General features: G+C 42.6%; 3 protein-coding genes, 5 long non-coding RNA genes and 1 pseudogene across 31 annotated transcripts; 3 read left to right on the top strand and 6 right to left on the bottom strand.

Moving 5' to 3' along the window:
- Nucleotides 1-17,555: 17,555 nt before the first annotated feature.
- Nucleotides 17,556-730,282, top strand: LOC309635585. Its single transcript, XR_014248898.1, has 2 exons — nt 17,556-23,841; nt 729,890-730,282. It is a non-coding gene; the product is annotated as an uncharacterized lncRNA (long non-coding RNA).
- On the bottom strand, nt 71,696-136,458 carry WDR11 (WD repeat domain 11). Of its 7 annotated transcripts, none has more exons than XM_082406926.1 (29): nt 136,125-136,449; nt 135,026-135,137; nt 128,810-128,963; nt 127,676-127,849; nt 125,288-125,474; nt 122,660-122,825; nt 122,118-122,232; nt 121,060-121,255; nt 120,615-120,715; nt 117,056-117,232; nt 114,430-114,514; nt 108,557-108,663; nt 106,135-106,210; nt 101,551-101,659; nt 99,428-99,552; nt 98,583-98,730; nt 94,491-94,597; nt 93,948-94,062; nt 93,396-93,567; nt 90,929-91,037; nt 89,941-90,003; nt 88,746-88,811; nt 87,457-87,634; nt 86,735-86,830; nt 86,036-86,201; nt 85,422-85,519; nt 84,833-84,978; nt 83,983-84,062; nt 81,817-82,787 (listed from the first exon to the last, which is right to left on the bottom strand). In XM_082406926.1, the coding sequence occupies exons 1-29, from the start codon at nt 136,208-136,210 to the stop codon at nt 82,630-82,632; spliced, it is 3,672 nt and encodes a 1,223-aa protein (XP_082263052.1). In that variant the 5' UTR covers nt 136,211-136,449; the 3' UTR covers nt 81,817-82,629. The 7 variants fall into 7 exon arrangements, 5 of the variants coding, with proteins under 5 accessions (XP_082263054.1, XP_082263052.1, XP_082263051.1 ...); XM_082406925.1 differs by having other exon boundaries at nt 120,615-120,718; nt 136,125-136,444; XR_014248883.1 differs by lacking the exon at nt 81,817-82,787 and having other exon boundaries at nt 85,422-85,577; nt 120,615-120,718; nt 136,125-136,452.
- LOC309635576 lies at nt 135,144-142,559 on the top strand. Its single transcript, XR_014248889.1, has 3 exons — nt 135,144-135,723; nt 138,057-138,196; nt 140,064-142,559. It is a non-coding gene; the product is annotated as an uncharacterized lncRNA (long non-coding RNA).
- On the bottom strand, nt 142,702-175,621 carry LOC309635580. Its single transcript, XR_014248893.1, has 4 exons — nt 170,846-175,621; nt 160,728-160,807; nt 158,165-158,219; nt 142,702-154,506 (listed from the first exon to the last, which is right to left on the bottom strand). It is a non-coding gene; the product is annotated as an uncharacterized lncRNA (long non-coding RNA).
- LOC309635573 (small ribosomal subunit protein eS17 pseudogene) lies at nt 193,093-196,784 on the bottom strand (annotated as a pseudogene). The gene has a single exon. The product of its transcript is annotated as a small ribosomal subunit protein eS17 pseudogene (transcript).
- PLPP4 (phospholipid phosphatase 4) lies at nt 196,837-764,077 on the bottom strand. 13 transcript variants are annotated; one of them, XM_082407045.1, is made up of 11 exons: nt 761,421-764,077; nt 633,209-633,366; nt 628,244-628,478; nt 605,636-605,724; nt 486,499-486,557; nt 373,292-373,400; nt 364,368-364,458; nt 359,524-359,587; nt 357,085-357,209; nt 311,350-311,520; nt 296,904-299,157 (listed from the first exon to the last, which is right to left on the bottom strand). In XM_082407045.1, exons 6-11 carry the CDS (start codon nt 373,295-373,297, stop codon nt 298,958-298,960), a joined length of 657 nt encoding a protein of 218 aa, XP_082263171.1. In that variant the 5' UTR covers nt 373,298-373,400; nt 486,499-486,557; nt 605,636-605,724; nt 628,244-628,478; nt 633,209-633,366; nt 761,421-764,077; the 3' UTR covers nt 296,904-298,957. The 13 variants fall into 13 exon arrangements, with proteins under 13 accessions (XP_082263168.1, XP_082263167.1, XP_082263174.1 ...); XM_082407044.1 differs by lacking the exon at nt 761,421-764,077 and adding an exon at nt 720,839-722,211; XM_082407046.1 differs by lacking the exons at nt 633,209-633,366; nt 761,421-764,077 and adding an exon at nt 720,839-722,211.
- Nucleotides 764,078-767,139: 3,062 nt separating this feature from the next.
- On the bottom strand, nt 767,140-774,486 carry LOC309604785. Its single transcript, XR_014231048.1, has 2 exons — nt 773,157-774,486; nt 767,140-772,846 (listed from the first exon to the last, which is right to left on the bottom strand). It is a non-coding gene; the product is annotated as an uncharacterized lncRNA (long non-coding RNA).
- A 32,706-nt stretch (nt 774,487-807,192) lies between these two features.
- On the top strand, nt 807,193-812,222 carry LOC309635581. Its single transcript, XR_014248894.1, has 2 exons — nt 807,193-808,741; nt 809,052-812,222. It is a non-coding gene; the product is annotated as an uncharacterized lncRNA (long non-coding RNA).
- SEC23IP (SEC23 interacting protein) lies at nt 811,056-855,553 on the bottom strand. Of its 5 annotated transcripts, none has more exons than XM_082406947.1 (19): nt 855,300-855,552; nt 849,642-850,174; nt 847,005-847,227; nt 846,001-846,194; nt 842,499-842,588; nt 838,728-838,848; nt 837,646-837,735; nt 836,642-836,783; nt 835,205-835,413; nt 834,385-834,503; nt 833,839-833,991; nt 832,497-832,592; nt 827,923-828,114; nt 824,466-824,621; nt 823,650-823,752; nt 822,300-822,485; nt 821,454-821,616; nt 820,509-820,610; nt 811,056-812,596 (listed from the first exon to the last, which is right to left on the bottom strand). In XM_082406947.1, the coding sequence occupies exons 1-18, from the start codon at nt 855,460-855,462 to the stop codon at nt 820,529-820,531; spliced, it is 3,015 nt and encodes a 1,004-aa protein (XP_082263073.1). In that variant the 5' UTR covers nt 855,463-855,552; the 3' UTR covers nt 811,056-812,596; nt 820,509-820,528. The 5 variants fall into 5 exon arrangements, with proteins under 5 accessions (XP_082263073.1, XP_082263072.1, XP_082263074.1 ...); XM_082406946.1 differs by having other exon boundaries at nt 811,056-812,578; XM_082406948.1 differs by having other exon boundaries at nt 811,056-812,077.
- Between the last annotated feature and the right edge of the window lie 8,005 nt (nt 855,554-863,558).

Genomic DNA, 863,558 nt, shown 5'->3' with positions numbered 1-863,558 from the left:
CCTGAGAAGCAGGTGTATCTGCTTAATATCCAACCTGTTTTTATTGCCAATCCCAATGACACAAGTGAGTTCAACTGGCCATGATTTTAGAAGAGTCAGAGTTTGTCATTGTTCCAAGAATACAGTTTCACAACAGCCATAAAATGAGGGCTCTGTTTAGCCCAAGAATATTGAATTGGGGTGAGGAGCTCCAGCTGCAAAGCTAAGAATGATAAACGTTTCAGCAAATTGGCAAGAGTATTGTTATACCAGTCTTTTGTCTTCTTGGGGAGGTCATAAAATACATCCAAGACGCTGTGTTTGTGTTACGATGAAATGAAGATCCTCCATCCCTTTTCCCTGTCGCAGGGGTGCCTGCTTGGACAGTTTAGAAAGGGCGTTTAATAAAATCCTTTTCATGTGAAAGGCCGGAAGCACAAACCGAAGGTTATTATCAGTAAGTCTGTGGTCTAGAATTCTGAGAACCAGTTGTTCACTGCCAGGCTCAGTCTTGGGTCAGGACGAACCAATACAGCCATCTCTACTGTTGGCATAAAAATAAAGACCTGCTAAACTATAATCTAAGAAGGAGAAGGATAGGCCGAACACAGCTAGCAGACAAAGAGCATCTTTTGTTTATTGCCACCCAGTATTTCCCATCAGAGAATCACCCCTTCACTTGCTATCAGTCCTTATGTTTCTGGGAAAGCGGACTCCTTCCCTGATTCAGGAGGCTGAGTGATCCAGGTTTAAGCCAATCAGCGCGTTGTATTTTCCCTGGCCACTCTGATTGGTTGAGAGATGGCCGTCTGACTCAAACACAATCAAGGAGATGAGTGAGACTTTCAAGGGGAATTCTGGGGAACTGTCACTGGCTCTGAAGTGAGAGAGATGTGAGAACCTTGTAAGCTGTGGGGTTATAGCAGGAGGAAGCCCATGGCCCAGGAAGAGCCAAGTGGTGAGCTGAGAGACAAAGGAAATGGGGTCGAGGGTCATCATCTGAGCCCTGCTTTAAGCCTGCCTTCCTTTTCCATTTTGTCAGTCACCAACTTTCCTGTTCTGCTTCAGCCACTTTGGGTAGGAAATTTGCCATTTACACCCCTTTATTGCCCCCATTGTCTCTACCTTTGTTTCTCCATCACTTCCCCTTTTTTTACTTTTTTTCCCATTTTAAAAGGAATGCATACTTATTTTAGAAAGTTTCATACACACACAACAAAAGAAGATGAAGTAACTTTCCCAAGACCACACAACTCTCAGGTGGCGGAGCCATGATGCTGTCCCAGCCAGGCTAATGCCAGAGACTGCGTTCTCAATCCTACAATTTACTTTTAACCCCTCATAGATCTTCTCGGCATTTTAATGTAGATTCTTCAGTCTCTTCCTTCCTTTGAAGTATTTTTTTCTCATGAGCATATATACTTATGGTTTTGCAAAGTTGGGATGATATTACAAATACAGTTTGTGTGTATTTTTTTTTTATGTAGTAATATATCATGGACATTTCCCCAAGTCATTAACTATTTTATAAGAACATCATTTTTAATAACTGTATAATATTTCATTTGAACTGAATACATCATAATTTATTTAAACATTCTCATATTATTGGAACTTTAGATGCTCTATATTCTTTTCTATTTAAAAAAGCCAATAGGGTATAGCTGATTTGCTTTGCTGTACCACAGAAACTAACAAAACAATTGGAAATCAACTATACTCCAATAAAAATTTTGAAATTAATTAATTCATTCATTAAAAAATAAAAATAAAAAAGCAAATAGGTAGAGCAAGATTTTTAGGGCATACAGTATCTGTATCTGTATGGTGGGTCCATGGCATAGATTTGTCAAAACCCATAGAATGTACCACACAAAGAGTGAACCCTAATGTAAACTATGGACTTTAGTTGAAAATAATGTTTTAATATCACATCATCAATTGCAACAAATATACAACACTAATGTAAAATGTTAATAGGGGAAACTGGGAACACTCTGTACTTTCTGCTCAATTTTTCTGTAAACCTAAGACTTCTACCAAAAATATTCTATTCATTAAAAACAAATACTTAATTAACAGTATAAATGAACAAGCAAGCAAAAGGCAATGTAAATATAAATTTTCGCCAGTTCTGATTAGAGTTGACCCTTGAACAACATGGACTTGAACGGTGTGGGTCCACTTAGATGTGAAGTTTTTTCAATAAATATATCAATAGTACTACACATCTGTGACTGGTTGAATACAGAATGGTGGATACAGAGAAAGTGTGGATAAGGAGGGCCGACTGTAAAGTTATACAACGATTTTCGACTGCGGGGAGTGTCGGCACCACAACCCCTGCCTTATTCAAGGATCAACTGTATTTTATTACAATAGATTCCTAGGGGTGGAATTACCAAAACAAATGTTAAGATATTTTAGACATATTGCCATGGTTTCTTTGCAGGAAAAAAAAATGTACCATTTTATAGACTCCCATCAATGTATGAGAGAGTCTAGCTCATTAGGTTCTTGTCACACTGAAAGCTGAGTTTTTAAATCTTTGTAAATTTACTAAGAAAACGTAATGCCTAATTCTAACTTGCCTGTCTTTGATTATTAACTGTACAAACCAAAACTGTATGATACAGATGAATGGTACAGAACAAACTTTAGAAACAGAATTAATTTATCGAAAAAGGTAGCCTCACAAATCAGAGGAAAAACAGAAAAATTCTTCAGGACAAAGTGAGACAAAGTGCGATCCACACCTCATACCTCCTTCAGTGGTCCTCAAACATGAATGTACATCCAAGTCCCCTGGAGGGCTTCTTAAAACACAGACTTGGGGCCAACCCCCATCTCTGATTCAGTAGGTCTAGGGTAGGGCTCGAGATTTTGCACTTCTCCCAGTGTCTCAAGTAATGCTGTTGCCAAGGTCTCCAGGGACCACACTTTGAGAATCATTTCTTTGTATAATAAACTCCAGATCAATGAGAGGGGTGGGTGAAAAAAAAAAATCAAATTCTACATCTCTCTCACTTCTTGACAGATCAAGAATATAAAATTTACAGATATATGTGAGCTCGATAGTATAATTAATAATATATGTATATATTAAATTAAGTCTAAAATATATGTTAATGTGATATGTGCATATCATATATCTCATATTATTATATAGAGAATGCATAAAGGCAACCTCAACATATTTTTAATGGTAGGAAGGTGATAGATGACATTTTTCTGACAAAAATGCAATAAAGCTAGAAATAAGTAGAAACAAAAAGCATTAACTTCCCAACCACTTGGGAAATATGCTGCTCTCTCTCAATACTTATTTGCTAAAGCAACAATAATGAGACTGCTGCTCCCTTAAATGCACGAATTGAAGCTAAATTTGGGGAAATTTTTGTAGCTGTAAATTCTCTCATTACTAACAAAAGAGTGAAATCAAACAAATTAATCGCAAAACTCAAAAATTTAGGAAAAGAATATCAAACCTAAAGCAGAAGGAAAAAACATAAAAAGCATGAAACTGAATTTAAACTAGAAAACCTAAAAACAGTAAAACTGATTAATTCAAGAGATATTAAAAAAACTTAAAAAGAGAAGTCATAATCTACCTTAATCAAAGAAGAAAAAAAGTTGGAAAATGCAAATATCCAAAATTAGACAAAAGGAAGGGCAGATACAGATACAGGGGAAGTTTTTTAAAGTATTAAAGAATACTTTGTAAAACTGTAGAAGTAAATTTAAAAACTTGGATGACATGGACACTTATCCTAGAAATAATAGATTTCTTATATCAAGAAGAGATAGGAAACTTAAAATAAGCTGCTAGACAATTATGAAGGAGAGTCTCCTGAAAGGGGCCAGGCTCATACAGCCTACATGGTTCAAACCATAAAAGAATAGACATCATTGAAATTATTTAAATTGTTCCATAACTCAGAGAAGGAGTGCTTTTCAATGCTTTTATTGCTTTTATAAAGCCAGCAAAACACTGTACTAAAACCTATTAAAGGCATACCCAAAAGGAAACTATGGACCTCATTTCACTTATAAATTCTAAACAAAATATTAGCAAGTAGAATCAATACCAGTGGGTCATTATCATCACGGATACATACCATCTGTCCAAGCCAGCAAAATAAACCAAAACAAAGGGTATAAGTATTGGAAAGAAGCGAGCAAAATTGTCATTATTCGAGGATAAAATGATTTTATACCAAAGAAAACTCAAGAGAATAAACTGAGAAAACTATTAGAAACAGTGGTAATATGACTCTGGTTCCAAAACAAATGCTCAAAAAAGTAATAATTTTCACACTAACAATAGTCACTTAGAAAACATGATGAATAAAAAATTCTATTCATAATAGCAATTTATATATAACTAATAAGACATATGCTCTATAGAGAAAGCAACAAAACCCTATTGATAATAAAGGAGCTTTGGTAAAGCGGAGAGATGTACATTTTAGATACGCTATCTTAACTTCTTGAAGAAGGGAAAAAATAATTATTAGTTTTGGAGCTGTAAGACGAATATAAATTCCTCTTGGAGAGAAAACTGAGTTTTTTTGCTTGTTTGTTTTTATTTGTTTTGTTTTGTTTTTTTAGCCAAGCACCTGGGTGGGATGGGTTTATTTTGGAAAGATAAGTCTTATCCTTGTTGTCATGACTAGAATTAAGATAGTGAAATTGGGCTGGAGGTGAGTAAACCAGGAGAAAGAAGGGAAGAGATCAAAGTAAAGGAGCTTAAGGAGAGAGTGAGGACCTTCTTCCTGTAAGAGGACACGTAGATGAACGTTTAATAGTAAACACTTCTAGTATTTAAAGTCATTCGTTGTGATCCATTATAATGCAGCCCATTTGTACATCCTTCAAACCTTTGATGATGATGATGGTGGTGGTGCTGATGGTGACGATGATAAGAGCTCATATTTATTGAGTACCTACTTTCTGGGCAATGCACTAAGCGCTGTAAATGTGTATATCATTTAATTGTCACAAAAATCCTGTTTCCCATTACAGATGAGGAATTCAGGCAGAGAGAGAAGTTAAGTAACTTGACCAAGTACACAGCTTGGAAGTGGAGTCTAGCGGTTGACCCAGACATTCTGACTCCAAGGCTCAGACTGTAACTCTACCCTGAAGTCACCTATCTAGTGCTCATGGCCTAGAGTTAATGCCAGCGTAAAGATCGGACCATCTCCAGTGGGGTGCTGTGGACTGGAGAAAGGACAGATGTGTGAGGGTCAGAGCCAGAGCAGAGATCAAGAATTCTGTGGAAGCAGGAAAATGGAACTGGCTCCAGGAAAAATAAACACCAACCCCCTCCACTGCCATGAAACCCCAGAGAGACTGAAAAGCACGTTGGGATTCTATCAGGTGTGAGATGGGGTGTTGAGACAATTTTATTACATCTTAAAGTAAACAATTACTTCAGCTGGCTGGATAACATAGATTCATGGAAGAGGCTGAAATGTAGCTTACAATTATTAAAAAGCCAATGCTCCCTGAATCTATTAAAATAAATCCAAGCACTTCCAAATTCTAATGGGATTTTTCAACTTGCCCAAATTATTTAAAATGCACTTGATAGAATAAACTTATACATATCACCAAGAAAGAGCTAACAAAGAATTACCAAGGAAAACTTGACTCATGAGATTATAAAACACACTTTGAAAACACATGAATTAACAGAGTATATATTTCAAATCAGAAAAGCAGTCAATAACTAACATTTGAACAAAGAGCTAAACATTTTTAAGAAATCTGGATTATTCTCTACATCCAACACCAAATAAAATTTCCAATGAAGCAAAGATTTAAATATAAAAAATTAACACAAAAGTACTAGAAGAAAATATAGGTGAATAATCTTGGTGTGGCAAAGACCATTCAAGTTTGACAAACCTCTGGCTCACTCCCTAACCACAAAAAAGGGAAAGGAGGATGGTCTATTTAAACTTCTGGATTGGATCAGATGTCTAATTGAGCACTTGCAACTACCCCCAGTTCCACACCAAATCTCATGAAATGTAGAAAAATGTATACTTTAATAATAAAATCATAGCTGATTTGAATAATAAGAAAAAGTGCTGTCCGCATATAAGAAATTTTGAAAAACTCCTTTAAAAATCCAAATAGATCAGATCAACAAAGAGAGGGAAAAAAAAAAAAAAAAACCTGCAGGAGACCCATCCCTCAGACATTTGTAAAAAAAAAACTTCCGTGGATGAGGGAGAGGTTGGAGGATGCTGGGAGTCCAGAAGGAATGGCCGTGAAAAGGTGAGCCTGGAGCTGCTGCATGTGTGTGGTTAACTGAGGACCTGCTTTCAAGTGCTGACATCCAGACAAAAGCAGTGAGTAGACACAGGGTCCAGAGAACAGAGCAGCCTCCACGTAGCTACTGACCCCAAATAGCAGAGGGAGCAGCATGTCAGGAAATAAAGAGGGTGGATCAAACACCAGCGTTTTCTTATTCTCCCTCCCAAAACAACTGTAAAGAGATTTTTTTTTTTTTTTCTTAACAGATAAACCCACGAGGTCAAACAGACTGGGAAAAAGAACAACTAACAAAATTTTAGATGCTGGAACACAGATGGACCAGTGGTGACTGGTTCCTCCAGGGAACGAGGGAAGCCAGAAAGCAACCTGATTTATGGGACAAAACTCCCCAAAGGCACGGATCTCGGCAGCGTCAGGTACCTCTGGAGTAGGTAGTGATGGTGATTGTGAGAATTACACAGGTGGTGATTGTGAGAATTACACAGTGTTTACCCTCAGCCCAGAGTCTGGCCTGTAAAAGCACGATCATTGTTTTCTTAAAATGATCAAAATCTTAAGGCATGCAATTAGACCAAAGCCTCCGTTCAAATGCCAGGAGCGAAGAATATACAAGTTGGACCATCTACTTAATCAGAACACATGCTCCGTCCTAGCTGGTCCTTACTGTTGTTTTGATTTTTTTCCATTAGACATTTTAGAGCTTCATAAGAATAGAAGCATTTTTTTGTTTTTTGAAGAGCAGTTTTTTTTTTTTAATTTTGAGGAAATTGAATTATCAATTTTTTGTTTTATGGTTTATGGTTTTGGTGTCCTACCTAAGAAATCTTTGCCTACCTCAAGGTCACAAAGATTTTCTTCTATGATTTTAAAAGTTTATAGTTTTAGCTTTTATGTTTACATTTATGATTCATCTAATGTTAATTTTTGTATATGAGATCAAATGAGGGCGAGGTCAGCGCCATTTGTTGAAAAGACTATCCTCTCCCTTTGAATTACCTTGGCTCATGTGTCAGCAGATAACTGACCATGTATGTGTGAGCTGATTTCTGGACTCTCTGTTCTGTTCCATGGGTCTATACATTGAATACTATACCATCTTGATTACTGTGGCTTTATAGGAAGTTTTGAAATCAGGCAGTGTAGTTCTTCAGGTTGCAGCTCTTTTTCAAAATTATTTTGTCCAAATCATCTTTTTAATGTCCCACTTTAATTTTGAGAGGAAAATCAAATTTTACCAGGCATATGAAAAAACCTGTAACACGAAAATTAAAAATCAAAATAAAGAAAACACAAGAGCAAGTTAAAGGAAATAGAGACACTGCATGCAAGTAGGGGGAAACTTCAAAAGAAGTATCATTAATATCCTCAGATATAAGAGAAGATAGTGAATCTATGAACAAAATAAAAGTGAAATTGAAAGGAATATTAAGAAAATGAAAGTGGGAGCAAGCCCTTCAAACGACATTCTTTGTCAAGTATGTAGGGAACCACTTCACACTCATCCACTCTAGATATTTATTAAGCACCTACTGTATGTCAAGCACAACATGGGTCAAATGAGATGGATAAGACTATAGGATAATTGAGCAGGAAGACCTCAGAGATCACCTTTATCAATTTCCAGAAGGAGAAATAAAAACTCATTGATGTTAAAAGCCTTGCCCAAGATCACACACCAGTTGGTGGCAAAGCCAAAACCAAAATCCAGGGCTCTTAACATGCCCATTGGTGTTTTTGTTTGTTTGTTTGTTTTCATTTTTTTTATTGGAGTATAATTGCTTTACAATGTTGGGTTAGTTTCTGCTGTACAGCAAGGTGAATCAGCTATACGCATACATATATCCCCTCCCCCTTAGACCTCCCTCCCATCCCCCCCATCCCACCCATCTAGGTCATCACAGAGCACCGAGCTGAGCTCCCTGTGCTATACCGCAAAGTCCCACTAGCTATCTATTTTACACATGGTAGTGAACATACCCATTGTTGTATGTGGTTTATTTCATCGCACTGATTGTAATCTTCTCTTTTAAAAGCACAGTGGAATAAAAGGTAATCTGATGTTAAAAAGAAAACAATTCAGTTAGTAAAAAGGTAGGGGGCATTTTGTTAACAAGTCATGCTTTGTATGACCTCAGTTCCTTATAAAATGTCTTGTGGAGATTATTGCACTGCTGCTGAAAAGGATACTCTGTCTACCTAGTGACTTGAGTATTTATTTTCTCAAATCTTAACTCTTTTTAAGGATAGGTGAAACTTTACAAACTTCAAGGAACTCATTATCAGAGAGGAACTTGAACGGTTTATGGCCCCTCTCATCACTTGGAAATGGAATCCTCCTTATGATCTGAGGATGCCTTGCTCGGAGGCGCTGTTACGTGGAATCCTGTGGAGAATTCCTGGTCATTACCTTCCTGTATTTTCATGTTGACTATCGGTGGGGGGCTGGGAGGTGGGAGGTTGAGGGTAGCCCATTATTCACAGATGAAAGCCATTCTGCTCTGAATTGCTGATGCTCCCTCCTCCTAGTCTGAATCGAATCCAGCACCACCTTGGAAAGATCTAGAGAAGAAAGCCTTTGTTATGATAGACATACTTTTGTTTTTAACTGCACGATAGAAAAGAAACACAAGAGACTCTTGAGTCAGATTCTAAGAGATGAGTAGATGGGACAAATTTCATAGGTTGATCAATTCATCTATCTGTCTATGCATCCATGTATCTATCTACTTAAAGAGGCTGGATTTCTTGTGGGCTTCTCTCCATAATCATTCCTCTTGCTGTGGTCTGAGCTGCACGTGTACTTTTATGCCACTTGCATCCAGTCATGCAGTTATGGCAGTTCCACACTCTCTTCTCCTAAGCTTCTCACTCTTTAATTAGGAGGTATTGGTTCTGGTTTCCTAGAAACCTAGGGCGTCTGCTAAGGGTCAAGTCCTTGATATCTGAGCTCTCTCATAAATGACAGAGGAGGGAGGGATTTGTGGAGGTGGAAGCCCTTCTACAGATCTAGGGGGTAAAGATTTGTGTTGCCCTGGTTGAGCCCAATCTACCACGTGGGTGTCTGTTACACAGGATAAACTGTTAATGTTCATTTTCCTTGTTCGCTTAACTTTAACCTTTTCTTCCAGCCAGATCACTCTGCTCCTGTCCTCCAGAGACACCTGGTAAATCCTCACTTCCACCCATAGGCTTGTTTCCCTGCTTTTCATATTCCAGCCTCACTGGGGTACTCGGTTTCCTGACCCCACCACGCACACTCATGCCTTAGAGCCTTGCGCCTGCTGTTCCCTCAATCTGGAGCACCCTTCACGGTCCTCTTTGCTTGGTGTGGCGTTCCCTGACCTTCATTACCCACAGGGAGACTTGGTGCCCTGCTTTGTGCTTTCGCAAACGCAAGCTTCTAAACTAGGAACCTTCCAGACTACTTATAACACTGCATCTGGTCAGCATCTTCCTATGTTGAAGCCATGAACCCCTCCAGAGTGGGAGTTTCTTGGAGCCAGGGACAATTTCATCCATTCTTTTGGATCTCCAGTGCTGCCACATATAAAGTCTCATTTTAAAGTAAATAAGAGCATGATTGTCAAGAAATAACAGTGTGGTCTAGGAGCTGTTCATAGGGGCTTCCTCTTCAGTTGAGTTATTTTCTGAAAACTTTTCTGATTTTTACAGATCTGTCTTTAAGTAAGTCTGTTCTAGTAAGTATGGACTTCTTACTATGTGGATCGAATTCTGGAGATATTTCTTACTCCAATCATTGTCGATTTCCCACAATTTCACTAATTTCTCATCATCAGAACAAAGGTAGGGACTTCTAATTTTATTATCAAGCATCTTCCTTTCATTGAATTTTCAGAGTAATAGATTCCCCTACTTTATTTAACCATAATTACAATAGATGAACCATGTACATAGAAGTATACGTGGAGTCTTTCATTTATCCTGTGAGAAAGAATGGTCATAATAATTCTGTTATTTTTACAGGGGTCAGATTTTCTTTGCCTTATGGGATACTAGAAACTTGTAAAATAACAGAAATAAATATTTTTCCAGTGAGCCAGTTGGCTCAGGTGCCATAGTGCTTCACGTGGAATAATCTATTTGTACCATACCCAAAATCAGGCAATAACACGGATATAATTTAGAACACAACAAACCTCAAATCCCAAGTTATTAAGATGAAGAGGGAGTATGCAGATTTTCCCTCCCCCTCTCCTCTGCTCACCCAAGATAATCCTGTCATTGCCATCCCACTGCAGGGCTGGTGTGGAGAAAGGCTTGGGAGACCAGTGGAGAGAGAGGTGCTCCAGAAACCTGGTAGGATGGATGAGGGGACGGGATGGGGAGGCTGGTGAGAAACATGCCACTAGAAGAAATTGTTGTTAACTCTAAATTTGGATCCCCTTCACAGTTTTGAAAAGCCCAGGTAAGGTATGGAATTCCTTTTCAATTACTTTTTTGGCCGCAAGACGATGGTTCTTTGAATGCAGTGCTGGCCACGTGGGTCCCGGGATTTAGCAGGGTTACAGAAACAAGGCTGCTCCCAGCTGGGTAGGTTTGCAGTGTTTATCTGCCTAAACATGCCTACTGTATGCTGTGTAGACATTTTCTTAAAGGAAGATAATTACTATGAGAAAGAAAAGGAAAGTAGGAAATGACACGTAATCTATAAAATAGTTTCAGAGAAGAAATATATTCCTGCTTGGCACACACACACAAAAAAGGATCTTTTTGTTGCCAGAAGAAAGTCAAGGCTAGTTTTCAGGGCTGTGAAAACTTCAAAGTTTTGCCTGAAGGGATTTCCTCCTACAAGAGAATTTTGAAAACCTTGACTTTCATCTACCTTATTTGATCCATGGAAAGCAATATTGACAATATCTCAGGGTTCAGCGGAATACCCGTTAACCCGCCATCACCGTGAAGTGATTACTTCTGCTTAAACAGAGGCAAATTTAAAATAAGACAGAAGCCTTCGACCAAAGGCATCTCACGTGTCCTAAACATTCCCATGTGGAGGACACAAAACCATTCTCAGTAAACCCAATAATCCAGCTGGTCTTTAGAAGTCCATACTAACAATATGGATTTATGGGGGTTTGTACTGTGTTTGGCAGACCTGGTATGGGGGGCAGGCTCTAGGCCTCCTCCATCCCCTAGATCTCAACTGTACTTGTTGATTGTAAAATCTGTTTTATATCGCGGGCCAGCATGTAAGATGTTATTTGAACAAAGATTGCTATAGCTAAAAAAAAAAGTGTTTGAAAAGCATGAGTAGCCCACCCATAGCTACAAATGGGCTCTGTTTTCAAACAGTGTATAAAGTCAGTTACTTGGAATTCAGAGCACATATCCCCTCCCCTTGAAATAATAGTGAAGTTGGTAGGCAGGATCCTAAACTGGTCCATAGATGCCAGGATATTGTGGAATTGCCACTGCAACTGGATATTCTAGAAGCAGGAGGCTTACTGAAACTCTAATAAAGGATGGGAAGTGTTAGTCATGATAAGTAATATTATTTATTGAACATACTGTATATGTCAGGCTCTCTTCTGGTTGGTTTACATGTGTCATCTCGTGTGTTATTAGAGCTGACCCTCCTGCCCTCTGTGTGCCAGGCACCTTTCACAGATTTCTCACGTAGTCTTCTTAATAACCTATTTTATAGACAGAAAAGCAAAGTCAGAGAAGTTGATTTATTTGCTTTCATTTGCTTGTGTTTCAATCATGTTTTCCAATATCGGGCAGAGTGATTCTTTTCAAGCAGTCTGCGCGTCAGGCCCCAAACCTACAGATGTGTATTTTGGGTCACACTGGGAGGGGTGACAGGCCAGGCCAGAGGGTGTGGCCAGCTGGGCAGCAAGTCAGCGGGCCTGGGAGAGCCAGCAGGTTTGTCTGCTGAGTTCCCACTTACCAGCTGCAGGAACCCAGCCAGTGGTGTTACCTCTCTGAGCCCCATCGTCCCCATCTGTTTACAGAGGATAATAGTGGGATCCACCGAATTGGGAGATTAGGATTGACATATACACACTATTATGTATAAAATAGATAACTAATGAGAACCTACTGTATAGCAAGGGAACTCTACTCAATGCTCTGTGTAGAGTTTTCCTTCCCCTAAATGGGAAGGAAATCCAAAAAAAGAGGGGATGTATGTTTACGTATAACTGATTCACTTTGCTGTACAGCAGAAACTAACACAACATTGTAAGGCAACTATTCTCCAATAAAAATTAATTTAAAAAATAGCATCAAAAAAACTTTAAAAATAGTAGGATCCACCACATGGGGTTTTGGTGAAGATTGAGTGGGGAGGCATTAAATGTCTTAGCTGGGTACCGGGTGCTTCGTAGCTATTATAACTCAGAGTCCCCTGCTTCCCTGAGTCACTGAATTCAGAGCTAAAAGCCTCACCTCAGCCACTATGGACTCCTGACCCACATAAGAATTAGGGCACTCCTGGCGATTTCTATAGAGACCTAGTTATAGAATCTAACATCACAATGGGAAAAGCCTGTGACGAATGCCCGCCTCCGACTTTCTTGATAAAAAATCTGTAACAAGATGGCAAGTGTGGAGGCCCAGGCCCGGGGTCAGGGTACCAGTCCCAGAACTCCAGATTTCCGGTCAGTATCTCTCCGGGTCAGCGTGAAGGGATCCCATCACTGACTGCTGGCTCGCTCCTTCTCACCTCTGAGATCCCAGCTTAAAGGCAAGTCTTGGGGGCTGGGGAGAGGGCTTGCTGTGAACGCCCGGCTTCATGCTTCTCCCTTTCCATAGACTCATCCCGTTTGCAATGACCTCTTTAGCCTCGAGATTCCCAGTAGATTACAAGCCATACGAGGGCAGGAACTGTCTGGTTTCCTGCTCCATCCTCAGGACCCAGCACAGAGATTAGCACTTGGGAGGTGCTCAGTAGATACTTGAGACATGAAATTAAATGGCTAATTCCAGGCATTGCCTTGCTCTGCCTTATCTCAGCCCCCGCTTCCTGTTTGGATTCGGGTTGCAAATAAAAGGTGCAGGTGAGTAGCACGGCCTTATCAACTGGGCAAATTTAGCCGGGTCACCTTTCAGATTAAAGAAATTATGGCAGAGGAAGTTTGGGCATGAGGTCATAGAGGGAACCTCTTGGGCTTGTTTCCATAATCCTGAAGCCGTTTTTTTCCTCTCATTTACGCATTCATTCATTCTTTGCTCATTTATTAGGTGTGCTTTGAACACTGACTTGGGGCCTGGCCCGGGATAAAGGTATTTGGTAGCAGCTTAGTCGTTGGCACAGCAATATTTGTAAAGATGTCTTTAAGAATCAACCAGACATGGCTTCAAATTCTGGGTCTTTACTGAAAGCCTGTGAACCCTGGGGTATGTTTCTTAGCCTCTCAGAGCCTCAGTTTCCCACCTTTGTGAAAAACACTAATCAGCTTTGTGTTGCAGGGCTGTGGTTGAATCCAAAGGTGATGAAATAGCTAAAACGACCTGTGGGAGCTCCATGCGGGTTAGTTCCAGGAACACCCTGCTCCCGGGCTCTAAGTAGTTTGTTCCACCCCCTTTTTCAAAGGATCTTCTCTTCTCCAGCGTTAAGCCATTTGGAAAGTTTGCGTCGGTGTCATTCAGAGCGTCTCGATGTGAGTGCGAGGACCACCAGCCTCAGTAACCCGGGGAGCCCCTTAGGATGCAAATTCCTGGGCTCTGAGGTAGTCTGATAGGATCAGAACCTCTGGTGGCCCAGCAGACACTTTCCTGAGGCGGGAACACCTGCACTTGGTACACCCCGCCTCTGAGGGGCCCCAAGGCAGCCAGATTGGTGCCAAAGATCTGGATTCTGCTCACAGAGAAACCAGACTGGAAAGAGGGTCCAGAAACACCTGTGTGTTTAGCAAGGGGCCTGGAGGGGAGGGAGCAGGAGATGAAATACGTTGGCAGGAATAAGTGGGGGGGCAGTGGGGGGGAGACAGGGATGACGGAGTTACCTACAGGATAGAGGTGTCCAGGCGAGGCAGAAGCAAGGGGACCACACCTGAGCCTGAGGGCGGAAATCCTTCCCACGCCAGGGGTGGCAGAACGCTCCAGGTACCACCTCTGCCAGGAGTTACCTGGGAGGGTCAGGACCTGACCAAGCCCTGCAGAGGGCATCCTGACAAGGACCTTCTCCAGATCAGTCCTGGTTATAAAGATTTTGTCCCCTTATTAGATTATGTACCCTGATGACATTAACAGCTGCTACCATTGATGAGAACTTCCTGTGAGGCAGCTCAAACACAGAGAAGGGGGCCAAGGTCAAATTCACATTCAGATCCTGGCTCTGGCCAGGCTAAGAAGGGTGGCGTCAGGAAAGCCGAGTGCCTCTGTTTGCTCATCTGTAAATGGGGGTAACAGAGCGCACCCCTCAGGACAGTGGTGAGGAAACAGTGGAATAGACCACATACTCAAAGCCCACCGTGAAGACAGACCCAGGGGGTAGGTGCCCAAGGAACGTTCCAGAACAGAGCCCGGGCAGCAGCCTGCCCCTCACCTAGCATAGCCCACGGCTCTGGCAGCCACACAGCCCTGAAGCCACCACAGAGATGGTTTTCTGTCGGCCTGCACTAAACACAAAGGTTTGCGTTTTCGGTGGGAGGGGAGGGAGAGACGGGCGGGGGTGAGGCATTAGGAGGCCAACGATCTAGAGCTGGCGGGCACAGGCAGGCCCCGGAGGTTCAAGCAGAGGTGGACCTGCCAGTGGCCCATGAAGGACAAGGGGGACTTGGTTAAGACCCAGCTCCTTGGCGTTTTTCTTGGAACGAGCCGAGGTTTTAGCCATTTCAAGCTACAAAAATGGCTGTGACACACCGAAGGTGAGACGAGCCAGGTAGGCTGAGCAGCGGTATGTGATTCCACAGGGTTCCAGGCTCAGAGGAGGGGTGCTGCCCACAGTGGGGGGGGCACAGCCTGAGTGGAGTCAGCGCCCCCGGCTGGCCCGGGTCTCCATCCTCACTCCCGCTTCTGCTCTTTCCCGGGACCCTCATCACTCGGGACCTCGGGGAGCAGGGCCGAGGCCACTTTACATCAACAGCGGGAGGGGGGGGAAGGGGGGGCAGTGCTCCTCCGCCCCGACAGGCTTTCTTGGAGGTGCTGGCGGTTCACTTAAAAGGAACAGCTTTCAGCTTTTGGTGCATCTTGCAGGGACTTGCTGTGGCAGCTTCACGGTAGCAGGGAGGTGTGTACTCTGCTGGCAGCAAACGCAAAACCACTGAGGGGAAATTCACTGCCCCCCCCCGCACCCCGCCCCCAAAGGCAAGGCAATGTTTGGCGATTATCCCTCTCCTCTCACCCTTCTGCTTTGGGATTTCAGAAGGGCCTGGGAGAAGCCCATGAATCTGGAAGCAAGTCGCAATGCCAGAGCCTCAGGGTGAAGATCTGCGTCTCTGGTTCTTCTTAGAATTTCTCATCCTGATGGCTGTCCTCTGTGTGTCCATCTACCCAGCCTCCCCCACCCTCCTGTGTGATGGGTGAAGACACCACTCCACCAACCAATGGGAACCAGCAGCTGCCTCCCCATCAACTGACCCCTCTCCCTCACCACTCACACACACACACACACACAACACATGCTTCCACGTTGAAACCTGTGATCTAGAAGAGTCTCCAGTGCTGTCTCACTGATTGGCCATGCCCTAGTTCAGAGGGGCACCTTACCTAAGAGCGTGTCTCCCCTGCTCTGCTTCCAGGTTCAGCTTCACAGAACATGACTCAGTCCCCGCATCCCCTCTGCCCAGAAATTTTTGCCTCCTGGTCTCCCCAGTGTCCAATTTGTTGCATGTCACAGACCTGGACTTTTCTTTGAAGCGCCCTCTAGTGGTTCATCCAGGGATCCAGCCAAGAATAAGCCCACCTGGCCCTGCCTTCAGGGAGCTTCTGCTCTAGAGAACAAATGACTAAATAAATGTGTAATTACCAGTGGTGATCTGCATCTTGGAAGAAGCAGACAGCACTCAGTGACAGAGAAGACTGGGCCATCAGCAAGGCTTTCCTGAGGAGGTGGCATTTACAGCGGTGACCCAAAGCTTGAGAAGGCAGACGCTGTCTTATCCTTGACGCTCCCCAGCTTCCCGAACCCATGCCTCCTCTGTCACCGTGACGCTTTATCCCACTCAGAAGTGTGTCCGGTGGAAGCAAATTGGCAGAGCTCAGATGTGAGACCCCGGAGCCTGGCCAGCTCGCTCCCCACAATCCAGGGTCCCCAGGGGCTTGTGTAGGCGCCCCCCTGCCCACCCCAGGAGTTTAGCCTCACACCCTGCAAGGCCCCGAAGACTGAGACTTCCCTTCGTCTCCCTCACACGGAGGCTACCCGTGCTCTTCCCTGGCCTTTGGGTCAAGTCTAGATGGCAGGGTCCCTCTGCAGAAATCCCAGCAGAGAGGAAAAGAGCACCCCGTGTAGGGGACGCCAGGGAGGGAGGGTGCCGCATGGGGGTAAGCGGATCCGTCCACACCTGTGTCTACACCACCTGACTCCCAGCAAGACAGCCCATGGCGCCCCGCACCCCCTCAGACTTGCTTCCTGGGCTGGGGTTAGGAGCTCGCCCACCCCCTGGAACCCAGAGGGTGTGGCCAGCACTGTCCTCGGGCTCCCGTATTGTCCTGCGTTACAGCACTTGTGCCCCGTCTCCCTGCCTGGATGACAAACACAGGGCCTCCTACCTTTGCCCCATCTCCCCGGTGGCAACACCAAAGGCAGGAGCACAAGCTCACAGCACTTCCGACAGGAATCTGGCTCTGGCCAGTGGTTCCTTCCCTTCCCGTGGACCAGCTTTGCCCCCGACCTTGTCATTCAGGTAAGAAGATGTCTTCTGGCCTCCCCACCACCCCTCTGCTCTGCACTGTTGCTGGGCTGAGCGTCAGGGATCCCCCACACCCGAGGCAGACCCCCCAGCCCGACCCTTTCTCCAGCTGAGTGCGCTCCGAGGTGCATGCCGGCCCTTTCCCTCCTGGACCCTTGGGGGCCTGCACCCCACATTTGCACTCCTCCTTCCTCCCACGGCCCAACTCACATCTCCTCTGTTCTATTTCTCCCACCTTCCCAAGTCCCCAAACCAAGCGGTAAGGACAGCCACGTGTCCTGATTCAGGAGATGGCCCGTCTTGAACGCTCTTTGCTCCTGGCACTTGAGTGGTGGCTTTGGTCTAATCTCGTGGCCTTTTTTAAGGAAATATTTACTGTTATGACATAGGCTAGACACTGGGCTGAGGGCAAACACCACACAGCTCTCACAATCACCAGCCTTGAGGGGTAAGCACCATGTGTTCCCAGTTTTACAGATGGGAAACAGAGGCTCTGAGAGGCTGACTTGCCCAAGGGCCCACGACTTGGAAGCGCATTGCTGGGATGTGGACCCAGGCCTGCCTGATTCCAAGAGAGTGTGTCTAACCACCGCACCACACCGCCTCCCTGGGTACCACCTGCTGCAGCCTCTCCTGGAGGACTCGGCAGCTCCTCAGCTGGGCGGGATTTATGAAGATGCTCAGTGGCAAAGTGGGAGGCAGCGGAGGGCTTCCCGCAGAGCAGCTCCGGCCTCAGCGTGGCCAGGCTCATCCCCCACCTTGGAGGGGAGAGGCCAAGACGGGAAACAGCGTTCAAATCCTGCAGCTGCCACCGACACACTGGAGCCGGGCGCCTGGAGGAGGGAGGGAGGCTCCTGGCCAGGGAAGAAATGGCTTCAGGGCCCACAGGCCAGCCTCACTGGGCCCGGTGTCCGTGACTCCAAAGCAGGTCGCTGATGGGGGATTTGGGAGCTGTGCTGGCCCCGGGGGGAAGAGGGCAGCTATGACACAGACACAGCGAGCTGTCACAGAAGCCCTGTGTCCTCCTGGGAACCAGCCTGAGGTGGCATAGCTAAGGCAGGACACCCCCCCAGGACCCTGCCCTCACATGGGAGCTTCTCTCACTGTGTCCTGGGGCCTCCTGAAAGCCAGCCAGCGCCTTGTCAACGGTGACGCTAGGCACTCCAGAATGCCACCAAGAATAATCACAGTCGCCCCAAGATCCCTGAAGGCAGATGCCGTCATTATCTGCACTTACCCTTGAAGAAGCACAGTTGGGCAGGCGCAGAGCCTTACGGAACCCAGGCCCAAGACAAAGTGCAAGGCTTTGCTGGCTGTGCTGCGAACACGCCATTTATATTTGCTCAACGAGTTTTAATGGAGAGGGGTGACACAGAGGGTAGAAGGGGACTAGATATCTCTTTCAGACAGACACACACACACACACACACACAGTCTGGATGAACACAATACTACAGAGAGCAGTGGATAGTAAGAAAGATTTGAGGGGGCTGGGGGTAAGAAGATTCGGGAAAGAATGGCCTCTTCGAAGTGGAGGAGACCATCCGCTCCATCCATTCCCTTAGCCTGCAGTATCCTCGACTCCCTCTGCTTGGCCAACCTCCCATTCTGCTCAGAACTCTCCTCCTTCAGGAAGCCTCCCTCGATTGCCTCCCCCTCCTGGCGGGGCTGGGCATGGCTCTCCCACAGTGACTGTGCCCCCCCACATCTTGGCTCTTAGTGCCTTGGGCTGTATAAGGCCCTGCATCCTCCCCTGGGTTGTGCCATCCAGGAATGCTGTCACCACATCTTACTCCTCTGGGTCCCCTTTGCCCAGCCTGAGTCAAGAAGGCCACAAGTGTTTGGAGGAGGTTTGTTGAGCTGCATGGAGGGGAAGGGGTGAGCAGAGCCAGGGAGGAGAGGGAAAGCCAGGCTTGTGGGTGGTGGCAGTGCCTGGTTTGCTTGGGGCTGAGGGTCCCTACAGGAGCCCGGTGGCGGGTGGCCATGGACAGGTGGCTTGTCCCAACCCTGGTCCTCACAGCCATGAATGCTGTGGTTGCAGGAATTTGGGGGAAAGTGCCATGGCTTCTCCCACATTCATCCAAATAAAATCTGGGCCCAAATGCCCCAGGCAGCTCTTCTCTGCAGAATCACCATGCGTGTGTGTTTATTTTGCTCCCTCAGGCTGAGCTGACTGCAAGGGCATGGGGTGCTGGAGTGAGCGAGGTAAGGGGGCGCTGTGTACAGTTGGGGGACAAATACAGTCCAATAGAGTGATGAGGGCTGAGCTGTTGGCTTTAATTCCACATTTCTCGCTCCTGAGCCTTTGAGAAATAAAACATGCTCGGATCTGGATTTCTCAGACAGAAGCTCCAGGCGTCTTAGTTCTCCAGCGTGAGAATTCTGGGGCTGATGCCGAGTCCTCCAAGCCTGGGAGGCGGCAGCAACCATGTGGGGATGGAGCGGGGGCCTCCTTTCCACAGTGGCAGGAACCTGAGCGCCAGACTGCTGACCCCACCCTGCAAAGGAGAGGAGACGTGGCCCGGAAGTGCTCTCCCCTCCCCAGCTGGGGAGAAGGGAGATGGTTCCCCCATAGTTGTCCCCAGAGCTCCATGAGGAAAGTCCACACTACATTCCAGGCATCTGAAGGCTAATCACTGAGGGAGGGGGGTTGTAGCCAGCTGCCAATCTGGGGCGCAGGAAATGTGGGCAAAGACAGAGAGGTCTGGAAGAGAGCAGGAGGCCAGGAGAGGGAACTGAGGGGACATCAAGTTACTTACAAGGAGGAGGAGCTAGAGAGACGGGTGCAGACAGTTCAGAAAATTTGGAGTCAGACACTTGGGGAGGACAAAGGGCCCAGCAGGGAGGCATCAGCCACAGGGGGAGAGGAGGGGAGAGGAGTTCCTGCCTGGATTCAGAGTCCTGTGGCTCCATCAGTGTGGCAGGCAGAATAACGGCCCCCACAGATGGGGGGCCATCCTAATCCCTGAAATTTACAGAGCAAAAAGGGCTTTGCAGTTGTGATTAAATTAGGGACTCGCGATGGGGAAATTAGCCTAGATTGTCTGGGTGGGCCCAGTCTAATCACATGAGTCCTTGAGCTAGATGACAGAAGGGTCAGAGAGATGCTGGCTTTGAGGATGGAGGAAGGCGCCATGGGCCAGGGAATGTGGGTGACGTCTAGAAGCTGGAAAAAACAAGGAAGTGGATTTTTCCCTAGAGCAGAACTGTGACACCTTGATTTTAGCCCAGGAAGACTATGTTGGACTTCTAACCTATAGAACTATAAGATAATAAGTTTGTGCTGTTTTAAACCACCATATTCGTAGTCATTAGCAACAACAGCAATAGAAAGCTAATATCATAACAAAGGAATTCCCTAAACTCCACCCTCTTCTCTCCACTCCCGCTCCTACCCGGCCAACCTGCCCCACCTCCCGCCTCCCCAAGTCTCTGTGCTTCTGTCCTGCTCCATCCCCACCGCCCCACCAGACCACCTCCTCCTTTCCCCTACTTGGATCCTTTGGCATCAGCTCCACCTGGGCCACCTGCCTAAAGCTGTCTCCCTTTCAGTCCATCCTCTTAGATGTTGGAGTTATCATCCAAAAACACAGCTTAGGTAAGGAAAATTCCCATTTAAAAACTGTTTTGGGCTCCTGCTGCCTAAGGAAGTCTGTCCAGATGCCTTCACCTGGCACCCAAGGCCACCAACAGCTTCCCCTTTGGCCTTCCTCTCTAGCATTTCCCTTCTTGCCACTTGCCAGCCACAGACTCCCTGTCTGTGCCCCACCCTCCCCATCTCTGCCACTTTGCCTGTGTTGCCTCCATCACCTTGAATACTCTCTCCAGTCTAGAGATGCTCAAGTAGACCCTCTTCTTTCAAGTCCTCCCTGCTTGGGAATAAGACCTAAAATCATTCTCCTCTAAGATTGCTCATCACCTAACCTGGCTTTTTCAGGGGTGAGAAGACCCTGTTCTATCTTGTCGTTTGCTTATTGTCTGTCCGTCTTGTCTCCACTGGTCCATGTTAACTCCTGCAGGGCGAGGATGGGTCTTACTCATCTTTACTGAACGTACACATATTTCCTTGAGAAATGCAGGTGAAGAGGGAGTGCTTGGGTAGCCCATGGAGAAAGGCAGGGAGGTGGAGGCATCTGAGACCTTTGGCAAATAATCCCCATGGCTAACTTTCTCCAGCACTTGATAGTTTTCTAATCATGTACAACTCTACAAGCACATTCAAGTCTCCAGTAGAATATTTTACCAAGAATCTTTAAATCCAGCTGCTGACATTTACTAAGCACTTGGACCTTAACACAAACCCCAGGAGGTAGAGAAAATGCCAAAAGTTTCCCTACCACTCAGCTAAAGAGAAGCAAAAATGAATGAGAAAAAAGTAATAAAGGAAGTTGTAGTTCTCACATGTCTCAGCTCGTGGGACCGCTACACATGAATTATCCTCGCATCTCCTCACCACCAGGCTGTGAGACGATCACAATTTCCCTTCTGTTAGAGATGATGAAAGTGTGGCTTAGACAGGAGGTGACCCACTCAAGGTCATGTGGCCAGGAAACAGCAGAGCTGGGACTGGAGCTGGGGGCTGATTCTACAGCCTGTGCTTTTCCCACACGTCCAAAAGAAGGATGTGCCCAATATTTTGTCCCAATGTAATCGATCCCACCCTGAGCCATATGGACTTAAGGGGTTTTCTCTGCCTGCCCCACATAAAGTCCACTTGTGCCCCCATTCTGGGTGCCTGGGCTGAGATCTATCTAGACCACCTGTAATGGGTTGAATTGTGCCCCCCTCAAATTCATATGTTGAAGCCTTAACACCCAGTACTTCAGAATGTAACCATATTTTGAGATAAGGTCTTAAAAGAGGTGATTACACTAAAATGAGGTATTGAAGGTGGGCCCTAATCCAATGACTGAGGTCCTTATAAGAAGAGGAGATTAGGATACATGGGGAGACACCAGAAATGTGCACAGACAGAGGGGCTCTCGTGTGAAGACATAAGGAGAAGGCAGTCGTCTAAGCCAAGGAGAGAGGCCTCAGAAGAAACCAAACCTCTTGATTTCAGACTTCCAGCCTCCAGGCCCATGAGAAAATAAATCTCTGTTGTCTAAGGCCACTCACTCTGTTGTATTTTGTTATGGCAGCCCTAGGAAACTAACACACCACCTGAATAGTAAACTACAAGGCCATGCACACCTATTAGAATGACTCAGAAGAAAAAAGAAAGAAAAGCAGACAATTCCAAGTGTTGGTAAGGATGCAGGGCAACTGGAATTCTCATGCATTGCTGGGGGGGAAGCACAATGGTGCAGCCACGTCGCAAAATAATTTGGCACTTTCTTATAAAGTTAAATATACCCACGTGACCCATCTATTCTACTCCTAGGTGTTTACCCAAGTTAAGTAAAACTTACATCCACATAAAACCCTGAACATAAATGTTTATGGCAGTGATTCACCATCACCTCAAACTGGAAAGAACCCCAATGTCTTCTGCCTGGTGAAAATGATGTACCAAACTCTGGTACATCCATATTATAGAAGGCTACTCAACAATAAAAAGGAGGGGGTGACTGATACACAACATCTTGGATGGATCTCGAATACACAGCGCTAAGTGAGAGGAGCCAGACTCAAGAGGCTACGTATACTATGTGATCCCATTCACATAACATCCGTTTATATAACATAAAATCATACTATATGATTCCATTTATGTAACATTGAGGAAAAGGCAAAATTATAGGAATAGGACGGATCAGTAGTTGCCAAAAGTTGGGAATGGGGAGAGGGGCTGGTTACAAAGGAGAAACACGAGGAAATATTTTGGGGCGGTGCACCCGTTCTGTGTCTTGATTTTCGTGGTGACTACATGACTACACCAAATGTCCACCAAAAAGAGTGCATTTAACTATATGTAAAAATTTTTAAGTGAATGAAAATAAGGCCACAGTTAAAAAAACAAACCAACGTGCAAGGCCAGTTGAGCTACTAGAATGTAAGGTTGATACCAGCCCCCTTCCTCTGTCTGGTGCTTGACAGTGTGCCAAGGCCTTTCCTTTGCATTCTCTGGCTGGGTGCAGAACTGCACGGTGGTGGTTCACTTGGGCCTGCGTGGACTTGGGCAGAAAACCAGCATGTAGCCCCCGTGGAGGGCTTGGTTTGGCACGGAGGGGTACGTCCCAGCAGTCTCCAGCCTCAGCCCAGCCTGGGTCAGCCCAACAGTGTTACAGAGGGAGCTGCTCGGCTGCCGTGGCCACAGAGCAGGGTCTCTCTAGAACCGGCCTCACACTCTCTCCTTGGATTTCATTAACTGGGATCAACACAACTAGAGCTGCCCTCTGTCCCTCAGACACAAATGTTCTAAGATGTAGGTTTCATTATTATTCAGGTATGGTGAGGCCAACAGATCAGGAGACAACTACATTAAAAAGAGAGTTTTTGGGCTTCCCTGGTGGCGCAGTGGTTGAGAATCTGCCTGCCAATGCAGGGGACACGGGTTCGAGCCCTGGTCTGGGAAGATCCCACATGCCGCGGAGCGACTAGGCCCGTGAGCCACAACTACTGAGCCTGCGCGTCTGGAGCCTGTGCTCCGCAACAAAAGAGGCTGCGATAGTGAGAGGCCCGCGCACCGCGATGAAGAGTGGCCCCCACTTGCCGCAACTGGAGAAAGCCCTCACACAGAAACGAAGACCCAACACAGCCAAAAATAAAAATAATAAATAAATAATAAATAAAAAAAATTAAAAAAAAAAAAAAAGTTTTTTATATTCACAGATCCCAAGAGAAGGGGACAGGTCACACCATGCAGGGCCACATGGTGAAGCACCAGAGTCAGAAAGGAGGCGGAAGGAGTGGGGGGCAGAGGCGGGAACGAGGACAAGAGCCTTAATTGTGGTTTCCATGGGAAAAAAACAGGCAAGGCAGGATAAGCAGTTGAGAATTTTTTAGTTAGAATAATTTCAATAGGCTCTGGGGTGTAGGGCCCTCCTGGTTGTCTGGTACCTGGCCCTGGGTGATCAGGGCAGGAGAATTGGCCTGGGGTGTCAAATCTGATAAAGGAGGTGGTTGAGAGTATGGGCTTTGGGTTGGTTTGCTTATGAAACGCACATTCACAGACCAGTTGTTTGCTTGCTTTAGGAACTGTCCAGCCCTGGGAAGGCAGTCCCTCCAGGGTCAGCAAGGCATGCCAATAGGTCAAAGCATCCAAAACACAGAATAAAAAGACATCGTTAATAACAACAAGCCCACACATGCCCCAACAGGTGCTAGTACTCTCTCAGCCTCTCTTAGCTGACACCTCCCAGACCAGCTTTCCCGCTGCCCTACCTCACACATGGGCTGGCCGCACAGGACCTCAAGGACACCCCACCAGCATTTTCTCTGAGAATCTGGTGAGTGTAGGTAAGGTGTAAGGTGGTCCCATCCTTGATGGGTTTTTGCTGTGAGAGAGAAACCTCATCAAAATGTCCCTCACGTTGAAAGCGCTTGCACGCTATCCTTTGGCAGAATCTCACAATTGATTTGTAAGGTGATGTTATTATCCCCATATTACAGGTGAGGAAACAGAGGCTCAGTGAGATAAAGGGACTGACCAAGGCTCACAGAGCCACCCTTGGGTGTGCTGGGGGTGAGGGCGAGGCAAAGGAGTCCCAAACAAGCGGCCTCAGAAGCTCACAGCCTTCTTTGGAAGATCAGTCATGAGTACATGAAAAGGTAAAGAAGATGGTAAATGCAGAGCAAAGAAGGAATGGAGTGGAAGATGGAAAATGGGGAGGCTCCGATCGCTGAAGGGGTCAGGTGGGCTGCAGTCAGGTGAACTGAGACAGGTTGCTGGGTGCTGCAGGTGAGAGGAGGCTGGGACCCAGGAGAAGGGCTAGGACACGGCCTGGTGCAAGCAGACAGAAGGATGAAGGTAAAGGGGGCGGGAGGGAGATACTGTCACAAAGAGGACAGCCGAAGCAGGCTTTGGACACCCGACAAAGAATGAGAGCTATAATCTGGGCTATTAGGGAGCCACTGGGGATATCTGAACAGACTTTCAAGTCGACTGGACTGAAATTTTACCCCCCTGCTCTATCACTTACGAGCTGTTTTACCTTCAGCAAGTTGCTCAGCCTCTCTGGTCCTCAGTAGCCTCATTTACAAAGTAAGGATTAACACCTGGAATTAATATGCCCAGAATTATTGTCCAAATCAAATGAAACAACTGTGTAAGGTGTCCAGCATCATATCTAGCACGTAGTAGGTCCTCAAAATACTAGTAAGTGCTCATTGCTCATCAGAAAAGAGACAGTGTCTCTGAGCTTCAGGTGCCTCACCTCTAAAATTGGGGAAATAACACCAGCTGTCAGCTTCTCAAAATGAACATCAGGCAAGTTTATTAGACTTACTGCAATAAGGGAGGATACCAATATGATAACCTTAGTAGTGTCTTGGATGGGGAAGTCGGGGGAGGATAATGATGGGAAGTCCTGAGCTGGTTGATTTTAAGGCAGCTCTGGAAAGACTGGTCTGGACGGTGCAGAATTTATGACAGAACACTTTTTGGTTCGTAAGCAGTGAAACAGGGGTCTTGAAGAGAGAATCAATGAGCAAGCGTTTACCCTGGATAAGAAAATAGGTCTGCAGCCTACCGCCAGCAGCATGTATTTCCTAGAACCAGGAGCTACATTATTTTGCATAGTCACAGTTTTCTTTTAGCGTGCTTTGTCTCCATATTGTTTAGCACAGGAACAATAAAGTAGCAATACTTACCTCATAGGCTTGTCCGGGAAATTATGTAGAAAATGTGCTTAGCACAGTGTCTGCTCAACAAACCATTGTTAATTTAGGTGAGGTGGGAAATAACCAGAGCAGCAGACGACAACGCAAGTTTAATAAGGTGAGCAATTGTTCCCGTTTGCCAAAGATTGAGGGAGTTTCCAGGATGTGGAACTTTCAGTTTTAATACCCAGACAACTTCCTCTCCCACCCTCCCCCCAGCCCCTGGCAATCACCATTCTACGTTCTGTTTCTATGAATTTCACTATTCGTGGTTCGTCATGTAAGTGGAATTACATAGTTTTTTGTTTTGGAGACTTAGCATAATGTCCTCAAGCTTCATCCACATGCCATCTGCATGTGTCAGAACTTCATTCCTTTTTAAGGTTGAGTAATATTACATTGTATGGATGTACCACATGTTGTTTATCCCTTCATTCCTTGATGAACACTTGCGTGGCTCCACCTCTTGGCTGTTATGATTAATGCTGCCGTCAACATGCATGAACAGGGGCGTCCTCTTTTTTTAAGCATCTGAAGTGTTGAGCAATGTTTACAAGTTGCAGAGCAGAACGGGGGGCCCTTAGTGAGGAGGGAGTAGGGCTTCCAGAGTGGCAAAGGCACTATCCTTCAGTGCGCCTTTGCTAGCATCCTGCTTTGCAGCCTCTGCTGAGGATGCTGAGATAGCCCTTTAGAAGCAGCCCGGCTCCTCTCGGAGACCCCCATGCTGGGAAGAAAGAAGCCCGCGGAGGATCACGCTGCCCGGGAACCTGAGATCCTACACCAACCAGAGGTACCCTGGGTGTGACAGGCAAAGCTCCACCTCTTGCTCTCATTTCTCTCTTTTGTTCAAAGAAAAAAACTGAACCTGAATGGAGATATGCTCAGAATTGGGGTTAAAAACCAAGCAACTGGATTCAAAGTTAGGACTCCCCCCTTCCCCCCCCTCCACCAACCACACCACTTAATGAGCTTTGATGCTAAATGCTCCGCTGGCGCCTCCCATGCTTTCCCACCACTGCCCTTAGAGCGGTGTATTACCACCTCCACATTGCAGACCCGGAAATTAAGGTTGAGAGGGGTTAAGGGAGGTCGTGCAGCTAGGAAGGGACAGGGTAGCTGGGATTCCAGCTTGGGTTTGTCAGGAGAGCCCAGAGGCCTTTCTTCTCAGCCTCCTAAGGGTGAGCCAGTCAACTGCTGGATGATCAGATCTCCAAGATTAATGAGTCAACAGGCTCTCAAAGCACTATCTGAAGGTAAACAAGTCAGTATCACCTCCCACTTAGGGTTTGTGAATGACTTTTCCCCTCTGGGGAGACAAAGGTGGAAATCTACACCTAATGGAGCCCAGGGCAGGGGCTCAGGTTTCTCCCTGGCAGCCTTTGCTGCCAGCCCCCTGGAGATCCTGGCCTGGTGCTGTTTCCAGGAAGGTTTCCCCCTCAGCAGAGAAACTAGAGCAGGATACACAGAAACTCCAGATGGAGAGCCCTGGGGGGCGCTTGGCTTAAGCCAGATCTGAACTGTTTGCCTCAATGCTGCTCCCCAGGCATGAGGCCCCCTGCAAGGCCCTAACAACACTGATCTTATCTCCTCCTGGGGAATTTTCCCACAGGGAGGTGGGAAAGGTCAGCAGTGTGTCCTGGGAGCCTTTGGGGCAGGCTCAGTCCCTTCTGCTGTAGAGGGGGCTATGTCAGAGGTCCCAGAGCCTACACACATGTGCTCCATGGGTCCCAGTGTCCTTCTAAGACACAGTAGGGGGCTTTGAGTGGGGGATGCCACCATGGTGCCTGGCCTGCAAGACAGTGGAGAGTCAAGTGCATTGGCAGGTTATAATAAGTTCCCAAGTGACGAGGTTTAAAACGGGCCCAATCTGGGCATGGGTACAGAGTCAGAAACTCCATCATCCTAAATTAGTAAGTCTGAAATGCCACATCTTTATGATTCATGCACCATTTTCACTATTTTTGCCACATCTGTGTTTCACCAGTGCTGTTATTCAATTTTTAAATTAAGTCTCTTCTTTTATTATTCTTTAATAATTCTCGAAAGTACCAGTGGAGAGGTAATGGAAAACCAGGATCCATGGATTATAGATAGAGAGTCACCATAAAAAGAAATACAATGAATACTCTTCAGCAATGAGAATGGACAATCTACAGTGACACACAGTCATGCAGACGAATCTTACAAAGAGAAGGCTGAGCAAAAGAAGGTGGGCCCCGGGGGATTCCATTCATTTGAGGGATGTGAAAAATGGGCAAATCTAACCCCTGCAGAGACTTCCCTGGCGGCCCAGTGGTTAAGACTCTGTGCTTCCACTGCAGGGGGCACGGTTTCCATGCCTGGTCGGGATCCTGCATGCCATGTGGTGCAGGAAAAAAAAACAACTAACCCATGTGGTCAGGAGTAAGGAGACTGGCCACTCCTTGGGGAGGGGGGTAGTGATGGAAAGGGATGGGAAGAGGGGGCTTCTGGGAGCCCAGGAAATTCTGTTTTCTGAATTCAGAATCATCAGATTCTGGTTTTTGATCTGACTGCTGGTTTCACAGACGGTTCAGTTTGATGTAATTCACCCAGTTTAACATCCAGCTTAACACCTCTTGTGGTACTAAACTTCAATATAAAAAAAAAATGTTAAAATAAGTAGAAACACCATGAACACAAGACAATGTTTATTACATTCTGGGGAGAAGCCAGGGTCTGCTAAGGGCTCCTGCTCCCATAGTTAAGAGTGTGACGTGCGCTCAAGAGGGGTCGAAGGCCTGCTCTTCCTCATCGCAAGGTTTGGGGGAGAATTGGAAAGGAAATGACTTTCTCATTGTGTGATTTCAAGGTTCTGTCCAAGCACTTGGGAAAACACTGAAGGAGGCGGCTTAGTCCCAGCTCCAGGTAAATGATTAAAATGAGATAAGCGTGGAGAGCTGGGGGGGATGGTGTGTGCAGTGGGCAGCAGGTGGCAAAGTATTCTTTGCACAATACTTTATTTTTTGCAATTTTTAGTAAAAATTTCCAAAGTGAACAAAAAGATACTGTATAAAACACAGTGGACATTAAACTGACAGTAGTATTAGATCTCATTTGTCTTGATCCTTTTGTTTTACCACATCTTGATTTGCAGTAGAAAGAGTTTATGTGGCTGGATGGGAGGATGGGGATGCGGGACCAGCGGAGGTCAGAGCTGAAGGCCTCAGGGCTGGGGATGAACTGGGTCGGGGCTGGGAAGAGCCTGGGGATGCCCAAGCCCCAACCACTGGCCCAACGAGGAGTCACGTGGAGGGCCCTGGACTCGCAGGGCCCTCGCTGGCCCGTGTGTGGCTCTGGGCTATTTACCCAACCCAGATCTCGAGTCTAGGCTAGAATGTAAGCTAATGCCTTTACCTTCCCAGGGCAAGACGAGCCGGTGGAAAAGATTCAGTTCCTTAGGTCAGGACCACCTAGGCGTCCCCGCTTCCTCCCTAGATTCTCAGGGTGACCTTGGAACGGACAGGGCGCATCTGCCCACCCTTGAGCAGAAAGCCCGGTCTGCAAGGATGAGCCCAGGACCCCAACCCCACCCATGGGAGCCCAAACACAGTCCGACCCCAGGAGGGCCCCCCAACCCCCAAAGGCTGAGCCAGAGCTTTCCGGGGGCCTTCCGCCCCCACCTGGGCGGGCCTCCTCGGGCTGCTTTAGTATTAAGCGTTAATGATTAAATCCCGGGTTCTCCATTAACCCCGCCGCCGGCCTTTGTCTCCGGGCCGCCCAGGAGCCTCCTCCTTTGAAATGCCACATAAAAATGAAAAATGCCCTTTTCCTCCCTCCGGGATCGACGGGTCCTGTTTCCCTTTAAAGTCTGCGTCGGCCGCACGGGGTGCGCCCTGCGCCAACGCGGGAGCGCGAGGCCGGCCTGGGCTGCGCAGCAGCGGGCGGGGCGCCGGCGAGACAAGCGCTCTAATGCGGGGCGCGGGGCGCGGGGCGCGGGGCAGCCACCGCCACCCGCCCGCCGGCGCCGCGCCCCGAAGGTGGGGGAGGGTTCGGAGACCCGCTAGGACCTCTTTGGCGACGATCACGTGGATGGCGATAACAGCATCAACCGCAAGAAGAATGCTTCGACCTGTCCACAGGGCAAAGCTTGGGAATGAGACGAACGGGAAAGGATGAGGGCCCGGTTCGTAAATTCCGAATTCTGCCGCCTACACTTCTCAGAGGGGGAAGAAGCATCCGGCTCACCTGGGAGCTTGTTAGAAGTGCGGCATTCCCGGCGCATCGGGTCAGAAGCTGCACTTTAATTAGATTCCTGGGTGACTCATGTCCCCATTACAGTTTGAGAAGTCTGGTCTACGTAACCAGTGGCTCTGGTAATAATAGTAACAATCCTGGCTACGCTGTATTGAGTGCTTCTCATGAGCCAGCATTGTTTTAAGCACCTGATGTGATTGTCTTGTTTAACTCTTACAACGTGCCAGATGCACCATTTTGCAGATGAAAAGGTTGAGGTCCAGGGAGATATGGTGCCTTGCCAGAGGTCAAAAGTGTAGGGATTAGAAACCCAGGCTGGATCAGCCTCACATACAAAGCACCCACACGGGAGCCCCTCCAGGTTAGCTTTTGTGCTTGTGCCGCAGCAGGCTGGGGACTGTCCTTTGGAATAACCAGGGGCCAGCTGCTGGTGTCTGGATGTGCAGCCAGCTGAGATGCCTAAGTAGCAAGCACGCTTGACAGGCTCCTCTTGTCGCCCACCTCCACCTGCTGGAGATAACGTGACGCATCTCGCCTCCACCCTCCAGCTTTTAGGAAGAAATACCAGAGCTGGATGCAAGCAACCCCTACTGCACACATATCCCCAGGTCCTCTGTGGCACCATGAAAGGGTTAAGTTAGGGCTCAGCCACTACATAAATCTGTGTTTATCTGCTGCAAAGTAAGCTATTTAGGTTTCTGATTTACAATCCTCGGTTTTCATAAAAGTCAGTCATTCCCAGTAAAAGAATGTGGGTTAGATTTATAGGATCTGCGTTAGTCTTTAAAGCCCAAAGGGTCTATGACTCACCCTCCGTAATGTTTTTGCTCTAGTCCGGAGATATTCATGTGCAAAGAGAAAGATTCAGATCTCTGCCCTGAAAAATAAGACTTTTGGGGGGAACTAATTATAATGGCGTCAATTGTACTATGCTTGTAAACTTGCATCAGCGGGCCCCCCTAGAGCCTGTTTTCCAGGGGTTTTATTCCGCAATAAAATGTGCTCTGGTTTGCAGCTTGGCATATAAGACCTCCACTGGTATGAGCGAATGTTTTTTCCTACCAGGTTATTAGAAATAAACAGCCCACCAGTGGGAAGGCAGAAAAAATTATAAGCAACAAAAATAAATCTTGGAATGTTTGCATTTGGTGACTTTAATAAAATCGGTCACTTAGCCTAGCAGCCCAACTGGCTAAATGGAGCCAGCCTGGTATTTTTATTTTAATTTGAGTTTGTGTTCTGCCAGTGTGAAATGGGGTCAAGGCAAGACACCATGGAAAAAGCCTTTGATGTCTCCTTGAAAAATATTTTGCACTGTGACATGGTATTTTGTGTCCTTCTCCCCCTCCCGACACCCAGCCCCCAGCTTGACGAGCTGCATGTCTAACCCATGACCATCACACGTAATAAAATATAGCCATCATCAACAATCCTTCTTCCAACTCTCTCCCCTCCCCCAATGAAGTCAGAATTCAAGGCAGAATGTCTTAACAATGCAAAATAAAAGTGCTGATCAAGATAACCGAATATGATTAAAGGGGATGGAGGAAACCAGCCTTTTAAACTTTCTCCAAAGCAAAGCCAAGGTGAGGGGCCCAGGTTCAAGAGAAGGGGAGGGAAGGAAGGTCGTATGGATTGGGCTGGCGGCCAGTTCAAATAGAACTGGGTTAAGACAGGAAGGTTTGCCAGCCAGTTGAGAAGCAGAGAAGGATGGATTGAAAAGGATGGCAGGGATCAATGAGCCCAGAACGAAAGCAAGTTCTCCTTCACCAAATGTATGAGAGAAAAAGATGATGTGGTTATGCTTGCAAGAACTTTAATTCAGTCTTAACACGGGCTGAGACTGTGCACGGGAAAGCAAAAGAGTCAGAAGTATGTGCTCTCGGTCAGAGTCAGGAAAGGTTTACCGGGGACCTAGAAGGTGCAAGCTGAGGCCCCAGGGACACACAGATAAATGTGATTTGCCCTTGACTTTTTCCCAGACTAGTACTTGGGCAGATGAGTTAACAGAGGGTTTCAGTACAAGGAAGCAGTGCACACAGAACAGTCCAAATCTACTATGTGTGGCCCGTTCGTGTTTCAGTGTAGCTGGGACAAAATATCCTCTTGGACATCTTCCTTAATTCATCATCACCCTCACCTCAGTGCAGGGCATTATGGTAAGAAGGTCCTCTAGGGCTTTCAAAAATGAACAAAATGTGGTCCCTGCCCCTGGAGTGCAAGGGCACAAAGTAGAAGTATACAGACCACTGCAATGTACCACATACAAAGAGACAAGGGCAGTAAAGAAACCAAGGAAGGCTTCCGGGAGGGGGTGGTGTTTCTATGGCTCTTGGAGACTCAGTAGTAATTTGACATATAGAGGTAAGGAGCAAGGATAATCAAGGGACAAAGAAGAATGAAAAAAATGTTTAGCAGTAGGAGGGTGTTGGTCTGTTTGGAAAGAGGCAGGGTCCTTTTGTGGGTGCTTCATGGAACATGTGAGGAGGCTAGAGGGCAGGAGAGGGAATCTGGGCCAGGTATGAACAACCTTGAACCCTTACTAAGGAATCTAGATCGATCCTTCAAGTACTGGAGGCATTTCCTGACCCATCAAGTCTGAGGTCTGTGTCCTTCTTTGTGGCCTCAAGGCACACTCACCTCCCTCCCTATTACAGCACTTTTCACCCTTGTATTTCAACTTCATGTTTGTCTCCTCCGTTGGATCATGAGCCCTGAGGATCTTGTTCACTGTTACAATCCCAGCCCCTAACACAATGCCCAACACGTAATAAATATTCAGGAAATATTGGATGCAGAATGAATGAGATGGAGTTTTCACAATAATAAATTGGAGGCTTGTAACAGAGACGGATAGCTTGGAGGCAGGCTTCAGAGAATTTGGATTTGGGGTCTAGGGTAGACTGGAGCCCAGAGAACCAATAAGCAGGGATCCGTGGGCATTGACAGGCAGCTGGGGGTTGCAGTGGTGGGAAATGGAAGGGATGGGGAAGCCAGGAAGCTGAGAAGTTTAGAGATGATCATGATGAGAGAAGCACAGCGAAGGAATGAATCAATGCATCAATGAATGAATCAATGAATGAGTTCAGTTAGAGATATACTGCGTTTGAAGTGTGCTATGACTCCAGATAGAGGCTTTGCAGCCTTCAGGTAGAAATTTAGCACAGAAACATCTGCACAGCGAGTTCCAAAAGAGACAACGCAGAGAGAAAGCCAAGATCACAGCCCGGGAGGTTGCCTATTTTTAGGAGCTGGAACATCAGACACTAAATCTGAAATTCCTTTTTCTACGATCTCCATCTTCTCTACCTATTTTAGTTGAAATCACTTTAGACTCACAGTGAGTCTGCCAATTTTCTCCCTGACCTTGTTTTGATCTTAAAGCCTCATAACTGCAGGCCTCCCTAGGCATGTACCCCACTCCAGCACCTTGGGAAATAGCCCGGCTGGCAGCAACCTTGAACTTTGTGTCATATTGTGATGAACGGTCCTGGACAATGGACAGCCCTCCCCTCCCCAGGCTTCTCGCCTTGGCTCTTCTGCCATCGGTGGACACAAATTATCTGCTGGGAGAGCGTCTAAAAGCAGGTGTTTTCAGCTCATACATTGGAGCTGGTTGGGGGGATCACTAGGTAATGGAAGAAGGAGTTGGCCTCATAGCCAAGGAGCAAGGAAACAGAAATGTAACTGACCAAGGTCAGAAAGGACAGTGAGGGAGGAGAATGGGGGCCGTGATGGAGTGACGGGCAGGAGGTGAACATTATAAACAGGGAGAGATTGGCCTAAACTTGAGCATTCGTGAAAGGAGAGAGTATTTCTGGAGATTCCTAGTGTGAGGATCAGGAAGGAGGGGTGACCCAGGGGGCAGTGCCTGGGGAACCATGTCAGGCTGCAGCCAGGACCTCCACCTGGACAACCAGCCAGGAAGGGCCTGGTGTCTTTGGCGTGTAGAGAGAGAGTGAGGGGAGCTGGCTTGGCTCAGGGGTCCCACATGACTTGGAAGATAATACAGAGGTTGCCCTTAAGCTGGACTCTGGGCTAGTGGATGCCTCCTAACCTCTGCCCAGGCCACATCTCCAGCGAAACAGTTGTTCCTCTGGGCAGACTGTCTGGGGTAAGAGAACAGACTGTCCTCAGCTCCCCAGTGGAGCTGTCAGAAGTGCCTGGGGTGGCCTCAGGTATGTCTCCAATATTGCTCAAGAAGTTTCTGGAATCTGTGCCTCAAACTACCTGCTCTGGTCTCCATGCCATGCTCTGGTTAGCAGAAGCTGCTGAGATGAACTGACCCTCCTCTGCAGAGAATTTATTTGCATTTCCAGAAGCAGACATACTTTTACAGGAAGGATCCTTCCACAAGTAAACAGCAGTTGCTCCCACAATGTGTAGGATCAGCTGAGATTTAGGTTCCCATCATGGAAGTGATGACATCTTGGTGGAATTGCCAGAGTCTGGGGGTTTAGTCCTGGCAGGAGTCATATGGCACATTTAAAGTAATTTAAAAAGGAATTTTTTTTTAAATTTTATTTATTTATTTATTATTTTTGGCTGTGTTGGGTCTTCGTTTCTGTGCGAGGGCTTTCTCTAGTTGTGGCAAGCGGGGGCCACTCTTCATCACGGTGCGCGGGCCTCTCACCATCGCGGCCTCTCTTGTTGCGGAGCACAGGCTCCAGACGCACAGGCTCAGTAGTTGTGGCTCACGGGCCTAGTAGCTCCGCGGCATGTGGGATCTTCCCAGACCAGGGCTCGAACCCGTGTCCCCTGCATTAGCAGGCAGATTCTCTACCACTGCGCCACCAGGGAAGCCCCTAAAAAGGAATTTTTGTACACATAATATAAAACTTACCATTTAAATCAGTTTGAAGTGTACGATTCACTGGCATTTAGTGCATCCACAGAGCTGTGCAACCATCACCACTATCTAATTCTAGAATATTTTCATCACCTCAAAAGGAAATGCTGTAGCTATTAAGCAGTCACTCCTCGTTCTCACCTCCCCCGAGCCCCTGCCAACCGCTAATCTGCTTTCTGTCTCTGTGGATTTACCTATTCTGGATATTTTATATAAGTCAAATCTTACAATATATGGCCATTTCTGTCCGACTTCTTTCACTTAGTATAATTTTTCAAGGTTCATCCATGTTGTAGCACGTATCAGGCCTTCATTCCTTTTTATTGCCAAATAATATCCACTGTATGCTTGTATCACATTTTGTTTATCCATTTGTCTATTGATGTACATTTGAGTTCTTTCCACCTTTTGGCTATTGTGAATGATGCTACTTACGAACATTCACATACGAGTTTTTATTTGTACACCTGTTTTCTTTTTGGTCTATACCTGGGGGTAGAATTGCTAGACTGTATGGTAATTTTATGTTTAACGTACTGAGGAACCGCCAAACTGTTTTACACAATGGCTACACCATTTTACATTCCCACCAGCAGTGTATGAGGGTGCCACTTTCTCTACATCCTCACCAATACTTGTTATTTCCTTTCTTTTTTTTTTTTTTTTTTTGATTATTGCCATCCTAGTGTGTCTCATTGTGTTTTGATATTCATCTCCCTATTGACTAAGGAGGTTGAGCACCTTTTCATGTGCTTGTTGGTCATTTGTGTATCTTCTTTGGAGAAATTCAAAGTCCTTCACTCATTTATTAATTATTTATTAATTGGGGTGTTTGCCTTTACTATTGAGTTAAGCATTCTTTATATATTAGACTCTTAGCAGCTATATTATTTGCAAACATGTTCTCCCACGCTGTAGGTTGTCTTTTCACCTTCTTGCTAGTGTCCTTTGATGGACAAAAGTGTTTAATTTTGATGAAATCCAATTTACCTATCTTTTCTTTTGTTGATTGTGCTTTTTTTGTCTTTCTGAGAATCCACTGGTAAATCCAAGGTCATGAAGACTTACCCTTATGTTATGTCCTAAGAGTTTTATAATTTTAACAGTTATATTTATGCCAGACCAGGAACTTTTTCAAGAGGTATATGCAGAGTTACAAGGAAAACAAGGAATGGAGCAAGACCTTGGGGCAGACGGGCAGGCAAGGGTGATGTTACCATCCCGAAACCTTTGGTAGAAGGATACGTCCTCCACATCCCCCAGGGGAGGGAACCAGGGACTCTACTCTGTTTTCTGATCTTTGTAGGTGCTTCCCATTGGTTGCATCCTATCAGAAGCAAGAGGGCAAGGGAGCCAGGAGGTGCAGTTCCTACTTGGGTCAGACTCTGGGGGCACCAAGCAGCCTGGAGGAGGTGAAGGGAGTGGATTTGGAGGTGTGGTTGGCAGAATGATAGCCCCCAAAGATAAGCAAGTCCTGGTCCTCAGAACCTGTGACTATGTTACCTTATGTGGCAAAAGGGACTTTGCAGATGTGGTTAAGGATCTTAGGTTGGGGAGATTATCCTGGGTTATCTGTGATGGCATAGTATATTAATAATTACAAGAGTTCTCATAAGAGGATCGTTTTGTGTGTGTGTGTCTGAGAGAGAGAGAGAAAGAGAGAGAGATTCGAAGAGGCTACTGCCTTGAAGATGGAGGAAGAGACCATGAGCCAAAGAATGAAGGAAACCTCTAGAAGCTGGAAAAGGCAAGGAAACAGACTGTCCCCTAGAGCCTCTGGAAGGAACCCAGCCCAGAGGACTCCATAATTTTAACCCAATGAGACACACTTTGGACTTAAGACCTCAAGAACTGTAAGGTAATAAACCTGATTTTTAGAAAATTTTGATTTTTCAAATTGTTGATTTAAGCCACAAAGTTTGTAGTAATTTATTACAGCACTACTAGAAAATTAACACAGGAGCAACAGGTGGAAGGTCCCTCTACCTCTGCATGGGGAGCCCTGGGGTTACTGGTCTGAGAAGAACCGCATATGATTTCTCCGGGAAGACCACATTTCAGAAATCCCGGTCCATGGTTTCTCTAGAGGGGGAGGCATCATGATTGCCCTCGGTGATTGTACTGCCCAGGATTAACTCAGAGGAGTAGAATCACTCTGAGAGCCAGAGAATCGGGGATGTATTATAAGAACTGGGTGTTAACGCAATACTGGAAGCTGGTGGAAAATTCTCTGCAAGGCTGTTGCCTCGGGTGTTGAGTCTGAAGTTGATTAGGTCAGCAGAGCAGCAGTGAGGAAAGAAGGCCGATGTGAAGCAGAGGAGAGCAAGGATCAGCTGGGATCCGCTGGGGAACTGGAAGCCAAACCTGTCTCCCATGCAACCTGGGCGACGTGGGCGACCCGCAGAGAAACCGTGCCCTGTGCCACAGAAGTCACAGGCACCCGGCAAAGTGAGCCGGCGGAGCGGCGGCCACAGACATGAGCTGCCGCAGTGCCTTATACCGACCTTCAGAGCCTGAAATGGCTACTGCACCACTTGCGCTTTCCAAATTCCCCAGAGATGTCTCTGTGCTCAGTCTAAAGCAATCTCAACCCAGAACTGTACAGGAAGGGGAATTCTGGGAGTCATGGTTCCAGCCTAGCTAGGCTACTGTGTTTCCTATCAATGGTGTGGAAGGGTAAACCTTTGCTGAGGGCTTACTATTTATCAGGGACTCCAGCTTCATTACCTCATTTACTCATCTTCTGATTACCTCCATTTTACAAGCAAGGAAACCAAAGCTAAGGATTGCTTACCTTCCCAAATCATGCAACTACTCCAAAGAAGACACACTAATGGCCAGTAAGGGCATGAGGAGATGCTCAACATCATTACCCATTACAGAAATGCAAATCAAACCCACAATTAGAGGCCTCTTCACAACACTAGGATGGTTATAATAATAATTTTTTAAAAAAGATGGACAAAACAAGTGTTGGCATGGATGGGGAGAAATTGCAACCTACATACACTACAGGTGGGAATGTAAAATGGTGCTGCCATTTTGGAAAACAATCTGGCAGTTTCTCAAAATGGTATGCATGGAGTTATCATATTACCTCACAATTCCACTCCCGGTTATATATCCAAGAGAAATGTAAGCATGCATCCATGCAAAAGCTTATATGCAAATGTTCTTAGCAGCCTTATTCATAGTAACCCCCCAAATGGACACAACGCAAATGCCCACCAACAGATGAATGAATAAATAAAATGGTATATCCACACAATGGAATATTACTCAGCCATAAGAAGAATGGAGTACTGACATACTACAACATGGATGAACCTTGAAAACATTCTAAATGAAAGAACCCAGACACAAACAGCCCCCTGTTGTATGATTCCATTGATATGAAATTCTGTAATAGAATAAGCAAGTCCATAGAGACAGAAAGCAGATTAGAGATTGCTTAGGGCTGAAGGGTTAAGAATAAAGGGAGAGTGACTGCTGATAGATACAGGGTTTCTCTTTCGATGTACTAACAATGTTCTAAAATTGATTGTAGTGATGAATACGCAACTCTGTGAATGTACTAGAAACCACTGAATTGTAGGTACAAATTATATGGGCGAATTGCATGATATGTAATATTTCAATAGAGCTGTTAAAAAATCATGCCACTAGTAAAGAGCAAAGCACAGAATCCAGCTAGTGTTTTCCTGACTCCAAAGCCATCTCCCTCCTTAGTATTAGCGGATTCCCAACTTCACTAGGTGGAAGGATCACTTAATGAGCTTGTTAAACATACAGATTCCCTGGTCCCCTTCCCAGAGTCCCACTCAGTAAAGGCAGTCAGGTTGGGGGAATCTTTGTGCTTAACAAGATCCAGGTGAGTCGAGAGCAGGTGGTCTGAGAAACCAAGGTCCCCTGCTCAACAGTGGGACTTTGGCATCTCAGAGCCAAACATGGCTCCCATTGGTCAATAAGATTAGAGAAAGGGGAGGTTTCAGAGGCCAATTTTTCTAGAGGGTGGTTTTTTTTTCCAGGGGCTGGGTAGAGGGAAAGGAAGGAAGGAGAAAGACAGGGAAATAGAAGCTCACAGACCAGGAGAGGTATTGTAAGGAGACACTGAGCGGAGAACTCTCCGGGGGGGGGGGGGGTGCACCAGAGAAGAAAGGAATGTCAAAAGTGTGTGGAAATTACTCCAAAGAGGAGAGAGCGAGAGAGCAAATACTCACACACTAGCCGAGTTGACCGCCTGCCTAGGGCTTTCGAGATACTTGCTTCATGTTCAAGTGTAATCCTTGAGAGAAAGAGAATTTCAGTGAACTTCAGGTAATGTCAGCTCTCTGGGGCTTCTTTTTGAAGAACTATTCTGAACAAGTTTGGAAAGCATCCAGCGGTGGGGGTTAATTTCAAACTTTTTGTGCTCTTATGTCTTTGTTCCCTTTACCTCCTCCTTGAAGTGGAAATGATTGATGCCTAAGTAACGTTGGCTATTGAGTAATGTTTATTCAGACTGCAGGGGAGCAAGATAGGGCTTAAAAATGAGGTGAACATGTTTCCTTTGAATGGCACACGTTGAGCCTTTGAAAGTCAAGTGTATTCCCAATTGTGCAGTAGAATAAAGAGAGAGGGGCCAGCAGGTGAAAGGTCTCCTGCAGACGATCAATGTACAGTAGTTAAGTGGAACTCAAATAGTCTCAGGAAGCCACCTGAGCTGATGCCCCGGGTGATAAATATTGACTCGTCTGTGGGATATCTTAGGTCTTGTGGTGAGCCCTTTCGACCCAGGAACTAGAGGGCTTGGTAAATAAGCTTCTAAAGCTCTGAGGAAAGAGACAATTCATGTTCCCATATTCCAAACTCTCTCTAGATAACGCCAGCACCCCCTCAGATGTAAGGGAGACTGGCAAGGAAAGGGGAACCTCACCCTCCGCACCCGTGATGGGGTGATTGCCCCTGGAGACCCCACTCTCTTCCATGTGTGCGCTGCTTCCTGTCAATCGGTTCCAGGTGGCCTGTAGAAGTGGCCAGCGGGGCTCAGACAGATCTAAAACACACCCAGAGATCAGGCTTGGCACACTATGATTTGATCTGACAATCTGAAAATACACAAACAAAAGCAGGGAAGAGTAATTGTTTATTTGTCTTCATTTTGCTAGGATGCTCTAACAATTGACTTGGTCGTCTTTGAACCTGTGGATTGAAGATGGGGTGAGGGACCTGCATTGTCCTGGGAAGAAAAGAAAAGTTATAATTTTCTGGGTTCTGGGTGATAAGTCCAGCGTAAGTGTTTGTGGGGCAGGGTTAGGAAACAGTCCTCTCCTTCTGGGGGGGGAGTGGTGTTGGAGGGAGAGCTGGGGGTCTCTATGCATGCTCTGTCCCACCCACCCATGACTTGGTCCCTGGATTTGGAGGGGAAGAAGTTGGCAATCTATACTGAGAGAACCAACAACCTAATTGCCAAATTCCCATCACACTGTGACCAGCCGGTGTTCAGGCCCAACATAAAAGGGAAGGAGGGATGGAGGAAACTGTCCAGAGCTTCTAAAGGAGACTTAGGGGACTTCCCTGGTGGCGCAGTGGTTAAGAATCCACCTGGCAATGCAGGGGACACAGGTTCGAGCCCTGGTCCGGGAAGATCCCACATGTCACAGAGCAACTAAACCCGTGCACCACAACTACTGAGCCTGAGCTCTAGAGCCCATGAGCCACAACTACTGAGCCCGCAAACCACAACTACTGAGCCCACACGCCACAACTACTGAAGGCTGCACACCTAGAGCCCGTGCTCCGCAACAAGAGATGCCACCACAATGAGAAGCCCGTGTGCTGCAATGAAGACCCAACACAGCCAAAAATAAAAAATAAAAGGTATTTTAAAAAAATAAATAAAGGGGACTTCAGGATTGGTTTTTTTAGAAGGGGCTGAGTGGGTGGGAAAGACTCAAGATCCATGAGTTGGCTTGTACTTGTGGTTATAATACAGCAAGGAATCTCTACTCCAGAACACTTCCACCTTTTAACTCCTTCATACTTTAAGTATTTACATTTTTTTAAGCTTTTATTTTATTTATTTTTTTAATAAATGTATTTATTTGTTTATTTATTTTTGGCTGCATTGGGTCTTCGTTGCTGCGCGTGGGCTTTTTCTAGTTGCGGCGAGCGGGGACTACCCTTCATTGCAGTGTGCAGGCTTCTCATTGTGGTGGCTTCTCTTGTTGCAGGCTCTAGGCTTGCGGGCTTCAGTAGTTGTGGCACGCGGGCTCAGAAGTTGTGGCTCGCGGGCTGAAGAGTGCAGGCTCAGTAGTTGTGGCACACGGGCTTAGTTGCTCCGTGGCATGTGGGATCTTCCCGGACCAGGGCTCGAACCCGTGTCCCCTGCATTGGCAGGTGGATTCTTAACCACTGCGCCACCAGGGAAGTCTTTTACATTTTTATTCCCCACTCTGCTCCTTTTAAAATTTTTAATAAAGTAATCTTTGAAAAATCTCAATCATTTCCTTTGAGCTAAGCAACAAGAGAATTTTCCCCTTGCTTGGGCACATGACATCAGCAGAAAAGAAGAGAGATAATAGGAGACCAAAGCACTGTAACACTGAGAGGGCTGAGAAGAAGGATGGATGTGGCAATGCCCTTCAACCTGAGCCATCAACCACTGGCTACTCATCCCTCTTCATCCCTCTGGGGGTTCTTCTTTAAAAAAATATGAAGATGTAATTCACGCTATATAACTTTTTAAGTATACAATTCAATGTTCTTTAGTATATATACAAAGTTGTACAACCATCACCTCTATCTAACTTCAAAACATTTTCACACACCCCCTAAAAACCCAACACAGTAGCTATTACCACCCCCTCCTCCCCACGTAACCCCTCCACCCTCTCCAGCCTCCAGATTAGATAACTTCTAATCTACTTTCGGTCTCTTTGGACTTGCCTATTAAGGGCATTTAATATAAATAGAAGCATACAATATGTGGCCATTTGTGACATTCTTCTTTCATTTAGCATAATGTTTTCAAAGTTCATCCATGTTGTAACATCAACCAGTATTTCATTGTATGGACATGCCACATTTTGTTTATCTATTCATCACTTGATGGATACTTGGATGTTTCCACCTTGGGACTGTTATGAATAATGCTGCTATGAACATGAACATCAGAATACAGCTTTGTGGGTTTTTATCCGGGGATTTTGTTACCCCCCCTCCTATGGAAGCACCAAGGTTCAGGGCATATGAGCTGCAAAGAAGTGAACCTCAAAGAGATCAATTTGATCAAGAAAAATAAGACAAAGAGTAGGATACTTACATTTATTGACTCTACATTATGAGCTAGATGACCTACCCCAATGCTGTGTGATACATTTTCCTTTTATAGATAAGAAGACCTACAAGTAAAAGAGAGATAAAACAATTTGCCCAAGAACACATAACTACTGGACTCAAAATCTGGAGTGACCTCTCTGGTACCATACTAAAATGTGCAAAGACAATTTACAAAGGACAGAGGTCAAGTGTCAAATGATAGGCTAATTCTTTAAAATTGCTGATTGTAAAGTTGGGAAGAAGCTTTATATGTTGGTGTAGAAATTTAAGGCCAAAAGATGTTATGTGACTTTCTCAAGATCACGCAACTTGTAGGTGGCAGAACCGTGGTCTCCATTTGGGAGAAAGGAAAGCTGGATGTGTCCTGGGACTTCCAATAAAGACGTCTATGGTTGTCAGAGTTTGTTAAGTTATGCTGCAGTAACAAAGATCCCCAAATCTTACAGAAACGAGAGCTTCAATCTCGCTCATGTTGAGAGCTGCATGGTGGCCACTCTGGTTCTTCTCCATGTGCCTTCTCATTCTGGGACATGTCCTGAGAGGGAGCAGCCCATAGTTGGGATATTGTGTTCTCTTGGCAAAGGGAAAAGAACAAGAGGCAGAGCCAAGCCATGTAACTGCCCTTAAAGCTGCTCAGACATGGCTTCTATCATATCCATTCATATTCTATTGGCCAAAGCAAGTCACATAGCCAAGCCTGGAAGCCGGGCAGGGAAGTATCCCCTGTGGTCACATGTCAATGAATGGGGATGTTTGGCTCTCCTGCAGGGAAGGCAGTAGATGGGAACATTAATATCATCAACCATCGCTTTCAAAAGGCAAAGAAGTGGTTCTGTAAGCCTTAGACTGCTGGCAAATATTCCTTCATTTAACAGATTTTTATTAAACATCCCGTAAATGCCATGGTGAGCAAAAGCCAGTATGTTTTCTGTCCTCATGGAGCTTATAGTTGAGAGAGAAAGACCAAGATTAATTATAGAAGTACATAAATGATGGTGGAATTCTGACAAATGTCATAGAGGAGAGGCATGTGCTATCATGTGTGTGTATACAGACCTGGTCAGGGGGATCCAAGAACCCAGAGCCATGTGCACCAATTCAGAGAGAGATCCCGACTTCCTGGGCCCTATTGTGATACACGCTGACCCAGTTGTAGCAATGGATTTCCCTGTGACACCGTTTTGTATCAGTTGCTGGGTACCCGTGCAGCTGACACAGGGTGTGAGAATAACCAACGCCACAGGAGGACAGGCGGGACCTTGGACTTTATGGAAAGAAGAAGGAAGCCCATGGCTGGAGGATTGAGATGGGTGATTATCCTAAGAGGCAGGTGCCAGATGCAGTGGTGACCAGGCAGGGAGTTACAAGAATGTAGTTTCACATTTACAATCTAGGAGCTGCCTGTCTCTGTGTGGGTGTCAGTTTTCTTGTCTATGGGTATAATAATGCACTTCTGATTCACGTGGCTGCTGTCAGGTGTGGGAGATGGAATAATGGCCCTCCGAAGATATTCACATCCTAATCCCCAGAACCCAGGAACATGACCTTACATGGCAAGAGAGACTTTGCAGATATGATTAAGTTAAGGATCTTCAGATGGGAAGATTCTCCTGGAGGGCCCAGCGTAATCACAAGGGTTCTTAGATGAGGGAGACAGGAGAGAAAGAGTCAGAGAAGGAGATGTGACACGAGCAGAGATCAGAGTGATTTGAGGAACAGAACATGAGCCAAGAAATGTGGGAGCCTCTAGAAGCGGGAAAAAGGAAGGAATGGATTTCCCCACAGGGCCTCCAGAAGGAGCACAGCCCTGTGACACCTTGGTTTTAGCCCAGTGAGCCTGTACTGGACGTCTGACCTCCAGAACTGTAAGGTCAGAGGTCTGGGTTGTTTCAGGCACATTTACTACATTTGTGCCGATTTGTTAAAATACACCATCAATAGAAAACTAGTAACAGGTTAAAATAAGATCATGGATGTTCAAGTTCTTTGAAAAGTCACATGGAAACCAGAAGTGTCCTTGTTGCCCAGAGGCAAGGAGGGGTGGGGATGGCCGCTGGATTGACCACATCCCTGCAGGTGAATTTGTCAGCCTTACCTTCCCTATCGATTTTGGACCCTCTCTAGGGGAATAAAACTCCCAAAGAGCTGAAAGCTAACATCATCCTTCCCGTACCCACCGAGGCATGTACTACTGACCCCGAGCAGAAACTAGGAGCCCCCCTTTCCTTTCTACCAGTTTTGGAATCTTTGGTGGTTCTCAACCGTGGTGTCACATTAAAACCAGCTGGAGAGATTTTAAAATATTCCTGTGAGTGGTCCCCACCTTCAGAGAATCAGATGGGCTCGTTGTACAGTGTGGCCCAGGCCTCAGCATTTTTTAAACACTCCTGCAGGAGCATTCGGTGTGCAGCCGGAGCTGGGAACGGCTGGCCAAGAGGGGCCACCATGCTGGTCTACGGGAGAGTCGTCCCCCCTCACTGACAAGGATGCTGGTGTCCAATTTCTCCCAGCCCCTGCAGCCTGGCTGGCGTCAGCTTTGCCCACTAAGCCAGCTCCTCCCAGACAGGCAGGCTCAACCATAAATTTTAATTCAAAACTTTTCCTTTTTATTATTTTCAAATGCTCAAGGCCCTAAAGGAGATGAGAAATTTTTCTCACGCTGGGACCTGCAGAAAAGCAGAGAGCTCTTCTGGAAGTTCTCCTTCGACAAGGTGCGGAGTCTTTCAGCAGCCCCACGCCCCTGTATATACACGCACACACTCTCACACGTTAAACTGGTTATTCTTTGCATCTGTGGATACTGTTCTATCCAAGTGCGAGGCCGGTGCCTTCGCTCTGCTAAACCCTTTGTGTGGCGGCTCCTTCTCTGGGGCCAGATGGAAAGAAAATCCAGATAATCGCGGGTAATGTAAGTGCTGACAGGTCCAGGCGCATGGCCCTACCTGTACAGCCTGCCTACTCACTGAAACACATGCAACGTGCCCGAGCGTGAGTTCCTGGGGCTCCACGTTGGCATGAGCTCACCTGCATCCCCGGGTTGTTTTGTTTCTTGACAGTGCTCCTGACGCCATGTGCCTGGGAGCGACTGAGCCCCTTCTGGCTGGCCTCCTGCCTGGATTATTGAAAACCTGAAAACCTGAAGCTGAAGGCTCGCTTAGTACCCGGAGGGAAATCCTGGTCCTGCTCCTGCCCTGGCCTCCATGGCCTGAGCCTGGGAGTGGAAGTGTCCATCCTCGAGGTCACGTGGCCCCAGGCAGCGGCCACTCTTGGTCTAGGAACTCTTGGGAAGTCACATTGTTCTGGCGAGCTGGAGAAATCAGATCCAGTGGGTCTGGGGCAGGGCCTGAGGTTCTGCATTCCTCACAAGCTCCCAGGGAAGGCCAATGATGCTGGTACCTGGACCACACATAGAGCAGAAAGGCCTGGGGGGTTCTGATGCGCTCTGAATCTAGGTCCAAACCCAGCTGGAGCTTTAAAGGAAACATCACTTGTTAATAGGCAGAAAAGCTCCAAAGGGAGCCACGGGGGACAGTGGAAGGACAGCACAGCACTGTGACCCATTTATGGCTATGGGCTGACAAGCAGCAATGTTGCTAAAAAGCAGCCAGAGGAAGAGGCCTCCCTTTCCTCCCCCCTTGCAGCCTGTACCTCCCAGCAGGGAGACCAAAACAATGTTCCCTTGCTGGATGCCTTCTGTAGCTCCCTAGACTAGGCGATACCCTTCTGATTGCTGGGGCAGCGTGTGGGGTCCTTCCCTTGGGTCTCAACCCACCTCTCCAGCCTGAGTCCCCTGCCCCACATCCCTGTCCCTGACCCCTGACCCCCACCCGCTCTCAGGCCAGGACCCAGGGACACCCCATCACGGTCAGAGGCAGAACCCAGTAGTCGCCTCTCGTGTGTGGTCTCCCCACCTTCAGCTAGAATGATCCCCGCGTTCCCCAGGCCTTGCAACACCTTGTTCATTCCCCTGCTCTGGAACTTTCTCAGTTGTGCTATAATTGTCTCCCCTGCAGGCCTCTGAGCACCTTAAAAATAGCACCTGCCAGGCCTGTGGTCGGCAGGCAGTCAATGGCTGTTTAAAATACAAACAGGCTCTAACTCCATCCACCTCATTACAAATACCTCCATTTCATTTCTTTTTATGGCTGAGTAATATTCCATTGTATATATGAGTTAGGAGTTAGAGTCTGTCATACAGAGTGAAGTAAGTCAGAAAGAGAAAAACAAATACAGTATGCTAACACATATATACGGAATCTAAGGGGGAAAAAAAAAAAAAAAGGCCATGAAGAACCTAGTGGCAAGACGGGAACAAAGACACAGACCTACTAGAGAATGGACTTGAGGATATGGGGAGGGGGTGGGGTGAGATGTGACAGGGTGAGAGAGTGGCATGGACATATATACACTACCAAATGTAAAATAGATAGCTAGTGGGAAGCAGCCGCATAGCACAGGGAGATCAGCTCGGTGCTTTGTGACCACCTAGAGGGGTGGGATGGGGAGGGTGGGAGGGAGGGAGATGCAAGAGGGTGGGGATATGGGAACATATTGTATATGTATAACTGATTCACTTTGTTATAAAGCAGAAGCTAACACACCATTGTAAGGCAATTATACTTCAATAAAGATGTTTAAAAAATAAAATAAAATAAAATACAAACAGGGCGAGCCGGCTTCCCCCGTGCACAGAAGCAATCTTTCCCTAACAATATAACAAAAATGCAGCCTGGTTCAGAGCCCAAGGAGGCACAAAGGGCATTCTCAGGGCGGTGGTGCAGGGGTGCAGAGGATGACTGCTCTGAGATAAGAGGAGAGAGGTGGAAAGTTATCTCTTGCTCACTCTGACAGCCCCCCTTAATCTTCTTTCCTAAATAAAAAGCCCCAGGTCTGCAGCAGGCCTCCTCGGAACCAGCAGGTGTATGGAAACCTCACAGTGGGAACGCTGAGGATCCCTTTGACAAAGAAGTTCATCCCCAGAGGCGACGGCCAGGCTCTGGTCCAGGGCATCCCGCCAAGGCCAAGGGGCTGTGGTCTTTGAGGCCTCAGCCTTTTTGTGATGAGATAGGCTCACGGTTTTTCCATCTCTTGCTTCTTTCGGGGTTGGAGTAGGTCTTTGTTAAGAGCTTTGCAGGCTCCCAGGGAACTCGCTTTTGAGGAAGCTATTCCTTATTATATCAAACAGAATAAAATACATCCCTGGCTAATATTCGAACACATTTTTATATGAGTATTGTATTAAAGCAGAGTGGTGGTTGACTTTTAGATGTAATGTTATGTCTTGTAGACATTAAATTCAACACGTATTCATTTTGGGTTTGTTTTTTCACTCCTTCTCTTTGAGGGAGGGGATGTGGCTTAAATTCTTCTGTAGAGTCTGGGTCTTGGCAAGTCCAGTGCCTCTAGGGCCCTTGCAGACCCACCTGGCTGGGGAGTGCGGGTGTTGGGGGGTGGTCAGAGGCAGGCATCACTTTTCTCTTCTCCCATTATCTTCTTGGACAAGCATCAGTGCCCCGCTAACAGCTTCTCTTTTCTGCCTCCAAGCAGGAGTCTTCCTCCAGGTTCCCTCCTTTGTAGGAGCGAGGGGAGTGAGCTCCCTGTAGGGTAGAGTAATTTACCTCGAGCTAGGAAGTCAGTGACAGTCCAACCCTTAGGCCACCAGAAAGCCTCCAGGACCAAGAAATCAGCTTACGGGTTTGTGTTCTTCTTTGAGAGGGGCCACCCAGGTGTGATTGTAGAGTTGCTTCTTTTTGATGTTGCACAGCCCAGAGCCATTTCTAGGGGCCCTGACTCCTGCTGATGAAGCACCTCTGCTGCCCAGGGGCCATTGCAGCTCTTATCTCCGGCCACCCCTTCCCTCCCCGCCCCTTTATGTAAGTGTGAGTCCCTTTAACCCCAGGTGTCTTCATTGCCCTCCCCTCCAGACGCCCCCGGAAACACACCTGCAGCCCGAAGCCTCCTGACCTGGGCTGGGCCAGGCAGGTGCGCACTCCACATTCCTTGGTGCGCCTCACCTCCGGGCTGGCTCAGACAAGCACCCCTCCCCAGCTCGGGATGCACAAACAGAGGCCTTTCCCTCTCCCCGGCTGGGCCTAATTGCAGTGAAGCCTGGATGTGAGTGTCAGGCAGGACCGAGGAGAGCAGGTGAACATGCCAGGACGCTCCCGCTCTGAATTCTTCTTCACCAGTCAGGATTCCTGCCCCAAGCGTGAGGCCCAGAAACAGAGACAGTGCAGGCACAGGAGCTAATTAAGCTGTAAGCCATCCCCAGAGCCCCAGTTCATTTGTAATTATGCTGTCTGATCTCAGAAGCACCCCCAGTGCTCTGGGAGAGCAAGGAGGAAAAGGGGGAACAGATGATTGAGAAGTTGATCAGGCCTTTTAGAATGGATTTTCATGAAACTGACATTTACACCATTCTTAGAGAACCCAGCTCCCTGAAAAGAACCATAAACCGTGCCTAATTCTGCCATGTGATCTGAGGAGCTCCAATCGGCCGGCCCCAGGAGGTGCTGACTTGTTTCATGTAGGTCAGGGGACCCCTGTGTGGTGTAATTTTGGAAGCCCCCCCCCCTTGCTCCTGCCCACAGAAATACCCCAGCTAAGCTCATTGATGCTGGCAAGCAAGCTGTGCTTTCATTCTACTGCTTTGGCATCGCAGAAATCCAAAGGCCCTGTTTGCTTTCACAGACGCCACACCTCAGTGGGCAGGAGGCGGATCCAGTCTCTACGATGACGTGACCTAACTGCTGTATCCTCCAACCTGTATCTTTTTTTAAACCGTCAGCAAATCAAGACATGACCTAATTTTTAGACCTAATTTTTCAAATGGGTAAACTGAGGACCAGAAAGTGTTAGTGACTTAATTCAGTGTTATTCAGGCAGCATGTGGCAGAGCGGGACTTACATCCAAGTCCTCTGGCCTCCAATCCAGAAGACTCTGCAGTTCATAAGAAGTAGAGTATAAAGAAAAAGCTAGAAAGCTAAGGATTGGTCAAGCAACACTATGGAGGCTGGTACTGGGTAGGGAAGGGTGCCTGCAGAAAGGGTCGCAGCCTGAACTTGGTCCCTGTTATCATCTTTGGTCATTTTTGATTTGTTAACTGTTAGAAAAATCCAGGTTGAGAATACAGCCATGCTCCAAAGGATAAGTTGCCGGCAGAAGCTCTCAGGCCGATGCGCTTGCATCTGTTAACCTCATCCTGTGTAGTAATGGGCCCTGTTGACAACTGACTCAGGTCTGGGCCCCAAGCACAGGCTCTCCCAGACCTTGCTGCTACCTAGACAGCCCCACAGAACCAAAAGGCAGCCGCTCATCTTTACGCGCCTTTGAAGAAAACCAAGTAATACCGGGCTCAACCTAGCTTAGGCAGTGGCTATTTCTTTTAAAAACAAAGAAGGAGACAGACAAAATTCCTGCCTGAATCTGTTTGCCCTGTCCCTGTGGCCAAGCCCCAGGAATTCTGTCCTGGCTGGGAAGACTCAGGCCTCAGCACTTTTCTGAGCAGTGGGGACTTGGGCCAGAGACTCTGATTTTAGTTCCCAGAGTAGCAGCAAAGGCGTGTCAGAGGGAGCCGGCCTTCCAGAGCCTTCCAAATCTGTGGAATGAAGCTAAGGGATCTTGAGACTTTCTCTATTTTTATTACAAATTATAAAATGTAAACAACTCTTGTTTCATAGAATTTTAATAAAGAGTCAAGAGTTAAGGAACTTAGCCCATTGCCGGGCAGAGGGTAAGCACCCCCAAAATGATCATTATAGAAATAATACATTTCTAGTGATAAAGGTAGCTGTCTCATTGTAAACAAATTTGGAAAACACTGAGAAGTACAAGGAACAAAATTAAATTCATCTACAGTCCAAACTCTCAGACGTGGGACCTTATATATAAGGTCCTTATATATATCCTTCCAGAGTTTTTTCTAACCATAAACTCAATATATCTATATAATAAACTGTATATGTCTATATCACACATCATAAATGGAATATATTTATTCACACAGAATTTTCATTTGTACATGGTTATACGTATTGTTTGACTACATTTTCACTTGACAGCATTTCATGAACTTCTTTTCATATTAACAAATATTCATCTAATTCATTATTTTCATGACCACATAGTATTCCCTTATATTATAAACAACTCTTCAGTGAACATCCTTGCACATAAAGATTCATCACTTGCCTGATGATTTTCTCTGGATAATTCTCAGAAGTCGAACTCTCAGAGTTAAAGCTTTTAGAAACACATGGCCCAGCTCCCCTCCAGAATGAGTGGACCAGTTTTATCCTGAGATCTTTTCAGGTACTAACAATACATTGACATGAGTCTATCCTCCTTATTCATGGATTCCCTGTTTGCAAATTCACAATAAACATTCCCCAAAGTGTTCCAGAAATCTCTATGGAAAAATAGGATTCAAATTTTGGATCTTTTAACTCTTACTGTCCCTGGTTCATAGTAAGCACTCATTAAATACAGTGTGTGTTGAATGAGTGGGGAAAAAAGACAGAGGTGGTTATACAATTTGGACCCCAGTTCAGCATAATGAACTTTTCTGCTTCCTCTTTCTTTAACCTGTATGTTGCCCCACCCCCACTTTTGGTTGGCTCTTTTTTTTTTATTTTTTATTTTTGATTTATTTATTTTATTTATTTATTTTTGGCTGTGCTGGGTCTTCGTTTCTTTGCAAGGGCTTTCTCCAGTTGCGGTGAGCGGGGGCCACTCTTCATCGCGGTGCGCGGGCCTCTCACTGTCGCGGCCTCTCCCGTTGCAGAGCACAGGCTCCAGACGCACAGGCTCAGTAGTTGTGGCGCACGGGCCTAGTTGCTCTGCGGCATGTGGGATCTTCCCAGACCAGGGCTCGAACCCGTGTCCCCTGCATTGGCAGGCGGATTCCTAACCACTGCGCCACCAGGGAAGCCCCTGGCTGGCTCTTTACAGGAGTTTATCTGAGGCACAAGCACCCAGCTTACACATACCCTCTCAGAAGCAGGTCACACCCTTGACCCTTCATCACACACTGAATTTGAAGGCCATCGATGGCGCTGAGCGCAGTGGAGATGCTGCCCACATCATCCCATTTCCCGAATGAAAGAGTCAGAAACAAGGATGTAATCTGATTTATAAGTCTATTTACGGGGAAGAAGAAAAATATTTGCAGAAGAATAATATTTTATACAGAGCTCAAATTTCAGTGTCCATAAATAATGTCACTGGAACATAGCCACTCCCATTCGTTCCTGACCATTGTTGGCTGATTTTGTGACCCTGCGGCCGAGTGGAGTAGTTGCTACCGAGACTGTACAGCCCACAAAGCCTAAAATATTTACTCTCTCTGATGCTTTACAGAAAAGTTTGCCAACTTCTGACCTGGAGGTAGGAAAGGATATTTAGTCACAACGGACATTTTTTTTTTCTTAATTTCATGGTTGTTTTATTTATTTATTTATTTATTTTAAGTTTGTTTGTTTTTTTGTTTTTTTTTTTATATTGGAGAGTAATGGACACAATAGACTTTTAAGTGCACATGTGTGTGTACGCACACGCTAGGAGTGTGAACGTCCTACTGTTGAAAGCTATGATTCTCAAACTCCTTGGCCTCGGAACCCTCTTTTACCTTGAAAATCACTGAAGACCCCAAAGAGCTTTTGTTGACTTTGAGTTGTATCTATTGACATGTGCCATATTTGAAATTAAAACTATGAAACATTTTAAATATTTATTTATTAATTCATTTAAAATAATGTAATAATCCCACTACGTAGTCACACATAACACATTTTTAGGAAAATGATATTTTCCAAAACAAAAATTTCAGCCTAGAAGAGTGGCATTGTTTTACAGTTTTGCAAATCTCTTTAAGAGCTGGGTTAACAGAAGACAGGTAGATTCTCACCATTGCTTCTGTATTCACTCCAGTGCAACATTACACATCATACAACCTCTGGAAAACTCCACTATATACCTATGAGGGAACAAGGGCGAAAAACACAAATAACATCTTAGAATTATTATGAAAGTAGTTTTAACCTAGTGGATCTTCTGAAGGTTTCTTGGGGCACCCCAGGGGTCCCGGGGCCACACTTTGAGAACTGCAAGTTTAGAACACAAGGGACACACATATGGCAACCTTTGCAGGGTGAAGCCTCTATGAGAAGCTGACTGAGCTGCAGCAAAGAGCCCCTCTATTGCCTCCCCTTCCAGCAAGGTAACCAGAGTGTCAGAGATGGAAAAGGTTAAGACAACACTGGCCACCCCCTCACTTGTCATGCAAACCTGGGGTGGGGGAGGGGCAGCTGCTCACTTGCAACCATGGCAACCAAAGCCTTGAGAGTAGCTGGAGCAGCTCAGGAGTAGCAGTTCCTCCTCCCCTGGGTCCCAGGCTTTCGACCAGCCTTGTCTGTCTGCTTTCCTATTTCTTCTCCTTCCCTCCGCCCTCACCCATAAGCTGGGGGAAAAGAAACCAGGTGACATGCCTCCCTGTGCCCAGTATGTCATAGGGAAGGACCAGAGAATTCTCATTTTCATTTCACGTGGGTATGACTATCCCAAACCCTCCCTTTCCCTGGTGGAGCCATTTCCCCTGAAGGCTCCCCCGGCCACCTTGCTGCACCAATGCTTTTGGTATCATTTGGGTACAGCTATTTTCTCTCCCAGGGAACATAAGATTCAGTCTATTCCCACACCTGCTTTTGCTCTTTTTATTTTGAAATTGTTGTTGCTAATCTGTAGAAACAGAAGGACAGTCTGTATACCGAACACAACCTGAGAACAAAAGGAAACTATTCTGAGCATGAAGGTGAGGTCTTTGATGTGCTTGAAGCATGAGTAGCTCCATCCCGAACGGCAGACTTCTGATAAGAATATTACTCTACTTTTATTGTCTGCTCACTAAGTACCGGGCACTTTTGCAAGTACTTGAGACACAGACTGCAAATTGTATACCCTGATATCTGCTGTTCCCCTTTTCTTGAATTCATGGTTTTAAGCTAGGCACATGGCTTCGCAGTATAGAGAAAATGTCTTCAGTGAGGGTCTCATGGTTGGAACCCCAGTAACCATGGGCTAGAACTAGTCACATGGAACCACCTACCTGCAAGGGGACTGGGAAACATGGCAGGGCACGTGATATGTGGTGAGAAGAAATGTCTCTGCCATCGCATGTAAGCACCCACATGTCTACAATCAGGTCCTACTGAAAAATATTCTGAGTCCTTTCCTTAGTCTTTGGTGGGGATGCATGGGAAATTCTAAGCTCCTATTAATGGAAAGCACAGATGCATAAGGACTTTCATGGGTATCCTGTCCTGGTGACAGAACAGGTGAGGACCTTAATAAGTATTTGATGGCTAAGGAGCAATTAGTCAAGAGGGGTCTGAGAACTAAAAGAGGAAACTTAGTGGCCTGAGGAGAAATAAGCCACTGTCCCAGCTGAGTCTGCCTTCCAGGCATGAAGACACCTGGACCAGTACCTGGGGCGCCATCTACTCCTCCAGCCCCTCTGATCACCCCCGACAAGGATGAGAGGAAATAGATACACAGATTTGTGGACTTTCTAAAGAGATAACTCAAGAGTATATATCTAGAGAAATGTACATTTTTATTTATACCCAAGTCCTCCAGTCTAAACACATTAGATTTTATTTAAGAGGTTTTGAAGAGAAAGAGTCAGCTTCTCTTTTTTACAGTTGGCCAATTATAACTAGCACCTAAGGACCCTGTGGAACCAGGGGCTGGCTTGTTTTTGCTCTGGAACATAAATCGATCACCCAGGTATTTACTTTGTCCCTATCATGTGCCTGGTGCAATGTTAAATACTTTGATGAAAAGAAAAGTACAGTGTGCTATACAGCAACGAGACAGGTTTTGTAGTAAAAAATGTCACTTGTTGTAATATTTAGCCTGGAAGAATTTGCCCTTCAAAGTAGTCCCTTTAGAAGGTTGTATACTAATTTCTGAGATGGAGATGAGAAGGGCTGTGGCATCCTCTTTTGCAAATGTCTTCAGGCCCCAGGTAAGGACTCATATGAAAGCTGAGTCCATTTCTACTGTGACTTCTCCTTTTCTGTTATTATTATTATCCAGCAGAGTTGTCTGCCTTGTTTACTAGAGTTGGCTTTCAATACCTTTTGTGTATCCTCAGAAATTAAATATACACTCAACAGAGGAAGAATAGCAATGCCCAGTGAATATCTAGAAAAAGGCTCTGTAGCCTCTGAAGGCAAACCCCAACGTGTATTTTAAAACGTTATGACAGATTATATTTTCCAAAAACAATATTTCTAATGATATTTCTCATTCTATATGCTTTTTGAGAAACTTAACACCCACCCACCAAGAGGTAGAGTCTAATTCCCCTCCCCTTGAAACTAGGTGAGCTTCTGACTCACTAGTAAGCGATAGAATGCACAGAAGTGATGCTGTCTGATTTCAGGGTGAGGTCATAAAAGGCAGTGAGTTGAAGTCTCCCCGGAACCCTGACCCACCATGTAAGCATTCTGATGGCTCTGAAGCTTCCATGCTGTGAGGAAGCCCAAACCCCCGACACGGAGAAAGCACATGCCCGTGAGCAGCAGGAGATTGCCAGCCAGCCCCCAGCTGTTCTCTGTGCACGAGAGACCCAAAACCATCCAATCAAGCCCTTCCTCATTTCCTGTCACACACAAACTGTGAGAGATAATAAAATCATTGTTGAATTAAGCACAGCCAGTGGTAATTCTGGGCTCTCCAGAAAAAAGAAAAAAATCCTAATTTGTACTGTCTGTCTATTTCCATGGTATAATTACTCCTACAATGACCAACCTTAAGCTACCAATGTGGTGACTACTGAGTTGGGAAGAGATGCAACAAGGGGCTCAGCCAGCGGCACAAGCTGGCTCCAGCCAGCCCCTATCCAGTGCTAGAGCAGACCCTAAAAGAAGACAGCTCTGCAGCCCCAACTGGAGCTGCTGGGTGTGTTTTAAATTTCCTTCCCCAGTTTATGTGATGGAGCCCAGAGCCAGATGGTATTGGGATTTGTGGAGCTTATCTGTGCCGGCCTTTGGCCAAGATAGAGAATAAAGCCCTTTTGGCTTCATGGTAGACAGAGAACTGAAACCTCTAACCAATCCTAAAGGACCCCTAATTTGACAGTATCTTCCCCTTCTAAGGGATAGATATGCCGATGGAGGTGGACAAGTGAGGCCATGGCTCTTTGGGGTTCTGAGGACTCTTCTTCCCCAACTAGGCTGGGAAAGCCTGTCCTGAGGGATTTGCCAAGTGCAGAAGAAACTTATATACAAGAAGCTTTGGGAATGCTGGGTCTGCTTTGTGAGAGATGGCCACACTTGCAGGGATGGAATGTGCCTCCACCCCCTCCATCACACTGCCCCCAACCCTGGCCACCACCACTTGGGAAAAACATCCATCTCCGCCCATCCGAGTCTGCATGAGGGGTTCAGACAAAGAAGGTTATGCTATTTTCAACAACTTGTTTTCTATCATAAATTAATATATTTTACTGTGGGGAAAGAAACCACACAGATAAAAGGAGAAAATAAACCACACCCGATCCCTACTATCCCATTTGAAAACTTTAGGTTTTTGTTTTCAGTCTTTTAAAATATACAGTATGTACAGGTTTTACATCCAAAGTTGTTGCCTTAGCGTTACATCATGGGCATTTCCCTAAAAAAGTAATGATAAGAATGGTTACATAATACTCCATCATTTGGATGCTAACAGCTGTAACAGATGTAGAGCCCATCGCCCAAAACTTTTGAGCTACTCCAAAAATGGAAAACCTTGTGAGTAAATCTTTGTGTTCTTATCTGACGGTAGAGCATTAATAGAAGTAGGAAAACATAATGAAACGATATGGCCATTTTTAAGACTCTTGATTAATATTATTGTCTTTTTTTTTTTTTAAAAACAGTGAAATAGAGAGAAAGTCTTTATTTATTTATTTATTTATTTATTTATGGCTGTGTTGGGTCTTCGTTTCTGTGCGAGGGCTTTCTCTAGTTGTGGCAAGTGGGGGCCATCTCTTCATCGCGGTGCGCGGGCTTCTCACTATCACGGCCTCTCTTGTTGCGGAGCACAGGCTCCAGACGCGCAGGCTCAGTAATTGTGGCTCACGGGCCCAGTTGCTCCGTGGTATGTGGGATCTTCCCAGACCAGGGCTCGAACCCGTGTCCCCTGCATTGGCAGGCAGATTCTCAACCACTGCGCCACCAGGGAAGCCCAATATTATTGTTTTAAGAAAGTTTCCATCAGTGTGAACTCTGACCAGAAATGTGAAAGAGTGTCTGTCCTACAGCAAATTAATGGGCAAAATGGATTTTCATTATTGGTTTGATTTACATTTTTGATTAATGTATATGAGTATTTTACATGTTTGTTGAACATTTGTATTTCTGTTCTTTACTCGTGTTCTTGGTCCATTTTAATATGGTTATGTTAGCACTTTTCTCATTGTTTTGCAATAGCCTTTCACATAAAAACAAGATTCTTTGTGATACTTATCACAAACACCTTTCCAGTGTTACTGATGCCTAGAAGTTTTAATGTTTCTGTGGTCAAACCCAATAATCTTTTACTTTTTAACCTATGTCTAAGCTTTTATAGCTATAAAATTCCTCTCTCAAGATCTGAAATTTCCCCCTGTCTTCTATTTTTATGTTATTTTTGCATATAACTGTTAAGTGCATGTGGAATTTATTTTGGTATATGGGGAGAGCTAGGGATTATCTTTAATATTTTCCACATGGTTGGGTCCTAACATCCTTTATTGACTAATCTCCCTTTCCTCACGGATCTTTACCACGTACTAATTTTTTATCTCTATTAGGGTCTGTGTTTGAGGCATTCTAGTTATACCCATCCATATGTTGATGGTTTGATTTGGCTATCGAAGTTTTATAATATCTTTGTTTTTCTTCTTTTCCCTCAACGGTGTAATACTTTCAATGTATTTCTTTCTCAAAATATCCTGGGCTGGATCAAGCTACCAAAATTTCCTGAGAAGGAGCATTCCTGGCTACTGCAGGCCTCGTCTGAATATGACTCCTATTGACCTGAGTAGCCACCGTTGTCTTAACGATAATAGTCAGCTTTATAACTTTCACCCAGGAACCTACTCTTTTGATTTTTTCCTGCTCATCTAGACCTTTTGCTGTAGAATGGAAAAGCAAACAACGGCAGAACGAAGACAGAGCTTGGGCCTTGCTGGGCCACCTTGATAGGAAACTAATATGTGTAGTCACCTTTTTCCTATTAAGAGCCTACTGTATAGCACATGGAACTCTTCTCAATATTATGTAACAACCTAAATGGGAAAAGAACTTGAAAAAGAATAGATACATGTATATGTATAACTGAGTCCCTTTGCTGTACACTTGAAACTAACACAACATTGTTAACCAACTAGATACTCCAATATAAAATAAAAAGTTGTTGTTTTTTTTTAAGAGTGTCATTTGCCTATTGTTGCTAGAAAGCAACAACTTGGATTTAGCCATGTCTTCAATGAACCTTAGCAGAGAGACACCCACAAAGGAAACCAGTAGCTCCTCATTAAAGAACACTGGCAAGGGGGAAGGGCTCTACTTGTAACTTTATCACTAAATTCTTTTGGGTGTGCTGCAGTCTCTCGGGAATTCTGCCGCACCATCTGTAAAATGAGGCTTCCAGACTGGACACCTTCCCAGCTCTAACGCAGCACCACTGGTTCTAGACAGCCCCATCCAAATCTTGCAATGAAATCCTCCAACTGTCTTTATTTTCCTGAAACCAGCATTTGTCAGAACTTTTCAATAGCTCTAAATTCAGACATCTTCCTGTTTTTCCTGAGCCTTCTTGCTTTGTGAACGGTCCTTTCAAGATCCCAGGAATAAAAGCATGCCCAAAGTGTGAAGCAGATAAAAAGCAACAGCAGTACAAGAGAAGAAAAAAGATGTGGGTTTTCCCCCCTTCCTCTTATTAGTTTAATTTCTGACCGATTTAAACATTTGTTACATTTTTCCTGGAAACTTCAAAGTTTAATTTGGAATCCAGTCACAGAGAGAAAATTCTGCTGAGGATATAATGCAAAAATATGGTTGCTAATGAGTGGCACTGATTTAACAGGAAATAAGGAAGAAAAATACAAATTTTGGAAGAAAATAAGCAATTTCACAATGTTTCCATTTGCTCCATATCCAACTTCATTGCTTCAAGGGGTAGCTTGGAAATTTTTCTCCTGAAAGCACAGTAAATATTCCTGTAGACTGTCTATTTTCTGGCCTGGAAGAGGTGGGTAGAGATGACAAATTTCCTAGAGCCACTTCTGGGAAATTTGTGTTGATGGCACCTCTGATTTTAAACTCTTCATTCTTTCCTCCAGCAAAAACACACCAAATCGTGCAACAATGCAGGACAGAGCAAATTCCTGCGTCTTTAATTAAAAAAAAAAAATCTTTTAAGTCTTTGTTGTTGCTTTGTTTGTATGCGAATGTGTCTGGGTGGGGGGTGGAGTTTGGGGGCGGTGTTTTAGATGCCTTTAGAGATAGTTCAGGGAGATATCACAAAATGATCACCTTCCTCCCCATTAGAAATTCTGATTTTACACCATTAATTGGCATTTTCAAAACAACCAGCGCCCAATTTGAAGTCTACAAATAAAATACAAGCCCAGATGCTGCATTCACACTTGCATGCATTTAACACTTCATAAGCAGTTCATTAAACTGATAACACTTTAAACAGAAACACTGCCTCTTTCAGACTCCCTCAGCCTGCAATTGTCCAGAGGCAACGAATGAACCCTTCCTAGGCTGCCAACCACAGGAATTTACATTCTTGACGTGCGTCTCTTAATTATGGATACCCTGGTCCCTGGCTGAGTCAGAGAGGGCCAGGCCCGGGCCTGCATGCCCCAGTTACTGGGCACACAGGGACAGGTCCGAGGGGTTGTCGCCAGGACGCGGCACAGGGACAGATTCCGGACAGCGGCAGGAACAAGGCTGTCTCACAGCTTTCCAGAAACACCTTGCTGGGTTTCAGCTGAGCCCCTTGGCTCTCCTAAACACCCTCCTTCTGACCAGAAGCTGGTTTTCCAAGAGTGAATCTTCCTGATTAAAAAGGATTTGGATCTATATGTGTAATCTAGAAAAATGGTACAGATGAACCTATTTGCAAAGCAGAAACAGAGACACAGATGTAGAGAACAAACGTATGGACACCAAGGGGGGCAAGAGCGGGTGGGATGAATTAGGAGATTGGGACTGACATATATACACTGCTATGTATAAAATAGATAACTAATGAGAACCTACTGTATAGCACGGGGAACTCTACTCAATGCTCTGTGGTGACCTAAATGGGAAGGAAATCCAAAAAAGAGGGGATATGTGTATGCATATAGCTGATTCACTTTGCTGTACAGCAGAAACTAACACAACGTTGTAAAGCAACTATACTCCAAAGAAATTTTTTAAAAAAAGGATTTGGGAAGAACGTTCATCACCTTCTTCCTGAGAGTCCTAACCCCTACCGCCCAAGTTCTCTCGAGATCACGGGAGACCCTGGCACAGTGAGGCCCCAGCTTCCCGGCACACTCCTCTAGGACCTGGGGGTGACCATAATTAGAGAGGCAGCAGGATGTCTTGGTCAGCATCCCCGCACACAGTACACTCTCCAGAACAATGGAAAGATTAACAGTCTTTGGCTATTCGGGGTGTGCCAGGCGAGGTGTGAGCTCTGCACGCCTTTCATTCAAATAAACAACAAGCTAGAGAGGACACTGGACCTCTTCTGCGGATGACGACCCGAGACTCGCCTGGCCTGAGTTAAAGGATGACGAGGATCAGTCGACTTCCCCGTGTGCTTGAGCGCAGGGCGCTGCTCTGAGTAAGCCTTTTCCAGCATCCTCTCCTTCAATCCTACTAACTGGTCGGGTCTATTATTATCACCATATTGCAAAAGAGAAAAGGGAGGCAGAAAGGCAGGGATGGTATTTGGAACTCAAGTCCATTGGGCTCTCATAACAGGGCAATTGACCTATACGCTCTGGTCCCTCTGTGGACACAGGGTGTATACAGCGAATTAGAGGCTCTCAAAGCCTGGTTCCTGGGGTTTCACCCCGAGGGCAGCGAGAACCCTGCCCCTCTGGCCCCTCTGGCCCCTCTTGCCCTGCCCGGCCCCAGGCGCCCTGAGTTCCCACGCCTCCCGCCTTGGGGATGATTTCCAGCCCCATGGAACTGATGGGTAACTGATGGGCAACTGATGCGTAACTGATTAACCTTTGCGGGGCTGCTGCGACGCCGGAGGCGACCCGCGAGCGCCCTTCCCAGGGTTGGAGCCCCGCGGTCGCTCGGAGCTGGGAACCGAATCCTGATTTCCCATCGGGGGGTCCGGCGTGAGCGCGCGCGGGGGCTGGATGAGCGGAGGCTCCGCGGCCGGGCCCACAGCGCCATCGTGTGGCCAGAGTGGGCAGCGCGGCTGGGGCCGTCGGCTCCCACCTTCTCCAGGACCAGAGTGAGTTGGGCGATCACGGTGGTTGGGGAAGGACGGCCACACCCTTTGGGGACATCCCCTGGGCTCCAGCTCTGGGCGCGGGCGGCCTGTGTGGCTGCAGCAGCAAAGGGAATGGCCCGATGGGGTCCTACTTGGCGAGGACTCTTTGGTCCGCCCTGAAATAGTGTGGGGAGCAAGGCACCCAGCCTGTCCTGGTGGAGCCGCAGGTTTGTCACAGAGAAGAGCGCCGGTGATAAAGGCTCCCGGAACCCTTCTGCTCCTTCGGGGATGCATGGGTCCCTGAACCCGGGCAAGGTTACATTAAGCCTCCTGCTAGTATTCATTCGTTTTATGGTTCATTCAGTAAGTCAGTTCTCAAAAATGTAATGAACACCTGCTATTGCCAGGACCTGAGGTGGCTCCGGATGATACAGAAAAGAATAAAAGTGAAGGCTTAGAGCATGCTAGGTGCCTTTGCCAGTCAGATGAAGCCCCTGGGCTCCTTTTAATTGTGAAATAGTCATGTTCTTTGTTAATACATGATGTAACAAGAGCTACAGACCAGTATGTTAACTACCATTTTTTCAAAATAATGATGAGCACAAATGATATCAAGAAAATGGTATTGGGCTTCCCTGGTGGCACAGTGGTTGAGAATCCGCCTGCCAATGCAGGGGACACGGGTTCAAGCCCTGATCTGGGAGGATCCCACATGCCGCGGAGCGACTGGGCCCGTGAGCCACAACTACTGAGCCTGCACGTCTGGAGCCTGTGCTTCACAAGAGAGGCCGCGACAGTGAGAGGCCCACGCACCGCGATGAAGAGATGGCCCCCACTTGCCACAACTAGAGAAAGCCCTCGCACAGAAACGAAGACCCAACACAGCCATAAATAAATAAATAAATTAATTAATTAAAAAACAAAACAAAACCAAAAAAACGGTATCAATTGCAATATGAAAATAGCTGTGATCTCTGTTGGTGACAAAGTCACAGCCACTGCTAAAACACTGTGACATGTTGCCTATATTCATAATTGAAAAAAATGTTACATTTCACTTCGAGGTTAGTGAGACTAATGATGTAAATGCTTCCCTAGGCAAGTTCAGGGACCTCCTGGATTTTATGCACAGAACCCTTGGTTAGGAAGCCTGGTAGGTGAGTAGACAATAAATAAGTAAACAGGGTGAGTACAGACGGTGCTGAATGCTTTGAAGGAAATCAACAGGGTGATTCTGACAATATAATGAGAAGAGAGGGCCTGAATCAGGTGGGGCTGTCAGGGAAGGCCTGGAAGATGTGAAATTTGGTGTTACCAAGTCTTATACAGAGGTAGGAAATGGCCACCAGGGGGCCCAATTTAGCCTAAAACCTGCACAGTCTGAAAAAATCTGACTCTCCTGTGCAGGACCAGTTTTTACCCTCTGACCACCATGCTCCCCCAGTTTCTAAAGCCCTGACTCATTTACATCCTGTCTAGACCCTAAAGGCATTTGATTGTGCACCTTTGCTGCTTGGGGGCAACCCAGCCAAACAGGAGCGATCTGCCCAGCAGAACAAAACCCCTCAAAGTTTAATCTAAAGAAAAAGCTCAGGATCTCTGAGTCCTATTTGGGAACCAGCATCCTTAAGGCTTGGAGAACCCCCGAAGCTTCCAGGTCTCTACCATGTTTCATTCTAGCTGTGATGCCCCGGGGTCCCTCCTAAGCGAGTGGGTGTGGGGCACCTCTGTTCTCATCCGTGGATTCCCAGTCCAGCAGCAGCACAGGGCAGCATTTTGGAAGGTGGTTGGTGACTTAGGGCAGGGTCAGAGGTGGCCTTTGCGGTCGGGTATGAACCAGTGTGGCAAGCTTGCGGGGTGATGTCAGGGCTGGCACCGGTGAAGAACAACTTTGTTGACAAGAAGATAATTAGACAAATGTAGTGCCCATCAGTTACTGCCACCCCTCCTTGGGGTCAGCTCTAGTCAAGCCTTTTGCTAGAGACTTTTTTGTTCATCTTTTTGAAAGAAAGCCTAATTTCCTAACAAGGCAGCCAGAAAACAATTCATGGCGTGCCAGTGAGCAAGTACCTACAGGCAGGTTCTGAAGGAAGGGTTCCTGCAAACCGCCAGGCCTCAGGCTGGCCCCTCCTGGGAGCGACCGGCCTCTTCCTTCTACCTGTACAGACCCGGCCCCAGGAAGCATGTTGAGCCCTGAATCCTTCTTCACGAGGGAGGACGCCCCGTTCGTGAGCTCTATTGATCTTGCTTCCCCTCTGCCTTTCATGGGAGAGCGTCCCTAGAGAGGGGCTGGCAGCCAGCCATGCCGGGTCCTCAGAGCTTGGGGCCTTCCGCCACCTACACCTTCCCTCCTTTCAAATGCCCTCTTTCTCCTATAGGCTCCTGCCCCATTGTCCCATTATTGGAAGAGACAATGAATCAGTAAGTCGTCGTGGCCTCATTCATCATTTGATAACTATTCATTGAGCCTCGTATGCCAGCAATACTGGGGATACAGGGGTGATCTTGATACATCAGGCCCTTGCCTTTTGAGGGCGGGAGCAGAGGCTTATATTCTAGAAGGAGAGACACAACAGTGAGTAAAATAAATGCACAAACGTGTCTGTGGTAAAGGTCCAGAAGGAGCTAAGTGAGGGGATGTGGTGGAGAGGGCCTGGAGGTGGCAGCCATTTTGGAAAGGGCACCCCAAGGAGGTGAAATTGCAGTTGAGGCTTGAGGAGGGAGGGAAAATGGGAGGGAGAGCTGGCTTTCTCTCGGCCACAGGGGACAGGAGTCCGATGGTGCCAAGGGAAGGGACTCTCTGTAAATATCCATTGACTGAATGAATAAAAAATTTTCTAAGTTGTGTTTTTCACACTTTAATGTGAATTAGAATCTTCTGGGGGAATTGTAGCCCTGTCTCCAAGCAGCCTGTTCAGTCCTGTCAGGTCTCCCTGAGGTCCTGGAAAGCCCTCGCGGTCAGGCAGTGGGCACCCAAAGCCCGTGTAGCTCAGCAGGCCAGTCCCCCCGTAGCTTGTCATAGCCCAGGCCAGCCTGGGGGGAGGCCTGGGTCCCATGCGTGGCGTGGTGGAGGCACCTGAGCGCACAGAGACTCCTAGGCCCAGACGTCTCCTTGGCAGTGGTGGGTGGAGCTGGCCTTCTCTTTCCGGGGCCTCTGAAAGCCTCCTAGGGCTGCGCAGGGGTGGTGGCACTCAATGGCTTTGTCAACCTCCTAGACTCCCTAGAGCCCCACGGGTCCCCAGTAGCCTCCTGGACCCCGCATCTATTTCCTCTACTCCCGCCTGCAGGAATCAGCTGAAGGTCCACATTCTACTTTGGTGGCTGATGGGAGCCCAGGGTCTGATGGGCGCCTCCACCGAGCGGGGTTCTGGGAGCCCGGCCCTTTGAGGAGCGAAGCACCGTGGTCAGTGCAGAGCCCTGGGCCTTCCAGCGCAGGAGCAACAGGCTTTGCTGCCCTGAGGCTGTCCTGTCTGAGACCCAGGCAGGAACGGGGACCTGCTCTGCCCTTGGGGCCATGCCCTGTTTGTGGGCGGCATTCTCCGGGCCCAGGCGGTACTTCCCTGGGTCCTGCCCTTGCAGAGGTCATCTTGAGTCTGCAGAGCCCTGAACCGGCTCCGGGTCTGTGTGGTGCCGGCCTCTCCGCCTCCGTCCCTTTCCCTTTGGGCGACAGCGTGGCTGGATGAGCCCGGTGGAGGAGGGGTCATGGACAGCACTTGGACACGTGGGGCTGGTGGGAACACACACATGTGCAGCAAGGCCCCTCGTGGCCCCGGAGAGAGCTGGGGGTGGACCTCCAGGGCGGGTCCCAGCCTGGCTCCCTGTGCCGCCGCGTGCTGACGGGCCACTCCTGCAACTCTTAAGTTCAAACTTCACCTTCCAGATGACGAGAAGATGTCTATCAAGGTAGAAAAATAACACATTTTCTCTAACAGCTTATTATCTTGATTAATGATAGTACTCAACACATGCTATGGGGCTTCCACTTTTGCTCTTGTCCTGGCCTCCAAAACGTCAGGGAACTAGGAGACACTTGGAGGAATTTACCAGAACGTAGGAAGCGTCCTCGTGGGGGTGGGTGAGTCTGTGCCCCCTTTCTTGCATCCTCCCTGACTGAACCTCAACTCCGTGATCCTCCAAGTATGGATGGAGAAGACCAGCCTGGGTAACGTGAGATCCTAGGGCCGCCCCCAGACCTGATGATTGGGGTCCCGGGTGAAGGTCTCGGGAAGCTGTGTCTTTTGCCCTCGCCCGCCCCCAATCAGGTGACTCAAACGCACTCAGAAGTGTGAGCCCTTCGTGGCACAAGATCCATGCGTGGAAAAGGGGACGGGAGTTCTCTGTTTAAAGCCTGGTTGAAGAGGTGCAGACTAGGAATTATCTGCTGTCTCTGAAGAGATGTTTGGGGGCCCTGGGGTCAAATCTTTGTAGGGAACTCCCTTTTCCAGCTGCACATGGAGGGTTCTCCAAACTCATGGGGCCCAACTCAGAAACTACCCGTGTCCATCGCATACCCCGTCCGGAGGCCCCCAGCACCCCACCTGGCCTGATTCTCTTCCAGGAGGGAATGTAAAAGTTAGAACAGGATGGAGTGAAAGGCCTGTGCATTATCCTGACCTGCCACCAACATGTGACCATGGACCCCCTGGCGCAGGGTGGGCTTCAGCACTGCACCCCCAGTCTTATTGGCACTTAAATGACTGACTTTCTGATTTGTTCTGGAGCCTGTGGATCCCAATCATTCGTAAAAGAAAAAGTTTGGATCCATCTGAACCTAATCTACTAAAATCAAGCAACACAAATCCAGTTGCTTACAGCTCTTTGTGCAACACCAGAAATATGGGTACATTTCATTCTGTCCCAGGAACCAGCCAAACAATACTAACCAACTAGTCAAAAATACGGCAACACTGTATGTTTTCATTTTTAAAATGTCATAACCACAAACACATCTAGAGAAAAAAAAGCTGTTGACCTCGACATTGCTGGTCATTTCCAAGTTCCCTGGTGTACGTGTGTTTGTTCCTTTGCTCGCTAGTGCAAGGTAAGCGATATCCAAAGCAATGGAAGATTTGACAGTGACTTGCTTTCTCTGGCTGACCTGGTGGGAGAGTGCCTTTTCTTCCCTCTCCAGTCCTCAGTTTCCCAGAGCTGTAAAGGTGATTCAGAAAAAAACTTCTGTGCAAGGCATTAGTTCACCTCTCCCAGTCACAAAAGAGAAAGCAAATGGATTAGGAAGTTTGTTGTTCCTTTGGCTAGTGGTTTTTGGAGCACTCCGTCGCCAGACTGCTGTTGAAACGGAAGACAATTCAGTCCCGTCCACATGGTGTTCAGTGGGGTGATCGAGCTCCCAATTCTGCTCCGTTTCCTGATCTCTGCTGCCCTCTGCTGCCCAACATGGGCTGGGACAGGCCAATGCAACCCGCAGGTGTGGCAGCCCAGAACCACTTTGTTTTTACTGGCAGGGGACCTGAGGCTCAGAATGGGCAGCAATCTCTTCTAGGCCACACAGCAGGGCTGCTGCCGCCCCGTCAACCAGGCAGAGGGTCCTCTGACCCACGGACCCTCCTGGTGCCTGGAACAGCCTCTAGAAAGGCAGCTTCCCGGGCCTCACCCCAGACCTTCTGACTCAGAAATGGTGGATGGGGATCAGCGCTCAGCATTTTAATAAACCCTCCAGGTGATTCTCATGCACACTCTAGGTGAGAACCTTTGCTATCTCTTTGGACATAGAAGTCTGGAGGAGGAATAGACCTTTTTTAAAAAAAAAAAATCATATTGTGCATCTTTAAAATTAAAATAAGACATGGAAATGAAGAAGTTCAACTACTTGGTTTTTATTTCATATTTGGGAAGTTTGGTGCTGAGAGAATGTTGGATTCCCACAGCACACAGGTGGGCTCCGTTCGAGCTTTTGCAGAGAACAAGACTCCTCGGGGACAGATAGAAAGTCTCCTCTGATCTGGGTGACACGTGTGCCACTCCAGTGAGCGACAGAGAGCTTCCGCTGTTGAGCAGGAGCTCTGCATTTTGGTGACACCCATCTGATGATCGGCAGCATCGGGCTTTGGCTTTTCTGAGACAGTCCTGATTCGAATTCATTCATCCATACTTTCACGCATTCACTTATTTAGCAACTGTTTCTCGAGCACCAACTATGTATTCTACAGACTGTGCTGGCTGTTTGGCCTTTGGTCCCTACCCACCCTTATTGATACAGTCCAGTGGGAAAGACAGATAGGAGAACACAAATTGCACAGAGAATGAATTTGCTGAAATTAATTAGTCACAATGATAATACGCTCTATGAAGAGGACATTCTGGGTGCTCTGATAGGCAGGAGGTCACAGCCCAGGGAAAGAGAGGATTATAAAACAGTGTGAAGACACGTCTTATGAAGGAGGTGGTCCCGAGTGCTATGGGAGAGGGAAGGATGCCTCAAAACAAACCTTCCCAGGTCGGGTACAAGGGAAACCCAGAGAAAAGACATCACAGAGGTTGAGGATTGGTGGGCTGATTCTTTTTACCATTAGAATTTAAACATGACTTTTATTATGGGACGATTTTTTATTTTTAAACATTTTTTAAATATAGATAATACAGTGAACATCTTAAACCACCGACAATCCCATCATGTAGATGTAACCACTGACAAGAGTTTGCTCTAGAGCCTTCTGAATATTTTTATGTCAATCTATGTGATATATATATTATACTATACTATACTATACTAGCCACCATACTATATTGTTTGGTGATTTGCTTTTTAAATGAACCATTTACCGGGGCATTCTTTCTTCCTGCCCGCTGTTTGTGTGTGAATACCACTCTGCTAGTACTTGGCTGTTTCAGGTGCATCCAATGCTTCTTTCATTCTGATACCCATCAGGTTGTCTCCCCGCCCCCAAGTGTACCCCGAACACGTCAAACCACTGGGAGGGATTTTCTTAGTAAAGATACGGTAACTTTAAGAAAACAGTGGCAGTGTTGTAGGGCTTACTGTGGGAAAATCATTACACAGTTACAGAGATAAGGATCCCCCAAGGGCAGGGAAGCACAAAATATGGATCTGGGAGCTCCAGGCAAGAGGGGGGAGAATAGTGTGGGCTCTGCACGGGCAGAGACTGGGAGGGTAGGGGCAGGGAGACAGCAGTGTGTGGGGAACCGCACTGGGAAAGGCAGAGCCTGATTGGAAGGGGAGCAGAGAGCTGGGGGCTGAAGCGCTCACTGCCCATTCACCTCTCTGGACACTTGAGGGGTCAACGTCAGTAACAAGGACCAAAGTCTTCTTCCCACAGTCTGCCAATCAGCAGCAGAGCCATGTGTCCACTCTGTGCCCTAGACCAGACATGGCCCTGGGACTCAGCCTCTGAGGGTGACAGAGCCTTCCACCGAGGTTCTGGTGACAGCAAGGCAGGGGCGAGGGAGGAAAATAGCTCCCAGTGCGAGGGTCTGCTTGAAGCAGCATGGGGGTATCCGCTGGGGGTGCAGAGGGCAGGTGAAGTACTAGGACACAAAGAGACGTCTGGGGACAGGAGAAAGCTCAGAAAAGCAACATATGCATGTGCACTGCACTTCACAACCTATTAGCTGCTCGCAGAATTTTGCATCAGTATCAGCATGATGACTGTGTTAAGAGTAGGGAAATTCAGATCACATAGCAAAGCGCTCCAGCAAGTGACAGAGGAAAGACCCACCCTGGGGCTTTCCCCTGTCTCTGAAGGGTCCAGAGAGTGGGCCAAGATGTCTGTGAAGAGGTGGACGCACCCCTATGCTGAGAAGACGGTTCCTTCTAAGCCGTCGGGGTCTTTGATGAAAGGAGTAGCCATCGAGGGCACATCAGCTCTTAGTTGCCATCACTCTGATAAGAGAATAGCAGAGGGATAAGCAAGTAAACTCAGTCCTGACTGCACATTAAAATCACTCGGGGCGCTATGCAAACCTCGATGCTCACACCTCAACTCTTGAGACTCCAACTGAACAAGGCTGTGTGGTTATATGAATTTATTTAAAAAGTTCACACACACTAATCAGGTGACCTGGAGTGAGGCAGAACTGTCTGGGACTCTACTCTCAGAGCCCAAGGGCATCCAGGAGGGGCCCTCGGTAGTTCAGGGAGACCATGGTGCGCCAAAGAGTTGGATATCTTTTAGCTTTCTTTGCCTATTAACATAGTGGAGCTAATAAATGAAGTGTGATGCTGATGCTTTCTTATTTTTATGACCATGGAAGTCACAAACTATTGGCACAAGAGCTGATTTTGGCCCAGAGATATATTTTCTTTGGCATGAACTGGCTTTTTTAAAATTTGAGCCAACATTTAAACATCTGGATATTTCATGTAGTTATTTCGACTTGCAGCTCCTTTTGAAAGATCAAAAGATCTGACACTTGGTGCCCCAATGGCACTGTTTCTGTGCCAACAGGCAGCTGGTGCTGAGTAGTGGCTACTGCTTTCTTTCCTGAGCCTGTAGCCATGGGACCCCCTTGCGCAGGGTGGGCTTCAGCACTGCACCCCAACAGTCTTACTGGCACTTATGACTGACTTTCTGATTTGTTCTGGAGCCTGTGGGTCCCAGTCATCTGTAAAAGAAAAAGTTCTGGTCCACCTAACCTAATCTGTACTAAAATCAAGCAAAACAAATCGAGTTGCTCACAGCCCTTTGTGCAACACCAGAAATATGGGTACATTTCATTCTGTCCCAGGAACCAGCCAAACAATACTAACCAACTAGTCAAAAATACAGCAACACTGTGTTTTCATTTTTAAAATATCATAACCACAAACACATCTAGAGAAAAAAAGCTGTTGACCTGGACGTTATGGGTCATTTCCAAGTTCCCTGTTGTACACTGTGTTTGTTCCTTTGCTCACTGGTGCAAGGCAAGCGTTATCAAAAGCAATGGAAGATTTGACAGTGACTTGCTTTCTCTGGCTGAACTGGGGGGAGAGTGCCTTCTGTGGCATTTACAGTGCACACTGCAGCCCTTAGACCATGCAGGTGAGAAACCAGGGCTGCTGAGTCTTACCTTTTTCTTCAAGAAGTGGCCAAAATGTTTTTTCCTGGGTGTATACATGGTGACAGAGAGGCTGAGAACCAAAGTGAAGCTTTCAGTAGACAGGAAGGATTGAGGGACCCTGAAAGGCTTGGTATACTCTAAAAAGAAGAGTAAAAAAAAAAAAAAAAAAAAAGAAGAGTAAACCAGAGATAGACCAGCTCTCACAAGGGTCAAAACCCAGTTTGAATCATGTCACTTCCCAGCTGGATTAAGGTAACCTGAGGTTGCTAGTGCACCGAGCTTAGCTGCCTGCAAAACCTAACTAAGTCCTCTCTCGAGGAAGCAGCCCCAACCAGAGCTTCAATTTCCATCTAAATTTTTTAATATAGAATATCTGACAATCAAAAGTATCAGGCATATTCAAAGGTGTGTCAATAAGTCTGAAAACTGGCTTCTCCATGGAAATAGCAGAGGCTGGGAGACAATGGAATATCTTCAAAGTGCTTAAATAATTGCCAACCTAGACTATCCACTGAAAATAACCTTAAAACATGGAGATCAAAGATGACTGTTTAAGCTGGTAATGGGTACATAGGGGTTAATTACATTATTTTCTCTACTTTTATATGTTTAAAATTTCATAAAAGAAATGAAAACAAAATAGAGTTAAGAGGGCTTCCCTGGTGGCGCAGTGGTTGAGAATCTGCCTGCCAATGCAGGGGACATGGGTTCGAGCCCTGGTCTGGGAAAATCCCACATGCCGCGGAGCAACTAGGCCCGTGAGCCACAACTACTGAGCCTGCGCGTCTGGAGCCTGTGCTCCGCAACAAGAGAGGCCGCGATAGTGGGAAGCCCGCGCACCGCGATGAAGAGTGGCCCCCGCTTGCCGCAACTAGAGAAAGCCCTCGCACAGAAACGAAGACCCAACACAGCCATAAATAAATAAATAAATAAAGGAGTTCCTAAAAAAAAAAAAAAAAAAAACCAACTATATGGTACTTAGGAGGGATAGCCTTTCTATATAAAGACACAGAAGGCTAAACATAACACAATACAAGCACAAGGGAAAAGAAGAACAATGCAGTTGTGCTAATATCAAACACTAGACAGTGAGACAAGAAGCAAAGAGCACACGAACCAGTGGTATGTGGACCTGATGGCGTTGTCATTGCAGTAACCTCAGCTTCTAGTAAAGACATGGCCTGTGAAGGTCCTGGCCCCTGATTCACCATGAAGACGCAGGTTCATGGAAACTTGGAGGTGCCTGGCACTGTAGAAAAGCCAGAGATGCTGGCGGGGTAGGGCTGGGGTGGGGTGGGAGGGAGGCTGGTCCTGCTTTCCCAGGGCCAGCCCAGCGTGGGAGACTGGCCAATGAAGGGTACTTTACTATGTAGAGTGATAGGATGTGTGGGCCTCAGAGATGGGGCCCCTGCTCTGGGTTGTGAGGGAATGGGAGGCCTCAGATGGGAGAGAATGCTCAGCCTTGAGGACGTGTAGATGCTCTCCAGGCAGATGAGACAGGAAAGGCGTCCCGGACAGCAAGGGCAAAGCTGTAACGATGTTGTGTGATCAGAAACCACAAGCGTTTCGGGTTGATTGCATCGTGGGGTGCAAAGAGCAGATGCTGAGCGAGAAGGGGGGCCTGGGCCTGGGTGATAGAGGGCCTTCACGCCATTTGAAAGTGAACTTGAGCCTAGGGGGATCAGTGACAGTTACACTGATTTATGGGGAAAACTGGAGGGGCAAAGTGGTTTTTTAAAACCACTTTCTCTTTTTGAAAGAGAAAGCTCCAGTAGCAGAGAAGGAAGGGAGGGACATCTTCATTGTTGTAGCTCAACAAACCACAATCAGCTGTAAGCAAGCAGAATACAGGGAGAACCTGTGATCAAACAGGTTTGGGAACCTTGAATACCATGTCCTTTGCTTGGAGGGACACAACTTGTATCTGACATATTAAAAGCCCTGAGAAGGTCTGCAGTACAGAAATTTGTTTAACTATATTTATTTTGGCAGTTCGCAAACTTATTTGACTATGATGTTTAAAAAATATTTACTAATATTTTGCAGGACATTACAGTTCTGAGGAACACATATTGAGATAAACTGACTAAAGGTATTCTTGGTTCCAGAAGCCTGGAAAGTTAAAACCACAGAGAATCCCCGACTCTGGAATCTTCCCCAAGCCAGAATCATGGGTCTGGATGGCTTTGACTACCAAGTGGGACTTCCCTGGGCTGTGGGTTCTGGAAATGCTGTTGTCCATGGTTCTGCCTGATCAGCAGAGGGCAGTGGAAAGAAATGCCAGCAGAGCATCAGGAGCGCTGCTGAAAAGAGGCAGTCAGGAACAGAAAGCAGGGAGCCTGGTTATGTCAGTCTGGTTGACAATGAAATTTCTAGGTCCAGAAGTGCAACTGAAAACCGTTCCTTTCTTTCTGGAAAAGTGGGTTCTTCCCTGACAAAGCAGATTCAGTAAAACAAATGCAGGCTGAAGGCCTCCTCCAGCCCAGCCAGAAAAGAATGGGGGAATGGAGTCAGAATTCTTACGGTTCTGGGTGAAGAAGGGGGACGTCAGCCCTACAACTTGAAGCCCCTGAGGAATTCCGTGTCCTCCTTTTTGCTCAGTGCAGGTGTCTTAGTTTGCCAGGACTGTCGTAACAAATGACCACAAACTTGGTGGCTTGAAACAACAGAAATTTGTTCTCTTGAGGTTCTGGAAGCCAGATGTCTGAAATCAGTGTTGGTAAGGCCATGCTTTTTCTTCAGGTTCCAGGGAAGAATCCTCCCTTCTGCTTCCCAGCTTCTGTGCTTCCAGAGAGCCTCAGCGTCCATGGTTGGCAGCTACGTCACTCCGATCCCCTGTCTTCACGTGGCCCTCTTCCCTCTGTGTGTCCTCTCCTCTTCCTAGAAAGACACCGTCATTGTTTGATGATTTCATCTCAAGGTCTTGACTAATTATATCTGCAAAGACCCTATTTTCAAATAAGGTCACATTCGGAGGTTCCAGGTGGACATGAATTTCGGGGGGACAACATTCAAGCCCCTACAGGGAGGCCAGCAATTCCCAGCAGCCTCCAGCAGGTGTTCCAGCGCCCTCACCCTTGGCAGAGGCTGACGTGTGTGTCCGTGGGGCTCTTTCTGGGCGGATTTGGGTTTGATCATGGCCTGAAGGTCTGGGAGCTCAGAGGCTGGGCTGCAGCCCTGAAACTCACCAGGCATCACTGTTACTCTGTGAAAAGCCAGAGCCCCTCACCCCTCAGAAAGCAATCCCATGCATATTCCTAGCCCAGCAGGGTGAGGCATGAATGGCTGGAATCTTGGGGGAATCTAGTTTGGCCCAAAAACTTGAGTGGGCAGGGTCCAGTAGCAATGGAACTTGAATGTTTTCCTTTGTCTTTTTGCTCTTTTAATCTGCCGCTGTGTCCTTGACGTTGTGAGCTGGTTCTGTTTCTATAAGTGGTTGGAGACTCCATAATTCACCTTGGGGATGGACTCTCTTTGTTGCTGGACAAAGTGGGTCCAGGGGTCCTGGAGAGCATTGCAAGGATACTGTTCCTTCACCAGGCCCTGAGGATTGGAAGCAGATAAGGGGAGAGGGTCCCCACCATTGGCAGCTACAAATTTACACAGGGTCCCCGGAGAGGAGAAGGCAATGCAATCACAACCCTCTCACTGGGGTTCAGAGCTAGAAGAGCCTAAATGTGGGCAGGAAATGAGAACAGGGCGCCTGAGAGGCCATGAATCAGAAGGGGGTTGTTTGGATTGGGGACCTGGGCTTTGGGCATAAGAACTGACTGTGGGCAGGGCAGCATCCGTTGTCCAGCTCTTTCCTGGCCTGGTGCTCCTGGTGCCCTGGCTACGCCTTGGGGAGGTGGCCGCCTGGGTGTGAGTCTGAGTCAGGAGTCCAGGTGCCTGGTGCCCAGGCTGGATTCACAGACCTGTACGTGCTGGACAGAGAATCCCAGGAAGAGACAGGGCAGGTAGGTGCCCCAAGTCATCACAATTCAGAAAAAAATCACGTCAGAGATTCATCCCAGGTGCCAAACCGTGTTGTATGAGCTTTACATCACTTATTTTATCCCCTCAACAACCCTGAGTCGTTAAGTATAATGTGTGATCCCCATTTGGCAGGTGACTAAACTGAGGCTGAGAGAGGTATAGCTTGATGCCTGTTGCATACAGCTTGTGAGCGATGGAGCTGGGATTCTGACCAGGCGGTTTGGTTCAGGGTCCAGGTTCTCGCCCACTACACTGCACTGCTGCGGCCATGTGAGGGGCCTCTGGAGTCATCTTGCCGTCACCTAAAGCCCATTCTGGTGGTGGGACCTACGAGAAATACAGGGGACAGCCTGGAAAGCAGTGAGTGCCCTGTCACGGGAGGTGTGCAAGCAGAGGCAGGATGCGACTTGGAAGGGACTGTGGCAAGGCTGGCTTCCCACCCTGGGGACCTGAGAAACGAAACGGAAAGAAAGCTGTGGCGGCATGAATTATTCAGAAACTCGAAAGGGCTAAGAAATTGCATTAAAGGTGTTGTGTTCTTGGGGTCATTTTTCTTCGGTTTGTTTTTTGGTTTAAGTGTTTTTTTTTTCCTCCCCATGAAACTTCTAGACCTGGAGGAAATTGTTTGATGATCTAAATCCCAGCTTCACGTATATAAAAGAGTTAGTTTCTCTCTGGGAAAAGACGTTAAATCCTTTTGCTTCAACTGAGGTCAGATCAGAGCAGAGCAGATCTGTTCAGGGAGAGCCCTGAGGCTTGTTCTGGGAAGGAGTCATCTCCGTGGGTCAGGGGCTAGCTTACTGCAAGGCTCAGACCCCTGGGTCACCCATGGTCCCTTGGCGCCGAGTGTCCCAGAAATCCTGTTGGGAGTGTGGAGTCATTGCTTTGTCCTCTTGGAGTGACATCCTATACCCAGCAGGTCCCTGGGCATGTCAGGTGACTGCTGCCTCTAGCCCTCCATGGGATGCTCAGAGACAGCAGGGGGATAAGGGAGGGAGGGAGGGGAGAGGGAGAGCAAAGAGGGAAGGCGGGTGCTCCTCTTCAAGCATGTTTAGCTATTGCTGGTTGAAACAGTTAAACAGGATTCTTCATTACAGGACTTTTCAGAGCCTTTAAAGTTTCAATGTGCATTGTGAATCTCCACAAGGTGACTTTAGAATGTCTTGTTTTCCCAAATTATTTGATCCCCCACCCTTTTTAATAGACTTTTTTTTGGAGCTCCCCACCTCAGCTGCTTTTTTTCCTGAGGAATAACCCGTGGGACTAGCAAGCTTCCTTGGCATTTTCTTTTGGAAGAAATAACCTTAAACCATCATCTCTGTATTAGAACCTTATCTTTCCACAAATATTTATGGAGTCCTTACGGTAAGGACACCAGGTAGAGGCTCTGGGGAGATCTCAGCAAAGGACTCATCTCTCCCTCGGTTTACCGAGTTCAGTTCAGAAACCAGAGCCAGGCTTTTCATGGGTCTTTGCTCAAGGATGGGGCACAGCACCCCTTCCCTTCTTCCCCAGGGGCCAATTGTGCAGCTCCGGGCCAGACCCAGCGAAGGAGGGGCCTTTGAAGTCCCCCTCCCTCCTCCCTCGCCTGCTTCTCGGACTCCAAGGCCGCTCCAACACGTCCTGGTAGGAAGCTGTTGCAGGGGTCAGGGCTGAAGGGCGCTGCAAGCCTGACCGAGTGATGAGACATCTCTCTGGCTGTGGACGTGGCCCAGCAGTAACTGCCCCAGTGAAGCGGGGGAGGGGCTACAGGGCTGCGGGGAGGCGAGAAGGCGCTGAGGGCGGAACCGGATCTGAAGGCTGGGACCGTGGCTCTCATCACCGACAAGTGCGTGTTATGGGGGAACCCTTACTCCCTGCCCCCCAGCTTCCTCCACCCCCTCCAGTAGAGAGTGGATACTGGCTTTTCCGGACAGGTTGCCTCTTAGTATCTACAGATTTCAGAAAAGAAAAAACAATGAACATCATTTTCCTCTCTCAAAAGTGCTTCTTTCTGTATTCATCAACTACAGCAGAGGATGTTGTTAGACTGACACTCCAGTTAGTAAGTTTTCAGAGAATTGCATTTAAATAAGACATCATGTGCATTTGCTAAAGGAAATGAGATATGATGAGAAAAAGATGCGTGAGGAGGCTTGTCCTGCCACACGTGCCAGGGAAAAATGGAAACTTGTGGAATGTGATTACCCAACACTTGTCGGTAACCCTTCTAGAACACTGGAGAATGTAGGGGCTGCCCGAGGGCGCAGTCAGGTGGGAAGGCCTAAGGCGCAGGCCTGGTACCAGGCTGCCAGAGCCCTCCAGAGGCCCTGCCTGTACGAGTGGATCAGGGTGGCCCTTCCGACGGTGAGGTGACATTTGAGCAGAGGTCTCAGGGAGGGAAGAGCGAGGCCCGTGAACAGCAGGGGAAGAGAGCTCCGGGCAAAGGGCACGGCAAGTGCAAAGGTGCTGAAGCGGACGGATTGGCATGTTCAAGGTCAGAGACGTGGACAGAGGCAAGTGGGCAGGGCTAGATCATGCAGGGCCTTCCTTATAGACAGGCGTGGTAAAAGGCTGGCTTCTACTCCAAGTGCGATGGGAGCCGCTGGAGAGAGGTGGCCAGGGCAGCATGTGATGAGAATCTTGTATCTAAAGCATCACTCTGGCTGCTCTGTGAATGGACAGCAGGACTAACAGTTGGAAGTGGGGGTACGGCTAAGCTGCTCTTCCCACCTCCAGGCCTGGACCTCCCTTTCAGGGGCAGTGGGCTGGGCCCACCACGGTGGTCCGACAGACCTGCAGCCTCACTGCCCAGCAGGTCAGAAGCTCCTGCCTCTTCCTTCTCACCCACCGTCAGCGATGCGGCTCTGGGAACGCAGCTCCCCCGCTACCTGGAGCCGCTGATGGGAGCCGCTGGCCGGTTCTCTGGTGAGCAGAGAGCACAGGACCGGGCCCCACGGGGGCCTCCATGGGCGCCCGAGCAGCTGGTCCACACGCTCCTGCCACCCAGCCCCAGGGGACGTATCCAACATTGCTGAAAAATGGAACCATTTGCTGGTGTTGGTTCTAGGTCTGTTTTCACAGCCACACCTTTCTTTGCGCTTTTCATCTGCCTGGACCGGCTGGGCTCATTCCTGCCCATCCTTCAGGGCCACGCTGACACCGCCTCCCCAGGAGGCCCCAGGGAGTCGCCTGCTCCCTGGCCTTTCTGAACCCCACGGCACCTGCTGTGCGCCTTTCCTGGTCTGTCTTCCACTGTTCGCCGTGTGTCCTTTCACGGCCACTCCCGGGAGATTCTGTTCAGTCCTTCCCCTGTCGGGGGTGAACGTTCCCTCGTGCCCAGGGCTGCTCTTCACTTCTCTACTCCATCCCAGCCTCACCCAGTTGTAGGGAAGTGCCTCCCACCGAAGGTGGTGGCTCAGTCCATGCTCGGAGCTTGGTGGTTCCCACGGGTAAGGACAGGGCAGGGGGTGGGGAGGCAGCAGAGGGCTGGGGTGGGGGAAGGTGTGTGAGTCTCAGGCAGGGGGAGACTTGCTGCGTATGGGGGAGACGGTCAGGGAGGAACTGCTGGAAGTGGACGGAGCAGGTGTCTGGAGATGCCTCATGGAGAGAAGGTGGTCCACCCTGGCACCAGATCAAGTTCTTTCTACTCAGAACAAGTTTTCCACGATGCCAGAGTGGGCGACGGACGTTAGAGATGCCGAGAGTCACTTTCTGTCTTCCTTTTCTCTCCCTTCCTCCCGGCCTTGTTCTAATCCCAGCTCCTGCTGGTCTGTGTCTCACAAGCAAGACTCCCCGTCGTCAACGAAAGCTGACAATCTCACCCATCTTCCCATGAGCAGCGACGCAGACAGAACACACACGTTCCTGAATAACTTCTAAGGACTTGGGCATCCTCTAGACTGATGAGCCCTCCCATCTGTCATCTATCATCTTTCTCTCAACCACCCTGGGAGGCAGGCAATATTATCCCCCTCTTACAAAGGAGGCTCAGGTGACAGCTTGCCCAAGGTCAGGCAGCTAGATGGCAGGGACATGCCATCCCGAGGCCACGCTTTCCTCTTTGTTCCACACCTTGGGCACTGGTGTTCAGAACCACTGCTGAGCAGGTTTGCAAAAGCAAAAAGCAAAACCCAAGGCTTGGCTGACAGTTACCCTGCTAGCCAGTGTGGCTCCCGCAGACCCTCTGCAACGTGCAGTGGCATTGCCAAGAGCACAAACTTACATCAGATTCTTAAGACCCCTTGAATTAACTAATGCTAGACTCTTGCTAGAACACTATTCTCTAGGACAGCTTTCCAGCTGCTTCACGGGACACGGTCTAGTCTTCTTGTCCTACTCTTGACAGATATTAGCAACTTCAGACATGCAAGGGCCTATCGTTCAATTATATTCCCGATGTGCACTCGAGACCACTGGGAAGTGAACTTAATCCACAGAACTAAATTTTGTTGTTGGACAGATGGTTCTTAAGAAAACAATACGAATCATTTCCCCCCAAATCAGCCTTTAAGAAATCTCGTTTCTCAGGCCTTCCTCCTTCCCTCCCACAATGTATCTGTGCCAACTTACGGTTTGCCAGTTTCCTCCTCAGTTGAGCTTTTCCATTTGATTATGCTGCAGGCTTATCCATCCTCCCCTTTTGATAACCGTTCCACTTCCTGGCTCATCCATATGGGATTACACGAAGCCCGAGTCATCAGTTGCTGAGACTTCCCCCACCCAGGGTTTCTGTCCAGAAACATCTGTACCCTGTGAACTCACGTCAGCAACAGTTAACACCTACCACGGGCTTAGGGTGTAACGATTTTTCATCTTCCACCCTGCCTGAAGCATGAAAGCTCTAGACGGTAGAATGTCAAAATATTGGAATAAAATGAGGTCTTATTATAGCAGAACACGTTAGGAGGTGTCTGGAGTAAGACTGAGATTTGCTTAAAATTGCTGATAATGAAACAGCTCTTAGATATAAATTTTCTATCATCTGCTGATGTCATCTATCATCGACTGATGACGTATATATACCATCTATTTATCTCAGAACTGTCAGAAATAAGACTAAGGTCAGCCCGGGTGATACATGTTGTACGTAGTTTCCTAGACCCACTGCCATGGGAATTGGGGCCCATAAAGGAGCCGGATGCGATAACACTTATAACAACATCTTTCTAAAAAGAGGTAAGTTCTAGTGTACCTAGTCAGAGAAGGATCACTGATCTGTACCCAGAAAGACAACTGGACGTCTGAAATTTCATCTCAAGTTGGCATTATGGACCTAGAGTAGGAGTGGGTAAACTTTTTCCTGTAAAGGGCCAGACAGTAACTATTTTAGGTTTTTTAGGACATAGAGTATCTGTTGCAAATACTCAAATCTGTTGAATGCTACGGACACTGAACAGATGGTCACGGTTGTTCCAGTAAAACTTTGTTTACAAAGCAGGCAGGTCTGCAGGCCGCACTCTGCAGCCCTTCGTCTCGAGGAAGTCACGGAACGGGGGCCCCTTCCCGTGCAGCCTACCCGCCCACCCCCACCCCCCGCCAGCCGCACTGCTGCCCCACACCAGCCCCCCCGACTTCAGTTTCAAGAAGACAGTCAACGCGAGAGAAAACTGACCCAAGCAACGTTTTTAAGGCAGTGACTGAGGAATATCTTTTTATCTGATCTTAAAGTCTTAACTAATTTGTTCAATCTTTCTGAAGCAGTACATCACAGGGTTTTTAACAGCTTTCTTGCCTAACTGCACTTGGCTTTGCTAAAAATAAATATGGAAGATGGAAAAGCTAGATATCAACCCAAATCACCTACGGAACCCTAGAATGTCTTTCCTTCTCTTGTACTTAGGACAGTTACTTTCACCTTGACTAAGTCATATTTCTCAATGTCACTGAAAAAAATAAGGAGGGTCGGTGGTGTTTAGTTGGCCTTTTTAGGTTTGAGAGCCAAATGCTGAGGCAAAATGCCTGCAGGGACTCATCTGAGAGCCGCAGTCACTGAAAATCTGAGTGGGAGAGAAGTGGGGCCTTCATGGCATTATTCTGCGTGGGTCTGGCATGGCTGATGGAGCAAACACATGCAAGGAGCCTTTAAGGACAAGAAAGGCAAGCGGGGCAATCTGCCCATCTGAGTGCCCTTTGGGTCTGCCCAGCTAATTGGATTCCAGCAGTTCTCAGGAGAACTGCATTCCTAAAGCCCAGCTCCTTCACTTTTCTTCTTTTAAAACACCAGCACCTTCAAGTATAACCAATTAAAAATCCCTTTACATTTTAATTGAGAGACTTCTTTCATTCACAAGTTGCTTTGAGTCAGTCAAATCAATTACAAGATGGGAGCAGAAGCTTTTGTTCTTCTAAAATAGATCCCAAAGAAATAGAGCCCTACTGGCTCAGAGAATATTCTAACTTGTCTGTCATTTCTGCCTTGCAGAATTCTTTTATTCTAGCATGACTACAAGTTTGTACCTGAACACTTTACTTCAATCATGAAGTGCTGCCAAGGAGAATGAAATACTGTGGGTGATCCCGAGCTGAGGATTCACTGAAACCTAATACTGTCTTCATGTAAGATGAAATCTCCAGGCAATAAATAGTCGAGAGAGGACCTGTTTTCATATCGAGGTGAGGTCTATTCTGTAGAGAATTTCTGATTAGTTGCATCTGGGAGGGACATGAAGCTTGTACTGATGCTGCTCTGATATCTATTTTAGAAGAACAAAAGGTTCTGCTCCCACCTTCAAAGCGATGGAAATTACTAAAGCACGAGTGCGGGCAGGCCGAGAGCATGCCACCACCCGCAGAACAATTAGTAACCGAACAGGAAAAAGGTAACAGTGAGCGACAGGAAATGGCTCTGCGAGAGCAGCCAGAGGAGTGGTCTCACACGGGGCTTCCCTTGCGCAGAAGCCCCTGCCCACCAGACCAGGTTTCTCCCCTCCACCCAGGCTTCCTTCATTGCCAAGGGAAGGGCCAAGGGCCTGACAAGCACACCTGTGGGGATTTGCACAGGGAGACACCTGCTGACCTGAAGTCACGGTCACTCTCCTTCCCAATTCCCAATTCCCGCTGCTTGTGTCACCCTAGGAAGCCTCCTTTGCTAATGCATTGATAACACAATGTGCTTAAAGACCTTCTGTGAAAAGGCAAGCTGAGGTTCAGAAAGACTGACTGTGAATGTGATTCACCTACCCTTAATTCGAATGCTCACCAGAGGGGCGTGGAGCACAGTTTCAGCTTTGAGCCCACAAGGACACGGGAGAAGGGAAGTCCGGGTTCTGTTCAGAACGGGACTTTGAGTTGTATCTTGACACAGACTGGCTGCCATCCTGACCAGCCGGTCTGTGACATGTTCCAGGCTCTCGGGCCTCTCTGCTCAGCGGCTGCTGCTGAGCTGCGCCTGGTCCTCTCCTCCATTCCCACAATCAGGCAACAGCTCACTGCCTATTTGCCGGCCTCCAATCCAAAGTACATTTAATTTTCAAGATGCCCTATGCTGGAATTTCTTCTTTTTTCTCTCTGCTTACTAAGGCCAGCATTCTTTTCTCCTTTAGCTAGTTGATGGTTGAATTAATAAAGTCTATCCTGACAATCATTTAACTAATAAACAATATGAAGAGAGCTGGGTTTGCCCATGGCCTTCAAAAATTCTATGTAACCTACCTAGGCAAAGAAAGGGCAAGAAGGTTAGCCAATCACAGGACCAATGAATGGGTCCTGGGTTTCTTCTAGGACATTTAGCCAAAACACTGGCCTGGGAACAAGCATTCCCGGGACAGGCTCTTCCTCTCCATGGATCTCAGTTCCTTGTCTGATGGGGCAGACTGGTTGATATCTAAGGGTAGAGACTACGATTTTATCTAAAAACACCTCCTGGTGGGTGTTACGATACGTGCCACCGTGGACTTCCAGGAGAAGACAGGAAGGCCACTTCCTCACCTGTGAGAGCCACAAGCCAAGCCCTGCCCACCCAGGAACTCAGAGGCAGCTCTATGTTGCGGGCCCGAGTTCCCGCAGCCCAGGTTCTCTGGATTCAGCAAAGCGGCTTGGATGCTGGAGGGCCGGCAGCTCAACCGACTCCTGAGGCGCCAGCCCAGCACCCAGACTGGTGCACAGCAGCTCAGAGAACACAAAGGCCTGGCTGGGATGAAGTCCCTTTTTATTTATCATTTCTGTAAATTATACACATTTAAATTTTTAGCAATAATTTACGACAGTCACATCTCATATAGTTCAGTCACTGGAAGAAAACAAAGACTATTAAAGAACAGCGCCTTCAGAGGGAGGGGTACTGTAACGCATCCCAGGAGTTAAAATCCAAATACACAAGACTCCACACACTGGACAAAATATAAAGCGGACAATTTCTCTATGCGCCTATGAACCTGCAATTACAAAACTTAGCAACTGCCTAAATCAGGAAATCAACAGTTCTGTTTTCAAGGTAAGAAAACCAGGAATAAAAAAAAAAAAAAAAAACAAACAGGAATGCTATGGTAAGTCACCTTTACTGTTTAAATGTTTCTGCTCTGTTTGTACCTGGAATGACTGTATATAAACACAGGCAAAGCACAGATTTCAGAACAGGTCTCACAAACTCCTTTTACTATAGATTTAAATCTAGTCAATGAGAAAAGCAATTCAGTTGCTTGGATCTTAACTTTAAAAAAAATTAAAAGTGTTTCCAGGGACTCTTAAAACTGTCTCCAAAGTATAAAATGTTATACTTTCAAAATCTGAAGCGCTCCCACCTTCCTCTGAGAGAAACACAGGTCCTAGAACCCGCTCCTGACAGTGTGAATGTTCACACGCTGCTGTGCACAGGTAGTGAAACGGCCCACGAGGACCCCGGCAGGGACGGCGTCCGCATGAGCCTGGGCTGTGGCCGTCCACAGCCAGACCAAGGCCCCGGCCGACTGCTCGCGAGGCCGGGTGCCCCGGTACATGCTGACCTGTCACTCTTCAGTCACTTCTTGCTTGGGGAACTCCAGCTCATTCAATAAATCTTTGCCAGCTGCTCCAGCTTTTGAAGCAAAAAAAAACGCTCCCTGTTTAAAACCGAGGTTCTTCAAACTTCGGGCATAATCCGCATATATAGCAGAGATGAGTTTCTGTAAACCACAGTTAAGGAAAAGAAGGGCAAAAAGGGCTCCACCAGCTTCCCACAGGCCAGAAACAATGACCAGCTCTGCCGGAGTGTCCACGGGAGGGCAACACGGGAGAAGCACAGGTACCTCTTCCCTGGGGGAGGGCAACTCCCGGCGGGGGAGGCGATGTTTCAATGTGTAATGTCCCTGCACTTGCACCAGCTGAGCCCAGAGCTTGTCCTTCTACAAGACCCAACTAACATCCTCCCGGATTCTCCAAGGTCTAAATGCACTTAACGACTGGAGAAAGAAGGATGACAGAAGTGAAACTCACATGCATACCCTCATGCCGTCTGAAAGTCGGAGAGGCTGTGGTTTAAGGGGCAGATGAGCTTCACTGAGCGGTTCTATTTACAAAGCCTGCCCCAAGGTAAGAGCTCCAGATAGCTGGGTGTTGGGATTTTAGACAGCCCTGTTCCACTGTGTTCTGATATCCAAAATGGCTCCTTCAAACTAGAGCCAACTTCCTCAGTGCCTAGATATATGACACTGAGTTGTTTAATTTTCTATAAAAAATATACAGAAGATCAAAACCATGACATGTAGAAATGAGGCCACAATGTAACAATTCAAGAAAAAGTGCCATGATATAACAACAAGGCCTCTGCAAACACAAGGACCTGAGAGTTGGATTCTCAAGCTCATTCTTTCCAAAGAAACACATGTGACTCAAGTGACGTGTAGAAGAACTGAAATGCTCCTGGTCATACGTGGACCACAGTGACCTGCCTGCATGACACGTCTCTCTGAAGTGCTGCTGTGTCTTGTTCCATGTTAGACTGTCCCTGTGGATAACAGCAAGTCTTTCTTTTTATTCTATCCCAGTATGCATTTATTCCAGTAGCAGCCTCCTATACCTTTCCTAAACTAGTCTTCGTCTATCTTCTTTTTAAGTTCAAACAAAACATTACAAAATTCGGGCTCCCTCCCCTTTACAGCCCTTCCTGACGCTCCGTCTATCTCACAGCTGATGCCGGTGGTGCAACAACCTTCTTTCTGATTCTGTCTCTCTCGTTTCTCCCTCTTTCCTGGCTCTGGAAGGTCAGAATACAGATCTTTCTCGATAGACTAGTTCTTCCCCGGCAGCACAACTGAGAAAGATTCTAAAACCTGCTCACAGCATCCGCTCCTCCTCAGCACACACGTCCCGGCAAAGGATATCTGTGTCCTCGCTGACTTCAATCGCTCCGTACTTGAGACAAGCTTCCACAAACAAGGCCGCTCTGTCAAAGTACCTCATGCTGCTCAACAGAACACGAGTTAGGTGCTATAATTTACGGTATCTGAGAGGAGAACCATCCCAGGGCGTGTTTCTATGTAAAGACTTATACACACTCTCCCCGGAAGCCCGAGTACTGCGTAAGTCGCACCAGCACCATTCTCAGCCCCGGCTTAGAGGAAAGGAAGGGAGAATTCTCACGCCCCAACCCCCCGCTCTTTTTTATTAATACTTAAAAAACATTTGTGAAATCACTGAATTCCACAGAAATCTACAGAGATAGGACAAGGATCCACGTACCCATTGCCCAGATTTAACAAGTAAGCTTTTGCAGTATCTGCCTCAACCTACCTCCCTTAGTTTTTAAATAAATAAAATGTCCTATAACAAGTGATGAGTATTAATTACCCTTCAAGGTTCTCAGAGGGGACACCTCCAACTCGCCACCCTTTCTTCACCCTTCCTACTGCCTTCTAGCCTTCATCTCAGTTGTTCTACTCAAAGATGAATTGTCCCCAATTCTCTGAAGACTTTTTTAATATTCTTTTTAAACAGGTACCTGTTAGGTGTGACTAGCATTATTGGTAGGAAAATAACACAGTTCCTAGACCAAATGAATTAATAAACATAGACTGTTCCATCCCTTTAGGTTTCTTTTTTAAATAAACCTAAAATGTATGCTTCTCCCTTCACTCCCGACACCGAGGACTACCATCGACCCGGCAGAGCCTCACGACAGCGTAAGGTGGTTAATCCCGGGTGGTCCTGACCAGCCGTGGACACTGGGTGTACCTGTGAAGCGTCTCAGCCACGCTGGAAAAGCAGCCCAGGGAGAGGAGGACCAGGAGGGCCTTTGACTTCTGGTTCACTTGAGGAGAGCAAAGGTGGTCAACCCACCGCTTTAAAACATCAGCGCACTCTTCTGAATTTAAACGGACCTGGGAGAGACGCCCACGTTAAAAACAAAGACATCCTGCACTATAGAAGGAAAAAAGAATTTAATCGAAATGGGATCTGTACCTATGAAACAAAGCTCGGCTCTGCTTTATTACACACCCCCTGATGCTGCAGCATCATGACCAGCAGTGACGGGGACCCACACCTTCGTAACCGACAGGCCTGGCAACACCTCTGGGCTGTAGTCTGGGCTCACACCCCAGTAGGGAGAGGAGGCAGCTGCTTTCACTTAATTGCTACAAATGCAACCTCCAATTTGCAATAAGAAATGTAATTTATACTCAAAGAATAAGAGGATGAAAGTTGCAAGAAAATATTCGCAAAGCCGCTTTGCAGCCACAAAAATGCTTCTAAATCTTGAGTCAAACGTTCAAGACTGAACTTTCTATCCCAAATGTTCAAGGCACCTACTAGAATCACCTACTTTGGCAAGCCACGCTGCCCGGCTCCACTCGCCATAGGTCTGCAGGTAGCGGCAGGCATCTGCAGCTTTGTCTATCAGGCAGAGCAACTGAACACCCTCTGGAAGACAAAATAGCAGCTCCGCAAGTGACACTGGAGCTGTCTCTCTGACGAGTCACTAAAGGGTAAAATCACCATTTGACTTCATCTGCTCTTGGACATTTTATACCTACCTATTGGAGACATTACTGACTTAAATTTTAAAATAAAATATTAAAATAGGGCTTTACAATGTTACCACTCAAATGACCAGGGTTGGAAGTACAAACACAGTCCAGAAAACAAACAAGTAAAGCCTACCTCACTCACTGGTTTTCAGCATTTAGGGTGCCCAGGTTTATCCAATTTATGCCTATTGTCTTGGCAATTATTAATAGTGCCCCATTTACTATTTAAAAAGCACTCTGGTCTAGATGATTAAATTATATGGTCATCTTATAAACTGCTAGCAATCATCTTTCTACTTTTCTCCAGTGTATATAAAAAAGAAAGAAATATCCCTAATAACCAATTACTTTCCAGGAGTGGGTCTGATTTTCCAGAGTATTGACGAATATACCCAAAAACATGACTTACCTGCCAATTTCCCATTGGCAATCATATTAGTTGCCACGAGCTTAATGGTGCTCTGGGAGGGGCCTGACGAGGTGACAGTTGTGACCAAGCAGGCTTTCAGTGAATCACAGTAATAATGCTGGTTATCTGCGCTTGTTTCCAATAGCAACTGCACAGCTCTGTCTGTCTAATAAGAGAAACAGTTCTTCTAATTACGAGGCCATTTTCCTCCAATATAACCTTTTAAAATTCATAATTTGGAACACTGAAGTTTTCAGCTTAAAGAGGACTTTTCTCAAAAATGTTCGTGAACACTTTGTTTACGTATATACAAGTTGAACAAAAGTACAACACTGCTTCTTTAGGACAAATGTAAAACCACATTCTGGTTTATACAGGTGCTTATGTAAGCTTTGCGCCAGTCAATTCAAAGACACAAAAGCAAAACAAAACAAAACTAGTTAGGCCTCATGTGACATTATGGAAGCCAAAATTACAAGCTGGTTAACCATATACCTTTGCCTTCTCAGAATGTTTGTTGGTCTTATTTTGAAAGAAAGCATAAATTTATACTTATACTTTTATACTTTTAGGGAAACACTATAGTGTGTGTGTGTGTGTGTGTGTGTGTGTGTGTGTGTGTGGTATAAGTAATGCTGTAAATTACTAATCAACTAGGAACTCCCTGAAACATGAAAAGAGTTATAAAAATTGACATACTTGACCCAAGAGAAGTAGCTGGTCTGTACATTTCCTGGTATGATCATAAGTTGACCGTTTCACCTCCTGGAGATTAACCCTTTCCAGCTGAAATTTCTAGAAATTTCAGAAATTTTCAAAAAAAAAAAAGAGAGAAAACTGAGGCTGGATTTTAAAACTTTTGAATTATTTAAATTATACTTAAAGTCATTCTAGTAAACATTACTTTGACTTCTGAGGTTATTAATCAGCTTCATAGAAATCTAACAATTTAATAAGAATCTAAGAAGAAAAAATGTTGAAATGTATTATAATCTGTATGCAAGTTTGCCTGCTTACAGAAACTTGCACTTCAGTAGAGCTGGAAGAAAAATCCCTACGTGTAATTTAGTACTCTACTGGAGGTTAAAAAAATTATTAAACTACCTTTATATATATAGAACAGCAAATTCAAACCAAGTAAATTAATTATTTGTTATTTATAGAAAATTAAAATGAACCAAGTTAAAAATTTTAAGACCAAAAAAAATTAGAAGACTGTTAATAATAAAATTTTAATGTCTATTAAAAAACTCTGTAAGCATTTATGAGCTTTTCAAGTACTGAGTCAATCCTTTTTTATGTGAATGTGCCAAGGGACTCATTTCTATTACGTGGACCTTCACTTAGTGCGAAAGTTTCCCAAGGTTAAGATACTTACAAAGACAGAGCTTTAAAGGTTTTTAACATATGAAACCTAATACCTGAAAATAGGCATTTTCACAGAGCACATCGTAACATATATCTAGTGGGTTGTTCACTTTGTCCCGAGGAGCAGTTTCTTTAGCAGCTGGGGTGCTTGCTGCCTTTTCCTGGGACAAGCTGTGCAGGTAGTGGGCAGCGACAGTCCAGAAGTGCAGCTCCGATTCATCGCCGTAAAGCCTGGCAAGGGTGAAACCAAAGTTTCCAGTGAACTCACACAGCAGAGCGGGGCCTGGATGGGGGCTTCCCACAGTAGCTTCAAGTGCTGGGAGCATGGTGCTGGCACGTGAAAGACCACGTGCCGGGCTGGGTGGAAGAGGTGAAGCTGCAAGTCCTCCAGCCCTGTTACTGGGTCTCGAACAGCACAGGGCCCTGACTGCATGAGGCCCCTTCAGACCCAAATCCCCCCTTGTTCTGTGTTCAGAGGAACACCATGGTTCTGAAGCCTGGGCCATTATTTACCTGGTTTTCCATTAGCATACCTTTCAATCTGGACCAACTAAGGAAGAAGTTCCTCTGGAATAACTGACTAGATAAGGTGTGGAAATAATATGCTATTTATTCTCTGGGGAGTGGAGGGAAATGTCTTTTTTTATAAGGGACAACTCTACTGTACAGTAAGAATGTATAGGTTATTACTTCTCAATATAACTTATTGGTGTATTTAATACCAATATTGGCATACCAATATATATAGGTATATTTATGCACTTTGTAGCTGATATTTTAAAAAGCTGTCTGTAGGAGGGAGTCTTTTCAATACAGAAGGCCTAGATCTCATGTTTAAAATGTGGGGTTTTGGGCTTCCCTGGTGGCGCAGTGGTTGAGAATCTGCCTGCCAATGCAGGGGACATGGGTTCGAGCCCTGGTCTGGGAAGATCCCACATGCCGCGGAGCAACTAGGCCCGTGAGCCACAATTACTGAGCCTGCGCGTCTGGAGCCTGTGCTCCACAACAAGAGAGGCCATGATAGTGAGAGAGGCCAGCGCACCGCGATGAAGAGTGGCCCCCACTTGCCGCAACAAGAGAAAGCCCTCGCACAGAAACGAAGACCCAATGCAGCCATAAATAAATAAATTAATTAATTAATTAATTTTTTTAAAAATGTGGGTTTTTTTTTTTCCTATTTGTAGTACTACTTTCAAAATTAATTGTAAGCCAACTATAAAGGATGAACTGATATATTTTCTAAAATCCAAAAGAGTTTGGTCTTAACTAACAACCTTAATAAAAGAAATGAGTTAACCTGAAATTCCCTGTGTCTTACACAAAACACTTCAAACAGGGTTACCTTGAAACAAGCAGGCATCTCTGCAAGAGAGTAAATTCCGGATCGAGCAAGAGTTTCTTTATGTCACTGCAGACAGGAATCCAGACAAAGGCAAGACAACATTTTTGAATCCAACAATAAAGGAGATAAATCAGTATACTCTTAAAATGAAAAATCCTACCCAAAGGGTATGTTTAGAACTTCCAAAAGAAGTCACTTTGCTGTGACCCGGAAATTGCAAAAGCTTACAGGGCTTAGAGTGTATCTAGGTTTGGAGAAGCAGTACCCATCAACCACCACAGCTTAAGGCTCTAATTGTGATTTACCTTCTTGCTTCTTGAAGCAGTTCAACTCATGTTTTTAAAAATATGAACAGCTGTCTAACTATAGGAACAAGAATGTCATTGTTGATAAAATGATTTTGCTGATAATCATCAGGAACAGTATATACTTTAGAGACGATGCATTCAGAATTTATTCTTGAACGTATTCAAAAATTAAAATATTTAAGGAAGAAAGGCTAGTGCTTTTATAAATTGCTATTTCTAAAATAGCCAAATATAGAATATTTATAAATCAGGAAGAAGAGAAGATAGTCTTTAAATCTATTCTTTTCCATTTAAACATAAAGGCTAACCTTGGAAGAGAGAAAACAATAAAGTAATTATTTCGAATTTGACATCAATAAAATATTCTATTATCGTTAATTTATTAAATATTAAAATACATGTGGCAGAGTCTAGATTGCAAAAACATGCTATGTTTTACCAAGAACTCCTTGTGGACCCATATTTTTCTACTTCCTTTCCAATATTATTCCCAGTACATATTTTTAAATGCTCTTGGCTCTAGGGAGCATATTAATTTCTTAGCCAGAATAGTGCACACACAGCTCCTGACACAGAGAGCTCATTTTAGGAGAGGGAAACGGACACACAAGAATCACCCTGTGTACACCCTCTAACACGAGGCTTCGCAGGGGACTTGTGCTGGAGGCAGGCTGAGCTACAAGACATCCACCGCACAGCAATCTGATCCTTACTTCCACAAGACAAAGATTCTAAAGGGAAACACACCTCTGTGAACAGAATGGTCTCTCCGTGGGCCACTAAATATTTTCTAAAACAAAGCTTATTTTAATTTTAAAAAGCCTAAATCATTATGTTTTTCTTTTTCATATTCTTATCTTCTAATAAAACATAGTTGGAGTGCTTACTTAGACAATGAGTTCAACTGCTCTTGAAGGAGATTCTTTATTTCTTCATTTTCTGGATAATCACTGTACCAAGAAAAGATTTTAAATGAGTTCATTTTCTCTTCACTTACAACAATTTATTTCTTCACAAGAAAAAAAGTTGTATTAATATAGAAATAACTTCTTTGTAGTCCTTGGTTAAAAACCTGGTTGTAGACCAAAATAGCAACAGTCTACTCAGGAACTACTCAATCATCTTTAATGTCTGCTTTTATGTTATTTAGTCAAAACCAAGAAATGAGTACAGAAAGTCTCCTTGGCTTTCAAGAAACCAGAAAATTTATCAGTGAGCTCTAAAAACTATCAGATTTAGGTTCATGTTAATAAGGAACTTAGCAATGACTAAAGGAATCTGCTTGTTCTGCTCTGCAAAATGAGCATTCTTTTCTTTAAGTAGATACTTCTTGGAGAAAAGACACCTCATCATATTATTATCTTTTTAATTCCCCTAACCCATGCCTATCTGTGCATTCCACATGGCATAAGTCCTGTAACACCTGTGGTAGGTTAACTAACAACCACTAATAATGTGAATATTTTTTTGCAATGAGGCAGACTATAAAACATAAAATACCTCTGAAGTAGGCCCCTTCATGCTGCTTCTAAAAAGAATTAATCTTGTCCCCAGATTCCTCTTGGCCTCAACCGGCCCTCTTCACACTCAGTATGCCATGCCCCATGTTCAGACAGTAGGACTACCACAGAGCCACCTGAGAGCAGCATGTGTACTCACAGCTGTCCACAGGCTCACGCTTCCCCAAAGTCCCCAGAGGGGTGAAGACAAGAGGCAGATCAGTGATTCTTTTATTGTGTCTGCCATTACTGCCTCAGCTCGGTTTTAAGGTTCCAATCCCTATAAGCCCTGGAGACAGGCCACTGCTGATTTTCATGGGTGTCCTTCAATCTTAAATCAATTAGGAAAGGAAAACAAAAATGCAAAAAAACTTACACATGAGAAATGTCTAAAGAATACCGTCCATTCCAAGGCTGATGTAATAAGAAAGCTTTCAAGGCGAGGGCGGCCCTTGGAACAAGGAGATATGGGCACCACACAGGTTCTAGACAAAAAAAGTTTTTGCTTTTAATAAGTAAAATTTTATACTACTATAAAGCTTCAGCTATAGACAGTTTACAGAGAAGTCAGCAGAGAACGGTGTGTAAGTCTGGTGGCAACTCAGAGAGTATATTCAATGTAATCACCACTTACGACACAGGGGCTAAGAGCTGGGGAGAAAGTGAGATTGAAGAGTCTCTGACACCATAGTGACACTATTTAAAGTGCTTGGAAACAGCATCATACTAAATGTTATTAAAGTCTCATACTCTTGAATTCCTTTTAGATGCTGCTAAAAAGGATATTAAGATTGTTTTATGCCATTTTATGCCCCTGATAACTGGCAGTGGGCAAGAAGGATTCTCCAACTCAAAAACAGGGATTCCAATTTTCTACATTTGTCTGACCTCCCCCTTTATGGGGGGCGAGGGGAGGTATCAGACAAATGTAAATAAAGGCCAGGTGGAAGAAGAAGACTACCTAAGCTATTCTAAGAAAACATATTTGAATCAAAATATTATGATATTTCTACTTGTCATCAAGGAGAATTGAAAAAAATATATTAAATATTACATCACTGCCTATGACCTCAAATGATTTTATTTTTATCCGACATCAGTAAGTCCAAAATACATTTCTAATTCCTCAGAATAGGAATGTATTATATCAAACAGATTGATATTTTTCCAAGCTCAAATCAGCACATATCTGGCAGCAAACACAGACATCTTTTTCCTAACTCCATATTTACACTCTCACCAGTTTTTATTCTTTAACATTTATTGAGTGTTGTTCTGAGTTTAAAGTTCAATATGTGGAAATATGCACAATTTCATTGACCTTTCCCCATTATTATTTAAAAATTTTTCCCTTTCTGGCTGAGGTCACACCAATAGAGATTGGATAGGAATAATTTTTTTTTTTTTTTTTTTTTAGTATTAGGAAAACTTTAAAAGAAAAATGTAATCTAAAATCTGGCTGCAGGTCAGCTGTTCGGGTATGGTATTAAACATGTGCTTATGATGGGCTCTAATTCTGTAGTCAGTTTAATTTAAAAATAAGTACCTGGCTATGGACATTTTTAGATACAAATTTTAAGTTAAAGGTTAAAGAAAAGCTTCTCAAACATTTAGATTATATTTGCACACTTCTTTGCCTAGAATTAGTAACTAAATTAAAAGAAAAATCATCCTTGAAATTCCCTCCATTTCCTTAATAACTTTATGTTTAAAATATTATCTAAAAAAAAAAAAATATTATCTATGCTTGTCCTTCCCTAGGAGGAAGTCCTGTTACTTCTGCAGAGCTGGCAAGTATCTCAAGGACAGATATGGGAATGCAATGCTCAATTTCTGCCTCAGCAGATGGCAGACACGGTTACAGAATAAGAAGTGGTGGTTCCCAAATACAGTGGCAGGGTGGGGCAGTGACAAAAACAAAAGCACACCTAACATAAGGTACCCCAGCCAACATAAACAACAACTTGGTAGTGCCTCAAGCACAAACATAACATGAAGGGGCAGGTTTTCAAAACACTACTGCCTCTGAATGTGCCAAAGATTGACTCTACAAAGGTATAGACAATTCCCAGAGCTGACAGTTTCTAAGATGAAACTCAGTAAATGACTAAACAATTCTCTAATGAAATTTTTTACAGATCAGATAGCTTAGAGTGTACACCAAATATATGCTTGGAGAAAACTTAATGAAGGAAGTCTGATTTTCTAGTAGATTGATGGGTGCATTCACAAATTTCTCATCCTTTTTTTACAGTCACAGTTATTTTTGCTAAAATATTTTTCATTCTGGAAAAAAAAATCTCAAAGCATAAACCATACAAAACCATACAAAAAAGGGTAAGGTAGTGCAATCATCTAATTTTGTTTTGACTGGCCCTTTAACAAGTCGTAAGATGGGCATCAAAATTCATGATACTCAGCACACTTTCCAAAGTGATTTCTCCATGATGCATGGTTGAGAAAGATATAAGGCTCACTATTAAAAAGCCAGCAGCACCTTATCACTAGATTTATGTCCTCTGATGAGTTCTCCTAAAGTCTGCGGAAGCCATTTTTATAAATGTAAACATCTTTGATCTTTTGACAGAGCACTCAGAAAAGGGTCAAGGAAGGGGCGCTTGGTAAACCAGAGTCGGGGAATGATTGACGTCTGCAGTTACAAAGAGTCTAGCATCTCAGCAATAAAAACCCTCAAGCTTTAAGTTAATATATAATATTTTCTTAAACTCAGATTCCTAGAAAGCAAGACTGAGATGAAACAGAAGCACCTCTCTCCCCCGAAGAGAGCAGCTGGTACAAAATAAAGACAGGTTTCCAAGCATCCTTTCCCTAGAACTCCATACCGGTTAACTCCTGTTCATCCATCCTAAAACATGTGGACTTCATGGACATCTCCAGGACCCTGATACACCCATCATCTGAAGCCAGGATCACTTTATCTGATGTACACCAGTCCACGTCCAGTATCCGAAAGGTTACATTTCTTCCACTTCTTAAACTGCTCACCATCTGAACCTTCAAGAGTGAATCTGATTGTCACTTTCACAAAGAAAAGGAAGATGTTTATCATTCCGGATTAGACAGTCAAGGAAAGACAGCGCCTGTGGCAAAGGTCCAGTTTACGTTCAAAACTGAACAGTCTTTGGCAGTCTACCTTCCACATGCAGACTGCATTTTAAAGGTCCCAAAGATAGTGATAACATTAAAAATCTGTTGGGCTATCATCTTTAAAACAGAAATACTGTGAAAGAAAAATTTTAAAGGAAGAAAACTTTTAATCAGCTTGACAAACCCATTACATAGTTTTCATTTCTAAATCAGAAGGAAGAAAAAAATACATAGTTCCTGTGGCCAGCAGCTTCATTTGCAGTGTACCCACGTGGAGCTGGGCCTACCTCTTTAGTATCCCATACTTCAGCTCCATCATTGTACATTGCTATTAATTTTTGGTTTCCTTTACCAGGGGCAAAACGAATCTTCCTCACCCAACTTCGGTGTGTAGGTATTCCTCTGAGGACAAACAAACAAAAACCAAAACACCAATATGAAGTAGAGTAATATCTCATCATCAAGAGATATGTCCAATGTCTCTTTCTATTTCTGTTTTTGACAAGGTCTAGTGACGTGACAGGAGAATCTCTGCTTTCTGGGACAGGGGCCACGTATAACAGAAAGTGTCTGCTCTTTAACAATGGCTGGAATAGTGTCCCAGGACTTATGCATGAGCCACCTGCAGATAAGGGTCTTCTATGAATGTTCCAGAGTTTGGCTCAAGGCCCTTCCTCCCAAGTTCAGTGACAAGAGACCCAAGGGTCCAAGCTCCACATGACCATATTTGGTGACCCTGCTTATTACCAAGTCACAAGCCTCCAATGGAACCATACCAAGAGATTTTTTTTTTTAAACCAAATAACACGATTGCATTTTTTGATTCATACCTGGATACTCTGCCTTTCAAATCCCAAAAATTTAAATTTCCATCCATATCTCCAAGAACTAATGTATCACCTTTCCAAGCGATGCAGGTAATACTACCCATACTTCCCTAGAAAACAACAGCAACAAATACACATCAATTTCACCATTTATAAGCAGTCATAACAGAGAAATATTTTTATTTAATAACTGTGATAAAATAATAGATATTTTAATAAAACCTAATTATAAATGGTTTTGCTTTAGTAAGAACGTCATCAAACACTAACAGAGTTCAGACACTACAAGAGCTACCTAGCATTTCGATTTCAACTAAGAAGAAACAGGAGATTTCAATTCGATAGACACTGTTATCTGAACTAGATTTATAGAAAAGGGATGTCTTTTCAGGAAGAACTACTTCAGAGAAAAGAAAATTAAAAGAAGAAAAAAAGAGAAGGAAAGGACACCCTTTCAAGAGAGCTCTTGTCTCCAAGTTATCCCTCACTGCAAAAGGATAAATAAATCTATTCTGGGGGAAACTTAAAGCTGTTTCACAGCTAATTGTTCAGCAATTTTTCTATTGAAAGAGAGGATCCATCACTATGTAGTACACCTGAAACTAACATAATATTGTATGCCAACTATATTTCAATTAAAAAAAAAGAAAGAAAAAGGGGATCCAGAGCTTCACTGATACCTTCTGGAATAAGGAAGGTGAAGAGATACTGTGTATTAAAGCCATCTGCACAATTTGAATTCACAGAAGGCTCTGCAGAGAAGTTACATAGGGAAACACAAATAAAAGAATGAAACACTACTGTAATAAATCAAAGTGGGGAGAAAGGAGCTTCAAGATCTAACACATGCACAGAGGTAATGTGATGGAGAGCCGAGGAGCCTGGGCTCTGGGGTCAGCTGCCTGGGCTTGAATCCAAGCTTTATCATGTAATTTGCTGTGTGATCTGGGGCATGTTTACTTAATCTTTCTGTGTCTAGAATTTATCATCAATAAAGTAAGGTAAGCACACAGAACTTGAGGAGTTCCTATTAGTGTTAATAAATTTCTACAGGTAAAGATTTTATGACAATGCCTGCCACAGAGTAAACAGTCAATACATGTTAGCTATTAAATAATATTATTGCTCAATTACTTTTCTACTTATTCTCTACTTATATTAAAAGAAATCTTGTTTCTTAATTTATAGAACAATATAAAAATTCACGTGTTTAGTTCTCATGGCATCGATAGTAAGTAGGAAAGTTCCAAGGGTTTGCCAAATTGGCTATTAATAGACTTGCACACACACCAAATACTGCATAAATCATAGTGTTAGTCAAGAAGCGAAAGAAAAAATTGGATTAAAAGCGAGTATTTTAATGAATTCAATTAATAAAAAACTTAGAAAGCTATGTTAAACAGAATTCTGTATAGTATAAAGATCTTATTTCTATTCTCCTGACCATATTAACAGAATGTTTAAGAATTTGCCTTTAAATTTACTTTTTCAGTCTTAAATTTTTTTTTACATTTTATAATCTTATTTTCTAACTTCTAAAAATTAGAATATTAAAGTTTAAATTTGCCCAGAAATCAGTGTTACCACCTTAGAATTACAAGTGATGTATTAATACAACTGCACAATTAAACAACCCAGACCTTTCTACCTAAGAGCTTGTTGATGGGATATAAGCCATATGGAAAGTCTAAGGTGCTTTCAGAGGATGTGGCACAAACTCGCTTTGTGGCTCCAAATAATCCCAAGAGAACCAGTGTAAGATTTAAAACTCTATGATAGAGTATTATTAGTTGACATTGATATGTTGCCTACATGTAAACGATGATGTTCAGAAGATGAGAAGTAAGGCTGGCAGCAAAGCAAAGATGTTCATTCTCTCCTGCTGTTCTGATTTTCTGAATAAAGGCAGTCAGTCAACTATAAACTCTCCATGAGAACATAATTTAAAATATGTCAAGCTTTCTTCTTCTTTTCCATTTTTTTTTTTCCTTTTTTTTCCCCCCCATTTTTATATACTGTATAGTTCTGGGGCCAAAACTCAGGGGAAGTTTCAACTCAAAACAAATGTTTAATACTTTACATTTGGGAGGAGGGTAAGATAAATATTGGATTAAAATAAACAAACAAAACCTCTGCCTAAATTCTACATATTAGTCATTGAAAAATATTTTGATTACTGCAAATAAAAATAATGAACCAAAACCAATTTCTCATGTTTTATATACTAGATGCTTAATTCTCTTTCCCTAAAAATAATCTGCTCTAAAATATGCACTAATTTCACTAATAAGGCTGGTCATTCCTTGAGGAAGCTGCTTCTAGCTGCGGAATAAAATAATCTGGCAGGCAGAATAGAGACTTGCTATATCCTGACTTCAGATCTCCATAAAACAGTGTAGAATCTTAAAAGCTGTGTGGTGCAATAATCCTGAAAGAAGCAGTTACAAAAAGGAAAATTCATGTGTCTAATGTTCAAAAATTTTTAACTTTTTTTTAGGGTGGGGGGAACTAGAATCTCAAAAATTATTGGATTATTTCTATTCTAATCTCAAATGCGACGTGATTAGAAAACAGAGAGACTGAGCTATTTGCAAGTGCCACTATCGGAGTTCAGATGGGTCCTTCTCTGGAGTCTAGAGGAGGAGCTCTGAATATTACTAAGAAAGCAAACTGATTTTCCAGAGGACAGCTCATTACACTGCAACTCTTATGTCCACACCCTTTAACTGTAGCTTTTCTTGCTACACACTTAAAGTTACTGCTCCTACTTATAACTACCAAATATCAATTTTTCACATTTGCATTATTTTCACACTAGTGAAAACTTTTGGCAATATTAGAGAGTTTCAAATAGACATTACTAAGTCTCAGATATGACTTGTTCTATATAACAGTAAAAATGTAATTAGTTTGAAAAGCACTTTCACATGCTAGTTTCAATTTTTATTAATGAAGGTTTTTTGGATGCCCTCAATTCTTCTAAAGTTGTTAATAAGGAAGATGTGGTAGCCAGCCCCTAAGAGGCCCACCCCCCTACCTGATTCTGCCTTTGGTATTCACGTCCTTTGGTAGTCACCTCCCACAATGAACAGTGACCCAACAGCATACTGTGAAAATGTGACTTCTGAAAACGAGGTCCTAAAAGACACTGCAGCTTTCTTTTGCTCTCTCTTTGATCACTCGCTCTGGAGGAAGCTAGCTGCCATGTCTGAGGACACTCAGGCAGCCCTATGGAGAGGTTCATGTAAGGAAGAACCAAGGCCTCTCATCACGGCCAGCATTAATAGCCATGTGAGTGAGCCATGTGGGAAGGGGATCCCCTGCCCCAGCCAACATCCTCACTGCAACCTCATGAGACTCTGAACCATCTGTAAAATATGGGGGCTGGCATTCGACTACAACATTCCATTTTTAGATGGCAATTTTAAATAAATATATATATATTTTAAAAACCATCTCATCCTCCACTTAACGGTTATAGTATTATACGTTAACAAAAACATTTTCTTCATCCATCCATTAAAAACAACCTGTGAGATACACGTTGACACAAATTATTAACTACAAAACCTTGGTTAGAGAACTCCACAAGCCCACAGGAGGATATATATGTTAGTAAATATTAATGAATATTTTTATACCTACAACCTGATTACTATTACCCAAAAATAATACTAGATTTTAGTCAAATCCTTCAGGGTAATGCTTGAAATGGAAAGAAGAGAAACTAGAGTCAGACAGACAGACCTGGGTTTAAGATGCTGCTCTGCCATGTCACTAGGCTGGGCAACCTGGGGAAAGTTACTCACTCTCCCTCAGTCTTGTCATAGATAAAATGTAAATAATTCCTCATGGATTATTATAGTGATAAAAATGAGTAGCACATGGTTAAGCACTTAATCGAAACAGTTATAACGCTATTCTCTAGCAGTATGGAACAAGTTTAATCAGTCATAATAGCTTCTTAGTAAAGTTTAGTTACATTACACTTTTCTGAGACAGTTTTCAAACTCAACTATAGCTTCACTGGATATAGAACCAATAAGGACTTTGATAAGAAATCTTAATGAAGATTTAATCACAGGTTGGACTCACGTCTGGTGGAATCCGAGCACTATCTTTCACTGAGTTTCCTTCAACAGTGAGATGATAAACTTGGCCATCACTATCGGTAAACACAAAATGCTCCCGGGCAGAGATGTTCTGACTGAGTTCAGATTTACTCTCAGCCTCCTGCAACAAGCTTTGGGATAGAGGAAAATAAGATAAAGATATTTCTTTTCCCTAGAGTGACATAATTAATTAACTCGCCCCAAATACAGATGCATTAACAGGAGGTCAAAACCATTTTTAAAAAAAGAAAGGCTGAAACTAATCTTTGCCTAGCAATAATAGGAAAACACAAATTACTCCTAACGCCACGAGTGAACGTTTACCTTGCACAGAAAAATGTGGTGATCTAGACCTCACACAAGAAAAAAAGCCTTTTTGCTGTTTCTGCTGCAGAACAGAGGCCTTACCTCGACTCATCATTCTCTCTGAAGTTTTTTGTTTGTAAATTTAGTGGGGATGGGGACGGGGTGGTACATAAGTTAGAACTCCTAATACCTTTCCTTTGGTGAACATAAATGACAATATGATCCATCTGGATATTCATGCTACATTCATTTGAATTTCAGAAGCTGAAGTTTATGGAGCAGAAGGGCACTGAGAATGATCATATTCACTAACGGGTGCTGATGTGTAGATGTTACTGCACAGGTTACTGCTGCAAACTGCACCAAGCAGTGCAATACTAAAACTAACTCTATAGTAATATGAGCATGTACTGAAACACCAACGTATGTTCAAAAGCAGACTAGCGGTGCCTTGGGATGACACTTGTCAATTTCCCAACCATGACTTGGCTATTACAAACGACAGGGGCGGAAACAGGGTACCTGATCACAGATGACTCAACAACACTCAGCTCTGTATCTGAGACCACGGTCTGGCGGGCCATGGCCTCTCGGGTAGCCAGCTGTTTCTTTCTTAGACTCTTCAAGTTGTGAGAAGGTGACCACTCCTGTGGAGCAAAGATAGACATGCCCACAAGTGATCAGTTTCTCTGTCAAAGAACCCTTCCAGAAGAGCTGGGCATACCCGCCATTGCCCAGCGTCACTTACTATTACTACACATGAATTCACAATCTGTTCTTAGGTTTTACTTTTTTTAGAAAGGTTGAATGAATGCATCTTCATTACAGCTTATGGTAAAAGATTTTAAAGATCTACCTCTATTTCCTTCTACCTCTAATCTTCAATTACAGCTTAAGGGAAAAGAGCTTAATGGCCAACTCCAACAGGTTTTAAACTTTTGATGCTTTCATTTTTTACAGAATGAAAATAATACGTTTAATTATGGTATCTCCCACTCCTTACCTCCCCACCTCCCCCTTAGGTACACAAGGTGAGATGATCACACTCCTCCAATCATGGCCCATTATCATCTGTAGGTCCACCCCAAACCTCTCCTTTTATTTATTTATTCCTGATTATTCTAATGCATTTAATCTAATATCCTCTCATATGTATAAATTCTTAACATGCAGTTATTTTACATGCACATATTTGTGATCTGCATTAACAGTAGTGTGTTATATATCTCATCCTGTTTCTAACTCTTTTTACTCAGTGCAATGTATTCAAGTCCCACCTCTGTTGTTTCTGCATGTTATATAACACTCCATAGGTACATCTGCTAATTTTTAGCCTAGTTTTTAGTTTAGTTTCCCAGCAAAAGACACCCAGATTGTCTCTATACTCTCCTCACGGCAAATTACACTGCAGTCAATATCCTCACAGAAGTTCCTGTATGACCAGAAGCTGATCAGCTGGGACACAGGGGATGTCTGTGTTTGCCTAAGTGCTGCCAGTTTGCTCTGCAGAATGGCTTCACTGGTCTACATACCTATCAGCAGTGCCAAGGAATTCCTACAGCCCATATTACACCCACATGGGATGCTACCTGGCTTTCCAATTTTTGTTAGTCTAAAAGGTATATCATGGTTATTTTACTTTGCACATCTCAAAACCGATGAGTTTGAACATTTCTTCACATGCTTGTTGGCCTTTTAGGTTTCTCTGCCATTCATTAACTGCTCACATGCTTGTTCATCCCTCCACTGGGGCTCCTGTAGCTTCATTGCAGGAGTTCCCACAATACTAATCCCTTAGAGGGATTAGTTAGCCCTTTGTCCATCTTAGACTCTGGAAAATTTCTTTTTTCAATTTGTCTTCTATATTTAACCTTGACAATGGTCTGATTCATTGAATAGAAAGCACCAATCTTGATATAATCAAATTCATTCAATTTTTTTGCCTTTTGGTTTGAGCTTCGGATATCCTCTTTTGCCCCCAGAAGAGAAAAATACTCTTCTGTACTTGTATTAATTTTATAGCTTTACTTTTTTTTACATTTAGGTCATTAATCCTGTGGAGCCCACCTCTGAATATGGTATTATGCAGAGATCCAGTATTTTTCTCCATAAAGTGAGACAGTTTCCCCAATACTGTCTACTAAACAGTCTGTCCCTCCTCTTGGGTTTGTGAGCTACTTTACTGTACAATCAGTTCGCAAACATTCATGGGTCTGTTAATGAGCTCTTTATTATACTGATCCATTTCTGTTTCTTGGGCCAATATGACACTGCTTTTATGTCTACGGTTTAATAATATGTACTGTATGGGGTAGGATGGGTCCAACCCCTACCCATACTGCCTACATTACTCCTCTTTTTTCAAGGTTGACTATGACCTTTATTTTTCCATAAATATTTTAGAATATGTTTATCATGTTCCTCAAAATATCTAAATTAAATTTTAATTGGAATTTAATATAATATTAGCTTAACCCATCCAAGAAAATAAGAGTTACCTCCATTTGTTTAGATCATCTTCTCTGAATACACATTTTTGACAAGAAAATACACAGGAGTAATGATTTCAATTCAAGCTAAAGAAAAATATTCACCACATATATACATATCTAAATAAAATGTTTACTTCTTAAATTGTAACTTACCAAAGCAGTTATTGCAGGGAAGTTTTTGGACATTTCTCTAAGAATGGTACAGGTCCTAACATCCCATAACTCCAGGGGTTTATCTTTGAATACAACTGCCAAATACTGCCTAAAATAAACAAAATTACTAAATAAACCTCTTTTTGCAAAATTTTCACAAGCAGTGCAAATAAAAAGTTCAGTAAATCAGAAAGCTCAGATGACACATTCTAAACAAAGAGAATTTAAACTAACCTTTAGCCCTCATGATTAATATAGTCCTAAGAAGGTAAAGCTCTAAAATGACCTGTGAGAGCCACATAGCCATAATTAGGCAAGGAGCCCAGCTCAGAGTGATGAGAAAAGGCATGAGTTCACATCCTGGTGCCACATCTTACAATAACCCTCCTGCGGCTCAATTTTCTCATCAACACAGGAAAATACCACTACTTACATCAATGGATTGATTGGTATGCAGGTTACGTAAAAATTAAATGAAAAAGTAAGTAAAGTTTCTATCATGCTGACAGTGAGGAAATGTGACAGAGTAGGAAGATCCCTGTAGCTCAGTGTTATCAAAGGACTCCCACTTGATAATTATGTGACCTTTTGAGTTTTATTCTGCTTATCTTTAAAATGGCAACACCTGTCTTACATACCTCACTAAATACTGTAAGGATAAAAAAAAAAAAAAAAGGACCAGCACACATGAAAGAATTTTATAAACCGTGATGGATTATACAAATGCAATATGTTACATTTTTTTATTACATCTAATATAAAAACAAGTAAAGGCATGTATGTAAATAACTAATACAAAAGAGAATCTGGTAAATGCTATAAAGATTCACTATGAAAGTTGAGATTAATTTTGACAATAGGAAAATGGCATTCTAGGCAGAGTTACAAGTGTGATAAATGGCAAAAGACAGGAAAGGACACAGGGTGTTCGGGGGAACACGCTGTTTGAAATGCAGAGTATGTGACAGCAATCATCATGAGAAAGAAGGCTAAAATGTGAATTTTGGATTCACATTATAAAATCCCTAAGACACCCTAAAATGCAGTGCTAGCATGTGTAGAGATTCATCCTGCAGAGAATAGCAGATCACTGAGTTCTGAAGCAGTGGTGATAATGTGATCAGTTGTTTAAGATGTACTAATTTAGTAAGCTTGTGTAGAGTCAAGACTGACTGGAAATAGAAGAGACTGGAGTCCAAACAGTTTGAGCAATTCTCAAACTTCTTAGTCCCAGGACTCCCTTACATTTAAAAAAATTATTGAGGCTCTCCTCCAAAGAACTTTTGTTCTTATGTGGGTTATACTAACTGATATTTTGCATATGAGGAATTAAACCTAATATAATTATAAACTATATTAATTCATTCAAAATGAAAAAAAGAGAAAATAACTACCAAGATGGTAGATGAAAACATATGCCATATTGATAATTACATTAAATATGAATAATTTAAACAATGCAATTAGAAGCAAAGATTATCAGATCAAACAGTAAAACAAGTCCCTATTATATGCTCTGTATAAGAAATCAACTTTAAAGACAGAGATAAGTTACAAATAGGAGGAAGGAAAAAGATATGCCATACAAACACTAATCAAAAGAAAGCTAGAGTGGCTATACTAATCAGACAAATCAGACAAACTTCTGAACAAAGAATATTACCAAAGACAAACAGGATTATTTCACAATGATAAAGAAGTGAATGAATCAAAAGGATATGATAAGCATGGCAGTCAATGAAACAGAAAACAGAAAACCAGGGAGAAAAATCAAAGAAACCATAGAAGTTTATTTGAAAAAATTAATAAAATTGACATAATTTACTGATTATCAGAAATGAAAGAGACATTACTCAGATCACACAGCCAGTAAAAGAATAAGGGAATTATTATGAACAAGCTTATATCAATAAATTCAACAACTTCAATGAAATGAATGGACAGATTACTTGAAAGACACCAATTACCAAAGCGTACTGAAAGAAATATATATATAACCTGAATAGCTTGGCATCTATGAAAGAAGATGAATTTATATTTTAAAACTTCACTGCAAAAAAAATTCTAGACCCAGATGGGTTCCTCAGTGAATTCGCCCTATTTAAGGAAGAAATAATATCAATTCTACACAAACTTGCCTAGAAAAAAGAAGAGGAGGAAATATTTCACAACGCATTTTACAAGGTCATTACCCTGATTCCAAAACCAGTCAAGGATATTACACAAAAACTAGACCAATATCCTTCATGAACTCAGATGCAAAAATCCCTAATAAAATATCAGTAAATCAAACCCAACAATATATCAAAATATTAGCAAATCAAATCCACTAATACATCATGACCAAGTGGAGTTTATCCCAGGAATGTCAAGTTTAACATCTGAGAAATCAAGCAATATAATTCACCATATTAAGCCAACTTAAAGAACAAAACAAAAACACACCAAATGATGATGTCCATAAATGCAAAAAAAGCATATGACAAAATTCAACACCTACTCAATGATACAAAGTTTCAGCAAACTAGGAACAAAAAATTTCCTCAACCTGATAAAGGGTATCTAGATATATCTACAGCAATATCTTTCTAGATATGTCTCCTCAGGCAAGGGAAACAAAAGCAAAAATAAACAAATGGGATTACATCAAAATAAAAAGCTTCTGCACAGCAAAGGAAACAATAAATAAAACAAAAAAGACAACTTACCGAATGGGAGAAGATATTTGCAAATGATATATCTAATAAGGGGTTAATATCCAAAATATATAAAGAACTCATACAACTCCACAACAAAAAGACAAACAACCTGATTAAAAACTGGCCAGAGGAGGTGAATAGACTTTTTTCCAAAGACACACAGATGGCACGTGAAAAGATGTTCAACATCACTAATTACTTGGAAATGCAAATCAAAACCATAATGAGATATCACTTCACACCTGTCAGAATGGCTATTATCAAAAAGATAAGAAATAAGTATTGGTGAGGACATGGAGAAAAGGGAACCCTCAGTTGGTGGAAATGTAAATTGGTGTAGCCACTATGGACGACAGTATGAAGATTCCTAAAAAAATTAAGAATAGAACTACCATATGATCCACTTATCCCACTTCTGGGTATTTATCCAAAGAATAAAAAAAAAAAAATCCGAAAAGATACCTGCATCTCCCATGTTCATCGTCACATTAATTACAATAGCCAAGATACAGAATCAACTTAAGTGCCCATCAACAGAGGAATGGATAAAGAAGATGTGGTGTATATATATATATACATACATACACACAATGGAATATTATTCAGCCATAAAAAGAATATCCTGCCATTTGCAACAATGTGAATGGACCATAAGGGTATTATGCTAAGTGAAATAAGTCAGAGGAAGACAAATACCGTGTGATTTTACTCATATGTGGAATATAAAAAACATAAACAAATTAAAAAAACAAACAAACCAAACCAAATTAAAATAAACATGTAGATACAGAGAACAGAGTAGTGGTTACCAGAGGGAAAGAGGTAGGAAAGAGGGCAAAATGGGTAAAGGAGATCAAACGTGTGGTGACAGATGGAAAATAAATTTTTGGTGGTGAGCACGCTGTAGGGTACACAGAAGTATCAATACAGTGCTGTCCACATGAAACTTACATAATATTATAAATAAATATTACCTCAGTAAAAAATTAACTATTTCAGTATATAAATAATAATTGAAAATTGAAATAAAAAAAGAAAAAACACCATTTATAATAGCATCAAAGAAAAAGCAAAAAATAATTCACAAATGATGCGTAAGACCTATATGCTGGAAACTACACAAGATTATTGAAAGAAATTAAAGAAGAACTAAATAAGTGGAGAGATACACCACGTTCATGAATCACAAAACTCGGTAGACGTCAATTCTTCCCCATGTTGATCCACGGATGCAATGCAATGAAAATCAAAATCCTAGGAAGCTTTTATGGTAAAACTGGTAAGTTGAGTCTAAAATTTATATGGAAATGCAAAGATCCTCGAAAAGCTAAAGCAATTTTAAAAACAATTTCAGAGTGCTTACTCCTTCTTTCTTTGTTCTTTTGATTAGTTTTCATTCAGTCTCTGTTGTCAATAATCCTGCTTTACATTTATTTTCCCTTGGAACAAAAAACTCAGAAACTTACTGGAATTAGATCTAAATTACAAATAAGGAAAATGAATTCTTTTACTCAGTAAACCCAAACTGAGGTGGAAGTTGAAATAAGAATTTCACCAGACAACAAATAACATTTCTTAGTGAGTGACAGGCATTTATATCAACATAGCTATAGTGGAACACAATGGGGTTACTGGTTTTACCAATCTAATGAAATGTTAAGGTTCAGATAAGTTACCCTGTCTTTTTAGAAGTGGAGAATTAAAAGCAATAGCAACTTAATTTTGCGATTAAAATATTTTCTTTGATATGGCTGCACATCACAGTTTGCTGTCACTAAGAAATTCTAAACGCATGCACGCATACTCTCCCTTTCTTAAAGATAAAAAAATCCCTGAGATTACCTTGTGACAAGACCAGAGAATTTTTTTTTAGGATGACACTTACTTCAAATGAGATACTTTAATCATTTCGATGGGCGATTCATCATTACCTCGTTCACCACGAAAAGCAATGCTCCTACCTTTAATTGCAAATATTAAAGAAAAGGTAAAAAAGCACATAAAACATGTAAGAAACTAAAAGCTGTACCAGTGTAATTTGATCAGTGCTACCGTCTATTCCTGTTCACTCTTCCATTTGCTTCTAAGCTGTTTCTAATAATCTAAATTCAAAAGTATTCTCAAGTACTCAAAAGTATTACAAGTTAAAGACCAACAGTATATTACTTACATTCAAATATCTACTTTATAAAAATATATTTTCATTTTTTTATAGAATTTCTTGAAGTCCTTCTGTGGTTTCTTTCAAATAATTTAATCTTAGAAATTTAGAAATACCAATTTCTAAAGTTTTAATGCATCTATGGTAAAGCAACTACTTACTGTAAAAACTACTGGTACATTCAAAGTAATATAAATATTTTCATGTTTACAAATACTAACTAGTGGAGAAAACACTCTTTGAACAGGTATTTAAGATTTCTTGTCCCATGTGCAAAATACTCAACTACAATATTTTGACATGTTCCTATCAAAAGGTCTCTATAAACTGAAACTGGGGAATATTAAGAATTAGTTAATAGCCAAAGAAGCTAAATGGTTTTCTATAACTTAAAAAATGCAAGTTCTACTTTATGTTTGAACAAATATACATTTTTTTTGGCTGCGTTGGGTCTTCGTTGCTGCGCGTGGACCTTCTCTAGTTGTAACGAGCAGGGTCTATTCTTCATTGTGGTGTGTGGGCTCTCATCGCGGTGGCTTCTCTTGTTGCAGAGCATGGGCTCTAGGCGCACAGGCTCAGTAGCTGTGGCACACAGGCCCTAGAGCATGCAGGCTTCAGTAGTTGCGGCGCGTGGTTTCAGTAGTTGTGGCGCACAGGCTCAGTAGTTGTGGCTCAAGGGCTTGTGAGATCTTCCCGGACCAGGGATCGAACCCATTTCCCCTGCGTTAGCAGGTGGATTCTTAACCACTGTGCCACCAGGGAAGTCCCTGAACAAATATATTTTAATATCTTTTCCTAGATTTCTATTACATTAAACAAAAGAGAGAACATACTCAATTCAAAGACAAATGGATGCCTATATGTCTCCCTGCTCTTCAATGCCATCAAACAGAATCTCACTATTATTATTCGCCAAACACCCTATATCCTTTCCTCGCTCTGCTAGTCGGCTGCCCTCCTTAGAAGACAAGGCTGTAAAAGTCTATAATCAATGAATTTAAATGTCCCACCTAAAAAGTCAGTAACTATTACTCAGAAATTTGTTCCTCAAAAATAAATCTGTGAAAGACAGATTTTAAATTATCTAACAGTCCTAGACCTGAGCTGATTGGAAAAAATGAACAGGCATTTTTTTAGTGAATGATACTACAGAACAGCATTTCTTCCCTGGGCCACCATGTAACTACAGTGACCAGTGCCAGTTTATTGGCAAATCAGGAATGTAGGGATAGGGGTCACCGGGCAGGTCATTTCCAATTAGACTAGAGCAACACTGGACTAAAGTGGGGCTAATTCTTTGAGGTTTAGTAACATACTCTGATAAGTAAGAACAACTATAAATTAGAAATATATATTGAGAATACAAGGAAGCAACCATGTATATGATTTATTATACACACATGTAACTTATTGGTTAAAACTATCTACATACATTCATATTGCTAAGCCATTTAAAAAAAAACTCCCCACAATTTTGTAAAAAAAAAAACTATTTGAAATCATTCCATGTGCTATATATAAAATAATATAAAACCTTCACCTTACTCTATTTTCAAGTTCTTATTTTGAAACTCACTGGGCTGTAGGTTTTTAACAATCGTGAACAAGTTACTTTAACTGGAATATTTCCTATTGTAAAGTCTTTAAACTCCGAAATTAAGTTTTCCTATTTAGCCAGCCAGAGATTATCAAAAGTTTTAAATTTAAGCATTTAAAAAGAATCCTTATTTATAAGATTTTTAAGGGTTTCCTGCAAAGGCCAAAATTTTTAAAAGAGAATCTAATAAAGTGTAACTACAAAGATTTATTTTAAAACTGTACTTCTGGTTATCTACAACAATGTACTTGAAAGTACAACTGATACCATATTTATGAATTTGTCCATTCAGGCTAATGGTACTCCATTTACCATGCACTTGTGTTAACACAATTTGCATACAAACAATGATGAGTCTTTTCCAAGGCAATTATTATAGAACAACCAAAAGATGAATACATAAACATAGAATATATAAAAATGAATATATAAATGAGAAAAAACTCCAAGGTGAAAGAAAGTACTTTGGAACATGTTTTATAAATAGCAACATCTTTGATCAATATGATGGTACCATTTTAAATATCTTAATAGTCTAAATACACAAACCTGTTGGAAGATCAACCAGCTGAAGTTCGTTTCTCACTAATCCCATGTTGTTTGGTGTTGAGGTAGAAAAAGAAAGAAAACCAGTTAAACTCGTCCATTCAATACCCCTATAATGAGAAATTAAACAAAGATTAATCTAATATTCTTTTTTTGTTTGAAAAATTTATTTGAAAATTAAGTTTTTTCTATGACCTAAATTTTATTATACAAGTTAATTAAGGAATTATATTAATTTGAGACTACATTTATTTGAGACTATATTATCATACATTTCCAACATATATAAAATTATTTCTAATTAAAACTTTATCTCCAAATCCAATAAAAAGACAGGTTAGTTATCAGAATTCATAGCACTAAAATAGCTATTAAAATCTGGCAAAGGAAGAGAGTCACATCACAGTATTTGCCAAGAATTCCACTGTTTAAAAACAAGTGGTACAGAAATATTCTGAGCAGACTGCTTAATGTTGAGTACACGTAGGAACTTTATCAAATTTTATCAAAATTCCTAGTTGGTCAGGAAGCAGAAATTCCTGAAGCAAACAATACAAACTGAGCTACTAGATTTGGAAGTGGCTGAACGTTCCAAACAGTATGTCAATTAGAGAAAAGCATAAAAGAAAAATCAGACACGTATGACAAGACAGTAACCTATCAACCTAATGTCCTGGGAGTCCCCTTTATTTGGGACTGATAGTAGGTGAGTCCATGTTTTTTTCCCACTAACATAACTGGCTTCATCATCAATGGAAAATGGGGGGACCCAGGACAAGTGAATTCATCAGAGTCACAAAAAGAAGTGAGAAACACTACTATTACCCTGCATTGCTTACAAGGTAGCTGGCTGGGAGGCAAGTCTAAACCTCTGTTCTATACGCAATTGCTCATTCAGCATTTACAGGACAACCATTTTTAACAATGACATAATGTCTATGGCTGCTTTCACAATACAATGGCAGGGCTGAGTAATTGTGACAGAAATTTTATGGCCTACAAAGCTTAAAATATTTGCCATCTGTCCTTTACGGAAAATGTTTGCTGACCTCTGATCTAGTTTTTCCACTTCTACTCCAATTTTAATGCTATTGCTAAATTTAGCATTAATACTGCTCTGAACATGTCTCTCACCTGCCCAAGAAAAGGTATCAATACAATGGCTCCTGCGTCAAATCCAAACTCTTCTCTGTGACTTTCAAAGCCATTCGGCATCAAACTTACCTCTCAATCATCTGAACCTTGTGTTAAAAAGGTTCAGATGTTAAAAAACCTTGCTATTTTAACGAGAGTAGCTTTTCCTCACTGACCCCTGTGTACCCACCTACTTGTCTTTTCTCAGAGGAGCAAAGATAATCCCAAGAGAACTGAAAATAATATTTGCAACAGCAGGGAATTACTGTAGTTATCAATTTATAACTCTTCAAATGTAAAGTTGTGTTGAAACACTCAGATTAGGCTGCTAAAAACAGAGAACTCTTGAGACTTTCCATGCCTGGAATGACCCCTCTCCTTCCCTCTTCAAATACTATCTAGTATCAAGTCCTGGCTCCAGCACTTACCAGCTCTGTGTTCCTCTACCTCTCAGTTTCCTCATCTGCTGTGCAGGAGTAATAACACTGAGTGCATAAAGAAGGCCTGGCACAGAGTAAGCGTTGTATGTATTCATAATCACCATCAATGATTACTCTTATTTCAAGATCTAACTCAAGCCCTATTTTCTTCATTAGGCCTCCTCATTTACTATACTCAAACTGCACCTATAGCGACTACTATATAAGTTGGTTAATTATTCACTGGAAAAGTCCCTTTGTCTTGTTTCTCTTTCTTTCCCCTAACACATAGTACTCATTAATTTTTCTACTGAGAGTGAACAAAAGGAGACAAGAATCATTTTGAACTTCTGTTCTCTAAATAAGTCTGGTAGCTTCAATCAGATCTGTTTACCCACAGAAACCTTAAGATATACTTTCCAAGTCTTGCTGCTGGCAATCTGAACTACTTATACTCCAGTATAGTAATGCCACTACCTCTGGACAGTAAAAATTTCAGTCCTCCCACTTCTCATTTATTATTTTTAAAAATACATCTGTTAGGTACCCCATATATGCCGGTGCCTGTGCTATTAAGTACCCAGTACATGCCAGCGACTTTGCTAGGCTAGGGAATACAGATGTGAATGAGATGGAGGTAACTGTTGTCCTTCAGGAGCCTACAATCTAGCAGAAAAGAGACGTTATACAAGTGCATCCGGTATTATCTATCTCAAAAGAGAACAGTGCTGAGTTCAACAGGAGCTTGTAAGAGTCACATGGAATCTGGTCTCAGGGGCCAGGCTGGGCTTCCTGGGGAAACATTAAAGCTGAGGCTCAAAGGGCAAATAGGGTTTTGCCTGGAAGCCTCAATTGCTTTCAGTGGAAACAACAGTGTGACTGATGGAGAAGCACTGCAGTAGACTGTACTCTCTTAGAAGGGAGGTACCATGCCCTGTCTCTCTAAGCACATGACAGGCACTCAGCAAATTCTGTTAGATTAAAAGAACGATGTCCCAAAAAAGCCTACCATGCCTCCTTATGTTTCTAAGTGCCGTACATATTCAGAGAAGTGCTTTCCCCACTGTTTACAGGATGTCCCAGTGTTCAGGATATAACAGAACATGGGTGGCTGCTTATTTATAATCGAGCACCACGAGTGTGTTGCCTTTGAGCAGATTCCAGCAGCAGCCTGTATATCTGACTGCTACTGATCAACTAAAGAAAATAAAAATCACGTTGGACTTCAAAGTGTATTAGATAAGGAGGGGATTATTTCTCAAAAGAAAAGAATGAAAACTCTTGTCAAACACAGCTGAGCACAACACTGCTCCCAGGGTTAGAAAACCACTGTCTAGGTTTAACCACACACTGAGCTCTACAAAAACTCTTAAGAACAGCAGCTCATTTTCTGACTCAGTCTAAGTTTGTTTTGTAGCATTCCTTACTACTGAACAATTGTAACCTTAGAATCTACCCACAGGTATTCAGTGTTCTGACTCCTACAGATTCCCAAGTTGGGCCTGTTCACCTGCACTGGGGATGCTACGTTAGCTACTTCTCAACACTGGGTGGCTGGCGGGGGCAAACACTTTCTGAAAGGTCTTGAAGTTCTACCATTATATGAAACTAACTTCTGCAAATTTACAGACAGACAAAATAGAGATCATTTTACTTTCCACAAATCACTCAATGTACTCAAAGCAATACTGAGTCAATCAGTGTTTTGATACCCATATAAACTGCTGTTTTAACAGTTTTTGACACTGAAAGTAGTATTGGGCTATATTATTGTAATTTTAGCCTATTGGACAAAGACACCAACTAATAATATAAGAACTCTAATAATCTAAGAAAACCTATATGTACCACTCTACATTATTTACTTCTAGGTATCTTCCACTGGATTATAAGCCTCCCAGGTTTTGTCTGTTTACAGGCATACAGAAGAGGATCAATATATACTTCATATTTGTAAAGCATAACTGGTTAAAACATCATAGCTTTCAAAAAACGCACAGATGCAACTATCTGTAGTTAGGCAGTACCAGGCCATATGTATGCTAAAGACTGAAGTACTTAAGATGAAGTGGTTTTTAAAAACACTTTTAGTACTAAGTAGAAAAACAACTTTCTAAAGTTGGCCTTTAATTTGCATATGAGTATCTAGAACGTATTGGGTTTACTGCTAATAAGTTCAGCAATTTTTATAACACATCTGTGAAATTTTCATAATGGCTTTTAATTGTAATACTATAATTGCATTAATTGAAACACAAAGACAGCAGTATTTTAGCATCCTCTTGGGCACCATCTCTGGATGTAAAATGTGAATTATCTTCAAAATGGCAATTAAGAGGGAAAATTTATATTTAAAAAAATGGAGCATATTTGCGTGATTGTTCACAACACTAGCCTGACTGAGTAGCGTACCCCTTAGAGTTATCTGGTACCCCAGGTAACACATTACAAATAATTTTGGTGTCAATAACAAATATTATCATAACATGTGTAAGTCACGTACTTAGTGACATCTACGACCTGAACAATCCAGGAAAACAATCTTACTTACAGTAAATAGCTCACTGATTAACTAGCTATTGTGTCTTTATTAAAGATTACGTACTGTGGTGATCATTTCACAATATATACAAGTATTGAATTACTACATTGTACATCTGAAACTAATATGTTATATCTCAACTGTACCTCAATATAAATAAATGAACAAACAAATAAATAAATAAATAAGATTTCAGTGTTCCGAAAAAAATGACAATGTGCTTGATTTTCCAGAAGCATGTACCAAATTCCTGGCATTAATCCTGGTTTAGTCAACATTTTTATCTTATTGCCAAAATGTTTCCAACTAATCTATGTGAATTTTTTAGCTGGAGATTTAGCACATGTATCCTAAGAGCTCAGTTCTAAAGCCTGAAACGCCTGGACTGAATTCCATGTACCTTTTCATGACTCCACAATACTCAGTTTCTTCTTCTGTAAATTGGGAATAATAATAGTGCCTACTGCATAGAGTTGTAGTGAGGATTCAATGAAACAATGCCTGTAAAGTATCAACACTTAACATAATCCTTAGAACAAATACTGATTAAATGGTGAGTTTTGATTGATTGGTGTTTGGCATAAAAGGGAACACTGCACACAAAAGCCAGGGGTTAAAGGAAATGTCAAGAGAAGAAACGCAAACAGGAAAGAAAGGGAGAGAGAAGGTATCAGTGGCAGCAGGGACTACTGGAAGGAGAGAGAAAAGATGAACAACAGCCTGGAAGGATCCAAGCAGAGACCTGTGTCTCTGCACCCCAAAAGCCTAACACTTTTGAAGACATTACTCCTCCATGTAGATGTATTTAGGGAGATACTGTAGGGGCATAGCATAAGGTGGCGATAAACAGTCACTCAGGCTGTACCAAAAAATCATGCACTTCAAAGAATAAGGCAACATAAACGCTTCAGACACTTCCATCATAATCAGAAGTTGAGATACTTCAAGGGTTGACCCTTCCCCATTTAGAAAATGCATTTATTCCGAATAATGTGCACACTAAGGGTTCACTAAGAATTTTAACGCACACATGAGAACTATAACTATAATACAACGTACAGGAGTGAGAAATGGCCTTTCAGATACATCTGTTCCAACATCATCAAAAAATACTGGAAGATTAATAAATTTATATTATATATGTGTAACTTTACAATCCGTCATTGCCAGGGCAAAGAAAGGAATATAGTCATGTGATCAGCAAGGTAATGCTATGGAGCAGGTATGTATGTACTTTACTTATTTTTAAAAAATGTTTATTGGAATGGCATGTATGTACTTTAAAACAGAAAGCAAGAGTCATCCTTCTGTCCTGTTAGCCTTCCCTCAGATACCTCTGCATACAGAGAACTCATAAAACAGATCACATCTCAAAATGAAAGAATAAATGAGATTAATTAACAATTAAAATGCCCTTATTCAAATTTTTCATGAGCAGTCCTACTGAGGGATCTTTACAGAAAAGGGAAACAAACTATATAAACCGGAACAAGGGAAAAGAGTGATATCCAGTGAGAAAACAGCCTAGACCTTAGGAGAGATAAATAAGATGCAGAAATAAAGTGAGAAAAAAATTCTCCACGGCATAATGTTCTCTACAAAGTAAACAATTAGTACTCATCCTTGATGAACATAGCCATTAGTTGGACATGAATATGCATTATTCAAAGTTTTCAGCCAAATAATCACCACTGCAGAGTATTCAGTGTAGAAAAGTCCACAAGAACTTTTTTCTGGTATTACATATGTTTATGATCTCAATATCCCAATGACAGACTCACTTGACTTCACACGAGTGGATGCTTAACTCCTTGTGCAGCAGCCCACTGGTGAGATGGTACACCAGGACAGAACCGTTACTTGTACCTATTAAAATGACATAATAGAGGAGAATTAATCTAGTGGAAGTTCCAAATCTAACAAAAGTCTTTTCTCAAGATTTCAATTATTTTACAATATCTATATTTTATAAAAGGAACCCAAGCTAGGTGTGAAGAAAGAGTAAATTTCTGTGTCTTCCTTCTCATCAAAAATGGGCTAAATCTCATGTGCTCTGTAATCCTACCTAAATCCAGGGACAGATTTTCAAAGACTTCACAACCTAATTCAATGCACACAAAATCTGAAGATGCACCTTCTTAAGCTTTTTGAATGTTTATTATAACTGATCCTCAAAAAGGCAACCTAGCAGAACTAATTAACCAGATTTTTCTAGTTTTCTTTACAAAGATTTTGGTTTTGTTCTGTCTTTAACATTAAATACATCATAAAGTAAAGCAAAGTACAGTGGCTCCCTGTGGATTTTACAGTTAAAGAAGCCTGAGTTTAAGCCCTGGCTCTGCCCTATACTCTTGCAAATTACTTGCCCACACTAAATTTGTGTTAGTATCCCTTTAACATGGGAATAATGGAAAATCTATTTGTTGGAGATTAAATGAGAAACATACGTAAAACACTTAGTATAACACTCGGCACAAAGTAAGTACATGATTATTACTATTTCTGTTATCACTGTAATTATGATTTGTAGTTATTATTATTCCTAAAGCTTTTCGTGGTCTCAGGTAATACGTCTAAATTTTAATTAGAAGGGACATGGCCACTTGAGAAAGTAATACTTTCTTGAGAAAGTAATGTTTCAGCCCTCAACATGTTTTTATAAGTCAAGCAATAAAAGTGAACAATGTAAGCGGTTGCACAATCACTTTCTCACTGCACATGACTTAAAAGAATTAATGGATTCATACAAAGCAATAGAATGTAGAAATAATAATAATATAATAATAATAAATGTAAAAATGCTAGGCAATTTCCAATTTTAGCTAACTTGCTGAATTAAAGCTTCAGAAATTTCTTGCAAAACTATTCTAGAGAAATACAGTATTACACTTGGTTACATTTATCACCTATTCTACAGTATCTTCTAGTACTGAGAAAATATCTAAAGAATTACCAAAACTTTTCAATTATCAGATGTTCATAATAATCATATGATTTCTACAGTCTGCACATTTTGGTGATGTTGAAACTATGATTTAATATTTAAGGGGCCCAAGAAGAAGAAGTAATTCTGGTTGAACTCTGCTTCTCTTTCCTAATGACTCTGCAAGACTTTAGGCACTTATATTTTTTGCTTTTACTTTGTTATTATACTAAATTCAATAAATGACTTGCTATTCACTATATACCAGCACAATACAGCTTATTCTACAATGGAAATCTCAGAGCCTGACTCAGCTCTTGTTATCTAGCTATCCCAAGAAGTAATTTTCTCCAAGAAATTAATAAAATCCTAATTGAAAAAGAAGGTATACTGACATTGTACAGAGAAGTACACACTATGTACACTGACAAATCCCAACTGAAACCTCAATGAGAAGTTTAATATGAATCAATAGTTTCTAAAACAAAAATTAAACATCTATCTGCATTTATATAAATCTGGACACCTGTAAACACAGACCACTGAACCTTAAAATTCAAATCACTTTCAAAAGATAATAATGGAAAAAATGGGAAAATAAGAGTAGTGCCAAACAGTAATACTCAAACGAGCCATTAGGGCTCACAACTCAGCCATTAAGTTGAGACACACTGGCCATAAGGTCAGGTTTTCATTTTAGGAAAAAAAAGAATCACAAATCACATGTTTACAGAGCTTCTGGGAAAAAGCCAGAAGTCAAACCAACAGCATCTTAAGAAAAATGTTGACAATTTCAAACAAATATATTATTGTTCAAAATTTTAGAGAAATGAATTTTAACCTTATATACTAGTAGCAAATAGAAATTTGGTCCTCTCCGTAAAAGAAATCAGGTTAATCCCATTACCATGAAATTACTGTGACAGCAAGTTGAAACCTAGACCAATTTTTTTTATCTACAACATAAAAATATGCAATTTCAACCCAAAAGGCAAATCTTTAGTTTATAAAGACAATAGCCACTTTAAACACAATAAAACCAGGTTTAACATACAATTCTTAGCACATGAAGAACCTTGCTATTATTAAACTATTAAGTGTGACCATATTATTAGTTAACAAAAACTCACATCAAAATGACATGCACAGGAAGAGTTTGAGATGGTCCAAGAAAAGACAAGTACTCTGGTTTCAGCATTACACAGGGACTTTCCTCCTGACATTTTAGAGATGTACCCATGGTGTCAGGGTCTCTGTCATCTGGTGTCAGGTGAATGAGTTATCATTGTGATTAAAAAAGATTAATAGAACAGAAAAAAAAAAGTATTTCAAGATGAGTATTTATACAATTTCATTTAGCCTCTTCCTCCTCTTAAAGCATTTTAAAGGAGAATAAAGGATTTTCTAGTAACCAGGAAACTTAAATATCTTAAAAATGTAAAATAGACATTAAGAATTAAAAAAAGAACAGGTCCAATACTCACCAACAGCAAGCAATGGCTGATACATCTTGATATTTTTTGTGGTCAATGGTGGGCACATACGGATAGCAAACTGTGGTGAGGGCAGTCCTGAAAGCAGACCTGTTAGCAGGAATTTGAGTTGCACTTCCTGCAGAATGGAGCCTTTGGGATGTTCTTCCCCAGCAATTGCACTTTGCCCTGATTTGTAATAAAAAATACAAATATGTTATTTATAACATACGCTGTTCTTAAAAATCTAAAGGAACTTTACAGTGGAAGTATACTCTTCAGGTCTAGAAGGTGTAATGTAGCACTCTAGTGCCTGTAGCTATACAATGAGTCTTACTTGGCTATGGGACTTAAACTGCATCATCTAATATCTCAAAGGATAGATTACTCCAGAGTATTGCTATCCAGAATTCAGGGACCTTTGTCTCCTAAGAAACACCATTTTAGCCAAAGTTCCTGGTATTAGGGCGCCCAAGGCAAATGAAGAGGACTAGGGTTAGAGAACAGTTTCTGTAGCATGAGATATTACATTCCTGTCTTACTGCCTTTCCAAAGGGTTACTTTTCAATCTGATGCTCTTTAAAGTGCACATAAAATTGGTAATCACAAATAGCAGGTTCAAAGAACTCATTTAGATTTCTAATAAGAAATCTTAATGTGTCAATGTAATTACAACATTTAAGCTTTATAATTACATATTTTTATATAAATAAGTAAAATAAAATTTAAATACATACTTATAATTACTAATATATAATATATAAACCATCACTAGTGACAGTTAAGTCTTAAATGGCATTATTTTTAGATACAGTGTTCGTACTTAAGTTATCAAATTTCAAACTAAAAAGATGATTCAAATAAAAACCATTCACAAAATGTGAATACAAAGTGTGCAACAAAATCAAAACCATTCACTAATAAGGGTATAAAAATTTTCTTCCTTTAAAGCACTACTGAATACTGGGATAAAGTTGTCAAAAGTACGTATCAGGAATATGTGTGAGTATATATATATATGTATGTACACACACACACACACACACACACACACATTGTGAAAGGGAAGAATGAAATAATTACTAGGAGTGGGTGACGGGATTCTAACTAAACCTTTTAAAGCTGTAAAGTTGTTTTAGTAATAATGTTATTGTAAAATCGGTAAATTGAATCCAAGTAAATGATCCCTTAGGATAAGCCATACAATTGGTATCAATCTTTAGTAACAAAGATGGGGTCTAAAGGAATGGCAAGTTCAACAGGTAGGTACCATGTTTACCAACTCTTGGCAGCTCGGAGTTCACTTCAGGAAACTGCCATATTTCTCTTCAAGCATCTTCCATGTGAGGTGATTCACAAAGTAGGGCAGATTAGGCCTTACTAAGCAGCAGCCTTTACCCAATGAATATAAATCAGGCCTCTGTCTTTAACTGAATTGCTTTCAATTACCACTAAGTACACAGTGAATTTCAAATTAAAAGTTTTAATTAAAATGTTTTCAAGTAACAAAGATTTATTTAATACTTTTAAATCAACAACACTGTCAAGAACTGCTATACAATCTGTATCATTTTGTCTCCTAAAAAATGTAATTTATATAACTGCTATACAATCTGTATCATTTTGTCTCCTAAAAAATGTAATTTATATATCACTTAGATAACTAAACAGCATAAAATTTCAAACTCCTACAGGCTTTGTATTACTGATTAGTTCTGTGCATGTGTGTTTATAATTCTTTTCACTTTAATATTTTATATTAAGTGCAGACAAGGTCAATTAACTTGGAAAATTGTGTAACTAATAAAATAAATTTTGCAAAACAATTATGTGTCTAAACTTCCTCGTATGGATTTATGTCTAGAAGGTGAAAAGAATTTTAAGTATAAAAGTTAGTGTCACTGAGCGCAAGGATTCCACAGCTGGCAGGAACTGTGAGAATCCCAGGGTCTGGAGAGGTCAGGTCTTGCTTAGATTACGGTGAAGCAGCCGGGACTAGATGCCGGGCCGAGGAGCAGACTCCAGACTGGGATGACTAGGTTTACACTCCCACTTATTGGCCGTGTTGTCTGGGGCAAGTTTTTTAATACCCCTGGGTCTCAGTTCCCACATACATAAAATGGAGATAATAATAATAATAATAGTACCTACTTTGTAGGGTTGTTGAGCTAATACTTAAGAGAATTTGGCACAGTATTTAACATAGTATTAAGCACTCAATAAATGTCATCTCTGATTAAGAAGATTAATAAGTTAATGCTCTTTCTAGTATATCATGGATCTTTACAGCATTTCAACAAAAGAACCTAGTAAATAATATCCATTTTCAATTACACTGTGGGAGAACAAATAATGATAAAGAAAGCCCTTTATAAACCACTAGCCACAATTTTAAAAGAATTAGACGTCAGCACTGCTTGGCATATTTACAATTTCTAGTTGTATATATTTGAAACCACCAATCCTCATTCTTCCTTGAATATATAGTGGTCCTATAATAATTAAATAACTTTGAAGTAATATATTATCTGCAAATAAAGATTTGTTGAAAGTAAGAATTCCCAATGTGAAAATAAGAAAATTTAAGTCAAAAAGTTAAGACGATTTTTTCTAATACTGCTCAGTTACTTTATTCCTTCAATAAATATTTATCACACATCTAGAATGTGCAAGGCCCTGGGCTGAGCGCTGGGGATGCAAAGCTGAATCAAGCACTGTCCCACCCTTGTGGAGCTTATAATTTACTGTAGGGAAACAGACAAGTAAAATCACAACTACAATCAGCTGATGACTATTAGCGACCACATACATCAGGCTTGGGAGATTAAAGAAAGCAACACCTGAGCTGAATTTTGAATAAGGAGTAGCAGAAAGGGAGAGAGAGAGAGGAAGAGTGTCTTCAATTCTGAGCTGAGGGAGCAGCGAGCATGGAGGAGGGGGTATGGTATTGCCCAGCAAGGGCTACACATGCAGCCTCCAGATACCTCATGCCGTCTCCTTCATTTAGATCAGAGCCCCTCACGAATGGACATTTTCATTTAGATCAGAGCCCCTCACGAATGGACGTTTTCATTTAGATCAGAGCCCCTCACGAATGGACGTTTTCATTTAGATCAGAGCCCCTCACGAATGGACGTTTTCATTTAGATCAGAGCCCCTCACGAATGGACGTTTTCATTTAGATCAGAGCCCCTCACGAATGGACGTTTTCATTTAGATCAGAGCCCCTCACGAATGGACGTTTTCATTTAGATCAGAGCCCCTCACGAATGGACGTTTTCATTTAGATCAGAGCCCCTCACGAATGGACGTTTTCATTTAGATCAGAGCCCCTCACGAATGGACATTTTCTAATTCCAGCACTACAATAACAGTCTATACTACTTCAGGTACTGTTATGCTTAAATATTTTATACCCCTCTGATTTATTTAGGAAAGAATTAAGTCTACATTTTAGTTTCCTGAAGTATTAACTTTGACTTTATAATAACTGCAACCACTGACTATTAATTTTGCCCTTCAAAAAGTATACCTAACATGAAAGTGAGAGAAAAACAAAAAAGCAGTTTACCAATCATGTTATCTAAGGAGAGGTCTGGGAGTTTATTCTGTAGCACTCCTACAGGAATTCCACAGAAAGACACGGGTGAATATAAAGGTGACACGCCAGAACTACTGCAAAGACATAATAATTAGATGGTTCTTACATATTTAAAACATATTTAAAACCTGGTTCTTACATATTTAAAACCTGCATCACATGTTAGTAACTCAAAATACTAATTTTAGATCATAGTATCCTATCAATTTTTACAGTATTCATTAATCTAACCCATAGGTGAAATATCTCTAGCAGGTTTACATAATCCCCTAATAATCTGAAGTCTTAATTATCAATTTAAAAATATTTTTTTCAGAAAAAAGGTCCTGCTATTTTTATATGATAAAATAAATGGTAATCTAAAGAAAGCAGGAAACAAAGCAAAACAAAAAAGAGATCCTATTGGTTCATTTACCTGTTCCGTGAATTTCGATTACAAACGGCAGACTTCAGTTCCCATATCATAACCCTGCCATCACTCACTATGAGGGCAGCTGCGTTCTCATTGACAGGACAACACACCATACTGAAGGGACGGACAGTTTTTGTCACCCTGATTGCATCACACTGGCTTCGTAAATCATAGGTAAGCTCCTGGACAGGATCTGGATCTTAACAGAGTATAGTTTTCTTTTAAATATTAGAGAGCAACCATATCAATGTCACTGCTACTTGTTTTAATTTAAATAATACCTCAACCAAAAAGGATATCATCCCTTCACTAATGCAAAGTTTGTCAAAAATGGCTTCCCTGTTTACAATTACTAATTTCTTCAGGATATAAAGATAATTTACTTAATGACTATCTACACCAAGTTTAATTTCCAAAATAATTATTATCAAAATAGTCTATTTAATATTTTTAAAATAAAGAAAATTCTTTGAAAAAGGATCAACAGTAATGTATGATTAAATAATGAACAGTGCACTTGTAGCCCAACATAGTTTACTGTGGTCTACAATAAGCCTGAAAATAATTATACTTTATAAAAGATGTGAAAGTCACTTTCACCTTTACATAGTACATCATTCCATAAAAACATTAGTTTTGTTCTCCAGGATAAGACTGATACTGACAACTGAATGCCCTGGAGACTTATTAACCAGTTAACTTTACCATGGAAATCCTAAAGCAGAGAAGTCAAAGGGGTGTAATAATAAAGGTATATACAAGGTTGGACTTGTGCTAAAGAAATAATCACAAAAGATAACATCCACTTAGCTCATGGATATAATCAAGAAGGGATTACAAAATATTACTATCTTTGCAGCATACAAGAGGTGCACTGTTACAACACTCAGAGATTATCTTGGGCTTGGGCTTTTTTACGCCTCATGTTATAACCATATACTACTTTCTTAAGGCAAGAATTATTATTAACTCCATGCTTTGGTAAGTATTTGCCACATGAAGCTTTATAAAATAATTCTGAAGAAAAATATAATTAACATTATTGTGAGATATAAACTCACCTGGTTCCTCACTTGAAGTGGTGAAAATACTATTGTAAGATCTTCGAACACGTAAGGTTATACAACCATTTTCATGTAGGCAAAATAAACCATCACGTTGAAAGCAGGGTATTACCTTTAAATAGATGATGTATTTGTTTTTTAAAACAATAGATTTTAAAAGTATATACAGTGAGATTCATAAACTCATATTTAGAGAATATGGGTGAAAAAAACCCCAAAACACAAAAATACACATATAATCCCCTAGTTTTAAAACTAAATGAACATTTTAAAAAAATCCATCAATAATCCTAAAAAATCTGTCTTTATCCATGTAACTTAAATAGTTCAGTACATATCTCCAGATCAGTCAGAAGAATTTCTAGAGTTAAATCAAACCAATCTAAAGTGCAGAAAAATAAGGAATGTAAAATAACATTGTTAACATTTAAATAAATAGAAAAAGAGAAAGTGAGACTAAGGACTTTTGCAAGATTATGGTTTTTCTCTACATAATTCACAATCAACTTTTGGTAATATAATTTATAAGCTGTAGATACCTGCAGAAATGGAACTCCTGTTCGTTCTATTGCAATCACACCCACTGTCTGATTCACCTCAAGGTCAAGGATTAAAATCTCTCGAGGATAGAGTAGCAACATGTGATTCCTTTTGGAAGGCAGGTATGCCAACTGAAGACAATCATTCAGAGTTATGAATTCAGCACTGAAAAAAGTAAACATTTACTTCAGGCACCAAGAAATGAGTCAGACACACAAATGAACTTACTCATGAAACAGAAACAGACTCAGAGAAGCAGAAAACAAATTTATGGTTACCAAAGGGGGAAGGAGGTAGAGGAGGGATAAATTAAGTGTTTGGGATCAGCAGACACAAACTACTATATATAAAACAGATAAACAACAAGGTCCTACTGTGTAGCACAGGGAACTAGATTCAATATCCTGTAATAAACTATAATGGAAAAGAATCTGAAAAAGAACACGTAATATAATACGTATAACTGAACCACTTTGCTGTACACCAGAAACTAACATAGCATTGTAAATTAACCATAATTCAATAAAAAAAAAAGAGTCAGACTTTATTTGTATCAGAAAAAGCTAAAAAAGGATTGAATTTTGTACTTTCCACACAATAACTGTCAATGAGAATGTACAACTGTTTCCTGAAATGACCAACATGGGCTAGCATCTAAAAATTAGATCTCTCCTTTGTGCCAAAATGCAAATTACGACAATGATACTGCATAGGTCAGATAGAGACATGTTTCTGAATATTTGAAAATGTAAAGTAGTCTAAGTCTGTGGTATGAGGCGGTCAGTGACAATACGATATGGCATTCACAAGACAGTAGTTTTATTTTGATTTTGTAATTAGAAGTACTAGACAGACTGCTGAAATGAAGCCTCAGGACTAAAACATAAAGCACGTAGGGCAGTTAGGGCTAGGCAATTGGATCAGGAGTCACTGCACTATCTGACGGCTTGGGCAAGGCCTTCATTCACTTTTCAGCTGTCTTAAAGCTTTCTTGAAACAAAGCTTGGTACTTTATTCACTTACCACAGCATTTTCTTCCGTGTAAATAAAAGAGATGAAATGATATGAGGATTATAGACTGTTAAAGAGTCTCAAAACTCATTTTAGTAAGTTGTGATTGTGGTATGTATTTAATCACAACTTTATTTTATAATAAATTTATATTTAATATATTTCAGTAGGAATGGGCATACAACTATGTACCTTTTTTCTTACATAACAATTTTATTAAAAGGTTTTGAAACTTAAAATAAAGTTAGATTAGAGAACTAGAGACAGGGATGTGGATTGCATTAAAGCCCTGGCTCTGCATTTCCTAGCTGGGTGAGCTTAAGTAACATATTTAAAACAATGTGAGACTCAGCTTCCTCATTTATAATGTGGGCACAGTACTACTGCCCAGGATTGTAGCAAGATTATATGTAATAATGTATGTGAAAGCACCCAGAGTAGTTCTATTTGAAGGGATAAATAATGCATTTCCCCAGTACTCAAGATGAACATATGATTCACATGACAGAAAATATAACGTATATAAATCATAACTTATAAAACTATGCAGGCAAAAAATAATTATTTATGATACAGAATCAATGCAAAGTAAATAAAAAGTTCTCAAGATATTTAAGGAGCAATCTTAAATTATTTCAGCACAGGGTGGGGGATAAATTAGTGAATTTAATCAGCCTATGGTTTACTATATAAAAATGATATTTACATATAAATTCAGAATGTAATTGTAGAGCAATTTGTATTTTACATTTTTTAGGTAATTACCCACAAAGTCTAGATAGAATAATCTTAGCATATTAAAAATAAAAGCTTTTAAAAAATAAATGCCAAAAAAACTACCAAAGCAATAAAAATATAAGAACTACCATAGCACTAGGAAAAAGACAGAAATCTATTTTTAATGCATAAAATTAGTTCTTTAAAATAAAATTGTATTCAGTTGAAATTTCTGAAATAAACAATAATAGCTAGCCTTTACCAAAAGAATGCTTATTGAGTATCAGACACTATGTTCAGTACTTAAGCTATTTTGCACCTATTAATCCTTACAACCCTAAGAAATCCTTTAAAACACTATTTTAGAGATTGGGAGAGTGAAATTTGAGCAAGATTAAATTATATTTTGAGTCACAGAGCTACAGCTTCCCTTAGAATCTTGGCCCTTAAACAGTATGGGAAACATCTTCATATGCATGAGAAAAACACCTATATTTTATTGGCTAATGAGATGACACAGCATTTAAGTCAGGAAAATGTATTTAAAATGAAAATCCAGCTTTTGTCCCCCAATTTTTAATGTGTTCAGTAGCCATAATCTTAGAATCTTTATCTCTTATTTTCAGAAGTCAAAACTTTTCATGTGTAAAAATCAGGGGGGGTTGTTTACCACATTACTGGAAACAAAGGAACCATGTTAATGCTAAATCTCTTCTTAGGGGAAGAAACAAAAAACATTTTTCCTCTTATAAATTCAAAATTACAAACAAGAAAGGGTAACATGAAGAAAATTAATCTTAGTACATCTCCAAAAATGATGTTTTCATGAATAGATAATATCTAGATAAATGTTGAATAAATAAATGAATGTCGCTGTTAGTTTTACACTTGTAACCTACCTAGGTTTCTCTTGAGTGATTAAGATTTTCACTTTATTAAGAGCCTTCTTGGCCCCTGTGGCTGCAGCCAGCTTGCTGTGAGCTGGGCTGGAGTGTGGGCTGGATATGTACACTTTCTTCCCAGGGCCTGAGGGTGGCTTGGATGGAGAGAAGTCTGAGATGAATACAATGCCCTCACTGGTGAGTACTGTATTGAGAGAAGCAAAACTCTGATTAAAGTTTAATCAAGTTTAGCATAGAGTTTTATTCCAATACAATTTTGAGAGCAAAGTAATGATAATTTTAATAATATAGAACTGGCAGTGTTATGCAGTCATAACATAACGGGAATGTTCTCCAAGTTACAGTGAAACTGGTGGTCCATTACAATTCATCAGAGGCCTCCAAGCTCAGCATTCCAAATTAATGTTTTATATTAAAAAGACACCAGAAGGTTACTGGCAGAAAGAACAAATGTTTGTTCTTCCAAATATATTCAGTGCATGGACTTTCATTAAAAACCTTTCCTCATTATATCTCATAACTTCAAAATCCAAAGACTTTCAGAATATAAAATTCACAGAAGAAAAAAAAAATCCCATATGGCTCTGCGTACCACACTTGGTAAGTTCAAATATTTGACTTGATGATACTAATTTTTCATCATTATCATGAGCTACTCAGTCTAAATATATTTCCTTTTTCTTCTTGCGTATCAAATTGAACCTCGGGATGTGTAAAGAGTGTTCTTTTTCTCTTTACATCTAGAGTAAAAGTGAAGTGCCAACAGCGGTTTACTAAGTGTACAGGAAACAGAAATATTCAAGGAGGCAGCACCACATTTAACAATACAAATTATACCTTTTTATGACTGAAAAAATAATCCCCCTCAAAACAGGCTGGCTAATACTAATACATATCTGATTATAAAAGTCTTATCTATCCTGGCAATCAGCAAGGCTGCTTTAAACACAGGGAACAAAGCAGCATTCAAGAATCATGACAACCCCAGCACATTCAATGAGCAAATTAAAGATGTTAGGTCAACTGATGCTTTGAAATATATAGTGCTCTCATCAACCAAATTACAGAGATGCAGTAAATTAGCCTGAAGCCTCTCTCCTTTCAGATTACAGAAGTCACCCTTCAAGGTCCCAGTCATTCCCCTTCTTTTGCGATGCCCTCACTCCCTGACTCTGCCAGCTAGGCCAGCCCTCCTCTGTGCTCCCACAGCACTGCATTTCACAGCAAACTAGTGAGTGAATGAGTGAGTGAGTGTACACATACGTTCATATACACACATTTATATATACGAAGCCTAAACACATTGTACTGCAATTATTTATACAGCTGTGTTTCCCATTTTAATTTCTACTTGTCTGTCCTACTCTCCCTGCATCAACTCACACATACACACACCCCTCAATAAATGTTGGTGGATACATGTTAGAATTTTGAGTCATTCAAATCCAGGGAAAACATTCTTTACCATAGTTAATCCCCTTACCTCTTTCCAGTCGTTGATCAAATATCAAAATGAAGCCTACTTTGACCACTTTATCTAATACAACAACTTGCCCACTCCCATTCCCCCATTCTCTTTACCTTGTTTTACTTTTTTATACCACTTATAACCTCTTAATATATTGTAATTTATTAATTCATTATGTTCATCGTTTACAATCTGACTCTCCCTCACTAGAATGCAAACTTTATGAAGGAAGGAATTCTTGCCTTGGTTCACTGATATACTCCAGGTTCCCAGAACACTCCTGGCATATAACAATAGCTCAAGAAATATCTGTTGGATAACTGAATAAAAAATATTTTCTACATAATTTAGTCACAAAAATATCTGTCTAGAATCTAATTTTTAGATCAGTAGCTCAGTAAAATATCAAAAGCGCATTGGGAAAAACAGCCTCCACAAGAAAAAAATCCCTTGGGCTTGGTCTGTTCCTGACATGCATCTGTTTATGGCACTCAAAATACACGGCATGAATTAAAACAATTTTTTAAAAAGGAAGAAATGAATTTGGCCACAGACTAAATGAAACCCTTGACTCAGGTTCTTTCGATGTTCCTAGAAAAAAATTTAATTAAGTCTGAATTAGAGTAACACAGCAACTCTCTCTTTCTCTGACTAATCTAATTCTGTTCACAAATTCCACACAGTGAAGGTCTAGCTTGCTGATTTAAATTTCTAACCATCAGAATACTTGCAAATGCTATGGGTTATGATTTAGTATCTGTAATAGGAGCTGAAAATATATGAACTAAATGTGTTTCTCATTTTAACATTATAAATGTATGAAGGGTGTGTGTGTGTGTGTGTATCTTATGTACATAGCATTAACCATATATGTTACAAACACCTCAACTCATTTTCCACAAGAAACTAGTACTCACAAGTTAAATGTGAGGGATCAAAAGGATCAAAAGAAAAAGAAAGAATGTTATCTGCATAGCTCTTCTTCCAGAGTTTGGTGCCAGTATCTGCATTCCAGAGCACGATATAATTTGGCGGATGGATAGCAAGCAATAAATCTCGGGAAGCATCTTGACTCCATAACCACTGAACATCTGCAAAGACCAGAAGAATAAAGGCAAGATTCAGAAATCACCCACCGCAAATTATTTGTCTAATGTGTCCTTGATATCTAGTTGTGTGTGTGTGTGTGTTTACATAATCCTTAAAATCTTAACTACACCCCCCTCAATGTTGCATATATGTGTCAGGACTGATAGGAAAAACTAATTTTATATAAAAATGAGCTGTCTGGACATTAGAATCTAGAGGTCAAAATTTCCAAGTAATCTGAAATATTACTTCAAAGAAAATACAAAGCAATTTACACTATTCATTATTTAAAACTTTATGTCAAAGACTGTCCTAGCCATGATCAATGTCAGACTCTCCTAATGTTTTTGTGGAATTACTTAATGGGACTTTATAGAATTTCATGTTTTTTCATAACAATAAAGAGGATAAGGATCTAGTTCAGTAGTACAGTAAGTACCTGACAAGTATTTTTTAAATAGTCATTTAAAAGATTCACTCAGTCAAGAGAGCCACTCAGTCAAAGCCTGAAGAGCCCAGGAATACTGTATTGATTATAGGTCAGTAACATAAGCAAGCTAACAAATGATCTATATGAAAATGAGAAAAAAAATTTATCTCTATTAAGAGAAAGTAAGCACTGAGGGCTAATTCAAAAGAGCAGTTTGGGCAAGCTTACTTATATTATAGCTTACATTTACAAGACTGTTCACAGCAGCTTCATTTTTCTCATCATCATGCTCAACTGAGGGCAAGATTGAAATTAATGCATTTTACCAAAGCACAAATCAACTGAGATTTGAGGAAATAAGCCCAGAAGCGTATTGATAAGGAAAAGAAAGCTAGATTCGGATCAGCAGAACAGGCTAAACACAATCAAGAGTTAACTGAGAAGTGACGAAATTAAACGAATGGGAAAAACCAACCACTCTAAGAGTAAGTGTATTAATACAGACGCTTGGCGGAGTACAGACTTTCCTCACCCTGAATAGGCTTGGCATGCTCCTGGATCTCACACTGAGCTACTCCTGCTGCTACATCCCAAACGATGATCTTTCCATTGACATCAGCAGAAGCTAAGCGCAAGGAATATGGCGAGCCAATGTTATGGTGATAATTTTCCCTGGCCCATTTAACCTAGTATCAAGAAGAAATCAAATCAAGTAAATACTTGCACTGGATGAAACTACACATAATTTTCATAAAACACCAACTGGAACCCAAACTACATTCTACACTTATATTATAAAAATAGGGAACTAGGGAACCCTACTACACTGTTGGTGGGAATGTAAATTGGTACAGCCACTATGGAGAACAGTATGGAGGTTCCTTAAAAAACTAAAAATAGAACTACCATATGACCCAGCAATCCCACTCCTGGGCATATACCCGGAGAAAACCATAATTCAAAAAGATACATGCACCCCAATGTTCACTGCAGCACTATTTACAATAGGCAGGACATGGAAGCAAACTAAATGTCCCTCAGTGGAGGAATGGATAAAAATGTGGTACATACATACAATGGAATATTACTCATCCATAAAAAAGAATAAAATAATGCCATTTATAGCAACATGAATGGACCCAGACATTGTCATACTGAGTGAAGTAAGTCACGTACAGAAAGACAAATATCATATGATATTGCTTATATGTGGAATCTAAAAAAAAGGGTACAAATGAACTTATTTACAAAACAGAAGTAGAGTCACGAATATAGTAAACAAACTTATGATTACCAAGGGATAAGGGCAGGGGGAGGGATAAATTGGGAGATTGGGATTGACATTTACACACTACTATATATAAAATAGATAACTAATAAGAACCTGCTGTATAGCACAGAGAACTCTACTTAATACTCTGTAATGGGCTACATGGGAAAAGAATCTAAAAAAAAAAAAGTGGGTATGTGTGTATGTATAACTGATTCACTTTGCTGTACAGCAGAAACTAACACAACATTGTAAATCAACTATACTCCAATAAAAATTTTTAAAAAAAGAAACTAGCTTCCATCTTGAAAGTCAGACATTTTTATTATTATGATATTTTTTAAAAGTTGCAATTAAAATATTTTTGAAAACATCACCATGTTCCTGCCTTTAAAATATGAAAAATGATGCACAGCCTTAATAATCTGGGGAATTCAGGTAAAAAAAACTCCAGAATATCATATCTTAAAATGGTATGATCATTGGTATATCGTTTGATCATAGTAATAACCATAAAATCTAATTCTGAAATAACATGTAAAATCCTAAATTGCTAAGCAGAATCTTTTTCTGCATTCTATTCTTCTAATTAAAAGGAGACAACTTACAGCTACAAAAACCTTGCAAAGGAAAAAAACAAAAGCAAACAAAAACTCTGGCTATCCCTCTCATAAAATTGGAAAATAACGTTAACAGTTTTTTCTCTAAAAAACAAATTTGTGCATCATAGTTTTAGTAATATCATTAAGAATAGTTTTTTTAAAAAATAAAAAACACAAGAATCCTGGCACAAAATCAAGGAATTAACTGAGCATCGAATAATGGCAAAGTAAGGAATAAAACACAGAATCCTTACTCTGAGCCAAGGCCTTCCCTGGACACAACCTCCCCTCCCCTCTAGCTCAGCATCCTACTTGCTTACTTCAGAACATTTCCCCCACAACACTTTGTAATTACTCTGTTTACTTTCTTTTGACCTATCACCAACCCTATCACCAATCCCGCTCCATAGGGCAGGATCACCAAGGCCTCGCTCACATTTCTGTCCCCCCCCCATAACACAGTGCTTGCAGCTGACGTTCGAGTATGTGTTCAGTAAACGAACTTAACACCACAGATGCTTCAAATATATACCCATGTAGACATATGTACACAGACACACATATGTGTGTATTTATAAGTAAGCACTCATAGAAAATGCTAGGTTAGGGAAGCATGCTAACCAATTCCAACAGCCTTCATGAAAAAGATGGAAACAAAAAGTTTTCTGAACTCCAGTGTTAATAAGCCTTAGGTTTCTACTCCAACACATCTTTTCCTCAGGCAAGAATTTTTTTAATAAAATGTGTGCGTAGGCATATATATATATGCATATATGTTTGAATGTATATAAACGTATATTCACATGTGTGAATGTATGTATACTCTCCCTCCTCATTATTTGCAGATTCTGTATTTGTGAATTTGCCTACTCGCTAAAATGTATTTGTGATTTTATTTGCGAAATCAGTATTTGCAGTGCTTTTGCAGTCATTCATGGACATGTGCAGGGTAGTGAAAAATCTGAGTCACTCAACATACAACTGCATCCCAGCTGTGGCTGAATGAGGCACTCTTGCTCCAGTTCTCATAATGTAAACAAATGTCTTTTCTGAGGTCTATTAAGTACCATGTTTTTTGCATTTTTGTGCTTCTTGTTGATGATTTCACTGTTTAAAATGGTCCTCAAGCGCAGCGTTGAAGTGCTGTCTAGTGCTCCTAAGCACAAGAAGTTGTGACGTGCCTTACAGAAAAAAAACACGTGAAATAACCTTTGTCCAGGCATGAATTATAGTGCTGTCGGTCATGAGCTCACTGATAATAAATCAACAATATATAATAAATGTCTTTTAACAGAAACACATATAAGACAAGGTTATGTATCAATCAGTTGATGAAAATATTGTGACTAAAGGCTCACTCGGAACCACACCGTGTATTTCCCCGAGGAGCCATCAATGTTTCAGTATATGCTAACTCAGCATTTGCAACAATTTTACAGAATAAAACTACCACGGATAAGAATTATTGTTTTTTTTTTTTTTGTGTGTGTGTGTGTGTGTGTGTGTAGTACTTGACTTCCATCTTTGTAAATGTCAAGCAGTGTACATATTAAAAAAAAAAAATCAGACCTACTAGAGAATGGACTTGAGGACACGGGGAGGGGGAAGGGTAAGCTGGGACAAAGTGAGAGAGTGGCATGGACATACATACATCACCAAACATAAAACAGATAGCTAGTGGGAAGCAGTCGCATAGTACAGGGAGATCAGCTCGGTGCTTTGTGACCACCTACAGGGGTGGGATAGGGAGGGTGGGAGGGAGGGAGAGGCAAGAGGGAAGAGATATGGGGATATATGTATATGTATAACTGATTCACTTTGTTATAAAGCAGAAACTAACACACCATTGTAAAGCAATTACACTACAATAAAAATGTTAAAAAAAAAATCACCTAAACACAGCATAATCAAACTGCTGAAAATCAAGATAAGGAGATGAGATGAGAAAAGATACAATGCATACACAGAAACAAAGACAAAAATTTCTCATTAAAAATTACCCAAGCTGGGAGTGGTATCTTTAAAGCACTACAAGAAAAAAAGAAAAAGAAAAACAAAAAACAAAAAAACTGGTGAAATAGTTTCTCAGCCAAACAAAAGCTGAGAGGATCAACCAGCTGAGAGGATCAGATACCTCAAGGACTTAAAGGAAATTCTTCAGGCAAAAGGAACATGACGCCAAACTGAAACACAGATCTAAACTAAGAAATGAAAACTCCAGAAATGCCAAAAAGATAGAAATGGGGGGGAGAGAGAGAATATGTTTTTTTCTCAAAATAAAAAAAAACAAAAAAACAAAAAAACCCCCTATACCTAACATCAGAATTGATGGTGAAGGACTGAATGCTTTCCTCCTAGGCTCAGGAATAAGACAAGAGTATCCTCCCTCCACTTCTATTCATTGTAGTAGAGGTCCTAGTCAACACAATAGGACAAAGGAAAAGAAATAAAAGACACCAGATTATCAGTGAAAAACCCAAACTTGTCGTTATCTGCAGATAACATGATTGTCTATGTTAAAAAAAAAAAAAATCACCCAAATTACTAGATCTAACAAGTTTAGCAAGATCACAAGATACATGTTAATATTAAAAAAAAAAAAAATCACCTGTATTCTTCTCTACTTCACATTACATACAAAAATTAACTCAAAATGGATCTGAAATTTAAATATAAGAGCTAAAACCATACATTCTTAGATGAAAACAAAGGTGTAAATCTTCTTGACATTGGGAAGAGCAATGGTTCTTGGATACAGCAACAAAAGAAAAAAAATTATACCTACATCAAAATTTAAAACTTTTGTGCTTCATAGGGCACTATCAAAAAAGTGAAAGATAACTCACAGAATGAGGGAAAATATTTGCCAACCATATATCTGATAAGGGACTTGTATCTAGAATACATAAAGAACTCTTACAACTCCAAAATTTTTAAAAATACAATTTTAAAATGGGCAAAGGAATGAACAGACACTTCTCAAAGAAGATCTACAAATGGCCAAAAACACATGAAAAGATGCTAAACATCATTAGCCATCAGAGAAATGCAAACCAAAACCACAATGAGAACCACTTCATATCTGCTAGGATGGCTATAATCAAAAGGACATGTAATAACAAGTGTTGTTCAGGATGAGGAGAAATTGGAGCCTTCATACGCTGCTATAGGAATGTAAAATAGTGCAGCCTCTTTGGAAAATGGTCTGGCAGTTCCTCAAAAAGTTAAACATAGAGTTACCACGAGTCAGCAATTCTAATCCTAGGCATATATCCAAGAGAAATGAAAACATAGGTTCACACAAACAGACTGTTTACAAATGTTCACAGCAGTATTATTCATAATACCTAAAAAGTGGGAAATACCCAAATGTCCATCAATAAATAAATATTGTATTTCATACAATGGAATATTATTCAGCAATAAAAAGGAACAGAGTTATTGACATATGCTACGGCATGGATGAACCTTGAAACATTATGCTAGGTGAACGAAGCCAGGCACATATCGTATCGTCTCATTTATTTGAAATGCCTAGAACAGACAAATCTACAGGACAGAAAGTAGATTAGTGGCTGCCTAGGGATGAAGGGGACGGGGAAAAGGCATGGGTGGCAACTGCTAATGGGTACAGGGTTTCTTTGGGGTTATGAAACTGACTGTGGTGACAGCTACACAGCTCTGTGGATATACTGAAAGCCAGGGAATTGTATGCTTTAAACGGGTGAATTTAAATGGTATGAATATCTCAGTAAAGCTGTTAACAACGAAAAAGACCCCCAATCTCTATCTCCAATTGTAACATGTCTCCTAAAATTTCAGATCAGTGTAATTCAATTGCGCCAGGTGTCTCAGACTTTGCACGTTAAACACTTAAACTCACCGACTTCTCACACACTCACCTCATCAAAGCAACACTGCCATTCAACTACTCAACAGAATCCTTGGAGTCATTCTATTCTGACTCTCCCTTAAGACTGTTTACTATAAAGGCTATCAAGTTTACCTCTTAGCTCCTAAATGTAACTCCTTCACGTCTCCGCTTTATTTTAGGCCCTAAGAATTTCCTGCCCAAATTACTGCAATTCTCCTAAATGATCCCACTGCCTTGTCTTGCCTTTTTCCAACAGATCCTCCACTGATTCCAGAATGAGTTTTTCTAAAATGCAAATACGATCATATCAATCTCCTACTTAAAAATCCAGATTCCTTCATAATCTTACAAACCTTTCGGGGCAGGTGAATTTCTCCAGCTGCCTTCTTTCATCACTCCTACATGTGTATCCCATCTTTTAGCCATCCTCACACATATTACTTCCCTTTGTGTATATTCTCCCTTTTTCCTGCAGTGCACCTCTCCCAATTTTCACTTGGCCAACTACTGTTTACCAGTTCCTAAAATGAAAAGACTTCTGAGACCCTCCTCTGATCCCTAAAACGAGGTGACCTGTAGCTCCTTTGTCTTTCCACAGCATATTAGGCAGGTCTCACCTACCACACTGTATTTGTGTGTTTTCTTTTCATTCTTCCTCACTAAACAATGAATTGCTTGAGGGCTTTCATCTCTATATCCTTAGCACATGTTAGGTGCTCAAAATTAATGAGTGAATGAGTGGTCCAGTACATGGTAGAATTAGTGTTTTCCACCAGCTTTGAAATGACCTAAGAACTAGCATTTTAGCTCATCCTAGCTCATCTGAGCCATACTAGCTCATCCTGATGTGACATTATATATGGAAATACTAGGCTACCCCAAATAGATTATCATACTTAAAACCTATTCAACATGTGTACATATGACTTACTGAGATTCTAGCGATATTTAAAACTTTAGAATAGACAATATGTTATAGGGTCAAAGTAGGATCTGACTTACCTTGACAACATCAGCTTTATGTTTTTCTAAAACTTGAAGCGTTTGAGCAGTATTGGAATCAATCACTACCACCAGCGAATGACATCCATAAGCAATTAAACCTTGCCAGCCCCTAACAAAAAGTGTTAAAATTTAAGTAAAAAGCAAAGCAAAGCAACTTCTCTCTTGCCAAGAGGCAGCCTAAATAAGTGAGAAATCTAACATGCACCACCATTAATAAAATTATTTAAGCCCAAAGGCTAGTATTTTACATTATACCATTTAAATAAAATGTCTAGATTAGCTTTAAAAAAGCTTGTTTAGTTTTTCTTTCAGATAAAAAAAGGTTCTGAGAGATATGCACGTAGAGCCGTGAAGACGTATAAAGCAACTCCCGCCGTCTTTTTGCCTTTGAGGGCGTATACCTCGTCTTATTCAACTTTGAATACTGAGCATCCACAAAGTGCGTGGGACCACACTCCCCGGTATCTGTGATTAGCCCCGGTCCTTTCCACCAGATAAAAAGACAAACAGTGAACAGGAGGTTTCGGTACTCTTGCCAACATTCCCAGTAGCCACAGCGACCGCAGTTTGCTTTATATCTGTCTAGTTGTTAATTTGCAGTGTCATTTTACAGTAAACCGATAAAGGTGAAATGAAGTGCCGGCGAGAGCACAGGTGCCTGGCACAGGGTCCGGCACACTGTTCAACGAATAAAGGTAAGAAACAGGGATGAAAGAGAAAGAAGACAGAATGGGGACGAGAACGTGGTCGGGGAATTGACATTGGGGAGAGAAGGCTGTAGACTGGAGAGAGGTTAAGAGACGGGACTGGGAGGGTGAGGAAGGTGTGGGGAAAAGAGCAAAGAGAAACAGAGATGCGAGAACGAGGGCAAATATATCCACACCGGGAAAGTTCCCACATGGGGCATTTACAGCTTTTACAACAACAAAAATCCAGCATTTAAATGAAAATCTCCAAGTGTGAAGGCGGCACCCAGTCTTTGCGAGGCCAAACTAAGCGGGGGGGGTGGGGGGGGGGGGTGAAACCTCTTGTTTTGTCCCCTTCCCCTCACAAACTCCTGGCCGAGCCCGGCGGCCTCGGAGCCCCGCGCCCTCACCAGTCCACCGCCGCCTTGTTGTGGGCACTGAGGGCCCCGGTGAGGGTGCGCGCCGACACCTTAAAATTCACCGTGTAGGGCAACATCGCTGCGGCTAAGCCCGGCCCTCGACGCCGACCCGCAACCAGGAAGCGTCGACCACTGCGCTTCCGCTCCAAACAGAGTCCGGGTGGCTCCGTGGGCGCCGCAGTTTGGTTCCGCCGAATCCGAGGTTCCACCGCCCCCAGATACGGCTTCCTTCAGGTTCCGCCACGCCTATGTTCCGGCTGCTTCAGGATGCCGCCGCTGTAGCGGTTCCGCAGCTCTGCGTAGGAGCCGGTGGTTCCTGGAAGAAAGAGGTGCTGACTCTGGTTACGTCCGGTTTGTTCAGACTGGGACTGCGTAGACCTATGTGCCCTGCTGGAAATGGTGAAAAGCAGGAGCTAAACGCCCCAATTAGCCTTTCTGCCTTGGATTAGTTCACTTAGGGCAACTACCAATGACAGGCACTGTTGTAGGCATCGAAGATGTGGTGATGAAAAAGACACAAAGTCTCCGCCCTCATGGAGTTTATAGAATAAATGCATGTGTGAAGTTAATTGGATGAATGGAGAGAGTGAATGAGAAGAATGGCCGGAACATAAAAAATTTGCAAATATGGAGAATACTCCATATCTGGCCTTGGAAATACTTTAAAAACAACAACCACAAAATAGCGTTTCTCCTGAGGCCAAGTGCCCTTTGCCTGTTTGTCTGTTTGTTGGGGTAGCTTTCGTTTGGCAGTTTCTCCTCTGCTGCTCTCCTTCAAGTCAGACTCAGTGCCTCCCTCCTCTGTACTCCACACTTTTTTTATCCTTTAACACTCGACACAATGATTTCTTTACAGTTTTTGCAGTCTTCTGTCTCTCCCCCAATACATTGCTAGTTCCTTGATCAACAAAAGGAACAAAAGTAATGGTAATTTTGTCATCATGGGTCGTTGTGTCCACCTTATCACTTATAAAACAGCTTTCTCAAAGATTACCGACAACGTCCTCTTAGTTGTGAAAGTTAGTGAATACATTTTGGCTCTTAGTTGTTCTCTGGCAATTGTTGCTGCTTCCCTTCCCTTCCCTTCCCTTGCTGTCCTGCCTTCCCTGCCCCACATCCCTCCCTACTGATGATACTTTGGGACTAGCAGAGATACCCATAACCACATATCTAAATATACCACTCCCTTATTAAAAATCATTGGTGCCTCCTGTGACAGAGATTGCTAATTGGCTCCCAGAATTTATTCACCCCTTCTTTCTTAGGAACGTAACCACAATTTGTTTCCAGGCACATTATCACTCCATTAAATTAATACATACCCCAGCTTCCCTTACAACTAGATCAAGTAATAAGGCTAAATTCTGGCCAGTGAGATGTAAATGGAAGTGTGTAGTAACCTCTGAGAAACCACTCTTCTGTGCTGTTCTTCTGTGCTATTTCAATATTTATACCCTACATTATTGTTATCTGCAGATATGTTTGTCTAGCAAGGGAGACTAATACATTCTTAGGCAACTGTGTTATAGCAGAATAAATACACTCTAGTAGACTTAGAACTCCTCTCAGAAAAGAACCAAATCTCAATATTCCTTTCTTCCCAATGCCCAACACTCTTCCTGGTCCTCAATAAATGACTGATGGTGCAAGAGTTTTAAATGGCCTTAAGCATAAGGTCAACCAGGCATGAGGTGACAGTAAGGAGTCAGTGCAGAAGCTCACAAGTGGAGAAGGGGAGCAGGGAACCCTTTTATAGGAAGAGGAATTAATTAGTTTGAATCTGTAAGCTACCTTGAGGACATGAATGTTGAATATTCAGGGCAAGGATGGATGAACAGCTGGGGTTGGGACAGTAATATGTCTCCCATGGTATGAGAGTGTGAATTAAGTATGTTAATGGGTTATTTATGACTTTCTCTGAAGCGTCTGTCTTGGCCAGTGTGGAAGACAGAATAAACACATTGGACAATTGCTCTTTCCATGGGAAAGAACCTAAGCTCCTCTTCTATGCCTGAAAAACTACCATTTCACTGCACGTCCAATGACGTCAACTCCAAAGCCAGGTAAAGTGGGCTCAGAGCATCCTTCCACTGCTGTCTCATTTGCTTCCCTAAACTAGGACAACTTTTTTTCCTCTTTTAAAGTTGGTGGAGATAAGAATATAATGGTGATATTTCTTATTACTACTCTGCTTGGGTGGGACAAAGCAGAGGAAAGGGATGAAGACAAAAATAATATATTACTGAATAAATCACCTTGTGAGTGAAATTTCCAAGGTCACATCAGAGAGCGCTGGTAAATTGGTTTGACCATGGATGGAGATGTTGAGGATGAAGGTGATGAAGTCAGTTGCTCACTATGGAGCACTCATAAAATGCCAGGTACTATGATAAGCCCTTCACCTGCATCATCCCACTGAGTCTACTCAAAGTCATAAGGCTGTATTATAACAAGTATCCTATGGATGACAAAATTAAGGCGCACAGAGTTGCCTGAAGTTATACAGTCAATAAAAGGCAGAGCCAGTGTTGGAACCCAGGTGAATCTGATTCCAGAACTGATACTTTTAACTACTGACAACACCACATTGCCCTCCATGGTACAATCCACACCACAGTCCAGTTGCAATGAATGCCAGCTGCCTGGGAAGCATAGGGTTTTTTAAAAATCATACTTTTATTGAGATATAATTCATATAATTCACCTACTTAATCACACAATTTGGTTGGTTTTAGTATATTCACAGAGCTTTGCAACCATCACCACAATCAATTTTAGACTATTTCGTCACTTCGAAAAGAAATCCTATACCCATTAACAGTCAGTCATCATTTCCCCCTGACCTCATGACCCCCTCCTCATCCCTAGGCAACCACTAATCTACTATCTCCATAGATTTGCCTATTCTGGACATTTCACAGAAATGGAATCATACAACATTTGGCTCTTTGTACCTGTCTTCTTCCCTTAGTGTAATGTTTTCAAATTTTTCCATTTTGCAGTATATAGCAGTACTTTATTATTTTTATTTCTGAATAATATTTCATTGTATGGATATAGCACCTTTTATTTATCCATTCATCTGTTAATGCACATTTGTGTTGTTTTTACCTTCCAGCTATTACAAATAATGCTACTGTGAACATTCCTGTGCAGGTTTTTACGTGAACATATGTTTTCATTTCTCTTGGGTATATACCTAGGGCTGGAACTGCCGGCTCATACGGTAATTCTAATGTTTAACTTTTTAAGGAACTACAAGATTGTTTTCCAAAGAGGCTGCTGCACCGTTTTGCAGTCCCATCAGCAGTGTATGGGGCTGGCACTTTCTCCACATTCTCCCCAACACTTTTTATTCTCTGTCTTTTTGTAGCCATCCTAGTGAGTGTGAAGTGGTTCTCATTGTGGTTTTGGTTTGCATTTCTCTAATGGCTAACGATGTTGAGCATCTTTCCATGTGTTTATTGGCCATTTATATATCTTCTTTGGATAAATGTTATTCAGATTTTTGGCTCATTTTTCAATTGGGTTATTTGCCTGTTCACTACTGAGTTATAAAAATTCCTTACATACTTTAGACACAAATCCCTTATCAGATTTACCAAAAAATTCTCCCATTCTATAGGTAGCAACATGAATGTGGAGCCGCTTGGCTGAGCACATATACCCAATAAGGTCAAGGACTGAAGTCATGGTCTTATTTCCAAAACTAAGAAATATAGCGGTGGCCTGGTTGTGGCCTGATTGTGGAAAGGGACAGGAACATAATTCTGATGCTGAAACATGGTATGTAAGGACAGGTCACATGCCTAGGAATAATGAAATTAGTCAAAGAGAAAATTTAGGAATTAAAAATTTGTCTTTTTGTTTTATTTGCATATTTTACTATTTCCATAGCTTTTAATTGTGTTTTTGTTTTCTCTCACTTAGGATGGCACGTAATGAGCAACTTCAGTCACACTGTTGGTAGTCCTGCTCGGTTCCTGGCCTTCACACTTGTCCAAATGTCTTCTCACACCAAGTGCTTCTATGTGCACAAGTCCATGGAATCCACGCACTGTATGTGATCCTTTAAAGGTTCTTTTAATTCACTTCTATTACTGATACCAGGTATCATTTGCTGGGAAATAACCATGTGTCAGGCAGTGAGCTAAGGACTTTCCATGTGAGCTAAGCCTTTTCTTTGATCCTTATACTGGATTTCCTTCTTCTGGTCCTAGGGAGTCATGGATGGTTAGTATCAGTAATAGAAGGGCATTTATTGTGACTTTGGGCAAATTACTTGAGTTGATTAAGCCTCCTTTTCTTCTATTTTTTAGAGGGGGTTGGTAATGATCCTTGGATGATTAAAAGCATTACATTAGATAATACATTAAAAGAGCCTAACACAGCACTTGGGTTTCTAAGTACCTTGTAATTTACTGACAGAGCTGGGATAAAAATCTAGGCCTTTTTTTTTTTTTTTTTTTTGATAGCACTGGCCCCTCTAAGCTTTATCACCTTGAATTTGAAGAAAGATCTTCCCTCTCTAAGATGCATCCTGCAAAAAGAAGAAGTAATGAGGATTTGGGTAAAAGTGGAGTTGAATTTGCTGCGTCAGTCACCAGGATACCAAAACCACAGTGACCAGCTTTAAGACCAGGGTTTTAAGGGAACACATCAGACAGGGTTTGGGGAATCGAAGTTCTGGATGGACCATGATGACCTTGGCCTGAAGGGGCTAACTCAGCTCTTTCTAAAAGACCAGGCTGTCCTCACACATAGCCAAAGACACAGGCTGTTTGAGCTGCCGAGCAAGCCCCAACCAGTGCTCTGCTGACCGCCCTGCAATCACATCGTGCTTACAGTGCTGTTTGAAGCTCAGGGCCGGTGGCCTCGGGGATTAGCTTTTAAAGGAGAGGGGCTGCAGCTTGTGTATCTTTCGGGATGACAACGCCTCATTCTCTTCCAGGCTTGGGTCCCCTGAGCCTCCCTTCTCAGGCTGTGTCTTTACTGAGACCCTTCTCTTGACCCTTGGTCACCCAGCCTCCCGCTAACTCTAGCACCACTTTGTGCCAAGACATTTACTGCATCTGTTAGAGTATTTTCCTTATAACATTGGTATTTTAAATTGGTCAATCCTGTCTTATTTAAATGAAAGCATTTGAATTCCAAACCAACCTTGTTTCGTCAGTGGTAGCTATCGCCAACCCCATGTTCTAGATAAAGAAACTCAACCTCAGAAAGGGGAAGGGACTTACCCAAGATCACATTTCTGGCCAGTGACAGAGGCGAACCTCTACCTGGTTAGGACTCAGTCCAGGATACAGAGCTGCTTTCATGTGAGGTTTAGGAGTGGTTGTGACATTGTCAAAGGGGATGAAATGGGGACCAGGAGTGCACACTTTGTGCAGGCAGTACATTTTAAAGGAAAGGCACCCAGTAACGTGGGAGGCACAGTCGGCAGCTGAGCGGGGGATTGGCTGAAGGGGAGGGGTACTAGACTGACAGCCTAGACTTGGCATCTGCCTATCTTTCCTTGAGTTTTTCTTTAAACACCTTCCGCCCACTCCTTACTTCCTCATGGATAATCATCAGTCTGATTTATTATCTGGTTACTCTCGTTATTGATCTCTTTTTATGTCTCTACATATTATGGATAATTATTACAGTATAATGGATCAGTCACCGCACCTTATGACATGGTAATTGAGGTTTATTACACTAAAGGATGTTTCTGAGAAAAGCAGTCATGATGAAATGGATTTCTCCCGAGGAAGCTGTGTGAGGGATGTGTTTCTCTTTCATCCTGCACACAAGGAGAGGCAGTTAGGAGTTGCTGGAGACAGCGAGGGCTTTGCGGTTAGACAGACAGCCAGCCAGACAGACAGGAGTCCTGCTCTGGTCCCGCCACCTCCTAGCTCTGTGACTTTGGACAAATTTAGGGGTTAAAAATATTGCGTGTAAGATTCTCCAGTGTGATAGTTGTCCTGGGTATTAAGGATGAGAAGCCAGGTCAGCACCCATTCTCACCCTTTCCCTCTTTCCAGGGAGGGTCCACATAATGAACCTGCCAGCAAATCTCATTCCTGGGGCCACTTAGTTTCTGTCAGTGTGTGTTTATCCAGTTATTGGCTGTTTTTAAGGGAAGAATAAACTAGAGGACTTCCTTATTTGGTTTATTCATCAGAATTTTATTAGCCCAAATAAACAATGTCTTAATATTGTGCTCATGGAATAGCATTTCATAAATTAGATTAAGCCCACGAGGTTGTAGGTGGTAGGCAATCATGATTTCTTGGGAAGAAATGATTCTATTGATTTTCACATTCTTAACGAGCTTGGAACTTGGTGGAAATAGATTGTGAGACACTCTAACAGGCTTTCACAACATTGTCTGGTCTTTCACAAAATCCTCCGATTGTTGCAATTAAAAACAAATGCCAACTTGCCACTGATACGTCGAATCTCTAAGTGTCATACTTGTATTTCTACTCAGAGTAGACGACTGACTTGTAATTCAAACTCTGCCCTGTAATAAGCCTTGAGTGTGGACAGACTAAATCAAGAGGCCTAGAAGCCAGCATAAGACAAAGCAGGGCACTCGTAGCCCCCTGACATATACTGAAAGTGTTTATCTAAGAGCATCTAGTTTTACTCCTTTGAAATATAAAGAACAATATCACAATTTTTTTAAAAGAGAAAAATGTATCCACAATCTTTAGTTGCTAATGTAATTTTTTATATTCACCTGTTTTTCTCCCAATCCTGTCCAAATGAAGACATATTTTACACAATTTCATAATACACATACATTTTATTAATCTTTTTCTTTTATTTTTTTTTAAATTTATTTATTTATTTATTTATTTTTGGCTGCGTTGGGTCCTCGTTGCTGCGAGTTGCGGCGAGTAGGGGCTACTCTTCGTTGTGGTGCATGGCTTCTCATTGTGGTGGCTTCTCTTGGTTGCGGAGCACGGGCCCTAGGTGCGTGGGATTCAGTAGTTGTGGCACGTGGGCTCAATGGTTATGACACGCAGGCTCTAGAGTGCAGGCTCAGTAGTTGTGGCGCACGGGCTTAGTTGCTCTGCGGCATGTGGGATCTTCCTGGACCAGGGCTCAAACCCGTGTCCCCCTGCATTGGTAGGCAGACTCCTAACCACTGCGCCACCAGGGAAGCCCTTAATCTTTTTCTTTGAAACTTCTATCATAATTGTAATACTTATATAGTCATCATAATTATTATTTGAATGATTTCACAATATTTCACAGAATATATATACAATAACTTATTTAGCTGTTCCACTATTGCCTGATATTTAAGTTATTTCCATTTTTAATAACAAAGATAAAGCTACAGTAAATATCTTCATGCTTATAGTTGGTTTGAATTTTATGTTATTTCCCTAAAATAATTCACAGGAGTGAGTATAACTGTCTCTTTTTTACTATTAATTTTTTCTAAATTACAAAATAAATAAGTACTTATTGTAGAAAATATGGAAGCTTCAGAAGAGCATAAATACAAAAAATATATGATCCCTGGTAATATTGGCTTCTTTTAAGTGACTAAATATTTCTTCCTTTAAAAAGTGCATGTATGTTTTATTTTTTATAAAACTGAGGTCATACTATAAGAACTATTTTTACTCTCCTCTTCTCCACTCAATAATCAGATGTAATCATTTGCAAATATTTCCCTAATGTAATCTGCCCTTTATTTTGTGAACTTTTTGGAAATACAGAAATTTAACATTTTCTAATGGAATAAAATGCACTGCCCATCGTATGCCCTTTTCATACAATGAAAGCATGTCTTTCATTGCTTGACTGCCAGATTACCATTTGACAACACGATGTTCTGTATTTGTCATAACACACCTGACTCTAGGCCTGATGTCAGAAGCCAAAGAAAAGGAGCCCTGTCTGAAGTCCCCAGGTGATTCCAAATCTGGAGCTGAGCCAGGTGCCAGGACTGGGAGGTGTCATCCCTCCTTCCTGCTTATCCTGCTCCTCTCACTGGCCTGATGTTGTTCCCAAAGGGACATTGGGTACAGCAGGAACTGTCTCCCAGAATCTGTACTCACTGTCTACATGACCCCTGTGGGGAGCCTGGGATTCCCAGTCTCACCTTGCCTTTCCTGGTCCTTTGTGTGTCATTGAGCTCAACACCTGGGAGGCTGGTCCAGACCCACTCGTCTGCCTCAAGACAGACCTAGTAGGTGGTCGCCAAACAAGTCGATTACTGAGAATTCAGCTCCTACCTCTGAAGGATGCTGTTTTGAGGGTGAAGTTATGCCTAGGGGTTTCCAGCCAAATTCATTAGGAAAGTCATATCTGACTTTGCTATGTGCCAAGTCTCTCACATCTGTCTCATTTGCATGAAGGCTTTCAATAGAAATTAGACAAGGAAAAGTCATTAATCTTCCTTGCGGCAGAATGTAGTGGTTGTAAAAGTTAATTCTCTGTAGGATACAGGCTTAAATTTCACTTAATATATTTTAAAGGGAAAACCACTAGGATCCTTGCATAATTATATAAAGGGGCATTTTATAAATCCTGATGAACTGAATAACAGTGCTACTTATTGAGAAGCAGTACACTAAAAGAAAATTTGTATTTCTGATTATGTATATGTGCATAATTACAAATACGAATACTATATATACACACACACACACACATATATGAGAAATGTTTTCTTTCCTACCGTAACTTGCCATCTGGTAAAGCGGCAGTGATATTAAAATGCTCTCCTTCTGAGTCTTGCCTTTCCTAGCTGAGTGCTCTCTGGGGGCTCAGGAGGTAGAGGATGTGAGTTACTGCTGAGGCCGGAACAGAAAGAGCCAATAGAGCAGCCATTATCGAAGACATTTATGGTGTCTATGGTTGAGGAATCCATTGGCTCTCTGCTTTATTCAGCCCATAAGAACAGTCTTTACATGGTAATATATTCACGTCAGGGCTATATTGGTATTGCAGGCTTTGCATTAGAGCTAATTAATCTACAGCAGGAGGTAGGAGGTTCCTTAATATGAACTTTAGTGATTCAAGGAAGTGATAATAACACATCAATTTTTAAATTGTGGCGAAATTGTCCATCCCTGAACAGTAGCTATTTCTAAAGTGGAGTGTGCCAAGTGCAGTAAAAATTTCCTTTATTCTCTGAAAACTGCACAGCGGTTCCCAATAGCCCTCGGGATCAAATCTATCCTCCTGGAAAACCATGTTCTTCCCTGACTACTGCCCTACCCCTCCTGCTGCTGCTCACCCATCCTCATTCCACGTCACACATGTTCACGGAGCGCCTGTTAGAGCTAGCGCTGCAGGCCCAGCTGAAGTCCATCTGTCCATCCTCGATTGCTGGGGACACAGCGGTGAAACAGGCAGACCCCAAGGCAGGCTTTGGGGACCTCACCATCACCTGGGGTAATGCCTCTTTTCTCCTGCTTCTGAGCCTTTGTTTATGCCAATTCCTCTTCATGAAATAACCTTTGTCTTTCTTTGATTGTTTCTTCCTCCTCTTTTAAAACTCAGATCTGGTGTCCTCTTCTCTGCCAGGTCTTTCTAGAATCTCCAGATTCAAGGCTAAATATCATTGCTTTTATGCCAAAATAGCTTTTCTTTAAAAAAATAAGTTTCCTGTATTCTTCTGATTACATAAGTAGCATATGTTCATGAATGAAATATTGCTAAACTAAAGAAATGATCACTGAAATATTGGTAAATACAAAAATGTACAAAAGAGGGGACTTCCCTGGCAGTCCACTGGTTAAGACTCCACGCTTCCAATGCAGGGGGTGCACATTCGCTCCCTGGTCAGGGAACTAAGATCCCACAAGCCATGCAGTGCGGCCAAAAATAAATACATAAATAAAATAAGGCAAAATAAAAGAAACTACAAGAAATGAGATTTTTTTAAAATGTACAAAAGAGAAAAAGTCAGTATTAATCCCCTCTGAAGATAACCATGACATTTATATATTTTAAAAGGTATCTTTTAATATGCCTGTTCCCTTCTCTAGGCCTCTTGGGGACATATATTCATGTCTCAGTCATCCTGTGCCTTCCTCTACCTAGTTCTATGCCTGTCACAGAGTAGACCTTCAATACATATTTGTTGAACTCAACCAGATTAATTCACTTAAATGCTTTTATTGATACAAAAAAAATGACCAAATTAAGCATTTTATTTAGGGTGTTAGAAAAGAGACATAAATTCCTCCTGCCAAATAGAGGTATAGAATGAAGGCAAAAGAGAAATAGAGTAGTAAAAGAGAGTGGGATTAATAAATCAAAGCAGTCTTCTTTTGAAAACAAGAACAATAAATGGATAGCCCTCTTTCAATCCTTAAAAAAAAAAAGCAAGAAAAAAACCCAGAAATAATATTAGAACCATGAAGGAGTTATAGGAATGGAAACATTAGAAAATTTTTTATAGTATCATACTTGATTTTTCTGAAAAATAGAAACTGATACCACAATCTGCTCTACACTTTGCTGTAAGCAGGATTAAGGTGGAGTGATTGAGAATGTGGGTTTTGGAGCCAAGTAGACCTATGTTTGATGTTCTGCTCGACCACTAATTATGTGGCCTTGAGGAAATCACATCATCTTTTCGAACCTGAATTTATTAAGCTGTTATGGTGAGAAAAATACCTACTAACAGTGTTGTCATAGGGATTGGATGTTTTTCTGACAGTGCTTGGCACATAATGACCCTTGAGAAAGTGAAAATAGCCCTTCTGGTCATCAGATAGTCATGTTTTTAACAGAACATAAACACTGTTTCCAACGCAACAGGGACAAGGCCACGCAAACGATGCTTCTATATGAGGCCGAACCTCGGCAGCCGAAATGACTAAGGATCCCTTCCAGGGGATGGCTGCTTTCTCATCAGTGCTGTGCCCCCTACCTTCATTCCTCCTGCCTCCAGAACAAAGCTCGCTGACATACTGGATGGGTGAACTGACCCGGCTTCTTGGCAACATCCAATACAGAACTAGCCTCTGCTTCCTTGCGCTCTCTTCAGAACCATCCAGCACAAGCCCAAATCCTGTAAGAAGCCCCCGTGTAACTCGCTCCTATTGCGATGCCGCATGGTTCAAGGCTCAGAGATCTGCATTTTGAAGCAGGTCACTCCCCCACCTCGATTCTTTTGCACACTGGAGTGTGAGCAGCATTGCTCTGGTCAGTATATTGTGCTGGGATGTTGCCAATGCCTTTGTCCAGTTGGGACTTTGCCGTCCCACACCAGGGGTCCACAAGGCAAACCCAGCAAGAGCTCTCAGGACACTATGAGCAATTTGCCCATCCTGCCTCTCCTGATGAGAGTTCCTACTGCTTATTGTGGAGTGAAGGATGTTATCTTGGTCAGTTTGCATTGCTATGCCAAAAATATCATAAATCGGGTGGCTTAAACAGCAAACATTTATTTCTCACAGTTCTGAGGCTGGAAAGTACAAGATCAAGGTACTGATAGATCCAGTGTTTGGTGACGTCTGCTTTCTGGCTTGTAGAACAGCCACCTTCTCACCATATGCTCACAAAGATGAGAGCAAAGGGAGAGACTGCAAACTCTCCTGTGTCTCTTCTTTTAAGGACACTAATCCCATTCATGAGGGCGCCACCCTTATGACCTAATTACTTCCCAAAGGCCCCAACAGATTGGGAATTAGGATTCCCACATATGAATTTTGAGTGGACACAAACATTCCATCCATAACAAATATAGAGGTGGGAGTTTAAGAATTAAACTAAAAAGAGTATTTGTGTTGACAGTGCAACCTGGAAAGGAAAGTGAGCTGTACAAACTTTTAGCTAGTTAACATTGGCTAAATACCATTAGCTAAACTTTTAGCTAGTTAACATTGGCTAAATATCATGTATTTCCCTTGTGTCTTATCTAATAGAACTCAGACTTGATTCAGCTATGTACCCCTTCCCAAATAATCCATAAACCTCAGGAGAAGCTGACTTCACTACCCTTGGCTCTAGGCTTGGGCCTGATTGGTTCAAGTGAGTTCCCTTCTTCTTTATTCGTTCAGGAATTCGAGGGGTTTATTCAGGAATTGGCATGAAATATTCTGGCTAATGAAATATGAGAAGTGTTTTGTTGGAAATTTCTGTGAACCTTCTTCCTTGCTCCTCTGAAAGGCTTTCAGAAACGATTCTCCCTTTCTCCTGTTGGATATGAACAAGGGAGAATGTAGTCCTGGTTGCTGCTAAAGCCACCCTATGACCAGGAGGAAAACCGGATTTAGGATGCCGTTGACTCTGGACATCAGAGCAGAGTCATGCAAAGAGCCTGGGTCTCAATTACATCATGAGCCTGATATCAACTACCCCAAAGCCCACCCTATCTTTGGACTTCCTCTTATGTAAGTGGATGTTCAGTTTAATCCAGTTTGAGTTGGTTTTCTGTTACTGCAGCCTAAGCTACCCAGATTGACATCTTTTGACACGGGAAATAATACACACTCCAAAAGTTAAATCATAGCATGAAACATTGGTGCCAGCAGTGTCTGAAGACATTCTTTGATAAGAACCAATGAGCAGTCCACACTCCCCATCAGGGATGTCATTAAATGCAGAAGGTACACACTGCCTCCTGTCAGGAAGCATCAGGCTCCCATGAAGGCAATTCCTGCTCCTGTAGCATTTGACTTTGGCAGACCCTGTTCTGACCAGCATTTCAGCCACTCAGCTATAGTCTGGATGCTTAGCCTTGAGTTGTGCCATTGATTTTCTTAAGACCTTATTCAAATCTCGATTTCTCCACTGCTATCCTAACAGGGCAAGGAGGGCAGCTGTCACTTACCTTGAGAAGCACTTTCATTTATATTCATGATTAATTTGTGGGGAGTCAGCTGAGAGGCAGCAATAGAAAAGCTGTTGCCTGGGAAACAAGATTCTTCCTGGAACATTTTGAAAAATGTTGGGTCTTTGATGCTTCACAAAACACTCCATCTAAGAACTGAACCACCAACGTAACCCTGCCCAACTGTTCTAGAATGCAGAACTCCAGAGCCTGAGGTCATGGTTGACTTTTTTACTCTGCCTGAGTGTGTCCAAACTGCTAGAGAAACACTTTGTATTTCCTACTCAGAAAGTTAAATCTACTCTGTAATAAACTCCACACTTATAGGCATAACTGAAGATAACAAATTCTGAGGGACTCCAGACTGTTCTGTCTTCTACCTGCTGGGCTGGTGGTAGCATGTTCTTCTTTATCAGACCCTCATGGAAAAGATATCTTTTGGGCCTGGAGACGGAGGATTGTACACCCCTGAGGAACTCCCAGTTTTCCCTTGAAGTAATAGCATGTTGCAACAGAAGCTGAATTTCAAGGGTAGCATGCTAGCAGGTTTAATAAAATATTAAAAGCCATGCCATCCCACCAAGGTGTACAAGTGTTCCACTTTCTCCACACCCTTGCCAACATTTACTTTTTTTTTTTTTTAATAGCCATCCTAATAGGTGTGAGATGATATCTCATTGTGGTTTCGATTTGCACTTCCCTGATGATGATTATAGTGATCTTGAGCATCTTTTCATATACTTGGCCATTTGTATGTCTTCTTTGGAGAAATATCTATTCAGGTCTTTTGTCCATTTTAAAAAAGAGTTATTAGGGCTTTTTTTCCTTGAGTTATAGGAGTTCCTTATATATTTTAGAAATTAAGCCCTTATTTGGTTTGCAACTATTTTATCCCATTCCATAGGTGGCCTTTTCCACTCTATTGATTGTTTCCTTTGCTGTGTAGAATCTTTTTAGTTTGATGTAGTCTCACTTTATTTTTGCTTTTTTTAATCTGTGTTTTTGGTGTTATATCCAAGAAATCATTGTCCAGATCCGTTTCAAGGAGTTTTCCCCTATGTTTTCTTCTAGGAGTTTTACAATTTTGGGTCTTATGTTTAACTCTTTAATTCATTTTGAATTCCATTTTATGTATGGCGTAAGATAAGGGCTCAATTTCATTCTTTTGCAAAGAGATATCCAGTTTTCCCAATATCATTTATTGAAGAGACTATCCTTTCTCCCTTGTGTATTCTTGGCACCCCTGTCAAATATCAGTTGACCGTATATTTTTGGACTTATTTCTGGCCTCTCTATTCTGTTCCCCTGGTATATATGTCTGTCTTTACGTCAGTACTATACTGTTTTGATTACTAGCTTTGTAATACATTTTGAAATAAGGAAGTGTGATGCCTCCAGCTTTGTTTTTCTTTTTCCAGATTAATTGGACTATTCAGGGTCCTTTGTGATTCCATATGAATTTTAGAAATTTTTTTTGTTTCTGTAAAAAGCACCATCGGGATTTTGATAGGATTTGCATTGTATCTGTAGATCACTTTGGCTAGTATGGACATTCAAACAATATGAGTTCTTCCAATCCATGAATACAGATGTCTTTCCATTTGTTTGTGTCTTCTTTAATTTCTTTCAGCAATGTTTTGTCATTTGTGGTGTACATGTCTTTCACTTCCTTAGTTAAATTTATTCCTGAATATTTTATTCTTTTGGTGCTATTGTAAATTGGATTGTTTTCCTAATTTTCTTTTCAGATAGTTTGTTGTTAGTGTATAAAAACACAACTGATTTTTGTATGTTGATTTTGTATCCTGCAACTTTACTGAATTCACAGAAGGACAAATACTGCATCATTCCACTTATATGAGGTATCTAAAAATAGTCAAATTCATAGCATCAAAGAATGAAATAGTGATTGCCAGGGACCAGGAGTTGGGAAAACTGTAGAGTTGTCAATCATTGGGCATAAAGTTTCAGTTATGAAAGATGAAAGAGTTCTAGAGATCTGTTGTACAAACATGTACCTGTAGTTAATAACACTATTGTATACTTAGACATTTGTTAAGAGTTAGATATTATGTTAAATGTCCTCACCATAATAAAATAAAATGTAAAAAGACCCCACACAAACAAACAACCAACCATGACATCCCAAATAAACATGAGGAACATTTGCATCAAATAAAAATGGTGCTCCAAGTCAGGAATTTTGGTTGCAAGGGACAGAAATCCAACTCAAACTAGCTTTGGCAAAAAGAGAATAATTTGGCTCGTGGAAACTAAGGAAGGAAACATCTAAACTGCAGGAAGGAGAGGGGTGCAGCAGGCATCTGGAGGAATTAAAATTAGAAAGTCAAATACTGACTAGAGTCTGGACCCTCTCTACACCTTTGCTCTCTGCTTCTCTCTCTCTGTGTTGGCTCTTTTCTCTCTCATTGCAGCCTGTTTTCCACCAAACTGCTGGCAACGTGGCTGTCAGCAGCTTTGAGCTAGATTCCACTGCTTCCCGTAGCTCTTTCCCAATTCCGGAACAACTCATGGAGATGAATTTTGATTCACCTGTTCAGGCTGGGTGCCTGGAAGAACCCCCTCTGGCCAGAGGAAGCCAGGCTCTGTAATAACGTAAAGGACCCCCATATAGTTGTGTGCATGGCGGAGATGCTTCTGGAAAAAAAAGAGGTTCTTGCAAGCAGTCCCTGAGAGGTTCACTCTGCAGAGCCTCAGCTATATGGGAGAATCAAGGCAGCAAACGACAGGGCTGGGAGTCACTATGGGGACCAACTGGTCCAGGTAACTAGGAATCAGACTGACCAGGGGGCTCAATCAAAGGTCACACAGAAAATTTGAGGTCAGAAAAACTGAGTGTCATTCTCTTGAAAAGAATTGTACTTCTCAGCTTCTTATAAACTCACAACAAACAGGAATGTGTAGCCTATGATAGTTTGTTATTGCTTTTTAAAGAGGAATTGAGAATCCCTTCCTTCCTCTATGTTAGAAAAGAGGAAAGGGGTGGGGGACAACACTCACGGGGCAGACGCTGTGCTCAGTGTTTCACGTTCCTCATTTCATTTAATCCTCACAGCACATCCCGAGTAAGCATACGGATTTTACAGATGAGAAAACTGAGGCTCAGTGTAACAAGATAACTTGCCTAAGTTCTCCCAGTAAATAAGGGTTGGAGCTTGCTGGCAGGCAGCTGGTTAAAGACCCTCTCCATGGACCCACCCTGTGTAGGAGGGGTGGGGATGTCGGCAGCTGGCTGAGAATCTGCTCAGCCCTGATATGGTGAAAATATACTTCTTTCTGCCACCCTTGTGAAGTATTCTTAATGAATCTCTGGGGGATATTTACAGATTAGGAATTACTTGCCCCCTATCCTCCCTGGCCCACTAGGTAATACAGCGGGTCTAGACGCAGGATAAATACTTGTGCTTCCCCCTTTGTTGCCCAGGTAGCTGGAAGCCACCTTCAGCCCCAGCCCCCAGAATCTGCCTGAGAGGGCTCTAACCAAGCCCCCCATGTTGCCTGGGCCTTGAGGTCAGCAGCACCTGTATAAATCCTTGTTTGGAAAATTGTCATATACTGTATTTTCTCTCTAAAATGAGTAGGACTAATTTTTGATTTTCAGATATTTGACTTTCAACCATAAGCACATCATAATGAAAGCAGTGGATTTTCCAGGCTGGACCTTATTGCAGTACCTTCCAAATTACATTAAAATATTTATTTGTACCCTGAGTAGTCCACAGGGCTGCTAATTCCTTTCATAATGTCATGGTGTGCCAAGGCTAACAAAGCTAATGAAATAATCATCCATTGCCCCCCTCTCTCAAAGCAGTCATTTCTTATCACATCTCAGAAACTATTCACACAAAATCATTTGAAGTAGTTTTGGGGACTGTATTATAAAGATGGATTTCTGCTATGAGAGTGAAATTCAATTTAAATATTTTCAGCTGGTTTTCCAGGTATAAGAAGGCTTTCCCAGGGTTTAATGGAGCCATTTGTCTCTAGAAATAAGCACTAATGCAGTGTGACACGTATAGACCCAGAGTCCTGCCATTTTTCTCTGGCTTGAGGAGCCAGTGGGGGAAAGAAAGGCTCTGGTAGCAATGAAAATCACAAAAGGCTGCTTTTCTCTTGGAGATACGGTGAATCTCCAAGGAACTGCAAGAATAGTCAGACTATGCATTCTCATTGTCAAGGCACGCAGATTCCTGATCTAGAACATTCCCTTCGGTGTGGTTCTGGATTCTCGTTGTAGGAACCCTTTAAAACCAAGAATGCCTGGAATTTAGACTTAGGAGAAAGGCTGGCCAGGATTATCGCACCATCCTAGTAATCTTACAGCAATTACCGGGGCTGTTATGATTACTTCAGTCTTACGTACAAATTGGCAAACTGCTTTCTAGTCATTTTATACCAAAAATCAAGAGCTGACGGACTGTTGCTAAAGAGCACTCAAAAATTGCTGACAGCTAAAGAAAGAGCCACTCTGGTGAGGAAGTAAATAACTGGAGCTCATTATAGAAATTTACGAACAGATGATATTACAGATAGAAATAATGTTAGTTAACACTGCACTGTGCTTGCTGTGTTCTATCTAAGTGGTATATATCATTTAACTCATGTAATCCTTATCACTACCTGGGGAGGCAGGTACTACTATTATTCTCGTTTTACAGGTGGGGAAACTAAGGCATAGAGACTAATTCAAGGTCACCCAGCTACTTACTCCATCTCCGTTGTTTTTGCCTAGTTAATCTCCATTCCTGCTTTTGGTAACAACACTCCATTTACCCTTTGGGAGCCACCCACCCATCCCCCACTCTCACTGCCTGTGGTTTGCTTGAGGTTGTCAACTCCCTCTGTCCCATCCCCAACCCACCCCCAGCGACTGAGATGGGTGGGTATGTGACTCAGGCTTAAGCCAATCAGCAAATTCCACCTCCACGATGTCTGACTCAGGGACAAGGCAATGGGCACAATCAAGCTGAAAACAACAATTTCTGCAATGTTAAGAGAACTCCTCTCTGGGCTCCACTCAGAGACGGGAGGATGTAAGCCTAGAGCTGCAGGAGCCCCTGAGTGGAGACAGCGGTCAGTCTGAGAGCGGAGCCACCCAAAGCAGAGCAGAGCTGCAGATGGAAAGAGACGGGGCCTGAGGATATTGTGGAGGCCATACATCCAGCTGTTCCCAAAGTCTGCACTGGACTTGCCCCACTTTTACTTTTTTTTTTTTAATTCAGCTGTTTTCCTTTTTCTTTTCTTTTCTTTTCTTTCCTTTAATATTTGCAAGATTGTGCAACCATCACTACTATCTAACTCCAGAAAGTTTCATCAATCCCAAAAGAAACTCATTAGCAGTCACTCCCCATCCCCCGCTCCTAGTAGCCATTTGCAACCACAAACCAGTGCTCCAGTCCCCACAGGTTTCGGGTAGAAGCATTGCTCACTCAGGCTTCAGGTCTTCCTCTCCCTGACTCCCATCCCTGCCCTGGGAGAGCGTTGGCCCTCATGAGGATTGTTGAGGACATACACTGAGGATAATTCACATCAGGGGTGCCTTCTCTGTTGTATCTAAACATACATAAACAAATTAGGAATTAGAGAATCAACTGTGAAAGTGACAGTAGGAGGTGTAAGGTGATGGGGTGGTTGTAGCACGTGACTCTGATGGTGGGTAGGAACCTGCCGCCCCTTGCGTTCTGGATAAGATTGTCATTGAAACCCCAGATTCAAAGCCTTTCCCACCATTACTGCAGATCACTGCTGGAGCAGGGTCCCCAGGCTGCCTCCCTGGTGCTGCTTTAGGTTGTGCTGCTGACTCTGCATCACTTGTGTCAATTTGGAACTTGGCTCCTGTTTGATTTCTTTTTCACTTAAACTCCACTTGCACAAAATTTACTTTATGACAAGTTGAGGGGGAGATCAGGAAGGTGATTTTGGAGCCCCACAAATCCCAAATTAACATCCAGCCTTCAAGCTAAACATTGAGGTCTTCCTAAGACCTATTGAACACTTAGCTGTGAGGCAGGGACACATTACAACTTTAGTGGGCCTAAAGAATTTTTGCCTTCATGGGCCACTTCTTTCATCTATCTATCTATCTAATTTATTTATATATTATATATTTATATATATATAAAATCATATTTATGACTGTGTTGGTATAAGAAAAATGTAATTTTAGCTGGATTGTATTTTTTTTTAATTCTGATTTTAAGAGAAATTAAAACTTGCTCATAGGTCCTTAAAAGTTCCGTGCGCCGTGGACACCAGCCTACCATTCCTATTGGCTAAGTTGGCCCTGCCGTTAAGATAATACATTCTCCGTCCTGCTTTATATCGGAGTGAGGTGGGATTTTCGGTCGGTGGAGAGAGAGTCTTCTGCCTCTGAGGTCTCCCTCACAGAGTGGCCTTCTGGGTGCTCAGGCTGAGGCCGTGGTGAATCTCACTCTGCGCCCCCTTTTCTCTTTGCTCCCTTGCACTCACCGGGGAGAGGACGAGGAAGCTCAGCCCAGGCACCTTGGGTTCCCCAGCAAATTCCTCACCGAGGGTGTTAAAGGACCAAGGACCAAGGGGTGAGGGAAGGGGCGGAAGGGGACCCATGAGCTATTGGGCCACGGCGGGCACTGTGCCAGCATTGCTTCGTTTCATATCCATGAACATCTGAGAGGCGGTCAGACAACAAGTACGCGTAAGGCCTTTACTATGTCCAGGTGCCATGCCGAACATTCTAATGAGCTTATTTAATATTCACAGTCACCTGAGAAGTAGGTATTATTCGTCTTTATTTTACAGGTGAAGATGTCGATGTTCAGAGAGGGTTAAGTAAAGATTTATGAGCACAGCCAGGGATAGAGGCAAAGTGCAGGATTGGTCATTACTATAAGCTGAGCTTCAGGGACTATCCTAGGACCACAAATGACTCATGCCCTCTTGGCATAGCACAGTCTGGCGTAGACTTTGACACAAAAGGACTGTCACCTGAAGCATGGGCCACTGTGTGTGACAAAGGGTTGACAGTTTAGTCCTGGGCTCAGGGGCTCGGTGACTACCTCCTCAGTTGGGGCTTAGGTTAGGTTTTGGGAGAGGTGGGGTTGTGCCATAGAGACCAGGCGATATTGAGACTCATACACCATGGGTCTCAAGAATCCTTTAGTACAATAAACACGTACCCACTTGTTTACCAAATCAGACACCTGGGAAGCAGGTTTCCAGCAGAACGATATGACAGGTCCAATTATTTAATGTATAATTATTTTTCTTTTAAAGGGCCTGTTCCTAAGAAACTTGCCTTGCCCATAGTACCTTTCAGAACACAGCAGCCCATTCAACCGTCATGTGAGTCTGCCCGTCTAATAACAATAACAGCTAATAGCAACCATCATCGTGGTTACAATATTATTGGGTGCTTACTGTGTTCCTGAAACACTTAAAATACTTTATATGTCATGTCTCTTTTAATCCTCCTAACTACCTTGGGAGATAGAAAATTTTTTTTAATCTATTTTTAAAAAATTATTTATTTATTTATTTGGCTGCACTGGGTGTTAGTTGTGTCCCGTGGGATCTTCGTTGCGGCACGTGGGATCTTGTTCCCTGACCAGGGATTGAACCTGGGCCCCCTGCCTTGGGAGCACGGAGTCGTAGCCACTGGACCATCAGGGAAGTCCCTAAATCTATTTTACAAATGAGAAAACTGAGGCTCAGAAAGGTTGAGTAACTTGTACAAGGCTACGTAGTAAGTGGTAGAGCCACGTCAAATCCAAATCTGTCTGATTCTAAATCTGGAGCTCATGACCACCAGTATATTCTTCCAAACCTTAAACGTAAGTGTTTCTCATCCTCTGAAGTCAAGTGCTATTTCAGGAACCATGACTGTCTGAGGCTGAAGCTACTCAGATTTGCACACTAAATCCTATTGTCAGAAGTTTCACGTCCATGGTTTTCCAACAGGGATGATTTTACCTCCCAAATGACATTTGACAATGTCTGGAGATATTTTTGGCTGTCACAAACAGGGCAGGGGCAGAGGGTGCTACTGGCATCTAGCAGGAAGAGGCCAGGGATGCCCCTAAACGCTTTACAGCTCGCGAGACAGCGCCCACAGCAAAGAATTTTTAGCCAGCCTCAAATGTCAACAGTGCTGAGGTTGAGAACTCCTGTACTACATAAACTAGCACTTGGATTCTAAGTCAAAATAGAAAAATCATCCTATCTTGCCCCTCTTGATGCAGTGTGTCATTTGTCAAGGATGCAAAGTACAGCTTTGGAAGCAGCCATCAGATACTGACTCTGAAATGAATGGCTTCTCAAGGGTCCTACTCGGTAGGGTGACCAGATATGTTATCCTGCAAATTAGGACACTGACTCTGAAAGGAGACGCTATTTACAATTACTTCACGACACCGGGCATATACCTGGACAAATGGCCCCCTACTATTGAGTTCACTGTTAAAACGTGCTCGTGGCAGAGGCCAGTGCAGCAGTAAAGATGAAATGCTGCCTCGTGTGTCTTGGCAATGACTTCAAACCCTCCCAACTTAAAGGTGCATTTTTTTCCAAGAACTCCCGGACACTTTAGATTCCCAGAGGCTGTTCTGGGTCCCTCCGTCATCCACACAGGTGACATCTAGCACCATCTGTTGGTTTTCAGACACAGCTGAAAAGCTTTTGCTCTGCAGCCGGTTTTGAAAGCCCATCACTTGAACTTTGGCAATCGAGGATCTTCTACAGTTCATTTCATCTTGGCAAGCACCCTGTGAGGGAGGCCATGTGATATGGTCACTTTTAAGAAGTGTAAAGTGAGACACAGAGAGGCTGGCGCCTCTGGGGAGCAAAGCGAGTCCACGCCCAATGACTCTGTCATAAGACAGGAGACGGATGGCGTCACATAAATACACCCCCAGGGGTATATCTAGACTTCCAGAAAAACCTGAAAATTTTTTTTTACTACAACCATATCTAACTACCGTCATTGTTAACAGGCATCAGTAAAGGTGTGTCCTGAGCCAAGGAAGAGCCGAGGTGGTCGAAGGGTTCGGGATGTGCTGTCTGCACTTGACCCTTTTTTCTTCCACTCAGGAGGGCATATCAGAATGTGAGTGAAAGTTATTTCCTTGTAAGGATAACCTTGGCTGCATTCTGTTTTATTAGAAAAAAGATTTAGTCACAAGCTTTAATGTGTCGCAGTAATTGCCTGTGACCCATCTTGCTGTTGGCCATGACTCACCAGTGCTTTGGGCACCGTGCTCCAGCGTGGGGCTCCCCTCCACCGTGCTCCGTCTCTGGGGAAACGAACACAAGTAGCAAGCAATAAAACACTGTCATTAGTTTAGTTCTTATCTTAGAATTGTTTTGTTCTTGATTTCTCTTTTGAACTCAAGATCAAATCCCCTGGTTAAAGCTCGTGGGTTTTGGGAAGATAACAGTAGATATTTTGAGGCATAAAGTGTCTGGCTGTGTTAAGACTAATTATGGAGAAACGGGCTGGTGGCTAGAAAATAGTCGTGAAAGTTAAATAGGCTACAATCAGGGGTGAGGTCTTGTGAAAAGAAATGAGCTCCCCCGACCCAATCTGGAGGACGTGATGCTGATAAGGTAAAATATTAGGTTGTGAGGTTCATGTAGGGCTTTATCACACATCCTTTTAATTCTGCAATTAAAAGAGGGAAATAAGTGTGCCGTGTTTCTTTCTCCTTTAGAGAGATGGTGGAAGCTGTAGGCAGAGAGTTGCCACTGACAACCAGAAGAGGAAGATGGATGCCCCCAGCTCCCCAGAGAGCTCGCATTGGAGTTTTCTCCTCTGCTGCATTCCATTTTTCCTTGTCATGGATCCTGAGTTCTCCCTGTCCCCAGCTGAAATACACTCCCTTCTGTTTGCAGATGGCAAATGTGACAGTGCAGTGAGCTATGGGCTATAATCCAGCCTGATAGGCACCCTGGCCTGTGAGTGGAAGCCAGAAATAGTAGGCAGAAAGGCAAGCCATGGAGTTGAGGTGGCCTCCTGGAGTACTAGAGAGGCCCTGGAGAGCTCTGGAGGGCGGCTTTACAAATCAGCTTTCTTCTTCTTGTCTCCCATTCTTTGGGGCTTCTCCGTCTTTTTTTCATCTCCCATCCCCACCTCCCCAGGCTACACTCTCCCTGTGATTCAGAGCACAGCTGTAGCACTGCAGGAATCCCCTAAACTAACTTCTGTTTGGGGTTTATGGGAAGAAGTGTCTCTCTCCATAGGACCTGTGGGGTCAGCTGAGGCAAGGTAGCTGGGAGAAGAATGGGCCTGGGGACATCGGCCTGTTGGACCTTAAGAGTACAAGAGTTGAAAGTATTGATACATCTTGTTTCAATCACTGAACGCAGTGGATTTGAATGTTACCCTACATCTGTGCACATAAGAAATGTCACAGTGCTCTTATTCTCCTAAATCAACTTTAATTGGCTCTGCGCTCCCACCAACCTGACTGGCAGGAAATTCAGCCTTGCTCATGGAACAGGGGTCCTCCTTCCCCTCCTCTGGATTGTACCCAGGCTTGGAAGGTATGGCAGAGTCCAGAACATTCATCGAAGGCTCCTCTGGCCTTTGGGTCACATTCCCTGTTTAAGGAATGCATCGAGGTGCCCTTGAGGGCAGGTGGCTCCAGAGCTTCCTTGTCAGGAGATCTTTGCTGGGACCGGGAGGCTCGCTCCTGACTCATTCCCATGGGAAGTCCTGCCTAAGCCCCGCCCACAGCCCCAGTCCCAGTGTGCCACATGGGAACAGGCCTCGGGTTCCTACTGCCCAGTCAATCCTCAAAAGCTCCAGCCCCTAAAGAAGCTCTAAGTGACCTTGCTCCCTGTCTGTGTCTTCACCATCCTGACTCCTCAAAGTCTGCCTTACCACTTCCCTTTGTCTGCAACCATCCACCGTGTCTGCAAAATGAGCCGACTTTTGTCAAAGACCGAGCTGTTGGCAGGGTTGGTTTCTTCTGAGGGCTGGGATGGAGAATCTGCTCCAGGACTCTCTCCCAGCTTCTGGTGGGTAGCTAGCTAGCTTTGGCTTTCTTGGCATCTGCTGAATCACCCAGTCTTGACTTTCAACTTCACATGGCGCTCTCCCTGCGTGCATTCCTGTCTCCCAATATCCCCTTTTTATAAGGACACTAGCCATATTGGACTAGGGGGCCCAACCTACTCAAAGATCACCTCATCTAATTACTAATTAATTACAACTGCAATGACCCTATTTCCAAAAAAGGTCACATTCTGAGGTACCAGGAGTTAAAGCTTTGATATATGAATTTTGGGGGAGACACATTGAATCCATAACAGTGAGCAATTTGCCGCAGTTTTTCCTGAGGTTGTCCTGGTTTTAAAGTTCCATGTCCTGGAAACTTCCTCAGTCCCAGGCAAACCAGAACAGCTGGTCACCTTATTTGAAGACAATCCCGAAGAAGTAACAAAAAGTGTCCAATACTTGGTCATTTGCCCGCCGTATCTATTTCTTGGGAACCTCAAAAAAAGACTGGCTACTGGCAGGTAAATTTGGGTATTCCTAGATTCCTTGGGTGACTGTCACTTCTTTAACTGTTGACACGTAGCAGAGAGTCACTAAGTGTTGATGAAATGTGAAGGAGAGATGCAGAGAGGGTTGGGCTAAGGGCCAAATGTGAGAGGAGGGAGGAGGGGTTGGACACTGGAGTATGGTGGAGAGATTACTCTTGGAAAGCAAGAGTCTGCGTAGGTGAGGTGTCTGTCTGAGATGCTGGGGTGCAGAGAGGAGGGCCTGTGGGGCGTCACACCTGAGCCCCCTGCCTCACCTGTTGAGAGTGAGCCATCATGCAGAGGAAGCCCAGCATCCAGTGATTCTAATCTCTGCCATGTTTTCTTGTTGCTACCACTGCAGAAGAGAGGGAACAAACAACTCTTTAAGTCTCCCATAAATTGAAGATGATGAAGGTCACCTCTTAGAAGGTTCTAATCATGCTTAGAACACGTGTGTTTTGCAAGTCTCCATCCAGGACTGATTACAGTGAGGACAGGGAGAATTAAATGTTGAGGAGGAAACCCATTTTAGGAGGGGGGAAGCTGGGTGGTAAGAGAAGGGGTCCCCTGTCCCCACTGTGGTCAGCTGTTGCTGCTGTTTACAAGTTGTGTTTTAGGAAACTTATGCAAATGCCTCCCGAAGGATCCCTGTGTTATTTGACATGATCTTGAAATAATCCCCTCAAAATAATTTTTCTGATTACTGATCCAGCTGATAGAGAAATCAAAATAAACTCCCTTTTGTGAAAGCCACTACTATGGATTTATAAAGGTGTCCTGGGCAGGCAAATAATTTCAGAAAAAGGTATGATTTTGATAAATCAGCAACTGCTCTTGTTAAATAATCATTCTCTTTTCATAAGACCAGAAATAAGTCACAGCTCAAGTGAGGCACAGTTAATTAGAGAAACATATTTTCTTGTTTATAGTCTATCAATAATACTATTATTGAGCAACTATTAGGTATAGAGCAAAAGTTTTAGGGAGTCCAAATATTTTGCCCAGAATAGGGTTTCCCTCCATTACCAGAAATTTATGAAATTTATGCCACTTTCCATATTATTAATGACCCAGTCCTGGAAGTCGTTATCTCCCTGGTTTTAATTAAAACATCTTCAGAATTGCTCCATGGCAACCCAGAACCTATTTTACAGATGGAAACACTGAGGAACCTTGTGCCTTAGAGAACCAGCCAGAAGCAGAGTCATCTCTGAACCGATCCTCAGAGTTCTGGGGACTCCACGTGCCGCTCCACATGTTGGAAGGGGTGTCTGGTTGGACAATTTCCGTGGGTCCTGGGTTTTAGAGGGGTTCACCATGTGCCATCTGTTCTTCAGTTTTGGAATCACTGCAGCACGCTTTCCTTTCTGATTAGCAAACACCACCTGCTGTTGGAAGTCAACCCAAAGGATCTGGCTGGTGTCCCATGGCAATCTGTCACCTCGCCTGGAAGAAACACCTCCCCCATGCTAGGAGTTCTCCAGGTGACACACCTCACCCTGCCTACCCTTCACTTGTCTCTCCTCCATGCGGGAGAGGGTCACAGAGGGAACCCTGAGAAAAGCCAGGAGCAGGGATGGCCAAGAGCCTCCGTGTGAGAAGGAACACCTACAACGTGGAGGCATCAGGTTCCTCTTGGGTTCTGTGCAACTACTCCCACTAATTCCAGTACATTTTAATCACCCAAAAAGGAAACTCCATGCCCATTAGCAGTCACTCTGCGCTACCCTCCCCAGTCCCTGGCAGCCATTAACTTACTTTCTGTCTCCATGGATTTGGACATTTTGCAGTTAAAGACCTACCCATTAACAGCCAAGAAAAGGAAAACTTAAGGCCCAGGATAAAAGATGGAAAACCATTTTCATGACACTTCTTCTTGACTTCTGAAAAGTAGCAGCACCCCACTCTCTCTTCTCTAACTGCAAGTCATGTCTTTCTTTTGCATCCAATGCCTACTCCCCACGGTGCTGTCTAGGGTTCAGCCCTGTTCGGGGCATCGGGGTGTGGTGTGTGGAGCTCCCTCCCTCCCTGTCATCCACTCTGTCCACTCCTGTGGCTTTGACCATCCCTTGTACCAGTGGCTGCACCACCGGTCCATCCGAGCCCAGGCCTTCCTTCTGAGCTTTGATTTTTACCAGATACACCGCTGGGTGCTTGAATTAATTTCCTATTGCTGCTGTAACAAATGACCACAAACTTAGTGGTCTAAAACAACACGAATTTATTCTCTTGAAGTTCTGGGAAGTCAGAAGTTCAGGCTCGTGTCATTGAACTGAAAGGTATTGACAAGGCTGCACTCCCTCCGGAGGCTCTAGGGGAGAATCGGTTCCTCGCTTCGTCCAGTTTCTAGAGCTGTGTCCCTCACATCCTGTGGCTCCTGGCCCCTTTCTCTGTCTTCAAAGCCTGCAGGGCAGCATCTTCAAATCTCTCTCTGCTTTGTCGTCACATCGCTTCCTTCTCTGACTCTGACTCTTGCTGTGCTCCCCCTTAATCACTTTTGCCATGGAAGGTAACCAAGTCACAGTTCCAGGTATTAGGACATGGACACGTCGGGGGACCACTATTCCGTCTTCCGTGGTACTCAGTGTATGTTCATGAGAGAGATAAAGGAAAGAAGGAAGGAAGGGAAGAGAGGAGAAAGAAGAAAAGATGCAGACAAAGCATAGTGTTTCCCTCCGAGACTCTCTGATCCACTGATTTTTCTGATCATTGAGGAGAGGGCTCCGGGAAAGGCAGGCTATTTGGAAGAGCCCCCGGTCCCAGGGAAGGACATGTTGGGGAGGGTGGTGGCAGGGCGCCTCTGTGATTCTTTTGACCATCTCATCTCTCCTCTCATCAAACTCCTTTTAGGTTAGGCCAGGCTTGGGGTGCAGGACACGGGGCAGGGAGAGAATTTGGATAATAGCAATAAGTCACGAGGAGCTAGGGGTCCCGTGGCCATTGTGGAAGTGGTGGCTGTGACCCACTGTTGGAGCAGGGCAACTCTTTCCCCTGTTTACCTACATTTCGAAGGGTAGGTCAAGGAAGCAACTGGAAGAAAATTAAGAAAACACTGCAGAGTAAGGCTTTCTTCTTTGCTTCCTCTAAATCAGAATAACTAAGACATGAAGAGTGCATATGGTCCAGCAAGAGAAGCCCTCCTAAGCCTTTCACCATTTAGCACGTTGTTTTTGTGCAGGTTCTTGCATGATGCAGCTGTCACAACTAATACACATGCAGCTGAAAACACTGCTTTGGAAATCAAAGCTTGCCATCAGATCCCAGGGTTGTGTGCATGTGAGTCAGTTTAAAAGACTTTTTTGTGGGTGTTATTTTCAATTTTTCTTTAAATAAAATGAACTGTTTACAGCAAAAATAATCACAAGATATTATGTAGATTATAACATAGGTAGAAATAAAATGTATGACTACAATAGCACAAAGGCTGGGAGATGCTATATGTAATCGTGCAGAGCTGTAATAATACTTGAAAATAGACTGGAGTAAATTTAATAGGTATAGTATATACACCTATTCCCCTTGGTTCTGTTTTGGAGAATATGTTGTTTTAAATAAAAAATTATGTTACTTAATATGGATTGGGCTTAATTTTGTTGTTTGGGCTTATCATTTTAAAATGAATCAATCAATATTTTAAAAACCTCTCAGTTTTAATTTCTAACATGATAAGTATTGATACATAACCCACAAAAACAAAAGCTCTTTTCGGTCTTCAATCTTTTTAAGAGTACAAAGAGGGAATTCCCTGGCAGTCCAGTGGTTAAGACTCAGCGCTTTCACTGCCGTGGGCCCGGGGTTTGATCCCTGGTTGGGCAACTAATATTCCACAAGCTGTGCAGCTCGGCCAAAATATAAAATAAAATAAAAAATAACCAAAATATGTCTCTAAATTAAAAAAAAAGAGAGTGCAAAGAGATGCTGGCGCCAAGATTGAGAACCATGTGCCCGTGAAAGGAACGTGTCACCCAATGTTTATTATATTCCAGATATTGACTCCAGAGTCCGTTCTCTACATATGTGACTGCCTTGCTTCTCAAACGTAAAAAAAAAAAAAAAAAAAATCAAAATTTAACATCCATTTGTAAAGAAAAAAATAGAAATTTAGGAATAGGAGGGAACATCATTACTTGATAAAGAGTTTGCCTAAAATATATGGAGATATCATACCTAAAGAGTAGAACATTATACATATTCCTTTTGAATTCAATAAAACCTGCACTGCTTCAACCACTGCTTCTATTCAACTTTGCATTAGTTTTAAGTCAGTATAATAAAATAAGAAAAAGAAACAAAATGTATGAGAACTACAAAGGCAGAAACAAAATTGCCATTATTTGCAGACAAAATTTCTGTTGACACAAAAATTTTAAGTGGATCTACAGAGAAGCTACAAGAACAAATAAGACAGTTCTATATAGTTGCTGGACAGAAGTGTAATATAAAAAATCAATATCATCCCTATATCCCAGAAACTATTACATAGAACGTGCAATTTTAAAAGAAACCTAAACTTCATATTTGTAACAGGCCTTTGCAGATAAAAGAAAAAAGGTAAACAAAAAAACTTTATTGGAAGATGTAGAAGATCTAAATACCAGTTTGTAGGTAGGAAGATTTGATATTATAAAGAAGACATATTACCTTTATTATTTCATTGCCTATCTAATACAAGTCTTGACATTGTTTTTCACAGAATTTGACAAAATGCTAAGACAAATTTGAAGAATGTGGCCATGTGTGTGGAAATGGAGAAAGCTGGGGGAATATAACTTATCTGCTAGTAAAGCAGGCACTGTAAATAAATGGGTTCAGCATTGGACAGGGAGTCCAAAGAACCGTGTCAGGCAGCCTGGAAACAGAGCCACATATATGTGTTTGAGCTGGTACATGACAGGTGGCTTTAAAATCGGTAGGGAAAGAGTAGTTCAAACAACTAGTGTGTTGGAGACTGGAGGGAACCAAAAGTGCCCACCGAACTGAGAAGGCATCTTGAGACTGAAAAATGAGACAGGTGGCGCCATATAATCAATGCATCAGTTCATTACCCTCATTAGAGGGTAAATTACAGGGCGGGATAGGGCGGTCAGCTGTCTGGAAGCATTAACACCTGCACTCTGCACTGCCGAGCGGCTACTGGGACAATTTTACTGTTATCCTAGGGTATGGGGGTAGGTGCTTGGAAACATGAAGTGCATTCCTAAGTCAAGATTTATAAATGGTAACTAGTCTCATGGGTGCCAGGAATACATCAGCAAAGGTTTTCATCATTGTTTGGGGACCAACAGAGCATAAAGGCCACCTGGTCCTAATGATTATTAAACAATATCTATTAACTACAAAGCCCTTGACGACAGAGAAGTGGTTTAACGCACCATAAAGTCCTGGGTAGGGTCAGCAGAAAGAGGAGAAACTGCGACGGCCCGAGAAGGCACTGGTTATGCTAACAGCCACACATAGTGATCCTGGGATAATGAGATCTCTTTATTTTGGAAAAAGATAACATTAGGTCATTTCCTACCATATTAAAAATTAATTTCCGTTGTGTAAAAGACACACATGTCAAAAACAAAACTATAAAACTTTTGGGAGAAAACACAAGCAAATATCATTATGACAGTGGAGAAGGGACAGATTTTTTTAATGACAGAAAAACTGCATGAGTCACAAATAAAAAGTTTCATCAAGCCGTTTAATTAAGACAATAAACTTTCATGACAAGAAGCAGGAAAAAGCATGTAAAGATAAGAACAGATTTTGTAATCCAAGTAATTGACAAAATGTCAGTTATTAGAATATGTAAGGAATTCTTATTTAAAAAAGACAAACCCAGGGATTTCCCTGGTGGTGCAGTGGTTAAGAAACCACCTGCCAATGCAGGGGACCTGGGTTCAATCCCTGGTCCAGGAAGATCCCACATGCTGCGGAGCAACTAAGCCTGTGCACCACAACTGCTGAGCCTGCGCTCTAGAGCCCGTGAGCCACAACTACTGAGCCCGCAAGCCACAACTACTGGAGCCCAAGCACCTAGAGCCCGTGCTCCGCAACAAGAGAAACCACGGCAATGAGAAGCCCGTGCACTACAACGAAGAGTAGCCCCCGCTCGCCGCAACTAGAGAAAGCCCACGCACAGCAACAAAGACCCAACGCAGCCAAAAATAAATAAATATATAAACAATAAATAAATAAATACGTTTATTAAAAAATAAATAAATAAAACATTTAAAAAGCAAACCCAATAGAAAGACAGGGAAAATAAAATGAAAAGGCAAGTTTTCCCAGAGGAGAAAACCTTCATGGTCAATAAATATATGAAAATATTCTCACCCTCTCACATAAATAATCAAATTTAAACATGAAACAGCAATGAGATACCATGACGTGCATCAGTTTAGGACAATTAATAAGCCCGTTCAAACCAAGTGTTGTCAAAGATGTATAGAAATGGGTGCTCTGTCCCAAAGGTGGTGGGTGTGCTGATCGGTGAAGTGACCACTCCAGAGAGCAATATGGTACCTCTAGTACGTTCTCCTCCAGAGAAACTCACATTTGCACACAACTGATATGCACACTTTGGTCACTGCAGCTCTGTTATTTCATAGGATATAAGTGGAAACCACCCAACAGTATAGGAACTGATAAATAATCTGAGGTCTGTTAGTTAAATGGAAGTTTGAGCTAGATCTACATGGAATCAAAGTGAGTACATTTCTAAGACATGATGTTGAATGAAAAAAAGCAAACAGCAAACTAAAGGAACAGTGTTATACTATTTGTCTAAATGTTTAAAAATATGCAGTCTAGTAGCGTATATGCTATTGCATGGATGGTAAAATACATTAATGGCAATAATTCATATCAGCTTTAGAATGGTGGACACCTTTAAGGAATAATGTGGGGGGGGGAAATGAGAGGTGCAGTTGGGATTTAGCTGTGTTTGCAATGTTTTATTTCTGAGAGAGTCTGGAGGCCAAACATACATGGCAAAACGTTATCTGTTTAGTTTTGGTGGAAGACACCGCATGGCAGCACGTGGGCGGCCCAGGACCTGTGTTCAGTTTGAGCAAGTCCATTTCTGAGAGGGGACTCAGGTGGGCTGGGGGCTGGAGCAGTGGCTGTTGTCCAGCCTGGGGTTCAGCCAGTGGCTTCAAGTGGTGTTTCAGGGATGCTTAAAGCAACTGGCCTTGCTGGGCATCTAGAGGAAAGATGCAAGGGCAGCCGTCAAGAGAGAGGAAAGCACAGAACCACAGCAAGCTCAGTTCAGTGAAAGAGTTTTGTATAAGAGCAGCTATAGACCATCAGAAAGCAGGTGGGGAGCAGGGTTAGGCCAGAATGGGGCAGGGGGTGGACTTTTGCTTTGGGGGGAAGCTGTGCTTTTGCATTTGTTGTGATGCAGGAAGTGAGTAAATCAGATTTGTGCTTTTGAGATTACTTTGGTGTAATTTCCCCCTGAATTTCATTTTACTCAATATAGAAAATCAGTCTTGGACCAGCACTGTATTCAATTCTTCAAGTACATCTCCTTACAAATGCAAAGAGGTCCTTTGCTCCTAAAACATATATATATACATATATATGTATATATATATGTTTTTAACATAGTTTTACAGAGGGATGCAGTTCTAGGTGATCTTGTTTCCATGTAAATCAGAAAAATAAATCAAATTATTTATCAAACGTATTCTTTAGGACATTGTGCTTATCTTTTTTTTTTTTTAATCGTCCTTCTATGTCTACTCTAATTATTCGATACAGGCTTCAATCTAGTAAAGGCATGTTGCTGTCCTTTTGAAACATGAAAAAGTTGTTTAATGTCAGACCATAAATGAAGAGTACTCTCTACCCCAGATTCTGACCTATATGATTTGTTTCTTCTGTTTGGTTTTACTTAATTGAAAGACTGTTTCATACATTTTTCTTTTTCCCTCATATTTATTTTCATTCTTTCTAGTCTCATTTCAGAACTCATTCAGCCATTTCTGCTTCTCAAAGCAATGCTATTCTGTTGGTAATAGAGAAAGCTCCAGGTGCAATGCTGTAACCTAATTTCAGGATATTATTAAAAGCACTTAATTCACATAATTGTGTTTGACTTGGAAAAAATGACTAAATCTTGGATTGAACTGACTGGGGCATAACTATTTCAGGGCTTGTTATTAAGAATTTAAACATTATTGGTCAATTTCTTTGGGCTGTTTGAAAGTGCCTATTTTCACTTATAATAATAGATCTCCTTGTAAAACTTTCCACAGATAGCATTTTATACTTAACAGGGGGCTGGCCTGTTTTATTTGATATAATCACTTTAATGTCTCACCTCAGATATTCTTCCATTATTTTCATTTTAAGTTTGGGGAAGAAGCCTGAGGCTTAAATGACCTGCCAAAGCTCATTGGTGGTGGGTGGCTCCTTCACTTGTCTTCAGGTTTAAAAGTCAAGTCTCCTTCCATTGTTGTCCTGTGAATTCCAAGACTCCATCTTATCCTTGAATTTGTTGTTCCACTTGTCTTCAAGACATCTGAGGATTAAGCTATCTGCCTCCCAGAAACATGGTATGACTGGTTTTTGTTCAACAACTTCTAAAATTGAAGGAGGAGGGCTAGGAATGTTTCCATTGGGTATTGATAACTCTGTTTCAAGTTGTGGTCTTTAACTAAGTCATGACGCATTATTATTCATTCCAACTGATTCTTGATATTATGGTGGGCACCAACGTTAAGTCATAATTCTAAATTATTTTCTCTACTGTGAAATCAGTAACCCTTTTTTCCCCTTTACTATTTGTATTCTTTTGGTATTGTTGTAGATTGGGGTTTCTCAACCTCAGCACTACTGACATGGAGGGAAATCCTTCTCTGTGGCGGGAGGGGAAGGCTTTCCTCAGCACTGTAGGATATAGCAGCATCCCTGGTCTCTACCCACTAGACGCTAACAGTGTACCCTCCCCCCCTCCCTAGTTGTGACAACCAAAAATGTCTCTAGGCATTGCCAAATATTCGCTGGGACAAAGTCATCCTTGGTTGAGAACCACTGCTGTCAACGATATAGGCAATGAAAGTTAGTTAGAAGCACATTTATCTATTGATCCTTGTATAATCAAGAGAAATCAGTTGAGAAAGTGTCCCAAAAGAGAGAAAAACAAAAATCTAGTTAATACAAACATAACCCCTGGGACCAGGTAATTAAAGATGTAATTAACTGGTTGTCTTACCAAAATCAATACAAATTGCAGTTTCATCCATCTTAGCTATAGACCATGTTTTCTTCTAGTGATGTTCCTGTCAGAGATCTTAGGACTAAGGATGGAGAAAACAAGCCAGGGATGGCATCTTTGGTTGCATAATAAATAAATGTGTTTGACTCACATCAATCTGATTACTCTGCAAATTTGATCACTCTACCAATTTTCCTTTATAATTGGAAACACAACAATCATTTATGATTGGGGAAAAAGGAGGTAAGGCTCTGGGTAAAGAGGCATAAATAGGAAAGGGAGAATAAAGCAATTCATTTCAACGCAAAGTGCTTCTTATTTGTCAGTGCCGTCCAGCACAGGGCTGTGTTGCGGGTAAGGCAGTGAGCTCCCTGTCACTGGAGGTGTGCAAACTGAGTTGTAGCATGGGAAATGGGAAGAGATTAGGTCAGGCGGATCTTGATTTGAAAGCTCAGTGGCTTGGCTATAACTTCACTGAGCCTCAGTTTCCTATCTGTAAAATGAGACTACCTAACATAAAAGGTTGTTTTGAGAATGAGAGATGCCATTTACAGAAGTCCTGACTTAGGCTAGATATTCAATAAAGGGCAGCTTTGTTTCTAATTTCTGTATAGGCCCATGCTTCTGTTGGAGGGTTGGGTGGCTTCACCTCTAGACTCTACCCTGACAGACACCCAGGAATCCTGGCTACGCAGGAACTGCTCCAAAATGGCTTTATCCATCACCATAAAGCAAACATTTTGCAGTACCCATTAGATGCATATTGTTATTAACTTTTCCCTGAAAGTATCCTTGACTGTTTCATGGGTTGAGAAAAAGAACGAGCAAGAAGAATAATGGTTAAGTGCTCCATTCACTGAATCCTGGTTTATGGCAGCAATAAAAACAGTGCGTTATCCAACCATAGCGTCTATTTTTAAGTAAGTTAAGCTTAGCTTACACTATGCAGACCTGCATGGAAATGTGGACTTGAGTGTCCGGAAGCATCTCGGGGTAGGTTATGCTGGCCCGGCTTCCTGGCATGAGATGCTCGGGTGGGGGGGCGGGGTGAGGGGGCAGGGGTGTGAAGAACCACAGGCAAGGAGAGAATGCCCTTCTCCTATTGCTGGAAAGCTTTCCCTCTGCACAACCCTCCGCAGCTGAGAAGGGCCACCAGACCCGGAACAAAAGAAACCAACATACCTGTGTCGACCACAATCTAGGTCTTACTTTGTCATTCATCAAAACCTTTACTATTTCAAACTCTTTTGGTTCCAAAGAGAATACTTCATCAGCAAGGCTCTTGAGTGCTGGAGCAGGGTGTAGGCTAGTGGTTTTCAATTACTTTCAAAGATACGGACCCGTCTCCATACATCAAACCTCCCAGAGGAGACTGACCTGTAAGACAAACGAAAGGGACGCCCTCTGGCTGAGGGAGGGGTGGGAACTGGAGCTTTGCAGTCTGTCCACCTCCTGCTGCACAGCTCCCCCTAGTGGCCTGGAGGCATCCCCTTGAGCCTCTAGGGCTCCTGCAATCCCGGTCGAAAACCAGCGGTCTCGGCCATTTCAAATCCCTTTCTTAAGAGCCTTTGGCTGCACTCCTTTGCGCACAGTGGGCTTACAGGCCTTTCTAACGTCAGTAGGTAGTACAGTAGCTGCACCAGCATTTACTGAAAAAGCACAGCAGCAAACACCCGTTCACTTGATGTTGCCATGATTTCAAGTGTCTGTGAAAACGTTGCCAGAAGTACAGAGTCTTGAGTGTGAATGATGGTTCTTCCATCTTTGGGAAGTGGAAGTTGGGGGCTGCTCTCATGGACACTCTGCTGAACTTGCTTAGATTCCGAAGTGTCTAGAACAGGGTCTAGCACATGGTAGGTGCTCAACAGGCACTGGCTGAATAAGAAGGAGCCCAGGGCCCTGGAAGTGTCCCAGCTTGATCATGCTCTCCATCACACTGCTAACGTTTAATTCCAGCGTGAGAATTGCTGGATTTTGCTGACTAATTATTTCCCCCTCTCTTCTGGCTCCTATCTCCTGAGAAAATGAAGACAAAATATGAGATAAGATACATTTACATTTTTAATTTTCTTTTAGGAGAACAGCCTTTTTATTTTTTAAAACGCGATCATGGCGGCAATTGGCACAAGTAGATGCTGAAACCAATTAGTGGGATGACGTGAAGTAAGACCAAAAAAATGTCGATTTAATTGAGGAAAGTTGCAATATAAAATCCAGCTGCCAGGCTTTAAAGTTGTAATTAACTCTAGGAGGAAGAGAAGGCTCATCAAATCACGCTGGCTGCATCTTCGGTAGAGTGTTTGCACAACCTCCTTTCTCATTTAACTCTCCCCTCCTTCAAGGTCCTCTCAGGCGTCTTCTGATCCGTGTTAAATATTCTTCTCCGGGTGATGACTTTACAACTCAGTGGCTACAGGGAAGCTCTTTCCTCTGGAGAGGTTTTGGGCACTTTCTGTTTGAACAAGGCCACATCTTAAGTTCTGCCCAAAGACGTGAAATGTGGCAGCCGACACAGTCACGCTACTAACTAGCATCTCAAGTCTATCTGAGGTCAGAAACAATGGTTTTGTTGGAAATGATTAAAACACAGTCAGTCAGGGTGCTAAGGATATCAAGCTTCCAGTCAGGACAGGCATTAACCCACCCACCTATGAGATAGTTGACACTCGATAGACTCACTAAACAGTGAAGGAAATCTGGAAGGAGACAGTAAGGATTCAAACAGAGTCTGAAAATTCTCCCCACAGCCCCCAAGTCTCTCTCAACCCAGCCTCCCCAGTGCCTGAAATCTCCTCGTCACAATTCGTACTGTGGTTGATTTCACCAGTTATCTTTTGAAAAAGGTAAAAACTCTGAGAAGGCATCTCTATTTCCCTGTGTGAATTAGTTGATCAGATACATTTCCTCTCTGGCTGTAGAGATACAGGCAAATGGGTAGGTCATTGAGTTGTGAGTGGTAGCTCATTGACCAAGCCTTTGTTTACCCTTCTCATTATGACCTTCCAGCATGTGCTAAGTTGTACAACAAATAATATTATAATGGTATATTATAATATTATAATCTCTGCTATATTTCTGGCAAAGCCATTCTCTGCAGCCTCTCTTCTCTCTGGAAAGGCAGAGAAAGCAGAAACCTAATTCATGGGCCCCTTTCTCATGATCACTGTTCACAGAAAGCTCTGCATAGTGAAAAATGTCAAGTCATACATTCCTGACTAGGAATGGCAAAGAACCGATACTATAAGGAAACAAAGGAGCTGGAGTGCATACAGAGATGCCCGTTTGGGGCAATAAATGGGTCTTAAGGTTGTATGCAATTCTTCTTGAAAGTATTAGGGGCATATCAATTTTCATTTCAGAAATGTTATCCTCTTTCTCACCGATCTTTAATGTGCGGTGACTAATGATTTTAACTTTCATTGTTCTTGCCCTTGAGCTTGTCAATGAAATAATGATCTTCCACGAAACATGTCCAAGTTCTGCAACCTGAAGAATTCTTTTGCAGAGTAAATCCTGATGCTCTAATTGATCTGTTGTATCTGTTTTTGCTTTAATACATTGAAATATTTTACTCATCAAGGAAGTGAGTAGGATAGATAATTTGATGTCTTTTCCTTTCTTAACGTAAACCTTTCTCCAGGGAGCACACACAATTAGGAAACATCGAGGGTGAGCAACAAATAGGCTGAGCTTGTTTTTTTAAGTGTCTATAAATTCTGTAGTGATGTCCCCTCTTTCAATCTTGATATTGGTAATTTGTATTTTCTCTCTTTGTTTTGTCAGTCATTGAGGGTATGGACTGTGTCAAACTGCCCAAGCAAAACTACGTTTCCCAGGATTTCCTTCTCTGCTTTTTTTCCGGGTCATGGTTGGGCCCAGGAGAAATTAACATGAGATTTGGAAGGCAGAAGGAAGCGGCACCCAGCTCATAGGCGGGCAGGCACTGTTCAGCTCCTGCTCGTTATTGCTTCTCTGTAGGCTCACCTGATGGGTGGGGACAGCAGACAAGCCTGCAGGTGCTCCAGATCCTGCTGGATCTCCTCCTTCAGCTTCTTCAAATCCCGGCCCAAGTGCACCAGCGGGTCGGTCACTTGAGACATTGAAGGTGGATGCTTAGCAATGGTGAAGATGAATGCAGGTTCTAGTTTGCGCTCCTGCATTCCAGCTGGTCCTCCTTGCTTGTCCTGGTTTCTCCCACTTAATGTCCCCTTTTCATTCCTGACAGAGGCCCCTGTAGGCTTCAGTCACTGAAGCATTACTTCACGTGGACTGTTTAACCAGCTCCCCCAGTTACATAAGGTCAAATTCCTACATCCCACATTCTATATGGCTCATATTGGCTCAGATACTGCGATCAGCCCCCAACTGAGAAAATCAGTGTTGCTAAGGGATAATCAATGTTACCAATTTCTTCAAAGAATTGACTATTGTCCTTGTTAATATTCTCTCTTATTGATCTATTTTCTATTTCTTCAATTGCTGCTCTTATCTTTATTTCTGTCCTCCTTTCTATATATTTGAGTTTAATTCACTCACATTTTTCTAGTCCCATAACGTGGAAACTTATGTTCAAAAAGAAGAAGATTTTAAATCAATCATCTGAGATTTAAAACTATACATTTCTTTTAAGTCAGTGCTTTACTGGAATCGTTGAATTTTTGATATGTCGTGTTTTTATTATCAGCTTTCAGTGCAAATATTTTCTTATTGCTTATGATTTCTTCTTTACCTATACACCGTATAGAGGTATGTTGTTTAATTTCCAGGTATTGGAAGATTTTCTAGATACCTAGATATCTAGATATTTCCGTATATATCATGTGTCCTGATGAGTTGACCCTCTTATCACTATGAAATGCTCCTCTTTATCTCTGCTCATGGTCCTTGCCTTGAAATTTATTTTGACTGGTCTTAATATAGCCACACCAGCTTTTCTGTGCTCATGCTTTGCATGATATGTCTTTGTCCATCCTTCATCTTTTGGCCTATCTGAATCTTTATATTTAAAGTGCATCTTTTTTTTAATATATTTGTTTTGCCATAGCATAGGAAGAAAAATCATAAAAATTACTAGATGAATTGTGAAGAAAGAAGGGTTTCTAAATGGTATTATGTCTGGATAATAATACCATTATTATCCAGACATAAGCTAATAATACCAAATATTAGCTTTCACGAATTTAGGCAAGTGATTGATTAAAAATATAATCTCCCCATAATTTGGCAGTTGCTCAGCTCACCCAGATCTTTTTGACAGCTGTTTCTTAAACAGTAGAAATATGAGACTGTCAGAGACAGTTTGGGTTGCTGGTGCTACGTCTTGCAATAATAACATCATTTGAATGAAATGAGATTATAACTGTTTGCTGCTATCTCTGAACAAACACCATCGTCTTGCAGCATCTCAGAGGATCTGCTGACAGAGTTCGATGACGCTCACTGAAGCGCTTATCGTGAGAATTGAGATGAAAAGACAAAGAAGGGAGAGCAAAGCAATTATTCCACTCTAAACAATAGATGTCTTGAAATTAAACAATCTTTAGTAGTTAAATGACCTTATGTACCTGCACTCTTTCCTATCCATCACCGATGTGTACTGTCTAACCTTTCAAATTGCTAGACTGAATTAAAACTTTTATCTACACAGTCAGAAAAATATGAAAATCAATATAATAGTCATTACTATGGTGATAATTATACTCTGCATTTATTCTTTTCTATACTTCTCCTACTTTGTTCCTGTGAAAAACTGTTTCCTGTTCTCCCTCACAGCTAAACTCCTCAGTTCAACCAGGCAAGTGACATCGCTGAAGGTTGGGGGAAAATGAAAGAGAAATATGGCGCAGAGCAGAACTAGTCACCCAGCCTGCCTCTGCAGGGCATACCCAGGCTCCCGACCACCTGGGAGCTCCAGACATTCCCCGGATTGATGGAGGTGAAAAGTTGGTTTTCACTTCCCTTTTTCAGCTGTGTCTAAGCCTCCTCTCCTGAGTCTTCATTTCCTGGACCAACCTCTTCTTAAAATGACTGACAGTGGGAGCCTCAAGCCCTGCAGGGGTGCGGACGAATCCTCCAGCCTGCACAAGAGACCCTTGAAATAGTCCCATACCAGGCACACTCTGTTTCTAAGTTGTGCAGCCTCACATGATCCCACAGGTGGGACACCTCTTAACCCAGGTGAGGCAAGACTGAGCTAAATTCAGTCCAATTTCTTTTCAGGCTCTTCCATTAAGGTTTAAAAGATCTTGGGGTTCATGCTCTCCTAAAGTCTCCCAGTTTCAGTAGGTACTGTCATGCCCATTTTACAGATAAGAAAACAGAGGCTCTGAGAAGTTAAGGACTTGGTCAAGGCCATACCTCAATAAGTGCCAGAATTTCCACCATTCCTACAAATTCAGAATTCCTAAAATAAAAATCATCCCGACCTACCCCTCCAATGAGACAGGAACAGCTGGACTCGACCCTCACCCTGTCTCGGCACACGACTCACCCTTCAGTCTCATCTAAATGAACGTTGACTCTTCTCTCCAAATTGCAGAGGCAGGCCTCAAATAAATTTCCAATCATCCTCTCAGTACACAGAAACTACATAAATTATATTTAATAGCATTAACCTACTTTATAATGACTCTCCAAAGCAGGAAACATATCCATGGAGACTAATTCTATTTGAATAGATTTTTAGAAAACACCAGTAGATAAAAGAACAGACTCCAGTTTAGACAATACAGGAGAAGAAAAAAAAAAATAAAAGAATAAACTATCCCCTAATGAAGGGGGTGAGGATGGGGAAATGGAGAAGAAATAAAGATTGGAAATGTTTACTGTGCATAATGCTGATTTTAGATTTGGACAGGATCACCGATGTAACCATGTTATAAAACATCCCCCCAAACAAAACAGCCACGTTGACACAGCTGTGTCACAATGTGTGCTTTGGATCAGGGACTGATTAGAAAGCAGAGGGTGAGATGGCTCAAGGGGCTGACTCGGGACACAAAGGATGAATGAGGTGAGCGCTGGGGGGGCTTGTTTGGATTGCGTGCTAGTTAATTGCTTGTCCTGGGGCTGCTGGCCAGACGCTTGGCCAGCGGGACAAGAGGACGTGCCTATGTTTGATCTGGGTCCTTTCTAGTACTGAGTCAGGGCATGTAGCAGGTGCACAATGAATGCTTATCACGTGATTGCATTTCAAGCTCGGTAAAAGGGTACTTATTTCCCTTATCAGTTGTAACTAATAGTTCTACCCTCTTCTTCATGGTATAAGTTATAATCAGTTAGAGTATTAATAGCAAAGGATGAGCACAGAGAGTAAATAAGCATTAACATGATGGGCAGAGGGTACATTAGATTTAATTTTCTTTAATTAACTATATGTGCTTATGGGATATATAATTCATTCTTTAGAGGGAGAAAAGGAGGAAGAGAGAGAGAATACGAATGAGAAAGAAAGTGAATTGCTAGGAGTGGCCTGTCTTGCCGTTCCCCAGAGTGTTTTCCAGTAAGAAGGAGCTGGGCGGGAGCGCTGCAGAGCGTCAGGAGCGGGGGTGACAGTGGGCGTGACAGTCTCTACACTCAAGAAGGTCTCAGACTGGCTCACCAGCTCTAAGGGGGATGAAACTACCAGCCCTGCGGGTGGGATGATGTTAGGCCCCAACTCCATCCACGCAGAGCTGAAAGCAGGTCCAGGACACGGAGGTGACGGCCACCCAAGGTCATGCATGATCACTGGTCCATCCCATCACGCCCTTCCCCAAGTGCAGGGACCGAGTCTTGCTCATCCATCTACCTTCCATCCCCACACACAGCTTGGCTCAATGTAGAAGCCCAGAAACATTTGTTGAATGAACAGATGCGCAAGTGAATGAATGAATGAATGAACTGTTTGTTCTTACATCTGTGGTTAGTAGAAACCGCTCTTTTTACTTTAGGAACCATTCTCTCTTGTTGTTTCTTTGAATCGTTTCCTCTGTGTTTTGTGACGTTGCAATGCACAACCGCTCTCACACCTTACATTCAAATCCAGCCTGAAATCCTTGTGCTGGGGAACAAACACAAAAACATTTTGAAAAACACTCCAACCCTAGGCCAACTGAAGTCCACCCATCGCGGCATGGCGGGAATGTATGTGGGAGGGAATTGATGTTTATTTATGTATCTACAATGTAAGTGGTTTATAACCTGGTTTATCCTCAGGAGTTTCTGGCTAAACTCTATCTTTCACGATATTCTCAGCCACAGAAATTCCCCCTTCACACACAGATATTTTGAACTCCTGCCCTGACCAGCTTTATGGATTTGGCATCCTTATAGCCAGACAGCACTTCTAAAGGGCAACAGGAAGAACACAGTGGATCTTGACCACCTGTCCTGCAGAGGAAGCTTTGATGAAACCAATCCAAGGGCATGCTGGGGCTGAGAAATTATCTTTGGGGCCAGAAGCCCATCTCCAGCCCTCTCTTGATAATGACATCTGGCAAGCGGTGAGAGGTGAGTTTATCCACTAGTGAGGCAGTGTAAAAGGTCAGCTGGCCAGCCTGAACCTATTAAATAAGCTAACCCATGTCACATAACATCGGCTATATGCTAGAACTCTTCTAAATGCTTTGCACATATTAGTGTATTATCTCATTTAATCCTCAGGATCCAATGGGCTTGTTCCCACCATCACACTCATGTTACCTGGAAGACACTGGGACCAGGAGCACTTGAGTCCATGTTCCTGTGTTATGGGTTGTAGGCAGTGGGGCTGGGAGGGGGACCGAGTTAGGTCACGGCAAGTCTGCATTGCTTCTCGTCAAAGGCTGTGTTGCCTTTCCAGCTACGACCTCTGGGCATGAGACTTCACCTCTGATATCCATTACTTCGGTTACATGGGGGATAATTCGACAATAATATCTACTTCACTAGGTTGTGATAAAGATGAAAATTAATCACATCTAGTGATGCTTGGCCCATAGTTTCTGTTTGAAAAATGGAGTCATTTTTATTAGGCTAAAGGTTGAAAATGGGATAAACATGAATTCCAACTTCTATTAAGTTTAATTTGCTTTATATATAAATACAGGTTGGACTAACTAAAAACAGAAACCTGCTTATATTGATTTTCCTTTAAAAATCATTTTTATAAAGTAAATGTCACAGAGCTATTTCTTATGACATATAGTTCCCAGACAGCTTTGCGTTTCCAAGACTATTAGTTTCAACATGTCAATACATCTAGCCCACGGGCAGGGAAGGTTAGTACTAAACTTGGTAGTCAGGTCTCTCTGTGGGGCTCTTTGGATTTTTTGTACAAAAAAAATCAAATTTCCTTCCTCCTTCCACATAAGAGGCTATTCCATTTATTGATTATCTAACGTGTCTCAGCAAAGCTCCTTTTCCCTAGTGTTGGATGTGCTCCCCATCACAGCCTTGTGAGGAAGGCATTATTAATCCCATTTCACGGAGGGGAAGCCTGCGTCTCCATGTGGTTCCGTGACCTGCTCAAGGTCACACAGCTAGTGAATGGTGGTGCTGGGGTCCCAGCTCCCTGCCAGCGCCCAAGTCTGTGATCCCTAAAATGTATCCTGTGCACTAGGCCAGGCTTTCTACAGGTTTGGGTTCTGAAAAATTGTAAAATTTTTGATGTTTAAGCCCCTTTTTGGACAAAAGATTTGGAAAATTAAAAATTACACACTTTCCTATCCTGTAATAGTAAATAGGCCAAACATGAACCATTGCTTCATGATCCAAGTTTATCCTTATGAACTGTCATCATCCTATCTCACCATATAGAGGTGGGGAGGACCCACTTCTTCTATACACAATGCCTCAATTGCTATGATTTGGAATACTTTTGCTTTTATATTTACTTTATCATTTTTTGCTGGATTATTGTAAACTACAGACAATATGATGTATTACCCTTAAACATTTCAGTACATCCTTCTAAAAAATAAGGACCTTTTCCCATCTAACCATACCACCATAATTATAGCTGACAAAATGAATGTCATCCTAGAGTCCATCTATATATTCAGATTTCCCCAGTCGTCCCAGAAATAGCTGGTCAAATTCTCTCTTGAAATTCTTTCCCATGAGAGAAAATAGCTGATCTTGTCTGAAAACTGGCATTTGGAGGCATGCCCCCAAGCAGGGGGTCAGAAGAGGTTTGGATGACTCCAGTGAAAGCTCCTCGCTGAAACACAACAAAACCAAACCTCTTGGCCAGAGAGAAGATGCACCTACAATCAGGCAGTCTCATGTGTACAAGTTACATTTACTATTTAGAACTCAGTGGTGGTTTTCCCGGGGCTTGTTACCTATTGTAGCTGTTGCTGCCGTGTCTAACCTCTCCTGCTGCTGGAGGCATGACTCATCTTCCCCTCTGGTGGACACTCAAGGTCACAGTGAGGTGTCAACCAGAAAAGCGGACAGCCCCCTCCCAGCTCGGACTGCCCGCAGGGAGAAGTTCAAGGGCTGCCAGTGTTGAATCTCAGCGCTCTAGGTAGGGAGGTACAGATGCTGCAGAAACCTCATCTGTTCTTCCAGCGGAGTGACCAGCCACCGGGTTTCCCTGAGGTTGAGTGGACGTGGGACTTTTGAAACAGACCAGGACCCTGTGGGGCTCCTGGGCACAAAAGCCCTTCTGTGTCCCGCATTTCTTTATTACAGGAAATAGGCTTCATTCAGCTTCCAAGACCTTCCCTGAGCTCCAAAGGGCAGGTTCAAACAGTTGCTAATTAGGGAAGGGAGGGGAAGCAGAGACAAGGGAGGAACAGTCAAGAAACAATAGTGCAGCCCTGGGGCAGGGTCCTGGTTCCCCCTCAAGGGATACACATCACGGTACCTTTGAGCTGTTTTGCAGATACTGAAACGCCCTCCAGGTGCCAACCGGTCTGGTTTCTCAGACCCCTTGGAACCGGAAGGTTTATCATGCTGACTCTCACTTACCTCACCACCAACCAACCAATCAGAGGAATGCCCACGAGCCGATCACGCCCTCTTTGAACCATTACTACAAAACTCCTCACTACGCCCTCCAGGTCAGGACACACAGTTTTGAGGGCATTAGCCTGCTGTGGCCCCGTTTGCCTGGCAAAGCAATAAAGCTATTCTTTTCTACTTCACCCAAAACTCCTGTCTCAGATTTAATTCAGTGTTGGGGTATAGAGGCCGGATTTGGCTTTAAAACGTTCAGTTTTAAAACTGGGACAAGTTGACCACTCTACTCGTGAGGGCCCTCTGTCGGTCTCTTGTGGTGCAGCTCTTCCCTTTTACTTGGGCTGACACTTCCATCAACCAGCAGTAGTTACTGAGCCCTCTTTCAAGTCCAGCAGAGTACTGGGGTGGGCTATACAAAGAAGGGCGATGGGAACTGACATTACTGACAACCCACTGTGTGGCCAGCGCTTCACAAAACCAACCCGTTCACCCGGTTCACCCCAGGTGTTACCTCTAGGGGGAGGGGAGTGGAGGTGCTTCTCTCCTGGTCTCCAGCCAGTCTCCTGCCTGGACGTTAGAATCGCTTGGGCAGCTTTTAAAACAACGATTCCAACATCTCATCCCCCAAGAGTGGGGTGAAGGCCTAAAAAATGCTTCTAGTTGATCCTGGATACTCTTTTTCATGGATCCCAGCCCAGACCTATAGGTCTCTCAATGCAAAACTCTAGGCAGCCAATCTAGCTGGCATGTATGAGAAACGTGATTTGCCCAACTGACATGCAAGATGGCTCCCTTCGAACAGAACCAGTATGAGAGCAGCCTTGCCAGTGAGGGACAAGCTTACGGTGGGGCCCAGGCACTCTGGACTGAGATGCCAGCTCTTTGCAGGCTGCCCAGACTCCTTCCCCCACCAGAGAAATGGGGAACTCCTGGTCCAGCTGGCTCATTATTGAGCCAACCCCAGGTGAGTTCCTGTGGTCATTTGCAGACAAGCCAGCTTGTTGCCCCACCCTATCTTGTATGAAGAAGTGAAAGTCACGGGCTTCCCTGGTGGTGCAGTGGTTAAGAATCTGCCTGCCAATGCAGGGGACACGGGTTTGAGCCCTAGTCCGGGAAGATCCCACATACCGCGGAGTAACTAAGTCCGTGCGCCACAACTACTGAGCCTGTGTGCCACAACTACTGAAGCCCGCGCACCTAGAGCCTGTGCTCCACAACAAGAGAAGCCACCGCAATGAGAAGCCCACACACTGCAACGAAGAGTAGACCCCGCTCGCCGCAACCAGAGAAAAGCCCACGCGCAGCAGCGAAGACCCAATGTAGACAAAAAATAAAATAAATAAAATAGATAAATTTTTTAAAAAAAGAAGTGAAAGTCACAGTGAGTGCCTGTTACATAATACCCACACCCATGTCTCGAATAAAAGTTGGTAAAATATGACAGGGTCTCATGAGAATATAATCAATAAGGTCAGAGAGACAATAAACAATGTGGGAGTGGAGAAGCACAACAGAGTCCTTAGGGCTGGGGTGGGTCTGGAAGGCTTCGTGGAGGAGGTGGTGTGGACAGGAGAATGTCTTCTCAGAAGAGGATGGATTTCCCCATCATAACAGAAATTCATTTGGAGGAAAAAATAGGAGTGTCACTTCATTTTCAGACTTGCATTTTAAGGTCACTGACATTACCAGTGAATATAAAACTTAAAAATTAAGAACATAAACCCCTGAGTTGAGCTACCTATGTCTAAGTCTGGGTTTCTGGTTATGGAACCATGGGCAAGATACAAGCCTTGTCTATAAAACTGGAATAACAATAACAATAAAATCTGCTTAATACGATTGTGGTGATGGTGATCAGATAATGCACATGGTGTGTGCAGTACAGAGCCTGGGACATAATAAACTCCCAGTAAGTGCTGGTGATGATTACTGCTATCATTATTAATCAAGTGCTTAACAAGTTGCTATAATAACCTGGGTCCCATATCACCTCTCAAAATATTAAGGAACATTCTCGGTGAAATCATTACTCACAGAAGATGGCTCTCCATTAGGGTGATGGGGACATAGCTGACACTGACATTCTCACCACGTTTTGAGAATCATCAGCTTAACTCAAGATCTAGCTGATGTTTTAGTTTGCCAAGGGGAAGAATAAAACAGCACAGATTGGGTGACCTAAACCAAAAAAATTTATTGTCTCATAGTTCTGGAGGCTGGAAATTTAAGATCAAGGTGTTGGCAGGTTTGGTTTCTCCTGAGGCCTCTCTCTTTGACTTGTAGACAGCTGCCTTCTCACTGCGGTCTTTCCTGTGTGTGTGTGTGTGTCCGTGTCTTAATCTCTTCTCATAAAAGCACCAGTAGGATTAGAGCAGAGCCCACCGTAATGGCTTCATTTTAACTTAATTAACTCTTTAAAGACCGTATCTCCCAATACAATGACATGCTGAGGTACTGGGGGTTAGGGCTTCAACAAATGAATTGGGTGGGGGGTATATATAATCAGCCCATAATGGCTGAGTTCTGGTTTCCATTCTACTTCTACTGATACAGAGCAAAAGGAGGTTCTAGTGGCTTTTTTATTGCCTGATTGGGAGAAAATCTGGAATCCTTCAAGCGCACCTAACACATGGTTCCATATGCCCGCTCAGCCTGGTGAGTCTGTCTGAAACACTCAAGAGCCACAAACCAGCAACAGTTTCCAGCATAAACAAAGCAGTCACTTCCAAAGTGCTTCTGAGAAGTGAAAATGAGTTTTTAAATATGAATCATTTGTTGAACACAGCTGCTAATATGTGCAGTCAATACTTCTCATTAATGGATGGGCTGAAAAACAAATTTATAGCCAGTCTTGCATAATGAAATATGTGTACTCTTTATAATTACTAATGATTTAGAACAGATCATTCCCTTGCTTAGTAAATGGTATTTTCATATTTTTATCTTAAATAAAATAAAATCATATTAATGATATTCAACCAAAAGGAAAGGCAAAATAAAGTGGGTTTTTTTTTAAGGTTTTGGGTGCACATGTGTGTTTTTAACATGCTTTCTCAACTTTTATATTGCTGACAGCCTGCGAAATTTTATAATAAATTGTTGGCTTGTGGTGTTCAAATGTAGAAGAGCTATCCCAAATTATTGAGTTACTAAAATTTGGTCTTGCAGGCTCTTTTAAAGGTTTGTTGTTTTTTTTTTTTAAGGTACTTGGATCTTCAAAATGTTTAATTTACGTGGCTGTTTTCTCCAAGGCAGCACAAAAAAGAAAATGAAATTCATTAAAAAAAATTTTCTACCCTAATAGCCTGGAGTATTCACTTTATCTTCGCCAACACACACACACAGACACACACACACACACACACACAGAGCTCCTCTTAAAAAGTAATTAAGAGCTTAGAAAGCCTAGAAAGTGAGGTTTGATTCCAGGGTTATTTTGGAGATTCTCTTATGTTCTTTTGCTGGCTTGAAAATGTTGCCCCAGTGAGGACCAAATGGTGCACATTAGGCCTTTGGGTATCCTGATTTACTTATGAAAAGTATTCACCATTGATTATTTTATTCTTTTATCCAATTTTCCTTTTTGGGAAGATCTCTGATGTGGATTTTAAGTGTACCATTTACCAGAATCTAATTTATGGCCAGCCGTGAAGATTGGTATCTGCAAAAAAAAAAAAAGCTTTGTGATACAGGCTTAATTTACATGGCTTTATTGAGTTATAAAGTATAGATTAGACCTTAAAGCATAAATCTCCCCAGTGATGGGATGGCCATAAAGAATTGCTGTGCTCATAAAAGTAATGATATTCCCTTTGTCTCATTTATATTATGTAAATCACTTTATGCTATCGCACCATGGAATACACACATACTAAAATGTTGTTGGGATATTTAATCAGTAACTCCCTATTTTATTTGGCTAACATAATTCTAGTCTGACTTGCACTAGAGAGGCAGAGAGAGTGGTGGGAGCAGCAGTGTGGTGCTGGGCTCTGGGGCTGAGCCACACTAGGTGGATGCTTTGATATTGCATCACCGCTGGTGACCTTTCAGGAGCTCCAGCTTCCATGAACTTGCTGACTTTTAATGAGTCTGCAGTTGCCCTCTCAAGTCACCAGAATGATGCAGTCTATCAATCAGCCACCTTCATAAAGGTCACCTGTCATGGGGGAGACTGTGTAGGGATCTGTAAGTGAAAGGTGGGGTTTCCCAGGGGCGGTTCAGAGGTAACAGGACAGAATGGTTGTCTCAGACCCAAGCCCTGGCATCTGACAGATCGTCTTTGAGCCAGGACCACCTTGGAGGGATTAAGAAATTCATCCAAAGCCACACAGATAGTAAATACCTACTGCACAAGGTAGTGAGGATTAAATGCCACCAATTATCAGTTCCTGGCACATTCAGTAACGTTGGCTGTTTTCATCCTTAATACTGTGATGTTTACAAGGGCACAGCTCTATGGAGACTTAGCCATCATTTGACATCAGAAACATCTATAGACAAGTTAGTGAGACCAACTGGTTTGTGATCAGTTTGATTCTCTCTTGCCAAATTTCCACTTCATTTTGTGCTGGGTAGATACACTTAAGCACAAAGAATTGGAGATACTATAATTTACTAGCGTCTGCAAGCTGTTCCAAGCCTTTCAGAAAACTTGTGATTGCCAATATTCACCAATTAAGCATCCTGCTCTGATGCGCATGATCTGAAGAGTTTCACTTCTTGGCAAAAGTAGCCAGTCTGTGATTTGCGGGACCAATGTCCACCTGCTGATCAATGCAGGGGAAACATCTCTGACCAGGCAGCCTGTGCTGCTCTGAAGTCTGGACTGGAATCTTGGTCCTTTACAGCTGGACCAGCTCTAGATTTTACGGCTTCCCTCTCGCCTGGTCTCCCAGTAAGAAAAAGCTATTTTCCTTCCACAGTGAGGGGTGACTAAAACAGAGAAATAAGTTCCTTCTCTACGTACAGATGTCGGGACAAATCTTGAAAGGGAAATGTGGAGAGCTGCGGGCATGAAAGCCGCGGGGTCCCCCAGCCGGCATCTCAGCGGTTCCCTCTAGCTGGGTCCTGCGTGGAGCCTCTGCAGTGTTCCAGTGGGGCCCCACAGAGCATCATTTATCAAGGCCAAGGCTGCAGACCTGCTTCTCCCTGCTGTGATGCTGGCTCCCCGCGGCTGCCTCCGGAGTCTCAGGACAGCCCCTGTAGCATTTCTCTCTGCTACAGTGTCTCAGGGTTCAGACAACTCAGCCATACTCTGTAGAGGCTACCTCCATGGTTGGAGTGACTGCAGCTCACGGCTCATGACACAGTTCCTGCTGAGGGTCCAGGGGCAGCTCTGGTGCCTCACAGCTCCTTCAAGGAACCAGGCATAGCTTCCTCGTCAACACACCTCTTTCGACCATTCCTTCTTGCTCTGCCCTGAAGCCTCACTGACTTGGTTAAGACATTCCTCTTCTGTTCCCTCCCTTGCCCCACCCCTGGGGGCTCCTAAGGGAATTTGATTTCCAGCCCTCATGTACTTTGTCAGGTCACTGGGAGCAGTGCATCTGGGGAGATGGAGAAAAAGTCAACTTTTTACCATTTTTCTTGGCAGTCTACTTGTATGTGCTGGAGATTACCCCAGGACCAAGGATAAGAAGCAGGAAGGCCAGAGCAAGAGTGGGAGATAGGAGAGGGCCCTAGGGAGATATTTCTGACTTCAAGGAATAGAGTACCTGAAAGCAGACTAAATGCAGTTTAAGCAGCAAGGGCTTTCTCCCCCTACATCGTAAGAAATCCAAAAGGAGCTGATTTGGGGGATTTGTTCAGCAACTCAGGGGTGTCTGAGGTGATGCCTCTGCTCTTTTCTGAGTCCAAAAGTCCAGAAGTAAGAGTAGGGTGAAGCTTCATCCTGTATCTCTCGGGGAGGGAAATCTTTCCAAGAAGATTCTCAGTATATTTCCTCTGAAGTCTCTGGACCAAATTAGGTCCCATGACTGCCAGTGGATCAAGAGCAGCTGGAAAGTGAGTTTCTGGCATATTCAGCCTCAGTTTATCATTGATCCACCAGCAAGAAAATACAGTGGGGGCTGGCGACTAGGGAGGCAACAGACAGCATTGGTGCTGGACACTGTCATTTATGAGGGCTTGAGTGGTGGCATCATATTTCTGCCCCTCTACCCCAATACACTCTAAGAATATTTTTGCAAATGCCTATATATCTTTCTCCCTATCCGCTCGCTAGGGACAATATATTAAATCTTGCAGCACAGCTCCGTGTGTGCATGTATGAAAATTCTGTGTAAGATGTGGGTTATATACACATACAAGAATTAGCTTCATTTTCAAAGAAGAAACAAAATAGCATACCTAACTAGTGGTAGAAAATAAACACCCTTATCCCTTTATTGAATCAGAGGATTTGGACCTGGGATCTGCTATGAATTTAAATGCTTCAGCAAATTAGTAACCACAGTGGTGAGAAAGCCTAGCATCTCTTCCTGATTCCTTTCCCCACCAGGCAAGGAGCCCAGCTAAAGATGGAGATGCGCTGCTATCACGTAAGCCAGAAAATGTCTGAAAGAAAATATAGAAATGTGTGAAATATAGAAAGTATTTTCTAAGATTTTATAAACCATACCACCAAATTAAAAATACCTAAGGTTATCCAAGGAAGGAGAAAGGAACCTACTTGCTGACCATTTTACAGATAAGCTAACTGAAACTCATTGGTGGTAAGTACTTAGCCTAAGAGCTAGCGTGTTGATCTGTCTGGTCCCAAGTACTGTTTTTTTAATCACATCACCCAACGAAAACCCAACACTCTAAGGATTAACAGAGATTTTCTTTAAATTCTTCAAGTGTGTAGTGAATGTTCTATTTTATTTAAATTATATTTGAAAATTAGACCCAGTAGCACCTGTCGTTCTTTTAATTTATTTTTGCACATGAGATGTAGTTTGATATTTATGCGGTATGCAAATGACGAGGCACTTCAGTGCTTGGCAACTGTGTCTCAGTCTGCATAATGGCTTACTGGACTGTTCAGTCAGGCTCAAGCAACCGCAGCTACCTTGGGACAAAAAAGCACTCAGTCTTACCCACCAGAAAGGGGATGGGCTCAAAGGAGGATAACTCATCTGTAAAGTTGCCAATTTTCACTCGATAAACGAGGCATAAATGTGCTGGATAATAACACCCACCTGCTCATGGCCAAAGTCACAATTTGAGAGCTCTTCTATTCGCTCCAAATTTCTAAAACTCAAAACATCTATCTGTCACTTTTTTGTTTATTATTTCTGAGGCAAGATGCATATAGTTGTTCACAAAATGTGTGATTTTTCTACAGAAAATCATCTGGCTGGGAAGGTAAAAGCTTTTTGGAGTGGGTGACAATCTATTGCTTGTAAGTGAAATTTTCACCTTCTAAAATAATAGGGTTGTTCTAAGAAAGGCCCTTCCGTAACACCTATTTGAATTCCCTTGCTTTGAAGCTAAAGGCGCTAAGGCAGTAAAGGTGAAAAATTAACATAAAAGCACACACAAAGCTAGTACTTAAATTGTCCTCAGAATTCTCATAACAAAATTATGTATTACCCAAGATATTGTAACTTCATTGTAGAAAAATTTAATATGCAGAAAGAAGAAAAATAAACTCATCTCTAACTGCTCCACTCTTAAGTAATTATTTAGAATGTTTTTCTTGCAATCTTTTTTTTTCTATTTTTACTGTCAGGTTTTCCAAGACTCTTAATTCCTATGATATATTCTTACTTAGGTACCAGGATCATTAAATAAAAGGATATGTAAAGTAGCTACTAAAATGTACTATAAATGGAATGATTTTTTAAATTTAATTTTTATTTTATATTGGAGTATAGTTGAGTTACAGTGTTGTATTAGTTTCAGGTGTACAGCAAAGTGATTCAGTTATACATATACATATATCCATTCTTTTTCAGATTCTTTTCCCCTATAGGTATTACAGAATACTGAGTAGAGTTCCCTGTGCTATATAGTGGGTCCTTGTTGGTTATCTATAAGTGGAATGATTTTGATTGGAATAGTATTGCGTTCCTAAGGTTCTCTCTCCTCCTGTTGTAGATGGACTTTTGAAAATGCTTTCTCAAAATCAATTAAACATAGTTGGGTATTAGCATGTCAGCAGGACTTATTTTAACACATCTACTCAATCCAAGGGCACAGGGTCGAGAGGCTGTACTCATAATTAGAGTCTGCATTGTTCTTTCTGAAGCACATCCAAATCCATCACGTCATTTAGTCCTTTCACAGACACTCTGAGCCAGGTACTGTTGTGACCTTTTTCCAGAAGAAGGACCTGAGACTCAGGGAGCAAGAGTTGAGCACTCATGAATGTCTGCAGGCCACGCCTTTGGACTCCGAGGCATGACCTTTACGAGCATTAAGGGGGTTGTCAGTTGGACCTGAGGTTCTCGTTCTTGGAGCCCTCCCAGCGGAGGTTAGGCTAGGGGGCAGCAGGAGGTTTCCTGTCCTCCTGTATTTCCTGTAATGGGAGGTTAAACTAGATTATCGCTCACGTGCCTTCATCCTCTGAAAGCCTATAATTGTGTGTTCTCACCTCGTCTAATTAGTCCCAGTGCCAGGATGATAGATGGGCACTGAGTGTTCAACAAACAAGACGTTCTGTTCATAAAACTAGGTCCCATGTGGCCCAGTTTCAGAGGAAGAACTGCAGCCTTGTAGGGGATTTGAGCTTGTTTAGGTCTCTCTCAACCACTCATGGCAAAGTGGCAAAATCCACAACTTTTTATAACTTGTCTGTGTCCTTCTCTCCTCTGCTACCCCCAAATGCTCAGGGCTTTCTCACTCTCCTGCGTCAAGAGTGCCCTCACCCCACGCATGCAGCCCTGTTCCTGCAACACCACGTGTTTGTCCCCCAGTCATGACCCATTTGACCAATCACATCCTTTCTGTCCCCTTGAAGCTACCTGGGGGGTACGTTCTGTCTGATCTCTTTTCTTAGGAGGCTCTGCATAGATTTTGCCCTCTCTGCTCTCAGAAATCAGGGAGAGGGGTGAGGACAGAAAAAGCCATGCTGGCAATTCTGAAATTGTTATAGGTAGGGGAAGGATGAAGTCTGAAAATCCCCACACATTAAAAATTGTGTGCCCTCTCACACAAAGGGAGGTATTGTCCCCGTGGTCGGTGTCATGCACGAAAGGTCTAGCACCCTGAGTGCCCATGGTACCCCAGAGCCATCAATCTGCCATCATCCGCACAGCGAGGACTTCCAAATGGGCTGCCCCTGCAGTGATATTACAAGTGGAAGAGAAATGGGGGCGGGGAGCCCACGTGGGTGAAATGGAAATCGCTTTGACCTCTGAGGCTGGCATCTGCAGTCCAATCGATGGTAGTAGCACTGACGCAACTTTGATGTGAGGAAGACAACCACGTCTGCAGTAAGGCTGCATCTGTAACCACAGGGACGAGGATCGAATCTAACTGCTCAGCTCCCGTAGCAGCGTGAGTGGACTCTGAAAGTCTTCATTAACCGAGGCATTAAGATAATGGAAAAATAATGACACACACAAGACAATCGCTTTCATTATAATGTAGGAATTAAATCAGAACATCTTTTTTCCCACCCCCCATGTGCAGTTCAGAGAAGACTCTTTCAGCTCTCTCTCAGAATGAGGAATGTTTAACTACATTCTATAACTTTAGTTCATTATCTACGAAATCTTAGAACTTTTTTTTTTTTTGGCCACGTGGTTTGTGGGATCTCTGTTCCCCCACCAGGGATTGAACCCGGGCCCTGGGCAGTGAAAGCGCGGGGTCCTCACCACTGGACCGCCAGGGAATTCCCAAAGCTTAGGACTTCATACATGTGGCAAGATGGGTTAGCTTCCCTCTCTGCCCCTTTTCTGCCAACCTGCATCTCTCCTGGCAGGGTTCCTGGGAATCTCTCACAAGGTTAATAAAAAGATGGAAAACTTTTTTTTGGTGGCGGTGGGGTGGGCAGCATAAAAGCACATTAGAATTAAGCAGGTGCATTTATTTGTCCTCTAAAAGATCCAGTGTGAAAAATCAAAAGGAGCCAAAGCTTCCCGCAGCTAAGTGCTGGCTACCTCCTCTGCAGAACGGAGCCTAGAGCAATGCTCAGAGCCGGAGGACTCAACTTACAAATCTGGGATGCAGCCAGGAGCCCTAGGGTGAGAAAGGACCGCGGGTGATCATGGCGGTGAGACAGAGAAGGAGCCTGGAAAGAAAAGGAAAGTCCAGGTGTGCACCAGGTTGAAGTGTTTGCACTGCCCTTTGGACACCGAGTGGGTAGTTAGCCAAATATAAGGTGGTGGTTCAAGTAATGCATGTACCTAGGGCCCTAAATAGCCTTATAACTAAGTATGTTACAAGCACTCAGTTGCATAAAGTTTTACTCCATCAAAATGTTAAACTAGAAGAGCAATAGTTTCCCTTGAAAGGGGCAGGGGAGATAGGATTAATATTTTAACAGTCACATTGTTGGTGGTGGTCCAGTTTTGCTTTTGTGATCCAGCCACAAATCTTTGATGACAGCTCTGGCTCTGCATTAGTTGACTTTATGACCTCTCGTGGGTCAATTGTATCCTCCCCCAAAAGATATATTTATGCCTTAACCCCTGGTACCTGTGAATAAGACTTTATTTGGAAACAGGGTCTTTATAGATGTAATCAAGTTAAGATGGGGGTCATACTAGATTAAGGTGAACCCTAAATCCAGTGGCTGGCATCTTTATAAGGAGAGGGAGATTTGGAGTCGGGGACACATACAGGAATGAAGGCCATGTGATGACGGAGGCAGAAACTGGAGTGATGCAAGCCAAGGACTGCTGGCCATCACCAAAAGCTGTGGAGAGGCCAGCAAGGATCCTTCCCTAGAGGCTTCAGAAGGAGCACGGCCTTGCTGACTCTTTGATTTCAGACTTCTGGCCTCCTCAACTGTCAGAGAATAAATTCCTGTTGTTTTAAGCCATACAGTCTGTGGTGATTTGTTATGGCAGCCCCAGGACACTGACACATGACCTTAAGGTAATTGCTTAACTTTTCTGATCTCCTTCCTCAAGTCTGTATTAGGATGGTTCCCTCTTTTCTACATTCCCATAGCGTCCTCCGTGAACTTCCCTTGAAGCCACATGCAGCATTCAGCAGGCTTTCTGTTCTTATGTGTCTAGTTTTCTTTCCAGAATCAGTCAATAGCTCTGTGAATGCTGGGCTAATGTATTGATCTCATTTATTCCTCTGTTCCTGTGGCTATCCCAATGTCAGGAACACAGTAGATGGTTGGGGGTAAATATTTGGGGGGGTTTGTATAAACATTAATAGCAATGCATAAGAGTGTGTTGTAAGGATAGTAGCAGAACACACCCGGCTAGTGATTGTTTTATAAGTAAGGCTAAACTAGGACATTGGGCTGTTACTTAACCCTGGGTTGTGGCTGAAACGAAGAGAGGAAAAGGAGGGCAGCAATCAGTGAGCTGTTGGGGTGTGTCTGGAGGTTGTTCAGGCTGAAGACTCCAGAGGCTGATACAGAATGTCCTCTGGGAGCAAAGGAGGTGCCAAGCGTTAGTAGCTCGGCCAGTTTTATCTCCACAAAGCCACACATTGTCAGGCGTCTTCACAAATGATTCACCTTCCCAGGCCTTTAGCTCACGCAACCCACTCATGGATCTTAGGAAAGTGTCCTGAGGACATTGGTGATTAGAGGACCTTCACCCCAAGAGTAAAATTTTCCCAACTCTGCCACACATCAGTTTTACTAAACACAGACTGATGAAAAGATATGTTGGAAAGAAAGTAGAAAGCTATGGGACAAGCAGAGGGGTCTAGTCAAGACTCTTGGATAGTATGAAAAAGTCCAAGAAGGTAGAAAGTGGTCCACCTTGAACAGGTTATATTTTCTGGCTATTGTCCGTGCAGGAAGATGAGACAGGGGGGCGGTTAGGATAAGGTCCTATGTCCCAAGCCTTTCTCCTTTAACTCTTGCATTGGTTGAAATGTTTCCTCATTTTATCTTACAAGAGTAGGGAGAGAATTTAGGCACAGAATCCATTCTCTTAGCCGTGTTATTTCAACCTGGTTTCTGACAATGAAAGAGTGTTTTGGTTCCTGGGACAAGAATATATTTCGTCTTTGCCCCCAGTTGCTGGCACAGAGCTAAAATTTTTGGATTCCCTGAGTGTTAGGGGTGAGAGGAGTGTCTTTTTTTTTTTTTTTTTTTTTTTTTTTATTTATGGCTGTGTTGGGTCTTCGCTTCTGTGAGAGGGCCCTCTCCAGTCGCAGCAAGCGGGGGCCACTCTTCATCGCGGTGCGCGGGCCTCTCACCATCGCGGCCTCTCTTGTTGTGGAGCACAGGCCCCAGACTTGCAGGCTCAGTAATTCTGGCCCACGGGCCCAGTTGCTCCGCGGCATGCGGGATCCTCCCACACCAGGGCTCGAATCCATGTCCCCTGCATCGGCAGGCAGATTCTCAACCACTGCACCACCAGGGAAGCCCGGAAGTGTGTCTTCTGTTATTCATAATAAGCCCCTTTTAACCATACCTGTGTTTATGTTAATGAGGTGACTCTTTTTTTTTTTTTGTCCGATGTTTATTCAAAATAATACAGCACAGTAGAAAGAGTCAAACGGCTCCACGTGGTGTTTTGAAATTCATCCCACCTGTTGGCTGAGTGACCTGCAGGTTGGACAGACTGCCAAAGTCTAAGGACTTCAGCATTTTCTCAGTGTCAGGTTCTACTTCAATGATTTCTTGATCCAGGGCTGAGACCTCAGGCACGTAATCAATCTCTCCTCTCTCTCACCTCCTCCTGCAGCTTGATGGAGATACGTCTCACTGGGCCTCTCTGAATCTGCTTCATCAGATGTGTGACATAGCCTGCGATCTTGTTGCAGAGCTTCTTGCTGGGAATCATGCGATCTCCTCGCACATGAGCTTGTTGGCGTGGAAGGCATTGCCCAGGCGTGTGTAGTACTTCTTGACAATGACCCGGGCCGCCTTCTTCATGGTTTTGGCGTGAGAGCCGCCCATGTTGGTGGGTCCTTGGTAGAAGAGCAATGAGGTGACTCTTTATGGACCCCTAGATGGTTTCATGGTGGAACTGGTTGCCAGAGGAACCAAGCACGTGGTTAGACGGTTGGAACTTGCAGCCCACCCTCCCCTCCAATTCTGTGAGGGGAGAGGAGTTAGACATGGTGGTCAGTCACCGATGGTCAATGATTTAACCAACCACGCCTGTGCACTGGAGCCTTCATAAAAATCCCTAGGTGATGGGGTGTGGAGAGCTTCTAGGTCGGTGAACATGTCGGAAGTTCTGGGAGGGCGGTCCACCCAGAGCGGGTATGGAAGCCCTGTGTCCCTATAGACCTCGGCCTAGGCATCTCTTCTAAATGGCAGTTCCTGAGTTATGTCCTTTCATAACAAACCAGTAATAGTAAATAAACTGTTTCCCTGAGTTCTGCAGGCCATCCTAGCAAATTGTGGAACCTGAGGAGGGGGTCGTTGGAACCCCTGAATTACAGCCAGTTGGTCAGAAGTATGGAAACTGGTGTCTGAAGTGAAGGCAGTCTTGTGATACTGAACCTTTAACCTTTGGGTCTCTGCTAACTCTGGGTAGTTAGTGTCAGAATTGAATTCAATTATAGGACTACCAGCTGGTGTCTGGAGAATAACGGACTAGGTCGTTATGGGAATAAACCCCACCCATTTGGTGCCAGAAGGTTTGTGAGTACAAACAGTTCAGAGTTTCTGACAACAAAGTGTTCTTATCATCATTATTATGTACTATTATTAATAAATAGTATTTGTAAAGTTTTTTATAGTTTACAAAGTATGTCTAAACAAACAATATCATTTGATGCTTACAACACAGTAAGGTTGTATTATTAGTACCCGTTAAGTGTTATTGCTTTCATCTCCATTCTCCAGGCTCAGGGTTGTAAAACTCAGTTAGTCCAGGGTTTGTGACGCTAAATCTATTATTCTTCTCCTAGTGCCTCTCGCAATATTACCCCAACACCTAGTGGCTAATCCACTACTTCTACTAAACTGCAGGTGTTAGTTCAGTTCTTCCAAATGCCAAGGCCAAGATGGGATTAGCTGTGCCTGACACACCTGTGAAGGGGAGGTAGCTGGGAGACCCATAAGGTGCCTTCTTGGGTCTGACACCCGTGAATGAGGTGGGAAGGAAGAAAGGTAGGGGGGCAGAGTCTTAGAGGACACTGCAGTCCCAAGAGAGTTTTAGCAAGACAATGGGGCGTTCTCAAGCTCAAGTGTGTGTGAGAGGAGTCCTACATCTTGCGGGAACGCGTCTGTCTTGGTGTCCCCCACATGCTCGTCGGCTGGGAGCAGCCTGAGAGAAGTGAAGTGTGGCTTCAACAAACTCGGGGCCAGATTCAGGGCCAGCAGCTGGGGCTGAGTCGATTTTGCTTCCAAAGAAGGAGATCTGAGGGGCCTTCTCTGGGCTACTGTGTTCTGCTCTATGAGAGTGAGGTAAAAGTGTTACTGTGCAGACTTCCCTGGTGGCGCAGTGGTTAAGAATCCACCTGCCAATGCAGGGGACCTGGGTTCAAGCGCTGGTCCGGGAGGATCCCACATGCTGCGGAGCAACTAAGCCCGTGCAGCACAACTGCTGAGCCCGTGTGCCACAACTACTGAAGCCCACGTGCCTAGAGCCTGTGCTCCGCAACAAGAGAAGCCACTGCAATGAGAAGCCCTCGCACCACAACAAAGGGTAGCCCCCGCTCACCGCAACTAGAGAAAGCCCGCGCAGCAACAAAGACCCAATGAAGCCAAAAATAAATAAATAAAGTAAATAAATTTATAAAAAAGAAAAAGTGCTGCTATGATATTCATCCAGGAGAGGCGCATGAGAAAAGTCAAGCAGGAGGAAAGAGGATCTTTCTTTGCAGTTCTCAGCAAAGAATGCAGTCCTAAGGGAGGACTCGAGTTTTCCCCTCCCAATCAAATCTGTGAACACCTTCAGGCTGAAGGACAAAAGTCTCCCCCTCACTTGCCAGAGATTTGAGTGGAGTTCATTTTTGTCGTTGGACCCTACGCTGCAGCTCTTGGAATCAACTCAGCAGTTTTGTTGATTTTCTCTCAATGAAAATTTATAAAGAAGATCCTAACTGAGTGGTTTCCCTTTTTCTTCCTGGTAATAGCCTTGAGCAGTGGGAAGGAAGAGGCTGCAGACGTCTGAGTGTGGGACTAACTGAAAGTATCCGCTGCAACTAATGACACGAATGGGGATGGAATAGGAATCTCAGAATTCTCAGAAGTTTGGCCAAACTTTTTAAAATAGGGGTTTACACCCGCTGCATCTGCTTTTTTGCTATACACTCACTTCTCAGCTCCTTTTACTCTGTCTTGGATTTCTGAATTACTCTACTGAATTACTCCCTGGATGTCACAGACGACTTCCTGCGCACCAAATGGAACAACTTTTATGTCTATTACTGATACAAGTGTTATTATTATCATTGTGATTTTCTTGTTGTTCCCAAGGGGGAAACACCTCTTCCCCCTCCTCCTCCTCCCCCTCCCCTCCTCCTCCCCCTCCTCCTCCTCCTCGTCCTCATGGCCAAAGCCACGATTCTGCTCCAAACTTCAGGAGAGCCAGGCTCTGGCAGCCAAATGAAGCACAAAAAGCATTAATCAATGAAGAAATGCAGGGCTTTTGTGTACTGCATATGTTTTGTGATGGGCGGGGGGGATGGTCAGTTTGTGTTCAGATGTATTTATCTCCAAACTCTCTGGGATGATTGAAAGAGCTCAGCAGGGAGCTGAGTTGAGTCAGACTCAGATACCAGTTCCTACTCCCGTCCCATCACTTCCTTCCATTGTGCTGTCTTGGGACATTCTTCACTTTTCTGAATCAATATTTCTTTAGTTGCAAAATAGGGGTGATTCCCAACTCACAGAGGTCTTAGGGAGATTTGATATAATAATATTATGTGATGATATGATACTATGTACTGCAAACATGGGAGGCACCCAACAGCCAGGACCGTTGTGTACAGCTGCACAGGTTGTGCACTGTGCAATGCCAAGGGTGCCATTTACACAGTTTCTGCATCACCATTTGCAGCAGCCCCATCCCCTAATGTCAGTTCCCTTCATCGCCTTTCCTCTAAATTGGAGTAAAGATATAGTGAAAAGATTACAGGGCAACTTTATAACTATACAGCCAGAACAGATGCATTAAAACAAAAAGTGATGCTCTTCTGCTTCCTTTACTTGACAAAAGGGAGTCCATTCATTTATTGGCTCAACATTCAAAGATCACTTACTAAGTGCTAGGCAGGCTAGACCCACAATAGGGGTTTCTGTTTCATTTCTGTAGAGTTTTTTATACCCTTTCCCCCTGTATCCTCACCCCAGAATGAAAGCAAAAACTGTTTCCATCCAAGACCATGTTACTTGTTCTGGGGTGGGGGGGTCTCTTCCCAAACTCAGTCTGTGTCTCTTCTCTCACCAAGAGATCTCACACCAAGCCCCCCACTGTGTGCCTGGTCTGTCGGTCCTCAGGGGACAGAGAGATTTGGGGTCACTGAGGTATTCAGTGCTATAGAATCTGAGCACTAGGAAAGCCTGCAGAATTCCACACGGCTTTGACTTTCTGTCTCTTATGAGCCTGGCCATCTGCACTTACTCATGTTTCTTCCTAAAGCTGTCAAGAGATGCTTGCAGTCAGGACCTTCCTTTCAGACATTAGTCAAATGTGTGAAAGCTGAAAATAAATAATATGTTTTGGAAGAGGGCTTCTGTTCTCTGAGAGATAAAGTATGAAGTTTCTACTTAGACCTGCATTTTAGGCATGGAAAAATATAGGCAATATTTTTCCTCCATTTTGTACATGCTCTTCAAAATCAAATATATATTGCTTTCTATCTTTGTCTCAATTGCAATACACTTATAAGATCAATAATTCTTACCATTAATATCAGACCTTTAGTTTTTCATTTCCACTAATTTTTTAACTTTTTATTTTATTGAAGTTTAGCTGATTTACAATGCTATGTTAATTTCTGCTGGACAGCAAAGTGATTCAGCTATACATATATATGTATCTATATTCTATTTCATATTCTTTTTCATTATGATTTATCACAGGATATTGAATATAGTTCCCTGTGCTATACAGTAGGGCCTTTTTGTTTCTCTATTCTATGCATAATAATTTCCATCTGCTAATCCCAGACTCCCAATCCATCCCTCCCCAACCCCTCCTCCCCCTTGGCAACCACAAATCTGTTCTCTATGTCTGCGAGTCTGTTTCTGTTTTGTAGATAAGTTCATTTGTGTCATATTTTAGATTCCACATATAAGTGATATCATATGGTGTTTGTCTTTCTCTTTCTGACTTACTTCACTTAGTATGATAATCTCTAGGTCCATCCATGTTGCTGCAAATGGCATTATTTCATTCTTTTTTATGGCTGAGTAGTATTCCATTATATATATGTACCACATCTTCTTTATCCATTCGTCTGTCAATGAGCATTTAGATTGTTTCCACTAATTTTTATATAACAATTTAAAAATGCAATTAGGTGCATAAGTACACACGGATATAGAAAGACAGCACCCAAACCCTGCTGGAGCTTGGCAGGTAGTGCCACCATGCTCAGTCCTACCTGGTAATTTATCAAACACTCATGTGATGGAATATTATGCAGCCATTAAGAAAGATGAAAAGATGTGCATGCATTTATACAGAAAAACATGTATAATACACTATTAAATAAAAAGCTGGCTATAAAACAGTATATACAATAAAATCTCATTTTAATTATATACTGTTATATAGGATATAAATAGCTAACATTTATTGAACACTTACTAGGTACCAGGCACTGATTTAAGATTTTACTCATGTTATCTCATTGGATCCTCCTAAAACACTGTAAGGAAGATACTATTTTTATCCCAATTATACAGATGAGAAAATTGAATCAAAGTTTGAGTGAATTGTCCAGATCACAGAGTCAGTAAGTAATGGAGCGCTGACTCTGGACCCACATATGCTCTTAGCCACCAGGCTATACTATATAAACCTCCTCAAAGTTGAAAGCAAGATTAACAGTGGCTATTTCTTGCTTTAAACCCATTCTTGAAATGGGTCATTTTCTTCTTTAAGCTTATCTGCTTATATAAAACCCATTTTATCTTACATAAAATCCATATCTTATATAAAATTCATATATATACAGATAGAATTATACATGTATATAACATATTTATATATAAATATTTGTATATATTTATATATAAATATGTTTGTATGTAACATATTTGTATATAACATATAACATATGAATGTCTTACACTGGAAAAATAACCAGTTAATAAGAATTAGAAAAAAGAATACAACCTGTGAAAGGAGTTTTATAAATCTTTCTTTCTGTCTGTTGAGCTCTAGATGTATTTCAGGGCCACTTTGCAGCATTATTCATCTGCCTGTAATCTTTTTAAATACTCCAAGGCCTAATTGTTTAGTTGCTTAATGAAAGAGATTCCCTTTGAGATTCTCTAACAAGCTTAATAATGCCTTTCAAAAAGAGCTGAGTAACCAGTTAAATGGAATTATATAGGCATGACTATTTGCTGTTATAAGTCAATTTTGATATTTTCAGACTTTGTAATTGGTTGTGCCTTTTCTGACTCTGGGGCAAATGAACATGTCATACTTCTCAGTTTGTCAGCACAAAAGAAAATTGTTGTAAAGCTTTGCTTCCTGATATATATTTCATTGTGAGATGTTAGAAAACATGCCCTGTCAAATGCTGAACAGACACTTTTACAAAAGGTCATGCTGACCATTGGAAAATTAGCTGGTGAATATAATTCCATTTGTCTTAGCAGTTCAATTAATCTTACAGTTTTAGGGTATGTGAGTACGGTGGAGGGGAGCAAAATCAATACGATGCCTGGAGTACAATCTCTGAATTTGAAGCAGCACAGGTTTCCTTAGGATCAGAGGAAAATGCCTAGTGAATGTACCGGAGCTGTGGCTTTGTGGAATGTTATCACTGGGGAGGTCTGTCCAGGGCCATTACCCAGCAGCTAGTTATCTCTGTTCAAGCTTAGAGCTTAGATCTAGGAGTCTGGCATCATCCTTTGGAGACAGAGAATTCTCATTCCCTGGTCCTAGCTTCAGCTCATTTATCTTTAAGGTTTACTGACAGAGATAAAGGACAAGTGCATATTTTTAAAGAGGATTTTGGGGCATGAAAATACAAGGTTCTCAGTATTGGTGTTTTTTATCACAGCAATTGCTTTCTTAATGCTGGAGGAGATGTGGGTATAACCTGGGTTCCCCAAGCGAGAAGCCTGCCCAATAGTAATAGCTGCATTTATACTTCCGCTGTAGAAGTCATCACAGACTGCCTGGTATTAGCTGTGTGTATGTATAGAACACAGCTTTAATAATAGTAATAAGAGCAGCTGTAATGATTTCCTGCTACGTGACACTCGCTAATAAGCTCTTTACATACGTTTGTTTTGTTAATTTCATCCCATCACCTGATGAGGCAGATCCTCCTTATTATCCCCATTTGTTCATGAGGACATGGGGGCTCTCAGAGGCGAAGCCACTTGTCCAAGGTTACAAAGCTGCTGCAGAGGAGCAGAGTCGAGGCTCATAACCACGTGTGCCCAACTCCAAAGCCCCTGTGTGTTAAATCTCTGTGCCACACTGATGTGGAGGACACCCAGGTGGGGTATACTGCAGCATGGCTAGTGCCAGGGGTTGATGAGGTGGGTGGGAGAAGAAGGGGTCATTGTAGCAGCAAACCTGGGAAGTTTGTTTCCAATTTATTGTTCCCCGCCCCCGACTCCTAACAACCCAATACAGTTCTGGGGAGAAGCCAGGGACCAACAGTCACCCTTGACTCTCAGAGAAAAGTCCTGCTGCCATCTGTAGGAGAGGAATTCAAGCAAATTGTAAGCTATTGTTTCAAATTCTACCACAGGTGCCATTTCATTATTTAAAAGATTGCATTTGTTTTCAGAGGTACAATTGGTATTACTAATAGACAATGGCCCTTGCTCAGTCAGCCTGAGTCTGCCTCCAGGTCTCGCAGAAAATTCAGAAAGAAATAAGCATAGTGGCTGTATCAATTTACACTCCCACCAACAGTGCAAGAGGGTTCCCTTTTCTCCACACCCTCTCCAGCATTTATTGTTTGTAGATTTTTTGATGATGGCCACTCTGACTGGTGTGAGGTGATACCTCATTGTAGTTTTGATTTGCGTTTCTCTAATGATTAGTGATGTTGAGCATCCTTTCATGTGTTGGTTGGCAATCTGTATATCTTCTTTGGAGAAATGTCTATTTAGGTCTTCTGCCCATTTTTGGATTGGGTTGTTTGTTTTTTTGATATTGAGCTGCATGAGCTGCTTGTAAATTTTGGAGATTAATCCTTTGTCAGTTGCTTCATTTGCAAGTATCTTCTCCCATTCTGAGGGTTGTCTTTTGGTCTTGTGTATGTTTTCCTTTCCTGTGCAAAAGCTTTTAAGTTTCATTAGGTCCCATTTGAAAAAGAAAAAAAGAAAGAAAGAAGCAGACCCAGGGTCTGGTTAGAGAAGAATGAAGCCAGTGGGAGGGGTCCTCGCCAGGCTAGGAAATCTGAATAGATTTCTCCAAAGTAAGCTTTCCTTTTTCTGTACGCATTTGCTCTGTACGATTGTAAGTGTTATGAATTGCTTGATAGTAACCATTATGGTTTTCCATATTTTTTATGCTTAGTCTACACTACAAACTTTTGTTTGGTTTGATGGTTTGGATACACACACACACACACACACACACACACACATACACACATAGAGTTTCTCATATTTAAACAGGGATAATAATTATCTTACAAATAGTGGTTAGGATGGGAAAAATATAGATAAAGTTCTCTAGCATAATGGGTGACACATAATTGTTACACAATTCCAAATTTTCTACAGGAACTAAATAGTATTTTATAATTGACAGAAAATAAATGCAAACTTTTAATTTAAAATTTCTTCAGTTATTCCACAATTGAGAATTCAACTAATGGGTCTGTGTGTATGTGTCCCAAAAGTGTACACACATACACACACACACACACGTATATTGCTTGAAAGCATAAAAAGTATATTTTCTAAGAGCTGCTATTTAAGAGCTATCAAAGCTCCAAGAAAAGAGATCACCTTTTTATAAGTATTTCAACTTATGATGGTTACTTGCATAAATTATTTGTTTTTTAATGGATTTCCTGGGATTGACCAGCACTTAATTAACTTACTCCATCACAGAAGAGCATAAGGAGAGAGTGTTTGTCATTTTCCTGGGGATCTGTCACAGTTTTGTTGAGATTCTTTTGGTGGCAAATATCAGAAACTCGCTTCAAATTAGCTTAAGTGCAGAGTGGAATTTACTGGAAGACACTGAGGTCGTAACTCCTGAAATCAAAGAAAAGGCCAAGTGACCCAGAGGTCAGGAGAGGAGGAGTGAAGGAGAAACCTCTAAACCCCAGTTTGTGGGCTTTCCTTCTGGGGCCTCGTCATCCTCATCACTCAGCCCCCTTTTCCCATTTGCATTGTTTCTTGATTTCAGTGCTTGAGAGAGAGGAGCTGAGTGGTCCAGCTGGGGTCAGGTGTCCACGCCTACTCCCATCACCTGTGACCGGAAAAGCAGGGTCTCACTGTAGAACCATGGCTGCTGGGGGCCCATGCCCGTGTATGTGTGTACGTGTTTTTGTGCAGGCGTGTTTAGGTATGTGTGACCAGGGGTGCCATGGTGGAGGGGGTGGTCCTCAGGGATCTGGGACTGGACTGACACCCCCAAATGTCTTCTCCACACACAGTTATTGCTCTAGAGGGGTAGAAACTTCCATTCCTCTTATATTTTAATAATATTGCTCCTAGGTCACCTCCCCTCTCTGGATCTTGGTATCCTAACCGGAAGTCGCATAGGCGATACCTAAGCACCCTTTGAACTTTAACAAAGCTCACCAATAGGACTTCATCCAGCACCTGGGGAGTCTCTCTCAATGGAACATTCGGCTGGCCAGGGTGGGTGACGGGTTCCACTTGGAAATACCTACTGCCTTTTGTAAAGGGACTGCCAAGAATGAATCATGTTAGAAATACGTCCTTTTAAAAGAATCACCTTTGCCGTAGCATGCCTGTGATCACCTGCATGCCTGTGTCCTGTCATCTTTGCCGAAGTCCACTTCCTGCAGTTAGCTAATCACCTGCCTGCAATGGGCTGGAAGGAGATGAAAGAGACTTACCCTTTGGCTGGGGGTCAGGGGCCTAGGTGTTGACCCTGGGTCTGCCTTTATTACGGATGGAGACTTGGTTACTTAGTATCAACTGTCAGGACTTTGATTTCCTCATCTTCAAACTGGGATCAGAATCCCCATCTTACCCAAAGAGTAGGGAGAAGGAATAATATATGTGAACATACCTTTGACGTTGTAGAACTCTATGTAAATGTTAAGTCTATTCTCCATTTAAAAATCTGCCAACCCGTTATCTCTTGGGTGTGTTAAACCACATGCATCTGTGCTTGCAATCAACCAGAGACCCTACTTTCTCTGGGCCATGTGGCAGAGGAACAAAATCTGTGATTATTTTCTTTGAACTACTCTTTCATTTTAGAAACTGCGACATCTTCAGAGAAAATAAATATTCTGTGATATTCACAGCTGTACCCCTATGAGAGTAATTAAGAGACTCTCAGAGGCAAAGTTATATATAAAATATCCCCAGGAGATTCATTTTTCCACTGAAATATTCCATAAAGATGAGAATCACTCCTCACACTCCCACCCGCTCCCACCTTGTTCCCGTTCCCTGAAGACACAAAATCCTTGAAGTATTATTGAGGTTACTTATATTTCGTTTCAAATATGAAACGTAGTTATCTAGGCTCTTAAGATTTAACATTTACACATAAAGGGTCACCACAAATAATTAAATATCGTTCAGAAAAGGTGAATAATTTGTTTTCCTGCAAAAAATAGCCTTAAACCTATAAAAGATCCTTCCCACTCTGAAAATAATTCATACCTCTTGACCCTCAGAAATTTCTGGCCATGGACTTGGGGTACATCCTTGAGTGATGGACCCATCTGTCCAGAACCGGCTCATCTCACAGGGCTTGTGAATGATCATGCAAATCTGCTTCACAAGCCTCATTGGCTGGCAGCTGAAATTCCAAAGACAAGATCATTGGCAGCATCAACAGCTACAGAGGCATTAAGGACAAGGATTAGAAAGGGCTTTTGTTTAGAGAGGAGGCAGCCATTGGTGACTTCAGAGACATCACTCTATGTCGGCAGAATGACAGGGCACAGAAGCCAGAATGCAAGGACTTAAAGCAGGTTGGGGTGTTGAGGAAATGGAAGCAGAGGTACCCATTTGCTTGATAGATACATTAGCAATGAAAGGAAGGAGAATAATAGAACAGTGGCTCAAAGGAGGTGAGGCATGTATTTTCTTAGTTACTTATAGCCAAAACATGCCCATGTTTCAAGGTCAAGGAGAAGGAGCTAGTGAGATCCACCAGCTGTAAGTTGTGCAATCTTGGACAAGATACCCTACTTTTCTGAACCTAAAAATCTTCTTCCATAAAATAGGGGTAATGATACTGCATATTGATACTATATATTCCATTGGTAATGAGGTAGTTTGTGGACACTTAGCTTTACATTGTACATGGCACCCTTTAAGTGGTCAACAAATAAGAAGATGATTAACAAAGGGAAGGAGGTAGAGGAGGAAGCAAAAGAGGCAGCCAAAGCAGCAACAGAGAGGGAAGAGGAGGGGAGGGAGACTGTATTGGAGAAGCTGGAAAGGGACCACTGCAATCAGATGGGAAAAGGATGGATGGCTGTGTAGACAGAGAGGCTCTCTGGCAAACAGGGGCACAGGTTGGGAGGCTCCTGAGGGACGTTCCCAATTTCCTCAACAAAGGACACATGGTTTTCTTTGAAACAACAGCAAGAAGGGGACAATTAGGGGAGAGAAGAAAAGCTTCGGGATTACCTAAGTGAAGCACATACTAAGACTCCACAGAGGTGAACAAGGAGCTTATAGAGTAGCCACAAGAGTCCATTTGAATAAGAAGAAAAGTCCACGTCAGAAGTGCAGGTAAGGGCAGAGCAGAAGGTCAAGGGAGAGGGGATAACGGAGTGGAGGTGAGGACAAGTCTGTCTTTCCTTCCCTTTTTTTGTCTTTTCTTCTTCCCTCTTTCCCTCTCCCTTCATCTCCATCCTTTCGTTCTTTCTTTCCTTCTCCCTTAAGGGGTAATATACACAGTAGAAAGAGTTCTTAATTGTTCCTTCTTCTGTGTTTTCTATCTTCTTGTGAAACTTAAAGGATCGATATTCAATCTGTAGGTTCTTGTGAACATACTGAGCTCTTTGGAAAAAGGAGCTATAAAAAGGGGAAATAATAGCAAAATTAATGTTGAAAGTCTTAGACTATTAGCATTATAACATGCAGCCTGAAAATGGATCCCAGAGCCCGAGAAGCTTAGGTATGACAAAGAAAAATGTAAGCTTAATTGGAAATCTCTCCCAGACTCATATCTTCATGCACTATTTACTCTGTTTGGGGGCTTTCCTTGTGATTAGGCTATTAAAATGCAATAACTCTCCCTTTTCAGGCTACTGAGGCAATGTCTTTTTTCTCAAGCAAAACATAAAAATAAAAAAAGCTAGAATTAGAAACATGGCTTTACATATCATCTAAAATATCTTTGAATGAATCTACCAATTTATTGAGGAAATGTTTTAGTGAGAACTGGCTATGTGCTAGGCATTGTGCATTTCATGGGGGGATAAGTCCCATAGTTCCTATAATCATGGGCACTCATCACCTTTAGAAGAAATTCCAATTCTGGGCACCATGGCAAATTAACATAAGCCAAACCTACTCTGGAGATTTTAAGGAAAAAAATCAAAAGACATGTGGATGGTTCCCAGCACTTAACATCAAAACCATGGAAAACCCACGGGAAGACAGAAGGTGGATGAGTCCTTGTGTGGAAGAAAAGTGACGGCCCAGATCAGGAGGATCCCAGGGATGCAGGCGGGAGATGTGCTTGGGAGGGCTGACGGAGTGTACCTTTTCCTTCTCCCACCTTGATCTCAGTGGACTATTGACGCTTGACGCTTTCGTGGCAAATCACCTCCCCAGCCCAGCACTTATCAGAGGTAGTGATAAGTGACATTGGGGCAGAGCTGGAGCCCCTCTGTGGTGATAACAAACATGGCGAGGCTGGTCATCCCCTGAATATTTCCTCCTCATATCCCCCAATCCCAAAGCAAAGAGGAACAGTCTTTGGGAAAGAGCAGTTCCCAAGGTTCTCTGAGGGTGCGGGTCCCTGGGGGGTATGGGGGTGAGGGATAGGAAGGAAGGGGGAGAAGCACACTGGGAGTGGCTGCTTCCTAATTGCAGAATCCGCCAGAGTCTGTCCAGGACCACCCCCTACCTCACAGCCTAAGCCTTTGCCTCTCCCTCAGGTACACATTACATCAACCGAAATTCCCAAGGCAAGACACATAGTCGGGGAGAAATAACGAGACCTCTGCAGAGCACACGTACCCCGAAAGGCAACATACTGAAAACCTCTACTGGAGAATTTTAAATAAGCCTGATAAATATCATTTAAAAAAAGGAAGGAGAGATATTTGAAACACAAAGTAAGAACACGCAGTTGTGAATAAGAAGAGATGGGAGATCTTGAGCATGAAAAATGAAAGTGTAGAAGTGAAGAACCCAATCAATGAGTTGGAGAGCTGAATGGATACATCCAAAGAAGAGAGACTGATTCAGGAGAGAGAAATTAGGTGTGGGAAGTATGGGTGAGTAAAGGAATTAACTCATTTTATTTCTGTTTAGATATGCAATGACCTCCTATTACTTCTCCCGTACAAACCAAAGCATAGCCATGACAACCAAAACAAAGATTCTAGATGAGACCAACAAGACAAGGGGGAAGTAATGCAAGATGGATGAAAGTGTGTGAATGTTCTTCTAAGGGAAAAAACCCCACCAATAATAATAAAGCAAATAGCAGATAAAATCTAATTAATAAATATATAATAAAAATAATGCATTTTGGTAGGGGGAGGGGAGATGGAATGAAGAGTGAATGGGAGGGAGCTGTTGCCTTATTAATCTTTGGGGTAAAAAACACATTCTCAAGTGTATATAAATCATGTAAATCATTGAGAATGTGTCCCTTTGGATCAAATGAGCCTCCTCTGGGACCTAATTTCTGAAATCCATGTTCAATTTAAGGTCTTATTTTCAATGGCTCCCTCTCAGAATTGGACCCTTCCATACTCAAGTCACACTTTAGGGATCGCTGAATGCAAATTATAAAGACATTGTTGGGATATCATTTCCACTATTTTTTTCCACATCTTCTCCTGGGCCACTAGAGTTTGGATTACAAACCATCCTCGGGAAGTTTCCATGCCTTTGGTGTTTCTGAGCCCGGTTCATTGAATAAGAGGATGATTCATAACTAGAATGATATAACTTCCACTCTGAAGGACCACTTGCTCCCATTTCTCCAGTTACCTGCCTTTTTCTCCACAATGGCTTTTATCACAGCTTTTCATCTGAATTCAGTTCATTGGTCATCCTCTAATTAGCCAAAAGTGTCAGCTCATGCCTGGTCAATTATCTGGTTACCTGCAGTATCAATCAACAAGACATCTCCTCTGATTTAATTTGTAGGCTCACAGCACTGAGACAGCATGGGGTCCTTTGCTGTCAGAGATTTATTAGGGCGAGAGGATTTATTGCCCTCTCAGCGATATTTCCTTCATGGTTACCAGCTTCTCATTAGAGTTGGTTAAACTGCCTTTGTGATGCACCCTGTAGCCTGGGTTTCCACTTGGAAAGGTATTTTTTACTCCAAGGGGACTTGGTGATAGCACCAACCTGCAAGCAATAACTTCAGGAATCACATGGGAGAACACTCACCATAACAGCCTGGAGAAGGGCGATGGGAGGCCTGGAATCTCCTTTATGCTTTGGGGTAACTGAATTTAATGATTGATGCTTATAGAAGGATCATAATTAGACCTTGAATTAAGGTTTCTCTAAAAAAGTGATGTCAAATTTCTTGAGACTCACAATATATTTTGTGGAGGCAGTAATTGGATAGGATTGAATCTTAAAGGACAGGCTTTTTAACAAATTGTGTTTCTCCGTTTGGGTAAATTTCTCCTCAACTCAAGGTTAAGAACTTCTTTATGCGTTCAGCTTTTACTGAGCACCTATTATATGCAAGATTTATGCTAGGTATTGGGGATATTTGGCAAAGTATCTTGGTTTGTTTATCTGAAAAAGGACAGTAATAGAATTCTCCAAAGCTCTTCTAGTAGGTAAGATCTTTGATTCTCACCATGCTCTGAGAAAGAATCAAATCAAAGCTGTACCTTCTCTTAGAAAAAATTCCCTAAACAGATACAGTGCTGAATTTCTCAGGATATGCTTTTTGTTTATCTTACCCCATCACAACTAGGGAGTACCAGGGGGTGCTTAATTCAGACCTGGAATGGAATATATTATTTGAACTCTCTTTTTCTCAGCAGAGGTACAGGGAGCAAATCAGCCAAGCCCATGAAAGAATCTAGAGTTGACCCTTGAACAATGTTGGGGTCAGGGGTACTCACCTTCTGCACAGTAGAAAATCCGCTTGTAATTTACGGTTGGTCTCTCCGTATTTACTCTGCATGCGAAGATTCAACCAACCCTGGATCGTGTAGTGCTGTCGTATTTCCTATGGAAAAAAATCCGTGTATAAGTGGACTCATGCAGTTCAACTGTGTTGTTCAAGGGTCAAGTGTATAGTACTATTTTAGGCATTCAGTTTTCTATTTATTTTTTGCTATGAACCTACTTCTGTATTTACAACTTTAGATTGAAAAGCATGTATATAATAGCTATTAAATTGCCCTTCTGCCTTTCCAAATTGGACAAGTGATACTTTGACTAAAAAAATAATGTGTGATGCTTTTCCATCCTCTGGGGGGCAGGGAGTGGGCCGGGGCGGGGGCGGGGAGCGGAAGTTAAATTCTAATAACAAGATACCAAAGGTCACATTTCCAGGCATGAGGCAAGCTCCAAGGACTAGCTCCCTGTCTGCAAGTAATGCACATTATTGTGAGGTCCTGCAGTTAGGATTTTAGGTGCCTTTACATGTTCCAAATCCACCAATGGTGGGACTGTCAATAGGTACATCCTCTTTGGAAAAAAGTTTGGCATTCCTGTTACATTTGAAGATACACCTACTGAATGATCCAGAAACCTTATCACGAGACAAATACCCTAGAGAAACTTCTGCACGAGGATTCCAATGTACAGGAGCAAGAACGAGTTTAGCAGCAAAATGTAAACAACCCGAATGTCTCTCAGCTCAGGGATGATAGAACGGATACATCACGTCATGGTTACATAATGTCCTACGACAGCAATCAGAAGAATAAACCTCAATTATGCACATCTGTGTGAATGAATTTTACAAGCATGATGTTGTTCACATACGGTAGGACGCCATTCATACAAAGTTCAAAACGAGAAAACTAAGCTATATTGTTCAGTGTTAAAAATATGAAGAAGGCCAACAAAATGATTACTATGAAAATCAACATTCTAGCTGTGATTAGGAAAGAGCACAGGGGTTTGGGGGGGCTAGGCAGGCAATATGTATTGTTTCTTGGCCTGGGTAGTAGTGGCAAAGGTATTTCACTGATAACTATTAAATTGTGTATATGTTTTTATGCACTTTTCTATTTGTCTGTTATATTTCAAATAAAGGAAAAGTATCTCCCTTTCTTGGAACTGTCTTCCAGTGCTTTTGACTTATGCCTGTCAGGATTTTCTCAGACCTGCTTCCCTCTATCCCAGATGCCTGGGCATCTTCACACTGTCAGCCAGGGGCTGCTGCTGCGTTTAGCTGTGCCGCAGAAGGCAGAGACGATTGGCTGATGATGTCCTTCCTGTCATCAGCAGAGCTCACGTTTTTCCTCGTGTCAGTGCCTCGAATGATCCACGTTTCTCAGGAGGTTCACTGCCCTGCACAGCCTGCAGCCCACTGACAGCTCCCAGGGCTCCGCCGACAAGGCGATGGTGCCCATACTCATATAACTATGGGGCGTAGAAATGCTGTGGGGAGAAGAGTAGGGTTCGACTGAAGGAGAAGAAGAACTAGGGGAGGGAGCTGCTGATGCCGGAGGAGGAACAGTCCCTCAGATTATGCATTCCCCGCCCCGACCCCCCATACTGCCATATGCTGCCAAACACTCCCGGGTGAAGAAACACATCAGCACTAACACAAAGGTGTGGTGAAGTTAATTGAGTTCATTCATTCATTCAGCAAGTATGACTGATTCACTACTGGTGCTCAGAACAGACCCAGCTGTTGGAGAGGTTTAGAAACACAAACCATACCCTGGGGAAGTCAAAGACAAAATATAGACAGGCGAGCAGCTGCATCTTCTGATGCACGTGATGAGAAACACAAGCAGAGGGTACTAACGGGAGATGGGGTGTATCTAACGGGAGGTGGGGCGTATCTAACGGGAGGTGGGGCGTATCTAACGGGAGGTGGGGGTGTATCTAATGGGAGGTGGGGTGTATCTAACGGGAGGTGGGGTGTATCTAACGGGAGGTGGGGTGTATCTAACGGGAGATGGGGTGTATCTAACGGGAGGTGGGGTGTATCTAATGGGAGGAAGGGAACGTGGAGGGGGCGCAGCTATTTGGTTGGTCCACAGACAGTTTGAACTCACTGTGGCCAAATCTTAAATCATCATCTTCTATCCCATAACCCCCTCCTCCCCCTGTATTCCCAATCCAGGGTAAGGCATCCCCATCTTTCCTCATGAGAACCCAGGAGTGGGAAAAACCAAGCAGAAACTAGGAGTCATGTTTAGATGTGGTCTCTCGCCTGCTGTCTCCTTCAACAATCGCTAACGCTGGGCTTCAAGGACTGCCATTCGATAGCATTCTTCTGGACCAGAGGTCTGAAGAAATGGAGAACTAAAACAAAGAGTAGCAGATGGCAGTAGCACCAAAATCTCCTCTAGGGAGCGGCTCAGTAGAAGACATGAGGCTTTAGATCTGTGGACCAAAGAGACTTGCAAACACTGAACCTTACAATTTGTTAGGGTCACCCACTCAGTCACAGCAGTGGGGCAGGATATCCCACATGGATTGTCTGTCCAGGTAAGAAGACCAAGGGCATGGAGAAGCAGAGAAAATCTTGTGTTCTTAGTGCACAGGCTCACTCCCAAGGGAGAAGGGCTGAGCTGAGCTGAACTGAGCATGCCCAGTTCTTCCCAAATTCACCCATTAAATGTCACTCTACCTCCCTGCAGAAGGAATAGGATGCAAAAGGTGTGAGTCCAGGAATGTGCTAGGGAACTCCTTCCTCATGGAAACCCAGAGTGTAGAAAACTGAGTCCTATTTTGTGAAGATCTCATGACTTGGTCTGCTTTTCTCCAAACCCACTGTTTTAACAACTGCCTTAATCCAGACTTTCTTTAGTTACTTGCCTGAATGACTACTTCCTGCCCAAGTTGATTCCTGAATCCATGTCATGGACTAAATAATCTTTATAAACACCAACCCTGTCTCATCCTTTTCTACCTGAAAATACTTCCTTGGCTCACCTCTGTTTTCAAGATCAAGCTCAAAGTCATTTGCTTGAGACATAAGGTTTTCCTTTAATTATATTTTGCCAACCTGCCCAGATTCATTGTCTGGACACTTTGCCTGCATGTACACTTCATTCCAGCCAGTCCGAACTACTGGCAGTTCCTGAGACAAACTTTGCCCTTTCGTGCCTCCATCCCTCCTCCATCCTTCTGTCTGAAATGATGTCTTCTCCCTTCTCTGCTTCAGTAGGTGCTTACTTAGCCTTTAGAATAGTGCCACTCCCATTGACTGTCACTCAGCACCCTCTATCTGAATTAAGTATCCTTTTTCTAAGCCCCACAGCGCCTTGTGTGTGCCTCTGTCAAAGTAGATGTCTCACTAGTGCATTTTTTACTTGTTATTCTCTCCCTTTGAACTGTGAACTCATTGAGGAAGAAAACAACACTTATTTCTTGTATAACCAGTGCTTAGCCCCAAGTCTGACACAGATTTGATGCACAGAAAATGTGTGTTGAAATAAATGAATGAACATAATCTCTACAGGTCATTCTTGTTTTGATGTTCCATGATTTAATGAACCTCAGGCATCCTAGGAAATGAACAGAACAGCTACTAACGATGACCAACTGGGAAAAAAAAATAACTGACGTCTGCACATCCCTTTCTAGTTGACAGAACCTTTTTTATTTCCTCCCTTCCCTGTGCCCTCTGGACAATCTTACCCTAAATTCAGGAGCCATAGAAAAGGGCAGAGAGAAAAATGGAGACAGTAAGTTTAACAAATGCTAATCACCTACACCTGCTGATCAAGCGGCCTAGAGTCTGAGCGCTTCCGTTTCCCAGCCAGAGCTCCTTCCACGCTGTGACGGCAACTAGCAGGAAGGTGGGGCAAGGTGGTTTCATGAACCGGTGGGTTCTCCACACTGGGCATAACACGATAGCCAGGAGACAGGATCCTCGAGGACACTGTCCCCATTCAGCCCCAGGATGGCCCTTTTCCCACATGATTCCAGCCAATGTCCTGTAGACAAGTCCCTCCCAATTTTCATCCTCTTTTTCCCACATGGAGCTCTCACAATCATGTGATGTATGATTACTGTGGACCTCATTTTTTGTGTTTTATTTTTCGTGGAATAAAAAAATTGGAAGGAGACCCATGTACTCGGGGGAACCAGGAGTGGGACCCTCTACTCTGCACGGCTGGCTTCTTCCCTCCTTCAATCGTTCCCTAGTCTCTGTCTCTTTATGTCTGTGTCTCCCAATCTCACACCGAATGTTCCATATTCCTTTACAGGCTGTGTTTCTATCCATAAAACATAAAGTACAAAACATCCTCAGTGCATTTACCTCTGGAAGCTCTCTTACCAAATATATTATATATGCTTAATTCTTAACCTATACATTCCACTGTTTTAACACAATAAATTCTCTTCTCATCAACATTATACCTAACTTTTGAATATACATGATCTCATTTAATCTGCTTAACAACCCAGCCTTGTTGGTCTTACTATTATTGCCATTTACAAATTTGAAACAAACTCAAGCTCTGAGGGAGTAATGGCTTTGTTTAAAGTCTCTGAACAGATCAGGGGTCAAAATGAAACTAAAACGGCAACAACCAAAACAACAATTATGTATTGAGTGGCTTCTATGGGCCAGGCATGGTTCTAGGCACTTGAGATACATCAGTAAACAAAATAGATAATGCATAATATTGGGGAAAGAGAATTTATTGTATTAAAATATTGGAATTTATAGGGTAAGAATCACATATATATATAATGCATTTGATAAGAGATTTTCTAGATCCCATCACAGTTAAGAATTAAATACATGTAATGCATTTGATAAGAGATTTTCTAAATCCCATTTGTTTCTATTCAGACAACAAACATAAAGAAATTGTAGAGAGATTTAGAAGGCGATAAACAGAGTAGGGCAAAGGGAGTGTGAAGTATGGGGAGTGGAGGCGGATTGTAATTTCAATCAGGGTGGTCAGAGTGGGTCTCATTGAGAAGGTGATATTGGAGCAAAATCTTGACTATCTAAAGGAAGAGTGCTCCAGGCAGAGGAAATAAGAGGTGCAAAGTGCCAAAGGCAGTACCAGAACTTCTAGGTTCGATGGAGGGGTGAGGCCGGTGGGCTGGAGCAGAGAGGGCAAGGGAGAAAGTTGCAAGAGATAAAGTTGGAGAAGTCATATGGCGTGATGATCACTTAAGGGCTTGTGTCCCAGGCCTCTGACTCCAAGTCCAGAATTATTTTTACCATTTAACCCAGAAGAAATCAGAAGGCGCTCTATGCATCAAGAAAGAGTTATTACAGTTGAATATAAAGATGGAGTCCAAGGTTTATCCTGGACCATCTATTCATCCACATGAGAAAGTCTGGATGCCATTTGGATTCTAATTACTTTCATATTCCATCAGGTTAAAGCAACTTATGCATTGTGGATAAAGCACCAGTCACTTCTGCATAACTTTTAATGAGTCTGACCTAGCGTCAGCATGTATTTCCCCCTAGAGTGAACACAGTTTAAATCTTAAGGGAAAAGTAGGAACTATTTTGAAGTTTCTCCACCAGTCATTCCAAGAGTTTATTGGGACCTTCAGTTTTCTTGCCTGTGCATTACTGACTTGAACCAATTCCTTCCTACGTCGCAGAAGAGCAAGAAGCATCGTCTAACCAGAGCTCGAACTTGGGATGTCCCTGACCTTCACTTCAATGCCATTTCCCCAGGGAAAGAATTGGGAGGTACAAAACTTGCTTTACCACGGTGATCATAAGTTGGCAGGAAGATTCTAGCTCCTAACGACAGCTGGAATAAAATGAAGTGCTTGTGTCTGCTGGAGAGAAACGCCTTTATGCACAGGCCCCAACGGGAAAGCCAAATGCAAGTTCACGTGGATCACCGGCCACCTGGGGAGAGCGGCTGCCTCCAGCTGTAATAAGCTTTTCTTTGCTGCAGGGAAGCCCTTAAATAAGCATTTGCACACAAGGCACATGGCTCTGCTGCCTTCAGTATTGACTTAGAGGTTTGTGACACTCTTAAAGTCACAGCACACAAACTCCAAGTTACTCTGTTGAAAAGGGAAATTTGGAGGACAAGACACAGGCAGGATGGGGGTATTTTTTAAAGCTTACTCTCAGGTATAAATAATTTATAAACTTCATCCTATGTAAAAGTATAATCTTTTCTTCTGTGGGCATGGGCTCTGAGGTCAGACTTGGGTTCAAATCCCAGCTCCATCTTTATCGGTAAAGAAGTCAGAATAGTGGTGACCTCCAAGAGGTGAATGACTGAGAGGGACCACAGGCACCTTTCTGGGGGGATGGAAGGGTTCTATCTGGGTCATCTATGCATGGATTCCTGCAAATGTTTACAGTTATTGAGTTGTACACTTAAGAATCGTGTGACTTACTTTATGGAAGTTATATCTCAATTAAAAGGAAAAGAGGGAGAGGAGGAGGTGGAGGAAAGAAATGGAATGAGCTTCCCAGAGCGAAAAGTGTTCAGGCAGAATATGGATGACTACTAGGAATACTATAAAGGTCTCTTTGCATTAAGACTTTAGGATTTAAAGATCCACGTTGGGCTCCTCACCTTGGTAAACATATAGAGGATATTTGGATTAGAGCAACGCTTCGGGAAGAATGGTGTAATGCTGGCTGTTTTGTAAGGCAGAACTCGAGAGAGATTGACGGAGCAGGAGATTTCTGTAATGGTCTAGAGATTTCTGTAATAGTCTAGAACAGGGTTTCTTAGCCTCAGCTTTATTGCCATTTTGGACCAGAAAATTCTCTGTTGTGCAGGACTGCTTGTGCATTACATGATGTTTAACAGCATCCCTGACCTCCACCCACTAGATGCCAGTATCACCCCTGCAGTCATAACAGTATAAAAATGTCCCCAAACATTTCCAAGTGCCACCTCCCAAGGAGTGGGGAGCAAAACTGCCCTTGGTTGAGACCATTGTTCTAGAAGATCAGTAACTCCTAATTAACAGGGGGCAGTTGGGGAGGAGAACACCTGAATCCCCAAGAGGGTCTTTAAAGCTAAAGATGCTCCCCCTCCAAGCCAGATACCAAGGTCAGCCAACTTGATTCTCAATCCCTTTGTCTATGATCCAGCTTTAGTCAATAAGATATAAATGGCAGTCTTTCTACAGGTGCTTTTCTTTTTTTCCACTGAAGTATAAACATGATGGCTGGAACTTCAGCAGCCATCCTGCAACCATGAAATCAAAGTCAAGAGAATTCTAGATACTTTGGTGCTGACATTGTGAGTGACTGGATCCAGTGCCAGCTATCACCCATCTGCAGACTTTTCAGAATGAATAAAAAATAAGTAAATAAACCTGTTTTGGTTTACATCACTCTCGTCAGGATTTTTGTTATTTGTAGTCAAGAGCATTTGTGATCAATACCGTTTTTTTCCAGTCCTTCTCCACTTTCACCATGAGGATCACTGAGGTGATCCAGTTACAGATAAGAATGTGTTATATGTCTCAGGAATGGAGAAAATCTTGGTCTAGTTTGGAGACTCCCAGCCCTAGCTGCAATCAGAATCTCCTTGGAAGCTACAAATAATGATGGTGATGATGATGATGCCCAGGTCCCACCCCAGACAAATTAACTCCGTCCATGTGGGTGAGATTCATTTTCCATTGTGTTCAGCATCTGTTAGCTACATCCTTCTATCCAGATGATGGAGGGTCCAAGTGGAGTGCTGATTCAGTCTCGATGTCAAGCTGAGGCCTGTTTCCCACATTCCCAGCCCCACTAGGCAATATGATGCTTCAGCTGGTCCACGCTCTCCTTCTCAGCTGCCATATCCCCCTCTTCTCCCTCTTATTGCACTGGCTGCAATCTTCTTAGTATCAGGGTAACATCCTCCTTTGTGTCTGCTCCTGCGGGACTGTGTCTTTACTGCATTCACCATCATTTCCTGTCCTGTAGAACACAGCATCTCACTGAGAGTGAGCAGGAACCAGGTACCGAAGTTAGGATCTCTCTTCACAACCACTGCGTTTAGCCCCAAAGAAAGATGCTCAAAAGGGAGCCCCTTGGCACAAGTGATGTTCCCATGAACCCTGACTACAGGGACCTTATTTCTGCATCCCAGCCATGATGGTCTGACATCTCAGAAAGAGGGGCAGGAGAGCAGGGTGCTTACGGGCAGGGCATGTCCAGATCCTGCTGTGAGCAGGAAATAGTGGTTAAGAGAAGAAGGTGAGATTGGGCAGCTCTGATTTCAAATCCTTCCTTTTTGTCCTGGAACAATTACTCAACCCATCTAAGCCTCACATGCCAAAAGGGAATAGATTACATAAACAATGCATGTCAGGGTCAGGTATATAGTAAGGACCTAGGGCACTATCACTCCCAAGGGCTGAAAATTCGGTCTTGGAGGGCACAGATCTTAGAGGTTACAAGGATCTGTGGTCCATCAAAGGGTCACAGTACATAAACAACAATTTAGCACATCTGTGGGATTAAATTTCATGTGGGGGGGGCAGTTAGGAAAATGCTATCATAAAAGGCTCCTTAAGGTGCGGGGGACGATAATGGAAAAAAGGCCCAGCAACACTGGATCAGAGCCTGTTGATTAAAGTGTCTTTGGTTCCGAACCCTGCATCCTGCTGCTACCCACACTCCCCTCGCCGCCGTCCTGATGCAGGCAGGTTGCTGGCAGCGTGCTGGAGCGCTGAGCTGTGTCGGGCACCAGGTTCCATATCTCTCGTTGTTTCTTGTTTTACAAGCTGATGACCCATGAACCAGCAGAAAAAGCACTTACTTTGAACTTGATGGACTGTAGCTTTTCTAGGATTTATTTCCAGTCCTTCATCCGCATCCTTCACTTTATCTCGTATTAAGTTCTTTAGCTTGTACACTTCCCATGTGTTTTTTTTTCTCCTGAAACCTCTTTTGATTGTCCTTATAATGGCCTTTAAAAAATCCACAAGGATTTATTCCTCTCTTTGGGGAGCAGTCCCCAGAGCTCTGTGAAGTTAAGGAGATTGTTCAACTCTTACTTCTCCAGCATGCTACCGCAATCCGTAGGTGGAGGTCTAGTGAGTTTAGAAGTACAAGCTCTTTCCAAAGCATGGCCCCCAGGAAAATTACCTTGAGTCAGAAAAGTAGAAATCAAATGATACTCAGAAATCAAGAAAGGTAGATATCACAATGGACAAAACGCTTGCCCTTTCTTTGATAGGAATATGTACATTTACTACAGAGTTACAAATCCGCTCATCCAACAGCTCTATTCCATTTTCACGCTAGTGCATGGCTTCATTTCCCTATTTGTTGCTTTTCCTAAGGGGTTTTTTTTGGACTTAATAAATCACATTTATCTAAGCACCTTATCACCTCCCAGGTTCTCACTCTCATCTTGCTGGGAAGATGCTAGCTATCTTCCCATGTTGATAATTTAAAATTCAGCATTAATTACAGTAATTCCTTCTTCCCATCCATATGGGCACATGCAGAAAGAAGCAAAAAGTTTGTTTTCTTTCCTCCATGAAAAGCCTAAAGAGTGTTTTTTGGTAGTTAACCTTGGCTAACTACCAAATTAGCCAAGATTGGATTTAATTTCTTGATTTGGGAGATTGCCTCAGTGCAAGAATATCTGTCTACAAGTTAAGGGAGTAAATAAGAGTAAATGTAGCATGTTTAAACATTCAGAATGACAGAGTTCTCCTTGTTATTATTCGAACCAAAACCCCAAAACAAAACAACAACAACAAAAAACAAAGCAGGGAGGAAAGTGGTAGAACCATCACCCATTAGCTCTGCCCTAGTCCCGGAGATTCCAGCTCCAGAGTAAACATTAAATTCTGGAATAATGCAGTATGTTCTTTTTTCTTTATAGGCCATCGATGGAGGGCTCTGCAGATGCTCATTTCTAGGGAAAAAAACAGCTACTATCGACTTAGAACCATCAGTGTGCACCATCAGTGCTAGGCTCTCTGCTAAGCACTTTGTATGAATGATCACACTGCACTATAGCCGCGCTGTGTATGGCATAAATTCTGTTCGTATCTCCGCTTTAAAGATGAGGAAACCGAAGCTTAGAGAGGCTAAGGACGACCTTGCAGATAGCTGAAGGGATCAGGTATTAATTACAAAGCCTGGATTGCAGCTAATGGTTTGTTCTCAAAGGCCAGGGCTGATGGTGATCAGGGGAGGTGTCCCCTCCCTCTCCCGCCTCCCGCACACCTTACCCTTTCCCCCCTGCTTGGGCAGCCCAGCGTAACCCGGGAGAACAGCACAACCCCGGCAAACAGACACGTCACTGCAGTGCTGGCCAGACCAAGCAGGACCTGCGGTACAACTAGTCCAAGCTTTCACGTCTCAGATCCCCCTTCTGACGGCGCCCTAAGCTCCGGACTGCACACCCCACTCCCTTTCTCATTAAGGAAAAGGAGGTGATCAGGGAGGGACTCCCCCTGCCCGTTGCTCCACACCTGCCAAGGAACCCAGGCTGCTGCCACACTCAAGGCTCCAGGACACAACGGTGACACGACTGTCCTTCACTCGGCTTCTGGGAGCCACGTCCCACATCCCAACAGTCACCTCGCTCTGCGGATCCTGTCTCAAAGATCCCCACCCCGTCCCCACCCTTCTCCATCGCACGTCTGTAATTCAGGCCCTTGTCCACGCTAGGCTGGACCACCGTCTCACGCGGCACACGGGAGTACTCCCCTGGCCTCTCCTTGCACGACACCGTTATCTTTCTTCACCTCAGCTCTGGTCCCACCACTTCACTGCTTACACCCGGGCGGCGCCTTGGAGAGGAAGCATTCAGGAGAGCTGTGGAGAAATAATCCCCGTACCTAGAAGGACCGCTTTGATAAATGGAAAATCTCTCCTCTGTCCGCTAGATGGCGCATCTAAATTTACAAAGCAAACCTCAGAGCAAGCCCTTAACTCAAAGCACGTATTGTCTACATTTTCTTTATAGTGATTACAGAATTTGTCACACACCACTCACTACAATGTAAACACTAATCATAGGAATACTTATTCAGAATATCAATTCATATATACAGTCGGGGGTCAAGGATCCATAAGACCAATTTTAAGATCTGAGCCGGCAATAGGCCCCCCTACTCCATCCATCACCACACCATTTCCTTTGGTCCTGGGAGATACATTTCTTAGCTCTCAGCCTGCAGATGCCCAAAGTTCAGCCAATTTTGTAACCAGTTCTAAGCAAAAAAATTGGAACCAGTAATGGCTCTGCTTGACCCAAACTGTGGAGTAGATTGGTGTGACCTTGACTTTCCTCAGGTCTCTTCTCTGATCCTGAACTTCCCCTCCCTCCATCCTAAGACCAAAAGCCTTTGTCTTTAGGGAGTCAATAAACTCCCATGCTGGGGCAGGTACAACTGTTTTCACTGCATAGTAAGTGGCGTTTATGGAAATATACTAATATGGTGTTCCAAGCCAAAAATCTTTTAAAATGATAATGAGACTATTTCTTTGTAGGTGGAGATGCATATATGACTCACTTCCATGAATTCTGGTCTGACTGTATCTTATTCCTTTCATTTTGTTTTGGTGCCTGCAAGAATGTCATCTGAATTCACTCTTAGTCTCAGCACGGAGCTGCACTACATAAACGTGAGAGCTTCTTTATGGTCACTTGAGGAGAGAAAGGTGCACCATTCACACTTTAAAGGCAGGCATGGTCCACTGTAGAAACTTCACACATTAAATAAGCCAGGTTTGCCGCCATCAGCCCTAAGACATTGGTAACAGAGAAGCCCCGTGCAGTCAACAGATTACTGAAGGACGTTCTCAGCCAAGACATCAATTTTCTTCAGCCATCACAGGGCTGGAGTTCACGGTGAGGTCAGTCCATCAACCAGGTTTTGCCATATGCCCCTGGAAGGTCACAAAGCTTACGCATAGTATTATAGGATAATACTATAAATAGTATTTAGCTATTACTATAAGCTATTACCTAAAATTAGTATTTGTTTTTCTTTAAGACTCAACTTAGATGCCACTAAATGTTTCCTCAGCACAGTTCAATTATCTACTACTACACTTAATGCAGTGGATCATAATTGTTTATGAGGTTGGTTAACCTCCTGAGGGCAAGGATTGTGCATTATTCCTCCAATTAACCAGCATAACGCCTGGAACATAGAAGGAAGTACAGTAAGCAAATGGATGAATTATTCAAGTAATAGGTAAAAAAATAAACTGTACATTTTCTGGGGGAGAGGATCCGAGTCCCCATTTTTGTGGGTTGGGACATTTCCCAACCTTTGTTTCACAGCTGATTTGTGTTTATAGGTTAAAGAAACTATTGGATTCCATCTATGTGACAAGAAATAACCAGATGACTTACTTAGTCAGTTTAATCAACAGCTGAGCAAAAAAGTAAAAATCATTCTATAAGATCTCAAAAATTAATACATGATAACTTACATGACATTTTAAGTTACAAAATGATCTCAAATATATATATATTGACCATGCCAGACAGCGTGCAGGATCTTAGTTCCCCAACTGGGGATCGAACCTGTGCCCCCTGCAGTGGAAGTGCAGAGTCTTAACCCCTGGACCGCCAGGGAAGTCCCACAAATGTATTATTTCTTTCCATCTTACAACAACTCTATTGAATGGGTTAGTTCAGGGGTCATTTTACAGATGAAGGAATTGAGACTCAGAGACGTTAACTGACTTGAGTTAGTGAAAGGTGGAGTCAAGACAAGATCTTCTGATTCCAAATCAATGTCTGTCCTGTGACACCACCAAGCTCATTGACACCCCACCCCACCCCACCCCAGCCTTTCAGGTCTTGACCACTGGCTACTTGATTACTTTGGCCAGTAGCCTGGCTGATTTGATCAGTTAGTGTGACAGTTCCGGGCAAATAAATTTGTTCTCCTCTTGGCTTAGCCATTTACAAGCTGTCAGACCTTGAGCAAGTCATCAAAATTTTGTCTAAGCCTCCAGTTTCCTGAAGTCGGCATGAAAGGGTAAAGTCAAGGTAAATGTATTACCTAACTCTCAGGTGGTTAGAGAGAGGGTTTAGCATCTTCCCTATCATCATTATAATAACAGCAATAGCTGCCATTTATTCCATTCCGACTGTGTACCCTCACTTGTTTTAGCCCTTGACATGTCATAACTCATTTCACCCTCAAAACAACCAAAAGTAACATAGGTACTACTATCGTACCCATTTTACAGATGTAGAAACTGAGGCATGATAAGGTTAAGTAACTTCACCACAGTTACACATCAAGTCAGTAGAGAAGGAAGGATTAAAGCTCACATATTTTGAATTCAGAGTTTGTGTCCTATTGCATGCCAAGCACTTAGGCAAACCTAACCAGTTTATTAGGGGAAGGCCTGTACCATTCTCATATTCATTGCAAAGGGGGCTTAGAGTTCATTTATCTGGAAAGATGAAAATTTGGGGGCCTCTTGTGGAAGCTGAGCCCTCATCCAAGTATGCCCAAGCCTGAAGCTTAAGGGCACAAAGTGATAATTCCTGCCACTGCTGCAAAGCCATGCAAGCAATTAGTTCATATCAAGCTGTTATTAAGAAGTTATTTTTGTAACAAAAATACTGTCTTCCTTTAATTTCTATGTAAATGCAAGGAAGCCGACGCAAGTATAGTTTATTTAAAGATGTTCTTGTAGGAATTTAATTTATCCTTTTGAAGAAGCTACAAAAAGGAAAAGTATAGAGATGAGCCAGACAACTTGGACATGTTCTGAGCTACTGACAAAGAAAGGGCAGCTTCCTTCTCCCTTTGGATTCAACACCAAACGCTCCTCTCACCTTGACCAAGGACAGAGCACACAAGTCTATGGTGGCCAGTGACACTTGGAGATAATACCCCAGGCATCCGTCCACATGGTACAGAGTTACCATAAAGTAAATCCCAGCACAAAACCAGTTGCCCTGAAATATTAGAACAGCAACTGCAAACGACAGGGCATGCCAGTGTGTTTAGAGTACCCTAGACTGGGGCTTGTTAAAACTAACGGGCAAAGAAATACTCAAGCACAAGGTTTGGAGAAGCAATATGGTATAGAAGAAAGAACATTGTACGTGGGGGGCAGAAAACCAGAGCCTGAGCCCAGGTCCACACTTAGAGATTGTGTCCCCTGGCTGTGTCATTAGCTTCCTTGAGCCTCAGTCTCTCTCAGAAATAGAAATCATCTTAACTATTTCTTAGAGTTACTATTTCTTTTGAAAAACGTGAAATAGAGGGCATGAAAACTCTTGGCAAACTATAAAATACTGTTTGAATTGCAAGACATCTTTCATTCACTCCTCATAAAAAAAGGAATCCCCTATATGAAGTGTCAGAACACCTGGAGGGGCCAGTACATTGACGATTATATGAATCCTGCTGTCCTTTATGCAGGTATCATTTAGTTCTTGTTATATTGATTGGACCATGTACTTGAAGTTACTTTCAAGTTACGTCATGCAAATTATAGTCAGGGACGAATGTGTTGAGCAGAAAACTGTGTGGTTTAGTATTTACTGTGTAACAGATCTAAATTGGCAGTGAATATCTGGGGGGGCTGATTTAGGCTATTATGAGATATAGCAGTGAAAAATGATTCAATCCCGTTGTAGTTCTGGAAGAAAAAGGCGAACTTCAAACATTTCGTTTCTTAATGGCTTTTGATTAAGGCCTGATCACTGTTGACTGATTTTGATGCAAATCATTGACTGCTTAAAGGTTAAGCTGTATTATGCTTCAACTTTACAATAATTTGTCATATATAATGATATGCAGAATCAGGATCACCTTGGATACTCCTTTGAAAAGGCAAAGAGTCAGAAGTTATCAAGATCAGGTGAGCACTGGATATGAGTGATTCCTCCTCACTCACCAGCATGGTTTTTTTTTGGGGGGGATCAGCTGTACCTGGCTGAAATACACACGGGTTATGAAAATAAACATGCATGTGGGCAAACATGATCCACTGCAGATGAAAGATTTATCAGCTTGCCTCTCATGACCCATCTGGCAGCAAAATTCATGGCTGTTTAGAAGCTATAAATTTAGAAAAACCCTTTGTAGATGGGGACTCCTATTTACCCAGGCTGTATGTTAAGTGGCCTATGAAACTGCTGAACCATTGAGAAGCATTCTTTCCTGATTCTAATTTGTACACAGTGGCCCTACTTACTTGGAAACCCTCTTTATTTTCTGAGAAATAAATCCATTGCGATACTTCAATAAACAAACAAACAAAAAATACTACTTAGATCCTGCAAGATGAACCAAATCCCACAGTGCCAGTTCCTGGGAAAAGTTTACAGGAAAGGGATTTACTTCCTGTGTAAAGGGCCACAGGGGCCTCTGAAGAGCTCTCATGGACAAGCTAGAACAATTTGAGAAACAAAAAAAGTAGTATTAGATTATAGCCCAAAGCATTAAACAAATATCCACAAGTCCATGTTGGTAGAAGTAAATGATTCAATAAATAAATAAATGGGAGAGAATTTATTCCTTCTTTCCAAAGCACAGAGTGTGAAAAGGTGGGAAAAGAGTAATCTAACATTGGAGGAACCTGATAAACTTTTCCTTGGCCAGGCGATCAAGGTCAACATCAAGGTGACGTCATGTTGATAGTCTGTACCCTTGATACGATGTAATGAAAATGGCATGTTACCTCTGTGGTCTTCATCCACTGATGCATCCACCTCCATGTAGAACTTCCAGAGTGCCCATCAAAGGGAGGGCATCGAGACATCCTTCCTGTTCAATGCCTCAGATTGGAAGTGACACCTGCTATTCCCTCTTAGGGCCCAAAGTAGCCACATGGTCCCAACCTACCTACACAGGAAGTGGGGACAGCCAGGGAGCTCATGGAGACTCCCGCAAATAGTACTGCTTCTGCATCTTTGGGTTTTGGAAGCAGAAGTGGATCTTGTGTGTGACCATCTTATAAAACTGGCACATTCAAGCCAAATACAATAAGTTTAAATATTTATGGCTTCAGGTATCTCTGGGGAACAGCACTAAATCAGCCTGATAGATTTCTTTAATCCACCAAGCTGCAAAATGTTTGCCACTTCTTCACTTCCTATTCTCCTGCCACTGATGTATGTCTTGCCACCAAGTAACAGTTGCCTGCAGGAGTATATTACTAATGATGTAATTTGGAGCTTAAATTTTTATTCAAATGCTTACATACCTATGCTCTGGTATTTTTCAGAAAGATCCTGATAACTCTGAAACAGGATTTATTTTCTTTGAAATGAAAATCCACTTTTAAAACGGATTGAAGTTTGATCCTAAAATAATGTTTTGTCAATCAGCAAATAGCAAACATCACTCTCATATTTCCGTTGAAGCTGCATTTTCAAAATGTTTGAGAGCCATAGATAGCTAAAATTTAGTGCTTTCAATACCTTTTAAAAAATGATTGATCTTCTTCCATCCCTCTCTTCCTTCATCCCTTTCTTCTAGAATAATTCACTCTAAAAGTCAGGATGGTCAGGGGACCACACAATGTGCTCTGGGTGCACCTTCAGAGCCTAGGTGAAAGATCAAAAACACTATTAGAATTCAACATGTTAGTGGTTGGAAAGTCTAATCAATCACCAAGTTGCAGCAGTTAGACCTGAAATAAAAGACTCAAGGTTTCCTTTAAGGTATTATTTCACTGAGGTCCAGGAAGCCACAGGAGGGATCCACAGCCACAGGGTTCCTGTTGTAATCGGTGGATGTGGGAATAGAGACTGGGGTCCGGTCTTCCAGGCGGATGCTCTCTTGACTCTGCCACTGCTACCCTAAGAAGGCTCAAGGAGTGGGACAAAAGGACCATTTCCGAAACCCAGTGGGAAAGAGATTGTGCTGACTTAACTAACTCAAGTCATAGGCAAACAATGACTCAGGCACAAATTTCTCTTTATTTCTCTTGCTGTCAGACAAAAAACAAATCCAGACTTAAGTAAGGAAAGACTGTGTTTCAAACGATTATAGCAAAGAGAAGAGGGCTAGTGCTGTAGGAAAAGGGAAGCTATTGCATTAGGGGACCCCTATTGATAAGAGTAGATCTACAAGCAATAGCTCTACAAGCATCTCAAAGGCCATCTAGTAAAGACTTTCCTTTTTTTTTTTTTTTAACATCTTTATTGGAGTATAATTGCTTTACAATGGTGTGTTAGTTTCTACTTTATAACAAAGTGAATCAGTTATACATATACATATGTTCCCATATCTCTTCCCTCTTGCATCTCCCTCCCTCCCACCCTCCCTATCCCACCCCTCTAGGTGGTCACATAGCACTGAGCTGATCTCCCTGTGCCATGCGGCTGCTTCCCAGTGGCACATATATAAAATGGAATATTACTCCGCCATAAAAAGAAACGAAATTGAGTTATTTGTAGTGAGGTGGATGGAGTTAGAGTCTGTCATACAGAGTAAAGTAAGTCAGAAAGAGAAAAATAAATACAGTATGCTAACACATATATATGGAATCTAAGGAAAAAAAAAAAAGGTCATGAAGAACCTAGTGGTAAGATGGGAATAAAGACACAGACCTACTAGAGAATGGACTTGAGGATATGGGGAGGGGGACGGGTAAGCTGTGACAAGGTGAGAGTGGCATGGACATATATACACTACTGGACTTTCCTTTTATGGGGAGGAATAAGCAAGTCTAGAAAGAACCAGGTGTGGGGCAGTGGGATGAGCAGAGGTGAAGTCACTAGATCAGAGGATATTCTACCCTGAGGTCAGCCTATTCCTCAGGACGGGCCATTAAGGAGGGTGGTATGCTGGCTCAGGATGAGGGTGCGGCCAAATTCAGGGCCTTAGGGTACCAAGGGAATCTTAACCAAAATTTGCTTAATAAGCATTTTGTTCAGATTGATCACAGATAGTTCCGTTAACAATTATGAAGCAAAGAATAGAAATTTGGAGGGTCTCTGTCTAGTCCTGTTCTAGGTAAACAAGGCGGGCATCTGTGAGTATTATCTAAGCCCTATGGGGAGGCAAGGTTCCTGGCAGGAAGCCAGTTCTGGAACACAAAGGAGTGGGAAATTTCTTAACCATCTCTGTTTTCTGGGATTGCAGGGTACCAGTAAAGTCAATATTGTCAGAGCAAAATGGGGCATTTACTGGTACCATTTCTAAAGATTAACCCTCACTTCCCTGTCCCACAGCCCTTTCTGTGAAAAGTCCTTTGTTTTAAGAAGAGGAATTTATTTTGCAAGATTCCTCACATTAAACCAAGTCTAAAAGTGGGTCAGGAGGCTGCAGTGTCCCTTCTGGTAACTGAGACAGGATATTGATTTCAAAATATTGAAACCCAACCAATCGCATCCACCACTTCTCTCAAGTGACTATTTTTAAATCTATTTTTTTCACGCTGCCCTTTTCTCTGACCTATGGATAAAAAGACTCTACTATGACAAAGCTAGAGGCAGAGTCTCCTAAATCTTGTGCCACTGAAGACCAATTACGTGGGACCTAGCAGTCCTTACCCAGGTATCAGCTAGTGCCTCCCTACCTCTCAGGGATTCTGTTTACTTGATTTAAACCCTCGATTTCACAACTCACGTGAGCCCTGATACTTCCCCAGTCCCGGTTTTTGCAAATTCTCAGAGCCTTCTCCCTCGCGGACAGTTGTCCTTTCCCAAGCAAAATCTGGACTCAAAGCTCTGTGCATTCAAGACTCCCGTGAAAGCCTCACGGGCATGATGCATTGTGCTGGCCTCACAATTTTAATGAAGATTGAGGGGTACAATATACATCACACAGTCTTCCCCCAACTTGCTGTTTCTCAGTCAGGGAAAACTGTTTGTCCCACACCCAGATTTCTGTTTATTTCTTACTTTTCACAGAAAAAAAGTGCCAGCTTATTCTTTGCAAATGGCTCACGGTTATACCAGATTTATTGGGGTGAAGCATGGCCAACTGATTGCATACATTTCCAAATATACACTAAAGCTTTGTTCTTCAGTGTGGTCCAGACCACCAGCATCAGCATGACTTGGAATCTTGTAGAAGTGCAGATTCTCAGCTATAGCCCAGAACTACTGAATCAGAATCGGCGTGTTAACAACATCCCCAGGTGATTATAGGCACATTCAAATCTGAGAAGTGCTGGTCTAGAGTCTGAGGTAATTTGGATCAATTCCTGTTACCAAGGAGTCAGCTGGTGTAGTGAGTAGAACTGTGTCCCCCGCAAACTGATGTCCACCTGGAACCTCACAACGTGACCTTACTTGGAATAAGGGTATTTGCAGATGTCGTTAAGGATCTTGAGATGAGATCATCCGAGATTTAGGGTGGCCCCTGAATCCAGCAACTGGTGTCCTTATAGGAGAAGAGAAAGGGAGGTTTGAGATACAGAGGAGGAGGTCATGGGAGAAGGAAAGTGGAGATTGGAGTGACGCATCTGCAAGCCAAGGAAAGCCAGGGCTTGCTGACTGCTGCCGGAAGTTAGGAGAGAGCTGTGCAATGGAGTCTCCTTCCAGAAGGAACCAACCTTACCGACACCTTGATTTGGGGCTTCTCACCTCTGGAACTGAGACAATAAATTTCCATTGTTGTTAAGCGTCCCTGTTTGTGGTCTTTTGTTACAATAGCCACAGGAAACCAACACCTGGTGAGAAACCAGGGCTTTACTCATGTGCCTCAGTCTGGGTTTTCTTTTCCACGGGGTCATTTCAGCCCCTTATTCTCCTCATCAGTTCTGAGCTGGTGCAAGCTTCCGGGTCTCCTGTAAGCGTGGTCTCACTGTGCTCACATACTCCCCTGCCCAACTTGACCACCAGCCTTTTCTCTCGTAGAGCCTCTTCCATTTTCTGACACTTTCACTTTGTTTCTCCTCTTGGTCCTTAGCTTGGGTTACTTCTCTCCCTGCTGCTTCTGTGTTCTCTGTCACTGAGCTTTCGTTCTCCCTGCATTTCTGTGCGGGTCTGTTAGAATCTGCCCCAGGGCTGCATCCTTTCTACGTTGCCTATTCTGGGTTGCTGTTGTTTTACAGAACTTTATTCATTTCCTTTGTGGATTTAAGTGTTTATCCAGAAAATCTTGTCCATTAGGCTGGAAAATATTGGACTTGAGCCAATTCCCTTATTCACACCTCCCATATTTTTGTTTTTGTTTTTCTTTTTGGCTACACAGTGTGGCATGAGGAACTTCCCCGACCAGGGATTGAACCCATGCCCCCTGCAATGGAAGCACGGAGTCTTAACCCCTGGACCACCAGGGAAGTCCTCACTTCCCCTGTTTGAGTCAGGGACAGGGAATCCTTTCTCTCTGGTACTTCTGCTTCTTTAAGCACCTCTAGACTGCACCACACACACACACACTCACACACACACGCACACACACGCACACGCACACATACACCCGGTAACTCCAAAGCCTTCCTTCTGAGATGAACAGTAGTCCATTCATCTTAATTCTTTATTTCTCTGCCATATGGGACATATTCAGAGTAAGCAAAGAGCAGTTTTTAGCTCATTTGTATTCTTTTGTTGGAAGATATTTTCTTGTTACCAAGACAATATTTTGCCTGGCCATATAAAAGTTCAGGCAGTGCAAATTCACTTCTAAGATTAAGCAATTGAATATGGATTTATCCTGGTATCTTGTAATGCTTTTTGCTTTGGAGTTTATTGAAGAGTTCACACTCAGTCATCTTGCTTCACTGAGAAGTTCCATATTTGATCTTGATGAATTGAACCTCTTATCAGCAAGAATTGTCCCTCTTTATATTTGCTAATACTCTTTTTCTTAAAGTCTGCTTAATCTGATATTAACATAACCACACCAGATTTCCTAGGTTTAGTGTTTGCATAATATATTTTTCCAGCTTTTTAATAGTAATTGAAATGTGTTTACTGTTAACAGCATACAACTGAGTCTTTTATTTTTTAATCCATTATGTTTTTTAACTGGAATGTCTAGTCCATTTGCATTTAATGTAATTATTGATATGGTTGGGTTTAAGTCTCCCATCTCAGTACTGGTTTGTAAGGCAGAAATAGAGACAAAGACGTAGAGAACAAACGTATGGACACCAAGGGGGGAAAGGGAGGGTGGGATGAACTGGGAGATTGGGACTGACATATATACACTAATATGTAAAACAGATAACTAACGAGAACCTGCCATACAGCACAGGGAACTCCACTTCACTATACAGTAGAAACTAACACAACATTGTAAAACAACTATACCCCAATTTAAAAAAATAAACTTGTTTTAATATGTATATAATTTATTTGTAGGTGGAATTTTTTATTCACTTTTATTAAGCTTCAGTGTAAGCGTCACATTAATCATCAGGCCTTGAAAAACCGTAAAATCTTAGAGTCATAAATGATCCTTAAGATCATCTAGTGTTACTTCAGTTGGGAGAAGAGTCATACAGGGATATATCAAAATTTACAACTCAAATTTTACTGTATCAGACACGACAAAATTGGATCCAACTTCTTTCTCGGGGTTGAGCTTACTTATTTTCTCTTGAAATAAGCAAAAAGAAGGAAATTCCATGACACCAGGAGACCCGGAGAACCACCAAAGGATTATTCTGCTGCTCGTTTCTTCTTAATAAAACAATGTAATCCAATTTCTAGAGATATCTGCACAGATTTCAGCCCTGTGATACTGAGGCAAATATTTTCACGTGTCCCAGCAGAACTGGACTCATTCATTTTTTTAGGGGACGGACAGAGGGTCAGAGTGCTACTGGACAGCATGACACAAACGACAACTCTATTACCTCATCCAAGACAGATAAAGGGCAGGTCCTGCTCCATCTTTCCTGGAAAACAGCTGGCACAGCTTTGCAAAGATTTCTCGTAGGAACTTTGCAAGCATCATGTGAACCATTTGGTGCAATAATGAGAAATTTATACTTCAGAGAAAGGTGGGCACAGGGCCTGATGGGACTTACTGAAAAACTATACAACAGTCACAATTTACTGCTTCAATTTGTCTCTCATTAGCAAGGAAAACTCATCAATTTTATGAGGTGTGTTAGGAGGCCTATAAAGTGGATTGACCATGGTCTCCTGCATTCACTTTCATTTTAACAGAAATGTGAACTCCCAGCCTTGTTCATTGCTCTCTGATACTAAATGGTCACTTCCCTTTTTACTGTCTTTGGCTTTCAGGCTTGGGTGAAGTTGGAAGAGTACCCAGGCTTACTCTTAAACCTTGACAGGTGAGTGCAACTGTGGACCCACCACCTGATCCCATGTGGTAATTGCACAGACCTTCTGGTAACTTATGGGAACATTTCACTGATGGGTTCCTGGGCCCCAGGGCCTTGAATGTCTGAGCTGCTGGCAACGGGACCGGTCTGCAGACCCCATGCACATCACTCATGCAACAAGATCAGCCTGTTCTTTGCTTTCTGCTGGTGGACATTTGTCATTTCACTCTCGGCTACTGTTGGGTTTTGATGCCATTTCTTTCCCCCTTTTGCAAGTCCCAGGTTTCCAATTTCCTAAGGATAAAAATCTTACCTAACGAATGCTAAATTGCCTAGAGTGTTTCTACCATGGAATCATAAACAAAGTTCTACTTCTTCAAGGACTTTCAAGAGCTGGAAGCTTCCAGATCATGTCGACTTGAGCCACTTAAGGGTAGGGACAGGGTCTTGCTCAATTATGCATCCTTCACAACTTCCTTGCTTAAGGTTGAGGCTCACAACAAGTTTTCTGAATCAGATTTAGTACCATAATCCCAGCTGATAAAGGATATTGGGGCTCAAAAAATCAACAGACTTTTCAGCAGATCAGTGATGGGAAAGTGCATTCAGGGTCCTCCCTGCTAGGGACGACTTTCATTCCAAGATTCAGCTGAAGTTCCACAGCCTCTGCGAAGTGTCTACAGCTTCTCCCATGAAAGGAACTTTGCAGCTTCTCCTCGGAGGAATGTTTTCAGCTGTAAAACACAGCATTTGCTAAGCTGATGGTTACCAACTCTTCTTTGTCTTTTGCAATAGTCTTTTCTCCTTCCTGCTAATTCAGCAAATTCTCATTAAAAGGGAACACTCTCTGCCTCCGTTTCAGATTTTTGACCTCTCACCACCTTCCTTTTCGTGCCACATGCTAAGGATTATGCGCCCAGGCCAAGGAATCCTGTCTCTTCTGGAACAGAGGGTGGGCTGCTTTCTTGCCCACCACAAGCCTCTTGTTCAGCTTCGATACTCCGGAGTCGGCATCTCTTTTAAGCGATCTCTGTGTCTCTCATTCCCTGCGGGCTGGCTTATCACACCAGTCAGCTCAAGGCTCTCATCAACCTTCATGTTTGTTTTCCCACAACACAGTTCTTTGCTCTTAACTCTGTCCACAGCAAGCTGGCTGCTCTCGGGGGAGGCTTGATTCTCCCCTGCTCTGCTTCCTGTGAGGCCAGGGACTGTCTGGGCAGAAAGCTTCCTGTCTTAAAGCAGGAGTTTTCCACCTCAGCACAGGTGGCACGTTGAGTGGATCATCCTTTGCTGTGCGGAGGTGTCCCGTGCATCTGCACATCGTCGGATGTTTAGCTACATCCATGGTCTCTACACACCAGAGGCCAGGAGCACCTGCCTACCAGAAAGGTCTCCAGACATTGCCAACTGTCCCTGGGGGCAAATTTGCCCCTGGTTGAAAACCACTGCTTGAATGGAACGTGTCAACTGCTCATTAAACACAAATAAATACAGAAGACAGTGCTCTGTGATTTCCTACCTCTGTGGGAAGGACTGGGAACCAACCACCCGAGTCATGTCAGAAGAATAAGGCTCTGTGTTCAGGAAATCCACACTCACGTGTAACCTCTTCGTGTGGAAACACCAGTGTATTTTCTTGAAAACCAACAAAAAATCTTTTGTTAGTTTCTTAGCACGCACAGAAGAATGCTGAAGAAGAGGGTGTGACTCTGTGGCATAATAATAATAAGCTTTTGCGTGTAAATGGTATTTTAGAGCTTAATACAGCCTTCCACATGTATTAGCTCATTTTGGCATGGATCTTTGAGGTACTCAAGGGAAAATTATGATGATGATGGTGATGATGATGACGATTACACTGCTTTGTTAAAACCATCCTCTGGAAATTGAATTCAGTCAGTTTTAAAAACTTCTGGGACTTCCCTGGCGGTCCAGTGGTTGGGACTCCGAGCTTCCACTGCAGGGGGCACAGGTTTGATCCCTGGCTGGGGAACTAAGATCCCGCCAGCCGTGGGGTGTGGCCAAAAAAAAAAACCAAACCAGAAAAAAAAAAAAAACCAAAAACTTCTCCACTGGATTTATTTCCTTGCTAGACAAATTAAGAGCACATACATATTTTCTTTAATCATAAACTATGCAAAATAGAAATAACTTCATGAAATATTTGCAGACTCTATGAGGTTAGATCCTAATTGTATTTCCCACTCTCTCTCCTCTTCTTATCCCAAATGGAAAAAATAATTTAATTACCTTTTGTTGGTGGAAAAAAATCCCCTTAGCAGAGTTATGAGCAGGAAGAGTGTTTTGCAATTCCAGAAGTTGCTTGGTAAGCATTTTGCATCCTTAAGGCCTCTTGATAATCAGTCTACAAAACAGCAAGTGTCCCAACAGCCTGGCACTTGCAGAGCTCTCTTATTATATTCCTAGGCTTCTTGATCTTACAAGCTCAACACTGATGTCCAGTTGTATTTTAATGTGTTCTCTTCCCTACTGCTTTCTACTCCCTTAATTAGACTAAGTGATGGGCTTGATTTGACGCTTCTCACCCAGGAGGGGATGTTGATCACAACCACGGTATTCTGAAATGGCCTTATCTTTGGCCCAGTGGGCCCATCTGCTTACCTATAGCCTAGAGCATTGGTGAGATGATGGGTTAGGCCTCCCCAGAGAGCTGTGTGTCATCAAGTTCCCTCTGATTTTAGGAGGTGCGCCTTTGGGGAAAATGGCTTGTTCTGTACTATGAGTTGGTTGAAGTCACAAGCAGAATCATAATGGTGCTCTAATGGACTCAAAGCTATGCTTGGAAAAAAAATTGTTTTAATTGGCTGTGTAATTGTGATGGGTGTAGGCTGAGCATCTGTAATTTGGAACTTGGAAGATCAAATTGGGCTAGCTGGTACAGATACGAGGGCACTCAATAGAAGATGCTAAATGTGTGTCGGGAGGTTATGTGAAGGATGTGAGAACCTGGAATTTGACACAAATTTGTCCATGATGGGGCCTATCTTCTTGACACTGTGGGCACTGAATGCTTTACCTATAACCAGAGGCAGTGGGACTGCAATGAAAATGTCCACCCTCAATTTATTCCCACATATTCTAGCTGCCCCAGAGGGTCCAGTCAACAACGAGTAGGGCAGAAGGACACATCCCGACCATCTGATGGAACTACAGACACCACGATAATCTAGCATGTACTCTGGGTGGCAGGTAAGGTGGAGTTCACTGTCAGAACCTGCTTTTGGAATCTGCAAAAACTTTCAGCCTTTGACATTCCAGAAATAATTTTTAAATTCCTTGGATGGCTGAGGAATCAGTCATGAATCTACTTCTTTCTTTTCAACAAACTGAATTCCCAGAAACCAGCTGTCCTAACATGGGGTTAATTTGCATTTCCTTTACTGTATTTTCAACCAAGTGGTTGTGAGGAGACTTGGAACAACCAACAATCCAGGAAGCTCCTCCAGATGGTCTTAAAGCTTCAGTGACCCCCAGGCTCCAAGCCATTGCTGATATGCAGCGGACAGTCATATCACATGATGAACAGACAGATAATCTACTTGAAATTGACTGTCAGGGAAGCAACAGTGTTTAGGGTGAAAGGAAATCAATTTTGAGAGCTCACAAAAATGCCAAACTACAAAAAAAAAACCCAAAAAATCAAGAAAACTATAAGTGAGCTGCTGCTTTCTTTGCACTTTAGTCCAAGCTGGAGGAAGGAGGGGTCCTAGTACTTCTTGAAGAAATTACTTCTCATCAGAGCTTTCCATCAGTCACGCTGCCTGCAGTCAGAAGTCCAGCTGCAGTGGAGGAGCACAAAGTCCACCTGAAACACAGAGAATCTTACAACTTGGGAATGTGCCCTCGGAGCTGTGGATGCCAGTAACAATCATCCTTCACATTTACAAAGCCTGGTTTGGTTTGCAGAGAGCATCCTGGAACGCTCCATCATCTAAAATGTAATCTGGGGAGCTGGGTTTGATGGAATCGCTGGTAAATGAATGGACCTCCAAAGAGGGGGACTGTGTGCCTCTGCCTTTCTGAGGGAGAGATGCAGACAGCTGAGGCGTCTGAAATGTGGATGGATTAGACTCATTAGCGGCTTCTGCTCCAAGGCGCAGCGTAAGTGTGAGTTGCCTGTTATTTCCATCACTGTCTGCTGGAGGCCACTTAGCTTTTAGCTGCAAGAGGATTTTCACCAGGTGGGAGCTGGTGCTTCACTGCAGGGCTTTCTGAGGTCACCAGGTAAAGCTGGGAGCAGCTGCATGGCAGGCTTCCTGCTCTAAGTCCCAAGCAATCCCACTGCCCTAAAAGTGCAGCGTGCCCACAGGCGGATACTAAACACACTTGGAGCCAAATGCTGGCTGCCATGTCTGTATTTTTACACTGATTCAGTAGTGGATTCGGCGTGGGTCCTCACCACTGAGGGAGGTTGGCTTCCCATCCCCACCCGACCCAGCCTGCAGAGTGTGTAGTGGGGCGTGAGTTCTTCCTAAAGCAGGCGGGAAGCACAGAAGGGCATATTAGACCTGGGTAGTAAGAGAGGCCTGATGTGGCTGCCAGAGACTCAGTGGGTCCTTTCCTTCACCAGCAGAAATGCAGAATTCCCAAAGCAAAGGACGTTAATCCACCGGAAGCAGTCACCCTGCAGGACATTAGCCTAGCTTCCTGAATCCTCTCCTGAAAAGATGTGTGGGAGACACAGAAAAAAAAGAGTAGGTATTATAAGGCTATCTTCTCTTCTTATGGCTAATATATATGTTTATCTGGTCTTATTTCTTCTGTTTTATCTTAGAACTAAAGGAAGCTCACCATGGAAAAGTTTATAAAAATACAGAAAAGTCAAAAAGGAAGAAGAATCTGCTAGGCTGCTCCCTATAGGAAACACAGCTGGATTTCATTTCTGTCTTTTCTCTGTATATTTATATTTTATATAAACATTATATTTATATCCTGTCTTTTCTCTATGTGCATATGTTTATATATTTCAGAAATGCTCTCATAGGACACATGCTCATTTAACCTTGTTCTTTACAGTTTATAAATCTTGAGTATCTCTCCATGTCATTAACTTTAACGTAATGTACAAAGCTGGATGATATCTTAAGAGATTAATTTCTGTTTCTCCTCCCTACACTTCCCCATCCTTTCCTCCCTACCCTGGTCCCATCCCACCTTAAAGCAGAGAGAAAGCTCTGTGTTTCATCCCAGTAAGAGTCTACAGCCAGAGAGAAAGAAGTTGCCATCAAAAATCTCCTGTCCTGGAATTTGTTTCTGAAAATCTCAGCCCACTGAAGGTGATAAGTGAGATGAGTCAGAGGGACACATCAGGTGAAAGGAGAGTCAGGGAGAGAACAACAGAGAGAAGAAGGGGTGGATATTAAGAGGCTTTTGGGACGTGTGGGAGCAGAGCCTGAGGAGGTGGCCAGAGCCGAGAGGGAATGGTCTTATGATGTGTTCAAAAAGACAGAATCTGGAGATAGGCTCCCGGCATCAGCAAAGAGACCTCATCCCTGGGTGGACCCAGGTCAGTCAGGAGCCTCTCACCTGAGGGGGCCGGTGTTCAGGGTAGAGGATGCTCAGTGGTCGCCGGTGTGAAAAGACGATCGTAATTACAGCCGTCACCCTCCCGTCACCTCGCCAGCCATGGCACTGAAGACGAGCCGGAGCTTCACCATGACCAGGGGGCAGAGTGGGCGGAGTCTTCAAAACAACTGAGGGACTTGAATCCAAAATTTAGGTTGAGTTAGAGTCAATAAAGGAAATGAGAATTCCTGTAGAGCTGGACTTTGAAAGCAGAGTCAGGCTCATTCTATGTACTTAACCCACCCATCCCATAATGTTCAGCACAAAGTGTAATTTTAATTTTCCTACCATTTGATCTCCTTAGTCTTAACTTTTATTTTGTTATCTAATTAATTTCTTTATAAAATTTCTGGGATGAAGTGAGAGAGTAGCATTGACATATATACACTACCAAATGTAAAATAGCTAGAGGGAAGCAGCTGCATAGCACAGGGAGATCAGCTCGGGGCTTTGTGACCACCTAGAGGGGTGGGATAGGGAGGGTGGGAGGGAGACGAAAGAGGGAGGGGATATGGGGATATATGTATATGTATAGCTGATTCACTTTGTTATACAGCAGAAACTAACACAACATCATAAAGCAATTATACTCCAATAAAGATGTTAAAAAAAATTTCACTTATCATTTTTTTCTTTCTAATTTTTCGATCTTATTTTATGTGTTTACTCTTAACATTTCGTATCTGTATCCAGCCTGTATATACGGCAAGTGGGAAGTGTCCGCACCGGGCGGCCACTGTGAGGCTGGTCTGTGACCTGAGCAAGCCAGCCAGGGCCTCGTCCTCCCTCCCGCTGACCCTGCAGTGACCATCCCAGCCTCCAGCAGCAGGTCATGCTCTCTGCAGAGAGGAACGGAGAGGAGAGGCTGCCTGAATCACTGGCGAATCAGGCCAGTCCAGGCAAAGCCCAGATCAGAGTTCTCCCTGACAATTAACCCCAGGTCCTTCTTCCATTTCACCAGAAACCTCAGCCAGGAGACAGCGACTCCTCCTGCACCAGTAGCTTGGGACGACTGCAGGCTGCTGCACAGGCTGTAGAATGACTCTGATGGTGGCGCCTGGGTCAGCGAGGGCCCCAGCAGCTCCCTGGTGGCGGAAGCGTCCTGTAGCAGCTGCCATGTCGCTGAGCGGGACTCCCACTACATCATGCTGGTTGGGTCAAAGGAGCAAAAACAAAACAACAGCAAACAAAGGTCCAGTCGAGTGGCGTTTTTTCACATTTCCAGCTATTTAGACCAGTGGTGAGAATATATATGATCCCCGGTACCCTTGGTATTTTCCCTGTCCGTCCACTGTACCTGGACTTGTGCTGGTCCCTAGCAGTGGATGTTTGGAAATCTCAGTCAGGGACAAGCTCTCCCCTGGGTGGGGGCGGGAGGGGTCACAGGAGCCAACTTTTATTGAGAACCATGTTATGGGAGTGGCAGTCAGACCACCGTGGAGGCTGAGGAAGCAGAGACTTCTCTTTGGGGAAGTTGAGAGAGAGATTGGGCCTTAATTGCAGCAGACACGGTTCAAGAGAGGATTTACTTGGAATAAGAGTTTCAAAGCATTTCTAGGCTGAGAGGAAGCAACATAGGCAGAGAGAAATGTTGAAGCTACAAGGTCAGGGGAGGTCTGAGCAGTGAGGTGCTGGGGAGAATGTGAGAAAACCGGATCAAGAAACCCATTTTTCAGAGTCACCCTTGAGTCTTTCTTATCTGGTGGCTGCTGGCTACTTGGGTCACTTTCTAATATCTGTCACTTGTTCAGAACATCATAATGAAGAGGGCAAAATAAAATTTAAAAGTCAAGACAGAATAAAAACCTACCTCTCCTCTTGTTTTGGATTGTGGTTATACGGATATATATGATTGTCAAAGCTCACTGAACTGAATACTTATAGTTGGTTCATTTTATGTATCCCAATGTAAAAATAAAAACAAACCTACCAGGCTTCCCTGGTGGCGCAGTGGTTGAGAATCTGCCTGCCAATGCAGGGGACACGGGTTCGAGCCCTGGTCTGGGAAGATCCCACATACCACGGAGTAACTGGGCCCGTGAGCCACAACTACTGAGCCTGCGCGTCTGGAGCCTGTGCTCCGCAACAAGAGAGGCCGCGATAGTGAGAGGCCTGCGCACCGCGCTGAAGAGTGGCCCCCACTTGCCGCAACTAGAGAAAGCCCTCGCACAGAAACAAAGACCAAACACAGCCATAAATAAATAAATAAATAAATAAATATTTTAAAAAACCCTACCTCTCCTAGGAGCTATAGAAATATTAATTAGGAGTTCTATTGACAAACACGATTACAATAGTTTAGGGACAGTCAGAATTATAAGGTGTGAAAGCAAGAGTGATACAATGTTTTTATTTCCCAAGTATGATTCTAAAAATGCATATAGAAGCTGGAAAATCACCATTAATTCTGCCCTATTGGTGTAAATTAGACAGGAATCTCTCAGTGCATGCATTGGGCTGAATCAATGTGTAATTTGCATTTTGTGATCAATAATACTGACAGCTAACATTATAATGCTAGCTAACATTATTTACCATTTCTATAAGCCAGGAGTTTCAGGAGTATTATCTCATTTCATCCTCATTATGAGCCTCTGAAGTAATGGCATTTTTGTAATGGCATTTTCCCAGTGAGGAACCTGCAGCTTAGAATGGCTATATTATTTGCTTGAGGAAATAACAGATCTAGGGTTCAAGCCCATCTCCGCCTGTGTTCAGAGCTCAAGATTTGAACCACTATGTGGCACTGAAATAAAAACTTCTGAAATTTTATTTTAAATGTAACTGAGGGAGGGAGGGAGACATGATATTCAAAGAAACCAAATGAGTAGTATTTTGGGTAAAATGAAAGACTTTGTAATGTGATGAATCAGATCATCTGTTGCATAAGTTAATATCTTTGCATCGGTCCATTTTCTCATGATGGGGCATATGCTCATGTGGCCAGGGCTAAGGGGAGGAATGGCATCTGTCCTCACCCCGGGGCCTTTCCTTAATGAGGCAGAGATATGAATACTCAAGAGAGTATTTATTCTTTCAATAAACTTTAGTAATAAATCTACCTACAACTTCTGCTCACATCTCATTGGTTAGAACTATGGTACATGGCAAGGGAAGTAGGGAAATATCACTTTTTGGAGCATATACTGTCACACCCAATTAAATCAGTTGTTCTTTAAGCAGAAGGATACTGAGAACCTAGCTAGAAGTCCACGCCAGAGAGAAAGAGAAGGCAGGATTACGGGAAACCAGAGCACAGACTTGGGAGAAGGCACAGTGACAAGATGGCAGGCAGAGGGTCTGGGGTGTTAGGGCAGGAAGAACTCCTCGACCATCTGCCCTGGATGCCAGTGCTGAAATGGAAGCTCTTGGCTGGCTCTGCCTGTCCTGGCATCACTTAGCTCAAGATGTGGAGGCTGGGAAAGGAGTCCAAGAAGCCAAGTGTAGATAAGGAGGCTGTTCCAGGCTTAGACAGACAGCACCTGATGGGCCCACCAAAGTAGGTCTACATGAGTGTGGAGGGGAAAGCCTTCCTCCTCCAAAACAAATCCATGGCACCATTAGGAAGGAGGAAGATGCCAAGAGGCCAGAAACCACAAATATTCACACCCATTGTACACCTGTTTTGCTGGTGCATCGGGGTTGGAGGGTGTGTGTTTGTGCTCTGACTGTTGCATGGGTGAGTCTATTGGGGGAGCCAACACCCTTCTTCTTAGGAGGTCAACAGGGTTGTAGCTCCTGCCCTGCGATGCTGCTCTCAGGTGGGTTGAATTGAATGGACTCAAACTGAATTTAATTGAGGACTACTGATTTCAAAAAGAGGCAAAGCAAACACACTGTAGCATCTATCAAAGTGTGGTCAGTGGACAATTGCATCAGAATCACCTGGAAGTCTTGTTTTAAAACATTCATTTATTTATTCATTCATTGAACAAACAGATATTGATTTCATGTATGTGACAGGCATAGTGTGAGGAGCTGAGAACAAAACAGTAAACAAGGCAGACATCATCCCTGACCTACTGGAATATTCAGTTTAGTGGGGAAAACAGTGAAAAGTAAAAGCTGTCATAATCAAAAAGTAAATAAAGCAATTGCACATTGTGATGTTGCTGTGAAAGAAGCAAATCCTGGTGGTGACCACAAGGGACAGAAATCTACAGGCTGTCTTCTATTTTCCAGGCGCCAAGTCCCTGAGACTCTGTTAAGCCCCGGGGAAGGGAATGATCTTAACACAAACCGAGATCACTTAGCTCACCACCAGGATACCTTAGAGTCAATGTTAATTTGATTTAGAAAACTAAAGGGACTTTTTTTTTTTTAAACACGATACATAAACTTCCTGTGTTTATCTCCTCTCACTAAATCCCACTAAACTCACTAAATTGCTGGCAGTAAACCACAAGTTCTGAGAGACTGGGAAAGAGGAAATAGCTTTTGAAAGATTTCAGTGTGTTTTTGGAAGACAGAATGCAGATGAAATAATGATAGCAGAGGGCAGGAAGTTACCACCTGTGTGTGTATGTTTCAGGGAAGACGTACAGAGAGGGAAGGATGCTCATGACAAGAGAGTCAGATCGTCCTACAGAACCTCAAGAAGCTCAAGCTTGGCACCACAGACTATGGGAAGCAGAGGGAGGACGTGGATCCAAAAGAGGGTGGTTGCTTGTCTTTGCACAGTGCAGTTGTCCCCACACCTCCCACCACAAACTCCTCTCTGTCATCCCACACAGCCACAAACTAGCTCCACCTGTCTTCCTTCTATAGAAAATGGACTGCTTAGTATTTGGAGAAATGTATCCAGAAATCTCTAAGCTCAGGCACATCAGGAGGGAAGGAAGGAAGCATAGGGATAAAAATAGGATGGAGTAAGTTAAGTCAAGGTCTGCATTCTGAACATTGGAATTCCCAGCCTGCCTGCCAAATTCTGCTCCCCTGACCCTAAATCAAAATATATACTTTCCTAAGCTGGAGATTGGCATATTAATTTAGGAAAACACTTACTGGTCCCAGAGAAAACACCTTAACATACCACCATTCTGAGTTCCCCCAGGGATAGCGGACTGATCACCCACATTGGAACCTACAAATTAATCAGCCCTCTGCCTCCAATTTAAGGCAAACAGAGATCTAAGTGAGTGTTTTTAGAGCTTATCCCTTGAGAAAAGGTGGGAAAATAGCAATTTGAGAAAAATGAAAGATGAAAGAAAACAATCTGAGAAAAATAAGGGTGGAAGGAAACAGAGACGAAGCAGAAACAAGAGAAAAAAAATTTAGTTGAAGTATACTTGATTTAGGAAAGTTTTTTTTTTTTTTAATACAGTTATTACTTCACTGTCCTCAGGGAGATGAAGAAGCTATCCTACCGATAAAACAAGAATAAATTGCTTTTAGAAAATAACAAATAGAAAATGAGATAAAACTCTTAAAAATACAAATACATTAACCTAAATTTTTTAAAAATCTGAGAAGGGTTTGAAGATAGTTTTAAAGAATAACCCAGAAGCCACCTAGGAAAATAAAACCAAAATATGAATAAAGGAAGAGAGGGGAAATGCAACGAGAGGATATATCTGTGAGGGTCTATGCAATAGGAATTCTATTAAGAGTGAGGTCAGAGAAAACAGACAGGAAGAAATCATTAAGGAAATAACACAAGAAAATTTCTCAGAACTAAATTTGGGTCTCCTGACTGCAAAGGTTTGTTGAGTGTCCAGGCCTATGGACAGCACAACCCCCATAACAAGGCTCCTCATGATGATATTTCTGAATACTAGAATAAAAAGAAAAGCCTAAAAACATCCAGGGAGGAAAAATAACAGTCTGTATGCAAAGAAGCAGGAGTCAGAATGTTATCAGACTTTCCAGTAGCAATACTGGGTGCTAGACAATGGTGAGAAATTCCTTTAAAAGATGATGAGGGAAGATTATTTTCAGCCTATAATTCTGCACTGACTCAAGGTTGAATGTAGAATAAAAACTTTTTTTGATGTGTAAGGATTCAAAGATTTACCTAAAGTGCACATTTCTTTAGAAAGCTGCTAGAGAATGTACTTTCACAAATTGAGAGAGCAAACCAAAGAAAACATTGGAAGCAGAAATTCCAGTCCAGGGGAAGGTGAAGGGCAGTCTAGGAACAACCGGACAGAGTCCTAGAGAACAATCCATGGACATTGGGACAAGAACATAGAGACTTGTGGAAAAAGGTCCCCAGCAAAAACTGGGACTGACAGATTTTTGTTAGGGACTGAATGTTTTTGTCCCCTCCCCCAAATGTCATATGTTGAAGTCCTAGTCTCCAATGCGATGGCGTTAGGAGGTGGGGGCCTTCGGGAGCTGTTTGGGTCATGAGGATGGAGCCCTCATGAATGGGATTAGTGCCCTTATAAAAGGGACCCCAAAGGAGCTCTTTTACCCTCTCTCTGCCATGTGAGGACACCATGAGAAGCCGGCAGTTTGTAACTTGAAAGAAGACCTTCACCAGAACTGGATCATCCTGACACCTGTCCCAGACTTCCAGCCTCCAGAACTATGAGAAATAAATTTCTGTTGTTTATAAGCCACCAGTCTCTGATACTTCGTTGTAGCAGCTCAAACTGACTAAGACAATTATCCAATGTGTATGCGTATTTTTTTTTTAATATGACACACCGTTAGGTGAGTTTAGGAGTGAATTGGCAATAGAATAATAGAAAATTATGCAAATTATCAACTCCAAGGAAGACAGAACTCTATATAAGAGAGTAAACAGTCATCATGTCATTACTTGGTGCAGTAGTAAGCAATGCAGATGATCACAATTTAGGCATTTTAAATTTATGATATTTACCAGGAAGTGTGAAACAATTCTATTGGGACAACTGGAGGTGGTGAATTGCTAGTGATGGTAAAAGAGCTAATAGTCAATTACTACAGTAGAAAGTCAGTAAGTAATGCCTAACACGGATAACTGAGGAAATAGTACTGTAAATAAATTCCTGAATGTCATATCATCTAAATGCATTGCAGGCTTAACTCTTTGGTAAGTGTCATCACCTGAAGAAGATAGCTGATGTTAAATTTGTATTCAATATCTTTAAGCAGTAATTGCAAAATGTCAAATTGTGCTTTATTACCATCCCAACTTTCAAGAGCCAGAGAATATTGACTACCACAACTTTCCTGAGTTGAAGTGGTGAAATCTAATTTTGCTAGTATTATGGAACAATTTGCCAAGTGCGTGATAACTATGAAATGGAGATTTTATATTGTCCCCCAAACCAATTTTGCTTTGCCCTATTTGTGTTTCTGGGTATAATTTAAAAGGTTTTAAGTACTGAATCACCCCGTACCATTTTCAGTTCCTATAATATTAAGAAACAGGAGTATATACTTGACTCGCATTTTCCATTTGTTAATTTTTTTTATCGTGAGAAAGTCACACAATCAGAATGAGGATAGACTGAACATTAAGATTCAGTAGACTCATTTTCAAGAGAAAGGTTGTAATAGAAAGAGGAAATAGAATAAAATTCTCCCTGAGATAGCAAATGATCCAGTGCTAACTCTTTCCTCTGGCTGGTTTACTTTTGCAGTCATCATTCTAGATGCTTTGGCCTAAAGGATCTTTTATATGTAATTTAAACACATCCTCTGTTCTTGGAACTGAGATAACTAATTTTGTATTTTCCATTTTGCAAGCAAAGTAGAAGAAGCTCTGGATGGAAATGAGGTGAATGTTTAGGCAAATATATAATTGCTCAGTTAGAAACACCTTCATCCAGAAAGATAAATCGACGTAACTCATTTTGGTGGCATCTTCTTGAGCCAAATACATTTCAAAGTAGGGACAGGGTAGGATGCAAGCTCTGAAATTGAAATGCAGAGATGTATTTGTATCAAAATCATTTTCTCTCCAGCCCTCTAAAACAGGAAGCTGCTGCCCAGAACAGACCAGAGAGCCCTTTCCCACAGAGCTGATGCAAATAGAAAAATTCAACACTTCACCTTGGTATTCTGCTGCCAACTCTGACAAGAGGAGAAAAATCCACAGTATATCCTAGACCTACCTGTACAGGACTGCTCCAGGTTATCATTTCCTTGTTACATTTTTGGAGATTTAATTATCATTTTAACTTTTTTCTCCCACTGGGGAAAGGACTTTGTTAATTAAATGTTCTAATGAACTAAGTTAAAAGTTTTAATGAAACTAAAATAAGACTATCTTTATTTAGGACTACTTTATTTAATGAAAATAAAATAAAACTAAAGTTAGGCTAAAAGTTTTAATGAAAATAACAACTGAAAAACATTTGGGGTTGGGGAGGGATATTTGTCAAAGGCAGGGAAGACCTATGGACAAAGAAAATACTTTTGGCAAAGTCTGAATGCCCTCATATGAACTCAGTGAAAAGGAAAATGGTAATTATTTTACTGCCATTATTGTATTTTTTGGTTGAGAAAAAGTGAATTGCTGGATTTTTGTTCCTGTAATTCAGGAGATGGTTGCCAGCTGACAGGTATTAAGTCTGTAGGTAGCAATCTCAGTCTGGCTAAATTTTGTTGGATATTTGCTGCTGAAAATATTGACTATAAAATATACTACATCAAAGTTGAATAAAAACATCCATCAGTATTTCAGACAGGCATGTTATCGATAGCTTTCCTTCTGGAAAGACCTTGGCCCGAACCCTAGGAGAAACACTGCCTCCCGTGATAAAACAAGGAAGGATTTGACCACATTGCCTCTCAGTGTCCCAAAGAGCCAGGTGCCCAAGCACAAAATACCATGCAGTTGTCTGCCCCGACTTAAGATGGGGAAAGGCGTGGACACGCCCGGGACACCCAGGCACTGAAGTGCTAGGATGAGGAGACAAGTTCCAGAAGGGCCCCAGATACCGGCAGAGAACGACGATTCCAGCATATGCCTGGTGATGGGAACTCCCCTCCTGTCCATTGCGTTCCCAGTAGTGACCTCCAACTTGGCTTAAGGAAGAGACTTCCCCTCCCCACCCAGCCCTACAGCATTTCCTCCCCACCTGCTCTCTCCACAGCCTGTGGTCAAGAGGACTGGCTTTGTACTCAGGGACCTGGGCTCCACTCTGGTTCTGTCAACTGTAGATGTTGTGCCCCAGCAGGTGACTTCAGCTCCCTTATCCCCTCTTTCCTCATCTGTATAACAGGGGAGATGATTCTAATACCTACTGCCTGGGGTTAACATGAGAATGAAGGTGATGATGTGTTTAGCACTAAGCCTGGCATACAGAGTGTGAGGAGTGGCAGTTATTAATTGGTGTTTATCTATTGGTGCTTTTAATATTTGTTGGCCTCCTACTAAGTGGTCATGCCAGGGACACGGAAATGAATCAGACACTAGTTACCATAGTTACCACATGGCTCCATGCCTAATACAAGCCCTCTGACTGTTTGGGATGGAGACTTCAGGCACCATTTCAGGGCATGCATACGACTTCCCCCCTCAGGCCTCCACCCACCCTGTGTGTCCCACCCCGATGTCACAGCTGCACATCCCTCTCTATAATTGCTATTTGCTCTCGCAGCTTCCGAAAATCTTTTATCCGAGGGCTTTCTCCCCTCTCAGAGTCCTATGGGAATTATGGTAAGTAGGTTCTGGAATTCATATGGTGGGAGAGGGACAGGTTCACAAAGGGAAGGGATGAGAGAGAGACAGAATAGCAGGGATCCACTTCAATAAGCTCTTGGCCAGTGCTCGTTGATTGGATTTAACAAATAGCTCTCAGAGAGGAAGTTTTGTTTCTGACTAATGGCATTCATCCCATGCCAAAAATAATCAGGACCACAGACACAGTCAGCAATCAAATAGCAAGTAAGTACCCAGCCGCCATCTACCCCCCTGTGCTAAAGGCATAAAAGGCTGACACCCGAGCGTGCCTCTGGCCGAATGGAAGTGGACCTCAAGCACACCACTCGGGAATTTTGCTGCCTGGTGACAGACCTTCTGAATCCATCCCAGCTTTCAGAGCTAAAGGTCCTCAGGGTCCTCATTATTTTATGCTGCAGAAGTATAAGTGCCCACAGAATAATAAATGAGCAAAGGCGGCAGGATGGGAGTGAGGAAGATGTGTGCTTGGAGGTGAATGGGGCTAAATGGTTAACATCATTTAACTCTTGGGAGCCAAATGCATTTGGAAGATGGAGCATTTACGTGTCCTGATCTCTCTTCAGGATGCAGGGGGCAGACGGGCATGCTGAATCCACAGAAGCATCCTTTAGCCTTTGAGAGGCACTTGGGTCCAGAAGGCAAGAGTGTTTTCCCTACTGATCTCCATCCTCAATGAACCCACCAAGAGCCATCTCACTGAAGGGGGTCATTGAGGGCTTTCAACAAGCCTGCAGGAAGTCAGCTGCGCCCTCCCTATTCTGCATGCTGAGATTTGCCTGATTACAATTTCCTTCCTTTCTTTTTTAAGGAACTATAGCCCATACATTAACATCCTAGAGAGAAAATGAGCATATTAAAGGCTAAAAAAGTTATAAAGAAGTCTTCTAACTTTATTTAGTATAGTGTTTTTCAAACTTATTTGAACATTTGAACATAGACACGTGTGTGTGTGTGTGTGTGTGTAAAGCACCCATGAACACCCCACCTCTAGAGCACTATGATGTCCTGCCTAGGAGTGACAGCCAGAAAAGAGGGCTGTCCATGGTCCCACCACAACTGGGTTTGAGCTCACTGTTGGTCACTGTTACATCCACCTCTCTGACCACCACACTGTCTGCTCCCTAAGTACCATCCTGAGCATCACTGAAAGTAGTTTGCAGGCATGGAATCCCATACAACGTACAGTTCTAGCCACGACGTGATACTTACAGTCCAGCTGATACAACCCAGTAATTGTATAGATGAGAAAACCCCTAGAGAGGGGAAGCTAAGGTATTGGATTCTGCAACTCTTTTTCAAGTATTACTTTGATTGTTCTATTCTTTCTCCCACCTATTACCCGCCTCTTGTCCTCCTTGTCTGGGAGACTGGCAGGCCTGGTCACACAGCTCAGATCATCTGACATCACCGGACTCAATCGAATGCATCGTATATGTGTACCTTGCCATTTCTCCTCCAAACCAGCTCCACTCCCCATTCCAATCCTGGACTCCCACTTCCCATTGAACACGACCACCATTCTTTTAATTACTTGTATTTGGAACACAAGAGCCATCTAGGACCCCTCTTATTCCTAAATGCCACATAATCAAAGATACAAAGATGCATAAAAGTAGAAACATGAGGAGGTTTGCACATTAGGAAGACCACTCAGGCTACGGTAAGAAAATGGCTGGGGCTGGGGCTGGCATCTCGACAAGAAAGCCTTTCCCCCAGGTACCCGCATGGTTGAATCTCTCACTTTCTTTGAGTCTCTGCTTAAATGTCAACTTGTCATCTTCTCAGTGAGGCCTTTTCTGACTAGATAAAATAGTCTTCTCTCTCCATTCCTCTTACCTGGCTTTATTTTTCTAAATGTCACTTATCAGCACCTCCCGTCACATACATTTCTTTGTTCATTTGTCTTTTCTCTACCTGCCTGCATGACCTTGTAAGTACAGGGCTTTTTCTGTTTTTTATACATTGCCATGTATCTAATGCCTAGAACATACTAGCTGCTCACTAAATTTGTTGAACAATGATCTAAAAAACATTCTTGTACTTAACCTCTTTTTTAGGGACATCAGGGTTTTTCTAAAGAGTTTGTGAAAATTCAACTTCACTCATGATTTCCAAATTGTTTTCCAATGTGGTTGTATTAAGTCACACGCCTACAGACTGTGTTGCCAATTTCCTGCATCTTTACCAACCATTGATATTCTGTCTTTCTAACTTTCAGCAGTAAGGGTAATGATTTTTAGTTATATAGGAAGAATGATTACCAAGTATAGAAAATATATACTATGTAACAATGGAAGGAAATGTATCAAAATGTTAACAAAATAGTAATCTCTGGGAAGTAGTATTATGGGTGATGGCTAGTGGGGCAGAGTTATAACTCACTGTATAAATTTCCCTGTTTCTATGTGTTTTCCCCATTTCTCTTATCTCCCTGGACCACAAAGGCCATTTTTCCTTACCTCAGGCCATACTGAAGAGGAACAAAGCCTCAAAGGGGCCTCTTAATAAGATATGGAAATAACCCAATGTCCATCAACAAATGAATGGATAAAGAATGTGTGATGTGTACAAAAAAAAAAAGGTTTGCAGTTCTTTTGAGTTAATATTCACAGTTACTCATTAATGGTAAACACAGTGAGGAATCAAACAGGGCTTAATTTTATTCTGCCTCATGTTTGTTCAGGCTTATTTAGCATCAGACAGATCAAAGCTAATGGCTACAGCTACGCTAACATACACGCACACGAGTGTACTTAAAACGAACACCACTTCCCTGGTTTGGAAACAGCACAAACCCCAAAGTGTATAACTCCTATGCCTATAAAGTTAGGCTTTCAGGGGACTTTACCAAAGCATATATATCATGTTTTCCAGAAGAACTAGTGGTTCTTCATGTTATTTATTCAAATAACATGTCTTGTCTCATAGATAGAGAGAGAAAAGGGCTTGGCACTATGGGAAAACAAAGACTCATAAGACACAGTCCTTCCCCAGGAAACTTACAGTCTAGGTGGAGGGAAAAAAGCCACTCAGAAATAAGGAGTTAAATAATAACTCAGCGGTTAAAAACTGTACATGAGGGCTTCCTTGGTGGCGCAGTGGTTGAGAATCTGCCTGCCAATGCAGGGAACACGGGTTCGAGCCCTGGTCTGGGAAGATCCCACATGCCGCGGAGCAACTGGGCCCGTGAGCCACAACTACTGAGCCTGCGCGTCTGGAGCCTGTGCTCCGCAACGAGAGGCCGCGACAGTGAGAGGCCCGCGCACCGCGATGAAGAGTGGCCCCCGCTTGCCGCAACTAGAGAAAGCCCTCGCACAGAAACGAAGACCCAACACAGCCATAAATAAATAAAATAAATTAAAAAAAAATAAAATAACAAGGTCCCACCCAAGATCTACTGGATCAGAATCTGCATTTAAAAAAAAAAAACTGTACATGATGACGGATATCATAGGCTCCTTTATAATTGTCTCTTTACATATAGACAAGTGTAAGGACAGTCAGAAAAGAGTGCGGTCATGCATGCTGGGTCATCTGGGGAAGTTTCCAGAAGAAATATGGACCCAACCTGCCCCTTGTTCTTTAATCAAGGTGTAAATTTCTTTTGAAGGTGTAAGTCAAAGACACCTGTAGGATAAGAAAGGGGTGCTGGGCTGTGCTGGAGGGACAGACGTCGGGATGCTAATGATCGGTGTGATCTTGGGCAAACCCTCCAACTCCTTCTTCATCTTTGGAAGAGAGACAAGAATAGTGCCTCTCTCTTGAATTTCGATAGAGGTTAAATGAGATAGCGAACACGTGGAAACTCAGGAGCTCAATGCCAGCTACACTAACCACTCAATAAACAGTAGTGATGCTGATTAATATTACTTTTCCACACTTAAACAGAGAGACAGAAGAAAGGAAGATTGTTTTTGTACTCTCAAATTCTTCAATTAAGAATGTTTAATTTTTGAGAAAAATGAATGGGAAAATTCCCTGTAGGCTCCACTTTCTTGCTGAAAAGGAATTATGTTAATTAAGCTTAGAGAACAGATATAAAAGTTAGAATTTCAAATGCTGACTTCAACTCTTTCCAAGGCCAAGAGTACATTTTAAGTACATTTTTACATATATCATTTAAATATCATTTGTTATAGAAAATAAATGGGTAACTTTTAAAAATCAAAGCTTTGTTCTTGATATGATCATTCTTCTTAGCATTTTTCCTTAGCCACTGAAACGGTTTATTAAAATAAAATACAGAAAGAAACAATTATGTAACAAAAAAGTAGCAAATTTTAAGAGGACTTGTTAGAGACAAATTAGAACATACTCAGTGGAGGGATCTAGAACCCTTGGTATGAGAAATAGTTTCTAAGTTCAAGCATCTAGTGTAAAAAGAGGTGGCTTTAGGGCACCATAATCATCTTCCATTATTGACAAGCTGTTCCTTGGAAGAGGAAGAAGGTTTGTTCTGCCTTATCTCGAGAAGCAGAAATTAGACCATTTTTTTTAAGTTTTAAGGAGACAGATTGGACTTAACATTTCTTTCAAAAAAAGGAGCAAAAGAGAAGGACCAGAACCACCCCCACCCCACCCGCCAAGTTTCTAACAATTACAGACAAATTCCTAGCTGCCCTGATAGACAGTGAAATGCCCTAAGAATCTGCCTAAACAGCTGCCAAGGATGCTGCTCTGGCCTCCTCACTGGGGTCCCCTCCTCATCTACCCTGCCCTGCCCATCATCCTCTACACGACAGCCAGACTGATCTTTCAAAATGGAAATCAGATGGTTATATGCACTTAAAAACATTTTAATCCAGTGGTGCACAAGATTATCTTCACATTAGAATCACGTGACCACCTTTAAAAATTCTGATTTTCAGGCAGTACCCCAGACCAATTAAAATCAGAAGCTCTGGAAGCAGGGTCTTGGACTCAGCATTTTTAAAGCTTGCCAGGTGACACCAATGTGCACCAAAGTTGAGACCCAATGGTTTAATCCAGATGCCCAGATCCTTACATGGTTACAAGACCCTCATGGAATAGCCCCCATTTGCCTTCCAGCTTCCTCTCCCATCCCACTCCCCGACTCTCTCTCCACTGGCTTTCCAGCAACACTAGCTTGCTTTCTGTTTCTCATTTACCAACACCCCTCCCATTACAGGACACTGGTACACGGGGTTTTGTCTGTGGAGATCATCCTTCCCTCCCCATTTGACCAGGCCACATTTCAGCTACAGCCCACTCTTCAGAGCTGATCTTAGGGAGGTCTTTCTATGTCCTCCCACTCTAGACTGGACTACCCTCTTCCCCACCTGTTACATGGCCTCAAAGCTCAGAAAGACTTGACCTCAGAGAACAAGTCGTGGTTATTAATATAAATACTTACCTTATGTGTGTAAGTATTTGATCAATGATTGAATCTCATATTAAAATATAAGCTCCCAGGAGGGGCAGGAGCAGCTATGCATGTCTTGTTTACCCTCAGTCTCCAGCACCTTGTACAGTGCCTGGCATATGGTAGATTAGATGAATGAAGGAATGAGTCCTGTTATGTAATTTCTGCACAGTTTAGCATGACATAATTTTTATTGAAAAATTCTACATTTACATGTCTTTAGTTCTAATTTATGTGGCAATTCCCCCAGCTCTGTCATCTCAACACCCCATATACAGTCATCCTTCGGTCTTCATGGGGGATTGGTTCCGGGACACCTGTCAATACCAAACTCTTCAAATGCTCAAGTCCCTTATATTAAATGGCAAAGTATTTTCATATAACCTATGCATACCCTCCTGTATACTTTAAGTCATCCTTAGGTTACTTATAATACCTTATACAGTGTAAACGCTATGTAAATAATTGGCTGGTGTGAGGCAAATTCAAATTTTGCTTTTTGGAACTTTCTGGAAATTTTTTCCCCAGTATTTTAGATCCATGGTTGGTTGAATCTGTGGATGCAGAACCGGCAGATATGGAGTGTTGACTGTTCTTCAAACTGCCAAAAGGTTTACTCCAAAGAATTCAGCCTTTGGAGTCAGACCCACATGGGTATTAGTCAGGACTAAGCTACTTATTAGTAATTAGTGATTATAGGCCAGCAACTTACCTTCTCTGAATTTATTTCCTCAAATGTAGAAGAAGGAAATTAATATTCATTTCATAGAGTCATTTATTTAACTGAATTACTTAGCACAGCGCTTAGCACATGATAGGTGTAGCGTGGAGAGTAATAATAATGCTGAGAATAACTATAATTTTCATGTTCTTCCCTTGCTCAGGATTCTTCAAAGCCTCTTCCCTTGAATGCCAGACTGAAACTTACCTCTGACTCAGCTACAGAACCTTTTCATACATGATCTTTGCTGTTCCTCACCTTGTAGTTTACAAGGGTTAGATGCTAACCTAACTAACTAACCAGCACTAACGTTCTATCCCTCCCACTGCTTTCTGACTCCCACCCAAACATCCCTCATTCTTCACACTCAGCTCAAAGTCTAGTTTCTTTGTGAAACCTCCCTGGATCCACCCCTCCCCCCAGGAGGGACATTTCTCCTACATTCTTTCTGAACTAAGGCACATGCCACCACTAAGCAATGATCACGCCGTGTTGTTCTTGTTTTAGTGACTGTCTACTCGCTGGATTGCAAGATCCCTGAGACTAGGGATCATCTCTGTCCACCATGGTACCCATAGATCCTTGTGCAAGCTTACACTCTAGGCTCTTGATAAATGTGTTGATGTAATTATTGCCCCTGATCTCAGGAACCAGAAAACAGTGATGCAGATGGTTCTGAAGGAAGTCATTTTTCTCCCTGACTTCTTTTATGGTCTTTTCTGGAAGGGGCATCCCAGGGTCTGTATGTGCTATGAAGACGTCACCGGCACCAACCGGAGGGTGTGCTGTGGCTCAGGCTTGGGTTGGAGTTGGGGCTCTGTGACTCAGCAGACTCTGGAAAGATCAATGCAAATCTCTCCTTGTCCTGGAGAAATAGCACAAAGCCTGTGCCTTCCCAGAGCGTGGTCAATGGAGAGCATCCATCCCTCACGAGTGAATCACTCCAGAGAACCAAGGCAAGCCAAGGGGGGATAATGATATTTTTTCCCTGACATCACTTTTAAATAGAACTCCCTTTGCAAATAATCAAATGGAATGAAGCTGCCCCATTTTAAAGCCAGATCTTCTAAAAAGTACTTTGAGAGAAAAACAGCAATTTTCAGACTTCTTCACTTACACACTGCTCAGATGAAGACTGTATAAAACCTGCCCCAGCATTTACAGGTAAGTAAGAAATGGCTTTCTTGGCCAAGACCTAAGCCCGTGAGGCCTGAGCCTCCGCTGTGCCTACCTCCTAATGGGCTCAGAGCGGGCCATGTTCTAAGAACTCAAAAGAGCACAGATTCGCGGTTTGTTGCTGCTGTCGTTTAGTTGTTCTAAAAAGATAATTTCTCCATGTTAAATCTGCATATAGATTTGGGCGATGTTACCATTAAGATTTATTTAGGTCCAGTAATGGAACCAGCTTAGAGTTGAACATATGCCTGCTCTAAAGCAACAATCACCATCTCCATATATCACATTATCAGAGCAGAGAGGACCTACCAGATTGCCGTAATTTGAAAAATGGCCAAAACATGCATTTGCATTCCGTCTAGTATTTGTTGTCTTGGGTAGGCAAGCCAGAGTGCCTCTCCCCGGATGAATTAGCTCCATCATGGCCACTCCAAGCATTTGCTAGAGCCTTTGGCCTTTTCATCCCAGCAAAGGTGTGGGTCTTTTTGACATGTCGCAGGAAGCTCTGATTGCAATAGCCCAGTGGTTTTCAAACTAGAGCTCGCCTCAGAATCACCAAAGACTTGTTAAAACAACATTGTTGTGACCACCACCAGGGTTTCTGATTTTGTGAGTAGAGTAAGGCCTGAGAATTGGCAGTTCTAGTAAGTTCTCAGGTGAGGACAATGTATTTCTTGCAATCTTCCCAGGTGATCCTGAAGCTGCTGGCCCAATACTTGGAGAGCCACGGTATGCCTGGTACTGCTCAACCCTGACTGTGCATTAGAATCCCCTGGGGAATCTTTAAGATCTGGCAACCCGGAGCTCCTCCCCCTGCGTCTGATTTCATTAGGGCTAAAGGAGACACAGTAACCTGTCCTGACACAGTACCTAAACTGACCTGCTGAAATAGATGTTCGCACCACCTTTAAAAAATAAAAATAGGGGTTTCCCTGGTGGCGCAGTGGTTGAGAATCTGCCTGCCAATGCAGAGGACACGGGTTCGAGCCCTGGTCTGGGAAGATCCCATATGCCGCGGAGCAACTAGGCCCGTGAGCCACAATTACTAAGCCTGCGCGTCTGGAGCCTGTGCTCCGCAACAAGAGAGGCCGCGACAGTGAGAGGCCCGCGCACCACGATGAAGAGCGGCCCCCACTTGCCGCAACTAGAGAAAGCCCTCGCACAGAAACGAAGACCCAACACAGCCATAAATAAATAAATAAATAAATAAATAAATAAATAAATAAATAAATAAATAAATAAATAAATAAATAAATAAATAAATAAAATAAAATAAAATAAAATAAAATAAAAAAATAAAAATAGATACAGAGAAGCACACAAAACAAATGTGTAGCTCAGTGAATTATTAAATGGTGAGTATCCTGGTAACCACCAGACAGGTCAAGAAATTGAACTTGGTCAGCCACCCAGAGCCGACCCCTTCCCAGTCACAGCCCCCTCCATCCTGACTTTTACAGTAATCACTTCTTTGGTTTCTTTTTGTTTTGTTTTGTTTTCATACTTATGTATCCCTAGACACTAGTTTTGTCTTGCCATTTCAAAAATTATTTGATACAGCTTTTAAATCTCTTTTAATCTTCAGAATTACCTCCATCCCTTTCTTTTCCCTACGTTTATGTGTTGAAAAACCCAGGCCATTTAACCTGTGGTTTCCAACAGTCTGGATTTTGTTGGTTGTGTGCTTATCTTGCTGTTAGTATGTCCCTCTTTCCTATATGTTTCTTGAAAATTGCAGCCGGATCCAAAGGCTTGAATGGACTCCAGGTTGATCGCATCAGTAAGACTATAGGTGGGCTATGTTCTTTCATTAGGAGGCCATATCTAGTGTCTCTCTTTTTGTGATGTTAGCAGTTATTAACCCATAATGCCTAGGTCTGTTCATTCCCTGGGGATTTCAAAATAGAGGTATTCTAATTCTATCATTTCTTTTTGCTTTTAATTGGGATGTTTTTACAACAGAGATGCTTTCCCTCATCAATTATTTGGTTAGCCAGTAGGACAGTTCATGCAGGAAAAGAAGAATACATGCATCCTTCTTTCTCTTTATTGACCAGTTTTTAAGATAATGGAAGCCCATGAAGTTAGCCAGTTAGTTTTTGTTAAAACTATTATTGTTAACTCATGGACCTAAAACATATTTGATGGGTTTTAATTCATTTCAATTGTTATCCTTATTAGAGCAAAAATAGTACCATATATGTCAATTGGGAGGCTATTCAGGTTGGCTGATGAATGCTTCTGATGCGACATTAGTGGTCTTTGATAACTTTCTTGCCAAGTGGCGTGACAATATATTCCAGGCTTACTGGCCTTTTTTTCTGCCCCAGACTTGGGATCAGTCAAGATCTCTTTTAATAGGGAATGAAGTCTCAAGACTACTTGTGGGTAGGTCATGCTTCTAGGCTTTAAGTGGAAAGAGCTTAAATATGTATATATATAAATTTATATATATATTTATATAAATACATAAATATATATATATAGGGTTGGCAAAAATGTTCATTCAGGTTTTTCCGTAAGATGTTATGGAAAACCTGAACGAACTTCTTGGCTAACCCTATATGTATTTAAAAGATAAAATACTTCAGGAGATGATACAGATATGTCTAATTTAAATGAAGGACTATAGGGTCCTTTTTTTTCCACCCTAAGAATCCTGATGAAATCCTCAGAACCAGAGGCTTATTTGCTTCATTTCACAATATACACCCACCAACTTCAGAATACCAATACCAGTACTACAACTCCCAGTATGATTATGAAAAATAATTAAAGAATTTCTTACATATGCTCTTCTCACTCTCTCCCTTTTTAGAATAGTCGTACCATATCTACATTGTCACAGCAGATATATACCTGTAAATACCCTCTCCTTTTTAACCCTCATTTAGTATTCTTTCTACAAATAACTGTATACTCAATGCTCACCACCAGGCTTTATGTAAATGTATCTCTAGTTCCTTTGATGATCTGAAGCTCATTCTCTGGTATATTTTTCAGGAAGGAGCATGTAAACAATATTCACTGAGTTCTTGCATGTTGATAGTACATTGCTAGCTTTCTATTTATTTTATTCCTAAATCTTTCCTGAGTTTGGTGTTTCCTTTTGATTTTTTCCAATTTTACTGTATATTGTTATTTCATGTCATATATCATTTTCCAAATGTCATTTTGCTCACTTTGAAATAGTGGGGCTTGCCTTTCTGGCATGCATTCATCGTCTTTAAGGATCTTATTCTGCTCCTTACTCTCAGTGTTTCTTCTATTAACTCTGAGTGGACTTGACCTTGAATTGTACTTGTTGCTCATTTTTATATGAATTTATTTTCTCCTGAACCTTTAGCAGGAGGCAAGGTTCAGAACAGCTTTTCTCATTTCTCAGAGTTCCTGCTTCTGTTTGTTTGTTTGCTTGTTTTCAAAAAGTGTGCAAACATCTGATGGCTGGTTTCCTGAATTTTCTTGGTGTTTTCCCCTCTTCTACCTCTATCTGGACTTTCTTTTTCCTTTTTCTCTGTTGTCCATATTCTGCTCAATTTTGATTCCACTCCCAGGTGTTTCTCTTCTTTGTGGGTTTCTGTCCTGGAAGGTAGCCCTGATAAATCAATTTCAAATTCATTCAAACTGCCTCATCTCCTTTCAGAATTTGCCAAGGAACTCCTCCATTTACTCACTAACAGTTTTATCCACTGTTCACAAATTGAAAGAATTTCATTTTCCAGCAAATACCCGCCGGGTATTTGGGGTTCTCCTCGTTCAAGACCTTCAGATGCCCCATTGTCTCCTTTCACTTCCTTCGATCATCACAGAAAGTTCTCTTAGAACATAGGAATACTTTTCTTTCCTCTGCTGCTGCACTCAAGAAAATTCATCATGACAGTGCGAATTCTATAATCTATCCTTCCCTTGGAAAATATTTTAAAATAAGATTAGGAAGATGGTTACACTCTAGGATGACAGCTACATTGTGGGATAGTCATTGAATCTACCTGAATGCTCACCAAGAAATACATAAAAGAAACTAGACACTAAACCAAAAACTCATGGACAATATTTACAAAAACATTAAGTGATAAGGCATCCCCACACACCCCATAATACAAGTAGATGGGGACAAACCTGAATTAGTCAATACATGCCCATTATTTTTCCAGGAGAAACTTGTTTGTGCTTCACATTTTAGAAGAACTGAAACATTTTAAGAAGCTTCCTTTTCTCAGGGTATATGCCCAGTAATGGGATTGCTGGGTCGTATGGTAGTTCTATTTTTAGTTTTTTAAGGGACCTCCATACTGTTCTCCATAGTGGCTGTATCAATTTACATTCCCACCAACAGTGCAAGAGGGTTCCCTTTTCTCCACACCCTCTCCAGCATTTATTGTTTGTAGATTTTTTGATGATGGCCATTCTGGGCATATACCCTGAGAAAACCATAATTCAAAAACAGTTATGTACCAAAATGTTCATTGCAGCTCTATTTACAATAGCCAGGACATGGAAGCAACCTAAGTGTCCGTCAACAGATGAATGGATAAAGAAGATGTGGCACATATATACAATGGAATATTACTCTGCCATAAAAAGGAACGAAACTGAGTTATTTGTAGTGAGGTGGATGGACCTAGAGACTGTCATACAGAGTGAAGTAAGTCAGAAAGAGAAAAACAATTACCGTATGCTAACACATATATATGGAATCTAAAAAAAAAAAAATGGTCAGAAGAACGTAGGGGCAAGACGGGAATAAAGACACAGACCTACTAGAGAATGGCCTTGAGGATATGGAGAGGGGGAAGGGTAAGCTGGGACGAAGTGAGAGAGTGGCATGGACATATATACACTACCAAACGTAAAATAGATAGCTAGTGGGAAGCAGCCACATAGCACAGGGAGATCAGCTCAGTGCTTTGTGACCACCTAGAGGGGTGGGATAGGAAGGGTGGGAGGGAGGGAGATGCAAGAGGGAAGAGATATGGGGATATATGTATATGTATAGCTGATTCACTTTGTTATAAAGCAGAAACTAACACACCATTGTAAAGCAATTATACTCCAATAAAGACATTAAAAAAAGAAATAAGAAAATTACATTCCACACCCAAATACACACAGCTGGGTATTGGGGTGTAGGGGGGGTAAGAGCTTTAATGGAGTTATTAAAGCTGCAGCATAAAAAATAAAATTCTCAATAGAAATTCTTTTAAGCTCATGAAATTTGAAGGAAACCAAGAATTTAAGACCCGTTTTATTGTTTGATTTCATAAAAATGCCTGGCGTGAAAGCAATTACCCATTCTTAATGCTTCAGAAAAGAAAATATTCACTTACTCATCTCGGATTTGGTGGGAAGAAGGCAGACAGTAGCCAGTAGCATCGTAAGTCTTTGAGGGATCTGAACAAGCATCTTCTGAACATTTTAAGAGTTTAACGAGTGCTAAACTTCAGCCCTGAAGAAATGAATCAGAGAACAGTTTCATCTTTTGTAGATCTCGGTTTCCATCTGGAGTTTTTTTGCAGGGAGGAAGTAAACATCATCCTTTTTAAGAGCAGACAAAATCTTAATTGCCCGTTTGACCCTTGCACAGTTTATCCCCAGGAGCAAAATTTAATGTAGCCTGTTTGGATATTGATAGCTTACTCATGAATATTCTTTATGATATAAAATCAAGAGAGATCTGTGAACACTTCCCAAAAATTGCAGTCTGTCTTTGGAGAAAGAGCAAGCAGTACTACACCAAATACTAGCTGTGTCCCCAAAATGACACTAAAACTTTTAAAGCTATGTTAATAAGGATGATGGCAAATAATCATATAAAGCCATTTACAACAGAAATCAAGATAGCAAAGGAATCTCTGGCATTTGATATATTTTTTAAAAGATTACAGCCTAGGGAGGACAATATAATCTAGTTTTCTGATTTGGCTGCACCAGAGAATTGCTTGAAATGGGATCCACTTAGAATCCACATTTCCTGCCACAGATTATTGTCAGGGTGTTGGAGAGCAGTTTCCAGTGTGTTCATTCATTTCTGTTTCCTTAGGACCTTGGACAAGGACTATCACATGATTTACAAAATCTTTCTAGAAGCAGAATGATGGTCCAGGGAAAAACAATGCTTAAGGCAGAGGAGCAAGAACTAGAGAAGTCAGTTAAAGCCACTTGTGATAAATTTGTAAATGATCGTCACGGCCAGATGGAGAAAGACAGTTGGCTTATTAGGATTCAACAGCTACATAGAGGAATCATCAGAAAACTGTGAGAGGTGCCACAGCCTGGTGCTTCAAAGCCTGTGCTTTAGAACTAGATGATTGGGGTAGAATTTTTGATCTACCAGTTGTGTGATCCTAGGGAAGTAACTTAACCTCATCCATCGTATTGGGATAATGATAGTATCTCTTAGTGTGTGTGAGAATTAAAAGAGATGATGTTCATAGAAGCTTAGCACTGGGCTAATTTCATATAATTTTTACACGTCACTCAATAAACATCAAGGACAACCAGGATAATGCCGACGGCACAAGTTGCCATCACAGGCTAGCATTGGATGCAATTCGGTAGGTGAGCTACTCTTATTTGGAAAGTAGAGAACACCCCAAACCCCTAAAACATTGCAATTGAAGAATTGTGAAAGAAATTAGGAAAATAAATTGTCTTATGTATAACAAAACTGATTTTCAGACAAGGACAAGAGAGTGAGTGGAGAACTTGTCTACTTAGTTTCCTAAGAATCAGGGGTCCATTTGACTTTCCCTACATGAAGCAGACTTGTTTGGGGTGTCCACTAGTTTTTCCTCCCCTTTCTTCGAGGACACACAAAGGTGGTCATCTTTGTGCCACATCTCCCTGCTCCTCCCTGGCACAGTCATTGAGACCAGTGATGGACCCAACCAAGCACGGACTGGGCCAACCTGATCCTCTTTCCAGGAGAAACTTGTCTCATGCCTGGATGCCATTTATCTCAAGCCGTTTTGCAAAACTCATCAGCAATTTCCAAACAAAATTAATTTAGATTTATAACTTTAAAAATACATACTTGGGTTTCCCTGGTGGTGCAGTGGTTAAGAACCCGCCTGCCAATGCAGGGGACATGGGTTTTAGCCCTGGACCGGGAAGATCCCACATGCCGCGGAGCAACTAAGCCTGTGAGCCACAACTACTGAGCCTGCACTCTAGACCCTGCGAGCCACAACTACTGAAACCCGCGCGCCTAGAGCCCGAGCTCCGCAACAAGAGAAGCCACCGCGCTGAGAAGGCCAAGCACCACAACGAAGAGCAGCCCCTGCTCGCCGCAACTAGAGAAAGCCTGCTCGCAGCAACGAAGATCAGACGCAGCCAAAAGTAAATAAAAAAATAAAAAATAAAAATACACACTTGTAGTAGAATATTCCTAGGAATGAGAAAGAGGTTGCAACATTAGAGCAGGGATAAAGAGTTCTAAATCTAGTTCTAAATCTAGAAAGCCAATAAACTCAGTGCTGTCATAGGCATCCTGGGGGTACAAGAGGTGAGAGAATCTGGCTGGGGAGAGCAGAGGAGACACGAAGTGATGCGTTGCCAAGAGTTAAACTGACTGGTACAAAGAAGAGGTGAGAAATGGAAGCTTTACAGAGAAGTGTTCTAATTTCCCTGGGCTGAGGTCCTTTGCTTATTGTGATGAGTAGCTGGGAATGGCTCTTGGGAACACCCAATGTCTTCTACTCTTCCTGCAATAAACCCCAAAGGAGATTTGCTTATTTTTGTTCTTGGTTCTCCCTTTTCTAAACCTCCATAGGCTACAGTAGGGAAATATTTTTAACATTTGAAGAAATGAGACATGGAATTTTCACTTTGAGGAATAACAAACTGTAGAGATTAAATGAAAACTGTAAACACCATTGAAGAGCCAGTCTTCTCCTTTATTGCCTTTTATATTTTCCTTTCTTCTTGTCAGGCAGCTACAGGACACTCACTTCCGGAGCCAGGGAAGACTGCGGATGCTAAGCAATCTGGCTCCTGTTCTCTCAGCCTCGCCGAACTGACCCATTGCGACCTGCTCCCTTTACGAAGCAGGCGCGGCCCTTCACCAAGGGGAGCAGCACCACTCTGCAATGCAGCAGCACCGCCTGAAGGCTCCTGGCGAGATAAGCCATCCCTGTCTCCTTTCTTTCCTTTTGCTGAGTTATGACTCACGTTTCACATTCCTTGCTCACCTTTAGCTATTGCTTTGGGCCGGTGATCTTATTATGTTATTAACATTATGACACAATGTCAAGATTTCGCCCTGGTCCTTGTGTTAGCTTAAGAAAAAAGCTCTGAGCATCCCTTCCTTGGGGAAGTTTGACACACATAGAATACGAGGGGCAGGAAAGCTTAGTTATTTACTGAGCATCCACAAACTCACTGAGCTGGAAATGGCCCAGTTCAGAGAAACATTCAGGTTTATTCATACCCAAATGGAGATCATTAGGCTGTATAAAAGAGACTGAGAGTAGCCAAATGTCAAATTATACCCAACTGCCAAATTCGTGCAAAGACTCATCTATTGAAAAGATATGTGGGGCTTTGGGAATTGTATGATAATTAGTATTGCATAGAAAGAGCACTCAAAGAGCTAAGGTTTGTTGCTATTTACACAACCTCATAGCATCTGCAGTTTTTCCCTCAATTAAATCATGATTGTGCCCACAATGAGAAACCATGACACACATATTAGAATGGCTAAAAGTTTTAAAACTGACCATACCAAGTGTTGGCAAGAACGTGGAGGAACTGGAACTCTCATATACTCCTGGTGGGACTGTAAAAAGAATACAACTATTTTGAAAAACAGACAATTTCTTAAAAAGTTAACCATACACCTGCCATGTGATTCAGCCATTCTACTTCTAGGTATTTACCTAAGAGAAATGAAAGCATATTTCTATATAAAGATTTGTGCATGAATGTTCACAGCAGCTTTAGTTGTAACAGCCAAACACTGGAAACAATCCAAATGCCTATCAAAGGTGAAAGAATAAACAAATTGTTGTTTGCCCATACAATGGAATTCTACTCAGCAATAAAAGGAATGAATTATTGATATATTCATCAACATTGACGAAGCTCAAAATAATTATCCTGAGTGAAAGAAGCCAGACAAAATAGCGTACATACCATCCGATTCCATTTATGTAAAGTCCTAGAAAATGCAAACTAATCTACAGTGACAAAAAGGGGATCAGTGGTTGCTTAGGTATGTGGAGGAGAAGAGGGACCGGCAGGAAAGATTACAAAGGGGCAAGGAGAAGCCTTTAGAGGTGATAGATACGTTCATTACCTTGATTGTGGTGGTGGTGTCACAGGTATACACATGTATAAAATTCTTATCAAATTGAACACTTTAAATGTGTGCAATTTATTGCATGTCAGTTATATCTCAATTATTCTATTTTCTTTTCATTAAAAAATCATGTGATTATGTTCAACATCTGTCTCTCCTAGAGACATAAGCTCTTTGTGGGTCAGGCCTGGGGTGATCTTATTCACTGCTATATCTGCAGCAACTAGTATAGTGCCTGGCGCACAGTAGGCATACGATAATTATTTGTTAAATGAATTAATGGATGAACTAATTCCCACTTTGTCAAGGATTTGATGTTATTATGTCTTCTATTGTCAAGTCAGAGTTAATGGTCCTAATGATTTTTAAAGAACCGAATTGGTTACTCTCAGTTGGGCGTTGAAAGATGGGCAACCTTACAGCTCATAACAAATATACGTTTGAAATCAGGGATCCTGATTTTAAAATAATTTTTGTTTCTGTTTCTGATTATAACATGATTATCATAGAAAGTTTGGGAATATAGAATAGAGAAACATTTTAAACTGATGTTGACTTGAAAACAGGATGTAGGACTTTCATTCATACTAGAAAATAAAGTCAAACAAATCACAAAGAATATGACACAGAGGACAGGACCAAGGTAATAGCAAGGGTACCAAACAGAACCTCTCCACATCCAAAAAATCCCCCAAAGAATAGAGAAAAAGATGAAGAATTAAGACCAAACATACAGAAATTACTTAAGTAATTAATTGTAAGTGGTTTAGCTTTACTTTTTAAAAAATAAAAATGTGGAATCTAAATTAAACAAATAAACAAACCAAGCTCATAGGTACAGAGAACAGATTGGTGGTTGCTCAGAGATGGGGGTTGGGGGGTGGGAGAAATGGGTGAATTGGTTTTGGTTTTGAATTTTTAGTTTAAATAAATTGATTTATTTTTAGAAAACTAATTAATTACTTAAAAATAATTGGATACTAGACTCATACAGAGCTGGGCCATAAGGACAGAGGAGGGACACACACACACACACACACACACACACACACACACATCTCCACCCTCAATTTATTTTTCTTCTGTATTTTAAAATTTGACTCCCTTCTACGTGAGCCACATTCCAGAAAACTTCCACAGATGCAAGTTAGGGTCCAGGAGCCTAAATTAGAGCTTTTCAGTCAAAGCTGTGTGACCTACATCTGCAAGAGGACTCCAAGTTCCTTTGGACTGAGGTGGGCTTCCTCTACCCTTTGAGCTGCAGGCAAACTTTCGATTCAATAGGTGGTGGTTGAAACCACTTTTTTCTTTCTTTTTTTCTTCCTGCTGAAACTATACAAGGAGAAAAAAAAATAGTGGAAAAGGGATACCCACTTAAAACCTGGCTCTGAAATCAGCTTGTTATACAAACTCACTGTATGTGTGAGAATCGTCTCATGGCCACAGCTGCACAGAAGGAAGGCTGGTCAAAGCAGTCCAGGGCTGGGCATTTGCCTCCCAGGAGTTACTTCATCCTGGGTGGTGTTTGGGGGGAGGGGTGCTTTCTTAATGTTGTCCTGGCCACAGCGCTTAGCTGCTTAGCCCAGGGCAGGGGTCGGGGGCGGTGGGGGGCAGGGATGGTGGCTGGCACACTTTAGGAGCGCAGCAACTGAGCAAGAAGCCTCCCCATTAGCAGGCTTGATCGTTGTAAACAAATTATTTATTTAAAGTGAGGTTTCAAACTGTGTCCTGGTAGGAACTGCATATTCAAGTATAAGGGGTTTGATTACAAGTGCTTCTTGAATGATTTAAGTATTTAAGCATTTGTATTGGTTGTAAAAATTTATATTTTTGTAAAAAGGAAAAATAACTGGCTTCTTCTGTAAGCCTGGGCTCCTCTACGGCCCCCAAGGGAAAAAAGCCCCCCTACAAAGGAGCCACAGTGCAGTGACCAGATGGCCAGTCACCATAAGCATCTCTTGAAGGATGACTTCCAGTGCCTGACCCAGAGAGAACTTCTCTGCTGCCCCCAACCAGCAGGGAGCGATCGGAGTTCTCGTATCTCCAACACCTTCACAGCCTAAAGAAGCCCACCACCCAAGGAGGGACCTTGTTTCCCTTCCTTCCCCTGCCTCCTACCTTCCACGGTCAGTCTAGAGACCCAGGATGACTGGAGTGAACGTGGGCAGCATCCCATCACTAGGCATTCCTTTGCTGCAATCACATCTATTTTTACGGGGAGTCACTTTGGGGAAAGGTAAACCATTGGCTGGGGGCAGGTAGACTCCAAATCCTCTTGCTACAGAATGGTTCTGGAGCCCACCCCAAACCCTCTGTCTGCCTCAGGGGCTCAAAGACAACTATCCGGAGGGGACTTCTCTGGGGTATGGTAAGGGGAGGTTTCATATTTATGAGCAGAGCAGGGTGGGGGATGCTTGGGTCACCATCTGGGGGTGGGGGCTCCAACTGCAAAACATCCCTGTGGTGAAAATGAACCCAGCTGGTCTGGTGGTCAGTGGTGTGTTCTTCACAGACTCAAAACATTTGGCGTTTCACCATGTGTTACTTTTCTATGCTGTGTAACAAAGCAGAGGTAGAGAGTAAAATAGAGGTAGTCCCTGTAAAAGAATGCATAGTAACCAAGGGTCCAAGTTTGATTTCAGGTGCCCAGGATCCCTAAATTATCCCCAGGAACTTTGGCCAATAGGGCGAGGATGGGAATGAAACTTTGCTTGGGAGGTAAATTCCTCCGGTAGTGAAAGTATTGAGCCCCATCAGGACCCTTGCAAAGTGCAAAGCCCCACAGTTCTTGAGCACAGGGAGGACTTGGCTTTGTTTTCTTCCTCTCTTCTCCCTCCCAAAAGGAGCTGCCATAGAGCTGGGGCCTTCAAGCAGGGCTGGGTGGAGACGGGCCAGCCCGATCCCCTCTTTTCCCCTTCCTTAAAGGACCGCAACAGAGATTGGCTGGGGCTGTTCTTCCATACTGCCTGATGAACCCACATACCAGCCCAGGAGAGAAAGAATACATCCCTGCTAGGATGGCCAGGAACACAGCACACACCAAGTAACTCTCAGCCCCGTGCCTTGCTAGATAGCTTTAAACACAGGTGCCTAAAACCGTCTTGCTGGGATTCAAAAGCAGGTAAAAAATGCAATGTGGAAAGTTAAGCAAGCTGTGGCTGAAATCATCTTCATCCCACACTGCTGTTTGGGGGAGGGATTTACAATGTGAGACTTTATAATATAGGGTTGTCGGCTGCCCTGCTGTAATTTATAACCCGCGTTTAATTTTATAACACTGCCCTCCGTCCCACGCCTTCCCTCCGCTGTTCCACTCTTTCTCATCTCTGGCTCTTTGTCACTATTTGTTCATGAAATGACACCTGAGATAATAAAAGAGGATTCCTGCAATCTTCCGGGCAGACCGGTGAAGTGTAAAGGGCTCTGGATGGGTGTCAGGAAACCTGAACTCTGGGCCCTGTGACCTTCAGCAATTCACTTAACCTCTTGGGAATTCAATTAACTTTAATAAGGGAGTGGATTATCTCTAAGATCCCTTGTAGCCCCCAAATCCATAACCCTATGTAGGGGAACAGGAAATGTTTGCAAAGAATAATGGTAGGGAAAACCAAAACTCCATTACTGTGGAAGAATTAAATGAAGGGTTTGGGTATCCAGGATCACTAAGGAGGAAGTATTTCCCCACCGAGGCATTCCTTGAGCTGCATGAATTATATTCTGAGAGTCTCCAAGGGCAAGTTCACACTACCATTCACCACCAGTACAATTAAGTCAAATTAGGAATATGCAAAGGTCCAAGGGTAAATTTAATTTTGATAGAGAACAGGAAGTTAATGCTATATGCCCTCCCCACCCACCTGGAAAAAGAAACAGATCCTGTTGTGAATGAACCTCTTGTTACTTTTTATGAGCGGGAATGTGAAGAGTCTTGCTTCTGAGATATTACAAGAGCGCCTCATTTCCTGATGAGGGTGTGTGTGGAAGGCTGATTAGCTCAGATGAATTTCCCCAGGACTGTGTCACGCTCGGCTTCTTCCTGCCTCGGTTACTTTTCTATGAGACTGAGATAGGCTGTCCTGTCTGCAGGTTTATCAGGAAGGATGGCAGTAACCCACGTGCTTACGGACCATTAGAACAGCAAGACACCGGCTCTTCTCATCGATAAGTGATCAGTTGTAGAGGTTTAAACCAAGTTCATGCAGTGACTGAGTGTTATACTTGGAGAATCAAATGTCCTGATAGATGTCAAAGAACTTTTCACCCTGAAAAGTGGCATTGAGATGTTAGTCATTATTTGGGGCCATTCAGTTCAACCCCCTTCTTACAGATGAAGAAAATGAAGCCCAGAGAGGGGACTGTCATCCTGAAGTCAGCAGCAGGAAGACGGCAGAGCCACGCCTGGAAGCTGGGGCTCCAGGGAGAGGCCAGAACCCCAGACCAAGCTCTTTCTCTGTGTAACCACATAACGATATTGAGGACATTTTATCTTTTCATCAGCTTAAACATTTTGACTTCAAAGAATCTTAAATGCTTTCTTTGTGGTCCTGTGTGTTTTTGGGGAGGTGCAATTAAATTCTAGGAATTAAAACAAGTTAGAAAAGTAAAGCCTTGATTTGCCAGAAATCCTATGGAATGGGGAGTTTGGTCTAATTGAAGTTTATGGCATTTTTAATTTTACAACTAAAAGCTACCATTTTGGAGTACTTCTTTCATGCTAGGAGCGGTAATAGACATTTCACAGGCACTATCTTCACATAATCGTCACACAAACCCTCTGACGGTTAGCATTCCCATCGTACAGCGATGTTCATTCAAAAAATCGATGATCTGGGTTTCGTACCTAGGCCTCTAAGATGGTAGTTCTCCACTGGGAGGACAGCCCCTGCCTTGGGCTGGGGCACTGCCAACCACACTGGCCTCTTCCCTGGATGGTATCAGTGACCAAGTGAGGGCCACCTAATCTGAGCTAAACTACTAGCTCTCTGCCCCAACTCTGGGGCAAAATTACACAAGCAGGAAGCCAGCTGGAGTAAGTCATTCTCAGGGCTAGACCCTCAAAAACAGTCCCTGAGTTCCTACCTCTAGACCCCGGGGCTGGGCCATGGGCTTTGTCCTTCTCAGGACTGTTTGTCCCATTGTCCTTCAATTCCTTCTTTCCAATGATATGAACTCCTACCCCCATCCCTACTTTCGTTTTAAATTTTTTAAATTGGCTTCTTTCACTTGTAAGCAAAGAATCCAAAGTATCTATCACTATTACACAGGAATCCTTTGTTTTGCTTTAAAATATCAATCTTTGTAATAACCTTCTAAAATCTATAGCACCCACATCTCTGCCTTATTACATACAATAGTGAATATGTCAACATAGTATATTACTTAGTGGAAAAATTTGGGTCTCCTAAAAATGAACGTAAAAGGCACAGTAAGTGGGGCTGATTCTTCGCTGAGCCCAAGACACAGAGTGGAAGGTATTCTTGGGGAGGGGACATTTGTTTCTGTTTTTCTTTTCTGCGAAATCCCTAACATGAAACTTAGTGCTTTGCCCCAGTCCCCTGGGTCTCCTGGGTAGCCCTGGAGCCCCTGCTATAAAGCCCTGGGCAGACCTTCCCCCAGCCCCGGCCCTGTCCCCTGGTGCCCTCTTTGTGTTCTCCAGCTACTGCCAAGAATGACCCGCTTCCTTCCGTTCACACGGCCTCCGTAGCTATTGCTTCTCACCAGGGTCTTCAGCCTCATTGATCCCGGCCTGGAGCGGGGGTGAAGCACGCAGCTTATACAAGGCTGTTTCAGTGCTCTGGAAGCCAGTAGGGAGTTGGACTAACAAATGAGAGGAAAGCTACAGAGGGTCCTGGAGTCTCCTGCACAACCCCTGGTGCCACCGACCGGCCTGTGCATGATGCGTGGTCCTGATTTACCCAGCAGCCTTCACGCACGGCTGAGCCCATTCCCTTCCCAGATTTTACACCCCTTTCCCAGCAGGAATTTAGAAGCTGAGTTATCCCAGGGCTGCATGGTGTTTGAGATTTTCCTGCACGTGTGCACACTCTCTCACCTATTCCTCTAGGTGGGCTGGAAGGTAACTCTTGAATCTGAAAAGATGAACCTTTTGCTCCAAGCTTCCTTTGGTGGGGTTGGCTACTCAATAGTACCTGTAGCTGCTCCACACGCCTCGCCTCCACCAGGAGAGGCGTCCGGCGGGGCTCACACGTGTTCCAGACATATCCTGAGCACCTGTGCTGAGTGCCAGGTACTGAAGTAAGTACTGAGGATGCCGGGGTTGGTAAAACACAGTCCCTGACCTCAAGAACTCCAAGACCAGGAGGCAAGAGAGGGAAATAAGGATTCATTGCATGACTGCGGACCACGTGTCACGTGAGAGAGGTGTTCGGGGGTTCTGACACACAGGCTGCAGAGAGGTAGAGGGGTCTCCTGGAATTCTGGAGAATTCTTCCTCTGCTGCTGTCCAGTGTGCCCCATGCACCTGCTCAGGGCCAGCTGTGCTAAGGGGAGAGCTGCCATCCATCACTGATTCCTGTCACTGTTACGGATTCATGCAAAATGCAGACGAGGATCTCAGCTCTCTGCCATTATGATTAATCAGTTGATGCCTATGTACCAGTCACATGAACATTACTCGCCCTCCCTCTGAGGGGAACCATGGGACGCGAGGCCTCATTTAGCTGATGGGAACGTGAGCCCAGCTCTCATCAGGAAGCACCCCTGGCTGCCCTGAAGGAATCACTGGACCTCGTGAGGAGTTGACGTGCGGAACACCATTAATTGATTCATTTTCCAGCTGCTTCATCGGTTCCTTTTAAATGCATGAGGCTAATAAAGAGCGCTTGCCATTCGGTGATTTTTCTCGTGGCCCCTTTTCGGCAGCCCACTTGGAGACATCAGTTACACAGCTTCCTCACTTACATCACAATCTAAGGTGGGAACAGATTCTGGAGCGAGGCGGTCTGGAGCTGCCTCTGTGACTGCAGGGCCTCTGCCTGAAAACACATGCGTGTGAGACAATCAGGCAGGGCCCCAGAGAGGCCCTGGGCAGAGGACAGTGAGTTTCCACTTTCTCTGAGTCCTCTGTGGGATAGTTCAGAATAATCCTGGTTTCCACAATAGTCCTGCTTTGTTTTCCCGCCTCCTAAAAATGGAATGCCCTCTTCCTCCTCTCTCTCTCAGCTTCCTTCCTCCAGATCTTTGTAAAATTGCTGGTTTAAGGTCAGCTTCCTGCAATAAAATACGAGTTCCAAAAGGGAAGTGTCTCCTTTGCCCTCTGCTGTATCCCCAGCACATCTGGAAGTGCCTGGCACCTAATAGATACAGACCAAATAGTTGTTGAATGAATGAGTGACTCTTCTTCACTTTTCAACTTCAGCTCTCACCTCTGTGGGGACGACTCCAGCCTCAAACTTTCTCCTAAACAAAATCCCGCATCTCCAACTGTTTGTCTGCATTTCTTTCTGCTGCCTGCTCAAAGGCAACATATTTGCAACAGAGATCGTTTTCTTTCTCTCCAAGCCAGCATCCCCAAATGACCTTCCTCTTTCTGCCAGCAACACCATCATTCACCCAACAACTCCCGTACCAAACTTCAGGGTGGGGCTGCCCCCCTCTCCTTCTGCGGACCCCAGCTTGTCCTAAGCCTGCTTACTTGTTCACGGCAAGGTCTCCAGCCGCCTTCCCTTTCTTATCAATCCCAGTCGCATGGTCTAACTCAGAACCTCATTCCCTTAGATTTACCCTCTTACAACTGCCTCCTAACTGGTCTCATTGCTTTCCTCATCCATGGGACAATTTTCCTCCAGATCGGTATCCCCTAAATTCTTTGTTCATCTGCCACTTCTCTAACCTAATCAAAAGTCATCAGCCACTCTCCGCTGCCTACCGTTTTGAACCTTGTCATTCAGAGTTCTCCATGGTCACCCTTTAAATCAGCTGTCCCCAACCTTTTGGGCACCAGGGACCGGTTTCATGGAAAACAATTTTTCCACGGACCAGGGTGGCGGGGGGGTGGTTCAGGCGGTAATGCGAGTGATGGGGAGCGATGGGGAGCGGCAGATGAAGCTTCACTTGCTCGCTCGCTGGCTGCTCACTTCCTGCTGTGCGGCCTGGTTCCTAATGGGCCATGGACTGGTACCGGGGGTTGGGGACCCCTGCTTTAAATATTTTTCCAGTCACGTCTCCAGTGATTCCCAAGTTAGGGTCTTCCTTTGATCTAGCTTTATTTCCCAAACATGTTTTACATCTTCCCCCATCTGTACTCATGTCCTCTCCTACCCCTCCCCCAGGAGTCTCTCTCCTCAACTCTGTCCAGGGAAATCTCACCCAGCTTTCAAGGCCAGCTCAGATCACACCTCCTCCAGGAAGCCTTCCCTCACCAGTTGAGCCCATAGCTGTTTCCCCTTCATCTGAATTCCTATAGCTCATGTACTCTGTACCCTCACTTGATCTTAGCACCCAGAGCTATGTGGACATAGTGAATCAGTAGTAATTTTGTCATGTGTTTTAGTCGTATCTCCGCAGCCAGCTTGTAAACTCCTTTTGAACAGGGCTCACGGCTCATGTTCTCTTATATTCCCTACAGCAGTTATCTCCTTGTTTCCCAAATCAGGACCTTGCACAGAGTAGGAACTCAGTGGGTACTGGCTGATTTTAAAGTAAGCTAAGACTGAAATAAATGAACATCAGGATAGGAATCAAACTATGCATATTTAGGAAATGGCTTTCCGGATGGTATTTTTAAAGCATTTTCCCCTCAATAAAATTGGATAGTTTAAACAGTATCAACAACACATATTAGATGTGAAATACATGCGCTTACTTTGGAATTTATTTCACTGTTACTAATTTACAGAAGAAAGAAAATGAAAGAATGTTTTAAATTCCAGTAACAAAGGTAGGTCATCAGGAAATCTATCTTAATTTTCCATACTTAAATCACCTTGTTTCAGCAATCACATGGTACACTTAGTAACGATGAAGGGATCACATGGTAACTCTTTTGTAGTGTTTGTGTTTTAAGTCAACACAAAAGTGTTGCTCATCTTGTTCTGATTCAAATAGGTTAAACTACATCAACTTTGGATTCCAGGAAAAATCTCCAATGTGGTTCTTGACTCTAAAGCCCAGATTTGGCTCTCCCCCTCTTCCTCCCTCCTCTGGGATGAATGTGTGTGTCCCTCCCATATATTCATATGATGAAGCCTAATCCCCAAAGCGATGGAATTAGGAAGTGAGGCATTTGGTTGGTGATTAGGTCATGAGGGTGGAACCCCTATAAATGGGATTAGTGCCCTTATAAGAAGAGAGCTCACCCCTCCTCTGCTCTCCACCATGTGTGGATACAAGAAGACAGCTGTCTGCAAACCAGGAAGCAGGTCCTCACCAGACACAGGATCTGCTAGCACCTTCCTACTTTCATCTTAGACTTCCCAGTCTCCAAAACTGTGAGAAATAAGTGGGTTTTGCTTCAACTACCCAGTCTGTGGTATATTTGTTATAGCAGCCTGAACTAAGACAGTCCCCCTGTCCCCAAGCCTGTCCCCAACCTCTGCCATCTGGGCATCTTCTGACAAATAGTTTCCTGGCTCTGATCCCAGAGCTATAGCTAATAATCTCTTAGATGGGGCCCAGGAACATGCATGTCAAAATACTCCACTGGTGATTCTGATGAGAAATCAGCTTTGGGAATCCCTGATCTTCAGGCATGAAAAGGCTAAGTGGCCTCTAAGAGTCATGAAGTGGCCTATGAGGCTGTGCTGACCTCTGCTCACCAGGGCAGCCTCATTTTGAACCACTACACTTTCTCTAAGAGTGTGCATGCACATACACATGCCTGTCTACTCACACCCCCATGCCTCTGCTCAGCTCTCCACCTGTCTGGGTTACCCCTCCCACCTTGCCCATCTACCCAGTCCCTTCAGAGGAAACATCACTCCCTTTGTAAAGTTCTGGAACGCCCTCTAGTGGCTCAGAGCCCTTGCTCCTCTGTGTCACCGCTGCCCTTTTGCATCTCTGAGTGGACATCCTTTATTCGTGTATATGTTCAAAAAGCATCAGTGGAGCTCCAGTTGTGTACCAGGCCCTGTATGGGGGCTGGGAATACGGAGTTAAATAGGACGCTGCCTCTGGGATCAAGGAGATTAACCAGAAAATCCAAGATGAGATTTGCAGGCCTTAATTCCCTCACACAGAGAGAACAGGAGAGAGCAACATTTGGTCAGATTTTGGGGTCAGACTTTCCTTTTTGAAAAGTTGGCTCTTCAGCTGAGGTTTTCTATTGTATTTTATTTTTTTGTTTATTTTCATCAAGGGAAACACATAAAGAGTCAAATAGTTTCCAAGATGTGTTATGGAAGGCTTTAGATTCCTGTCCCCCCACCATTTCTTGTTCATCTGAAGAAGCCACATCCACTCCCTTTAGCTGAGTCTTTTCATTTTTAACCTCCATGTCTTTAGATAACATACTTGAATTGCTATCTTTTGATTTTTCAGCTTTTGGCATTTTTTAGTGACTTCACGCTAGAGAAGATAAGACTTTAGTCCTAATGCCCATGTGTGCCCCTTGTATCTTCCATCCTCCTGGTAGAGTATTATTGTGGATTTGATTTGATCAATATCCATTGCTTACAATATTATGATTTTATAGCATAGTAACTCATGACTTTTTTTCCCCCAGAGTTGGTATTATCCTTTTTCTTCTTTAAAAAATTGCATAGTACAAAATTGCGTAATAAGTTATCATCACTAATTTAAGATCAAACTCATAAACAATTGTCTAAATATCTTCCCAAGAAGTCCAGATGCATTCAGCACTTTTTCAAGTCCATCTTCCTAAGGAAGCTCTCTCCCAGGGCCTTCAGCCAGGCTTGAGGCTGGCCTGGTGGTCCTATGTGCCCAGCACCCAACTGTCGTCTTGGATCTCCTTGTATCAGCAACCTCAGGACTCCCTTCCCCTCTGTCGTGGGTACCAGTACGGTAAGCATACTGCTTTCTGTATCCCATGTCTTCCTCTGCTTTGATTTATGGCCCCATTTTGGAAGAGCACATTCTCTGGGATCTTCCTAAAAAGGGTGCCTAGAAGGTAAAAATTTTGTGGCTTTGCATGTCTGAAAAAGTCTTTCTTCTAACATGACACTTAGTTGATTGCTTAGCAGTTGGGTCTCCAGCTCTACTTTAAATGGCTCCACTCACGCCATCTTTCACAATCCAAATGCTCCAGTTCTTGGGAAAATATATGTAGGAACTAATTCATAGTAGAGTGATAACTGCAAAATTTTGGGATAACCCAAATGTCCTTTTAAAAGGCAATTGTTAAAAAATAGTGAAAGATTATTAATCCAGTTAGTCATTTCCCCAGCTAATGCTTATTGAGCATCTACCATATGTCAGGCAAGGTTCTATGTGCTAAAGACATAACATTGAACAAGACAGAAGTTCCTATCAGCAGGTAGCTTACACTATCTGTCTTTTTCTCACTGTTAGGTGTATCTTTCTACATCCTAAGTGGAGTCTGATTCTTGAATCTTTTTCAAGTCAAGGCCAACTGGGAAAAAACAAGAGTCAACCTGATTTCCATCTTACAATTGAAAGTTCTACTTAAGCCAAATTTCATTTCCATTTATGTAAACATGTAATTTCAAGAATAAAATACCAAATACTGACATTCTTCACTATCTTTTGGAGGTCAATAACCTTTCAATTACTGTTAAAGCTAAAGACTTAAAGATTTTATACATTTTACCTAGTGCTTTTGTGTAGAGTGAATATTCAAATTGTAGACTCAAATTGGAGGTTAATTTATAGTTGAGTTCACAGCATAAAATCTAAGCATCAATTTCAAAATTTTCTTTGTACTTTTAACCTGCAATTTAGCAAGGGGTTACTATAAGTCTGGAAAGATATAAGAAAGAAAGAACTGAAGGAGTATCCTTAGAGGCCACAAGTGTCAGGCTTTTCTTTGGTTTCCCAAATGAAAATGTAGTCTTCTTGCTAAAGGTGAAAGTCCTGCAGTAGCAGACATACAGCTCAAAGAGGCACAGAGAGAGACAGGGGTTCAAACACACTGTTCAAAAATATCTGCTAAAATTACTCCTGATTTAAACTTATGCTACCACTTCCTGAATAAATACTTATTTTTGTTTATGCAATGCCTAATTATTATTGTGGCTAATATTGTGAACCAGGGTTTCTCAGTGTCAGCACTATTGACATTTGGGGCTGGATAATTCTTTGCTGTGAGGCTGTCCCGTGCACTGCAGGATGTTTAGCAGCCCTGCCTCTACCCAGTAGATACCAGAAGCACCCCTACCACTCTCACCGTGACAACCAAAAATGTCTCCAGGCATTGCCAAATGTCCTCTGGGGGAGGAGGACAAAGATAGTTGAGAAACATTGTTCTGAACGAAGACTTTGACTATCGTCTGCTTGTTCTTTGCAATTGCATGTCCTGCTGGTAGTTAGATAATAAGACTGCCATGTATGGTTAGACAGGTTACTCACTGCGTAAGGGCAACTGGCCAAAGATGTAAGGAAAAGCCAAAATCCAGCCCTTGCTCTGCTTGCCAAGTCATGAGCCCTAAAATGGGTCTCTGTCTTGGAGGAAGAGACCTCTTTAGAACTCATATATAGGTGCCTGTGGGCTATCTTTTATTAGCAAAATTAAAAAGTAATAGGAAGACTAGAAGGTCAGATGCTAAATTCATCTAGCCCAACTCCTTTGGTCTTACAAATTGGAAAACTGAGGCCCAGGGTAATTCTGGAAGGATAACTTTGTGGAATGTATGCAGCCTCTAATTTAGATAGAAAACTTGGGAAGAGAAGGGAGACGCTAATTATACTTTAGGGAGCTTGAATCAAACAAGGAAAAATCTAACGTACATTTTGGAAAAGGGCCCTTGCACAGGTGGGGGAGGAGGCACAATCCAGTTTACATGTAGGTACAAGACAAAGAAGAACTAACCTTTTGTATGAAAGATGGTGTAGGCAGGAGGAGTGGGATGTAACGGACCACACAGAAAATGTCCCTGGAGAAGAACGTGCTGATAGTCACTGCTGCACTGAGATCAGTTCAAAACCAAGGCCAGGGTCTGATTCATTTTTGTGGCCTTTGGGTTTTCTCCTGGCCCATATTGGCACAGAGCAGAAGCACAGCAAAGCACAATTGTTGACTGTGGAGACCCCTGAGGCAGAAACAGGAAGCCCTCCTGGGGTAAAGGGCAGGCTGTCCAGGAGGAGAGAGAGAGTTCCAAGAAGCCACTGCCTCAGTCTCCCTGACCCTCGGAGAGTTCTCCTTTCTCTATAAGAAAGCAGGGCTAAATACAACACCCTCTCTCCTCCAGATGATCCACCCACTGAAGGTGACATTGCAAGTTGTATTCTGCCACCATCTGTCCTGGTGAGCCTGGCTGCACCCACCTGCCCCTGGGCTCACTAGCTGGAACCAGCCCCCCCCAACCCCAGGACAAGGAGGGCTCTGGGCCTCTGAGCCCACTGACCTCCTGGAACCGCAGCATGTGGGCATCTGGCCCAAGCACATGCCATTCCCCTTGCTCTTGCAGGTAGGTCGACTTAACCTTGGCCATGGGTTCATCCCCTCTCACAGTCCCAGCGAGAATCCTGACCAAATGCACGATAGGGGTAACAGAAGCTGTAGTGAATGGCACACGCTCTCAGAAGCCGCCATTGACACGTTTCTCCTCTCTGGGCTTCTGGCTGCAACCCCATGGCGGGTCCCCTCCTTCCCTCCAGTCAGGGAACTCACAGCTTCATTGGTTCCTGTCTTTCCTGTTCCTCAGGCGCAATATTCAAATATTTAGGAAACAACTATAATGCACCAACTAATCAGGAGCGGTGCCCATAGGACCCTTGCTCAGTCAGGTGTTAATTCACTAGTGGCTGGATTACATGGAGGTGCTGGGTGCTGGGGACCATCCCCATTAGCACAGGAGTATTTCAGGGTTTTACCCCTGGTAGAGTCTTACCAGTAGCTGTCAGTCTCAGATCTCTCCCTCTTTCTTGGAAGTGCAATTTGGCTCTGCTGGGCTCTTGCAAACTCACAGAGGTATCTGTAGTTTTCAACCGGTCCTCTAAAAGCACTTCAAGCTCTAGAGATTCACACTCCTTCGGAGGTGATGGAGTCTACAGATGACCCCACCACAATTTCCCCATGCAAGTTTCCTTCTTACAGAGCACCTGCTATGGCACTTTTTCAGGAAGAGCCCTATAATACAGCCCAGGCCGTTAACTCCTCTTTTCTGCCAAACTTTACAGACGTTTCTGCAGGATCTGACTCTGTAACAATCCATAAGGCACTAACTACAGCTATAATTAAATTGGAAAAATCAATCCAGCCACAGCACACAGCTGGGGAGGGTTTCATCTTTTGCAGCGCCCCCAGTGGGCTCTAACCCTCCTCTGGCTGCCATGGCAGGTGGCAGAGGGCACTATGTCAGCAGCACAGAAGCCCGGCAGGTGGCAGAGGGCACTATGTCAGCAACACAGAAGCCCAGAGTGCACCTCTGGCTGTTATTTCTACGGTAGAGGTTTGGGAATCAGTCATCTGAGCTGCAGCGACAACGACATGGAAAAATCGTCCATAGGGTAAGTGTCGCCAAGATGAGAGACGCTAAGGCTGGAGCTCGGAGAACTCGGCAGTGAGGGTGTAAGATCTGGTGCCAGAAAGGGACCAGCCAGGGTTGGGTGTGCGGCTGGGCAGAGAGGGTGGGAGACCCGGAACCAGGAGAACGAGGGAAGAAAGTGATCCAGGCCAAAGTGGAGGCAGAACCCCCAGCACTTCAGACTGGGGTTGTCATTGGTAGAGATTGCCAACCAGACTAATTAATTAAATCAGCTTGACATTTAAAGTTTGCTCCATATCTGCTTAAGTTGTGTATGTGTGGATTATCCTACAATGTAAATTTTATTTTCAATGACTCCATCTGTTATCTTTATAAAATTCTGGAATTAAAAGAAATCTCCTTGGATATTGTGAAGATGAAGCAATAAACTGAATCTGCATTTGGCACAAGTGCTTGGCAGCCTGGACTGGAAACAGCTGGTGACCACTTGCCTCATGTCCACTTTCTCTGTCACCTGGGTTGAACGGTTCACCATCCCCCAGTCCCCCCAGGATATGTCCATCTGGAACCTAGGGTGGGTCCTTATTTGGGAAAAGAGTCTTTCAAAAGTAATTAAGTTAAGGATCTCAAAATGAGGTCATCCTGGATTAGGATGGCTCTTAAATCCGACAAGTATCTTTAGAAGAGATAAGAAAGGGAGAAGCTACGAGTCTACAAGCCATCAGTTGCCAGCAGCCACCAGAAGCTAGAGGAGAAGCATGGGACAAATTCTCCCTCAGAACCAACCCTGCCAATACCTTGACTTCAGACACCCGGCTTGCAGACTGTGAGAGAATAAATGTGTTGTTTTAAGCCACCCAGTTTATGGAAATTTGTTATGGCAACCACAGGAAACTAATATACATGGTAGCTAGTGACACGGTGACATGGGGAGTGGCATCTAATGCTAGTTTTGGAGTCACAATTACCTGAATTTGGATTTTTATTTGTGTCTCTGCCATTTTCTACGTATATGATTTTAGACAGATGATTTCTCAATGTTCCCTTCTGTGCAGTGGGATAGTAAATAGTATTTATGTTACAAGGTTGTAAAAATGAAATGAGATGCAGCCACATAGCACCTGGCACATAGTAAGTACTGGATAAATATTAGGTTATTATCACAAACTTATTATTAGAAGTTGGTTGAACACCCAAGTTAATGACTAGTTACGGGGAAGACAGGAAAAGATACAAGTTACTTCTGAAGTAAGCATTCCAGAAAGAGGTGATGGCTCCTCTTCTGGGAAGAAGTAGGGAGAGAGGACATTTGGGAGAAAAATTAAAGAAGAGAGTCCATTGGCTGTGTTTGAAAAGAGGAGAGAAAAGAGAAGACAGAGGAGTAGCTGGGAAAGACATGGGGGAAGACTGGTTTTAGAATAAAATAACTATTGCTATTTTGGAAGATGAATGGAGGGTGTCGCTTTGTGTTTAGGAGGAGGATGGAAATGGAGAAACTATTCTTTTAGAGGACAGAGGGAGAAAGGCTATAATTATGAAGGGGGTACACATATCCTGCATGCTGGGTGATAAAATAAAACATGCTTTATGGAGGGAATGAGTAGGAGAAGCCCAAGGAAGGGTGAACTTCCTAATCAGGATGCCACCTGGCAACAGCCCATCTCCTGGGCTAGGGGTGATGACAGGTCACAGACAGACCTCCAGGCAACTGCCCAGCATGAGGGAAAGAGCACTGCTTAGGAATTTGTGTTGGGCAGAAATTTAGAACCCCTCCCCCCATAAAAGGATACAAATGTATTCATCAGGTCTCATCAAGATTGAGCTAGTCCTACAGGTGTATTTTTGACAGCAGAGAGGGTGTAGTGTGTTCTGGAAGAAGAGAACAGCCTGGACAAAGATAGTGAATGAATCAAAAATGAAGAGGATACAGGAGGAGGGTGCAGGCATGCAGGATGTGTACAGGGGAGCAGCAGGAGAGAAAGAGGAGAGAAACTGGGGCACCCATCACTTCTGAGCAAGGAGGTACCATGAACAGTGCTCAGGAAGGTCAACTAGGCAGCTCTGTGTAGAAAGAATGGGAGGGGAAGGAACCCTCATAGTGTTTTATTAAAAAGTTTACGTTAGTGTCAATTTTTAAGAATCAAAAAGTTTTCCTTAAAAAGCCAGATTACTGGCATCAAGAGAAATCAGAAGGTCTGGCAGTTCTGGGTCCATACTGTGGTCCGGGCTAAGGGAGTTTGAGGCAAGGGGCTGTTGATGCTTTGGAAGGCTCACGCTCTCTTTGCCATGGCCCCATCTTACCCACCACTTCACTCATTTACATGACCTGCTTGGGCCCCACTGGCCAGACACAGAAAATGTAGATGGCATAGCACTAGGGGCAAAGTAGATGTTCTCACCCTCTCTCTCTGCAGGCCCTAGTGCTGAAATGCATCTCTGATCGTGGTAGCTGATTGATAGTGTTATGCAAGCCTTCTTTGTCCTTAACTATTTTTGGTTTTGTCTACTGGTTCTATGAATTCTTGAGAAAGGAGTGCTAAAATCTCCAATTATGGTTGTGGACCTATTTCTTTAATTAGTTCTGTGAATTTTTGCTTAGCGGATTTTTTTGAAATTTTGTTACTAGGGGCATAGACATTTAAGACTGATATGTCTTCCTAGACATTTAAGACTGATATGTCTTCCTGACAAATCAACCCTCTCATCGTTAGTCTGTCTAATATGGACACTCTAGCTTTCTTATAACTATTATTTGCATTATATATATATATATCGTTTATCCTTTACTTTTAGCCTATCTGCCTTTATATTTAAAGAGAATTTCCTGTAGACTGCACATAACTGAGTCTTACTTTTTAAATCCACTCTGACAATCTCTGCTTTTTAGTTGGAGTGTTTAAAACATCCATAATAATGTAAGTATAGATAAAGTTGGGCTTAAACCTCCATCTTCCTTCTGTTTTCTACTTGTCCAATATGGTCTTTGTTCCTTGTTTCTAGTTTTCCTGCCTACTTTTCCATTAATAGAGTATTTTTAGCATTCAATTTTATCTCCTCTATTGGTTTATCAGCTATATCTCTTTTTTAAGTGGTTGCTCTAGGATTTAAAATATGTATCTTTAACTCGTCATAGGCTACCCAAATAGCATTATACCACTTCATGTATAACCTAAGAACTATGTACTTCTATCCCTCTAACCCCTTTGTGTTGTTTGTGCTACTGTGTCGCATGTTTCTCCTACATATGTTATAAAACCCACAATATATAATAGTTTGCTTTAAACAAAATGTAACTCAAAATGGGTCACAAATTGCAATGTCAAAACTAAACCCAAAACTTCTAGGAGAAAACATGAGAGAAAATTTTTGCCACCTTGGAGAAGGTAAAGATTTCTTAGAATACAAAAGTATGGTAGAGTACCTACCATAAAGGACAAAAATTGAAAAATTCACTTTATTAAAATTAAAAACATTTATTCTTTGATAGACACTATTAAGAAAATGAAAAGGCAAGCCTCAGACTGGAAGAGATTATTTGCAGTATGTGTACATGAAAAAGGACACATAACCAAAATATATAAAGAACTTCAACAACTCAAGCAGACAAATAAAATTAAAACTCAGCAAAATATTGAGAACACAAACACATTTCACACATACAAATACACACACACACACACACACACACACAAACATACAAGAATGGCCAGTAAGTAAACAGAAAAATGCTCAGTATCCGTCATGATACTGAAGTACAAATTAACACAATGATATACAAATATGCCCACTAGAATGGCTAAAATTTTAAAGATTGGCAGTACCAAGTGTTGCTGAGGATTCAAAGCAACTGGAATTCTCATACATCAGCAGTAGGGATGCAAAATAGTACAATTTAGAAACCAATTCCAAAGTTTTTTGAAAAATAAAGTCAAACATATATACCTGTGACCCAAAAATTCTACTCAATTTGCTCAAGAGAAATAAAAATGTATGTCAACAAAAAACTTAAACACAAATGTTCAGAGAAGGTTTATTTATAGTAGCCTAAAACTGGAAACAACCCAAATGTCAGCAAACAGGTGAGTGGATAAATGCATTGTGGTACAGTCCTACAATGGAATACAATCAACCATAAAAAGTAGCAGCAATAAAAGAACTGATGACAATCACAACAACATAGATGGCCCTCATAAAAGAATGCATGTTATATGATTCCATTTATATGAATTTCTAAAACTGGCAGCACTTAACTATGGCAATAGAAATTGGATCAGTGGTTGCCTGCAGGATAGGGATTGATTTTGAAGAGACACAAGCGACTTTCTGAATGATGAAAATGTTCTGTATCTTTATTGGAGCAGTTAGATCTATGCATTTGTCTAAGCTTACAGAACTATATACTTAAAAACTGTTCATTTTAAAAGTGTATATTATACCTTAGAAAAGTTGATTTAATAAATGTCCCTCCCATCAGAAGAGCCTACAGCAAAAGTATAGTTGCCAAAGGAAAGACAGATGCAAACGTGTCATGTTCAAACAGCAGACAGCAGGAAAGGGACTTATCCATCCCCTTCCAGCAAGTAACTAGAAATGACGTGATAAAAGCATGGTCATTTAGAGGATATGCTTCGAGCAACTGCATAGGCAACATCCTGTGGCCCTAAGGAAAGAAGCAGATATTTCTACAGGGGGTGTGTGGATGGGTCGTGATGGTCTGGGGCATAAGGGAGGCTCCATTTCTGGGGAAAAGAAGAGTCCAGGAGATCCAAACTAATTGTTGTTGTTGGTGGTGGTGGTCGTGTGTGTGTGTGTGTGTGTTAACCAACTTCTTAGGAAGAAAAAACTGCAGTCAGAAATTAGAGCTCAGAGACACAAAAGACCCCGAATAACCAAAGCAGTCTTGAGGGAAAAAAACGGAGCTGGAGGAATCAGACTCCCTGACTTCAGACTATACTACAAAGCTACAGTAATCAAGACAATATGGTACTGGCACAAAAACAGAAACACAGATCAATGGAACAACATAGAAAGCCCAGAGATAAACCCACGCATCTATGGTCAATTAATCTATGACAAAGGAGGCAAGGATATACAATGGAGAAAAGACAGTCTCTTCAATAAGTGGTGCTGGGAAAACTGGACAGCTACATGGAAAAGAATGAAATTAGAACACTCCCTAACACCATACACAAAAATAAACTCAAAATGGATTAGAGACCTAAATGTAAGACCGGACACTATAAAACTCTTAGAGGAAAACATAGGCAGAACGCTCTATGACATAAATCACAGCAAGATCCTTTTTGACCCACCTCCTAGAGAAATGGAAATAAAAACAAAAATAAACAAATGGGACCTAATGAAACTTCAAAGCTTTTGCACAGCAAAGGAAACCACAGACAAGACGAAAAGACAACCCTCAGAATGGGAGAAAATATTTGCAAATGAGTCAACAGACAAAGGATTAATCTCCAAAATATATAAATAGCTCATGCAGCTCAATATTAAAAAAACAAACAACCCAATCCAAAAATGGGCAGAAGACCTAAATAGACATTTCTCCAAAGAAGACATACAGATGGCCAAGAAGCCCATGAAAAGCTGCTCAACATCACTAATTATTAGAGAAATGCAAATCAAAACTACAATGAGGTATCATCTCACACCAGTTAGAATGGGCATCATCAGAAAATCTACAAACAACAAATGCTGGAGAGGGTGTGGAGAAAAGGGAACCCTCTTGCACTGTTGGTGGGAATGTAAATTGATACAGCCACTATGGAGAACAGTATGCAGGTTCCTTAAAAAGCTAAAAATAAAATTACCATATGATCCAGCAATCCCACTACTGGGCATATATCCAGAGAAAACCATAATTCAAAAAGACACATGCACCCCAATGTTCATTGCAGCACTATTTACAATAGCCAGGTCATGGAAGCAACCTAAATGCCCATCAACAGACGAATGGATAAAGAAGTTGTGGTACATATATATACAATGGAATATTACTCAGCCATAAAAAGGAACGAAACTGAGTCATTTGTTGAGACGTGAATGGATCTAGAGACTGTCATACAGAGTGAAGTAAGTCAGAAAGAGAAAAACAAATATCGTATATTAACACATGTATGTGGAATCTAGAAAAATGGTACAGATGAACCAGTTTGCAGGGCAGAAACTGAGACACAGATGTAGAGAACAAACGTATGGACACCAAGGGGGGAAAGCGGTGGGGGGGTGGGGGTGGTGGTGTGATGAATTGGGCGATTGGGACTGACATGTATACACTGACGTGTATAAAATTGATGACTAATAAGGATCTGCTGTATAAAAAAATAAATAAAATAAAATTTAAAAATTAAAAAAAAAAAAAAAGAAATTAGAGCTCAGACACATAGCCTGGCACATAAGTAGTCTCAATAGAACCTGCACCTAGTTCTCCTTCCAGAGTGCAGGTTCAGATGCTCTCCTGGTACCTCCATGATGTCTTTAGCAAGGACCCAAGTATGTAGATACAGCATCTGGGGGGACCCTATTAGTCTTATTAAATCAAGATTCTGAAAGTCATAGCTGCTTAAACCAGGTTAACTGCTACAAATTCTGTCTTAATAAGGCTTCTTTTTTTCTGAGTGGAATACAGGATATAAAGAAAAAATATGGATCTTTTCTGTTTTTTCCATGGTTTCAAACTCAGGGCAGACATATCTATAGACCACATTAACTGGGTACAAGACTTTGTTCAATACAGGCATCACCCCCAGGGTGATTTTCCCCACGGAAAGGCTTTGGAAAGCTTTCATAATGTGAAGATGCTATAACACTCTTCAGCCAGCCTTGGGAATTGCAAATGCAGCCCAGAGATGGAATTGGAATTTACCTTCTTTAAAAAGATGGAATCCCAACACTTGTAGCTGAAACTGCAAAGAACTAACAGTCATCACGCAAGTCCATTTGATGGTAATTAATATTTATTATTTTTATTGCTTTGTGGAATTTCCTCAGACTTGTTTTCATCAGTCAAACAGTGACACTCCAGTGGTCTGTCCTCTGACTTGACTAGGAATCAGTTCCAGGAGCAAAATACATGCTGGAAAGAAACACTATATCCCAGCAAGGATCCTGGAACATATGTTATAACGAGATTACAGTGGGGATGGGCTGGAGCTGAGCTTGAAGGCTAGAATATAGGTAGGCAGTGAGGACAGATGTGGTCTTACTGATTGGGGGTGGGGGAAGGAGTATAGCCTAAGAAAAGCCACCTCTAATGACAATCTCTCCCACTGACCGTCCCTGCGGCATAAAGGCACCAACTTTCATGTGCATCTTATTTAGGCTAAGGGCCCAGGACAAAGACAATGCACAGTCCAAATTAGCACCTGTTATCAGTCCTTAGAAAACAATGACTAGGAAGAGGGTGGGCCAATATTAACAATGGGAAAGAGGAAGAATTTTTTAAGCCAGGCTTAGATGGGTATCAGTGTGGGAGTCCTGGACAGAGAAGATCAGGGCACCGTCAGCCTGTGCGTCTCTACTGTTCTCCCCGATGGTGGAGTTATTTATGACTGTCTTCCCGCTGAGTTATAATCTCCTCCCACTACAGGGTCCTATTTTCCATTCAGCTGCTTATTTTCTGTTGAACTGTTGGGGCAGAAACAGTGCAAAAATGCACCCAGAGACTAGGAAACTGAGAACATCTATTTCAGGTCATGACAAAGTAACTGGTAGCAGACTTATCTTCCCACCATGAACTACTAGAAAACCAAACAGAATATGTGAAACAACTGTTTTCAGACACTGGATAACAGGCAGCATAAGAATGTGATCCTTAGAGAAGGGAGATAAACAAGGTGAACAAGGTAAGCTCTACAATCACCTTGGGTTTCTGCCTGGAGGCACTTTCCAGATCTCAGTGCAGGGAGACAGATCCCAAGCAGAACACAGCAATCTTGCTGAACTGAAGAGACAGAAATCATAGTTCGGAGAGACTGAGGCAGCTTTTCAGGGTAGAGTACTGGAGAGGAAGGAACTATGGAAAGCAAGAGCTCCAGAAGTCTGTCTAGGTATCCCTTTGAGTCTGACTGGATATTAAGCTGTGTGTTTTTAGAGTGAAACTCCATGGGACTGGGTAAGGAACAGCAACCTGTGAACTGAGACGAACAATTCCCAGAGCTTACATAGGGCTGGGAGACACTTTAGTTCCACCAGCCAGAGTGGAAAGACCACAGTGAATACCCAGGGTATTTAATAGAGATTTTACAAGGGCCACAACATTTAGTAGGTCTAACTAGCCTTCGAATAAAGGCTACTTTAGGATCATTCTAATAAAACTTAAACACAAAGGATCTTCCAAAGGAACAGTTTGCTCTTCAAATAAGTTGACTGCCTGACAGAGCAAAGGCCAAGTCTCTTTAAAGGAAGGCGACAAAATGTATATGCTCAACAAGGTAAAATTTACAGTGTCCAGCATACAATTAAAAATTACTAAACAAGTCATGAGGCAAGAATGGTGGCCTATAACCAGGAGAAAAAAAAATTAGTTCATAGAAATAGACAATAAGAGCCTAAATCCTTTAGGTGTATTTTTGTCTCTTATCCAAATTCTCCTTTTCATAATTAGCAACTTACTTTACTCCTGTCAGACTCTTCAAATACAAAGCCACTCCTGTTTACCTACCATCTGATGTGCTTGACATGTAATTAACTAAAAATTTACAACAAGTCCTCAGAGGCCACCTGATAGCTTCTGCCTTGGAAGAAACAAAGGCTGCGCTTGCATGGGTGAGATAAAGAAAAGTTGCTCACCCCCAGCTCGTGACAATAATAAATACTAGATAAATTCTTTCCAGGGAGGTGATGCGCCAATTTCCTTTTCAGCTTCTCTGGGCTTTGTAAAATTGTCTCCCATTCCTACTTCCCCATCTCCATGCCTACAGTGATTTCAAAGCCAGTGAATGAGAACACACATAGCAAATATTGGCAAGATCCCAAAAGATGAAAGTAGGGAAAAGCAAAATGAGACTCTATTTGGATTGTACCTCAGTCTTCTCTATTATTCTTGGGGAACTGTGCCAAATTATTTCTTTTCTTTAAAAAGTACATTGAAAAGCAACCCAACATTCAATCACTACGATTTTACAAATAGCTACCTAGCACAGCCTGCAGAAAGTGGCAGTCACCACGTACACAGAATATAGACTGCGAAGAACAGGAGGGAGAAGGACATTTTTTCCATCTCAGCTTCTATGCGGTAGTTTAGGAACTTAGCTTTTGCTTAGCTTCATTTAACCAAGTAATCAGTTCAAATTTAAGCATTTATTTTAAATGTCATCCACCCCTGACCACCACCACTGGCACACACACAAGGCTCTTGATGTGTAGATTTTGAGTGTGAAAGCAAATCTCTAACCCTAAGAAGGATGTTTGTCCACTCTGAGTACGCTGGGCACACTGAATTGCAGGGCCATTCAGCAGTTCCAAATGTTATTATACTATACATCCTGGAGTTGAAGTGGCTTCTGCTGTGCCTCTTAGTCATGTCACTGTGTGGGTAGCAGGGTTCTGGCCAACAATGACCACACACAGTTTGGGACTGAGTGACTTTTACAGCCGTCTCACTGGGTTCTGAGAGCTCTCCAGAGCTGACAGCACAGGCTAATTAGAAAGGCAACTCAAGTAATTGACTAGATAATGAGGGGAAATGCCTGTGATTTAACTTTTACCTACTATTGTTCCCTGTGGGGTTTTTGAAGGGAAGTAATCACCTCCTCATTATTGCAAAGTGTTACTTGATGTGTGTTTTGTGGTTGTTGCCATATTTGTTTCTTCCTCTGAACTCTCCAGGAGCCTGAGTTACAGGGGTACCTCCTTTTATTGCACCTCACAGCTATTGCGTTTTTCACAGATTGAAGTTTTGTGGCAACCCTGCATCCAGCAAGTCTATCGGCACCATTTTTCCAATAGCATTTACTCACTTCATGTCTCTGTGTCACATGTCAGTAATTCTCATACTATTTCAAACTTTTTCATTATTATTTTTGCTATGATGATCTTTGATCTGTGATCTTTGATGTTATTGCAAAAGGTTACAACTCACTGAAGGCTCAGATGATGGTTAGCAGTTTTTAGCAATGACGTATTTTTAAATTAAGGTATGTACCTTGTTTTTTTACAGTACACAGTATAGTGTAAACATAATATTTATATGTACTGGGAAACCAAAAAATTTGTGTATTGCAATATTCACTTTATTGCGGGGGTCTGAAACTGAACCCACAGCATATCTGAGGTCTGCCCGTATTTGTTCCCAAAAGACCTGAGCTTCTCTTAGGTATCCCATTAAGATCACCTCAATTTCCAAGAGTTGAACATGAAACACAGACTCTAAGCAGTAAGCTAGTCTTACATTTTCCCCAGTGAATGTATTCCCTCATAGACACACCCTGCATGTGTCTGGTCTCGGCTTGCATATCTCCAGATAAGGAACGCACTACCTCACTTGGAAGCCCATTTCTCTACTAAGAAAGTTCTTACAATGGAACTGAAGTATCTCTCCTACTTACTGGTTCTAATTCTTCCTTCTCATGCAAGAAACAGTCCACTCAGGTTTCCAAATGATGGCTCTTGTGTTATACTCTGCTCCAACCCCTTCAACCACTCCCCAAACCCGGTCACAGCCCAAGTGTCCTCCCCTCGAGACAGTGACACTGCAATAAAATTCTGACCCTCTCAGTTTCTTTTTCTTTTCCCTTCTTTTTCTGCTTTTTTTTCCCCCTCTATTCGTCCTTCCTCTCGTCCTTTTTCCTTCCTTCTGTCCCTTCCTCTTTCCTTCCTTTCTTACTAAAAAACATCAGACAGAGAAAGACAAATACTGTGTGATATTACTGAAAAATACAACAAACTAGTGATATAACAAAAAAGGAGCAGACTCACAGATATAGAGAACAAACTAAGGGTTACCAGTGAAGAGAGGGAAGGGTGGAGGGGCAACATAGGGGTTGGAGATTAAGAGGTGCAAACTATTAGGTATAAAATAAGCTACAAGGATATATTGTACAACACAGGGAATATAGCCAATATTTTATAATAACTACAAGCAGAGTATAACTTTTCAAAATTATGATTCACTATATTGTACACCTGTAACTTCTATAATATTGTACAACTATACTTAAATAAACATACACACACACATATATATATATAAATTTGAAACATTGTTCAGAAACACCAATCACATGCCTCTAGTATTCCCCAAGTCTCTTTGGAAGTACTAGACTCAGATCTGCTAATGTGGTAGCTCTCTTGCTCCATAAAAATAGACTCTTGGATCCTACTTACTCAAAGAAGCACGGTGGAAATGTTTGGGATCATATTTTTTCCAGAATGTCAGCCTCAGGCCCCCACTTTTCATTTCACTACACATCTCCTGAGCATGAAATAGAGTTGAGAGTCAAGAAATCACTTGGTTCAATTCAGATGACAAATTTTTGGTCCCATATAGCAGCTGATAGAAGAAAAAGAGTTTTATAAACATGAGGCCTTCCGATGAGTGTCCTAAGCCTGCACACCGTAGCACAATGTGAAGACACGGCCTCTGAGTGCACACCAAGCTCGGTGACTCCTTCACCCACTAAATGTGGTGCTTCTCTTTTCATAAGCATAAACTGAGACCCTAGAAACTCCCCACCTGCCTGCAGGGGGACACGTCATTCACAAATCAAGGCAACTGTCACAACTCTTCATGGAAAACTAGCATCATACTTTTAAAAATAATTCTCAAATAGTATTTAATGTGTTTCATCATTGCTTGTGATATTGATGGTGTATTAACTTACTTTCGTCTTGTTTCTTTGGAAAACAAACTACGAGGACTGCCTTTTCTCTTCATATCACATCAAAGTAAGGGTGGATTTAAATGTGTAGTTATGGATTTATATATACATATTTGGAGAAATTGGACAGCCGTATCCCTACATTTTCTAAAAGGACATAGCAGGTATCAATAACAGGGTAAAACTGTGGCTCTCAGCCATCAGACAGAAATGGAAGTCGTAGCCTAGCTGCATGTACACACTCAGGCTGATGAAGGAAGGCCACGGAATTCTAACCAGCATGCTGAGGTGCTCTGCATTCAGCCTGCATCACCCAAGACAGAAAACAGCGTGTTGATGAGGGCGAAAGTTGAGTGACACAAAGTTCCACTGGACAGGCTCCAGGCATCAGCCAGGAGAACGGAGTGCCATGGCTGGCTTGAGGGCTGAAGCTGAGCCGGAAATAGGACTAGGAGCAAATGAAACTCATAAAAGAAATGCAAGGCTCAGACAGACTCACACTCAAGAGAAAGGAGACCAGTGGGCAGGGAGGAAGCGGGCACTGTGTTTCAGGGCTTCGCGGTGACTGGCCCTTGCTGAAAGCAGTGTCCATTTTGTTGGTCACCTGGGATGCAGAATGAAACTAAACCTGGCTAAATAGGAAAAGGGAATTCACTGGTTCAAGTGACTAAAAAGCCGGGGGCAGGTCTGGTTTCTGGAACAGATGGGTCGAGAGGCGCAGACAATGTCATCTGTTTCATCTCTGTCTTTTGGCTCTGATTTCCTGTGTGGGCTCCACCTACAAGCAGATGCCCTCTTCTGCTGCTAAGATGGCTGTAGCTGTTTGAGGCTCCCATTGCATCCTCACAGCAATCTCAAGCAAAAGAGAACTTCTCTTTTTCAGTGGTTCCCACAGAAATCCTGAAATTGAGTCTCGGCAGCTCTGATTGGTCTGCTTCAAGCCACATGTCCATCCCTTAAGGAGCTGCCCTCTAGCAAATTATTTTCTGGGACTAAGATGAGCCAACTTCTTTGTTTCGATGTCTCCTCTGCTCTTCTTTTTCTTTTTATTTGTCAAATTAGTTACTCACTCTTTGGGGCAATTTTCATTACGTACTGGAAGGCGCAACGTTCCAAAGAAGGGAAGATGTGTTTATGAACTGCGTTGAGAATGCTGCAGTGTACACAACCCAAACCTTGCCTTATATTCTCCCTGCCATGACTCAGATTGTTGGCTGGTCTCCTGCAAACCCCAGATCCTCCACATTAAAGGATGAAGCCACTGTATTCTTAGTCTAATTTGCAATCATGGCTTTAATCTTGTGTAAGTTGAAGGAAGAGAAGAGACTAAGCCCTATGAGAGACCCATCGTCCTTGGGATTTAGAGAAGGACAGAACTTTAGAAGTTGTCTAGTTCAAAACTTCATGGTGGGTGATCGCTAATAGTCCCTTTCTCCAAGATTAGTCAGTAAGAAAAAGTAAAAATTAGAGTCAGCATTTCTCAGGTGCTTGTCAGCTGCCAAGCACTTTTACCTACATGCTTTACATGCATTAATTTGCTTAATTCTCATGTAATGTCTCAGATGAATACTATCATTATCACCATGTTACGGATGAAGAAACTGAAGGTAAGAGAATCTAGGTAACTTGCCCAAGGCCACATGGTACAGGTGGGATATAAATCTATGGGTATGAATCTGTGTTTGAGCTAAGATCTGAATAATTCTAGAGGTGTCACTCTTACCCACTCAGCTATAGTTTTTCAACCCAAACTGAGTAGGACTGAGTTAACAAATATATAGGGAGTAACGGACAATATTCTGAAAGACAAAAAGTCACATACCTGTACAATGCCATTGAGCACACACCTTCCATTGAAGTCTGGGTAAGACTTGGAAATTATGAATTTAAGTGGGCAATACATGTCAAGTTACTTTATTTTCTTTAACTCAAATTAATTTTGATTCTGAGTCCCCAACCCAATCCTTCTGGCCTGGCAAGGAATCCAGGCTCAGTGAATTGGGGGCTGCCCCTACCCAGCTCTGGGTAGGGCTCTGGGGGTCTTACACAGAGGAGAATGCTTAGGGGGTCCCATGGTTTCCAGTCCTTGCCAACCCACTCACTGCTCAAACCCATGTGGTTCCTCAGGTATAGAGATTCTGCTGCCTTCTTACAGCCCTGGTATCTGTCAATCTTGGTTGAGGTTGAGGGCTCCAAGATGTGCGGGTCCCCCCTCTCCAGGCAGATCACACAGCCAAGCCTCCACTTCTCTCCCACATTACCCAGGAGGCTCTCTTCTCATCACTGAGACCATCATTCTCAGTCTCCAACGGACGTGAGCTCCACACGTACAGGAACGTTTGTCTGTTTTGTGTACTGATGTCTCCTCAACGCCTAAGTCAGAGCTCAACACGCAGACTTGTGCTGCTTCTGCCCCCGCCCCGCCCCAGAAAGCCCTTCCTGCCTCCCTGTCCCCCCAGAACACCCAACACTGTCCCCACAGTAACCTAAGGCCATCAAGAGAAACAGGTTTTCGGGACCTGGGGGAGAAAGAAACCCAGAGTACAGAATGATAAAGGCTCTCATTCTTTTTGATTTCCCCTGCAGCAAAGACAGGACCCAAACTAATATCTGAATAAATCACCCTACCCTTCATGGACCAGCCAATGAGATTTCAGCACTGTTTACCTATGCTTTAGCTGTTGGGAAAAAGAAGAAAGACATGAGTGTGAAGACAATTATAAAGATTTCAAAGGTCTTTCTTACTGAAATGACAAAGTTTGAGAAGTTCCTCTCACCAGCCCCAGGATAATGAGATAGCATTCGTACACTTAAAGGGATTTCTCTCTCTTTGGTGGAACAAAAGAGATCAGCTTTCAATGTGGGGGAGACTGATGAAGTTCTATACAAACTGCCAGGCTCAGCACCATCAGTGCAGGTGGAGAGAGAGAGAGAGAGAGAGGCAGAGGTACCTGGCAGAAGGAAAGATAAGTGTAGAAGTCACAGACATACACCAGTGTACAGAAATGCAGAAAAGACACTCTGAAGTACATAGAGACAGAGGAGAAGGAACCACTAAAAAGAAAATAGCAAGAGTTAGAACACACCAGTGCTGAACTGCAAATTAAATGCTCTATCATTCCCCAGACTTAACTAATTTCACATTAAAGCAGTAGCTATACCACTTAGGCATCTTGAGAAAAAATGATTTCATTGAATGAGCTGTCTCACTGCAAACCTGCTTCAAGGTTCAGCCACTTAAAGAAATAATATATTTGTTATCCTTTGCCTGCCCTCATTTCCCAGGCACTTCTCCACGTGTACAGGCAGACTTCGGAGATATTGTGGGTTTGGCTCCAGACCACCACAATAAAGCAAATATTGAATACAGTGAGTCACTTGAATTTTTTTGGTGTCCCAGTACGTATAAAAGTTATGTTTACACTGTTCTGTAGTCTAAGTGTGCAACAGCATTATGTCTAAACAAATGTACATATCTTAATTTAAAAATGCTTTATTGCTAAAAAATTGCTAACCATCAATCACAGATCACCATAAAAATATAATAAAATAATAATAATTTGAAATATTGCAAGAATTACTAAATGTGACACAGAGATACAAAGTGAGCAAATGCTGTTGGAAGAATGGTGCCAACAGACGTGCTCGATGCAGGGTTGCCACAGACCTTCAATGGTGGGAAAAAAAGCAGAGCTCAATAAAACAAGGCATGCCTGTACTTGGTGTTTTGAATTCGCTCTCTCATAGCTCTTCGGGTATCAAATTAAAAACGACTCTGTCCTCTCCTTTTCTTGTCTTTCTGGCAAATGCCCCTTGGTTTTGTAAAAAATTAATAAACAGAAGCCGCAATTAGATAGAGTTGGGAGACCAGCAGGGGGAGCTATCACACCCTGTGAGGAGAGCAGAGCCCAACAAGAAGAAGAAAGACTCTTCTTTTCTGGCAAGGACTCAGCCAGTGGAAAGCCATGACCCTTTGTTTACTGTGACCCTCCCAATTTCCTTTCCGCCTCTATAAAAGTGTTCTCCTTCCTTTGCCATGGGGGGACTTGCCCATGGCCTGCTGTGGTTGCAGACCCTGAATTGCAATTCTCTGCTGATCCTAAATAAACCCATCTTTGCTGCAGAAATACCTGGTGGTCTATTTGTTTCAGGTCAACAGTTTACAGGTATGTTTTAATCAATAGGCCTGCAGCTCTAAGTGTGCAATGGACAGCTTCTTGAAAGATCTTTGTAAATCAAATTGTAATATAGCAGCACTATTTACAATAGCCAAGACATGGAAGCAACCTAAGTGTCCATCGACATGAATGGATAAAGAAGATGTGGTATATATACATACAACAGAATATTACTCAGCCATAAAAAAAGAATGAAATAATTCCAGTTGCAGCAACATAGATAGACCTAAAGATTATCATACTAAGTAAACCAGACAGAGAAAGACAAATATCATATGATATTGCTTATATATGGAATCTTAAAAAAAGGGACACAAATGAACTTATTTAAAAAACAGAAATAGACTCACAGACATAGAAAACAAACTCATGGTTACCAAAGGGGTGGGGGGGGAAGAGGGATAAATTAGGAGTTTGGGATTAAAATATACACAATACTAAACATAAAAGAGATAACCAACAAGGACGTACTGTATAGCACATGGAACTATACTCAATATCTTGTAATAACCTATAATGCAAGAGAATGTAAAAAAAGAATATATATATTTATATATATGTATAAGTGAATCACTTTACTGTTCACCTGAAACTAACACATTGTAAATCAACTATATTTCAAAAAAAATTTTTTTAATCAAATTTTAATAAATTATATCATATAAGGATGGGTTGGGGTATTAGTGTGATGATCAATACTTAGGTTAAGAAAAGAAGGCTTTTGTTAACTTGATTGGTTTGCTTTGTTTAATGTAGATAACCTCCTTCAAGGTATCTGGGTTTGGTTGCTATGTTGTTTTGTTGTTATTTTTACTTCTCTCTCCACAGCTCAAATGTGATAGCTTTGAACCTTCTGAAACACTTTCAGGAGAACAAGCATTCTGTATTCTACAAGAAGGGAAGGCTGGTAGATTTTCTTTTATTCAAGCTGGCTCTCAGGGAACTATGGAGTAATTGGAATGACACGGGACTAGGAATCAAGAATTCTCTCGCTTTGAGTTGTGTCACCTCAAATAGGTCACCTAAATTTGATAAGCCAACCTTAGAGGGATAATGGTGAGAACAAATAAGAGGATGTGCCCATTCTTTAATTCAGCAACATACCAAGGGTCTCCTCTGTGCTGGGCCCTGGGGACAGAACTGTGAATGAGACAGAGGGGTCCCTGCTCCCACCAGACCTACACTCTGGTGAGGGCAGAAAGGAAAAAAAAAATGTATTTGTTTGCCAGGGCTGCAGTAACAGAGTACCACAAACTGGGTGCCTTAAACAACAGAAGTGTATTGTCTCACAGTTCTGGAGCTAGAAGTCCAAGATCAAAGTGTCAGCAGGGTGGGTTCCTCTGAGGGCTGTGAGGGAAAGGGTCTGTCCCAGGCTTCTCTCCCTGGCTTGTGGATGGCCATCTTCACACAGTCTTCCCTCTGTGTGGGTCTATCTCCAAACTTCCCCTTTTTAAAAGGACACAGGTCATACTGGATTCGTACCCACCTTAATGACCTCATTTTAACTTGACTACCTCTGTAAAGAGCCCCTCTCTTTATAAGGTCACATCGTAAGGTACTGGGGGTTAGGACTTCAACAGATGAATTCTGAGGGATGCAATTCAACCTGCAAGAGTATATGAATAATATAATTGTGACACGAAGGAACTTAATAGGAGAATCTGAGAGAAAAATAATTGTGTGTGTGTGTGTGTGTGTGTGTGTGTGTGTCAAGAGGAGTAGAGGACTGGCGTGGTGAGGGATGCTTGGAGGAGGAGGCATCTGAGACCAGAAGAAAGAGAAAGAGCCAGGCAAGGAGGAGCCCAGGCAGAGCTGCTGGGTGCAGAGGGCACAGGGGTGCAGAGGGAATAAACTGCTCAGCTGGTTTATGACCAGAGGCGGGGGAGCCCAGAGCAGACACGCAATGAGGTGGATGGATCTCAAAAACAGACAGAAGTCAGAAACAAAAACCTTGGTTGTATTTATATGACATTCTAGAAAAGGTACAACCTTAACAACAGAAAGCAGATCCATGGTCGCCTGGGGCTAGGGACAGAGGAGGGGGCGGCGAGCAGAGGAGAAAAGGAAACTCCCAGGAGGAGGGAGCAGTTCTGTATCTTGTGGTGGTTACACAACTGTGTACAATGATCAAAACTCAAAAAGCTGGATGTTCAAAATAGGTGAGGTGTATTCTACGTAAATAATACCCAAATAAAAAAAGAACACACGGTTATGATGTGATTCTTCTGTGTGATAATCACAGGATTTAAGCCATGTTAAGACATGTTAAGTAGCTCAAAATGGAGTCACAGCGGCCAACGTAAACGTCCATGTAGTTGTTTTGAAACGTCTGCTGTAGGACTGCGAGTGTCTTAGAGGGATAAACTAAGGGTGGTACTGAGATAAGAAGTCTAATGCACCACGGACATCACTGGAACACAAAGAACAACTGGTAGAGCCAAGACCCCTCCCCTGTTGCTCCTTAAAAAGAGACTCCACGCCAAGCGGCTGGAAGGCCCTTCAGCTGGAAGGCCCTGACTCCAGGCTGCTGGGAGCTGTTCCAGATGGAGCTGCCCAAGGCCCTGTGACCTGTGCCTGACCCGGGACCTTCGCTTGTGCTGAGACGCCTCCTTCCCGGACTTCTCCTAGGAGGGCTCGTTCCCCCCTTTTTCTATTTTCCCTACTCCGTCTGACCTGTGTTGTGTGCTGATTGGGTGCAATAAACCGTGTGAGCTGTGAATTAAATACTGACTATATTTTGTACATCTCCAGTCCCATGATTCTTACCTGGCCTCAATGCTGGGCCCTCCAACACACACACACATGCAGACACGCACATGAACACAAACATGCACGTGCACACATAGATACTTTGGCTCCCGAGTGGATCATGGATTGGGGGGCAGAGGTGGACGTGGTGATGCAGGTAGGAGGCATCACAGCAGTTCGGGAGAGAGAGGGTGACCCCTTGGACTAGGGCGGCAACAGCAAAGGAGGGGAGGAGTGGGCAAGTGAGGAGTGGCAGGTGTGAGGTGTATTTTGAAGGTAAAACCAAGAGGAGTTGCTTATGTATCGGACGAAGGAAATCGGGGAAAAGACACCATCAAGGGAGATGCGTGGGACTGGGGCTTCAGCAGATGAGTTGATAGTGGCCCTACAGGACACAGTACGCAGCACTGACTGAAATATCAACCAAAAATAAAACGTGATCGTTTCCGAGATCTTTCCCTCCCAGAGTAGAGGACGTCCTAAGAACAGCCCCGTAGCACAGTCCCCTTCTCCCCTATCCTGTCCTCAGGGAAAAAGGGAGGCAGGAGCAGGGCTCCCAGCCACAGCGCCTGAGAATTGCTTGTGAGTCCTCACTATGGATTCCGGGTCTCTCCTTCCCCTCTAACTCAGGAGCTACAGGGTGGCACCAGGAAATCAGTAATTAAGAGGACAAGGAGGGCTTCCCTGGTGGCTCAGTGGTTGGGAATCCGCCTGCCAATGCAGGGGACATGGGCTCAAGCCCTGGTCTGGGAGGATCCCACGTGCTGCGGAGCAACTAAGCCCGAGCGCCACAACTACTGAGCCTGCGCTCTAGAGCCCGCGAGCCACAACTACTGAAGCCCACGCGCCTATAGCCCGTGCTCCGCAACAAGAGAAGCCACCGCAATGGGAAGCCTGCCCACTGCAACGAAGAGTAGCCCCCGCTCACCGCAACTAGAGAAGAGCCCGCACGCAGCAACAAAGACACAACACAGCCAAAAATGAAATAATAAAATAAAATAAAATAAAATGAACAAGGAAACCACCCCGCCCCCGTGTACAGGTAACCTGAGGACCTGGAGAAAGGGGACAGGGGAAAATGCTGCAGACTCTCCCTTCCAAGCCCCCTTACTTCTGGGCTGGCCACAGGACAGAGGACACAGCGCTGGCCAGTGTAGAGGGACTCGGAGCACGTTCTCTCCGGGAGGGAAGAAGAGTCTCGCGGACCACAGCTTTCAAGCTGGGCTCCGTTTGCAACGTCTGCAACTTGCTTTGCCAGAGCCTGAATTAGTAACGCCTCACATCCAAAACAGACCAGGGACTGGGGAACAAATGCCTTCATCCTTGGCCGTTTTATTAGTGCCTTGCGATGCTGCATTTCCTTCACCTTAATGGAGCATGAAATTAAAATACATGGATCCACAAAAACACCTGCCTTTTGTGAACTGGCTCATACTGTTAATTATGTCTCCTAAGGATCCTGCCATACACTTCAGGTTATTACGTCCTTTGTGATTTTAATTACAATTTAATGAACGCATTTACATGGCCTGTCTTAAGGACTTTCAACTGAATAATCATCAGCATTAACAATGCTCTTTTCTTTGTTACTTTTCAGAGTCCTTCATTTATCTTTAAATGTAAGTGTTTATATTAAATTTACATTTCATGGTCCAGAATTTTGTCATCATTAACTGAAGTGTAACTCTCTCACTTTCATTCTGCTTGCTATGCAGAGTATGGGGAAAACTGGAATCAAAGAGGTATACGGGCTGCATTGGGTGTTCTTTTTTTAAACAGTAGGTAGCAAAGGCTCCTTTTCCTGCATTTTTATTTTTGACTTTATTTTGAAAATTATGAAATTTTTAGTTAGAATATTGTTTAAAATTTTACATGAATTTTGGCTCTGGATTTAAAATGATGTCTCATGAATTGCTATGACTTAGCTTTTAAAGTATCTCACATGTGTTTTCAAAGTTGCTTGTGAGTGTAACTGCTGCAATTTAAAAACATCTGACTTTGGAAGGATGTCACTTCAAGACTTCCCCTCCCCCGACCCCACAACAGGATGGTGGCTCCCTGGCTCAGTGTAGACACAGGTTTGGAAGGACCACAGCTGGAGGGCTGCACTGGGGCTCACTTGATAAGATCTTCACACGCTCCCAGGCTGAGCCTGCAGCCGACATGGCTGATCAAAGACATCCTGATGGTTCCAACTGGCACAGCCAGGGCAGAGCTATGCAGGTGACCACTTCTACAGCCACTCGAGTCTTTCCAAATGCAGTCTGTTCCATGGACTGCTGGAAAGTGACAGTCTTCAGACACCAGAAACGCTTCCCATCGCAGCAGGCCCGGGAATCTGGAGAACCACGTGGTGCACCTGGTCAGAACTGAACGGCGGGACGCCCACTGCTTTGAAGAGAACCAGCTGGCCGAGGAGCGGCAGGCTCTGTACTCAGACTAAAGACGGTTCTCGACTGGCCGCTTTTAAACAGTTCGAAGAGCTGAGCAAGAGACAGCGTGTTGCTGACTGAGCTCTGGCGCCTTCCGCCCGCGCCCCGTCCTGCTGTAACGCCACCTGCCAGAGAGGATGGGGACGCGCCACCACCGCCTGAACAACCTTTCAAGCACTGGGATCCTACAGGGGAGAAACTCCTACCTGGAGGCTGCTTCTTACTCCATCGTCACCCAGCCGTTCCCTTGAAAGGATACGGTAGCCAGGGCCCTCAGAAAACTGCAGTGACCCCCTCCCCATACTTGGAATCTTTATTTTCATCGTGTTTGGTGGAAGCCTATGCGTGAGCTTATTCATCTCATTTCCTTCTAGAGTCAACGATTCAAAAAGCCCTGGAGATACTAAGGGTGTATCTCCAAGTTGCAACTCCATTTCAGAGACATAAGCTGTGGTTGACTGTTCTGAAAGTTCTCAGCCTTTGCCCCCAGGCTCAGCATCTAGAATGACCACAGCCAGAGCTGGCGTTGGGCTGCCTCCTCACCCTGGCGGCGGATGTGAAACTCACTGCGGCCCCGAGTGACTTGTGCACTGAACGGGCAATGCCACGTCTTCCAGGTGGGACATTTTATTATGCTTTACAACCATGAAATCATAGGACGGTGGCTGTGATAGAAAACATTTCAGATGCAGGAATCGACCAAGCTGCGCCCGCCCACCCTTGCAGCCTCCTTCCAAACCCACAGGTCTCTCAGAGAATGTTCCTGGGTCCTTCCCTTGCAAACTCAGGAGAGCTGAAAGTAGACATGTAAAGTAGCAGGAACACCATCGGCAAAATGGAAGCAGAAGGATAATTTGGAGAAACAACTGATGAGGAACACACTACAGAAAACCTCTTCTACTGTGTTATGATAGGTGGTGGAGCATGGCCTGGGCTCAGCGTCCCTCCTCCGAGGTCCCAGTCATACGGGGCCCTCGGTGATCCCCTCAGGGGGCAGGCCGGGTGCGCTGTCGGCCGTGGGCCTCTCATCTTGCTTCAGCGACGGCGGGACTCGTAGACTGACGTAGGGTTTGTGACAAGCTGTGTTGGCCAGAGGCGGGTAGTGCTGTCTGTAGCAAATGTAGGCAAAAATGAGGCCAATGACTCCACCAACAAAAGAATCTAGGACAGAAGAGCAAAACCGGGAGGAACGTGTTATGATTCATTCAAATGTGGCCAGTTATGTTTTCCAGAAAGCACTTTTCCTACCAGCGGCAATGACTGGTTTGCTGATTGGACCCCCTGAAAGACTGAAGGAAAGAGAAACCTCACTGGATCTATAGATCTTGCGGCCTCCGCAAACTCTTAACATTTTTAGAACTTAAACATCCCTTTTAAGTGTGTACTTGAGTCTTCTCTTTATATAATATGCAGCTGAACACAGCATGAACTCAGATTTGCATTCTTGATTTTGAAAATCAATTCTAAATTCTGGAAGAATTCCGGCCATCTCCATGGGATCTGGATACCCTCGGGGGCTGTCATTTCTTTTCCTTTAGCAAGTTCCCACTGGACTCCTGCAATGCTGCCGGTGCACCACAGAAACCCAGCGGGCACGCTGGCCTCTGCCTCACAGTCAGCGATTTCCCAGGGATGAAATGAAACTTCTGAGTCACAAAGTGAATGAAACATTTTATGATACACCAGTATTGGCAAACTCGACAGTCCCGGCGGGAGGGGCCCAATGCCTCCAAAAAGCTGCAGATTTTATCAAGTTGGAGGGCGCTGGGGGGGCAGACAAGGCAGGAGAGGGTATCTGCAGGTGAAACAGGCCCCTTCACCACCTCTATGGCGGCCCCTTGCCAAAAAGGGCATTCAGCTGGTTCCCAGTAGAGACCCCATGAAAGTAGCCCATCCCAACAATCTTCACTGTGTGTGTTTGTGTGTGTGCATGTGTGTGTGCATGTGTGTGTCGTGTGTGCATGTGTGTGTCGTGTGCATGCATGCCCTTTAAACTGGCTATGGGTTATTCTTGCCAAAAAGATCCTAAAATAATGGAAGACCTCCCCTGACAAGAGAAACTTCGCACTCTCATGAAGGTCGCTGCCAGGCTGAACTGTCATTCTCCGTTTGGGGGTTCCACTCTCACCTTCATTACCTTGTCGAATCGCCCACACCTGCTATGGGCAGGGAGCATCAGCCCCCATTTTACAGAAGAAATTCAGGCTCAGAGAGGCCAACAGAACCTTCCACGGCCCCACCCCTTGTTAATGATGGAACTGGCCTTGAACTCTGGTGTCCCGACTCTGACCTGCACTGCTTCTCGGGGCTGTGCTCGAACCCCGGCAGGTTCATCCCAAGCTTTCTGTTGTCCCAGCTTTCAGAACACAGCAGGCCATGACTGAAGGGCAGTGCACATGGGTTCAGATGGGGGACAACACCTTTCCTTTACCAGTGCCGGGGATGTTAAGTCTCCAGACCCTTCCCAGTAAGCAACACACTGTGTACTGACCTCAGTTTAAGTCTCAAGCTGACTCTCCTGTGTCTCCTGCAGGGGAATTTGGGGTGGCTGTCAAAGAAATATACCTTCCAAGAAAACAAACTGTTCAACGCTTAGATAACTGCACCCCACTTATCAGCCCTTTTGTGATAGGTATTCTGGCTCCATCTAGAATAACTGGGATCATCTTTGAGGAAAAGGACAATATTTTGGTATTTTATTATCTTTTGAAGAATTGCTTCTACCTTCAGCATTTTTACTAGACTAAGAGTAAAACGTTTAAAATCACTATAATAAATAGCTTTAAGCTCTTTTAAATAAATATAGTAATTTAGTGCATGTAATTTTATTTATAAACAGCATCAAAACAGGTAAGGAACACAGGCATTTCTATGATGGCAGAATGAAGGCCCACTGTGTGCAGAACAGGTGTCCAGACCCTGCTCTGGCATCTGAGGGTGGACACAGCTGCTAGTGATGGTTTCCCAAGTGCAAATATTGGGTTGGCCAAAAAGTTTGGGTTTTTCCATAACATCTTATTCCATAACAATAGATGACGTTATCCGCCTTATTAGACGCCTTCCCACTGCTCTTAGGGACTTGATTAAGCCCCTACGGCTTTCAAAGCCACATACCTGGTCCTGCCGACCTCCCAGCCATCCCCGTCCCCTCACTCTGCTGCAGCCACCGTCTTCCTTCTGTTTCTCCAATATGTCTGCTTCCTCCCCCTTCTCCCCTTCAATCCTGGGAATCCCTTCCCTTCACCTCACCCTATTCACTTTCTACTCATCCTTCCAAGCTCAACTCAACATCCTTGTGCAAGGATTCATCACCTGACCTCCAGACTAGACCCTGTCTCCCAGGGATACACTTTCATTAGCCCCCGGGGGATAAGAATGGCAAATAGTACCGAGCTGTGCAATGATGTAATGTTTAACACTGGACTCTACACTCCACCGGGGCAGGGGCTCTGTCTGGGTCACTGGCTGTTGATTCCTCAGTGCCTGGAACAGCACTTTGCTCACCTTATGCAGAATTAAGTTGGCGGAAGGAAGTGGATGAATGAATACGTGCACAGCAGCTGGGGGCTAGATTCTGGTTACTGCCCTGTGGTGTCCTGTGTGGGCTCCGTTCCCCTCTCTGGGCCTCAGTTCCCTCATTAGGAGCAAGTGCGTGGCCGCTGAGAGGGCTTCTCGTGAGTGTCCCAGGAATTTGGTCCCCAGGGTCAGCCTACTGAAACTGCCTTCAGATCATCTGGAAACTGCCAAGGCATATTCAGAAAGTAGGTCCTATCCTTGATTGGGATAACACATCTCTTACAAACAAAAGTCATTCTAACAGGTCAGAGAATGAATAACTGTAGCTACTTCCTCTCCATAGGAGTGCAAACACGGTGCGACTGTGGCCACCACCTGGCAGAAAAGCGAGGAAAACAGATTAGTGGCCACTCAGCCCTGGTGAGTAGCCTCCAAGGTAGGAGGGGAGGAGAGGACCATCGGAGAGACATCAGTGAGACCCAGGGGCCCATCCTTGCTCCCAGAGCAGGCATCTGGGGCCATGGTAAGGTATCCAGCATTTACTCTCACCCCCGGCCTAAGAATCCTCCCAGCTGAGGAATCCTCGACAAAGACACTGCAGTCCTGACCAGGGCAAGTCTCTGTACCTCGGAGCCTCAGTCTCCCTAGCTCTCAAACGCAAATCTCAATATCCACGTCATTGAGTTGTGACAATGATTTAATGAGAACTGCTTCTGAGCAGTATATCCCAGAGCACAACACAAAACAAGACCTTAAAATACATTGTCTAAAAAAATAGCGTCTATCGCTGTTACTCTGTTCCTCTCTGGCACTACTGGGGGCTTTCTAGTCCTTCCCCATCCTTCTTCTCACACACCAACTCAGCCGTCTACAGTTGTCATCTCTTTAGCATGGCCAAACTTTCATAGCATTTTAAATAAACACGTGAACTTAAAAAACATTTGTCACCCAAGAAACTGGAAAGTGATATGTACTATGAATTCCTCAGTGGAGTCACGAGGCGTAATTAATGCGATTAAATCAAATTCCTTAAATTGAGAAACTCTTCACACAGCCTGTGGCCAGCAGCCTGTGAAATGTGCCAGGGCTTTTTCCAGTTCAAGGTCTTAGAGTCACACTATTGTTTCGTTTTTCCAATAGCCCCAGAGAACAGCCCCACAGGGTGTTATTTTTATTAGTATCTGAAATGATCCAGGACAACTGCATTTAAGCCATTGACTACTGAACAGACCACACAGCAAAACCTACAAATAATGCCATTTGACTTCCTATTTTCTGTGACAAAGCATTTTATTAGGTGCATCACTGACCAAAAGACATCATATCATTCTGAGTATATGTTCCCCAGGCTGACTGGTGCGGCAGCAAGCCAGAGAATGGTGATTGCTGCCAATGTTGTTTTCCCATTTAATCGGAGTAAAAAGTGGTATCATAGGTGCCACCACAGTTATCAGAAGTAACCAGGGCAATGAAAGGTCTAGCGAAGTCACCTTCTCAGCAAAGTCATCCGGGGCTTTGTTTATCACAAAGGTGGTGAACAAGATTTACAAAATGACTTACTTTATGAGAGAGAATGCCACCAAGTGCCACTTGATGAAATCACATTCACATTCTGTAGAGCGTGTGCTGACAGAAAAGCAGGCAGGGGACAAGTGGGCCTTTATTAGGGAAAGAAACTACTTGGGATTGACTTCACCCCAAATATGGTAGCATGGGACAGGGTGGGGCTGGGATTCAATGGGGGAACATGTGGAGCTCCGTGTCCCCGGAGTACACATGCTGCAGTCTCCTCACTCAGCCTTCATGTCATTCATTCATCACGTATGTTGCATGGGGATCAGGTGTCAGGCGTGATACCTGGTCCTAGGACACGAGACAGAACAAAACAGACATGTTCCCAGTCCTAGGGGAAGTGACAGTCTTACCAGTGAGCTGCAGCTATAGTGTGCGCCATGAGGGAGAAGGTGGGTCTGTGAGATCAGCCAGCAGAGTGGCCTGGTTTGTCTGGACCAGTGGAGTTTCACTGAGGACAAGACCCACCGGCCAGCCCTGCAGGATAACCAGGTGTGAACCCGGGGGAGGGGGAAGTGGAGGCAGGGAGGACAACACAGTCTTCTAGGCAGAGGAAGGAAGGGGCGTGGCAAGTTTGAGAAACTGAAGAAAGGTCCATCTTCTCTCAGGGGATGGTGTCATTATAAGTCTATAGGACGTAAGTTGACTAGGCTTCTGGTGTGGGCTGAAAAAGAAGGGTGTTCCACGTCCCCTCAGCCTGGACCAGGGTCCCCACTGGCTCTCTGGGCTGCTGTCTGTGCACCTCTCAGCCCACATCTACCTCTCGGTGTTGACTCCCCTCCCCCCCTTGACTGGCTCACCTTCGTTTCCCCAGAGCCCAGCAAACATTCAGCAAATGTTCGGTGAACTGAGATGCACTGAACAACATTTACAAGATGCACTAAAGAACAGACACCACCAGCCACAAAAGGCCACATACTGTGTGATGCCCGGAATATGCAATGTCCAGAAGAGGGAGATCCAGAGAAAGAAAGTAGATTCATGGCTGCCAGGGGCTGCAGTGGATGGAAGATATGAACATTTTCTGGAATTAGATGGTGGTGATGGTTGCACGACTCTGAAGATACTAAAAACCTTTGAATTGTGCACTTTAAAAGGGAGAATTTATGAATTATGAGTTATGAATTATACCTCAACAAAGCTATTTAAAAGGGGAGGTTAGAATCAACACCTAGTATGCTCCAATGGTAGTAGAAAGAGGGCTAGACTTTGAATCAGGCAACCTGGATTTGAATCCTTACCCATCAAATGGGCATGACCCCAACCCCTTCTCATGAGGTCAAAGGACAGGAAAGGGTCTCATGGAGTCTGGCCTACTGAGGTGCCAGCCCTGCTCACCTGCTCTGACACAAACAAGCAGAAAGACTTCTGAAGATGTGCTGTCAAGTCCTTGGGAGGAACACATCCCTCTCTGTTGCCACAGCAACATCCAACATCACTCAGCTGGTGTGACTTGGGACCCTGGGTGCCTTGGGCTCTATGACCCAAGACCCTAGGGTAAATACCAGCTCTGGATAACTCAACAACCTCACATGATTGTTTCTGTTCTTTTTATTCTACTCCTAATGAAGCGTCCTGTTTTTGTGACTTTGAGTTTCTATAGAAGAACTTACATAGCACAGAGAATGCACAATCCACCTGGTGCACTGTAAGCTGGCAGGGCAGCGCCAAGTCTGTCTACCTCAACACTGTGCCTCCATCAGAGAATACCTGGCACACAGGCAACATAATGAATGAGTGAATGGATGAACTGTAAAGTCCACTTCTTTTGTTCCTTTTTGAAGAGAAAGAACTTGCAAAGAATAATTTTAGTAAAACCAGTGTATAGAAAAAATGATACTAGTAAGAAAGGAATATGATTTAGTCAAAATCATTCATTCATTCATTCCACACATATTTATTGAGCATTGTTATGCATCAAGAATTGTTCCTCCAAAAGATATGCTAAAGTCCTAACCCCCAGTACCTCAGAATATAGCCTTATTTGGATACAGAGTCCGTACAAAGGTGAGCAAGTTAAAATCAGATCAGTATAATGGGCTCTAATCTAATATGACTGATGTCCTTATAAAAAGGAGAAATTTGGACACAGGGACAGACACACACGGAGGGAAGATGATGTGAAGAAACACAAGGAAAATACCATGTAAAGATGGAGGCAGAGACTGGAATTATGCTTCCGTAAGCCAAGAAATATCTGGGGCTAATAAGCTGGAAGAGGCAAGGAAGGCTCTTTCCTGTACAGGTGTCAGAGGGAGTGTGGCCGGCCAACACCTCGATTTTCCGCTTCTAGCCTCCAGGACCATGAGACAATTTCTATTCTTCCAAGCCACTCAGTTTGTGGAACTTTATTACAGCAGCCCTAGGAAACTAACACAAGTACCTACTAAGTGTCATGCCAACAAAAGAGACACAAATCCCTGCACACAGAGAAAGTGTATTCTAGTACAGAGCTCAGCAAACTATGTGCACCATTCATTTACATGCTGTCTATAGCTGCTTTCATGCCACCATTGCCAACTTGAGTAGCTACAACAGAGACTGTATGACCCACATAAAGCCTAAGATATTTACTATCTGACCCTTTACAGGAAAAGTTTGCAGACTCCTACTCAAGTAGATAAGAACGGACAATAATCAATACTAAGAAATGACTTAGTTTGTCAGACGGTGGTAATAAATGAGCAAAGGTGATTGTCAGACGGTGGTAATAAATGAGCAAAGGTGACTGTCAGACGGTGGTAATAAATGAGCAAAGGTGACTGTCAGACGGTGGTAATAAATGAGCAAAGGTGACTGTCAGACGGTGGTAATAAACGAGCAAAGGTGAGAGCCACAGGGAGTGTGGTGGACGGGCTGCGATTTCAGCAGAATGGTCACCTAAGACAGCCTCACTCGAGCTAAGATTAGGAGGGGGAAGGGAAGGAGCCACACACACATCTGAGAGAAGAGCATTCCAGGCACGGGAGAGAGCCAGTGCAAAGGTCCTGAGGTGGGAAAGCACTGGCATGAACAAGGAGGGGCAGTGCAGAACACTAACAGGGAGGCAGGAACTGAGGGACCAGATCTTAATGCCACTGCAGGACCTGGGCTTTGACGCTGACAGCAATGGGGGGTCACCAGGGGCTTTGCGCGGAGGTGAGGCACCACATGTGACAGGGCTTTAAAGGCTCGTTCTGGCTGCAGTGTGAGGGGCAAAGGAGGAAGGAGGGAGAAGGGTAGCAGGGCTTCAGCAATAACCCAGGCAACAGGTGAGGGTGGACTACAGTGGGAAGAGGAAGTCGGATTCTGGAGCTATCCTGAACACACAGCCACCGGAAGAAACCAGAGAAACTCTCCGGAAACAGAGGGGAGCATTCCCTGGAATAAATGAAGCCAGGCTGTCAGTGAGACTTGGGAGCAGCCAAAACCTATCTTCCCTGGGAACTGAGAAATGAGGGACGCCAGGGCGGAGGGCAGAGGGCAGAGGGCCTGGCTGAGAAAGCCTCTCTTGAGGCCCAAAGCTCCCTGTCCAGTGGGTTCTGATTAAAAGGGAGGGGGCGGCCTGGGGCTGCAGACCGCTCGAGCCCTCCCTCGGGGATGCCCTGGGTATGAAGGCAGAGATGGGCAGACTCACGGGCAGTCAAGGCTCAGAGGTCCCCAGACCCCAAGCAGCATTTGGCAGCTGAAGACAAATGTGAATGCAGACCCCACCCCCTGGGACAGCTGACTGCAGAGGCAAGACGAGGGGAGATCAGTTCACTCAGGACGGAGGATCTCGGAGGGAGAATCTCAGCGCTCTTGTTCTATGTAAGGCTGGTGGGTTTTGGTGGGAACAAGGGTTTCGTTCCAAAGTCTCCTTTTCAAGTCACTTCATTTAGAAAATTTAGAGATTGCTTCTGAGACCCCAAGGGAGGGAGGCCTGGTGAACAGTGTGTGTGTGTGTGTGTGTGTGTGTGTGTGTGTGTGTAGGGTGAATGTGGGGGGAGAGGAGGGAGCAGTGTGTCCCTCAACTGTGTGTGTGTGTGTGCGTGCGTGTGCGTGTGTGTGTGTGTGCGCGTGCATGTGTGTGTATGTGCGTGTGTGTGTGTGTGTGTGTGTAGGGTGAACGTGGGGCGAGAGGAGGGAGCAGCCTCTACCTGGCTTTTTAGTGTGGCTCATGTACAGTCGGGCGCAGTGTCCCTGTCCCCAAACACCCCATCTGCAGAGACTGGAAACGACACATAAATTCATCTCACATCACAGACCCTTCACAGCCCAGTCAGAGAAACCTGGCAAAGGCAATGGCACCATCCTGAAATTTTCAGCCCAGTCAAGCATGGCATCTGTGACTGACATGGCTGCGTTCCAGCCTCAGGCTGGGTGGAAACAAATGACTGCTTCCTCCCTTGAGACATGGTTTTCTGGATTACATTCAGAGGGAGGTGCTCTTTCTTATGACGAAACACTACACAGGCACTCAGGGCTGCTTAAAATGACCTATGATTAGAGAATCAGTGTTGGTTGGAAGGCTACCCGAAAGCTGGAGTCACACAAGGAAAGCCTGGACCCAGATACAGGGATTTGAGGGCAGAGGCAGCTCCTTATTATGTCCATTAATGGAGAAAAACAACACACTCCTGCCACTTCCAGCTATAACTGCCCACTGACTGGAAACCACACACACACAAGACTATGATGAGTTGGGGCAGAAGAGGGTTCAGTGAGGTGCTCTGTTCTTTCTGTGCATTTTTCTCTACAGATGTTCTTCCCAGCATGGAAACTCCACAGGTTTTAACTCTGAAAACACACAGTTAATCACAAAGGTAAGCTTCTTTGTGAAGCGCTGGCCCTGTGGTCGGCATTACCCATGGACTCTCTAGCTTCTGGTTGACCCGAAAGCCAGCATGTCACAAAGACGTGGAGAACCTTAGCCAGATAAAGATTTATTATCCAGCCAGTGGTTTTATTTCTGAAGAGGTCCTGCTAAGTGTTTCGGTGCCCCTCCAGACCATGGCCTGTGCCCTCCATTTTCCTCACTTAATAAAACAACAGACTTGTGTGTTAGGAGTGGAGCTGGAAAGGCAGAAAAGACCAGAAGGGCGTCGATAACAGAAAACCACTATGAAAATGAACAGAGCAAAGCGCTTGAGATTATGGGCTATTTACTGTATATGAATATGTAATTGAGTAATTGGATATCCTTCCACATCAGGCGCAGTTGCTTAAATCAAAATTGGAATGGAGTCATAAAAATCTCATAATATTAATGTTGTTCACTAAAGTCTATAATGAGAGGTTCTCAGGTTGTGCTGCTGCCTATGGGTCTCCCCGTGAATTCTCATCATGACAGATGACCCCCGCCCATGGTCACTGGACACCTCAGTCCACCAAAGAACAACAACTTATTAATCTCGGTTGGGCATCCTGCCTCAAACACCCACCTGCACAGCAGTTGAAGGCCTCACTATCCATCCCTTCTCCAAGCTGGAAACCTTGGAAGCCTCTTTGATTACTCCCTTAATAAATGAGTGTTGAATGAATAAAATTTTCCACTCACTGAACACTGTGTCTTCTTAACACGTAATAAGGGAAAGAAAGATGGAGCTGAGATGTGGCTACAGGTCAGGCTTTCTCAACCTCAGCAACAGACATTCGGGGCTGTGGGGAAGGTGCTATCTTGTACACTGTAGGATGTTTAATAGCATCCCTGGCCTCTACCTACTAGATGCCAGTAGCAACCACCACAAACACCACCTCTACTTGTGAAGATGTCTCCAGTCATTGCTAAATGTCCCCTGGGAGGTTCAGTTGCCCCCCATTGAGACCACTGGTAGGTATAGACAGTGACGGATGGCCTCATAAAGGGGAATTCAGGTGAAATGAGCCTGACTCAGAGCCCATTAGAGGATCCAAGGAAAGGCACACTCCACTCCTGGCTGACTCCAGGGTACAAACTGAACAGATGATGGCACAGCTGAATGGATAGTTGGGCCACATCCATGACCTGTACCAACTGAGGCACATTCAGTTTTGGCTGCAGGAGTCTACCATGATGCAGTTTTGGTTTGCCCCCCCATCCCAAGTATGGCCCTAAACATCACTGATCATAGATTCCCTTGCTTTGCTTTCCCATCAGCCCACAGAGCATTAATATTCTCCCTCTACTGCTCCAAGTTCCTTTCGGTGCCAGTTGGATAGAATGGGTGTGAAGCCCTGTTGCCAGCAGGCCTCGAGCGCACCAGCTGCATCAGAAGTCCAGCATCTCCCCAAAGCCAAGAGCTGTGATCCTTCATCCTTTCATGACGCACCAGCCGCAGCTCGGTAATGAGGAACAAAAGAGCATTTAATAGAGGCCAACCTCACATCTTAGGTTTTCAAGACAAGATCACTATACAAAAGCTCTTACTACCTTCCAAGATGAAGCCAAAATCTCTTCAACTCTAAAACCCTTAATCATTTCTCAGATCCTAAGTGGCTGAATAAAAGTGGAAACCAGGGATTCACAGCTTACAAACAGACCATGTTCCAAAAGCATGTCCACCTCGAAATCAGTGGTTTGGGAAACACACACACCCTTCTTTAGAAACGATGCGCTAAGCAACGACAGTACCGATTCACATTTGTGCAATACATTTTCATTTACAAAGTACACTCAGATCCATTATTTCATTCAGTCTGTGAAGCGGCTCTGGGAAATATTGGGGGATTATTGTTCCCACGTTCAGAAGAAGAAATTACAGTTTACAAGGATAAATGAGAAGCAGTCCATGAAATGCCATCTAGTCCGTAACAGTTCTCATGGGGAAATGCCCTAATCATATGCGCCACAATGATTCTGTTGAAAAATATTCCTAGTTCCAAGGATGCAACAGTTATGCCCTTGTGCTGCTGGCTCAGCAATCCTCTCCCTGGCCCCCTCTCATTATGCGGCCTCATATATCCAGAACTTCATCCAAGTCACTGATAAAAGCAGAGAACAAGGGAGGGCTCAGGGTCCAGCCTATGGGCCTCGAGTGACTGCCCCCATCAGCATGGCCTCAAGACCCCGATCAGCGCTTGATGCCTCCACCTGTCCACACCGCACATCAGCCTCCCTTTCCCCCTTCACCCCCCAGGCTGCAGCTGGAGGCTCATGACACCCAGAGCGTGAGTCCCAGGAGGGTGGAGGGTGGAGCTGAGGCCAGAGAAGGAGGAGAAGGCTGCCGGAGAAGGTGGGGCAAAGCACCTCCAACTAGGAGTTTCCCTCACCTCTAGCCTCAACTGCCGCCTCACTACTACTGGAACACCTGGGAAGAGGTGAGAAGAGGGCGGTCAGAAAAGGGGGAGGAGGGGAATGGCGCCGGCTGACAGCAGGAAGACAGGAAAGGAAGAGGAGGTGGAGGCCACAGACCAGTCGTGGAAGGCCATTCGTCCAGGGAAGCTGGATTAGGCACACTTAATTCAGTGCGTTTGCTGAAAGCTGACACAGTGGAGCTCTCCATGGTAATTCTCAGACTTCATCAGAATTAACAAACTGGCTTGTTAACAATGCAGATTCCTGGCCGCCACTCCAGACCCACCCCCAAAAATCCAGTTCCTAGCTCAGAGTGGCCTGATCCAGGTGATCTGAGGATCGGCCTTTGGGAGACACAGCCCTAGACCCTGTGCTCCTGGAGGCCACACGTCCTGTGGACGTCGCCTCTGCCTCTGCTCCCTTTCTCGCTGTGGCAGATGCTCCTGTGGGCCAGTCAAGCTGAGCGCTGCAGCTGATCTGCAGAGGGGCATGCACGATTTAGTTTTATTCCAGGAACAAGCCCCTCACTTGTTCTGTGTTATTTTGACTTTGCACAGATACCCCAGGACAGACACATATAGGAAAGCCTCACTCAGCCCTGCAGTGGCTGCTGGCATCCATCCCTGGGCTGGACACGGTGACAAATACGTCCTTGTGGGATGGATCTGAGATGTGAAAGGAGCCAACAACCACTTGGCATCGAGTCTGAGATGGAGGCAAGGGATCTAGCAGGGAAGTGCACCTGAGTCTGTGACTGAGGGCCTGCCATCCTAGCAGGACTTGAGGGGTCTACTTGAGCATGAAGGAGGGGGAGGAGCTCCGATTCTGTCCCCAGCAAGGACAGTATGAACGCCAGCACTCACCTGAACAGGTGCATTTTCTTTAAAGCTGTGTCTGCTCTGTCATTTCAGCCTACTCTGGCTTCTCACAGTGGGCACTCACCTCTCCCCAGTAGGTGCACGTCTCCCCGCTTCCCCGCGCGAGAGAGGCAGAGGGCACGAGGACTGCGCGGGCCCCAGGCAGGAACTCACCTTGCCAGTGATGCTTGTAGTCGCACATGCGGGACAGGGCGATCATCATGGCGCAGTACAGGGGCAGGATGGCAGCACAGAGCCGCCAGCTCTTCCCCCGCCCACTCTCGGTGAAGCAGTGCAGCTTGCCAGCCAAGTAAAACGTTGTGAAGCCAAGTCCTGAAAAGGCAACTGCCGAAGAGAAACAGCAGGTGTTACTCTAGTAGTTGGGAAGCAGCAGGGACACAGGGCACCCTGAGCATTCTGCCTGCCATCTTGCACACTCCCAGGGCCAAGGCCATGTTGGCACCAGGCACCATCGAGGCAATCTGTGCTCTTGCTAGAACCACGCTGGTATGAGAATGAGACTAGGTCAACAATGAGAATGACTTTCCAGGCTTGCATGTGATCAAAATCTATTCTATTTCATTCATTCATTCATTCATTCATTCATTCATTAAACAATGACTTAAAGGGTGTCTACTGTGTGCTAGACAGGCACTGATCAAGGTGGGGGGAATAAAAAGATGCCTCAGAGTCTATATCTGGTCTCAAGGGGCTCACGGTCTGATTGAAGGTCATGGCCACGCTAATAGAGAGCTTTAATACAATGTGTTGAGTTCTACAAGAAAAAAGAGTGCATGCAAAACAAATGACCGTGATGACAGCATAGCTTTGAAGGGAGAGGGAAAGTAAGGAATTTTTGGCTTGGTGGCACTCGGTAAAGCTGGAACAGCAGGTGCTGTGGAGAAGTGAGTTTGACAGAGAAGCCAATGATGACAAATTCCTTATTTTCTCTTACAAATTATGGTTATTAATTTTTAGAATTGCAAAGACAACTCATAGCTGTGCTGAATCCATTGTCAAAAGTGTGGAGTCCAGGGTAGTATGTGAACCCCAAGCTTTCCATCCAGTCAGGTTTAAACCACAGTTGAACTCAGTGAGTAAGGTGGGTCTTCTGTGGGCTTAGAACAACGGTCCTCAACCCTGGCTACACACGGAGTCACCTTTAAAACCTGGGAAGCTTTCAAAACTACTGGTAGCCAGGTCTCATCGTAAGACATTCTGTTTGCACTGGTCTGGAGTGGACCTTAGTGGTGTGCGTGCGTGCGTGCCTGTGTGTGTGTGTGGACTCCCCAGGTGATTCTATTTTTTTTTAAATAATTTTTTTTTAATTTACTTATTCTTTTTTTTTTTTGGCTGCGTTGGGTGTTTGTTGCTGCGCGCGGGCTTTCTCTAGTTGTGGTGAGCGGGGGTTACTCTTCACTGCAGTGTGCGGGCTTCTCATTGCGGTGGCTTCTCTTGTTGCGGAGCATGGGCTCTAGGTGCGCGGGCTTCAGCAGTTGTGGCACGTGGGCTCAGTAGTTGTGGCTCGCGGGCTCTAGAGCGCAGGCTCAGTAGTTGTGGCGCACAGGCTTAGTTGCTCCGTGGCATGTGGGATCTTCCCGGACCAGGGCTCGAACCTGTGTCCCCTGCATTAGCAGGCAGATTCTGAACCACTGCACCACCAGGGAAGCCCTCCCCAGGTGAGTCTAATGGCAGCCAGGAGTGAGTTTAGATGCTTTTGTTGAAGGCAGGGGCTACAGCTTCCACCTTCTCTGGACACCAGCCTATTCAAAACTTTCCTCTTGATGAGAAAATACTCCTGAGGCCTGAGGGGCAGAGCTCCTAGGTAACCAGCCCACACAGTGATTTGGTAGATTTGGTAGAATGTGTCTAATACCATAACACCAAGGACTTTAAGAGACTGTCTGAAACCTGAGCAGCGGCCTTGGCATCAGTGAGTTTGTCACAAATACAGAATGTCAGACCCACCCCAGACCTACTGAGTTAGAATCCGTATTTCACCAGATCCACAAGCGAGCTGCATGTGCCCCGAAGTCTGAGAAGGTCTGGCCTACAGCACATTCATCCTCTTTATACAACATCTCTGAGAGTCCATCTTCAGGAAATAATACAAAACTATGGAGAAATCTAGAAGATATTCTGCTCAAAGTTATTTATAATTATGGGAAAATGTAAAGATAAAGAACTGGGATATTTCCATTCAGTGGATTATGATGCAACCATGGAAATTATTGTGATTATGTAGCACTACAGACAACACTTAGGACACAATGTTAAGAGAAAAAAACAAGAGTCTAAATTGTAGGTTCAAGATAATCATGGTTATGTACATAAAAATGAATAACCTGCAACTTTAACAAATTATCTCTGATAATAATGTGTCTTCTTAAACGGGGTTCCCCAAGTATGAACACAAGCTTATACCAAAGCAGAACTTTTTCAGCAATCAAATTAAACAAGGTAACAGAGTATTTTTTTTTTAAAAACAGGATATTAAGCCAGGTTTATCTCAGGAATAAAAATGAAGCACTTAAACATTTTTGAATAATGATTTGTACTCAAACAGGAAAGCAGTGCCAACATATATTGAATATTCTGTTTAAAGTAAAACTTTGCGCAAAACTGCATTGCCCAGGCCTGTTCTAGATTGTTTGCTCTGATGAAGGGTATCAGATGATTTACAGGGTGCCCAAAGCGGCCCCATTTGACCACCACTCTCCTAGCAAGTGCAACGGGTTCTTAATTGCCCATCCTCACCCACTTTGCTCTGTTTCTGCTCTCCGTTCACACTCTGCCCTGAGGTAACAGAGTCGGGGAGGGCTGGACACTTGGCTCTGGTGGGTACCGGCCTCATTCTGAGCTCTTACAGGAGGAGTAACGGACTTCGTTCAAATCTGACAGTTTAGCAGTCTACCCACCTAATTACTGCTACTCCATTTATATAAGCGTCTTGAGCATCCATGGATTTTGGTATCTGTGGGGCTCCTGGTACCATTCCCCGAAGGATGCTGAGGGATGACTGTACATTGAATGTGGCGGGCCTAAAAGATCTGCCCTGGGGCTTTGTAGGGTTATGGATGAAAGTTTCCAAGATATGAATCAGAGGAGAGGCAGCCCTGGGTGTTGCCAAGTTGTCATCTCTTGGGAAAACATTAAAAAGAAGGTCAATGAGCGTAGGGTGGATGTTAAGCAGGAATTTGTAGGTGTCCCCATAAAAAATGGTTTGGAGACTTTTAAGACATACGAGTCCCGGCTCAGCAGCCAACAGCCCTGAGCCTCTGGGCATATTCACAAGATGGACAAGAGAAGGGGCCGCTGAAAACCCTCCAAGGTCAAGTCCTGGGGCAGGTGGTTTGAGGCCAGACCCTCAGCCTCCACCCGGTCACCTCCTTGCCCCCAGGAACTCAAATTTGGCCAGTTGTGTCAGTGGACGCTGTGGCTCATTCTTTGGAGAGCAGGTAAAGCATATTCTCTCCCGCACAGTGGGACCCGCACTGCAGGTCCTCCAAAATGGAGAAGCATCTACTTCTTTGAAAAGGAGGAGGGATTCAAAGGCATTTTAAAGGCTGAGCTCAACAGCCTAGATCATGTGGGCATCCAGCAGCAGCCAGTCTCACATCCTATTGGGTTTCCGGGCAGCATGTTTAAAGCAGCACTGTGCACCCTTGTCTAGCTGACGTGATAGACTCTGATTCCATGCTAAACCTTATGCTTGTCACTTTCTCACTGATATTCCCACAGTTATTGAACCAGCATGATGTCCTTTGGCAAAGGGCTTCTGAGGCACTTCCTTCTGGCCCAGGAGGCACGTCCCAGCTGTGGGCAGCTCAGGTGCTTTGTCAAAATTCCTGCTTTCCCAAATACCAACTGAATAAGAATTAGGCTCTACCAAACCATCCTGAATTCATAGGATCCCACAGTTTTTCTGCCACCTCCTCCTGTGAGGGCGGGGGTTTGGGACCAGGAAGTAACCTCCCATGAGCCTTCCAGCTCTGAGATCCTGGGACTTACCAAGGCTCAGATTCAAGTTCAACTGGGAGAAAAAGAAAACAAAGGTTTTTAAAGAAATTCTTTCCAATTCTAGGCAAACAACACCCTCTTCTCTTCTCAAAGAAACGTACATTTGAGACCCTGAGGGGCCGTGGAAGTTTTTATGCTAGTGAGGGGCAGGTGAGATGACATTCGTTCCAAGTGACTGTCTTCCCCCTGAAACACGGTCCTTGCTTCCAGCATGATTAGGAAATAAAACTGAGAATTGAGCAAAGATGCGGGCAGAGCACTGGACATTTTGGAAGATCCGGATTATAAAATAGGATAAATGCATTCATATTTTGCTAACATTATTAACAACAGAAATATGATTACAATAGTCCCAAGCCAGTGGTGTGAGAGAAAACTGACAGTCTACCTCTCCAGGGGTAGAACAGAGTTTAGAACACACACACACACGCATATAAGCACTCACAGTGATGGTGGGAAGAGCATATGTCCCTTCCTTTCAGAGCTTGTAGCAGGTTTTCTTGGCTGGAAGCAGCTGATTGTAAATAGTTCTATGTTGATCTGGCTGTGAAAAGTAAAGATGCTCTTGGAGCCTCTAAACTAGGAAGCAGATGAAAGAGGGTGGCTTCCCCACCCTGTTTCTGGCATTTTCCGTGCTCACTTGGCTGTCATCAATGAGAGTCAATAAGCAAAGCATCACAATACAGGTTGCTGGTCCAGGTGGTGGTGCCAGGCATGTCGCATTAACAGGTCTATCTGCCTGCCCAGTGATTCTGAAAGGAAATCACTGCTTCTTCTCTCCAGCTGCATAGATGAATTGTCACAGGTTTACAACATTCCCTTTGCAAAGAAAGGTCTATTTACTGAGACAGCTTAGGTGAAAGAATGTTGTTTTGCTTTTTCCTCCCCAGTTGACTTTTCAACCAAGTGGAAGAGATTTGAACCCCAAGGATTGCAAGAAATAAGAAAACCAGCACCAAAGAAAAAAGTTTTAAAAGCAAACGAGATAAGAATCAGGGGGACGGACCCAGCTTTTTGTGTTGTATTTTTCACTTCTGCTGATTATAATGAATTTCCCCAGACAAACTGATTATTCCTGGCACCACAAATGGAATTGTGTTCTAATGACTTTGTACAAATTTTTCATTATATGATGCTCAAAGAGTTAGTATTTTCTTTTCCAAGAGGGAGAAAGGCAATACCAGGTGGTTGAATAACTTTTCATGTTGAAGGGTGTTTTGAGTTTGCCAGTGCATCTCCACAAGACCACCCAAAACCAAGGACGTGGGAACAAGCATGCCTAGTCAGCACCTTGCTGACCCCTGACAAGCAGCAGAGGGCTGTTGCGAGTCAGGGATCCAGGTTCCCACCTTGGCTCTGCCATTAACTGAACGCATGATGTTGGGCAAGTTGCTTTCCCTCTCTGGACTTCAGGTTGCTCTGCAAAATAAGAGGCTGAACCACAAGCGGCCACCACATCACGCCCGGGGGAGCCAGGCAGATGGGGAGCATGAGTAAAGTAGCTGGATGTTGAGTCAATTTTTTTTGCAACAGAAAACCCTCCTGGGTTCTATTGCTAGACGCTCAGATCCAGGAAATACTTCACTTCCAGAAAAAATTAATGGTTCATTTGTGATTATAAATGGCAACTAATACCTGGCCTCGCTGTTGGGAGACATCTGGGAGTAGTGAGGACTGGGGCAAACTGGGGAACATCCGCCTGTTTAAAGGTGCAGCCCCACCTCTGCTCAAGCTGGTGTCTGCCACATGGGCTCAGTGTTCCCAGAAGTTTTGATCTTGTAACAGAAGAAGGAAACCCTGATAGTTATGGGAAATGTCTCCATTTTAAATATTAACAACTCATCAAAAATGAATACAGTACAGACCAAATGAACTCATCCATGGGCCAGCAGGGCTGGGGGCTGGGTCTGCAGGCTGCCAATTCGAGAGCTCACCTGCCTTCCGGTGCTAATGGTCCACTGTTTAAATGACCTCCTAAGCTTGCACTGAACATGATGCACATCAATTCATCCCTTCTCTTCACACTAGAGCAAAGAAGCACTCGATAAGTTTGGGGTGGTTTTGTTTAAACCAATAACAACAACAAATTAAGTTACACAGGAGATTTGAGGATTGAATAATCCATCCAACAGGAGGGAGTATTGTGCATTGTTGAAGAAAGCGGGCTTTTCAGGCAAACCGAGCATATGTGGATTCAACTCTGCCACTTTCTCCCATGTGAGCTCATCTCTGGGGGCCTCAGTTTCCTGATTTGTACAACGGGGTCAGTAGCACTCAACCCACAAAGCCATCTTGAGGATGCGTTCACGAGGAGCTGAGACACGCTTAGCGTCCTTACTCGGCGTCGGGTGATCGCTCTCCTAACGCTGCCGGCTGCCGCAGCTGCTGTGCTCCTGCGGTACCCAGCCGGGTCCTGTAAAGTTCCGTCCTCACAGAAAAGCCTTCACAAGCTCCACTCTTGCAATCTGCAGCTCTTCAGTTACATAATTCATGCTTGCTTACGGAGACTTCTGGAACCGGGTTCTCAGCCTCTCACAATTCTGCAGCCCCTGTGGCTCCCAGCAGATGTAAAATGATCTTAGCTGGTCAAATGAACAAACTTAAAGACTCAGTGAGAGGAGCCAGCGGAGATACTGTTCCCACCCCACTCTGCAGACGCCTGAAGCTCTCAGATGAGAGGGTCGGACAACCAGCAGGCCATTCTTATGCTACATGACCCATCACAGAGCTTGTTTCTACGATTCCAAGTTTCACTGTGTTGAAACCTATTTTTATGTCCCTGTGGCCCCAAATCCCTTAAGAGGACTAGTTTCTCATTCATAGTTTCAGTTTCATAGTTTCTCAATGCATAGTTCATTCTAGCTAAGATGCCCGTTCTGTTTTCTTTTTTATGACAAGCTATAATCATTAACATTCTAAGTTATTGATTAAGAGATTTCACTTTCAAAAAAGGATGAAAGAAGATTGCTACAAATCTTAGAATGTGGGTCCACAGTGCATCTGTAGCCTAACTCATTCAACCGAACAGGAAAGCCAGTTATTATTCCTCATGAAATGACTCACAGAAGATCATTAGCATCTGATGTAGCAACTGAACCAGAGTCATAAATTCGAGGGGAAATTCTGATAAAATTACAGAATAGACTCAGTACCCACAGTGATTTTTTTAAAGTCTCTCCTTCTGTCTAATCCAGCAGTAATGAGATTGTTTTGCTCTGATGTAGGAGACAAAAAGTCTATCTTTGCTGGAATGAAGAGAATTCTCAAAATCCAGGAAATCTTCTGAATTTCACGCCAACGATTCCTCTAAAATTTCTTTTAAAAACAAGAGTTCATTGCAATTGATATAATCCAGGGGTGGGGGCTTAAATTTATTCATCCCTGCAGTAGAGCTGCCTGTGATTCCAGGCAGGTCAGAGTGGCCAACAGCCTCAGGTAGAATGACTTACTCTGGTACCATCAGCCTTAAGATTTAACAAGAGTTAAATCTTTCAGCTGGTGAGGAGCTGGGACAAAGGAGAATGGGTGGGTCCTAAGCTCCTTGGAGAAGGCAGGCAGAGTTTGAGGCTGTTGAAGCCAACACCACTTGACTGCCCGATCCAGAGGGATGGAGAGAACCATCTTGGCCCACTGAAGGTAGCCAAGAAGACCTAGTGGATACAACCCCAGAGATGTAAAATGAACTGAGAACCTACAGTGAGGCAGAGGTGGAGTAGGGACTGAGCACAGGTAAGAAGTGCTCTTGTAGCCCAGCTGGATGGACGCAGGTAGGCGACCTGACCCCATCACCTCCTACCTGTGTGACCTAAGAGGAGGAGCTTAACTTCTGAAGCTCAGGCTTGCCATCTATAAGTCAATAGCTGCCCACAGAGCAATTGAGAGAACCAATGATAGAGTGTCCATGGCACACTGGACAAAGCGCCTGGCACGCCTTAGGCCCTAAGTTAAAATCTGATCTCTTTTCCCTTTCATCTGTTTTTTCTACTTATGCTCTTTCTCAAAACCATGCTACCTCCCAACAGTGAATCTGAGAACATGGAAGAGGAAACAAAACTAATGCACATACAAAGATAACAAGGATGTGAGTTCCACGGACCAGAATGGCTCCATGACCAAGACACCAAGATGGTGTCTGTGTCTGTTGCCATTATATCCCTCACATCAAGAACCGTGCCAGGCACATCACTGGTGCTCAATAAAGACAAGTGAATGAACAGATGAATGACATGAAGGGTAATATGAAAACTGGACCAGATGATGTGGACTCTTGGGGGCTCCAAGGAAACACAGTGATGAGCATCCCTTTTCTGCCTAACAAACTCCTCCTCACCCTGCAAGTCTCTTTAAATGTCACTTCCTCAGAGGCCTTCCCTGGCCCCACCAGCAGGTGTAACAGGCTCTGACTGCCCTCTGCACCTGTCCTTCATAACACTTAGCACCACTCTTTTCATTTACGTGATTGTCTAGCATCTATCTCCCTTCCACTAGATTCTCAGCTCTGTGAGGGCAGAGGCTGTGCACCCTGTGCCTGCACTCACTAGGTGCTCAATAAATGTACATACTGAATGAATGGCTGAAGACCTGGTAATCAGGGGAGGTTCCACAAAGGAAGAAGACAGGGCTGCATCCAATGGAGGAGAAGGGTTAGAGTCAGGCTTGGAACTGCACTGGCTCAGGATAACGCGAGAGAGGGAGGTGAGCTGGGCCTTCATTGAATTCTTCCTTATCACAGCCCACCCTCCAGACATATGGGGTGTGTGTGTGTGTGTGTGTAACACACACACACACACTTCCCTGGGCTCATCCTACAAGGATGACCCCAGAATCTTCCTGGAGCCTTCAGAGCAGGAGTCCCTCTGTTCTCCAGAGACTGACAGCCACCTCCCAGATATCTGGGCTAAATACTGGGGAAAAATTTAAGAAGCTATAGAAAGGGAAGCAACACGAGATTCTAAGGGTCTGAAGGAAGGGCAGGTGGAGTGCTGTTTCAATGAACGAGAAAAGAAGGAAAGTGGAAACTGTTTACCAGGTACCAGGAGTGTTCCATCAGAAGGACAACAAAACCATCAGTCATTGAGAGCCTCCGTCTGCCAGACTCTGTGCTAGGAAGCTTTCATTACCTGGCTTCACTGCATCACTAGAACAACACAATGCCGTAGATGTTGGGCCTGTTATGTGGGTGACAAATGGAGGCTCAGGTCAAATTACCTACCGAAGGTTAATGCAGTCTTTAAGAAATTGTGAATTATTTCTAAATAGAGAAAAAAATCACAGATTTTCCTAGCATAGTTGTAGTTATAGCAATGCTAACTGCCTATTTGTTTTACAGCCCCTGTAGGCATGTGTCTATCAAGGTCACTGTTGAAGCCTTAGGACCCAGCACACTGCCTGGGAGGAGAAGTCAGCAAAACACGGTGACTGAATGAATATATAAATGGTAGAGACTATTTATTCTTTCACAAACATAACTTCACTCAATTAAGTACTCTGGCAAAAGGCCAAGGTCCTTGGGGACAGAAAGACATTATATGGCCATGAAAGGTCATGTCCTCCATTCCCTGTTTCTAGGCAGGGTGATTCTTCAGCCACCTGAGCCAGACGAGATTTCCATCTCATGCTGGAAAGGATCGCTCAGCCTTGTTTAAGGAAGGAGCAATGGGGAAAAGGAGAAGGTACCAAAAAGCTCATAATTAGTCTGAAAGCAAATGTCAGAGGCAGGAAATACAAACAGAATAAAGCAGACTGTAAATTCCTTGCATAACCCCAGTTTGCATCTCCAAAGAGGATTTTGTTCTGAAAAAAAAAAAAAAAAAAAAGAACCAACTCAGGCACAATGTGCGAAAAGTGCAGAGGAAGCACGAGTGGTAGGGGAAGAAACCGACTTCGGGAGAAGAAGATGGTGGTCCTTTTGTCAAGCCCCGGAAGCACCAATCCTGGGAAGGAGCAAAACATCAGCAGAGGAGGATTAAGGGTTTTTAAATGACAGAAGCCACTTTGGCTCCCTCCATCCACCCTACACTGATTGATGAAAAATTCTTATTAGGAATCATAAATATTACTCCTTGCCCTAGAGAGAGCTAAGAACAGTCACCAAGATGGGATGTGATTTTGCATATCACAACATCCTAATCTACTGAAGGTCTAAATCCCCTTCACAAGCTCCACTTGTGACAACTTTTGCTTTTTTCAGTCTTGATTATATGCCACAATGACCTGAAACCTAAGAGTAAGCCTTCAAAAGGGAGAAATTACCTTTTCCCATAACACTGTTAGGGGAGCTGATAAAAGCATGGGCAGGATTCAGATAAAGATAACATTTTAATGGAAAATAATTTTATTTTACTTCTGACCAATGGCCTTAGCAGAACATAAATTTGATGGCGAGATTTGAATAGTAAGGTACACATTTGAGAAACAACTAAAAAGGCAGTAGCCATTACTTAGCCCAATATGCTCATCTGATTAGCCTCTCCACGGGGTGTACGGTCTTCAGGAGAAACCCTGGAAGTCTTAATGACTGCTACTGCCTAGCTGTCTTCTAAGGAAGTGGCCTCAGTGACATCTGCCTTTTGTGAAATGTTATATCACCTGCAGCATGATTTGTCAGGGAAAACAACCCTTCTAACTTGCTCCTAGCAGCCTTGATTGGGGATCTCAGCCTGAACAGGAAGGGAATGTGTAAAATAATAGAAAAAAAAAAATATATATATATAATATATATTTTGCTCTCTGCCCCTGGTTCCTGGCACAGAGCTCCTAAAACCCTTGTAAATTCCTAAGTGGTAAGAGCACAGGAGCATCTTTTGTTCTATTGAGGTGACTCTGGGTGGGCTCCTGGAGAGGTGCTGGTCACCAGAAAGACCAAGCCATGATTAGAAGCTTGGAATTTTCATCTCCCGTTCTCCAGAGAGGGGAGAGGGACTAGAAACAGTTCATGATTGATCAGACCTACATGATGAAGCCACCACAAAAATCCCAAAAATTTGGGATTCAGAGAGCTTTCAGGTTGGTGAACATATCCATATACCGGGAGGGTGACCCCAACTCCATGGGGACAAAATGTCCTGTGCTCAGGACCCTCCCAGACCTCACCGTATGTATCTTTTTATCTGGATGCTCATCTGCATCCTTTATCAAATCCTTTAATAAAATGGTAAATGTCAGTAAGTGTTTCCCTGAGTTCTGTGAGCTGCTCTAGCAAATTAATCAAACTGGAGGAGGGGGTCATGGGAACCTCAGATTTGTAGCTGATTGATCAGAAACACAAGTGACAACCTGGACTTGTGACTGGAGCCTGAAATGGGGGCAGTCTGGTGGGACTGAGCCCTTCACCTGTGGGATCTGAGGCTCTCTCCAGATAGAGAGTGTTGGAAATGAGTTAAATTGTAGGACGCCCAGCAGAGAATTGCTTGGTGGGGAAACCCCTGCACATCTGGTGTCAGAAGCACTGTGCGTGTGATGGTAGTGTGATGGAAGAGAGAAGAAACACAGGAGGAAGACTGGGTTTTTGACACAGACTATAAATGGGCTGAGCATTAAGAAGATCTACCAAAAAGTACATCATCTACTTTAAACAAACAAAAAAAAAAGATCTACCACCTCCAAGGTAGTTGGCTCGAATGCTGACCACCAGGGCAGCCTGTGATGGGTGCTGACCACACAGCCCAATCAAACCTTCCCAATACTGTGTAAATGGAAAAGGGGAAGACAAATGGACTTCGCATTTCTGCCCTACGTTAGGCTAGGCCAGTGTTTGGTTACTGAAGAAAACTGCACCACCAGGGACTGAAGCCCCAGGTGACATGGTGGCCGATCAGGTGGCTTCCCAACCTTCCCCCACATCCTTGTTTCTCTGACACCAAACTCCCATCACCAAAGACCAACCAGGCTCATCTCTCACTTACACCCCTAAGGAAACTGATCATAAATAGGACAAGAGCTTCGTTTAGTTGATGTACACAAAGGCTGTCTCCCCCTGTTATTACTTCAAAAAAGATTTGTTTTATGTTCATACGAGAATTGTGGATTTTTTTTAAGTTAGAAAGGCCATTTAAATTTTGGAAAGCAAATATATGGCATTTCATCTCCTGTGATCTTGGCAGCAAGGGACTTCATCCAGAAGCCAGCTTTGGACTCAGAAACTCCGTCAAGGCAGTGTCCAAGTAGCAACTTGCCCCACACAACAAGGTGAAATCCACCTTGGTGGCTTTTAAATCATTTCATCCAGGACAGCACAAAATAGAACAAAAAGAGAACTCTTCTAGGTGTTAGAAGATCTGGGTTCCAGGTCAGGGTGGTGTCCCCCACCAAGTGGTCTCATCTGTTCACCAAATGGGGACAACAACATCACCGAACTCTCAAAACACATGGTATTGGTGAAAGTACTTTGTAAACAGAAATTCAAGATACAAATGGAAGGTGTTAGTAAAGCTGAGGAAACAGGTAACTAGAAATATTGAAGCTGGTCTCAAGCCCAGATCTGACTGTTTCTAAGCCCAAGTTTAATCCTCTTTTCCCATACAGAAATATCCAGAAATTTCCAAACCCAAGACTTTATTCCCAGCGATGTGGCAGACTATATATCCTGATGGAAATAATTAAATGTTGGATGAAATATAAAACAAACAAACAAGCATTTAAACCTATCACTGAGTTGACATTAAGAGAAGAATTACTGAAAGCAAGGTTTCCCAAAATGAAAGGAAAACAAGGGTCTTAGACACAAGGAAACAGCAAAGCCAGATTGTGCCCTGAGTGTTTCTGTGGAAACCTGCAGACCTTGAGCTTCACTTTGATGTCTCCCTGAGGCACAGGAGTGAAGAAACAAAGTCTGAGGCCTATCCAAGTGGGAAAATATAACAGAAGACCCCTAAATAAACCTTAGATCCTAAAGGCCTTAGATTAAGTAAGAAAGGAAGCTTGATTTTCAGAAAGAAACAGCAGGGAAATTTGGCTGTCTCCATTTTTCTGCTGTGTGGAGAGATTTCATAAATACGACTCTTGGAGGTTTTTGCTGTCCCGTTCATGCTTCTCATATGGTCCCCAAAAAACCTAAAGTGGAGAATTAATTTTGGATGGCCCTGGAGTAGGTAGTGCTCTCTGGAGGAATTCATCTTCAACCCAGACATCAAAATACTCCCCAAAATAAAGTTCTAGGAAAAATTAAAAGCCCAGCATAAGAAAACTCAAAACACAAAAGATTCCAGGGCATATATAGGAAAAACAACCTTTATAAGGCACAGAATATAAAGTAATTACTTGAAATATGTTTAAGGAAATTATAGGGAAGCATGAAAATAAGGATGAAGAAGAAGCATTATAAAAAATAATGAAGCAGATTTTTAAAAAGACCAAATAGAATTTCTGTAAATAAAAAAAAAAAAAGAATTTCTGTAAATAAAAAATGAGTATTGAACTTAAAATAGGATTAAATTATAAATAGATTAAATAGTAGGTGAGACAAAGCTGAATAGAGAATTAGTAAATTGGAAGGTAGGTTCAAAATTTTTCCAGAATGCAGTTGAAGAGGAAGAAGAAGAAGGAGGAGAAAGAGGAGAAGGAGAAGGAGAAGAAGAAGAAGGAGAAGACGAGGAGGAGGGGAAGGAGGGGGAGTGGAGAGGGGGGAGGGGGAGGGGGGAGGGAGAGGAGGATTGAGAGAGAGCGAGGTGAAGAATATGAAGAGAGGCTGAGTGACAAGGATAATATGGTGAAAAAGTTCAGAGAGACAAACTGTCAAATAAGAATTCCATATTTAGTAAAGTTATCTTTCGAGAATGAGGTCAAAGAAAATTTAGAAAAATCAAAAACAGAGCATTTACCACAAAAGATATATCAAAAGAAGGAAATTTAAAGGATATATTTTTGGCAGAAAGTGGAAAGGCTGAGATGGAAAAGAGAATGGTATGTATATGGTTAAACTATGCACAGGTTGGTGGTTTTGTTGGGGGAGAGAGAGGAAGAATCAGGCTAGAATTAAACACCAAAGAAAACTACCAGATATATTAGAATGCATTTATCAGAGCTAAAGCATTTAAAGTCTTTATGTTGCTCAGAAGAAGAAAAACAAAAATATTAATTAATTTGAGACTTTGTTAACTACATGTGTTAACCAAGAGGCCTGGTAGAACTTGCAAACAAAAGGAGGAAAATAATGGAATCAGAAGATGAAAATGGTACAAGGAGGAAGGGGAAACAGTACATAATGAATGATATAAATAAATCCTAATACATGAGTAATAACAGCAACTATAATTGAAAACAGCTCCCCAGGTAAAAGTTAAAAAAATACATAGATTAAAAAAATAGAGTACAAACAGTTACAGGACAGAAAAAGATACAAGAAGCAAACTTTAACCAATAGAAAGTTGGCCCCAATATATATATACATATATATATATATATATATATATTTTTTTTTTTTTTTTTTTTTTTCCTGCATTGGGTCTTCGTTGCTGCACGCGGGCTTTTCTCTAGTTGTGGCGAGCAGGGGCTACTCTTCATTGCGGTGCATGGGCTTCTCATTGTGGTGGCTTCTCTTGTTGTGGAGTACGGGCTCTAGGCGTGCAGGCTTCAGTAGTTGTAGCACGTGGGCTCAGTAGTTGTGGCACGTGGGCCCTACCCTAGAGTGTGCGGACTTCAGTAGTTGCAGTGTGTGGGCTCAGCAGTTGTGGCATGCAGGCTCTAGGGCACGCGGGCTTCAGTAACTGTGGAGTGCAGGCTCAGTAGTTGTGGTTCGCAGGCTGTAGAGCACAGGCTCAGTAGTTGTGGCGAACGGGCTTAGTTGCTCCGTGGCATGTGGGATCTTCCTGGACCAGGGATTGAACCCTTGTCCCCTGCATTGGCAGGCAGATTCTTAACCACTGTGCCATCATGGAAGTCTCTGGCCTCAATATTAAACTCAAATGTTCTTTATTGTAAAAAACAGCACTAGAAATAAAGATGGTCATGGACTTAATTATAAAAGTAGTAGAAAGTATAATAGGAAGTATGACAATTCTAAACTATGTTTACACATCACTTCAAAATATAGGAATCAAAAATGGGCAAAATTACAAAGACCACAGAACTACAACATCTACTCTAACAGTGGAAAATTTTAATGTGCATTTAAATAAATTAAGCATAAATTAATATTAATACTTTAATTGTATAAACTAAGCATTAATTAATCATAAACAGAAAATTTAGAGAGGATATGTAAAATTTGAACAGCACAATTTACAAGCTTAGTCCAATGGACATATATACAATTTTATTTCCAGCAGTTTAAAAATTTACATTCTTTTTAACCACATGGAATACTTATGAAAACTGACCATATGCTAAACCACAAAGCTAGCCTCAAGATCAAAAGAATTTTGCAGATCACATTATCTGACCACAATGTAATTAAACTATAAATCATTTTAAAAATATAAGAATAGGGGCTTCCCTGGTGGCACAGTGGTTGAGAATCTGCCTGCCAATGCAGGGGACACGGGTTCGAGCCCTGGTCTGGGAAGATCCCACATGCCGCGGAGCAACTGGGCCCGTGAGCCACAACTACTGAGCCTGCGCGTCTGGAGCCTGTGCTCCACAACAAGAGAGGCTGCGATAGTGAGGCCCGCGCACCGCGATGAAGAGTGGTCCCCGCTTGCCACAACTAGAGAAAGCCCTCGCACAGAAACGAAGACCCAACACAGCCTTAAATAAATAAATTAATTAAAAAAATATATATATATATAAGAAGAAAAAATCATGTTTAGGGTTTTTTTTTTTTTAAAAAAAAGCTCTTCTAAACAACTTATGAGTCACAGAAGAAAAATCAAAACTAGAAAGTTTTCAAAAGTAAATTTAATGAAACCAATATTCATTAAAACTTATAGAACATAGCTAAAGAAACATTTATAGGAAAATTTATAGCACAAATTGCTTAAGTTAGAAAAAGAAGAAAGACTAGCATTATTAAGCAATGCATTTAAGTTAACTTAATAAATTCACAAAAGAACAGAATACATTTAAAGTTGATGGAGGGAAATAATAAAGATAACAGCAGAAATAACGAAAAATAAAACTAACACGTGGTAGAGAGGCTCATAGCAAAAGTTGGCTCATTGAAAAGACTAATAGATTAACCTCTGGCAAGATTAGCACGAAAAAAATTTAGGGGAGAGAGAGAGACAGTACATATAAGTAATACAGAGATGAATAATGCAGATATAAATTGAAAACAAATGATATTATGAAATACTTTGTCAATACGTTTGGAAGTTTATGTGAAAGAACTAAGTTCTAAAAATAAATAGAAATTACCAAAAATTTCTCAAGAAAAAAATTTTAAAACACAAGAATTTTATAACTTAAGTAAACTGATTCAGTATTTTAAATTCTATGACCAACTATTTTATGGGCGTATCTGCCAGACATCCCAAAAGAAAATAAATCATCTTACACAGACTCTTTACAGAGAATTAAAAATGAGGGAACGCTCATTTTAATGAAGCCTGTTAACGGTGCTGTTCAAGTCTTATATATTTTCCCATTTATGTTTGATTTGTTAGTCACTGAAGTGAATATTTCAAGTTTCCAACCATTTTGGGGAATTCTGTAAGTCTTGTACTTTTTTTTTGTACTTCTGTCTGGTTTGATAACAGTGACTAGCACTAAGTAAAAAGGGGAATACGTCTTCATCAAAGTGGGCTAATTACAGAAATTAACACTGGTTTAATATTTTTAAAATTAATCACCACATTAACACATTAAAGGGAAAAATACCAACTTGTCAGATGCACAAAATTCAAAATTCATTCTTAGCAAACTAGAAATAAAAGGACCTTGATAAAGAATGTCTACCAAAAAAAAGTCATACTTAATGGTAAAATGTTTAAAGCATTCCCTTTGTATCAGTAATAAGACATGGATGCTTGCTACCCCCACTTCCAGAACCTTTTACGGGGAGGTCCTAGCTAATGAAGTGATAAGAAAACTAAATAAAAAGCTTAAGAATTGGAAAGAAAAAAATAAATATTGTGGGTAATATGATTTTCTTTGTAGAAAACCCAAAATCATCTATGAATAAGTAATGAGAATTACTAGGAAAGTTTAGTAAAATTCTGCACCAAAAAATCAATATACCAAAGTCAATTGTATTTCTGGACACTATAAAAAAATCGGATAGAAAAAGTAATTTAAAAAATAATTAAAAAAATAAAATTAACAATACCAATAAGAATATAAAGTACCTAAGAATTAATGTAATAAATAATGGGCAAGTTCTTTAAAGGGAGAAGTATAAAATGACTAAAAGATATTATGATCTAAATAGACAAATATACCATGCACTTAGATAGGAAGATATCATTTCTCCCCAAAGTAAATCTTAGACTCAGTAAAGCAGCAATCAAAATCTCTATAAGGATTTTCATGGAACTTGACCAGCTGATTCTAAAATACCTACAGAAGAGCAAAGGGCTGAGAAGAGTCAAAATACTACTGAAAAAGAACAAAGTTGGAGAGGGCAGACAATCCTCTAGTTCTAGTTATAGAACAACTATATTCCCGTACACCCTTGAAATTAAGTGTGGTCATGTGACTAGCTCTGCCAATGAAACATGAGGAGAACAGACCTTCTGGGAGGAAGTGTCAAGGGCTGACTCTTCACTCTCTCTTCTCCCCTCTGGAAGCACAGGGCGATATGGCAATGGAGCTTCTGTCTGTCTGGGCCCCGAGTGACTACAATTATACACGTAACATAAGCAAGAAACAACCCTTTTTGGTTTAAGCCACTGAGATTTATATTCAAAGATAGCCCACCTATCCTCGCTAACAGGGAGATTTGCCCTACTAAATTCCAAGTCTTTATAAAGCTATAAGGATAAAAACACTGCAGCACTGGTACAGAAATAAGCAAACTGACCCATGGATCAGAAGAGAGAGAGCCAAGTAAAAGACCCATCCTTGTGTGGACACAAGATGCGGCAGATGTTGTGTTACAGATCAATAAATAGTGCTGGGAAAGATGGGTATCCACAGGGAAAATAAAATTGGACCAGTACTGGGCACTATTCACCATCAACAATTCCAGATGGATTACAGACCTAAAAGAGACAACAAGACTGAAAAGCAATTAGAAGATAACACAGTCTTAGGCTTGGGAAACATGTCCCAAAAGCCACAAAAAGTACTAACCATAAAGGAAAGAACTGATGAAATTGACTACACTTAAAACAGAAAACTTGTTTCTTCCAAATACACAATAAATCCTGGATTGGATGTTGGCTTGACCACAGCTGTAAAGGATATTGGTGGTCAATGGGGGAAATCTGATGGTTTGCATATGCCATCAGATGAAAATTTACTCAAATGCAAAGATGGAAATTGTTAACTGCACTTGCATTTTGATCACACACACACACACACACACACACACACACACAAATGCAACTCAGTAGAACATGAACTAGGATGTTAAGGTTGGTGACCTTTGGGCAGTAGGAATATAAAGTTCTGTTTAAAAAAAAAAATGTTTGCTTCTTTGTATATCATAACTTTCTATAGTATGCATGTTGCTTCTGTAATAATAAAAAGTATTAAAATAAATGAATGAATAAATAAACAAAAGAAAGAATGAATATACAAACTGTGGGAGGCAAAAACCAACAAATAAAGATAATGAAAAAGACAAGCACAGAGAGGGAGAAGATGTTTGCCGCTCACATAACCAACAAATAACTAATATCCAGAATTTTTTTAACCCTGTTAAGTCAATGATATAAAGGCAGGCAACCTAACTGAAAAATCGGCAAAAACATGAATAGTAATGTCATATAAAGAGGGAAACTAAATTGCATTAAATTTATGAGAAGATGGTCCAGCTCATTAGTCATCAGGAAGATAGATATCACAACCCCCTGGAGCTACTATCAGACCCTCCAGATGGGCAAAAACTAAATTCTGACCATGCCAAGTGCTGACAAGGCTATGGGTGATGAACACTCTCATAACTTGCTGGCGAGAATATAAAAAAAGTATGGCGTTATTTCTTCAAGCTGAAGATGATAAAATGCCCCAGAAATCTCACTGCCAGGAATACATCTGAGAATTATTTTTGCAAAAAGGAGTTCATAGCAACAATGTTCATAATTTTTCCAAACTGGAGATGACCCAAATTTTCATTAACATAGAATGATTTTTAAAAAACTGTGGTATAGTTATGTCTAAGAACGCCACCATACAGCAATGAACATGAATAAACTCCTGTTATGTACATCAATAAATAGAAGAACCTCAAAAACAACAGTGAGCAGAAGTAGCAAATCACAAAAATATATTCCATATGACTCCATTTAAGTTCAAAACCAGGCAAAACTAAGCAATATATTACTTGGGAATGTGTGTGTGTGTGTAAAACCATCTAGAAAAGCAAATAAAATATTTTTAAAATTTCAAGACAATGGCTATACTGGGAGTAAGAACAGTAAGCCATGGGGGGGTGGTGTGGTTATACAGGATTTCTAAGGGTATAGTTAAATTCTATATTTTAATCCAAGTGGTGGGTACATGAGGGTCTGTTTTCTATTATTATTTAACATTTATTAATATCATTTAACAGTAATAATATTATTGTATAATATTATTACAGATACTAATTATTACAGATTATGTTTTATGTGTGATTTTGTATATATCTTTCACTGTTAACTAATTATCCCTGTAAAACAACAGCAGGATACCAAGAAATGTATATGGTCCAGGAGCAAATGCAGAATTAGAACCAGTCACCAAACTGTAATAGTCTCTGTAACAGAGACTATTCAGCCATTCATTTGGTCATCAAGCAAGTCAGGCCATTAAAAAAGGAACAAGTTCAAGTCCCCCAACCCTGGTCTCCTTTCATTGTCAAACTCAATTGTAAAAGCTCCAGGATCCCAGGCAGGCGCTCTGCATGCCAAGGCTACGTGCGCCGGCTCAAGCAGCTCACTAGTGAACATGAACTACTGGATTTGGTTTTAGGAGATGCTAAGTGTCATGATTATGCAGGCTTTAAATTGCACTTTTATGATGACAGTGATTGTTTAGCCAGAAAACAGAAGCAATGTTCTTCAAGAAAAAACAACAAAGGAAGCCTACCCAAACATCACCTCATTATTCAAGTGCAATGAACTCCACCTAATACTTAATTATAAGAGATGTGTGGAGGCTCTGAGCAGAATAAGACATGGCACTCTCCCGAGGCACTTGATTGATTTCTCAGATTACAAAATTCCAGCCACTGAGAATTCTGAAAACTGGATTTAGCAAGAGTGAGCCCAGGGAGCACTCAAGGCTTGTAATGGGAATAAATACAGAATAAATGAAACTGGCCAGGCTGCCTGTTACAGCTATTACACCATGACGTATTTCAAACTTTGCTGATGTTTTATTTTTCCAATGTAGCTATTTCTTAAAGGTGAAAAGGCAGACCTCAACCCTTTCAGTCCTGCTCAGTGCAACACAGGCCTGCAGCTCTGTGCCATTTGTTATGATGTTTTGCATGATTTGCATGGGCTCAGAAATATGCTAAGCCAGGACTTGGGTTATTTATTTTCTTTGAAAATTATTATCAAGGAAGCATGCCCCACAAACATGAACATAACATAAAAAATACTTTTGTTACAAAGTTTTCGAGGAAGGAAACAGCTCCTTCCTGCATGAATCATCAGTTGGAGATTTCTTCACTGATGTCTTGAATTAAACATCAGACAGGTAGATAGGCAAAGTAGCATCTAAGTGCCTGGGTTTGAATCCTAGCTTCACTACCTACTAGCTGTGACCTGGGGCAAGACACTTAACCCTCTGGGTCTCACCTGCAAAATGGGATTAATAAGAATATCTACCTCATGGGTGTTTCCTGAGGATTGAATAGGTTAATGCATGTAGAACATTTGATGCATGCCCAGAATATAGCAAAAGCTCAATAAACAGCTGTATAAAGTCAGTAGAAAGACTCTATGCTTAGTTTAAAATGCTCTAAAGGAGACTGAATTTTCTGTGTCCCCACTATTGCAAATGGCAAGCTTAAATTTTATCATGTCCACACCATTTGACATTCTGCCCATGAAATCTGAACACACCTGCATCCACAGATGCTTGGATGAGAAATAGTTTAACTCTTCCTCTCCCACTGTGATTTCCAACATGAGAAAGAGAACAGTTTCTCCCCAGGACAAGAGGGCCCTTTCCCATTTGATGAAAAATTATTTCCAGGAATCTTTGCAAAAGCACGGATAACAGGAAAGGTGCCAGAAGCCTGATGACAGGGAAATACCCTGATCTGTCTTTTAAAAAATGCTTAAAGAAGAAATTAGATTCTGGAAGTTAAAGACTGAAATATCTGATATCAGTCTCTGGAAATATTCACAGAACGAGTGTTATTTCCTAACAGTGCTCACCACTTTCCTAAGGCAAAGATGGGTGAAAGTGTTAGTCATGCAAGCCACTAGCCTGCAGAAACAACAGATGAGGGGGTAACTACATCTATAACTTGGTCTCCCAGTACACAGAGCCAGTTACTCTCCTGGAAGAATCCCTCCTTTACTGTCTTTATCACCTTACAAGACCTTGAGGACAAATGCTGTCTTATTCACCTTTGTAGCCTCAACACTTAATTTAGTGCCTGGAACCCAGGAGGCAATCAATAAATATCTGCTGCGTGAATAAATGAGAAGTCAATAACCTGCGCAAGGTCACAGCTGGAAACGATAGATACAAGACTCAAAAGTACATCCATCCATCCGTCCATTCATTCATTCATTCATTCAGGCAAACAGGTACTAGGCTAGTCAGACCTCCCAAGTCCCATGCTCTTTCCGCCTGGCACAATGACACTCGGTGGGTCTTAATTTTAGTGAGGCATTTGCCAAAGCCACACCTGAGAGAGAACTTTACTAGGCTGAGCAACAGAGGGCTGTTTTGGAGTTTCAGTAGCTGACCTAAAAACAAAACTAAAAGAGTACTTATGCCAACCTGACCAGGAGCCCTTGGTCTTATTTCTGTCCAAAGTCTTCCTGGATGATTTGGATAAAAGAGATTGAAAAGGGAGGTGCCAAATAAAGTCCCTGGGATGCTGACAAGAAGTCAAAGTTCTTTATACCTAAGCAGTTTCACAAGCCCTGGGTACAATGCAAGGACAATAGAAAATCTGACTCAGACACTAAGGAAAAAAGCCAGTTGGGGCCAGCTCACCATTTGTAAGCTTCTACACTTTTCAGGTCAACCATAGTACAAAGTCAGTTTTTTTCAATCTAACTATGGGAGTAAAAGTTCTTCCATGGAGCTGGGTTTTCCCTTTTCTTCTCTAGAGGCAAAAATAAGTGCTTTGCTATTTGGGTTCTGCTTGGTTTTGGTGTCTCAGGTTTGTTTCTGCCTTACTAGAACTATTCTCCATTCCCTTCCACTCCCACCCCTCAAACTTCACACTCAGTTTAACTACCAGCCTCTGGGAGTTTATCAGCATCCCCAGAACTTTCTGAAGGTAGGGTAGGTTTGAGGGCAGGCAAGGAAGTCATATGCTGCCCAGAGTGGGCAGGCAGAGTTGTCTGCTACGGATCTAGGGGTGGGTAGGTGCTGGGGACACCGAGGGGAATGGCCAAGTCTGGGTCACAGCTCAGGCCACTGCACTGGTCCTCTCAGACCTCTCTCTCCACCTCTGCGATTCTCCAGGAATCTCAGACACCAACAGGCATCAGGAGGCCCCAGGTACACGGAATCCAGGTTGCTGTCAGGGAAGGGTAATCTCCTTGACAGCAAAAAGTTACTTAATGTGAGTTCACTCAAAACCAAGAGCAACCTTTTATATTAAATAGTGTAAAAAAGCTTTTGTTGAGATTCAACTAAAAAAATTAAACTAAAACTTATAAAACTAATTTTATCTTATATTTAATAAAATGTGGGTCATAGTTGCAACTAAGCTAATTTTTAGAACAGAACAAGTCAAGTTTTGGGAGGTTTGACATAATTTAAAAAATAAAAGTGTGCAACCACAAAATACAACGTTTTTCCCTCAAAATCACCAGGAAGATCTTTTTAACAAAAATATTAGTAGTATTCATTATTTTTTTCTCAATTACATCTTGTAATCCTTTGACATTCAAATCAGTCTCTTCGGAAGCAACTCTACTGGCCTCATTCTACTGGATTTGCCCCCTTCCGATTGTTAACTAGTCTAACTGTCTGACCAAGGAGCTCTGCAGCATCACTTTCACTGACTTCATGAAAGCCTGCATCTTTCTCAAGATGTGCAGTTTGACTTTGTCATCAACCTGCAATGTGTCTGCGTTGTACTGTCATATTAAAACACCCAATAATCAGTGAGAACTGAGCAAGGAGGAAGAAGGAGGAGGAACAGGTGTTTGGGAGCAGGTTAATTTGAGAGACGGTTGGTTCATCACTGTGTATTTCCTTTCATGGCATAATGACTTTACCTTCCCCATGCAACCAAGTAACTGCAAAGAATCAGATAACAATTTGAATTTTGAGAATCCCAATGTCCGCACCCTTCTCAAATGCGGTAGAGCTCTGTCTACACTGTATCAGTCATCAGAAGAAGAAAATTTTAGAGGTGGGGTCCCAGCTCCCTTCACTGCAGCATTCAAAGGCTTTTTCCTGCACCGATTCCATCAGCTCCAGCCTTTGTCACTCAGCTCCTTGAAGAGATCTGGAAATCAATGTAGCCGATGTGCCTTTCTAATCACTGATACAAGCCCACAGCTTTGGGGAAATGAGGCTCAGAGGTGAAAGCTGGTTGGTGTTTTGCACTGCTGAAGTAGGTCATGGATTCTGTCAGTTGAGTTAAAAAAAAAAAAAAGAAGAAGAAGAAAAAAAAAAGAAGCTGCAGCAGTCACTTGTCAAGACAGTCAAAATGGTCCATCTGGTCCACCAGCCAGACTGCTTTCCTGGGAATGAACACTAAAGTATGTGCATTTGAAATGCAGGAAATGATGAAGTTCCTGAGACTTCGCAAGATACTTTTTGATGGCCAATGGTGATAGAATGAAGATAGAAAATATCAAAAACCTACAATCAAACCAGATTCCAACTTTCTACTCAGAGGAGGGATGACGCTGTATTGCCCTGATTTTGGCTTCAGTGTTTCATCCAATTAAATAACGAAGTGAAAGGTCACTTAACTGTAGGTAGCCAGATATCCGAGTTTAGAGAAAGATGACTTTATTCCCTATGATAATGCAAGTTTTTGTCAACGAATAAGAATTTGGACTGCCAGGATTTTGAAAAAATGTGTGGACTTCATGAGACACACACACATACACATACATTTACTCAAAACAACACCACCTAGGGCGATAAGGTTGAGAGTTTTATAATGAAGCCATTATGTCAACAAATATTTATTCAGTTCCTTCTATGTGCCTGACCAAGTATTACACTCAGGTCTGGGGGATGGCCTTATGCAATCTAGAAATAGAAATAATGACAAACTATGTAAAGTGTTAGGAAAGGAACAAACAGGCTTTTGGAAGAGAGAATGGCTGATAAGGCCAGGGAGCGGGGCACCACTTTATATAAATCTGAAAGATGGAAAGGAGCTGTACAGAGCATGTGTGTGTGTCCAAGGTAGGAAACAGCAGTAGAAGAGGGAGAACTCAGTACAGTCAAGGAACGGTCAAGTCAGTAGGTTGGAGTGGAGCACGGCTGACATGAAGCTATAGGATGAGGCAGGGCCTAGATTTTTACAGGGCTTTGTGGAACATGAAAAGTCACCTGAATTTTATTCCAAGAGTTGGATTTTTATGCTAAGACTTTTAAAGAGAAGAGTAGCAGAAAATCAATTGGCTGCTGTGTGAATGACTGGGAAGTGAAGTGGAAGACGGAAGACAGAATAAGAGCACACTGGTCTGGACAACCGTAACAGCAGACAGCAACTGACCTCAGGTCACCCTGCTATCTCATAGTGTCATTTCAAATAGCGCTTAAACAGAATCACAATTTACAACCTGCTTATTTTTCAAGTTAAAATAAATGCTATGGGAAAGCCTTCATCAATTACCAAGCTGTTCTTAAATATCCTTGAGAGTCACTAATAAAAATGTAGACAGTATGTTAAAGTGTCTGAAAATGTTTCCTCTTGGTCAAATTTTTTAAAAATTGAGATTAAATTTATACACAGTGAAATGCACAGATCTTAAGTCCTGAAAAACACAGACATTCTTGTAAGCAAAACCCCCCAAAAGATAGTTATAGCCTTTCCACTCAGTCCTCCCCCAGCCTACAACCTCTCCCCGTACTGGGATCAACCACTCTGATTTCTACTCCATGGACTAGTTTTGTTCTTAAACTTCATATAAACAGAACACTACAGTATGTATTCTTTGGTGTCTGGCTTCCTCTTCTCACTATGTGTTTGAGATTCATCTATACTGCTATATATATTAGTAGTTTGTTCCGTTTTATTGTTATCCATTCTCCTATTGATAAACATTTGAATTGATTCTGACTTGGGCCTCTTAGTAATAAAACTGCTATTAACATTTTATAGAAGTCCTTTTATGAACATTTGCTCTTCTCTTGGGCAAACACCTAGGAATGGACTTGCTGAGTCATATGGTAAATATATGGTTGATTTTATAAAAAACTGACCACCAATTTACAAAGTGGTTATACCAATTTCTACTTCCATCAGCAGCACTTCAATCTACATCCATCAACATTCGATGTTGTCAGTCTTTTTCAATTTAGCCATTAGTTAATGACTGTGAGGTGGTATCTTGTTACGGCTTTAATTTGTATTTCCCTAATGAACAATAATCAAGCACCTTTCATGTGCTCACCAGCCATTCATGTATCTTCCTTTATGCAGTCTCTGTTCAGGTCTTTTGCCTACATTTTTATTGGGTTGTCTTTTTATTGCTTATCTGTAGGAGTGCTTTATATATTCTGAATATGAGTACACAAGTCCTTTGTGAGATATCTGAACTGCAAATATTTTCTTTCAGTCTGTGACTTGCCTTTTTACTTTCCTAATGATATGTTTTTGTTTTTTTAAAATAAATTTATTTATTTATTTATTTTTGGCTGCGTTGGGTCTTCGTTGCCACACGCGGGCTTTCTCTAGTTGCAGCGAGCGGGGGCTACTCTTCATTACGGTGCGCGGGCCTCTCACAGTGGTGGCTTCTCTTGTTGTGGCGCACGGGCTCGAGGCGTGTGGGCTTCAGTAGTTGTGGCTTGCGGGCTCTAGAGCGCAGGCTCAGTAGTTGTGGCGCGTGGGCTTAGTTGCTCCATGGCATGTGGGATCTTCCCAGACCAGGGCTCGAACCCATGTCCCCTGCACTGGCAGGCAGATTCTCAACCACTGTGCCACCAGGGAAGCCCCCTAATGATATCTTTTGAAGAACAAAACTTTTAAATTTTGGTGAAGTTCAATTTATCTTTTTTTTTATTGTTGGTGCTTTTGTGTTCCTTCTAAGAATTCTCTATCTCAAAGTACCAAAGACATTCTTGTACATCATCTTCTAGATGATTTATAGATTTAACTTTTAGTATATAATTCATTTTGAATTAATTTTTACATATAGTGTGAGGTAAGGGTCAAAGTTAATTTTTTTCATACTTTTTATTCAGGTTTTCTGGTCCATTCATTTTAATCTTTCCTTTTGCCACTGAATTACCTTGGCACCTTTGTCAAAAAATTTATTCCTATGTATTCATAAGTTGATGCTACTGTAAATGGTACTTTTAAAACATTCATTTTCTAATTGCTTCTTGTTATGTAGAAATAAAATTGATTTTTATACTAATCTTGTATCCTATGATCTTCCAAAATTCTATTATTGATTCTAATATATTTTGTAGATTTTTTAGGCTTGTCTAAGCAAATAACCATGTAATCTGCAAATAAAAACAACTTTACTTCTTCCTTGCCTTTTACTTCTTTTTTTGCCTAATTGTATTGACCAGGACTACCATCACAATTTTTAATAGATATAGTTTTATATTTTTATATATATAAAATACTTAAATGAAAAATTATAGTAAATGGACATCGCTTTATGTTGTTCCGAATCAAAAGGGGAAAGCTTTTGACCATTAAGTAAGTAGCAGTAGGTTTTTCACAGATGCCTTTTATCAAACTGAGGAAGTTCCATTTTATTCCTAGCTTAATGAAAGATTTCATCATGAATGGGTGTTGCCTTTTCTACGTCTATTGATAACATGATTTTTTCCTACATTTTGTTAATTTGATCAATTGCAATGACTGATTTTCAATTTTTAAATCAACTTCGCATTCCTAGGATAAATTCCAATTCCTTTTTATATATTACTGGACTTATGTTGATAATTTACTAAAGAAGTTTTGTGTCTATGTTCATGAGAGATATTGGCCTAAAATTTTCTTCTCTGCAATGTCTTTGTCAGATGCTGTTATCAGAATTATTCTATAACCTTATCTATATAGTCTTACAGAACCAGTTGGGAAGTGTTCCCTCCTCTTCTATTTTTTTTAAAGTTTTGTGTAAGATTGATATTACTTCTTCCTTACATGTTTGATGAAAGATACCAGTGAAACCATCTGAGCTTGGAGATTTCTTTCTACAAAGTTATTTAATTACAAATTCGATTCCTATTTCATCTTTGTATAAGTTTTGGTGAGCCGTGGTCTGCCAGGAATTTGACCATTCTAAATAAATACACTGTTGAATTTATTGGCATAAAACTGTTCACAATACCCCCTTATTGTTCTTTTAATGGATTTAGAATCTATAGGAGTAGCTCGTCTTTCTTGCCTGATATTGGAATTTGTGTGTTCTCTCTATTTTTCCCTTGATCAGTCGTGCTAGGAGTTTATCAATTTTATTAACCTTAAAAATAACAATAAGGGCAAGTCTAATACCAGTTTCCCTCCCATGGCCAGAACTGGAAATCCTTTACCTACAAACAACTGCTGGCATTCCAAACAACTGCTGACATCTAAATCAATCCCCCAAAACTAACACCAATAATCTTGGACCGTATGTACTCATTATCCTTAAATTTAATAGAATGAGACTCAAATTTTAAAATTAGCATATTTTGAAAGTTCAGTGATACAATCCTCACAATAATATTATGAAATATTATTGTGTCCATTTCAAAGACCCAAACGTTAGAGAAATTAAGCAATTACCAAAGTCACAAAAGCTATTTTGGATTCACAGTCTTGTCCTTCTGATTCTAACACCCATGAACTTTCAACTCAACCATGAAGTTTCCATGAGCAAGTGATTCAGGATCATATTACCAGCACTTGAGCAGCCTGCCTTTGGAAAGGTATCGTACCTCATGAAACAGGGCTAAACGCAGCTGGAAAAAGGAACATAACAAGAAAAAAATGTCCCTCAGTTTTTTTTTCACATGGCCAAGAAGGGTTACATTGTACTGAATAAAATGCTATTGTTGATGGAAATTACAGAAAGCAACATTTTGGCCAAGTTGAAATGAATGTTGCTTTTTTTTGACTTATTGATGATCGATCATTCTCTTACTGGGTTTCTTCTCCAAATTGCCAATTGTTTATTTTTTTTAAATACAATTTTCAACCTTCACTTCAAAAATTATGATTGATGAGGATGGGAAATGTCACTGGCAAGCTTATGTCATGCTATATTTGATCAAAATCATGCCATTTCTGTTTATCTAATAATAGGTCCTCATAGAGTTATGCTTTCTCCTTTAATTTCTAGACATTTCTTTGAAAGGCATTTAGTTCCTCTTAGTCAAGAAATACTAGAGTTTACACAGATATAGAGACCAGACCTGTGGTTGCCAAGGGGGAGAGGGGTGGGGGAGGGAAGGACTGGGAGTTTGGGATTAGCAGATGCAAACTATTATATATAGGATGGATAAATAACAAGGTCCTACTGTATAGCACAGGGAACTGTATTCAATATCATGTGATAAACCATAATGGAAAATACGAAAAAGAATACATATATGTGTAACTGAGTCACTCTGTCGTACAGCTGAAATTAAACACAACATGGTAAATCAATTACACTTCAATAAAAAATTATTTTTAAAAGTGAGATCTAAAAAAAAAAATACTAGAGTAACTAAATACTAATTTCAGTACTTATTGACTGTCTTATTTTAGAAAATGGAGAAAAATAATTTTCCTATCCATTATCTTTGCTCATAACTTTTAAAGATTAAAAAAAGGCAACAATTTCAGGGACATCCATTATAGGATCCATTATATGCTGTCCAGTCTTCCTGAGCTTCAGTAAAATACTGGACTTACATGTTAGACCTATTTATTCCTTGTGAATTTCTGTTATTCATTTCACCTGTTATTCAATGCATATAATGAATTATTTAATGCTAAAAACAATTGTCAGAACAGTACTTATTCTTCTTTACATTTGAATTTACAACGGGCAAGAGCTTTCTCGTGTATTCTCTAGCAACATCCACTCTGCAAGAGAAACGAAGTAGATGATATGGAGAAGTGAATGTGGATCTTGATAAGCAGAGATGGCTACCAGGAAGAGTTGGGAAAATGAGTCCAACCTTGAAAGATAAGTAGGTAGGATGTACATTCATTTTCTGAACACTATTCTGTGCCAGGCAGGGTGGACTGTCAGAGAAGGGCCAAGGGGACATTTCCCGGAGGCGAAGAAAATGAACCACTGGCTAAGGCAGTGACTATGGGGTCTTGAGGCTGATTGGTGTGAAGGGTACATGCTGGAAAGGACAGGAACATGCTCTCCCCAAAGAGGGTAGGAGAGTGTGATGGTTAATTTTATGTATCAACCTGACTGGATTACAGAGTGCCCAGATATTTTGCTAAACATTGTTTCTGGGTGTGTCTGTGAGGGTGTTTCTGGATTAGCCTTTAGAATGGGACTCACATCATCGCTCCTGGTTCTCAGGCCTTCAAACTTGAACTGGAATTTCCACCACCAGCTCTCCTGGGTCCAGCTTACAGATGGCAGATTGTGGGACTTCTCAGCCACCATACTCATGTGAGCCAATTCCTGTTAATAAATCTCATTATATATACACTGTTGGTTCTGTTTCTCTGAAGAACTCACAGTGGTTCAAGCATGGCTTGGGAAAATACCCAGATTAGAATTCCCCAGTGAATTGTTAAAGAAATCGGTGAGTTGACTGCAGTGATACAGATCCTTACATTCTCAAGGCTGGTGTCACAGAGGAACATTTAGGGCTGCTGGTGCCATCATGGATGAGAGAACTGAAGAAGACTGTACAGTGAGTTTGGGGACTGAAGAGGTACAGAATCCAGGTCTTCTCAGGAAGGATTTAAATGAAAAACTGTAGGAGAGCCAAGCCTTCATCCCACCCACCTTTAAGCTGCACTGCTACTTCCAGGGCAGCGTGAAGGAAAGAGACAGCATCCCAAGGACCCACCTCTGGGTCTCACAGGCCGCAGAGGCTCCAGCTCTTTCCAACACCGGAACTGGCAGGGGGCCACCGGCCAACGACACAGGCAGGGCACTCTGTGACAGGCAGCTGTGAGGGTGCCAGGGTCACCTGGGCTCCACCCCTCCTCTGCCTCAGCCATCTACAGGCAAGGACAGTGCTGCTTGATCAGGAAGGACATACAGACTGCCTCTGGAAGAAGAAAAATTCCATCCAAGTGAGTGTTGCACATGCGTGGAAGAATTTTTGAAGACTTTGAGAAATGAAGACATCATTTACCAACAATCAGGGGTCTAACTGTTCCAAATGTCGGGGACGAGAACGAAGCATCATGCACAGTCACTTTGCAGTGGGTTTTGTGGTTCTTGTTACCACATGAAAAGCTTTTACCAGTTAATTTCTCAGCAGCAATTGAAGAATGAGAGCACAGATGGGCTGCATGCATGAAAGGAACTGAATATACTTTTACAAAGTCACGAGGCTTATACAGTTCCTGTGTTGGGCCAAAGGCCTCCAAAAGCACCTCTTTTTTCCTGGGGGAGGTGGCCAGCTCCTCTGTAAGAACTTGCACTGCGATGCCTGTGTTATTCCCAATCCCAACTCTCATAAACAGACTGAAGGAGGCCCAGTAACGAGTGGTTCCCAGGTTGCCTACAACTTTTTAAAACAACCATCCTAGCTGTACCCAGAGGCTTCCTTTGCCTCCATAAATTGTTATTTGCTTAGAGGACTGACTGGTACTTCTGTTCTTCAGCTTTAGCCACCATCCAACGAGGAAAACAATGGATGAAGCAGCAGGTGATGACTTCCAATCCCACGGTCGAAGGTCAGGCTATGTCTCTGGCAGTTTGTACCTGGGCCCATGCTGGCTGACCTCACTCTGGGTATCCCCGCCTCTGTGACCTTTCTAAGTGTGGTTACAACTGTTAACCAACCTTCTTGGAGATGAATCTCCAGCAGGCCTCCCACTTCTAAGCCTGTTGCTGGCAGGCAAGGGCGCCATGCTGCGGTCATTGATTTGGCCTTGTCCATAAGCCTAGCTTAAGGGAGGCTCTCTGAAACACACACTGGTTTTCGGGAATAACCTAAGTGGCACGCCATAATTCTTAAATACACAGCAGGCCATGATAAGAGAAAATTTTTTTTCAACTTTTTACTTTTGTTTTGAAAAATTATAAGACAGTGAGTTTCTGAAGTGTACAGATCTATATGTAGAATCAAATTAATATCATAGGTGTAGACATGAGAACCACCACAAAAAAAATATGTTGACTGAATATATTGCACGACTCTCATAGTAAAACACATACCATGAAGGACATTATTAAGAATCTAATAATCAAACACACACCTTTCAGTAGAGAACTCAACTGGATGCATCTGTAGCCGGCTGTCCTACTGTATTAGAAACAAACGCATTTGCATAGATACATATGGGGCAGACTTTGTTTCACTCTTGCCCTCCTATCTCCTCCAAAGAGAACAGAGACCAGCCTCTTCCGATCTTTCCCAGAGTCAGAGTTCAAGGGGGAATGGGCACTAAATCATCTCATTTAATTTTCCCCACACCTTAAAAGGTAGAGATTAGAACTCCCATTTTACAGATGAGTAAATTGAGGCAGAAAGTCATGAAGCAACTTGCCCAAGATCACATCATTACTAAGTAATGGAGCCAGGCCAAACTCAGGTCTGTCTGAATCTGAAAATAATTATTCTCTATCATAACCAATATAGAAATGTTCTTAAATATCAAAGTATTTATGTAGAGAAATCTAATGACTATAAAAGCAAATTTATCATTTTTTGCCCCAGGATAGGTCTTAAAATAGCATTCTTTTGACATTCAGCAATATGTAGTTATGAACATATAGAGAAAGAGAAAATAAATGAATGCTCATGGTGATTAGACTAGAAATCCAAAAGTCTTAAAATTATCTAAGTGTCCTGGCTCTCTTCTCCATATGCACCAGGGAGGGATGCTTGGGGTTCTCCCCGTGAGAAATGTTCTCAGCCCCTCTTCTCTGGTCTTGCCTCACACTTCCTTCAGAATTAATTGTCCCAGATGCCTCTGATTATGTAAGAGACACCATTTAGTTATTATGTACTTTTCCTACTTGTATATGCAGGCTTGTAATTAGCTATTTGAGTAATGATTTGTTTAATGTCCATTGCTGTCCATCAGGGCTGCCAAGAATGGCTGTTCAGAATACTCACTGCCCAAGGGTGCCCAGCTGATAAGGGATGCCTGCTTTCTACTGATGACACCCTGTACCTGGGAGTGCATCTGCTGGGAGCAAGAGACACCTTTTCCTAATTGGCATAAGGCACCATATGGCTCACAGTGGCCGTGTCCTGTAAATGCTGCTAGGACAAGGATGGCATCTGTCTCCTCTTATACCACAAGCAGACCTGGCACATAGTAGGTCCACTAAACGAGTGTTGAATAAATGACTGAATCACTAAAGAAATGAGTGAATGAATACTTTCTGAAGCACTTAGAGAGTACTGGGAGTTTTACCTAAGATATCGTGACAAAGGCCGGATCGTGAAATACATGGCAGCATCTCACTTGTTCTTATAGCTAAATCCTAATAACAGGAGGAAATGAATCCTCTGACCATAAGACCAAGAAATGGGGAGACACGGGCAGTTCTCCACTGGGCTCCCTGGCTCGAGCCAGTCAGCAAGTGCCAGTTACTTTTCTTCTTTTCCAGAAGGGAACAGTTTTGAAAGAAAATAAATGGAATCTTGTTTTATTTGTAAGATGTGGTAAATAATACCCAGGCCAAAATACTCAAACATTTGACCAAAAGGCCATATTAGTGAAGGACAAAAATATGAGCCATATTTTTTTACAAAGTTACTAATCACCATGGGATCTGGAGTCTGTCAAGTTTCACCTAGCATCTAGTTAGTAAATGAACCATAAAGAAAGCAAGGGTTCTTCCTCCCTTCCTCCCCTTCCTTCCTTCTCTCCTTCCTTCCTTTCTTTTTGATGAAAAATTGTAGAGATCCTCATGGCCTAGAAAACTGAGGGAGAAAATCCTATGAGAGGCAACCAACTGAAACGGAATCATTTATTGGTGGAAACAAGTACAAAAAGGCTCCCGAAGAAGTTTTAACTTCTGAAAATGTCTGCTTACAAAAGAAACAAAGACTCTGGAATATCTAAGCTCTGGAGTAAAGAAGCTCGTTGGTCTCTCCTCCCAGGAGTCCCCAGTCCCAGGGTCCCACCCCAGGCTTCCAAGCAGAAAGGACCCTGTCCCACGGTGTCATCTTGGTCTTTGCAGGCATTAGCGGGATCCTCAGCTCTGCTGGAGGAGGCAGAGAGGGGATCCAGTCACAAAGCACCTACTGTGTGCCGGCACAGTACAAGGGGCTTCACAGCCTTTATCCTTTTCAATACTCACAACACCTCTGGGAGGTATTTTTAAACCCTCTTATAAAGCTGATGACAGAGAGGTTGAAAAAGACCCAGAATTCCATCACTCAAAATGAGTTATGAAACCCTATCCCAACTATATCCCTTCATCTTCTAAGAGTAAAAGAGAAGACTGAGCAGTCAAGGGTTTGCCATGAGATTACACGGCTGATTAGCAGGAGAGCTGACCACACTACCCTAACAGCTCAGGTCTCTTTCTTACTCTAGACAAAGGAAGGCAGGGTGTTCCGAGAACTCAGCGTCGATGGTGAATTTGGGACCCATTTTTTATAGCATAAATGTAGCTTCACTTGAGTCTTTTTTCAATTAAGCTAACAAATCAATTAGTTCAATAAATATTTGGAGGCACCTATAATGAGCCATTCGCTGTGCTAGGTCCTGGGAACACATCAGTGCTGGGGATAATCAAGGTTCTTGCTCTCATGAAGCAGAGGCAGACAAAAAACAGGTAAACAACCAGGATGATGACGGACTCAACTATGTGCTACGACAAAGAATGATGACAGGAGTTTCGGGGTATTCAGGGTGGTTTTCTTAAACAAAGCCACCTTTAGGCTGAAACTCAAGAATAAGCAGGAGCTAGCCATGGTAATGTCTTAGTTTGAGTTCCCTCAGTATGAGACCCTGAGATGGATTCAAGTGCAAGTAGTTTAATAGGAAGATGGTCCCAGGAAACATCAGTGGGGAAGTGAGAGGTATGGGAAGGAAGCCAGCAAAGCGTGTGACATCAAGCAAGTACCACTGTGGGCAGCAAGGGCTCAGTTCTACTGGGGAACTCTGGGAGACAGTGTAAAACACACACCTCAGACCTGTTCCACCTAAGGGGTAAGGTAGCTGGGGTATTTATACATCATCCCCCAGTAATCATTGGCTGTAGGCTACTAGGGCAGGGGTCCCCAACCCCTGGGCCACGGACCAGTACCAGTCCATAGCCTGTTAGGAACCGGGCCGCACAGAAGGAGGTGAGCAGTGGGCGAGCGAGCGAAGCTTCATCTGTGTTTACAGCCGCTCCCCATCGCTCGCATTACGGCCTGAGCTCCGCCTCCTGTCAGCACTTTGGTGAGCTGTATAATTATTTCATTATACATTACAAAGTAATTATAATAGAAATAAAGTGCACAGTAAATGTAACACGCTTGAATCATCCTGAAACCATCCCCCCCACCCCAGGTCCTTGGAAAAATTGTCTTCCATGAAACCGGTCCCTGGTGCCAAAGAGGTTGGGGACCACTGCTCTAGGGGACAGGGTAAGCATTCATTCCCTATGTGCCCAGTCTGTCGTAAGCACAGGCAGAGAGGGTTCTGGCAACCACAGAAGCCCTCAGAGAGAGAAGCAGGTGCTGGTAGTTAGAAATTGATGTGTATTACATAGTAAGTGCTAAAGGAATATGAGTGGGTTCTGACAGCTTGAGTGTGTTCAAGCATTGGCTTGACTCATCCAACAACTGCACACACTTGGCTGCAGAATGATCTGTTTCATTTTCCTTCAGCAGACTTAACTTCTTAATTAAGTTGGCTCCAGCTAACACTCAAATGACTTTGCATTTTCCAAGCAGATGCCAACAGAGGCAAGAGAGATGGCCCCCAGGCCCAGTGGGAGGCATAACGAAGCAAGTCTGGAATGAAATATGTGCTGTAGAGACCCTCATGGGAATAACGTATGTATGTTTACGAGTTCTACCCGAAAGGGAAAAGAAAACACACTGGTTCTAAGGATATGCACACTAGATATGAATCTGCGAAAACACAAAGAAAGGACCTGGGGTGGTTCTGAACCCAAAAGATAATATTTCTATGGCAAGTGCCCCAGCTGAGCCTGGGCACCCACCTCAGGACTGGAACAATTTCCAGAGAAGGGGACTGTGGAACAGTGTTGTCTCATGATATCTATCTACCTACTTCCCTTCCTTCCTTCCTCCCATCTATCTATATCCCAGAAGATGTCCATTACAGAAGACATGGGGTCATACGAATTTCTAGTTTTAGAACACACCTAACATCCTAAATGACTTCTCGGCTGAAATTTGGAAGATTGAGTTAAAAGCCAATGGTTTGAAACAGTGATAAAAGGAACCCACACAAAACAGCTGTCGATCCAACAATTCCTTTACAATTCAAGTCCATTCTATCACCACAGGCCAAGAACAAGATCTCTGATGGGCCTAGGGGCCTCACATCCACAAGAAGTCATTACATGAAATAGGAGGAGAGAGAATGAAGAGCATAGGACATCTCATAATGATAAAAGGGTCAAGATAACAAGAATATAAAACAATCATAAATGTGTAAGTGCCTATAAAAAGAGCTCCAAAACATCAGAAGCAAAATCAGCAAAACTAAAAAGAGAAACAGACAAAATCTGTAATCATAGCTGAACATTATCAAACTCTATTCTCAACTGACAGAACGAGACAAAAAGAAGAAAGAATCAAAAATCTCTGAATGACACCGTCTTAACTTAATCGACACATATAGAATGCCACAGCCAACAAATTCAGAATATGTTTTCAGGTGTGAATGAAAGATCCACCAAGATAAAGTATATACTAGGCAATAAAACAAATCTCCATAAATTTCAAAAGACTGAAATTTTGTATAGTATGTTTTCTAGTCACAATAAAACTAAATTAAAAATTCGTAACACTGAAATAGCTGGAAAAGCCTTCAATATTTGGAAAGTGAAAAAATTCATTTCTAAATAACCCATAGATCAAAGAAGGAACCACAAGGGATGTTAGAAAGTATTTTGAACATAATAACAATAAAAATACAATATAACAAATTTTGTGGGATACAGCTAAAACAGGACTTAAGGAAAATTTATAGCTTTTAATGCTTACATTAGAAAGGAAAAAAGACTTTAAAAACTATTATTTCAATTTCCAACTTAAGACTATGAGCAAATTGAACACAAACTAAAAACAAGGAAGCAATGAAGATAAGAGCCAAAGTCAACAAAGCAGAGAAGACACAAAAATAGAGAAAATAAAGACAAAAGTTGATTGTTTGAAAAGTTTAATAAAATTGATAAGCCACGCATAAAGTTAATCATTAAAAAAAAGGAGAGAAAATACAAGTTACTATATCAGAAATGGAAGAGGGCCTATCACTACTGTACTTTCTTAACAGACATCAAAAAGTCAATAAAGGAATATTATGAACACTTTTATACTAACAAATTCAACAATCTAGATGCATGTAGAAACTAGTATAAAAACACAATTTATCAAAACTGACATAAGGGAGTTCCACTTCCAGAAGGGCACATGAGAAGCTCTGTGGATCCCACTCCCAAGCCAAACTGGAGAAAATTACTAAAAAAAAATTATTTTTTTAGTAATTATTAATTAAGTCTTAATTATTAATTAAGTAATTATTAATTAAGTCTCTGGAAGTGGTCCTAAGAGCATACAGCAAATGAAGAAACATTAATTTAAGAAGATATACTAAAACTCAGTAAGGACAGTGAGAATCTGTGGCATCTGAACCTTGATCCATTCTTCCTCCTTCCCTCCCAGCCTAGGATGATGCAAAGTCCATTCCAGATGGGTACAGCCCAGAACACAGGGCTCCCTCTCCCTCCTCCCACAGCTCCTAGTCAAGGGCAATGTTCTCTTGCTGGGAGAGACAGGCTGTTATCACCTCCCAAGAAGACCAGAAGCTACTGTGTTCCCCTCCATCCAGTGCCCAAGTCCTAGGCAAGAGCATCACTTAGAAAGAACCTGCCACTGTCCCTGTCTTCAGCCCCAGAGACAAGGTTCGGGGAGAGGCAGACCTTAAGATAGAGTTCTGGAGCTCTTTCCAAAGGAACTGACTGTATTGGAACTTGGTAAAGTTCACGCCTAAGGGTACTCTCACAAACATTGTATGTAAGGTTGTGATGAAAAGCAATTAAGAGGAGAACAGCAGCTTCACTGGAGATAGAAACTAAATGGTAGGCCAGCTAGTTTACCAGCAAGAACCAGGGAAAGAAGAAGGGGATGTTCATCTTGGGGGATGGACAAATCTCAAACATGACCTCAAAAGCTATCCCTGAAAAGGAGCTTGAATTGAATTGGATGAATCTGTGGAGCAATTTATGTCCCAGAGCACTGCTGACAACAACAGAGCCATCAGTCAGTGGAACCTAGCACTGGGGTGTGGTCAGGGAAAAACACAGTCAAAGAGAACCCTACTCAAACCACTGTCATCCCAGGTGAGTGTGCACATGCCCAAGGCTGCAGCCTCTGAAGAGCCACACCACACTGAGGCTTCCTACGGTGGGGTAAACAGACTTCACTAAAATAATCCAACCAGTCACTAAACAAATAAGTAAGCAAACAGCAAAAACAAGCCCCAGAATGAGGAATGACCAGTACCCACAACTGCTCCAATATATTACCCAAACTACCCAATTTCCAGAAACAACAACAACAACAAAATTATGAGACATGCAAAGAAACAAGAAAGTCTTACCCGTCCTCAGGAGGAGAAAGCTTACTGCTCGTAAGAGAAACCAAGAACCCCATTCCCCACCAAGACAATGTCGCCCCCAAGGGGACAAAAATTGGTTCTTGGGGAGATGAGAAAATCTTAGCTATTACAATTGCTTGTGGTCCTCCAGAGGGCCACAGTACATAAACAGATATACAATCTATCTGTGGAATTAATATTTCATGGTAGAGAAGAGAAACTGGGTGGGGGGGGGGAAGCCTATAAAGTGAGGAAGGGTGATAATGAAAAAAGATTGAGGAACATCATCCTACAAAGAGGTCTGATTCTTCTTAAAGCAATCATTGCCTCCAAGGGTTGGGCATCCCCAAAGCAAGTCTTTCCAGCATTCAGGGGAGTCTTCATTTGAATGATGAAAAAGCTGCAAAGTGAGTGCAGTTGCTGCCCAGAACCTCGGAAATTGTCTTGGAAGTTTGAGATAAAGGATAATACAAAATTAGGAAAAAAGCCAGGAGAGGCTCTTGCCAAGTTTGATGCGTCCCTTGACATGATAGTTAATCTGGAATCTTTCATTTCTCAGTTAGAAGACAAACCACACAAATGGAACTGACCTCAGACAAAACCAGCAATTCGTCCTGGTTGAACCAATGACCCAAAGCAGCCCATGCCATTTTATACCATTTTTAAAAGAAGAAGAAGAAGCTTCCCATCTACCAGCAAAAACCCTGGATAGCAATTTCATTTCATTAAATGATGCAAAACAAACAAATCCTGCAATGTCTTCTGCTCTATTTCTTGTTTCTTTATGCAAAAGCCTGCCTAACCACTCCAAAAACCAGCTGGTTTATAATATTAAATATTCATGCTTGATGGAATTAAACCTGGCTGCTTAGCATAGATGATATCTTATGATAATTTCTCAATCCATAGTTATAACCCATTTAGATTTGTTCCACAAAAGCAAACTCCCAGACACTCAGCCTACAAAGACCCTTTGGTGTATGCACTCCACTCTCAAGGACTCCGTCATCAAAGTAACGCTGAGGTTGCATGAGAATCTTCTAACATATGGTGCCCCTGCAACTATTAGGTATCAGAGCATTATGATGGTATTTCTGAATTTAAAATGATAGGGGAAGGAAGGAGCAATAGCGTGATGACTAATTTTATGTGTCAACTTGGCTAGGTCATAGTGCCCAGATGTTTGGTCAAACACCAGTCTGGAAGTTGCTTTGAAGATATTTTTTAGATATGATGAGCATTTACAAGCCGTTGACTTTAAGTAAAGGAGCTCACCCTCCATGATGTAGGTGGGTCTCATCCAATCATTTAAAGGCCTTAGGAACAAAGACTGAGGTTTCCCAAGTGAGAAATTCTACCTCAAGACTACAACAGAGAAATCCTACCCAAATTTCCAGCCTGCCGGCCTGCCTTACAAATTTCAGACTTGCCAGCCCTCACAATCTTGTGAGCCATTTCCTTAAAATAACTATTCCTCTCCCTCTCTATATATACATATACCCTATTGGTTCTGTTTCTCTGGAGAACCCTGACTAATGCAAATAGGGAAACAAATTCTATCTTAAATGGAGCTAGAAGCACCTCAACTGCACCCCACAATACCCGAGGATGGGAGGCAGCTGGCAGAGCCGGGGAAAGGCGCACCTCCATGCCTGCGGACAGCGGTGCTCACGAGAAGCGCTAATTCACCAGGCAGGGCCCTGCAAAGCTTTGAACCGGTACTGCAGGAGGCAGGGGTGAGACGTGGGCTGGACAGCAGAGTAGCTGGGAAGTCCCCAGAGAGCAGTTAAACTCTCCAGGTCCCCACCCCATCCTCAAACCAGGACACTGTCACCTCCCCAACTTTTGAAGGAGGTAGAAGGTTTAACCATTCAAGGCTCTGGGCTGGGAAAAAGCAGGCAAGTAGAAAACAGGGCTGAACAATCAGACCGAAAACAGGGGCCTGAGGGAAGGTCTGCAAGGTGACCTGTGAGAAACCAAGCCCCTGGGCTTGGCTTCCAGAATGCCAGGTTCATGTACACCTGGCCAGAGACAGGGAAGGGGGTGCCTCCTCCAGGGAATGGAACGGCTTTTAAGTAAAGGCCAGATGCTAACACTCAGGGTCAACCAGTTCACCCCCCACCCACCCTTCAGTGAAGCCCACTTAAGGGGTTCTGTCCAGTTAGCTTCAGGGCTCCCACGCTAAATAAGAACATCCAGCCGAAGATCTCCAGATATTTAAGGAAAGCCAGATACCAAAAAACATGCAGATAAAGAGAAGGCGAGAGCAGATGATACTTGCAGACAAAGAAGAAAGAGACACTGTACTTATGACAAAAGAACCCGACGTTATTTTTTTTAAATCAGAGTTCAGGAAAGAGCTTTTGGAAATTAAAAATATAAAAATCATAATAAATTCAGTAGAAGGGCTGGTAAAAAAAATTTTTTAAATCTCCTAGAGAGATGAACAAAAAGACAAAGACAATAGGTAATAAAATTAAAAGATAAAATCAACCCAGGAGATTCAGTATCTGCCTAATACAGGATCCAGAGAAAAGAAATAGGGAATATAAGAGGGAGGTACACAAAGTTACAGAATAAAAGGACCCACTGAGAGACCAGAACAGTAAATACAAAGAAAAAAGCCCCAGGAAGGCACATCATTGTGAAACTTCAGATGACCAGAGCTGAAGGCTCCTAAGAGGTTCCAGAGAGAGAAAGAGAAAAGCAAAACGAAAGCAGGGAATGTCATTGGGTCTCTCTGAAGCACATGGTAAACTAGAATCCTGCACAGAACTGATTTTCAACCTAGAATTCTACACTCAGCTAGAAAATAGAATAAAGACACTTCAAACATAAATGACCCAAAACACCTAGCTCATGTGTACTCTCCTGGGAAATGACAGGAGAACGAGCTTGTCCTCCAGAGGCTTTCCCTGTTCCCCAACTGGAATTCCCAGCTCCCCAATCCCAGAGCACTGTGTTAAAGCACCTTGTATTTGCCCTGGTCCCAAACAGCACATGGCCACATCCGAGCATCCGGTACCCTCCCCAAGTGCAAGCCTGTACCTATAAAACACTAAGTACTCAACAAGAATCTGTTAAATCACCATCGGCCAGATATGCCTTGAAATTTTGTCTGTCATTTAAAGAATGCATCCCACAAGCACTGATTATCCCATAAATGCCCCCTTTTTATACGATAATGGACTTGTTTTAAAATGAAACATCTATGTGCACAATTCAAGCGCACTGGTCTTGCTTTAGTAAAGACTTTTTCTTAGACGTTAGTTTATTAGAGCAGTTTTAGGTTCACAGCAAATTTTAAAAGGTACAGAGACTTCCCATAGACCCCCAGCCCCTACACATGCAGAGCCTCCCTCATTAGCAACATCCTCCAGCAGTTGTTACAATTGATGAACCTACACTGACACATCATAATCACCCAACGTCCACAGTTTATATTAGGCTTCAGTCTTGGGGTTGTACATTCTGTGCGTTTCAACAAATGTATCAAGGCAGGCATCCACCATTACAGTGTCACACAGAGCAGTTTCACTGCCCTAAAAATCCTCTGTGCTCTGCCTATTCATCCCTCCCCCACTGGGACCCCTGTGGTAATGCTTTTCAATACTATTTGTTTGGAGTATGGGCAACATGTTTGCAGTTCTGCGGGCCAGGTCTCTCTGCAACTACTCAACTCTGCCATTGTAAAGTGAAAGCCTCCATAAACAATACGTAAATGACGGGCATCTCTGTGTTCCAATAACACTTTATGTACCAAACAGGCAGCCCACATGCTGTCATTTGCTGACCCCTGGACAACAGTATCACTTTATTCATTCCCACCATTTTATAGAAAAGAAGTTTCTTAATAGATTGACTTGGCAATAGTAAGGTTTTTTGGTTTTGTTTTGTTTTTTTTCAATTTTTCTCTCTGAAATCTATCCTCTTTCTGGAAGTTGAAACAACACCCAATCAAAAGCTGAGATGGTATGATGAAAGACAATCTCCTTTTCAGAATATCCCTGCTTTAAAGCCACATTGCCTTTCTCCACTTTAAACCCCAAGCTTCTCAAAACTCTGAAGGAAATCACTCGCTCTTTGAAACTGTGATCTCTGCTTTTCCAGCAAGCGTGGCTTAGGCTGCGTCACAGAGCAAGTCCCAGAGCACAGCTACCGCAGGGACGTGCCGTTTGCTGAAAGTCTGGCACATGAGCCCTTCAGGGCAGTGCCGTTGGACTGCTTATGATAAACTGAGAACAAGCTCTTTTGTTTCCAAAAGTAATCAATGTTTGTTCTTGTGTTCAAAGAAAACCAACTGTTCTGCAGGATGACATGTGGACATCGACTACCTTCCAGTCCCCAATTACCTGTGAACAGAACAGAAGCAAACCCGTGTTTACCTAGAATGGGGAGTTCGTCTCCGGAGATCCCTTGGTCCAGAACCCCTGTGTCCACTCACCCAAATGCAACCCACGAAGTTGATTTTACTGAAGGGAGAAAGAGTGTGTACACAAAATGGGAGTCCACTGAGGTCACCCCCTCTGAGGTCTGCCACCTCTTGGGAGGAGCAAAGAGTCACACCAACCACTAGGCTTCCTATTAGCTACAATAAGAAATCCAGAAAACAGCACTGATGGTTTTTCTAAGTGGATATGGCAGCTCCCTGCAAGGCAATCTCTGACCTGTCATAAAAAAGAGAAAGAGAGCAGATGAAAATACTCCCCAAAGCCTAGAGGCTGGGGAGGATTCTGTGTCTGCCAAGTAGTAAAAATCTGTAACATTATAAGTACATCTTAAGCAAAAGATAGTAATAGCCTCTGTCAAAAAACTTGTCTAGCACAGACAGGACATCAGCCTCGCATTCGACAAGGCAGCTGGTGGGCAGACTTGTCAGGAAACGCATTTGACAGGGAGGGTGCGCCTCTGAAAGAAACACTTTTGTGGGTCCCGGCCTCTACTGTTTGTGGTCCAGCACTCTTCTAGCTTGAGTTATTCACCAAATATAAGACCTATTTCCCTCCCAAGTTCAAATGCAACAGTAGCTACGAAATTGTGCTGCAGTCCTCAGTTAACAGTTTGAAAGCCAGGATTAAGGTCTTCCCACAGGGTTTCACTTCTTACTGCTTATAATTTTTGAAGCTCAGCACCAAGTCTTTGGGAGAACAGAACATGTCTTAGAACAACAGAGAACCTGAGTGACCCCACAAGGATACATACAGATGGAGAGCAGACAGAAGCGGACCCCAGGTGAATACCATCCCAGGTACCTCTAAACAATGCCAGCACAGGAATCCCTGACAGTAAGGAGACAGGAAATCAATACTGCAGGCATTCCTCCAGCTGGCACCTACACGGCCTCCGAAACAGACTCACTTAAAACAAAACATGACTTCAGAGAGGAAGAACAAACTTGGACAGGAAGTGATTCCAAATGGATGCGTGACCTTAAATAACGGGAGTGACTGGAGCCTAGAAGCACCGTGAACCCTACACCGTCACGCAGGCTGTGCCCCTGGCCATACTAACCTCAGAGGGCATTTTAGGAAGCACGCCCAGGAGCGTGCTTTCTCTCCATCTCCCCCGTGACTCCAAAGGCAAACCCTCCCCATGAACCAATGTGTTCAATCTAAGTCTCCTTTTTCTTTTCTCAGGGCTGCTGTGACAAATTACCACAAACCTCGTGGCTGAAAATGAAAGAAATTTATTCCCTCACAGTTCTGGAAGCCGGAAGTCCAAAATCAAGGTGCTGGCTGGGCCACGGTCCCTGTGAAGGCTCCAGGGGAGGCTCCTTCCCTGCCTCTTCCAGCTTCTGGTGGCTCCAGGTGTTCCCTGGCTTGCGGCTGCATCACTCCAATCACTGCCTCTGCCTTCGCGTGGCCTTCTTCCCTGCATCTCTAAGTCTCAATGTTCTTCTGCCTTTCTCTTCTAGGGACATCTGTCATTGGACTGAGGGCCCACCCTAAAGCCAGGATGATCTCATCTTGAGATCCTTAATTACATCTGCAAAGACTTTTTTCCAAATAAGGTCACATTCACAGGTTCTGTGGGCTAGGACTTGGACACACCTTTTTGGGGGCCATTATTCAACCCACTAAAGCCTCCAGTAAACTAGAGGAGAAAATGAGTTATTTAATTAAATGAACGTGGGCTGTGAACACCTTGTTGTATTTAATCACCTAAAGCCCAAGACACTATCGTGTTAGAGGCTGGCATGAAGGTCAGCTAAGTGTCCTTGAACAAGTTGCTGAGTCTGTCTAAGCTTCACTGTCCCTGTACACAGAGTGGGGACAACCAGACCTGGCAGGGCTGTGGCACAGGTTGACGGAGATCCACTTAGAGGGCCAGGCACCTCTATATGGTTGACAGGCCCTAATCTCTAATGACTCTGAGCAAAACGCCCAACAACCACTCTGCAGGAAAGGCCGTCCAGTTATTCCCTGATCCAGCCACTATCAGGGTGTGTATTAGGTACTTAGAAAAAAGAGAAAAGATTAAGGTAACAGGCTCGCCAAAGCTAAACAATGATCAGACCTGTGGGGAATCAAGGACTCCGGGTCAGGAGAGCAGGCTGTCCTCTCCCAGGTGGTCACCTGTGGGCCTGGCTCCTCTCCAATGATCCCAGAATCACCAACCTAAATATACAACCTGCCACTGCCCGTGGACTCCCCAGGACACGAGCTGTGTCTCACTTATCTTTGTGTCCCCAACACCTATCACAGTGCCTGGCACCTCAGTCACTCAGTAAACACTGAGGGAACGAATGAAGACACAAACCAGAACACTCTGGGAACCTCAGCCCTGAGACTAAACAATGCATGGATGACTGGGGTTTATTTGAAGCATGATACCAAGTACCTGACAGATACTGAATGGACTAAATAAGATAATGTACCTTAACATCTGGGCCTGGCAGACGCTCCAGAAATGTCAGTGACCCTCATCGCTTATTTTAACCCTCACTCCAACCAACAGCGGAGGCCTTATTCCCACTTTACACAGCAGGCACTGAGGCACAGAGAGGTTAAGTCACAGCGCTAGGACCCGGCAGAGTCAGGATGTGTCACACTTTAAAGACCTGTATGCTTTGCACTATACCACACCGCACCTAATTCATGTTATTTATTCTTTGCTTAAGGCTGGTCCCAGCTCACATACCCATAATCAGACTATATATTGGGGAGGGTGTATGTTCATTTATATACATATACATATATATACTATATGTTGGTACACACACACACACACACACACACACACACAACCTTCACTGAAGGAGTAAACTGGAGAGAACACTGAGCTGAAAGGCATAAGGTCCCAGGGAACATGGTTAATTCCCTTGCACTGTCAAGTTCTGATTGGTACTGCCAAAGGGTAAAGTGTCACATGTTACACTCTGCCGAGTTCACAAAAGCAACATATACAATGTTTTGTAAACTCCAGAGCCTTGTCCTCAGGCTTATTACTTCCTATTAAATATCTTGTTTCTAAGCCAACCAGTGAAGAAAAATGAACCATGCTCGACCTCCGTGTATCAACACTTTTCTCTCCACCTAAACTCCCAAAGAAAGCGATCAGAAGACATGACCCAGGAATTAGAGTGTCCCAGCCACTGAACTTACAGGAGGAATGGATGCTGGGGAAGCTTTTGCGGCCCTCGGACACCAGATCGGGGTCACCTGTGCAGTGCATTTCCGAGTTCATCACTCCATCTGGAAAGCAGCGGTAAAAGAAATCGGGGCGAGGTCTACAAAAGACACCATGGACATTTTCAATATAAAACGCTGCCATCACAAACAAACCCCAAGCTAACCCCGCTGTCCCCTGCTGTCCTAGCTCCTTCTTCTGCCATCAACAGCGCAGCCCGCCCCACCCCAAAGACACTATGGGCTTAGGCAAAGCTCAGGCTTTGGGGTCAGAAAGATCTGGGCTGGAACTCCCACTCTGCCACTTACTAGTTTTATGACCTTGGGAAGGTCATGTAGCCATCCCCCACCCCAGCCTCAGTTTCCACATCTGTAAAAAAGGGAGATCAATACCTACCCAAAGGTGAGGTCCTGCAGGTCAAGTGAGATGACTTCCAGGAGCCACCTAAGCACAGGGCCGGCGGAGTAGAGGGTAGTTCCTGCCTCCACCTATGGGTCTGCTACTCGGAGGCTGCTTCCAGGACCCAAGCCTCCAGGCTCCTCGTAGCCCTGTATCTTGAATTTGGACGGCCAACTGCCTGCCCTTCCTTAAATAGCAGGTCTCACTTAACCTCACTGAGAGGACCTGAAAGCTCAGCTCCAAGATGCAGAGCACAAGGTCGCCAGGTCGGCTCCTGGTCCAGGTTGCAGGGGAGGCTCTACAGGGAAGCAGCTACAAGCCGGCCCCGAGGCCGAGCCTCCTGCCACAATCACGGCTAACATGTACTGAGTACGTACTGCATACCAGACCCAGCACTAAGCACCGCCCATGGGTGCATGTTTTTTTAAATTTTATTTTCTTTTAAAATTTTTCTTGGAGTATAGTTGCTTTACAATGTTGCGTTAGTGTCTGCTGTACAGTAAAGTGAATCAGTTATATGTATACATAGATTCCCCTCTTTTTTAGATTTCCTTCCCAGTTAGGTCACCACAGATCACTGAGTAGAGCTCCCTATGCTAAACGGTAGGTTCTCGTTAGTTATCTATTTTATACATAGTGGTGTATATAAGTCAATCCCCATCTCCCAATTCGTCCCACCCCTCTTTCCCCCTTGGTAACCATAAGTTTGTTCTCTACATCTGTGACTCTATGTGTCATATGATTCTTACGACAACCCTGGGGCAGGCCCTCGGACCTCCTTCATTTCACAGGTGCAAAAATGAAGGCTCAGAAAGATTACCGTACTGCCCAAGGTCACACACAACCAGTAAGTGGCAAAGACAAGCTCCGAACCCCAGCAATTGGATTCTTGTACCTACACAGCTCACCCCATGCTTGTCCACCTCACTCAAGTGTGGATTCTCACACAGATGTGTGATGGTGAATTACTTCACATTAATTCAACTAACCTCTGCCGAACGCCTGCCGTGGACAAGGTCTTGCTAGCACTGTCAACACAATCCCCCTTTTCTGTACGAACTGGGTCACAGTTCACACAGACTGACTCACTGGTCCTCCAGCTCTGGGACCTGGGCCCAGTAACAATCTATCGGTATCTGTAACATATCAATTATCAGTAATCTATCAGAACTGCTGGCTTACTGTCTCTCCCCTATGTGGCTAGTGTTTCTCCAAGTGTGGCTATTCACCTACTGAACCAGAACCTCAGAGCGGACACGGCCTGGGAATCGGCATTTTATCAGACCCCACAGCAACTCTAAGCCTGGAAAGTTGCAAGGACACTGCAGCCCCAAGCCACGCACTGCCTGATCTGTATCCCTCTTCTGCCCCCTCAATGCCTGGCCAGCACCGCGCACCAAGTGTTTACATGATCACCGATGCTGCGGTTCCAAGAGGGGAACCAACCTGCCCAAGGCCAACAGCCAGTCAGGGCCAAGGTCAGGTCCTGAATTCGGGTCTTTTGACGGTTCGTCTCTACAGAGATTAGCTCACTTCCAGAGCAGTTGGGGGAGGAGGCAAGATAAACGGAGAAGAGAAATCACTTCCCAGGGGAGTAAGAGAAATGTGCCATGAGCCAAAGCTCAAATGCCAATCCATATTTCTTATTCCAAAGAGAACGATAAATAAGAAAGCTTATTTATTTTTTGGAGGCCGAAACTGGCAAGTGAGTGGGTGTCTGGTGAGGCGATGGAACATCAGTGGGGACCAGAGGTGCCAGCTGTGGGCTCTGGTCCACAAGGAAGTGCACTCAGTGGACACTGCTTTACTATTGACGCCCTGCTTTCTGAAATACTGAGTTCGTAATTCAAAGGAGAGGAAAGATCTGTGTTGAGGACAGAAATCTCAGAAGGACAACAACTTAAGGGAAAACCAGAAGAGCTCAAATTTGTCCCATCCAGTGCCCTGTGGCCAAGGCTCCTACATAGACAACCTTGAGAATCAAAGTCGCTATTTGTTTCTTTTTTGGAACTTACCTTCCCACTATTAATTTAATAGTGTTTGTGCAGACTCCATTCAAAGCAAGAGCCAAGGACACGGCTACAAAACAAAACCAACAGACAGAAAAATAACCAGCGGGCTCGCAAATCAAAACCATCATCATCATCATTATCATCATCATCACCATCACCTCTGTTCCGTCACACTACTATTTAATTTATGACCATAGAAATATGAGCAAATTAAAAAAGGGAGGCAAGTTTGAGCAGCTAAAGGAAAATGTAGTTAGAACAGGACTTTGGAGAGTGACTCGTAAAATTCCAAGCCCCTGTGACATGAAATTGATCTCTCCTCCTTGACTGAAATTTTCAATATCACTGAGAAGCCCATCTATCGTGTTCTGGCCTGATAGGAACAGATTTAATAGGACAGCATGTAGAATCTCTTTTACAGGTAGCAAGAAACATAACTTTTTTATTTCCTTCTGGCAATCTTCTCAGACACAATTCTAATCAGAGCAGCTGCTGGAATCCTACTGCAAGTAGGACGTGCCCACTCAGCCATCACCTCCTTGTTGACCCCATCTCTTGCCGACGGCTGTCCACTTGTTATCAAACAAATCACCGTTTCTGAGAAGGTGAAGTGTCCCCAAAACCTCGTTCGCTTTTGAAAAGACTTGCCCAGGTGGTGCTTCTTGCCACCTAAAACAGTAGGCACTTCTGGATTACATCCTTTAAAAATAGACAGCACGGGGACCTTCTCCCAGCAGCTTGGAAGGACTTTGCTGGATGAAGCACAGATCGTCCAAAGGGTGCAGATGAAATGAGTCATGGAGCTTTCCCTGTAAGGACCCTGCACCTCTCTCCTGTGTTTATCAAGACTGCACAAAAGGCAAGTCAATGCGATGAAAGGCCAAATGTTTTGCATAAGCAATAAAAACCTATTGATGCCCCGTTCCATTGCTTTGTTGAATAATAAAGCATATGAGTTACGATTTCCCTTTGGCAAGTATTAACTGTTCAATACTAGCTGAGATTTACGTAAGAAAATAGCAGTGGAGGGCCATTTTCGGAAAGGAGCTGCCTGGAGCAGTTCATGGTCATCAAGGGAGACAAATGTGTTATTCTGCAAACGGAAAGTACTGTGAACAGTCACCAGTCACCAAGGGCACAGGCCACTGAGGTGGAGACAGAACCCACCTGCTTTTTACAAGTCATGGGAAGCAAAGAGAACGGGAGGGGCCAGTTCAAATGAACACCTTTGTCAAAGGGAAACTAATCCCCTAAGCGGGGGCTGGGCAGCAGTGCCATGTCTGACTGTGGCAGCAAAGGCGGGACGGGCCACCGGGGGGGGGAGAGCAGAGCCTGAGCCAGCAGCACGCCACCACCTTTAAAATACCGAGCACGCAACTGGGGTATATAAACCGGAAGCAAGAGTGGGGGGACTTGGAGAGATATGATTACATTCTGCACGCACAGACCCTTCCTTCCTAAAACGCTGGCTTCCCTTCTTTCTCACAAGCTCACAGCACTGCTGAGAGGTCTCCTTTGCGGAGAGGAGGGAAAATGCCCTGGGCCACCTTCACTGCAGAATTCTCCCAGAGCCACGACAATTAACAGGCTGTGAAATAGCCCTGAAATGACAGGGGTCTTTTCTTGTCAGGGCTAGTCTAGCGGGCTCACTGTTGTGTTTTCCCAGAGGGGCCCTCTTATCCTGGTCCTAGCATGGCCTCTGCACAGAGAAGGTCTCTGGGAACAAGCATCACTAGCTGACCTCCCAATGCCCTTGGGGAACTTCAGAGACTGCTACATCAATCCAGAACACCATACACGTCCTCAACCTCGGCACCAGCTGGGTTTACTGGAGCACAGAGCAGTTCTCGGAAAAGCTTCAAGTAGCTGAGCTAGAAAATGTGTGGATGTGATATAAGCACCAACAGCTGGCAGCTTCACTCTCTGATCCAAAAGCCTGAAGGAGACAGAAGAGAGTGGGGATCTGGAGCGACAATATTTAGGGTGGAAGTCATTGCAGCCTTCCGGAAGTAAAATGAACTGATTATTATGTTCATCTGAGTAGCACAACCCCCAGGGGGACCAAGATAGGGGCCCTCTCACTGATACCAGAGGGAAGGCTGGGCTGAGATTAGACGCGTGACAGGCTGGCCAAGCAGGAAATGAATGGCGCCAATCATGGGGGCAGGGGGTGGCTTGTTGATTAACAATAACCCAGGGGGTCTGATTCCTAAGGGCTGTGTTTACAGCATCCCACAGCACTGCGGGCTGGAGAGAAGAGTCAGAAAGACAAGCCAGACTGTGTCTGATAAAGAAATTCAAAGCAGTGTGTCATGTGAGTTGGCCTGCAAGTGGCCTATATGGAGGGCACTCCTGCTTATAAGCACCCCAGAGGATTAAGAGGGGCTTTTGTTGTTGTTACTTTTGTTGTTGGGAATTCAGCACCACAGTCCTTCCAAAACAGGGTTCTCCGTTTTACAGACCTGGCTGTTCTGCAGCCAAATCCCTTAGAGCCCGATGCTGGGTGGGGCAGGCCTCACTCGTCCAAGAGCAGATGCACAAAGGGGGCTGCTGTGGACAGGCAGATCAGGGGAGCTCTCAGGGTTCGGGTCTGCTGAAGATGCCTGGGTAAAGAAGGGACTAAACCACCCTCACTGAGAAAGTCCTGCATCCCAGGTAACAGTAGAAAAGCTACACACCTAGTTTTCTGTCCTTGGTTTTTAGAGATCACTCTCCCCAACCCCTACTTCCAAGGCTTCCTAAAAGCAGCAATTTAAAACAAACTGTGTATACAATGGGAGGTTCTTCATCATTTTTACAAGGCAGGCTCTCATTTATCTAGGCAAACAGAACATCCAATAACTCCGCCTTCTCTGTTAACATATAGGAGGCTGGGTATGGGGTGCAATTTTGAGATGTCATCCTAAGGGAGATTTAGCTGAGAATGAAAGGTCTAGGGAAAGTTACTGTAAGCTACTCACTGCCATAACAACAGCCCAGCTCCAAAAGCGGGCAGTAAATTATAACCATAACCATGAAAGACAGTTCCTACCCACAGTCACATATCTTGGGACTCCGTGTCAAGGGAGCGGCTAGAATAACAAGTGAAGCAGAGGGATTTCCAGGTCAACTGAGAGGGCTCCTAAAGGGACATCTGGGGGACCACAGTGATATCTGTCCAGATGCTCGAGCCACATGTGGGAGGGCACCTACGCCCTTCCTGGAAAACCTGACCTTTCCACCACCTCAGCTGAGGAGACAGAGACCATGTGACGACCAAAGCTTCAAATCACAGTTAAGCAGCCGGGGGTACACACCTGACTTCAGGGAAGGCATCCACAGGCGGGCCAGAGACTCGGGACTTTTGTGTCCAGGCTTGAGAAATGAGTCGAGCCCGAGTCTCCACCTGGGAAGTCTAGACCACGAGATGCAGTGAAACTTCGAGGTGGCACTGGAGCTTAACGGTCATACAGGTGTGGGCCAGGGGCACCCACCACTGCGAGCCCAAACCTCACACAGACCAAAGGTGCAGGCAGCAGAAACGACGTCCAGACAGGACACTGAGGCAGGGAGTGAGAGGAGAGGATGGGCACATCGCAGAGAGGAGGGGTCATAAGGTGACAGGGGCGCCTCCACCCCTCGTGGCCTGGATACCTATTCCGTCCCCATGAGGCTCCTCTGTCCTTTTTTCCCCTATTTTTGGATGTCTGTGAGATTGCTTGTTATAGCCCTGTAACCAAACCTCTAACTTATTTGATGTAATTTCAGAGGAATTCTGTTCTTTTCAATTAGACAGAGCCTAACCAAAGCCTGATTATGTAAGAATGTTCCCTGTCCCTTTACTGCTCTGCCTTCCCTAGATCTCACCCTCATCTTCCTTCCCTTACAAAGAACAAGGGAGACCATGTTTCGCTACATTTTCATTTCCTCAAAGCCCAGTAATTAACAAACATAACCTTTACTGAAGAATCTCATATTTCCAGATTTACTACCTAACTGAATGGTGAGCCTATACAACACACCAACAAACACAATGTGTGTGATGGGTTGGGTAAATTTAACGTGTCATGTCAAAAAATAAACCTAATTCAGTTTTCCTAACCATCAAAAAGCTAAAAACCTGGCCTCCAGGTAGTTTATTTTGGTTGCTAAACAAGCCAGATAGTTTTGCTTTCTCTTAATGCTGTCATTTCTCAGTCTTTTGATTAATATGCAGATCAGAAAAAAATGGATTTAACCCTAAAAATGTCAGACTCATGTCACATGCAGATATGGCTCAGCTTGGGGAGAACTGATAACGATGGTGTTATAATCAATGGCAAAGATTGGAGCATTCTTTACATAATAACAGTTGATTAACTGCCAAAATGTCCCCAAACTGAAGATGAGTTATGGAGTTTGTTTCCAATTTACATTATATTTTACATCTGCTTTTGCACATTTTTGCCTCTAGCCAATGGTGATTGGTCAAGGAGTCTGTGGTTGATTTTTGAATTGTCCTTAAATATGGGCCTATTAGCCACAAATGTGGGGTTGGACAGTCAGTGGTGACAAAGTTTCAGATTCACTTTCCCTTACAGCCAAGAGCTGCCCTTCTGGTGTGCCAGGGAAGCACAGAGCTCTGATGGCGAGTCTGACACTCACTTTCAGCACAAGGGACAGCGGCAATGGGCTGACCCTGAAGATAAGGTACTTACCATCCGTGCACTGGTTCTTCTTAGGGATAAAAGTTTACCTTGTCTTGTGTTTCCAAACTTAATTTGACGAAGAGAAAAATCAGCTGGGTGCAACTGAGACTTTCAAAATCTAGCGACCTAAATAATTAAGTTCAGCCCCATCCCTTAAAGCAGGAACTGTGAATACTCTACCTAGGAAGGCCTCCTTAATTTCAGTCTTGTCTGTTCGCCGGATAATTTTCACCACACAAATAACAGCCAGAGGTGTGAGGAAAGAAATTGCCTGGAAGAAATAACAAATGATCCCTTATGAGGATAGCAGTTTGCTATCAGAGGGCTGATTGATAATTAGCTACAGTTAGCTTCGTTTAGACTCACTAGTTGAATGATCTTACTGAACTCCTGACCTCAGACGAAGAAGGATTTATATCTATACTTAGAGACTCCACAGACTTGAAAAGTCAGAGGTCTGATTATGGGTTATAACTGATTTGTAATTGCTGGGAGCCACGTTTAAAGTGGTGGCTCTTTAAACAGAGAAGAACAGTCCATAATTATAATGACTCATCTTTGCCAGTAACCCTCCTCCCGTCCTCCCCTGCAGAGGCGTGGAAGAACGCTTGGCCTCCCATCCTCAGCACTCTGGCAACATGGGAGCACATGGGACTTCCTTAGAGTTGATTGATTCATTCCCCTTTGATGTTCTTTTGTTGAATATTCATTTCCACTGCAAAGCAGAGGTTAGTCCTTTTCCATGAAGTCTCTCCTCTTCCCTTCCTCCATCTCCTTTCTTCCCCCGGACCAAAGCACTCAGGAGTGCAGTAAGTGCTTAATGAACCAAGCTGGTGGGATTCAGATGCAAGCGACACTCACTACTGAACCTTCTATGAGGCAGGAACTACGTTTGGGTACCGTCAGGTACTGGAGTCTCTTAAATCCTCACGCTGGCTTTGTGACAATTCTTTGCCAGGCTTGGGGACTACAGGATGTGCCCAAGGACACACAGCTGGTGAGTAGCAAGGCCAGGCTTTGGAGGCCAGGTTTTCTGCCTCTCATGTCTAATCTTTACTCAGCATTCTATAATTAGTACATTGTTTTCAACATTCCAACAATCAAGAAAAAGTTATTTATGTTATTTCCTTATGATTATAATGTCTCAGGATAACAATCAAAAGGGATTATATATCTCACAAATCTACAATCGGCTCACAGATGGTGGGAACAGTGAGGTGTGTCACTATTAACCAACAGCGTTCCCACTTTGGGAAATCTCCACCTGGGCTCTAATCGGTGTCACTTTTTGGAGAGGGGCTTTCTAACAGGACTAAGGCATGGCTAGAAGATACTCTCCTTTTTTAAAAAACAGAATTCATCCAAATGCACACAGTCTTTTAAAATAATTTCGGATGCCCTGCACACTTGCTACAGCCAGACTGCCAGAGCTCAAGGCATCTTGGGAACTCCTCTTTGGGAGCTGTCTTCAGAGACAGTTCCTGAGACATGAAAACCCTTCTCCTTACTGACTGGTTTCTTTCTGACCACAAATGGTAGTAACCAGCTTGATGAGCCTCCTTATCGGCAGTGGCCCTGAATGACTTGGCTATTAAAATGCCACATCAGTAAGTCCTATCGCCACGGAGGGTATTCAGAAGACTGTGACACACGTCTAAGGGCAGCTGTACAAGAGAAGATTCAGAACTGAAGCAGAGGATTTCCCCAGGGGCGACTCAAAAAGGCAACACTCGCTTGTGAGTTAAGAGTTCCAGCAAGTCTGTGAGTTTCCACGCGTGCCTGGGTGGCTCTCACACCTGAATACCTGCCGGGCTTGTCAGAATGCTGCGTCCCTCAAACACTCATACAGGACAGGTCTGGGAATCTACACTGTGTAACAAGCATCTCAAATGATGCCGGGGACTGAGAAACACTGCATCAGTTTTGACTCATACATTCAGTGTTTAGAGAACAATGGCTGAAGCCCCTGCTTATGGAAGTCCAAAGTTACGGTCGAGGTCAAAGAAGTCCTGAGCTTTCTGTCTCCTCTCACTTTGGGCACCATAGACCAGCCACCACCCCCAAACAGGAGAAAGCAGCTCACTGAACAGTGCTGCAATGACCCCACCGACAGTCAAACCTTAAATATGAGAAAGGAGAACTGAAGAAAATACTGTAGGACAATCTCAGCTGGCACAGTGTGAGGTTAGACAGAAATGGAACCCCAGAGAAAATATGATTCGGGGAGACTTTCCCTCCAAGGCTCCAGAGGCCGCCTACAGGAGATGATCCTGAGCAGGACTGTGGTGACCAAACAGGAGATGGGGCACCGCATGGGAGACCGCGGCTCCAAGCCCGGGAGTTGGAGCCGGAGAAGGCATCAGAGCTGCCCAGTGGCTCTAAGCGCACAGCTTCAAGGCCAAGGGGGTCTCTCTTAGCACTGCTTGTGGCCTCAGCTCTCCTGCTCCTAATTACATCCCCACCCAGACTCGCCCAACCAGACAGCACTTTAACTCTCCTAGGTAGATGCACATTGGTCTGTCTTCTAGAACCAAGGACAAACTGCTTCCTGGGCCAAGGCTAAGCACCAGGAGGGCCCAGGGCTTCCCATCTCACGAGCTTCGCAGGTGAGGAACTGCAGCCATCAGGCTAGGGTCCCAGCCCCCCGCCCAGGCGGCCGCAACAGAAATGTCTGCACGTGACTGTCAGGGGCCTTTCTCTGCTCCTATCATCCTAATGGCATCTCGGTTCTGGTCTCGCTCCTTCTTCCTGGAAACGTATCTGCCGTATCCTTGGGCAGCGCAGTCCTCAAATCAGGACAGAGACTTACTTACATTTACCACCTGCTCCCCCCAGCTTTTTATAACCATCTTTCAACCAGAAGTTGGAATTAAGAGATGAGCCCCAGAAGCCAACACGTTAGGAAAACAACTTCCTCCGGGGCAAAAGCACCTCTGAACCGAGTGAAAGAATGAAGAAAAAAGAAGCACCCCACTTTCACTCAGCAAACCGGACTGAGTTAAACCGATGCCCACCCCTTCCACGTTCTGACAAACACCTTTAGAAGGCACTGTTCTGCTGCCCAAGCCCATGGAGGAGATGAAGATGGACACAGAGACACAGGGGTGGGAGTGGTTACTTCTACCTCCAAACAGGTGTGGAGATGGAGGACAGAAAGGGACAGGCAAAATTTCACCTGGGATTGTTTCCCTTAGATTAATGTTTCCATGGCTTAAAAAAAGTTGGAAAATCCTGGGAATGTCCCAGTGGGAAGACAGTGAATTGTCTGTGCTTATTAAATGGGACCTGAGAGAGACCAGGACAATGAACTCCAGCCACTCACTGCTTCAGGATGCAGAGAACATACTGACACTGCTCTGTGCTTGAGTTTTCCCCACTAGTTATGAGAACAGGGCTGCTCTTCTGAAAACTCACTAATGACATGGTCTGTTACAGGCACTTCGTGTAAATTAACTCATTCAATCCTCACAGCAACCCTATGAAGCAGGCTCCTTACTTAATGGATAGAAAACTAAGGCACAGAGAGGTTAAGCAACCTGCTAAAAGTCACACAGCTAATAAGTGGTAAAGTGGGAATTTGCACTCAGTCTGTTTAAATCAAGCTCTGTGCTTCTAACTCGTGCTGTAGCCGTTCTCACCTCAGAAGCAAGAAGCATTAATAAAGCACGGTAAACACGTTTACTCTGGAGTTGGAGAAGGAAAGAATGGGGCTTGTTTCCAGGAACATGGATAAGTCATAGAAGTGTTAGTGGCAGCTGTCATGAATTAAGCACCTACTATGTATTAGGGTCTTTCCTCACATTGTCTAATCCTCTAGCTACTCCGCTGGGGGAAACATCCTCCTTGTACAGAAAACAAAACTGGAACTCAGGGAGATAAGGGAACACACAAACTCATGCAGCTACTGGGACCATGACGCTCCAACCTGGGCTGCCGTGCTACCTGGGTTGGAGTCCTGAATCAGAGTGATCACCTTAGCCCAACAGCCTCATCTTACAGATGGGGAAACTGAGCGTGAGATCATCTTGTATCAAAGAACATCCTGTAAACTGCTAATTAAATGTGCTACACAGCACCCACATATCAAGATAACATACAAAAGTCATTAAGCAGAGCCTGGGATGTGGCTGGTTCTGCACGATGCTCTTCCACAGGCAAGGAAGCCAGAGCTCTGTGGAGCAAAATGAACATGTGGAGCAAAATGAACGTGGGGAACAGACCCAGATCTAGTAGAACCAGGCTCAAGCCCCAGCTCTGACATTTTCAGCTCTGCGACCTTGAGTATGTCACTTAACCTATTCACCTTTGAGTCTCAGTCTCAGTGTCCTCATCTATCAAATGGGTATAGTGATGATATACATAGCAAAGCATGGTTGCGAGGATTTAAATTCACTGAGTTGTTGTTGAATGCTTCTTACAGATCACACCCTAAGTGAACTGTTGTAAGTCTATCACCCTATTTGAAGCTCCCAACACCCTGGGGAGGGAGGAAAGTGTTGTTAAAGCCCCCTTTTACAGATAAGGAAACTGAGGCACTGAGAGGGGAGGTGATTTTCCCAATTCACGAAGCTAGTAATTAGCAAAGCTGGGAGTGGACCGAGGCAGTCCACTCTAGAGCCCCTGCCAACTGCTCACCCATGAGGCCCAGCAGAGAGTTAGTATCCAGGAAATTCTGATTGTTGTTCACCAGGGAAACCTGTGAACAGATGACCAATGCCAGAATCCTGTGACCAGACATATGGGAATAGAGCGCTTTAAGCTCTAGCCCATCTGTGCAGGGAGGTCAGGCACAGGGAAGAGCCCTATTAGCCCAGGCACCTTGCCCGTGCCCTACAGGACCAGTGTCTCCAGCAAGGGCCCTGCCTTGTGCATCCACCAATGAAACCAACACAGGAAGTGCCGTCCGTCCCGGCCACTGCTACACGCAGACAGTGGGTAAACCTGGGCACTGATACAAGGCACTGTGTGGCCAGCATGCTTCTGGGAATCTGCCAAGCATGGAGCACTGTGTGTGCAGGGAAGGGCATGAATGTGCCAAGCGCTTTTAACCACCGAAACGGCTGAAGCCAGGGCACCTGATGTTAGGGTGCTAGCCAGAGAAGAGCTTGTCCCTGGGGTTCATCCACATCAGACAAAACAGTGGGCCCAAAGTGCCCTAATTCCCAGCACCTGACAGAAAGGTGTGCTGCGTGGTGCTTCTAACATCTCAGGACGAGCAGACACCTGGGAAAGGCCCTGCTATGGGCAAACAATTATAGGCCGTCACAAAGCCGAGAGTGGAGACTTTTCAAAGGTGTCTAAAAATTAAACTATCACAAGTCAGCTTTGTCTCCTTTCCTTCCCTCCTCCCCCCAAATTGACTTTATTTCCATCTTCCTTAGAAGCATCCTATTCCAGAATAGAAACCCCTGTTATCAAATCAACACAATCTCAATAACATTCTACAGAAGTAAATCTTCTGGACATATCAGTATCATGGCCAGAGCAAAACGAGGGGCAAAGGACAGGTCTTGGGTACATTTTTTTTTAAGCCAAGGAAAGAAATTGGGAAACACTTACCATTCCTTCAGTTCCCTACCTGAGTCCTGCCTGCCCTTCAAGGGCTTTCCTGTGACGCTGAACCATCTGACTCATGCTCATGTCTGTGTCCCCACTAGACCAGAAACCACATCTTATTCAGCTTCGCACCTCCACTACCCGCCGCTGGGCTTGGCTCAAGGAAGGTGCTTCGTAACTTTCTGCTGAATGAACTACTACTTAACTTACCTGAAGTTGTCCACAATCTGTCTGGATCCCTGCCACCCTCGGCCCCCTGCAGCACACAGCACTCCAAGCCAACGCCTATTCGTGGGGCCCACACGGCCCTGGCTCTGCTGGGCCTGTGCCTTTACACCTGCTCTTCTGTGTGTGACACGCTGCACTCACCACCTGTCCAGCTCACCCGAGCCCCCAAGGAGGCAGCACAGGCGAGTGGCTCCAAGGCCGTCTGCGCTCTGACTGCTGGCATTCAGATCATGGTCCAGCCACTGATGGTTGTAAACCTTGGATAAGCTGTTTAACCTCATGACAGTTTCATTTTCCCCACTGGAATGATGGGATAACAAAAGTGCCAACCTCAAAGGATTCTGAGAGAATTCACTAAGATGCTGTTTGTAAAATGATGAGCGCAGTGCCTGCATTCAAGAGATGTTGCCTGTTGCTGTTACTACCGTGCTGATGATGATGAGGAGGAGGAGGATAATGATGAGGGTGATGACGAACATCCCTAACAGTTCACCTGAGCCTCTCCTCTGGCTCTTTCCAGATTCCACTCCGCTTTAGAGTACCATGTCCCCCAGGAGCCTGCAGGGGTCAAATCTGATTTGACTTCCCATCCCCTGCAGTTCCTATGGCTTTCCTCACCCACATCCAGCTCCCAGAAGTGTTCTCTGGACACACAAAGACACGACTACTACAGACAACAAGGAGGGTACTGAAAAGCAACACCCAACACCAAAGGAGTCTTCCTACACCGAAAAGTAGGCTTTCAAAGATGATCTGATAACCTCCACATGTTCAGAAAGGAAGTATGACCTCTTTTGAATAAGGGAGCAGCTGATGGTTGGGAACATCCAGGAAATGTTAAGTCAAGACTCAGTGTGTGAGAAAAGAGTTCTCAGCCTGCCTCTCTGGTCCACAGGAGCTCAGAGTCATCAAGGGAAACAAGCTCCTAGAATCAAATGGTCCAACCACACCCAAGTTTCATGTTGACAGATATAGTCACCTCAGCTGATGGTGCCAAGGACAGAGGAAATGCCAGCCAAGGGCTTCTTGGTGATGTCATTACTCCTCACTTAATTCCCTAACATTCTGATATTATTTTTGTGACATTTGAACAAGTAGCTCCTTTAAAACACACACACACACACACACACACACACACACGCGTGCGCAAATAGGCACAACTCCAGAGACACTAATTTCCCAAATAAAGAAACATCGGGGTTATAGCAGCTGCCTTTAAAAAACACTTTGGTTATTAGAAAGTTAGCAAGTTTGCCTTTATATTAAAACATTCTAAACAGAAGTAGAGGAGATCCCAGGATTCTGTTTATGCATTAAATAATGAAATTTGAGCTTTCTAAGGAAACCAAGCTATTTTTTAAAAACAGTGAAAATATGTTCTCTTACAAATTCTTCTATAAACACCAGAAGGTTTAAAAGGATCAAAAGCAGACAACTGATGTCTTGTATTAAACTCTTAATAAAACCCAGGAGAACAAACCTAATTTATGTGGTGACAAAGCATTTTTCATCTTGTGTTACACATCTTCTAAATGTATCTACTGCTTTCCTTGTGTTATTATGGAATCGTACTAAATCTTGTGACCAAATGAATGAAATTCATCAACTACTATTAACAAAACAAAAGGTTGAACTTATTTCATTAGGAGACTAGAGGGTATGAATCAGTGTTTGTGGCTGAATACCCCTCTATTCTCCGAGAATCACAGCACTGAAGAACTCCTTTACTGCCTCCTTCCCTTCACTGCCAGCATGCAAATGTGCTCCATCCTATTTGTGTCTGCAGCCAGAATATTTGTGGCGTTTTTATCTAGACTTCAAAACAATCCACTGTTCACAAATCTAGGACACAGCCACAAATTTCTCACAATATCCCAAATGAACATTCACTCCAAACTGGGTTTTACAGCACACGAAATGTGAAATCTTTGAAAATGGAAACAAGTGATCAACAGAAGCTTTCCCTATTAAAACCATGGAGTAAACCAGTTAGACACACACTAGTTACTTTATTTCTAGGATTTATGGAAGATTTGAGTTAGAGCAGAAATGGAAAAAAATCTGATTTTAATACTCAAGTGTAAGGTAATACCTTACTCACAAGCACCCTACATTTTTCAATTTCCCCGATATTTACAAAAATCCAGTTTATTTTCCAGCAGAAAAGTAATTATGAAAAAGCAATTAAAATAATACTGTAATGCTCATGTAGTGTTCCGGGCACTTTGGGATGTTTGCAGACACAAAGATCTTTCCAATCATCACCGATGAACAAGATTTCCTCCACAAAATCAGAGGAGTTTCTTTCACAGTGCAAAGATATTCCTCATGTTCTCTCTAAAAGCTCTGGAACAGTCATTTAAGTTCCCAGAGGCAAGACACACAATGGCTGCTCAATAGGAATAAGCTTCAAGCTACAAGGGTGCCCACCCAGAAGCTGCATTATTGTTCTGTAACACGAGGGAGCTTCAATATCTCCTCTGCTACAGAAAGGCCTGAAGGCAATTCTCCAGGAGCCAGTGAGCTTCAGCCAGGAGTCCTGGACACTCGGCTCCTGATTGCGGGGCAGCCTCCTGGCCGCGAGCAGGGCTCAGAGCTGGCTGCTCGGATGCGAATCGTGGCTCTGCTGCTCTCTAGCTTGTGTGGCTTTGGGCAAGTTCCCTCATCTCTCTGGGATGCAGGTCTGCACCTGCAAAATTCGGGCAATAATGACATCTTCCTCACTGGGATACTGGGTGGGACTAAATGAGATAATCCTTTCTTACGCTCTCAGCCAAGGGCCCAGCACACAGTAGAGGAAGCGTAAGAGACTGTAATCGACAAGGGGCAGAGCGAAGAGGTAAAAATGTCCCAATATATCCACCAGCTATTTGGGTGCTTGCCCATTTATCCTAGGACCAGAGATGCTGTCAGGGGTGAGTTACACATAGTGATCTCATCACTGGTCAGCTGACCAGCAAAACCCAGAAAAGTGGTTACCTGAGTACAGCTACATTGAGGTCTTTTTAAAAATAGATGGAGCAGGAAACTCTGTTCACTAGTTTCTCATCTTATTTTACTCTAAGTATTTGGAAACAACTCGGGTTTAGCTCAGGTAAGCAGGGCCCTTCTTTTCCAAAGCATCAGGCAATTGCTTCTCACATGACCAAGCGGCGACCATCCTGATCTGGAATTGAATTTTAATTTGATGGGCAGCTCGCCTCTTTTTTTTTTTCAGGCTGCTTGCCATCATCATCAGGGGTTGGAAATGCAGAAATGAAAGCCCATTTGGTTCATACTTGGGAGAGTGGTCAAATCAGCCATGAAATCATGGTACTTACAAACATGAGGCGGGTAGGTACGTTGTCTGACTGCACCAAAGGATTTTTATAGAGCCAGATCTCCTCCGGCTGGATGACTCTCTGGAATGGATCCAAAAACTCCGTAAAACTGAAACAAAAGAAAGAAAGAGGCGTGAGGGCTGAGCACTGGAGAAGGTGGCCCCTGCACACGCTCAGGTGGACGATCCGGCCTCTGGGGGAGCCGGGGGAGGACAGGCGGCCCGGCTGATGGTTCTCGGCCAGTTCCAACTGGGGAAAGATGGAGGTAGTTACCGAGACTGTAGAATCTTCTGTCGCCACCTGCCAGCGAGGACTAATTGTGGGCATAAGAGAACGGCTGTGAGACTGACATACAAAGACTCTAGAAACCTGGAGATCCAAAGTGAACTGGGAGTTGAAGTCCAGAATGGTGGCTCAGACTGGGGCAAGGCAAGGCCAGCAGCACAGGTTCTGGGAACGAAATGGACTTGAGCTGGAACAAAGGTGAGGGAGCAGCAGGCAGGACTAGAGAAAGAACCGGTGGTGTTCTTCCCTCCACGCCACCCCAGACGGCACCCCGCCACTAGCACCACCACCAGGAGGCAGACTGAGCTTCAAGAGAAGACGGAAGGTAGAGACAGGAGAGAAACACAGAGGAGAGGAAAGAAGGAAGGGAGAGGGGGACGCGGTGCTTCCTGGGGCTGCTTCCAGGAAAGCAGACAGCTCTAGACATCCATCTCCTCAGCTCGCCACCTCCCGACCCCTCACATCCTGGGAGCCCCAGACACCCAGGTGGATGAAGAGAACTACCACCAAGAGAAAACCTGGGGGGAAGAACAGAGACTGCAGGTCTGCTCTGCAGCTCTTGGCCATCGGGCCGCCTCCCAGCTCTCCAGCTCAGCTCTTGACCTGGTGAGTTCAGTTCAGAATGGCTTGAGATGTGGCGAAGAGAGCACAGGGGCCAGGTGACTCAGGGCTTGAGTGCCAGGCGAACGAGTTTGGCTTTGGAACCAAGGATGAATTCGGCAGAGAAGTGTAGAATGAAATTTCCAATTCCAGATAGTGGCGAAGATGGGCAACTGGAGCAGAACAGAGAAGGGAAGGCAGAGAGAGTTAGGAGGTTATGGCAGCTGTCCCAGCAAGAGACAGCTGCAGAGTGAAGAAAAGGGCAGGACAGAATGGAAGAACGTGTACATGGGAGGTGGGGTGGTCAAAGCAGATTCCAAGGGCTCTGGCTTGGGCTTCCAGGAAAAGGTACCATTACCAGGATGAGGAGGAGGGGGATTGGGGATGGGGAGGAGTTGGAGGTAAGCTAGATGACCTAGAGGTCATCTCCTCTAGGAAACCACACCCAGGTGACCAACAGTCTGGGTTTGCCCAGGACTCTCCTGGTTTTAGCACTGAAAATCTTGTGTCCCAGGAAAAGCCCCAGTCTTAGGAAAAACCTAGATGGTGGGTCATCTTAAAGCCATCCCAGCCCTGGGACAGAATCAGGGGTCTCACAGCCTTGGTTTCTACCCTAGACTTGGGCCTTTGTATGATCATGATTTGTTTGTATGTCCAGCTACACTGGGAGGGTGTAGAGGCTGGGGGTCACTCCAGGGCTGTGTCCTCAGAGCCCAGCAGGATGGGACTCTCAGCGACTGCAGAATCTGATGTCTGCTCAGGACTTTGAACAGCTGCCACAGAAAACACCCTCAGTCTGATCAGCCTCACGCTGAATCCTATCATGTACCTACAAGAGACCTAAAATTCAACCTGTCTTTTGTGTCTCTCTATACATATCCCTCCCTCTTTCTCTGTCTCTCTCTCTTCCTCTCCTCCCCTCCCTCTCCCCGCAGTGGAGGTTTTAAGTCCTAAAACTCTGTTCCTCTGTCCGTGTATTTATGTAATTTCAAGAAGAAAGCGGTGCCGGCCCCTGACTGTTTCGTTCAGCACTGTGTCCAGAACATTTCTACCGCAGAATCTTACTGCAAGTGCCCTGAGATCCCGTCATCGATGTGTAAGGTAACTTCTGCTAACGGCCCTCCAAGCCTCCTCCAAAGTGAGACACGGGGGAGCATGCCGTCTGGGCGCTGGGAGACCTGCTCTCTGCCCCAGCTCTGCCATTAAGCTGCTCTGGGCTTCAGAACAAGCCACTTCTCCTCACTGGGCCTCAGTGTCCTCACCTGCAACACGGGAGGTTGGGCTAAGCCAGAGGTGACAAATGGAGATGGGTCAGAACCACTGGAGACACCCTACTCCAGACCTACAGTCTTGGTATGGACTGGGCCTGGTATGTGGATTTTAAAACACTCCCCAGGTGACCCTGAAGGGCCCAGCACTGAACGGAATGACCCCTAAGGGTCCTGAGCCCTCGTCCTTAAGGAGAGGAGAGGAGACTCAGAGACTCAGAGACTCAGCTCTCCAGGCGAACAATTCTTCCATCTGCTGCAGGACAGGCTATGGAGTCAGGCCCACCCACGTTCAAACTCCAGCTCCGGCTGTGCGGCTCTCAGTGAGTTCCTTAACACCTCTGAGCCTCAGTCATCCCATCTATAGAATGGGCACACCTTAAAGTGTGGGAGTAAAAATACAATGAAAGAATATAAAGTACCTAACAGAGCATGAACAGAAAGCAGCATTTTATCACCCTTATCATTTTACTCTTGCCTCCATCTGCAAGTTTTTACTAGACAGTTTTCAGGCTTTATTGGGGGGGGTGGGGGGGGTCATTTTGTAACAACCTACTCACTGCACCCTGGTGTTTTTAAAACATTTTAAATATAACTAAGGAAAAAGAATTTTGTTTTAGAGTTGTTTTCGAGAATATACTCGTAAAAACCAAAGCTTTCAGAATACTCCAGTTACTCTGGCTGCATAGCAAATTACCCCAAAACTTAATGTCTGAAACCAATCATTTTGTTTTGCTCATGATTTTGTGGATTAGAAAACTGAGAAGGTCCAGCTAGGCAGAGTTCACTTAGAATCTCTCACGTGGTCACAGCAGTTAGATGTCAGCTGGGGCTGCATCACCTGAAGGCTTGACCAGGCTGGACATCAGGATGGCCTGTCACGTGGCCGCCGTGGGTGCCGGCTGTTGGCCAGGAGCTCAGCTGGGGCTGCCGCCTGGAGCACCTCACATACTTCTCCAGTACCACAGTCTCAGCATAGTCAGAATTCTTCATTCTGCTGGCTTCATCCAGAATGCGGGTTCCAAGAGCACCAGGCAGAAGCTGAATGGCTTTTCTGACCCAGCCTCCAAAGTCTTGTGGCATCACTGGGTTACATAAGGTCAGCCCAGATTCAAGAGAGGGGACCCTACTCTACCTCTTGGCAGGGGTGTAGCAAAGTCCGCATTACAGAAAAGCAGGTAAGATGAGAGATATGGCTGTAGCCACCTTCCAAATACAATCTGCCACCCACAGGCTGTCATCACTGTAATGGTCCTGCAGCTCCCACTCTCAGAGACCCCAGAGCCTTGATTCCTGTGTCCTCCCCACACCGCTGGCCGCAGGGCCAGGGAGCCGGCACACCGCTGAGCACTGTCCTTCCTCACCTCCTTTGTCTCCCCAGGGACACTATCCTCACGGCCATTTTTTAAAGCCTCGTGCACCCAGCCTTCTGCACGATTCCTCACCCTACCCCGAGTGGCTGCAGCCAGAACACATCTGTCAAGCAAATTATATCCTCTGGGAGGAGCAGTACCAAGAAAGATAGATGTCCCTTCTCCAGCCATGCACCAGCCACAGGCGTCAGCTTCTGAGAATCCAGATAGTGAGGCAGCTACGCAGAGGACATGAGTCTCAAAATGCAAACAGGAGCAGAGGTGGATATGTGGTGGAATGGAAAGCTCTGGAAGGTGTGTTCCTAAGAGAGGGCATGCCAGGCCTGGAAACATCCTTCCATGAGCTCTTTGTAAAGTGATTTGGAAACAAGGAAATGGAAACCCCGCTTCCACGTGAGGAGTTCAGGCATGGGCTCTAACTGCCTGCTCGGCAGGGCTCACTACACACTGAGGACCCCCCAGCAGCAGCATGTACGATCAGGGCTTCCCAAATGTTAATGCGCCCGGGAACCACTTGGGGGTCTGGTGACTGAAGATACAGCAGGTCCAGGGATGGGACTGAGGGCTGGCGTCTCCAACAAGCTTCCCGGTGATACTGATGCTGCTGATCTGTCGATCAAACTTGGAGTCGCCAGAGGCCAGGGTGTCAGCATCACCTAGGAGGGAGCTTGCTCAAAATGCAGAGTCTTGTGCCCCAGCCAGGATCTACTGACTCAGAATCTTCATTTTTAACAAGACTGATGTGAGCGCTACAGTGGGAGACACAGAGCTCTCGGGGAAAGCCAGTGCTTCCCAACTTCGGCCATTTAAGAACCAAGTTGGCCGGTTTTGCCTGATCCGCCCTCCACCTGTACTGTGACTTTTCTTCAGACTTTGTAAACTAAAATGAGTTTATTCTAGAAGAAACTTCATGTCACTGCTGAATTATGAAATCAGGATTCCCTCTATAAACAGCTGGTAAACGTCATAGTAAATACAATGAAAACAAAAGCACGCTCTTAAATTCTACCTTGATGCTTTTGCCTCTGGGTGGAGGCCTGCCTTCTCTGTGAGGTTAAACAAGACCTTCCGCGATGGAAGGAGAGGAGGCGGGGCGCATGTGCCCCCTCCGTGGTGTCGAGTCAGGTGGGTCACATCCGTGTGTAATCTAAATCCACCTTGCAAAGCCCCTACAATCCTCTCCAGCACCACTTGTGTCACAGGAAAGGCAGAAAAAAGATGAAAAACAAAGATGACAACTCAAAAGCACAGCAATCTGGGGCCATTCGGTAGAGAAGAAAATAGCCCCACTGGTCTTAGTAATGCCTGCAAGCATCAGCATACCCCAGGCCAGTATAATGACCAATGTCCTTGAGTTTTCAAGAAAAGGCTGAAGAAAGTGTAGCAACTCTTTGACCACTGCGAGGTGTTTAAAACCACTTTGCTTACTTTCATTTCCAATAAATACAATACAGAGAAAAACATCTCAATGCCCAGAAAGGGTCTGACAGATTCACCGATGCAGAGTTCCTCATAGCCTGAGGCTGAGAATCAAAACTGTCCTCACTGTGAACGGTATTTCTGCATCACTGCAGAGACTCATGGAGAAAAGGAGATTTGGTGTGACGATCCTCCAATGACAATGGCTAACTGGCCCCGTTATCCATTTTCACTCCTGATAGGCTGAAGGGCAGAGAAGACTCCTAAGACTTCATCAGACTTGATGACCAAAAGTAAACAGAAAGGAAGGGCTCTATGTGAGAAGGAAATCTAACAGGTCAGAAAGTATCATTTATTAATTGTTCCAAAGAACAGATGGTAGTTAATGAGACCACATAGGTGTGAAAGCAGTGTTTTCTCCATTGTTACTGATAAACTCTGATTCAGCAGCCAGGGCCAGTCCAGCCTCAAAATAACTGACTTCTTCCCCCATCAAAGGCATTCACTGAATCTTAACTATTGTCAACAATACCACTGCACTTAACTGAAATTCCAAACTAAAATAAAATGTCTAAACTGTATAGGTCAACATGTTTTGATGTGAAAAGCATGGAGTTACTACTAAAGGAAACAGATAATTTTCTTTTGTGAAAATGATAACTGTCTGAAGTCAGGTAACTTGCTGCTGGATTTTGATCCAAGACACGCTCCTTCCAATTTCTTTGCTGTTTTAATTGGACAGTTATCTTAATCCAACATTATCTTCATTTCAAAGTTGGGACAGTGTTACTCGTTTTCTCCTTCGTTTTCTGATGATACAGTTAGAAGAATTTGGAAAACATACACTGAAAGTTCAGACATTCTTCTGAGTTGATGCCGAGCAATTCTCTCTTCAATGCATGCATAGTTTATGCATAGTATAGATGCTTTAATCCTCCTTAGACCAGATTCTTATCTACATACCGCATACACACACACGCACACATGCATGTTCACACACACACCAAGCCAGAACTTGAGTGAGCAGAACGCAAGCAAAAGCAAGCAATCTTCTAAGATACAGGGAGACCCACCAAAGTTAACTGAAATAGGAGAGAGGCAGAAGGAGATCTGATGTTGACACAGAGTGAAAAGCAGGCAGAAGGCTAAAGGAGGAGCAAAGCCAACGCCAAGCAGATAAAAACATCCTGGCGTTCCAAGTAGGCAGCCAGTTACTCCTTCTCCCCAAATCACAAACACACGGACTGTCGCCCTTCTGTGGTCCCCTGAACCTCACCAAGGAGAAGCAGATGCAATTCCAGTGTCACGCACTGCACCATGGGAGGCTCTCCAGGCCCAGCCGGGCGTCAAATAAAAACATCACTTTGCCCCTTGGAGGATCCCCAGACCAGGGCCAGCTAGGGTAGCATTTAGAGTGGTGACAGATACACACCACGCTCACACACGCTTGCAAACACACATACACATGCACGCACACACTCTCTCCTGGTGGCTAGTCCTGTGTGCATAGCTCACCCTGCCCTTAAGCAGCCTAGGATACATGTCTGCTTATAGAGGAAGGGGTGCAGTAGGGACAGACAGTGGACTTCCATCTTTGCCTATTGCTTATTCATTCAACAAACATTTACTGAGTGCCTGTGATGTACCAGGTACCGTCCTGTGAACCCTGGTGTAGAAAACACATACAGTCCCACTCTTGTGGAGATTACAGTCAAGTGTTGCTAAGTGCCACCTGATTGAGGAATGAGATGCCAAGGTCTTTAGCTACAGGTATCAGAACTTCAACTACACAGAAGCTCACCACCCCACTCTACTTTGGGGGGCCTCACTAGATAGACCCATGAGATGGCCTCCAACCTGGAACTGCATGTGAGGACCCTGGGCCTCTAGGGATGTTCCAGGGTGTGACTCTATTACTGTCCACCTGCTGAATGTAGCAAGGGATTCAGCCAGCCCAAATCTGGGAACCCAGAGGAATGGCCACTCTTGACATCACAGTATCAGGAACAGCAAGTCCCTGAACAAGCGACCACGATGCTACTGTCCCCTGTGCCTCTTCTGACTCAAAGTCAAGTTCTCAAAGCCCCAGGGTCTCCTCATTATCTAAAGGATAATGGATTCCATAGATTTGTCAATGACCTTTAACTCATGTACCTTGATAATATGCTTTTTTCAAGATAGGTTAACATTTCTGTCACATACTAGACTCAGATTTCAACATCCTTTCCCCCAACCATAAAAAACACAAGATGGTATGGGAATATGAACTTAATCAGACCATTAACTTGGTTCAAATCCCTGATTCGGCATTTGCCAGCTGGGTGACTTGAAAAAAGTCACTTAACCTCTCTGAGATTTAAGATCTCCCTCCTCGTATCCCAGGATGGCCGTATCTCCCAGGGCAGTAATAATACTGCTATCGTCAGCAGTAATAAATGTTAGGATCTGGCACAGCGCCTGGGGCACCAAAGGGCTCAGCCAAAGGTGGCCGCTGTTCTTGCAAACATGAACAAGAAGGATGCTGATGACATGATGAGCGGCTTGAAGAAGCTCTCCCCTCCCCCCTTCCGCCCCACCCAGGGCAGTGAGGTTGCATGCTGCAGGAAGGAGACTGGACAGCACAGGTGAATGTCAACAGCTACCACATCCTTTAGCCATTCTATGAGGAAACAATGGCCCAGAAGGTCACTTTTGAACCTTGCGTGATCCGAATGACGAAAAAACAAGACACGTAATAGAGCTTTCCAGGCGACAGCAAAAAGCAGAGCATGTTTCTTAATTGCACTATTGACTTTTCCTCTCTAGTGGGCCTCTCTCATGCAAGAGGGAAAACACTTACAAACGGTCAGCAGAACAGGCAAGCAGCTCCACCGGCAGGGAGGAGGCATTGGGATTTTCCATTAGTCCTGGGGACAGGCCACTGAAAGAATATACTGATGGATTATCTCTGTGAGCCAGTAAACCGGAGACCAGCCACCAGACAGGACTTACCCTGGGTCGGGGAGCTTGGCCACCCCCAAAGACAAGGGTAACGATTATAATAATAACAATTTAACACATTTATATTATAATAGTAAATACTTATCACATTTGGAGCCGTCTTGTGCCAAGTGCTTTACGTGGTGCTTTCCAACATTACTTTGTTTAATCTTCATAAGAACCCCACGAGGTAGAAATTACTGTTACAGTATTCCCATTTTAGAGATGAGGGTACTGAGGCTACAAGACATAGGGTGTCTTACCTAAGTCTGCACAGCTCTATGGGCTATAGAATGTCCACTATTCCATGTCTTCCTCAGCACACAGTCTGGAATTCTAAGGAGGTCAAGGAACATGCACGCATGCGCGCACGCACACACACACACACGTACACACACACACACACGCCTCCCACCAATGTAATGGCATCTGCAATTATTTTATTAAGAGATATAATTTTCCACAATTAGAAATACAGCCTCACTCTTGGGAAAATGCAACATGTCGATCTCAATTCTCATGCAGTGTGAACGACTGAGATCAGATTCTTGCAGAGAGCAGTTCGCTGTTTGTTGTGAAAGAGAAAAGGAAAGAATAACACGCCGGGAAGGAGGTGGAAAGAGAAATGAAGACCCCCAAGAAGCCACTCCCACCACCTCCCTCCTCCCTGTCACTCAGAAAAGCAGCTTCCCCGCAGCAGTAGACTTAATCAAAGCAACCTGCCCTTCACCTGGATGGAGGAGAATTGCATCCAGGAGACCAGCCGTGGACCAGACAAGGAACATCTCCCAGAGTCACCAGCACCCTCTTGGGATGGTCCCTCTTGCTCTTGCACAATAAATGAAAAGACTGTGGCTTAGCAAGTGTAACTGCCCACCGAGGCAGAGCCTGGATTCACATCCACCTCCCCAAACTCTAAATCTAACGTCCTTTTCAATTGTGTGGGCACAGACTCCCGAGGGCGGCCTGGGTGAGCTTTCCAATCATCCCTTCCAGCTGTGGGACCTTGGTCAAGGCACTTCACCTCCTGGGCCTAAGTTTCCTCATCTATGAAGTGGTGCTGATAACAGCACCTACCTCAGAGGGTTGGTATGACTAGTAGGTGAATGACTAAGATGAAGTGCTGAGGGGGTGCCTGCATGGAGAGAGTAACTGTAGGTGTGTTGTTGTACTACAGCAAAAAGCCGAAAATTAAGGCCTGATATGAGGTCCTCCCTTGATATCTGAAACCACAAAGGCTTCGAATGTCCTAACCACAAGTTCCCTCCCACTCAGCTCCCTCAGCCAAACAACCCTCCTTATCAAGGGGACCAGTTACAGTACCTGCTTATCCCCAAGCAGCAGGTTTCAGTCCGCTGCCAGCCCATGGACTTATTCTAACAAACCAATCACATCCTCCTACAGGAAGCAGGGGGCACCCCACCCCCTTGATACTACAAAGCCTGCCTCCCACTGCCCCCGGCTGTTTAGTGTGCTCCTGTGTGACCCTGTGTGACACGCAGTGGGCTGTGAATCTGTAACTAATAAACTGCTTTCAGCCTCATCTGTCCAGTGTTGGCTGTCATGAACGGTCAGGATCCCTATAACTCAACTCCAGGGCAGGAATCCCTCCCTCGCCAAGGGGGCAAATAAGAGGTGATTAAAATATGTACTCCTCAGCTATGCCCTCCTAAATATGATGGGGTGGGATGGCGTAAGTGGTGGGACAGTGGAAACGTGTGGGCCAAGCCTGGAGATGTCCCCCATCTATCCAGTGCTCAGGAAAGAAGAGAGAGGACCAGGAACAGGCTGCATGGATAATGCAAAGCTACTGACTCAGAGATGCTCTGCTCACACCAACTCTTCTTCAGCTTTTAGAAAAATGGCACTAACCTGCACGCCCTACCTGTGGTCACCAGTGCTGGGATCACAGACCCCTGTGGAGCCCTGACACAGGCTATAAGGAGCGCACGGCATCCCCATGAAGCATTCTTCCAGACATGTATACTCTGAACCTAACCAGAACTTTGGGCTCAACTGCCAGCTTGTCGGAAATACAGGGGCAAAGGAACAGACAAGCCCAGAAATAAAGTTGTAATGTTCCAGATTACAAGAATTGGAAGAGATAAGACAACCAAGTGTAACCACTGTGCTCTGACTGGATCTTGGGTCAAAAAAATTTTTTTTTCAACTATTTAAAAGAAACTTTGAGGATGACTCGGGAAATTTTGGAACTGGAGAATGAGCTGCATATTAGGTGACAGTAAGGGAATGTTACAATTTCCTTCAAAGTGGTCAAAAATGTGGAAGAATATTTTTTGGAGAAGGAGCTGAAACATTTAGGGTATTTAGGATCATGATCGTCAGCAACTTACTTTCAAATAGTTCAGAAAAGTATATATAGAAACATAAATACAGAGATAAAGCAAATAGGATAAAACGTTAAGTGCTTAATCTAGGTGGAGTATATGGGGAATTGTTTTGCTCTCTCAATTTTTCTGTATATTTCAAATTTTCCAGGATAAAACATTGGCATAGTGAGGTCCTGGAGCAGGACCCTGAGTAGGGGAAACAGCACAGAAGGTAGTGTTGCCGTGAAAGTGCAATGGTAGCATCCAGAGCTGTGGAGTGACAAGCCTACATTTAACCCTTGCCACTTACTAGCTCTGACCTTGGGCTAGTGACATCTCCTCTCTGAGCCCTCGTTGCCTCCTCGGGGAATGGAGATAACCATACCACCTACCTGGAGGGCCATGATGAGGAATGAATGTGAGGACTTAGCATGGACTCAGCATAAGACCGGGCTGCTCTCTGCTCAGTTGTCACCTCCCCCAGGAGTCATCTCCAACAGCAGTGGCATATTCAAAACTACTTCTGCTTCACAGAAAAAGCAGAACACATTCGGACACGCCTGCGATGGAGCACAGGCATAAATGGAAGCTTACTTTGCAGAAGCACAATGTTCAGAAACCATATGCATCACCCCAGAAGTCCAAACATTTAGAGCAATTATTTCCAAACATTTCTACCGAGGGTGCCTTCCCTTTGGAAGGAAGCAACAGTAGACTGAAAATGTTTTAACTGCCTGCACTCAAACAGAAAATCCTGTTCTACATAAACTCAACCTGCAAAAGCTAACACATCGGGGCCAGTTGGGGCTTCATGACCTGGGGCAAACTGCTGAATCCCCTTCCACATCTATAAAATGGGCAGAACACCCTGCCGGGATGTAGTGAGAATTTGGTATCATCATCAGGGCCCACAAGAAGCACTCAACAACTGGCACTGACATAGTAATCACTGAAAAATTCCAAATTAAAAAAAATCATTCCTAAAATACTTGCACACCGAGTAACCATGTGTGGACCTTATTTGGATCCTGATTCGAAGAAATCAGTGTTAGTTTTATTGGGTGTTACAAATGGTATTGTGGTTTGGGAGGGGGGCAGGCAACTAAAGGTTTTGCTTACCTTATTTTATTTTTTAGTTCTCACTGGTTAAAGTTACTTTTTGAAGTATTTAGATGTGAAATGATGCCATATTTGGAATTTGCTTTAAAATACTCCACAAAAAGACCAAAAGACAGGGACAGTGGAGGAAAACAAATGAAACAAAAGTGCTGATAACTGGTGGACAGGGTTGTAAAATTCCACAACAAAAAGGATTTTTTTTTTCTAATGGTTTCACTCATTGGCTATAAAGACACTTACAAAATTGTGTCTTACCAGCCAAAGCAACTGATACTCTTGGAAAGTATTATTAGCTTTGAATGGATTTCAGTAAAGTGTGACAATGGGAAGATTAATGCAAAAAATCAGAAAGAAGAAAGGAGAGAAATGGAGCAGCCTTCAAGAAGCCACACACCTGGACATACCTGGAAACCCTCAGGTTAAAGGTGCCCCAGAGCCTGGGGTGATGAGGAGCCCTCTCCCTGGCTCAGATGCTGCCTTGGAAAGCAGGTGCCTAATAAGTAGGATAATGGGGGGCCTGTGGAAATGAGCCCCGCAGTGGCCGGAGACTAGGGGCAGAGTCAAGCCGCTGCGTTTGGGATTCAGGGAAACCTGGCTGCCAGGACTTCCTGGAGCCCAGATCCCCACCCCAGCACAAGCTCCTCATCTCCCAGCAGGGCCAGCGACACAGAGCCCTCCAGGACTGAATATTCTCTGGGTCAGACACCCTTCCCATCGGAAAATGACGTTTGGTGCAGAGACCACTGTGCTGTATCTGAGCCACAGGCAAACAAAAGCCACTCCAAAGAAAAAACTAGTAAAAGATGCAAGTGGGAGAAACGTGTATAATTTCTTTGCTAAGAGACCTCAGTCTCCAATTAATCTTCGACTCTACAATGCCCAGTGAACCGTTCATTCCTGGATTAATTAGGAGTCTTTAGGAATCTAGCCAGAGCGTAAAGCACTCTGGAACATTCTACATACCCATCCCCAGACCAGGTCACAGAAAGATATCCCAGGACACACCACTGAGCAGAGAAGTGGGGCAGAAGAAATGCCCCTCAACACTCAGTGCAAAACACAGTGAAGACAGAACTTAATTTAAGAGGCTTCTGAGCTGTAATTTTAATTAAAATACACCAGCCAGAGAGCACTTGTTTCTAAATAGGAGACTGCGATATGTCTTTGAGATTTCCCCTCCCTTATAACCTCATCTGATTTCCCCTGGTGTCCGTCCGTTACCGACAGCGAAGGGCGGCATCGGGTCTTTCTTACCTGAGTCCTTTGCAGAAAGCAGCCAAGTCTTGACCTGGACTAAGCCCCTGACCTTCTCTCCACGACCAATTTTCCCCGGTGGAGGGATAAGGCCATGTTCTCCTAAAACGGTCTTCAGTGCGGCTGGCAGGTGACAGGAGGCTGATGCGTGAGATGGAACAGCCGTGAATCAAAAGGCTGCGGGCTGGGGACAGTAGTGATCAGATGAGAGGCTAATGGCAGGGCCCAGGTCAGGGCTGAGAACAGGAATGGCCAGGCCTGTGGTTTTTAAGCAGATAAAGCCTCGTTTCTGCCCTCAAAGTTTGTTGCTGATGGTGAGCATCACTAAGTGTTTTCATAGCCACTTGCCCTGCAAACCCTGAGCTCCTCAGTACAGAGTCACATCGAGCCAGGGGCCTGTGGACATAGGCCTGACCGTGGACAGCTGGAGACACCCCCATGCTGGCATCTGTGGCCCCAACAATGGCCAGCTCCTGAGTCAAGGACCAAGCCATGGCTTCCCCTTGGTATAACCGGGCTCTATGGCTGGGATGAAGCTGCTCACTCGAAATCTTCCGAAGAAGGGGATGAAGATAACCAGGTCCTCATCACAGCTGAAAAGATACAGCAGCACGAGGCAGAGTAAGAGCCACAGTGGAACATCAGTTCCAAGAGGCACCCTGGATTCTTGTCTACATTTTATCAGAGCTGTATTCTCAGGGCTTAGAACAGCACCTGGTAGGTAGTAGGTGCTCAATAAATATTTGTTGAGCAAAGGAAACCATCAACAAAACAAAAAGAGAACCTACTGAATGGGACAAAATATTTGTAAACGGTATGAACAATAAGGGGTTAATATCCAAAATATATAAATAGCTCACACAACTCAATATCAAAAAAAAAAAAAAAACAATTAAAAAATAGGCGGAAGACCTGAATAGGTAGTTTTTCCAAAAGAGATATACCAACAGAAGACGGCCAACAGACACATGTAAAGATGCTCAAAATCACTAATCATAGAGAAATGCAAATCAAAACCACAATGAGGTATCACCTCACACCTGTCAGAATGGCTATCATCAAAAAGTCTACAAATAACAAATGCTGGCAAGGATCTGGGGAAAAGGAAGCCCTCGTAGACTGTTGTAGGATTGTAAATTGGTGCAGCCACTAAGGAAAACAGTATGGAGCTTCCTCAAAAAAGCAGAACTACCATATGACCCAGCAATTTCACTCCTGGATATATATCCAGAGAAAATGAAAGCACTAATTCATAAAGATACATGCACCCCAATGTTCACGGCAGCATTACTTACAATAGCCAAGATGTGGAAGCAACCTAAGTGTTCACCAACAGATGAATGGATAAAGAAGATGTGGTATACATACAATAGAATATTATTCGACCATCAAAAAGAATGTAATTCTGCCGTTTGCAACAATGTGGATGGACCTAGAGAGTATTATGCTTAGCAAAGTAAGACAGAGAAAGACAAATATTATCACTTATATGTGGAATCTAAAATAATAAAACAAACTAATGTATATAACAAAACAGAAACAGACGCACAGGTATAGAGAACAAACTAGTGGTTACCAATGGGAAGAGGGAAGCAGAGAGTAGCAAGATGGGGTAGGGGATTAAGAGGCACAAACTACTATGTATAAAATAAATAAGCTACAAGGATATACTGTACAGCACAGGGAATATAGCCATTATTTTGTAATAACTTTAAATGGAGTATAATCTATAAAAATATTGAATCACTCTGTTGTACACCTGAAGCTAATATAATATCATAAATCAATTATACCTCAATTAAAAATAAATAAATAAATATTTGTTGAATCAAGACTAAACAAATAAATCCAGCTGTTTCAATAAAGAGCCAATCCTCTGCCACATGGAATCTTAAGTCAGAGGAAGGGAGAAAGAGAAGAAGGGAGAGAGGGAACTGAAGGAGGGAAACTGATCACTTTCTCAGTGCTTCCTACCTGCCAGCAGCCTGCCAGGCATGTCTTACACCTTCTCTCAATCATGCCTCACAACTGAAAAGGAGGCACTGCTATCCCCATTTTCCAGAGAGAGAAACTGAGACCCAGCGAGTCTTCTTCACCTGCCCAAGGTCATTCAGCCAAACTGGAACCCAAACTCAGATCTTCTAACCATAATCCTGGGCTCTTTCCACTGCCCCCACTTTTGGAAACATGGGCAAAAGCGCTCTGAGGGGGGCGTGTGGCCACGGGTGGGCTGCAGATAACTACTTGGCTCAGTGGAGGGGGCAGTGGGAGGGCCCAGGGCCTGCCCAGGTGGTACAGAGACACAGCCCGGTGCAAGTTAGCAGCTCGTTGAACTAGGAATCAAAACAGCTAACTAGCTCTGACTCTACCACTGATTACTCTGTAATTATAGCAAAGTCACTTGCCCTTCAATGTTGTTACTTCTTTATAGGTAAAATGGAAATGCACTCACTTATTCATCCATTCATTTGCAGTTACAGCAAGGTAGTTAAATGAAAAGCGCAGATTCTGAAAGAACTTCCTTGGGTCTGACCTTGGCGAAATCACTTTACTTCTCTGTGCCTCATCTGCAGAAGGATTATTATAAACGAGATGACTGGCACACAGAAAGTAGGCCCAATACTCATCACCCCCTCCTTCTCTCATTCATTCGGCAAGCACTGACATCCCACCCATTGAGTGGGTTTTGTGACCCTGGGCTCCTGGGACACATTCTCTTGTTCTTCCATCCCTCTCCCTGCTCACATTCTCTTTCTCAAGCTCCCTTCCTTCCCTCCAGGCCCTTCATGAATAATGTTGGCCCCGCAAGGCAAAGGCCATCAGGCAGTGGGGACCACGTCTGCTCCCACGGCCACGCTTGCCCAGGACTTCTGGTCTTCCCAAATTGAGCTCTCACTCCCCATCCTGGATTGAATCTCTAGTTGCTTATGAGCTGACAGCCACGGGTTTCCTTTTGGCTTTGGGAACCAGTCCCAGGCAGGCAGTAGCCACCAACACTGGGAGCCAGAACACCTATTTTTGGCTTAGCTGGTAAATCAACTCGAGTAAGTCTTTTCCTCATTTTTCTCATTAAGGAACTGGACTGGATAACTTCAGAGTTTCTGTCCAAACACTGCAAATCTCCCCTCCCAAACAATGCAGAATTTAACAATTATGGGAACACCTACATTCCAGCTGTGGAATTATGCACTTAACATATATTATGTCATTCAGATGTTACCACACCTTACAAGGTAATTTTTGCCTATTAAGAAACTGAGGTTAGGGCATGCAAATTAAAACCACAATTAAATATCACCTCACACCTATTAGAATGGCTATCATCAAAAAGACAGGAGATAAGTGTTGGCAAGGATATGGACAAAAGGGGATCCCTGGGCACTGTTGGTGGGAATGTAAATTGGTGCAACTACTATGGACAACAGTATGGAAGTTCCTCTACATCCGTGACTCTAAGTGGGGAGGGATAAATTGGGAGATTGGGACTGACATATACACACTACTATATATAAAATAGATAACTAATAAGAACCTGTTCTATAGCACAGGGAACTCTACTCAATACTCTGTAATGGCCTATATGGGAAAAGAAACTAAAAAAAAAGGAGTGGATATATGTATAACAGATTCACTTTGCTGTACACCTGAAACTAACACAACATTTGTAAATCAACCATACTCCAATAAAAATTTTTTAAAAATAAAACTGGTAAGCAAACAAACAAACAGTATGGAAATGCCTCAAAAGAATTAAAAAAAAGGACCACCATGTTAACCTGCAATCTCACTCTGGGTATATATCCAAAGGAAATGAAAACAGGATATCAAAAAGATATCTGTACTCCCATGTTTCGTACAGGATTATAAAGCCAAGATATGGAAACAAGCCTTGTCTGTCAATGAATGGATAAAGAAGATGTGATCTATATACACAATGGAATATTATTCAACCTTGAGAAAGAAGGACATCCTGCCATTCGCAACAACATGGCTGGACCTTGAGGACATTAAGCTAAGTGAAATAAGTCAGACAGAGAAAGACAAATGCTATATGATTTCACCTATATGTGGAATCTAAAAAAGCCAAACACATAGAAACAGAGACTAGAATGGTGGTTACCAGGGGCCAGGGAGGTGGGTGAAATGGGGAGATGTTGGTCAAAGGGTACAAACTTCCAACTACTAAGATGAATAAGTTCTGGGGCTCTAATGTACAGCATAGTGATTATAGTTAATAATACTGTATTATATACTTGAAATTTACTAAGAGAGTAGATCTTAAATGTTCTCACCACAAAAAAAGAAATATTAATTATGGGATGTGATGCAGGTATTAGCTAATGCTAATCATTTCACAATATATAAGTGTACCAAATCAACACGCTGTACACCTTAAACTTACACAATGTTATATGGCAACTGTATCTCAATAAAGCTGAAAAAAGGAAAAAACCCTGAGTTTAAAGGTTAAGTAATATTGGTAAAAGGAGGCTAATAGTATGCTATTGAATAAATCAACTATTGCTTCTCGCCTTAAATGACCTCCCCAAGTCCTTTATTTATTTTATCAATGGTATCATGTGCCTTCAAATGGATCAGTACCCAGTGCAACTGGTAATATTACCAACCAGAATGATCCCCTTGCAAAATACCAAAGGTGCGTCTACATCACTCCATGCCCAGTCAGCAGAAGAGTGGGTACCTTCCCACCTGTACGTGTAATTGCTTTGTTTAAAAACATTACAATAAAACTCCATGGCTGTCTCTGAAATATAAAAAATCAAAAGCAGAAGAGTTATACTCACCATTCTCAACCTGTTGGTCAACCTGCTAGACACATGAGAGAGACTTCCCCGGAATCTGCAGTCATTACTGGAAGGTCTTAATTGGCTTTCAAGATTTTGCACAGCCCTGCAAATTTGTATAATCAAGTTTGGGAAAGTGTGTAATCAAGCTGATTTATCCACAATCATCTCCCCCTATTATCCTCCTTGTTACCCCATTCTGCAATTACTTGCATGGAAAATTTTTATGTAATGGAGACACACAGGAGAAGGCAGCAGGTCCCTTTTGAATCCTACAGTGAGGGAGGGGCTCAGCTCTGTCCAAGGAGATTGGGTCCCTACAGGAGACGGCCCTGGGCAGGCTGACCTCAAGACAGGTAGGTTAAATCGGGATAAATGCCCAATGAGCTCTCGCTCCAAAGTGAGGGCTCCTCTCACCCTACACTCGCTTAGAAACTCACAACTACTTCCTCCAAGGGAGGACTCACCATGTCCAGTCAAGGAGTGACCACCACCAGACACAGTCCAAAGCAAGCCAAAAAGCAACAGTGAAAAATGACGTGCCCGTCGATACTTGTTACTGGCTCTGAGGCTTGAACGCCCATTCTCTTCCCTATATTAATAGTAATGTAAAACAATAATATTATTTATAACATCTGGCATTCATGTACCACACACTGTTCTGGGCACTTTGAATGTACCATATGTCTTTTCAACCTCACAACCCCTATGGAGTATTTCTAGTACTATCCCCATTTTACAGATGGTCAAACTGAGGCTCTCAGAGGCCACACAGTATTAGTGCAGCAAGATCTCAGAGCCTATGCTCATATACTCACCAAGTGGTCCTGCCTGATCAAGAGAAGGGTGGAGACAGAGGGGCCATGTTCATATCAAAGCATTAGCAGATCTTTAAAAGGAATATTTCGGAAGAAGCAAAAAAAAAGTTTGAAAAACTGAAAGAAAGCCACTCACAGATGGAAGTTGGTGCGATCATCCTGATTTGAGGCTGTTGGCAGCACCAATTGGATCTATGGAGGGCATGAGAAGTCCACAGACGGAGGCCCTGGTCTTAACTGGGCCACCAAGTGCCTTGTGACCTTGGTTTTTCCATTTGTAAAACGCTTGAATGGCCTCTAAGAAATAACATTTAATGACTTATAGGGTTTGGAGACCTTCTAACAGGAGAACAGAGCAAAGTTAAGAATGCCCTCGGGTCAGTGGTTCTCAACCCCTGCTGCATAGTACACTCACTGCAGGAACTTTTAAAAAATATCACTGCCCTTGCCCTGCCCCAGACCAATTAAATCAGACTCTCTGGGCATCCAGGGTGAGGCACCCCTGCTCTGGAGCCTCCTTACAAAGTGAGGCAGGCAGGAGGCAGCTCGGAAGGTCAACGGGACATATCTCTTCATCCTTTTCACTTTTCCTGTTCTTTTTTCTTTTGTTTGGATTCTCTCTTTGGTTTGTCTTTACCTCATTTATTTCCCTGCTGAATGAATCAATAATGGTCCTTTAAAAAATGTTACAAGGAATCCACAGTAACCAGCATCAAAAAACATGTGCATGTTTTGAGTTCTGCCCATGAATCCTTCTACATTACGAGGACTCCCCTTCTCAAGGAGGCCCCGTTAGTCGGGAGCTAAGCAAGCTCATTGGGAAACACCAAGACTAGAGTTTGAGTTTGGGGAAGAGAATCAAAGGGGCCATGCCAGCCCTAATTCTGAGGGGCAGCTCCTGAGCAGGTGTGAAGAGGTTAGTCGATGTTTGCTGAGCCCGAAGGCTGTGCCAGGCGCTGGGGTCCAGCGTGAATGAGGCACAGCCCCTGCCCTCGGGGAGCTCACAGTCTAGGGGGAGGCACAGGCATACAAACCAACTGTATTAGCTTTCTATTGCCGATGTAACAAATGACCACAAACTTAGTAGTTTTAAACAACACATGTTCTGGAGGTCAAAAGTCTGATGCAGATCTCACTGGGCGAAGATCAAAGCACTAGCAGGGCTGCATTCCTTTCGGGAAGCTCTGACAGGAAATGCACTTCCTTGCCTTTTCCAGATGCTGCCTGCCTAGGTGAAAGGAGAATCCTGTGTTCTCCCATTTTGTGTTGCTGTTGGTATTTATACGACATGCAAACACTCAAAGGAGAAAAAGAGGGACAAGAAGAAAATCCCCCAAATGTTAACATAGCTGTATCTTCTCAGTCACTATTACATCACACTAAATTTCCACCGCAGCACTTACTACCACGCAAATGTTTGCTTATTTCCGGTGGCCCCGCCAGGCTGGGAGTACCATGAGAACACAGCCCTTGCCTGTCTCTCCCCCTCCATCCCGGGGGCCGGAGCAGTGTCAGGCCCATGATGGTGATCACGGTGGACGCTGACCAAGGATTCACGCCATGCCCAGCACGTCCTGAGTGCTTCATGTGCATTAACTGCCTCAGTGCTCATGAGACCCCTCAGAGCACGCCCTGTTAAGTGCCCCTGTTTGCACAAGAGCAAACCACCCTAGCCCGCCTCTCTCAAAGGCACCCTCAGGGCCCTGGAAAGGGTCACTTGGCACTCTCCCCCGCCCCTGCTAACAGAGGCCAGTACTGACTCCGTGTCCTGTCCTCAAACAATAACTTCTCATTTATTCCAATTCTGACCTGGATAAATACTCTTCCCGCAGAACTTCCACAGGGATGAGGGCTGAAACCTGGCAGGAAGCGCCTCATGGGGAGGAGGAGGGAGCGGGTCTCTGTTAATGGTCGGCACAGTGGACGCCTCTGCAGGACTTGAGCCCCGGGCTGGGGATGGTGCACAGGGAACCAGGAGGATGGCTCTGCAGAGCAGAAGAGTGGAGTTGCCACCAGCCCAGCACGGGGAGGTGCAAGGACGTTGGAACCATGTGGGTCTGGGTTAGAATCCGGGCTCTCCACTCAGAGCTGTGACCCTGGGTATGTCACCTCCCCACGCTGCCTCTTGGTGGAGAACCAGGGCCTCTGGACAGTGGGGATTAGCAGAGACGCACAAGGCAGCCGGCCCCAGGGCCCAGGATCCACTGCCCAGTCGGTCTGTGCTGCCATCGTCCTCATTATTCCCTCACTCCATTCTGACCACACTGGCCTCCCTGAGGTTCCTTGAACCTGCCAAGCAGGCCCGACGTCAGGAATTGGTCCATGCTGTTCCCTCTACCAGGAATGCTCCTCCCGACACGTGCGCGGCTCACTCCTCACCTCCTTCAGCGGCTGCTCAGGGAACATCTCCTCTGCCAGGTTTTCTCAAGCATTTCTCCGTAAATCAGCAACACCCCATCCCAAATCAGTCCTCTCTCTCCTCACGCATATATTTTTTCTACTTTTCATCACCATCCAACAGACCGTATTTTTACTTGTATACTTACTAATCTGGTACCTTCTCACCAGATTAGGATGTAAACTACACGAGGGCAAGGACGCTGTTTTGTTCACTGCTATATCATCGGGGTCTGGAGCTCTGCCTGATGTCTAACAGGTGTTCCGAAGAATTTGTTGAGGAATGAATGATCCTTCTCTATAATTTCAGAGAAAAAAGCCACTCACATATTTACTGATATTTCCTCTAATAAATGGTCTGTAATCATATTTCTGGCTACAGAAGAGAGATACAGAAAACACCTTGAGGAGATACACACACACATACACACACACACACACACACACACACACACACACACACGCGACAACTACGAAGGCCAAGGGCAGTCAGGATGACAAGAGGCAGCAAGGCCTGGACATGGAACCCTCCGGGGCAGCGCGAGGCCAGCCGAGTTCAACAATCTGATTCTCCCCCTTCCCTCTGCCCTGACACCTACTAGGCAGGGAAAGCTCCACGTGCCACATACACGGTGTGGAAATTTTAAGTCAATTTTGTTTTCCTGGACAGGCTCAGCTTATCCGGACAACAGAGTTCTAACCATGAGCAACACAGCTGAGAACCCGACAGCAGATGAGCCATCTTTTGTCAGGGGGCCTCCTGGGTCAAGTGCTTTACAGAACTGGAGACGAATTCTACATTTCATAGCTGAGGTTCAGAGAGATTAAGCGATTGGGCCGGGGTCCCACAGCCAGCAAGTGGCAGCGGGAACTCGAACACAGGGCTGTCTGGCTTCCGGGTCTGTGAGGTCTTCCATCACCCCACAATGCCTCGAGGCCCACAGAAGACCAACATCTGCGTGTTAACAATGCAGCCGAACTTGGCTACTTGCCATTCCCGGGGCGGGGGAGGGGGAAGTCCTACCAGAGCGGGTCATACACCGAGCCAGCGAAGGGTCAGCTGCCGACCCAAAGACATGGACGGAGGAGGTGGGGAGGGACCCTACGAGGCAGGCACAACTCCGCAGCCACTGAATTCTACACTTACCAGATCCTGGAGGAGACACTGCTCAACCCCCAGACAGCAGAATCCCAGCATCAGACGCCCTTAGCACAGGAACAGACTTTAGTTATCTGCTACTTACTAGCTGGGTGGCCTGACACAAGGTCCTGGAGTCCTCATCTTCCCAACCGAGAAAAGAGGAGCCCCAAACCCCACAGGGAGGCCATGAGGACTCAGTTAAGCAAACTGCCCGATGCCTGGGGAGGGCCCTGGAGAAGTTAGCTGTTGTTATTATCATTAGCTTTCAACTCCTCCACTGTCAATTTAAAAATCCTCTCCCCAATTCAGCATTCACAGTCGATGGGAGACTCCTACCAAGCAAGCGGTCGTATGCACTTGGACAGCTCCAATTGTTTTCACGCTCTTCCATTCAAGGAACCAAGGAGTCCCTTCTCCCTGCTGTTCCCTGCACTGCCCTGGAACCTCTGGGATGGTCCACACCCTCCTTTCTCGGCGGTCCGCACCTGAGCGTGGTTTGGCTAAGCTGCCACAATTCCATCACCTGTTCCCCACAGGACAAGGTCTGCAAACCTGTCACTACCTGGTGGTACTGGGGGTACGAGATCCAACTGTGTAGAGTCCAAAACCCTAACCCATATTCCAAAAATGGACATACCCCCAACCAGGGCATCCACTGGGCATCTGTTGTGTGCCGGTCACAGTGTCACTGCTCGGGATGGAGCGTCCAAGAAGGCAGATACAGCCCCTGCCTTCCAGGAGCCCTGGGTCCAAAGAGGAAGATGGACAATCAGAAAGACAATGGCCACGAGGTTTGGGGAGACTGTAATGGGGAAGAAAAGGTGCTATCTGAGCACCCAGGAGAGCATAACTCACTTCATCTTGCGGACTCAGGAAGGTTCCTCAGAGAAAGTAGGAGCCCAGCTAGCGCCTGAACACCACGTGAGTTGGGTAAGGCTGTGGGGAGAGGGACGGCTGGGAGAAGTGCTCCAGGAAGGAATTGCTATGAGGCAGTTTGCCATCCTTAGATCTGGAGGTCCTACTGCTGTTAATAGTATGTAAGGCATAATTAGCTTTTTAAATTAGCATCTAGGAAACCCACAGGCCTTACGAGGTCCTCTGCACACAAACTGCCTTCAAGCCAGGCCCCTCCCATCGCTGGCAGCTGTGGCTGGCTCTGCTGAAGTGAGACGCAGGACTTCACATGTAATCCTGTTAGGGCTTACCTTGTTAGTTTCAGACCCATCATTCCTGCCAAGATTTTTATGAATCTTGATTCTATTATCCTATGTATTAGCCTTCCATCCTGGTTTTGTTTCATTCGCAAATTTGATAAGCCTGCTTTCTATGTCTTTATCCAAGTTGCTGATAAAAACCTTGGACAGAGGAGGCCAGATTCAGAGTCCAGAGGCATGGGCCTCGACAGCATCGCCCAGCCATGTCCCAGATGCACAGCCACTGCCAGTATTCTCTGGATACACTACTTGTTCAACATCTAACTACTATATTAGCCACTCTCTCGTTGTACTCAAGGGAGGGACAGACTCAGTAACAAGAATTGCAATACCTCGCTCGTAGAACTCAGCTATCAACACCATCCTTCTATAAGAAACAGAAAACAGTCAAAAAAGCCTCTGGGCACACAGAATACCCAAGCACTTAAACACAGCAGAGCTATTCAGTTCTTCAAGCTAAACCTATTCACTCTTGTTTTATACACTGTTTAAGTAAGGTGACTCTCTCCTTTCAAAGCCTTAGCAGATTAGTAGCACCAAATCAGAAGTGGAAACATAACTTGCTTCAAGTAAGAATACTGTCTACAGCCTTTCACGAACAGAGAAAAAAATTAAGCCAAAAGAAACAAACCACAGTAATTACAAAACCCAGTTACTATTTGGGAAAGGGGCCTTATACCTTAGTACACCAAAGGATCCCGGGCCACTGGTCACCAGCAATGGGTTAAGTTACGTTTGGCGTCCTTTGTTTTAGAATAAAGATAACAACTTTTTAAATGCATGATAATACAAGTGTCACTGACCTTGTGGGTAAACATGTGTTCATTCAGCAAACTTGTCCTGCACACCGAGATACACAAGTGTGGTGGAAATGGGTGAATGGTTGAAAGGCACTGCCAAACAGCACTGACCCCCAACAGGCAAGGTCCCTGCACTCACAGAGTGAGTTGCCAACAAACGGGGATGCCAATAAATAATGGACAACATCATTACAGATTAAAATAAGTGCTATTACAAAATAAAATGGGGTAATATGATAATGTGATAGAATGGGGCATGAGACATTGAACAGAATGTTCAGTGGAGGTTTCTCCAGCAAGAGACATTTGAGCAGGAATGGTGAGGAGAACCAGCAGATCAGGCACTGCAAGGAGCAACGTTAATTAGTACAAACTTTCTGGAGGGCAAGCTGATGAAAGTAGAGGGAAAAATGCTTTGACCCAGAAATCCCTCATCCAGGAATTAAGCCTAAGAATCTAATCAGAGATGTGCATGGCAAGGCATGAGCCGGGATGTTCAACACAGCGTTGTCTACATCAACTAAAAACCAAAGACAGACCACTAATGTCCAACTCCAGTCTGCTTATTGTATTAGATTATTTGCCTAATTTAATGGACTGTGTTGCAGCTGTAGGGGAAGAAAAAACAATTTTCCCTCTACCATTCTGAGTTCTTGGCTGGGACCCCTATAACAAAAGACAAAAAAATTAACAAGAGAAAAAGAATCAGAAGTTTATTAACATGGATACCTCATATATACACAGGGGATACCCAGGGAAAAATGAGTAACTCGAAGCAGTGGCTTAGAACTCCAGCTTATATAGCATCCCCAATAAAGAGCAATGAATTAGTGAAGAAATGACAGGACAAATGAAAGAAGTTTTAGGCTTCTAAGGGCAGCAAACTGTGGGAAAGTCAATACATAGACGGAAACTAATGGTAGGTAAAGGCTAACTGTGGAGTTTGTTATGTAGACTCCTCTGGTGCTGTCTCCAGTGACCAATCTCTGTCTTTCCTGGTAGAGAGGGGAGGAAGGACACCCTTGAAAGTTAATGCCCTGCTTTTAGGAAAACAGGGGAGGGCAGGGAGCCCTTCCTGCATCTGCCTCCTCTCAACTGCCCTCTTCCCAAAATAATCTTTATGCCAATTCTGGGGCAGCATATTCTGTCACCATTCACAGCTATTAAAAAAGCAAGTTGGGGAAGAATATTTATTGGTATAGAAAGATGTTGAGGGTGTAATGTCAAGTGAAAAAGGCAGCCTATAAAATTTTATTTCAGACGAGGCGTACCTTTTGTGCATAAAAAGTATTATGTCTTATGGCATGAGTGGGGGGTTGGGAGAGCAGGAGAAGACTAAAAGAATACAAACCAAAATGTTAACTCTGGTTTTCTCTGGGTTGTAGGATCATAAATAATTCCATTTTCTTTCAATTTTTTTCTCTCTATTAAGTTTCCTGCACTGAGCCTACATTTGTCTCATAATTTTAAATAATCATTTATTTAAAGTAAAAAGAAAGAAGTCTAGCAAAGATAACTTGTTTAAAAGCTGAGGTCCTGGAAGACCTCAGCTCGGAGGTAATGCAACCACACAAAGCAGCTAACCCCCAAGAAGAGATGGGACGTAACTGAGCGTGGGGTCTGCACATGGGGAAATAGGCATGACTCCACTAAGGACCCCTTACGGGAAGGCTGTGCAGACAGCGGTGGGCGTGGGCCCTGGATGGGGGGTGGGGGGTTGCCGCAGTGGAGACCTGGCAAAGCCTAGTGTGTGTCTGGACATTTAATCAAACGCACACAAGGCCACGCTACCCCACTGCCACCTTTGCCACCTCCCTGCTTGTTCCTACAAGAGGGACAATGACAGAGCCCAGTGAGGGGTCTGCCATGCTTCCCAGGGAGCTGACACAGTTGCAAACCCACAGGGCATCTCAGTGCAGCTCCTGGCCTTTTCTTCATTGTGTTTCTTCCTGGGAATGAAAACTTGTCTTCCATTTAGTGACCCATGCTCTCCTGCAACTTTTCTTCCGAGCTTCTCTGTACATCTAAAGGACAAGCCTTGGCTTCTGTCTTCCTGTACGCAGGCCCAGGGGGTCCCAGCTGGAAGAGCTCCTTCTTCCAGTAGGTGAAAGTGTGACCTGAAGTCACCTCATCACAGTTAACGTCATTCACTCAATTATTATTTCCTGAGCAGCTACTATGTGCCAGGTACGTATCAGGGGTGGGAGAGAGACTGGTGAACACAAAACTCAAGGGTTCTCCTCTTGAGAAGCTTGTAGTCAAGTGGGAAAATGCTTTCATAACCCAAGGCCACACGGAGAAATTGCGCCTGGACTTATTTATATTTGACATTGATTTGTACTTAGGACTTGACTCTATTCAGTGTTAAATCGAACCCGTCTCAATCCGGAGTGAGCCTTGCTTTCTGATTTCCTGATGTAAGCAAGGACTTGTGATTTCCAGTATAACCAGCAGAAAAACCCAGAGCGATTTTCAAAACACCTTAGAAACAAAAAAAAAAAATGACAATTGGAACACTTCTTTCCTGAGCACAATCTTCACAAAGTTCTTTTCCCTTCTTTTTTTCAAACTTGAAATAATTAAACTTAATCCAAAAATTATTCAACATACCTTAAGATTCTCTAAGAAGGAAAAAGAAAACCCTCAGGCAGTAATTGTAAGTGCTGACACAGCAGTGGGGAGATTTTTTTTTTTTTAAAAACACTGCTCTCCTGGATTAATTCAAAGCAGACGGCTCACATTCTTGAGAAAATGAAAACCACAGTTCACACTTTAGGCATAAAGTACACAGATAATTAATCAAGCTTCTTCCGAGGCTCCCGATGCTTTTTATGTGGCCTATTCCAAGGCAGGCACTATTTTCCAACAACGCCTGCTGACATCGAGGGAGAGGTTCCACTTGGTCAAGAAAGAAACAGTGATTACGGTGAACTGAGACACATAATTCTTATAAACAAACGGCTCTCACAGGCAAGATAAGGTCAGGGTGATAAGAGGGCCATTGCAGAAGAGCACAGAAAAAGACATTTTGCTCTGAAGACGGGGCAAGAAGAAGGGAAGGGAAATTTCCAGATGAGCACTTGCGAACATGACGATAGCGGCTTACATCTGTGTTGTGCTCCCTGTGTGCCAGGCACTGCTCTGTGAGTATTGATACCCTGTCAGGTTCTGGCAGGTACTATTTCTATCCCCACTTTGCAGATCAGTAAACTGAAGAAGGAGAGGTTAAAGTAACCCAAGCCAAGATGGAGGCAGCACTGGACTTCCGGCAGTCTGGGATCCTCAACCCTGGACTCGGGTGCACTACAGGTTTGTTGTGACCAAGATCCACGCCAGGCACGGTGGGCAGAAGGCCGCTGTGTGGGTGGCTTGGGACAAAGTAACCCCCGGCTGTAGCAGCAGAGCAATGGGAACAGAGAGCACAGCCCGGCGGGCCTGGCCTCCAGTTCCACCTCCGCTACCTATACGCAAATGACCGCGGACACATCACTCCTCTCCCTGCATTTCACCCCCCGACCCCTGCAAAGTGAAGAAATGGCAGCACCCACATCATGCTGTACGGATGCGATAAGCCAATTGCCCACAGAGCATAAGAACGTCACCTGGCACAGGGTAAGCACTCAAAAAGAAAGAAGCTGTTGTTTCTCATGGCAAAGCAGTTCCAAGGGCAGGCCCTGGGGCTGAAGAGCCAGCGGCAAGGTCTACCGAGAGGAGGGCACGGCTGGCCGCCGGCAAAGCTGCTCCCTGAGGTCCTCCACTCTACTTTGTCACCCTGCTCTGAGCGCTGCCATTCTTCCACCCAAGGCCTCAGCCCCAACTGCACCCCCGAACTCCTGGCAAGTCCTCTTGCACTGGCAGGTCCCCAGGCCAGAAAGACCAGTCTGGCTGTATCCCAATATCCACGGGCTCTGCTGTCCACTGGTGACATGACCTGGGCTAGTGAGGCATGTGGCATTCTTCATCTCTGTGTCCAGGGCCTGGCACAATGGGACACAGTCAATGTACCTCTGAGGCTCCAGGAGTGAAGGAATGGAGGGGATTTCAACGCTATCTTAAATGACGGCAGTGGCTCCCTTATATGTCATCCACTCCTGCTCCCAGGACAAGGGAACTGGACCAAAGAAAGCTATGTGTCACCATCTACAGATACTCTGCCCAAGGTACAGATATTCTGAGTGTAACATGTGGTGCCCCCCCAGTTTTTAAAGCTGGACTTTGTAGAGAAAACACCTCCAGAAACACCCACCCCTGACCTTTAGGTTCCGTCCCTTGTCCTGACACTTGGAACAAAGTCCACAGGAAGCCTCAGGACAGGCTGACCACGAGGAGCGGACACCACCCTCAGGCATGGCTGGCTCGTCACCTCATGTTCTTGCGGCCTGGGGACACCTTTCTCTCGCGCGTCCTGTGGAAGTGTGACAAGTACGTGGGAGGGAGCTGTCAGGACTTTTTTTTCCCAGCTTGATCGAGATATAGTTGACGTCGTGTATGTTTAAGGTGTGCAACGTGCTGGTTTGATAATGCATATACTGCAAAATGCTTACTGCAATAATGCCAATTAACACCTCCATCGTGTCACATAACCACCACTTCCTTTTTGTGAAGAGAACATTTAAGATCTACTCTCTGAGCAACTTTCGAGTATACAGTACAGTATCATTAACTATAATCACCATGCTGTACAGTAGATCCCCAGGATTTATTCATCTTATAACCGGAAGCAGGGGTGGGGTGGGGAGATGTCGGACAAAGATGTTGCTCCTTTTGAGCAATGGTGTGTTTTGATTTAAAAAAAAAAAAAGCAGCTCCCCCACTAGCTGCCCCACAGAGTCTGTAGAGAAACACAGCTGCATTCAAATGATCCTGACAGGATGGGGAAAAGATGATCCTAAATGCGCAGGACCTGTGCCTTCTTAGGAATAGAGGAAGTCACACGCTGAGCAGTCCCTGGGGCCACGAGTCAAGAGACTGTGGTTCTAGGTTCACCTCTGCCGCTGAACAAGGAGGGTCTGATTAACGCCCTCTGTTTAAAAAAAGAAAAGGAGGGGAAGACAGATGAGACAAGGTCTAGAGACTCTGCCAGGTCAGACACAGGGTAGAATATAATTCACTCTGTGGTGCCTTCTGGTAAAATGTCAGAGTTCCATTTGCTCTGTGTACGTCAATCCCCTTCATGTCCATAACTTCACTGAAGTTGTCAGGGTCATTTAATTACCAGAAAGCCTCACCACCAGTCTCTTCTCTTCCCCTCTCTACCCAAATCTGATGTAAATTGTTCCATCGCATTAAACACTCAATTTCAATGTTTCACTGAAAGCGCTCTCATCCCACTTATTAACAGCGTGACACTGGGTGAGTTCTTTAACCTCGCTAAGCCTTAGATTTCTCATCCAAAAATATGAAGAATTATAAAATTCCTACCTCATAGTATCGTTTGAAGATTTAAAGAGTAAATTGCCTTAGCACACTGCCTGGCATACAGTAAGTGGTCAATAAATATTAGTTACTGCTATCATTATTATCATATCATCTTCATCATCCCTGGAGCCAAACAACCCCAGTTTGCTATTTTTAGGAAACAATAAAAGGATATTTTGCATCAGGAAAAAAACAAAGCATCTTTGTTTCTTGTGGTTTTTCATAAATAAGGTATTAATATTTTTAAAATCTAATTTAATATGTTCTCATTACATGACTGAAGATATTTTCACTGGTCCACAAGACTGAATTAAAACACCATACATCCAGAAAACCAACTATTTCCATCATTAAAGAAAAAAAAAGATATATGTGGGACTTCTATATAATTCTATCATCAGTATTATATACATTTAGTCAGAGCTAATATATTTAGACAAGATATCACAGAAAAGCAAATTCTGAGCCAAGTCTTGGAAAATAGGTAGGATTTTATTATATAGGCAAAGAAGAGGCCACTTACATGATGGCTCAGAAGACCATAAAAATATTCATGTGTGAAAGAATCAATTGGATTTTAATATAATTTTAAATATAAAAATGTAAACATTGTATCAAAGAAAAATTTGAAAAATGTTTTTTAAAGAGACATCTAGTTCAAGATGGCTAATTGAACCCATACATTTTGTCTTTCTTCCCTCTCAAAACCTCCCTAAAAAGAATGAAAAACATAAAATCCATAGCTAGGCTGAAGAGCCTCAAGGGGTGCCAATTAGCAAAGCAGAATATGAAAAAAATTAAGGAAAAGATAAAGCATAAAGCATATGGGAAGAAAATAATGGATGATACAAGAAATGAGATACATCCCTGTTAAGGAGTTTAGACAGAGAGGGGTACACAAAATTGAATGCACAAATTTCCTTCAAATCACTGGCAAACTCAGAAATTGCAACATGCAGGAGAAGACTACAAGGACCCCAATGGAAAGTAACAGTCACAGTCTAAAGAGTGAAGGAGAGACTTCAGCAGCTAGCTAGTGCTAGGAGATAGAGTTTGGAGTTGAAGTTTCCCCAAGATACATTTTCTCCTGAAACCTCAGAAGGGCCAAACCACAGGAGTAAGAAACACATCCTAGGACTAAAGGATGCACCCTAGGATCTAAGGCAAAACCAAGATAGACTTATGCAAACACAGCCTAGAACCAAGGCTCCAAGGATTAAGGTGGCCCAACAGTAAATTAACTGCATGCAAGAATAAAACTCAACACTCTTTAGAGGACAGTAACAATCAAGCATTTCCACAATGTGTGACTCAGTGTCCAATATACAATTAAAAATTACTACACAAGCAAGGAAGCAGGAAAATGTGACCCATAATCAACAGAAAAACAAAAAAAAACAAACATAACCATGGATCATCCTAATGCTGGAAATAGCAGAAAAGGACTTTCTACTATAAATATGTTTAATTCTAGGGAAAGATGAAAAGAATAGGTGGACAGGTGGATAACATCACAAAGAAACTAAAACTCTAAAAAAAGAATCTAAGGGAAACTATATAACTGAAAAAAATGAACATTTGAAATAAAACATTTATGACATGGGCTTACCCATGAGAAAAAATAGACACAGCAGAATAAAGAATTCGTGAATTTGAAGAAAAGTCAATAGATATTATCTTAAACTAAGTCACAGGGAAGAAAAATTTTTTTTAAAAAATGGAACAGATTATCCAAGGCCTGTGGAACAATATCAAATTGTCTGATACATGTGTAATAGAAGAACCAGAAGGAGAGGAGAGAGAGAGTGGGGCAAAAGAAATATTTGAAAAACTATGTTTTGAGAATAATTAATTGATGAAGGACATCAAACCGTAGCTCCAAGAATCTCCATGAACCCAAGTAGGAAAAATACAAATGAGACCAACCTAGACACATCATAGCCAAACTACTTAAAACCAAAAATAAAGAGAAAGTCTTAAAATCAGCCAACAGGAAAAACATGTGGCATTTAGGAAAGTTACAAAAACAGGGGCAGCTGACTTCTCATCAGAAATAATAAAATCTATAAGACAATTCAAAGCCAACTCTGAAGTACTGAAAGAAAACTGTCTATCTAGAATTCTATAACCAACAAAAATATTTCAAAAGTAAAGGCAAAATAAAGACAATTCCAACAAAACCAAAGCCAAGAGAATTCATTCCTGGCAAACCTACCCTACAAGAAATGCTAAAGGAAGTTATCCAGGCTGAAGGGATATAATCCTAAAGGGAAAACCAAATATGAAAGAAGAAATAAAGAGTACTGGAAATGGTAGATATGTAGGTAAATCTATTTTAAAAATTTAATTTCTGTTAAAGCACATTGATTGCTAAAGACAAAATTTAAATATTTTATGGGACTTATACATAAAAGTGAAATCTATGACAATGTACCAAAGACATGGGGGAAAAATGCTTTTGAAAGATTTTTACATTGTATGTGAAATGGTGTAATATTGACTTCATGGTGACAAGTAAAAAAAGTGCATATTGTAATGTGTAGAGAACCTACTAAAAATTTTTAAGAGGTAAAACTAAAATACAACAAAGGAGATAAAGTGGAATACAGTAAGTCCTCTACATACGAACCTTCAAGGTGAGAACTTTCAAAGATGCGAATGTGCGTTCCACCAACGTCAGGCGTGAGTGACACTGTATCTTGCCCTCTGTCTCCTATTGCTGACCATCCTTCAGCTATTCCATCTCCCATCTCCCCTCGCTCCACCAGTCAGTAACTCTTCTTGCCTGTTCACTCGATGCCAGCCCCTATATGCCAGCTGTTGTACTGTACTGCTGTACCTTTCAAGGTACTCTACTGTAAAATTAAAAATGTTTTAATTCTTTGTGTTTGTTTGTTTTTATGTATTATTTGTGTGAAAAGTATTATAAACCTATTACAGTACAGTATTATATAGCCGATTGTGTTAGTTGGGTACCTAGGCTAACTCTGTTGGACTTACGAACAAATTGGACTTAGGTATGCACTATTGGAATGGAACTCATTCATATGTAGGGAATTTACTGTAGCAGCAAGTGTTTGATTAGCCTAAAAGAAGAAAAAGAGGAACAAGAACAGATGGAACAAATAAAAATCAAATAGCAAGGTGGTAGGCTTAAACCCCACCATATCAACTGCATTAACTGTAAATGACTTAACCACTCCAATTAAATGGCAGAGACTGGCCAGACTGGGTAAAACTAAAAGATACAACTAAAAGCTGTTTACAAGAGTCATACATTAAACATAAAAATACCGATAGGTTGAAAGTAAAAGGACTGAAAAATACATTCTGTGCATATATTAATCTCAAGAAAGATAATGTAGCTATATATTAATATTAGATAAAGTAGACTTTAAGATAAGGAATATTAACACAAAGATAGAAACTTCATAATAATAAAACATTCAATTCATCAGAAGGAAAGAAAATTTAAGAACACTAACTAGAAATGTAGACGTAGCAATTTGACTTCTAAATCACTGAAGGAAAAAATGGGAGGTAGCAAGGAAAACTTAAGCTATTCAGCTAAAGCAAGAAACAAAAGGGTAAAAAACACAGAAATGAAGCACCACTTCAAGAAAACAGAGAATAAGTTGGCAGCAATACGATGAAATATTAGTTATCTCAAAAAATGTGAAAGCTTTAATTACCCCAGTTTGACAGAGGGAGTATATCTTCACATTAAAAAGAACAAATTAAAAAGAACAAATTTAAAAGAGTGAGGATTTGAATATCACAGCTAACTTGCTTTAATATATTTAGAGGTTTGTACCCAAAATACAGAAACTATTCATTATGTTCAAACTATGTAAATTTACAAAAATTTACACTGTATGTAAATTTTAAAATTGACTATGTGTGTGGCCATACAGAAAATCATAAATTATAAAACATAGAAATCACGCAAGCCACAGCCTCTGATCTCAATTCAATGAAACTATTTTAGCACTATAATTACCCCCGTATTTAAGACTAGGGAACTGAAGCACAGAGAGATAAAGCAACCTGCCCAAGTTCACGTAACTAGTAAATAGCAGATTAGTGCTTTGAACTCAGGCATCCTGGCTTTGGATCCTGTAGTCTAAACCACCATCCTATGTCCCTTCTCAGGGAGAAGGGGCCATTTCCCCTCAGATATCTCAATAAACTATAAAACTACAATAATTAAAATGTTATATTGAGCAAACAGGCACACAGATAATCAGAATAGAATTCACTTGCAATCCATGGATATATGGAAGCTTGTATGTGATTAAGATGTCACTGAGAAAACAATGTCTATTTCATAATTGACAAACCACAGGCAAGAAAAAAGGTAAATTCTCTACCTCACTCCATAAATTTTAAAAAATTCTCATACATTAAAGAATTAAAATTAAAGAATAAAAGTATACTAAGCAAAACAGAAGAATATTTCTGTTTTAGATGAGAAAGGACTTTCTAAATAGAAGAGAAACTCTGAAACCATAAAGGAAAAGACTGACATATTTAACTACATCATTAAAATGTGCACAATAACAGAAATTGCAAAGAAACTTAAAAGTCAACCACAGAGGAAAAGTATTTGCAACTTATGAAATAAAAGGTCAATAACTATAAGGAATAAAGCGCTGCTACACATCAGTAAAATAAATTTGAAGATCCAATAAAAGCATGGATAAAGGCAAATACAAGATATTTCACCTAAAAAAATACAAATTTCCAATACATGAGTGAAAAGATATAAATGTTACATTCTCTCCCATGGTATAAATATAAAACATTAATAATATCCAACATTGGCAAGAATGTCAAAAAATAGACACCTTTGAACTATTGGTAGAATGTAAACCAATAGTTTGGGTGGCAATTTGGCAGTGCCCATCAAAATTCAAAATACATGTGACCTTTGACTCAGAAATTTCATTTGCACAAGTTTATGACAATAGTACTTTAACAGGTACATTACAATATATGCACAATTGCCATGCCGTTTGTCATAACAAAAGATGAAAACACCCTATAACTCCTTGTACAGGTTAATCAGGTGAACACCACACAGCCAGCAAAAAGAACAAGTAGATCTACAGAGATAGAAAATATCTCCAAGATATCAATACATTAAGTAAAAAAAATAAACTACTATAGATAAAATGTGTTCTCAGTTTTTAAAATATATGTGTTTAAAAGTTTAAAAAGTGAAGGGAATGGAATTAGCAGAGATAAGTGACGGAGTTCAGGAAAACTTACACTTTTTGTACTGTTTTAATATTTAAAACTATTTTATAATCTTAAAATAATGTTCAAGTGAGGAGAAACACATTCATTCCCATCACATTCACTTTTGTGTAATCCTTTCTAATATTTGCCCAAATCAGATATATTTCCAATAGTCTGGAAATAGGATATATTCTGTATAGTGCTTTAACTGTTACATCATAAAATTTTACCCTGATTTTCAAAATGATTATTTTAATAGCTATATAGTATTTCTTTGTATCCATAATTTATGAAACCGTTCTTCAAATGTTGACTATTTGAGTCTTAATTTATTTTTATTTGACAAATATATTTACTTTGCTTTGTATGAAACACAGCAATGAACATCTTTATACATGAGGATTTAGGATTTTGCACTTTTTACATCAGTGTTTCAACATATTTTTTGAGTTCTAAGTCAAAGGACAGGAATAACTTTATGACTGTCTATGCATTGCAATATTGCTCTTCAAAACGGTTATGTCCTTTTACAATTCCACCTGCAGCATCTGATCATATCCATTTCACCTTGCACATCCTGCATGTTAATTCTTACCTTCTGATTTTCCTTTAAATATTTTAGTTGATATGAAATATAGGAGGGTTAACTTTTGACACATTCCCACTTCAGATATTTCTAAAACAATCACAAAACAATCATCCAGTATCCTATCTAGGATATTTCATTAGCTTCTTTTTTTCCCCATAACAGGAAAAATCTAAATCAATTTTTCTAATTATGTGTGAAAGTAATAAATGTTTACTGTAAAATAATTACACAACAAATGGTATAAAGAAAAAAGCAAATATTATATAATCCCATCAGCCTGAAATAACCACCATTAAGATTTTGTTGTTTATCTTTATAGCTATTTTCTTACAGACATAGATACAAACTGATTTTATTAATTACCACATTACAGTAGCTTTATGCATACTTATGTAACCTGCTTTTTATCACTTAACAGTTTATGGATATCCTCCAAGCTAACAAATAGTTACCTACATTATCTACAAAACTACTTTCGGTGGCTGCATTCGTTCATCGTAGCCCATAAAAAGCTTGTGCTAATCTATATGCAATGTATTTTATTGTTTTTAGATGCATATTTCGCACTTCTATGGAAATCGAAGATTTAAACAAGATTGGTTATTTGTATTTTTGTTAGTTCCCTGTTCTGTCCACTGTCCTTATTATTATTTTTTTTTGGAAAAGCTCTTTTCTTCTCATACTGATTGGTAAGAGTTCTCTGTATTTGAGAAGCATTAACTCTAAACTCTGGAAATTAGGACAACAGTATCACTTCTTGGGGTGGCGGACTGCAAAGATTAAGTCATCTAGGGTGTGACAAGTGCCTAGTACAAAGCTGGCACCTGTTACTGTTGAAACTTGTTTCCTTTAACCAAGATGGAGAAACAGGTCTATTAAAGGATACCTACACATACACACATACCAACCACTTCTCTTTCTCAATGGCTTCTTGGACAATTATTCAGAACACTTTCCCCAAACTTCCTAAATCTCAGTTCCAGGTTCATCGCTGCTGTGGCGCTGAAAGCTACACTCATTATTATTATTACATTGTGACATTAGATATCTTTTGACCTGTATCTCGGCCTCCCCATAGGAAGGAAGAGAGACGGAGGAAGGAAAGGAGATTGGCTTAAACAACTACCATGTGTCACATATTACATACCTTCATCTTTAAGCCTCCTGGGCAGATATCTTGTCCCCACTTTACAGATGAGGAAGCCGAGGCACATCTTTGCCATCAGCAGTCAGGACTTAACTCCAAAGCCCATGAGCTGACTTTGGTGCCATGCTGCCCACCCTGCTGCAGAGTAGGGACCCGGCTCCAGGCATCCTCATGTCATTCACCAGGGCCACCACATCCTTTACACAAAGCAACTGACCAACGAATGGAGACTAAAGCAGCATACAGACTGCAGCTCTCTTTCAGAATTTGAGACAGACAGAAAGAAGCCAAATCCTCTTTAAAAACCTCAGATGAGTAACCTAGCATTTCCACTCCTCAGGACATACTAATATGCCACAGGAATTACAAATATATTCATTAAAAACAAAAGCAGCATTATGCTTAACAGCCAAAACCATAAATAACCCAAATATCCATAAATGATATCCATAAAATGAGTAAATGAAGAGGTACCATCATGCAATGACATGCTCTACGGCAAAGAAAATTTACAAACTGCAGCTATGCACGACATGGATGAGTCTCAAGAGAAGCCGGGCACAAAACCCAAAAAAAGCCACAGAAAAAAGTACGCACTGCATGATACCATCTACACGGAGTTCAAAAATGCTGTTAGAAGAAGTCAGAGTGATGGAGACCCTCAGGGTGGCAGAAGGGGGCTCAGAGGGTGGAAGGTATTCTGGGCAGCTGTACAATTATGAATCATACACCTTTCTTTGTGTATATTATTTTTAGGTTGGACTAAAATGAAATTCCCGTTTCTGTAGGTCAAAACAGTCAAATATCAGCAATTTTATATGTTTCAAACTAATATTTCAATAAAAACTCTGGAAAAGGAGAAAGAAATGTCTAGCATTGATCAGCAGACTGCGCCCTCTCTGCAAACCAACCTAGAGGCTCCTGCAGCTTCTGACCCTGTTTCTTGCTCCTTTGTTTTTGCTGGAGACATAGTAACAACTTGTGCCTCACCTTGGCGGGACAGTTTTTCACAGTCACATATTAAAAGACTGTGATGAGGGGCTTCCCTGGCGGCGCAGTGGTTGAGAATCTGCCTGCCAATGCAGGGGACACGGGTTCGAGCCCTGGTCTGGGAAGATCCCACATGCCGCGGAGCAACTAGGCCCGTGAGCCACAATTACTGAGCCTGCGCGTCTGGAGCCTGTGCTCCGCAACAAGAGAGGCCACGATAGTGAGAGGCCCGTGCACCGCGATGAAGAGTGGCCCCCACTTGCCGCAAGTAGAGAAAGCCCTCGCACAGAAACCAAGACCCAACACAGCCATAAATAAATAAATTAATTTAAAAAGTTGTTAAAAAAAAAAAAAAAGACTGTGATGAAGCCGTCCCCGGGCTCCACAGACCCAGCCCCTCCCAGCTTCCTGCTCACCCATCCCGGGCATCTCCAAGTCCTGTACGAATTCACTTCCTCACTGTGAACCAGGGTTTCTAATTCATCCACAGAACACTAAGATTATATGTTTTAAAGAAGCAATATTACTAAGATGATTTTCATATTTAAAAACACAATCACAGAAAAATAGAGGTACGGAGCTTTTCCAAGCCTTGTGTGGGTCATAAAAGGCATAATCTTTATAACTAATTGAGATAACTTTATCCAAAAGCTATGAAATTAATGATCTCCTTTTATGGTGTTATAAGCATTTATCTCCCTGTGGAAAAACATCAACAATTCTCAGAATTCTGGGTACAGCCGACTCATTTTACAGTGGCAAATAATATTTCAAACAGAAGGATGCTCCATTTATCAGATAACAAAGCAGACGCCTTCCCGGGCGGGGGAGAAGTGCTGGGCATACTTGGTCCAGCATACACCATCTGGGGGTGGAGGGGGTGTCTGATGGAAGAACTGTCTGCACCGGGCTTCTAGCAGAACTCTGTACGATGAACACAGACTCAGAAGTAAATGATATGAACACAGCATTTTCCTTACACATTATCAAATGCTGTTAGGCTGATAACATTTCTGATTCAATGTCCTAGAATCACTGTTGTAAAAGGCCAGCAATTTGTCACCATTGAGAAGCTACAGGGCTGAGATACCCCCTAACACCTTCCATCAGACAGACAGCAGCCCACGCTGAGGAGTGGGGGTACAGCTCACTAAATGAACTCATGGGAAGTTACATACCTCACTTTGGGGGGCTAAAAGGAATCATCTGAAATATATTTAAAGGAGTCTATTATTTTATAGAAATCCTGTAGTAAATCATTTGTAATAAGAGTATCATTAGCTACCTATGGCATTTCTCTTTAGTGTATATTATGGTTTCATCTTAATAAAAGGATAATAATAATCACATTACCATTTGTTGAGACTCTTCTCGTTTAATACTCACAAGGCTTACATCCATGGATGCAGTTAATACTCCTATCGAACAGACGGAGAAGCACAGACTGAAGCAGGATAAATACTTTGCTAAAAGGCTCACACAGCTAAGTGGAAAAACCAGGATTCAAGCCCCGGTAACCCAATGCCAGAGGCCATGACTGTGACCACTACACTACACTGCCATCCTTAGACACTACATATAAGTAACAGGAATTCACAAGAGTGGGAAGAAGACACCTAGTTGTTGGTATATGTACCGTAGGCACTCACAGCACCTTATTTAATAAAACCCAATGAAGTAGGAACTATTCCCACTTCCCCCATGAAAAAACTGAGGTTCAGAGATTTTAGGCAACTTGCTAGTTAGTGGCAGAGCCAAAATCCAAATCCAGACCTTCCAGCTCCAAAGCCCAAGGTCTAACATTTACACTTTGCCTCAAACAACTCTCTTTCTAGAGAGGGAGCAAAATTATTACAGGTGTATTAGTTAGATATAATAGAATAGATGTTTGCTACTGGAGCTAATCAGTCCCCAAAGGCAAAAAGTTTCCTTCTGTTCGACAGAGCTTACCTCCAATAGCAGCTGTCCTGCTGTTGGCATCTGGCAGCTCTGCCATCTCAACACAGAGCTCTATGCTCGCCATCGACAGAGAAGGACAATGACAGGCCACTGAACGGGAATGATGTTGCCTCAACCTGGAGGTGACACCTGTCACTCTTCCCATGTTCCCTATGGTCCCACCTAAAGGCAGGGGTTTGGGAACGTTAGTCTTCCGTGTAGCCAGAAAGGAGAAAAGAACTAGAGGCGACCCTTGACCACAAGAGGGTCTCAAGCTACTGTAAACTGCACATCAGTAGTTCCCAAACGTGGTGGAGAGAAGGATCACCTGTTGAAAATGCAGATTCCCGGGACTCCACTCCATAGGTTGATCCAGTTAAGTCTGAACTGAGCCCCAGGTAATCCAGGTGCAGGTGGTCAGCAGACTGCCCTTCAGGACGCCTTGCTCTGGATAGATGCAGAACACTCAGAGGTCTATAAACACAATCATCAGAAACTGAGTGCCCTCTGGGGAGCTCTCCCGAGGTGCCGACCACCCAAGGCCCAGGTGGGAGAGTGCGGAAAGCAAAGAAGACAGACATGCAGACTCCAGACGTGTAACCTGCACAGAAGGCGGAATAAACTGTGGGCCCCCGGAGAGCACAGAGGGGCCCAGCAGCGGCGCCAGAGCTGTGCACGGTCACTCCCAGAAGGAAACGGGGCCCAGGTGCCCAAGGGAACTGTCGTTTCCCCCCACTGGGCATGTATCTGATCACGGTGCTTTTTTGTTTCAAACTTCCCAGGGCTCCCCAGTGAGTGCCTACAAGGGAACGTCCACGCTTCCTGACAGGGCACTGAGACCATCTGCGTTCTTGTCCCAGGATCACTTCCTGCCCCTCTTAGCACCCACACGTTGTGCTGAGGCCACACGTGGTGACCTGATCCCACTCAAAATGTGCCTCCAGGCTTCTGCTCCAGGACACTCTGTCTGCAGGAAGGTCCTTGGGCCCAGGCGCTCTGCACCTACCATGCACTGCTCAAGACTCAGGTGAGAGAGGTCAGCTCTAAGCAGCCTTCCCTGGCACCTGTCTCCTCGTCATTCCTCCTAGGACTAATTAATTCCTCCAAGTAAAACTCAGCACTCTGCTCCAACTACCATAACCATCCCCCCTCTAGAGTCTTAAACTGGACTCTGAGGGGTAATGAAGAAAGATCTGTTAGCTACAGTCGATATTCCAAAAATCCTCCTGACAGCCAGGGCCCTCGAGCAAGTCACCTGAACCGGCTAAAGTGCCAAGTTTCCTTGTGTCTGTTTGGAATTACACATACTAAAGTTTACTAATGATAGAGAAAGAAAATTACTACTACAACTGCAGGCACCTAGAAGAGGCCAAATATGCATCTGCCGACTGGATGGGGAGGCAGGGGGATAACAAATAGTGGTGCCTGATGTGCTGGCTCTGCCAGCCTTCGAGCTCCTTGGAGGCGCCTGGCCTTCAGTCCCCAACCATCCCCGGCACCTGCACAGGCCTCCTGCATAGGAAGAGCTCAAAGAAGGATGCTGGGTGGATCTGAGGTGAGGCAAACGCTGTTCCCTGAGCAGCCTGGCATCCTAAGCAGACCCCCAGCTCCTGGAGGGACATGACAGACAGGGAGCCTCCAGGAACCACAGGGAGGGAGAGAGAGAAGGAGGGAGGGATGGAGGGACAGAGGGAGAGATTGAAGACCCCAGGTCCTGCCTAGAGGCCCCTTTGCTCTTACTTAGGGACTGCGGGCAAGGCAGAGAGAAGGCACACCCGCGGGCTCCTTCCGTCCTGCTGCCACCCAAGACGCCAGCAGAGGTTCTCTGAGTGTTTCTGCACCTGCTAAAGCCAGCACTGGACCTTTAGGCCCACAAGCCTCACAGCACTAAATTCAGCCTCAAAGCTACACATCATAATTTGATTTTTCCTAAACATTGATTCCTTAAACCAATTTATTTCCTTTTAGGTTAAACTTTATGTGCCAGCCCTAATTTTCGTTACTCGTTACTAATTTTCTTCTCAGTGGTTTGAGCTTCTCAGGCAGGACCAAGTACTTCTTGGGTGCTCTATGGAGAGCGTCCCATGGAAAGCCTCCTCTTGAAACCCTGAATCATCAAACCTTGGCACTAAACCTCGTCTACAGACAGAGAACCAGTTCCTTAAGAGAACAAGGGAAAGCAGATATCCCTACTACCTATGGATCCAAAAATGCATTGCATTAGCACTAACCTCACATCTCTGGGAGCACGTGGGCACTGGGTGGAGGAAGTCTACTCTTATGCAGAGCAAATCTGATCAGAGAACAGGTGCATCCACAGATGATGTTCCCCCAGAGGCACAAGTTTGCAAAGACATAAGGTATCCCCCCCCCAAAAGATTATTCTCTTATCCTGAGAAATAAAGTAGCTATACCAAGCAAAACCAGATAGTATCAGCTAAGTTGGACCCCACAGCTGAGCAACTGGATTCGGCTTGCCCAGAGGGACTTTCTAAGCCTACTGGAGTGAAGCCCTGCCACTGAGACCACCACCTTCATGAGCAGAGGGGAGTTCAAGCCACTGAAGCTTGCCATCAGACCAGCACCGGCAAAAGGAAGAATGAAACTCCCCCCAAAAGTCAGCCTCTGTCATCTCGCCAGAAGCTTATCTGAGAAAACAAAGGGTCATCTGTATCTGTGTGCTCCAAACCGGTTCTTCCGGAAGGAAGTCGTTATCTGCCTGATGATAACAGCATCTGAGCTTCCAAGATTCCCAGGGAGTCTTGCACAGATACCAAAGCTGGTCTTTGCAGGTAAAAGAGCCACAGTTGGACTCACTGTTAATATTTCCAATTTGATATGAAACCAGGGAATCATCCAAAAATGCCATCAGTGCCCAAGAGTATCCCTTTGGGTGATAGCAGATCCCCCAGTAAGTAATTAATACAAAGGGGAAGTTTGGAGAAAAGAATATAAACTGCCTGGTTTTTACATAACATCCTTAGAGGAAGCAAGAAGCACATAAAATGATAATTATCAAAAATTCCCAAATCCACTGTATAGACCATTCATTATATATTTGTAAACATCCCGTAAATGTTTGGGGGGATGTTTGAAGGGATATCTCAAAACAATACAAATATTTACATATTATTGGACCCTTTTTTAATCTGACAATTCCCAGCGGCAATCAAAAGAGCCTGCCTCACTTTATTTCAGTATTACTCACACAAACATTCACCCAACAAATGGTAAATTCTTCTGTGCACTGAACACTATTTTATCATTTCTATCACACAATAATTTAATGAGGCTTAGCCTATCTGCCAATTGGAAACTGTCCCCAACTGACCACAAGGCAAGTACTAGTTTTAATGTATATTCCAAAGGTAGAAAAATAGATTAAGAGGAGGGAAAAGTGTTTTCTGTTTTCCCAAGTGCATCAGGACCCACCCGAAGTTCTCCTTCCTTCTTCCCACTGAGTAACACTAGTGTTTAGTCAGAAGCTAGGAGAGGGGTCTTTTCTGCATCTGGGGGAGCTCACGGCTTGTTCTGGTGGTGTGAATAAACACTCTAGATAAATTTAGCCCCTCGTAAAGAAAAACATGCAAGAAAGGGCATTTCTTTGTATGCGCATACCCTGGGCTGCACGGAATAGAAGTCATCTCACAGCCTCCCTCCTGCCACCAAAGACTCCGTATTCCGAGCAGAAATCCAGAGAGGGGCCTCCTGTTTGGAATAGCTCAGTGGGCTTTAAAAAAAAAAAAAGTCAAATCCAGAAAGTTCATGCAACTTAAATATGTAAAATGTGTCTGAAGACAGCCATGGGCGCAGGAGGAGAGAGAACCTGACCCCCTAATGGAGGGACAAGTGTAGATGTGGGTGCCTAGGTGACAGGAGATGATAGGAGGCTGTGAAGTGGGTCTGAGCTGGTGTTCTGGGCTTGGATCTGAAAGGCAGAGACACGACAGGGGCCGGGAGGCGGGCGGCGGGTCCCCGGGGCGCACTGGGGCTCAGATGTCTCTGAGAGAACCTGCGCTAGCGCCCCCTCCGAGACCGCTCTTTCCGGGCACCCGCTGCTCGGGGCCCCACCGGGCATTCCGCTACTGCCCTAAGCGGATACGGACTCGGCACAGAGCTCCGGGCGTATGAAGCCCGCACCCCAGGCTGCGGCCCCGGACTTCCGAGCCTCCGCAGCAACAGTTTTCCAGCGGGAGAACTACGGCAAACGCCTCCAGCGGAAACACTCAGCCGGACCCGCGGCGCCAAAGCCAGGGACGCGCACGCGGCGGGCAATAAGCGATGTGGTTAGGAGCGAAGGCTGCAAACGTCGGGCTCGGAAGATCCCACACAAGGAGAAACTTCCCGAGGACGCCAACGAGGGTCGCGTCTGCGTCCAGGGAGGCAGCCAGAATCCGCCGGCAGGTGGTGCGGAGCCGGTGAAAGGCGCAGGCGAGGGGACCCGAGCGGCGGCCGGAGCCGCTCCCCGGCGCGACGCGGGTGTCGGGAACAGGTCTCAGCCTCGCGCACGCGGGTCCCTTCACGCCCAGAGTCCCAGGAGGGAGACCGGGAGGGTCTCTCCTGGTCCCCTAGGACATCCCTAGCGCGGAGAGGGGCCCTCGAATCCAGGCCCCGGCGGGACGCAAACAAACTTGGGGCGCCGAGACGCTCGGTCCGTGGATCCCCGAGTCCATGCGTGCGCCCCCGCCCGCGGCGCGCCACTACTTACACGAAGACCCCGAAAAGCAGGGCTCGGACCCCGATCTCGATGGCCAGTTCTCGCATGGTGCGGCCGGAGCAGCTCCCGCGGCGGCTGCGGCTGGTGCTGTCCGCGGCTCCCCCGCAGCTCGGCCGGCGCCGGCTCTCCAGACCCGGGGCGGCGAGGGAGGCGCGCTCCAGGCCGCGGGCGGGGGCGGGGGGCGGGCGCCCGGAGGGGCGGGCGGGTGGCGGGGAGGGCTCAGCCCAAACCTCCTGCCTGAGGCTCCGGGGCTCAGGGACGCCGCGCTGGCCGCTCCCACGCTCCCGGCCCCGAGCGGAGGACGCCTCGGGGACTCCCCGCTCCCCTGCGCTGGGCACCGCCTCCGCGTCCTGAGCCCTCGCCGTGCGCTCGCGGCCAGGCTAGGGGAAGCCCGGGGAAGCCCGGCCGCCGCCGCCGCCTCCCCTGCGCGCTCCCCGCCAGTGGGCGGCCCCTGGGCTCGGCGCCCGGGCAGCGCGCGCCCTGGGCTCTGCCTGCGGCCCCTCTGCGTCTCCTCGCTCGGCCTCTGACTCTCGCTCTCGGGTCTCTCGCTCCCTGGCACACGCACGCACGTGGGCAGGTAGTAGGAGAGCGCTTTGGGAATTCTCTCCGGCTCCAGACAGCCCTGGCACTCACTGTTCGTGCCAGCCAGCGCTCCCTCCCATCCGTTTTCTGCCCTTCCTACATCTTTCTAACCTGGAATCATTTCTTTTTTTCTAGGAAGTTCCCCCGAGATTACTCGCAGGCTTTGCTTTGCCCTGAGGAAGAGCCAGCCAGACTCCAGGGTCCTGGCACAGACTGAGCAAAGGCGAGCCTGACTCCTCGCCATGCCACCAGCGCCAGGCCAGGGGACCCCTCCCGCGCAGCCCCCAGCAGCTTTGGACCGCGCTGTGAAATGTGAAAAAAGAGACTGGCACAGTCCCTACCCCGGCGGTCAGTGTCGCTCATGGCTGACACAGCACTGTCATCAGCACCTGAGGCAGCAGGGGCTGCCAGGAGGACCAGGAGCCTCATCCTCAGGGTTCAGAGTCAAAGGCCAGATCCTCACCGGTGACCTGAGGGTCGGGACCTCAAGCCAGAGCCCAGCGAGGGTTAGGCTTTGCTTTCCCATCACCTGTCAGGACTGTGTATATTTCTCAGAATTTGCACTTGTCTTTATTAATTTAAACCAAATGGACATTCAAGATGCAAAACTCATATTAACCATAACCATTAGGTTGTCTCTGGGGAGCCCAGATCTCTTCTGGGTTTTGTGAGCTGGGAAAATGGATTCGAATGTGGTTCCTGGGAATGAGGAGCCATAGCTCAGCCTCAGACAAGAGGGAGAGTAGGAAGAAAGAAGACCTTAGGAGGAGGCCTTAGGCATCAGCAAAGGGCAAAGAGACCCTACCTCCAAAGGGACATATGATGGCTCCAAGATTCCTGAGCCAAGACATCTCAGGGTCTAGGAAAGAGAGGCAGACAGATGAGGAACAATCCTGGCTCTGTGTGGAAGGGACTCCATCCCGGAAGCCCCAGAGGCAGGAACTGTATCTAGTTAGCTTGTCACTGTATACACAATGCCTGGCACACTGTGCTTGGTAAGTATTTGGTGAATGAATGAATGACTATATAAATCAGTCACGTGGGGTGTCAGATGTGGATAGAGTAGGAAGGACTTGGAGGAAGGAGGTGTGGGTCTGTCTCCTCTGTGCCTTGGGCCCTACAACTACCCTGGACACAACTGGACTGGGTTGTGGTGTAGGAGAGCCCATAGTAACTCAGTGAACTCCAATGACCCAGATCCGAGACTGTCAGGTGGCCAGGTTCCAGATTACTAACAAGAGCCCATGATATTAACACATCACTTACCTATAAGCATCAACTGAGCACAGCCTCTGCAAAGCCATGTGTTGGGTGTTAGGATTCATTATCCAAATCTGCCCTCAAGGAGATAGGCAGACAAGGAACCATGAAGAAACATTAAGGAACTATGCAAAGCAGTACCAGTCAGTCCCAAAGGAGTGCTTCAGAAAACTGGATCACTCAGAGATCAGGGTTGGAGTCATTCCTTTGGTCTGGGGTGGCCAGAGCACAAAGCCTTGTCAAGGAGAATTGGTTCTTAAAAGGCAAAGGAAATTCCAAGTGAGGGCAAGAGCACAAGTAGGTGAAGGGGGCAGAAGGCGGAAGGGGTTTGGAGGGCAGAGTGGATTGACCTCGTGGCAGAGCTGAAGGGTGGACCAAGGTTAAATTCATGGTAGAGACCTAACTGTGTTGGTCCTGCCCACCAGGGACTGTTATCAAGATCACAGAATTAGGGACTTCCCTGGTGGCGCAGTGGTTGGGAATCCACCTGCCATTGCAGGGGACACGGGTTCGAGCCCTCGTCTGGGAGGATCCCACATGCTGCGGAGCAACTAAGCCCATGTGCCACGGCTGCTAAGCCTGCACTCTAGAGCCCGTGAGCCACAACTACTGAGCCCGCATGCCACAACTACTGAAGCCTGTGCACCTAGAGCCCATGCTCTGCAACAAGAGAAGCCACCACAATGAGAGGTCTGCGCACTGCAGCGAAGAGTAGCCCCTGCTCGACACAACTAGAGAAGGCCCATGTGCAGCAATGAAGACCCAATGCAACCAAAAGTAAATAAATAAAATTGATTCTTTAAAAAAAAAAAAAAGATCACAGAATTAGAATCTTTGTGCAACATTTTCTTGATCATTTCTTGCTTGTATTAGAGATGCCTAGAGAAGGAGTTTGAAAGGGCATGTGACCTCACTGCTGCCATCATGAAGAAGTGACTTTGAAACACAGATCTAAACAGCTGCCCAGTTCAACTCCCCATCTGATGCTTGAACTGATTCTGTGCTCTCCCCACAACGTGGTCATCCTGTGCATATTGGAAATCCTGCCACTGATAAAGAATTCACCCTTGAGGGAGCCTGTACCCTCTTCAGACAGCTCTGTTGAAATCTCTTCCTTATAGGGAATTACAACAAAACGCTGTCCTGTAACTTACATCAGTGCATTAGTCCTGCTCCACCAGCTCCCACCCGCTGCCTGCTAGCTGCACAGAACTGATACAGTCAGAACTTCTGGGGTGCCAAGGAACAGATGGCTCAACCCAAATTCATTTAAAAAAAAAAAAAAAAGAAGAAGAGTTTGAAAGTTCAGGGGAAGATCAGGCTTCAGGCACAGCTGGATTCAGGATCTAAGCAATGTCACCAGGACTTGATTCTTTCTACCTCTGCTCTGTCTGCACTGTATTGGCTTCAGTCTTGGGTTCCTGGTAGTTACAAGATGATTGCCAGAAATCCAGCTCACAGGATCAAATTTAACGGGAAAGACCTCTATCTTGATGCCAGCAGTCCCAACAAAAGTGTCACTGAATGTCATTGGCACTGCCCAGCCCTGAAGCGATCACCATGGTCTGGGTATCATGATGGCTTGATTGTCTCAGGCCTGGGTCACATGCTTCATCCCTAAGCTGGGAGTGGAACCTTCACCCAGAGCCCCTGAGCTGAGAATGGGAGAAAGTGGACCCCCAAATACAGGGCTGATGCTTTGGAGGAGGGAAAATGTTTGAGGTAGAGCAAACTAACATAGGCCAGGATACCCCCTTCCATGCCACAACCGTGCAGATTGCAGAAAACTAGCGTGTTTCCCTGAGTTCTTGTCCTGTCCCTCAGTCTTTAACCAGTAGAAGAGTTATCCACGATAAGGCTGCCCTGTCTTTGCTTTGTCATGCAGACTTACAGAACTACCTTTAAACAAAGCTTCGATGCCACCCAGAGGCTCCTCTTCAGCTGCCCAGTCTCTTCCATCTCCACCCTTTTGGCAACTCTGTCATCTGCGCTAATAATCCCCTTTCTTGTTTACCAAAGTCAGCTGTTAAGGGAAAGCTCTAGCCTTGTTCATTACATAAACCTGGATCAGGATATTCCGTGGTGTGTGTGTCTGTCCATCTCTCTCTCTCTCACAGAGAATTTATTATTTAAGCCAGGTCCCTCTTGAAGGGCAGTCCCCGTGAAAGGGACTAAAGATGCCATCCTCGGTGTCCCAAATCCCACAAAGCGGGAGGCCACTCCCATGGGTGTGGGGTGGCCAGCTCCAGCAGCTGTCTAGCTGTGAACATGTGCCAAAGGGTAGAGACCTTCGAAGTGCCATGGTACTGCAGCAGCACATACATGAGTGGACAAGCGAGTGAAGTAAAGCAGGTTAGATAAAGCAATCCAGCCAGGTGCCCAGGCTGGCAGCCCCTGCTGGGTCTTCAGAAGACCCCCATGGAACGTGATGAGTTCTCTAGAGAAGGAAGCATGGGTCAGAGGCTCTAGCAGTCTCAGAAACGTTCTATCATAAGAAAGAAACATGCCAATCCCTTACCAAGATAAAGTGAGCACCGTAACTGTAAAATGTGGGACTGATCTTTGAAAAATCACTTCAGAATGTAGACACTCGAATGGGTGCAGCTTCCCTCAATGCCTCTGTGGTTGCACACATTTTCAAAGTGCCACTTGGGGAAAATCTCTCATATTTCATATTGAGCTTGTGGGCATGCCAAGAAAATCACCCTCATCCCTTCGCAGTCATGCCTCTGCTGTTGGATTTTTTCTTTAAATTCCCAAATGGTACTGTCCAGTATGATGATCCCATATTGACCAGATTTTTGGCTATTTCTAAAAACCAAAGCCACTTTCAGAAAACACAAATTTGCAACAATTTCTTATTATGTCATTTCCAAAAGTTATACTTTGTATCTCAGTGATACCCACCTAGCTGCTCTAAGAGTGTGGCCTGGAAACAGGTAGCCAGCATGGTGATCCTTCCCCATGGAGACCCACACATTCAGGCTTTCCACTGTGGTTGCCTGGTATGAACTTGCTGATGTGCCTAAAACACCAGGGATCAAAGAGGAGTTTCAGAAGAGGTCATCAAGTTCAACTTGGTTCATGAATATCTTCCACAAGGGTCTCAATAAATATCTGTCTGCTTGAACACCTCAAGGGATGAGGAACTCACTCGCTGCTCATTCCATCTCTGGAGAGACCTATTGTTATTGACGTTTGAGTAGAAACAGACTTGCCTGTAGCCTACATCCACGGCTCCAAATTGTGCTTTGGGGACCACACAGAATATATTCAATGCCTATTCTTCTATGTTATGGCTCTTTAATTATTCTACAACTGGAAAGGAAGAGAGACAGAGATAAGAATGGAGGGAGAGACAGAGAGGAAGAGAGAGAGTAGGTCTTCTCTTTTCCAAGTTAAATATTCTCAGTTCTTTCACCTTCTGGTAGTAATATTTATAAGACCTCTGAGGATATAGCACTGCAGACCCAATACTGAAGTGCATTAAGCCAAATTCCACATAATAAAAGGTAATTTTCCTACTTCCTGGAAAGAGATAAAGCACACTGAAAGTGATTTAACCCTTTAATATTTTCAGAGTAGTTGTTAGGCCATCAAAGGAGAAAATGTATGAATTAATGAAGTCTTCAGGGAAAAACGTTACTTCAGTTCTTAGAAAGCTTTAAGTTAGAAACTTTCTTTTTTAGTAGGATTTTGCCTCTTATTTTCAAATTCATCATGTGAAAAGTCAGAGTAACACTACCTTTACTTTGTCCAAAAAGAAATCTTTGTAAGGGAGTCACCAATAGGATTCTCATTGCCATAGATGCTCTGTCACAAATTAGAATCTTGGAATATTAGTGCAAGGGAAAAAATTGAAGATTAAGAAGTCTTTGTTCTTAGTGCACAGCTAGTTCTGCTCCTTCGCTTGTGGGTGGTCCAGGGCCTTGCCAAGACCCCCCTCAGGGAGTCAGGGGCAGGACCAGGAGCGGAACCAGAACCCAAGTTCCCTCATTCACAGTCCTGTGCTTTTTAATGGCACCTAGCTGCATCTTGGGTGAAATCTGATTGTTATTTTGATTTGTGTTTCCCTGATGGCTAATGATGTTGAGCACCTTTTCATGTGAGTTTTGGCCATTCTTTCATCTTCTTTTGTGAAGTATCTCTGCATGTTTGTTGCCTATTTTTAAATTGGATTTTTGGTTTTTATTATTGATTTGAAGGAGTTTTTAATATATTCTGAACCCTAATCCTTTCTTAGACATACATATTATAAATATCTCCTACCTGTGCCTTAACTTTTCATTTTCTTTACAGTACCTTTTGAAGAGCACTCATTTTTAATTTTGATGAAGTCCAACTTATCAATTTCCTCTTTCATGGTTGTTCATTTGCCTGCTCCACATCTGTGAAGATTTTCCCCTATGTTTTCTTCTAGAAGCTCTATAATGTTAGCTTTTACATTTAGGTCTATGTTATGTCTCAAATTAATTTTTGCATGTGGTATAAAGTAGGGGCTGAGGTTCTTTTTTTTCATAAGGATATCCGGTTACTCAGTATTGCTTGTTAAGAATACTATCTTTTCAGGTTGAATTACCTTGACAGCTTTGTCAAAAACTGACAATTTGTATTGGTCCCCTCGATTCTTTTCATTTTCTCCACCCATCTCTTCGGGGTCCTGCTCTGTGCTAGCCAACACCAGGGGACTTGTACCAATGTTCATTACAGCTTTATGCATGATAACCAAATACTGGAACCAGCCAAATGCTTATTAACAGGAAATGGATAAATGGTGGCATAGTCATACAATGAAATACCACTAAGTGATAAAAAGGAATGAGCTACTGATACATGCAAACACATGAATAAATCTGAAAAACATATTCTGAGCAAAAGAAACCAGACATAAAAGAGAACATACCATATGATTCTATTTATATGAGCCTCTAGAACAGGCAAACTGGGCTATGGTGATAGAGAGGGAAATGGTGGTTTCCTCTGGGTGGCGACGAGAAAGTGGCACAGGGGAACTTCCTGAGGTATTAGAAATATTCTGTGCTTAATTGGGATGCTGGTTCCATGGGTACATACATTTGTCAGTATTCATCCAACTGTATATTTTAAATCTATGTATTTAATTGTGTGTAAGTTATATCTTAACTTTTTTTAAAAAGAGGGAAAACAAAGGAAAAAATTAGGTCACAGGATGCGGAGAAAATTCTCAGTGGGATCCCCCAAGCAAACAATGCCAGCTCCTCAGTTCGTCCAAGTATTCTGACTGCCATGGGGTCAGACACACTCAGCACAACTGCCATGGTTGTCTTTCAGAGACCCAAACGGAAAGGTCTCTTCCAGGGAGTATTTGGAAGCTGCTCAAATGCTCCTTGCAAGGAGGCACTCAGATAACAGTAGAGGTTGTTTCCCTGGCTGCTGACCTGATCTGACTGGTGAGCTCAATACTCCAGCCCATTCTTCTCGGACAACTCTTCGTTTTGAAATTTTTAGCCTTCATTAGCCAGAAATCTTTCTCCCGGGAGCTGCACGCGCTGGTCACCTTCTCACCTCCAGAAGGAGGAAAGGGCAGCTCCACGCAGCTCCCCACCCATGTTTTTGCCCTGTCAGGAAACTAGGCTGCCCGGTCAGTCCTTTCTCTCAACACCACCTCTTGCCTTGTGAGTGCTGCAAAAACATCCACCAAGGAAAAGAGAAATGTTCTCCTTTATGAACCAGATTCCTCCAAGTCATAAGTGCTATCCTGGGGATGAAGTCGGCTACAGGGCCAGGCCGGGGAGCAGTGCCTTCACTGGATAACTGAGATTTGGCCCTTCAAAACATCCACGCTTGCTAAAGGCTGTTATTTCACCATTATAGCTTCATTTGTGTAGCAAGGAAGTCTTTCCTCTTCAAAGATCCCCTTTTAAAGCATAAATTCTCCGAAGCAGAGTCATACCTCAGGCTGTTTAACAACGGGCATCTTCTTTTTCATGTCAGTTTGCTGTTTACAACACACACTCCCATGCATTACCTCCTTTGATCCTCACCACAAGATCACACGTGGAAGAAAAGTTTTTATTATTATTATTATTATTATCTCCACCACTTTTTTTAGAAGATAAAGCTTGTGGTTACGTGGCTCACCCAGACCACCTAGATGGTCAGTTGTAGAGCCGAACTAAAGGGCAAGTCTTCCAGTAACAGGCTCCGTGTCCTTTCCAGCGTGCTAAGGCCCCTGGCCCTCACCATCCAAGTGGGGATTGATGGGATGCTGGGAGAGCAGAAATGGAACACAGGACCGGTGCCTGGCAAAGGCAGGAAGGCTGCCTGGGGCAGGATATTGGAGAGCGAGCAGAGGGGTTGACGATAGGAAGGAAGGGGTGACAAGGCCCACCTTCACCTGCTCTGTAGTTTGGCATATATGTCCTCAGAGAACCTTAAACACACCAGGAACTCAGAACGTGCCTGTAACTGAAACTACTTCACCAAGTCTTCCAGGCCAGCGGGTGAATCAATTATGATTCCTCTAGTAGCAACTGATAGAAAACCCAACTCAGATTGCCCTGGCCAGTGACCAGAGGGGATGCTGGGTTCAGGCAGTCTTTGCACATCACTCAATAGTACTTCTCTGTTGTCTTCAACTCAGATTTGTTCTCTCCTTGTTGGGCAGCGCCATCTTACAGCCTCCTAGGTTCAAGTTCAGCAAAGAAAAAAAATATGGGTGTGTGTATTTGTTTTCCAGTAGTTCTTGCCAAAGTCCTGAGATCTGCTCTGATTAGACCAGCTTGGGTCATGGGTCCATGACGGTGGGGGACTATGCTTGGCGACTGCGATTAGGATAACTCTGGGGCATAAACCCATCCCTTAAACCAAGAGGAACAAGAGTGGAAAGCGGGTAGAACCTCGAGCTAAAGTCAGTTACTATGGCCAAAGAAGGGTGAATGGATATCGAGAAGGCAGATTTCAAATGCCCACCACGCAATAAGATGCCCACCACACAGATCTCACTAGAAGGTAATCTCCAATAGGACAGGATCTTTTCCATGCTCACTGCTATATCCCCTAGAAAAATACTTGGCACATAGTAGGTACTCAGTAAATAGTGATATTTATCATACAAATGAATAAATGAGCGAAACTCAAGCTTTCAGAGAAGCTGCTAAGTATGGTATCACACGGTTTGGTTTTGCTCATCACTTCCTTGGCCCAAACTAGGATTTCAGGAAAGAGTTGGGTGCAGAGCCACCTCCAGCAGCTATGCCTGTTTGTGTTACGTCCATCTGCCTGAAAGTCCATTTGCCACTTGAGCTTAAAGCAGACAACATGTTGTCTTTTCTATCATGGTGCAAGTGACATTGATGAGTTTCACAAGTTAATATACATATTAAGACTGCATCTTGGAGCCCAACTTCTAAAGAAATCTTTCCACCCTTTGTGTCCTTTGTTCTTCCTCAAAGAGCTTAAGGAGACCCTACTGCAAGGGGATAATGTGTATAGAGCAGCAGTGGACAGATATGCACACATCTTGGCACAGGGGCCCCAAACAGCACTGCCAGTGACCAACAGCACAGGCTTCTGGATTTCCAAAAGCTATTACCCTGTAGGTGTACAGCCTTTGCAGAGACGGAACTGGGAATAAAGTTTGCGTTACCTGACTTGCTACTCACCAACTTCTCCAAATATGACTCCCAAGGCCATGGAGTTCTCTAGTCATAATGTATGGGATTTCAAGGATAACATGAAACCCCCATGTTGTTTGTAAAGTTTGGAATATGTGTTTATTTTTCTGAGAAGAGGGTCCATAATTTTTATCTGATTCTCAGAAAGCTTCATAGGAAAAAAATTCAAGAACCTCTGCTTTAGTAATTATCAGATCAAATCACCTATGATCCTGGTAAGCTTTGATCAGCAGCAACTCCAGCCTTGTGCCCCAGAGGCATTAAACAGCTTCTTTTTTAATGATTCCAATTGGATAACAAAGATTTTCTCTCATGGTCAGACTTGGAATCAGGTCCACCTGGGCATCTGATGTACTCAACCTACATTTGGATAGGTTGAGGGCCCCTGAACATGAGGAAAGAGGAGTGAAGTGGCCTGGGGTGGAGCTGTGTGTTCCATCCAGGGTGTCCCTGAAGGCTGACATTTCGAAACTTCTATAACTAGGGCTCTCTTCCCAAAAGGCATGACCCACCTTCGCAGGATAGGTGTCCTCAGGGCTTTGTCATGCGCCATCCACACTTTCTTGCCTAACCTTCTCCATTAAGACCTTAGAGGCATTTATGCAAGATTCCCAATACTGGGTCAGGATAAGGATAACCAGTCCAAAAGAACTGGCATTTGATGACCAGCTGCCAACGACCACTTTCTGGAAGCCTCCTGACTCAGGGATAGTGGATGTCTGTCGTCTTTCTACCCAGCATCAATCTGTCCTTCTTATGCTAATAGTCCTTCATTTTTGGGGACATCTGGTGAAACCAGGAGGGCTTCAAATGGCCTAATTGCTAATTTCCCTCCCTGCTCTGCTCTTGTGGATAAGGCCCCTAGACAATGACCTCCTTGTCGCTCAGGAACCAGGCACAGTTTCTGCTTATCCCAAGTGCCAGGTTTCAGTTCCCTACCAACCTGCAAAATTATTCAAACAGGCCAATCACATCTTCCCATGGAAACGGGGGCCACTCCACTTGTTCATGCTCTTCCTACGTGCAACCCTCATGTAGCCCTGTGTGCCATGCAGTGTCCTCCTCCCTGGGACTATGAGTGTATGTCACTACTAAACCACTGTCTACCTCACCTATCCAGTGCCAGGGGTCATGTGTCCTATGTTGGCCACCCCTATAACCCCAGGTCAGGAACCCCTCCCTCACCAAAGAGGGGAATAGGAGGTGATTAAGACAATCAGCATCTCCACCCTCACATCTTGTGCTTCCAGTAAAGCTGACCTCACCCTGGCCTCAAAGATGTGCATTTGACTCAGGCCTGGCCAATCAGAGTATACATTCTTTCGGCCACAGTGATTGGTCAGGCATGGACACATGACCTGGTTAGAACCAATGAGATACAATGCAACATCTCCTCCCACTGCTGAGAAAGGCACTTTTCTTCTTGCTTCAACTTAGACCTTGGAGGAGGTGGGACTGGAGCTGGCCCCTTTCACCACGAAGATCCTGAGCATTACGCTAGTATGGAGGAGAAAAGGGGTAAGATTTAGAGAGATCAGGCCCCATTGGCATAGTAAGAGGCCCTGGGGGAAGTTAGACCTAAAGGTACTAATACTTGGACTTCCCACTTCTCTAAGCCACAGCATTCCTGGTTTTGGTTAAGACAGTTTGATTAGGATTTTTTTCTGTCATCGAGACCTGACTGAATCATTAAAATCTCTTACATCAATCACAGAGTGTTTGCCAAATATCTACCATGTGCCAAGCACTGTTGAGGGATATGTGGGGGACAAAGAGGTACAGGGGCTACAAAAGTTTAGTGAGCAAGATCAACTCCCATGGAGCAAAAAGCCAATGACTAAGGGTTACATTCAATGGCACCAGCACTGGCAAGGATAGTTGAGAGTGGCTATTCTGTCCATCCATCAGCCGTAGAATAAAATTCCATTCCAGAATGATTCCCCCCTCTCTCCTTAGCCTCTAGCGATCCACGTGCATGACCAGGAATTGTCAGCAAGGGACAGTGGGAGACAGTGATGCCACCAGGACAAAGCTGGCCCCTTCCCACTTTACCTGAAGCTCACCTCCTTATTCAATTCACAGGTCTGTTTTATAACTTTCCAGGACACAAGATGTTCTGACACTTGAGTAATAAGTGATGTTCACAAGATGTTTCCCCTTCTCCACGCCAAGGATCCTAATGAGAATGGGTGCCATATCTCCCCTCTTCCCAATCTTTGTCCAAGTAGTAAGGTAACAGCCCTCCCTCCCTTTTAAGTTCATCATCAGTAGATCTAGACAACAACAACATCCTTAATCTACACAGAGAGAAAGCAAAATAGAGATGCCAACAACCCAGAAGAGTTTCTTTGGTTTTGTCCTGGTGAGTTGAAGCAGAAGGTTAATAATAGGACAAAGTCTCAGTGGTCCCACAAGGCAGAGCAGCCAGATATCCCTTTAATCACTATTAACAATATTAACAAATTAAAGGATAAACACCATATGATCATCTCAATAGATGCAGGAAAAGCTTTCAACAAAATTAAACACCCATTTATGATAAAAACTCTCCAGAAAGTAGGCACAGAGGGAACCTACCTCAACATAATGAAGGCCTTATATGACAAACCCACAGCCAACATCATTCTCAATGGTGAAAACTGAAAGCATTTCCTCTAAGATCAGTAACAAGACAAGGGTGCCCACTCTCACCACTATTATTCAACATAGTTTTGGAAGTTTTAGCCATAGCAATCAGAGAAGAAAAAGAAATAAAAGGAATCCAAATCAGAAAAGAAGAAGTAAAACTGTCACTGTATGCAGATGACATGATACTATATGTAGAGAATCCTAAAGATGCTACCAGATAACTACTAGAGCTAATCAGAGAATTTGGTAGAGTAGCAGGATACAAAATTAATGCACAGAAATCTCTTGCATTCCTATACACTAATGATGAAAAATCTGAAAGAGAAATTAAGAAAACACTCCCATTTACCATTGCAACAAAAAGAATAAAATACCTAGGAATAAACCTACCTAAGGAGATGAAAGACCTGTATGCAGAAAACTATAAGACACTGATGAAAGAAATTAAAGATGATACAAACAGATGGAGAGATATACCATGTTCTTGGGTTGGAAGAATCAACATTGTGAAAATGACTATACTACCCTAAGCAATCTACAGATTCAATGCAATCCCTATCAAACTACCAATGGCATTTTTCACAGAACTAGAACAAAAAATTTCAAAAAATTTGTATGGAAACACAAAAGACCCTGAATAGCCAAAGCAACCTTGAGAAAGAAAAATGGAGCTGGAGGAATCAGGCTCCCTGACTTCAGACTGTACTACAAAGCTACAGTAATCAAGACAATATGGTACTGGCACAAAAACAGAAATATAGATCAATAGAACAGTATAGAACACCCAGAGATAAACCCACGCACATATGGTCACCTTAACTTTGACAAAGGAGGCAAGAATATACAATGGAGAAAAGACAGCCTCTTCAATAAGTGGTGCTGGGAAAACTGGACAGCTACATGTAAAAGAATGAAATTAGAACACTCCCTAACACCATACACAAAAATAAACTCAAAATGGATTAAAGACCTAAACGTAAGGCCAGACACTATCAAACTCTTAGAGAAAAGCATAGGCAGAGCACTCTATGACATAAATCACAGCAAGATCCTTTTTGACCCTCCTCCTACAGAAATCGAAACAAAAACAAAAATAAACAAATGGGACCTAATGAAATTTAAAAGCTTTTGCACAGCAAAGGAAACCATAAACAAGACCAAAAGACAACCCTCAGAATGGGAGAAAATATCTGCAAACGAAGCAACTGACAAAGGATTAATCTCCAAAATATACAAGCAGCTTATTCAACTCAATATCAAAAAAACAAACAACCCAATCCAAAAATGGCCAGAAGACCTAAACAGACATTTCTCCAAAGAAGATATACAGATTGCCAACAAACAGATGAAAGGATGCTCAACATCACTAATCATTAGAGAAATGCAAATCAAAACTACAATGAGGTATCATCTCACACCGGTGAGAATGGTCATCATCAAAAAATCTACAAACAATGAATGCTGAAGAGGGTGTGGAGAAAAGGAACCCTCTTGCACTGTTGGTGGGAATGTAAATTGATACAGCCACTATGGAGAACAGTATGCAGGTTCCTTAAAAAACTAAAAATAGAACTACCATATGACCCAGCAATCCCACTACTGGGACTATACCCTGAGAAAACCATAATTCAAAAAGAGTCATGTACCACAATGTTCACTGCAGCTCTATTTACAATAGCCAGAACATGAAAGCAACCTAAGTGTCCATCGACAGATGAATGGATAAAGAAGATGTGGCACATATATACAATGGAATACTACTCAGCCATAAAAATAAACAAAATTGAGTTATTTGTAGTGAGGTGGATGGACCTAGAGTCTGTCCTACAGAGTGAAGTAAGTCAGAAAGAGAAAAACAAATACCATATGCTAACACATATATATGGAATCTAAGGGAAAAAAAAGGTTCTGATGAACATAGGGGCAGGACAGGAATAAAGACGCAGATGTAGAGCATGGACTTGAGGACGGGGGAAGGAGGGTAAGCTGGGACGAAGTGAGAGAGTAGCACTGACGTATATACACTACCAAATGTAAAATAGATAGCTAGTGCGAAGCAGCTGCATAGCACAGGGAGATCAGCTCCTTTGCGACCACCTAGAGGGGTGGGATAAGGAGGGTGGGAGGGAGACGCAAGAGGGAGGGGATATGGGGATACACACATGCATATAGCTGATTCACTTTGTTATACAGCAGAAACTAACACACCATTGTAAAGCAATTATACTGCAATAAAGATGTTAAAAAAAAACACAGGGCTTCCCTGGTGGCGCAGTGGTTGAGAATCTGCCTGCCGATGCAGGGGACACGGGTTCAAGCCCTGGTCTGGGAAGATCCCACATGCCGCGGAGCAACTGGGCCCGTGAGCCACAACTACTGAGCCTGCGCGTCTGGAGCCTGTGCTCCGCAACAAGAGAAGCCCGTGCACCGCGATGAAGAGTGGCCCCCGCTTGCCACAACTGGAGAAAGCCCTCGCACAGAAATGAAGACCCAACACAGCCAAAAATAAATAAATAAATAAATAAATAATTAAAAATGAGTATCTGCTAAAACAAAACAAAACAAAACAAAACAGAACCTAAGGATGCTATGTGGTTTCTGAAAGACTTCCAGTAAGAATCATGAGCGTTGTCCAGGTTTGCGCTTCAAAGAGTCTATTTCAGTGATCTGGATTATCCGTGCCCTGGCAGAGCTGGGTTCCCCATTGCAAAAGTTCTAAGCCAGTGAGATGAGTTTGGAAAAGATGGAGAGAAATGGCTGAAGGACCAAGGGGATCATTTTGGGAGGAAGGTTGTGCAGCCTCTGGGGTGTAAGTGAGGCCACACTCCAGGAGGAGGAGGGCTGCCAGGACAGGTGCAGCAGCATCTTAGCTGACAGCTCCCACCATCGCTGCGGGGTGGGGACAGAAGCCTGGTTTTAGGGAGAGCCTGCAAGACCAGATTAAATTAAGGGGGGAGCAGCATGAAGAGGAGGCACCCCCTTTTATCCTCAAAGCCCTTTTCAAAAACTGAATTTGAAAACGGCCTGACCTCCTGGGAAGTGCCGCCGGGGAGCGCTTCTGCCAGCCAGTTTTAAAGGGAGGAGTGAGGCAGAGGCACCCTGAAGGGGCCAGAACCAAGAAAGCGGCATCCTTTAAAGCAGGTGCTCTCGTGTGACCACCCACCACTGCTCCCAAGAGGTCAAGGACTTTGAAAACTGCCTTCAAAGGAAGTAGGCTGATGACCATTCCCCACATTCTCTTTCTGGGGAAAAAATGTGAGAACTTCTAAACTGTCACACTGCATGAGCAAACTCAGCCTCCAGAGAAATTAGGAAGAGCTTGGCCAGTGATTCCGGAATTTCAGCCATTCACTCAGTGTATCTCAAGTTGAGTGTCACTCAAGCAGCTGCAGCCTTGCCAGTTCTGGAATATCAGACCAGACTCGCCAGGGGGAGGTGGGAAAGGGTCATTGCTTTTTATTATTAAAATCCCCTGCTGGAGGACTTGTACCCCAATGTTTATATCAGCATTATTGGCAATAGCCAAAAGATGGAAACAACTCAAGTGTCCACAGACAGATGAATGGATAAACCAAGTGTGATTATACATAAAATGGAATATTATTCAGCCTTAAGAAAGAAAGAAAAGCTGACACTTGCTACAACATGGATGAATCTTGAGGACATTATGCTAAGTGGAATAAGCCAAAACAAGAAGACAAGTATTATATGATTCCACTTACAATAAGAGGTAACAGGAGTAGTCAAATTCATGGGGAGGAGAGTAGCATTGTCTCGGGGTGGGGAGAAGAATCAAACGTTAGGGTTTAATGGGTATGGAGTTTTGGTTTGGGAGGATGAAAACATTCTGGAGATGGATGTTGGTGATGGTTATATAACAGTGAGAATGCATTGAATGTCACAAAACTGTACACTTAAAAATGGTTTAAATGGTAAATTTTATGTTATACCTATTTTACCACAGTGAAAAAAAAAAAATCACCCACTGGAAGAATTTCCCATCTTGGTGTTTTTCCATCAACCAAAGAAACATGCACAGCAATGATTCACAGCATCCCTCAAAGCTAATACTGTTTACCATTTTGTTCTCATTTCCATTCTCATCTGTGTTTTCAACTCCTCTTTTCTGTGCCTGACAATGTGTTCTTTTTTGGCAACTGATTTTTTCTAAATTGCAAGCGCCATGGAGCACACTTTCCACTGGATGTAAACAAACAAACAAAAAACTGGGTTGTAATATCCTAGCACTCCAGGCTTCCTATTTCAATACTTTGGCACAGAAACTCATATTGGGTTAAACTTTTTTTTTTTTAATTACTTATTTTATTTATTTATTTATTTATTTACGGCTGTGTTGGGTCTTCGTTTCTGTGCGAGGGCTTTCTCTAGTTGCGGCGAGCGGGGGCCACTCTTCATCGTGGTGCGCGGGCCTCTCACTATCGCGGCCTCTCTTGTTGTGGAGCACAGGCTCCAGATGCGCAGGCTCAGCAATTGTGGCTCACGGGCCCAGCCGCTCCGCGGCATGTGGGATCTTCCCAGACCAGGGCTCGAACCTGTGTCCCCTGCATTGGCAGGCAGACTCTCAACCACTGCGCCACCAGGGAAGCCCAATCTTTTTAATATAGGATAATAAAAGCATAAAAGCTCTGATTTTTTTTTTTGGCTAAAGATTTTAGGCACACATAACTTTCTGCTTAATAACCTAAGAGCAATTTACCTAATTTTTCATAATGTGCAAGGAATGAAAAGGTCAAATGGAGAAAGTGACTTAATGTTTTCAAAGCTCTCTGCACTTTGTAAATTCATCCTTCATTTTAATGCCATCACTCATATCTATCTGGCAGCATTTTTTCACTTTCTTCCTTTCAAAAGGGACGTGGTGCCAGCAAAAAAATTACACAGAAAATTCTAAAGCAATAAAGACAAAGGAACATCCCCCTTTAAAAGGAGACAGAAGGGAATTCCCTAGCAGCCCAGTGGTTAGGACTCCACGCTTTCAATGCCGAGGGCCTGGGTTCGATCCCTGGTCGGGGAACTAAGATCCCGAAAGCCACAGGGTATGGCCAAAACAAAAAAAAAAAAAAAAAGAGAGGCAGAAGCAGGCTATCCGGAAGTATCAGAATCACAAATGTGCTGGTTAAAGATGTAGATGCCCTACTGAATGAGAATCTCTGGGAACACTGGCTCTGGATCCACTTTTTATTAAACAAGGTCCCTGGTAACTAAGGGAAGCCTGGACTGAGGCAAGATGGCGGACAAGACGCAGTTGGGTTTTGCTCAGGAGGGCTGCATGTCAAAAGGCTGGCTAATGAGGAGCAGACACGTGGGCCCAGGGCCTGTCTGCCTCCACAGTACCCCCCTGACCTGGGTGTCCATCCCATGTGCCTCATGGCCCCAACACCTCTACTTCCAGGATCCTTAGACAGTCCCGTTGGTTGGCTTTGAGTGGACAGTGGACCACTGCTCCCTCAGGACCCTTAGTTAATGAGGACAAAAAAGTAATGGCCAGTCTGGGCAGGAGCCTCAACTGCCCTCCTTCAGCCTCCCTGACTGTTCTCACCACTGTGGGCATTGCCCTGACCAGAGCTGCTGCCAGGCCACACTTCATTCAACCTGAGCCCCCTTCCGGGCCTGCTGGAGTGGCTGGAGCAGGGTGAGCAAAAGGACCTTTGTCTTAAGTGTTAAGTCTCAACTACTGCTTGTGGCTACCTTGCATTCGCGATGCCTGGCGTGGGCTGAGAGGGGCATGGCAGCTTCCGGTTTCTAGCACACCCTCTCTGCCCTTTGATTGCTTTAAGACAATATTTTTCATACCTCTGTGAATTATTTACTCATGTGTTTATTTACAAGTACTTATATAGCACTTTCGATATTCCAGACAATCTTCTAAGTGCTTTATAAATTTTAACTCATTCAATTCTTATAAAAACAGTGAAGCAGAGACTATTTATCCTTGTTAAAAACTGGGGCAACTGAAGCACAGAGAGGTTCAGAAATTTGCCCACAGTTGGTAACTGGCAGAACCGGTTAAAGCCAAGGCGGTCTGTCTTCACAATCTGTGCCAAGCTGTTTAAATAGGGTATATATGAGTTAAAAATAAAATAAAGCACTTCAATAAAAACAAACAGTGTATTAAATTCTGGTTACTGTTCCCTGTCTTGAGGCTTTGTTGAAAGAGGAAATTAAAGAGCATTTTTGAGAGGTGTTAAAGGAAAAAGCACAAAACAAAAGCTCTCTCACTGACATCACTGGAGCAGAAAGAGAACTGTAAAACAAGTAACTTTCTCATTTTGTGGGTCAGTGCTATTTAATGCCACCAAGGGCACAATTTATGGCACCTTTTAGGGAAACAACCGGCTGATAAATTATTGGTTTGTACTTATTAGCCCACCTGTGAATGCCAGAGAGCAGTTTCTTTTCTTATAGTTTAAACCTCTTCTTCGTAACTATGCAAGCTGTGGATTCACTGACAAGACCTTATCTTTTTTGTGCAAACTGACATCTTAGTCCTAGTCACGTGATCAGAATCTCTGCAAGCTGGGTCTAAATTGACAATGCTTTTATAGTTGAACATTTCCAGTCAAGGCACAGCCACCAGTTGGTCTAGGACAGTGGTTCTCAACACGTGGTCTCTGAACCAGCAGGAACAGCATTGCCTGAGAACCTGTTAGAAGTACACATTCTCTGGCCCACCCCAGATCTACTGAATCAAAAACTGTGGAATAGAGCCCAATGTTCTGTGTTTTAACTAGTCCTCCAAATTTGAGAAAACTGATCTAGAAAAATAATTACCAAATATCATGCATACTTTAATAAAAAATTATGTCAATTTCTTACCATGAGTTAGGTTTCTAAGAGCTTATCTGATATTAAATACTGCCTCTACATTTTACTGCCTATGTGGTTTTAGGCAAGTCATGTAACCTCTGTAAATCTCAGTTTCCTTTTCTGCAAAATGCGAATAATGAGACGATATATAGGGTGTTACCTGGGAAAAAAATGCATCCAGAATGCTGACAGCACACAGAATATGACAAATGCTCAAGATACGTCTGTGTTGGTATTATTACGGTTAGCATCTTTATGTGTGCAATAGCATTTGTTAAGGAATATTTTAAAAGGAGAAGGATCGTGTTATGGGTGAGAATTCTCAGAGAGAATCCAGGCAAAGGTTGTAGACAGATTCCATCGTGTTCAAAATATGTGCCTGCCTGGCCGAACGCTTCTTCCCACTGGCCTGATATTAGCCTGAAGCATCAGCATCCCTGACTTTGAAGATTCCTAGAATGCAGAGACGGTCCTTTCACTAGACAGTTCTAGCCAAACTCTTCTCCTACCAAGGAAGTATTTGAAAACAGTGGGCGGGGAGGGCCACGGGCTGTGAGAAGAACAGGGTAGACAGGGTTGGGGATGAGGAGGAAGATGGGACCATCCTGGGCCAAGCCCAGCTCTTCCCCTCCCCCACTCCTCCCGGGGCCCCGCACCTCTGTCTTCCTGCAGCCACCATGGCCCGCCTTTAAAATGTGCTACTCTCCTGTCCCTGGACACAAACCTTTACCTCCAACCCTCCCACACAGACAGCAATTTTCCAACCAAAACTGCACTAAATCCCAAGGAGAGAGAAGGAGGTGGGGGAAGGAAAATAAACATGAAGATATCACAGAAACAAATACAAACCCCAGAAGACCAGTGGTGCTCACCAAGGACGGGGGCCTGATCCTACAACACCACCTCCACAAGTACCTGTGAACTGATTTTTCCCATTAAACTGGAATCACGGGCCCGTCCCAAGGGAAGTACCACCAGCCAAGGGGAGCCCATGTTGATTTGCAGGCTTTTGCTATCACATCTGTATTGCTAACCCTAACCTACATCTCTTCATTCTTCCCACTTGCTCCTTTTGGGCTAAGTTCAACCAACAGCAAGGAAGGTCAGGACATTTGCTGACCAACAGCAGATAAGGTCAGCAAGTTAGGTCAGAGGTGAGTTGACCCACAGCTGAAGGATGAGAAATAGTCCATCAGATGAAGGACACTAATAATAACGACAGCTGAGCACCTACGATGTGCCAGGAATTACGCTGAACACGTTACATCCACCCCGTCAGTGAAGCCTCCTAACAAATAGACAAAGGCAATAATAACAAGAGCTATTGTGATCGATTGAGCACTCACTGTGTACCAAGCACTGGCCTAGGCCCTTTACGTATCTTCATGAATTTAATTCTTATTACAACTGTATAAGCTATAGACCATTACTATGCCCATTCTTCAGATGAGGAATTTGAGACACCAAGAAGTTAAGAATTGGACCCGAAGTCACACAGGAGTAAATAGCAGAGGCTGGAGCTGCACCCAGGGACTGACCAGAAGACCCACCGCCCCAAGCACTGAGTTTCTAGGAAGAGGGCGCAGCAGCCATCCAGGGGGAGCCGGGAGTGGTGCTGGCTGGCAGGTTCACTAAGTGCTGGGAAAGTGTGGTGGTTTTCGCTTCAGGAAAAGATTTGCGTGAGATGAAGAAAATCTGTAGAACCTGGGCCCACAGCACGTGCAGAAAAAAGAAAACAGTCTCAGATGAAAACAAAAGAATCGAGAGTGAAGAAGACGAGCTGCTCTCTCAGTCGCTACATCAATCAAGGGCTTCGGTAAAGAAGAGGAAACCAAAGTTCTTAGCAGCAATTCTTTGAATGGATTTTATAACATCGACAGAAAAGACAAAGAACCAGACTCAAAAAACAAAAATAAGCATGAACAAATGAGATCCAAGCAGCAAGAAATACACGGTGCCCACACACCAAAGAACAATCGGTTAGGACTCTATCCGTGGGCCCTCAGCTGCACCCTATTGGCTCTGAGTCACTTCCCAGGGTCCCTCCATCGGTGTATCATACTCTCAGGTGGGGCATCAGAGTGGCTGAGTCTGGACCAGGGACAAACCCTCGTTCAGCTTCTAGAATCTCTGGCAGAATCTTCTCTGCCACCAAGACGCACACAACGCAGGATGCCCTTCCTTTTCCTCCCAAATCCACGCCGTCCACAACAGCTGCCGAGGTCGACTTGTACAGATCTGCCCCATGCCAGGTCGACAGAGATCCTGAAGACCAGCGAGCCCAGAATGAAAACAGCTAGCGAGGGGTCCAAGATAGAGGCGAACCAACATGCCTCTTCAGGAGATGGTTCAGCTTTAATGATTCAGACTGCTCTTGAAGCCTTCTTCCTTGGCGCCAGTGTCAACAGCCTTGTGAAAAGGTCCCCTCTACTCAGGAGGGCTTAAGACTTGAGGTTCCAATGCCCTCCAGGTGACAAGGTCCTTATCACAAGTGATGGCTGTGCAGTGGCCAAGGACAATGATCAAATGCTTCTGGAGTCAGTGGGCTGGAAACGTCTCCCCCTGATGACTGCCTTGGGCCCACCGCTCTTCTCTGTGACCAATGCTCAGAGGAACTGCAGCGGGAAAGTGCCCTCTAGAGGGGGACGTTCATGGCCATCTGCTGACCTCCTATCAACAGAAGGAGTCACCATGACCGTGGAATTTTTTTTTCCATCTGTGCAAAGGCTGGCACTGCATCCAAATTCCCCTGCCTCTGCTTGTGCCAACCTGAAAACCATGAACTCTATTGCACAGTGATGAGCTTTCCAAACTCTCAGAGCTCCCGTTATTGGAGATTCCTCTTTTTGCTTATTTCCAGCTTGACACTGCAGGGTCAGACAGCGAATCATTAAGCAGGACTCATGCACATGCCACATGCCTAACAGATCTGGCAACGGAAATCAAGGCACAAACATGCATATGGTGGGGAGAGAACTATCACCACCAAGAATGGAACCAAACAGCTGACTGAGGATGACAGCAAAAGAAAACTCTTAATAGGGACATTTAATTTCAAAGGAAAAACTTCCAGAAGATTACAAACGCAATCATTTGATTTAACCATCTGCATTTGAACAGCTATGCATGAGCAATGCATTTAAACATTTATAAAATTAAGATGCTAAAATTAATGTTTAGCTATTATGGAAGTGCTTATAATTGTCTGACGCTTGTTTCAAACGTTCAGTGAAACAAAGAGAGCGAGGAAGATTTATTAGAGGAAAAGTTTGGGAGCTGTGAGCCCTCTTGTGGCCACAAAGCACGATGCAGCCAAGGCCTGCATCCCCACCCAAGCCCTTGGCCCTGGAGGAGGTCGAGTTGGGGGCCAGGTCGTTGAGTTTAAGGCCTGACTCCTTCACCAGGCCAGGACCTCTGATTCTAAGGAGACTGCTGGGCAGTAAGCAAATGCCCTTCCTTCTTTCTGGTACCATCAAGGACATTAGGAGAGGGCCCACACCTCCACTGTTACCTGGTAACAGCACCTTATGATTATGGAACTTAGAGTTGCATTGATAGACAGTATCATTTGATCTGTAAAGAAAGCACCATCATTCCCGCAGGCGCTGAAACTGAGGCTCCAGGAGACGATGTGACTTGCCCGAGGTCTTTTATTCTTCCGACCTGATTTTTATTTTTTTAAATTAATTTATTAATTTATTTATTTTTGGCCGTGTTGGGTCTTCATTGTTGCGCACGGGCTTTCTCCAGTTGCAGCGAGCAGGGGCTACTCTTTGTTGCGGTACACGGGCTTCTCATTGCAGTGGCTTCTCTTGTTGCAGAGCACGGGCTCTAGGCGTGTGGGCTCAGTAGCTGTGACTCGCGGGCTCTAGGGCGCAGGCTCAGCAGTTGTGGCGCACGGGCTTTGTAGCTCTGCAGCATGAGGGATCTTCCTGGAGCAGGGCTCGAACCCATGTCCCCTGCATTGGCAGGCGGATTCTTAACCACTGCGCCACCAGGGAAGTCCCCTGACCTGATTTTAAATGTCACCTCCTCCTGATCTTAAATAGTCACCTGACTTAAATGTCTTCCCTAACTGCCCTGTGTAAAGTCACCCTAGCACCACCCACACCAGCTACTGTCAAACACTCCAACCTCTTTGCCTCCATTTCTCCAAATGGGGGTAAATTAACCCATCCACATCCTGGTCACACGTTGGCTATATGCTGCCCACACTAGAGTGGAAACTCCAGTGGGTCCAGATCTGTCTCATTCACCTGTGTGCCAGGGGGTATCTGAGGAAACATGAGTGATGTGATTAGTAAGGCATATGCTGAAAGACAAGCACAGACCAGCTGACTCCAGACTCCCTGGAGAAACACACTCTCCCTCGAGGTTTGTTGGCTCGGTGCCAGCTCCTGGACACCCCACTGGGGGTCAGCCTGCAGACCCCTCAGGTTCCATGTGTACAAGGTTAAACTCTGCCCTTTGTCACGCAAACTCAGTCCTGCTCCTTTACCCCACGTCTCAGGTTGGACGCCTCCACCCTGAGACAGCTGTACAGCTAGCTGGGTGGATCACTCTCCACCCAGCTGTACAAACAAAACATCAGAATGTCATCTTGTCTCCTCTGCGTTTGAACAGCTCCTTCATCTCCCACCCATATCTCACCAACGCCAAGTCCTGCTAATTCTACCTCCCAGCGTGCCCACCTGGATACAACCACTGCCCTCCAACATGGGCCATGTTCCCTTGCACAGGTCGTCATCATGAATCATTCGCATTAGGGCAGAAGCCTGCCGGCTGTCCTTCCCAGCTCCAGGCTGCTGTCCAGGCTGCAGCCAGAGGATGCTTCCCACAAGGCAGAACCGAGCTGGTCCCGTAACTTAGAACCCTCCAGGGCTCCCTATGGTCCAAAACGGCAAATATGCCCCCTTTGGCAGTCTGCCTGATCTAGCTCCTGCTGCTTCCCCATCCTCCTCCCCAACACCCTGCTGCAGCCTTACAGACGTTCCTCCAGAGGCTCCTTACTGCCCGCCACTACACTATACCCTTTCAGGGGCGTTACCTTGGTAAATTCTCACAGTACCTCTGCAAGGGAGATACTACTAGTCCCGCATTTAAAATGAAGCAGCTCAGAGAGGCCAAAGTAACTTGCCTGGGGTCACCAGGCCTCTTTGTTTGAAGTCCGTTGTATTGTACCTTCCTGTTCCCCATCCTCATTACTGTCATTGACAGTGTTTGTCAAGCACCTACTGTATACAGGACACCATGCAAGATAGACTCCAGGGCACTCTCTCCACTGAGCAAGTCATAAAGCACCCTTGTTCACACATGGCTAGCAAGGCACTAACTGGAAACCACCCGACTCCTACACCTTGAATCTCCAGCATCTAGAACAGTGTGTAGCACACAGTAGTGTGCAATAAATATTTGTTAAGTGAAAGACTGTCCATTCTCTTTCCCCTTTTAGAGAGCGTAGTTTGTAGTGTTTCTAGAGCCATCTGTCTTGTAAAAAACAAAGCATAAGAAAATATGAGCTTTTCTCCTATTCTTCTCTGGTTCTTCTGGCTCCTATAGGCCTAGGAAAGATTTTTTTCGTCTCTCTAGATAGAACATGAATTCTACCATCACACAAGTCTCTCATCCTATTGGCAAGTCCTATGATGACGTGAATAAAAACTGTGGTGAAGATACTAGAAAACGTAAGCATTCACAGAGTTGGCCCCGAGAGGCTGCCGTACGGCAGGGACTTCAGGCGTGGCCTGTTTTGGGGTTGGAATATATAGCTGAGCTCTTGCGAAGCCCCAGTAAAGCAATGACTGCAGGGAGGCAGAGGCAGACCCCAGTGGGAGAAATGTTCCAGGCAGCTGCTCATCCCGTTACAGGAGTTGTCCATTTACACCAGTTGCCGTGGCAACCCTGCCCTTTAAATTCAGAAAGTTTCATGAACAAGATCACCCCGGTGTTAAAGATTTCATGAAAAACAAAACAAATAAACCAGTCTGACTCAACCCCGGGGTTGGGGCGGAGGGGTACACTTTCTTTGGAGGACTTCTCCCCTAAAGCGAGCCGCAAGATAAAAGGACTCTGTAGGCTGGTAAATATGAACAGGAAAACAATGCTAACTGCTTTATTTTTCATCCCACTTATTAAGGATTTGTGAAAATCGAAAACCTTTGCTCTGGCATGCAGTTGGTTCAAAAACTACATGTTGAATACATGAATGAAGAAAGGAATATTTTTAAATATTGACTTGATTAAAATAAAATATTATTATTTCAATTTATAAAAATAGAAATATTTTTAATACTGACAATTTAAAATTGACTTCTCTTATTAATAGATATAGGTATAATATAGATATGTTAAAACTGCCTAGAAAAATAAAGTAGCTCTGAAGGTTGGATTTTCTGATGCATTGTAATTTATGATTAGAACATGAACACTGACTGATGGGAAAAGCTTGGGATTTTGGCCTAGGATCATAGTCTAGCAGTAAGCTATTTTTCTCATTTGAGGTGGTCATGATAATAAATAAGACAGTATATGCTTAAAAACAGCTTGGAAAATCTACAGTGCTAAACCAATGCTAATAGTTTTTGTTTAATCCCATCTCACCAGACTCGGGTTCTTGCGTTTCTGCTAATTTGGACCCTACTTCTCTTTCACATGGTTATTAAATATTGCTATTCTGCTGCCTTAGGCAATCACCTCCAACCAGAGGGTTAGACCAGTGTGCAGTCTGCAGAGGGGGTACCTTTGCGGGCACTTGGCTGCACACGTCTGTGCATGGGTGGACACAGCATCGGGACACCAGTCACTGGGCAGAAACCCCAGGCCATCCTGGCACAGGAAGCAAATGCCTGGGGATTGAACTCTGAGCATTCACTGAGTTTGCTTTCGGGCAAACTCAAAATTGGAAATAGGAGGTTTCCGTGAAAACCCTTCCAGGCTTGTCCGGTTGAAATGTCCATTGTCACCTTTTCTGTGCACATGATCCACAAAAATTCCCTCTTCCAGATGCATATCAGTTTCTTGGCAGGTGACCATACCTAGGTGCCATGCATGATCTGAGGGACCTTCAAATCCTATCCAGACTGAAATGTTTACCCCCCGCTCCCACTCTCCAACTGGCCACACTCACCTGTTTCTTCTCCAGAGGCTGGAGTGAATGAAAATGGGTAGATGGTACCTACAAGCAAAAGAAGGCCTCTAACCCATTCATATCATCCTTTCTTCACTCATTAATCCATTTGTCACTAATACACTTATTCTATGAAGTTGCCAGATACCTACACAGTGATATGCCCCAGAGTAGGCACTGGGATCCTATAGTGAACAAGACCCAGACCTGAACTCTCACCTTTGCTCTCCATTCTCCCATCACATGGGCTATGTTCTTACATAGCATGTTCCTGTCCCAGGACATTTGTACTTGCTATTTCCTCTGCCTAAAATGTTCTTCCCCCAACTCTTTGTAGAGTTCATGCCACCCTTATCCATCTAGCCTCAGTTCACAAGTCACCTTTCCAGAGACACCTCCCCTGATCACACTATGTAAGAGAAATTTCCTTTCCCCACAACCCTGCATTTATTTTCTTTATAATCAATGTGAAATTAGTCTGATTTTTCTTTGACAGTTTTGTCTCCTTCCCTGCTAGATCCCAGCACCTGACACACTGCCTGGCATATAATAAGATGTAATAGATAAAATTTATTTAGCACTCACTATATACCAGTTGCCCTTTAGAGTATTTTATACACTCTCCCAATTAATCATCCCTACAAGCCTATGCAGTGGGTACTAAGAGAGGCATAGGGAAGTTATGTACCTTGGTCATACAGTTAGTAAGAAACGAGGTTGGTTTTTGAACCCAGGAAGTCTGAGTCCAATGGCTGGGCTCCTAACCCCTACACCTGACAGGTACTGAATCTGTCACCCAGTGTTTTGAATGAATAAATGAATAAATATAAGAATGAATGAATGAACCTACGACAAACATTAAACAAATAATTATTTGCCATACATAAGCACAAAAAGTGTACGCTATAATGTGAGTTTCTGATAGAGAGATCAAACCTAGTTTAGTGCATCAGGGGAGACCAGCCAAGGGAAGTGACACTTAGACAGTGTGGAGTACCGGTGGGAGGTAGAGGAAGAAGAGGGTCATTCATCAGGTGATCTGCTGGTGACACTGGAAACAGAAGGCAGCTGAACACAAGTGTCGGACCTCAGGTTCAGAATAATATCTCTCTGTAATGATGTGGAGAAACAGGCAAGGCGTATATCAAGGTAGGAGCGAAAATTGGTTAAGTTTTCTGGAAGGCAATTTGCAGAATCCATGCTATCTATAAACAGTTTGCAGACTAAATGATACCCACTTTTCAACCCAGCAATTTCACTTTTAACTAGCTATCCTACCAATATACTTGCCCATCTGTAGAGAGGTGTATGTATAAGGAAGGTAGCCATTTAAATAGCGCAAAATTGAATAATGAAAAACAAATATTTATCAAGAGGAAAATAGATTAAATATTTTTTGGTACCACCATATCGTGTGGAATATTCTGGAACAATTTTTCAAGTGATTTTTGTCAAGATGCAATGGCACTTTAACATCTACAAGACATAGTGCCAAGTGGAAAAAGTCAAGTAACACTTCACTATGTACAGAAGGATCCTATTTATATATTTTTCTAAATACCTAGGAATAAACCTACCTAAGGAGATGAAAGACCTGTATGCAGAAAACTATAAGACACTGATGAAAGAAATTAAAGATGATACCAACAGATGGAGAGGTATACCATGTTCTTGGATTGGAAGAATCAATATTGTGAAAATGACTATACTACCCAAAGCAATCTACAGATTCAATGCAATCCCTATCAAATTACCAACGGCATTTTTTACGGAACTAGAACAAAAAAATCTTAAAATTTGTATGGAGACACAAAAGACCCCAAATAGCCAAAGCAGCCTTGAGGGGAAAAAATGGAGCTGGAGGAATCAGACTCCCTGACTTCAGACTATACTACAAAGCTACAGTAATCAAGACAATATGGTACTGGCACAAAAACACAAACATAGATCAATGGAACAAGATAGAAAGCCCAGAGATAAACCCACGCACCTATGGTCAACTAATCTATGACAAAGGAGGCAAGGATATACAATGGAGAAAAGACAGCCTCTTCAATAAGTGGTGCTGGGAAAACTGGACAGCTACATGTAAAAGAATGAAATTAGAACACTCCCCAACACCATACACAAAAATAAACTCAAAATGGATTAGAGACCTAAATGTAAGACCAGACACTATAAAACTTAGAGGAAAACATAGGAAGAACACTCTTTGACATAAATCACAGCAAGATCTTTTTTGATCCACCTCCTAGAGTAATGGAAATAAAAACAAAAATAAACAAATGGGACCTAATGAAACTTCAAAGCTTTTGCACAGCAAAGGAAACCATCAACAAGACGAAAAGACAACCCTCAGAATGGGAGAAAATATTTGCAAATAAATCAACGGACAAAGGATTAATCTCCAAAATATACAAACAACTCATGCAGCTCAACAACCCCATCCCAAAATGGGCAGAAGACCTAAATAGACATTTCTCCAAAGAAGACATACAGATGGCCAAGAAGCACATGAAAAGATGCTCAACATCACTAATTATTAGAGAAATGCAAATCAAAACTACAATGAGGTATCACCTCACACCAGTTAGAATGGGCATCATCAGAAAATCTACAAACAACAAATGCTGGAGAGGGTGTGGAGAAAAGGGAACTCTCTTGCACTGTTGGTGGGAATGTAAATTGATACAGAAACTATGGAGAACAGTATGGAGGTTCCTTTAAAAACTAAAAATAGAATTACCATATGATCCAGCAATCCCACTACTAGGCATATACCCAGAGAAAACCATAATTCAAAAAGACATATGCACCCCAATGTTCATTGCAGCACTATTTACAATAGCCAGGTCATGGAAGCAACCTAAAGGCCCATCAACAGACAAATGAATGGATAAAGAAGATGTGGTACATATATACAATGGAATATTACTCAGCCATAAAAAAGAACAAAATTGGGTCATTTGTTGAGACGTGGATGGATCTAGAGACTGTCATACAGAGTGAAGTAAGTCAGAAATAGAAAAACAAATATCGTATATTAACGCATATATGTGGAACCTAGAAAAACGGTACAGGAACCGGTTTGCAGGGCAGAAATTGAGACACAGATGTAGAGAACAAATGTATGGACACCAAGGGGGGAAAGCGGCGGGGGTGGGGTGGGGTGGTGGTGTGATGAATTGGGAGATTGGGATTGACATGTATACACTGATGTGTATAAAATGGATAACTAATAAGAACCTGCTGTATAAAAAAAAAAAAAAAAAAAAGAACCAAAACAGCCAAGACAATTTTGAAGAGGAAGAAGAAGGTGTGGTAGTGATAAGGTGTGGAGACTTATTTATGCAATAACAAGACTTTTAAAATAAAACTAGTGTAATGTTGGCATGGGAGTGGGCAAGTACTGTATGTCAATGTAACAGTTCAGAGTGCTCAAGAAATGACCCACATATAATGAGAACTTGGTGTTTTTATAAATTGGCATTATACTGATTATCAGTATATTGTGCCAGATAATTTTGTATGAAAAAAATCAACTTAATTCTATATCTAGGACTCTTCTTGGAGTTTCAGACTCATACTCAAACAATGTATCTCAAACTGAACTGATTGTAACTTGTCAAACTATACCTTTTGTATTCTGTGTATCACTAGCAAAGAAATTTGAGAGCCAGTATTTATTCTTCTGCCTCCTAAATTTATCTCGCACATCCAAGCAATAAAATATTTTGTAGAGTTTATCTTCTAAACATCTTGTGTTTTCCCCTTCCTCTTCATTCCTACTATTACTGTTTTAGTTCTGACCTGGGCTGCTGCAACAGCTCTGGCTCATACTTTTCTCCCTCAAATACATCTTACACATAGGCTTCAGAGTGAGCTACCTAAGAATTCTAATCAGTCCATGTCATGACTCTACTAAAAATATTCTAAATTACTCCATTACCCCCAGAATAAAGTTCAACCTCTTTAACATAATATTTTACAAAAATGATCTGAATCCTAGCCTCTTCTCCAGTCCTACATCCTGCCTTTCCCTCTGTGTACTGTGGTGTTCTTGATCTACTACCTTTACTAGCCCTGTCCATCTGCCTTGGAATACCATATCTTCCTTTGCCCAGGTAATTTTTTTTTTTTTTTACAGCTCCTGTTTATTTATTTTTATTTTTTTATTTTTATTTATTTATTTAATTTATGGCTGTGTTGGGTCTTCGTTTCTGCGCGAGGGCTTTCTCTAATTGCGGCAAGCGGGGGCCACTCTTCATCGCGGCGTGCGGGCCCCTCACTATCGCGGCCTCTCTTGTTGCGGAGCACAGGCTCCAGACGCGCAGGCTCAGTAGTTGTGGCTCACGGGCCCAGTTGCTCCGCGGCATGTGGGATCCTCGCAGACCAGGGCTCGAACCCGTGTCCCCTGCATTGGCAGGCAGATTCTCAACCACTGCGCCACCAGGGAAGCCCTGCCCAGGTAATTTTTATTTGTCCTTTAAAACTCTGCTCAGAGTTCTTTCCATATGATAGATGCAGGTTCTTTATCCAGATATATGATTTGCAAATATTTTCTCAGTGGATAGTTTGCATTTTCGTTCTCTTTAACAGTGTCTTTGGATGAGCCGGAGTTTTTAAAATTTTGATGAAGTTCAATTTATCAACTTGTTCTTTTATGTATCGTGCTTTTGGTGTGGCATTGAAGAAACTGTTACTTCACCCAAGAAGACTTTCTCCTTTGTTTCCTTTTAGAGATTTTAGAATTTTGGGTTTTACATTTAGCTCTATGATCCATTGTGAGTTAATCCTTATATATGGTGTGAAGTATGATCAAAATTAGGTATCTGATTGTTCCACACCATTTGTTGAAAACACTATCCTTTCTCCACTTAATTGCCTTTGCACCTTTGTTAAAAATTTATTGATTATGTATGTATAAGTGTATTTTTAAGTTCTTATGCTCTATTGATCTATTTCTTTCTTTTGCCAATTTCACTCTTATTAAGAAAACAAGCATCCAATTAAAAAGTGGCCAAACGATTTGAACGTATATTTAAAATGGTACCAAAAAAAAAAATCGAAGCTACGCATGTGTGCACACACTGCACACACACACACACACACACACACACACAGATATAAATGCATGTTGTGAAACGTTAGGGATGTTTGAAAGAACATTCAGCAAATTCTTATCTGTGATTTACTGGGAGGAAACAGAAAGAAAAAAAAGATTCTGACTTAAAATAAAGTAAAGAATCTGAAATGTTTGAATTTTTATAATAAAAATGTAGGCATATATTGCTGTGATTTTTTTAAAAATCTCATGTTGAAATAAAAAGATAAAAGCTATTACTATAAACAGAAATTCCCCTGAGAGTATCCCCAGGGAGTTCGATAGAGGTCCCACCCAGCCAAAACCCTCCCAGCCACACAGCTTGATCTGAACCACCTTCCTAGAGTTTCTAGCTTGTCCTGATTTGCTTCCTCATTCACTTGGGTCAGTGGTTCTCGCATTCTGACCACTGGCTTATTCCTGACTCAGCATTTGAGCTTCATCCAGAGTTCAGAACACCTGCCTGTGCATCCACCATACAACTCTGGCCCTGATTTGCACCAGTCAATGTAGTTTCACTTTCCTTGTCCACAGGTTCCTGTACCCTCACCGGGAAGTAAGGTAAATTGTCCTCCTCAGCCCTTTAGCCTCACAGCTGAAGAGAAAAGAAACTCAGCACATCTATAGATGAGATAAGGGCACATTCATAGCATTACCTGGTGACAAGGTTATGACTAAGTTTTCCACTGGAATTTCCCCTTTCTCTGCTGTAATGCTAAATTGTCCATGTGGTTTCCATTTTCTTTCCAGATTAGCTCAACATACAAGGAAGCAAAATCATTTTTGGTTGGTTGAATTTTTAGTTGCATTAATAAAGTAACATCTTAGTGAACTGGACTGCTTGGGCAAAGTAGTGACTACTTCTCAGAGACCTTGCCTTCTTAGAGTTTCTAGTCCAGTTTAGAAGACTGACGCAGGAACACATACTATTTGGTGGGTGATGAAAATAGTCGTATGCACAAGGAGCTGTGAATACAAACATTAGGGGTCCTTAGCTGAGAAAGAAAATTCTGGGAAGGCTTCCTGGAGTAGACAGATGGGTGATGAAGAGTATCTTGGCAGAGAAAGATGAGGAAGCAGAGGGAAAATCATGAGTGAACACCTGGAGATTTGAAATGAACAGATTGACATTGCTCAAACACTGGCAATGACTGATGTGATTGCAGCAGAGATGGCACGGGAGAGGAAGGCAGGGCCCAGGCAACAGAGGCCTAGAATCCAGCTCAGACTATTTCCACTGCACCAGAACACGCCAACTGGCATTTCAGTAGTGACCCTCCAAACCCCTCTGATTTTAGCACCTTTACGTTGAGTCCATATTGTATTCAAATGGGTTGGGGGAGGGAGATGTCATAGTTGTTAAATACTGGTTAAACTGTATTTGAAATTCTTGTTGACATTCTTTTCTAAAATAAAATAAAATGGTCCACTTCTAGAAAGTTCTAGATAATGAGCACCAGGATGACTGATTTTCAGGGCCAGCCTCCCACATATTGATATGGCTTACAGTCGTAAGGAGGTAAATGCAGAGCTTGGCGATGGTGCCAGTCCCAGGATGTGCCCTAAAGGATTTCTCTCCATCCTGCTGAATCTTGGGTTTGGAATGTGTTTATGCAGAGGTGATTTGTCTCTCTCTTCAAGTGAGAGAATAAGCACATGTTCCCTGATATTAGGATTCTGAAGTACAGCCTGGATATTGGTACTGTACCATGCTAGAGGATACTGATGCAGTACCAACTTGCCATGGTTAATCCCAAATGCAACACAGCCAGATCTGAAACTCAGATGATTCAGTGCACTACAGTTGTCCCTCGGTATCTGCAGGGGATTGGTTCCCTGACCCCCAGCAGACACCAAAATCCATGGATGCTCAAGTTCCTTATATAAAATGGTGTAGAAGCAATATTTGCATATAACCTACTTCCTCCCATATACTTTAAATCATCTCTAGATTACTTATAATACATAATAATGTAAATAATGTAAATGTAAATAATGTAAATACTATGTAAATAGTTGTAAATACAATGTAAACGCTATGTAAATAGTTGTCTGCATGCAACAAATTCAAGTTTTGCTTTTTTGGAATTTTATGGAATTTTTTTTCAAATATTTTTTATCTATGGTTGGTTGAATCAAGGATATGGAACCTGCAGATATGGAGGGGCGACTGCACTGGGTTCAAACAGGCATTCTAAATTACATTACATTACATTACATTATATTATATTACATTACATTACTACTGTATTTTTTGATACAAAAAAAAGAATAAGAAAAAAACCCCACTGTTTTATTGCCCATAAATTTACTCTATTATCTAAATTTACTTTTACTTTATTTTTTTTTAATTCAGGTTTGTTGAGGTATAATTTACATACAGCAAAATTTACCCTTCTGGGTATACAGTTCAGTGAGTTTGGATAAGGCCATGTAACCATCACCACAACTGAGATACAGAACATTTTCATTACCCCTAAACATTTTCATTACCTAAAGGAGATGTAGGTCATCTCCTTTCCCCATTTCTGGTCCCTGGAAATCACTAACCCAATTTCTGCCCCTACATTTTTGCCCCGATTCTTAAGAAATAATATAAGAATCAAGTAAGAAATTTCAAATATTATAGAAAGGTATGAAAGGAGAGATAAAGGGTAATTTAAGAAATACTTTCTTCTTTTTTGTGAAAGTACTGGGGTTGGAAGGAAAAGTGGAACCCTATTGTTTTTGTCAGTTACTTTTGCTTTACTGCATAGTGGTTAGAAAATATAATCTTACACTTTTGACCTAATAGAATTTATTGAGATTTTCTCCATGATTATTATATCATCATTTTTTATAAATATGAAAAGACCACTTGAAAATAAGTGTAGCCTCCATTAGCTGATATGCCAATGTGTATTAAATTGATCTGATTAATTTTAATTCCCAGGTTTTTAAAATTCTTAAACATATTTTCCTCTGTTTTACCTAATTCTTAAACTAGACTACTGTATCAAAAAGACCCCCAAATATACAATGACTCAAATGCACTAGAAGTTTATTTCTCACTCTCATAAAATGTCCTAGTCACAAGGTGGTACTCTTCCAGTCAGTGGTTCAAAAACCCAGCTCTTTCCACCTTGAGACTCCTCCATCACCCAAGGCCTCATTGTTGCCTTGAGGGAAGAGGGAGCAGAGTGAGTTTCTTGAAACTCTTGACCCAGAAATGTCTTACATCACGTTGGCTAGAATTCAGTCACATGGCCATATCTAGCTGCTAAGGAATCTGGGAAATGTAGTCCAGTTGTGTACTTGGGAAGAAGAGCACACAGATTCTGACTAGCAGCTAGCAATCTCTGACCCAATTTTGTACGCTAACAGGAGTGAGTTAAAATCTCTTTTACGTTTCTGTGTATTTCTCACTGTATTCCCTGCCCTTTATTCTTTATATAATTTGATGCTTTGTTATTTGGTACATGTATTAGTTTACTAATTTAGTGGCTTGAACAACACAAATGTATTATCTTACAGTTCTGGAGATCTGAAGACTCACTGGGCTAAAATCAAGGTGTTGGCAGGGCCCTTTGCTTTTAACATTATTAAATCACTTACTTTGAATGTCTTTCATTCAAAAATTGAATTCTTAAAAACCTGAGCCTGAGGTTTTCTTTCTTTAGTGAATGAGTTTGGCTCTTTTATAGTTACTGGTGCTGTTTTGCCTCATGCCATCATCTTCTTTTGTGTGTGTGCTTCTTTTTAAGTTTTCAGTGCTTCTTTTTGTTATATGGGTTATCTTTTCTCAGTCTTATTTACAGCATTTGCTTTTTCTTTTGATATTTTTAAAGTCTTATTCATCTGCTTTTAGTTCTTCAAGTGGTTATATTTATACATTTATAAGTAAGCTTGAACGTTTCTATTAGTTGACCTACCAATATGTGATACATCTATTTAATCCTCCCCATGAATAAAAACATGTATCTCTCCTTCTTCTCATCTTGCACACAAATACAGCCCTAATTTTCATTTACAATAGTACTGTTCTTTTCCGGTTTTATTGAGATATAGTTGACACACAATACTGTATTGTATTATGTATTATGTATGTACAGCATAATGATTCAACTTACGTACACCATGAAATGATGATCACAGTAAGTTTAGTGAACACCCATCATCTCATATAGATACAAAATTAAATAAATAGAAAAAATTTTTTTCCTTGAGATGAGAACTCTTCTTAACAATTTTCGTATATAACATACAGCAGTGTTAATTATATTTGTCATGTTGTACATTATATCCCAAGTACTTATTTACCTTAAACCGGAAATTTGTACCTTTTGACTGCCTTCATCCAATCCCCCCTCCCCTCATGCCCTGCCTCTGGTAACCACAAATCTATCTCTTTTTCTGTTTGTTTGTTTGCTTGTTTTTGAAGTATAATTGACCTACAATACTGTGTTAGTTCCTGTTAACACAACATGTGATTTGATATTTTTATGCATTTCAATATGACCACCATGATAATTCTAGTTATGGTCTGTCACCATACAAAGGTATTACACTGTTACTGACTATATTCCACACACTGTACATTTCATGCCTGTGACTCATTTATTTTGCAACTGGAAGTTTGTACCTCTTAATCTCCTTCAGCTGTTTCTTTGTTATTCTCATTATTGCTGTCACAGTATTGAGCACATTTTAAAGGTTTACGACATTTGCCCTCTACAATTACGGTATGCAACTTGCTCTTTTTATATGCAGCCACGAGTTCAATGCTCACCCAGCTCTTTTGCCACATTGTCCCCATTTATCTATTTTTGCCCAAGCTCCACCTCAAATGTGACCTGCTTTGCCCCTTAGATACCTGAAGAATTCTTTCTTTCCTTTTGCATTTTATTATCTTTATTGGGATATGTCTTAGTATTGATCATTCTGTATTTTTTTATTTTTGGCAGTAAAAAAGACACAATGATCATTACTGCCTTTTTATCAGGAGAGGCTTCATTTTAGGAAGAAAATGGGGTTTTTTTCCCCAATATATCTTTGAATAATATTTCTGTTCCATTTATTGGATTCTTTGTCAAGGATGCCAATTATTCTGAATTGGATCATTCTGTTTCAATATCTTTGTTTTTATTCTCTGCATTCATTATGATAAGTCAGCTTTTTATTCTAGCTCTTATTTTGTTTTCTTTATTTTGTATTCTTTCTTGTGGGTTCATTATTATTTTAAGTTCAATAGCTCCCTTACATATAACCCAATATCTACTACTATGTTTTATCTCTTCTTTAAGCTCTTATTTTATTGAATTTAAGTTCCTCTTTATAGCAAAGCATTTGTTAGAAGTATCTTTCATTTCTTTCTCTTCCTTCTTTTGCATGTTTTGTCCTTCCCTCCATTTCCTTCTTCTCTGTAGCGTTATTACATAGTTTTCATGTTGGTTGTTTTTTGGTTGTTGTTGTTCACTCATTATGATTAAGATCTTATATTTCAACACAGTGCAAGTGAATCTTTCTCAAGATCTGCTTATTTTCCCCTTAGAGATTCAGTTTGAAGACCGAAAACTTTATGTCTTTTCCTTATTTTTGATTTACTGAGAAGGAAAAGAATTAAGGAGAGCGTCCCCTGGGGCAGGGGGAGTTGTGGTAGGTTACAGCGCTCTGCTCTTCCTTTGCACATTTATTCAAAGTCCTGCCCTGGGGCTCACTTTCTAAAGTAGTTCCTAACCCCATTGCTGTGGGGAGAACCTCAGACTTCAGGCACATTCTCTGATTCCAAATGGAGCCTTCAGCTTCCGACAGAGATAATTAGGTCAGGGTCCACTTTCCACACTACTCCTGCCTTACCTCAGGAGCCATGTCCACTTCACTCTCAGGACTGGGGGTGAGTGAGTGAGAGAGAGAGAGAGAGAGAGAGAGAGTGTGTGTGTGTGTGTGTGTGTGTGTGTGTGTGTGTGTGTGTGTGTGTGTGTGTGTGTGTGTGTGTGGAGGGGGGAACTAGGCCAAAATGGTGAGTTTGGCCATGGCATTGGTCCACCATCCACCAGGCAGGAAAGACAACATCTGCCCTCTTTCTATGGGCCTCCACCATTCTGACCCCAAGGGTTTCTCCCCAGGTTCCCAACGCTGAGAACTGAGGGATGCGGTTTTCCCTTCACCTCTCCTAGAGCCCCTGGTGTTCCCCAGGACCCCATGGAGGTCACCCAACCATGGCTCTCTTCCCAGTGGGGGCCTGAAGCACCACAGCAGAGTCTGCCCCGTGGTGACCCCGGGCCTCTGCCCCCTCGTTCTGAGTGTCCTCTGGACTTGGCTTCAGCAGCAGGCACTGCACTCGGCACCCTGCCCAGCTTCTGCCTCTAGCCAGGGGCAGCGGTCCCCCCAAGTACACCCATTGCTCTCTGCTGACTGGCTGACCTCACACTAGCTTCCACACCCTGTCTCCTGAGCTTACTTCCCAAATGGAGACGAGTGGAGTGAGATGATTATTCTCCCCAAAGACACCAGAGCAAATTTTTAACATGTAAATCAGATTACGTCACTCCCTTGCTTAAACTCCTTCAATGGTACCTCCTGTCACATCTTGAATAAAATCCAAAGGCCTTACCATGGCCCACAAGCCCTCCACTGTATAGCCTCTGTCCTCTGCCCCCCATCATCTGTGCCTCTTGAAGGGGATCGGGTTAAACCAGGCCAAAATATGCACTTTGGCACAAAGATGACTTTGAACTGAAGGACCTGAGAATCAACAGATGCAGGAAGAGTTCTCTTACCTCACTTTTCTTCATAAAAGAGGATCATAAATTTCCTTTTGTGAAGGTGCCCTCCCCTCCTATACTTTATTACCGGAGATGGAGAGTCAGCACCAAGATGAATCTCCGTAAACACACCTTACTAAAATAACCCTTACCTTCTGTTAGCTCCTCCCATACATTTCCTACTCACTTCTTCACAGTTTATCATCCTTTGAAACGCAAACCCCCTTTCCTTTGTTAAAATGGTATATAAGCCCCTGAGTCTTGGTGTTTTTTTGAGTTTCATTTCTCTTCTGTATACTTCTGTGCAGGTAAAATATTAACCTGTTAATCTGTCTTTTCAGTTAAATTCACAGGCCCCAGGCACTGAACCTAAGAAGGCAGAAGAAAGTCTTTCTTCCCTGACACTCTCCTTGTTGCCTGCTCTAACTCAGGCAGGCCTGCCTTCCCCAGCTTCTGGAATGCACGGGGCTCTTCTGGGCTTCTGCACAAAACCATCCCTCCGCTAGAAATGACTCCTCATCTCCACCCAGTTCATCTCCAGGTTTCAGCTTAAACATCATAAGTAAGCCTCCTCTGCTGATCTCCATCACGACACAGTTTGTTTCCTCAGCACTTCTCAAAATGTGTTTCCGTGCTCAGTAATTGTCCCATTAGAATGCAGGCTTCCAAAGGGCAGGAACCAGGCCTGGCATGCTGACCACCAAATCGCGCCAGCACCCAGCACCGCGCCAGGCAGGTGCTCAGAAACATTTGTTGATGAACGAATGCATTGCCCTAAGGAAATGATTCAGGGTAACAAGCCCCATCCACTCCCCAGGGTTGCCTTTGATGATTCCGCCATTTAAAGACCCACAATCCCAGAACCAAGTATACAGTTTCACAGACGCAGCATATCTTTACCATTCTGTCACTGGAAGACATTTCTCCCAGAAAACCAGAGTGATAGTGATCTGCTTCCTCTTCCTCCACCTAGCACACCCCACAGGGCCAAGGGTAGCTGCACCGTCCACCGGGACAATTTCCACTTCCCCTAAATGACAGTGCTAAAACGTCTTAGAGATTCCGAACACTGCCACCTAAAAGCCCTTCCTCGTGTAACTTTCCAGAGAAACTCAGAAAGAAATGTTACAACATTTTAAAGACATGGCATTTGCTGCCACAAGAGGATTCATAAAATGAATTATTTAGCTATTTTCTGTAAAGCAGCCTAGAAATACGTTTGAGGCGTCTGTGTTTAATTCTGCTAAGGATTAGCAGCCTGCCTAATTTCTCCCTTTCGTATTTTACTAACTTTTCCTTCTCTATTTACTCCATTAAAGCCTATAATGACATAAAAGATGAAAGAATGCATTCAATTGTTTTAAAATGCTAATTTCACCAAGCCTGTGGTGGCTGTTCAAGGTGATTTCTCCTTTAATGAGGAGATGAGTTGGTAAATTTCTGACTCCCAATGCAAACTGTTCAGTGTTCAGTTCGCAGCCTTGCTAATCTATGTGTTAATTTGATCAAGAGCAAACCTACAAAACCTGGATTTCCTTCACTGTTGGCGGCAACAAGGAACACACTTGGTGTATGTAAATCAAGCATTTACTCCACTCTGAAAGGCAGAGTGTAGCAATCATAGGTGATGTGAGATAGTAGAAAGTCCATGCGCACGGAAGCTATGAGGATAGAAAGACATTCACAGTAGTAGTAAAAATAGGCAGAAAGTATCATTACCATGAGGGTTGAACTCCAGAAAAGGGAACAGTGAATGGTCACCTTGAGTGGGGGGGATTAAGAATGTGACCTTGAGAATGACAGTGGAATCCAAATGGCTTCCTGGTCCCCCTAGGAGGCCCAGCTCTACCACTGATTTATCTTTCTAATTGGGAAGTATACTTATAATCATGCACATTATTGGGTGTAACCTGAATGGTCCTGGAAAGTAAAAGATCCAAGCCAATGTCATGGTCCCATGAGGAGATCAGGTGGTAGGTACAGCTGGCTCAGGGCACACCTACCAATACTGGGAAGAAAAACACTCAAATGAAGGTTCAGCTAAGGGAGGGAGGGTAGCCTGTCTCTGTAGGTAAAGGAGAGCATATTTCAATGATCATCCTGGAGAACAGTCTTCATCACGCATTCAACAAGTACCATCAGGCATGGGATTGGCAGGGCGACATGTATGACCCCACACACCGTGCAAAGACACAGCCCCACCTCCACATGCTGCTGGGAGCAGAGCAGTGACAGTGCAGAGTCCCTGCCCTCGTGGAGCTTCCATTCTAATGGAGGTCACAGGGAACAAACAAGTAAACAAACAAATAAATCATAAATGTTACTGATCAGATTGTGATCAGTGCTGGGGAGAAGGTAACACAGGATAAAGGTTCATGGCGGGTGTATTTCTTTCCTAGTGCTGTTGTAACAAATTGCTACACACTTAGTGCCTTAAATGAACACAGATTTATTCTCTTACATTTCTGAGGGGCAAAAGCCCTAAATTCAAGATGTTGGCAAAGCTGTATTCCTTCCAGAGGCTCTAGGGAAGAATCCATTTCTTTGCATTTCCAGCTTCTACAGGCTGACTGTACTCCTTGGCTCCTGACCCCATTCTCCATCTCCAAAGCCGGCAGCATAGCACCTCTCTCTCTCTCTTTCTTTCCCTCTCCCTCTCTATCTCTCTCTTGTTATATTGCCTTTTCTCGCTTTGATCCTCCTGCCTTAAAAGGGTTACACAGTGATTACATTGGCCATCCATTTCAGGATAATATCTCCATGTCAAGATCATTAATTGAATTACAAAAGTCTCTTTTTGCCATGTGAGATAAATATTCACAGGTTCTGGGGATTAGGATATGCCATCTTGAATGCACCATTATTCCTTCTATCACAGAGTGGTCACCTTTCTGAGGAGGTAACACTCAGGCAGAGATTTAATTTATGCAAAGGACTCACCCATAGGCAGGCACCGAGGTGGAGGATTTGAAGCAGAGGGTCTGAGGCAGAAGCAGACTGGCATGTTCAAGAGCAAAGACACATGTTACTGGAGCTTGGGTGACAGGGAGAGGGCATGAGACAGGGTCAAAGAGGCAGAGGGGACCATGGTGAGATGCTTGGATTTGACAGACAACTATCCAAGGATATTCAGCAAGACAGTCACATGATTTGATTTATGCACTTTAAAGATCAAGACCATCTGGCTGCTCCGCGTAGAACAGACCACATGGGGCACAAACAGCAGAGAGGAGTTGAGAGCCCATCACAGTGTTACAGGCTCGAGATGAAGGTGGCTTAGGCTGGGGCGGTGACCGTGAAGGTGGTAAGAACCAAGTGGGTTTGGGACACAGTTTGAAGACAGAAGACCCTGAGCAAAGATTTAGGTGCAAGTAGTTAACTCGGGAGGTGGATCTTATGAAGCACAGTGAGAGCCTGGGAAAGTAAGACATGGAAGGGATGGAAGTCAACAGAGGCTGTGTTGATGGCTGTGGACATGGGGCTCAGTCCAGCCAGGGACTCCTCGAATCAGAACTGCTTCACGGAGGGTGAGGAGCTGGAGCATTTATCCTCTCACTCCTGCCCCCTACTGACCAAGGGCTACTCGGCCCTTCCACATCGTCCCCACACTCATGGCCAAAGAACAGCCTTGGGGACTGTTGGCAGGTTAGAGCGCTGTTCCCCGTGGCTTCCAGCCCAGGGTGGGCTGAGGGGAACGGGCGGGACACCCACAGCCCCTGTTACGCTCCCAGGTCTTGCACTTTCCAGAAGAGCTGAGCTATCGCCCTAGTGGAGTAGCTGCCTTAGAGGGTAACATGAGCTCTTCCGTTGTCACCGACGATGGGAGGGACAACACAGAGGAGTAGGGCTGGCAGATAGGGGAAGACGGGAGGTTCTCGTCTGTATTCTCAGTGACATGAGAACAGCTAAGGGAGTTGACAGGGAAAGGTGTTGGAGGCTTGAGGAAAGCACAGGTGTGAAATGGTCATCAAATACAGTAGGGAGGTGCATCTACCAAGAAACAACGTGGGTCAGGATGGTGCCGAGAGCCATTTTGAGGTCAGAAACTGCCATCCCAGTTATGTGTCTTCTTCCAGCGACACTCAGGTGGCAGTAAACAGGAAGTCTGGTTTAATCAGGGCTGGAACACTGTCAGGTGTGTGTGAAGGGGGGTTGGGGGGCGGGACCAGAGAGTTAAGGGTTAGGCTTTGGCATTAGGAGGAATCCAGGTTTGGGGGGGCCTGAAATGTAGATGTTTTGGGTGCCCTCTTTAAGAGAAAGTTTACGAAATCACAAATATGAAATTAAATACAAAAGTGAATTTTTTTAGAATGAGAAAATAATAAGTTTGAGACTCAATACTTACTACAGACATCACAAAAATCCAGAAAAGTAACATGATTTTTTATTAGCTGTCTAATAAAAGCTTGTATTACTTTGTATTACAACTTTGTATTACTTTCTTTCCTGCCCTCTTTTGCCTATTCATGTGACAATAATCTTAGAGAACAGAAAGATAAGTCAGTCTTTCCTCTAACAAGGTTGATTGATATCTGTTTTTTTTTCTTATGAGGGTTGCAGAAATAAAACATGTGACTTCACACAGATATACTTACTGTGTGTAATACTGCTATAGGTTTTATGCTACAAATACAGAAAAAGTGATAGATTCTATTATATATATCATGCCCATCAAAAAAATAGTGGATTTATAAGTGTTTTGGGGGTTTTTTTGCCTTAAAGTTTTATTTATTTTTAAGAAATCCTCTTCAATTATGACTATGAAAAATCCCTCAGATGTGTGCACGTGTGTATATATGTAGATACATATGGAAAGTAAATTTATTTTAAAATATGCGGCAATGCTAAGAAATTACACCAAGCTATACTCATAAAGACATAATAAAAACATTAGCTCCTGCCTCTGTTTTTAAAAAAAGTCTAAATTTAAAATGCGCTTTCATTTATCGGAGAAAGTCCTCTGCAAGTTTCCTCTTGATGTCTGGAGCATCTGAACAAAGCTGATTCCACGGAACAAACTAAATAACTGAGGCTTTTAGCATCTTGCATGAATTTGCTTTGGGAAGAGGCCAAATTTGGGGGAAGAATTATATAGTCTTCTCTAGAACTTGACAGAATCTTTCCCCCAAATTAAGCATTCACAACTCCCAGGAGTTTCTCCTTTGCCCATACACAGCATTTTTCCCCATGAATTCACCCTTATAAATCCACTATTTTTTATAAATGTTGTGTCATTGAGGATATTCTTTCCTCCAAGGCATCTACGAGAAATTTCCACAGACTGCTTTCTGGGTCCACACATTTTGAAGCTTGGTTCTCCCCCACTACCCAGACATTTCCTGTACTGGGCTCTGTAAGGCACGCTCATAGCACCATATGACCTCAGGCTCTGACCCCTTGTGTTGTGATGATGGATGGGTCAGCATAGAAGGCAGTAGGAATATTCCAGAAGCCACGTCTACATGAGGACAGCTAGTAATATCATTACTATACACAGATGTTATCCCACTAACCCAAAATAAATGCATCGCCAACTCAACTTCCCCTTAGCCACATCCGAAAACTGCCTCTGGCCAATTCGACCCTACCCAACAAAAAGGCATTTGCAACAGAGGGGAAGTTTGAATAGAAAAAGACAGTGATTTTTAACTGATTGTGGTTTAATATCTCACTTTGCAAATTTTGCAATAACGTGTGACCTTTTGACCTTTCTAGGGCCTCTCCCAGGGTCCTGGAAGGATCCCCTGCAAATGAGGACCCCAGGACCTGGATGTCATTAGCTACGCAGTCAAACATCTCTTTAAGGCGTAATTGTAATAATGGGTCATCTTATCTCTAAGCTAGATGAGAAGTCTGGATGTAAGGGGTATTGGGCAGTAAAAACACCGCAGGGTAAATGTTAGAAGGTGTGGATCATGTTGAAAATTGTTGATGTGATGGCACTGGAGACAATGTGCTGGAAATACAGGTGAGGTAGGTCTCAGGTTGAGATGCTTGAATCCAAGATCTTGGATTTAGTGACATTTCAAGAGAAACAAGAATTAGAGTACGACCATGGGAATCCTGGGGCTTACACAGGATGGAAGCAACGATTGCTGGATACTAACCAGACAAGGAACTAAAAAGCCAGACACTGCATGGATTCCAGAGCCGCACTGCCCCGTACGGCAGCCATTAGCCACATTTGGCTACTCACATTTAAAATAACTCAAATTAAAAATTCATTTTAAGGGTCCACACTACTATACTGGAAGGTGCAGATGTAGAACATTCCCGTGATAGAACATTCTATTGGATAGCGCTACTCTAGAAGATGTTGAAATCAGTAAGAATTATGACCAAAGCGTTGGGGTATAGAAAAATGAACCAGGCTGCCTGAGTTCAAATCCTGGCTCCATCAAGGACCAGCAGTGTATCACCGTGGACACATTACTTAGCCTGTCTGTGCCTCAGTTTCCTCACCTTTAAAATGGCGATAATAATAATATTTACCTTAGAGGGTTGTTGTGAAGATAAGTTAATATAGCAAGCACTTAGAACAGTGCCTGGCACATAGGAAATACTCTTCAAGTGTTAGCTGTGATTATTATGTGCTAAAACCTGCAGTGAAGGAGGGAGTGTAAAAGGAGGGGGACCAGGAGGAGATGACGATTGCAGCATTGAGTGACAGCAGTGAGACAGCCTGAGGGGGCGTGCTGGAGAGAAGCTGGGATTTTGAAGGGAGGAGGGCAGAGCCAGCAATGGGAGCGAGCAAGGCACCTAACCCTTCTCTGGGCTCCGAGGAATGCGGTACGAAAACAATAGCCCACTCCTGAGAGGGCTGTAGGAGAAGCCAGATACTCAGGGCATAGCTTAATTTCTGCTGATAGAAGAAGGTGGAAGAAACATTCAGAGGAGAGGTCGATGTTGTATGGAATTTTGCTGACGGTAATCCCAGTGTCCCAAATGGTCCTGGGGAAAAGCTGGGGAGGCAGGTGAGGTGGAGGACTGGGTCAAATGACGAAGTCCTGCCCGGAGAACCGTCACAGTGGCTATGCTCCCCTGGGAAGCTCACGCTTCCGGTGGTGACTGAGGCCCATCAGAGCATAAGGCACGAAGGCGTGAAGAGGCCTGAGGCTCTCCTGGGGGCAGGTGGGGACCCCGCAGTCATCACAGCCTCCTCTGCAGGTCATTCTGGAAATTTACAATGTATATGGGACAGTGTCACAGCCAGAGGTGTGGAGCCCCGGGTGTCTTACTGTCAAAAATCAGGTGACCCTTCTGTTTTAATCCACCTCCCCATCTCCCCATCCATCCGTCCCCCACCCATCTGTCCACTCATCCATCTACTTGTCCACAAATCCATCCACCCACCTATGCATCCGGCTGTCCACCCATCTGCCGACTCCCAACCCATCTACCCATCCCTTTACACCCTTATTAAGCACCTGATAAATGGAAGACATGAGGCTTAGCATTCCATTTAGACAACTGAAGCCTTTCCATACTTTTTCATTTCCAATTGCATTTTCTCCATTTCTCTTTATCATGATGGATTTTATGCATGTAAATCCCTTGTCTCGTTTATAATTTCATTTTCAAGACCACAGTTCAAGCCATTTTTCTCCCCACAGAGACCTCCTTCTCCTCCATGCTATTTGCATTGCTTGTGCATGACTAATTAACTTCTCTAATCATAATAAGCCTCCTTCCAACACTGTCAGCATTAGGCAAGAATACATCAGAAGCATTGTGTCGTTTCCTAAAATTTAATAAGGAAACAATAGCTTGGGATTTATAAGTTTTCCAACACTACAGACATTTGCCCAGGGAGAGATGGATAAATAAAATCCAGTTCAGTAGCTAGAAAAAAAATGCATAAATAGGGGCTTCCCTGGTGGCGCAGTGGTTGAGAATCTGCCTGCCAATGCAGGGAACACGGGTTCGAGCCCTGGTCTGGGAAGATCCCATATGCCGCGGAGCAACTGGGCCCGTGAGCCACAGCTACTGAGCCTGCACGTCTGGAGCCTGTGCTCCGCAACAAGAGAGGCCGCGACAGTGAGAGGCCCGCGCACCGCGATGAAGAGTGGCCCCCGCTCGCCACAACTAGAGAAAGCCCTCACACAGAAACGAAGACCCAGCACAGCCAAAAAAAAATAAAAATAAAATTAATTAATTAAAAAAAAAAAAAAGAGAAAAAGAGTCTGAGTTGAAGAAGATCACTATATGACTCTCTACCTTCTTCATCTACTTTATAAAAAAAAAATGCATAAATAGAGGAAAGGATTGTTGAAAATATGTGCTGACTGACTCTAGCATAGTGCTTGGAGAAAAGATAATAGTAGCTGACATTTATGAAGCTCTTACTAAAGACCAGGTTCTTTGTATGCATTATTTTATCTAATTGTCACTGCACTAAAGGATAAATTTAGCAGTTACCCCATTTTTCAGATAGGGAAACTGAGGTATTGCTCAGTGTCATAGCCAAGCATAGACAGTGAAGCAGAGGCAGCTAGGAAGCCTGACTCCAAAGCCCATGCTCTCACCCCACTCTCCTACACGGAGAGTTGAGGCCTAATTGGAGACCAGGTATATAGTGGAAATAGCAATGCCTGGGGGTCAAGGGCTCCAGGCGCGAGTCTCCCTCCTGCCAATACCTCATCATGTGACCTTAGATGAGTCACTTAACCTTCTGGTTTTCAGTAAATGAGAAAGCTGAGCTGATGATCTCCCATGGCTGTTCCAGCCCCAAATCCTGGAATATCTATATTACTACATCGCTGGCTATGGAATTCATTTACAGCATTAAGCCAAAGTTGCTGCAAAGTTATCCAAGCAACCAGAGTCAGCCAGAGCAAGGACTGCAGGTAGAAATATCAATGCACCAACCATGAAACACAGTCTGGGCAGTTCTGTGTCTACTGAGGGTACCAGAGACGATCCCAGCCATGGAACCTGTGGCACCACAGCCCGTTGATGCCCAGAGGACCTGCTACCTGCCTTTCCAGGTAGCAGCTTTGAAGGAGGCACGCAATCAGTCCCCAGCATAGACAGGACACTGAGTTGACTCCTCCGTTCAAAAACCTGCTGTGTACCCACCATGCGCCCAGTAGGCAACCAAGAGCTGATGACGCCAGATGACTGGATCACAGAGACAGGTGACAGATTTTCAGACACCAAACCCAGGGAACTGTAACACGCCCTGCATGGGAACATGCACAAAAGGTTTGCAGACCCAGACAGGGAGCCCCTAATCCACGCTCCCGCCCGTCCCGCTGGCTTCCTCCAGTCCCTCAGACTCTTCGGGCTCCTTCTTTCTGCTTCCCTCCCCTGCTCTAGGGGCAGCAGTCTCCTTCTCATCCTCCGAGGGACAGATTACAAGTCTCCTCCTCGAGGAGGCCTCCTCTCACCTCCTTACCTCTGAGTTCCTTTATCATTCTCTGTCCTAGCATCCAGTTGTCTTTATATGAACTACCACTGTTTAAACCATTTATGGTTATTTATTTACCTACTCTTTTGTCTAAAACCCTCACCAACCTCTCAGTTCTAGGAGGGCAGATGCTGGGTCTGCTGTAACCACTGTGCTATTCCAGTGCTCCAGCAAGGGCCTGTTACGTCATTTCAAATGTTTTCTGAATGGACAGATGTCTGGGGGAGGCAGAGAAGGCTCCACGGGGGAGACACTGGAAAGAAGAGCAGGTTCCCAGGTGTGCACGGTGAGGACGGGGCCGTTCAGGACATCAGCACATGCAAAGACACAGGGTAACATCAAGAAGGATGATCCCAGGAAACTGCCCGATGGGGAATGAGGGACCTGCCCCCCCTCTTAATACCTGTGGATCTAAACCTTGGAAGAACCTGCTCCTCCTTTTTTCTTCTTTAGGAAAAGGTTGAGTCAGTGAGCAAACAAAACCGCTAAAGTCTAAAATAAAACAAAGTTAATAAAAAACAAGGAAATGATGCAAATTATGGCTTCCGATGCACGAGGAGGAGGGAACCTCACAGTTGATGAAAGTGCACATGACAGTGAATCAAGATTTGCCTCCAGAATATTCTACTAAAAAAAGGCTATACTCTGTCTGTCTTGGTATAACTCCTAAAAGGACTGGCAGGCAGTCATTACCACATTAGTCTAATTTATACCGGCTAATAGGCCTACTGTGTTCTTCTCGTCTCGGATGAGATCGACTTTCTCGAGCACAGCTCTGACAAGGAAAGCAGCGAGACCTGATTCACAGGAGCATCGGCCGGCCCTCTCCTCAGCCCCTGTTATCCAGTGCCTTCTTCCCATCTCATCCTGACTGCATTCCTAGGGACGGGATGATGCCATTCCGAGGCTGCACTGAGGACTTCATCTGAGTCACCAAGCATCACAGAAATGAGGTTTGTGTCACCTTCCTGTCTCCCCACAAATGCCGATGCCAAGTCTGTTCCCTCTGTCTTAGGCATTTGCATAGAAAGTGTACCCAGGAGCTTCTCGTTTTGAGGAGATTAACCCATGCTAATGACAAGGATGCCACATTACATCCAGATTAATTCCAAATATGCTCATCACACAGCTGGTGCCACAGTGCAGACACCAAAGGAATTAGTGATGATTAGACACCCTCCTTGTCAAGTGGAACTGGAGAAGTGATCATTACTTGGGAGTTTATGCCTCTTCAAATGAAATGCATGAGCACCTCCTTCCGAATAGAAAAAGCTCCCACATCTAAGGATTAGCTGCAACGTGGATTTTTGGTGATGCCAGCTCTGTTATTAACCATCCTAACCGAAATACCTCATGGAACTAAGGCTGGAGCCTCCAGGAGGTCCTTGCTAGAACTAACTTTATGGTGAGATTGCTCAAAGAAGCTACAACATGTACCCCAGAGATACAGTGTGCTTTGAAACACCCTTGATTGAGTACAATGAAGAGTTTCTGTTTAAGCAATAAAATGTTTTTCTTCCAGGTTTGAAACCTACTGTTGAAAAACTTGATTCTTTTCCCACTCAGTAGCACTTTAATTTCTAAAATTATCAATCCTCCTCCAAAGGGAAATTAAACTTTTGAATCAATTAGAAACTTCTTATTAATCAGGTATTTCAATAAAATCCCATCCTTGTGGTTTTGGAGTGGTGTCTGTTTGTGTCTCTTGGGGCCATTTGACAGTATGAAACACTCAAAAAGCTCCAGCTCAAAAAGCTCAGTCTAACAGCTGGCCTACACAAGTGACAACCAGGTTCTTTGAATTTCTAGGAAAACGTGGGACTGCTTTCCTGTTAGGTTGTGATATACTTTAGCAAACAACTCCTTGAACCAAATAGCTCAGGCCCAAGGAATCTGTTTTCCCCCAAGAAGGCAGTTAGGAGACATCAGGGCCCCACTCCATTGTCACAGGTTAGATGGAATGATGACTACACCTCACACTGATGCTAATGTAAACAGTTCCACTGAATCTCTGCGAAGTCCATACACATGTAGGAGCATGGGATGTTTCTTCCAGGAAACCTGACTGCTAACATCACTGATTTGCAGGCATTAAACATACAACAGATGATTGTTCAAAGACATAACTAGTTCTCTCTCTCACTCTCTTACTGAGGCAACGTTGAACCTCAGTAAATGTATGGTGCCCTTTTATCTATTACTGAAACGACTATATAAAACAATGGTGAATACTTCTGTAATTTGGCCTATAAAGTGAAATGGACTGGTCTTTCATAAACTGGAGCCCCAGGCTAATGGGTTTACTTCATTCCAGGATGTAACTGCAGTAGTCAGCCTGCCCCATGTCATGTGGTCCTGGAGAGGACTAGGGACCCCAGGCCCAGGGAGGCCAGTGGCTCTGCTGGGCTCGTTACCGCCCCCGGGCTCAGGACTGTTCCACAGAGGACTGGCCTGTGAATGTGAGAAAGTGAGTCCAAGGGAACTCCCACCAGCTTCCCTGCTACTACCTTACATTATCATTATTTTAATAAGATAATCATGCACAGAAAGGGGAAAGAAGACCTCAAACTAAACAGAGAAATGTTTAAAATAAAAAAGGACCATTTGCTCTCCCCTCCTACTTCCAGTCCTCTGCAAACACAACCACTATCAACATTTCTTGCACATTCTTCCAGTAAAATAGTAAAGCATGTAACTGTGTATATTTGCATATGCTTTTAAAATATTCAATTAAGGTTATGTTTATATAGAAATATATACATAAATATTTATATATAAATATATATATGCTGTTCTTGACTTTTCCCTTAATATATGTGTGGAAGATGATTTCATATCACATACATGTCTATTTTTTTAATTTATGTTTTATTTTACTTTTTTATTGTGGTAAAATATGCATAACATAAAAATTACCATTTTAAGAGTGCAATTCAGTCACAACGTTGAATGTGTAACTATGTGCAACCATCACCATTATCCATTTCTAAAACTTTTCATCATCCCAAACTGAAACTCCATACCCACAAACAATAAGTTCTCCTTCTTCCCTCCCCTAAGGCCCTGGTAACCTGCCTTTATGAATTTGTCTATTTTAGATACCTTATGCAAACGGAATCATACAATTTTTGTCCTTTTGTGTCTGGCTTATGTCACTTAGCATAACATTTCTGAGGTTCATCCACGTTGTAGCATGTGCCAGAATGTCATTCATCTTAATGGCTTAGTAACATTCCATTTTATGGATAGACAATATTTTGTTTATCCATTCACCTGTGATGGGCACTTGGATTGCTTCCACCTTTTGGCTATGTATTGTTGAATCCCTGCTTTTAATTCTTTGGGGCATATAGCTAGAAGAGGAAGTGCTGGATCACACGGTAAGTCTATGTCTAACTTTCTGAGGAACTACCAAACCATTTTCTACAGCGGCTGCACAATTTTACATTTCCACCAGAAATGTACAAGGGTTCCACCATCCTACATTGTTGGTGGGAATGTAAATTGGTGCAGCCACTATGGAAAACAAAAATAAACTAAAAATAGAGGTTCTTCAAAAAACTAAAAATAGAGTTACCATATGATCCAGCAATCCCACTCCTGGGCATATATCTGGAGAAAACTATAATTCAAAAAGATACATGCACCCCTATATTCATAGCAGCACTATTAACAGTAGCCGAGACATGGAAACAACCTAAATGCCCATCAACAGATGAATGGATAAAGAAAATGTGGTACACATATATATACAATGGAATATTACTCAGCCATAAAAAAGAGTGAAATAATGCCATTTGCAGCAACATGAATGGACCTAGAGATTATCATACCAAGTGAACTAAGTCAGAAAGAGAAAGACAAATACCATATGATATCACTTATATGTGGAATCTAAAATACAATGCAAATGAACTTATTTACAAAACAGAAACAGACTCACAGACATAGAGAACAGACTTGTGGTTGCCAAGGGGGAGGGGGTGTGGGGAGGGATGGATTTGGAGTTTGGGATTAGTAGATGCAAACTAGTATATATAGAATGGATAAACAACAGGTCCTAGTGTATAGCACAGGGAACTATATTCAGTATCCCTGTGATAAACTACAACGGAAAAGAATATGAAAAAGAATATATATACGTATAACTGAAGCACTTTGCTGTACAGCAGAAATTACCACAACATTGTAAATCAACTATACTTCAATAAAATAAATTTTAAAAAAAGAAATGTACAAGGGTTCCATTTTCTCCATATCCTCACCAACAATTGTTATTTTCCATTTTTTGATAATATCCGTGGGTGTGAAGTGGTATCTCACTGTGGTTTTGATTTGCATTTCCCTAATGACTGTGATATTGAGTATCTGTTCATGTGTGTATTGGACATTTGTATCTCTTCTTTGGAGAAATGTCTATTCAAATCCTTGGCCCATTTTTGAATTGGGTTGTTTTAGTTATAGATGATGCCCACCTGCATTGGTGAGGGAGATCTTCTTTACGTAGTCTACCAATTCAAATGCTAATATTTTCCAGAAACGCTCTCAAAGACACACCCAGAAATACCGTTTTACCAGCTATCTGGGCATCCCTTAGTCTAGTCAAGTTGATATATAAAACTAATTATCACAAGTTGTTTCTAGTTATTTTTGTCCATTATAAGCAGTGCTACAATGAGCATCCTTGCACATATGAATTAGCAAATTTTTGCAAGCATAACCATAGGGTGAATTCATACTCATGTAGGAACTTACCTGCAATGTACAGGAAAGTGTACATGCATTAAACATTTTGGTAGACATTACCAGATTATCCTCCTAAGAGGCTGCAAACATTTCCACTCCCGCCAGCGTTCTGAGACTGACAGCCACACAGCCTCCTTCCCCAGTCCCCAACAGCACTTCCTTTCATTGTTTTCCAATTTGATGGGTGAACAATGGCATCCCTTAGTTGCTCTGATTTGCATTCTTTAATTACGGAGTGAGGTTCTCACTTTCATTTTTACCCTGTCACTGCAGTCAGTGACAGGGGGAGGCAGCAGCTTAAACCCGAAGGTAGGACGAGAAGCTTCCTTCTCCCCCCACCAGCAACCTCACCACGCGAGGCAAGTGGCAAGTCTGACTCAACTTTAGTTGTCAGAGACCAACCCTCAGGCTGTAAAGCCTCAGAAGCATCCACAGTATGTCATAACTCTTGCATTTCCATTATAGCTCTTAGCACTCCAGGCGTGAGTTGGGGTTTTCAGTGGAGCACGTGGCTGTCTCAGTGTGACTGCTCCCTCTCTCCTGAGTGGCTTCACCGAGTCCAGTGAGGCAGAAGGTGATCACGGTTCCACTGCCGGTAGCAGCATGGCTCGTGAGGACCTGCCTGCACGACTGAATGTTGTCAGGACCTCCTTTGACCAATAAAGTTTGAGTTTTGAATTCTCCCTGTGGTTGGACATCCATCTCTGTGAAGATTCTTAGTATGAGTCCCAGGCTAGCTGGGTTTCGGGAAATACTGAAGGCTGCTATATTAGTTTCCTGTAGCTGCTGTAACAAATTACCACAACCTGGGTGGCTTAAAACCATGGAAATGTATTCTCTCACAGTTCTGAAGGTCAGAAGCCTGAAATCAAGGTGTTGGCAGGAACATGCTCTCTCAAAGGCTTTAGGGGATAATCTGTTCTATGCTTTTCCCTTAGTTTCTCATGTCACTGACAATCTCAGTATTCCTTGCAGCTGCATCACTCCAATCTCCGCCTCCATCACTGTCACATGGTATCCTCCCTGTGTGTGTCTACCTGTGTGTGTCTCTGTGCAAATTTCCCTCTTCTTATAAGGACACCAGTCATATTGGATTAAGATCCTCTCTAAGGCCCTCATCTTAACTTGATGACATCTGCAAAGACCCCATTTCCAAATAAGAGCCCATTCATAGGTACACGGGGTTAGGGCTTCAACATATGTTTTTGGGGAGATATGATCCAACCCATAACAACTGCCTAAATCTAGAAACTTGTCTCTAAAATCTCACCTTTCCAATGTATTCTTCACTTTGTCCCTTGAGTCATTTTTTTCTAAATGATAAGACGGTCCTCCCACTCCCTTTCTCAGAAATCTGTCGCAGCTCCGGCCATCTGCAGGTTCAAATCCAACCTCCTTAGCACAGGAGGGCCTCTACTGTCTGGTCCTTTCAAATTTCTGCCTCTTCTCTCACCACTTCCCTGTCCATGTGCTCTTGCATTCCAGGAGCTCCCAGCCATCTGCCCTTCCCCAAACATACCCTGCACTTTGACTTATTTCTGTGCCCAAAATGCCCTTCCCTCATCCTCTCTACCTCATGAACTCTTACTCATCCCTCAAGTCCCAGAGGTTAAATTGAGTTCCCTGAGGAGTATGAAAAATATAGCAATTTGGTGATGTAAATTGAAGAGAAATCTGAGAGCTTATTCCCAGAGGTGCTGGTGGCACAAAATTCAGGGGTAGCTTCTTCCTTGTGCGGAGAGGAGCTGCAGGGTACGCACAAGCAAGCCCCAGAGAGCACCAAAAGGAAGAACTCATTGTTTTCCAAGAGTTATGACAACTTCCTTGTCTGCCTGGTTCTGTTCCAGTGTTTTCCATCTCAGTGAATGGCTCCACTGTCCCTCCTGGTATACAAGTCAAGAACTTAAATGTCACCCTTCACCCTGAACCTCTCCATTACCTCCATTTCTAAATCCAAAACTGCATCTTGTCACGTTTATCTCCTGAACTGCATTCAAAGGTCGGTATTGCTACTACTCTCTCAGTCCAACTTTCCATCATCTCTCACTGGTTACTTAACTGCTCCTCCATCTCCATTCCTGCCCCCTCCCACACCGCAGCTGAGAGCCTTCCAAATGGAAATCAAATCATCTATATTGCACACATCCACACACACACACTTGTTCTTGAAACCTTTTAACAGCTTCCCGTTGGTATTAGGATAAAAAAACAGGAATTCCCAGCAATGTCTACCAGGCTCTGCATAACGGATTTAAGTGCCTCCTCTTCAGACCCATCCTGACTTGTTCACCTTCAGTCAATGCCACACGGGCCTCGTCTCAATTCCTGGAACACACATGCTCCCTCATACCTCAGACTCTTTGTACTTGCTGCTTCATCTTTCTGGAATGCTTTTCTCTCACCTTGAACCTGGTTCAAAGCCCATCTTTATCAGATCTCCATTCAAGGATCACTTTCTCAGTACATCCTTATCCCTCATGAATAAGTCAGATTTCCCTCTACAGCCTCTCCATCACCATGTGCCTCTTATTTTTAGCACATACTATAAACAGTTTCTGTTTTAGTGTTTCATTGTTTGATTATCTGATACATGGTTCTCACTACACTGTAGGCTCCATAGGGCAGGCACTGAGTTTCTTCCTCATGACTTAGATCAGTGCCTGTAACAGGGGCACAGTAAATGTTTGTTGAATGGATGAATGACTATTATAAATGAATGACTGAACTCATGCCGTTGTACTTGCCCTGGTGCCTACTTGATTGAAATTCCAACATCCTGCACCAAAGAGCAGGGGAGACCATTTGTCTTAGGTAATGTATAAAGAAAAGTGTTACTGATCACCCAAATTGTCATAAAATAATCTCAGTAGGGCAACCACTGCAGCTACAAGGACGTGAGTGAACAAACCACATGGGCCTGCCGTCCCAGTTGGCACTAGTTGAAAATGCTTCCCAAGCAACTTAAATGAAACTGTTTAGTGAGGTTATTTGCACTGATCCATTCATTGGAACATTGGGGGAATGTCTTCCAAGAATCATGATTTCCATTTCAGCACAGGTAGTGCGTCTTCTGAGGAAACTGCCAAATAGACTTGGCTGCCTCTGCAGGCACCTGGCTGAAGATACAGAAATGACGCCCACGACACAGAAAAGGACCTCTTTTTTTCCTGAGTCACTCTCCCATCTCTTCCATTATGACTTCAATTATTCTTTCAGCATTTCTGATTAAAATATAATCACTTTCACATAGGTCCACAGGAGACAGGATTCTGGAAAAGAAACTACTCTTTCTGCATAGAAATAAAAGTTACAGAGTTTTAAAAGACACAATCCAGAGTTAGATACGTGGTATTTGGGCAGGACCCTCAACATGTGAAATCCTCACACTGTACCCCAAAACGTGCCCTGTGATCAAGAAGGCAGTGCATGTGTCCATTGCAGGAAACTCCATGAGGGCAGGAATCTTGGCCTCCACTGGAGGCTGGCATTTAATAAATGCTCAATAAATATTTACTGAATGACCAAATAAGTGGCGACAACCCAAATATCCACCAATAGGGAATGATGAAATACATTAAGGCAGAGCAAGACGGTGGTACAAAGGTCAACTCTAAAACACGTGCCAAAATGAAAAGAACAAAAGCCCTGGAAGTGTGTGTATCTGTGTGTTTCTGTTCATGGGCACGGCTACGGGTCCAGAAGAGTACACATCAAACTGCTAACAATGTTATGCCTGGGGAATTGGACAGAAAAGAGGGTTGAGCGAATAAAAGTTTTCCACTATTTATACTCTTCTGTTGGGTGTGAATTTTTAGCAATCAATGTGTATTAAGTTCGTAATTAAAAAGCATATCAACAATACAAAAAATGAAATCTGTTGCCTGTTGACTTATCAAGTGAGATCTCAGCTGTGCAAGTTTCCAAGTTTCCAGTTCTCTGAAACTGCAGCATTCCTTGACATTGGTCTTTCTCTCTGGTTCTCCTGGGGTAACAGGTTTGAATGTCAGCCAGGCTTGACTGTTGGCCACAGGACAAGGGTGGTGCATGGGTAGGGATGGAGGTTTAATAAACTCAAGGCTGAGCCCTGGCCAATCACTTTGCGTGAAGCATCAGAAATCAATTTATCCACCTGAGGTAACTGGAAAAAATCACGGAGGTCACCTGTCACTGGAATTTTGAGATGAAGCTCTGGGATGAGTGACCCTAACCATCAGTTCCATAGTGAACACAATCTATCCACCAGGGAGGGGTTTCCCATAATAAATGCTTATTCACTTGGGAGGCCCTGGGCAGCAAACTGTAGCCAGGGTTAGGAAGGACATCAAGGGCAGTAACAGGTGACTGTAGGGTAGCTTACACCTCCTTTCTCTTCTTTTCTCTGTCATAACTCCTCTAAATCCTCCTAAGGGCTTCCTTCCCCCTGCCCCCAGGGTTCACACTGCTCTGCTCTTTCCTCTTCAGTGACCTCCTCCAAATCAATCTTTTGGGTTCTTCTCCCTGTTCCAAGATTGGCCCTGGTATAAAATACTAGTTCGTTACTTCCTGACTATTTAAAATAAGCACTACAATCCCCCTTTTTGTTTATTTGAAGAAGTCTATTGCTAATTATGAGGGACAGATAGGGCACTGTAAAAATATGCACTTAGAAGAATTACAAAACCATTAAGCAGTCTTTCCAACTTTGGTACTTATCGGAAATGCTCTAGAAACTTGCAAATGTCTCCATCCCTAAAGACTCCTAACACTGATATATGGTCACATAAAATTTTTCATGTACATTTAAAATTTTTTCACATGTAATTTAGATTAGTGAAATCACTGGAAGATTTTCTAAATTCAGTAGAAAGCTAAAACAGTACTGACAGTCCAATTAACTGCATTCCAGTAATAACATAAGGAATCTGAAAAGAGCAGGAAATAAGGGGAGGCCACAAAGGAAAAAAAAAAAGTATGTACCATTTTATGCCTAAAATTTAGTTTAAATATTTTAGAAAATATTTTAAATATTAATTGTACTGTCCATTAGTGCATATTGGAAATACAGATCACTGGATATCCCTTAGTAACCCATAAATCAGCCTTTAATATTTAGAAATTACAGAAAAAAGGGAGACAATAAAATTCTTCTATTCTGTCATTAAATAAAACTAAAACACCAAAAATGTGAACACATAGGCCAAACAGTAGCCAAACAGAAAATGGTGTTGATGGCAGATGGAAGAACTTAACATAAAAGCAGCCCAGGGCAGCTCTAGAGGTCACAGTTGGAGGAAGTATCCCAAGGTCCTCCTGTCCATACTCCCCACAAGCATCTACTACAGCACAGGCTAACAGCAGAGCAGTCCAGGAAGGAAAAGCAGAGTCAGGCTGCAGCCCTAAACCAGACTTGGGGCAGAGGATGCAAGATGGGATGGGGTCATGCAGGGACCATGGTCTCACACCTGGCCAGATTCTAGGGCACCAGAACAGGTAGGACTTAACAAGATCCCAGCTGGGAGAGGGCACCACACGCTTCTGATGGCCTCCTTTCCTGCCTGAACTACCAAAGTTTCTTTGACTTGCAAATGGTAGTCCCACTCTAGCTAGAAAGAAGTGTGGGGGAAGGATAAAAGGGAATTCTTGGAAGGATACTGCAGTATCTCATGAGCTGTGGTATAGCTAAGGAGCCTGAAGTGTTCTCTCTAAATTTCTACATTAATAATACAACTTGGTTACTGCTGTACTGCCAACTCGATACTGATGTTAACCATCAGGAACTAGCACAGCCTCCACAGGTCAAGGGCTCAGTCCCCAGCAAGACTGCTCTCACTTCAGACACCAGCCATGAGCTCTGGGGTCCCCAGGCCACCTGCACTGCTGAACAACTGGCTACAAATTCAGAAGTTTCTTACGAACCATTCAGGTTGAATAATTCACTAGAATAATTCACAGAACTCAGGAAAGCACTACGCTCACAACTGCAGTTTTATTTTAAAGGACTAACCAAATGAGAAGACATACAGGGCAAGATCAGGGAGGGTCTCAAATGCAGAGCTTTTTTGTCCTCCCCCATGAGATCAGGGCACATCGTCCTCCCCGCACATCTGTGCTCACCAACCAGAAAGCTCATCCAAGCCTGGGTGACCAGACTTTTTGTTGGGGTTACATTTGGCAGACATGATTGGTTGAATCATCAGCCAGATGACTGAACTTGATCTCCAGCCCACCTCTCCAGAGGCTGGGATGATATCACCTGGCCCAATGCTCAACCCTCTAATTACATGGTTGAGCTTTCAGGTGTGACCAGCCCCATCTGGAGTCATTTTTGCATAAACTGAGGTGTGGTCCAGTTGGCCACCATGAATAACAAAGACATTCCTGCCACTCAGGATACTCTAGGAGTTTAGAAGCTCCCTCCCAGAAACTAAGGACAGAGGCCAAATTCTCTATTACACAACATCTCTCCATGACCTGCTTCTGGTTCTGCATTTGTTTTCTCAAGAGAACAAATCTAACTGGGCCAGCTTGGGTCTAGAATTCACTCTTAGTTTAATAAACTAGAGAACCAAGGGGCAGAAACCAAGCTGCTAGGGTAAACTGCTGCACGGGAGATTTCAGAGTGGAAGGGACAGCCCCCTTCCCCTCCCCCACCTCTCCTTATAGGTGTCTACTAGACCCTGATTAATAGCATCAAATCAACAGTCCAGCAGCCTGGAACCTGGGTTCTGACCCCAGTTACTCCTTTGAAAAAAAAGGTAATTTATATATTATTAATGAAGAATTGAATATATCCTTAGAACACTGTCAGAGTTGAAATAAGCATTATAAAACCTGTCAGAAATGTGATAGAGAAAACTGTGGAGGCTAGAATTTTGCATGAGACAGTGTATTTCATTAAAATTAGGACATTTTCTTCAAGTGATTGAAACCTTCTTCAATCTTGCTACAGCAACAGCAAGAATGTATTGATTGTGTGAAGTTCAGAAATTACATTTGGTCCTCAATTTTATAAAATAATTTAGGAAAATTTATATTAGGGAAACACCCATCACTCTCAAGATTCTGAATTCAGAAACAGCTGAGGATAAAGGAAAAAGATTGTATATGTTTGAACTACTGAAACAAATTTGTGTGAATTTATTAAAAAAGAAAGCTGAAACTATGAAATGGCATTGTCCTGCCTGAACACACAGAGGCAAATTAATATCATACAAGAATGGAGAAATCCCACAAAAGTGCTAATATCTGAAGACAGAAGGTTTTTTATGCTTTGACTCATGTTAATCATTTATCCCACAGAAACTGCTATGCGTGGTCAGTCCATAAAGTGAGTTGATAAGGAAGCAGTATTTCCCTTTTAGAAACAAATGGACACAAAACACTTGGATGCTTGAATCTTGTTATGTTTATGACACACTTTCCCTTTTCCAACTTGTCAAGTCCACCTGGAAATAAAGATTGATGCCCATGTGGTACCCCATGAGCTCCTCAGCCTTTGCACTGGTTTATCTAACATTGACTTGTACAACCACCATCAAACTTAGTAAACAAATGGGATTTGGGAGGATTCCTTTCCAATGCTATAGTTATAGAAGACTATCTACATTTTCCCCCTCATTCTAATTTTGAGGAATAAATATCAGGTTTCTATCCTTACAAGTTCAAGGGCTTGTTGGCCGGTCAAGAGATTGCCCAGGTGGGAGAGCTAAGGAGTGAGGACCAGAGCAGATAAGAAACTCCCAGGTATAATAGAGGTGGGAGCAAGGCACTGCTTCTAGTTTGGTCTCAGGTAGCATTACACAGTTGGCGGGATTCATCTTCAAACAGATACAGTCACATCACCTTTTCCTTTTTGCAGACAGGCTGGTTCTAACCTGTGCATACATACAGAAAGTAAAATACATGCAGGGGGAAAGCAAAGCGATTGCAGAAAGCCAGGAGGTTGGTGGGTTGCAGGCCAGTGTCCAAGTGCTGATGCTAATTCTGAAGTAAAGGGGGCAGTCATTCCATCTTCCCACTGCCACCAGCCTTCGCGGGCCAGAACAAGCTGCTTTTCCTGCTCTGAAGCCATGCAGTGCCCCACGCATAGGTGTTGGGAGGGGGGACATCCTCTCTTCCTCATATGTTGTCATGGCTCCCACCCAAAGCTATGCCATGATGTCTCATCACTTCATCCTTTCCCCATAGCCTTTCTCTCTATGACTCAGACAGTCCATGGGTCAGATCAGTCCCATCAACGTCAGAGACTCATCCCAGCCTAATCTTGTGTTCTCCATACAAAACCCTCCCACTCAACTAAACACACTCAGGCAAATGTCCTCCTGGGAGTAGTTTGTTAGGTGAATTATGGAGAAACACCTCCAGGGCCTAAACTCGAGGGAAAGGAGTGGTCTACACCCCACCTCGCTTTTGCCGTTCAGGCAGTCAAACCTTGGTCCTGAGCGAACCTCATTCGATAGGTTTGGGAAGGTGGCTAAGCACTGATACTTATTCATCAGAATGTCCTTAAATGATGTGAATATGCATCTACGGCCAAGAACCAATGCCTACGTGCTCCCTACTGCCAGGAGGAAGTCAGCATATTTTATCACATTAAGCCTTCTAGAAGAGAAAAAAAGATCATGAATACCAAGGATTGTTTTCAAACCAGCTAGCCATCATGTTAAACTACTAAATGTGAGCTCAAGACCCAGCAGAATTTGGGTCCCAGTAACTACAATCTTCAGATGTTTTTGAACCAGGTACCTAGAGTGAAGAATCTGCAATTCTCCTAGGGTGTTTGTCTCAGTTTCTGCATTGCTTCTGCATTGCTTCATCCACAATGAAAAAACTGAAAAAGCTGACTCATCTCAACAGAGTTCAGCAGGGGGAGGGGGGGGAGCAGTAACAGAACCAACATGATCAAGACCAAACTAAACTGAGAACCCACAGACTATCAGAGCTTTAATGCACCCTCAGGGCAAAATCCTTCCCCACCCCACCCCCCCGCCGTGCATATTTTAGCAAGTGACCCACTGGTCTTCATACGACACCCCACGCCATTGTTCCCACAGCTTCTGTAGATGCAGTTGTCAGTTTCCACATAGCCTCCATCCATCCCCAGAAGGGCAGAAGAGAGCTTCCTTGGCATGCTTCATTAGGGACTCCCTTCACACATACATTTCACAGGCTCCTGGACATCTTCACAGCAGAAAAGGAAAAAAATAGCCCCATCTGGCTATTTGGAAAGCTTATATTTTAAAATATTTTACAAGAAATGTTATTTTAAAATAGCACTCAGCAATACTTTTAAAATCTTACAATCTCATTATTCAAATTTTTACAAATATGCCAACAAAGCATTACCTTGCTCCAAGTGGCTCAAAGAGCCATTAGAAGTGGATCTTGTCTTTTAACCTTCCTGTAAGTATATTTCTATTACGATTAATATCATAATGGTTCTATACCACCAGCTAATGTGATGTATTATGAAGTATGAAGAACTGAGTAATTTCCAGATTATGGGGCTCAAATCTATTCTTAATGGGCACCTAAACGTGTATTTATGTATTACCTCACAATAAATCACAGAAATGACCCAGAAGTTTTTAAGCACATATTTGAAAACTCCTAACAGCTCCAGAAACCTCAATAAATCTCACCGTACAGATTAATATGTAATGTTTCATTTGACTTACACATGAAAATGTGTTTTAAATGCCTTCGGGTGGAAAAAAATCTATGTATGTCACCTTTGAGTTCATTTGTCAAAAGGAGAAAAGGAAAAAAAGAAAGTCGTGCCATATTATTGAAAAATCTATTGATTTAATTTTACTTCTCATAAATTAGATATTCTGTACAAAAAAAGGGAGACCATGCTTTGAGGAGAAAATTTGAGTTAATTATCCAGATAAATTAGTATCCATTTGAAATATTTAGATTATTAGACTCAATCTAAGGTGCAATGGTTTGAATTACTTATATAATATAATCACATCAGCTGTCCTTTGAGTATCTTTGTCATTCTCTGTTCTAGGAGTGCTCCAACTCTTGGCAAAACCATTTGTGGCCATAAGATTTTGGTGTTTTCTTAACTCTCTATCCAAAAAGGTCTAGATTGCTTTTTCTTTCATGGAAAGAAAGAAACTGATTCTGCTGATTGAAAACTAGAAACTGTCCTGCAGAAATTGCCCGTAATGAATTGCAGCTCATTAGTTGCAAATGGGTTTTTTCAGTGGCATGGATTTCCGCCCACTCTCTGGGCTTGTTCCTCCTCAGCCCGGGATGCTGGCAAGGCCCACTCTCTGGGCTTGTTCCTCTTCACCCCATGCTTACACCAGAAGAAGAACCTCAGCTTCATGTCTGGATGGTTTACACTAACCACCAATTCCACCCTCCACCTTCCTCTACTCTGCACTGTGTCCTGGAAGCTCCTCAGGGGCGGTGCCCATAGGACTTGCATTTGGTTCTACCATGAGAGACACTGCCAGGAAACAGAGGGAGGGAGGAAAGTGAGGCTGGGGTATCCATGCCCCTTGGCCCATTCTTGGTCTCTGCAGTTTGGCCAGGTCCCTCTACCAAAGGCCATGGCTCCTGTTGGGAGGCCCTCTCCTCCAGCTTCAGCTCCTCCTTCCGGGCTCTAGCAATTGCCCTCTCAAGCCAAGGGGTGATAGAAACATACCAGGGTCCTGCGCTATCCATCAGTTTTTTCTCTTAACCCTGCTCACAGCTTTATAAACAGCCTCTGTGTTGGTCAATTTTATGTGTCAACTTGATTGGGCCATCGGATGCCCAGATAGCCGATTAAACATTATTTCTGCATGTCTGTGACAGTGTTTCCAGAAGAGATTAGCATTTGAATTGGTGGACTGAGTAAAGCAGGTTGACCTCCCCAGTGCAGATGGGCATCATTCAATCCACTGAGGGCTGAGTAGAACAAAAAGACACAGAAAGGCTGGCTTTGCCCTCCCTCTGCCTGACTACAGAGCTGGGACATCAATCTTCTCCTGTCCTCCCTGCTCCTGGTTCTCAGGCCTTCAGACCTGGACTGGAATCTACGCCATTGGCCCTATAGCTCTCAGGCCTTGAAACTACATCACTAGCCTTCCTGGGTCTCCAGTTTGAAGGGTAGATTGTGGAACTTAGCCTCCATACTCACATGAGACAATACTTTATAATAATGAGACCTTATTGGGAGATTAGGTCTTTGCAGATATAATGAGTTAAGGTGAGGTCACACTGGATTAGGATGGGCCCTAAGCTAATGACCGGCATTCTTAGAAGAAAACACATGCACAGATGACCATGTGAAGATGCAGGCAGAAACTGGAGTGTCACAGCTGCCAGCCAAGGAAGGCCAAGATTGCTGGCAACCACCAGAAGCTAGGATGAGACAAGGAAGGATTCTTCCCCAGAGCCCGCTGAGGAAGCATGGCCCTGTCAACACCTTGAATCTGAACTTCTAGACATCAGAACGTGAGAGAATAAATGTCTGTTGTTTTGAGCCACCTGGTTTGTGGTACTTTGTTCTGGAAGTCCTAGAAAATGAAAACAGGGGTGAGCATTCTCCCACCACAGGAGCTTGCAGGCGTCTCTCAGGACATGAGGCTGTCAGACTGTCAACATTTCAGCCACTTTAGCACATGTCCCGGGTTGGTAACTGTTGTATTTTGACACTTGTGTCTTCTCGCTGACAATCTCTCCGTGCCTATGTTCCCCCAACAGCTTCCATCTTTCTCTTTCTTCGCTCGCAGTCTCTCATGCCTTCCTTCTCTCCACCTGAGACCCTTTCCCCACTTCCTGGGAGAGGACAAACAGGGATCACAAGAGTCCCATAAAAGAGAGACCGCCATACCTGGGCAGTGCTTGAGGCCACAGACAGCAGCTCTTATCAAGTGGCACCACCCACGTCACATGTGCCTCCAGCCACCACCCTCCCGACGTGTTAGCCAAGCACAGACTGTGACACCTGGAGATGATTTCTATTTTTCTCCTGAATTGTCACGTTTCCCCATTGAAGCAGGTGGCAGGAATGTGCCAGAGCAGAACGCAACCAGCCTGAAACATCTTGGCTTTTGTTTTCCCAAATCCTGGGCCCACCAAGTTGGGCAGAACTTGAGGAAGTGGCAGAGGGGTCCCAGAGAAGCAGGATGATGCAGTGAGTGTCTTCCCGCTGAAGAAGAGATTTCCTGAGGTGAGGAGGAGAGTGGCAGGGATCTGGCGCCCCCCAGAGAGGCAGTCAGACTGGGGGGCCCTGAAGGAGATGGTCAGAGGTGGCGAGGGTCCCAGCCTCCCCCCACCTGCACACCCCCAGCACAGCGCAGAACAAGCCTTTGGCCTGAATGGTGACCTGGTCGGCAGAGGGACTGACGGCGGCTAAAGGCCCCTTCCCTTTCCTGGCTCCAGTCACAATCCTGGGAATAAAGGGAATCCCTAAATGACTAGGATGAGATTCCCCCAGCCTGGTAGTGTGAGAACTTAAGAGTTTAGATTTGAGTAAAAAAATAAAGTGATATTTCTTGCACACCTGAGTTTATGGCCTAAGCAGCACTGTCTCCCTCTTCATTTCGATGAGGATTGAGATGGCTGAAGGATAGGTAAACTCTGCAATAAAAAGAACAGGAAGCCAACGTTTCTTCTTCTGAATACGTACATGGCAGGAATGTGGGCATACACTGAACAGAGGACATGTTCTAGAATGTTCCTAGGGACACTCTCCTTAACAGCCCCTAATCAGAAACTTCCCAAGGCCTACTGACAGCAGAACGGATCAATAAACTGTGGTGTATGCACTCAGTGCCACAGTGTCCCCAGTGAGAATGAGCGGCTTGCAACTATGCACAATGTGGACATGGCGCACGAGCAAAATGTCAGTTGAAAAACAGCCACGTGATTCCACTCATGTAAAGTGTAGAAACAGGCAAATGTGTCTATGCTGTTAGAAGGTAGGGGTGTGGCTGCCCTTGCAGAGAGGCAGGGACTACAAGGGGACTTCTAGGATGCTGATTAGAGCTTACGAGAATGCCCTGAGCTGAGTTCTCATGATTTGGGCACTTTTCTGTGTGTGTATTATCCTTCAGCATAAAAAAAATTTAAGGTAAGGAGAGGGTTTCCGACAGAGTGAACAGAGACAAGAATGGAGACAGAAAGAGATACACTGGGACAGATGGAGGTAGACAGGGACAGGCAGGGACCAGCACTGACGGACATTCCACCCTCCCCAAAAGCTTGTGCTACTTGGCTATCATTGGGATAGTATTAGATAGATTGGCTTGGGGTGAGAGGCTTGGGGGCAAAAGACATGGCGTTTGAAAACACTTTATCTGGATTGACATTCTATTTGTAGGAAAAGGTTGCCACATAACTGGCAACCCACAAATGTAGCTCCCAGCCTTCCCTTTCCTCTGAACAATGGTGCTAAAAGTTCTGAATTTAATAATGAGCAGAGCAGTGCCAACTCTCATAAATACCCAGCACATGAGAAAAGAACTTATATATCCAGAGACAAACATTTGCATTGGTTCATTCTCAAGTGAGGTAAAATACATAGCTTGCAGTGTTTCTTGGAGGGGAAAATGATGTTCGTTCATAAGTCAGAGCAATTTAATGACTGTTATAAATTGCTAAACAATTTTTTTTTCCAAAAACCATAATATTGCTGGAATCGTGTAGAGGCATATAAAACTGTGCTCGGGAGAATTCCATTTTGGACAGCTGTGCTATCACGTGCCCTGCCTCCCACTCCTGAAGAACTAATCAGCATCCCACCCAACCCTATCCGTGGCACAAACGATCTTCAGACTTCTTAACAAAGACCCTCACCATGGGTTTTTCTGATGGCCAGAGAACTGTTATTTTATCTGGGCACCTACAAACCTCCGGAGGATAGGGCCATGAATTATTCATTGCTGGTGTTAATGTACATCAAAAGAGTATATATTTGGACATGACCTTCATTACTTCTGAAGCATTTTTCCACTTGATTTATTACTCTCCCTTATATGAATGCATGTTCATAATCTACATTACCGGTCCTCTAATGATGCCATGCCAGATCCTAATGTCATCTCATTATTTCTGACACTCACAAAACCCACAACAGTAAAACCCAATTATAGACTAGAGAACTCCCAGAAGACCTCGCTGCTACCACAGCTAATAAGCTTCAGCATCATTATACTCAGAGACAGGCCCACACAATGGACATCTGTGCATACCCATCCTGGGCCCTGGACCCTTCCATTCACAGGAGTAAGGAGATCTAGCGTGGCAGAGCCGGCGGTCGGAAGCCATTCCGATCACCCTGGCAAAAAGCCGTGGGATTCACCAGCAGCTTGATGACCGAAGTGTTGTGTTTTACTCCAGCACAGGAATCCGTTCTAAACAGTGGTTCATTGGCTGAATCAACTTGGCTGAGCTGGGAGCACATTTATGGATCTGGCGGAGAGCTGGCCAGAGGAGAAATTTGGCTATGATCTGCAACGGGGAAGGGAAGCAGCACCATTACTTCTGGAAGGTCGTCATGGCTACGCAAGGGGAAAAGAGATGCTGAAGTGCAGGTGGGTTTCAGCTCCCCTTGTTCTCCCCTCAAAGTGCATCCAGCTCTTCTTCCCAAATGCCACCCTGCTGACCAACAGCACGTCCAGGCCCACCTCAGACAGAGACAAGAGACTTCTGCCCTGGCCTCACCTCTGGGTAGCCCCGCTCCAGCAGTGGGACCTAAGTGGCAGTTTCTCAGTTTTATCTGCAAGCTCCGACTTTTCCACCCAGGTTAGTACTTCTGGAGGGCTGGTTAATGACTTTTCTCTGACCTTCCAACTCTCCTTTCTAGATTCTCCTTCCAGCTTGAAGGACTGGCCTGATCTTGAAGGGGTCTTAAAGGACCCCTGGTCAGTGGGTCCCTTAAAGGACCCCTGATCAATGCAGGCAACCAGTGGGAATTCAACCCTTCAACAAATATTTATCTAGAATCTTCCATGAGCCAAGCACTGGGGATACAGCAGGGAAAAGATAGCCAGTCCTTGTCCTCCTGAGCCTGCACACCTAGTAAGAGGATATAAACTGTCATTTACTGGGAGCTTACAATGTCACAGGCACTGGGCTAAGTGCTTTACATAAAGGATTTCAATTAATCCTCACATGCACAAATTTGTAATGTAGGTACCATTACTACTTCCATTTACAGACAAGGAAACTGAGGCTTGCTGAGATTAAGAAACCTGGATGCCACCAACTCCAGAATGCAAATTCTGATCCATTCCACTATTTAGTCTCCTTGAGCAGGAAGACCCGCCAAGAAAAAAACAAAAACCCAGGCAAGGTCCCAGGGCACCAGGCACACACAGCAAGAATAAGCCAGTGCCTGAGTAAACCTCTTTTCCCACGCCCAGCGTGCTTAAGTGACTCCAGTTGAGGAAAGCATTAATCCTGGAACAATGCTATTTTGGCAGCTGAAAGAGGCCTGACTGGAGGACAGTGAGGACGGGGGCCAGGCAGCTGCTGACCAGAGACAGCCTGACAGCGAACCAGGCCCAGGCCCATGGAGATTGTTTATTTATTTATTTTTTAATGCACAGAGATATTAAGTTACAAATCAAGCTCAAAATATATTACTTGATCTTTCCTATGTTAATAAATAAATGAGTGGCAGTATGAGCACAAAAATAATTGCAAGAACCATATGATATAACTTATACGTGGAATGTAAAATATGACACAAATGAACATATCTACAAAACAGAAACAGACTCACAGACATAGAGAACAGACTTGTGATTGTCAAGGGTGAGGGGGGTCGGGGATTGGGAGCTTGGGATTAGCTGATGCAAACTAGTATATATAGGATGGATAAACAACAAGGTTCTACCTAAAGCACAGGGAAATATATTCAATATCCTGTGATAAACCATAATGGAAAAGAATATGAAAAAGAATATATATATACAACTGAGTCATTTTGCTGTACAACAGAAACTAACACAACACTGTAAATCAACTATACTTCAATAAAATTAAAAAAAATAATAATTGCAAGAATACCCAACTCATAACGGTGGTTTTCTCTGAGATAGGGAGAGGGGTGGTGAATTCTCGCTTAGCAAGCCAGATATTTCATAATATGCAAATTGTTTAACAGTGAGTATATATACTTCTGTAAGCAGAAAATAACAAATGAAGCAGCTAATAAGGCGAGGAGTTTATGTGGTAGTATCAGTTCAGTTAGAAGACTACGTGCCAGCAAGCCCCATGTGAGCCCAGTTGGAGCCCAATGGCCCAGATCATGCATTCCTCACTCACTGTCCCCTTCCCGGTAGCTCCATATACGTTCAGAGAACAGCGCTGAATCACCAATTGCTCCACGGTAATGAAGTCCAAGTTCGCCTATAACTGATCTTGCCTTATACCTCTTTCCCAATTCAAATCAAGGCCAAACCATTAATCATTCCAGCAGAGCCCAGAAAATTGCATACACTGATCTTTTGAATTTTATCACCTGCTGCTCAAGGAATATTGAACCCTAAAGACTTGGCAACGATTTCATTACAATTTAAGAATATCATATATAACTTTTTTTGTGGTCCTGTCACAAAACAATCAGCAAATATGTATTATTCAAACCGATGTACTAATGAAACAGACAGGTTTGAGTTTGCCAATATTCTTCTTGGATTGATTTTACCTTTTTATGTCAAAGAAAATAATGCAAAAACTGAACTGAAACTTTGCAAAGAGACAAGTTTTCTTCTTTGACAGCATCAGTAAGAGCTAGGAGTCTAACCATGCAGCTTGGCCTCATGAGAATTAGCCTTTCTGAAGTCAACAAGAAATTCCAGTTCTCAGGGATTCCCAGTTCCACTGTATAGTTTGGAGTGGCAAGAAAATAAGAACAGATTTCAATAGTACATTCATCTTTTAGCGAACAGAAGTGCTCAACAGGCACAAAACTGTGGGTTGAGTCCCATTGGACTATTTGTGTCTTCCCAGCCACTGGACATTTGTGTCTCCCTTCCTTTGCCCTCTTGTCCTCCAACTCCCCACCCAACGACCCCACTCATCGTCAACCCCCAGGGGGACTATCACTCTGGGGAGCATTATAGGACCTTCAGCTCCCCTCGGACAGAATCAATCGGCAAATCCTCCCCAGTCCAACAGTTTCACATAGTTTGTGTACTCTGGACTTCTACTGTTGAGAGCTCCTTGTAGTCAGACTATTTCTATCGCCTTTGGCCCCTGTGCCCAGTCTGGCACCCAACCCAGAGCAAACACTCGATACTAGACAATAACAAACAAAATGTGATGATAACTTGGATTCAATGTCCAGCCTTACCACTACTGGCTGCTTCATGCTGAACAGTCACCAATTTCTCTGGAGCACTGTTTCCTCATCTGTAACATGGAGAGAAAAAAATAATCATGATCACCGCACTACGTGACTCAGAATTGCAGGAAGATCCAAAGCTATAATGAATGGGAAAGCAGTTTGTAAAGCATAAACTAATACAAACATTATGGGACTATTCAGTGCTCAATTCAAAGCAAGTCTGAATTCAATCTAAAGGGAAGAAAAAGCATGGTTTTCCAATCTTAATTCTAAATTGTTTCCAATTTATTCACGCTCAAGTAAAGAATCCACTTCCATTTATTAATACAAAGCTCCTGTATGTGAATTTGAAATCTTAATAGACTATCTGTAAGATCTTGACGTCCTTAGCCAGCAAAATTTTTCCCAGTTGGTCTCCCTTATTAAGGGACCACAGTTCCCTTACAGGGAACCTGTATCTTAATACCCCTACAGAATTTTTAACAGATCTACTATGAGTTAATTTTCTAGAACATTTTCATCCCATTTTCCAGTTTTCTCCTCTTTTTACTACTTTCAACCAAAAAGCAACAAACATGCATTTTATAGACTTAATTATCCCTGAAACTTAAAGTAATCTGAGCACTTTTCCAAGGCAAAGGCTAAAATTCCAAAAGCAATGATGAGTAAATAGATGGGCTGCTTATGGGGAAACACGAAACAAAAATTATGCAGCCTTCTTTATACCCCTTTTCCAAGCAAAATAACTCCAGGTTCTTTACCACATTATTAAAGTTACAAATTAATCCACCTTGAGGGCTTGGCAAAGTAGTAACAACCACAGTGAGAGAGGAGAGTGGGGTTAACGATGAAATGAGAATGAAGAATGGTGAGGTTAGCTGAGGAGCTGATGTGCGGTATGTGGCAGGATTCTCAAGTACAACCTCCTGCCACCTCCAGTGGGAATCACCTCCACTGAGTTTCTAAATTCTTCTTCCTGATGTCTAAGAATGAGGGAAAGTAGACAAAGCAGCATTCAGTGTGAGAGCTGGAAGGAATTCCTAATTCCTCGGCCGGCATTAGGAGTGAGAGGTCTCTCTACCAACCTCTGCTTTCTATGCTGGACTTAGCCAGTTCTTCACTTTGGACATGACCCTGAAACCTTTTGGTTAATGGTCATAAGGAATGCAGCTTCCCCATGTGAGTGGGAATAATAGCTAGTGTACACATTGGGGGCTGATAGCACATCAAAATGATGCGGGAGATGAGGGTTCAACAAGGTGATACATGCTCTGTTCTTTGCAAATGCCAGGTACTTCAGTATTTGCAAATTAAGCTATCTTGTTCCCCTCTTTTTAGTGAAATAAATGAACCACTAGTTACAACCCTAAATTATAGATAGTGCAGAATCTACTCATTGTTTTTAGAATTTAACAGGTTGCCAATGTTTCGACTTACCACTTAACAATGTTTATTTAGATACTCAGTCCTTTATAATTTTTTATAACATTTAGGAAATTTCCAGGCTATAGGAAAAAATATTATATTCCATATAATTTATATTTTAGCTATTAAAATTTATGCTCCAATTCAAAGATTTCTGGAAAATATTATTAAAAACTAAACATTTACTAAGGTAAGAAAAAAACCTCAGCCTAGAGCCAGGGTACCGGTATTCCCAGACCCAGCTCTGTGCTTTAAGCAAGTCATCTCTCCTCCTCGAGCCTCCATGTCTCCATAAGTAGAAGCTGAAGTATGGTTAGATCTAGGTCATAAATAAGCATCACCCTAAATAAATCAAACTTGGTATTATATTGAAAGGATTGTGAGGCTGCATCCAAGCCTGGTGGGAAAAAGTGCAGAGATCAATTAACAATGTCCGAAATCAACAACAACAAAAATGTCAAATGGTGCAGGAGCACTGCCTTGGAGGTGATTGCTAAGATCTCTCCAAGGTCTAAAACCCACGCAGAATATGAGCTTGGGCATGTCCTTTAATGTTATCTTCTCCAGAAACCCAGTTTAGGCACAATCTCTTACGGCAGTGGTCCCTAACCTTTTTGGCACCAAGGACTGGTTTCGTGGAAGACAATCTTTCCACGGACCTGGGTGTTGGGGAAGGGGGGATGTGGTTCAGGTGGTAATGCGAGCGATGGGAAGCGGCAGATGAAGCTTCACTAGCTCGCCCGCCGCTCACCTCCTGCTGCTGGGCCCGGTTCCTAACAGGCCGTGGCCCACTGCACGTCTGCGTCCAGGGGGTTGGGGACCCCTGCCTTACAGAGCACAGAATGAGGGGAGGAACACTCGTCTTAGAAGACACCAGGTTGACTCTGGCCACAAGGAGTTCTGAGAGAGGAAATCCAGAGATGGGGCCAAGAGTGAGCACGGCCCTTCTAGGGGATCAGACTCTGCAACCTCAAAATACACCACTTTGGTGTAAGGAGTTTTTGAGTTGGAGACTACCGAGAAAAAGCTAATGCCAAAAAAGCTCTCTGCCTGCCCCACATTTGCCTAAAAGCAGACTCAGACTTTTAATCACTGGAGAGAACTTACCAGCCCAGAGATGGCACCCAGAGGAATCTACATAACAAACCTTACCAGAATAACCCTTATTTTCTCTTAGTTCTCCCCACATATTTGCCTTCCCACTCTTTGCTACCCTTGGAAGCCTAAAGCCCTTTTCCTGTTCCTTGTCACTTCTCTACACGTTTATTGCTCTTTGCTCAGATGTTAACTATATAAGCCTAAGTTCTAACCAGCCCTCTGAGTTACTCAGCACTGAGTTTCTTCTGTGTGTATGCATATTGCACGTACTATAAGCTCTGGTTTTCTCTTGTTAATCAGTCAGTTTAATTTCCAGGGCCCTAGCCAGAGAATCTAGGAAGTTGGAGAGAAAAGGGTTTTTTTTTTTCTCCTCTACGCCCCCCAAAAGAGGCATCCTGTTCAAGATCAAGCGCTCTGTTTCCTTCATAAGAAGTTGCATCTGGACCCCACACCTGGGCCCCGCTGTTTGCCCTGGTCCCTCCCCAGACTTACTGAATCTGAATCTTTGGGAGTGGCGCCCATGAAACTGCGGTTCAACAAGCCCTCCAAGTGATTCTGATCCACCCTCCAGTCTCAAGTCTGAGGGGCACTATTTTAAGGAACTCCAGGCTTGCTGGCTCCTCCCCCTTGACCTGATTGGAGGATCCCAAAATACAGCAAAGTTCAAACCTTTGGTCCCATCACTGCTACAAAATTAGTGAGCAGCGTGGACTGGGGTCCTCCTGTGTCTTCTGTTCTTTCCTCTCTGTCCGTCCTCATTCCTTTCTGAATTGCCTGACTGTGCACCCAGCAAAGCAACTTCTTAACGAGCCACACATCTCTCAAGTGACCAGAGAGCCTCCTCTTGTATGTTGCTATCCTTGAAAGAGCCAAAGAGCAGCATAGGGAAACTCCAGGGCAGGGCCCTCAAACTTCACCTGGGGAGCTTGATAAATATACAGGTTCCTGGTCCCATTCCCAGAGAGCCTGATTCCGTTTATCTGGGTGTGTCTCTGGAATCTGCAGTTTGAACCAGTTCCTTGGGTTCCTGAGGAGCAGGTGGTAGAGGGACCACTCTCGGGAAAACCCGTCACTTGGTGATACGTCATGTGGAAACGCTGGAAGCAACATGTCCCCACCCTCCCGGAAATGAGCTGATTCGTATCTGATGAAATCCGTCGAACATGTTAATGTCATGAATTAATGACTTTTAAGCAATCTGTGTAGGTGGCTGCCCATGTCATCAGTCTTAATTCGCAAACACTGCTGAGTGCCTGCACACGGTACCAACGTGCCCAAACTCACACGTAAATCTCTCAAACGGAAGTTAAGGAGGTACGGAAGACTCTGGTGGGGATTATTCAACAACCCAAGGGGTAGCATTAGGTTAACAGGATTGAAGCTGAAAAATCAACTGGACCATCAGGAGAGCATCTGTCCTGCCCTGTTTAGAGCCACACCTGATTTCAAAGCCAGTGCAGGGACCTGGGATAGAAACCCCTCTTCTCTCTGAGGCAGGTGTGCAGCTCTTGAGGTCTGAAGTCACTCTGAAAAGGAGGGCAGTGGAACTGAAAGAATTCCCATCCCCCACCTCAGGCAAAGTGCTCACATGCCCACCACCTCAAAGGTCGGGAGTGCCTGTTACTTGGGAAGACAGAACCCAGACATTTCAGAGGTCACAGGTTGTCTACCCAATACCCCTTCTTTGGGAGAACGTCCTTTCTTTTCTGAGAAAACGGGATTTGGGAGGTTGCTTTTCTTGCTCCATTTGTCAGTCCCGGGAGCTTGCGGGCAGCATGCTGGCTGCGGTGACGATGAGAGAGAAGATCTGAGAGCAGCTGGCCCAGGGTTTGGTCAGCACAGCTGGCCGCACACTGAACAGTGATCATTTAACAGCCTCTGTTCCAGGTACTGAGCTTCTCAAAGCCCATTCATCTCCACAGTCCAGACGTACAAGCTGAAACCAGTTACAAAAATACAGCCTGACATCTTTTATGCACAGAGGGCTTGCATGGTTGTCAACCCTCCTGCTCTCCCCACTGTGGTCCCATTTGACTTCTGGATGACTTGCTCCCTCTCATCCTGCAGCAATCACACTGCCTCCATAGAACTTCCCCCCTCCTCTGTGAAGGAAGCAGTCTGTTCCTCCTCTTAGACTGACTTGATATTTTCTTGCACTCTAATTGGCTGTTTAATAATGTCTCTCTCAATTGGTCCACAGCTCCCAGACGGCAGGGACCTCCTTTCCGTTACGTTTGTACCTGTTTCCTCCTCTTCCCCCAGAGCCTAGCATGGTGCTTACACATAGTAGGTACATGCATATTACATGGAAATAAACTGAATCTCAAATGAGTATTGGAATTATGCACAAACTGCAGGATTTGGGCTTTGGGGTGCTGAGGAGGCTCAAACTAGGCAGCCCCAGGCAAGTAGAGGAAGAAGCTCCCATGTAGAAATCAGACCCATACTCGGTACACAGTGGGAATAAAATAAGTGCACACTCTCCATCACAAAGGCACTGCGTTTTCTGCAGAACGCTCATGCCTGCAAAGAGCTGCTTGGAGAAGGAGAGAAGTGAGTTTTCCACTTAACTGTTTCTCGCCCACATCCATCTCCAAGGAAAGAATGGGAGGCTGATCTCTAGAAAATTACGTGAACTTGAATTATTCAATTGGCTCTGCGAAATTGGATTCAAAGGGGAAAAAAGTTTAAAGGAAATCATTAAGCATTAATATCCCAGGAAAATTACCCTAAAATAATACATTTCAGCCCAGCCTGAGAGAAATTTGCTGGATGGTGAAACCACAAGATCTTTACTGACTCATGAATGGAAATGATTCTGAAACACCTTGGAAGCTTGTGCAAAGTGCAAGAGTTCCGATTCAGCTGTACCGACAGGCCCAGAAATCGGCACTTTAACAACACTTGGTGATTCTGATGCAGGTGGCCAGGGAAATCAGCTTTGAGAAGCACAGCTGCAAGGCAACACTCAACCTGGAAAGCCCACAGCTCTTCTTGTCATCTCTTCTTGACCACAGACTCAGCCATCATTCCCACCATCACAGAGCACAGGTGCCTGGCACACCTGTACCTTACTGGGATTTTGTAGTCAAGTTTCCTTCTCTTCTAGAGTGACCCTGGGGGTCAAAGTCAGGTGCTAACTTGCAATTTGGTTGAGGTCCAAATCTGAACCAGGAGCTGGGGGCAAATGTAGAGCAGTGAGGCAGATCATATGCTCAAGAGAGACCCCAGAGATCCAGAATTCTTCAAGCTATTGTTCTTCATTCATCGTCACATAAGAAGTAATTTCCATTGCAGTGATTTGTAAAATGTCATTTCTTTGCAAATTCAGGTAAGCTCATAAATTATGTTTCTACAGAAATTCTGAAATGTCCGAACAAGAGAAGCAAAGTGCCTGCTCTCCAGGGGATTATATTCTGGTGAGGAGACATGGACCACAGACAAATAAACCTGTCCCAGGTTGAGAGTGGCAAGAAGAAAATAAAATACAGTGGTGTGATCAGAGAGTGACTGGGCAGGCAGGGGCATTAAATTTCAGGAACAGCTTCCATGAAAAGGTGACACTTAAGAAGCCAGCCACACAGAGACCTGGAAAGAGAGCTATTGGGGGGCGGGGGACAGAAAAAACAGTGTAAAATTTGAGACAAGTAGAGAGGTCAGCTTATAGCAAACTTGTATGCCAAAGTTTGCTTTGATAATTTTATAAATGACAGCACCAGGAGAGAAGACAACTTGGAAAATTCCTCAAGCTACCCCACAGAGCATATTGATTTCCCCTAATGCCTAATGTTAGGGGAAATGTCCAGCTAAAAAAGGCAATATGTCCAGCTAAAAAAACCTATATCCCTCAGCATCCCCTGCAGAGAGGAGTAGCCATATTTTTGGCCTATGAACAACCAAGTTCTGGTCTGTGACATACAGCAGAAAGAGAGTATTGAGTAGATGACAGGAGATGGAGATTCTGGGGAAGTTTCCTAGAACGCAGAAGGAGGAGCAGGAAGAGGCTAATCCAACTGATATGCACTTTTTACCCTTCTTATCCTTCTTCCTGCCTGGAACTTAAGATGTGACAGCTGAAGATCCAGCAGCCAGTTTGTGTGCAAAGGGCCACCTTAAGACTCAAAGTCATACACTAAGAATGACAGAACAGAAAGGTATAGGAGTCCTGGGTCCCTGATAACTTCCTTTCATACGTGTACTTCCCACCTTATAGATTTCTCTTTAGATGAGAAAAATAAACTCCCATTTTTCTTATGACACCATTTTTTGAGTCTACGTTATTCATAGCTAAACTTATTATAACTTCTCTTTTTGTTTTCAAGCTTGGCTCTGTCCCCAGATTACAGCTGGAAGCATGCTGAGCCATCGTGACCAGCTTTTATGCCCACTCCTGCCACTTGTGCTCTTCTACCTACTTACTCCTCTGACATCTGTGGACAGAGCATCTGTTGCACTGATTTTCCTCCTTTGGATGCTGTGGTCACTGCAGTCACAGAGGGGACCCCCTTCCGGGAGGGGTGATGTCTCAGGTTTCTGGGTGGGGGTCCAGCTAAGCGGAACGAGATGGCCTCCTCAGACAGTAAACCCTGTGATCTGTGCCTGGGATGCCTCCTGGCATCCTCCAGGCTTCACCTGCACTGTACTCAATTCCAAAAGCACAGTGATGAGCAAAGAGGAGGCCAAATCACATGGGAGGCAAATGCAGAATGGGTTTTTTTTAAAATTAACACTATCTTATACATCAGGGGAATTAATTAAACACAACTATTTCCATCTGCTAAGTTTCCAGACATGCTCAAGAGAGTAACTCTTGCAATTTATCGGACGTGCAATAAAAGCACAGGGAGAGAAGGCAAGAAGGAGGCAGTTTCAGGGCTTGGGAGGAGGCTTTTCGTGATGATGAGATTTTTCTGGAGTGGATATGGTTAGGCTTTGATTTACAATTTCTAATCTTTTCACCTCCCTGCACTGAATGGCAAGGTCTAGCATCAAGTAAACATTGAAGAGATGACTCAGCAACAGAGAGAACACTTTTAATCCGAAACCAAAAAATATACGCACAGCCTCAGGTTAAAGTTAAGAGATTTTTCTAAACTATCTGGTGAGAAGATGTTCTTGCCAAGTTTAAAAAAAAAAAAAAAAGAGTTGGAAAGCCTTTAGGAGATGAGCCATTTTGGTTTGAGATTGTTTTGCAGACCACCAAGACCAGGAGGCGTTAATCATATAGTAAAGGGTTTCTCTAAATACACCGAATGAAAATTAAGATCACAGGGGCAATTGTTGGTATAGCTCAGTACTTGTTCTTTGAACTTGGACAGATCTGAGTTTGAAACCACCTTCCACCTTTTTTTAATCCACTTGTTAGCTGTGTGGCCATAGGCAAGGCACATAACCTTTCTAAAGTTCAATGTCTTCATCTGCCAAATGGGCATAATGATAATAACTATGAAGTTTAATGTGTGAACCCAGCCCTGGTTAGTGATGTTCGTTGTTGATTTTTCTTCGCTGGTTTATTTTAATGCCCTCCTTTGAGATAAGGACCTCCTGCTACAGAAGTCAAGCATCAAAGGCTAATCACTTGCTCCCACTGTCCCTGAGGCAGTGGAAGGGTGACTTCAGCTCAGCCATTCAGATGCCCCATCCTAAACCTGTGACTCCGGAGTGAGGGAAGTAGAAAAGGAGAGGGCAGCGTAGGCTCCATTCTGTTGGTGACCATGGCTGCATCTCAGGTCCAGGGGCCACAGGCCATGTCCTAGGTCTCAGGGCCAGTGGGCATCCGGGGACGCTAACCAGACTGGAACTGTGGGTGACCATGTGTTCTGGCCGCCCACTGCCCTTGCTCCCGGACACAACCCAAATGAAGGGGCCCTGTCTTCCCATTCTGCTTCCTGATCTCCTTCCCATACATTCCTTTTCTGCTGAAATTAAGCAGGGGTGGTTTCTGTTTAGTGGAGACCCCATCTGGTACAGCGCTCAAGAACTGTTGGGCTAATACTGTTGGGACTTTAGGAAGTTAACAAATGACATTTCTTTTCTTCTCCTCCGGAGTTAGGAACTCATTGAGCAATAAGACCCAGATAACCGACAGACAGAGATCAAAATGTCACATCTACTCCATTCTCTTACTGTAAAACGCTGGGCTGGATGGCATGGCTTTCCAGCGCGACTACAGTGAGGCTCTGAATCCTTTATTCGAGAAATAAACTGACAGCTCAGGCACACACAGAGCTCAGCACCGTGGGGGCCCCTCACCACCCAGGAGAAAGCAGAGGGTGAACACACCCTCCCTGCAAGCAGGCTGATCCCAAGAGGCGTGTGGTCATCCTCCAACTCGCGGCCCACGAGGCTGGGTCGGTCCACGACCTCCTGACCATTGCTCCAGGCAGGCTGGCGTTCTTCACCCAGAAGCCTGCAGCAAGGAAAATGGGTAAATGCCAGACCCTCGCTGACTGATTAGCGCATTTATCTAAAATATCATCTGGTTTTTAGTCATATCACTTCTGGCAAGCTTTTTTTTTTTATTGTAGGGTAGCAAATTTAAAACTATCACTGTGATATTGTGACATAATAAACATATATTTGGTCTTCTTCCCTGGTTCTTGGCACAGAGTTCCTAAAACCCTTGGAATTTTCTTAGTGACAGGGGTAATAGGAATGTCTTTTGATAACTTCAGGAAACAGTCTAGTTGCCAGAGGTACCAGCCATGTGATTAGGGGGATGGAATTTTCAGCTTCACCCCCTCACCTCCAGAAAGGGGAGAGGGGCTGGAGGTTGAGTTAATAATCACCAGTGGTCAATGACTTAGTCAATCGTGCCTACGTAATGGAATCTCCATAAAAACCCGAAATAAAGGGGTTCAGAGAGTTTCCAGGGTGGTGAATGCAATCATGTCCCTCCCCAAACTGTGCAGACAGGAGCTCTTGCATTGGTACTCCTCTGGACCTTACCCTCTGCACCTCTTCATCTGGCTGTGCATCTGTATCCTTTGTAATATCCTTTATAACAAACTGGTAATAGTAAATAAAATATTTCTCTGAGTTCTGTGAGCTGTTACAGCAAATTAGTGGACCTGAGGAGGGGGTCTTGGGAACTCCGGATGTGTAGCCAAGTCACACAAGGTGTGGGTAACCTGGCGACCCACTATTTGCAATTGGCATCTGAGTCTTGTGGATCTGAGCTCTGAACCTATGGGGTCTGCTCTAATGCCGGGCAGTTAATGTCAGAATTGAATTCAATTGTAGGATACCCCATTGGTGTCCTCAGAGAATTGGAAAATTGCTTGGTGTAGCAAATCCACATGTTTGAGGTCAGAAGCGTTGTGAGCAGAGAAACAGTTTTCATTTAATGCCTCACACCACAGAACTCAAAACCCCTGGCAGAAGTCAAAACTCCTGGCTTTCTATCTATTTCCATTTGAAAGAAAACTGACCACGCCATATTTCTCTTAAATATATGCACAGAAAATCTAAAAGCTGCCTAAATCATATTATCATAGAAATGCCTGCCTTGGATTTCTAGATCAGAACGTAGACCTCAAAGAAAAAAAAAATTCCCAAATTTGGATCTCTGAAGAAAAAGTACAGTATGGAATTTCATTGTGTTACCTCAGTTACCTTCCTCCCTGATAAAACCCTTCTTCAGAATTCCATCCATATTTTAATATTTGGGTTTAAATTAATGTAAAATAATTTAAATATGATCAAATGAGAATTCAGATTCAAATCAAGAAACGTATCAGGAGGATTGAAACTGTCTGATATATGGAAGGCTAACTGAGACGGTATCAACCAGAGTTCCCCAGAGAGACCGAACCAGGGAGTAGAATATGTACAAATATACATACATGTACGTATATAGAATATATACAGGGATCTGTTTTTCTTAATTGGCTTTTGTGATTGTGATGCTTGGCAAGTTTGAAATTCATAGGACCAGCAGGCTGGAAACTCAGGCAGGATGCTACAGTCTTGAGGCAGAATTTCTTCTCCGGGAAATCTCCGTTTTTGCTCTTAGGACCTTCATCTGATTGGATAAGGCCCACCCCACTCTCTCCTTTACTTAAAGTCAACTGACTGTGCATGTTAACCATGTCTACAAAAATACCTCCACAGCAACACTTAGACTAAGTACTACATCCTAGCCAAGTTGACATGTAAAATTAACAATCACCACAGGCTTAGCAGAACCCAGCAATTCATTTCAAACATTTTCCCCATGCCATATCCAGCCAAGTGAATTATTTGGCAAGGTACATGGATCATAAAAATTAATATAATTAACCATGTCCTCTATTTCATTCATTTTTGCCAATATACTTATAACTTTACATGTATGCACGTGTGTATATATATATGTGTGTGTGTGTGTGTACATATACACATACACACATACATATATATGACCCAGGCATCCATTTACACACACACACACACACAAAATCTGATACTACATAACTTTCAAATGTGTTTGCTCCATACAGCATGGCAAACGTAGTTAATAACACTGTATTGCGTATTTGAAAGTTGCTAAGAGAGCAGGTCTTAAGATTTCTCATCACAAGAAAAACAATTTTTGTAACTATCAATGGTGATGGATGTTAACTAGACTTGTGATGATCATTTCACATTATATACAAATATCGAATCATTATGTTGTACATCTGAAACTAATATAATGTTATGTGTCAATTATTCCTCAGTAAAAAATGTATTTGCTCCAAAACTCTTCCCCTGCTCACTGACTCCCCAAACTGGCTGTATTTTAAGTGAACATTTTAAATTGCTTTCCTATGGATGATGCTTTTGAGTTCATTACATCTCCCTTTTTTTGTTATAATTATGATATTTAACTTGCATTTTCATTTCAAACCATTATGTAGTTATTGTTTAGAGCCTAGAAAACTAATCTGCTCCCCGCCTGTCCCTCAGCCATCAATGACTTTGCTATATTGAGATGTAGAAAGAGGGACACTGCTATTTCACATCTAAGATGTGACTACAGTGCCCCAGGACATTTATTGTGATTTAACCTCTTATTTAATTACCTTAGCAAATGTGATTTAAAAAAAAAAACTAGACAAGAAAATCAGTTCCTGCTTCTCCACGATAAACACAGGTCAGACTGCAATTACGCATTACTACTAAAATTCAAAGCACAGTGAGTGAGACTTAATAATTTCTGGTATTTGGGGAGGACTTGTTTTTGAAGTGAAAGAAAAAGCAGTGGAACTGCTTGCTTAACCAATCCTCATCTATTTATTTTCTCCAGACTTTATTATGATCATTCTGCTAGATAATGCCCGGGATAAGCCATAACTCAGGGTGATTTAATTAGCTTTAATAATAACACCTGCCCATGCTTAGTCCTTCTGGAGATTCATTGCAACATCAGGGCATAAACTGGCAAAGGTCTACAATAGGGAATGCCTGGTTATAACTCTCACCTCTGGAACCTCATAAAAATCAAAGAAATATCACCAGCCTCTTCCATCTTCAGTTTCCAATGCATTATTCTCCCTAGACCTCCCACCAGGTGATGAACGACACCCTCTTTGGGTCCAGCTGATACTCAACACACTGACATTGTCTCAGAAACATACTTCCCTGTTTTTTCCCAAAACATGTTTCTCTCCTTTGAATTGGTATTTACGTAGGTCCTTTTCATCAGTATAAAAACTGTGCTAGTACAGACACCATCTAACTCTGTTTGCCTGTGAGTTGCCTTGAAGGAAACCAAATAGTTTGCCTGCCTCAGATCTCAAGAATGAACTTGTAACTCTTTTTGCTTCATCAGAGAATGGTCCAGATAATTAGAAGTTTTGTTTTGTTTTGTTTAATAATTTGGGGTTATTTTATTTAATTATTTCCACTTGATCTGGAAAATAACTAATGAAAGTTTTTACGACAAGGCAATATTTAGAAAGATTTACTAGTTTATACAATGTTTGTCTATGGTTTTAAGGAATTAAATAACTGGAGGATGAATTTGAAAACAGAATGGCTCCAGAGACCCTTATAGTAATTATATACCATCCTAACCAGGACAAACTGCTTCCCTTATTTATTAAAATGTGTTACATTTATTACATGTTTAGTCCCTCCATACCAGAGAGACGCATCACTGAATCAATAGTAGCAAAATATCAGACAACTAAGTTTGATGAGACACTCAAAGGACAATATAACTTCCAAATATTTTTTCACAAAATTCTGACACATTTTCAAGTTGGTCAGAGCACACATTTAAAATCTATTTTTTTTAAAAATTTCACTTTAGTAACTGATGAGTTGTCCACACTCTTGGAAACATGAGAGGGGCATAAAAAGTTCTCCATCTGTAGCTATCAATATATCAGTATGTGAATCGTCTGAGCAATAATCTATATTTTCTAGAATAGTCTCCTCTGTAATTCTTGGGGACAAGACACAGAGATTCTGTTTACAAAGAATTAGCTGCTGATTTTCAACAGTTGAATTGATAAGCACAACTGAACACAAATATTGTGTATGACAGCAATTTTTCCTGAAAGATCTCAGCAAAAATAAACATAGCTAGTGATGGGGAAGCTCATACAAGGTTGAGTAGCTGGGACTGACCTTTCTTTAGGGGTACATATAGTGTTAGTAAAAAGTGGGTAGTCAGTATCCCCCTAAGAAAAAACAAAAGAGCAAAAAAATGAAAGAAAAAAAGGAGAGAAGGAAGGGAGGTGGGGAGAGAGCAGAGAGGCACAGGATCATCTTTTGCGTGATCACTGGAGGAAATCCAATTTACTTTTTGCAATTTTGAAAATAAAATTCGGGATAACATTAAGAAAGGGGAGGGACTTCCCTGGTGGCACAGTGGTTAAGAATCCGCCTGCCAACGCAGGGGACACAGGTTCAAGCCCTAGTCCGGGAAGATTCCACATGCTGCAGAGCAACTAAGCCCAAGCATCACAACTACTGAGCCCACGTGCCGCAACTACTGAGTCCACGTGCCTAGAGCCCGTGCTCTGCAACAAGAGAAGCCACTGCAATGAGAAGCCCGCGCACCGCAACAAAGAGTAGCCCCCGCTCGCTGCAACTAGAGAAAGCCCGTGCGCAGCAACGAAGACCCAGCGCAGCCAAAAATAAATAAATAAATACAATTAAAAAAAAAAAAAAAAGAAAGGGGAAAACATTTCTTAACAAAGGGAAGTAAAGAATGAAGATCCTATGCCTGCCTCAGGACAAGTAGCTCCTTCTCCAAGTCTCAGGCTTCAAGTACCCCAGCACCAAGCTAGAGCCTTGTTTTCTGTCTCCAGAAGTTAACAGAAGAGAAGAGAAAATAAAAATGAAGATTAAAAAGGCACAAGTAGGGGCTTCCCTGGTGGCGCAGTGGTTGAGAGTCTGCCTGCTAATGCAGGGGACACGGGTTCGAGCCCTGGTCTGGGAAGATCCCACATGCCGCGGAGCAACTAGGCCCGTGAGCCACAACTACTGAGCCTGCGCGTCTGGAGCCTGTGCTCCGCAACAAGAGAGGCCACGATAGTGAGAGGCCTGCACACTGTGATGAAGAGTGTCCCCCGCTCGCCGCAACTAGAGAGGGCCCTCGCACAGAAACGAAGACCCAACACAGCCATGGATAAATAAATAAATAAATAAAATTTTAAAAAGGTCATTGGTTTCCCATTTAAAAAAAAAAAAAAAGGCACAAGTAAATGAGGGGCTACCCAACAAGAATCAAATCCAATCAAAGGAAAGCTGAAAGCTTCCAGAACTCCAATTCAAAGCTCTATTTAAAATAAAATAAGATTAGGACTAAAAGCAGATTTCCAATGAGCTTATCTCATACATTTTAAAGAAGTGTCAAAAATTAGTAAAACTGGCTATTTGGTCATGGTAAACAGGGAGAACTGAGGAAAGAGTTGCTTGGTTGAATTAAGTTTTAAAAACTTAAATACTTTAAAAGTATTAGTGTATCAGACCAGTGTATCTGAGATTAGAGGTCTGTCCATTCAATTCACAACCAATTCCCGCCCTCTCCTGCCCCATTATGCCTGGCTTTAATCCAAATGCTTGGTTGTTCTTTCCCCTTGGGTTCATGTCACCCATGGAAAGGACTTGCCTAGATTAAGAGCCAGGTTGTATTTATTTGTTACTCACCTACATATTATGCACTGCCTCGTTCCAAATATGTATCAGAGACATCTTCCAGAAACAGAATATCAAAACCAGCTAAGTCAACCACTGCAAGTAATACAAATACTGTTACTGACCATTAAGTGACCAAGGAGCTTTTCTGGTGGTCAAGGTAAAACACGATGGGAAGGAACAAAATTCTCACTTGATCATTTGTCAGATTAAAACAGAAACATACATATCATCCTAGATTCCTCAGTATCCTTCGTTCTTCATAACCAGTTAGGCAAAGGGTAACCACGCTATCTCGCTCTTTCCATCCCTCCTCTCCACTTCCACCACAATCGCTCCAACTCAGCCTCAGCACAGCTCCCCTTCAATCTTCCAGTAACCACTTCCCAAGCTTGCCGCCCCAGCGCCTTCCAGATGCCTCCCTCCACCTGCCAATCTGACCAGCTGATCACGTCATTGTCCAGCAGAAACCCTCAGCATCTCAGCATCCTCAGCATCTACACCAAGCTTCTAACGCTGGGGTGCGCCTCCCCAGTGCATACTAAGCATCGTGCCAACTCTTAGCTCTACAGGAAGCTAAAGAACAAATACAGCACGTCGTCCTGAAGCTATGATTTTACTTAAAAACTCGGGAGGGAAAACTCTCTTTTAATGTATATATAATATGGAGTTACTTTGAAAAGGTTGTATAAAACTTTGGGATGAAACCGAAGACCTTCAAATAACATTGTTCTTGGCTGGCTGTATGGACTCAGCCTTCAGAATGTGTTTACTATTCTGTGCTATGAGGCTGCTTCTGAGAAAATGTTGCAAAGGGTTTGGATATGACAAAAAGTCTGAACTCTATTTATGCCCTTTGACACACCAATCTCACTTATGGAAATTTATCCTATGGAAATCAGCAGTCATATGCCAAAGATACAGGCAAAGGGTGATTCATCACAGCATTATTTATAATAGGTAAAAGTTGGAATAACTTAAATGGCCACCACTCACTTTTATCTGTACATGCAAGGAGATACTTTGTATCATTTTACAAGATACGGCAGAAATATGTAAACCAACATACAAAATATGTTCAGGATATATTGTTAAATGAAAAGTCTAATTCGAAAGTAGCATTTTATTGTTCATACATAGAAGAACAAGTAACAAGACATAAGATTGGTCATCTTTGGGTGGAAGGGATGGTTGGTGATTTTTTGTTCTTTTTGCTTAACTATATTTTTTGTAATAGACATGTATTGCTTTTATAATAGACATAAATAAAGGGACTTCTCTCTGTGGGGAGTGGGAGGAGGGAAAAAACTCCAACTTTTTGCACATGATCCACATCACTCGTGATCTATCCCCTGCCTACCTCCCTCGGTTTCCTTTCCTGCTTGCCCACCCTGGTCCTTCACCCATGGATAATACTGGAATAACTGTGGCTTTTCAAAGACATTCTCTCATACCTCTGTGCTTTCCAGGTGCTTCTGTCCCTGCCTGACATGTCCTTCTTTAACTTTCTAACTTGACAAACAACCTCTCCTGATGCTAACTGTCTTACCATTGTGCCTTCACGTCGAGAGAGAATATTCTGGCCACACAATTCAGTTGCCTGACACCTCTTCACAATAACAGTCCTCGGTGTCAGTTCATCAAGACTCTGCTTTGTGTGCTTGGTCAACGTGAGTCACTCCTGACAGGCAGTCACTCCAGGAGCTTCCCCACACCAGGGATTTTAGTTCGCACAGCTGATGCCCAGGTGCCCCGTCATGGTAAAAGCAGCAAATATCCTGTGAGCCTTGTTAAAACAGCCAACCCAGTAACCTTCATCCCTGGGCAACAAGCCACCCCAATATCATTCTTTTGGCCAGGCTGGAGCCCCAGTTTCCCACGAACGTCATGGATAATCTCAACAACTTAGTTATTTGATAAGCCAGGGAGCTTCAGTTCAAAACCAGTTAACAGAGATTTCATCGTACTACAGATCAATGAGAACGGCAATGCCCAGAGATGTCTGTGTACTTTCATTCCTTCACTCAGCATATAGGTTTGAGCACTGTGTGCCAGGCAGTGTGTGTGTGTGTGTGTGTGTGTGTGTGTGTGTGTTTAATAAAGAAAACACAATTTATGCCCTCACTGTGGCTTATTCAGTCTAACATTTTGACCTCTCCAATGAAGAACCATATTTCTTAAGACAATCTTTTGTTCACCAAGCTGCCTCCAACTTCAAACACAAACAGGGGAAAAAATACATCAGGAGCAGACTTTGAGCAAGAATCCTGACAATTCTTTGTTTCTGGGAACTGGCAGAAACTGTACCAGCTTCCAAGCCTCCACGCCTCCTTGTCAGAAACATCATTCCTAAAGCTCCATCACTCTAATACATGATGCTGGAGGTACAGTTGTATACAAACAGCCTGCTGTAAGTAATGATCTTCAACCTGACACGTATCTGGCCTTAGTCACCTGCTGCATTTTGCTTTATGAAGCAGCAAAGTGTCTAAGGATTTCCCCTTGCTTTTAGAATGAATTTTTAACACATCTTCAGAAATGAAGCCTTTGTCAACGCTGTTTATACTCTTGACCACTTTGGAGAGGAGAGAAATGGCAGCCACAGAAGCACATAACTCAAGCTAAAAAGATCCAAAGGAGGAATATAAAACTCGGGGATTAGACTCTTCTTTCTGCAGGTGATCAGGACAGATTTGAAGCCTGCCCAAACACAGCTATTGCCAAGTGTGACAGTGGACCCAAGCTTGCAACAGAGTTAATAGCCTAAGCTACATATTTTCAGTCCCAACTGAGTAACCAAAAGTAATCAATGGTGATTATCATAGAGACATTATGCTTATAGCTCAGTCTCTTGTCTACACTGCATCTGCTTCAAGAATTAATATTAAAAAAATTCTCAGTCTCACTAGTAATCACGGAAATGCAAATTAACACCAAGAGGTGTCATTTTTCACCTGTCAAACTAGTACAGATTTTAAAAATGCTATTACCCAGTGTTGACAAGGGTGTAGGGAAGGAAGCACTCTGACATTCTGTTAAAGGGAGTGTAAATTGGTGCAGCTTTTTGGAAGACAATGTGCCAACACGCATTATAAACTTAAAATTTTGTATATGTATGAGTTTGGGGGCTTTTTACAGCTGAAAAAACAGAAAACCTAATTCCTAATGACTTGACCAATAAGGAAATGTATAATCTCACAAATCAAGTGTAGTCGTAAAGAGCTTCAGGCCTGGTCAATTCAGAAACTCCAGGACATCATCACAGACCCACGTTCTCTCACCATCTTTCTGCTCTGCTAGCATTAGCCTGCTGGCTTACGGTCCTCACAGTCACAGAAGGGCTCCTGGCAGCCCACTTTCACACACCATCATCCAAGAGCAACAAACAAACAAAACCCTGCCTCTTTTTTGGTCTCTTTAACATGCAGGAAGTCTTCTCCAGGAGCCCTCTAGAAGACTACCCCCTTTACCATTCCACTGGCCTAATTCAGTGGTTCTCAAAAGTGTGGTCCTTTGACCAGCAGCAGCAGTACCTGGGAACGTCTTAGAAATGCCGTTTCTCAGCCCACCCTGGACCTACTGAATCCGAAATCCTGGGGTAAGGCTGATTCTCTTGCTCCAATTTGAGAACCACTGGCCTAAGCCAACCAACTTGACAAGGGGAATGGAATTACCATGGTTGGCTTTAGACTAATCATGATCCATTCCCTTGGCCTGGGGATAGGATGGGCTCTCCTGAGCACAGGATCTTGCCTCACTGACCTCCATCCGACCTGCCCACTTGCATGATGAACCCTAACATGCTACATTCTGTAGCATTAGGATGTTTTCGGCTGTGAGGACAGAAAACCTAACCCAAAATGTCTTTAACAATGAGGAGGTTTACTGACTCATATCATAAAACGTGTTACACGTAAGGGTTAATTCAGATGTTTACCTCTCTAAACTGTAGGTAAGCTTCTTCCTCTTTCTCTTTGTGGGGGATGGAGGAAGGAGTGAGATCCTGTGCTGGTTTTTAAATATATCCACAAATTTTCTGATATTCCTCCATTCAAAAAGCAAAGCTGAATTCCGCCCTTACTGAGTGTGGGCTGTACTTAATGACTCACCTCTAACAGATAGAATGTGGTGGAAATGACGGTGTGTGACTTTCAATACTAGGTCATAAACGACACTATGGCTTTCTCCTTGCTGCTCTCCTTGCATCTCTTGCTGTGGGGGAAGCCAACACCATACTGTGACTACCAAAGCATCTGGGGGAGAGGTTCATGTAGAAGGAACTCGGGCCCTCTGCTCACAGCCTGGCACCGCCTTGGAGGTGAATCCTCCAGGCCCAGCCAAGCCTTCAGATGACTGTGGCCCTGGCTGACAGCTTGACTGCAGCACATGACTCGTGAGACACCCTGAGCCACACCATCCAGCTAAGCTGCTCAATAACTCTCAACCCACAGAAGCTATGAAATAAGGTTTGGGTGTTTTTAGGACAACAAGTTTTGGGGTGATTTGTTGTATAGCAATACATAACTAACAGAAACCCCTAGTAGAATGACTTGGACTTCTGGGGGCCCACTGACTTCAGTTTTACTTTGCAACCTTTTCTTCTCCCCAGGATGTGTGTGATTCCCCGACAGGCGTGGGTTGGGGGTAACTTAACCCGTTTTCTTTCTCCGCTGAGGCCTTGTTACTGGTTCTGGTCCATCATGTGGCAAAACTCTTCCTTTCTTGTGATTATTTCTCTTTTAGATACCCTGGTGTCTCTTCCTGAATCTAATTTCTTTAGCCTCTTCTGGCCCTTTGCCACTTTTCTACATTCTAGCATAGACCTACTGGAAAGAAACTGCATCTCACCCTATGGCAGTGACTCTAGTGGTAGAAATTTCTAGCCATGTCTCAAGGGTGAAGGAGAAGTTAGAAAGGCTTGTGATTGAGGGCAAGCTTGCGGGTAAACTTCAAATCCCACCTCAGAAGAAGGGTGGGATACCTGCTGGGACAACAGCATTTTCTGGACATTTAAAGCAAACTGACCTGACCTTTCCTGTAGGTGACAGTTCTTTGGACTTAGCTAAGGCTGTGCTTCTGTTCTTCCCAGAGTAGAGGTGGCCAATGACTCCAGGTCTGTGTTACTAAAATGTGCCCATAGAAGCTTCCAGGCCCAGCAGGGTCAGGGGTACCGTGGGGAAAGGATGCAGGCCCACGTGATGCTTACACACTGCACAGGAGCCTGTAAACAACAAGACCCGTGTCTGGGGCGCTCAGACTGAAACCCAGAGCCTAAGTCTGTGTTTCCCAAAGGGTGGAAGAACTACCTGGGAGTGCTTGTTAAAAGCGCAGCTTCCTCGACCCCATCCATGGTCCACAGACTGCATCTCTGGGGTTAAATGTCTGCATTATTATGATTATTTTTTAAAGTTCCATGATGTATATTTAATATATTTTAAATTAGGGGGCTCATTCTGTCTTGAACACTTCAGATTAAGCACCCTGGACCACGCATTTTCAGAGTATTTCGTTAATAAGAGAGATTTTCAACAGGAAAAAAAAGGTAGTTATGTACCTGGCCGATGAACAATGAGATTTTTGATCACTGTGAATTTCACATTTCACATATGCTGGTAGGTTATAACATTAATATTTCTCAGGAGCTTGGAAGAGAAACTAGTTCTCTGCCTCACTTAAATTTCAGATTGACCATCTACTGGTTCATCTCTTTCAGAGTTCATCTCTGGCCTGTGTGTTACAGCCATTTAGGGTTTAATTGTTTATCTCATGCTCTCAGCACTCTATCTTGCAGTGAAGGCATCCTGAGAGGTCCACGTGTCTGAGACCACAGAGAACAGCACCGAACTCCACTGGGAGAGGCCCAAGTCCCCCAAATGTCTGATTAAGAAGCCTTTGGGCAATAGTGAGGCACCCTAACTTTTGAGAGCTGTGGCTATTTTTGTATGATTTACAGACAATAAAATGTATGGATCCCAAGTATCCTCTTCAGTGATTTTTGACAGTTGTGTACCCCTGTGAAACCACCACCCAAAACATGGTGTAGGACACTTCCATCACCCCAGAAAACCCTCTCTTGCCCCTTTCCACTTAACCCCCACCCCAGCACACATGACGCTGGAGTTTCCACCATCACAGAGAATTTTTTCCAGAACTATCGCTTCTGAAATGGTGAGCCTTAAAAAAATGAAAGAAATCTGTCATTTAAGAGCTCTAAATGAGCCACTTCTGTCTGGCAGGAGGAAGAGATTTCAACAGTCCATCTGAGGAGACTGTCCCATTTTCCTAGGAAAACCAACCAAATGGACCTTTCAGTGATGCGAACAGAGAGCCTTCTGAATTGGCAGTGTGGTTGGAAATGTGACTCTGAGGAGCTAAACGTACTGGGAGGGACGATGTTGAAGGTCTCTGTGTTGGAGGCAGGGCTGCAGCTCTTAAGTGCTGTAGGAAAAATGTGCCAAGGACAGTGGAGGAGTTCCTATGACATTTGCCCTCCCCCAGCCCTCTGGAAGGGGATGGTAAGGGCTGAGGGCAAAAGGTAGATGGGATCATTTTCATGAGACCTTGTGGCACTCTGGGCTCAAACAAGAGAATCCAGCATCCCCAGCAAGGGTGGCTACAGGAATGGCATTTTTTCTTATCATGCATCCTAAATAATGTATTGCTGACATCTGGGGAAGCCTCTGATATTTGTATATTTATTTCATATCTGACCACCTCACTGAATGAAGTGTCTTGTCAGTTCTAGTAGCTTTCCACAAATTCACCAGGGTTTTCTAGATGCATAATATCTTCTGAAAATAAGGACACTTTTATTTTTTCCTTTCTAACTGCTATAATGGTTTTTTTCCCCCTGCCTTATCACTTTGGTTATTATTAAATTATTCAAATATTCTTTACAATGAAGATACTGGTGTTGAATTTTTGACCACCCTGAAAATGACAGATTCGGGAATAGAGCAGCTATAATCAGAATAAACAGAATAGAGGCCACATCAGTCTTTCAAGGTGTGATGTGGTAATGACTGCTGGGGAGTAAGAAAACAGAGAGAAGGGACATATCTGAGAGAAATTTTAGATGAAAAAATGTTGGATTGTGATAAGAGAAGGCAAAATCAATGTAGACCATGGCTCCTAATGCTGGTGGTTCCGTTGACAGTAACCATGAAAAGAGCTCTATTTTGAATCAACCCTGGTATCCCTTATAACTTATCTTAAAAGAGGTGAGAAGGAAATTAAGTATGTATTTCAGTTCATGGAAGATTTACAACTAAGAATTTGAGACAATTAGCAAATAGCTTTTTTTTTCTACTGTGTATCCTTAGTATAACTCTTTTTTTTTTACTGGAGTATAGTTGCTTTGCAATATTGTGTTAGTTTATACTGTACGGCAAAGTGAAGCAGCTATACGTATGCATATATCCCCTTTTTTGGATTTCCTTCTCATTTAGGTCACCACAGAGCACTGAGTAGAGTTCCCTGTGCTATACAGTAGGTTCTCATGAGTTATCTATTTTATACATAGTATCAATAATGTATATATCTCAATCCCAATCTCCCAATTCATCCTAAACCCGCCCCCCCCCTTTCCCCCTTGGTATCCATATGTTTGTTCTCTACATCTGTGTCTCTATTTCTGCTTTGCAAATAAGATCGTCTATGCCAGTTTTTTCAGATTCCACATATATGTGTTAATATACGGTATTTGTTTTTCTCTTTCTGACTTACTTCACTCTGTATGACAATTTCTAGGTCCATATCCATGGTATAACTCTTAACCTACCAACAAGCAAAACATGTTATAAGAATTACCACTTTATTTTGATTTTTCCAGTTTGAAAAGAAATCTTTCTTTTCCTTTGGGATTTCAAATGCATCATAGAATTAGAGTGATGGTTAATATGCCCATCTCAAGTCAGTTTGTGCCATATTAGCATCAAGAGTTCACAAAGAGCCCCATTTTATCATTAATATTTCAAAATTTTATTTATTTTGGCTCCTTCACCCAGCTCCTAATTCTATACCCATTCCGCTATATTACACTCTTGTTTATCTAACATATAGCTGTCCTGTATGGCTTCATTTACACCTAGAGGCATTCTTAACAATACATTACTAGTGTGGATTATTCTTGTTCCACAATCAGTATTGTGCTGGGTATATCATTTGGCTTTTTACTTTTTTCATTCAGTATTACATGTTTGAGATTTACTGATGTTAATATATATAAAGAGTATTGAGATTAACAATAAAATGAATACCTGGTGATCCATCACCTGCTGTTAGATCGTCAGTACCATAGAAATAAGGTGCCCCCAATCTGACCAAACTTCCCCACACAATAGGTAACTGAATCCCAAATTTTTGCTTATTATTTCCTTACCTTTCTTTACTGGTTTTTGCCATATATATTATATACTCCAAAATAATGTGTTATCTTGTTTTGCATGATTTTCAACTTTACATAAATGGAATTATATGTATTCTTTTTTAAATTTTTATTTTATATTGAAGTATAGTTGATTTACAATGTTGTGTTAGTTTCAGGTGTACAGCAAAGTGATTTAGTTATACATATACATATATCTATTCTTTTTCATATTCTTTTCCCATATAGGTTATTACAGAGTATTGAGTAGAGAGAATTATATGTATTCTTATGCAACTTTTTAAAATCAACATTATGTATGTGAGATTCATTCCTGCAGATGGTTGTAACTGTTGTAATAACATTTTCATAGCTGTACATCATTATTTATCCATTTCCCATCCTCAGACGTTTGGGTTCTTTGCAGTTTTTTACTATCACAAAGCTGGTAGGAATACTCTTAAGCATATGTGCAGGAGGGTCTCTATGCCACAAAGTGGAGTTGCTGGGTTAGGAGTACACACATCTTCCACTTCACTAGATACCAAATTATTGTCCAAAGTGGTTGCAGCAGTTGGCACTCCCACCAGCAGAGAATCAGTATTCCAATGGCGTCAAGCTTCTCAAAGTCTCAACAGTGTCAGAGTTAAACTTCTGCCAATGTTGTAAAGTATGGCTTTAATTTCAATTGCTAACCAATGAACTTGACAATCTTTTTATATGTTTATTCAGTGTTTGGTGAAGTGACTGGTCGAGGCTTTTGTCTTTTTTTCTGTTGGGCTTGATTGGTACATAGATGGTTATTTTTAACAGCTGTATGATATTCCTTTTTACATACTACATTTATCAATTACTCTTATTGCTGCCTATTTAGTTGATTGCCAACACTTTGTTATTACACACAACGTTGTGATAAACATCCTTGTACAAGTCTCTTTGTGAGGTAAGAAATTTCCCTTGAAGTGGAATGGCTGGGTCTTAGAGTATGTGCATACTCAGTTTCCCTAAAGGCTGACAAATTGCTCTCCCAAACAGCAGCACCAATTGACCATGCTCCTGCAAGGGGATGAGGTTTCCCATTCATTCTCCTACACGTTTGCCAGCACTTGGTATTACCCACAAAGCAACTTTAGGTACATACTGTCTCATATAGTTTGTAAATAATCCTGGAAGGTAGAAAATTATTTTTCCAGTACTTTACAATTTGCAAAGCACTTTCATTTGCATTATCTACCCCGTTTTATGCTCAAATCCTGTCACTCATTCCCTTGCAAGTCATACACAAAGAGCAATGTATTTCATCCTCTAAATCCCATATGCTGCTTCACACTTTCACATAAATACAGGTGTCTTGCCCACCCCAAGTATCCCCCAAAATATTTCCCAAATGCTGTTCAGTCATGAGCTTTTCTTTATCCCATACCCGGGGAAGCATATGAAACCAGAGATCATTCTCTGTCACTGGGGTCATCAAAAGGGAGGATGTGACTTTGTCACCCTCTCCCAGTGGACCCTGCCTCCTCCCAAGCCACAGAAGGTGGGAGATTCCTCAAACATGAGAAGATGTCTGGATACTGTTCAGCCAAAGAGAAGGACAAGTTGCCCAGCAAATAGGTTATAAATAGGTCAGTTAAGCACACAGTGCTCCAGCCTTTTCTCCCTAAACATAATCTTTCTCTTCTTGTTTTCTTCACCCAATGTCTGGTGATGAGTTTGGGATAAAGAATGAGCGATAGTATCATAATCACTCAAGCATTCCTACCAATGGAAGCTCGCTCGTGAGCTGTTTATTTTTCTAGAGCTTTGTGACTGTGTTCCTTATGTTGGCAATATGTCATCCTAATGATTTTATTTTAACAGTAATGAATTATGACTCTGCTCCCTCAGCAAGGCATTTGGCATCCCATTTCAATCCCAAGTGAATCGGTGTTGTAGTAATGAATACCAACTTCATCAATAACATTAGGGAATATAAAATGGTGTTCTCTAAGTCACTGTCATCTCTTTCTGTAATCTTTGCATTCCATCATTTTGACGAATAATCTCTAGATTTAGCTTCCTTTTTATTTACAAAACATCCATGCATGCCTGCCTGAATTATAACTTCCAGATTCCAATTTCACTAATAATTTTTGAGCACCTGGGTGGGGTCTTTTCACACAACAACCCTACTGTCTGTTACTGAGACAACCTGGGCTCGGAAAAGTGAAGTCATTTGGTCCAGGTCCTGGAGATGGAGCCAGGACTTTAATACTGGGTTTAGACCTCAAAATCCAGTGCTTTTTCTACTATGCCACACCCCAACCTTGTAGAGTTCTGCTGTTGTTTTTTAAGTTTCACATATACAATTCCTGAATTTTAATTTTCTTTATAATCCTGAAGAAATTTGGACGATATCACTTCACCTACGCTATTTGAGTCCCCACAGAGTGAAATCCAAGCCTACATTCCATGTGGCATCTTGTCACATTCCTCAAAGGTGCGGACTGGACGTTGTCAAACTCAACCAGCTTCTGCTCTCCGAAAGGCAGGGTGGAGAGATTTCCACCACCAATCAGTTGCCTTAACGGACATTTTCATTCCCTTTCCCTGTGAGAATCAATTCCAATAAATCTGAATCTCTGGATTTCTAGCTACACAGCTTTAGATGTATAGATTCATGCTTTCAAATATATTAGGATTCTGTCTGGAGTGGGTGAGAACACCCCATATTTTCAGGTTTCAAGTTTCAATCTTCTGATAGGAATTTGGTTTTCAGAGCAGTATGGCAAACCCAAGGAATTTTGACTCAGATTCAGCTAAACCTACAAGATATCAGAACTTTAAAAGAACATGATGAATCATTTAAGATAAAGAGTCTGGGGATAGGCAGAGTTAGATGTCATAAAATTGTCATTGGAACAAGTGCACTCTCTTAATTTTCTTTTCCTGGCCCCTGTGCCTTTATGATCACTATTCCCACTGTCTGAGAAGCAGCCCAACTCCTCTCTCCTCACCATGGCTCTATCTGCCTGTAAAACTCCCGGTTCAGAAGCCACATCCTCGTGACTGAAACCTTTCGGATATCCACACCAGTCCCTTGTGATAGTTTCTTCCTGTTCCCACAGCAGCATGTGCATGCCTGCCATCTCACTCATTCACCCAGCAATTATTCGCTGAGGATCTACCACGTATGTGCCAGGCACCACCCTCGGCCCTGGGATACATCCACGAACCAACAGACAAAAATCTTGCCGTGTGGAGATTACACTTCAGCTGGGGACCACAAACAACAAACATAACCTGTAAATGAAATAGAGTACACTGGACAGTGATGAATGCCATGGGAGAATTTAGAGCAGGGAAAGATGGGTCCAGAGCAGGGGGTGAGGAAGAGCCTTCCAATTTAAAATAGGGGGTCAGGGTAGACCTCATTGAGTAGATGACATCTGAGCACAAAGCTGAGGGGGGATAGGGAGTTACCCACGTTGGGGAGGAACATTCCAGGCTGAGGACCAGATAGCAACAAGGGCCTAGGGCAAGAGACCCGTTTGGCTGGGGCAAAGTGATGAGCAAGACGGTGCTCACAGAGGCCATGGGGACCGGGCTGCCGCAGCCTGGTTGAGCATTCTGAGGGGTTGGGGTTTTGTGACAAGAGAAATGGGGAGACATGAGAGGATTCTGAGCAGAGGTGATCGGATTCTGAATATCTTATCAGGACTTCCTATTGGATAGATTATGAAATATGATAAAGGATGGTCCTGGGGTACATTCCCCCATGACAGCCCTTATCACGCTGGGTCATGCGTGTTCATTTATGTGTCTTTCTCCCTTACTGGATTGTGACTTGGTTAGGACAGAAGCTGTCTTTGGATTCCCAATGTCCAGCCTAGGGCAGAACACACAGCAAGAAATGTGTGTTGAGTCTGATGGTTGGAATGAGTGTGTCTCAGCCATGAGTTTTATTAATGGACCGAGATGGGCTTTTTGGCATCACTTGGGAAAACAAGGCAGAGGCGGGGAGAGAATCTCCATCCAGCCCTCAGCTTCTCCTCTCTGGATAGGTAAGTCACCAGACACCACTAACACTGTTCTTCCAGGGGTGGATGTGAGAAGTGCTAGATACTAATGCCCTCTTTGTTCAAGAATGCGGTGGCAGATGGAATTAACTTTTTATATCTCCTGATGCCTAGGGGGAGACATCTGTCTTTTCAGAGTGTTACAGTTGGAATTATTTAGAGCCAAGGAATTTCCCCGAAGTCTAGCTTCAGTCGAGCAGGCTGGCTGCATAGGACCTTATGAGGACTCGAGAAGGCTTTAAAGCCGAGTGGGAGTAGCGCCAAGACGCCCACCGGACTGCCAGGAGATGCCCCTCCCTGGCAGCCTCAGCTCTCCCAGAAGCAAAGGTGTCAGGAGGAATTACAGCTCCTTCCGGGTGCCAAGCACGTCCTCTGACCCTGTTCTGTTCTGTCCCTTCGCCATCTCTGAGGGCAGAGCGAAAAAGCCACTGGAAACAGCATCAAAAAGAGTTTATAGAAAGTATATTTTTCAGAGACTGGAGTTAGAACAGGTGAAGCATGGAGTAAATATGGGCATGGTCCAAGAGTGACAGAAGGTGCTGTTCTTGGCCCCACCCCACCCCCTTGCCTGTCTGAGACGGAGGTCTGCAGCCAGGACTGGGTTATCCAATGAGCAAAGGCACCAGCAAAGAAGGGAGAGTGAGGAGAAATTTTAAAATCCAGCAAGAAGCCATTTAAACGTCAACATGTATATAAGTGTCATGTCATTTTGAAAAATAATGGTTTGTGGTTTAATGTCAGTCTTACTCTGAATTCCATATGCCGATGGCATGGTAAGCTTTTCAGTCTATAGAGTTTCTAATCTGTTCCCATCAACAAACCTGGAGGGCTTCTCAAAGCTGCATTTTAGGCATAAGAAATAAAACCCCTTCATCTGATTCTAAAGGGCAAGCTCTTCTATGTGACAAATTCTATGAAGCTTCCAAAGACCAAGGAACATCTGGGGCTTGTCAGTTTTGGGAAGACGGTATATGGTCAGTTACAAGATGACCACAGAGCTATTCTGCCTGGCTCTCAGGACCAACTCTGGAGTCCAGCTGCCATCACATGTGTCTGAACTGCACGGTGATACTTGTCACCTTCCCCAAGGTGTGCATGCAGTCTGTCCACAGTGGGCCATGACAACCACTGGCCCTGAAGAGGGAAGGTATTCCTGCCCCCAGTGGAACTACCACCAAGTATTATTTATATAGTTCTTGCGCTCCTTGAAACTTGCTATACTGCATTATGCTATTCATTTATTTTATGTTACGTTATTTATGCTCTTTGAAGCAGGGATGGAGGTAGCACTCTGCCACCTTCCTCCCCACTCACCCATGATAGATGTTATATTTGATCACAGTGTTTTTCCCACTGAGCCCAGACTAGATCTCAACATTTTCTCAACACACACTCCAGACAGCCACTACCAACTGGCCAACCAAATGGCAGTGGCATGTGACACGAAGCCTGTCTTTCATCCTAATTCTGATGGTCAGCTTTTTGAAGGGCAGGAACCATGTCTTCTGCATCTTTGTATCCCATATAGTACTTACCCCTGTCTCAGATACAGAAAGCAACCTAGACTAATTTTCCACTCCAGAACTTTAATATACATTCATCAAACCTTCCCCAACAATGTGGGAATACAGAACCAAATCAGCCTTGGTCTTCCACCTCCAGAATTTTAAGAGTCATTCAACAAACACTTATGAGACCAACTCTGATGACAGCATGTATTACAGCATTGATTCCAAAGAAATTCTGCGAGGGTCAGTCTGAAAGGCCAAAGAGGTAGCCCCAGAAATTAGGTTAGTTAAGTGCAGATGCTATTTTTAACAAATAACAATTAAAATGTCCTTGCTCCTTGAAGAACTGCCTTCCAGAAGCAATACTGTCAGGCTTTGGGACATCCTGGCACCCTGTGATAAAATGGCTTCAGGATGACATATATCATCACTAAGCCATTCCTTTCACATTTATTTTCCTCATTACCATTGTTAAGAAATTGAATAGGAAAGCCTTCTGCAACTGAGATAATGACTTTCTCTGAATCCTTTACACCAGCCGTAAGGGGCTACCCAATCTGACAGTCCAATTTGTTTTCATTTCTCTTTTAACCAACCCAAATAGGAGATAAGTTGTAATTTTTAAAAGTGCCTTACCACTTTTGTGAGCCTCATTAATAGCAGGGCTGATCCGCACATTTGCGCCGGCAACTGTTATTCCCATGGCGGCAGAAGCAGCAGCTCTTATAACACCCGATTACAGTGGCTAATGAGGCCCATTAATCAGTCCCCAGAGCTTTGGGGAACACCAGTGAAGGGTCTGTTGACCTTTGGAGCAGGCTGCACAGTCACTGTCATATTTTATGTGTCAAATTTCTAACGACGTTAGGTGTGGTTAGGGTCTTCACTCATGTTTTACTAATGGTATGCTCATGGTTTGTTGCCCCTCCTCCCATTTTTTGAGTAGGGCAATGACTACTGGGGACAAATAGCCTGAACTTGTGCTTTGGATCCTCCTGGATGAGCTTCGTTGTCTGTATTTCTTTAGCATCAATGCTCAGATCAAGGGGATACATGTACATGAGCACTCTGCATGGGGAATGGCATGTAGTAAACAGTGGTCACTCACCCAGCAGGCCCTGTAATGTTCCAGCCACCATCTGGTCAGACCCCAGCTCACCACACTGGCTGTTCAGAGATGCCTGGGGCTCCCAGTCTCTTCCTCTTTGAGTGAGACTTTCTAGGATTTCCATCACCTATTCTTTGGCAAGTCTATGTCGTGGTCAAATTTGGGAATAAACTTAAGAATTAGATAAATGTCTGCATTTCTGTGACCTTTGGCAAATTATTTCATCTTTCCAAGTGTTGACGTCCCCATCAATAATATGAAGATAAGAAAGTACCTGACTCAGAGGGCCGGTGGGATGCATGTAGTGACCTCAGCAGGGTTCCCTGAGTTGAACAGTATTTTAATCAACAGTTAGCTCTTCTTATTCATTCAATATTGTTCTTAATCAACTTGAATCCTTTTGGAAGACAAACTAAATCTGCTTGATCCATTAATGGACAAAGTTCCTTGTCACCTTGGGATAAGGTAAATCCCTTTTCTTGAGGGGATGGGGACAAAGCGACCTATGAGGCTCTTTCTTCAGGCAGGAAGAGGATGGGCTAAGGTTCAGAGAGTAGCAACACCTCTTAGGAATATTTTGTGGGATTTAGAGCTGTTTTTGTAAAAGAAAGTCTCTCTGGAACTTTTTTTTTTAATATTTATTTATTTATTTGGTTGCGCCAGGCCTTAGTTGCGGCAGGAGGGCTGCTTAGTTGTGGCATGCGAACTTTAAATTGTGGCATACATGTGGGATCTAGTTCCCTGACCAGGGATCAAACCCGGGCCCCCTGCACTGGGAGCGTGGAGTCTTACCCACTGCGCCACCGGGGAAGTCCCTGGAACTTTTTTTCCTACTTTTGCTGACCCTGTACAGGAAGCAGTAGAGACAAAACTGTTCAAAAACAGGAAAGAAAAGGATAAGTGTTTTAATCAAAAGTACCCAAGCAATAAACCACTGTGCCAGATTTTCTGACTGCTAGTCCAATATTCTTTCCTCTAAACCAGCTGCTTCTCACTTGGAGCTTGGGCTAACGTCAGAGAATTCTCAAGAGAGGACAGTTTCAGGAGGAATCAACAACTGCAAAGTCAGGTAGGTGTTCTGCAAAAGAGGTGTCACCTTCAGTACCAGTGGCCAACCTTGCCGGGCACTCACTGTGTGCCAAGCTCTTCACCACAAGCCTTAGCTCATCAAATGTGAACCATCCTCAGAGTTGGTACCAGCATTATCCTCATTTGACCTATGAGGACACTGAGCCCCAGTAAGGTCAAACTGGCTTGAAAGGCAAGTGTCCTTGCCTTACGCAAACGATTCCAGGGAAGAGAAGAAGAGGGAAGGCTGTTGAATCATTTTATAGGAACTTGAAAAGAAAACTGGACAAGAAAATAAATTACAGCCTAATCTTAGTTATGAACACAAATTTAAAATGCTGAATAAAATAGAAGGAAATTGCATTTGACTCACACACACACATACACACACATTCTATTAAAACTTAGGGCCAACTAGGATTTATCTTATGATTGCAAGGATGGTTTGAAGTCAGAATATCTATAAATATAATGTACGACATTAACAGATTAAGGGAGAAAATGATAGGATTATCTCAATTTTAGTAGGCTACATAGTGGCCCCCCAAAAGATGTGTCCTTGTCCTAATCCCTGAGCCTCTGAATGTTACTTTACTTGGAAAAAAAAGTGTTTGCGTATATAGTTAAGGATTTTGAGATGAGGAAATCATCCTGGATTATCCAGGTGGGCCCTAAAATCAATGATAAGTGTTCTTATAAGAAACACACTGGAAAGACAGAGCAGAGAAGATGAAGTGAAGACCGATTCTGTGACTGGAGTAATTCAGCTACTAGCCAAGGAATGTCAAGGATTGATGGTAGATACCAGGAGCTGGGAGAGAGGCGTGGAATGGATTCTCCCTTAGAGGCTCCAGAAGAACCAACCCTGCTGACACCTTAATATCAGACTTCTGGCCTCCAGAATCGTGAGGGAATACATTTGTATTGTTTTGAGTGATCCACTTTGTGGCAGTTTGTCACAGCTGCCACAAGAAACTAATACATCAAGGAATTAAGAAAAATCTTTTTCTAACATTCAACACTAGTTCATAGAATAACTTAAAAACTAGCAATGTAAGGAAAAAGTAACTTACAGATGGAGCAAAAATATTTGAAACACATATCCAACGTAAGATTAATATTCAAAACGCAGAAAGAATTGCAAGTCAATAAGGAAAAGACCAAAATCCTAATGGAAAAAAAGGTACTAAATATGAACAGACAATTCACGGAAGAGGAAACTCATTCAGCCTCACCTGTAATCAAGAAAATACAAATTGAAATACTAATGAGATTATTTCACACTCATCAAATTGGCTAAAAGTTTAAAATGAAAATATCAGTGTTGGCAAGTGTGTAGAAAACTTAACTCAGCAGGCCTGATTGCTCAAATCTTGTACATTCTCAGGAGGGCCTGCTTGTATGACCAGCCCTTGGCTAGCTCCTGGGAACTGAGCTATTGGATATTGGACTATTCCTTATGCTACTAACTGATAAGGGCTTTTTATATACTTTAACCTTGTTGCACAGCTTGTTTAGATAATTTATGCAAAAACAATGCGATTTATGTGAACAGCTTCTTTCCTTCTGCAGGTCTGGAGTTTCAGTAACTATGGCTAATCACAAAGGCAATATGTGCCGTATGACCAGCCTTCATTAAAATTTCCAGACCCTTAGGCTCCAGTAAACCTTCCCTGGATACACAACACTTCATACATGTTGCTGCAGTTAGCTGCCAAAGGAATAACCATGTCCTGTACAGCTCCAACGGGATAGAACTTCTGGAAGCTCACACCTGGTCTCCCCAGACTTGGCCACAAGTGCCCTTTTCCTTTTTTGGTCCTGCTTTGTATTCATTCACTGTAATAAATCATAGCCATAAGTAAAAACTACTTCTGAATTTTGTGAGTCCTTCTAGGAAATCAATGAACCAAGAAGTGGTCTTGGGATCCCTGAAAGAGTGAGAATGTGGAGAAACAGGACTTAATACACACAGCTGGTGTGCCAATCATTTCGGAGGGCAACTTGACCAGATAGGGAAGGTTTAAGATGTACACGTGCTGAAGTCTAGCATTTTCATACCTGTGTTTCTAGACAACCTCTCTCTCAGGGTCATATACAAAAATGTTCACTGCAGCATTGTTTCTAAAAGCGAAAAACTGGACACAATTTCAAAATCCACTGATAGGAGAACGGAAAATAAACGATCATGGCAAAGCATTTCAAATGAATGAATAAGAGCTACATCAAAATGGATAAGCCTCAAAAACAAAATGTTATGTAACAGAAGGAAGCTGAAAAAAATATATGCATGGTAGGATACCATTTATGCAAAGTTTAAAAACACGTAAGATTAATATTTAAAGCATAAGAATGACACTCACCAACTTTATGACAGAAGTTATTCTTTAAGGAGGACAGAAGTAGGATGGGGGAGGGGCAGAAACAGGGATTTTACATATATCTGCAATGTTTTATTTCCTACATCAAACTGAAATTGAGTTCAAACTGAGATCTGAACTCCAGCTCCCAAGCCTGGCTACAAACTTCACTATGTGTCCTTTCCTTTCAGTAGTGTGTTAATTAAAACCCAAGCAAATTAACTTAATCCCATCTATAGTGGCTCATGCAGAGCTCTGAATTAAATTTAAACAAAATGCTTATTTTACTATAAAAATTTAGCTGCTATTTACAAACTTGTGAGAACTCAGAATGTAATTAAATGTTGTAAATAGCAACTGAAGTCCCACACTAATGACAAAGACGTTATAGACAGACTTCAGGAGACAATAAAACTCGAGAGAAGGAACGGCTACTAAATCTCTTGAGCTATGGGGTATCTTGCTCATTTAAAATATTGAAGAAAAATAAAAGTAAAATCAATATGAAGGTCTTAAGACATATAAGTTGGTCAGCTGAATATAAATTAGGAGGAGTTCTTAATTAAACAATTTGTATGTGCTGATAGGTTCATTTCATCTTTAAGAAACATAGGTGGCTTCAGTTTGTCATTGAAACATCATAAGACAGAAACCAATATATTTTGTATTTAAAGATGAAAAGCCAGAGAAGAAGGATAAATATCAAACATTTGAGTTCTCAAAAAGAAATACACAGGAGATGTAAGACATATATGCTGATGCTGCTTTATAATTTTACCTAAAAATGTGGTAAGTGGGAGTTTGACCAGTTTTATTTTAACATTTTAAAGTTTTCCTTAATTAAAACTAGCCAGAAATTGTAAGAAACTGTTTTTGTGTGTTTTATCAACATACTCTTAGTTCAATTTCACAAATATTTTTTAAGGAACTACTTATAAGAGGAGCGTTACTCTAGGTTCTGTAGAGACAAGAAATCCCTCTGTTCTGATAATAGCAAAAAGCACCACTACTATCGCTACTCTCCTGGATATCTCTCCATGTGCCAGCAATGCTGTTAGAAGATTTGCATACTTAGGAGGAAAGTGAAATATGTACGTGTGGAGGCAGAGACTGAAGAACATAAACAATAGTTAAGGAACTTGCTAAGACCACAGAGCAAAAATGGAGAGAAGTGTTCAGAGAAAGAATTTTAAAGTTTGAGATATTGAGAGTAGAAATGTTCTCCGAGGTTGTAAGGCTGCTAGAGTGTTAACTTTCTATTTTTGCTGTGACAAACCTTGTGGCTTAAAACAACAGAGATGTGTTGTCTTACAGTTCTGTGGATCACAAGTCCAACATGTGTCTTACGGGGCTAAAATCAAGGAATGCAGGGCTGGGTTCCTTCTGGAGGCTCCAGGGGAAAATCTATTTCCTTGCCTTTTCCAGCTTCTAGAGGCCACCTGTTTTCCTCGTGTCCCCCTCCTGCATCTTCACAGTCAGCAACAGCAAATTGAATCCTCCCCACAACTGGGGACCCTAACCTCCTTTGCTGCCTCCGTCTTCCACCCTTAAGGACCCTTGGGATTATGCTGGGTCCATGCACATAATTCAAGATAATCTCCCTATCTTAAAGTCAGTTGATTAACAACTCTGATTTGATCTGCTCCCTTAATTCCCCTTTGCTATATAATGTAAAATGTTCACAGATTCCAGGGATTAGGATGTGGCTATCTCAGAGCAGGTATTACTCTGCCTTCCTGATAGAGACTGCTAGAGAATACCAACCCAAACTAGATTAACCAAGCAGTTCTCTTTATTGGAAAGATGCTGTGATATCACAGTATTTTAATGGCAGTCCAGCCTCGAGGACAGAACACAACTAGGAATCCCTCTTTTCAAGTCTCTCATCTACGCTTTGCTATATACATCAGCAGGTCGTGTCTTCCACTGGAGACTAGGTTCCTTTTAACCTGGGGCCACTCTTCAGAATATGGCTACCATATTCTGAATTTCACATCCCACCATCCAGGCATTAAGAGCTTGCTCTCCTTTTCCCTGCTCTCTCTCTGTCTCTTGCTGTCTTTCAGTTCCAAGATATCAGGAAAGATAGTGCATGGTCCATCTTGAACCAAGGTCCTGTACCATCTTGGCTGGGGGTTCAAAAGTGCTGCCACATAGAACCACAGAAACAGAGTAGGAGTTGGGGTCAGATGATCGGTTCCCCCCAGAAACGATGGACTGGTAAGGAGTAAACAAACCAATGGACACCTACAACAGTGCCTAAGTAACTCACCTTCCTGGCACTCAAGGACCACAGAGACCAGAGAAAGACACAGGAATTCACAGATTTCAGCATAAGGGGTGAGTATGATCATCACAGCCTGTACAGAATCCTGTGGGGACTGACAGTGACCCCTTCCAGCAGCAGAGCTCAGTGAGGCTAAAATACACGGCGGAGCAGGGGGAGCAGCCCGAGAGGAAGCTGGGTAGGAAGCTTCCAGCTTCCTGGATAGGATAGATAGGATAGGAAGGGCAGAAACAGATCTGAAAAGCCAACAACGAATGAAGGTGTTTCTTTTAAAATAGGTCATTAGCAATAGATCGAACTTGTGTTTTAGAAAGATCCCACTCCATTGGTTAACCAGGGTTAACCAGGGTGTTGACAGCTGCTGGACAGGGCAAGACTTGGTCCAGAGGCACAAGTTAGGAAGCTGTTACCACAGTCCAGAGGAGAGTCCAGAAGTTGGTCGAAGCATTGGGATGGAGATGGGAAAGTATGGAGGAACCTTCAGAATGGAATTTCAGAAAGAGAGGAGAGGTGATTAAGAAGAGGAAAATAAACCGGTGGTGCCAGGCGGTGATTGTGGCTGGGATCTGGGAGCCTGACTCCAGAGCAGGGACATCCTGCTGTTCAGGAAGGAATTAAAGCTAAATGGATGTTTGGTGACTTTCAGTCTTTTCCAAGGGTGTGCGAGTAAATGTTTAACTACTGGCTCTGGTTGGGGGAGGGCCTGATCTGTAGAGTTTACTGATTTCCACAGTGTAAGTACTCCTACCAAGGCCGATATCAAACTACCGTCATGAAGTCACTAGACGCGGAGCTGGAAAACCAGGCAGTAGCAGTGGTCCACACACCCCTGGCTTTTCATTCTTCAACATGATGCTCCTTTAAAATTGTTGGTCCCATTCAATGGAGAGGCAGATCTCTAGATCAGGGCTTCTTAGCTGTACTTTGAGGGGACCTGCTGCTCACATACTTCTCCTGTCCAACCTTCTCCCGGCCTCCTCAGCAACGGAGCATCCAAGCACAACACAAAGGAGAGACGAGAACACAGTAGGCATGCGTATGTTTGGCCAGATATTGACAAGAGCAGCTAGTCAGTGGGTGAAGAGAGAGTACAGCAGATGAAATGAGAGGCGATATAGTCAGCGGCTAATAACGATAAACTCAGAAGTCAGACCACCTGGGTTTAAACTCAGTTCCTCCCTACTAGCTCTGTGACTTTGGCCCTGTTACATAACCACTCTATGCCTCTGAACATGATCTGCAAAATGGGAATGTAACCAACAGTACCTTCTTCCTAGAGTTATTGAGTGGATAAGTAAAATGAGAAAGTGCTTGGTGCATCATAATCACCCGCTAATGCATCTGATGATAATGATAATAAAAACTCCATCTCACTTGTCTACACTGTATGCTGCTAATGAAGTTACAAACCAAAGGAAAAATGTCTTTCACTCTCTTATTGACTCTGATAAGGAATTGAATGGGGCATGGTCAACATCATGCTGGACACTGAGCCCCGTGAAGTCTGAGAGTTTGCGTATGTCTCACTCATCCCTTACCTCACAGCACGGTGTGGGCCTGGCCCATAAAAGGGGCTCAATAAACATTTTTGCTAACTAGATAGAGCGCTAAGTGCTGCAGGGTCTCTGAGTATGAGTATGATATTCCACTGACCTTCGGGGAGCTTATACCAGCACATTTTTCCAAGATGTTTATGACGTTTTTGTCTGCCTCAACATGGAAGTCTCCTAAAAGCTAGCAGTGAGACAATCAATACCAAGGACTACCACAAACACATTTATCTCCAAAAAGCAAAAGCAAATTCCTCTCCAAAGCTTAAATGGCAGCTAAAGTGTTTGCTCTACTTTCATAAAAAATATCAAATGTCAGCCTTGTAAATACTTATGATCCTAAGCAGACAGTCATATTTGAACATCAATTGTTTAAAGACCATTCAAGTGCTTTTTGACAGAAATCTTATATTCTACACATTCCCTGTACACAGAAAAACCTGCCTTTATAATGTTTTCCGGGATAAGATCACAAAGGTAACCAAATATGATTGTACAGACCGTTCCAGAGCTTCATTTATTCTGGCCAGTGCATTTGTAAAGGGTAGAAGCAAACAAGTTTCACTGGCAAGGAGGCCACTGTGACTCTTATTCATCATTAGATATAATTTGGGTTACAGTGTTTCCACTTCCCAGATGCATTTCCTGATGCAACACAAGAAGAAAATGAGAGAAAAGGCAAAGAAGTCATCATAACTATAATGCTTGTTAAATGTTCCATCCAGGCGGGGGTGTGGCAATGTGCTTTGGTTAAGTTTATGCTCTTCTGCCAGTAACTACCTGTGACTAAATAAGTCATCTGGGCCTCAGTTTCTTCAATAGTAACATATATATATATGATTATATGAATATTAAGCATGTTGATACACTATTAATCATTCATTTAAGAAATGAAACTATCTCTGGATTTTTGATATACCTTTCCACTGTAAAACATAACGGTTCTATCAACTTGATGAGGGACATCTAAGAATCACAAGAGAAAATGGACATACTTTATTCAATTGCTCAAGAATAAGCCCAAAACTTTCTGAAACCGTGAGTCTCAAGTGTCTCATTCCACCAATACTCTGCTCAGAGCAAAAACACCTGGGCATTACTTAAATTTCAGTTTTTGTCCATTTTTCTTTACTCTGCTAAAAAAATCAAGAGAAAAGGAAAAAAAATGGAGGCATCTTAAAAGCAATCCGTGAAGTCTGTTTAAGAATCAGCTAGACTGTACAAATTTGTCAGAGATCAAAAATCTGCAATCATGCACCAGGATTTCTTTGCCATGAATGGCCAATTGGAAGATCAAGTTATTCACTTAAAATAATACCTAATTGATATGGAATTTTCAGAAGATGAGGGGTTCTACTTAATGAATTTCCCAGACAACTGACACATAAAGATGAAACCCTTTATTTTTAAGCTTGAAGGATAGAACGCTTTCTAAAATATATAGCCTACTTCCCCAGCTGCTTATACTGAGAATAATGAGCTCAGTTAAACCTTTCTGGGGATTCAAGTTCGGCATCACTGAATATCCATGACTGCACGAAACTGTGCTATTTATCACATCATACTGTCCAGCCTGATATGGCCAGGCACTAGCTCTTGCCGCCTGCCTTACAGCTACAGCCTGAACATGTAACCCAAACTCGGCCAATGGGACATCATGGGGGACTTCAGGGAAGAGGTGGGGACGGTTGATCATTTGTTCTTTTGCATGTTTTATTTTGGTTTGGTTTGGTTTTTGTGTCCAAATTAACAGAGATGAGAAGGAGATAAGGACTTTCTTCTCTTTGGGACATAATTGTGTCCCCCGTGAGGGGAGCCATGACAACACCCTGAGGATGGCAGATACCTGAGTCCTCGGAAGCATTAGTAAGCCACTGAATTAAGCCTGGATAGGACCCCACCTCCCCCCTACCCTGGATCTCTGGGTAAGTGAGAAAATGAGTGTCCTCTTGTGAAGTCGATGCAGGCCAGGGATCCTTTCCTTGCATCTAAGAGCACTTAGCTTATAGGCAAGGTCTCCAGGAAAGCCCAGATTGGGGTTCAGAGACAACCTCTTTGTGGAGCAGGTGACCCAGTGGCCCTTCTGAGTGTGTAAAAGACCATTCAGGGTGGTCTTTTGTTGGACTGAGAAGTATGAAAGAGTTTGTTTGCAGATGTTGATCTAGAACAAAAAGATTGCCAGCTATCTCTCCAGCAAAGATGGGTTTATTCAGCATCAGCAGAAAATTGCAGCTTGGGGTCTAAAACCATGGTGAGCCACCTGCAAGTCCCCACACAGCAAGGGAAGGAGGGAAGGAGAACTCTTTTATAGAGAGGACAAGGAAGCTGGAGGATACAGGACACAAAGAGTCTATGGCTTGTCACTGGCTGAGTTCTTGTCAGGAAAGAAGAGGAGCCTTTCCTCTTCCTGTTGGTCTCTGCTATCCTCACAGGGCATGAGAGCTCCCCATTCTGGTCTCCCAACTCTATTTAATTGAGGTTTCTGTTTATTAATTTTTAACACAGGTGTGTGCTCATAGGCCTCCTGGTCACAAAAGTGACGGACAGGAGGGAGGGGCGGATAATGGTGTGGTCTGGTGTCCAGGTAACAAGGTGTGGCATAAAGTATAGCCGTGAAGAGCTTGGGCTCTGGGCTCCAGCCGAATCCCAGCTCGACCCCGTACCACCAGTGACATAAGCCCCTGTGCCCCTTCCTTAAGTGGAAGAATGATAGTGCCCTCCTCACAGGGCTGCTGGCAGGACTGAAGGCTGGATTTCACTGGGTCGATCATGTCACGGATTGTAAGACACATCCCCATTTTAGAAATGTTGCACTGTGGGGGATGGGAGGAAATCATCTTTGGTGACATGTGGTGAGTTGATGTATATAAAGTGTCTGGTACAGAGAATGAGCCAAGGGATGTTTGCTGTTCTCATCAGAGCCAGAGCAAGGGCCTTTCCCTCCAGCCCCGCTTGGGACCCAGCACAGAGCGGCTCCCCTGCGACCAGTGGTTTGGGCAGCATCGAGAGACCACCGTCAGGCCCGCAGGCGGTACTGCCTGCACTTCGTGGGAGCGACTCTGGGGGAAACCGGAAAGGCTTGGGGCCAGGCGGCCGAGGGAGGAGGGACACAGCAGGAGCTGGGAGGGGACAGGGGCAGGGGTCAGAGTCCCTGCTGCTCACACAGCTTCATGCGTGCATGCATGTTTTCCTGGGCTGTTGGGGGCCTAGCTCCATCTGCCCCCATGTGAAATGTCCCCCAATCACACTACATGTTTGAACGCTGGTGGTGCTTTTTGACGATTCCTGGATTCCCTCCTCACTGCTTACAGCACCCCTTCCTCTTCTAATTGCCCTCTCTTCATCTTCCATGTCTAGGAGATCAGAAAACCCAGTGTCATCAACTTACTTGAAAAGCTCTGCTGTGATTAAAAAGAAATGCAGTCATTCCGACCCTCCATTCAGTCTCAACAGATAATTTTGAGCACCTACTTGTGCTAGATGCTGTCCAGGCACTGGGGACACAAAGGCACCAAAAGAGACCAGGCTCCTGCTCTGATGGGATTTACATGTTAAAGGGAAGCAGAGGTAGACAACATCTAATTTAAGTAAATGAATAAGATGATGTAGGCGACTGTAACTGCTGGGTAGAAAGGCAAACAGCGTGAAGGACGAGAGGACGCAGGGTGGGAATCAGGGAAGGATGGATGTTGTGGACCAGATGAGGGATGGCCTCTCTCGGAAAGGCAACACGGGAAATGAGACCTGGAAGAAAGATGGAGCCTGGCTTGCAAAGGGCATGCAGAGATTCCTAGGCAGAGGCCACCGCAAGTGCCGACAGCAGGGACAGGAGGAAGTTCGGGGCATTTGAGGAGTGGGAGAGAGTGGCAGGTGGCAGTGAACCAAGGGAGAGGCCTCATAAGGACTTGGTGTTACCCCAAGGCCAGTGGGAAGCCACTGTAGGATTACTTGTGGTGGTTCTGGTTTGGTTTTCAGTTCCTGAAAGAAATACAGTGATGCGTATTTTCGATAGACAGCTGTGGCTGCAGGCTAGAGAATGGATGGTGGGAGACAGGAGAGGAAGCAGGAAGCTCCTTAGGAGGCTTATACTCGCCCAGGTGGTCGGGACCAGGGTGGTAACACTGGAGATGCTGAGAAGTATTCAGAGTCCAGCTACATCTCGGAGGGTGAGGTTTGCGTGGGTTGTATTGTGTCCCTCCAGAAACATATGCTCAAGTGTTAACCCACAATACCTGTGAACATGATCTTATTTGGAAATGGCGTCATTGCAGATGTATTCAAGTTAAGATGAGGTCATACTGGATTAGGATGGGCCCTAAATTCAATGCCTGGCGTCTTCCTAAGAAGAGAAAGATGTGAAGACACAGAGAACACACGAGAGGAGACTGGGGTGATGCAGCTGCAAGACAGGGACGCCGAGGATGGCTGGAGCCACCAGAACCTAAGAGGTCAGGAAGAATTCTCCCCTAGAGCCTGCAGAGGGGCACAGGCCTGTCAACACTTTAACTTCAGACTCTGGCCTCCAGAAGAGTGTGAGAATAAATTTCTGTGGTTTTAAGCCACCCGGTTTGTGGTCATTGGTTCTGGCAACCCTGGGAAGCTAACACCAGGTGGTAAGAGAGAAAAGCATGTTAGGAGGATGGCAGGGAGTCTTGTAGAGCTGTAGTAAAGGGCACACATATTTCAATGGTGGAATGAGCGTTCTATGGAGGAGGTCAGAAATTACACACTCACCTGCAAATGTCCATCCAATTCTTTGACGTGCTAATGATGCAAGTGGAAGTCACTGACTTAGGGGATGCTGACTGTGTAACCAAGTCAAATGCACACAGCTGAGCGAGTCTCACATGCCCACACTCTCTTTCCCGCTTCGTCACCTCTCTGCTCACTACTGCCAACAAAGCCACCCTAACAAACTCATGCCCCTGGAAACAGTGCTATTAAATCCATCCTGAACAATGACCTGCAGAGCCTTATATGAGTTTTTTTTTAATTTCCCTCTTTTGAGGCAAAAGATCATTAGACACAGTTTGGGGCAAACTACGAATCAGAGCTTTAAGATAAGCTGACCACTGAACTGAGCTCCTCATGGAATGGTGAGACAAACCCAATCTGTTGGAACTTTGCAGGGCAGAACCCTTGGCGAGCCACCCCAGTGAACCGCCTCCCCAGTGCCTGCTCCTCTGCCTTGTACTGTGAGGAACTGTTTTTGTGTCAGCTCACTTAGCCGGTGGGCAGCTCCTTGAGGCCAGGGATCCTGTCTGGTTTAAATTAGTCTTCTTTTTAGCCTAGCACATACCTTTACTCAATAAATATTTATGGAGAGCACTCTGTGAAGCCCCAGGCATCCTTAATAAATAGTTTATGAATTGAATTAAATACATAACACTCCCTGGTAGAAATAAAATGATGTAAACAGACGGAGGGAGAGACAGAGAGGGAGGGAGGGAAGGAAGAAGGTGAGAGAAGGGACTTGCTCTTTGTTTGTAATGAGAAACAAAAAATAGAAAAGTCTTCTGGGGAAGGTTGCAGGGACTCTATACCTGAAGAAGACTGAGACAAAAACAGATAGTGGAGAAGTTCACCTTTAAGACACATTAGGCAGGACCGCGGGATCTCAAAGCCCCATCCAACGCTAGGCTACTGTGTTTCACTGAGGGAGGAAGGACAGAAAGAAAAGGTGTTCAAGAATATAGATCTTGAGGGGCGCCTTCAAGATGACAGAGGAGTAAGACGTGAAGATCACCTTCCCCCCCCACAAATACATCAAAACTACATCTACATGTGGAAAAACTCCTACAGAACACCTACTGGACGCTGGCAGAAGACCTCAGATTTCCCAAAAGCTTTGTTTTTGCCATTTGTTCTAGGGTTCTGACTGTCCATTTTGGGTTTTGTTTTGTTTTGTTTTTAGTGTAGTTTTTAGCGCTTGATATCATTGGTGGATTTCTTTTTTCGTTTGATTGCTCTCTTCTTTCTTTCTCTCTTTTATTTTTAATAATTTTTTCTATTTTAATAACTTTATTTTCTTCCTCCCTCCCTTCCTTCCTTCCTTCCTTTCTTTCTTTCTCTCTTTTTCTCCCTTTTCTTCTGAGCCATGTGGCTGACAGGGTCTTGGTGCTCTGGCCGGGTGTCAGGCCTGAGCCTCTGAGGTAGGAGAGCCGAGTTCAGGACATTGGTCCACCAGAGACGTCCCAGCCCCACGTAATATCAAATGGCGAAAGCTCTCCCAGAGATCTCCATCTCAATGATAAGACCCAGCTCCACTCAACGACCACCAAGCTACAGTGCTGGATACCCTATGCCAAACACCTAGCAAGACAGGAACACAACCCCACCAATTAGCAGAGAGGCTACCTAAAATCATAATAAGTTTATAGACACCCCAAAACACACCACCGGACGTGGTGCTGCCCACCAGAAAGACAAGATCCAGCCTCATCCACTAGAACACAGGCACCAGTCCCCTCCACCAGGAAGCCTACACAACTCACTGAACCAACCTTACCCACTGGGAGCAGACACCAAAAACAATGGGAACTACAAACCTGCAGCTTGCGAAACAGAGACCCCCAAACACAGTAAGTTAAGGAAAATGAAAAGACAGAGAAATACACAGCAGATGAAGGAGCAAGGTAAAAGCCCACCAGACCAAACAAATGAAAAGGAAATAGGCAGTCTACCTGAAAATGAATTCAGAGTAATGATAGTAAAGATAATCCAAAATCTTGGAAATAGAATGGAGAAAATACAAGAAACGTTTAACAAGGACCTAGAAGAACTAAAGAGCAAACAAACAATGATGAACAACACAATAAATGAAATTAAAAATTCTCTAGAAGGAATCAATAGCAGAATAACTGAAGCAGAACGGGTAACTGACCTGGAAGGTAAAACAGTGGAAATAACTACCACAGAGCAGAATAAAGAAAAAGAATGAAAAGAATTGAGGACAGTCTTAGAGACCTCTGGGACAACATTAAATGCACCAACATTCGAATTATAGGGGTCCCAGAAGAAGAAGAGAAAAAAAAGGGACTGAGAAAATATTTGAGAGATTATAGTTGAAAACTTCCCTAATATGGGCAAGGAATAGTCAATCAAGTCCAGTAAGCACAGAGAGTCCCATACAGGATAAATCCAAGGAGAAACATGCCAAGACACATATTAATCAAACTATCAAAAATTAAATACAAAGAAAAAAATATTAAAAGCAGCAAGGGAAAAGCAACAATTAACATACAAGGGAATCCCCATAAGTTTAACAGCTGATCTTTCAGCAGAAACTCTGCAAGCCAGAAGGGAGTGGCAGGACATATTTAAAGTGATGAAAGGGAAAAACCTGCAACCAAGATTACTCTACCCAGCAAGGATCTCATTCAGATTCAACAGAGAAATTAAAACCTTTACAGACAAGCAAAAGCTAAGAGAATTCAGCACCACCAAACAAGCTCTACAACAAACGCTAAAGGAACTTCTCTAGGCAGGAAACACAAGAGAAGAAAAAGACCTACAATAACAAACCCAAAACAATTAAGAAAATGGTAATAGGAGCATACATATCGATAACTACCTTAAATGTAAATGGATTAAATGCTCTAACCAAAAGACATAGACTGGCTGAATGGATACAAAAACAAGACCCGTCTATATGCTATCTACAAGAGACCCACTTCAGACCTAGGGACACATACAGACTGAAAGTGAGGGAATGGAAAAAGATATTCCATGCAAATGGAAATCAAAAGAAAGCTGGAGCAGCAATTCTCATATCAGACAAAATAGACTTTTAAAATAAAGACTATTACAAGAGACAAAGAAGGACACTACTTAATGATCAAGGGATCAATCCAAGAATAAGATATAACAATTGTAAATATTTATGCACCCAACATAGGAGCACCTCAATACACAAGGCAAATGCTAACAGCCATAAAAGGGGAAATCGACACTAACACAATCATAGTAGGGGACTTTAACACCCCACTTTCACCAATGGACAGATCATCCAAAATGAAAATAAATAAGGAAACACAAGCTTTAAATGATACATTAAACAAGATGGGCTTAATTGATATTTATAGGATATTCCATCCAAAAACAGCAGATGACACTTTCTTCTCAAGTACTCATAGAACATTCTCCAGGATAGACCATATCTTGGGTCACAAATCAAGCCTTGGTAAATTTAAGAAAACTGAAATCGTATCAAGTATCTTTTCTGACCACAATGCTATGAAACTAGATATAAGTTACAGGAAAAAATCTATAAAAAATACAAACACACGGAGCCTAAACAACACACTACTAAATAACCAAGAGATCACTGAAGAAATCAAAGAGGAAATCAAAAAATACCTAGAAACAAATGACAATGAAAACACGACAACCCAAAAGCTATGGGATACAGCAAAAGCAGTTCTAAGAGGGAAGTTTATAGTAACACAATCCTACCTCAAGAAACAAGAAACATCTCAAATAAACAATCTAACCTTACACCTAAAGCAATCAGAGAAAGAAGAACAAAAAACCCCAAAGCTGGCAGAAGGAAAGAAATCATAAAGATCAGATCACAAATAAATGAAAAAGAAATGAAGGAAACAATAGCAAAGATCAATGAAACTAAAAGCTGGTTCTTTGAGAAGATAAAACAAAATTGATAAACCATTAGCCAGACTCATCAAGAAAAAAAGGGAGAAGACTCAAATCAATACAATTAGAAATGAAAAAGGAGAAGTAACAACTGACACTGCAGAATACAAAGGATCATGAGAGGTTACTACAAGCAACTATATGCCAATAAAATGAACAACCTGGAAGAAATGGACAAATTCTTAGAAAAGAACAACTTCTGAGACTGAACCAGGAAGAAATAGAAAAAATAAACAGACCAAACACAAGCACTGAAATTGAGACTGTGATTTAAAATCTTCGAACAAACAAAAGCCCAGGACCAGATGGCTTCACAGGCGAATTCTATCAAACATTTAGAGAAGAGCTAACACCCAACCTTCTCAAACTCTTCCAAAATATAGCAGAGGGAGGAACACTCCCAAACTCATTCTACGAGCCCACCATCACCCCAATACCAAAACCAGACAAAGATGCCACAAAAAAGAAAACTACAGGCCAATATCACTGATGAACATAGATGCAAAAATCCTCAACAAAATACTAGCAAACAGAATCCAACAACACATTAAAAGGATCATACACCATGGTCAAGTGGGGTTTAACCCAGGAATGCAAGGATTCTTCAGTATACGCAAATCAATCAATGTGATAAACCATATTAACAAACTGAAGGAGAAAAACCATATGATCATCTCAATAGATGCAGAAAAAGCTTTCGACAAAATTCAACACCTATTTATGATAAAAAACCCTCCAGAAAGTAGGCATATAGGGAATTTACCTCAACATAATAAAGGCCATATATGACAAACCCACAGCCAACATCATTCTCAGTGGTGAAAAACTGAAACCATTTCCAGTAAGATCAGGAACAAGACAAGGTTGCCCACTCTCACCACTGTTATTCAACATAGTTTTGGAAGTGTTAGCCACAGCAATCAGAGAGGAAAAAGAAATAAAAGGAATCCAAATCAGAAAAGAAGACGTAAAACTGTCACTATTTGCAGATGACATGATACTTACTATACATGGAGAATCCTAAAGATGCTACCAGAAAACTACCAGAGCTCATCAATGAATTTGGTAAAGTAGCAGGATACAAAATTAATGCAGAGAAATCTCTTGCATTCCTATATACTAATGATGAAAAATCAAAGAGAAATTAAGGAAACACTCCCATTTACCTTTGCAAGAAAAAGAATAAAATGCCTAAGAATAAACCTACCTAAGGAGATGAAAGACCTGTATGCAGAAAACTATAAGACACTGATGAAAGAAATTAAAGATGATACAAACAGATGGAGAGATATACCATGTTTTTGGATTGGAAGAATCAACATTGTGAAAATGACTATACTACCCAAAGCAATCTATAGATTCAGTGCAATCCCTATCAAATTACCAATGGCATTTTTCACAGAACTAGAACAAAAAATTTCACAATTTGTATGGAAACACACAAAAGACCCTGAATAGCCAAAGCAATCTTCAGAAAGAAAAACAGAGCTGGAAGAATCAGGCTCCCTGACTTCAGACTATACTACAAAGCTACAGTAATCAAGACAGTATGGTACTGGAACAAAAACAGAAATACAGATCAATGGAACAGGATAGAATGCCCAGAGATAAACCCATGCACATATTGTCACCTTATCTTTGATAAAGGAGGCAAGAATATACAATGGAGAAAAGACAGCCTCTTCAATAAGTGGTGCTGGGAAAACTGGACAGCTACATGTAAAAGAATGAAATTATAATACTCCCTAACATTATACACAAAAATAAACTCAAAATGGATAAAGACCTAAATGTAAGGCCAGACACTATCAAACTCTTAGAGGAAAACATAGGAAGAACACTCCATGACATAAATCACAGCAAGATCCTTTTTGACCCACCTCCTAGAGAAATGGAAATAAAAACAAAAATAAACAAATGGGATCTAATGAAACTTATAAGCTTTTGCACAGCAAAGGAAACCATAAACAAGATGAAAAGACAACCCTCAGAATGGGAGAAAATATTTGCAAATGAAGTAACTGACAAAGGATTAATCTCCAAAATTTACAAGCAGCTCATGCAGCTCAGTATCAAAAAAACAAATAACCCAATCCAAGAATGGGCAGAAGACCTAAATAGACATTTCTCCAAAAAAAGATACACAGATTGCCAACAAATACATGAAAGAATGCTCAATCAACATCATTAATCATTAGAGAAATGCAAATCAAAACTACAATGAGATATCATCTCACACCAATCAGAATGGCCATCATCAAAAAATCTACAAACAATAAATCCTGGAGAGGGTGTGGAGAAAAGGCAACCCTCTTGCGCTGTTGGTGGGAATGTAAATTGATACAGCCACTATGGAGAACAGTATGGAGGTTCCTTAAAAAACTAAAAATAGAACTACCATACGACCCAGCAATCCCACTACTGGGCATATACGCTGAGAAAACCACAATTCAAAGAGTCATGTATCACAATGTTCATTGCAGCTCTATATACAATAGCCAGGACGTGGAAGCAACCTAAGTGTCCATCAACAGATGAATGGATAAAGAAGATGTGGCACATATATACAGTGGAAAATTACTCAGCCATAAAAAGAAATGAAATTGAGTTATTTGTAGTGAGGTGGATGGACCTAGAGTCTGTCATACAGAGTGAAGTAAGTCAGAAAGAGAAAAACAAATACAGTATGCTAACACATATATATGGAATCTAAAAAAAAAAAAAAAAAAGGTCATGAAGAACCTAGGGGCAGGATGAGAATAAAGATGCAGACCTACTAGAGAATGGATTTGAGGACATGGGGAGGGGGAAGGGTAAGCTGGGACAAAGTGAGAGAGTGGCATGGACATATATACACTATCAAATGTAAAACCGATAGCTAGTGGGAAGCAGCCATATAGCACAAGGAGATCAGCTCAGTGCTTTGTGACCACCTAGAGGGGTGGGATAGGGAGGGTGGGAGGGAGACGCAAGAGGGAAGAGATATGGGGACATATGTATATGTACAGCTGATTCACTTTGTTATAAAGCAGAAACTAACACAGCATTGTAAAGCAATTATACTCCAATAAAGATGTTAAAAAATAAAAAATTTAAAAAACATAAAAGAATATAGATCTCAGAGACAGACTTTAGTTTGAAGGGACTTGGGGGCCAGAGAGCCATGTGCCTGTGGTGTCCGCTTGCTGTTCTTTGTCCTGTCCTTTCATACTGATCACTCGTCCCACTTTGGAATCACGTGTTTGTTTTGTTTGTTTTCTGGCCGCTCTACGCAGTACAAGCTTCACGCTTCATGACAATGTGCTCACTGCAGTACACCCAGTGCTATAGTAGGCACATGTGACAGCCACCATATATTTGTTGAATGAATGAATACATGAATTATTCTGTTTAAGTACTTAATCTCCCTAAGCCTCAGTTTCATCATTTGTAAAATAGGAATTATAGTTATATTCACTTCCCAAGAACTGATATGAGGGTCAAATGAGTGAAAGTATTTCAAATGCTTGACTTACAAAAAGGTATGCAATAGATGATGAATACCAGGTTATAACTAATATCGTTATCACTGACATTATTATCAACACAAGAGCTAATTTATTCAAATATTAAAGAAAAAGAAAAGCTAGAGCACAATTATAAAGGTAAACCACATGATAAAGAGACATTTGGAGAAATGTTTCATAAGACGGGAGGCCTGTCAGATTAAAATGAAGGAACAGAGACGTAAACTGGATAAGGTGGGGGGACTTCCCATCAAGGAAGAAGAGGCTGGGGTGCTAACCAGGTGTCAGAAGGAAGAGTGACCAAGGCAACACTGTCCCTTGGATGCTCCACTCCCTCCCTCAGCATCTCCAGGCACCGGAAGAGGACAGCAGTAGCTACACTTTGTCACGGAAACCAACACAGCCTCTCCCTGCCAGCCTCAAGCAAGGTTTCCTCCTTAACTTGAAATATCAAAATTCTCTTCTGAATCATCAGTTTGCCCTCTAAAAGTTGTATTCTCAGTTCTTGTCAAGTGCGTATTTTCTCTTTACTTTCCATCAGGGTTTACCTTAGAACCACTCAACAGTTCCAGCAAGGCTTGAGAGGATATTGTTTAATCCATAGCTTGTGGTGTCACAACAACATACACCAAGATCCTAGTCATAATTCACACACAACTGTAGCTTGTCCATCTCTTGTCAAACTATTTGAACTGTGGCTTGTACTTGAAAACATTTGATCGAGCACATTACCTGAGTGGCCCCTGGTTTACTAACACTCTTTGGAACAATCCCATGATCAGATTCCACCATGAACTTGAGATGTGGGATCTCCAAGCTGTTTCCTCGTTGTAGACTCCTGCACCATTTGTCTTTTAGCTCCACAACTATCTGAGACATCTCTCTGTGACATACTGAAGTAAAAACAGTTTTTGTCTTATCTCTTTAGTCTAGGGATCAGCAAACTCCCTGTAAAGCACCAAGGTAGTAAATATTTTAGGCTTTGTGTGCCAGATGGTGTTGGTCACAACTCAACTTTGCCATTGCCGCCAAATGAAAAGGGATGGCTGTGCTCCAATAAAACTTTACTGACAAAACAGGCAGCTATTGCACATAGCCTGAGTTTTCCAGTCCCTGCTTTCTGTTTTGCCCCACGTTTAGAGAGCCAGAAAACTAACGGGCTCTTTTGTTCTGAGAAACCAAAAGGAAACCTGTTGTAAAGGTAAACAAGGCAACTAGCTCATGTGCCACCAAATAAAGTATAATTGTCAAAAAAAGTTGCCCCACTAGTTACAGTTCTTGCTGTTTTGTTGTTTGCTTTGATCAATTATTCCAAGTACTTGATGCTACAGGAGCAGAACCCCTTTTTCACATGTTTCTCTTACATAGAACCTGATATATAAAGCCAAGAGAACGGATGAGGGGGCTTCTCCACGTGGTCTACATCTTTTCTGGTTTGGATAAATTCTTGAGTATTTGGAGATGCCCTGTGGCACCCCTGCTGAGTGTGACAAGCTCTGGTAAAGAGCTCAGAGGATGGGGCTCAGGGCCTGAGCTCTAGACAAGGCTCTATCCAGTTTCTTCGGAAACTGCAGAGATATGAGAGGCAGAGCCCAAGAGACACAGAAGGTGATCTCGGCCCCGACATGCCAGATCCTGGTTTGGGTCCCTGAAGACACCCAGCTGGCCTTCTGTGGTCTGGGTCCAGTTTTCTTCCAATAAATTTCATTTTGATTTTTGCTTAAGTTACCTTGGCTGTGTGTCTGTTCTTTACAACCAAATAATCCCTAAACAAATTAGCAGCAGAATTAGATTCAATGACATTTCAATTCTGTCCAGCTTATACTGAAAGAGACACCAAATGGGCCACTTGAGTTCTGGGATATAATTTCATCTGCAAATTCTTAAATTAATAAAATATCTTTAAGTCTCCCATAAGACAAAACTCCAATATGTGGAAAGAAGACGATTTGGGCTTTTATGTGTTTGTCTACAGCTGTTTACAGTTCAAATTCCCTTCTAGAATAGAAGTGAATCAGAGAATATGCAGTGCAAAGTTAACCTAGTGATACAAAATCAGGGGAGTGTGATTCATGAGACAAGGTTAAAATAATTAATGCTACAGCCAAGCTAAATAAAGAGTAAAGGTGCAGAGCTAAGCATGTCTGACTACCTGAAAGGTGTAAGCAACTGAGTGATGAGGTTTGGGGGATGGTGGTGAGGTGTGTTTGGTAAGAAGAGGGCAGGAAGGCTTACTAAAAAAATGTCCTGAATACTGCTAATTCCATTAGAAGGTAGAATTATCCCTCTGCAGGAATTTGCAGAATTACCTTCAGAATTAACTGTGTGGTTTCTGAGGTTGATCTAGATAAGCAGGGACAAGATGTGGGGTTCTTTTCCATCTTTATGGCTATCAATCTTTATTAATGCATCTAATTGAACGAAATAAAATTCCTTTCAAACGTCCTCTAATGCAGACTTTTCACAGATACTATTTCAATACTACGTCCTTTGCTCTCCATCCCGGGCCCAGGTGAGCCCTGTCAGAAGATGTTTTCCTGCAGATCCTGCTCCAGGCCAGTGGGTCACAGGCAGCCTTTGGTCTGTTAGGTCAAAGAATGGTGACCCTCCTCAGAGTGGGGAGGTTTGGGAACCCTCTTGGTCCCATGAAGCTTGCTGGTCTACGTCTTCCTTCCCGCTGCTCCTCTTGACTCCAAATATCTCGGGATAGGGCTTCCAGGATGACACACCCTCCTGGAAGGCCAACCACAGAGAATCTTCATGGTCATCAGGCCGATCTTGTCCGTGGTGCTCAGCCTCTCTCTGAAGACAACGCTGATGGAGACGTGTGAGCCCATCACCACCCCCCATGGTGTGTAACACTCTCTCACCTGGATTTTGAGAGGCAGCCATGGACAGAGATATGGTCGCAGCCACCCTCGGGAGCTCATCCCACCACAAGGACACTGGCACCAGCAAGCCTACAAGATACGTGTTTTATTTTATTTTTAACCTTTTTCTTTTTTTTGACCGTGCCCTGCGGCATGTGGGATCTTAATTCCGCGACCAGGGATCAAACCCGTACCCCCCTGCATTGGAAGCTCAGAATCTTAACCACTGGACCGCCAGGGAAGTCCCCAAGATACCTGTTTTAGAGCATTCGTTCTCAGTCACTGGGAAGGGGTGACGTGAGAGTTGCCCTTCTGGCGCTTGGGTTTCCCTTGAAGACCGTGCAGTGACCTGACGTGGCCCAGCCTCCAACTCATGTGGGAACAGAGCCATGAGTACCCAGGTGGCAGCACCAAACCTAAATCGAGAAGCCCTGTTTTAAAGAATTCATTCCTTGTGCCTGTGTGTAGCCCTCCAGAGAAAGGAGGGCTTAGATAACTCCCCTGCCTGGATTCAGGAACCAAAGGCTGCAGTGTAAGGCAGTGTGAGTGGAAGTGATTGGGCTCCAGGGGTCTGAAATCTGGACTCCTTACTAGCAATGTGGCCAGCAGATCATTTTGACTTTCAGTCTCCTCATCTAAGGCATAGGACTAGCCAGGAGTAAGAAAACCAGGGCCCACGGGCCAAATCCAGCTGCCACCTGTTTTTGTAAATAAAGTTTTATTGGAACACAGTCACACCAATTATTTACATAATGTCTGGAGCTGTTTTTGTGCTGCAATGGCAAAGCTGAGTAGCTGCAACATAGTATGTCCTACAAACCCTGAAAGAATTACTGTCTGGCTCCTCATGGAAAAAGTTAGCCAACCCCTGTACTAAATGGTTTTTATGACATCTTCCAAATTCTCTGACTCTTCCCCAGGTTGCCACACACCAGGAAAGTGCTTCTGATGTGTGTGTGCACGCATGTGTGATTATACGCGAGAGAAAGAGACCTTTCGCACTTGTGACAATTATAGATGAGGGGGTGGGGTGTACTCTGAGACAATTCCCATGGGCGTGCTTAGCCAACCAAGAAAAGGAAGATTCCTGCAGGACAGAGCAAAGTTCGTGGTTTCTGATGGGCCCAAGGAGAGACTGAATCTGTGCCTTTCCTCCAATAACACACGGCCTTTCCAATAATACCTAACAGGATTCTCTTTTCCTCAAGTATCAAAAACCCAGCCCATGGTCACTGCATCCCTACACAAACTCAAAGTTGAAACCAGACTGGAAACCATCTTTCTCCTGGCTTTGCTCAGGAAGAGGTTTGGCCAATCCTGCATCTATAGGATGCTTTAAATTCCAGCTACTCAGGAAATTCAGATTTCTATTTTCTTCCCAGCTAACACTATTCACGAAGAACAGCCAACCACTGGACGGGCAGCCAGTTTTCATTAAACTTCCCCAATTATGTAAGAGGACTGCTTCTTTTTCAAACTATCCATTTGCACTGGATGTTAGGCATGATTTTCCACAGAGAAATTCAGCTGCTGGAGGAAGAAAGACACTGCAGCAGCCGCCGCTGCCACCACTCTTTCTGGTGCTGGTGAAATTATGAACTGACAGTCTCTGCCAGCTGATACTTTTCTGATATGGGTCATTTGTCATCTTGACAGGAGGACTGGAAAGGAATTGAATGATAGTTTTAATCCACGTGGTACAAAGCATATTTGTATCAAAAATAAGTGTCTGCAATTATGAAGCTGTTAAAAAAAAATCATTAATCCCTAAAATCCTCCATCTGTCGTGAAACGGGCCTCATTTAGGTACTTAACAAAATTACAGAAACAGGTTCTGATTCCACCGTTCACGTTTCCCTGGCAGCCTCCTCCTCCTGCTCAATTGCATTCAGCCAGCAGCTTAACTTAACACCTGCAAGCTTAGTAACCTTCAGTGGAAAGGGGAACTTACTCTCTCTCCCAACATCTATGTACCCATCCAGAGAAGACTCTAAATGGCCCTACTTGGGTCATGTGCCTACCCTTCACCTACCAGCCTTTCCATAAAGGATTTCTAATTGGCCGGCCTGGGTCAAATACCCATTCCTATGGCAGGGGTAAGGGATCCTGACTATAGGAGTAGGGTTGGGTCCCCAGGGAATGAGAAAGGCCCTCTAAGCAGCCAAAGCTGTACCCACCATGACCGATCATGCCAGCCTCCAAACACGGTTTCCAAAGGGATCAGAAGGATGGGAAGAGGAGTTCACGTACCAGCCTCAAAAGCACCACACAGAGGGTAACAATTCTGCAGCAATGTTGTAAAGTAGCTAACAAAACGTTCATTGTTTGGGGTAGTCAGACTTAACACTATCAGCAACCACACTAAATGCAGATTGGGATTTTCTTTTTTACTATGTTCAACGGTTTCTCTAGGTTCTGTATTATTCTTCTTTCTCCTGCCACCTTGATCACCCATTTCCCTCTTCATAATGAAAATAATTCTCCAGTAGCTATACTGTATTCAAATGTTTGAGAAATCACAGGTCATCTTTCCTGGATTTAACCTTCTGGAAGGGTAACTTTTTGTTGTTGGTTGACATTCACTTTGTAAAGGGTTTGTGTATAAGGGTGTTTATAGCTCCTGAAGGTCTCCTTATGGGGTTATCAGCAAGAATCTTGGGGGATGGTCTGTGAGTCATTCTGAAACCTAAAGGAATTCAAGGTGAAGGCACGACTGTGGCCCCAGGCTCCTACCGTGAGAGGAAGCTGACACACGGCCACAGGCTGCTAACACCCGCTTCTCGGCTGTCCTCGTTCCTGGTCAGAGAGAGCATTTTTACAACCAGAACTGCTCCCCCAGAGCAGGGATGCTCAGAGGTTTCTAGTAGCGTTTCTCCAACACTAACTTGTTAATATTCTCTGATCTTTGCTCCTCAAACAATCATTCCCCATACCAAGTTTAAAGAGACTTCATTTAAGCCCAACTCCCTCAAAGTGGGAAGGGCACATTTTCTCAAGACTAATTTTATTCGACTATGCCTTGTGCTTTTTTATTCCCCACTTTACTTTATTATCCTAAATATATTATTTTAGCATTAAGCACACCAGTAACTTGGGGTAAGACAATGTTCCTATGTAAAAATCCCAGCTGGATTTAGACTTTGGTGGTTTGGAAAAAAAATATTCTCATTCCAACGTGACTTGAAAAGTCAAAGGCTTTGTGATAAGCACATTTGGAGATTTGCTTCCTAAAAGCCTAAAATAGTCTCTGCTACTCACAAAGTTCCCAAATGTATGTGAATAAAATATGGTGATTTCTCATGGGAAATATCCTCAAATGTTGTCCAAACAAGAACAACCTTCCAGAAGCCCTTTGAGGTTATGTAATTCTACAAAATCTCTAGCCCTCAGACTCCGCAGGGCCTGTGGGATGCTTCTGATGAGTCCCACAGTCTCCAGTTCTGAGGGTGTTAAGTACCTAGTGTTTGGGGGGCACTACAGAAAACACTATTTCTAACTTAATCCAGGCTTCAATGTGAGTTGTCAGGAGCAGACAAAATGCTGCAAATTCTTAACATATTACTTTAGATGATGTTTCTATTATGCAAGCTTGGACTTTTGCATTTTATCTTAGGATACTTTCCATACTAGGATTTTAGAATTTCTTAAATTCATGTCTTCTCTGGGTCCTCACTGCCAGTTGTTAGGGCTTTGCAAAGCCTCCCTGTCTCTGACTTTCTTCTCCAGTCCCTCCTACAAACACTACTAGAGTTACCTTCTGGACACCCAGGAATGATCATCATTCTCCAGTTCTGATGCTTCTGCATTGCCTAGAGAATGACATTCAAACTTTGCAGCCTGGAACTTACACTTATGGCCTAGACAGAGTGACAGGTAGATTTACCCTCCCACCCAAACCAACCAAAAAATGGATAGAATACAGGAAATAATAGTTTCCAAAACACTGGATATTAGGCAATGAGGGACAGTGATCTCTGAGAGACAGGAAAGAAACAGGATGAGCCCTACAAGTGCTCCAGTTTACTCTCTTGAGAGAGTTTCCATACCACTGCACAGATTGGGGACACCAAACAGCATCGGGCAGGCTCCCTGAACTCAGGAGACAGAGCTGAGAGCCCAGAGAGACCAAGGTGGCTATCATTCATAGGATGGAGTACCAGAGAGGAAAGAGCTTCACAGAGGGAGAAGTCTGGAGATGTGTAGAGCGTTCCTTCCCTTCACGTAGTCAGCTGAGTCCCGATCAGCACACGTGTGTGCAGAACCTTCCTGAGACGAGGAAAAGAACCACCTGACAGGATTAGTGGTACCAGTGCCTAGTGCTCACACAGAACCGAGAGTATGTCGGCCTCTCCTAGGCAGACTGCAAAAACCCCATGATCCATGAGACCTTGGGTAGAGAACACAGAAGAGTTTACCTTATTAATGAGAAGTAATTAAACACAGACTGAATATGGCTCTGGATCTACCTAAAAAAATCCTTAAAAGCAATACCCAAAAGGACTGAACTGTTTCCAAGTAACCTAAATTTGTCACAGAACAAAACTCAATAAAACTTATAGAAAAGGAGGAGGAGGAGGAGAAAAGTTCACCAAGGTACATCATAATCAAATTGCTCAAAGCCAATGATAAAGATAAAATCTTAAAAGCATCCAGAAGAAAAAAAGACATGTTAAATATACAGAATCAAAGATCCTTTAAATTACAGCAGATTTCTTATAGGAAACAATGCAAGCAAGTAGACAGTACAGCACATCTGTAAAGAACCGAAAGTAAACAATGTTGGCCGGCGAAAAATATCTTTCAAAAGCAAATGAAAAAATACTTTTTAAGACATACAAAAGTAGAAAGAATATACAAACAGCAAAATCACACTACAGGAAATGTTACAGGAAGTCCTTCAGGCAGAAGGAAAATTACATCAGTTGGAAATATGAATCTATGCATAAGAATGAAGAGCACCAGAAATGGAACTTCCTGGGTAAATTGTACAATTTTTTCTTATTGTTTAAATTTATTTAAAAGATAATTGACTGTTTAAAGAAAAATAATAATGCAGTGCGGGGCTTATAACATGTGTAAAACTAAAACGTATGACAAAATAGCAAAACGATCGAGGTAGGAGAAATGAAAGCAAACTATTGTCAAGTTCTTATATGGCATAATATCACTTTAATATAGATAGACTATGATAAGTTAAAATGTATACCATAAACCTTAAAGTTACCACTAAGAAAACAAAACAAAGAATTATAGTTAATCAGCCAACGGAGAAGATAAAATACTAATTTTAAAAATTCAATGAATCCAAAAGCAGGCAGGAAAAAAGGAAAAAGAGAACAGTGAATACTGGGAATACAAAAAGACAGCAAAATGATAGATTTAAACCCAGTCATATGAATAATCACATTAAATGTAAGTGGTCTCAGTACTTTATCAAAAGGTACAGATTATCACATTGGATTAAAAAAAAAAGCAAGGCCCAACTGTATACTGTGTACAAGAAACACATTTTAAATATTCAGACACCAAAAGGTTAAAAGTAAAAGTATGAAAAAAATATATCATGCTAACACCAATCAAAAGAAAGCTGGAGTGGCATATTTAACATCAAATTTTAGAGCAAAGAATATTACCAGGGACAAAGTAAGTCATTTTATAATGATAAAGGGATCAATTTATCAAGAGGATGTAACAGTCTTAAATATTTATGCCCGTAATAACAGAGATTTAAAATACGTGAAGCTAAAACTGATAGAACTGCAAGAAGAAATAGAAACACTCACAATTATAGTTAGAGATTTCAATACCCCTCTCTCAACAACTGATTGAACAAGTAGAGAGAAAATTAGTAAGGATACAGGAGATCTGAACAACACTATCAACCAACTTGATCTGATCCACATTTATAGAACATTCCATCCAACCATCATAGAATACATATTCTTCTCAAATGCACATGGAACAGTTTCCAATATCCTTAGCCATGAAGAAAGGCTCAATAATTTAAAAGGATTCAAGTCATTCAGAGTATATTCTCTAACCATACTGGAATTAAATTAGAAATCTATAAGAGAATATCTGGAAAACCCTCACTTCTGCAAACTCTGCAGCCTGGTTTTTGACCCCTTCCTTATACAGACTCAACTTGTGTTTATAATAGTGCCTCCTACTGCTGTAATCATAACTGAAACTTATATAGTGCTTACCATGTGCCAGATTTAGTGTCCATAATGACCCTATAATGTAGGTGGTTTTATTCCTACTTTATAGGTGAAGAAACTAAACCACAGGGCAGTAATGCAATCTACTCGAGGTCACAAAGCTAAGACATGTTAGAGCTGAGCTTTGCACTGAGGCAGTCTGGGTCCACAGTCTGTGCTCTTAGGTACTACTCTCCTGCCTCTCAATCCCATTTCTTCTGACCACTGGTCATTGCAAAGAGCTCCTGCTTCTCTCCCTTAGTGTCTCTGCTTAGGCTGTTCCCTCTTTAACATGTGCTCTTCCTGTCTTTTCCTGGTGGTCAGACACTGGCTCTTCTTGCCCTCTCCATTTGGGCATCTCTCAATTCCCAGCTCAAAAGCCATCTCAATTTCACCCAACAAGAGTTCTCTGCTCCCCATAGGTATAACACAATTTATTTTCTGAACTCCTAAAGTATTCAGTAATAATAGCCAATATTTTTCTGCATTTTCTATGGTAAGATAAGAGAGCTGGATCCATAATAGGAACCCAGGGCCCATCAGAAGACGAGCAGAGGAGGGGCAGGCCATGGCTCCTCTGAGTCAAGAATTAAAATATGGAGACTGGCAAAACCAGCACTCCTTTTTTAATCCCCTTTCCCACCAGGTGAGGCTGCTTCCCTATTCTCACCTCCAGTTACTTCCTGGGCAGGTGTACCTAAGAAGTCCATGGCTGGACTAGCCACTGTTTCAGAAGGAGGTCACCTCCAACCTTTCTTCTAGTGCTCACCTGCCACCTAGGCTGAGACTGCCTTGTTGTTCCTGGATTCTCTCTTATCTACCTGGGAGTCCTGACGTTCTGCACAGTCTGACCCTGACTCCCAAATACCCCCGGTAGTAGCCTATATGTGGCACTCACCATGTCACAGAGTGACCTTTTCAAAATGCAAATCTCACCGTGTCATTTTCTGTTTAATACTTTTCAACACGATAAAGACTAAAACCCTGTACTTGGGGTACATCTCACAGCATACTCACTGACCCTATGGAACCCAGACATACAGACCTCTCTCTCCATCCCCACCTCCAAATCTCTTCTCCTTGTTAATTCCTACTCTTCCTTTGGATTTCAGTTAAATCTTTTCTTCCTCAAGAAAGTAACCCCTGACCTGCCCAATGAGCCATTCCTCCATTATAATTTCCAAGAGTGTTACATGCCTACCCTTCCATAACCCCGGTCACAATTACAGTATTGTACTCACTGTATGATTTTTTATTAGTGTTGATCTACTCCACTAGACTCTAAATTCCTTGAGGGCAGTTACTCTGCTCACTTTTGCATCCCTGGCTTGTTGCTTATAGTTGGCCCTCAGTAGGCATTCACTCAGTAAGTGACTGAATAAGCCTGCTAACCCAAGTGCAACGTGAATGATACGGACTATAAAATAACAATATTAGCTTTCTCATCTTTCACTGGACGTTCTTTTCTCTCTTTCCCAAGAAGCATCTTGCGTGGTCTGAGGGATCAAAGGGCTGAGGGGGCATCTGCCAGTCCTAGTTCTCAGAGAGACACAGTCCCTAATGTATTTTGGTCATGATTTCTTGAAACAATTATTCTTTGACTCCACATTAAATTGATCAAATACCCGTAGCTTTGATGTCTGGCACTGTTCCACCGATGTAGTCTTACCGCGACGGTCTGCTGTCTGCCTCTGCGGCTGAACGGATTTACAAAGCACATCCTCCCTGGAGCTCCAGATTTTTGTACATGAAATTGGCCTGATGGGATTACTGATGAGTGACAGAGCACAACTGAATCAAAGTGGTCATTCCAAATGAGTGTAAACGCATTTAGGATTTGGAAAAAGCTGATACTGGCTTCATTTATGCCTCTCTTACCTTGAAGACAACAATGGGAATTTCACTCATCTAATTTTATCATTGTCAAGAAATAATAAGACTGTACGTCTTAGGCCAAATAGATTTCAGGTAAACATTCTCTGTTCTGCACTGACCCAAAATCAGACTCTGCAGAGGCCATGGCCTTCCAGTCCCCCAACCTCCCAAGCCCCTTCTCCCGGTTCTCATGAGTTCATCTCATTCCGATAGCTTTCAGGATCTGGGGTTGGGTTTAAATTAACTTCCTCCTGTTGGCATTTGTGTTTATTTTTTCCTTTCTTTAGCCCAAGGGATTAGATTGTGAGTTTCTAGCAATCTCTCATTTTGCTCTAACACCATTTGTATGCATTGCTCCACAGGAGCGAGAAGCAGAATAGGGTAGGATAGAGGTTTCCCAAACAGAAGGGGCAAAGCATTGCTCTGCATGTTCTGACCTCCCCACAGCCTGGTTCTCTGGTCTGAAGTTGGGGCACAGAGAAGACAAAGAGCAGATGAAAGTTTCTCATGTTCCTCATTTCTCCCACAGATGTCCTCAGGAGCCCCAGATCCCATAAAACTCCACCCCAAAACCAAAGCTTCTGGCTATAACCAACCTCTGAACTGAGAAAGTTCTAGCATGTCCCAGAGTCCTGCCTCATCATGTGTGCATCAGGGTGAATCCTGTTAACACTAGTCCCTGAGTCATGTTCATTTCTGCCATCTCAAGGTTCCTCTGTGATATCCACCGCTTTCCCAGTCGTCTCACTGGGTCCGTAACGCTCTGTGAGGCTTCGTCATCCCCATCTTAGAGACACGGGAATAGGGCCCTGCAACAGACACCTGCTCCTTCTACTCGCCCAGCCTCCCTCCTCCTCTTCTTCTGATACCGCCATCTCCCTCCCCCTTAGGAAACATCTCTTCCCGCATCACATTTGGTTTTGATGAAGCTTTGATCAAAGGACACTGCTACAGCTGCCTGTATCACTACTACCTCCCTAAGCTATCTTAATGAGTTATCTTAATGAGTATATCATGACGAAGAAAAGCCAATGAGACGCCCTGTCTCCTGGAAATCTGAATCAAGCAGAGAAGTTCCAGGCAGAAGGCTGTTGGAATCAAGGGACAGCCCACAATGTCCGCTGCCAAGATCCCTGGAGTGACCGACCCAGTTGCTCAAATCTCCCCTTCTTCCTTTACCCTCCCCGTCTCCTCCTAACAAATCCTTTCCGTCCTTAACTTAATCACAGTTAGTTTCTGCCCCTTGCAACCAAAGCACTCAGCAACAGGTCTGTAATTTGCCCAAGCTCTCAGTCTTGAACACAGGTCTCTTAACTCAATCTAGTGTTCTTTGCGCTGTGGCATGAACAAGTTATAAGTAATACTAATACCTTAACCAACACAGTGAAGATGCTAGGGCTGATACAATGAATATAAGTCTCATTCATTACCTAGGGTGGTGGGTCTCAACCAGGGGTAATTTTATCCCATTACCACCCCCAAGGGATATGTGGCAATGCCAGGAAACATTTTTGGTTGTCAAAACTGATGGGGGATTGCCAGTGGATAGAGGCCAGGGATGCTGCTACACACCCTACAATGCACAGGACAGCTCCCCCACTTCCATCCCCCCCCAAAAAGAGTTATCTGCCCCCACAATGTCAGTAGCACCAAGGTTTAGAAACCTTGATCTGGAGAAAATGGAGTTATTTACCACATCAGTCAGGATAACACTCAGCAATGGCAAAAAGGAAAAAGAAAAAAATACCTCCAACTCTTCAATAGCTTAACACTTAACTCATCAAAGGTTTGCAACTCGCTGTTGCGAAGTCTACTGGTAACTCTCCTTTCTGTAGTGACTTGCAATCCAGATCAATCCATCATGTGACACAACCATTTCAGCACATGGTTTCCAAGTTGCTAAGGCAGGGGATGCAAGAGCTGGAGACTTACACGCCAGCTTTTAAATGCTGCAGCCTAGAAGTGACACCTGTCACTTCTACTCATGACCCACTGGCCAGAACCAGATACCTAAGTGCCAGGGGCTGGGATACACAGGGTGGGGCTGGGGACAGTGCAATAGGTACTGAAGAGTAAACAATTCTACCACACAGCCCCTAGAGCCCAGCGCCGTCAGACTGTACTAGACACAGAAAACTATCTGCACAATTCATCACTAAGTGACACGGCTAGGACCTGAATACGTCCCATGCAGTGCATTACTCAGTTATCTCCTAGAACTTAGGTTGTTTTGTTTTTTAACCTCAGAGAATTAATTGGCTGTAGCAGCCCTGACTGCAGCCAATAATTCTTCTAAATAAGTGTCACTGAGGCCTGTTTTTGCTTTGTGGTGATCGGGCTATGAACTTTGGTAAACAGGCCATAGCCAACTAAATTCCATTGATTTAAAGGGCATTTCCTTCCAAGAGCAGAGTCACATAAATGAAATTACATCGATACGGGATGCAGAGCATTTATGAGACCAATATATTTTCATTGCAAATAATTAGTTGGACTCAATTTATGCAGAGATGTCATATTGCAGTTAAGAATCTTTAAATATGCACGAGGTACCATTTCTCAGGCATTTCGGGCAGTGTTTCTTAACCGTGGGCAGAGTCACCCAGCAGCCTTTTCCAAAAATAAATGTCCAGGCTGATCCTCCAGATTTCTAATTCAACAGAGATATACTCATTAAGATAACTGTGGTTGCAAATAAAGAATCTGACTGTGGCTACTTGGAAAACAAAAGGGGAAGGGTTTCCAGAAGGCTACTAGGAAGCTTACAGAACTGAGTTGCCAGGGCTTGGAAACGGCAGAGCTGGGGCACTGCAGGAAACGCAGCTGCCAGGGTTCAAGATCCTTCTGAGAGTTTCAAGGTAGCTCACCCCCATCACCCACCCCTACTTGTAAATCTCCATGTAAGTTTACATTTCCCAGAAGGAGGTGCTGGATTAGCCTGGTCAAGAAGGGTACCTCCCCACCTGGATCAATCAGCTATGGTGGAGGAGGGTGAAAATCTTTCATTAAACTGTACAACCCTGAGCAAGTTACATGACCTCTTCATGCCTCAGTTTCCTCACCTGTGAAATGGAGGTGATCATAGCATCTGTCCTGGAGGAGCTATTGTGAGTACATCTTGCAGTTCCAGTTGGTGCCTAATACTGTTGGGATCTAGAACATGTATAATTTGGAATTAGGATTGGGTGCTTTAATCAGTAGATTTACTGAGCACTTACAATGAGTAAACAGTATGAAGACTTTTACTTGCATTGGCCCATTTAATTTTCAAAAGAGATCTACAGGCAGAGACCTCCTGTGTCTGATACCTTGCCTGGAACAGGACAAGTGCTCCCGAAATGTCGAATAAATAAATGAATGAATGAATGAATGAATAAAAGAAATGAATGGTGGTGCCACTGCCAACTCCTCCAGCAAAGATTGCAGGTGGTGATCTGCACAGGTGGTGACCCCCACCTCTTCCATTGCAGACACCAGACCCTATTCATGCCCAGCACCTGCTGGCCCGGGGAGTACTGGGCATGTATAGGGTCTGGGGTCTGCAATGGAAGAGGTGCATTCCCCACCTCTCATGGGGCCACCATTCTAGTTGGTGCCCCCCTATAGAGACCAATGGCCCCCCTCTAACACTTGTCCTCATTTTTCACGAATGTATTCATTATATATGAAAGTACAGGACTGCCAGTTTTTCTTTGATTTCTTGAAGAGTTTATGTGTGTGGTGTGGGCTCCAAAAATGGCTCCAGCTATAATTTTATAGTGTGTGACTTTACGCTTCCGCTCTGTGTGACTTCGGGATAATTATTTTCTTTCTCTGGGCCTCAGTTTTGCAGTGTGCGAAAGGGGGATAAATAACTCAGCAGCTGTAGTCTAGTTATGTGAGCAAATGTATGGTAAAAACAGCAAAATTAGTGTCAAGTAGTAGGAGTTCAATCAATATTAGCCAAAATTATAATAGTACTTAATAATCATTATTGAGATGATACCATAGCTGGTAAAGGAAATAGATGAAAGTAAACTAATCCCAAAGTAGTAATTTATTTTTAAAGCGGATCTGTTTCCTTGATGTTTGCTTTCTTTGAGATTTGCTCTTTTCTCCTCAAATATAGAACATGAATTCTGGAACGAGACTGCCTGGGTTTGAATCTAGATTTACCACTCACTAGCTATGTGATCTTGGGCAAAAGTTTAACTTCTTTGTACTTCAATTTCAATTTACATCTTAAGAGGCAATCATAAAAAAAAAAAAAAAAGATGCAATCATATTAGTACTTAACTCATAGGATTGTTGTAAGGATTAGATGAACTAGTATTTATAAAATAGAATGATACACATTCACAGAAAGTACTACTTAAGTTTATTAAATAAATGAAACAGAATGCAGGGGGAATTTCTGATCAGCTAGTATATCCAGGTAGATGGCTTCCAGACGTGACGTCTCGGTAAGGACAGTTAAACAAAGCTTACTCCATCTTATTTCTGGGCAAAGCATTTGATGAATTTTTGAATTTGGGTTTCAGAAGACTGTTACCACTCATGCTCATCCTGGTCTATTCAACTTGATGGAAGGGGAGATCATGGCGTCTTGTGTGAATCAAAACATCTTGAAATGCTTTGATCAATGAGAAGTGCTAGGGTTCAGCAGTTTCCTGGCTTCAGTACAAAGAAGTGACACCTACTTCTAGTTGACTTTGAGGCAGTGAAATCTTCGGGCACAGATAACAAAAGGGCTCTGGGAGCCAGCAGATGGTACCTGGTAACAGCCCTTCAAGATAAGCAACAGCTGGAAAAGGAAGGTGAAATGCCACAGAGCGAGTTGTTTTGCATATGAATTGTTGCATTTCTGATCAAGTTTCCCTGAGGCTTACCAGGAGGAAGACTTGTAAAGCTTTCTCCTTAGGAGACAGTGCAGAGTAAAAAAAATCCAGAGAAAACTATCTTTCACTGTGGTTTTCTTTTTTTTAATTTATTGTGGCAAAAAACATAGCATAAAATTTATTGTCTTAACCATTTCTAACTGCACAGTTCAGTAGTGTTAAGTATATTCAGGGTTGTGAAACAGATCCAGAACTTTTTCATATTGCAAAGCTGAAAGTCTCTACCATTAAACAATGACTCTTCTTTTTTCCCTCCTCCCCCCTATCCCAGCCCCTGGCAACCATCATTTTACTCTCTGCCTCTATGAATTTGACTGCTTTAGATACCTCATATAAGTGGAATCATATGGTATTTGTCTTTTTGTGACAAATTATTTCACTTAGTATAATATCCTCAAGGTTCACTCATTTTGTAGCATACGACAGGATTTCTTTCCTTTTTTGAAGCTGAATAGTATTTCATTTTATGTACATACCATATTTTCTTTATCCACTCATCTATGCTACAAAGTATTTGGGTTACTACCTCTTGGCTATTGCAAATACTGCTGCTGTGAACATGCGTGCACAAACACCTGAGACCCTGCTTTCAATTTTTTGGTATATACCCAGAAGTGGGACTGCTGGATCATAAGGTAGTTCTATTTTTAATTTTTTGAGGAAACTCCATACTGTTTTCATAGTGGCTGCACCATTATACATTCCCACCAACAGTGCACAAGGGTTCCAGTTTCTCCACAACTTTACCAAGGCAGTTATTTTTTGGTGTTTTTATAGTAGCCATCCTAATGGGTGGTGAGGTGATTTCTCGTGTGCTTTTGATTTGCACTTCTCTGATAATTAGTGATGTTGAACATCTTTTCATATGCTTGTTGGCCATTTGTATATAATCATTGGAGAAATGCCCATTCAATTTTAAACCCATCTTTCAATTGGGTTATTTGATTTTTTTGTTGTCAAGTTGCAAGAGTGCTTTATATATTCTGTATATTAACCCTTTATCAGATACGTGGTTTGCAAATATTTTCTCCTACTCCATAGGTTGCCTTTTCACTCTGTTGATTGCATCCTTTAATGCACAACGGTGTTTAAGTTTGATGTAGTCCCCTTCCCCTTTTTTAGCTTTTGTTGGCTGTGCTCTTGGTGTTATCCAAGAAATCATTGCCAAGTCCAATGTCATGAACCTTCTCCCTATATCTTCTTGTAGGAGTTTTATGTAGGTAGGTCTGTAATTCATTCTTGAGTTAATTTTTGTATATGGTATAAGACAAAGTTCCACCTTCATTCTTTTGCATTAGGAAATCCAGTTTCCCAGCACCATGTGTTGAAGATTCTTTCACCTCATTTTGACTTTCCTCATTAAGAGACAGGGATCAGTAAGGCTGCTAGAGTTCTCTTAATAGATGCAAGAAGGCCCAACGAGTGAGGAAGAAATGAGTTTAATTCATGCCTCTCTCACTGTGAGCCTCTGTTTCAGGGTCATTGTTTCACTTGCACTTTCAGCCCCAGTACTGACTTTGCTTCCAATCACCACTCTCAGTTCAGCCTTCTGACCACGGGGAATCAGGTTTGCTCCATTTGTTTCTCAATGACTTCTGAAACAATCCTCCATTCAATCCAAAACCTTGCGAAGCCAATTTCCGTCTCCAAAACTTAACGGAACAGGTTTTATTTCATCCTCTCGGTACTTACTAATCAGAATTGATTTTTTTTTTTTCCTTTTCCTAATGTTTGGGAGACTCCAGCAAAACACGTGTGATATTCTTTTTAAAGTTACATTTTGTTTGCTTACACTCTGTCTCCTTGTGAAAACTATCTGTAGCAGCTCCATGTTTAATAATTTCATCTCATTTCTTGAAAGGCTGGTGTTATTTTAACTTCGTCAATAAGCTCATAGAGTATAAAAGCCACCACGGTCCAATCCCTGTCAGCTGGGCATCCGTACACACCTCTTTTAACCATATTTAACTCACAAAGACAATAGCAAAATCATGCATTCCACCTCTCACCATGCACTTCATGTCCTTATACCCTGAACAATTGAAAGCACACTCCCAAAAAGAGGATACAGAGCCCCTTTATCTATCTCTGAGTCATGTTCATTCTTCTTCTAGCTGAGTCACACTCCTCTTTCGATATCCTGTAACTTAAATACTGAGATATAAAGTTAACTGCTGTTAACACATCTTCCATAAGATGGTAGGGGCATGGGAAGGAGGGGTAGAAAATAATTAATACATACACAAATATAGGCATACCAAAATAAAGAAAAAATGCTCACAACTATTACAGCTTCTGCAACTGGTAAGAGCTTGTATAACTGTCTTCTTTCACTGTCTACTCTATATACCTTTTGCCTTCAGCAAGTGTGTCAGTGAGTCATGATTCCTTGCCTGGGGAGGTGACCCAAACCTTTGATTCTGAAGGGTCTGGGCTCTTGGAAGTCCTGGCTCAATTAGATCCCTGTGGCTTTCCACTGACTTTTACTACAGGACACGGTAGTTCTAAGAGGTTCTGGGAAGTGCTCCTCTTTATCTCTGCTGCATAGAAGGAACCCTTGATAGTCAGGATCACTGACCCCAGTCGGTACAGAAACTCTCTTCTCTGCCTGTTGATTCACTGGCATGAGGAGCTTAAAGTAGTTGGCTGGCAGCCTCAATTTCCCATTTAATTGAACTGATGCTGTGTCTCCTGGTGGAAGCATTTGTCCCTTAGGAACTAAGATCTCTAGACCAATAGACCCAAAGTCTCAGAGATGGAAAGCAAATTCATTCTTGGGTCACTAGGAGTAATAGTGAGAAGAGCCACTTCCATATTCACCCTTTGATTCCCAGTCCCATGAATATTATGGGGAAAACAGAACATATATGGACTTGATTTAGAGCGTATAATCTCAGCCCTACAAGATATTTTCACCCAACTGGCCCTGTAAATGGATCTTCAAAAAGGCAATTTAGTGCCTATCAGGTCAGCAGCTTCAGGCTGATGTGGACACAGTCACACCAGTGAATTCCATGAACATGAGTCTATTGACACACTTTATTTGCTCAAACCCAATCTCATATATACTCCTTCCAGTGGATGATGGAATGCTGCTATGCACACCCAACCTGATGGCTTAGTGGGCAACGCCCAGTTCATGATAGGCAGCTGGGGTCACATGGCCATTTGATGGCCTGCCATCAAGCATTTGGTATTGCCCAGTAGCACTTGTAGACACCTGTAATAAAGAACCACTTAACTCAAGTTATCCAGTGCACTTAGAAACAACCAACCAAATCCATTATGCTCCATATTTTCACTAAAATGTTCTGTGATGACAACTACTTGGTCACCTATAAACCTATAGGAGCAAGTGAAGAAGTCTATAGAAGGTTGTTGACTTTGCATCTGTGATGGGTCTGAAGTCCCTGTGGGGTGGCAGGGATGGAAGTCAGGAAGAAAAGCTGGGCATGAGGAGGGAGAGATCAAGGATGCAATGAAGCCAGTAGAGATGATCTAGAACACACAAGAACAAACTGGGAACTGCAACACAACCAGAACATGTGTCTGTCTTTCACCGCACTAACCCTGAGGATGTGGTGACTGGCAGAAGAATCTGGTGTCCCCTGCCACAGAGTTGCACATGCACCTGCCCCAGGACTTGGAAAAGCTGGTGGAAGAGGTCTGGTGAGAGTGGGAGGAGCTATGGGCTCACCTGAAGTCCTGTGACAAAAAGGGAGCCAGTAACAAGATGAGGGGCCACCAGGTGCTCCCTACACTGACCTTCAGAGGGCAAAGGCCATCACTTCACTTCTGTTCCTACATCCTTTGCGAAATCCTCTTATAGCCAACCCTAATCCAGAACCAGACACAGCAAGGAGGCCTTGGAAACACAGTTCCACCTGCTTTGACATGATATAGAGCCAAAACAAGGATGGAAATCATTTCTTAGATTGCTTGAAATCTCTGGGAACAAATTTTCAGGAATAAGTTTTCTACTCAATGTCTCTTTTCTTCTTCTTCGATCCTCATATTCATTGGACTGCAGTTATTATGTTTGATTACTATGATCATTATCACAGCTAACATTTATTGCACATTTACTATGTGACAGATACTAGTCAACTACCTTGCATTCTTAATTCACTTAATTCTCACAATCATCCTATGGGGTAGGTTCTATTTTACAGATGAGGAAATTAAAGCTGAGGAGAGATGAAAGAGCTTCCCAAGATCATACAGAGGGTAAGAGGCTGGGCAGGCATCTGAACAGTCAGTCTGACTCCAGTGTCCTTTTTCTCAACCACTAAACTATAATATTCCTAACATCACACAGGATCCAAATATTAATGAAGACCTTAACACAAATGAAAAGCATAGAATCTCTCTATGAATTTGGTTTTGAGGAAAAGGAACATTTTAAAGAATATTTGTAATCAAAAAAATCTAAATGAGGCATCACTTATACTTAATCCAGGGGGTACCATAACTTGCCTCAAATCCCCAGAGGGGCATAAGATTGCAGCACTAGTTTTAAAAAGCATTATGACATAAAATAATATATTTGTATTCAAGCTGTGTAGCCTATGAGAGCAATGCTAAAGTAAAGCAAATGAGGTGTTGTATAAACAAGGCAAGAGAAATGTATATTTACGTGTTCTTTCACTCACTCCTTTAGCTAATATTTGGGAAGAGCACTGTGTGGGTAAGTGGTTGAGGGCATAAAAGAGACTGAAGCCCTGCCAGGGTGTCAAGTCTACAAGGGGAGACAAAGCATCGAGAGAGGGGATGTGGCATCTCCCCTACTAGAAACCAGAACGCCAGGCAGACTGAGTGTCCAAGAGAAGGAAAAATCAAGTGAACAAAAGTTTGGTGAAGGAAGAGAAATGCCATCCTAGCTTGATTTCCTTTCTCGTCACTTTTGGTATTTCATGGAAATCTAGGAAAAACAATGACCAGGGGAGTCATGAGATCGGGGTCCCATTTTCCTGTTTCTCCTGTAACTCACTGGGGATCTACTTCCATTCTTCTCTAGGTCTCCAACTCTTCAAATGGAGTTGGGGGAGGGAGGGTCCTGAGGATTTTCTTTCTAGTTCTAAAGTTCTAACAATCTAGCATTCTATGACACTAGACTATTCTATACAAAGAGGAACGGTCCTAACCCCACTCAGGAACACACTCTGGATGCTGAATTATATTTCTGAGGATGCTGCCACTGCTGGGTTCTGGCTGATTTTTATTCTGTCGTGATTTTTTGTTTTTCAGCATCACTGATAGATTCACCCAGATCCACCATTACTCTGCCATTTTCCCTTAAGGCCACCAGATGGTTGAAATCACAATTCCGTCTGAGCCCCAGGACAGAGCCAAGAGAATCTGGTCCCTGATCCAGCCCTGGGAAGAGAGCATTGTCCCCAGTGGGAGCCAGTAGCCCCAAACTATCAGCGATAGGATAGTTCATACATTAGGAAGACAGACTCACTTCACACATGAAGGAGCCGCTGGCAAAGTATTCTCAAGACCAGAGAAAACTTTGCAGACTGAATATAATAAAAGGGCATGTGATTCTTAAACATTTTTAGGACTGAGCTAAAAGCAAATTAGTTGAAAGTAATCTGAGTAGAAAAGCAAATGGCTTGAGCTATACATTACCAAAAGAAAGAAAGATGGTACAGATGAACCGGTTTGCAAGGCAGAAATAGAGACACAGATGTAGAGAACAAGTGTATGGACACCAAGGGGGGAAAGCAGGGGGTGGGGGGTGGGATGAACTGGGAGACTGGGATTGACATGTATACACTAATATGTATAGACTAGATAACTAATAAGAACCTGCTGTATAGCACAGGGAACCCCACTTCACTGTACAGTAGAAACTAACACAATATTGTAAAACAACTATACCCCAATTGAAAAAAGAAAAGAAAAGAAAAGAAAGCAATGGTGTGAGGGTTGTGTGTATGTGTGAGAGTGTGTTTTCTGCAGAGAGATTTTAAGATGCATAAGCATCCCAGCTCCACGGCTCCCATGTTAAGAACAGACCCCGTTAACTGATCCCAGCCAGTAGACCAAGCATGTTACGTGCGTTTTCTCATCTAATCCTTACATTAAGCTCATTTGTGTGCTGTGTCCCATTCCACAGATGAGGAAACAGCCTTAGGCAGGAGAAATGTGTGTCCAAACCGCATGGCTAAGGGAAGAGCTGGGATTTGAATCCAGGTCTAATTCCAGACACCTCTGTCCTTCTGTCTACTAACACTGGCCTTTTTTTTTTTTTTTTCTTCAGAGAATTAAACCTTGCCTTAACTTGGGTATTTGTGCCACTAGACATTGGCCTTGGTCAGGTTGAAGGGGTGTGTTGAGATCTATGTTAATGTGTGTTGAACATGGATGAATGGGATGCACTCAATAACATTTACTGAATAAATACAACGTGCCCGGCTCTGTGCTAAGTAGGAGCTGGAAACTCAGAAACGCAAACAGCATAAAACAAAGAGGTCACTGCTGCACTACAAATATGTGTGGAAATTTCAGGGTGATCCAGATGACAGAGCGCTGAATTGTGCTTGGGTGAACTGCTGAGTCTCCTCAGAGAAAGCTCTCTTTGAAATGAGCCTCAAAGCACGGTAGGAACTCACTACTAAAGGAAGGAAGAGGGGAAGTGTATTTAAGGTAAAACCTTAGGAAATAAAGGAAAGTCTGAGAGTGCCATAGTCGGCTTCCCCTGCTTCCTGAGAGTCTGGAAAGCTACCAGCTCTTGGCTGGTGTGGCGAATGGTCGGGTCCTCTTTAATAAGCCAGACTGACACCCAGTCTGCTCCTTTGCGGTGTGATGTGAATTAGCAATACTGAGGTGAGGCACCTGTGGCCTTGCTGGGCCATGAAATGAATCAAGCATGGAAAACAGCTTTTCTATCATCCAGCCATGAGTCAAAAAACGCTCAGTCCAAGAACATGTGGGCACCCATCATGTACTCTTTGAGAGCCGAGAAGAAAGGGGTCAGCGAGCGTTTAACATGCTAATAGGAATAAAATCACAGCCACTCCACATTTGGAGCCCAGAAGAAGCCTCCTGCTCCAGATACGGCTGCTCTAAAAAAGAGGGGAGAAAAAGGGAGGAATAAAGAAGCTTGGAAGTGAACCAGCAAGGAACTGAGGAAGTCATTACCTGAACTAAAGAATCCTGCTTGGTTCCCCTTCTGGCCCAGCTCTACCTGCATTTACACAGAGCCTTGGAGAGGAGGCTTCGAAAATCTGGAATTATACTAAAGATAAACTATGACTATTAAAAAACTATATGAAAAGAAAACTAAAATCGGGCCTCAAAGTCAAGAGAACTGTGCCATAATGTACAGTGAGAATCATTTGCACTATAATCTTTAGCAGCAGGTTATCAAGCTGATGCAGCCTTCTACAAACTTCTTCCTCCTCTTTGTTTCCTATGTTTGTTCCTTATCATGTCCCCAAGTCATCGGCAAATTTTCCAAGCACTTTCCTAATCTATCCATTGAGTAGCCCTGGCCCATTTTTTCAAGTTTTACTTCTTCCTTTAAACTCTTCTCGTTTACATGAGAAAGGATAGTGCTTAGTCATGGCCAACATAAGTGAAAAACTTGAAACCTTGACACTTAACAAATTCATAATTACGATTTTCTGTTTACCTCATCTCTCAGAATGTCCAGCACCCCCTTACCTCATTTTTCACAATGATGTTGTTCCAAAAATACTGTTACTCAATTCTTTAAAAGTAAATCAGATCTTAAGTTATAGATGGGGATTCTTCTACAAAGAGAAAACTCTCGGTGAAATATTTTATAAAGTAAACAGAATGTTCTGTAAATGTTTGCCTCCTGAAAAATTCACTTATAAATCATATTTTAAGTGTATTAAAAAACCAATACCATTCTTTCTAAATGCTTCAAGTTTTGCATGAGCATATCATACATATTCATTGATGGTTATCATTAATATTAAACCTTACAAAGAGCTTCATTCTATCAAAATCACGGCAAAGCAATACCAAAACAATACCAGCTTCCAAACAATACTAAAACAACACCAGCTTCCAAAATTCTATAAGAAACAGAAAGTGCAGGCAGGAGATTTCACACTTGGAGGAGTTTCCTTGTTCACTGAAATCAGTTGGTGACAGGATGATTTTTTTAAGGCACAATTAAGCCAACTATAATTTTACCTACCTCAGAGGCAACTTTTTAAGGTAGTTATATTTTCAAATGAAATTCCATTTCTTCCCCAAAGTATACTCACTGAAACAATATAGAGAAAAAAGGCAACACACACAGATGAATTTAAATGAATCTGAATTAACAGGAAAGCTCTTGGCAATGGTGAAGAGGCAGTATGTGTGGCAATTATTAGTATATGAAAAAACTTTAAGAAGTAACCAGAGATAATACCCAGATACTCTTCCTGGAGACTATTATAAAGGGAGAAAACTGGCCTAGCAAAGTTAAGAATTATATGAAGTTTATTTCTTTTGTTTTTCACCTCACCTCCGTTTCTCTTCCCCGCCCTCTTTGGGACCCAATGTCTTGTGTTTCTGCCTAGAGTCCCCAGAAGGAGCCATTTAGACGAACCATTTGTGGTATTAAAATGTCTGGCGACACAGAATCACCTTGCCCTCCTTCCCACAGCCCGTCAAAGCTTCTCCTTGCACAGCTGTCCAAAGCATTCTGTCTAGAGCAGCACTGTCAAGAGTGTGGTCCTCAAACCAGCAGCACTGGTGTCACCTGGGAGTTCGTTAGAAATGCAAATTCTCAAGGTACTAAAATAGGTACCTCAAAGGAATGTCTGCACTCCCGTGTCGCTGCCAATTATGCACAATAGCCAAGACATGGAAATAACCCACATGTCTGTGGATGGATAAATGGATAAAGAAATTGTGGTTTATATAAACTATGGAATATTACTCAACCTTAAAAAAGAAGATCCTGCCATTTGCAACAACATGGATGAACGTGGAGGACATCATGCTAAGTGAAATAAGCCAGACTCAGAAAGGAAAAAAAAACCCTGCATGACCTCTTTCATATGTGGAATCTAGAAAAGTCATATACACAGAAGCAGAGAGTAGAATGGTGGTTACCAGAGGCAGGGACGTGGGAGAAATGAGGAGGTGTTCGTCAGTGGGTACAAAGTTGAAGTTATGTGGGATGAGTAAGTCCAGGGATCTAAGTACAGCATGATAACTATAGTTGATGATACTGTATTGAATACTGGAAATTTACTAAGAAAGTTCAGGTGCTCTCACCACAAAAAAAAGAAAAAAAAATGGTTAATGGTGTACAGAGATGAATAATGTTAATTAGCTTGACTGTACTAATCATTTCACTACATATTCATATATCAAATCATACTGTACACATTAAATATACACAATTTGTATTTTAAATAATTTTTTAAATGCAAATTCTCAAGTCCCACCTTGACCCACTGAATTAGAATCAGGGCCCATGACACTGTTTTAACAAGCTTTCCATGTAGCTCTTATGCACATTAAAGTCTGAAGATCACTGACTTAGAGAAACCATCGGAGAGAGAATTCCAGCAGTGGAGGACACTGGATGAGCAGGAGCTCTCCCTACATGACCCTTTCCAACGAAGAGATTCTGGTCCAAAGCACTTTCACCCACTAGGTGTAAGCCAATTATTGACATATGAAATGTAAAGTGAAAACACTGGAAAATGGTCTAAAATCTTATTGAATAAGTTCCCTGAACTTTGGACGTGAGGATTCAAGATTAATGACTCAATGATATTGGAAATGAACAGTATGTCTCTTAATTCTCTGTGTCTCCAGAGAGAGGCTAATTGGGACCCATAAATTGGAAGAAATTACTTAACGAGTTGATTAATGTTCTGAGAGAGGAGGGGCCCAAAATGGATACATACTGCTGATTTCTAAAAAGAGGATTTGATTAAAATCAATGGCTTAACCCTACTGTAAAGGAGATGGATCAATCTCTGCTGTGGGGAGTCTCATCAATGCACAAGAAGGAAATTAGGCCACAGTCAGCAGGATTTCAGAGAAAGTCAGCGTTTGCTAAAAGACTATTTATCACCTGCAGGAATGTAAGAGCATAAAAGGAAAAATCAAATATCAACTTCAGCCAAGAATAGATTTTCCTGTAAGTGGGAAAGGGGAACACCCAGCCCCTAGTCATCCAGAGTTAAATAAATTATTCTCCAAGGTTAAACTGCTGTCAGGCTATACTTTATAACCTGAATGTTTACTGTGCCTTTTCAACAATTTGCACACACCTCGCCGTGGGTCTGTGGGAACAGACGGGTGGGCTGGCATTGCTGAGTTGGGGCCAGCGCAGTGAAAGCATCATTATTCAGCAGTAGGCTCTAGGCACTGCAGATTCCCCAGGGGGCTTTGCATGGGCCCAGGTGTGTACCCCACATGCGCACTCCCTCCACCACGGCCTCGGACCACCTCCCACCTTCCCGGTAAAGGGCCCAGAACTCCCACTCTTCCAGTCCCAGGGCCCTGTTCAAGTTCATCCTGCTTCCCCAGGCTTCAGCTACTCCTGCTCCAACTCTGAGACAATTCTCCTGCCTGGTAGAGAAGCTGACCTACATCAGAGAAGGGAGGAATCTAGGAGGCCAGCACAGTTAGACTGAGCAGCGTGGAGGACACAGGAACTCAAAGCTAGACCCGGGCAGGCCTGGGTTGGTATGGGAAGCAAAAGAGTGGTCCCCCCAGAGATGCCTACATCCTAATCTCAGAACCTGGGAACATGTTGGTTTTCATGGCAAAGGGGATTAAGGTTGCTGATGCAGTGAAGTTTGCTGACTTTGAGGTTATCCTGCATTATCTGGGTGGGATCCGTCTAATCACATGGGTCCTTAAAAGTGGAAGAAGAAGAGAGAGAAAAATGCAGTGTGGGCAGGACTTGACCGATGGCTGCTGGCTTTGGAGCTGGAAGAAGGGAAACATGGGGAAGCCTCTAGAAGTTGGAAAGGCAAGGAAATGGATTCTCCCCTAGAGCCCTGTTGACCCCTTGATCTTGGCCCAGTGAGACCCACATGGGACTTCTGACCTACAGAACTGTGAGATACTAAATGTGTGTTGTTTTAAGCCACTCGCTTAGTGGTCTTTTGCTACAGCAGCGATAGGAAACTCACATGGTCAGCGAGGGCTGAGGGGTCAGGCATCTTGACCTCAGAGCACTCTGTGGGCTTTGCAGGACCTGCTCCAGCCCATGTCTCAGGGTTGGGTGGGCAGAGCCACTGCCTGTGCAGTGGAAGGAGTGGGGAGGAAGCAAGAAGGTAAAAAGACACCTGGTTTCTAACCGTTAATTTACCCCTGAAGTTTCACAAATGCAGAATTGGTGGAAATTCAAAGAAATAAGGTGAGCACCCATATTATTAACTGTATAAAACAGATTTGATTTGCACCTTTTAGAAAATGAAGCTGTGTACATTTGACTGACTGTTTAGAACAATCTTGACAAAGCAATCTTATTTTCAGAGAATGTCTCAAGACGTTATGGGGCTAGTGAAATTGTTTTTAATGTCAAAAGAAAAAAAGGAACCTGGTATTTAATATTCTAAAAACTCCTTATTTTGTTAGAAACATTTTGACTTTAATAGCTAATTATATGTCACTCAGTATCTAAATATACAGTACTCAAATTTTTTTAGATTTGTGTAAATTCACACTTAGTCACCTTCCTGCATGATGGGAATAATAGAGATCCTCAAAAAAGGGTAGATGTTGTACTGAAAGATATCAATAATAGAGGTGGGTGACTTTAGTGGCCTTTACTAGAAGAAACGCAAGTGTTCCTCACCACACTCCATCCCCGTCAGCCCCCAGCGAAGAGGAGACTTCGTTAGGCCGCGTGCCCAGCCTCCAGGGCAAGGTCAATACCACCTTTACCTAGAGGGGCTGGTTAAGAGGTCTCGCCTCTCACTTGTCTGAACTGAAAGGTCCGTGTGCTCTGCCCACACAGCAGCCAGACCAGGTCAGCCCTGGGCATGGGGACCAACAGGGCTCTCTTGCCATTTCATTCTCTCTGGGTACAAGTTCCCCTGGAGCTGGTGGCAGTGTCAGGTTGGCTTTCCTCTGAAGCAGTTTAGGTTTAGGAAACAAAGGTTCTCTATGTGGCCAAACCCATCTTATCAAGGAGATCTGCACTGGGTCTCAGGTCCAAAGGCCAGTTAACAATCAAGTATTAGCAGAGTGTATTAGTCAGGGTTCTCCAGAAAAACAGAACCAACCTATATGTATATTTGAAAAGTTAATATAGGAATTGGCTCACATGGTTATGGATGCCAAGAGGTCCCATGATCTGCCATCTGCAAACTGCAGAACCAGGAAAGCTGGAAGAATAATTCAGTTCAAGTCTGAAGGCCTGAGACCCAGGAGCACTTGAGGTCCAAGAGCAGGAGAAGATAGAGGGTGAATTCACCCTTCCCCCACCTCTTTGTCCTATCGGGGCCCTCAGTAGATTGGATGATGCACACTGGAGAGGACCACCTGCTTTACCAGGTCCACCCATTCAAATGCTACTCCCTCCTAGAAACACCCTCACAGACACACCCAGCAGTGTTTTACAGTTATCCGGGCATCCCTTAGCCCAGTCAAGCTGACACACAAACTTCCCCACCACTCAAGGTGTTCCCTGCCACTGTGCTCCAATACGCTCTAGAAATCACGTGAAGGGGCACAGGGGGTTAAAGCCTGATTCAGGGGAGTCCTGAGACCGCAACCAACTTCCAGAAGCCATCCAACCTACCCCTCAAACTGTAATATCTGAAAAAGAGGGAAACAGGGGAAAGATGTGGGGAGAGAAAAAAAAGAGAGAAAGGAGGAAAAAAGGAAGTGGGGAAGGAGGGAGAGGAGGGAGGGAAAACAGAGTCACTCTGACCAGTGGCCAGTCAGCCTCCCCACCATGGGAGTCTCACACAGTCTGCACCGCCTTCCGGACCCACGGGAGGACACCCAGCACTGCCCCTGCCCCCACGTGTCAGAGCCAGGGTGCACACACACAAAGAGGAGGAGATGCCTGGGGCACTGCTTGCCAGCACTTTTCCCTTTTTAACCATTTCCAAAAGAGAGCTTTTGAAACATCAGTAATTCCAATTCCATGGACTCATGTGCAGGTACAAAGTTCAACACGGCAGGATGAGGGCAGTGCATAGAACCCTGTGCCCAGAATTTTAATGTGATTTTCCCTAAGCGAATGAGCACCGAGAAGTGAGCTTTTCTTTCTCCTTTTTTGGAGATACTGAAGTCTCAGCCAGAGTGAAGTCATGGCCTATCGGCCCAGCGCATGCTCGGGAATATTGATTTGCTGGAAAACTGCAGCTTTCAAAATGGAAACCTGGCTTTAAGCAGGTAATGGTGAGCACAACTAATATACTTTGAGGTTTTGCAATACAATTGAGAGATGTGTCACATCCATCAGGTGATGCATGATCAAGTGTCAGTTAACTTTTCAAAACTTCTAGAAGGGAAATTGTGTGGAAGTGAGGAGGGGCAGGAGTGGAGTTTTATGATTTATCAGACTGTGAGTGCAACAGCTCAGTTCTATGTGTGTGTGTTTTCAGGGTTGGGGGTGTTTGTTAAGAACTGCTCCTTTCCTTGTGTAAAAGGCTTACCTCATGTCAGGAGGTCCACCTAAATGTCTAACCACAACCTATCCAAATGTGGAGCCTTTTGCCTCCAGAGAAGATATAACCAAGGTAATGTAATCAGTAGAACAGAAGCCATCTATGCCTCACCAAGCCCATAGCAGACTTCTGCTTTTTAATAGATGCAGGCATTTATTATCATCGATTACTTGTTTTTTAATTTGACATTTAATATCTCTCCTTGCCTCTGAGGCATTCCAGACATACAATCGTTTCCTTTTCACCCTAAGTTAACATTATGCCTTTCTTCCAAGACCATCATTCTTAATCTCCTTTAAACACTTCGTGAAAGCAAACAGCTATCTTTAGCCTTTCTGCCTAAAGTATTTCCAAGAGCGATCACAGGTTGTCGTGTATCTGAACTTCACTCCTCAACAATGTGAGTCTTAGTGAGGCTTGCTTGCAGTCCTTGGGGCCAGGAACCTCATCTTTTTATACATTTTACAAAGTGTCTTGTAAACTTAGAGCCTTCAATAAATTACATACTGCCACAGAGGTGATCACTTTCCATCTCCACTCTTGGGACTGTGGTCACCTACATTTTATGGACATCTCTTTTAACTATGTCCATTAATTTTGCCGTAAGCATTCTAAGTGTAAATCAGCTCCTGTATGGCATGATCTGCCAACTTTTCACAGGGTTTGTCTTTTTCACAAAGGCACCAACGGGACCCAATTTATAATATCCTTAAGTAAGACTGGATTTGGTGGTTGTTTTCATACAGGAGCTGGAATGCCTTTGTGGATCTCCCTCTATGCAGGAGCGACCTTTACCGGGGCTGTACCCAGTGCAGGGCCCCTATGGCTCCAGAGCCTGGGAGGTGGAACTCAAGCTAGATGAGTGTAATGGGGTTTCTGAACAGCAGGATTCCCGGAGGATGCCTTCCAGTGGGCAGCACGGGCTGAGCCCACCCACAGAACACTTCTATTTGACCAGGGTTCAGCCTGGGCACACACCCCAGCAGCCAGTCAGTGGCGGAGGCAGAAGATGGGGATTGTTAGGGTCCCAACAGAGGGCCCTGGGGCTGGAGTTCAGTTCTCAGATAGATTTGGAGCTGAGGCCTCCTGCTCTTGGGTCACTCTTCCAAATCCTGAGCATTTAATCAACTCCCCTGACCTAAACCTGCCCTCAGGGTCCAAGTGAGACAGTCCTGGCCCAATAGTCAGGTGGCTTGTCTCTGCTGAGCCTCCATGTGCCGTCTGTGTGGGAAGGTAACAGCACCAGCCTCACAGGACAGTTATGGTAACACACAGACAGCGCCTGGCACAGACACACCCAATGCGGGTGACTTCTCGATGCTTTGCCATCATTTTTTTTTTTTTACAAATTTATTTATTTATTTATATTTTTAAATTTTTGGCTGCATTGGGTCTTCGTTGCTGCGCGCGGGCTCTCTCTAGTTGCGGCAAGCGGGGGCTACTTTTTTTTTTTTTAATTTATTTTATTTTATTTATTTATTTTTGGCTGCATTGGGTCTTCATTGCTGCGTGCGGGCTTTCTCTAGTTGTGGCGCGCGGGGGCTGCTCTTCGTTGCAGTGCACAGGCTTCTCATTGCAGTGGCTTCTCTTGTTGCGGAGCATGGGCTCTAGCTGTGCGGGCTTCAGTAGTTGTGGCTCACGGCCTCTAGAATGCAGGCTCAGTAGTTGTGGCGCACGGGCTTAGTTGCTCCATGGCATACGGGATCTTCCCGGACCAGGGCTCGAACCCCTGTCCCCTGCATTGGCAGGAGGATTCTTAACCACTGCACCACCAGGGAAGTCCTGCCATCATTATTCTTATTGCTTCCGAGCCAGGCTCTGACTCCTGCTGCTCTAAGTCTTCAACAGCTGGAAGACTGAGTCAGTCCCGAGGGTCTGTATTCCTGTGAAAGACAAATGGCTGGGCCCAGCCAGAAAACTCCCCATTCTGGGAAGCAAACTGGCGTATCTTCCGCAATGCCTGCCTCAAGCAGAGCCAGTGACTCCTTCCTCTTGTCACCTGGGAGTCCTCTGGGACAACATCTGTGAGCTAAGTCTTACAGCCCTCTAGGGACCACTTTTCCTTTAATAACCAAGGAATAAGAACCAGAGCTCCCTGCCACATCACTACAAGAAGCCCCTCCACCAGTGTCCCCAAGAACACCCAGGAAGTATGTGCAGGTCCCGTAGCTCCACTCTGCCCCAGCTTCTCACCTGTCACAGCCGGCTGCCTCTTACCTGCTTTGCCATCCTACCCCCACTCTCTTTTTAATCTGCCCAGTCCCCGTTTGTGAGCACAGCCTCAGAACCCGCAAACGCAGAGCTGCTACCAACGCTTAAGAAGTCATATTACAGCCCTCTGAACCAAATATTTCATGGGGCTTCCTCATTGGCCCCTTTCCCTAAGCCCCAAGGTAGCTGCCAGGTTGCCGGGGTTTACTCGTAATCCCCACACAAAACCTCCACAGTCACGTCCCTTTATTGAGTGATAAAATCTCTGCAGCCACCCACGCCCTCCATGGAGTCGCCATCCTTGTACAAAGGATGCCTCGTGGCCCGTTCCCAACTCACCTTGTGGTTTCATCTTTTGCACAGCCAGACGCATCAAAGAGTAATTTCCCCCAAAGTGGGGAGCCCTGAGCCCTCTTCAAGCCTCCAGCTCTGGCAACACAAGGAATGTGAACGCTTTGAATATCTTTTCCTTCAAGGTTACGAGAATCTTTAGTCCAACAGGTGAGTAAGGTGCCCTCAGTGGCCAGGGCAACTCCTTGACTTCCACCTTGTGGAAGGGGCTCACCAAAGGGGTCTCCCAAAACAAAGGGCATCTTCCCCAAAGACGGCTTTGTTTCCATCATAGATTAAAGAACCTTTTGAGGTTTTCACAATAGCATTTCCCCTGGTCCAAACCATTCATGGATCCCATCATTTTATAATCTGTTCTAATGTTCTGCTTCCAACTATGCCAGGATTTTGACACATTTTAAAACACATAACTCCTGCGTGCTTTCCCATGGTCTCACCAACCAAGATCTTGCAGAACCTCACTTTCTGTAGATTGTGTTTAAACTGGGCATTTTAGAGTATTATTTATTTATTTATTTATTTATTTTGAATTTTCAGAATCATTTTATTTACATTTATTTCTGTTATTGGACACTCTTTTGTTAAGTTTATATACAAGGTTTGTTGAGTTCAACAGGGGGTTGATTGCCTGAACTACTTTTGGCATAAGAATAGCTGTATGGTTGACTTTTGAAAATTGAACAGATATATTATCCTGGCTAATAACTCTTACATTTAAAACAATGCTAGAAATTTTGAAACATTGGCCCTAAAATAAACATTTATGCACCACATGAGGTATGCTATACATACTAAATTTCAGGATGTTTAATTTTTAATATTAAAAAATACTTTTCTAAAAAAAATACTTTTCTGCTAATCTACAGAGGACCATGCTCTATGGTACTGAGCATTCAAAAACATTATTTTTGTCTCAAAGAGGGCCCAGAATGAAGCATAATTGTGTTAAATTAACTATGCTGGGGCAATGTTAAGGTTAAAACAACCCTATTTTAATTAGTTTTATTTGATAGGCTTACTTAACACATTAATGTGTGTGGCTAAAATTTTATATAAATGGAATGATATAGTATGTGCCCCCCCTTTAGAGTATTTTTTTAACCACATGTCCCTCCCCAGAGGTTCACTGGCTCTCCTGGCACCCCCTCCTTGTCCCACCCCAGAGACTGGGAATCACTTCTATTAGACTATGAGCTCCTCCGAGGTAGGGACCCTCCTCCACACCTGTGGGCTCCACTCCCCAAGGGTGGTGGCATCCACTCCTCAATATTTGTTCACATCATTAATCTTTGCATTTCTTTCTATTCCCACCATCCCCACCTTAGTTGAATCCACCTTCTTAGCTCAGCTACTCACAGCAAGAGCTACCTCGATGGTCTCCTGGCCTCTATCTTTTGCCCCTCCCCATTCTGTGGTCCACACTCTAGGCAAAGCAAGCGTTCTAAAATGCAAATCTGACCATGTTGCTCCTCAGCTTACAAGCTGCAATGGGCTTACAGGACAAAGTCCAAACACCCGCTGCATCATTTCTCACCAGTGTGCCCTTCCCCCTCCTTCCTACTCTATGCTTAGCCATGCTGGACCTGTTTTAGTTCCTCAAGTTTGCCATCCTCTCTCACATCCCCCCCCTCCAGACATGCTAGTCCCAATGTCTGACCTGTGGCAACTCCTCAATACCCATGTGGTAAATAGACAACTCAATCAATCAGCTAATTACTGGGCCACTCACTGCCTATCCATAGGCTGCCCGACACATGAGTAGCTTCTCAGTAAATGTCTGAAGGAGAGGAAGAGAGGTGAGATGAGGAAGGAGAGGGGTAGAGGAAGGGAAGAGAAGACGAGGGGTATGCTGGCCGATGAGAGGCCACAGAGGTCAATTACCCCATCAGTAGATCTGGGGAAGGTGAAGCATAGGATAAGGACATGGCAAAGCCAGGGACAGAACAGTTGTCACAGACTGGGTGTCTTGAGACCTTGGCCAGTCCCACTGAGGTGGGTTCTAGTGACAGGTCTCAGCTGACCTAAGTCCCAGATGGTCCAGGGTGGCCAAGAGGGCTCTGCTCCCTTGGGTCTGTTGTTGGACCCCACTTATCCACACACTGTCCGTCCAGCAGAAGGACTCTCCCAGGCAAGGGCAGGGGTGGAACTGGGACTGGATAGATCCCTGACTCAACCTATAGACTTGACTTTCACCCCCAGAGCTACATCAAGGTCTTATCCAGCTGGCCCTTCAACCAGGGGTTCAATGTCATTCTGACCTCAGAATCAATATGAAAACACCAAGGCAGAGAAACCAAAATCTAGATGGATATCTCAAGCCCAGTGCTTCAAACCAACATGAAGCAATTACATAGTCATGTTATTATACAGCAAACCAGCATGCCAACTCCGTGACCAGCTATAAATTTTGTTTTCCTCCTAGAAAATGTATTTTCTCCTGCCTAGTAGTAAACTTGATATCTATACATCAGTATAGCTTTCAGTCTGCATACATTTATACTTCACATGGAACTCACAACCTACAAGGGGAGACAGAAATGTAAACAATATATATTATCAGTGTGACAACACAGGGCCTATCCCATAGCAGGCACTCAATTAAAAATTAGTTGCAAATGAATGAATGAATGGGTGCTACAGAAAAGGTGGAATATAAGATCCAGTACAGCGACAAGAAAAGGCACAGTTCATACTGGAAAGGAAAGTTAAGTCATAGAAGACAGGTCAGATGCACTTGGGTTGTTATTTTAGGAAACTGGTAGAGGAGGTTCTAATTATTAAAGTGCTTATTGGAAAAAACTTGGACTTTGCACAAAGCTTAAAGAAGAAGACAATAAGAGCCATATATGACAAACCCACAGCCAACATCATTCTCAGTGGTGAAAAACTGAAACCATTTCCTCTAAGATCAGGAACAAGACAAGGGTGCCCACTCTTACTACTATTATTCAACATAGTTTTGGAAGTTTTAGCCATGGCAATCAGAGAAGAAAAAGAAATAAAAGGAATCCAAATTGGAAAAGAAGAAGTAAAACTGTCACTGTTTGCAGATGACATGATAGTATACATAGAAAATCCTAAAGATGCCACCAGAAAACTACTAGAGCTAATCAATGAATTTGGTAAAGTAGCAGGATACAAAATTAATGCACAGAAATCTCTTGCATTCCTATACACTAACAACAAAACATCAGAAAGAGAAATTAAGGGAACACTCCCATTTACCACTGCAAAAAAAGAATAAAATACCTAGGAATAAACCTACCTAAGGAGGCAAAAGACCTGTATGCAAAAAACTATAAGACACTGATGAAAGAAATCAAAGGTGATACAAACAGATGGAGAGATATACCATGTTCTTGGATTGGAAGAATCAACATTGTGAAAATGACTATACTACCCAAAGCAATCTACAGATTCAATGCAATCCCTATCAAACCACCAATGGCATTTTTCACAGAACTAGAACAAAAAATTGCACAATTTGTATGGAAACACAAAAGACCCTGAATAGCCAAAGCAATCTTCAGAAAGAAAGATGGAGCTGGAGGAATCAGGCTCCTGGACTTCAGACTATACTACAAAGCTACAGTAATCAAGACAGTATGGTACTGGCACAAAAACAGAAACATAGATCAATGGAACAGGATAGAAAGCCCAGAGATAAACCCATGCACATATGGTCACCTTATCTTTGATAAAGGAGGCAAGAATATACAATGGAGAAAAGACAGCCTCTTCAATAAGTGGTGCTGGGAAAACTGGACAGCTACATGTAAAAGAATGAAATTAGAACACTTCCTAACATCATACACAAAAATAAACTCAAAATGGATTAAAGACCTAAATGTAAGTCCAGACAAATTAGAACACTTCCTAACATCATACACAAAAATAAACTCAAAATGGATTAAAGACCTAAATGTAAGGCCAGACGCTATAAAACTCTTAGAGGAAAACATAGGCAGAACACTCTATGACATAAATCACAGCAAGAACCTTTTTGACCCACCTCCTACAGAAATGGAAATTTTAAAAAAATAAACAAATGGGACCTAATGAAACGTAAAAGCTTTTGTACAGCAAAGGAAACCATAAACAAGACCAAAAGACAACCCTCAGAATGGGAGAAGATACTTGCAAATGAAGCAACTGACAAAGGATTACTCTCCAAAATTTACAAGCAGCTCATGCAGCTCAATATCAAAAAAACAAACAACCCAATCCAAAAATGGGTGGAAGACCTAAATAGACATTTCTCCAAAGTAGACATAAAGATTGCCAACAAACACATGAAAAAATGCACAACATCATTAATCATTAGAGAAATGCAAATCAAAACCACAATGATGTATCACCTCACACCGGTCAGAATGGCCATCATCAAAAAATCTAGAAACAATAAATGCTGGAGAGGGTGTGGAAAAAAGGGAACCCTCCTGCACTGACAGTGGGAATGTAATTGATACAGCCACTCCGGAGAACAATATGGAGGTTCCTTAAAAAACTAAAAATAGGACTACCATATGACCCAGCAATCCCACTACTAGGCATACACCCTGAGAAAACCATAATTTGAAAAGATATATGTACTGCAATGTTCATTGCAGCACTATTTACAATAGCCAGGACATGGAAGCAACCTAAATGTCCATCGACAGATGAATGGATAAAGAAGATATGGCACATATATACTGTGCAATATTAGCCATAAAAAGGAACAAAATCGAGTTATTTGTGATAAGGTGGATGGACCTAGAGTCTGTCATACAGAGTGAAGTAAGTCAGAAAGAGAAAAACACCGTATGTGAACGCATGTATATGGAGTCTGAAAGAAACGGTACTGATGAACCTAGTGGCAGGGCAGGAATAAAGACGCAAACATAGAGAACGGACTTGAGGACACGGCGGGTAAGGGGAAGGTGGGACAAAGTGAGAGAGTAGCATTGACATATATATACTACCAAATGTAAAATGGATGGCTAGTGGGAAGCTGCTGCATAGCACAGGGAAATCAGCTTGATGCTTTTTGATGACCTAGAGGGGTAGGATAGGGAAGGTGGGAGGGAGGCTCAAGAGGGAGGGGATATGGGGATATATGTATACATATAGCTGATTCACTTTGTTGTACAGCAGAAACTAACACAACACTGTAAAGCAATTATATTCCAGTAAAGATATTAAAAAAATACATTAGATGATTTCAAAAAAAGAAAAGAAGACAAAGCTCACCAAAAATTTAGGTAGACAAATTAAATTTGAGTAGATGTGGAGAAAGTGGCTGAGCAGGGATGGAAATGAAGCCAATGAGGAAACTGGCCTGGGCTGGGCTGATGGATGAAGGGAAGGTACAGGGGTTGTTCCAGGAACGATGAGAAATTCAGTTGGCCATAACATGGAGCCTCTGATCAAAGGTATATTGTTGAGACTTGAAAAATACCCCAGACCTCATACTGATTCTTCAGAGAGAAAGATGGGGTAAAGGGGTATTGATGATTGATACTGCCCAACTCTAGTCCTGGGAGGCTGGAGAGTTTGTGTTGGCCTGGAATGCCCCACTATTACTCATGCAGGGGTCAAAGCCCCTGCCAAATCATCAGGCCTCTCTAACCACAAAGACACAAGACTCCTGCCATCACCAGAAAGAAAAGAGCATCACCTAACTCTTAGCCAATCAAGTCCAAACTCACTTTTGGCATTGGGGGAGGGCATGTGTGGTAGGCAGAGTAATGCCCCCTGCCAAAGATTTTCTACGTTCTGATTCTGGGAACCTGTGAATATGTTACCTATATAGTGAGAGGGGCTCAGTAGATGTGATTAAAATGAAAATCTTGAGATGGGGAGATTATGCTGGATTATCAGGGTGGGCCCAATGTAACCACAGGGTCCTTAAAAGGGAAAAAGGGAGGCAGGAGGGTCAGAAGGATATGTGACAATAGAAAGCAGAATTCAGAGAGCGGTTTGAAGATGCTACACTGCTGTCTTTGAAGATGGAGGAGGGGGGTCATGAACGAAGGAATGCCAGCAGCCTGTACAAGCTTGAAAAGGCAAGGGAACAGATTCTCCTCTAAAGTCTCCAGAAAGGAACCAGCCCTGCTGACACCTTGACCTTAGCCCAGTGAGACCCATGCCAGACTTAGAATTATAAGATAATGACTTATCAGGTTATTTTAAGCTAGTAAGTTTGTGACAATTTGCTACAGCGGCCGTGGGAAACTAATACAGCACATCTTTGTTTTATAAGACTGTCCCCACATTACAGGACACGCTGCACCCATGGCTCCTGCCTAGTGGGTTCTGGGAGGGCCCCCCAGTCATGTGACAATCAGAAGCACCCTCACGTTTTGAAACGTTCACTGTGGAAAGGGAGCATCCAGCCCATTTTAGTACAACTGCTCAGAGGACAGGCAAATATTTCTTTCCTGCCCCAACGCCTCAAGCTTTCATCAGCCCTACCGCTTGCTCTCAGTTGGTGCCAATTCATCAGCTTAAAAGGCTCCTAAAATACCTTGGAGGTGAGCAAACTGGGGCTTGGTAGCAAAGGTAGAAGTACGAACAGGTGGAGAGAGAGCTTTTCATCCATTTGATTCACTTACACACACTCACCTCTGTCTGTTTCTATGTGTGTTTTCAACAAAGTGCATGGAAATCGCTTACCGGGGCTTGCAGCAACTAGAGTGGGGCAGCTAAAATGGGAGCAGTTCTGTGCCCCTTATCAGTGGAGAAGGAGGCGGGGCCCCCTGACTGATGACACACAGTCCCTATCAGCTCTGCTCCAGCGGTGAGCATGGCTGCCGAACAGGCTCAGAATCCAGTTGGTAAAAGGATTTTCATTCCGGGCATGGAGACCTCACTGGAATCGCTGTTGCACTGTCTTCTGGATGAAATGAGGCCTTGTCAGTTTTCACTTTGGTTTTCCTCCCAGATCTGCACACCAGAGACCCCAGCACTGCTTCAGGTAGATGGCCGACTTCCCCTGAAAATGCCTGCCATTTGGACATCCCTCATTTGATAATATTCCAGATACCAGAGCAGTGATGTGAAGAGTTTCAGGTAGCTAAACTCTATCTTAGGCTTCCAAGAAAAGAGCTTCACTGATCACTCCATTACTTCCCATTAGCTTAAGAACAGTGCCCATTTCTCCCTCAGAGAGAAGCTTCACATCGGTAGGTAGCTGTTTCTGAAGGCCCATAAAAGGAGCAGGAATTCAAAGATTTTTTTTCTGTCTTCAGCCAACATTCACTGTGTGCTTCTTTGAATTATTCATTATTGAAATTATGCCATCAGCAAAACCAAATCACCTCTGTTAAGGGAAGTTTTAGTAAGCTGGAATATGGATTAGGATCCACTCCCCCTTCTACCCTAATTATTTTTTCCTTAACATCCAAACGTCCCCATGGTTCATGCTATAGAAAAGCAAAATCGGATTGATTATGTAAAGTCACTCACATATATTTTAATGTTCAAGGGTCAAATTTTGTTATTAAATGTTAAATACTTTTTCTCAACTTCAAGAGAATTTTCAGCTATGTTATTTTGTTAATCTTCAAGGGAAATGCCATCACCCAAGACATACAAACGGAATTTTTTAAACTTGGGAAAAGTCTTCTTAAGTTTCCAGAAAGAATCATTGCCAAGTTCTCACTGGGATCCTGAGGTTGCCCTCTATGCCTCTCTCCATCATGCCCTCCTGAGCAGGCCACGCATTCATGCACACACAACACACACAACACAGAGTTGAATTTCTTTAGGCCTTCACCTTTTCTGCCTTCAGCTTTGATTAGAATCATGAGATTAGGAAAAGTATACAAAAGAGAAAATCTATCCTACACCATTCTTCCCACATCCCAAAGACCTGGCCTTAGAGAAAGACAATCTTTGTAAAAATGAATGAATGAATGATGCTGAAGCACAGAAATACCATAAGGTTATGCATGCTCTACAATTCATGAGCTGTGTGATCTCAGGCAAATGGCTTAACCTCTCTGTGTTACAATTACCTTATCTGTAAAATGTTGATAATCATAGTACCCACCTCATAGGGTTGCTGTTGAGAATTGAGTGAATGAATACATGAGCACTTTTAACAGAGGAAGGGATGTAAAAGGTGGACAGATAGATGATACATAGATTTTTTTTTTAATAGCTGAGAAAGTAGCAGACTTCAGAGATCAACCAGCCACTCAACAATGATTGATTCAGCACCTAGGAAGAGGCAGGCTCTGGGCTTGTTGCCATGGATATGATCAGATCATAAGCAGTCCAGCTTGGTTCTTACACTCACAGAGCCCTCAGTGCAGTCATCCCAGAAAGCACGGGGTCTCCATATAACTGACATGGTCAAATCACTGCTCTCTTGATGTGCATTGAGCAGGACCTGTGCTGTGGCTCAATTATCGGTGGAAAAAAACACAAGAGTAACAATATGATGGAGGCATCACAAATTTTAAAACGTCTATCAGTCATTTTTTTTTAATATTGTAGTTCACCTTCTCCTCTATAGCAGTCATTTTTCTTTGGTACCAGGATCAAAATTTGATCACAATGTACCCAAGTTAAACATTCTTAAATGATATATTGCTATCATTCCTACAAATCCAGCACAAATGGTACCCGATCCAAGACATCGTCTCGAGTGCTGCAATTTCTAAAATGGAAAAGTACAGACAGCATTCATGAGGCCCCTTGGGGTCAGGCTTAAATTAATTGGCATCTCCCTTTCTGTTGTCTGTGTTAAATGCTGCTTCAACCAACCCCCAAAACCCATGATCAAAGGGTTTCTTCTGGAACAAGTCAGGATTATTACAGCAGAGGAATCATGATCTCTAAACCAGGCTCTAGAAGCTGGTCTTATTTTCAGCTGACAAGAATTCGCCACCAAAACAGAATCCTGTTTACAACTTATTTTACTGAACTCTTAGGAACCAATCCAGCAACGCAGAGATTCCAAAGGGAATGGCTACTGATAGGAGAGAAACTTGTCATTTTCTGCAAACAAAGCTTCAAGGCATATTTGCAGCCTTCTTTCTGAGCAGACGTGAAAAGGCTTAATTTCAAAATGTGGTGTGATCACTTAAAGAAACCAGTCTCCTGAGTCCTTTCATTTGAGTTCACTACGCCAATCTCCCACTGAGTCAAAAGCCTATTTCATAAGAATTATTATCCCTCTGGTTTCCAAACGTCTGCTAATAATAATAAAAAGGGCTAATTACTGAGTAATTACTATAATGCAGACAAATTTTTATTGAAATATAATACAATTGACATATAACATTGTGTCAGTTTAAGGTTTACAACATGTTGATTTGATACATTTATATATTGCAATATGACTGCCATTGCAGTATTAGCTAACATCTTTATCACATCATATAACCATTACTTCTTCTGTGAAGGGAATAATTAAGACCTTGTCTCTTAGCAAATTTGATGTTTATAATACAGTATTGTGTCTATAATCACTAACTATGCATTAAATCTCCAGAATTTATCTCCTAGTTGCGAGTTTATACACTTAAACATCTCTCCTACTCCTCCACCCCCAAGACCTTGGTACCACCATTCTGCTCTGCTTTTTTACAAGTTTGGCTTTTCAGATTCCACATATAAGTTTTGACACATGTATATCCCCAAGAAACCAACAACATGATCAAGATAATGAATGTATTCATCACACATTGCAAAAGTTTCCCTGTACTCTGCCTATCTCCCAACCGCCACCCATCCCCATTCCCCACAACCTATCACTGCTGTCATTCTAGATTAGTTTGCATTTTCTAGAATTTTATATAAATTCAATCATACAATATCATATATTTTTTTTTGGTCTGGCTTCTATCACTCAACCTTTTGAGATCCATCCATATTGTTCCATGCATCAACAGTTCATTACTTTTACTGCTGAGGCCTACTCCATTAGACAGATAAACCACAGGTAAATATTTATCCAGTTACCTATTGATAAACATTGGGTTTCCAAACTTCGGCTGTTACAAATAAAGTTGCTATAAATACTTATGTACAAGTATTTGTACAGACATACGCTTTCACTTCTCTTGGGTAAATGCCTAGGAGAGAAGTGGATGGGTCACAAGTGTGCAATTAACTTTTAAACTGTCAAACTATTTTCCAAAATGGTTTTACCATTTTGCATTCCTGCCAACAGTGTATCAGAGTTCCACTTCCTCTACACCCTGGCCAACACTTGATATGGTCAGTCTTTTTAAATTTTGGACATCCTAAAAGGTGTGTAAGTGACATCTCGTGGTTTTAATTTGCTAAATGATAACATTGAGCATATTTTCATATGTTTATTTGCCATCATATATTTTCTTTAGTGAAGTGTCTGTTCAAATCTTTGCCCATTTTTATCGGGTTATTTGTTTCATTGTTGAGTTCTGAATCTTTTAAGTACACTCTGGACATAAATTCTTTATCAGAAAGTATATTGATTTGAAAATATTTTCTCAGGCAGTAGCTTGTATTTTCACTCTCTTAAAAGTGTCTATCAAAAAGCAGAAGTTCTTAATTTTGACAATGTCTAATTTATCAATTTTTCTTTCAAGGATTGTGCTTTTAGTGTCATTTTAAAGTATCTTTGCCTAATCCAAGGTCGTAAATATTTTTATATATTTTCTTCCAGAAGTTTTATAGTTTTAAGTTTTACATTTAGGTTTATGATTCATTTTGCGTTAATTCTGTAGAGGTATGAGATAGGAATCAAAGTTAATTTTCTAAATAGGGCTATCCAATTGTTCCAGTACCATTTGCTGAAAAAGATTATCCTTCCTCCATTAAACTGCCTTTGCATTTTTGTCAAAAATGAATTGACCATATACATTGTGGGTTATTACTGGACTCTCTATTTTGTTCCAATCACTACGTGTCTGTCCTGAGACCAATGCCACATTACCTTGTACTATAGCTTTAAAATAAATCTTGCAGTAGTGTAAGTTCTTCAACTTTGCTTTTTAACAAAGTTGCTTTAATTATACTAGATATTTTGCATTTCCAGGTGAATTTGAGATCCATTTATCAGTTTCTACAAAGAAGAAAAAAAACCTACTAGCATTTTGATTGGAATTGCATATCAACCTTTACAATAACAAAAAGTGTCTGCTGGAGTTTTAATTGGGATTGCATTGAATCTATAAGTCATTTGGGGGTAACTGACATCTTAATAAATTGAGTCTTCTAATCCATGAACACAGTACAACTTTCATTTATTTAGATCTTTTGTAATTTCTTTCAGCATGGTCTTCTCTGTACGGATCTTGCCCATCTTTTGTCAGACTTATTCTTAAGTATTATTTCATATTATATGCTATTGTAAAAGGCATTTTTTAGCTTCAATTTCTTATGGCTTGTTTCTAGTTTATAGACGTACATTTTACGTTTGTATGTTGATCTTGTATCCAGCAACCTTGCTAATCTCACCTATTAGCTGTAAAAACATTTTTGTAGGCTCCGTCAATTTTTCTACATATATAATCATGTCATCAGTGAATAAAGACAATTTTACTTCTTTTTTCTCAATCTGGATGTTTTGGGGGTGGGGGGTACTTATTGTCCTGGCTAGAATCTCCAGTTTAGTAGAAGCGGTAAAAGCAGGCATCATTGTCTCATTCCTCTTCTGAGATGAATGCATTTGATCTTTCATAATTAAGTATAATATTAGCTGTAGGCTTTTTGCAGCTAACTTGTACAAAAAGGAGGAAGGTGTCTTTTATTTCTAAGTTGCTGAGAGTTTTTATCAGGAACGGATGTTAGATTTTTTTCAAATGCTTTTTCTGTATTTTTAGCCAGTTAATATGGTAAATTGCATTGATTACTTTGCAAATGTTAAGTCAACCTTGGATTCCCAGAGCAAATTTCACTTGGTAAGGATGTATTTGCCCTCATCATATATTGTTAGAGTCAAATTGCTAACATTTTGTTGAGAAATTTTGCATCTATTTTCATGACAGTTATTGGTCTGTAGTTTTCTTTCTTGTAATGCCTGTCAAGATTTGGAATCAGAAAAAATGCTGACCTCATAAGCTGAGTAGAGAAATCTTCTGTTTTCTTTAGTTTCCTGGAAGTATCTGTGTAGAAGTGATATTATTTATTCCTTAAATATTTGGGAGAATTTACCAGTGAAGCTATCTAGACCTGGGTTTTCTTTATAGGAAGGCATATAACTACAAATTAAAATTATTTAAAAGATACAGAGCTATTTGAATTTTCTTCTTGAGTGTATTTTGAGAGTTTTTGTCATTCAATGAGCTTTCCCATTTCATTTAAATTGTCCAATTTACTAGCATAAAGTTGTTCAAAATATTCCCATGTTGTCCTTTTAGTATCTGTAGACTCAGGAGTCATGTCATCTCTCTGATTCTGAATACTGATCATTTTGCCTTCCTTTTTTTTCCCCCTGATCAATCTGGCTAGAAATTTATCAACTTTATTTATCTTATTGAAGATTCAACTTTTTGCTGCACTGTTTTTCCTAATTTTTTTCTATTTGGTTTATTTCTGTTCTAATCACTCTTATTTCATTTCTTCTGCTTATTCTGCGCTTACTTTGCTGTTCTTTCTCTAGTTTCTTAAGTTGGACATTTATATCACTGATTTAAAATCTTCTTTGTTTCTTTCTTCTTCTATTTTTCTGTAGACATTTAGTGTATAGACACTTAGATTTTCCTCCAAACACTACTTTAGCTGCATCCCAACTGATACTGATATACTGTGTTTGCATTTTTATTCAATTCAGAGTACTTTCTAATTTTTCTTTTGATTTATTCTCTTGATCCATAGGTTATTTAGGTGAGTTTTATTTAGTTTCTAGATATTATTGATTTCTGATGCAATTCCATTGCAATCAGAAAACATACTTTTTATGAATTCTTTAAAATTTATTCAGACTTGTTTTACACCCCACAATATGGTCTATTTTAATGAAGATTCTGTATACAATTGAAAAGAATGTGTATTCTGCTTTTGTGAGATGGAGTACAGGTTTCCCCTGCTATCCAAGAGTAGAGCTTTCCTATGAAACTTTTCCTAAGCCCAAGTGACATAAAGTGGAGAAGCAATTGCCTTAGGACACGTCTTGCTAATGGATGCATAAAATAAGTCAAGATAAGCACAGATGCTCACAGACACAGTTCAAAGCTATTGCAGCTTGATGCTGAGATGCTGAGTGTAGTTCCCAGGGAAGGAGCTTGGCAGGTGCCACTCTCATGCCCAGGGTACGCACTGCCTTTATACCAGCTCAATACAAAACAAGTGCTGAACACTATTTCCACTTTTCATAAAAGCAAAAGTCCTCTTCGGATTCCTTTTAGTTATCAGAAAGGTACTAACGTAGGTCTTTATAAAGCAGAGTAAAGTCAACTTTCAAAAAGCAGGGGATACCTATATTCTATAAATATCAATTAAGTCTAGTTGGTTGATAGTGTTGTTCATGTCATCCATATTCCAGTTGATTTTCTACTTTTCTTCCAGTTATTGAGAGACGAATTTTGAAATCTCTGATTATAATTGTGGATATGCCTACTTGTTATAATTTCAGTTTTTCCTTTATATATTTTGAAACTCTGTTAATAATTACACAATCATTTAGAATCCATATGTTCTCTTAATGAATTGACCCTCTTATCATTATGAAATGATCCTCTTTATCCCAGGTAATATCCTTTGCTATAAAATCTACTTTGGGCTTCCCTGGTGGCGCAGTGGTTAAGAATCCGCCTGCCAATGCAGGGGACATGGGTTCGAGCCCCGGTCCGGGAAGATCCCACATGCCGTGGAGCAACTAAGCCCATGAGCCACAACTACTGAGCCTGTGCTCTAGAGCCCGTGAGCCACAACTACGGAGCCCATGTGCCACAACTACTGAAGCCTGTGCACCTAGAGCCTGTGCTCCACAACAAGAAGCCACCGCAATGAGAAGCCCGCGCACCGCAACAAAGAGTACCCCTGCTCGCCACAACTACAGAAAGCCCACATGCAGCAACGAAGACCCAATGCAAACAAAAATAAATAAATTTATTAAATAAATAAATAAAATAAAATAAAATCTACTTTGTGTGATATCAATAGTACCACTGCAACTTTCTTTTAATTAACTTTAACACTGTATATCTTTCCATCCTTTTACTTTTAACACAGTCATATCTTTATATTTATTTTTTTATATCTTTATATTTAAAGTGAGTTTCTTATGTAGTTTGAGCTTCCTTTTTTATCCAATTTGACAATCTCTGTCTTTCAATTAGTGTGCTCAGACCAATAACACTTAATGTGATTACTGATATGGTCTGGTTTAAATCTATTATCTTGCAATTAGTCTTCTGTATTATTGTTCTTTGTTCCATTTTTTTTTTCTGCCTTCTTTGGGACTAATGGAGTATTTTTATGGCTCAATTTTATCTCCTTTGCTGGATTTTTCGCTGTAACTCTTTGAGCATTATTTCAGGGGATACATTAGTGTTTATCGTATGCATCTTTAACTTATCACAGTCTACATTCTACATTCAAGTAATATTATACCACTTTCCATATAGTATAAGGATCTTATATCTGTATATTTCCATTATGGCATTTGTACTATTGTTGTCATATAGTTTAATTCTACACATTATAAACACAACAATATATAGCTGGGTTTTTTGCTTTAAACAGTCAACTATCTTCTAAAGAGATTTTAATAATTATTTTTTAAATGTCTTATACTTACCCATGTAGTTACTATTTTTCATGCTTGTCATTACTTTGTGTAGATCCAGATTTTCCTCTGGTATCAGTTGCCTTCTGCCCATTGGACTTCCTGCAACATTTCTTGTAGTGCAGGTCTACTGCTGATTAATTCTTTCAGCTATCTCAAAAAGTCTTTACTTCGCTTCCATTTCTGAAGAATGGTTTCACTGGGTGTAGAACTCTAGGTTGATGGGTTTTCTCTCAGTACTTTTAAGATACTGTTTTACTGTCTTCTGGTTTGTATCATTTCCAACAAGAAATCTGCTATCATCCTCATCTTTGTCTCTCTGTATGTAATAAGCATACTTAAAGGTGCTCTTTCACAGGAATAACTTTAAAATACAAGTTAAAACCATAAAATATTATTTTTCTATTATATTTACAAAGTTTTAAAGTATTGATAACTTAAAGTTGTGAGTACATGTACATATGCACTATCTGCCACTATTGGTGGGAGTATAAACCGGTACAGTTTTTTGCATGATAATTCTATATAATCTACTAAAATCAAAATGTCTGAACCTTTTCAGTTTTTCTACTAGGATTTTTTTCTCTATAGAGATATGTTAAACTGCTGTGCAAGTATACAAGAATGCTCACTGCAGCATTATCTAAACTCAAAATTTCAAAATACAAATGACTATAAACAGGAGATTTAAAAGATATATATGAGTTTATAGGTCAATGAAATCTATCCAATAAAACAAATGAACAATATTTATTAGCATAAAGTATGTATTAGTAAAGACACTTTTGAGTATAAATGGCAAGAAACACAATTCAAACTAGGATTGAGGGAAAAAAGAAAAAGTTATTGGCTCTTACAACGCAAGGAAAAGGAATGTGACGGAACAACTCAATTGTAATGAAAGAATAACCAGAAAGAAAATAGAAAGAAAAGTTGGAGGGCTCTATACCAAACTATATAAAAGATTACCTCTGAGGTTTGGGACTGTGGAGAACTCCCACTTTCTCCTTTACACATTTCTCTAGGGTTTCAACTTTCATCACGTAAGTAGAAAAAAATCATATATTTCAAGATAAAACTTCACAGAAATCCAAAATCTCCTCATCAGGTTCTGGGTATGAATTTTTCACATTTGCAATAAAACATTATTGAAAATGTTTAATTTTTAATATTCCAATCTAAAGGAAAACATGGAAATATTTTCTTTAAACCCTTCTGGAGTCTGGAATTCTTAAATGTACTAGCTTGACAACTCAAAGCATTGTCCTCCTTTATTCAAAATATTTAAAAGCATAGCTATTTGCCAAACTGCCTCTGGAAAATTTAAACCAAAAACAGTCCACACCCTGCAAGTTCTGAATGCTTCAGCAACACTTTATAGACAAGAAGGAATATATGCCCTCCCTCTCCAACTATTCATCCACAGAGCAGGACATTTCCAATAGAACCCATGTGTAACACGACGAGTCCTTCCTGAGATCATGCTAGACACACAGCATGTGAGCAGAGAACACAACCTCCAGCACAGCGGTGCCCACAGGGCCGTTCCATCCTCGACTTACAGGCCCCAACATGGCAAAGATGAGCCAGAATTTAAAATTTTAAATTACACCACATAACCCAAGCAAAGGGAAATGGTACATAGTTTCTTCAGGCCATTCAATTGAGTATGTGTATAGCAGTCTCCGAGCTTTCTGGGTTTTACTTGTTTGGTTTTTTGCTCTTTCATGTTTATCCATCATTCAGATGTTCCTAGCTTTCACCCACTCTATTAGAGTCCACTAACGGAGTCAGATACTAGTGGCTACAGAGTATTGGGGAAAAAGGGGAACTTTTCCTCCATCTTCATGTTTGCACGTGGAGGGACATCAGTTAGAGTAACACCCTCAGCCTCTCTCTGCCCCTCACTTTTTCCTCCGTGTGGGAGGAGGAGACATTTCCCTGACTGGTGGGGTTGAGATAAAGACATGGGCCTTGTGGCTCTGCCCTTTGCTTTCCCCTCCTGCAGAGTGTAAGTGCTTTCATCTGCCCTGCACAAAGCTGTAAGCTTAGAATAGAGGTTCCGCCCATACAGGAAGGACCCGCAGTTTTCCAGTATGTTCCAAACTAGGTGGTTAAGCCCGCCCAATTTGGGGTTCACATTAGGAAGCACCTAAGCCACATTTTCCAACTGCTCTAAGAGTAATAAAACTGATATTCTCCTCTCCATCTGCCTGATTTCTCTATTTTAAATGGACTCAATTCAAGTGGGTAACTTTTTACCCAGACATCTCACTTCTAATAGAATTTACCCTGAGAAGCCTCTTCTATAAGTAAGAAACAGTGAATGCACAAATTACTCATTGCTGTTGTTTGAAATAGAGAACTACTGAAAACAGCCCAAATTCTATACACAGAAGACTGGTTGCATAAAATTATGGTACATCCACGTAACAGGGTTAATATTAACCATTTAAAATAAGAATGAGAAAGAGCTCTATAAAGTAATATGGAATAATTTCTAGGACTTATTATTAAATGAAAAGAGCAAGGTTCAAAAGAATTATTTAGTATGATTATTTCTGCATAAGAGTAAAGAGGAAGAATACACACATACATGTATGTACTTACTTCACTTCTTATAAGCAAACATAAGATTGCCCAGAATCTAATAAAAAGTAACCTATGGGGAGAGGAGGAACACAGGTAGAAAGACTCTCTAACTACACCTTTTGTAGTTGTTTTTCTTTTTCAAAATTAATATTAAACCAACAGGATGAAAAATAAATTCTGAAGTTAAATACAAACAAATAAATTAACATAACTGTATATCAAATTGATAATAAAGCCACACAGAAAAAATAAGGAATTAAGTCAAGTAATTTTTTAGCACTGTCCTCTGACTGCATACACTCTGCAGGATACATTTTAAGAACAGACAGAAACCGCCCAAAAAGTCTTGAATTTCACTTGGTAAGTTTGCTATTGGTAGTGATATTAGTGTGGTAATCCTGAAACTACTTTCTGTATATTTAAAGCCTGAGCAAATTCATAAATATATTGATTTGGGGGAAACCAGTTGTCAAAAAGGAGGAGGGAGATAACAAATATCAAATGAGAGAGAGTGAGGAAGAACCCTACGGTGATCTATTTGAATTAGAGGTATCAAGATAAACTCAGGAGTTAAAGTATACAGTTTTCTCTGGTCTGTCCACTGAAACAGCCTAGAACCAAAGACACCCTTGTAGAAATAAGCATACCTAGTTCTTGTTCTAATTATCATTTTCCAATAACAGGAACTGGGGCTCCTTGTAGAAATGACGGATTCCAGATCTGGGGCAGGGAAAGTATAAGATCAGCCTGGACCATCTTGTTGGGCAAAAAAACAAAGAAGAATGAATACTGCTCAAAGAATGATGGGATATATCAAAGGAACACTGCAGTCAGCTTGAAAGGGCTCCATTGGCCAAATCTGAAATAAACTGAGCATCAAAAAGAATAATGACATGTTGATTTAAAAATAAACCCATTAATCCACAATGCACTAAAAAATAAGCAAGGGAGCTCTTCTTTATAGAAAAGTGTCAGCTAATAAATGTAAAAGGATAGAATTAGAAAACGCGGGCTTCCCTGGTGGTGCAGTGGTTGAGAATCTGCCTGCCAATGCAGGGGACACGGGTTCGAGCCCTGGTCTGGGAAGATCCCACATGCCATGGAGCAACTGGGCCCGTGCGCCACAACTACTGAGCCCGCGCGTCTGGAGCCTGTGCTCCGCAACAAGAGAGGCCGCGATAGTGAGAGGCCCGCGCACCGCGATGAAGAGTGGCCCCCACTTGCCGCAACTAGAGAAAGCCCTCGCACAGAAACGAAGACCCAAAAACAGCCAAAAATAAAAAAAAAAACCTAAATAAATAAATTTTTTTAAAAAAGATAAATGCTTCATTCTTTCAAAAAACAAAACAAAACAAAACAAAACATAACATCAATTTATACTGAACTAGCCAAAATCTACTGTCAACTTCCAGCCTGTTTAAATGTTCTGGTCAACATTCTCAATTAGCAGCATTTCTCATCCCTTATTATTTGATTTCTGTCCTATCTCCTCTGTGGGGCAGGAACACATCTTCTCTTTTGTACCCTCCACGACCCTTAAAACCATACCTTACTAGCTCAAAAATGCTTGAATTCTTACTGGAGGAACAGATGTTTAGTAAAATTTGTACATTTTCTGAAGTTATCTGCCAGCACTAATCATGCCACCTAGCCAAGACACTCCTCACAGATTGGGGCATCATAACCATCTCCCTTTCACGAGGACCAAAGATCAAGGCTTAACTCATCCATTCAAAAATATCCGTCTAACACCAATTATGTACCAAGTACCATGCTGGTGTCCTGGGGAAATAAGAGCAAACAAGACACAATCTCTCTTCTCAAGGGGCTCAATATAGTCGGAGAGGCAAATAGGTCATTATAATACAAAATGATATATGCCACAATAAGAATAAGCACTAAGAGGCACATAACCTATAACTGAAGAGGGCTAGTTCTGTTTCAGAAGGAAATATACTTACAATGACCATCATCAGCTGAATACTATGAGAACTACAAGATAAACCCTATCTAATCAAGGCTGGCCTTAAATCTCTGAGACTACGGTTATACTGCTTCCTGTGACTAACACCACATCTGGCTAGATCCAACCCTTCACAAACAAGGCAACCTGAAGCTTTGCCTATCCCCCAAAACATCCAGATCCTTCTCACTCCTGATGTGCAGGGGAGTTTGTCAAGAGTCTCCAATGCAGATGTGGAAATCCATCAGTCTCCCCAAAGATGCTGTGTATAAGAGCTGTGATGAAAGGGCCCTCATAGCATGAAACAGGCACTGTTTATCATCTTCTCTCTACTATCAAAATAATTGCACAGTGCACAGCCTTGTTATTAAGAACTGGGCACCACCATGGAAAACATGTTGTTGGAAAACACCTGCATTGGCAAAGCAAAGATGAGCTGACCCAATTATTTCCTCCATCTCTAATTCTGGATGGGATATTAAGAGTGACTGAAAAGAACACATTGGCAAGAAATGCAGATAATTCAGCTTGGGGGAAAAAGTTGCCCACAGAGTTCTATTGGGCAAAACTTCGAAGTATCATCTAATTATACTTTTACACACCCCTTCTTTCCCCATGAAAAATGCCAGGGGTGAAAACATGTCATCTAAAGCCTTTCACCGCACCGCCCCCTGACAATTTCTCCCTCACATCTGATTTGAAATTTTAAAAATTCTAATCTAGAGCTCTTTGAAGGATAATGATGGGAATGAGACCCTGCCAAGCACACAGGATGGGATGCGGTGAGCTATAACTGGAACAGATGGCTCTAACAGAAGCCACCAATTCAACGTGACAGCCCAAGATTAAACTGCTCCCTTTAAGTCTTCGGCAGTTTTGTGGCTCAATCCTTATTAACTTCTCCAGAAACAAAGAGACTTGGGTCTACATAAGCACCAACAAGGCACTTTTCAAATAACTTATGGACTTGAACAAGATTTGAACTAGAAGAGGACACAGGGTCATCTGCTCTACTCATTCCCGAACTTGGTAGCACGAAGAATCACTCTAGAGCTTGGAAGTATCCCTATAAATTTCAAACATAGAGAAATGCAATATATTTAAATAGCCAAGCACAGATCATTTATGCATTTTCGTCATTTTTCCAGGTTTCATCTGGATTTTTTACATACAAAGTCACTAAAGATACATTTCAACTATCCTTTGTACCCCTCCTCAGTCTCATTCCCTCTGTTTCTCTCCAAAAACAACTATTATCTTGAAGATAATATGTTCCCTTCCTATATGTATTTTTATAGTTTTAGTATATATGTGTGTCTATAAACAACATACTATATCGTTATACGTTTTAAAATATACATAATATAGAACTGTACCCATTCTGTAACTGGGATTTTTCACTCAACATTTTAGATTTGTCCACATTGATACATGAAGATGCATTTCATTTTCATTGCCGTGGTCATATTTTTGATATATCTCTTTTAAGCCACATCTTATTTCTTTACTTTATGTCTTTTTGAGTCTTTGAATGAAAAATTTTAATCTACTTACATTTGTCATGAATACTAACATAATTAACTTATACCTACAATCTTATTTTGTGTTTTTTATTTACCACGGTTTGTTTTTTCTTTTTTTTTTTTTTTGCTACTTTGTCTTATACAGTTTTGAGTTTTATTTATTCTTCTTCCCATATACTGGTTTAGAAGTCATGCTTTCTATTTTTATTCTTTCAATAGTTACTCTTAAATTTTTAGTAAACATTTAATTAAATAGATCTAAAGTTAATAAGTAACAATCCTGTTCACAATTAATACAAAGTTAGAGCATTTTAATTGCAAACTCCCAAACCCCTTCTTCTATGATAGATTTGTTGCCAATATCAGTGTTTAGATTACACTTATTTTAAAATCCCCACAAATCAGTCTTTTCTAATCCAACTCATATTTAGATTTGCCAACATTCTTATCAATTTCCCCATCAAGTGCTCCTTGCATCCTTCTCTATCCGTCTGTACTGTGCTGCAGCAAGCGGGAAATATCTGTCATACATTCCTTTCAGCAGGGTTTATGAGGAGCAAACTCTCTCGGTCTTTGTATGCCTATAGGTGTCTTTGTTTCGTCATTTCCTGAATAGTAATTTGAATATAAAATTCTAGGTCAGGTTCTGTTTTCAGCATTAGGAATGATAGATGGCTGTCATTCTACTGTCTTCTGGCATTTTATTTCTGACAAGAACCTTACTATTAGTTTATTGCCATTCCTTGTAGATAATCTGTATTTTATCTCTAGCAGCTTTTATGATTTCTGCTTTGACATTCATGTTCTGTCATTTCACTATGTTGATGTCTGTGTGTACATACTTTTTATTTTTCCTGCTGGAGACTCATTATACACCCACCATCTCTGCTTCATGTCTTATAATTTCTCTTTCATGTTTCCCTTCTCTTTATCGCTCTCTGCTACATCCTGGATAATTTCCTCAGCTCCTTCTCCAAGTAAGTAAGTCTCTTTTCAGCTGTGTCTAACCTACATTTAGACTCATCATTTGAGAGACTTTTTCCCCCTGCCATGGCTTTATGTTATTTTCTATCATCTCTAGTTGGTTCCTTTTCAATTCTATTTATTTATCATACTGTCCTACTTTTGCCTTATGGTTTCTAGCTCTTCTTTTATCTTTTTAGATATCTGATTGTGCTATTATCTCTAGTTCTTATGGTGTGAATTCTCCAGTGTGGTAAGTCTCCTTCATGGTGTTTTCTTGTGTGAGATGCTTATGCTTTAAGTGGGGAGCTTACCTTTAGTGACATCATTTTCCATGAGTGTCCTAATGCTCTGGGCAGTGTCCATTTTCTCACAGATACTTCTTTTCCCTTCTACCACTCCAAACAGAGGCCCACTTTTCTTGCTGCTTCCCCATAAAGGTGAATGGAATTTCTCATACCCCATTTCATGGCTCCCAGCATTTTACAGACTGCTTTATCTTTCATGGGCCTGAGACTTTGTCTCTTATCCTCTAGTTTGTGTTAAAACCTCAAGATCCAGTCAGGAGTTTTAAAAATTTTGATTCTCAAGCTCCATTCTAGGCCTTCTGAACCAAAACTCTGAATGTGGGACCCAAAAGTCTATTTATCATGTTCCCTGGGTCTAGCTACCCTAGTTATTTGCAGAGCCAGGATGAAAAGCTTTATTTCCTAAGAGAATGTTAGTGGCAGAAAATACTGGGGAGCAATTTCATACCTTCATGAAACTTACTCTCTCAGTCAAAAGAAGAAGAGTAAAGTATGGTTTAACAGTCCCCCAGTTACAAGTAATGAACAGTAAGCATGCACTACAGGCCATCACTTTCCTGGGTGATGTTCCTTCATACAAAGGTTTTCCACTTAGCAGTCTGCTCCATTTTGCCGGTTTTTTCACAGAATAATGCTAGAATCCTCTAAATTATCACCAGCAAGAATCCATTTGACACAAAAAGGAAATTTTTTTCTTAAAATTCCTACATGAAAAAATTAAATATCTTCAGCCTCTACTTTTGCCTTTTACCTGGGTATCCACATTATCTCTATGGCTAGTTACCTAACTTTAATTTTTAAATGACTTACTCACAGGTTTAATTATAGTCTGACCTTCTGCAACAAACTTTACTACCATTGCTTCATATAAATATCCGAATAAAATCTGAGATTATAAGAAATTAGATTTCACATTTAGTGAGACAAACCAAGTGACCTTTTGTAACTTGTAAATAAATTTTCTCATGCTACGCATACTTTTTCCCTAAATTTTGAAAACATTTTCATTATATTATGCAGCATAAGTTTTCAGGAGAATTTAAAGTCTATCATATTCTTCCCATGATCCTCTTCAACTTCATCCCTTTCCACTACCTGACTCTGGCTTCCACCACATTGAATGACCTGCAGATCCCTGAATATGTCACTCTTTAATGCTTTTGAGCCTTTACCCTCAGTGGCTCTGGCCAGAGTGCTTTGGTCCTACACTATCCCATCCCATTTCTCCCACCACGACCACCTCTACATATACACAAACACTTCATTATCCAGCACCTCCTTACCCATCCTTCAAAACAACCTACATATATCTACAAATATACATCTCTTATAGCACTTTTCACACTCTGCTACAATAATTAATTCAGTTACTCTCAGTACAGTATAATCTCCTTGAGGATAGGGACCATGTCTTATTTAACTTCCATGAGTTATTCGAAAAATGAAATGTTTACTATGTAGCTACTACATGGCCAAGACTTGCTAGGCAATGGGGATATGATGTGAGAACCCAGGCATCCTGACCACATGGCACTTGGAATCTAGTGGAGGAGAAAGATAACAGAGTAACCACAAATATAAATGTGTAATTATACACTGAAAATCCTATAAACAAAAGCACTTGAAGGCCTCAAGGCAAGAAGGGGTATTTAAGGGGAAGAACAGAAGGCAAGCATGGCCGGGGTCCCAGAGCAAGGGTCTGGGCAACCACAGATGAAGCTGCAAAGGGGCAAAGGCAGGTCTAGCAAGAGGTTTTAGCCCTGCAGCAGGTCACAGGGGGCAGGGGTGATCTGCTGACTTGAATTCCAGTCCTTAGTATAGTGCCTGAGAAATAATGTCTCAATAAATGTTTGCAAAAGAATTAATAATCCATGAACACACACAAAAATCGACCTTGAGTTCAAAGCCACGCAAGGCTGAATTATAACCTGTTTGAGAAAAATCAATTCTCAAAAACAAATAATACAGAAACCTATTCACATACTCATTTAACAAATATTTGTAGGGCCATCACTTTGGACAAGGTATTGCAAGGTGGGACACAGCTATCAGAATCCCATCAACGGTGGCACAGAGACATTTTTCTCTTTTTTTCTGAATTTTATTTTGTTTTATTTTTTAATAAAGCAGGTTCTTATTAGTTATCTATTTTATACATATTAGTGTATAGATGTCAATCTCCCAATTCATCCCCCCTCCCCCCACCACCGCTTTCCCCCCTTGGTGTCTATATGTTTGTTTTCTAATCTGTGAGAGACATTTTTCTGAAACCCAACAATTCCCTTTCATTTTATTTCACTTTTTTCAGTTAAATTTAAGCAAACTGAAATTTAATAGCTGTTTAAATAAAAACAAAATATACCATAACCCCGTTTTTCCCAAATTATTTTTGTCCATTTGTTTGTACCTATGATGTCTGTCAAATATTAATGAAAGTTGGTTATCTCTAAGGAGTGAGATTTTTTTAATGATTTGATAGTTTTCATCTTTGTATTTTTCTGCATTGTCTGACTTTTTAGTTTAATGAGTTCGTGTAATTTTTACAAAACAATAAAGTCATTATTTTTAAAACACTGAATAAAAAGGGATTCGTTCTGACCACATCTGATGTAGCCATATAAATTGATGTCTGTCATAGAAATTGAGAAAGAAATTTTAATCCAGCCAGGTTAGATAACTAGTGCAAAGTCCCACAGTTAAATAAAACAGCTAAGATAGTCCTTGTTAAGGAATTCTGCCTGTTCTAAAAAGCAGAGATCCAAAAATTTGCCACTGAAAGGCAGAAACCACCCTCCCTTTTCCTCCTCCCTGCAGTTCCCACAATCCCCCAGTTACACAGGTGAGAACCTCAAACAGGAACACACACACCCCTGCGGCACCTGCTACATTCTTGAGCTCCTTCTGTTTAGGGAACATGATTTGAAACACGCTGAATCTGAACCAGTGACAATTAGTCATATGCTTGCATTCCACAGGAACCCAGTGTGGGGATGAAGAGGTCAACCTCTGACTAATTTTCTGTTACAATTCTCTTCTTTACCAAAGAATTTAAGGGATGTGCCTTTGAAAGAACAGTTGAAAGAAGGGGCAAGCAACCTCATATAACGTGCCTCACATCATTTTCTAGCACAGATTCTACCATGCTGCAGACGAAAGAAAATCCCCGTACACACAACATTTCTATTCCACTTCTACTTTTCTCTTTTAAAAATAGATAATTTTTTTCCCTACAACATCAGCTATGCAGTAAGATTTGCTGTATTCAACAAACACCTGTGACATGCCTAAAGGATTCCAGAAACTGTTAAGTATGGAGAAATCAAAGATAAAGAAGGCACTATCGCTGCTCTCAGTAAGTTTACAGTCAGAAGCCAAACTTTCTATTATAAAAAGTATCACTAAACATTATTACTACCCTACTGATTAAAGATTAGAAAATTCTAGAAGTCAATTCTAGATGCTACTGCAACTATCATCTTAAAAGTAATTAATGTGCAAAAGGGGCCTAGACTAGGTGTTTGGCCTTTAAAAAAAAAAAAAAAAAAGATATAGAAGCCTGGTGTGAGAAGGTTACCAAAAGAACTACAACAATTTATGAATGACAGAAATCCAAGAGACCCATTCTGAAATTCTCTTTCCCGTCAAGAACATTAGTCACTGGACAGGAGGGGGAAGCAGTGTTCTGGGTTAAGATATACTTTTTGGATCACTATTTATGGCATGTGGAAAATAACATTTGCCAAACTTGTTCTTCCCTAAGTAGCTTTTTCTTATGTCTTTCAGGTGAATCAAGTAATCACTCTGCTTTAGCTGTAAAGCTGAAATAAAATTGGCCCCAGTCATTTAGTGGTAAAACACTAACTCACTGGAACTCAAGAGGTATCTGTCTGGGAGTTACTGCTACCCACCTAGGAATAATTGTCAACTCCCGTAAAAGAGATAAAAGAAAAATCAATACAAAATAGGTCATGGAGAACCTTTCAGACCAAATGTGTCCACCCAGGCCTACATCTCATAGCTAGAAATGGGTCCATGAAAAGTATGGGGATGGCCAGGCACACAAAATTTGGCCTCTTCTACACCTAGTAGAGGTATTTAATTTCACCTGTAGAGACACATCAGTATAAGCTGTATGTCCGAGTTACAAACCTGTTCAATGTGCTTTACGAAATCACCCAAAGTGTCTTAATGCAGAAAAAGAAATCCATAGTGGCACTGGAGAGCTATAATAGGCTTTCAAAATTTGAACCCCACAAAATTATCCTTTAAAACCTTCACAGAAAACAAATTCATTTACTTAAACCTTCTCTCAAGCCACTGTTTCTCAACAACCTTGTTTTATTAGAAGAATTAAAACTTATTAAGATGGTTAGAATAATCAGCTTTCCACAAGCACACCCTGAGGATTTGAGAGAATAACCATTCTAATATCCCATTAATGTTTATTCATAGTTTATGGTAATTTTGTAAAGTGAATATTTAACACAGTAAGAAAATATTCTTTACCATGTCAAAACTGTAATCCCGAATGGTTTCATACACACGAAAAAAAAAAAAGAATCAACTTTTCTTGATGAAAACTTGAACACAATGTAATTTTTCTTCCAGAGATCCAATAAACAATCATCACTATTGCATGTCTCCGTTTCAACTCTTCCTTGAAAAAATAACAACAATAAATCTTGCAATTAAAATAAAACTATTCCATTGATTTGGGGAAATCTGATTTCAGATGTATGGAGTATTTTAACTGGATTAAGGAGAGTCTGTACCTTAACTTTGCAAGGTCCCCCTTGATCAAAAGGCCCTTAAGTCAGCAACTCTCGCAGAGTTGGAAGACCCACAGGGCACTGCTTAGCAGAGGTCTGGAGAGTAAGAACTCCAGGGAGTACACACCAAAGCCCCAACACAGTCTTCAGTTCTCAAGGGTAAAAACCCAGCCCTTCCTCCCCAACTGCTGCTTTTCTTTACAGGTTCAATTGTCCTCTCTGAGACCCTAGAATTCTCAGGAAAGGAAGATGGGCAGAGTTTTTCTTGAATGACATGGCGAGAAACTTCATTTCTATTCCTCCTCCCTCAGACCCAAATGAAAAAGTGAAGACTCAGACTTATTTCCTAAAAGCACATTTAAGGATGTGACCTACATAATACTCAGGTGGAGAGAATACATCTGATGTTATCCAAAGCAGGCCTTTAGTATTCCTCTTCCCAAAAGTTCCATAGAGAGAAAAAAAGAGAACTGGGCCAGTTACTTACAAAGAAAAGGAGGGAAAAAAATTAATCACCTAGAGGATAAAGTTAGGGACTCTGAACAGGTATCCAATTCCTCTATGGGAAGAGCCTGACTTAAAACCACCCATTCAGTCATTCATCCATCCATTCACTCACTAAACGTTTCCTGACATCTCCTCTATGCCAGTCAATGTGCTGGGCCCCGAAAACATGAGACAGGTCTGCCTGCAAAGAGTTCACAGTCTGGGGGGGGAGGGCCAGACTAGCAAAAAAATTACAGTCCAACGTGATGTGTGCCCAAGAGCGGACAGTGGCAGCCCCAAACCAGGGATGACTATTGGAACCTGGGAAGGTGGTAACTCATGAGCTGGGATTTGAAAGAGGAAAATAGTTCATCAGGCGAAGAAGTGAGGGAATGGGATTTCCATGGAGTGGAAGGAACAGTGCCTGAAACAGGTTGTACAAGGGCAGAACAGTTAGCAGCCCAGGAGGGAGAGGAATGCAGGCTCTGGGTCCATCCTAGTAACACCACTGGTTTATGATCTATGAGAAGTTTGGGCAAATCACCAAACTCAGTAGTCTGCACCTCTACCTGCACATTAGCTTCAACCCAGAAGCTTAAAAAATAAAAACCAATGCTTGGGTCCCACTCCAAACCGATTATATTGGAATCTCTAGCTGTGGGGTCCGGTCCAGGCATCAGTATTTTTAAAACCATCCCAACTGGTTCCAATGTAGTATGAACCCCAAGGGCTCACTGTAAAAATAAGTTAAATTTTTAAAATCTAGCCCCATGGGTTGTCATGAGGATTAAGTGAAATAATAAATGCTTAGTGCCTAGGGGGTATAAAGATGATGACGGATTATGTGGAGGGGTCAAGGATGGAAATGAGACTGGAAAAAGACCAGAGCCAGATCATCATGACAGCTAAATCATACCGCATCCTTCCCTCATGCCAGGCCCCATCCTAAGCTCTTCACAGGTGTAACACAGGCAGTCTGGCTCTGCGGACCAGGCTCTTTCACCACTCTCTCTACTGCAAGAAGATAAAAGGTCCCAATTCACATATAAAGGCTTTAGGGTGTATTGTGTGGGTATTGATGAACCACATTATGAGGGAGTAATGTGATCAGAACTGAATTATTTAAAGTCATTCTGACTGTAGTGTAGACAATAATTTGAAAGGGAAAGAGACAATAATTTGAAAGGGGCAGGAAAATGATTCTATTCCATATATATAAGACAGAGCCTGGGTGGGTCTATAGGAGGAGAAAAACAGCTCAGAAACTCAGAGCCTGAAAGAAAAAAAAAAAAAAGGCACAATAGGCTGGTAGTTTTTCTCATTTTACCTGTGAGACTTCATTAAGACAAAAATGTGTTCTGAAACACAAATATGTTTCATTTTGACCTCTTACCTCTTGTGCAATTTTAGTCCTTAACATTAATGTCACCTGAAACATTTTTAATCATATCTCTAGAAAAGTCTATGAATAATACACTTAGCATACTTCCTTCAGCTTTCAAGAATTTTGTCTATTGAAAAGGTTTTTTAAATGCTATTACCATCATCTTCCCAGAGAGTTTAATTTAATAATTTCCTCTGTCAGAGACTCTTTAATGAGCAATTCAGATTTAAACTATTTTTCCATTACTGATATATTAATGATATTACTGTTGTCAAACTCTGAGCATATATTCTTATATTACAAGATAGGTGTTATCATTCATATTTTACAGATGACAATTAAGCTGGTTATCCTTTAGAGAGGTTACAGTTACTGAAAGAATAAAGTACTCAAGTACCAATTATTTGTATGCATCTCTAGGAGTTCAAAATTATTACTTAACTCCAGAGAATAAATGTGGCAACTCAGTCTTTTCCATTCATTAAATTCAGTCTATTTATTAGGTAAAATAGCTGGTCTATTTATACCTAGGAAAAATGCCTATGGTTTGAGTAATTCCTTGTACTTAGAAATATACTAAATATGAAATCTGGCACATTTTCCAATTTTTATTGTAAAACACACATAACAAAATTTACCATCTTAACGATTTAAGCATATAGTTCACTGGTATTAAATACATTTAAAATGTCGTGCAACCATCACCACTATCCATCTCCATAACTCTTTTCATCTTGCAAAACTAAGATTCTGTACCCGTTAAACAGTAACTCCCCATTCCCCTCTCCCATGGTAACTACCTTTCTACCTTCTGTCTCTATGATTTTGACTACTCTAAGAATCTCATATAAGTGGAATCAAAGAGTATTTGTCTTTTTGTGAGTGGCTTATTGCACTCAGCAGTATGTCTTCAAGGTTCAGCCACGTTGTAGTATGTGTCAGCATCTCCTTCCTTTTTAAGGCTGAGTAACATTCCAGTGTGTGTGTGTGTGTGTGTGTGTGTGTGTGTGTGTGTGTGTGTGTGTGTGTGTGTGTGTGTGTGTGTGTGTGTATAACAAACTTGGTATTTTTGTAGGTCAAAAGCAGACATGCTGACAATCTCATATGGTTCAATCTAATACATCATTATATTAATATGATACCATTCAGGATTGTCACTACTTTAGACTAACTCTTGCTCCTCCTTGCATGTAGCAGGTACCATCAGGCGGAGCAAGCTGGATCATGGTAACAGCACCTGAGGCCCTGTTTGTGGGGATGGAGGTGGAGTGCAGCCCTACAGTAGAAGTATAAGAAAGGCAGAGTCAGCCTCAGTTTCACCAGCTTTGGCTCCTGAACTGATTAGACCTCACGTGTCTTTATGTTCCCCAAGAATAAACGATCTCCTTCCTTGGCTCTTGCCAAACATGACCAGCCTTTTTGGCTCTGCTCCCTTGTTGCTGGCTTGTACTTCTCACTACCTGATCCACTGCCCTCCTCCTTCTCAAAGGAGGGTCCCACAAATGAACTATTGATACCACTGCAGGTTGGGTAGATAAATGCTTTAAAATAGACTGGAGTAATAATAAATCTAAAATAGAATTTTCATTCCTATACCAAACCTTTCCAATGAGTAAGAGAAATATTTTAACCCCTGAGTCACAAAGTTCTATCAGAAAAGGAAGATGAGGGGCTTCCCTGGTGGCTCAGTGGTTGAGAGTCTGCCTGCCAATGCAGGGGACACGGGTTTGAGCCCTGGTCTGGGAGGATCCCACATGCCGCGGAGCAACTGGGCCCGTGAGCCACAACTACTGAGCCTGCGCGTCTGGAGCTTGTGCTCCGCAACAAAAGAGGCCGCGACAGTGAGAGGCCCCCGCTTGCCACAACTAGAGAAAGCCCTCGCACAGAAACAAAGACCCAACACAGTCAAAAATAAATATAAAAATAAATAAATAAATACATAAGCTAGGGGGGAAAAAAAAGGAAGATAAAAATATTTAGTAAAGAATAAAGCACTCTACAAATACTAATGGTTATTATTTCTATCATGTCCTTGACAACAGAATAGAAAGATTTTGAGCCTGCCTTTCCAACTATGCTCCAAAGTCAGGGTCAGAGAAAAATAATAAAATCTAAATGTACATCACTGGGATACACTGTAGTACAGGAATCCATGCCATGGAATTACCATATAGCAATTAGGTGGATCTTTATCCTCCAACATATAGAGAGCAACAATGCATACATAAACAATCCATGCATAACTCTGCAAAAAAAAATACACATAAAATATATGTACTTTATATGTGTATGTCGCTATATCATTAAAAGATCTTAAAGGCTAGAGAGTAAATACTTGAAAGTAGTTCCCTGTGAGGAGAAAAAAAGAAGCAAGAACTAGAGAAGGGAATTATCATGTGTTTCTTCAACAATGTGTAAGAGAAAAAGAGAGGAGAAACCATGCATTAAAACAGACAAGAGACATATCAATTTATTGCGACATGCAGACCTTACTAGACCCAGATTTTAACAAAATTTTAAAGTATGAGACAATGAGGAATCCATACACTGGACATTTGCTGATAAGGAATTACTGTTAATTTGGTGAGATATGATAATGGATTGGAGTTACTTTTTAAACCCTTACCTTTTAAAGACACATTGAAATATTTACATATGAAGTGGTATTTGCTACCAAAATAATCTAATGGCAGGTATAGATAAAACAAGATAACCTGATAATTACTGAAGCTGGGTGATGCTACACATTATGGTTCATTACATTATTTTTCTATTTTTGTGTATGTCTGAAACTTTCTACAATAAAATGTCAAAAAATCCTTCTTAAAAATATACCTGGGTTTGCCACCTTCCTGGTTGTGTGACTGGGGCAAGCTATCTAACCTCTGTAAGTTTCTGCCCCTTTTTCTAAGAAGTGGGGATAATGTGGCTTGGCCAGGAGTAAACTCTCAAGAAGCTTGCACCTCATTGCCCTGTTGGACACTCCCTCACCAAAGGGCAGTAGTAGCTATTTTATAGCTATTTGTCATCTCTCTTTGAATGTACCAGAGGAAACGCAAACCTAACATGTCTGAAAATGAATCATCAACTTGGATGGAGGGAGGCAGGGAGGAAGGAAGGGAGGGAGGGAGGGAGGGAGGGAGGGAGGAAGGAAGGAAGGAAGGAAGGAAGGAAGGAAGGAAGGAAGGAAGGAAGGAAGGAAGGGGTAGTTTCTTCCTTGTAGCTGGGCTTTTCACGACAGCTGTCAGGAATGCTTCATCTCTGATCTCTGAGTTGCTCAAAGTTTAGACTTCAAGTACAAAGTCATTATGAACTAACTTTTCTCTGGCTTTAGCATCCCCATTTGAAGGATCTCTACGACTACGGAATCTGTTAATGGGAGCTTTGTAAAATGCATGCTTCTCATTGAAACCGGCTTCTCTGTCTGAGAAGAGTTCTATGCTCCATATCCTTAGTCTTTGGCAAGAGTGAACATCCAAATTATATATAACCCCAATAAAACAATTCATGGACTCTATGATGATTTTATTGTTGTTTGATCACGACCAAGGGTGCAGCAACATATGCTTTTACCATTAACTATTTCATGCCCACCTTCATAAGATCCTAATCAGGTTGTAATGACCGTATCAGAGACTTTCCCCACTCAGGAGCCATATTATAATCAAAAAACAGGGAGGAGGGAACAACATCCCAAGAGACTGTTTTCTCCATAACATCTTTGAAATCTGAGCAATTTAACGAGATTGTAAGCACATTGCATCGAAATGTGGTCTCCTGATGGATTTCATACTAGTAATAATTCCTCCATCACGTTCAGTAATGGGCACCTTTCCACGTCCTCAGGAATAAATAACATGCTTCTCGTGTGCATAAATTTGTTTCGAATCCATTAGCTCCTTGGCCAGTGAATGTATTTATTTCTAAATAGAGACACACACAGTAATTTTGCTGCACCATTAACTCACAGAGGAACATAAAGGCTGTCTTTCCATAATATCCTTTTGTTCTTTTTCTATGGTATGTGTATCAAACAGCCCATACCTTGCATTTACTCAGCACTCCGCTTCTCCTGGGTGAGGTTTCTATGGCTAAGAAAAGCATCAGAATTATAGAATCATCACACCTGAAAGCTAGAAAGGACACTAAAAATCTAGTTCATTGCTGTTGTTTTGCATACAGAAAAGTGGGGTGCAGAGAGCTGGACGGTCTTGCCCACACCAGTAAGGCTGGTCAGTGATAAAATCAGGGCTAGAGTCATACCTTTAGATTCCTAGCTCAGGGCTCTTTGCCCCGCACGATGTGAGTCTAATGTTCTTGGACTTCAACCACTGAAAACAAATTATTCCCTGATCTTTAGAAAGCAGAGTCTCTCAGACCATTCAGGTGCCAGATAATGATTTATGAGAACACATTAAGCACTCAGACCATTCTCAAAAGCCCACACCAAAGCTCCATTTACATCAAGGGAACAGCTCAGTGTGGGGACAGATCTCCCCAGAGGATCTATTCTGTTCCGGCTGATCTCTGTAAGGCCTGGACCTTTCAGAGAATCTGTGCAAAATCCTGACAGTAGCAAGAACGAAAGCCCCTGAGAGAGACCCAACCCAGAACACTGTGCTGACGTGCCAGTGGACACGTGCTTGAAAACTGCAAGCACACAAAAGCTTGACACTGTAAGCACATGGACACCTCATTTCTTTACACATTTATGACTTCCACCTCAAAGTGGGTATGAGGTGCTTCGTCAGGGTGGATAGTGTGTCCATTCTCTTGATTAAAAAGTAATCTCTGATATTATTGGCAACCAATAAGAGTGACCAGTGGGTGACCAGAAATTAATACATTTAGAATTAAAGTAGCCTCTTCCCCACCCGCCCTCCACCAGACCTGCCCTCACTTTCTACCATCAGTCAGTAGCATATCCAACCACCAGGTGTCCATGCTTGAAATCTCGGTTTCGTCTTCTACCTCTCTCTTACCTCCCTCCCGCCCAGTCTGAGCCCATGCCACACTGACGATCGAGAGGAAATGTGTCTTGATTCCTGCAGGGGTTGTGATCCCACCCTCTACTCCTCACCTTCCCCCTTCCTAACAGGACCCTGAATTTTCCATTCATGCTAAGGAATTGGGTGGATCTGGCCAAATCAGCCCCAGGAGTGGGCATCAACTGGTGTAAATGGTGAGCATGGCTCACCCTTTCTGGCTACAGCAGTCTTTAGGAGACGGGCATGAGACCCAGTTCTGGCCAATGAAATGTGAAGAAATGTTTGCTGAAAGGCTCCTGGGAAAGGAGCATCCTCAGTCTTCCATGGGAGCTACTGAAATGAACACTTTCTCTCCCACTGGACGGATGAGGGAGCACTCGTTACTGCTGGTGGCCAGCTTGCAGCCCCCTGGCAGGCAGTCTGGAGAACACCCAACTGGAAGAGATCAGAAATATAAAAAGGAGCCAGGTCCCTGGTGACACTGTTGATTGATCAAGCTTTGCCTGATGACTGCATCACCTCTGAACTCTTCACTTAAATATATCTATAACTTCTCGTTATTTTATAAGTTAGAGTTGGTTTTTCTGTTCCTCTCAACCAGAAATAATTCTAAAACAAATCCATTCCCTTCTCCTCATCCACACTAACAGTTCAGGCCCTCATCTGAATCATGAGAGTATCCTACTTACTTTACCTGCCCCTGAAATATCTACGCTTTCAACTGTAATTCTCCCACACAGAGCTTGGAGAATGATATCTAATTATGACATTTATGGAACACTTACAGGGTGTCAGGCACTGGTTTGGGTATTTTATATGCGTAATCACATATGAGCTTCACAAGAACTCTATGAAGTAGGCATAGAGTTCCCCGTTTTACAGATGAGGAAACTGAGGGTTTGAGAGATGAAGAACTGTGTCCAAGGTCACATTATTAACTAGTGGAAAGCCTAAAGTGGAACTCAAGTCTGCTTAACTCCCGAGCCTTGATCTTAACCCCTGTGGTAGTCTCCTCCTGTAAAAGCTCCAGCATCTCCCTGCTACCCACTAAACACAGTAAAAGCTCCTAACATGGCCCTCAAGGCTCTTCCCAACTGCGTCCCAAAACCACACCCCTCTACGACCCTAAGGTATGTCCAAAACAGATGTCTCCCTGCATTCCTCCAGGGCACAGTCTCATACCTTTTGTTGTGTTAGTCCCTCTGCCAGGAACGCCTTCCCCACTCCCCCTCTGTCTGCAAAATGCCCTTCCATGAGCTGAGAGCCGGATCAAACATCACCTCTAGTCCACCGCTTGTGCCAGGACCCAGGACACCATGGGCCTAAGTTAGGCACTGACTGGTTACAAAGAGCAAAAGCCCTCTCATGCTATCTGAGGTAAAGGAGACGTGCACACAGGGGACACCAGGGGGTCTCACCAGCTTCTAAGGACAGGAAACAAAGGACAACCAAGCCACACAGGGACCCAAGCCACCAAGTAGGGATTCAAGGCTGCTGGCTCCCCCAAGGTCACCTGGACTCAGCTCCCCTGCTCTTCCCTCCCTTCTTCTCTCCCGCCTCCACTGGCATCCTCAGCAAAGCTCTTACTCTCTGCCCATGTTCCCCCCACCTCTAGCCTTTAGTCTTTCTCTGGCCCCCAGTCTAGCTCCCACTCTCCTGGGAGACCACTGTCCGCCACCACCTGACCATGTCTCTCTGTCACTTGTTCAAGTTCCCAAAGAATCCCATTTTCTCAACCACCAATGCTGCCTCCTCCTGGGTCAGGTGCACCCTTGGTCCAGTCAACTGTGGCTACTGGGTGGTGCCCTAAGACAAGTCCATCTGCCCAGGTCTGCCTTTCAAGGGGGACTGTGGGTATCCTGCCCCTGCCCCCTCCCCCAACCATTCCTGCACACACCAATCCCATGGCATCCTACTGCCAGCACCCGAAGCGCTCTCCTGAGGGTTTTCTCCGGCTGCCTCACAGAGAAGGTCAGATGCGCTGGAGGATGCCCCCTCAAAGCTCTCAACCAGTGACTGGGAGTTGGTAAATAACTCGGCTCTAGAGCTCCGTGAGGATAATGATGTGGGGGGTTCTCCACACCGTCTCAGAACTGCCCAGCAGAATCAAGCCCCAGATGCTCATGGCAGCAACCTGCTTAATAGCACACCCTTTATTGGCCGTCTTCCATGTCTCTCTTCCCACACTTACAGGGCTCCTAGTATCCTTAACTAGGCTATTCTATCCTACGATTTGCCTATGAACCTACTGCCTTTTTTATTTATTTATTTTTTAAAGTTTATTTTATTTTATTTTTTTAATTTTTAACATCTTTATTGGAGTATAATTGTTTTACAATGGTGTGTTAGTTTCTGCTACTAAGTGAATCAGTTAAACATATACGTATGTCCCCATATCTCTTCCATCTTGCGTCTCCCTCCCTCCCACCCTCCCTATCCCACCCCTCTAGGTGGTCACAAAGCACCGAGCTAATCTCCCTCTACTATGCGGCCCTACTGCCTTTTTTAAACACCAATTACATGTTTCACTTGCAAGTAACATCTAGACACTATTGTGCAGTATGAGATATTGCAGAATACTACAACCTGTTAAATCCTGCAAACTTTTAATAAACAAGCCTAAAGCATAATTTCACTTTAACTGTATCAAGAAAAGTGTGACTTTTGCCCAACTCCTGAACTCTCCTCAGTGGCTTATTTATTAAACAGGCACCATTGAAATATTTGCACTCATTCTTATAAACTCTATTAGATAGGTAATTATCTTTTCACTTCCCAGCTCAAAATACCATAAGGCAAATTTGCTGAAAGGTGCAGAGGGCAGGTGAAGGCTTCCTTTCACCCATGTGCTGTTGAGTAATAAAACTGGCAGGACAATTTAATGTCCATCATCCTAGAGCATATGTGCAGAAAATTGGATGCTGGCTAAAATGGAAAACAGACCGATGGCTGCAAAGATAAGTCCCATGGGCCCACGTCATAGTTTTAATTCTTTATTTTTTAAAATTGACATATTCTGAATGAGTTACTAAATTAAAATAAACTTACCCTGACTTCCATTTCATCTTTACATGGACACATTTAGGGCTGTTGGGAGGACAATATAAAGAGGGAGACTGACTGGTATATACACCCTGGACTCTCTCAAGGAATTAGACTCATGGATTTTTTTAAGGAGCATAGATGGAATGAGAGGCAGTACCACATACATAAGAATTCACAGCCAAGTCTGAATCTGGTACCACCAGCAGCAGCCTCAGCTTTCTCATCTATAAAGTGGAGATTTGACAGAGTGCCTGAGTCATAGGGTTATTGTGAAGACTGAACAAGATAATGGCATGTGGAGTCCTGGGCACATGGCAAGTGCTCAGAAATAGTCAGCAGAAGGAATGGAAACCTGTGTACAGTAAGAAAGGAGGGAAGAATTCATTCTTCAAGCTTTTCATCTTCACTCCCTTTACATTTAGTGTTGCTGAGGGGTCTCATTCATGCCCCCATGAACTTTAGGCCCGAGCATCTATTAAAGTTGACCACAGTCATACACTATGGCAGCAAGTTCACTCCCAGTATATACCCAACAGAAATGTGTACAGATGTTCACCAAAGACAAGTGCAAGAATGTACATAGTAGCACTTTTCATACTATCCCCAAACTGGAAACCACCCAGAGAGTAGAATGGATACTACCCAGCCATCAATAATAAAAAAGAGAAACTGACTACTCCATCAATAGTAGAATGGATAAACAAACTGTGCTGTACTCACCAATGGATGACTATTCCGCAGTGAGAATGAACAAACTACAGCCACAGGAACCTGGATGAATCTCACATGCACACCACTGACAAGAGAAGCCTGACAGCCAAGAGGGCACAGGGCCTGATTGTGTTTGTATCATGTACAAAAATAGGCAAACCTGTTCTAATCTACACCGTCAAAAGTCAGGAGCGTTCCTGACTGGGGATAGTGACTGGAGGAGACCAGAAGAGTCGCTGGAGTGATGGTAATGTTGTCTTATTTGAGCGGGGTGCTCAAGAAAGGGTAAATACCCTTAGGGAAAATTTGAGATGGACGTTTAGAATTTGTGCTCTTGTTTGTAAGTATGTGATACTTCACTATATGTTCATCAAATAAGTGAATTGCACCCCTTGGGCTCAGGAATTGTGCCTTTCCAAGGCATGGCTGACTCCTGTACAGATACAGTAATGCTGGTAGAGCATTACCGGGGACCTGGATGATCCTCGTAGGTTGTCTACCCACTGCTGACAGCTGGTCCTCACTGTTCACCTTTCTACAGCTGAAATTCGAGCCTAACTAGATACAACTGCATTATACACTGTAGTCAGGACACTGACCTCTAGACCAGGATCGGGGACACTTGGAAACCGTCTCTTAGCCAAGATCCAAGTCCTCTCACCTCCCCATTGTCCTCCAGATGTGCGGCCTGAAAGACAACACAGAGATTTTCCAAATCATTGCTTCAAGGGACACTGTGACCTACTGAGCACCAGGCATATGGCGCATTAGTCATTTTATTTGGAGAAGATAGAAACAGCAGTGAGGCTTTCCATAGAGAAGACTAAATTTGGGATCTTCTGGAACAACAAATGTGTATATACGTATAGTTTTTATATATGAAGTTATATATAGTTATATATTTTTATATCTAAATACATACAGGCATACCTCATTTTATTGCACTTTGATTTGCTACGCTTTGCAAATCCATTTTTTAAAACCAGTTGAAGGTTTGTGGCAACCCCGCATTGAAAGATGATGGTTAGTATTTTTTTAGCAATAAAATATTTTTAAATCAAGGTATGTACATTGTTTTTTTAAACAGAATGCTATTACACAATTAACAGACTACTGTATAGTGTAAAAATAACTTTTACAAACCAAAATATTCACGTGAACTAGCTTTACTGTGATATTTGCTTTATTGTGGTGGTCTGGAACCAAACCCACAATATCTCCAAGGTATGCCTATATTGTTTTAAATAATTTTTCAATGGTTTTTCAATCTGAAATTGTTTATGGCCTCAGGAAAGCAGTCTTTTAAAAGTCCTCCAGGGACACTAGAAAAATCATTTTGACAACAGACAATTCTTAGTAAAGAAGCACTTCCAAATATACTTAATACTTTTTGTATCAGTCATTTCCTCAGTGATTACATTTATTTACATGGTCACACAGACTTTTGTGGAAAACATATTGAATCCTGTCATTTTTCCCCAAAAAAATCTTTGATGCCCCCAAATTCTCCCAGAGTGAGTGAAAAATCCCTTGGCATCCCGAAGTTGCTAGAGTTCAGTCCCCATCCCCTGCCCAAGGCATGTGGACAGTCACCAAAAAGCTACAAGTAGCAAGAGCCTAGAGCCTTCGGAGGGAGCCTGGCCTTGCAGACACCTTGACTTCAGCCCAGTGATACCAATTTCAGACTTTTGGCCTCCAGAACCACGGGAAAATAAGTTCTTATTGTTTTAACCCACCAAGTTTGTCGTAATTTGTTACAGCAGCAATAGGAAACTAACATATAACACAAGACTGAATTTGTTTTCTTTTTGGTGTCTCTCCATGATGCCAACTTACTGAATTTAAATCAATTCTTTCAAAAAAAAATTTAATAAAGTAGAACAGTTGAGAAGAAAAGGTCCTACTTTATTGGACTCTTAAGCACAGAATATGGAGAGGAGGACCATATTTGGGGTTTGAGACTGACTGCCTGTGTGACCTTGGATAAATCACTCTCTGAGTCTCTTTTCCCATTTATAAAATGAAGAAATAACCTCTAAAGTGATGATTCTATAAATTCAGATGATTCTATAACTCTACATATCTTTTACTTAACTTTCAACTAATTTCGTAGAAGTCCCTAGGCAATCACTGATTTAATGTCACCTCCTAAGTGCCACCTCCTCTGGGAAGCCCGCTCTGATTCACTCTCTTCTCTATACTCCACTGGCTCTTGGACACATCTCCATTTCAGTATTTATTGCCCTGTGTTCTAGTGATTTGTCTCCTTACCCATCTTCCCCACTAGACATGCGTTACTGGAGGGCAGGAGTCGCATTTTGCTCGCCTCTGCATCTCCAGTGCCCAGCTGAGTAATGAATGGGCCAAGAAACTGAGTTGTGAGGACGTAATGACCCCTCATGCTACACAGCTGACTGATGAAAATGTCACAGGACAGGGCTGAACACGAGATTCCTGGAGCCCAAGCATCTCCCTCAGGGGAGCCATTCATCGAATAAGTCCTGGCATCCAGATTGCATTTTATGAGTGTTTTATGTGTTTTCATCAGTGCAGATTTGACTTGTTTGATCTGTTTCATGAGCTTAAGTCAAAATTCAAAAGCCATCTTTGATAACTTGTATGCCTGAATTTCATAATTATGATCAATACATCCATACTTCAGAATTTCAAACGGCTCCTAGAGAAGCTTTCTTCTCCTGGCTCATCAAGATTTTAGAAAGACTTTCTAAAAATCTTGCCATTTATATCCATAACTTGAATCTCCACAAGTATAAATTCAATGTAACACATGAAAAGTTGTACAGGAAAGAATTTTTCCTGGAGCCCGGTTTATTCTCTCCCCTCTGCTGGTTTTGGTCTAGTCTTTGGGTGGAAGAGAAGGGCTCATCATGGTGGTCGATGCCCCAGCTGCCCCGCACTGTCAGGGAGACTTGCCCTAGTCCAGTAAACAAATGCAACCTGCAGAGATTTTGACTGGAGCACTCCATTTTTGGCTGAATCTCAATATAACTTAAAGACTTTTCTAAAGCTGGCTGTCAGCATCATAGTTGGTCCTGAGCACAGAAGCCATTTATAACAAGAATTATGGAGTCTGATTTGGATTTCAAAAATAATTAGACTTCTCTACGAAAATCTATAAGCTTCTAATAAAACTTAATTTGTGAAGTTATCTGGTGATATTTTATTAATCAAAATCACTACAGGTACCTTCCTATTCCTTTCGGAAGGTAAAGATCAACATGGGAAGTCAGACTAAAAGCAGATTCAAAGCCCTGATGGAGACAGGATTTACCTCAGGCCTTACCTATTCTGAGACAATGACCAAGTATGCTTTTATCTGCGATGCATTCACAGCCAGCAGGAACCCAGGGCCCTCTCCTCCTGTCTGCAGTAACATTGCTCAGGATTCTGGCCCTTGGAATTGCTCATTTGCAAATTATAATTTTCATGTTTAAATGGATTATTGGATGCAAATATATAGCCCTCTAGATGCAATTTTCCAAATGTCTCTTTAGAAATTTAAAGGACTCTGCTGCCACAAGTCCAAAATTCTTTGATACCGTTTCATTTTACCTCATAGCTTTAAATATGTTCTCTGCAATTATCAATTCCCTTTTTTTTTTAAATCTATACCCATACCGGTGACTGTCAAATTTTGCCTTTTAGAGCCCAGGTATTCTGTGATTCAGACTAAAATGCTTCTAATGTCAGCAAACTTTTCCTAATTCACAAAGGGGAAAACAAAGACAGGCACTATTTTCCCAGTTTTACATTTTCATACAAAATTATCAGAAGTGCTATTGCTTAAAGGACAGCAAATTATTGAATTACTAATAAACAAATACTGAGGGAAATAGTGTTTCAATCAAATGATTAAAAATCAATGTGATTTTTTTTTTCATTGTTAGAGTTTATTGGAGAAATTAAAATACTACCAGGAAGTAACCTGGGGAGCATCAATTCAGGGTGACTGGAGTTGGATAATGGAATTCTGCCGTGTTCCCCGCAGTGACCCGTGGACAGAGCCCCCTCACTCTTGGCCAGCACTGAGGACTCATGGACAACTCCTGCTTCTTGTCTCCACCCTCAACAGGTGACAATGAAGACTCACAAGGAATCACATATTTTAGTGGCCTACTTGGACATTTCAGAAACCCTCTGGTCACACTCATGGGAACAGTGGGTGCTAAAGGTGGAAGGAACATGAGAATACATGGTGTCCAACCCACCCTTCCTCATTACACATGTGAGAAAATGAGACCCAGAGAGGTGAAGTGACTTGCCCAGAGTCACACAGCAAGGTGGCTTGAACCCAAAACTCCAAATGCAAGTCTAGTAGTGTGGTGAGCCTGAGAGGATAAAAAGACCACATCCTTCACGTTCATACAGACCTGGGGTGAGTTCTGGCCCTGCCACCTCAGCAGCAATCATAATAAAGGCAACCAACATTTACTGAGCTCTTACTCAATGCCAGGCACTTTCTAACTGCCTTAGAATTCTTGCTACACATTTAATTTTCACAACAACCCTGTGAAGTAGGTACTATTATCTCCATTTTACCAAAGGGGAAACCAAGACATGGAGTGATTAAGCTAACTCCCCCATGGTCAGATAGGAGTGGATGCAGGCTCCCAAACTACAGACCCTGTGATGTAGAGAATATTTTAATTCAACCTAATTCGTATAGCACACCAAAAATGAGTGAGGCTCTGTGGAAGACATAAAGTTGAAAAACTTTCTGCTGTGAAAGGTCTACAAATCTTTGCTGAATGCCTGTGAAACTTGTCAGGAAAATCGACAGCTGTGTAAAAGGGTATCAGCAGAAATCACCACAGTGGATGAACAATGTTTCTCCTCCCAGGTGCTCAGGAGTTTGGTAGGCTGTGGCTGAATAGGACAGAATGGGCAGGAATAGGAAAGGGCAGGAGCTGGAAAGAGGATGTAGGAAGAGGACTTTCCAGCTGTCTTGAAGAAAGGGGAAAGAGCTTAAGAAGAAGAAAGCACCAGGCCTCCACAGACATACAGAAAGCAGAACTTCTACCCGGAGTAGATGATTTAGGTAGAGATGTAACTAGAAATAGAAGTAGAGAAAGAGAATGAATCAGGACTCTGGATGCCACACTTAAAAGAGCCTAGATCGTTTTCTTGAGGCAACTGGGAGACAACAGAGATGGCTGAGCAAGGGATGATTTAGAAAGATTAATGTTCCTGCATTGTGCAAAATGCAGAGAGGGTGGTGAAATACAAGGTGGGCGACCAGCATAAGTCCACTAAAACAGATCAGGCATAAGCCAGGTTGGCAAAGGAGGGGAACAGTAAGGAAGGAGGCATGTAAGAGGTGCTGAAAAGAATGTTTTGATGGCTCAGAGGCTAATTGGATAGGGAGGACAGAGACAGAAAACACTGTATTTTTTTTTAGGTCCAAATGACTGGGGACATTAATCAAAAACACTGCAAATTCAAGGAGAGTAAATACGATGACTTCTGATTTTAGATGAATAATGTCCAGGATTAAAAGAATCTCATTTATTCAGAGCTTGCCACGGGTCAACAGCATTGTAAGCCCTTTATGCACCTTATGTAATTGTCATGGAAGCTCCATGAGATAGGTATATTATCCCCCTTTTACAGACTGAAGAATTGAGGCCAACACCATGTAGGGAGTGAATGGCAGAGGTGAGACTTGAACCCAGACCATGGTTTTGCATTCGACTTTCAAGTTTCCAAGAGGAGACTGGTGATGTGGGGCAGAGACCTAGAAGAATAATCAGAGCTAAAGACAGAAATTTGAGAGTAATAACGGCAGCCTGGGAAAAGATAGAGAGTGGAAGTGGAATCCAGGAGCAGATCTTCGGCTGGCCCTTTGTTTTGGTTTCGACTGCAGATCTGAAATCAATAAACATGACTAACAGTAGCCTGTGATAAATGACCTAAATTCAGAAACTGACTTTGAGAAATAGAGAGGCCAGTTCTTTGTTTTCTTCCCATTCCATGCACTTGTCATTTTCTCTCCCCTTTTCACACTGCCAGAGATCTGTTTCGCAATGATCAGAGATTCAATAGTCTGAGTATAATCAGGAGAGAGAAACCATACAGTAATTTGAACAGTAAAAGGTTAATGTAAAGGAGTACTAACTATAAAGGGGGATTAGATTTACAAGAGACCAGCTAATAAGAGGGGAAAAGAACTTTAAAAAATATAGGACTAGCAGAGAGAGGGAGAAGCCACCACCTCTAGAGCTGAGGTAGAGCATCTCTCAGCTCACCTCAGAGCTGGGATCTGACCATGTTAGAAAGGGCACAACTGTGGCTCATTGGATGGCAGAGAAGACATTGGTGGGTGTCTTCTAGGGTGCTAGAAAACCTACTTCACGGGGAAGTGTCTCACCAGAGGCACTTTTGGTTGAGGAAGAGGTGGTGGGGGCAGCTGCTGGCTGCTGAATGCTTCCGGCTGTGAGTCCTACAGGAGTCGGAGGCATTCTACTACAAAGCCACCGGCTACTGTGTACTACAGAGCTGGGCACGGAGGAGCCGCAACCACTGCAGGGTTTGGCGGCTGCAGGAGAGGCACGCATCGCTAGCATTCCAGATCCAGGAGGCAAAACCCTTTCCTCCTGCAATGTCTCTCCAACACCCTCTACTGCCAGAACTTCAGAGTCAGCTGGCTCAGGAAAAATACTTAAAGGGCCCAGATCCATTTTCAGAGAGCAAACAAAAAGGATGAATTTGAAGGATATGCAGACAGGTAGAAAATAACAGACAGAAAAAGACAGGCCATGCAAACAGTGAGTATAAGAATCAGCAAAAATAGGCAAGGAATATTACACAGAAAATGAGAATCATTTCATAATGATAAGGTGGCCAATTCATCAAGACATAATTCTAAGTGTGACACACCTAATAATAGAGCTTCAAAACACGTGCAGCAAAAATTGACAGAGCTAAAGGGAGAAATAAATCCACAATCACAGTTGGAGATTTTGTCATTCCCCTCTCAGTAACTGATGGAAAAAATGGACAGAAAAACACTAAGGATATAAAAGACTTGAATAACACCAGCTAACAACTCAACCTCACTGACATTTCTAGAACATCCCTCCCAGCAACTGTAGGATGCACAATCTTTTCAAGTGCACATGGAATAGTCATATAGATAAACCCTTATCCCAGACCAAAACCAACTGATGAAGCAAGCAAAAATGAGAAATAATTCTGAGGACTTAACACAAATGACAAGTAATATCCAGTAGACCTACATGGCACACATCCCAGCGAACAGAGACAGAAACATTCTTTTTAAACCACATGAACCAGTACCAAAAAAAAAACCTGACTGTGGTAGGCAGCCTCCAGTATGGCTCCCAGTGATCTTCATCTCCCAGTAATCTCATCCTTCTGTGGTCCCCTCCCATTGAGTACAGGCTGGACTTAGTGATTCCCTTCTGATGAACAGAATAAGATGTGATGGTGTATGACTCAGGAGACTGGGTCATAAGAGGCTGTCTGGTGTTGCTTTCACTCTCTCTGTCTCTGAACACTCCTTCTAGGAGAAGCCAGCTGCTATATGGTGAAGCCCACCTGGTGAGGAACTGAGGCCTCCTGCCAACAGCCATGTGAGCGAACCATGGGAGCTGCTCCCCCATCCCCAGCTGGATCTTCAGATGCCTAGAGTTCTACCAACAGCTTCGAAACCTCATGAGAGGTCCTGAGACAGAACCACCCAGGTAAGCTGTTTCTAGATTCCTGACCCTCAGAAACTCTGAGAAAATAAATATTTGTTGTTTTAAGCTACTAAGTATTGGGGGTAATTTGTGACACAACAATAGATAATGCCTAAGCCACTAGGAAAAAAAAGTCCCCAAACTGAAATTTATACAATCTACTTTGCCTAACCAGAAAGCAATACAATTACATATTAACAACAAATCTTTCTTAGAATTTTTAAACACTTTAAAATAACTCTTGGTTAAGAAGGCTGTCAAACTGACATTATAAACTATTTAGAGATGAATGAAAATGAAAACACTATATATCAAAAGCCATGGGATGCAGCCATATACATTAAGAAAGATTTCTAGCTTAAAAATCTAGTATTTATTAGAAACCAGGAAAGACTGAAGGGAAATGAACTAAGCACTTGACTCAAGAAACTAGATGAAAAGAACCCAAAAATAATACACTCCAAAAAGTTAAAAGGGGTTGGTAATTAACCTTAGAATGTAAAGTTATATGTTTTAAATAGTAGACTTAGTCAATAAAACCAACATTCTTTGAGAATACCAATAAAAGAGAAGAACTTTTGGCATTTCTAATTTCTAACTGGCAAAAAAGGGAGAGAGAAGATGTAAATAAACATTAGGAATGCAAAGAAGAACATAGGTTGAATCTCTTTATCTGGAGTTATTTTTTTAAAGACTGTCTATAATTATATGCCCAAAACTGGAATATGCAATTAAAATTATAATTTTCTAATACTGTCCAATAGGACTTTCTACAAGGATGGAAATATTTTGTATCCACACTGTCAAATATGTTAGCCATTGGCCATGTACAACTCTTGAGCAACTGATATATGGTTAGTACAACTAAGGAACTGAATTTTTAAATTTTATTTCATTTTAATTAACTTAAATTTAAATAATCACATATGGCTGGTGACAACTGTAATAGATAACATAGTTCTAGAAAAAAAAATTATGGAAGTTAAGAAGTAGAAAAATTTACTTAGTCCAAACACTATGAAAGAATCTGAAAGAGCAGTCAAAGATATACTTTAAAATATATTCCAGCCTTAGATGTTTAATAGGTAATAAGTTCTACTAAACATTCATAAACAATGTTATAGATTTGCAAAGTACAGAAAGATCCCAAAATTCCCTATTATTTCTTCAAAGTTAACTCTGATACCAAATTCCAACAAGAAAGCATGTACACACACAGAGATATAAATAGAGCTAGAGATAGATATAAACCTCAGTAAAACACAATCCCAACATCTCAGTGACTAGGAGTCAGCAAACTACAGCCTATACACCCAACCTGGTCTTTTACTGTTTTTGTATGGTCCACAGCTAAAAATGGTTTTTACCTTTTTTAGAGGTTGGAAATTTAATTTTGCTACAGACTTGATCATGTTTCTTAATGAGTTCAACGTAACATTACAAGGCAAAACAGTACCTATGTGAAACATACACAAAAATTAATTCACATCTCATTACAGTCATATGGGCTGTACAAAAATGGAAACTGAAGCACAGAGAGGTAGAGTAACATGCCTGAGGTCACACAGCAAATTGCTGTCAGAGACAAGAGTGAAACACAGTCTGTGCTCTTAAACACCATGTTCTGGGTTATGCCACATAAACATTAAAAAGCAATCTACTTAGACAATAATAAAGATATGAATGAAGAGCTAGGTGTGCATATCAGAGTGGGGGCCTAAGAAGAAGGAAAACGTCTTAGAGGAACGTACTGCCTTGAAAGATTAGGATCGCATTCTGTACCTCTACTATTGCAGATATTACATGTCTGTCTCCCTTCTAGACTGTGAGCTCCTAGGAGTGAGGAACTTCCTAATTTATCTGCCTTCCAAGCAATGAATATGCTCAATTCAAAGCCTATGCTCATGGATAGCTACCAGTATTTGGCAGTCCCTATCTGTGTGAAAAGACATTTTTAAAAGTGAAATACACAAAGCCTTACTGCAGATCAGCATTAACAAATAAACATTTGTGTTACTTTTGAGCTCCAATTAAGTGAAATATTACCTCCTTAAAAACAATTTCGGGCTTCCCTGGTGGGGCAGTGGTTGAGAATCTGCCTGCCAATGCAGGGGACACGGGTTCGAGCCCTGGTCTGGGAAGATCCCACATGCCACGGAGCGACTGGGCCCGTGAGCCACAATTACTGAGCCTGCGCGTCTGGAGCCTGTGCTCCGCAACAAGAGAGGCCGCGATGGTGAGAGGCCCACGCACCGCGATGAAGAGTGGTCCCCACTTGCCGCAACTAGAGAAAGCCCTCGCACAGAAACGAAGACTCAACACAGTCATAAATAAATAAATAAATAAATAAATAAAAATAAATAATAATAAAAAAAAGAACATGAATTTCTAAAAAAAAAAAAAAAAAAACAATTCCATTCTTCTCATTAGGACATTTGTATGACAAAAAATTATACTCTATTATTACTATTAATAATTATGTTTTGGATTTCATCAACAAAAATATGTGGAAATTTGTTCTCTTTTGTTTTCTGAGTACTTACATAATATCCTTGATTTCACCTTTTGGCCAGCAAAGTCTAAAATATTAACTATCTAGTCCTTACAGACGAAACTTGCCAACGCTTCATTTAAACAAGTATCGTTCATCTTCTCCCTCATGCTCCCTGTCCATTGCTGATTAGCAGTATGCTATGCTCATCACAGTTATGCAGGCTGGCCTTGTGCGCAAGCTGGTCTTGAATGTTCTGGTCACTAAGTTAGAGGGAGAAAAAATAGCCCTGGACATCTTGCTGTAACAATAAAATGCTTGGCCCAGAATTGTGACATTAGTTCCATTTCCAACTCATTGGTCCAAACTACTAACATGGCTGGACCCAGTTCCAAGGGATCTAAGAAATGCAATCCCACCATGTGCTCAGAAGTCTGCACTAATAACACATTTGTAGTGGGTTGAATGGTAGCTCCCAAAAAGATATGTCCATGTCTTAATCCCCTGAACCTGTGAATGTGACCTTATTTGAAAGAGTAATTTGTTATAGAAGCCCTAAAAAACTAATACAACATCCTACAGAACTATCTCAAAAATGAGTACAAATGCAACAATCCTAAATTCTGGCAAATCAAATCCAAGAGTGTACTGGAACAACATTTTTAAATGGTTAAGAAAGGCTTATTCTGGGTTCAACATTGTCTGCTGATGTAATTTACCACATTAACAAGCTACAAAAATAAATCATCTCAATAAATGACAAATAAATTAATAAATTTAAACACATATCCCCAATAAAACTTTTAATAAACTTGAAATAACAAGGTTTAACTTTATAAAACTTTCAACCAGAAACCTTCTACTAACATCATACTTAATGATAAAGATGTTAGAGAAAATCTAATTAAATCAGGAGTCACAGAAAGATGCCTACTGTTGGCCCTACTATTCAATATTGTACTGGAAGTCTTTGCCCACGCAAGAAGAATTAGGGGAGAAAAGAACGATTAGTATTGGAAAAAGAGATGTCATAATTACGACCATGTGTTCATCAACTTAGAAAATCCAGTGAAATCAACTAATATTAAAATTAATTACAATCATTAGAACCAAAGGAATTTCAGAAAGTGGCCATATCCAAGGCCAACAAAGTCACTAGAAAGGTAATTAGAAATTTCACGGGGAAAGATTCCATTCCCAGAAGCAAACCAAATTGTCAGATATCCAGGAATAAATTTATCAGGAAATATATAAGACAAAAATGATTAAACTAGAAATTTTTTTATTAGAGAAAAGAATTACAATGATCCTGAACGAAAAGATTTAATACTGTTAAGATTTTAGTTTAAAAACTTATCTATAAATTCAAAGTAATTCCAATCAAAATCCCAAGAATTTATTATGTCAAGCTAATACTAAAATTCATGTCAAGACACCCAAGAATTACCAAGAAAATAGTTTTTAAAAACAATGAAGGCACTTTCCTTATCAAATGTGCTAATAAAGTTATAGCAAATACAACTGTGTAACTCTAGGACAGCAATAAACAAATATATAATAAAACTAAATAGAGAGATCAGGAACAGATCCATATACTAACAGGAATTTCGTATCAGATATAGGTGGCTCTTCAGATCAATGGCGATGAAACAGAAAATTCAGTAACTGTTACTGCAGAAATCAAATATCCATTTGTGAAAAAATTGAAATATACCTACCCCACATTAGTCAAGCACAAAATTCAAATGGGTTATAAAAATAGTAGCAGAAACTCTAGACCACTGCTTTTATGACCTTGGCAGAGTAAAGAAATATACAAACCCCAGAAACTATAAAGGAAAACATTGGCTTATTTGCTCACATAGAAACTTAAAACTTGATAAAAGATTCTGTAAGCAACATTAAAATATTAGAGAGGGCTTCCCTGGTGGCGCAGTGGTTGAGAATCTGCCTGCCAATGCAGGGGACACGGGTTCGAGCCCTGGTCTGGGAGGATCCCACATGCCGCGGAGCAACTAGGCCCGTGAGCCACAATTACTGAGTCTGCGCATCTGGAGCCTGTGCTCTGCAACAAGAGAGGCCGCGATAGTGAGAGGCCCGCGCACCGTGATGAAGAGTGGCCCCCACTTGCCGCAACTAGGGAAAGCCCTCACACAGAAACGAAGACCTAACACAGCCATAAATAAATAAATAAAATTTAAAAAAAATATTAGAGAAAGATGAAGAGAAAATAACTGCAAAGAATTAAAATTTATAAAACATGAATATATAAAATTTATTATATATATAGCATTTCTCTAAGTCAAGAAAAAGACAAACAATAGAAAAATAAGCAAACATAAATATCTAAGTCCCAGAAAGAAATAAAACTAATAAACTTCGGAATGATGTCATACAGCCATAATAAATTAAATGCACATTAAGAATACAAGAAAAGCATTTTGTCACCCAATTTTACAACATTTTTGGGTTTTTGCATTTTTGTGGGTGTGTGTTAACAAGGATAGTCAGATAGATATTCTCATGTTTGGAAGGACAAGTTGGCAAAAGCATTATACTCCTTCACCCAGTAATTTTACTGCTAAAAATCTATTATGCTGAAATATTTTAAAATCTCTTTAATGATTTATGTTAAAATAATTTTCTAAATTTTACATAGAATAATGAGAAATTTGACTAAAAATAGTCAACTGAAACAAATATTTTAACTACCAAAATGTGAGCACTTGGAGAAATGTCCATAACAAAATGAAAAGCATGATATCAAATTATATAATAATAGATATAGTAATACTGTGAGTGGTATTGTTAACATTTGTTGAACATTTACTATGAGCCAAAGACTGTTCTAAGCCCTTACTATCTATTAACTTATTTAATTTACACAATCCCAGTCTGAAGTAAATACTACTTTAATGCCCGTAAAGATAAACTGATGCGCTGAAGGTTTCGGTGGACTCACTTATATGAAGTAACTAGGTGGTGTCTGCAAACACTTTAAGTGCTCTGAGTTTGGTTAATGAAGGTTTTCAAGTTGAGACTGTAATACTGTCACCTCACCCACCCCCATCGACTCGGGGAGATCTAGTATCCTTGCCGAAGTTGAGAAGCAAAGGATAAACCAACAGAGAAGGTCAAAGTTCTGTCTGCCTTCCTAGAGGGAGATGAGGTCTCTTGCTTGGTGACCTGGGAAATAACAGGTGGAAATTCTTCTGCCCACCTTCAGCTCACCTGGTCTGCCAGGTGAGAGGTGACTGAGAGACACAAAAGCCATCTCAAGGCTGAAGTGGCTGCTTGAACTTCCTGAGTGACTGGCACAAACACGTATCTGGGTTCTCTCCTCCTAAAAATAACACCAGCCCGCTACGGTTACACAACCAGGCTGACCCTGGTAGAACAGTAGGGGGGAAAAAAAGCTGTGGAACCGTCTCCCACCCTTTTTTCTCCCTCCCTGATCTCCCAAACAGTAGTCTCCATCCTTAAGGACCCCTAACACTCACAGCTCTGCCCTCACCTGCCCAAATCACTCAAGAAGGAAGCACAGAATTTTGAAACTTTATCATCACTCAAAGAAATATTTGCATAAGATAAAAAAGAACGGCCCTGAAGCAGACAGGGCTTAACGCAGGAGAATTATTCAGCAATGGTAGGCTTTCCGGCATCAGTGGGGGAATACCTGAGACAAAGACCTTCCAAGTCCCTGTCCCCACCCCCATACCAACTGGGTTGTTGCTGACACAGCTGATCCTGGTGGCACATGATTCAATTAGTAATCATATCTGTCTCTTCACCTCCTGAAAAGGTAACCTGATTTCCCTGCAAGTATAATATAATATACTTGATCATTAAAAACTCTAGAAGCCCCCATGGAATAATTAAAGAGTATGAGAATAGAAACATGAACATATCATGATGGATGGCAGAGCAGACCAGCCCTGAAAGCACAGCTGCAAGAAAGGTGTTGATGTAATTGATGAAACTAACAGAAGCACAGGTCAAAGGCTGGTGCTGTATTTGGGCCTCTAAAGGAGCAATTCAAGCTCTTTTCAGGGGCAATTTAAAGCTCATATCAGAGTTGCACTAAAACACTGTATGTTCCATGGCTCCTACCGATGTATGACTTGGCCAGTTTAAAATGTGAAACATCCCAGACAGCCCAGCTCAGGTACAGACCCTGGAGATGAACTGCTGAAGGACACTGAGCTTATTAGCTACAGCCACAAAGCAGTTTTAATTAGAAAGTAAAAATGGCATCTGATGTTAAAACCTAAGATCCCCTGGCAGGAGAGCATTAATGAGGCTGGGAAAGAGAAAGGATAGAGCAGTGACTGAGAGGAGACACTGGGTGTGTGCACGGTGTTGCATCACAGATGGATCCCACCTCCTTTTAGAGAATCCTGGCTTACCACACAATTCATCGTCTCAACCTGCTGCACTGTGCACCTACTATGTGCCACATCATGTGCTGAGAACTAAGCCTACAGATGAACGAAACAGATGTGGTCCTAACCCTCTGGGCTTAGTCTAGAGCGAACTTGTTCTGTAGAAGTACAGACAATAAATAATTTAGGCTTTCTAGGCTGCACGGTCACACCTTAGTAGCCCGATAGTGCTATATGTAAACAAAGATAATATGTAAATGAACAGTCATGGCTGTGTTCCAATAAAACTTTACAAAAGCAAGTGGTGGCTGGATTTGACCTGCAGGCAGGCAGTAGTCTGCCATCCCCAGGTCTAGAAGGCCATTCAACAAATACATAGTTAAAACTGTAATAATTGGAGCCTGCTATGTGCCAAGTACTGTTTGACATGCTTTATGATACTCATTGCATTCTCACAACCCTCTGAGCTAGTGTTACTATGCCCATTTTACAAATGAGAAAACTAAGGCATAGAAATGTTGATAATGCAGCCACGATCACACAAGTAGCAGATAGGATGACCTAGGATTTGAACCCTGCAGGTCTAGAGCCTGCACACGTGAGTACTGCATTGCACTCCTCTCCAGCACCAAACTGCCTCTTAACAAGGATATGGTCAGGTGTGATTAAAACGTTAGGAAGAAAAAGAATAGGATGGCATGAAACAGGTGGACCTATGTTCGATGGTCTAATCAGAAAATGGCTGAGCCTGAAGCATGAGAAGTGGTCACCCAGCGGAGGGGGGAGGAGAGAACATTCTGGGCACTATTAGTTTTATTTTTTTAAGTTATATGAAATAGAGGTTTTATTATAATTTTTTAATTGAGGTATAGTTGATCTACAATGTTGTGTTAGTTTCAGGTGTGCAGCAAAGTAATTCGGTTATACATAGATATATATCTATTTTTTTCAGATTCTTTTCCCTTATAGGTTATTACAAAACATTGAGTATAGTTCCCTGTGCTATACAGTAGGTCCTTGTTGGTTATCTATTTTATATATAGTAGTGTGTACATGTTAATCCCAAACTCCTAATTTATCCCTCCCCCCCACCTTTTCCCTTTGGTAACCATAAGTTTGTTTTCTATGTCTATGGGTCTATTTCTGTTTTGTATATAAGTTCATTTGTATCATTTTTTTCAGGTTCCACATATAAGCAATATCATATGACATTTGTCCTTCTCTGTCTGGCTTCCTTCACTTAATAAGATAATCTCTAGGTTCATCCATGTTGCTGCAAATGGCATTATTTCATTCTTTTTTATGGCTGAGTAATACTCCGTTGTATAAATATACCACATCTTCTTTATCCATTCCTCTGTCAATGGACTTATAGGTTGCTTCCATGTCTTGGCTATTGTACATAGTGCTTCAGTGAACATTGGGGTGCATGTATCTTTTCAAATTATGGTTTTCTCCAGATGTATGCCCAGGAGTGAGACTACAGGATCATATGGTATAGCTCTATTTTTTAGTTTTTTAAGGAACCTCCATACTGTTCTCCATAGTGGCTGTATCAGTTTACATTCCCACCAACAGTGCAGGAGGGTTCCCTTTTTCTCCACACCCTCTCCAGCATTTATTATTTGTAGACTTGTTGATGATGGCCATTCTGACCGGTGTGAGGTGATACCTCGCTGTAGTTTTGGTTTGCATTTCTCTAATAATTAGAGATGTTGAGCACCTTTTCATGTGCCTTTTGACCATCTGTATGTCTTCTAGAATAAAAAGAAACGAGGACAGTTTAAGAGACCTCTATTCGTTTTCTGTTGCTGCCGTTCAAATTATCACAAACCGAGCAGCTCAAAACAACACAAATTTATCATCGGGCAGTTCTGTAGGTCAGAATCCAGGGCATCTGCTGGCTTTTCTGCTCCAGGTCTTACAAGGCCCAGATCCAGGTGTCAGCGAGCCAGGCTATTATCTGAAGCCTGTGAGAGTAGAATCAGCTGCTAAGCTCACTCAGGTCTTCGGCAGAACTTGCTTGAGGTTGGAGGGCTGAGTTCCTGTCTCCTTGCTGGTCATTGGCCAGGAGCCTCTCTCAACTCCTTAGGCTGCCAGGATTCCTCATCCTGTTGCCCTTTCTGTCCTTAAACAGTGCATTGAGTCCTTCTCACACGTCGACTCTCTCTGACTTCTCCTACTGCATCCCTCCTGCCCCCAGCTGGAGAACATTTTCTGCTATAAATGGTTCACACGATGAAACTGGATGAGAGAGGCTACTCTCCCCATTTTATGGTCTGTAGCGTTAATGACACCTGCGAAGTCCCTTTGACGGTGCAACAAAATATATCACAGGTTATATAGATTAGGGTGTAAATATCTCTGGAGGCCCCACTGCCTACCACACAGGCAGAGGGAACAATACACGCAAAGGTCTTGGCATAGAAACTAAAATAAGGTCAGTGTGGGCAGAGGAGAGCAAGTGGGAGAGCAAGGAAGAACTGGGCCGGCCCAGGCTGGAGGGGTGGCCAGGGCCTGGATGCCACAGGCCTTTCAAGCCACGATAAGAAGTTTGAGATTGTCTTCTATGTGCTTTGGAAAGCCATGAAAGGCTTGTAAGCAGGGGGAATGTGGTCTGATTCACGTTTTTTTAATGATTAGCAGCTGGGCAGAGAATGGATGGGGGAGGGGCAAGAACATAAGTGGGGCAACCAGTTCGGTGGCTACTGGGTAGTCTAGATGCGTGCGAGACTGTGCTGGCCTGTGATAATGGCGGCAGTGGAGCTGGAGGGAAGGAGGAGATCTGAAACATGTTTTAGAGCAGACTTGTTGATGGATTGGATGCAAGTGGCAAAGAGAGGGGTGTTAAGAATAAGAAGGAAAGACAGCAGGAAGAACAGGTTTGGGGTTGAAGATCAAGAGTTCAGCCATGGACACATGTTGCTGAGATGGCTAGTAGGCATCTAAGCAGCTCTATAAAGTAGGCAACACATGTTTTTGGAGGCAGGCAGACGCCACAGAGTTCTACCCACCCCAAAAGATTTTTCCAGCAGTCACTATGGTTTGAAATTCTCATCACTGGCCTCATTTCATTAGGGAAAGGTTTGGGGTCTCCAGGAGGGTACTGTCAAATGGCCTATAATGTACTCCACACTCTCACATAACATTACAGCCCCATGTCTGCAAGCTCCCTGCTTAGGAGGCTGTGAGCCGGGAGCGGGGGAGGAAGGGACAGGCTGGGACATTTTTGATGACGAGAGACAAGCCCAGGGCAGGCCCTGGGAGGCGGCTGGAGCGGGAGGCATCTCAGGAGGAGACTGTCAATTAGGGCCTGCATGAAAGGTCTGCACCAAACCACTTTCTGTTCAGCCCGAATCCCTGACTGCAGAGACAAAGATGTCAATTAAAGAGAAGCACCTGAGATCTCTGTGAGGTGCTTGTCATCCACAGGGGGACGGGAATACTAGCTTAGGCAGAATCCATTTCCACTGCCTGCCAGAAAGGTACATGCACAGGTTCCCCTGAGCACGCCCGGGGCTGATCAAAGGAAGTCAGCATGAAGTGGCGCAGGTCTCGGCACACAGGTGTGTCCGGACGGGCATCGAAGGTCCTATTACAGTTCCCAAGAATTACTCTTGATCCTCTCCGCCACCTGAAGATATGGATGTGCCATCTCCTGCAGAAACTTCCTTCCTTTCAGTCCAGTGCAAACTTAGGAGTCAGACTACATGGTTTTGTAGCCCAGCTTTGCCATTTACTGTGTAACCTTAGGCAAGCTGCTAAACGGCTCTGTGCCTCAGATTTCTCATCTGTAAAATGGACATGCAAAAGGAGGACTGGGGAGTCCACTCCTGGGATAGCAATGTGAGGAGCTCTGCAGACCCACTCCCCAATGAAACAAGCATAACTGATGAAAACTACTTAAAAACAAACAACCATCTAAAGTCTCTGAAAATTGTCCTAAGGGTACATAGCAAGTGAAGAAACACTTATTCAAGAAAATCTACTACAACTCGCTAAGACTGTGAAAGGCTGTGGCACCTGAGCCACAACCCCCTCCCTCCCTCCCTCCCAGTTCAGCCCCCACCCCCACCCATCCACTCTGGGCAGCTGTGGCCAAGAAGAGGGCGTCCTCTCCCCCTCAGCTCCTAAACAAGGGGTACAGGGCACTGGGAGGAGCAGGTTGCCGGCATTTCTCTTGCCTCCGACTCCAGCTGAAGAGGCTGAATTCCTGGTGAGTTCAGCCAAGAGCTTGGGGCTCCTTTCCTCTGCACCTCTCCCATTCACAGGATGGATGCTCTAACCCGAGCTTATCAAGCCAAGAATACCGGGGCCCCAGTTGCACCTGCCCCCTCCTCACTCAGAGGGCAGAGACGCCACTCTGAGGGAGGCAAGCTGAGAAGACCAGAGGCTACTGCCTGCACCCAGTGCACGGACTGGTGCTGAGAGCTTCTGGGGGAAGAAGCAGTCCCCAAAGGAAATGATTTTATTTGAAACGGAGTGTGGGAGCGTTCAGGCCTAAGAGTGCTCTTGGAAACAACGGAGATTTTGATCATCAGAAAATAAGAGGAGGCTGGTAGCCTCTCTCATTTAATTGCAGGAAGCTAAACCACAGGCCGGCTAGTTCACCAGAGAGAACTAGGAAAAGAGACAGCTAAGAAGAGCCCTACTGAGGTCAAAGCAAACCTCAAAGACTGGCCTCAAAAACTACCCCTGCCCTCATTAAATTGTATCAGAGATGGAGCAATTGATGCCCCAAAACACTGTTGAAAACAATAGAGCAATCAGCCAGCAAATAACGGAGACTAACACCTGGGTGTGATACCAAACAAGGCAACCATCTTAACAGAGAGATGGGGAGAGACACAGTCAAAGAGAGAGCCCCCCGCTGAAACCGCTGTTATCCCAGGGTGACTGTGCACACACCCTTTGCTCTGGAACTCAATCATTTCACTTTCTCTCTGTGCATAAAGGAGGTCAATAATTTAAATGAGTACTGCAGAGATTAAGAATAATTCTACATCACCAACACTAATACGTATAAAATAGATAATAAGAACCTGCTGTATAGAAAAATAAATAAAATTTTAAAAAAAATAATAAAGGCACATTTCTGATCATCTGTATGGCCAACTTAGAATACTCCCCTTGGTTTTGAGGCTTTTGTGTTCTTTATGTCGTTTTTATCAAATCAAAGACAAACAGAATAATGGCACTTTACAAATAAAAGCATCACAGTTCTTTAAATGGGTAAAAGTGTTAAAAATATTTTTTAAACATTTAAAAAATTTTATTGAAGTGTTGTGTTAGTTTCAGGTGTACAGTATAGTGATTCAGTTATATATATATATATATTCTTTTTCAGATCCTTTTCCTTTATAGGTTATTACAAGATATTGAGTATTGTTCCCTGTGCTATACAGCTGGTCTTTGTTGGTTATCTATAAAAGAAAAAAAAAGAATAATTCTACATCACCACATTCATGGAATTATGCTCAAATGAGACAATGTTTGGTAAGGCACTTTGCAAACTACAAAGTACACCACATGTGTTGGGTAGCATTATTACTTAACAGGGCAATCAACATAAGGCAGTAATTAAGATGACAAATTCCAGGGTGAGGCATGTGGATTCAAAGCTCAAAGGCATTGTTTCTTGACGTTGGGGGTTACTTAGCTTCTATGAGACTCAGTGACCTCATATATGAAATATGTTCTGTATGTCACAGAGAACACACATAAATTTCTAACACATTGCCTGGTACCCAGCCAGCGACCACCAGTGAGCGTTGTTATCATAAACTAGCACTAATATCTGACCATGTTGCTTTAGAAGCAGAATTTACTGGGACCCCAAAGCCAAATCTGAAAATAGAAGATTGACACTAATTCATTAACTTGATGGAAACAAATAAGATCTAAGGAAAGATGTACCAGCCACTTTTTAAAAATTCAGTCATTGATCTGTTAGATGTTGCTGGTAAATTTCCATATTCCCAAGAAGGTTTCGCTTTATAAAGATAGTTCTAGGGTGCATCTGAAGGGTTTTTGCTGGTGGTATACAGTGATGTACATTGTAGTGCTTTTGATTGACATTAGAAAGACTTTCAACAGTTTCTCAAAGGCACGAAAGAATTATTCTTTCATCCTTCAACTTCTATTTAATAGAGATCATGAGAACATTATTTAGCTGGAGCTGTATTGCTTCTGGTGGAAACACTGGGTGTCCTTTTTGAATTTATACCTTAGGTTGGTCCCTATCTGACCACTTTGTTCTCTAGATGAAAAGGTGACCCAGTCTCCATAGAAGAAATGATCTGCTGGTTTCAACCAACTCAAGAGGAAAGCAACATAGCTTTGTTACATTAATATTCTTTTTTAAGCAAGCTGCCCTAGGGGTTTTCTTTTATTGCAGCCTCTAAAATGGATTTAATGTCTAAATGTTGACCTTTACAAGGTAGCTTGTAGACAATATCCAAGTGCATATTTACTGAGACATACCACCTACTATGTGTGCACTGATTTTTTTAAGCCACAAATTCTCTTTAACTTTACCTACTGAAAACATCCCCGCAAAATAATGCTTCATTCTTTTTGCACCTCCAAATCCTACAGTACAAAATGTAAGTGAAATTTGTATGCAGCATAGTGGGAGTTGGAGTGGATCTGACTTTTGTTATAAAATAGTATCTTCAGTTCTTGTTGTTAACTAGCTTTTCCCAAGAAATGTGTTAAATTTATTCGAGTACAGAGTACATTCATACCCAAGTGATTCACATTTTCAAAGCATACAAATCACTGTCCTGTGCTCTTCAGCTAAAAGTTAGATCCCGGGGTCACTGCTGTGGCTCAACCTACCATCAGGTCCCCTCCCCACCCCGACTGCCACAATCAAGTTGAGGCTTCTGTCATCTCTTGTCTGGACTGACACAGCAGCTTCCTACCGGAATCCCTGCTGCCAGCCGCAGGCCCCCTAAGCTGGAGGAAAGCTTCGGGGGTGGGACAAACAGTGGGTGCAAAGTATTACTCCTTCCCAGTGAATTCAAGAAAAGAGAGATACTGTGAACAGTGAAGAAAGGATTCATAGGCACATGTTCAATATTCCTTCTACATGTGAATTTTTATAAGTAAAAATGCTTGTCAACAAGCAACTTTTCATTCTGACCAGTTGGGCGCCAGCAAGAGGTTAGATTTCTTCTTAGTTCAAATGTTGTGAAATTCATTTAAGTAAAATAATGCTATCTCTCTTTACTGAGAAATTTATGTTGAACTCTACTTTATGCCCAAAGGCTACTAATGCTCTATTCCCACATCTGAGCTCTACCTGACAATGAACTGTTCAAAAGCAGGTGGCCACAGGCTGCAGGGTGTTTACAAGGACGTGGACTGCTAAACTCTTAATACCCATCAAACTTGATGAGCCACCTAAAGTAGCACTCAGAAGTAAATTTTATATTGTCCCCACCCGGGAGTGGGAGGGAAAATGGAAAGTAGACTGCACACACCACTCTTGTTCTGCCCTCTTGGGTTCTGACCAGTGGTGTGCTGGACTTAGCTTATACCAGACGAGAGAGGTGACCATTACATTTTCAGGAATTTTGTGAGCTAAATTTTAACCACAGTCATTATTTAAAATCCAAGTTATATAAATTTACAATTAAACAAATTATAGAAAAACAAAGGCAATGGCTTCTCAAAACTCATCACGTCCTAATTATTTTACTATCCTTTACAATCATCTATGCTCTTGGGGTTACCTACTATCTATTGTATCACCACAGAGAGAATGCTCTAGAAGGGTGTGCTACTGTGCATTCCTTCCCAACTCCACCTTAGGGATGAAATCAAGCCGAACCCTGTGGGGCTCCTGGGCACAGGAGCCTTTCTGTGTACCCCGTTTCTTGTTTGTAGGAAATAGGCTTCATTCAGCCTCCATGACCTTCCCTGAGCTCCAAAGGGCAGGTTCAAGTAGTTGCTAATCAAGGGAGGGAGGGGATGCGGGAGACAAAGGAGGAGCAGTCAAGAAACAACAGTGCAGCCTTGGGGCAGCGTCCTGGTTCCCCCTCAAGGGATGTACCTAACAATATCTTTGAGCTCTTCTGCAGAACTAAAACCCCAACCAAATGGAAGATGTTAACTACTTGATGAAGCATTCTTCATTCCAGAGAGAAGGTCACAATTCAACAACCTCGAGAGAACCACGGAAGCCCATCATGAGACCACCTGACACAAGATGATCTCTAGATGGAAGGAATGCAGGCCCTGCAGGCACCCTGATCCTTATCGTCAACCCTGCCCCTTGACTATAAGACTTGTCACAAACCACCACCTCCCCTTCCCCAGGTTGGGACACAGTTTTGAGGGAATAAGCCTGCTGTGGCCCCCTTTGCCTGGCAAAGCAATAAAGCTATTCTTTTCTACTTCACCCAAACTCTGTCTCCGAGATTCAACTTGGTGTCGCTGTACAGAGGCTGATTTTTGGTATCAGGGACAGCACGTTGGTTAGCCTGGAATCAGCCAGGTGGGAATAACTACCCCACAGAAATCAGTAAATGACACAAATTAGGGCTCCCCATGCCCCTTCACCAGAAGAGGTTGTTGAACATTTAGGGGCCCAGCACTGGCTCTCACCTCCCTCCAGTGTAGAGCTGTCAGGCAGGAGGCCGCACACCCTCCTCACAGCGGGTGTAGCTCCTGGAGACGGCGATGGGCTCAGGAAGAGTCATATAACCCAAATAGGGCCGATCAGAGATCTTTGGAGAGGAGTTCAATGCACATAACGGCAGAGTGGAGATCTTTCTCTGAGATTATAAGCTGGAGGTACATTTAAGCCTGGAGTTGCTGGGGATCTTCATGTGGAAGGAATCTGTCAGAAAAACCACACAAAAGGAAACCAGAATGAGTGAGTAAGAGAGAAGGGGGGTTAGCCGTTGTGACATCATTTGAGCACCTTGATCCAGCTCTACCTGAAATTAGGCAAATTCCTGGAGTTTTCAGATACATGAGTGAAAAAATTCCTCTGGGGCTTGACAAATTTTAAGTTCTTTGTTTCTGTCCTTTATAATGTAAGAACTTCTGACCTACATACTTCTCTTAGTAGGATTTAAGCAGACCATTGGGCTCTAGTTTAGGTTTTGTTCTTACTAAGCAAGTACTGCCAGCCTCTTTCCAGGAGGGAAAGGGAAAGAACAGAGCAGACAGCAGAGCCGGCCTCCTGCCAAAAAAATGCAACCTAACAACACACCTATTAATGCAAAGTCTCTGAGTATGCCTTAAGGGAGACTCTATTTTCAATATCCAGGGACACAAAATGCAAAAAGTCAAATACATTCCAAGCACTAAGACCTCTGGATCCAAATCCCACCCCCAAAGTTTCAGATTAAGTAGGTCTGGGATGTGGCAGATGAATTTGAATTTCTATCGAGTTCCCAGATGATGCTGATGCAGCTGGTCTTGTGACCATACTTTGAAAACCATCATTTGTACGTTAGAAGTATAAACACAGAGATGGAAGACACCAGTTTGGGGGTGTGGGCTATTCTCCAGATCCTATCCTCCCTTCTCGGATCCCAACACACAGGGTGGGGTCCCAAGAGCCATGTTTGTGCTACTTGACTCTGCCACTTGTTCAGAGCTGATCAAAGTTGGACCAATTTAATGATTTTTCCCAAGAACTTGAAACTTAGAAGAGAGACAGAGACTACAAGTCATTGTAGCCAAGTCTCAAAGGATCAGCTTAGAAAGCTGATCCAGAACTCCTGCTGCTGAGGCATCACTGTGTGTTAAGAACAGAGGCTCTGCAGTCAGCCTACCTGAGTTCTAGCCTCTGTGCCCCAAGTAGCTCATTGGCAAACCAAAGGTGACAATAATAAGACCAATCTCATGGGGTTGCTGTGAAAATTAAACGCAGTTTTGGCCCAGGGCCTGGCATGTAGGGAGTGCTCAATAAATGTCAGCTACTGTTACCCCAGCTGTTGTCATCATTCCATCAGGGAACTGACAGGGCCCCTGCCCTCCCTTCAATTCTGTGAGCTCTCACAGCAGCCTTCCAATATACTCCCTTCTCTTAAGTTATTCAAAGTGGGTTCCTGTGGCTTGCAATCAAAGGAACTTAAGTAAAATACAATTATAGAGAAAAGGTTTTAGACTGCCTACCCTGGTACAGCATCATCAGCCAGCAGGTACCAACCAACCCAGGAAATCACTTCCCCCTTGCTAACACAGCCCGCCCTTCATTCAACAGGCATTTATTGAGTGGCTCTTAGATGAGAGGCACTGCACCAGACCCTGTGGGGAAAGCACTGAATGAGTTTCCAGCCTCGGAAGAAATCAAGGCTTGCACACATTAACTGAGAGGCAAGGTAGGAGGCTGAGGTGGCCATCAGAAGATAGTAATAAAGGTGCAGTGTCACCACTCCCACTCAGGACCACTGGAGCTTAACCCCTCATGGGAACGTGGGGAGCCAGTGTAAACTCAGACAGCAGAGGTATCCCACCCAAGAGGCTACAGAGTCGGAGTACTGATACATGAAAGCCCATCAGTCACTGGTGAGGGCTGCTCCCAAGGGCATTAATTCCCCAGAACTTTCCACCTGCTCTGTGGGTGACAAAGCAGGCTCGGGCCAAGAGAAATCACCCAGGCAAAGAAACCCAGGTGCTGGTAGTTAGGAGTCAAGCCTTGTGCACTCAAGTGGCAGAGCCGGGGGATCTCAGTGGGGCACCAACGGCATCTGCGAGGCTTCGTGTGCAGAAAGATGGAAGAATGAGCAGGAGCACAGTTAAGAAGAGCGATTTCTGGGGTGGAGCTTCTGTGGAGGGACCGCTGCTTTTCCTATGCTTTGCCTTGTTGTGCCACTGGACTTGCAAAAAATACGTACATTGATTTAAAATTGTTTTAATTTATAAAGAAAAAAAGGAGCCCACTGCGCCCCCCCCGCCAGCCTCCTCATTGGGTGACTCAGTATTTCGTGGAGTGTGATATTCATGATACTAGTGGTCTCCAAATGGATGGTAGGAGCAAAGGATGAAGCTTTGTTACTAGTAGTTCACTATTTATTTCAATGTGCACCAGGAAAAAACATAGCTGGCACATAAAATCTATGATTTTACAGTCATGTTATTCCTTGGGATGAGGCTAACTTTTTAAAGTAAATAATAGTATGGGTAGTGTAGGAATACCAAAAAAATCATGGAGGTGGTTGGTGGTCATGTGACTAGAGCCTAGGAAAACGTTGCCTTGGATAATAACTCTGAAGGAAGCATTATTTCAGGTGTGGCAAGTTAAATGGAAACTTGAAGGAAATAGGCGCTTTAATCTCAAACACAACTGAAGGTGGGGTGGGCATTTAATTGAGGGCAGAGGGGAGTCTGGCCTGTCCAGCTGCCTTTGACACCTCAACCCCACTTCAGACACACCTCTCCATCATCCTGACTCTCCCCCGAACTCTGAATACCTATTCCAGTAAGACAGATGAGCCAGGGGCATACCATGGGGAGAGGGGGCTATTCAAGAAAGGGGACCACACTTCTGGGACTTGGTTGCCCCCCTCAAGGCCTGCTAGAGGGTGATGTCATGGAGTAAAAAGAGTGTGGACTTGGGGACCAGACACAGCAGGTTCAAATGGGCACCAGCCCCTGCAGGAGGCTTGGGCAAGTCACTGCCCCTCTCTGAGCCTTCGTTTCCTCAACAGTAAACATGGAGTACACTTGATATGATGTGGTGAGAAGGGCACTTTAACTCTGTGGTCTTCCTCCCAAAAACCCATAGCCCTAATCTAATCATGAGGAAAACATTAGACAATTCATGTTCCCAATTAAGGGACATTCTACAAATACATGACCAGTACTCCTCAAATCTGTTAAGGTTGTCAAAAACAAGTAAAGTCTGAGAAACTGTCACAGCCAAGAAGAGCCTACGGAGACCTGATGGTCAAACATAATGTGGTTTCCTGGATGCTCTCCTGGAACAGAAAAGGGATATTAGGTTAAACAAAAACAAAAACAAAACAAACAAAAAAACACTTAACAAAATCTGAATAAAGTATGGACTTTAGTTAATAATGTATCATTACTGATTCATTCATTGTGACAAATGTACCACGCTAATGTAAGATGTTAACAATAGGAGAAACTGGGTCTGGGGTACATAGGAACGCTCTATCCTATCTTTGTAATTTTTCTATAAATCTAAAACTGCTCTAAAATTTTAAAAATGGAAGCACACCTCCTCCTTCACAGGGCTGCTGGACGGCTCAAAGAGATGTCATATGGGAAGTTAAGTGACATACCCAAGGCTCTCAATAAATATTAGTTTCTTTAAGAAGCCATAAGACAACTGGAAGTTCCAAGAACAAATCTTGGTTTAATGGGAGCTCAACCAGTCTTCCCATTTTACCCTTTCTTCATACTTATTTATTCCCACATTATTCCTTTTTTTCACCAAATTCATTATTTAACCAGTCTTAGATACCAGCACCCATTTTTGTTTGTTTCCAGAAGTCTCTCGTAACACTAAATAATAATAATAATTGAAAAATTAATAAGTAAACAAAGGTTAGCTTCCTTTTACTTGTTGAAACAAAAGCAAACTGGAGGGTGTGACTGTACAGACTGTCCCATACCCCAAGCCCAAACTGTCTCACAGTCTCATTCGGGAACACTTCAGGGCAGTTCTCAGACACGGAGCAGAGAGCCCACAAATGCCCAAGGCTAGCGGGATGTCCGAGTGAGGCCGCACTTTATTTACCAGCAGAAAGGGGCTGCTTGTCCTGTTAAGTGCAACAGGGAGCTTGACCAGAAACAAGCCAACCCCGAGAAGGGCTGCAGCTGTAATACCTCCGGCCGAGGCCTGTGCTGGGCCTGGTAGGACAAGCCAGCTGATAAATGAAATCTTTGTCTTCACACAGATCCGCCACCGGGCAGGAGAAGGAAAGAAAGTCCCTCACCCCTTGCGATATGAAGCCTGTATGAACGCTTCAGAAGACAGAAAGATAGCCCAGGACCCTGGCTCAAAGCACTGATTTGAGGCTAACGTTCCTCTATTGAGCGTGCAGACTGCGTTGAGCCCAGAGCCGCTCAGGAGAAAGGGAAACTTCATCTGCTGATTACATAAATTGACATCTTAGGGTCGCCTTGCAAAACCATATTTTCAGCATAGATTCGTTGCTTGCTTTTTTATAAAGGCTTTCTCCCAAGAACACTTGGCTGTATCTTACTCCTTCCAAAAAGTCAAGTCTGCCTTGTCTTTTACTGGTTGAGGACTACAGGGGCCTGGAAAAGGCAAGTGTGGCCCTCAATCATGCCTGCCCCTGCGTGCTGAAGCAGACTGGAATCACAGCTCTGGGTCAGTCAGTGGCTCTGCACTCCAGCTCAGGTGCTGGGGAACCGTGGGGCGATGGGGACACGGGAGAGGGGCAGCTGCAGGGGCGATGGAGGAGGTGGGTGGTCCTGGGAGCTGCTTAGGAGGGCAGGCCCCTCATTCGAGGGCTCTGTGCCATGGCTGGAGGGCTGACAGCCTGCCATCTCCCCGTGTCCTGGAGCTCTGAGGGTGGCCTGGGACGCAGACCTTTGCTTCAAACCATGTTGCAGTATCCTCACCTTCTGCCATGAGGTGAACAGGCCAAGGCAATGATAAGACGCTTCCCCTGCCAGCCTGCGGTGCTGCTCAGAACAGCCTGGCACTTCAGTGACCGTCACCCAGCTGGGAAAGGCCCAGACCGTGGACTCAGCGCCTCTGCAGTGTTTCCCTCACTAGCCTATAATTAAAGGAACCCAGAGACAATAAGTCATAAAAGGAAAGATTGGTATAGTTAAATACTTTATAACTTTAAAGTCTTTATGAAAAAGGAGAGTATAAATACAGTTAGAAAGCAAGCCACAGCTAAAGATAACTGCAACTTATTTCACTGACAATATCTATTGCCTATAGATGTTGATATGTAAGGATAAAACTTTTATCCTTACAATCAATAAGAAAAAAACACAACCCAGGAGAGGGAGCCTGAGTTGCCAAAAAATATGTGAAATGATGCTCAGCCCCACTAATACTGTGAGGTTAGCAAATGGCATCCAGGAGACATAGGGTGGTTAACAACATGGGCTGGCTGAGCCCCAGAAATAATAATAACAGACTGAGCAGGAGAAAGGCCCCTCACATGGTTTTGTATAATCTCAGGAAGTGGGGGGAGGGAGGTCCTCCCATGCTCCCCTCCAGATACCCTTTCCAGGAATACAATGAGGTTTTCTTTCTTTAAAAAAAAAAAAAAAAATCTGAAGCAGCCATGGTAAAACATAGTATTTAAGAAACTTGTGCGGTGGGCACATGTATTTATTTTCTGAAAATTTTTTGCATGCTTGAAATATTTTATAATTTTTATAGAGCTCATAAATGATGAAAAATGAATGAAATGATGACATTAAAAACAAAGATAAAGTCAGAAGAGGACCCCACGATGCAGAAGCAATTCCCTTGGGCACAAACCTCGAGGGGGGTACAGTCAGCCTCCCCTCCCCACTCCAATGGCCACGTACCTTGCTTCATTCCCTGGGTTACGCATGACCTTGTGAGGGGGCCCTTCTCCTGCCCAGTCTGAGGCCAGTTTGGGGACCCACAACCCATGTTCCAACCATACTGACTCTGATAACAGGACAAAAGACTGAAGTTTAAAATTTTTGGTATAAAGAAAGTGTGTAACTTTCACATTAACCAAGCCCTGATGTTAATAAGAATATTCATTACTTATTATAAATGTGGATACTGGGAAAGGGCATGACCTAAGTTCTTATCATTTATTACAGACTGTCTTTCAGAAACAAGACTTTCATTTAAATTTCCTGAGGTTTGGGTATATCTCCATTTCTGATATTTAAAAAAAAAAAAATTCACTGTGAATACAAATCAGTTCAGGTTGGGTCAAAGATAATTATATTACTTTCCAAAATATCAAAGATTTGTGCTTTTGTATCCCATGAGATGCCTGATCACAGCAACCTGTATTTCTCTGTGATGGCAATTAAGTGCAAGTAGCAAGAACCTGTAATTTTAGCCTTGAGGTTGACTCAAATGGGTGAAAATATTTAGTTTTCTTTTGCTCTTTCTATGGGTTCACATAATGAATTAGATGCAGGGCTCTCTTTCTTGATTATTGCTTTAGAAAGAAACTGTCATGTCTCTTGACTCATTTTCAAAAAGAGATGATAGCATACTTTATTATAGGATTTTTATGTATTGCTAATATCTAGAAAACTCAGATTAATTCTCTCTATACAAGGAGAAATTGATTGAGTTGGATATCTATAAAAGTCCATCAATTGTGACCTGAAAACTTTATAGAAGAGGGCACACAGGACCCAAAGAGAAAAATATAAATCTGACACCAGAGACATAAAATCATACCCAGAGGTTTATCTAAGATTGATCTAAGAACCATGGTATTCAATAGGTAATTTTTTAATACTAGGTAGTATAAATTACCTATAGGAGGTGGAAGACATGTGAAAAAATAGCTAAAAATATACTCAGATTTATACAGTATAAATTATTTATAGGCATTTAAAAGCCAGTCTTATATAAAAGTTCAGGTGTAAGTTTTGAAGAGTCTGTGATAAAATATCACATCAGTGGTCACGGGACAAGCTCTAAACCTCAGGGAACTTCAGTGGAAGAACACTGGACAGTTTTTGTTTGCCTGGCATGCTCTTCTGACTCCCCCTCGAGAGAAGCCCATTCCATGGAGTTCAGGTAAAATGAACCCTTACTTACTTGCATAAGATGCTGGGTACCTGATGCTTGGCCCTCCAAATCTAATCTCCACCCTTCCCCACCCTGCTCTGAGCCCTGGGAAGCTGACCAGTCTGGCCTGTGTTAACAGTTCCCTGGCATTCTGGCTTCCAGTTGGCCGGGCCCCATGGGAGTCACCAGTAGCAGAACAAAGGCAGGAGGAAAGTGAGGTCGAAGAGTTTATTCCCCAGCTCCTTCCCCATCAGGTGCCACAGCCAAAGTCCCCAGCTCCTATCAGAGGTACTTCCAACTTCCAGTAATCGCCCCCTCCTTGCTCTTCAGGCACAGGGATGGTGACAGCAGCCTGGAGTACTGTATCATCCCTTTTGCCGGTTTCCCTAAATCCTCCCCTATACCACTGCAAATGATCCATTTATGAGCCATCCATTTCCTGCCAGGTCCCTGGCTAACATCCTTGATCCTCCCCTTCCAGCTTCACCAATGGGCTGAGCCCTGGAAGTTCTAGAACAAGATCATCCAAACAGCTGGTGCTCCCAGTAAAGAGAGAGCCTCTCTCTTGATTGCTGTAATCAAACAAGAAACAGGTTTGGATCACGTTTTGGAAGAAAACTCTAGTAAGAGAGTAAAGGAAGATTAAGAAGAAGGCAAAACTTGATTGAGGCAGAAAGACTAGATTTTTTCATGGCTACTACTTGCCAAGTACTATGCTAGGTCCTAAGAATGCAACATAAGCAAAGACAGTGGAGTCTAGAGTCTAAAGAACTCATTGAATCTGAAGTGTTTTTATCTCCTTCAGCTGGACTGAACTTCATTTGGGACATAACACCATTTACAAAGTCACCCCAGATTTAAATATCCAATGCAGAAGTTTCTGGTTTATTTTCCTCAGGTCATATTTAGATAGACCAGAATAACCCAATTTTGGAGGTACAGTTCTTCTGCAGTCATTATAACAATGATGCATTGTCTAATTTAATCTTCATGACAGCTGGAGAAGGAAGGTATTGTTATTATCCTAATTTTACAGAAGAGGAAACTAAGGCTTAATATTACACAACCAAAAAGTAGTAGGAATGCACTTCAAACCCAAGCAATTCTGACTCCCATCCTCCATATCTTTTATTTTTTTCTCACTGAAGTATAGTTGGTTTATAATGTTGTATTAGAAATTAAGAATGCAGCCTTACCATTAGGGGGAATCGAACCCTGCTCTCCTGAGTGACAAGCAGGCATACTCACCACTATACTAATGAGGAAGGTACTCCACCCTCCATATCTTAACCTCTACCCTATAGTACTATAATCTTTTTTCATGATTATCTAATCCAATCAGAATGGAATCTTCTAATCTAATCACTTAAATAAAAATTAATTGGGCTTCCCTGGTGGCGCAGTGGCTGAGAATCTGCCTGCCAATGCAGGGGACACGGGTTCGAGCCCTGGTCTGGGAAGATCGCACATGCTGCGGAGCAACTGGGCCCGTGAGCCACAACTACTGAGCCTGCACGTCTGGAGCCTGTGCTCCACAACAAGAGAGGCCGCGACAGTGAGAGGCCCGCGCACCGCGATGAAGAGTGGTCCCCACTTGCCGCAACTAGAGAAAGCCCTCGCACAGAAATGAAGACCCAACACAGCCATAATAAATAAATAAATAAATAAAATTTTTTTTTAAATAAAAATTAATTACACCAAGGAATGATTGGTAGGAAAATGGTAAGCTCCCATACCATTCATACCTCAGAAAACATTATCAAAATTAACATTCATGCACATTTCAACATTAACATAGCAAACCAAGGTGTTATTCATACCATTCCAGGAATATTGTCACATATCTCAACAAAGCATTCTTAGTAATGGAGTCCTAGCACTGTTTGTGGAGAATCTCATCTATTTTCGATTGTATCCATAAAATCAGAGACAGCTGGAGGCTCTCCAGTTCAATCAGGTATTAGCACTTGGTGTTTAGCTGACACTTCATTATCATTAGTTATGACTGAGCTACAACACACTTTTTAATGAGTGCCTACGATATTCTCTTTATTATTGGCATTTACCATCAAACCATGGTATTGTAAAGCACAGCACTCAGGTTTTAGTAAGACGTGTGCATTTAGCTTCGATTAGAGCAGCTTTTTCTGCACCTGCCTCTCATCACACAGGATAGGGACTCACTGGCTTGTCACCAGAAACTGAGCAATGACGTTTAATTTGAAGAGTCTCACTTCATTCAGATGTCCAGTGGTTATGAGTGAAGACATCGTCTGGTGATAGAGAAGGAACTAGGTCCAATTAGAAAGGAGAGAAAGACGTTTCAGACACTTGCCTTCCAAGTAATGAAAGTACTCTGAAAGGACGCTGGCCTGGGAGAGATGTCATAACCACACACAACTGCTCACCATTTCCACCATCTGCACTGGAATCTTGGGGTGCCTGAAAGGCACAAAAACAGGAAACCTGGAAATATGAAAACCTGGTTGTTTGGGCTAAATTGGGTAAGTTAGCAAACAAGACGGTAAGTGGCCCTAAAGGGCATGCGCCTGTGCGCACACGTAATAATCAAAGATCTCACAGGAGGAATGAGTCAGAGTCCAAGTGAGCAAAACAAAGCTGGGCATTAGCCCAGGGTGATGGATCTGAAATAGTAAAGGCACGTGAGATCAGCATGGGTAGGAAGGAGATAGTAACAATTCCCCACAGGCTACAGAACCAAGACAAGATGCTCAGAGAGCAAATGGGAGTGACCAGCACCAAGGAGACCAACTCTTTTAAGGGAATCCATCCTGGTCCAAAACCTCTTATTTCCCAGGACTTGGCTGACCTAGATCTGCAGGCAGATAATCTGCTGAAAGTGAGGAGTCTGGGGGACTTAAAACATGGCCTTACACTGAGGTTACTTTGTACTTGCTGCCTCTTTCTTGATCCCAGGGACCCTTAAGCCCTTTCCCTTCTCTCTCTCAGCACCATATTCTATTATTCACATTGGCTGTCTACAATGACCTATTTAACTGGGTAAGTATTCAGTGCTTTATTTCTCTATATGCCAGGTATACACAGCTTAGAACCAATTTTTAACCTGAGATGAAGAAAGTTTTCATTATGATCTACCTGAAATAACTAGCAAGGGTTTGCCAATTACCATAAAATGGAAATTCAGCACTAACAGGCTGACTGTGTATTATAAAACTTCCTTTAAAAAAATAAATAAATGAAATCAAAACACTACTTTAGACCATCAAAAAGAAGTTGTGATGGTTACTTTTCTATAACAACCTCACTGGCCATGGGGTGCCCAGGCTAAACATTATTTCTGGGTGGGTCTGTGAAGGTATCTCCAGATGAGATTAGCATTGGAGTTGGCGGATTCAGTCAAAAAAATTGCCCTCCCCAAATATGGGTGGACATCCAATTCGTCGTGGACCTGAACAGAACAAAAGGCAGAGGAAGGAGGAATCCAACCTTCCTTTATCTGCTCCCACCGTTGAACTGGGACATCTCATCGCATCTCCTGCCCTCATGTTAGGATTTACACCACCAGCTTTCCTGGGTCTCCAGCTTGCAGACGGCAGATCATGGGATTGTGGGACTTCTCAGCCTCCATAGTCTCATGAGCCAATTCCCCATTATCTAGATATAAATATAGATACATCTCCTATTGGTTCTATTTCTCCAACGAACCCTAATGCAGAAGCCAAAATTTTACCTGAGTCTTTGCGTTTTTTACTCTATTTATTGCCAAAGCCATGTCTATATTATCATATTCTAGGATTTTTATGTAACTATCTTCATTTTTAAGAAAGATACACGGGGGCTTCCCTGGTGGTGCAGTGGTTGAGAATCCCCCTGCCAATGCAGGGGACACGGGTCTGATCCCTGGTCCGGGAGGATCCCACATGCCATGGAGCAACTAAGCCCATGGACCACAACTGTTGAGCCTGTGCTCTAGAGCCTGCGTGCTGCAACTACTGAAGCCCATGCGCCTAGAGCCCATGTTCTGCAACAAGAGAAGCCACCACAATGAGAAGCCCACGCACGGCAACGAAGAGTAGCCCCTGCCCGCCGCAACTAGAGAAAACCCACGTGCAGCAACAAAGACCCAATGCAGCCAAAAATAAATAAATTAAATTAATAAATTTAAACAAAAAAGAAAGATACACAATTGCAGTCACTGGAAGGTAAATGGGAATAAAAATGAAACAGGTCCTGCCTATCACAGTGTCCAGAATTTTCCATAAACCCACTCTTGTGGTTGCCAAAGTCCTTGTTCCTTGTCAACCCCAAGTCAGGCATCAGGCCAGAAAGCGTTCACACAATAGGCACAGAGACATTGTTAGCAGTCAGGTAAACTGAAGAAAAGGTGAAAATTACTGATTTTATAGATGCAAATATTAGGAAACTTGAATAAAAAGTTATACCTAGTGTGGGGGAAAGAACTTTTTTTTTTTTTAAACATCTTTATTGAAGTATAATTGCTTTACAATGGTGTGTTAGTTTCTGCTTTAAAACAAAGTGAATCAGTTATACATATACATATGTTCCCATATCAGGGAAAGAACTTTTAACTAAACAATTGCATTTAGGTTTATTATAAAACCTACGGAAAACAGGGTCAGTATATAGTAAAATCAATAGATAAATCCAATACACATTAAGCTCCAGATTGCACTGAGATTATTTTTCAAATAAGAAGTCCACTGCTAGGGTACCTGCTAAGAGATACACGGGAGATCTTTAAAACAACAACAACAACCTGTTCAATTGCAAGGTGACAATAATTCTTTGAGCTAATATAAAGCCACAGATATAATTCCAAGCTTAACACAGTAATGAAATATTAAACACAATGAAGTAAAATGACTGCTTGTTTCCCGTGCACTTTTTCATAATGTGTTTATCTCCAAACCCGCTTTAAGCCCCAGCACCTGACTCATTGGCCATCTGCCCTCAGTATCCTTGATAATCACTGGGAAAACAGGACGAGAGCCAGCAAAACTCACTACCATCACCAATTTCCTAGCGCAGCAATTCCTACCTGAAGAATGAATTTCCAAGGGTCCTTCCTGGGAAGGGAGAAAATAAGGATGGAGAGAAATTCTTTCTAAAATTTAGCTCTGAGATCCAGAACCTACACCTACCCCAGGCTCCATTATAAACCTCTTTTCCTGTAACTATGAAAACTGTACTATCTTCAGGTAACTCAGGGACCTGGAGACCTCATAAAATGAGAGCTCTTCAGAGGTCAAGTGCTGCATAAATCTCCTTAAGCTTGCAGCACTCATTCCAAAATGTTAAGTTATTATAAATAATCCATGGAAGACTGACCCACATGCTCAAATGACATTTCTTGAGGATCTGAATGTCTTTGCCATTGTTATTCAAGGAGGGTCTCAGTATAGTCAGGCAAAACGTGCAGGTCAGAGACAAGAAGATCAAGTGTGACAACTCTAGAAGGCTGAAAGGAAAAAACTGAGCACGCATTTAGAGGTTGGTCAACATGTTCGTCATGGAATTTAAAGTCCAGGTAGAAAGGGACCACCACCCCTCCGATTCTAGATGAAGTCTTACAGGAAGTAGCTTGGAGAGGACCCCTGATGACTTGTGAACTTGGCTTACATGAGCATTCCTTTCCATATTTCAACTTATGCTCAAGTCACTGCTGACCATTCTCCATGTTCCTACTATACTTTTTTTTTTTATAGCTGACTTTTTTTTTTTTTTTTTTTTAGTACATTTATTTTATTTATTTATTTATTTATTTATTTTTGGCTGTGTTGGGTCTTCGTTTCTGTGCGAGGGCTTTCTCCAGTTGTGGCAAGCGGGGGCCACTCTTCATCGTGGTGCGCGGGCCTCTCACTGTCGCGGCCTCTCTTGTTGCGGAGCACAGGCTCCAGACGCGCGCATGCTCAGTAATTGTGGCTCACGGGTCTAGCTGCTCCGCGGCACGTGGGATCTTCCCAGACCAGGGCTCAAACCCGTGTCCCCTGCATTGGCAGGCAGATTCTCAACCACTGCGCCACCAGGGAAGCCCCCTACTATACTTTTTAAAATACTCATTAGCTTTCTAATGAGGAGATCCTATTGGGTCTGTTCTCTGTGCTGAGAGAGATATTTTATATTCGGATATTTTAGGAGTGACAATGTTCTTTCAAACCTGGTTGGTGTAAATATTATATTTTTGACTGATGCAGCTCTAAGTTTGTCTTTTGTTTGCCTAGCCTGACAGTTTAATTGAAAGTTCTTCTTCCAAATGCAACTGATCAGAGCTTCTCACTCGAGGGTTCCGTAATTGGTTAGGATGTACCTCAGTAATTTTAAGCGCCTGCCTCACCTCCTGGTGTAGAAAAACTCATAAACCGCTCAAGAGCTCTAAACAGCTCCTGCGTTCACTGTGCCGCCTCCTTCACTGTGAGGATAAACAGCGTCTCTCCACTCCATTTAACTCAAATCAGTGACACATCTCAAGATTTACGCTCCAGGTAGTGCTCTTATCTCCCACTTCACACGCACGGCCTGCTTAATGTCGAGATGAGCTATCCATTTGAAGGTTTTAAGCGACTTGTTTACCATCACGCTTTTGAAGAAATGATTCAGTATTTTGCTTAGGAGCCAATCGCATCCCAAAGAAACTGCTTTTTTTCCTTTGAACTTGGAGAAAATGTTTCTCTCGGGTTCTGACTGAATTCAGACTATTATCAGTGGGATACCAACAAAGTTTGGAGCAAGATGTTTAAGAGACATATGGAAAGCATCCAGAAGAAAGTAATGAAAATAAATAAAAGGCTGCAAAAACAAGACTGATAAAAGGATAAATGAACTGAGACAAAATGTCTGGGAATGAATCCCTTACGCTACCTGGCTCACTAATGCAAAAAATGTCATGTGCTTATAAACATTCATTTACATACGCCACTTAGTGTCTATTCAGAAGTCTTTCTGTTCCAGGTCCATAACACCATTGTCATCAATCTTAAAGATGCATTGGATTCCCCTGAGTTTATAGGAGTGTACCACAGGTATTAGAGGTTTTGAGGCAATGCGACTGCTACTCTCAAGAAGTTCAAAATTTAGGAGCTATCTCAAAATATGACGAAGTGAAAATAAGGTCTTAGCATCAAACTATGAATAGTGAGTGAGGACCCCAAGGACAACAGAGGAAAGATGTCATCTTTCCTGTTCCAAAATCAACCACTAAATATATACATTAACCAGTCATATGTGTGCAGCTCTATACAAGGTACTACAGTCACCTTCAGTTGTTATTTTCATTTTTAAAGATTATCCCGATATTCCCATTTTGATGCTGCCCTTCTGAAACAGCAACTAGAACAGTTCCTGGCATACATAGTTAGTGCTCAGTGAATACCTTTAGAATAAATAAGATGGTGCATGAGTGACACACATCTTATTGGGAGCTGATTATAGTTACAATTGCCACAACACAAATTTCAGAGTAAGAAGCAGATAATTTTGACCAAATAACAAAATTACAAACAGTTAAATATTTTGTTCAGAAGCTTCTACAGCATGTGCCCTTTTTCTTAGCATTTTATTCTTCAAAGCCATCTGCAGCAATTAGACCAAAGACATCTGAAACCCAATGTGTGGACTCCCAGTTAGATATGAAAAAGGAAAGGCATTTTGTACTTTATGCCTTACCTTGAAACCTACACACAAAAAAATTATTTTTAAAGAAAGAACAAAGAAAAAAGAAGAAAACTCCATTGTTAAGGAAATGAGGTAATAATGGTCATAACTCTAAAATACAAAATTTAAAGAATAGCTACCAAATACAGTAAAATATAGGCCAGATAAAGCAGGACTCTGAGGGTTAATACATAACAACTCAGATCCAGAGTAGAAGAGATCTCCCAGAAAGTGTTACCGAAAGATTTACCCATTGGACACCAAGACGGGAAGGGCCTGGCCAGCCTTGCGAGAAGCAAGGAATGATATTCCTGTGGATTCTCAGAAGGTCAGTGCAGAATGGCAGGGGAGAAGGATCTAAAGAAGGAGCCATGTGAAGAGCCATTCTGACTGAGCCAGAGTGCTTCACCTGGAGGGCTGGAAGGAGAGAGGGAAGGCAGGCATCTCCATCCACACATGGCTCAGAAGGCCTGTGACCTGAGGGGCTCCACCTCGAGCACACTGCTCCCTCAATGCCAAAAGTAAAACAGAAACACGTCCCAAAGATTGAAAACCTAACAGAATGTGGTATCTATATATGAAAACAGTCCTAAAATAAGTTTTGAATAGTCCTAGCTCATTACCCCACCCATGCCCTACTATTTAGCAGGGATGTGGGAGAAAGAGACATTCATGTACAAAGATGAGTAGTAACAAGAAAGAAACCAACAAAGAACAACAGAAAGTCAGGAGGGTGACAAGATGCAGAGTGAAAAGAAAAGAACACAAGAAAAACAGATGAAGAATGCATATGATCAGAATTAGCCTAGAAGACAGAGTTTAGACAAATAGTTCTACCTAAATTCAAAAACATGACAGATAACCTCATATCTCTGAGAAGGGCTCAAATAAGAGACACAAAGGAACACAGAAGAGACAGACAACAGGAGAAAATGCAAGCTAGTGGCAGAGCTCAGAACATAAATGAGAAATATCTTCACAGAGATTTGTTTTCCTTAAAGCTATGTTAGAAGCCACAAAAAGAAAACCAATGTGACTGAGAACAGAAACACAGAGAACACTGGGGAATCTCATCTTTAAAAAAGGAACAAAGATATCAACGTTATTAGAAGATAGGACAAAGATTCAAAGTACACATAACCAGTAAACCACTCCTCCTCCCTACCAAAAAAAAAGCAAGAAGATTTGAATAGGAAAACACTATCTTTGGTACTTTGATACTACAAATTATAAATAATACTAACATCTTTAAACCCTGAAATTTTAAAAAATGATTTAAATTTGAAAATCAAAAGGGCAACAGATCCAGCAAAACTCAAGCAGAATAAATACAAAGAAAACCACACGTAGGTACAACATAGTCAAATTGCTACAAGTCAAAGATAAGCAGAAAATTTTGAATGCAGCCAGAGAAAAAAGACTCACTACATACAACGAAACAATAATACAAACAGCTGGCTTCTCATCAGAAATAATGGGATTCCCAAACAATGGAATGACACCTTTAAAGTGCTGAAAGAAAAAAAGGGTCAACTGAGAATTCTATACCCACTGAAAATAACCTTCAAATCACTGTAGTTTTAGCATAAGACATGCACATAAAGCAATGGAACAGAATACAATGTCCAGAAATGGACCTATACATACACATAACTGATATTTGATAAAGGCACCAAGGTAATTTAATGGGAAAATAGAATCTTTCAACAAACAGTACCAGAACAATTTGATACCCATATGGAAAAAAGTGAACCTTAACACATACCTCACACCATACACAATGATTAATTTGAAATTGATCATAGATCTAAAGGTAAAAACTAAACCATTAAGCTTATAGGAGAAAATACAGGAAAGAAGTCTTCACAATCTTTGTATAACCAACCAATTCCTAGAACACAAAAGACATAAGTACAAAGAAAAAACAATGATAAACTGACATCATCAAAATTAAAACATATGCTCTTAGAAAGACACTGCTAAGAAAATGGAAAGCAAGTCACACCAGGAGAAAATATTTGCAAAAAATGACACCATATCATGTTTTAATTCTAAAATTTAATTATTATTGATAACCTATTTTACATAATTTATAATAATTATTATATAATATATTTAATACATAATATATTTATGTATTTGTTTTTTATTATCCATTATATGTATTTATTCTTATGTATTTTATATTTACTATATATTTATAATTATGAAAATAAGATATATAATTCATAACATATCTTATTCTTATAAAACCCAAAATAATTATTCTGTCCAAGTTTATGTATCAAATTAACTGTGTCCAATAATTAAGTGAATGTAAAAATGCAAATTCATGTGCCAGTATGCATAAATACAAGCCTCTAAAAATGTGTGACTGTTTTACATTGCTTTAAGTGTTAGTGTGTGGCCTTGTCAGATTAACACTGCTGCAGAATTTAAATTCTTAGCATCATAAAAAGTATACTCAAGTGATTATTCACATTTAGCTCACGGTTTGGAAAAAGCATTATGATCAAATACTGCTGCTGCACAAAAAATACACACAAAGCACAACTATTGAAGAAAACATCGCTATTTAATAGCATCACTTTAAGTGCTGGGCCTCAACTCAACGGAGCATATTGCGTTTTAACAATAAAATAATGACTGCCATCCTAGAATTGCCAAACATTTATGACTTTGAGTACATTTCACACATCTTAAATAATAATCATTACCCTCATTTTCCACACAGTAACCTTCATTCCATGTTAAGTACTTACAATTCAAACTGTCTGCTGCCAACTGCTCTACTTGTCTTTGACAACATCAAGTCCGGGATCCAAGAAAAACATATTTGAAGGACTCTACCAGGTATTAGGAATAGAAAGAGAGGCTATAAATACATCTTTGCTTCCTCCACCAAAATACTACTTTTCTCTAAACTTCTTACCTTGAGAATTTCATTTTTTAATGGCTTAGGTCTGCTGTAGCATCATTAGGTGCCTGTGGCCCTACCACTGGGCAGAATACCTGGACACTGAGACACCCAGAGGCTGGGAGGCAGGAAGCAGCAGAATGCTGTGGAAAGAGGAGGGGCTCGGGGCTGAGGGCCTGAGTTTACTAAGTGATTCAGACAAATGTCTTACCTCTTGCCTCAGTCTCCTCGTCTGCAAACTGGAAACCACATCTACCTTGCACTGCTAGGTCAGGAAATCTGTATAGCAAATATCACACGTCTAGAAAATAGCCCCCAATTTAATGTTAGTTCCCTCCTTCCAGCTCCCTGTCTTCAAAGGTCTTACAACCATGGAGGAAGGAGAGCTTATGGTAAGCATTCAGGAGAAAAAATCTTCCAGGTAAATCTCTACCTTTTATCAAAACATGTTCAGGTAAATTAATTATCAATACTTAAAGGTTTGAAATGAAACCACTAAAAGTACCTAGAAAAAATCAAGGTTGCAGTTTTATCATTCTAGAATGAGAAAGCCCTTTCTCAAGCTGAATAGGAAAGGTAAAACTAAAGAAAATATTGATACAACTGGCCCTGTAAAAAAATAAATAAATATTTCCACAGGCAAAATTTTAAATTCTCAAAGTCGAGACATAAAAAGCAAACTGGGAAAAATATTTGCACTACAAATGACAAAGAGTTAGTAGCTTTAGGATATAAAAAACTCTTCAAAAGCAATGATAAAAAGACAAGCACCTTTTAGGGAAAAAATGAGCAAAGGACAGGAAAGGTAATTCATTCAACATTCAACAAATATTTGAGCTCCTTCTCCTTCTGTGTGTCAAGCTCTTCTAGGAATGGAGGACAGAAAAGAAACAAAACAGATGAACATCTCAACCTGCATGAGCTGATCTTCTAGTAAATAAAGAATAAATACAAGTGGGGAAAACAAAAACCTTAACAATTAAGGGAATGCAAATTAAAACAATGAGTTCTCATTTCTCTTGGCAAAGATTAAAATATTGTGTAGAGGGCAGTAGAACAATATGTTTTAGAACCTTGAAAGACTGCACACTTACTTCACAGAAATTCCTCTTTTAGGAAGTTGTCCTAAGGAAGTCTGAAAGGATGCAGGTACAAGGATATATACACTGCAGCCTTGTTTTTAATATGAAAAACTGAAAATAACCCAAATATCCACCAAGATGTTGATTCAATAAATTACAGAATATCTATACAATGAAATACAATGCAGGCATTAAAAAATCATAGCATTAACAAAGTATATCCACGACAATTGTTATATAAAAAGGGCAAGTTTCAAAAGTGCATATATTATATGGTACCATGTTTATGTTTAAATATATATATATGTAGATTCAGATATTTTTAAGCATAAAAAAGAATCCTGAATGACTATACATCAAAATATTAAGAGCAGATATGTTTGGGTGAAGAGTCTATGGGTGTTTTTTATTTTAAAAAAAAATTTTTTTTATAAATTTATTTATTTAGTTTTGGCTGCATTGGGTCTTCGCTGCTGTGCGCGGGCTTTCTCTAGTTGCGGTGAGCGAGAGTTACTCTTCCTTGCGGCACACGGGCCTCTCATTGCAGTGGCTTCTCTTGTTGCAGAGCACAGGCTCTAGGCGTGCGGGCTCAGTAGTTGTGGCTCGCGGGCTCTAGAGTGCAGGCTCAGTGTTGTGGCGCACAGGCTTAGTTGCTCCACAGCATGTGGGATCTTCCCGGACCAGGGCTCGAAGCCGTGTCCCCTGCACTGGCAGGCAGATTCTTTACCACTGTGCCACCAGGGAAATCCTATGGGTGTTTTTTAAAATATACATTTCTATAAGTTCTAAAATGTTTGCAATACACATTATTATAATCAAAAAATGCTAAAACTATTTGCACTGGAATTTTTCTAAAACTTAAAAAAAAAAGAAAAAAAAAGTTGAACAATGGTCAACAGCATACACATTCCTGGAAGAATTATGCTCAGAGCAGTAAGAGTCCACTGATTAATCGGAAGTACCCATACCCAGAAGTGCCACGTCTCTCTCCTCTTTTCTGGCAAGCAAGAGATGTCTTTGCCATAACCAATTCATGGGAAATGCCAGCCTCAGTGACCAAGAAAAACCAGACTCTGAGGACAACAGAAGAGTCTGTGCTCTAAACAAGATTTCCAACTGGAAGAAAAGGGTCCCCAAGGGACCCAGCCAGTCAAGTTAAGTGAATATATAGTACCTGTGAAAACAGCTCTCCACTCCTGGCCATTAAATATTCACCACATGGACCATAAAAGCCCAAGTAATTGAAATTGGAACTGCTTTTTATCCGTGGCACTCAATTTTTAATATATAAAATCCAGCTCTAAATCCCATATATGGAAATCTGTTACAACTAAATTACAAATCGCACAGCGGTCCATGGAGCATCTGTGCTCTCAGTCTCTTTAACCAGGAAGCAATGAAATTAATTATTTTTATTTCAAACTCATTTAACTTTCTGTCACCAGCAGTAACATTTATACCAACCACATCAGGAGTCTTTCGGGTTATCAGTGTTTCTGCCTAGTCTCTTCCCATTTCAATTTTTCATCAAAATAAAGCCCTTTTATCTCCAAAAATATGCATATCATATTCATAACTAATGCCTTTTTTAAAATAGCTCTTCTGACCCACCTCATTAACAGTGTAAAATTCACTGGTCAAATACATATCATTAGCCAGTGAACTACTATCCTTTTTGCAAAGCATATATATTCAAAGGGTTTAATTAATTCAAAGGTGGTTTTTTTCTTTTCCCAAAAGGTGCTGCTGCTCTGCTTGGTAACATGCTTGGTAGTTTGCTAGAAAGGAGAATTATTAGACAGCAACACCATAAATTAAAAAGGTGGGAGGAAGGCAACAGGGATGGCTTCACCCCCATTTCCATCCATCTTGTGCTACATCGTCTTTGCACTGCACTCCACGGTGTGTTTGGCTACTGAGAGAGGTAGGACACATCAGCACCAGAAGTGGGAGGAGCTGGAGTTGCCCCTCCTCCCACGTGCAAACTCAAGAGCGGATTCTGCCTGATTGACCAGGGTAAACTAAGCTGATACTTGAATGGGCCTGACAGCCTCCTCACCAGCTCTTGCCTCAAAATTTGTCAACTCTGAGATACCTGGGAGAGGCAGATTGGAGCTGGAAGACCTGGTTTCTGGTCCAAGCTGGGACAAGTGTCCAAGGATGTGATCTTGTTCTGTGGGCCTCAGCTTCCCTATCTGTAAATTGAGGGGATTGGATCCGGATGCAAACTGGGATTTTTCTACCTACAAATTGTGGGAAGTCCAAAGCTATGCCTAAGATTTCCACAAATTTTCAGAATGGTGGGAATTGGAGAGTCACGTTCTTGGGGTCACCTCTGGCTTGGAGCTTCTGCACCAGACCAACCCAGATAGGGATTTCTGAAAGCACCCCCAGGAGTTCTGCCAATTGGCCAAGACTGAGAACCACTACATGAAAGAATCACTGCAGCCCCTCCCAGCTCTGGCAGCAGGGGCTTGACTCTTGCTTTATTGAATTTACTGCTCAAAAAGATCTGGAAAAAAATTTGTCACAGTGACCCAGATTAAAGACAATCCTCTTGAAAAGATGAGAGAACAAGAAAAAGACCTTCCAGCCAGCATCAAACGCAGAAACAAAGGTGGCCGCATCCATATCACATAGCAGAGGCTCTGGGAATTGGTCTGCCCAAGTGGTCTGCAGGACATGACAGAGAAAATAACCCTGTAAATGCCCTGGCCGCTGCCAAGACCAATCCCCCAGCTCAGACCATCCTAGCAGTTCTTCCTTTGCCTAGAATGGCTCCAGTTTGCATCTAGTGATACCGACTTCTCCCAGGCTTCCCTCTTCTGCCCAGTACTGTGTCCTAGGTCCCACACAAATCTTGCCCTCCAGAGCCCCCAGTGTTAAAACTTTGAAAAATTATGCTGGTATCTAACTTGTCACAAGGTCTGGAAAAGAGGAACAGCACACAGGAATACTGAGTTCATCGGAAGACACTATCCTCTTCTGTCCTTTCTTGGGAAAACTCCACAGTGTCTTGGAAGGAAACTGGCCCAAATATCAGCTCACAAGGAAACTGGCCCAAATATCAGCTCACAAGGAAAATGTCCCACAAGGAAATAGCACTCTCAAGATAGGATAATTTGAGGAGGGTTTATTTACAAAGGCTCTACTTATGAAGGTGTGGCTAATGCAACCAAAAGGGATAGTGTAATAGCAGCTGAGCTGTTACAACCCCAAACCTGAAGGACAAAGAAGAGGTAGCTATAATTGGAATATATACATTTTATGTATTCTAATATATATTATTATATATGTTATATGTAATTACTGTACTACATCAATATATTATGATTATATATAATTACATTTAATTATATTTTATAATTATAAAATATATAATTATATTATATATAAAACACTATTATATATAATACATATTCCTACATATTCCAATTGTAACATATATAGGTATAAGTATACTTATATATATAGGTATAGATATGTCCTTACTCAAAACGCACACCCCTATTGAACCATGTTAGCACATGGTTTCCATGTGCTAACATGGAAACCATGGTGTTGCCTGGTATTACCCATCACCAACATCCAAGGCCATAGACATCATAGTTTATTCATTTCAGGTTCAATAATGTGTGGATCAACCCCACCTAGAGATTCAAACCTCAAATATAAATATTTTGGACATAAGAACCAACAGCACATATTCTTTGTTACTCCTAACAGACTGATCGGTTTACTGGTTTCTGGTTTATGATTTAAATACCGATATAAGATATCCAAAAACATATAGACTTACTTGAAAACTGTGCACAACATGACATCAAGAGTCACATCCTTTGATCAAGGTGCGTCAAGAGCACCTTGATATAATCTTAAAAGTAGAACAACAGTAACTACCTGCCCACATATTGTTAGAGTTGAGAGTTTGCCCATATTAGCTGCATATAAAGCCATCTGTGTATTACCCTTACTCCCTACCTGAAGATTTTTGAGTTTTCATAATGATGTTATTGAATCCATGGCTTTAAAAGACACTAATTGAAATATTTCACTCTTCCTTGACATTCTCTATTTACATTTAAACTACCTAGAAAAGTGCTAAAAATCCTATTTCCTGACCTACTCCTCTCTTGACCTTCATATCCAAATGTTTAACTGCCTGCTAGAACTCTCCACCTTCCCCTTCCATTTTCCTTTCCACACAGGCTGCAATTGGTTCATTATGTCTCTCCCACTCGACTGTAAGTTCCCCAAGGACAAGGACTCTGCCTGCCTTACTCACCATCATCACCCCAGCACCCTCCTGGGTGCAGCACACATAACAGAAGTTTAACAAATATTTGTTCGATTAATCTTAACTCCTAAACTCTCCTTCTCCAAAGGAGAAACTGACTACAGTATTGTGTATGAAATACAACACAAGCGTTTGTTGGCAATGTATATATCTTCTTTGGAGAAATGTCTATTTAGGTCTTCTGCCCATTTTTGGATTGGGTTGTTTGCTTTTTTGATATGCAGCTGCATGAGCTGCTTGTAAATTTTGGAGATTAATCCTTTGTCAGTTGCTTTGTTTGCAAATATTTTCTCCCATTCTGAGGGTTGTCTTTTTGTCTTGTTTATGTTTTCCTTTGTTGTGCAAAAGCTTTTAAGTTTCATTAGGTCCCATTTGTTTATTTTTATTTTTATTTCCATTTCTGTAGGAGGTGGGTCAAAAAGGTTCTTGCTGTGATTTATGTCATAGAGTGTTCTGCCTATGTTTTCCTCTAAGAGTTTTATAGTGTCTGGCCTTACATTTAGGTCTTTAATCCATTTTGAGTTTATTTTTGTGTATGGTGCTAGGGAGTGTTCTAATTTCATTCTTTTACATGTAGCTGTCCAGTTTTCCCAGCACCACTTATTGAAGAGGCTGTCTTTTCTCCATTGTATATTCTTGCCTCCTTTATCAAAAATAAGGTGACCATATGTGTGTGGGTTTATCTCTGGGCTTTCTATCCTGTTCCACTGATCTATACTTCTGTTTTTGTGCCAGTGCCATACTGTCTTGATTACTGTAGCTTTGTAATATAGTCTGAGGTCCACATGCTAACACATGTATATGGAATCTAAAAAATTTAAAAAAAAAGGTTCTGAAGAACCTAGGGGCAGAACAGGAATAAAGACACAGGCATAGAGAATGGACTTGAGGACACAGGGAGGGGGAAGGGTAAGCTGGGACGAAGTGAGAGAGTGGCATGGACTTATATACACTACCAAATGTAAAATAGATAGCTAGTGGGAAGCAGCCGCATAGCACAGGGAGATCAGCTCGGTGCTTTGTGTTCACCTAGAGGGGTGGGATAGGGAGGGTGGGAGGGAGACGCAAGAGGGGGGAGATATGGGGATATATGTATACGTATAGCTGATTCACTTTGTTATACAGCAGAAACTAACACACCATTGTAAAGCAATTATACTCCAATAAAGATGTTAAAAAAAAACAACAACACAAGCAGCCTACTAGAAATCTCAAAGCAGACACAGCTCTGCAAAAGAGAGGGTAGAAAAAAAGAATGCTAAAGTTGGTGCTTTCTTGGAAACAATTACTAGCTATTTCACCCAGAAAGAGAAACCCAAGTATCTTTAAAAAGTGGAACCATTAAGAGAAAGAAAAGACAAACCAGAGACTGGGAGAAAATATTTTCAAAACACATACCTGATAAAGGACTGGTACCCAAAATATACAAAGAACTTGTAAAATTCAACAATAAGAAAACAAAAGTAAACAATTTTAAAATGGGCAAAAGATCTGTACATCTCACTAGAGAAAGTATACAGATGGCAAATAAGCATATGAAAAGATGCTCCACATCATATGTCATCACAGAATTGCAAATTAAAATAACAATGAAATACAGCTACACACCAATTAGAATGACCAAAATCCAACACACTGACAACACCAAATGCTGGTAAGGGTGGGGAACAACAGAAACCCTCATTCACTGCTGGTGGGAATGCAAAATGATACAGTTTGGCAGTTTCTTTCTTTTTTTTTTTTTTTTTTTGTTGGGTATTCGTTGCTGTGCGCAGGCTTTCTCTAGTTGAGGCGAGTGGGGGCTGCTCTTCATTGCGGTGCACGAGCTTCTCATTGTGGTGGCTTCTCTTGTTGCGGAGCACGGGCTCTAGGTGCACGGGCTTCAGTAGTTGTGGAACACAGGCTCAGTAGTTGTGGCACGTGGGCTCAGTAGTTGCAGCACACGGGCCCAAGAGTGCATGGGCTTCAATAGTTGTGGTGAGAGGGCTTGGTTGCTCCACAGCATGTGGGATCTTCCCGGACCAGGGATTGAACCTGTGTCCCCTGCATTGGCAGGCAGATTCTTAACCACTGCGCCATCAGGGAAGTCCGACAGTTTCTTATCCTTATCATACGATCCAAAAATCTTGCTCCTTGGTATTTACTCAAATGAGGTGAAAACATGTCCACACAAAAACCTGCACTGGAATGTTTGTAGCAGCCTAATTCATAATTGCCAATAATTGGAGCAACAAAGATATCCTTCAATAGGTGAATGGATAAACTATGATACATCTATACAGTGCAATATTATTCAGTGATAAAAAGAAGTGAGCTGTCAAGCCACAAAAAGACATGGAGGAAACTTAAAATATATCTTTCTAAGTCAAAGTTTGAAAAGGCTACATACTATATGATTCCAACTATATGACATTCTGTAAAAAGCAAAACTAGAGACAGTAAAATGATCAGTGGTTAACAAGGGTTTGGGAAGAAGAAAGAAGGATGAATAGATGGAGCACAGGGGATTTTTAAGGCAGTGAAACTATTCTGTATGATACTGTAACAGTAGATACATGTCGTTTTACACTTGTCAGGACCCACAGAACTACAAAACAAAGAGTGAGCCCTAATGTAAGGTATGGACTTTAGTTAATAATATATCAATACTGGTTCACCAGTTGTTACAAATGTACCACATTAACACAAGATGTTAATAATAGGGAAAACTGGGGCATAGGTGGGTGGGTGGCATAATAAGGGAACTCTCTGTACTTTCAGCTCTGATTTTTCTATAAATCCAAAACTTCTCTAAAAAATAGTCTCTTAATTAATTTTTTTAAGAAGTGGGACCGGAGCAGCTCTGTTTTCAAAGGCCCTCACCCATGCAGCTACACTCTTCCCAATGCACCACATACACACTCACGACTACATCATGGTGTTGGAGAAAAATATTAGAAGACCAGGTAGAAGGGACTTATATTAGGGTGTCCTTCTCTTACTTCGATAACTAAGCCCTCCTGGGAGGCGTCTCCCCAGAGCCAGGTAGGACTGAATTCCATGGGTTAGCATGATGGAGAATGAAATGGTTACTGATGTTGGGGCTAGAAGTACCGGAGAGACCAAGATAGCATACTTGGAAGACCTCTATCTATCCCAAGACAGCAGCAACAAATTCAAGCCCTTTATTCCTCAACCTTTTTTTTTTTTTTTTTTGGTTTTTCTAATACACACAAGCCTTCCTTTTATTTCTTACAATATGACTATTCCTTTTCCTGTTACCTAGAGAAAGAACTTTCTGGACCCCTCAAAATAGCAGCATATTGTTTAGGGATGTGGGTCCTGGAGACACAGAAACCTGAGTCTGAAACTTGAGTTCAGTAACTCTGCCATTTCCTAGCTGTGTGACCATGTAGAGTTTATTTAACTACCTCGTCTATAAGATGGAATAATCATGGTGCCGCCATCAGCGGGGGGAAATGAGATAATGCATATAAAGGACTGAGTCCAACAACAGCTTAGAAGCAACAGCATAATAAGTAGAAGCTATTATATTTATTATTCCAAATTCTATACTTGTTCTCCAATGCCATGAAGCCTCTTTGCAGCTGACAGATGGTAATGATTAATGCTAGAAAACAATCAAAGATATTATGGTCCCTGATGCTGCCACTTCTATCTGATAGCAAATGAATCTCATACTATGTTAACCCTTCAGCCCATCACTTGTAAGGTACCCTACCCCAAACTGTACTTCTCAAATTCTGTACTTCCAAACCTCCATCTGGTATCTCTACACCAAATTTTTCTTCCCACTTATACCTACTAAGAGCCAACTCAATCTATTTGAAAAAAATCAATAAATTTGTATAATGTAGAAAGTGCATCAATAAGACACTACAGTTAACGCCCTCAAATGTTAAGAGGTGTTTACCCTAAGCAAAATTACAGAGCAAGGTAAGTTTGTTCTCAACTTTTCCCCTTTTTCAGGGGCCACCCCACCCTCACCAGAGCCCTATCTAAGCTAAATGCCCTGGTGAGGTGGTAGCTGATAATGTTTTAAGATGCTGGGCTTTCTGGGGAAATCTGCTCATAAATAGGGCATTCTTAAGAACCAAAAGAGCCCTTGGATTTTAAGGAATGAATCTAGCTCTCTACCTACTGCTTGGGAGAAATCTGGGACAGAAAAACTTTTCTGGTATCTTTTGCATCCTACCAACATGACTGTCTGTCTAAAGTCAATCTGTAAAATTTCACCGAAATGCCTTAAAAAAAGCCCAGGCCACCATAGCTAAGTTCACAAAAATTTCATTCCAGAATCATAACACTGAAAATTTTCCCAAGGTGTCATCGAATTAGTTCTCTTCTGACCAAGATTTCTCCTAAGCTCTCTGGCCACGTGGCTGGTGAGCTAACTCCAGAAGGTCTGCAGATATTTGATTAACCCTACAGGTGTTTCAGATATATCTGGGGCTCACAAAAGCAATTAGAATAGCAGGGGAAGTCTGCTTAACTTCATTATTGCTGGTGCTCAGCCAAAAAGAGAGTTGCCATACCAAATATTAATGAAAAGTAGTTCGAGAACAGGAAAATGCAAATAATGTTTCAGCTGTTGGTTTTCTGTCACCAACACAGCAAAGCTGAGTGAAATAGCAAATCTTTCTCTGCCAGTCACTTCAAAGTGGCACAACTGCCAGGCTAACCAACTGGAACTTAGAGCCATGTTTTATTGTCTCCTGTCTTACCCATTAATAATAGCAGGAGGACAATAATTCAAAATAATTACAGAAGTGAAAGGCAGTAATTAGCAGTACAAATTACCTATTAAGTGATTCAGAAATTTCAAAGTGAGAAGATGACCTTTTCACTTCTTATCTGGCAGTGATAAATTGAGTTCTGATTTGAGAAGAAAAATAAAGCCCTCTAACACATTATGGATTTTCTTCACCTTCCAATGGGAACTGAGCCAAGTTAATTAAAAATACGGTAGAAAGCATGAGTTTCAGGATGTCCCCTGGCAGCTTTCTCACCTGCCTACCTGGAAGGGCTACCTTCCTCTCCAGCCCATCCTCGGCAACTTCCCTCATAGTTATGAGAAGGAAAAATGGGAATTCCTACTGCATAATATTTTATTTAATTAGCAGATGATCTAATAAACCCGTGTTGTGACAACATTTCCCACTCTGATTAAAAGTTATTGGCCGAATATCCACATGCTGGGTGTTCATTAATTCCTCTAACAAATAATTTCACTTCACAATAAACATGGCATTGTTGTTCTCATCTTGGATATTTTCCATCTAAAAACGGTGCCACGTTATCCTTGCCATTTTACCTGCTGAGCAAAATTACATACATTCCACCATGAAGAGCTAGCCATACCACTCACCTCTGTTAACCTGAAGTCAAGCTAAACACCTTCAATTGCTACTTCTCTTGGAAAAGGCACCCTCGGCTCTAGAATTGCATATTCCTTCTATATGATAAAGTCTCTTTTGTCACCTTGCTCCTGACGCGTTTGCAATCTGGGCTACTTCTTTACAAGTCAAGGTATGAAAACCTTTTTCTGCACTTTATTGTGAGGCCCAAGATTGTGACATAAGAAAACACTGCCGGAGCAAGATGGCGGAGTAGATGGACATGTGCTCACTCCCTCTTGAGAGAGCACCGGAATCACAACTAACTGCTGAACAATCATCAGCAGGAAGACACTGGAACTCACCAAAAAAGATACGCAACATCCAAAGACAAAGGAGAAGCCACAATGAGAGGGTAGGAGGGGCACAATCACAATAAAATCAAATCCCATAACTGCTGGGTGGGTGACTCACAAACGGGAGAACACTTATACCACAGAAGTCCACCCACTGGAGTGAAGGTTCTGAGCCCCACGTCAGGCTTCCCAACCTGGAGGTCCGCCAATGGGAGGAGGAATTCCTAGAGAATCAGACTTTGAAGGCTAGCGGGATTTGATTGCAGGACTTCGACAGGACTGGGGGAAACAGAAACTCCACTTTTGGAGGGCACACACAAAGTAGTGTGCGCGTCGGGACCCAGGGGAAGGAGCAGTGACCCCATAGGAGACTGAACCAGACCCACCTGCTAGTGTTGGAGGGTCTCCTGCAGAGGCGGAGGGTGCCTGTGGCTCATGGTGAGGACAAGGACACTGGCAGCAGAAGTTCTGGGAAGTACTCTTGGCATGAGCCCTCCCAAAGTCCACCATTAGCCCCACCAAGGAGCCTGGTAGACTCCAGTGCTGGGTTGCCTCAGGCCAAACAACCAACAGAGAGGGAACCCAACCCCACCAGTCAGCAGACAAGCGGATTAAAGTTTTACTGAGCTCTGCCCACCAGAGCAACAGCCAGCTCTACCCACCACCAGTCCCTCCCATCAGGAAACTTGCACAATCCTCTTAGATAGCCTCATCCACCAGAGGACAGACAGCAGAAGCAAGAACTACAATCCTGCAGCCTGTGGAACAAAAACCACATTCACAGAAAGGCAGACAACATGAAAAGGCAGAGGGCTATGTACCAGATGAAGGAACAAGATAAAAGCCCAGAAAAACAACTAAATGAAGTGGAGATAGGCAACCTTCCAGAAAAAGAATTCAGAATAATGATAGTGAAGATGATCCAGGACCTCAGGAAAAGAATGGAGGCAAAGATCGAGAAGATGCAAGAGATGTTTAACAAAGACCCAGAAGAATTAAAGAACAAACACCTAGAAGAATGAAAGAACAAACACAGAGAGATGAACAATACAATAACCAAAATGAAAAATACACTAGAAGGAACCAAGAGCAGAATAACGGAGGCAGAAGAATGGATAAGTGACCTGGAAGACAGAATGGTGGAATTCACTGCCTTGGAACAGAATAAAGAAAAAAGAATGAAAAGAAATGAAGACAGCCTAAGAGACCTCTGGGACAACATTAAACACAACAACATTCACATTATAGAGGTCCCAGAAGGAGAAGAGAGAGAGAAAGGACCCGAGAAAATATCTGAAGAGATTATAGTTGAAAACTTCCCTAACATGGGAAAGGAAAGAGCCACCCAAGTCCAGGAAGCGCAGAGAGTCCCAGGCAGGATAAACCCAAGGAGAAACACGCCGAGACACATAGTAATCAAAGTGGCAAAAATTAAAGACAAAGAAAAATTATTGAAAGCAGCAAGGGAAAAATGACAAATAACATACAAGGGAACTCCCATAAAGTTAACGGCTGATTTCTCAGCAGAAACTCTACAAGCCAGAAGGGAGTGGCATGATATACTTAAAGTGATGAAAGGGAAGAACCTACAACCAATATTACTCTACCCGGCAAGGATCTCGTTCAGATTCCACGGAGAAATCAAAAGTTTTACAGACAAGCAAAAGTCAAGAGAATTCAGCACCACCAAACCAGCTATACAACAAATGCTAAAGGAACTTCTCTAACTGGGAAACACAAGAGAAGAAAAGGACCTACAAAAACAAACCCAAAACAATTAAGAAAATTGTAATAGTAACATACATATCGATAATTACCTTAAACGTGAATGGATTAAATGCTCCAACCAAAAGACACAGGATCACGGAATGGATACAAAAACGAGACCTGTATATATGCTATCTACAAGAGACCCACTTCAGACCTAGGGACACATACAGACTGAAAGTGAGGGGATGGAAAAAGATATTCCATCCAAATGGAAATCAAAAGAAAGCTGGAGTAGCAATACTCATATCAGATAAAATAGACTTTAAAACAAAGAATGGGACTTCCCTGGTGGCGCAGTGGTTGAGAATCTGCCTGCTAATGCAGGGGACACGGGTTCGAGCCCTGGTCTGGGAAGATCCCACATGCCATGGAGCAACTAGGCCCGTGAGCCACAACTACTGAGCCTGCGCGTTTGGAGCCTGTGCTCTGCAACAAGAGAGGCCACGATAGTGAGAGGCCCACGCACCGCAATGAAGAGTGGCCCCCGCTTGCCGCAACTAGAGAAAGCCGTCGCACAGAAACGAAGACCCAACACAGCCAAAAATAAATAAATAAAAATTAATTTTAAAAAAAAACAAGTATTGTGGTGGACAAGCAATTTCCAAAGTGCCTCTACTAATGTTAAGAGGTAGAATAATAAATCTAGAGTATAGACTCAAACAAAATATTTTTAAAAAATAAATAAATAAACAAAGAATGTTGCAAGAGACAAGGAAGGACACAACGTAATGATCAAGGGATCAATCCAAGAAGAAGATATAACACTTATAAATATATATGCACCCAACATAGGAGCACCTCAATACATAAGGCAACTACTAATAGCTATAAAAGAGGAAATCGACGGTAACACAATAATAGTGGGGGACTTTAACACCTCACTTACACCAATGGACAGATCATCCAAACAGAAAATTAATAAGGAAACACAAGCTTTAAATGACACATTAGACCAGATAGACTTAATTGACATTTATAGGACATTCCATCCAAAAACAGCAGATTACACTTTCTTCTCAAGTACACACAGAACATTCTCCAGGATAGGCCATATCTTGGGTCACAAATCAAGCCTCAGTAAATTTAAGAAAATTGAAATCATATCAAGCATCTTTTCTGACCACAACACCATGAGATTAGAAATCAATTACAGGGAAAAAAAACGTAAAAAACACAAACACATGGAGGTTAAACAATACATTACTAAATAACCAAGAGATCACTGAAGAAATCAAAGAGGAAATCAAAAAATACCTAGAGACAAATGACAACGAAAACACGACGATCCAAAACCTATGGGATTCAGCAAAAGCAGTTCTAAGAGGGAAGTTTACAGCAATACAAGCCTACCTCAAGAAACGAGAAAAATCTCAAATAAACAATCTAACCTTACCACCTAAAGCAATTAGAGAAAGAAGAAAAACAAAACCCAAAGTTAGTAGAAGGAAAGAAATCATAAAGATCAGAGCAGAAGTAAATGAAAAAGAAATGAAGGAAATGATAGCAAAGATCAATAAAACTAAAAGCTGGTTCTTTGAGAAGATAAACAAAATTGATAAACCATTAGCCAGACTCATCAAGAAAAAGAGGGAGAGGACTCAAATCAATAAAATTAGAAATGAAAAGGGAGAAGTTACAACAGACAACGCATAAATACAAAGCATCCTAAGAGACTACTACAAGCAACTCTATGCCAATAAAATGGACAACCTGAAAGAAATGGACAAATTCTTAGAAAGGTATAACCTTCCAAGACTGAACCAGGAAGAAACAGAAAATATGAACAGACCAATCACAAGTAATGAAATTGAAACTGTGATTAAAAATCTTCCAACAAACAGAAGTCCAGGACCAGATGGCTTCACAGGTGAATTTTATCAAACATTTAGAGAAGAGCTAACACCCATCCTTCTCAAGCTCTTCCAAAAAACTGCAGAGGAAGGAACACTCCCAAACTCTTTCTATGAGGCCACCATCACCCTGATACCAAAACCAGACCAAAGCTATTACAAAAAAAAGGAAATTACAGACCAATATCACTGATGAATATAGATGCAAAAATCCTCAACAAAACATGGCAAACAGAATCCAACAACACAGTAAAAGGATCATACACCATGATCAAGTGGGATTTATCCCAGGGATGCAAGGATTCTTCAATATACGCAAATCAATCAATGTAATACACCATATTAACAAACTGAAGAATAAAAACCATATGATCATCTCAATTGATGCAGAAAAAGCTTCTGACAAAATTCAACACCCATTTATGATAAAAACTCTCCAGAAAGTGGGCATAGAGGGAACCTACCTCAACATAATAAAGGCCATATACGACAAACCCACAGCAAACATCATTCTCAATGGTGAAAGCATTTCCTCTAAGATCAGGAACAAGACAAGGGTGTTCACTCTCGCCACTATTATTCAACATAGTTTTGGAAGTCCTAGCCACGGCAATCACAGAAGAAAAAGAAATAAAAGGAATCCAAATTGGAAAAAAAGAAGTAAAACCGTCACTGTTTGCAGATGACATGATACTATACATAGAGAATCTTAAAGATGCCAGCAGAAAACTACTAGAGCTAATCAACGAATTTGGTAAAGTTGCAGGATACAAAATTAATGCACAGAAATCTGTTACATTCCTATACACTAATGATGAGAAATCCAAAAGAGAAATTAAGGAAACAATCTCATTTACCACTGCAACAAAAAGAATAAAATACCTAGGAATAAACCTACCTAAGGAGACAAAAGACCAGTATGCAGAAAACTATAAGACACTGATGAAAGAAATTAAAGATGATACAAACAGATGGAGAGATATACCATGTTCTTGGATTGGAAGAATCAATATTGTGAAAATGACTATACTACCCAAAGCAATCTACAGATTCAATGCAATCCCTATCAAATTACCAATGTCATTTTTTACAGAACTAGAACAAAAAATCTTAAAATTTGTATGGAGACCCCGAATAGCCAAAGCGTCTTGAGGTGAAAAAACGGAGCTGGAGGAATCAGACTCCCTGACTTCAGACTATACTACAAAGCTACAGTAATCAAGACAGTATGGTACTGGCACAAAAACAGAAATACGGATCAATGGAACAGGACAGAAAGCCCAGAGATAAACCCATGCACCTATGGTCAACTAATCTATGACAAAGATTACAATGAAGAAAAGACAGTCTGTTCAATAAGTGGTGCTGGGAAAACTGGACAGTTACGTGTAAAACAATGAAATTAGAACACTCCCTAACACCATACACAAAGATAAACTCAAAACAGATTAGAGACCTAAATGTAAGACTGGACACTATAAAACTCTTAGAGGAAAACATAGGAAGAACACTCTTTGACATAAATCACAGCAAGATCTTTTTTGATCCACCTCCTAGAGTAATGGAAATAAAAACAAAAATAAACAAATGGGACCTAATGAAACTTCAAAGCTTTTGCAAAGCAAACTACAAACAAGATGAAAAGACAACCCTCAGATTGGGAGAAAATATTTGCAAATGAAGCAACGGACAAAGGATTAATCTCCAAAATATATAAAAAGCTCATGCAGCTCAATATTAAAAAAAACAAAAACCCAATCAAAAAATGGGCAGAAGACCTAAACAGACATTTCTCCAAAGAAGACATACTGATGGCCAAGAAGCACATGAAAATCTGCTCAAAAACACTAATTAGAGAAATGCAAATCAAAACTACAATGAGGTATCACCTCACACCAGTTAGAATGGGCATCATCAGAAAATCTACAAACAACAAATGCTGGAGAGGGTGTGGAGAAAAGGGAGCCCTCTTGCACTGTTGGTGGGAATGTAAATTGATATAGCCACAATGGAGACCAGTATTCTTAAAATACTAAAAACAGAATTACCATATGACCTTGCAATCCCACTACTGGGCGTATACCCAGAGGAAACCATAATTCAAAAAGACACATGCAACTCCAATGTTCATTGCAGCACTATTTACAAAGAGCCAGGTCATGGAAGCAACCTAACTGCCCATCGACAGACAAATGGATAAAGAAGATGTGGTACATATATACAATGGAATATTACTCAGCCATAAAAAGGAACGAAATTGGGTCATTTATAGAGACGTGGATGGAGCCAGAGACTGTCATACAGAGTGAAGTAAGTCAGAAAGAGAAAAACAAATATCGTATATTAACGCATATATGTGGAACCTAGAAAAATGGTACAGATGAACCAGTTTGCAGGGCAGAAATAGAGACACCGATGTAGAGAACAAACGTATGGACACCAAGGGGGGGAATGTGGTGGGGGAGTGGGGTGGTTGTGTGATGAACTGGGAGATTGGGATTGACACATATACACTAATATGTATAAAATGGATAACTAATAAGAACCTGCTGTATAAAAAAATAAATTAAATTAAAAAAAAAAAAACACAGTGCCACGGGGTTGTCACAGAAAGAAAGGTGATTATCTCTTTAACACAAAGGAGCAGATGAACATAGTGATTCACATTATACCCATGTGGCTTCTACCTGAGAGCACAACTCAGAATCACCAAACTTCAGAGGCAAAAAGGACCTAAAATGTAATTTAAGTCAAACCTCCTTGCTTATAAATGAGAGACAAAGACTCATAGTAGACATGGGTTTTGCCCATCACCACACAGCTATCTGGGGGCAGAGCCAGCCTAAATCCCAGGTCATCACCTGGTTCTGGGTCCAGTGCTCTTTGCGCCCCCTGCTGCTCTTTCAAAAGTCTCCCCCTCCATGAGCTGGAGATACAGTGCAACACTCATTATTTGCAGATTTCATATTTGCAAACTCACCGTATTTGTAACCCCAAAATCAATACTCGCAGCACTTTCACAATCATTCATGGACATGCACACAGAGCGGCAAAAAGTTTGAGACACCTGACATGCATGTTCTCAGCCAAGGTCAAACAAAGAAAGCTACGCTCTGCCTCCTTGTTGCAGCTCTTCTACTATAAACAAATGTCCTTTAGGTGCCCTATTTCATTCCACTTTTTTATATTTTTGTGCTTTTTGTTGGTGATTTCACTGTTTAAAGTGGCATAGTGCTGAAGCATTGTCTAGCCAGCGTTTCTAAAGGCAGAAGGTTGTGATGTGACTTACGGAAAAAACGTGTTAGATAAGCTTCCTTCAGGCATGAGTTATAATGCTGTTCACTGAGTTCAGTATTACATAATCAACAGTCTATATTAAATAAGATGTCTTTAAACAGAAACACACATAAAGCAAGGTTATGTATTAACTGGTTCACAAAGTTCTTGTGACCCGAGGCTTGCAGGAGCCTAACCCTGTATTTTCTCTAGGAGAGATGGTTCAGTATTTGCTCTTTCAGTGTTCACTGCAACTTTACAGACCGTAACTACCACGAATAACAAGAATCACCTGTATACTCGAATAGGCCATCAATACAGACAGGCAGACCAAAGATCAAAAACGTTAGAACAATACAGGAGGGACTTCCCTGGTGGTCCAGTGGTTAAGGCTTCGCCTTCCAATGCAGGGTCTATGGGTTCGATCCCTGGTCGGGGAGCTAAGATCCCACATGCCCCGCAGCCAAAAAACCAAAACATAAAACAGAAGCAATATTGCAACAAATTCAATAAAGACTTTAAAAATGGTCCATAACAAAAAAAAAAAAAATCTTAAAAGAAAAAAAAATACAGGAAAGGTAGGAAGATCCCAAGGTCACAGGCAGGTGCATCTGGGAGATGAGGCAGAATCCCTCCCTATGGGTACTCACTCTTGTCAGCGGGTCTTGGTTTGTGTTTATTGGGCAGAACGAGGTCCCTCAACTGGGCATCATGTATGTGCATTATGTATCTATTACTGAGCATGTAAGAGACCTGTATTAGAAAATGAATGATCAATGATGATTTCTGAGAGCAAGCAGAGCAGCAAGCCTAGAAATTCAAAAGAGCAGAATCACAGCCGATGTGTGCGTTAGCCTCTCTGCCTCAGACACCCTCTCCCACAAATACTGCCAGGATTCACTCAGGGCTTTCTTTTAGCTGAGTCTCCCATGACCCTGGCGGTGGCACTAGTCTTTGATTCTTGCAAGAAAAGCAGACTGAGAAGCTGTCTCCCAGGAAGTCACAGTAAAAAGCAGGGTTTTTAAAAACCACATTGATGCTCAGCATTTAAGTGCATGTTTCCAAAAAATGTTAGTACACACACACACATAATATGTGGAAGAACATACACCAACTATCAGCAGTGGTTTTTTATGGAGACTAGAATTACGAGGGGCTTTCACTTTGTACATTATTTATTTCTGCAGTGTTTGGGTTCTTTGTGAAAAACATTTATTATCTTTTGCAATGGACTGAATTATGTCCTCCCTTAAAAAAATGTTGAACCCCTAACCTCCAGTGTCACTGTACTTGGAGATAGGGCCTAGGAGGAGGGGATAAAGGTTAACTGATGTGATAAGGCTGGGGCCCTAGTCCGGTAGGGCTGGTGTTCTTATAAAAAGACAAAGAGACACCAGAGCTCACTCTTTTTCTGCCATGTGAGGACACAGCAAGAAGCTGTCTGCAAGCCAGGAAGAGAGCTCTCACCACGAACCTAATCTGCTGGCACCTTGATCTTGGACTTCCTGGCCTCCAGAACTGTAAGAAAATAAATGTCTTTTGTTTAAGCCACTCAGTCAATGGTACTTTGTTATGACAGCTGGAGCTAATACATCTTTGTAAGCAGGGGAAGAAAAGATACATTTAATAAATAAATACACACCAATTTTCAGGGCTCAGACAGACACACTCAGTGTAGACCAACCTGCAGTTCCTGTTTTACATTTAGCAAACATATGACCCCAATGAACTATTTGAAAAATATCATTAAATCTTGAAAAGTAACATCTGTACAGAAGTTAACAGCCTCTGGGCTTGATAATTTTTTTTCTGCTTGACAATGTTTTTCCATATGGCTATTTTGTGAAAATTGAGCTCAAACATATAATGAAGTCATTTCCAAACAGCTCACATAGTTTTCTGTGTATTCTGTCACCCTTTAAAACACCCCACAGGCAGAATTTCAACTCTACCATAGTCCATTCCAGTGGCCACTCTGGAAAACTCTGCAATGGTCATCAGCTGCCCTCTTCTTCCATCCAACACAGGTGGCATCTAAGTAAGGCCTCGGAGCTTTGGAACCAGGCAGCAAATGCATGCTTTTCAAAAGAAACCAATGCATCACACCCATTAGGATGGCTACTATCAACAACCAGAAAATAAAAGTGTTGGCAAGGATGTGGAGAAACTGTATCTCTTGTGCACTGTTGGTGGGAATGTACAATGGTGCAGTCACTGTGGAAAACAGTATGGCAGTTCCTCAAAAAATTAAAAATAGCGACAACTAGTAGTTGAGTAATCGGGACACATCAGGATCACTGGGCGGTGGGGACTCGTTGCCAGATCTGATCCTCCTGGTGAGCATTTCTCTGCTCAGGGCCGCAGACCACAGACCAGGGACCGGGGACCCGGGACCCAGCAACATTTTTCTCAAAAATCCCTGGGTGAGGTACAACTGCCGGGGAGGGGACAGATTCCTCCCTCCCCATGCTGGGCCGGTACTGGGCACCAGAATTCGCTTCCAAGGTTCACCACAGGCCGGCCTCAGCTGGCATGAGCACGTGGAGAAATTTTCACCATCATCTTTGGTCAATATCACAACCTTTGTGCATGCATGAAGAAAGTTTCTTTTTTTTTTTTTTTAACCTCTGGTTGCCACTGCATTGAAGGAACATCCGTAAATGAGATGAATAAAAATACAGTAATATTTAAAGTTTAAAAATAATTAAAAATAGAACTACCATATGATCCAGCAATCCCACTTCTGGGTATATATATCCAAAAGAATTGAAAGCCGGGTCTCACAGAGGTATCTGTACATCCAAATTCATAGCAGCATTATTCACAATAGTCAATAGGCAGAAGCAACCCAAGTTTCTCTCAACAGACGGATGGATAAACAAAATATGGTCTATACATTCAATGGAATGTTATTCAGCCTTTAAAAGGAAGAAAATCTGACACATGCTACAACATGGATGAACCCTGAAGACTGGCTGGAATGGAGGTAATAAATACCAGGGCCATGCAAGGGCTCCTGGGGAAATGATATTGCCCTGATTCTTGACTTGGATGCTGGTTACACAGGTGTGTTTACCTTGTGACAATTCTTCAAGCTTAAGAGACTGAGGATATGTATGTATACTATACTTCAATTAAAAGCTTTTTCAGAAATTCCCAATGTGAATGCAAGACTTCAAGCTATAGCCACAGTGGATCAACTGACCAGAAGCCAGAAGGGACTGAGAGACAAAGCAGAATGCAGGCTTTTGGAGATTCGATCATTTCCAGATTTTCAAACAATAGGTATAGATGCTTCTGAGCCGGGGAGCCAGACGCCACAGGCTCAACCAGATGTTCTCAACCCTGGCTGCATGTTGGAATCACCTGGGGAGCTTTAACATCCCTGGTGCCTGGGACCTGCCCTTCAAGACTGTGCTGTAATCGGCCTAGGCAGCAGCTTTGACATCAGATTTTCAAGGGCTCCCGGGTGTTCCGTGAGCATCCAAAGCTGAGAACCACAGCTCCAGGGACTGGGTTAAGTCCTTTACATCATTACCTCTAATCCCTTCACTCTTCTACAAGATTACAAAATGAGGCTCTGAGAAATTGTCATTTTCCAAGACCACACAGCAAATAAATAGCTAAGGTGGCTTAAAAGCTCAGATGTGTCTGTCTCCAAAGACTGCTACATCCATAATATTATCTCGAGTTGTTCAAAGGCACGAGTTTTTCTTAATTTGGTTTGCAAACTTTCCATGTTTTTCATCTGGGTCCCTGCTCTTACCCCTGCCAGCCTCTTGGTACTATATCCCTGCTTAAACGTGGTCTCCGGAGAAAAGTTTTCCCTCTTCTTAGTCCCCCACCCACGCACACATACCACCCCCAACTGTCATTTCCATAACAGCTGAACATGGCCCGGCAACTCTTGCTTTCCTTGTTTTGTTTTCTTCCCTATTAAATGGGAACCTCCAGGAGAGCAGGAATGCAACTGTTTTCCTCCCTAATGAACTCCCAACACTTAGCACAGTGCCTGACATTTCATAAGGACTAAATAACTCACTGTTGAATAATAAATGAACCACTCAAAGTTGTGTCACTCAAAGCCTGTGGAAATGGGGCATCCTACCTCTCGTGGGCCCCCTAGAGGCCCACTGAAATGAATGCAGACCTCCATGTGAACACTCTGGAGGACCCAGGGTCATCCATGGTGAATACAGAGGCGACAAGAGAAAAACAAAAGGCAGAGATCAAAGCCTAAAGGTGGAGACAGCATCTCATCACAGGCAGGAAGTCGCACATCCAGCTCCCTTTGTCCCCAGACGATCTTGTTTTGTCTGTTCCCCACGCCTCTCCGTTTATCCTGGGGCTGGAGAGCAGACAGATGTTGCTGATGCTCCATCCCAGAGCTCCTTGGCCCCCCTAAGCTCACCTGCAGCTGTTGCAGACAGATTTGGCCACAAGCACCTCTTGTGATCTGGTCCCACGGGGGCTGGCTCCATCGTAAGCAGATACAACCCAGAAGGGTGAGGGACTTAACATCACCACCACCCTCCCCTGGACAACCAAAGGGAGGGAGAGTCCAAGGACAAACACTCCAGCCCCACCCCCATCCTCTGCCAGCCTGATCTTTTAGAGGTTCTGCAGAGGGTCCCCACGGGATCGAGACCCTGGTGCCCACTGAGGTACCCGCTCACTAACACGCTCTATGGGCTCGTCTCCTTCCCTGCTTCACTTTCCCCACTTCCTCCCCTGTGCTTCCTGATATTAACACCCAAATAAACCACCTGCACTCAATGCTTGTCTCAGGATCTGCTTTAGGAGGGCCCAAATTAGGGCAGGTTGTTATTTCCACTATACAGGTAAATAAGTGGAGGGGGGAAGTAGCAGAGTCTTGCTTAAAGTGAGTTGTTTTCTTTGCATCTCCCACAAAAGCACAGCAATTCCCACACTGCTCAGGGGTGATCTCTCCTGCAACGCAGAGCTCAGGAGGCAACTCCAGGGCAGCCTTCACCTCAGAGCAGAGCGGGGAGTCCCTGTCCTTTGATCCAGGTACAGACAGCCCACAGGTACCGCAGAGACGCCAGGGTGAGCACGCCCCACCACCCATGGAGGCTAGATTCTCAGGGTCTTAATCTCTGCCCAGGAGGCACTGGCACAAACTGGCACTGTTCACATGTCCAGCCGGATAGCAAAAACTCCTGACTGCAGAGAAGCAGCCAGACTATGAGGAGTACCCCTTCTGACAACAGCTGTGGCCACCACGCACTGCCTCCCCCGGGGCCGCAATGCCTTCCTCGTCACTGTGAGAAGCTGGATCTGAGTGCCCATGCACAAGAACCCTCATGGGAATTCGTTGTCCTCCTAAACACATCCAAGTTAACTGGGTAAGAAAACCATGTTCTGAGGTTCTTAGGGATCCTAGTTTAGTCCAAAGTAGAAATTCCCTCCCCAGCGCAGGGCAGGGTGTCCCCTGGGCTGTGTCTGTCCCATGTGTTCATGAATGTGTTCATCTTTTGGCTGGATTAGGGTTATAAAATGAGGTTTCCCATGAAAACAAGAATTTCTAGTTTCTCTTGAAAAAAATCAAAGGATCTGGCCACCCTGGGCCCACACTCCCACCTGACAAGTATTGGCCAGAACCAAATGGTGGCTGCTTTTCTAAACTGGTCAGGTGCCTTCTGATTTGCCTCAGTCCCCACCCCTTCTTATAGTCACACACAGACCACTTCTCTCATTCTAAACATTTCAATTTGGAATCTGCAGAAGTTTTGGTATGTGTCACCTTTATGTGTACACACTGTGTCATTCATGCCACTTGGAAATAGATAAAATTATATTTTAAAAAATTATGTCCAAATCAAACATTTGCTGAACCCACCTTGGAACTCTGAAAATCCCTGCACTCTATTATCTTTAAGGCCCTTTTTACTTCTGAGATTCTACAATCCTAAGATGCAGGCTACCTCTTAGTAGCTGCTGCACACACTATTTTGTTGCTCTCTTGTACTTTTCAGTCAAGACCAGGCTTCTCTTTAAGTCAGAGACCAGGGTCTTTCTCATCCTAAATCACATAACAAAAGGACACATAACTTTGCAACACTCATTACTTGGAGAGGTGGGTAAGAAAGACATAGAAAGAAAATGCTACGGAACCCTAGGCTACAGAAACAAACAATAATTAGATGTGCATTCAGTACCAAAATAGATTGTTAAAAAACAGCATTAAAGAAAAATGTATGAAACACAACAGGATTTATGGCACTGTACCATGTAGGTAAATCAACGTGCATACAAAACAATATTAAGTATTTCCAAGGATACATACAAATGTATGTCATTAACCCATTACAGTCACATGGGAAGGGAATGGGGAAGAGTGGGGATCAAGCTGGAAAATAAACAAAGCATGCGGGCCTTGCCGAGAATGAGGCTGACAATGTCCTACTACAGTGACATTTAAAAAAATACAACTCAAAGCTGCACATGAGGTCTAGAAAGGGAGGGAAAAACACAGACAATTCAAGAAGTTCTACCTCTGCAACCTCCTTGAAGGAAAAAAAAAGAAGATATTTGCTCCTTTTATGTTCATTTTTTATTTGCAAGTCACTGCAAAGAGACTGAGTATCAAGAAATTAGCAATAAACACTTGAACCACTAAGAGTGTCCAAATGTGTTAACTTAAGGACACAGAGCTGAAGAGCCAATCTGGTATGAATCCCCCAAATTGCAGATACAGGCAACACGACAGCCCCATGTCCCCCAAGTCACTGCTTGACCAGCCACACTTGGCCATACATGGCACTACTCACCCTACTATTTACCTTTTACCTTTTTTTTTCAAGCTATCACTTTTTGAACTTAAATACCTACTTTAGCCACGCCCTAAATAATAACATGCATGAAATTATGGTTTTGGTGTGCCAGTTTTATTTTCTTGTTAAACACTGAGATATACATAAAACTTTTAAAATCTTTAAATGTCACTTATACTATCTCAATATGCCTAACATACTGGGTAATGCCAACTATTGTAATCAATAAACTAAAAACACATAATGGTTCAAACACAGTCAATGTTTATTTCTTGCTCACATGGCAGTCCTGGGCAGGTGAACTGGACAGCAGGACCATCTTCCTCTACACAGCCCGGCTGTGCCCTCTTTAACACAGGGCTGCTGAGGTCACCCTATGGGTCATGTCCACTCCAGCCGGCCTGCGAGGAAAAAGAACGCCGGAGAGCAGGCTGGGGTTGCCATGGCCAGGCCAGAAGGGGGCGCCCATCGTGTCCACTCAAATTCCTTGGCTAGGATCCAGCCCCGTGTTACACCTACCTTCCAGCAAGGCTGGGGAATGTGGTGTAGCTAAGTTCAAGGACAAAAAGAGAAAACTGTAAGCTGTGTTACACTGCATTACATATAAATCTATTCCTCACTAGTGTCTGGGCATTTTGAAGGCAGGGAGAGATTTTCATCTCTGTAGCTTCTCACGGTGCCTGACCGTGTGGCTAAGTAAGTATTCTACGGCTGATGGAACAATCCTTTCAGGACACCTACATTCCAGTAAACAGCAGAGAAGATGTTGTTCCAAACTGTCTTTTTAGTTACAAAAACCAATTTATTGGGAAACAAGAGGAACCATTAACATCCAGAGAGCTTCAAGTAAGACCAGATTCTGTCTCACTGTCTTTCTTAAGCCAAAGCAAAATTAAGAAACATTGTCATATCAGGTACTCTCCAAAAACACACAAGGGATGATGCTAGTGATTTTCTTCTGGGCATCAGGGAAAAAAGGTCAAGAAAACCACCAGAAGAACAGAAAAATGCTTCCACTTGGCAACAGGAAAGAACAGAGATGAACGGATTTAGAATATAAAAGGCACCTTCTAAAATCAACAAATTCCTTTTTTGCACAGTGAAAACTCGGAGTTGAAATGCAGGGGAAAGAAGGGAAAAGCAATTTTCTTGTAAATCACTAAGTCTGGGAGGAGATGAAGTATTACACTATAACATTTCAAATGGTGTCCTGGGAAGAGGCTAGTAAAAATAATTTGTAAAAAGGACATTGAGGAGAGAAAAACAGAAACTAACACCCCAAAGCAGATACTGTCAGCAGTGTTGGAAGAGTCAATAATTATTTAGTTTAGCAGTTGTATGATGATAAATAGCTGATGATACAGGCTTTATAAGCATATCAGTGTTTATAACATGAAACATGTTGTCAAATCATTTTCTAGCACAGACATGAGACAGGAATAAGAAGTGTATCTGTTGGACAAAGGGTTATCATCTGCCCTCTGCACCAGGTGCATGCGAGAGTGTATCAGTTTTCTGTTCCTGCTGTAACAAATTACCACAAATGTGACTCAGAAAAACACAAATTTTTTATCTTACAGTCCTGCATATCAGAGTCGGACACAGGTGTCTCATGGCTAAGGCCAAATTGTCAGCAGGGTGCCTTCCCATCTAGAGGCTCTAGGGAGAATCCATATCCTTGCCTTTTCCAGCTTCTACAGGTGTCTGCATTCCTTGGCTCATGACCCCATTCCTCCATCTGCGAAGCCAGTGGCAGCAAACCGAGTCCTCCAGCTGCCTTCCCATCTCTATGATTCCCTCTTCTGACTCTCTCTTTCACTTTTAAGGGCTCTTCTAATTACACTGGGCCCACCCAGGTTACTCAGGATTATCTCCTTATTTTTAGGTCAGCTGATTAGCAACCTAATTCCATTTGCAACCTTAATTCCCTGTGGCCATGTGTTAAGGACTGAATGCATCCCCCTCGGAATTCACATGCTGAACTCCTAAACCCCCACAATGTGATGGGATTTGGAAGCGGGGGGGCCTTTGGAAGGTGATTAGGTCATAAGGGTGGAGCCCTCATGTATAGGATTAGTGCCCTTATAAGAGGCCAGAGAGCTCTATTGCCCCTTCCACCATGGAAGGATACAACAAAAAGTCTGCAACCCAGAAGTGGGCCCTCTCTATAAGCCGACCATGCTGGCACACCCTGATCTTGAACTGTGAGAAATGCTTGTTGTTTAAGCCACCCAGTGTATGGTATTTTTGTTACTGCAGCCCAAACTCCCTAAGAAACCCTGGAACTTAACATAATCACAGGATCTAGGGATTAGGACATGGACATCTTTGAGGGGAGCTGTTATTCTGCCAACCACAGGGATTATGTTGAATGAGCCACAAACCTTGCTTTTATGACTCCTTCAGGTAAGTAAAGGAAATGTAATGAATTCCCCAATAATAATAGCCACTACCAATTACTGAGTACCATGCTCTGTTCTGAGCAGTGTATGTATTAACTACGGGGCTGGAAAACTACAGCTCACCACCTGCTTTTGTAAATAAAGTTTTATTGGAACACAGGCATACTGTTTATGTATTGTCTCTGGCTGTTTTCTCGCTATTAACAGCAGAGTAGTTGTGATAGAAAACATATGACCCACAAGCCTGAAACATTCACTATGGCCCTTTACAGGAAAAAAGTTTGCCAAATCCATGTATTAGCCCATTAAATAACTTTGTGAGGTCAGTAGTCTTATTACGATTCCCCATTTTACAGATCAAAAGCCTGAAGCACAGAGAGATAAGGTAACTTGGCTCAAATCACACAGCTCACAAGCAACAGAGTCAGAATTTGAAACTCTTAATAATGCCTCTCCAAAACAACCATAAGCTGAAGCCCCATGGATACACGCCAGTGCAGAGGCTACAAAGGAAGCAGAAACCAGTTTGGAGGGAAGGAATAAAGTGCTCATTTATGAGGCTCCATCTATGTGCTAGGCACTGTTCTAGGAACTCTGTGAACACTACCTCATGAGAATCCTACATAGGTATTATTATCCTCATTTTAGAGATGTAGAAACTGAGGCTTATAGTCCTACAGCTGGTGATGGCAGGGTCAAGGTTCAGGCCCAGGTCTGTCTGACTCCAGAGTGTCTGCTCTCCCTGCATCATGCAAGAGAGACCACACTTCCAGGGTGGGAAAACAAGGAAGGCTGCCAGGCCAGTTATGTGTGAGTTGGGCTTTGAAGAATGAATGGGATTTTGAGAGGCAGAGCTGGGGCTAGAGAATGGGGTGTTCCAAGGAAAAGGACAGCAAGAAAGAATTCTTGGAGGTGAAAAAAAATCACTCAGCATTTCTGGTAAATGGTGAGGAGGCTGGAGTTGAGAACTTAAACAAGGCAGCAGTGGAGGTTGGACTGAATCGATAAGAGAGCCTACCTATCAGGATCTTAAATGCCAAGCTAGGGCATGGAATTTTATCTGAGGAAAGAAAAGATGTTCAAGTTGGAGTTTATCTGTCAAAGTCTATGGAAAGAGATCTAAGGTGATGATAGAAATGGAAGGAGAAGGAAAAGGGCACTTTGTTAAAGAAGAGTCACACTATAGCCACATGAAAGAAAAGGGCAAGGAAAACAACGGTCAGAGGGGTTTTTGGGCTTGAGGCTGAGTGAAAAGGGTGATGTCATGGATAGAAAAAGGAGATGAGAAAAAGCTCGCTGTGAAGAACAGCTGACAGTTATTTTGGCTTTGGTACTTCTGTGTGCAGGATCCTAGCATTACCTCCAGGTGGGTATACCCAGCAGAAGCTGGAAATTCAGAAACAGAGCTCAAGGGACATCCCTGCTTTAAGATAGAGCATTAGATAGAGGGGTCTGTGCGTGGAGGTCATGGCTGAAACTGTGGAACTGGACAACGTTTCTGGTACAACCGTCATTCTCTATGATCTCTGCAAAGGCACACAGACTCTGTGGGTCCTCATCAGCATCATCTTTGATCTCAGCAGTGGAGAGCACCAACTCATATGTAACATTTTACAGAAAGGCTAAGCCACTTACTCAGAGTCCCCAGTAAAGTCCATGTGGACTTGTGAGAGTAAAACCAAGGGCTCCTCCTCCAGTGCTCCTTTCTCTATATTCCACCCTAGGCCTTGACTAATCTTTCCCCCTGGAAGCACAGTTCAGTCCGTGCAACTGGCTGATGCAATTCTGGAACCAAATATATTCTCCATAGAGGATCAGGCTTTTCTACACCAGCTCTTTTACTTTGTGTATACTGTAAAACGATTGCTCTGCTCAGATAGGATGATTAACTGATGAGTCTATGGATGGATCATGAATTTTTAAGTTATTAACAATGTGTTTAGCATGCTTCACTTGTATCAACATGCACGTAAACTTATCATCTCAGTCTGTCCTTGTGAGACTCACACTGTAGGGTGAATACTGGGTCATTCCAGTCTTACAAATGAAAATAAACTGAGGCCAGGAGCCTCTATGTGGCTCCCCAACGCCACCTTGCGTTCTGTCCTTTCCCCTGCGCCAGAATTTCCAAGTCAGCTCCCAAGGGTCAGTAAGGAAGACTAAGCATCTGAGTGCTGACAGAATAGTTGGGTGCTATAATGTCAGTACTGTGGATAACAGGTGCTTTAGACCATGCACTGGTCTTCCAGTAAAGGTGTTTTTTAAAGAACAAGACCAAAAAATTCTAAAAGGAATATAACATTGATTGGCTTCCAAGCTATCCTCTGTTGCCTTGAATTTAACAAGAATAAAGTTTTACACCAAATGCAAGATTTTGTATTCGTATTCCCTTGTGCTCTTTTTAAAAATGTCCTTCATTTATATTAGTAATAAGAACATATGTTCTAAATAATTCCCATGTGGACAACTGATCAGAAACAGCTAATCAACATAATAGCATGACAGTGACTTCAAAACACATTGACTTAGGAAAAAGACTTCAAAGGGAAAAAAATTTTCAAAGGAAATTGTTATATTCAAGCAGTCAGAGAGATTTATGAATCCAAGTCTTCTGCATTTAACAGATGACTTGTATGCCTTTAATGTCATCTAGTTCATCTCTACCTCATTTTAGACAAAATTAAGTGAAAGGAGGTATAGAGTAAAACTCAAACGAAATATTTTGATGACCAAAGTGCGCAGGATGGGGAAACACAAATTTATCCATTCATAGGCCCAGTGATCACCTGGCATAATCCTTTGAATCAGAGTAGAACAAATGGGTCAGAGTGTGACATCAGCTTTCTAACAAAGTTGCCCAAAGATTAAGGGAGCTTCCTGGGAGCTGGAAAATTCTCTCTCACTGGTAGTGTTCAGGCTCATCAAACTTGCTCTAAGGATAATTCAAAACTTAGAGGGAAGTTGGACCAGGTGACTTTGGAGATGCTTGCATCACAGACCTTCTCTGACTCTAAGGAGAAAGGGATTCTAAACGGCAGCTCTCAAAATTATTTTGATCTATGACCACTTGTTAAGGAATCTCTGACCCTCTAGGAATCCAGGGCTGTAATTTTAGAAGGGATGTGGTCATTCATCCCACAGGTATTGAAAACATACTATCTTCCAGGTACCATTTTTCAAATTGTTGATTCAACAAATATTTATTGAGGGTTTACTCTGTGCCAGACATTGTACTTGGCCTTGGCAATATATATTGCTGCTCACAGGGATGAGACAAATACATGAATAGGATAGATTTAGAGATGTATAAGTATTATAAATAAATAAAAATAGGGTGATAATGATGGCAGCCAGTGACTGAGGGGCTCCTCTGGATTAAGAGCAGGCCTCCCTGAGGTATCTGTCTTGGGGCTAAGAGGTGAAATATGACAAGAAGTGAACACCTGGAGAGCAGGAGCCAGAGGATGAAAGAGCAAGTCCAAGGCTCTGAGGTAGGAACGAGAAGGAGGGTCTGTAAAAGGGAAAGCGTGGCCCAGTATAAGGAGAATAAGATGAAGTGTGAGCAGGCATAGGAGCCAGGTCAGGAAAGGTTTGCAGGCCACGGTAAGGGGTTCAGACTCTATTCTATGTCAGATGGGCAGCCAGGTGAAGATTGTAAGCAGAAGATCCCACCAGCCCCTTCACTTGGGATTTCATGAAAAACTGTGTAGAGATGCCTTGAACTTGAAAATAGGTAAGAGGGACATATCTAAAAAGAGAGCGGAGAGAGGAGTCACCTCAACTCTGAGCAGAGGGGCGTGGAAAGGTCTTGGGAAAGGGCTGGAAGAAGACAGGAGAGTCTGGGCCTCTTCAGGAAGGAAGAGTAAGTCTACAGACCTGAGTTCAATCGGTGATCAGAGGCGGCTCTGCATGAGGTGAAAACGTGGATCAAAAAGAACAGGTTGACCCAGCTACCCCGAGAAGCCTGGGTCCAGAGGTGGGGAGGGGAGTTTGGAAAGAGAAGCCACCTCTCCCTGGCCAGCGTTCCGGATGCTGTTTTAGCCCCCTTCTTGGGCCAGGCTCTGACACAAATGCCCTGAATTCTAACCCCCTCAGTTCCAAAGCTCCGGAATCCCCTTCAGCCTGTTTTAAGTTCCTTTAATGGGGTCAGAATAGGAGAGAAACCACTGTAGAGAGAAGTCCAAAGATGCCCCACGTCATCACTGCTCCTTGGCTACTGAAAACATTTCCCCCAGATGATGGAAGGAGTGACTGTGCTTTAAAAAAAAAAAAAGCCATTTGCTCTTTATTTAATATGATAAAGAAATGTATGTCCCCACACCTGAACAAGAGCTGTCATAACCACAGTGCTATAATTACTTCATGGGCACAGAAGTACTTGACCCATGAAACTCTTGGAGACGTGCAACAGCAGAAGAAAGGCAGGCTACGCACTCAAATAGGATTGGGTTTGAACACTGAGCTTGAAAGCCATTTGACCATGGGCAGGTTACTCCACCTGGCTTAGCTTTGGTTTCCTCTTCTGTAAAATGGGGATAATAACATCAGCTCTCAGAGTTGCCGTGTGGATTGGATGATGTACGGAAACCCTGAGCACGGGACCTGGCACAGTACAGCAGCTCAGTAAAAGCTGCTTCCCTTTCTTCCAGGTGGGATGGCAGGCGGTTCTTTGAGTTAACCTGTTCTTCTCCTCTCTCTGTAGACATTTTAAGCCGGGTGAAGGTGAAGAGAGACGCCCTGGCGTTGCTACACGAAACAAGGCTGAAAAATACTTCACTCTGCATGCCTAGCAGCCTGCCCAGCACAGAGCGATCAGCTTTGTTGTCGGCTCTGGTGCTGGGGCCGAAGGGCTAACACAGAAGCAAGATGTCAGGTCACAGCAAGCTCTTCCCTCCCGTGAAAATGTCTTAAATTTGATCCGAGAGTCAAGGAGCCTATCTCTAAGACCAAAGCAGAACTTTCTTCATGGGAACAAGCCACTCCCAATTATACTCCTGACCCCCTTACTTTTGATTTCCCTCACTTCTTAGAGCTCCTGAGAAACCTTTCAACCCCTTAATTAGGGAGCCGGAGGCAGGTTTATGCATCAGATCCTGGCATCCCCCAGTAAGAAGGTTAAGAACACCAGAGGGGAGGCCACAGAGACTTTTTCCCATCACAAAACTAGGCTGCATTTGTTTCTTTCATAGGAGTCAGGCAGCCACATGCCAATTCCCATTGGCACTAGGTGTAAGACTTCATAACTCAGTTCGTACTACTAGGCACTGGGGTTAACTGATCTAGGAAAATATCTCTTGCCAGCCCCTGTGTTTTCCCAGTGTGGGTCTTGATCAGGTAGGAATTGCCAGGCCGTTGTTGAGACCTCCAGTATTACTTGTCAATGTTGAATTAAATCACAGAGCAGCGGCTTCAGCAGAATCTCCTTTAAATAAAAGCATCAAGTTAATAACAAACAACGGAAGGAAGAAATTGTTGACCAAGTTTGCAATCCCAAGAGGTATACTCATTCTGCTGCAAAATGAATGTTGGAAAGCATATGAATTTTAAAAGCCAAGTGAAGCTAGTGTCTTGCACAATGAAACACAAGGGAATTCCTCACAGATGGATCCAGTGAATGATAGGATCTTACTTCTTTGCAAAATAAGGGAAGCACCCATTTTATCACATTCAAGGTATTATTTTAATATTCATTTACTTCACATTCTGTGAAGCCATTATAGACTAGGCTTCAGTATAAGCAAAATAGAGATAAGGTTACAAATGTAACCTGGATTCAGTGCTGGATTTTATTTGCATATCAATCCTGGGTGATTTTATTGGAGTATAATTGCTTTACAATGGTGTGTTAGTTTCTGCTTTATAACAGAGTGAATCAGCTACATGCATACGTATATCACCATATCCCCACCCTCTTGCGTCTCCCTCCGACCCTCCTTATCCCACCCCTCTAGGTGGTTGCAAAGCACCGAGCTGATCTCCCTTTGCTATGCAGCTGCTTCCCACTAGCTATCTATTTTACATTTGGTAGTGTATATATGTCAATGTTACTCACTCACTTCATCCCAGCTTACACTTCCCCCTCCCCGTGTCCTCAAGTCCATGCTCTATGTCTGTGTCTTTATTCCTGTCCTGCCACTAGGTACATCAAAACCATTTTTTTTTTAGATTTCATATATATGTGTTAGCTTATGGTATTTGTTTTTCTCTTTCTGACTTACTTCACTCTGTAGGACAGACTCTAAGTCCATCCACCTCACTACAAATAACTCAATTTCATTTCTTTTTATGGCTGAGTAATATTTCATTGTATATATATGCCACATCTTCTTTATCCATTCATCTGTTGATGGACACTTAGGTTGCTTCCATGTCCTGGCTATTGTAAATAGTGCTGCAATGAACATTGTGGTACATGACTCTTTTTGAATTATGGTTTTCTCAGGGTATATGCCCAGTAGTGGGATTGCTGGGTCATATGGTAGTTCTATTTTTAGTTTTTTAAGTAACCTCCATAATGTTCTCCATAGTGGCTGAATCAATTTACACTCCCACCAACACTGAAAGAGGGTTCTCTTTTCTCCACACCCTCTCCAGAATTTATTGTTTGTAGATTTTTTGATGATGGCCATTGTGACCGGTGTGAGGTGATTCCTCATTGCAGTTTTGATTTGCATTTCTCTAATGATTAATGATGTTGAGCATCTTTTCATGTGTTTGGTAACAATCTGTGTATCTTCTTTGGAGAAATGTCTATTTAGGTCTTCTGCCCATTTTTGGATTGGGTTGTTTCATTTTTTGATATTGAGCTGCATGAGCTGCTTGTATATTTTGGATATTAATCCTTTGTCAGTTGCTTCATTTGCAAATATTTTCTCCCATTCTGAGGGTCATCTTTTCGTCTTGTTTATGTTTTCCTTTGCTGTGCAAAAGCTTTTAAGTTTCATTGGGTCCCATTTGTTTATTTTTGCTTTTATTTCCATTTCGCTAGGAGGTGGGTCACAATGGATCTTGCTGTGATTTATGTCAAAGAGTGTTCTGCCTATGTTTTCCTCTAAGAGTTTTACAGTGCCTGGCCTTACATTTAGGTCTTTAATCCATTTTGAGTTTATTTTTGTGTATGGTGTTAGGGAGTGTTCCAATTTCATTCTTTTACATGTCGCTGTCCAGTTTTCCCAGCACCACTTATTGAAGAGGCTGTCTTTTCTCCATTGTATATTCTTGCCTCCTTTATCAAAGATAAGGTGACCATATGTGCGTGGATTTTTGCCTGGGCTTTCTATCCTGTTCCATTGACCTATATTTGTTTTTGTGCCAGTACCATACTGTCTTGATTACTGTAGTTTTGTAGTATAGTCTGAAGTCCGGGAGCCTGATTCCTCAGTTCCATTTTTCTTTCTCAAGATTGCTTTGGCTATTCGGGGTCTTTTGTGTCTCCATACAAATTTTAAGATTTTTTGTTCTAGTTCTGTGAAAAATGCCATTAATAGTTTGATAGGGATTGCACTGAATCTGTAGATTGCTTTGGGTAGTATAGTCGTTTTCACAATGTTGATTCTTCCAATCCAAGAACATGGTATATCTCTCCATCTGTTTGTATCATCTTTAATTTGTTTCATCAGTGTCTTACAGTTTTCTGCATACCGGTCTTTTGTCTCCTTAGGTAGGTTTATTCCTAGGTATTTTATTCTTTTTGTTGCAGTGGTAAATGGGAGTCTTTCCTTAATTTCTTTTTCAGATTTTTCATCATTATTGTATAGGAATGCTAGAAATTTCTGTGTGTTAATTTTGTATCCTGCTATTCTATCAAATTCATTGATTAGCTCCAGCAGTTTTCTGGTAGCATCTTTAGGATTCTCTGTATAGTATCATGTCATCTGCAAACAGTGACAGCTTTACTTCTTCTTTTCCGATTTGGATTCCTTTTATTTCTTTTTCTTCTCTGATTGCTGTGGCTAAAACTTCCAAAACTGTGTTGAATAATAATGGTGAGAGTGGGCAACCTTGTCTTGTTTCTGATCTTAGAGGAAAATGGTTTCAGTTTTTCATCATTGAGAACAATGTTGGCTGTGGGTTTCTCATATATGGCCTTTATTACGTTGAGGTAGGTTCCCTCTATGCCTACTTTCTGGAGAGCTTTTATCATAAATGGGTGCTGAATTTTGTCAAAAGCTTTTTCTGCATCTATCATCATACGGTTTTTTTATCCTTCATTTTGTTAATATGGTGTATCATATTGATTGATTTGCATATATCAAAGAATCCTTGCATTCCTGGGATAAACCCCACTTGATCATGGTGTATGATCCTTTTAATGTGCTGTTGGATTCTGTTTGCTAGTATTTTGTTGAGGATTTTTGCATCTATGCTCATCAGAGATATTGGCCTGTAGTTTTCTTTTTTTGTGACATCTTTGTCTGGTTTTGGTATCAGGATGATGGTGGCTTCATAGAATGAGTTTGGGAGTGTTCCTCCCTCTGCTATATTTTGGAAGAGTTTGAGAAGGATAGGTGTTAGCTCTTCTCTAAATGTTTGATAGAATTCGCCTGTGAAGCCATCTGGTCCTGGGCTTTTGTTTGTTGGACGATTTTTAATCACAGTTTCAATTTCAGTGCTTGTGATTGGGCTGTTCATATTTTCTATTTCTTCCTGGTTCAGTCTTGGAAGGTTGTGCATTTTTAAGAATTTGTCCATTTCTTCCAGGTTATCCATTTTATTGGCATAGATTTGCTTGTAGTAATCCTCATGACCCTTTGTATTTCTGCAGTGTCAGTTGTTACTTCTCCTTTTTCATTTCTAATTCTATTGACTTGAGTCTTCTCCCTTTTTTTCTTGATGAGTCTGGCTAATAGTTTATCAATTTTGTTTACCTTCTCAAAGAACCAGCTTTTAGTTTTATTGATCTTTGCTATCGTTTCCTTCATTTGTTTTTCATTTCTTTCTGATTTGATCTTTATGATTTCTTTCCTTCTGCTAACTTTGGGGGTTTTTTGTTCTTCTTTTCTCTAATTGCTTTACGGGTAAGGTTAGGTTGTTTATTTGAGATATTTCTTGTTTCTTAAGATAGGATTGTATTGCTATAAACTTCCCTCTTAGAACTGCTTTTGCTGCATCCCATAGGCTTTGGGTCGTTGTGTTTTCATTGTCATTTGTTTCTAGGTATTTTTTGATTTCCTCTTTGATTTCTTCAGTGATCTCTTGGTTATTAAGTAGTGTATTGTTTAGCCTCCACGTGTTTGTATGTTTTACAGATTTTTTTCCTGTAATTGATATCTAGTCTCATAGCATTGTGGTCAGAGAAGATATATGATACGATTTCAATTTTCTTAAATTTACCAAGGCTTGATTTGTGACGCAAGATATGATCCTGGAGAATGTTCCATGAGCACTTGAGAAGAATGTGTATTCTGTTGTTTTGGGGTGGAATGTCCTATAAATATCAATTAAGTCCATCTTGTTTAATGCATCATTTAAAGCTTGTATTTTATTTATTTTCATTTTGGATGATCTGTCTATTGGTGAAAGTGGGGTGTTAAAGTCCCCTACTATGATTGTGTTACTATCGATTTCCCCTTTTATGGCTGTTAGTATCTGCCTTACGTATTGAGCTGCTCCTAAGTTGGGTGCATAAATATTTACAATTGTTATATCTTCTCCTTGGATTGATCCCTTGATCATTATGTAGTGTCCTTCTTTGTCTCTTGTAATAGTCTTTACTTTAAAGTCTATTTTGTCTGATATGAGAATTGCTACTCCAGCTTTCTTTTGATTTCCATTTGCATGGAATATCTTTTTCCATCCCCTAACTTTCAGTCTGTATGTGTCTCTAGGTCTGAAGTGGGTTTCTTGTAGACAGCATATGTACGGGTCTTGTTTTTGTATCCATTCAGCCAGACTATGTCTTTTGGTTGGAGCATTTAATCCACTTACATTTAAGATAATTATCAATATGTATGTTCCTATTACCATTTTCTTAATTGTTTTGGGTTTGGTTCTGTAGGTCTTTTCCTTCTCTTGTGTTTCCTGCCTAGAGAAGTTCCTTTAGCATTTGCTGTAAAGCTGGTTTGGTGGTACTGAATTCTCTTAACTTTTGCCTACCTGTAAAGGTTTTAATTTCTCCATCAAATCTGAATGAGATTCTCACTTTAAATATGTCCTGCCACTCCCTTCTGGCTTGCAGAGTTTCTGCTGAAAAATCAGCTGTTAACCTTACGGGGATTCCCTTGTATGTTATTTGTTGCTTTTCCCTTGCTACTTTTAATATTTTTTCTTTGTATTTAATTTTTGATTGTTTAATTAATATGTGTCTCAGCTTGTTTCTCTTTGGGTTTACCCTGTATGGTACTCTCTGTGCTTCCTGGACTTGATTGACTATTTCCTTTCCCATGTTAGGGAAGTTTTTGACTATAATCTCTTAAATATTTTGTCAGACCCTTTATTTTTCTCTTCCTCTTCTGGGACCCCCTATAATTCGAATGTTGGTCATTTAATGTTGTCCCAGAGGTCTCTGAGATTGTCCTCAATTCTTTTCATTCTTTTTTCTTTATTCTGCTCCCTGGCAGTTATTTCCACCATTTTATCTTCAAGCTCACTTATCCATTCTTCTGCCTCAGTTATTCTGCTATTGATTCCTTCTAGAGTATTTTTAATTTCAGTAATTGTGTTGTTCATCACTGTTTGTTTGCTCTTTAGTTCTTCTAGATCCTTGTTAAATGTTTCTTGTATTCTCTCCATTCTGTTTCCGAGATTTTGGATCATCTTTACTATCATTATCCTGATTTCTTTTTCAGGTAGGTTGCCTATTTTGTCTTCATTTATTTGGTCTTGTAGGTTTTTACCTTGTTCCTTCGTCTGTAACGTATTTTTTTGTCGTTTCTTTTTTTTTTTTTTTTTTTTTGCAGGCAGTTGGACAGAATCAGGTCTTGGTGCTGAGATGAGGACCTCCGGAAGGCCTCACTCTGATAAATATTCCCTGGGGTCTGAGGTTCTCTGTTAGTCCAGCTGTTTGGACTCGGAGCTCTCACCACAGGAGCTCAGACCCGATCTCTGGCCTGGGAACCAAGATCCCGCAAGCCTGTCGCTGAGGGTTCCCCCCATCCCCTTAGGTGTCCGTGGTCCCCCACCAGTGCCTGGTAGGTGCCCTAGTTGTGAGGAGACGCGAATTCTGTGTCCTCCTAGTACGCCATCTTGACTCCGCTCCCTCCTCTTTTCATTTTAAGATAAGAATCATTCATAAATAATATTAGGTCAAATTTGTCACTGGAATGTCCAAAAGATCAATTTGGGGTATGAACACTTCTCAAACTACAGAAACATAAACATGCAACTTTCCTTCATTGGTTAAGGTTAACTGAGTTGCTGTCTGGCAAAAGGAAAAGGAGAAAGTAACAATATTTTATAAATAGTTGCATAGCAGAAAATTAATGTTTTCAGTTAGTGATAGGGATTGTACCATCAGATTTGAAGGTGATCTTAGTCCAAGATCTGAAGATGGTTTGATTAATTTACCCAAGGTTGCAACTGTTCTGAGGCAAGAAAAATAAGCCTTGGCTAATATGTCAAGGAATAGGCCATAATAGAAAATGAGGATTTTTCTGCATGTTGAGCTTTTACCCCTCAAGTATAGCTTAACATTCCATGTACATTCAAAAAGAAAGATTTATGATAATATGAGAAAAATCAATCTGGGCTCTGGATTTTGTTCAATTTTCTGCCTATGTCATGGAATCTTTTGCCTGTAGGAATTCTGAGGCCATAGTTTTTTCTTCAGTTGTTTCTCGAATCATACATAACGTGTGTATTCTGTTGTCTAAATCACCTACAATAATCATGTATAGGAGAATTTTAAAAGATTTCTCAAAATAAGCCTTTCTTGGTACATTATATCTGTTGTTTTATATACAAAGTAGATCTTTTATTAAATTTGTAATGGTTGTATCACCAAGGAGAAATGAGTATTCTGATTATGATCCCAAAATTACTGTAGGGACATGGGATAGGACTCAGAATTATTTGACATTCCTACTACTTAAATGGCTTTAGTGAACAAAGGAAAATAAAGTTTATATCCTCTCTAGCCTTCTACAATTCACTGTATGCCTTCAAGTTTGCCTTTTACAATTTAGTTTGTGTTCTGGTACAACACAACATTTTACTTAAATATAAAAGTACTCAGCTAATATCCAAAAAATATAAAGAAGTCATAGAACTCAACAACAACAACAAAAAAAAATACAGATTTTAAAATGGGCAGAGGAGCTGAATAGACATTTTTCCAAGGAAGACATACAGAGAATGGTAGGCACATGAAAAGATGCTCAACATCATTAATTATTAGGAAAATGCAAATTAAAACCACAATAAGATATCACCTTATGCCCATTAGAATAGCTATCACTGAAAAGCAGAAAATATCAAGTGTTGGAGAGGACGTAAAGAAAAGGGAACCCTTATACACTGTTGGTGTGAATGTAAATTAGCGCAGCCACAATGGAAAACAGTATGGAGATTCCTCACAAAATTAAGAACAGAGCTACAATATGATCCAGCTATTTCCACTTCTGGGTATTTATCTTTAGAACAGAAAATACTAATTCAAAAAGATATATGCACTCCTATGTTCATCACAGCATTACTTACAATAACCAAGATATGGAAACAACTTAAGGGCCTGATGACGGATGAATAGATAAAGACCCAAGGCAAAGTATAAGCAATCACCAATGCACAAATTGGCCACCAATCAAACAGACCTCCAACCATTTGTCTTCAAGGTGGGTTTGGATTGGAGAGGAAACTTGTCAAGCCTGCACCTACACCCATCCTCTGTGGAGCACTTCTTCATTCAACAGGCACAAGACAATCCAAGAAGTAACAAAAACACATTAGACATTACTGTACAAACAGTCAAACAACTGCAAAAGCAAAGCAATCAGTGGGAGATTAAGCGGGTTAATGGCAGAAATATTTACCAAATAGTGCAACTACAAACCAAAACCCCTAATGATTTTATACATATACTTAAGTCTGACTCTGTAAAACAAATTATGTGCCTACAAACCAAAAAGTCTAATTTTCTTAAATAAATTCTAAGATACAAACCATAGAGTATCAAGATAAACTCAGCAGCCAAAGTCACTGAAGTAAGTCAGAGATGGTTTGGTTACAAATCCTGGGATGATAAAATAAATTTAGCAACAAGAACCACTAAAACCTGTTAGAGACCAAATCATTGTAGAGACAGGCTTACCTAGAAGCAAATATAAAGGACAAATAAAATTTGTACACAGGTTGCCCAATAAACGTGTCATAGGCCCAAGGAGCTCATGGAATGCTGCAAGTGAGAACCTTCAAAATTATTTTGGTGGAACCCGTCAAAAGATGTGAAAGGATGAGACCCATCATTTAAAATCTGAATCTAAAATGCTGAATTTAGTACCACTTAAGTAAGGGGGAGGTCACATGAGACTTCACTGAGCAAAGGTAACTACTGATCTTCTACAGGGTTTGGGGGAATAAGCAAGAGTGGGAAGATGTCAGCCTTGAAATGTTTTTTGTGCTGGATGCAGATGCTGGAGTGGATTGACACCAGTATAAGAAGGGTGCTCACTGGAGTGAGTCCACTGCCAACTGACTGACCTTCATTGCACAATATTGTCCCTGATTGGCTGGCTTTCAGAGATATGCTCACTGAAGCAAGTTGTCATTGATTGATCTAAAGCCAGTTCTGGTGTTTACTGGTTACCATGGCTATAAAACCATCCATCTTTTTTTGAGGGTATGAAGACTTTTCATTCTCAGTCTCTGCCAAACCTCTTGATTAGGTTCACAAAAGAATTAAAGGGAAACAATATTATTAACTCCAAGTAGATTATACCATCTCTTCTCCTTGTCTCTGTGACTGTCCACTATTTCCAAAGGAAATGAAATAGACCTGGTCAGGCTTGTTTTCCACAGAACCGTGTTGCTTGCTTTATTGCTTCCTACGATCTCCAGATGATTTCAGAATGATTAACAATTTGTTTCTGCTTTTTACTATGGTCCCATGCACAACTGATGATAAAAGAGGTAGTTTTTGTTTTCCTTTTTCAAAGGAAAACTTAACTTTTTTAGGCCTCCTGGACTCCTGCTGCTCTTCTTGCCTTCTTCTAAGTAGTTGTTAGCGCCTCTGCATTTGGGAGCCAAGTCAATGAATATACAAGTCAACCAATTCTGCTAATGTGAATATGCCCAACTTTTCAAAATGGGTACTTGCTGGATGGGACATATACAGGCAAAATAACTAAAAATGCACAGCTATCAATACATGTTTCCAATGCCAAGAGAATTGCAGAGACATTAAATACTAAAAAAGTTCAGAGGTAAGAGTGACACTGTGCCCTAGGTGACTAGGGAAGGCTGCACAGAGGAGATGGACTTGATCTGGTTCTAAAAAAATCCGTTAGTATTTTAATAGGCAGAGAGGAGGAAGCATTCAACATGGATGAAAGAGCTCTCTAAGCAGTCAAGACATAAAGTTTTTGATGTATTTAAAGATAACGTGGGCTTCCCTGGTGGCGCAGTGGTTGAGAATCTGCCTCCTAATGCAGGGGACACGGGTTCGAGCCCTGGTCTGGGAAGGTCCCACATGCCGCGGAGCAACTGGGCCCGTGAGCCACAACTACTGAGCCTGCGCGTCTGGAGCTTGTGCTCCGCAACAAAAGAGGCCGCGACAGTGAGAGGCCCGCGCACCGTGATGAAGAGTGGCCCCCACTTGCCGCAACTAGAGAAAGCCCTTGCACAGAAACGAAGACCCAACACAGCCAAAAAAAAATAAAAATAAATAAATAAATTTAAAAAAATAAAAATAAAAAAATAAAGATAATGTGGAGGGGTTCAACTTCTAGGTACTATGTAGAAAGTTTTAAGAGGCCATTACCCTCTGTCTAACAACCAAATGAGATGGACAAGCTATAAATGCATACTGAACTAAACTTTAACTCCAGTTAATGACCAGCCATTCAGAGGAGAAAAGAAACCCATGGCTGCTCTCCTCGCTGGCTGAGCAACAAGAAGAGGATGAATCCTCCAAGGGTGGGAGTAAAGAGGAACCACCCAAACCTTGAATGAACTTCTAATGGGCACGTGTGAACTGGAATGACAGATTTGAATTCCAGGAGTCCTGACCCCAGAACAGGTCTTCCTCTACCTGCCCATTCTTTTCCACAGGTCCTCACTCAGTGCTCAGGGCTGTGCACTAAAGCTGGGGGCAGAACAGAACTGAGAGATATTTCCCCCAAGGCACACAGAGCCTCCTCCTGCAAGACAGCCAACCACTGAAAGGTAGCAAGGAGAGCAGGGTAGCTGAGAGGAAGCAATTCCTTCGAGGAAGACATGAAGGGCCCTCAGCTGGGAAGAGCAGGGGCAGGAAAGAAGAGCTGAGAGAAACCTCCCTAAAGCATTCTGGAAAGCAGACAGAAATCTCCCAATGTGCAAAACGCGTAGGGTAGGATTGGAAAACAAAGTGAACTATCTAGAAATCCAAAAAGCTAGGAGGGGACTGCAAAACAGAGTGCTCCTACCACTAGGAAAGCAATCAGTTCAGCTATAATAAACAATGAGATCTCTAGATCTTAGCAGTGTTTAGATCCCTAGCCCCACAGAGGAGAATGCTCCAATTCTCCTCTCAAAATATTGAAGCAAGTGATGAACTGAATCAAAGCTGCAGAAAAGTCTAGACCTGGCTCAATATCTGATACCACCATCCCACACTAGCAGCCTGCAACAACAAAGTACACATCCTTTTCTGGAGATAAATTTTGTTTACTTCAGTCTCTACCGTTATTTTATACAAAATATCTACCATACATCAAAAAATTACAAAACACAAAATTACATCAAAAAATAGTCAACAGGACTTCCCTCGTGGCGCAGTGGTTAAGAATCCACCTGCCAATGCAGGGGACATGGGTTCGAGCCCTGGTCCGGGAAGATCCCACATGCCGCGGAGCAACTAAGCTCATGCGCCACAACTACCGAGCCTGCACTCTAGAGCCCGGGAGCCACAGCTCCTGAGCCTGTGTGCTACAACTACTGAAGCCCGCGCGCCTAGAGCCCATGCTCCACAATGAGAAGCCCGTGCATCTCAACGAAGAGTAGCCCCTGCTCACCACAACTAGAGAAAGCCCGCGCACAGCAATGAAGACCCAATGCAGCCAAAAATAAATAAATAAAATACATTTTTTTAAAAAACAGTCAACAGATGCAGACAGATGGGCAGGCAGTTGAAATTGTCAGACATGAACTTTAAAATAACTATGATACAAAATCCAAAAGATCCAGATAGACAACATACAAACATTTTTAAGCTTTTCATCATCTTTTGCTAATTGGTTTTCTTCCCTTTAACTTAGGTCAGCTTCTTTATTTTGTATATTTGAAGATTAATTTTAAAAAGCAAACATTTCTAACAAGCCAAGGAAAATTATGTATGCTAGACCTAAATTATCTTGGGATACAAATTATAAATTTTTACAACTTTCAGAGTAAAAACATTTGGACAATAATGCATCTGTATCTGAGTTCCTGTAATGAAACAAGGATACGCGAAACCCATAGTCTCTGTAGCCTACATTTATAAGGAATTGACTGCTCATGTCTTATCACATAAAGTAGCTAATAACTCTTATTAATAACTCGTTCAGTCTTTAAATGATATACTGGCAGTCACATAACCAGTAGTTTTCACTCAAACCAACTCTTAAACAGATAAGTGTACTATCAATATGCAAGTGCTTCCTCTGCTTCATTAATGACTAAAACGCAAAAAAAAAAAAAAAGTTTTCCACTTGATTTTACTTTTTAATCAAGGATAAATTAGGGAGCAAGATGGTCAACGTTTGTCCTGGTTTTTAGAGAAGAAAATCATGACTTTGCAATAGTTAAATTCACTGAGTATGCCAAAGATTAATTAACTGGCACCATTAAGTGAAGACCATGTTTTACTTCATTAAACTCCAAACTTACTGAGGGTAATATTTCAAGCCTATGATTCTTACGTCTTCCTCGCCTAAAGGCCTTTGGAAGTTTTATAACATATCAACCCCATGCTGATTAGTCAGATTTTTCTTTCAGAATTCATAAAGATAGTTTATATTTCACTTTGCACATTATTTCTTTGCATCTACCTTTCTTAAAACGGATTCTTTACTTTTTATCTTAAAAAAAAATTTTGATGAAAAGTGTGACATAAACACACACCTAAAAATTCAAAACTGTTTAAGAGACCAAACCTTAGTATTTTGTTAATTACTACATAGAAACAATTTCCCCAATAATTGATAATTATAATTGGAAGGAAGTAGGAAGAAAAACTAAATATTTCAAAAAATAAGCAAGCTCTCAAAATAATCTACAAAATCAAAACAATTTCACCAACCATTCCCAGACTTATTAGTGTCATGAAATGTCTTTTATTGTTCCTTTTTTGTTTCATGCCCTAAATCAGACCTCTCCTCTCACTCCCCTTCATCAATGCACCCCACAGAAAACTGGGGCAGCCACTTGCTTAGAAAACACTTCCCCTCTGGCCCTAGATACACTCACTCTGATGGCTTCCATGGGTGACCATCAGCATCCTCTCTACGGGAGAGAATGGGGAAGGTAACAGTCTCCAAACCATTTTCCCCTTACTGTCTGTCCCCCTAGGCTGTCACTTGATGACATCATACACTGAATGCAGTGACATAAATTTTTCTTAGGCTTTACGAAAACTGAAGCTTATGGGAATCCCAGAGGTGCTCTGAAATGACCCGGGGTCGAATGCGAGAGAAGGAAGGAGGAGCCTGCACAGAGACAGGAGACAGAGACTGAGAGAGAGCCAGGCAGCGCAGGAAAGAGAATGGTCTTCTCATTAAAATCAGACCCCCAAAATATTCTGAAACCTAAATTATAGGATAACATATTCTTAGGGAAAGAAAGGTTTACTTACATTATTTTCCATTTCAAGAGGTTTACCTAGTGTCCATATTATTCATGAAAACTATAATCATAACATGCTTTTAAGAGAGGGCTTAGCTGAGTTATCAGCTGCCAAATGTCAAATACTCTTTCCTCCTCCTCTCAACATGCAACTTTCTTTTTTTTTTTTAATTAATTAATTAATTTATTTGTTTTTGGCTGCGTTGGGTCTTCATTGCTGCGTGCAGGCTTTCTGTAGTTGTGGCGAGCGGGGGCTACTCTTTGTTGCAGTGGGCGGGCCTCTCGTTGCAGTGGCTTCTCTTGTTGTGGAGCACGGGCTCTAGGCACGTGGGCTTCAGTAGTTGTGGCACGCAGGCTCAATAGTTGTGGCTCACGGGCTCTAGAGCACAGACTCAGTAGTTGTGGCGCACGGGCTTAGCTGCTCCGCGGCATGTGGGATCTTCCCGGACCAGGGCTCGAACCCATGTCCCCCGCATTGGCAAGTGGATTCTTAACCACTGCGCCACCAGGGAAGCCCCCTCAACATGCAACTTTCATCAACATTTCATGGTTTATTCTATCTGAGACAGAGAAGGGGAAGATACCACTCAGGAGGGTCCACACGTTAACTGAGACTGTCCTGAGTTCCATAAACCCTGAGAGACTAACCAAAAATTTCCCTTTGTGTCCAGACATGTGTCATTGGGTAAATGTTCTGCCTCCTACCCCCCCACCCCCAATCTCCACCTCACTCATCTTGAGACCCATCAGTTTGCCCCAGAGCTTGCTCAATAGTCTTCCTCACCCTTCACTTCCTTCCCCTCACTGTAGTAATCCCGGACAGCCATGATTGAAGGAAGATTCTTTCTCAGTTCCAGACTTTCCAAGGAAGGGTGTGGCATCGGGAGGGACGGAGAAAAGTAGAGAATGCATGAGTGTAGCTGGCAATAGACTAGTCCTGAGGGTAGAGCCAGGTACAGAATCTTTCACACCGCTTTTTCAGTTAAGAATCTGGCTAGGTTGGTTGGCACTCAGAGTGCTGAAGGTGGACCTTATAAAATAAGGGCATTAAACCAGAGTCCCCCTCCAGCTCTAATATTTCGACATTCTAGAATGCTGTTCTCTCCATACCCCATGGCTCAGAGTTTGGCATTTAGTGTAGGATTGCCAAATTTAACAAATAAAAATACAGAATACTCAGTTAAATTAGACTTGCATTTAAATGACAATTATTTTTAGTATAAGTATATCCCATGCAATATTTGGGATATACTTATACTTAGAAAATTCTTTATTGTTTATGTGAAAATTTAACTGGGAGTCCTACGTTTCATCTGGCAACCATTACTTAGTGGATAAATCATAAATAATCATTAACATACACCACCACTTACTGAGCACTGACTATGACTAGGGCATCAGATATGTAAGAATTACCTTATTTGACACTAACAGCCTTAGAAGGGAGGTAAATACAGAGGCTTCCAGGAGTGAAGTGCTGAGCTGGAGAGCAGTAATGCTAAGATAGAAGTCTGGTGGACAACATGCTATTTACAGGCTATTATTCACAAATTATTGCAATATTGAAAATGTATCAAATAGCTTTTGAGGGGGCTTCCCTGGTGGCGCAGTGGTTGAGAGTCTGCCTGCCAGTGCAGGGAACACGGGTTAGAGCCCTGGTCTGGGAAGATCCCACATGCCGCGGAGCAGCTAGGCCCGTGAGCCACAATTACTGAGCCTGCGCGTCTGGAGCCTGTGCTCCACAACAAGAGAGGCCGCGATAGTGAGAGGCCCGCGCACCGCGATGAAGAGTGGCCCCCACTTGCCGCACCTGGAGAAAGCCCTCGCACAGAAATGAAGACCCAACACAGCCATAAATAAATAAACAAATAAATTAAAATTAAAAAAAAAATAGCTTTTGAACAATATGCACAGAACTCTATTTGTCTTTGGGAAGCAAAATTGGGAATCAGAGGTGAGAGAATTACTTCTCACTGCTTTCATCTGTACTGTTTGGATTTTTTTTTAAAGCAATGTATGTACAGGTATAACCTACATAATTATTTTCATTTAAATAAAACTAAGCCCCAAATAAAGATTGTTGCAATATACAATTTTGGTAAATAGATTTTTATCAACCTTAGTGCTTTATCAATAATAGTGGCAATACCTATTATTATAAATATGTTGATTTTCTTTTTGCTGGAGGTAGATTCCTTCTTCAGAGCATGGCTCTCAGTCACTCACAGACTGTTAACACAGTCTCACTTCACCATTCAAGGACCCTAACCAGTTAAGCAAGGAGAAAATGCCTGTGTAGCCTGAGACGTAGGGTTTTCTGTGAGCTCCACTGCCTGTGTTTCTCCCTGAGGCAGTGAGCAGCTCTTACCTGTGTGAATAACTTACCCCGGGGAGTGCCCCAAGGCAGGGGCAGGAAGCCTCTCCACTGCATCCCAGACCCACTGCGCAAAGCCTTTGATCCTCCTCTACTGACTCGAGGGGGTCTTATCAGTGGTTCCAAAAGTCAGATGTCACATCCCCCCAGTCCTAATGGCCATGGTACCCAGTGGATTCAGCTCCACATTTCTGAGGAAAAGATATTTCCATGAAAAAGGACCGTTATGGTGACAAAGCTTTCTCCTAAGTGGACTTCAATCCCTCACTGCTAGGTATCTCAGACACACATTTCTGTAGTCAGAGAATAAATAATCACTTTTTGGAAAATTCTCTGCTTGCAACCCTTACCTCGTAATTTTTGCGACATCCCACTTCACATCTTAAAAACCAGACTGTCAACATTGCAAGGGGCAGTGGATAAAGGGAAATGAGCATTTTTAAAGCATTTCGGTAGGTGTTCCTTGGAGCATGGTCTGTGATGCCTTTGCATGCTCGGCACACAATTAGCAGCTACCGCTCCTGCCCGCACAGGCAGGAGGCACCAGGTAGTGCCCTAGGCGCTTGCAAACAACAGCCTCAGAGGAGGCACCACAGGCAAGCTTCCTCCAGGGCTAACTGATAAAAATTAAATCCCATTAATAAAAAAGGGAATATTCAGTGCCCACAAAAGCACCAAATGGCAAAATGACAGTGAGCTTTTCATGTATATTAGAGTGGAAAATGTAAAGTGTGCAGGGAAGAAAAAAGGAGAAAGTCAGTGCCTTCTCCAGGACAACGGAAATCATGTGAAAAGCAGAGAAATATGGACCAGATTGCTCTCCGTTAGTATCCAGGCCAATCTCACGTCAGAGACACCATTCAGGTAACAGGAGACCTGGTTTCTCTCCCAGCTCTGCCACCACCTCCCTGGGAAGTGCTCGGATTGAGTAGAGGAAAGGAGCCTATGTTCATATGTAAAATCGTGACCCTCCCAAGTCCAGTCCTCACCCTGCTTCAAGGTTTTCATAGCACTGGCCATCATCCAGCAAACTACATGTTCACTTGTCACCTGTCTGTCTCTCCTGGTGCACCATTAAACCCCAGGAGAGTAAAAGCTTTTATTGTTCGCTTCAGAATCCCCAACTGCTAGCACACAGTAGGTCATCCATAAACGCATGTTGAATGAATGGACTCATCCCTTCATTCACTGAGTGCTCATCAGGCACGTGGGGATCTTGCTGAGTGATCTGCATACAGCTGATGAATGGATAAACAGAATATGTTATATCCATACAACAGAATATTTTTCAGCCATAAAAAGGAATGAAGTGCTGATCCATGCTACAACATGGATGAACCTTGAGAACATTATGCAAAGTGGAAGAAGTCAGATACCAAAGGCCACATATTGTATGATCCATTTAAATGAACTGTCCAGAATAAGCAAATTCATAAAGACAGAAAGTAGACTAGATTAGTGGTTGCCAGGGGCTGGGCAGTTGGGGGCTTGGGAAGATGGGAGGTGACAGCTGAAAGATACAGGTTTCTTTTTAAGCTGATGAAAATGTTCTAAAATCGATTGTGATAATACTTTCAGACCTCTGTGAACAGACTAAAGACTACTGAATTTACATTTTAATTAGACGAATTGTATAGTATGTGAATTATATATCAATAAGACTGTTGAAAAATAATACTAAAGCTGACCTCATCATCACACCAAGATCCATACTCCTGCCTTTCTTTGTACCTCACCTCCCATTAAATTGCCTTTTCCAGAAAAAACATACTAATAGAAATACTAATGACAACATAGTTCTTCAGTCACCCTCCTGTTTTTCTAAATCAATCCTCATGAAGCATGAGATGGCCCCGTATGGGGCTCATTGCCTCCAGTGAGTCCCTGTGTCCTCACCATCCCTCTTCCTTGCCTGCAGGGCAGAAGCTAGACTAACCTCTCCAATGGAAGGATAGAGTGTTCCCACCTGACTGTCAAAGAAGGAAATGCAGAATATAAGATGTAATGCTCTTGGAAATCTAGAGTTTCCTATCCAGGGAATACATAATTTTAGCAAGCAGAAAGTTTAATTTGATTTTTAACCCACTTGGCGAGGAAGTGATGAAATGTTGCCAACTGTCATATGGCCAGCTAAGTTTTCAAAAGGAGTAAAATAAAACCACCACATCTATTATTTCTTAAAATGCAGAGTGATTCTTAAACTTAAACCCCTGCTAGACTTTCCTATTCTCTGCCCTCTTCAATCCCTCCATAGCATTTTTAAATACCTACCCAGGTTCCAAACAATCTAGAATAACAGCTTTTCATCACCCTGTTTCCTTACTCTCCAAGCACTATCTACAGACATGGGTTGACTTTGTATCTCCCTGAGAGGGCAGGAAGAGGCCCCATCAGAGCCCCAAGCAGTCTCAGAGAGGATCTCTGAGTCAAAACGCAAAGAGCAGCATGTTTGCATCCCAAGAAGCAATAGCTCTGAGAGTCTCCTTGGAACTGCAAAGAAAGAAAATGTTGCACAATGGAAACAGAGATTTTATAACAAGAGTATTCCACTTTACTGACTTGCAGAAAGTCACAGTCTTTAGAACCAAAAGAAAAAAAACGATTTTATTTTGTTTACCCCTATTTTTGAAGGGAAGAAAATAACTTATTTCCTTTTTCCAAAGGCACTGAAAGTAATTAACAATGAAAACATTGGGAATACATCAGCCCTGAAAGACTCCCAGCTCACATGGTAGGATCAAAACAACAGATCGGGTCACACCTGAGACTGTGGGATTCCAGAAGGTGGCAGTTGGGTCTTAGCATAAGCATCCCGAGGGCCCACTCTGTTCTCAGCTCTGTGCTGGGCACTGGAGACCCCACATGCTGAGAACTCTGTCCTCCATTCACGTTCACACAAACGCTGAACTGGGGTTTATGATGTACCTATAACACAGCATGAGAGCAGGGTTTCTCAAGCTCAGCGCTACTGACACTCTGGGCTGGATCATTCTTTGCCATGAGGGGCTGCCCTGGGGATGGGAGGATATTTAGCAGCATCCCTGGCCTCTACCCCCTAGGTGCTAATAGCACCTTCCAGAGGGCAAATGGGGCTAAATAAAAGTTGCTTCTGGCTGATTCAAAGAGAGAACAGCAAAGAAAAGAGTATTATCCTGAAGAGTCAGGGGAATGTAAGGAAATTTTAATAAGCTATTGAGGGTGGCCCGGGCAGGAGAGTCTTATTGTTAAGTGCATCTAAGTAGTGCAAAGTCTGGTTGGCCCAGCTTCCACTTGGTGGGAGTCAGGAGCCAGGAAGGCAGGAACTCCTCCTGTGGGTGGGAGCTTGGGCTAGGAAACTGTTAAGCTTTCCTCTAATTCCAAGTTTGTATAACATGATCCTTTCCACCCCACCCAAACCAAGTTGTCATACTACTGCTGGCTGGGAGGAGCCAGGTTCAAGATGCACAACCATCTCTGCCTGTGTGGAGTCAGAAGTGCTTTCAGAGGTCGGTATAAAAGGAGTGGAGAACTTCAAAGAATGCCACCCCACTCCCCATATATGCAGTGCCCAGGGCCTCATAGCATCTAACAGCAGCCCAGCTCTCAGAGGAAGAAACGTCAAAATGTTACGCTCAATTTTACATTCAGTGCCTTGAATCTTCTCTTTAAATGAAATGAACCAAAGGAGGGGGAGGGGTCCATGCATTAATCTTCAACTCACAAAGGAAATACATACGGAGCGAGGTAAGTGCCTGCTCTCCTTTTCCCAGAACAGCCTCCCAGGGCCAGGGAGAGGGGCTGCACAAACAGTCCATGAACAAAGGCTTTGCACTGTTATTAGAAGGGCGGTTTATTTCATTCTTAGGAACATGCAAGAGATCCACATCTCTGATCTCCACAGTAGTAAAAAGAGGAGGTGAATGATAAAAGCCTAATTTAGCCAGCTCAGTGAATGAATAATCATTGCAAATGAAGCAGTCACACCAGGTAATTAAATTAATTTGTCTCGTAGACATGATTCACCAACTCTCCACTGACAGAGTTACCTTCCTAGATTTGACTTTTATTCCTGGATCTTCTCTGGATGTTGAAATTACTTCTTAGCTTCTTATTCTCAGGTAGCCAAACTAAATATTTCTCCAATGATTAACATTCAGCAAATATCAGAGCTCCTAAGATGTATTAGGCTTGGAAAAATGATGAAAAAGACCCAGGTCCTTATGCTCATACAGTTGCATGTCTAGCAGGAAAGACTGATGTTAAATAACCACAAATGTGTTGGGTACAGTGATGTAAAGAACAGACTACTATGGGAACATCCATCAGGGAGACTTCATTTAGTCTGGGGAAGTAAGAAAGCTTCCTTAAAGAGATGAGACCTGAGAATAAGCAGGTGTTAGCTGAGGAAAGGCAGGGAAGAAGCTGATCCAGGTGGAGATGGCAATATCGACAACGGTGCTAAAGTGGAAGAGAGCATGTCTTGGAGGAGGAGATGAGCAAAGTCCGTAATGGCCAAAGTGATAAGAGCATGGAAGGACCCGGGCATGAGATGAGGCCAGAGAAGTGGGCAAAGCCCAGATCACGCTGGGCCTTAATTAGCGTGGGGCCATTGAGGGCACAATCTCTGGCCTCAAGAAGTTCACAAAACAGGGGGAAAGACAAAGAGACTAACTACTGTGATGCCATAAGATGAAGGTGTAGTGGGAATACCAAGGAAAGAAGGACAAGTTGGCCTGCTGGGGTCAGAATAATGAGAGGAGGTAACACCTAGGCTGGGTCTTAAAGGATGGACCTAGGTTTCTAGGTGGCTGGGAAAAAGGGAAGGGAAGGGAAGGGAAGGGCATTCTAGGCAAGAGGGAAACTGAGTACAAAGGCATGGAAGACATGCTTGGGCAATGTGAACAGTTAGGTGTGAATAGAAAGCAGATGGTAAAATCGTGTGAAAAAGAATTAGGCCTCATTTTTTAGTATTTTGTGGTCATTATAAAACTGAAAATATCTGAGTTACGCTGATATCTCTGTTTTGTGTTTTACTTTCAACATCCCTCAGCAATTTAGATCATGTTTATCAAGAAAAGCTACATTTCTAGCTTTCGAGAGTATAACAGGCTATTCGCAAACATCCCTTCCATCGCTGTGACTGGCAGCAGAAGAGCCATACCCAGTGACAGACTAGACAGCGTGTGCTGGCTCTTACGAGCTGAATGTGCACTTTTCCCAACTCCTCATTCAGTGACATCTCACAGATAGACTGAAATCAGCCTTAGAGGAGTATTTACACAGTGGAAGTTGGCAGAAGCACTTTCTTTAGAGAGAGGCAGTTGTTTAACATTTATTAGCAAACCACTGGACATACCTCATTAAGATATGTTCTCTCTTGAGAACAAAATGAGAATTCAAGGAAGACTCAAATCAAACATGCATAATATCCCCTCTCAAGAGTTGAAGTCAGGATGGAGAAAGAAAATTATAACGCTTTTTGTGGCTTTAGTTCTCTACTCTACCCCATTTAATAAAGCAGACTTCTTTCTGAAACACACATCCTTCTTCTCTCCTTCCGAAATCCAATGTGAGGATGTGCTGGGGAATAGTACTAGAATCATATTCATAGATGGAGCCAGCATATTCTCATTAGAGAAAAGCCTTCTAACCTGTCCCCCCAAAAAGGAGTTTCTCTATAGCCTGAAATCCCCCTACTTGGGTTCACTCTGTGGAGGATAACATCCTTTTCTTTTAAAACACAAATACAGGGCCACACGTTCATTGGTTGGACCTCTGCTGTGAGGGGGTTTAATAGTTCAGGATAAATGATCCACTCCAGGGGCTAAAGCAATCTGGAACCCTGAGTTCTTGGGAGTAAGAGGATTCACTTGGAAAGGGTATGAAGAACTATAGACTAAAACTCCGTCCTTCACCCTGTGCTGGCAGTCCCACCAGGTCCAATGAGTGGAATGTGGAGACCATTTCAGTCCTATTTCTTCAGACCTTCCCACTGACTCTTTGCATTTTCAAGTTAAAATTGTAACTGCTTTAAAGTTGAGGAATGGGAAGGAGGAGAGAAGGATTGGGAATGAAGGTTGCTTTTATAAATTATAGTTTTAATATTATTACTATACAGCACCTCAAAGATCTAACTTACATGACGATCAGGACAAAATTAAAAAAGACCTCTTTAAAAAATTATCTTTTTTTTTTTTTTTTAGACCAGAGGCTCAAGAACAACATAATTACATTTTTCCATGGCCTGGAAAGAAAGGTACACTCAGTTAACCACAAAACGTGCCTCTCTGAAAAAGTCATTGCTGCTGACTGCCACACCAACAATTACAAGACACAATGTCTTCCAGGGTGTGAAGTCCCTGAACATTTGTGTCTGCTCACTGATGCTACTCTTATATCAAAGACCACTTTCACAAGACAAGGCACTCAACATCTTTTATCAAACTAATGATCACTTAGAAGTTATGGTATATTTTTGCAGCTGTAAAGAGCTATTTGGCCTGAAAATTCAGGATTTAAACCATGCTGATCCAGGAAACAGATATTATGAACAACAGTATATAGTCAGCTAATATGTCCTAAGGTTTCAGGAACAGTTGGTCTAACCTTACTAGTCAACGAGGAGTAACTGACTCACTTTTCCGGGGTACATTAACCCAATTTGGACACCATGGAATGCCTGAAAAATAATTCTCCAGTACATTAAACAGTCTCCTGGATCTACTGAAGTGCACTTATTCACATTTATTTCACATACATTGCCCATTTTTGTCACTGCAATATGCCAGCCAGATTTTTTTAATGATACTGTAAAAATGGAAAGCATTTTTAAAGGGAAAGATCAAAAATACCTCTCCAATGGGAACTTTCAACTCTTCTCATCACTTTCAATCCAGCTGAAACTGAACTCTGAAACTCAGCTCTCCAAGGATGGCCCCTGAGGCCTGCCAAACTCCAGTCCAGAAACCCACCGTCCACATCATTCTCCTGAGTTTTCCAGCAGCGTTTGATGCAATTCACACATTCCCCGCCGCCACCCCACCCGCACCCATCTCTCACTCCCCCATCCACCCCCAAGGAAATTTTCTCCTCCCCTAGCTTTTGAGAGCTTGTTTCCTGCAGCTGGCTCGCTTTGCACTCCTTTGGTCCTTCCTTTTTTTTTTTTTTTTTTTACATTTTTATTGGAGTATAATTGCTTTACAGTGGTGTGTTAGTTTCTGCTTTATAACAAAGTGAATCAGTTATACATATACATATATCCCCATATCTCTTCCCTCTTGCGTCTCCCTCCCTCCCACCCTCCCTATCCCACCCCTCTAGGTGGTCACAAAGCACCGAGCTGATCTCCCTGTGCTATGCGACTGCTTCCCACTATCTATTTTACATTTGGTAGTGTACATATGTCCATATATACACTACCACTCTCTCACTTTGTCCCAGCTTACCCTTCCCCCTCCCAGTGTCCTCAAGTCCATTCTCTAGTAGGTCTGCGTCTTTATTCCCGTCTTGCCCCTAGGTTCTTCATGACCTCTTTTTTTTTTTTTTTTTAGATTCCATATATATGTGTTAGCATACGGTATTTGTTTTTCTCTTTCTGACTTACTTCACTCTGTAGGACAGACTCTAGGTCCATCCACCTCAATACAAATAACTCAATTTCGTTTCTTTTTATGGCTGAGTAATATTCCATTGTATGTATGTGCCACATCTTCTTTATCCATTCATCTGTTGATGGACACTTAGGTTGCTTCCATGTCCTGGCTACCATATGACCCAGCAATCCGACTACTGGGCATATACCCTGAGAAAACCATAATTCAAAAAGAGTCATGTACCACAGTGTTGATTGCAGCTCTATTTACAATAGCCAGGACATGGAAGCAACCTAAGTGTCCATCAACCGATGAATGGATAAAGAAGATGTGGCACATATATACAATGGAATATTACTCAGCCATAAAAAGAAACAAAATTGAGTTATTTGTATTGAGGTGGATGGACCTAGAGTCTGTCCTACAGAGTGAAGTAAGTCAGAAAGAGAAAAACAAATACCGTATGCTTCCTATTATTAATTCATTTTCCCTGCCCTACTTTCTGCTTTCTACAGGAAGACAATCCCACAGTAGCTCTGACCATGACCTCTACCATTGTCTCTCTCTACCACTGTTTTTCTGTTCACTCCCTAGTTCACGCACACAGCCTCACCTCTTCCCTAGAAACCCAATGACAGCTCTTCTCAATGTCCCTCCACCCTTTAAACTTCATCTGTGCAAGCCCAGCTAATTGCCTTCCCCACACACAGCACCTCCAGGCTTCCCGGTGTCTGCCTCACCATCCTCCCAGACACAAAGCCCAAGGGCCCACTTGGACTTGGCTTCTCCCTTGAGATCCTTTTCCCAGCACACCTTTCATAACAGCCCCTCCTTTCTATTTCCACCACCCTTGCGCTAGCTGCTCTAGGCCACTGTGATCCCCAGCCTGGTCTCCTTTTCTTAACTGGTCTTCTTGTTGTTCTCTCTAAGCCATCTCTGAATGGCTGCACTTAAAAGTAGAAGACTGACCAAAAGGATAAGGCAGGATGGCTGCCAGGGTCGTTTGAGGTTACTCAGGGCTGCAAAATACCCCCTTAAACATCCTCCATGAGCCTCCATTGCCTACTGAATAAACTCTCCCCGCTCTTCCCAAGAATTCAAGAACCTCCGAAATAAAGACACAGTCTACCTTCCCAATCTTATCTCACATTATTCCTCTGCTTTAAAATCTGCTCTAGAATATATTATTGATAGAAAACAGAATGTTCAGTCTCTGTTTGCTTTTCCCTTTATGTGCCTCCCTGGGCTTTCCTTTACACAGGCTCCATCCGGGCTGGGGCCACCCCCATCATCACCCCCACCTCTTGAAAGTCCACACATCCCTCAAGGCTCAATTCCAAGTGCTCTTGTCCATGAATCCATCCCTAAACCTCCATCACGTTGTGAATGCTGCTTCCCTTAAATCTCATATGCATTTTCTTTGGACTGAAGAGTTCTATTTATCTTTTAGTCCCTCCTAGACAATAACCTTCTTGAGTATGTCTTGGTCCTCCTTGTCTCCTGCAGTATTTTCCTCGGGTTAAGTGTTCAGTAAGCATTGTTCCATGGACATAAGGCTCATTCAGGGGGGTTCTCTTGGACCAAATATTCGTGGAAAGTATCCAAAATGGAGATAAGCCTGTTGAGGGCTATGCAAGCCATGGCCCAGCATGAAGTGGAAGTAACCTCTACTTCATACCCTTGTTTTTCTGTCCCCATTAAGGATTCATGATATGCTTTGCTCTTTGTCAACACAGAGAATGGTATCTCTACCTCTTAATTCTGAGAGTGGACTCTCTTTTTAACAATTTTTTAAAAGCCCGTTTTACTCGACCACATTATTCAAGCATTTGTTTTCTTCTGTTTTGAGCAGAGTTTATCATTTATACGCCACTTTTCCTTTCTCTACTTTTATGATATTCTTTATTAATTTATGAAAATATAATGTGTGTCTTCAAAAGAGAGTGAGAAAGAAGAATCTGAAAGAAAAGCAAGCATAGGAACTCTTCCAGAAGTTATGGACTTTTAGAAGTTGTGACATAAGGTTTCTTTTCAGTAAGGAACACCAAGTCTTACAGGTAAAGCAGAAGAGAAAACCTTGATAGGAAACCTTATTATGAGAATAAAGAAAGAATGACAAATATTTCATCTGAATTTTAGTCAATTTCAGACATGGCTACAACTCTTTGTTCATATCTCCTACTCATATTCATACGCCCAAAAGAAGGGTGAGATTGCAAGGAACCGGAAATCCCTCCCCATCCCCAGCTCATAAGGACAAAGAGCAAAAGTCCTAGAGGTGGAGGAAGAAAGTTATCAAGACAGGCATCATTCCTCCTGCTCCTCCCAGACTTGCCTGGGGTCTGACGGGTTTAGGGTTTATTTCTTGCACCACTGCTCAGTGCAGCATTTGTCTCTAGGGTCTCCACGTCAGTCTACCCCAGATCACACAGACACACAGACACACACACTCTCCTCCTCCAACCCTGGGTATTCCCAGTGCTCATCATGTGTGTATCCACAAAGAAATCAGGATTAGGGTACAGAGAAGGGATGAAGGCAACCACAGTTAAGATGAAGATTCTGGTAAAAGAATGACTGCCTGCTTTGGAGTAAAGACCAGCTGGCTTTAACTTGTAAATTGTATCCAGCAGGGGGATTAAACACATGTACGCATGCACACACCACCACCACCACCAGCACCATCTTTCTCACATTCTAGGGCAGAGGCAGCACTCATTTTCAGACAACGGTTTAGGAAAGCTCACTGATGGGTCTTCATCAATGGCAGGGCCTACACTGACATGGAGAAGGGAACCCAAGGAAGAGCTAACTCGGGGGCGGGGGGGGGGGGGGACAGGGAGCCCAGGGGTGGGAAAGGGAGGAGGTCCTGAAGAACAATCAGGAAGACCGCAGCAGACCTTAGAAACTATGCAAAGGTGCCAGGGAGAAACACAGGGTTGGCAGGCTGAGGACAGGGATGCTCACTGTTTTCTTTGTAGTTACTTCTTATTCTGTTTTGGGCTGTAATCCGCCCCCATCACCCCAAACCTTCAGTGAGAGTCTGTTAACTCAGCCCAGGGTAGTAGAGCACCGTTCATGCAAGCCCCTGGGTGACAAACCCTGGGAACACCCAACAGAGAGCAGTGTAAGGGAAAGGAGCATTCTCAGGGTGAGGGAGCCCCTGCAGGACTCAGGCAGATACCAGCCTTCTCCCAGCCCATTCCCGCCACATTCTACCACCCCATCCCCTGTCAGCACAGCATGTGCACATATGGTCCCCCAGCTCTGCTGGGACTCAGCTGTCCAAGTGCCCAGAATTCTGAGAGTCGTAGGATAAAACACATCTGTAGCCCTTGCTACTGTACCCCACATTCTCCGATCATGGCAGGGCTTATCAGCCTCCTGAACCACACACAGTGGAACAAATTCTAAAACATTCTGTTGGCACAGTGGAATTACCTCCTTCCAAAATGAGCTTGTAAAAAATCACTGTAAGTGCTGGAAACCTAATGTACGGCATGGTGACTATAGTTAATAATAATGTATACTCAAATTTGCTAAGAAAATAGATCTCAAGTGTTCTCACCATGCACAAAAAAACAAAATAACTATGTGAGGGATGGACATGTAAACTCACTCTACTGTGATGATCATTTCACAACATATACATCTATCAAACATGTTGCACACCTTAAATACATATAATTTTTACTTGTTAATCGTATCTTAATAAAGCTTAAAAAATAACTGAGGCTTTTAGCTATCAAAATCCTGGCTCCCCATCTTCACCTCCTTGGATGCCCCCACCCTCTGGCCAGATTGCTGCATCCTCCACAAGGCCACCTCTGAGATCATCCAAGCTTTCGGAAAATGGTTAGTCCAGTCGTGACCCCTGGCCACACTCCAAAGCCAAAGCTACTTCAAGGTCACTCAGATTCCAGCAGCCCCAGGGTCCCAAACTCTTTTCCCAAATAAAGGAAGGAAGGAAAATAGGACAGGAGGGAGAGGGAGAGGGAGAGGGAGAGGGAGGGGGAGGGGAGGGGAGTGGAGAGATGGGGGGAGGGAGGAAGGGAGGAGAAAGAAAAAGAGGAAGAAGGAAGGAAAGGAGAAAGGAGGAAGGGAGGAATGAAGGAAGGAAGGAAACAGGAACTTCGTGGAGCCTGACTCTGCGTGACTGATTCCCTGTGCCCACCCGGAATGTCCAACTCTTTCATTTGTAACGAATTCCTCCTCAGCCTTTAAGACCCAGCTCAAATATGACCTTCTCTGAAGCCTTCCCTGACTTCTTCAGACAGTTCAGTGCTGCCACAGACCCCAAACTTCGCTATTCTGGCACTGACCATTCTCATTCTAGGTCTCTGGGCTAAAAGTCAGAGGACTGGCTAAAAAACCTCTACAGTATTTCTAACTGTTGAATACTGTGAGCATATGAACTACATGACTTCCAAATCACATGAGCCAAAGTCATAAACACTCACTTGTGGCTGTGAGGTCCCCAGCCCTGAACATGCTACTGTCCTCTGAGATCACAGAGGAACGTAGGAGGCCTGGACCCCCAGGCACGGCTGGGGGGCCTCCACGCGTGCAGCTTAGCTTCTAATGGGCTCTCCCACCTCCCTGGAGGCACCACCCTGGGCGCCGAGGTGGAGGAGGGAGCCGGGTTTGGGCAGAGCCAAGCTCAGTCCAAGCTCGGTCCACTCTAGCGGAGTGTTGTGGTTAGGGTTAGCAGCCAGGGGGCAGAAGGCAGAGGCGGGGGGGTGAGGGGCCGCTGTGCAAATCCATCCAAGGCCCGCTGTCACCCCCGGTCCCTTCTCTGCCCACCCATCAACCAGCCGCCTCTTACGATCGTCCACGCGCCACCTCTGTCAGGACCACCTCTTTCAATGACTTTGCGGGTTTCCCTGGCTGAGCCCCAGCAGGCCCCCAGGCCCCCAAATCAGAGGACGTTAACGATTGGTTGTTTTCCTGTCTCCATGGAGACTCAAATGGTTTTCTGGAAACAGCCACAGACTTTATGAATCAATTCTGTGGGTGGTGGGGGAAGGTGTATTTTGCCATGATTCTCTGAGACAAGCACCTGTGTTTGTGTTTCCTCTCAGATGAAAGCAGATGACAGTTGCAGGGTGCTCTTCCATTTATTACTTTTCTTAAATATTTATTTGGCTGCGCCAGGCCTTAGTTGCGGCATACATGTGGGATCTAGTTCCCTGACCAGGGATCGAACCCGGGCCCCCTGCATTGGGACCGTGGAGTCTTAACCACTGGATCACCAGGAAGGTCTCCACTTACTAATTTTCACATTTTCTTTCCACAGCCTGTCATCCAACCCCAGACCTACTTGGGTGCCTGTGCCCCTTGCAAGAGCCCTGGGGTCCCGGAGGTGTAGGGAGGATACATCTAAAAACAGAGGTCGAGACACCAGGACTGGAGGCACATGTCACCTGCCCTTCCCAGTGTGGTCTCCAGCTCTGTGGTGTGCAGCTGGTGTCCCTGCCTGCCACTGGTGCACAAACATCCTGGGTGTCGGCCCTTGGCCTCAGCAGGCCATCAGGAACCTCAGTTTCCCCAGGGTACTGTGCTAGTTGGGGGCTGGCCCCCTACTGTGTCTGAAGAAGAAACAAACGTTGTTGTCCCCTGCCCCCCAACACAAAAAAATTCCCCACCATGGGACACGTGTGACCTCACTCACTGAAAAAATTAAAGGCACTGTCTCTGCCCTCAAGGTTAAAGACTACTTTGGGTAGAATAGTGAATACTGTAACAATTCTCAAACAAAGGAGTCTCAAAGGTAAAATTCTTAAAAAAGAAAAAAACTACAAGTTCTTGGGGAAAACTCAAATTATCACAAGGACAAATAAATAAAAGCTAGAAGACGAGCAACTCAACGTAATTCCAATTAATTTGAAGGTTTAAAAGGGGTCGATCATGTGAGGCACTTTTTCGAGAAGGCTCAGGAGATGGCGGAACAAGACATAGCCACAAAGTCAGACCAACCACAATGAGGTCAGCTCCAACAATACTGGAAACTTGCTTTCCTTTGATAATAAATGGCCTCTTCTGTGATGAGACCTGGGCTGGTGGGCAGCTTTCCTAAGGCCACCAAAAGCCAAGCACTTGGGAAAGAAAACCTTGACCAACAGTTAATTTGGGATCATGAAAGAAGCTTCATTACGGCTTCCAAAGGAAGAACTGAGCACCAACTAAGTATATATGTTGAAACTAAAGCATTTATTGCATTAGGGAAAGCAGCCATTCGGAATCTGCCACTTCATATATTTGCATATATTTAGAAATCCAAATATCTCTGGCACATTCACTTTTTAGGTTTACAGTTTTACATCTAAGAGCCTCTTAATCACAGTATTAATCATAGACTTTAAACTGGTGTTCATATTTATGAAACACGTGCATTGGTTTTCCTCTGGGCTGCCTCTGGTTCCCCGGGGCTCTGGGAAACCACTGGGAAGCCGTCCTGAGCTGCACTGGTAAGAGCAGAGGTGTCCCCAGGTCTTTGCCCCAATGCCTTTCCTGGAAAAGACTCAGAGTTCGGGTCTCAAGGCTACTCAAAATATGAACCCCACTTCCCTTCCCCTTGGATCTAATTCCAAAAGCCAATTGATCAAGCCCAGAACTGCAAATTGCTTTGGCTTTTTCTACTTTGAATTCATTTTCTGTGATCTTATATATAGAATGTGAAAACCAAGGATAATGCCTGTAACAATCATAATGGCATGACTTGGGGCCAGTTAAAGAGATTCGAGGAATTTCTGTCTTAATATAACAAAACTTTGCTTGAAAGTATGCAAATACACATGCACGTATGTGTGGGCGCCCACATACACGCACACACTTTAATGTCTTGGCTGCAGATAGACAAGAAACCTGGCAGTCAACTGGTTTTCTATTGAAAGTCACGCAGTTTTCCAGCGTCAACGTGTGCACACACTCCTACTTAGTTAAAAGGGACAAGTATTTGGTTTACTATTTAGTATTTATCTAGAGGCTTTTGTCTTGGAGTTTAAAAACAATTTAATTGCATTAATTAGACTTCAAAGCAGTGCTGAAATATCTTCTGAATTTTTCTGAAGCCAGAACAAAAGAAAGTTGTACCCCGAGACCATTCTTTAGGTCTCCGAAGCAAAACGATTTCATCTAAAATTTAAACTAAGTTAGAAAAACATTTCAAAAAGATCACAAACCCCAAAATAACTGAAAAGGCATAAAAAGGAGAAGAGAAGCAAAATAAAAGGACAAAAGTAAAATCTGTCCTAAGAAGTCGTATCTCCAAATATGAGGCATTTTTATATGATAATATTGGTTACTTTTTTAGAATATTCTTTAAAATAGTTATCCAAATTCCTAGATGATAACAAGGTTCTTTTGAAGCTGACGGTAGGAGTTCAGCTTATAAAACCAATATACAACCAGAGCCACATCTGCTTTTGTGTTTTAAGCATGAAAGTATTTTAATATCTACTCTGAATGCATTATCAACTTAGCAATGGAGAGGAAAACTCCTAGATTCAAAGACTTCCAAAGTGAATACAATCCCATCATATGAGCTTAAAAAAATCGCAAAAAGTTTCTGTTTCACTGTTTCAGTTCTTTGAGTTTTATACCTTGCCTCTCAGGCATGGGCGATATCCACAGCAAGAATGAATTGGAAAATTAATTCACAAGGTACCTTTCTCTGTTATGAACAGGTTTTTTTTTTTCCAAAAGACATGGCACACTAACTCTTCTTTTCAAGCAAATTTAATTGCAACACCTTTAATCAAGTAGTCTATAACTTTGCTGCCCAGAATATAGCTGTAAACTTGAAAGGGGCCCCCCAAATGCCCACTGGTAGCTACTGAGCCGAGGACCATTTCAGAGCCTTCAGCAGTGTGTTCTGCCTTCCCAGCAGGCTCCCATCAGTTCATCTGCTAGTCCTTGCTTACATCTAAATCGGTCATTTTATCTATGTGCATCCCACAAGGTACTTGCCAGGGAAATGCAAGAGAAAAAACTTTCCTGCTCCCATCCTCCCTTTCTGGAACTTGGCCCGATTAGAATACTGCTTCCTGATCCTTCCAATAAGCTAAAACGCCAGAGGCACTTAACAATTAAAAGAAGAGACCGGAGGTATTCGTTTGGAACATGTACATTGTGTATAAAATCTAATTGTTCTTTTACATGATCTCCATATTGCTAACATTGCCCAACTAGAAATGGAAACTGCCACATAATTTAATCTGTGCAGGATTCTTACCTTTGTGCAACTAGAAGAGAATAAATTAAGAAGTTTTTATTCTTTTTTTTTTCCTCCCCTAAAAGAAGTAAAAACTTTAAAGCCGCTAAGAGATTTCAAGTTCACACTGAATTCCTTTGGGCTAAGAGATAGAGGAGATCATGAGTAGGCATTCACACATCCTTTACAGAGATATTCAGGCAGGATCAAATTAGGTTGTTTGGTTTTCATGGCCCCCTCAGGGCTTAGTTCTGTTTAGCATCATCGGGCAAGGAACTTATTATAACTCGGCAAGTTCAGTCTATTTCCAAAATATTATTCCCCTAAGGTCTAAATACTGGCCATGGAGCCTCACCATCACATTAGCCAAGGAAAAGGCTGGTTGCCCACCCCACCTCTCTCCCCCAGTATATTCCTTTTAAGAAACCCTAGCCACGTGTACTGGGTAGATATGTACTAGGTGGATCCACTTGAATTGGGCAGGCCTGCACACCTTCTAACTTTGTAGATTAACACCAATAATAAAAGTAAGAATGGCATTCAATAATTAAGTACTTGTCATGTGTACCTTACAGTTATTCTCTCATTTTTTTTCCCAACAACCCTACAAGGTTAACGCTATTGTTATCCCTATTTCACAGATGAGGAAATGAAGGCCCAGAGAGGTTAAATAAGTTGCCACGGTCACACAGCAAGTAAGTAAAGAGCAGATCCGTGGTACCAACCCAGGCCTCTTTAACTCCAAAGCCCTGAACTTGCCTCTACTCTGCCTCTTGTGGTTCCCGATGTGCCCACCAGTGTCCCCCAACTGTCCTTGCTCTCCCTGTGCTGGCCTCATGACCTTCAGAGTTCTTGCATACCTTCTTAGTTCGTCCTGGAAGTTACCTAGGGTCTCCCCAGCTACATCCCAAATTCCATAGCCACTGGGCTACTGGGTATCCCAGCCTGGCCCAGGCCCCAGAACATTCCATCCTGTCTGCTGTGCACATAACAGTCCCCATAGTTCATCCAAGACTCTGGAAACTTCATCATTATGTTACCCTATTGAACCCTCACGATATCCTGAAAAGGTTAAATAGGTTTGTCCCAATCTTAGACATTGAAGCTCAAAAGGATGAAGTCAATTCCACCATAGGTCATGCAGCTTATTTAGTGGTGATTCCTCAATTTTACCCCATGAGTTGCATTGTTTTCCCCATTACTCCTTGGCACACAGTAGGTCTCTGATAAAAGCTGTTGATGAACTCACAGGGACCCCATTCTCTCCACCATGACTTTTCCATTTGTAGTAATTTTCATTTCAGAAAAAATTTTTAAATTCTCAAAAAATATTTGCTCAACTACGGTAACAAGCACCCTCCAAATTCCAGTGGCTGAACCCTACAAAAGTTAAGTTCTCACTCATGCCAAGTCCACTGTGGGTCCAGATGACTCCCCAAGGAAAGTGTCCACCATGTGGTGGCTCAGCACTGACCTCCATCAATGCATTCTTCCACAGATGCCTACATGGGGGGAAGAATTCATGGCGAACAAGCGTTAGCAATTAATGCTTCCACCCACAAGTGACACACTTACTGTCACCCAGAGTCTGCTGGCTACAAGAAGTCACATAGCCATGCCCATCTTCAAGAAGGCAGAGAAATACAACCTTCCTGTTTGTATAAAACGAAGGAAAACCAGCTGTCAAGAAAGCAGTAATAGCTACTATAAACATGGAAAAAAGAAAGATTTGAGAGGCAACATGATTTAAGAAGTAACAAGGTCATGCAGCTAAAAACTAGCAGAGTCAGGACCCAAACCCAGGCTATCTATCTCTAAAATCTGAGTCCTTAACTAACACATAATTCTCAAGAGAAGTGTATCAATTTCATATGCCACAATAATTTTGCACGAACAGTAAGCACTTATTGCTTGTTGGCTGACCCCATTCACTTGTCTGGGGTTTGCCCAGCTGACAGCTGATCGAGGCTGACCTCAGTTAGGAGGACTTGGACGACTGGACTCCGCTCCACGTCTGTCAGCCTCCAGCAGCCTGGTGTGGGCATTTCTCATTGCAACGGCAGAGGCCCAAGAACAAGCAGGCCCAAAGCAAGTCATATGGCTGAGTCCAGAGTCAGGAAGCGGGGAAGTGAGGAGGGAGGGCACTGTAATATTATACAGCAAAGGGAATGAAGAATTAGTGGAAGTATACGAAAGCTCATTCTGTAAAAGGCCATATGGTAAATATTTTTGGCTTCTGGGACCATACTGTTTCTGCTACCACTACTCAACTCTGTGACTGTAGCATGAAAGAAGCCATACATCATAAGTAAACTGATGGGTGTGACTGTGTTCCAATAAAACTGTATTTAGAAAAAGCAGCAGCAAGCCAGACTTGCTCTGAGGGCCGGAGTTTGCCAACCCCTGAATTAGAGCCACCACTGCAATCTTCCACAGAGGGTTCTAGTCCTAGTTCTGGAACTATCTGGTTGTATGGTCTTGACAGCATCACTTTTTTTTTCTCACCTGACCTTAACCTTTCCATTTACAATGTGAGGGAGTTGGAGTAGTTCTTCAGAACGGTAAAACTCTTAGATTCACAGTCCAAATCATATTATCATATAAACCAGAAGGGATGTTCTGAGGTCTAGCTGAAGAGATTATTCTCAGACTAATAACAGAATATGTATTATTTTTTGTCCTTAGTATTATTGTTCACCTGCAAAGGCTAAAATTCTATGATTTTACTTGTACTAGAGTTGCCATGCAAAAGACACTGATCAATAGCAATACAATCTTTAAAAAAAACAGCAATATAATCTTAGCTCCATCAAAGTCAAATAGATTTTTTTTTCCATCCATCCAAGCAGGAAGTCAGCCAGATATATGGAATGAAAAACAAACTGACACTTTTAATGACAAGTGAATAGCAAAGCTTTACTGATAACAAGAATAAAAAATAAAATACTAGAGAGTCAACTCTGGGTGACATCAGTGAAGGTTAAAGAGAAACATACAATTAACTGATCCAGAAGGATAAGCTATAGTGAGGGACACATGAAACAGGAAGCAGGGAACGCAGCATTTAACTGAAGGTTATGCCATTTATCATCTTCTTTATTGGCACCTCGAAAGCATGTAATTCAATACACTGCAATATCGCAGGAGGATATTTTTGCTTTTTTCCCCTCCACTAATCTTCACTGCCAGGCTATTGCCAGAATTACAAATAAGAATATTTATGTTAATAGCAGCTGTAAAGAGAAAGCGCATGTGAAATACTCTGTAACTATCCATAAAATCAGGGCAACATGCAGAGCTTTGCAGACATCTGACCTTCTGAAGCTTTATATCAGTGGTTCCCAACCAGGCAGGGGAGAGGGGGAGCAATGCTGGCAGCCTTTGGAGATATTTTAATTGTCCCAACTGGGGAAGTGCTACTGGCATCTAGCCCACACAGGCCAAGGATGATGCTAAATACCCTACAATACATAAGACAGACACACACAGCAAAAAAATTGTCTGGTCTAATGTGTCAACAGTGTCAAGGTTGAGAAATATTCTTTTCATAGACGAAAAAAGCATCAGCTGAGACTGACAGCAACTTTCCAAATCACTGGGAACTCCAAATCATGATCATACATCCCACAAAAGCAGCCTGTATTTTAAACCAGCCGCGAGCGACTTTATTTTGTAGCCTAGCAACATTTCAAAGCCAGGTACTTGGTGTCAAAAGATTCCACGTAAGTGCTAGAGAAAAGCACCTTTCCAAAAGGCAGATCACAAATTCCAAAACCTGTCCCAGAAATGATAAATGGTTCAAAATACTGAAAAAACCACTGGGATTAACATATTATTTTTAAGTATAGTAAATGCCTTTATTGCTGTGTTATATAAAATAGTCTTTCTTAAATCTACAGTATCAAAAGCACTGTGGATATTTTCTAACCAAAGAACATCATATGTGGCAGGAGAGTCTTCATCTCATTTGAATTACGTCTTGACAATCACATGCAACATCAGCTTTTACTGTAACTTGCAATGTATCTTCAACAGGATATAATTTATCAGCGGGTCAAAGAGCTGGAAAATTAATATCTGTTTAGCTAAACACATCACATCTGTTAGCAAACTTGTCCAAATAATTTGGCATCGTTGCTTACAATATTTGTAGACAGAGACCATTTATCATTTGGATTATTTCTAGAACCCACAGGCTTGTTTGCTATGCATTGCATAGAAGTATGTGGGTACTTGCACACATGCACACACTTTATATGAACCCTTTAGAATGCTTTGCACAAGTTGGTTGGTTGTTTTTAAGTGAAGGGAGCACAGCATCACTTCTGCGACTTCCCTTCAGTTCTGTTTCTCCATCGCATTGTCCTTCCACCTTGCCAGGCATTGGTGTCATTTCCTCTTCAGTTCATTCCTAAACAACCCCAGGTAATAGGTTTTCAGCAACAGCAGAGGAGACTGTTTAGGATAATGTTCCAGGGACTGATAAAAGTTCCTGCATGTATACCCTAGCCTTTCATTAACTGCAAAAGAGCTCTCTATGTCTCCCTTCAGGGGCCTTCCCAGAGCAAAAGCATGTGTCCTAGTGGTGAAGAGCATCAGCTGGGGTGTCAGGTCCACCCCTGTTCAAAACCCACCTTGACCATTTTCTGGCAATGACCTTGGGCAGACAGCAGAACCTCCTTGATCCTCAACCCCCTAGATGGAAGTACAGACAAAACTGCCCGCCTCCTGGGAATGTTCTGAGGATGAGATGAGGTCATGCTTTGCAAGTACCGAGCTCAGGGTCCAGCACACAGCCCTTCATAAGCTCCAGGTGTCATCAGTAGATGAAAGGAGTCTGCAAGCTATTCCATCAAGTCCATTTTGAGCCTGCAGTTTGGTCCTGACTCTCTGCTCAGTGCCAAGGACAGTACACATGAGAGAGACACATTCTCCCCTCAGATTGTTCACAGTGTCGGCAAGGAAACACACTGGCACAGGTGAAAGAGCAGGAGAACAGGCAGGGGTGACACGTGTTGTATGGCACAAAGCAAGGATGCTGGAGATCAGAGAGCAGGGAGCTCAGCTGGAAATTTCAGGGAAGTTAACACATCGGAAGCTCTCAGCCCAGCACATGGCCCGGAACAAGTACACGAGGAACGCTGGCCATCATTATTATCACTGTCATCCGCTGCAGAGGGTAATGGAACATGTGCCTCCTCCATCACCAGGATTAACAGCTGCTGCCACGGGGCCACCAACTCCCACCTCTTACTGAAGGACAGGGGCTCTGCAAGAAACTTCACTTCACTGCTGCCTGCTTGCCTGGGGCCTTTTTCATTATCCCTTGTTTTCTTCTTTGTATTGCTTGCTCTCTCTCTTCCTCGGCTTTTGGTTTAGTGTGGGAGTTATTTGATTTATTATTTGCTAAACAGGCAAACCAATTTTTTTCCTTGCTAAATTTCATAATTTTACAAGTGCTGACGAGAGTGTTCACAAATACCACAAACCGTCTCCATAAAGCCTTTAAATCCATTCGGACAGTTTCGGGATTGTGCATCATCTAGCAAAATACATTGGCTTTATGGTGTTTTATCCTTTTTATTTAAACTTTACTTGTTTCTTATTTGCTTTGTCTTTTTTTTTAACAAAAACCTTAACACTAAAGAAATGAAGCTGCCAGCACATAGTTCCCTAGGCATTTGGGCTCCCTTATTAAATTCAGAAAACAGCAATAATCATCCAAGTGATTTAAGTTGCACGAAAAGGCTTCCACAGTTATCTGTCCCATCATCAACGTTTCCCACTGCCAAGGACCCTAGGTCAGCCTGGTTCCCTTATTTGGTCTGGGCATTCTGGAAGAAATATATTAGAGCTGGAAATAAACATAAAGATGACCTGTTCAAACACACATTTAACAGAGAGGAAACTGAGGCTATGAAGAAGTGACCTAAACTTGGAAGCAACCAAGATGTCCTTCAGTCAGGCTCCAGATTGCCATGCTGGGCACAGCGTCTCTGCACACGGCCCACCAAGGCTGAGGCGTCAGAGCAGCCTTTTCACACTGGGAACCCTGACCTGAAGCGCCCCAGCGCAAGGCCTCTGCACACAGCACCCTATGAGCAAGTGAAACTAGACAAAGCACAAAGGAAAAGAAAAAAAACAAAACAAAACATCTGGCCCTAGTCCTGTGTCTGATTTAAAGATCTGAGTGGCAAAAGCTAATTTTAAAGGATCAACATTACTACACAACAAAATATGAATGCTGGTTTTAGAGACAAGATAGAGGAGTAGAAAGTGAGCTCACCCCTTCTCACGGAAACCTCAGAATCACAACTAACTGCTGAACAACCACCAACAAGATGTCCCTCAGTAGGTGAACGGATAAATAGATTCCCTGTGGTACATTCAGACAATGGAATATTATTCAGCGCTAAAAAGAAATGAGCTATCAAACCATGATAAGACACGGAGGAAACTTAAGTGCATATTACTAAGTGAAAAAAGCCAACCTGAAAAGCATAATTAATTCTGGAAAAGGCAAAACTATACAGTTAATAGAAAGATCACAGGTTGCCAGGGGTTAGGGGAGAGGGAGGGATGAATAGGCAGAGCACACAGGATTTTTAGGGCAGTGAAAATACTCTGTATGATATTATAATTATGGGTACATGTTGTACATTTGTCCAAACCCATAGAATGTACAACACCACGAGTGAACCTTACTGTAAACTGTGGAATTTGGGTGATAATAATGTGTCAATGTAGGGTCGTCAATTATAACAAATTTACAGTCTGAGGGGGGATGTTGATAATGCAGGAGGCTGTGCATGTGTGGGGACAGGAAACATATGGGAAATCTCTGTACCTTCTGTTCAATTTTGCTGTGAATCGAAAACTGCTCTAAAAAAATAGAATCTTTCAAACAAAACTACACTGTACATTGCTATGCATTGCTATATCCACTCAATGATGACCAATACAACACTACTCATTGTTCCCTAGGGGAAAAAATAAAAATAAAAACCAACCCTCCTCCAACTAGAGCTTCTATATCTACAGACTTTGCCCCTAATCTATCCCTTCTTCTCGGCTAGCCTCCTTGAATTGAAGGTTCTTTTAAAAAAAAAAAAAAATTCCATGTGGTGAGAGCTTGCTTTTTCCTTCTGACATCCGGGGCCTGGAATGCTGGGTGAGGTCAAGTTAAGAAAGGTTTTTCCAGACTCACCAAGACCTCCCTTACCTCAGCCTTACCCAACATCCCAAGTATCAACCTGTGCTCAGACTTCAGGTGATGCTTATTAATTCTAGCAAGCATCATCTGATCTCTTTCTTGCAACTGACAAGAGAACGGATACTAGGACTGATTCCACGTACTAGACCCTGTTCATGCACCACTCCAGACCTTCCCACCCACCTTCCTCTCTCCCCACCCACCCCCGCCCCTCCTGCTCCCCAGAGCCTTCCTAAGGAGGGTTCATGCCACTTTCTTAGCTGTACAGCCCAGCTCTGCTGCCACCACCTTTGCTGCCATCAATTAGGAGCCCCTTCTAACTGACATCAACTGACAAAGTCTGCTCGGCCCACATGCTGGCCAGACCAGACCACAGAAGCTCTGTCTCTCCCAGCACCTCCCTGGATGGGCCAGGAATCAGCTCAGAAGTGCAGGAATGTTAACACCCAACAGCCGAGAGAGGAAGGAGCCGACTGGTAAACTCCTCACCCTTCTTTCCTGCTTTGGACGGTTCTGAGTTGAAGTGATTCCCATGCCTCTGTTCCAGCGATGTCCTGCACTGCTGTGTTTCTTACAAACTCTGACCCACTGTGTCAAACACCAGCTTGTATTTACTGTCATTGTATGCCTCTCTCAATTCTCTTTTTCTCCTTGGGGTTTCACCATTCTCCACTTCCCCACCAAGCTTTCTCTGTAAATGGCCAGGTAGTAAACACTTCAGGCTTTACAAACCACACAGTCTCTGTCACAACGACTCAACTCTGCCCTTGTAGCTTGAAAGCAAGTGCCAATGCGATTCGTTAATGAGTGGATGTGACTGTTCAAGAAAACATTATTTATGGATGTTGACGTTTAAATTTCATATAATATTCACATGTCACAAAATATCTTTTTTTCATTTATTTTCAGCCATTTAAAACTGGAAAAACCATTCTTAGCTCATGGATCTTATAAAACAGGCAATGAGTGGGCTGAATCTGGCACGTAGTTTGCCAACCCCTGCTTTAAATCACTGAGTGGTTGGCTTTCTTAGCTCACAGACTATACAAAAACAGGTGACACAGGCCAAAATTTGCCAGCCCCCACTGCGGCCTGTGAGCTTTGCTTCAGGCCTGTTTTCTAGAGATCCCAGGCTAAGACACTCCATAGTCATAATCCTTAGGTGAATTCTTTAAATAACAATAAATTTTTTAAAAAAATTTTTTCTTAATAATGTTCTGCACTGACCCAGGAGCCTGAGTTACTGGACATGCAGCTCCATCAAGAAAGCCAAATCCTGAAAGACAAATACAATATGATATCACTTATATGTGGAATCTAAAATATGACGCAAATGAACATATCTATGAAACAAACTCACAGACATAGAGAATAGACTTGTGGTTGCCAAGGGAGGGTGAGGGAGGGAAGGATTAGGAGTGTGGGATTAGCAGATGCAAACTAGTATTTATAGGGGATGGATAAACAACAAGGTCCTATTGTATAGCACAGGGAACTATATTCAATACCCCTATGATAAACCAGAATGGAAAAGAATATGAAAAAGAATATATATATATATGTATAACTGAATCACTTTGCTGTACAGCAGGAATTAACACAACGTTGTTAATCAACTATACTTCAATAAAATTAAAAAAAAAAAAAAAGAAAGAAAGAAAGAGAAAGCCAAATCCCCTGCCTCCTTCCAACAGTCGTCCTAATGACTGAAGCTCAAGGATGTGGGAGATAGGCCTCCAGGGTTTCTTTTGTGTCAAATACTACCTTCCATTCCATTTTTCTTTCCTTGGGCATAGTTCTTTACTCCCATTTAAGGTCAAGGAACATGGATTAAATTTTTGTATCCTCTACGGGTACCTCCTACACAATGAATATTTATTGCTCACTAAACATGTGTTGATTCTGCATCAGAGTAGGAGCAAGAAGACAGATTTCATGATGGGGTTGGATTTCTTTATCAGAGCTGCCTGAGGAGAGAGCAGGTTGCCTTCAGGAGAAGTGAGCTGCTCATCGTGTTAGGTAATCAAGAAGAATCTACAAGACCACCTGGCAAGGATGCTAAGCATTCAAGAATTTACACTTCAGGGAGAAGGTTGAACTTCATTCCAGCCCCGAGAGGCTGTGATTCCCCACGTTAGCAAAGGAGAGCCAACTGTCTGAGATGCAAGAGAGAGACAGAAAAGACTACTGGGACACTTTGCTTTGCAAATGAATAATAACAACGACCAGCACAGATTGAACCTATAATGTGTTCCAAGTACTGTGCAGTACTAATCCAAGACCACACAGCTAGAAAATCAAACAAGAACTGAACCCCAGTCTGACTGACCCCAAAGGCCATGAGATATCCCACTTAATCTTTCTCCTTGAGTGAATGGTTGGCTCACACCATGAAGTCCTATCATGTCTTGATGGGACCATATTGTCTGACCACTTAAAAAATGACATTAATGATCATGTCTTTTCTTGACTAAATTAAGGTCCATTATGATGTTTCTACTCTTGAGAAAGAACGTATGAGAGGATCAAACTCCTCAACTTAAAAAATAAAACTGCAGAGAATCACTAAAAAATAAAACTGCAGAGAATCACGTGTGTTATGGAACATGGACTCTCCCCAGGGAACTGGGAACAGCTGGCAACAACTGCATCACAGCCCACCACTAATTAAGAATGTTTAAATGGCAGCCTGCATCTCAGGGGGCCGCTGCAGCCAGGAACCATGGCATTCCATCAAACCTAGAAACAAGTACTTTGTCCTGAACCTGATGTATAATTTATGTGGGCAAAAATGTGTCTCCTCTCCTTCCAAAACAGACAAGCAACAACACGGAGCCCCAGCTGCGCACCTCAGCCCCTCCACAGAGAAATACTATTGCTGTAATGGTCTAATTTTGTTTCAGCCTGGAGCACATTTTACAACATTGCTCCTACATTGGACGAGGGCCCCAGACCTCCTGCCAACAGCGAGCTGACGCGCTGCTTGGGGGAGCCGGAGAGAACAGCTATTATTTCTGCAGCCACTCAGCCCGCTGCGTTCTAACCAGCCGCATTAGCCCAGGGGGCATGAACGAGCACCCTGCCCCATGGCTGGCCAAGGCTCGGGGACACAGAAACAGGCCGAGACTGTATCACAGGGCATTTGACTTCCTGAGGCCCCAGGACCCTTCCTACACTCACAGGCTCACAGTCTTCTCACCACCTGGGCATCACTTCCGCTGCTGCTGTCTGGGAGTGACCTGGAAGGGAAGTCCTCCGAGCCTCACTGGCGTTCCCAGATCTGCGGCAAGACTGCTCTGAAGGAGGCACAATGAGGCAGCTTCTCCTCTGCGTTAGCTCAAGTCACTGCGGTGACCCAAGAGCAGCTCATGCATCTTGTTACCCCAGCAGAGGCAGTCACCTGCTCTCCCTCCTCAGGACTCCTCCACGCCCAGCTCTCATTCTACGACTGCCTCCATTTACGCTGCTCTCCACGTCTCACGTTAAAAACACCCCTGGAGAAAGGGTTCGATTTGTCAGTTTGTCACTTCCAACACAGAGTGCCCTATTGGCCAAAGTTCTTGAGCCAGGTCACTTGCAAGGCCACCACTGGCCTATACACTGGTTCTTTTCTTCCTCCTTCATCTCCAGACCACACTCCCATTTCCAGGCTCCCCGCCCCCACCAGAGGCAACCACTCTAAACTGCTTAATGTGCATCTTGTGTGTGTGTGTGTGTGTGTTCTTGCAAAATGACTATCATAATTATATGTGCATTTTCATAAAAGTTCATATGTGCTTGCTGCATCTCTCATTCTGTTTCCTGAAATCCTGGTTATTATCTTTCAGGGTCAAGCCCCACTTCCTTTATGAGTGTGATAAAAGTATAGATACTCTTACCAGAAAAACATGTGAAGGGAAATAGAAAATTCTGCCCACAATTTCAGGTTGCTCACACAGGGTAAGGCCATCTGTGGACCGCTGAGGGTGAGGAACTCAGGTTGGCGTGAAAGCCTAGTCTGACCAATAGTAGCCAGTTCACATGGCACAAAAGCAGGAATCTGCATACAGAGAACTTCCTGCGGCCCAATCTCCTCCAAGAGGGCATGGCCATGGCAGCCACTCTGAGTCCGACGGACTTCCCTTCAGTCTGTTCCTCAAAGGAAGCAACGCTTACTACCCACACCTAGTCCCATTCTCAAACGCCCTCCCAGCTGCTCCTATTCATACCCAGGACCTCCTTCAAAACTCAGACTCCTCCCAGAGGGGCCTCTTCCTCATCCTTACCATGTGTCTTCTCCGTATTTGTGTTGCACATAATTTTGAATTCGTTATCACGATGCTCAGAAAGAATCGTAAACAGCGTTCTTAAATTAGGTTTGCTCCACAATCAGGCTGTAAACCTGAAGAGACGAACCCGTCTATCATGGATGTGGGAAGAGGTAGAGAATGTTACTCACCTGAATTCCCGGCTGGTGAGGGAAGAAGGGGGGGTGACAGCTGATTCTCAGGAGAAAGATAAGGAGAGATGAACCCCATTTCCAGGAGGCAGTGGTCGGCGGGAAGGTCCTGTATCAAGAGCTTGGCTATGTAACAAACCACCACAGAATCAAACGGCTTCAAACCACTGTTTGTGGCGTTACTTCTCACAGTTCTGTGCATTCACCTGACTCCATCCGGCTGCTCTTACTTGGGTCTCTCACACAATTGCAAACAGATGTTGGCTGGGGTTGGCTGAAGGGCTCACTGGGACAGATGTTCATGAGACTGGTTCCTGCCCACAGCCGGTGGCTGCCCAGCCGGGCCCCTGTCTCTCTACACCGAGCCAGCCGGGACCTCCTCAGGGCATTGTGGTCTCCGGACAGCGTGACTGCTTACGTGACAGCTGGTGTCCTTAAACCGTGCCCCACAGGGTTGAAGAAACGGGTGACTAACAGAAATTCTTGAGCACGCGTTCCAGGAGGGCAGAAAACCAAGCAGCTGGGCCAAAACCCCTCCGCTTTTAACAGGACAAACCTGGCCGGAACCAGTTGAAGCCAAGATGGCGGATCCGAGTCTGCGCAGAACAGATTTGCTCGCGGGATGGGCGGCCTCTGACGTCACAGCCCGGATTTCCACCGCGTTTCATACCCACACCCCATGAAGGAGTACATGTGACCCAGGAAGAAACATGCCGCCTGCTTGCACCTGGGCGTCAGAACCCGTCACTTCGTTAAATTTTGTAAACAACCGCGTTTTTCCTTGATTCACCGCCCCCAAACCCTAACCCTTAAATATCCATCTCATCTTTCTACCGCGGACACAGATTTGAGCTGCGCCTCCTGTCTCCTTGCCGGTGGACCTCACAAGGAAGGTTCTTCCTTTCTCAAAAGCTGGTGCCAGATGCGCGATAGGCAGGGAGGCCTTTGCTCGGGGTTGTTTCCCAGGGCTGTCGTAACAAATTGCCGTAAACGGCGTGGCTTAAACGATAGAATTTCATTCCCGAGGCTCTGAAAGAGAAGACCTCCTTGCCTCTTTGTAACTTGTGGTGGCTACAATCCCCAAAGGGTCAGTCACCCCTCACTGGTTCCTTTGCCCAGAGTCGCAAATGTCAATCCAGCGACACCAGGTTGGGTACAGCAGAGCGGAAACTTTATTCACTGATCAAGGAATGGAGAAGGGAGGGCTTCTGCTTTAAACACACCTTCTCCCAGAAGGGCGGGGAGTAAGGGAATTGTAAGGGGTAGGAGGCAGGCCGTCCTCCAGGGCTCTAGACAAGGGCCGGAGACGTCCAGGGGTTGCCAGGGCATGCGCAGTCCTCCAGGCTTCTTTGCACACCGCATGAATTGTGCCTAGGAGCTTACAACTCCCCCATCCCGCCACCCCCTCCCCCCCTCCCCCTCCCCCTCCCCCTCCCCCCTCCCCCTCCCCTCCCCCCTCCCCCTCCCCCCCTCCCCCCTCCCCCTCCCCCCCTCCCCCCTCCCCCTCCCCCTCCCCCCCTCCCCCCTCCCCCCTCCCCCCTTCCCCCGCCCCGTGGAGATCTCAGATGCCTTCAGGCCTCATCTGTGCAGGTGCGTTCCTGTGGTCAAATCAGCGCTGGTTTGGGGCGGTTGACCACTGCAAAGCTCTCAAAGCACAGCTGCAAAACATCTCTGTCAAATACCAGGTACTTCTGAAATAAATACAGAAGTAAATGAAGGAAAGGATCCTTCAGCTCTCAGGGTCTGTCAGCAATCCTCAGAGTTCCTCAGCGGGCATCACTCAATCTCTGCCTCCATCTTCGTGGCTTTCTTCTCTGTGTGTGTCTCTCTGTGTCCTCTCGTCTTATACGGAGACCAGTGGATTTAGGACCCAATCTAACTAAATCCAGGATGATGTCATCTAGATATCCTTAACTAGTTACATCGGCAAAGACCCTATTTCCAAGTAATTTCTGGGTGGACATGAGTTTTTAAGGGACATTATTTAACCCTCTACAGCTGGTTTCCCTCAGAATAAGATTTTTCATGAAACCAAGGCAGAAGCTGCAATGCTTTGTCTGACCCAGCCTCAAAAGCAATCAGCAACATTTCTATTGATTATACGTGAGCAACGGGGCGAGCTCTGATTTAAGAAGAAGAGCCCACACCGGGCATAATACCAGAAGCATGGTCCCTTGGGATCATATCTGGAGACCAACATCTATAAGAAGGACCAGGTAAAAGGGGAAGTGAACAGGAGGGACGAAACAGAGGGGAGAGAAGAGATGCTTAGGACTGCCGTAGTGGGAAACACTGGGACAAGGGAAGCAGTGCATTGCACTTGACTTCCAGGAAAGGTCTGAGGACATAGAAAGAGGAAGGACAGAGCGGCTTTTCAGGAACCACCATCTGGTATAAGAGAAAAATTGTGAGTGAAAGAAATATTTAAAAAGGATTTTTAAGAAGTCTCACTGCACATCAAGACTGTCCTCGCCCCTTTGACATTTCTCAAGAGACTGGGTAAAGATTTGAATTGCCTTCATTTATGTTTTTCTGCCTGGCTGTTAGTTTTCACACATGATTTTCTGCAAGCCAAGATCACAAGATTCCACTGTTTTTATACAACCTACATCTCTCTAACCCTCTTAGTAAAGGTAGTACAGGGCTCTGCCCATGGAATGTAATCAACAAATAATGACCAGTTTTAGAGCATTTACAAGTTTAATTTGGAGAGTGTACATTTGAATGCTGAAACCAGGATTTCTTTTGAATAGGAGTATGTGCATGAACTTTCAAAAGAATACCAACCAAGTTTTTTAGTTTTTCCTCACTGTAACAAGTTTCAACACGGGTATTGTTGGATTTTTATAGTTTGAGGATCACTAAAGGTGATGTTTGGCTTACTGCCTTTGCAAGGAAGTTTGGCTGGAAGGTTCATTTTATTGAGCAATAGATCTGACAGTCTTCAGAAAGCAAAAGATTCAGAAGACATAGGCAGTGTTCCCACACAGGCTGCAAAAAGTACTCCCCACGATAAGCCCAATAATTCCTCCAGCTCAAGAAATTTTTAGAGGGTGACTAGGACACCAGGCAGCAAGTGGGGATTTTATAGCTGCAGGCTTTCCAGCTCTAGGGAACTTAGTTAATCAGAGAAATTAAGGACTGAAATCACTCAGATGATGTTTAGACCCCAACCAATGAAACAAACCAAACGTGGGAGGGAGTCTATGGAAATACTTCCTATTTCAACGTAGTTGATATAATCTGGGTACCAAAGGCTAGGAAATGACCTGAAATGAAATCTCTCTCCTCACAACCGGCACGTCCTATCTGGTTTTTTTTAGCTAGTATTTGTTGAAGACTTACTATGTTATGCATTTGATGTGCATAATCTATTTAATCCTTACAACACTCCTATGAAATTGGTACTAATGAAAAGAAAATGTACTGGGCTGGAAATTTGGTTGGGGGTGGGTGGAATAGTCCCTGCTCAAAAAGATTGTCTTGCAGTGACATGTAAAGAATGGTTTACATATTGTCTGGATGTTTAAAACTATAAGAATAAAATAAATCAAGAATATAGTTTGAGTTTTAACAAATCAAGCCAAGGGCTCAAAGAGGGTTTAAACACAAGTTTAAATTTATTTATATGTTAAACTTATAAGTATCCAGATCCCCTTATGAATGTATATGTTCTCATCCCTACAATCTTGGTGTAATGGAAGCCCCTCCATGTATTAATGACATTAAAACAGATGTAAGTGTGTAAATTAAACACCAATTAAATATGGAGGGAGATACCACTCCATATCCACCAAGACGGCTAAATTCAGAAAGACAATAACAAGTATTGGCGAGAATTGATGAGGTCATATTTAAAATGGTACAGCCACTTTGGAAAATAGTCTGGATGTTCCGGCTGCATAGTCTTTGTTCACTTTTCCACAAGACAATGATTTCCATCAATTTCTACAGGGAGAATAGGAAGCATTCAGTCTTTCCTCTAGCATAATTGATACAAATTGCTTTTTATTATACACGTATCCCAATTTCCCCCTCCTAAAGATGTTTCCTGCCTTCCCAGGACACCCTCCCCAGAGATGGAGGACAGTTTTTATCTTCTCTTTGAGCACGACTTCACCCCCTGCACTTGAACTTTCCAACACCAGCCAGGCTAGGCTGGTGAAGACGTGCTGAAACCAGCACTCCCATCCTGAAACCAGCACTCCCATCCTGCCCAGAGAAGAATGAACAAATCAGCTGTCCTTGGAAAACGATTTGGCAATAGATATTAGAGATCCCTCTAAATTCTACCTCTGGGAATTCCTCCTGAGGAAATAACTTTAATGCACAAGAACAATCTAAATGTCTGATATAGGCAAGTAATAAAAGAAATCATATTTAATCAAGTGTTGGCACCTTTTAAAATGGTCATTAAAATAATGTAAAAACACGGGGGAAATTATAATACGTGTGATATTGCATAATTATAATAAGCCATGAGGTGATATAAAATTGTGTACACAGTATGAACTAGATTTGTTTTTAATCCTGTGCATAAAGAAAAAAAGATTGGAAGGAAATGCATCAAAATGCTAAAAGGATTGTGTTGGGAGAGGCTTATGTAAATTTTCCTTATCTCATATAAATTTCATAGAGAAAATAAGGTTACCTAATAATCCTGTCTGCTCCCTGCCTCAGCCTGTAGAATTAATGGTCCTAAATATTAGCAAAGCAGCTAGCTCCTTAGAGAGGGGCACTATGATAAATAAATGTAAAGTATCATTATGGGGCTTCCCTGGTGGCGCAGTGGTTGAGAGTCTGCCTGCCAGTGCAGGGGGCACGGGTTCGAGCCCTGGTCTGGGAAAATCCCACATGCCGCGGAGCAACTAGGCCCGTGAGCCACAACTACTGAGCCTGCGCGTCTGGAGCCTGTGCTCCGCAACGAGAGGCCGCGACAGTGAGGAGGCCTGCGCACCGCGATGAAGAGTGGCCCCCACTTGCCACAACTAGAGAAAGCCCTCACGCAGAAACAAAGACCCAACACAGCCAAAGAAAAAAAAAGTATCATTATGAGTTTCTTTTTAAAGCTCTTTTAGCAAAATGACTTGTTTACACATAGCAATATTCTGGGAGGAAAAAATCAATGTAGTTAAATATTTTCACCTCTGCAGTTGCCCCACACATAGTATCTAGCTTTGCTCCTATGACTGGAACCTCTGTTCAGTGACTCCTGAACACACAGTCAGTGTCTCCATGCCATCTGCTGCGTGCTCTGCAGACTTGGAGATCAGAATGACTCAACAAGAAGCACGCAAAGCTGCCAGGAATTGTCAGAGGTGCGTGTTATTGTAATAACAGTCTGGCGGCAGCAGTGGAGCAGAGGAAACAGGAGTTTGTTCCTCTAGTCAGGGCGTAGCGGCTGCTGGACCAGAACTGATGGGGGAAAGAAGAAAGGACAGGATGAAAATGCTATCAACAGTCGGCGATGAGCAACTTGCAACCTGGATATTCGTAAGGAAAGCATCTACACTTTAGGTGGTGGTCCAGTCATGTTTTAAACACCTAAATGTCACCGTAGAGAGAGAATTCCATGCAAGTCCAGTTCCTGTTGGACTTTACACCATGGGCTTCCTAGCAGAAACAGCCCTGTGATTTGAAGGAGGTGAGAGCCACATGTAGGAAGCTGATTCCACAGGCTCATGGTAGCCTTCCTACATCAACACATGCAAACCAGAAACAGAGCTAAGCCTTGGCCTGGAGTACAGTGGAAAGAACCCCAGGCTTTGGAATTGGAAAGACTGTGGTTCAAATCTAGACTCAGCCACTTCCTAGCTGTGTTTCATTGACAAGATGCTCAACCTCCTCCAGACTCAGTTTTAGCATCAGTAAAATGGGAATAATAATTCCTGCTTTACAGGATTCTTAGGAGAATCATAAATGATATTTGTAAACATGAAAGTTACCATATGACTCAGCAATTCCACTCCTAGGTGTCTACCCACACAAAGACTTGTATATGAATGTTTACAGCAGTTTTATTCAAAATAGCCAAAAAATTAGAAACAACCCAAATGTCTATCACCTGATGAACAGATAAACAAAATGTGGTATATACAAACATTGGGATATTATTCAGCAATGAAAAGCAATGAAGTAGGGACTTCCCTGGTGGCACAGTGGTTAAGAATCCACCTGCCAATGTGGGGGATGTGGGTTTGAGCCCTGGTCTGGGAAGATCCCACATGCCGCGGAACAACTAAGCCCATGCACCACAACTACTGAGCCAGCGCTCTAGAGCCCGTGTGCCACAACTACTGAGCCCACACGCCACAACTACTGAAGCCTGTGTGCCTAGAGCCCGTGCTCTGCAACAAGAGAAGCCACTGCAATGAGAAGCCCGCGCACTGCAACAAAGAGTAGCCCCCGCTCTCCGGAACTAGAGAAAGCCTGTGAGCAGCAACGAAGACCCAACACAGCCAAAAAGGCCATGTATTTTATGATTCCCTTTATATGAAATGTCCAGAATAGGAAGTTCTATGAGACAAAGATCTGTGGTTCTTAGGACTGGGGAGGATGAGAGCTGGAGGGATGATAGCTAAAATCAACTATGGTGATGGTTGTACATATCTGTGAAGATACTAAAAATCATTGAATCTTACACTGTAGATGGATGAATTGTACGGTATGTAAATTATATCTCAGTAAAGCTGTGATTTAAAACAGAAATGATCTGTATAAAATGCCTAGCATAGTTCCAGGTAATCAATAGGTCATGGTTGTTTTTAGATCTGTCATTCAATTACAGTTTATCTGGCTTCTCCCCCTTCTAGAAAATGGACAATGAAATTCCCTTAGTACAGTGTGTTTCCTGCTCAGAGGTAATATTAGAAGCAGAATTTCAGTCCTTGAAGAGACTTTGCAGCTCACCATTCCTTTTTACAGATGGGAAAACTAAGGCCCAGAAGACTGACGGTTCTTACTTGAGGAACGTGGATTAACCAGTACATTCCCAGCAAAGCAAGGCAAGCACAAAGGTAGCAAAGCTCCTGCTCCCAGGAGCACATCTTCATGAATCACTTCTGCCTGAGTCCTTGGCCCAGGACCTACTTCTGAAAGAAGGGCACACCCATAGGTACAACCAGAATTATCATTGGGCTTGAAGCTGGAGTGTACTGAGGACAGTTGTACTCTCCTGGACATTCATTAGTCGACATTTTATTCCACAGTAAGAATTTGGGAAACACAATCAGACACTTAATTAAATGGGGCTCAGAGCTTCTCCCTACAGTAAACACTGACACCTGGATCATACACACCCTCTGCACACACGGGACCCTTGGTGAAAAAAAGGACAAACCCCATCCGAGGCACCAGCTGCTGGTAGGCTGAAATTTGAAAGGCTGTTCTGTCCCCAAACACCCCCCCACCCAAGTCTGAGTCTGAAAATCCCCCATTAGGGACTCATTCCTTTGGGGAGAAGCATTGCCTCTCCAGACCTCCTCTTTTAAGACTTAAAAACAAACACCTAGCTGTTATCAGATATGAACATCTTTGTGGAAATGGATTTCATCAGAAGGCTGACATAAAGGTCCTCATGGTAATTGTAACTATAGGATGAAGAAATATTTTTAAAAGGAGATATTCTGGGGAAAGGGGCAGTGAGAGCCAGAAGAGTGAACAGTAGCAAGGAAGGAAACAGACCGAAGCAGACAGAAAAATTTATAAACAGAAACTGAGGAGGCAAAGGTAACTTATCCGCTTTTGATTTTAAATCATAGAATTTTAACGCCAGCAGGAAACCTAGATATCATCTAGTACAATGGTTTTCTAAGGTATATTGGCAACTGACTTTTCACATAAATGTTACTCGAGCCTAGTATTTAAAACAAGTAAAAGAGGAGTTTCTCTAATAACTGCAGAGGGAGGTGCCACACTCTGCCCACGTGCTTCCCCTGGGGCAGCCCCTTGGTGTGTCCAAGAATCCGAGACTCCTCCACACCAACTTGGAAACTGCTGCCCCACCCTGTTGTGTGATCGGAAATGGTACCTATTACCATTAATTACTTAGTGTAAGTAACATCTACCAGGTATTGACAGTGAATAGCCAGTGAAATCCCAGCAGTGTAAAAAGTAACCACTTTACAAGGATTTTCTCATTTAATTCTCACAATAACCCCCTCTGGGGTTGGTACCATTATTATTCCCATTTTACCAATTAAGTGGCACACGGGTTAAATAACAGCTAATACGAGTTGGAGGCAGGATTCAAGCGCAGGCTATCTGACTTCAAACCAGCCATCATATTTCTCATAATTCAAACTCCCTGTCCTGCAGATGCAGGCTGAGCACAGGAAAGTGGGCTGTGTGCGCTCAGAAGGTTGATGACTGCAGAGCAGGACCCAGGATCGGGGTGGGGGGCGGGGGCGATGCCCAGCTCAGGGTCCTCCTACAGGGTTCCTTCACCTAAAGGATTGAGTAAGAAGTCTTCATGAAGGATCCCCAGTCTTCAGCACGGTTCCCCCAACCCGCCAGGTCCAGATCCCTGCCAGCCCACCAGTCTCACTTCAGTTCAACCAGTGCAAGCCCCAGTCACGCTCCTGGACAGCCATGTCCTAAAAATGTCACACTCACACCTTCACTCCCTTTCCTCAAGTTGTCCCCAGAGAATGGGGTTCCCGGGGGATGTCCTTCCCCTGCCCTGATTAACTCCTACTGAGCCTTCAAGGTTTTATTATGTCATCTCCCCTGCATGATTCCAGGGGAATCCCTGGACACCCCCTGGACCTCCCCACATATCCTGGCCCACCTGGCTCATCCATCCTCCTCACTTCCCTCCACATGGAAGTACCTTTACCCCTGTGTACATCTGCCTCTCCAACTGAAATCTTAAAGAGTGAGTCCCACCTGTTACCCACCTTTGTTCCCTGAACCTAGTACAGAGCGGGCACTTAGGTTTGCTCCATGAAGCAGAAATGAATTAGCAAATGACCGTTGAGGTAACACTCAAAAATAACTGGCTATCAAGTACATTTTGAACCCCCTCCCCAATTTTTTTCTTTAAGTAAAAAGTTCACTCAAAAGTTAAACAAGGGCTTCCCTGGTGGCGCAGTGGTTGAGAATCTGCCTGCTAATGCAGGGGACACGGGTTCGAGCCCTGGTCTGGGAAGATCCCACATGCCACGGAGCAGCTGGGCCCGTGAGCCACAACTGCTGAGCCTGCGCGTCTGGAGCCTGTGCCCCGCAACGGGAGGGGCCGCGATAGTGAAAGGCCCGCGCACCGCGATGAAGAGCGGTCCCCGCACCGCGATGAAAGAGTGGCCCCCGCTTGCCGCAACTAGAGAAAGCCCTCGCACGAACCGAAGACCCAGCACAGCCAAAAATAAATAAATAAATAAATAAATAAAGTAGCTATAAAATTAAAAACAAAACAAAACAAACAAAAAAAAAAGTTAAACAATAATTTCTATAAGAAAAAAAATCACCTCAAATGGAATGATTAAATATGAACTCTTGCCCACGGACTGCATACCCCTTTCTGGATGTGCAGTTCTGCTCAGTTAACATACACGAGACTTCCCAGAGCTCATCTGATCTTCAGCCTCTCCGGGGACAAGCACAATCACGTGTTCTTGAGCTCCCCACCTGCATCTCTGTCAAGTGGTACCCAAATCTCTCCTCACACCCACCTGGGACCAAGAAGCCACAGTCTCTCCAAGGCAGCTCATTCTGCCATAATTACAATGAATCATAGCAAACAAGAGAAAAGTATCCTATATTCAACAATAATCTGCTTCCGTGTAATTCTTCCCCAATACTTCTGGTTCATCCCTAGGTCCACTCAGATCCAGCCTAATCCCTTTTCTAGAAAACAGCCCTTCAGAATCCTCTCAAGTCCCATCTGAGTCTTTGGATTAAATATCCCCAGCTCTGCCAACCGTCCTGACTGCCTTCTCAGCAACTGTGTGGTTTGTCAACAACTCCCCAAGTGTAATAGACTGTTGCTACTGGTGCACCCAGCTCTTTTGGCAGCTAGTAAAAGAGGTCAACCACCTCCTCTGAGTCTTTTCCATTCTTGTTGCTGCCAAGCCATGTCCCTCCCATTCTAAATGGGGCAGCAGGATTTATGGACCTTAAATATTGGTTTGGCCAAAAAGTTCGTTTGGGTTTTTCCAAGATGTTGGAAAAACCCGAACGAACTTTTTGGCCAACCCAATATAGCACTGACAGATTTCACTTTGTTTCTGTAATTGCAGGAGAGACTGCTAGCTGTTGGTCAATATCCATTTCCTCTTTTTCCCAGGCACACAGCTAGATTACATTTCCCAGACTCCCTTGCAGCTAGGTGTGGCCACATGACTTAGTCGTAGCCAATATATTGTAAACACAAGTCAACGTATTTAAGAAACAAGTATGACATCAGAATAACCAAATAGCTAATGAGAAATGTTTCTTTTTTTAGAGGAACTCTGGCTAACAAATGAGCAAGAAAAGATAGAATATCACCATGTACAAGCCTTTAAGTGATCATCAATAGTCAAAACACACACCACCATCTACGAAGTAAACTTGCCCCAAAAATCAATGTGAATCTGGACAAGAGAAACAAGAGTGGCCCTAAATCAATCACAGTTGAATCAGAATGATGAGGATTGGGGATGAACTTTAGTATCTCCCTCCTTTTATATATGTTTGAAATATTCCATAGTAAAACATAAAGTTTAAAAAAAACAGCATGCTCTTCTCCTTCCGCATGTACATCTAGAGGAAGATGTTAATGAGGCCTTTAGGGATGGAAGGAGCCACAAAATGCAAGGAGCCTGGGTCCTCACCAGTCATCGGCCAACCATCAACATCCATCTCAGACTGGTACGTGAACAAGAAATAAATATCTATTGTGTATGTGCCATTATAACATTCTAGGTTTATTTGTTTCCACAACCTACTCTACATATAAAACACAGCAATAAATACTTTGGTCTTGATTCATAGCTTAATCTATGGGATCTTTCCAAAATCATTCCTTTATTCAAATCATGTTCCCTCCTTTTGCTATTTGTGTAGTCTAGCATTTGAGCTTTGAGATGAAAATGCCAAGTACAGCATTTCTAAATGTTAGACAATGTCCTGTAGCCGCCATTAGAAACCTTCTACAGGGAGACCAAGGTAATTAATATCCTTTGAGTAGTGATTCTGTTATGATTCCACCTAATTATACTCACCCCTGACACAATATCCTGTTCTGTCCAGAGATTATGTCCCTGTCAGATGCCTTGTTAAACTCTAACTAGGTAATTGACAGTTGGGCCTACTGTTAGAAAAAAAGGAAATAAGATCAGATTTGATTTATTCTTAGGAAATCCACACTAACTCTATTGATCATTTTTAGTTCTAAGTGGTCACAAGTAATTCCCTTAATAATTTATTCTAGAATCTTGGCTGGTTTCGACTGTCAAGCTCACTATTCTATAATTCATGGGGAGAAAAGCCATCTTTCCTTTTTCAAAACTCAAAACTATTTTGTAGGTTTCCAACTTCTAACACTGCCATTCCTCAAATCCACTCCCAGTGGTTGGGTGTCCCCACTTGGAGATCCCCTGGAAAAATATTTCCTTTGCCTCAAGATACTTGAAATCATTTAGAGAAACTCGGGCTCTTAGATTCGATTCCGTTTTTATCAGTATGTATTCTACCATTGTTTTTGAAAACCTCTTCCTTAAGAGAGAAGAGATGCAAAATAAGAATAGAGCCATTCTACTTCCCCTGTGTTAATTATATTCACCATGTGCATCTCTCAGAGCAGTTAGTTGTTTCTTTTGGAAAGAAATTGCAGGTTCCTGATGCCTTGAGTCTTTCTGAGGCAGGGGAGAGATGGGCCCCAGGTTGAGCGGCTGGATTTTGTCCTCTGTGGACAGATACTGCAAGATAAAGACAGTAGCAGGAGCGAGGAGGAGCTGAGCCCTGCCCAGATAAAAGATAAAGAGACCTTCGCGACTACACATGCACAGAAAGGCTCCTCAGGGCCAAAACGGGAGGGGCGCCACCCCATAGTAAGTGATGTCAACTTACCCATAGGTCTACTCTTTGCTAGAATCCATCTTGGCTGAGAGGTGTGTGCACACACAGGGGAGGATGCTGAGATAAATCAAATATGGACTCAGAGCCAGGCAAAGCAAGATGATTGGCCAGAGGAAACCCAGAAGAAATGCTCCATATAAGTAATTTAAACTACCACGGGCACGCGACTCTCTCTCTGAGCCCGCCTGTGTGTATCTATTCACACGTACTCTTTCTCCTCCTAATAAACGCTCTACTTGTTTCACTACTTTCCGTCTCTTTGTGGAAATTCATTCCTACAAAGCCAATGGACCAGGGCCTCGTCACTGGCCACTGTCCCTGGTGGCCTAGTGGCTAGGATTCAGTGCTCTCACTGCCGCAGCCTGACTTCAATCTCTGGGAACGGGGAACCGAATCCTGCTTCAAGCTACCGCAGGCAGAGGCCACCCAAGATCACTTCCAGCTCCCTTCTGTGCCCCAGCTCACCTCCAGCTTCTTGGGGAATGTGTACAAGCGACACACTGACAATTTCACACTCTTTATCACTGACTAGGGCCGCAGCACCACGTTCATATCTGACCTCCTTCCCCAGGTCCTGGGTGAGCAATGCACCAACATCAGAGCAACGCCTTCAATGTCAGGCCAAGGCTAGCAGAGACCATGGATGTCCTATGCTTTTTCTCTCAATCCTCAAGCCCTACTAACCCAGCAGCATTAGATTAAAGAGAGTAAAGGAAGAATGAACAAGGAGAAATGCTACCAAGTCCAAACCCTCTCTGCTCGCCATGCAACAGGCCAATAAATCGGAGACGAGGTGTTGAGACAAGGAATATGACTTTATTCAGAGAGCCAGCAGGCCGAGAAGATGTCAGACTACAGTCTCAAAATAACCATCTTATCAGGGTTTGGATGCCAGTTTCTTTTGCACAGAGAGGGGGAGGAGATGAGGAAGTAAAGTAAAAAGGCCGTAAGTTTTGCAAATGTCCCCTGGAATGGCCAGCCTCGGGGAGGGGATGTGTTAATTTCTTCTTTCTTGCAGCCATCCACAGGTGGAGAGGGTCCGAATGTTTCCGTGAACAAAGGCACTTTGGTTTAACATTCGGGCAGAGGGGCAGGGTTCCCTGAGGCAGGCCATTATGTACAGACGGTATCCTTTTAGTGAAAAAAAAGCAGCGGAAGGCAAAGGTTAAAGTAAAAGGAACAGACCCAACATATAGTTGGATTTGGCTCTTACCTGTTACAGAATGACTCACAAAAGAGAAAAGTGATTTGTCAGAATCCATTTTACAGGAAATTCTTTTACTCCTCCCAAATCAATCTCTTCTTCCTAGAATAATGGCACTGTTGTGCCCACCTGAGGGTTCCCCTTCAGTTCAGGCTCACACCAAAAAGTTGTACCTGGAGCAGGGACAGTCCTTGAGCGCCCCCTAGAGTATAATGTATGACTAACACTACCCTTGAACCCAAGCTGTTGTCCTTGCACTGCTATCAGTAGAAAGCCCTTGGCATTTTTGTTTCAAAACAAAAAAAAATGTCCTTTTGTCCTTGGCATTTTTGCTTCAAATCTCAAATCACTCTCAGATTTGACCTTTCTGACATTATCTTTAGAGTGTCATACTCGATTGTGTGCCTTTCCTTTCCTCCTTTACGGATGGCCATCCATTCAAATGCTATGTCAGCAAAAAACAACCCTCTCTGGGATCCCTTAGATGCTTCCGTTTCCTTCCTCCCTACATTGACTAGGGACCTTCTTCTGGTGACCATTAAGTTGTGCTTATTCTTTCTCTAAAATTTGTGAAATGACCTCCTTCAAGTCTACAGTATGCACCTTATGCCCTGCCTTTCTCTGATATCAGTAGGATGGAGGTGGTGATCAAATAGACAAAGCCAGCCAGAGATCATTTTTAAATCTGCAAGAGCTGGATTTTAAGAATTATATGAAAAAATGCAATATTCCGTCAAGGTCCAAGGTCTTTAGAGTTAAATGGGAAAGACATTTATATAAAAGTCAATGATATGCAAAATCCAATCAGGCCATCAAATTGGGTAGGACTGTAGAGAGACAGGAAAATGAAGAAATGCACAATGCACAACCTGAATTCAGGACAAGGGCTAGGTGACCACATCCCTTTTGACACTGTGGAGTTTTTGACAACACATCCCAATAAACATAGTGTTCAGTGGGTCCTGACAGAGTCCAGATTAAGGTCTGCTCACTGAGCCAGCTCAAAGAAGCTGAGAAGGCAGTTCTCCAAAATTGTGTGAGGTGACATACTAGTTTCCTTAGTGGGTACATATCTTTCAATCTTAGGAATGGTTAGAATTAAGTATGCAATTATTAGAAATTGCTAGACTTGAAAAAGTAAGATGTGTCAACTGAACTGAAAAGGTTGAGGAAGAACTACTTATTTTTCCGTACTCAAAAACCACCCTCAAGGGCACCAAAGACTAACATCTTTTTCTCAAGGTTGCCACCACTGTCACTTTACCATCCAATCTCTCCTAGGCACTAGGATGAAAATAACAATCCATTGTGCTTCCTTCTCTGGCCTTGGGGAGGACAACCTCCAGCTAGACCAGTAAAGGACCTGTTAGCTATTCTGCTTCCAGCTGAGCATCCCCAGCAGGTAGTTAAGTCAAATGGTTAAACCCTGAATCATGACCAGTGTACCTCTGGGCCATCTGGAGAATTTGCATCCATTTGTTCCATCTGGCCATGCAGAATCCTTACCTGAAAACACTTTGACTCCTCAATTATTTTATCCTCACTTGCATGGTCCTAAATTGCCTTTCCCACCAGCCCTGCAGATTTTTGAGAAGGGTTATATTTTATTGTATTTACACTAGCCCTAGTTTCACTCTTTTTTTTTTTTTTTCTGTAAAGAACAGATTTATTTCTCACAGTTTGGAGACTGGGAAGACCAAGATCAAGGTGCCAGCTTTCTGTTTTGTAGACAGTGCCCTCTAGCTGTAACTTCTGTGCTGGGGAGTAGGGGAGTCGGGAGGAGGGAGGAAATTTGACTAGGTCTCTTTCCCAGCTCCACTTTTAACAAGTCTATTTCCGTTAAATAAGAGCTGGCTCCCCTTTTATAGCCATAGTTTCTAACATTCCAGAATGAAATGCTATTGTTCACTCATGAGCTTGTACAATGAGATAATTCAGATAATTCAATAGATGATAAGGTGGATAAAATCCACTTACTTGTCCAGCAAGGCATTTGAGCATGCCATATGTGAAATCAGACTTCCTAGGCTTAAAGTCTGACCCAGCTACTTCTGAGCTGTGTAACTTTGCTCAACCACTCTGACTCTCAGTTTCCCAATCTGTAAAGTGTCCACAAATTGTACTTCCCATCTAAAGCTGTTGTGGGATTAAATGATATAACCCACAAAAGCACTTAGCACAAAGTCTAGCCCATAAGAAGAGCTTGGTGAATGGTACCATCATTATGGATTCAAGGGCATTTGAAGACTGTCCACTGGCTCGCAGGAGATTCAGATCCAGACCTCATTGGAACGGTCCACTTCAGTCTTAAATTTAAAATAAATGACTTAACAGACTTTGGCCCTCCCATTATTTCCTGCATTCAGCCAGACCTAGCTCTGAACTAAAAGTAACCATGATCTGAGCAAGCAAATGGTACTTTAAGGAAAAACCAAGCAAATTCAATGAGCCCTTGGAAAATAAGGGTCTGTCATTTACACTCTCTCTACTTATCTGGTAAACTCCTGGAAATTGGAGAGTCACAACTTTTTTTTTTTTTTTTTTTGGCTGCATTGGGTCTTCGTTGCTGCACACGGGCTTCTCATTGCAGTAGCTTCTCATGTTGCAGAGCACGGGCTCTAGGCACGTGGACTTCAGTAGTTGTGGCTCGCGGGCTCTAGAGCGCAGGCTCAGTAGTTGTTTTGCACAGGCTTCGTTGCTCCGCGGCACGTGGGATCAAACCCACATCCCCTGCATTGGCAGGCGGATTCTTAACCACTGCACCACCAGGGAAGTCTCACAAGGAGAATTTAAATGCCCCTAATTACAAAGGAATTTGAATTTGCTGCACCTAAGAATTTGGAGACGAAACTCTTGGCTAAAATCATTACAGAGATAAGATTTGTGAATTTAACCATAATTACTTTCATTCCTTTCTAAAGAAGTGCTAATTATAAAGGTAGCTTTTGTAAAGAAATCATTATATGTGGGGGAAAAAAGGTTTAATCACTATGCATTCGGAGACAGAGGATTCATTTGCTGGCTGATAATACAGGTGCCCGAACTGAGTTTCTAGGGAACAACATAATTCTACTTTTTAAAAAATATATCATGGCAGTTCTGTGGAAATGTTTACACTTTTCCAGTGCCTAGACACTTGGAATTGAAAGTAAGAGAAAAGGTACTTTTTCAAAGGATATAAGTTGGAGGTGACAATGCCGAGCCTTGTGTGATCCCTGTGCTCCCAGAAAGCAGTGATGGTTGAGAAACACCCCCTACCACCACCATGTTCTGGGAAAGGCCTAACTACAAAGAACCACCATTCTCTAGCGTATTCCAAGATACCACCCACCTCCACCCTTCCTCGATGACTCCCTTATTTTATAAAACCCCAATTTTTCTCCCTCTTCTTAGAGGTGTTCCCTCATTAATGAACATTCTCCCTATTGCAATATCCTGAATGAAACCACCTCAATTGTCCATGGAACTTTGTCCTTGAGAGAAAAGGAGAAAAAGAATCTCTCTCGACCCCATGTTTTCTCCCAACTGAAAATCACTTAAAGTTGTTAAGTCTGTATTTATCAGGCACCAGGTACAAAGCCAAAGGTTATATTCAATGAATCATCTCAATGGTGTATCTACACCTAACTCTGAACCAACATGTTTGCTATCACTTTCCACCTAGATGTTTGGCTGTGGGTACTGCTCATTAGAAAGCTCAGCTCTCTGGGGCTTCCCTGGTGGCACAGTGGTTGAGAATCTGCCTGCCAATGCAGGGGACACGGGTTCGAGCCCTGGTCTGGGAAGATCCCACATGCCGCGGAGCAGCTAGGCCCGTGAGCCACAATTACTGAGCCTGCGCGTCTGGAGCCTGTGCTCCGCAACAAGAGAGGCCGCGATAATGAGAGGCCCGCGCACCGCGATGAAGAGTGGCCCCCACTTGCCGCAACTAGAGAAAGCCCTCGCACAGAAACGAAGACCCAACACAGCTATAAATAAATAAATTAATTAATTAATTAAAAAAAAAAAAAAAAAAAAGAAAGCTCAGCTCTCGGTTCTTCTCAGACTGGAGTGGAGGGCCGCCTGGTCTTGTTAGAATAACCACAGACGAAAGTTCTTCCAGTTAACGTCCATCTCTGGTCTGGATGCCTGCCACCTCCTGGCCAACTTCCTTATCGCAAATCACACCTGCTCAGGTTTGCTCCGCGTGGTGTGCTGCCGGCCTCTCTGGTGACCCTGTGACCATCTGACCTCCCCCTGCCAGGCCCTGCTGATGTTTGTTTAGAGTGAAAGACAGAATTCCCAGAACAATTAAGGTGATTTTATTCAAGCTATCGTTATAAGGAAGATGTCCACTAATGAGGAACATTTCAAAGGAAAGGAAGGAGGGCTCGATCTCGGAGAGGCAGCAGAGAGTGGTGGTGGGAAGCAAGATCTTAATTCCCAGCCCAGGAATTGAACCTGGGTAGCCTGGATGAAAACCAGGAATCCTAGCCACCACACCCCCTGGCTCTTGCCCCCAGTGAAAAATGCATTTCTCACGGAGGCAAAAACTGTAAAAACAGGCACAGAGTTTATTATTAGAGACATAGCACAACAGCAAGTGGGAGAGCACACAGAGAAACTGTTTAGTTAAGACAGAAGCAAGGCAGAGATGCACACCCAGAGAGCAAGGGTGTGGGTGTCCCCCCTAATGAGGAGGAGCGCAGTGAAGAGGAGGTTAAGTCATTTCTATAGGGCAGTTCCTCCAGGTCTTTGTTTACCTTTGGCCAATTATCTGGTTTCTTTTTCCACAGCTGACCTGCCCTAGGACCCTCCCCACATGCTTGTGCAACTTTTCTCCAAGATGGACTTCAGAAGCCTATGGGACGGCCTTAGCATCACATATTATGGGGTGGCGCCCCCTCCTTTTTGACCCCCAAGGAGCCTTTCTGTGCATGTGCAATGTTTCCCTTGCCCCAAGAATGCGAAATGTATGACCTCTTGATCTTTTAACAGGGTTTAGTCCCACTCTGTCCCTCCCATTAAAATGTCCAATGCCCGGTTATTTACCCTATTTCTGTTGCTGGTTTTTATACTGAGGTGCAGATCTTGAAATATAGACAGGAGTCTGGTCATAAATATGTAGTCCTGGAGCCTGTTTGTCACTTGCTTCAGGAAATGTAAACAGGGGGCTGGTAATGAATGTCCAGCCTGGAGCCCATCTTCTTCTCACCCCAGTAGGTGTGAACAGGAGGCCAGTTGTAAATGCCTAGCCTGGAGCCCATCTATCCCCTGCCTCAGGCTGGGGATTTCTAGAGGCAAGTAGGCAAGGGAAGCATCCCCCACTCTCACGGGAGTCATGAGGAAGGGTGCAGGTGGCTCTTACCTTGGAATACGTTGGAATATGCAAGAGTAGAGTGTTCATTTATAGTCACTCCTTTCTCAGAAAGCAAAAGGCTGCGAGATTTCTCAGTCAGCACGGCTCTCTGGAAGCCCAGGACTCAGACAAAATTCAACATCGTCACTAGTGTCTGAGTCCCTATCATCTCACCAAAAACTAAGCCCCAGCTCTGTCAAGCCCCTTGCAGGCCGCCATTGCTAAAGCAAAAACAATTACTTTAAAAACAAAAACTGCCAACCTTCAGACAGCAATGCTTTGTTTTTGTCACCAAGCAAAGGGCTCGCTGCCCAATGCAGGTAAAAGCCAATACTATGGCACCGGCTTTTGAGAAAAGAAAAAGCTTTATTGCAAGGTGGACCAGCAAGGAGACGGGAGGCACGGCTCAAGTCTGTCTCCTCGATCTGAGGTTTGGTCAAACTTCTGTGAGTTAGGGAGGGAGGTTGGTCTGCGGAAGCGCTGGTGGCCAGGTTACAATGCGAGGATTTTGGAGCTTGGCCATCTACGATAGGTGTGGGAAAGGGGCTTCAGCACCAGATCTTCTTGGACAATGGACCCTTCACTTCTGAAAGGGATCTGTGTTCAGATTCTGGTAAAGTCCCGGTCCTTTGGTTCCTTTGGGGGTAGAAACTTGGTTCTGGGTATTAATTGAGGGCAAAATTTTCTCCTCTGCGCCTGCTTTGGCTGCATGACTTGCAGTTTTGTTGTTGTCTCTGAAAAACAACTCAATATCTTGTTAAAAACAGGATAGAGCCAGTTTGGGCTGGTTCTGCAGTTACATTTTCTTGGGGCCATTGGCCTTTGGCTAATTTATTGGCCACCCTGAGAGTGGTTTTTCAGCAAAGTGGCCTTCAGAAAGTTGGGCCTCTTCCACACAATGGTCCTTAAGATCACAGATGCTGGTGTTTTTGTCTCTCTTCTGAAGCAAACGCTGAGGTCCTTGTGGGTCCTGACCAGCCTTTGCCAGCCCCAAATCCACCACTCTTACCCCGGAGCCACAGAGCCCTCAATAAATTCCAGCTGACTTAAAATATTCTTCGACATAAATCTACCATTTATTCATCAAGCCGAATCATTTTCATATAGTTTCCACCTCTGAAAATCTCAAATCCATCAATGTCTTCAAACCTTACATCCTGGGAGGAAACACCATCCAGAGGGCTGTTGATGCTCCCAGGTTTCCCCGGCTCCCCACACCTGGTCCTGATCTGGTCCAATACACTGGGTGTCAGAGCAATGCTGGGGAGACTCACTTATATCACAGCAAGGGCAGAAAGTAGAAGAAAAACAAAATCCACAACAAAAGTACGAATAGAGGCCCTACAACATTCAGTGTGGTGTGATTGATCAGCAAAGCCCCATGCGTAAAACCCAGAGTTTAGGCATCCATGTTCCCTTAGGATAGGAAGAGAACCTCCCGAGGGGTCCTAACGTCGCCTCCAAATACCATATCTAGGAGAATATGGCTGCCACGTGCCACGTGGAAAGAATAAGGCTGCCAGTAGCCACAATGGGCTTAGATGGGAGAGGCAGAGAGCTCCAGCATCACACAGTCGTGGAGACGATTCTCTTACAGAAGAGACTGGAAGGAAGCCAAGCCTGCCACAGAAAGCATCTAATAGAAGCACGGCCCTTCAAGCCACCCACAGTAACCAGGACCCAGAGGCAAGCATAGCAAATACCATAAGATAGGACCACGTGGAACAAGAGACTCCAAGTTAGACCCCAATTATTTTTTTAACCACACACGCTATAAGGACTATTGTCTTTACTCCTCATTATGGAGAACTCCTAATATACCTTCAGATCCTACTGTATAACGTTTGCAAGACAGAATACACAGATGAGGGCTGGACCATATTTGATACTAAAACTCTGACCCCCACCCTCTGCAGCAACCTGCCCAGGTCGGTCAGGACTTGATCAGTGACCACCAGCTTCCAAGTCAGGACCAAAAGAGAAAGCCATAGGAGATCAGAATCCGCCACCCTGAAGTACATCACTTTGACATAACAATTATTTTGAGTTGGAGGTAAATGAGAATCAACAGATTCAGAAAAAAGCCTTCTCAGAGCTTCCCTTTTCTGACAAAAAGCAGAAACTTTTGAGAAATTGAGGATGCTGTAAATCCCCTCTGTCAAAGAAGTCTTATGGCCACGAAGAAGACGGAAATTTGATGCCAAGATTTCCCTGCACATATAACCCTTTATCTTCCATTAGTTTCCCATATATTTACCTTCCCACAGCTTGATGCCCTTAGAAGCCTAAAACCCTTCTCCTTTGTTTTGTTTCTTCTCTACAGGTTTATTGTTGCTTTGTGAAGATGCTAGATAAGCCCAAGTTCTAACCACTCTGAGTTACTCATCACTGAAGATTCTCCCACATATGTGCTGCATGCATTAATAACCTGTTTGTTTTTCTCGTTGTTTTTTTTTAATTTTTTAATTTATTTTTGGCTGCATTGGGTCTTTGTTGCTGCGCGCGGGCTTTCTCTAGTTGCGGTGAGCGGGGGCTACTCTTTGTTGTGGTGCGCAGGCTTCTCAATGCGGTGGCTTCTCTTGTTGCAGAGCACGGGCTCTAGGCACGCAGGCTTCAGTAGTTGTGGCACGCGGGCTCAGTAGTTGTGGCGCATGGCCTTAGTTGCTCCGTGGGATCTTCCCGGACCGGGGCTCGAACCCATGTCCCCTGCATTGGCAGGCAGATTCTTAACCACTGCGCCACCAGGGAAGCCCCTGTTTTTCTCTTGTTAATTTGTCTTTTGTTGGTCTAATTTATAGGACGCCAGTCAGAGAACCTAAGTTGGATCAGAGGAAAAATATTTTTCCCTTCCCCTCAAAGCTTCTCAAACCAATTACTTAAGATGTGTACTTCTAGTTAGCCCCACCTCCAGCTTCCCCCAAGCCAACAGCCTCCAGCCAGAGCACACCTAAAGCTTTCGCCTTCTTTTCACTGTATAACTTTCCCATTCCCCTGCCTGCCTTGGAGTCTCAGCCGGACGCAGGTGATGGAGGTTGACTCCCTGCTTTCTGCAAGCTTTGAAGAAGTAGCCTTTGCTTATTCTCATTTAGGTGGTCTTCATTTATTTCCACATGTTAGAGTTCATTAGAAAGTAGAACTTTGATATGGGCTAAGAGACCTCTCTCCCTCTAGCCCTTTACAAATACCCAACTGTGCAAAGGCCATGTTTTCTTGAGTTACTTTCACACCAGCACTGGCAGCTGATTGTGAAATTAAGTTTTCATTGCTTCACCGAAGTTAAAATGAGTAGAAAGGGGAAAGCAGAACTGGGGCTCACCAGTTAAGGGCCAGGAGCTGAACACGACTCAAAGACATACCTCAATGTACTTGTCTATTTGAATTCTATTAATACAGAACCTATTTTGTAGGGTCATTGTGAGGACTGAGTGAGTTTATACAGGTCGAGAGCTTAGGTCAGTGCCTAGCACATACAAGTGCTCTGTTAAGATTGCTATTTCAGGGTATGTGCTTATTAGCCTTAAGTTAGACTTTAGTCATTGTCATAAAGACCTCAGCCAAAGCATTCCTATGAATTCTGCAGATTTGCACACCTGGACTACGTGGGCCCTACTGGACAGGTAGAATTCTCTCAGGGGAACCCTTCTCTGGTTTTGCCCAGTATGAACACAGGTCTCTTGAATTCATCTCAATTTGACTTAATTCTTTCTAGATGTGCTCCATGTCACACTAGCAACTGGAAAGGGAAAGCACTAATGGTCTATCACTGGGCGGCTGAGTCAAATGTGGGACCTGCCGTTAGACACAGGGGATGAGAAAAGAATTCTGTCCAGAGTGAGAAAAGAAAGTATTCTGTTGTGTGTTTTGGAGTGGCGTGTTCTTATCTGTAACACTTGTTGTTATGGGCTGAATTGTGTCCTCACTCCAAATACTCAAAAGTTGAAGTCCTAACCCCCAGTACCTCAGAATGTGATCTTATTAGTAAACAGGGGCTTTGCAGATGAACTTAGTTAAGATGAGGTCATACTGGAGTAGGGTAGGCCCCTAATCCCGTATGACTGGTGTCCTTATAAAAAGGGGAAATGTGGACATGGGTATGCACATAGGGAGGATGCCCTATGAAGACTGGGGTTATGCTGCCACAAGCCAAGGAGCTACCAGAAGGTCGGAGAGCGGCCTGGAACAGATCCTTCCCCAAAACCTGCAGAGGTGGCATGGCCCTGCCATCATTTTGATTTCAGACTTTCAGTCTCTAGAACTGCCAGACAATTTATTTCTGTTGTTCTGAGCCAAAGTTTACAGTACTTTGTTATGGCAGCCCTAGGAAACAAATACATTTGTAGGAAAGCTAGGTTACTGCAAAAAGAATCTGCCCACAGTGTAATAATATACTGTCTGAGACCCTGTTCCACTCAAAGGGAGAAAATTCATAAAAATGTGAAATAAAACTTGCCACCAGCCTTTAATAACCACTGCATAAAGCAGGACTTCCTGCTCCTATAAATTGTTGAGGGGAGTATGCCCTGATACAGGCTTCTTGAAGGGCAGCTTGACAGTATCTATCAATAACATACACATCCCTTTGACACAGAAATTTCATTCATAGGACTCAATCCTACACACATACTTGCATTAACTGCACAAAGATATTAAATGCAGCATTTGTTGATAATAGCCAGAACATGAAAAAAAAAAACCAAAAACATGTAATACATGTAATTTAGTCAGAATAATATGCAGTGGATAGGCATTCCCAGAACAATTTCTATGCTAATGTGGAAAACTCTCCGGGTCTAGTTGTTAAGAGGGGAAAACAAAGAAAATTGTAGATCAATAGGTATAGTAGGTTAACAATTCATGTTCTTAAAAAACAGTAACAAGGGGTTAAAGATGGTGGTGGACGGGAAGGGCAGAGGTGTGACTATAAAAGTACAGCACAAGGGACATCTTTGTGGTGATGGAGCAGTTCTGCATCTTGACTGAGGTGGTGGTCACGCAAACCTACACATGTGATCAAACGGCATAGAACTAAGTTGTACAAATGTCATTTGCCTGGCTTTGATATTGGGGGTGTAGGGTGGAAAAATTTTCCCTTTTTCCCCTCTAGGTTCTTTGGCTGGTCTAATAATTGAATGTATATAAGACAGATTAACAGGAGAAAAACAAATTTAATTTTGTATATATGGGAGCCCCACAAAAATACGAGACTCAAAGAAGTGGCCAAAGCAGGAAACCTTTATATCTTTTAGACAAAGAAACAATAAATTTGCAAAGAATTGACAAGACAAAGGGGTTTGGGCTTAAAATAGTAAATTAATGAAGAAGTAACAAGGTTTGTTTTTATACAGTTTTCTCAGACCTAAATCCAGTCTCTGTTGATAAGGATGCCTTCCACCCTCCTGCTACAGGATTGGTACCTTTCACAGGGGAGATGTATTTCCTGTTTTCCGGGGGACAAAGGAGGTCAGAGCGTCCTTCTTGCCTCAGTTGTTTCCTAAGTAACTTTAATTCAAAATAATCAATATGCCAAAGTGGCATATTTTGGGGACTTCCCTGGTGGTCCAGTGGGTAAGATTCCACGCTCCCAATGCAGGGGGCCTGAGTTCAATCCCTGGTCAGGGAACTAGATCCCACTTGCATGCCACAACTAAGAGTCCGCATGCTGCAACAAATAGCCCACGTGGTGCAACTAAGACCCAGCACGGCCAAAAAAAAATAAAAAATAAAAGATAAATAAACATCAAAGTGGCATATTTTGGGGTGGTATATTCTATTCCCCTTCAGGGGAAAGTGGGTTAGGGTACAGGGGACCTCTCTGTACTGACTCTGCAACTTCCTATGAATCTGTAATTATTTCAAAATTTTTAAAATTTGTAAATAAAATAAACACAAAATAATTTTTTAAATCATGTAGAACAATAGAAAAATAATAAAACTATATACACGTATATATACACATATGGATACGAGTATCTATAAATGCACAGGAAACTGAAAGCATAGCCATCTACTGTTGGCGTTCCTTAATCCTAGGAGAGGAATGGAGAGGCATTTTACTCTATAGTTCTATAATTCTATCAACTTTCGTATTGATAGAATGTTTTACAACAAAGCATGTGTCACGTAATATTTAAAGTTACCTTTTCCAAAAAAAGTACGTCTTCCAAAGAGCCCCCTATTTGTCCATCTTTGAGGAAGAGCACTAACTTTTGTTTTCCATTCTAGAATTAAAAATAAAGCAAGTTAAGAAAAGGGGGGAACGTTTGAAATTGAAGACCATCACTTCACACATGACCTCTTCAGGGTTAAGTGAACAATGGGGCTTTTATCAGTTCCATAGAGAGGAGATTCAACACAAAAGAGAAGAAACTAGCCAGAGGTCCACCCCAGCCCATCAACAGCACGCAGGTCTCTCCCTGGGCATCTGTGATCATGAACTGCTCCCAGCTAAAGCTTCCCTGTGTATTATACGAATTGGGAAGAAAGTGTTTGCTAAACAGAACTATGCTATGAACAAGAAAGCAGAGAACTTGTTTTAATCTACTTCAAAGAAATTATTTGTAGGGACTCCTGAAACCAACTGCACGCAAAGAAGAGTAGGGTTCCCTTTGTAAGATAGTCTATAGTGCCAGCTTTGGGTTATTACAACTCAATGCTATATCGTTTACCTTATCAGGACCTCAACAATTGGTATTGTTAAGAATTTCCCTTTAGAAAAGTAGATCTTTCCCAGAAGAATGATACAGGAGTAGGTTCTCCCCCAACACCACCTTTTTTTTTTTTTTCACTTGTTCCCTAATGACTTGATACCTTATGGAAGACTGAAAATCCTCAGAACAACTCTGACTACCAAACCGAAAGATAGCATTCCCTGCACGAACAGGATGTTGTCACAAATAAGAAGGGATCAAAATAAACAATTGACCACGCTAGACAAGGACTATCCAAAGGACTAAACATCAACCCTTCCAAAGTCAACCTTTTTTTTCTAATCATCAAAATCATTTATTGAGCACCAACTGGATATATGACACATTGGTCACCAAGATGTGACCCTTGCCCTCACAATGTCTTTTAATTGAGATATAATTCACACAGCATAAAGTTCACTGTGCTGCCTCCCAATTTTAACTATAACTGTTATACTAACCAACTTGGACAGTGAATTTACTCATTGGTTCCCTAAGGACATACTTTGCAACTAAGTCATTTTAAAGAAGATACAAACAAGATACAATGCTTAAAGTTGGAGACAACCAAGACTGTCTTGTGTCCTGTCAAGGTCTCTTCCACCAGGCCTCCACTGCCTCTCAGCCTCATCTCACGCCACCCCACACAGCTCCTGGGCTCCAGCCACACAGACCTGCCCTCAGTGCCTTCACCATCGAGCCCTTCCTGCCTCCATCCATGCTCTTGTCATTGCTTCTTCCTGAAGGCTCTTTTCCCAGACCTTTTGCAAGGTCAGTGTCTTGTTCAGGGCACAACCTAAGCGTTCCCTCCTCAGAAGTGCCTTCTCACCTCATCTTATCTTCCTCCGTCCAAGCCCTTAGCACAGCTTGTAATTATCATTTTATTTATTCATTCATTTACATCAATGCTCTCCATCTTCCATCCACCAGAAAGCAAGCTCCATGAAGGCAAGGAGTTTGCCTTTATCATTAACACTTAGCACAGCATAGGACCTCAAAAATGCACACAGTGCATAGATCTGCTTTAAAGGCTTTCCTAGCTAAGACTGACATAAAATTTGGGGCCTTTACTCACCCATTATCTAGGTGTTAGAACACATCCTGAATTGCTTTCTAAGGAAAAATTTGGCCCTGCTGACAGGTACTTTTGTGACCCACCTCCGTGGGCAGGTGGACCAGCCCCAACTCAGGCACATGTCCTGGTCAGACTCTCAGTTTTCTTAAGAGGATGCCCACCCCATCTCCAGTCCAGGAATCTGCCCTTGAAGGATGACTCGGTCGATGCTATGTCACTACTTATCAGAGGACAGACCATCAAACTCACTGCTAGCCTACACTTAGCAACTCTAACTTAATTGCAAGAAATAATATTGATGAAGGACTGCTTAGAGAACACACCGTCCATTCGTTCCTTTAATTTTAAATGCAACCTTTTGAGTCAGCCAGACCCTTAGAAAGAATAATTGAACCATTTTTGCTTCCCATATACAAGTTTTTACTAAACTATACTTTTCCATTATATTTGACCTACGTTGAAAGATACAGTGCGAAACAACCCTGGGAAGCGCATTATTATATATTATTATATATTCTGAATGTTTTTGAGGATATTATTTGCTACATCACACTGGGCCTCCTATTGAAGACCCACAGGAGAAATGTCTCAGCTCTCGGTAACAAAAATAGCTGCATTTCTCCGAACCACTGGTTTGTTTTTAATCTTTTACATGCCATGAATCTTGTTTATTCCTGAGCTTTGGAGGCCAAGAAGCACAGCCACACACTTGGGATCATAACAAAGGGCACTTTATGTGCTAACCTCACCTTGGGCTTCATCGTATCTTTCATATCCTTATTTTCCTTTGACCTCAATTTCTTTACTCATCTTTGTTTTTAAATCTTGTTAAACTAAATGTATTATTATAAAGGTTCTAGTATCTTTTCTAGAATAAGGCAGGGAGTCTACACTTTAAAAGTTAAGATTTTGGCAGTTTGCTACCATGTTATACAAAAACAGTGATACAGGGGCACATTTGGGTGGCCTGACTTAAAATAGCATTCGCAGCATTCCTAGGGTTTGGTTATGAGGTTCCTAGGGTCACCCCCCAAGACTACTGAGACTCAACCCCAGCAAGAAGTCCATGGGGTGATCTGTTGTAAAAGACGTTCCCTGAGGACTCCCCTGGTGGTCCAGGGGTTAAGACTCCGCACTTCCACTGCAGGGGGTACGGGTTCAATCCCTGGTCAGGGAACTAAGATCCCACATGCCACGTGGCTCGGCCATATTCCATGATGCCAGGAACACAAAAAACACACAGTGGCTTCTAACATGAGGACCAAGTCAAACTTATTAGGTTGGATGCTGTAAGTTGCAGCCGTCACTTTGTAAAAGGGCTGCTTCTTACGTGGGCAACTCTGTGTTTAGCAGGCTCCATGTAAGTTTCTACATTCTGCTCCATGCAGCCCCCTCAACTCCCCATCCCTCACCTCACTGCCCTCCAGAACCCTTCTTCTCGCGTCCATTATCAACACACCCCCAAATCCCTCAGCCTCTTCTCAGAACACTTCCTTCTTGTTCCTCGGGGAATCTGATGGCCTCTAATCATACCCCTTCCCTGAAGCCAAGCCCACCATTTGAGAAAGTTCAGAGGGTGCCATTCAGAGAGATGACAATGTGGTACGATGATCGTTGTACGTGACCCTAAGGAGGCAGCCCTGTCTGCAGCCCTCTCGAGCGGAGGCCGCTTTTCCTCTGCACTTCACATCCCACAAAGCCTGGGGGTGCTGAAGCTCTTGGGAATAGAGCATCCATGATCAGACTTTACCATTCCTTATGGTTTTCACCTACCAACCTCCGAGTCAATCCTCCCCATTCTCTGATGATTTGGGCATTTGCCTCACTCCCTTTCTCCTCCTACTACTGTTACAATTATTCTCAGTGACTTCAGCGTCTATCTGGATGACCCACCCCACACGCTGACCACCCAGTTTCTTTCTTTTACTCTTAGTTTCAATCATCTTTTCCTCTACTGCATTGCAGCCTCACAACTGGAATCATCACCAATAATGGTGCCCCCACCAAAATCTCAATGTAACATCCAACTCTTTGACCACCCCCTCTTATCCTTCCCCTCACCTTCTCTAGCGCTCCCTCTTTAGCGAAGACCTCAGGCAGTCCATTAAGCTGACCATTTTTTTCCCTATCCAGAACCCTCATCCTAACCTCACTTCCTTGCCCAGGCTAAATTCCAAAGTCCAGCAGTAGAAACACTTCCTTGCAAATACCCTTAACTCCCTGGTTGCTCTTTCCTTCCGTTGTACTCCCCTCGCAAAACCCCAACCCTGTTTAACCCAAGTATATAGTGGGACATTTCTGGAGAGACTCACATGGCTGGGATGACCGGACTCACTCCAAATTTTTATGACCACAAATATCAAATGTGCAGTCAACAGTGACAGGCACTCATCTACACTTCTCAAGTAAATGTGCCTTCCCACCCTCTGCGGTTACGTAAACTAAGACAATTCAGGCTATAACTAAGCATCGCTTCCCAGGCTGCCCAGGCTCTGGCTGGCCACCAGTGGGGTCCAATTACAATATTCACTTAGATTTTGCAGGCTAGCGTGGGACCTCAGACCCTTCTGCATTTCTGGGGCTCCCTAGGGGTATCTCACGTGTGCTCTTGTATAGTCCTTGTAACATCATTCTTCTTCATCTTCCTGTCATTGATATCTGCTATCCAAAAAGCCCCTTGAGGTAGCTCCTCCCTAGGGCTGGCCATTGATAGGATGCCCTTCAGGATAATGCTGTAGTAGAAATGTGTGTCTCGTCTGCTCAGGGCCCTTCCCCCGTTCCCTATCGTGCTGGTAGAATTTCAGTCACAGCCACAAGATGGGGCACCCTCCCTGGACTCAGCCAACCACAGATCCCATTCCCCAGCAACAATGATTGGTCCAAAAGTGGACACAGCTCCAATCTGGCCACTCAGAGTTCTTCTCCACAAATAACGGGAGAGACAATGTATCTTTCCACTGAGTTTGTTACCCTGGAAGGATGTTCACCTGAGCACAGCATGTTTCCTTAAAGGTGGATAAAGCCTTTATTAACGAGGCCAATCCTCAGAGAGGTGGAGAGCCCAAGGGTCATCATTTGAACTTCTTCATCCATCCACACCCAAAGATCTGTCCTGGACTGGACAGATGCAGGCACCGGTTAGTCCCCTTTTGTGCTGGAGCCAGTCTGATGGGGTCTCTTCCGTTTGTAACCAAATCCAACTAATGGAGTTAGTTGTCAATGCCAAGAGTGCCATCACCTGGTGCTCTCAGTCCTGTGTCCCTGGAGGAGCCAAATCTGCTTGAAGGTCCTTGGGGTCTTCACCACATCCACGCCACACTGTTCCATGCAGGAGAGGGAAGTGCATCACACATTGAAGTGCAACTTGCACCCCAGGGCCTCACTAGGTCCTACAGCTTCTGCCAGGAGCCACACTCTCTACGGGGCTGAGACTAAGTTCTTGATTCTGAACTGGAGGCAAATCTGCAAGGTGTGAGCCTTGCTGTCCTCAACCCAAGCTCCCCCTCTGCTCTAGTGCAAAAATCTCTCCTCCCCGCACTTCCAGTCTATAGCCCTCTGCCCACCCATTATCACACATGCTCAGATACGTCTGAACACCAGGTTCAGCTCAGTCTGCAAACACACACACACACACACACACAAATGCACGTACTTCTAAATTTAAAGTAATGAGAAAAAACCAAGGGAAAGGATTGTAGAATTTTTTGACTGGAAGGGTCAAGGGAACGGAGATCCATGCAAAGAAAATGAAGAGAAGAATAAATATCAATATAATAACTTGAATGACTTTTACAAGACTCAGTAGGACAACAAGTTCTTCTTTTCAAATGCCAATGACAACGACAACAACAAAATTCCAGCCTCTATTTAAAAACATAGCCAAACTGTACTTTCGTGTGGTCAAATTCATTGGTTTCTGCCTGGTGCCATTCTTGAGGGATTGCCCCCTCCTCCCTATCCATAGGCTTGCAGTGGGAATGGTCATGTTGACACAGAATGACCTCTCTCCCATCCCCCAACCACAGACCAAAAGCCTCTACCCCAGGGATTGGGATGAAGACCAAGAGAGGCCACTTAGCCTTACTAGCGTGGGCGTGGGGAGTTATAAATTGCAGGAGATGTCAGCAGCAACCTGGCTCTAGTCTCTGCTGAGACCCCGTCATGTCCCTGTTCTTGGGTTGGTTCTGCCACAGACCCCAACGCCCTTCCAAAGAATTCTGCCTGCTGAAAATAGCTCAGATGATTTTTGTTACTTGCAGCCAAAAGAGTGTTAATTAGACGACATCTAATGAGCCAAAGATGATTATTAGAAGGCCATGAAAGGAAAAGAGCAAAGGATCCTAAATAAATAAATGATAGATAGATGATAGGCAGATGATAGATAGATAGATAGATAAATAGATAGATAAACCAAATCTGTGTCTAGAAGGAAGCAGAGATGCTGGAGGACCACGGGCACAGAATTCTCCCCAAAAGCTAGAAGTGTCAAGATGACAGAAAGGAGCAGTTACCATAAGAAAGGAAACCAGCACTTGACAAGTGTCCTGGGAAAATGCAGAAAGGGGCCAATTTTTAAAACTGAGGCTTGGGAAGGAATTAATAACTTCCTTATAGTGAGTGACCTGCTTCTAGGAAAGCAAAGAGTCAAATAAATGACATTTGATCTTGTGCCTACACACCCGCCATGGGTCACATAGTCAACGGCACTGTCCCAGGGGTGGCCTCCCTTACTTATACCTCAAAAGTTCATGCCCAAATCTCTCAGCTAACAGCACTGTTCCTGGGAAGAGCCCATGACGCAGCAGATGGGTAGTCGCTTTGCAAAGCTGCAATCACTCATGCAGTGCAAGGGAGAGAAATCAACAGTTAATTTTCATCACCCCATTTTCTTACTGAACATGTAGAAGGACAAAGAGAGAGAGGGAAACTGATGAAAGAGAAGCAATTTTCTAAAATTGAAGCAAAAAATTAACAGCGTCCAGAAATCTGACCCCATTGTTCCTGTGCGTAAAGCTTTTCTATGATTTCCTGTCACCTATGGATAGAGTTCAAGATTTGAACGTGTGGTCCCTGCCACTTGGCCCACTTCCACTGTCACCACCCCAGCCTACCTGCCCTGTGCACCAGCAACACCAAATGCACGAGGATCACCTGCTCACCACGATGGTCTTCACCTCTGTTCCCAGCGGTCAGCCTCCAGCACATCTCCCTCCTTGGTGATGCAGATTTGGTTTTCTTGCCTTTTTCTCTTTTTTTTGAGCACTTTGTTCTTTTCACTTCAAGGTCCTCAAACAATCAACTTTTCCTCTTTAGATGTCGCTTCTGATTAATACTCTTTTGGCTGCAACTCACAAAAATTGCTGAGCTCCCTTCAGCAGACAGAGAATCCACTGGAAGGATCCTGCCTCTCCAACCCTCACCCCCCGGGCTTATTTACCTGCTTCTTTTCTTCAACCCTCAGCTCACGGGTACTGTTGGAGCCCAGAGCGGGCTGCCCCAAAATGTGCCTCGTGACATATTATTTTGAATGAAAGTGACTTAAGAAACAGCCAATGCAAGAGGGACACACTGACCCTGCTCTCTGTCTCCCTGAAAGGAGGAAATAAATCTCTCATGTGAAAGGAAGGGACACTCGCTGCATCTGGAAGTAGAAGGACACTCTTATTGCCAGAGATAGGGAATTCGGGCTGAGAAGCCTATATAAACAAAAAAACAAACCTTGTTACTTCTTTTCATTGACTACCTCAAGACCAAATTCTGTTTAAATTCATCACTAATTGAGCACCCAAAACCTAAGTTTTTGTGTCCTGTCAATTCCTCTCAAATTTACTGTTTTTGTCTAAAAAACATAAAAGCTGCCTGCTTTGGCCACTTCTTAGGTCCTATTTCTATGAAACCTCCATGCTCATGAATGAAAAAGGTTCTTTTTCTCCTGTTAATCTGTCTTGTGTCAATTTTATTATTAGTGCAGCTATAAGAACTCAACAGGGGTAGAGGGGAAATCTCCCCCTTCCCTATGGTACCCAGCCTCAGGGAGCCATCAGGGCCCTGCAGGGTTCTGTGTGCCACCGCTCTGCTCCACATGTGCTCTGCACAAAGTCAGACCATGAGCTCCTTGAGGACGGGGCTCTGCTCCCCAGTGTCAGGACTTTGCATGGCTGGTCTTGGGAATTCAACAAATGTCTGTTGGACACATATATGAATTATCAAAAGGGTAAATTCCTGCTGGTAACCTATGTAATGGATATTGATCATTGTCAACCATATATTTTTTAAATTCCTGAGCAGTTGTTCTTACCCATGGAATCCTATTTCTCAGCAGTCAATTTCAGTCAATTTCACACACATTCATCCTGCTTAGAATCTCTGGCACCCACTCCTCCAGCAAAGCAGATTTTCCATTTGAATTTGGGATTGCTCCATTTATCAGCGTTATGTTGCTCTGGAATATAAAGCTACACTCATTGTCATGGTCTTGATGTTACCTGGTAACACGAACACTTAATTATAAACCATCTCATATGTTTCAGATGGATGTTTTTCTCAAAGAACTGAAGTTGAGTGACATGTTTGGCATTTACTTGAATAACAATAATATGGACCTTTTACTGTACCTTGTTTAAGTAGCTAGGACAGGGCTAAGCATTTTACATATATGATCTCACTTAATCCTCACAATAACCCCTAGGAATTATTGCCACTTTATAGATGAGGAGGTTGCTATTTGGAGCGGTTAAGTAACTTGCTCAATGTGACGCAGATGGTAAGTGGTAGAGCTCGGAACCAAGGACATCAGATTCAAAATCACCCACAGTCCCTATCAATGGGCGCCTAAGAAAAAGATGGACTGAGAATGGGTGTGATGAGGACCCAAAAGGATGGTGAGAAAACTGACTAAAAACAAGTGACTACATTTCATTTTGTTCCCATGCACATTTTTAATTGCTCTAAGAATATCTGTTTCTTTCGTTATTCTCTTGTTACCTGTCATAAAACTGGAAACTGGAACCCGAGGCTAGGAGCGATTGGGAGAGCATTATTCCTCGTTTCTCCACTGGAATTTGACATGAGACCATATATCTAAGACCACATTAGGAATCTCTTGAAAGCAATAACTTTGCAAACTAGATTACCAGCAGCAAAGCAAACCACCTTGGGGTTCATGAGATCTGTGCTCTCTGAGACTAGAATGCAAACTATAAATCACCAAGACTTAGGAAGATAAGGAAGACTCCTTGGGGGTTCCCTCTGGAGCCGTAGACAGAAACACTGTTCTATGCAACCCCACCTGGGATTCCTATGGACACATCCCTAAAAATTCCTATGGACACATCCCTAAAAATTACAGTAAAAATTACATCCCTAAAAATTTTGTTCTAACAAATGGCCAGTGAAGATTTCCTTCAGATTAACTGACAAGGATTGGTAAAAAAACAAAAACAAAGAATACCACGTCTGAGTCTGAGCATGCAATCTACTTGACTGGTTCTTATCGAGGTGGATTTCTCCATTGGGTCAGAAAAGGAAAATTTCTAAAAGCACTGAGTCCACGTATTTTAAATGAATCAAAAGAGTGTATCAAACTTTGACGGCAGAAAATAGGCCAGCTCCTATATTATTTTTTCAAGGAAAAGTTCTCAGTGGTGAGGTCTTGGAATATGCCACACATTGAAAAATCTTGCCGTTAGAGGAATTAAAACTGAAGCCTAAGGGTTCCTCCATCTTTGACTTTCTGTCTCCATAAGTGACAGGAAATGTGGTTTATTTGTAGAATTTCACCGTGGATTGTTTGAGGAAAGTTGACTTGAAAAAAATATTGAAATAAAGACAAATGTTTTGTGGCAGGCAAATATACAAATGAAAAGAAATGTTTAAGTTCTACTGAACTATGGATGATTTTTTAAAATGGTAACTGTGAAGCAAGGCAGGGTTGGAAATATTGCTAATTAGTGTATATTATGCCTTGTCTAATCAATCTTGAGAACCAAGGTAAATCAGGGGTGATAAAGCAGAGCCATTCCAGTCTTCATTATGGACTAGCCAATTACCTGGACCTTTTTTCTCTTTCTGTCTCCTATAGAATTATCATTTCTCCCTTGCTGTGGGTACCACGGAGTGACTCTTCCATCAAAGAATCTTGCCATCATATGAGTTGCCACTTAGTGTCCTATGCTCTGGTGTCTAATTCCAAAACAAAGCATTCAACCAAAGGTGGGAACAGCCCAAATGTCCATGAACAGATGAATGGATAAACCAAACATGGCAGATCCACACAATGGAATATTATTCAGCCATAAAAAGGAAAGGAGTTCTGATACATGCCACAATGTGGATAAACCTTGAAAATATTATTCTAAGTGAAGGAAGCAACATAAAAGGCCACATATTATATGATTTCATTTATATGAAATATCAGAATAGATAAATCCATAGAGACAGAATGCAGATTGCTGGCTGCCAGGATTCTAGGTAGAGGGGGGAATAGAAAGCAACTGCTTAATGGGTCCAGTGTTTCCTTATGGGGTGATGAAAATGTTTGGAACTAGACAGAGGTGGTGATTGTGCAACACTGTGAATATGCTAAAGCCACTGAGTTTTTCACTTTAAAATGGTTAATTTTATGTCCTGTGATTTTCACTTCAATAAAAAAAATTGCAATAAGACAAAGCTTTTACTTTATGTCTTTTAAAAATGCCATGTGGAAATTTTAATACAAAAGTAAGAGTTATGACAGTGTGATAAATGCTTCTAATAAAAACAAAATTATGAGAGCAGGCCTCCTGTCCTCCCCAGCACTCAAAAGTGAAGCATAGTCTTCTGGATGGGTCATAATCTTCTGAGGAGATATGGATTTAATCAAAGAACTATGGCTTTAGTTGAGCAGGAAAACTCCCAGCCACAATATTCTACCCACCACTTTCTATGCAAAAAAAAAAAAAAAAATTGCAAATGGCAACACTTCCAAGAAGGTTCTTTCTTTGCTATGTCTGTCTCTTGTTGATCCAGTTGGGGGTGGGAGATCAAAGCTGTCCCCTCACCCCAGATGGCTCTTCTGGTTCTTGGAAGCACTGGGTACCATAGCACTCACAAGTTCATCTTAAGGCATAAACCTGCCTCTGTACTCAGGGTCCAACTTCCCCACAGAGAGAAACCTGACCTTTAACAAATCAGGGAATCTGAGAACCCTGGAAAGTTCACTTTGTGCTGTTTCAGGCTTCATAAGATTTGCTTTATAGCATGCCTGCACAAAATCCTACTCTAAGAAAAGGGTCTATACAAGAGAGGTGCATCGATTATGAATCCCAAGCTACTACTCCCATCTCTTCTCTCCCCACAAAGTAATACCCTGCAGTGCGAAACTGCTTGACTTGTAAATTGATTTATCAGGACTTTAATATAACTGCTGACCATGATCAGAATAGCAACAAATTGGCTTAAGCAGGTTCAAAGCTGAATCAGTGGAAGAAACAGTGGGTGTGTTTTCTAGTGGAATTCTTCCCAAATGGAATGATCTGGGAGTGTTATCCGAACATGCGGCCATTCCTTATACACACACTCTTTTCAAGTCAAATATTTGCATGGGACAGTGGCTGGCAAATAGACATATCTGAGAGTACATACAAAGTAATCCCTAAGTAATTATACGAAGTTGAAAGCAGGAATGCAAACCTGAAAGCTACATTTGTGCAGCATCTTCACTTAGAAATTCCTAGATATTGCAGGGGACAAAAATCTAATTCATCGGCTTTGATGGGAAAATACATGTGATTGTTCTAAAGACTCCTTTACCTGGGGCCCATTTTCAGCAGATGCAGGCACAGAATTCACTATAATACACACACTCGGAGCTGTTTGGGTTTTCTGACCAAATCTCCTACTGTTATCTTCCTTGAGAAGCAGTAAGGAAATAAACCAAAAAAAACACGTTTGTACATCAAATTGATAACTAGAAAGTCAGTAACCAAAACAGGCCCTAAAGATTGGATACCATTATATTTGTCTTCCTCTCCTCACCCTAGAATTTTCTGCACATCTTTGTGGGGGAAAGGGGGAAGGAATCCATCAAAATAATAAGATACTGACAGTCCATCTCTACCTGCCTCCAGCCATGAACACAGCATCCCCCTCTTTAAGTATCCCCATTCATATCAAGGAACACGAGAAAGATAGAAGTTTGCACTTAGATTCTTTTTCTTTTAAATTTATTTATTTATTTATTTATTTTTGGCTGCATTGGGTCTTTGTTGCTGTGCCTGCGCGGGCTTTCTCTAGTTGCGGTGCGCGGGCTTCTCACTGCGGTGGCTTCTCTTGTTGCGGAGCACAGGCTCTAGGCATGCCGGCTTCAGTAGTTGTGGCACATGGGCTCGGTAGCTGTGGCTCTCGGGCTCTAGAGCGCAGGCTCAGTAGTTGTGGCGCACGGGCTTAGTTGCTCTGCGGCATGTGCGATCTTCCTAGACCAGGGATCGAACCTGTGTCCCTTGCATTGGCAGGCAGATTCTTAACCACTGTGCCACCAGGGAAGTCTGTGCACTTAGATTCTTAAACAGAGATGGACCACCTGAGTTTATAAACTCTCTGGAAATTTTTTACAAACTGTCATGTTTAACTGCAGCATTTAAAAAGAGGGTCAGGGCTTCCCTGGTGGCGCAGTGGTTAAGAATCTGCCTGCCAAAGCAGGGGACATGGGTTCGAGCCCTGGTCTGGGAAGATCCCACATGCTGTGGAGCAACTAAGCCCGTGTGCCACAACTCCTGAGCCTGCGCTCTAGAGCCCATGAGTCACAACTGCTGAGCCCTCGTGCCACAACTACTGAAGCCTGCGTGCCTAGAGCCCGTGCTCGGCAACAAGAGAAGCGACTGCAATGAGAAGCCCGCGCACAGCAACGAAGACCCAATGCAGCCAAAAATAAATAAATAAAAATTTTTTAAAAATAATAAATAAATAAATAAAAAGAGGGTCAAAAGTTTCATTGGGCCCTTGGAGAGATCCCTGATCCAGAAAAGCTCTAGACTTTTTATTTTTAAAGTCTCCCACAAGAGACTGAATAAGCAGAATCTGATTTTGATTTGGCCCTGGAGTTGCCGCCATCTTCACCATTTTTAGAATTTCATTCCATTGGTTTGTTCAACCAATTTTTGTTATGCCTACTATGTGCCAGAATGGAGGGTAGGGCAGAGAACCACCGTAAAATTTGAAACCAGGTCCCAGAAAAATAGGCAAACATTGTACAAAGGAACTCACAGTGGGAAACCAAACCAGGACTGTTTTACAAAGACAGTGCTTGCTGAAGTGGACCTGGCCCACTTGAGATCTGAGTTCAGATGGATTTTAGCTGGAATAAACCTTCTAAACCCTTCAACCTTCTCTGACTTTAACCTACCATCAAGGAGAAAACCACGGGGTGAAAATGGTATCACTTGTGCTAAAGCCCATTATACCAAACTTACACTTAATACCTGACTTAGCTGCAGTTTCAACCTTTTCCAGAAATGTAATCTTAATCAACCCATCTGGAATTTTCTGGTCAGCACCAATGAGGTAGTCTCTCATGTGGGTGCTTTCCACCCCTCCCCTCACCCAGCAGAAGAGGCAATCGGCATGATAAAATCCTTGCCATTTGCCTCCCCCCAAAAAAGATGTCCTGGCCTAAATCCTGGCTCTTCTTTTGCTAATAGCTCCCTTGTCCCACCCGTCTCCCTATAAAAACTTTCCATTCGGGGGGACTTTCCTGGTGGCGCAGTGGTTAAGAATCCGCCTGCCAATGCAGGGGACATGGGTTTGAGCCCTGCTCCAGGAAGATACCACATGCCGCAGAGCAACTAAGCCCATGCACCACAACTACCGAACCTGGGCTCTAGAGCCTGCAAGCCATAACTACTGAGCCCGTGTGCCACAACTACTGAAGTCCACGTGCCTAGAGCCCATGCTCCGCAACAAGAGAAGCCCCCGCAGTGAGAAGCCCACACACCGCAACGAAGAGTAGCCCCCGCTCGCTGCAACTAGAGAAAGTCAGCACACAGCAACGAAGACCCAACGCAGCCAAAAATAAATAAATATATAATTTAATAAAACAAAAACCTTTCCATTTTGTACAACCTTCTCCGAGTGTCCTTCTGGGCTGGTAGAATGGATGCTGCCCGATTCATCAGTCACTTAATAAACTCAATTAGATCTTCAAATTTACTCACTTGAATTTTGTTTTTTAACACTTCACAGATAGATATAGCATTGTGAGAAGGTTAGAATTTAAATTTACATCACGTGTATGCAGATACTCACAAAACTAAATACAGTCATTAACATATGGTGGTTTCCCAAGACTCTAGTCCTACCTACAGTTTTTTGACAAGCTACTGTTGATTTGTCTCACATGATTCCAAGCAGAACCAGTTCTGTTCTCTAGAATCTGCTCTGGCTAGTTTCTGTTTTATCTACACAAACCCAGAAAGCATGAGTCAGATCTACATGGGCATAGTTTATAAAATCATGTTCCAGCACGGAGAATTCAGGTCTCAGTCCTCAGCATGTAGGTCGCATAGAGCTCTCTCCCCATCCCCCAACCCCAGTGTGTTTCTCTCATTCGCTGCGGAGAGATTGTCTAGGCTTAGAGATGCTCAAGTTCACACAGAAAGCATCAGAGCTGGATGGGAACGCCAGCAGTGCTGCAGCTGCAAAACCCACATTCCTAGCCCTATGCCATCCTGGAAAGCTGCCATCCCATTTTACAGTTAGGAAAACAGAGGTACATATTTGTCCATAAAATGACTTAGCCACTCACAGGCCAGTTCTTCCCATTCCTCCATAACTGTTAGCCATAATAAGGAGTCAACCCCAAGGCAAAATTTCCAGCTAAGCCCCAGGCAAGATGGTGAGCCTGGCCACCTTTGGCTTTTCTCCCCCTCACCCCGTCCAGTCCCTCCCCTTTCTTCTTCTTCCCATACCCCCCTTAACCAGTCACCAGAAGCCCATTCTTTAAGCAGATCCTCTGGGCTCTGAAAACTGCCCCAGCCCCTGGTGTGTCCTGACTAGGGTTCCTTGGGGCATATTCTCTGTCACTTCATGGGAAGCAGAGATGTCCTCCACAACCGGCCCTTTTCCCTCTCTCTCCCCAAGTAAAATGTGTGCATCTTCACCATGACCTTGGAGACCAAGCCACTCCTGAAGGCACTAATGGTGCTGCCAGGCTGGGCGTCAGGGCACTGACGCCAGCAGAGCAGGGCGGCAAATCCCCTCCGTGCATCTAAGCCACTGGTTCCAATCTCGCTCCTGCCAACCTCCCCTCTGCCAAGTTCCACACTAGGTATTAGCTTCTTTCCTCTGCCTTAAACCCTGAGGGAACAGTTAATGAACGGAGAACTGCCCAGAGAGCACCAGCCACAGGCAGGGGAGAGACAGAGGAGCTGGAGGACTTCTAAAGGGAACAGGCTCCACCGGGCACCTGAAGAGGTGACACTTCCAGGGCCAGTGTGGGGCAGGGCCAACTGCCTGACGGCCCGAGGCTGTGGCACTGTTGGCAGGCACATGACTGAGTTTTGCATCTTATCAAGACAGTTTCTTGGCCAGAAATGTAGGTGGTAAAAATTAACTATAATCCATGTAAGTTTCCACTCCCAACACCATGCTCTTCAAAGGCTCCCTGAAAGGTAGCTGTATTCCCACGGGGGCTGTGTATTCCCCGAGAGGCTCTAGGCAATGGCCAGGATTAGAGTGAGGTGTTCAAGCCGAGTCCCCCCTACAGCCGCGTTTATGATGAACCTATCTAAAACTTTATTCCCTTTCTTGTCCCCTCTGACCTCAACCCTGAGCTAACTGAACACTAATCCACAAGTCAGATGACTAAAACTGCTGTTGTCGATAGCATCATTATTTTACGAAAATTGCTGTTGTCAATAACATCGTTAATGTGCTAAAATCACTGTTGCAGATATCACCCTTAACTACAAATTCAGGTTGTTTCTCCAGGGCAAGATGAACTAACAGACCCCCCAAGCCATGGACCACCCGGTCAGAGAATCGTAAACCACAGACATCCTGACTCTGAAACCTCAATTAAGGAATGTCATAGAAATGTCACAAGACATGATTAATCCCAGACTCTTTGTTCTTTCCCTTTAAAAAAAAAAAACCCTAACTCAAAGAACAAGTTGGAGTGGATCTGAGGCTTGTCTCCCACTCCCTTGCTCGGCGCCCTGCAATAAACCCTTACTTTGCTGCAAACTTACTTTGTAGCTGCCACGGGCACACAAGCTCTAGCCTGGTTACAGCGTCAGAATCACCCCGTGCCTTCCCAGGTGGGAATGAGGCGGCCTGGATTCAAACCCAGCTCTGGCGCCATCTGCTGGCCGCTCTGTGTGCATGGTCTCTGTACCTGTAAATGGGATGATTGTTAACAGCAGCCCTCTGGTGGGGTTGGGGGCGGTGGGATGAGTCCCGTGCTTAGAGCAGCGTCTGTCTGAGCAAACAGTAGAGAAAAGGTTTGCCATTTCTATCGTTTCTGGTTTCTTCTAACAAACCTTGTGTCAGCTGTGTCCATCCGGTCACAAGATAGCACTACATTTTACTTAAAGTCACACAGCTAAAAATGAGGTGCAAACAATTCACTGATTCCAAAGAGAAAATATGGTTTATTCACAGATACACAAGGTCGAGATGGAATAGCACGATTTATGTGATCACTAAGATTCTTAGCCTCAGTTGTCATATTCAGACAAAACCCAAAATTCTATAAGCTTTAAGGTGAGGAACGTTTCCTTGGTCCTCCTCAAGGAAAGTTCTGTCCATACTTCAAAGAAATCTATGTAAGTTTCAACCTCTTCTAACATAAATGGAGAAAGAGCAACAGAATTGAGGACAAAGGAAAGTAACTATACCACTTGGTAACCCTCGTTATAGGTTGAATTGCGTCCCAACCCCCAAATTCATATGTTCAAGTTCTAACCCCAGTACTTCAGAATGTGAACTTACTTAGACTCATTGCAGATGTAATTAGTTAAAATGAAGTCAGGTGCCAAGCAAGGAGAACAGGCAGCTTGTGCTCGAAAGACCCAAACTCCCAATGGCTTTCAGGGAAGGGTTTTTAAAGACAACATTTGGGGTGAGAGTTGCAGGGTACACGACTTTCTTCTGATTGGTTGGTGGTGAGGTAACAGGGTGGTGTTTCAGGACTCTTAATCATCAGTTTCTGGTTCCAGCCAGTCTGGGGTCTGCGTGCTTGTGGTCAGCATGTAGTCACCATCCTCCACCTGGGTGGGTGTCTTAGTTTCTGCAGAACAGCTCAAAGATATGCATCAGATTGTTATGTATATCCCTTGAGGGGGAGCTAGGACTCTGTTTCATTATCTGAACTATTTTATTTTATTTTTATTTTTTAATTTTTTTAATTTAAAATTTTTTCATTTAATTTATTTTATTCTATGTTTTATTTATCTGAACTATTGTTTAAGTAAGCTATCATTACTTTTCTTGCTTGACTGCTTTCCCTTTGTTTCTGTATTCCCTCACTTCGCTAATTAGTTAACTGTTTGAGTCTGCTCTCTGAAACTCAGGGAAAGCCTAGGAGACTAAAGCCTTTTTTTTTTACAAACAGGAAACAGGGAACACAGAAGGGCTTTTGTACCCGGAAAACCCCTAAGGGTCCTGCTCAGTTTCATGGCCTCCAGAACTGTGAGACAATTTCTGTTGTTTAAGCCACCCAGTTTGTGCTACTTCGTTATAGCAGTCCTCGAAAACTAATACACCCTTCCACAGCAAGAAAGTGTAAAAGGTTATATGGAGGGTAATATATAACACCCGGTAGTCGATGGATATACATGGATTTGTTCCACAAAAATTTGGGGGTAGCTTTCCTGGGTAGGTGCAGTGCTGGGTCCTGGGGTTACAGCGGCCCCATCACACAGGCACTCAAGCCTCGGCACTGAATTCCCTACCACCAAGGCGAGTGCTTGGAAAGGGTGGAGGGAGCCGTGAAGAGCTTGGACACGGCCCAAGAGGGATCTGCATGTAGCCAGTAGCAGCTGCACATAACTGAGGAAGCCAGAGGTGGCCAAGGCAACAGATGCAACATCACCAGGAGTCTGGCAGTGACGGAAGAGGCTCCTGCCAGCTTCACATGCCCACGACAATGTTGCTGACGCAAAAATATGGAGGGAAAACAGAATCTCGTAGCAACTGGCATGACATCTTCTCTTGTGGAAAAAATGTTTTGCTAAGAATTTGGCATGGACCAGTATGGTAAAGGCCCGAAGGTTATGCTCTAGTAAAAGGATAGGGTTGCTAAACTGATTTCAGGTGAGGACAGCGTCTATTAACCGCAGGTTTTTACGTGGTTGAGCCAGTTAGGCTGAGCTCTGCCCAAGGAGGGAGAAACCCCTACTGGCAAGAGAGGAGAGATTTGGGGGACAGAATAGAAATGTCTAATCAGGTTGTTTAAGTTGTTTATGGGGTGAGGGAGGTACTTAGAGTCCTCTCCCAGTCTCCCCTGGGCATTTTCCAGTGACTGCCCCACTGCTGCTTGGCGCTTTGAGGAAGGTCTTAGAGGGGGCAACCCAGCAAAAAGGAAAAAATGAACGGCCAACAGCTGGGTTAACCCAGAAATAATTTTATGATACTTTTCTTATTATCACTCTGAGTGCAACCCCTGAACACAAGGAAGAACACAGTCTGACCCCACTTGAAAACTATTCCCTGGAATAACACATTCCCCAAACGGCAAGATGTTTGCTATATTCTGAAATCCACCCTTCTTTGGCAGGGAAGCTTATCTTACTTAAGGCTCACAAACACCATTTAAGGTGTGTAGCATCCTGCCCATTTTAAAGGAGAGGAAAGAAGGCCCAGGAGAGCCCAAGTCACTTGCCAAAGAGTGCAGCGATGAACCTGTGACCTGCATTCTCACCCCCCCGACCCCCATCCTCCCCCGCAAGCCAGGTCCCCTTTATTCTGGAAGGCGTCTGGCCAGCCCCTTCCTGCCCCACAGTCAGTCCACGAAACTGGGAGTCACAGATGGTATTGTTTAAAACAAACATCGCAACAAATTTCCTGGTGGAGTGGGGGGTGGGTAGTTGGAGTGACTATAGCTTTTTCTAGAATGAAAGCACCTCGGGTTCATGGACTTTGTAGTCACGTTCTCTCTGTTGGGTCACATCCCCAGAAGCACTGCTGAACTTCTCCTCCTCACTTTTGAACCCGTATACAGAAAGATGACCTTCAAAAGTTGCTTTTATCACATTCGCCCAAATCTCAATTCACAGGGTGATGATTTTACAGCCCAGAGGAGCCCAAATTTTTCCTCAGGTGGTGGAAATCTACTGAATGTCCAGTTTTTTATGTTATATGGTTTTCACTCCATCCAACTCAATAATAATTCTGTAGGTATTAAGAGCTGCCCTCAGTCTTCAGGCTGCTGAACTATATTTTCTTAACAAAGTTCATGAACTATGGTTTATATACAATGGATTTCTATGTAGCTATTAGAGTGCAGTAGATCTATGCATATCGAAGAGAAAATATGTCTATAGTAAGTATGTAAAATGGAACTAAGTAAGGATGAGAACAGTATATATAACATGTGCCTGTTTTTATTTACAAGACTTTCACACAACAGCACAAAGCTGAAACTCGGGAAAGGAGCCCCAAAGGACAGAGGAGTTCTGTGGTCAGCTTTCAATAGAGCATCAAGGGAACATCCTGAGAAACTGCTACTTAGCCAATGGGCCAGCCAAACTGGCATTATCAGTCTTCTGTTCACTAAGAATTTTTTTACCATGAACAGAAGTTTCATCAAATGCTTTTTTTGGCATGTGTTGAGACAATCCTAAAACTATTCTCCTTTAATCTGTTAATATAATCATTTATATTGATTTATTTTATAATGTTAAGTCAAACCCAACTTGTTCATGATTTACACATTTAATTGATGAAGGATTTTGCTAATATTTTCTCTGGGATTTTTGTAACTGTGTTTATGAATGATTTTCCTTTCCCATTCAGTCCTTATCCAAAGTTATCCAACTTTCAAAATGAGCTGAGGATTGTTCCCAGTTTTTCTATATCTGGAATAATTTGTATAAAACTAGATTTATTTGTTTCCTGAATATCTGATAGAGCTTGCTAGTAAAAACCACCTGGAATATCCTTTTGGGGAAGATTTTTAACAAATGGTTCAGTTTCCTTAGATCATAAGCCTATTCAGTACACATTTCTTCTTGAATCAATTTTGGTTAGCTCTATCTTTCTACAAATTTTCCATTTCATCTAAACTTTCATTTTTATAGACTTAAAGTGGTTTATATTATTTTATTACATTTTAATGTCTACATTTATAATCTTTTTCATTTCTGATACTATTTGTGTTCCCCTTATTTTTTTCTAGATCATTCTTATGAAAAGCTTGAAAAATTTTTAGACTTTTCAAAGAAACAAATTGACTTTGTTGATCCTCTCTATAAAAATGTTCTCCTATTCTTATTGTTATTCTAATGTTTTCTATGTTGTTAATGTTTGTTCTTATGCTATTACTTCCATCATTGTGGTTCTTCCTATGAGTTTATTCTACTTTTCTTCTATAACTTAAGTTCAATGGTTAGTTCATTCATTTTGAGCCCTCTTTTTTGTATATTAAATATTAATACATTAAATATATGATATATCACATATTATAGAAACATATCATATAAATAAGCTATATTAATATATTATATTATATTAAATATAGTATATTAAATATTAACACTATCAACTTCCTTCTAAGAAACACTAAGTAAGTTTTAATATTTTACCAGTTCCTCATGCACCACTTACCCCAAGTTGTTCTGGGGCAGCCTGCTGGGTAAGACTGACATCAGGGCATTTGGAGTGTCCATCAATGGCCTCCAAGATCCTGATGCTTTCCCCTGCCCCTTCCTTGCTAATAGACCCCCAGTTTTGTTCAGGTATTGAGTGTCCTGGGCTTCACAGGCCATTCCCCGGCCCCAAGGGGTGAATGCTGATTCGTAAACCATAGTGGGAAAACAATTTCCTCTGCAGCAATTGGTACAACCCTGAATCTGAGACTCCATCATGGCTGTTAGGATTGGGGGAAAGTCCGGGGTTGGAATGGGGAGATTCACAGAAAGTTTTCCTTCCCAATAAAAAGACATGCAAGGGAGAAAATGTTGCTCCCCTTTTCTGAATGTTGTTGCATTCAGAACCCGGACCTCCCAAGGTTAACTTGCAACTATGGGGAGAATTATTACCAACAAGCTGAGAATGGCAGAGCTGAAGGGTAGGAAGCAGCAGAGACTTGATGACTTCACTGAAGCCCTATGTCTGCATTTCTTGTTATATAAGATAAGAAGCTCCTTATTATTTAAGTTCTTATTATTTGCAGCCAAAAGTGTCCTGCAGGTGCCACATGAGGCCAGCCTCCTGCCTGCCGAATGTCACTTGATGGCAGAGAGTTTTTCAGTGATACTGCAATGTGACCTTTGTATGCTTGCAATGGATCAGGCAACTGGACAAGATACTAATGTGTTATTACGGCACTCCTTCTGTCATCCTGGGAAAAGCACATCATTCTACATTTTTCCTTTGTTCTTAGGAACTCAAGAAAAGTTTTCTTTTGTAAATTCATATTAAAATGATAGAGGGTCAGATTAAGCCTGTGAGAAGAAAAGAAAAATAAATGAAATGAGGCCAGAGCTTGTGCTTGCTACTGTGGGGATCCAGAGCAAGTGGGCAACTTCACGTGGCCTGGAAGGTGGGAGCTGTCCCTTCACGCACACGTCACTACCTGCCAAGTAAACACAGGCACATTGGAGTGAACTTGGCTAAGTCACTTTCTGGGGGATAGCGTTTCCATTTTAGGGTCCTTTCTCACAAAATCTTAGAACATCTTTAAATTGTATTATTTAGGGTCCCTTGGTTGCGAATGACTGAAAAATTATCTCACACTTTTTAAAATAAATTTATTATTTTTGGCTGCCTTGGGTCTTTATTGCTGTGCACGGGTTTTCTCTAGTTGCGGCGAGCGGGGGCTACTCTTCATTGCGGTGCACAGGCTTTTCGTTGCGGTGGCTTCTCTTGTTGCAGAGCATGGGCTCTAGGCACACGGGCTTCAGTGGTTGTGACTCGCGGGCTCAGTAGTTGTGGCTCGTGGGATCTAGAGCGCAGGCTCAGTAGTTGTGGCACATGGGCTTAGTTGCCCCGTGGCAGGTGGGATCTTACTGGATCAGAGCTCAAACCCATGTCCCCTGCATTGGCAGGCAGATTCTTAACCAGTGAGCCACTAGGGAAGTCCTCAAACATGTTTAATGGCTCATGTGAGCAAACCAAGGAAAGGTGAGTTTGGATGTAATGATCTGAACATCATCAAGACTGTCTCCTCCTCTCTCTGCTTTTCTCTGCTCCTGGACTCCATTCTCTCAGACAAGTTTCTCCCCAGGCTGGAATCATGATGGCCAGAAGCCCCATCACGATTCTCTCAAGCAAAAAGCAAGAATGTCCCCCAAAGCTCCAATTAGAACCTTCAAGGGGGGGACTCCAACTGGCCCAGTTTGGGTACTACGATTATCATTGGACAAATCACTATGGGAAAAAAGGTGTGGTGGGTTGAATTGTGTCCCCCAAAAGACATGTTCAAGTCCTAATTCCTGGTATCATGTGAATCTGACCTTGTTTAGAAACAGGGTCATTGCAGATGTAATCAAGTTAAGATGAGGTCATACTGGATTAGAATGGGACCTAATCCAATGACTGGTGTCATAAGATGAGGGAAATTTGGACACAGATATACACACACAGGGAGAACACCATGTGATGACAGAGGCAGAGCTTAGAGTAATACATCTACAAACCAAGGAATGCCAAGGATTGCCAGCAACTACCAGAAGCTACATGAGAGGTGTGGAGCAGATTCTCCCTCAGTGCCTCCAGAAGGTGCCAACCTTGCCAACATCTTGACTTCCGACTTCTAACGGTGAGAGAGTAAGTTTCTGTTATGGTAAGCCACCTGGTTTGTGATGTTTTGTTACAGCAGCCCTGGGGAACTCATACAGAGATGCAGGGCCCAGGTTGGTCAGGTACCCACTGCAGTGGTCAGGAAGGTGGAGTACTATGAAGGGCAGCCCCCAATATTACGGTTGGAGGGGAGAAAGGGCTGTACCCCAAGGAAGGGGGAGGTGGTCCATTAACAGAGGAAGAGGGTAAAGGGGGCCGGGCAGGCAAGTACAGCGGCCACTACATTAACATACACTGTCATCATTTTGGCTGGATTTCTTATAGGTGAAGAGAATGGAATATGGTCTTGCATTGCAGAAAATGTTTATTCCCTCTTCCAAAGACAGTACAGATTCCTTCTTCCAAAGTCAGGAATTTACAATCCACTGCAATTTGAACAGTTTTATTCCTTACATAAGGATTGAAGTAGTTTGATTTGCTTTGACACTCAGGGAGCTCATGAAATAGTGCAATAGTGCAATTCTGCTGTAAGAAATGTTTTATTAATTACACCAAGGCATATAAAAAATTAAAAGTTAAGTTCCTGTGAAGCACATATTCTATTTCAGTTACCTATCAGATTTTTTTTTAATTTATTTATTTTATTTATTTATTTTTGGCTACATAGGGTCTTTGTTGCTGCGCGCGGGCTTTCTCTAGTTGCGGTGAGCGGAGCGGGGGCTACTCTTCATTGTGATGCGCAGGCTTCTCATTGTAGTGGCTTCTCATTGCGGAGCACAGGCTCTAGGCTCGCAGGCTTCAGTAGCTGTGGCACACTGGCTTCGTTGCTCCGTGGCCTGTGGGATCTTCCCGGACCAGGGCTCAAACTCATGTCCCCTGCATTGGCAGGTGGATTCTTAACCACCGTGCCACCAGGGAAGCCCTAACTATCAGATTAAACCATTTATTTTGGCCATAAAATTCAAATTATGTATCAAATAAGATAAAGATCCATTTCAATGAATTAAAATTAGTTGTCCTTTTAACATGCTTTTAAACTATTTTTAATTGATAACATGCTTACATTAAATGGTCAGTTCAAAGATGGAAAAGCATTACTTATATAGAGTAATCTTCAAGCAGACACTATCAGACGGCCTTGTGCTTAAAGATTCTATTTCAAGGTAAGCCCCACTGCAGTTAGAATTCTAATGAGCCAGACAGAATTCTTTTTTTTTTTCCCACTTATTTTCTTTTTCTTTTTTTTTTCTTTTAATGTCTTCATTGGAGTATAATTGCTTTACAACGGTGTGTTAGTTTCTGCTTTATAACAAAGTGAATCAGCTATACGTATACATATATCCCCATATTCTTTAACAGCCTGGGAAGCAAGGAGTGTTCTCCACAGCCAGGCTCACTTTTAAAATGCAAAGCTTGCAATAGAAAGTTAAAGGTAAGGGAATTAGCCATCTGAATATGCATTCAAATCAGTCAACAAACATAGAATCTACTGAGACCTCACTCATAGCTGCTAATGTGCCATGTGTCGGGTGCTGCTGTATGCAATCTGTGGGTATCGATTAATTCTCATGACACCCCTAGGGGTGGGCACTATTATCCTCCATTTTACAGAAGTAAACTGAGATCCAGAGAGGTTATGAGACGTGCCCAGATCACCTCGCTAACAAAGTGCAGAGCACCAGGGTTCCAACCCAGACGGGCTCCGGAGTCCATGATACTCACCTGCCCGGAACATGGCGGTCTGACATCCTGCTTCAAGGGTCTTACAAGATCTCTGATGAGATAAAACCCGTCCACATGAAATCATAGACAACAGTACTTGATGGCATAGGGTGAAATGATTTGTACAGAAATCGGTCCTGCCGATCAGTGAGGTTTCTGGAAACCACTATAGTGGTCAGGGAGGGTGGGAAAGGAGGTGACCGGGCCTGAAAGGACAAACAGGACTGGTTTTAGGGGAGCAGGATTTGGGTGCTTACAACCCAAAGAGAGTCACAGTTTGTCTCTTCTTTGCCATAGAACAGAATCATCTGTTTCCTTTCGTGTAGCATGGACCAGAAGCCACATGCCACCAGGAAACATATGACAAAACCATTCAGGTGAAAAGCTGCAACACTTGCAATAGGGTCATCAAGTCATGCTGGTTTTTCTGGACTTCCCCAGTTTTAGCGTAAAATCCTGAGTCCCAAAGACCCTGTGAGTCCTGGGCAAATAAGGATGGTAAGCCAAACTCTAATAGGAGAAAGATAGCTTTTTGAAAAGAAACAGTTTTAAACAAAGCCTATGCCATGCACATTTTACACTAGGTGAGGCAACCCCTAAAAAGACTAAAACCATGGAACTGAGCATCTCTGGCCGCTGCCACGTAGAGGCTGTGGGACCTTAGGACAGTCACTTCATTACTCTGGACCGTTTCCCTACCTATAAAATTAAAGATTTGAAGTTAGGTGAACTTCAAGGTCAATTTCAGTGCTAATAACCAGCCTAATATTCTTGAGTTAACATCAGTGTTGGGGAGAGCCCCCTGACCGTAAACACACACACACACACACACACACACCCTATACAAACACACACCTATGCACATCCATACGAAGTTTTCTTATTTTAGGGGAAAACCTCATGCTACACATTATTTTTCATTTGAGATATAAATTCATTGGAAGTATACTCTAAGATAAATTTACTACTTGGGGGTTCTTTTTTCACCATGATTTGTTCAGAGTTTTAATGGTTCCTAATTTTACCTAGCCCATCTTAATCAATTTCACAAAAAATGGGGGGCGGAAATGCCTTCAGAATAAACTGATTGATAACAATCAAAAGATAGTTTTCAGGAATGGTAACCCTCATCTCCCAGACATGCGCCTAGGGAAGGCTAGATAAGATAGGACAGGACACAAGCAACAATGGGACTCTCTGCTCTAAAGAACAAGGCCCCTGTTAACTGTGCTACGACGTTGCCACTTGAAGACGGGGGTAGAATTTTGTGTAATGGATTGATTGGTGAAGGAATGCAGTGTAGGACAATTCAAGCCAACAAAAATCTATTAGCACGCTTCAATAAGTGGAACAAAATGGTTGTGAATGCTCCATTTTCCATGTTGATGTTGGAGAAGGGAACAGCTGAGGCTGAGATAACTTGCCAAGTAGTATATCATGTGACCCACCCACCTTTTCTGTGTGCCCTGCCGTGACACTCTTGCTCTGTGTTTTCCAAAGGAACCAGGGGCCAGCTTGGTTAATCATGTCTTTGTCCCCTGAAATAGACCATGTGCTCTAGGGAAATAGATTCAGACTATGAACACTGATGCCCTTCTGACCTGACTCAGCTTTGTACTCAGCTCCTGAGTTCAACCTGCTTCTATGGAAGGCAGGTGGCAAATAAATACACAATTATGTTGTCCTATCCACTGAAACTGGGATGCATCACAGGTAAGGGTCACACTGTCAATCAAAGACAATAGAATTGGATCCTAGGCATCTGGTAAACAGAGCAATAAATATTTTTACTTTTCATATCAGCAAGAGGGATACCTCATCTCTCTTTACCTGATAAGAAGGAGTCCTGCAGAGAGATTGCAATTTAACCCCTAACATATCATCTCTGATGGGCAGCAAGCACTAACTTCCTGCCATTTCATATCTCCAAGCTCAGTGTCATTGTCTAAGGTTTGATTTATTTTAGGTGTCCCTAAATACACAGGTACCCCTGAGTTTGGATGTCACAGAGCCCCCTTATAGAGAAACTTACCTGAAGGTTTAATCCCAGACTAGAAATTCTCTTCACTGCAAATGAGATCATCAGTGTGATTTGGGATGCCCCAAAGTACACACCAGCCACTTGTCGTTCATTCATTAGGGTTTTATTTCTGAGGTCCCTGAGGCTTTTTATTCTCCTGTTTAGTATCTTCCCAAACTTCAGTCATTTAAGATAGAGTAGCATTTACAAAAGGATAAACATAGATATCAATGAAATAAAATACTGTTCAGAATTAGACATATACATATATGATCAGTTGGGTTTTAACAAAGTTGCCAAGGCAATTCAGTGGGTAAAAAGAACAATCTTTTCAGTAAATGATCCTGGAGCAATTGGTCATCCATACGCAAAGAAAAAAAAAAACCGCAGACTTCAAACTTTACCTCAGACCACACAGAATAAAATAACTCAAAACATAACATAGACCTAAATATGAAGGCTAATGCTATAAAACTTATAAAAGAAAACATAGAAGAAAATTTTAGGGTTTAAATTAGGCAAAGATTTCTTAAGACACAAAAAGCAGGAACTGTTTTTTAAATTTTTAAAAATCGAGGGATTTCCCTGGTGGTTCAATGGTAAAGAATCCTCCTTACAATGCAGGGAACTTGGGTTTGATCCCTGGTCAGGGAAATAAGATCCCACATGCCGCGGGGCAACTAAGCCCACATGCCACAACTACTGAGCTCCATGCCACAACTGCTGAGCTCTGCGCCTCAGCTAGAGCCCGTGTGCCACAAACTACAGAGTGAACACGCTCTGGAACCCGCACTCCACAACTAGAGAAGAGAAAACCCCCACACCACAACTAGAGAGAAGCCTGCGCACCACAACAAAAGATCCTGCATGCCTCAACAAAGATCCCGCGTGCTGCAACTAAGACCCAACACAGCCAAAAATAAATAAAATAAAATAAATAATAAATACATCTTTTTAAAAAATACAGCAGGGCTTCCCTGGTGGCACAGTGGTTGAGAGTCTGCCTGCCAATGCAGGGGACACGGGTTCGAGCCCTGGTCTGGGAAGATCCCACATGCCGCAGAGCAACTGGGCCCATGAGCTACAACTACTGAGCCTGCGCGTCTGGAGCCTGTGCTCCGCAACAAGAGAGGCCTGCGCACCGCGATGAAGAGTGGCCCCCGCTCGCCGTGACTAGAGAAAGCCCTCGCACAGAAACGAAGACCCAACACAGACAAAAATAAATAAATTAATTAGTTTAATAAATAAATAAATACATTTATTAAAAAAAAATACAGCAAACCATTTTAAAAAAATCGATAAAGGGGACTGCATCAAAATTTAAATATTTTGCTTCAAAAAACACTTTAAGACAATAAAAAGACAAGCCACAGGCTGCAAGAAAATATTTACAAAACTTATATCTCCCCAAAATATATAAAAGAGCCCTTACAACTCAATAAGAAGAAGACAAATGGTCAAAAGACTTGAATAGACACTTCACCAAAGAGGATATATGAATGGCAGATAAGCACATTAATCATCAGGGAAATACAAATTAAAATCACAATGAGGTACCACTACACACCCACTAAATGGCTAAAATTTAAAAAGATTGACAGTAACAAATGTTGACAAAGATGTGGAGCAACTTGAACACTTACACATTGCTGATGGGAGTGTAAAATGATATGACAGTTTCTTATAAAGTTAATATACCAGATACTATAAGAACCAGCAATTCCAATCCTAGATACTTACCCAAAAGAAATGAATGCATATGTCCACACAAAACTTGCATGCAGATGTTCAAAGTAGCTTTACTCACAAGAGCTCAAAACTCATAATATCCAAATAGCTATCAATAGGTGAACAGATCAACAAATTTTGGTATACCCATGCAAAAGAGTACTACTCTGCAAGAAAAATGAGCAAACTTGGGGGCTTCCCTGGTGGTGCAGTGGTTGAGAATCCGCCTGCCAATGCAGGGGACACGGTTTCGAGCCCTGGTCTGAGAAGATCCCACATGCCACGGAGCAACTGGGCCCATGAGCCGCAACTACTGAGCCTGTGCGTCTGGAGCCTGTGCTCCACAACAAGAGAGGCCACGGTAGTGAGAGACCCGCGCACTGCGATGAAGAGTGGCCCCTGCTCGCCGCAACTAGAGAAAGCCCTCGCACAGAAACTAAGACCCAATGCAGCCAAAAATAAATAAATAAATAAATAAATTTATTTAAAAAAAAAAAAAGAGCAAACTTGGGAGTCTGGTGGCCTAGTGGTTAGGATTCCAGGCTTTCATTTCCGTGGCCCAGTTTGAATCCCTGGTCAGGGAACTGAAATCTGAAATCCTGCAAGCTGTGGCGTGGCCAAAAAAAAAAATTAGCAAACTACTGATACACACAACATAGATGAATCTCAAAAATATTATGCAGGAAGAATGAAGCCAGGCATAAAATACATATATCCTGCATGATTCCATATAATGTTAAATTCTAGAAAATGTAATCAAATCTATAGTGATAGAAACAGATCAGTTATTGCCTGGGGCTTGAGGTAGAGAGAGAAATTGACAATTAAGGGCACAAGGAAGTTGGACGTGATGGAAACGTTCTGTCTTGATCTTGGTGTTGGTTATTTGTTTACATTCATAAAATTCACCACAATTAAAATTGCTGCACTTAATTTTATGTAAATTTATCTCAATAAAATTGATTTAATTAAAAGAAAACATTAAAATTTGAAAATTAAAATTATTTTTGTGGTTTCAAACTAGGGTTTTTGGGCTTCCCTGGTGGCGCATGGTTGGGAATCTGCCTGCCAATGCAGGGGACACGGGTTCTAGCCCTGGTCTGGGAAGATCCCACATGCCGCGGAGCAACTAGGCCCGTGAGCCACAACTACTGAGCCTGCGCGTCTGGAGCCTGTGCTCCGCAACAAGAGAGGCCGCGATAGTGAGAGGCCCGTGCACCGCGATGAAGAGTGGCCCCCGCTTGCCGCAACTAGAGAAAGCCCTCACACAGAAACGAAGACCCAACACAGCCATAAATAAATAAATAAACAAAATAGGGTTTTTTAATAAAAACATTCCAAAGTGGTGGGGGAGTAGGGTATATACGGACAAAATAAAATTTTTAATTAATGAAGATAAAATTTTTAAGTCAAAAGTTCTTAAAACTAGTCATTTAATTTTTTGAAAATGTAATCAAAGCATATTAAATATATTTTATAGAAGTAAAACTATTCATAATTCTAGCATTCAATTTCCATCTAGTTGCCTATATAAAAAATAGACATCATGCTTCATGATGTTATAGCTATACCTCCATATATACAAATTCAAGAATATATGCATTGTTTTAATATTGCAGAATATTCCTCAGCTGCCGTGCATGACTACTGCAAATACTGCGCTAATTTGTGAGTACCTCTGGAAGCAAGAATTGGAACACAAAGAGAAGCAAGAAAACGAATGTTGGCACTACTGAGAAACAATAACTCTTTATGCAAGAATCCATTATAAGTTAATTAAAGATAAATTAATTAAATTGTCTCTTCTTTACCTCAGTGCTCTGCTGCTCAGATCATCCTGACGCAACAAAGCAGCTCCCACACAGGCAGCAGCACAAGCCTCACCCTTCCTGGCATTTGGGGGCAGTTGCCTTTGTTCAAGGGCAAGAGGCATGGAGAATCATTTCCCTGGGGCCTGAACGGAGCTAGTCACAAAGGCAGGTGTTTGGGTTTTTAGTTAGCATTAAATCATACCATACCCATGTTGGGTACCAGTTCCTAAGTGACAGAGCTGCCCATGTGTTCTCTGAGATGCAGGACTCTCTAGAACACGGGGCCCAGGGCAGGATCCCCTCTGCCCAGGTCCAATGGCAGCCCTGCTTGTGATATCTCTCTTAAGTTTTTATTCAATATATCTGCTTTTATTTTAAGATCTATTAAATTCCTTTTTAATTCTACAAGTAATTTGTGAACATATTTACTTATTGCAAAAGTATTGAAACATTAAAGATCAGGCTACAGTCCAATTCATCCATCTACCCCACCCCACTGTTACAAGTTTGGCTACAAGTTCAGTACAAGTCATTCTAAATGCATTACATCATAGTAATAGATGTAATAGTAATTACATCACTTGTGACATATTTACACTGTGCTAGACATTGTTCTAGGAATTTTATACACATCATCTTTTTTTAATCCTCATAACAACCTCATGAGACAGCTACTTTGCATACATATATTCATGTGTTTACTTATAGAGGATCTATAGCAGTGTGTGTGTGTGTGTGTGTGTGTATCATACTTAAGGCTTAGTCCTGAAACTTATTTTGTTGTCTTAATATATCTTGGAGATCTACTTATGTTAGGACATTTAGATCATACTTTCTTTCATAACAGAAAAAGGTAAATGTAAGCAAAATTTGCCTAGGGAGGGAAACAAAAGTTTCCTAAAGACTTTTCAGAATGTCCCATTTACTGAGATTTCTAATTAGCTTCAGCTTCTGAGATCCACAGGCAATTAGCCACCAGGTGAAAGGTTAATGGCACAGCTGGCCAAGGCAAAAGCTTCCCTGTGCAAACCTCTAATTTGCTGTGCATCATTTTTTTCCCACCAGACAGCTCTCTAAATGAAAGGATAAAAGTCTCACCAGGCTATTTCAGGATGATTTTCTAATAAACACACAGGATTATTATACATAGGATCTAATAAATACAAAGGAGCAGAAATTATAATGTCCGTACAATTATTTCTTAATTAAAGAAGCTCCTCTTACTCTGGACTAAATCACCAGCCTCCTCATCCCCCTCCCAGTGCCAGCATACCAGCACCACCAGCAATTCTCTGGTGCATTCTGAACTGTCAAAAGCTCCCCTATGAGCCACAAAGACCCCTTCCCCAGTCATACTTTCTTCTCCACCTCACAAATAGATAAATCTCTTCCTAAGTGTAGCTTTCAACTTGGTGTTGGAAGAAAAATAATGTAAGTATTTCACACTAATAAGTGAGTGTCTGATACTTCCCTTTTCAGAACTGTCTCAAGGATGGCTTGGTTTTCTTTGTTTTTGTTTTTAGTTTTTTATTTTTATTGGAGTATAGTTGATTTACAATGTTGTGTTAGTTGCAGGTGTACAGCAAAGTGAATCAGTTATATATATATATATATATCTCCACTGTTTTTTTGGATCCTTTTCCCATATAGGTAAGGACGGCTTGTTTTAATCCAAAGCCTCTATTTGGTGAATTGAGACTTATTTGGGGAGACCTTTAGAGACAGAGAGAAGACCCAAATACTTCCTCCTCTTCATTGTTTTCAGTAGGAAAGATTAACTCATTAATATTTATGATGCATCAAACAAGTTGGGCCCAGAGAGAGGTACAGAGTAGAGCTCAAGATAAATAAACAAAGTGAGCATCATGAACTAATCAAGGCTGCTGGGACCATAAACCTGCAGGCAAGAGAGGAGAAGAGAAATGGGGCACAATACACAGAGATTTATTCAAAATGGATATTTTTATCCTTTCTTCTTTGCAATAGCAAAGTAGAATTCAACCCCTTTATAAATCAGGGGTTTGGTTTTTAGCATACTAGAACCTTTCTGTTTCTTCATGAAAAGAAGTACCAGGATAATTTTTCTAACACTTATTTGTCCCCAGATTCTCACTGGGGGAGTTTCCCACCCTCACCCAGAGTCAGTTAGGAAAAGAAAATTCCTGAACACCTCAGCCATCTAGGTCTTGTGTCTAGGTAATTCGCCATGGTTTTAAGGCTCTCTCACCTTTATGCATTGTTGGGGAGGGAAAATTTCCCCCTCTACCCCTCTTGAGTCCTTGTGGCTGCCCTAATAATAAAATTGACACAAGACAGATGAACAGGAGAAAAAGAAACTAATTTTAATTTGTGCACACCAAGGTCTTATAGAAATGGGACCTAACAAGTGGACAAAGCAGGCAGCTTTTATACTTTTTAGACAAAGAAAAAATAAATTTGTGAGGAATTGACAGGACAAAGAAACTTAGGCTTTGGATGCTTAATGAGTGAAGAATCTAAACAGAATTGGGCATGGGGTACTAAATTAAAAGAATTATTCAATACTACCAAGCTGGGCAGCTTGGACAAGTTGGTGAACTTCTGTACAGCTCTGTGAGAGAAAGAAAGAACAAGGAGGAGAAGATAACAATATCTCAGGCTTCTTCAAACTCTAAAAACTTTACAATTCTCCATGTAGCCCTACCTAAACAGCTACAATCAAAAAACTCTTCCAAGTTTGGGGTTGACATGCACACACTGCTATACTTAAAATGGATAACCAACAAGGACCTACTGTATAGCACAGGGAACTCTGCTCAATAGTATGTAACAACCTAAATGGGAAAAGAATTTGAAAAAGAATAGATACATGTACGTGTATAACTGAATCACTTTGCTGTACACCTGAAACTATCACAACGTTGTTAACCAACTACACTGCAATATAAAATAAAAAGTTTAAAAAAAGATTAAGCATAAAGTCAAGCAAGTAATAAACAGATTTTTGGTTTTTTTTTAAAATACTCTCCCAAGTAAGAATATATAACATACTTAATTGCAAAAAATTTGATATCTTACAAACTTTTTTAAGAATGAAATTGTATCCTATTGAGGTGGTGCTAAAGAGAATGGAAACCAAAACCTCATTTTCAAGTGCCCTAACCTAGAGTTCCTCTAGAAGATTCCCAGTAGAAATGTAGTTCTTTTTCTCGATATACAGACCATCATCCTAAAGTATTACACATACTGTTTGAAATATTTGCCTTCAAGAATCCTGAGCTAATTTACTTTACCATGTGAAGTAACTTTCTTTGTGCCAAGTCACAGTGAGAACCAGTGAAAAGAAATGCCTGTCAAATCTTATAGGACTTAAATGTTTCCAAGAACAGCTTCACATTCAACCCATTCCATCCAAAACTACAGATCTTAAAAAGCAGTACATTTCACAGTAATTCTTTGCTTCACAACGGGGCTCACCAAACATTTCTTTATTTATAAATTTATTTATTTATTTATTTTTGGCTGCATTGGGTCTTTGTTGCTGCGCACGGGCTTTCTCTAGTTGTGGTGAGCAGGGACTACTCTTCGTTGCGGTGCATGAGCTTCTCATTGTGGTGGCTTCTCTTGCTGTGGAGCACAGGCTCTAGGCACACGGGCTTCAGTAGTTGTGGCACGCAGGCTCGGTAGTTGTGGCCCATGGGCTTAGTTGCTCCATGGCATGTGGGATCTTCCCAGACCAGGGATCAAACCCATGTCCCCTGCATTGGCAGGCGGATTCTTAACCACTGCACCACCAGGGAAGCCCCATCCATATGATTTTTGCTGTATTCGTGTATCACCCAAACCATTATTTACTTAATAATTTCATTTAAATCATCTACTTTATGTCAAAAGAATGATATAAGATCTGAATTCACTGGTTTGGTGTGCTAGTTGTATTTTTTTCAACTACCTTAAAATAAATATATAGCCACTTAAATTTAAAAAACCATTCATATATCTCCTAAGATCATTTCTTGTTATATTAGTGGCAATATATATCACAGTAGGAACACACTGCAGTTGAAAACCTGTGACTTCTAGAACTATGATGGAGTTAAAAGAGCAACAACAAAGTCTTTATTGGATGCTGATAGGAACCTTGTATTTAGAGAATGTCTTTACCAATAGAGACAAGTGCAAGCACAAGTTCAGCCCAACCATCTGTGATTTTAAGCCACAACTGATTGTCATGAAGAACTGTGAAAAAATAAATATGGTTCCAAGGAACAGGTTTTGTGACCCTCTAATGTATGGTTTGTCCTTACATTAAATGTAATACTGCATATCATTCGGAATTAGATCTTATTAAGCTCTACCTCCCCCCCAAAATTAGAAATTTTTTCTAATTGTCAGATATTTGAATTGACTTTGGAAGGGAAACTTCCCATTGTTCAATAGAGGGGCACAGATTCAAGGTCTCCACTGATCTGGGAACTGAGTTACTGACACGTGGAGCCTCCAGACTCCTGTAAAAAGAAATTCCCATAAAAGAAATGGATTTTGTCATAGTGTGTCAGCCCAGTGACAGTAACATAAAGCAGTGAATCCAGCAACTATGGCCAAATACCATTAATTAATTTTTCTTATCATCCTACAGAATCAGACTTATTCTTAGTTCTTGGAGTCCTGAGAGCTGATTAATCCCTCCGAAGAAAAAGGTGATGAACCAGAAAATAGATGAATCAGTAGTTAGTACTGACAGCTTGGAGACCACAATATATTTCCTGTGGACGCTGCAGGCAGTTTAGAATGTACTGAGAGGGACTTCGCTGGTGGTCAGTGGGTAAGACTCCGTGCTCCCAATGCACGGGGCCCCAGGTTCGATCCCTGGTCAGGGAACTAGATCCCACATGCTGCAACAAAAGAGTCCGCATGCCGCAACTAAGAATTCTGCATGCCACAACTAAAAGATTCCACATGCCGCAACAAAGATCAAGTGTGCCGCAACTAAGAGAAAGATATGGGGGGTGGGGAGCAGGTAATAGGGAAAGCATCTGACGTTTTTCTCTATAATTGACATCTTTGTTCCACATAGAAAAAGGAGCTTTAGACTCTAATAATGGAAAAAAGAACTGCACAACCTTTTAATTTTGTCATGTATACTACCATTTTACTCTGTTCAAAGAGATAAATAGCATCATAACACTCTTAAATCAATGTAGGCTTGAATTTATATTATAGGAAGGTAAACATGCTCACTGATATTTCTATAATAAGTTTAATTTCCATTTAGCCTCTCTTTACAAAACCACAGAATTTGTTCCTTAAACCAAAATCCCTTTAGCATACATTAAAAGTATATCCAAAGCAGCCACCTTTTAAGTGTTTTAAAGTCAGCCCCTTAATCCTCTTAAAGAGTAAGCTAAAGGGTGTTTAATATAACTACTTAGCTGATTGGCCTATAAATCACATGAGATAGGCAAGATAAGGACTTTGGGATTTCAGAGATAGAGTTTTCTGAAATTATGAAAAGACAATGTAACTTGATAGGTGGTGTGGAATTTAGCCCTACAGTGTCATAGACGCCAAATGTAGCCCACAGATGTGGGTTTTCTCCGCCTGCATGGAGTTTTGGAAAATTAAGCTAATGACCTGCATTTAAAAATTGGGAGAGCATACAGAAAAATGTGCATTTCCAACTACACTACCCTCCAGCATGTCAGAGAGAGGAAGGGAGGGGAAGCGGGGAGGGGCGAGGGGCAGTGAGAGAGAGAGAGAGAGAGAGAGGTCACCAGCTGGTGACAGAATTAAGAGAGCGCTGGGAATCACCCGTTCTTTTGTCAGTGGCCAAGCCAGCATTAACACTTGCCACCATCCTTCTTAGGAGGTGGGTCATGTTTGTAAACAATGTGTTGCCAGGAGACATTAGATTGTCCAACTTGCCCATGCTTCCAGACACCATCAATACTTTTCAGACACGTTAGACGTCAACTCAGAAGCTGTCTTTCCAGAGTTTCTGAGAAGCTGTACAAGTTTGGAATACATAAGAATGTGCAACTATAAACGTTGAGACATAACATGTCTTTCATTTCTTTAAATCAACTTAACTGCAGGTAGCCTCTGCTAAGCAAGCCACAATCACCACACAGAGGATCGCTGTGACAGGGTGGGAATTACTGAGCACGACGGCAGTGCACAGGGAGGACGGGGGTGGGGGAAACTACCTTGCTCCTGGGGTCCTCTACAGACATCCCTGTGAGAAGTTCTTTCTCCCAGAAAGGAAAGTGGACTTTTGCTGTCATCTAGTGCCCTGGAAACCATCCCATCCATGTTCAGTGGCCAGGCCAGTGGGAGTGCCCTTATGGACTATGTGATTCCAAAGGGCACTAGCTTGGTATTGAACCAGTGGCCTCAGTCTGTTCAGCATGGTGAGCTCATTAACTGAGCCAGTCAGGCACCAGCACAGGGAACTGGAAGAAGATATTGGAAATCTACGGCCAAGTGGCTGTGAGAAAGAATAGATAAGTGAATAAAATAATTTGCAGAGAGTACACGTGTGGACAAAATATCTGGAAGGGTGCACACCAAATGTTGACGCTGACCCTCCAGGAGGTGGTAGGGGAGACTGCTAGCTTACACGGTCTGCTCTGCTTGAGTTTTCTACAGCAAGCATGCATCGCTTTCATAATTATAAAATTTTTCTACATAAAATATTTATAAAATATTAAGTATAAGATATTCTTATATAATATAATATATGCTACATGTAGGAATATGTGCATAGATAAAAGCTTATCTCTGGGTGGTGGAATGGTGGGTAATTGTTTTCTTCTTTATAATTACCTGTATCCTCCAAATTTTCTACTTTTATTATCTGGGGAAAATAATAAACATTAACAGTAAAATTTAAGGTACATTTTGTACCTTAAATCATCTCTCAGCTTCATCCTCTCACTGCTAAAAATCTTCATTAAAACAGAAAGCACCCATTGGCCTCCCCTCGCGCCACACCAGTGATTTTCAAATCCTGTGTCCCCCTACAACAGGTCGTCATTCACAGCTATCCGTCTCGTGACAACCTCTGTCGACATGGCCAGCAAGTGACAACTTTCAAACAGAATCTCAGCGTTAAGACTGGCTCAGAAGTAAAGCTTTAGAGGCAACTGGCTCAGGAATGTCGGGCTCATCAGGCTCTGTTCCTTGTCCCAAATGTCCACAGCCACTGTGTTACGATCTGCGACTCAAAGCATATACTGAAGATGACTACAGACCATCAGTAAAGAGCAAATCCCCCCAGAGCAGTCCTATTTTGTGATATCCCCCAGTCAGGGGCTATTGGAGTTTCACATGGCTTTATCTAGAGTAGATTCTGGATAAAAAGCGTATGGAAAACTTGCACTAGATAATATGGCTGAATGATGCACTACCCTCATTCATGAAACCTGTTGCTGGGACTTCTCCTACATCCTATAAACCTCTGACGAATGTTTTTGGTATGAAAGATGGCCTATGGGTTCTTGGGAAAAGGCCTCCAAAACTCTTTAACACAGAAAAATTCCTGCCTGTTAAATCCTAATGGTTACCAAGTAAGAGAAACATATAGCCACACTAGTTTCTGTACAACGCTGCGGGACTCGGTAGAATTTGTCTCATCATTTTAAGGATCCGTGAGGCAAAGGGAGAATTGAAACACAAACACACACGCACACGCACACACACATACACATTCCAAGCAAAGAAATGCAGCAGGATGATCTTGTGAGATAGGAATCATGCCCTTTGGTCCCATGCTCCCTCTATACAGTCTCTTTGGATCATGAAAAGTGGCCCATGTTCATGTCCCAGGGGCTGTGACCAGGTCATGTCCAGAGAATGGAGACAACAAATTATTTGCTTCTAAGTGCAAACGGCACAGTCCAAGTAAAAGAAAAAAAAAAATCTGAAAATAGGTGCCATCTGGCAGGAGTGGTTCCCCATCCCATGCCCTCCCCAGCCCTCACCCATTCTCTTACCCTGGAGCTAGAAAAGGAGGGTGGCAGAGAGCTGGAGAGGAAGGGAGAGAACCGAAACAGTCTGGCTTTGGGCTCTGCTCCCAGAAGACAAGGTGTTGAAATCTGTTGGCAGAGACCCAGATGGATTAGAAATCCCAGAGTGGAGAGAACGAGCGTCACCTGTCCCACCTAGAACCCTGGGCACCTTCTACCTTGTCCCTTGTGCCACAAAAGCCAGGAAACAACAGCACAGGGAGAGCAGAGAGAATGGTTAGGAACTGAGAGCGTCCTCACAGTCGGTCACAACCCTCCCAGAGACCCAGAAAGGCAAGAGAAAGAGAACCATGCTTTCAAAGAGCTCCCGAAAAGTGTGGTCAACTCAGAGCCCTCTTCCCTACGATTGCACTGCTCCCCGTGACACCACGAGACTGTGTGTGCCCCATGCTGGGAGACAGCACAGTAAGAGTTCTCCCACTCTTACTGTGGAGGGAAAGGGGGTGTTTAACCCTAAATGACTGAGAGATGACCAGGACCTGGAAGATCCAGGGGAATAGCCCCCAAGGGGTCATCACAGGGTCTGGGATTATTTCGCTTGGGCACCTTCTGGGACAGTCGAAGGTGTCAGAGGGGCAGGGGGTCCCCCCAGGTGGGCAGGGACCTCCAGGTGAGTCAAGCTCACCGTCCACCATTCCCGCCTGGCTCCTTGGCCCTGCTACTGGCACTTCAGCCAGAACGAGATTGAACGGGAACTCAGAGGGTGTATACAGTAAGTTCCAGGCCAGCTGGGTTACCTTCTCGGAACCTCAATTTTCTTGACCGTCAGAAGGGACACAGTCACCTCCCAGGGCTTTGGTGAACCACAGAGAAGGCCTCAATAAAAGGCAGCTACTCCTATTTCCCTCCCCTGACACCAACTGAAATTCTCTGTATCTTTGCCGCAAAATCCTTACAAAGATCGCCAATGCAGCACAGTGTTTAGCCAAACACTTACTATTTCACTTGTGCCCATGGCTTCCTCCCTCCCTCAAGTCTGCATTTAACAAAACTGCGTGCGACTCTTTATTTGCCTTAGAAGTACATAGGAAATGTATGGGGAAATATTTTTTGGAGACTTACTTCAAAAAGTGCTTAATAATGTGTTGATCCTACTGTTAACCTGGCATTTTGCAAGTGCTTTATAGACATAATCTTATGACCCTAATCTTATGACAAGAAGATAAGTATTATCACCTTTGTTTTACACATGCATAAAACTGAGGCCATTAAATCACAAGAAGTTATGTCATTAAAAACAATAGTCATAGGTAATATTTATTAAGTATTTACTATATACCAGACACTATTCTCTCCATATACATTAAATAAATATATAAATATATTTGTGTGCCTGGCACATACTAAACATTAAATATGTGTTAAAGACAATATTATTGGACTTCCTGGTGGCGCAGTGGTTAAGAATCCGCCTGCCAATGCAGGGGACACGGGTTCGAGCCCTGGTCCGGGAATATCCCACATGCCGCGGAGCAACTAAGCGCGTGCGCCACAACTACTGAGCCTGCACTGTTAGCCCATGAGCCACAGCTACTGAGCCTGCATACCACAACTGCTGAAGCCCGTGTGCCTAGAGCCCATGCTCTGCAACAAGAGAAGCCACCGCAATGACAAGCCCATGCATGCAACGAAGAGTAGCCCCCACTGGACGCAACTAAAGAAAACTCACACACAGCAACAAAAACCCAACGCAGCTAAAAATAAATCAATTAATTGATTAATTTTTAAAAAAAGACAATATCATCAGGAGTTCTCACTTAATCTCCTCAATACTCCTCAACCAGTCCTAAGAAGTGGGTACTTTTATCCCATGGGAAATCAGGTCACAGAGAGGTTAAACAAATTGCTGTAGTCACATAGGTCCTAAGTAGTGGAACAGAGATTTGAACCCAAGGAGCCAGATCTCAGCTCCTACAGTCTTTTGCTCACAGCTGGGAAGTAGTATAGGCAGAATCTAAACTCCAACATTTGTCTGACCCCAAACCTCCTGACCACCTTGATAATTTGCGAGGGCTGTAATTCATTTACCTAGAGAAAGCTCAGTCAGCCTCTTTGTCCTGGTGCAGGCTGAGTGCACACTGACACCACCACCACCACCCTGCCCCAGACTCTCAGGAATATCTGTCTGCTTTTCCCAAGTCTGAAGGTGGCAACTCTGTGCCAGACAGACAAGGTAAGCCAGGCAGTTAGGGTACCATGAATAAGAATATCCATGGCCATCAGATACTAGAGTAATGCTGCTCTCAAAATTCAGATATCCTAGTATCTAAAGCACACCTGACTTGCTCTCCTAATGGATGTGAACCCTCCCTTTTCCAAACCCTCAGGTCATTTACTGAACTCTCTCATGGAATTTCTCACATCCTGGCTTATAGGACCCTGCCCTGGTTATTTGAGAACTTCTCACCCCTTCTAGAATTAAGTGCCTTGAGAACTGTATGGTTAAAAGACAGATCTGGCTGCTGCGTAAGAAACATCTCCAAATAACAATGGCTTTAAAAAGATGGGAGTTCATTTCTCTCTCACATAATGGTACAGATGCAGTGTGTGGGGCTGGAGAGCAGCTCTGCTCCACTATGTCATGCAGGGATCCAAGCACCTGCCATCTGTGACTCTGCCATCCTCAGAGCATGGCCTTTATCTGTCTACAATGGCTCTACACCTTGTCTACATTCCAACCAGTAAGAAGGGGGAATGGTGGCAAGGAGAGGGAAAGTCCCTTCCTTCTAAAGGCAGAGCCAAGGTAAAAGTTCTTTCACTATCAAAGAAAGGGAGAACATGTAGTGAAAGAAAATGAGTATCTCAAGTGACCATGGCTTAGGAAATACATTCAAAATGATGTTGTGTGCATGCAGACAATATTTTTTCATCCAACAAATATGTATACAATGCCACCATATGTCAGACACTGAGCTAATCACTGGGAATCCAATGTAAAGCGTTTACAAACAATGGGTGAATAAATGAATGAGCCCTTTTATGGAAGAGCAATCTGGAAGTAAGGCCATGTAAATTTCATGAGGGCAAATAATTTAAAATACGGGCACATGTAATTTCTTCCCATAGAAGGTCATAGATAAAAACAGACATATTTAAAGCTGAATTTTTGTGGCTTGCTGAAAAATATGGAAAATCAATTATAAAGAAAGTAAACAAATAGACCTGATTTATTGGGCTATGCTGCCACTAGCAAAATATATTACAGAGTCCCAATCCTGAATTTTTACTTTAATGACTTTTCCTGTATTTTGCTCTGAAGCACATTTTTACTTTTTCACTATACAAAACAAAACAAAACAAAAACCAGACAAAAAGTGGTCACTCACTGCATTTAGATAAATATACAGGTCTAAAATTGAATTCTTTGTGTGTCTTCTATAAGATAAACATTAAACATTCAAGGGATTTAATCTGGGAGAGGAGCCAAAAGTTCAACTCACATTTATTATTATTTCTGAATTATATATAAAGCACCACGTAAAGCTTTTAGTAATAATGTCAGTTGAGCTGCCACTGGAAAGCATTATTGTTTTCCGCCGTAGACATCACCAGCTCAGCTTTTCTTATTTCCTAAATTCCATTAAGATGGAATTTCCCAGATGGTGCCATCAACCCTCCACCTTTCCCCACCATAAAAAAGTCCAACAAATGATTTGCACTTAGCATTTTAACTAAAATGCGAATAGTAATATGAATAGTAATACTAAAGAGTGAAATCTTAAAATTCAAATGTTAAGAGTTGGATGAAAGTTTTGCAGTGAATTAAAATGAAGTTTTATTTAATTAGAATAAAGTTTTCTGAACTTACGCTTTAGGTTTCAAGGTGGCAGAGGTGAGTCCTAGGAATTTGTATTTTCTTCCCTTGTGTCGTTAACTTGTGATGTTTTTCTCTGAATACATTGCTCCTGAGAAACTGACAATTTCTCCTTCCACTCCGTGGCACCCAGACACACCATACTTACTCAGTGTGCTGTTTCTAGGAGAGCAGCCGCTGTGCCCATTCTGACATCTTTCTTCTCTTCAACTGCATTAGGCTTGACTGAAAGGAACAATTCATAGGCATTAAATAAGAGTTCCTCATCTGGAAGAGGCAGAGTACTGTCTCTTAGAATTTTGCAATTCTCATTTTATGTAACTTAATTGTATGCTTATTTATTCAGCTAAGGTAGGTAAAGCATTTGGCAGTGTGTATGGCAAACAGTTATTATTTGTTTGGGACTTACTATAATTAAGGCACAATTCTAAGTCCTCTGAGGACTACTGAGACTCATTCATTCGTTAAAAATGCTTAAGATGGGATTTCCCTGGTTGTCCAGTGGTTAAGGCGTGGGTTTGATCCCTGGTTGGGGAACTAAGATCCCACATGCTGTGTGGCCAAAAAAAACACAAAACTTAAGGATCATTAACTCTGTATGTGTGCCAATATGTATAAGTGAACATATTCATTCAACATATATTTATGGAGCAACTACTATGTGTCAGACACCATGCTGGGTTTACAAAAGCAAACATAGCCCCTACCATCATGGATTTTACAGGCTACTGGGGAAGGCAGACAACCAAATAATTACACAAGTAAATATAAAACTAATTATCAAATGGGATAAGTGTTATAATTCTTATAAAGCTTATAAAGCCGTTGTTCATTTTCCTAGCAGTGTCACAAAGAAACACAACCCAACAAATGAAAGTAATTTCAGTATAGCTCAGATCTCTGTCAAGGTGATGAAAAATAAGGAAAGATTGGGAAACTACATCAGGAGGCTGCGGGGGTATGATAACTAAGTGCAATATGGTGCCCTGGATTTGGATCCTGGAACAGAAAGAGGATGTTAATGGAAAAACTGGCAAATCTAAATAAAGTCTGGAGTTTGGTTAATGACAATGTACCCAAGTCAGTTTCTTAGTTTTGGCAAATGTTCCGTGGTGACGTAAGATGTTAACAACAGTGGAAACTGGGTGAGAGGTATATGGAAACCTTCCCTGTCTTCGCAACTTTTTCATAGATCTAAAATTTTTCCAAAATAAAAAACTTACTTAAAAAAGTAGTTCATATCTTTACTTGAATTCTCAAAAAATTCATGATGGTATCTAAATACAGGGATAGTTAACATTTATAAAAGTCTCCATTTGTAATTTACCTCTTATATTAGTTGCCTGTTGCTGTATAACAAATCAACCCAAAACTTAGCAGCTTAAAACAGCAAATAATTATTACCTCACACAGATTCTGAGGATGAGGAATCTGAGAGTGGCTTGGCTGAGTGAATCTGTCTCAGTGTCTCTTATAAGGTTGCAGTCAAGCTGTACAGTCAAGCTGTACACTCATCTCAAGCCTCAACTGGGACTGGAGAATCAAATTCCAAGCTCATGTAATTGTTTTTAAGTTTCAGTTTCTTGCAGCTGTTGGCTGGAGGCATTAGCTCTTCACCACGCCAGCCTCTCCATAGGGATGCTCACAAAAATGGCAGCTGACTTCCCCCAAAGCAAGTCATCCAAGAAAGCAAGAACACATATCCAAGACAGAAGCCACAGTCTTTTTATAACCTAATCTCGGAAGTGACATAGCATCACTTCTGCCACGTTCTATTTATTAGAGGCAAAATACTGAGTCCAGACCACATACAAGGAGAGAGGAATTCAGTTCCAACTCTTGAAGGGAACAGTATCAAAGAATTTGTAGACATGTTTTTAAAACTACTATGTCTCTACTCCCTCCTAGTATCCTCACTAAAATTACAGAAAAGGATCCAAAAAAAACAGTATAAATCCAAAAGGACAAGGAATACAGAAGAGACAACAGCAACAAAAATTCAGAACCAGGAAATCAGGAAATCAAATCAAACAGCAGATAAAAGGAAGTTGAATCATAAGTCAACATCGGGAAAAACAATGATGCCAGATAATTTGTGCTTCAGAACCTCAAAAAGTCTCATGAATTGGCAGCACCAGGTACTTGTGGAAGTGGAGTAAAGGTTGAAAGTCTGTTTAAGAACTAGTTAGGGTAGTTCCCACTCCATAGGCCTGGGCTCTGCACGGTGCCTCCCTTCCCAAGTGCATAGTACGGAAATGGGGCGGGGTCAGCGGAAGAGTCACTTTACAATGAAGAAAGCTAACAGGGACTAGCTCATCCATGTGATCACGGGCAGCAACAACAGTGACAAATCATGTTAATAGTACGTACGCTTGATATGATGCAACGAAAGTGGCACTTTACCTGTGGTCTTCCTCCCAATAGCCAGTAACCCCAGCCTTATCATGAGAAGAACATCAAATTTCAATAGTGGGGCATGCTACAAAACACCTTACCATTAGTGTTTATTCGAGGTCATCAGAAACCAGGAAAGTCTGAGAAACTTCCATAGCCAAGAGGAGCCTAAAGAGACATGACAGCTAAATGTAACATGGTATTTTAAATGGGATCCTAGAATGGAAAAGAGACATTAAAAAAAAAACTAAAGGAATCTAAACTATGGACTTTAGTTAATAATAATGTACCAGTATCAATTTATTAATTGTAACAAATGTTCATACCAATGTAAGATGCTAATAGTAGTGGAAACTGAGTGCTGGGTCTATGGAAACATTATACCACTATCTCAGTTTTGCTCAGACCCCCTAGATGCTCTTCCCAATTTGATGTATTTCAGCAGCTGCTCCTGCCCCACCCTGGCAGAAAATGAGAGGTTTATTCACTGGAGTGGGTAAAAAAGATGGAAGCACCAACCATAGTTGAGGGACAGAGTAAGATACTGAAAATAAGATTAAGTAAGAATTTACATATCAATGTTGAAACATTCAGCTCCCCTCCCTGACTCAGAACCCAGAGGAAACAAGGCTTCTACACCCCAAGAAGGAGATTTGAAAATTCTTCTCTGGCCAACTCAAGAGAAAAGACACAAAGATAGTTAGAAGAATAGGAGAAATTCCCCAGTGAAACAGTCCCTCCACCCATGGTGAGGCTCTCAATCAACAAGCCCAATTCCACTGGGGTTCTTAGTGTCTCAATCTTAAAAATAATTACCAGATATTTGAGGAAAATCCTTAAAATGAAAGACACCAAAAACAGTAAAAAGCAATTTAGAAGAAATAGACACCACAAGAACAAAAGCTTCAAAGCCATATTTAATATTCTCAGAGCAATAAGAGAATAGTTTATCTCCATGAAATTAGAACAGGATGCTATAAAAATGAGCACAAACAAGAAAAAAGGGGAGGTGCTCTTGGAAATTAAATTTTCAGCAGCCAAAATGAAAAACTCAGATGACAAAAAGGGATGAAAGGGATGAAAAAATATTAGAGAAATAGGAAGAATAGTCCAGGAGGTTCAACACCCAAATAAGAGGGGTGCCCTCAGAAGGAGAGTACAGAAAAACCAAAGGGAAGAAAATTAATTTATTTATGTTTCAAGAACATTTTCCAGAATTTAAAGAATGAGTCTGCAGGTTGAAAGGATCAACTGACAATGGATACAAATAGACCCACACCCAGACGCAGGATCATGACATTCTGAAACATGAGAGACATGGTCTAGCCAAACATATTAATTCCATTCCCCTCCTTGCCAATGACTGGCTCAGGACTGGGTGTACAGTGCAATGCTAGTCACTGAGACATGAAGGGAAGTGTGCATTAGCTTTCTGGGAAACGGCTCTTAATAACTCACATAGATGCGGGAAGAAAGGCTCCCTTTTGCTGCTTCTGGATGTTCGGAGCTGCCTTAGCCATCTTTGAACCACAGAACACACAGTCCAAGAGGACATACATTTGGTAAGTGGAAGAGCTAGGTCTCAAGTCTACCTCCAAGTCCCATGTTCTTTTTTTTTCCCAAGGGGGAGGCCCCCCCTTTTTATTTCTTCTTTGTGCTCATAGTTATAGCATCCTGTTCTAACTTCATGGAGATAAACTATTCTCTTATTGCTCTGAGAATATTAAATATGGCTTTGAAGCTTTTGTTCTTGTGGTGTCTATTTCTTCTAAATTGCTTTTTTTCCAAGCGGCACATGGGAATCTTAGGTCCCTGACCAGGGATCAAACCCATGCCGCCTGCAGTGGAAGCGCAGAGTCTTAACCAATGGACCGCCAGGGAAGTCCCAAATCCCATGTTCTTTATTTAGCTCATAGTCTACACTGAAAGACTATCCACAGATAACAGCCTGAGGGAAAAATCATACCTGTGGCTCCTATTATGTCACAATAGTTTATACATCAAGTGCCTCTAATTAGCTGTTGGCACTTTTCTGGAACCTCTGCAACTTGAATTTGTATACTTGTTAGTACTCGAAAGTAACCCTAGATCATAAATCTTTGAATATCAATAGCCTGGAAGTTTTAGTAACAGCAATTATCAGTTTAACCTACAACTCATTCAAAATGTCATCTAATAAACAAGTACATTAAGAAGGCTCTTTCGCTTTCAAGTTCACTTATTTTCATGCCAGATACTGTATTCAGATATTAAGTCTCTGGCTTATTAAAGCAATAGTAGTAAAGAGGCCAAAGTCATGAATTTGAATCTCCAGGTAAACTAGTTTACTTTAATTATCTCCACCACTAACTTCAATCAGTAATATTTCAAAGAAGTGAAGTTTGTCTGAAACAAGAGGCAAGTTTCATCATGTGACCAAAAAAAAAAAATGAGGAGATGGTCAAATTGGTGGTGGAGGATCATCGTATTCTGGCAAAAAAAAAAAAAAAGTAGTCATGCCAGTAATCAGAAAGCACCTTTATGAGCAAAGGGAGCTATTGTGTTTTATGGTTCAGGCAACAGTCTCACTGAATCAATGGTGCTAACCACTTCCTATGGAGTGATGACACCCGTAACCAACACCTCTGTCCAGATCACCCTTCTAAATGCCAAGCCTTCATAGCCAACTGCAACTGTACATCTCCTCCTGAAGTTCCTATGGCTGTCTGAGCCTCAACATAGTGAACCCTGATCTAGACTTTCTCCTTTCTCGATGCATGGCACCACCATGCAACAAGTTGCCCAAGACAAATCTTAGAAGCCATTCACAACCACTCCCTGCCACCCAACAAAGGTCTGTATATCCTTCTTTCTCTCTCAGTGTTTCTTCGCTTTGACCCCTCCTCTGTATCCCAATTTAGGCATCTCTTAACTGGTCTATTTCAATGGTCTTCTAAGTAGTCATTCTTTTTCTAGTATCTTCTCTCTCCAATCTCCATAGTTTAATTAGAGTTATACTAAAATGCAGATCTGATGGGAGGAAGCAAAGGAGAAGAGTGGAGAGGTGGGTGTGTGGTCCATCACACAGGCAACATGGGTGTGTGTTTTATCTCCTAAATAGGGAACCTCTGAAAGCTTTTACACAGGGGAGTGACGTAAGCGTAAAGATTTTGTTTGTTTGTTTGGGGCTTTTTTTGCTATCAAATGGACATAGGATCCCATTACTATTTAAATTTGTGTTTTTCTGACTGATATTGAGCATCTCTTTGGATACTTATCATTCATTCAGGCTTCCCCTTCTGTAACTTCCCTATTCATATAATTCCCTGTTTAATTTTTTTCCCTAATATATTTCCCTTTTTTCTATACCGATTTTTAGATGTCTTTCTCCACACTCCAGAAGCTAAGCCAACTTTTTTTTCAGTCATAGATGTTGTACATACATTACCAGCTGTTACCTATTCATTTACTTTGATGATGGCATTTACCTTTTAACAGCAGCCAAAAAAAAGCCTATTTTTAATGTATTCAAATCTATTGTTTTCTTTATTGTATACACTTTGAGCATCTATTAAGAAATCCCCCCCACCCAAGATCACAAAGAATTATCTACATTTTTTTCTATAACGTTGCACTTTTATCTTTAATTTTAGGTCTTTAATCCACCAGAAGTTTATTTCTGGATATGGTAGAGACGAGGACCCAACTTTATTTTTCTCCGGATAACAACCCAATTTTCCCAAGATTATTTACCAAATAATCCATCTTTTCCTTAGCTCTATAAAATACCAAATCCTCATTTATACAGGGTCAATTTCTGGATGCTTTTCTGTTCCACTGAGCCTGGTTTTACGCCTGGTTCTATATTAATATCTGGTAGTGCAAGTCCCCTTTCTTTGCTCTTTTTTTCCCCCAAAATGTCTTAGTTATTTTTGAAGTTTTATTCATCTATCTAATTTTCAGAATCAGTTTAAGTCCCCTTAGAATACTCTTGGAATTTTAATTGGAGTTGCATTGAATTTATAGATTAAGTGGAAATCAATAGTTTTATAATGTTGTCATCCCATCCACAGCTTTTCATTTACTTACATTTTATTTTATATCCTCTAATAGAGTTTCAGACTTTTCTTCATAAAGGTCTTGAGAATTTTTATTATGTTAATTCCTAGAAAATTTATAGGTTTGTGGAGTTTGAAGTTGTTTTTCTGTATTTTAATTGGTTTTCTTTTCATTTTATAATGAGTTATTTCTAGAGTAAGGGAGATGCTATTAATATTGATTTTGTACCCCATTTCTTTCAAATTCACTGAGACTTTCTTTGTGGTATGATACATAAATCCCTTTGTGCCTGCTCTGTGTATGCTCAAAAGAATATATATTCTGTGTTGCTTAAATTTATCTCTGCTAATCTGGGTTAAGTAATCATGTTATTAAACTCTTCTGTATCCTTGGTTATTTTTTCTGCTTAATTTATCAGCTTTTGAGCATATGTTAAAATCTCCAACTATAATTCTTGATTTATCTGTCTCTCATCTTACATCTACCATATGTTGCTTTATATGTTCCAAAGGTATAATATTAAGGGCATATGTCTATGATCATTAGATCTTCTTGGTCTATTGTGCCTTTTATCAGCATGCAACACCTTGCTTTGTCTTTGATTTTTTTCCCATAAGTCTGTTTTGTCTGACACTAAAATTGTCCCTTGAGCTTTATTTGCCTGGTGTATCTATTTTCACCTCTTTATTTTCAGTTTTCCTGTGTCCTTTTGTTTCAAGTGCAACTTGGTAGATAAAATGTCACTGGATCTCAGGATTCTCTCATTCAGCCCATCCCAGAGTCTCTGACTTTGGCAGTCCTCCTTCCTTCACAGGGCTCCTGATCTTCAGATGTCTCTTAATTGTTCTTCTGAGTTCACCATTATTCCCTTAAGACTATTCATTGGCCAGTGATGGCTCTCTGGTAGGGAGAAGAGGCCCTACCTTGAGCTTCTCCAGGTGAGTTGGAGGTACAGACACAGACAAAGAAAGCCCCGACTTGGGCTTTCCAAGCTCAAGCAATTCCTGCCTGGGTACCCTGTGGTGTGATAGAAGCTCTGGACACATGGAGGTGGGCACTCAATCAATCAGTGTGTTCATCTGCCTGCTAGTTTATGAGCTGTTTTAGATTTTAGGGTTTCAAGCACCCAAAGTTCTGGTCCAGCCATACAATCAAAGGTCTGCTATTGCCCTGGTTTGGTGACGTAAGAGAGAGAAAAAGCCCAAGTATAACCAGTCCCAGTCCAACCCTGGCTTTGGTTTCCTGCCCTGGACCCAACTCTCCCCTTTCTCCTGAGAGTTTAGGGTCAGTTGTAAAGTGAGGTTTTGAGCAACATTCCCTCCCTATCTCCTCTGGGCATCTCCATTGTGGGAATCAGAAGTTGTTGGTTTCCCTAACCAGAAGATACATTCTGAATAGCCTGTAACAGACATTTGTTTTTCTTGCAAGGTATTGTGCAACTGTTTGTTGCCTATAAATCAACTTAATTTAGATTTTGAGCCTTTCCCATGGTCAAGCTGGTGGAAAAATACAAGCCCTTTCTCTCTTGATTTTCAAAAGGTGATCTATTCACACGGCTCAGGAATATCTAAAAAGTGACACTGTGAAAACCTCCTTCCCACCCCCAAATCTAACCAACGATATTGGTTTATTATGCATATTCCAGAGTTTCATTATATATATACAAGAAGCATAAGAATATATTATATGTGCACGCACGCACTGTCTTATTTGCTCCCTTTTTCTGCAAAGGACAGCATACTATACAATCTACTCAGCATTTTGCCTTTGTTATTTCACTTAACTTTCTGGTAGATCTTTGTCTACCGAAAGGTTGAGCATCCTTTTTATAGCTCTACAGTCTCCCACAGCATGGAGGACTGTGATTTATCTAACCATCTCCCCCTGACAGACATCGAGGTCGTTTACGGTCTCCACTATTACAAACAATGCTGCATTGAATAAAATAGAGCACTTAAACAAAGGGGGGAAACAAAAAAACAGCCAAGGCATTTCATTTTGTGAGTGTTTCCCAGTAATTTCTTTCTCCTGCTGCTGTTTCTTCCTGCTGCATTTTTATTTTCCTGGAAGCTTCATGTTGATGCTTGATTGCAGTTTCCACATTGTACAGGGTCATTTTAGCAGTTGGAATTACACAATCAAATAGAAAAATGTGCATCTGTGGGTAGCAACAAGAGCAGCAAATCTTGCATTTGTCCAATGCCTTCTGCAGCCCCAAGTGCTGAGACAGCAGGCTGGTGGAGACTTCGAAAGCTCAACACACAGTGACAATCAGCTGCAGACACCTCCTTTCTGCCACAGCAGCCTAAGATGCCCAGCGTGTGCTGGTCAGCCCATTCTTTCAAAGGCTACAGAAACCACAGAAGGCACACAGGGATTTTTTTCCTCAGTGCTTTCAAAAATCCACTGGCATATATACTGAAAAGAATTGAAAGCAGGAGGACTTCCCTGGTGGTCCAGTGGGTAAGACTCCACACTCCCAATGTAGGGGGCCTGCCTTCAATCCCTGGTCAGGGTACTAGATCTCACATGCCACAACTAAGAGTTTGCATGCCGCAACTAAAGACCCTGCATGTGGCAACGAAGATCCCGTGTGCCGCAACTAAGACCCAGTGCAGCCAAATAAGTAAATAAATATATTTAAAAAAAAGAATTGAAAGCAGGGACTCAAAGTGATATTTATACACCCACGTTCAAAGCAGCTCTATTCACAATAGCCAAAGGGTGGGAGCAACCCCAGTGTCCACTGACGGATGAATGGATAAACAAAATGTAGTATATACATAAAATAGAATGTTATTCGGCTTTAAAAAGGCAGAATATTCTGGCAAGTACTACAATATGGATGAACCTTGAGGACATTATGTTCAGTGAAATAAGCCAGACACAAAAGGACAAATACTATATGTTTCCGCTTACATGAGGTACCTAGAGTCATCAAGTTCGTAGACACAGACAGCAGATCAGTGGCTGCCAGGGGCTGGAGGAAAGAAAGCAGTGGGAAGTTATTGTTGATGGGTACTGAGTTTCAGTTTTGCATGATGAAAAGAGTTCTGGAGATGGATGGTGGTGATGGTTGCACAGTAATGTGAATGTACTTCATGAGACAATATTGTACTTAAAAATGGTGAAGATGGTAAGTTTTTGTTTTGTTTTTTGGTGGGGTCTTAGTTCCCCGACCAGGGATCGAACCCATATCCCCTGCAGTGGAAGCGCAGAGTCTTAACCACTGGTCCACCAGGTAAGTCCCTAAGATGGTGAGTTTTATGTTATGTGAATTTTACCACAATTTTTAAAAAATTTAAAGAGTAAAAAAGATAAACTATTGGCAGCCCCTTGATTGATGTCAGTCTCTTTGTATCAGCAGCTGTAAGCGGATCCTTTTCTGATCAAATCATTTCTCCATGATCCATTTCTCCACAATCAGTGGAGTCACACAGAAAAAGATCTTATCCTGAGAACGATAGTAGTGAGACCGCAAGTTAATATTAATCAAGCCCCCACTAAGCCGGGCACTAAGCTCGGCTCCTTTATCTCATTTAATCCTTATTAAAGCTCTGCAAGGTCAACACTATCTGCATTTTGCAAATGAGAAAACCAACCAGTGTTTGGTAAATCCAAAAGATAAACAGCTGAAAACCATTAGCACTCATTAGAGTGAGGAGTTAGGCAAGGGACATGAGATAAATGAAAAATAATCAATACTTTCCCATGTACCAAAAATTTCCAACTCGAAATTGTTTTTAAAAAAACATCCCATCCACAGCAACAACAAAAACTTCAAAATACTGGGGAAACATTGCAAAAAATCTACTGAAGAAATATAAATAAGAGAGGAATTGGGACAAGGGGACAGAGTGAAAAATTCACTTCTTACCTGGTGCAATGGACTGAACATATATGTTCCCCCCAAATCCATATGTTGAAATCATAACCCCCAATGTGATGGTATTAGGATGTGGAGCCTTTGGAAGGTGATTAGGTTACGAGGGTGGAGCCCTCACGAAAGGGAATAGTGTCCTTATAAAAGAGACCCCAGGGAGCTCCCTCACCCCTTCTGACATGTGAGGATACAATGAGAAGACAGCCATCTATAAATCAGGAAGCAGGCTCTCACCAGACACTGAATCTACTGACAGCTTGATCTTGGACTTCCCAGCCTCCAGAAATGTGAGAGATAAATTTCTGCTGTTCATAATTCATCCAGTCTGTGGTAGTTTGCATAGCAGCCCCAACAGACTAAAACACCCAGTACTACCTCTGTATAATTTTATATTCGTGGGGACTTCCCTGGTGGTCCAGTGGTTAGGACTCTGTGCTTCCACTGAAGGGAGCACGGGTTCAATCCCTGACTGGGGAACTAAGATCCCGCGTGCCACGTGGTGCAGCCAAAAATAATAATAATTTTATATTCATATTTAAATGAAATTTCTGCCTAGTGAAAAAAATAAATGATGCCCTGGGCCTAAAGTAAAAACCTCTCCAAGTTGCTGTGAGGACCAGATGAGATCCTGCACAGTGATGGCTTCTCCCAGTGCCTGGCACACAGTCAGCGCTCTGTGGATGGAGATTTTTCTTATTTCTTTGAATGCTCTTCAGTGGTAACAAGGAGAGCCAAATATCAGACAGGCTGATGCTAATAGTGGTTGGAATTACTCTTTGAGTAAGATTTATTTTAATTTCCAATCTTTTTCAATGTAGTTAAAATTACAATTTGATTTGTATAAATATGTATTTACCTAAGGAGAAGCAACACAATGAGAATAAAATACATTGCAGTAAAATACCTAGTGTGCGTATATGTAAAAAATTATAGGAAATATGTATGAATTCATATGGATATATTTAGAAAGCATTAACCGAGAACTTAACAGTAGTCAGAAGGCAGTTGAATTGGGAATACAGGAGTTAATTAATTGGGTCAGGGTAGTGAGAGTCGCAATTTTAACTATAAGGAAAAAAAAAAAAAAAATCCTTTAACCCATCCAGGTGTTTTATTTGATCCAATCAGGGTCTGATTTCTCTGGTTCTTCAGAAACTTTTCTAACTTTAATGTTTACTTCTTCCTTTGAAGGGCGAAGTCCACCAACTCTTGTACATACTTAAGGAGATTAATTTTTAAGCTCTCTCCTCTGATATAAAATGTACACCACCTCCTCTCCTTTCATGTTAGTTCCCACTGGGGTGAGCCAGGCACAAAAATTTGAAGAAGCCTCAGCTATTATTAAGGAAGGAATACATGGCTACCAATCAGGCTGAAGACATGGGTCAAGGAGATTTAAAAAGAAATTCGTTCATTAATTCCATTAATTCCTGTATGATAAACACTTTACATCCATGAGCTCATCTAATTCTCATAACAACCCTAAAAAGTGTAAGTAACTATTATAATCCTTATTGTACATTTTAGGGCTGTAAAGCTTCAAGAAGTGAGATTACATGATGAGTAAGTGGTGGAACAAACAAAAAAGGCAATCTCTTTCCAGAGCCTGTGCTCTTAGCCATTACCCTATACCCCATCCAGCCCCTCAGTGGGAGACCTGCCAGGGCACACTAGGCACTGAGTGTTTTTCCCCTAGGATTATAGACAAAAGTGCAGCGAGAGGAGAACTCCAGCTCTGGGTGCACAGAGACCTTACTAAGGGCAAAAGCTGGTCCTTGGAAAATGTTCCCCCAAGGAGAGATGTGTCTGGTAAGAATTTAAAGGCAAGCTATGTAAGCAACTGTGGAAATTCATAGCCATGGTGCTGCCCATTGAGGTGAAGACATTCCTGTCAAGTAGTGACTTAAGCAGTGATTTTAAGCCACCCAGCATTTTACCACAATGTGGCTTAGTGTGTGGTTTTCTTTGTATTTATCCAGCCAAGGGTTTATAGTACTTATTGAAACCATTCATCAGTTTTGGAAAATCCTCATTATCTCTTAAAATATTGCTTCTGCCCTCCTTGCCTTCAAGGACTCCAATTACACATATTTATATCTTCCATCATATTCAATATATCTCTTACACTCTTTCCTGTGTTTTCTATCCTTTGCCTCTGTGAGCAACAGTCTATCTCTTTCTGACCTACCTTCCAATCCACTATTCCTCTCTTCAACTATGTCTTATCTGGTGTGAAACCCACTGCTGAATTCTTATCTTCCATTGCTATATTTTTCAGTTCTAGAATTTCCATTCAGTTTCTTGTATATCTCCAGTTCTGCAAAATAAGTCTCCAAATTGTCATCTAATTTCTTGACAATATTAATCACCGTTATTTTAAGTCTGTGTCTAATAACTCCAATGTCTGGATCTACTATACATCTGTCTTTACCATTTTTTTTTTTTGTCTGTTTGGTTTTGGTTTTCAGTCATATAGATTGGTCATTAGGTATGAAAAATTATACAGAAAATTTGAAGCTCTGGGTGATGTTATCTTCCTCTCCCCAAAAATGTATTTTTCTTCTTGCAGGTAGTTTGGAGAGGGGTAGATCACCTTACAACCAAGGATTAAGCTGATTTAAACCTGGGCTTTAGTCTTTGTGAGGGCTGCTCTACTTCTGGTTCATCGTTATCTGATGGAATAGACTGTTACAAGTCCCAGCTGAAATCCTGGGGGTATTTATAAGAATCCCTCATCCTTGGTGTGCCTGAAACTTTAATTGTTGTCTCCTCAGTCATAAGAATGCCAGAAGAGCTCAGCTTAGTAGCATCTCAGTTGGCACTTTCTGCATTAGCAATTACCTCGAGGGGAAAAGCGGCACCAAATGTCAGCCTTCCCTTCTCTCTGGGATCTTGATCTCTCAAGTCCTGGCTTCTTTGGTACGCCTCTGCTACCTTCAGATATTTTCCCCATCTATTATATTTTCTAGTTGTTTTTGCTGGAAGGGCTGGTGTACAATAAGCTAGTCCACCAATACTGAAAGTAGAAATCTCCCTCGTGGCACTGCAACTGAAAAACGTGATGAGTTGGGCACTAAAAAACTGGGTGGGGAAAAAAGCCAAAAAGTAACAAGAATATTCTGGAAGGTAAGATTTCTTGTCAAGAGGCAACATTGGATGGGCTACTCTGCTCCCCCTCTTCCCCTCTCATACACATAATTTGGATTTAAAAGATTTTGGAAGGTAAATAGAGTCTGAACAGGTTTGTGAGGAAACAATACCTAAAGCCAATTATTACATTTCCTGAAATTAAAGTTTTATGTCCAAAGGCAAATTTCATTTTTAAATAAGTGAAATGCCACAGGTACTACAAAAGGAATTTAAAATATTGCTAATGCTAACACTGGCTACATAAGTCAGACCAAGTTCTAAAGTAAGACATATGCCCTGAATGAAAACAAATGAATGCAATACAAATCATATACACAGCATAAACAAGATAACTCAAAACTTCCTGAACCAGGGAGCCTTTCCAGAAGGTTCAGAAACTGGATCATTAGGTTTACATGGCATCCACTGATCAAACCAGTTTGTGGTTTAGACACAAAGTACCACCTTTTGGTTAAAAAAAAAAAGCCAATGTGTTCTAACAGAGGAATGCCTTCTAGAATTCACATTTCCTATAACTGTTTCATTTTTTTTAATTCAGCTTTTTAGCAGGATTAATTTTTGGCTGAAAAATAGAAAAACCACTTTACTAGATAGCTCAGTGACTGAGAGTTAAATCTACTTGAAGTGTAAGTTTGGGGGGGATACCAACACTACCATTTAGGGAACAGAATCTTGAGGGTGATTTGAGCCTGCAAAGAGGTTGTACAAAGACTCAAATAAAATCAAGTGAAAAAAAAAAAAAATCAAGTGAAGAAAGTCTGATTTTCTTAGCAACTTCCTATTTCATTTGACCTCAGAGAAATCTTATACCTGTTCAGTGATTGAATTTAAAACCTAATTCAGATGTTCACAAAACTTTCTCTGAAAGGAGATTCATCAAAAGGTTGATCTATCTGATGTATCTTTCTGTCCATACATACATACACATTTATATACATACATATTTGGAAAATTGGAAACAATCAAAAAAATAGGTGACTAAGTAAAAATTGATTTGATTTTATAGAAGACTGTTTTCATAACATAGAAAAAACTCAAGAAATAGTAAATGAAAAAAGCAAGTTCCAAATATTATAATGTGATCCCATTTTTATTAAGGAAAAGTGCAAAATGGTGAGGGTGGAATATGTGTGATTGTTATTTTCTCATTTATGCGTCTCTGCATTTTCCAAATTTTCAAATCCAACACAATGCCAAGAGCTACTTCATATTTATACTTTTTGAGCCCTGTCAGAGTTACCTATATTTACAAATAATGTACTTCCACACAGAAACAAAATGGTGCCACAGAAAGAGGACTGGACTTGGAGAAGAGTTGAGTTCAAGTCCCAGCTTCACCGTTCACTCCTCTGAGTCACTTTGGACAAGTCATAGCACCTCTGGGAATCTCGGTTCTCTCATCTATAAAGATGGAGGGACCTCCCTGGTGGCGCAGTGGTTGGGAATCTGCCTGCCAATGCAGGGGACACGGGTTTCAGCCCTAGTCCAGGAAGATCCCACATGCCGCGCAGCAACTAAGCCCGCGAACCACAACTATTGAACCCACGTGCCACAACTACTGAAGTCCGTGTGCCTAGAGCCCATGCTCCTCAACAAGAGAGGCCGCTGCGATGAGGCCTGCGCACCACAATGAGAAGGGGTCCCCGCTCGCCGCAACTAGGGGGAGACTGCGCGCAGCAACGAAGGTCCAACACAGCCATAAATAAATAAATTTATTAAAAAAAAAAAAAAGATGGAGATGCTTATCCTTGTCCCGCCTTCCTCCCTTAATTAGTGCAAAGGTCAAACACAAAAAGTTCATGAAAGCCTTCTGCCAAGAGGAAAGTGAGGTTCAATAAAAGGAATAATCAGTAACTACCAAAGATGCTCTTAAAGTTCTTGTGGGTCTGACTCAAGCTTATAAAGTTAAAGGCTCTGTATTTTGTCTCAGAAAAAATATCCATCATTGCCACACACCTGTTCCCTCACGTGGGACCCTGACAAAGCACCAAAGCAGGAGTGTTGGACAGGTAGGTAGTATCAGCCCATAGAGAGAAAAAACAAGATGTTTTCACAGACCACTAGAGTGAAGAAACAACTGTCCCAGGTCCCTGGTGGTACCTTGTCAACAGTTACATGAAGCAGAAGACGACAAGGTAAGGATGTAGTGGGAGAGACATCCACGTATGAAGAACAGGGTAATTTTTTTTGTTTTGTTCTGTTTCTTTTGTTTTCAAATTAATTAATTAATTTATTTATTTTTGGCTGTGTTGGGTCTTCGTTTCTGTGCGAGGGCTTTCTCTAGTTGCGGCAAGCGGGGGCCACTCTTCATGGCGGTGCGCGGGCCTCTCACTATCGCGGCCTCTCTTGGTGCGGAGCACAGGCTCCAGACGCGCAGGCTCAGTAGTTGTGGCTCACGGGCCTAGTTGCTCCGCCGCATGTGGGATCTTCCGGACCAGGGCTCGAACCCGTGTCCCCTGCATCGGCAGGCAGACTCTCAACCACTGCGCCACCAGGGAAGTCCCCTATAGGGTAATTTTTTTAGATGATAACACACTCCTCTGCCTTCCAAATCCACTAAAAAAAAAAAAAAGAATCTTGGGCCTTCCCTGGCGGCCCAGTGGTTAAGACTCCGGCTTCCACTGCGGGGGCCACGGGTTTGATCCCTGGTCAGGGAAGTTCTGCATGCCATGCAGTGCGGCCAAAAAAAAAAAAGAAAGAATCTTGATCAACAGGCTGAAAGAGTTTGTCCAAACATTGGAGGAAAAGTAAAAGCTTGAATTTTCATCTTACTTTTAAAATTTTGCTTTCTGTACTCTGACCACAATTCCACCAGTTACTTATTATGTGATCCTGGACAAGTCACTCCATGCTTCTGACCTCTGTTTCCTTATCTATAAAATGGGCCTGTGCCATTCCTATGCCACAAATATCAGAGTGACCTATGAAGCTGTTATTCCACTTGGGATTCAAGGTGGACACAAATGGACTTGGACGCAGGAGACCAGGACTCCAATGCTGGCTTTGTCATTATCTGCAACGGTGACCAAGGCCCTTCCTCTTTAATCCTCAGATTGCTGGGAAGGGTTAGAAGGGTTTCTGAGCCCCCAACCCAGCCACAGTTCAAGCTATGCACATCCACTGTTCTCCCAGACTGGGCTGTTTATATACAAGTGGCCACCCTCCCCCTGCAGTGGCATCTGTGCTAGGACACCACCTCTGTCTGACAAGTTGAACTTGTACAGACAGTGCTGCCAGCCTGCCACTGACAGCGATGCAACTGGGCTGTTCTTATAGTTACAGAAATACGTAGATTTACATCGACCTGTCCACAGGCCCTTACTGTCCGATAAGACTCCTTGTGGCCAAGACTAGAAATTTGTGAAATTCCAAGTCTTCCTCCCTTTTCTCCTCCAACTTCTTCCCAAACTGACCGTCTAATTTTAACAACACTGAACATTTGTTTCCAGATTTTCACTCTTTAACTCTCCCATGATGAACAATCCAGTGTATATAAATCCTTGTCTATTTTTTTTAAGACTCTATTTCTCAAAGTGAAATTACTGGGTTAAAAGGTACAGACCATTTTAAAGCTCTTGATACATACTACAACAAATTGACTTCTGGAAAAGAACAAGCAATTGATATTCCTGCTAGCAATGTATGAAGCTGTGGACCCATCCTTTTGTTTTGTTTTGTTCATTTGCCAGTATGAGCAGTTAAAAAAAAAAAAAGTCCCCCCTTTTACATTTTAATTTGTATTTTTGAGATAAGTCACAAGGATGAACATTTTATTTCAAGTGTACTGGCTTGTTTTGTTCTGTTTCAGTGAACTATCTGTTCGTGTCCTTTCCATATTTTTTAAGTTCATCAAAGAAAATCTGTGAAGCAATTCCTTCCATAGCTAAACAGGGTGGGAGACTTAACTCTAGACACAAAAATAAAAATGTGAAATTGATTAATGTGAAATGAAAACTTTAGCTAAATATCCTGTTAACACACACATTGGTTACAGAAATTAAAGCATACACACTTCCATTTTTGTAAAATATTTTTTACCTTAAAGCAATTTTAAGAAAAATTGATCTTTTTCTCTACTTTGCCATTCTAAATCCACCTTATGAAAAACTGTGACTTCTTTAGATGTGACACGTTTAGTCAAAATGAAACAATATAAAATAAAATTCAAAAGCAAAGTAAAATAAAATAAAAACTAACCACTTTAAAGTTGGCTGGGATCTGAACTATACAAAACTAAACAACATCCATAAAATGAAAACTTTAAATATTCATTTCCCTTTGGGGCCTGGTAAATGGGAATTTAGTTCCAGTTTACTGCACACGATCACTCTTGCAATTCAAGGAAGTTCTTTCTGGAATTTTAAGATATGCCAAGAGTAGACGTGATGTTCCTCTATTTAAAAATAAACAGTTTTCACATTTTTTCATTTAAATTTTATTTATTTACTTATTTATCCATTGCAGTGGCTTCTCTTGTTGCAGAGGACGGGCTCTAGGAGCACAGGTTTCACTAGTTGTAGTGTGTGGGCTCAGTAGTTGTGGCACAAGGGCTCAGTAGCTGTGGCTCACAGGCTCTAGAGTGCAGGCTCAGTAGTTGAGGTGCACGGGCTTTGTTGCTCCGCAGCATGTGGGATCTTCCCAGACCAGGGCTCAAACCCGTGTCCCCTGCATTGGCAGGCGGATTCTTAACCACTGCGCCACCAGGGAAGTCCCTTGATGTTCCTCTTTCAGTTCCAAAGAAAGTGGTGACAGACATGACTCCACAATCCAGCCAGCAGACTGGATTTAATTCTCTGCAGATCAGCACCACATGTTGGACTAGAGACACCGAGGACTCAGAAGCCTTCATCTTTACGTATTTCTTCTGGAGGAGACTGAGGCTCAAACTCATCAATGCAAAACTCATCAGATTTGACAACAGTCGAGGTAAACTATAATTTTCAGTTGGCAAAATATTGTCATTTTATAGAGAATAAAACTCCACAGACCCCAGGCAATAAGAAGTCATGAAAGAGGGAGAGAATCATATACAGTCTTCCGAAGACCACGGCCCTACTAGATTCAAGGGTTTGTCAAGGGTTGACAAAACTGATTTGGGAAAGAGGAAAAAATGTGGAGACGGTGAGGGCTTGATTCTGCAATTTGTTGGAAAATGAAAAATGGCATCAGAAAATGTATTTTGAAAGAACTTAAATGAAAAGTATTTGAGCTAAAAGATATGAGGTATAGTCTCAAAAAAAAAAAAAAAGTAACTTCCTATTACAAATGTATGTTTCCAATATAAGACTGAAGAGTCTGCCTACCCAAATGCTGAATAACAAAATCTCTCCCTTTCACACACATGACCCAAACATGACCCAAAGAAGTTCTAATGAGAACTTCTAATGACAGAAAAGCTACTTCAAAACTGGCAAATTAAGGATTTCTGGAAGCCTGTCTGGTAAAAACTATCATGGGTATTATTTAAAGAAACTAAGTATTTTGACACAAGATAAGGGGGTGGGGGGTGGATTTTATATGTATCTTTCCACAGGGAAAGCTTTGTTCTTTTTAATTCAGAGGAACAAAAAACATTAAATACAGATCCTTAAGGTGAAAGTGAACTTCCAGCCTAAAAAGGACACCTCGCCAGGTAACTGCACGTTTAGAAATGGGCATCTCCCTCCGTCGCCAGCCGCTTGCTGAAATCTACTCATGCAGGTGCCTTCCTCTTACCTGATGGATGTCCACGAGGGTCCAGGTGTAACTATGAGAAACTCTCTCACGTTCCCACTGTGTTTGGGGAGGGGTGCAGGTTGAGGACAGCGTGGCAGAGGCTGTAGGTGTCAGGGAAGAGGATGGAAATGGGGTTCTTATTCGCATTTCTGTGCGCTCGGGGTTTGCCTCCCTTTGAGGGCAGCGAATGGAGTCCCGTGTTAGTCGTTTTCCCCTGTTGAACAGTGCTTTTTGAGTTAAGACACCTGAGACCAAACCAGGGTAAAACAAATGTCAATCAAACATCACTGAGCAGCACTGGTACAGGGGAAGCAGGCCCACTCAGGGATTCTGGAGGGTGGAGGCTTTGCGGAAAAGGTGGGAGCCCGAGGTTCTAGTCTGCTGCAGCATCTGGAAAGGATGATAATGGAAGAGCAAATTGGGAGGATGAATGACCAGCTTGGTTCCTACAGAGGGAGCAGCAGGCAAGGCCGAGAGAGGCTGGGAAGCAGAGCAGGGAGGGCAGGAAATTCTGAACCAGGGAGAGCCACCCAGAGGTAGAGGGGAGCTGGAGAACCAACCCCAGAGAAACACTAAAACCCGGGGGCGGTCACTCAGACACTCAGGAGGGCACACAAGCTAGGACACTTCTACAAACACTCTTTTGTAAGGACAAAAGACCATTTTTGCGTTTATCCCTTCCTTTTCAGTTCAAAGGGTAGCAAACATCAAGGTCCTGTTTAGACCAATATTTGGGAATCTTCATTAACATGAGGTTTTACGCCCCACATTAAAAAAAAAAAAAAAAAAAGAGCACTTCAGGCAAAAACAACAGAGCAAATTATAATCTACATCGCCTAAAACTTATCTTTTTCTTTCAAAGGTTATCCTTTGAAAATGCTTTTGCTTGTGAAAAAAAAAGCGGGGTGGGGGTGGGGGTGGGGAGCAGTGTTGTGACTGCCTAGCTGTTTCCAGAAAGAGGCAGACAGTCAATGTGCAAGTATCTTTCTATAGTAGAGGTTTCCCTTTATTTTTGAGGCTTAAGCGCACTTTATTCTCCCCTGCCATTAACTGAGTGGCCCTGGCAAGATGGCTAGCTTCTATGAGCTTCAGTTCTCTCATCTGTAAAATGGGGAGAATAAACCTACCTCCATGGGGCTTCTGTCAAGATTACATGAAAGAGCTTGCACAGTGCCCGAAGCACAGCTGACACTCCAAAAACACGAGTTCCCCTCCCCAGTTCTACTCCAGGGAGTAACATTCAGAAAACTACCACAGCCTTGTTCACCTGAAGTTTCTTCAGGAGTCAGAAGTGCTGTTCAAAACACCTTTTCACCTCCTGGGAAAGAGAAGCAAACGAGTCTCAGAGATACAGCTGAGCACAGGCTTTGAGGGGCACAGGAAAGGAACGCCTCTTAATTGGTAGTAAGCACTTCCCAATATTCCAAACCATGCTCCTTTCAACAAGAGTGAATGCTATTAAGTGACTTACAAAAAGAAAAGGCACCACAAGAAATGTCTTTAAAACAACTTTAATGAAAACCATTCTCAACACATTCAAACAGCTCTTTTTGTGTTTCATGAACAACTTAATCTCTTCCAGTTGCCCCAACAGGTGATGCTGTTTCCCACCTCAGGCCTTTCCACCTCATGAATGCACTTTCTTTCCCGCCTTGTCCCTGGTTGCCCCTGCTTACCTGTCTTTTAAGTTACAGAGAGGCCAACCCTGGCACCCCTACTGAGGCTAGAAGAGGGGTACGGACAGGGGGATTCACTACACCATTCTCCACACTTTTGAGTATTTGAAAGTTTCCACAATAAAACCTTTCAGTCACTCTTATAATGTAAGAAATGAAAGAAAAACATGGTGGGTCATCCCAGGTACACCAATTCCACCTGTCCATGAACCTGAACTGCAGCTCACCCCCTAGCAAATACGCAGCACTGCCTACTTTCTCATGGACGCGTCCTTGCTAATCCCTGGTCTGTTTTACAGGTCGCTGTAAGTTTCCTATATTGGACACACATTGTGATCGTTTACTGTCACATTAAGTGTGAATACTGCCCAAACAACGTGTTTCACTTGCTTTGAGACTGAAAGAAGGAAGCACTAAATGTCGAGGCTGCACTATCTCACGAGCGCCCACTAGTGTCAACAACAACATGAAGTCATTCTCAGAGTTCTGTGGGGCTGATAGGTTTGGGGAAATCTGCAATAGCGTTGATGTTTAAAGCAGGGAAATAAATACCAGGGAGAAAAGAAGTCAGAATTTAGGAAGACAAACATGTTTTCTGGATCCTATCCCAAAAGGAACTTAGAGAATCAAGGCATGTAGAAGTTACTCAAAGGTACTCTCGGGCTTCCCTGGTGGCGCAGTGGTTGAGAATCTGCCTGCCAATGCAGGGGACACGGGTTCGAGCCCTGGTCTGGGAAGATCCCACATGCCGCGGAGCAACTAGGCCCGTGAGCCACAACTACTGAGCCTGCGCGTCTGGAGCCTGTGCTCCGCAACAAGAGAGGCCGCGATAGTGAGAGGCCCGCACACCACGATGAAGAGTGGCCCCCGCTTGCCGCAACTGGAGAAAGCCCTCGCACAGAAACGAAGACCCAACACAGCCAAAAATAAATAAATAAATAAATAAATAAATAAATAAAAAGGTACTCTCCAAGAGTCCCACTGATCTGTGTGAAGACAGCCACATGAGCATTACCATCCCCCGCGCCCGCCCCGACTGGCTCCACAGCTCCTGTCCTCCCTGCCAGTCACCTGCAGACACCTGGGCCTCTGTGAAGGATACTCAGCCCTGTCCGGCAGCTCTCAGGGACAAGAGACCTGGCCAAGGGCAACCCAGGGAGGGCTGGAAGTGGCAGTGACCTAGCAACAAAGACGTGGGTCTTCCCTGAACCTGAGCGTTCGTGATAAAAAGAGTAGCAGTAGTGACAATTAGCTAATGTTCTGAGTGCTTACTATGTACCCAGCATCACTATATGCTCTTTACTCATATTTTCATTTAAGCCTCACAATAACTGTATGAGGTTGAGGAATTTCATGCAAGAGGAAACTGACCAAAAATCAGAAACACTTTGCCGAGAGGTTAGGGGAAAACAATCTTGCACGGGATCCACAGCTAAGAGGTAGAGAGCTTGGACACAAAGGCAGGTGGGCACCAGAGCTCTTCAACATGCTGTCAAGTTTTTGGTAAGCTCACTTCAGGGGTGAAATACCAGGACAAGACTGACAACCTGTTGCAAGTCTTATACAAATATCAAGGAGACAAGTCACCTGACAGTCCATCCAGCGCTTTGCAGGGAGACGGACAAAAGCAGGAATGCCCTGTCAGCACCCCAGCTATAAAGAACTGAACTCTATCAACTCACCTTAGAGGACCCGCCCTGGGGAACTAACTCATACTGACTGGTAATTATTGCTACAATGAGAACCATTAACTTGGAGGAAAACCAGAACATTCAGCGTCTGCAGCTCAATTCACCCTGTTCCCAGATGGCAAAATCTACATGGGAAACAAGTCACCACCAGAACGTTGCTCGGTAAACACTAAGGCTCAGCACTAAGGTATGACACCTCAAGTCATAAAAACCTGAAACAACGGTAATATAAATACCAAGATCAACCACTCTGGAATTTCCTGGACAGTCCTGATCTCCAGCACTCTATTTATAATATTGTGAGTTGCTATTTTGCATATATGATCCTCCCTGCCGGGGTAGTGATATCTATGCTCTAATGTCCTCATTTTCAAGGGTCTATGTAGAGCACACCTTTCCAATAACATACTTACGTCAAAAATCAATATAATCTGTTAAGCCCTTCTACTATAATCACACTCTGGTTTTGAGAAAAATCCTTATCTGGTGGATTCATGAACCACACAGGCCCATCAGACTCGGAAAGGAGTTTCCTCTCATTATGGCCACGTTAACAAACCAGGCCTAGGTTGACCTCATTGGTTTTACGACGACTCTTTGACCTTCAGTTTCAGACACTGATGCTTTTTAACTTTAGTCCCAAACTCTGCACAGGAAAGAATTTCAGAATAACTAGCGACTTGACTTTCCTCATCTGAGGAAGATGAGGGCATTAATCCAGGTTAGGGCTGGGTAGGAGGGTCCCAGGAGGGGACGAGCTACTGGAGAAAAGGAGGAGGTCAAGCTTTACTCAGCGGCTATGCTCTCATCTAGTTTATATACTGAAATGTGAAAAGGGTTCAGATACTTTTTAAACGTTTGCAAACCACTGACCTGAATGGCCATTCTAAGGTCTATAAGTATTTAATTCTATTTCTGATTTTTAAAAGTTTTATTCAACAAATATTTGGAAAATGCCTTACTTTGTGACAAGTCTGTGGTAGGCATGGTGGTTACAACAGTGAACAGTACGCTAATAAATACAGACTCTGCCCTCAGACCTATTACTGTTTTGGCTTTGGTTTTGTTTTTTTTAAGAAATTGAAGAGTGATATAAACTCTGTCCACAGCAGAGTTACCCTCTAAAATTCTATTTTATATTTTCCCAGGTGTTAAAATCACAAGATTCCTAAAACTGAGCTGGTACACATTTCTACTATGGACACTGGTTCAAGTGTTTCTTCCCCTCTGCCCAATATTCAGAGGATACAGGCTGAATAATACAGACAAAACCAGTTGTAAGTTGAAAAATCAAACTGGATTTTATTAAAATATACATAAATAACCCTTATTTTTCTTTATTTCATCAGTTTGGGGAAGTTAAGAGGAAATTAAGTGAGAGGTAATAGCACTGGTGTAGAGAAATGAAGGCCAAAAGGGAGTCAGTGAAACTGTGTTCTAGCCCAGATCTGCCACCCAGCAGCCTGAGAAAGGCATTTAGTGTTGTGTCCTCGGCTGCATAATGAGGTGGTTGGAATATATGCTGTCTGGGGTCACCTGCAGCTCAAAAACTCTACTGTCCTAATTCTGCCCTAATTATTAGGAGCAAATGCTATAGTTATGTATTAACTACAGAGCAGGTGTTCACAATGAAAAGTAAATGACCACTGAACTCATAGGAATACTTTTAAGGAAGACAAGAAGAATACAGACGTTTTCTGCTTTAAAAAAATGCATTGATGTTACTGTTTTATTCACACTAACTAGAATATATACACAAAAAATGTGTATCATATGTGGCTTTCAAAAAATTCTATGTTCCATGAGAACTATGTAAACAGTGTAAAATGTTCCTACTGCATAACAAAAGAAAATCAGCATTCCCACGTAGTATTAGGAAAATATTTAGATAATTTGAAGTTACAGTAAAACAAAGTAAAATATCACAGAACAGTCTTTTCATGAAATAGAGTTATAGTCTAAAAGCCAATACAGTTCATACTTTCAAATACTTTGGTAGAAGTGAAATTAATACAAAGCAAAAAAACCAAAATCCAAAAAAATTCTACTGTGGTTCTCATATTGATTGGAACTTTAGCAATGAGGCAACTGCACAGCTACCTTAGATGACAAAATGGAAAAACTTCTCGTTTGCTCCCCACTGCTGGTGGCAATGAAGCTGCGAGAGCACTTCACAAGACTTCTGTGACGTGTGGAGTATCTCACTTCCTTCCACAGCTCTGCTCTCAGCAACAGCCTGGAAGGCTTCTTAAAGACCGCAGTTCAGCTTGGAATAGAAGTGATCTTGGTTACTTCCGCTAACAGATACAAATGACCCCGCATTAAAGCAGCTCAGAACTATAATTCACATTTAAAGTAGAATATAAGTTTTTTAAAAACTGTATTATTATAGTTTCTCAAGAAGTCCATAGACCATACTACATTAATAAAAAAAAAAAGCAAGTTGAATAGCCCACTGACAATAGTTTTTTAAGAAACAGAAACAACCGTCTGCATGCTACAAATATTTCTTCATTGATATCACATATTACTTTGACCATTGTACAACTAAACTGATCTGAGGAGTTTTTAACTGCATCATTTTAATAATTTCTTTTTCTCATCTATACAGTCCAAATGTGGTACTGATTTATTTCATTGTCTTTTTGTTCTGTATGTTTTCTTTTAAATGAAGCCCTACATCTGAGAATTACAGCAGAGTAACTGTCGGTGAATCACATTTCTGTCAGCCATCACAGGAGCAGACTGGGGATGTCCTCTGAGGATTTTCTCCGCAATGTAATTTATACTGCAACTTTCTGTAAAGACAAGAATGTCTTTAAAAGAAGAAAACGAATCCTCGGTCAGCTTTACAAACTTATAGTAATAACACAATAACGCACTGTCGTTCCTTTCTGAAGTAAAAGAACAAACACACTGTCAAGTGCCAAACAAACACTGCAAACTGCCTCTGAAGAACAGCCTGTGAGCACAAGTCCTCAGGCCTTCTGGAGGGATGAAAGGGCATCAGGGAGTGTTTGGTGAGATAAACTAGCTGATAACCTTCATAACAAAATGAGTATAGAAAATAAAAGACAAAATATAAAGTGAATTATCTGTTGGGTTAATTTGAGGCTTTTTAAAGAACAATCCTAAAAAGGGTTAAAGGGCAGAAAAAAATTATTCAGCACAATTGTCTATGCTTGGGCTTCCCTGGTGGTGCAGTGGTTGAGAATCTGCCTGCCAATGCAGGGGACACGGGTTCAAGCCCTGGTCTGGGAAGGTCCCACATGCCGCGGAGCAACTGGGCCCGTGAGCCACAACTACTGAGCCTGCGCGTCTGGAGCCTGTGCTCCGCAACAAGAGAGGCCGCGATAGTGAGGGGCCCGCGCACCGTGATGAAGAGGGGCCCCCACTTGCCGCAACCAGAGAAAGCCCTCCCACAGAAACGAAGACACAACACAGCCATAAATAAATAAATAAATAAATAAAAATTAAAAAAGAAAAAGTCTATGCTTGAATGAACCAAGTATAGAAGGATTGTTAATATTTTAAATTAATTATTTTATAGCACCAGCGTAACATTGGGAACTAACTACTTGCCTAAATTTTACAACCACGTATACGAAGTAAAACAATTACAGTGAACAAATCATGTGTGAAATGAAAGGTTCTTAATTTTTCATATCAGATGTATCACAATCCCAGGACTACTATTGTTTGGACTTTGTTCTGCTTTGTTTTGTGCAGAGAGAATGTCAGGGGAACTTAAATCATTTCAAAATTCATTTGGAATAATAGCCAAGAACATAGTATACCAAGAACTTGCACTGCCAGATATTAAAAACTTTCACTGATTCTAAGACAGCATCAATTGTAAGATGCAATATTATTTTATGTACCATGCAAAGAAAAGATGTCCAGGGTATGAAATCTAAAAGGAGACAGAGACCCTCGCAAAAAGTGGGGATACCAAATGGCAACAGCCTCAATGAGGGGTAAAAAAAAAAAATAACAACGCTTCCTCCAGAAGAGAAGACAAAGAAGCCTGCATACCACTTCCTTGACAACAGGAAGAGGGGGAAATAATTCCTTGATATTTGCACTGGTACCTCCACCCCAACCTGCCTACAAATTTTGTGCTCTGAGTTCACACTACCAGCAAAGGCCAAGAAAATCTCAAGCAGAGAAATTAGCTTCAACAGATTCAGACTGGTAGTGCCCCCAAGTGACTAGCAGAAGAAAACTCAAACCCTCTCAGGGAGAACTCAACTTCCATTAAGGCAACAGCTGATTTTTAAGATGCATTCCATACTTAAAGATGCTAAAATGTGGAAAATACATAATATGAAATCAGATAAATCAGTTATTTATCTGGTAGGCAGATAAATAACTCAACAGAAGAGATGTCAGAAAGCCAAGAAAACAAATATTGGGCATATGATAAAAAAAATGTCAAACAATAGCACATGATAAAAACATAAAGCCAACGACAAAAGGGTACACTGTTCAATATATGGCACAGGCAAAAAAAATTAACTATTTAAGAAAAAAGTTAAATCCCTCTCTAAACCATATCCTTCTAACCTATAAAGTTAGATGAAAAAACAAAACCATATAAGAACTAAAAGAGAATAAACATAATTATCTAAGTAATAATTAATCTTAAAAGACTGGCCTACATATTTTTAAACATGCTCCCCACCCCACCCCTCAAGAATCCAAAGCATAAAAATAAAAGGCAAATGTCAAACTGGAAAAAAAATTTGCAATGACCAAAGGTCAATACTCTTAACTGTCATAATTATAAATCAACCAGAAACAGAAATATCCCACCCCACACTGCCAGAAAAATGCACAAAGGTCAAAAACTGGCAACTGGGACTTCCCTGGTGGCGCAGTGGTTAAGAATCCGCCTGCCAATGCAGGAGACACGGGTTCGAGCCCTGGTCCGGGAAGATCCCACATGCCGCGGAACAACTAAGCCCGTGTGCCACAACTACTGAGCCTGTGCTCTGGAGCCCGCGAGCCACAACTACTGAGCCTGTATGCCACAACTACTGAAGCCCACGTGCCTAGAGCCCGTGCTCCGCAACAAGAGAAGCCACCGCAATGAGAAGCCCGCGCACCGCAACGAAGAGTCGCCCCCGCTCACCGCAACTAGAGAAAGCCCCCGCGCAGCAACAAAGACCCAACGCAGCCAAAAATAAATATAAAATAATAAATAAATTAAAAAAACAAAACAAAACAAAAAAAACCTGGCAACTGACAAAAGAAGAAATGGCCAATTAAATACATTAAACATGCTCAATTTCACTAGTAATAGAAATGCAAAATAAAACAATGATATAATTTCTAGCTATCAAATTAGCAAAACTTTAAAAAAAAACAGCAATACCCAGTGTGGGCAAAAGGGTGCAGCACTTATATGTATGGCACATATATGGATGGCCGCTATGAAACTTCAGCAACCTTCCTGAAATGCAACTTTACAACAAATACAGATCAAAATCCTTTTAAAAATGTTGACTATCCTTAGATCTAACAATGCTATGTCTAGGAATTTATGTCAAGCAAACAGTCAGAGGTGTGCAGAAAGTATGTATAACTACATGTCAGAATTATTTATAACAGTGAAAAGTTGGAAAATCACCTAAATGTGCAACAGTGGTAGATAAATTAAGGATTTTAATAAATAGAACTATAAAATGAAATATAATGCAACTATTAAATATCCATGTATCTCTGAAGCACTGTTCATACTAGTAAAAGATTAGATAACCTATATGCCCATCAGTAAGGGATGGTTAAACAAATTACGGTGTAACAGTCAATGGAATACTACACAATTACTGAAAAGAATAAGGCGGCTCTTTTGTTCTGATATATATTCTTTCTGCCTGAGATGATCTTCCTCTCCCAGATATCCACCTAGCTCACTTGCTCAAATGACATTCTATCAGTGAGCATGTCCCTTGCCATTTTATATACAACAGCAACTTGTTCCCATCCCAAATGCACTCCCTCTTGCCCTTTTCCTGCTGCTCTATTTTTAACCATCCGGCACACTTCCATTGTTTATTTACGGTCTGTCCTCCCCCAGAGGAAAGAAGATCCTTGAGGGCAGAGACTGTTTGGTCCACTGCTGTGAACCCCGGGGCCTAGACACTAGTACCTGGCACTTAGTAAGTAAGGTGCTCAGCAAATGATGCATGGATGATGGGTGGATGGATGGATGGGTGGATGGATACGGGAAAATCTCAAAGATACAAACATAAGAAGCGTGTCTTATTTTGCTAGTATTTGTCTTTTAAAAAGGAAAAAAATCATGTATGTGTTAGCAGATGTCTGGAAGGATACACAAAACTTGGAACGCTGGTTGCCTCTGGGCAGGGACACTGGGGAAGAAGTGTAAGAGCAAGAGCCCTCTCTTCTGTCACTTCTAAAAGGTGAACCAGGGACTTCCCAGGTGTTCCAGTGGGTAAGACTCCACACTCCCAATGCAGGGGGCCCGGGTTCGATCCCTGGTGGGGAAACTAGATCCCGCCTGCATGCCGCAACTAAGAGTCCGCGTGCTGCAACTAAGACTCAGCGCAGCCTAAATAAATAAATAAATAAATAAATAAATATATTTAAAAAAAAAAAGGAAAAGTCTCTTCCTAAAAAATAAATAAATAAAAGCTGAACCAACTGTATGTATAAACCACTCAGAAAAACAAATAAAAATGGTAAATACACACACCCATGTTGTAGGCTGAGGTGGAAAAACTATACAATATACTCGCAAGTGGAAAAAAACAGGCTACAAAATAGCAAATAATATGAAATACACCGATGAGGTGGATGGACCTAGAGACTGTCATACAGAGTGAAGTAAGTCAGAAAGAGAAAAACAAATACCATATGCTAACACATATATATGGAATCTAAAAAAAGAAAAATGGTTCTGAAGAACCTAGGGGCAGGACAGGAATAGAGAATGGACTTGAAGACACGGGGAGGGGGAAGGGTAAGCTGGGACGAAGTGAGAGAGTTGCATGGACATATGTACACTACCAAATGTAACACAGATAGCTAGTAGGAAGCAGCCGCATAGCACAGGGAGATCAGCTCCGTGCTTTGTGACCACCTAGAGGGGTGGGATAGGGAGGGTGGGAGGGAGATGCAAGAGGGAGGAGATATGGGGATATATGTATATGTATAGCTGATTCACTTTGTTATAAAGCAGAAACTAACACAACGTTGTAAAGCAATTATACTCCAATAAAGATGTTAAAAAATATATATATATGAAAAAAAAATATATATATATATGAAATACACCGAGACTTAGAAAAAGCTTAGAAGGATTAACATCTAACACTTTCAGTTAGCGAGATTATAGGTGATTTCTGCTGCTGCTTTTCTACATTTTTCTAAAGTTTCTGTATGAGGCACTATCGTTTTATAATTTTTTAATGGTTTCTGAAGCACACAGAGCACTTGTTTAGCAGAGGGTCACAGCGCCCAGATCCCATGGCACAGTGACTCCCTCCTCACTTTGCGTCTCCCATCCCAACCTCTGGGTCACCCACTGGGAAACTCCTCACTCCTGTGATTCTCCGACCTCATCCTGCACTGACCTCTCGCTTTTTTCGGTCTCTATCACCTCCCTTAGCTCCCTTGTCTTTCTCCTCCTGTCTTAGTCACCTGGCAAAACCCTAATCTAGTAAACCCAGTTATCTCTTACTGTGCACCTCAACCAAGCAGCAGCACATGGCCAGAGAAAAGTCATGCGATCGTGCTAACTGTACTCACTTCAAATTTATGACCAAAATATCGAATGGGCACTCAAGCCTGCAATGCAATCGCACCACACTCTGCTGGCAAATTCCCTTTCCCCACACTCTGAGGTGAGTGTTCTTCTGCTCCCCTCTCTCCTCCCGTCTCCCACAGCCCTTGACCGAGACCTTACTCTCACACACTTAGGACAGGAGGCCAGAGAACGGCGGTCTACCCACCACCACCGTTACCCACTACCCATGCTGTGCCCTCACTCTCGGCCTTCCTCCGGTCCCATGGAAGAGGCAGCCCTGCTCTTTTTCTAAGACAAAACGCTTCGATTTGCCCCGGCCCTATCCCCCATTGACTTTTCAAGTATTTCCTCCAATAATATCCCCTTTAGCTCTTGCATTATCAACTTCTCCCTCAATATTGGATCACTGTCGTTAGCAAACAAACGCACCTGAATATCATAAAATGTCCCTGTCTTATTTCTGTTAACCTTCACAGCAAAACTCGTTCCTCTGATCCCTTACCTCTCCTCAGCCCACTGAACCTCTGCCATGATCTTAAAACAGCTTTGCTCAAGGTCACCAATGACGTCCTATGTCCTCTTCAAGCCAGTGGCCAATTCTTGGTCCTCCTCTTACTTGACCCCTCAGTGGCATTTCACATGGCTGACTGCCCTCTCCTTGAAACAATCGTCTCTCAGCTTCCCTGAGACCACAAGCCCCTGGATTTTCTTTCACTTCACAGACTTCTCTCTTCTCCACTGACACACTCCTAGGTGACCTCATCCAGTTTCTGGTTTCAGATGGCCAAGTATGTGCTGATGATTCTAAGGTTATTATTATCTTCAGACTAACATCATCAACTACCAACTCTCCATCCCCACAACCCCCAAAACCCTGCTCCCCCCACAAGCCTTCCCAGGAAAAGGTACCAGCAACCACTCAGTTGCTCACATCAAAATCCTAAGGGCCATCCTTAACTCTTCTTTCCCGCACTCCCCAGAGTGAACTCATCTGTAAGTCCTGGACATCGCTACCCCCGCACTAGGCCTGAGTTCAGTCACCTTTCGCCATCCCTATCACTACAACCCTAGTCGGAGTCACCACCAGCCTCTTCACTGTTGTCCCTCCATCCCTGTCCAACAGTCCACCCTCCACCCAGCACCAAAAGCAATCTTTCTAAAGTATAAACCAAATTATGTCACTCCTCTTCTTAGAAACGCCCAATGTTTCCATTACGCTTAGAATAAAACGTAAACGTCCTACCAGATCCCTCGTAGTCAGGCCCACCTACCTCCCTCCTCTTCTCCCCTCTAGCTACACGGGTCTGCTCTCTGTCCCTCAAACACAACACATCGGCTCCCATCTCATGGCCCTGGCAACTGCTCTTCTTTCTGCCTGGACTGTTCTCCCCGTATCTCCAGGTGTCCACCTCCTTCTCATCATTCAAATTTCAACTCACATATCATCAGCTTGGCAAGGCCTTCCCTGGAAGCACCCCCAGTCACTCTCAACCTCTTTCTATTTTGTCTTTTCCACAGAACCTATCAATAGCTGACATTTACTTGTGAATTAGAGTACAGGCTTACTGTAATCTCTTCCCCGCAGAAGACAATTACCTTAAAGGTGAGAATGCAACCTCATTTAGCACTTATCCCCAGGATGAAAACTGGCGTCTGGCATATAGTCGGTGCTGAATAAATATCTGTCAGCCAAATGAATGACTATTTCATAATTGAAAATCTGGACTGAGGTAACTCTTGACATTACATTTAGTTTATTTTAATATTATAATATCAGAAATGCTAAGAACTGATAAAACTGTATCAAAAGTCTGATTACAAAATGGCCTTTTATACCTCTTACCTACTCTGTTAAGGTTTTCTAATACACATTAGGAAATGACCTAAATGTCCATGAACAGGAAGCTGGCTAAATATGATGGGGCATAGCCATACAATGGATTCCTATGTAGCCATTAAAGAGAACGAAAAAGATCTACACAAGTTACTATGCAAGCTGTATGGCTGATCGACAACATCAAGTTGCAGAACAATATAGTCAATGAAATCCCTCTGTTTTGACATGAACACATATTTGATTGGACATGCACAGGAAAATTTCTCTAAGAAAATCCTACTAAAAGTGGTTACCTCTCCAAAATAAGAAGGTGAAGACTGAACTTATCATTTATGATTAAAAAACCAAAAAGTGCCAGGAACTACTTTTGATTTCAGCAATCGAGAGCTCACCACTTTGCATTTCACTCTTTCAAAGGCTATAAAAGTTCTAACTTTTTAAAAAACACATTACCTATTTTTTAAAGTGATGTATAATCTAGTGAGGAAAAACTGGCGTCAGGTGTCTCAGGAGAACAGTCAGGTTACAGAGTGTGGCCAACTTGCAGGTTGGTTTATGCATTATAGGTTTAACCCCCTTCTCTATTCCTTCCCTCGATAATGACTGGGAATGTTTAAAATAAAACCTTTACAACCTTTCAAGCAGTTTGGGGTTCAGCGGGGACATGGGACATGTGACACAGGCTTAGTCAACAGGCGTGAGTAAATTTTTACAGATGCTTCTGTTTTCCTAATTAAGATAGATAAGATATAACTAATACTACCCTTTCTCACCTTCTTCATGCCCCGAACACAGATGTGATATCTAGAACTATGGGAGCTATCTAATAACTACAAGGCAACAAGAGCCAACAGGCAGGTGAAAAGATGCAAACGATCTAGTGACATCATTCAATAGATGAACCCTTCCTGTTATATAAGAAAAATAAACCTCTATTTTTTTAAGGTATTGTGAGTTTGGTTCCTTAATGTCTCTATTCTGAATTTAAAAAAAAGAAAGAAAGAAAAACACTTAGAGGAAACAGAAAAAAGAAAAATTTATAGTCAACATCAACTCCATAAAAGAGGCTTCAGAATGAAACATTCAGAATTTATACGCACAATAAAGATAAACTCACACGGTGAAGCTGAAGTCCAATCAATGCTGGGGCTGTTCTGGACTAATGCTCATTGTTCGATAAATTTCTTTAAGTAATAACAGGGCAGTATCTTCAGATTCCCTATTAAAAAGAAAAGCACATTTACTTAAGAGATAATTAGAAATTAACCTCTAGGACTTCCCTGGTGGTGCAGTGGTTAAGAATCCGCCTGCCAATGCAGGGGACACAGGTTTGAGCCCTGGTCCGGGAAGATCCCACAGGCTGTGGATCAACTCAGCCCGTGCACCACAACTACTGAGCCTGCGCTCTAGAGCCCGCGAGCCACAACTACTGGGGCCGCGTGCCACAGCTACTGAAGCCCGCGTGCCTAGAGCCTGTGCTCTGCAACAAGAGAAGCCACCACAATGAGAAGCGCACGCACCCCAACGAAGAGTAGCCCCTGCTCTCCACAGCTAGAGAAAGCCCGCACGCAGCAATGAAGATGCAGCCAAAAATAAATTAATTAATTAAAAAAAAAAAGAAATTAACCTCTATGCATAAAGGTAGAGAATGCAGCTTTGGTTCTATTCAATTCTCCCTAAGAAGGGCAAATGAAAATAAAGTAGTGTAATCTCAGAGCTGTCCTTAAAAACTGGATGAATACCAATCAGCTCCAAAATAGCTGTGCTGCAGTTCTCCTTGGTGACGGAGGATACACAAAAGGGTGGCTTTCAAAGTCCCTACCATTCCCATTCTGTGAAAGGCATCCCTGCAAAAACAGTGGGCAAGTACCAAAGGCCTTTGGTCAAAGGCAGATGACATGCTGCCATCTTGTGGATAACTAAACTAAAGGGGGAAAATACTGATTTTGAATATATGGGCATTCAAATTGCAAATGGTAAATCAGCAAGAACCTCACTAAAACTGCTGTATGTGCTGCAACGTAAAGGCCACATGAATGTTATCAAAGATGAAGATACTTACCAATAGCATAAGTGACTCTGAAGAGCGAAAAGATATTCATTAAAACTCTCTATTGGCTTTTCTTGAAGAACATAGTCAATTCGGCGGCCTCCGTTTAACATTCCAACCTTTCCTAAGTAGTCCTCATCCTTGGAAAAATCTGGACTTTCAACAGTCTTTTCTGCTAGAATTTAAACCATTTCAATATCAAAGTCAATCACTTAATCATTATCCTTTGACTTTAGCTGACCTTCTGGGCTCAAGAGAATATTGCTTGACACACGTAGCAACCTGGGGAACTACCAGGCTCACTTCCCATTCCTCCAAAGAGCCAGGGGAAGAGGGGCTGGTTCCCCAAGAGAGAGGAGAAAGAGCCAACGAGCCGACAGAAGTTTTGAAGAAAAGGGGTGAGAGAGCGTTGTAGAAAGAAAGGAAATAGAATTAGAATCTGAAAGAATCAAAAACATCACGGCACAATGACCTGACATTGCGTGTACAGTCTACAACGACACAGTACAGTCAGACACAGTACCAGGAGAACATTTCTCACAGGGGGTCATTCAGATGCCTGAATACTAACTTAGTTCTCAACTCTGACATTCCACTCTGGCCTTATCAATCTCAACAAAATTTTAAGCCTGCAGAGTAAAAAGTTCAGCAACTACGAGCCCAAAACCTAGTAAAAAAAAAAAAAAAGGATGACACGCATTTTGAAGTACAGTTTATCCTAACTGACTTTCCTTTATAGGAAGAGCCTCTACATTTCAACAAAAAAGACTACAATGGACAACCATCATCAAATAATTTATGTGTGCTATGTTCACAAATAATATTTGTACTGGAAAATGCCTCAAAAGTCAAATTTACCTTCAACTACTTGCTTTTCTTCTTCTTCTTTGATTTGATTGGCTACCTTCTCCAATTCTTCTTGCAGCTGAGTTGAAGAGGTATGAGCACGGGCAAACTCATTTAATGTCTGCCAAGCACTTTTCAGAGAGCTAATGAAACCCTGCTTCAAATCAGATCCCATACGAGAGAGACTTTCTTTCAACTCTAAAGAGATTAAGATGACATATCAAGTTATTAGTTACTGGGTTAAATTCTGCACCACAAAAATTAAAACAAAAGTTATACTATTCTCAGACAGGATAAGACCTCTTCCTCTTCTCTTAAATGTCAAATATATGGAGTTTCTCAGCCAAGAACTTCCAACGTGTTAAAATGTTTTGAGGAGTCTTATTCTGTTTTTTTTTTTAACAACTAAACTTGATCCAGCCTAAACCTATACATTTCCTCTCTCCAAAAAAAAAAGGAGTTCAAATACCATAAAAATGTAATAAGCACATTTATGTGCTTTTTTTTTTTTTTTTACTCTAAGTTAAAATATGGGCCCACAAGATTAAAAAGATGGTTGTTTTTCTAATACATATTGGTGAAATGGTTTTGAGAATTTGAGGTTCTGATATAACCACAATTTAAACTTCTAATTTAAAAATGAAGAAACTCCTGCCCCTTCACCTTTTCTGCTTTTGTCTAACAAAAAATATATGAATTCATAGTCTTAGAGTATCAAATTTCTCATCTAACTTCAAAAGAGTTAATTGTGTTTATAAAGCATGGTGCAACGTTAAAAAAAAAGAAAAATATTTTAAATAAGAGGGCATGATCACTGTTCCTTCTTTTAAACCTATGGATAAGAAGTACTATACACCATCAGTAGACATAAAAGAAACCTAAACCCTACCTGGAATTATTATCAATCCATTTTGTTTAATGAATTTTTTTAATAGGAAAAGTCTGTTTAGTTAGCAAGGAAAAAACAGCTCGCTTGACTTATCATCAAATTTTTATTTCTTGATGGTTTGGTCATTAGTTCAAAAGTTACTTTGCTTCCCAATTCCAAAAACTATAACCAAATTCTATCAAAATCATGCACCTCATCACTTTATTACCAACTTTCCCCATTCCTTATTATGTCAACAATTAGAATGTTATCAAGGAGAAATCATTAAGGAGAAGGAACTCATTCATAACTTTACAGCTCCTGCAAATAATTAGTAAACATGTTCTGAACAATGCAGGCATTTAAATAAATAAGAACTTAGTGTTAAAATTTTCATAACTCATTACAAATGACAGGAAGGACACAATTCATTACAAATGACAGATTACAAAATGACAGGAAGGAAACAAGTTTTTATAGTATTTGCTTTTTACCTAAATGAAGTCTTTTTCTGCCTTTGTGATGTGGAATGAGAACTGCTTTTAGGTCCAGATCTGGTACAATCATAGGTTCTAATCTATATGCCACTGGATCAAGCTATAAATAGAAGAATTAGAAATCTATGAAAAGCTGTTTTGAGTTATATATCTTAGTTGAGTGAGAAAACAGGTATCTGGCAAACCAGAGATTTTGATTTTCTTTTCACACCTTATTCAAATACTGGTAATTATAAGAAGACTTTCAAGTTTGTGGGTAAAATTACTTGGCAAGCAAAGCAAGAAAATTATTTCCTTGAACAAAGGCTTTTTGATAGAAAAGTTTATCGGAAAGTATCAGACTGTATTTTTTAGGTCAGAGAGCTGAGTTGTACAAAATCAAAATTAGTATTAATTCCTAAGAAATAAGAATCTGAGACTCTATTAGGATAAAGAGGACTGGTGCTTCATCTTCTTCAAAATAGAAGTAAATGGGGCTTCCCTGGTGGTGCAGTGGTTGAGAATCTGCCTGCCAATGCAGGGGACACGGGTTCGAGCCCTGGTCTGGGAAGATACCACATGCCACGGAGCAAATGGGCCCGTGAGCCACAACTACTGAGCCTGCGCGTCTGGAGCCTGTGCTCCGCAACAAGAGGCCGCGACAGTGAGAGGCCTGCGCACCGCGATTAAGAGTGGCCCCCACTTGCCGCAACTAGAGAAAGCCCTCGCGCAGAAACGAAGACCCAACACACCCAAAAAATAAATAAATAAATAAATAAATAAAGTTACATCTGTTTAAAAAAAAAAAAATAGAAGTAAATGCAGTTCACTCACTGGGTGATAAATATTGAAGAATCCTTTGCAGGTAGGAAGCCTGTAGTTCTCATCTATCCTGTCCACTCCTCGAATAGTGAGAAACATACCAATTGGAGATCCCAAGGCAAAGAAAATCTCTGGTTCAAAGTCTAAGGAGTTGTAAACAACAGAAACCTAGAAAGGATCAGAAAACAATGACAGATGGTCATTCCAATGTCATGTAATGCAAAATTCAAAAGTTCAAACTGGAAGTGCACTTAATTAAAAGCATCCCAATACAGATGACACCCCTCCAGGTGTGGCTTACAGTGCTGACAACCACTGCCACGGACGCTGCTGCTAGCTGAAAGGGACCAAAACATGTCCTTTTGAAATCTTTACATACTAATACATCCTGTGACTATACTTTTACTTACTGTATACAGAAGTAAGTAAGAAGTAAGTAAAAAGCATAAAATATATAGTGTACGGAAGTATTAGATTTATTTTAGTTATAAATGTGGTCAAAACTACAGACTCTAGAATCAAACTGCCTGGGTTTGAATCCTGACTCCACTCCTCACTGTGTGACTGACCTTGGGCAAGTTTCTTAACCTCTCTTGCCTCCACCTCAGTTTCCTCATCTATAAAATGGGGATCATAACAATGCCAAACTCATAATGTGGTTGAAAAATAAATAACCTAATCCACATAAAGTGCTTAGCATATTTTAAGCATCCAATGACCGTTACTTCCATTATAACTACCATCCTCATTCATTAGACATGTTTCTTTCCATCAGAAATGTAATTTATCCCAAAAGAGCTCTTGTTTGGGGGAAACCTCTCAGTTCACTGGGAACTGCCTAGAGTGAGAGAAGGCACCCACATTCGGACAGCACTCTATAATTTACAAAGCTCTTTTGTTTGTTGCTCAGTGACAGAATACGAGTCTTCATCATTTTAGTACCCTGAGAATGAAGAACAATGAATGGCATAATCCAAGTGCGTGACAGAGGTCCACTGAGAGCAAAGGGCATGGCAGGAACCCTCGTGCCCGCTTATCAGACGAAGACAGTGAAGCCCAAATAGGTGATGTCACTTACCTAGGAGCACACAGTGAGTGGCACAATGAGGATTTCTAACTCCAAAACCAATGCTCTTTCTACAACTAGGCTGCCCTTCTAACAAAGTCTAGACTTCACATCCCTTTGTTTGCCCTTATATTTGCAAATTCAATAGTTTCTGCTACTGATGAGGGCCACAAAATACTCTCAAGATTATGTATCTTTCCCCAGTTCCAGAAAAAAAAAAGAGAAGAAGAAAAAACAAAGTTAAAAAAAATTATAAACTGGAAAAAATATTTACATCAAGGGGCCAATATCCTTAATATATAAATTCTTAACTATCAGTAAGAGAAAAGCAACCCAATAGAAAAATAGGTAAACCAGCACCTCACACACACACACAAAAGCCTAAAAAATAAGTGATAAAACATCTAACCTCTCTAGTGCTCAAAGAAATAGAGTAAGATACAGTTGTCAAAGATATAAATGAAATACTAAAAAAAAAATTAAAATCTATTTTCATGTAAAAAATTATTTCTTTAGAAGAAGTTACACAAGTAAGAATACTACATATTTTTAAAGGAAAATGATAATATCAGTACTAGTGAGGGAGAGGAGAGACAGGCAGTCTTATAAACTGCCAGTCGGAGTACAAACTGGCACAACCTTTCCAGGGGCAAGTAGCAATAACTATTAACATTCTCATGTGCACGTCCTTTGGCCCAGCTATAAATACTTCCAGTTATTTAACTGAAAGAAAGAATAAAAAATGTACACAGAAAATTGGTTTAAAACTGTTTATCACTGGATTGCTTAAAAGAATGAAAAATTGCCTACATGTCCAACATTATGGGTTGAATGTGTTCCCTCCAAAAGAGAAATGTACCAGTACCTCAGACCTTACTTGGAAATAGGGTCTTTACAGCATTACAGTGGGCCCTAAATCCAATATGACTGGTGTTATTATAAAAAGGAGAAATTTGGACACAGAGACAGGCATGCACAGGAAAGATGATGTAAAGGCAAAGGGAGTCTGCCACGTGAAGACGGAGGATTGGAGTGATGCACACAGAAGCCAAAGGACGCTAACAACTGCCGTTAAACCAACAGAAGCTAGAAAGAGGCAAGGAAGGATGCCTCTATGGGTTTCAGAGGGAGAAGGCCCTGCTGACACCTCAGTCGTGGAACTGTGAGACAGTAAGTTTCTGGTGTTTAAGACCACCCAGTCTGTGATACTTTGTTATGGCAGCCTATTATAAAATAAGCTTTGTGTTAGATGATTTTGCCCAACTATAGACTAATGTTAAGTGTTCTGAGCACGTTTAAGGTAGGTGAGGTTAAGCTATGATGTTGGGTAGGTTAGGTATATTAAATGCATTTTTGACTTTGGATATTTTCAATTTACAATAGGTTTATCAGGACATAACCCCATCGTAAGTCAAGGAAGATATGTATAATGTTCTAGTATTTCCCATTTTTCTTAAAATATATATGTAAATATATGCTCAAATAAAAGTCTAGAAGGCCTTGTTCAAACTGCTGATGGTGATTAGTCAACTACTAATCACAGTAGTCACAGACAACTACTGAGTCTGTGCTCTAGGGCCCGTGTGCCACAACTACTGAAGCCCGTGTGCCTATAGCCCGTGCTCTGCAACAACAGAAGCCACCGCAATAAGCCTGCGCACTGCAACGAAGAGTAGCTCCCGCTCGCCACAACTAGAGAAAACCCAAGCGCAGCAACGAAGACCCAACGCAGCCTAAATTAAATAGATAGATAGATAAATAAATAAATAAATAAAATGCAAATTTTATGAATGAGTTAGGCTTAAAAGCTTGAACAGGCTATAGCAAACATCCAATAACATTTCCTGCCTTCTTTAAATCAGTCATGAACTCACTTAAGAGAATGGAACCATATAAACAACTATAAATATACTGAAAGTAATACTGTCTAAAAAGATTTTAATACTTTTAAGCCATTGAGAAACAATATATCATTAAATGCAGCATTATCAACTACTTGGTAGGTTTTTACAGGAATATTTCCCCCAGGGAAGAATTATGAGTAATAAAAAACATAAGTTGAGGGAATGTAGCAAGCACCTCTCACAGAAGTTTAAGTATATTCTGAAAATAATTTTCTAACTATCACCACTTCTGTTGCTAGTGGCTGAGACACTAATGCTATAAAATTATGAGGGGTGAAAAAAATTGAATAAGGACAATTTCAAACTGAGGGACATTCAGTCCCTCATTTCGAACATTATGAAAGAAGCATACAATTTTTATTAAGAGAAAATCAGTTTTCTCCCCCCGACCAAAAAAAACCTGTTGAATAAATATTTAAAGAATCTAAAGCTAACCCAAATAATACAGATATGTGATTCCAACATAAAATACATGGCCCAAGTCAATATGTTAACTTACCTGTCCAGTGCCAACTTCAAAAGACTCATAATCAACGTGCACAGAAGAAACGTAAACTCCGAGTGGGAGTTTCCTCTTGGACTCAGATTCTGAGGGAGAAGAAGCCATTTCTTTAGCTTTCTGAGCACTTTCCTCTTGTCCTTTTGTCGAAGCAGCCATCACTGCCTTCTTTTCTGATGCTTTTTTCTGTTCCTGTGAAATACCAAATTTTCGTAATAGAACTGAGGGAAAAAAAGTTATCAGCTATCCCTACGATATATCAATATTAAGGAATGATTAGTAATTTCTTAGGCATAATAATGGTACTGTGGTTATTAGGGAAATGTCTTTTTAGAGATACATACTAAATATTTAAGGAAAAAAATACCATGATGTCTATAATCTACTTTAAAATTCTTAAGAAAAAGAAAATTAAGAACAAAAGCAAAATGTGGCAAAACAGCTACAGCTAAATCTAAATATTAGCTATTAGTATACTCTTTGCTCTCCACTTTTCTATATAATTTTAAATTTTACTAAAATTTTTTAAAATGCCAACTTCTTCCTTTGTGATCTCAACTTTAGCCAGATAATTTAGAAGTACTTTATATAACTGTAAAATATATACTTCCTATAAAGACATGTAACTTAAGAGAAATTTATTCATTCAACATCTTTACACCATTATGTCTACACGGAGCCACTGACAAATTTTCCTCAAAAGCATTCTGGGAAGAACAGATAAACACATTGTGGTACATTCATACAATGGAATAACTATTTAGAAATAAAAAGGAGTAAACTGCAAATAAAACAACAATTATATGAATTTCAAGAACACTATTTTGAGTAAAAGAAGCTAGATACAGAAAAGTGTACAGTGTTGGTTCCATTTATATAAACTTCTAGAACAGGCAAAACTATCCTATAGTGATCAAATTCAGAATAGTAGTTGTATGGGAGGGGGAGTGGACCAGAAAGAAGCATGAGAGAACTATCTGAGTGACAGAAATGTTCTAGTTCTTGTTTTAGCTGGTGATTACACAGGCGCAATAATTGTCAAAACTTACTGTAGTGAATACTCACGATCTATGCATTTCATAAATAAGAAAATCTTTGGGAGCGTCTATAGAACAGGCGTACCTCTGTAGTAATGAGATAAAATCTGCTCGTGTGGGTTTGTGATCACACCCTGATACAGCAGCAACAACGTCAGGGGAATGTGAACAACCATCATGGTGGATTCACGGGTTTCACTGGCCCTCATTCCCCAAGCTGTGAATGACTGTGTTAAGTCTCTGTTTAAATAGCTATTGACAGGAAATTCCCTGGTGGTCCAGTGGTTAGGGCTTGGCGCTTTCACTGCTGTGGTCCTGGGTTCAATCCCTGGCTGGGGAACTAAGATCCCACAAGCCTTATGGCGCAGCCAAAAATTAAATAATTAATTTAAAAAAAAAAAACCCAGCTACTGACAGTGCCTAAACAAATCAGCTGGCCAAATTGGTCTTGTCTATCAATAAATTCCAAATACTAGGAAACCTGGAAACAAGTCCAATTGGTTAATTCAAAGGCAATACAGAATAAAGAAAACTCTCCACCAGCCAGCTGGGAACTGATTCCACCGTTAAAGTCTTGGAAGGCTTGGTTATCTCTGCCCTTCGGAGGCACCACAAGATTAAACCTAAAACCCAAAATGAAGAACATGTTCAAGGTTCTTCAGTTTAAATTTGCTTTCTCACTTGGAAGTACCTCCCATTATCCTCATAGAACTTAGCAATCTAAATTGCTAAGAGAGCTGTCTAAACAGATCCTAAACTGTCCTACTGCGAACTGCTGTTCTGTTTCCCCTCCTAGACACATGCAATAACTTTAAAACAAAATGAGCCAAAATACACATACTTGAGTATCAATATTCCCAGCACTAAAAATTATTCCTTTTCAAAGGAAAATGAATAAGATGGCTTACAAAGGGGAAAGAAAAGCTCAGGCCACAAATATTTGACCTCTTTATTAAAATAACAGGCTAACTAACTTTGGTTCCATTATTTCGGTTACACTAAATCAACAGGACGCACCATTTTATCTTATTATTGATCTGGCAGCACCTTGTTAACTAGGAATAACAGAGCAATCAATGGCAACACAGCTGAGAAAGTTTCATGGTTCATCCAGAGGTAATTACTTTTGAGTTTAAAAAATAAGATGACTTTATAGATTTTTTACTCCTTTCAAAACATTCTTATAATGCCATTACTTATATATCCAAGCTACTACAGGAGTCAAACCAGGCTCCTTCTAGAGATTTTTCAAGAACTATAGAATACTTTTCTACTTTTTTTCCTTTTATTTACAAAATAAAGTCAGGGACAGATGTAGGACCTGGAAACATAGCTTCTCATTTGTTCTTTTTGTATTTTTACAGGCCTGTGCTTCACTGACGTGCACATGGAGATGAACGTGCTCACATTGGAGAACACAGCCTGGCGGAAAGGAACAACACTAGCACGCTTCCTCCTGGTTTTGGTGTGACCGCTGTGCTCGCCAGAGATGTTGCCTCTCAACTCAATCTTCATTGTCGCCTTCAGTCAACCATCAAAAACACTATTCTGTGTCTAAAATGTGTTTTGAGTTGCACCTTTCTTTTCCATTTCCTATTACACCCCTATCATCTCTCAATGAGTCACTGCATAATTACAGTGACTATGCCTGGAGATTCCTAACAGCCTCGAGCTTCATCCCCTTCCAACTCCATCCCCGCACTGTAACCAAGTGAACTCCCTAAAACACCAGCCCAGTCATGGAACTGCCCTCACTGCTCCACTGACCTACAGCAGTGGTTCTCACACCGTGTCCCCTTAGAACTGAACCAGTGGTTTACACTGCTGCTACAAATGTGGCCCAGTTCACACACACACACAAAAAATTAACATAAAATTCAAGTTGATAATAGAATTGTCTCAACTTTAAGATCTGCTCCAATTGTTTTTTTCCTTTAGTACTCCGTATCAGCCAGTAGGCCCTAGCCAACTGCAAAAGACAGCAAATATTAATGGAAAAACCAGGAAAGAATCAATATGTCTAAAAACTCACTTATTATAAGCACATTTGCTCATGGTTGAAATTTTATAATATGGCTTACAGCACATAGCTTTAAATTTTAACATTTCTGAAGTAAAAATTAAACTTTAGACTAAACAGATGACTTGGTGCTAAATCATAATTTGTGATAAAAATTAATAAGTAAGTAAGCATTTCATGATGTTAGTTTAAAAGCACCATGACTTTCACAGCCATAAGAATGTGTTTGAGGACCACTCCCTCATAAATGAAATCTGCCACATCTGCCATTCCGGCCCTCGGGACCCTGTGCTCTACCTTATTCTCAGCTCGACTGCTGTTTCCGCTGCAGAAAAACACTTGCCCACTCCCGGAAGGCCATTTCCCCTGGCCTTACCCTTCCTTCAAGCTCAAGTACCAACACCTTGGAGAAGTCTTCTCTCACCAACCCCAGCCCCTTCTCTCCCGGGCAGGCCTCACCTGGCTCTGACAGAACAGGCAGCACTGATGCATCATCTGTGGTCAAATCTCTCCCCCTAACTAGATAGCACACCCTCAGTTCATCTCCAGATCCCAAGGACTCAGCACATGCCTGATCCAAAAGATATACTCATAAAATGCAGAACAACTCAATTGCTTAAGCTAATCATAACAAATCAGTCCTATGACTTTATAGTCATATTACATATAAAGAAGTGGCATATGTTAAGTTCCAAAGAAGTAACACAAATTAAAGAACCACAGAAGTTCAAAAGATGGAAGGATCAGCGAAGACCAAGTTAATACAATAAAAATAAAATAGCCACCCTAAGTGTTACCTAATTTTTCTAAGTATACAGAAAATCTCTGTAGAGTTAACTTAATGAAAATTAAATAAAACGAGTTATTCCCAATTGTTTTATTCCTTTGAAATGTTTTTTAGTTGCCGCTGGTATTGCTCTGATTTGGATTGTTGACAACTTTTGCTTTTTGGCTATTACTTAATGAAATGTATCTGTGTTCCTTCTTATCTCTTTAGATGGTGAGAAGGACTGGGAAGAGAGAAAATGAGCTAACATTTATTGGATGATACGCTACACATGCATTACTTCATCCTCACTGCAATCCTATAAGGAAGGCATTATCAATCCCGTTTTTTAAATGAAGGAAACCATGGACCAGAAAAGTTAAGCAAATTGCTCATGAATATGTAGTTAGTAAGTGGTTGAACTGGGAATCAGGGTGACCAAGTCATCTTTTTGTCCAGGACTTACCCAGTTGTTGCACTGGGAAATTTCCAAATACCAATTCTAAGGCTGAAAGTCCTTCATCCCGGAATTTGCTCAGCCCCAGGAAAACCAGGAATTGGCATTTAATTGGCATTTGAATCCAGTTCTGGCTGACTCCCAAGTCAGGCCTTCCATCAACTCCATTACTGTGCCCTTGGGCAGGGAGCACAGTAGCTGACCTAACCATGATGATATTAACAAAAACTTCCAAAATATAAACAAGCTAGTCACAGATGAGTTTTTTCTTTTAGGTGCAGAGATGAACCTTACCAGTTTGACTGCTTTATGTTTTACGAAGTTAGCTATCTTCTTCCTGGGTCCAAGGGGTATCCCCATTTCCTTCAGGTCATCCACTGTACACATAAGCTTTAAAAGAAAACAAACAAGTACATTAATTAGTCAATGTAATGATACATGAACTGAACTTAAAAAAAGGAAATTATGAAAAGAAACTGTATCATCTAAGGCAACTGAATATCCAATTTGTTTAAAGTTAACTTCTTTCTTGCCCTCACCCTCAGGTAATTTTTTAAAAATCATGAATTAATTTAGGTTGTAAAATTTTAGGCCTCCACATCTAAGTCATTCTTTTAATTTTTAACAGAAAATACATGCATGTTGTACAGAATTCTTTCCTCATACACAAGATAAACAATTTTAGACAAAAATGAATCAAACTATCATCAGTTCCTATTTCCCTTCATCCCGGCCACATAGTATATTAATATCAAACTCTTAATATTCTTGCCAAACTGATAGGTTAAAAAAACCTCACTGCACTTTCTTTCTTAATAAATTAATTTATTTAATTTATTTATTTTTGGCTGCGTTGTGTCTTCGTTGCTGCATGTGGGCTTTCTCTAGTTGTGGCGAGCAGGGGCTACTGTTCATTGCGGTGTGTGGGCTTCTCACTGCGGTGGCTCCTCTCGCTGCGGAGCACGGGCTCTAGGCCCGTGGGTCTCAGTAGCCGCGGCACATGGGTCCAGCAGTTGTGGCTTGCGGGCTCCAGAGCGCAGGCTCAGCAGTTGTGGCGCATGGGCCCAGCCGCTATGCGGCATACAGGATCCTCCCAGACCAGGGCTCGAACCCGTGTCCCCTGCATTGGCAGGCGGATTCTTAACCACTGCGCCACCAAGGAAGTCCCTCACTGCACTTTTAATTTATATTTCTCTTCAGAGTTTTCATATAAGAAGTCATTTGTTATTTTCTTTTCTGAATATCATCTGTTCATATTCTTTGCCTATTTTCCTATTGTGTTGATGGTCTTTGTGTAACTAACTTATAGAAACTTTGAATAAGAAAATAAACCCTTTGTTTATAATGTGTGTTGCAAACAGTCTTCTTAACCTATTGTTGGCCTTTAGATATTGTTTATGCCATCCCCTGCTATGCAATTTTTTTTCCTTTATGGCTTCTGGGTTTTATGTCACACTTAGAAAAGCGTTCCCAGATTATTAAAAAAAGTTCTCCTGTTTTTTTCAATTTTTTTAAAACATTTAAGTCTCTGCCTTATCTGAATGCACTGTGATGTAAAAGTGTTTAAATCTTATTCTCAATCTCATACACAGGAAAAACAATTTTAGACAAAAATGAATCAAACTATCATCAGTACCAGAGATTCCATATCAATCTTTTCCTTTTCAAAAGTGCTAACGTATTCAGAGAGGCTAAGTGCTTCCAGAGTTTCTTGCAAAGTCAGGACTTCTTCATTTTCAACATCAAGGTCACAAGACTCATCCAACATCAGCTTTGGCTCTTCAGGTATCTTTTAAAAAAAAAGTTGGGAGAACATTACAAAGTTCCCATAAAATATCTTCTGATCTATGGAAAAAATCTTAATTCTGTCCTATACACAAATCATAATTTTTGGTAGTTTGCTATCCAAAGTTTGAATATTCTGAAAAAGCATATAAATTTAGTAAATCACTCATGCTCCCATTTCCTACAATAATTTACTTCACATTTTTTAAAGAAACCATAAACTGTCGCTCACATTTAAATTTATAATCCATAAGGAAGATGAGTGAGAAACTCAAATAATGAGCTCTATGATTCCATTGCACTCCTAAAGCTCAGGGTATTTGTTACATAGAATCAGTTCAGATTTTGGAAAACTCTTCAGCTCCAACTCTGAATCTAGAGGTCAGTTGGACCATACCTGCTTTTCCTGAACATGTGGCTGCTTCACAACTCCATTAGCAACAGCTAAAGGCCCAGGAGACTTTGATAAATTCAAATCTTTTTGATTAGACAGGATGTCAAACAATATTAAAGAACCTTAAAAAAAAAAAAAAGCATTTTGCTTTATAATGTACTAGGTGCTTTTATAACACTAAATAAATTCTCCTCCTTTTTTTTGTTCAAAGTCCCAAGCAGAAGTCACATAAAGTTAGATTTTAATCAAGATCTGACAATCAATATTCTTGTTTTACCAAGTAGCAGAATAAATTAAAATATAAAGCATTCCTAGGTAACATGAAAGGCAAATAAGGCAGAATGTAAACTCAAAGCATTCATTTCTACCCTTTATAAAACTTAAAATCTATAATTCTAAATCTTGAACTAACAATGTCACCCACATTGAAAGCAGTAATGACTCAACAAAAATTGTATTTAAAATGTGGATATTTGGGGCTTCCCTGGTGGCGCAGTGGTTGAGAGTCTGCCTGCTAATGCAGGGGACATGGGTTTGGGCCCTGGTCTGGGAGGATCCCACATGCCGCGGAGCGGCTGGGCCCGTGAGCCACAACTACTGAGCCTGCGCGTCTGGAGCCTGTGCTCTGCAACAAGAGAGGCCGCGATAGTGAGAGGCCCACGCACCGCGATGAAGAGTGGCCCCCGCTTGCTGCAACTAGAGAAAGCCCTCGCACAGAAACGAAGACCCAACACAGCCAAAAATAAAAATAAATAAATAAATAAATAAAAAGAAACCAAGGTTTAAAAAGAAAAAAAAAAATGTGGATATTTGGAAGTTTTACCTAAACTGTGACCAGCAACAGAGACCCCTCCTTTGAAGTCTGGGTTCCGACTCATGAAGAGTGTATACAGACGGTTCATCTCCAACCCCACTTTCTCCACAATCCTCTGACAGTAGATGGGGCTATTGTAAAATAAAATGTCTAGCAAGGTTTCATTAGTAAAGTGACGAAACCGACCAATACTTGGTAAAGTGATTTTCTTAATATTCCTGTTTAGAAAGAAAAAGTATGTTTAGTCAGTAAGCACCTTAAATTTGTCGGTTTTTAAAAGTTTTAATTTTGAATCCTGAAAATACACTAAGTAAAAAAAGATCCCACCGACTAATTATGAGTTGATTTTATAGACAGTTACTGTAAACAAATAAAGATAAACCAAAGAAGTTGTCATTTGTGCCTATAACTGTACTATGAACGTGGGGATTCTCTGAAGTTATCATATAAAATAAGGCCAAAACGAAGATTTTTAATTCATTTTTAAAGAGGAAAGCCTACTCTTCCATTTTTCTTCCAGTTTACTGGAAATCAGGATACCTGACAAAAATTGTGGGTGGCCAGGACAATAGAGAATGTAGCAAGAAGTAAAAAAGGAGCTTAATGGAATGAAAATCTTTCCTGATTTGAGAATGGCCATACTTCAGGAATACCCACAGAGAAAGAAAGCATCCCCATAACAGGGCTTCACATGGAGAGAATAGAATGCTTGTAGGGTTAGTTTTATTAAAGCATGTGCCCTGAAACATCATGATGTTCACTAAAATCCAAGTATGTCATTAGCCCTGTGTCCCCAGCATAAATATTTTCTAAATCTGTGCTTCCCAACTGGGAGCATTCCAAACTGAGTGGAGAGCATTTTTAGTTGTCACAGTGCCTGGTAAGTGCTGCTGGCATTTAGACTAAGGATATTAAATGGCCTACAATACACACAACAGTCTTACATGACACAGAATTGTCCTGCCAGAAGAGTCTCCACTGAGAAACAATAATCTAAATCAGTGGTTCTCAACCAGGGGCGATTTTATCCCCAGGGGACATCTGGCAATGACTAGAGACATTTTTGGTTGTTAAATTAAGGGTAAGGTCGTGCTACTCTTATCTAGAGGGTAGAAGCCAAGGATGCTGCTAAACATCCTATAGGGTACAGGACAGCCCCATGTGTGAACCACTATAGATTAGTATTTTAAAACCAGCTTAAGTTTCTTAGATTCCCTTAAATATTTACAATAGGAATACACACATGCATATGTACATATATACATGCGTGTGCACACATACACAAAGTAGCACATAAACTTAACAGTGTTTAATCATATGTCAGAGCAAGTATATAAAGTTTTTAAGTGTATTTGTTGAAGTCATAATAAACTCCTTTATACTATAGTTTAAAATTTGAATCTAAGTTTGACTAATCTGAAAACCAAGCTATCAAAATCCACAAACCTGTCAACACCTGTGGCATCCCCACCCAAGGAACTATGCCAATGAACCGGAAGGAATTCCACTCTGCTTACTTTCCGATCATCTAAAGATTTCTTGAAATGTGTCTGCAGCAATTTGAGAGAAACCACCCTAAAATCATCCACTTAAAAAAAAAAATCAGGGAAGACAAATTAACTTGATTAAATTTTCCTAGCTTGATTAAGTAGTTAGCAATTACCTCAATTATGCCAGTATTTTTTATACACAAACTTTTCAAGAAAAGAAAAAAAAGATGACAAAATTAGTCCAAAAAAGAAAAAAAACCAACCTTTAGGAAGTTCTTGTTAATGTTTCATTATTTTACAGGAATATATAAATGACTGAAAAACATTAGCTCAACTACCACTACTGGGAGGCAGAAATGCACTGTGGGTAGACTCTGGAATCAAATTACCTGCTCCAGAACCTACAGACCGTGACACGGGAGAGGTTAACTCATCCTCTGGGCCTCAGTTCCTCACCTAATAGTAAAGATAACAGTAACAGCACCTATACCCCAAAGGGTTATTGTGAGGGTTAAATGATACAACTCATGCAAGATACTTGGTACATACCAAGTATTCAATAAACATGAACTATTACTACAAACATAAAAATAAAACTTCCAAAATTTAAGTAAACCAGGCAGATTCACAGTTCCTTTAAACAACTTCTCACAACTAATTCACCATAAATCAGTTCAACGCACAGGTGTTCCTAGTGGCTGGAAGTGCTCAGGCAGAGGCTGTCAAAAAGGCTAAATTATTTCCAAGATCCCTTCTAATTCTTCACAATCTAGGATTTTATGAGTTATAAATGTCATAAGAGCAAATCAAGTACAAAGTAGTATTGCCCAGTGATCATTTAAATCTCCTCTTACAGTCCCTCAGCCAACAGTATACAGCTGGAAACCATCTTAAAAATGAAGGTTTAAAAGTTCTAGTAGTTCTCCAATCATTTCAGGAAATAAAGTGACTAACGCTTACCACATTCAATAATGCTTCTAAAGCGCAAGTCACACACAGGTCCAATGCCATGCACTATGAACACCAAATGGTCAACCTGAGGCATTTCCCCTGCAAAAGAAAGAAAGACATACATTCATCCATGCATATATACATACATACATACATACATATACACACACAAGCTGGGGACTGTTTAGGTTTTCTTAATTGAATAGCAATATTCAATACCCCTTTTGTCATCATAAACTTGCCAAAATCAGACGAACGCAGCTCAAAGTCCACCTTGGCAAATAACAGTGAACTAGACCAAGGAGTGGAGGAAGCAGGCCACTTCTCATTCCAGAAGCTATAAGCCAATGACGATCATCAGTTTTGTACCTATAGAGGCTCCATAACCTTGTAATTTCTTCAGAACTCCCCAGGGCACTAAGCCCCACATGGAGATTCAATTTGCCAATATAAAACTTCAAAATCTTTTCCCAAAATCCTTCTCTTTGTTAGATTCATACATACTATACATGAACATTTCCAAGTTAAATCTACTATTTTACTCTGGTTATTTCATACAGATTCATAATATGAGTACATTTATTTCCAAATCCTGCTCACTGCCTGTTTTTATAAATAAAGTTTTATTGCAACACAGCTAGGCCCATTTGTTTGCATACAAATGCTTTCACACTACAATGGCAGAGTTGAGCAGAGATACAGCAGAGTCTGCGTGGCTTGCAAAGCCTAAAATATTTACCACTTGGCCCTTTGCAGAAAAAATTCACCACTCCTGCACTAAAGTAATACAAACTAGTTGAGGCATGACAAAACAAGCCCAAAAATATTGCCAAAAGCCTAGTTTCAACAAGCAAAGTGCTTCTTCACAACAATATATATTTTAGAATCTATATTACATGGTTTGTGCACCTTCAACAGAACTCTAAATTAAAGAACAAACAGATATAAAAGTAATAAAAAGGAAAGATCTGTGCCAGCCTGGCTGATTTCTGCATATTATGGCAGGTAATCCTAATAACTGTTTCCTTTTTTCATCATTCTAAAATAGAGAAGTCTAAAAATGACCTTAGTCCTAAACAAACTGTACGAACCATCAGGAATTTCATCAAGGTTATCATCAACTCCACGCTTTACAACCCTGGGCCTTGTCTGTCCATCTTGTGTGGTCCCCCATTCATCTGGCACTGATGAGGGCTGGAACTGAACAATAACCTTCAAGATACAAGAGAAGGATTATGACAGAGCTCACTACCAAATTCATTCCCACTATAAGCTAAATAATTTATCTCAATACATAATAAACTACTTCATAGTATAGTTTATAAATCAGATACTTGTACTGTTCCTCCAAAATCAATTTTGTAACAGTCCTGCTAGTGTTCAGTAACCATTAAAACTAACTAAATCAATACCATTATTTCCAATGCTTATGTTGGAAAATAATACAACCAAATCAGAGGTAGTATGCCTTGATTTAAAAATATAACAAACATCCAGGTTTACAAATAAGAAATAAAAGAAATAGAGGAATCCTTGTTTTATAAATACATATAAGGCAAAATCCTCTAAATAACAATGTGTAAATTCAATTTCAATGTCCAAAACAGATTTACCTACCACTTTTCAGGAAGACATATACTATTCTGTTAAATCAATTGTATTAAATTTAGTCCAGTGTCATATGGAAAAATCTCAAATAAACAACCTAACCTACCATCTAAAGGAATCAGAAAAAGAAGAGCAAACAAAGCCCAAAGTCAGCACAAGGGAGGAACTAATAAAGATGAGAGAGCAAATAAATAAAATTAAGACCAAAAAAAAAAAAAAGGAAAGATCAATGAAACCAAGAGCTGTTTTTTTTTTAAAAAATTAACAATATTGATAAACCTTTAGCCAGGCTTACCAAGGAGAAAAGAGAGAGGACCCAAATAAACAAAATAAGAAATGAAAGAGGAGAAATAGCAACCGATACCACAGAGACACAAAAAAAATCATAAGAGAATACTATGAACAGTTATATGCCAACAAATTGGACATGTTAGAAGAAACAAACTTCTAGAACCATACAACCTGCCAAGACTGAATCAAGAAGAAACAGACAATTTGAACAGACCAATCACTAGTAGTGAAATTGAATTTCTAATAAAAAGAACTCCCAGCAAACAAAAGTCCAGGACCAGACAGCTTCACACAGGAATTCTATCAAACATATAAAGAAGAGCTGATAAGCTGATACCTATCCTTCTCAAACTATTCCAAAAATTGAAGAGGAGGGAACACTCCCAAATTCATTCTATGAGGCCACCATTACCCTGATACCAAAACCAAACACACTACAAAAAAAAGAAAATTACAGGCCAGTATCTTTAATGAATATAGATGCAAAAACTGTCAAAAAAATATTAAAACCGAATCCAACAATATATAAAAAGGATCATACACCATGATCAAGTGGGATTTATTCCAAAGATGCAAGGATGGTTCAACATTTGCAAATCAATCAATGTGATACACACATTAACAAAAGGAAGGATTAAAAATCATGATTATCTCAACAGATTCAGAAAAGCATTTGACAAAATTCAACATCTATTCATGGTAAAAAAAAAAAAACTCTCATCAAAGTTGGTACAGAGGAAACATATCTCAACATAGTAAAGGCCATTTATGAAAAAACCCACAGCTAACAGCACACTCAGTGATGAAAAGCTGATCATATTTCCTCCAAATTCAGAAACAAGACAAGGATGCCCACTCCTGCCACCTCTATTTAACATAGTATTGGAAGTCCTAGCCACAGCAGTCAGAGAAAAAGAAATAAAAGGTATCCAACTGGAAGGGAAGAAGTAAAACTGTCACTATTTGCAGATGACATGACACTATCTATAGAAAACCTTAAAGTCTCCACCAAAAAACTATTAGAACTGATAAATGAATTCAGTAAAGTTGCAGGATACAAGATTAATATACAGAAATCTGTTGCTTTTCTATACACTAATAATGAACTATCAGAAAGAGAAAGCAAAAAAAGACAATCCTGCTTAAAATCTCATCATGAAGAATAAAATACCTAGGGGGAATTCCCTGGTGGTCCAGTGGTTAGGATTCCGGGCTTGCACTGCCGGGGGCCCAGGTTCGATCCCTGGTTGGGGAACTAAGATCCCACAAGCTGTGCAACACGGCCAAAAAAAAAAAGAAGAATAAAATACCTAGGAATAAACCCCAATGTTCATAGCAGCACAGTTTACAGCAGCCAAGATATAGAAGCAACCCAAGTGTCCATCAACAGACAAACGGATAAAGATGATGTGGTACACATACATACATATATACACACACACAGTGGAATATTACTCAGCCATAAAAAAGAATGAAATTCTGCAATCTGCAGCAACGTGGATGGACCTAGAAAATGTGTGTAGTGAAATAAGTCAGAGAAAGGCAAATACTGTATGGTATCACTTTATTTGTGGAATCTAAAAAATAAAACGAATGTATCAATAGATAGCAAAACAGAAACAGACTCAGATTAAAAAAAAAAAAAAAAAAAGTAGTGGTTCCAGTAGGGAGAGGGAAAGGGGTAGGGCAAGATAGGGGTATGGAATTAAGAGACACAAACCACTACGTATAAAATAGGTTAGCAACAAGGATATATTGTACAGCACAGGGAATTATAGCTATTATTTTGTAATAACTTTTAATGGAGTATAATCCAGAAAACTACTGAATCGCTATGCTGTACACCTGAAACTAATATAATATTGTAAATCAACTATACTTCAATTAAAAAAATAAAATAAATTAATAGTTTAACATTAACCTTCCACCCCCCCCAAAAAAAACGAATGCATGCAAGATGTTACGTAAAATTTTGTGTGCTTATATAAAAAACAAAAGTTAAAAAAAAACAATTAAAAAACAAAAGGATAAGTGTGGTTACCATTAAGAGGCGAAACTAGGGGAATGCAGAGGTAAGAGGCTTTTGTTTTTCATTTGATACCCTTTTATACTGTTTAAACTTTGATGGCATATGAATGTTTTTATTTTTATCTATTTTAATATCAGTAAGGACTATAGAGGTGGTTAGAATATAGGTTGTTTTTGTTTTTCTTTTACACTTTTCTGTGATAAATAGCCTATGTTCTGAGAAACTACCATATTACTAGCATTATGCTAGATGCTTTTGCATAAATTACCTCACTTCATCAAAAATATGACCCTGGGAGGTAAATCTTATTTATTGCAAGTGAGGAACCTGGAGCTTAGAGGGATTAAGGATGGTAAATGGAAGACTCTAAACACCACACCCAATATCTTTAAAAAAACAAGAAAGGTTTCCAGAGATGATACAAATAAAGAGGAAGAACTTATTTTTACTTTAAAGGTTGAAACAAGCCATCATCAAGGGCAAGGTAGGCAAACTATTGCCTGCAGGTCAAACCTGGCCCACCACTTGTTTTTATAAATAACATTTTATTGAAAATAGCCAGGCCCACTGGTTTACATACTGCCTGTAGCTGCTTTCAGAGACTACATGGCCTACAAAGCCTTAAATATTTACTCTCTGGCCCTTCACAGAAAAGTCTGCTGAGCCTGGATCAAGTACAAAAATTTATCAAGCTTAACTTCAATGATGCATACTAAGCTTCAGCTAATGTGTTACCATAAACAGAAACTTCATAAAACAAATTTAAATTTCATTTTAGCTTCTATCATCGATATGAACTGTAGTAAACTTAAAAGCAATGCACTTGTTATAAATATATCCCTACTGCAGAATAAAAATAAACATTTATCAAACATTCAGTAAAACAATTATTTTTAAAAACCTAACACTTTAATATCTTAAACAATATCACTACCTTTGGATTGTGCATAACAATTGTCTCCCCACTCGGAAACTCTAATCTGCGGTGCCACTGATTCGTGGTTACAGCTTTTTTATATTCAGCCTACAATGGAAACAACATACAATCCAGTAAGACAAATCTATTAAGAGAAAGTGTGGAAGAAAATTATAACTATGATAGTAATAAAAATAATAGTATTAGCAGCTCTCCTGTACTAACTGGCTACCATACTTATTATCATTTTAAAACAGTACCTCACTTAACTGCTCTCAATCAGCCCTAAATAATATTATCCCCATTATACAGAGGTGAAAACCAAGGTTTAAACAGTCTATTAATTTCCTAGGGCTGCCATAACAAAGTACCACAAACTGAGTGGCTTATAAAAACAGAAACTTATTGCCTTACAGTTCTAGAGGCTAGAAGTCTGAAATCAAGGTGTCAGCAGGGCCGCATTCCCTCTGAAACTCATAGGGAACTCCTTCCTCGCCTCTTTCTAGCTCCTGGTGGTCTGTCAGCAATGTGTAGTATTCCTTGGCTTACAGATGCATCCCTCCAATCCTCTACTTTCACATGGTCTTCTCCATGTTTGTCTTAACATGACTGTCTTCTTATAAGGACACCAATCATATTGAATTAGGGGCCCACCCTACTCCAGTATGATCTCATCTTAACTAATTATATCTGCAACAACCCTATTTCCAAATAAAGTCACATTCTGAAGTACTAGAGGTTAAGACCTCAACCTATCTTTTTTTTTTTTTTTTTTTGGTGGGGGGGCGCGGACACAATTCTAATGCTAGCAGGCATTTTTAGTTCACAGTTGCACAAGACCACACAGTGATCACAAAGGTAAGGAGCAAAAGCAGAACTGTGGTTCACTCCCACCCACGACCTTCTGACTCCAAAGACTTGACTGTCCCACCACTTTCTTACTCTCCCTCCAGAGACACTATTCTGTTGTCTATAAGACAAAAGTCTGAGGGTCTCTTGGAGAGAGATTCAAGACCAGGTAAGGGGGAACCTCTGGTACACCCACTGCCCAAAGTCTTTTTTTAAATGAGTAACAGTGGGACTTCCTTGGTGGCGCAGTGGTGAAGACTCTGAGTTCCCAATGCAGGGGGCCCGGGTTCGATCCCTGTTCAGGGAACTAGATCCCACATGCATGCCGTAACTAAGAGTTCGCATGCCACAACTAAGGAGCCCATGTGCTGCAACTAAGGAGCCGGTGCAACCAAATAAATAAATAGTTTTAAAACTGAGTAACAGTGATTATTTGACAATCATGTCAAAATAGAAGTGTTTCTTCTTGTCTCCTGGGCAGTCATTCAGTAACAATTCCTCTCCATCAGCCTCTATCCAGCTGACCCTCTTCCTCACTACTTTTTAAAAGATTTTTAATATATTTGTTTACATTTTTTAAAAGATCACAAACAAAAATGTTTAAAGATTCACCATCTTAAGATCTATTTTCATTTCTTACTATTCCCTTTCAATACACAGCTTTATAAGAAATCTTGTCTGGTAGAGTATGTTTCCACTTATCATTCTTCAAAATGGTCTTGATTATTCTTGATACTTTGATCTTCCATATAAAATTTAGGAGCAGTCTGCAAATTTTACTTAAAAAACCCTGATGTGACTTTGATTGGGATTACATACAATTTATAAAATAATTTGGGAAGAACTGACATCTTTATTATATTGAGACTGTGCATCTATGAATGTAATATTTTGGTCTATTTCTTTGAGGTCATCTTTTACATCCTTCAATTCTGCTTCATAGTTTATTCTCCATAAAGTTCATATATACCTTTTGTTGGACGATTTTTCTACTTAGCCTGTAGTTTTGTTAGTGTTATAGTCTTCTTTTTTTATTATGGTTTCTAATTGGTTATTTCTATTGTGTAGGAATGTTATTAATTTTTATATGCTGACTTTATATCCACAGACTTGCTAAACTCTTACATTGGTACTAATGGAATTTCTAGAGGTTCTCCTGGTTTCCTATGCAGACATTGGTGTAATTATCAAATTAAGGTGTTTTTTGTTTCCAACTCTTCTATTGTTTTGTTTTAGTGCTCTGATAGGACGGGATCATCTACAACACTAGCAATATGTATCACTTGATTCTCATTTTCTTACTGGCTTTTTCATTTCCTAACCTCCTCTGCCTCTTCCCTGATCTGGCTTGAGTTTCCTGGGTAGAGGCTGAACAGGAACTAAGGTCTCCTAAAGTTAAGAACAGCTATGTGCTGTTGAGATGGTCAATACATGAATTCCATCCTCGAAGCCTGTGTCACCCATTTATAATCAAATATAGTATACACTTTCAAATACTGCTTAGACTTGAAAATATATACTTTAGCTTCAAAATAATAGGACTAAACATTCAACCTTGGGATGTTATGCCTTCAGTAGGGTCTTGCCAAGGGTACGAAAAATTATAGTACACATTTGTCTATTTATTTAGGTCTAAAATTACGCCAAAGATATCAGCATTCCTTTACATATTTTATTCCTTATTCAAATGATTAAAATTATGTTTTAGGAGACTGGTGCCTCCTGATATTTGGTATTTCCAGGAACAAAATTAATTTTCTGCCTTCTTTTCAGTCTTTGCCCTTCTTACCTGGGTTCTGACTCGGCTCTAAATCAGTGTTTTTCAAACTGTGGGTCATGACCAGTAATAAATTGTAAAATTAATATTTTCAATGACATAGAAAATATGTAAGTGAATGACACCTAGTGAGGTAGGTGTTGTTCCATGAACCTTTGTTTCTAATGGTGCGTTAGAGCTCACTCATACCAGCTCACAAGAGCTGATCACACATACCGCTTCCCAACTCTGTGTCCAGTTACATCATGGTGCTAGCTTACTATTGGCCATGGTGGGAGTATTTACACCATGGAAATCAGCAAACACTATAAATCAGGGGCTTTTTTCCCTGGATGGAGTATGTTCCATACTCCATTTCCCATGTATGCAGATGAATTCATTTAACTTATTTCAAATATTTAATTACTCAATTATTAAGTAGAATTATAACAAGAAGTTAACACAATTATGTAAAACAACCTTAACCACCAATTTTAAGATGGCTAAAAAGTCTCACAATATTTGTTCCTATTCTTATATTTGTTTTCATAAACCAGAGGTGAATTTCAAGCCTTTTACTGAATATTAATTTGAAAAGCATCCATCTGCTTGGCATCTGCTGTCAGCAGCAAATCATAGCAGCCTAAGCTCTTTTGAAGATTTGATATAAGTACCTTATTATATTAGATCTGTGATGTTCCCCTGAAAAACATTCTATCTTTAGACACCGAGGCCACAACTAGCACCTCATAAAAGATGACACCAATTAAAAGGCAATCTTCTTTGCACACAGGATCAAGATAGGCTGTCTTCTAAATAAAGTCTGCTCCATTGTGAGTGGTGTTACATGGGGCTCCAATGTATACAGAGTCTATGTGTTTTAAAGAAAAGCATAAAGGAATAAAGCCCACGTACCTCCAGTTTTTCACTGAACTCCTCTGTATAGGGAATAAATCTGCTGTCTGTGTCCCCTTTGTAAAACCAAGCACAGCGTCTCACTTCAGCTGGCTCCTCTTCCCAGTACACGGCTTTCCTCATCCGGTCATAGAGGTAAACGTCGTAGCGCCCTCCATCAGTGCCTAGAACCACACTCTCAGGGTCTGGCTGGACTGGAGCACAAAGACCACATTTTAACTTGACAGTTACAAGGTACATTTAAAAGTAATAAATAATGAATATGGTGACTCGTCTATCCTTAAAGACAAAGAACTAAGCTCATTTTTTTTAAAAAACAGAAGTTTAAGATTAATCTGTGCTGCTCAAAATGATGATTCTTTTAAGTGGAGAAGAAATAACGAGGGTAAAATATAAAAGCATGATCATGAAATAATTCAAATAATTGGTAGTTTTTTTGGTTTTTTTTTTAATCAAAGCAGCAATGCTCCATGAAGCATACTTCTAAAGAATAGGTGATTTTTAAGTCCCAAGATGAAATATCATCAGGATAAACAAAGAAACCTATTTCTACAGTGAAGACTTCTCAGAGTCTTAACACACTCTTGTGCACTATCTCAAGAGATGGATGTAGTTACAGCACTTCCAAAACTCATCTGACCATGGAACACTTTTTTCACAGCATCTTCAGGAACAAGAGTTCCATAGAAAATGCTTTATAAATGCCCTATAGCTACAAACAAATAAGGGAAATAAGAAAACTGACACCTGGGTTATATGAACGACTCCGTTTCTTGGATTTAAACTACCTTTAAGCAAAAAAAGAAAATTACTAAAACATTTCTTCAAATACCTTGCTCAAATAACTCAGAACTTATATTAATATTATCATCTTAAGGTACAGAGGCTGGCAGGCTCTACAAGGATTAAAGAATTTGACACTCATAAAAAGTAGGCCATGGATAAATACTCTTCATTCCTCTCTTCCTAAAATCAGATACAAATGATGCAGGATCTGTGCTTACCTGAGTTATAGATTTCTTCAAGATTCAAAGAGTCAAACACACTGAAAGGCATCCATAGTTGTCTGTATTCTATCTCCTTGCAGTAAAACCAGTGGGGTTGGACAGGTTCATATTGGTTTTGAAGTAGAAAAGGAGATGACGCTTGCACAGAGGGACCTGCAGGTCTAGCAGGTGCCTGCTGCTGGGTTGGAGGGGACAACCCTGGCTGCACTGAAGGAGGAATCTGGGGGGGACAAAAGTTAGGACCATCACGTCTGTCCAAAGGAACAATTCTGTATATGTTTCAGACCCAAACTAACATAGTAATGATTATCCTAAATATTTCTCTAGACAACTATTTAATAACCAGGCTCCAAAGCAAGTAAAATTTTTAAAAATCTAACAAACCCCAAAATCAGTTGCAAAGTGAACAAGACTTTCTCACACTGATGGCAAAGTAAACTAATACCTTTACAGAAATCAACCTAGCAGTATGTCTTTTATGATTTATTTAATCTTTAAAATATGCATATTCCTTGGGAATTCCCTGTTGGTCCAGTGGTTAGGACTTGGCGCTTTCGCTGCTGTGGCCCAGGTTCAATCCTTGATCAGGGAACTAAGATCCCACAAGCCCCATGGTCAAAAATAAATAAATAAATATAAATAAAAACAAAATGTGCATATTCCTTGACCTAGACATTCCATTTCTAAGAATTCATCCTAAAAATATAATTGTAAAAATTTACCCATAAGAATGTATATCAAAAAGTTATTTATAATAGACAATCAGTGGATACAATCTAAATGTCTAATAGAAACCTGGTTAAATAAATCATCTTTTACTCATATGCTGGAATTCCCTAGAACCATTAAAAACATTTTAGAAAAAATCTTAATAACACCTAAAATATGTTCACAAAAAACATACATAATGCTTGCTTGCTTGTTCACAAAAGACATACATAATGCTCGTGTTGGGACTTCCCTGGGGGCGCAGTGGTGAGGCATCTGCCTGCCAATGCAGGGGATACAGGTTCGAGCCCTGGTCCGGGAAGATCCCACATGCCGTGGAGCAACTAAGCTCGTGCGCCACAACTACTGAAGCCTGCGCACCTAGAGCCCATGCTCTGAAACAAGAGAAGCCACCGCAATGAGAAGCGCATGCACCACAACAAAGAGTAGCCCCCGCTCAGGCACAACTAGAGAAAGCTCACGCACAGCAACAAAGACCCAACGCAGCCAAAAATAAATAAATAAATAAATTTAAAAAGAAAAAAAAAAAAACCACTATGCTTTTATCTAGAAAAAAGGATAAGAAAGACATAAAACAAAATAAAAACAGGGTTTTCTAGTGGCAATTTTTAATCATTTGGCTATTTGGCATTTTTCAAATTTTCTGCACTGAAAATACTTTTAAAATCAGAATACAATTATTTTTTAAAATTTTTATTAAAAATCATTTTAGAATATTCTATCAATGCAAATTTACTGAGGTTGATAACTGTACTGTGGTTATGTAAAAGAATATCCTTATTCTCAGGAAGTACACACTGAAGTATCTAGGAGTAAAGAATCATAATGTATTTAACTGATCTTCAAATGTTTCCCCCCAAAATTGCACATATACAGAGTGAGAAAGGAAGGGAGGGAGGGAGGGGAGAAAGGATACTCCAACACGTGTCAGTGTGCACGTTCACAAATGATAGAACAAATGTTCATGACAGGTAAGTCTGGGTTACGGTATTGGGGGTGTTCTCTGTCCTATTTTTATTTTTGCAACCTTTTCTTATATTTAAAATTGTCATTTTAAAAATTCTTAATTAGGAATCTTTACAAAATTTCATCAGCAAACAAAGTATACTAACTTATATTACATGCTACAAATCTGGTTACTTTCCAATATGCTAAAATCCAACATTACCAAGAGTTTGTGTATTGGTAAGATTTAAATTAGATGGTAAAATGGAACCCATTCTCTATCCCCAAGAGAGAAGTCAGGTTACACTCTGATTGCAATACTATTATCTCTGCCACACTGGGCTGGGTTCTTAATTCTTCCTTTTAGTCATTTCCCTTTTTTTTGATTCAGTTCACTTCCCTTTGGAAGTCAGTTGAATAATTAGTGGGGTAAAAAGGTATAAAGGAATTTCATAAAATTTACCCAATGCAAAAGTTATTCCATTGCTCCCCTGAGACAGAGTTTGACTGTCTAGATCCAAACTCCATAAATGTAAATAAAAGAAATTACTGGAGTAATCAATTTTAGTCCCACTAACTGAGTGTTTTGATTGAGTGGTATAATTAAAAAATGAGAAGCTGGCAGTCTGTTAATTATTGCTCCGACTCTAACATGTCCCTAGATGACATTTGTTACTGGTATCTTACATTAAATCTGGAAATATTGGCATATGGTTAACTCATTAAAATCAATTACTACTTCCATAAATAGATAATATAAACTAAAATATGAACCATTCAATGAGCTATCTTTAAAAGACTGTTTACTTCAAAGCATGTAGCTTACAAAAACATATCCTCTGAAAATAATCTGTCATCATATTGATTATTAAAAGCACAGGGTTTTCAAAAACATAGGTTAAGATGAGAGAGATTAAAAATTACAGTGAATAATTAGGATATAAAAACATGTTTCCATACCGATGGCAAAGATCCTGGAGGTGTCTGGTACATCTGAACAGGGGGTCCAGAGGGCGGGGGATGGGTAGGATGGGCCGGTGTCTGGCACTGCTGCAGCTGTGGTGGTGCAATATAAGGATTAGCCCTGCTGCTTACAGCTGTGTGGCGATATGGATTGTATCCTTGTTGGGGCGTTCCTTGGGGTGGGCTCCCAAAATGTGAAGGAGGGAGACTACTAGGCTGAGAAGGCAGATAAGTATTTATTTCCATTTGTGAAGCAGCTGGAGCACCATATTGAGCCTTCGAAATGGATGGTGAAAATGCATTCGACATATCTCGGGATCCGGTTGTAAAAGGGAATGCAGCTAGGGGCTTGGAGAATGCTGATTGTCCAGCCGATGTTGCTGCAGTTGTTAACGGTGACTGTCCAATATTCCCAAAAGGATCACTACTGCTTGATACCTGAGAGAAGTAACTAAATGTCTGTGGGGTAGACGTGTGAGCAGAAGTCTGACCAAGGAAGCTGTCCTCCTCACCCACATCTGTGGAATCCTCTGAAAGGGAACAGAAGGGTACATGGTTTAAAGGTACGCCATCACTCTGTAGATAAGATTCTATACCGCAGATCTAGCAATTATACCTCTTATTTTGTTGTTCAAACTTACATTTCTGCATTAAAGACAATAATGAAAAACTTTTTTTTTCTTTTTTCTTTGAAATAAAAAACTAGAAAACATGAATAAGAAACAAGAGGGAAAAATACTAACTCATTCATAAGTTCACCTCCCAGAGACAATCACTGTTAACACGGTTAATATTCTGATACATACCTTTCCACACTTTTAAAATAAATATAAAGTTATATACTATTTATTTTGTAGATATGTATAAATTATGTAGGCTTATATGTATATAGGAGAAGGTTTTAAAAATAGAAACAAAATCTATACTCCTAGTTTTACATGTTATTTTGAATGCTGTTTTTTCCTGGTAAGAAACAATTCAAATACTGTTCTGCTACCCAAATACACAAAACTTTATTTCTACAGTAAGGACAAGAAACTAAAGTACAGATATTAACTCTGTTGACAACAAGGGGTGTGTCAGGGCTCTTACCTACAAAGCACTCATTATATAAGTGAACATGTGGTATTTGTATTCCTGAGGCAAAGTAGGTCAACCATTAATTGCCATCCCTAAAACCACACAGTATCACAACCAGATAGTCATTAGAGAATGCCAAATCACTGGAAAAGTCATTTTCTAACTAAGGGAATTTCTCCTCACTTCCCTTTGCCCAACGTGATCTTCACTGTGGGTATTATTAGCACCAAACTATTTATCCTCTCTTCTGCTACCAAGTTGTAAAATATTGATAAAAACATTCTCCTTCTACATGGCCTCAAAAGTTCAGTCTGGGCTTCCCTGGTGGTGCAGTGGTTAAGAATCCGTCTGCCAATGCAGGGGGCATGGGTTCGAGCCCTGGTCTGGGAAGATCCCACATGCCGCGGAGCAACTAAGCCCACGCACCACAACTACTGAGCCTGCGCTCTAGAGTCCATGAGCCACAACTACTGAAGCCTGCGTGCCACAATTACTGAAGCCTACGCTCTAGAGCCCACGAGTCACAACTACTGAAGCCTGTGTGCCACAACTACTGAAGCCTACGTGCCTAGAGTCCGTACTCCGCAACAAGAGAAGCCACCGCAATGAGAAGCCCGTGCACTGCAACAAGTAGCCCGCACTCACCGCAACTAGAGAAAGCCCACGCAGCAACAAAGACCTGACTCAGCCATACATACATACATACATACATACATAAACAGAAATAAAAAAGCCCAGTCTACCTTTCCTCAGGAAACTTTTAGGAGGCCTTAGCTTCTAACACTGTCTTCCTCTTCCTAATCTTTTCCTTCTCCCATCTCATTCCCTCTCATCTCCAATTCCCTCTTATCTCCCACTGCTGGAGGCATAGAGCAGATCAGAAGGGTGGACCCTCTCCCAGCACACAGGCACACTGGTCCCTGCCCTTGAGACCTGCCAAAGGGTGGCCTTTCAAGCTCTGAGCTCCTTCTTGACCTCTGCTGAATGAGGCCTTCAGCTCTTAGGCTGCTCTCATTATATTTCACAGACATCAATTTAACTGAGATACTCCACTATTCAAAATACTCCTCTGAGTTGTTTCTTTGTAACTAAAAGTATCTTCCTGCACAAGGCCCCCTGTCTGCTTATATCCTTCTACTTTTCTGATACATTTCTGATTCCTACCCTCTCTTTTCAGTCACATGAACCTCACTTGGACTCAGATTTCTTAGTTGATGTCTTAACATCTAAAAACAGAGGAAAAAACCTCTGTGGTATATTTCATCCTTAAAGACAACTTGGGATCAACCTGATCCAAGAAACTTTTTTCTGATTAGCATCAATTACAAACAAAATACTGATCTCAACAAGCTGCCAGCCTCACCTCAGGGGAACTTTCTAATTACATGTGGACACATCTGGTATCAAGACCCATAACTTTAATGAGCACCTGTATACGTGTGATACTCCCAACTCTGTCTCAAACTGAGACTGATCTTATGTGTCCCAGAACCTATTTTCCAACTGCCTCCTCAATACTTTTTGGCAGGTTCAGCCACATGTACCTCAGACTTAGTAAGCCTGAACTGAATCTGTCATCTTAACTGTCCCCCTTCATGTGCTCCGTTTACACATCTCACTAACCTCAACAGATGTCTGCCAACATCCATCCAGACACTCAAACCAGAAACCTGCTCTCTCAGACCGCTCCCTCTCTCTCACACCCTTCATTTAATCATTCAGATCCTCATTAAAGAAATATGTACACAGTATCCATTATATGCCAGGTGGTGCTATGTCTTGGGGCTGAAACTGAGCAAAGAAAAGGGGACTCTGCACTGCACAGCCTGGAACCCCCCCCCCCCCCGAGTCACTAAGTCCCAACAATTTGACGGTGTAACAACCTCTCGTATCTGTTCCCTGCTCTTCACACCCAGTGTGGCTGACCAGGGCTAGAGTGCCACCGGCTCCTGCCTGACTCACAGTGGCTTCCAGATCGGCCGCTCTTGCCACAGTCAGCTTCACTCTGGTGCAATCTCAGAAAACTCCAGTCTTTCTGAAACACACCTCTAATCCCACTACCTTGTTTAGAACCCTTCAAGGGCACCCCCCACACCCCACAGGGTAAACTACAAACTCCTCAGTGTGGTGTCTGAGGCCCTTCGTGATCTGGGCCCTGCTGACCACTTGAAGCACTCCCCTGCAGTCACTCTAGTCACATGGAGGGGTGCAGGGGGGGGAGGGGGGGGGCGAGAGGGAAAGAGCGGGGGAGGGAGAGAGAATGTGAGCACCTACCACCAAATCCCACCAAATCAGCAGGTTTCTCTCACACCTCCAGACTCTCACATGTCTGTCTCCCCAGACTCCCTAATTTCTATGTATCCTTCAATATTCAGCTCAAGAACTGCCTCCTCTGTGAGGTCCTGAAGGCCTGAGGGATGTCCTCTCCCTGGTCAGCCAGCCTGACAGCCACAGCTCTCACAGCAGCCTATCAATCCCTCTTTCCAGCCATCATAAACCTATATCACAATTACTTACACAGCTGGGTACACTGCGTCTGTATATACTGTGCAGTCGTTGAGGGCAATGCTATCTGCTCCTCTGTGTCTCCCTGACATCGGGAACAGGGCCTGGCAAACGGAAGCTGCTCAATCCAGGTTTGTGGAATGAATGAAATTGCTTCCTATGTGTCTCTTTCACTGACATGATTAACCGTTGCTTCCAACCGTTGCTTCCAATGTGTTCTCCTTTTGTCTCTGGAAATTATCTGAATGGGTTTCTAATGATCAAATCTTTTTTAAAGGTAGAAAAATATTTGTTACAGAATTTTAGCTTTAAAAAGTATTAATTTTCTTATTAAAAAAATAAACCATCTCCAAGAAACAATAGTTTTCAAGACAGGTAAGTTATCCTGTGCTTGGCAATGAAGATGTTTAGCATTTACTGACAGTAACAGACACAAATTATATAGCAAGGAAGATGGGCATGAACTAAACATCTGTGAAGCAGAGGATGACATGAAAACCCCATGCACAGCCTTATTTATTCCTGCAACCTCCCAAAGCATTCTGCTCTAGCCATGCTAGTCCTCCACCAAAAATGGCAATGGTGAACCTTTCAGCCACACTATCACAACAAGACATACATATTCCTGACTGCCACCCTTTCATTCATTCAACAAGTTTCTATTGAAAAATCGGTCTACAGCATACCAGGCACTGTTCTAGGCATAAGTTCCTGCTCTCATGGAGCTTACATGCTAGTGGGATAAGATAAACAAATATGGGACTTCCCTGGTGGCACAGTGGTTAAGAATCCACTTGCCAACGCAGGGGACAAGGGTTCGATCCCTGGTCCAGGAAGATCTCACATGCCACGGAGCAACTAAGCCCGTGTGCCACAACTACTGAAGCCCGTGCGCCTAGAGCCCGCGCTCCGCAACAAGAGAAGCCACAACGAGAAGCCCGCACACCACAACGAAGAGTAGCCCCCGCTCACCATAACTAGAGAAAGCCGGCGCGCAGCAACGAAGACCCAACGCAGCCAAAAATAAAAAGTAAAATAAATTAAAAATTTAAAAAAAGATAAACAAATATTTGTACATGTCAGGTGGTGATAAGTACCAAGAAGAAACATAACACAAAGGAAGGGAACCATCATGTATTGTCTCCGATTTGCCCTTCTTCACTTCTCCATGAAACTTTCCTCAGTCCTCCAAACAAGAATAAATTATTCAACAGGAAAATATTCAACATTTACTGAGGATCTATGTGCTAGGCACTAAACAAGATCCTAGAAATAAAAAGGTAAATAAGTTATAGCTGCAAACTTCAAGAAGCTCACAATCCAAATAGAGAGGCAGACATGTTTATTTCACAAACATTTATATAACACTATGTGCCAGGCACTATATTCAGTGCTTTACAAAAATCAGTTCACTTCTCATCACAGCCCCTATAGAAAACGAAGAACAGAGAGGTAAAGTAACATGCCTGAGGTCACACAGCAAGTTACTGGCAGGGCTAGGGCTGAAATACAGTCTGTGCTCCTAAACACCAGCTCTGGGTTATGCCATGTAATCGTTAAAAAGCAATCTCCCTAGACAATAATAAAGATATGTACAAAGTGTTAAGGTGCACACAGGAGTAGGGACTTGAGAACAAGCAAGGGCTCCTTAGAGAAAATGATGCACCGCCTTGAAAGATGGCTGCGTTCTGTACCTCTACTTTGCAAATATTACGTGTCTATCCTAAGAGATATCCTACAGTATCCTAGGAGAGGAGGAGGCACTGTCTAATTTTTTTGCATTCCCTGCAAGCACCTGGCACACCAGGAGGTGTTCAACAAAAATCTGTGGAATGCCAGCTGAGGAGTGTCCAGCACTGGGAACAGTTTCTTCCACGAAGAGCTTGGCCCCCGCCCCCAACATCCCAAAGTCCTCAGGCCACTCAAACCTGGCCACTGATGGCCCTGGCAAGGTACCAGAGGGTCGGGTCCAGGCACAAGGAAAACCTCCCGTCCGACCCTCGCCACCCCCCGCCGCCCGCCCACCTCCCAGCACACACTTGCCCCACCGGATCCTCATCTCCTTACTACCTCCAGGCAAGAGCAGGGAGGCCGAGGCAGCGGCAGCCTGGGTGACTGGGATAAAGGGCACGTTGAAGCTGAACTCCGTGGCCGAGGAGGAGAAAAGTAAGTTAGTGCCCGACGACGAGGTGGAAGCGGCGCCTCCGCCACCATTAGGTTTCCTCTCAGCCATGGCTGCGGCCCACCTTCCGTTACACGTCTACTGGGGGCCGGTGCGGAACCACCAGCCGGAAACCGGTCACGGTCGGGGCCAACACACTTCCGCACTTGCGCACAAGGGCCGGAACTCCGGACGGCTGGTCAGCCTCCCTCTGCTTTCTCCTACGAGGCTGCCAGGAACCAACATGGCGGCGCAGGCTTCACGCCCGGGTCCTAGCACGTGACACCCTCGGCCACTGCCGGGGCCGGACGGGAGGCAGAAGTGGAGGCCGCGACTGGGGCTGGAGCGTGGGAGAGGGAGGGTTGCTGGTTGTGAATCAAAGTACGAATCGGCACTGAAAATCTCGGGTTTCGGGGGGCTCTCTAGGCTTCCTAAAAGTACCCACAGAAGCGTCTAACTAGATAAAATTTTGGAGGAACAGCGAAAGCCCGCAGGCGCAGGTATCAGAGTGCTAGCTGCAGACAGAGGGAGGAAAAGGTGTGTGGGCCATTTGCAGCTTAAGCCTAGCCAAACTCACCAATTGTAACCAAACACCCGCATCTAACGCGCCCACGTCGTTTTGGACTGAATTGAACTCTTGTCATTCACCCAGAAATAGAAATGGTAGAACTTTTGAAGTTTTTAAGCCAGAGGGAAGAAAAAAAAGTTTAAAAGAGAAACCAGGGAATTGACATTTAAAATAGGCGTGTGGGGGCTTCTTTGGTGGCGCAGTGGTTGAGAATCTGCCTGCCAGTGTAGGGAACGCGGGTTCGATCCCTGGTCTGGGAGGATCCCACGTGCCGCGAAGCAACTAGGCCCGTGAGCCACAATTACTGAGCCTGCGCGTCTGGAGCCTGTGCTCCGCCACAAGAGAGGCCGCGATAGTGAGAGGCCCGTGCACCGCGATGAAGAGTGGCCCACGCTTGCCACACTAGAGAAAGCCCTCGCACAGAAGCGAAGACCCAACACAGACATTAAAAAAAAAAAAAAAAAATTTAAAATAGGCGTGTGACTTTTTTAATAGTTTTCTACACCTGTCTAAAATAATCTGACTAGTTTAATCCTAAAATGCACTATGGATAATTTGGATATAATTGTCATCTTTCACATAGAGATTATGAAAGAAAAAAATAACAGATAATCAGCTTCTTGGAGGGTGGGAGAGGGATAGAAGAAACCCAAGAGAAGCTTTCAAATAATGAAACTACCCTCTCCCCCAGCTGTTCACACCTATATAGTATCTGTTTATTTATTAATAAAACAACTAGTATGCTTACTGTCAAAACAAAACAAAAACAAAGCCAGATACTAGTTTAAACCAATAAGGATAGATTTTTATTGCGTTAAGGAAGTGGGTTCGTCGTGAACTGAACTTCCCCAAAACAAAAGGCTGGAGATTTTAAAGACTGGCGTGTGCTAAGGCAAAGGCATTGAAGAGTGCCAAGGGGTGTTCGTCCATGTGACCGGGTTTGTTAATTGGCACTTATATGGAGCAGAAATTAACTTCTCATATCTTTATGACATGCAGTGGTACAAGTTAGAGCAAGGTACCCACTAGGCTGGGAGGAGACAGCTCTCAGGTCCTTGAGAAGGCAGTTCTGGGTGACAAAAGATTTATATCCCAAAGGGGTGGAGAAAGGATTTATAATCGCAAGCTTTCTAAAGTTACTGCTTTAAGGGAGGGTCAGGGCCTATATGCCTATCACCTGGTTTGGGTTGGAAGAAACAGTAAATTCTCCTGGCAGTGTTGAGCTTTCTCAGGCAGGCATTTTAAGGGGGACAGGGTTCATCCTGGGGACATGGCCTTAAGCTGTTGGTAGCCATTCTAGAGTTTGGTCAAGGGGGTCTTTGTCATTACTACGGGTGGTCGAAGCAGTACACTAAACACTGGGGGTACCATGGTATACAAGATAGACACAGGACCTTTCCTTCTTGGAGCTTATAGTCTGGTCAGGAAGACAGACAACTAAACACATAATAACAATAAACTAAAGTGTGATGAAAGTAATAATGTAGAATTTCTCAAAGTGTGTTGTGTGGAATATTGACACCATCAGGAGAGGGAGGTGTAACCCTTTTAGGGGAGGGGTAGCAAGTATTTAGAACAATCAGACCATCAACAAAGGACCTACCTCGCCTGGAGTGACATGAAAGGCTTTCCTGAAGAAGAAATATTAAAGTTGACACCTGAAAGCCGATGAGTAGAAGTTAACCGGAAAAGCTTGGAGGAGAGGGACCGGAAGAAGTGGTGAGAGACAATTACAGATAAAGTTACAGTATGTAGGGATACCTTAAGATGCCATATTTGAATGTTAAAAGAAATATGGGTTACAGCATGGCTGGAGCCTAGTGAGCAACTGGGAGAAAACTGGGAGATAAGAATGAAAAGTAGACCAAGGCCAGATGATACAGGGTCCTTACAAGTTAAAAGCAAAAGAGACTGAAAGAAGGGTTTAAAGGAAGGTGGAGAAATAACATTTGCTCTGTAGAAAGTTCACTCTGTCTTCAGTGTAATAAAATAGATAAGGAAAGAGCAAGCCTCGGGAGCAGGAAGAACAGTTGGCAGACTGCTGCAGTGGACCAGCTGAGCAATGATGGTGGCTCAAATTAGAGCGATTGGAGTAGGAATGAACAGAAATAGGAGTAATTTCCGGGGAAAGATGTCAGATTGAACAGCTGTATCTTCATTTTCTTCTTCCTGAAGCTCTGTTGAAAACACAGATGGATTTGCTTGGTTTTTTTAGGCATAAACCCATAAGGATGAGGAGAATGGGAGAAGATTTGGCAGCAACAAGGTTTTGGAAGGCACCAAAAAAATAGGCAAGTAGTAAATGATTTAGCAAGCCAGTAATGGGGGAAGCTCAAAGGCAACATTATTTGCACCACAGGATCACCAAAAGATTTAGGACCTGATAACCTCAGGCACCTCTGGAAGTGGCAGTCCAGTGGAAGAGAGAGGTCCTATAATTAGGAGGATTGGTTAAAACTGTTTAAGAAACAGATCCCCTCCCCCACTCTCAGTAACTGGACTATTGACCATCCCCCTTAAAGGAAAAAGGCTGAGTTTTCCCTTCTGGAGAGGGTAAAACAAAAGGAAGATTAAGCAAATACATACATACTGAGTAATAAAACACCCTGTTCCACAAAGCCAGCCCAGTTTCTTCACTCAGCTCCAAAAACACTAGCTGGCGGGTCTTCAACCTCTAGGCAGGAGATTAGAAGCATCTTGCAGGGGTCAGGGAATAAAAGATCTAGAGAGAATTACATCTGGGTTTCCCAATGAGACAGCCCAGAGCAGAATCACCCCATAATTAAGCTCACAATCAACAAGCCCCAGAACACACCCTCCACTAACCCAAGAACCTCTTCTTTGTCACTGATTTGGACCTCTGGCCCCAGCTCGGCTCACAATGGACCCTAAGTGCTCCTGAGCCACTGGTGGCTCCTGCGCCTATTGTAGCTCCTGCAAATGCACCTCCTGCAAGAGCTGCTGCCCCTGCTGCCCCGTGAGCTGTGCCAAGTGTGCCCAGGGCTGCGTCTGCAAAGGGGCCTCGGATGAGGGCAGCTGCTGCGCCCAAGGTTGCGAAAGCCTGCTCCCAGGTGTAAATAGAACAACATGTGCGAACCTGCACTTAATATTTGTTTCCTACTACCCTGACTGGCTTGCTACATTCCTATTTCCATGAAATACTTGTATGAAAATAAACTCATCTAGACAAAAAACCAACAAGACCCATGTATATGCTCTGAGCTCCCAATCACCTTTTTAGTCCCCACGCTTTGTGTTTTGTTCAGATATTCATTCAGCAAATCTTATTATGTGAACCTGCTCCTATGCCAGACATGGGAGATACAAGAGTGGACAAACGGGCAGAGCCGTGACAGTTCACACTCTAGGGGACAGCCACCCTCTCTTGTCTTCCATACTCACCTCCACCTGGCAAGGCTGGTGAACGGGGAGGATGAGACACAGGTGACTGAAGGGAAAGTGTGCTAATTTCTGATTCAGGGAACACAGTGGAACAGGAGGACAAACTGGAACCTAAAAATGGAGATGCCCGGCCATTAGATATACGGCTCTGAAACTGAAGAAAGAAGTCCAGGCTTAAAATGAGATGTAGGAGGCATCAGCTCACATGTAGGTGATTCAGAAATTGTGGGAAAAGAGCCTCGTGTTCTGTCACTGTCAGAAATGGCCATTCTTTTGGAGGAAGGTTTGTGTTGCTTTCTGTACAAGGTGATGTGCTGGGCACCAAGTCAGGTTGACAGGTGTGATCAGAAAAAGCACAGGTGGGAGGTAGTCCCCACACTTTAAATACGATTACCACATAGTCAAGAAGATTCTTTAACCTGGAAGATAGTGATTCAAACAAGACCCACAAAAGGAACAGGAAATGGCAATTTAGAAGAAATTACCTACACAGGAAGGCAAGAACTTTCAAAAATCTATCAATAATATCTTCAGAGGGATCTGCAACCAAGAAACAAGATCAGGGTGACGTTTAAGAAAGAAAAGAAAAGAAATATTTAGGGAACAAAAAAGTCAGTAGAAGGAAAATGAATACAAGGAAATTTCTCAAAAAGTAAAGCAAAAAAACAAACAGATGGAAGCTAGGAGAGAAACCTAAGAAAATTAGACTGCCATGCAAGAAAATCCAATATCTGAATTTTAAGAGCTCTGCTAAGAGAGACAGAAAGTACAGGGGAGGGAATCATCAAGGAAAAAAAAATTTTTTTTTAATTCCCAGAAATGAAGTATACAAGTTTCTAATTGGTACCCAGCACAATAGTTGAAAACATACATACTGGAGCATTGGAGACAAAGATCCCTTAAGGTTCCAGAAGGATAAAAACAGGTCAAATGCAAAGAAATTCAGCTCCCAAAATACCCCTCTCAAGCACACTTTCTAAGAAAATATGAAGGACTTGCTCCACCAAAAATAAAAGAATAAGGCTAAGAAAGTCTTCCTATGGGGGATGCAGGTAACATGATATCCAACACAGGTGTACAGGGGAATTCAAGCAAATTCCCAAACAAAAAGACCCAAAAATGCAAGGGCTCAAACAAATGTTCGTGTCTCACTCACACAAAAGTAGATGTTGGTGACCAGCTTTTGTCTTCAACATGGGGCTTCTGAGGCTGCTCAAGTTGTTGCCACCCAAGGAAGTCGGAAGGGGTCAGGGCAGTTCAGGGACAAATGTCCCATCTTAACAAGTGAGACAGAAGTTGCACACATCACTTTTGTTCACATTCCACTAGTGTGAACTTCGACAAAACGCACTCCTTTTGGGTGCGAGAAGAGCTGGAAAATACACTCCCCACCTGGGTACCCACATCGTAACTACACTTCTGTAACTATGGAGGAAGAAGATTTTGGTGGGCAAATGGCAATTGCCATGGCAGTCTGTCCCTCTGGCCATCATGTACCCACCCTTATTCCTAAATAGAACATACTCATGCCCCAAGGGTGGTAACCAGCTTCATCCAGCTTAAAAGTCCAGGATCTCTAGGCAGCTCAGCCCGTTCCAATGAGTCTGGATGTGGTTCCTCAGGAGCTATGACTATAAGACACCCAATAGACAGTTGTGGAGCAAAAACTGGGTAACTGCAATGGAGACTCCCACCGGGAAAAAAAGAGGAATGGAAAACACAGTAATCACGGTTCCATAGAAATGATTGAATCCTGCTAGGCATAAATTGAAAATACTCCTTGCCCTGACAGTGGAGAATGTTTGTGGTTAGTCCTGACTGACTTTGGTTTGGTCCTCTGTAAATAACTCCGCAGTCCACAGTTCTTCCTGGCCCTGGCTTTGCCCTCTGGGGGGTTTCTCCTTGACCATGGTCATCCAAGGCCATATGTTAAGTAGCACTGGGAAGCATGTCCTCTTTGGGGGCTGTACAGCTTTGGCAATTTACTTCCTGTTGGTATGAGTTTGGGGCCTGAGACTTGCTTTCAGGCTTGAACAGTTGCAGACTTTTTCAGGCCAGGCTCCTGGTTTTTTATTTCCAATAACTTCCATGTCTGACCTGAGCTCTTTTTTCTCTCAGCCTAACGTTGGTTAACTTGAGGTCATCTGAAACCAGGCTACAACCTTGATCTCATCTTTGCCACAGGGCTAGATTCTCTAGTTTACCTGAGAAGTCTTAAAGGACCCTTGAAAATACCTTTGAGTGAATCCTCCTAGGGTTTGAATACCGAATTGATTGGTTTTTCCAATCCTGGAAGACGCCAATTTCTCCTATGCTGCCTAATCTGGTAGCAGTGGCCACCTGTGGCTATTGATCATTAGAAATGTGGCTGTCTGGGGCTTCCCTGGTGGCGCAGTGGTTGAGAGTCAGCCTGCCAATGCAGGGGACACGGGTTCGAGCCCTGGTCTGGGAAGATCCCACATGCCACGGAGCGACTAGACCCGTGAGCCACAATTGCTGAGCCTGCGCGTCTGAAGCCTGTGCTCCACAACAAGAGAGGCCGCGATAGTGAGAGGCCCGCACACCGCGATGAAGAGTGGCCCCCACTTGCCGCAACTGGAGAAAGCCCTCGCACAGAAACAAAGACCCAACACAGCCATAAATAAATAAATAAATAAATAAATAAATAAATAAATAAATAATAAACCCAAAGTTAAAAAAAAAAGAATACTAAATTGAAGCGTTTCCACCTACATTTAAAAAAAAAAAAGAAATGTGGCTGTCTGAATTGAGATGTGCTATAAGTGTAAAATACACTCCGGATTTTGAAGAATTAATTTAAAAAAAAGATTAATAGTCTTCATATGGATTATTTGTTCAAATTATAATATTTTTATATGTTGGGTTAAATATTTTATTAAAATTAGTGTTACCTGTTTTTTACTTTTTTAAATTTAACTTTTAAATTACATACGTGGCTTGCAAGGTATATCTGAGAGACTGAATACACAAACAGTGGCCAGACCATATTTAACAATAGAACCTGTATCCTCTGACAGTAGAGCAATTGGTTCACAAAGGTCAGGACCTGGTTGATGAGTGCCAACTTTCCTATTTGTTTCCTTCACTCCCCAGAAAACAGAAATGGTTAAGAAATTCCTCCTTGGGAATTCCCTGGCAGTTCAGTGGTTAGGACTCGGCGCTTTCACTGCAGGGGCCCAGGTTCGATCCCTGGTCTGGGAACTAAGATCCTGCAAGTCATGGGGGCAAGGCAAAAAAAAAAAAAAAAAAAAAAAAAATTCCTGATCCCTTTAGTATTCTAAGAAAGGGCTTACTGTAAAGGACCACCTTGCTCTTGCACATTCCAAAATAAGACTCACCCCTACCCATCCTCAATGAATCCCTTGTTTTATAAAACCTCAAATTTTACCCCTCTTCTTTAAAAATGTCCTGAATGCGTGTTCTCCCTATTGCAACAGGCTGAATAAAATCATCTCCTTCATTGCCTGAGGCATTTTGTCTTTCACCTATTGTCATCCACTATCCAACCACGAAACTAGGGCCACATTATTTTCTATTTGTTACGACAGCACACCACTTCTGATAATACTTTTGGTATTATTTAGAGTAATGCTAGCAGCTGTTAAGAAAGAGATCTCGGAATGCAATGTTCCTATAAAAATCCAGGCTGACTTTAGCACAAGGTCATTCTAGTAATCACCATCCCATCCATCAGGAAGGAGCAAAGAACATATCCAGGGCCAAAGGTTTAAGAAATTGAAGTGGAAGTTCCAGATGTCACATTCCCTCATGTTTCTTTGGTAAACCTAATCACACAGCCCTACCTAGCATCAAAGAAGGCGGGGAAATGTAGTCCCTAGCCAGGCAACCAACCTCAGCTACACTTCTGTAGCTAGGAAATGCAGTTCTTCCCTGGGAAAACTTTATATAGCCCTGGAAGGAGAGAACAGACTTTTTTCAAAGTCTCAATGAACAGATGAATCCTAAACAAGAGTTAGGATAATGGTGGTAGAAGATCCTAAGAAGTAGAAGGCAACAAAGGCCAGACTGGAATAGGAAAAAGGGCTTTGGGAAAGATGTCCAAGAAAATAAAGTATATAAAATACCTGATGTGTCTAAATATCTAGAGAGGAGATTTGGGCAATTCATGGAAAGTGTGCATTATCCATTCAGCAAATATTTATTGAGCATCTATGAT

Source organism: Balaenoptera borealis, assembly GCF_965194805.1.
Source record: "Balaenoptera borealis genome assembly, chromosome: 10".
NCBI lineage: Eukaryota > Metazoa > Chordata > Mammalia > Artiodactyla > Balaenopteridae > Balaenoptera > Balaenoptera borealis.
The sequence above is the reverse complement of the archived record's forward strand: the minus strand, read 5'-3'. Positions and strand labels throughout refer to the sequence as shown.

Bases quoted from the DNA above. Each gene is read 5' to 3' on its own strand.
- WDR11 (XM_082406925.1), bottom strand. From the start codon at position 136,210: ATGTTGCCCTACACGGTGAATTTTAAGGTGTCGGCGCGCACCCTCACC. The intron at 121,256-122,117 runs GTGAGTTTATAT...TACTCTGTTAAG, and splicing joins CACTTCAAGTGAGGAACCAG to ATCCAGATCCTGTCCAGGAG. The intron at 91,038-93,395 runs GTATGGAGTTCT...TTTTTTGTCTAG, and splicing joins GGATGAACAGGAGTTAACCG to AACCTGTGTGGTGCCCATAT.
- PLPP4 (XM_082407037.1), bottom strand. From the start codon at position 417,180: ATGCGAGAACTGGCCATCGAGATCGGGGTCCGAGCCCTGCTTTTCGGG. The intron at 359,588-364,367 runs GTAGAGTATTCA...TTTGTTTTGTAG, and splicing joins AATTAAGGAGGCCTTCCTAG to CCGTGTCCTTGGCTCTTGCT. The intron at 299,158-311,349 runs GTGAGTTCCTGC...CTTCTGTCCTAG, and splicing joins CTACAAGCATCACTGGCAAG to ATTCTTTTGTTGGTGGAGTC.
- SEC23IP (XM_082406947.1), bottom strand. From the start codon at position 855,462: ATGGCTGAGAGGAAACCTAATGGTGGCGGAGGCGCCGCTTCCACCTCG. The intron at 846,195-847,004 runs GTAAGCACAGAT...TTTGTGCTCCAG, and splicing joins TGAAGAAATCTATAACTCAG to TCCAGCCAGACCCTGAGAGT. The intron at 832,593-833,838 runs GTACTGATGATA...TTTCTTTTAAAG, and splicing joins AGATTGATATGGAATCTCTG to CTTATGTGTACAGTGGATGA.